The sequence below is a fragment of the Mobula hypostoma genome, chromosome 12 (genome assembly GCF_963921235.1).
Source record: "Mobula hypostoma chromosome 12, sMobHyp1.1, whole genome shotgun sequence".
NCBI classification, from domain to species: domain Eukaryota; kingdom Metazoa; phylum Chordata; class Chondrichthyes; order Myliobatiformes; family Myliobatidae; genus Mobula; species Mobula hypostoma.
Genome location: NC_086108.1, coordinates 57,445,869 through 58,565,122, shown reverse-complemented (window position 1 = coordinate 58,565,122; position 1,119,254 = coordinate 57,445,869). Strand labels below are relative to the sequence as shown.

General features: G+C 41.1%; 7 protein-coding genes across 28 annotated transcripts; 4 read left to right on the top strand and 3 right to left on the bottom strand.

Annotated features, from left to right (window-relative positions):
• Window positions 1–20,028: 20,028 nt before the first annotated feature.
• Window positions 20,029–75,555, bottom strand: LOC134354841 (cystathionine gamma-lyase-like). The gene is made up of 12 exons (XM_063064222.1): window positions 75,252–75,555; window positions 55,767–55,848; window positions 48,504–48,599; window positions 47,273–47,382; window positions 42,414–42,545; window positions 40,589–40,646; window positions 37,050–37,127; window positions 32,351–32,503; window positions 28,722–28,843; window positions 26,537–26,589; window positions 24,779–24,917; window positions 20,029–22,996 (listed from the first exon to the last, which is right to left on the bottom strand). Exons 1-12 carry the CDS (start codon window positions 75,426–75,428, stop codon window positions 22,967–22,969), a joined length of 1,230 nt encoding a protein of 409 aa, XP_062920292.1. The 5' UTR covers window positions 75,429–75,555; the 3' UTR covers window positions 20,029–22,966.
• A 53,929-nt stretch (window positions 75,556–129,484) lies between these two features.
• ankrd13c (ankyrin repeat domain 13C) lies at window positions 129,485–211,645 on the top strand. Its single transcript, XM_063064221.1, has 13 exons — window positions 129,485–130,188; window positions 138,054–138,095; window positions 157,679–157,783; window positions 160,353–160,438; window positions 172,990–173,035; window positions 182,159–182,225; window positions 184,505–184,649; window positions 185,709–185,840; window positions 188,111–188,272; window positions 192,625–192,704; window positions 196,596–196,694; window positions 197,145–197,245; window positions 209,690–211,645. Exons 1-13 carry the CDS (start codon window positions 129,900–129,902, stop codon window positions 209,818–209,820), a joined length of 1,485 nt encoding a protein of 494 aa, XP_062920291.1. The 5' UTR covers window positions 129,485–129,899; the 3' UTR covers window positions 209,821–211,645.
• A 6,272-nt stretch (window positions 211,646–217,917) lies between these two features.
• srsf11 (serine and arginine rich splicing factor 11) lies at window positions 217,918–243,897 on the bottom strand. Of its 2 annotated transcripts, none has more exons than XM_063064219.1 (12): window positions 243,558–243,897; window positions 237,781–237,914; window positions 234,599–234,708; window positions 232,978–233,079; window positions 230,594–230,640; window positions 228,749–228,876; window positions 227,391–227,472; window positions 220,938–221,066; window positions 220,715–220,798; window positions 219,951–220,070; window positions 219,473–219,626; window positions 217,918–218,817 (listed from the first exon to the last, which is right to left on the bottom strand). In XM_063064219.1, the coding sequence occupies exons 1-12, from the start codon at window positions 243,671–243,673 to the stop codon at window positions 218,614–218,616; spliced, it is 1,410 nt and encodes a 469-aa protein (XP_062920289.1). In that variant the 5' UTR covers window positions 243,674–243,897; the 3' UTR covers window positions 217,918–218,613. The 2 variants fall into 2 exon arrangements, with proteins under 2 accessions (XP_062920289.1, XP_062920290.1); XM_063064220.1 differs by lacking the exon at window positions 243,558–243,897 and adding an exon at window positions 235,018–235,137.
• Window positions 243,898–254,191: 10,294 nt separating this feature from the next.
• On the top strand, window positions 254,192–355,763 carry lrrc40 (leucine rich repeat containing 40). Its single transcript, XM_063064218.1, has 15 exons — window positions 254,192–254,426; window positions 260,703–260,884; window positions 262,278–262,351; window positions 274,581–274,710; window positions 285,954–286,077; window positions 302,720–302,862; window positions 303,726–303,898; window positions 314,687–314,777; window positions 321,787–321,832; window positions 324,676–324,775; window positions 339,947–340,054; window positions 350,893–351,003; window positions 351,779–351,856; window positions 352,666–352,851; window positions 353,907–355,763. Exons 1-15 carry the CDS (start codon window positions 254,282–254,284, stop codon window positions 354,010–354,012), a joined length of 1,797 nt encoding a protein of 598 aa, XP_062920288.1. The 5' UTR covers window positions 254,192–254,281; the 3' UTR covers window positions 354,013–355,763.
• A 131-nt stretch (window positions 355,764–355,894) lies between these two features.
• lrrc7 (leucine rich repeat containing 7) lies at window positions 355,895–1,017,119 on the bottom strand. Of its 19 annotated transcripts, none has more exons than XM_063064200.1 (29): window positions 1,016,929–1,017,119; window positions 767,363–767,429; window positions 717,991–718,080; window positions 672,216–672,250; window positions 641,014–641,216; window positions 618,499–618,616; window positions 613,374–613,452; window positions 610,060–610,149; window positions 588,338–588,394; window positions 580,445–580,508; window positions 536,704–536,778; window positions 514,404–514,548; window positions 494,778–494,850; window positions 489,682–489,811; window positions 483,090–483,205; window positions 478,600–478,669; window positions 465,548–465,647; window positions 444,939–445,066; window positions 443,861–444,061; window positions 443,340–443,451; window positions 436,735–436,906; window positions 426,362–428,057; window positions 386,685–386,804; window positions 383,001–383,282; window positions 382,119–382,211; window positions 381,975–382,034; window positions 365,856–365,930; window positions 361,367–361,457; window positions 355,895–361,287 (listed from the first exon to the last, which is right to left on the bottom strand). In XM_063064200.1, coding segments are annotated over exons 4-29 (4,443 nt in total). In that variant the 5' UTR covers window positions 672,217–672,250; window positions 717,991–718,080; window positions 767,363–767,429; window positions 1,016,929–1,017,119; the 3' UTR covers window positions 355,895–361,195. The 19 variants fall into 19 exon arrangements, with proteins under 19 accessions (XP_062920270.1, XP_062920268.1, XP_062920267.1 ...); XM_063064198.1 differs by lacking the exon at window positions 767,363–767,429 and adding an exon at window positions 1,008,918–1,008,992 and having other exon boundaries at window positions 1,016,929–1,016,942; XM_063064197.1 differs by lacking the exon at window positions 1,016,929–1,017,119 and adding an exon at window positions 825,085–825,259.
• An 8,578-nt stretch (window positions 1,017,120–1,025,697) lies between these two features.
• Window positions 1,025,698–1,065,698, top strand: LOC134354835 (DEP domain-containing protein 1A-like). 2 transcript variants are annotated; one of them, XM_063064195.1, is made up of 12 exons: window positions 1,025,698–1,025,847; window positions 1,032,967–1,033,232; window positions 1,034,452–1,034,581; window positions 1,041,158–1,041,279; window positions 1,043,351–1,043,481; window positions 1,050,418–1,050,465; window positions 1,051,598–1,051,738; window positions 1,052,410–1,053,465; window positions 1,053,876–1,054,048; window positions 1,058,905–1,059,081; window positions 1,059,226–1,059,411; window positions 1,060,697–1,065,698. In XM_063064195.1, exons 1-12 carry the CDS (start codon window positions 1,025,800–1,025,802, stop codon window positions 1,060,850–1,060,852), a joined length of 2,634 nt encoding a protein of 877 aa, XP_062920265.1. In that variant the 5' UTR covers window positions 1,025,698–1,025,799; the 3' UTR covers window positions 1,060,853–1,065,698. The 2 variants fall into 2 exon arrangements, with proteins under 2 accessions (XP_062920265.1, XP_062920266.1); XM_063064196.1 differs by lacking the exon at window positions 1,052,410–1,053,465.
• A 6,422-nt stretch (window positions 1,065,699–1,072,120) lies between these two features.
• LOC134355176 (retinoid isomerohydrolase-like) lies at window positions 1,072,121–1,114,671 on the top strand. Of its 2 annotated transcripts, none has more exons than XM_063064964.1 (14): window positions 1,072,121–1,072,131; window positions 1,073,916–1,073,998; window positions 1,082,053–1,082,203; window positions 1,087,703–1,087,810; window positions 1,090,460–1,090,601; window positions 1,096,428–1,096,575; window positions 1,100,680–1,100,752; window positions 1,101,833–1,101,965; window positions 1,102,785–1,102,924; window positions 1,104,224–1,104,353; window positions 1,109,440–1,109,554; window positions 1,109,897–1,109,991; window positions 1,110,079–1,110,190; window positions 1,114,523–1,114,671. In XM_063064964.1, the coding sequence occupies exons 1-14, from the start codon at window positions 1,072,121–1,072,123 to the stop codon at window positions 1,114,669–1,114,671; spliced, it is 1,590 nt and encodes a 529-aa protein (XP_062921034.1). The 2 variants fall into 2 exon arrangements, with proteins under 2 accessions (XP_062921034.1, XP_062921033.1); XM_063064963.1 differs by having other exon boundaries at window positions 1,100,671–1,100,752.
• The last annotated feature ends 4,583 nt before the right edge of the window (window positions 1,114,672–1,119,254 follow it).

Here is a 1,119,254-nt window from a genome sequence, read left to right as displayed (position 1 = left end):
ACGAAGGGGAAATCGTGCTTAACTAATCTTCTGGAATTTTTTGAGGCTGTAACTATGAAAATGGACAAGGGAGAGCCAGTGGATGTAGTGTACCTGGACTTTCAGAAAGCCTTTGATAAAGTCCCACATTGGAGATTAGTGGGCAAAATTAGGGCACATGGTAATGGGGCAGAGTACTGACATGGATTGAAAATTGGCTGGCTGACAGAAAACAAAGAGTAGTGATTAATGGGTCCCTTTCGGAATGGCAGGCGGTGACCAGTGGGGTACCGCAGGGCTCAGTGCTGGAACCGCAGCTGTTTACAGTATATATTAATGATTTAGATGAGGGAATTAAAAGTAACATTAGCAAATTTGCCGATGACACAAAGCTGGGTGGCAGTGTGAAATGTGAGGAGGATGTTATGAGAATGCAGGGTGACTTGGACAGGCTAAGTGAGTGGACAGATGCAGTTTAATGTGGATAAATGTGAGATTATCCACTTTGGTAGTAAGAACAGGAAGGCAGATTACTATCTAAATGGAGTCAAGTTAGGGAAAGGGGAACTATGAGATCTAGGTGTTCTTGTACATCAGTCACTGAAAGCAAGCTTGCAAGTACAGCAGGCAGTGAAGAAAGCTAATGGCATGCTGGCCTTCATAACAAGGGGAATTGAGTATAAGAGCAAAGAGGTCCTTCTGCAGCTGTACAGGGCCCTGGTGAGACCACAGCTGGAGTACTGTGTGCAGTTTTGGTCTCCAAATTTGAGGAAGAACATTCTTGCTATTGAGGGAGTGCAGCGTAGGTTCACAAGGTTAATTCCCGGGATGGCGGGACTGTCATATGTCGAAAGATTGGAGCGACCGGGCTTGTATACTCTGGAATTTAGAAGGCTGAGAGGGGATCTTATTGAAGCATATAAGATTATTAAAGGATTGGACATGCTGGAGGCAGGAAGCATGTTCCCGCTGATGGGTGAGTCCAGAACCAGAGGCCACTGTTTAAGAATTAGGGGTAGGCCATTTAGAATGGAGTAGAGGAAAAACTTTTTCACCCAGAGAGTGGTGGATATATGGAATGCTCTGCCCCAGAAGGCGGTGGAGGCCAAGTCTCTGGATGCTTTCAAGAAAGAGATGCTCTTAAAGATAGCGGAATCAAAGGTTATGGGGATAGGGCAGGAACTGGATATTGATTGTGGATGATCAGCCATGATCACAGTGAATGGCGGTGCTGGCTCGAAGGGCCAAATGGCCTACTCCTGGACCTATCATCTATTGTCTATTGTCTATTATCATTCAGCAGAAGACTATATATGTATATTTTGCATGGTTGACCCACCCCCACCCCGTGTTCACCTGGCAGAAGACTGTACACGCATATATTTTGTATTTTACTAATATTCTGTATGTGCTTATTACATTGTGATATGCAAGTCCTAATTATGTGTCATAGCACCATCCATCACCTGTTCCCGTACCTTCACGTAACCCTGATCAGCGGGGCTAAGCAGCTGCTGCAGGCTAACGGAGGGAAGGAGCAACGTACAAAGCAATGTATCTCCACCCTGCCACTCTACAGTACATAAAGGTCACCATATGCTACTCTAAGATTAAATTCCTTGCAGAAGCAATGAAAAACGGCAACCGACAGAGAGAAACAACCAGTGTGCAAAAGACAGCAAACTGATACAAAAGGAATAAATAAATGAGCAATAAGCACAAGCTGTAGAGTCTTTAGAAGTGAGTCCACAGGATGCAGAATCAGTTCCGTGTTGGGGTGAGTGAAGTTATCCCTTCTGGTTCAACAGCCTGATGGCTGAGGGGTAATAACTGTTCCTGAACCTGGTGGTGTGGGACTTAAGGCTCCTGTGCACCCTTCCTGATGGCAGAAACTAGAATAGAGCATGGACTCGAAGGTCCTTGATGATAGATGCTGTTTTCCTGCGCCAGCATTCCTTGTAAATATACATAAAGGTGGGGAGGGCTTTACCTATAATGGACTGGACTGTATTCACTACTTTTTGTAGTGTTTTTTTTCCCTTCAAGCGCATTGTTGTTTCCATAGCAGGCCGTGATACAATCAGTCAGTACTGTATACTCTCCACCGCATATCAATAGAAGTTTGTCAAAGTTTTAGATGACATGCAGAATCCACACAAACTTCCAAAGATGTAGAGGTGCTGCAGTGCCTTCTTTGTAATGCCAGTTACTTGCTGCACCCAGGACAGATCCTCTGAAATGATAATGCCAAGGAATTGATAGTTGCTGACTGCCTCCACCTCTGCTCGTCTGATGAGGACTGCCTGGACCTCTGGTTTCCTCCTCCTGTAGGCAATGATCAGCTCTTTTGTTTTGATGACATTGAGTGAGAGATTGGTGTTGTGGCACCACTCAGCCAGATTTTCAATCTCCATCCCACAGGCTGCTTTGCCACCACCTTCAATTCTGCCCACAACTGTGGTGTTGTCAGCAAACTTTATTATGGCATTGGAGCTTCACTTAGGCACATAATGATAAGTGTAAAGTGAGTGGAGGAGGGGGCTGAGCTCACAGACTTGTGCTGCATCTGTGCTGATGGAGATCATGGAGGAGATGTTGCTGCCAATCCAAACTGACTGAGGTCTGCAAGTGAGGAAATCAAGGATCCAATTGCACGAGGAGGTATTGAGGCCTTCTCTAAGTCTTGGAGTTTATGATTAGTTTTCAGGGGATGATAGTAATGAATGTCCAGCTGTCGTCAGTAAAGAGCATCCTGATGTAAACAGCTTCACTGCCCAGATGTTCCAGAGTGGAGTGAAGAGCCAATAATTTCTGATGTTGACGTATGTTCAGGTGTTCCAAGTGATTGAATAGTTTTGTAGCTTGCAAAAGCATATTGATGTCAATAGGTAACCATGTAACCAGTGTTAATTATTTACTAACAGTGATTTTTATGGATTTTTCTTGAGGGAAGCAGAACTCAGAGTATCAAAGGTTATAGCACATGATGCAACCTTATGTTAGGCACTAATGTTTTGTTGATACGTCTTCAAAAATATTCAGCCCCCACAACTATTTTTACACTTTATCCTCTCATTTCCTAAATTTAAAATATATTGAAGTAGGAGATTTTGAGCTAACCTACAAAACATTGCGCATCATGTCAAATTAAAAGAAAAATTTCAAAACCTGTCAACAATTTACTAAAAATTTACAACCAAACTTGGAAGGCTGAATAAGTCTTCATCCCCTTTGTAATTACTATGCTAACTTCCCTCAGGTGCAATATATTTCCAACTCACCCAATTTGTTGATGTAGAAAATTGGAGGATCACCTGATTTCATAGAACATAGAAGAGTACAGCACAGGAACAGGCCATTCAGCCCACATTGTCATGCTGAACCAGCTAGAAATCAAATCAAAAACACCCAAACACTAATCCTTCCTTTCTAAACCATGCCCATTTTCCCACATCTTCCTTACAACTGTGTGCCTATACAGATGTCTCTTAAAAGCCTCTTAATGTATTCGCCTCTACCACCAAACTAGGCAGCACATTCCAGGCATTTACAACTCTCTGAATAAAAAAAACTTATCCCTCACTTCCTCCTTGAACCTACTCCATCTCACCTTCAATGCAATGCCCTCTGGTATTAGGCATTTCTACACTGGGAAACAGATATACTCTGTCCACTCTCTATATGCCTCTCATGATCTTGAAGATCTCTATCAGATTTCCCCTCAAACTCTGCCACTCCAGATAAAATAACCCAAGTTTACTCAGCCTCTCGTGATAGCACATGCCCTCTAAACGAGGCAGCATCCTGGTAAATCTCTTCTGAACCCTCTCCAAAGCCTCAACATCTTTCCTGTATTGGGATGACCAGAACTGTATGCAATACTCCAGATGCAGCCTAAAACCAGAGTTTTATGAAGTTTCAAAAAAACCTCCTGACTTTTGAACTCAATGCTTCGACTGATAAAAGCAAGCATAAGAGTAAATACCTCCTTTCTCTGTAAGGTGGATTTTCAGCAGACCAAGTCAAAATGAAGACGAGAGCATTCAAGTCAAGTCACGCAAATGATCATAGAGAAGCACAAATCTGAGGAAGGGTACAAGACCATCTCAAAGGCACTGAACATACATCAGAGCTCAGAGCAGTCCATTGTGAAAAAGTGGAAAAAATATGAAACCACAGCCACACTGACTAGGTCAGGTTGCCCCTATAAACTTAGTCACCGGAGAAGAATGGCAAAGAATGGCACTTGTAAGAGAGGCTACTGTGATGCCAACAGTCACTCTGAATGAGCTGCAGAAATCAGAGGCTGCAACTGGAGATGAAGTTCACGGCTCCACAATCTATGTGGCCTTTCACAAAAAGTGTATTTCTGGAAGAGAGGCAAGAAAGAAGTCCTGGCTTTAAAAAAAAGCATATCCTTGCCTGTAAAGACTTTACAAAGCATTACTTAGAAGATATAGTAAAGATGTGGAAGAAGGTTTTGTGGTCGGATGAGACTAAAGTGGAACTTTTTGGCCTCAACAATAAGTGGTACATGTGGCATAAATCCAATGCGCATCAGCCAGGTAACACCATCCCTACTGTAAAGTATGGTGGAGGTAACATCATACTATGGGGATGCTTTTCAGCAGCAGAGACTGGAAATCTGGTCATGATTGATGGGAAGATGAATGCTACTAAATAGATCCTGGATAAAAACCTGCTAGCCTCTGCCAGAAAGCTTAAATTGGGGTTGAAGTTCATCTTTCAGCAGGACAATGACCCAAAGCACACTGCCAGAGCAACCATGGAGTGGCTTCAAATGTGGTGTCCTTGAGTGGCCCAGTCAGAATCCCGACCTTAATTTGATCGAACGACTCTGGTAAGACCTCAGGATTCCTGTCCACCACTGCTCCTCTATTACCCTGGCACAGCTTGAGCAATTTTGCAAGGAGGAATGAGCAAATATTACTCCATCACGTTGTGCAAAGATGTTAGGGACTTATCCAAAAGGACTACTGGCTGTAATAGCTGAGGGAGGGGTTCACTAAGTACTGAGCAAAGGGGGATGAACACTTCTCAACTGCTTTTCAATTTTTAGTTTTTCATGATTTATAATTTTCCCTTTTTGACTCTAGTGAAAAATGAGCATGTGATTCACAACTAACAATTCTCAGATAAATTGATCAAAATCCCTGATTGTAATACTCACTTAGTGAACAATGGGTTGGGGTCTGAATACTTTGACCAAGTACTGTTATTTTTACAAACCTTTGCAGGTAATTTGCAGGCTATTTCACAGTAATGTGAACTAGCCTGCAGGTGATGCAGCAGAGTAATTACTATGCACTCTGAGCTCTGTTGCCATGGAATCGTCAACATGTGACACTGTACATTTTCTGGACTTAGCCATGCAGGTACTGTACTGTCCACTCTCTGAACAATATGAATGATATGCTGACTGAGTAGACATGAAACAAGTTATACATTGCACTAATCCAATCAATAAGAGCACAAGACATAGGAGCAGAATTAGGTCATTTGGCCCAAAGAGTTTGCTCTGCCAGTAGATCATGGTTGATTATTTTTCCCCTCTCAACCCTATTCTTTTGCCTTCTCCCTGTAACCTTTGACACACTTAATAATCAAGAACCCATCAACCTCTGCTTTAAATATACCCACTGACTTGGCCCCCACAGCTGTCTGTGGTAATGGATTCACCAGCCTCTGGCTAAAGAAATTTTTCCTCATTTCTGTTCCAAAGGGACACCCTATTACTGTATTCTGAGGCTGTGGCCTCTAGTCCTACTGCAAACATCCTCTCCTTCGACTCTATCCAGGCCTTTCAATATTCAGTAGGTTTCAATGAGACCTCCTTCATCCTTCTAAACTCTGGCAAGTACAGGCCCAGAACCACCAAATGCTCCTCATACATTAATCCTTTCATTCCCTGGATTATTCTCCTAAAACTGCCCTTTGTTCTCAACAATGCCAGCACATCCTTCTTTGGGTAAGGGGCCCAAAACTGCTCACATATTCCAAATGTGGTCTGACCAATGCTTTAAAAAGCCTCAGGATTACACCCTTGCTTTTAAATTCCAGTGATCTTGAAGTGCATGTTCTGTGTTCTCAAAGTCAACAATGTGAATGAATATTGTTCATTCTCTTGACATGGCCATGCAAATACTATCCACTCACCAAAACTTGCAGATTATATGCTCCACCAACTGTTGATCAAAGAGCCATGTGGAGACTGGATCTGTAGACGCAATGGGCTTTTATATGTTTTGTAAAATGTTTTGGTTGTGCTATTATAACTTTTAAATATATTTAGAAATTTTGTTTGTAAGCATTGCTTAGGACTGTAAAATTTTAAATAATCATGCTGCTTTGAGGAAGTTGTAAAATCCAGGTCCTCCCCCGGTTATGGCTGGGTTCCGTTCCTATGAACCATTCATAACCCAATCAACTTGCAAGTCGGAAATGAAATGTGGTCATCAACAGAATTTGCACAAGGCAGAAGATTCCTGCTGTCTGGAGCAACTAGCAAACATTCATCATCTATTTCCCAAAGGCTCATTTGTATATCTGTATTGACCTCATTCACATGACAAGAGTGTTAGCAGAAACTGATGGAAGAGTTGCTGGGAGAATGATAAGTAGGTAAACGGTACAAATTGAGCACAATCTAGGGCATAAATTGATCAGCAAACACAGATTGTTCTTGAAGCAAGAATTATCCTGCTATGGATTGGTAGTTGCCGTGAGGTCTGATTGTTTATTGTGATTTCAATTGACCGTTAATAATGAACAGCAAAGGAGATGATGCAAATATTTGTCTGTGCTTAGACAACTAAGATACAAGTGTTATCTCATTTGGAACATTAAGTGAACTTGAAATCGGTACTGACCTAGTGAAGTTTGTGGAAAATTTCATTGTCCTGGAGACCACAGCAGACTATTTACTCTTCTCCTTAGATGCTGCCTGGCCTGTTGATTTCCCCCAGTGTTTTGTGAATGAGAATTAAATGAGTGATGCACAGAAGAAATCAGAGGGCTACAGTCAATTTGAACTGCATTGTCAAGCTTAACCCCGTTCATTGAACTTAAAGATGCTGTTGTAATAACTTAGAGAACATTGTGAACACTTGCTTTCCTGGCAGAATTGTACAAATGTGAAGGCTGGACTTTAATGAAAGAAATAATGGAGATGGGTCGGCTCATGTAAACTGTGGTATTAGAATCCCAGGTACAGCAAGAAGCAACCATTCACCCTAGGGGAATGAGGCCTACATATTCAAGTAGTAACTAATATATCATGAGTATAAAATGAAGGTGAAGAATAGGGAAGGTGATTATGCTTTGTAAAATGGAAGGAAGATAGCAAAATTGGTTAACTTATTGGATTAGAATCATCACATTTGTGCCTCCATGGTGTTTCTGGAATATAGTTGGTTCTTGGATTAGCTCACTGAGAATTCATATTTACCCGGACATCTGACGGACTGATGTTTATTTTTAAACTCTATAATAAGGGCTGCAGAAAATATGACTGTCTGCAGATTTGGGATAAATAGGCATAAACTTGAAAGAATCTTTTCCAATTTATCCTGCAGAGAAACTAATCCTATAGACCCTGTATCAGTAGATGAGTGGACTATCTTAAAGAAAATGAAATGGTATTTGGTAATTGTCAAAGCAATACATGGATTAGTATTAAGAAAAGTCAGTTTCTCATTGTAATGAAGAAATGTAGGCAGCATTTTGTTTGTTATTAGAGCAGACCTTGATAAAATGAATTCCAAGGTTCCAGTAACTATACTTGGACTTTAAATAACATTGTAAATTAAACCTGCTCACTGTGCAAAACCCAATTGGTGTTCATATTAGACTGCTTAGTCTACCAACACTAGAACTTCAGACATAGTCTGTGGAGTACTCAGATTAGCTCAGTCACAATACAGAGATGTGCTGTATTTTGTCCTTTACATCATTGGTCACATAATCTAAAAGCCATGAAATTAAATTAAAAATATTTGTACGTTATTAGCAATGGAGATGCAAGCATACTTTGGAAATGATCAGATATCCTAAGGGATATAATATTTTCCTGAGCTCTTAATACTACCGATATTTTGGGCTGGACATGAGAAAAGAACAGCAAAATCACATTCAATAAATTTGCTCAATTTACATAGACTATCTAAGAATAATTTACCGTGGGAGGTTGTATCTGGTCTTGGGCTATATATCATTTCCTTTCTCCATCTATTGTATTATATTCTAATATTTTACTTTGACGGTAGTGCCTTCAAAATCTGGAAGTGTTCATCGATCTGTTTTCCTATAATATATCATCTGATGGTCGCTTTAGTGAACAGAGCTGTCAGGATTTGAAATCCTCATTCAGAGTGGCGAAGAAAATATAAACTCCATTCCTTATTCTAAAGTTGTTTCTGATTATCATGAGGTTCATACCATGGTTATGTATCCCTGTTGGATATTTAAAAGCATTGTGGCATTGACCTCAACATCCTCTTCCAAACTACATGAGAAACGTCAATGGAAAATAACTGCCATTTATGCAATATTCAGCTCCAAATATTTTTAAAGGATTAATTGGTCATAATGAAGGAACCTGACATTTGTGATTATCTGTTTTCTGTCTTGGATGAGAAATCTGCCAAGTCAACTAAATCAGTCAATCACATTAGTCAGCCATCTGTTTGGATTTTTTCTCATCAAAGGTCAACAACACAAAATGTTAATTCAATTTCTCTCTGCAGATGTTGCTATTCTTGCTGAAGATGTCCAGAATCTGTGTATTTTTCAGATTTTTGGCATGTGTGAAACTTTGCTTTTGCTCACCTCTTGTTCATTACCCAGCTGAGTATTATTAGTTTACTTTGTGCTTTCATAAAAATCTTTTATCTTTTGCTTTGCAGTTATAGAACACAACAGAAACCATTGACAATGAATGAAATAAAATATTTTTAAGATTACCAATCTCTCAGAAAGTACTCAGGAAGCTGAATAGTCTAAGGGTAGATAAATCTCCCAGACCAGATGGAATGCACCCTCGTGTTCTGAAAGAAGTAGCTGTGGAGATTGCGGAGGCATTAGCAATGATCTTTCAAAAGTCGATACATTCTGGCATGGTTCTGGAGGACTGGAAGATTGCAAATGTCACTTCGCTATTTAAGAAGGTGACAAGGAAGCAAAAAGGAAATTATAGACCTGTTAGCTTGACATCGGTGGTTGGGAAGTTGTTGGAGTCGATTGTCAAGGATGAGGTTATGGAGTACCTGGAGGCATATGACAAGATAGGCAGAACTCAGCATGGTTTCCTTAAAGGAAAATCCTGCCTGACAAAGCTATTACAATTTTTTGAGGAAATTACAAGTACGCTGGACCCTGAGCCAATAGGCTGGTCCTGGACTTACTTCCCGGCATAATTTACATATTACTATTTAATTATTTATAGTTTTATATTGCTATATTTATACTCTATTCTTGGTTGGGGCAACTGTAATGAAAATCAATTTCCCTCAGGATCAATAAAGTATGATTATGACTATGACTAGACAAGGGAAATGCAGTGGATGTTGTATATTTGGATTTTCAGAAGGCCTTTGACAAGGTGCCACACATGAGGCTGCTTAACAAGATAAGAGCCCATGGAATTACGGGAAAGTTACATACATGGATAGAGCGTTAGCTGATTGGCAGGAAACAGAGAGTGGGAATAAAGGGATCCTATTCTGGTTGGCTGCCGGTTACCAGTGGTGTTCCACAGGGGTCCGTGTTGGGGCCGCTTCTTTTTACATTGTACATCAATGATTTGGGTTATGGAAAAGATGGCTTTGTGGCTAAGTTTGCTGACGATACGAAGATAGGTGGAGGGGCCGGTAGTGCTGAGGAAACAGAGAGTCTGCAGAGAGACTTGGATAGATTGGAAGAATGGGCAAAGAAGTGGCAAATGAAATACAATGTTGGAAAGTGTATGGTTATGCATTTTGGCAGAAGAAATAAATGGGCAGACTATTATTTAAATGGGGAGAGAATTCAAATTTCTGCGATGCAATGGGACTTGGGAGTCCTCGTACAGGATACCCTTAAGGTTAACCTCCAGGTTGAGTCGGCAGTGAAGAAGGCGAATGCAATGTTGGCATTCATTTCTAGAGGAATAGAGTATAGGAGCAGGGATGTGATGTTGAGGCTCTATAAGGCGCTGGTGAGACCTCACTTGGAGTACTGTGGGCAGTTTTGGGCTCCTTATTTAAGAAAGGATGTGCTGACGTTGGAGAGGGTACAGAGAAGATTCACTAAAATGATTCCGGGAATGAGAGGGTTAACATATGAGGAACGTTTGTCCATTTTTGGACTGTATTCCTTAGAGTTTAGAAGAATGGCAGGGGGACCTCATAGAAACATTTCGAATATTGAAAGGCAAGGACAGAGTGGATGTGGCAAAGTTGTTTCCCATGATGGGGGAGTCTAGTACGAGAAGGCATGACTTAAGGATTGAAGGGCGCCCATTCAGAAAAGAGATTCGAAGAAATTTTTTTAGCCAGAGGGTGGTGAATCTGTGGAATTTGTTGCCATGGGTGGCAGTGGAGGCCAAGTCATTGGGTGTATTTAAGGCAGAGATTGATAGGTATCTGAGTAGCCAGGGCGTCAAAGGTTATGGTGAGAAGGCGGGGGAGTGGGACTAAATGGGAGAATGGATCAGCTCATGATAAAATGGTGGAGCAGATTCAATGGGCCGAATGGTCGACTTCTGCTCCTTTGTCTTATTATCTTTCATACCCTGATCTTTAAATATAAAATCTAGTATTTTGAACACAATCAATTCCTAGATATTCAATGACGTTATCAAAATACCTTCTTGACTGCAATAATAAACAGCTTAAGGAGAAAATGATAGTTAAATTGTCTACTCAGAGTAACAGAATTAGATCCATATTCATGGTTTAGTTTGTGTTTTGCTGGGTGACGTGAGAGGCAGGACAACTGGTAACAAAACCGGGGCTTGGGAGGGGGATCTCCAGTTGGGGGGGGCAGTTACTCAAGTCATCGTTGAAGACAGTATTGGCTTCCACCATGATAGGACCATAAGATATAGGAGCAGAGTTAGGCCATTTGGTCCATTGAGTCCCCTCACAGACGGGAAGGCTGCATTCTTATTTAATTCAGCATTTTTATAAATTGGAGCCATAATTAAAGATGAACTTTAAATTGCATTTGGAAGACCTTTGGTGTTTACTCTATCCAACAGGACTGAACTCTGAGCTAACTGTCGAGATGATAATAAAATTTTAAAGGGAGAAGCAGCAGTTTAATCGAGGCACCGTTCAAGTGGAGCTTGCAAAATGGAAAGTGCACACAGTATCTATAAAAAGGTAGCCATGATAAAGCTGAAATATATTTTGATTGAATCCCATTGCTGAGCTCTGGTTACATGCTACTCTTTTTGAGAACTAACTATGCCCGTGTGCTTGACTACTTCACGAAAAAGAAAAAATGAAGAGTATAAGGTAGCTCTGATAATAATGGATAGGGTAAACTCTAGAAAATAAGAGCCTTAACTTAGAATATTGGGATGTTGAAACATTATTGATAGCACTAAGAAATTATAAAGAACAGAAAACATTAGCAGGAATATTATAGACACTCTAGTAATCATATTGTTGGACAGAATACAGAAGAGGACATTAAAGGAGCAGGTAACAGGATTAATACAGTAATTGTATAGAGCTTTAATCTTCTTACAGACTAGACAAACTAAACTTGCAGAAGTAATGCCAATGATGAGTTTACAGAATGCATTTTGATAAGTTTTCTAGAACAATACATCGAGAAACTAAACAGAAAAACAGATAGAGGGAAATGGGATTTGCGGGCCAATGAGATTAGTTCTAGTGGGTAACCTGATCAGCATAGACGAGTCTATGAGTCGAACCCCATCACTTACCACATTTTATATCCTGTGTTATTACACCATCCCCACTGATATTCCCCCTTCTGATTCCGAACAGTCAGTCCCCAGAAGAGGCCACAACTTCATTCATTTATGTTCCTATCTTCATGAATTCTAATCCTGAATTGATGTGAATCTGTTTTTCTGCCATCTCTATCTTGTATTAATTTCTTTGGCCAGGAGTTTTCACCCCAAAATGTACATCTTTTCTCTTTCTGTGAAAAATCACAGATCTATTTAGACCATCTCATTCTGGCCTCTTACCCTCTCTAGACCTATTTTAGCTGTTCACATGATATTGATCATCTTGATTTTTCCAATCCCTTCTGTGTCTAAACCACCCCTTTCTGAATTTGTAGCACTCAGTTGACGAAATATCCCCTGCATCATTGTCAAGCTCATGATTAAGGGTGTTATTATTACACTTTGGTGAACTGATCTCTATATGGTAAAGGCCAATCACCTGCTCTAAGATGCAGCACAATACCTGCCACTGGAACTGACCACCCTACTGAATATCAGGTCACTGTCTCCCAGGTAGTCATGGACCTTATTTACATAGGCAATTTTTCCCCCACTTCTTCCAGCCTTGAAGTTCCCCAACTTACTCAGTATAATTGCACCTCCTGCCCAAGATCCACAAGTGAGTAAACCCATTGTTTCAGCCTGCTTTTGCCCCATAGAACTTACTATTTCTTTTCTTGATTCCATTCTTTCTCTTCAGTCCAGTACTTTTTAACTTGCATCTCTGAAGTCTGAAGTCCTCTGCCATTTTGACCTTCTCCAATTCTCTGGTCCCAAATAGGTCATTATTACCATGGGCCCACAGAATTGGACCCCCATCCCACATCTGAGAACCTGAAGAACTTTCTCTACTATTTTGAACAGAAGCCAAACCAACATTCTTTCACCTGGCTGAACTTGTCCTCATATTTTTAAAAATTCTCCACTTGCATAGGTTCCCATAACTACCCTTCCAAAAGCAAGTCCAAACTACACCTTTTCCTGTTTGAGTCCTATCAGAACCCTTCTAGCCTCGCTTTCTAGATTGCTGTATAGGTGACCATGCGTTACAGTCATTCAGATAACATAAATTCACCCGAACAGAATTCATAAAACTATGCAAAAATTCGAGATACACAACAAACGTTACTCCCTTAGAATTTATGCGTGGGTGGGGGAGAACACCAAACATTTTTAAATTCCTGCTTCTTGTGTGATGGTATTGGGTTCACTGTCTGCAAAGCACTGAACTTAAAGGAGATTTTAAGTCCTATCTCATGTAGCTATCTACGAGTAGAGTCATAGAGAAGTACAGCACAGAAACAGGCCCTTCAGCCCATCGAGTCCATGCCGAAACCATTTAAATGGCCTACTCTCATCGAACTGCACCGGGACCATAGGCCTCCATATCCTACCATCAATGTATCTATCCAAACCTTTCTTAAATGTTGAAATTGAGCTCGCATGCACCACTTGTGCTAACATTCCACTCTCTCATGACCTTTTGAGTGAAGAAGTTTCCCCTCATATTCCTCTTTCACCATTAACCTCTAACCCAACCTCAGTGCATTTACCCTATGTATACACCTCACAATTTTGTATACCTCTATCAAATCTACTCTCAATCTTCTACGTTGTAAAGAATAAAGTCCTAAGCTACCCAAACTTTCCTTATAACTCAGGTCCTTCAGACCCGACAACATCCTTGTAAACTTTCTCTGTACTCTTACAACCTCATTTACATTTTTCCTGTAGGTAGGTGACCAAAACTGCACACAATACTCCAACTTAGGCCTCACCAACATCTTGTACAATGTCAACATAATATCCCATCTGCAGTACTCAGTACATATGAAGGCCATTATGCTAAAGGCTTTCTTTACAACCTGTGACACTACTCTCAACGAATTATAGACCTGTATTCCTAGACCTTTGTTCTCCCACTCTCCTCAGAGCCCTACCATTCACTGTGTAAGACCCGCCCTGGCTGTTCCTACCGAAGTGCTACACCTTGAACTTGTCTGCATTAAATTCCATCTGCAATTTTTCTGCCCATTTTTCCAGCTGATGCAGATACTCTCATTATAGAGAGACTGTATCAACAAGTCTTTCAAGGCTAGTTCCCTATCTACTTTACTTCCCTGTCTAGTCTCTGTAATGAAGTCTAGCTGCCAATATCCACTAACAGAGTAGTTTAAACATAGTTTATTTTATTTTTAATGATACATGTTTTATTTTAGACCAACAATTCTTAACACCATAAGACCATAAGTTTTAGAAGCAGAAGTAGGTCATTCTCACATTTAACGCTCACAGAGGATTTCTGATTTATGAAAGATTTCCAAGTCACAAAACACTTATAAACGACAAAGGATTTCCCAACACAGGTATAAATCTTATGAACTAAAAGACCATACCAACAAGTCACTGATGAATGAGTCATCCGTCTCAGGTTGAGGAATGAATTCTAGTTTTGCTTTCTGTCACCTCATTTTTCTGTCATTCTCCTTGTCATTTCTAGCAATCCTCAATGCTTCCTAACATTTATAATGCTTTGTTACTAGTTGACATTATCTGTATGTGATGTTTTTCAGATACAAAATAATTTGGACAAAATAATTCACACAGATGGCCTGAAAGCCTCTGGAGACAGAGATACCAGATACCCAAAATTAATGCTATGAAGGTTGACTTTCTGAGTACACAAATATCCCAACTATTGATTGATACCTGTGACCATGTTTGATGTGCTAAATGGTGAAACTGGTTTGGTATGCACGCTTCCTTGAACTCAGTCATACTGGTGCTAATAACATAGCTAGTGCTGTCTCGTTTGAAGCAAGACAATTTAACATAACTCAGGTTGGAGGAACAACACCTTATATTCCGTCTGGGTAGCCTCCAACCTGATGGCATGAACATTGACTTCTCTAACTTCCGTTAATGCCCCACCTCCCCCTCATACCCCATCCGTTATTTATATACACACATTCTTTCTCTCACTCTCCTTTTTCTCCCTCTGTCCCTCTGACTATACCCCTTGCCCATCCTCTGGGTTTCCCCCCACCTCCTCCTTTTTCCTTCTCCCTTCTCCCTGGGCCTCCTGTCCCATGATCCTCTCATATCCCTTTTGCCAATCACCTGTCCAGATCTTGTCTCCATCCCTCCCCCTCCTGTCTTCTCCTATCATTTTGGATCTCCCCTCCCCCTCCCACTTTCAAATCTCTTACTAGCTCTCCCTTCAGTTAGTCCTGACGGAGGGTCCCGGCCTGAAACGTCGACTGTACCTTTTCCTAGAGATGCTGCCTCACCTGCTGCGTTCACCAGCAACTTTGATGTGCATTGGTTGAATTAACTTAACCCCATTGTTTTACACAGATTAAACAATGTAAGACTTCACTGCAAGTCTTCACTGTTTACGAGACTTCACTGTTTCCTTCTTTACAATAAGAAGCTGAGCAAGGAACATTAGTGGGAAATCTAACCTCTTCAAAAACAACTCTGATCCTTTGGCAAGGTCATGCTACTGTGCTAGAAAGCTGAAGATAATAATAAGGCCCTCAGGCCCTGTGAAGTGATTATTCATCGCACTTAATGAATGCAGAGATAATTTGACTGTACCTCTTCCTAGAGGTGCTGCCTGGCCTGCTGCGTTCACCAGCAACTTTGATGTGTGTTACTTGAATTTCCAGCATCTGCAGGATTCCTGTTGTTCAGAGATAATTTGGCTTTGCATTATGGGAAGTCACAATACAGACCCTTTTCTAGGAATGTAACCTGTTCATAATGTAGATGTCACCTGTACTGGTGTAGTTTCCCACACACTCATACAAAACTCAAATTTCATAACTTTTGCTGCAAATTTCTTCACTTTTTATTTTCACATGATCTATCTTTGATGCTTTTTCCCCTTTCTGGATTTCCATGCCTAGATTCTGGATTTCCCACACTTCTCCTTCAGGATAATCAGTCTCTATTTCAATTCCATCAAGCCCCTGTGTAAGAAGGGATCTTGCACATTGCTGTCAATGGTGCAGCCTTGACACAAAATAAATAATGGAAATTACAATAGAAAAGTCGTCATTTCATCAGACCAGAGCACTTTTAAGTGCACTTAATCCCTTTTCCCATCCATTAATCCAATCTATCTTTAAATATTGACACAATTTCTGACTCAACTGCCAACTTGTACACACACCTCTATGTTCTGATCTTTTACAGATATTCCCTTTCTATGGTTCTCAAGTATAGAAAACAGTCCATTCTCAACCAAGTGTTAACCTGTTGTTTCAGTTGAAGCACCTCAGACTTGGGTAGTATCACGATAAATCTGCATTTTAACTTTTCGTTAAGATCTATCATTTAGACTTCACACTTGCTCTAACTGTATGACTTATGAACAAGGGATTCCAACGCCTTGTTTTCTCTTTTGAGTTTAAAACAAAATGGTCAAATCATTTTTAAAATGATACGCAATGAGGCAATACTTTTAACCAAAGATGTTGCCCAGATCTTTCCCTCATAACTTCAGTACTTCAAGTTTCCAAAATTTACAGCAATAGTAATGCATAACTAAGGTAAACAAAGTGTAATAGACATTTTACAAACAGAAACTTTGACAATATCTTCCCAAAGAACAGTGATTTGTCCATTTTCTAGGGAGGTTTTCAAAAGTAAACATGACTGAATAATGTTTTACTAGGTAGATTAACGATCTCCATTTCTCCTATTCATGATTTATGTGAATTGTATCGTTCTAACTAAAATGACATAGCAGTTATGAAAAACGACCTTTTAAAGAGTAGAAATATGCTGATCATTCTAAAGGGTATCTTGTGACCTTTCCTTAGATACTTAGCAATTAAAGGGAAATTGTGGTGAACATTTTTTTTCTCTTGACTGCTTGAAAACTCAAAACTGCACCATAAACAGCGGAGTGAAATGCCTTTGCCTGTGACCATATTTGTTGGTCAGTGCGGCAGTGAGAAGAAAGGGCTGTGGCAGAAGAACCTTGTAAGAACCTCTGGCTGTAGAACATTAGAACCTTGGCGGTGGGACGCTCAGAGATTTGAATCTGGGACATGAGGGTGTAGTGATGACAGTGGGGGCAGTAGCTGTCAGGAAGGCATGCAGTAAGAGATGGCACATTGGTATGGGATGGGATCGCTGAAGAAAGCAGGTATATTGCAAGAGGGTGAAAAAGAAGTGAATTAACAGGATTTTATTCTCAGCTGTAGGCTGGTACCTGCTTCAGCAATGTATTAAATAGCACTTCACATTTATACTAGTTCCTCAATTCCACAGAACAAAAGCAAAGACAGAATATTGTGGATATTTGAACAGTGGCTCTCTAAGAAGTGCAGAAGTTTCCAGCCTTTCACTGAGAATTCAGACTAGTTCCATAAACACAAGACTTTCCGTAGATGCCGGAAGTCCAGAGCAACACACATAAAATGCTTGCGTTTCTGCTGAGTTCAACGGATCTAGGCTTGGGGGCCTTTTGTGAAGTAGAGGGAAAATTCTGTTGAATCGGCAGCAAAGGTGTCATGAAGGGCAAATATTTGTGTAACCAGAGGACATAACGAGTTACTAAAAAATAGTTCTCACTGGCATTCACCAGCAGCAGAAGAACAGGAAGGCTGGAGAGGTTAAGGAAGGCATATGCGTGCCTGCGTGCGTGTGTTTGTGTTAGTGTTATAAAATGCATGCCTGTATCGGAAAGGAAGAGTTGTTACAAATATTGTAACTCATTGTGCTGATTGTGGATGATCAGCCATGATCACAGTGAATGGTGGTGCTGGCTCAAAGGGCCGAATGGCCTACTCCTGCACCTATTGTCTATCATCATTAGTGTTTCAGGGTTCTAACACATTGTTGAGGCTCTAATAGTGATTTTGTTTTTTTTTGCATTTTTATTAGAAGACTTGAGGCTAGCTAATATTCAAAAATGGATGCAAGGATAGTCTGGAAACTACTGGTGGTGAGCTTGAGACCAAATGGTAGGGAAGTTGTCGGAGAAGTTATTTCACTATGTATTGTCCTGACGAAGGGTCTCGGCCTGAAACGTCAACTGTACCTCTTCCTGGAGATGCTGCCTGGCCTGCTGCATTCACCAGCAACTTTGATGTGTGTTGCTTGAATTTCCAGCATCTTCAGAATTCCTGTTGCTCACTATGTATTTTTTGTTTTGGAAGGCAAATAAATCTGTAGTATTATTGTACAGAGACAGATGTCAAATTATTCATTTAAAACTTCCACTCTGAGCAGAGCATAGGGCACCTTTTGGAGGTGCTCCTGTGTGAGATTTGTTTGTTTTTGATCCGATTCAAAATATGTTGTATGTATCCTATGAAAGATTAACCTATTCCATGTTTCTTTCCCTGCTAGGCACTTTCCCATCATCTTTTCACATAACATTCACTTAAAATTCATTCTCTTTTCAGTCTGATTGCCTCTCAAATAGATGTCAAAGGTCAAATTGCTAAGCAGACTTTCTTATACATGTATATTCAATGAATTGCATCTTCCCACTCTTCTCACCTGAAAAGGCATTTATTGTCATTCAGAGAAAGCCATCAAAACAATGTTTGTGAAAGTAGACTTAGATTGCAAATGTGAAGCAGATTTGTTTCAGAATATTTGGCAGTCGTTCTCACACCAAACAAGTGGGACCTTATACCTTGTTTCTGATAACTCTCAAAAATTAAAGTGTAAGTGCAGCAACTGACAGGATTTTACCAGCAACACAGTGGCATACTTGGTCCTTTTAGAATCTAGACAAAGGATACCCAACTTTTGAATGAAGTCAATTTTATCAAGTGTTTGTGTATAATTTGCTGTTGATTGCATTGTAATTGGTGCCAAGATGCTTGATGTATTTATCAATGCTGAAAGCATTCTAGTAGCATTGCGTTAAAAAAGAGACCATTTTCAACACCTAAGACTTGAATTTTGTCAATTTTAAGACCCTCTAAGACCATAAGACATAGGAGCAGAATTAGGCCATTTGGCCCTTTGAGTCTGCTCCACCATTCAGTCATGGCTGATCCCAGATCCCACTCAACTCCACACACCTACCTTCTCACCATATCCTTTGATGCCCTGATTGATCAAGAAATGATCAACTTCTGTCTTAAATATACCCATGGACTTGCCTCCACTGCAGTCTGTGGCAGAGTATTCCAGATTCACCACTCTCTGGCTAAAAAAAAATTCTTCCTTACCTCTGTTGTACAGGGTGGCCCCTCTATTTTGAGGTTGTGCCTTCTAGTTCTGGATACTCCTACCATAGGAAACATCCTCTCCACACCCACCCTATCAAGTCCTTTCAACTTTTGGCAGGTTTCAATGAGAATTCCATGCCCCTCCACCACCACCAGCCCCCGCGTTCTTCTAAATTCCAGTGAGTACAGGCCCAAAGCTGCCAAATGCTCCTTGTATGTTAACACCTTCATTCCCAGATTCATCCTTGCAGACCTCCTCCAGACTCTCTCCAATGACAAACATCCTGAGATATGGGGCCCAAAACTGTTGACAATACTCCCAAGTGTGGCCTGACGAGTGTCTTATAAAGGCTCAATATTATCTCCCTGCTTTTATATTCTATTCTCCTTGAAATAAATGCCAACATTGCATTTGCATTCTTTACCACAGATTCAACCTGTAAATTAACCTTTTGGGAGTCTTGCACCTCTGATGTTTGAACCTTCTCCCCATTTAGATTTGTTAGGCAAGATTTCCCTTCACAGAAACCATGCTGACTTTGATTTATTTTATCATTAGTCTCCAAGCACCCTAAAAGCTCGACCTTAATAATAGACTCCACCACTTTCACAACCACTGAGGTTAAGCTAACCGGCCTATAATTCCCTTTTCTTTGCCTTCCTCTCTTGTTAAAGAGTGGAGTGACATTTCCAATCTTAAGAGCTTCCAGTATTTCCTGAATCATTCGTGAGTGTGTGTAATAAATCCAGGTGCTTAAGGGTTAAATTTATTGTACATCATAATAAAGAACAGCATTTTGATTTGAAAATTGTGTAGAGATTACTGTATTTTAGTTTCATATAGAACCAGGTTAAAACTAAATATAAAGAAATTAATATATTTTAATTTGAATAAAATTGTACAGTCTGAGGACACATTGTTGATTTTTTTCAAACATTTCACAAATGAAAATCAAACTTTCATAGAATGAAACATGATACAACTATTTTCTGACTGTTTTGGATCATTCTAGAAAGTCACAGTCCAGTATGTGATACGTGAGTGTGGGTGATAGAATTTTATCACTAGTGACAGCTATTCTCAGGTAATACCATATTGCAGTAGTATCAGATGGAACTCGGTGATGCTTTCAAAAAGATTTTCCATTTGGCTACACGTAAACCAAGAAAGTTTAGATAACATTGTTTGCTCCGCAAACAGCCACTATCTTGTAACATTGCTAGTCTGGGAATATAGAAGGGCTCATTACTGAATGTGGGTATGATATTCAAGAACTACACATCTCCCGTCTCAATAAATTTCAGCCCTCTCAGAAATTTAAGACAATTGCCAAAGATTCAACACTTTTGGTTATGTATCACTTCAAACTACCTTTCAGATCCTACAGTTCTTTTTGAATGATGAGGTCTTCCTGTTCCTCAACATTCCAGTTGTAGTCAACCACACGATGAACTTTCTCATCATCCATGCAAGGTACCCTGAGTGCTTCCATGGCTCCTTCATTTTAAAGCAGCTACCATGTTGAGACAAAGTTACATGGCTCCTAGCGTACGCACCAGCTAGAGCTGCTGAGTGTTGCTAAAATGAGATCACAACTGAGACAAAACTGTCATTAGCTCGGTAGAGCTTCATGAAGAGTGGTGACATCATGTAGGATCCGGATGACTGGATATCAACAAGTGAAGTGTATTGTGAACTGGTATAGCCCAAGGCAATACAAGTTCTTAAATATTGCCAGAGGATCTGGTTAAGGCCAGTAAAAATAGTATCATTTGAGAAACAATCTCTCAGCTCTAGGCAAAAACCTGGCCAACACTGTCTACAGCACATGGATCTATTAACAATTCAACAAGTCTCCCTTTACAGGGAACATTGTTTTCTAAATTTGGTAAAAAGTGTGACATACTGTAAAACTATGATCCTCTGGCAACTTTTTTTTTTAAAAAAGGTGCCATACAGCTACACCGGTCATACATGGAATTAAATTAATTTGCAATCATTCTTATAATTTATTCTAAGTTGCTGGCAAAAGATTAACAGTAATTACTATCTATTTGTCTTCATTAAGTTGTAACGCTCCGCTATATTGGCTCATATATGTCTAGGGGAAATCCCGCCTGGCACCGGCCTGGACACTTCCCGCTGGGTCAGTTGCTGTACCACAGCCACCCAAATCAATCCCAATCAACAATCATCAGCCAGCACCCACAGTACCTTTTACCAGGTACACTTTATAGATATTACTAAGTCTATGAAATTAATACGTTCGATACAGAAAAGGAAGTAATGGAGAAAAAAAGCGCCAGACTTATCAAGGTTCAAGTTCTTCGTGCACAAGTTGGAGCTCAGAAATTCCCGACGACCACCCGGACCCCGTCGACTCGCGGCTCGGGACCGCCTGGACCCCGTCGACTCGTGGCTTGGGACCGCCCGGAGTGATCAACCGGAGCCTTTTCCCACGTCCACCATCCTCCCCGTCTCTCCTCCGACTCCCCGCCAAAAACCCCCGTTCCCAGTCATATGAGATAGCATTATCATCCGAAGAACAATAACATGAATACCCATTGGCTAATAGCTCCCTGCTGTCTGTATTCACCCAAGCAAATGTCTAGCTGGAGACTTTCTCAGCATTTAACATAACATAGAAACCATTATAATCCACATACGCAGCAATTTAAAAGATTAACATAACAAAGAAGCTATTTTAAATTTAACATACAAAGAAGAGACCTCGTACACTGTTAATAGTTTTAAATCTTTTCCCCACAATTTTATTGTAAATTAATACCGTGGATTCCAGTTAATCGGAGCAGCTGCTTATCTGAGACAACTCTTAAAGAACAAAAACTAATTGAGAAAATTGTCGGGATTCCCCTCATTTATTTGGGGGCACTTCGCCGAACATTTCTGATTACCAACCATCGTATGCACTTTGTGCTGCCGTAGAACACTACACTGTGCTCAGCAGCGAACACTTCTTAAGGAGCATCAGTTGCATGTGTTTGTGTTCAAAAAGCAGTGATCATTGTCACTGACAGTTGGTGAGAAATAAGCATTAAGAATTCAGAAATGTTTGCGCACTGCAGTTTCAAGCATTTATGGCTTGGAGATGCCAGAAACTGCCAGCAGTGAAAACTAAATGATTTCACTACAAGTTAGAAACTACAAAGAATTTGAAGGTATAGGCAATTATTTTGAATGTTTCATTAAAAACCAAGATTTGGAGGATGCAATTGGCAAAAGTATTGTATGAAGGCAGTCCATTATCTGCACTGATTTTGCTCATTTGCAGTCAATCAAAGAAAACATGGCAGCAACACACATAAAGGTTGCTGGTGAACGCAGCAGGCCAGGCAGCATCTCTAGGAAGAGGTGCAGTCGACGTTTCAGGCCGAGACCCTTCGTCAGGACTAACTAAACATGGCAGCATTCACTTGAGTTCCTGCCATTAACTATTAAGAACTAATAGAGTTTTATAGTACTGTAATAGTATTGACAGTGTTCTAATTTCTTCTGCATTTCACTTAAACACATAATTTGTTACTCAATTTGTCTTTTTTTTAATATATATTTTAAACTATTTTAATGAACCTTAATCTTACTGAGGCAGCCACTTCTGGGCCAAAATGTACTTGTCCCAAAGTGTCCCAATTAATTTTTTCAAAGTCACAATTTCAAAAATGTACACTTATTATTCACTGTATACAATCAGATCAAAACATCTTGAGAGGCTGCATTTAAATTGATTCAAAATTTTTCTAATCTCTTGATGTTTCTTCCAAAGGACACTCCCAGCTTAATTTATTTGGCAGGTGTTTCCACATCTGGATGCTAGAGAAGTAAATTAACAAAGGTAAGTGAAATTCTTCTTTCCATACTTTTTATTTGAAAAAAAACTGTACTTGCCTACTTCTAAATATAAATGGCTAATTCACAGGCAGAATATGGTTGGGGGGTGGAAGCTGATGCTTTTTATTTTAGGGGAAGGGAGTCTGATGATTATGACAAATATCAATAAGCTAAAACAGACCATTGACTAATAAGAGGGTATAATAATAGGCAAAAATATACAAGTCCTGAAAACTCCTGCTTGTGGCCAGCAACACACATAAAAGTTGCTGGTGAACGCAGCAGGCCAGGCAGCATCTCTAGGGAGAGGTACAGTCGACGTTTCCAGCTGAGACAAAGGGTCCTGATGAAGGGTCTCGGCCCGAAACGTCGACTGTACCTCTTCCTAGAGATGCTGCCTGGCCTGCTGCGTTCACCAGCAACTTTTACCTGTGTTGCTTGAAATTCCAGCATCTGCAGATTTCCTCATGTTTGCTTGTGGCAAAACTACTTCTATGCCATTCTGCAGGTGGTAAACTGGCTACAGATATAGCCAATCCATGTTGATATAATCCCCATTCTAGAGAAAAGATGGAGCAATGTACCCATTCTAGTCTTTCAGTCCCCCCTTGTTTACCTTTCTGATTTAACCTTGAAGCTGACAGCTTCTGCCTCGATGACCAATTGTGCAACTGAATTCCAGTCTCTGGCTTCTGTTCTCATTGTCTCACATTCAAGGCTGATTTATACTCGTGCTAAAGGTCTACGCCGTAGGTCTGATTTATACTTTTGCCTAGCCCTATGCCGTAGCGAGCATGCGTAGTTTTATCTACGTCGCTCTGCAATTCACCACCAAAACGCTAATTGGCGGGGTTTCTATGCCACTGTGTTGAGTTTCTTCATGAGAGACATGGACGAGGAAATGCATTTCAAATATTTTCGGATGTCGGCAGGTAGATTTGACGATTTGGTTCATCGTCTCCAACCATTTATTTCGCATCAGTGTACAGACACGGCGGAGAAAAGCAACCGGAAATGCAATGCTACCAAGCGGACCAATCACAGTTGTTGCGGTCTGCGTCGCCGCGACACGTGAGTTACATTTTTGGGGAGGTACACATCACCCTACAGCGTAGGGTATGCGGTACCTACAGTGTACATTTGACGCACAAGTATAAATCAGCCTTCAATCTTCTCTCTCTAGCTCTTGACTTCTCAAACATATTTACCCGTGAAATTCCTTTATCTTTGATTTTGCCAGAATCTGCATTGTTCAACTAAAATCTACTTTCTCAAGGCTACCTTTTTAATTGTGATTCTTCACTTTGGTAGCCTACTAAACTAATAATACTATCCCATCTCTAAAATGATAAGAGAGCAAAAGAGTTCAATCTTAATGTGATTGTTTACATACGATCCTTATCATTTTCTATACAATATTGTAGAAGTATATACATCTCTGATAGCCTTAACCAGAGATGTTGCTCTTATTTGAAAAATTTACACCATCTCCCTGGATTTATATTCGAAGCATTATTCTGCATGGTCATCAGAAATGCACCCCTAGGACACCTAAGAAAGAATTTCTACGACTGTCCTTCCCACCTGAGTCTGGTTCATAACAACATCAGTACTGAATGCGTTGTGGGGAAGGAGAACAGAATGTAAGCATGCCAAGTTCTATTAAAGGGAGGGAAACTTGCATCTTCTTTTCTGATAAAATATCCAAGTCTAATGTAACAACAAATAACTGTTTCCTTATTAAAATTATACTTGTTTTCTTACTGCAGCTTTTAAAGCTTTATCGAGATCTTCAATGATATCTGTTACATCTTCCAAACCAACAGATAATCTGATTAGAGTATCACTGATCCCCAATGCCTTGCGCTCCTCCTTTGGGATGGATGCGTGCGTCATGATTGCTCTAAGAAAGAATACAGTTCATTGTGTTGTACCATTTTGTTAAGGATAAATTCTGTCAAAATATACAATAATATTAAGATCCAATCTGTAAATACAGTACTTATATTTACAACAACCATTATCACTTTCCCATATACCCAAAGTCAAGCAAGTTCTTCATCTATTTCAGAATGAAATACCAAATATTGATCAAGAACAGTATTTAACACTATCTAGATCAGAATGTCCTCAGATCTCCTCTGCATTTGTGTTATCACAGCGTCATGGCCAAAACTGTACACTAAACTGCAACTCTAATTGACTTAGTTCGTGCAGTTCTACCTTGCTCTTGACATCCATGGTTAATAAAGATCCAGAAGAATCTTTCAAAGGGAACATTTTGGTCTGAAATACTTCTTTCTTCTCCAACTTCTTGCATAGTAGTACACTGAGTAACTCTGAAGTAGCTGTTACAAATTCACTTCTGAAGCCCTGTATCTCAGTCAGATGAAACCGGTCTTAGTCCATTTTAGAACATTTATCCCTAAACTAACTTCGCTCTTTGCTAAAAATAGATCAATGTTAACTTATGTCTGCATCTTCAAAATGCCCTCCTAGAGTGACCTTTCTACTGATGCAGCTTCACTTCCCAAAACTAGTTCAGTTTCCTACCTTTCTGTTTGGACTGGTTACATACTGATTTTAATAGTTTGAATGCTTTTTGAAAGCAACTTCTCTACTTCTGTCCCAGACTTTGTTAGGTTATCTGAATTACTTTACTGTTACTGCTTTATTACTTTTTTAGTTAGCAATGTATTTCTTATGACATGCTCCTCTGACTGGGAGCCTAAAATATACTTCCACCTATGCAAATACTACTTTTTTTTTGTTCCGAAGTTCAATCTACATGGTTCTATTGGTTGATCTTTCAAGCCACTGAATCCTCTTCACGATTGGCATGCTTTGTTTAATCCATATTGCTGCACAGTTCCTTTTTTTCAAACTTCCCTTCCATGGTCTGAGATCCTGACATAAAGAAACAGCCAATCTGGCCATCTTCAAACCTTATTTCAGTAATGGCCAGTTTATTGCCATGACCTTAGTGCACTGAATTTATTTCTTTGGAATTCTAGCATTAGATGGTAAAATAAACACTTCTATATTACATTTCTCTATCCAGATGCTGCCCAACTCTCTTGAATATTTTCAGCATTGTTTTAAACTTACAATTTTTACTCTATACCTGCTAATTACTGTTTCGTAAACTGTGACTTACTATATTTAATTGTCCTTTAACCAGCTGAAACTGCTGCTAGGTTCTCAACTCCATCCTGAATAACACTGGCAAAGCTGCCTAACGAAACTAGGTATCTAAATTAGTCATAAAAATTACTGCGTCAAGTTAAAAAAATATTTATTCTGAATCTTCAACTGACAAACTATTGATTTAAAAAAATGAACTCTTCCCCGATTTCCTTTTGCACATTGAGACCACATATTTACGATTATATTGAATGTTTTTCTAAATATAAATTGAAACAGCCAGGATAAAATGATTCTCTCTGTCTTATTGAATAAATGAACCAAGTAAAGTTTGTTAGCTTTCAATCAGCTTAAGAAATGGAAGGAAAAAAATCTTACGGATGATCAGCTAGGCTTTCATATCCTCCCAAACTCTCGGCAAGACAAAACAGCTAAAAGGCATAGGTTAAAAAAAACCATGTGAGTCATACAGTACAGAACATTCCCTACTGGAAACCAAAAGCTACTTATTTACAAAGAGTGCAAGGACAGACAATGAACGATGCTATATTGTTCTCTGTTCAATAATATGCTTTTTTAAAACTAAGCCTTTTCATCAGTTAAGAATTTCTCAAGTTTTCAATGTCAAAAATGTCATTTTTGAGAGATTTCAGTAATACATTTACAGTGACAGACTTTGTTTTAGAAGATCTAGAAACCACATTTTAATTTATTAACACTCACAACACGCTGGAGGAACTCAGCAGGTCGGGCAGCATCAGTGGAAAAGATCAGTCGACATTTCGGGCTGGAACCCTTTGTCAGGACTGTAGGGGGAAGGGGCAGAGGCCCTATAAAGAAGGTGGGGGGAGGGTGGGAAGGAGAAGGCTGGTAGGTTCCAGGAGAAAAACCAGTAAGGGGAAAGATAAAGGGGTGGGGGAGGGGAAACAGGGAGATGATAGGCAGGAAAGGTGAAGAAAGAATAGTGGAAAACACAATGGGTAGTAGAAGGAGGCGGAACCAAGAGGGAGAAGGTAGGCAGCTGGGGGAGGGGGCAGAGTGACATAGAGATAGGGGAAGGGAGGGGGAGGGAATTACCGCAAGTTGGAGAATTCTATGTTCATACCAAGGGGTTGGAGACTACCTGGACGGTATATGAGGTGTTGCTCCTCCAACCTGAGTTTAGCCTCATCATGGCAGTAGAGGAGGCCATGTATGGTCATATCTGAATGGGAGTGGGAAGCAGAGTTGAAGTGGGTGGCTGCTGGGAGATCCTGTCTGTTGTGGCGGACGGAGTAGAGGTGCTCGATGAAGCGGTCCCCCAATCTGCGTCGGGTTTCACCGATGTAGAGGAGGCCGCACCGGGAGCACCGGATGCAATAGATGACCCCAACAGACTCAGAAGTGAAGTGTTGCCTCACTTGGAAGGACTGTTTGGTGCCCTGAATGGTGGCAAGAGAGGAGGTGTAGGGACAGGTGTAGCACTTGCGCTTACAGTGATAAGTGCCAGATGGGAGATCCGTGGGGAGGGACGTGTGGACCAGGGAGTCGCGGAGGGACCGATCCCTGCGGAAGGCGGAGAGGGGTGGAGAGGGAAAGATGAGCTTAGTGGTGGGGTCCTGTTGAAGGTGGCGGAACTTCCACCTCCGCGACTCCCTGGTCCGCACATCCCTCCCCACGGATCTCCCACCCGGCACTTATCCCTGTAAGCGCAAGTGCTACACCTGTCCCTACACCTCCTCTCTTGCCACCATTCAGAGTCCCAAACAGTACTTCCAAGTGAGGCAACACTTCACTTCTGAGTCTGTTGGGGTCATCTATTGCATCCGGTGCTCCCGGTGCGGCCTCCTCTACATCGGTGAAACCCAATGCAGATTGGGGGACCGCTTCGTCGAGCACCTCCGCTCCGTCCGCCAAAACAGACAGGATCTCCCAGTAGCCACCCACTTCAACTCTGCTTCCCACTCCCATTCAGATATGTCCATACATGGCCTCTCCTCTACTGCCATGATGAGGCTAAACTCAGGTTGGAGGAGCAACACCTCATATACCATCTAGGTAGTCTCCAGCCCCTTGGTATGAACATAGAATTCTCCAACTTGCGGTAATTCCCACCCCCTCCCTTCCCCTATCCCTATGTCACCCCTTTATCTTTCCCCTTACTGGTTTTTCACCTGGAACCTACCAGCCTTCTCCTTCCCACACTCCCCCCACCTTCTTTATAGGGCCTCTGCCCCTTCCCCCTACAGTCCTGACGAAGGGTTCTGGCCCAAAACGTCGACCGATCTTTTCCACTGATGCTGCTCGACCTGCTGAGTTCCTCCAGCGTGTTTTGAGTGTTGCTTTGACCCCAGAATCTGCAAATTATTTTGTGTTTTAATTTATTAGTTGCTTTCCTTCAGTGAATGGGAACGTTTACCAATCAGACATTACCAATTTTAACTTGCATTTAACATAGTTAAGGGTATATTTCAATATTTAAAAGGCTAGAAAGAAATATTTTTAAGAAATCTTCTCACCCAACATTAACAACCTAGGTAAAATGTATTTTTTTTAAAGTGGACTAGGTTTTAGCAGTCCTTACTTTTAGATTTTCAAGGAATATCTTGGCATTTTCCAGGTTTCCTTTAATTAAGAAAGCAATCATGCCTGAAGTTCCAGTGCACTGCTGTTTTGTCACCTTGTATTGCGGATGGGAAGGGAGACCTGAAAAGGAAGCACATTTACTGAAAATGTGAAGCATTTTTAAAGTACTTCCAGCAGCTTTTGAGTACCATATTCTGCAGTTTGAGAATATTGCAATCTACCCTTCAGAGTCTGGAGTCATTGAGTAGAAACCGTACACCAGCTCCAAATGATGATAAAGTTTCCCGTAACCCAGATCATTTGAAAGAGAGCACACGAATCAGGGCCACACTAAATTGAAAGGATTGAGGTGAATTGTGTCCCTTCTGTGTTGGAGGGAGCAAATGAATAAGGGCCCCTGTTATGTGAGAAGGTTGTGTGACAATTACTTAGCAGATGAGTCAGATGCTAAACTATCATAATTTTCACATAGTCCAATAGCAGATTTTTACTGTATTTATAAAATGGATTAGGCATTCCTATATAGACACTTTTATATCAATAATGCATTTAGAGTGAAACAAATAACTGAGGGAAAAACACAGAAGTCAAATTTTAGTAGGGCCAGTTGCTTCTGCAAAAAAAAAATGCTGTACAACCTTACTGTGATGGAAAAGTTGATCTAAAATTAAGGTCCTATATTTCAGCAAAATATTTGTGGGGAGCTTCATTCAAAGGGCAAATCATGGACAATTAACAGTTACACATTCTCTTCTGAAGCAAAACCTAAAAAAGGAATAGCCACCTCACCATTATGGAAAAATGATAGTATTAGATCCAAAGAGAAGGCACACAGAGTTGCCAGAAGCAGCAGCAGACCCAGATTTAGATCCATGCAGAAAGGATCTAGAGCAGTAGTTCCCAGCCTAGGGTCCACAGAGCCCTCAGTTAATGGTAGGGTCTACTACTATCACTACTACTACTACTATGACATCGACTCAGGCCCAGGGGCCGGCGTCGGGCACGATGATGGACTCTCCACTTCTCCCTCTCCCTCATCAGTGTGTTCAGTTCATCTACGTTAGCCGCGCTGCTGTCTTCTAGGAGCGTGTTGCCCATAGTCTTGGGAGGGCGCCAAGGTTCATCCTCCCATATGATGACCAGGCTGGCAGATAGCGCGGGGTGGCGTAGACAGTGCCCCGCTAGTTGCAGTCGTCTCGCCTCAATTTTAGTGGTGAGCATCGGTAGGTCGTCATAGAGCTCGATGTTCGTCATGTGCTGTTGCCAACTCACGTCAAGAGCCATCCGGAGCATTCGTGTATAGCAACAATCTAGAGACTTCCGCATCGTCTTGGTGAGTGTGCACGTCTCACATCCGTACATGAGAATGGACTCTATGACGATCCTCTTTTTAAGCCCTCTGGTCAGGTTCGACTTCCAGATTTCCTTCATGTCATTCATAGCCCTCCACACCAGCGCCTTCCATATCTTTATGTCCTTCTCCGAACTCATCATTCTTTACGGTCTTGAGAGTACCTTCGTCACAGTTAAACGCCATGTACTCTATCTTTTTAGTGTTTAGGTGATGTCCAACTTTATTGCACTCAATTTCCACTTTTGTCAGTAGCTGCTGTGCTTCCTCCATCTGGTCAGAGAGCAGGACTATGTCATCTGCAAAATCGAGATCAGTGAGCGTAACTGGTCTGACCCTTTTGGTTCGTCCTGGTTTTATGGTAAAACCAAGCTTGTCATGATCTTTGGTGGCTTGACGCAGAGTGTAATCAAGGATGGTTATAAAGATATATGGTGCCAGAGTGTCTCCTTACAGCACACCAGCTAAGAGCTCAAACACTGCTGTTTCTCCATCTGGTGATATAACTTTCGCCTTGGTTTTGGTATAGCTGGACTCTATTGCTCTCAGTAGATGGTTTGGCACTCTGTAAGCTTTCAGGATCTTCAGTATTTTACCTCGGTGAATGGAGTCAAAAGCTTTGTGAAAATCGATGTAAGTAAGCGTGGCTGGTAGGCTGTTACTCTTGACTTCCTCGGTGATTCTACTGAGAGCAAGTATTTGTATTACTGTTGTGTGCTTCTGCCGAAAACCATTCTGATTGAATCTTAGCTTAGGGTAAATGGCGGTGTAAATCCTGTTCAAGATCATCTGATTGTATAGCTTTGCTAAGATGCAGGTCAAGCTGATATATCTGTCTTCGTGAGGGATCCAGACTTGGGGACTGGGATAATATTTGAGAGTGACCACTGTTCTGGTTTGTCGCCTTTCATCAGTGCCGTATTACATATGTCCAGCAAGATGTCGTCCAGCTCACAGTTCTTCAGGACATCTGGTGGTATCCCATCTGGTCCAGCGCTCCTGCCCTGTTTGAGTGCATATTTGGCCTTTCTCAGTTCCTCAATGGTGAATGGGCCGTCATCGATGTCGACTTGCATTAGTACCATGGGTATATCCTCTTCTTCTTCCGTGATCACTGGTGGACTTCCCAGCAAGTTCTTAAAGTGGGTAGACCAAATCTGGACACAGTCCTCAGCTGTTTTACCACTTATCTGACCTGATGAGGACTTCTTCTGTCTACTGATCTCATTGACTAGGCACCATGCTTCTCCATGCTGCTTGTCTTCATTAGCAGCCTCTACCTCTCTGATCCTCTCAGCTAGTTCCGCTTCCTTCAGTTGGTCGTAAGTGGCAAAGAGATTCTTCTTTGCTGTCTTAGCTCTTCTGTTTCGCTCCTTCTAAGTTTGGTATGACAAGCATTGACCATACTTCTTGCTGCGACAACGTCAGGATGTTTCGAGATCTGGCTCTTCTTGATTCGCTTCACAGTAGGCAAACTTTTTGTTGCATCTGTGTGTGTGTCTGTGAGCCGTTGATAGCGGTCGGTGGCAATCTCTTCCTCCTCCCTTTCCAGTGGGCCGAAGTGAATTCTCACCTCCACTGTGTACTGGGCTTGAAGAATAGGTTGTGAGGAGAATGCCTTCCAGTCTACCTTCTCCTTGGGACCTGTGGCTTTGGGTTGCTGCAGGCTCAGTCTCACTTGCCTTGACAGAGTACAGAGAAGTGATAGGGGTCCGTGGCATAAAAAAGGTTGGGAATTCCTGATCTAGAGGGTAAACTTGTGTGCAACATAGAAGTTCACTGTCAAAGCTCCTGCAAATGCTTAAAAATAGAAGTTAAAATATATGCAAGTCTTTTACACTTAACATAAGAAACATAAGCATTTATAATGGGGAACAAAGGCAATGCAGAACAAAATCGTTGTTTTTATTGTTCTCCATTCATAAACAAGTACACAAAACTTCCCAGAAACGTTTGGGAACCAAGATTCTTATGAAAGAGAGAAGTTAAGGAAACAAATATCAGTAAAAAATTAATGCTGCTGAAAGCTAAAGTTGCCAGCACTTAAATCTGCATCCCAGAGTACTAAAAGGCAATAAGAAAATAGTAGATGCATTGATTGTCATCTTCCAATATTTCACAATATACAAAATGATTCCTGATAGTTACAAATGAGTTTTAAAGTCACAATTGTTATTAAGAGGGAATTATTAATAATTCAACAAAAATTGAGAATCTGCTACCTCTTCCAAGTTATCTTCCTATATCTAGAGTAAAATAAGTTTCATATAACCCACCTGGGAAAAAGACCTTCTCCACTCGAGGATCTGCTTCCAAAAATTGGGCTACAGCCAGTGCATTCTTGAAGTGTTGCCTCATTCGAAGGGATAATGTCTTTAAGCCACGGTTGCACAAAAAACAGTCAAATGGAGATGGAACAGCACCGATAGCTGCAACACAATTAACAAACCTATATCAAAACTTGATACTGTTATTTTTATAAAACACTGGAAAAGTTGACCTTACTCCATTTTAGTACTTGCTATTCAAAATATCAAATTGAGATGTATATTAAATGGACTTCCTTGTACATCCAATTCCTTCCGACCCACTGAGGCCAGAATTGCACACAGGAGGGGAATCCTAGATTCTACATAAGCATAACATTATCTTTGTTTTCTCATTTATTTGATGGCTCTACAAACAAACTCAGTATTTTTGCTTATATTTCAATAGCTGTATCAAATAACAAAGGACATTTAAATGCAGGTGAATTTCAAATTCAATGGAAAATTCAGCTTAAATGTACAAACATTCAGTTCCCTCTCCTAAATGGCCGTTGAAAGTACTACATCTTCCAGATAACCCTAATTTCCAGCCAGTCACAAATTAACCTATCTCCCCCGTACTCTATCCATGCAATTTACAACGCACTCATTTTCTCTCTTTTCCCAGATTTAATGAAGGGTCTCAACCTACATTCTCTCTTTCCACAGATGCTGCCTGATTCTTTCTTTTCTTTTTAAATCTTTTTATTGAGTAAGTATACAAAAAAGGTAAGCCATATAAACATTAATACAATGTTAAAGTATAATAAAATTCCAAAAGATAACAATACCAAAAAGAAAATACTACAAACAATGTAATTTAAGCATAAGAAACCAAGATAACATAATAGTATACTAGATTTTATATATATCAATGGAAAAAAAAAGAAAAAAAAACCCCAAAAAAAAAACCCACCGTGCAACTAACTAAAAGCAAAGCAAAGCAATGGGCTAACTTGAAACCAAACAGAGTTAAACTTAAAATCACGTCTTCAATCCCGACCTCCATTAAAACAGTGAAGAAAAAACAAGAAGGGTAAATATTACATTAAATGAAAATATCGAATAAAAGGTCCCCAAATCTGTTCAAATTTAAATGAAGAATCATAAAGGTTACTTCTAATTTTCTCCAGATTCAAACATAAAATCGTCTGAGAAAACCAAAAAAAGGTAGTTGGAGCATTAAGCTCTTTCCAATGTTGTAAAATACATCTTTTCGCCATTAAAGTAAGAAATGCAATCATTCTACGGGCTGAAGGGGAAAGATTACTAGAAATTTTAGGTAGTCCAAAGATAGCAGTAATAGGGTGAGGAGAGATATCTATATTTAATACCTTAGAAATAATATTGAAAATATCTCTCCAAAAAGTTTCCAAAGTAGGGCAAGACCAAAACATATGAGTTAAAGAGGCTATCTGCCCCGAACATCTATCACAGAAAGGATTAATATGCGAGTAAAAACGCGCTAGCTTATCTTTGGACATATGTGCTCTATGAACCACTTTAAATTGAATTAGGGAATGTTTAGCACAAATAGAGGAAGTATTAACTAATTGTAAAATCTGCCCCCAATCATCCACAGAAATGGTAAGCCCCAATTCCTGTTCCCAATCTACCCTAATCTTATCAAATGGAGCTTTCCTAAGTTTCATAATAATATTATAAATCATAGCCGATGCACCTTTCTGACATGGATTAAGGTTAATTATCGAATCTAAAATATATATAGGAGGAAGCATTGGAAAGGAAGAAAGTATAGTACTTAGGAAATTTCTAACTTGTAAATATCTAAAAAAATGTATTCTTGATAAGTTATATTTATTAGATAATTGTTCAAAAGACATAAGGGAACCATCTAAAAATAAATCCAAAAACCGTAAAATACCCTTAGTCTTCCAAGTTTGAAAAGCGCGATCCGTAAAAGAGGGAGGAAAAAATATGTTACCTAAAATAGGAATCGCTAACCCGAATTGATTAAGATCAAAAAATTTTCTGAATTGAAACCAAATGCGCAAAGCATATTTAACTATCGGGTTAGGGACCTGCTTAAGACGTTTCGAATCAAAAGGAAGAGAGGAACCTAAAATAGAACCAAGTGTATAACCCTGAACAGATTGTAATTCCAATGCTACCCATTTAGGAATAGATAGTATGTCCCGGTCAAGTAACCAAAATTTCATATGTCGAATATTAATAGCCCAATAATAAAATCTAAAGTTAGGTAATGCTAAACCTCCATCTCTCTTAGCTTTCTGTAAATGTATTTTACCCAGTCTCGGATTCTTATTCTGCCAAATAAATGAAGAAATTTTAGAGTCAACTTTATCAAAAAAAGATTTAGGAACGCTGCCTGATTGACGAAGTATTTCCAACCTTTCCTGTTCTTATTTCAGTATGTTGTTCTGTTGCTTATGATCAGTTCTTAATAACATTTTTTTAAATCTCCAGATTATTCAATATCTCTGCCATTATTTTTTAAAATTCTCTCCTTGATCTCATGTGACTTGGATTTGTGGTGGTAATTACTTTTATATACTTTGGTATCTATTTTCTGCTTTTTGCTTTACTTTCCCTTGTGTTTTCAAAGTATTTCCAAACTTGTCATTAGATCAAAATGTTTAAATATGTTTTATATTCCATATTTTCATAATAGCATTTATTGATAGGATACAAAATTCTTACTTGGATATCATTAAAGAATGCTTTAGAACAGAGGGATCTAGGAATAATGGTGCATAGTTCCCTGAAGATGGAATCTCATGTGGATAGGGTGGTGAAGAAAGCTTTTGGTATGCTGGCCTTTATAAATCAGAGCATTGAGTATAGGAGTTGGGATGTAATGTTAAACTTGTATAAGGCATTGGTAAGGCCAAATCTGGAGTATTGTGTACAGTTCTGGTCACCAAATTATAGGAAAGATGTCAATAAAATTGAGAGAGTACAGAGGAGGTTTACTAAAATGTTGCCTGGGTTTCATCTCCTAAGTTACGGAGAAAGGCTGAACAAGTTAGGTCTTTATTCTTTGGAGCGTAGAAGGTTGAGGGGGGACTTGATAGAGGTGTTTAAAATTATGAGGGGGATTGATAGAGTTGACATGGTTAGACTTTTTCCACTGACAGTGGGGAAGATTCAAATAAGAGGACATGGGTTGAGAATTAGAGGACAAAAGTTTAGAGGTAACATGAGGGGGAACTTCTTTACTCAGAGAGTAGTAGCTGTGTGGAATGAGCTTCCAGCAGAAGTGGTTGAGGCAGGTTCTATGTTGTCGTTTAAAGTTAAGTCGGATAGATATATGGACAGGAAAGGAATGGAGGGTTATGGGCTGAGTGCAGATCAGTGGGACTAGGATAGGGTAAGAGTTCGGCACAGACTAGAAGGGCCGAGATGGCCTGTTTCCCAGCTGTAATTGTTATATGGTTATATCATGATTTTATATTGATAAGATGAACTATATTTTACACAGTTATAACTCTGTCTTTTAAATACCATTCACCATGTTCCACTAATTCTCTCACTTTGCAGATATTCTCTGGAATCTCAAAGCAGTAATGTGGGGCACAGACTGACCATATTTTAGCCTATTGCTGTTAAATGGAAGGTTTTGTTTTAGCAAAGTGTTTTTGGATTAGAAAAACAGCAATTGATGGAGCCAATAAAAAGCTCTGTAAATGCTAAAGTTTTTAAACACTTGAGGGAATCACTGAGGATTGCCATTGAACACAAATACTATTACAAATTATTAATGCTTCAGAGCTGCACAATCAAGTATGTTGTTAATATCCAAGAAAATTCACAGATATATGAAAATGGAAAATTATTAGGCTTGGGGCATTATGAAATCTATAAAAGTGTCACATTAATGACTACATATCAAACCTTGGTAGGATGTAAATTTACTTAACAATAAACAAATTGTGCTTTAAAGTTCAAAGTATACTTATTATGAAAGTACATATATATCACAATATACAATGCTGAGATTCATTTTCTTGCCAGCCTACTCAATAAATCTGTAACAGAATAATAACCATAATAGTATAACCATAATTCAACCACAGTGCAAAAGACAACAAACTGTCCAACTACAAAAAGAAAGAAATAATAATATAAATAGGCAATAAGTATCGAGAACATGAGATGAAGAGTCCTTGAAATTGAGTCCATTGGTTGTGGGAACATTTCACCGATGAGGCAAGTGAAGTTGAGTGAAGTTATCCCCACTGGTTCGAAAGCCTAATAGCTGAGGGGTAATAACTGCTCCTGAACCAAGTGGTACGAGTCCTGAGCCTCCTGTACCTCCTGTACCTCCTTTCCGATGGCACAGGGAGAAGAGAGTATTACCTGAGATGATGGATGCTGCTTTCCGGCGACAACGTGTTGTATAAATGTACTCAGTGGTGGGGAGGGCTTTACCCATGATGAACTGGGTAAATTTCGTAGGATTTTCCATGTATGGAAACACCAATGAATATCAACTTGCAAAGTTTACTTAATTAACAAATTGTGTTTTAACGTTATATAAGTCATGTAGATGAATCTACAAAAGAGCAGTGGAATCAGTTTTTGACTAATGGCATGGAATAAGTGAAACTGCTATTAAAAAAGCATTTTGGATTGGTTTTTAAGCTACATAAAGCTACTTAGAATTTAAATAGTTGTAAATCAGTACCGTTCTGCAAGAACTTCAATTTTTGATAAATATCTTCACGGTTCATGGAAGCCAAGCCCATGACTACATCAGAATGACCTAGAAAGTTGAGGGATATATTAAGTTAGACAAAGGTCACACACTGGTCACATGACTTTAAAAGAAAAAGCTGGAGTAAGTATTTTAAATTTAAAGTTACATAAAGCTGATGGAGTTACTGAATCAGGTAATTTCAGGGTCAAGTGGGCTTTGCACTCAAGGGCTCCTTAACAATACCAGCTGGAAGGTGGTAAAGCTGAGATCCAACTTGGAGTCCAAATCATGCAAAAGTCTGGCAAGTTCACTTAATTATACTTAAGAAGTCTATATTCCAGAATTTGTCATCACTATTCTAAAGATCAACACATGTGAAACTTAAGTTATAACAAATGGAAACAGATGTAGAAATTCCAGCTATTTTTGAAATGGCATATGCTGAGAATCAAATGTTAAAAGAGTGAAGCCAACTGCAGTTGGGCAAAAAGTATAGACATTCATGTGACTTGCAAGTTGGTTATGCATACAAAGTACTTTTCTTTCGTGTTAGTACCAGTGTGACCAGATAAAACAGAAAACGCTGGAAAAACTCAGGTCAAAAAGCATCTATAGAAAGAAAGAGTTACTGTTTCAGGTCTGGGGCACCATCAAAGCTGAACAATAAAAGTGATCCTATTAATGGGGAATAGGACTATATAAACTGGAATACATTGATTTTAGGAAAAAGTGGATATTAACAGGAATTCACAAACAAATAACAGAAAATTAATTAAAGGCAAAAACCAATGGAATAGTTTTAATTCTTCTGGCCATGTGAAGAGAGGTGATGTCATGGCCTGTGAGTAGGGTGCAAGAAATTTCAAGGGGGTTAAAGACACACTGGGTGAATGGAACATATATGAAAAAATATAATGTAGAAAATAACAAGGTAATTCAATTTGGTTAAAAGAAAAAGGCAAATTATTTGGAAATGATGCACAATTAAAATGTGCTGATATTTAAAGGGATTTGGGCGTCCTTACACACATATCACTGCAAGTCAAAATGCAGCTGCAGCTGGTACTTGAGAAGACAATCGGTATGCTTGCCTTTTTTTTCTGAGCGGATTTGAGTATATCTTACTCTATCAGGGGTTCCCAACCTGGGGTCCATGAATTCCATGCTTGATGGTATTGGTTCATGGCATAAAAAAGGTTGGGAAACCTTGCTCTAATTAAATGGAGCACTGATGAAATCTCATCAAATATAATACCAGTCTACATATTCACTCTATGTATGATAAACTTGCTCTCCCAGGAATCCAGTCAGGTGATTCTTTGCTGCATTTCCTATTCTGCAAGTATATCCTTCCCTGGCCTCCAGATCTGTATCTGTATACAAGATTTCACCAGCGGCACAGCTGCTAAGCATATTCAAAATAGCAGATTGATCTAAGTTAATTACAAATATAAAACACAATAATTGATTGCATAAATATTCACCCACTGCAGGTCAGTGTTTAGTAGATGCCCCTTTGGCAGCAATTACAGCCTTGAGTCTGTGTGGATAGGTCTCTATCAGCTTTTCACATCTGGACACTGCAATTTTTCCCCTTCTTGACAAAAATGCTCAAGCTCTGTCAGATTGCATGACGATCCTGTGTGAACAGCCCTTTTCAAGTCCAGCCACAAATTCTCAATGGGATAGCCACTTCAGGACATTAACTTTGTTGTTTTAAAGCCATCCTTGTGTAGCCTTAGCTTTATTCTTGAGGCCACTGTCTTGCTGGAAAACAAATCTTCTCCCAAGTTGTAGTTCTCTTGTAGATTGCATCAGGTTTTCCTCCAGATTTCCCTGTATTTTACCCTCTTCCTTCACAAGTCTTTCAGGACCTACTGCAGTAAAGCATCCCCACAGCATGATGCAGCCACCACCATGCTTCATGGTAGGGATGGTGTGTTTTTGATGATGTGCAGTGTTTGGCTTATGCCAAACATAGCATTTAGTCTGATGGCCAAAAAGCTCAATTCTGTTTTCATCAGACCATAGAACCTTCTTCCAGCTGACTTAAGAATCTCCACGTGCTTTCTGACAAACTCTAGCCAAGATTTCACGTGAGTATTTTTTTCACAACAGTGGCTTTCTCTTTGCCACTCTCCCATAAAGCTGCGACTGGTGAAGTACCCAGGCAACAGTTGTATGCGCAGTCTCTCCCATCTCAGTCACTGAAGGTTGTAACTCCTCCAGAGTAGTGATAGGTCTCTTGGTGGCCTCCCTTACTATCCCCTTCTTGCACGGTCACTCAGTTTTTGAGGACTGCGTGCTCTAGGTAGATTTACAGTTGTGCCACGTTCTTTCCATTTCTTATTGACTCACTTAACTGTATTCCAAGGGATATTCAATGACTTGGAAATTTTCTTGTATCTATCTCCTGACTTGTGCTTTTCACAGAGTTGCTTGGAGTGTCCCTTCGTCTTCATGGTGTAACTTTTGCCAGGATACTGGCTCACTAGCAGTTGGACCTTCCAGATAAAGATGTATTTTTACTACAGTCAATTGAAACACCTTGACTGCACACAAGTCTCCAAAAACAGGTCTCAATTTAACTAATTACATGACTTCTCCAGCCAATTGGCTGCACCAGTGACGATTTGGTGTGTTATGTTAAAGGGTATGAATACTTAACGCAATCTTTTTGGGTCTTAGATTTGTATTTAATTTAGATCACTTTGTAGAGATCTGTTTCACTTTGACAGAAAAGAGTCTTTTTCTGTTGATCGGTGTCAAAAAAGCCAAATTAAATGCACTGTGATTCAATGTTATAAAACAATAAAACAATGTTGAAAACTTCCAAGGGGAGTGAATACTTTTAATAGGTACTGTATATTTATTAAGGGAATCAAGGAATGATGGCTTTCGAGCAACAAAGCGGCAATAAAGATACTGAATGGCTGTGAAGGGACCAGAGGCGGAACAGTTTGCTCCTACTTCAACTTTAATCACGTTCCTTGGATTGCAGTTGATCAAGTAGAGGGGAAAAGACAGGACCAATAAGAGTTAACAGCCAATCTTTAAAAAAAATCAGTTAAAAGGGTAGGAAAAAAAATCAAGAGAACTAGTGATAAAACTGCTAAAGAGAAAGTAGAGACAGAGGCTGGTATCCACCATGACTACAGAAGTCTGATGGTCACAAAGCAGTGCAGGTAGACAAAGTTTTAAATAATGGCGCTGCGCTTAAATAAAGTGAAAAAGAAAATTTAGACTTTGTTATGCAAAGTAATGCCTTAAAAATTGCTATTCTAAGCAGAGATTTACAGCAACACAGGAAAACTGAAGATGTGCAGCTTTTGAATAATACTTAATTATTCTAGCTCCATGAGTGATTTGACAACTGGAGTCTGAAGGTGCTGAAATTCTAGCTCTTCTAACGTTTGTAACCATTAACACAAATAATCACTACGTTAGAGCAGAATTTCCTCTATCTTCAGACATCAGATCTCAACATTAAATGCAAACGTAATGTTTTAAATTCTAGATTCTCTCACCATTCATATACTTTGTTGCAGAATACATACAGATGTCAGCACCAAAGGCCAAAGGACGCTAAAGGAATAGGAGATAGATCATCAGAATAAACATTTTCTTAACTAGACCATGAAATTAACTGAAATACCAAATATGGTCTTCCAAAATACTGAGAATTGTTGTAAAACAATGGTTAAATAGATGGTATGTATGTTGACATATTAAAACTGCATTCACAATCTACACTGGAAATATTAAAAGATCCTACTCAAGCATATTAACCTGGTATTTCCTACCCTACCCACTTTAACAAGCTACTCCAGTTTAAGTGAAACATCTAACAAAACACTAGAAGCTGTGGCACAGGATTTTTTTTTCCTCACCCCTTCCTGTGAAAAACATTTCATTTCACATCCTGAAGAAGACACCTTTTTTCTGGGTGACAGATATCCTTGGTGCAATATAGCTACTTTATACACAAGTTGCAGGCCAGTAGAACCATAAGCCAGGTCAAATCAGTCTCCAGATGCACATATACATGTCCAGTTAAACATCAACAAAAACAAATATCTGCACCTCAATCCATAGAAAGAGGCTTTATCAATCACCTTATTGAACTCCAGTAATTCGCTCTCCAATTATTTAGCATTCCAGACGGTTCAGTTTCTAGTTCGCCATCCTCCCTTTAAGCTCACCAGGACCCAGTTCCCTATGCTCCCTTTAAACTCACAGGATTCATGTAAAATTACTTCTACTTAAAAAAAAAATTGAAGTCCTGAGGCAGATGCCCAGTTTCAATCCAAAATGTCAGCAATTCTTTCACCCCTTCTCTATAGTTGCTGCTCAACCTGCTGGGTTCCTCCAGCAGATTATACTCAAACTCAACTGTTGTGTATTTAATGTTATTGAACAATTTTTTTCAAAAATGTTGCTTCCTCAGAAATATAAATCTGTGAAAAGCTAGTGAAAAGGCATGCATGGCTGGGATCCATGCCAGTGCCCATGGCTACACATTCAGTCTAGATAAAGCTGAAGAGAAGTTGTTATGGTGAGAACCTGTTGTATCAATCAGAGGAAGATGGTGGTGCTGGGGAATCAGTTGGGTCTTTTATCAAGATAAAAGTGGAGAGCCTTGATGTGGGATAGAAGTGTACGCGGATTGGATGTTTATGGTGAAAATGAAGCGGTCAGGGTTGGGGAACTGAAAGTTGAAGTTGTTGAGTGTGTGAAGTGTCACTGATGCAGGTAGGAAAAAGACTGAACCAAGCGGGGCAAAATGGAATCAAGATACAAGGACACAAATTTGGTGGGGGCAGGAGCAGGCAGAAACACTGGGTCTACTGGGACAGTTAGGCTTGTGGATCTTAGTTTAGAGGTAGAAACAAGCAATGCAGGGTTGGGGAACAAAGAGTTGGAGGCTGTAGAGGGAAGATTTCCAGAGATGATGAGGTTGGTGATGATGTAGGAGATGGTGGCCAGATGTTTCTCAGTGAGGTCCTGGTTCTGGGGCAAGTGAACAAAGGTATCTGAGAGCCACTGTGTGGCCTTGATGAGGTAGAAGTCAGTTTGTCAAACATTTATAGCTGAAAACTTTCTGGAATGTATGGATATGCTGGTGTAACAAACATTTAAACGTTACTGCATAGATAGAAGGATGTTCAATTGTCTATATTTCTGGCAAATCCTTCAACTATCCAGGATAGCATAGCTCAATAAAATTGCCTAACTATAATCTGATAAGCCAGAGACCATGTGCAGAGTCAAAACAAGTCACACATAACTCAGGAAAATTGTATCCATACTGTAAATGTGAAAGAATAATGAAATTTAGATGATTCGTATTACCTGGAAATAGGCAGACATGAAGGTGTTGTCCACCACCATAATGATGTCTGCATGCTCATGTACAACTTCAGCACAAGCTTTGATGTCAACAACACGCATCATTGGGTTAGTAGGAGTCTCAATCCAGACAAGCTGTAAAATTAACCATAACAGTTTAGAGATAGGGGTTTCCCCAATCTGCTTTTTAGAGAAAGGTAAAGAATAAAGACAACTACTTTCTCTGTGACAGCAGTAGTGAACAGCTATGGATTAGTGGAGACATTTTATCAGTTTTTTTTTAAATTAAGACTATTTTTCATGAATAGAAGAGTATTTGGTGAAGTTTATTTCAAGGATTTTATCATTACTTATTTTCCCATTTCCAACCTACATCCTTTTAAGTCTGGTCTTAGATTTGGTGCATCCATCTTATTGCCATCTCCAAGTTGCTGGTGAACGCAGCAGGCCAGGCAGCATCTCTAGGAAGAGGCGCAGTCGACGTTTCAGGCCGAGACCCTTCGTCAGGACTAACTGAAGGAAGAGTGAGTAAGGGATTTGAAAGCTGGAGGGGGATGGGGAGATGCAAAATGATAGGAGAAGACAGGAGGGGGAGGGATAGAGCCGAGAGCTGGACAGGTGATAGGCAAAAGGGGATACGAGAGGATCATGGGACAGGAGGTCCGGGAAGAAAGACGGGGGGGGGGGTGACCCAGAGGATGGGCAAGAGGTATATTCAGAGGGACAGAGGGAGAAAAAGGAGAGTGAGAGAAAGAATGTGTGCATAAAAATGAGTAACAGATGGGGTACGAGGGGGAGGTGGGGCCTAGCGGAAGTTAGAGAAGTCAATGTTCATGCCATCAGGTTGGAGGCTACCCAGACGGAATATAAGGTGTTGTTCCTCCAACCTGAGTGTGGCTTCATTTTTACAGTAGAGGAGGCCGTGGATAGACATGTCAGAATGGGAATGGGATGTGGAATTAAAATGTGTGGCCACTGGGAGATCCACCATTCAGGGCCCCAAACAGTCCTTCCAGGTGAGGCAACACTTCACCTGTGAGTCGGCTGAGGTGATATACTGCGAAAGGTGCTTCCGATGTGGCCTTTTATATATTGGCGAGACCCGATGCAGACTGGGAGACCGCTTTGCTGAACACCTACGCTCTGTCCGCCAGAGAAAGCAGGATCTCCCAGTGGCCACACATTTTAATTCCACATCCCATTCCCATTCTGACATGACTATCCACGGCCTCCTCTACTGTAAAGATGAAGCCACACTCAGGTTGGAGGAACAACACCTTATATTCCGTCTGGGTAGCCTCCAACCTGATGGCATGAACATTGACTTCTTTATCTTCCGCTAGGCCCCACCTCCCCCTCGTACCCCATCTGTTACTCATTTTTATGCACACATTCTTTCTCTCACTCTCCTTTTTCTCCCTCTGTCCCTCTGAATATACCTCTTGCCCATCCTCTGGGTCACCCCCCCCCCGTCTTTCTTCCCGGACCTCCTGTCCCATGATCCTCTCGTATCCCCTTTTGCCTATCACCTGTCCAGCTCTCCGCTCTATCCCTCCCCCTCCTGTCTTCTCCTATCATTTTGCATCTCCCCCTCCCCCTCCAGCTTTCAAATCCCTTACTCACTCTTCCTTCAGTTAGTCCTGACGAAGGGTCTCGGCCTGAAACGTCGACTGCGCCTCTTCCTAGAGATGCTGCCTGGCCTGCTGCGTTCACCAGCAACTTTGATGTGTGTTGCTTGAATTTCCAGCATCTGCAGAATTCCTGTTGTTTATTGCCATCTCCGTATGTTTAATTCAATGTGAGGACATTAAAAGGAAACCTTCAAGGGGGAGATGGGAAGCACTGTTACATATCTACAATGAAAGCACTATGGGTTTTCAAAGAAATTTCCCCATTTGTACTTTGGGTCTGTAAATTTATCATTCCTTTAGTCTGAAGAGCGCTTCTGCAGCCTGCAAAACAACAAATGTCATGATATGTCAGTGATAATGTAGAGAGGATGTTTCCTATAGTGGGAGAGTCTAGGACCACCTCTGAAAAGAGGACCATCTATTTAGAACAGAGCAATTTCTTTAGCCAGAGAGTAGTGAATCTGTGGAATTCATTGCCATGGACGACTGTGAAGGCCAAGTCATTGGGTACGTGGACATTGATCAGACCTTGATTAGTAAGGGTGTCAAAGGTTACGGGGAGAAGTCAGGAGAATGGGGTTGAGGGAAATATAAATCAGCCATGATGGAACAGTGGAGAAGACTTAACGGGTTGAATGGCCCTAATTCTGCTCCTGTCTTATGGTCTTACGGTCTTACAATAACAAACCTGATTCTGATTTACCAGTCCTTGAATATTGCAAAATAATCATTTCAAGAGTTCAGAGAAGGGTTAGGGTATGGATCAAAAATCAAGAATGAACTTTATCTGCTACATACATTTACATGTATTACAAATTTGCAGTGATGTGTTGGCCAGGGTGTAACATGCAACAGAAGACAATGTCATTCAACAATTATGAAGTACAGAGAATTATATAAAAATAAAGTCAGATGTTGAAGTACAGAAATAGGATAAAAGGTGTATAAATACATAAATACCAGCATGTATTTACAAAGTAAACAACACTAGAAAAAGTGGTTTGAAGTGTTAATAGAGCAGTCGAGTGATAGGGGTAATAAACAGAAAGGTTGGGGGGTGAGGGGGTTAACTAGAATGGTTGATCAGATTAACTGCCTGGGGGTAGAAAAATTTAAGATGTCATGAAGTTTTTGTTTTAATTAACCCTATAACATGTTCTAGGAGGCAGCTTTTGAAAAAGTAAGTTTGCAGGGTGGATAGTGTCCTCAATGAATTTTCCTACCAGCTTCTTTGTTCTGAACACATATAAGTACAGGTCGCCCCCGTTTTCCGAACGTTGCAGAAACCTCACTGTTATTAAAGACCTACATTAGTTACCTGTTTTCACTAACAGAAGGTGTTTTCACTGTTACGAAAAAAGGCAGCGTGTGAAAAAAGATAGCGCACGCCCGAACAGCCAAGCTCCTCCCCTGGAACTGCATTCTAGCTGGCATTGCTTAAACACGTGCTTTATCTCGATTTATTTTGTGTATCCGTTAGCAAGATGAGTTCTAAGGTATCGGAAAAGTCTAAAAAAGCTCGTAAGGGTGTTACACTTAGCGTAAAACTAGACATAATTAAGCGTTTTGATTGTGGTGAACAAAGTAAGGACACTGCGCGTTGAACTTGCCTGCGTCCACCATTCGCACTATTTATACGCAGAGAGAAAGAATTTTGAAAGCTGCCGATATTACTGATGGTTCTGCTCGTAGCAAAGTGGTCTCTCTTAGTCGGCATCCAATAATGGATAAAATGGAAAGTCTATTGCTTGAGTGGATTGATGGGTGTACAAAGCGTGGTGTTCCGTTAAGTTTCCTTATACAAGGAGAAATCAGTCAGTCTTTTTAATAAGCTGAAACAGAAAGCACTGGACGATGGTGATGAAAGTGTTGTGAAAGTGGAACTTAAAGGTAGTCATGGGTGGTTTGATCGGTTTCTGAGGCGAGGGCAGCTTCATAATTTAAGCAGTTGTCACCATCTCCGGGCCGCGGACCGATACATTGCCGTGATGAATGCAGTGGTGCAGCAGTAGTCGGAACACACCCAGCACATCTTTAAGAAAAAAGCCGAAATAATCAAGCTAATTATTTAGGTGCCGCCTGGCACGTAAATGTCGGCCCAGATCAGAGGCGATTGCCAATTGTGTTAGGTGGTTATTCGTATAAGTGTTTAACTGTGACGAAACTGCAATTTATTAGAGTCTTCCTGATTCCGGTAAGTGAAACTACACTGTACATATATTATTTCTACTTTATATAGACTGTGTACTTTTATATTATTTGGTATGATTTGGCAGCTTCATAGCTTAAAGGTTACTGGAGAGCGTGTTTCTGCTGAGAGCGCTTGCGCTGTGTTTTTGCCAAGCGCTTCCGTGAGATTTTCGCTGCGCTAGACAGTGCTGCAGAAAAGTATTTCTATTTTATATAGGCTGTGTGCTTATCATATCACTCCTGCTCTTCCTATATGTTACTGTTATTTTAGGTTTTATGCGTTATTTAGCACGATTTTGTAGGTTATTTTTGGGTCTGGGAACGCTCAAAATTTTTTCCCATATTAATAAATGGTAATTGCTTCTTCACTTTACGACATTCCAGTTTACGAACCATTTCATAGGAACGCTGTACCTTCTGGGGAAACAGGGGAAACCTGCACCGCAGAGCTGGTAGGCTGTAGCCAATGATCTTTTCTGTTGACCTGACAGTTTTCGGTTTTTGTATATTTTGTCTATTTTCATTTCTTCTATTTTCCAGAAACAGACCAATCCAATCAAACACATTCCTCCTAGGAAATGTCAAAACTTATGTCTCCCTCATTATATTCTTCCTGAAACTACAGGAAAGAACAAATTTAATTTTTCAGTGAAACTCAGTTTTGTATTTCTGGAAAATAAAATACGCCACCCTACTTTTGTTTACAAACCAATTCTATTCAACTGTCCCTTGATTTGTATAGGATTGTAAAGGTCATCCCAGCAGGCAACCTGCCAATCCACACCTTCAAAATGACATTTCAAGCATCAATTTTAATCTTGGAAAATCGCTGACGATCTTTCCTAGTTGTGAATTAATCTTATTTTAAAGATATTGCACCATTCCACATTGTAGTTATCGCAAAGAAAATTGCACAAGGTAAGTGAACTGATTGCTGTTACAATAATTGACCACGATGGCTATACAAAATAATCAAGATGGAAAGAACCAGATAAAAAGTCTACAAGTGCTTTTTTAAAATCTTGCACAAAGTTCATCTACCTTGGTGTTTGGTTTAATTGCTTCCTTCAGGCACTTCAATGATGTGCAGTCAACGAGAGATGTTTCCAAACCCATTTCTGAAACAATTTTGCTGAAGTACCTGTTAGTTCCTAAAATACAAGATTAACCAGATCTTAAAAACATATTGTATAATACTATGTTTTGTTGTTAGAGCAAGATCTTATATACTCTCCTTACACTAAAGGCAATACAGATCACGATTTCTCAAACACCATAAGGATAACAACAAAAGGCCATATCCTACGTCCCCAGATACCATAATATTTTAAGCCATGCAGTCTTTTGTGCTCCAAATGTCTACTAAACTTCAAGTGAAGGGATAGAGAGAAGAGGACTCCAATAATGAGTGTAGGAAGCACTGCTCGAAGCACCCATGCAGCTGTGCATATATGTGTATGAAAAGACACAACATGGTATCGTAAATGTATCTGCTTTATAATAATGGTAGCGCTCACATTGAAGGTTTTAATGCCAAAATAGTCCCTGTTTGAGAAATACAAAGACCACCACTCACTGAGTAACCAGTTCAACTGACAAAACATACCTAATCAGCCAACCCTGTCCAAACATGCATTTGGACAATTTCCCTACTAAGGCAGTCAAAAGGATTTAAACGAGACAGAGGTAAATCGGAAATTGTGTGCACATGTGCAATAAAGGCTTCATGCAGTATCCGGGGTTTCTGTTTTCCCTCTGGTTCCCAAAAAGCAACCAAGTAACTGGAGGGGTGTTCGGTTTGCCTCAACTTGGCAGAAAAGGATGGTATGGTAACATAGTCATCAGCACAACACTTTACAGCACAGGTAACCAGGTCCAAATCCACCCTCTGTCTGTAAAGGAGTTTGTATATACTCAACAAATAAGCATATCTGCTCTTTCCATTAAAAAAAGACAGTAGGGTCCTAATCCTAAAATGCTGGAGGAACTCAGTGGATCAGGCAGCACCTATGTAAATAATTAAACTGACGATGTTTTGAGCCAAGACCCTTCTTCAGGACTCAGGGTCAGATCTGATCTGTATATTTATTCATAAACACATCAGCAACATTCATGGACAAACATTCTTGACAGACTCTCTTGGTATCTCAGTTGGAAAGCCGGCAAGCATTTTAGCTGCTTGTTAACCAAATTCTGACATGTAAGTAGTTTAAACAGGTCTTTATAAAACATTATTATGTTCTTATAAATGAAAATGAAATTCAAAGCATACCTCCGTATACATCATTCATGCAAATAATGCTATCACCAGACTTCAGTAAGTGCGTAATTGTCATCGCAGTTGCCAGACCAGATGCAAATGCCAAGCCTGCAATCAGAGAGAAAGAAAGGCCCAAACATTACTGTGCCAAATAAAATGGAATATATACCGTACTGTGCAAAAGAAAACTGCTGCCAAAAAAAAACAACAAATTTCCTGGCATGTGTGAGTGCTGATAAACCTGATCCTAACATGGGCCTCTATTGAGAACTGAGAGTGTGAAGAGGGCAGGGAGAGGGGAAATCATGGTTGTGAAAGGGGGAGAGAGAGGGGAGAGCGCTGGAAACAACAGAGAGATATTCTGTAACGAATAATAAACAAATTGTTTGTAATCAAATTACCTTGCCTGAGGTCTCAGGGATGGGTGTGTCTGCACCCGCACCACCTGTCTCTCATACTCTGTCACCTGTCCCACACCCCTCCCACAGTGCTCCACTCTCGTCAATCCCAACATCCTCTGCTCCTGCCAGATTTGCAAAGTCGCTCTCTGATCCACGTTGACAAATACAGTACTGCGCAAAAGTCTTAGGCACCCTAACCATATACATGTGTCCAAGACTTTTGCACAGTACTATAATATAGAAGAAAAATTTTCTGCAAATATTCAGGAAGTCAGGGCACTCCTGCTGGAAAAGAAACAGAGTTAACCAGACATCCCACCCTGCAAAAACTCACTTCAGGGAGGTAGCACCACCACCTACGCACCCTCCCCCACCCCCCGGCAACCCCATATCACCTCCCCCCACCCTGGTCAACTTCAAGGGTGCATGTATACAGGACATTTGATTATGAAAGAACACAACAATTTATTTGATCACATATTGAAAATATTTACGTATATATATTCCTTGTTGAGTATTTTGTTGGCAGTCTCAATGCTAATGCAAATAGCTTTTTCTATTTCTTTTGCAAACTTTCCTTGTAATGTGATGTGGCTTGCTTGGAAGATTTGAGCATTTTGCTGGAAGTCTCAACCTCATAGCAGTCTGTGTCAATGAATTTGTTAATTTTGCAAGACATCTGTCACAATGGGAGCAAGGGTGGACCCAAATGCAAGACACATCTTGTGAGATTACTTAGATTTAGTTTATTGTTCGATACCAGGAGAGCAAGGCAGGAGCAGGAGTAGCGAATTGGACAAGGACTCAGGACTACGACTAGGCTGGGACTAGGGGTCTGGGCTAGGACTCAGAATTGGATCCCAGAACTAGTGGAGACATGAAGAGGCTAGGGTATGGACTTCGAGCCAGAGACTGGGCAAGGACCCAGTACCTGGGTCTTGCCTCGGGCTCGGACCCCAGAACCAGGCAAGGACATGACATGGGCTAGGGAGAGGAGGAACATGGGAACACAGAGCCTCAGTCTCGGGGAGCAGGTACATGGAACCATGGACACATACACAGAACACAGAGTCGGGACCCCTCCTTGGGTACAGGACATAGGGCCGGGAAACATGACCCCCCACGGGGCAACGGCAAGACGGCCAGACTTACCCCCATGGAGGCGAGGACAAGACAAGACCAACATGAAAGAACACCAGACAGTACCTATCTAGCTCCAGCGATAGAACCAGACCGAAGTGCAGGCGAGGGCTGCAGACGAGGGCTAGAGGCGAGAGGGGCAGAGAAGGGATTCAGACGGGGGGGGGTGCATGGGTAGGACAGGAATCACAGACCGCCAGGGCCGGGACTCGACTCGGAACTTGGAAGCTGCCGGGGCCAGGACTTGACTTGGAGCCTCCGGGTAGTGGCGAGCTCTCAACTCGGCCCGGGAACAGTAGACAGCGGTTCTTGATTCCCTCTGGTGGGTTAACTGACGGACCCACCTCGGTGTGGAAACTTTGCAGGCTCGCTTTGGCGAGGTAACTGGACAGGGTTGCTCCGGTGAGGAAAGGAGAATTACCGGCACTCGCTTCGGGCGGAGACAAGGCTTGCTCCGGCCAGATGACATCGGCACACCGTACCTTTGATGGCTTTGCAGATGCTCTCGCACCGAACAGCTGAAAGCCGGAGACTATAAACTACCAGTTCAGTTGAGAGTAAATTGCCTCCAATCACCAAAGCCGAGGGACACGGGAAAACAGGGAACCAAAGGGAAACAGGGAGTCAATGGTCCGGATCATAATGTAAACAAGGTAAATTTAAAGGGACCCCGATCCGGACCATGACAACGTCAGATTCACAAGTGTTTTGTGAGACAGCTGACTTCTGAATTCTGTCTTAATGTGACGCACCATGCTGAATGCCCTTTCTACATCACAATTAGAATTTGGCAGCACCAAAAGCAGCTTCATCAACTGGCAGAGCTCTTTAAATCTCAACTGCCCTGTGCTCACAGGTTTTACTGTAGACAGCTTCCCCCAGAACTCATCAACTGGCTAACTTTTGTAGCTTGGCACCAGTCCTTCAAGGTTAGTTGAGACATAATCCAGGACTTCCAAGTGGAGCTGTTCTCTTGCATCTGCCTTGATCACATTTGGAAATCTCTCTGCCAAAGTCAAAATCAAAATCTGGTCTGGATTCACCTCATCTTGGCTCTCTGTATTTTTCAAGATTTGGTCTCTCATTGGCAACTTCTCCAAGATTTTTTGAAAGCACCTGACATAGAACGCTCTGGCATCTTTGAAGAACTGCTTTGTCTTATATGGGGCGGGGGGGGGGGGAATCTTTCGTGCTTCCTCGCTTAGCAACTACCTCCTTGCCAGGTACCCAGTAAAAAGCTCTTCATCTGGGCGGTGAATTTCAGGGTTGCTCACATCTATCTCCTGAATGTTCTGTTCTCTCAATACCTTTGGCTCAATAAATCTGCTTGCTATGTCATGCAGGAGCTCTTCTACACTCTGATCCAACTTGAAGAGGATAGGTGCCTTGTTTTGAAAAATCAAATTGAATTTGTCAAAACATTGTGTGACATTATGGAGAAAGCATGTGTATATTTTCATTTGGGGGTCTTTCAGCCTCTTCTGAATATGAGATGACTTCTGATTCTCACTCTTTGACTCAAAATATGAAATAAAGACTGGTGGAGCAGATGGTCCAAACCTTTTCCTAAAGAAAGCCAGCGTGCAGGACAATGTTTTTGTACTCTCTACTGGGCAACATCGCAGAACTCTTGAAACTGTTTTAGGTTCATTTGGAACTTTTCTCAAAGTAGTAGTAGATGTCAATGAGCAGTTCTTCAGGTGACACTGAGAGCTCCTTAGCAGCAGTTTTGGCACAAATGTTGACCAGGTGACTTGGACAGCCAACGCTGTAAATATGAGGGGCCTGTCCTTTCACTCTTGATAAGACAGAGTTGTTTTTGATAATCATCACATTGCAGTTGCCACTGCTAAATCCTACACTATTAGACCATTCAAGGCCTTTGTCATGCATGGATGATGCAATGCAGTCGAATGTTTTCAGCTTTGGCATCATTGCACACTGGCATGTCTACAAATCCAACTGTTACCTTATCCTGTGTTTCATTATAGTACCTGGCTAAAATGGCAGATTCCTTCTCACACATATCATCGTTGCTTTTGTCAACCAAAATACTGTATGACCTTTTTTCTTTCTGGATGAACTTGTACAGATCCTCTGAACATTCAGGTTCCAGTGCCATGTTCACAATAGCTGCTGTCTTGGTTAATGAGCAGGCACAGTTTTTTGCTATTTCTAAATCAGGAAGCATTTTCCTGAATAACTTGCCTGGGCGTTTACACACCTGGAATGGCAGGTTATGCTGAACGATGAAAGATGTAAAGTACACCTCTAGTAACCTTCTCTGTCAGACTTTGGTTTTCTGCTGAAAAGAACTGTGAAATACTTGAGCAGCCTTCCCTGCACTTAACCTCCCTAATATGTTGTGATCCCTAAAAGCATAAGGTGTATCCTTATTCTATTGTCTTATGCAGAAAATGTGACATTAAAATATGTACTTACATTATATTATATTATATTATCATGAAGTCTTTTTTATTCTATTAGAACTTTAAGTCTACAGGGAGCTTTTTAGATATGTTAATGAATGAATGACACCTATTAAACTCACCTCAACATGTCTTTTAGAGTCATTTAACCCACCATGGGAAATGGAAAAGTCACTGTTGCAAACAGTGCAGCGAGCAACACTGTCATTATTTTTGACCCCTATTAGGCAGGGGTACAATTTAGTATAGTCTGGGGTGAAGTACGTTTTATATTTTCTTTTTTTGGAACACTCTGCCATGGCGCTGCAGGACACTAAACTGAACTGGTAGACAATGAAAGCGAGAGAGAGAGAGGTCGACTGTAAAGCCCGCCCACAGAGAAAACTGATAGGTCTACTTAGCACAAAGGTCTCGGCCTGAAACGTCGACTGCGCCTCTTCCTAGAGATGCTGCCTGGCCTGCTGTGTTCACCAGCAACGTTGATGTGTGTTGCTTGAATTTCCGGCATCTGCAGAATTCCTGTTGTTTGCATTTTGATTTTTTTCTTTTCTCTCTCTCTCTCTCCCTCCCTCTCTCCCTCCCCCGCTCCACCCCTCCCCACCTCAAAAATCGATTTCCGGGTTATTGTATATAATTTTGCAGGCGTCAGGGAGCTGCTATCAATATGCGGGAGACTCCCGGAACCTCCGGGAGAAGTGGGATGTCTGGGTAACATTTCAAAGCAAAGACATGCAGTTCTTTTCTTTCAATGGAATGCATAAAATGTGCAGTTTCTTTCCCCGAGTGCTGTATCCATTTACCTTTTTGTAAAATATTACTGCAACGCTCTGTAAGCCCAAAAACTATACAAACCAAGAATGTGTTCTGTTTAACCTCTGCAATCTACGGACAGTTATTCAGAGCTAGCTCAACATCCAGCTATAGCAAGTCTGAGACACATCGTACTTTGAACTGGCTCTTCCTGCATGGCTGGTTTTGTCAGGAAAGAAGGAACCATAAACTTGATTAACTCCACTGACAGCTCTTTTATTCGCAAGAGAATGGAGTTTAAAACTGCCAGTCCAAGAATTTTTTTTTAAGTTCAGAAATGGTAAAAGATCAAAGACAAAATAGATCAAGATATACTGGTACATTTCTAAGATTAAATTTACCAATGGACATTAGTCTTATTTTGAGGTTTAATAGGAATTAATTTACTTAGAGCTGGAAAAGTTTGTATCCTTTTCTCTGAAAGGCCAACTATAGCTTGAATCAGATGGTGGCTATAACAATGCTGCAGAAATTCCACAATGGCCGTGCAAGATTGGTTATGAAGGAAACAACAAACTGTGGAAATGCATACTGAGTCCAGAGAGGGCCTCCAACATCCAAAGTTAATTAAAAACAGGATATTGTGAAATGTGGTTCTAGAGAAAATGAAGTGGGAAAATTACTAGAAAACTGCTGTACAGTGGCATGCAAAAGTTTGGGCACCCCGGTCAAAATTTCTGTTACTGTTAATAGTTAAGTGAGTAGAAGATGAACTGATCTCCAAAAGTCATAAAGTTAAAGACGAAACATTCTTTTCAACATTTTAAGCAAGATTAGTGTTTTTTTTTGTACAATTTTAGAGTGAAAAAAAGGAAGGAAGCACCAAGCAAAAGTTTGGGCACCCCAAGAGATTTGAGCTCTCAGGTAACTTTTACTAAGGTCTCAGACCTTAATTAGCTTGTTAGGGCTATGGCTTGTTCACAGTCATTGTTAGGAAAGGCCAGGTGATGGGAATTTCAAAGCTTCATAAATACCCTGACTCCTCAAACAATCAGCAGCCATGCGCTCCTCTAAACAGCTGCCTAGCACTCTGAAAATTAAAATAAATGATGCCCACAAAGCAGGAGAAGGCTATAAGAAGACAGCAAAGCGTTTTCAGGTAGCCGTTTCCTCAGTTCGTAATGTAATTATAAACAGCAGTTAACAGGAACGGTGGAGGTCAAGTTGAGGCCTGGAAGACCAAGAAAACTTCCTGAGAGAACTGCTCGTAGGATTGCTAGAAAAGCAAATCAAAACCCCAGTTTGACTGCAAAAGACCTTCAGGACGATTTAGCAGACTGTGGGGTGGTGGTGCACTGTTCTACTGTGCAGCAACACCTGCACAAATATGACCTTCATGGAAGAGTCATCAGAAGAAAACCTCTCCTGCGTCCTCACCACAAAATTCAGCGTCAGAAGTTTGCAAAGGAACATCTAAACAAGCCCGATGCATTTTGGAAACAAGCGCCGTGGACTGAAGTCGTTAAAATAGAACTTTTTGGCCGCAATGAGCAAAGGTATGTTTGGAGAAAAAGGGTACAGAATTTCATAAAAAGAACACCTCTCCAACTGTTAAGCACGGGGGTGGACCGATCATGCTTTGGGCTTGTGTTGCAGCCAGTGGCACAGGGAACATTTCAGTGGTAGAGGGAAGAATGAATTCAGTTCAATACCAGCAAATTCTGGAAGCAAACATCACACCGTCTGTAAAAAAATGGCCTGCCTCAAGAGGCACAAACTGAAAGTTTTGGTCCCCCCGACCTAAACATCATCGAAAATCTGTGGATAGAGCTCAAAAGAGCAGTGTATGCAAGACGGCCCAAGAATCTCACAGAACTAGAATCCTTTTGCATGGAAGAATGGGTGAAAATCCTCCAAACAAGAATTGAAAGACTCTTAGCTGGCTACAGAAAGCGATTACAAGCTGTGATACTTGCCAAAGGGGGTGTTACTAAGTACTGACCATGTATGGTGCCCAAACTTTTGCTTCGGGCCCTTTTCCTTTTTTGTTATTTTGAAACTGTAAAAGATGGAAATAAAAAAGTAATCTTGCTTAAAATATTAAAGAAATGTGTCATCTTTAACTTTATGCCTTTTGGAAATCAGGTAATCTTTTACTCGCTTAACTATTCACAGTAACAGAAATTTTGACCAGGGGTGCCCAAACTTTTGCATGCCACTGTATGACCCATGGAGAGGCAGGACTTCGAAAATGTTGGAACAAGAGGAGCCCCTTCAGCCTAACTTTCAACTAAAGAGTGGAACATCAAAACATTGTAGCTTTTGCCACAGTCTGCATATTTCTGCCAGATATGTGCATTAATTTGCTTAATGAGTTGCCATCCAACATGGTATTGTGGTATGGGCATACTGTTATTTTAGAAATGATAAAACCAAAATAGAGAACAATGTCAGCCTTGTTAACTACAAATAGGTTGAACAGCCTTTTAGTGCATTAATATCCTGCCATCTAGGCAATGCTAAAAAATAAAGAAAACACCAACACTATGACTTACAGTACTTGGCTCCATCAAGTGCTGCAACAGCTTTCTCCAAGCAGTTCCGTGTCGGATTTCCAGTGCGGCTATATTCAAAGCCCTGTAGAGAAATCCAGAATCAGACACTTTAGCAGCACAACAGATCCACAAAATAAAGCCTCTGCAAATGAAGCAACATAAGCCTCTGACATAGGAACAAAAGCAAAACCAAAAGGTTCTAACTGTTTTAGACTAAACGCAGTGAACACTACCATTGCTAGTCATTATCCTCTGAGGCTTTTTTAAAATAAATAAACACTTCTGCAGCAACTGACTCTTGCATGACATGGTTCTGAATGTGACGGGTAATTTACCTCTATCTCTCTGCAAGGTTTTTTAAAAATATATGCAAGAGGAGCACCTACAAATTTACACTATTATCACAGAGTAGATCTGTTATTGTATTCTTGGTAACATTCACAGGTACATAACACTGTACTCAAAAGAAAACATCTGTTTGAGCAACATGGTGGTGCATCTGCTACCTCCCAGCTCAAGGAACCCCAGTTCAATTCTGACCTCCTGTGCTCTGGGTGGAGTTCACACTGTGACCATGTGCGTTCCCTTCCACATCACAAACTCTTGCAGACTGGGCAACTATCTGACTCCTAACGTGCAAGTAGGTGATAGAGTAAGCCAGGAGGGGTAGGAAAATGCCGGGAACGTGAACTGACAGGTTGCAGGGAAAATCAGTGGGGGACTGTGATCGCTCTAGGAGCCGCCAAAGACCTGCCGGGCTGAACAGTAAGAGGCCATGCCAGGAACCTCCAGCAGTATTTAACTAGCAATAAAACTGCCCCACGGGTCAGAGTAAAGAGGCTGCCTGTGAGGGCTGAGTGAGTGCTGCTGTTTTTGTGTGGGCTGAAGACACTTGCCCCATCTGATTACCTGTTTGAATGCTGGAAAGCGGTGCACAGTCAGCTAAAGAGAAGGGGACGCGGTACTTCCAAATGGAGGTTATGAGAGAGAGTTTGGGATTTTGGTGATCTATCAGGACAAGGAGCAGCTACTTCCAGTTTCCACCAATGGTCCACACTCACCATGCTGGACATTGGCCCTAGCTCTATGTCAAGTTGTCATGCCACTTACCCAACCCAATGTCTCCAGCTTTCACTAGCAGCCCCTATACACCAGGCTAGAGAAAGATTAGTAAATTTGAGCCAGCCTCCTGCAAGAGCAGCACACAGCAGAAGGGAGGCAAAGGCTCACAACAAGGTTCCTGCCGATGTTTCCAGCACAGCAGTAAGGAGTGCAGAGTTTTGTTGCACTTCCTTGGCACAGCTACAGGCAGGGCAGGTTCCTAGTACAAAAGCATAGTCAATAACACTTCTCTATGCAATGCTATAATGAGCTCTTTTGGTCCCTGTTCTGTTAGAATTCATGTTCTGGGAATACATCCTATACACTAGGCCAGTGCTTCTCAACATGGGCCATATGAACCCCAGGGCCTCACGCTTGTTTTCAAAGAGGCCACAAGTGGAAAAAAAACTGGGTTCACAGGTGTTTCTGAATAAATAAGGAAGGAAGGAATAAAATAAATAAATAAATATGTCATTTGATTGGAACCCTGAATTAAATGGATGGAAAATATGCTAAATGATGTAAAAGAGGCAACAAAACAGCTCAGTCTGTGTATGTGTGAGTGAGTGTGTCTTTCTATCTGTCTGTGCGCAGCAAGTCAATCGTTATCTCCACTCCTGTTTAATCATGCACAAATCACCGTTTGCACCCTGCTCCACATCCACCCCAAACCACAAACTGCAGATCGGGTGCGGCTGTCTACAATAAGGCCAGTCAGCGACTATGCAGCAGGAAGCTGATTCTGTTTGAACATGCAATGACCCGCCCGCGTATGTTATAATACTTGCAAATCGTGACATGAAGGCTGCAGTTACTGCCGGGGGGGGGGGGGCGTGGAAATCAAACAGAAACAGTGAAACTGCAGAGGCAAGAACACCCACCCCTCCCCCCTCATAACCCTCTAGATGTTGTGAAAAGAGGTGATCTTCGATCATCTTTAACAAAGTTGCAACCAGATATTCAAAAACTCGCTAGTTTGCATCAGTCACAAGAATTTACTAAGCACCCAAAGACATTATATGAAGTGTTTTTCCCATTGCTGGTTGGAAGAATATTTTATAAATATTACAAACCAAGTACCCTATTCAGAGCTTTGAAAGTTTTATTTTTCATACACACCTGTAACATTATATTTAACATATAACACCTATCACCCATTAAATCATAAATATTAGAATACTTAGAGCAGTTGACCAAAAAGCCTTTAGCAACAAAGACTGCGGAGGGTGGGGGCCACAGAGGTAAATGGAAGTTACAAGTGGGCCATGAGCAGAACAAAGCTGAGAACCAGTGCACCAGGTGATTCACCAGTACATTTGCCGAATCAGAAAAATATGTTCCTGCCGCCTAATAATCGTGGCACAGATACCGCTTGCACTGCATGTGATGTCTACATCATAGTCAGGTGTTTGGTTACAAGTTTTTTTTTACGGTACCACAGACTCGGCTGCAAACCAAGTTGAATTCAGTACCAAATTCTATATAAACATTTAAATGGCGTTTCAGAAATTGAGAGTTCTTCATTGAAATACTGCTCTTTGTCCATCTGGGCCATGCCATCTTTTCACAGCTGCCATCTAGCAGGACGTTTAGAAGTTGGAAGTCTCATGCCATTAGCTTCAAGAATAGCTACTTCTCTTCAACTCAAACATGAGGAATTCTGCAGATGCTGGAATTCAAGCAACACACATCGAAGTTGCTGGTGAACGCAGAAGGCCAGGCAGCATCTCTAGGAAGACTAGTCCTGACGAAGGGTCTCGGCCTGAAACGTCAACTGTACCTCTTCCTAGAGATGCTGCCTGGCCTGCTGCGTTCACCAGCAACTTCGATGTGTGTTACTTCTCTTCAACTATTCATTTTCTTTAACCTGCTCAACCCTAATTACAACCTTGGTATAGCAACACCATGACTACTTTGCATTATAATGTAGTTCTTTTTGTTCTATTTGTGTTTTTTCTAAAATTCTTTTTAATTTATGCTTAATTTATATTTTCCTTGTGAATGTTGCATCTCTACTGCTACGTGCCTGTGATGCTGCTGCATGTAAATTTTTCATTATTCTAGTGCATACCTGTACTTGTGCATACAATAAATTTGATTTTGACTTAAACTCACTTACCATTGTCCATGGATCTGATAAGAACTGCCGCCAGCCTTCAGCTTTTGATACTTAAATCATGGATTGTTATGCACATGCAACGCAAGACAACGGAAACCCACAACACTGACAAATTTTATAGGCTGATGTAGATGACAACTGTATTTAAATGTGACTTTTAAAAACATGTTGCTGTTACCATGTCTACTCCAAAATTTAATGTTTGAATTTCTTTAGTTTAGCGGCCACATAACCCAAGCTCCCACACTTGGTTTACCCAAATTTTATAAATAGACATTTTGATTGCAATCTATAATCAAACTTGTTCTTGTTTACACACTTACAAGATTAATTGTCTTTTTTTTAATCAGTTTGGAACTATTGCCTCAAACAATGGCTTCTCTTCACACTTGTGAGCAAACCAGGAGCTGGAGCAGAGACTGAAATTACGGTAGCACATCAGCAAAGCTGAGAATTTCTTGAGCAGTGCACACTCCTATTCTCCCATCAGTGGAGAAGGCACGATGAATGCTTTGTAGATGAGAACGACGAGGCAAATAGTGAAGGTATCCTCCAAGTCAATGTTACTCTAAAAGATTGTCCCTTTGAACACACTTGGGAATGATGGTTCCTCAGAGAAGTGCGGCCTGGGCTGGGAGTATGGTATCACAAGTGCATGAACTAAACAGAAGGGAAACACAAAGAGCGAAAGAACAGTAGTGACCAAGAGAACTAATTGTTAGAGAAATAGAAAGGAAGTGTTGCCTCTGATGGGTTGGTGTGAGAAGAACAACCCAAGCCCGAACATGGAGAAGACTAAGGAAATCATCATGAACTTCATGAAGGTACAGATGAAATATCCCCCTCTGCGAATACATTGCTCCTTCGTAGAGAGAGTTAAGTAAGCCAAGTTCCTTGGAGTTCACATCACGGATGGCCTCACCTGGTCCTTTGATATCCCCTCCCTGAACAAGAAGGCACAGCAGCAGCTCCACTTCCTAAGAAGATTGAGGCAAGCGAGGCTCCCACCCCCACCCCATCTTAACTGCGTTTTACAAGAGCACCAATGAGAGCTTCCTGCCAAGTTGCACTCCATCTGGTATGGGAGCAGTCGAGCATCGGATCAGAAGTCTCGACAGAGGACTGTGAGAACAGCCGAGAGGATCACAGGGGTCTTCCTACAATCTATTGGGGACGTTTATCAGGAGCACTGCATACACAGGGCCCTTAAGTATTATTCAGGATTCCACCCATCCATCCAACATCCTCTTTGACTTTCTACCATCAGGCAGGAGACTCTGATGCATAAAAACAAAACCAGTCAGGATGAGAAACAGTTTCTTCCCCCAGGCTATTAGGCTTGAACTCCCAGCCACACTGTATTTAGTGTCACTGGTTATTCTGTTCCGTACTTTACAATATTTAATATTAATGCACTTTAGTTTGTTACTTATGTGAGATTCATCGATAGATTTTATCCTTACCTTTATAATTTATCATGTGTTATGTGTGTTACTATACACCCTAGTCTGGAGAAATGTTATCTGGTTTCTAGGTTTCTATATTCATCAATAAGCATGACTTGACAAGAATCTCCGTGGGTATAGGCACAAATCCAAGAGAGGTATTTGTTATGGTGTCAAGGTCAAGAAATCACTGAACTTCTGCACAGCAGCATAAAATTAAGAGATAAATAGCTAGAAATCCTGAATTGGTTAGAACTACCAATGCAAGTATGGATAGTGATAAGGCCTTTAGATCTATAAGGCCTTCAGAGATTAAAAATATAGAAAAAAAAGGTTAAAAAGCAAGGCATCAGTGGTAGTAATCACACTACTTCCAGTGCAGGTACCAACAGAAACTGAAAAAGACTAGGGCAGATGAATGCGTAGCTGAAGCGGCAGAGCAGACAGGAGAGCTTTAACTTTGAGACAATCTCACTCCAACTCCATCTGTGACCCCATATCAAACAGGTCACGCTTCAAGTTTGCAATGCACCAGCACGGGTCATCCCTCCAATCAGCTTTGCCTTCACTCGCCTCTTCATTGTTTGCAGTGATAATTTACTACAATTTACTTCAGAAAAGGTGTCATTTTCCTCCAATGTCTCGCCTTTCGAAGTACCAGTGAGCTGCCACACGTATTTGGTAGCATCATCTTAAACTGGAAAAGGAGGTGTATATGTGACATGGGTAGCATAGTAATCATAGGAGACCTTAATGTATAGATAGACTGGTTGACTAAAACTTGCTATAATAAGGTGGAAGATGAATTCTCATTATTACCACTGGGGAGGAGTACAGAAGCCAGAAGACTCAATAATTCAAAAACAGCTTCTTCCCCTCTGCTAACAGATTTCTGAATGGCCCATAAACACCATCTCATTTCTTCATTTGTTTTACAGTATTTATTTTTGTATAATAATTTTCTATCTTGGTACCAAACTGCTGCTGGAAAATAATAAATTTCATGGCATTTAAGTCAGTGATAATTATCTCAGTCTGATTCTCACATTAAGATGTTGAAGAACACTCCTTAAAAGTAAAAATACCACAGGGAGTGTGTTGACAGAAGAAAATAAATATGGTGTGAAATAAAATTGGATTAAAAGAGTTGTAGGCCTTTTTAAAACTCAAAGAAGGACCAAGAAATTAGAATTGATTTAATTAAATAACATACACCAAGATACAATGAACAGCTCATCTTGCACGCTGTTCACACACATCAGAACATTACACAGGTCCTTTGAGGTCCAACAAGGTAACAATGAATAAAGTTCGACAGTTTAATTCGTTATCAACATTGGGGTATGAAACAACCTGTTTCTGTGCTCCACTGTACCATGTGACATATATAGCATTCCAATAAACTTCTGAAACGAATTATCTCTACTGAATTTCAAATTTTTGTCTTGGAATCAATGTGGAAGGCGTTTTCTATCATATTTAACTCTGCCAAGACTCTTCAGATTTTACAAGCACCAGCAAGTCAGCTATATATCATGAAGAAAAATGTTAATCCTCCCTTCCTAACTATAGTTTCCTTTCCCAATGAACCTCACCTGCAGATTAATTACTGCACAAACACTGAGCTCAAATTACATTTCAAATCCACTTCAAATCTTACAATCACAGAACATCAAGGTTAGACAGGCTACACAAGTCAACTCAAAATAAGTTAATTGTACTCTACATGTTTCAAGACTCCAAACAAATTGAATTTGTGAAGGTTATAGGGGTGAAATAATTAGATTAAATTCAATGTTAGAACTGAAGGTTAATGTGGTTGCTTGCTTTATGGAGAACGAAACAGTTCCAAATGTTGGTTAATATTTAAGAATTATTTTACAACTCAGCTTTTCTAACACTTAATGCATAATCCAAAAAAAAAGCTAACATTGAACAAAACATCTCTTTGGATGGTGACCTGAAACCCCATTTCTTTGATCCAAAAAGCAACACTAAAGCAGTTTGTACTGAAAGACGGATAACAAGCTTATATTTTTCAATTCCCACAAATACTGATGAGTGTACACCAAAATACTGTATTTGCCCTGTGATAGAAAACATCAATTGGCATGCTGACTTTAATTTATGAATCACAAATTTATAGTCAAATAAAAAATATTTTCTGGTTTGCAGACCTAACACAAATGTTTTGGTCTATTCGTGGCAGTGCATTTATTTATTTATTTAGATTCAGCATGGAATAGACCCTCATGTCCTTTCAGCTACTTCTAACAACCCCAATATAACCCTAACCTAATCACAGGACAATTTACAATGACAAATTAACCTACCCGACACATCCTCAGACTGTGAGGGGAAACCGGAGCACCTGGGGAAACCCATGCATTCCATGGGGAGGATGTACATAGACTCCTTACTGCAGACACCTCGAACTGTAATGACGTCACACTAACTGCTCTTGGTACAGTGGCATCCCATACGTGCCCCAGTTGAACTAGTTCAAAAAACCAGCACTGTGTAATCCACAAGTTCTTCATACTTCTTAAAAGTTCAAACAGAACACGTGATGGCATGACTGTAGGACCTGGTGCAAACACGGCAAATGGAAATTAGAAATAATAGTGAGATTTGTTGTTGTCCTGTTTCGTACCTTGTAGCCCACTGGGTGACATTTTTGCCATTTTCGTATCATTTGACTATTTTTCACTAGGCCGAGTTGCTAGTTTGACGCTCAATCTTGCACGGATGGAATCAAGGAGCTGGCCAGATTCAAACTCTGGACCATTCGCCTCGAAGTCCTGTTCTGATGCCACTACACCACCAGCGGGCATTAGTGAGAATACACCAGCACACAGTGACACAAGTATAGAAAGACAGTCTTCTAATCAAAATGGATTTCAAAACATAGACCACATTATTGAACCACTGACACCCCAAAAAATGTTCACTTGAGTGAAAAAATGGAAAGTCAATTTATTTGCAATTCCAAACCATCAGATATTATAGAGAACCGCAGATCTGAAATAAAGAGCTGGAAGCCAGAGAAGGCTGCCACTTTTCACTGAAGGACATGCCTCAGGCACTGCAACATTGGCAGCTCTGTTTTGTATATTGAGTGCTGCATGATACATTTATACTTTAATTAATGAGAAAAGTAAAATGTAGTTATTAATCATATGGAATTTTACAAAAGAGCTGAGTCAGTTTGCAAATGTCACCATCAACAGGGTCACTGCATAAAACAATGCTAAAACACTACATTGTCTAATGCAAGATGTAAAAATAAATGTAGTTTATAGTCACTGAGCACCAGTGTAGGTTTGAATTGCAGAACAGAATCTATAAGCACAAATCGACACCGATCCAAATTGCAAAATGTTTTTAACTGCCAATAAAGGGCACATATCCTCAACATGCAAGTTTAATGACAAAGTTGTGAATCAGAGTAATTGTGTGTTTCTTCATGGAAGGGAACCTTTCACAGTAGGAAACTATCTATTGCTGCTGATATGAATAGTGGAGAATTAGGTTATACAAGCAGTGGCAGAAAAAAGAACTATCTCAAGACAAAACTACAGCAAGGCATTGCAGCAGATTGCTTAATAATGCGTGAAATTAATTATCTATAAACTCAGCCAGGTGTCATTTTATTTCTAAATAGAATATGATCAAACCATATTCACATGAAAATACTGAAGTATTTGAGGTATATCTTGAGGAAAATATTGAAGAATTTGAGTTTCAGCCAGAGATTCATTCCACCGAGATACAGCACAGAGCGTCATAGGAAGTCATTCCTGCCTGTGGCTATCAAACTTTACAACTCCTCCCTTGGAGGGTCAGACACCCTGAGTCAATAGGCTGGTCCTGGATTTATTTCATAATTTACTGGCATAATTTACATATTACTATTTAACTATTATGGTTCTATTACTATTTATTATTTATGGTGCAACTGTAACGAAAATCAATTTCCCCAGGATCAATAAAGTATGACTATGACTAGTCAAAGAGAGTTATAACTTAATTATTCAAAAGTGATGGGTAGATAGATACTTTATTGATCCCAAAGGAAATTACAGTGTCACAGTAGCAATACAAGTACACAGACATAAATATTAGGAGAGTAGAAAGAATAAAAATAAGTTACCACTAACAGTCCAACAGAAGAGGGTAATCTCTTCCCCGGCTATAGATTAGCTCATTATAGAGCCTAATGGCTGAGGCACAGCCTTTAACAGCGCTCTCTGGAGCAGCACAGTTGTCTTAGTTTGTTACTAAAAGTGCTCCACTGTTCAGCCAAGGTGGCATGTAGAGGATGAGAAACATTTTCCAGAATTGCCAGGATTTTCCGTAGATTCCTTTGTTCTACCACAGCCTCCAATGTGTCCAGATTGACTCTTGTAACAGAGGCAGCCTTTCTAATCAGTTTATTGAGCCTGTTGGCATCACCTGTGTTGATGCCATTACCCTAGCACACCAACGCATGGAGGACTGTACTGGTGACAACAGACTGGTAGAACATGTGAAGGAGAGACCTGCATACTCCAAAGGACCTCAGTCTCCTCAGGAAATAGAGGTGACTCTGGCCCTTCCTGTACACAGCCTCTGTGTTGGCACTCCACTCAAGTCTGTCATCCAGGTTTCCCCCCGCAGATTCTTGTAGGTCCTCACCATCAGTACCAACGGAACAGTGCTTGGTCTTCCTAAAGCCCATCAATAGGTCAATAGGTACATTTAATGAGAAATGCATACAATATACATCCTGAAATTCTTTTTCTTTGCAAATGTCCACAAAAACAGAGGAGTGCCCCAAAGAATGAATGACAGTTAAATGTTAGAACCCCAAAGACCCCCCCCCAGCTCCCCCCTCCCACACACAAACAGCAACAAGGCAACAACCCCCCTCCTCCCTAGCAAAAAAACATCAGCGCCCCCCCCCACCAAGCACTCAAGCGTGCAACAAAGCATCAATAAAGACACAGACTTGCAGTATCCCAAAGACTACTCGTTCACCTGGTATTTGACATACCACAGACTCTCTCTCTCACTAATAAGGGAAAAAGAGCTGCCCCCGTTTCACTGCAAGAGGCAGACATAACAAAACAACTCGCCAATTTATGGTCTTAAAAGTCTGTTGCGCCACTTTTTCCAAGCTCTGTGCCACTGGGCACACAGCCACCAGCAAACACGCAGCTTCATTACTGATGTTGAGCTGCAGATGATTCAGCTTGCACAATTTGACAAAGTCCAAAAACCAGAACCTGTATTTATCTTTCCATCCTCCCTTTGTACACCTAACTTTTGCTGAGTCGTCAGAGAATTTCTGCAGATGACATAACTCAGTGTTGTACCTAAAGTCCAAGGTATACAAGGTGAACAGGAAGGGAGCCAATACAGTTCCCCGTAAGGCCTCAGTGCTGCTTAGAGCTATGTCTGACACACAGCTCTGAAGCCGCACAAACTATGGTCCGCCAGTCAGGTAGTCCATTGTTCAGGATACAATGGAAGTGCCAACCTGTATTGAATGGAGCTTTCTCCCCAGCAAAGAGGTCAGTATGGTACTGAAGGCACTTGATACATCAGAAACATGACCCTCACAGTGCTGCCCCGCTTATTGGAATGGGAGGATGCTCTGCAGAACAGGTAGATGACAGCACTGTCGAGCCCAGTGTGCTCCCAGTAGGCAAACTGCAGGGGATCGACGGCCGATCTGACCAGGGGTCGGAGGTGAGCCAGGACCAATCTTTCTACAGTCTTCATGATGTGTGCGGTCAGAGCCACTGGACGGTAGTCATTCAAGTCTTTCCGGTGGCCCTCCTTCGGTACAAAGACCACACAAGATGTTTTCCACATAGTCACGACCCTTGCTAGACTGAGACTCATATTGAAAATGCGCTGGAGTACTCCACATTACAGCTCAGCACACTCCTCCTGGACCTTGGGGTTTACATCATATGGTCCCAATGCTTTGCCATGTCTGAGTTTCCCCAGAGCCCTTCTCACCTGCTCAGTAGTGAAGAGGAGTCCACGATGACTGGGGAGTTGCTGGGAGGTAGGGGCTGGGAGAGGTGAAGATCGGCTGGTACGTGGAGGTGTGGATGGTAGATGCAGGGCAAGGAAAAGATGTAGACAGTGGTAGCCTGTGTTAAAATCCACCTGTTGAATTGGAGGGGGGGGAGGAGGGAGGAAGGGAGGCAATGGTGCTGAGGGAGCACTGGGTGCCTCAGCACCTGGACTGGTACTGTTGAGTGAGTGAGGGCTTTTCCTTTTGCAGTGAAGAAGGATGGGAGGCAATTTGATAGAGGTGTATAAGATGATAAGAGGCATAAACAGAGAGGACGACAATGTCTTTTTCCCTAGGGGACAATGACCAGTACGAGAGAATATGTTTTTAAGGCGATTGGGGGGAAAATATAAAAGGGATTTTACACAGAGGTATTGCTTTTTAAAATACGGCGTGATAAGTACATGACACCGCTGGGGATGGTGGTTGAGGCAGATAGATTAAGGAATTTAAGAGGCTCTTAGATGGGCACATGGATGAATGATAAATGGAGGGCTATGTGGAAAGGAAAGGCTAGATTGATCTTACAGTAAAATGTCAGCAAAGCATTGTGGGCCTGTACTATACTGCTCTGTTCTATGTACTGTGAAATGTAAAGTATAGAGATAAATTATGGCAGGACACAAGAAGGTTGGTGATATGGCCAGATGCATTATAAATGGTCTATTGTGAAGAAATGTGAAATGAACGAAGAATGTGAGCAGAGAATATAAAATTAAAAATATTGTCCAAAAAGGATGCAGAAGCAGAGGTATCCGAGAGTAAGTGTGCACATATCATTGAAAACATCAGGGCAGGTGAAGAAATAGTTAATAAGTGTAGACAGTTCTGGGCTTTACCAAAGAGATGGACTACAGAGACATACAGCACGAAAAAGGCCCTTCGGCCCAAAATTATCCGTGCCAACCAAGATGCCTATTTAAGCTAATCCCATTTTCCAGCCCTTGGTCCATATCCTTCCAAATTTATCATCCATATACCTGTCCAATGCATCTAATGGATGCCTCAACCACCTCCTCTCGCATCTGGCTCCATATATCCACTATGCAGTGTAAAACAAGTTGACCCTCGAGTTCTTATCTGTAACCTTTCACCTGTAACCTTAAAACTATATCCACCAGTTGTCAATTCCCCAACCCTGGAAAATAGATCACTCGCCTATCTACGCCCCTTGTGATTTTAATCACCCCTCTGTCTCCTGCTTCCAAGGGGTAAATGCCCAATCTGTCTGACCTCTCCCTCATGTCAGTCTCTCAAGTCCCGGTAATATCCTTGCAAATCTTTTTTGCAGTCTTTCCAGTTTAATCACATTTTTCCTAAAACAGGGTGACCAAAACTGAAGACAATACTCCAATATAAAAGCAGGGAAGTCATGATGAATCTTTATAACACACTGGTTTGTCCTTGACTCGAGGTCTTGTTCACTACATTATAGAAAGATGCAAGGTAGCAGTGGGGATTCAGGGAAAAAAATCATGGAAGTGATTGTTGGGAAGTAGGGTTACTGTTACACAAATAAGATTTCAAAGGCAGTAAGAGTATTCTTTTAAAGCAAATGAAGGGGGATTTGATAAGAGCTTCTGAAACAAAGAGGGGTCCAAATAAATTAGATTTGGGAGATTATTCCTTTAAGTGGATAGAAGAGGTCAAGGATTTGAGATCATAGGTATAAAATAAAGGGGAGATGATTAACAGTTGCACAAGAACAGAGCATATTGGAACAATATTTGAAGACATTGTGGTAGCAGGATCCACTGTGGCCTTCAAAAGGGAAATGCTCAGATATACTCAATCAGCAGCAATCAATCAACGATCGGAAGTATGAGAAGAAACAGCTCTCACAGGCTCACCACGTGAATACGCAAGGCATCGATTCATGGCAGTTTGGTTTTTTGAGAAGTGTCCAACCAGCAATAAGGATTGATTGGCAAGAACAAATTAAAATAAGCCGGGGGCAAGCAGAGCGACCCATGGTTGGAGCAGACAGTGCTAGAGTGGGGATTTTCAGATTTTAGCTCTTTGAGACTAGAGCGAGGAGAGGCTTGAGGAAGGTGGGGGGGCAATAAAGCTGCAGGCTGATTTTTTTCCAGTTTATTTATTGTTTCCTTTTTTATATTTGCATCATTAGAACAGTAGGAAAGCCAGGCAGGATAGTTCAATGCTCCTCTTGCAAGATGTGGGAAAACATGGAGACCTCCAGTATCCATGACTACTTCACCTGCAAGAAGTGCATCCAGCTGCAGCTTCTAATGCTCTGTGTTAGGGAGATGGAGCTGGAACTGGATAAATTCCGGATCACTCCAGATGTTGAGGGGGTGATAGATAGGACGTAGTTACACCAAAGGTGCAGGACACAGGATAATGGGTGGCAGTCAGGGAGGGGAAAGGGTTAAACAGCCAGTGTGGAGTACCCCTGTGACCATCCCCCTTAACAACAGGTAGACCACTTTGGATACTGCAGAGGAAAGTCACAGCAGTCAGGTGTCTGGCACTGAATCTGGCTCTGTGACTCAGAAAGAAAGGAGGGAGAAGAGGGGAGCTCTGGTGATAAGGGAACAGAAAGGAGATTCTGTGGATGAGAACAAGATTCCTGGATGGTACCTTGCCTCCCGGTTCGGGACATCTCGGATTGAGTTCTCTGTGTTCTTAAGTGGGAGGGTGAACAGACAGGGGTTGTGGTCCATGTAGGTACCAATGACATGAGTAGGAAGAGTGACAAGGTTCTGCATAGGGAGTTCAGGGAGTTAAAATGAAAGGACAGAACCTCCAGGGTTGTGATCGCAGTATTGCCACCCCTGCCGCATGCTGGTGAGGCTAGAAATAGGAAGATCATACAGTTTAACATGTGTCTAAGAAGTTGGTGCAGGAGGGAGGGTGTCAGATTTTTGGATCATTGGGCTCTCCTCCACAAGACAGTGGGACCTGTGCAGAAGGGACAGTTTGCAGCTGAACTGGAGGGAGTCTTGTATCCTCATGGGAAGGTTTGCTAGTGCTGCACGGGGAAGGGGTGGGAGGTTAAACTAGACTTGCAGGGGGATGGGAAGCAGAGTGCCAGAACAGATAGTGGAGAGGTTGTGAAGACATGTTGATAAGACCTCAGACAAAGTGAGGAATGTAAAGGTTCAGCACGGTGCAACTAGTGTCCCGAGTTGTGTATATTTCAATGCAAGAAGTATCGTAGGAAAGGCGAATGAGCTCAGGGCATGGAACAACACATGGAATTATTATTTTATAGCTATTAGTGACACTTGGTTGCAGGAGGGGCAGGACTGCCAGCTCAAAATTCTGGAATTCCGTGACAGGGCAGGAAGGATTAAAGGAGAAGGGGCGGTATTACTTACTGCAGTGTTCAGTCAAGACAGATTAGATTAATTCATCTCATGACATATTATGGGTGGATTGAGGAATAAGAAAGGTATGACAAACCAGCAATCCGCGGGATTTAGAGGAACACATTTGTAGAGAGATCGCAGATGATTACGAAAAAAAACACAAGGTTGCTATTGAAAGTGATTTTAACTTCCTATATATTGACTGGGACTCCCATACTACAAAAGGGCTAGATGGGATAAAGTTTGTCAAATGTATTCGGGAAAGATTCCTTAAACAGTACATACAAGTTCCAATGTGAGAGTTTCAATACTTGACCTCCTATTGGGGAACGAGACAGGGCAGGTGACCGAAGATTGTGCTGGGGAACACTTTGCATCTAATGATCAAAATGCCATTAGTTTCAAAGTAAAAATGGAAAAAGATCAGTCTGGTCCATGGGTTCAGATTCTAAATTTTGATGGTATCAGATAGGAGCTGCCAAGTGGGGATTGCGATAGATTGTTTTCTGGCAAAGGTGCACCTGATTAATGGGAGGCTTTCAAAAATGAAATTTTGAGAGTTCAAAGCATTTATGTGCCTGTCAGAATAAAAGGTAACAATAACAGATTTAGGGAACGTTGGTTTTCAAGAGATATTGAGGCCCTGGATAAAAACAAAAGTGCCACAAAGCAGGTATGGACAGGTAGGTACAAATGAGGTACTTATGAAATATAGGAAATGCAAAAGAACACTTAAGAAAGAAATCAGGAGGGCTAAAAGACAGCATGATTGCTCTAGCAGACAAGGTGAAGGGGAATCCCAAGGGATTCTACAGATTCTTTGTCGGGAAGAAGGAAGAAAAAGAAACTAGTAAAGTTGTTTCCACCGTTAATGATAAACAGAGAATAAGAGATGGAAAATTTCTTAAATGCATTTATTTTAATGCTAGGAGCATTATAAGAAAGGTGGATGAGCTTAAAGCATAGATTGATACCTGGAAGTATGATGTGGTAGCTATTAGTGAAACATGGTTGCAGGAGGGGTGTGATTGGCAACTAAATATTCCTGGATTTAATTGCTTCAGGTGTGATAGAATCGGAGGGACAAGAGGGGGAGGTGTTGCATTGCTTGTCAGAGAAAATATTACTGCGGTGCTCTGGCAGAATAGATTAGAGGGCACATCTAGGATGGCTATTTGGGTGGAATTGAGGAATGGGAAATGTGTAGTAACACTTATGGGGGTGTATTATAGACCACCAAATAGGGAGCAAGAGTTGGAGGAGCAAATTTGAACGGAGATAGCAGATATTTGTAGTAAGCACAAGTTTGTGATTGTGGGAGATTTTAATTTTCCTCACATAGACTGGGAAGCCCATACTGTAAAAGGGCTGGATGGTTTGGAGTTTGTAAAAAATGTGTGCAGGATAGTTTTTTGCAGCAATACATAGAGGTATCAACTAGAGAAGGGGCAGTGTTGGATCTCCTGTTAGGGAATGAGATAAGTCAGGTGACAGAGGTTTGTGTTGGGGAGCACTTCGGGTCCAGTGATCACAATGCCATTAGTTTCAATATAATTATGGAGAAGGATAGGTCTGGACCCAGGGTTGAGATTTTTGATTGGAGAAAGGCTAACTTTGAGGAGATGCGAAAGGATTTAGAATGAGTGGATTGGGACAACTTGTTTTATGGGAAGAATGTAATGGAGAAATGGAGGTTATTTAAAGGAGAAATTTTGAGAGTACAGAATCTTTACGTTCTTGTTAGGTTGAAAGGAAAGGTTAGAAGTTTGAGAGAGCCATGGTTTTCAAGGGATATTGGAAACTTGGTTCAAAAAAAGAGATATCTACAATAAATATAGGCAGCATGGAGTAAATGAGGTGCTCGAGGAATATAAAGAATGTAAAAAGAATCTTAAGAAAGAAATTAGAAAAGCTAAAAGATATGAGGTTGCTTTGGCAAGTAAGGTGAAAATAAATCCCAAGGGTTTCTACCATTATATTAATAGCAAAAGGATAGTGAGGGATAAAATTGGTCCCTTAGAGAATCAGAGTGGACAGCTATGTGTGGAGCCAAAAGAGATGGGGGAAGATTCAAAACAATTTCTTTTCTTCGGTATTCACTAAGGAGAAGGATATTGAATTGTGTAAGATAAGGGAAACAGGTAGGGAAGTTATGGAAACTATGATGATTAAAGAGGAAGTACTGGAGCTTTTAAGAAATATAAAAGTGGATAAGTCTCCGGGTCCTGACAGGATATTCCCTAGGACCTTGAGGGAAATTAGTGTGGAAATAGCAGGGGCTTTGACAGAAATATTTCAAATGTCATTAGAGACAGGGATGGTGCTGGAGGATTGGTGTATTGCTCATGTTGTTCCATTGTTTAAAAAGGATTCTAAGAGTAAATCTAACAATTATCAGCCTGTGAGTTTGATGTCAGTGGTGGGTAAATTGATGGAAAGTATTCTTAGCGATGGTATATATAATTATCTGGATAGACAGGGTCTGTTTAGGAACAGTCATCATGGATTTGTGTGTGGAAGGTCATGTTTGACAAATCTTACTGAATTTTTTGAAGAGGTTACTAGGAAAGTTGGTAAGAGTAAAGCGGTGGATGTTGTCGATATGGACTTCAGTAAGGCCTTTGACAAGGTCCCACACGGAAGGTTAGTTAGGAAGGTTCAATCGTTAGGTATTAATATTGAAGTAGTAAAATCGATTCAGCAGTGGCTGGATGGGAGACGCCAGAGAGTAGTGGAGGATAACTGTTTGTCAGATTGGAGGCCAGTGACTAGTGGTGTGCCTCAGGGATCTGTACTGGGTCCATTGTTATTTGTCATATACATTAATGATCTGGATGAAGGGGTGGTAAATTGGATGAGTAAGTAAGCAGATGATACCAAGATAGGTGGAGTTGTGGATAATGAAGGTTTTCAAAGCTTGCAGAGAGATTTAGGCCAGTTAGAAGAGTGGGCTGAAAGATGGCAGATGGAGTTTAATGCTGAAAAATGTGAGGTGCTACATTTTGGTAGGGCTAATCAAAATAGGACATACATGGTAAATGGTAGGGCATTGAAGAATGCAGTAGAACAGAGGGATCTAGGAATAATGGTGCATAGTTCCCTGAAGGTGGAATCTCATGTGGATAGGGTGGTGAAGAAAGCTTTTGGTATGCTGGCCTTTATAAATCAGACCATTGAGTATAGGAGTTGGAATGTAATGTTGAAATTGTACAAGGCATTGGTGAGGCAAAATTTGGAGTATTGTGTACAGTATTGGTCACCGAATTATAGGAAAGATATCAACAAAACAGAGAGAGTACAGAGAAGATTTACTAGACTGTTACCTGGGTTTCATCACCTAAGTTACAGAGAAAGGTTGAACAAGTTGGGTCTCTATTCTTTGGAACGTAAAAAGTTGAGGGGGGACTTGATAGAGGTATTTAAAATTATGAGGGGGATAGATAGAGTTGACATGGATAGGCTTTTTCCATTGAGAGTGGGGGAGATTCAAACAAGAGAACGTGAGTTGAGAGTTAAAGGGCAAAAGTTTAGGGGTAACATGACAGGGAATTTCTTTACTCAGAGAGTGGTAGCTGTATGGAACGAGCTTCCAGCGAAAGTGGTTGAGGCAGGTTCGATGCTGTCGTTTGAAGTTAAATTGGACAGCTATATGGACAGGAAAGGAATGGAGGGTTATGGGCTGGGTGCAGGTCGGTGGGACTAGGTGAGAGTGAGAGTTCGGCACGGACTAGAAGGGCAGAGATGGCTTGTTTCCATGCTGTAATTGTTATATGATTATATATTAAGAGCAAAAGGATTGCAAGGAACAAGACTGGTCCTCTGGAAGATCAGAATGGTAATCTAAGTGTGGAGCCACAACAGATGGTGGAGATCATAAATGGATTTATTGCATCTGTATTACTCAGGGAAACAGACACAAAGTCTATACAAGTGAGGCAAACAGCAACAAGGACATAGACCACAGACATAGCAACAAAGGGATCTGGGAATACAGATTCATAATTCATTAGAAGTGGTGGAACAGGTAGATAGGGTCGTAAAGAAAGCTTTTGGCACATTGACCTTCATAAATCAAAGTACTGAATACAGGAGATGGGATGTTGGTGAGGCCTAATTTGGAGCATCGTGTGCAGTTTTGGTCACCTACCTACAGGAAACATGAAAACAAGGTTGAAAGAGTGCAGAGAAAATTTACAAGGATGTTATCGGGACTGGAGGACCCGAGTTTAAGGAAAGATTGAACAGTTCGGACTTTATTCCTTGGAACTTAGAAAATTGAGGGAAGATTTTCAAAAAAGAGATGGATAGAGCTCTTAAAGATAGCGGAATCAAAGGTTGTGGGGATAAGGCAGGAACTGGATACTGATTGTGGATGATCAGCCATGATCACAGTGAATGGCGGTGCTGACTCGAAGGGCCAAATGGCCTACTCCTGCACCTATTGTCTATTGATTTGATAGAGGTATACAAAATTATGAATAGTACAGATAAGAGAAATGAAAGCAGGCTTTTTCCGCTAGAGATCACGGATTAAAAGTGAAAGGTGAAAAGTTTATGGGGAACATGAAAGGAAACTTCTTCACTCGGAGTGTGGGGAGAGTGTAGAATGAGCTACTAGCACAAGTGGTGCATGCAGGCTTGATTTCAGTGTTTAAGATAAGTTTGGTTAGGTACATGGATTGTAGGGGTATGGAGGACTATGGTCTGTGCGTAGGTCGAGGGGAGTAGGCAGTTTAAATAGAAGGCACGGCCTAGATGGGCCGAATGGCCTGCTTCTGTGCTGTATTTTTCTATGATTCTATACAATGACGAATGGGCCCGGGTGCAGTTAGTGAGTTAATTTAGTGGACAAGCAGGTATAGACACAGCTAGCTGAATTTCCTTCGTTTCTTACCGATAACATTTTGTCTTTGCAATCAACGTGTACTAAGCGCTACAAGTACTAGAATAAAAGATTAATATAAAACTCAGAATATTAATCTCGATTTTATGCAAGAACACTTCCAAAAGCGGAGTTCCTAATTCTCAGTCACGCAAATCAATCTTACATTATGATTTTCAGAACCAAAATCATTTCTCCGTAGCGTACTGATCGGTCTCATTCATTATTCTCTTTGTGCTTTCCGAAATATCGATAACATCTAAAAACATGACTAAATTTAGCATTGTGGCTTTACATACAAAGGGTACTTTATGCAAAATTTCCAGTTCTTCTGGTTGGTAAGTTACCGGTGCCTTGTATCCATGCACAAGACAATATTAGTAGCATTCTTAGAGAAGTTTAAATGGCATCCTAATTTTACTTCTGACGACGATATATTGCAAAGGCCGCGTGCACATCGGACAAATCAACACATTGGGCCTTTCCTCTCCCTCCCTTTACCGTTATTAACAGCGGAAACAGAACTTGCCACTCACTGCAAATTTCCCAGGGCCAACCTGCTTAAACGTGGTTGACATGGAAATTGGAGGCACTACTGCCATTGACTTCCACTGTTCGGGTTCCTGCCCCGCATGAACAGCCTGGGTGGAAAAATGTTCAAAAGGAGGCTGCAAGCCGCTCAAAAGGTCGTTTTCTTTATCCCCTGTAGCCATTATCGGTTCTCCTTTCCGTTCAATAACCTACTGAAACACTGAGCACCAAAAGAATTCGCCTTCCGCCGGAACACAGAAAATGAGGACGACGATATACGAATGGCGGGCGGCTGCGTGACCTTCTGGCGTCACAAAATTTGTCCTCCGTAACCAGTAAAATGCTGCTTACTAACCCAACTTCCTTCAGTGTGGTCCCATTCGCTGAAAACAATACAATAAACTCGCAGCTGAACAAAATAGAGGCAGTTTAATAAAATTAAACAATAATAGACTGAATATTGTGTTCAGTAGGTGGTCAAATATTATATTATCCAGCTACTCTCCATAGGTTTTTGTACATTATTTGCGATTCCAACCCCGTATGCAGGAACATACGGGGGATGAATGTACGAATTATTTCACACTGAAAATCAACCCTGCCTGGAAATTCCGAAACGCAACCTAATGCAAGAAATTGTGCAATCAAAAGTCATCTTAACCCTGAGAACAGTACTGCAGTCATTTCTGGGCATCTGAGCTTCTGACGGGAAATTCAATCCCTGACAATCTGGGGGAACATGTGTTTGCATGATCGCCACTATTCTAGCGTAGAATTCAGCCAAGTAATGTCAGCAATCATGCAAGACCGATCATTTGCTTCTACCTCGACTTCACATCGTTATTTTAAATTTTAGAATGTTTTTATTTAACTACGAATCCTCCAGCTTCTGTCAACATTGCTTATTCTGAAACTGCTCTGTTTAAAAGGCCGACACCTAAACTACTCTGTTCTCACTAAGATCTATGCCTTCTTACAATTTCAAACATAGTCTCATATACTGCATGTGCTAGGGCTGTTTTTCCAATGGCGTCAAAGGAACTGTCATACTCAGCTTCTTAGCTTCCGATTAATTCCAGGTTGCTGGCACTAATCTCTTCCAAATGTTATAGTTCGCTGCTCATTAGCACCACCTTTGTCCAGACTCAAGCAAAGAGCAGTTTATTCTGGAAAAGAGTACAGTTGATATTTCAGGCAGAGACCTGACCACTCTTTTCCATAAATGCTGCCTGAGTTCAACCATCATTTTGTGTGTGTTGCTCGGATTTCCGGCATCTGCAGATTTTCTCTTGATTGTGAGCAGTTTATTCTGTTTTCCTTCGAGCTCAGTGACAAGCAGAAGGGGCCTGGGGAACTCATTACTACAGATCAGGAAGAAATTGCAATGGACAAAGCAGGTAGCTATCCAAAAGACAAAGGAAATAGTGACAGCAGACATGGCGCTCACACATTACGAACCACATCACCACACATTGTTCAGGATGCCAACATGTCCAGAAGAAAGGTGTCCCAGAGTCAACTCCTGCAGCCGCCTCAGAGGAGGCCCCAGAGCCTGAGATTGTTTCACAGCCACAAGTCTCACCAGCCAGGCAGATTGACCTCCATTGTCAGAAGAGACGTTATCCCACAAGAGTAAGAAATTCTCTGCAGCAATTAAATCTTTAGACCTGAATGGGACAATCTAAAATTTACTATGCTGTGGATGTCTGTATAATAGTTGTATTATGTAGTATATATGCTTGCCCATGTAAGTTGAGATGCATTCTATATTGATTCTGGAGTATATAGTGAAGCAGAGAGGAGTGTAGTGTATTTAATATTTCAGTTGTTGGTGTTTCGTATGGCAGGTGTTTTTCTCTTCACACTTCTGATGAAGTTGAACAGGGCACGACTGCGCAAGCGCGTGTTAGTCAGACCGTGAGGCAGCAAGAGTGTTTAAAAGAGAGAAGTTTGTGGAAGTTGATCATTTCTTCAGCAGTTGAACAGGGCACGACTGCGCAAGTGCGTGTAAGTCAGACTGTGAGGCAGCGGGAGCGTTTAAAAGAGAGAAGATTAATGGAGTGGGCAAGGTGGTAGCGGTCGAAGGAGTAGAGGGAGGCAGAGTAGGAAGGCTTTGGCTCCTGAGGCTTCAGCGACCAGAGGCTGAGGAAGAGCTTCATTCCAAGTGAGATAAGGCCAGGTAAGTTCCTTTAATAAATCTAATTACCTTAAGAGTAGGTAATGGAGGCAGCAGTTAAGGCAGTTGAGTGCTCCGTATGCAGTATGTGGGAAGACAGGGCGAGCACAATTGTCCCTGATGACTACACCTGCAAAAGGTGCATCCAGCTGCAGCTCCTGACAAACCGAGTTGGGGAACTGGAGCTGGAGCTGGATGAACTTCGGATCATTCTGGAAGCAGAGGCAGAAATAAACAGGAGTTACAGGGAGATAGTCACCCCTAAGAGTCAGGAGACAAGTAGCTGGGTGACTGTCAGGAGAGGGAAGGGGAATAGACAAAATGAGCAAAGTACCCCTGTGGCTGTTCCCACCAATAATAAGTACCTCGTTTTGGATACTGTTGATGGGGATGACCTACCAGGGACAAGTTGCAGTGGTTGCGTCTCTGGCACCGAGATGGGACCCTCAACTCAGAAGGGAAGGAGGGAAAAGAGGAGAGCAGTAGTGATAGGGGATTCGATAGTTAGGGGGACAGATAAGCGGTTCTGTGGAAGAGATTGAGAATCCCGGATGATCTGTTGCCTCCCTGGTGCCAAGGTCCCTGATATCTCAGATCGAGTTCTTGGTATTCTCAAGAGGGAGGGTGAGCAGCCGGAAGTCATGGTCCATGTAGGGACCAATAACGTGGGTAGGAAGAGTGAAGAGGTTCTGAAAGGTGAGTTTAGGGAGTTAGGCACCAAGTTAAAGGACAGGACCTCCAGGATAGCACTCTCAGGATTGCTACCAGTGCCATGTGCAGGCGGGTTTAGAAATAGTAAGATAGTGCAGATCAACAAGTGGCTGAAGACGTGGTGCAGGAGGGAGGGCTTCGGATTTATAGATAATTGGGCAGTTTTCCAGGGAAGGTGGGACCTGTTCCGGCGAGATGGTTTACATCTGAACTGGAGGGGGACAAATATTCTTGCAGGTAGGTTTGCTAGAGAGGCTCCAGTGGATTTAAACTAGATACTGTGGGGGGGGGGGGCAGGGGAACCAGAGTGTAGGAACAGATGTAGGGGAGAAGGAAGAAAAAGAAAATAGTGAAGTTGTTTGCACCGTTAGTGATAAACAGAGAGTAAGAGGTGGAAAATTTAATAAATGCATTTATTTTAATGCTAGGAGCATTATAAGAAAGGTGGATGAGCTTAAAGCATGGGTTGATACCTGGAAGTATGATGTGGTAGCTATTAGTGAAACATGGTTGCAGGAGGGGTGTGATTGGCAACTAAATATTCCTGGATTTAATTGCTTCAGGTGTGATAGAATCGGAGGGACAAGAGGGGGAGGTGTTGCATTGCTTGTCAGAGAAAATATTACTGCGGTGCTCTGGCAGGATAGATTAGAGGGCACATCTACGGAGGCTATTTGGGTGGAATTGAGGAATGGGAAAGGTGTAGTAACACTTATGGGGGTGTATTATAGGCCACCAAATGGGGAGCGAGAATTGGAGGAGTAAATTTGTAAGGAGGTAGCAGATATATGTAGTAAGCACAAGGTTGTGATTGTGGGAGATTTTAATTTTCCACACATGACTGGGAAGCCCATACTGTAAAAGGGCTGGATGGTTTGGAGTTTGTAAAATGTGTGCAGGATAGTCTTTTGCAGCAATACATAGAGGTACCAACTAGGGAAGGGGCAGTGTTGGATCTCCTGTTAGGGAATGAGATAGGTCAGGTGACGGAGGTTTGTGTTGGGGAGCACTTCGGGTCCAGTAATCACGATGCTATTAGTTTCAATATAATTATGGAGAAGGATTGGTCTGGACCCAGGGTTGAGATTTTTGATTGGAGAAAGGCTAACTTTGAGGAGATGTGAAATGATTCAGATGGAGTGGATTGGACAATTTGTTTTATGGGAAGAATGTAATAGAGAAATGGAGGTCATTTAAAGGTGAAATTTTGAGGGTACAGAATCATTATGTTCCTGTTAGGTTGAAAGGAAAGGTTAAAAGTTTGAGAGAGCCATGGTTTTCAAGGGATATTGGAAACTTGGTTCAAAAAAAGAGATATCTACAATAAATATAGGCAGCATGGAGTAAGTGAGGTGCTCGAGGAATATAAAGAATGTAAAAAGAATCTTAAGGAATTAGAAAAGCTAAAAGAAGATATGAGGTTGCTTTGGCAAGCAAGGTGAAAATAAATCCCAAGGGTTTCTACCGTTATATTAATAGCAAAAGGATAGTGAGGGATAAAATTGGTCCCTTAAAGAATGAGAGTGGACAGCTATGTGTGGAGCCAAAAGAGATGGGGGAAGATTCAAAACAATTTCTTTTCTTCGGTATTCACTAAGGAGAAGGATATTGAATTGTGTAAAATAAGGGAAACAGGTAGGGAGGTTATGGAAACGATGACCTTGAGGGAAGTTAGTTTGGAAATAGCAGGGGCTTTGACAGAAATATTTCAAATGTCATTAGAAATGGGGATGGTGCTGGAGGATTGGCGTATTGCTCATGTTGTTCCATTGCTTAAAAAGGGTTCTAAGAGTAAACCTAGCAATTATCGGCCTCTACCACCACTCTGCTCCATCTAGCGGAATTAGTCCTTACTCTTAATAATTTCTCCTTTGGCTCCTCCCACTTCCTCCAAACTAAAGGTGTAACTATGGGCACCCGTATGGGTCCTAGCTATGCCTGCCTTTTTGTTGGCTTTGTGGAACAATCTATGTTCCGTGCCTATTCTGGTATCTGTCCCCCACTTTTCCTTCGCTACATCGATGACTGCATTGGCGCTGCTTCCTGCAGGCATGCAGAGCTCGTTGACTTTATTAACTTTGCCTCCAACTTTCACCCTGCCCTCAAATTTACCTGGTCCATTTCCGACACCTCCCTCCCCTTTCTAGATCTTTCTGTCTCTGTCTCTGGAGACAGCTTATCCACTGATGTCTTCTATAAGCCTACTGACTCTCACAGCTATCTGGACTATTCCTCTTTCACCCTGTCTCTTGCAAAAACGCCATCCCCTTCTCGCAATTCCTCCGTCTCCGCCGCATCTGCTCTCAGGATGAGGCTTTTCATTCTAGGACGAGGGAGATGTCTTCCTTTTTTAAAGAAAGCGGCTTCCCTTCCTCCACTATCAACTCTGCTTTTAAATGCATCTCCCCCATTTCACGTACATCTGCTCTCACTCCATCCTCCCGCCACCCCATTAGGAATAGGGTTCCCCTGGTCCTCACCTACCACCCCACCAGACTCCGGGTCCAACATATTATTCTCCATAACTTCCGCCACCTCCAACGGGATCCCACCACTAAGCACATCTTTCCCTCCCCCCCTCTGCATTCCGCAGGGATCGCTCCCTACGCGACTCCCTTGTCCATTCGTCCCCTCCATCCCTCCCCACTGATCTCCCTCCTGGCACTTATCCGTGTAAGCGGAACAAGTGCTACACATGCCCTTACACTTCCTCCCTTACCACCATTCAGGGCCCCAAACAGTCCTTCCAGGTGAGGCAACACTTCACCTGTGAGTCGGCTGAGGTGATATACTGCGAAGGGTGCTTCCGATGTGGCCTTTTATATATTGGCAAGACCCGATGCAGACTGGGAGACCGCTTTGCTGAACACCTATGCTCTGTCCGCCAGAGAAAGCAGGATCTCCCAGTGGCCACACATTTTAATTCCACATCCCATTCCCATTCTGACATGACTATCCACGGCCTCCTCTACTGTAAAGATGAAGCCACACTCAGGTTGGAGGAACAACACCTTATATTCCGTCTGGGTAGCCTCCAACCTGATGGCATGAACATCGACTTCTCTAGCTTCCGCTAATGACCCACCTCCCCCTCGTACCCCATCTGTTACTTATTTTTATACACACATTCTTTCTCTCACTCTCCTTTTTCTCCCTCTGTCACTCTGAATATACCCCTTGCCCATCCTCTGGGTTCCCCCCCCCCGTCTTTCTTCCCGGACCTCCTGTCCCATGATCCTCTCGTATCCCTTTTGCCTATCACCTGTCCAGCTCTCGGCTCCATCCCTCCCCCTCCTGTCTTCTCCTATCATTTTGGATCTCCCCCTCCCCCTCCAACTTTCAAATCCCTTACTCACTCTTCCTTCAGTTAGTCCTGACGAAGGGTCTCAGCCTGAAACGTCGACTGCACCTCTTCCTAGAGATGCTGCCTGGCCTGCTGCGTTCACCAGCAACTTTTATGTGTGTTGCTTGAATTTCCAGCATCTGCAGAATTCCTGTTGTTTGCAATTATCGGCCTGTGAGTTTGATGTCAGTGGTGGGTAAAATGATGGAAAGTATTCTTAGAGATGGTATATATAATTATCTGGATAGACAGGGTCTGTTTAGGAACAGTCAACATGGATTTGTGCGTGGAAGGTCATGTTTGACAAATCTTATATTGTCAAAATTGCTTGACAAAAATTATAGGAAAGATGTCAACAAAATGGAGAGAGTACAGAAGATTTACTAGAATGTTACCTGGGTTTCATCACCTAAGTTACAGAGAAAGGTTGAACAAGTTGGGTCTTTATTCTTTGGAACGTAGAAGGTTGAGGGGGGGACTTGATAGAGGTACTTAAAATTATGAAGGGGATAGATTGAGTTGACATGGATAGGCTTTTTCCTTTGAGAGTTGGGGAGATTCAAACAAGAGGACATGAGTTGAGAGTTACAGGGCAAAAGTTTAGGGGTAACTTGAGGGGGAACTTCTTTACTCAGAGTGGTAGTTGTGTGGAACGAGCTTCCAGCAGAAGTGGTTGAGGCAGGTTCGATGTTGTCATTTAAAGTTAAATTGGACAGGAAAGGATTGGAGGGTTATGGGCTGGGTGCAGGTCAGTGGGACTAGGTGAGAATAAGAGTTCAGCACGGACTAAAACGGCCGAGATGGCCTGCTTCCGTGCTGTAATTGTTATATGGTTATATATGGTTATATGGGAAGAGCAGTCATGAGTCTGTCCATTTGGGAGCTGGGGTTGGATCGATCTTCATCTGGCATTGTGTCCACAGCCGTGGCCTGATTTGACACCACCTGATGGAGTCCTTGAAGCACGCAAGCCTTCACACAACATCAATGTGTTGATCCATGTCTTGGAGGAATATTTCAGTAATATTTGAGTAGTATTGTAAATATATCGTTTACTTAAATCATTGATTGTCGCTCATCATGCCACCACAACATACGTACGTGTTTCTTAAAGTAACAACGAATGTACACAAGTTATCTCCTGGTTCCCTTATTTTCCTTTCAATTAGTTTCTATATTTTGGAGTTACAAAATCTAACAAATCCAGCTCGGAATGTCGGAGATTGTGGTTCAACTCTGGTGCTGTCTGTAAGGAGTCTGTACATTCTCCCAGTGACTGCGTGCTCCGGTTTCCTCACACAGTCCAATGATGTACTGGTTTGTAGGTTAATTGGTCATTGTAAATTGGCCTGTGATTAGGCTAGTGTTAAATAGGGGAGTTGCGGGGGCTGCGGTTAGTTGTGCCAGAAAAGCCTGTTCTGCGCTGGATAGGTGGATAGAAAGAATCAATCTGCTGGTGTTCTTGACCCATGCACAGTCTCGTTGCTCCTTACTATCCAGTCTAAGTTCCTCTCAGCCCCTCACATCACCCTGGAACATGTGTCCTCTCACTGCCATGTTCCTTTCTAATCGGCGGTGTTGTTCATGAACTCGATCAGTGCTGATTGTATTCTTCAAAATCACTTTAAGGGCTGGCTTTTGAGGTTGCAGCTGCAAGGTTAAATGCAGATACTTGGAAGATCTACAGTAGATCAGTACAATAAGACATGCTGAAAGTGACACATCACAGCGTTACACAGGGTAACACAACTGTGCTGAGCTGAGAATCCCACAACTGAACATCTCACTGTTAACATTGCTCAGTATTATAGAGTTTGGTCATTTGCAGGCTCCAGATTGAACAAATCTCAATGTAGCACACAAAGTCTTAGGTAGGAAGTAAAATAATTGTTTAGTGAAAACTAAAATGTGCACTTAAATCAAAATCGTTAAAAAATTATAAAAGCAAAAAATTTCAAAATAAAATGATTAAGATCAGAAATAATGAGATTTCATTCATATTTTTCAGTACTAGAAAAACAATGGAGATGGAAGAGACTGCAGATGCTGGAGTCTGGAGCAACTATCTGATGTAAGAAAACCCCTTCCCCTCTTTATATTGGCCACCCTGCCTCTCTACTCACTGTCCACATGCAGAGGTTCAACTCAAAATGTCGACGGTTTCCTTTCCTTCCACAGACACTGTTTGACCAGCTGAGTTCTTCCAGCAAACTGTTAATTGTTTCAGTACTGGAGTTTTTTTTGCACTGTGAACTATTTGTTCACATAAAAATGGACAATCAAAACCTCTTTTTGTTCAGTTTAGTGATTTCTAATATGCACATACTAAAAGTGCACACTTTCACATATGTTTCAATGGTGAGAATTCCACATAGCAAAGCTTCTTGGGGAACACAAACTTCCTCCTGATTTCCAGATATAACGTCTTGTAGTTAATGGGTAAACAATGATGTTTATCTGTAAAATCCAGGCAAATATCAATATCATTCCAACTCTTGTCTTGCTGTTCCCCATGACCCTATCATTTCCTAGTCTGTCCATACATTGTAGGAACCTCAAATGAGGGGTATTTATCTTATATTCTAGTGCTGCTTTCTAGACAATAATAATTCCAAATGATTTGGATAGACAGATACTTTATTGATCCCAAAGGAAATTATAGTGTCACAGAAGCATTACAAATGCACAGATATACAAATATCAGAAGAGAAGTAAGAAAGAATTTAAAAAACGTTACCTCAAACAGTCTAACAGGAGGGCATCATCACTTCCCTGGCTATAGGCTGACTCAAAAAACAGGAACTTCATAGTGCTGCCCTGTTTATCCAAATGGGAGTAGGCTCTGTTCAGCAGGTAGATGACAGCATCGTCGACTCCACTGTGCTCCTGGTAGGCAAACTGCAGGGGATCGAGGGCAATCTAACTAGGGGTCGGAGGTGAGCCAGGACCAACCTCTCTAGGGTCTTTATGCTGTGTGGTCAGGACCACTGGATGGTAGTCATACAAGACTTTTGCTTGGTCCTCCTTGGGTACAAGGACCACACACGATGGGCCAAAGGGCCTGTAACCTTGCTGTATTGCTCTATGGCTCTGTGCCTCTAATTGGTTGATAAAGTTCAGAAAAAACAATCTGAATGAAAACTGGTAAAAAAAATACACTTTTATTAATTTGTCTTCCACAGAACAGATAAATAATTAGCTAACCCATCTTAGAAATTGAAAAACAAGCCACTAAAGTTCAAATTCTTGTCTTTTCTCAAAGAAAGCTAAGAAGGATAAACACAGTGATAAAAGCAGTCGATTAGGCTTTTAAAATAGAATGCTACATAGAAGTCAGGCCCAGGAAAGACTGCAAGAAGGTTAGAATACAGATGAGTAGTCAAAAATTATACTTTTCAAACTCACTGAAAAACCAAAGAGGGTATTGGATCAGAATGACATTTTTTGACAATGTTCAAATTTGCAGAGACACTGGCATCACAGGAATAAATAATTGTCTGATTAGATTTGGAATATGCTATGTAGGGAAATAGCTGTGCTGGTACAGTATTTCTAGTTTCCAGTGATAGAAATATGGTGGATAAAACTTTATAAAGACAGACTGCAATTTTCAATTCGAGGGAGTTCATACTTGATGAGAGGAAGCTATTTACTGTCCTGATTGCCGTTTGGGTCATGGCTAGTTAATAGTTTAGTAACACTGAGAATAAAACTATATCATGTGAGTCTTCTGGGAAAGGTTAGCTCAGAGATTAAGACAGAGAATTTGTCACTGTTATAATATCTGATCCCTTGTGGGAAAATATTCGACAATGCAATAAAATCTTAATGCTGCCAAAAATATTTTGCCAAAACTGAAAATTAACTTTCATGACAGTAGAATCTCATTCCTTCAGATTTTAATCATTAAAGCTTCAAATAATAAAAAAAACTTTCTTTTTTTCCTTTTGCCTGCATTTTCTTCCCACTAGTTTGTTTAAAGTGCATTACTTGCCATTGGTTAAACCAGTGTTTCCCAACCTATTTTAGCCCAAAGCACCTTCATACTTGCCAATGCCCCTCTTAGGCACAATATACTTTCCAAGCCCCATAGTGTAAAATGTGAGCCCACATGAGAAAGATGATTCTGCTTAAATTCTTATTTGTTTTTAAACCTAGCTTACACAGTACCTGCTCACTGTGCAACAGCTTCGATATCAATATGATCCTTGAGCTTAATGGTTTTTAGCAAGAGTTGAAATATCTAGTGTAAGTTGTGACAGCAAAAGCCTTAAGTCCCCATACATAACAATATCCAAGCGGTTTCTGTTTTTTGTGAGTATGTGGTTCACTGCACAAGGTAGGAAGATGGAAATGCAGTGAAAAGCAGTCTGGCTCTTCTCCAAAGACCAGGAAACTTTGTAGGACAGTGTAGTCACATACCACAAAAGCCGACATTTTTAAAAAGCATTTTTACTTCATCATTCTGAATTTTGATAATTTCTTGCAAGTTCTTTTCCTGTTCTCCAACCTTGCAAAGAAATGGCTAAATTACCCAGTCTGAAATTTCCAGGTCATTCAAATCTTTGAATCAATTCTGAAAATCCTTCTTCAGTGACTGCAGGTGTAAGAAGTACACTTGCAAATCACTGCTTGTGAAAGAGAGTGCCATAGTTTCCATGCAGAGAAACTGAGAGAACATTCTTCTCCCAATGTTTTGGTTATAGATTTCCAATTTTTCGATAGAAGTGGACACTGCACTTTTTGCCTGGATTAAATTGAAATTCCCGCCCTGCAGTTTCATAGGGTAGAAGCAAGCATTCAAACTTCATCGTTATCTTGGCGTAACTGGCAAAATATTCTGCTATTTTATGGATGAGCTTTAATTTTGTTGAAAGCAGATATTACAAGAGTCATGCATGAAAAAAGTTGCTGGCTGAGGTTTTAGGGTGCAAGATGTTGATGAATTACACAATGATTGCAAACAGACTTGGGCGTTTTTTTCATAAATGCCACTAAACTAGTATGGCAACCTATCATATATGATACTCCATCTGTTGCACAAGAAATCAAGTTCCTAATTGGAATAATTTTATCATCCATGTACATCTTGAGCTCATTGTAGATTGATTCTTCGTTGATACTTGTTTTTAACTTTTTACAAAAGAGAATCTCTTCAAAAGCTTTTCCATTTTTGATAAATACATATGCCATTAGCAATGCCTCATTGTCTCGCACAGTTGACTCATCCAGTTGTATGCCAAATTCTGTTTCTTTTTAGCTCTGTGCATTGTTGATACTCAATGTCTTCACTTATTTCATCAATACGATGAGCTACAGAGTTATTACTCAGAGGAATTGATTTTTAAATACTGGTATCCATTTTAAGAATAGTGGTGAGCACTTCTGATACAGCAGGCATTATTAATCTTTCACCAATTGTATGAGATTTTCCACACTTTGATATTCTTTTGTAAGTGTTATAAGAAGCACTAGCAAGGTCACTTTTAGCTTTCTTGACAAATGACTCAAGTGTGCAAGGCTTTCAAATGCCTCTTCCATCTTCTGGAACTGAATAATACCATAAGTGTCCTTGTCAGGGTGTCTTTTACGGAAGTGTTTCTGTAATCTTGATGGCTTCATGGTTTCATTAGACAGTACAGCATTACAAATAAGACACATGGGGCATTGCTGATCTGACAGGAATAGAGTAAGATCATACTCCAGGTATGTAATATTGTATTGGCACACTTCAGTAGTTTCTGTTTCTTAATAGGATTAGAATTCATGCTTCACTGCTTTCAGGTTACTAGAGAGCACACTGTACCTACTTATCCATCATTAACAGGGTTAAATTAAAATAAAAAATTAACACAAACTGGGAATGCCTATCAGATGTTGACGATGGGAACAAGTTGACACTGTCAGTCAGGTCTCATACCTCTAGTTATAGTGCCACTTACAACCCCCCAGATTCTTAAACACCACTTGCCTTTGCTTTCTGCTACTGACCAATTTTTTGAACTATCCTTAGACCTATAAACTTTTACTTTTTGCAGTCAACGTGCCTTGCAGGACCTTTTAAAAACATTGTAATCTATATCAAATGCTCTACCCTTACTAACCTTCCTTGCTATTTCCAGAAAGAAAAATCAATTGTTAATTAACATTGATGTATATGTAATGAATAACTGGTGATTCCCTGGAAATATGCAACAGATCAGGCAGCATATATATTGAAAGGGAAGCAAAACTAATGTTTCGGAATTGTGCTGTAGTATTAACTGTTTCTCCCTGTACACATTCTGCCGGCTTACTTCATCGTACCAACACCTTCTATCTTTATCTTCAGATTTTCAACATCCACTCTGTTTAGCTTTTCTCCTTTCAAAGTGCTGACTTACAGTGTGCCCAAGAATAGTTTCCCAATAATTATGTATGGGAATGTACCATTCCCACAGTTTCCTAATAGTCAATCAACTGGATTTTATGCTATCGGTCCAGGAATGGGAAGATCACTAGGCATTGAACCATAACTGACAACTGACACTGACAGGGCTCAAATGGTGGAGTGCTTGTAGAAGTAAATCAGATGAGATGATCCAAGTTGTAGGGAAATCTAGTCCTCAGCAAAATCATAATTGTCCTTTTGATAACTTTACCTTGTGGCTTATTGATTGGAATTGGACTTCATCTCACATTTGGTTCTGATTTGGAAATGTTAAAGTAGTATGTATGCCAAAGGCATGAATATTTAATTTAAATCACTAAGGTATTGTATTGTTACATCTTCAGATTATACCACTTTATAGGGCATTTAATTCACAAAAATGCAAAATATCTCAGAGAATCTATTCTGAGCCCAACATATTGATGCAATCATGAAGGCACACCAGTGGCTATACTTCATTAGGACTGTGAGGAGAGTTGGTATTTCACCAAAAGACTCAGCAAATTTCTGCAGATGTACTGTGGAGGGGATTCTGACTGGTTGCATCATTGTCTGTTACGGAGTCCCCAAAGCACAGGAATGCAAAAATCTGCAGAGGGTTGAGGACCCAACCAGCTTCATTATGGGCACTGGCCTCCCCACCATCGAGGAAATCTTCAAAAGGTGATGAATTGAGAAGGTGGCATCCATTATGAAGGACCCTCACCAGAAGAGGACATGCCCTCTTCTCATTACTATGGTCACGGAGGAGATGCAGGAGCCTGAAGAAGCATATTCAGCATTTTAGGAATAGCTTCTTCCACTCTGCCATCACGTTTCTGAGCAGTCCATGTACCTCACCATTTTGCTCTCTCTTACCCTATTTACTTGTTTCAAATATAATTTTGTTATAATTTATAGTAATTTTTATGTGTTGTACTGTACAGCTGCAATAAAACGACGTCAGTGATCATAAACCTGAGTCTGAATCTGACTTTAAAATACCCAGTTTATTTGCAGAGGCAACTGGTGCCATTACAACTATGAAGAAAATGTGGACCCAAACTTGTCAAAGTGGATATGAATTATAAAAGAACACCATTATTGTAGATTATTGACTAGTATGTGATTTGATATTAACAATGCAAGGTTTTAATTATGAGCACAAAAAGAAGCTTCACAGAATATCTAAGAGGATGATGTTTATTTATAAAATGTTTTGATAAAAATTAATTTATAAAACTATCCCTTTCAGACAGGGATACAGAACCTGCAAGAGATACGCCTAAAATAATTACCAAAAGATTTAACGACTATGCTGTTAGGACCCACTTCATGAAATATCTAGAAAATATTTCAAAAGTTACTTCATTAATTACTTGAAGAAGAATAAAAACAGGAAAGCTAAATTTAAATAACAGCTTTCTCCTCTTCATCTTGTTCCAAAACATAGAACATAGAACATAGAATAGTACAGCAGAGTACAGGCCCTTCGGCCCACAATGTTGCGCCGACCCTCAAACCTGCCTCCCATATAAGCCCCCACCTTAAGTTCCTCACGTACCAGTCTAGTAGTCTCTTAATCTTCACTAGTGTATCTGCCTCCACCACTGACTCAGGCAGTGCATTCTATGCACCAACCACTCTCTGAGTAAAAAACCTTCCTCTAATATCCCCCTTGAACTTTCCACCCCTTACCTTAAAGCCATGTCCTCTTGTATTGAGCAGTGGTGCCCTGGAGAAGAGGCGCTGGCTATCCACTCTATCTATTCCTCTTATTATCTTGTACACCTCTATCATGTCTCCCCTCATCCTCCTTCTCTCCAAAGAGTAAAGCCCTAGTTCCCTTAATCTCTGATCATAATGCATACTTTCTAAACCAGGCAGCATCCTGATAAATCTCCTCTGTACCCTTTCCAATGCTTCCACATCCTTCCTATAGTGAGGCGACCAGAACTGGACACAGTACTCCAAGTGTGGCCTAACCAGAGTTTTATAAAGCTGCATCATTACATCGCGACTCTTAAACTCTATCGCTCGACTTATGAAAGCTAACACCCCACAAGCTTTCTTCACCACCCTATCCACCTGTGAGGCAACTTTCAGGGATCTGTGGACATGTAACCCAGATCCCTCTGCTCCTCCACACTACCAAGTATCCTGCCATTTACTTTGTACTCTGCCTTAGAGTTTGTCCTTCCAAAGTGTACCACCTCACACTTCTCCGGGTTGAACTCCATCTGCCACTTCTCAGCCCACTTCTGCATCCTATCAATGTCTCTCTGCAATCTTTGACAATCCTCTACACTATCTACAACACCACCAACCTTTGTGTCGTCCGCAAACTTGCCAACCCACCCTTCTAACCCCACATCCAGGTCGTTAATAAAAATCACAAAAAGTAGAGGTCCCAGAATAGATCCTTGTGGGACACCACTAGTCACAATCCTCCAATTGGAATGTATTCCCTCCTCCACAACCCTCTGCCTTCTGCAGGCAAGCCAATTCTGAATCCACCTGGCCAAACTTCCTTGGATCCCATGCCTTCTAACTTTCTGAATAAGCCTACCATGTGGAACCTTGTCAAATGCCTTACTAAAATCCATACAGATCACATCCACTGCACTACCCTCATCTATATGCCTGGTCACCTCCTCAAAGAACTCTACCAGGCTTGTTAGACACGATCTGCCCTTCACAAAGCCATGCTGACTGTCCCTGATCAGACCATGATTCTCTAAATGCTCATAGATCCTATCTCTAAGAATCTTTTCCAACAGCTTTCCCACCACAGATGTAAGTCTCACTGGTCTAAATTACCTGGACTATCCCTACTACCTTTTTTGAACAAGGGGACAACATTCGCCTCCCTCCAATCCTCCGGTACCATTCCTGTAGACAACGAGGACATAAAGATCCTAGCCAGAGGCTCAGCAATCTCTTCCCTCGCCTCATGGAGCAGCCTGGGGAATATTCCGTCAGGCCCCGGGGACTTATCTGTCCTAATGTATTTTAACAACTCCAACACCTCCTCTCCCTTAATATCAACATGCTCCAGAACATCAACCTCAATCATATTGTCCTCACCATCATCAAGTTCCCTCTCATCGGTGAATACCGCAGAGAAGTATTCATTGAGGACCTCGCTCATTTCCACAGCCTCCAGGCACATCTTCCCACCTTTATCTCTAATCGGTCCTACCTTCACTCCTGTCATCCTTTTTTTCTTCACATAATTGAAGAATGCTTTAGGGTTTTCCTTTATCCTACTCGCCAAGGCCTTCTCATGCCCCCTTCTTGCTCTTCTCAGCCCCTTTCCTTCTTAAGCTCCTTTCTTGCTTCCCTATATTCCTCAATAGACCCATCTGATCCTTGCTTCCTAAACCTCATGTGTGCTGCCTTCTTCCACCTGACTAGATTTTCCACCCCGCTTGTCACCCGTGGTTCCTTCACCCTACCATTCTTTATCTTCCTCACCGGGACAAATTTATCCCTAACATCCTGCAAGAGATCTCTAAACATCCACCACATGTCCATAGTACATTTCCCTGCAAAAACATCATCCCAATTCACACCCGCAAGTTCTAGCCTTATAGCCTCATAATTTGCCCTTCCCCAATTAAAACTTTTCCTGTCCTCTCTGATTCTATCCTTTTCCATGATAATGCTAAAGGCCAGGGAGCAGTGGTCACTGTCCCCCAGATGCTCACCCACTGAGAGATCTGTGACCTGACCCAGTTCATTACCTAGTACTAGATGTAGTATGGCATTCCCCCTAGTCAGCCTGTCCACATACTGTGACAGGAATCAGTCCTGGACACACTTAACAAACTCTGCCCCATCTAAACCCTTGGAACTAATCAGATGCCAATCAATATTAGGGAAGTTAAAGTCACCCACGATAACAACCCTGTTATTTTGCACCTTTCCAAAATCTGCCTCCCAATCTGCTCCACTGTATCTCTGCTGCTGCCAACGATTTGCAGTGATGTGTACTTTTGAAATATGATCACAATTTTTTATTGGAAAATGAGAGAAAGTGGTTTGCACATCTGTATAAACATGCAGCCAGATAATGAGGTAGTCTTTTCTTTAAAGGTAACATTATCTGAGAAGTAAAGATTGACTGAATTTTAAAAAAACACTCAGAGGCAATGTCCTTGGGGGCTGTCTTTGCTGTAGAGATGTTAATGAGGTCCTGCTTCTCTGCAAATGGGGTGACCCATTCATGTATGAGGCTAACCACTGCTGAAACTGCTTCCTCATCTTTCTGGATTCTTGGCCGCTGTAGCTCCACATGACAAAGCTCTGATTTGTTGCCCTGCACCATTTCCCTTAACTGTCCCAGGAATGCACTGTGCTGCTCAGCTGTTTTGTCGTAACGCTTGATAGCTCCAGCATTCAGGCTAAACCGTGATGAGCCCCCAGGAGTCTATGTGTCTTTATACACTGTGGCTTCAATAGCCTGGTCCACAGGGATCTGCCCAAAGGGGTTGTTACTTGACAGCTGCACTGAGAATTGGCCTGTCTTGAAGCCTCATACACAGAAGGATTCTTCTCTGGGAGGTTCATCACCTGAGCAAAGTAAGGGGACAGGTACCTGGCATAGTTCATCTTATCATAGGCAAAGCACCATGGGATCACAGAAAGCTACCACTGCTGCAATGCTATCACATATTTTCTAGCACTAGGGGTGTATACCTCGCCAAAAATCACTATAAGAATTATTCCCCCCAGATGGTACCGGTGGCCCAAATTTGGGGTCCTGGCTCACAGAGTACCTGTTTTCTATGTCTTAGAACTCAGCACAAGTGGTTGACAGACAAGTTGAACCTCCCTCCATCCAAGAGAAGAAAAGAAATATACTTTCTGCCATGTATCAGGGTTTTATAAAAGGCATCTTCCCTACAATCCAAGATCTAAACATTGTAGAGCTGAAAAATAACTTGCACAACTCCATATTCATGTTGAACTGAGAAACGTTTTGTTAATTGCAATAGGGGAAAAGGAATACCTATTCACTTCAATGATATGATTCACTTTGTCTCTCCGAGTAGAAAAAATGGCAATTACACACATTCAGCAAAAGGTACAAAATCTTCACACTTTGAAGGCATTCAATTAACACTTCTTGACCAGTCGAAAATGACAAAGTGAGTGATGAATCATTTCTGATATCAACTTCTTGCATGAATATCATATGCATTATATATCCATACCTTTGAACAAGATCTGCTGCTGTATTATATTGTAACAATAAAAAACATGATATATCATATCAAATGTATATAGTATATATATGTTATCTAGTGTAATTTATTGTTATTTTATATTTTCTATGTGTGCCACGTCAGGTCCTTGATTTAACCAAGATGATAACCAACTTTGTTCAAAGACAGACTGCAATGGTTTTGAAGCTTCCTGTGCTGACAGCATTATCTCTAACAGGTCCTGCATTGTTGAGGCTTCGAGGGTAGTGACACAAACCAGATCCTGCTTACTTTGTAGCTAGAAATACACTTCTATCTTACTAATGCTTTCATAGTATAATATGCAAAATAAGGTTATTCTCGATATTTGCATTTCACCTGAGAGTAGACAAATACAAAATAAACAAGAGGAGCTACCAATAAAGATACTTTGTACTCATGCAAAAGATCTTTTGCAACAAATCATCCTGTCTCAATGCGACATTGAATTACCATCGTAGACTGTGGCTAATCTTGAAGTGCTTGTTGTTTAAACCTATGACCTTTTGTCTTAAATGTGAGTTGGAAAGATAGATAGATAGATAGATACTTCATTGATTCCAAAGGCAATAGCAGTGCCACCGTAGCATTACAGGTACACAGGTAGAAAAATATTAGAAGACAACAAAGAAACAATTAAAAAAAAGTTACCTTAAAAATCAGATGTACAAGATTTACAAGAAATCCAAGGTTACACTGATAAGATGGTAGTGCAGGAATTACCATAATATTGTACAGTAATGGGTGCACATTCACACCGTCCACATGAGAAGTGATGTTAGTATTGCACAGGGTCTCTACGATAGCAGGGTTCAACAGAGCCTAAACAGGGTTCTGGTAAGCAGAAGTTAATAATAATCTGACAGGAGTGAGGTACTCACTTTCCCGGCTATGGGTTGATTCATTATAGAACCTAATGGTCAAGGGTAAGAATGACCTCATGTAGTGCTTTTTGGAGCAATACAGTTGTCTTAGACTATTACTGAAAGTGCTCTTCTGTTTAGCCAAGGTGGCATGCAGAGGGTGAGAAGCATTTTACAGAATTGTCAGGATTTTCTGTTCAGTCCTTTGTTCTACCACAGACTCCAGTGTCTCCAGTTTGACTCTGATAACAGAGGCAGCCTTTCTAATCAGTTTATTAAGCCTGTTGGCATTACCAGTGTTGATGCCATTACCCCAGCATGCCACCGCATAGAAGATTATACTGGTGATAACAGACTGGTAGAACATGTGAAGGAGAGGCCTGCATAATTCCAAAGGACCTCAGTCTCCTTGGGAAGTAGAGGTGACTCTGGCCCTTCTTGTACACAGCCTCTGTGTTGGTGCTCCACTCAAGTCTGTCATCCAGGTGCAGCCCAGGGACTTGAGGCTTCTCATCACATTCACATTCTCTCCATCAATAGTAACAGGGAGCAGTGCAGGCTTAGTCTTCCTAAAGTCCATCACCATTTCCTTTGTCTTACTGATGCTGAGCTGCGGATGATTCAGCTCGCACCATTTAACGAAGTCCTCCACCGGGGTCCCATATTCGTCCTCCCATCCGCCCTTTATACACCCAACTATTGCTGAGTCATCAGAGAATTTCTGCAGATGACAGGACTCACTGTTGTATCTAAAGTCCAAGGAAAATAGGATAAACAAGAAGGGAGCCAATACAGTTTACTGTGGGGCCTCAGTGCTGCTTATAGCCATGTCTGACATACAGTGCTGAAGCCCCACAAAGGTAGTCCATTATCCAGGATACAACTGAAGTGCCAACCTTCATTGAACGGAGCTTTCCCCCAGCAATGAGGGTTGTATGGTTTTGAAGGCTCTTGAGACAGCAAAAAAATCATGATCCTCACAATGCTGCCCTGCTTATCCAAATGGGAGTAGGGACAATTCATCAGGTAGATGACTGAAGGTTCAGAAGTAAGATGCTCAGATTGCCATTGCAAAGACAGTCAGTAAATGGCCTTGCATTATGCTATAATACTGCAATACTGTAATTCTGTATATTCTGTGATTTCATACAAGTCATGTATATTGAAATTGACTTACAAATTTATTCACAAATTGCGAACTCTTGAATAGGAATATCATTCCCTTATAACGTTTGGCATGTATAATGTAAAGGTACTTGTTCCTTCCCAAGCAGATAGCACAGCACTTTCATTTTAAGTTAGTCCACCATACTACCAATATCTCAAGACCATAGTAGACTGAATAAAGGATTATACAGATTTGGCTTCATAAAAGAAAAGAAAATCATTATTCAGACCAAAACCTTGTATTCTCATTTCCTTCTGGTCAAGATGGCACCAAAATGTGATGTTCATCAAGGTTGTGCCTCAAACTTAATTTTTTGGTTAGGTTCATAGGGATGGTAGAGCTCATTTTGGGGTTTAGGGATACAGATGAGGGGAGTTTAATGAAGAGTTGCAGAAGGAGCTGGTAGTCAGAGCCCATGTTGGAGCACTTTATGTTTGAAGGCCAGCAATCCCAGGGGTCCGGTTGGCAGGTGCTGAGGAAGACGACCAGTGATGTCCATGAATAATGACCATGTTCAGCAGGCCCTATTAACATGGGCTAGTGACAAACCCTCCCCCACCACCCAAACAGGTTGGCAAGTCTCCACAAGTTGGTGAGTCCTGGGGTCAGAGGGCTGTGGCAGCTTGAGGCATGAGGGCCAGTGATTGATAGCTCCAAAATGGGGGCAGAGGAAAATTACCAGGATGTTGCCCGGGATAGAGCAATTCAGTTATGAGGAGAGATTGGAGAGGCTAAGTCTGTTTTCCCAAGAGTGGAGAAGGTCAAGAGGGGATATGATTATGGTATATAAAAATTCAGCATTAAATCCTTGTTTTTATATTCTCGGAGTCCCAAAATGAATGCTAACATTGCATTTGCCTTCTTCATCACCAACTCAACCTGAAAGTTAACCTTTAGTGAATTCTGCACGGGCACTCCCAAGTCCCTTTGCACATGGACTTTTAAATTTTCTCCCCACCTAGAAAATGGACTACACATTTTTCCTTATACCAAAGTTAATCTCCTGACACTGTATTCCATCTGTCACTTCTTTGCCCATTCTCCTAATCTGTCTAAGTCCTTCTGCAGCCTCCCTGCTTCCTCAACACTACGTGTCCCTCCACCTACCTTCATATAATCTGAAAACTGGCACTCATTTCCATCATACAAATCATTGACATACAATGTAAAAAAAAAAGCAGTCACAACACCGACCACCGGAGAACACCAGTAGTCACCGGCAGCCTATCAGAATGTCTCCCTTTATTCCCACTCATGCCAATCAGCCAATGCTCTATCCATGCTAGTATCTTTCCTATCATACCATGGGCTCTATCTTGCTAAGCAGCCTCACGTTTAGCACCTTGTCAAAGGTCGTCTGAAATCCATTTAGACATATGGGCTCTGTGCACTACTTTAAATTGTATTAATGTATGTTTAGCACATATAGAAGAAGTACTAATTAAAAAAAAAAGATAAATTAGCCTGTTTTTATTCCCATACAAACCCTATTTGTGACAGAAGTCACTCTGAGGAAGCTTCTTTAACTCATATGTTTTGGTCCTGTCCTCTTTTGGAAAAATATTGGAAAGATTTTTTATGTTATCTCAACAGTTCTTTGCTTGGATTTACAACCCCATCCTATTACAGCAATTTTTGGATTGCCAGTGGTAGAACATAGATCTTTGTCATCTTCAGCCTGTCGGATGATAGCTTTTGTTATTTTAATGGCCAGAAGATCTATTTTATTGAACTGGAAGGAGACCAATCCTCCTACTACATTCCAATGGCTTTCCCAAACTATATTGAGTTTAAATTTAGAAAAAATTAGAAGTGATATTTCTGACCCTTCAGTTAAATTTGAAGAAACTTGGAAAGCTTTTATGCAACATTTTCATATGATGTAATTTGACCTTTCCGAATCTTCTTTATTAGCTTAAAACATAGGAATAGAGGAGCGGAGTTGACGACATTATTGAACATGTTCGATTTAAGATATTGCTCTAGCCCTGTTTTGTTTCGTTTGCTTTTTTTGGCTTTAGTATTTAGTTTTTTTTCCTTTTTTTTTGCGGGGGAGCGGTTTCTTTGTATATATATTTTTTTCTTTTTAATAATTAATTTTATCATGAGTTTGGAAGTCTACTATACCTATGTTATTTGAAATCTTTTTTTTTTGCATATGTTCATTAATAACAAGATTGCTCCAATCTCTTTATATCAATATTGTTCTTTTGTTTATAATTTTGAAAATTAATGAAAACATTTAAAAAGAAAGAAAGGATACTTCTTCTTCTTCTTTGGGATGTATCTATCCTGCATCTTCCAAATTGCCCCCAGAAACTCCAGCCATTGCTGCTCTGCCATCATCCCTGCTAGTGCCACTTTCCATTCAACTTCAGCCAGCTCCTCTCTCATTCCTTTGTAATTCCTTTTACTCCACTGTAATATTGATACATCTGACATTAGCTTCTCTCTCTCAAATTGCAGGGTTAATTCTATGATAATATGATCACTGTCTCCTAAGGATTCCTTCAGCTTAATTCATTCATATGTGCTGTCATATGATGTGGGTGATTGTGGTCTTTCCACAACCATGATTGTTCTTGGCAAATTTTTTCTACAGCTGTGGTTTGCCATTGCCTTCTTCTGGGCAGTTTTTTTACAAGATGGGTGAACTCAGCATTTATCAATGCTTTTCAGAGATTGACTACTTGACATCATTCAATTGAATTCCGAACTGCACTTTCACAGGCTCCAACAGTTTCCCTAACATGATCAGGACAAAAAGCACAAGCAGAAGACATAAATAAAGTCAAATAATTGAAGAGGTTGGCTATCTGGGAGATGTCACCCGAGGAATCATTGTTTGTTGATGCCATTATGACTGTAAGTTCTTCTATGTTCTGTTCTCCTGTGGTAAGCAGTCCTTTTGGATAAACCTTGATCTGTATTGAAGTCTGCTGGGCACAAACAAGGTAGCATTGTCATTAAGCTAGTTCTTGCAGAGACAATAACATTGAGGTTAGAATAAGATTACTATAATGGGTGTTTGATAGTTAGTGCGAACTCAGTGGGCCTACAGGTCAGTTTTCATACTCTGATATTTATGACCTCACAATAATTAAAAATCTCATCTCCATCAAGTGATGTGAGAACAAATTTTCATTCATGGAAGATCTATCACCTTTATCACCTTGCCAGTATGTCAATAACTGTGCAGAAGGTAAGCAGGTATCCTAGTTGTAAAAGACAATAAAAACATATTTAATGGAGCATACAATAGCTAAGTAGAATCAGGAAAAGGGAAAATAATGACAGCACTGACCTCTAGTGTCCATTATGGTAATGATACCCAATTGTTTTTGGTCTGATACTGCCTGAAACGGCAGTGTGTGGACAGAGACTAAAGTTAGAACCATGTGAAGAGTAGCAATGCCACCTTGACACGAGAACATCTATATAAACTGGTAACAGAGTAAAAAGACTGGGATTGGAAACAAAGTATTTCTATAGTGAGAAAGTCATAGATGAGTGTGCCCCACAGAATTATTCAGTGTCTTCCCTAACCTGAAGCCCTGGATAAACCATGAAATCTGCAATATGCTGACGGCCAGACCAGTGGCATTCGGGTTGGCAACCAAGTCAAATACAAGAGGTCCAAGTACAATCTCTGGAAAGTCATCTCACGTGTGAAACGGCAATTCTGGACCAAACTTGATCACTGAAGGATGCCCAACAGCTATGGTAGGGCTTAACTGCTATCACCTCCTACAAAGTGAAACCAAGTGACAGGTGACAGACAACAAGGCTTCGCTCCTAGGTAAGCTCAATGTCTTTTTATGTTCACTTTGACCATCAAAACATGGAGGCACTTTCATGAACTCCCACAGCTTCAGAAGACCCTGTGAGGCTGACGTGAGAATACCATTCAGGATGATGAACCCACAGTAAGCATCCAGCCCAGATGGGTTTCTGGTCGAGTACTAAAGACCTGTGCTTATAAGTTGGCTGGAGTGTTCACTGATATCTTTAATTTCTAGCTTTGGCAGTCTGAGGTACCCACTTGCTTCATGCAGGCTTCAATTATACTGGTGCCTAAGTAGAACATAGTAATCTGCCTCAATGACTATTGTCCAGTAGCACTTACATCTGCTTTGATAAAACTTACCTACTCCTGCCTGAGAAGTGACTTGGATTCACTCCAATTTGCCAATCAGAACAACAGTTCAACAGCAGATGCCATTTCATTAGCTCTTCACTCAATCGTGGAACATCTGAACAGCAAAGGTACATACACCAGCATACTATTCATTGACAACAGTTTGACACTCAATACTATCATCCCCTCAAACCTAATCAATAAACTCCAAGTTCTTAGCCTCAATACCTCCCGTGCAACTGGATCCTTGATTTTCTCACTTGCAGACTCCAGTCAGTTCAGATTGGCAACAGCCTCTCCTCCACAATCACCATCACTACAGAAGCACCATAAGGCTATGTGCTTAGCCCCCTGCTCTACTCATGTTATACTTATGACTGTGAGGCTAAGCACAGCTCCAAAGCCATACTTAAGTTTGCTGGTAACACCGCTGTTGTTGCCCAAATCAAAGATGGTGATGAATCAGCATATAGAAAGAAGATCGAAAATCTGTCAGCGTGGTGTCCAAGGAAACGAAGGAGATGATTATTGACTTCAGGAGGAGGAAACCAGAGGTCCATGAGCAAGCAACAGGAATTCTGCAGATGCTGGAAATTCAAGCAACACACATCAAAGTTGCTGGTGAACGCAGCAGGCCAAGCAGCATCTATAGGAAGAGGCGCAGTCGACGTTTCAGGCCGAGACCCTTCGTCAGGACTAACGTAACTAGGGTCCTGACGAAGGGTCTCGGCCTGAAACGTCGACTGCGCCTCTTCCTATAGATGCTGCTTGGCCTGCTGCGTTCACCAGCAACTTTGATGTGTGTTGGTCCATGAGCAAGTCCTCACTGGAGGAATCAAAGGTAGAGAGGGTCAGCAACTTTAAATTCCTTTATGTTATCATTTCAGAGGATCTGTCCCGGCTCCAGCATGTAAGTGCTATTACGAAGTAAGCATGGCAGCACCTTGACTTTCTTTGAAGTTTGCAACGATTCAGCATGACATCTAAAACTTTGACAAACTTCTATAGACCATAAGATATATGAGCAGAATTAGGTTATTTGGCCCATCGAGTCTGCTCTGCCATTTCATCATTGCTGATCCACTTTTCCTCTCAGCCCCAATCTCCTGCCTTCTCCCTATATCCCTTCATGCACTGTCCAATCAACAATCTATCAACCTTTGCCTTAAATATATATAAAGACATGGCCTCCACGGCTGCCTGTGGCACAGATTCACCACTTTCTGGCTAAAGAAATTCCTCTTCATCTCTGTTCTAAAAGGACACACCTCTATACAGAGGCTATGTCTTCTGGTCTTAGACTCTCCCATCATAGGAAACATCCTCTCCACATCTAATTTATCAAGGCCTTTCACCATTCAATAGTTTCAATTAGGTCACCCCTCATTCCTCTGAATTCTAGAGAATACAGGTCCAGAGCCATCAAACGCTTTTCATGTGACAAGCCATTCAATTCTGGAATCGTTTTTTTGAAACTCCTTTGAACCCTCTCCAATTTCAGCACATCCTTTCTAAGATAAGGGGCCCAAAACTGCTCACGATACCGCTAGTGAGGCCTCACCAGTGCTTTATAAAGTCTCAACATTACATCCTTGCTTTTATATTCTAGTCCTCTTGAAATGAATGCTAATATCGCATTTGCCTTCCCCACCACAGACTCAACCTGCAAATTAACCTTTAGGGAATGCTGCACAAGGACTCCCAAGTCCCTTTGTGCCTCATTTCCTCTCCTTTTAGGAAGAGTTAGCCATTTAATTTTCTTCTACCAAAGTGCACGGATGAACTACAACAATTGTCCATCCCAGTTTGGCAAAAGAATAAACCAGGGAAGGTAGTGCACCCGTGGCTGACAAGGGAAATTAGGGATAGTATCAATTCCAAAGAAGAAACATACAAATTAGCCCGAAAAAGCGGCACACCTGAGGACTGGGAGAAATTCAGAGTCCAGAAGAGGAGGACAAAGGACTTGATTAGGAAAGGGAAAAAAGATTATGAGAGAAAGCTGGCAGGGAACATAAAAACAGACTGTAAAAGCTTTTATAGATATGTGAAAAGAAAAAGATTGGTTAAGACAAATGTAGGTCTCTTACAGTCAGAAACAGGTGAATTGATCATGGGGAACAAGGACATGGCAGACCAATTGAATAACTACTTTGGTTCTGTCTTCACTAAGGAGGACATAAATAATCTTCCAGAAATACTAGGGGACCGAGGGTCTAGTGAGATGTAAGAACTGAGGGAAATAGATGTTAGTAGGGAAGTGGTGTTAGGTAAATTGAAGGGATTAAAGGCAGATAAATCCCCAGGGCCAGATGGTCAGCATCCCAGAGTGCTTAAGGAAGTAGCCCAAGAAATAGTGGATGCATTAGTGATAATTTTTCAAAACTCTTTAGATCCTGGATTAGCTCCTGAGGATTGGAGGGTGGCTAATGTACCCCCGCTTTTTAAAAAAGGAGGAAGAGAGAAACCGGGGAATTATAGACCGGTAAGCCTGACATCGGTGGTGGGGAAAATGCTAGAGTCAGTTATCAAAGATGTGATAACAGAACATTTGGAAAGTGGTGAAATCATCAGACAAAGTCAGCATGGATTTGTGAAAGGAAAATCATGTCTGACGAACCTCATAGAATTTTTTTGAGGATGTAACTAGTAGAGTGGATAGGGGAGAGCCAGTGGATGTGGTATATTTGGATTTTCAAAAGGCTTTTGACAAGGTCCCACGCAGGAGATTAGTGCGCAAACTTAAAGCACACAATATTGGGGGTATGGTATTGATGTGGACAGAGAATTGGTTGGCAGACAGGAAGCAAAGAGTGGGAATAAACGGGACCTTTTCAGAATGGCAGGCAGTGACTAGTGGGGTACCGCAAGGCTCAGTGCTGGGACCCCAGTTGTTTACAATATATATTAATGACTTAGACGAGGGAATTAAATGCAGCATCTCCAAGTATGCGGATGACACAAAGCTGGGCGGCAGTGTTAGCTGTGAGGAGGATGCTAAGAGGATGCAGGGTGACTTGGATAGATTAGGTGAGTGGGCAAATTCATGGCAGATGCAATTTAATGTGGATAAATGTGAAGTTATCCACTTTGGTGGCAAGAACAGGAAAACAGATTATTATCTGAATGGTGGCCAATTAGGAAAAGGGGAGGTGCAACGAGACCTGGGTGTCATTATACACCAGTCAATGAAAGTGGGCATGCAGGTACAGCAGGCGGTGAAAAAGTCGAATGGTATGCTGGCATTTATAGCAAAAGGATTCGAGTACAGGAGCAGGGAGGTACTACTGCAGTTGTACAAGGCCTTGGTGAGACCACACCTGGAGTATTGTGTGCAGTTTTGGTCCCCTAATCTGAGGAAAGACATTCTTGCCATAGAGGGAGTACAAAGAAGGTTCACCAGATTGATTCCTGGGATGGCAGGACTTTCATGTGATGAAAGACTGGATCAACTAGGCTTATACTCTCTGGAATTTAGAAGATTGAGAGGGGATCTTATTGAAACGTATAAAATGCTAAAGGGATTGGACAGGTTAGATGTAGGAAGATTGTTCCCGATGTTGGGGAAGTCCAGAACGAGGGGTCACAGTTTGAGGATAAAGGGGAAGCCTTTTAGGACCGAGATGAGGAAAAACTTCTTCATGCAGAGAGTGGTGAATCTGTGGAATTCTCTGCCACAGGAAACAGTTGAGGTCAGATCATTGGCTATATTTAAGAGGGAGTTAGATATGACCCCTGTGGCTAAAGGGATCGGGGGTATGGAGAGAAGGCAGGTACAGGGTTCTGAGTTGGATGATCAGCCATGATCATACTGAATGGTGGTGCAGGCTCAAAGGGCCGAATGGCTACTCCTGCACCTATTTTCTATGTTTCTATGTTTCTATGCATGACCATATACTTCCCAACCCTGTATTCCATCTGCCATTTCTTTGCCCTATCTAAGTCTTTCTGCAGCCTCTTTATTTCCTCAATACTACCTGGCCCTCCACCTATCTTCATATCGTCTGCAAACTTTGCAACAAAGCCATCAATTCCATCATTCAAATCATTGATACATAATGCAGTCCCAACACAGTCCTCTGTATAACACCACTAGTCACCAGCAGCCAACCAGGGCAGGCTCCCTTTATTCCCAGTGTGCATGGTGGAGAGTATATTAACTGGTTGCATCATGGCCTGGCATGGAAACACTAATGCCCTCGAATGTAAAAGTCCATAAAAAGTGGTGGAAATGGTCTGGTCCATTACAGGTTGAGCTCTCCCTACCACTGAGCACATCTACAGGTAGTGCTTTCACAGGAAAACAGCATCCATCAATGAAATCATCAGCCCACCCCCCCCCCCACCCCAGCATCCTGGCCATGCTTTCTTCTCTCTGCTGCTATAGGAGCCTCCAGACCTGTGCCACCAGGTTCTGCAAGAGTTATTACTCCTCAACCATCAGGCTCTTGAACCAGAGGGAATAACTTCACTTGCCCTAGCACTGAACTCTTCCTGCAACCTATAAACTCACCTTCAAGAGGTGACATAGGATTGGAAGGTGTAGAGTCTCTATGGGTTGAGTTAAGAAATGGCAAGGATAAAGGGACCCTAATGGCAGTACAGGCCTCCAAACAGCAGCTGGGATGTGAATTTCAAATTACAGCAGGAGATTGAAAAGGCGTGTCAGAAAGGCAATGTCATGATAATTGTTGGGGATTTTAACATGAAAGTGGATTGGGAAAACCAGGTCAGTACTGGACCTCAAGAGAGAGAACTTGTAGAATGTATAATGAATGGCCTTTTAGAACAGCTTGTTGTTGAGCCTTCTAGGGCAGGGGGCCCCAACTTTTTTGCACCGCGGACCGGTTTGATATTCACGATATTCCTGCAGACCGGCCGACGTTGGGGGGGGGGGTGGAGGTGTTCAAGTTCAATAGTGCCTGACAGTGAATAAGGAAAGGTGCAGCTGACTCATATCGTTTTATATCACCAAATCATATCATTTCCTCGTGGCCCGGTAGCACATCTTTGCGGCCCTGTACCGGTCCGTGGCCCAGTGATTGGGGATCATTGCTCTAGGGGATCGATTGGGTGTTGTGCAATGATCCAGAGGTGATAAGACAGCTTAAGGTTAAGAAACCCTTAGGGAACAGTGATCACAATATGATCAAGTTCACATTAAAATTTGAGAGGTAAAAAATAAAATCCAGTGTGTCGGTATTTCAGTGGAATAAAGCAAATTACAATGGCATGAGAGGGGAACTGGCCGAAGTTGACTGGAAAGGGACATTTGCAGGAAAGACAGCAGAGCAGCAATGGCTGGAGTTTCTGCAAAAAATGAGGGAAGCGCAAGACTGATATATTCCAAATAAGAAGAAATTTTCAAAGGGAAGAAGGACACTACAGTGGCTGACAAGTGAAGTCAGAGCCAAAGTAAAATCAAAAGAGAGGGCATACAAGGAAGCCAGAGCTAGTGGGAAGATAGAGGATTGGGGAGCTTTTAAAAACTTGCAGAAGGAAATGAAGAAGGTCATTCGGAAGGCAAAGATGAATTATGAGAGGAAGCTGGTGACTAATGTCAAAGAAGATACTAAAGGCTTTTTTAAGTATATAAAGGGTAAAAGAGAGTCAAGGGTAGATATAGGACTAATACAAAATAACGCTGGAGATATTGTAATGAGAGACGCAGCGATCGTAGAGGAACTGAATGCGTATTTTGCATCAGTCTTCATAGTGGAAGACGTCTGCAGTATACCGGACGTTCAAGAGTGTCAGGGAAGTGAAGTATGTGCAGTGAAAATTACGACTGAGAAGGTGCTCACGAAGCTTAATGGTCTGATGGTGGATAAATCTCCTGGATCTGATAGATTGCACCCTTGGGCTCTGAAGGAAGTAGCTGGAGAGATTGCAGAGACATTAACGATGATTTTTAAAGAATCGATAGATTCTGGCGTTGTACCGGATGACTGCAAATATTACTCCCCTGTGTAAGAAGGGTGGGAGGCAGCAGAAAGGAAACTTTAGGCCTGTTAGCCTGACATCAGTGGTTGGGAAGTTGTTGCAATCGATTGTTAGGGATGAGATTACGGAATACCTGGAGGCACATGACAAGATAGGCCAAAGTCAGCATTTTTTCCTGAGAGGAAAATCCTGCCTGACAAACCTACTGCAATTCTTTGAGGAAATTACAAGCAGGGTAAACAAAGGAGATGTAGTAGACGTGCTGTACATGGATTTTCAGAAAGCCTTTGACAAGGTGCCGCACATGTGGCTGCTAACAAGACAAGAGCCCATGGAATTATGGGGATGTTACTAGCATGAGTGGAGCATTGACTGGTCGGCAGAAAACAGAGAGTGGGGAAAAAAGGGATCCTATTCTGGCTGGCTGCCAGTTACCAGTGAATTTCCAAAGGGGTTGGTGTTGGGTCCGTTGCTTCTTATGATTATGTCGATGATTTGGACTATGATATTAATGGATCTGTGGCTAAATTTGCTGATGATACAAAGATAGGTGGAGGAGCGGGTAGTGTTGAGGAAACAGAAAGACTTAGATAGTTTAGGGGAATGGGCAAAGAAGTGGCAAATGAAATACAATGTTGGAAAGTGTATGGTCATGCACTTTGGTAGAAGAAATAAATGGGCAGACTATTGTTTAGATGGAGAGAGAATTCAAAATGCAGAGATTGCAAAGGGACTTGGGAGTCATTGTGCAAGATTCCCTAAAGGTTCATATCCAGGTTGAGTCGGTTGTGAAGATGATGAATGCAATGTTGGCATTCATTTCAGAGGTATAGAACATAAGAGCAGGGATGTGATGTTCAGGCTCTATAAGGTACTCGTGAGACCACACAAAGTATTGTGTGCAGTTTTAGGCTCCTTATTTTAGAAAGGATATACTGACATTGGAGAGGGTTCAGAGAATATTCACGAGAATGATTCCTGGAATGAAAGGGTTACTGTATGAGGAACATCTGGCAGCTCTTGGGTTGTATTCCCTGGAGTTCAGGAGAATGAGGGGGGATCTCATAGTAACATTCCAAATGTTAAAAGGCCTGAACAGATTAGATATGGCAAGGTTACTTCCCATGGTAAGGGATTCTAGGACAATAGGGCACAACTTCAGGATTGAATGACGTCCTTTTAGAACTGAGATGTGGAGAAATTACTTTAGTCAGAGGGTGGTAAATCTGTAGAATTTGTTGCCACGAGCCACTGTGGAGGCCAAGTCATTGGGTGTATTTAAGGCAGAGATAGATGGGTTCTTGATTAGCCAGATTATCAAAGGGTATGGGGAGAAGCAGGGGAGTGGGGATGACTGGATGAAGCGGATCAGTCCATGATTGAATGGTGGAGCAGACTCAATGAGCTGAATTGCTGACTTCTGCTCCTATATCTTATGGTCTTATGGTCTATGGTCTAAGGACTCTTCACCTCATGTTTTTGATATTTATTGCTTATTTATGTATTATTTTTAATCTTTCTTTTTGTATTTGCGCAGTTTGTTGTTTTTTTTTTGCACATTGGTTCTTGTCCGCCCTGTTGGGAGCAGTCTTTCAATGATTCTTTTGTGTTTCTTGTTTTTACTGTGATTGCCTACAAGAAAATGAATCTCAGGATTGTATAAGTAGTACAAGAAATATGTATATATGTAGTTTGATAAATTTTCGTTGAACTTATGAAAGTTCACCCTAAACATTCATTGTTTCTTACGCACTGCAATTAAGTGTCCAGACATTTACCTCTACTACAAGCAGGGCAAGAGCAGGAGGCATATGGGAAACCACCAGCAAGAAACACACCATCCTGACTTAGAAATATAACACAGTTTCAGGGTCTAAATCTTGGATGCCCTATACAACAGAATTGAAGGCAGCTTCAGCAGATGACAGTTCACCATAACTTCTCAAGGGTAATGAGGAGTAGGCAAGGACAATAGAAGCTAACCTCACTAGCAATTCCCAAATGAATAAAAACAATTGGACTGCAGTGTAATTTTGATAGTGAGCAAGGATAAGTTATGGACAAGTCATTCAAAAAATTGTTATGTAAAATACTACAGTTCTTAACAAGGTAGATGTAGAGAGAACACACCCTCTTGTGGAAGTGTCAAGAACTAGGGCCATTGTTTAAAAATATAAGGATTGAGGCATTCTTTCACTCACAGGATGTGTGAGTTTTGATACTCACTTCCTCAAAGCACGGTGGAAGCAGTCTTTGGTTATTTTTAAGACAGTGGAAGATGGGCACCTGATAAACAAAAGGGCGTGAGATTACCATGCGTGAACAGAAATATTGAATCAGAGTCACAGTCACATCAGCCATCATCATAAATGGCAGATTGAATTTGAGAAGCCAGTGACCTACTCCTGCTCCTTATTTGCATGCATATTCATGTCTTCATTTCTCTTTTTATTTGCATGCGTATTCATTTCTTTTTTTCTCTTTTTAATTCACTTCAGATTTTTTTGAACAATCCTCTTTAACTGCTGGAATTGCTAACTACTAAGTGGAGAATGATCTCTTTATACAACAGTTGTGAATGTAACATAATCTGTTATGTATTTAACCTGATTGCACAGTTTACCATATAATACAAAGCTATGAGTGGAAACTTGAGTTTTGTGATCAACATACCAAGGAATTAGTTGGGAAGAATAAGAATATATCCTCTTCCACATTCAATGGTATTACCAACCAAGTTCCCATCTTCAGTATCACTATCATCAATAGAAATTCAGCTGACCCAACCACACATAAGGTGTGGCTTTTGAAGCAGTCCACAGATTGAGTATTTTGCAACAAATGACAACTTCTACACAACTCTTAACCAACTTAAATTTGGGACACGATGAATGAGTAAAGTTACAAAATGATTTAAAAAGCTCTACACCTTCTACTTAATTATGAATAATCCCAGTAGGTTAAACATGATGTAAAAATCTAGAATCCACAGCATACACTGCATCTTTCACACCTCAGGCCCATGAACTTTTATTACACAAAATACAGTACTGTGCAAAAGTTTTGGACACGCGTAAAAAAAATTGTAAAGCGAAGGTGCTTTCAAAAATAATAAAATGAAAAATCTCAAAATATCAAAAAATTACTATAAAGAACAATAAAGAGTAAAAAACTAAATCAAATCAATATTTGGTGTGACCACTCTTTGCCATTTAAAGCACATCAATTGTCTTAGGTTCAATGTTGTGCACTTTTAGAAGAAAATTGGCTGGTAGGTTGTTCCAACCATCTTGGAGAACTTGCCACAGTTCTGCTCACTTTGGCTGTCTCACTTGTTTCCTCTCCAGGTAATCCTAGATGCCTCAATGATGTTGATATCTGGGCACTGTGGAGGCCATACCATCTGAAGCTGTATAAAAAATCTAGGGTGTCTAAGACTTTTGCACAGTACTATACTGTACATGGCCTATAGATGCATGAGATGCATGAACTCATATGACAATTCGTATGCCATATCACTAAACCATACTTTCATCATTGTTTAAAGCCTGGCATTCCCTCCATTAATTATATAATACTTATATTAGCTAGTGTACTTTGCTCATGGACAATTGTGAATCATGGATTATGCTTCAGCTTGAATGGTATGATTTGATAATATGTTTTTTCCCCTTTTTTAGACATTAACTTGAGATTGGAAATACTACAATAAATGGTTTGTCACTGAATGTTCCAAATTTTGCTGTCTATTTATTGTTGAAATCTGCAATATTGAAGCAAAGAGATCAGGTTTTGTTGGAGACCATAATAGTCAGCAAGTTTCTGCTTTTGACAACGGAACTTGGGCATTTTCTTTCATAACCTAGGAACTTGAAAAAAATGAAAAGAAACTGATTAGAACAGATGACTAAGCAGGTTATGTGTTGATATTGTATTATGTGGGAACAAGTGGACCCCAATATGTGAAGTAGTGACCATATCTGTAGCAAATGTTGGTTAATGAGCTGAAGTTCAACTCCTTACACTGGGTCTGTTGGGGGTGGGAGAGGAAATATTATCTGGGTGCAGTATTGCAATCACATCCCTTAGATTTGCTTTCTTTAAACTGACAAATGTTCACAGACATAATGATGTGACTGCAGAACAGAGGAGCTGGAGGATGGTTTCAGAGGAGCCTTGCCCCTTTCCCTTTTCCATCAGACATGTAGACTTTGCTCCCTGAGTGGATGAAGGTGAGGAATGCCGGGAGGATGTGCAAACTGTCCCTAGTGTCATCATGCCAACTGCCATTCAAGTGGGGTGGGGCAGGGGAAATGGGAAGTGTAGTTTCTTATGTGATGGTATAGTTAGGGGAACAAATGTTATTATTTGCAGTGATGACAGAGTCCATAGATTGTCTTGCCTGCCTGGTGCTATGGAAAAGGACATACGTTTAGGACTGAAGAAAGACAGAGTAGGAGAGGGAGGATTCAGTTGTTATGGTCCATGTGGACATCAACAGCATGGTTAAGGCTAGGAATGAGGTTCTGCTCTGGGATATTGAAACATTGAAAAGCAGAACCTCAACCCAGACAGTGGTGAATCTGTGGAACTCATTGCCACAAATGGCTAAGGAATCCATGTCATGGGGTAAATTTAAAGTGGAGCTTAATAGGTTCTTGATTAGTGAGGATGTCAAATGTTACAGGGAGAAGGCAGAAGAATGGGGTCGAGGGAATTAATAAGTCAGCCATGATATAATGATGGAGTAGAATCATTGGGCTGAATGGCCTAATTCTGCTCCTATGTTTTATGGTCTTAAGGGTGATGTCTCTGGATTATCACCGGAGTCACATGCAAATTGCTAAAGGCTAAATTGGATTAAAGAGGTAAATACAATGTATGGTTTGGGAGAAATGGCACTAGAATTGAGGAAGAACAGAGCTGTTCCATTGGTTTCACCTAAAATGTCCTAGTAAAATTACTTGGTTACAGAGTGGTTAAGTGTTCCAATGTATGATTCACAAAAGTTAGCAGGCTGGTCCAGTAAGTAGTTAAGCAGGCAAATGACTTTTGGAGCTTCATTGCAAAGGGGTTGGCATTTAAGAACAAGGAGATCTTTTATCTAGCTACGGTTTCTTTCATTGGTTCCTGTTATTGTAGTTCCTTATGTTAGGAACCAAGCCTGTAATGTTTTCTAATTTCCTTCTAATGTCTTCACATCCTCCCTATAATGACAGAACCAGATTTGAACATAATATTCCAAAACAATGTTTCAGTATGATTTTCTAGAATTTGCACTGTCTTTATTGATAAAAACCTATCTCATTAACTAGTTTTTTAATCTGTCTTGCCACTTTTAATGACCTGCACATCCACACTCCCAGGTCACTTCACTCCTGAAGCCTTTTTAGAACAGTATATTATTTTCAATGTCGTTGCTCTTCATTCTTCCAACCAAAATGCACAGCCTCACATTTCTCCACAATAACAAGTAATTTGCCACATTTCAATCCATTCTATGAACCTCTGCTGCAATTCTCCTACTGCAATTTCTCGCCATCTGTTGACCAAATTAATCTAAATTAAGTAATTCACTGCATAAATCGTAATTAATTCAAAGCTTTTATTGTCTCCACACAAATATCAATGTAAGTAATTTGTCATGAATGCTACTGTTCCCTTAGTACCGATACTCACTCAGACCACCATTTCAATTTATGACACTGAAATAATGAATCTCCCATTGGCCAAACAATTGATCCTTCTACTTCCTGCCCCTGGCATGGGAGTCTTCTTTGCAAGAATTAGTTTTCTCAGTTGGTGCTGCTTTGTGTCCAAAGCCCCTCATTCTTTATCAGGTTAAACTGTTGTGCTTCAATTTTATTGGCTCTGTGCTATCTGATAAACGTGTCAGCTTTCCATTGGCTCTAGTCATTTTATTGACCTTCTCCCAAGTAACAACTTGTCTGTCCCCTGTGTCTTTTGTCATCTTGGAATCAGATTAGTTTGGTCTTGTATAGCTAGATCAGCTTCTTACTTCAAATTTCTTACTTCAAGTCAGAAACACAGAATGTCCTTTTCATAATTCTGTGTATTCTATCTTACAAAAGAACATCTTACAAACAAATTCTTATTTCTCTCATTCTGCAGATTATCAGTTAGGGGGATGATTGGGTTGACTTTTAATTGCTTTGATCCAGTTATTCCTCAGCAAAACCAATTCACAAGACAGTTTACAAAATAGAGGTTGCGGCACTGTCTCACAAAATAGCAGCTTACATTTCCTTCACCACATGGCAAGGTCAAAGATATTTGGGTTGTCTATTTCCACTCTCATTGTGTCATCCAGTTAAATATTTTCTTCCATCTTTTAATTCCTTTATGGCAAATGCTATTCTCTTTGCCGTTTATGTCATCTGCAAATATAGAAATATTGATAAATTTAGAACTTCAGTACTATATGATTGAAAATTGATTATTTATGAACTACAATACAATAATGACTTTTACTGGGTTGTTTGTTTCACCTCATAAATTTAACTAGCAACATGCTGGCATGAACAATATCTGTACAACTTTTGGAACTTTGCCTGGGGAATTAAACCATGGTGTTCAAGGAAGTGAGTATCATTTGTCATGATCGGAATAGATAAAGCACCTTTTAATGGTGCCCTAGCAGACTTGAATACACTAAGGTGTGTCATTACTTATTTTCTATCCTCCAATTTCCTCCTCCTGAAAACACCCTAATATAGACTAATATTTTACTTCCTTGTTGTCACTCTCTTCTGACCAACACCCATTCATCACTCACTGGTTTACTAAGTCAGAGGGAAGTATAGACAGAGTACATAGAGGGGAGGCTCGTTCCTGTTATATGCTGAGCTGTGTCCACAATTCTTTGCAGTTTCTTAGTTGCTAGACCAAGCTGTTATGTATCCAGAGAGAATGATTTCTGTGGTGCATCAATTAAAATTGGTAAGTGTCAGTAAGGGCATGCCGAATTTCTTTAGCCTCCAGAGGAAGCAGTGGCATTGGTGAGCTTCTTTGCTGTGACATCACTGCAGTTTGACCAGGACAGACTATTTGTGATGTTCATACATACGAACTTGAAGCTCTTAACCCTATCTACCTAAACACCAGTGATGTAGATGGGAAAACCGACCCCCTCCCTCCGCTTTCTGAAGTCAGTGACCAACTGTTTTGTCTTGTTGACATTGAGGAAAATGTTGTTATGTCACCATGTCACAAAACTCTCTATCTCATTCCTGTATACTGATTCATCATTATCTGAGATGTGGCCCATTACAGTGACCTCAGATGCAAACCTGTGGATGCAGTAAGAGCAGAAACTGGCCATGACATTATGAGCATACAGAGTAGTAGGCTGTAGACATAACCTTGTGGAGCACCAGTGTTTAGAATAATAGTGACGGAGTTGATGCTGCCTATCCTTACTGAATGCAATCTAGTAATCAGAAAGTTAAGGTTTCAGTTGCAGAGGGAGGGATTATTTCCCATGTTCCAGAGTTCAGTGAAGAGATTGCTTGGAATAATGGCATTAAAGGCAGAACTGGAATCAATAAACAATACTCTGACATAGGTGTCTTTACTATCCAGATGCTCCAGTGATGACTGTATGGCCAGGGTATGGCATCCACTATAGACCAGTATAGGCAAATTTCAGTGGGTTGAGGTTGTCTGGAAAGCTGAAGTTGATGTTTGCCATGACCAAATTCTCAAAGCATTTCATGATAGTAGATACTAGAGCCACTTGATGGTTATTCATTAAGGTGTGTTACCTGTTTGGTTAAGGATTTATATGTTTATTTATTTGTCTTATTTGAAGATACAGCATGGCCCAACAAACTGCACCACCCAGCAACCCACCTGTTTAAACCTAGTCTAATCACAGGACAATATACAATGACCAATTAATCTACTAACCAGTATTTCTTTGGACAGTGGAAACACACTCAAAGGAAGAATGTACAAATGTTGAAACATTCTTACAGAGGACCTTAAGACCATAAGATATAGGAGCAGAATTGAGCCATTTCATCATGGCTGATCCAATTTTCCTCTCAGCCCCAATCTCCTGCCTTCTTTACGTATCCCTTCATTTCTGACCAATCAAGAATCTATCAACCTCTGCCTTAAATATACATAGACTTGGCCTCCACAGCTGCATGTGGCAAAGAATTCCATAGATTCATCACTGTCTGGCTAAAGAAGATCCTCCTCAGCTCCGTTCTAAAACGATACTGCTCTATTCTGAGGTTGTGTCCTCTGGTCTTAGATGCTCCCACCATAAAAAATATCCTCTCCACATCCACTCTATCAAGGCCTTTCACCATACAGGGTTTCAATTAGGTCACCCCTCATTCTTCTGAATTCTAGTGAATACAGGCCCAGAGCCATCAAATGCTCTTCATATGACAAGCCATTCAATCCTGCAATCATTGTTGTGAACCTCCTTTGAACCCTCTCAAGTTTCAGCACAACGTTTCTAAGATAAGGGGCCCAAAACTGCTCATAATACTCGAAGTGAGGCCTCACCAGTGCTTTATAAAGTCTCGACATTATATCCTTGCTTTTATACTCTAATCCTCTTGAAAGGAATGCTAATATCTCATTTGCCTTGCTCACCACAGACTCAACCTGCAAGATAACCTTTATAGAATTTTGCACAAGGACTCCCAAGTCCGTTTGTGCCTCAGTTTTTTTTTTGTATTTTCTCTCCATTTGGAAAAGTTAACCCTTTTATTTCTCCTACCAAAGTGCATGATTATACACATCACAAGACTGTATTCCATCTTCTATTTCTTTACCCATTCTCCTAATCTATGTTCTTCTATAGCCTCTCTACCTGCCCCTCCACCTATCTTCATGATGTCTGCCAAGTTTGCAACAAAGCCATCAATCACTGACATATACGTAAAAAGAATCGGTTATGACACAGATCCCTGTGGAACACCTCTAGTCACTGGCAACCAACCAGAAAAGACTCTCTTTATTCCTACTCTTTGCCTTCTGCCAATCAGCCAATGCTTTATCCATTCTAGAATCTTTCTTGTAATACCATGGGCTCCTAGCTTGTTAAGCAGCCTCACATGTGGCACCTTGTCAAAACCCTTCTGAAAATCCAAGTACACAGCATCAATCAATTCTCCTTGTCTATCCTGCTTGTTATTTCTTCAAATAATTCTTACAGATTTATCACACAGGTTTTTCCCTTGAGGAAACCAAGCTGACTACTGCCTATTTTATCATCTGCCTCCAAGTACCCTGAGACCTCATCCTTAATAATCAACTCCAACATCTTCTCAACCAGAGTTTAAACTAACTGGCCCTTTAGCATTATCATGGAAAAGGATAGAATCAGAGAGGACAGGAAAATTTTTAATTGGGAAAAGGCAAATTATGAGGCTATAAGGCTAGTACTTGCGGGTGTGAATTGGGATGATGTTTTTGAGGGGAAATATACTATGGACATGTGGTCGATATTTAGAGATCTCTTGCAGGATGTTAGGGATAAATTTGTCCCAGTGAGGAAGATAAAGAATGGTAGGGTGAAGGAACCATGGTTGACAAGTGAGGTGGAAAATCTAGTCAGGTGGAAGAAGGCAGCATACATGAGGTTTAGGAAGCAAGGATCAGATGGCACTATTGAGGAATATAGGGAAGCAAGAAGGGAGGGGAGCTTAAGAAGGGGCTGAGAAGAGCAAGAAGGGGGCATGAGAAGGCCTTGGTGAGTAGGGTAAAGGAAAACCCCAAGGCATTCTTCAATTATGTGAAGAAGAAAAGGATGACAGGAGTGAGGGTCGGACCGATTAGAGATAAAGGTGGGAAGATGTGCCTGGAGGCTGTGGAAGTGAGTGAGGTCCTCAATGAATACTTCTCTTCGGTATTCACCAATGAGAGGGAACCTGATGATGGTGAGGACAATATGAGTGAGATTGATGTTCTGGTGCATGTTGATATTAAGGGAGAGGATGTGTTGGAGTTGTTAAAATACATTAGGACAGGTAAGTCCCCGGGGCCTGATGGAATATTCCCCAGGCTGCTCCACGAGGCGAGAGAAGAGATTGCTGAGCCTCTGGCTAGGATCTTTATGTCCCCTCGTTGTCCACGGGAATGGTACCGGGGGATTGGAGGGAGGCGAATGTTGTCCCCTTGTTCAAAAAAGGTAGTAGGGATAGTCCGGGTAATTATAGACCAGTGAGCCTTACGTCTGTGGTGGGAAAGCTGTTGGAAAAGATTCTTAGAGATGGGATTTATGAGCACTTAGAGAATCATGGTCTGATCAGGGACAGTCAGCATGGCTTTGTGAAGGGCAGATCGTGTCTAACAAGCCTGATAGAGTTCTTTGTGGAGGTGACCAGGCATATAGATGAGGGTAGTGCAGTGGATGTGATCTATATGGATTTTAGTAAGGCATTTGACAAGGTTCCACATGGTAGGCTTATTCAGAAAGTTAGAAGGCATGGGATCCAGGGAAGTTTGGCCAGGTGGATTCAGAATTGGCTTGCCTGCAGAAGGCAGAGGGTGGTGGTGGAGGGAGTACATTCAGATTGGAGGATTGTGACTAGTGGTGTCCCACAAGGATCTGTTCTGGGACCTCTACTTTTCGCGATTTTTATTAACGACCTGGATGTAGGGGTAGAAGGGTGGGTTGGCAAGTTTGCAGACGACACAAAGGTTGGTGGTGTTGTAGATAGTGTAGAGGATTGTCAAAGATTGCAGAGAGACATTGATAGAAGTGGGCTGAGAAGTGGCAGATGGAGTTCAACCCGGAGAAGTGTGAGGTGGTACACTTTGGAAGGACAAATTCCAAGGCAGAGTACAAAGTAAATGGCAGGATACTTGGTAGTGTGGAGGAGCAGAGGGATCTGGGTTACATGTCCACAGATCCCTGAAAGTTGCCTCACAGGTGGATAGGGTAGTTAAGAAAGCTTATGGGGTGTTAGCTTTCATAAGTCGAGGGATAGAGTTTAAGAGTCGCGATGTAATGATGCAGCTCTCTAAAACTCTGGTTAGGGCACACTTGGTGTACTGTGTCCAGTTCTGGTCACCTCACTATAGGAAGTATGTGGAAGCATTGGAAAGGGTACAGAGGAGATTTACCAGGATGCTGCCTGGTTTAGAAAGTATGCATTATGATTAGAGATTAAGGGAGCTAGGGCTTTACTCTTTGGAGAGAAGGAGGATGAAAGGAGACATGATAGAGGTGTACAAGATAATAAGAGGAATAGATAGAGTGGATAGCCAGCGCCTCTTCCCCAGAGCACCACTGCTCAATACAAGAGGACATGGCTTTAAGGTAAGGGGTGGGAAGTTCAAGGGGGATATTAGAGGAAGGTTTTTTACTCAGAGAGTGGGTGGTGCGTGGAATGCACTGCCTGAGTCAGTGGTGGAGGCAGATACACTAGCAAAGTTTAAGAGACTACTAGACAGGTATATGGAGGAATTTAAGGTGGGGGCTTATATGGGAGGCAGGGTTTGAGGCTCGGCACAACATTGTGGGCCGATGGGCCTGTACTGTGCAGTACTATTCTATGCTCTATGTTCTATAGTTTCCTTTCTTCTGCCTCTCTCCCTTTTTGAAGAATGGAGTGTGGAGAATGGAGAGAGTTCGGAATTCAATTCTGAACTTCGACACCCCAAGCTGTAATAGCATCGTGCTATCCACTATGCTACCATGGGATGATAGGGATCTTCTTGCTGGTAATAACGTACAATTATTTAAGCTTTTAACTATTTAAGAACTGAGTATATCACATGATGTGACGTCAATACATCATGGTACCATAAAATACTGTTTACCTGAGAGTTACTGCTTTCAAGAAGGGATGTTTTGTTTATAGCTCTAGCTCTGTTTATTTTCTTATGCAAGCAGTAAAACAAAGGAAACTACAATTGTAGTGATAGTTAATAGTGTTATTCCTGTGCCACTCAGTTAACCACACACTCACATACTGAACAAGCAAGGTTATCAGTAAAGTTCAGTTGAGTTTCCTACATGCTGGAGTCCTGGTGTGCTCTGCACTCTCCTTCAATAACAAATACAACATGGTGTCAGAAATGGTTGATCGTCGATCACTTGGTGCTGCAGACCAAATGAGATCACCAACAAGAAATAATTTATAGTAAGTCTGTTCTTGTTCACTTATATCTATAAAAAATATCCAACGACTTAACAATCTAAGCGGCCTATGCTAGTTTGCTAACTGTATTTATGAGTAGAGAAAGGGCCAGGGTTGCGAGACAATGCCTTCCATCTACACCCAAAAGTGGATACATGTAATAATCTGTGGGACACTGGCCTGGGGGAGTGCACAGAAACACAGTCACAGCAGAGAACTCAGTCAAGCCCTCAGGGAGAGAAATTAAGACTTTTGTAGTCCAAATAAATTAATTAATAAATAAACAAACAGGAAAATGGAGCAAATACTTGCGGTACCTACATCTATTTACTGGGGAAAAAAAACAAGAAACATTTGATTTCTGTAAACCAGGGGACTTTGAGAGATGGCTCGGATGCTTTGAGAGATTTAGGGTTAAAAGCAATCTCACACAAGCTTCAGAAGAACATCAAGTAAGCACACTGATATATTGCATGGGAGACAAAGCAGATGAAATCATGAGTGAATTGGGACTGACATGCTCAGAAAAAGAAGTACAAAACAGTGCAGGACACATTCAAAGAATATTTCACAGGAAAGTAAAATGTAATATGAAAAGGTCAGCTCCAGAAAACTGGAGCCAGAAAAAAGTGTAAATGACTTCATCACAGCATTGTATGCCTTGTCAGATCACTGTGTTTATGGAAATCTGAGAGATGAGCTCATTCGAAATAGGATTGTTGCCAGGTTACTAGACACCAAATTGTCAGTGAGTCTTCAGTTGCAGGCAAATCTCACAAAAGAGAAAGCTATTAGTATAGTCAGACAGAGTGAGGACGTTCATCAGCAACAGGCAGAACTCAAGCACAAAAATAATGCTGAGGTAAAGCTAGAAGCTGTACAAAAAGGAGGGTATAAACAAGGTGCAGTCAGAAAGACTACAGAAAGAGGTGACAGCAGAGCTTAGTCCAAATTAAACAGATAAGCAAAACAGAGAAGGTAAAATGTCCAACTGCAGGAGATGTGGCAAGTTTCCATTCCACGTCAAAGAGCTCTGTCCAACAAACAAAGTGAAATGCGACCAATGCAATAGAGTTAGCCATTATAAAAATCAGTGTCACTCACAACAACTCTCAGGAGATCAAAGAAGACCATGTTTTAGACGAATCAGAATCAGGTTTATTATCACTGGCATGTGTCGTGAAATTTGTTAACATAGCAGCAGCAGTTCAATGCATTACAGGCAAGCACAGGAAGAGCTTCTTCCCTGAGGCTGTGACCCTGTTGAACCTCACATCACAGCGCTAAGCAGTATTGCACCCATATTGTACTGTCTCAGTACTTTTATATTTGCGTGCCATAGCACTTACTTTTAATTCCCAGTTATTTTGTAAATAGCACTATTCTTTGCATTTCTGGTTAGATGCTAACTGCATTTCATTGGCTTTGTATCTGTACTCGGCACAATGACAATAAAGTTGAATCTAATCTAATCTAATCTAATTACATAATATAGAAGAAAACAAATAAATAAAAATAAGTAAATCAATTACAGCATACAGTATGTATATTGAATAGATTAAAAATTGTGCAAAAACAGAAATAATATATATACTAAAAAGTGATGTAGTGTTCATAGGTTCAATGTCCATTTAGGAATCGGATGGTGGGGGGAAGAAGCTGTTCCTGAATCGCTGAATGTATGCCTTCATGGTAAATCCTTCCTCATGGTAACAATGAGAAAAGGGCATGCCCTGGGAGCTGGGGTCCTTAATAATGGATGTTGCCTTTCTGAGACACCGCTCCTTGAAGATGTCCTGGGTACTTTGTAGGCTAGTACCCAAGATGGCGCTGACTAAATTTACGACCCTCTGCAGCTTCTTTCGGTCCTGTGCAGTAGCAACCCCCTCCCATACCAGACAGTGATGCAGCCTGTCAGAATGCTCTCCACAGTACATCTATAGAAGTTTTTGAGTGTTTTTGTTGACATACCAAATCTCTTCAAACTCCTAATGAGGTATAGTCACTGTCCTGCCTTCTTTATAGCTGCATCGATATGTTGGGACCAGGTTAGGTCCTCAAAGATCTTTACACCCAGGAACTTGAAACTGCTCACTCTCTCCACTTCCAATCCTTCTGTGAGGATTGGAATGTGTTCCTTTGTCTTACCCTTCCTGAAGTCCACAATCTGCTCGTTCATTTTACTGACATTGAATGCCAGGTTGTTGCTGTGACACCACTCCACTAGTTGGTATATCTCGCTCCTGTATGCCCTCTCATCTCCCTCTGAGATTCTACCAATAATGGTTATATCATCAGCAAATTAATAATGGTAATTGAGCTATGCCTAGCCAAACAATCATTTGTATAAGGAGAGTAGAGCTGTGGGCTAAGCACACACCCCTGAGGTGCATCAGTGTTGATCGTCAGTGAGGAGGAGATAATATCACCAATCTGCACAGATTGTGGTCTTACGGTTGAGAAGTCGAGGATCCAATTGCAGAGGGAGCTTCAGAGGCCCAGGTTTTGTAACTTATCAATCAGAATTGTGAGAATGATGGTGTTAAATGCTGAGCTATAGTTGATGAACAGCATCCTGACATAGGTGTTTGTATTATCCAGGTGGCCTAAGGCTGTGTGAAGAGCCATTGAGATCACGTCTGCCGTTGACCTATTGTGGTGATATGCAAATTGTGATGAAGAGAGAGCTTTACTTGGGACTCTAGATTCAAATAGACAAGGCTGGTGTATTATGGTTTAGATGCAAAATGAGGCAGTGATGCTCAAAGTTACTAGGACAGATGTCACAGCCATCCCTGAATGTTTGTTCACAAAACTGGCAAAGAAAACAGACATTATACTAAACCCAACAAAGAAAGCGCTCATGGGGGCAGGGAAACATAAGCTGAGTGTGAAAGGAATGTTTATTACTCCCATCCATCAAAATAAGAAACAGTTAAACGAGGATGTCTATGTTGTTCAGAATCTCTTCTCACCACATGCCATCGAGAATCTGAACCTCATTACATGGATGGATTTGCTAAACAATCATCAATGGCAGAAGTATCCAGAATTGTTCACAGGCCTGCAGGTACTGAAAGAAGAGTACTTTATCCAACTGAGGCCAGGAGTGATGCCCTACACTCTGATCACAGCAACGCGTACACCACTCCCATTGATGACAAAGTCAAAGCTGAACTTAAGAGAATGGAGGTGTTTGACATCATAACTACAGTGAATGGATCTACCGACTGGTGTGTGGGCATTGCTCCTGTTCCCAAGCCAGATGGCACAGCGAAGATCTGTGTTGATCTAAAAACATTGAATAATGCAGCAAGGGAGGTGAAGTTTATTCTACTCTCTCTTGAGCACACATTAGGTATGCTGGGTGGAGCAAAGTTCTTCACCAAACTAGATACAAACTCGGGGTTCTGGCAGATCCGTTTAACTCCTGAGTTACAGAAGCTCACAACCTTTATCACACCATATGGATGTTACACCTTCAGGAGACTCCCTTTTGGCACCTCATCAGTCCCTTAACTCTTTAGATGAGGATGAACCAAATTTTGGAGGGACTGAAAGGATAGTCTCATGATATACTCATCTTCAGAGGCTCAAGTGAGGAACATGACAAAAGAGTGGAAGCTGCCTTGGAGAAACTGAAACAGTTGGGAATCTCCCTGAACAAAAGAAAACGTAAATTTGCAAATTGGAAGTGAAGTTCTTCAGCCACCACCTGCCCCAGACGGAGTAAAACCAAATTCAGACAAACTGGCAGGAGTTCGGAACATGGAACAACCTACAAATGGATCAGAGATCTGCAGTTTCCTTGGTATGGTAAATCAGCAGGGAAAGTTCATTCCAGATTTGGCAGAGCCACAACGTGACTTCCTCTCTCAGAGAAATGTTTGGGCCTGGGACACACCACAGGGGAAGTCATTCTCATCACTTAAAGCAGAGCTCATCTCTCCACTAACATTGGCATTCTTTGATCTGAACAAAGCAACCAAGGTCTCAGCAGGTGCTTCTTCCTTTGGCCTAGGGCGAGTGCTCATGCAATACTGCAGTAGTGTATGGAAATCAGTGGTATATACATTAAGAGCATGGTCTCCTACTGAACAGTGTTATACCCAAATTGAAGAGGAGGCACTGGCTCTCGTGTGGGCTTGTGAATGCTTCAGCTGTTACTTGATCAGCACTAAATTCCTACTTCAAACAGACCACAAGCCACCGCTCAGCCTCCTCAGTTTGAAACACTTGGATGACTTGCCTGCACGTCTGCAAAGATTCAGAATGAGTCTTATGCAATACTGTTATGACATTGAACATATCCCCGGCAAATGTTTCACAGCACCAGACACACTGTCGAGGATGCCATGCAACAGTAAGCGGATGGAAGCTGACTCTACCCTCATGGAAGATACCAATCTACTTAGCTCAGGTACGTGAAAGCTTTCCTGCAACACAGAGGAAACAGGACAAAATTTGTACTGAGTTGAAAAAGGACCAAATCTGCAGCAAGGTCATGCAATACTGTAAGCATGGATGGCCATCTGTTCCAAAAAGAGCTCATAGACTCGGACCTTACTGGCTTGAAAGAGACACATTCACCATTCCTGATGGTTTATCTGCTAAAGGGCTCCAGACTCATCATTCCTGCTTCCATGCATGCCAAAATCATCAGTCAAATCCACCAAGGACATCAAGACATTGAAAAATGTTGCCTAAGAATAAGGCAATTGGTGTGGTGGTCTGAGCACACAGCTAGTGGATTATGTATAGCAACGTGAAGCATGCAGAAAACTGCACAAAAATCATGCTGGACCTCCCTCTCCCACAGAATTCCCAGACTTTCCATGGCAAATTGCAGGCACAGACATTTAAGCTGAAAAGAGACAATTATCTTCTCACTGTGGATTACAACTCACAGAATGTTGAAGTGTCCAAGCTGTCCTCTGCATCCTCAGCAGCAGTTATACAGCACCTGTATTCACTCGACATGGAATACCAGAGACACTTGTGTCAGACAATGATCCATAATTCAGCTGCTCAGAATTTAAAGCCTTTGCTAGGGACTATGAGTTCAAACACCAGACAAGCAGTCCGCAGTACCCACGGGCAAATGGAGAAGTGGGAAGAGCAGTGCAAACTGTTAAGAGTCTCCTACTGAAGGCAAAAGACCCCTACAAAGAACTGTTGGCTTATTGCTTCACACCTCTTGTGAATGGCTACTGTCCATCAGGGCTGTCAAAGGGCCGGAGACTGAGAACAAGCCTACCTGTTCTTCCTTCCCTTCTCCAACTTCACTTATGGACTTAGACAAAATTTAAAAAATTGAGATATCACAGTGCCATGATTGTTTGTGATCAAAACATCACAAAATGTAATCAGGCGGAAAAGACGTGCGCTCATGCGCCTTCAAAATCCATAAGAGGTAGAGAAAGAAATAGAGTGGCCTGATCCTTATGACGAGGTCTATTTACCTGAGGTGGATGCACCTGTTCAAGAATCTCCACCTGCTCCAACACTTCCAGGAACCTATACTAGATCAGTTGTTTATCTATCCGACCTCAGAAGTATACTCAACTCCATAGACTAATAGTTTAGGGCAAGTGACTAAAGAGGCAGAATAATCCACTCTCTTTGCTGGAGTGTTCAGGTAGTCTACCCTGACCTCCATTAGATTAAGTATTTTTTAAAAAGAGTTCTAATGTTGAAAACGTTTCACAAAATGAGGCTGTTCTTTAAAAAAAAAGGAATTGGTGAAAAAAGAGGAAAAGAAGGAGGGTGAGAGATCATTAAAACCAGAAAGAAAGACAGTTATAATGTTGGCAATTATTTTTAACGTTTGTGAAAGAAGCAGAAGTTCAATACCATGAATAAAGTTCATAGAATTGCTTTATTTCAGTGACTATAATTTCAATGCAGTTCTAAGGACAAGATGTGCATACATACTTTTTTTTTGGGAAATGAACGGGAAATGTAGTGGTAGTTAATAGTGTTATTCCTATGGCACTCAGTTAGCCTCTCCCACATGGGAGCAGTTCATATACTGGTCAAACAAGGTTATCGATATAGTTCAGTTCAGTGTCCTGCATGCTGGCATCCTAGTGTGCTCTGCACTCTCCCTCAATAATGAACACAACACAAACATACAACAGTATAAAGTTTAGGATGTCACTCCTTGATAATATCTAGTGGGAAGAAAATGGAAAGCAGGATTCTCCAGCCAGAACAGTAATGGTAGCTGGTAGTGGATATATTAAATATGTTAAAGAGCTCAAAAAAGGAATCAGCATATTCAACCATTTATCCTGTATATAGAACAAGTGGAAATGCTTTCAAGAGTAACAATATCATGAGAACTTAGGTGCAGACACAGAAGAGAAATATATGAAGAACATGATATAGTGAAATTCCAAAAGAAACATCTTCACCTCATGCAGTAAGAGATTTCAAGAGTGCTTATAAATCTATTCATTCCACAGTTAATAACCTTTCTCATCAAACCTCATCTTGTGTTTGCTGGAAGAGAAACCAGGAATCCCTCTGTGAATCCTAAATATGTGCACTTCAGGCACTATGAGCGGATTTCTTCACAAGGATCTTGAGAACATGTATTTTCTTATTGCGGTATTTATGTTGCCAATGTTGTTTTGGGATTAGGCCTGGTAGAAGTAACATTAAATTAAGCAATGATCAGCATGACAATAAGTACTAGCTATCATGCTACAGGCTGTGGAAATACTTGTATCAATTGCTCTGAAGATGACATAATCTAGTAAGTGTCCCTCACATTTTTACAAGAATGACACAACGATTCATTAGTTATGGCAAGATTATGTTCCAAGAATTTCATCAAGAAGAGGACACTATTGAAGTTAGCTTTCTTTAATCCTTCATTGCCAATCAAGCCATTCCAAAGGTTTGCATCTTTTCTGACACTGGCATTATTAGTCACCCAGGACTAAGTTTATGAACCTGTGGATGCAGGCTAGAGATTTCTGAAGTAAATCTTCTTTGCTTCATCTGTTGCTTTTAGATTTGAACCCTTTACTTAATACTACTATATACAAATTACAGCACTATTTTGAATACTTTCAGTAAGCTTTACGTACTAGCATCTTGCCCAATCGGTATGATTGTTGGCGCAACTAGTCTGGATATGCTAATCTACTATTTTCCTCTTCGTTGCTTCCCATGACCGTGATTAATTCTTGCAAAATTGTTTTGAGGGGAAGTTTTCTGAGTTTATCAACACCTTCACATACTCAGTATAGCCTATTACTTTATTTCACAATCTATGTTGTGGTTTTCTCAGCATAATACACCTTTATTAGTCATTTTTTCCTTGACACCCTGGTTGTGATCAGCTGACAGTTGGGCTCTGTATGTAGTATTCTTGTAGCATCAGTGTCACTCTCAGTCCAGATGCGATTAGCTTATTTTAGAACTTCTTGTTAGTTCTTGTGTCCAAGGTTCTGTATATATAAAATCAAGTGGGAAGGGGATTCTTGATGACTGATGACCAGATATGCTACATGGACATTTTAGCTCCCAGCTGAAAGCATCACAGAAATTGATAGAGATCAAACTTTCCCAGGGCAGCACTAATAGGAAGTCATTGGAGTGGTAGTGGGTGAGGGAACAGGTGGAGGATGAATGGGGAGGACTGATGTGGAGAGCAGAGGAAAGAGGAAAGGGGTTCACTGGAGAAGGGATGGAAGGAATGCTGGAAGGTGATAGGAGGAAAGGGTAAAGGGCTAAAGAAAACAAAATATGATAGGAGAGGAGAGTGGACCATGGGAGGAAGGGAAGGAGGAGGAGAAAGTTCTGGAAACCTCAACAAAATACAAGGCAAGAGTATATTTATTAAAGAAAGACCTACAAAAATTACCATGAGATTTCAAAACGGACCTGCAAAGCACTGAGCTGTTCAGAGAAGTAGTCCAGATTGAGATACCCCAGTGGAAAAGACATTCTGAACCTGGGACTGATGGAAGCCAGCTCGTTATGAGTAACTTGTGTAAAAAGGTAAAATTGATAGGATTTGGCAATGAGCTTATTCACAAAGAGCTTACTCACAAAGATCAGTGATGGGAAGTGAATAGGATGATTCTGCAATCTGTTTGAATAGCATGAGAAAGTAAGTTTGCTAGAGATTGTGCGGATGTTGGAAAACTTGAGCAACAAAACACAAAATTCTGGAGGCATTCAGCATGTCAGATAGCATCTAATGAACAGTCAATGTTTTGGGCCAAGATCTTTCATCGGGATTGATGTGAAACTAACACGAAAGTGAAATCATGTTAAGTTTTAGGACAGCAACTTGAAAGGACCTAAAGGAAAGGTAAAACACAAAAGTCTCAGCACAAGGTGCTGCATTAGGTTTTATAGAATAAGATGATTGAAGTTGAGGACATGATTGCAGGAGTTCAACAGAAGAGTCCAGTATATACAAGACTGAAAAAGACAATGGTATATGGAGAGTTTATTATCACTGACATATGTTGTGAAATTTGTTTTGTGGCAGCAGTACTGTAAGAAATATAAGATACAAAAATAAATAATAGTTTAAAAGAAAAATAGCCAGGTACTATTGAACTAACAAGAATGGTCATGGGCTCATGGACCATTCAGAAATCAGATGGCGGAAGGGAAGAAGATTTTCTTAAAACTTTGAGGGTGATTCTTCAGGCTCTGATTATCTTCTCCCCAATGTCAATGAGAAGAAGGCATGTCCTGGAAGGGCCTCAATGACAGATGCCACTTTCTTGAGGCAACGCCATTTGAAGATGTCTTCGATGTTGTCCATGATGGAGCAGTCCGGGTTTACAATCCTCTGCAGTTTCTTGCTATCCTGTGTTCTTGAAACTCCAGATCAAGCATGATGCAACCAGCCAGAATACTTTCCACCATACGTCTGTAGAAATTTGCAAGTGTTTGGTTTCATACCAAGTCTCCCCAAATTTCTAATGAAGTATTGCTACTGGCGTGCTTTCTTCATGATTACATCAATATGTTTGGCCCAATATAGATCCCATGAGATGTTGATGCCCCAGGAACTTGAAGCTGCTCACCCTTTTCATTGTTGATCCCTCAATGAGGACTGGTGTGCACTCTCCCAACTTCCCCTTCCTGAAGTCCACAATCAGTTCTTTGGTCTTGCTGACATTGAGTGCGAGGTTGTTTTTGCAACACCACTGAACCAGTTGATCTACTTGACATCAGTACACCTCCTCATCACTATCTGAGATTCAACCAACAACGGCAATGTCATTGGCAAATTTAAAAATGGTATTTGATCTGTGTCTAGCCAGTCATGAGTGTAGAGAGAGTAAAGCAGTAGCCTAAGCACACAGCCTTGACATGCACCTGTATTGATCGTCAGTGAGGTGGAGATGTTTTCATCGAACCACACTGACGGTGGTCTCTGAAAAGGATCAAGGATCTAGTTGCAAAGGAGATACTGAGGCCCTGAAGCCTTTTGATTAGTACTGAGGTGACCTGAGCAATAAGAAAGGGAATGTGTTAGATGTCTTGGAGGAAATAAAGGATAAATCTCCAGGGCCTCATGGAGTGTATCCCAGGCTACAGCAGGACGCAAGGGATGAGATTGCCGGTCCCCAAAAGAGATTTTTGCATCTTTGTTAGCCACAGGTGATGCACCTGATGACCAGTGGAGAGCAAATGTAGTTGCTTTATTCAAGAAGGGCAGCAAGTATAAGCTAGATAATGACAACCTAGTGAGTCTTACATCAGAAAATTATTGGAAAAATATTAAAGGGCAGGATTTATTTATACTTGGAAAGGCAGGGATTGATTATGGGGTCAGCATGACTTTTTGAGCAATCCCATCTCAGTAATTTTATCAAGAGATATCTAAGTATATTGCTGGAATGACTTGGATGTGAATGTAGTAGGTATGATTAAAAAGTTTGTAATGTTACAAAAATTTATCCTGTTGTCAATAATGAGGATTTCAGGCGAAAATGCCTAATGAAATAAAAAGCTTGATGGAGCATTAGCAGGTAAAATTTAATCCTGGCAAATGCACATGTTGCATTTCAAAAGGACAAATAGGGATTGGGCATACACAGTAGATGACAGGACCCTAGGGAATGCTATTGAATAGTGCCTCCTTAGGGCACAAGCCCATTGAACCCTGAAAAAGGAAGCATAGGCAAAAAGGGAGCTGAAGAAAGCATGTGAGATGTTTGCCATGGAAAATAATATAAGAGCAAGGATGTCATCTCAGGACCATAAAATGCTGGATTGTCCAACTCCATGATTTTATGTGCAGTTCTGGAAGGATGTGATTCACTGGAGTTGGTGCAAAGGAGATGCAGCAAGAATTTGCCTGGATTGGGGTGCTTCATAAGGAAAGAATGGATAGTCTGGGTTTGTTTTCTATGGAGTGGAGGAGGCTGAGGGATGATATAACAGAGGTGTGCAAATAGATAAGGTAAAAATAAGAATTTTTTTTTCAATTGGTGAGAAGTGGACATGGGTATAAAGTGAGATGTTTAGAGGAGATATGATGGGAGAATTTTGTTCACATAAAGATTGGCTGGAATCTGGAATCCAGAAAGGAAAGGTCAAAGGAGAGGACCTGCTCATTTCAAAAAGTGCAAGAAAGGAGAAGTCTGATCTTTATAGTGAGTCAGGATGCAAGGCAAGAGAAAACACAGGCTGGAGAATGATAGGAAGCAAACAAATTAGTGACTGCTAGGACTGTGCTAATGGTATCCTGTAAGGTACCAATAAAATATACAATTATAATTATTGTAGTTATTGATAAACTGAGTCTTTATGTTAAATTTCTTTACAAGTATTATTTATTTATAGAGATGACACCAAGATGGTAGTGTTCTAGTACACCAAATACCATGTTCTGAAGACCATTTGCTGATGCAACAATCACAAAATAGTATGGTAAGACAAGATGTAGCTCAAGCCTATCTGTAGTAGTAATCCATTGGAGTTAAAAATAACTAGAATGGAAACTTGAAAGATGTTAAGTGCAACTTGCAATGAATGATTCAGTAACTGACGAGACAAAGCGATTTGGCAAATTTATAATTGGTTGAAGTTATAACTTAAATTGATGCAAATAGTTAACTGAATGCATAATTTTAATTATGTAAATACTTGATTTTATGAGGTTATTTACACAGGGATACCGGGGTAATGATCTTCGAAACAACGTGTAGATTTAGTGTGGTATTAATGATTATACAAAATGCTGCTATCTAGGAGGTTTTCTACATTTTATAAAGATCTGGGCGTCGTTCTACCCTTATATTGCCTGAATTGGGGAGCATGCCTTATGAGAATAGGTTGTGTGAACTTGGCCTTTTCTCCTTGGAGCGACGGAAGATGAGAGGTGACATGATAGAGGTCTATAAGATGATGAGAGGTATTGATTGTGTGGATAGTCAGAGGCTTTTTCCCAGGGCTGAAATGGCGAAAACAAGGGGGCACGGGTTTAAGGTGCTCGGAAGTAGGTACAGATGAGACGTCATGAGCTAAGTTTTTTACGCAGAGTGGGGAGTGTGTGGAATGGGCTGCCGGCGACGGTGGTGGAGGCGGATACAGTGGGGTCTTTTAAGAGACTCTTGGATAGGTACATGGAGTTTAGAAAAAATAGAGGGCTATGGGTAACCCTAGGTAATTTCTAAAGTAAGTACGTGTTCGGCACAGCATTGTGGGCCGAGGGGCCTGTATTGTGTTTTGTATGCTTTTATATTTACAACACGCAATTAAAAATAAACACAGCTACAGCTCGACCATGTTTATAGATTCACCTTTAAGATCAGGCACCAGAAACATCGACCGACAAGGAAACGAACATTTCGGTGCAAGTGAGCAGCAAATGGCAAATTCCTTCACAAGAGGTCACGAACTTATTTTAGTTGAACGCCCATATCGGAATGTGTTGTTCCCAGGCCTTGAAGATGCCATTTTAACTAATATATTCTGGTTAATATGTTTTGCCTCGAAGTATTTTTAATGCAATAATGGGTCCAGTAAGTCAGTAAAAACATGTTGCCGTGGTGACAGCGCAACGCGACAATCAGGAGTTATGAAAGATCGCGACAAAAGCGGAGACTGCTCAGAGCATCGCGATATTAGAGAGAGGGAATGAGGGAGAAAAATGGCGTCTAGCAGAGTCGAGAGTTTCTGAACTGGGATGGTGGCGCTGCCGATCAGCGACCCTTCAGCTTTATATGTGCCCGTGATTATTTGTTATCAATCGGTTGCCGTTGCTTTGTAAATCTCCCCGCCCCTCCCCTAAACATTGCTCAGCCTTGCTGCCTTCCCTGGGGCTGTCTTTGGTGCCGCCCTCTCCCCACCCTTCAGGCCGCTGTTTTATTCCTATGTTACCGCAGCCTGCGAGCCCCGCGTTTGGTTGCTCTACATGTCGTTGTGTGGCTATCGCGGTGCAACAACAGCAACTGAAAGTGCTATCGTCAACCTCCGAGTGTGTGCGAGGTTCACGGCAGCAGTACTGCCACCGTGCCCTTTACTATCTCCCTCGTCGTCATGACAGGAGAGAAGGCGGAAAGGATTTCCAACGGTCGCTCGGTGCGTAGGGATCACAGGCTTTTCAAAGAGGAGACTGAGGCTGAGCAAGACGACGAAGCGACTAGGACTAAAAATCGGGCTAAACTCTTTGCGAACCACAAACTGATCAAGAGCCCGGCTTCCACCACGGAGGCGGCAGCGGCCAGGGGCGAGGATTTTCCAGTCCACGAATGCGTCTTTAAAGGCGATATCCGTAAATTGTCGTCATCGATAAGGACTCACAACATAACTCAAAAAGATCTCCACGGTGAGTTTTGTCATAGTGCTACTGAACTCTTCTGGGAGAACTTCGAGGTAGTGTTCACAAATTACAGTTGGATGTATATGCTCGCGTGTTTTATAATTAAATTGAGTGGTAATTCTGAAAGTGATATGTTTACATCTTTCTAGAGTCTTAAATGATTATGGACTTCTCTGTTTAAAAGAAACGACAAAAATAGCAGCTAATAAAAAGGGAATATTCTCAGAAGGAAAAGAACAATCTGTTTAGTAGTAGGCCTTGTGTATCCATATTTTGAAAACTACAGCTCTTAACAAAAAGTTTTCAGAATTGAGGGAGAGTATGACAGGCATTCAGGATTTTGGCGCTTCAATCAACTAGCAGTTACATGGCGACTATAAACATTTTCATAATGATTGGAAAAGGGCAAGTGTTTTTAAATTTGCTAATGACACAAACTGAGTGGAAGAGCAAATTGTGTAGAGGATATGGAGAGTCTTCAGAGACATAGATAGGTTGTGAACAGACGAGGGTCTGGCAGCTGGTAAGTGTTGACAGTGTTGGTAAATATGAGGTCACCCACTTTGGAAGGGGAAAATAGATCAGGTTAATTAGACAGGAAACAATAAGATTATTATTTAAATTGTGAAAGATTGCATCGTGTTGTGCAGGGGGACTTGAAAGTGCTTATGCATGAATTACCATAGGTTGCTTTGCAGGTGCAACAGAAGGGAAATGGAATGCTGGTCTTCATTGATAGATGGATTGAATTTAAGGGTAGGAAGTTATGCTGCAACAGAGTTGTACAGAGTATTGATAAGGCCACACCTGGAGTACTGCATTCAGTTCCCGTCTCCTTGCTCCTTACTTGGAGGTGGGGGAAGACATATTGGCTAGGAGATGGTACAGAAGAAGTTCATCAGATTGATTCCAGAGATGAGGTGTTAGCCTGTAAAGGGAGATTGTGGTAATATATTTACTGGAATTCAGAAATATGAGTGGGGATCCTATAGAAACATGTACAAGTATGAAAGGGATAAATAAGGTAAAGGTGGGAAAGTTGTTTCTACTGGTAGTTGAGACTAAACTAAGGGACATAGCCTCAAAATTTGAGGGGAAAACATTTAGGACAGAGATGAAGAGGAACTGATTTTTCCAGGGAGCAGTGAATCTGTGGAATTCTCTGTCCAGGGAAGCAATAGAGACTACTTCATTAAATATATTTAAGATTTAGTAAGACAAATTTTTGCGTAGTAGGGGAATTAAGGATTATGGGGAAAGGGCGAGTAGATGCAGCTGAATCAATGGCCAAATCATCCCTGACCTTATTGAATGATAGGGCAAGCTCGATGAACCAGATGGGGTACTCTTGCACCTATTTATATTCTTATGATACTTGTCAGTTGGGCTTGTTTCAGAAGCCTTCCACTGGTTATGATTAATTTGTGCAAATTTGTAAATTATGTCAACCTCTGGTTGATGTTTTGTTGATTTTTGTACCATTTTTCTTAAAAAGTAACCACCAGGTGCTGGTTACAAATCTTTGCACTTTGGTTTTTCCTTATTAACTGTGTCAATCCCCTACTTGACTTTGAACACTGGAGTAACTTCTTCCATAATCATCTTTTGCCTCACTTTAGTCTCTTTCATCTGAAGTCCAATATCAGTAAATTACTTCAACATTTTCTCTAGGACCTTGACACAACAAGTTTATTGTCCTGATTTGCATAGTTGCACAAACAAAGGCTTGGATTATTGTGGTCTGTGATGAATGAACAACACGAACCATTCATTGTTCTTGACCAGATTTTCTATGGGCTTTCACCCTGGACAATGTGGTTAGACTCAAAATAGTGCAGTCCTGATGATAGGAGATCAGGAACTTCAGTAAAGAAGACTCTCAACAGACTTTAACGAATTGGGTTAATAAAATATAAAATAAAAACATAAATACTGAAAATACTCAGCAGGATGGGTTGCATCTATGAGAATCGTAACAAAGTTAGAGTTCCTGGTCAAAAATGCTGTTTTGGGACAGGGAAGAGCAAAAATAAAGCTTGTTTAGATGTAGGAAGGGTGGTCGTTGCTGCTAGGATTAAAAGCAGAGTGAACAAGAAACTGCAAATGTTGGAATCTGGAGTGAAAATCAAACTGCTGGAGGAACTTAGCGGGTCAGGCTATACTTGCTGAAGCGTATCGATGATCGACTGTTCCTTTCCCTCAACGGATGCCACCTGACTGCGAGTTCCTACACCAGTGGCTGAAAGTTTTTAATAGGGGTATCTTGTCAGTGAGTGAATGGGAGCAATTAGAGAGTGAGAACTTGGACAAAAGAATGTACCTTTCTTCAGTAAGTTAAGTATGTGACTGACTGAAAATGATTGATTAACAATAGATAATCTACACTCTGGCCACTTTATTTGGTACTGTACACCTGCTTGTTAATGCAAAATCTAATCAGCCAATCATGTGGCACCAATTAAATGCATAAAAGCATGCAGACATCGTCCAGAGGCTTAGTTGTCACTTAGACCAAACATTGAGTGGAGAAGAAATGTGATCAAGTAACTTTGACTATGGAATGATCTTTGGTGCCAGACAATGGTTTGACTCTCAGAAATTGCTGATCTCCTGAGATTTTTACAAACAACAATCTCTATAGAGATTGGGAGAATAGTGTGAAAAACAAAAAAAAAAATCCAGTGAATTACAGTTCTGTGGGTAAAAACACCTTTTAATGAGTGAGGCCAGAGGAGAATGGCCAAACTGCTTAAAGCTGACCAAAGGTGACAGTAACTCAAATAACCATGTGCTACAACAGTGGTGTGCAGAGGACAGTCTCAGAACACACATCAAGTTGAAGTTTGAGGTGGATGGGCTGGGCTACAGTAGCAGAAGACCACACCAGGTTGCATTCCTGTGCCTAATAAAGTGGCCACTGAGTGTATTTTGGCCTGGTTATCCCCACAAACAGAGTCAGATTTTTAGAAACTGATATTGCAAACAGACAGCATTCTGGATGTAGCAAAGGCTGTGACCTTCACTGATATTCTGGCTGTAACAGTGAAGACTTGATCAAGGACTAGGTGCATTTCTAGCTTGGCAAATCCAGTAACCTGCAACTTTGACATTAATTAGCAAAGTAAAAATTGCCTTGAGATGTCCTGTGTTCTAACATCAGGACACTTCCAATTTTGTCAACTATTGCCATCTATATTAATTTCATTGGCAAAATGTTGGAAGATAATGCCAATATTGTTATCAAGTGGTAATTATTCAGCAGTCACCTGTGCAGGAATTTATTAGGTTTCTTTTAGAACCATTCTGTTTCTGACACCCTTGTAGTCCTGGTCAAAGTAAGAGCAAAAAGATTACATTCCAGAGAAAAGAGGATTAGCAGATCTTGATGTTGCACTGCAGGGGATTGGTACAGTACATCAAGGGTGTCCTAGACCTGTCAATCTTCAGTTGTCTTATCAACATTCAGCATTTCACAGCTCCACAATTCTTTAGGAATAGTAAATGTGTGCTTTTTACATTTTTGAGGGCTATTTGTATTTTCTTCAGATAATAGCTTGTGCACACATGCAGCTTGTCTGAATATTATTTGCAACACAAACATCATTTAAGTGTGGGTGGATGAACATAATTATCATTTAATTACCAACTCCACCTCATCCTGACATTCTTTTATGTAATGTTGGTATTGCCAAAGTTCCTGGAATTGACGTGCTGCGGGTCGCTATTAAACAGCAACTTAATTGAATCTGCCACCTAAATGCCTTGGCTACAAAACAAAACAAAGATTGGGTGTTCTTTGTTTGTGACCTATTTCATGATTCCATCTACTAAGCAGATAGAAGTGCTGGAATTATTTGGCAGTGGCCTGAATGGGTATTACTTAACAATGTTCAAAGCTGAACTCGAGTCAGGCAAGGTCACTGACTGGATTTGCTGACCGACCATAATGCCCTACAGTAACTTGTCAAGGTTTCTTAACAACATGGGCATGGTCAAAGGGACTTACTGTAGCTGGAGGTTTGTCATTAGTGATATTCTGTATGGACCTGTACTGGAACCTCTGCTGTTTGTGATTGTACAAAGTGACCTGAATGGAAATGGGTGGGTTAGTAAAGTTTGCAGATAATACAAAGATTAATGGTGATGTGAATAATGCAGAAGATAGGCAAAGAATACAACAGGATATAGATCAGTTGCAGATGTGGGTGGAGAAATGACATGGTGTATAACCCAGCTAAATGTGAAGTGTTGCACCTTTTGTAGGTCAAATGCAGAGAGGCAGTGCACTGTTAAGGATAAGACCCTAACAGTGCTGATGAGCAGAGGGATCTTGGGGTCCAAGTTTATAGCTTCATCAAAGTAGCTACACAGGTTAATAGGATGGTTAAGAAGGCATACAGCATACTTGCCTTTATTAGTCGAGGGATTGAGTTCAAAAGTCAGAATGATATATTGCAGCTTTATAAATCTGTAGTTAGGCTGCATCTGGAGTATTGCATACAGTTCTGGTCATCCCACAATGGGAAGGAGGTTGGAGAGGGTCCGGAAGAGGTTTACCAGGATGCAGCCTAGATTAGAGAGCATGTTCTATTATGAGAGGTTAGACAAACTTGGGTTGTTTTCTCTGGAGCAGCGGAAGCTTTGGGGAGATCTGATAGAGGATTATAAGGTTATGAGAGGCATGTATAGAGCAGACATGACAACATTTTTCCTCGGGTTGAAATGTCTAATACTAGAGGGCATGCATTGAAGGTGAGAAGGGGGTAATTTTAAAGGAGATGTGAAGGACAAGTTGTTTTACACAGTGGTGGGTGTCTGGGGTGGTGGTAGAGGCAGAAACATTAGAGACTTTTAAGAGTCATTTAGATTGGCACATGAATGTGAGGAAAATGGAGGGATATGGGCATTGTGTAGGCAGAAAAGATTAGTTGGCTATTTGATTATTAATTTAAATGATTTGGCACAACATTGTGGCCCAAAGAGCCTGTTCCTGTACTCTACTGTTCTATCTTCTCTGTTTAACATCTCCTGGATCCATGAGGTACAGCTATGTGCAAAATCCTATCCAAGTCACTCATTTTCTTTCCTGACAAATCAGTAAATCAGTGGAGCCTGAATGCTGTGGTAATTTACCAATGAATATTTTCTTGACATTGCTTTGATAGTATAACTGCTATCTCATTCCTTCACTGTTAGGGTCTTGGCCCTAACAGTGTACTGCCTCTCCTTCACTAATTGCTCTACACTTGTTTTCTATAGTTAACATCGCCTAACATTGGTGGTGGGGAAACTGCTGGAGTCAGTTATCAAAGATGTGATAACAGCACATTTGGAAAGCGGTGAAATCATCGGACAAAGTCAGCATGGATTTGTGAAAGGAAAATCATGTCTGACGAATCTCAGAATTTTTTGAGGATGTAACTAGTAGAGTGGATAGGGGAGAACCAGTGGATGTGGTATATTTGGATTTTCAAAAGGCTTTTGACAAGGTCCCACACAGGAGATTAGTGTGAAAACTTAAAGCACACGGTATTGGGGGTAAGGTATTGATGTGGATAGAGAATTGGTTAGCAGACAGGAAGCAAAGAGTGGGAATAAACGGGACCTTTTCAGAATGGCAGGCAGTGACTAGTGGGGTACCAGTTGTTTACAATATATATTAATGACTTGGATGAGGGAATTAAATGCAGCATCTCCAAGTTTGTGGATGACACGAAGCTGGGCGGCAGTGTTAGCTGTGAGGAGGATGCTAAGAGGATGCAGGGTGACTTGGATAGATTAGGTGAGTGGGCAAATTCATGGCAGATGCAATTTAATGTGGATAAATGTGAAGTTATCCACTTTGGTGGCAAAAACAGGAAAACGGATTATTATCTGAATGGTGGCCGATCAGGAAAAGGGGAGGTGCAATGAGACCTGGGTGTCATTATACACCAGCCATTGAAAGTGGGCATGCAGGTACAGCAGGCGGTGAAAAAGGCGAATGGTATGCTGGCATTCATAGCAAGAGGATTCGAGTACAGGAGCAGGGAGGTACTACTGCAGTTGTACAAGGCCTTGGTGAGACCACACCTGGAGTATTGTGTGCAGTTTTGGTCCCCTAATCTGAGGAAAGACATCCTTGCCATAGAGGGAGTACAAAGAAGGTTCACCAGATTGATGCCTGGGATGGCAGGACTTTGATATGATGAAAGACTGGATGAACTAGGCTTATACGCGTTGGAATTTAGAAGATTGAGGGGGGATCTGATTGAAACGTATAAAATCCTAAAGGGATTGGACAGGCTAGATGCAGGAAGATTGTTCCCGATGTTGGGGAAGTCCAGAACGAGGGGTCACAGTTTGAGGATAAAGGGGAAGCCTTTTAGGACTGAGATTAGGAAAAACTTCTTCACACAGAGAGTGGTGAATCTGTGGAATTCTCTGCCACAGGAAACAGTTGAGGCCAGTTCATTGGCTATATTTAAGAGGGAGTTAGATATGGCCCTTGTGGCTAAAGGGATCAGGAGGTATGGAGGGAAGGCTGGTACAGGGTTCTGAGTTAGATGATCAGCCATGATCATACTGAATGGCGGTGCAGGCTCGAAGGGCCGAATGGCCTACTCCTGCACCTATTTTCTATGTTTCTATGTTAATGTTTCTTTTAATATGCTATTACAATTGTCATAGTAAAATTCTTACTTATATACAGTAAACCAAAAGAATTCTGCTTATGTACCTTTTGAAAAATACTGTTTTAAAAGTGCAAAAGTTTTAATTTATTTCATTCTGCTTCATTAATGTTCTGTTTCAGATAAAGTAAGATTAAAATACAGTGGATTCTGGTTAATTGGGACACATCGGACCAGTACATTTTGACCCTATTAAGCAGTTACCCCAATTAGCTGAAGTTTCCTGGAAAGGTATATTTTAAAAAAAGGCAAATTGAGTAACAAAATGTGTATTTAAATGAAATGCAGAACAAATTACAACACTACCAGTACTACTGCTGTACTATAAGAGTTAGTGTGTAATATTTATCAAGGAAGGAATTCATTCAGTGTATGCTGCTACATTCTTTTTGATTGTCAATACCTTCAAATTCTTCATAGCTTGTAACTTGAAGTACTAAAATTGTTTCAGTTTCAGGTCTGGCTGTTTCTGACATCTCTAACCTGAATGTTTGAAACCACAGTGAACAAAACAGTTCTGAATTGTCTTTAAAAACGCAAACACGAGGAAATCTACAGATGCTGGAATTTCAAGTAACACAAATAAAAATTGCTGGTGAGTGCAGCAGGCCAGGCAGCATCTATAGGAAGAGGTACAGTCGACAATTCGGGCCGAGACCCTTTGTTAGTCCTGACGAAGGGTCTCGGTCCGAAACGTCAACTGTACCTCTTCCTATAGATGCTGCCTCGCCTGCTGTGTTCACCAGCAATTTTTACGTGTGTTGCCTGAATTGTCTTACTGCTTATTTCTCACCCAGTATCAGTAACAGAAATCGGTGCTTTTTGAACACACACGCAACTGATAGTATTTTAAAAACTGTTCTCTTGAAGTATGGTGTAGTGTCTAATGGTCACACAAGTGCACGTGACTGATGCTAGTTAGAAACTGTTCGGCAGTAGTCTCCTGCCCCATTTAAATGGCATAGTGTCCCAAATAAATGAAGGGAATCCCAGCTATTTTCTCAATTAATTTTTTTTTTAAAAGAGTTGTCCCAAATAAGCAGTTATCTTGATTAACCAATGCCATAATTCACCAGAATCCACTATAAATAGTTTAGTTATTATCAGGTATTTTAACTCAGTAGTTACTAATAGCATCAATAAACTTAGTATGTTGCTGACAATTTTCTATATCTCTGTTTCTGCATCTTGTCTTTTCAGGAAACACACCCTTGCACCTTGCTGTGATGTTAGGGCACAAAGGTATGTACTTTTGTTTCAGCATCTCTTTATCAATGAGGTTGCACTTTTTATTGAACATTCAGGTGAAGGCTGGATTGTGTCAACATTTGATGTGCTGTTGGATGACTCATTTTTCAAGTTTCAAGACATTGGATCTTGATGGAATAATTACATTTTTAGCAAAAAATGTAGGATTTCTGCAATTTTCATTGTACTTGAATGAACTGCAACCATTATTTGTAGAATTTTGAGTATAAGATAAGCCTTCAATGTTTTGTATTTACTTTTATGTTAATTTTAATACATAGAATTAAGAAGATTTAATTCTTATCAATTGACTTAAATGTAGTTTTTTTTTAATGTAGTAGAATGGCTCTTGTGAAACACTTGATCCAGTTGCTTCCTATATTGCATTCAGTTGAAATCATCAATTTTGATACCACTAATTTAAGTTTGTCAATAATTGAATTGACTTTATTTCTTACATCCTTCACATACATGAGTAAAGAACTTTACATTATGTCTCCATCTAAATGTGCAATGAGCAATCATAGTAATTTATAATAAATAGAACAGTCAATGTAACATAGAAATGCACTCAAATCAGTGTGAGTTAATCAGTCTGATGGCCTGGTGGAAGAAGCTGTCCTGGAGCCTGCTGGTCCTGGCTTTTATGCTGCGGTACCATTTCAAAGGTACAATTTATTGTCAGAGAAATGTATAAAATATACACCATGAAATGCTTTTTCTTCTCAACCATCCACAAAAACAGGTGTGCCCCAAAGAATGAATGACAATTAAATGTTAGAACCCCAATGTCTCCACCCCCCCAGCTCCCCCCCCCACACGTAAGCGGCAGTGAGCAACAATCCCCCCTCCCCCCACTGGCAAAAAAAAGCAAACATTGGCACGGCCACCGAGCACTCAAGCGTGACCAAAGCAATAGCAAAGACACAGACTTGCAGTTACCCTAAAGACTTAGCGTTTCACATGGTTTTCGACATATCGCAGTGTGTGTCTCTCCCCCTCCCACTTAGTGTTTGGGTAAAGCTGATTGAGGTTTCTAGCTAAACAATTCTGCGAAAAAACAGCAAGCAGCTTATTGGTGAGTAATTGCTGCTTCATGCACTGTCAATGGCATCTCCTGTCAATATTATTATTGAGAGTAGACTAATTGGTTGGTACTTTGGGCTGGATATTTTCTGCTTTTGTGGACAGACTATTTTTGGTAATTTTTCCATGTTCTGTGGTAGGTGCCTTGTACTGAAATAACTTGCCTAGAGGCGCTGGAGAAAAAGAGTTTTTATTACCACATCAGGTATATTGTATGGCTATATGGCTCCATAGTTTTTGCTGCATCTGGTGATCTGAGCCATTTCTTGATATAATGTGGAATCAATTGGATTGCTGGATTCTGGCTCCTGTAATGGTGGAGATCTTGGGAGGAAGCCAAGAGGGATCAGCTATTCAGTACTTCTGGATGAATGTAGTTGTAGTGCTTGTGGTTGAGATTGCTTAGCTCAGTTTTTCATCGTTTAGCTCATGTAGTCATATATGCACTTTCACATATTTGAATCTTCCTTGGTGAAGACTAATGGAAAACACCTTATTCAACATTCATTTGTGGCAAACAGGGTTTTGTCACCTTGAGGACACTTCATGGATAGATATATTTGCTACAGTAAATTGTGGGTGTGATCAAGGATTTTATCCCATCTGTTGGTTCACATGCTACATGTTGTAAACCCAGTCAGTCTTTCCGAACTTGCTCACCTTGGTCAGTGCAGTTACTGTCCCTAAATTAGGGGGAGAGACTTCTCTCCAGTTAAATATTAATCTGACTTTTGCTTTTCTTATCAAAGTGCATGACTTCACACTTCCCCACGTTATCTATTTGGAAGTCCCTATAGTTTATCATCACTGGATGCCAGGCTCCTTTCATTCTCGTAGCAGATTGTCGGCAGTTTCCTGGTTTTTGTTCCGTGTAATTATGCCAAAGATTAGTTTCTCAGTTAGTACAGGATTGCATTGCTTCTCTCTTTGAGCTGGGTCAGAGCTCAGCTACCTGAGGTGGGTTACAACTTGGCTTCTGATGATTTTTTTGGAAATGGTGTACTCTACCAAGTTAAACTAGGTCAGCACTATATTCTACATTTGTTAACATGTCCTTTTTACATATACATCTATTGTGTACATTTAGAGTCATAGTTATAGAAAAGTACAGCATAGAAACATGCCCTTCGGCCCATTGTCCATGCTGAGCCATTTAAACTGCCTACTCCCTTCTACCTGCACCTGGACCATAGCCCTCCATACTCCTACCATCCATGTACCAATTCAAAGCTTCTCTTAAATGTTGAAATCAAACTTGCACTAGCAGCTTGTTCCACACTTTCAGTGACCTCTGAGTGAAGAGGTTTCCCCTCATGTTCCCCTTAAACTTTTCACTTTCACCTTTAACCCATGACTTCTAGTTGTAGTCCCACCCAACCTCAGTGGAAAAAGCCTGCTTTCACTTACCCTATCTATACCCCTCATAATTTTGAATATCTTTATCAAATCTCCTCTCAATCTTTTACTTTTCAAGGAAGTCCCAACCTTTTTTCAGTCTTTCCTTGTAACTTGGGTCCTCCAGATCTGGCAGCATTAATATTTCAACTGGGTTCTGAATTGTTTAAAGCTTCTAAGTCTTCATTTAGCTATCAAAGTTGAGCGCTTTCAAAATTGACCACGCATGTAATTTAAGTAGTGAAAGTAGTTACTGTAAAGTGTATTTGTTTTTTTTAAAGCTGTTAACTGACTTTTTCCAAAAAACATTTTTTGACTATTAATTCAAAAGATGACACAGCTCTTCTGAATTTGTTGACTACATTTTTTTGTTTGATGAACTAACAGCTCCACACTTTAAGAGTTTGGTGAGATTTTGTGATGCTTTATGCCGGTTAAGGCAGGATGGATTGTTGTTGTTTTTTGTCAAGACAATTAAAAAGAATTGCAAAAGCAGGAATCATCACATAATACTGAGTATAAGGATGAATTGGCTAGTGACTTTATTGCTCAGTTAAATCTAACTTTTTATTCCTCTCATAATGGTTTGGATTCGAAATGTAGTAACAGATACTTATAATTAGGTTTGCATAATATGATCTTTATTGTAAACTTAGTGATTTGTTTGAATCTTGGCATCACCATTCCAACTACTTATGATCCTTGGAGTAAGTGTCTGGAAAAAATGAATTAGGACTGCAGACAGAAACATAGTTTTAACAGTTTGTAAGAGGAAGATTTGATGCTTTACGGATCGCTAACCTTTTATATTGTAACATCTTTTGTAATCATGAAGTCTTTCAATTATGACAGCCATAAGATTTTACAATACAGGTATTTTAATGCTTTGTTTCACAATAGTGTGTGTCATTTTCCGATATGATTTTTAAATGTTTATGAAATGGGCTGGGCAAATCTAGAAAATGATTGAAGGTTTCAAGTGCTGAGAGTCAGACAACTGGAACTTCTTTGCCATGGTGTAGAGCCATAGATTAAACAAGCAATTATTCTATCTCTCAATAACTATTTGAACAGCATAGTTCAGGGATATTACAGGGAAGAATTTTCCCAGAAAGAAAACTTATCATAGAGATACGAGACTGCAAATGCTTTAATGTGGAGCAAAAAAATAAACTGGTGGAGGAACTCAGCAGGTCAGGCATTGTCCGTGGAAGGTCATGGACATTTGATGTTTAGGGTTGAACCCTTTCATCTGGATAGAAAGATGGGGAAATAGCCATTATAAAGGAGTGAGGGCAAGTGAAGGAGCAAGAACGTGGATCAGTACGTGGAGGTATGATGTGGTGGCCGTTGCAGAGACTTAGATGGCTCAGGGACAGGAATGGTTACTTCAAGTGCTGGGTTTTAGATGTTTCAGAAAGGACAGGGAGGGAAGCAAAAGAGGTGAGGGCGTGGCACTGCGGATCAGAGACAGTGTCACAGCTGCAGAAAAGGTGGACGCCATGGAGGGATTGTCTACAGAGTCTCTGTGGGTGGAGGTTAGGAATAGGAAGGGGTCAATAACTTTACTGGGTGCTTTTTATAGGCTGCCCAGGAGTAACAGGGATATCGAGGAGCAGATAGGGAAACAGATCCTGGAAAGGTGTAATAATAACAGAGTTGTTGTAATGGGAGATTTTAATTTCCCAAATATTGATTGGTATCTCCCTGGAGCAAGGGGTTTAGATGGGGTGGAGTTTGTTAGGTGTGTTCAGGAAGGTTTCTTGACACAATATGTAGATAAGCCTACAAGAGGAGAGCTGTACTTGATTTGGTATTGGGAAATGAATCTGGTCAGGTGTCAGATCTCTCAGTGGGAGAGTATTTTGGAGATGGTGATCATAGTTCTATCTCCTTTACAATAGCATTGGAGAGAGATAGGAACAGACAAGTTAGAAAAGTGTTTAACTGGAGTAAGGGGAATTATGAAGCTATCAGGCAGGAAATGGGAAGCTTAAGTTGGAAACAGATGTTCTCATGGAAAAGTGCGGAAGAAATGTGGCAAATGTTCGTGGGATATTTGTGTGGAGTTCTGCATAGGTACGTTCCAATGAGACGGAATTTATGGTAGGGTACAGGGACTGTGGTGCACAAAGGCTGTAATAAATCTAGTCAAGAAAAGAAAAGCCTACAAAAGGTTCAGAGAGCTAGGTAATGTTAGAGATCTATAAGATTATAAGGCTAATAGGAAGGAGCTTAAGAAAATTAGGAGAGCCAGAAGGGGCCATGAGAAGGCCTTGGGGGGCAGAATTAAGGAAAACCCCTAGGCATTCTACAATTATGTGAAGAGCAAGAGGATAAGACGTAAAAGAATAGGATCTATCAGGTGTGACAGTGGGAAAGTATATATGGAACTGGAGGAAATAGCAGAGGTACTTAATGAATACTTCAGTATTCACTATGGAAAAGGATCTTGGTGATTGTAGTGATGACTTGCAGCAGACTGAAAAGCTTGAGCATGTTGATATTAAGAAAGGGGATGTGCTGGAGCTTTTGGAAAGCATCAAGTTGGTTAACTCACTGGGACCGGATGAGATGTACCCCAGGCTACTGTGGGAGGCAAGGGAAGAGATTGCTGAGCCTCTGGCAATGATCTTTGCATCATCAATGGGGATGGGAGAGGTTCTGGAGGATTGGAGGGTTGCAGGTGTTTTTCCTTTATTCAAGAAAGGGAGTAGAGATAGCCCAGGAAATTGTAGACCAGTGAGCCTTACCTCAGTGGTTGTTAAGTTGATGGAGAAGATCCTGAGAAGCAGGAGTTATGAACATTTGGAGAGGTATAATGTGATTAGGAATAGTCAGCATGGCCTTGTCAAGGGCATGTCATGCCTTACGAGCCTGATTGAATTTTTTTGAGGGTGTGACTAAACATGTTGATGAAGTAAGAGCAGTAGGTGTAGTGTATATGGATTTCAGCAAGACATTTGATAAGGTACCCCATGCAAGGCTTATTGAGAAAGTAAGGAGGCATGGGATCCAAGGGGACATTGCTTTGTGGATCCAGAACTGGCTTGCCCACGGAAGGGTCATATTCTGCATGGAGGTCGGTCACCAGTGGAGTGTCTTAGGGATCTGTTCTGGGACCCTTACCGTTCATGATCTTTATAAATGACCTGGATGAGGAAGTGGAGGGATGGGTTAGTAAGTTTGGTGATGACACAAAGGTTGGAGGTGTTATGGATAGTGTGGAGGGCTGTCAGAGGTTACAGTGGGACATTGATAGGATACAAAACTGGGCTGAGAAGTGGCAGATGGAGTTCAACCCAGATAAGTGAAGTGGTTCATTTTGGTAGGTCAAATATAATGGCAGAATATAGTATTAATGGTAAGACTCTTGGCAGTGTGGAGGATCAGAGGGATCTTGGAGTCCGAGTCCATAGGACACCGAATGCAGCTGTGCAGGTTGACTCTGTGGTTAAGAAGGCATACAGTGTATTGGCCTTCATCAATCGTGGAATTGAATTTAGGAGCCGAGAGGTAATGTTACAGCTATATAGGACCCTGCTCAGAGCCTACTTGGAGTAGTGTGCTCAGTTCTGGTCTCTTCACTACAGGAAGGATGTGGAAACCATAGAAAGGGTGCAGAGGTGATTTACCAGGATATTGCCTGGATTGGGGAGCATGCCTTATCAGAATAGGTTGAGTGAACTCGGCCTTTTCTCCTTGGAGTGATGGAGAATGAGAGGTGACTTGATAGAGGTCTATAAGATGATGAGAGGCATTGATCGTGTGGATAGTCAGAGGCTTTTTCCCAGAGCTGAAATGGTTGCCACAAGAAGACACAGGTTTAAGGTGCTGGGGAGTAGGTACAGAGGAGATGTCAGGGGTAAGTTTTCTTTTTAACGCAGAGAGTGGTGAGTGTGTGGAATGGGCTGCCGGCAACAGTGGTGGAGGTGGATACGATAGGGTCTTTTAAGAGATTTTTGGACAGGTACATGGAGCTTAGAAAAATAGAGGGCTATAGATAAGCCTAGTAATTTCTAAGGCAGGGACATGTTTGGCACAACTTTGTGGGGCGAAGGGCTGTATTGTGCTGTAGGTTTTCTGTTTCTGTGTTCTAACTGGCAAGTATTAGAAAACGTATCTTGTAAGTTTTATAGATACAATGATTATACCTGGCAGCTGATTGACAGCCCATGAAATGTGATCATGACCATTTCTCGTGAGGCTAGGTGGCCAGAAAACTCATTGGGATCTCGCTGCTGACAATGTTCCTTTAGTTGACATCTTCTGGATAGATTATGAAACTATATATTTCACTACTTTGTCTTTTATGTTTTTTTTTCATCGATGTGATTCTGGAACTGCTGGAGCCTGGAATTTGCAATTTGGCAATCGTTTGAGTGTTTCAGTCCTCTGTGGCCTCTGAGTGGATTCCAGGAGGCAGAGACATCATGCAGGAACCTTGTGGCAGGAAGACTGTGAGCCAGTGTTTGACTCCATTTTGCTGATTAAAGCTTCCTTTGTTCACCAATTAAAGCGATGGGGGAGATTGAAACGCCAGCTACTTGCCTTTTTATTGCTGGTGAGCTCACTCTGATACAGAGAAGGGAAACTGCCTTTTTATCACTGGTAAAATTGCTCTGTTACAGAGAGGGAGAATGTTTCCCAGGTTTTCTGCATTTTGGATGTGGACTTGGACTGTGGACTTTTTTTTTCTCAGTCTTGTGGGTTTTTTTGTATTCAGTGTTTTTCACCCGATCTTTCTCATTTTTCTGTGTGTAGGGAGGGGGATTTAGGGGTTGATATGCCTGTACAATTTTTCTTTTTTTTGTGCAGGAAGAGGGGTTTGAGGGATTGATGATCACGCTGCCATTCTTCTTGGTTTCATGGCTATCTGGAGAAGAAGAATTTCAGAGTTGCGTACTTTGATAATAAATGAACCTTTGACTTTTGACCCTTTGTTCTTTGTTTAAGTTTGCGAAACAGGACATTTGGTGCCGAGTAGCTTATCTCTAAAATGTTTGATGCCTCTAATAAAAACTAGATCTGCCGATGCTGGAAATGTTAAGCAATGCCCAAAATACTGGAGGAACTCAAGTCAGGCAGCATTTATGGAGGGTAGGTGCATGGAATGAGGGAGACATTGAAAATCGAAATAGCAGACACTAGGAATATAAAATAAGAGGTTTTGAGCTGAAATCCTTATTAATACTCAGTATTTATTTAATTTTATATTTCCAGTGTCTGCTGTTTTGATTTTCAATGTCTATCTCATTTCAATATTTCCTTCATTACATAAGTATATACTGGTTGAAAATATTCTGGAATGACTATGCTTGCCTGCTCCATAACTTGCTACTGTCATATTGACTACTATGGGTAGTCCTGGTTGCCTGTTCCATGCACCTACCACTTTGTTTATTTAAAAAAAAACAATGTACCTTCCAAACTTTTTAATCTTTTCCCTCTTGCCTTAAGTGCATACCTTCTAGTATTCAAAATTTCTACTATGGCAGTGAGGTTCTGGTTAAACTATTGGTGCCTTATACTTTTTTTTGTATATTGTAAGCCCTATCCCCTCAGAAAATCCCTCTGGAGCTTTGTGTAATTTTTCCCATTAGATTCTGATCAGCACCCAACCTACTCTGTAATATCAATCACCCTGGCCTCAAATAGCTGTACCATAAGAAAGTTATTGTTGAAGCCATCTAGCACCCTGTAAAGATGACTGTCTACTGTGTCCAGGGTGTCTGTATACTGTACTACAGTGTAATTGACATTTTATCAGTCAGAAAATGTTAAGTCTTGTTGATGAAAATCCATGAGCTAATTAACCACAAATGGGTATTCTGAGGGAGAAAACCTTGCCATTCTGAGGCATCTGAAGGCCAATAGAGACCCCATGACCTTTATTTTAAAGAAAGTAGGTGGAAAGAGCATGAGATTTAGAAACCTGTGAACTTTATGATGAGATCAGAGCGATCTTTGGCACACACGGGCCTATCCTAACAGGAGCCAAGAATGGAAGAGGAGGTATTGACACTTAGGTCTTGGAGCTTAATAATTAGTTTTAAGGGCATCATCACTGTCCAGGTGTACCAGCGCTGATGAAGAGCCAGTGAAATGGCATCTGCTGTGGATCTGGTGTGATGGTAGGCAAATTGGAGAGCATCTAAGTCGCTCCTCGGGCATGAGTTGTTGTGCTTCATGAAAACTACTCAAGGCAGTGGATTTAAATGCTACTGCATGATAGTCATTGAAGCAGGTTACCATGTTCTTCTTGGGCACCAATATAATTGAAGCCTGCTTAAAGCAGGTGGGTACCTTAGACTACTGAAGCAAGAGGTTAAAGTTCTCAGTGAACAGTCCAGCTAGTTGATTAGCACAGGTGTTAAGTAATCAGCCATGTACACCGTCCAGGTCAGATGCTGTCAGGATTAAAGGCAAGGTGAATAGGAATAAGGAACCTTGGTTCTCAAGGGATATTGCAACTCTGATAAAGAAGAAGAGAGTTGTATGACGTGTATAGGAAGCAGAGAGTAAATAAGGTGCTTGAGGAGTATAAGAAGTGCAAGAAAATACTTAAGAAAGAAATCAGGAGGGCTAAAAGAAGACATGAGGTTGCCTTGGCAGTCAAAGTGAAGGATAATCCAAAGAGCTTTTACAGGTATATTAAGAGCAAAAGGATTGTAAGGGATAAAATTGGTCCTCTTGAAGATCAGAGTGGTCGGCTATGTGTGGAACCAAAGGAAATGGGGGAGATCTTAAATAGGTTTTTTGCGTCTGTGTTTACTAAGGAAACTGGCATGAAGTCTATGGAATTAAGGGAAACAAGTAGTGAGATCATGGAAACTGTACAGATCGAAAAGGAGGAGGTCCTTCCTGTCTTGAGGAAAATTAAAGTGGATAAATCCCCGGGACCTGACAGGGTGTTCCCTCGGACCTTGAAGAAGACTAGTGTTGAAATTGCAGGGGCCCTGGCTGAAATATTTTAAATGTCGCTGTCTACAGGTGAGGTGCCGGAGGATTGGAGAGTGGCTCATGTTGTTCCGTTTTTTAAAAAAGGATCGAAAAGTAATCCGGGAAATTATGGGCCAGTAAGTTTAATGTTGGTAGTAGGTAAGTTATTGGAGGGAGTACTAAGAGACAGAATCTACAAGCATTTGGATAGACAGGGACTTATTAGGGAGAGTCAACATGGCTTTGTGTGTGGTAGGTCATATTTGACCAATCTATTGGAGTTTTTCAAGGAGGTTACCAGGAAAGTGGATGAAGGGAAGGCAGTGGATGTTGTCTACATGGACTTCAGTAACGCCTTTGACAAGGTCCCGCATGGGAGGTTAGTTAGGAAAATTCAGTCGCTAGGTATACATGGAGAGGTGGTAAATTGGATTAGACATTGGCTCGATGGAAGAAGCCAGAGAGTGGTGGTAGAGAATTGCTTCTCTGAGTGGAGGCCTGTGACTAGTGGTGTGCCACAGGGATCAGTGCTGGGTCCATTGTTATGTGTCATCTATATCAATGATCTGGATCAGCAAGTTTGCTGATGATACAAAGATTGGAGGTGTAGTAGACAGTGAGGAAGGTTTTCAGAGCCTGCAGAGGGACTTGGACCAGCTGGAAAAATGGGCTGAAAAATGGCAGATGGAGTTTAATATTGACAAGTGTGAGGTATTGCATGTTGGAAGGACAAACCAATGTAGAACATACAGGGTTAATGGTAAGGCACTGAGGAGTGCAGTGGAACAGAGGGATCTGGGAATACAGATACAAAATTCCCTAAAAGTGGCGTCACAGGTAGATAGGGTCGTAAAGAGAGCTTTTGGTACATTGGCCTTTATTAATCAAAGTATTGAGTCTAAGAGCTGAAATGTTATAATGAGGTTGTATAAGGCATTGGTGAGGCTGAATCTGGAGTATTGTGTTCAGTTTTGGTCACCAAATTACAGGAAGGATATAAATAAGGTTGAAAGAGTGCAGAGAAGGTTTACAAGGATGTTGCCAGGACTTGAGAAACTCAGTTACAGAGAAAGGTTGAATAGGTTAGGGCTTTATTCCCTGGAGCGTAGAAGAATGAGGGGAGATTTGATAGAGGTATATAAAATTATGATGGGTATAGATAGAGTGAGTGCAAGCAGGCTTTTTCCACTGAGGCAAGGGGAGAAAAAAAAACCAGAGGACATGGGTTTAGGGTGAGGGGGGAGAAGTTTAAAGGGAACATTAGGGTGGGCTTCTTCACACAGAGAGTGGTGGGAGTATGGAATGAGCTGCCAAACGAGGTGGTAAATGCGGGTTCTTTTTTAACATTTAAGAATAAATTGGACAGATGCATGGATGGGAGGTGTATGGAGGGATATGGTCCGTGTGCAGGTCAGTGGGACTAGGCAGAAAATGGTTCGGCACAGCCAAGAAGGGCCAAAAGGCCTGTTTCTGTGCTGTAGTTTCTATGGTTTCTATGGTTTCCGTGGGTTTTCCCTCTTGAAGAATACTCTCTCATCAGCTTCGGAGACTGAAATTACAAGGTCGTCCGTGGGCTGTGGTTTGTGAAGGTGCCTTCGGTGTTCTTTTGGTCAAAGCAAGCATAAGAAGCATTGAGCTTGCCTAGGAGCAAAATCTTGTTGGCACATATATCACTTGATTTTACGTTGCATGAGGTGATAGCATTCAAGCCCTGCCACTGCTGTTGAGCATTCTTCTATGATTCAAGTTTGTTCCAGAATTGTCTTTTTGCACGAGAGATGACTTTCCAGAGGCTGTATCTGGACCTCTTGTACTTCTCTGGGTTGCCCGACCTGAACACCACCTATGTGGAATTGTCCTTGGAGTAACAAAATGAATCCTGCATTGTACCGGAGTAGTTTGCTAATAGTGTCTGTGCAACATTATGCTGATGGACCTTGAGTATATGATAAACTGCAGAAAGACAAGTGGATTCAGTTACTGGACGAATGCCGAGTACATTAATTAAGCAGACAAACAGAATGCACCCTATTCCTGAACTGGCACAGGTAGCTAACACTTTTTTATAAAAGAGTGCCAATGCTGTTTTGTATTTTTCGAAGTTACCACCGGCTCTTGTGCAGTGATCTTCCCTTGCAGCAAGTAAAATGAATGTGCATTTGATTGATCCACTCTGAGTTCATTGTTCTTTTTTATAAGATGTAGTTGAAAGGTGCTTGACACCAATCTAGCTCTCAGCAGTGTGCGGCTCTCTTGATTCATCCAGGGTTTCTTTTGGGGAAGACTGAATGATTTTTGGGGGGCACACTCATCCATGAGTGATTTTATAAAGTCCGTGATTGCATTTATGTACTCATTCAGATCTTCGATGAGTCCTCGAACATGGCCCTGTCCACTGACTTAAACCAATCCTGTGCCTCCCGTGACCACCTCTTTGTTGTCCTCGCCTCTGGTGCTTGCAGGTAGGAGGAAGGCAGCCAGATGATGAGATTTTCCAAAATCCTGTCTAGGGGTAAAACAGTAGGCATCTCTGATCATTGTGCAACAGTGGTCAAGTGTATTGGGACCTCTGTTGATGATAATTGGGCAGTAAATTCTTCAGGTAATCCTAATAAAAGGCAATGTTGTGAAAGGTGTCAGGGTGGGCTTTCTTGTTTGCTAATCATGGCACTCAATACATCAAGTGCTTGCTTAACATCTTTTTTGGACAATATGTAAGTTGTGGTCAGGATTACAGAGGAGAACTCTTGGTAAGTAGAATGGGTGTACCTTGGAAGTAGCACTTGGCATACCCTTTTTGGTACAAGTAATTTTGACTTTATAGCAACCTACTTGATCCAAACTTAAAAAGAAACCTTGGGAGCACATCAACTCTGAAGTTCTAAAAATTTTATAAAGAGAAGCTTTGAATAAATTCAGTCTTGTTTCTCTGGACTTAGATGAGGTCTTAAGATGTGATAATAGTAATCATTTTAGATATCTACTTGTGGCAACCACAATGCTGTGCATTCCACTGAAGATTAACACGTCCACTGTCTTCCGATGCTCAAGATTGCTCACTGAATTGAATTTTGGACTGACTTTGAACACCTAGAGACAAAATGACAAGGCCTGGTGGCACTTCCAAGACAATTAGTAGGTGGCCTTTGATTTTGAGATTGCGTCCAGTAAGTAGGATTGTGGAATGAATGCCCTTCTTGGATTTGGCTGCCTCACAGAAATTTGTTTACTGAATGTTGCTTACCTGTATATTAAAGTCTATGGTAAGACCTTGAACTGCATTTCAAGAAGTCTGATCATCTGGCTGACTCCTGCCCACATAACAAGCAGAAGCTAAAGAGCAAGACTCTAGAGGTAAGGACCTCTATGAAGATTTGGCACACTATTTAAAACCTTGACAAACTTCTATTGACTGGTTGCATCACAACGTGGTATGAAAACACCAATCCCTTTGAACGGAAAAGCCTATTTAAAAAGTAGTGGGTACAGCCTAGTCCACCATGGGTAAAGTCTTTCCCACCAGTGAACACAATCACAGGAAGCACTGTGGCAGGAAAGCAACACCCATCATCAAGGACCACCCACCCCCAAATGCAAACTCTGTTCTCTTCTTGTTACTGCCATTAGGAATGAAGTTTAGGAGCCGTAGGTCCCACAACACCAGGTTCAGGAGCAGTTATTAACCCTCAGCTATCAGGCTCTTGAACCAGAGGGATAACTTCACTCAACTTCAGTTATCCCATTACTGAACTGTTCCTAAAACTCACTTTGAAGGATTCTTCATCTCATGTTCTTGATATATTAATTGTTTATTTTTTTTTCTCTTTTTGTGCAGTTTGTTGTCTTTTGCACATTGGCGATTGTCCAGCTTGTTGGATGTGATCTTTCATTGATTCTATTGTGTTTCTTTGTATTTACTGTTAATGCCCACCAGAAAATGAATCTCAGGATTGTACAGTATCCGGTGATATGTATGTACTTTGATAAGTTACTTTGAACTTAGGCCAACGTGTATTACCATGAACCACCTCTCAACAAAAACTTGACATTAAAAATGATGTTCTCCATTGCCTTTGATCAACCAGTATGGTGTTTGGCTACCTGATAAAAACATTTTGAAGGCCAAGTTTTCAAACAAGGGCACAAAACTGGCCAGCCAGGCACAATGATTGCAACCCTCCTGTATGCTTTTGAGATTTAGAAGCATTGATGAGTAACACTGTCGCTGCACCTGCAAAATCCTCTGTATCCGTTGTTGAGATAAGCAAATCAATATCTTTTTATTCCCACCCCTTGGATAGCACCCTAAAATTGAAGCTTTAGTTACATTATTGCTTCTATAGATTGTGTCAATTGCATACCCAGCAGCTTATTCTTGAATGTGGTTGTGAACTGGAGTACCCTGAGGAAATCCATGCAGTCATGGGAGAATGTACTAACTCCTTACAGCGATGCGAATTGAACTCCGATCTTTCAGTTGCTGGCGATGTAAATCGTTACATTAACCACTACACTATCTGCAACCCTTAAGAGCCTAAGGAATAATTTATTAGCTTGCCCTACCCCCACATCCCTTCACAATGTTTGCATTGATAATCTTGACAATATAATTGATGGGATATTTTGTGGCCAATTTCAAACAATAAGTTTCTGACTAAAACAACAGGAATTCTGCAGATGCTGGAAATTCAAGCAACACACATCAAAGTTGCTGGTGAACGCAGCAGGCCAGGCAGCATCTATAGGAAGAGGCGCAGTCGACGTTTCAGGCCGAGACCCTTCGTCAGGACTAAATGGCTGTGATAGCGAGTTTGAGTCAAAGTCTGGTCGAAAAGTTGAAGAGCCGAAGAAATCACAGATGGGGAGCAGTGAGAGATGGTTTCACTGAACTCCCGTCGAAGAGAGGATCTAAACTTCTTCGGTGTAGGCATCACCGGAAGAGGCTTCGCAGTAGTGAATTTAAACGCAAACAACAGGAATTCTGCAGATGCTGGAAATTCAAGCAACACACATCAAAGTTGCTGGTGAACGCAGCAGGCCAGGCAGCATCTATAGGAAGAGGCGCAGTCGACGTTTCAGGCCGAGACCCTTCGTCAGGACTAAATGGCTGTGATAGCGAGTTTCTGAGTAATATTTGTTGTTCCCCAAGCTTCTCATTTCACGGTATTTTGTGTAGCATTGTGTAATCTCTGGTACAAAAGCAGGTCTGGCAGCTGCCTCTATTTTGTGTGGCAGTGTTGCTTCATAGTTGTCTTTTTGAACTACCCCTCCCAAAATTTGTTCAGATATGGCTACTAGTAAACTGGTTGGTGAAGTATTAACAAGGTCAAATACGTCATTCAAAACATTATTTAATGACACACTAGGAGGGAATTTTTGAACAGAATGATTGAATGTGTCACCATCTGTTATGTTTTTTTTCAAATTTCTTATTGTAGCAAAAGTAGAACAAGGAAAAATTCTTCAGACTCTAAAAATTTGTAACCTTAAGATCCGAATTGTGACAATCTTAATTGAGATCAGGTGTTGTTAAATAGAAAAATCTGGTTAAAACTAAATTTTTAGGTCAGCAATTCGTAAATTGATAGCTTGGGTATTTTTGTGAGCTACGTAATTTAAATATCAGTATATATTCCAGCAAATGTAGATTGTTTAGAGTGTCTTTGAAGAGAAGCTTGTTTGTGAAAATGTGTATTAATAAAGCTGCCCTTATTTGGACTATAAAGGTTGTGTTCCTGAAAAATGTCTGTAAGCTGACTTCCGTAATTCAGAAATGTCCATTTTCTATAGTAAACCCACATTGTACCACCTCATGTACTTTTGCTATTTGTTGCTTGTAAAATGTATGGGAGAATTTGTGTAAAGTCGGATCATTCAAGGAGCCCCAGAACCTTTTGACTGGCCTGCTTCCTCCCTCTTGTAAAAGCGTTGAACATAAGACGACATAAAATAAAACAACATTTATTCTAACTAGTTATTGTTGTTGTTCGTCCATCGTACGTCGATGAGGACCTCGACACCATTATTGATGGTGTTGAGACTAGCGCGTGACTTGGATTTAAGTGAGGGAGAGTTGTGCAGCGTCAGCCTCACTCTCTCTTCCCAATTTCCATCTGGATCCAGTGGCAAGACAGAGTCGAGACGGCTGGAGATGGGACTAGGCGCAGTGGATGACCAGGACGTCTTCTGTGTCTTGTCCTGCTCTACACGTTCCACGACGCTTGCAGAGACCGCCTTCTTGACCGTTGGACCTTCCATTGGTCTCGTCCGCTCAATCCGCCGGAGTCTGTCTTCACATGCTGGGATAGACAACTCTCTATCTCACCGAGGGTTTGAGACCCGTCAGCTACCCTCACCTGGTTTAGCCGGCTTGTCGAAGCCGTTGCCCGGGGTGTGGCCGCTGTTGCATGCAAACAGCTACGGGGAGCCACAGGTGAGAGCTGAGTGCCAGGTGGGGACCAGTACAGTCAGTGGAAAAGCAGTGATGCCTACTGCTGACATTGAAGAAAGCTACTCTCTGTCCTTGTGGACCTTCCCTTTCCAACATAACTTATTTTTGTATGTCCATTCAAGAGTATCCTTAATGTCTTGCATTAAGGTGGCTAAATGTTGTGCTGAAGAATTCTTGCATCTCAGAAGCACAATTTTTGACTAATGTCTTAAACAGAGTACTAAATATTGGGACTTGCACAGATTAAATGCAAACTTTATAAAGTACTATTATTTTCTTCAGAAGTCTTTTTTTGGAGTTGGGGTATTTGCAAAGATCTGATTATGGCCTGGTATGCTACTTTAAAAACTTATTCACTCGTTCAATAAAGCTTAATGTTTGCCATTTATTTAACAGTGGATATCCTACAGATATCAATTTCAAATGATGACAAAATGTGAAGGCCTCACCATTGGTACAGCCAAAGATTGGCCAGTAATTCCTGATCACTCAACTACAAAGATGTCGTCACTTAGTGGAGTTCTTGCAAGAGTGGCAATCTTGATTGATTTTGCTGACCCATGTGCACAGAAACCAAATAATCAGAATCGGGTTTATTATTAGATTTGTTGTGAGACTTGTTTTGCAGTAGCAGTACTGTGCAATATGCAAATTTCTATAAATTACAACAAAATATATAAAAATAGAGTATGAAATAAGAGCAAAATAGTGAAACAGTGTTCATGGACCCTTCAGAAATCAAGTAGGAGAAGGGAAGAGTCCTGCCGAAGGGATTCAGCCTGAAACATCTACTGTACTTTTTTCCATAGATGCTGTCTGGCCTGCTGAATTCCTCCAGCATTTTCTGTGTGTTGAGCAGGAGGGAAGAACCTGTTCTTAAACTGTTGAGTTTGTGTCTTCAGACACTCCTGTGCCTTCACTCTGGTAGCAATGAAAAGAGTCCATGTCTCAGATGGTGATGCTTCTCCTTGATGCTGCCACCTTGAGGCATCACTTTTGAAAATGTCCACGATGGTGGGAGGCTAGTGCCCATGATGGAACTGCTAAGACTGAAACCCTTTTCAGCTTTTTCCAGTCCTGTGCATTGGTGCCTCAATATTGAACGGTGCTGCACCCATGCTCTCTGCAGCACATCTGTAGAAATTTGCTAGCGTCTTTAGGGACATACCAAATCTCCTCAAACTCCTAATGAAATATAGCTATTGGTGTATCTTTGTAATAGTGTCAATATAGTTGGCCCACAATTGATCATCTGAGATGTTGGCACCCAGGAACTTGAAGCAGCTCACCCCTTACACTGCTGACCCTTCAATGAGGACTAATGTATGTTCTCTATACTTCCCCTTCCTGAAGTCCACAATCAATTCCTTAGTCTTATTGACATTGAGTGCAAGGTTGTTGTTGTGACAGCACTCTCCCAATCAAATTATCTCATTTCTGTATGCCTCGTCACCAATTCTGTCACAACACTGATGTCATTGGTGAATTTATAGGTGCAGTTTGAGCTGTGCTCAGCCACACAGTCATGAGTGTACAGAGAAGAGCAGTGGGCTAAGGATGCACCCTTGAGTTGCACCTGTTGATGATGAGCAAGGAGGACTTGTTATTTCCGATCCGCACTGATCAATCTCCTGATGAGGAAGTTAAGGATCCAGTTCTGGGTATGGAGGCACAGGTTTTGAAGTTTGTTAATTAGTGCTGAGCTGTAATTATTAAACAGCAGCCTGATGTGGTTATTCTTATTGTCCAGGTGGTCCAAGGCCAAATGGAGAGCCTGTGAGATTGCATCCACTTTAGACCTGGTGTTAGGGTAGGCAAGGTGCAGAGGGTTCAGGTCTTTGCTCAGGCAGGAATTAATGCTGGCCATAACCAACCCCTCAAAGTAGATGTGAATGCTACTGGACAATCGTCGTTGAGGCAGCTCTCTCTGCTGTTCTTGGGTACCAGTATGATTAATGCCCTTTTGAAGCAGCTGAGAACCTCTGACTGCAGCAGTGAGTGACTGAAGATGTCCTTGAACATTCCAGCCGTCCTGCCAGGTGCACCCTTGGGGCCTGATGTCTTGCAACAGTTCACCCTCTTAAATGATGCCTCAGAGACTCTTATCACAAGGTTGCCAGGTGCTTCAGTGATTCGCATAGTTGTAGTATATTTTCCTTTTCAAAGTGTGCATAAAAGGCACTAAGTTCATTGGGCAATGAATCATCAAAGACATTTATGATAGGTTTTGTCTGCATATCTCATCCCAACTGAAAGTTAACCTGGAAGTTTGAACTGAAACTTTGTCTTATCTCCTTCTTATAGCATTACTGTTTTGTTTCATTGAAATTGTCGATTTGATTGATAATATGTTAACTTGTGTTGGGAGTTAACAAATGAAGGATTAGCTTTATTTGTCATGTACATTTTCATGTACGGTATTAGGAAACAATTAGAGCCTCTGTCACCTTAATTTGGCCCACACATGCCACGGCACAACCGTCCTCCACTTTTAAAACTTCAGTTCACACCACAAAAATGCCAGGTTATACAAGTAGTTCTGAAAGGGATGTAACAGGCTATTAATATCAGTCATCTGAAACAACACTTAACTCCTTAAGCCACCTTAAACACTTTAAACCACAGTTTATTCCTTGTATGTACTCTAATCTCCAAGTTTTCCCAAAAGGGGAAGTACAACGAGATCTAGGTGTCCTTGTTCATCAGTCACTGAAAGTAAGCATGCAGGTACAGCAGGCAGTGAAGAAAGCTAATGGCATGTTGGCCTTCATAATGAGGGGAGTTGAGTATAGGAGCAAAGAGGTCCTTCTGCAATTGTGAATTGCCCTGGTGAAACCACACCTGGAGTATTGTGTGCAGTTCTGGTCTCCAAATTTGAGGAAGAACATTCTTGCTATTGAGGGAGCGCAGCGTAGGTTCACGAGGTTAACTCCCGGGATGGCGGTACTGTCATATGTTGAAAGATTGGAGCGACTGAGCTTGTATACACTGGAATTTAGAAGGATGAGAGGGGATCTGATTGAAACATATAAGATTATTAAGGGATTGGACATGCCAGAGGCAGGAAACATGTTCCTGGTGTTGGGGGAGTCCAGAACCAGAGGCCACAGTTTAAGAATAAGGGGTAGGCCATTTAGAACAGAGTTGAGGAAAAACTTTTTCACCCAGAGAGTTGTGGATCTGTGGAATGCTCTGCCTCAGAAAGCAGTGGAGGCCAATTCTCTGGATGCTTTCAAGAAAGGGTTAGATAGAGCTCTTAAAGATAGTGGAGTCAAGGGATATGGAGAGAAGGCAGGAACGGGGTACTGATTATGGATGATCAGCCATGATCACAGTGAATGGCGGTGCTGGCTCAAAGGGCTGAATGGCCTACTCCTGCACCTATTGTCTATTTATTTACTTTTTATATAGTTCTTCATTCTTCTAATTGTTGAATGTTGTCTTCTTTTGTCGCATGTCACATCAACACACCACACAGACTTTAGTTTCCTCTGTATTATGCACCCTTAATCTGAAAGACATGCATATACTTAAACATTGCTAGATGCATTGAACCGCTTTTTATATATTTAAACTGAAATACTTCTGTGGTTCCATTCTTTTAAATTGAAAGTAATGAATAGTGCGAGTGAATATTTGCCATTCATGTGAAGCTGGAAAATATCATTGTAGCTTGACTCATTTCTTTTTTTTTCATTTTCAGAGTGTGCCCATTTACTTTTAGCTCACAACGCGCTTGTAAAGGTGAAAAATGCTCAGGGATGGAGCCCTCTTGCAGAAGCCATCAGCTATGGCGACCGACAAATGAGTATGGATGTTTTTCCTTTTAAGCGAGTTTGGATTACTACATAATGTATTATTACTACTCCCTCCCATTCTGTCTGTGAATGTTCAAAAGATGGATAATTTGGCATTCTGTATAGTTATTAGCTGTTAAATTCTTTATATTGGGCTATAGAAAAACAAATAGTTGAAGAAAATCAGTTGATATATAATCTCCACAACATTGTAACCAAGTTGCTTTTTATGCAATTGACATTATAGGACCATTAACTTGTGTAGTTTGATCAATTCTAGTATAAAGCTTTAATGCATTGAGTAAACTTGCCTGCCACAAAGGAAATTTCCATCTTCTATCTCCCACTATTGTAAATTAATTTACATCAGGCCTTGCAGTCTTTGAATAATGCTGAGTTTAGATGTTGGGCAAATCAGATTCTGAGATTCTCTGAACAGCAGACTGTTGCTGCTGACACGAGATTCTGTAGATGCTGGAATTCTTGAGCAATACCCACAAAATGCTCGAAGAATTCAGCAGGTCATCAGCATCCATACAGTTGACATTTCAGGGTGAGACCCATCATCAGGATTGAAAGCGAAGGGAGCAGAAGCCAAAATAAAAAGGTAGGGGAATGAACACAAACTGCAAGAAATGGGCAAGTTCAGATGAGGAGGGAATGTAGGTGGTGGGGGAAAGGGATGGAAGGGAATGATGTGGGAAGCTAGAAGGTGATGGGTTGAAGAGGCAAAGAGCTGAAGATATCTAATTGGAGAGGACAGTAGTGAAGGGAAGGAGGGTGGGGAACCATAGAGGGGTGATGGGTAGGTTGTGAGGGTGGAGGATGAGAAAGGATGCAATGACCTCCTTGATGAGGGAAAACAAAGGTGGGGTGGGAGAAATCAGTGTTCATGCCATCAACTTGGAGACTACCAAAATGGAACATAAAGTGTTGCTCCTTCAACCTGCTTCTGATTTCATGGCAGTAGAGGAGGTCCTGGCCAGACATGTCCAAATTACTGGAAGATCCTGGAAATTGTGGCAGACAGCAAAACTTTTGACAATGATCCTCCCCCACCCCACCCCCCAAAGAGATTCCAGCACCACACAAATCTTTCCCTTCTACTCCCCTCACCTCTGCTTTCTGAAGGGATGGCTTTCTCTGCAACTCCCTTATCTTCTCATCCCTCCTCACTGATGTCCCTCTTCACTGCAACTTTGCTAAGTGCTGCATCTGCCTCTACACCACCTCTCTCAGCATTATTCATAGCCCAAAATAATCCTTCCAGGTGAAGCGGTGCTTTACATGCGATTTGGGGTCATCTATTGCATCTGGTGTGGTGGCCTCTACATCAGTGAGACTCGACTCAGATTGGGGACTGCTGCATATCAAACACCTTCACTTAATCCACTGCTGTCTATGATATATATGTCTATACACAATCTCCTCTACTCCCATGATGGGGCCAGACACAGATTGGAGAAGCAACCACTCATTCTATTTGGTAGCCTACAACCTGACGACAGAAAATAGATTTCTATAACTTTCAGTAACCCCATCCCTCTTTTGTCCTTTTTTTTTTCTCATCCCAGTGGCACTCTCACCTGTTTTCTTCCCCTCTCTTGCCTTCACGACCTGGCCATCACTTCCTCTGGTTCCCTACCCCCTACCCTTTATTCCATGATCTACGGTCCTCTCTGAGATTCCTCCTTCTTCAGCTTTTTGCTTCTTTGACCTATAGCCAAGTTTCTCACATCATTCCATTTCATTGCCCCCTACGCCGCCTACCTACCTTTTCCCCTCTCACCTGGACTCAACTATTTCCTGTCAAAATAAAAATCAGGTTTATTATCACTGACATAATGTCACGAAATTTGTTGTTTGGTGGCAGCATTACAATGCAATACATAAAAATTTCTATAAATTACCCCCCTCTCTGATGGTAGCAATGAGAATAGGGCACGGCTTGGATGGTGAGTGTCCTTCATGATCGATGCTGCCTTTTGAAGATGTCCTTGATGGTGAGGAGACTGTTCGTTTCCCTCCATAGTTGCTGCCTGACCTGCTGAGTTCCTCTTTCATTTTTGTGTATAACTGTGTTACTTTTAGCAAGTTCACACATTTAAGTTTGAAGTTGCTTTAGAATGGCTTTCAACAGAATACTGACACTAAATTGTTCTGCAATTAATTAATTAGTTAAGTAATTTTAATTGGATGGAACATTTTTAATGTATGTAGGGACCTACTTAGTTTCATTGTCTTTGTAAACAATTGTAGGCCGATGAGGATGGGTGACAAGGTAGCATGAAAGAACTTAATACCAGGTGAAAGAGGAAAAGCTGCTAAAACTGGCAAAAATCGTTGTAACTTTATGAAATGTTACAATGGACTTCCGGCCATGTAAGTTATGGTGTGCTTTAAATAGCTTTCCAAGATGTGTGGGGACAGTGTTAGTAATCCACATACCTGATTGCCAGTCAACAATGTTATGAAATCGGAGAGGGAGATCTTAATCTGAAAGTCTCTGAAAAGTTTAATGTCAAGTAAACAAGATTCGTTGCGTTGCTAATCTAATTCGTTTTTGTGGTTTACGTATAGTTACAGCTTTGTTGCGAAAACTTAAGCAACAGTCAAGAGAAAATGTAGAGGAGAAACGACCTCGATTACTCAAAGCTCTAAAAGAGGTAAGTTATGGAAATTTTGAAATGTTTATGTTGGCGAGACGATTTTAATGCTGTAAGTGAGGCTAATTTTACATTATTGCTCTTGTTAAGAATGTCAGATATTTTTACTTGTGGGATGTTTGTTCATTTAGATATTATAAATGACAGTGGCTAGAAATGTGGTAAAACCTTTGAGATTAAATGGAAGCCTAACTGTTGATTTGGAAACTTCCGCGATTTAGTTTTCGTTGCATTCATTGCAGAGATATGTTGGAAATGGAAGCAGTGTTTTCAGTGCTTTCGTGGCTAACTCAAGATATTTTGCCTTGACTTTGATCCAGAATGCTGGCAGAGATGTTATGTCAAACTTACTTTTCAGCCCGTCGTCATTTGCAAGCTCGAGGAGTTGATCTTCCTGCGCTGACATGGATGACGCGTGCTTAATGACCTCGCGTGTTCAAGCTCAACAGTGCATGACAGGGAATGAGGAAAGGTGCAGCTGACTCATATCACCAAATCATATCGTTTCCTCGCGGCTGGTAGCACATGCTTTGCGGCCCGGTACCGATCCGTGGCCCAGTGGTTGCGGACTGCTGCCCTATAAGTGATGTTGTCAACAGCTGACCTGAGGTTACTTAATGCCTATTAATTTCATTCATTAATAAGTAACTCATTCTATAATAACAATTATCTCCAAATTGAATTTGTATCTATCCCTGTCTACAGAACATAATAGAATGGCTGTGTTAAATAGAAGAAATTAGGTCATCCTGCTTTACTCCCCTCAAGACAGCAATGGATCCTCACTATTTTGCTTTTTGCACTATTTTATTATATATTACTGTAATGTTTAGCAATATACCAATCCAAAACTAGATTAACTAATTAGTCCTAACTAAAACATTAAAATTTAGCTTTTGACTGACGGTCAGAATCTTTGGCTAAGTCAATCAAAATGACTGCTAAATCGTTTTCATTCCTCTTGGCCTCTGACATCAGATGATTAAGAATAGCTATATTTTCATTCATTTGGAGTAGCCACAATGAATCTTTTCCATCTGACTGTAGGGATGGTAGACTCTGCCAATGTTTTAGCTGGAATTTTAGAAAATGCACTCAAAGATATTGACTCAATATCACAGTATGCATACTGTGGTAATATTCTGATAAGATGGCGATGTGCATGGTTGCAGCAGCCTTTCCTGCTCCAACCAAAGGTGTAATTGCTTGTCATTTACATATTTTTTATGATCACAATACAGTAAGATATTAGGAACATCAAGTACTACAGGTCTACCCATCATTGTGTTGCTCGATAGTGATGGAAATGCATACTGGTATTGCTTGGGCTTGTTGTGTCGAGGCAGTGCATGGTCCAACAAATGGTGCAAATGATTGTCTTCGATATTTTTATTGCGATTGCAAGACCCTTTTGACATATTCAATTTATTGATTTATTGGCGAGACCTGCAGAGAAGTTGCACTGCCTCAGTTGTTTTCCAAACCAGACCCTTGTGCCTTGGTCTCACCTGTTTCAGCCACCCAGGAGAGGAGATGCCGAGGCAGTGTGCAAGAGAGCAGAGGCTTCTGTTGGTGTGCTGGCATCCATTCTAGGTTGATGGCTGTCTCCTCCTGTTGGTGCTGGTGTCAAGTGGAAGACAAACTGAACTAGGACAATATCCTATGCACCGTCAATCTGTCGACCTGCTACTCAGGGATTTGGGCTATATTTTGTTCATGACTATATGCTTTTTTTGCTCTTGTAACTATATGTGTTGTGTGCTGTTGTGTACTGTGTTTTACACCTTGGCCCTGGAGGAATAATTATTTCACTTGGCTGGGTTCCTGTATGGTTGAATGACAATTGAACTTGAACTGCTCAATTTTTTTGACACATAATTGGATCGTCCAACTTTGGAATAAGTATGTGCCTGTTCTTGACACTGGTTGTAATTTTACCTCATCAACCCCAGTAAGAATATATTCTAGCTAACATGGCCAGTTTATGAATTCTATTCAGAGGCATGCTGCCCTATTTAGCAGCAGTGTCCTTTTTTTTTAAAACACAGTTGAAAAGGTTTCGAGACTTCCGGTAGCGCTCATGGAGTGAAGTCGCGTTCTTGACTCGCTCCATTACCTCTGAGTTTTTTTTTCTCTATGGTCAGCTATACTTTAATTAACCATTAAGGCATCAATTTTTACAATACTTTGAATTAAACTGAATTCTCTGACAATTGGATGATACTTAGATCTGCTATGTCTAAGAACGGGAAAAACGGCAAGGATGGTAAACCTCCGGTTAAACCGAAAGCTACGGATCTCCCTCCGACTGAATCACCGGTGACTTTGAAAGCGATATCGGAGTTAATTCAGAGGGAAATTTCAACCTCTGTTAGGGAGATGATTCGTACGGAAATTGCAGGCTTTGTTAAAGACCTGATTCATACGGAAATCTCAACTAATTTCCAGAAAATTGCCGATTTAATTGATAAGATGCAAACATGTATTGCGGAACATCAGTCGGCTATATCTGATCTTCAAAAATTCGCGCAACAAAGTGAGCTTAAGATGGGGAAAATCGAAGAAACAATTAATGTAATGAAGAAGAAACTTGACTTTTTGACTTTTAAAAACTCTGACTTGGAATCTAGAATGCGACGGCAGAATTTACGAATGATTGGCGTGAGGGAAGCCGTTGAAGCTAACAACCCCATGAAATATTTCTCTCAACTTTTAAAAGATGCATTCCCTACTGTATTTCCTGACCAACCACCGCTACTGGATCGTGTTCACAGAATCCCATCATACTCGTCTAGGTCAGATAGACCTAGGCATGTTATCTTACGTTTTCATTACTTTCAAGACAAGGAGAGACTGTTTCGATTCGCTCGATCTAAAGGTTTCATTGATTTTTCGGATCTTAAGTTCCGATTCGTGGAAGATTTCAGTAAACCAATCTGGGACCAACGGGTCCGTTACAGATCCATGATGTCGGAATTCTATAAGATGGATTTAAGACCAGCGCTGCTGTACCCTGCACGTCTAAGGATTCGCATGTTAGATGGAGCCCTTCGTTTTTTTGATTCTCCATCGGATGCCCAGAGTTATCTGGATCAACTTTCATCTTCAACATCTTAATTGCCTTTTTTTTAATTTTCTCCGTTGATCGGAGGCTGTGAATTGGTTGGTTTTAACTTTTCTGTGCCCTATTTGGGCAGAAAAGTTTACTTTTGATTTCTTAATATGGCTGCTAAACTTTTTTTTTAACTGCGTCATTTCTTTCTTTTCCCAGGGGATTCTGGGTGGTTACTTCCCTTTTGTCATCTTACGTATTTCCTGTGCGGCCTTAAATTTTGTAGTTTTTTTTAAAATTTTGTTCTGTTTTGCTTTTTATAATCACTTTATGTTAATAATCCTATTTTTTTTTGTTGCTGTGTCTATTCATGAGTTTGAGGTTTATTGTGGTTTTTTTTAATATATATTTTCCGGCTTTTGTTCTGTTCTGTGTGTATTCTAATTGAGCTAACTTTTTTTTTACTTATTTTTTTACTGTTTTACAATTAGCTGATCCTTTTCATATTTATACCTTTTTTTTAGGGAGCGTATACCGGAAGTCATGGGGGTAGTTTTAGTGCTTGCTTCTTTCTGGCGGGTCTGCTTTAGATTTTGCCTTGGGGTCTTGGGGTGGGGGGGGGTGGGAGGGGCTTCACGTTTTAGTTTGTTTTTCTTTGGGCTATATACATTATTGAAGTACTGGTTGCGTCCTTTTCCCCGGTATCTTTTGTATGTTCTGTTTCCTCTCCGGGTTTGTGGGTCGCGCCTATTGTCAATCCTCCTTGTTGTGGGTTGACTTTAGGATTTATGGAGTCTATTATTAATTTTGTCTCCTGGAATACTAATGGTCTTAATCATCCTATTAAAAGAAAAAAAGTTTTTAAAGTGTTCCGGAGACTTAAAGCACAAATTTTATTTTTACAAGAGACCCATGTACGGAGGGGGGACAGACTACGTTTTTTCAAATTCTGGAAGGGACAACAATTTCATTCGAACTCCAATGCTAAGATTCGAGGCGTCTCTATTTTTATAGATTCCTCAGTTACTTTTATACAACAGGATATTATCTCTGATCCGAATGGTAGATTTTTATTGGTTAGTGGTTTACTATTTAATAAAAAAGTAGTTTTGGTTAATGTTTATGCTCCTAATATGGATTGTCCGGAATTTTATAAATCATTGTTTGATCAGTTTCCGAATTTGAACGAGTTTTCATTGATTTGGGGCGGAGATCTTAATACCTGTTTATCTCCAGCTTTGGACCGTTCGGCTCCTTTACGGACTTTACCTAATAAATCTGCAAATTTGATTAATTCTTTCCTTTCTGATTCTGGGTCGACGGACATTTGGCGTTTTCTGCATCTTCAGGAAAAAGATTTTTCCTTTTTTTCACATGTTCATCATTCCTATTCAAGAATTGATTATTTTTTTATTGATTCTCGTCTTATTCCTTCAGTGATTAAATGTGATTATGATTCTATAACCATTTCGGATCATGCTCCACTTAAGCTTTCTATTAAAATTATGGCCAATATACCAAACAATAGACAATGGCGTTTTAATTCGCTGTTGCTTCAGGACTCGGACTTTGTTAATTTTATGAATGAACAGATTGAGCTTTTTTTTACAATTAACCATACAGAAGATATTTCGGTTAACACTCTTTGGGACACTTTTAAAGCCTATATTCGGGGTCAGATTATTTCGTATTCCATTGCTTTGAGGAAGAAACAGAAGCAGGAGGAGATGGCAATTGTGGACAAGATTAAAGAAATTGATAAGAAATATGTTATGGCTCCTTCTGAGGAGCTATACAAACAAAGAACTGAACTTCAAATGGAACACAGTTTACTACTCTCGTCCTCGATTGTAAACCAATTAAAGAAAACAAGAAGTGATTTTTATGTTCACAGTGATAAAATTGGCAAGCTGCTGGCTAATCAATTGAAATCTAATTATGTTAAATCTCAAATCAATCAGATTTATAACCAAAATGATCGATTGATATTGGATCATGTGGGGATTAATCAAACCTTTTGTGATTTTTATTCTTCTTTATATCAATCAGAGTCTCCTCGAGATTCTAAATATATGAATGATTTTTTAGATAAGTTAGACTTCCCTCAGATTTCACAGGATATGTCTTCTTTATTAGATACTTCCATTACAATGGATGAGATTAAGAATGTTATTTTTTCTATGAATCTGGGGAAAGCTCCTGGCCCTGATGGGTTTACCGTTGAATTTTATAAATGTTTTGCTTCTTTATTGATTCCATGGCTCTATAAGGTTTTTGAGGCTTCTTTGAAACTTGGTAAACTTCCGGAATCTTTTAATAGAGCATCAATTTCTTTAATACTAAAGAAGGATAAAGACCCTGCTCAATGTGCATCTTATAGACCAATATCTTTATTAAATGTTGATTCTAAAGTTTTTTCTAAGTTATTAGCAAATAGACTAGAAAAAGTACTTCCTTCTATTATTTCGGAAGACCAAACGGGTTTTATTAAAGGTCGTTACTCTTTTTATAATATTCGTACATTGTTAAATATCGTTTATACTCCCTCACAAAATGTTCCTGAGTGTGTTATTTCTTTAGATGCCGAGAAAGCTTTTGATAGAGTAGAATGGCCTTATTTATTTAAGGTGCTTGAAATGTTTAATTTTAGTTTGAAATTTATATCCTGGATTAAATTGTTATATCACTCCCCTGTAGCCTCGGTTCGTACTAACTCTTTAAACTCACCTTTTTTTCCTCTCTTTCGTGGTACTCGACAAGGCTGTCCTCTTAGTCCCCTATTATTTGATATTGCATTAGAACCTCTTGCAATTGCTATTCGAGAATCTTCAAATATTACTGGGATAACTCGGGGATTAAAGTCCCATAAATTATCACTCTATGCTGATGATTTACTTTTATATATTTCTAATCCTGAGAGATCTATTCCTGCTGTTTTAGAGTTATTAGCACAATTTGGTCTTTTCTCAGGTTATAAATTAAATCTTAGTAAGAGTGAACTTTTTCCGATTAATAAACATCTTCCCTTATATTATAAATTTCCATTTAAATTGATTAATAATTACCTTTCATATCTTGGGATTAAAATTACTTGTAAACATAAAGATTTATTTAAGACTAACTTTTTACCATTAATAGACCATATCACTCAACTTTCATCTAAATGGTTTCCCTTATATTTAACTTTGATTGGTCGTATTAATGCAGTTAAGATGTTTTTTTTGCCAAAATTTTTATATGTGTTTCAGGCATTACCAATTTTCGTTCCTAAATCTTTTTTTGATAAAGTCGACTCTAAAATTTCTTCATTTATTTGGCAGAATAAGAATCCGAGACTGGGTAAAATACATTTACAGAAAGCTAAGAGAGATGGAGGTTTAGCATTACCTAACTTTAGATTTTATTATTGGGCTATTAATATTCGACATATGAAATTTTGGTTACTTGACCGGGACATACTATCTATTCCTAAATGGGTAGCATTGGAATTACAATCTGTTCAGGGTTATACACTTGGTTCTATTTTAGGTTCATCTCTTCCTTTTGATTCGAAACGCCTTAAGCAGGTCTCTAACCCGATCGTTAAATATGCTTTGCGTATTTGGTTTCAATTCAGAAAATTTTTTGATCTTAATCAATTCGGGTTAGCGATTCCTATTTTAGGTAACATATTTTTTCCTCCCTCTTTTACGGATCGCGCTTTTCAAACTTGGAAGACTAAGGGTATTTTACGGTTTTTGGATTTATTTTTAGATGGTTCCCTTATGTCTTTTGAACAATTATCTAATAAATATAACTTATCAAGAATACATTTTTTTAGATATTTACAAGTTAGAAATTTCCTAAGTACTATACTTTCTTCCTTTCCAATGCTTCCTCCTATATATATTTTAGATTCGATAATTAACCTTAATCCATGTCAGAAAGGTGCATCGGCTATGATTTATAATATTATTATGAAACTTAGGAAAGCTCCATTTGATAAGATTAGGGTAGATTGGGAACAGGAATTGGGACTTACCATTTCTGTGGATGATTGGGGGCAGATTTTACAATTAGTTAATACTTCCTCTATTTGTGTTAAACATTCCCTAATTCAATTTAAAGTGGTTCATAGAGCACATATGTCCAAAGATAAGTTAGCGTGTTTTTACTCGCATATTAATCCTTTCTGTGATAGATGTTCGGGGCAGATAGCCTCTTTAACTCATATGTTTTGGTCTTGCCCTACTTTGGAAACTTTTTGGAGAGATATTTTCAATATTATTTCTAAGGTATTAAATATAGATATCTCTCCTCACCCTATTACTGCTATCTTTGGACTACCTAAAATTTCTAGTAATCTTTCCCCTTCAGCCCGTAGAATGATTGCATTTCTTACTTTAATGGCAAAAAGATGTATTTTGCAACATTGGAAAGAGCTTAATGCTCCAACTACCTTTTTTTGGTTTTCTCAGACGATTTTATGTTTGAATCTGGAGAAAATTAGAAGTAATCTTTATGATTCTTCATTTAAATTTGAACAGATTTGGGGACCTTTTATTCGATATTTTCATTTAATGTAATATTTACCCTTCTTGTTTTTTTTTCTCTGTTTTAATGGAGGTCGGGATTGAGGACGTGATTTTAAGTTTAACTCTGTTTGGTTTCAAGTTAGCCCATTGCTTTGCTTTGCTTTTAGTTAGTTGCACGGTGGGTTTTTTTTTTGGGTTTTTTTTTTCTTTTTTTCCATTGATATATATAAAATCTAGTATACTATTATGTTATCTTGGTTTCTTATGCTTAAATTACATTGTTTGTAGTATTTTCTTTTTGGTATTGTTATCTTTTGGAATTTTATTATACTTTAACATTGTATTAATGTTTATATGGCTTACCTTTTTTGTATACTTACTCAATAAAAAGATTTAAAAAGAAAAGAAAGAAAAGGTTTCAACTCTCACCTGCCACAAGAGCCTTTAAGATTGTCATTAATAGCCTGTGATAAGCTTGGGCTACATTTACTAATATCTACTTTTTTCTTTAAAAATCGCAGAACAAGATTTAAGATTCTCTTTTAGGTTATCCATAACCATGGAACAATGGCCATGGGTATGTCCATGCTGGTGTTTCTTTACTCTTCTTCCTAGCTCCTCTCTTTTATCATTAGAATTAAAACCATTCAACTTCTTCACCTTCTTGCTAACAGCACTGCTTTTATAATTCACCTTTGAATCATTTTCACTTGTGTTAATAAAATATCCACAACTTTATCTAAAATATTATTATTTCTACCTTTGACATATTCCAATACAATAAAAGAACAGCTTCATCTCTGAATGGACAATAAACCCATGCACATTACCTCACTTTTTTTGTGCCTTGTGCTGCTTCCTCAAATTTCACAACATAGTGATATTAAACCTGACTCTGATTCAGAAAATGACAAACTAAAATCTTGTACTGAGGTGATCACCTGCCATATTACTAATGATACAACACATTCCTGACCAATACGCTTGGACACATCCTCATGAAATTTGCGAACTCCAATATGATGGATTATCCAAATCTACTTCACTATCGCTATCCTTATTAACAACTATCGCACTACCTTTACACTGTCTAGGAATGCCTTTCATCTTTAAGTCAATAGTCCAATGTTTATTGGTTACCTGTTTATTAGCCTGAGGATGCAACTCACTAGCTACTAAAATATTAATATTTTTACTTGTGTATTTTAATTTTAATGTTTCCTCTTTGGTCCAAAAGAATGGAAGCTTGCCTTTCCTTGCAGAAACATTTTCACCTACTAAAGAATCCAATTAGCAGCCATAGCCCTTTAATGTATTTCTAATTACAGGGTGCACAAGATGCTCGTGTACCCAAGACTGAGTAAGTTCCTTACATTGAGCACAGAAATTTAATGAACAGATTTTCAGTTTGGGGCTGGCCTAGAAACTTTATAGTTCTAAGCTAAATATAAAACATTGTGTTTATATATGATCAAAAAATCCACTATTGATACCAGTAAAGGCTTAGCACTGTTCGTAAGTATTTATAATCATTTTGTTTTCAAATTTGGCTTCTTTCATTATTCTTTAGAGCTGAATACTTAATATAATACACCATGAAACGAGATTACTTTGGGGTGGGGGAGGAAATTAATTCTGTTCTTTGTTAGGAAAATATTTTTAAATAGTAGTTCATTGAAGTACAGTTGATGGTGACACAACATCAAATTAACATCTAAAGGCATAGAAGATGTCTATGTTGAATGGGGAGATGATGTTATGAGGCTGTAATTAATTTTCCAGTACCAAGTCAAATGAAAATAGTTTAATATTTTAATCGTTTTGATTTATTATTTTTAATGTTAATAATTTCTTTCACTCAACTTTTTAAGTCACACCATCTAGCAAACTTTTTTTTTTCTTTGACACGTCATCCATCATCCAAAACATTTGCATCCACTACTGGTGCCTAGTTGCTGCAATGTGTACCACCTGCAAAATGTATATATTTACTAGCTTTAGCTGCTGTGGCACCTGAAAATTCTGACCAGTGAGGGGCAAGCACTTCAGCCAAATGAGAATCCCAGTCACCACATGCATATTGCCCTCTAAATTGCATATCTTTCTGACTTGCAATTACAAACATGTCATGCCAATGAACTCAGTTTTGTTAGGAGTTTGTGGAGATGTGAGTTGTCACCAAAGGTCCTTTGCATAGGTGTATGATGGAGAGCATTCTAACTGGTTGCAGCAGAGTCCGATATGGAGTCTCCAATGCACAGGATCACAAAAGCTGAGGAAGATTGTAGATTCCATCACTGGCACAACCCTTCCCATCCTGAAGAATATTTTGAAGGCAGTGCCTCAATATCTAGTACTTGACCTTTTCTCATCATTACTATCTTCAGACCCACTTTCAGTGATTCAGGAGCAGCTTCTTCCCTCTGTCATCAACAGTACCTAAACACCACTTCAGTCATTTTTTGTTTGCAGGATTTATTTATTTTGTAGTTTGTAGTAATTCTGTTTTTGCACTGTTGCTGCCACAAGACAAATTTCACATGTAGGACAGTAATATTAAGCCTGATTCCTACTTGGAAATATTTTGCCACTGCTTTGTTTCTGGGTCTAAATCCTGGCACACCCTTCCTAAAAGCATTGTTGAAGTACCTTCAGAAGGACTCCAGCTATTCAGATTGTTCGCTCACCACCTACCTTAGGGAGATTTAGAAATGTGCTATAAATACTTGCTTGCCAGTAACACCCTTGTGCTGGAATGTTAATAAATGTGTACGCTGCTGGAAAGGTCATTTTAAAAAAACTTACAGGAAGTTAGATTAGTATATTTCTTTCACATTCTCTTCCTATCCTACTGTCTTAGGGTTTGCTTCAGTTTTTCTCAGTTTCACCAGGCAACTCCATCTGTGGGTCAAGTGGATTGTTTAATGAAAAGACAAAAAATAGGTATTAAATGAATGATTTGATAAGTCTGTACATTTGTTTAGTGTACCTGAAACTTGAAATAATTGACATTGGGTTCAGGCAGTTGAGAAAAATCATTATAGTCATTAAAGAGAGAACAGCTCAGTGCAGTGTTTCTACAACAAAAGCATTTCAGTTGGTACTGTTCTCCTGCCAGTTATCTTTTTTCCTGTGTGATGTGTCCAATTCCCTTTTGATCATCCTGTCAAACTGTATTATAAATACTGAATACCTGTCCACTCTAGGGTCATCTCTTGTAATTTTTCCATTTGATGTGAGCCTGTCTTTTCTGGAATTTTATGTCCTCTTTTTTTTGTCTTGGCTTGACCTACTATAGGGGGAATTACTCTAGCTGTTTCAACCTTTGTATACCCTGGACTATGGTGTATGTAATTAGATGCAATATATCAGGTGGTGTTGAACAAATAATTTATGCATTTTGTATGACTTCCTGGCTATTGTACTCTTTGTGTTGGCTTATAAAGCCCAGAATTCCATATGCTTTATTAACCTGTTGCATTGGTTTATTATTTCATGTACCAAGGTACAGTGAAAGCCTGTCTTGCATACTGCTTATACAGATCAATTCATTATACAGTGCATTGAGCTAGAATAAGGTATAACAATAACAATGCAGAGTGAAGTGTAAAAGTTACTGTAAAAGCGTAGTGCAGGAAAACAAAGTGCAAGTTCATGAGGTAGATTGAGGCCAAGAGTCCAACTATTATACAATAGGTCCATTCGAGAATCTGATAACAGTGGAATAGGAGCTGTCCTTGAGTCTGATGGTATGTGCTTTCAGGCATTTGTATCTTCTTCCTGATGAGAGAGGAAAGAAGAGAGAATGTCTCGGTTTGGTGTCTTGATTATGCTGGCTGCTTTACTGAGGCAGCAAGAACTATAGACAGAGTCCATCGAGGAGAAAGCTGGTTCTAGTGATGTGCTGAGTTGTATCCACAACTCTGCAGTTCCTTGCGAACGCATGCAGAGCAGTTGCCATTTCAAGCCATTATGCATCCAGAACGTTAGTAAGTTATTTTTTGCTGTGACATCAACATGGTTGGACCGGGCAGGGTATTGATATTATTCACACCTAAGAACGTGAAGCACTCAACCCCATAAACCTTAACACTGTTGATGTAGACTGGGTTATGTGCGCCACTCCCTTTCTGAAGTCAATGACCAGCACTTTTGTTGACATTGAGACAAGGGTTATTGTCATGACACCATGTTGCTAAACTTTCTTATCTCCTTTCTGTACTCCAAACCGTCATTATTTGAGATGTAGACCACTACAGTGATATCATCTTGTTGATGGAGTTAGAACAGATTCTGGCATGAGTGTACATGGAGAACAGCAGTGTAGTTTAAGTTATGCCACTTAAAAACTCGTTTACCTACTCCAGCTTTCTGTCTTGCTTCTCCTTTAAAACTGCACTGTTTAACTTCACTCAGTTAGTATAACTTGTTGGTGTATCTCAGTCAGGCCATTTGCAACAAAAAAAGAAATCAACTGGGAGATATTCCCTTTTTCTACTCATCTTTCTCTTTCTCTGCTATTAAAAAAAACTTCTCCCAGGTATGATGAAGGGTCTTGAACCTGAACTATCAACTGTTTCTCTTTCCACAGATGCTGTTAGACCAGATGAATGCTGCAGTATTTTCTGTTTATCTTTTATTGTCTCTCTATTCTAATGCTTTAGAATCATTAAGGTACAAGAAGGGTGCACGTGATTAGATGTCAACAATCTAATCTTTGCTGGTTTTTGGTAGAGCAATTTTATCAGTACTTTTGCTTTCTTAGTAAATTAATTGTTATTAATGGCATGATTCAGGTTGCTTCTGAGCACTCTTAATTTGCAAATTGGAGAACTACTAAATAAACGTATTGAATGCTATAGCTCAAAACATGATAGTAAATTGACATACAATGACGGCAGGCAATCTTAAGTTTCCCCTATTCACAAATGAAAAAGATAATAAATTTGTTACTTAACAGGTAACATTGCTTTTATCTCTTTTAGCTGGGAGATTTTTACTTAGAGCTTCACTGGGATTTTCAAAGCTGGGGTAAGTGATTTGTATATTTTCTGTACTTTTAAAATGTATTATTAATATTCTAACATGCTTAGAATTATTGTGTGGAATATATTTGTTTTGCAGTTTGCAAATATTAAATAGTAAATCATGAATGGTAGTATACAATAGAGGAAACATTTCTGAAAAAGGAAACAAATATTAAAACGAACAGCAGGATACCTGGCTTCATTTTTTTAAAAAAGGAAACAACAAGTCAGTTAATTAAAAGTAGCTGATCATGATAAATCTTCAAAGCATTGTTCAGTTGCTACTGGAGTATAATATTCAGCTGCAGCTAGATTATCACTGAGATACCCAACTTGGAAATGGGCACTTCATCTATACCAACCAAGTTGTCTACCTAAGCTAGTTGCCTATGTTTGGCCAGTATCCTTTTTACTTGCTGTATTCATGTTCTTTTCTAAATGCCATTTAAATGTAGTTGTATCCACCTTTAGCACTTCCTCTGGTAGCATGTTCCACATGTCCATCACCCTGCGTGGAAGTTTCCCCAGGGTTTTCTTAAATTTTTCCCCTTTCATCTTAAACTTACGCCTTCTAGTTTTAGATTCCCTGCCCTGAAAAAAAGATGTGACAGTTGTTTATCTATGCCCCTCATGTTTTTATATACCTCAAAGGTTACTCCTCATGCTTCTACACTCTATGGGGGGAAAAGCCCCAGTGTATTCAGTCTCTTCAGGTAATTCAAACCCTCTAGTCCTGGTAACCCTGGTATACTTATACCCCTTGTTCTAGCTGTTCTATAGCATTGGGCCCGGTTCTGGTTTAACCTATTATTCTTGTAAGAAAGCAACACTTCACATTTGCCAAAGTTAGATTCCACCTAACATTCCTTTAGCTCATTTTCCAAATTTATCTAGATCCCATTGTAATCTTAAATAACCACCTTCACTGCCCACTATTCCAGTAATTTAGTGTCATCTGCAAATCACCTAACCATGCCACCTACATTCTCATCCAGAATCATTAATAGATGATGAGCTGCAGTGAACCCAACACCCTGCAGGACACTGCTGATCAGACTTCCAATCTGAAAAGTCACCTTCCACCAACTCTTTGACTTCCAGCAAGCCAATTTTATATCCAGTTGGCCATCTTACCCTGATCCCATGTGATCTAACATTCGGATCAACCTATCACGTGGGACCTTGTCAAAACTTGCGAAAGTCCATGTAGTTGCATCTACCACCTTGCTTTCATCAATCATCTTGGTCACCCTTTTTTTTAAAAAAAACACACCAAATTCGTGATGAAAGCCATAATGACTGTCCCTAATCAAAGTTCAAAGTAAATTCATTATTAAAGTACATGTACTTTGTCTAATGGTGCAAGCTGAACCATCTGCAGCTCAACATCAGAAGACAAAGGAGATGATGATGGACTTTAGGAAGACTAAGCCTGCACTGCTCACTGTTACTATTGATGATGAGGACGTTCAAGTACCTGGGGGTGCATCTGGATAACCCACTTGAGTGGAGTATCAGCACAGAGGCTGTGTACAAGAAGGGCCAGAATCGCCACTACTTTCTGAGGAGAGTGAGGTCCTTTGGAGTATGCAGGCCTCTCCTTCACATGTTCTACCAGCCTGTTGTTGCCAGTACAATCTTCTATGTGGTGGTCTGTTGGGGCAATGACATCAACACAGGTTATGCCAACAGGCTCAAAAGACCCTCTGGAAAATCCTGGCAATGTTTCTCACCCTCTGCATGCCACCTTGGCTTAACAGAGGAGCACTTTTAGTAATAAACTACGTTTGTAAGACAACTGTGCTGTTCCAAAGAGTGCTATATGAGGTCATTCTTACCCTTGTCCATTAGGCTCTATAATGAGTCAACCTGCAGCCAGGGAAGTGATAACCCCAGACTGTTACGTGTAACTTTTTTTTGTATTATTTCTTTCTTCTCTTCTAACGTTTGTATATCAGTGCACTTGTAATACTACTCTGACACTAATTACTTTTGGGATCATTGAAGTGTCTATCTATTTATCTGTATGTCACCATATACAACTTTAAAATTTATTTTCTTGTGGGAATTCACAGTAAATACAAAAAAATGCAATAAAATCAATGAAAAACTGCACATAAGACAGACAACCAGTGTGCCAAAGACGACAAACTGCGCAAATGCAAAATGTAAAGATAATAATAAATAAGCAATAAATCTTGAACCTGATATGAAGAGTCATTGAAATTGAATTCATAGGCTGTGAGAACAGTTTGGTAATAGTGTGATTGAGGTTGAGTGAGATTATTCACTTTGGTTTGAGAGCCTGATGGTTGTGGGGTATATTATAACTGTTCCTGAACCTGGTGATATGGGTCCTGAGGCGCCTATTCCTCCTTCCTGATGGTAGCTCTGAGAAGAGAGCATAGCCTGGGTTGTGGGGGTTCTTGATGAATGCTGCTTTCCTGCAACAGCACTCCTTGTAGATGTGCTCAGTGTGGGGAGGGCTTTACCCATGATGGACTGGGTTGTATTCAGTACTACTTGTGGGCTTTTCCATTCAAGGGCATTGGTGTTTCCCTACCAGGCCCTGATACAACCAGTCAGTGTGCTTTCCACCGCGTATCAAAGTTTGAAGTACATTTATTATCAAAGAATGTGGACTATATACAACCTTGAGATTCATCTCCTTACAGGCAGCCACAAAATAAAGAAACCCAATAGAACCCATTTTTAAAAAAAAAATCCTTTCAAACATCTAGTTTACAGGGGAGAAAAATCAAATAGTGCAAACTATAAAAGAAAGCAAATAACATTCAGAATTGAAGTTAACAAAAGTGGGTCCACAGCCACGAAGCCAGTTACAGTCGATCCAGGAGTCAGTTAGTTGCAGGCCACAGCCTCAGTTTACAGCAGAGACAAATAAATCTCATGGAGCAGTGAACTGTACACTGGTCCATCCCTCGCCTCTGGCCACAACACCCTGACCTCCTCCTCCTTCAGCACTTAAATCAGCCAAACAGCAGGTCATCCCTTGCCCTCAGATCTGGGCCTTGCCGCTTTGATACCCTACCGCGATCGGGACCCACCGCCTCGATTTGACCGATACCCAACCCTTCCAATTTGGCCTAATGCTTAAATCTGTCATATCTTGACTTGTTCCTTTCTCTCAAGCCAGGGCTCTGCCGACTCAACTCTGCTTCACCTTGGTTCTGCTGCTTCCAATCGCCTCCAAGTCTGCCCCAGCAGTCAAACATTGGCTTGTTTCCTGCTCTTGGGCCTAGGCCCCGTTGCCTCAATTCGACCCATACACGCCACGCCATAACCATCTTGCACCTTCAAGACTTCAGTTCACACCACAAGAATGCCAGGCTTGCCGGCAGTTCCAAAGCTCTTTTTCAAAAGGGTCATTACAGGCTATTGATTGCAGTGATCATTTTTGAGAAGCTGTGATTAATAAAGTAATAGTTGTTTGCTGCCAGGAAGTCGCTGTGCTTCACCAGTGCCATCTTAAACCGGAAGATGTCACTTGGTCTTACTTTGGAGGAGGTGATGGCATTCAAGTTGTGCCACAGCCATTGAGCATCATCTGATTCCAGTTTAGTCCGGAATTGCATGTGAGATGGCTTTATGCAGGTCGTACCTGAATCTCTTCTACTTGGTCACCAGATCTGAACACCACTGATCTAGCCTTCATGAGATTTTGAAATTCTTGGTTTATCCAGGGCTTCTGGTTGAGGAAGACTCGAAATGATATTGTGGGGATGTACTCGTCCATGACTGACTTTATAAAGTCTATGACAACAGTGGCATATTTGTTCAGAGTCTGAGTCCTTGAACACGGCTCAGTCCAGTGACTCAAAGCAGTTCCATAGCTGCTGTTCTTCCTCTCATGAACACTTCTTCGTTGTCCTTACTTCTGGAGCCTTGCTCTTTATCCCTTGCCTGTATACAGATAAAAGGTGGACAGCCAGATTGTTAGATTTCCCAGTATGTGATCTAGGGATGGATCTAGATAGGCGTTCCTAATCGTAGTATAACAGTGATCAAGTTGGTTGGGACTGCTTGTGCTGCGCTGATAATAATTGGGCGGAGATTTCTTCAAACAAGCCTATCAGCGGTATCAGCGTAGGCTGTTTCTTGTTTACTTACCACTGTACTGAATACCTTGAGCTTGTTTACCATTGGTGGTATGTAAACTGCAGTCAGGATCACGGAGGAGAACTCTCTTGGTAAGTAGAACAGGCTTTTGGATGTTCCAGGTTGGAGGAACAAGAGTGCAACAAGACCACTATGTCTGAGCACCACAAAGAGTTTATCATGAAACACACCCCCTACTTCTTGCCCTCTTCAAATCTGCAGTCCAGTCCATCCAGTGTATTGAGAAGCCCTTGGGTCTTACTGACGTAAGTGGCTTGGCCGGAGTGAACCATGCCTCCATGAAACATAGAATGCAGCAATCCCTTGTTTCGCTCCATTACAGCAATCTTACCATTTGGTCCTCAATTTTATCCTACTGTGACTGTACATTTGCTAACAAAATATTGGGTAGAGGAGGTTTTACACCTCAGCATTTCAGTCTCACTTAGAGTCGTAAAGTTGTACTTTCATCCACTTAAAAGTTCCATCACCTGTATCCTGAGAATTGAGTTCACTGAATCCTTCAGGGTATCATAAAATTAGCAGTTTGTTAGAATGGTTTAAAAGTACACCTCTTAAAGGGAAACTTGATCAGAGATTCAGCCCTTGCCTTTTTAAGTGCTGGTAGATGATGTCCATCTATTGGAGTAACTTTTCCACCACTGATGTTGGGCTCATCAGCATGTAGTTCCCTGGTTATTCTTCTTGAATAACCCATCTTAAAGGTACAACATTGTCTATCTATCTGGCAGGGTACTGAAAACCTATGCCAACCAGCTGGCCGGAATATTCATGGACATTTTCAACCTCTGTTTGCAGTTGAGGTTTCCTCTTGCTTGAATAGGGCATCTGTCATGTCAGTGCCCAAGAAGAGCAAGGTGCACTGCCTCATCGACTGTTGCCTGGTAGACCTCACACCTACTGGGATGAAATGCTTTGAAGAATCGGTCATAACTAGGGTTAACTCCTGCTTAAGGAAGAATGTAGATCCGTAGCAATTTGCCTTCCACTACAACAGGTCTATGTTGACTTAATCTTTCTGGTTCTTCACTCAGCTTTGCAGCATCTAAATGTGTATTCAGCTATTATTTATTGATTACAGCTCAGCGTTCGACACCAACAGCCTATCAACAAGCTCCGATTCCAGGGCCTCTGTATGCCTTACTGCAATTTTATTTCCTTTTAGGTAGACCACAGTCAGTGCAAATTGACAGTCAACAGTCTAACGTTGGTAGAATCTCAGATGGTATCGAAGTGGTGTACAGGAGTGAGATAAATTGGCTGGTTAAGTGGTGCCTCAACAACCTTGGACACATCAACAAGACCAAGGAATTGATTGTGGACTTCAGGAAGGGGAGGTTAGGAGAACACACACCAGTTCATATTGAGGTGGTAGCAGTGGAAAGGGTGAGCAGCTTCAAGGTCCTGGGCTTCAGAGGATCTATCCTGGACCTAATACTAATACTATCGCAAAGTAGGCATGCCAGCAGCCTGACCTCATTAGGCGTTTGAGGTGGTTAGGTATGTCACCAAGGATTTTAACAAATTTCTACAGACGTACCATGGAGAGAATTCTAACTGGTTGTGTCAGTGCCTGCTATGGAAGCTCCAATGTGCAGGATCGGATCACAAGAGGTTACAGAGGGTTGTCGATTAAGCCAGCTCCATCATGGATAGAGCTCTCAGCATGGTCGAGAGGCATCGTCTTTTCAAGACGTCCAAGAAAGTGGCATCCATTATTAAGGGCCTTCACCATCTGGGACATGCTGCCTTCTTGTAACTACTATTGAGGAAGAGGTACAGAAGGCTGAAAGCCCACACTCAATGTTTTAGAAATGGTTTCTTCTCCACCATCAGATTTCTAAACAGTCAATGAATCTGTGAACACTACTTCGCTGTTCTTTTTGTGCTTTATTTATTTGATTATTGTGATTTATCATAATTTTATATCTTGCACTGAGCTGCTGCAAAACAACAAATTTCATGACGTGTCAGTGATAAACTTTATTCTGATTCTGTTCTTCTAAGAATACAGGTGGTAGTAGGGGATCAAATGAAGTATAGACAGACAGGAAAGAAAGTAACTGTTCTAATTAATGGGAAGGCCAAGAGCCAGAGAACTTGAACTTGGAATGGAGGTTTCTGGTAAAGTTGGAGTATGTAATGCAGTGCCAGGAGGTACGGGAACAGATTAGGTCTAGCGTTCAAATGGGTGCTGCATTAGGCCACATCCCGCTATGCCGAATAATTTTGAAAACAAAGATTTTTCTCTTTGTTTTGACCCTCCGTCCACATTGAAACGGCATTTTCATCCCCCAAAAACGGAGCTTTCCTAAAACACTCTCCAGAGTGTATAAAGTTGAAAATGATTGTTGCGCGTTGTAGTGTGGATGGGGTAAACTGAGATATTTTGAAACGCTGTCATGTCAACACCACAACAACAATGCTTTTTCTGCTTCTGCTTGGTACTGCGCAAGCACTGTCGGACGGCTGTTATAACGCGCAGTTGGTGTGAAGGGCGTGAGAGTTAAATTGTAAAGTGAGCTTTTTTGACTATTTAAATACGCTGTCATGACGTGCTGGAACAGATGGCGGCAGCGCGGCATTTCATTGTTTTCTTGAACGCAACCCTCCACACAACCTAACAATTTCAGAACGGACGGCAACGAGACTGAAGCCAGAAGAGTTATAAATGTACTCACCAAATACTTTGACCCATAGCTTACTGAATAAATAAGTATACTCACTTTGCCCTGTTTTCTGTCCTTGCTCGTATGAAGGTAGATTACCTATTTATGCTAGTACTTCTCTGACAATAGCTGTGTAACAGCCTAATGTAACGTTGTATGGAAATACAAGATAACACTGATGCAGACATGTTTTCTTTCTTCCTTTCTTTTCTTTTTAAATCTTTTTATTGAATTAGTACACAAAAGTTAAAACGTAGAAACTAGTACACTGTTGTGATATAAATTTACAAGAGATATTAATACACAAAAACAGTAGTACAAACAGTGCAGTTTAGTTATAAAATAACGAGGTAATATAATAGTATACTAATTTTCCATATATATCAATAAAGAGAAGAAAAAACCCAAAAAAAGACCCCAAAAAAAACCCCACCGTGCAACTAATCTAAAAAGCAAAGCAAAGCAATGGGCTAACTAGGTATCAAGTAGACTTAAACAACTTAAAACAATCACATCCTCAAACCCAACCTCCATTAAAAACAGTTAAAAACCAAGAAAGGAATGTAAATATGGTCAAAGAGAAAAAAAAGTTACATTAAATGAAAATGTTGAATAAAAGATCTCCAGGTCTGTTCAAATTTAACTGAAGTATCATAAAGATTACTTCTGATTTTTTCCAAATTTAAACATAGTATCGTCTGAGAAAACCAAAAAAACGTAGTTGGGGCATTAATCTCCTTCCAGTGTTGTAAAATACATCTTTTTGCCTTTAAAGTAAGAAATGCAATCATTCTACAGGCTGAAGAGGAAAAAATACTGGAAGTTTTAGGTAATCCAAAGATAGCAGTAATAGGATGGGGAGAAATATCTGTATTCAATACCTTTGAGATAATATTAAAAATGTCTTTCCGAAAAGTTTTCAAAGTAGGACAGGACCAAAACATATGAGTTAAGGAAGCTATCTCCCCATGACATCTGTCACAAAGAGGGTTAATATGAGAATAAAAACGAGCTAATTTATCTTTAGACGTATGTGCTCTATGAACAACTTTAAATTGAATTAGGGAATGTTTGGAACAGATAGAGGAAGTATTGACTAGTTGTAAAATATGCGCCCAATCATCTGCCAAAATAGTGAAGCCCAATTCCTTTTTCCAATCTGACCTAATCTTATCGAATGGAGCTTTCCTAAGTTTCATGATAGTATTATAAATAATAGCCATTACACCTTTCTGAGATGGGTTAAGGTTAATTACAGTATCTAAAATATATGTAGGGGGTAATGCCAGAAAAGAAGAAAGTATGGTACTTAGGAAATTTCTAACTTGGAGATATCTAAAAAAAAATGTATTCTTGGTAAGTTACATTTGTTAGATAATTGTTCAAAAGACATAAAGGAGCCATCTAAAAATAAATCCAAAAACCGTGATATACCATTGGCCTTCCAAATTTGAAAGGCACGGTCCGTAGAAGAGGGGGGGGAAAGAATATGTTGCCTAAAATAGGAATTGCTAGCCCAAATTGATTAAGATCGAAAAATTTTCAGAATTGAAACCAAATACATAAGGTATAATGCAGACATGTTTTATACATTTAACAAGGTGCTTTATTAATGCAACAGAGTAAGTCAGTTTTTTAATGTCCGTCGTCAGCCGGGTCATACTGGCCGTGTCGGTTGCCTCCATACAGTCCAGTATTTGTTGTTTTTTAGTTTTAAGTCCTCCTGCACGAGAGCCAACAGCAATTCCTTTACAGTTTTTCTAGTCTGTAACTGGACAAACGCGCTCCAAGTATACTGTTTCCTCTTTGCTTGTTTTCTGTGTGTTCTGTGCATGCCCAGTAGGAGGAAATTCGCCCAAATATCTGTTCTAATATGGACAGAGATATTTTGAAAAACGCTTGGTGTGGACGCCTGTTGTTTTTACTCGAAACCGGTGTTTTCAAAATTATCCGGTCTAGTTTGGACGTAGCCTTAGTTAGTGCTGCTCATGAGTCATGGTCCTGGTTTAGTGGTGGTCCTTGTGTTAAATGCTATGCTTGTGTAATGTGAGCACAACTTTCAGGCAGAATTTAAATACTCAAATTCCTAAAGCCTCAATTGGTGATCAATCACGCTGATTTAATTAACGTGTAAAAATTTTGTTTGAGTTTTTAAAATTTAATGTTTTGTTTTCTTTGTTACTTAACCTGTTTGTCAATGAATTAAAGAGACTGAAAACCATACTGTTCTTCAGTTACTATTGATTATTGTATATATAAAATTTAAGTGTAGCAGTTGCTAGATTCATTGTTCTTGTTTTATCTTTTCTATATTATAGTGCCTTTACTCTCCAGAATTCTGCCTTCAGATGCTTGTAAAATTTACAAACAGGGTATAAACATCAGGTATGTTTGTCATGTGTCCTAATTTCTTAATAAAAATGGTATAAGCATTACAAACAAGGGAAAATCTGCAGATGCTGGAAATCTGAGCAAACACACACAATGCTGGAGGAACTCAGCAGGTTAGGCAGCATCTATGGGGAAAAAAGAACAGTCAACGTTTCGGGCCAAAACCCTTTGGCAGAACTGGAGAAAAAATGCTGAGGAGTAGATTTTAAAGGTGGGGGGAGGGGAGAGAGAAACACTGTGATAGATGAGACTTGGAGGGGAAGGGATGAAGCAAAGAGCTGGGAAGTCTTGGTGAAAGAGATGGAAGACCATAGAAGAAAGAAAAGTTGTGGGGAAACGCTAAGGAGCACCAGAGGGAGGCAAAGGGTGGGCAAGGAGATAAGGTGAGAGAGGGAAAGGGAGATGGGAAATGGTGAGTGGGGGGGTCATTACTGGAAGTTTGAGAAATCGATGTTCATGCCATCAATTTGGAGGCTCCCCAATGGAATATAAGGTGTTGCTCCTCCAACCTAAGTGTGGCCTCATTATGACAGTGGAGGCGGCCATGGATGGACATATCAGAATGGGAAGTGGAATTAAAATGGGTGGCCACTGGGAGATCCCGCTTTTTCTGGCAGGCTGAGCGTAGATGCTCGGCAAAGCCGTCTCCCAGTCTACGTCGGGTCTCACCGATATACAGAGGCCACACCGGGAGCACCAAATACAGTAAATGACCCCAACAGACTTGCAGGTGAAGTGTCGCCTCACCTGGAAGGACTGTTTAGGGCCCTGAATGGTAGTGAGGGAGGTGGTGTAGGGACATGTGTAGCACTTGTTCTGCTTGCAAGGATAAGTGTCAGGAGGGAGATGGTGGGGAGGGACGAATGAACAAGGGAGTCGTGTAGGGAGTGATCCCTGTGGAAAGCAAAAAGTGGTGGGGGGGAGGGAAAGATATGCTTGATAGTGAGATCCTGTTGGAGGTGACTAAAGTTTTGAAGAATTATATGCTGGCCAAGGAGACTGATGGGGTGGTAGGTGAGGACAAGAGGAACCCTATCTCTGGTAGAGTGGCGGGAGGGTGGGTAACAATGGAAATGGATGTATGCTGATGTGACTTCAGTGAGGCAGGAACAAGATGAAACAGTGGGTCTACCTGGACAAGCGGGTTTGTCAATCTTGTGGACATTAGACAGTGCTATGAATGTGTGAAATGTAAGAGATGCAGTTGAGGGCAGCGTTGATGGTGGAGGAAGGGAAGCACCTTTCTTTGAAAAAGGAGGACATCTCCTTCATTCTAGAATGAAAAGCCTAATCCTGAGAGCCGATGCAGCGGAGACGGAGGGATTGAGAGAAGGGGATGAAGTTTTTACAAGTAGCAGGGTGGAATGAGGTATGGTCCAGGTAGCTGAGTCCATGGGTTTCTAATAGACATAAGTGGATAAGCTGTCTCTGGAGATAGAGACAGTGAGATTGAGAAAGTGAAGGGAGGTATTAGAAATGGACCAGGTGAGTTTGAGGGCACAGTGGAAGCTGGAGGCAAAGTGGATGAAATCGACTAGTTCAGCATGGGTATAGGAAGCAGCACCAATGCAGTTGTCGATGTAGCGTAGGAAAAGTGTGGGTCATTCAGCAGTGTAGGTTTGGAACATAGACTGTTCCATGTAGCCGACAACCAGGCAGGCATAGCTGAGACCCATGTGAGTGCCCATGGCTACCCCTTTTGTTTGAAGGAAGTGGGAGGAGCCAAAGAATAAATTATTTGGAGCAAGGATGTTCCGCTAGGCAGAGGAGAGTGATGGGGGAGAGGAAGTGGTTAAGTCTGGTGTCCAGAAAAAGATGGAGAGTCTTGAGGCCTTCCTGGTGGGGGATGGAGGTGTATAGGGACTGGACATCCATGATACAAATAAGATGGAGGCCAGGGAACTTTAAATCCTTGAAAAGATCAAGAGCATGTGAGGTGTTATGGATGTTGGTGGGAAGGGACTGAACTGGGGGGATAAAACAGAGTCAAGGTATGCCTGTGAGTTCAGTGGGGCAGGAGCAAACTGAAACAGTGGGTCTTCCTGGACAAGCAGGTTTGTGGATCAGTGCTATGAAGCACGTGCACTTAAGAATACAAGATTCGTCATGGTTCTTTTTTATGTAGTCATTAAGATCTTGATATCATTGTCAAGACTAGCCTTTTTCTTCCCTGCTACCCCTGAGAACCATTACTTCAAAGTGTTTCAGTGTAACTGGGTTGCTTGGCAGATAAATATAGAGTTAACAGTTATGATTTTAACATGCATTTTCAGGCTTGATACAACTCTAATAGACTTTACTGATATGAAATGCCAACGTGGAGATTTAAGCTTCATTTTCAATGGTGATTCTGCACCTTCTGAATCTTTCGTAGTATTAGACAACGAGCAAAAAGTTTATCAGCGAATACACCATGAGGTGAGTTTTATGCTATTTTAATACTATTCAACCTGATAGCAGGTCTGTCTATATATGAAATGTGTATAGGAGGGATGGGTACAACAAAGGAAGTATCTCTGACTGAGTCAATTCAAATGATTTAATAGGGCAGTTATAAGCAATTTGTGTTTTTCTCCATGTAATGTATTGCAAATAGTGCAGCTGTGGGATATGCATGCCAGTGTTGATTAAGGAAAACTCAGCCAAAGTAATGACAGACATAAATAGCTAGTTCTGGTGCAGAAAGATTGATAAGTTGGGTTGATTGATAAGTTCGTGGCCTAAGGCAGAAGGGAGGTGAGTTGTACAACTCTTCTTACATGCACATGCAGTTCAGCTCTTTGAGTGATTATGCAGGAAGTTTGAAGTTAATAACTTATCTCCTTCTACCTTCGGCCACGAACTTATCAATCACCCCTGATGAGTTATTACTTCAAACTTTCTGCATAATCACTCAGAGTTGAACTGCATGTGCATGTTATGAGACTCATCTCCTTCCGCCTTAGGTCACAAATTTATCAATCACCCCTGCTGTAGACACTTTCTGGAGGTCCAAGATCCGTATGCTCCACGACCGCTGGACTAAGTGTGTAAATGTTGGAGGGGACTATGTTGAAAAATGTGCTAGGTTTTCTAAAATTGACTCCTCCTACCTTAGGCCACAAACTTATCAATAACCCCTCCTAGTATTGAGTCAGAAACTGCAGTGTGCCTATACTGAAGATGAGGTATTGTACCTCAAACTTGTATTTAGCCTCATTGTAATAGTGCAAGAATCCATGGAAAGAAGGGTCAGAGTGGAAATGAGTAGTGAATTAATGATAAGTAATTGGAAGCTCAGGGTCCAGAAAATGAAATAATTTTAAATAATTTGTACAGCTGTCAAATATGACTAGCTGTTCATTTATGCTGTAAATAAGTTACTTTTTCAGTGCACATAGAGAATTGGAATCTTAATACTACATGAACATACTTTATCTTTAGCAGATTAATTGAGTGAACAATAATTCTAGTTCCTTTCTTATGGTTTTATTTCAGGAATCAGAGATGGAAACTGAAGAAGAGGTGGATATCTTGATGAGCAGTGATATTTACTCAGCAACATTATCTACAAAGTCGATTACCTTTGCACGAGCACAGACTGGCTGGCTTTTCCGAGAAGATAAAACGGTGTGATGGTTTTTGTGTTGTGACCTTTTAACTAAATAAGCTCTGTGGTATATAAATAAAGCTTTCCAATATATTCAATTTTATATTGGATCAAAGCTGGATATTTCAATGAGCATTAGATCATTTAACCCACTCTGTACAGATATAAATAGATACTGTATTCATCCCAAAGGTAATTGCAGTGTGACGGTAGCGTTACAAGTGCACAGATATACAAATGTACAAATATTGGAAGAGAAGTAAGAAAGAATAAAAAATGTTACCTCGAACAGTCTAACAGGAGGGGGTCATTACTTCCCAGCTATATGTTGATTCATTATAGAGCCTAATGGCCGAGGGCAAGAATGACCTCATATAGTGCTCTTCAGAGCCACCAGTTGTCTTAGTCTATTACTAAAAGTGCTCCTCTGTTCAGCCAAGGTGGCATGCGGGGGTGAGAAACATTTTTCAGAATTGCCAGGATTTTCCATAGGGTTCTTTGTTCTAACACAGCCTGCAGGGGTCCAGTTTGATTCCTATAACAGAGCCAGCCTCTCTAATTAGTACATTGAGTCTGTTGGCATCATCCGTGTTGGTGTCATTGCTTCAGCATACCATTTAAACCTCTTCCTGTCCTTTAGCATCTGACTGGCTGAAGTACTCTTCTCAACAACTACTTGTAGTAGAGGTTCCCATTTTCTTGCTTCATTGCATATAAGTTTTTTTTTCCTGCACCCCTTTTTTAATCATTTGGTAACCAGTTGAAGGGCACATAGACTAGAGACATGGCCTTCTCCTTTCAAGTGAAGAGATTGTGCCTGATCAGTTTCCTGCTGGGTATGGCCTAACACTTCTTGGGTAACCTAATTCATTTCCCTTTCCCTTGCCTTTGACCATATACAGAGGAGAAATGTACGTACATGGTACTCCTTGCTTATACATAATGTAAGTTTGGCAATTTTGTGTTTAAAAAGTAAGCCCTAATTTGCTTTATTTTTGCCTATTTATCTGCATTGAAATGAGTTATGTATTTGTGATCTTAGATTGTCTTGTACTTTAGAATTTCTTTGCTGCTCAATATTTTTATCCAAGTAACAGATTCTCAGTTTTACTTTTCAAAATAATGTTGGAAAATCTTGTAGAAATCCAATACAAATTATTTGCTCATTTTACAGTTTTATTAATGTATCTCTGTAATGTTACATTTCATGTACAAACGTTTGTAGATTATTCCTCCCACTTAAATAATTTTTATTTGCATATTGATATAAATTCTGATCCTTGTGTGACCCTATTTCCTACCTTAAATTTTGTATAATTGCCCTTCTCCCCCAAAAGTGTTCTTTCTGTGTTGTATCCACCTACCTGTCCATTTCTGCCATTTATCTCTGTACTGTTGTCTTGACCTTTATTATTCTGCAGTTTGTGATTTGAAGCATACAGTACCGTGATAGGATCCTGCCCTCCACATAATAAAAGACATTGGTCTAGCAAAATCTTGCATTTGTGCAGAATTCTTAATTTTAAAAAAAGCTATAAAGTTCTTCAGCGATAACTTAAGAAAGGTCACAAAGGAAGCAAGAGAAGGAATTTCATCCACAGTTTAGTGATTTGGCTGTTAAAGAGAAAATAGGCTGGAATTGAAGAAACTGAGATTCTTGTGCTGAAAGAGATTACATCTAGGAAAAGATATTTTCATGATTGCTTGTAGACTAGAATGAAAATTTTAAAACTGATTGCTTTTTAATTGGACAAGAACAAGTGTGAAGCTTTTTACATTTTTGCCTGCAAGTATAAGAATAGAAGCTTACTAGTTACTATTTTCTAAAGATTAAGATTCTCTGAAGCATTGGAGATGGGGGAAACCTAATAAATTTTATAAGCTTCTGAGAAGCATAGCCTGTTAATCACTTTCCCAGGATTGAGTACTAGAGGTCTTGGCTTTAAGGTGAAACAGGGAAAGTTTAAATGGGATGTGCAGAGCAAGTTTTTTTTTACACCTGAGAGTGGCTGTTGCCTGGACTACACTGCCAGGAGTAGTAGTGCAGGCAGTTAAAATAGTGGTTTTCAAGAGACTTGTAGATAGGCACATGAATATGCAGGGGGTAGAAGGGTATGAATCATTCAGGTAGAATGGATTAGCTTAACTTTGCATTATGCTTGGTACAGATGTCATGGAACAAAGGCCCTTTTACTGTGCTGTATTAGTATGTGTATGCAAAAAAGACTTGGCTAATATGAACTGTACACAAATAAGGTCACTGACTAATTTTGGGGAAAATATTCTCTAGGAGCGAGTTGGGAACTTCTTGGCAGACTTTTATTCTGTAAATGGGCTTGTTTTGGAATCCCGAAAACGGCGTGAGCACCTTAGCGAAGAGGATATTCTAAGAAATAAGGCTATCATGGAAAGTCTGAGCAAAGGAGGAAACTTAATGGAGCAAAATTTTGAGGTAAGTTTTATTCTATTCTGGGGTTTTGTTTTGAGGGGTAAGTAGGAGCACTGTAGGGTTTGGAATTTTAAGGGACATTTGATAATTTTCTTTACTGTGAATTATATGGAGTAACAGTGCATGATGATATTCATAAATATACCCGCTGATTTGTATTCCATTACTTTACAAATAATGTTCAGAAATAGTTATAGTTAAATCACATCAAAGCTAAGGTCATGTATCTGATACAAAAATTCTTTTTATTGTAAGGAATTTGTTTTAAAATATTTCTGGCAATGTATTACTTGAAATCTTGTCAATGTGTTGAAAAAGATCTTGTGGCTTCCCTCATCATCACCAATCTTTTTATTCCACATAATTATATGTGAATGAAATCCCATCACACCTCATTAGTACGAGTGAACTAAAAATGAATGTTCTTTCTGGAATGTCTGTATGCATTAGATGCTGCCTATCAGCATGCCAAGAACTAGATGTGTGCATCCTGAAGCGCACTAGGCAGACAAGACAGTGGATTAGTGTCATAGGAGCGAGTACATCCACGTGCGAAAGCAGATGAGCCTTACTTTAATGTGTTATCCAAAAGTATGTACAAAAATATCCTGGTGAGGGAATAGGTAGCAAAATAATACGTTACGATCTTTAATTCTTAATGAGATAATAAATAGAAGTTAGTAAGAATTGGAAGGTGGAGGCATAGTTTGGGATCATATCTGTAGATGGTTTGTAGCTTGAAATTCCAATTTAACTTAGCAACATCTGCAAGAAGAGGTTAATGTAGAGAACTGAAGTAGTTTGTGGTGGGGGGGATGAGGTGGAGAGAAGAATGGAAGCAAAGCGAACAGTCTTTTTCACATTTCTGCAGCTGTTTGATTGAGCTGACCTGTACATTATAAAGCTTAAGTTGCATACAGCTCAGAGATAAATAATAGCAAATTCCTCGAGCTTTAAATTGAGCGCAATTGTTCTAAATTGAAGTCCATATTTTGAATTCACAGTGGCATCAACATGTTGTCAAGTGTTCATCTTGTCTACTTCTGACCAGAACAGCAGTTTTGATTCCTTTCTCTATTCTATATAGTCTAAGTATCTTTAATGTATTTGAAATCCTGTTAAGCACAAAATCAGGTTTCTATTTCTGAACTGTACACTTTAGCAGCCATGATATGGTTATGTTAAGTGATTCACCATCAAGATGCAAAGTCTTTGTACTATAGCTATTCTCTGCATCTTTTCAGACAGTAATCTAATTGAGAAAACATTCTTCACCATTCAGTGTTATAAGAATGTAAGAATGCACACGTTGATATTCCATTTGTCCATTGATTGTAAATAAGGTTAAATTTTGAAAGTTTAGGTTAGCGATTAAGTTTCAGTTTTAAATTGATCATGGCAGACTTCATTATTAACTTTTTTTTTACGGGCATATAGTTGGCCCACTCAGCTTTTTTGTTCTTAACTTAATCTGATGCATGATATGCTCAGCAATTCTTTTAGTTACGTAGCTTATAGATCCAAAATTCCAAACGTAATGTCTGAAACAGGACTTAGCAAATTGATTTATAAATATGCAAAACACTGGAGGAACTCAGCAACTCAGGCAGCATTTATGGACAGAAATAGTTGGGTCTCAGCCCGAAATGTCAATTGTTTATTTCCGTCCTTAGATGCTACCTGACCTGCTAAGTTCCTCCAGCATTTTGTGTGTGTTACTCTGGATTTCTAGCATCTACAGAATCTCTTGTGTCTCAGCAAATTGATTTGATGTTTCTTTCCTTTATGCTTAAAAATTGTTGCTCATTTGGTGATTTGATTGTAAATTGAGTTTTGTTTAAGAAAGAACTTATTGGTAGGTCTAATGAAGCTAAAATTTAATAGAATAATATTTGAATTCTAAATAGCTTAATATTTATGTTGGTGCTAAAGTGTCCAAGGTCAACATATGGCAGAGGAAATAAAGAACATCTGCAGATCATTTATCAAAGAGTAAATGTTCATCTGTGAGCCAATTTCAACTGACTTTGAATGGAAGTCTGTGGCGAAACTTTTGAGTGGAAAAGTATTTAAAATGGTTCAAAACAACTATGCAGTAAATCTTTAGTCATTAACAGGAGTCATGTTAAAACTTAAATGATACTGTGGTGCTGGAAATCTGAAATAATAGAAAATTATGTTAATACTTTGTGGCTCAGGCATATTTATGGAGTGAGAAGTAGATTTGACATTTTAGGACAATGACCCTTGAGTTTCTAATTCAAAAGGATAGCTCACCTGTATCTGCCACAAATTGTACTGGGCATTAAAATCTTGCATTAGCAGCAATGTCAGCATGCCTTTAGTTAATTTTGAGAACAAATATTAAAATCTCTAAACTTGGGAACCAAGGAGCCTGATGTTTGTGGGAATTCTCTACATGAACAGGAAAATGGTTGTAAGAGGATAACTGGAGCTGATCAAAAACTGAAAAGTAAATAAGTATTAATGGCAGAGGGCAAGACCAATACTACATGAATTATTTCAACAAAGTAAGATTTAATTGAGATTCAGGATGGGTTGAAAATTGGTGGAGATAGTGATAAATAGTTTAGTTACACAAAATGGACAAGTCACCTTGCTCTGGCTATAATTTTTCTTCCTCTAAAGCTTCTGGGATAGTTTCTGAGGAATGGAAAATTGCAAAATATATATACCCTTTCTGTCCATTTAAAAAGATGTGGGTATATTATTGTTCCATCAGTCTCTTAAATGTTCTTGTACATGGAAAGGTTTTGGCTTGTCAGAAGATGAGTCACATGCACGGAACCCAGCCTTTCATCTTTCTTACAGCCAATGTATTTATAAAACAGGTGTTGACAGTGAAGACATTTATCAAAGATTACTATGGGATCTTGAGCAGTTGGGTAAAGGGGCCGAGGAAATAGCAAATGAAATTTAATGCAGAGAGGTGAAAAATATTGAATTTTGAAAAGTCAAATCAAGGCAGGGCTTTCACAATAAATAGTAAATAGGTCCCAGGGGAGTATTGTAGAACAGAGAGACCTTGGATTTTTGAGGTGCATCGTTCCTTGGAAGTGGAGTCACAAGTAGACAGGGTGGTGAACAAAACTTTAGGCACACTGGCTTTCATCAGTCAGAGTACTGTGCGTAGAGGTTGGGAGGTTACATTTGAAGTATTGTTTACATTTGATCACCTGACTACAGGAAAATGTTAATAAACTGGAAATCTGAAATAAACAACATCTGAAATTTACAAAGATATTGTCATGAATGGAGGGATTAAGTTTTAGGGAGAGTTGGGACAAGGTAAGACTTTTTTTTCCTTGGAGTGCAGGGGACTATGGGGTGGTCTTGTAAAATCATGAGGGACAAACATAAACAAATATACGCTGTCTTTTCCCCAGTGTTGGGGAATTGAGTATTAGAGGGAGAAGATTGAAGAATAACTTGATGAGCAGCTTCTTTTACGCAGAGGCTGGTACATACATGGAATGAACTGAAGAGTAAGTGGTTGAGGCAAGTACAATAACAACTTCTAATAGACTGTTGGATCAGTGCATGGAAAGGAAAGTTTTAGAATAATATTTGTCTAGCTTGGATGGGCATCTTGGTTCCTTTGGACCAATTGGGCTAAAGGGCCTTTTGCTTTGCTGCATGACTCTTACTCTATATTAGTTCAGTTGAGCTTTGTGTCAACAGTGACCTCCCAGGATGTTGATAATGGGTAAATTGGCACTATTAGATGCAGATTGTTAGTCTATCCTTTGGAAGGTGATAATCTTTTTGATATATCTCTGACACTTGCCATATGTCAGTTGAAGTCTGAACTGTCTAGTCTTGCTGCATTTGAGTATGCATTAGTTAATTTGCTGAGGTTTATCAAAATCATTCCAGGGATTTATTTACCCAGATAGACACTTAAGTTGTTCTCCCTGGAACTGAAGAGGTTGCAATCATACCCAAGAGGGAGTAGTATTGAATGAATGGAGAGAGAATAAGATGAGAACTTGTTCCCATTTGTGTTGCATTAAAGGACATAGAGTGAAAGTGATTTGACAAAAAAAACAAATTGGGAATATCGAGGGAAAAGTGAATTTGCACAGCAGGTGATTCAGTCTGGGATGCATTAGCAGGGATAATTGTGGAAACAGATCAATTATAATGTTCAAAAGGGAGTGGGAAAATATTGGAAAGGAAATAATTTTCAAAGCTACGGGGAGCTAGTAGAGAAGAGAGAAACTAGATTGCTCTTGCATTGCACCATTATAGACTTAAAACTCCCACGTTGTAATCATTCTGAAATTCTAGATTGACAAGTTTAAACCTGATAAATTACATTTTTCCATATTCAGCCTGTTCGAAGACAGTCACTCAGTGCTCCCCCTGCCAACACAATCACTTGGGAAGAATACATCTCAGCTGAATCTGGAAAGTAAGTACTTTGGAATTGCAGCAATGTAACTTGTTTTCATCATGGAACAATACTTCAATTGCTCTTTGATTTTAATTTCCATATCTTAACAAAGGCACTCTTTCTCTCCTGTTCAATGTGTACTAGGCAATAGACTTATATTGGTAGATAAATTATAGCAAGTTTTAAAGATTTTTGTTTTGTGTCAACAATATGAATTAAATTCAATCTCTTAAATATAAAAGTATTTATGGTTCAACATAAAAAAAAGCCACTACTGTTATTATTCAGCTGTTCCATTATGCATGTTACCATAACATAACACAGTAACTGGAGTAGGAGTATGGTGGCATAAGATGTGGAGCTGACGTATTCCTGCTCAGTGAACTGTTCAATGAAAAATTGCAGATCTTCTCAAGGATCAATCTGGTAAACTTTCTTTGCATTCTCTCTGTCATAAATGTATCCCTGGGTAGGGTGACAAGATACCTAAACAAAATCATTGGCGCCCTCTATAGTTGCAGTAAGATTTCTTGTACTTGTACTCAAATCCTCTTGTAGTAAAGACCAACATGCCATTTATCTGAATAGATGCATTCTGTACATGCATGATAATTTTCAGTGGTTTGTGTACTAAACCGCATAGTTCCCTTTGAACACCAATAGTTATGGCCTCTCAACTTGGTTAAAAAATTAATGTACTTTGTTCTTCAACATTGATTGACATACCAACTTTTCTGCATTTTAAATTCAGTTTGCCACGTCCTTGCACATTTACTCACTCTACATCCCCTTAAGTTCTTGCGCTGCAAACTTAGTTCTTACTACAGTGCAGGTTTCTTTTATCAGCAGCATTGTGTATATTATACTTGGTCCTCTAATCCAAGTTATCAGTATAAATTGGAAACAATTGGGACTGTGGGACTGCAACACCAATCCTCGGGTTACGATCTCTTAAACTACAATTGAGCCATTTATTCTCACTCGCCATTTTCATTCCATTAACCAATCCTTGGTTCATGAAGTCAGTCCCATACTTTCTAACTTAAAGGTGCCACACAAGCTTATTAAACAAAGATCTTCTGAAGGACCAAATGCACCAGATCAATTGGCTCACTCTTGCATATTCTGCTTCATCGCTTAGATTCCTGCCAAAATTGCCAAAGATCACTTTAGAAACTTATGATCACTTAAATGTATCTTATATTCTCCTCATTTTCAACTTCTCCATCAATATTGCTTCCATAAGCTTGCATACTACCTTAAGTTGTGGTTTTCCTTTGGGTGCCATCTCTCTCCTTGTTTTTTTCAAATCCATTGCAATTAGGACAACTCCTCAAAAACAACCCATACTTGCTGTATTTCCGTACCAGTATCCCTTAAGCAATTTTCTTTATCCTTTCCAATATCCTCAGGTGTCAAAGCTCCCAAGTTTAGGTCTGCCACATCTTTTTGGCAAGTCCCTGTTTTGAGTTTATTTTAGTCAAATTTCTATGTCAGTCACAACACTAAAATGATTTTAAATAAAATTGACTGTATCTGACTGATGTGACTTCACTCTTCAATGACCTTCCTGCATTCTTCAACATTTGGGAATGTTTAGCAAGGAGAACTGTTTTTGATACTTTTCATGATACCACTTTCATACAATACATCAAGGGCATCAGGTAAGTTTTAAAACTGGTTAAAGGATTAAAAATATTTACTGAAGAATACAGTTGCAAGAAAGTTTGAGAGCCTCTTACAATTACCTGTTTTCTGCATTAATTACTCATAGAATGTGGTTTGATCTTCATCTATTCACGATAATAGACAAACGCAATCTGCCTAAGCTAATAACACACAAACAATTGTACTTCTCGTCAATACTGAGTACATCATTTAAACAATCAGTCTAGGTTCAAAAAAGTATGTGAACCTCTGGGATGATGCCTTCTACAAAAGCTATTTGGCATCAGGTGTTCCAGTCAATGAGATGAGATTGAAGATGTGGGTTGTAGAGGTACCCTGCCCTATATTTTTAAAAAAAGACACAGTCAAGTTACTGACAGGGCCTGCTCTTATCAAGAAAGATCTGTTTATGTGCCCCATGCCTCGATCAAAACAACTTTCAGAGAACTTTAGAAAAGGAATTGTAAAGATGCATGAAGCTGGAAAAGGCTACAAAAGCATTTCTAAAGACCTGAATGTTCATCAGTCCATAGTATTTTTCCTTCTGACACTGAATATTCCATGTAGCCATGGAGAAGCAAAGATTTCAAGCAGTGGTGATCTGGGGCAGTCACTAAACTTACTTGTGTATTCACATTGTTTTAACAAATCAGGTTTCTGCCACTATTTTCCAAAGCAACTTTAGAATCCTGGAAAAATGCATTTCACTTCTCAACAATGCAGACATCCCACCTCTCCCGGAAGTTCCGGGAGTCTCCCGCATATTGATAGTGGCACCCTGACACCCGGAAATTATATACAATATCTCAGAAATTGATTTTTTTTTTTGAGAGGGAGAGCGAGCATTCTGCTTGGTCTCTCTTCGTGCTAAGAGTGGTCCCCAACTGAGGAAACAATATGATTTGGCGATATGAAACAATATGAGTCAGCTGCACCTTTCCTCATTCTCTGTCATGCACTGTTGAACTTGAACACACGCGAGGTCATTACCCACGCGTCATCCATGTCAGCGCGGGAAGAAGATCAACTCCTCGAGCTTGCAAGTGACAGGCTGAAAAGTATGTTTGACGTAACATCTCTACTGGTATTCCGGATCAAAGTAAAGGCTGAATATCCTGAGATAGCCACGGAAGCATTGAAAACGTTGCTTCCATTTCCAACATCATATCTCTGCGAAGTGGGGTTTTCAACAAGGAATGCAACAAAAACTAAATTGCGAAATAGACTGGACATAAGGAACCCCCTTTGAGTATCGCTGTCTCCCATCACCCCTCAATGGGACCGTCTTGTTGCAGGGAATTAAGCCCAGGGCTCCCACTGATTCAGTGATATTGGTGTGTTGCAATGATTTTATATGTTCATACGAGGAAAATATGCGCTGTGTGTTTAATATCCAAACGTTACTTAAAATGTTATGATGCTATTGACTTATCACTATATTCATGTGAGGAAGATAGATGCTGTGTGTCTAATATTAAATCCGTTAGATAAACCCCTTTAGAAATGAAATTGAGTGTATTAGCCACCTATAAATGACTTATAGTTGACTTACCATCTATATTCCGGTGGGGATTAACACCCCCCCCCCCACCCCCGTCAGCCGGTCCGCAAGAATATTGTCAATATTAAACCAGTCTGCGGTGCAAAAAAGGTTGGGGACCCCTGCTAAGCAGACCTATCAGTTTTCTCTGTGGACGGACTTTACGGTCGACCTCACAAATAATGACAATGTTGCTCGCTGCACTGTTTGCAACAGTGACTTTTCTATTGCCTGTGATGGGTTAAGACTGTAAAAGACATGTTGAGGTGAGTTTAACAGGTGTCATTTGTTCATTAGCATAAGCTAACGTTATTTAAACTAGCTGGCTGGCTGCTAAGGAGCTACACTATTGATGACCTACGTGATGAGACCAAACTCCCTGTAGACTTGCTTAAAGTTGTAATAGAATAAACATGATAATGTATAATATAAGTACATATTTTAATGTCACATTTTCTGCATGTACCCAACTTGGTTTACAGATTAGACAAAATCACTAAACAAAGTATTACATACACTCTTGGAGGTCAACTGACCTGGGGGGGAGGGGATATGTGGTGGCAGGGGTGCTACCTCTCTGAAATGAGTTTTTGCAGGGTGGGATGTCTGACAATGTTATGGTCACTTGAATTTGGCATGGGAAAATGTTGTAATTATGCTGTCACAACTGATTAATAAATGTAAGTTCAATTTTCACCTAGGGCTCCACATCTTGGAAGAGAACTAGTCTGCAAAGAGAGCAAAAAGACATTCAAAGCCACAATAGCCATGAGCCAAGAGTTTCCTCTGGGCATTGACTCGTGAGTAGCTTTGTATGGATGTGTACTAGCTGGAAATATGATGCAAATATACAACTTGTGTATTTGTAACTGAAAGTATTTGTTTAGAAAATTGCGTAGTTTATAATTTTCTACAAAGCCTTTGTTTTGCTTAATGACTTTCCACATATTGCAGTTTTTTAATAAATTTTTCTTTTGCAGGAAAATTGTGCAATTTTCCTATTCCATTCCTCTCTTGAGATTTCTGTACCAAAACTTTAATAATCATATGATTTTAGAAGTATGTATTTTAAGTGAGCTTATCCATTGTTTATAAGGTGTTCTATGTAGATATCGGCACCCAGTATCAAAATTTGCTTATCCATCTCACAGAAGCAACTTATGAGTTGATTCTGTGTCTTTTCTGTTATTTTAGAGCTAAATTGATTCATATTGCCTAATTTTTTCATTGTTTTTGTCTCTTACTGATAGATTACTGAATGTTTTAGAAGTCATAGCACCCTTCAAGCACTTTAATAAACTCAGAGAATTTGTTCAGATGAAACTTCCACCAGGATTTCCTGTTAAATTAGGTAAGCAGCCTTGATGATGTAAAGGAATTGCTAGTTTAGTGAATAAACAAAGCAGGTGTTTGGATTCTTCAGGTGTAACTTCCTTTAGTACTTGGTGCATGTGCTTCATAATTGATAAAGTGGCATAAGATTTGAAATGACAAAATCAACAAATTTATCAACCAAAATCATCCCCACCATGAGATACACTAATTTTAATGTGTTGTTTGATATTTATTTCATATTTCTCTGCTGGGTTCTAAATGTCATTAGGAAGCAATAAAAAGACTTCGGCTTGCATGCTATACTTCTAAGACTAAATTATTGAATGTTCACTGTTAATACCTTAAATTTCTGCCACTATTATGCAGTTGTTCATCTGATTTATCATGAGTTTACAAATCTTTGTGTGGAAGGATCCCATTGTCTTATTAATCTCTCTCCCATATTATGAACTTCACTTTTTTTAATTGCAAAAAAAACTCAAACCTGTTGGCCCAAATGATTCCGTTGTCCAATATGACATCTGTCACTAATTATTAAATTTCTCTAATCCCTCCATGCATGCTGGTATTTTTTTTTAAGAGGAAAATGGTCACTGAGAACTACAAAGCAGCAAAGACCCTTCAGCCCATCTAGTACATGCCAACCTTTTCTTTTGCTGTCTAGTCCCATCTACCTGCACCTGGACTGTAGCCCTCTTAGCCTTGTACCTATCCAAACTTCTCATAAATATTGCAATCAAACCAGTATCAACTACTTAGGTTGGCAGCTCATTCCACTATCATACCACCCTCTGAGTAAAGAAGTTTCCCTCAGGTTACCCTTCAATATTTCACCTTTCATCCTTAAGCCTATGACCTCTAGTTCCAGTCTCACCCAACCACAGGGGGAAAACCAGCTTGCATTTACCCTATTTATACTCCACATAATTTTATATGCCTTGAAGATCTCCCCTCCTTCTCCTACACTCCAGGAAATAAAGTTCTAACCTAATCAATCTTTCCTGATAACTCTGGTGTTCAAGTCTTAGCAACATCCTTGTAAATTTCCTCTGCACTCTCCAAGCTTATTGATATATTTCCTGAAGGTAGGTGACCAGAACTGTGCACAATACTCAAAATTTGGCCTCACCAACATTTTGTACAACTTCAACATTCCAATGACTGTACTCAACACTCTTAGTTTATGAAGGGCAATGTATCAGAATCTTTCCTTACGACCCTATTTACCTGTGATGCTACTTTTAAGGAATTATAGAATAGATCTGTATTTCCATATCCCTTTATTCTACTACACACCTTACTGTCCTACCATTTGCTGTGCAAGTCCTACCCTGGTTTGTACTCTCACCTGTCTGTATTAAGACCATAAGACAAAGGAGCAGAAGTTGGCTATTCAGCCCATCGAGTCTGCTCTGCCATTTTATCATGAGCTGATCCATTCTCCCATTTAGTCCCACTTCTCCGCCTTCTCACCATAACCTTTGATGCCCTGGCAACTCAGATACCTATCACTCTCTGCCTTAAATACACCCAATGACATGACTTCGACTGCTGCCCATGGCAACATATTCCACAGATTCACCACCCTCTGGCTAAAAAAGTTTCTTCACATCTCTGTTCTGAATGGACGCCCTTCAATCCTTAAGTCATGCCCTCTCGTACTAGACTCCCCCACCATGGGAAACAACTTTGCCACATTCACTCTGTCCATGCCTTTCAACATTCGAAATGTTTCTATGACGTCTCCCCTCATTCTTCTAAACTCCAAGGAGTACAGTCCAAGAGCGGTCAAACATTCCTCATATGTTAACCCTCTCATTCCCGGAATCATTCTAGTGAGTTTTCTCTGAACCCTCTCCAACGTCAGCACATCCTTCCTTAAATAAGGAGCCCAAAACTGCACACAGTACTCCAAGTGAGGTCTTACCAGTGCCTTACAGAGCCTCAACATCACATCCCTGCTTCTATACTCTGTTCCTCTAGAAATGAATGCCAACATTGCATTCGCCTTCTTCACCACCGACTCAACCTGGAGGTTAACCTTAAGGGTATCCTGCACGAGGACTCCCAAGTCCCATTGCATCTCAGAACTTTGAATTCTTTCCCCATTTAAATAATAGTCTGCCCATTTATTTCTTCTGCCAAAGTGCATAACCATACACTTTTCAACATTGTATTCCATTTGCCACTTCTTTGCCCATTCTCCCAATCTGTCCAAGTCTCTCTGCAGACTCTCTGTTTCCTCAGCACTTCCGGCCCCTCCACCTATCTTTGTATCATCAGCAAACTTAGCCACAAAGCCATCTATTCCATAATTCAAATCGTTGATGTACAATGTAAAAAGAAGCGGCCCCAACACGGACCCCTGTGGAACACCACTGGTAACCGGCAGCCAACCAGAATGGGATCCCTTTTATTCCCCCTGTGTTTCCTGCCAATCAGCCAACGCCCTATCCACGTATGTAACTTTCTCGTAATTCCATGGGCTCTTGTTTAGCAGCCTCATGTGCGGCACCTTGTCAAAGGCCTTCTGAAAATCCAAATATACAACATCCACTGCATCTCCCTTGTCTAGCCTACTGGTAATTTCCTCAAAAAATTGCAATAGGTTTGTCAGGCAGGATTTTCCTTTAAGGAAACCATGCTGAGTTCTGCCTATCTTGTCATATGCAAGATGACAAGTTCCATCTGCCAAAATATAAAAATATAGAGGGCTAGCTATGTTTTTTGAAAAGATCTAGAGTATTTGAGTTCTTATGATGGATGTTTCTGAATTTCCTTGACTTTCTGCCATTGAGATGGTGTAAATATAACAAATATTTACACATGATAGAATATCAAGGAAATTTAAGGTTTATCAACACCATTCTGTCAGAGAAATACAGCCCAATGGTGCATCTTTATTTTGCCAAACAGCTAGGTAAATAGTACAGACACAAGTGATTGTAGATGCTGCAATCTGGAGCAAAGAAAAACAATCTGCTGAAGGAACGCAGGTCAGGCAGAGAAATGATCAGTGTCTGTGTTTAAGACTCTTCATTAGTACATGTTGACTGTCCCTCCTGTAGTTTTTTTTGCTAAGTGACGGTGCATCCTTGAAATGTTATACATAACTGTTGTTCTACTTGCTGACATGTTGCCATGAAACTTGTTCCACTTTTTATTTATGATGAATTAAATAGATTAATTTATTCAGAGTAAGGAGGCTTGTGTAAGATATTAAACAAAACCTGAAATTTGTCAGGCTGAATGGACTGCTGCAAAATTCTGAGCAACATACACAAAATGGTGGAGAAACTCAGGTCAGGCAGCATCTATGGAGTCTGCTCCTTTCTTTTCCAGTCCCAATGAAGAGTCTTGGCCTAAAATGTCAATTGTTTATTCCCCTCCATAGATGCTGCCTGATTTACTGAGTTCCTTCAGCATTTTGTGTGTGTATTGCTGTAGATTTCCATTATCTGCAGAATCTTGTGTTTAGACCATAAGATACAGGAGCAGAATTAGGCCATTTAGCCCATCAAGTCTGCGCTGCCATTTCATAACGGCTGATCCATTTCCCCTCTCAGCCCCAATCTCCTCCAGTATCCCTTCATGCCCTGACGAATCCAGAATCCATCACCCTCTGCCTTAAATATACCCAATAACTTGGCCTCCACAGCTGCCTGTGACAATGAATTCCACTGATTCACCACTCTGACAGGAAAAAAAAAATCATCCTCCCCATTCTAAAAGGATGTCCTTGTATTCTGAGGCTGTGACCTCTGGCCTTGGACTCCCCCACCATAGGAAACATCCTCTCCACATCCACGCTAGCGAGGCCTTTCAACATTTGTTAGTTTTCAATGAGGTCGCCCCTCATTTTTTCTGAATTCCCATGAGCAGAGGCCCAGAGCCATAAAATATACCTCATATGATGAGCCTTTCACAGAATAATTTTTGTGAACCTCCTTTGAATCCTGTCCAGTGTCAGTACATCTTTTCTTAGTTAAGGGGCACAAAACTGCTCAGAAAACTCCCAAGTGAGGGCTCACCTGTGCTTTATAAAGCCTCAATGTTACATCCATGCTTAATACTCTAGTCCTCTTGAAATGAATGCTAGCACTGCATTTGCCTTCCCAAGTCTGACTGCACCTCAGATTTTTATAAATTTTCTCTTCATTTAAAAAATAATATATGCTTTTATTTCTTCTACCGAAGTGCATGACTGTACACTTCCTGACACTACTCCATGGGTACTTTGCCCATTCTCCGAATCCAAGTCCTTCTGCTTCCTCAACACTGTCTGTACCTCCACCTATCTTTGTATCATCCAAAACCTGGCCAGAAACCCCTCTACTTCCTCAAAACCACCTGCCCCTCCACCTGCCTTCATATCAATTACAAACTTTGCAACAAAGCCATCAATTCCATTATCCAAATCATTGATGTACAGCTTAAAAAGAAGTGGTCCCAAAACAGACCCCTGTCGAGCACCACTAGTCACAGGTAGACAACCAGAAAAGGCTCCTTTTATTCCCACTCTTTGCCTCTTGCTAATCAGCCGCTGCTTTATCCATACTAGCATCTTTCTTGTAACACCATGGGCTCTTAACTCGTTAAGCAGCCTTATGTATGGCATCTTGTCAAAGGCCTTCTGAAAATCCAAATCAACAAATTCTCCTTTGTCTATCCTGCTTGTTATTTCTTCAAAGAATTCCAACAGATTTGTCAGACAAGATTTTCTCTTGAAGAAACCATTTTTTTATCTTATGCCTTTTTTTATCATATGCTTTCAAGTACCCCAAAAACCACATCCTTAACAATCAACTCCAACATCTTCCCAACTGAGGTCAGAATAATTTCCTTCCTTCTGCCTCTCTTCCGTTCTTGAAGAGTGCAGTGACATTTGCAATTTTTCAGTACCTAAAACCATGCCAAAATCAATGGATTCTTGAAAGATCATTACAAATGCCTCTAATCCCTTCAGCTACCTCTTTCCAAAACCCTGGGGTGTAGACCAACTGGTCCAAGTGACTTATCTACCTTCAGACCATTCAGTCTTCCAAGAGCTTTCTCCCTAGTAATGGTAACTTCACACGCTTCTGTTCCCTGACACTCTCGAACTTCCGGCATACTGCTAGTGTCTTCCACAGTGAAGACTGATGCAAAATACTTAGTTTATCTGCCATTTCCTTGTCCTCATTACTACCTCTCCAGCATCATCTTCCAGAGGTCCAATATCTACTCTTCCCTCTCTTGTACACTTTGTATATCTTTTGGTATCCTCTAATATTATTGGCTAATCTAACTTGGTGTTCCCCCTTTTCCTCTATGACTTTTTTAGTTGCCTTCTGTTGGTTTTTGAATCTTCCTAGTCTTCTAACTTCCCACTAATTTTTGCTCTATTATATGCCATCTCCTTGGCTTTTATCTTGACTTTGACTTCTCTTGTCAGCTATGGTTGTTATCCTGTATGGAATACTACTTTGCAAAGTATATATTCTGAATTGCTCCCAGAAATTCCAGCCATTGCTGTTCTGCTGTCATCCCTGCTAGTATTCCTTTCCAATCAATTTTGGCCAGCTCTCCTCTCATGTGTCTGCAATTCCCTTTACTCCACTGTATCACTGATACATCTGATTTTAACTTCTTCCCCTCAATCTGCAGGGTGAATGCTATGATATTATGATCACTGGCCCTAAGGGTTCCTTTACCTTAAACTCAATTCCAGTTTATTGCACAGCACCCAGTCCAGAGTAGCTGATCCCCTAGTGGGCTCAGCCTTTAACTGCTCTAAAAAGCTATCTCGTAGGCATTCTAGAAAATTCCCTTCTTAGGATTCAGGACCAACCTGATTTTTCTAATCCACCTGCATATTGAAATCCCCCATGACTATCGTGACATTGCTCTTTTGACATGCATTTTCTATCTCGTTTTGTAATTTGTAGACCACATCCTTACTACTGTTTGTAGACTAAATCTTTACTACAATGTTTATGATTTACTGCAAACTTCTACTCTTACTGAATTGCCTAATGTCATAAAATTTAAGAATTTATTCAAGAGCAAGTCTTCCTTTCATTGATTAAGAATAATCTATAACTAATGTAGTCTTTGGTACAAGAGAATGTCACCTAATTTTAAATGGTATTTGGTGTGGAAAAGCTCAGTTTTAATTAGTTCTTTTCTCCATTGAATTCACTTCAATATTTTATATATTGAAATAAAATATATAACATGGCCTAAAACTTTTGGTTCCAGAAGAAATGTATAAAATGAAAGCTGAGAAACAATAAACATTTTAATAGAAATAACGTAGAATAGTAATAGGAAAAAAGTCAGTGGGATGAGATGCAGTGTAACGGGGCAAAATTGAAAGGGGTGATGAATGCAGGACTGAAAGTGTTATATTTGAATGGATGCAGTATATAGAAGAGGATGGGTGATCTTGTTGCACAGTTCAGTGTTGGCAGGTATGATGTGGACATCACTGAGTCATGGCTGAAAGAAGATTGTAGTTGGGAGCTTAACATCTGAGGATACAGGTTATATCAAAAGAACAGGCAGATAGGGGGTGGCATGGCTCTGATGGTGAAAGATTAAATCAAATCCTTGGATTTATAATCCCAAGGTGTGGATTACAAATTACAATGAGAAATAGAAAAGGAATGTCAGAAGGACGATATTATGATCGTGATGGAGAATTTCAATATGAAGGTTGATTGGAGAATGTCAGGTTGGTGCTGGATCCCAAGAGAAAGAATTTATCAGGTTTGATAGAGAGCTTAAGGTAAAAGAACGCTCAGGAGACAGTGATCATAATATGATAGAATTCACCCTGCAATTTGCGATTGTGGAGTTTTTAGTAATGATCTTTCAAGAACCTCTGGAAAATTGCAAATAGCATTCCACTCTTCAAGAAAGGAGGGAGGCAGAAGAAAAGAAATTGTAGGCCAGTTAGCCTAACCTCAGTAGCTGGGAAGATGTTGGAGTTATGATTATGAGGACACGCAGTCCTCTTTTATTGTCATTTAGTAATGCATGCATTAAGAAATGATAAAAATGTTTTTCCAGAATGCTATCACGAAACACGACATACCGACTTAAAAACTAACAAAAACCACATAATTATAACATATAGTTACAACAGTGCAAAGCAATACCGTAATTTGATAAGAACAGACCATCCCATCATTTCACGCAGACGGTAAACCCCCAGCGCCGCCAACTTGCTGATGCAGCATCCCGGAAGCATCCAACCACAGTCCGATTCCGAGTCTGGCTGAGTACCATCTCTGCTGAGCGTTTCAACCCCAGCCCCGGCAACAGGCCATACACAAAGCGGAGGATTTGGGGCCTACGTCTCTGGAGATTCTCGATCACACAGTAGCAGCAGCGAAGCAGGCATTTCAGAAGTTGCTCCAGATGTTCCTCTGCGCTTTCACGGCTGTCCCCATCAAATCTGGATTGATGCACGGCCCCTAGTTACACATATCGATATTCATTCAGAATGGCTGCGTGCGCTGCATCGCGTCGCCATCTTATCCTCCCTCCTATGTTGATGTTAATGATGAGGTTTCAGGGTACTTGGAGGCACATGATTAAAATAGGCCAAACGCAGCATGGTTTCCTTGAGGGAAAATGTTACCTGACAAATCTGTTAGAAATCTTTGAGGATACAACAGGCAAAAGAAACAAAGGAGAGCCAGTGGATGTTTACTTGGATTTTCAGAAGGCCTTTGACAAGGTGCTGCACATGAGGGCCCATGGTGTTGCAGGAAAGATACCAGCAAGGACAGAACATTAGCTGATTGGCAGGAGGTAAAGAGTAGGTATAAAGGGAGCCTTTTCTGCCAGTGACTAGCAGATTTCTGCAGGGGTGGATGTTGGGACCACTTTAAGCTGTATGTCAATGATTTGGATAATGGAGTTGATGGGTTTGTGGCCAAGTTTCGGATGATACAAAGATAGGTGGAGGGGCAGGTAGTGTTGAGAAAGCAGAAGGACTTGAATTAGGAGAATAGACAAAAGTAGCAGATGGAATGCAGTGTCAGGAAGTGTATGGTCATGCACTTTGGTAGAAGGAATAAAGCCGCAGACTATTTCTAAATGGGGAGAAAATTCAAAATTCAGAGGTGCAAACGGTCTTGGGAGTCCTCATGCAGTTAACTTGCAGGTTGGGTTGGTGGTGAGGAAAGCAAATGCAATGTTGGCATTCATTTCAAGTGGACTAGAATATAAAAGCAGACATCCCACCTCTCCCGGAAGTTCTGGGAGTCTCCCGCATATTGATAGCGGCTCCCTGATGCCCGGCAATTATATACAATATCCCAGAAATCGATTTTTTTTTTTTTTTTAAAGAGGGAGGGCGAGAGCGAGCATTCTGATAGGTCTACTTAGCACGAAGAGAGATCAATCAGTTTTCTCCATGGGTGGGCTTTACAGTCGACCTCAAAAATAATGACAGTGTTGTTCGCTGCACTGTTTGCAACAGTGACTTTTCTATTGCCCATGGTGGGTTAAGACTAAAAGACGTGTTGAGGTGAGTTTAACAAGTGTCATTCGTTCATTAGCATAGCTAACGTTATTTAAACTAGCTAGCTAGCTGCTAAGGAGCTATGCGATTGATGTCCTACATGTTGAGGCCAAACACCCTGTAGATTTAAAGTTGTAATAGAATAAACATAATATAAGTACATATTTTAATGCCACATTTTCTGCATATACCCAACTTGGTTTACAGATTATACAAAATCACTAAACAAAGTATTACATACACCCCTGGAGGTCGACCGGGGGTAGGGGGGATATGGGATTGCAGGGGGCAGGGGTGCTACCTCCCTGAAATGAGTTTTTGCAGGGTGGGATGTCTGTAAAAGCAAGGATGATAAGCTTCTAAAAGCTGAGGCTTTATAAGGCACTGGCAAGGCCTCACTTAGAGCAGTTTTGGGTCCCTTATCTAAGAAAGGATGTGCTGACATTGAAGAGGATTTCAGAGGAGATTCATAAGAATGATCCCAGGAATGAGAGGATCATCATATGAGGAGTGTTTGATGGGTCTGGGCCGTACTCGCCAAGGTTTAGAAAAATGAGGGGGAATCTCATTGAAACTTATTGAATGTTGAAGGCCTTGATCGAGTGGCTGTGAAGAGGATGTTTTCTGTGGTAGGGGAGGCTAGGATCAGAGAGCACAACCTCAGAATAGAGGGACGTCCATTTAGAATGGAGGTGCAGGAATTTCTTTAGCCAGAGGGTGGAGAATTAGTGGAATTTGTTGCCACAGGCAGCTATGGAGGCCAGGTCATTGGGTGTATTTAAGGCAGAGGTTGATAGTTTTTTGATTAGTCGGGGTGTGGAAAGTTAAAGAGAGAAGTCAGGAGAATGGGTTGAGAGAGAAGTAGATCGGCCATGATGAAATGGTTGAGCAGACTTGATAGCCTGAATGGCCTAATTCTTCTAGATAGAGCAATGAAAAAAGTGCATGGAGTAAAGCCAGATCTAATATATAGAGAGGCTTTGAGGAAAGAGAAGCAGAATAAAGGGTGAAAAGGTAGTAAGGTAGAAGGGCTAAAGTGCGTGTACTTCAAAGCATCAGGAACAAAGGTGATGAACTGAGAGCTTGGAATTATGATGTAGTGGCCATTACAGAGACTTGGCTGGCACCAGGGCAGGAATGGATTCTCAATATTCCTGGATTTCAGTGCTTTAAAAGGGAGAGAGGGGGGAAAAGGGGAGGAGGGTTGGCATTACTGATCAGAGTTACTATTACAGCTACAGAAAGGGTGGGTAATGTAACAGGATCCTCTTTTGAGTCAGTATGGGTGGAAGTCAGGAACAGGAAGGGAGCAGTTACTCTATTGGGAGTATACTGCAGGCCCCCTGGTAGCGGCAGAGATACCGAGGGGCAGATTGGGAGGCAGATTTTGGAAAGGTGCAAAACTAACAGGGTTGTTATCATGGGTGACTTTAACTTCCCTAATATTGATTGGCACCTGATTAGTTCCAAGGGTTTAGATGGGGCAGAGTTTGTTAAGTGTGTCCAGGATGGATTCCTGTCACAGTATGTTGACAGGCCGACTCGGGGGAATGCCATACTGGATCTAGTATTAGGCAATGAACCGGGTCAGGTCACAGATCTCTCAGTGGGTGAGCATCTGGGGGACAGTGACCACTGCTCCCTGGCCTTTAGCATTATCATGGAAAATGATAGAATCAGAGAGGACAGGAAAAATTTTAATTTGGGAAGGGCAAATTATGAGGCTATAAGGCTGGAACTTGCGTGTGTGAATTGGGATGATGTTTTGCAGGGAAATGTACTATGGACATGTGGTCGATGTTTAGAGATCTCTTGCAGGATGTTAGGGATAAATTTGTCCTGGTGAGGAAGATAAAGAATGGTAGGGTGAAGGAACCATGGGTGACAAGTGAGATGGAAAATCTAGTCAGGTGGAAGAAGGCAGCATACATGAGGTTTAGTAAGCAAGGATCAGATGGGTCTATTGAGGAATATAGGGAAGCAAGAAAGGAGCTTCAGAAGGGGCTGAGGAGAGTAAGAAAGGGGCATGAGAAGGCCTTGGTGAGTAGGGTAAAGGAAAACTCCAAGACATTCTTCAATTATGTGAAGAAAAAAAAGGATGACAGGAGTGAAGGTAGGACCGATCAGAGATAAAGGTGGGAAGATGTGCCTGGAGGCTGTGGAAGTGAGCGAGGTCCTCAATGAATACTTCTCTTCGGTATTCACCAATGAAAGGGAACTTGACGATGAGGACAATATGAGTGAGGTTGATGTTCTGGAGCATGTTGATATTAAGGGAGAGGAGGTGTTGGAGTTGTTAAAGTACATTAGGATGGATAAGTCCCCGGGGCCTGACGGAATATTCCCCAGGCTGCTCCACGAGGCAAGGGAAGAGATTGCTAAACCTCTGGCTAGGATCTTTGTCCTCGTTGTCCACTGGAATGGTACCAGAGAATTGGAGGAAGGCGAATGTTGTCCCCTTGTTCAAAAAAGGTAGTAGGGATAGTCCGGGTAATTATAGACCAGTGAGCCTTACATCTGTGGTGGGAAAGCTGTTGGAAAAGATTCTTAGAAATAGGATCTATGGACCCTTAGAGAATCATGGTCTGATCAGGGACATTCAGCATGGCTTTGTGAAGGGCAGATCGTGTCTAACAAGCCTGATAGAGTTCTTTGAGGAGGTGACCAGGCATATAGATGAGGGTAGTGCAGTGGATATGATCTATATGGATTTTAGTAAGGCATTTGACAAGGTTCCACATGGTAGGCTTATTCAGAAAGAAGGCATGGGATCCAGGGAAGTTTGGCCAGGTGGATTCAGAATTGGCTTGCCTGCAGAAGGCAGAGGGTCGTGGTGGAGGGAGTACATTCAGACTTGAGGGTTGTGACTAGTGGTGTCCCACAAGGATCTGTTCTGGGACCTCTACTTTTCGTGATTTTTATTAACGACCTGGATGTGGGTGTAGAAGGGTGGGTTGGCAAGTTTGCAGACGACACAAAGGTTGGTGCTGTTGTGGATAGTGTAGAGGATTGTCGAAGATTGCAGAAAGACATTGATAGGATGCAGAAGTGGGCTGAGAAGTGGCAGATGGAGTTCAACCCAGAGAAGTGTGAGGTGGTACACTTTGGAAGGACAAACTCCAAGGCAGAGTACAAAGTAAATGGCAGGATACTTGGTAGTGTGGAGGAGCAGAGGGATCTGGGGATACATTTCCACAGATCCCTGAAGGTTGCCTCACAGGTGGATAGGGTAGTTAAGAAAGCTTATGGGGTGTTAGCTTTCATAAGTCGAGGGATAGAGTTTAAGAGTCACGAGGTAATGATGCAGCTCCTTAAACTCTGGTTAGGTTACACTTGGAGTTCTGTGTCCAGTTCTGATCACCTCACTATAGGAAGGATGTGGAAGCATTGAAAAGGGTACACAGGAGATTTACCAGGATGCTGCCTGGTTTAGAGAGTATGGATTATGATCAGAGATTAAGGGAGCTAGGGCTTTACGCTTTGGAGAGAAGGAGGATAAGAGAAGACATGATAGAGGTGTACAAGATAATAAGAGGAATAGATAGAGTGGATAGCCAGCGCCTCTTCCCCAGGGCACCACTGCTCAATACAAGAGGACGTGGCTTTAAGGTAAGGAGTGGGAAGTTCAAGGGGGATATTAGAGGAAGGTTTTTTACTCAGAGAGTGGTTGGTGCGTGGAATGCACTGCCTGAGTCAGTAGTGGAGGCAGATACACTAGTGAAATTTAAGAGACTACTAGACAGGTATATGGAGGAATTTAAGGTGGGGGGGTTATATGGGAGGCAGGGTCTGAGGGTCGGCACAACATTGTGGGATGAAGGGCCTGTACTGTGCTGTACTGTTCTATGTTCTATGTCTTATGCTCTTATAACAAATCTGAATTTGGATCGAACAATTTTACTTACAGATGATCAATGTGAACTAATCTGCTTTGTTTTTGTCCAGACATACCTGTGTTTCCAACCATCACTGCCACTGTGACATTTCAGGAATTCCGTTATGATGGGTTTGATGACTCAATCTTCAATATTCCAAGAGACTATACTGAGGACCCCAGCCGTTTCCCTGAACTTTGATCTGGCAGCCTGGTTATGATTGGATGAAGAGAAGTACAAGGTGCTGTGTGCTTATTTTCCCCCTTCATGAATTTAACATCTTTCTTCCTTGGTGATACAAAGCTATCATTTGGAGAAGTTTTAGAGCATTCCTAAGTGGAAGAATGTAAAGTCTTACAGAAATAGATTATATGGCTTTTTGTTAATTTGTAAAGTCCTTTTATTAAATTCCTGATTTTAAATTCAAAATGTTCTATTTGTAAAATAACTCTTCACTATACATATAAATATCATCTGGTTGCTAAAATTTTCAGAGAATATATACCCTGAAAAATTGACTACATGAAAAGAGGAAACTATTAGAGAATGCATGCCAGTTACTTCCTAAAACATCAAGCTGCTGCTTCACTTGTTTCCAGAATTGGTCTGTTATGATTTTTATATTTATTTGTCACTCCATTTTTGTGTACTTTTTGTGATATTAGTTTTTTAAAACACTATTATAACTACATTATTTTAGTTTTACAAGTTTCAGCAAAAACAGAAGATCTGTTCTTAAAGAATATCCTTCAGTCAGAGGGAATGTTCAGTGTACTATATGATGGTTGTCCAGGGAAAGATGATGGTTTGTTTTACAGTTGAATTTTGTTTAATTAGCATTACAAGATTCCATAAGGGAAACATAGTTTTTGATGTAACAGCAATTACTGTATTTAAAAAGAATCAATGTGCAGCAAGATTTCAAAGTAGTGGTACTCACAAATGGACTACTTCAACTGGAATTGCATGGAACTTCCAGCAAGATTTAAAAGTCTGTTTGGATATAATGTAGTACTACATTGTTTAGCTATGTCTGATGATAATTATCCCTGATGACAACACAAATGGCCAGTCAATTTCTGTTGAATAGTGATGATTCCTAACCTTTTCCATGTGGGGAAAACTTTGTGTAAATACACAGCTAGGCTTCAGCTGATGGGAAATGTTGTTGTATTCAATTCAATTCACAACTCTACACAATTTTGAAGTATTTTTTGTATAAAATATTTTTTAAAAACTAATAAAATCCAAATGTTTTGCAGTTACTGTTCATCCAAACAATTGTTTTGTGGTGAATAGAATTGTTCCAGTTTAATTGATGCACTGTATATAACCACAAAAGTAAATATTTCTTTCAAAATACTCTTTTCAGTTTTAAAGTTAGAAGCTTGTATAACCACATTGAAAGATGAAATAGGATTATCCAGGTGAGAATTGTCTGAAGGCTACCTCACTTGTGGAACAGAGAAATGTGACTCATTTATAGCCTGAGTTATGTGACATTTCTTACCTTTTAATTGATATATTTGTCTTATTCATGACTGCTGACCGTGTGAGGTTTGCAATTCCCTTCAAGTCTTAGACATTACAAGTTAATTGCAGGGAATTTTATTGTACTCTTTACTTGAAAGGTTGTGTAAAAAAATAACATTTCAAAAATTATTAGAATCTTTCCTCAATACTTACAAAGATGGGAGCATGAAGCAATGATTAAACACGTCATGATATGAAAATATTAAATTGGATGACTAGAGTTTTTAAAGATAAAGTATCATATTATTATATATCAATATCTTATGGTATTGATATGATCTAGCAAAGTTGTTTACCAAATGTGCTTTGTACAAATAAATATAGTTTAAAAATCCAGTGCATTTGTGCTTGTTTTCTTTAAATTGTTTTTAGAACTTTTATAAAGACTGAGAAATTAGCATAAATTTAGTAACTATTGTTACTATCGAAGACTTGTTCAGTTATGATTCATTTTGAGTGATTTTTTTCATCTAATTGTATTTTTCCTAATTGTATTTACCATTAAAAAAATTATATAATTAGACTTGCTTGTTGCTGCTTTTTTCTTAATTGAACTAAATTAATCCACTGGGTCTATGAAGTTGATGCCTTGTGGCGAAGTGTCTTATATTCACAATGGGTAGTTGTGGAGAAGTATATAAGCCAATCCTAAAAGCTTTTCCATATAAGGAAAAAGGAGCACTTTAAGACTCTTGAGTGTAGTCTGGTGCATCTGTTTGACTTTAAGTAACAAACTTTGGAATAGACCATTTACTTTGTTTTATTAGGTGTGAATGAGGAGGAACAAATAATGCATAGATACTTGCACCAAAAGTAGAAAGGAATAAAAAACCTTTGGCCTGATTTAGATCCCTGTTTGTAGAAACAATCAGTATTATTGGTAAGTAATCCGTCTGCATCTATCTGTTAGATTTTTTTGTTGTTCATGCAGTCTCTGTTTATTATAGAACTTGCAGCAATACAGTTTGTCACACCCAATAATCAATCTCCTTACCTGATCATTATGTATCTTTTCTCTCTCTCCTTGGACTTGAAAAATGCATCTTATTGACCCTCAAGCTAATTTACATTTTCAGAATCAGGTTTATTATCACTTGCATTTACTCTATTGGTTTTTTTTTAAAATTCTGATCGGTTTCTATTCTACTCCTTCGGATTGCCTGGTATTTGAACACTTTCCACAGTTTATCCAATCAACTTTATCAATCCTCTAATGTTACAAGCAATATATTAAAGCATCAGATATCATACTCTTGTCATAAATTTCTTTAAATGAGTATTTGTGCTTATCAAAATCATGCATGGTTGGAATACTTTGCCATTTCCAGTGACTAACATTGGACAGCATCTGCGCTGTCATTTATACTCAGCTGGGTACTTGCCTTTGGATCATGTTCACAAAAATATCTTGGTTGATCTGCTTGGACTTGGGTCACCTTTGAAACAATGTTGGATTTTTCCTGGAAAAGTTTCATAACTGGTTCTTAACTAAAATTTCATATGGAATTATATGTATTTAAGTCATCGAATAGACCAAACCACAGTTTATATCCTTAAATAATATGATTTCCATTCACTCTGTAAACATATGTTCCCTGAAATTGCTGCCTTAATCCCTTGGATGCTAAAAAGTGTTATACTGCCACAATCTACTGCTTTTAATAATTTCAGCCTGTTTGAGCATTTTGTCCCAGGTATTCATTTTAGCTGTCTCCATTTTATGATTGAGAATTTTATTGGTCATATAGTTCCTGCAACAATAAAATATGTGTAATCCAATTTGGGGTCTGTGCCTCAAGATTGCTTCATTTGTCTGCTGTCCTGCTATTTACAAGTACTAAGTAACTGATTTGGGAAGGACTGATGTGCCCCAAAGCTACATTGGTGTGGGTAGTAATACTAATGAAGCATCCCACTTCATTTCTCTGCATTTCAGATTAATTTGTCGTTTACACCAAGGTACAGTGAATAAAAATAGAAGACATACATCTATAAAGATGGAGTTATAGGAGATGTTGAGGGGCAAGGCATTTCCACCCCCCTTTGTTGGTTCAGAAATTTAGCTGCATCTTCCTTTCTTTCCAGTCCTGATGAGTCTTAGCCCAAAATGTTGACTGCTTATTCCTTTCCATAGAATTTGACCTGCTGAGTTGCTCCAGAATTTTGTGTAACTCTGGGTGGCAGCATCTGCAGAATTTTGTGTATATCATTTAGGTTAAAACTTTGGAAATCTAATTTGGTTGCAGTCATCAACACTTATTGACCCTCAATCATCATGATGTGTCCATCACATCTTCTAATGCAATACAAATTGTATTTCCTAAATGCACAAAGATCTATTAAAACAATATTCACTGTCCCTTTTGCAGTTCAGTACTAAGTTTTGTGGAATGAGTCAGTCATTACATGGATAATGTAAAGGCCTTGTTACTTATCCATATTATCAGTATCCCAATTTATTTAGTGATACAGCACAGATTAAGAGGATGCCTAGCTAATTTGTATGCAAGAGTGAATGTCTATAGGTGCAGTGAAGTGAAACTCAAGGTATTATGCTACCAGTTAACAGGAATTAATATGGGAGGTGAGGGGAGTAATGAATTAAAAGTATATATGAATGCGCGGAGTATAAGAAATAAAGTGGATGAGCTTGAGGCACAGTTGGAAATTGGTAAGTATGATGTTGCGGGAATAACAGAGACATGGCTTCAAGTAGACAGGGCCTGAGAAATGAATGTTCGAGGGTATACGTCCTATTGAAAGGACAAACTGATGGGCAGAGGGGGTGGGGTGGCGCTGTGGGTGAGGAATGATATTCAGTCCCTTGTGAGGGGGGACATAGAATCAGGAGACGTAGAGTCAGTATGGATAGAACTGAGAAATTCTAAGGGTAGAAAGACCCTAATGGGAGTTATCTACAGGCCCCCAAACAGTAGTCTGGATGTAGGGTGTAAGTTGAATCAAGAGTTAAAATTGGCATGTCGCAAAGGTAATGCTACGGTTGTTATGGGGGATTTCAACATGCAGGTAGACTGGAGGAATCAGGTTGGTACTGAACCCCAAGAAAGGGAGTTTGTGGAGTCCCTCTGAGATGGATTCTCAGAACAGCTTGTACTGGAGCCTACCAGAGAGAATGCAATTCTAGATTTAGTGTTGTGCAATGAACTGGATTTGATCAGGGACCTCAAGGTAAAGGAGCCATTAGGAGTTAGTTACCATAATATGGTAAGTTTTAATCTACAATTTGAGAGGGAGAAGGGAAACTCGGAAGTGTCAGTATTACAGTTGAACAAAGGGAACTGTGTTGCTGTGAGAGAGGAGCTGGCCAAAGTTCAATGGCACAATACCCTAGCAGGGATGACAGTGGAACAGCAATGGCAAGTGTTTCTGGGAATAATGCGGAAGGTGCAGGATCAGTTCATTCCAAAGAGGAAGAAAGATCCTAAGGGGAGGCTGTGGCTGACGAGGGAAGCAATGGACAGTATAAAAATAAAAGAGTAGTATAACATAGCAAAGATGAGTGGGAAGCTGGAGGATTGGGAAACTTTTAAAGAGCAACAGAAGGTAACTAAAAAGGCAATACGTGGAGAAAAAATGAGGTACAAAGGTAAACTAGCCAAAAATATGAAGGAGGATAGTAAAAGCTTCTTTAGGTATGTGAAAAGGAAAAAAATAGTTAAAACCAAAATTGGGCCCTTGAAGACAGAAGCGGGTGAATTTATTATGGGGAACAAGGAAATGGCAGATGCGTTGAACAGGTACTTTGTGTCTTCCCTGGTGAAGACAGATCTAATCTCCCAGATATATTAGTGGCCAAAGGACCTAGGGTAATGGATGAACTGAAGGAAATTTATATTAGGCAGGAAATGGTGTTGGATTGACTGTTGGGTCTGAAGGCTGATAAGTCCCCAGGACCTGATGGTCTGCATCCAAGGGTACTTAAGGAGCTGGCTTTAGAAATCGTGGATGCATTGGTAATCATTTTCCAATGTTCTATAGATTCAAGACCAGTTCCTGTGGATTGGAGGGTGGCTAATGTCCCTCTCTTCAAGAAGGGAGGAAGAGAAAAAACAGAATTATAGACCAGTTAGCCTGACATTGGTGGTGGGAAAGATGCTGGAGTCAATTATAAAATGTGGAAATTACAACACATCTGGATAGCAGTAACAGGATCAGTCTGAGTCAGCATGGATTTACGAAGGGGAAATCGTGCTTGACTAATCTGGAATTTTTTGAGGATTTAACTATGAAAATGGACAAGGGAGGGCCAGTGGGTGTAGTGTACCTGGACTTTCAGAAAGCCTTTGATAAAGTCCCACATAGGAGATTAGTGAGCAAAATTAGGGCACATGGTTTTGGGGGCAGAATACTGACATGGATTGAAAATTGGCTGGCTGACAGAAAACAAAGAGTAGCGATTAATGCGTCCCTTTCAGAATGGCAGGGGTGACCAGTGGGGTACCGCAGGGTTCAGTGCTGGGACCGCAGCTGTTTACAATATATATTAATGATTTAGTAACATTAGCAAATTTGCCGATGACACAAAACTGGGTGGCAGTGTGAAATGTGAGGAGGATGTTACGAGAATGCAGGGTGACTTGGACAGGCTGGGTAAGTGGGCAGATGCAGTTTAATGTGGATAAATGTGAGGTTATCCACTTTGGTAGTAAGAACAGGAAGGCAGATTACTATCTAAATGGAGTCAAGTTAGGGAAAGGGGAACTATGAGATCTAGGTGTTCTTGTACACAAGTCACTGAAAGCAAGGATGCAAGTACAGCAGCCAGTGAAGAAAGCTGGCATGCTGGCCTTCATATCAAGGGGAATTGAGTATAAGAGCAAAGAGATCCTTCTGCAGCTGTACAGGGCCCTGGTGAGACCACACCTGGAGTACTGTGTGCAGTTTTGGTCTCCAAATTTGAGGAAGGACATTCTTGCTATTGAGGGAGTGCAGCATAGGTTCACAAGGTTAATTCTCGGAATGGCGGGACTGTCATATGTCAAAAGATCGGAGCGACTGGGCTTGTATACTCTGGAATTTAGAAGGCTGAGAGGGGATATTATTGAAACATATAAGATTATTAAGGGATTGGACACACTGGAGGCAGGAAGCATGTTCCCGCTGATGGGTGAGTCCAGAACCAGAGGCCACAGTTTAATAAGGGGTAGGCCATTTAGAACGGAGTTGAGGAAAAACTTTTTCACCCAGAGAATGGTGGATATATGGAATGCTCTGCCCCAGAAGGCTGTGGAGGCCAAGTCTCTGGATGCTTTCAAGAAAGAGATGGAGAGAGCTCTAAAGATAGCAGAATCAATGGTTATGGGGATAAGGCAGGAACTGGATACTGATTGTGGATGATCAGCCACGATCACAGTGAATGGCGGTGCTGGCTTGAAGGGTCGAATGGCCTACTGCACCTATTGTCTATTGAAAAAAAAACTAATAAAAATTGCTAAGCTTACCAATGTAAAATACATCAAGATAGTTTTGCTGTCCAAAAAAAGATGTAGACAAACATTTATGAAAGTGAAGTTATATTTTTCATATATATTTAAAAGATGCTGCAAGAGGCACATAAAATAAAATTGTATGATAGGAAATCTACAGCTGCACAAAAAAAGTTAAGCAGCTGAGGCCAAGTTAAAGAATGTGGATTTTGAAATTTCAATATATTCCCTTTTATGAATAAGTTACATGAAAGAATGAGGAAGTGAAGTCTGCAAAGTGGCAGATGGAATACAGTGGCAAAGTGTATGGTTATCACTTTGGTAGAAGAAATAATGGTAGATTATTTTCTAAATGGTGAGTTAATTGGAGTCTCCAGAGGAAGTTTGAGAATTCCAGGAATAGAATGTACGAGGAGCATTTGATGGTTCTGGGCTGTACTTGCTGGGGTGGGGTGGATCTCATTGAATAATACAGAATATTGGAAGGCTAGATGGTATGGATGTGGAGAAGACACTTCCAATAGTGGGAGAGTCTAGGACCAGATTACAGTCCTTTAGAACAGATGAGCAATATCTTCAGCCACAGGGCAGTGAATCTGTGCATTGTGTCATGTTAGTACAGCACAGGAGTTGAAGTTCAATTCTAGTGTTAAGTTTATATATTCTCCTGTGACCATGTGAGTTTTCTCCCCAGTCCAGATGTACCTGCTAGTAGGTTAATTGGTCATTGTAAATAGTCCTGTGATTAGGCTAGTTATAATAAGTTGATGTTGGGTACTGCGACTCATTGGGTCTGTTCTGTGCTCTTATCTAAATAAAAATAATAAATTGTGGGTGCTAAGCCATTCCCTACAATTTAAAGCAGAGGTCAATAGGTTGTGAGGACATCAAATAGTTGAGGGAAATGACAGAATTGATGGATTGAATTACCTAATTCTGCTATGTCTGTTGCTTAAGACCTAACATTTAATCAGATGAATGTGGGTTTGCCTGCCTGCTAGAGAAGTATTAACATCTAGTTTGTGGAGAGTAATGCTGACAGGAGAGGGTGGGCCAAGTTAGAATTCTGCTGTAACTAGCAGCTCAATTTCTGGAATCCAAGGAATGATAAACAGTAGCGTGGTTCTGTTAATATGCGGGCCAGCATATTGCTCCCTACAGCTTCAGTCTCAAAAGAAACAAAGATTGGAGGCTGAAAATAAAACATTTAAAATGTGAATGTTCAAAATGAAAAATTTCTAAATTTTCTGTATTTAAATTCAAGACATTGAATTCCCCCTTGAAGGATCAAAAAAAATCTGAAGTAAAATAATGGGGATCAAACCCAGGCTTTAAAACAGCTTTTATTATGAAAGCTACCATGTAAAACAGAAATTGTTCTCATAAACTGTACAAGACAACAGCACATACTGCAGGCAAAATTGCTAACCTGGTAGACCTGTCAGCATCAAGATAAAGAAAGCTTATTTTTCTTCACAAGACGTTGCACAATAAATCAAGTTGGGCAAATGCCATCTTTTGTGAACAATGGGTGATACAAGTGATAAGTTGAAGAGCAGGGAATACCAAAGAACTTTATTTAGTAAAGGTACATACAAAAAGCAGACAGTCACTTATAATTAAAAGCAAATAAACAGTTAACTACTGGAACTCAAATCTACAGTCACAAGGTTCATAGGATATATAACTATCTACATCAATATTGATTGAGTCTCTTTAAACAAAAATTACACATTTCTGAGGTTCCTACTCTTGTCAAAGGAGATCCCTGCATACATTTCAGAAAAAAAGCTTCTTACTGGCACACCAATCTGATGCTATAAGAAGTGCAGTTCACTTCCTGAACCAAGTTATCTGTACACCTCTTTCACAAACTGTGGCAAGGCAGGTGCCAATGTCACCACTTTCTGTAACTGTAGAAAATATAATAGAAGGGCGACACTTCAATTCTGAGAGAAAGCACTGCTAAAAATAATCACTTCACATTAGGAATATAAATCAGGTTACACTAAATTTATTCACTCATGTCCATATCTTCTTCATGATGATCATCACCATTGACTTTTGACTCTTTCACTATATCTGTACTTCCCTTGTCAGTTTCTTGTGCTAACTCTTTCAGCTTTGGGGATGTCCCAGATTCTGAAACTCGCTGTTCTTCCTTTTTTTCTTTTTCACTGTCATATCCTTGCTCCTCTTCATCATAATCTCTTGTCACCTGCATCAGTGGAGAACACTCAAATTCAATAAACCAACCCAGGTAAAAACATCTGCTTTGATATCTGCATTCCCCATAGAACTGGAATGATAAAAACAAGGTAAGCATATAAAACTACACTCAGTGGCCACTTTATTAGGTACAGGCATTGAATCCAGTGTGTTGTTCTGCTGGTGCAGCCCATCCAGTCAGAGATGTTTTACTGCACACCACTGTTGTAAAGTGTGATTATCTGAGCTACTGTCATCTGTGTCAGCTCGAAACAGTCTGGCCATTCTCCTCTGACCTCTCTTGTTAATAAGACATTTTTACCCACTGAACTGTTGCTCACTAGATGCCTTTTATTTTTCACAAGAGGCTCTGTAAATTACAGATAGTTATGTGTGTAAATCCTAAGTGATCAACAATTTTTGAGATTCAAACCACCCCATCTGGCACCAACAATTCCACAGTTAAAGTCCCTTAGATCACAGTTCTTCCCCATTCTGATGCTTGGTCTAGACAACTAAACCTCAATCATATCTGCATGCTTTTATGCACTGACTGGCTGTAAATAATCGACAGATTAGATATTTACATTAACAAACATGTACCCAATTACTTGGCCTAGTGTAGTTCACCTTCTAATACGGTATAGTTCCAAATTTAAATTTACCTTCACATCACCCTTTTCACCTTCTGCCTTTTTTTCCTTTTCTTTCTCCCGCTCTTTATCCTTGCTCTTTTTCTTTTTGCTTGATGACCTCTCCCTCTCCTCTACTTCCCTGCTCCGGTCTCTGTCTTTGTCCTTCTTCTTTTCTTTCTTATGCCTGGAAAATAAGTCAATGAACATCTTCAAGCACAGGAGAAAGAGGTAAAGGAAAGCAGAAGAGGTTAAGTCCTTAATCTATCATTCAAAAAGATTTCTCCAATCATTTGGAGAAATATATTGAAAAATGTTAGCTCACGTGAAGTAGCATTACTGCAATTCAGTACTGCCCCACAATCAACAATTCCACTGTTAATCCAAACCGCAACAAAAGTAGAGTTTCACAAAGATTTGCCGTGGTAAACAGTTTAGACACATCACTATGTCAACAAGTAACACGTTATAAAAGCCATAGAAAGCTCAAAGTCAAGTCTCAAAAATTTACCTTCGAGGAGATGGTGACCGTGAAAGTTTACGTTTAGGCGATCTTGATTTCTTTGGAGACCTTGAAATAGATCTACTTCTTCTACGTCTCCGTTCTCTTTCTCGCTCTCGTTCTCTGTCTCTGACAAAATAAAGGAAACATCTTAATTATACAATTCAACAACCATTAAAATAAATCTCCATTTATTTGAACTGCCATATATTAAATAGCTTCTAAATCTATCAAGTTTTCTTGGAGCAAAGTATCTTTTAAAAAACTGAAACCGATTAAAGAAATGCTGTAAAATTAAATCTAAGAATAATAGAAATTATCAATGATTGTTTCAAAAATAAACCTACTTCTTCATTTGAAATGCATCATTTCTACAATTATGCCATGAATTGTTATTTCAAAATATTTCAGATTTAAAAATTAAGATTGAAAAGGAAGGGAGTTTAGTTGTTTAGGTTTATGAGAAGATAGCATTTCTATAAATATTCAATTTAAAAGCACTCTGGAAAATATACTCTCTTACACACTGAAACCTCAATATCCTATGCCAAAACAGTGCAAAGTAAGACTCAACTGAATTTTGTTGTATATAATCGTGACACATTTCTTAGAAGTCTACTAAATACTGTGGTACTTTGCCTTCATCTTGTGAAGCGAGAAGTGCTGCATAGACCAAAAGCCAACTAAACTGCAGGAAGAGCCAAATCCTCTTCCTCTTTACCAGCATTTCCAAAACAAAAGTAGCTTTCCATAAAGTACACATTCATGCATACCTACTGGGGCTGCGAGACCGCCTGGCTGTGCTGTAGCTTTTAGGTGGTGTTTTGGATCTTTTCTTCTCTTCCTTCTTTTTTTCCCTAAAACATATGCAAGAAATACAAAGCTCATGCTCAAAAATAGCTTGTATTACACAAAACCATCTGAAAATTATTACTGATTCAGTAATATATAATAAAGAAAATCAATACATGACAAGAATATTGCAAGATTAAAGACCTTGGCTTTGATATACTCCTAGACCTCCTCCGCTCCCTTGAGCGTGACCTCCTTCGTCTTGGACTTCGTGATCGCCGCCTGCTTCTAGACTTTGAATGTGAACGCCTTCTAGACCTACTCCTGGAACGCCTGTTTTAAAAAAGCACTTTGTTGAATACTCAGCAAAAGAATATGAATTATACAAAACAATTTAAAAGCAAAGCTGGAATACAAATTATACAGCACAAGCCAAATTATACAAATGGCTTCAACTTGCACGTAAATGATAAAAAGAGAAATGTGAGGCAAAAATAGCCATAGTAGCTCTAATGAAGAATGTGTGTAACCAGTTACACCGTAACAAAGAGAAAATAGAAAGTTGTACATACATGGAAGCACAGCTAAGCTAAATGGGCACCATTGAAAGATAAATTGCTCCACAGAAGATAACAAATCCAAGCATAGCCCAATCACCCAAATGTTCAGAACAAGGATTCAAAATAAACTTGACATGAAGGCGTCACAGGTTAATGCACTCAATAACGGCAGATAAACTAGCAAATTATAAACCCAGAAGTACAATGAAGTGCAGAAGTTCAAAACTCACTAAATAAAACTAGGCATTTATTTTATTTTTAAATAATGGCCCATCTCCAAGTTCCCTACAAGTCCCACCAGTTCTGAATCTAACATTCACCAATAGAATTAAGATTCACACTAGAATAAACTCTGATATCCTATACCAACTTTATCATGCCAAGGGTCGCAAGTCCAATGATTTTAAATCAGGCTTTTGGAAAAAAGACAAGATTCTAAGTTAAAAGTAACTTTGATTTCATTTAAGGTTTTAACTCAAGGCGTTTTTTTAATTGAGCTTTGTTTAATACTTAACTACTTTGGTTCTCAAATGTCAGAGGCATTCAGAAGTAGTTATCAATTCTCAAATTTGACAACAAAACTGGGCAGTGTTTTGATGCACGTTGTAACTCTCACCAGTTTTAGGGGAAGAGCTTAATCAGAATGGACAATTCAAGTTTTGCTGTTGCTCAGGCCTTGTCAATGGACTACACTTAGCAAGTTGGCAACCTTCACACAGGCCAACTTAAAGAAGGCAGGTCAGTGCTAGCAAGATCTGGCCAACTGACTCAAGTAACTGACAAACTACTAGGGATCCCGAGTGTTCAGTTGGCTTCTGAAGGATAACACAAAAATGCCAAGTAATCATCATTCTAAGCTGCAAAATCAGGCAATTTAGAGTGTAAATTGGAAAGCAGACTCAATTAAATAAATCATACAACTATCTATATGGAAAATGAAATGGTTGAAGTCAATTAATATTCTTATAATCAATAGGGCCCATCATGCTTCAAAGACCTACATAAGGAATAATGAAATTTCTCAGAAATCATTGAAAGAACCCAATCCATTTGTGAATAAATCTCAAAATCATTTACAAAGCAAACAGCAATTGTGTACTTTTTTCCTATTTCAATGTGGGGATTATGGACTTCGTTATTTTTTTTTCTCCAACGGCTTTCTGAGAGGCGGGACTGCGCAGGCGTGTGACGTCGGGCAGTGCAGCGCGGCAGATTTAAAAGGGCAGACATCCTGCTTCGGGTTTGATTCGAAGAAGGAGTCTGAGAGTCTGAGTGGAAGTGCTGAGAAAGAGATTTTTGAAATTTTCGTTATTTTTTTTCTCCAACGGCTTTCTGAGAGGCGGGACTGCGCAGGCGTGTGACGTCGGGCAGTGCAGCGCGGCAGATTTAAAAGGGCAGACATCCTGCTTCGGGTTTGATTCGAAGAAGGAGTCTGAGAGTCTGAGTGGGAGTGCCGAGAAAGAGATTTTTGAAATTTTCGTTATTTTTTCTCTCCAACGGCTTTCTGAGAGGCGGGACTGCACAGGCGTGTGACGTCGGGCAGTGCAGCGCGGCAGATTTAAAAGGAATAAAGCCTCATAGAGCGGGCAGCGTAGTTTGCGGGCGGCGGAGTGAGCCGGGAGCAGAGTGTAGACTTAAGGGCTTCGGCTCAACGGGCTTAGGCGGAAGCGGGCGAGGCGAGGGAGGTTTGACATTCATTTTCTGTTGCTATTTGAGGAGAGGGGCATTATGACTGTGAGGGCAGTCTGCTGTTCTCGGTGTCGGATGTGGGAGGCCCTGGAGTCTCCAAGCCTCCCAGACGTCTACATCTGCGCCAAGTGCATCGAGATGCAGCTCCTAAGGGACCGCGTTACGGAACTGGAGCTGCAGCTCGATGACCTTCGTCTGGTCAGGGAGAGCGAGGAGGTGATAGAGAGGAGTGGAAGGCAGGTGGTCACGCCGGGGCCACGGGAGGCAGACAAGTGGGTCACGGTTAGGAGGGGGAAGGGGAAAAGTCAGGTGATGGGGAGTACCCCGGTGGCTGTGCCCCTTAACAACAGGTACTCCTGTTTGAGTACTGTTGGGGGGTGACAGCTTACCCGGGGGAAGCGACAGCGGCCGTGCCTCCGGCACAGAGTCTGGCCCTGTAGCTCAGAAGGGTAGGGCAAGGAAGAAGAGGGCAGTTGTGATAGGGGACTCGATAGTAAGGGGGTCAGATAGGCGATTCTGTGGACGCAGTCCAGAGACCCGGATGGTAGTTTGCCTCCCTGGTGCCAGGGTCCGGGATATTTCTGATCGTGTCCAAGATATCCTGAAGTGGGAGGGTGAGGAGCCAGAGGTCGTGGTACATATAGGTACCAATGACATAGGTAGGAAAAGGGATGAGGTCCTGAAAGGAGAATATAGGGAGCTAGGAAGGGAGTTGAGAAAAAGGACCGCAAAAGGTAGTAATCTCGGGATTACTGCCTGTGCCACGCGACAGTGAGAGTAGGAATGCGATGAGGTGGAGGATAAATGCGTGGCTGAGGGATTGGAGCAGGGGGCAGGGATTCAAGTTTTTGGATCATTGGGACCTCTTTTGGCGCAGGCGTGACCTGTACAAAAAGGACGGTTTACACTTGAATCCTAGGGGGACCAATATCCTGGCAGGGAGATTAGCGGGGGCTACTGAGGTGACTTTAAACTAGAATGGTTGGGGGGTGGGAATCAAATTAAAGAGGCTAGGCGTGAGGAGGTTAGTTCACAACAGAGGGATGGGAACCAGTGCAGAGAGACAGAGGGGTGTAAAGTGAGCGTAGAAGCAAAAAGTACAAAGGAGAAAAGTAAAAGTGGCAGGCCGACAAATCCAGGGCAAGCATTAAAAAGGGCCACTTTTCAACATAATTGTATAAGGGCTAAGAGAGTTGTAAAAGAGTGCCTGAAGGCTTTATGTGTCAATGCAAGGAGCATTCGTAATAAGGTGGATGAATTGAAAGTGCAGATTGTTATTAATGATTATGATATAGTTGGGATCACAGAGACATGGCTCCAGGGTGACCAGGGATGGGAGCTCAACGTTCAGGGATATTCAATATTCAGGAGGGATAGACATGAGGAAGGGGAGGAGGGGTGGCATTGCTGGTTAAAGAAGAGATTAACGCAATAGAAAGGAAGGACATAAGCCGGGAAGATGTGGAATCGATATGGGTAGAGCTGCGTAATACTAAGGGGCAGAAGACGCTGGTGGGAGTTGTGTACAGGCCACCTAACAGTAGTAGTGAGGTCGGAGATGGTATTAAACAGGAAATTAGAAATGTGTGCAATAAAGGAACAGCAGTTATAATGGGTGACTTCAATCTACATGTAGACTGGGTGAACCAAATTGGTAAAGGTGCTGAGGAAGAGGATTTCTTGGAATGTATGCGGGATGGTTTTTTGAACCAACATGTCGAGGAACCAACTAGAGAGCAGGCTATTCTGGATTGGGTTTTGAGCAATGAGGAAGGGTTAATTAGCGATCTTGTCGTGAGAGGCCCCTTGGGTAAGAGTGACCATAATATGGTGGAATTCTTCATTAATATGGAGAGTGACATAGTTGATTCAGAAACAAAGGTTCTGAACTTAAAGAGGGGTAACTTTGAAGGTATGAGACGTGTATTAGCTAAGATAGACTGGCAAATGACACTTAAAGGATTGACGGTGGATATGCAATGGCAAGCATTTAAAGGTTGCATGGATGAACTACAACAATTGTTCATCCCAGTTTGGCAAAAGAATAAATCAAGGAAGGTAGTGCACCCGTGGCTGACAAGAGAAATTAGGAATAGTATCAATTCCAAAGAAGTAGCATACAAATTAGCCAGAGAAAGTGGCTCACCTGAGGACTGGGAGAAATTCAGAGTTCAGCAGAGGAGGACAAAGGGCTTAATTAGGAAGGGGAAAAAAGTTTATGAGAGAAAACTGGCGGGGAACATAAAAACGGACTGTAAAAGCTTTTATAGATATGTAAAAAGGAAAAGACTGGTAAAGATAAATGTAGGTCCCCTGCAGACAGAAACAGGTGAATTGATTATGGGGAGCAAGGACATGGCAGACCAATTGAATAATTACTTTGGTTCTGTCTTCACTAAGGAGGACATAAATAATCTTCCAGAAATAGTAAGGGACAGAGGGTCCAGTGAGATGGAGGAACTGAGTGAAATACATGTTAGTAGGGAAGTGGTGTTAGGTAAATTGAAGGGATTGAAGGCAGATAAATCCCCAGGGCCAGATGGTCTGCATCCCAGAGTGCTTAAGGAAGTAGCCCAAGAAATAGTGGATGCATTACTGTTAATTTTTCAAAACTCGTTAGATTCTGGACTAGTTCCTGAGGATTGGAGGGTGGCTAATGTAACCCCACTTTTTAAAAAAGGAGGGAGAGAGAAACCGGGGAATTATAGACCGGTTAGCCTAATGTCGGTGGTGGGGAAACTGCTGGAGTCAGTTATCAAGGATGTGATAACAGCACATTTGGAAAGCGGTGAAATGATCGGACAAAGTCAGCATGGATTTGTGAAAGGAAAATCATGTCTGATGAATCTCATAGAATTTTTTGAGGATGTAACTAGTAGAGTGGATAGGGGAGAACCAGTGGATGTGGTATATTTGGATTTTCAAAAGGCTTTTGACAAGGTCCCACACAGGAGATTAGTGTGCAAACTTAAAGCACACGGTATTGGGGGTAAGGTATTGGTGTGGGTGGAGAATTGGTTAGCAGACAGGAAGCAAAGAGTGGGAATAAACGGGACCTTTTCAGAATGGCAGGCGGTGACTAGTGGGGTACCGCAAGGCTCAGTGCTGGGACCCCAGTTGTTTACAATATATATTAATGACTTGGATGAGCGATTTAGATGCAGCATCTCCAAGTTTGCGGATGACACGAAGCTGGGTGGCAGTGTTAGCAGTGAGGAGGATGCTAAGAGGATGCAGGGTGACTTGGATAGGTTGGGTGAGTGGGCAAACTCATGGCAGATGCAATTTAATGTGGATAATTGTGAAGTTATCCACTTTGGTGGCAAAAATAGGAAAACAGATTATTATCTGAATGGTGGCCGATTAGGAAAAGGGGAGGTGCAACGAGACCTGGGTGTCATTATACACCAGTCATTGAAAGTGGGCATGCAGGTACAGCAGGCGGTGAAAAAGGCGAATGGTATGCTGGCATTTATAGCGAGAGGATTCGAGTACAGGAGCAGGGAGGTACTACTGCAGTTGTACAAGGCCTTGGTGAGACCACACCTGGAGTATTGTGTGCAGTTTTGGTCCCCTAATCTGAGGAAAGACATCTTTGCCATAGAGGGAGTACAAAGAAGGTTCACCAGATTGATTCCTGGGATGGCAGGACTTTCATATGAAGAAAGACTGGATGAACTGGGCTTGTACTTGTTGGAATTTAGAAGATTGAGGGGGGATCTGATTGAAACGTATAACATCCTGAAGGGATTGGACAGGCTAGATGCAGGAAGATTGTTCCCGATGTTGGGGAAGTCCAGAACGAGGGGTCACAGTTTGAGGATAGAGGGGAAGCCTTTTAGGACCGAGATTAGGAAAAACTTCTTCACACAGAGAGTGGTGAGTCTGTGGAATTCTCTGCCACAGGAAACTGTTGAGGCCAGTTCATTGGCTATGTTTAAGAGGGAGTTGGATATGGCCCTTGTGGCTACAGGGGTCAGGGGGTATGGAGGGAACGCTGGGGCGGGGTTCTGAGTTGGATGATCAGCCATGATCATAATAAATGGCGGTGCAGGCTCGAAGGGCCGAATGGCCTACTCCTACACCTATTTTCTATGTTTCTATGTTTAAAACTTGCCGGAAAGGATGTAGTATAGAATTTCAGAGGCTCTGTTAATACAGGAACAGAATGCCTTATGTTTGTCATGGTGATACCAGCAAAGCAAAAGAATACTATTCTTTATGCTGCAGTCTATTCTTCAATTTTTTATTACCCATGAAGAAATTTTTTTTTCAACTCAAGGCAATATATCCATTGTCGAACTAATGTTCCCTTCATTAAATGCATAGTATATTACACAAGAACTCAAGGTGAGAAGTAGTATGTCTTAATTATATCCCTTTTCCAAAAGAAACTTCCATTCCTTACCTATGCCTTGAACGGGAACGAGACCGTCGCCTGCGTGAACGAGACCTCGATCTAGAATGTTTCCTTTTGTCATCTTTTTTTTCTGAAATTTACAATGTAGGATTCATGAAAATGATAACTAACAATGAAAGGAGAACTGAACCTTGTATCAAAACTAGGAACTTTTAATGGAGTGAATAAAAGTTATACAATTAGGTAAACACGAGAAAATCTGCAGATGCTGGAAATTTAAGCAACACACAAAATGCTGGTGGAACGCAGCAGGCCAGACAGCATCCATAGGAAGAACCACAGTCAACGTTTCGGGCCGAGACCCTTCATCAGGACACACTGACAAAGGGTCTCAGCCCAAAACGTCGACTGTGCTTCTTCCTATGGATGCTGTTTGGCCTGCTGTGTTCCACCAGTATTTTGTGTGGTATACAATTAGGTATTGAGTACAAGTTGCTTTCACAAAAAGCAGTAACATTCACTGCAAATTTTCAATCATTTGAAATGACCGAAAATAGCTACTTCTGCAAAACAGATAAATTTAGAGCAAATTTGGCCAGATTATTGATGAAGGGAATTTACCTGATTATCCTCGGTCTCAAATTAAAATCTGTATTAAAGTGGAAATGATAGTTTTAGATTTAATTTTGATATTTACTTTGCACTTCTTGTAAAACATAATAAAAATCCTGAATTGTCAAACACAAAGATATTACAGATCGGCCATCAAAAGTGAGATACTGGTATCTGAAAATAAAATAGAAAATGTTGGAACCATTGAAGGTTTCTCAATCTTGTTAAATACTTCCCTTTCCAAATTCCATCATTTTCTGCCTTTGTTCCTTATGTAATAGCATTTCTGTTGCATACCTGACAGCACTTGTCAAAAGTCTTGAATCATTACTATTGGCAGTAATGGTATGGTTTACCATTAAATAGATATCTGCTCCAAAACAGCATAATGTAGCAGATGAGTTACAAGTCAGTGTGAATTCAGTATTAAGTAATACACTGCTCAGTAAAATAATCATCCATTTAATTACTCAAGTTTGTTCACAGATTCCTTGTCTAGCAAAACAAGTAAATCGGTACTGCCATGTGCTGCTCACTGCTATCCAGATTAAGATACTTCAATTTGGGTTAAACTTGTACAAAACTTGTCCATATTTAGTGTTTTAGGTGTACAGTCACAGGATTTGTGTATTGAACTCTTCCTACGCAAGCCAAATGTCTATATTGCTCCAGTTCTCAACCTGTTATACTAAAGCAAACACGAAGTTTCATAGCACCAAAGTGATTCACTATTTTGCGTCTAAGCTGTATAAGTATTACTATCAGAAGCAAAGTATTAGATATAGCAATATTACCTGTTTCTATAGCAGCTGAAATCAATGACTGTGCTTCTTTAACCCTTTTCATTGCTTCTTCTATGTCTTTGGAAGAGGTATCAGATTTCAGGGCTGGGCTTACAATGGCACCAGCAGTATGGTTTAGCCTTAGGGAAAAAATTGCATGCATGAATAAATGGGGTTTTTACCTTTCAATTTACTGAGTGGGAATTATTTACCAAGTACCATAAACTTGAAGAAGATCGGCTAATTCTTTAAGCAGTCAAAAATATCAAAACTATCAGGACTAGTTTGGCTACCACATGCTCAAGTGTTTGGATCAACCTCATGTCTACACTTCACTGCACCTATACAAAAAAAAATAAAATGTACCACCTAGAAGATATTCCAGTTCCTATAGGAACTGGAATATCACTATACCAGTAACTTCTTTATGTTATCAAAATATTTTACTGACAATAGCATATTCAATCATGAAGGATCTTGCTCTTGCCATTGCTTATACATACATGCATATGATCGGTGATCAAAACGCAATAGTAAATAAGAATAGCATTATTTCCCCCCTCCTAATGCAGGGGAACAGAGGCCAACTTGTACAAGTGCTCATTACTTATGCAAATCCAAAATGAACATGCAATTTTTTTTTCCATGGCTAAGAATTACCGCACATTACAATCCCAAGCAATTGAGAATGTAAACACACTCCATTCCCCTTCCTCCATGCAAGAACTTTTTCCAGGCACTTGAAATTGAAACAAATGAAGAACAGACTGCCTTGGTGACTTCCCTTATAACTGGCATGTACTGATCGCTTTCTTTCTTTCTTTTTCAATCTTTTTATTAATTTTATAAAATAGAAACAAAACATAGCAATAATACAAATAGTAGGAGATACATTGTTACACTTAAAATAAGTAATTCTAAGACCAAATAGTATAAATTAACAAAGCTCCCAATCATGTAAAAAGAGCAATGAATAATACAAAGCAAAAAAAAAACTGGAAAAAAAATCATGAAGAGGAAAAAAATAGAAAAAAAAAACAAACCCCATCCCCCAAAAAAATGAACTAAACAGAATTAGTCAACTAAACTAAAAGACTTGGGCAATACTAACAACTTAAAAATGGGAAAGAAGAAAACCTTAGTGTCGACGACTCCATTCCCCTCAACCAACAGTACAGAGAGATAAAACAAGTTTGGAAATGATCAAATTACATCAAATGAAAATGCTGAATGAATGGCCTCCAAGTTTTTTCAAATTTAATGAAAGGGTCATAAACCGCACTTCTAATTTTTTCCAAATTCAAACACACCATAATTTGTGAAAACCAATGAAATACAGGAGGGTTAATCTCTTTCCAATTCAGCAGAATAGATCTTCTAGCCATTAAAGTAAGAAACGCAATCATCCTACGTGATGAAGAGGTTAGATAATTTGAATCTATCATTGGTAATCCAAAGATAGCAGTAATTGGATGGATTCAAGACCGTTGAAAAATATCTTTCCAATATTTTTCCAGCAAGGGACATGACCAAAACATGTGAGTTAAAGAAGCTATCTTGAAATGACATCTATCACATATTGGATTAATATAAGAATAATAACAAGATAGTTTATCTTTGGACATATGAGCCCTCTGCACTACTTTAAACTGTATCAACACATGTTTAGCACATACAGAGGATAAATTAACCAATTGAAGAATTTTTTCCCATTTTTCTATCGGTATAATAATCTTAACTTCTCTTTCCCAGTCAGCTTTAATTTTATTAGAAGCATCAGAACATAAATTCATAATTATATTATATATAATTGCTACAACACTTTCTTTCTAATTGGTGCAAAATGATACAACTTACTTTGGATCAACTTGAGTGATGAGTTTTAAAAGCTGATCTGCTGTGACCTAAAGGGATATAATAAGCATTACCTCATTGCAATGAAAGTGAGATTTACTGTGTACTCTAGGGATAAATATAGTGTTTACATTTTGTCACTGTAGAACTTAAGAAATTCTGTCTCCACAAATGCAAAGTATGGAAAGCTTATTTAAAAAAATTTATAAATATTTATTCCTCCAAACAAAAATTCAGCACTTCCCAATGTCTCTACATTTACATTGAAGGGCAGGCATATATACTTTACAAGCTTTCCAGAATACAAACTGTTTCACAAAGAAAAACTGAAAATGAAGAAAGATTTCAAATTCTGCCTGACAACTACAGCTTAATTCATACATATTCAAAGATTACACATTTCTGGCAAAATTATTTTGTTAATTTTAAAATATGGGGCTTAAGTTGCAAATAAAAAATGAAACATTACATACTGCTCATCTAAATATTCTAAGCTTTCTTTACTTATTTTAAGTGCTTTTTGACTTGTCTATTACAAATAATACTAATTTACAGTATATTTTAATGCTACTTCTGTTTTAGAAAATACATTAAGAAAGCAAACTTGAAGTTATCTACTAAGTTGCCTGCTTCCAGTTCTTCCCTACATGCAAACCCTTTTAAAGGTTTCCTCTATCTCCCTCTTCGTCCGAAGTAGCCCTGAAGCACCAGTACAAGGCCGTAAGCCACTCTGAACATGCATTTACCCACATTTCCTTTAACACCCCAGTGTGCTTTTTTCAAGTCAGAATGCATATGCAGTATCTATCAAACCTTTATAAATATATTAAAGATTTTTAAAATTTAACATTAAATTGTTGCCATAACCGGTATAGCTAGCCGGTGGGGTAGTGGCATTTGCACTGAATTTCGAGACGAGTGTTCCCTGGTTCAAATCTGGCCGGCTCTTTGCATGCTTTCTATCCGTGCTGGGTTGAGCGTCCAGCTAGCAACTCTTGCCTCATTAAAAACAGACAAGTGCTGAAAGAAATGGCAAGGTTGCCGCCCAATGCACCATAAGGCACGGAGAGGAACAACAACAACATTTGGTGTGTTCCGCCAAATATCATTAACTTTTCCTTCATTTCCTAATGGGAACAATTAACATACAAAGAGTTGGGCTAGTTTCTCTCTTCCATAACCTGCAGATCTCGGAAACCTGTAATACTCCCTCCTATTATTTTTTCAAATACCATTGTGACTATTTGGGGATACAGTGTTATAGTGAGAAAAGCAACTAACTTGAACAAAATAAACATGTTGCTCAATACATCTAAAGTCCAGATATCAAGACAACAGAATAAGCCTGTAACAAAAGAAAAATTGCTGAATAGGAAACAAAATTTAGGTCATAAAGGAGCACAATGTCTGCAGGATAGTATTTCTTTCAAATGGATCCTTTACAACATCTCCCAAAAGACAAGAAGTTCCCACTAAGTGCATCAATACCAATTTGCAGAATGGTAAGGACCTCCCACTGCCACGAGAAATACTGCTGGTCTGCACAACTCTGTGGTGAGCCTGGCAGCACAGAAAGATCTTCGGACATGTGACACAGGAGGTTTGCAAGAATGGCAAACAACTCTACTCTGAAAAGACTCCAAATAAAAGCAGTGACAGCTTGTTAGGGAGTATTCTGGAGTTGTGTGAATATTGCAGATATTAATTCAAACAAGAACCAGTCTCCTAATTGTAAGCAGTTAATTGAAGTTAAAAGTACACCTTTGCAAATAAACAATACCATCTGTAAGAGATATGGTTTGCAAAATGGTGACCAGGAGACCTCTGAATACGTATCAGCCAAATGTTAAGACAATGGGGTTGTGTTAATTGGCCTACATGAATCCAGGCAACTAAGGGTTTCATCTGGCTCTCGTTTTTACAATATCCGTGCTAATTATTTTCTCCCCAAGTCACTTGAACGTTCAGAAGTGCCTTATCATTTAAAATGTGCTACCACTGTAAATTTGTACCTCAAAGGAACCATTTGTCAACCCTAAGAATTGAAGTTAACAATATCATTATAGCTATTGAAGTTATATTGGATCACCTACTGTTAACTTTGATCTTAAAAAATATAAAAATGAGATATACTTCTGGATTTGTGAGCCTCTACTGAGTGTTTTCATGAGAATGCCTGCTCATTTTGATGAATGAAGAGTTCTATATCACCAGCTTCAGTCCTCTCCAGTGGCTTTGATCAGTCACTACATAGCTTTTACAGGAACATTACAAAATCAAATAAGTAAACTTGTGAAACTTGTAAGCATCAATCAGTTCACGATATGAAGTCAACTGGTAACAACCAATTCAGTATTCATTCCATCACAGTTATGACATAATTTTACCTGTGAATTTAAATTTGCTCCTGGCAATCCAAGTGCAGCAAGGGCAGGGTCCAAGCCAGGATTAACATTCCCAAGAGTAGCAGCCAAAGGAACACCGCTGAGCTGGTTAAAAGAAACGAATGTCAGAAGGAACTATTTATGTGTAAGTAAAAATATGAAAATGGCCTTGTTTTAAACACGTGGATCTACATTTAGACAACACCTGCAAAATTCAGTATTTTGTGTTTTACTGTTATTTGCTAATAGTGGGCCATGTTCAAGTTACTTCTGTTCTCAATTGATCAAATTAAAGTCAAATATAGGGCCTTCATTCATGTGGCTGAATTCAACCTTAACTCCTTCACCATTCCAGATGTCTATACATAATGCCTTGCTTCTAAAGCAAATCAACACCAATAAAGGTTAATGCAAATGCAAAATTAATACCAATAGCAATTTTAACAGTCAAAATAAACTTGGTACAGATATTACAAATCAATACTGACAAATGGCAGTTTCCAAAAACCTCTTTTAACAAGTATTAATTATATTCTTTGAAAGTTGGTATTTTTCAATGTTACTACGGAAAACAATATTCTGGTGTTAAAATAAAATTTAAAATGTTCGATAACAGTTCAGTGTATAGCAATTTTAACCTGCTATTAATTTCTCATTTCAAATTACTTTCAACAAATTAATACATTATACTTTAATGTTAAAATTGTCTCCAAATCACCAACACAACACAAAAATACTTAACTGCATGTCACTCTTGTAAATAACTGCTCTAACACTCCTTTCTTCTCCAACATCTTCAATCATACTGACTTCTCCCCAATTCATGTCCATATTTCTTGAAACTTCATCTTAGAATACTACCATCCCTCAACATATTTTATACTATTTTCCATTTCTTCCACCACTGGCCACCTCCCACTCAATTTCACTTTATTCAGTCACATATATATCATTACAATTTCTGTTCCCGCAGTTTATCTCTGACACATTACTTTTAACTCAATTTTTGTCGACAAGCAACCCCTCTGCCTTCATCAGAAATTAGTATCATGCAATTTGAATGCAAAACCAATGCAGAAAATGATCACTAGTTAACCATGTATTCAAATCCCTTGCAATTACTTCAAGCAAAATCAGACCTTTTGCAACTTTGCCATTTTACATAATCCACTGTCGAATGCATTTGCAAATCTATCTAATGATCTATTTCCAACTCAGCTTGTTCACAATACTCTACAGACCAGCTTTCAAAATTTATTCCTCTAAATAACAGGACATCCAAAGCAGCACACACAGCATGTTGGAGGAACTCAACAGGTCAGGCAGCATTTATGGAAAAGAATACACAGTTGATATTTTGGGCCACGACCCTTCTACGGGACCGAAGAAAGTAATCCAAGCTATTTCTTGTGATTAATTGACAACTATGACCTCAAATACTAATATCGTTTATCTGAACTAAGGCAATCACAATATTTTGCACTTCAAAAGAGGCCAATATTCTGTATACAACAGTGATTAATATTTGACAATTTTTGAAGCAGCCAGCAAATCCCATTTACATATAAACAACAGCAGCTCATAATAAACAGACTCAAAAAAGTTTAAATTGAAGCTTACTCACTGACGTAAGAGGATTTGGTGTGGGCAAAAGTCCACCTCCGGGCAGCAAACCTGCCACTGCATTAGCTGGTGCCAACAGAGACAAAGCCTTAGATTCATCAGGAATGACTCCTGTAGAAAAATTCAAATCTGCATTAGAACAAACTCTGTGAAGTTGCGAGAACACATACATACACCTAGAAAAACATGGTCTCGCTGTTTTCAGCACCTTAGCTTGTAGAAAGTACACTTATAATCTTGCCAAAATAGATTTATGTTTAAGTAATTACAACTGAAGCCTTTAAACTTTAGAATGAAATGTCATAGATGCAAAATTTGATTTTTCCCTGAATCTACAAATCAGTACATACTATAGTAATAAATAAATAAATATCACAATACACACTACTTTTTTTTGTAACACTGCCAAGATATTATCACCTGTACTCGATTTTTTAGTCATGAACCAAACGTAAGCAAGCACAGTCGGTTCTCCAGGGGTTGTGCTCTCAACTTTTCAAAAGATGTTTTATGAACAAGCGACTCGTGTCGGCTGCTTCACTATAAAGCACACAGAAAAATCAAGATACACAAGACAAAAAAAAGTTTATGATTTAGGGACCAAAATCATGAAAAAGTTCACTATGACTTGTTTAGAACTTACCATTAGACAGGAGAAATTCATGAACAAGCTGAAACATACTGCTCATTATATATTAAATGCTACTTTTTGTGCAAGTGAACCAATTTTTTTGCAATGTTACTAGATATCAAGTTGCCACTGTGCCCCAATGCCCCATAATCAAGAGTGACATTCTGTAAATATATATACACACCAACTGCATTTCTATCCTTTACAGATAACAGTAATCAGCACTGCATGTATAAGATACTGTGTGGCACCTCAGCAAGAAAACATACAACAAGTAAAGGACACTTAAGAGAAACTGGATAAGCTGCAGAAGGCAAAACTGTTGGGTGGTATTTTCAGCAGGGCCTGGTAAATAGGTCTGGCTGAACCAGGGAAAAGAACTGTAAAACACAACAACAAAAAAAGAAAAACCACTGTTAAACAAAGGCAATGGTTCCACTTTCTGTACTGAGCGGTGCTGATAAAATTAACAGAATGCACTTAGCATAGCGTTATCTGGGTTGTTTACATTGCTGCGATGCTACCAACTGTCATAACTAAAGGCTCATCTTTTAAATGATTTCATAAAATTATGCAGTTCATTTGTACCTTTGGTGTTCATACTCAGATGAAAGAGTAATTTGACAAGAGGGAAAGAACAAAGAAAAGGGGGAAAAGGAAAATAGGCTAAAGAATGAAAGACAACTGACAACCACTATCTATCAGTAAACAGAGTTCCGACATGCTGTAAGTCCTTTCTCAAGCTCAGCAAATTATTGCATGTATTATTTGCTTACCGTGTTTCTTGTTTGTGCTTAATTAAAATCTCCATTACAGTACAAATAACAATCACACAGAAATTAAAACATGCAAACAATGTCTCTGCATAGTACTCCAGAAAAGTTAAGATCATGTTGTGTTCAACAGTAAATGGTATTCAGATTTCTCAGTTATATAAAATTTTCAAAAGCTTTTTAATGAACTTCATTAGAACAGAAATGCTTTCATCCCAAGTAATTTGCTTTGGAATAAAATTGGCTTAATGTATCAAATTCTTCACATGTAAGCTGCATACATCTGTAAAGCATTTCTGGCTTTCATATGCAATAAATATTCAAAAATTAAAATAGTTGAGCATTCAGTTGAAAGGACCAACTTGTCTGGAGCCTTGAGAGAAAATTTTAAAGTATGACTCAGTGCTCTATAATATGTGATTGTGAATATTACAAAGCAAGCCACTTTGACATACACAGCTTTGTGTTGCCATTCCTAGCGTGTAATTTGATTCGTAAATGAAATTGTTATCAATCACCTTCCAGACCCCTACAAATGAAACCAGAATGAGCCAAAATTACCTACTCTATATATTATCCCTTTCAAATAAATTTCTCCTTTAGCCTGCTCTCTTAAATCTGCTGAATCCTTTCCTTCATTAAATTTAAACTGGATAACATCAAAGCCTAGAAATATAGAAATAGTGAAGAAAAAGGTAGTTAACAAGAACAAATGTTTACAACAGGACAACACATGGGGACTCTTATGCTTGCTGGCCTTTTGTAAATTGCCTAGAATCCTCTGTCGCTGCAGAGGACCAACTTTTTCAGTCATCGGGGAAGGGGCTCTGCAATTGCCTTCTCCACTATAAAAATCACACACACAGATAACAGAGAGAAGAATTTATTATTTTGGATGATGGTCTGGTTTTTTTAATGAAACAATGTGGTTGCTAAAAAAAACTCCATCATTGCTAAAGTACACAAAAAGCTGGATTAACCAACTTTAAAAAAAAACTTTAAACTAAACCCCCACCCTCCCTCATTAAAAATCCTTGGTATACTGCATTAATATATACTTCTATAGATGCGTATTTATTTCTGCAAACAAGTACAATTCCAAAAAATAATAAGGAACTATCATTCCATTGTTAATTGGGTGTTCATGGCATAATTTGCTTTCAACAGATTGATACTACTGCCAATCTTTACGACACGGTTTGAAAAAGAATTATGTTGAATTCACAGCCATTTAAAGATTAATACTGCAGTGTATTTAAAAAATGCTTTACAACTATGTTACTAAAGTACTCATTAAAAAGGATGACTGTAAGGAAATTGAAATTACTTTGAAGCGATTATTCAACATTATTGCAAGGTGTTTATCTTCATGTACTAGTTCATTGTGTATTGTTCACTGGTACTGTTTACAAATTAAATACGTGCACTTTTGTGCCTTTGGTTTATGAAACTCCTTACTGTTGATATTACTTATTTAAAAAAATTTAAACAATGCAAAATTAAATATAACCCCACCCCAGAACCATATTGGTCCTATTATAAATGAATTTAGCCATGATACTATATTAATTCCCCTAAAAATAGTCTAATGAAAGAAATAAGGTAGACAACTTCCCTGAAAACTTCTGAAAATACACTGCAGCTTTAACAGTCTACATTTCCACAGTATACCAAGGGTTAATATATCAATGACGTTTATCATGCAGATTCAATGGAATTAACTCAGAAATATTTTAATTGACATAAAGGGCCAAAACCCCCAAGCAATAAAACACAAACCTTCTGTGTAAGGTACAACTATCAATGCTCTGTCAATGAAGACCGTGTTTGTCAAATGCTGCGCTACTCCCACAGCGTCAGGATCATGAAACTTTACGAAACACACGCGAGACGTCACTGGTAATGGTGATTCACTGAGAAAAGAAAAATATGGTTGAACCAATGTTGACTTCACATTACAGCTTCTTAAAAAAGTAAGTGAAGTGACAAGTGCTACAAGTAAATCTTGCAATATTAACCATACCAGGTAATAAATATAAACTGTTTCATTGTGGGCTAGTTGAAAAAAGATTAGTTTTCCCATAACCTGCCAAAGCACACTAAGTACACATAACAAGGGCAGAAAGGAAAACAAAGTCTATTCGATCAATTTTTTATTTACAGAGCATCACCTTAACTTTGTCGTAGATCAAATTCAGGAAAATAATTCTAAACCTGCAGGATAACTGTGGGCGGGGGGGGCGGGGGTGAAAGAGAACAAAAATTACAGCACCATTCCAGCTCATTACTAAGAAACCAATACTTGGGTTTTACCCATTCCTTAAATCAAAATTTTTAAAAAGCACAAGAATTGATCATTAATATCAGTAATCATGCACACAGGGGCACATAAAATAAAACCAAGCAAAATTTGTCACCATTTTAACTACAGAATTTCATCGCAGTAGAAATGCAATTGGCTTTTGAGTACAATTATAAAAGAATGTTACATTAGCATTTAAACAATAGGCAATTCAAAAATTAATTAGAGAGGGAATTTTAAAAATCCATTGTACAGGAAGCACAAAGGAATGGTTTTCCTTGTGTTCAGCAGTCTATTGAAAATATGCCCATCTCGAAGCAACTGTAAGATACTGGCTACTTCAGCACTAACAAGTGCTAAATAACTTTCTAACCAATCTTTTTTGACCAAAATATAACTGACAGCTCCTTTCAGAGTACATTAAAAATTAGATACAAGCGAGTTGTAACTAAAACAGGAAGTTAACTATATTTGAAGCTTTTAGAACTGCATCCTCATTCTGTAGTGCGCACAACTCTTCAGCCCCCTAATATTACAAAACCTGACTACATGCATAATCAAGGTCAAAAGATTCTTTTAATTCAAAAAAATATGATAATCAATGCAGAAACAGTAATTCAGTAAAATAAGTGGACCACAAATCTGGTTCTTAGCCTCTGTGTTTCCCTTCTGATTTTTGATTTTCATCTTTGTTGGCTTTCTGTGCATCATCTTTTTCATGTCTTCCCTATCTACAGTTACTGTAGGGAAAATTAATGAGAATCTCATCAACAAGCGCCTCCTGCCCACACACAAAGATGTTTAATGAAAAAATATATACCTGCAGAAAAGGACTTTTTTTTTAAAAAAAAAATGATACCTGGGTATAGAAGCAATGCTCCAAAAATTCCCTTATCCCTTTAGTATAAACTTAACATTTCCCTGGTTGCCAACAAGATCAAGGGTGGAAGGGAGGGAGAACTAGGGAAATGACTTCAATTCTTAAACTTTGGTGTCAGCTCTAAAACTAGGTGATTCTTTTTGGAACACTATAACATCCTTCAAAATGTTAGAAATCAGTTACTATCGAATCCAACTCAATAAGGTCTTTAAAAAAGAATTGCAATAGTGAGTTTAAAATGGCAGTCAGTCTATCTGTAATGATTACAATATATAGATCACAAAAATTGTGGGCATCCAAAGAGATCAACAAACACCAGATAACTGGAGACATAATCCAGTGCTGGTGGGACACTGATGTTTATTAACTTTGAATCAAGCTGGATTTAAAAAGAGCAGTATTTTCTCTAACTCAAGCTGGTTATACATAAGCAAAGTCAAACCACCATTCCATCGCTGGGCAGCAGTATGTGCATCATCCAGATTTTGGGAATCCAAATTCTAACTGTTTGAAATGGAACAGAGGAATGAAAACTGCAGGATAACCGCGGAAGGGAGAGATGGGAAAGGGCTACTGAAAACTGCTATTATTATTGAATGCCCAAATAAGAGCAGCAGCCATTCCCTATGCAGCCTAGCTACTCAACTCAAGCCCACTGGGTGAATCATTGGGTCATGTATTAAAATAAAAACCAACAATTGGGGGCTTACATTGGAATTTAATTGTAAAAATCCAGCGGTACACTGTTGATAAGAGCAACAAGGAAATACTGTTCCACAAGAACTATTTACAACTCTTCATGAAAATAATCTATTTTGTATTTTAAATTCCCTTTCCATCAATACTTATTTTTATAAATACTCAGCACACCAGTTGGCAATTATGGAAGGTGAAACAGCTATCATTTCATGTTGCATGCCCTATAATCAAACTTGCAGATTAACTATTCCTCCTTCCACAGATACTATCTGGTGTACTATATTTAGCATTTACTATTTTTTTTTCAGATTTACTATACACAGCTTTTAAAATGTTTTAACTGACATTCTATCACCCATTTACTTTAAATGCACATAAACCTGACACATTCTCAGTACGGAATTCACAAGAAGACAAACAGCTGAAAAAAAAATTCAATGGGTCAGACAGCTTCACAGGTGCTGCCTGATTCACTGAGTTCCTTCAGCAGTTTGTTGTTTTGCTCCCTGCTCTATTACAGCATATTAACCATACTTCATGAGTGTTACATTTTAAAACCAGAGTAAGCAAAAATGTTTCTTAAACTACTCACAAAAAATTAGGTCATATTAGGCCTGAAGATTTCCATATGGCAAATTTAGGGAGAACTGTAAGAATATTTGGATGTGGCTGCATTCTTTGATTAAAGCACGCCTTTTATTTACAAGAATATACAGATTTGCAATGCATTCCAAGTAATTGTATATTGCCTTTATAAAAAAGTTAAAATATTGTAAATTAATTACTCAGATGATGTATTAATTTTGTTAAGCTGAATCACAAGTGGTCGTACTTTTGATCGATAAGGCAAAAGAACAAATGATTATTTCATTAGTTCACACTAAATTATCAATTTTCTTTTGGAGCAGCTAAATGTAAATAAAAACTTAGTTTTTAAACATTTTACTAATTTCATGAGATTTGAATTAAAATGTGTATCAAATTCAATTCTTAAAAACTATATGAATTTTACTTGCATAAAACAAATGCTTACAGCAGATGCCAGCGAACTGTTAGCTATTCTGCATATCATTTATTAGGTTACAATGTAAAGGAAATTGCATCGTTATGGTGCCTTTAATATCTTGGGCTGCCCTCTTAGCTCTACAAGAGTCAAGGAATGGCTACTGAAACACAAGCGCAGTGATGTAGGTAAACAGTGAAACAGTACGGATATATTTTAAAAATAGTTCAGTATTGATATTTAATGCATACAAGTTTATGATATAAGGGGGAGGGTTGCACTGCAGGAAGCATATAGATTTACTGATAAGATTTTTTAAAATAGTAGATTGTTAGAACCTAAATAATGCGGACAGAAAAACAATTTGTACATGGACATGTAGCAAAATACAAACAGACCATAGATGAAGCAATTGGGATGGAAGAATGAAGAGTGAAAGTCTAAAAAGTGAAATATCAGAATCCAAATCATAGAATGTGAGAATAATGAACAACAGATGCAGAAATTCAAGCAAGATTGCCAGGAATGTGTGTCGGTCATCCAGGAGGTGGCAAAGCTTTGCAATGAACAGGCTGCCCTAGATGAAGGAGAGGTGTAGTTTGGGAAACAAAGTTGCAAAAAGACATGGCAACAGAAATATAAAATGCAATAATAATAGATCAAATTAAAAACAAAACTTACCTGACGAGGAAGAAAATGGAAAGCAGACCTGGGCAATTCGTACCACAGCTCCACCAGTGGTGGGAAGCCTGCTTACACTGACAGGCAATTGTTTACATATAAATTTTCATCATCAATTGATACAAGGTACTTTTATATTGCAAATATTGAAGAAATAAAGTCAAAAAAAACTGTGAGAACAGGATACAAGAATGTAGACACTGTGTGCCACACAAAAACTTAGTAAAATGTGTACACAGTTACTTCAAAGAGAGGCAATTACAAATAATAATCTGAAGTATTAGAATGTAATGAAGATCTAAATCTTTGGTTTGATATGGAATACAGAATACTTTTTTCAATGTTGTGATTTTCTAGCTTGTTCTGTAAACTTATTTTTACTCTGGCAACCAACGGAATATTCAAAGTCATTCAACATCTAATAGGGATGTTTCAGTTCCCCTGTTGACAAAGATTTACTTCAATTCCCTACTCAGTCAGGACCTCAAAACAAAGTAAATGTCATTTAATCATTACCATGATTTTTTTTATTCTTTAATCTTGGAAGAACGCTCTTGTGGAATCTGGTACAGCATTTGATTCTAACAAAAATTCTCAGAAAACAGCTATAGCAATTTATGTTGTAACTGCCAACTATACAAATTAACTAAATTAGAATAATCTGGACATTAAAAACTAATTACAAGTATTTTTCTGCAATCAGCATCAAATAATACTACAAAAATACTAGAATTTAAAAAGATAAAGTGCAGACTTGTTAAGATTTAAATCCACTGATATAATGGATACGAAATGTTAATCTCCAGTTAAAAATGAAATTCCGTAACACACAGTCTTATACAAGAATGACATTTACTAATTCTCTGCACTTTTAACCAGATTTTACAGCACATTAAGGCACAAGCTCCTAAATCTTTAACTATACCTACATGTCAGTGTTGTAGGCTTAGCAATGAGTGCAATTCCTCAGAAATGCAAACAGAATCCATAAGTATTTCTTTTAAATGACATAGGTGACTCTTCTCCAACAATTCAATAGCTGAGAAATTAGCCATATTACAGAGACTTCAGCATTTTCTATGTAACTTAGAACTTTAAAAATTTGATATTGCATTAAACATATCTACTTTACTAACTCTATTAATGTTGAATTGTATACATGCTCAACGAATTGAAGTGCATGGTTTCTGACTTTTTTAATGTCCATTGCGTTGATGGTTCAAATGATTTCATACATTTTCTAAACTCCTTTCTGAAATTTCAATTTTCTGCTAAAGTTAACAATTAATTCCATCACCGTTGGCTTTTCAACAATGTTAAATTACTCGCATTTTTCCCTTTCTCATTTGCCCCTGTACAATTCTCATCGACCCCATTTTAAAACTGGAAATGAGCAGGCCATTTAGCCTCACCAGCTTGTTATACAAATTGTGCTTTAAGGCCGTTTTATAACTAGGCTTGACTCATTTAATAATATAACAAATGTAAAAATGTGTACTACGATAGTGCCTCCCAGACACAAATACCTAGAACGATTATCGCCTATTACTATCGGGTCGTGCCTTTGCATTGGCGGCCATTTTACGTTACACTGATAATAATGCAAATTCAAACTTTGGTACAACTTTAATAAAAAATGTTTCTTGCTACTTAGATGCATCTTACAACCTTATCATGGTTAAGTAATTAGACTAACACCCAATCTACTTCAACATCAACGACTGGGCGGAAACGTGGCCTGGTCAGATGTGCGAGGGGGAGGGGGCAACCAGGCAGAAAGGCAGACAATAGTGGAAGCTGCTGAGGGACTCGGGCAGATCCAAGGAAGAGCATCTGACACTTTCTGAATATATTTGGGAACGCACGTCAGTAAAGGTGCCACAGCTGTACAAACACACTTTTCCTCAGAAAATGAAAACTTTCGACGTCAGATCATGCGGAGCCGGCGCGGCCCAGGCCCAGGCCCCGCCTGACAGTTTGGAGTTACTCACTCTGAAGGGAAGAGACGCAACTCCTCGATTTTGCCCAAAAATCCGAACAGAGTTTTCATCTGCTCGGAGGTCGCGCTCGGCGAAACATTGGTCACTTGAATCACGTCTGTAGCCATCGTTTGAAATATTATAAGCGTTTTTAAAGGGGAATAATTTTATTTTCCCGATCCAACTTTCCACGACGTTTTCGCGAACCTAAGACATTAAAATAAATAAGAAAACAAAGTGGCACAAATGACAATCTGATGGTAATTAATCGGCAGTGAATATTCGGCCGTACACGCTCAAACAACAACGACAACAGGCACCCTCTGCAGTATCCCACAATGCCCGTGCGCTGCTTCCCAGCAGCCCTCGCTTCAGCAGGCGGGGCGCAGGCAGCCTGGGGAACGGCGCCGAGCGACCGTCCGGCACAGGGATAGGGAGGGAGGGGTTAGGATGAGGGATGGGGAGGGAGGGGATTAGGATGAGGGATAGGGAGGGAGGGGTTAGGATGAGGGATAGGGAGGGAGGGGTTAGGATGAGGGAGGGGGAATCAGAATGAGTGGAGGGCATTAGGATGAGGGAAGGGGAACAGGATGGGGAGGGGTTTAGAATCAGTGTGAGGGATGGGGATACCGAAGTGGGATTGGAGAGGGCGCGGTGGGGGAATGGTGTGGCAGAGTATAGAGGGGTTGGGGAGGGCAGAGTATGAAAGTGGCTCACAGAGCTTCCATTGAGGAACAGGAAAACTTCAAAGCAGACCTACTTTGAAGAGATTTCACAGTGGAGTAGTAAAATATATGCGTGAGACTGCAAGTGCTGCAATTTGGACCCGAAACCTCGATCATGCATTTTCCTCCACAGATGCTGCTTGACCTGCTGAGTTCCCCATTTGTTTGTTTATTGCTCCAAATTAAGGCATCTGCAGGCTCTCATGTTTCCATGGGGTACCACAGTGACATACCAGTTAGCATGAATGCTATTACAGCTCAAGGCATTAGAGTTTAATTTTGGCGTTTTCTGTAAGAAAGTTTGTATGTTTTCTTTTTTCCGTGAGTGCATGGGTTTCCTCCCAGTTCTCTAGTTTCTTTCCAAAATCCAAAGACCCATACCACTTACTAGGTTAATTGGTCATTGTAAATTGTCCTGCAATTAGGCTAGTTTAAAAAGGTGGGAGGCTGGGTGGCATGTCTCATGGACTGGAAGGACCTGTTCTGAGTTGTATCTCTAAATAAAATAAAAATTATTCCTTGTTTCAACTCTGGAAGCTTGGTGGAGAGACAGGAAAGATTTAAAGATGTACTCAAACCCTCCTTTAAAAATCTCTCATAATTTCATTGACTCCTGGACTGCCCTGACCTATTACTACTTAACAATTGAAAAGCATTAAGATTGGTGTTGAGTCGGTGCATGGAGTCCATTTTAAACACTAATAACCCAGACAAATCAAAAGGAAATTACTGTAATGGGGCATTGTTTCTCCCATATTCCAGCAATAAACACATTCTCAACTTCCCCTAGTAGCAGAGAATTCCACAGTCACACCACCCTCAAATTTCCTATTGTATCTATAAGACCAGAAGACAGGAGCAGAATTAGGCCATTTGGCCTATCAAGTCTGCTACACCATTCCACCATGGCTGATTTATAATCCCTCTAAACCCCATTGTCCTGCCTTTTCAACATAACTGCTGATGCCTTTACTAATTCAAATCAGGTTTGATATCATTGGCATATGTCGTGAAAATTTGTTGTTTTTGCGGCTGCAGTACAATACACAATAATAGAGAATTATATATATACACAAAAACACATACACATATATAAAATAGTTCAATTAAGTAGGTAGTGCAAAAATAGAAATAAGAAAGTAGTGAGATAGAGTTCATGGGTTCAATGTTCACTCAGAAATCGGATGGCCGAGGGGAAGAAGCTATTCCTGAATTGTTGAGTATGTGCCTCCCCGCTTCTGTACCTCCTTCCTGATGGTAGCAATGAGAACAAGGCATGACCTGGGTGATGGGGGTTCTTAATGATGGATGCTGCCTTTTTGAGGCAACACTCCTTGAAAATGTGCTGGATGCTGCAGAGGCTAGGACTGACTGAGTAAACTCTACAGTTTATTTCAATCCTGTGCAGTAGCACCCCACCCCTCCCAAACCAGATGGTGATGTAGCCAGTTAAAATGCTCTCCACAGTATATCTAGTCAATTTGCGAGCATCTTTGGTGACATACCAAATCTCCTTAGAAGTCCTAATGAAATATAGCCACTGTCATGCCTTCTTTGTAGCTGCATTGAAATGTGGGTCTAGGATAGATCCTCAAGAGATATTGATATCAAGGAACTTGAAGTTGCTCAGTTTTTTGACTTCTGATTCCTCTTTGAGGAATGGAGTGTGTTCCCTCATCTTACTCTCTCTGAAGTCCACAATAGGTTCTTTGGTCTTACTGATGTTGAATCCAAGGTTGTTGCAGTGACAGCACTCAACTAGCTAATAAATCTAACTCCTGTACACCCTCTCAGAACCATCCAAAATTCTGCCAACAACAGTTGTATCATCAGCAAATTTATAGATGGCAATTGAGCTGTGCCTAGCCACACAGTCATGGATGTAGAGAGAGTAGAGCAATGGGCTAATCACATGCGTGAGGTATGCTGGTGTTGATTGTCAGCGAGGTGGAGATGTTACCTGCAATATGTACAGACTATGGTCTTCCCATTAGGAAGTCAAGGATCCAGTTGTAAGTACCTATCAATCCAATGGTTTGGCCTCCACAGCTGTCTGTGGCAATGAATATCACAGATTCACCACCCTCTGGCTAAAGATATATCTCATCTCCATTCTAAAGTACTCCCCAGTTTTCTATGGCTGTGCCCTCTAGTCCTAAACTCACTCACTATAAGAAACATCCTCTCCATGTCCACTCTAAGCCTTTCAATATGTTTCAATGAGCTCGCCCCTCATTCTTCTAAACTCGAATGAGTACACGCCCAGAGCCATCAAACACTCCTCATACTTTAACCGTCTCATTCCTGGGATCATTCTCGTGAACCTCTGGACCCTCTCCAATGCCAGCACATCCTATCTAGATAAGGAGCCCAAAACTACTCACAATACTCCACGTGTTGTCTGACCAATACCTCTAAAGCCTCAGTATTACATCCTTGCTTTTATACTCCAGACCTCTCAAAATGAATGCCAACATTGCATTTGCCTTCCTTACTACTGACTCAACCTGCAAGATTACCTTTAGAGAATCCTGTACAAGGACTCCCAAGTTCCTTTGCACTTCCAATTTCTGAATTCACTCCCAGTTCAGAAAATAATCTACGCCTTTATGGTCATTCACTTTGCTACACTAAATTCCACTGCCACTTCTGTACCCATTTTCCTAATCTGTCCAAGTTCTTCAGCAGACTGCTGCTTTCACAACTCTACCTGCTTCTCCACGTATCTTTGTATCATCCGCAAACTTGGCCACAAATTCTATCATCCAGTTCATTGACATATAGGTTGGAAATTCACACCTGCTTCAAAAGGGCAACAATTACACCAGCGCCCGAGAAGAGCAGTGTTACTTGCCTTATCAACTTGTGTAGTAGCATCACAGTGATGAAATGCTTTCAGAGGTTGGTAATGGCTAGAATCAACTGCTACCTCAGCAAGAATCTGGACCCACTGTAGTTTGCCTATTGCCACAATTGGTTTATGGCAGATGCAATCTCAATCTGTCATTTCTACAGTCCTGATTGAAAAGCTACAGAACCTGGGCCTTCATACATTCCTCTGCAACTGGATCCTCTCTATACCCACCATTGCTCTACCCTCCCTATACCCATCATTATGTGGCTAGGCATAATTCAAATACCATCTATAAATTTTCTGATGATACAATAATTGTCGGCAAAATCTCAGATGGTAACGAGAGGGCGTACAGGAGCCAGGTATATCAGCTTGTTGAGTGGTGTCACAGCAACCACCTTGCACTCAACGTCAGTAAGACCAAAGAGCTGAAGATAGACTTCAGAAAGGATAAAAAGAGGGAACACGAACCAGTCCTTATAGAGGGATCTGAAATGTAGAGAGTGAGCAATTTCAAGTTCCTGGGTGTCAATATCTCTGAGTATCTGACCTGGTCCCAACCTATTGATGCAGCTATAAGGAAGGCAAGACAGCGGCTATATTTCATTGGGAGTATGAAGAGATTTGGTATATTACCTAAAACAGTCGAAACTTTGACAGATGTACCATGGAGAACATTCTGACTGGCTGCTATGGGGGTGGGGGGGGGTGGTAGTGCACAGGATTGAAGCAAATTGCAAAGAATGGCAAAATTAGTCAGTTCCATCATGGGTACTAGCCTACGTAGTATCCAAGACATCTTCAGAAGGGCGGTGTCTATCATTAAGGACCCCAACCACCTAGGACATGCCCTCTTCTCATTGTTACCATCAGGAAGGAGGTACAGAAGCCTGAAGGCACACATTCAGCAATTCAGGAACAGCTTCTTCCCCTCTGCCAAACGATTTCTAAATGGACATTGAACCCATGAACAGTACTTCAACACTATATTTTTATTCCTGTTTTTGCACTGGCAGTTGCAACACCATCCCCTGCAAAACACCACTGTCACGTCAACCAGAAAAGGCCCCCCTTATTTCCAGTCTTTGCCTACTGTCAGTCAGCTAATCTTCTATCCATGCTAATATCTTTCCTGTAATGTTATCTGTTCTAGCAGCCTCATGTGTGGCACCTTGTCAAAGGCCTTCTGAAAATCCAAGTAAAACAAAATCCACTGACTCTCCTCTGTCTATCCTGCCTGTTGTTTCCTCAAAGAATTCCAACAGATTTGTCAGACAAAATTTTCCCTCAAAAAAGCCATACTGACTTTGACCTATTTTAACATGTGCCTCCAACTACCCCGAAACCTCATCCTTAATAAAGAACTCTAACATCTTCTAAACCTCTGAGGTCAGGCTAACTGGCCCATAATTTCCTATTTTTTGCCTACCTCCCTTCTGAAAGTAGTGACACAGTTATCCAGACCCATTCTAGAATCTAGTGGTTTGTGAAAGGTTATTACTAATGCTTCCACAATCTCTTCAACTACCACTTTCAGAGACCTGGGGTGCAGTCTATCTTATCTACCTTTAGACCTTTCAACTTCCCAAGCACCCTCTCCTTAGTGATAGCAACTACACTCACTTCTGCCCCCTTACACTTGAATGTCTGGCATACTGCTGGCGTCTTCAACAGTGAAGGCTGATGAGTCTGTCCATTATTTCTTTTCCCCATTCTAGCTCTCCAGCATCATTTTCTAGTGGTTCAATATCCATTCTTTGCTTTCTTTTTATATATCTAACAAAGCTTTTGGTATCTTCTTTTATATTACTGGCTAGCTTACCTTCATATTTTATCTTTTCCCTCATCATTGCTTTTTTAATTGCCTTCTCTTTTAGACACTTCCAAATCCTCTTGATTCCCATTAATCTTTGCTATATTGTATGCTTTTTTTTTGCTTTTATGCTGCCTTTGACTTCCCTTGGTTGCTTCATCCTCTCATTACAATACTTATTTGGAGTGTATCCTGCACCTCCAAATTGCTTCCAGAAATGCCAGCCACTGCTTCTCTACTGTCATCCCTTTTAGTGTCCTCTTCTAATTAGCTTTGGCCAACTTCCCTCTCATGCCTGTGTAATTCCCTTTACTCCACTGTAATACTGATACATCTGATTTTAGCTTCTCCCTCTCAAACTGCAGTGTGAATTATGTCATATTATGTTCACTGCCTTGTAAGGATTCCTTTACCTTCAGCTTCCGAATCAAATCTATTTCATTACACAACATCCATTCTAGAATTGTCTTTTCCCTAGTGAGCTCAACCAAAAGTTGTCTATATACTACTAAAACTGTCATGCTGTCTGTTTGTCACCTCCAATCAGCGCAAACGCCGCATTACAGCGGCACTTTTTTTGGCTACATCGAATTAAAATCCGCTAATTTACAGAATGCAGGCGAAGTTCAGTGTTATATATCCGTATAAAATTGCTCATTCGCTAAAAATCAGCAGGCTGGCTTTCACCCGAGACCCGATCTACCATCATGGAAATCGGGACGCCACAGCCCGCCGCATGTGCACGGCCAGCCTCAGCAGCGACACCTACCGGAGCAAAAGGGCAGGGCAGCTCTATTTCCAGGGCACAAAATACCCTGCAGATGCTGGGGTTAAAGCAACGCTCAACACGCTGCAGGAACTCAGCAGGTCGGGCAGCATCCGTGGAAACGATCAGTCAACGTTTCGGGCCGGAATCCTTCGTCAGGACAGGCAGGGGCCCTATAAAGGAGGTGGGGGGAGGGTGGGAAGGAGAAGGCTGGTAGGTGCCAGGTGAAAACCGGTAAGGAGAAAGATAAAAGGGGAAGCAGGGAGGGGATAGGCAGGAAAGGTGAAGGAGAAATAGGGGAAAGCACAATGGGTAGCAGAAGGAGGTGGAACCATGAGGGAGGTGATAGGCAGCTGGGGGAGGGGGCAGAGTGAAACTGGGATGGGGAGGGGAGGGGAGGGATACTGGGATGGGGGAAGGGAGGGGTAGAGTTTTCGAGGGGTCAAACTCTGCTAATCACCATCAGCATGTGCAGGATTGGGACAGCTCTAACTGCCACCCATCAATAAGAAAGCTAATGGCATACACGAGGAATTCTGCGGATGCTGGAAATTCAAGCAACACACATCAAAGTTGCTGGTGAACGCAGCAGGCCAGGCAGCATCTCTAGGAAGAGGTACAATCGATGTTTTGGGCCGAGACCCTTCGTCGTGCTAATGGCACGTTGGCCTTTATAACAAGGGGAGTTGAGTACAGGAGCAAAGAGGTCCTTCTGCAGTTGTACAGCGTCCTGGTGAGACCACACCTGGAGTATTGTGTACAGTTTTGGTCTCCAAATTTGAGGAAGGACATTCTTGCTGTTGAGGGAGTGCAGCAGAGGTTCATGAGGTTAATTCCCGGGATGGCGGGACTGTCATATGTTGAAAGAATGGAGCGACTGGGATTGTATACACTGAAATTTAGAAGGATGAGAGGGGATCTGATTGAAACGTATAAGATTACTAAGGGATTGGACAAGCTAGAGACAGGAAACATGTTCCCAATGTTGGGGGAGCCCAGAACTAGAGGCCATAATTTAAGAATAAGGGGTAGGCCATTTAGAACGGAGTTGGGGAACAACTTTTTCACCCAGAGAGTTGTGGATCTGTGGAATGCTCTGCCTCAGAAGGCAGTGGAGGCCAATTCTCTGGATGCTTTCAAGAAAGAGTTAGATAGAGCTCTTAATGATAGCGGAGTCAAGGGATATGGGGAGAAGGCAGGAACGGGGTACTGATTATGGATGATCAGCCATGATAACAGTGAATGGCGGTGCTGTCTCGAAGGGCCAAATAGCCTACTCGTGCACCTATTGTCTATAAGAGATAATTAAATCTTATCGTAATGATGTACTTGGAGACACCCATAAAAGCCTTTGCTACAGTCAAAGGACAGTGGTGACTATATCACGTCCATTTAGGAAAGTGCCAACTACATCATCAAGAATAGTCAGCATCCTTTGGTGTTAGTGCTTCATATCTTCTATCCAACATTAGGGTAAAAAAAATGGTCAGCCTAATTATGCCGCGTGGAAAGGGAAGGGGGACATTATGGTAAAGGGATGACGCCAAACGTCGTCAGGAAGCGGCAAGGAGCAAGAGAGAGAACAAGAATCGGATGAGGCCAGGGCCGCATGACTCAAGGATCAAAGAATCAGGACAAAAAATGGTGAGAGAAGAAGAGACAGAGGAGCAGAGGCATGCACGTCTCCAGGATCAGAGACAAACAACAAACAGCAGAAGAGCTGAAGAGATGGGGGATGAAAGGACTGCACGTCTCCAGAATGTCAAGAGGCACAAGGGTGGCAGATAAACCAGAAATGATGCCATCAAAAGTGTCCTTCGTTAAATGAGGAGCAGCTATTTTTCCTTTGCTATGCGTCGTTCTTCTTTAATAAACTGAGGTTTTCTACTTCAGTTTCCAAAGCAAAGCGATACCAACAGCATTCAGGAAAATTTAATGTTCATTCTGCTCATATCAGGCTGCACTACCCTTCTCTCAAAGGGTGCCCTAACGGGTCACCCTGTTACCTTTCTAAATAAAATCTCATTGGCATTTTACAAATTCCTTCTCCAGGGATCCAGCACCAACCTGATTTTCCCAAACTATATACATATTACAATCCCTCATGTCTATCATAAGATTGCTCTTTTTACATGCCTTTTCTATCTCCGGTTGTAATTTGTACCCCACATCCTGGCTACTATTCAGAGGCCTGTACATAACTCCCATCAGGATCTTTTTACCCTCACAGTTTCGTAACTCTACCCCCAAGGATTCTACACCTTCAAATCTTATGTCCCCCTTTTCTTTGATTTCATTTTTTATCCCACCCCCTCCATCTACCTGTCTGTCCTTTCAATAAGGTGTGAATCCATGGATGTTAAATTCCCAAGTATGATCTTCTGTCAGCTACGATTCAGTGATGCCCACACTATCATACTTGCTAATCTCGAACTGCATTACAAGATCATCTGTCTTATTCCACATACTGCAAGTATTCAAATATAATGCCTTCAGTCGTGTATTCATCAGCTTTTTAAATTTTTTCTCCATTTTACTGGAAGTTAAATTCTTATCCCTTTCTAAACTTTCGATTTTTTGAAATTTATACTAGGGCATTTTGTAACTTCTGCACTCTCCTTCCCTTTTAGCTTACTCTCACTTTTCCAAACTGTTGAACCCACCCCCTACTATTCAGTTTAAAACCTTATCCACAGCCCTAGATATGCCAAATGCCAGAACCCTGGTCCTAGCAAAGTTCAGCTGGAACCTTTCTCATCGGAACAGGTCCCTCCTTCCCCAATATTGTCGCCAATTTCCCGTGAATTTAGATCCACTTCTCCCATTATTAATGACTAGAGTGTTCTTGACATGTGGAAACATTTTTTCTGCATAATAACTGGCAAAACTATTCTAAAAATCCTTAGTCATTAGGCCCCTGGGTCACGAGTCGGCGGTCCGTGCAAGTCTGGAAGTTGAGGTCCAAAGGTCCAGAGATCAGTGTGCTGGTGTGAAATACAAAGCTGGAGGTCCGCGTCTGCGGGTCCTAAAATCTAGACACAAGGATTGAAGGTCCGGCGGGGGCCTCTGCTGAGGCCTGTCTGGGTGGGTAGGAGTGTGGGAGTGATGGGTAAATGCCTCATTTTGCTGTTGTTTTGTGCTTGCTGCTTGTGTTGTTCTGTGGAACATTGCTATGTTGGCACCTGAATGAGTGGTGACACTTGTGGGCTGCCCCGGCACATCCTTGGGTTAACGCAAATGACATATTTCGCTCTATGTGATAAATAAATCTGAATCTGAAACTGAAACACAGAAGCCCAAGGTAAATGATAAAGAATGCATCCAACAGGGGAAATAATTCACTATTTCACAAAGTTCCATCTGCCTTGCCCTGTCAGGTACCTTATGCTCCATCTGTGGAAGAATCTGAGGTTCCCACACTGGGTTTATCAATCATGGTAGACATTATAGAGTGGGTGTGGAATCAAGTGACCTTTCATCCCAAGGGAACACCAAAGAGAGAAAAAATTAAAATTAAAAATTGTTTCAATATCATTTTGTAACATGGAAACCAAGCTCACGCACAGTATTTTGGGTGTGAATACCAAAGTTCTGAACAGATATAAAATAACCTGTTTGATATTTGCACTACTAAAATGTCAGGTAATGACCATGTCCAACAAGTGGGAGTCCAATCATCATACTTTCCATTTTGAAGTTCTTACTATGCTCACAATGAACCACAAAATGGACAAATTCCATAAAATTGTCGCTCCAGAGCAGGCTAGAGACTGAATATATTGTAACTAGTGATTCACGTAAGTCATCCTGACTGAATCAGAATTCTCAGAAACGTGATGAAGTATTTGACATTTGCCGCTCCATCTGGCACTAAGTCAACACATCCACTCTACAGTGTAAACGTCAATTTCTTTCACCGTTAACACATAATGGCTGCAATGTGTATCATTTATAAAATGTACTGCAGTTGGCCAACCAATGTATCCTAATACCAAATGTGAAACCGTTAAAATCTAGTGCATTGTAGGAGAGAGCGGCAGACGCCGAGCACCAACATCTATAAATTGCTCTCCACTACAAATGTTATCCAGATTTGGAAATATATTTCTACACCTTCCTTCTCACAAGATGGAAATCCTGGAACTTCCATCCTAATTGCGCTGGTGGAATACCTTCTCATCAGCAGTCCAAGAAAGCGATTATCAGCACGTGATTGCCCTGAAGTCAGAAAGTAAATACGGTTGGAGTTCGTAGCAGATCAAACAGTATCTGTGAAGAGGGACAATGTTTTTTTTCCCCCATAGAAACTTTGTCCTGTGCAGAGAGGAGAGAGGTTTAGTTTTCTGTTAACAATTTCATATACCCATGAATATATTAAATTCGCCACTGAAAGATCAATTTCAAGCCTTGCAGCCACTAACATCACGGAAGACAACCCCCCCGGAATGATTTGCATGAAGCAATTGCTCATTTTGTGGGTACGCCTGTCGCCTCAGTGCGCAGGCGCAGACTGGGAGTGAGCGGCCTTCCCGGACGGAGTGTGGATCCCGGCGTGTTGTGTTGTTGATTCCGGCAGCAATGTCCCGCAGGGCAGGAGGCAGGTTCGCCAGTTCCAGGGCAGGATTTCAACCTGAGCCGAAAGAGCAACCTGTACCAGCTGCTTTAATTAAAGCGGCAAGGAAGAGTGGACAGCTGAACCTATCCAACAGAGACTTGAGTGAGGGTAGGTAGGGGCGCAGGGATAAATGGATTTGGTCATATAAGTGATTGCTGAAAGAGGCCTGCTTAAAAGAAAAAAATATATATAAATGGGATTTGGATTATAAGGAAAGCACTTTGTAGTATTTTTGCCAGATCCTACAGAATTTTAATATTTGAGTAAATAAATTCCCAATTCTTCGTAAGCATATGCATTCATATATATGTAACAAGCTGTAAATGTTTCAACGTTTCCTTAAAAAGTGCACGGGATGTTTTGCAACATTAAAAGGATGCAAAATGATTCCTGAATTGTTCGATTTGTGGAGAACCGTTTAGTGTTCTGCCTGACCTGGGGAAAGAAAAATCTAAACAAGTTTCCTTTTTGGATTGTCAACCAGAGACCTCACCTGAAAATCGCAGGGGAGTAGGTATTTGGGGGTCAAAACACTTCGAGTGTCAGATAACTTTCGGTAAGACGAGAAAAAAACATGAGATAGAATGTGACTACACGTAGATTGGCTGTGTTGTTAACGGAATTATCTTCAGTTGCTGCTTCATGGTCTGGAAATGTTTGTTGAAGTGGCCTGGCCTTGAGTTCCATTTCAGTTTTTTTGGTAATGAAGCGAGTTGTACTCCATGCATGAGTCTTGGGCTTGTGCAGGTAATGTGTATTAGTCGTGTGTATACATATACGTTAAGGCAAGTCTTGACAGACATGTGAGAGTGAAGACAATACAGTAAAAGCCCCTACTGTGCACCTCTGGCACCCTGACAGGTGGTGCTGGACCAGCAGATTTTATGGATGATTGAATATTATTCCTATTAATACTGCAATTTTCTACAATTTTAATATTTTTTAAGATCTTGCATGGTAGTATAGTCAATTACCAGTGAATAACTGATTAAAGGGGGTATTGTTTTGCCAGCCACCGTGAATAAAAACCTCAAGTGATATGAGCATTTATTTTTAAAGTCTGTGGGTGGTTGTTGCTTAGAAAGCACTGCCAGGGATCGTCAGTTATAATATTCAAAAGGAAGTTAGATAAACACTGTATCTGAAAGTAAAGAATTTGTAGGATAATGTGAAGACGGGGAGTCAAGTGTATTAGGATGGTGGAAATGATTAACTTGTATTTAAAAAGCAATGCAAATGTGAATTTTTGTGTCTGTATTCATGCTCCTGTCTTTTTTTTAATCTCTGAAACTGGATAAGTCCAGATCTTATGAACGAGTGAACTGCAAGCCTTTCAGATCATGTTAATGATGAACTTGGGTTGTTAATCCTGGTGCAGAGTCAAAGTTCAAAATAAATTTATTATCAATGTACATATGTCACCATGTACAATTTCTTGTGGGCAATTAGGTTCAAAAGTTCATTTATTATCAAAGTATACAACTCTGCAATTCTTCTTCAGGTAGCCACACAACCAAGGAAAAAAAGCAGGCATGACCATCAACCCAAATCCCCCCTCCCTGCACAAAAATGCCAACAAAATGGAACAGGTGTATCAATCCCCATATCCCCCCTCCCCATACAAGAAAACAAAATTGGAACAGATGCATTAACCTCCAAATCCCTCCTCCTGCACAAAAAAAATGAACAAAACGGAACAGACACATTACAATAAACAATAGAATCAGTGAAAGATTGCACCCAACAGGACGGCCAACAATCTATGTAAAATAAAACTCTGCAATACAAAAATAAGGTGGGGGGGGGTGGAAAAAGCAGTAAATATCGGGAACATGAGATGAAGAATTGTAGGTTGTGGTAATAGTTTAGCGGTAGGGTGAGTTAAGTTATCCCCTCTAGTTCAAGAGCCTGATGGTTGAGGGGTAATAACTGTTCCTGTATCTGGTGGTGTGAGTGCTGGGGCTCCTGTACCACCTTCTTAATGAGCAGTGAGAAAAGAGCATTGCCTCAATGCTGAGGGACTTAGATAATGGATGCTGCTTTTCTGCGACCGAACTCCGTATAGATGTGCTCAAAGGTGGGGAGGGCTTTACCTGTCATGGACTGGCTGTATCCACGACTTTTTATAGCCTTTCCGTACAAGGGCATTGCTGTTTCCATGATGCAACCAGTCAATCTACTGTGCACCACACATCTATAGAAGTTTGTCAAAGTTTTAGATGACATGCAGAATCTATGCAAGCTTCTAAGAAAGTAGAGGCTATGTCATACTTTTTTTTATAATGGCACTTTACATGCTGAACTCAGTACAGATCCTCTGAAATGATAACACCGAGGAATATAATGTTGCTGACTCTCTCCAGCTCTGATGTCCGATTGAGGGCTGGCTCATGGGCCTTCGGTTTCCTCCTGAAGTCAATAATCATCTTGGTATTGCTGACATTGAATAAAAAGTTGTTGTTGTGGCACCACTCAGCTAGATTTTCTATCAGTCTCCCTCCTATATGCTGATTTGTCTCCACCTTTGATTTAGTTAGGGATGTCCAAATTTTGTTTGTAACTTGTATGTCAATACTTGGAGTGACCACTCCAAGTATAAGCTTTTAAAATGGATAGTTTAACTGTGAAGAAGAAAGGATTAAGGAGTGAATCTTTGCATTTGGATAGTTGAGGTTGGAACTGCCAATAATAGTGAGACCATGTAAGCCAGATAGCATTAAGATCAGGGTTGACGAAAAGCAGTTTCTTGAGAGACATATGGACGACTAGAGGCCTTTGAATAAGGAGGATGGTAAATTCAATATGGGACTTTAAACTATGTAGGTTAATAAGCACAGGGTTAGTGAATGAACAGGACTTGAAGAAAATTAGAGAGTTCATCCTGGAAAAGAACTGCTAATAAAGATATAGACATGATTTTCAACAGAAATTTGAGACTGGAGCAGAGTTGGGTTGGAATTGGGCGGAAACTAGAGAAGTTGGTTGCAGAATATAGTAAAAATTTGATGATTGTTTGGAAATCTTGAAGATTCAGTAGGTAACTTGCCTGTGCTAGATGCTGAGCCTTTAAAATTTTCTGTACTTCTTTGAACCTCATTGGAGCTTAATTTCCTCCACTCTTTAAACTTCTCTAGTTCTCAGGACAATTTGTTTTAGATTTTACACAGTACTATAATAAAATGAAGTGGATGTTGGGATAGTGGAGTTTTAATAAGAATAATGTGTGAGAAATCTGCCAGTCTGCACACCAAACTCTGAACTAAATTAATAACTATATTGGTGCAGTTTCCTGTATTTCATCAGCTGTGCTCCTGGACTTCCATCCTACTCTGAAATCCATTTGGTCCATCTTCAACATCTCTCTCCCTCCTTTCACATGTGAATCACTCAGTGTTATTTATTGCATCCGGTACCCCCCGTGCAGCCTCTACATCAGTAAGACCTGACACATTTTGGGGGATCCACTTCATCAAGCACCTTCATTCCATCCAACACGTCAGCCAGGATCTCTCAGTGGACATCCATTCTAAATCCATTTTCCATTCTCACACAAACATGTCTGTCCATAGCCAGGTTGAGGCCAAATGCAAATTACAGAAAGTGCACCTCATATTCTGCCTAGGTAGTTCCCAACTTGATGGCATAAGCATAGAATTCTTGAGCACCATTCCCCTCTGTCCCATCTCCTGATTTTTTTTTTCTCCTTCTGATCCAATTGGTTCCCCTCACCACACATCCCTCTCACTGGTTCCACTCCCTATCTTCTTTATTCCATGTTCTGCCATCCTGGCAAGCTTTTAAAGGTTGCATGGATGAACTACAACAATTGTTCATCCCAGTTTGGCAAAAGAATAAATCAAGGAAGGTAGTGCACCCGTGGCTGACAAGAGAAATTAGGGATAGTATCAATTCCAAAGAAGTAGCATACAAATTAGCCAGAGAAAGTGGCTCACCTGAGGACTGGGAGAAATTCAGAGTTCAGCAGAGGAGGACAAAGGGCTTAATTAGGAAGGGGAAAAAAAATTATGAGAGAAAACTGGCAGAGAACATAAAAACGGACTGTAAAAGCTTTTATAGATATGTAAAAAGGAAAAGACTGATAAAGACAAATGTAGGTCCCCTGCAGACAGAAACAGGTGAATTGATTATGGGGAGCAAGGACATGGCAGACCAATTGAATAATTACTTTGGTTCTGTTTTCACTAAAGAGGACATAAGTAATCTTCCAGAAATAGTAAGGGACAGAGGGTCCAGTGAGATGGAGGAACTGAGTGAAATACATGTTAGTAGGGAGGTGGTGTTAGGTAAATTGAAGGGATTGAAGGCAGATAAATCCCCAGGGCCAGATGGTCTGCATCCCAGAGTGCTTAAGGAAGTAGCCCAAGAAATAGTGGATGCATTAGTGATAATTTTTCAAAACTCGTTAGATTCTGGACTAGTTCCTGAGGATTGGAGGGTGGCTAATGTAACCCCACTTTTTAAAAAAGGAGGGAGAGAGAAACCGGGGAATTATAGGCCGGTTAGCCTAACGTCGGTGGTGGGGAAACTGCTGGAGTCAGTTATCAAGGATGTGATAACAGCACATTTGGAAAGCGGTGAAATGATCGGACAAAGTCAGCATGGATTTGTGAAAGGAAAATCATGTCTGACAAATCTCATAGAATTTTTTGAGGATGTAACTAGTAGAGTGGATAGGGGAGAACCAGTGGATGTGGTATATTTGGATTTTCAAAAGGCTTTTGACAAGGTCCCACACAGGAGATTAGTGTGCAAACTTAAAGCACACGGTATTGGGGGTAAGGTATTGGTGTGGGTGGAGAATTAGTTAGCAGACAGGAAGCAAAGAGTGGGAATAAATGGGACCTTTTCAGAATGGCAGGCGGTGACTAGTGGGGTACCGCAAGGCTCAGTGCTGGGACCCCAGTTGTTTACAATATATATTAATGACTTGGATGAGGGAATTAAATGCAGCATCTCTAAGTTTGCGGATGACACGAAGCTGGGTGGCAGTGTTAGCAGTGAGGAGGATGCTAAGAGGATGCAGGGTGACTTGGATAGGTTGGGTGAGTGGGCAAACTCATGGCAGATGCAATTTAATGTGGATAAATGTGAAGTTATCCACTTTGGTGGCAAAAATAGGAAAACAGATTATTATCTGAATGGTGGCCGATTAGGAAAAGGGGAGGTGCAACGAGACCTGGGTGTCATTATACACCAGTCATTGAAAGTGGGCATGCAGGTACAGCAGGCGGTGAAAAAGGCGAATGGTATGCTGGCATTTATAGCGAGAGGATTCGAGTACAGGAGCAGGGAGGTACTACTGCAGTTGTACAAGGCCTTGGTGAGACCACACCTGGAGTATTGTGTGCAGTTTTGGTCCCCTAATCTGAGGAAAGACATCTTTGCCATAGAGGGAGTACAAAGAAGGTTCACCAGATTGATTCCTGGGATGGCAGGTCTTTCATATGAAGAAAGACTGGATGAACTGGGCTTGTACTCGTTGGAATTTAGAAGATTGAGGGGGGATCTGATTGAAACGTATAAGATCCTAAAGGGATTGGACAGGCTAGATGCAGGAAGATTGTTCCCGATGCTGGGGAGGTCCAGAACGAGGGGTCACAGTTTGAGGATAGAGGGGAAGCCTTTTAGGACCGAGATTAGGAAAAACTTCTTCACACAGAGAGTGGTGAATCTGTGGAATTCTCTGCCACAGCAAACTGTTGAGGCCAGTTCATTGGCTATGTTTAAGAGGGAGTTACATATGGCCCTTGTGGCTACAGGGGTCAGGGGGTATGGAGGGAAGGCTGGGTTCTGAGTTGGATGATCAGCCATGATCATAATGAATGGCGGTGCAGGCTCGAAGGGCCGAATGGCCTACTCCTGCACCTATTTTCTATGTTTCTATGTTTCTATCCTCTCCTGTCATTCCGTCTTCTTCAACCCTTTGTTACTTCCACTATCATTCCCAGCTTCTTACATCATTCCCACTGTCCTTCTTCCTTCATATGCCTATGATTTCCCTCACTTGAATCCACCTATAACCTACCAGCTCTGGCTCCACACCCTTTCATACTGGAAATTTCCCCTCTTTCCAGTTCATATCAGGAATCTTGGCTGAATCATCAATTATGTATTGCCCTCGATAGATGTTGCCTGACCTGCTGAGCTCATCCAGCGCTTTTTTGTGTTGCAAGTGCTGAGCATGCTAGATTTAGTTTTTTTTTACTGTAGCTAGCATTTTTTCCTGTATTCTCTTTCCAGTTTTAGTCATGATTGGATGTAAGAGTTTTCTGATTTTATTATAGGAAAATACATAATTCTAAGCTAATTTTAAGATTTGGGTTTAGTTGTCATAATTGTTTACTAAACTCTTCATTTTTGCAGTACCCCAGAGTGTATGGCGGATAAATGTGGACCCACCAGAGGATTGTCATTTGAATGTCTCGTTTAATGCAAGTGATCGGTGGTGGGATCAGACAGAGTTAACTAAACTTATCCTGGCTTCCAACAAACTGGAGTCCTTGTCAGAAGAGATTCAGCTTCTACCAGCCCTCACAGTACTTGATGTAAATATGTGCTGATGATTGTATTTTGAAAACTAGTCTGCATCAAAATATAATTGTGAATAAACTACATGACTATAAAACAATTATTTAAGTGGGAAGTTAGAATTTCTACAATAATTACTGCCTTTAGGCTGAAAAATTTTCTAACAATTTTAATCAGTTATTATTATATTTAAGCCAGCGCCAATTTACTCTGGGCATGGATAAAGGTTTGCTTGGCACTCCCATTTCTAGTCTGATAGAATAGGTATTTAAATGAAAAAGGATAGGAAACTTTATTCAGGTAATCTCACAGGCAATCTGCTAAGAAATGGCTATATCAAGAAGGATGCTCAATCAAACTGAACGGTTTGAATACCATTCTCTGAATACCAGTGTCCTTTTTAAAAATTACCATGAATGAATTAGTTTGGATTTAATAAAATATTGTAATGGAATTATTAATTGTAATTTATGATCCTTAATAACTTGAATAATTGTTAATTATCATTTGTACAATTCCCTGTTCATCAAACAAGTAGTTCATTTTCAATTTAAAGTACAAATCCTTTACCTTCTGGGACAAAGGAACAACCAATAATTAAGTACGTGTGACTGAAATTTTCAACTGTTGCTTCTGTTTAAGGATCCCTGTCTATTACTTCAATGTAATTATTATAATACTGCTTAATACTTCTGTAATTGGGCTATCTTAGGCAAATGGGGCTTGTCAGCCCCACTTAGGAAAAGCAAAACTCTGATCTCAAACCTCTGCTGCCTTGCAGCTATACCCTCTCATGGGGAAGGCCTCAGGAATAAACCCTGAGGAAAAATCTGGAGCTGGAGTCCCAAAGGCAGTCCTAAGTTGAGTTCAACATTGACTGGCAACTCCTGTGATGCCGCTGGTGCCAAATTGTATCGAGCTCTGCCATTCCTTTGGATTCATCAGCTGTCTGGAGAGGGGGAGACTGCTGCATGGGCAAAAGCTTGCTCTCCATATCACACTGCCCTGGCTTGCATACTAGCTTGTGTATTGACTACGTAGGTGGCTGGGATGCAACTTCCATGGTCGACCCCGAACAAGAGAGGCTCTCAAATGAGCTATCCCAGAAAAAAATCTCACTAAAATAATACGTTTTGCATTTGGAAATTATTAAAAATTAGCTTCTGGGTCCAAGTTCATTTTGAAATGAGAACTTTTAATTCTATTAATCAATATATTATTATTTATCATTTTATTGAAATGTAATAGTGACTAATCAAAACATTGAAGTAAAATAAGAATCCACTTAAACCCTTTTGAAAAAAAATGTATCCATTAAGTGGATGACACTTGCATTAATTGGAATAGTACACTTTATAATGAATAATTTTATGAAGGCCAAGGTATTGATTTCTTTAACATTGATTCTAGGTCCATGACAATCAGCTGACTTCTCTTCCTCAAGCAATCGGACAGTTGCTGAATCTCCAGAAGCTCAATGTCAGGTACTGCCTCAGATAAGTTCACTTTTATATATGAATGTGTTTAATATATGACAGAGTAACAAAGCAGAATTCATTTTAGATTAAATGGCATTTGGAAAGAATGTAAGAATTTTCAAATACAGAAAATGATTAAGAGTAAAAGGCCTGCCCTATTATTTTTTTAAAAACTTCTGTCTTTTCTCGTACTATATTAATCAGTTGCAGTTACTTGAACGGATCTTGAATTTGTCCATCTTCAGCTCACTCATTCTGTCCTTCGATTTTTTTTGGCTCAAGGCCTTGATGCAGTTGGCCACCAGTTTATTATCTTTTTGAGTGAAAATCTTGTTCTTTTTCTAAGTTTTAAAAATAAGATCATATGTTCTGGTACATACTATTTTTCTTATGATCAATGATTGCCTAGGTCAAATTTCTGACATTCTCTAAACATCAGAATGTTACTTCTGATAAAAGTGATTCTGCAGATGCTGGAATTCTTGAGCAATACACAAAATGCTAGAGGAATTTAGCAGGTCAGGCAGCATCTAAGGAGGGAAATGAACAGTTAACACTTTGGTTCAAGTCCAGGTGAAGGTTCTTGACCCAAAACATCCACTGTCTATTTCCCTCCATAGAAGCTACTTGACTCACTAAGTTATTCCAGTGCTTCAGATGCCAGCATCTGCAGTCCTTAGTATTAACTTTTTAAATTAAGTTCTTGAACAAGTGAGTTAGGTTACACACCTTTTTTTAAAATGGAGTTCTCAGCGGTTCTTGTAAACATAATGTGGAATCAAATAGAGCTAGAAATCTGAATATCAGAATTTTCTGAAGGAAAGCAGAACTAATGGTTCAGATAAATGGCATTTCCTGATGGAAAAAGATAGTCTACTTGCAAATTTGAATCAGATTTTATTGGCTCCGGCTGGCTAACCAACCAACTTTGCTCCCTGTGTTCTCTCCTCGCCTGCATTTGCTCAGGATGTGGTGATCTAGTCTGAACTATACCAGATTTTGTGTTCTGATAGAGATAGAAGCTGCAAGAGTGAAGAAATCTCTCATACAAAAAGCCCTTGAAAGTTTTAACAGCTGACAAGGGCTTCCATCTTTTCTAGCTATAAAAACTAAGGAATTTCAATAGAGTTGCAGTTCATTACTATTTAAATAATTAAAGTCTGGCATTGTAAGATCTTATCAAATAACTTTTCTTTCTCCGCAGTTCCTGCTGGATTTCCTAAATATTTCCACAGTTTTCTGTTGTTGTGCAATTAAAATCTATATTTCTTCTTAAGCCTATCACCCTTACTGGGCCATAGGCTGCCAACAGCAGCTCACCAGTTTCCTCTGTCCTGGGCCAAAGGTTGATCTGCCCTGTGGTTTCTGCTTTCACCACACGACTTCATATGTTTTCTAGCCGAAGATCCTTCCTCTCCCAGGGATGAGGTCTTTGGAGCTTCTGTAGTACTAGTCTTTTACAGGGTGGGGTTGGTAGCCCCATGCCCAGCCCTCCTTTCGCAGCCAGGCTTGGGACTTTTCATGGTAAAGTTAGCACAAAATCTTCGAGACTGGAATTTCCTTGGTGGTGGTAGTAGGAGTAGTCTTCCTGCAATTTGGTGACTAACTTCACCCTCTTCCTATAGATGCTGCCTGGCCTGCTGCGTTCACCAGCAACTTTGATGTGTGTTGCTTGAAACTGATCAACGTTTATCGATATTTGCTTTGTATTCAACCTTATTTCCAGTATGATCTATGTTGTTCTGAAGATAGACCAGTATTTTATTGCAATTAAGCATATTGTTACTATAATTGCCCATTTTATGAACAGGACAATGAATGGTATTTTCACATAATCCCCAGTTTTGATTCCTTGTTCTTATACTGATTATTTTGATGCACATAAAAACATTTTGGTCATCTGGCTTATGACAATTATTTCAGAAATAAATGTTTTCACCGACTGTATGTGGGGTATAATTAAAAATTACTTCCAAGAAATCTCATCCAGTCAGATTTGTATTTCACCACTGGCTCACTATTTCCTGAACACTTAACAAATCCAGTGATCTCAAAATCATCGTATCTGGGCTAGCAATGTAATAGTAGAGAAATTTCTACGAGCAGAATATACCCAGATTCTGATTGTATTGATTAATTTGCAAGGTACTTTAAGCAAAAGTGCAAATGATCAGTCATTCAAAAACAGGATTAGAATATTTGCAGATAAGAATGTTTTAATATAGAGGTCCTAATTTGTTGAATGCTATTTTATTATCATATGGCTGATCTTGGAAAATTGTTTACAATCCATCGGTTATAGTGGTTTGAACTTCTACAACCTGAAGCTTTTGCAGAAGAAACAGAAAATGTTGGAACTGCTCAGCAAGTCAAACACCAGCCATGGAGAGAGAAACAGTTGATGTTTCAGGTTGATAATCTTTCACTAGACCAAGTCCTGATGTCTGTGCTTCCTGGCGTAATGGGGAAAAACAGTTGAATGCTGAGCAATCATTTTTGGCAGTTTGAGTATTTCCAGGTTCTGTAGTTAGGTTTTCAATCATTTTTGAAGTTTGATTTATTAGGCATGTTGTACAGGAAATATTTATAACATAGAATCATGCTTGCAAAAATACAATGTTCTGTTTTTAGGACAATTCAAATTTTAGAAGTATATTAATTTCATCAAAATGTGGTCTAAAGATTGACACTTAGATTGATACTATCTAGTAATTTGGAATTGTAATAGTCATCAGATGAATGATGATAACATTGTGATTGAAATCTATTATTCTATTTTTTAAAATAGGAGATTGGTTATTCTTCACTCTTCTGGCACCTCATCCATGAATAAAAAGGATACAAAGACTTCTTTTGAGACCCCAGCAATTTCCTCTTTTGTCTCCCTCAGTATACTTGGAAAGATTCCATCAGGCCCTTGGGACATATCCACCATAACATATTTCAAAACACTACATCTCCTTCTTAATATCAAAATGCCCTCAAATATCAACATATTTTCCCTAATCTCATTATCATTCATGTCCTTTTTGGTGAATACAGATATGAAGTATTAATTACTTTACCCACTTCCTCAAGTTAATGAATAAATCTTTGTTCTTGAACAAACCTTTTTTCTAGTTATCCTCTGTCTTTCTTGCAGACATTTCATAGCCCTTTTTTAGTTTTCCTAACTTCTTGTTTCCCTTCTTCTCTCTTTGTTTTCTTTAAGGGTCTTGTCTGCCTTCAACTTCTGAAAGACTACATGTTTGTCATTTCCCTTTTTGACAAAATTTATATTATCTCTTGTCTCTAAGGTTCCCAAACTGTGACATTCTTATCTTTCAACCTTGCTGGTGTTAGTCCAGAAAGCTAATCAATTGGCTTTTAAACACGCTCACATATTAGATCTTGATTTACCTTCAAATAGCAGGTTCCAACCTACTTCCTTCAGTTCTCGCCTAATATTGTTGTAATTTGCCTTCTCCCTATTTAACAGCTTCACTCAAAGATCAGTCTTATCCTTGTATGTAGACCTTGGTGAGACAGAAAACACTTGAAACATTCAGTAGAGTTTACTAATCAGATAAAACTAGAATAAAATCAACAGTCTTTCTCTCTTAGTCAATAACTAGGTTTTGTGTTAGATAGTAATCGCACGATGGTGCAAAATGATAATGCCAGTGAATGTCAATGGTAATCATTTGGACTTAATAACTGGCACTGTCGGTGCTGCTGCTTGCTGTTTGATTCGCTAAAGGGTGTTGTTTGGAATTGACCATTGTGCAGCCATTAACAAATATTTTCCTTCCTACTTTATGATGGAGAGGAAGCTCATTGTTGAAATAACAGATGATGTTCCCTCCAAGACACGAATTAGAGTAACTTCAACAGCGTATTCTTAGGGCTGGGACTGTTGACCTTCACCATTTATAACTATCTTCTCTGTGTGAATTGTGCCTCCAGTTGTTCGCAGCATTTTCCCCTTGCATCGGTCTGATGCTGGCCTGATGCCAAACCAATCACCATTGCAAGTCAGCACATTAGTTGATGTTTAAACCAAGACTGGTTTGGAGCTAAGTAGTGGTGAATTTTGCAGGTTATTGGAGAGTGATAATTTTTGATCACATAATTGATGATGCCCTCCATGCTGATGATTAAAATTACATTGAATAGCAATTATCTGGGTTAGTTTTGTCCTATTTTTGACTGGGACAAACCTGGGGCAATTTTTGGCGTTGGATAGATGGCAGTATCGCATTTAGTGTATAATAGCTTGGCTAGACGTGCATCCGGAGTCATGAATTTGTACAGCATGGATACAGGCCCTTCAACCCATCAAGCTGGCACTATCCATCAAGCACTTAGTTACTTCACTAATAACATGTTTTCATTTCCCCACATTTCAACGTCTTGCAGATTGTATACTCACTCAGGTACTAGAAGAAATTTATAATGTACAATTAATCTACCAACTTACATGCTTTTGGAACATGAGAGGAAATTGGAGCGCTTGAAGGAGACTCTCAGTCATGTTCACTGGAACTGAGGCAGCAACACCACTAGATGTGCGCTCCCTTAGTTCTTGATGTTATGTGGAATGAAGGAAGATTGGCTTCTATTATGATTCATTCACACTTTGCTTCTGTGACATAGCTTTATCAAGCTGGTAATTATTCCATCATATTCCTGAAGTAATCAGTCAATGGTGATAGGACTATGTAAGTGTCAAGGACCCTCCGAGCCTTCCCACAGTCTCTTTGACCTCCTGCTGTTAGTAGCATAAGAGTCAGAACTATAAGGCTGGGAAACAGCTTCTTCCCCAGGCTGTTAGACTTCTTACCACCCTGCAGCCACTTGGCACACATGTATAGTACACCTGTCTGAGTGCCCTGCCCCCCCCTCCTCCCACTCCCCAACTCACAGACGTGCTCTCATCCTGCACTGGTCACTTTTCATCTTCTTTTGCTGTTGTTTTCACATATTTATACAACTGCTTGTTTTAGTAGTTAACTGCTTGTTAGTGCCAGTAACTTTATACTGTCTTCTTTAGCCAGATCGTAGTGAGTGTGTGGAATTCATTGCTATAGGCAGCTGTGGAGGCTAAGTCTTTATGTATGTTTAAGACAGAGGTTGATAGATTCCTGATTGGTCAGGGCATGAAAGAATACGGGGGTGGGGGAGGAGAGGCGGGGATGCAGGAGATTGGGGCTGAGAGGAAAAAAATGGATCAGCCATGATGAAATGGTGAAGCAGACTCAATGGGCCAAAATGGCCTAATTCTGCTTCTGTATCTTATTGCATTATTGTCTGTCTTAAGCAGGCACCTTGCACTTTGTCAAGCTGTCGATCTTCAGGCCTTGCTGCTCAGGGACTTGTGTTAATTTTATTTTGTGATTGTATGTGCTGGATCATAACTACATGTACTGTGCTCTGCACCATGACCCCAGAGGAACAATTTTCATATACCTGTGTACATGTTTGTGGTTGAACGACAATAAATTTGAATTTGAACTTGGTACCTTACTTTTTGGTATGCCTGGCACTGCTCCTGCCGTGCTTTTCCGCAAACCTCATTAGATCAGGTTGAATGGCAAAATCAAAGGTTCAAAGTACATTTATTATCAAATAATGTATAAATTATTCAACCTTGAAATTTGTTTGCTTACATGCCGCCGCAAAGCAAAAAACCCGAAAGAACCCAATTTAAAAGAAAATACAGGCCAACTGCCAACCATCTCTGCACACAGAGGAAAGAGGGGAAAAAAGACATCATGCAAACAATAGAAGTAAGCAACAACAACAGCATTCCAAACCACATTGAATCCTTAGATCCAAATCCCCACAGCTGCCCAAAACCTTGGTATTCAGTTTATCGTATTAGCAAGGCAAATCACTGCAAAGTTCGCAGACAAGAAGCACAGCCACTGGGGACAGTTTCACAATCATAGTGCCGTGGAGAGAGAAGCCCCCAGTTTATCTGGGCTGGCATTTAAATTGTCTGAACAGCAGATTGTACTTCGCATTAGGACCTGAGCTCCGCACTGGTGAATCACACCGGGCCTAGAACGTGCCACCCAGCAATTTGCGTCAGTCCTAGATTTCACTGCTGAAGAAGCTATTCGTGATCTCTGCACATCGACTCGGTGCTTAGAGTGATCCACCCTTGCAGCCAAGTTAGTTCAATGGGCCTTGGAGCTCTTCAGCCTCGTCTTCTCTCTGAATTGTTCACTTCAACCAGCACGACTGCAACTCCAAGTGCATCAATTTTGCAATGCACCAGCAGGGCACATTTCTCGAGTTCGTTTTGCCTTCACTCGCCTCTTCAGTGTTTGTGATAGCTTACCACAATTTTCTTCAAGAACAGTTACTTGTAATATTTTTAATCAAATTTCTTTGCTTTTGAACTACCAATAAGCCGTTACATGTCTTTGATAGTACCATCTTAAACCAGAAGTATGTTGGCCATGAGGTCATAATTATGGTGGTGCATATTTCCACTGCTACTAATAATGTGCACCACCTCATTCAGGCCAAGTTTTGAGCTTAGTAAGCATTCTCATTTTCCACTGAGAAGGGGTATAGACAATGAGGATAAATTAGACTGAGTTTTGATTTATAGATTGAAAGGTTACAGGAAGGTGATAGTAAATGTATGATGTGTTCCTCTGAAGATGAAAACCAAAATTACTTTCCTGAAATTGTTTATCAGATATTGCTGAAGTCATCAGGTGTTAATAGTTGTGAAATTCTAAAGTTCCTTTTTTAATTATTTTATTTTACATTAAATTCTGTTTTTAAAATATTTTCCTTTCCATTTGCAAAGCCCTGTCACCATTGACATCTTACGTAAGTATTATGCAAGATACAAAGGCAAACTGAACCAGATTTGTAAACTAAGTGGGTTAGAAGGCCTCAGAAGAGAGGCCATGAGAATTAAAGAAGGAAGTCTCAGAGTGAGGGCCTTGGTGTCTGAAAGCCTAGCAACCTAGGATGGAGCAAATAAAATTGAGAATGTTCAAAGACTTGAAAGATTAAACATTAACTTTATTTGTCACAAATACATTGAAACATATACAGGTTTCCCCCACCATCCGAAGGTAGAGTGTTCCTATGAAACGGTTCGTAAGCCGCAATGTCGTAAAGCGAAGAAGCAATTACCGTTTGTTTATATGGGAAAAATTTGTGAGCGTTTGCAGACCCAAAAATAACCTACCAAATCATGCCAAATAACACATAAAACCTAAAATAACAGTAACATATAGTAAAAGCAGGAATGATATGATAAATACACAGCCTATATAAAGTAGAAATACTTTTCCACAATCATTGCTGAACTGTTCTCTGTAGCAAAAATCTGACCCAAGCTCTGTTGGCAAAAACACTCTGTGCAGTAACCTTTAAGCTATGAAGCTGCAAAATCATACCAAGTAACACATAAAAATGCTCAGCCGATATAAAGTAGAAATAATGTATGTGCAGAGTAGTATCACTTATGGGAATCTGGAAGACAGCGCAGACAGCACTGATGGTGTGTTAGGCTGAGTCGTCGGGAGTTTGGGTGGTGCAGTGGCCCCCACCCTCCGGGCCGCTGACCGATACAGATTCGCGGAGCATGCAGGGGTACAGCTGTAGCCGGGAGGCTCACAGCACATCTTTAAGAAAAAAGCCGAAATAAACATGCTAATTAATTAGGTGCCACCCGGCACGTAAATGTCAGCGCAGATCAGAGGCGACGCAATTGGCAATGGCTTCTGATCTGGACCGACAATTACGTGCCAGGCGGCACCTAATTAATTAGTATGTTTATTTTGGCTTTTTTCTTAAAGATGTGCTGGGTGCGTCCCGGCTACCGCTGCATTCTCCGCGAATCAGTATCTGTCCGCGGCCCGGGGGTTGGGACCGCTGGGGTGGTGGGACACAGGGGTGTCATTTCATTGTCGATCAGGGCAGGCAGGTCATCTTCTTCTATGTCTGCCCGCCTCGATGTCGAAGGTCGAGGTTCGTCCTCTGCTGTGGCTGATGTGGAAGGCTTGCTTGACTGCTGAACCTCGCGCATTTTTCTATCGTACAGTTCTTTGTAAGCACTCAAACCATCCTGCAAATATGCCCAAACTGATGTACCCTTTCAAAATTAAAGTTTTACTTTATCATTGCAGTGTAAATCTCACGTAGTTGCCTCACATTCAGTTCCTAGACGACTTCACTTTCGCTACTGAATTCGGTTTCGATTGTTATCCTTTTCTCTTCCAATTGCACTAGCTCTTCATCTATCAGTTCTTGGTCATGGGATGCCAAAACCTCTTTAACTTCATCTTCGTCAACTTCCATAAACCAAACTCACTTTGTCCTTACTTCATTCACCTCAATCGAAACGCTTAATTATGCCTAGTTTTATGCTAAGAGTAACACCCTTACGAGCTCTTTCAGGCTTTTCCGATACCTTAGAACTCATCTTGTAAACGGCTGCTCACAGGCACGTGTTTAAGCAATACCGGCTAGAATGCAGTTCCGAATCTGAGGGAGATCGGCTGCTCGGGGTGCGTGCTGCCTTTTTTTCGCGTGCTGCTTTTTTTTCTTAACAGTGAAAACACCTTCTGTTAGCGAAAACAGGTAACTAATGTAGGTCTTTTGTAACAGTGAGGTTTCATAAAGCGAACGTTCGAAAAGCGGGGAACACCTGTAGTAAAATATGTCATTTGTGTCAGTGCCAACACAGTCCAAGGATGTGCTGGGGGCTTCCTGCAAGTGTTACCATGCTTCTGGTGCAGCATAGCATGCTCACACTTACTAACCCATGTGTCTTTGGAATGTCGGTGGAAATCTGGAGGAAATCCACAAAATCATGGTGAAAATGTACAGACTCCTTGTAGACAACGATAGGAATTCAACACAGGTTGCTAGTGCTGTATACTTTATGCTAGCCGCTATATGCTAAAGTGGGAGGAGAGTGCAGAGGAAGGGTCAGACCGTCGTAGTATTTTAAATTCAAAAATGGTAAGACACTAAAGGAACTGTGTTGATTCATCAGGAGCCATTGGAGATCAATAAGCATGGGTAGCAGTTAAACAGGACAATCTGTGTTACGAGTACAGGGGATAAGACTTTAAAAATTTGAAGAACTTTGAGAATGGGGGTTCAACATGATATTGTTAGAACAGTTCAGCATAGAAACATAGAAAACCTACAGCACAATACAAGCCCTTTGGCTCACAATGCTGTGCCGAACATGTACTTACTTCAGAAGTTACCTAGGGTAACCCATAGTCCTCTAATTTTTCTAAGCTCAAAGTACCTATCCAAGAGTCTCTTAAAAGACCCTATTGTATCCGCCTCCACCACCGTGGCCAGCAGCCCATTCCACGCACTCACCACTCTCTGCGTCAAAAAAAACTTACCCCTGACATGTCCTCTGTACCTACCTCCAAGCACCTTAAAACTATGCCCTCCCATGCTAGCCATTTCAGCCCTGGGAAAAAGCCCCTGACTATCCACGCGATCAATGCCTCTCATCATCTTGTACACCTCTATCAGGTCACCTCTCATCCTCTGTCGCTCCAAGGAGAAAAGGCCAAGTTCACTCAACCTATTCTCATAAGGCATGCTCCCCAATCCAGGCAACATCCTTGTAAATCTCCTCTGCACCCTTTCTATAGTTTCCACATCCTTCCTGTAATGAGGTGACTGGAACTGAGCACAGTACTCCAAGTGGGGTCTGACCAGGGTCCTGTGTAGCTGTAACATAACCTCTTGGCTCTTGAACTCAATCCCACGGTTGATGAAGTCCAATACACTGTATGCCTTCTTAACTACACAGTCAACCTGCGCAGCAGCTTTGAGTGTCCTATGGACTCGGACCCAAAGATCCCTCTGATCCTCCACACTGCCAAGAGTCTTACCATTAATACTATATTCTGCCATCATATTTGACCTACCAAAACGAACCACCTCACACTTATCTGGGTTGAACTCCATTTGCCACATCTCAGCCCAGTTTTGCATCCTATCAATGTCCCACTGTAACCTGACAGCCCTCCACACTGTCCATAACACTGCCAACCTTTGTGTCATCAGCAAATTTACTACCCCATCTCTCTACTTCCTCATCAAAGTCACATAAAAATCACAAAGAGAAGAGGTCCCAGAACAGATCCCTGAGGCACCCCACTAGTCACCGACCTCCGTGCAGAATATGACCCATCTACAACCACTCTTTGCCTTCTGTGGGCAAGGTCTCCTTGGATCCCATGCCTCCTTACTTTCTCAGTAAACCTTGCATGGGGTACCTTATCAAATGCTTTGCTAAAATCCATATACGCTACCTCTTCTGCTCTACCATCATCAATGCGTTTAGTCACATCTTCAAAAAATTCAATCAGGCTCATAAGGCACGATCTGCCTTTGACAAAGCTATGCTGACTATTCCTAATCATATTATGCCTCTCCAAGTGTTCATAAATCCTGCCTCTCAGGATCTTCTCCATCAACTTAACAACCACTGAAGTAAGATTCACTGGTCTACAGTTTCCTGGGCTATCTCTATTCCCTTTCTTGAATAAGGGAGCAGCATCTTCAACCCTCCAATCCTCCGGAACCTCTCTCATCCCCATTGATGATGCAAAGATCATTGACAGAAGCTCAGCAATCTCCTCCCTCGTCTCCCACAGTAGCCTGGTGTACATCTCGTCTGGTCCTGGTGACTTAACCAACTTGATGCTTTCCAAAAGATCCAGCACATCCTCTTAATGTCTATATGCTGAAGCTTTTCAGTCCACTGTGAGTCTTCCCTACAATCGCCAAGGTCCTTTTCTGTAGTGAATACTGAAGCAAAGTATTCATTAAGTACCTCTGCCACCTCCTCCGGTTCCATACACACTTTTCTACTGTCACACTTGATTGGTCCTATTCTCTTGCGTCTTATCCTCTTGCTATTCAAGCACTTGTAGAATGCCTTGGGGCTTTCCTTAATTCTGCTTGGCAGGGCCTTCTCATGGCCCCTTCTGGCTCTCCTAATTTCATTCTTAAGCTCCTTCCTGCTAGCCTTATAACTTTCCAGGTCTTGATCATTACCTAGTTTTTTTTTGAACCTTTCGTAAGATTTTCTTCTTGACTAGATTTTCAAATGCCTTGGTACACCATGGTTCCTGTACCCTACCATCCTTTTCCTGTCTCATCGGAATGTACCTATGCAGAATGCCACTCAAGTATCCCCTGAACATTTGCCACATTTCTGCCAAACATTTCCCTGAGAATATCTGCTCCCACGTTATGCTTCCAAGTTCCTGCCTGATAGCATCATATTTCCCCTTACTCCAACTAAACACTTTCCTAACTTGTCTATTCTATCCCTCTCCAGTGCTGTGGTAAAGGAGATAGAATTGTGATCACTATCTCCAAAATGCTGTCCCACTGAGAGACCTGACACCTGACCAGGTTCCTTTCCGAATACCAGATCAAGTACAGCCTCTCCTCTTGTAGGCTTATCTACAAAATGTGTCATGAAACCTTTCTGAACATTCCTAAAAAAAAAACTCCACCTCATTTAAACCCCTTGCTATAGGGAAATGCCAATCAATATTGGGGAAATTAAAATCTCCCATCAAGACAACCTTGTTATTATTGCACCGTTCCAGAATCTGTCTCCCTTTCTGTGCCCACTTGGCCCATCACATCTGCTCTGCCATTTCATTATGGCTGATCCAGTTTTCTCCCTGGTACCCTTCATGCCCTGACCAGTCAAGAATGTATCAACTTCTGCATTGCTCCTATGCTCCTTGTAAACTTCTTGTGCTCTGTTCTCACGTTCCATTTAAAATCAACTTAATGTAGTGGTGCGTAGCATCTTAAAAAATGTGAAATAAAAGTGCATTGGTGTATTAATAGGAGTCATGTTAAATAATCTGTTATATCTGTTGATCCAATATCACTGGAGCCCTAAAAGTGCCATATTATTCATATTTTTTGATATTTGTGATTGTGTACTACAGAATGTTGACTGAAAATATATATGAAGTAATAACTTAGAATGAAACAAACACTTTTAAGTTCTACGTATGAAATAGTTTTAAAACTTAATCTCACAGGCTCACTCTGAATACCTTATTATTTCAAGACAATGGAAGACGTGAGAATTGCTTTTTCACGTGCCATAATTTTTTTATTTTATTATAGATCACACAGAGTACATGTAGGTGTGTTGTAGTAGAAAATATGTAAACAGGTCAATACATAAACTTTACTGTCTTTCAATTCCTAGCCACAATAAACTAACGGAGCTGCCAGATGAACTTTGGAATTTAAGGACCTTGAAAAATCTGCAACTACAACATAACGAATTGGAAAGGATTCCAGATGGTATAGGTCACCTTGTTCACTTGGAAGACCTGGTATGTTGAACATCATAAAAGTTGCCTAGAATATCTCAAATAGCCACAGGTTGCATTTTGACAAAACAACAAATATTAACCAATAACTGCCCTTAATTTACATCTTACGTTACATTGTCTTTTTATCTGTGTTGATCCAAAAAAGCAGGACAAATCGAAAGGAGTTCTTTACCACTCAAAATGATTACTCTCAATCATTAGCATTGCATTGGAAAATACCATCTATCATGTTAACAAACAGTATTTACATTTCTCTCACAGTTGCTGTTAGATCTACTCAAGTGACTCCAGCAGCTTTCTGTTTTATGTTTCTAGAATCTGCTTTTTTTTTTGACTTGCTAACCCATTGCCTGCTTTCTAGCATTTTGTGTTTCATTTGGACTACTTGTCAGATCCTTGGTCCAAACATAGGAAAAAAAAGTCCTAAAATCCATGTGTAAGTAAAAGGTGACTGCCTTTGACATTGAGGCAACTTTCAACAGTGTGTAGCATCAAGAAGTCTTGGTGATAATAAAGTCAATGAGCAATGAAGAGGGAAAGATGTTAGTGGTTAGAGTCCTACTTTGTACAGTTGTTTGTTGGAAGGCAGTCATTGAAACCCTGGAAAATTGCTGCAAAACTTCTTTACGTCAATGTCTTAGGCAAAACCATCTTTAGCTGGTTCACCAGTGTCCATGTGGCAAGTGCATACGCACCCACAAGTTTACCTAATGAGTCTTAACAGCGATCTCTTGACATTCTGTAGTATCAACATCTTCACAGTTCCTATCAGCAACCATGTTTAGTGTAATTTTTGACCAGAAATTTAATTGTGCCAGCCATAGTAATATTGTGGATGCAAAAGCAGATTAGAAGCTGGCTACCCTACAACAAGTGACTTGCCTCCGGATATCCAAAAGCCTTTCTACCATTCACAAGGAATGTGAAGGAATAATGTCCACCTGCTATAATCCAGCTAAATGCATCCACAATAATATTGAAGAAATGCAACACCATTCAGGGAAAGCTGCCCACTTCATTTGCAGACTACTGTGGGAAGCGAGGAGGGAGATTGCTGAGCCTCTGGCGATGATCTTTGCTTCATCAATGGGGACGGGAGAGGTTCCGGAGGATTGGAGGGTTGCGGATGTTGTTCCTTTATTCAGGAAAGGGAGTAGAGATAGCCCAAGAAATTATAGACCAGTGAGTCTTACTTCAGTGGTTGGTAAGTTGGTGGAGAAGATCCTGAGAGGCAGGATTTATGAACATTTGGAGAGGTATAATATGATTAGGAATAGTCAGCATGTCTTTGTCAAGGGCAGGTTGTGCCTTATGAGCCTGATTGAATTTTTTGAGGATGTGACTAAACACATTAATGAAGGAAGAGCAGTAGTTGTAGTTTATATGGATTTCAGCAAAGCATTTGATAAGGTACCCCATGCAAGGCTTACTGAGAAAGTAAGGAGGCATGGGATCCAAGGGGACATTGCTTTGTGGATCCAGAACTGGCTTGCCCACAGAAGGCAAAGAGTGGTTGTAGACGGGTCATTTTCTGCATGGAGGTCGGTGACCAGTGTGCCTCAGGGATCTGTTCCGGGACCCTTACTCTTCGTGATTTGTATAAATGACCCGGATGAAGAAGTGGAGGGATGTGTTAGTAAGTTTGCTGATGACACAAAGGTTGGAGGTGTTGTGGATAGTGTGGCAGGCTGTCAGAGGTTATAACGAGACATTGATAAGATGCAAAACTGGGCTGAAAAGTGGCAGATGGAGTTCAACCAGATAAGTGTGAAGTGGTTCATTTTGGTAGGTCAAATATGATGTTAGAATCTAGTATTAATGAAGACTCTTGGCAGTGTGGAGGATCGGAGGGATCTTGGGGTCCGAGTCCATAGGACACGCAGATCTGCTGTGCAGGTTGACTCTGTGGTAAAGAAGGCATACGGTGTATTGGCCTTCATCAATCGTGGAATTGAATTTAGGAGCCGAGGGGTAATGTTGCAGCTATATAGGACTCTGGTCAGACCCCACTTGGAGTACTGTGCTCAGTTCTGGTCGCCTCACTACAGGAAGGATGTGGAAGCCTTAGAAAGGGTGCAGAGGAGATTTATAAGGATGTTGCCTGGATTGGGGAGCATGCCTTATGAAAACAGGTTGAGTGAACTCGCCCTTTTCTCCTTGGAGCGACGGAGGATGAGAGGTGACCTGATAGAGGTGTATAAGATGATGAGAGGCATTGATCGTGTGGATAGTCAGAGGCTTTTTCCCAAGGCTGAAATGGTTGCCAAAGGAGGACACAGGTTTAAGGTGCTGGGGAGTAGGTACAGAGGAGATATCAGGGGTAAGTTTTTTACTCAGAGAGTGGTGAGTGCATGGAATGGGCTACCGGCAATGGTGGTGGAGGCAAATACGATGGGGTCTTTTAAGAGACTTTTGGATAGGTACATGGAGCTTTGAAAAATAGAGGGCTATAGGTAAGTCTAGTAATTTTTAAGGTAGGGTCATATTTGGCACAACTTTGTGGGCTGAAGGGCCTGTATTGTGCTGTAGGTTTTCTATGTTTTTATTCCAATCATCATATTACCATACTGTGCACCACCTGCCATTGTGACTGCAGCATGTACCATCCACAAAATGTATGACCTCTACCAAGAGCAAGGAAATGGGCAACAGACATGAGTTCCTTTTATGGTGACACACTCCTTAAATCGGAAATGTATCATTATTTAAGTACTGGATCTCCTTATCTAAAAGAAGGACCTTCACCAGAGATATTGCAGCAGTTCAAGAAAGTGGTTTCCTATCACCTGTCCGAGAATTATTAGCTTTTAATGAGGTTGCAATTTATTGATTATACCTCTGAATTCACCACTATCACCCCCTCATTACGAATCACCAAACTTCAAATCCTCCCTCTACAATTGCTTAGTCCACTGCTCTCCTCTCTCTACACTCATGATTGTGTGGCAAGGCACAGCTGAAGCCATCTATACTGTTGAATTCGCTGTTGACGCCGTTGGATGAGGAGGTATACATCGGCTGGTTGAGTGGTTTCGCAACAGTAACCTTGCACTCAACATCAGTAAGGCCAAGAAATTGATTGTGGACTTTGGGAAGGGGAAGTTGGGAGAACACGCACCAGTCCTCAGCATTAGAAAGGGTGAGCAACTTCAACTTCCTTGGGGGTTTCACCATCTTAGAAGATCTATCATGGGCCCAATATATTGAATCAATTATGAAAAAGATACACCAGTGGCTATACTTCATTAGGAGTTTGAGAATGTTTGGTATGTCACCAAAGAGTTTAGAAAATTTCTATAGATGGTACATGGCAAGTATGCTGACTGGTTGCATCACTGCTCCATCGTGGTTACAAGCCTCCTTGGCACTGAGGACAGTTTCAAAAGGTGGCACCTCAAGAAAGGTCCCTCGTCATCTGGGGTATCCCCTCTTCTATTACTACCATCAGGGAGGAGGTACGGGAGCCTGAAGACCTACATTCAACATTTCAGGAACAGCTTCTCCTCTGCCATCAGATTTCTGAACAGTCCATGAACATTAACTCACTATTCCTATTTTCAACTATAGGTTTATTTATTTTTATTGTGACTTGTAGTATTTTGCTGCCACAAAACAAAATCAAGGTCCTCTCCATAGACACTGCCTGACCTGAAGTGCATCCAGTATTTTGTGTGTGTTGCTCTGGATTTCCAGCATCTGCAAAATCTCTTGTATGTTAAATTTCACAACTAATGTCGGTGACAATAAATCTGATTCTGATTATTTTTGTAAATTTCCAGGAATATTCCAAGTGAGAGATACATCTGTTGTGATTTTGACACCTGTCTTACTTTTTGCTTGTCGTCTTCATGTTCATTTTTCAATAAGTTTCTCTTGTCAGTTTTCTGACAGCTTCTGCAGCAAGTGCATCTCTATAGGCTAGTTTAAGCTGCCAAAAAAGAACAATGTGCCAGCAGGGTTGTACAGCAAGTAGAACTGGTTCCTTGTAGGTGCACTGATCTGGGTTCAGTCTTGAGTTCCAGTGCAGTCTGGGTGAAGTTTACATATTTTCCCTGTGAACGTGAAACCATAAGATTTGTGCCTCATTCTTGACTTCTAGATAACATCTCTAGATCTAAAGATATCAATGGAACACTTTTTGGAATTGGTCATAACAAAGACAATGACAGGAATGGTAAACCATATCCACCCACTGGCCATCAATTACAGCAGTAATCATTGACACATGATTTCTTTCCTTTAGGCATCTGTTGCTGCCCCACACTTCTGTCTGCTCTCTTACTGTGCTGTGATCTTCACCTTTCTGAACTGTTAGCTTTCATATACTGAACAGGCAAAGGGAGATACGTAACAGTGATTCAGTAACAATGTTCAGTACTATTGTGGTGGTTCCAGGACTGAAACAGCATTTGGTTTGCATAAGGATGCTCTTTGCAGGGTGCACATAGTTTTATAAACTATTGTGTTCTGACAAGAGGTGGCATGGTTTACCTTGCTGCCATAGACTCATTGTCTGTCCTGAAGCTGGCAACCTTTCCATCTGCAAACTCTTTTCACCAAACAACAGTTCATGTGGGAACTCGGGGCAGCTGACAGTGTCCCTGAAAACTACGTGTGCAGGAAGTGTGTCCAGCTGCAGCTCCTGATAGACCGCATGGTGGCGCTGGAGCTGTGCATGGACTCACTTTGGAGCATCCGAGATGCTGAGAATGTTGTGAATAGCACATTTAGTGAGTTGGTCACACCGCAGTTTAAGAATCCAAGGGAAGATAGGGAATGGGTGACCAACAGGAAGAGTGGTAGCAGGAAGGTAGTACAGGAGTCTCCTGCGGTCATCTCCCTCCAAAGCAGATATACTGCTTTGGAGACTGTTGGGGGAGATGGGTGGCTCTGCTGCGCAAGAGGGTAAGAAAAAGAGTGGCAGAGCTGTTGTGGTGGGGGATTCCATGGTAAGGGAGGAGCTTCTGTGGCCACAAATGGGACTCCCGTAAGGTGTGTTGCCTCCCGGGTGCAAGGGTCAGAGATGTCTCGGAGAGGCTGCAGGGCATTCTGAAAGGGGAGGGTGAGCAGCCAGCTGTCATGGTGCATGTAGGTACTAACGATGTAGGAAGAAAGCAGGATGAGGTCCTACAAGCTGAATTTAGGGAGCTAGGAGATAAAGAGTAGGATCTCAAAGGTAATAATCTCAGGATTATTACCGGAGCCGTGTGCTAGCCAGAGTTGGACTATCAGGATAACTAGAATGAACATGTGGCTTGAGTGGTGTTGCAGGAGGGAGGGTTTCAGGTTCTTGGGGCATTGGAACCGCTTGAGAGGGAGGTGGGACCAGTACCGTCCGGACGGTCTACATTTGGGCAGGGCCGGGGATCAATATCCTAGAGAGATTGTTTGCTAGTGCTGTTGGGGTTTTTTTTTTAACTAATATGGCAGGGGGATGGGAACCCACACAGAAAAGAAGAGGGAAGTGATGCAGAGACCAAAGCTAGGGTTAGTGAAGAAAAAAGTAAGAGTAGAGTGCATAAAAGTAAAAAGTAAAATCGCATGGGTCACTTGATTCTAAAAGGACAATGAGTATAAGGGCACTTTATCTAAATGCCCGTAGTATCAGAAACAAGATTAGTGAACATGCGGCACAGATCAGTACCAAGGCATATGATTTAGTGGCCATTATAGGAACCTGGTTGTAAGGTGGAGATGACTGAGTATTAAATATCCAAGGGTATCAGGTAATACGGAAGGGTGGGCAGGAAGGCAGAGGAGGTGAGGTGGCGCTCTTAATTAAGGATGAGATCAGGGTGATTGTGAGAGACGATGTAAGATCTAGAAAGCAGAATGTTGAGTCCATCTGGGTAGAGATGAAGAATAGTAAAGGGAAAAAAATCACTGGTGGGAGTTGTCTATAGGCCACCTAATAAAAATATTGCAGTGGCAGAGGCAATTTACCAAGAAATAACTGAGCTTTGTAAGAATGGAACAGCAGTTGTCATAGGGGATTTTAACTTCCACATAGATTGGGTGAATCAGGTTGGTCAAGGAAGTCTTGAGGAGGACTTCATAGAATGTATCTGTGATAGCTTTCTTGAGAAGCATGTTAGTGAACCTACAAGGGAAAATGCTATCTTAGATCTAGTCCTGTGCAATGAGACAGGTAAGATTAACAATCTTGTAGTCAGGGATCCTCTTGGAAAGAGTGATCATAGTATGATTGAATTTCGCATACAGATGGAGGATGAAATAGTTAGATCTAAAACTAGTGTATTATCCTTGAACAAGGGAGACTACAACAGGATGAGGGAGGAGTTGGCTAATGTGGATTTGGGAACACAGGCTATTTGGTAGGACAGTTGAGGAACAGTGGAATACTTTCAAAGAGATTTTTCACAGTGTTCGACAGAAGTATATTCCAGTCAAAAGTAAGGACAGTAAGTGTGTGGAGAGCCAGCCTTAGATAACTAAGGAAATAAATAGTATCAAATTAAAAGCTCGTGTACAAAGTTGCAAAGAGTGGTGGGAGACTGGAGGATTGGGAAAACTTTAAAAAGCAACAAAGAACAACTAAACAAGAAATAAGGGAAGGGAAGATAGAGTATGAAAGTAAATTAGCACAAAGTATGAAAACAGCAAAAGTTTTTATAAATATATAAAGTGGAAGAGGGTGGCTAAAGTCAATGTAGGTCCCTTGGAAGATAAGGGGAAATTGATATTGGGTGATAAGGAAGTGGCTGAGGCATTGAACGACTATTTTGTGTCAGTCTTCATGGTGGAGGACACGTCTAATATGCCAAAGAATGATGTTACGGATGAAATGGGAGATGAAGACCCGGATAAAATCACTGTCACTAAAGAGATAGTGATGAGCAAACTAGAGGGCCTGAAGGTAGATAAGTCCCCTAGTCCTGATGGGATGCATCCCAGGGTGCTGAGGGAATTGGCAGAGGTTATAGTAGATGCATTGGTAATTATTTACCAAAATTCTCTAGACTCTGGGCAGATCCCGGTGGAATGGAAGACAGCAAATGTCACGCCACTTTTTTAAAAAGAATGTAGGCAAAAGAAGGGCAACTACAGGCCAGTTAGCTTAACATCTGTAGTCGGGAAAATGCTTGAAGCTGTCATTAAGGAAGAAATAGCAAAACATTTAGAAAGGGGTGGTTCCATTAGACAAGCGCAACATGGATTCAGAAAGGGCAGGTCCTGTTTGACAAACTTACTGGAGTTCTTTGAGGACATAATAAGTGCAGTTGCTGTCATAAAGTTGGATTTCCAGAAAGCATTTGATAAGGTGCTGCACAAGAGACTTATAAATAAGATACAGGTGCATGGAGTCGGAGGAAGTGTATTGTCATGGGTAGTGGATTGGTTAACCAATAGAAGGCAGAGAGTTGGTATAAATGAATGTTTCTCTGGTTGGCAGTCAGTGGTGAGTGGGGGGCTGTGGGGGGCTGCAGGGGTCGGTGCTGGGCCCGCAGCTGTTTACCATTTACATTGATGATTTGGAAGAAGGGACTGAGTGTAGCATAGCAAAATTTGCTGATGACACTAAACTGAGTGGAAAAGCAAATTGTACAGAGGATGTGGAGAGTTTGCAGAGGGATATAGATAGGTGAAGTGAGTGGGCCAAGGTCTGGCAGATGGAATACAACGTTGGTAAATGTGAGATCATCCACTTTGGAAGGAATAATAGAAAAGCAGATTATTATTTAAATGGTGAAAGATTGCAGCATGCTGTTGTGCAGAGGGACTTGGGAGTGCTTGTGCATGAATCGCAAAATATTGGCTTGCAGGTACAACAGTTTATTAAGAAGGCAAACGGAATGTTGGCCTTCATTGCTAGAGGGATTGAATTCAAGAGCAAGGAGGTCATGCTGCAACTATACAAGGTACTGGTGGGACTGCACCTGGAGTACTGTGTGCAGTTCTGGTCTCCATACTTGAGGAAGGATATACTGGCTTTGGAGGCAGTGCAGAGGAGGTTCACCAGGTTGAATCCAGAGATGAAGGGGTTAGCCAATGAGGAGAGATTGAGTCGCCTGGGACTATATTCTCTGGAATTTAGAAGAATGAGAGGGGATCTTATAGAAACATACAAAATTTTGAAAGGGATAGATAAGATAGAAGTAGGAAAGTTGTTTCCACTGGTAGGTGAGACTAGAACTAGGGGACATTGCCTCAAGATTCAGGGGAGAAGATTTAGGGCAGAGATGAGGAGAAACTGTTTTTCCCAGAGAGTGGTGAATCTGTGGAATTCTCTGCCCAGGGAAGCAGTTGAGGCTTCTTCACTAATTGTATTTAAGATACATTTAGGTAGATTTTTACATAGTAGGAGAATTAAGGGTTATGGGGAAAAGGCAGGTAGATGGAGCTGAGTTTACAGACAGATCAACCATGCTCTTTTTGAATGGCGGGGCAGGCTTGATGGGCCGGATGACCTACTCCTGCTCCTATTTCTTATGTTCTCATATGCTTGAGTGATCACTGCATTTTTTTGTATTTAATATTTCTATTTTCTTGTTTGAAAGGTGCTGATAATTTGATTGATTAACTTGAACTGTGTTCCAAACAATGTATTGTGCAGCATATAGTGCCACACTCAGATGAAAGTCATTTTGTGTTGTTACTTTGTTAATAGAGAGCGATCCCGTGTGTGATTGCACTTTCCATTGTCAAAATAATGAAGCTTTTTTTGTTTTTTTTGCCCTTGTTTCCTGTTACAGTTTTTAAAATATAATTTTTATTGGGTTTTCAAGTGATACATGAGAAAGAAAATATAAAAAAAATCTACCCTCCCCCCTCCCCTTAACCCTCCCCCCTCCTTAACCCTCCCCCCCCCGATATATACTCCTATCTAAAAAGAAAAGAAAAAGAACCGCCTGAATATTGGAAGGTTTGCACATGCTCCATGGGATAAAAATAAATTTAATATATATTTGTTACTTTCCCCCAAGGAACCCAGATCTTCATCATCGGAGCTATAAAGTGCTGCAAATATTCAAAAATGTTACATATTTATCTCTTAAAATCTAAAACATTACTTAGCTTCTCAACTCTCATAGTTCCATGGGGAATCTCTTTGAACTTCACCATGTTGCTATGTGTTTCCCTCCCAATCATCCAGGCAAAAAGAAAAAATAAAGATAGATAAGATACAAAAAAAGAAAAAAAAAGCAGAAAAACCCCCCCACTAATGTTGTGAATGAAAAGATACACAACACTACCCCCCTCCATTGTGCAGGTCGTGGCTATTGCCACGCTTGCACACATGAATAACGTAGTGATTGGACAGTGTTTCTTCCAGCTCCCCGTAACAAAAAATTATATATATATATATATATATATATATATATATATATATATAAATTAATGTTATTATTCCCAGCTAATATACCTCAAATTTTAACCTTTCTTTCCCTCCCTCATATAATTAATAATATATTTATATATTCATCCACCTAAAAATTCAACAGGCCTAATCCTTGATCCAGTCTTCATCTTCAATCCATCTCGCTCCCCTAAGTTTGTTCTTGTATCTGGTGAATATTCAAAGAATCTCACAGAAACTCCTCCGCTTTCCGGTAATGGTCAAAAAATCTTTTTTCTCCACCAGGCAAGAAAATCTTCAAGGTTGCAGGATAACGCAATATAAATTGATAACCGTGATCCCATAGGGCTTTTTTCACTGGATTAAACTTCTTCCTTCTTTTCAAAAGTTCATAACTTATGTCAGGGTAGAAAAAAATTTTCTTCCCTTCTATCATTAGTGGCCCTTTTCTCTTCTTGGCAGCTTGGGCAGCCGCCTGTAGAATCCTTTCTTTGTCTTGAAATCTTAAGAATTTGATTAAAATTGATCGTGGATATTGGTCATCTTGTGGTTTTGGTCTCAGAGCTCTATGTACCCGCTCAATTTCAATTGATCGGTCTTCCTCTTTCATTTGCAAGGTTTTCGGGATCCATCTTTGAAAAAATTCTATTGGATTATCTCCCTCTATACCTTCTTTAAGACCAACAATTTTAATGTTATTACGTCTACTAAAATTTTCCAACACGTCCACTTTCTCCAAGAGTCGATTTCTTTCCGTGTTCCAGACAAGCACATTATTTTCTGTTTTTTCCACTCTATCGTTAATATGCTCAATTGTTCTTTCCATCTTCTGAAGTTTCTTATCCATTTTATCCTGTCTTTTCATAGCTTTATCATAGCACATCTTCACGTCTCTAAGCCCTGTACTTAATTTTCTTAATTCAGCCGTTAACTGCAATAAAGCCTCTCCTATGTCTCCATCGTCTTCTTTACTTCCAATCTCTTCCAGTTCTTCCTCCTCTTCTTCATCTGTATTCTCTGCGATATCCAATTCTGGCTCTGAGTCACTTTCAGTTGCAGTGGCCGTCGGTTCTTGTAGTTTAAATTGTGTCGATTTGCACATGCGCAATTCCAGCATCTTTTTCCGAGAGACCGCTACCGCTGCCATTGCTTCCTGTTCTTTTACACCAGAGATAAAATGTGTCTCCTCTGAAGGAGATCCAACCTGAATCCGAGGCTCCATCGCTGCAGTAGGCCCGTTTTTCTTCCCATCTCGCGGCGACTTCACAACAACAGACTTCTTCTGTTGCGGCTTACGAGGCATATCGTAGAGTAGTCTTACGAAGTTTATAAGTAGTTTTTGGAAAGTATTTATTTACTTTGTTTAAACGGTACTTTGCTGATTTTTTACGGGAGAGCTAGATTTACATGTCTCAATCCTACGTCATCATGTGACGCCCCCCCCCCACAGTTTTTTGTGTAAGTAGATTTTAGATAAGGTGAATGAACTCTAGATATTTTTACCAAATGAAATCTCCCTCATTACTCTTTTTCCCTGGGTGTTTCTAGGCCAAGATACTATTAAGTAAAGCTACAAGCACTATCCTCATCTCTTTTTGGTATTTTCAGTGATATCTCTTGCTCTCTCTTCTTGATTCAATTTTTGCTCATAATTGTTTATATTGCTAATTTGCAAATAATAAAAGACCTATTATAAAATTATTTAAAGCTGTCAGTATGTAGATATCAAATGAATAAGCAATTTAAAAAATAATAAGTAAATTATTACTATCTCTGAAATAACAGCAAAGATGCTTGCACATTATCTGGATTTTCATACAAATTATTTTTAAGGATTTTCTCCTCTCCTCATCCTCAGAATGGTATTTGGAAGTCTGCTGTTTGCTGGTTACTGGAGCACTGATTAAACAATCTATTTTAACAGGATATATCTAATAATCGACTTTCCACAATTCCAAGTGCGCTCGGTGAGCTGGCAGGTCTACTGAGATTGAATCTGGCTTCTAACAAAATGAAGAGCATACCGCCAGACATCAGCAAAATGAGAAGTAAGTTGGAAAATAAGATTGATGCAAAAATATAATTTCCTACATTAGGTCTCCATAGAACAGCTACATTTCAATGATTTGATATTGTGATATGTGCTAGCAAACAGATAAATATAAATAGTAATATTAATAGGACAGTAGCATCGCAAATTCTGTGACAAGATTCTTACAGCAGAATATCTTCTGTATTAATTGCAAAGTAATTCTGTTGTCATTGTGGCTTTACATGTAGTTGTCACCAATAATGGTATACCGCTAGCAGTGAACTGTGCAAGCAGATTGCTTTGAAAGGGAGTGAATTTCTACAGATGTACCATGGAGAGCATTCTAACTGCTACATTCCTGTCTGGTCTGGGGGTGGGGCAATGCTCAGGATCAAAATAAGCTGCAGAAAGACCCTGAATATTCCCTTTTCTCATGGAGTAGGTATAGGAGTCTGAAGGCACGCACTCAACGATTCAGGAATGACTTCTTCCCCTCTGTCATTAGATTTCTGAAAGGTCATGGAACCCATGAACGCTATTTTACTACTTTTTTTTCCCTCTTTTTGCACTGTTTAATTTAACTTTTTAAACATTTGTATACTTCTGTAATTTTGTTTTTATTACTATGAATCGCAATGTACTGCTGTCGCATAACAACAAATTTCATGACATATGCCAGTGATGCTAAACCTGATTCTCATTCTGAAAGTAGAGGTAAAAGTGCTCGTGGCCACAAGCAGGTGATGAATCAAACTGAGGCCACTTTATGTCAATGAATCAACTCCTTGTCTGTAGAGCTTGGGCATTCCCTATTTTGTCCCTCCCTCACTTTCATTTTCTGTCTCCTTTTTTAATCCCTCCATATCTCCACCTCTTTATCTTTTAACAGAGCAAAGTAGTGCTAGACTCCCTTTCACAGACTATTAGACTGCTTGCTTTCCAAACTTGCTAATGAATGTAATTTTCTGTTCAGTCCCCTCTGATCACTGCTAGCATGCTCTATTATCACCCTTTGAGTGGTAGTAACTCTACACCCACTGCTGTCATAGACCTTGTTGCTTCTTCGAAAAGCCCTAAAGTTTATGGGGCATAACCTCCCACACACTTACACAGTTGCGCTGACTATTCCCTAATCAAGCCCTTCCTTTCCAAATATATTTGCATCTTATCCTTCATAATCCCCTCCAGTAACTTGTCTACCACACATGCTAGGCTTACTTGTCTATAGTTTCTAAGTTTTTCTTTGCAGCCTTTCTTAAATAAAGGCAGAATGTTAGCTACCCTCTAGTCTTTGGACACTTCATAGTTGCTAAAATGATGCATGTCTCTCAGCTGTTTTCTGCAATTTCCAGTTTTTCACAGTGCTTTTTGATATATCCAGGCCCTGGAGATTAATCTACCTTCATACATTTTAAGACATCCAGCTACACATCTTTTGTTATACAGTTTGTTTTCGTAATTACTACCACCAAGTTATCACTTGTGGAATCTGAGTAGTCAACACACTTGATCACTGTTACACCATGATCAAGAATGCCTACTGTGCCATTCCATGCCTGTATATTGGCAGGTTTGATCAGCAGTCTGTACTTCAGCTAACTTCATATAGACAGAGCCTGAAGACTGCGGCATCAGTGTGAGAATTGTGAAGGTTTGGTCAAGTGAGGTGGAAGAGCACTTACAGAACTCTTTGAATTGGAATTTGGATCTAAATGAATATGCCTGAGTCATCACCAACTTCATCAAGGCCTGTGTGGATGAATGTGTGCCTTCAATACACTCAAATCAGAAGCCATGGAGGAACCAGGAGTTCACAGTCTGCTGAGTATCTTATCTCTGGTGTTCAAGACCATTGATCTAGAATGCTACAAGAAGTCCATGTCTATCGTGAAAGTGAAAAGGCAATTCTGAGCAAAGTGAGAGATGTTAAAGGGAGTTTGCAGGCCATTACTTCCTACAAGCTAGAACTGAACATTATAAGGGAGAACTTTAAAAGGGAGAACAAAACGATACCTGTGCAAATTTCTGCAGCATCTAGCAACACTGTCATATCTGAGTCGGAGGTGGACGTAGAACGTCTTTCAAGAGGGTGAACCCTTGCAAAGCATCAATCCCCGATGGCATACCTGTGCCAACCAACTGGCGGGAATGATCAAGGACATCCTCTTTTTTTTTAATTTTATTTTTATTTGGATAAGGAATTCATAATTATCATGTACTTTTTTCACACATATAACCTTTTCCATTTTTTATATGTACAAAACCACAATTATTTATACATTCTTAAGTAGACATTGAGATGATATAAAAGGAAAATAAACATTTAAATAGATAATTATGTACTGTGATAAATCTAACCTATTAGGCTAAGTAATGAAATTAGTTGTTAAGAAAAATGGTAATAATAGTTTCCATACAACCCTTCTGGACCATTTCCACTGGTCCAAAATGTTGCATACAAGCCTATATACCAACCATTGTAGGTGTTTATATCCCAATTTGTTCGTGCTTGTTCCTGCCCGCAGACATAATTATCCAATCCCTATGTACTTATTTACTTAATTTTTTCTTTTTTTTTTATCCCTTTCCCAAATCTTTCCCTTTACTTGTGTTAATTCTCTATTTTCCAAAAAAAAACAACAAACATTTAGACTAGGGGTGCTTACGTTAGCAATATTACTGTGTTGATGAGAAGAGCAATATAAATCATTAGGAGAGTCATCTAAAGTCTGCTCGCATTGGGGTTATATATTCAATCCATTTATTGCAGATTTGATAAAATATGTGAGTTTAGCCTCCATAGTGTTTTCCTCATTTTCCTTTCCAGGATTAGAGACATAGAGACTGGGCTATGATCCGACAGATCAATTGTTGCAATATTACAGTTTTTTATCCTGAGTCTATCTGTATTTAAGATAAAGAAATAGTCTATCCTTGAATAGGCTGAATGAGGGAAAGAGTAATATGTATAATCTTTACTAGTAGGGTGTAATTCCCTCCAGACATCTATAATTCCCAACTCCTCCATCAATGAATTCACTTTCCGAGTCAGAGGTTTATTCTGAGTAACTATTCTTGAAGAATCTAATATAGGATTTAATCTAATATTAAAATCCCCTCCACAAATTACTACCCCTCGAGAACTGATCATTAGGTCAAAAATGTATCTATAAAATGACCATTCACTATCTGGAGGAGCATAAACATGCAGCAATGTTATTTCTGTACCTTCTATTCTTCCTGTGATTTTTACAAACCGTCCTTCTTTGTCTCTAGTCTCTGAAATATGTTCATAATTAAGAGTACTTGATATTAAAGTAGCTACCCCTCTTTTGTGACTCAATTTATATGATGAATAAAATACATGCTTAAAGCCCATTCTTTTTAATTTTCCATGTTCAGATTGGTTCATATGTGTTTCCTGGAGGAAAGCTATTTGTGCCCTCTCTTTTTTCAATTTAGACATAATCTTATTTCTTTTAATTGGATTCAAAACCCCATTAACATTATAGGAAATTATTTTTACCAATTCAGTTTGCATTTTTCTCTAGTAGAAAAAAAGCACTCTCCTTTTCTAACCAAACAGTAAGCAATCCCTTCTCAACAGTAAACCAAGACATATAACCACACCCTAGACATTTCTGAACGTATAACATTTGAAAATTTTCCCCGACTTCCCAGTGAGGCCTGAGCACCGACCCGCCTCAGTTCAGAGGGATAACCTCTATCTTCACCCTGTGTTAGAGGGCCCTCAGCAGTTTGAATAATCATAGAGAATTTTCTCCTATTTATGTCTCGACCATATTGCTATCATTCAAGTTATTCCGCCTAGTTTATTTTCAGTTACCAGTTTTCATTTCACTTTTAAGTCCGATTTACTCTTTTCAGTCATTTCTCTTAATTAATCTGTATTCTCTGTACATTCGCGTCTGAATATTTGCAGCTTTTCCTTGTAGTTTGACACTCTGGTTCGAGTGGACTGTCCTCGCCCCACTAACTGCCACGACTTCAGCCGAATCCTCTCCAGTAGCGACTCCGGTTGGGTGATAACTTTAATAGGTAGTCCCTGGTCCGCCAGGTCCGACGTTGCCTCCTCCACCGTAGCGTAAGTTTTTGTCCCTTCGTCGTAAAAGACTCTCAGCCGAGCTGGATACAGGGTCTGGAATCTGATGTTGTTTTCCTTCAGGACTCTCCTTGTTTCCGTATATTCCTTCCGTCTGGCAAGAATCCCCGGTGCGTAGTCGTGGTCTAAACTGATTTTGCAGTTGTTCCACATGAAACCTTTCTTTTGCCATGCTCTTTTAAGCACCTCTTCCTTCGTTCTGTAACTGAGAAATCTGATCAGAATCGATCTGGGCTGGGCGCCTGCCGGAGGCTGTGGTGCCAACGCGCGGTGAGCCCTTTCTATCTGTAGGTCTTTTGCGGCCGGTATATCAAGGTTCTCTCTAAGCAGCTTCTCTATGAAGGGAATCATCAATCCGGGTTTACCTTCGGTTCCTTCGGGAACTCCGTAGATCCTCACATTTTCCCTTCTCGAGCGGCCTTCTTGATCTATTAGTTTCCACTGGAGTTGGTCTTGTAGCTCCAGCATTTCTGCTATCACTTCCTCTGCGTTTTGTAGCTTCTCTTCAATTCCAACAATCCTCGCTTCGGCTTCATCTATCCGCGAGTTAGTTTTTACTATTTCTCCTTTAATATCTTCCAGCTGTTTGCTGTTATCTTGTCGGAACTCGCGAATCTCTCCGAGAATCAAAGACAAAGTCACCGATTCCCCCTCATTATCTCCGTCCTGGCTTGCCGTGGGAGAGCTAGGCCCGTCGCCTTGCTGCATCTCTTTATGTTTATCAGCCTTCGAAGCGGACTTTTTATTCTTGTTCCTAGACATCATCCTTGCCCTTTTTATTAATATAGTTATGCAATATTAAGTATTTGTCTAAATTCGATTTTGGGGCAGTTTACCTTCTTTTTTGTCGAGAGACCTTTTCCTTACGCCGCCATTCCCTTGATGACCCGGAAGTCCCCCCCCCCCCCCGATCAAGGACATCCTCAACCTCTCAATACTGCAGTGGGAGGTTCCCGCCTGCTTCGAAAGGGCATCAGTCATATCAGTGCTCTAGAGGAGCAGAGTAAACTGCCTCAATGACTGTTGACCTGTTGCACTTGCATCTACCATAATGAAGTGCTTTGAGTGTTTTGTTATTGTTAGAATTAACACCTGCTTCAGCAAAAACCTGGACCTGCTACAATTCACCTACAGCGTCAACAAGGTTACAGCAGATGCAATCTCACTGACTCTGTACTCTACCTTGAAGCACTTGGATAAAAGCAAAACATACATCAGGCTGCTGATTATCAATTACAACTTGATGTTCAGTGCCATCATCCCCTCAGTATTAGTTATTAAACTTCTAAACCTGGGCCTCTGTACCTACAATCTGCAACTGGATCCCTGACTTCTTTATTAGTAGACTATAGTCAGTGCATCTCCTCCTCTCTGACCATCAACACAGACACATCTCAAAGATGCATGCTTAGCCCACTCGTGTTCTTTCTGTACACCCATGACTATGTGGCTAAACTCAAATCAAACACCAATTTATAAATTCACTGATGACACCGCTGTTGTTGGTAAAATCTCAAGAAAACAACGATACAGGAGTGAGATAGATCAGCTGTTTGAGTGGTGTTGCAACAACAACCTTGCACCTATTGTCAGCAGGACCAAGGAGTTGATTGTGGACTTCGGAAGGGGAAGCTGGAAGAGTAAATATTCTTTGAGGTCTCCCATCTCCTGCAGTTCTACACATAGTTTGTGAACCCTGTAGAATTTTCTCTATTTCTGCATAAATATGACCTAAAATGTATCAGATCTTCACGAGTCCTAAAACTAGATAAAAAACCCAATTACAAACCCCATTTCCAGAAAAGTTGGGATATTTTCCAAAATGCAATAAAAACAAAAATCTGTGATAATTCACGTGAACCTTTATTTAACTGACAAAAGTACAAAGAAAAGATTTTCAATAGTTTTACTGACTAACTTAATTGTATTTTGTAAATATACACAAATTTAGAATTTGATGGCTGCAACACACTCAACAAAAGTTGGGACAGAGTTAAAATAAGATTGAAAAGTGCACAGAATATTCGAGTAACACCGGTTTGGAAGACTCCACATTAAGCAGGCTAATTGGTAGCAGGTGAGGTATCATGACTGGGTGGAAAAGTAGCGTCCATCAAACGCTCAGTCTTTGCAAGCAAGGATGGGTCGTGGCTCACCCCTCTGTGCCAAAATTCGTAAGAGAATTGTTAGTCAGTGTAAAAGGAACATTTCTCAATGCAAGATTGCAGAGAATTTAGGTCCTTCAACATCTACAGTACATAATATTGTGAAAGGATTCAGGGAATTCAGAGACATCTCGGTGCGTAAAGGGCAAGGTCGGAAACCACTGTTGAATGCGCGTGATCTTCGAGCCCTCAGGCAGCACTGCCTAAGAAACCGTCATGCTACTATGACAATTATAGCCGCCTGGGCTCGGGAGTACTTCGGAAAACTATTGTCACTCAACACAGTCCGTCGCTGCATCCAGAAATGCAACTTGAAACTGTATTACGCAAGGAGGAAGCAATACATCAACTCTATGCAGAAACACCAGCGAGTTCTCTGAGCCCGAGCTCATTTCAGATGGACCGAAAGACTGTGGAACCGTGTGCTGTGGTCAGATGAGTCCACAGTTCAGCTAGTGTTCAGAAAATAACGGGCGTCCAACTCTCCGTCTCAAAGATGAAAACGACCATCCAGATTGTTATCAGCGAAAGGTGCAAAAGCCAGCATCTGTGATGGTATGGGGGTGCATCAGTGCCCACGGCATGGGTGAGTTGCATGTATGTGAAGGTACCATTGACTCTGAGGCGTATATTAGGATTTTGACATATGTTGCCTTCAAGGCAACGTCTCTTCCCGGGACGTCCATGCTTATTTCAGCAGGACAATGCCAGACCACATTCTGCACGGGCTACAACAGCGTGGCTTTGTAGACACAGAGTGCGTGTGCTTGACTGGCCTGCTGCCAGTCCAGATCTATTGAAAATGTATGGCACATCATGAAGAGGAGAATCAGACAACGGACTGTTGAGCAGCTGAAGTCTTATATCAAGCAAGAATGGACAAAATTACCAATTGCAAATCTACTACAATTAGTATCCTCAGTTCGAAAACGATTAAAAAGTGTTATTAAAAGGAAAGGTGATGTAACACAATGGTAAACATGCCTCTGTCCCAACTTTTGTTGTGTGTTGCAGCCATCAAATTCTAAATTTGTATATGTTTACAAAATACAATTAAGTTGGTCAGTAAAACTATTGAAAATCTTTTCTTTGTACTTTTGTCAGTTAAATGAAGGTTCTCGTGAATTAACATATCACAGATTTTTGTTTTTATTGCATTTTGGAAAATATCCCAACTTTTCTGGAAATGGGGTTTGTAAATAAATAACACAAAAAACTTGTTATTTACTTGTTCATTTATTTGTAGGGAAAAATGATCCAATAATACATGTAATGGTTGGGAAAAATACGTGAACCTTTGCTTTCAATAACTGGTATGACCTCCTTATACAGCAATAACTTCAATCAAACATTTCCATTAGCTGTTTGATTGAAGTTATCGCTGTACAAGGGGATGTACAGGATCAGTCCTATACATTGACTTGGAGGAATTTTAGGGCATTCCTCCTTACAAAACTGCTTCAACTCTGAGATGTTGGTGGGCTTCCTTGCATGAACTGCTTCCTTCAGGTCTTTCCACAAAATTTCTATAGGATTAAGGTCAGGATTTTGATTCTGCCATTCCAAAACACAAACTTTCTTTTTTGTTAAACCATTCTGTGTGGATTTACTCTTGTTTTTCACATCATTGTCTTGTTGCATTATCCAACTTCTGTTAAGCTTCAGGTGACAGACTGGTATCCTGTCATTTTCCTGTAAGGTGTCTTGATGCAATTTTGAATTCATTGTTCTCTCAATGATTGCAAGCTGTCGAGGCCCTGAGGCAGCACAGTAGCCCAACCCATGATGCTCCTTCCACCACGCTTCACAGTTGGGATGAGGTTTTGGTGTTGGTGTGCAGTGGCCTTTTTCCTCCAAACATAACAATGTGGATTTCTGCCAAAAAGTTCAATTTTTGTCTCATCTGTCCACAGAACATTGTCCCAGAAGCATTGTAGAATATCCAGTTTGTCTTCTGCAAACATGAAATGTGCAGCAATGTTTTTTTTAAGAGCAGTGGTTTCCTCTGTGGTGTCCTTCCGTGAACACCATTCTTGTTCAGTATTTTTCTTATATCGGACACATGAACAGAGAGTTTAGCAAGTTTTAGAGATGTCTATAGGTCGTTGCAGGATGCCCACTCCTAGGGAGAGTAGCAACAATACTGAGTTTCCTCCATTTGTAGACAATTTCTTTTACTGTGGACTGTTGAACACTCGGATCTTTAGAAATGCTTTTGTAGACTTTTCCAGCTTCATGCTTCTCTACAATTCTTCTTCTAAGGTCCTCTGAAAGTTGTTTTGATCGTGGCATGGTGCACACAAACAGATCTTGAGAAGAGCAGGCTCTGTCAGTAACCTGACTTTGTGTGTTTTTTTTATAGGGCAGGGCACCTCTACAACCCACACCTCCAATCTCATCTCATTGCTTGGAACACCGGATTCCAAATAGCATTTGTAGAAGGCATTATGCCAGAGGTTTACATACTTTTTCCAATAAAACATAAAATTATATAATTTTTTCAATAAATAAATGAACAAGTAGAATTTTTTTTGTGTTATTTATTTAATTGGGTCTTTATCTAGTTGTAGAACTTGTGTAAAGATCTGATCACATTTTAGGTCATATTTATGCAGAAATAGAGAAAATTCTACAGCTTCCACATGCTTTCTAGCACACTGTGGATGTTCATCTTGGTGATTTAAGAAGCCCTGTTCTCTCCCAAGTTACTCTTTTTTTTTCCCCTTTTATGTACTTGAAAACTCCCTTCTGTATTCTCCTTTATCTTCTCTGCCAATGTTATTTCATGTTCCGTTTTGCCCTTCTGATTATCCTCTTAAGATCCTTCAGGGATTCACTTGATTCCAGCTGCCTGTACGTGATCCACGCCTCCTTTTTCCTGACCAGATCCTCAAGTTTTCTCATCATTCGGGGTTACCTACTCCTGTCAGCATTGCACTTCACTTGAACTGATACATGTGGAATTTGAGCTCAAGCTGCCTCACTTTTAAAAGCTTCCCACTTGCTGGATATTCTTTTGCCCACAAGCAACCTACTCTAATCAACTTTTGTAAGTTCCTATCTATTACAGGTGTCCCCTGCTTTTCGAACGTTCGCTTTACGAAACCTCACTGTTATGAAAGACCTACATTAGTTACCTGTTTTTGCTAACAGAAGGTGTTTTCACTGTTACGAAGAAAGGCAGCACGCTGAAAAAGCAGCGCGTGAAAAAGAACAGCGCGTGATAAAAAAGCAGTGCCCAATAAAAGGCAGCGCGCGCCCCGAGCAGCTGCTCTCCCCGGGATTTGGAACGGCATTCTCGCCGGCATTGCTTAATCACGTGCCTGTGAGCAGCCGTTTGCAAGATGAGTTCTGAGGTATCAGAAAAGCCTGAAAGAGCTCGTAAGGGTGTTACACTTAGTGTAAAACTAGACGTAATTAAGCATTTCAATCGTGGTGAACGAAGTAAGGACAAAGTGAGTTTGGCTTGTGGAAGCTGACGAAGATGATGTTGAAGAGGTTTTGGTATCCCATGACCAAGAACTGATAGATGAAGAGCTGATGCAATTGGAAGAGGAAAGGATAACAATCGAAACCGAATTCAGTAGCGAAAGTGAAGTCATCCAGAAACTGAACGTGAAGCACCTGTGTGAGATTTTCACTGCAATGATAAAGTGGGACTTTAATTTTGAAAGGGTACGTCGGTTTAGGGCATATTTGCAGGACGGTTTGAGTGCTTACAAAGAACTGTACGATAGAAAAATGCACGAGGCTCGGCAGTCAAGCAGGCCTTCCACATCAGCCACAGCAGACGACGAACCTCGACCTTTGACATCGAGGCGGGCAGTCATAGGAGAAGATGAGCTGCCTGCCCTAATGGAAACAGACAACGATGAGATGACACTCCAGTGTCCCACCACCCCAACCCCCGGGCCCTGGACAGATACCGATATGCGGAGAATGCAGTGGTAGCCGGGAGGCACCCAGCACATTTTAAAGAAAAATGATTGCGTCGCCTCTGATCTGGGCCGACAATTACGTGCTGGGGGGCACCTAATTAATTAGAATGTTTATTTTAGCTTTTTCCTTAAAGGTGTGCTGGGTGCCTCCCAGCTACCACTGTACCCCTGCATCCTTCGCGGATCGGTATCTGTCAACGGCCCGGAGGGTGGGTGCCACTGCACCACCCAAACTCCGACGACTCAGCCTAACACACCATCATCAGTGTGCTGGGCAAACTGTCTTCCCGATTCCTGTAAGTGATACTACACTGTACATACATTATTTCTGCTTTATATCGGCTGTGTATTTTTACGTGTTATTTGGTATGATTTGGCAGCTTCATAGCTTAAAGGTTACTTGAGAGAGTGTTTTTGCCAACAGAGCTTGGGTCAGATTTTTGCTACAGAGAACAGTTCAGCAATGATTGTGGAAAAGTATTTCTACTTTATATAGGCTGTGTATTTATCATATCATTCCTGCTTTTACTATATGTTACTGTTATTTTAGATTTTATGTGTTATTTGGCATGATTTGGCAGGTTATTTTTGGGTCTGCAAACGCTCACAAAATTTTCCCGTATAAATGAATGGTAATTGTTTCTTCGCTTTACGACAGTCTGGCTTACGAACTATTTCATAGGAACACTCTACCTTCGGATGGCGGGGGAAACCTGTACCGACAAAATTTGCCTTGCCCCAGTTCAAAACTTTAGCTTGTGATGCATCACTTTCTGTAACTAATTTTAAACTAACTGGTCCTGGTCACAAACACTGGTCCCAAAATGCTTCCCCCCCCCCCCCCCCATGGCAACTCAGTCACTTGTTGTTTTCCAAGAGTATTTCCCAAGTGTTATCAAACCTGTTTGGGCTATCTCTATATCTATCCATGCCTGCCTCCCTGTCTGTCTATAATCAGTAGTTCCCAAAGTGGGCAATATAGCACCTTGTGGGGATAGTGGCAGTTTCTAAGGGGGGGGCAATAATAAAGGGGGTGATGGCAGGCACTTAGTAGCAAAGGGAGCCGCAGAAGAATTACAGGCTTAATATATGAAATGAGTATTTGATTCTCTGTGGCTCATAATTGATTACATTGATCAGGTAATCACCTCATCTCTAGCTAACTCACCATTCTCTTAGACTTTGCTTGAACAGCGTTGTAGTTGTTGCAAAGCAAAGTGACACTTCTGTATTTGGCATATCATGAGAAATCTGGACTGAAGAAATTAGAAACATAGAAAACCTACAGCACAATACAGGTCTTTCGGCCCTCAAAGCTGTGCCAAACATGTCCTTACCTTAGAACTTCCTAGGCTTATCCATAGCCCTCAATTATTCTAAGCTCCATGTACATATCTAGGAGTCTCTTAAAAGACCCTATTGTTCCGCATCCACCACCACTGCTGGCAGCCCATTCCACGCACTCACCACTCTCTGCGTTTTTAAAACAAAACAGTGATAATATGATTCCCATATCATGCATTGACACAATTTCTGTGAATTAGGGTATGGTGAATCTGTGGAATTCTCTGCCACAGGAAACTGTTGAGGCCAGTTCATTGGCTATGTTTAAGAGGGAGTTAGATATGGCCCTTGTGGCTACAGGGGTCAGGGGGTATGGAGGGAAGGCTGGGGCGGGGTTCTGAGTTGGATGATCAGCCATGATCATAATAAATGGCGGTGCAGGCTCGAAGGGCCGAATGGCCTACTCCTGCACCTATTTTCTATGTTTCTATGGTGTTCAATGTGTAAAGTTCAGAAGCTGCCCTTTCTAATGGGCTTGACCAGGTTGCTATAGCCAAGGCCCAACCGAATATTGCTGCCCCACTTTATGTACCTTCAGGCAGAGAGTCAGGTTTTGCCTGAGCTATGATGATGTCATAACTTTCCCCTTTTATTATTCTCAGGATTTGAGGTTGGACTTAAAAGGCAACTGACCGTAGTCATTAGTCCATAAGAAAAGTGTCAGAAGCAGACCAACAAGAAAGAAGTGTAGACAGAATAGTGTGGAGTTTTGGAAATATGGATTTATACCAGCGCCAAGCAATCAACCGCAACCAATATGCCTATTCTGTGAAAGAGTTATCTCAAAGGAGGCAATGTAATACCCAGGCTCCTCGAACATTTGAAGAGAATACACTCTGATAAAGCAAACAAGAACTTGGCTTATTTTAAGTCGCTTCATGAAAATTTTCAGAAATGGAAAACACTTCAAAACATGTTTGTCAGCACTTCACAACAAAAGTGTTGGTTTGCATGCTTCATACAACATTTCATTGTGCATTGCTAAATCTGGAAAGCTTCATTGAATCGGAGAAGAACTGATTCAAGCAGTAGGGGAGGTTCTGAGTACGGTCTTACATAAGTTAGCAGATATTGTTATCCCAGCGATAAATAAAATCAAATTCCACGTTCTCAATTCTCATCTATTTCGGGAGCCTTGTGTTAGGAATGGTGAATAGTTTGAAAGCTTGCTGTTGTACACAGAAATCAGATGGCTCTCAAAAGGACTCTACCTGAGCCACTTTTATGTGTTTTTTTTTTGAAACTGTGATAAAATTCTTTGAAAATTAGGATGTCTCACTCAGTAACAAACCCAGGAATATTGGGTATGACATTGTGAATAATTTTGAAAAATAAGCTATGTTTAGTGAAATCAGTCTTCAATTGCAAGGAAATGATCTGAATCTTATCAAAGTTAAATCAGTCATCTCCACATTTCTGTCCAAGTTAACCTTATTTCAGTGCAACATCGGCCTTAGCGACCTTCTCCAATACGCGAACCTCTCTGATTTGTGAGAGAAAGAATACCAAATGACGATCTTCAAGTCCACTGTGACCACCTGGGTGAGCTGCAGAAAGACATGTCAGAGATTTTGGGATCTTCTCTCAATCCAAATTCCAAAATGGGTAATAAATCCATTCCTGAACACTTTAAATGAGGAATTAACAAGAAGGATGGAGGAAGAACTGATCTTGCTACTAAAAAACTTAGAGCTGAAGCCAAGGTTCAAAAAATCAACCAAGGCTTGGTTGCAGAAAGAAATATCTGAATGCTATCCTGTACTGTGGAAAATGGGAAAGATGTTCTTTATTACCTTTCATCATATTTAGTGGAGCACGGTTTCAGTGCAGTCCCCCAACTTCTTTCGAAGCAACAAAACAGACTGCAAATTACTGAACGTAGGGATCTGATACTCCTCCTGAGTGACATTTGGCCTGATGTTCAGAAGCACCTATCACTGCACCAAAGCCATCCATCTTATTGAAAGATGAAAAAGCCATGAAGAAGTGAATAGTAGGACTACAAATGTATGCTGTCTAAAGTTGTTGATGAAAATTGTTTTTGCTGTAATTAAATGAAGAAGTAATATTATTTGTAACTTTAAGTAGATTTGAATAATTTTTGCAATTATTTGTCATTGCTTTGAATTTGCAGCCCCTATTTTCTTTCTCTGCATCGTAAATCAGAATTCTGTTTAGTTTTATGTATTGGCCAGAGAGCGAGAGGGGATGCTGGGGATATGGTCTGGGAGGCAAGGGGACTGTAACCCAAAAAAGTTTGGGAATCACTGATCTCTGTCTCTCCTATATGTGCCCTTATAGCACTGTGGTAGTCCCAGTCTATATTAACAAAGTTAAAAATCCCTTACTGTGCCAACCCCATTATTCTTGCAGTTGCCCTGCAAATTTGTTCCTCCAATCCAATTGACTGAGAGTTAGTTATTTAAGTTGTCGGTCTTGTCTCTCCCTTAGCCATGTTTCTGTAAAGCCTATGATATACCACTCCTACATAGTAATGCTCTGAGTTTACTGGCTTTGCCTGTCAGATATATTGCAATGAAATAAAGGCAGTTTAATCCAATAGTCCTTCATCACTCCAGCATGCTGCTGCCTTATCTGAACTTGTCATTGAATTTTGCATCAACTTCCAGTATCCCCTCTACCTCACTGCTGCTTTGGATCCCACCTACCCACCAATCTAGTTTAAACTCTCCTTGTAACATTAGAAAACACATTTAACATATTTGCCTTTATAAGCTGGGGCATAGAATATAACATTTGTGATGTCAAGCAACTACAATACATTGGTTAGGCAGCACTTGGAGTATCATGTACAACTCTGGTCTCCACTCTATAGGTAGGATGTAATGGTGCTGGAGAGAGAGTAGAGGAGATTTACCAGGCTGCTGCCTGGAACGGAGGCCCTTAATTATGGGAGAGACTTGTAGGATAGGCTTGTTTTCCCTGCAATGGAGGCTGAGAGGTGACCTGATTGAGGTATAGGTATAGTAGGTAGTGAGGATCTTTTTCCATGTTAGAAAAGGGGACATTTGTTTAAAATGCTGGGAAGGATATTTTAAAATTAGTAGATGGGGTTACAAAGGAGCTATATGGGGAGTGTTTTTTTTATAGACAGTGTGATTGCTGTCTGGAACTCACTGCCAGAAGAGGTGTGGAATTGTATACATTCACTACATTTAGAAAGCACTTAAACAGATTCTTAAATAGGCAAAGCCTTGAAGGATATAGACTTATTCTCATAGAATTTTTTGAGGATGTAACTAGTAGAGTGGATAGGCGAGAACCAGTGGATGTGGTATATTTGGATTTTCAAAAGGCTTTTGACGAGGTCCCACACAGGAGATTAGTGTGCAAACTTAAAGCACACTGTATTGGGGGTAAGGTATTGGTGTGGGTGGAGAATTGGTTAGCAGACAGGAAGCAAAGAGTGGGAATAAACGGGACCTTTTCAGAATGGCAGGCGGTGACTAGTGGGGTACCGCAAGGCTCAGTGCTGGGACCCCAGTTGTTTACAATATATATTAATGACTTGGATGAGGGAATTAAATGCAGCATCTCCAAGTTTGCGGATGACACGAAGCTGGGTGGCAGTGTTAGCAGTGAGGAGGATGCTAAGAGGATGCAGGGTGACTTGGATAGGTTGGGTGAGTGGGCAAATTCATGGCAGATGCAATTTAATGTGGATAAATGTGAAGTTATCCACTTTGGTGGCAAAAATAGGAAAACAGATTATTATCTGAATGGTGGCCGATTAGGAAAAGGGGAGGTGCAACGAGACCTGGGTGTCATTATACACCAGTCATTGAAAGTGGGCATGCAGGTACAGCAGGCGGTGAAAAAGGCGAATGGTATGCTGGCATTTATAGCGAGAGGATTCGAGTACAGGAGCAGGGAGGTACTACTGCAGTTGTACAAGGCCTTGGTGAGACCACACCTGGAGTATTGTGTGCAGTTTTGGTCCCCTAATCTGAGGAAAGATATCCTTGCCTTAGAGGGAGTACAAAGAAGGTTCACCAGATTGATTCCTGGGATGGCAGGACTTTCATATGAAGAAAGACTGGATGAACTGGGCTTGTACTCATTGGAATTTAGAAGATTGAGGGGGGATCTGATTGAAACGTATAAGATCCTAAAGGGATTGGACAGGCTAGATGCAGGAAGATTGTTCCCGATGTTGGGGAAGTCCAGAACGAGGGGCCACAGTTTGAGGATAGAGGGGAAGCCTTTTAGGACCGAGATTAGGAAAAACTTCTTCACACAGAGAGTGGTGAATCTGTGGAGTTCTCTGCCACAGGAAACAGTTGAGGCCAGTTCATTGGCTATATTTAAGAGGGAGTTAGATATGGCCCTTGTGGCTACGGGGGTCAGGGGGTATGGAGGGAAGGCTGGGGCGGGGTTCTGAGTTGGATGATCAGCCATGATCATAATAAATGGTGGTGCAGGCTCAAAGGGCCGAATGGCCTACTCCTGCACCTATTTTCTATGTTTCTATGTTTCTATTCAATTACATATGCTCCTATGGGATTGGTATACATGGCAATAAGGTGGGCATGGGAAACCAAATAGCCCTGTTCTTTGCTGTATAATGTTATGACTGTGCACATTCCACATAGATGGCATTAGATGCCAGGATTAAACACATGTCACTGGAGCTGTGAAGAGGCAGCAGTGCCCCTAGCAATAGATATCTTGTTACACTGTCCAGTTAAATAGCAGAACTGAATACATGAAGCATTAATCCATTTGACTTCAAGCTACTCTTCTAAAACCAATTGCTTTTTCATTTAACATTAAACTTTTTTACTTCCAAAATGTTTTCAAGAAAGGATAGAAAACAATAGGAATTGTTCAGAAATTCCTAGTTGAACTGAAGCATTGAATGGCTCCTTAGACATGTATTTATTGTCTGTATCCTGTAATGCCTAGAGATTGCTAGAAAAAGATGTAGTATGAGAATGGAAGATGATGAAATCAACTTGGAAGCTTCTGGTTGCATTATCTTTCCAAATGATGTATGAACCCTATGGCTGTAGTGTTAAACGAACCACTTGATAAACTTACTTAAATAATTTGTCTTAATTTATGCAGGTTTAAAGTATCTGGATGCAACTCATAATGAACTGGAATGTGTCCCTCCAGAATTAGCAGGCATGGTTTCATTGGAGCAGCTTTATTTGAGGCATAATAAGCTTCGCCGCCTACCGGAGTTTCCATCCTGTAAATATCTGAAGGTACTTTGATAATACCAAGAAAAGGTTTCCATTTTTAATACATCTTTTAAATTATCTCAATATTGCTTTTGCGTATTGGAGTCGTTAACTTATACTCCTTTAGATGTAGTTTCCCAATCTGTTTCAAAGCATCAAAACTGAGCTTTGACCTCTGTTATAATTGCTACTGTATTTTAAATATAACAAAATAGAAATACATTTGCACTATTACAATATTCATCTCTCTAGAAACCATTTGAAGAGCAGTTGAAGATTTTGAGTGAATCTGTAAATGTTACCTAACTGCTTGCTTGTAGGGGTGCCACGGTAGTGTAGCAGTTAGCGCAACACTACTGCAGCTCGGGGCGTCGGAGTTCAATTCCTGCGTCCTCTATAAGAAGTTTGTACTTCCTTCTCATGAGTGCATGAGTTTCTTTCAAGTGCTCCTGTTTCCTCCCATAGTCCAAAGACATACTGGTTAGCAGTTTAATTGGTCATTGTACATTGTCTTGTGATTAGACTAGGGTTAAATAGGTGGGTTGCTGGGTGGTGGAGTTCGTTAGGCTAGAAGGGGCTGTTCTCTAAATAAATAAACAAATAACTTAGAATTACCTATTTTATTTCCTGTGTTTGCGGCCTTTAATTCCTATTAATGGCATCTGTATTTTTATATTTGAAAAATACAATCTAAGAAATGGAATGTAATATTTTCAGGAGCAGAAGTTTATGATTTGTACATTGCCTGCTGCTCTCATGTACGAATGACATTTTAAAAGGTGGTTAAAAATAAAATCTGAAACAATTGAAAAGAAATGTAAATCACTACCTTGTATTTGATATTCTTTTAAAGTAGTTACAATTGTACCATTACATTTGCACTTCAGGAACTGCATGTTGGAAATAACCAGATTGAATATTTGGGACCAGACCACCTGAGACCTTTAAGTGCTATCAGTATATTGGAGCTCCGTGACAACAAACTGAAATCCTTGCCAGATGAAATTCTTCTGCTTCAAGGCCTAGAACGACTGGATCTCACAAATAATGATATTAGCAGGTACATACAGCAACTACATGATCCTCTTATTTTTATGAATGAGAAATAGTATAGTTCATCTGAAATAATACAAATGCTTGTAATTAGTGCACTTCTGCATTGTTTAGAATGAACTGTATACAGTAAAATTGCCATGCTACTAAACAGCATGTAGGCTGTTACTGGTTACTCACAACTCTGAGCTGTTGTGTAGTTTTCCAGAAAGGATTGCTGGACTTGAGCAAATCTTCTTCTTCGGCTGTCCATCGATTTCGATGTTGACTGTGCTGAGAGTTTAGTCTCTGCAGGCACATTTATGGGCCACAAGACCAGCATTGGATCGACACTGTCTCCCACATTGGTTGCATTTGTAATTTGACTGGTCTAGCGCTGAATGTCTGCGTTCATGACCTGCTTCATATTTCTTCTGCCTTTTCTCCTCGATAGCTGGGATTGACTTCTTGACAACGCAGTGCCAACTTCTTCTGTCCAGAGCATCTTTCTCCCAGGGGTTGACATTCATGTCAGTGTTCTTCATCTGGTGCTTGAGCATGTCTTTGTAGTGCAGCTTCTGACCACCATGCTTCCTCTTTCCTTCGTGTAGCTCGCCAGAGAAAACAGCTTCAGGTAAACGATCATCGCTCATTCTTGTGACGTGACCAGTCCAACGCAGCTGAGAAGCTGTGATGAGCGATTCTACGCTGACTGTCCCAGCACGTTTGAGCACCTCCACATCTGGTACCCTCTCTTGCCACTTGATGTGTAATATTTGGCATAAATGCTTGTGTTGTGTCTTGGTCAATTTCTTGATGTGCTTCTGATACAATATCATCGTTTCAGTTGAATAAAGCAGAGATGGTAAAACAGCTGTGTTATACACTTTGACCTTGGTTGCCATTTTAATACCGTGGTGAGACCAAAGTCGCTTCTGCAAAGCACCAAAGACTTTTGTAGCTGATTGAATTCTCCTCTCAACTTCTAGATCTGATGAGTTGGTGTTGGTCACAGCGCTTCCTAAGTATGTGAAAGATTCAGAACATTTCAGCACTATCCCATTGACCGATAGGACTGGTGGTTGGGTCTCACTGGGACTACCCAGAGGAGGAGGCTAGTACAGAAGTTCGGTTTTGGAGACATTGATTGTTGGCCAAAAAGAGTGGCAGCAAGCGAGAAGCGGTCTACAATTTCTTGAATCACATTAACATCAGTAGCAACCAGGGCTGAGTGGTCTGCATACAGAAGTTCTCTGACACATATCTGTCTTGATTTGGTTGAGGCTTTGAGTCTTGACAGGTTGAACAATTTTCCATCTGAGCGAGTCCTATGTACCCACCTTTGTCCAAATTATGGTCTGTTATTTCCAAAACTGCAGCAAGATATGGTGTGAACAAAGTTGGAGCAAGAGCGCATCCCTGTTTTACCCCGTGGTTGATGGTGAAGGCTTCGCTGACGTCTCCTCCGATAGATACTTTGCCAGACATGTTCTCATAAAACAGTTTGATCATCGTAACCAGCCTATCTGGACAGTCATAAGTTTTGAGCACTTCCCAGAGTGTTTCTCTGTCCGCCGTATCAAATGCTTGTGAGAAATCAACAAAGACAATGTACAATGTTTGCTGCTGTTCTACTGCCTTCTCCTGCAGTTGCCTCAAAGTAAAAATCATGTCAGTGGTTGCTCTTCCAGCCCTAAAGCCACGTTGGCTTTCAGGAAGCACGTCTTCTGAGACGATCTTGAGCCAGCTGAGCAGTATCTTCGCCATAAACTTGCCAGCTGTGGACAGAAGGGAGATTCCTCGGTGGTTTCCACAAACACTACGGTCGCCTTTCTTCTTGTAGATGGTGACTGTCAGCGCATCTTTGAAGTCCTGAGGGAGACATTGACTCTGCCAACAAGCATTATATAAGTTCAACAGTTCAGTCTTCAGAGCAGGACCACCTTGCTTCAGTACATCTGATGGAATGCCATCTTGCCCGGGTGCTTTACCGCTTCTGGTATCTTTTAAAGCCTTGTTAAGTTCTGTCATAGTGATGAGTCCACATAGCTCTTTTCTTACCGGTCTAGTTGTGAGCTTTTCACATGCATTGCGGTCAGCTGCACCTTGTTGGTTTAGAAGGTTACAGGAGCGCTCAGTGATGTCTTTCCTGTCAGTACATAGCTTGTTCCCATCTGCAGTTTTTACTGGAGCCACTGTATTGCTTCTTGGACCATAGATAGCTTTCAGTCCTGAGAAGAGCCCATGGTAGTCATTCCTGTCTGACATTGCTTGCAATTCTTCTGCTTTCTTATTCCATCAGTTGTTCTTTATAGCCCTGATCTCCCTTTGAACTTTGGCTTTCACGGCCTTAAATGCTGCTTTGCTTCTTTCAGAGTTCTCTTTCAAGTGACACATATAAAGCCTTTGTTTCATCTCCAACAGTTCTTGAATTGAATCGTTTTGTTCTTGAAACCAGTCAGGAGTTTTTCTCTAAGGGTGGCCAAGCAGTTGAATGAATGGGGTTTTCTTGAGCTGCTTCCAGTATTCTTCAATATTGGTTGGGTCATTGAGAGGGTCTTTGTCTTCTTGGAGAGATAATGTCAATGCTGTGACAAGTCTCCTCTGATGTTCCTCACTGGCCAACTTGTTGACATCCAATTTCTTGGGTGCTTCACTGGGTGTTTTTCGCCTTGGCAGCAGCAGTTTAAGTAAGTTGTGTTGGTACCATGTAATGATCAGATGAGCACTCTGCTCCATGCATTGCTTTTGTCGATAGAACTCTGGCATATCTGCTCTGCGAGTCGCAACGTAGTCAAGCAAGTGGAGATGCCTTGACCTTGGGGGCATCCAGGTGAAGTAGTTCTTCTCGGGTTGACGAAAGAAACACACAATTCCCTCTGAGTGCAAAAGTTTAGCGTAAGTTCACCATTGGCGTTATTTTTGCCTTTACCAAATTTGCCAATGACACCTTCATAGGTACTGTGATTCTTGCCTACCCTGGCATTGAAATCTCCCAAGATGAGCAACTTGTCTGCCCTAGGGACATTATCAGTTATTTCAGCCAGTTCCTAATAGAAGGACTCCTTGTCTTTGTCGGAATATGCCATGGTTGGTGCTTACACATTGATCAAACTCAGGAAACGATCCTTTCCGATGGAAACACGTATGATCCTTTCAGATATCCCTATCGGAAGTGTTGGCAATTTGCTAGGAATCTTGTTGGAAATAGCAAAGGCCACACCTGCATCTCTCCTTTCGTTGGTTTTCCCAATCCAAAAGAGAGTATGAGTATTTTCTTGGATCTGGCCTTGTCCTTCAATCCTTGTCTCTTGGTGCACAGCAATATCAATGTTGTATCTTGCCAATTCCTTAGCTATCAAAGCAGTTCTCCTTTCCGGTCTTGAGTCGTTATCCAGCATTAGAAACATAGAAAATAGGTGCAGGAGTAGGCCATTCGGCCCTTTGAGCTGCACTGCCATTCAGTATGATCATGGCTGATCATCCAACTCAGAACCCTGTACCAGCCTTCCCTCCATACCCCCTGATCCCTTTAGCCACAAGGGCCATATCTAACTCCCTCTTAAATATAGCCAATGAACTGGCCTCAACTGTTTCCTGTGGCAGAGAATTCCACAGATTCACCACTCTCTGTGTGAAGAAGTTTTTCCTAATCTCAGTCCTAAAAGGCTTCCCCTTTATCCTCAATCTGTGTCTCCTCGTTCTGGACTTCCCCAACATCCGGAACAATCTTCCTGCATCTAGCCTGTCCAATCCCTTTAGGATTTTATATGTTTCGATGAGATCCCCCCTCAATCTTCTAAATTCCAACGAGTATAAGTCTAGTCGATCCAGTCTTTCATCATATGAAAGTCCTGCCATCCCAGAAATCAATCTGGTGGACCTTCTTTGTACTCCCTCTATGGCAAGAATGTCTTTCCTCAGATTAGGGGACCAAAACTGCACACATTCCATGTGGCAACAATCAGTTTCATCTTCTTAAACTTCTTACTGCAGTGGTGAAGACCCGCTGGCCGCGGTGAGCCAGCCAGGTGAAATCTGAGCAAGCTTTCTTTACCCCACCTTTTCTAGGGGCTTCCCCTTCCAGGGCGGGCAGTACTTTCCCTAAAAAGGGCTGCCTGGACACTCGTATAGCTGCCTCAACCCTGTTGTTGCTCAGAAAACTCAACAAGGTAGCGACCATCTTATGTGAGCTGCCTATGTGCAGAGTTCATGCTAGCAGCTTCCAGCTCCTCAAGCCTGCTGCCGTCACATGAGCTCCATCGCCACAGGGCTTTCCACACCATCCAGAAACTCTACTCCAACATGCCTTGCACAGTAATAAAACAGACGGTGTCATGCCCCCACCATACAGTCTCTCTGGGCTTCCAAATCTGTTGCTCAGTGGTACACAGGAGTGTAACAGACTTAGCGGATAAGGAAGTTCCCCGCAGTGACAACTAACTAGCCTAGTGATGCCATCCGTTGACCAACACTCCGGTTCCTCCGCGTGCCACCAAGGTGGCTGTACCACTGACCCTTTTGGATTCACCTGCCACAGACACCATCAGACGCCCTGCTGCCGGCGTCCTCGTTGGGTGCAGCCTTTGCCTGAAGTGGCATAACCTACAAAGTAGCAAAGGCATGCTTACCTCCTTGACTTAGCTAGCCATCATCCTACTACTAGATCTAGTCTAGTAGTATCCCGGTGGAACATCACCTTCACGGCTAGGTTAGACCTGCCAGAGAATGAATCTCTGCCATACTTCGCTGATGTTCGGCCTGTGTCACTCCTACACCATGGTGAGGCGCCAAGGTAGGATTTTGTTGGAGCAAATATTTCACTGATAGCATTGAAGTGTGGATTAATCTGGATTCTATCCAATGGAATGGTTCAAAGTGGTACGGAGAGGAATGAAGTTATGGGATGTAATAAATTAATACTCTGTATTGTCTTCCTTGGCATTTGGGTTTGAAGGTAACCCTGTCTGTGTTGAAATTTGGAGGACTAACACTAACTTAACTACTATCGTGGTTTATCACATAAAATTAACTGAATACATGATGTAAAGATACTAGTGAGATAAATGTAAAATCTGTAGTCTGGTACAAAGGAATGTCTTATAGTCTATGTTATAGTGTTCTCAATTCTCCAGCTTCAACACTCTCAGTTAAACACAACTGTGAGTTGCTGTGCTGGAGACCTGGTGTGAGCCCCTCACTCCACTAGCAATCCAAGCACAAGAATTACCCATGACTCGGTGAGGAGAGGCTGCCCATGATCGTCAATGAGAGGTATGCTGGGGCAAACAGTTCAGCTGTTTAGCACCAAGATGTGGGATTCGGTCCGCAACATGGCAGGTGCAATGATGATATCCATTGTTGCAAACTGATGGTGACAGACTGCAGGATCTGGGCAGTCTTATTGACTTCTATAGAAGAAGAAGAATATCTTTATTGTCATTGTTGTGGAGCAATGAAACACAGTTTAGCAGCTCAACGTTTTGCAGCATGACAAAGAATATATACATAAAATAAACTCTAAAACCTCAGGAGTGCAGTCCAAAATTAATAATATATGGATGGGGGGGGTAGGACTATTGCACACCTGCCATTCCTGGAAGTGTGATGTATTTAGCTGCTGCCGTCTTAGGAGGGGGTCAGGAGAAGGGAAGGGGGTGTTATACATTTCACTGCTTGTGGGTAGAAGCTGTTGAGGAGTCTCTTAGTTTTCATCCTTAATGCTCTGTATCTCTTCCCAGAAGGTAGAGGGGAAAACAGGTGATGTCCAGGATGAGTGGGATCCTTTGAAATACCAGTAGCCTTCTTTTGAAGTCTGCCAGTATAAATGTCTCTGAGGGAAGGTAATGTTGTGCCAATAACCCGCTCTGCTACCCTCACCACCCGCTGCAAGTCCTTCCTGTTCTGTTCTGTGCAGCTGGCAAACCACACTGCACAGCAATACATCAGGAGGCTCTCTATAGTTGTCCGATAGAAGTTGATCAGCAGGTGATGAGGGAAGAGAGCGTGCTTTAGCTTCCTTAGGAAGTAGAGCCTCTGTTGGGCCTTCCCACTTGATAAGAGATATGGACAGCCCAGGTAAGGTCAGCTGAGATGTGGACACCGAGGAACTTGAAACTCTCTACTCTCTCCCCCTCTTTCCCGTATATGTGCAGAGCAGAGTGCTCGACGCGCTTTGATTTCCTGAAGTCTACTATCAGCTCCTTGGTTTTTGTGATGTTCAAGTCCAGTTATTATGACAACACCATTCTGTCAAATGCTGTACCTCCTCCCTATAGGCTGTCTCATCACAGTCTGATATGATACCTATTAGGGTGGTATCGTCAGCAAATTTGACAATGGTGTTGGTGGAGTGAATGGTAGAGCAATCATGGGTGAAAAGAGAATAGAGGATGGGGCTTAGAACACACCCCTGTGGTGTACCGGTGTTCAGGATGAGAGTAGATGATGTGTGTTCTCCCATCCTGACACTTTGGGGTCTGTTACTCAGAAAATCCAGTATCCGTGAGCACAGTGAACTGCCAAGGCCCAGGTTGCTCAATTTCTGCACCAGTTTGTAGGGGATGACTGTATTAAAAGCTGAGCTGTAGTCCACAAACAGCATTCTTACATAGGTGTTATCCTGATCCAGGTTTGTAAGGGCTGTGTGGAGAGCTGTGATGACTGCATTCTCTGTCGATCTGTTTGCATGATACGCAAACGGGTATTTATCAAGGTCAGCAGGTATGGCAGACTTAATATAAGACAGTATGAGTCTCTCAAAACATTTGATGATGATAGGAGTTAGAGCAACTGGGCGATAGTCATTAAGGCAGTTCACTGTACTTTTCTTTGGTATGGGTATTATTGTGGCTGACTTGGGGCAGGTGGGGATTACAGACTGTAGTAGCGAGAGGTGGAAAAGATGGAAGCTACCATCAACCTCTCGTTTTCTTTTTTTTTTGGCCCTGTGACCATTACTGACATAGACTGTGGAGCAGTGCACATAATACAGAACCCTTCAGCCCATGATGCTGAGTTGAACTAATTAAACTATTAACTAAATGTCTAAATAAACTAATCCCTTCTGTCTGTGGGAATAAAAGGATTCTTTTCTGGTTGGCTGCCAGTGACTAGTGGTGTTCCGCAGGGGTCAGTGGCAGGACCGCTTTTTATGCTGTATAGCAGTGATTTTGATGATGGAATAGATGGCTTTGTTGCCAAGTTTGCATATGATACAAAGATTGGCAAGTAGTGTTGAGGAAATGGGTAGGAGAATGGGAAGAAAGTGGCAAATGAAATACAATGTTGGAAAATGCATGGCCATGCACTTTAGTAGTAGAAATAAATGTGCAGACTATTTTCTAAATGGGGAGAAAATCAAAAAATCTGAGATGCAAAGTGACTTGGGAGTCCTTGTGCAGAACACCCTAAAGATTAACTTGCAGGTTGAGTCAGTGGTGAGGAAGGCAAAGGCAATGTTAGCATTCATTTTAAGAGGTATAGAATCCAAGAGCAGGGACGTGATGCTGAGGCTTTATAAGGCACTGATGAGGCCTCTCCTTGAGTATTGTGAATGGTGGTGTAATTGAATTGACTTTATTACTTACATCCTTCATATACATGAGGAGCAAAAATCTTTACGTTCCGTCTCCGTCTAAATGTGCAATGTGCAATTTATAGTAATTTATAACAAATAGTATGTACAACAGGACAGTCAATATAACATAGAAATACAGTTGTGTCAGCATGAATTAATCAGTCTGATGGCCTGATGGAAGAAGCTGTCCCGGAGCCTGCTGGTCCTGGCTTTTATGCTGCAGTACCATTTCCCGGATGCTAGCAGCTGGAGCAGTTTGTGGTTGGGGTGACTCAGGTCCCCAATGATCATTCGGACCCTTTTTACATACCTGTCTCTGTAAATGTCCTGAATAGTGGGAAGTTCACATGTACAGATGCGCTGGACTGTCTGCACCATTCTCTGCAGAGTCCTGCGATTGAGGGAAGTACAGTTTCCATACCAGTCAGTAATGCAGCCAGTCAGGGTGCTCTCAGTTGTATCCCTGTAGAAAGTTCTTGGGAAGTCCAGGATCCAGCTACAGAAGGCAGAGTGAAGGCCGAGGTCTCTGAGCTTCTTGTCGAGACTGGATAGAATTATGGTGTTGAATGCTGAACTGTAGTCCAAGAACAGCATTCTCACATAAGCATCCTCCTTCTGCAGATGTGAAAGGACGCTATTGCGTCATCTGTTGATTGGTGTCGGTAGACGAATTGTAGGGGTCAAGTGTGGGTGGCAGCATACTGCAGATGTAATCCTTGACCAGCCTCTCAAAGCATTTGCTTATTATTGAGGTGAGTGTGACAGGACGCCAGTCATTCAGACATGTCACCTTGGTCTTTTAAGGTACGGGAACAATGGTGGATGTTTTGAAGCAGGAGGGCACTCTATACTGGGAGAGGGAGAGATCCTCATCTAAGGAAGATGTGCTGGCATTGGAGAGGGTTCAGAGGAGGTTCACAAGGATGATTCCATAAGATATAGGAGCAGAATTAGGCTATTTGGCCCATCGAGTCTTCTCCGCCATTTCATTATGGTTGATCCAGTTTTCCTCTCAGTCCCATATCCCTTCATGCCCTGACCAATCAAAATTCTATCAACCTCTGCCTTAAATATACAAAAAGACTTGGCCTGCACAGCTGCTTGTGGCAAAGAATTCCACAAATTCACCACTCTCCGGCTAAAGAAGATCTTTCTCATCTCCGTTCTAAAAGGATGCCCCTCTATTCTGAGGCTGCATACTCTAGTCTTAGACTCTCCCACTATAGGAAACATCCTCTCCACATCCACTCTTATCAAGTCTTTCCACTATTTGATAGGTTTCAGTGAGGTCCCTCCTCATTCTTCTGAATTCTAGTGAATACAGGCTCAGAGCCATCAAACCCTCTTCATATGACAACCCATTCAATCCTGGAATCATTTCCTCTCCAAAGAGTAAAGCCCTAGCTCCCTTAATCTCTGATCATAATCCATACTCTCTAAACCAGGCAGCATCCTGGTAAATCTCTTCTGTACCCTTTGCAAAGCTTCCACATCCTTCCTATAGTGAGGTGACCGGAACTGGACACAGTACTCCAAGTGTGGCCTAACCAGAGTTTTATAGAGCTGCATCATTACCTTGCAACTCTTAAACTCTAGCCCTCGACTTATGAAATCTAACACCCCATAAGCTTTCTTAACTACCCTATCTACCTGTGAGGTAACTTTCAAGGATCTTTGGACATGTACCCCCAGATCCCTCTGCTCCTCCACACTACCAAGTATCCTGCCACTTACTTTGTACGCTGCCTTAGAGTTTGTCCTTCCAAAGTGTACTATCACACACTTCTCCAGGTTGAACTCCATCTGCCACTTCTCAGCCCACTTCTGCATCCTGTCAATGTCTCTCTGCAATCTTTGACAATCCTCTACACTATCTACACCACCACCAACCTTTGTGTCGCCTACGTTCATGGTGTTGGAAGAGTAGAGCCCAGAGATTCTCACCCAGTGCTGAGTGGCTGTATTGTTTTCTCAACATAGCCTGGGTGATCTATTGTACAGCAACAGTAGTGGAGGGCAGTGATTCATGACAGGTTCCTGGCAAAGCAGTAGGATGAGCAGGGGTTTGTAACAAAGCAGTGCTGTCACTAACACATCTCTATAATGCCTGTATAATGCCAAGTGAATTATCAGGTTATATAGTTAGGAATCCATAGTATGACACTCAGCGTGCTGCACCATTTCTGTATTTAAGCCAGAAATTTAATTTATGGACATATAAATAACATAATGGCAAGAGATGATCTAGAGGAATCTGTGACAAGAGATTTATCTACCACCACCCAAAAGATTTTCTACCATCCATAAAAATAAATCAGGAGCGTGTTGGAATACTGTCCCACTTGCTTGGATAAGTGCAGTCCCAATAATTCTCTGGTAGCTTGATGACATCAAACTTTTGATTAGCACTCCATCCATCAGCTAAGCATTCATTCCATCCTACTGCAGCTCATAGTGGCTACAGTGTATTCTGCAGTTACTCATTTGGACAGTCCCAGTTGTAGATCCAAAACCTATTGCCTCCTTTACAAGGTCAAAGATAGAAGGTAACCCCCCACTTGCGGGTTCCTCTCCGAGGCACATACCTTCCGAACTTGGAAATATACCACTGGTCCTTTGTGTCTGGATTTAAATCCTGGAACTCCCTACTATCAGCATGGTGTGAGTACTTTCACCAAGAAGAACCAAGACTGAAATTATGGGAAGAGGGGAGCCCAACACCTTTGGATTGATCTGAGATTCCAAAACCCAGCAGTACATCATGACCTATGGAAGCCAATACTGACTTCCTTTTGAGGCTGGGAGCATCATGCTGTCAGCATTTCAATTTTTTTATCACAATAATTGCTTGTGTCCATAGTGATTAATTGATAATGAACCATTAACTAATTGACACCCTATCTTTAGAAGAGTCCATGGAACATTATTTATTATTTTTAGTCTTTTATCTTCTAGCACAGTAATCTGAAGAATGAAGTTGAATACTTATTTTACATTTATACTAATTTTACCTATTAATGTCAAAGCTACATTCTATTAACAGCATTTTCTTCTTCACACATTTTCCATTGTGTATGAAAAATAAAATTTTTTATCCTCCATGACTATAATTGTGGTTACTGAATAAGCAAATGTGATCTATTTATTTACAGTTATATAAAAATCCCATGAAGAGTTAGGATGTAACATTTGCTGGAATACCTCTTGTTCATTCATGAAATGCTCTTTGACTTGCAGCTTGCCGTATAAGCTGGGAAATCTCCCGAAGTTGAAATCTCTGTTGCTTGAGGGCAATCCACTGCGCTCTATTCGCAGAGACATTACTAATGTGAGTATACTTTACCATGTGTTTTTTTTTAATAATTAGATTCAACAGCAGCAGGTTGCTTTTAACCTTACAAGAAAGGTTTTTTTTAATGATTTAGTAGTTAAATGGTGCTTTAACGAGTGGTGATCATTTTGACAGCAAAGTTTATATAAACACTGAAAGTGATTTAGTTCATCCTGCAACCATGATCTTTAATCTGAATAAAGCAAACCATGAAAGTGAGCTGAGAGGGTTACTTCTCATAGATTGTGAAATCATCCTGAAAGCTGTGATAATAAATCAGTGATGGCAACGTTAACAAAAGTTAATATGTTATTAATAACTAACATGTATTCCTTTAAGTTTTAAAAAAGACAGGAAAGGTTGTTCAGCTATGACTAGCAAGACAAATCATAATATTAGATCAGAGATAGGGGCTTAACTACAGGATGAGAGTCTAATGGGATATAAACTATATGCCTGAAAATTTCAGACTTCAGCAGATGATTTGTGCAATGGTGGGAAAAGGGAAAGTTGAATGTGAAGTTAGGTATTGAGCAACATTTTAAAAATAGGATTTTAAAAACCTCTGCTGATATGCAAACAGTTAAAATTAACATGCGATCCTTTATAGACTGAGAAAGGAAAAATTATACCAGGAAATGAGGAAACAGCAGAGAAGTTAAACAAATACCTTGTGCTGTCTTCCTGAAAGTTGAGGAAAAACCTCCCAGAAATCATGGAGGATTACATATCTAAAAAAAAATACATATCTAAAAACAGAGAAATTATAAATAATAATAACTACTCTTAATTAATGGAACTGAAATGCAATTGATCCACAGGCCCAATCACCAGCATACTAGGATTTTTGATTATGCTGCCTATGGAGAAGGTGGGTAACCCTGATTACATAAATTCCAGAGTAATTCTCAGCAATTGGAATGTAGCAAATCTTATGATTTAAAGAAGGAAAAAGGGATAAAAAAGGAACAGTAGCTTGTTTGTAGTGGACAAATTATCAGAACCTACCTGTACTACTAAAGAAAAATATATCAATATTTGTTTAGAAAGGTACATGGATGGGAGGGCTATAGTCCAGGTGCAGGTCAATGAAACTAGGCAGTTTAAATGATTCAGCACAGACTAGATGGGCCAAAGGTCCTGTTTTTATGCTGTAGTTTTCTATGACTGTTGTCGTACTTAGAAAGCAATAACAGGATTGGATATAGTTAGTGTGAATTTGAGAGAATAATCATGGTAGCAAGTATTTTGAATGTTTTTGCATTTATAACCAGCAGATATGATATGGGTAAACCAATTGTGATTTCCTAGAACTTTCAGATAACATTTTGATAAAGTTCCATGTTGGGGATTATTAATAAAATTGGTTAATGGACAGAAAGCAAAGTGCTAAAATGGTCATATTCAGACAGTGATCAGTGTTACTGATGCATGGGGTTGGTACAATAGCTCCAAATGTTGAGAATCAACATCAGTAATTTTAATCAGGGGACAAAGTGACATTCAAGTTTGCTGAAGACACTAACCAAATGGCAGTCTAGACTGAAAATGATGTGGAGACTTCAGAAAGATATAGATAGGCTATGTGACTAAGAAAGATATGACAGATGGATATAATGTGGAAAAATGTGATTATCTACTTTGACGGAAAAAATAGTCTTTTTTTAATGATAAAGGATCAAATGTTCTGGGATTCAAAAGGACCTGGTTGTCCTGGTCCACTGAAAACTAACAAACTGTTTAGAAGGAAAACGGTATGTTCATGCCTTATTGCAATGTGATTTGAATGCCTAAGATGTCATTCTGCAATTATATGCAATAGAGCCCTAGTGAGACCCGAAATGTTAAGTTCGGGACTGATCTTCTTACCTATGTAGAAGAAAGGAAGATGATTTCATTTAAACATACAAATTCCTTGGCTGGATGGTAAGGAGTTGTTTTTACCCTGGGTACACACGAGGAATTCTGCAGATGCTGGAAATTCAAGCAACACACATCAAAGTTGCTGGTGAACGCAGCAGGCCAGGCAGCATCTCTAGGAAGAGGTACAGTCGACATTTCAGGCCGAGACTCTTCGTCAGGACTAACTGAAGGAAGAGCTAGTAAGAGATTTGAAAGTGGGAGGGGGAGGACTACCCTGGGTAGTTTGTTGAGATGTAGGGATCATAGCCTCAAAATTAATGAAAAGGAGTTTCTTCACCCAGAGGTTAGTTAATCTTTTGAATTTGCTATCCAAGAGTTTTGTGGAGGCTCATTGCTATGTATTCAAGACATTAATTTTTAAATAGTATTGTTTTCAAGCGATGTGGGCTAAGCATAGTGCTGAGGTAAAAGATCTGATGTTATTTTCCAAATCAGAATCAGGTTTACTATCACTGCCATAAATTGTGAAATTAGTTGCTTTATAGCAGAATGTCGCAATATATAATAATGAAAAAGCTACAAATTACAGTAAGCAATATATTTTTAAAAATTAAATAATGCCAGTGCAAGAAGAAAGCAAAAAAAAGAAAAACAAAATATTGAGGTAATGGACATAGATTCATTGTCCATTCAAAAATCTGATGGCAGAGGGGAAGAAGTTGTTCCTGAAACATTGAGTGTGTGTCTTCAGGCTCCTGTACCATCTCCTTGATAGTAGCATGAGAAGAGGACATGTCTTGGATGATGAGGTCCTTAATGATGGATGCTGCCTTTTTGAGGCATCGTTTTTGAAGTTATCCTTGATGCTGTGATCGCTAGTGCCCATTATGAGGCTGGTTCAAGCAACACACACAAGATGTTGGAGAAACTCAGCAGGCCTGGCAGCATCTATGGAAAAGAGTACAGTTGCCAATTTGGGCCGAAACGTCAACTGTACTCATTTCCATGGATGCTGTCTGGCCTGCTGAGTTCCTCCAGCATTTTGTGTGTGTTGCAGGACCTGAGAGCTAAGGTACCGGTGACCCCTGTTTCCATCCAGGGGGTCAGTGTGGACATGGTGCAGGATTACAAATACCTGGGGATACGAATTGACAATAAACTGGACTGGTCAAAGAACACTGAGGCTGTCTACAAGAAGGGTCAGAGCCGTCTCTATTTCCTGAGGAGACTGAGGTCCTTTAGCAACTGCCGGACGATGCTGAGGATGTTCTATGAGGCTGTGGTGGCCAGTGCTATCATGTTTGCTGTTGTGTGCTGGGGCAGCAGGCTGAGGGTAGCAGACACCAACAGAATCAACAAACTCATTCGTAAGGCCAGTGATGTTGTGGGGATGGAATTGGACTCTCTCATGGTGGTGTCTGAAAAGAGGATGCTGTCTAAGCTACATGCCATCTTGGTCAATGTCTCCCATCCACTACATAATGTACTGGGTGGGCACAGGAGTACATTCAGCCAGAGACTCATTCCACCGAGATGCAGCACTGAGCGTCATAGGAAGTCATTCCTGCCTGCGGCCATCAAACTTTACAACTCCTCCCTTGGAGGGTCAGACACCCTGAGCCAATAGGCTGGTCCTGGACTTATTTCATAATTTACTGGCATAATTTACATATTACTATGTAACTATTTATGGTTCTATTACTATTTATTATTTATGGAGCAACTGTAATGAAAACCAATTTCCCCCGGGATTAATAAAGTATGACTATGACTATCTGCAGACTTTCTCTTGATTGTGACTGGAGCTGGTTCAGTTTGTTACTTTCTGCAGCTTTTTCCAATCCTGTGCAGTCAACCCTCCGTACCAAAATGCACCAGTTAGAATGCTCTCCGTGGTAGATCTGTAGAAATTTGTGAGAGTCTTTGGTGTCATGTCCAGTCTCCTCAAACTCCTAATAAAATATAACGGCTGTCGTGCCTTCTTTGTAACTGCCTGGATATGTTGGGCCCAGGATTGATCCTCAGAGATGTTGACACCCAGGAACTTAAAACTCCTCACCCTTTCCACTGCTGATCGCTCATTGAGGACTGATGTGTGTTTCCTCGATTTCCCCTTCCTAAAGTCCACAATTAATTTCTTGGTCTTGCATGCAACACCACTTAGTCAGTTGATTTATCTCACTCCTGTTCACCACCTTATCATCATCTGAAATTCTGCCAATAGTCGTCTCATGTCATATTTAATGATTGCATTTGAACTGTGTCCGGCCACACATTTGTGGGTGTAGAGAGTAGAGCAGTGGGCTAAGCATGCATCCTTAAGGTGCACTAGTGTTGATCGTCAGCAAGGGAAAGATGTTATTTCCATTCTGCACTTACTGTGGTCTTTTAATGGGGAAGTCAAATATCCAGTTGCAGAGGGAGGTATAGAGACCTATTTTGGAGTTGTTGATTAGTACTGAGGGCATGATGGTGTTGAACACTGAGCTGTAATCAGTGAAGGTAAAGCAGGCATGAGGAGCTGGAGGTCTCAGCCTACACGTATTTTGATCATATTTTGTTGTTTATTTCAGGCCAGTCATCTTTTCCTTCATGGATTCCACAATATGGATAACAAAATACTTAATAGCTATTCACTAGTAATCTTGGGCATAACTTAAGTTTGCAGCGATATGCCCACAATGGAACAAACCAATAAACACATACAATGGTGCTAGAAAGTTTGTGAACTCTGTCAGATTTTCTCTATTTCTGCACAAATATGACCTAAAATGTGATCAGAGCTTCATCTAAGTCCTAAAACTAACTAAAGAGAACTCAAGTAAATAACACAAAAACTTTATACTTGTTCATATATTTATTGAGAAAAATGATCCAATATTAGATGTATTTGTTGGGAAAAGTATATGAACCTCCAGGTAATGCCTTCTACAGAAGCTATTTGGAGTCAGGTGTTCCAGTCCATGAGATGAGATTGGAGGTGTGGGTTGTAGAGGTGCCCCACCCTATAAAAAAAGATTCACAAAGTCAGGTTACTGACAGAGACTGCTCTTCTCAATGAAGATCTGTTTATGTGCACTATACCTCGATCAAAACAACTTTTAGAGGAGTTTAGACGAAGATTTGTAGAGATGCACGTAGCTGGAAAAGGCTACAAAAGCATTTCAGAAGACCTGGGTGTTCATCAGTGCACAGTAAGAGAAATTGTCTACAAATGGAGGAAACTTAGTACTGTTGCTACTCTCCCTAGGAGTGGGCATCCTGCAAAGATCACACCAAGAGCACAACATGCAATGCTGAAGGAGGTGAAAAAGAACCCAAGCCTAACAGCAAAAGACCTGCGGAAATCTCCAGAACTTGCTAAAGTCTCTGTTCATCTAGCCACTATATAAAAAAAACACTGAACAAGAATGGTGCTCGTGGAATGATACACGGAGGAAACCGCTGCTCTTTTTTTAAAAAAAAAGCATTGCTGCTCATCTCAAGTTTCCAAAAGACCACCTGGATGTTCTACAATGGTTCTGGGACAACTTTCAATAGACAGATGAGACAAAAGTTGAACTTTTTGGCAGAAATCCACATTGCTATGTTAGGAGGAAAAAGGCCACTGCACACCAACACCAAAATCAAAACCTCATCCCTACTGTGAAGCGTGGTGCAAGGAGCATCATGGTTTGGAGCTGCTTTGCTGCCTTGGGGCTTGAACAGCTTGCAATCGTTGAGAGAACAATGAATTCAAAATTGTATCAAGACATGTTACAGGAGAATGTCAGGGTTAGCAATCTGTTATCTGAAGCTTAATAGAATTTGGATAATGCAACAAGACAATGATCCAGAAGACAAGAGTAAATCAACAACAGAATGGGTTAAAAAGAAGAGAAGTTGTGTTTTGGAATGGCAGTCAAAATCCTGACCTTAATCCTATAGAAATGTTGTGGAAAGACCTGAAGGAAGCAGTTCATGCAAGGAAGCCCACCAACATCCCGGAGTTGAAGCAGTTTTGTAAGGAGGAATGGCATAAAATTCCTCCAGGTCAATGTGAAGGACTGATTAACAGTTACCAGAAATGCTTGATTGAAGTTATTGCTGTACAAGTGGGTCACACCAGTTACTGGAAGCAAAGGTTCACATACTTTTTCCAACAAATACATGTAATAATAGATTATTTTTCTCTCTAAATAAATGAACAAGTATAATGGTCTTTTGTGTTTATTTAATTGGGTTGTCTTTATCTAGTTTCAGAACTTACATGAAGATCTGATCACATTTTAGGTCATATTTATGCTGCAATAGAGGAAATTCTACAGGGTTCCCAAACTTTCTGGCACTAGTGTATACCCCTACTTGACTGATCATTTCCAGAAAAAACTTTGTCAAAGTATCTAATGGTGATAAAGTATTGCTGAGGTTTTGTACTTTATACTTTATTGTCGCCAAACAATTGATAGTAGAGTGTACAATCATGACAGCAATATTTGATTCTGCTCTTCGTGCTCCCTGGAGTACAAATCAATAGTAAATATTAAAAATTTAAATTATAAGTCTAAACAGAAAATAGAAAAGGGAAAGTAAGGTAGTGCAACAAAACCGAGAGGCAGGTCCGGTAACAGGCCTCAATTGCGGTTGATTTTAAAAAGTTCAAAGACCAACAACAAAGAAAATTATCATGTTTTGTTTTGAAAAAGAAAACTACTTTGCTTTTAATAAAGCTGAAAATCTTATTACTGATTGTTCCTCGGCTACTGCTCATGCTGTTGCAATGGATCAATAAGTACCTTTAAAATATATATTAAAAATAAGTAATATTCGGTCATGCTAATTAGTTTATTGACTTAATACACATGATGATCCTCCAGTCAGTGCAGGTACCTCTAACATTCTGTGCGTAGTACATATTTTGGAGCCATGAGGTTTGCGGAGTCCACAATTTAAAAAATATATTCCTGTCATCGTGGTCTCTTCCTCAGCATAGTAGTTAGTTTGCAGTCATTCCACTTGCATGCAGCCCTTGGTATTTTGATATATTTTCTAGTTATGGTTCATATTACTCACTAACTTCCTCCAAGTTTAGTTGGCATTTGTTAAAGAGAAATTAGGATGTTTCTTCGCCGGCTTTTGTTTAAAAAATGTACTTTATTTACAGAGAGGAACACAAGAACTTCTCAAATACTTGAGGAGTAGAATCGAAGGTACAAAATCAACTTATTTTTTACTCAAGTAGCTATCTTTGTAATATACCAGTGTGATTTTATTGAAAATGAATACATTTTCCTGAGATGGCACCAGGGACTTCTGTATGTTTAAGTGGCTTTAATTTTGTGGAATAATTCATTTTTTAGCTCTTTTGATTGTAAGCAGGTTTCATTGTGGTCTTCACAAAAGGTATGACAATAGAAATATCCTCAGAAAAATCAATCACGTAAAACAATAAGTTTTATGGTGAGGGTTTGCAATTTATCCTTTATTTGATAAGTTCCTAATACTTACATGAAAATGTGTTTAGCAGATGATTAGTGTTTTTCCAGAGTGGGAAGATCCAAGGGGTGTTACTTTGAACTCCTTATACCAGTCACAAGTGAAAGTATTCCAGATTCTTTGCCCAACAAATAGATGATAAGGTTGCCATATGTGAGAAGAAAATAACTTGAAGGTTCAGAGACAACAGAAAAAATTAAATTTCATGCATAGGTTTATTATTTTGGTAAATTTCCAAGAACGACTAATGTCAGCTGCAGTTTAATTAACTGAGCAGCTATTAGTTTGTGTTGCTCTGGATAATCTTCTGGGTACATTGGAGGTCATCACACAGGATGCACATTTTGCATTTAGAGGTGTGCCTACATTTCCGTTGCCTGTGACATAATTTAAGAGTGTTGCTATATATTCCTCTTTTGAATTGAACTGCATATTCAAACAAAATATCTCCAGACACCCTCCAACGTTCATCTCCAACTAGCACGTGATAGTGAAACACATGGACAAATATATATATCCTTACAGGTGAACCACTGATTAATGGGATATGGCAAATTCTCCCAAAGCACCCTATGCTGAGGTCCACAAATATCCACCATATTTATTAACAACCTGGATGAAGGAATAAAGTCTATATATCCTTGTTTGCAGCTTACTATTGTACTTAATGACATGGTATTAGATGGAACCAGAAAGCAGTAAAGAGGTAATGTTTAGTTATTGGAGAAAACTCTAGCAGATGAAGTTCAGTGAGAATAAATCAAAATATTTTCTATAAGGAGACCAGGAGTTCAGGAGCAGTGGGATTTAACCTTTCACATGCAAAATATGTTAGATGCTTATACATATATACAAAAATTATGAAAAATTACAATTGGAATATTGTTCTTTATTACAAAGTAGATGGTAGAAAATAAGGAAATATGGTGGTTATGACATTGTGGGCCTCACTGAATCGTGGCTGAAAGAAGATTATAGCTGGGAGTTTAACGTCTAAAGATTCACCTTGTGTCTAAAGGACATGCAAGTAGGCAGAGGAGGTGGGGTAGTTCTGTTGGTGAAAAATTGAATCAAATCCTTAGAAAGAGGTGACATAGGATAGGAATCTGTAGAACCATCATGGAGAGAGCTGAGAAACTGCAAGGGTAAAAAGACCCTGATGGGAGTTATATACAGACCACCAAACAGTAGCAACGATATAGTCTACAAGTTACAATGGGAGATAGAAAATGCATGTCAAAAGGGCAATGTTATGATAGTCGTGGGGGATTTCAGTATGCAGGTAGATTGGGAAAATCAGGCCAGTCTGGATCCCAAGAGGGGGAAATACTGCTAACTTTAGAGCAGTATTTTACATCAGTCTTCACTGTGGAGTACACTAGCAGTATGGCGGAAGTTCAGGTGTGTCAGGGGGCACTAGTAAGTAAAGTTGCTCTGACTAAGGAGAAAGTTTTTGGGAAATTGAAGGTAGATACATCACCTGGACCAGATGGTGTACACCCCAGCGTTCAGAAAGAGGTGGCTGAAGAGATTGTGTAGCCATTAGTAATGATCTTTCACGAATCAATGGATTCTGGCATGGTTCTGGAGGACTGGAAAATTACGAATGTCATTCCACTCTTCGAGAAGTGAGAGAGGCAGAAGAAAGCAAATTATAGGCCAGAAGAAAGGAAATTATAGTCCTTTCTTTTGAGATTGAAAGGCTTATCGTATGAGGAGCATTTGATAGCTCTGGGCCTGTACTCACTGGGATTCAGAAGAATGATTGGGGGGGGGGGGGATCTCATTGAAATCTGTCAAATGTTGAAAGACCTCGATAGGTTGGATGTGGAGAGCATGATACTTATGGTGGGGGAGACTAAGACCAGAGGACACAGGGTGAGAATGGAGGTATATTCATTTAGAATGGAGTTGATTAAGAATTTCTTTAGCCAGAGAATGGTGACTCTGTGGAATCCATTGCCACAGGTGGCCAAGTCATTGGGTTATATTTAAGGCAGAGGTTGATAGATCTTTGATTGGTCAGGGCATGAAGGGATATGGGGAGAAGGCAGGAGATTGGGGCTGAGAGGAAAATTGGATCAGCCATGATTAAATGGCAGAGCAGACTAGATGGGCCAAATGGCCTAATTCTGCTCCTTTATCTTATGGTCTAAGCAAGTGACTACAGATGTGGGAATCTGGAGCAACAACCAATCTGATGGAGGATCTCAGCAGGTCAAGCAGTAAGTCTGGAAGGAAAGGAAATGTCAATGTTTTGTGGTTGACGATCAGAAACTTCCCAATGCAGGGTTCTGATCTGAAACTTAAGGAAATAAATGATGACCTTGTAGGGAATGCATCACAGATTTACTAGAAGAATTCTATAACTTGAAATTATATGTAACTAACTAGTATTTTACTCTTCATAATGAAGTTTCATTTTGATTCTATGAGCAACTTGACCAGAGAATAATGGCAGAATATAGATGAAAGAAGTGTGACACTGAGTGGCAGACCTATTCCTTTTATCTGTGTACATGGTTCAAATAATGCTTATTTTGTGTTTTTTGACAAGAACAACCGGGTGACAATGATCCAGCAACAGCTATGACATTTCCAAGTGAGTCTAAGTCTGCTGTGTACAGCCTAGGATCACGCAAGGTTTTAGAATACTGGTATGTAATGTGGAAGAAGAATAAATTTAGCAATATTGAAATCTCTGTTGAAGTAATACTTATGTGTTTTGCTATAATGCCCATCTTCTCAGTATAAATTCATTCTAACTTTAATCGATCATAATACTGCTAAAATCATACTTCATACAAAATCCTCAATACAAACTTGGAACTGTTAACTTGGAATTTTATTGAAGGCTGTTAATCTGTGCAATTGCTCCTATTCAGATATAATGTAGAATTAAATATTTGTAGTTGAATTGTTGTATACAGTTTTGAAATGGAAGAAGCATTATAGCTGTCCCCTTTCATTATTCCAGCCTTGAGAATCCTTCGGGTAATACTTTTGGGGGAGAAATGGACATATTTCTTTCTTTGGACAGAAAGATGCCTGATATAGATCTGCTCCTGAAGTTGGGATAAAAGACTATTGTCTCTGAAGATAAATTGAGTTTTAAGGCTGTAAGGAATAGAGCAGAAGTAAGCAATATGGGCTTTTGAGCCTTCTTTGCATTCAGTAAAATTGCGGCTCAAGTTCACTTACCTGTGCAATACCCATATCCTTTTACTGTTAATCCAAAAAGATCAGGTTTGACTATCCCTGAGGCTGTAGAGAATTCCAAAAGCTTTCAACATTGAGTAAGGGTGTTTCCCCCCCTATTCTCAGTTCTTAATTGCTGACCTTCCATTCTAAGACTCTGCTCACTAATCCTAGATTTCCCACCTAGAGAAAATGGCTTCCGAGCATCTGCCCAATCAGTCCCCCTCAGAACCAATGAGACCACTTCTTAACGAGCTTAGGGTAGTCCTACTTAAACACTCTTCACAGGATACCTTCCTTATCCCACAACGTCACACCGACCTGAAAGTGAATATATCTTCATTTTAGGTAAGGAGGCCAAACCAGACTGTACTACACAAATAATATCTCACCAAAGCTTTATAATTTCAACCCCTGTACATTCGAACAGAATTCTACTTTAAGAGTTTGAGGAGATTCAGTAGGTCACCAAGGACTCCTTCAAATTTCTGTAAATGAACGTTTTGACTGGTTGCATCATAGTCTGGTACAGAGTTTGTAAGACTCAGGATTGCAAAAAACTGCAGAGTGTTGTATACTCATCCAGTTCCATCACAGGCACAACTCACCCCACCATCAAGGACATCTTTAAGATGTGGTGTCTTAAGAAGGTGACATCCATTTGTAAGGATCCTCAACATCCAAGGCATGCCCTCTTCTCATTACTACACAGAGGTACAAGAACCTGAAAACCCACACTCAGTGATTCCAAACAACTTCTTCCCTTCCACCATCAGATTTAATGATGGATGAATAAATAAAGCAAAAAAGGAATAAGATGATGGTCCATGAACACCATCATCTTGTTCCTTTTTTGCTTTATTTATTCATTTTTGTAAATTATAGCTATTTTATGTCTTTGCACTGTGCCGTTGCTGCAAAACAACAGATTTCACATTGTTGTTGTCAGTGATGATAAATTTGATTCTGAATCTGGACAGGCCCAAAAGTGCAGACTTGATTGTCAGAGCCCGGGAACTGAAATGTTTTGACATTGACTGACCTGAGTGGTATCAAAATGGTCAACCTTCTCAACACTCTATCAGAGTATATCCTTGGGTTGGGAGGCCAGGCCAGTAAACAGTACTTTTGATTTGCTCCTGCAGTATCCTATACAACTGGAGCACAATATCTCGACTGTTGTACTCAAATTTGTCCTGCAACTTATGTCAAACTTCAGTTTACCTCTTTAATCACCTGCTGTACTTGATGTTAAAAGTCAGTAATTTGTGTACAAGTACATCTAGCCTCATTTGAACAGCAGTACTTTTCAGTCTCTGGCTTCATATTGAAATATCATTATTTTGACATTTATATGAAATTTTACTAATATTTACTTAGAAAAACTTTAACCACTAGATTATCTATTAATTCTTTCTAATTACACAGTAGTAGACATAAAATAGCTTGTTCCCTTGATGTTTATTCAGCTTTTTTATCTTGAAAGGTATCACTTCTATGCTCAATTGTTTACACTGTAGCTTGGAATTTAACATATGAGCATGAAATTTTACAATGAGAATATTCAGAATTTGCTATGTAATTATTTAGGTATATGGTATTTGAAAGGTGTGCAGTTTCAGACTTAGTGATCTAATTTTGCAGGATTGTTTTGCATCACTGTAGATAAATAGGGAATAGAGGGTCTATGTACTTTGTTCAATGGAAGTTATATCTTTGTTATGGTGAGGTTTTTTACAGTACTGTGCAAAAGCCTTAGCTAAGCACATATAGGAGAGGTGATTGATAAGTTTGTGGACTAAGGTAGAAGGAGTCAATCTTAGAAAACCTAGCACATTTTGTTTTTCAACATAGCCCCTCCAATATTTACACACTTAGTCCAGCGGTCGTGGAGCATACGGATCTTGGACCTCCAGAAGGTGTCCACAGATGGGTGATTGATAAGCTCGTGGTGTAAGGCTCTCGTTACATGCACATGCAGTTCAACTCTGAGTGATTATGCAGAAAGTTTGAAGTTAATAACTCATCTCCTTCTGCCTTAGGCCACAAACTTATCAATCACCTCCGATGAGTTATTAATTGATGAGTTGAAAAATGTTGACGATGTTGAAAAATAAATGTGCTAGGTTTTCTAAAATTGACTCCTTCTACCTTATCAATCACCCCTCGTATATAGCTAGGGTGCCTAAGACTTTTGTGAGGGTGAAGTGACATGGGAGGGCTGTGGGGCAGGTGGCAGAATAGGAGTCCCTTGGGCTGGGGTGGTGTGGGTGCAGACACACCCAGCCCTGAGACACCAGGAAAAGTCATTTGATTCCAAACAATTGGTTTATTAATCACTACAGAATGTTTCTCTGGTCCTTCCCACTCCCTCCCCCTTCCTTCCCCTTTTTCCAACCACGATTCCCCTCTCTCTGATCCCTTCCTACTCTGTCCACAACAGAGACTTGTATCAGAATCGGGTTTATCATCACTCTCATATGTCATGAAATTTGAGGGGTTTTTTGTGCCAGCAGTAGAATGCAATGTATGAAATCACTGCAGTACTGTGCCAAGGTCTTAGGCACAGGTATATAAAAATATACGCACATGCACACCCACACACACATGCGCGCAAAAGTTTGGGCACCCCAGTCAAAATTTCTGTTACTGTGAATAGCTAAGCAAGTAAAAGATGAACTGATTTCCAAAAGGCATAAAGTTAAAGATGACACATTTCTTTAATATTTTAAGCAAAAAACTTTTTTATTTCCATCTTTTACAGTTTCAAAATAACAAGGAAGGAAAAGGGCTCAAAGCAAAAGTTTGGGCACCCTGCATGGCAGTACTTAGTAACACCCCCTTAGGCAAGTATCACAGCTTGTAAACACTTTTTGTAGCCAGCTAAGAGTCTTTCAATTCTTGTTTGGGGGATTTTCCCCCATTCTTCCATGCAAAAAGCTTCTAATTCTGTGAGATTCTTGGGCCGTCTTGCATGCACTGCTCTTTTGAGGACTACCAACAGATTCTTGTCAGGGGACTGTGAAGGCCATGGCAAAACCTTCAGCTTGCGTCTCTTGAGGTAGTCCATTGTGGATTTTGAGGTGTGTTTAGGATCATTATCCTGTTGTAGAAGTCATCCTCTTTTCCTCTTCAGCTTTTTTACAGACGGTGTGATGTTTGCTTCCAGAATTTGCTGGTATTTAATTGAATTCATTCTTCCCTCTACCAGTGAGATGTTCCCCGTGCCACTGGCTGCAACACAAGCCCAAAGCATGATCGATCCACCCCCGTGCTTAACAGTTGGAGAGGTGTTCTTTTCATGAAATTCTGCACCCTTTTTTTTCCCAAATGTACCTTTGCTCACTGCGGCCAGGTAGTTCTATTTTAACTTTATCAGTCTACAGGACTTGTTTCCAAAATGCACCAGGCTCGCTTAGATGTTCCTTTGCAAACCTGACGCTGAATTTTGGCTGCAATGAGCAAAGGTATGTTTAGGAAAAAAAAAGGGTGCAGAATTTCATGAAAAGAGCACCTCTCCAACTGTTAAGCACGGGGGTGGATCGATCATGCTTTGGGCTTGTGTTGCAGCCAGTGGCATGGGGAGTTTTACTGGTAGAGGGAAGAATGAATTCATTAAATACCAGCAAATTCTGGAAGCAAACATCACACCGTCTGTAAAAAACAAAAATGCCGAAGAGGAAAGAGGATGGCTTCTACAATAGGATAATGATCCTAAACACAACTCAAAATCCACAATGGACTACCTCAAGAGGTGCAAGCTGAAGGTTTTGCCATGGCCATCACAGTCCCCCGACCTAAACATCATTGAGAATCTGTGGATAGACCTCAAAAGAGCAGTGCATGCAAGACAGCCCAAGAATCTCACAGAATTAGAAGCCTTTTGCAGGGAAGAATAGGCGAAAATCCCCCAAACAAGAATTGAAATACTCTTAGCTGGCTACAAAAAAGCGTTTACAAGGTGTGATACTTGCCAAAGTGGGTGTTACTAAGTACTGCCATGCAGAGTGCCCAAACTTTTGCTTCGGGCCCTTTTCCTTTTTTGTTATTTTGAAACTGTAAAAGATGGAAATAAAAAAAAGTTTTCTTAAAATATTAAAGAAATGTGTCATCTTTAACTGTATGCCTTTTGGAAATCAGTTCATCTTTTACTCGCTTAGCTATTCACAGTAACAGAAATTTTGATCGGGGTGCCCAAACTTTTGCATGCCACTGTGTGTGTGTGTGTGTGTGTGTGTGTGTGTAATATAAGAATATGTGTGTGTATATAAAAAATATGTGTGTGAATGTGTGTGTGTATATATACGTATATATATAAAAAAGTATAGTATAGTTAGTAAAGTAAAACAAAAAGAAAAAGGCCCATTTTAATGAAACAGTCTAAATTGCACAAGTTGGAGCTCATGGTTTCCCTTCCGCTGGACCTCCATCGATTTCCCTTGGCTTCGTCGACTGTCATCCCCACTCTGTCCTCTCCTTTCTGGTGTCTACGACCTCTCCTTTCTGGCATCTCCTCTCTCCATCTTCTGCTGAACAAAAGACTCAGATCACCTCGATCTCAATCACGCAACACTCCTTTCATTAGACGGCGCACATTCCAAAGCCCCCGTTATCTCCAACCATAACCCAAGCACTGCTGCTACAGAAAAAAACATTACATTAGCAGTGCTTCTACAGAAAGACCATTACATTAGCAGTGAAACCTTTCCCAGGGTGTTACATCTGCATTGTCTCATGGAAGCCCTGTAACATGGTTTAGCAAGCCACTCAGTTCAGGGGGAATTAGAGATAGCCAATAATGTTGGTCTTGCCATATTCCAGAAATTTAGAACGTTTTTAGATAAAAGGATTCTTCAGTTCTAAGGTAGCAACCTTCACAGGGCCCTAGACACTAAATATTAACAGAAGCAAAGCATTGAGACAATATCTCATTCTAGCTTTTAACATTAAAAAATTAATGCAGGAGGAATCTTTTGTGTATTTTTTTATGCTGGTGAATTTTCCAATCTCTGAATTCCTCACCAGTCTGGGTGGTGTACTTGTCTTTCGGGCTTTTTGAGAAGATAAGTTTTATCCTTATTGAACATCTGCTCTTCTTAATGCATGCCACTCATAATTAAGAATATAACCACTATGTCCTACTTTTCCTGCAAATGTTATTCTGAAAATGACTGTACAGTTATGTAATTTGAACCCAGTGTAATCGGCTAACCCTTGTAACATTTTGGGCAACACTGTCTTTTTGCACTTGTGTTCTTCAGATTAGCCATGTATATATGATAGATATATATTAGCAATGTATATATATATATAGATAAACATTAAAAAGAACAGCACAGAAACAGGTCCTTCAGCTCCATCTAGTCCTTGCCAAAACTATTAAATGCCTACTCCCATTAACTGCACCAGAGCCATAGCCCTCCGTACCCTTACCATCCATGTACCTATCCAAACTTTGATTAAACATTGAAATCAAGCCCGCATGCACCACTTGTGCTGGCAGCTCATTCCACACTCTCACGACCCTCTGAGTGAAGAAGTTTCCCCTCATATTCCCCTTAAACTTTTCACCTTTCACCCTTAATCCATGACCTCCAGTTGTATTGTCACTTAACCTCAGTGGAAAAAGCCTGCTTGCATTTACCCTATCTATACCCCTCATAATTTAGTATACCTCTGTCAAATCTCGTCTCAATCTTCTACGTTCTAAGGAATAAAGTCCTAACCTATTCAATCTTTTCTTATAACTCCAGTCCTCCAGACCTGACAACATCTTTGTGAGTTTTCTCTGTACTCTTTCAATCTTATGTACATTGTTCTGTAGGTAGGTGACCAAAACTACATACAATACTCCAAATTAGGCCTCACCAATGTCTTATACAACTTGAACATAACATCTTATCTCCTGTACTCAATATATTGATTTATGAAGGCCAATATGTCAAAAGCTTTCTTTACAACCCTATTTACCTGTGACGCCACTTTCAATGAATTATGGGCCCGTGTGCCCAGATCCCTTTGTTCTACCACACTCCTCAGTTCCGTACCGTTCACCTGGTTGGTCCTGTTGAAGTGCAATTGTCTGGCATCAAGTTCCATCTGCCCAATTTTCCAGCTGATGCAGATTGCTCTGCAAGCCATGATACCCTTTCTCACTGTCCACTACACTACCGGTCTTGGTGTCGTCCACAAATTTGCTGATTCAGTTATCATCCATGTCATTGACGTAGAGATCAACAGACCCAGTACTGGTGGTAGGGGATTTTAATTTTCCATACATTGATTGGGACTCCCATACTGTTAGGGGTCTAGATGGTTTAGAGTTTGTAAGATGTGTTCAAGAAAGTTTTCTAAATCAATATATAGAGGGACCAACTAGAGGGGATGCAATATTGGATCTCCTGTTAGGTAACGAATTAGGGCAAGTGACGGAAGTCTGTGTAGGGGAGCACTTTGGTTCCAGTGATCATAACACTATTAATTTCAATTTGATCATGGACAAGGATAGATCTGGTCCTAGGGTTGAGGTTCTGAACTGGAAGAAGGCCAAATTTGAAGAAATGAGAAAGGATCTAAAAAACGTGGATTGGGACAGGTTGTTCTCTGGCAAAGATGTGATTGGTAGGTGGGAAGCCTTCAAAGGGGAAATTTTGAGAGTGCAGAGTTTGTATGTTCCTGTCAGGATTAAAGGCAAATTGAATAGGAATAAGGAACCTTGGTTCTCAAGGGATATTACAACTCTGATAAAGAAGAAGAGGGAGTTGTATGAAATGTATAGGAAACAGGGGGTAAATCAGGTGCTTGAGGAGTATAAGAAATGCAAGAAAATACTTAAGAAAGAAATCAGGACGGCTAAAAGAAGACATGAGGTTGCCTTGGCAGTCAAGGTGAAGGATAATCCAAAGAGCTTTTACAAGTATATTAAGAGCAAAAGGATTGTAAGGGATAAAATTGGTCCTCCTGAAGATCAGAGTGGTCGGCTTTGTGCGGAACCAAAGGAAATGGGGGAGATCTTAAATAGGTTTTTTGCGTCTGTATTTACTAAGGAAATTGGCATGAAATCTATGGAATTGAGGGAATCAAGTAGTGAGACCATGGAAAGTGTACAGATTAAAAAGGAGGAGGTGCTTGCTGTCTTGAGGAAAATTAAGGTGGATAAATCTCCGGGACCTGACAGAGTGTTCCCTCGGACCTTGAAGGAGACTAGTGTTGAAATTGCAGGGGCCCTGGCAGAAATATTTAAAATGTCGCTGTCTATGGGTGAAGTGCCGGAGGATTGGAGAGTGGCTCATGTTGTTCCGTTGTTTAAAAAAGGATCGAAAAGTAATCCGGGAAATTATAGGCCGGTGAGTTTAACGTCAGTAGTAGGTAAGTTATTGGAGGGAGTACTAAGGGACAGAATCTACAAGCATTTGGATAGACAGGGGCTTATTAGGGAGAGTCAACATGGCTTTATGCGTGGTAGGTCATGTTTGATCAATCTGTTGGAGTTTTTCGAGGAGGTTACCAGGAAAGTGGATGAAGGGAAGGCAGTGGATGTTGTCTACATGGACTTCAGTAACGCCTTTGACAAGGTCCCGCATGGGAGGTTAGTTAGGAAAATTCAGTCGCTAGGTATACATGGAGAGGTGGTAAATTGGATTAGACATTGGCTTGATGGAAGAAGCCAGAGAGTGGTGGTAGAGAATTGCTTCTCTGAGTGGAGGCCTATGACTAGTGGTGTGCCACAGGGATCAGTGCTGGGTCCATTGTTATTTGTCATCTATATCAATGATCTGGATGATAATGTGGTAAATTGGATCAGCAAGTTTGCTGATGATACAAAGATTGGAGGTGTAGTAGACAGTGAGGAAGGTTTTCAGAGCCTGCAGAGGGACTTGGACCAGCTGGAAAAATGGGCTGAAAAATGGCAGATGGAGTTTAATACTGACGTGTGAGGTATTGCACGTTGGAAGGACAAACCAACGTAGAACATACAGGGTTAATGGTAAGACACTGAGGAGTGCAGTGGAACAGAGGGATCTGGGAATACAGATACAAAATTCTCTAAAAGTGTCGTCACAGGTAGATAGGGTCGTAAAGAGAGCTTTTGGTACATTGGCCTTTATTAATCCAAGTATTGAGTATAAGAGCTGGAATGTTATGATGAGGTTGTATAAGGCATTGGTGAGGCCGAATCTGGAGTATTGTGTTCAGTTTTGGTCACCAAATTACAGGAAGGATATAAATAAGGTTGAAAGAGTGCAGAGAAGGTTTACAAGGATGTTGCCGGGACTTGAGAAACTCAGTTACAGAGAAAGGTTGAATAGGTTAGGACTTTATTCCCTGGAGTGTAGAAGAATGAGGGGAGATTTGATAGAGGTATATAAAATTATGATGGGTATAGTTGGAGTGAATGCAAGCAGGCTTTTTCCACTGAGGCAAGGGGAGAAAAAAACCAGAGGACATGGGTTAAGGGTGAGGGGGGAAAAGTTTAAAGGGAACATTAGGGGGGGCTTCTTCACACAGAGTGGTGGGAGTATGGATTGAGCTGCCAGACGAGGTGGTAAATGCGGGTTCTTTTGTAACATTTAAGAATAAATTGGACAGATACATGGATGGGAGGTGTATGGAGGGATATGGTCCGTGTGCAGGCCAGTGGGACTAGGCAGAAAATGGTTTGGCACAGCCAAGAAGGGCCAAAAGGCCTGTTTCTGTGCTGTAGTTTCTATGGTTTCTATGATTCCTGTGGCACTCCACAAGTCACAGGCCTCCAGTCAGAGGGGCAATCATCTGCTACCACTCTCTGGTTTCTTCCACAAAGCTAAGCCTAATTTAATTTATAACCTCATCTTGAATGCCAAATGACTGAACTTTCTTGACCAACATCCCATGTGGGATTTTGTTAAATGCTTTGACAACATGTAGACAACATTCACTGCCGTGCCTTCATTTACTTTCCTAGTAACTTCCTTCAAAAACTCTTATTAGATTGGTTAGACATGACCTTCCCACACCAAGCCATCCTGATTATCCTTTAATCAGTCTATCTATACAAATACTCAGAAATCTGGTCTCTTAGAATACCTTCCAATAACTTTCCCACAACCGATGTTAGACTCACCGGCCTATAATTTCCTGGTTTATGTTTAGAGCCTTTCTTATACAATGGAAAAACCTTGGCTATCCTCCAATCCTCTGGTAACTCCCCTGCCTCTAAGGATGATTTAAATATCTCTGCTACAGCACTTGCAGTTTCTGCATTTGCCTTCCGTAAGGTTCGAGAGAACACCTTGTCAGGCCCTGGGGCTTTAGATCCCCGAGTCGACGCATAACAGCAAACACCACCTCCTCTGTAATCTGTACAGGGCCCATGATGCTGCTTTGCCTCACTTCTATAAACTGTGTCCATCTCCTGAGTAAATACAGATGCAAAAAAATTATTGAAGATCCACCCCATCTTTTTTGGCTCCACATATGGATTACCATTTTGATCTTCCAGAAGACCAGTTTTGTTCCTTGCAATTCTTTTGCTCTTAACATATTTGTAGAAGCCCTTGGAATCCCCTTCACCTTGTTTGCTAGGGCAATTTCATGCTGCCTTTTAGCCCTCCTGATTTTTTTCTCAAGTGTTCTCTTGCATATCTTATACTCCATAAGCACCTCATTTGTTGCTACCTGCCTATACTTGCTATGTACCTGCATTTGTTTTCTTAATCGGAGCCTCAATATCTCTTGCAAACCCAGGTTCCCTATACTTGTTATCTTTACCTTTTATTCTGACAGGCACATACAAGGTTTGTATTTTCAATATTTCACTTCTGAAGGCCTCCCACTTACCAAGTGCATCTTTGCCAGAAAACAGACTGTTCCAATTACACTTGCCAGATCATTTCTGATACCATCAAAATTAGACTTTCTGCAATTTAGAATCTCAATTCGCAGATCAGACCTATCATTTTCCATATTTATTTATTGTGCATTGTGATCACCATATGCAAAGTGTTCCCCTACACAATCTTCTGTCACCTGCCCTGTTTCATTTCCTAATAGCAGATCAAGTATCGCACACTCTCTTGTTGGGATTTCTACGTACTGATTAAGGAAACTTTTCTGAACACATCTATCCCATCTAGTCCTTTTACAGTATGGGTTTCCCAGGCAACATGTGGAAAGTTTAAAATCACCTACCTAACAACATTCTGTTTCTTGCAACAGTCTGTGATCTCTTTACAAATTTGTTCCTCTAAATCCCTCAGACTGTTGGATGGTCTGTCATGTATCACCATTAATATGGTCATACCTGTCTTATTTCTCAGTTCTCCCATAATGCTTCACTGGATAAGTTCTCCAGTCTGGCCTGACGGAACAATGCCATGACATTTTCCCTGACTAGTAATACCACCCCTCCTCTTTTAATCTCTCTCGCCCTGTCACATCTAAAACAACAGAACCCCAGAATATTGAGCTGCCAGTACTGTCCCTCCTGCAACCAAGTCTCACTAATGGCTATAATATCATAATTCCAAGTGTTGATCCATGCCCTGAGCTCATCCACCTTTCCTATGATACTATGTGCATTGAAATATATGCAGCATGCTCAATCTTTTGATTCCTGACTTTGTCTGAGGTCTTAGCAACATCTGTCTACACAATCTCTCCACAAACTGTTCTGGCATTCTGGTTCCCATCCCCCTGCAACTCTAGTTTAAACGCAACCTTGCAGCATTAACAAACATTCCCACTAGGATATTAGTCCCCTTCCAGTTCAGATACAAAATGACTCTTCTGTATATGTTCCACCTTCCCTGGAAGGGACCCTAATGATCCAAAAATCTTATGCCCTTCCTCCTACACCAACTCTGTAGTCATGAGTTAAACTTTATAATCTTCCTGTTTCTGGCCGCACTAACAGACAACATGGGTAGCAATCCTGAAATCTCAACCCTGGAGGTCCTGCCCTCTAACTTAACACCCCTGAACTCCCTGTGCAGAACCTCATCACTCTTCCTACCCATGTCATTGGTACCTACATGGACCATGACATCTGCTAGTTCACCCTCCCGTTGAAGAATACTGAAGACTCGATCAGAGATGTCCCAGACCCTGGCACCAGGGAAGGAAAATGCAAACCAGGAATCTCGTTCTTGCTCACAGAGGTTCTGTTTCCTTAACTAACGAATCCCCTATCGCCATAGCTTACCTTTTCTCTTCCCTTCCTTTCTGAATCACAGTCAGACTTGTGCCAGAGACCCGACCGTTGTGACTTTCCTCTGCTAGGTCATCCCTGCCCAACAGTATCCAAAGTAATATTTCTTTTGTTGAGGGGGATGGCCACAGGGTACTTTGCACTGTCTGTTTAACCTCATCCCCTTCCTGACTGTCCCCCAGTTTCCTGCGTTCTGTATCTTGAGTGTAACTACCTCTCTCTATGTTCTATCTATCGCACCCTCAGCCTCTCTAATAATCTGAAGTTCATCCAGTTCCAGCTTCATCTCCTGAGCAAGGAGCGTTAGAAGCTGCAGCTAGGTGCACTTCTCGCAGGTGTAGTTGTCACATCCTGCAAGAGGAGCATTCCATTATCCTGCCTGGCATCTTTACTGTTCTAACTGAACAAGTGTTAAGAAGGGGAGGAGGGATTAAAAACTCTACCTACAGCTTTTTTTTGCCTTCTCTGACAGAAGCCTCTCCTCACTAAAACCTCAAAGAGCTAAAGCCTCAAAAGCTCCATTCTAACTCTGTCTACTCCAACGATAACCACTCCTTTCGTCCCTGCCTTACTTTAATTTGTTCTTGCTAATCAATGCTCAAAGCTCCATAACTGCCGCGAGTCGCTGCCTTTAGTAAACAGTTAGCGAACCTGAATCAATTACATCCTCTCAAGCTTCTGATCTCTCCAATGTTCCCCTTAAACATTTCACCTTTAACCCTTAACCATGACTTCGAGTTGTAGAGGTTAGTGGGAAAAGCCTGCTTGCATTTACCCATTCATACCCCTCATAATTTTGAATGCCTCTATCAAATCTCCCCTGAATCTTCCTACATTCTAGAGAATAAAATTTTAACCTATTCAATCATTCCTTGTAACTCAGGTTCTCCAGTCCCAGCAACATCCTTATCATTTTTTTCTGTACTCTTTTAATCTTATTTACATCTTTCCTGTAGGAAGTGAAGAAAACTGCACACAATACTGCAAAATAGGTCTCACCAACGTCTTATATAACTTCAACATAACATCCCAACTCCTGTACTCAATACCTCAATCTATGAAGGCCAATATGCCAAACTCTTTCTTTATGACCCTATCTACATGAGATGCCACTTTCAATGGATTATAGACCTGTATTCCTAGATCCCTTTGTTCTACCACACTCCTCAGAGCCCTACCGTTCACTGTTTAAGACTTGGCCTTACCGAAGTGCGACACCTTACACTTGTCTGCATTAAATTCCATCAGCCATTTTTCAGCCCAATATTCCAGCTGGTCCAGATCCCGCTGCAAGCTTTGATAGACTTCCTTGCTGTTCATTAGACCTCCCAATCTTGGTGTTATCCACAAATTTGCTGTACCAGTTGATTATATTATCATGCAGATCGTCGATATAGATGACAAACAAAACGGATCCGGCGCCAATCCTTGCGGCACGCCACTACTTACAGGCCTCCAGTCAGAGAGACAACCATCTACTACCACTCTCTGGCTTCTCCCAAAAGCCAATATCTAATTCAATATATTACCTTATCTTGAATGTAAAGTGACTGAACCTTCTTGACCAACCTCCCATGCGGGACCTTGTCAAATGCCTTGCTGAAGCCCATGTAGACAATATCCCCATCTTGCTATCATCAAGGTTCCTGGTAACTTCCACGAAAAACTATATAAGATTTGTCAAACACAACCTGTGAAACAAAGTCATGCTGACTATTGCTAATCAGTCTGTCTACCAAATACTTATATATCCAGTCCCTTAGAATACCTTCCAGTAACTTTCCTACTATTGATGTGAGGTTTACTGGCCTATAATTTCCAGTTTTATTTTTAGACCCTTTCTTAAACAGCGGAACAATATTGGCTATCCTCCAATCTTTCAGTACCTCACCTGTTACTGCACTTGCCTCCCACAGGCTCCGAGGGAACGTCCAGTCAGGCCCTAGGGATTTATCCACCCTAATTTGCCTCAAGACAGCAAACACCACCTCCCCTGTAATCTGTACAGGGTCCATGACCTTGCTGCTGCTTTACCTCACTTCTGTAGATTCTGTGTCCTGTATTGAGTAAATACAGATGGAAAAAAAATGCATTTAACATCTCCCTCATCTCTTTTGGTTTCACACATAGATTACCATTCTGATCTTCCAGAGGACCAATTTTGTCCCTCGTAATCTGCAGAAGCCCTTAATATTCTCATTTACCTTGACTGCTAGAGCCAACTCATGCCTTCTTTTAGTCTTCGTGATTTCTTTCTGAAGTGTTCTCTTGCATTTCTTGTCCTCAAGTACCTCATTTGTTCCTACCTGCCTATACTTCCATTGAACCTTTCTTATCCTTTAGCAGGGCCTAAATATCTCTCTCAAACCAAGGTTCCCTAAACCTGCTATCCTTGTCTTGTTCTGACAGACATATACATTTTGTATTCTCAAAATTTCATTTTGAAGGCCTCCCACTTCCTAAGTACACCTTTGCCAGAAAATAACCTGTCTGAATTCACACTTGCAGACCCTTTCTGATACCATCAAAAATGGCTTTTCTCCAAGTTAGAATCTCAACCCAAGGATCAGACCTATCCTTTTCCATAATTATATTGAAACTAATGGCATAATGATTACTAGATGCAAAGTGTTTCCCTTCACAAAGTTCGGTCACCTGCCCTGTCTCAATCCCTAACGGGAGATCAAAATTTGCACACTCTCTTGTTGGGTCTTCTGTGGTAACATTTTCCCTGACTAGTAATGCCACCCCTCCTCCTTTAATCCCTCCCACTCTTATCTCCACAATCTCTCCACTATCTATTCTGGCACTCTGATTCCCATTCCTCTACAACTCTAGTTTAACCCCCTGCCCCCAATGCAGTACCAGCAACCACACCCTCTAGGATATTAGTGATGTGCGTTGTTTCCAGGAACTTTAATTTATCAAAATCATTCAATTCTGATGCGTATTTTAATAAATATGAAAATATTTGTTGTACCTTATAATCATTTAAAACAGACGTCAGAGAAAGCTGAGCAACATTTCCAACTTACTGGTTTAGATGAATCCACCAGTGTTTTCCTGAATAAGCTTGTAATTTACATATTTAAAATGTAGTGAATTTTGCAAGTGATGATCCTTGAAACAAATAAGATATGGCCTCCTAGATATGGGATCTCAAAGCTCATTCTGTGCTCTCTAGATTGCTACAGGTAATTTAAGCATGTTGTATCTTTTTTAGGAAGCCTTTCTGATATTTGAAAACGTCAATTATTTATGTATTTCAACAGTTTAACTGTTATATGAGAGCACCTTTACTTAAGCCAAAGATTTATGGACCTAAGCATGATGTATTACGTATATAGAATTGATTTATTTATTCCCAGAAGTAACTTTATTATTTTTATTGTTTGACTTAAACCCTTTCAGTAACTAAACATCATTCTTCTTTCTGACCCAGTAACCAAAAGGCCACTGTTGTTCCAGATGACGTATTTGATGCTTCTAATGGAACTCCCATTGTTAGTGTGAACTTGAGTAAGAACTTGTTGACTGGAGTCCCTTCTAGGTAGGTCTAATATACCTGCTACCTGTGAACCCTTTTTTTTGTTAGAAAGGTTTTAAAAACCTATGGCATAATCTGGGATCTCAGTAGTTTATGGACATGAAGTACAAATCAATTAGTTCCAAAGGTAAGTGCAATGTTAGGATTCATTTTGAGAGGATTTGAATGACCTAAGCAAACTTACCATGGCACTGTGCTACAGTTGGAGGGAATTAGAAGTTGTATGAATCCTGAAGCAATATTGATATTATGGTTAAGGATACCTCCTCCATACTCATACTAAAGTGGAAGTAAAAGATACAGTTGTAATGATTGATTATAATGACGAAGAGGTACTGGTGTGATCATACAGGCAGCTAGGGTCTCAAATAGAAAGAAGAACCATGACCATAATAATCTATTAAAATAATGCGAGCCTTGTCCAAATTGGCGTGGGTCAACAACACAAATGTGTGTCTTGGTGATAACTGGTGTGGAACGATTGTGTTTCATTTCATGAGACACAGACAAGGGTATGAGAGCAAGTGGTAGAATACCTTTAAGAGAGTAAAAACCCAAGTGGATGAGTAATGTGCAAATGAAACTGGGTGGGAAACAGTTATGAGTCCTGATAACAAGGGAGGAAGGAATGGAAAGGCTGAACAAAGTTGGAGAGAACCTGGATGAATTGGTGGAAAAGAACATGGTTACTCAAGTGGAGTATGAAAGTGTTGTTCTTCTATTTAGCACTTGGCCTTGTTATGATTGAGAGTGTGGCAGAGGTAGAAATATTAGAAAGCACCAGTAAATATATATTGAACACTGGGAATTTTTTTCTGAATGCACACAACATTCTCAAGAAGACAAATACACTGAATACACAAATAGAAATAAATATATACATTATGACCTGATAATACAAAAAATGTGGCTGGAAATTAAATATTCTAGCTACTTTTTGGAAGGATAAGCAAAAAGGTAAAGATGGTGTGATTGGTCTTTTAGTAATAAATCAGTGGAATTGTAAGGAGCAAGCATATCAAGTTTAATGATCAGTTTGATTAGAGATGAGGAGCAAGGGAAAGTTGTCACTGATGTTACTGTCTCTGGGTTCCCTAACAGTAGAGCGGAGAGTGAATCAGATAATAATGGATTGCTAGAAACTTCCTCTTTATGATAATTGGAGAAATCAAATTGGTAATAGTAGTACTGAGAAGCAGTGTTTTTGAGACAATTCTTCAAATGGTATATAATGACTGATATAGATTTGTTTGAATAATGAGAAGGGATTAATTATCTCATAGTAAAGGACCCTCAGAGAGAGTGAGTGTAACAGGATAGCATTTTATTTTCAATTTGATAGTGATGAACTTGGGCTGTACAGATGCCTTACATTTAAATAAGGATAATTAAAATATATGAAGGCAGAGTTGGCTAAGCAGACTGGAAAAATTGACTAATAGGTAAGACAGTACATAAGTAGTGGCAGATATTTAAGGAGAGATGTTTTGAGTCTCAACAAAGATGTATTCTTTTGAGAGAAAAAGATTAAAAGAAAATAAATCAAGTGATGATTAATTAAAGAAAGAATTATATCAAATTGAAAATAAAATCACCCATTGTTGGAAAGATTAATGGTAGCCATGAAGATTATGGAAAATTATAGAAATCAGCGAAAGATGACTTTTAGAAAAAGATAAACAGATTATGGAAGAAAGCTAGCAAGAACTGCAAAGCAAGAACGGGATGCTCAGTCCCCACCTTCTAGTCTATCAACCTTTGCAATTTCTGACAACCCCAGTAAGATTTCACTACCAAACTCTTACTTGACTTCCCTTTTGGTATTTCAGTGGGGTTCCTTATTTGATACTCCCTGCTCTGCTCTTCTGTCTCAGTCTACTGCTCATTATCAGATGGCAAGTTAAGGTGTAACTGGACGAGTTGTATCGCCTGTCCTAAGACTGCTTCCCTTCCGCCATCCACGGATCCCAAATGTCCTTGCAGGTGAAGCAGTGATTCACTTGCACTTAGTCTCATGTGCTACATACAGTGTTACAGCATGCCCTGCTCTGCATTAGAGAAACAAAACACGAATTGGGGATCACTTTGTGGAGTATCTGCATTCAGTTCACAGGAGTGACTCTGAGGCTATAGTTTTAATTCACCAAACCAGCACCACTCAACTCTCCATCTGTGGCCCAATACAAGCCTGAGGAACAACTCATCTTTTGTCTGGGCTCATTGCAGCTTGCAAGACTCAACTCTGGATATCTGGCTTTTTCATAACTGTTTGTATTGACTGGCCATTTTTGACATTCATCCCTCCTTCTCTTTCCTTTGTATATTCTGGTCTGTCAGACATATGTAGGCCAGAATATACAACATTTTACTGGCATTTTCAACACAATACACAGAAGAAGGAGCTTAAATGTTTCTTAACATCTGACTTTATCAAGATACCTAGGCTAATGTCTCCGTGCTTTGATGGAGGTTCTTGGATCTGAAAAGTTAGCTGTTTCTTTTTCTACAGATGTAGTCTGATTTGCTGAGTTTTTTCAGATTTCTGCATCTGTAGTTTTAAGACACAAGACCATAAGACTTAGATCATAGGCAGCATTAGGTCATGCAGCCCATTGAGTCTGCTTCACCATTTCATCATGGCTGATCCATTTTCCCTCTCAATCCCTTTCTCCTGCCTTCTTCCCTTAACCTTCCATGTACTGAGTAATCGAGAACCTATTAACCTCTGTCTAAAATACACCCAATGACCTGGCCTCCACAGCCACCTGTGGCAACAAATTCCACAGATACACCACCCTGTGGCTAAAGATATTCCTCCTCACTTCTGTTCTAAATGGACAATCCTCTGTTCTGAGACTGTGCCCTCCAGTCCTAGACTCCCTCACACGTAGGGAACATCCTCTCCATCTACTCTATCTAGGCCTTTCAACATTTAATAGGTTTCAATGAAATCTCCCCTCATTCTTCTAAATTGCAGTGAATACAGGCCCAGAGCCATCAAATGCTTCTCATGCGATGACCCTTGCATTCCCAGACTAATTCTCACGAATCTCCTCTGATCCTCTCCAATGTCAGCAAATCCTTTCTTAAATAAGGGGCCCAGAACTGCTCATTATACTCACCAGTGTCTTATAAAGCCTCAGCATTACATCCTTGTTTTCATATTCTAGTCCTCACGAAATGAGTGCTAACATTGCACTTTCCTTCCTCACCACTGACTCAACTTGTAAGTTAACCTTTAAAGGATCCTGCACAAGGACTCCCAAGTCCCTTTGCACCTCTGATTTTTGTATGTTCTCTCTCCCTGTTTAGAAAATAGTCTATGCTTTTATTTCTTCTGCCAAAGTGCATGATCATACACTTCCTGACACTGTATTCCATCTGCCATTTCTTTGCCCATTCTCCTAATCTGTCTAAGGCCTTTGGCACCCTCCCTGTTTCCTCAACACTACCTGCTCCTGCACCTTTCATCCTCAAACTTGGCCACAAAGCCATCAATTCCGTCATCAAAATCATTGATGTATAATATGAAAAGAAGCGGTCCCAACACTGATCCCTGCGGAATACCATTAGTCACTGGCAGCCAACCAGAAAAGGTTCCCTTTATTGCCACTCTTTGCCTCCTGCCAATCAGCCAATCCTCTATCCTTTGTCTATGCTGCTTGTTATTTCTTTAAGGAATTCCAACAGATTTGTCAAGCAAGATTTTCCCTTAAGGAAGCCATGCTGACTTAAGCCTTTAAAAAAAAATTATGTGCTTCCAAGTACCCCAAAACCTCAACATTAATAATGGACTCCAACATCTTGCCATGCACTGAGATCAGGCTAAATGGCCTGTAATATCCTTTCTTCTGCCTCCCTCCCTCCTTGAAGAGTGGGGTGACATTTGCAATTTTCCAGTCCCCTAGAACCATTCCAGAATCTATTGATACTTGAAATATCATTACTAATGCCTCCACAATCTCTTCAGTACTTCTTTCAGAACCGTGGGGTGTAGTCTATCTGGTCCAGGTGACTTATCTACCTTTGGACCTTTCAGCTTCTCAGGCACCTTCTCCATAGTAATAACAACTGCACTTACATCTGCCTTCTGACGCTATTGAACTTCTAGCATACTGCTGGTGTCTTTCACAGTGAAGACATATTTAGTTCATCTGTCATTTCCTTGTCCCCCATTACTACCTCTCCAGTGAAATTTTCCAACGGTCCGATATCTACTCTCATCCCTCTTTTACTCTTTATATACCTAAAAAAAAAACTGGCTTTTTTAGTTGCCTTTTTGTTAGTTTTTAAAAGCTTCCCGATCCTCTAACTTCCCACTAATTTTTGCTCTATGCACTCTCTTGCTTTTATGTTGTCTTTGACTTCTCTTGTTAGCTACAGTTGTATTATCTTGCCTTTAGAATACCACTACTACTTCGGGATGTATCTATCTTGCACCTTCCATATTGCTCCCAGAAACTCTAGCCATTACTGTAAAGTTGTCATCTCTGCTTGTGTCACCTTCCAATCAAATTTTATATTTGTCTTCAGGAACAGCAGTTATAATGGGTGACTTCAATCTACATGTAGACTGGGTGAACCAAATTGGTAAAGGTGCTGAGGAAGAGGATTTCTTGGAATGTATGCGGGATGGTTTTTTGAACCAACATGTCGAGGAACCGACTAGAGAGCAGGCTATTCTGGACTGGGTTTTGAGCAATGAGGAAGGGTTAATTAGCGATCTTGTCGTGAGAGGCCCCTTGGGTAAGAGTGACCATAATATGGTGGAATTCTTCATTAACATGGAGAGTGACGTAGTTAATTCAGAAACAAAGGTTCTGAACTTAAAGAGGGGTAACTTTGAAGGTATGAGACATGAATTAGCTAAGATAGACTGGCAAATGACACTTCAAGGATTGACGGTGGATATGCAATGGCAGGCATTTAAAGGTTGCATGGATGAACTACAACAATTGTTCATCCCAGTTTGGCAAAAGAATAAATCAAGGAAGGTAGTGCACCCGTGGCTGACAAGAGAAATTAGGGATAGTATCAATTCCAAAGAAGTAGCATACAAATTAGCCAGAGAAAGTGGCTCACCTGAGGACTGGGAGAAATTCAGAGTTCAGCAGAGGAGGACAAAGGGCTTAATTAGGAAGGGGAAAAAAGATTATGAGAGAAAACTGGCAGAGAACATAAAAACGGACTGTAAAAGCTTTTATAGATATGTAAAAAGGAAAAGACTGATAAAGACAAATGTAGGTCCCCTGCAAACAGAAACAGGTGAATTGATTATGGGGAGCAAGGACATGGCAGACCAATTGAATAATTACTTTGGTTCTGTCTTCACTAAGGAGGACATAAATAATCTTCCAGAAATAGTAAGGGACAGAGGGTCCAGTGAGATGGAGGAACTGAGCGAAATACATGTTAGTAGGGAAGTGGTGTTAGGTAAATTGAAGGGATTGAAGGCAGATAAATCCCCAGGGCCAGATGGTCTGCATCCCAGAGTGCTTAAGGAAGTGGCCCAAGAAATAGTGGATGCATTAGTGATAATTTTTCAAAACTCGTTAGATTCTGGACTAGTTCCTGAGGATTGGAGGGTGGCTAATGTAACCCCACTTTTTAAAAAAGGAGGGAGCGAGAAACCGGGGAATTATAGGCCGGTTAGCCTAACGTCGGTGGTGGGGAAACTGCTGGAGTCAGTTATCAAGGATGTGATAACAGCACATTTGGAAAGCGGTGAAATGATCGGACAAAGTCAGCATGGATTTGTGAAAGGAAAATCATGTCTGACGAATCTCATAGAATTTTTTGAGGATGTAACTAGTAGAGTGGATAGGGGAGAACCAGTGGATGTGGTATATTTGGATTTTCAAAAGGCTTTTGACAAGGTCCCACATAGGAGATTAGTGTGCAAACTTAAAGCACACGGTATTGGGGGTAAGGTATTGGTGTGGGTGGAGAATTGGTTAGCAGACAGGAAGCAAAGAGTGGGAATAAACGGGACCTTTTCAGAATGGCAGGCGGTGACTAGTGGGGTACCGCAAGGCTCAGTGCTGGGACCCCAGTTGTTTACAATATATATTAATGACTTGGATGAGGGAATTAAATGCAGCATCTCCAAGTTTGCGGATGACACGAAGCTGGGTGGCAGTGTTAGCAGTGAGGAGGATGCTAAGAGGATGCAGGGTGACTTGGATAGGTTGGGTGAGTGGGCAAACTCATGGCAGATGCAATTTAATGTGGATAAATGTGAAGTTATCCACTTTGGTGGCAAAAATAGGAAAACAGATTATTATCTGAATGGTGGCCGATTAGGAAAAGGGGAGGTGCAACGAGACCTGGGTGTCATTATACACCAGTCATTGAAAGTGGGCATGCAGGTACAGCAGGCGGTGAAAAAGGCGAACAGTATGCTGGCATTTATAGCGAGAGGATTCGAGTACAGGAGCAGGGAGGTACTACTGCAGTTGTACAAGGCCTTGGTGAGACCACACCTGGAGTATTGTGTGCAGTTTTGGTCCCCTAATCTGAGGAAAGACATCTTTGCCATAGAGGGAGTACAAAGAAGGTTCACCAGATTGATTCCTGGGATGGCAGGTCTTTCATATGAAGAAAGACTGGATGAACTGGGCTTGTACTCGTTGGAATTTAGAAGATTGAGGGGGGATCTGATTGAAACGTATAAGATCCTAAAGGGATTGGACAGGCTAGATGCAGGAAGATTGTTCCCGATGTTGGGGAGGTCTAGAACGAGGGGTCACAGTTTGAGGATAGAGGGGAAGCCTTTTAGGACCAAGGTTAGGAAAAACTTCTTCACACAGAGAGTGGTGAATCTGTGGAATTCTCTGCCACAGCAAACTGTTGAGGCCAGTTCATTAGCTATGTTTAAAAGGAAGTTAGATATGGCCCTTGTGGCTACAGGGGTCAGGGGGTATGGAGGGAAGGCTGGGTTCTGAGTTGGATGATCAGCCATGATCATAATAAATGGCGGTGCAGGCTCGAAGGGCCGAATGGCCTACTCCTGCACCTATTTTCTATGTTTCTATGTTTCTATAAAAGGCAATTAACACATTCTAATTATAGGAAATCTGTGATGAACTATTGCAGTTGCAAGGAAAAGGAACAATAATAAGTATGGGGAGGTAGGCTACAGGTTTGCCACAACTGATGACCTGCATCCTAAAATACTAACTGACTGCAGAGATACTATATGAATTGGCTTTGATGTGACAAAATTACCTTGATTTTGGAAGGGTTTAGTGGATTGCAAAACAACAAATAACTATCCAGGAAAGAAGGGAGAGAGTGAGAAGTTTTAGGGTAGTTAGCCTAACACGTCATTAGGAAAATTCTGTGATTCATTGTTATGCAGTTAGTACCAGAACAGTTCAAGACTCAGGTTAACCCTGCTGAATTGTGTTTTGAAAATGAAATTGTGTTGGACAGATCTATTATTAATGTTCTTTAAGAATATAATAAGCCAGGTAGATAAAGAGGAGCCAATTGATGTATTTGGACTTCCAGAAAGCATTTGATATGGTGCCAAATTAAAAACTTACAAGATATTGCTTGTGACAGTGGGATAATTTATTGGCCTGGTCAGAAGAATGGCTCACTAATAAAGTCAGTGTTAGGATAAATGGAAGTTTTTACTGATTGCCAGGAGGATCGATTCTGGGGTCTCAACCATTTATAATTTTTATTAATGACTTGGATGAAGGGGACAAAGGTACTTTGGAAACATTTTCTGGCATCAAAAAGATGGATGAGGAAGCAATGATGCTCATAAAAAGCTAATTATGATTTAAATGAATAAAATGGAAAATGGAGTAAATTTGCATAAGATACAAAAGATCGGAAAGCTGGTTGTGAGGATAGAGTTTGCAAAGAAATAGATTGAATGGTGGGACATTTTCTTTGGATGGACTTTCATGTGGGAGGTGACAACGTTAGAATTCTGGTAGGAATTATAAAGCAGAATGTTTACATAGGGAGACTGCAGAACAATGCAGCCAAGAGGGCTCAAAGCTTCCTTGTATATGACATATAAAATCAGTTTTTAATGAAAGCAAATGATTAAGATAGCTAACAGAATGTTTATTGCAAAGATGACAGAATATGAAAATAGGGAAGTTTTGATATAGCTGTGCATGGCACTGATGATGCACACCAACAATGTCCTGTATTCAGTTTGCTTTCAAGTTCAAGTTTAATTGCCATTCAACCGTATATGAATACAGCCAAATGAAACAGTGTTCCTCCAGGACCAAGGTGCAAAAACAGTCATACACAGCACAAGGCGCATATAGCACATATAAGATAACAGTAAACATACAGCCACACAAAAAAAAATACAGCCCAGGTCCCTGAGTCCATGAATGTTGTCGGCAAGAGCAAGCCTGCACTTTCACCGAGTGAACACTGGAGGACAGCACTGATGCCAGCATGGATGCGGAGTCACAGCGCCTTCAGAAGCAGACTCCGATGCTTCTCTCCTGGGTGGCTGCAAATATGTGACACCGTGTTACAACCGAGGCCACACAGCTCCTCCACTGTCAGTCTTGCCAGTAAATCAGCGAATCGGACTTGCAGCATTCCACATTACCAATGTCCAACAGGGTCTTGCAGTCGTGCGAAAAACAACTAAGACAATCACTCGCTGTTGGACTGCACACCACCCTCATACACTGACTGGGATGCTTCTCTGTAGCAGGCAGCAGCATGGTCCATACTAACTCCAGCTTCTCCGTCAACGAGCAACTCACTGGTGGGGTAGACCTGCAGTACTTAGTGTCCAGCAGCGTCTTGAGATCATAAAAAGATATTTAAAAAAGATAATAAAATCTTTGGTTGGCCCTGTAGAGACCACTGCGTCCAAACTCTCTGCCATTTAACCGGAAGATGGCTTAGGCATGTTCTTTATTTAAGGAGATAGGTTAGAGATCTTGGTAACACACATCAAAGTTGCTAGTGAACGCAGCAGGCCAGGCAGCATCTCTAGGAAGAGGTGCAGTCGACGTTTCAGGCTGAGACCCTTCATCAGGACTAACTGAAGGAAGAGTGAGTAAGGGATTTGAAAGTTGGAGGGGGAGGGGGAGACCCCAACTTTCAAATCCCTTACTCACTCTTCCTTCAGTTAGTCCTGAGGAAGGGTCTCGGCCTGAAACACCAACTGCACCTCTTCCTAGAGATGCTGCCTGGCCTGCTGTGTTCACCAGCAACTTTGATGTGTGTTGCTTGAATTTCCAGCATCTGCAGAATTCCTGTTGTTAGAAATCTTGGTTCCTGGTTTAGAGAAGTTTAATAGCATATATGCTGAGAGGGTGTTTCTTCTAGTGGGTTACCTTAGAACTTGAGGTAGTTTTGGAATAAGGGACTTCTACTTAAGCTGGAGATGATGAATTTTTTTTTCTTCCAGAGCGTGCTGACTCTCTGGAATTCTCCAGTCTAGAGAACTGTGGAAATTTAGTAAGGGTAGCATGGTGAACTCAATCTACTTGAGGCTGGAAATTAAAAGATCTTTCATCTACAAGGGGAATCAAGGGTAAAGGGGAACATTCAGGAAAGTGAGGCTGAGACTAAAATCAGTTCAGACATAGCCTTATTGAATGATCAAGGGGCCAGATGACTTGTACTTTCTTATGTACACTCTATGTTTTTAAAGGGAAAGAAGAGGGAAAAAGTCTTAGTAAAGTTGTTCAACATGCATAAAATGCTGGAGGAACTGTGGAAGCGAAGCAGCATCTATGGAAAAATGTGCAGTTGATGCTTTGGGTCAAAACCCTTTGTCCTGCTGAAGGCTTTCAGCTCAAAACACCAACTGTACTTTTGCTGTAGGGTTTCGGCATAAAACGTCGACTGTACTTTTTTTCCATAGATGCTGCCTGGCCTGCTGAGTTCCTTCAGCATTTTGTGTGTGTTGCTCAGATTTCCAGCATCTGCAGATTATCTTTTGTTGATGATATGGTATCTGGAAATTTTCTCTTGTTAGTAAAGTTGTTCCTGAGATTTGAGATCACATGCAGGTTAATCTGAAAGATTAAAAATGATCAGCCTAATATGAAAGTTAGCAACACCACTGAAATGACATCATCATTAAATCTTTTTTAAGCTATTGCTTTTGAATTCATTATTAGACATTGTATTCAAGACAACAACTAATGAACATCTGAAATAGAAACAGAAGTAGGCCCCGCAGCCACTGGTGCTTAGCTTTGCCACTTTCCTGCATGATGTGGTCATTCACAAAATGTTGAATGAACTTAGCAGGTCAGACAGTATCTATGGAGAGGAATAACAGTTGACGTTTTGGGCCAAGATGATGAGTTTCAGCCCAAAATGTCAACTGTGCATTCCTCTCTGTAGATGCTACCTGACCTGCTGAGTTCATCTAGTGTTTTCTGTGTGTTACCCTGGATTTCCAGCATCTGCAGAATCTCTTGTGGTAACATGGTCATTATTTTTAAAGTTAGGATCAATAGTAATTCTGGACACCAGTTTTATCTTTAAATACATTGATGGTAGAATGCTCTGCATCAATTTAATTTTAATTCCTATTTTCCAAAGTCCTAGTTATTGTTGAAAATGTGTATAAATAGTTGGGTTTCTGTTTTAATAAAAAGAAAGTAAAGGATATTTCTTGTTAGTTGCTTTGATAATACTGTAAAGGAAACTGCTTAAATTGTTGGGTCAAAACACTGGGCATATATCTGTGGTTTACAGTTGTATTTGGTGGGTGAGAATGATTTTAAAAGTTTCCATTCATTAGAACAAAAATTAAATTGGAATGTTTAACTAGTGTTATATGATAAAGACACCAAGATGATGCCAGTAACATTAGTATTTTTATACAGGATTGCAGAACTTAAAGTCACGGTGACTGATGTAAATCTTGGTTTCAACAAGCTTGATTCTATTTCCTTGGAGCTTTGCACACTGGAGCACTTGATACATCTGGATCTTAGGTAGGTTGGGGACTTGTACATTTTTATTGCTATTTCATCTGTGACTTGTAGAGCTATGTAGATCCATCCGTCATTTGCACAGAAAATTAACTTTCCGTACTTTTGCTGAATAATGACGCTGAAATTCCACATGCCACCACGTCATCACAGGATGACTCTACTTCAGATGTGAAATTGAAATTCATTAGAAGTGAATCCCAAGTGTAAATTCCTTAAGGCAGAATATGGAATTTAGCCTAATCTCAGTCATAGCATGATTCCAACCATACCTTGGGAAATCTCTGTAATTTAGTCTTAATTTGTAACTGTCTAAAAAGGTTTTTAAGAGGCTGAAAACAGATTATAATAAAAATACTTATGGATGGATAAAAATATTAAAGACAAAATTTTGACTTCTCATCTGAGAACTCATTGCATAACCTTAAGTCTTTATTGCATTTAAAACCAGTTTGGTTTACAAATTTCTCAAGTGGCATGATTTCACACTAAATTTGTTTATTCTGTACCTGAAGGTTTGTTTTTAAAATATAAATTGTCTGCAGTCCACTTTTAGGGATTTATATTTGTATATGGTTTTCTCTCTGTCAGGTTATCAGATTAACCATGTTTTAAGCTTATGGTTTTAAAAGACAAACTGACTGACTGAGACCTGAAGTAGAATTTTGAGGATTTGATTAGTTAAGTGTGAAAATGAAACTTCTGTTAGATTTCTTTTGCATTCATTTGATAGCTTCCTGCCATTGCCTTATTGTCATTTTTTCCCTTAATTCTGAAGAAATAACATTTTGACTTCATTACCAATGGAAATGAAAAAGCTACAACAATTACAAACTGTAATCCTTTCATTTAACAGGTCAGTATTTTACTCCAAAAACATTGCTTCCTTTACAATATTAATGTAGTATTCAAATTTTGTTCTTTGGATAATAGATTATCTTCCATTTGTTGGGTCTGGGTTTAAATTTGTTTCTGCATACAATTTCAAAAGTAGTTTCTATCTGTTCTGAGAAAATCAGTATAAACAGAGTCTCCTTACACGAAATAGTATTCTAGTATTCAAAATCAAGATGATCTACAGTATTTTGCCTACATGCAGGTGAAATATCTGCATTCTTAAATTGGGGAAGGGGCCCAAATAACTTCACAGGAGTCAAATATCAGTTAAGAAAGATAATGGGACAGGTGACCAAAAGCTTTGTTAAAACATAGTTTGAATGGTGTGATTGTAAGGAAGAAAGATGATGACAAAGTATTGAGGGAGATTCCATGGGGTGATATGTGAATGACACTATACCAGTTCTAAGGTGTAGAAAGTGGATTAGATTGACTCTGTTGTTAGATATAACAATTTAATACCTATTATGTGCAGCAGTGATGTTGAAATGCATGAGGTCAAGCTATGTTAAGCTTGTCTGCGTGGTGAAATTTGTGTCAGCTTTCTTCATCTGATTCACTTTCTCTTTTCTCCCATCTTACCAACACCCCCCCCCCCCAACCAACCACCAACTAATTGAACAAAGGTAGCAATATTATTATAAATTGTTATTTTACCCTTGGTATGTGCTCAACCAGTTTGAACAAGTGGTGAATGATGAATTATTGGGTAACAATTTTTTTTCTCGGATTTAGTTTTTAAATTTTCACTTTATTTTCTATACTTAGGTTTAAAGAATTCCCTGATGTGTTATACAATATTCCAGCACTGGAAACTATACTGATTAGCAACAATCAGGTCGGGGCAATTGATTCTAGCCAGTTGCTGCAACTTGACAAACTATCTACACTGGATATGCAAAACAATGACCTAATGCATGTCCCACCAGAGTTGGGGAAATGCAGAAACCTAAGGTAAATATTTAAAATTCACAGTAAAAGTGCTTTTCATTAACTTGTATTTTTTGATAAATTATGGTCCTGGTAATCTATTTTTTAGAATAGCCATCAGTTTATCCTGTACCAGTTGCGCACTGCTGTTTGAAAAGTTTTAATGATCACTACTTTGGAAGTATGCTGCCGCTTGATTGTAACCAAGTCAAAAATGTGTATGCCTTGAGCTGATGCCTTGGTTGGTTCTGTGCTCAATGCTAAAGATCACTTGATACTGAGGCACAAGTGCATCCTGTCTCTACAGAACCCTGATGATGGACCTCGGCTCTGAGACTAGCTGTCAGTAAAAAAACAAAAACTGCATGGTTAATTACACAAACTTGCATTGTAAAATGTTATGTTTTTTCAACTTGCAGATTAAATTAAAATGTAGTCAAGGTGTTATTTATGTACTGTTTCAAAAAAGTTAAAAACACTAATTTTAAACTGCCAATATTTTTTAACCAGCCAGGCAAGCAAATATATGACTTAATCTAATTAAAGGAGAAATACACATGTAAAATAGAGGAAACGGGTCAAACATTGGAAGAATGCTATTTTACTTTGGTATACAGTAAATGTCAAGAATTTTTCTGAAAAATAAATGTAGGATTAGTATATGAACATAGTCACTAAGAACGTGAGTTATGAATCTGGATATTGACATAGTCAACATCTTCAGTCACTAATCATATAAAGATCAATGTATAAACTGGTTAGTGGTGGACTTTTGCCATTGACTTTAATTGCCAGTAGAGATCCAGCATATTGATTCTGGAAGATAAATATGATTAAACTATTATGTTTGATTGAACATTTGAGTTGATCTCAATTCTGGTTCTATGCTGTGTTTTTCTTGTTAAGCATTCATTTGGATGAAAGTTGATTTAAGCCTTCAGTTGATTTTTCTTTTGGATTTCCTTATGGACCCCTGGGACAGTAGAAGGGGTATATTATATTGGATAATAAACACAGGTCTGTTTGAGATGTTTATATTTATCTGTCAACAAGTGTGATACTCTTTGTTTTGTTTTTAGAACTCTGTTACTCGAAGGAAATCCATTTCGTAATCCAAGGCCAGCTATTTTAGCAAGAGGAACAACTGCAGTCTTGGAATTCCTTAGGAGTCGCATTCCTACATAAATCTGTGTCTTAGAGAATGAGATTTTTCTCAAGGTGTTTGATCATGGGTTCTGTTGATAAAGTTGGCTTTATTTTCTGTGATTTATTTGAATAGATTTTGTTATATTCTATGTGTTTCAGAGGGTTCTTGTTTCTTTAATTATTTCAGTTTATGTTCATATTGTACTACATGGGAATTCTTTGAAATGTATTGAAGCTTACTTGGCTGAGATTTTTTAAAATCTTTTTCTATAAAAGGAGAACGCTGTAAGACAGCTTTAGCTATTTAGAGATAACCTTCCAATCACTCATGATATGCTCAGCCCGCATTGACCCTTCTGTTTTATCTTCCTTCCATGCTGCCTTTCCACCATTCTCTTGCCCTTTCTACACCCTCTTTCTTACTCCACAAAGCAGTAAGTCCATTTCATATGTTATTCACGTCTAAAATATATTTATGGAAAAAATATCCAAGATGATAATTGGCCAAACATATTTTGTGAACTGCCAAATTTGCTCAAACATTTTAGCAGAACGAAACTATACCTGTTGCTTGACTCATCATCTTGAAGATAAATTCCAATCCATTTAATATGGTGAAATAGAAATTAATATAGACTTACAATGTTGTCTTTTGAGTTGGGATAACGTTTTGCACAACTGCAATTTTCCGTGTGGGTTTTGAAGTTTAATTCAGTGCAATCAAGTTATTCAAAATACAATTTGTTCTTAAGTTATATATAAACTATGTTAATGAGTCTTCAGTGCAATTTTGGGATTGTTTATGCTTTCAATTATTTAACTAGAGAAAACCCAATTATATCCATTATTTTGGGACATCAAATAATATTAAATATTGACTTATACTGCTATTGTGTAAATGTGGTACTGATTCATTTAAATCAAAATGAACTGATCTGTAGAAAAAAATCTACAGAGGATACGCTGTTTAATATGTGTAGTATTCTAGTACTTGTCAGTTTGAGGTTAATAAGCCCAGACAAAATGTTAGGATCAAGCACGGACTGTTCATGCTCAACATTGCTTAAAACCACATCAGTGGGGTGGGGGCGCATTTATTGATAACTACAGGAGAAAGCATCTCAAAGTCATCGGTTGTTTGGTTTATTTGGATCAATATCCCATCGACTCCCCAGCCTTACCCAAGTCTGAAATAGAATTTTGTTCTTATGAAAGCTATAGACTGTGTTTGACAGTGAACAAAATCACGATTACCTGCTCCAGAAATGCAAATCATTAGCACAGTTTTATATTTTGACAATAGCATTAATACATTAAGAATTCATTAATTCAACCTAAAAATTGGGATTTTAAAAAAACAGACTATGAAATTTGATAATGAAACTTATGCAATACAGCATTGACAAGAAGATAAATCCATTCAGCAAAGAGATTATTTACAAATGTGTGACAATTTAAATTAACATCCTTTCATTAAAGAGACTTCATACATTATTCACTTTTTTTAATACAGAAAAAAATCCCAGAATTTCAAAGCCCAAAAATAGCTCTGCTATACTTTGCACCCAAATTGTAAATGAGTAGCTTAATTACTTTTAATATCAGGTAAAATTTCTCCAAGTATGTACATACAGAATATGCAAAATGTATTTTGAACACAGATATACACTGTACCAGTAGAATTGTAAAGTCCTAAATAAAATTGGAAGGATTAGACTTGCATGTGCATTTAAACAAACAAGTTTTTGTCAACTTCACTACAGTCTGTGAAATTAAAAACTGTAAAATCCTGTAAAGTTTTTTTTGTCTTTTGTTGCACATAAAGCAGCTTTCAAGTCAAGTAAAATATTTTTGACTGCAGAAGCAGATGTTTACATTCACAATCTAAATGATAAATTATTTAAATGCCATTGTTGACAGTTATTTACAAAATACTGCAGTTAGACTAAATTTTACTATAACTTTCTCATTTATGAATTATGACATAGAAAAGTGACTGTTTTCTTTTACATCAACAAAGCTGCACTTGTGTAAGGGTTCATTTTTACAATGCAATCTGTTCTGTAATATCTAAACCAGGGAGGCCTGAGGATAGTTTCCCTTCTATCTTTGCATTATGGAAACTCATCCATGCACTATCCAGCTACAAAATGTTCACTAAACTTGGATTCCTTTCCTTTTCAACAAGAATGTTGTATTGCAGGAGGTTTTCTCTGGTTTCAAATAGCAAGGACCCTGTGGAGAAAATACTTGGACAAATATTTGATTTAAACTTTCCTCTTTTATTTTTCAATGAATTAAATTTGGAACTCTCTATAGGGAAAGCACACCCGGCTGTTATTGGCAACATTCTTCAAAATAGTCTCAAAGAAAAATTGGAAGTGTGACTTTAACTGAAAGGTGATTAAAAACTAATATTAATTAAGTAGAAAAAACTCTTAATAGAACCAACAGGGGTATGTAGAATAGCAAAAGATATGATTAGTCCATCAGAGCCTGAACAAAAAAAAATTGTTTGAATTATACTGCTGTAACAGCACATGTTGAAAATCCAAAAGAGATGTTGATTGAATTAATCAATTTTGCCTTTTAGTTGGAGGTGGTGAATCCCCAACCCCACATCTTTAGTGGAGGTGAAAAAGATTAGAAAACAGTAAAATAACATGTTAAAGATATTGGATTTAATTAGTAAATGCAAATTGGAGTTGACAGTAAAGAGTAAAGCTTTAAGTTGCAGAAATGAATCTCAAGGTAGTATACAGTGACATCAGTACTTTGAGATATAAATGGACTGGTTAGTTGGCAGAAAAATGACAAATGGAATTTAATTAAAGCATGGTAATATTTTTGAGGAGCTGCAACAAGATGAGAAAATAAATAAAATGCTCTGGATGTGCATGGTTCTTAACAGACAGGTCAATTAAGTAATTAACAGTAATTAAGCAATGTAATATGGTATTACCTATGGCTAAAAATATGAATTGGATGTAATGCTTGAATTGCATGCAAAATAACAAGAAAGGAGTGATTGCACAGGCACAGCTGCAGAAGGGATTTACTAGACATCTCCAGGACTGGGTAATTGTTGTTAATGAAAAAAGATTGGATGAGCTGATACAAAACGAGAGGCAGAAATGGGGAGAATGTATTCACTTAGCAGGAAAGTCAAACACCAAGGAACAGAGATTTAATGTAATTTGTAGAGGAGACAAGTCGTTAAATGTTTTTACACAGATGGTGGAGACAGGTGCAACTCAGCTGCATGGATGACAATGTAATATGTTATTACCTATAGCTAAAAATAACGCATAAGAGCAGAATTAAGCCATTCAGCCCATTGAGTCTGCTCTGCCATTCCATCATGTCTGATTTATTATCCCTCTTAACCTTATTCTCCTGCCACCTTCTTGTAACCTTTGATGCCATGACAAATCAAGAACCTATCAATCTCCGCTTTAAATATACTCAATGACATGGACTCTATAGTTATCCATGGCAATGAATTCCACAGGTACATCATCCTCTGGCTACAGAAATTCCTCTTCCTTTCTGTTCTAAGTGGTCATTCGTCGATTCTGAGGTTGTGCCCTCCGTTCCTAGACTCGCCCACTATAGGAAACACCCATGCTGTCTAGGCCTTTCAATATTCGATAGGTTTCAATGAGATCCCCGTCTCATTCTGCTAACCTCCAGCAAGTACAGGACCAGAGCCATCAAACACTCCATATGTTAAACCTTTCATTCCTGAAATCATTCTTGTGAACCTCTATAATGCCAGCACATCTTTCCTTAGATAAGGGGCCCAAAACTGCTCACAATGCTCCAACTGAGGCCTCACCAATTCCTTATAAAGGGTTAGAATTGCATCCTTGCTCTTATATTCTAGTCCTCTCAAAATGAATGCTAACATTGCATTTGCCTTCCTTAGCACCAACTCAACCTGTAAGTTTAGGGAATCCTGCACAAGGACTTCAAATTCTGTACACCTCCAATTTCTGACTTTTCTCCTCATTTAGAAAATAGTTACGCCTTTATTACTTCTACCAAAGTGGATGACCAAACACTTCCCTACACTATGTTCCATCTGCCATTTCTTTGCCAATTCTCAAAATCTGTCCTAAGTTCTGCAGACTCAGTTTATCAACACTACCTGCCCCTCCACCTATCTTCGTATCGTTGGCAAATTTTCAACAAATTTTAGCAGTATACAAATATGTACTTGTATAGCCATTACCTGCATGGCAACACAATAATTGCTGGAAAGTTTTTTTTTGACTTGGCACTTGATGGCCTGAATAGTCTTGGGTGCCCTAGATTTTCCCAGATCCATTGACTAAGATGATACAATGCAGATAATTCCCTTCACCATAGTGAATTTTGAAGCTTCATCTACAGAAGGCAATATTGCACACCAAGCAATGTTGTGAAGAAGAACTACTGCATTTTATTCTTGGACAAATAATTTTAACCCAACCCCCAGTTTTTCTCCTATTTGTCCAGGCACTCAGGCTACAAGTGCTTTGGCACATTAATAAAATAACTACTTGCCGAAATGAAGAATGCAAACTAGAATGAAGAAGGAAATTCACATTTACGGTTTAAAACATTGCGTTCATATTAGATTTAGTAAATAGTTAACATGACCTTCCAAAGAAAATGAGGGCCTGTGTGAGAAAGCCATGCATAAATATAAATATTTGAGTGAAATCATGTTCTTTTAATAAAGTAGTTCTAGATTATTGCAGTTAAAAAAAATTGGTCCATTAGTGCAAATCACAAAATGCTGGAGGAATTTAGCAGGTCAGGCAGCATCTATGGAAATGAATAAACAGTCAACGTTTCAGTTTGAGGCCCTTCATCAGGACTGGAGAGGAAGGGGGGAAGACACCAGAAATGGAAGGTGGGGGGAACAGAAGGTATACAAACTGGCAGGTGAGGGGGGAGGGGGAATGAAGTAAGAAGCTGGGAGGTGATAGGTGGAAAAGGTAAAGGCCTAGAAAAGAAGGAATCACATAGCAGAGGAGAGTGGACCTGGGAAAAGGGGAAGGTGGAGAGGTACTGGGGGAAGTGATAGACAGGTGAGGAGAAGAGGTAAGTGGGGAGGGAAAGCAGAGGGGGAAAAATTACTGGAAGTTACAGAAATTTATGTTCATGCCAGGCTACCCACACAATATGAGGTGTTGCTCCTCCAACCTGATTGTGACAGTAGAAGGGGACATGAACCAAAATGTCAGAATGGGAATGGCAATTGGAAGTAAAATGGCTAGCAGGAAGTCCAGCTTTTCACGAAGGCGCTCGGCAAAATGGTCTCACAGTCTATGTCAGGTCTCACCAATGCAGAGGAGGCCACATCAAGAACACCAGATAAAGTAGATTGGCAAGTGAATTGTTGCCTCACCTGAAAGGACTGTTTTGGGCCTTGAATGGAGGTGAGGGAGGAGGTGAACGGGCAGTTGTAGCACTTCTTCCGCTTCCAGGGATAGGTGCCAAGAGGGAGATTAGTGGCGAGGAAAGAATAGTTGTGATTTTAGTACTTCGATAACTCAAAGGTTAAAAATTTACAAAAGCAGTTACATAAGTTGATGGGTGCTGTTGCAAAATTAATTCATCTTACAATCCACTGCATATTTGTTTAAACTATTTAAAACACAATAGATAAAGTGCAACTGAACTGCCATGAGTGTCCTTTCACTACCGCCGCATTAAACAAGAAATGTCATTTTAAAAAATAGTTACATTTCTCTCTTTAACGAAGTTGCATATTTTAATTAAATCTCAGATATGACGATATAAACTGACATCTCAAAAACTCCGATTAGAGTTTTTATTATGTATTAAACTGTTCTGCAAAGTGTATAGATTATCGATAGTTAATTGTTTTGAGCACCAACTTTTACAAGTTTCAACATTCAGAACATTATTTCTGTAACCAAATAATTCCATGGAAATAAGGAAATCTATTGTGTCAAATGTCGTTTCTATAAGTTTTTAAATAGCAAAAGAAATTTCTTTCTGTAGAATGAGAAATGGAATTCTGATTAATGGATTCCCTCACCAGAAAAGGAATATTCGATGAAGCAGAAAAGCAAAGTAAATTTTAAAAGACAAATAAAAGAGAGTGACTGTAATATTTATTGTAAAATGAAACTTGCATATCAACCTAATGCCAATATCCCTGATCTATATAAAAATATCATCTGTATCATTAAGTGCTCTTGTCTAGAGAGCCAAGAATTATATTAATTAATTCAATATATGGACAACATCATTTATATATGTGGTTTGTTAAATTCAACCACAAACGACTGGTGAAATGAGACAACCTGAGCTTTTGCAGATATTTATTCCCAAATTGAACACATTTTTCAAAGAGCAGTGGCTGCCTTTAGCTTATGTTGCATTTCGAAAGTAACACACTTCAGAGTACCTTTTTGATTCTGGTACAAGGCTGTGCATATGACAATAGGGAAATGAAATGAGTGTCAGCATGTGAACGAATGCACATTGGTTAATGTAGTACATATGTAGATTAAATTCAATTATTTCTATTAAATGTTAAAAGGAACAAATATCTAATGGGTAATTTGCTTATGAATATTATGCTGACGTGCTTTGAATTTTAGTAACATTTTATCAATGGTGTATTTGAAATAAACATTGGGGTGGTACTCTAAATTTAAAAATAAACTTGTTTTCTTTCTGCTCCAATAACTTACATATTCAGAATTTTTCGGAGAGAGGCAGTTGAAAAAAATCTTTTACCCCAATTTTTTTAAATGTGTATAAAAGCATTTCCAACTTTATGGTTATTTTTGGATTGGTTTCTATGACAGATAACATCATTTGCTGAACCCTCCAAGTCCAAATTATCTTTCAATTATTGATAAGAAAATAGCTTTAAATTTCTTAGTTCATTTGCATTTGTTGATGCATTTTTTCTTTTTACAAAAATGGACATGTACAAGTTTGAGGCAGTATTTAATGGTGGTGCAATTCCTCAAGAGCATATGTGCTTTTGGTGCTCAGATACTTAACAAAAAAAATCCACTCAGAAAATGAATGATATATGTAATAAATATATATAAACATTTGCACCAAATGACCTGCCATTTCACAGCCTCTAGATGACAGGCTGAAAAATCACCACATTAACATCAATTTCATAAATGATACATTTGTGAAGATAAAATATTAAAGATTATAATACTGGTTGATAAGTACCTTAGTAGTAAGTTTGGCACAAGTGTTGCCATTGGTCCAGCAATTGGCAAAAGAAAATCGGAAAAAATTGCCTGGCTTTCCTCACACAGGAAGCTGCAGTAAAGGATTTTAATCTTAAAGGTTAAACATTTTTCTACAGAAAAGTCATTTAAATTCTAAGTTGTAACCTCACGTTGGATTATCAGATCCACTGTATTCTGGAAACTCTTAAGAAGCGAGACTGCCTTTTCATGTTCCATATGTATAAAATTATGACCATTGGCCTGCAACGAAAGAAAATACATTTATGCACAAACAGTTACTGAAAAAGCAATAATCTGTCTTTGTAAAATTGTAGTATTTTGTACCTTAAGCAACTTCCCTCATAATATCTGGAATTCAGGTCTCTGTGGTCCTGCTGGAACCCATATTTAGCAGTTTATTGGTGCATGACTGTTAATTCTAACAATGCTGGGGACTCTAAAAGATTTAGATTTAGAGAAAACCCTTCTCTATTAGATTAACTTTGTAAAGTAGGCACATCCAAATACTATCATCTTTTGGTATTCCTTTTGTTTGCAGCTACTTCTCTAGTTTGCTTTGAAATTTATTTCAAATCTAATAAACTGTTCTTGACTATTTTCTGTGGTAGTGAATTTCACATTCTAATTAAGGAAACTTCTCATTTTGTCCTTTATTTATGGCAAGTGATTTTAGATACTATTACAGGTGAAAACATTTTGTTCCTCTGTAAAACCACTTTTTAATCGTTTCAATTGCAAGGAAAAGCCACTTCAATCCTTGCTTACATTTGTAATCCCTGTGTTTATTTTCTAATTGCAGGATGTGGCTAAAACAACATTTATTGCTGTTTGCTCACATCCTCCAATGTAACTGCAAAGCCATTTCAGAGGGCAATTAAGAATCAGCCATATTGGTGGGTTCAAAGTCACAAATGGGTCAAATTGATTAGATTCTTGGCTTTAATGGGACGTGAGTAAACAAGATGAATTCTTACAAAAATACATTAATTTCTTTGTCACTGATTATTGATACTCGGCTTGTATGGCAGATTTATTTCAATTAATTGAATTAAAGTTCCCCAAGGAGTCATGCCTCTTATTTGTTAGTCTGATCCATTAATTTAACCACTATGCTACCATATCTCAGCTCTGTTACCATGCTTTTTTTGAATATTCTTAGGTATATTTATGTCCTTTGTATAGTACCATCATTAAAATTTGTACCTGATGTTTAATATAACTTCCAAATTTTATGCAAAAAATATTGCAAGGAAGGCAGATGAGCTCATGCCATGAATCAACACATGGAACTGTGATATTGCAGCCACTGGAGAGACTTAAAAGTGCAATACAAATTAATTATCAAAGTGCACAGATGTCATCTTTTTTTAGGATTTAAAATTGCCATGGTTGTCGTAATTAATAGTTCCTTAACTTGCATCCTCTGTTCCTTTTCCCATAATACCCCTTTCATTTTTGTTACAATTTTCTAAGCTGCAGGTGATTTTTCTAATTTTCTTACCAACTTGCGTCACCTTTCATTTATCTATGAAAAAAGATTTCTTTATTAACCAGCAAGTTTGCATGTTATTGAACTGTCTATTTATACATTCCCATGTCCGTGCACATAAATTAGTAAAACTGTAAGTCATTGTCAGAAGTTTACTGCTGGGGTTTATTTATTAAGCAAGGATTTTTCCCTTTTTATGTGGGGGTGGGGTGTGTTTGCCTTGCCCCAAGACCACTCTATTTGACAATAAGAATTGCAGGGCCTTGCAGTCAAGGATTTCCACAGAAGATTATGTGAAGATCCTGCTGAGATGATCCCCAAATCAAATTATATGAATGCAGATTATGTCCCCATGTTAATCAAGCAGAAACAGAATCAGAATTAGGTTTATTATCACTGGCATGTGTTGTGAAATTTGTTAGCAGCAGCAGCTCAATGCAATACATGCCATAGAAGAAGAAAAAAATATTAACTAAGTAAATCAATTACAGGATACTTATATTGAATAGATTAAAAATTGTGCAAAAACAGAAATAATATATATTTAGAAAGTGAGGTATTGTTCACGGATTCAATGTCCATTTAGGAATTGGATGGCAGAAGGGAAGAAACTGTGCCTTCAGGCTTCTGTACCTCCTACCTGATGGTAACAGTGAGGAAGGGGCATGCCCTGGTGCTGGAGGTCCTTAATAATGGTCCTTTCTGAGACACCGCTCCTTGAAGATGTCCTGGTACTTTGTAGGCTAGTACCCAAGATGGAGCCAACTAAATTTACAGCTCTCTGCAGCTTCTTTCGGTCCTGTGCAGTAGCACCCCTCCGCCCCATACCAGATAGTGATGCGATCTTGTCAGAATGCTCTCCACGGTACACCTATAGAAGTTTTGAATGTTTTTGTTGACATACCAAATCTCTTCAAATTCCTAATGAACTATAGTTGCTGTCTTGCCTTCTTTATAGCTGCATCGATATGCTGGGACCAGGTTAGGTACTCAGAGATCTTGACACCCAGGAACTCGAAACTGCTCACTCTCTCTACTTCTGATCCCTCTATGAGTATTGGTATGTGCTCCCTTATCTTACCCTTCCTGAAGTCCACAATCAGCTCTTGTCTTACTGACGTTGAGTGCCAGGTTGTTGCTGCAGCACTACTCCACCAGTTGGCATATCTCACTCCTGTACGCCCTCTCGTCTCCATCTGAGATTCTACCAACAATGCTTATATCATTAGCAAATTTATAGATAGTGTTTGAACTATGCCTGGCCATACAGCCATGAGTATAGAAAGAGTAGAGAAGTGGGTTAAGCACACATCCCCAAGGTGCACCAGTGTTGATCATCAATGAGGAGGAGATATTATCACCAATCTGCATAGATTGTGGTCTTCTGGTTAGGAAGTTGAGGATCTAGTCGCAGAGGGAAGTACAGAGGCCCAGGTTCTGTAACTTCTTCTCAATCAGGATTGTGGGAATGATGGTATTAAATGCTGAGCTATAGTCGATGACATGGGTGTTTGTGTTGTCCAGGTGGTCTAAAACTGTGTGAAGAGCCATTGACCTATTGTGGCCATAGGCAAATTGTAGTGGGTCCAGGTCCTTGCAGAGGCAGGAGTTCAGTCTAGTTATGATCAATCTCTCAAAGCATTTCATCACTGTAGATATGAGTGCTACTGGGTGATAATCATTAAGGCAGCTCACATTATTCTTCTTAGGCACTGGTATAATTGTTGCCTTTTTGAAGCAAGTGCGAACTTATGGCCATAGCAGTGAGAGGTTGAAAATATCCTTGAATACTCGCGTCAGTTGGTTGACACAGATTTTCAGAGCCTTACCAGGTACTCCATTGGGACCTTCCGCCTTGCGAGGGTTCACTCTCTTTAAAGGCAGCCTAACATCAGTCTCCGAGACAGAGATCACAGGGTCACCAGCTGTAACAAGGATCATCACTGCTGTAGTTATATTCTCCCTTTCAAAACAGGCATAGAGGGCATTGGGTTCATCTGGTACTGAAGCATTACTGCCACTCATGCTATTGGGTTTCGCTTTGTAGAAAGTAATGTCTTGCAGACCCTGCCAGAGTTGATGTACATCTGATGTCAGCTCCAACCTTGTTCAAAATTGTCTCTTTGCCCTTGAAAAAGCTCTCCACAAGTCATACCTGGTTTCCTGGTACAGACCTGGGTCGCCAGCCTTGAATGCCGTAGATCTAGCTTTCAGCAGACAATGTACCTCCTGGTTCGTCCAAGGCTTTTGGTTTGTGAATGTACAGCAAGTCTTTTTAGGCACACAGTCATCCACACAGGTTTTAATGAAGTCGGTAACAACTGCAGGATACTCATCCAGATTCGAAGATGAATCCCTGAATACAGTCCAGTCCGCTGATTCAAAGCTGTCCTGTAGGCGATCCCGTGCTTCCCTTGTCCACACCTTCTTTGTCCTCACTGCTAGTGCTGCAGTCTTCAGTCTCTGCCTATACTCAGGGAGTAGAAGTACAGCTTGGTGATCAGACTTCCCGAAGTGAGGGCGTGGAATAGCACAGTAGGTATTCTTTATGGTGGTGTAACAGTGGTCCAGTGTGTTGTTTCCTTTAGTATTGCAAATAATCTAGCGATTTTTTCAGACTGGCCTGGTTAAAATCCCCCAAAATGATGGTGAAGGGGCTAGGGTGCGCTGTTTCGTGCATGTCAATCCCATTGCTCAGACCATCTGAAGCCTGAGGTGGAATGTATACCACTACCAAAATGATCACACAAAGCAAATGGAATCCCACATTCTACCTTCTTTCATGCTGAAATATCTGCCCTTTAAACCCATACTTGGCCTTCCATTTTGTAAACAATTTATAACCATTAAACTATCTGTCCACTGGCCTTCCATGCATTGATGTTACAGATCTACTATGTGGTATTTAATTTTCAGCTAATATTTATGCTGAGTTGATTGTTTTAAACATCCAAGTCACAGTTACAAAAATATGGATTAAAATTTAGGTAATGTCATGGTTAACAGATTTTCTTTTCTTTGGGATCTGGTCATTGACTCTATCTTCAGCAGATAGTGTGAACATACATGTCCACAGAAATTTTATGTCAGTTATTTATGCCTCACTAAATTGATAATTTCCATTAAAATTTCCAATATCCTCATCTCACCTTCAGGATTTTGTCTCCAGGCTGTAACAGGTTGGATGCTGGTCCATCAGGTTGCACTCTAGTAACAAAGATTCCCTGTTGAAGCAAGAGAGACAGTTATGGATTGACTTTATTATATAGGATAAAAAAGTGGCATACAATGTACAATTCCCTATTTTACTTTTATTTCATTTTTTGTAGATTCTTAGTAGTTCTATTTCACTGAAAGGTGAGAAAAAAAATAGTCAGTGTTGCTACAGTAGAGAACAAAAAAGATGGATCAGTAGAGGTATTCCTAAGAGTTGTGGGTGCTCCGTATTTGACCTTGGAATTACCTAATATGTGAAGTGGTTACACAAAACAGAATGTTGCTGCCTCCTGCAACAGCATTTCTAAAAATTTGATTTTTTAAAAAATTGGATTGTTATGAAGAAATAAGGTACCCATAAATGCAGTTTTCTAACATTTGCAAAATAAAGTAAAAGTTTGTTTTATGGAGGATTTAAAATTTACAAAGGCAAAATTTCCCATGAATGAATAAGACCATAAGATATAGGAGCAGAATTGGGCAATTTGGCCCATCGAGTCTGCTTCGTCATTTCATCATATCTGATCCTATTTTCCTCTTAGCCCCAGTCTCCTGCCTTTTCCCCATATCCCTTCATGCCCTGACCAATCAAGATTTCATCAACCTCTAACTTAAATATGCATAAAGACTTGCCTGTGGCAAAGAATTCCACACAGATTCACTACTCTCTGGCTAAAGAAATTCCTCCTTATCTCCGTTCTAAAAGGATGCCTCTCTATTCTGAGGCTGTGTCCTCTGATCTTAGCCTCTCCTACCACAGGAAGCATCCTCTCCACATGCAGTCTATCAAGGCCTTTCACAATTCAATAGGTTTCAATTAAGTTACCCCTCATTCTTTTGCTCTTCATACGACAAGCCATACCAGCCTGGAATAATTTTCATGAATCTCCTTTGAACCCTCTTTGTATAGTAATTTACCTTCAATATTTATATGGACTGGTGGTGGGTTCTCTTTGTTTTGCAAGAGCAATTTAGAGCTGCTAGTACAATCCCAGAGATGCAAATAAACATTGCGTTTATATATTTTCAAACTCCTATGAAGTCAAAGGCAATACATACAACTACATAGATTTTGATACATCATTCATCAATCATTGACATTTCCTTCACCAATTCAAAAATCAACAGAGCTACTTAAATTTATTGCTGTGCCAAATGACATAACAAGTGTGATTAAACAAAAACTAACACAAGAAAGTCAAAGTATAATATTGTGATTGCATTTTCCATTGTCAAACATACTATGATTTTCTTTGCCATTCATTGCATTCATGTATTTATGTAGTAACTTATAATCATGAATTAAAATTGCAATATGAGCTAAAACACAAATTAGTTGAGCCCCCCCCCCCCACCAGACTTGGTATACATTAAATTAGTTAATGGCATTGATTAATTCCCATACGAAGCTGATGAAAAAGACAGATATTGAAAGGAAGTTGACATCAAGCCACTTAAGTAATGTGAACACAAACAATAACCTAAATAAATCACTGTGATACATTAGATAGAATCAAATATGAATGTGTAAGGCAATAAATATTTACAAATCAACTATAAAAGTATCTTGTTGCTTGTGAGTAGCATCAGATTTAACAAGCAACCAGGGCCTGTCAGGGCTTGCTGCTGAGTCTGAATTCCATTGGGTTATTAGGCAATTGGCAAGGACCATTAAAAATAAGTTGGGGTTATGAGGAATAGCCATTGCATGACTGGACAGAATTCGAGTGGGAAATGAGGTTTTGGCTCAGGAGGCTTCAGCAAGGAGGAGCAGAGTCCAAGGTCCCGGAGTCCAGTTTGGAACAGCCATTGTGTTAGTGGGCCAGTGTAGGAGTCTGAAGTGTTGGCTTGAAAGGCATTGGCAACGAGGCAGAAGTGAGTAGCAGGTAAGAGCAGATAAGTGTTTTTTTATATAGTAGTTAACTAAAAAGATAGAAACATAGAAAACCTACAGCACAATACAGGCCTTTTGGCCCACAAAGCTGTGCCGAACATGTCCTTACCTTAGAACTACCTAGGCTTTACCCATAGCCCTCTATTTTTCTAACCTCCATGTATCCATACAGGAGTCTCTTAAAAGACCCTATCGCTTCCGCCTCCACCACAGCCGCCAGCAGCCCATTCCAAGCACTCACCACTCTCTGTGTAAAAAAAAAACTTACCCCTGACATCGCCTCTGTACCTCCTTCCAAGCACCTTAAAACTATGCCCTTTCATGCTAGCTATTTCAGCCCTGGGAAAAAGCTTCTAACTATCCACATGATCAATACCTCTCATTATCTTCTGCACCTCCATCAGGTCAACTCTCATCCTCCGTCACCCCAAGGAGAAAAGACCGTGTTCACTCAACCTATTTTCATAAGGCATGCTCCCCAATCCAGGCAACATCCTTGTAAATCTCCTCTGCACCCTTTCTATGGTTTCCACATTCTTCCTATAGTGAGGTGACCAGAACTGAGCGCAGTACTCCAAGTGGGGTCTGACCAGGGTCCTATATAGCTGCAACATTACCTCTTGGCTCTTAAACTCAATCCCACAATTGATGAAGGCCAATGCACTGTATGCCTTCATAACCACAGAGTCAACCTGCGTAGCAACTTCAAGTGTCCTATGGACTCGGACCTCAAGTTCCCTCTGATCCTCCATACTGCCAAGAGTTTTGCCATTAATGCTATATTCTGCCATCATATTTGACCTACCAAAATGAACTACCTCACACTTATCTGAGTTGAACTCCATCTGTAACTTCTCAGCCCAGTTTTGCATCCTATGAATGTCCCGCTGTAACCTCTGACAACCCTCCACACTATCCACAACATTCCCAACCTTTGCATCATCAGCGAATTTACTAAACCATCCCTCCACTTCCTCATCCAGGTCATGTATAAAAATCACAAAGAGTAGGGGTCCCAGACTAGCACGGCATTAATATGATCAGAGAGTTAAATGTGTGGGTCTAAGATTGGTATGGAACAAGTGCGTTTGAATTCAGTGCTGGGGAAGGAGTAAGCTGTTCTGATAGGACATGCTCCACCTGAACCAGGCTGGGGCCTGGCAAATCGCCTAACCAAGGCTGAGGATAGAGTTTTAAATTAAACTGTAGGGGGTGGGTTCAACAGCTCGGAAAAGCATGGATAAAGGTAAAGGGAAGGAGAGCGCAGGAGAGGTTATGGAAATTTCCAAAATAAAGAATATGACTAAAAAAGTTTAGAAAGGGATAAGAAAAGATGGGTGGTGAATTCAGGACTGAGGGTGTTACATTTGAATGCACACAGGATACAAGATGAGGTAGACGATCTTGTAGTGCAGTTAGAAATTGGCAGGTTGTGGGCATCAGAGGGCTGAGCTGAAAGATTACACCAGGGAGCTTAGCATCCAAGGATGTTGAAGAAACATTGTATTGATAAAACAAGCAGGTGGGCAGAAGGGGGTGGGATGTATTTGTTCATTAAAATAAAATCCTTAGAAAGAAGTGACATGGGACCAAAAGATGTAGAATACTTGCGGGTAGAGTTAAGAAACTGCAAGGGTGAAAAGACCTTGGTGTGAGTTATATACAGGACCCCAAACAGTAACCAGGATGTGGGGTTACAAATTGCATTGGGAGATAGAAAAGGCATTTAAACAAAAGGGTCATAGGTCATAGGGAATTCCAATATGCAGGTAAATTGGGAAAAATCAGGATGGTGCTAAATCCCAAGAGAAGATATTTGTAGAATGCCTATGAGATGGCTTTTTAGAACAACTTTTAGTCACGTCTCCTAGGGGAAAACGCAATTCTGGATTGAGTGTTGTGTAATGAATCAGATTTTATTAGGGAGCATAAGGTAAAGGAACCCAGTGATAAAATATGTTAGAATTCATCCTGCAGTTTTAGAGGAAGAAGCTAAAATCAGATGTGTCCTTATTACTGTGGAGTAAAGGGAACTATAGAGGCATGAGAGAGGATCTGGACAAAGTTGATAGGAAGGGGACACGAGCGGGGCTGGTAGTAGAGCAGTGATAGCTGGAGTTTCTGGGAGTAATTCAGAAGACACAGGATCAGTTCATCCCAATGAAGAAGAAGCATTCTAAAGGGAGGATGAGGCAACCATGGTTGACAAGGGAAGTCAAAGACAGCATAAAAGCAGAAGAGAGGGCATACAATATAGCCAAAATTAGTGAGAAGCTAAAGGATCAGGAAGCTTTTAAAAACCAACACAAAGCAACTAAAAAAGCAATAAGGTGAGAAAAGAGGAAATATGAAGATAAGCTAGTCAATGATATAGTAGCGGTTACTTTAAAACAAACCAAAACTGCTGAAAGACTAAGCCAGGAGACCAATACTCTATGATGTCCTTCAAAATAACGGAGTTCCAAAGTCGAGAAAGGTACTTTCGATCCTTTATTATTAAAACAGCAAAGATGAACAATCTTGTGGCAATGAAAAGCTAATGAAACAAATTAGTGATATAACATTCAAATTGGTGAAGTAACGAAGCTAGCAGTTGAACTAACGTATTTAAGTGAAGTTAGTGTTCCAATAACATCCCAATTAGTTTAACTAAGCAGTCAAATAAATTAGTGTTCTGTATGTACTAATAGTGATATCAAAATTAGTGATCAACATAAAAATTCATTTCCAGCTGCTCCTAACTCTCAACTAGACTAAACTAAACAATGAACGAAATGAGAACACGTAACTGTATTCATCTGCTTCTTATCATGCCCCAACCCATGTGACAGAAAATAGATAAATGGCTCCTACATCCCTGTCCTTCAATTATTATACTACAACAATTACAACTACAAATACTACTAATACAGGAGACATGAAATCTTCAAGGACAAGCATCTTAACATTTATACAAATGTTCTCTTTCTTCTTCCAGACAAATCACGTAACAGTCATCTAGGCCAGAGGTTACTAGCACTTAGCCCAGTACAGTACTTTACCACCGCTCTCTGTCAAGTCAGTAAGTCAAGACAAAGTCATGAAGCATCAAGAGCAGTAGCTCCTTAAACCTCTGCCTCCCGTAGAAGACAGATCTTGGTCATAGGCCTGTCCAGGGAGCTGATCTTGGTCTGGACATGCACATGCCACACAAATCCTCTTCTGTCTGGAAGCACTTGAATAACTCTTCTCACAATCCATGAGTTTCAAAGTGCTGTGTTGTCATCTATAAATACAATATCTCCTGGGAGGAAGTTGTGTTTTGTACCTGACCATTTCTGACTGCCTTGCAATTTTATTAAATATTCCTTGACCCACTATTTCCAAGGCAAGTTTGACATACATTGGAACACTTACATCTACAATGAGAATAAATGAACTCTCCTGGTGGTAAGGATGGTGAGGTCTAAAGAAGCAATAGATTGTTTGGTGTTAATGCCTCCAAATTATTGGGATTGGAGGATGCTTTAGTAATTGGATGACCATTGATAATAGCCTCGACTTCACAAAGGATTGTGTGCAAACCCTCTTCATCAAGATTCTGTATCTTCATGGTGGAATTGAAGACCTTTTGCACAGATCCAATCAATCTCACCCATGTGAACCAGCCAAGGGGTTAAACATCCACTTAAATCCTTTTTGAAGAAGGACATCACTGATCTGTGAATGCTTCTACTTCTCAATAGCTTCTTGCAACTCATGCTCAGCACCAACAAAGTTTGTCATATTATCTGAGTGCAGTTCACAAACCTGTCCTTGTCTTGCTATAAAGCGTTGAAATGCATTAACAAAAGAATCTGTGTCTAAAGAGGTACTTCAATTTGAACAGCCCATACCTCTTCACTGTACTCCTTTTGCTCTTCACCTCAAATGGGTCCAATTCCCCTTCAACCTGCATGGCATTCATTGTAACATGCCTCTTGACTTCCAGTCATGTAGTAGTTGTTCTTTAGAACAATCAGAATTCACATACCATTCACTTTCAGGCTAAAGAAGATAATGAGCCCTGACAGCCATGTCTCATTCTTCAGGAATATTTTCATCATCAACCTTCTAGAGGCCACATCTGCCAGTTGCTTGAAGTGTTTACATACCTCCATTGAGATGCCTGTGAGGTCTTAACAATTTCTGAAACTCTACTTGCAACGAAAAGTTTGAACCTGGAAGCTTCATTCTCGATGTACTTCAGCACGGAAGTGCCATTGGTCCAAATAACTGAGTCATGAAGCTACATAAGCAATCCTTTCCTCCACAATGTGCCCATACAACTTGCCATTGTAGTAGTGGTGAGCTGCATACGAGGGATGGAAACTGACTTCAACAGAGCTACCTAGATTTTCCCATGATAAAAGTACTGTGCATCCGGGAGCGCATGTTGTGCAACAATAGGTGAGTCGATGCTCCATAACCATCTTTGCTTGCATCTGCAAAGTGGTGTGACTATGCAGCAGTAACTTCTCCAAAATCTGAGGGCTTTCAAACATCTAGCAACCTTGAAGTCTTCCAATTGGCAGAGTTCTTCCAGCCTGCTTGTCCACTTATGAGCAACTGATGCTGATATCGTGTCATCCCAGTCAAGCCCTTTCTAACATAGATCTTGCAGGATCTTCTTAGCAGCCAGCATCACCGGATCAAGATTCCTAAAGGATCATAGAAGGAACTAACTGTGGAGAGGATCCCCCTTCTGGTGAGTGGTCTATCTTGGATCATGTTCCTGAAATTGAAAGTATGAGACTGAACGCATCATTGCACACCTAGTATTCTTTCCATTGAAGATATATCTTGACACAACCCCAAATCCAAATCCTTCATGTCTTTCGTTCTCTGCTCTTCTGGTACCACGGCTAACACACTACGTCTGTTGATTATCCACTTTGTGAGACGAAATTCGCCTTTAGCACAAACGGATGCAAGGTCAGGATAGAGAGTCACAGGGTCTTCCTCAGAAGACATTGATACAAGGCAGTCATCAACATGGAGGCCACGCAAAGCTTTATCCACTGTCTCACGTTTGAACTGTTCTTCTTTGTCTTTGGTGCATTTCCTAAAAGCAAAATTGGCACAGCTTGGTGATGAAGTTGCTCTAAAGCAATGTACCACCATTCTAAAGTCCCCCATATCTTTGTTGAGGTCATCATCAGGCCACCAGAGAAACCTCAACAGATCTGCATCTTCTGCTGGTACTTTAATCTGACGGAACTGTAATTCGATATCTGCCATTATCACCACTGGTTCTTTTCTGGATGGTCTCTTCTCACTACTGCCATCAGGAATAAGGTACAAGAGCCTCAAGACTCACACCACCAGGTTCCAGAACAGTTACCTTGAACCAAAGGAATAACTTCACTCAACTTCACTTGCCCCATTATTGAAATGTTCCCACAATAAATAGACTCACTTTCAAGGACTCTTCTTCCCATGTTCTCAATATTTATTGTTTATTTATTTATATTATTCTTTCTTATTTTGACAATTGCACTGTTTGTTGTCCGGTTGAATGCCCTAGTTGGCCAGTCATTCATTGATTCTGTTACAGTTATTTTTCTATAGATTTGTTGAGTATGCCCACAAGTAAATGAATCTCAGGGTTATATATGGTGACGCATATGTACTTGGTAATAAATTTAGTTTTGAACTTTTTGTATGACTCCAATCAATAAGCTTGTAAGATCTGGTCCCTATAAAAGCTGTGCATTAAGTAATTTTCTCTGAAAAGTCGCTCTACAGTCAAACACAACACAAAGTTTCCCTTTTCTGGGGTGACAAGCACCAGGATGTGGAGTATACCAGGTTTTCCTTTCACCGTGTTCCAGATCCTCTGCTGGCACATTTTCGGTAAAACCTTTTAAGATGACATGCTTTATGAAAGCTGTGCAGTCCGTGTGAAATGACAAATCCTCCTTAAACCCCTTTCATAAACTTAGAACATGCTGTTCAGCAACCGCCCTATTACTTGGCGTGGTAACCTCCTTCTTTCTCAAAGGTAAACCAATCTGGTAGTGGTCATCCACTAGTTTTGCAGAATTCATAGCCAGCTCCATGAACTTGTGATCTTCTCTTGACAAGCCATGTTGTTTATCATTACTGCATTTAAGAAAGTCTGTCTTGAACTGCTGCTGCCAAAGCCTATCCAAGTTCAAAACGGAAATCCTGTTAACTGTCAGCTGTGGCTGTGCACAGTCTCTTCCAGCGTCATGGTCTCCTTTCAGTGGTTCATTCACAGTCCAACTCAACATTATTCTAAATGCATTATTAACACTGCGAATCATTTGCAACAGCTCCTATACTTTAGGTTCCTTCCTTTTCCATAGCTGCTCCTTCCTCTCCGTGTGTGCTCCTCTGGTTTTTCCAATGGATGTTTGTCCTTCAATAATTGTTGTTGTGCAATTAATGCAGCTAAATCAGCCTCTGTTTTAATGCATGCAGAGGAGGTATTTGATACAGAAGGTGCTCTGCCTGCAGCAGAACTTCGAGCATTGACATTTGACACACTTTGTGGATCTACATCATCCTGTGTGTCCTCTGCTATATGTGTAGTCAAAACATGCCTTGGAATTTGAGAAACATTGTCTGATGGAAGGTGAGAAACACATTCACTTGTAGCAACATGACCTTCAGTGGAGCACGGTTGGTTCAACCATTGTTCCACATCCCCTATGAATGCACTATTATAGCAATCAATGCTTGAAAAACATCTATTTTCTCTTTCCTGCTCGAATTTGGGAAGTTAGATTAGCATGTGATGTTGCTTAGCAACAGTTGGAGATTAGTCAAGACCTGAGCACTTGCAAGATATTTTCTTTAAGTTTCGTAAGATCATTAATGGATGGTATTAAACCTTTAATTTTGTTCACATTTGGTTTACATTCCTTTTGAAGATTTTCAATTCTACCCACTAAAGCTTTCAAAGTAAGTTTAATTTCTCTTTTGTCAACCCCAATTCCAGTCGTTCGTGCCAGTTCCATGCTCCGATACAATCATGTTACTATCTCCTAATTGCACCACTTGCAATTAACCTTTTGTTCACCCGCAGGACCGGCAATATTTTATTCAATACATGTAGTCAACAAACAAACTGTCTGTGCATCCATAGCGTTTAAACCAGACCGAACAAACAGCCTTCAATTCAAAGGTTGGTAACCGGAATACTTCAGTACTTCAATCAAACAAAGCAACAAACCCCCAGGCTAACACCCACACCACAAGAGCGAACAACAGTCCCCAATGAACAGGCAGCGCTGACCATTTAAAACAGTGTTCAAACCACAAATACACAGCATGAATCAACAAAAGGCCATTACTTGCCTCAAACTGCTCTGGCTTCTCAGTGTTGTGATTCCAATTTCGCCAACAGATCCAAAGGCAATCCTTTGCTGCAGACTGGTGTTCATTTGGTAAAACTTTTTTTTTGTTGACAAAATCTAGTAGTTACTTTAAAACAAACCAAAACTGCTGAGAGACTAAGCCAGGAGACACTGTATGATGTGCTTCAAAATAATAAATTTCCAAAGTTGAAGAAGGTATGTTCAATCTTTTATTATGAAACCAGCAAAGATGAATGATCGTGTAGCAATGAAAAACTAACAAAACTAAATTAGCGATATAATGTTCAAATTAGCGAAGTAACAAAGTTAGCAGTCGAACTAACGTATTTAAGTTAGTGATCTAGTTTGTGTTCCAATAATGTCCCAATTAGCGTAACTAAGTGATCGAACTAAATTAGCATTCTATACGTATTTAAGTGTACTAATAGCGATATCAGAATTAGCAGTCAACAAAAAATATCATTCCCAGCTGCCTCTAACTCTCAACTAGTCTAAACTAAACAATAAACAAAACGACAATACATAATTTGCCTCTACCACGCTCCAACCCGCGTTTCAGAAAATAGGTGCCTGCAATGGACAGAAAAGCGGAGATCAAAAGTGTTTTCAGATATACAAATGAGTGAAAGAGAGGCAAGAATGGACAGCATACTGCTGTGAAATGATGCTGGAGAGGTAGTAATGGGGGAATCAAAGATTTGGCAGTTGAACTGAATAAGTATTTTGTGGCAGTCTTCACTGTGGAAGACACCAGCAACAAGCCAAAAATTTGAGAACATTAAGGGGCAGAAACGAGTGAAGTCGCTATTGCTAAGGAGAAGGTGCTTCTGAAGCTGAAAAAGTCTGAAGGAAGATCAGTCACCTGGACCAGATGAACTGCACTCAAGGTTCTGAAAGAGGCAGCTGAAGCGATTGCGAGGGCATTAGTAGTGATCTTTCAAGAATCAACAGATTCTGGAATGGTTCCTGAAGAATGAAAAATTGCAATTATCACTCCACTTTTTAAGAAGGGAGAAGAAAGGAAATTATTGGCTAGTTAGCTTGACTTCAGTGGGTGAGGAAATGTTAGAGTCCGATATTAAGGACGAGGTTTCAGGGCACTTGAAGATAAGTGATATAATAGGCCCAAGTCAGTATGGTTTCCTTAAGGGGAAATTTTGCCTGACAAATCTATTGGAATTGTTTGAGGAAATAACAGGCAGGATATGTAAAAAGTGTTGGTAGATGTTATTTTCTTGAATTTTCAGAAGGCCTTTTACAAGTTGCTATACAGGAGGCTGCTGAACAAGATGAGAACCCATAGTATTAAAGGAAAGATGCTAGTATGGATCAAAGATTGGTTGGCTGACAGAAGACAAAGAGTGGGAATAATTCAGGTCTTTCCTGGTTGACTGCTAGTGAGTAATGGTATTCCGCAGGGGTTGGTGTTGGGTCCGCTACTTTTTACGTTTAATGTTAATGATCTGGATGATGGAATTGATGGCTTTGTGACCAAGTTCGCGTATAATATAAATATAGGTGGAGGGGCAGGTAGTGTTGAGGGAGCAGAATCTCCAGAAGGATTTGGACAGATTGGGAGAACGGGCAGAGGAGTGGGAAGTCTATAGTCGTGTACTTTATGACTTCATGAAGGAATAAAGGTGTACACTATTTTCTAAATAGGAATGTACTCAGAAATTGGTGGTTCAAATGGACTTGGGAGTCCTAATTGTGGATTCCCGAAAGGCTAATTTGCAGGTTGAGTCGGTAGTAAGGAAGGCAAATGCAATGCTAGCATTCATTTCCAGAGGACTAGAATGTAAAGGTTAAGGTGTGGCTTTATAAGGCATTGTTTCCACCATATTTGGAGTATTGTGAGTAGGTTTGGCTTCCATATATAAGAAATGATGTGCTGGCATTAGAGAAGATCCAGAGAAGATTTACAAGAAGGATATTGGGAATGAACGGATTAATATGAGGAGCATTTGATGGCTCTGGGCTTGTATTCATTGGAGTTTAGAAGAATGAGGGGGTATATCTGAATACTGAAAGGCTTAAATAAAGTGGACATGTAGAGGATGTTTCCAACAGTGGGACAGTTCTAAGACCAGAGGGCTCAGCCCTCGGAATAGAAGGACTTCCTTTTAGAATAGAGATGAGGAGGAATTCCTTTGGCCAGAGGGTGGAGAATGTGCGAAACTTATTGCTAGAGATGACTGTGGACGGCCAAGTGATTAGGTATACTTAAAGCGAAGATTGATAGATTCTTTATTAGTAAGTGTGTCAAAGGTTACGATGAGAAGGCAGCAGGGTGGGGTTGAGAGGGAAACTAAATTGACCATGATAAAATGGTAGAGGATACTTGTGGGCCAAGAGGCCTGAGTCTGCTCCCATGCATTATGGACTTATGGCTTAGAATTGCAATGGGCAGAGGTAGAAAGGAAAGTGACTTGGTGATAATCATGGTGTACCAGCATCATCCCAGATGATACAAATAATCAGAGAAGCAAAGGGTATATAAGGGTCTTTTAAGAGACTTTTGGGTAGGTACATGGAGCTTAGAAAAATAGAGGGCTATAGGTAAGCCTAGTAATTTCTAAGGTAGGGAGGTGTTCGGCACAACTTTGTGGGCTGAAAGGCCTGTATGGTGCTGTAGGTTTTCTATGTTTCTATGTTTCTAATGCAAAATAAGGTTGTTAATGCTTTAGTGTCTAAAAAATGTTATATTATGTTAATGTTGACAGATACAAGTGTGAAATTTAATCTTGGTCACTTTATCTCAAGAAGCATTGGAATCTATTGGAAAATTGGCAAAGAGGGTGCAGTATAATTCTGGCTTGCAAGAGCAAGTTATAAACAAAGGCCCAATAGGTTAAATATATTTTCAATGAACAATAGCTGATTCATGAGAAATATAATTCAATTCTGTAAAACAACAAAACATTTTGTTAAGGGAGAAGTGAACTATTTAAGTTGAGTAAACAAAAAAAAATTAAGCAAGGTTCCAAATCTAGACAGGGTGGTAAAATTGCACAAATTCATTGCTTTAATGAGGAGCTAGAAAATCATTAGCAAATAAAGCATTTGAGGAGAAGGTGAGTGTACTCAAAATGAACTTTAATAACTGATGATATATAGGCCATATGTCATTAATCATACGTGGGATTGAGTTGGCTGACTGAACTGCATGATCACTTACCGATGATGTATGGAAACAGATACTTTAGAATTTAATACTGTAGTAGCTAAGGACAAGAGAATTTCTGTTCATTGCGCAGGGACAGAGAAAGTAAAAATTAGATTTTCTCCTAAAAGTCTTAATCTGTCTTGCAGGCAAAGAGACTGAAATAGATTTTAAATATAATTTCAAAATTGCCACTTAGAGCTAAGTTGCAAGATAACTGGCTTCTGACACAGCAGTAGTGAGTGAACCTTGAAGCACTTAGCAACTGTGGGTGCTTCCAGGTTCCAATTATTTTAATGATATTATTTTCAGCACTTACGTGGTGCCCTGACAATGAGGTAATTTCCAAAATGATAGTCTTGAATCTGTGTAAATCTTGAAATGACTATTGTTCTCTCAGTCCTTAATCAATAAGTACCATGTTTAGTGATTCCAAATTAATAAAATCCTTCCAATTCATGCTGCGCTAAGTATCTGTTTTATGATGCATATATCAAGACAACCTTCACAATTCTATTACCATCTCTGCAGATTACTGGCACGGAAGTTCCACACTCTGTATAACAAGAACCTAGGTACACAAACTTAACGACTGCTTTTTTCTTACTTTCCAGAGTCACATTATAGGCCTCCCTTGCAAATAACAGACCCTAAACAATTGCTGACAAGAAATACAATTGTTGAGAGCTTCTGGACTACAAGGTGCCAAACATCTTAGCATACCCTGCTCAATACTGGGGTTGCCCATTTCCACTTTGTTCAATTAAGACTGCATAATTGTATAATTATGATCTATAATTTGACTATATAATGTTAGATTCTGATGTTTTTAATCCAACAACTTCTAGAATATTCATTATCTTTATCCAATGCCATGTTTATGTGAATGTTTATCTTCCCTGCAGTTTTGCCTGCTATTCCACCCAGCTTATAATGTGTCATACTGCGTAAAGATAGTTGGGGAAAAGTAACCACATTTTATCATACATCACATTCATCTATGTGCATTAAGTACATGGTGGTACATCCACCACCGCTATGCCAGTATAAGAATTACAAAGGCACATTAACTTCCTCACAATGATGGTACCTTCCTAATTTTGTCCACTGCTGCACTTCTCAGCAGAAGACCATAAGACATAGCAGCAGAATTAGGCCATTCAGCCCATTGAGTACCTTCTGCCATTTCATCATGGCCGATTCCAGATCCTATTCAACCCCATACACCTGCCCTCTCACCATATTCCTTGATGTCCCAACCAATCAGGAATCTATCAACTTCCACTTTATATATACCCACGGACTTGGCCTCCACTGCAGTCTGTCAGTTCTTAACATCTGTTATGGGTGACTGGCAGTTTTGCATTTCATTGTTGTGTGTACAAATGGTAAATACTCATTAGGCCAACACTAAATCTGTGGCATATGGGAGTCACAAAATGTGCATGCAGAAAATGTCATTTTCGAGATCTCATGTGGCCAGATGTAAAGGAACCAACAATCCCATTTTTTCATGAATGCTGTCCTTGTTCATCCAAGTCATTGTGAGCTATTCGTTTTGACTGCTACATGTGACATGCTTCTAAATTAGCCCATTGGGAGCTGTTAGCACACTGCATTGCCAGAACTGCCTACTCAGTTGACTATCTACTGTCGACTGTCTGCTCAGTCACACTGAGCACTGTCTGCTGAGGAATGTGCTGTCTAAATTCAGAGCATCAGCATTTTGTAGTGTCCAAACGATGGGAAGACAGCACACTGAAACAAGAATTACTCTATCCCATTTAGTCCCTCCAATCTATTCCACCATTGAACAGTGCAGCTACAGTCCACATGAGGATAAAGAACAGAATTTGTGTTTGTTGTTATAGCACATGGCTGAGTTACTAAGTGAATACTTTGCATTGATATTTACCAAGGAGAAGGATTTGGAGGATACTGAAAACTGGCTGGAGCATTCTGATGTGCTGGGACATTCTGAGATTAAGGAGGAGGTAATGCTGGGTCTCCTGAAAAGCATGAAGTTGGATAAGTCCCCAGGACCTAATGGCATATATCCCATTATAGTGAAAGAAGAAAGTAAAGAGATTGCTGGGGCTTTAACCAGGATCTTTGTGTCCACACTGGCAAGAGGTGAAGTCCCAGAGGAATGGAGAGTAGCAAATGTGCCTTTGTTCAAGAAGGGAAATAAGGATAATCCAGATAATTACAGGACAAGGAGCCTCACATCAGTGGTATGGAAGCCACTGGAGAAGATACTGAAGGATAGGAATCATGTGCATTCAAAAAGACATGGCCTGCTTAGAACAGTCAGCATTGCTTTATGATTTACAATTAAGTGATTAGATTGAGGATAGTCATAGCGTCATAGATTCAAAAAAAATAGTTCCAGTTGATTGTGGTTGACTTCAACAGAGCTGTGATCAATCAGGGTTAGGGTTAGCTTCTGTACATTTTTCTTTCTTTGTGTCATGCTACATGGAAGTTAGTTTCAAATAGGTTCCATATCCTTGATTACCGTCTGGTCCCTTACATTGTTTTGTTATAAACCATGGACAAATCAAATATGATTTGGTTCAGCAGTAATATTCTGCATCTACTTTCCAGAGTAGATGGTTAATCTAACCACATTATTTGGAGATACTTTCATAAGTTAATGGTAAAGCAATGCATGAAGGGACAGCTTAATGGAATGGATTACGTAGAATATTACTTAGCTCATAGATATTTTTAAAGGATAATAGTTTTGATAGATTTGTCTAGTTTTGAAACAAGCACATTGTGTTTCATGTGTGGTTCTATGTCTTATTGTGTTACAACTGTAATATAACTCATAGTGTTTGTAGAAGATGGCAACAGAAAGAAAGTTTTTTCATTTCTGCATCAATCTTTGCAGAGACCATCCCACTTGCAGCACAATAATTTCTGCCTATTCCCCTTACCATTTTATAATGGTAAGGAAACCTTTTTCAATAAGAAAGGAGAAAAAGAATTAAATAATAATGAAAGCCCAAAATGGAAGTGGTTTCTTATGGGAGATGGAGCTTGTGATAAAGTAAAGAATTGATGCTCTAGGTAGCATAAGAATGCATAACTTCTCACGTACTTGAAGATATAATTTAAACTATGATAAACAGATGAAAAGATCAAAGTGTGACAATGTTAGTTTCTTTGCAGGAGGAATGAGGAACTAGGGTGGAGAGGACTCAGGAGTTTATGATGCCAGGAAGATGAGCCATAAGAAGAATAAGAATACTAACTACCACTGAAATGTTAACTTGTGAACATATACAATTAACACAAAGCTCCATTATATAGTACATTCTGACTAGATTTTATGATATTATTTTAATGTTAATAGTAACCCATTTAAAATAAATTATCTATCAAATTAAAATGATGAACTAATGATATTATCTGGTTTCATGGAGCAAATTGTGATATATGCATGGATGGCAAGATATTAAAAAAATGAATCGGAATAAAGCACCTAATTGATGATTTTTGGTGTTTTGAAATTATGGCTGGATTATTCTAAAAATAATTAATGTAAAAAAAAATTTTCCTAGTTTGTGGAGTATTAAAAAGCATGCTGTTTATTGTTAATGAAGTACCAGCTTTGCTGACTTACACCATTTCCCTTTACCATCTGTAGCTGACTTCTGCTCATCCTTTGATAGCTGGCATCAACCTATGGAGGGTAGGGCAATGTTACTGTAGCCTATAAGTTATCTGGGAAAATGCAATTGCATTTGATTGTTCTCTTTCAGATTACCATATCAGATGGCTTGAATGGATTCCCTTGTCCACTTATTCCTCCACTTATGCTGAAACCAAGACCGGGGTTCTTCTCTATCCTCACACAAAACTGAGTTAAAGAGTGAAAAAAAAACATGGTTGTTAGTGTAAATACAGCAACTAAGACAATTTTGGTATAAATATGGCAATATCAATATGCTTTAATTTATCATAGGAGAAATTATGAACATTTGTAATGCATCAGTCATATGTCCACAGTCCAAAATGGAATTGAGCAATTCTGATCATAAAGGTTCCAGATTTGATTTAGTTTCAAACATTCAGCAGATGAAGCACCATCTATATTCTTGATAGGACAGAATAGTTTGAACTTGAAGTTTCTGTGGACTCTAAATATAATTTCATTGTGCATCCACCCAAAACCAATTCCCTCTACTCACTTAATCCTGTTCCATAGGATATGAAATTCAATGTATGATATTTGTACTCTGCATTTATTTGCATACCTTGAATTTTATCCAAAACATTTTAAGCATTTATGGTGAAATATCATTCATGGTTACTGGTTTTTCTCTGATATCAGGGGCAACCTTTTGATTTGAGCCTAGATATTTATCAATATTGCCCTCATATCATATCAGTTGCTGTTTTTGCCCGACATGCATGCACTTTATGAGTGGAAAACTTACCAGCGATTAACAACAGAATATATATTCATTATCCTCTTTCCGGTTTGGTGATAAGATAGTTGTAGTACACTATTGCTGTCATGACAAAGTTACCATACTAACAAACTGACATGACAGTGAATTTATTGACTAAATGTTCAGGAGTTTTATTTACAACTTTATGTTTAACTTTTCTTCACATAAACTTAAATACACGATAGCCACTTTACCTGCTCCTGGTAACTTTCTGTACTCTTTTGTGGCTTAATGCTTGTTAGACATCTGCTGGGTTGAGCTGCTCGTGCATTGGGAACGTTCTGCGTTGATGAAATGGCAATCTGCAAAGGCTTCTGATATTGCTGAAGCGTTACTTTTGACACAGCTCCTTCATACTGTTGCTCCCTGGATCGATGCTGTAGGCTTTGTGGTGAAGTCCCTAATGCACTTTGCCCTTGATGAGGGTGGCTACCTGCCTGTGGGTAATTCAGCCCATTAGGCAAAGATTCAGGAAGCTGTAAAGGACAATCATTACAACTTACACAGACAGATAAAAGAAAAAAAAGGACACAGGAGACCTAAGTGACGACAACACCAATACCTAGAAATCAGTCTAAAGTGTATATATACAGATTTTGAATATAGCATGGATCATACTGTTTAGTTAAGATGATGTCTTAGCTTCTACAGTTGTATGGGAGATAATTAAAATAGTTTTGAAATGATAATTTTTTTGGAAAAAAATAGATTTATCAGAAGAAGCAACATGCCTTTATATTTAACTAACTTGCTAGTGAAATGCATAATGTTACTAAAAGGATATACAATGAGCCTAATAAGATTTTATTTTGATAACAGTGATAGAACAGGAAGCCAAGGGTATCGCAGAATATTCAGTTCATTTAAAAGTAGTAAAACTATTGTCTGCAAAAGGAAAACTTTTGTATGAGGAAGTGATTACAAGTGAAATACATTTAATAAAATATATTGTGATCTTTCTCATTTGAACTTGGGACACAATACAAGGGGTTTCTGAGTACTTGAATGAGGAATACAGTAATCAGTGAGGTGAAATGGGAACTCATTTGGAATCAAAATGAGATACTAAGTCTGAACAATGGGAAATGAGATAACTAGAGATAATCCTGGAGTGGGGCAGGCAGCAGATGCAGTCCAGGGCTTGAAAATGGAATTAGACTAGTTACAAACTAGTGACTCAAAATGTTAGCAGATACACTTCTGGCACTCTGGTGGGAGAGGGATCATTTCTGGGGGTAAGCATGTGTATTGTAAGAAGTCAAAATATTTTCAATTCATTTCAATCTCTTTTTGTCTGTGAAATTATTTTGCATTACTTTTTAATTTTTAATGTATTGATTTATTTAAAAGATATTATTTCATGGCTTCCTTGAGCACATTCATTAATAGAATCCTGGCTTTCCTATGTTTTATTGTTGTCAGTACTAGCAGCTTGGTAGATTAGTGGGGCATATGTAGATATTGTCCAGTAAGTGTGTACTTGCTCTGATGCAGACACACACACCTTGGCCTGAAACGTTAACTGGTATTTATTTCTATAGATGCTGCCTGACCTGCTGAGTTCCTCCAGCATTTTGTGTGTGTTGCCTTCATGATCTATTATTCAATCTAGAAACTTGAGAATATTCTAGGGCATCTCAGAGATGTTGTATTGTGGTAATAATAGATGGCTCTCCCTGTCTCCCTGCTTTCTACCAGGGCTCTTCTCAACCTGCTCCTTTCAGTGGATAAAGAGCTGGTGTTTGAATCACAACATGTTAATGATCCTCACTGCGTTCAAGGTGGGAAACATGCAGGAAGCAGCACGTTTTCTGATTACACTACAGCTTTTCTGACTGCGGTACAGTCTTCTCAAATGTATCTCAATCTTATATTTGTTTTACGATGACAGAATAATAACCACTGGTTCCACAGCATCAAGTGCCAATCTCAATCACGACGAGTGTCAAACAAGACACCCATCTTTGCCCCATCAAATTAAGCTGAATCTCATCTCCACAAACTTCCTGTGGGAGTGGAGCTAATCTTCATAACTATTTATCTAGGGCAATTTATATTCCCACAAACATCAAGGTCACTGAAATAAGGTAATTACATTCCATTTTTTAAGAATATATGTGCATGAGCACACATTTGGAAGCCAAGCTCCAAATCATCATTAACTTGTTACTGAAGTGAAAAGGAGAATGGGCCTTACATTCACTAACAGTAAGAAAAAGGTGGACTACTAATCACCTTCTTCTGTGCAACAATGATAATAAAGTTTGAAAATATGAACCTCTTCACATCCGTCAGTGAAGGCAGAATCGATGATGTAAATCAGCATCTTTTTCCCTCTACCAGTGCAGCTATTGCACAATTCAGAAAGGTGTCGGTGAAGATGTCATTCATCTGGTATGTATATTCCAAGTCCTTGGCCTGGGATGTTTTCTGGCCTGGCTGCCCTATGGGGATTGACTCTCTGCAGAGTCCTTCTCACTTTTGCTGCTGTTACAGACAGTGGCTGCTCACCTGGGAAGGGGGTAGCTTTCGTGGCTGGCGTTGTGTTGCATGCCTCGAAGCACGCATAAAAGTTGTTTAGGGTGTCAGGGAGGGAGGCGTCACTGGTACAACTGACACTGTTTTTCCTTGCATAGTCTGTAGTGCCCGCAGTGCCCAGCCACATTTGCCACAGATTGTCATCGGACAGGTGTTTCTGATTTTATTGTGTGTAGGTGGCATTTCCCCTCTAGATGTCTAAGATGGGGTTTTTCCTGGCTGTCATGAGAGCTGTTCTGTCACCAGATTTGAAGGGAGCATCCCAGGTTTTTAGCAGGGAGAATATCTCTGCGTTCAGGCAGAGCAGGTCACACAAGTTTCACACCCAACACCAGGTTCCCAAAATAGACACTGAGGACACGGTCAAAGCCTCCTCAAATATGTGCTACATCCCCAGTGAGTCCTAGGAATCCTTGTTCCACAACCACTCTAAGCGGAGGAAGAGCATTTATGATAGCATGGAGGACTTCAGGGCTGTCTGTAAATTGGAGCACACCACCTCACACGAAACCCACCTGTCTCACCTATGGAAGAGTCTGGGGTCTCATGTTTGCTCTTTATCTTAGAAGCAGAGGGAGTTAGACAAATAAGAAAAACAAATTAGCAGGGCTATGAAAAACCTGGGCAAAGAGACTGAGAAGACTAGTAGCCAGTATGGATTCAATCGGCCAAGTAGTCTCTCTTGGCATAACAGTACATATATTTAACATTCTTCTTTCAAGACTGAATAATAAATGAATCTAAATTAATCCTTTAATTCCATAGAACTATTACAACCAATTCCTAATCTGTAATCGCCCTTGACCACTAACCCCTACCATACCCTTAACCCCAGGCTGCATGCAGATCACAACCTGTGCATTGAGTATTGATCACTTCCTGAACACTGAATTTCTTCCTGTCCATTCATTGCAAGAAGCAGTCTTCTCACAACATCAAGAGCCAGGTTGATTAACTCCGAATTGGAGGAATGCCACTTTCTATGGGAAGCGGACAAGTGATTGTTCAATGGGATTCAAATGAAAATTGGCAGTAAAAGATTTCCAGGCCTACATCAAGAGTTCAAGTGTGAAACTATCTAGCCTTGCTTACTGGAATTGGCCATAAAGGCATTCAAAATAATGCTGTCATAAATAGATCATACTGTATAGTCAGAAAAAAAAACACATAGAACAGATACATCAATTAAGTTAAACTCACCATGTATTTTAAACCATAATGACACAATGAAACTGAATACACTGCCAGAAAAACAAAGGAAGTTCAAGGAACAAGAATGAAATCACAACAGATAAGACATGAACTGTCAAGAAATCAAATCCACCTTTGAATGGTCTAACCTTTTTTATCATGTTCTCCGGTGGCACATCCCGTCTTCCCAACGCATATGAATTCCACTGACTAGTTGGAGATATATCTTCCAGCTCACTGTCATGAACATTGCCCTGTTGTGATGGTGCCTGAAGACAAAAAAGTTAAACAGGTTGCTGCTTGGTGCCGCACATTTAACCAACACCATTGATAACTTTGCATTTGTCCCAATTAAGTGCTTTAGCTGGTGAAGTATTCAGAGTTGTAAATAAAGAAGGCACAAAGTTAAACCTTGAATTGCATTTTTATCAAAGTGGTTAGTGGTTTCAGCTTTCCTGGGCTCTTCTGGCTCAAAAACACATTAACTAGAATCAAACAGCATCCTTGTTTTTCAATGGTTCATGCTGGAAAATGGATATACAGTGAATTCCGGTTAATTGGGCCATCAGTTAATCCGGGAAGCTGCATATTTAGGACAACTCTTAAAGAACAAAAAAAAATCAAGAAAATGGCTGGGATTCTCTTCATTTATTTAGGACACCATACTGTTTAATTGGGACAGGAGGCTGTTACCGAACAGTTTCTAACTAGCATCAGATGCATGCACATGTGTGGCTGTCAAAAACTACACCAAGCTTAGAGTGGACAGTTTTTAAACAGTGTCAATTGCATATGCTTGTGTTCAAAAAGCAGTGATTTTTGTCACTGATAGTTGATGTGAAATAAGCAGTAAGACAATTCAGAACTGTTTTGCTCACTGCAGTTTCAAGCATTCAGGCTTGGAGATGCCAGAAACGACTGGGGGTAAAATTGAAATGATTTTACTACTTCAATAAATTAGAAGCTATAAAAAATTTGAACATGTTGATGATCATTTTGAATATTACATGGAAAATGAAGTTTTGGAGGAAGCAATCATCAATAGCATTGTATGAAGGCAGTCTATTATCTAAACTAGGTGTCTGTGCTCATTTTGTTCATTTACAGTCAATCAAAAGAATGCAGCAGCATATAATGGATGAATTCCTCTTTTGATAGCTATTAGGAACTAATATGCAGTTGTATAGTACTATTGGGCATGTGGCCAAGTGGTTAAGGTGTTCGTCTAGTGATCTGAAGGCCGCTAGTTTGAGCTTCGGCTGTGGCAGCATGTTTGTGTCCTTGAGCAAGGCACTTAATCACACATTGCTCTAGTATCTGTGCGAGGAGTGGTGCCCCACACAGACTTCCAACCTGTGCCTTGTAAGGCATGAAAATGCCCGCCGCAGGCCTCTCATGGTCTGGGTTGACGTTCCCTCCCTCCCATAGTACTGTAGTAGTATTGGTAGTGTTCTAACTTATTCTATGTTTCATTTAAATACATAATTTGTTATTCAATTAAGTGATAGTTTCCTTTTTTTAAAATAACTTTTTAACTATTTCCATGAAACTTTGGCTAATTGGGGCAGCTGCGTGAATGGGCCAAAATATATTGGTCCCAATGTGTCCCAGTTAACGAGAATCCACTGTATAGTGATTTTCCAATTTAAGTTTAAGTAATAACTAGTTGATGAATAGACTCTTCTTAGGCTTCCAGCCGGGCACGTATCAATTATAACTGATGTTTCGATGACAAACTCTGCCATCTTCATTAGGGTTGATGCCTGGGCACATCCAGTCTTTTGGTTTTATAATCCCATAGTCCATCCCTCTTGATTGGTTAGTGTTCACCCAATCAGATTTCCACTCTCCCACCTTGTTTACAATCAAATTCCAGTTCTTACTTAGAGCGAGACCTTGGTCTTTGTTAAATTTCTTTTCCTCTAGTTCTATTTCAATGGCTTTCTTCACCAGATGGTCCCAAAAGCCACTGACAGGGTAGAGTTGTTTTGTGCCATCAAAGTCAATTACAGATGCAATGTTCTGCTACCACTGGTTTCTCTGGGTAACCCAAACAGATGCATCTCCCGTACTCCTTGATGCGGGTTTCCAACATGGGATGACCTGGCCAATATATAGTGCTCCGCATTCACAGGGAATCCTGTAAGTGCTAGTTGTCCTGAGTCCAAGGTCATCCTTGACCTGCATAAGATTCCTTACAGGTTTGTGGATGGTATTAATCTGGTACTTCTATAGGATCCTGAATTTACAAGGATCTTGCCTGGATTGGGGAGCATGCCTTGTAAGAATAGGTTGAGTGAACTCTGCCTTTCCTCTTGGAGAGACAGAGGATAAGAGGTTACCTGTTAGAGGTGTATAAGATGATGAGAGGCATTGATTGCGTGGCTAGACAGAGACTTTTTCCCAGGGCTGAAATGGCTAGCACAAGAGGGCACAGTTTTAAGGTACTTGGAAGTAGGTACAGAGGAGATGTCAGGGCTAAGTCTTTTATGTGGAGAGTGGTGAGTGCGTGGAATGGGCTGCCGGTGACGGTAGTAGAGGCGGAGACAATAGGGTCATTTAAGAAACTCCTGGATAGGTACATGGAGCTTAGAAAAATAGAGGGCTATGCGTAACCCAAGGTAATTTCTAAGGTAAGGACATGTTTGGTGCAGCTTTGTGGGCCGAAGGGCCTGTATTGTGCTGTAGGTTTTTTATGTCTATGTTTCTAAACCATGGAAATATAGGAAAGACAGGCAGTAGTGACGAGTTCCTCCTTGCTGTTAGGTTTCCTGGTTTTTCCATCTGCCTTTTAAAGGGCCTGACTGATTTCCTTCACTTGTTGCCATTCTGTATGAACACCATACATAATCATCTTATTTCCTTGGGCAGACTCTCTGGGTCCAAAATAGTTTTTGCACGATTAATCAAAGTAGAAAGAACGGCTCTACGTTGGGAGGCATGATAGTGGCGGTTATTGTTGAGGTATAAGTCCGTGTGAGTGGGTTTCCGACAGACACTGTGTCTGAGGCTACTGTCCAGTTTCCATTATATTAGAACGTCCAGGAACGGGAGAATCAGAATCAGGTTTATTATCACCAGCAGGTGTCGTAGAATTTGTTAACTTAGAAGCAACAGTTCAATGCAATACATAATATTGAAGGAAAACAGTAAAAATAAATAAGTAAACTAATTACAGTAAATGTATGTTGAATACATATATTGAAAAATTGTGCAAAACCAGAAATAATATACATTAAAAAAGTGAGGTAGTGTTCATGGGTTCAATGTCCATTTAGGAATCGGATGGCAGAGGGGAAGAAGCTGTTCCTGAATTGCAGAGTGTGTGCCTTCAGGCTTCTGTACCTCCTACCTGATGGCAACAGTGAGAAAAGGGTATGCCCTGGGTGCTGGGGGTCCTTAATAATGGCCGCCGTCTTTCTGAGACACCGCTCCTTGAAGGTGTCCTGGGTATTTTGTACCCAAGTTGGAACTGCCTAAATTTACGACCCTCTGCAGCTTCTTTCGGTCCTGTGCAGTAGCCCCTCCATACCAGACAGTGATGCAGCCTGTCAGAATGCTCTCCACAGTACATCTATAGAAGTTTTTGAGTGTATTTGTTGACATACCAAATTTCTTCAAACTACTAATCAAGTATAGTCACCATCTTGCCTTATTTATAGCTGCATCAATATGCTGGGACCAGGTTAGGTCCTCAGAGATCTGACACCCAGGAACTTTGAACAGCTCACTCTCTCCACTTCTGATCCCTCTATGAAGATTGGTATGTGTTCCTTCATCTTTCCCTTCTTGAAGTCTACAGTCAGCTCTTTTGTCTTACTGACGTTGAGTGCAAGGTTGTTGCTGCAGCACCACTCCACTGATTGGTATATCTCGCTCCTGTATGCCCTCTCGTCTCCATCTGAGATTCTACCAACAATGGTTCTAACATCAGCAAATTTATACATGGTATTTGAGCCATGCCTAGCCACACAATCATGGGTATAGAGAGAGTAGAGCAATGGGCTAAGCACACACCCCTGAGGTGCACCAGTGTTGATCATCTGCGAGGAGGATATATTATCACCAATCTCCACAGATTGTGGTCTTCCGGATAGCAAGTTGAGGATCCAATTGCAGAGGGAGGTACAGAGGCCCAAGTTCTGTAACTTCTCAATCAGGATTGTGGAAATGTTGGTGTTAAATGCTGAGCTATAGTCGATGCACAGCATCCTGACATAGGTGTTTGTATTGTCCAGGTGGTCTGAGGCCCTGTGAGGAGCCACTGAGATTGCATTTGCCGTTGACCTATTGTGGTGAGGCAGGAGTTCAGTCTAGTCATGACCATCCTCTCAAAGCATTTCATCACTGTAGATGTGAGTGCTATCGGGTGATAGTCTTCGAGGCAGCTCACATTATTCTTCTTAGGCGCTGGCACAATTGTTGCCTTTTTGAAGCAAGTAGGGAGTTCCACTCATGCAGTGAGAGATTGAAAATGACAATCGTGCTTCTCCATCTCTATTGTAAATTGAATGTTTGGATGTATGCTGTTCAGATGGAAGTGGAACTGTTGGAGTACAGGGAGTCCATGAGGCAACACTACGATGGCGTATCTGAAGAAGCATTTGGGGTGTAAGGTGATGAACTATATATATATATATAGCCCTCATCTCAAAGTACTCCCTGGAGAAATTAGCAATAACCAATGACAAGGGTGATCCCATGGCCACTCTGTCCATTTTTTCTTTGTAGTTCCCCTTGTTGGGGAAGTACATCGATGTATGGGTGGGTTCAAAAAGGTCAATGGTACCCTTAGCAAACCTTGACCACAGGATGCCCAAGCTGTTCTTAATAGGAACACCTGCGAACAGGGCCACCACGTTGAAACTAAAGATTAAGTCTTCAGTGTTCAGCTGGATGTTGGATAATGTTTTAATGAAGCCTGTAAAGTCTTGGTGAACTTGACACCTGAGGCTGAAGTGTCTTGCATATATCTGCTGGCAGTCTGGATTTTTTCAGTAAAGTGGAGGTCAGCCTCATAATCGAATCCGTGGGATCCCACTGTAGAACTCTGTAGGCAGGATCGTCCAGAATCTGTTGGACTTTCCAGTGGTATTCCTCAGAGGACATCAGGAATGTTGCATTTCCTTTGTCAGCTGGTAAAATCATGATGGTTGGGTTTCGCCGTAGTGCCTGGAGGGTCAGTCGCTCTCCTTTTGTAACGTTCGGTTTCGGCAAAACAGCTCTTTTGAGGGCCATGCAGACCTCCATCCCTACCTCCTCCGCGGTATTCCGTGGTAGCTTTCGGACTGATTGCTCTACCAGGCCAATGTGGTCCCAATAAGGTATAGCTCTAGGGATTGGAGCCAAATTTAGCCCCTTGGCGAGGACCGATCTGGTTGCCTTGTCGATGGATTGCCCAGTTTGATCGATGTACCCTAAAAGGATTGTCAATGATGGCAGGGCTGCCCTTTGTTTGGATATCGAGCAGAAGGGACACACGGTGGAAACCCCATCACGAAGCACAGGAGGTGTATCCGTTTTGGTTGCCTGGGGAAAGTGGCGATAGCAGACATTGCATTCACAATGGCCATAGGTTAACTTTGATGGCACAAAACTACTGTGCTGTGCCAATGGCTTTAGGGATCGCTTTGTGAAGGAAACCATTGAAATAAAACTGGAGGAAAAGAATTTTAACGGAAGCAAAGGTCTCACTCAAAGAAAGAACTGGAATTCGATTGTAAACAAGGTGGGAGAGCGGAAACCTGATTGGATAAGGACTAGCCAATCAGGAGGGACAGACTAAGGGGGTATAAATACCACTGGACTAGACATGCCCAGGCATCATCCCTTATGAAGAAGGCAGAGTCTGTCATTGAAATGCTGTTTATAATTGATACCTCTACCCGGCTAGAAGCCCAAGAATGGTTTATTTGTCATATACACCGGGAAAGCAATAGATCCTTTTTTAAAACTGGTTGACATTTAACATTCAGGCTTACACATGGACTGAGCATGGTAAAAATTAGAAAAACATTGTAATAAACATTGATGTTCTCAAACTTCCAGTAATGCCTCCACCACCCCCCACCATTTCCCATCCCCTTGCCCCTCTCTCATGTTATCTCCTTGCCCGCCCATCACCTCCCTCTGGTGCTCCTCCCTCTTTTTTCTTTCTTCCATGGCCTTCTGACTCTTTCACCCATCAACTTGCCAGCTCTTTGCTTCATTCCCCCTCTCCAAGTTTCACCTATCACCTGGTGTTTCTCTCTCCTCCCTCCACCTTTCAAATCTACTCCAGCATTTTTTCTCCAGTCCTGCCGAAGGGTTTTAGCCTGACATGTCGACTGTACTTTATTCCATAGATGCTGCCTGGCCTGCTGAGTTCCTCCAGCACTTTGTGTGTGTTGCAATAAATATAACCTGCAACATGTCAGGAACTGGGACTACTGAGGCTTTAAGAATTTTAAGTGTTAAATTGTTCATGCACAGACATTCAAATGCTGATTAATGCCATCTACGCACTAGCTTTCCAGGGTGATAAAGCAGGAAGTTTAGTAAACTACAGCTGAGCTTCAGTAAATTAATGCGGTGCAGTTGCATTTGAAAGCAGTGATTGAAATAGTGACAGTACATGCTGTGAGATGGGTAAGGCTCAGCATGCACTCTTTTTTTCATTTCTACACATGCCAACTCTGCTTACACACTGAACTTTCAATTACACCAACTTAATGCTAGCAATAAAAGGAAAAGCATACATATTGTAAACACAAGAGGTTCCACAGATGCTGGAAATCCAGAGCAACACACACAAAATCAGGCAGCGTCTGTAGAAAATAATAAACAGTCGATGTTTCAGGCCAAAACCTTTCATCAGGGCTGGCATACTATTTGTATTAAAATTCTTGCTTTTGTTCAGATAAAATTACTGTACATGTGGTAAATTATTCTTCAACTGTATTCTTACCACAGAGGTGGCAAGTCACATGAATCAAGTCGCGATTATTTAATGCCATTTCCAGTACACAAGTGTAAAGGAGGACAAAATAATTGTTACTCTGGATCTGATGCAGCATAAAATAAAGACACAAAAAGATAAAGAACACATTATAAAAACACAATAAATATAAATGCATATGAAGTTTATGTATATAGAGAGATTGCATGTCCATAAAGTGATGCTAGGCGCAGGAGAGTTTGTACACAAGGTGACTGACAGCAAGTGACAAAGACAAGGCAGTGGTGTGTTAGTGGGTCGGGGTGTTGATCAGCCTTACTGCTCGGGGAAGGTAACTGTTTTTGAGTCTGGTGGTCCCGGCGCAGATGCTATGTAGCTTCCTTCCTGATGGGAGTGGGAAAACAGTCCGTGAGCAGGGTGGGTGGGATCCTTCATGATGTTGCAGGCCCTTTGCTAGCAACTTTCTGTATATAGGTCCCTGATGCAGGTAGACTGGTGCCCGTGCTGAGTGAGGCAGTTTTGTCTACCTGCTATAGAGCTTTCCTGTCAGCTCCAGAGCAGTTTCTGTACCAAGCAGTGATGCAGCTTGTTAGGATGATCTCCTCTGCACGTCAGTAGAATGACATGAGTATACTGTAGATGTGCAGAGTCGAGCTCTCGTCATCCTCCTCAGAAAGTAGAGGCGTTGACGAGCTTTCCTGATTGTGTAGAATGTGTTCCGGGACCACAAAAGGATGTGTGTGATGTGCACTCCCAGGAGTTTGAAACTACCATTTTACTCCTGTATTTGAAGGAATGGGACCAAGTTTGAGCATAGATGTCCAAAATATGCTTCTGAGCACTGGAGGGACATCCCCCAGAACTTCGTCATTGGGGCAAATTGCTTGTAAATGACCTCTTTATGAACCCAGGTGTGAAGTTAGAACAAGCTGGTCAACTGTGGAGACATCAAACATGGGGCAGCATGGTAGCATAGCACAACACTTTACAATACAGGCAACCCGGGTTCAATTCCCATCGCTGTCTGTAAGGAGTTTCTACGTTCTCCCCATGACCATTTGGGCTTCGTCTGGGTGTTCCAGTTTCCTCCCACAGTCCAAAGACATGCTGGTTGTTAGGTTAATTGGTCATTGTAGATTAGGCTAGGATTAAATCGGGGTCAGCACAGTTCGAAGGGCCTAGTCCATGCTGTATCTCAATAAACTAAATCACAAATACCCCAATCCTGCAATAGAGGTGAAATGCTGGTATCTGCAGTAAACAAGAATCTTTAAATATGTTTTTAAAAAAATCTCACCTTACTGGTAAGATTTATGCAGAATTATGCAGAGCTTAGGAGGGATAATGGTGCCTAACGGCGACTCCTTTGCTTACATCTTCGGAAACAGCTCTACTTCCTCCTTTAATATCTTTATTCTTCCCTTTCAGGGTTCTTTTGAAGACCCTGACCTGGAGTTACACACAGGCTTCGGTTCTTTGCTGGAATGGGACCCGTTCTCGGGGTTCCACGACTGGCCGTTATTCAACATGCCAAGAGTTTGGCCTGAGAGTCTCACTCGTGTTTGGAAGCCGAAGATCTCGGGGCTCTGGAGACTGGCGGATCGATGGTCAGTGTCACGGCAACAGACTCGTCTGTTGTCGGGGGAGTTGTAAAATCTTTTGCTGTGGGCCTGAAGACCTGAGGTCTTTGCAATCTTCTGACACAGAGCTCGGAAAAAGTCATGAAACGGACTTTTAACATCGTAAACCAGTGGATTGTTGTTATGTCTGCGCTCACTGTGAAAATGGGAGACACCTCCCTCTCCCTTGCCAGGGAGAGAGAGAACCTGTGGTTTGTCAAATGTCGGATGAAATGCAAAGCCTTTGGGGTAACTTCGGTCTGTGTCTTTGCTATTGCTTAGCTCATGCTTGGGCTCGGTGACGGTACCGATGCGCTTTTACTTGCTGGTGGGGGGAGGGGGATCGTTGCTTGCTGCCGCTTACGTGCAGGAGGGGAGACTTTGGAGTTCTCACTCTTAACTGTCATTCATTCCTTGGGCACTTCTCTGCTTTCGTGGATGTTTGCAAAGAGAAAGCATTTCAGGATGTATATTGTATAGATTTCTCTGACATTAAATTCAACCTTTGAACCTTTGAAATGTAGCACCGAGCAGAATTAGCCTAGTGGGAAAGCCATCATTACTCCCCAATTGAACCTTAGCTGAAATTACTACATCCACACACCCAATGGCATAATTGGAGCATCACGCTCAACTTGCTTGCAGTACAAAGCGGTCCAGCTTAAATCTCATGGCAGTGCTTTGCACAGATCAAGGTTTTATGGGGTTGAGTGGGATCCGGGGTCAGCAATGATGGAATGGCGTAGCAGACTCGACGGGCTGAATGGCCTAATTCTGCCCCTATGTCTTATGGTCTTACAAGTACAGCAGTGGTGCCCACCATGGTGATGGCATCAGTGGCTGCTTGATTGCTGCCACTCAGATGGCTGTTGTCTGAGGGTTTTGAATATGCAAAATGATGACTGTATTTTCAGGTACAAGAAAGATAATTTTCAAATGCACGAATGTAGCCTGCATCATCTACAGACCCACTTTGCAGAATATGGCTTTCTAGTGCCCATGGATGTTCAGGGCTTCAACAGATATAGGGTTATTATGGGAAAGTGCTCCTACTAACTCCCCCATTATGATTCCCATCAAACCCAACTCACTAGCCCAAGCTCAGATCCCGCCGATCTGCTAATCACTAAATCCAATCTACAAACACCCTGACACTGAACCCCAAACCTTAAGCAGAGATTTCATGCTAACCACCAGACCCTTGAATACAGATTACCCCATGACTATTGAATTCCCTAAACTACCACTAATACAAATCACTCTCCCAGTCCCATCCACTACCAGTCCTACCCCCCTTAATTATCTTCCCTGAAAACAGGGGTCACCCTCTGATTATCTAGCCTACCCTTGTCCCAACCACCAAACCTATCATCTTAACCACCCAATGGCTAAGACCATCCCTCAGCTGACAATCCTACCATCTGCAACTACCTCATATTAAATACCGAACTTATTTATCTGTTCCGCATTGCCCCATCAATTAATAGACAAAGAGCCATCAGCAAGATTCGTTGATCTATTGACACAAAATGCCATTGCATAACATCTAGGCTCTCTCTCCTGCAATCACCCGAGAAGGTTATCAAAAACCAGAGGTCAAGATTGGTGGTAGTGCATGAGAACCACTGCTGTTGTCCGAATCAAAGGTGATGGTGAGTTGGCATCGGGGGTTGGGGGGAGTGGAGATTGAAAATCTGGCTGAGTTGTGCCACAACAACAAACTCTCACTCAACATCAGCAACACCAAAGGGCTGATTATCGACTACAGGAAAAAAGTTGGAAGTCCATGAGCCAGTCCTTATTAGGGGAACAAAGATGCAGAGGATCAGTAGCTTTAAATTCCTTGTTGTCAACATATCAGAGGATCTGTCCTGGACCAGTAGGTGAGTGTCATCACAAAGAAGGCACGTTAGCACCTCTACTTCCTTAGAAGATTCTGCATGTCACTAAAAACTTTGAAAAACTTCTATAGATGCACAGTGGAGAGTATCCTAACTGGCTGCATCACAGCCAGGTATGGAAACACCAATGTTCAGAAATAGAAAAGGCTACAAAATGAGGTGAATACAGCCCTGTCCATCTCAGACTAAGCTCTCCCCACCATTGAGTACAATTACTTGGAGCACTGCCATAAGAAAGCAGCATCTACGATCACAGACCCCCACTAACCAGGCCATGCCCTCTACGTGCTATTACCACTGGGGAGGAGGCACAGAAGTCTTAAGTTCAGGAATATTATTACCTTACAACAATCAGGCTGCTGAAGCGACATGGGTAACTTCAGTCACCACAACTCTGATCTGATTCTACAACCGCAGGCTCAGACTCATTTCTCAGTGTTTTTTCAAAATATACTGTTTGTCTTCATTTGAACATTGGTAGCTTGTCACATGGGAACGTGGCCAAGTGGTTAAGGCATTGGACTAGTGACCTGAAGGTTGTGAGTTCGAGCCCCAGCTGAGGCAACGTGTTGTGTCCTTGAGCAAGGCACCTAATCACACATTGCTCTGTGACGACACTGGTGCCAAGCTCTATGGGTCCTAATGCCCTTCCCTTGGACAACACTGGTGTTGTGGAGAAGGGAGACTTGCAGCATGGGCAACTGCTGGTCTTCCATACAACCTTGCCCAGGCCTGCAAGGTTTTATGGAGAGTGAAGATTTTCCAGGACACAGATCCATGGTCTCGCAAGACTAACAGATGCTTTAATTAAGCTTGTCACTCTTAAAATGTAGTTTTTCATAAAATTCTAATTGTACTTTTTTTTGGTAAATGCCTACAAGAAAATAAATCCCAGGGTAGTATATGGTAACATGTAATGTTATGGTAACTTTGATAATTAATTTATTTTGAACTTTGAAAGAGCCATAAGTATGAAAGAGTGGGCCAAGGAGTTGCAAAGGGAGTAATCTCTATGACATGCTGAGAGGAAAAGATAGGGGAAATGTACGTCTGGTGCTGGATTCTTGTTGGAGATCCCAGGAAATGATTCACCAAATGTGGAAATTGGTGAGCGGAAGGCAAGCACCAGGGGAACTCTTCTTGTTCTATCAAGTGGGAAGAATGAGAGGACAGGTGTGAAGGCACGAATATGGGAAATAGATGACGTGCAGTCAGAGACTCTGACCACTATAGCAGAGAGGAACTCATGATTAAGGAATGTTTCTGTGGAATATTTTGTCTTTGAAGCAAATACAATGGAGACAGGGGGACCAAGAATCCATACAGAAGGTAGGGTCGGAGGAATAATAATCAAGATATTTATGGGAATCTGTGGGCTTACGATGGATGATTGTGGCTAGCCTAGCCCCTGAGATAGTAACAGGGAGATCCAAAAACAGAATGAATGAATCAGAATTAAGTTCACGACAGAGTTGACTGTGAAGTGATGAAATTTTCAAGCTTTGCATGAGTGCAGCAAGCAGTTGTTTTTGTACCTGGGAAAGCATTGGAGGAGTGACTCAGGACAGGTTCAGCTTGGGCCTATGTAAGGGCTATTGTTACATTCTTGATCTGGAGAAAGTGAGTGGATTTGGAGGAGAAACACACCCACACAAAATGCTGGAGGAACTTGGCAAGTCAGACAGCATTTACGGAGAGAAATAAGCAGTTGATATTTAGGGTTGAGACCCTTCAACAGGACTGGAAAGGAAGGGGAGAGAAGCTATAATAAGGTGGGAGAGTAAAAGTGCTACATCTGCCCCCATATCTCTTCCCTTACCACCATTCAGGGCCTTAAACTATCCTTCCAAGTGAGGTAGTGCTTCCCCTGTGAGTCTTTCGGGCTCATTTATTGCATCTGACCTTCACTACACTAGTGAGACCCTATGCAGATTGGGGGATCGCTTTGTCAAGCACCTTTATTCTGTCCACTGCATATGACAAATTGAAAGTAAATGCATTGTCAAAATCCATATATGTCACCATATCCAACCCTGAGATTTGTTTTCCTGTGGGCATTCAGAGTAAACACAAAGAACCACAATAAAAACAATGAAAAACTGCACACAGCAAAGATGGACAAACAACCAGTGTGCAAAAGACAACAAACTGTGCAAATACCAACAAGAAAATAAAACACAAAATAATAATAATAATAAAGAAATCAATAGTAGACATTGAAAACATGGGTTGTAGAGTCCTTGAAAGTGTACTCATAGATTGTGGAATCATTTCAGTGTTGGGGTGAGTGAAGTTATCCACTCGGGCTCAAGAACATGGTAACTATTCCTGAACCTGGCAGTGTTGGACTTAAGGCTTCTGTACCTCCTTCCTGATAGCAGCAGCAAGAAGAGAGCAAAGGCTGGATGGTGGGGATCCTTGACGATGGGTCCCTCTTTCCTACAACAGCACTCCTGATAGATCTAATCAGTGCTGGGGAGGGCTTTACCTGTCATGGACTGGGTTGTATCTACCACTTTTTGTAGGTTTTTCCGTTCAAGGGAATAGATGCTTCCAGTGTACTTTCCACTGCAGATTTATAGAAGTAAGTCAAAATTTTTGATGACATGCTGAATCTTTGCAAACTTCTAAGAAAGTACAGGTGCTGAAGTGCCTTCTTTGTAATGGCACTTACGTGCTGGATAGATCCTCTGAAATGATAATGCCAAGGAACTTTAAAGTTGCTAACTCTCTTCACCTCTGTTTCCCAGATGAGGACAGTCTCATGGACCCCTGCTTTCCTCCTCCTGTAGTCAATAATCAGCTCTTTGGTTTTGCTGATGTAGAGTGACAGGATGTTGCTGTGGCAACATTGAGCCTGATTTTCAATCTCCCTCCTACGTATACGCTGATTCGTCACCTCCTTTGATTCAGCCAACAGCAATGGTATTGTCAGCAACCTTAAACATGGCAGTGGAGCTGTACTTAGCCTCACAGTCATAAATATAAAGTGGGTAGAGCGGGGGGATAAGCACACAGCCTTGTGGTGCACCTGTGCTGACGGTAATTGCACAGGGAGGTTTTGAGGCTTAGATCTTGGAGCTTATTGATTAGTCTTGAGGGCAAAACTTCCTGGTGACTGTCCACTTCAACTTGACTTCCCATTCCCACACCAACATGTCTGTACAAGGTCTCCTCTACCTCCATTATGAGACCAAATGCAGATTAGAGGAGCAGCTCCTCATATTCGGTCTGGGATGTCTCCAACCGCATTGCATGAACACTGTTTTATCTAACTTCTAGTAACCACTGCCCTTATCTTTAATGCCCCCCTCCTTTTGTTTCTCACCCACTCTGGTTACACTCTCATTCCTTCTCTTTACCTCCCCTGCACTCATGATCTGTCCATTCTCTCCCTCTGATTCTTGACCTCCTTCCTTTATTGCACCATATTTTTCTATCAGATTCCTTCTTCAGCCCTTTATCTTTTCCACATATCCCCTCCCAGCTTGCAGCTTCATTCTCTGTCCTTCACCAATCCACCTTCCCCCTCATTTGATCTCACCTATCACCTACTAGTTTCTACTGCTTCCTCTCTTATTTTCTTATTCTGGCTTCTGCTCCCTTCCTTTCCAGTCCTGAAGAAGAGTCTCATCTGTAAACTTCCCTCCATAGATGCTGCCTGACTTGCTGAGATTCTCTAGCATTTTCTGTGTATTACTCAAGGTTAGTTGCAGAAATTGTTTAAGGTGAGGACACATGCAACCAGACGAATGAGCGTGTTGGAGGAGGAGAACTTGTGGGGCCTTTGCTCCTGATGTGGGATAGAGATTTGGAGGATCTGGTAAAAGACCAAGTTGCCCTCCACCAACATTTCCATCTTCTACGGAGAGGATGGACTGATTGAGAGCAGGAAAACGAGAACCATTAACAGCATCCAAAGTGTTATGGATGTTAGTGGAAAAGGACAGGAGCAGGGAAGAAAAGATGGAGTAAAGGTAGGAAGAAGTGAGTTTGGTTTGGTGACAGCAGGCTGAATCAATTTATCTGCTGGGACAGTCCACTTTGTTGATCTTGGGAAAAGTAGAATGAGGCAATACAAGGACAGGGCACCATAAAATTGGAAGCTGTGGAGGAACTGTGGAGCTATGCAGTATCTGCAGATTTTTTTTTTCCGTTTGCTTTTAAATGATTCCCAAACTCCTTAGAAGGATTGAAATCAAAATGTACAAACAATTGTAAGCTAATTTTGGAAAACACTGAGATTGCTCAATATGAATAGTTTTGGCCTTGGGGTCTAAGAAAGGATGTGCTGGCATTTGAGGTGATCCAGAGGTGGTTTAAGAGAATGATTCTGGGAATGAAAGGGTTAATGCATGTGGGATGATTGATGGCTCGGGACATTTACTCACTGGAATTTAAAAGCACGGGGGTTGGGGGGGAATCTCATTGAAACCTGCCAAATATCGAAAGGCCTAGATGGAGTGACCATGGAGATAATGTTTCCAAAAGTGGGAGAGTCTAGGACCAGAACGCACAGACTCAGAATACAAGTACATTCCTTTAGAACAGAGATGAAAAGGAATTTATTTAACTAGAGGGTTCAAAGTTTAAAGTAAAGTTATTATGAAAGTGTCACCATATACAACCCTGAGATTTATTTTCCTGCGGGCCTACACAGTAAATCCAAAAACACAATAGAATCATAGTACCTAGAAATTTACAGATTGCAGGCCCTTCAGCTCACAATGTTGTGCTGACCATGTAACCCACTCTAGAAACTGCCTAGAATTACCCTAGTGCATAGCCCTCTATTTTTCTAAGCTCCATGTACCTATCTAAGAGGCTCTTAAAAGACCCTATTGTATCCACTTCCACCACAGCCGCCAGCAGTGCATTGCATGGATGCACAACTCTCTGCGTGAAAAACTTACCCCTGACATCCCCTCGGTACCTACTTCCAAGCACCTTAAAACTATGACTCCTCGTGTCAGCCATTTCAGCCCTGGGAAAAAGCCTCTGGTTCTCCACATGATCAATGCCCCTCATCATCTTATACACCTCTATCAGGTCACCTCTCATCCCCCATCGCTTCAAGGAGAAAAGGCCAAGTACACTCGTCCTATTATCATAAGGAATGCTCTCCAATCCAGGCAACATCCTCCAAATCTCCTCTGCACTCTCTCTATAGTATCCACATTCTTCCTGTAGTGAGGTGACCAGAACCGAACACAGTAGTCTAAGTGGGGTCCGACCAAGGTCTTATATAACTGTAACATTACCTCAAGGTTGGTGAATGCCAACACATCATATGCCTTCTTAACAACAGGAGCAGTGTTAACAACACTGTCAACCTGCGCAGCTTTGAGTATCCTCTCGACACGGACCCCAAGATCTCTCATGATCCTCCACATTGCCAAGAGTCTTACCATTAATATTATATTCTGTCTTCAAATTGGACCTACCAAAGTGAGCCACTTAACACTTATCGGGGTTGAAGTCCATCTTCCACTTCTCAGTCCAGTTCTGCATCCTCTCAATGTCCAGTTGTAACCTCTGACAACCCTCCAGACTGTCCACAACACCCCCAACCTTGTTTTATCAGCAAACTTACTAACCCAAACTTCTACTACTTCATCCAGGTCATTTATAAAAATCACAAAGAGGAGGGGTCCCAGAACAGATCCCTGAGACACCACTGGTCACCAACCTCCACCCAGAATACAAACCATCCCTTTGCCTATTCTGGATCAACAAAGTAAGGTCTCCTTGGATCCCATGCCTTCTTACTTTCTGAAGAAGCCTTGCGTGGGGAACCTTATCAAATGACTTACTGAAATCCATATACACTACATCCATTGCTCTACCTTCATCAATGTGCTTTGTTACATCCTCAAAGAATTCAATTAGGCGTGTAAGGGACGACCTGCCCTTGACAAAGCCACGTTGACTATCGCTAATCAGATTACGTTTCTCCAGATGCTTATAAATCCTGCCTCTCAGGAACTTGCCCACCACTGAAGTCAGACTCACTGGTCTATAATTTCCTGGGTTAAAGTGAACAACATTTGCAACCTTCCAATCCTCTGGTACTACTCCCGTCCCTATTTATGACACAAAGATCACAAGAGGCTCAGCAATATCCTCCCTCACTTCCCACAGTACCCTGGAGTACATCTCATCCAGTCCCAGTGACTTATCTAACTTAATGCTTTTCAAAAACTCCAGCACATCCTCTTTCTTAATGTCTATATGCTCAAGCATTTCAGTCCACTGTAAGTCATCCCAACAATTACCAATGTCTTTTTGCCTGGTGAATATTGAAGCAAAGTATTTATTAAGTACCTCCACTACCTCCTCCAACTCCATGCACACGTTTCCACTATTGCACCTGTTTGGTCTATTCTCACATGGCTCATCCTCTTGGTCTTCACATACTTGTAGAATATCTTGGGGTTTTTCTTAATCCTGCTCACCAAAGCCTTCTCATGGCCCTTTCTGGCTCTCCTAATTCCATTCTTAAGCTCCTTTCTAGCAAGCTTGTAATTTTCTAGAACTCTAACAGTACCTAGCTTCTTGAACCTTTTGTAAACTTTTCTTTTCTTCTTAACTAGATTTTCTACATACTTTGTACACTATGGTTCTTTAACTCTACCATCCTTTCCCTGCCTCAATGGAACATACCTATGCAGAACTCCATGCAAATCTTCCCAGAACATTTGCCACATTTCTGCCGTGCATTCCCCTGAGAACATCTGCTCCCAATTTATGTTCCTAAGCTCCTGCTTAATAGCATCATATTTCCTCCTACACCAATTAAATGTTTTCCCAAATTGTCTGCTCCTATCCCTCTCCAGCACTATGGTGAAGGAGATAGAGTTGTGGTCACTACCTCCAAAATGCTCTCTCACCAGGAGATCTGACACCTGACCAGGTTCATTTCCCAATACGAGATCAAGTACAGCCTTTCCTCCAGTTGGCCTATCTACATATTCTGTCAGGAAACCTTCCTGAACACACCTAAGAAACTCCACCCCATCTAAACCCCTTGCGCTAGGGAGATGTCAATCAATATTAGGAAAGTTAAAATCTCCCATCAGAACAACCCTATTATTATTGCACTGTTCCAGAATCTGCCTCCCTATCTGCTCCTCAATATCCCTGTTACTGTTGGGAGGTTTATAAAAGATACCCAGTAAAGGTGTTTTTTATAAATCAGTGAAAGACTGCATCAAACAGGACAAACAACAAATGTTCAAAAGGCAACAATCTATGCAAATACAAAAGAGAGTTGAATTGAATTGAGTTGACTTTATTACTTACATCCTTCATATACATGAGTAAAAATCTTTACATTACATCTCCGTCTAAAGTGCAAAACCATGGTCATGCATTTTGGTTTGTTGTTCAGTTGTATAGTCGAGTCTGACTCTTCATGACCTCATGGACCATTGGGTCCATAGGGTTTTCATGACAAGATATGGAAGTAGACTGCCAGGGCTTTCTCCCACACAGATACTGCTGCTGCCCAGGCTGGGACCCGGCTGGGTTTGAACTCAGGACCATCTGCCTTGAAGTCCAGTGCTGATGTCACTACACTACTAGCCAGCCTGCTAATAATACTAATGTTATTAGTATTAATTATAATACTAATACATAAATAAATAAATAAATAAGCAATGAACATCAAGAGCATGAGATGAAGAATCCTTGAAAGTGAGTCCATAGGTTGTGGGAACAGTTCAGTGATGTAACGAGTGAAGTTATCTCCTCTGGTTTGAGAGCCTGATGGTTGAGAGGCAATAAATGTTCCTAAACTAATGCTGGGGTCCTAAGGCTCCTGTACCTTTTTCCTGATGACAGCAGCGAGAGGAGAGCATGGCTAGATTGGTGGGGGTCCATTATGATGAATGCTGCTTTCCCATGACAATGATCTGTGCAGATGCGCTCAAGGGGGGTGGGGGGAGGGTTTTACCCGTGATGGAATAATATAGAGAACAACACAAGATTAAATGTTCAAATGCACTGCCACCATCCACCTGACCACAGTTTGATTTTACTCTATTAAATAGAGGCTCCAATGGTTAGAAATAAGGCACGTCAGCAGCAGACCCTTTCTTCTCCACAAAATGAACAGTAGGCTCTGGATTTATGATCACATAAATAAAACTACACCCGTGCAAATCCCTGCAGCATCTGGTAACCCTGTGATCTCTGTCGCATCTTTCAACGAGGTAAACCCCTGCAAAGTGTTAGGCCCAGATGGTGCATCTGGTAGGGCTTTGAAAATCTGTGGCAACCAACTGGTGGGTTTGTTAAAGGACATCTTCAATCTTTCACTGATGCAATTGAAAGTTCCTAACCACTTCAAAAGGCTGACAATCATACCAGTGACAAGAAGGGCAAGGTGAGTTGCCTGAATGACCATCACCCCTTGCCACTCTTATCTACTGTGATGAAGTGCTTTGGGAGGTTGGTTATGACTAGAATCATCTTCTGCCTAAGGAAGGACCTGGACCAGCTGCAATTTGCCTGTCACCTCAATAGGTCTACAGTGGATGCAATCTCACTGTGTCTCCACTTGGCCTACGTCAGGCTGCTGTTTATTGATTACAGCTCAGCGTTCAACACCATCATACCCTCTGTTCCATTCAACAAACTTAAAAACCAGGGTCTCTGGACCTTCCTCTGCAAAGTCAGTGCAGATTGTTCTCCTCCTTGCTGATAATCAGCAATGGTGCATCTCAAGGATGCGGGCTTAGCTGACTGCTCTACTCTCTCTACACCCAAGACTATGTGGTTCAAATGCCATCTATAAATTTGCCATGTTGGCAGAGTTTTAGATGGTGATGAGGAGGTGTACAGGAGTGAGATAGATCAGCTGGTTGAGTGGTGTCACAACCACCTTGCACTCATTGTCAGCTAGGGCTGCCAACTGTCCCGTATTAGCCAGGACATCTCGTATATTGGGCTAAATTGCTTTGTCCCATACAGGACCGCCCTTGTCCCCGTATTTCCCCCGCTAAGGTAGAGCACTCCTATGAAACGATTCGTAAGCAGAAATGGCGTAAAGCGAAGAAGCAATTACCATTGATTTATATGGGAAAAATTTTTGAGCATTCCCAGACCCAGAAAATAACCTACCAATTCATACCAAATAACACATAAAACCTAAAATAACACTAACATATAGTAAAAGCAAGAACGATATGATAAATACACAGCCTATATAAAGTAGAAATAATGTATGTACAGTGTAGTTTCACTTAACAGATTTGGGAAGATTAAGCTAAAACCGATTTGTAGAGAAAAATCGGCACGTATACACATGCACACGCACATATGCGCACACAGGTGCCCGCGCAAGGCTTCATGGTCATGGTAGCCTTTCTCGGGGTAAACACAAGTGTCCCGTATTTGACTGCTACTTTTGTCCCTTATTTGGGAGTGAGAAAGTTGGCAACCCTATTGTCAGTAAGCCCAAGGAATTGATTGTGGACTTCAGGAAGGGGTAGTTGAAGGAACACAGACCAGTCTTCATCAAGGGATCAGTAGTGGTAAGGTGAGTAGCTTCAAGTTCCTTGGTGTCAACATCTCTGTAGATCTATCCTGGGCCCAACATATTGATGCAATTACAAAGAGGTCACAACAGCAGCTATATTTCATTGGGAGGTTGAAGACACCTTGTATGTCACCAAAGACACTTGCAAATTTCTACAGAAGTACCATGGAGAGCATTGTAACTGGTTGTATCATTGTCTGGTATGGAGGGACCACTGCACAGGATCGGAAATAGCTGCAGAAGGTTGTAAACTCAGCCAGCTCCATGATGGGCACTAGCCTCTCCAGCACCAAGAACATGTTCAAAAAGTGATGCCTAAACAAATAGGCAGCATCTATCATTAAGGACCCCATCACCCTGAACATGTCCTCTTCTCATTGCTACCATCGAGCAGGAGGAGAAGGCTCACACTCAATGCTTGAGGAAGAGCTTCTTTCTCTCCACCATCATATTTCTGAATGGAGAATGAATCCATAAGCATTACCTTGCTACTTTTTCTTCCCTTATTCACGACCCATTTAAATTCTTTTTAATCGTAATTTATAGTTTTTATTATTATGTATTGCAATGTTCTGCTGCCAAAAAACAACAAACTTCACACCATATGCCAGAGATATTAAAGCTGAGTCTGATTCTGCATCTGACATGCCCTGGTGTTCTGACTCATTGTAATGATTTCTGGAAACAATACCCCCAAGCTTCAATATGTTCTTGTTATCCCTGAAATAGACATATTATTATCATGGGAAGATAAGGAAAGAGAAGTAATCTTAACACTATGGATATCTATCCCTTTTTTCATAATAAATTGGGTTTTGAAATTCTTAGTAAGAAAGTCTTCTCCCATGTGGACCTAACTATCAGCTGACAAACAAGTCCTCCATTATACCTATAATACCCAGAATGCATCATACCCTTCCAAGTCAACAAGCTTCCTCAAAATGTCTAGGCTTTCATTTTTGTTTGGCATTTTCTATGGATATTGTTGAATGTTTTCTAGAAGTCTGTATGTCTAATAGAGGTCCTTCAATGGTTATAAACACTGGACTTATTTCAGCCTGTACAATATGAACAGGCATTCAGGAGACCAGTGGGATGGATTTACTGGCTATTGCAGGGTTACTCAGTTTGTGGCAACATCATTTCACCTTGCAGGCCAATACGAATGGTTGAGTTAAGCACCCGAGCTTTAACTATATATTGCTTTTGGTTGGTCTATGTTTTATATAAATATACTGCAGGGCAGCTGCAGGTCTGACTTGTGAATTGATTGGGTTACAAAGACTGTTGAGGAATGGAGCACCTGTTCTAACCTGGGGATGACCAATAGTTAATTCAAAAGTCTCAGCAGGGAAAGTAAGGAATAATGTACCTATTGCAAATTCAATTGGCTTTTACTGATCACCTTATTATTTGTTCAAAGCTCAGACCCTCTGCCTCTGATAATTTATCCTTTTTTGTTCATTTTCCCTAATCACGCCTTTATTTTTGCTATGATTGTTACACATGCAACAATGCAGCAGAAGAGAAAACTAACATCTGCCCTTGAACATCTTGCCCTTTAAGAGCAATTCTTACAATGAAAAAGGCAAGAACTTCACTGCAGTGAGAATATGCGGATTACAATGTGTGGTAAGCCAGTGCAGGCAACACAAAAATTCTTGTGCCAAACTCATTATTACAACTTCAATGTCCAACAAACAGAATCCCATCTTAGTGTACACTCATGGTGCCTAGTCAGATGAAATAGCACCAGGATGCTGGCTGGCTTAACCTTAAACCTTGCCTACATCTCTTTATTGAGAAGTACTCCTTGCTAAGAAGCAGGCCAGAAATAATTTTCTATGCTTTAAAGGCTGATGTAAGCCACGGAAGACCACAAGTATAGAAGTGCTATGGATTTCAAACTCTTGGTGCTTAGATTAGTCAGAAGAAAGATAGGGAGGACTGGACAGTATTCAGGGGCTCATCTTCAAGTCCGAATGAATATACTACAGTCGTCACTGACTTCATTGAAGTGTATGAGTGTGTGCCTCCGAGAACATACTGTATATACCCGAATCAAAAGCCGTGGATGAACTAGGTGATTCATAGTCTACTGAGGGCTAGATCTGTAGCATTCAAGGTAGGTGATGCAGGACAATACAAGAAGGCCAGGTACGACTTACAGAGGGCTATCTCAAGAACAAAAGAACAATTCTGATTGAGGTCAGTGGTGGAATTGGATGCTCGTCAACTCTGGCAGGATTTGCAAGCCATTACTTCCTGCAAAGCAAAACCTAACATCATGAATGACAACAATGCTTCACTCCCAGACGAGCTCAGTGCCTTTTTTTATGCTTGCTTTGAAAGGGAAAATAAACCACTGCTATGTGGATACGTGCAGCATCCAGTGACCTCTGTCTCAGATGGCAATGTCAGAATGTCTTTCAAGTGGGTGAACTCTTGCAAGGCAACAGGCCTCATTGGTGTACTTGGTAGGTCTCTAAAATCCTACGCCAACCAGTTGGCAGGTGTGTTCAAAGACATTTTCAATCTCTCATTGGTACAGTCAGAAGTTCCCACCTGCTTCAAAAGGGGAACAATCATATCAGTGCCCAAAAAATTCAGGGTGGGCTGCCTTCACGACTATCATCCAGTAGCACTCACATCTACGGTGATGAAGTGCTTTGAGAGGCTGGTTATGGCTAGAGGCAACTTCTGCCTAAGTAAGGACTTGGACTCACTTCAATTTGACTTTTACCATAATAGGTTTACAGCGGGTACAATCTCATTGGCTCTTCATGCAGCCTTAGATCACCTGGACAACAATTATACTTATGCCAGACTGCTGTTTATTGACTATAGCTCAGCGTTTAATACAATCATTACTATAGTTCTGATAAAAATGTTCCAAAACCTGGGCTTCTGTACCTCCCTCTGCAACTGGGTCTTCAATGTCATTACCAGAAGATTGTAGTCTGTGCGGATCAGAAACAACATCTCCACCTCACTTTTAATTAACACTGGCACACCTCAAGGATCTGTGCTTAGCCCACTGCTCTACTCTCTCTATACCCATAACTGTGTGGCTAGGCACAAATCAAATGCCATCTATAAATTTACTGACAACAGAACTATTGCTGGCAGAAGTTTTTCGTTGACGAGAAGGCGTACAGGAGCGAGATAGATCAGCTGATTGAGTGAGGTTGCACTCATTATCAATAAGAACAAAAAATTGATTGTGGACTTCAAAAAGGATAAGTCAAGAAAGCACACACCAGTCCTCATCAAGGGATCAGAAGTGGAAATGCTGATCAATTTCAAGTTCCTGTGTGTCAACATCTCTGAGGATCTATCCTGGGCCCAGCATATCGATGTAGCTATAGAAAAGGCATGGCAGTAACTATACTTCATTAGGAGTTTAAGGAGATTTGTTATGTCTCCAAAGACTTGCAAATTCCTACAGGTGTACCATTGGCAGCATTCTAACTGACTGCATCACCGTCTGATATGGGGGAGCACAGGATCGAAATGAGCTGCAGAAAATTGTGAACTGAGTCAACTCATCATTGGCACTAGCCTTCTAAGCAACTAGGACATCTCCAAGGAGCAATACCTCAAAAAGGCAGCAACCATCATTATGGACCCACATCGCCCAGGACATGCTGGTCCTCTCACTACAGGAAGGATGTGGAAACCATAGAAAGGGTGCAGAGGAGATTTACAAGAATGTTGCCTGGATTGGGGAGCGTGCCTTATGAGAATAGGTTGAGTGAAGTTGGCCTTTTCTCCTTGGAGTGACGGAGGATGAGAGGTGACCCGATAGAGGTGTATAAGATGATGAGAGTCATTGATCGTGTGGATAGTCAGAGGCTTTTTTCAGGGCTGAAATGGCTGCCACAAGAGGACACAGGTTTAAGGTGCTTGGGAGTAGGTACAGAGGAGATGTCAGGGGTAAGTTTTTTATGCAGAGAGTGGTGAGTGCGTGGAATGGGCTGCCGACAACAGTGGTAGAGGTGGATACGATAGGGTCTTTTAAGAGACTTTTGGATAGGTACGTGGAGTTTAGAAAAATAGAGGGCTATAGGTAAGCCTAGTAATTTCTAAGGTAGGGACGTGTTTGGCACAACTTAGTGGGCTGAAGGGCCTGTATTGTGCTGTGGGTTTTCTATGTTTCTATGCCTTCTTCTCACTGCTACCATTGGGAAGGAGGTGTACGAGCCTGAAGGCACACACTCAGTGATTCTGGAACAGCTTCTTCCCCTCTGCCATCTGATTTCTGAATGGACATTGAACCCATGAACACTACCTCACTACTTTGTTTTTCTCTTTTTGCACTACTAACTTAATTTAACTTTTTAAAATATGTATTTACTTCTTACTGTAATTCAGTTTTTATTATGTATTGTGATGTACTGCTGCTGCATAGCAACAAAATTCACAACATATGCCAGTGACATTAAACCTGAATCTGATTCTGACTTCTGTAAGGAATTCAGCAATTTGCATACAAAAAAGGTTCATACAGGTGTACCAATAAATGGGAGCCCATACAATTTGAGAAAACCTTTTGACTTGCTTATAAGTTTGGAGGCCTGAAATAGGTAGATTCCAATATTCAGGCCTCTGCTCTTCATCCACTTAATATCAATGGCAAAAGATTATCAGGACAAACACCTTTCTACAGACCACCTTGCTGAGGATGTGAAAAGAAAAGGTTATGAGATACTATCCACGGGGAGACAAAGGGAGGGAGCTGTAATTAATCACCATTGCCCAAGTGCTCCACAAGGCTGTATGCTCAGACCCCTACTCCACTTGCTGTACACTTATTAACTGTGATGCTAAGAAGAGCTCCAAAACTATACTTAAGTTTGCTGATGACACCACTGTTTTTGGCTGAATCAAAGGTGATGATGAATTGGCATATGGGAGCGAGATTGAAAATCTGGTTGAATGGAGCCACAACAACAATCTCTTACTCAATATCAGCAAAACCAAAGAGCTGATTATTGACTACAGGAGGAAGAAACTGGAGATCCATTAGCCAATTCTCATTAGGGAATCAGAGTTGGAGAGGGTCAGCAACTTTAAATTCCTTGGATTTACCATTTCAGAGGATCTGTCTTGGAATCAGCACATGAGTGCCATTACAAAGAAGACATGGCAGCTCCTCTACTTCCTTAGAGGTTTGTGTAGATTCAGCATGTCATCTAAAACTTTGACAAACTTTTATACATACTGTGAGGGGATCCTGGAGTGCCCCTATTAACTGTTTGAAGAGAGAGAGAGAGAGAGAGAGAGTTATTTATCACCGATGGTTTGTTTTGAAAAGAGACAGAGAGACGAAGATTGATGGTTGGACTGTCCCGTTAGGGCACGGGAGGTAACTTTGGATTTCTACTTTGGAGATAACACCGAGCAGCTCGAAGGTTGCTATGGTGACCGACGGCACATTATTGATGTTACTTTCAAGGACAGATCTGCTTGCTTGAATTTCTTTACAGACAAAGGAAGGAGGGACTCTTTGAATGACAGGTGATGCTCAGCACGGTGAGGTAAATAGGAGGTCAGATGATACAGACCTCAGGCACATGATCTGGACACTGAATGAGCATTGTTGTGCCCGCAGAGGAAGTGGGTTTTGGAGGATCAATCAGGTGGATCGATCCAATTGCTCTTCCAGTGAAGGAGAAGGAGTTGACTGGTGGGGGAGCTGTCTATGTGTCCACCCTTGCCGGGGTGATAGCTCCACCACAGAAAACCGGTCCCCCTTGTTAAAGTCACAGTTGGTGACTGGTGAAGGATTTCGGAGGACGACGAGAAGATTGATGGCAACAGCTTACCTGAAGACTCAAATCACTCTCTCTCTCTCTCCATCGCTACTCAACTAAATATCACGAACTGAACTGAACTTTACTCAACATCGTAAGACTGTATCTTTTTACCCCTAGACTTAAAGAAGCTTGGTTTTTCATCCATATATATTTCCACACTGACTGATATACTTACTTTTATCTGCTCATTGCTAACCTGTTTAATTTATCTTCACTTAGATTACTGTATTGCGTAGTTATTAATAAATATTATTAGTTTATAGCTAATACTGGAATCCAAAGTGTTTTCCATCTCTGCTGGTTCTTTATTCCCGTCACGGGGTACATGACAATACACAGCAGAGAGTTGCTTCATGGCATGGTATGGAAAAAACAACGTCCAAGAATGGAAAGCCCACAAAAAGTGATGGATATACTCCAGTCCACCACAAGAAAAAACTTGCCCATCTTCGAGCACATCTACAAAGACCTCTACCACAAGAAAGCAGCATCCAACATCAAGGACCCCCACCATCTGAGCCTTGCTCTCTTTTCACTGCTGCTATTCGGAAGGAGGCACAGGAGCCTTAGGTCCCACACCATGAGACTCAGGAATAGTTACTACCCTTCAACTGTCAGGCTCCTGAACTAGCGTGGGTAAAGTTCCAGCAAGACCGTGCTACTGTTCAACAGCGACATCTTGCAGACAGCTTACAAACCATCTGGATACACTTCTTCTTCTAAATACACTTCTTCTGAACTATGATCAGTTGCAGCCTGTAATTTCCCTGTTAAGAATGTATTTTTGGGCTCACTGAATATATTTTTAGCAGCTTTTGCGATCTCTTGAGGGATTCAGCGTGGAGTGTAGCTATGGTCATCGCTGGGGGTGTATGCTATGTTGTCTCCTAATGGGGGACTATGAACCCATGGTTGGCTCCATTATTCTACACCGATTAAAGCTTCGAGAAAAATTAAAATCGATGAGGATGAGAGTGGAAAATGAACGAGTGTTCAGTGATATCTGCCTGTGTTTGAGTGGTGTCTCTCTCTCTCTCTCTCTCTCTCTCACTGCTACCAGCAGAAGGTGCTGGAGTCTTGGGTCCTATGCTTCAAGGTTCATTCACCTCGGCAGCTTGTGGCTCATGGCTGTCGACTCACTTTTGGTTGTGGTTTGATGTTTAATGTCCTCAGTGCTGAACACGCTTTACTTTTTGCCCGATTTGATCGTGGTCTTCAGCATGGAACTGGGTCTGTGACTGTGGTCTGAAGTCATTGTCATAGCCCTGAACTGACAGTGGCTGTGGCCATGCCCATCAGCTCCTGGATGGGCTTTACCTGCCTCTGAGGCCTCGTAGATGAGGACTTACTTTGGGGGCTGTACGGTTTGACGTTTAATGTTTTGTGTGTTATTTGTTCGCATTTTGCTGCTAGAGTGATTTGTTCTTTTTTTTATCAAACGTCTGATGGTCCTGTGTGGGGTTTTTCTTTAAATGGGTTATGTGATGTTTCTTTGTTTTGTGACTGTGTGCAAGAAGACAAATCTCAAGGTTGTGTACTGTATACATTGATAGTAAATGTACTTTGAACACTTAATTTCACTTATTTCAGCATTGAACTGATCACTGAACACAACCTATGGACTCACTTTCAAAGTCTCTACAAGTCATGTTCTCAGTCTTGCTTATTTGTTTATTTGTTTTGTATTTGCAGTTTGTCTTCTTTTGCACATTATCAGTCTGTGGTTGTGTGTAGTTTTTCATTAATTCTACTGTATTTCTTTGTGCTACTGTGAATGCCTGCAAGAAAGTGAATCTCAGGGTATATGGTAGGATGTGGTGGCATATATTTACTTTGATAATGAATTTACTTTGACCTGTGAGCTTAAAATTTGTGCCAGGAATGAAACCCCATGAATATGAATACAGGTGTGGTACAGTTCAGGCTATCAATAGAATTGAAATTATTATTACTGACAATATGATGGTCAGATTCAGCGAATAGATCGTGACATAAAATTCATTGGTTTGGGGGAGGCACACTCAAAGGTCAGTCCTCAGTCTCTGAGGTGGAAATTATGTCACCCAGACATGCACAATTTACAGCCAGTAACGTGTAGCATATTGGCATGTTGTCCTGCACATTATACCAAACATCAAGGAGCTTGGAGTGGTTCACCCGTAAACTTGACATGTCCTCCCGAAGGAATCTAGAGCTCAATCTTTCCAGAATGGAAACAGTGGGCAGATCCACTTCAGCTCTTGCAGAAGACAAATGTGCTGCAGCGCCTTGCTGACTCTGACCTTCTTGGTGAGGTTGATAAGCTTCCACTGGTATTACACACTGATGGGCACTTTCTCAGTTTTCCTGGACACATAAGCAGAAGCCAGTGTTTAAGTACTGCAAAGAAAGTCCCTGCATTTGTAAACTCTGCATACTGTGTAATAAATTCAGACTGTTGCCATCATGAGTCAGACAATAGAGACACAAGAGAATGCAGATACTATAATCTAGCGCAAAAACACAAACTGCTGAGGAACTCCTTGACATATTGTGTTTGTTTTTTTTCTCCCCATGAGTCAGACCATGTCACTTTAAGGCACTCTGAAGGCGTTGTTTTCTCTAATTGGGGAATAAGATTGCTGAGATTTAGTTCCCAAGGTAGCAGTAATGGTTAATGGAATATGAATCAATTCCTCCCACAGGCGAACAGCATTCAAAATCTCACTGCTGTCACTTTTACCATAGTATTCCTTATCAAATGCTGTCTTAAACTACAGCATTCTCATAACCTCTGAGGCTCCAATACTGACCAGCAATAAATCTGCAATACATGTACACAGCCAATCCTCCTTCAAAAGTTTTCAACAATCCTGCAAGATGCTGGAATCCCTTTAAATAGTATGTGCTCACGGGTAGCTTCTCCGTGTAAAGTCATGTTATGAGCATGAAGGCGCTTAGATGTGCATACTTACACATATAAAAACATAAAGGATTAAATACAAAGTATGTTAATATGTAACAAGAAATAATACTAAAATGGGTTGTATTTAAAGGTGCATTACCTTTCATAAGAGATTTACTGTGCCTTGTAGAAGTATTCAGCCCCCAACCCTTTGTTCGCATGAATGAGTATTACAACCAGTGATTTTGATCAATTTAACTGAGAATTTTTATTTGTGAACCACATGTGGTTTTTTCCCCACAGTAAAGCCCAAAAATAGTGAAAATTGTAAAGCATGAAAAACTAAAAATTCAAAAGCTGAGATGTCAGAAGTTCAAAAGTATTCATCCCAATTTGCTCACTGCTTAGTTAGATCACCTCTTGCAGCTATTACAGCCAGTAGTCTTTTTGGATAAGTCTTCATTAGCTTTTCACAATGTGATGGATCAAGATTTGTCCATTCTTTCTTGCAAAATTGCTCAAGCTGTGCCAGGTTAATAGAGGAGCAGTGGTAGACAGCAATTTTGAGGTCTTGCCAGAGATGTTCAATCGGGTTGAGGTCAGGACTCTGACTTGGGCCACTCAAGGACATCAATTTTCTTCATTTGAAGCCACTCCATGGTTGCCCTTGCATTAGGGTCATTGTTTTGCTGAAAGATAAACTTCCTTCCCAGTTTAAGCTTCCTGTCTGGGGCTAGCAGGTTTTTATCCAGGATGATTTGGCAGATAAATGCGTGGCTGAGAAGCTGGTGCAGGGGACAGGGCTTCAGGTTCTTGGATAATTGGGATCTCTTCTGGGGGAGGTATGATCTGTTCAAAAGTGATGGGTTGCACCTGAACCTGAGGGGGACCAATATTCTTGCGGGCTGGTTTGTTAGAGCTGATAGGGAGGGTTTAAACTGATTTGGCAGGGGGATGGGAACCGGAGTGAAGGGACTCAGGAAAAGACGGATGGTAAAAAAGTAAAGATAGCATGCAGGCGGATTGCCAGGAAGGGCAGGCAGGTGATGGGACTTAGTTGCAGCCAATAGGCTGAGTGTCAAATCATTAGGGATGCAGAATCAGAAATGATAGCAAATACAGTACTCAAGATGGTGTATCTAAATGCGCGCAGTATAAGAAATAAGGTGGATGATCTTGCAACACTATTACAGATTGCCAGGTATGATGTTGTGGCCATCACTGAATCGTGGCTGAAGGATGGTTGTCGTTGGGAGCTGAATGTCCAAGGTTACACATTGTATTGGAGGGACAAGAAGGTAGGCAGAGGGGGAGGCATGGCTCTACTGGTAAAGAATGGCATCAAATCAGTAGAAAGATGTGACATAGAATCGGAAGATGTTGAATCCTTGTAGGTTGAGTTAAGAAACTGCAAGGGTAAAAGGACCCTGATGGCAGTTATATACAGGCCTCCCAACAGTGGCTGGGAGGTGGACCACAGATTACTACAGGAAATAGAAAAGGCATGTCAAAAGGGCAATGTTATGATAGTCATGGGAGATTTTAACATGCAGGTTGATTGGGAAAATCAGGTTAGTAATTGATCTCAAGAGAGTGAGTTTGTTGAATGCATAAGAGATGGCTTTTTAGAGCAGTTTGTCGTTGAGCCTACTAGGGGATCAGCTATACTGGATTAGATGTTATGTAATGAACCGGAGGTGATTAGGGAGCTTAAGGTAAAAGAACACTTAGGAACCAGTGATCACAGTATGATTGAGTTCAACTTGAAATTTGATAGGGAGAAGGGTAAATCTGATGTAGCAGTATTTCAGTGGAGTAAGGGAAATTACAGTGGTGAGAGAGAGGAGTTGGCCAAAGTAAATTGGAAGGAGCTGCTGGCAGGGATGTCAGCAGAGCAGCAATGGCATGCATCTCTAGGAAAAATGAAGAAGGTGCAGGACATGTGTAATCTAAAAATGAAGAAATACTCAAAGGTAAAATAGTACAACCGTGGCTGACAAGGGAAGTCAAAGCTGTTGTAAAAACAAAAGAAAGGGCATACAACAAAGCAAAAATTAGTGGGAAGATAGAGGATTGGGAAGTTTTTAAAAACCTACAGAGAGCAACTAAAAATATCATTGGAAGGGAAAAGATGAAATATGAAAGCAAGCTGGCAAATAATATCAAAGTGGATAGTAAAAGTTTTTTCCAAGTGTGTTAAGAATAAAAGAGAAATGGGAGTGGATATAGGACTGCTAGAAAATGAGGCAGGAGAAATAATAATGGGGGACAAGGAGATAGCTGATGAACTAAATGAGTATTTTGCATCAGTCTTCACTGTGGAAGACACTAGTAGTATGCATGATGTTGTAATGTGTGAAGGAAAAGAAGTGGGTGCAGTTACTGTTACAAGTGAGAAGGTGCTCAAAAAGCTAAAAGACCTAAAGGTACATAAGTCATCGGACCAGAGGAACTGCACCCTAGGGATCTGAAGGACGGAGTGGTAGAGATTGTGGTGGCATTAGAAATGATCTTGCAAAAATCATTGGACACTGGCATAGTGCCAGAGGACTGGAAAATTGCAAATGTTGCTCCAATCTTTAAAAAAAGATGGCAGTAGAAAGGAAGTTATAAATCAGTTAGCCTGACTTCAGTGGTTGGGAAAATGTTAGAGTCAATTGTTAAGGATGATCTGATTAGATTAGATTAGATTATGAGGACATGCAGCCCTCTTTTATTGTCATTTAGTAATGCATGCATTAAAAAAAATGATACAATGTTTTTCCAGAATAATATCACAGAAAACAAATGACAAACCAAGACTGAAAAACTGACAAAAACCGCATAATTATAACATATAGTTACAACAGTGCAAAGCAATACTGTAATTTGATAAGAACGGACCATGGGCATGGTAAATCTCAAAGTCTCTCGAAAGTCCCATCATCTCATGCAGATGGTAAACCTCCAGCGCTGCAAACTTGCTGATGCAGCATCCCGGAAGCATCCGACCACTGTCCGACTCTGAGTCCGTCCGAAAACTCCGAGCCTCCGACCACCTCTCTGACACCGATGCAACGAGCACCATCACTGCCGAGCCCCTGGCCCCAGCAACAGGCAATAGGCAAGGCCGAGGATTTGGGGCCTTCCCTCCGGAGATTCTCAATCGCACAGTAGCAGCGGCAGCAAAGAAGGCATTTCAGAAGTTTCTCCTGATGTTCCTCCGTGCTTCTTCATGTCTGTCTCTGTCAAATCAGGATTGTGCATGGCACCCTACTTCACAGATACGATATCATTCGGAACAGCTGTGCGCGCGCACTGATGAAGTACTTGTGACACAGGACAAGATAGCACAAAGTCAATATGGTTTCCTTCAGGGAAAATCCTGCCTGATGAACCTGTTGGAATTCTTTGAGGAGATTACAAGTAGGATAGATAAAGGGGATGCAGTGGATGTTGTATATTTGGACTTTCAGAAGGCCTTTGACAAGGTGCCACACCTGAGGCTGCTTACCAAGTTAAGAGCTCATGGTGTTACAGAAAAGTTACTAACATGGTTAGAGCATTGGCTGATTGGTAGGAGGCAGCAAATGGGGATAAAAGGATGCTTGTCTGGTTGGCTGCTAGTGATCAGTGGTGCTCTGCAGGGGTTGGTGTTGGGACCATTTCTTTTTATGCTGTATGTAAATGATTCAGATGATGGAATAGTTGGCTTTGTTGCCAAGTTTGCAGATGATACAAAGATTGGTGGAGTGGCACGTAGTGTTGAGGAAACAGGTAGAATTCAGAAGGACTTGGACAGATTAGGAGAATGGGCAAGAAAGAGGCAAATGAAATACAATGTTGGAAAATGCATAGTCATGCACTTTGATAGTAGAAATAAAAGTGCGGACTATTTTCTAAACGGGGAGAAAATCCAGGAATCTGGGATGCAGGGGCAGAACACCCTGAAGGTTAACTTGCAGGTTGAGTTGGTGGTGAGGAAAGCAAATGCCACGTTAACATTCATTTCAAGAGGTTTAGAGTACAAAAGCAAGGATGTGATGCTGAGGCTTCATAAGGCACTGGTGAGGCCTCACCTTGAGTATTGTGAACAGTTTTGGGCCCCTCATCTTAGAAAAGTTGTGCTGGCATTGGAGAGGTCCAGAGGAGGTTCACAAGAATGATTCCAGGAATGAAAGGGTTATCATATGAGGGAAGTTTGATGGCTCTGGGTCTGTATTCGCTGGAATTCAGAAGGATGAGGGGGGATCTCATTGAAACCTTTCGAATGTTGAAAGGCCTAGACAGAGTAGATGTGGTAAGGATGTTTCCCATGGTGGGAGAGTCTAGAACATGGGGGCATATCCTCAGGATAGAGGGGCGCACTTTCAAAACAGAAATGCGGAGAAATTTCTTCAGCCAAAGGGTGGAGAATTTGTGGAATTTGTTGCCACATGCTCCTGTGGAGGGAAAATCATTGGGGGGTATTTAAGGCAGAGATTGATAGGTTCTTAATTGGACATAGCAGATTTCCAGTCTCTGCTGTAGGAAGGCATCCACATAGCAAGATGCTACCTCCACCAAACTTTACGGTATGGATGGTGTTACCTGGCTGATGTGCAGTTTTAGATTTATATCACGTGTACCACTAAAAAAAACATAGCCTTGCCTGTAAAGACTTTGCAAAGCATCACTTAGAAGATGCTGTAAAGATATGGAAGAAGATGTTGTGGTCGGATGAGACTAAAGTGGATTTGTTTGGTCTCAACATTTTGTGGTATGTGCAGTGTAAATCTAATACTGCGCATCAGCCAGGGAACACTACCCCTGGAGAGGAGATTTGTTTTTCAATAGGACAACGACCCTATGCACACAGCAAGAGCAACTATGGAGTGGCTTCAGATGAAGAAAATTGATGTCCTTGAGTGACCCAGAGTATCGACCTTAACCTGATCGAGCATCTCTGGCAAGACCTCAACTTTGCTGTCCACAGTCACTCCCCAACCAGTTAGAGCAATTTTACATGGAGGAATGGGTAAATCTTGCTCCATTACGTTGTGCAAAGCTAATAGGGACTTATCCAAAAAGACTACTGGCTGTAATAGCTGTGCAAGCTGGTTTAACTAAACACGGAGAAAAGGAGATGAATACTTTTGAACTGCTGACATTGCAGTTTCTAAAATTTTAGTTTTTCATGCTTTACAATTTTCTCTGCTGTTTGGGATCTATTGTGGAAAAAAAAGACGCATGTGATTCACAAACAAAAATTCTCAGTTAAGTTGATCAAAATCCCTGGTTGTAATACTCATTTATGTAAATAAAGGGCTGGGGGCTGAATATTTTTACAAGCCACTGTAACGAACGTCAAAATTTTTAAGATTTTGTAAGTACCAGCTTGAGCATGTTGATTTGTATATAAAAAGCAAACAACACTAGTATGAAGCTATCTCAGGTGAAGTCTAATATTGCCATCCGCAATCTAAAAATGTGTCTTAACCCAAACTCAGAATAGCAAACTGATTGTATTACTGTGGTATTTTCCATATCACAAACAAGTTCTCTTAGTGGAGTTATTAGTGTAACTGTAAATAGATACTATATCTGGAGAAGAATTGACCTAGAAGAATGTGCCAGCTGGGAACTAGGAATTTCATATTGTCCACACTAATTTCAAGCAGTGTCATTTTATCAAGCAGGCATATTAAAATTTCATCTCAAAAACAGATTTGAACCCTAATTTGAACCTTCAGGTAATGATAAAAAAAACCAGCTCTGTTTCACCATTAAGCACATTTCCCAGTTTTACGTCTATTTATATAAGTAGCTAAATGCATCACCTAGTGAAAGAATGAACCATTCATACCTCAGCTTCATCCACGACTGTGATGAATTATTCAGACGGGGACATAATCTGTCAGTAGATGAGAGGTTACTGATGAAGCAAACTTCATCACAGATCCTATTTGATCTGCTATGCATTTCTACCAGTTATCTGTTTATTTCAGTTTTTTTTACCATCTGCATATTTTCTTCTGTGCCACTTGTAAATGTGTAGGAATCATCTGAGAGGTCGGGATATCCCTCTCCAGCCTTCTCAAGAGCACAACAATCCTAATGACAGTTACATTCAGGAATTAAATTCTGAGAAATAGATGCACTGATACAGTGCAAGGTTGATGCATTGCTGAAGAATTATATAAGAGAATTGGGTAGGTAGGTGGGGGGGGTTACGTTGTGGAATTGTATTGTATTTTTAAAAGATCAATTAAGTGGGGAGAAAAACAGATTTCTTTCACCTGTTTCAGATTCAATTTTGTTAATACACACACTGCTGACCTCCAAATGAACCAGTGAAAATAAAACCACTTGAAAATAAAAGTCAAAAATCACTGTCTTAACCTGGTGATTATTCATGGCAGTTACTGTTGATATTTTGAAAAGAATCTGGCAGCTAGATAAGAGATAATTATTTTAATAGTTGTTACTGTCGAGAAATGTGTTGATGTAAAGGAGCTATTTGTTGTTGAATTTAATTATTCCGAGATAAAAAACATAAGAATTACATTTTATTCATAGTCATAAAAATGGAGTAAAATTAATTCCATGTAATATAGCCAAGATACCATTAACAGTAGCTGTAAGATATAAAGCAGCATTTTTCAGGCTTGCCCATCAGCCAACAAAAACATCCACACAGTTAGCTATTTTGATTCTGAAGAGGTTGGGGTGACCACAATGGAACAGGTCTACCTTACATATCCATAGATAACCTTGTCTCCACTGACATACAGTAATGATAGACCTTCACATCCACTCTGCAGGAAACAACAAATGACACTTTGCTCATAGAAGAACTAGGTTTTATTAACACAAAATGCTCCAGAGCAGCATTTTTTAAAAAGGGTTCCAGAAAGAGTTCTCTGTCATTCATGGCAGAGCACTACTCAACTTCCAGCAAAACAAACCTCAAGTAAACGGAATCAATCTGGGATCGCAGTCACTGCACTGCGCAATGATATAAACAGGTCCTTCCTCTTTTTTTAGTGCCCAGAAATGCCAGAAGAAATCCTGCAAATGAGGAAGTGCTTACCAGGAACTGCAGGGAGAAGGTAACAGATAAAATGGACGGGATGCAGTACCTCTCTGCAGGACTCATGCTCTTCCCTCAAACACATTTATTGCAGAACCAAGGTATATGTAGGCAACAGTTCTAAAAAGTAACCCTTGCTTGCTTTTCTGTCCTCAGACAATCTCTAGTACAAGCTGTACCAAGCATTGCACTGTTGTCAATGTCAAAGCTGCACTCCTTCGCAGAAACCTAACCTTAGGACCCTGCCAAGCTGTTTGCTGTTATGTAGCATGGCACTACGCTGCTTGGTCTTCACTGCAGAAGTTCAAACCGAATGGTGAGGAGCCTCTCAATTTTTGTTAATATAACTTCAGCATTCAGAGCTGGCTGTGACATTTGCCTGCTTTACCTGATTTCACAAAATTCAGAAAAGGCATTCATGTCAGGAGTGCCCTTCTCTATAAGGATGTCTCTTACATGCATTGTTCTTCAACAGTCTGTGCAGTTCACTTACCCCATGTCCTCACCCCAAGCTAAAGACTTTCCTTCCATCAGTAAAGCATGCACACCTTCTCAACACGCTCCACAGTACCTGGAAAAAATTCTGTTTGTATTATGATTTGTCCGTCTAAAGGTTGCTTTCCAAGGCCAGAATTATTTGCTAGTACCATGAATAATTAGACTATAGACATCCAATGATCTTGAAACTGAGTAAAGTAACAGTAAGGAAATCTACAGGGCTAATGAATTTGACCACCTTTGTAGAGCTTTTCAGAACAATGTTAAGGAGATTACTAATACTGACCTAACATCCGAAAATTGCTGCAGATGAATTTCTAGGCCAATAAGTTAATAGGCAGATGGACATGGAAACTTGTACAAGAAGGAACTTGAGAAGACACCATAATGTGTGCTAATTAAGGAATATCATGATGTGCTTGAAGGAACATTTGAGAGGGAGGGGGAATCAACTGATAGTGAAAGAGAGATGCATCTAACACACTATTCAGACTTGCAACGTGTGCAAAATGCACACATGCAGAAGTTAGTAAGGTAAATCACTTTTAATTGATGATTTTAACCCACATATACATTAGGAAAAGGAGACTAGCTTTTGTCTGAAAAATACTAATCTTCGGTAGAGGATAGCTTTATGCAATATTAAGTCCAAGAACTAGCATGGAAACAGGCTATAGTGTACATGAGTATTTAGCCATTGGCACTTATAATTGGCCAGATTGTGCTGGCTTTTGCCAAATAGAGTTGCTGGCATTCAGCCACTTAAGTTGTCGTATGTCCTGGACTTCCAGCACTGTGCTGCAAAATCTGGAAGGCTGCACCTAATGATTGATTCAAAGGCTTCAACAGAGCATTGGCCGAGAACAGAGAGTCAGAATCAACTCCAAAGTATTGAGAAAACTGCTATAAGGAGAACAAAAATGAAACCTTCAGTGGGAGCATGTTCATTTATGTGCTAACCACATCAGGAATAACTTGCAGCCATGACTATGGGAAGATGTTGAGTACACATCAGGTGAAATAGATTGGAGAGGTTAGAAAGGGAACAATGGAATTTTACCAAAATATTGTCAGGACTGCAGAAGTTTTGCTTTAAACAAAATAATTGCCTAGATATTTCCTTTATTAGAGAATTCTATAACTAGGTTTATGGGATACAGATTTACAAAAAGGTATATAGATAAATAGGCAGGAATAGAAGAAAAATGAGAAGAAATGCTTTCATTCAAAGAGCCGAATAGAAATTCTCAATTCATTAAAAGTAAATGAATGGGTATATTGCATCATCTACAAGGCTACACTGCCCGACCTGGGAGATGGAATTCATCTGAATAGATACGACCAGCATGAAAGTGACCTCCTTTTGTGATGCTAATTGGATCAAAGCACCATACATTCAATGTAATATTTGAGTGGATTTTAAGCAATTTTATATATATCTACCATTTAGTTAAGTTCTGCATTTTGCATTTCATTTGTGGATTCTTCACAGTATTAATTATTGGCAAATAAGCTGCATGTTATGCAAGTTGCACAATTAATGAGTTGCCCTACTAAAAATAATTATTTGGTAATTACTGTCACCCCAGGCTGTCATAGCCTTTTTCATTTTAGCTAATATTATTATAGGATTTTTTTGCTAACATATGTTTGGAGTCCAGTTTCATGAAATATAAATACTACAGATGATGGCACTTGTTGAATGGGGGAACTAGGTGCAGTGAAGAGGGCAGGGTGGATAATAAGAACAGAAAATAGTCAAATACTTGGCAGGTGAGGCAGAATCTGCAGAATGAGAAACAGAGTTAACAATTCAGGCTGAAGACTCTCTATGGAGGAAAGAAGAATTGTGTTAAAGACAATCAATGCTGAATGTATAAGCATCCCAGTAGCAACAACCCAAATCAAGAGTTTGAGAAAATAGGAAAAGATTCAAAATATGATCTCATAGGAAATGTGAAAATATCCTTTGGGAAAAGCTCCTGTAAAGGACCGTAAAGGACTTTGGAAGTGAAATGCTGGGGTACTGCATACAGTCATGGTCACCACACTATAGGAGGGATGTGATTACACTGGAGAGGATGAGAGAAGATTTACCTAATGTCCCCTGGGACAGGGCACTTTATAGTGCTGAGGAGAGACTGAGAAGGGACTTGCTGGGACATGATAGTAGTATACAAAATTATGAAAGTCATAGACAGGAAAAACAATAGGAAACCTTTCAATGTGTCAGAATTAACTAAAACCCAAGGGCAAATATTTAAGATAAGAACTAGAAGATTTAGAGGTGATTTAAGGAAGAATGTTTTCATCCAGGTTCTAGATGGTTCTACCTGAGTGGGTGATGTAGCCAGGTACTCTCATAACATTCAAGAACTATCTAGACAAGTACTTGAATCACTCAATGAGTCAGGTACTGGTAAATGGGAATAGTATAGACAGGTACTAGATAGTTGGCATGGGCATGATGGGCTGAAAGGGCCTGTTTGTGCTGTTTAACTCTATGATTATGACTGTTAAGATGAGTGACCTGATTGCAGAAATAGAAATACCTGGATATGATCTTAACCATTAGAGAAATACATTTGCAAGGTGACCAAAGCTAGCATCCCATATTCAAGGATACTGAATATTTTACAAGGCTAGGTAAAAAGGAAAAACAAGAGGTAGGATAGCTCTGTTAATAAAGGATGTGATTTTTACAGAAATGAAAAAATAATCTTTCTTCAGAGAGTCATGGTGTAAAATCAGTCTGGCTGGAGGCAAGAGAAAGCATGGGAAAACATTGCTAGTGTGTGTAGTCAGCAGGCCCTCTAAAAGTTAAATTGTGAGCTAATAATCACGGAAATTTAGGAGAATGGCAGGTAATTTTATTATAGTATGCAAGATTCAAAGGGGTCTAACAAAACAGCTAGGTTTCTGTCATGGATAATCCAGAATGGGGATTATAGTTTCAAAACAAAGATCAAATTATTTCTTTTCTCTGAGGATCATGAATCTTTGGAATTCTCCATCTTAGAGAACTGTTGAGACTCAGCAATTGTACATATTCAGGGCTGAGGTAGACATACGTTTTTAGGTCTTGTGGGGAACAAACAGGAAAGTTAAATTGAGGCCAAAGACCAGCCATAACATTATTGAATACAGAGAGAGATTAAGTGACTCATGCCCCATTTCTGCTCTTATGTTTGGGCCTACTTAGACCCTCTAACTTGTACCTTAAAGTTTTCCACATAGGAATTGGATGATCTTCTAATTACCATCTCAGCTGAGCTTAATCCAATGTTTATTTGACCTCCATTTCCATACAGTCCAAAATATTGCAGACAGGTAATCATGATAGGAACAATATGTAATATTTGCATCGGTAGCTAAAGACACAGCTAATAAATGAGTTGATATCATCCTATTGGTTGAGGCCTGGGATTGAATTATGATCTTCTCGATAGAGCAAATTCACCCCCTCAGCAATCAAAGAATTAAACAAATGACTTCAAGTGATTTTTTTGAACAAAATAGATGAAAATGCAATATTTATACTATCAAAACATTTTGTAAAGAACAAAACACACTCACCCTATCTAACCGTTTTGCTTCTATATGCCTAAGCAGTTGTTGTCTCCAGTCTAGAGGTATTTTAGCGGTGCTCTCATCTCCTTTCAACTGTGAGGACCTGATTCTTAGATCATTGCTCGCTGAAGGCTTTTCACTGTAGTTAGCAATGTTATAATCAGAAGGTAACTTCTCTAACAGAGCAGCCATGGTAGGCCTTGCTGAAACTGGTCTGGTTTGGGAAAATCCATAGCTTTCTGTACTGTAGCTCCTCGCAGACAAAGGCCTCCTCTGAGTCAAAGGCTTATCTTGGAAATTCCTACCCTGATTTTTCAAGTCTTGGAACGTTGAATAATCTTCATCATACCTTTCATTTCTTTTGAGATATTGTGACTCAACCAATGATGCACTGTTTTGATGTTCTAAAACCCCTCGGTAGTGAGTCCTGACATATCTGTCACTTTGGGGGGCCTCTGAGGCTTCGTTAACTCTTCGATGCAATGCCATTTCTGTAGAGGTTGCCATAGAGTCACCCCTTCTTAAGAATCCAACCCGGTCCTCTTGAGCTGAAAACCGAGGATTCATAGGTTCATCATTTACTGTAGCCTGTGAGAATGAATACATGTGTTCCATGGGTTCATAGCCTCTGAAGGAGCATGGGTTAATGATATCTTTTGAAGTATTCTTGCCCTGCTGCACACCATAGTCAACATTATGCGTAAAAGAGGTGGTTACTCGTCTCTCAGGTTTAACACTTACTACACCTTGGGGATTGAAACTTTGGTCAAAATGGTACACTCTTTTTGTAATCGGAATTTTCTGAGAGATCTTTATGCTTCCATACGCGTCTGATAAATCTTCATCCAACATTGGAGCAGAAAGACTGCGTGACATTCCTTGTTCTTGGGGTGGCATCTGCTCTGTTATATCAATGCTACAAGGATTTTCTGAGCTGGAACCATAACCGTCCAGTGGTATATTATAAACCTTGAAGGCCCCAATGTCAATTTCATCAATGCTTTGGGATTTCTTAAACTGACCAGCTTTAACTGATCTCATCATTGGTGCAAGTCTCTCTGTACTCTTACTGACAATAATAGCACTCTTGGCAGATTCAGGTCTGCAGGTGTGTGTGAATTTGTCCATATGCCCTCTACTTAAACTAGATTCTCTGGAATTGAGGAAACTCCATGGAGAACCTGATGAAAATGTACTGGAAAAATCTGGAATTCCACGTGTTGACTCTCCCAAATCTTTTCTATCAGGAATAGGACTGCTGAAAGGAGTAGTCTCCAATTTTGATGGAAACGCTGTTCTGTCCTCAAATGGACTGGGTGTCCTGGTCCAGTTTTGCCAAGGGTTCCTTGGAGGCACTTCAGTCTCAGGTGTACTTCTGGCACTATGTACTGTATGTTCTAATTCCAGTGGAATGCCTACAATTCTGTCCTGTCTCATTAAAGGCCTACGCCCCTGGGCAGATGTGCTCCTTGATTTTGTGCTTATTAAAGGGTTGGCACTAGGATTTTCTAAGATTGAAGTGCTTTCTTCTGAGACAAAACCTGTATTATCATAGTGTGAGTTGTCATTCCACTTATCAGAAAAAGAGTCATTCACTGGGTGTCTTTCGGCACGTTGCTGTAGACTTGCTGTTGATGCTGTTTCTCTCTGGCTGAGTAAAGGCTTTGCTTCAATATTTTGTTGAAATGTTTGTGTTAACCTGCTGAGTCAGAAGAATATCAGATATTTGAATGCATAATCAGAGAATTACCGATATTTGGAAGTTTACTCATCCACTATACTAATGAACCGTATTATGCGTATACATTTGTAACAGTAGAACACTGGATAGTCATTTGATTTTTATGCCTTTCTTTAATGTATTGATCTTGTCTGCTCACTACTTACTGACCTAATGTTGTGGATTCCGTTTACCAGAAGAATCAGGATCTCCCAGTGGCCACCCATTTCAATTCTACTTCCCGTTCCCATTCCAATATGTCAGTCCATGGCCTCCTCTACTGCTGTGATGTGGCCACACTTAGGCTGGAGGAGAGAACCCTTATACTCTGGGTGGCCTCCAACCTGATGGCATGAACATCGATTTCTCCAACTTCTGGTAACTGCCTCCCCGCCTCCTTCACCATTCCCCATTCCTGTTTCCCTCTCTCACTTCATTTCTTTCCCTGCCTATCACCTCCCTCTGGTGTTCCTCCCCTTTCCCTTCTTCAATGGTCTTCTACCCTCTCCTATCATATTGACCCTTCTCCAGCCCTTTATCTCTTTTGCCAATGAACTTCCCAGTTCTTTACTTCACCCCCTTCCCCTCTCCCAGTTTTACCTACCACCTTGTACTACTTCCTCCCCTCAGCCCACCTTCTTGTTCTGACTTCTCATCTTTTTTCCAGTCCTGATAAAGGGTCTTGGCCTGAAACGTTGATTGTATTCATTTCCACAGATGTTGCCTGTCCTGCTGAGTTCCTCCAGCATTTTGTGCGTGTTGCTTGTGACTGAAACCTTGATTTCAAATAATCTTACATTCTCAATTATTCAATGTTACAATCCTAACCAGTGTTTTATGGAAGACTGCATGCAGCCATGCTGCACAATAGTATAAAATACTACTAACCTGTGTATCTGCACAGATGCCAAGTGAAAGTCCAACATATTCCCTCAAAATGGTAAGCATAAATCAATGGAGCTAATTGCTATTTAAAATTATCTGAGCAAAAGTCAAAACTGAACTTTTACGATGTGGGGCCAATGAATGGAACTATGCAAGACACACTTTATGAAGCACCTTTACAAAGAATGGAGAGAGATTTGAATCCATTAATTTTGTTTATTTTTAACTCAAAGATTAAAAGGCCAGAGCCAGGCCTTTGTATTGCAGAAGATTAATCATCTGCCTCTTAAGTAGAAATCCTTTAAGAAAGTTTTATATATTTTAACTTATAATGGCCATAAAATATATTTTGTAATTTGTCAAAATTCAAATTAAAAAATAATTTACCAATTTGCCCAGCTTTCAAGTCAATCCTGTGCTTCTTAATCTGGAATGTGGACTTCCCATAATGATAGTTGAGAATATACTTCAGCTCCCATACTTCAACCCACCACTGAACTGAGTTACAAGGCTGCTCAGTTAATAGAATATGTGCTTAGGGACATCATTTTGCCATGTTGTTTTAGTACTTCATCATCCATTATGAAAAGCATCAAGCTTTTAGTATTTGCTCAATGGTTTAATTATACTTCCCATGAATTTCAGCATCTTATAACATATCAATTTAAGATAACTTCCTTTTATCTTGTCTACATTTGCAACTGATGATGAAACAAATAAATATACGAAGTCCCAACTCAGAGCAAATGGTCAATATATAGAGACATATTAATGTCTTTAATAGAAATTATAAATAATGCAGGCTCATCACTGACCCCTTTGGGATTTGTTTAGTTTCGGATTGTTAATCCAAAAAATGACCAATTTAATCTTTTCTCTCTATTTTCTGTCTGTTAGCCATGTTAAGATATTACACCAACTTTCAATACACTGATTTCAGGATGTAATCTTCCATATGGAGCTTTCAGGAAATCTAAATTTACTGTTTCCCTCTGTTAGCCTCAAAGGCTGCTTGATAGTCCGCGAGGAGGTGACGAGCCAAGGGGACTCTTTCCATGCTGTACGAGTCATAGTGCCTTCCATATACTTATCCAAATGTCTCTTAATTGTTGCAGTTGTACCCACCTCAACCGCTTCCTCTAGCACCTCAGTCCAGGTACTCACTATCCTCTGTGTACCAAAGTTACCTCTCTGATCTCTTTTAAATATCTCCCCTTTTATCTTATATCAGTGTCCGCTAGTTTTAGACTCCCCAGACCATGGGAAAAAACTATGACTACGCACCTTATCCGTATCCCCCTTGATTTTATACACTACTGTGAGATCACTCCTCATCCACCTACGCTGCAAGGCATAAAGATCAAGTGTGACCAAACTCTCCCTACAACTCTGGTCCTCTAATCCAGGCATCATCCTTATAAATCACTTCTGCACCTTCTCCAGTTTGTCAATGTCTTTCCTGTAAAAGGGTGACCAAAACTGTACACAATATTCCAAGTGCAACCTCACCAATGACTTATACAACTACAATGTAATGTCCCTACTCCTAAATTCAATGCCCTCATAGTTGAAGGCCAGCATGCTATTGCCTTCTTCATTACCCAGTCTTCTTGTGCAGCCACTTTCAGCAAATTTAACTCTGGTAAATTTAATAAAAATGATATCCCTTTCAATTAAACCATGTTGACTCTGTTTGATTGTTTCAAGGTTTTCCAAACATATTCCTATTACATTCATAATTATCGATTCTAACGTTTTCACAAAGGCAGGTGTTAGCTAACTGGCCTACAGTTTCCTGTTTCCTGTCTCTCTTTCTTGAATAGCATTTGTAGTTTTCCAATCCTCTGGGAATTCTCCAGAATCCTAGTAAATTCACAAATGAATATTCTATCACTGCAGCCTTTTCTTTAAGACCTAAGGATACAAGCCACCAGGTCTCTGGGACTTGTCGACCTTTAGCAATATTAGTTTGCTTAATACTTTCCCAGCAAAAGACTATTGTAAATTCTTCCCTCCTTATAGCTTCTTGATTACTTATTTGTGTGCTTTTAGTGTTCCAAGTATTACAAAAGATTTTAAATCTCTAGCGTTTCTCTAAATCATGTTATTAATTTTCCAGTTTCATTCTCATCGTCCAACGGACCACTGTTTATGTTCTCTCCCCGTCTTCTCTTTTTATTAGGTACAGGAGGTTCCCACTGAGTGTATGTTCATGGTCTTCTGCTGCAGCAGACCATCCACTTCAAGGGTCATCATGTTGTGAGCTCAGAGATGCTCTTCTGCACACTACTATTCGAGCTACTGTCGCCTTCCCATCAGCTTGACCCAGTCTAGCCATTCACCTCTGACTCCTCTCCTTAATAAGGAGTTTTTACCAATGGAACTGCCATTCACTGGATGCTTTTTGGTTTTTGCACCATCCTCTGAAAACTGGAGACCATTGTGTATGAAAATCCAGGGAGATCGGTGGTTTGTGAGATACTCAAACCACCCCATCTGGCACCAACAATCATTCCACTGTCTAAGTCACTTAGATCATATTTCTTCCCCATTCATACACTTGGTCTGAACAACAACTGGACCTCCTGACTATGCCTGCATGCCTTTATGCGGAGTTGCTGCCACATAATTAACTGATTAACTATTTACATTAACAAATAGATGTACAGGTGTACCTAATAAAGTGGCCACAGAGGGTATAATTTTGCTTAGTCAGTCATTGGTGCTTTCTAAGAATTTCCATTTTCTCTGGTCAATCACTTATCTTTGCAAATTTATATCCCTTTCTTTCAATTTCCTATAATCTTTAACATCCTTAAAAAGCATTCTTGTAAGGTCATTTTTCTCTGCAATATATATTTGCTGAGATTTACAAAATAACTTTTTAAAAATATCCTCCACTGCTCATCTACCATTTTACACTTTAACACATTTTCCAACTTTAGCCAACTCTATCTTTATTCTGTTATTATTGTTTTATTTTAGTTTGGGACAACGGTTTCAAATGGTTTGAAACTATATCATACTATGATCACTCTTTTTCTGGGGTATCTTTGCTGCAAGATCATTGATTAATCCTGTCGTATTACACAGTACCAGTCCCCCATTCCTCTTTCTATCCAAGGATAAAACCTCTGGTCATTCATTCTCCCTCTTCGCAAGGTTCTGCAGCCAGTTAATTATATTTTTGATCATGGCACCAGGGAAGCACCACACCATCCATATAATAGTAATGCTCATCTATCTCTCTAGCAATTAGCAGGTGGTAATAACAAAAGGCTGGAAGACTGCAAATGTTACATTCTTGTCAAAAATGGGTACCAATCTGTCATCTTACCCATCAGAGATATTCTCGTCTAAGTAATTGTTCCTTTATCTTCTATGAAGCATAAAACTAACTTGTTTTCGCTTTTTTTTCCCAGTTCTAATGAAGAGTTTGTCTTGAAACTTTATTCTGCCTCTCTATCTACTGATGCTACCTGATCTAAATATTTTGAATATTTTCTGTTTTTATCTTGGAAAAGACTGAATAGAACATTGAGCAACACACAAAATGCTGGAGGAACTGAACAGATCAGGTAATGAGCCTGGCCAGGCAACTGACCTTTCACTGGGTGAGCAGTTAGGGAACAGTGACCACAACTTCTTAACTTTCAGGATAGCTAAAGATAAGAATAGGTATGGTTCTTCCAGGAGAGCTTTAAATCAGGGTAGGGGAAATTACGAGGGCATTAAGCAGGATCTAAGAAGAGTTAATTGGGAACACCTTTTCTCTGGCAAATCCACATCAGACAAGTGAAGGGTGTTTAAAGGTCAATTGCATAGAGTCCGGGAAAGGTATTTTCCTGTTAGAAGAAAGGACAAGGATGGAAAGATGAGAGAACCTTGGTCATCCAGAGAGGCGATGAATTTAATCAAGAAGAACAAAGAAAAGTATGTAAAGCTTTGGAAATTAGGATCAAATGAAGTACATGAGGAGTATAAAGAAGCTAGAAAAGAACTAAAGAAGGGAATTAAAAAAGCCAGGAGGAGCCATGAAAGTCATTGGCAAGTAGGATTAACGTGAATTCCAAGGTATTCTATCTGTACGTTTGTACGTCAAGAGCAAGAGGATAACTAGGGAAAAGGTAGTACTACTGAAGGATTAAAAGGGGAAACATTTGCTTGGATGTGGAATATGTGAGTGAGGTACTTACTGAGTATTTTGTTTCAGTATTTACCAAGGAAAAGGATATGGAGGATCAAGAGATCAGTGCTGAGTGTATAAATATTTTAGAGCGTTTAGAGATCACTCTAAGGAGGAGGAATTGTTGGGCCTCCTAATGAGTATTAAGGTGGATAAATCCCTAGGGCCTGATGGGATTTACCCCAGGTTATTGATGGGGGCAAGAGATGAGATTTCTCAAGCCTCTCTTGGCACAGGTGAGGTCCTCGAGGAATGACAAGCGGCTAATTTTGTACCTTTATTTAAGAAGGGAACAAGGGGAAATCCTAGGAACTATAGACCGGTGAGTCTCACGCTAGTTGTAGGGAAATTGCCGGAAAAAATTCTTAGGGATAGGATCTATTAGCATTTGGAAGCCCATGGCCTACTTAGGGAGAGCCAGAATGGAGGTCATATCTTACCAACGACTGAATTTTTTGACAAATGACGAGACAGATTTATGAGGGTAGGGCAGTGAATGTCGTCCACATGGATTTTAGTAAGGTGTTTGACAAAGTCCCTTATAGGACCCTAATCCAGAAGATTAAGATCCATGGGGTCTGCAGCAAATCGGATGTTGGGATTTAGAATTGGTTTGTCCATTGAAGGTAGTGGTTGAAGGGACTTATTCTAGCTGAAGGTCTGTAATAAGTGGTGTTCCGCAGCCTGCTGTTGAAAATGTAGGTGGGTGGGTTAGTAAATTTGCAGATGATACCAACATTCATAGAGTTGTGGATAGTGTAGAAGACTGGCAAAGAAAACAGCATGATATAGATCAGTTGTAGATATGGGCAGAGAAATGGCAGGTGGAGTTTAACCCAGATAAATGTGAGGTGTTGCACCTTGGTAGGGCAAATGCAAGTACACTGTTAGGGACAAGATCCTTAACAGTGTTGCTGAGCAGAGAGATCTTGGGATCCAAGTTCACAGTTCCTTGAAAGTGGCTACACAGGTGGACAAGGTGATTAAGAAGGCTTATGGAATGCTTGCTTTTATTAGTTGAGGTATCGAGTTCAAAAGTAAAGAGGTTCTGTTGAAACTTTATAAAATTGGTTAGGCCACATCTGGAGTATTGCATACAGTTCTCGTCACCCCACAAAAGGATGTTGACGCTTTGGAGAGGGTGCAGAAGAGGTTTAGCAGGATACTGCCTGGTTTAGAAGGCATATGCTACCATGAGAGGCTGGATAAAAATTTGGTGGTTTCTCTGGAGTGGTGGAGGCTGAGAGGAGATCTGATGGAGGTTTATAAGATTAAGAAAAGCGTAGATAGAGTAGACAGGAAGTATGTTTCCCAGGGTTGAAATGTCTAATACCAGAGGGCATGCATTGAAGGTTTGAGGGGGTAGGTTCAAAGGGAATGTGAGAAGTAAGTTTTCTTACTCAGAGTGTGTTGATGCCTGGAATGCACTTCCTGGTATGGTGGCAGAAGCAAATACATTAGAGCCTTTTAAAAGACATTTAGATGTATGTGAGGAAGATGGAGGGATATGGACATTGTGAAGGTAGGAGGGATTAGAGTTCATGGGCTTTTGATTTGCCTTTTAGCTGGTTCAGCACTATACTGTGGGCCAAAGGGCTTGCTTCTGTGCTGTACTGTTCTATGTTCTATCTATCTGTGGAAATGATTAAACAGTACATGTTTTGGGCCGAGACCCTTCTCAGGACTAGGAAGGAAGGGGGAAGTGGGAGGAGGACCAGCCAGTAGGTAATAGGTGAAGCCAGGTAGGTGGGAAAGATAAAGGAATGAGAAGAAGGCAGGAGAGGAGAGTGGACCATGGGAGAAAGGGAAGAAGGAACAGCAACAGGGGGAGGCGAGAGGCAAATAAGGAGAAAAGGTAAGAGGACAGAGGGAATAGAATAAGAGGAAAGGGGGAGGGAAAACATTACCAGAAGGAGAAATTGATGTTAATGCCATCAGGTTGGAGGCTATCTAGGCAGAATATGAGATATTGCCCTTCACCCTAAGAGTGGGCTCATCGTGGTAAAGGAGAAGGCCATGGACTGACATGTCGGAATGGGAATGCGGATAGGAATTAAAATGGTTGTTCTCCGGGGAATTATGCTTTCAGCAGATGGAGCAGAGGTGCTCAACAAAGCGGTCCCCCAATTTAGGTCTCAGCAATGTGAAGGAGGCTGTAATGTGAGCACCAGATACAATATACAGCCCCCAAAAGATTCGCAGGTGAAGTGTTGCCTCACTTGGAAGGACTGTTTGGCTTCCTGAATGGAGGTGAGGGAGGAAGTAAATGGGCAGGTGTAGCATTTCTCTCACTTACAGGTATATGTGCCAGGTGGGATATTACGGGGAGGGACAAGTGGACAGGAGAATCATGGAGGGAGCGATTCCAGTGGAAAGCAACAAGTGGAGGTCAAGATGTGTTTGGTTGTAGGATCCCACTGAAGGTGGAGGCAGTTGCAGAGAATGATGTGTTGGATACAGAGGCTCATGGGTCGGTAGGTGAGGGCAAGAGGAACTCTATCCCTGTTAATGCGGTGGGAAGATGGGATGAGCACAGATGTCCAAGAAATGGAGAAGATATGGGTGAAGCCAGAATCAATGGTGGAGGAAGGGAAACCCTACTCTTTGAAGGAGGAGGACATCTCTAATGTCCTTGAAAAGAATGCTTCATCCTGGGAATAGATGTGGTGGAGGCTAAGGAACTGAGAAAAAGAATAACAGCGCATTTTGCAGGACGCATGGTGGGAAGAGGTATAGTCAAGATATCTGTGGGAATTGGTAGGTTTATAAGAGATGTCAGTAGACAGTTTGTCTCTAGAAATGAGGCTAGAGAAATCAAGACAGGGGAGAGAGATGTCAGAAATGGACCATGTCAATTTAAGGGCAAGGTGAAAGTTGGAGGCAAAGTTGATGAAATTTACAAACACAGCATGGGTGCATGGAACAACATCGATGCAGTCCTCCAAATTCTGCTGAAAGAGTTGATGAAATTGACCAGCAAAGTTAAATAGAATATTTCCAGGCACAAGACTGCAGTGACCGGAGCTAGTGGATTTGTTGTCTTTTGAGGAAGCTGGGAAAATTTGACAGATGTGGTTAACTCCATAAGTTTGGATGGAGTAAATAAAGAAGAAATGTTTCTAATGAGTGAGGAGTTGAGAATTCAAAGGAACAGATGTAAACAAATTGGTAAATGAATTAAAGGTGTAACCGGAAACAAAGTTTTATACTACTCGCAGTCAGGATTTGAAATTCACTACTTTATAAGGATAGTTGTTAGGAAAGAAAGATTCAATGGTATCCATCTAAGCTGATAAATACTTGAAGGGAAATAATTACAGCAATGCGGCAAAAAGCAGTGGACCATGGTGAACACCGTATCTGCTGTGAAATTAAAGAGCCAAATACTCTCCATTTGTGCCACTGCATGATTCCACAACATTTTCTTATGTCACTCTAATTTCACTCATGCATAGAAAATACAGTCCCGAAGTTCTTTTATTACATAAAGAAGGGTGGGAAAAAAAGGAAAAACATACAAATTATTTTACACAAATAGAATATGCAAAGATTAAAAAGGTAATTAATAATTTCCATGAATTCACACACCTGTTTCCCCAAGAAGCTGCAGCTACACCATCTTTTACTGCTGTCTGCAATGTGCTGACTTTAATCGGTGCTCCAGAAGAACCTGAAGATGCTTGGGAAGGTGAATAATCTGAGTAGGAACCTGAGGAGCCACTGTTGTTTATTCTGTCACCCTCTGATTCATCTGTTGATTCTTAATGTACAATATAACATTGAAAAATCATTATCAAAAACAATTAATAAAATCATATGTGTTTTATATTGCTATGTCTACAAATTGCATTTTGGGGATACTATTAAGGAATGCTATTTTTTTAATATGACAGAGCCAGGTAGGAATTAAACAGAAAGCTTGATTGGAAAGTAAACCAGCAGTCTAGAAGAGAATTCAATCATTGTGATTTGTCAAGTTAGGTTAACTATTCCCAAAATGGTACTTAAAATACTTTGTGCAGAGGGACACCTTTCACGGTGTTGTAATCCCCATTGAAAATTTCAGGACTGTATGAAGTAATACGTGTTCACCGTTGTCCCCACAATCAATCTCCTTGTTCTTCACTGTTGACTTTACAAATGCGTAAATGTGGTTTTGATGCATTATTGGCAAAACTCAAAAATCCATATTTTCAAAGAAGAGAGGAAGTTGAAATAAAATAAATTCCAGAAGGTAAATAACTGTATTCAAAAGACTAGTATTAATTCAATCCTCATTTAACAAAAGGAATCTTGTTTAATGTAAAGTACTTTTTTTGTTTAATATTTTGCATAGGATATCCTACAGGTTTTATAAATGGCCCTAAAGGTCATTTACAGATGAATGCAAATATTTTGTTTTATTGATATTCCTTCCAGCTGTAATTGTGGCCCCAATAACTAAGCAGTTACAATGTTAATTCTATTTTCCATAAATCAGTAGCGAAATGGAATTAGGAATTGTACATGGCCCATTATTTAATATGGGAGGGAGGGAACGTCGACTCAGACCATGAGAGGCCTGTGTCGGGCATTTTCATGCCTTACAAGGTGCAGATTGGAAGTCTGTGTGGGGTGCCACTCTTCACATAGACTAGAGCAATGTGTGATTAAGTGCCTTGCTCAAGAGCACAAACGCTGCCACAGCTGAGGCTCGAACTAGCGACCTTGAGGTAACTAGACAAATGCCTTAACCACTTGGCCACATGCCCAACACAATATGGCCGTGGCTGATCTGCCCCAGCTTACTCTTTTGTGCAAGTTTCAACAAACCCTTCAAATCCCAATCTTTCAAAAATATATTAACCTCCTCAAGGATTTCCAGTATTCACAAAAAATCCAGAGATTTATCAGTATCCTTGAGAAGAAATTCCTCTGCACCTCCTTATCTTAACTATGCCTCCTTCCTTAAAACACCCATACCAATGGAAACATTTTAAAATCAATGTTGTCTTGCCCCTTTAGGATATCGTAGATTTCCATATGACCATCCTTATTCTTATAAATTACCTTTTTAGCTATTTGAGTCAACCTTTGCATCCCAAGGATTAGTTGAGTGAACGTCTTCTAGAATGGTTTTAATGTTATTTCTGAAGTAAGGGAACTAGAACTGGATACTGTCCAAATATGGTTTTAACAACAGCTGTACAAAATTAGATCTCTGTTTATAAACAGGAACTGCCAACAATGAAGACCAGCATTCATATATTTGCCTTTTCACCTAGATCCTCTGATACTCCACTCATTTTCAATCTCTCTCTATTTAGAGAATAGTTTGCTTTTCATTCCTCCTACTGAAGTGCATTACCTCACACTTTAGTAAATTCCTCTTTCCATACTTTTCACTCATTTACTTAACCGGCTTCATAGTGCAAATGTCCCTAATGAAATATGCATTCTCACCTATTTTCACATCATCAGCAAACAAATCTTACAGCAGAGACACAAAAAATCCCCTTCTCATCAACAACATAGGTAGTAATTAATTTCAGGCCAAGGATTGATCCTTCGGACATTCTACCAGTTACACTTTTCCAGTCTGTGAAAGACCCATTCATTCTGACTCTACCTTCTCTCTGATAACCAGTCTTCGATTCTTGTTAACACACTATTGACAATATTGCCATAAAACAACACATTTTATGACACATGTCAATGATAGTAAACCGCATTCTGATTCTGTGGCACTTTACCAAATATCTTCTAAAACCCAAATGTTCAACAGTACTGATTTCCCTCTATGAAGTCTGTCTGCTTTATCTTTTAAGAACTCTAGCAAATTTGTCAAACACAGTCTCCACTTCATAAAACTATATTGACCACATTTGATTATATTAATCTTTTTTAAATAAATGGCTGTTTTTTTTCTTGATTGCAGACTCCAATATCTTCTCCAAAAATACTGAGATAAATAGACTATAGGTTTCCTGCTGTCACCACATCCACAATTTTCCAATCTATTGACATGGTCCTGGAATTCAGGGATTTGTCTACCTTGGAAAATCACTGAATTTGAAGCAATTTGGCTACATTTTCTCCCATTAGCTTTTTTAATACTTTGTTCTTCATGATAGGAAGGGAGATCTTGCATAATACTTTGGAATACTTGCAGAGTCCCCTGTGGGTGATGCAAAGTATTGTTATATCTATCATTGCATTGTTTTCCCTCATTAATTCCACAGCCAAATCTGCAAGGGCCTCACATTTACCTTTCCCGCCTTCTATCTTCTATATCAATAGAAGCTCTTGTTATTGTTTTGATATTGCTTGTCAGTTTACTGCAACAATCAATTGTCTCCCTCCTCATTAGCTTTCTGTACTCTGTTGTTGGTTTCAGAACAAATCGCGGACCTCCCTTTTACCACATTGTGTGCTTTAGTACTTTGATCTAATATTTTCTTTGACCCCTTTTGTTAACCACAGATGCTTCACCTTCTCAGTGAGTTCCTTGTCCCAATTCAGGTCATTTTCCGCTGACTGTTATGAATTGGCTGCTGAAATACCTGCCACTATTCTACTGACCTATTCTTTAGCCTACTTTCCCAGTCAACTCTAGACATCTCTTCCTGCAACCCTTTGTAATTTTTCTAATTTAAGTTGAGGACACAGGTTTTGGAGCTAGGGTGTTCACCCTCAAACTATATCTGGAATCCTAAATGTTGTAATTGCTAGTTCAAGATCATTTATTAATCCTACATCTTCACAGATGACTAATTATAAAATAAGCTGTTCCCAGGCAAATTCTGTAATGTTTTGCTTTAAGTAACATTATGCACCCCATAAATTCCCCTTCCTCAATGTCCTTGTCAGTTTGATTAGTTCTGTCAATGTGTAAATTAAAATGACTTTTGATAATTACACTTCCCTTTTTATAAACTTTCAACATTTCTACTTTTATGCTTTGACTTAACATGAGGCAACAAAGTTGGGGTCTACAGATCACTCTCACCTTTGTTTCCTTCTCCCTGCTATTCTTTATTTCCACTGAAACCTATTCCACAATATAACCCATAGCACCTATATCACCACCTACCATCATATAGATATCTTCCTCAATTACTTATGCTACCCCCAACTCCTTTACAATTTTGCCCAATCTTTTGGCACACTGAGTAACCTGGAGGATTGAGTTCACTGAATACATTCTGATGACACATCTTAAACTTTGACTTTTATCAAATGTTACTCCCTGCATAATTTTCTTATATTTTCTGCTCCTTTGATTTTCATTCACCCTTTCGCTACTCGCTCTCCCATTTCTGTCTGATTTATTAAGTCTCTTGTTACTTGAGCCCTCTTATTAGTTTTCAGCCTTATTGGCTGTGAATAGCACACAACACTGGTGCAACTGATGTTCAATATGTACCTATGATACCAGGGCCAGTGTCTTTGTCATTAATTGCCAGAGTTATCAGTATTAGATTGAATGTCCAATTATTTATAACATTAATATGGTTTTAATTATCTATTTAGTCAAGTGTTTCAACAACCGATTATTCCCCACCACCTCCAACAGTATGTTTAAGCCGTAACTCAATTGTTAGATTTCAACTAGAATTGGAATATGGCTCTAGATCACATAATTTGGACAACACACATTATTGTAAAATAGAAATTTACTTCATTATATTGTGATAGGGTTAGTGGTATATTTAACCCCACTTAAGATTTTAATCAGGGTATCAATATATTAAAATATCTGAGGTAGGGAACCAACTGAATATTTGAATACCTCCCTAATTCTAAGCCTTTAAATCTACAGGTGCTGGCACCAACCTTGTGCTGCAAACAAGTGATAATTCTCTTAGTTAGGGCCTACAAACACTATATCAGCACTGTTATGGAATCTGCAGTGTTATTCACAAATGGTATAAATTAATCTGGTTATCAAGCTAATTTAGTGAATTTGTGATCACCATTAACTGTACAAGAGGGATGGGCTGCACATAGACTAGAGGGGTACCAATACCCCGACCAGGCGGTTTACTAATGATACTCGGAAAGTTTAAACTACTTTGGCAGGGGGATGGGAATCAGAGCACCAAGTCAGAAAGTGAAGGGAAGGAGAAGAAGGTAAATGTCAGAGCTAGTAAAAATAGGCAGAAACATAGCAATAGACATTACGGGATGGATAGTTTGAAGTGTGTGTATTTTAACGCTAGGGGTATTATGGATAAAGGTGATGAAGTTAGAGCATGGATCAGTACATGGAACTATGATGTTGTGGCCATTAGAGTTCTGGTTGAGAGAGGTACAGGAATGGATGCTTAAAGTCCCAGGATTTCAATGTTTCAGAAAATATAGAGAGAGGGATATAAAGCGGGGGGGGGGGGGGGTTGAGTTGCACAACTTATCAGGGACAATATTAGAGCCACACTCAGAGATGACATAATGGAGGGCTCATCCACTGAGTCTATATGGGTAGAACTCAAAAATGGGAATGATGCAATCACTACAGACTCCACCAAAAGGCACCGGGATATGTACAGATGATTAAAGAAAGATGTAAAAACAATAGGGTTGTTATGGGGGACTTCAACTTCCATAATATAATCTGGGACCTTCTTAAAGCAAGAGAATTCTTTGGGATTAGATTTATGAGCCTTTGGTAAACGATGGCCGAGGGTAGCCAGCATGGCTTTGTGCAGGGCAGGTCACATTTTACAAACTTGATTGAATATTTTGATGCAGTGATGAGGGTGATTGATGAAGGTAGAGCCATGGTTGTTGTCTCCATGTACTTTGGTAAGGTATTTGACAAGCTTCCTCATGGGAGGCTCATACAATGGATTAAATGCATGGCATTGATGGTGAATGTGTTGTTTGCATTCAAAATTGGTTTGCCCAGAAGAGAGATGGTGGTAGTTGAAGGTACTTAATCTAGCTGGAGCTCTGTGATTAGCAGTGTTCTGCAGGGATCTGTACTGGGACCTCTGCTGTTAGTCATGTATATAGATAACCTGGATGAAAATGTAAATGGGTTGGTTAGTAACTCTGCACATGATATGAAGATTAGTAATGCTGTGGATAATGTAGAAGATTGGCAAAGAATATAGTGACATATAGATCAGTTGCAGATGTGGCAGAAGAAATGCCAGATAGGGTTTACCCAGACAAATTTGAAGTGTTGCCTGTTGGTAGGTTAAATGTGAAGAGACAGTGTACTCTTAAGGGGAAGACCTTTAACAGTGTTGTAGAGCAGAGGGACCTTGAGATCCCCAGAGTGTTAACATAGATTGATAGGGTGGTTAAAATGCCTTTATCCATCAAGGCATTGAGTTCAAAAGTTAAGAAGTTATGTTGCAGCTTTATAAAACTCTAATTAGGCCGCAGCTGGAGTATTACAGACAGTTCTGGTCGCTCCACTATCGGAAGGATGTCAAGGCATTTCAGTGAACGCAGAAGAGGTTTACCAGGATGCTGCCTGGATTAGAGGGCATGTGCTATAGCGAGAGGTTGGAGATACTTGATTTGTTTTCTCTGGAGCGGTGGAGGCTGACGCGAGATCTGATAGAGACAGGTATATAAGATTGTGAGTGAACAGTCAATATCTTTTTTCCAGGGTTGTAATGTTTAATGCCAGAGGGCAGGTATTTAAAGTGAGAGGGGGTAAATTCAAAGGAGATACGAGGTGAAAGTTTTGTTTTTTTTACATAGAGTGGTGGGTGCCTGGAATGAGCTGTCTGAGGTGATGGTAGATGGCATTAGGGACTTTAAGACATATTTAGATAGGCACATGAATAGTTGGCAATTTGGTTACTAATTTAATTGATTCAGTACAACACTATGGGCTGAAGGGCCTGTTTCTGTTCCTCACTATTGTTCTATGTTCTATTCACTCTGATATCATATCGTGCTCCCTAGGTAGTAAGAATCGTGATGCAGCAACACAAAATGTAAATTAATTTATCACATATCTTAGAGCATTTGCTAAAAAATCCTAGACTATGCAGCTGTATGCTAAAAGATATAACATTAATTTTACAATCTTTTCAGCAATTTTTTTCCTCAAGAGAAATGTGTAAAGTTGGGAACCCAAAGATCATATTCTCTATACAAACAAGATGATTCTCTCATTCTCATTTTGTCCCACCAAGATCATCCTTCAAGCAACATCCCTGAATGTTCTTGCTCTCCATCAGTCGACACCATACCTTTCTTCTCTTTACCTAACAGGACAGCTTTGGGCTTGAATAGCGGAGTATCTGTAAGTGCAAGTCGCAGTTCTCCCATTCTCAAATCATTTGGCGAATCACCTAATGATCTCTGTGGAAGACAAATGAAGCAGATTTTTCAAGAAAATGAGTAGATGCAATATATAGTCTTGCCTGTGGCTTCTACTGTTACTTTGTTTTTATTATCGTTTTAATTCTTTCTTCTAGCATTTCCCTGAGGTGTAGTATGTTTCCACAACTTTATCCAAGCTGTTATTGCATCTCATTAGACAATGAATACTAGAGGAATTTTTAATGTATCCAAAGCAGGTAAGAAATGTGGTCATTTGACAATACAGCTGGCTTTGTAGTGAGTTTGATGGCATGCTTACACCCCATTCAATTGGTTGCCCATGGGCAGAATTTAGCAAACTAGCAAAGAAAATAATATGAAAGATAAATCAACAGATAAACCTGAATGATGAATAGAGATTAAATTATTTTAAAATTTCATTGATTACCTCAAGTGTAGCTTCCTTTGTTGGTACTGGCCACTTATGTTCATATTTCTCTTTTATAGCATACTCTATACTTGTGGCACCTGTTGAATTTTCTGTAGATCCTTCATGGTTATGTTTTCCTACCAAGTGCTGAACAGATTTCACCATATTTTTCAGGTCTTCTGGGTAAGGGGTAGGATAGCGCTTAAGATTTATTTCAGCCTGAAAGGGAAAATTGAAACAAATAAATGTAATTGACTTGAAACTTCTTTATTCAATAAGGTTACAGGTGGCCATCAACATTACAAATACAACTAGCCTATTGCTTTCTCTCTATGAATCTGTGTTCATTTTACAGCATACATTACTATTCTTCCTCGTACTATCAAAGTAATCACACTTTCAACCAATTTTCATCTGAATCAGTTGGGATGCAAGCAGCTGCCTACTAACTTACCCATGCTATATTTATCAGTTATAAATATGTGGCAGGGAAGAAATTGTAGGAAAAACTTTTTCAATGACACTCAACACAACTCCTCCTTCAGTTTGGAGTCCAATTAGCAGGAGTAAATTTTAATAATAAATGAAAGTAATATCAGCAGTAGTGAATAATGCTTCTTTAATCCACTTTTGAACTATTGACAGCGTTGAAATTTAGTTGTAAGGTTTCTTCTCAGCAGCTAAGCCAAAATCAGATTACTCAGCCCAAACTAGAGACTGAGTTAAACTCCATAACTAAAAAAACTAAACTGTGTATGTAAGCAAGGAGACGGTGGTGGAGCCAAATAAAATAACATTGTTTAAAAGAGATTACGTCTACGGCTTTCTATCCAAAAGTATATAGAAATATAGAAAGAAATAAGTATCATAGTCCTCAGTGACAAAGTGGGTTGAAAGGCCTCTTTGAAATTTCTGCGCTGCACATTTCTATGAAAACTGCTTTTCAAAGGGTGTTGATAAATTTTGAAAATTAAAAAAAAACAGCATTAGAGACCAATGCAATAAGATGCTAGTGCCCAAAAATTGTACCGATGAATTTCTGCAGCTTCATTTTTGGCAAAATTTACAATATAAAGTAAGTGCTATCAGCAATAACCTTGACATTGCCAGAAGCTTCCTCGTCTTCTTTCTTCTCTTCAAACTCAAAAGCAACTTGCATACGTTGTTGCCTTTGTTCTTCCCACAAGGTTGGATTGAAGCTATCGCTGTCTGAAGGGAAATCTACTAGAAATATACAAAACAAAATACAAAAAATATTGTGTGTGTGTGTGTGTGTATATATATAAAATATACCATCATGATAAATATTACAATGAATAATATCTAAATTGTCCTTTTTTTCTCCTTTTAAGGTTTGAACTCATACTGTATATTCCATGGGAAATCAACGAAGACAATCTCATTTAACAACTATTGACTAATATGGCTCACAGGTACCATTTGCCATCTAGTGATTCAATCTCCTTAATTTTGGAGGATGAGAAATTACAGGCAAGACTCAATATGCTCAGGGTATGTTGGTGCCTCATTCCTTCATCTTGTATCTAGGTGGAAAAATATTTCCTAGGACTTTAGTGTGTGCAGATTTCAAAAGACACAATCCAAGTTGTGGCTATTTAGTATTTTCATTCCGAAATGTGCACACAAATTTCTAGACTGTTATTTAGGTAAAAAGAAATCATTACTTTTTCCCCTCTTTCTTTGTTAGCAGTGCTGAATTAGGTTAGGCTTTAATTGTCCTGGGGCTGGCTGCCGCTGAAGTACTTGCAGGAACCACAAATAAAACGGCTACAGTGGATTCTGTTTAATTGGGCCATCACAACAGCCACTTATTTGGACAACTCTTACAAAACAAAAACTAACTGAGAAAATAGCCAGGATTCCCTTTGTTTATTTGGGAGAATATGCCACTTAACTAGGGCTGGAGACTGTTGTTAACTTTTCTAACTAACATCAGTTGTGTGCTGACACAATGCTATGCTTGAGTTAACAGTTTGCATGTGTCACACACATCAGTTGTGTGTGTTTGTGTTTAAAAAGCAATGATATTTATCATTGATAGTTGGCCAGAAATAAGCAGTAAGACAATTCAGAACTGCCGTTTCAAATATTCAGACTTGGAAATGCCAGAAATGACTGGGAGTGAAAATCAAATGCTTCCACTACTTCAACAAGTTAGGACCTATGAAGAATTTGAAGACCTTGACAATTATCTTAAATGTTATCCTTGGTCCCCACCAGACACTCAGCTCTCACCTGTGGCTGTTTGCATGCGACTATGGCCACACCTCAGTACACCGCTTTGATAGGCGGCCTAAACCAGGCGAGGGTAGCCAGTGGGTCTCCTACCCTGATGATATGGAGACATGCCTGCCCTGATGATATGGAGACGTGCCTGCCCTGATGATATGGAGACGTGCCTGCCCTGATGATATGGAGACGTGCCTCCCCTGATGATATGGAGACGAGCCTGTCCTGATGATATGGAGACGTGCCTGCCCTGATGATATGGAGACGTGCCTGCCCTGATGATATGGAGACGTGCCTCCCCTGATGATATGGAGACATGCCTCCCCTGATGATATGGTGACGAGCCTACCCTGATGATATGGAGACGTGCCTGCCCTGATGATATGGAGACGTGCCTCCCCTGATGATATGGAGACGTGCCTGCCCTGAGGATATGGAGACGTGCCTGCCCTGACGATATGGAGACGTGCCTGCCCTGACGATATAGAGACGTGTCTGCCCTGACGATATGGAGACGTGCCTGCCCTGACGATATGGAGACGTGCCTGCCCTGATGATATGGAGACGTGCCTGCCCTAGCGTGCAAAGTCAGCTCTGGCAGACAGGCTGATTGAGATCTACACTGAGATCCGATGGCTAGGAAGGAAAGTGGAAGGTGAATGGTATAACGAGGCACAGAAGAAGTCTTAGTCATCCACTGCAACCAGGAAAGAACCCAGTTGTGACGTCTACTTGACTCAGACCTGGACTTCCAAGGTCAAGGGAGTGGAACTAACCCGTGCAATGACTCTTCCACTTTAAGATTTTGCCTGCACGGGTTTCTGTTCGGATATGACGGCCAACCAGCAGTAGTATTGATAGTGTTCTAACTCGTTTGGCTAGTTGAGGCAGCTGCTTAACTAGGACAAAATGTACTGGTCCTGAAGTGTCCCAATTAACTGGAATCCACTGTATTTGTTTGTGTGTCAGTAACTATTTCAGGAAAGAAAGTCATCACAGAAGTCTATTTCCGCTGTCGTTTGGTCACCTGATCTGTTCACCAGAAAGTCGTGAGATATTTTTCAAAAAAGATTCTCTTCAAGAATGCTTTAGATATTTTATCTAATTAATGAATCAGTAAATTAGAAACTACTTTCCTAAGTTCCAACCTTTGATTGGAAAAAGTCAAGCAATTCTATTACACTTTTCACACCTTCAGTGTAACCAAAAGTACCTTACAGCCAAGAATATTCTTTCTTTGCGGTCACTATTACAATGCAGGGGTCAGGAAGCCAATCTATGAACAGCAAGATTCCACAAACAGTAATATGATAACAGTGAGAAGTTCAGATCTATTAGCAAAACCATGAGCTTCTCAAATCTTTGATGATTGTAAATAGGAAGCATCACAGAGAGATTGTCCTTAAAATGTTACAGAATAGTTACAATGGTCTAGAATTTACTCACAGAAGAAAGCTCCCATGTCCCTAGCTCATACAGTCATTAAATCCCCACTTAACTCTACTGGATCAGCTATCAACAACTTCCTCAATGAAGCCAGCTCCAATCTGATTGGTGAATTCCTGGGCAATGCCCTCTATATGTCAAGGTCATCGTACAGTACAGTCAAAACTGCAAAAAAAATCTAACACTAAACCAAGCTAAGCCACGCCTGGGAGAGTCATTTTGGACCCTCTACATTCACATGAATACTGAAATTTCAGGTGCTCATGGACTTAATTGTCAGTAAATCCAGGCAGAACAACTGGCATTTCTCAATAAAATTCAGGCTCTTAAATAATCAAGACTTAATTTCTTCTGCAGTGTAATGGAGCTGACCTCCAAGAAGACCACAACCTTGTTGTAGGGTTTGGAGACTTGCATGCCTCAATGACCTGGAGAGCTATGCTGGCTGGAGACAGGGCTTTGTGCTTTGGCTCTTGGTTTGGTCACCCATGCCAAAAAGGTCCTTTGGTATTAACAGGAAATAAATCATGTTGGATTCACACTTCTCTGAAGTTGAGTTAGTGCAATAATAAGCCTATTATTGATGCTCTCTTGTAACAGCTTGACCAAACTAACAGTCACAGCTAATATAGAAGAATCATACCTGTAAGATATTCCCAGTTTACTGCAACAGATAGGAGTATACTGTGGCACATTAATGTCTTTGGAAGATGTTAGGAAATGAATTATGAAGTAGTGGCAGGCTGTCTGAATAACTGCATTTAAGTACCATATAGGAGCAGAATTAGGCCATTTGGCCCATCAAATCTATCCGCCATTTCATCATGACAGATCCAATTATCCTCACAGTCCCAATCTATCGCCATCTCCTCATAGCCCTTCATTCCCTCACCCATCAAGAATTTATCAGCCTCTGCCTGAAATATACATATACTTGGCCTCCATAGCTGACTGTGGCAAAGAATTCCACAGATTCACCTCTCTTTGGGTAAAGGAATTCCACCTCATCTCCATTCTAAAAGAATGCTCCTCTATTCTGAGGCTGTGTCCTCTGGTCTTAGACTCTCCCACCACAGGAAACATCCTCTCCACATCTACTCTATCAAGGCCTTTCACCATTTGATAGGTTTCAATTAGGGCACCCTTCATTCTTCTGAATTCTGATGAAAACATACCCAGAGCCATCAAACACCCTTCATATGACAAACTATTCAATCCTGGAATCATTTTGGTGAACTTCCTTTGAACCCTCTCCAGTTTCAGCAAATCATTTCTAAGATAAGGGCCCAAAATTACTCACAACATTCCAACTGAGGCCTCACCAGTACATTATAAAGTGTCAACATTACATCCTTGCTTTTACATTCTAGCCCTCCAGAAATGAATGCTAGTGTTGCATTTGTCTTCCTCACCACAAACTCAACCTGCAAATTAACCTGTGGGGAATCATGCACAAGGACTCACAAATCCCATCGTGCCTCGTTTTTTTTTGGGTATTTTCTCTCCATTTAGAAAATAGCCAACCCTCTCATTTCTTCTACCAAAATGCATAAACATCAACTTCCCAACACTATTCCATTTGCCACTTCTTTGCCATTCTCTTAATCTGTCTAAGTCCTTCTGTAGCCTCTCTACTTCCTCAAAACTACCTGCTCTCTACCTATGTTCATATCATCTGCAAACATCGCAACAAAGCCATCAATTCTATCATCCAAATCAATGACATCTAATGCAAAAAGAAGTGGTCCCAACACTGTCCCCTTTGGAACACCACTAGTCACTGGCAGCCAACCAGAAAAGGCTCTTTTTATTCCCACTCTTTGCCTCCTGCAAATCAGCCACAGCTTTATCCATGCTAGAATCTTTCCTGTAATACCATGGGTTCGTAGCTTGATAAGCAGCCTCACGTGTGGCACCTTTTCAAAGGCCTTCTGAAAATCCAAATACACCACATCAAACAAATTTCCTTTCTTTATCCTGCTTGTTATTTCTTCAAAGCATTCCAACAGATTTGTCAGGCAAGATTTTCCCTTGAGGAAACCATGTTCACTACGGCCTACTTCATCATGTGCCTCCAAGTACCCTAGTGATTCTTGAAAGAACCCTCCAGAATCTCTTCAGTCACCTCTTTCAGAACCCTGAGGTGTATACCATCTGGTCCAGCTGACTTACCTACCTTCAGACTTTTCAGTTTCCCAAGAACCTTCTCTCTAGTTATGGTAACTTCACACACTTCATTACCAATGACACTTGGCACTTCCACCGTACTGCTAATGTCTTCCACAGTGAAGACTGATGCAAAATAGTTTGCCTGCCATTTCCTTGGCTCCCATTGCTCCCTCTCCAAAATCATTTTCCGGTGGTTTGATATCCATCCTTGCCTCACTTTTACTATTAATGTATCCGAAGAAACGTTTGGTATCTTCTTTAATACTACTGGCTAACTTAATTTTGTTTTTCATCTTTACCTTCTTAATTACCTTTTTAATAGGCCAATAGGCTGGTAGTGGACTTATTTTCCATCTGGCATAGTTTGCATTTTGTTGTTTGATTGTTTGTGGTTTTTGTATTGCTATATTTATGCTCTATTCTTGGTTGGTGTGGCTGTAACGAAACCCAATTTCCCTTGGGATCAATAAAGTATATCTATCTATCTATCTATCTATAATTGCCTTCTGTTGGTATTCAAAAGCTTCCCACTTATCCTTGCTCTATTATATGCCCTGTCTTTGGCTTTTATGTTGGCTTTGACTTCTCTTGTCTGCCATGGTTGTGTCATCTTTCCTTTAACGTACTCTTCCTCTTTGGGATGTATATATCCTCTACCTTCTACCTTCCAAATTGCTTCCAGAAAGTCCAGCCATTGCTGTTCTGCCATCATCCCTGCCAGTGTTCTTTTCCAAACAATTTTCTCCTTGTCAAATTTCAGGGTGAACTTGCTCGTATTATATTCACCTCTCCTAAGGGATCTTTTACATTAAGCTTTCTAATCAATTCTGGTTCATTGCACAACACCCAATTCAGAATAGTTGATCCCCTAGTGGGCTCAACCACGAGCTGCTCTAAAAAGCCATCTCAAAGGGATTCTAGAAATCCTCCCTCTTGAAATTCAGCACCAACCTGATTTTCTCAATCTATCTGCATATTGAAATCCCCATGACTATTGTAACATTGCCCTTTTGGAATGCATTTTCTATCTCCCATTGTAATTTGTAGACCACATCCTTACTACTGTATGGGGATCTGTATGCAACTTCCTTTTTCAATATTTTTATTAATTTTCTACATAGGAGAATACAGAGTTCAAGAAAAAAGAAATATATCAAATACATTATACTGAATCGCACATACAAACTCTTTACTCTATATTCATACAAATTGATTAATTCATAATATTGAAATATAGTAAATTTACTATACGGAAAAAAACATAACCCACTACCAAGACCAAAGCTGATTAGTAAAGAAGAAGAAAGAAAAAAAGTATATTATTAGCCATCATCTATGCTTTAACGGCAAATCAAAGGTTTTGAAAATAGTTCAGAAAAGGTTCCCACAATGTTTGAAAGTCTTGATTAGATTCAAAAATTGAACACCGAATCTTCTCTAAGTTTAAACATGACATCACATCACGCAGCCATTGAACGTGAGTGGGTGGAACCTCATCCTTCCATTTAAGCCAGAGCGCCCTCCTACCCATAAGAGAAATAAAAGCCAAAATGTGCAAATCAGATTTCTCCAAAATAATATCCTTTCCTCCAGCAATACCAAATAAAGCGGTCAAAGGATTAGGCTTAAAATTTACGTTAAAAAGTACCAGGAAGCTTTGAAATACTTCTTTCCAATATTTTTCAAGACTCAGGCATGTCCAAAATATATTAATGAGTGAACCTTCTTCATTATTACATTTATCACAATAAGGAGATATATTCAAATAAAAGTGAGACAACTTATCCTTGGTCATGTGGGCCCTATTTAAATTGTAGGAGAGAGTGGTGAGCACATAATGATGAAGTGTTAACCAATTTAAAAATTTCATCTCAAGTTTCCTCAGAAATTGAAGTCTCTAAGTCTTGTTTCCAAAGATTTTTTATTTTATCTAAAGGAACACTTCTCATTCCCAACAGCATATTATAAATATTAGATATAGATTCATTATAAAAAGGTTTCAAATTAAAAATTACGTCTAGTAGATTCTTATCAGGACTTTTAGGAAATGTAAATATTTGAGACCGTAAAAAGTCTCTTGTTTGTAGATATCGAAAAAAAATGAGTTTCGGGTAAGCTATACTTAGCTGACAGTTGCTCAAATGAAAGGAGACTTCCCTCCACAAACAAGTCCTGGAAGCATTTAATACCTAATCTATCCCATTCTTTAAAAGCCACATCTATCATAGATGATTTTAAAAAATAATTAGGAAAAATAGGACTTGAAAGAGAAAATCTCAATAAGCCGAAGTATTTTTGGAATTGTACCCAAATTCTCATAGTATGTTTAATTACCAAATTGTCAGTTAACTCACTCAGGAATAAAGGAAGTGAGGATCCAAGAAGAAAAGTAATAGAAAATTTATTAACAGAGTTAGCTTCTAAAGAAAACCACATCGGACAATCCTCACGATTAATGTAATATAACCAAAATGTAAGATTACGTATATTAACTGCCCAATAATAAAACCTAAAGTTTGGTAAAACTAGCCCTCCATTCTTTTTAGCTTTCTGAAGATGAATTTTGTTTAGTCTAGAATGCTTATTTTTCCATATGATATAATATAATGATATAATAGAATCAAGAGAAACAAAAAAAGATTTAGGGATAAAAACAGGTAATGCCTGAAAAAGATATATAAATTTAGGTAAAATATTCATTTTAATAGAATTAATTCAACCATCAATGATAACGAAAGAGGCGACCAATTTGATATTGTCCTTTTTACATAATTCAACAGGGTAAGAAAATTTTCTTTAAATGAGCACTTACAATTTTTAGTAATGTTTATACCTAAGTAAGGAAATTGGTTTCTTATAATTTTAAAAGCAAGGTTAGAATTAGTTGATATCCAGTTATTCAAAGGAAAAAGATCACTCTTGTGTAAATTCAGTTTATAGCCTGAGAACTGGCTAAAACTGGAGAGTAAAGAAAGCGCATGGGATAACAAAGTCTCGACAATAGAAATAAAGAGCAATAGATCATCAGCATAAAGCGAAACTTTGTGGGTAGTGCCTCTCCTTAGAATACCAGTGATATCATTAGATTCTCGAAAGGCTATGGCTAGGGATTCTAAAGCTAGATCAAAAAACAAAGGACTCAACAGACAGCCTTGTCTGGTGCCACGTTGAAGCTTAAATGGCTTGGAGTTCTGAGAATTCGCAATAACCCTAGTGGAGGGAGCTAAATAAAGTAATTTAATCCAATAAATGAAATCAGGTCCAAAATTGAATTTTTCTAAAATTTTAAATAAATAATTCCATTCAAATCTGTCAAAAGCCTTCTCAGCGTGTAGGGATACGACACATTCCGATCTCTCCTTAGAAGGAGAATAGATAGCATTTAATAAATGACGAAGATTAAAATAAGAATAACGATTTTTGATAAATCCAGTCTGATTATCAGAAATGACAGATGGCAAAATATTTTCAATCCTATGGGCCAGAACTTTAGATAGAATCTTAGTATCAACATCAAGTAAAGAAATTGGTCTATAGGAAGAGCATTCAACTGAATCCTTATTCTTTTTGAGGATAAGTGAAATGGAAGCCTCATAGAAAGATTGAGGCAGCCTGCCCAACTTAAATGAATCCGAAAAAACTGAACATAAGCGGTGAGGAAAAGGTCTTATAAAACTCTCCAGAAAATCCATCTGGACCAGGAGCTTTCATCAAGTGTAATGAGCGCACAGCTTGGACAACTTCCTCAAAAGAAATAGGTTGTTTCAACTGCTTTCTGTTGTCAACAGAGATTGTGGGAATGTTTAACTGGTCTAAAAAGTTGTTATCCTTAGGAAAGTCAGAGCTATAGAGTCTAGAATAAAATTCTCTGAAAGTATCATTTATTTCTAAATGATCAGTTGTCCTATCACCGTTAGCTTTACGTATTTCCTTAATCTGCTGTTTAGCTATAAAGGTTTTAATTTGATTAGCCAATAATTTACTTGTTTTGTCGCCGTGAATATAAAATTGACTTCTATCTTTTAGGAGTTGAGTTTCAATTAGATAAGTTAAAAGGAGATCATATTTAGTTTTAATTTCAACATGCCTTTTATATAAAGCAGAATCTGGAACCAAGGCATACTGTTGGTCTAATTGTTTCAACTGGTTAGCTAAATCACTTCTCCCTTTATTAGCTTTTTTCTTAATACTTGCGGTATTAGAAATAATTTGTCCTCTAGTATATGCCTTAAAGGCATCCCATCTGATAAGACTAGAAGTCTCCTCTAACGTATTCCCTTCAAAAAAAAAGAGTAATTTGTCTCTCTATAAACTTTAAAACATCTTTATCAGATAACAAAGTTAGATTAAAATGCCAAAACCTGTTTGTTTGAAGAAGGCCAGGGAGACTTAAAGATAAGAGCACCGGAGCATGATCTGAGACAACAATCTCTTTATATTCACAGGATTGAACTAATGGAATCATTTGGCTCTGAATAAAAAGTAATCAATCCTGGAATAAGTATGACGGACATGAGAGAAAAATGAATATTCCCTGTCTACTGGATGAAAAAAAACGCCAAACATCAACAATACCACATTTCATTAGAAAAGATTTAATAAACACAGCTGATTTATTTGGTATCACTAGTTTAGAAGATGAATGATTTAAAGCTGGATCTAAACAACAATTAAAATCTCCCATCATCAATTAGTACAGACCCAGATCTGGCAAAAATGAAAAATAAAAATGCTCAAAGAAGCCTGGGTCATCTATATTTGGAACATACACATTGGCAGATGCCATTAATTTGTTATCTAGCTTCCCTGATACTATAACAAAACACCCATCAGTATCAGAAATTACTTTATGTTGAACAGAGGAAACTTTATTATTTTTAAGAATTAAAACAGCTCTGGTTTTGGCCTGAAACAAAGAATGGAAATGAGATCCTCTCCATCGATTAAAAAGGCGTGAATTGTCACATTTACATACATGAGTTTCTTGAAGAAAAACAATTGGTACCTTAAGTTTTTTAATATAGGCAAAAATCTTATTTCTTTTCACAGGGTGATTTAGCCCTTTCACGATACAACTAAGTAAATTAATACTTTGATCCATTAAAAAACTATTTATAGGAAAGGTTAAAGTAACAATCAGAAACATGTATATTAAACCCAAACAATAAACCTTGAGATATGGTAACTATGCAACAGAGTTGACGAAATTTCCAAATCAGGTTCAAGAAAAAACTCCCCATCCCCCTCCCTCCTCCTAAAGAGAGAAAATTGGCCAAAGGGCAGCCAACATTTACCCCCTCTAATATCATCCCCCCTCCCCAGAAAAAACTGCTGGAACCACTCCAAAGAATTCAAGGTTGATTACTGTTCCAACCAAGACAAAGCAAAATGCAGAAAAAAAGCTTATACAGTTTTACCAAACAAAAGAAGCAATTATTCATTCTGAAAAATATTAAAAGTTATATTTCTAAGCCTCTTCATTTGTAAGAAACCATTTCTTTAAGCCATCTTGCACTCTAATTCTCAGCCGAGCCGAATAGCGAAGAGAAGGCTTGAAGTTTTTGCTATAAACTTCTGCCGTAACTTTTTTAAACTTAGCATTTTCTTCCATAACTTCCGATGAGAAATCTTCAACAATACGAATCTTCTAACCCTTGTAGTTAATCATACCTTTCCGAAGGGATTCACGAATCAAAAGGTCCTTTGTTTGAAATTCATGAAAGCATATAATGACCAATCTTGGTCTTGATTCAGAAGTCAATCTATAAATAGGCGATCTGTGAACACGATCAAAGGTAAAGACTGTATAATATCAGGGAACAATTCCATCAGAAGGTTTGCAAAGAATTCCCTAGGAATATCTCCTTCCATTAACTCTTTAAGTCCCAAGATTCGTAAGTTGTTTCTCCTACTTCTATTTTCCAAATCAATAATCTTCTGTCTCAGTTTTCTGTTAGACTTCGATTGTTTTTCTTACAGCTTTTGCAGATCATCAGTTTTCTTATCCAGTATCGTTATAATCTCTTCATACTCTTTTATCCTCTTATCATGCTCGATTAAAGTTTCTTGAATAACATCCAGTTTTATACCTATTTGTTAAACTTCAAAGCTGATTTGTTGTGAATCGGCCGTGCTTCTTTTCTGAACTGATGAAACGCCTCGGTAAGCTTTTGCGAGTCTGTAGAGAGCTTTTGAAGCAAGCCCATAATAGATTCCAAAGCTGCTTTGGTAGCCATAGTAAGATGATAACACGTTTAACAGTAATATTTCAAAAGGTTGGAAACAAAAAAGGAAGTAAACTTGGAGCACCGGGAAAGACCTGTTACTCCATCAGCGACCAGCAGGCAAGCCCTCTGTACGCAACTTCCAGCAGGGTCTTTTTATCCTTACAGTTCCTTAGCTCTATTAATAATGATTCAACATCCTCCAACCCTATGTCACCTCTTTCTAATTATTTAATTTCATTTTTTACCAACAGAGCAAAGCCACCCCCTCTGCCTTCCTGCCTCTCATTTCAATACAATGTGTATTGTTGAATATTAAGTTCCCAGTTGTAATATTCTTTCAACCATGACTCAGTAATGCATAGTACACCATACATGCCAATCTGCAACTGTGCTACAAGTTCATCTACCTTATTCTGTACACTGCATTCAAATATAACACCTTCAGTCCTGTGTTCACTCTTTTCGATTTCCCACTTTTTATAGTGCAACAAATCCTGTTGACTGCAATACTGCCCTAGCAACACTACACATTGCCTTTATTTGTAAACCAGCTACCTCATCTTCAGCACTATCATCCACCATTCCCACAATACTTCTTGCATTGAAATACATGTAGGTAATGATACTAGTCACACCATGCTCAACATTTTGATTCTTAACTTTATAACTGCCTCTCCACTATCTGTTCTGGCACTTGGGTTCCCATCCCCTTGCAACTCTAGTTTAAACCCAACCATGCAGTATTAACAAAGTTTCCCGCTAGAATGTTAGTCCCTCTCCAGTTCTGTACAGGTTCCACCTTCCAATGATCACAAAATATTATGCCCTCACTCTTACACCAAATCCTTAGCCACATATTAAACTGCATAATCTTCCTGGTTTTGGACTCACTAGCATGTGGCACGTGTAGCAATCCTGATATCACAACCCTGGAGGCCCTGCCTTTTACTTAGCACCTAACTCCCTATGCTGAACCTCGTCACTCATCCTACCCATATCTGTGGTACCTACACGGACCACTACCTGTGACTATTCACCCTCCCACTTGAGAATGCGGAGGACTCAATCCGAGATGTCCTGGACCCTGGCACCTGGGAGGCAACATACCATGCAGGAATCTCATTCTCAACCTCAGAACTTCCTGTCCGTCCCTCTAACGAATCCCCTATCACCACAGTGTGCCTTTTCCTCCCCCTTCCCTTCTGTGTCATAGAGCCAGAGTCAGTGCTAGAGACCCAACCACAGTGACTCTGCTCTGTTAAGTCAACCCCTCCAAGAATATCCAAAGTGATATACCTGTTGTTGAGGGGGCTGGCCACAGGGGTGCTCTGTACTGGTTCTTCAACCCCTTTCCCCTTCCTGACTGTCACCCAGTTTCCTGTGTCCCGCACCTTGGGTATAACTATCCTCTAAACGTCCTAACTATCATCCCTTCAGCCTCTCAAATGATCCGCAGATCATCCAGTTCCAGCTCCAACTCCTTAACGCGGAGTGTTAGAAGCTGCAGCTGGATGCACTTCTCGCAGTTGTAGTTGTCAGGGACACTGGAGATTTCCCTGCATGCCCACATCCCGGAAGAGGACCATTCCAGTGTCCTGTCTGGCATTTCTGCTGTCCTAGCTGAGCAGATACAAAGAAGGGAAGGAAAAAATAAACTTAACCTAGAGCTTTTCTTTTCTTTGCTTTCACTGACTGACACCTCTCTTCTCTGAAGCCTCTAAGAGCTATAGCCTCAAGATATAAGTGCTACTGGAAATTTGACTGGATTATTTTAGTTGTGAGGTTCAGAAAATCACATTGTGAAAATGACAGCAATTTCAGGATTTCTGTGAGTGAAGTTTGATATAGATATTCCAAGTTACACGATTCGCCTTCCTTCACAGGCTGCATAATTTTCAGCTTCTCCACCTCAATCACATTACATTGGTTCAATGAGAACTTCAGGTCTGAACCAGACTTAAGGACAAAATAACCCTAAGAATTACACTTGTTAGAGGGCATCTGAATTTCTAATGCATATTAAACTGTAATTACTGTTTCCAGACTTTGGACACAAATTTGCTGATTGTAATTCCCTCAGATAAAAATGATCAAAATATTAAGTATACTTTAAAAGTTTATTCATTTCAGCTTCTACCAAAGTCATATGTACATTCCAATGTTTATTTCTCATTTTGTAATCTACATTTTCAAAATAGCTTCAATCTGTATCTTTTCTTTCCTGGTTTTCTGTTTGTGAAAATTATCTAATATTACTGGTTACCCAGCTGGTATATCAACATCAAGGCTGCTGGGTGTCAGAGATCCTTTCTAAAATTTGCCTGATGATTAAACATAGAAACACAGAAAATAGGTGCAGGAGTAGGCCATTCAGCCCTTTGAGCCTGCACCGCCATTCAGTATGATCATGGCTGATCATCCAACTCAGAACCCTGTACCTGCCTTCCCTCCATACCCCCTGATCCCTTTAGCCACAAGGGCCATATCTAACTCCGTCTTAAATATAGCCAATGAATTGGCCTCAACTGTTTCCTGTGGCAGAGAATTCCACAGATTCACCACTCTCTGTGTGAAGAAGTTTTTCCTAATCTTGGTCCTAAAAGGCTTCCCCTTTATCCTCAAACTGTGACCCCTCATTCTGGACTTCCCCAACATTGGGAACAATCTTCCTGCATCTAGCCTGTCCAATCCCTTTAGGATTTTATACGTTTCAATCAGATCCCCCCTCAATCTTCTAAATTCCAATGAGTATAAGCCTAGTTCATCCAGTCTTTCATCATATGAAAGTCCTGCCATCCCAGGAATCAATCTGGTGAACCTTCTTTGTACTCCCTCTAAGGCAAGGATGTCTTTCCTCAGATTAGGGGACCAAAACTGCACACAATACTCCAGGTGTGGTCTCACCAAGGCCTTGTACAACTGCAGTAGTACCTTCCTGCTCCTGTACTCGAATCCTCTTGCTATAAATGCCAGCATACTATTCGCCTTTTTCACCGCCTGCTGTACCTGCATGCCCACTTTCAATGACTGATGTATAATGACACCCAGGTCGCGTTGCACCTCCCCTTTTCCTAATCGGCCACCGTTCAGATAGTAATCTGTTTTCCTGTTTTTGCCACCAAAGTGGATAACTTCACATTTATCCACATTAAATTGCATCTGCCATGAATTTGCCCACTCACCCAACCTATCCAAGTCACCCTGCATCCTCTTAGCATCCTCCTCACAGCTAACACTGCCGCCCAGTTTCGTGTCATCCGCAAACTTGGAGATGCTGCACTTAATTCCCTCATCTAAGTCATTAATATATATTGTAAACAACTGGGGTCCCAGCACTGAGCCCTGCAGTACCCCACTAGTCACTGCCTGCCATTCTGAAAAGGTCCCGTTTATTCCCACTCTTTGCTTCCTGTCTGCCAACCAATTCTCTATCCACATCAATACCTTACCCCCAATACCATGTGCTTTAAGTTTGCACACTAATCTCCTGTGTGGGACCTTGTCAAAAGCCTTTTGAAAATCCAAATATACCACATCCACTGGTTCTCCCCTATCCACTCTACTAGTTACATCCTCAAAAAATTCTATGAGATTCGTCAGACATGATTTTCCTTTCACAAACCCATGCTGTCTTTGTCCGATGATTTCACCGCTTTCCAAATGTGCTGTTATCACATCTTTGATAACAGACTCTAGCAGTTTCCCCACCACCGATGTTAGGCTAACCGGTCTATAATTCCCTGGTTTCTCTCTCCCTCCTTTTTTAAAAAATTACCTACAGAGTAAAAAAGATGTCATGAAGTTACTAGATTTGTGTGGCCAGCTTTCTTTGAATGTTGTTACTTTGTCATCATTAAGTTCAAGATTTGGACGGTAAGAATGAAATTGTACAAGACATTATGTGGAGACCTAAAGGGACCTTCTCACAAAAGCTGTAGGTTTGAAATTGGACCCGAACACATCATATGAAATCACTTTGTCAGACTGTTTCAGACGTTGAAGCTAGTGAAACAGGCCAAGTAGTGTGGTGTATAATAGGCAACCAATGTGAAACCATCTGTTTTGCATGCCACCATGTCCAATTTGTCAAAGTTAATAAATAGCTGAGAATTAAAATAATCTAATATTGGACAAGTTAGATTAAGAGCTAGAAAAATTTTGTGTTTGACTTAACCATGTAAGAAAATTGTGTGCTTGACTTTTAACCACCTCTGAAAATTGAATAAATGAGAAACTATCCATAGCAGTTGATATCATGAACGGATTTGAAAAAGCCCACTGTTTTCTGCTGTTAACCAGCAAAAGTAATGAAACAAAGATTTTCCACAAATATTATATTTTTCTCTTTTTAGCATTGTTTCTTATCTAGAACATATTAAGCTTTTAGCAAATCACTAAAATTACAAGGGGACATCGATGTTAATCAGCAAACTGCATGACCTTATTATTTGAATTTAATTCCTCTGTAAACAAGTCAAGAAGATGATAGTACTGGATTCAGTGACTAATTCCACCATCAATGCCACCTGTTACTGAGAGGCAGCTCTTAAGATATGGAACACAGTCATGTTTTCCAAACTGTTATTGCAGATTTTTATTATTAGGAGCTATTGCTGCATAGTAGAGGTAGGTAAATTGGGGACCATTGGTTTATGAATCAAAGCTGATTTCTGCTCAGATTCTGAATACACACATGTACAAGGGTTCTCTGTAGATCACAGCTCAGTAACCAATCTTGATTCTGCACCTGAGCAATTTTTTATTGCTGTCCGGTGAAAAGGCTTCTGACTGGTGGCGTCACAGACTGGTGTGGAAACTCTCAATGCACAGGACTCCATCACATCCACAACAACCCATCATGGGCATCGCTAAGGGATGGTGTCCCAAGAAGGCAGCATCCCGCACTGGGGAAACTCACTATCCAGAACACGCCATCTCCTCATTACAATCATCAGGGAAGAGTCACAGGAGCCTGAAAACCCACACTCGATGATTTAGGAAGAGCTTCTTTCCCTCCACCAACAGATTTAAGATTGCTGCATGAACCAATGAACTTTTGTTTTTCCTCTATTTATTTTGTAATTTATAGATTTTTTATGGCTTTGCAGTGTACCATTATCAAATAACAGCAATATTTCATGTTTTATGTCAGTAATAATCTGACTGATTGAAATTGCAGTAGGATTGTAGCTGTCTTTGAAGTACTGACCATGGCAAAGCAGGTGTAGATATAGAGAACAGTTAAATGATCTCTCTATATGAGCAGCCTATAGAATAGGTACAAGATGTTCAAAATATAAAAGGCGAGAATATAAAATATAAACATCCTCAAGGAGAATGTTAAGTTGAACACAAATGATCAGCAGAGGAATGCATCTATTAGTTAAAAGTCTGCTGAGTACAAGTGATGCCGGAAAGGATGTAACATTGAATGATTGAACAAAGTGATTGTTATGTCTTAATACTGATCAGTTGCAGGGGATGAACATCTTATGTTGGTCACAAAGTAATAATAGCTGTTCATGGTGCAAGAAAATTATCATATATATCGAGGCAGAGGAATGAAAGGTAGGGGAGTAGCATTGCTTGTTAGGGAAAATATTACAGCAGTGCTCAGGCAGGACAGATTAGAGGGCTTGTCTACTGAGTCCTTATGGGTGGAGCTGAGAAACAGGAAAGGTATGGCCACATTAGTAGGATTGTATTACAGACTACCCAATAGTCAACGAGACTTGGAAGAGCAAATCTGCAGAGAGATAGCAGGCAACTGCAGGAAACATAAAGTTGTGGTGGTAGGGGATTTTAATTTTCCATACATTGATTGGGACTCCCATACTGTTAGGGGTCTAGATGGTTTAGAGTTTGTAAAATGTGTTCAGGAAAGTTTTCTAAATCAATATATAGAGGGACCAACTAGAGGGGATGCAATATTGGATCTCCTGTTAGGAAACGAATTAGGGCAAGTGACAGAAGTCTGTGTAGGGGAGCACTTTGGTTCCAGTGATCATAACACCATTAGTTTCAATTTGATCATGGACAAGGACAGATCTGGTCCTAGGGTTGAGGTTCTGAACTGGAAGGCGGCCAAATTTGAAGAAATGAGAAAGGATCTAAAAAGCGTGGATTGGGACAGGTTTGTTCTCTGGCAAAGATGTGATTGGTAGGTGGGAAGCCTTCAAAGGGGAAATTTTGAGAGTGCAGAGTTTGTATGTTCCTGTCAGGATTAAAGGCAAATTGAATAGGAATAAGGAACCTTGGTTCTCAAGGGATATTGCAACTCTGATAAAGAAGAAGAGGGAGTTGTATGAAATGTATAGGAAACAGGGGGTAAATCAGGTGCTTGAGGAGTATAAGAAGTGCAAGAAAATACTTAAGAAAGAAATCAGGAGGGCGAAAAGAAGACATGAGGTTGCCTTGGCAGTCAAAGTGAAGGATAATCCAAAGAGCTTTTACAAGTATATTAAGAGCAAAAGGATTGTAAGGGATAAAATTGGTCCTCTTGAAGATCAGAGTGGTCAGCTTTGTGCGGAACCAAAGGAAATGGGGGAGATCTTAAATAGGTTTTTTGCGTCTGTATTTACTAAGGAAGCTGACATGAAATCTATGGAATTGAGGGAATCAAGTAGTGAGATCATGGAAACTGTACAGACTGAAAAGGAGGAGGTGCTTGCTGTCTTGAGGAAAATTAAAGTGGATAAATTCCCGGGACCTGACAGAGTGTTCCCTCGGACCTTGAAGGAGACTAGTGTTGAAATTGCGGGGGCCCTGGCAGAAATATTTAAAATGTCGCTGTCTACGGGTGAAGTGCCGGAGGATTGGAGAGTGGCTCATGTTGTTCCGTTGTTTAAAAAAGGATCGAAAAGTAATCCGGGAAATTATAGGCCGGTGAGTTTAACGTCAGTAGTAGGTAAGTTATTGGAGGGAGTACTAAGAGACAGAATCTACAAGCATTTGGATAGACAGGGGCTTATTAGGGAGAGTCAACATGGCTTTGTGTGTGGTAGGTCATGTTTGACCAATCTGTTGGAGTTTTTCAAGGAGGTTACCAGGAAAGTGGATGAAGGGAAGGCAGTGGATATTGTCTACATGGACTTCAGTAAGGCCTTTGACAAGGTCCCGCATGGGAGGTTAGTTAGGAAAATTCCGTCGCTAGGTATACATGGAGAGGTGGTAAATTGGATTAGACATTGGCTCGATGGAAGAAGCCAAAGAGTGGTAGTAGAGAATTGCTTCTCTGAGTGGAGGCCTATGACTAGTGGTGTGCCACAGGGATCAGTGCTGGGTCCATTGTTATTTGTCATCTATACCAATGATCTGGATGATAATGTGGTAAATTGGATCAGCAAGTTTGCTGATGATACAAAGATTGGAGGTCTAGTAGACAGTGAGGAAGGTTTTCAGAGCCTGCAGAGGGACTTGGACCAGCTGGAAAAATGGGCTGAAAAATGGCAGATGGAGTTTAATACTGACAAGTGTGAAGTATTGCACGTTGGAAGGACAAACCAACGTAGAACATACAGGGTTAATGGTAAGGCACTGAGGAGTGCAGTGGAACAGAGGGATCTGGGAATACAGATACAAAATTCCCTAAAAGTGTCGTCACAGGTAGATAGGGTCGTAAAGAGAGCTTTTGGTACATTGGCCTTTATTAATCAAAGTATTGAGTATAAGAGCTGGAATGTTATGATGAGGTTGTATAAGGCATTGGTGAGGCCGAATCTGGAGTATTGTGTTCAGTTTTGGTCACCAAATTACAGGAAGGATATAAATACGGTTGAAAGAGTGCAGAGAAGGTTTACAAGGATGTTGCCGGGACTTGAGAAACTCAGTTACAGAGAAAGGTTGAATAGGTTAGGACTTTATTCCCTGCAGCGTAGAAGAATGAGGGGAGATTTGATAGAGTTATATAAAATTATGATGGGTATAGATAGAGTGAATGCAAGCAGGCTTTTTCCACTGAGGCAAGGGGAGAAAAAAACCAGAGGACATGGGTTAAGGGTGAGGGGGGAAAAGTTTAAAGGGAACATTAGAGGGGGCTTCTTCACACAGAGAGTGGTGGGAGTATGGAATGAGCTGCCAGACGAGGTGGTAAATGCGGGTTCTTTTTTAACATTTAAGAATAAATTGGACAGATACATGGATGGGAGGTGTATGGAGGGATAGGGTCCGTGTGCAGGTCAGTGGGACTAGGCAGAAAATGGTTCAGCACAGCCAAGAAGGGCCAAAGGGCCTGTTTCTGTGCTGTAGTTTCTATGGTTCTATGGTTCTATGAACATGCTTATTTCAAAATTGTTAAAAAAAATGGGATAATATATATTTATAGGTATGCTTAAGGCACAATAATCAATGATCCAAGGTATGTCTGCAGTATACAACCTTGGGATTCTTCTTCCCACAGGCAGCCACAAAACAAAGAAACACTATCAAAGAAAACATCAAACACCCAATGCGCAGAAAGAACAAATAGCACAAACAGTAAAAAACGAGTGAAGAACACACAGAATATAAAACATCAAAACCACACAGTCTAGCAATGTTTAGTTTAGTTCAGTTCAGCACTGTATCATTCACTCACTGCAGATCACAGAGTCAGTCCTCTCTGATCAAAATTGCGCAAAATAGCAATAAAAAAGGAGCAACCAGAAACCAGAAACACATACAATATGAACTGCAGAGTCCAAACACAAACCATGTCAATTAAACCTTGCCCAAGAACCAAGACTCTGGCACCATCGCGCAAGAGGGAGAGGGAAACGGGTCAAATGCAAGCGCCTCCCCCGGGAGCAACCAGCGAAAGCCAGAGAGACAATCAAACTCAGGTACTTTTCTCTGACATCAGCGAGCAAGGGAGAGAGGGAGACCGGGCAAACGGGGCAGATGGCACTGAATACCCACTTGCCCTCTGCTCTGCTCCTTGTTGTTTTCAATCTTACTCAGCGCTTTAATTAGCAAGATTGGTGATACCATATGAATTGAGATTTCAAAGTTATTTCAGAGCTTCCATGCCTATGCTCAAATAAATCAATGAATAAAGGAATGACTCTTCTCTGATAACTGCATGTGTAGACTTTGAGTGAACCTCCATGTATAAGCTTTGAAGCTGAGTGTTCACCAACTGTTCTCTTGCAAGGTATTAGATTGCAGCTGAACTCTGTTGTAATTAGTCATTTGTAATGGCTCACTTAATATTAGGAATACGTTTTTTTCTTATCCTTTTCAGATATCAGGTCCTTTGGCCAATGGCAATAAATTCTACTGGCATTTTTGCTGATATAACTTAATTTAGCATATACTGTACTTTTTAAATTGATCCACAGTATTTGTTCCACACCAGACAGCACATACCTCAACACAGCTGCATGGTAATGCATTGTTCTATAATAGAAATTAAAATCTACAAATACGATTTTTCTACAAAGTTAGAAACAACAAAAATTTGAAGCTTGGAAGAGTAGCCCAGTTAAAATTAAATACTTTTATACCACAATAGAATAACTAACTAGGTATTACTTGCTCATTATCCAGCTTACAAATGCAAGAAATACCATCATGTAAAGAGGTATCACCTGAAAGTATTCACTGATCTGAGCCTTAAGTGTGGAAAAAGTCTCACCTTCATCGTTACGTGGCTGCTGAGGGAACATATAGTTTGTCAGCACTCTCTGTTTTGTTTCTGGATGAGACTCTGTTTGCAGAGGAATTAGAGCCTTGGACTAAAACAAAAGGATAAGAATGAATTATTTGAACAATTACTGCATCACAGGACAATAACAAAGGCAATTTATATAGTTTTTCTCTAGAAAATCAGTACAGTATCTTTTATTTTTGGTAATTAAAACAAGAAGTAATAAATCTTGTCCGAGTTATTCCAGAATCTCCATGTTAGAATAATGGTCGGTTAAATCATGTTTATTTATGGATCAAAAATATTGTTTTGAAGGATTTAGCTGGTAAGGAGTTAACTTATCAGTCAGAATTTGCAGTCACTCGTAAAGCAACAGTGTTTCTCATGGTAATCAAAAAATTCTCCTAAAATATAATCTCTGCAGAGGGAACCAGGCATTTTTGACAAATGCTGCAAACAGGCAAGAGGTCAAAGAGTGCTCAGCTCATCAAACAGACTGAGCAATCAGGCAAACAGCATATTAAAGGCAATTCTAATCAAATTAAAACATTATACAGATGGCTAAGTAAATTCGAGGATATGTGTAATTAAATTAAAAGCTGAAATGTCATAAATAAACTGCAAAAAATTAAAATTTCCCCTATTTTCCCATATTCATGCAAGGAAATTACAGTATACAAAATTAGATTTTCAGGACCAAATCATCTGATAAGCACTAATAATAGCTTAGTACACTATTCAAATCAATGTAACTATGTGCAAGATTTTCAATATGTTTTACAATGGAAGCTGTTTGGAATCAACTTAAATTCATATAATTTCTAGTGAATTAATCTCATTTACAATGGAGGAAGTGGTGGATAGTGTAGCCTGCAAGGGCACAATATATCATGATTAGGAGCTTGAGGATTTTCATGTTAAGCTGTACGTTGTTGGCTGTTTCACGTTAATGTTGATAATTTTGCTTGTTACTATTGCAACATATAGGACGTCGTTCAATCTGCTCTGTGACTCTCCTACTTTAACTTCTCTTTCTATTTCAATTATTAAGGCTCCTGAATTGCAATGTTTGGACTGAAATTCATCAATTCACAATTGTGGTGATATAACCAGCAAGACCACCGATATGAAAAACAGGTTTAGAGTATCAGCTAAGGAATGTAGGTTGTAGATTGGTCGCCAGCTGCTCCACACATAGCTCATGATAACATCCAAGGACATTCAAAGCACCCAATGCAATTGTGTGTGTGATGTTGATTCCCAAAGTTGGACTTTATTGTACCTATAAGAGTCTATACTCACAAGTGTTCAACAATGAATCAATGCTTGATCAGTGTCTATCGAACAATGATTGACCATCACCACAGCCAGAGGGCAGCATCTCTCTAACACATTAATTTGTAATTATTAGGGGCGTGCCAATGCAAACATGCTTCTTATATTAAGGATAACCTGTACCGTAATGGAAGATACATGAGGAATGGTTCTCATATCCGATATCCTCGTTAAAGAGTAGGAGCCACAGAATGCTGCATTGGAACAGTCCTAAATTTGCACTGTCTATTTTCCATTTGTTTAGTTAATCAGAGAGAAGGGCTGTGCACCACTGACTCCCTGGAAGTGCTTCACTCATAAGAATCTACACCAATATATCAGTTTGGTAATATCTAGTGACAGGATTTCAACAAGGATGAGCATCATTGTTCAAATCCATCGTATGCTGAACATTTTCCAGGTTGTACTATTTGCAGAATGTCTTATGATCATGATATTATCTTCTTGTTGTAATCGTAAGACATTCAACAAATGGTAAAACATAAAAAATATTAAAACTAAGTCAAAGTCTGTATAATATTCATCTGTAAAAGAAGGATTAAGTAGTATATATTTTTGAAGTCAGAAATTACTTTGTTGCGTTTTATTTGCAGGGGTGACCACTGATGTATTTTTTTCATACAAATCACACTTAACCACAGGAATGCATTCAACTTCAGGAGGGGCACCAAATATCCACGATACTCTGCATAATTTTCTATTCCTGTCAATAAAATGCAAACTAAAATGGGATGTACAATTATCAGCAATTTTCACAGATCTGTTCAATCTTGCAGCTCAGCGTTGAACACAATTGTTCTAATCAACAAGCTCCAAAACCTGGACCTCTGTACCTTCCTCTGCAACTGGAGTTTTGACTTCCTCAACAGGACACCACAGTCTGTATGGATTGGAAATAATATCTCCTCCTCACTGACAATCAGCACTGGTGCACCTCAAGGATGTGTGCTTAGCCCACTGCTCTACTCTCCCTTTACCCAGGGTTGTGTCACTCAGCCCAGCACAAACACCATCTATAAATTTACTGACAACACAACTATTGATGACAAAATTTCAAGAGTGAACTATTGATGACAGAATTTCAGGAGTGAGCTATTTCAGCTGGTTAAGTGGTGTTGTAGTTATAACCATGCACCCAACTTAAGATCAATGAACTGAGTGTGGACTTCAGGAAGGGTAAGTCAAAGGAACACACAACAGTCCTCAGTAAGGGATCAGCTGAGGAAGGGGTGAATAGTTCCATGTTCCTGGGTATTAATATCTCTGAGGATCTACCCTGGGTCCAACATATTGATACAATTACCAAGAAGGCATGACAGTAGCAGTATACCTTTAGGAGTTTGAGGAGAATTGGTATATCACCAAAGATACTTGCTAACTTTTACAGATGTACCATGCAGAGCTGGTTGCATACTGTCTGGTGTGGAGGGGCCACTGCACAAGATTGGAAAAAACTGTAGAAAATTGTAAACCCAGTTAGCTTCATCATGGGCACTAGCCTTCCCAGCACCAAGGGCACCTTCAAAAGGCGATGCCTCCAAAAGGCAGAATCCATCATTAAGGACCCCCATCACCTAGCCTTTTATCATTGCAACCATCAAGAAGAAGTTATAGGAATCTGAAGACACACACTCAACGTGCTTCTTCCCCTCCACCATCAAGTTTCTGAATGGACATTGAACCTATGAACATTACCTCAGTAATTTAATTTATATATATACACACACACACACACACACACACACACACACACACTGTATATACTTAATGTATTTTAGTTTTTATTATGTATTACAATGTACTGCTGCCACAAAACATCAAATTTCAATATGTATGCCAGTGATATTGAAAACGGTTTCTGATTTTTATTCTTTTCAAACAGTTTAGCTTGATCAGCTTTTTCCAAAATTCTAAGCAGCATCTTCATTATTTAAACCTCTTATTCCCAGTGAATTTAAACTTCACCCTTCAAGGTCAATATATACTTCATATAGTCAGTTTTGAGGTAAAAGTTTTAAAACTATTCTAGATGGCATCAAAGCAGAGTTCTGATCAGCCATCAAATCATTTCTAGCCTTTTGTATTCCAGCATTCTTGGAATAAAGGTAATGCTCAAAATAATGACTAACCATAAAAATAATACTGATAAATAATCCAAAACCTATCATGTTAGTTACCTCCTCAGAATGTTTCTATTTAACTCATCAAACATGCCAAAGCAGTTGTCGTTGATTAGCTCAAGCACCCATCCTATGGCGCTTAACTTCTGGAAATTCACCCTTACGTAATCCCCAAATCACTGCGATATGGGATAAAGTTTATCCTCACAGAATTAATGTGGGGGGAAAATAAATAAATAACCAGAAAATGTGAAAGAAACTTGTCTACTGTTAATTTATTTTAAAACTTGCATTTCTTGACATAGTCACAGATAATATGTTTTCTTTAGTAGTGTAGTAGGTTCATTTCGCTGTACAGCAGATGCTTTTTATCCTCAAGAGTTTCGTGCATAATTTAACCTAAAAATATCTGAAACAGGGCGAGCAAGTTTAAGTGCAAGTTGCAAGCCAAAACAACCACTGTTATTTGTTGTGAATTTTATTATTAAACTATCTTACCTATATTTGATATGCTTTTAAATGTATATGTCACCACTCAAGCTGAAGGCCGGAAGGCGATAAGCATCTGCATTTGCTTGTGTCTCCAAACACAGCTGCTGGCCACTCGAGAGTGCTTTGCCAGTTTTCATAGCAAATTTCTGAAATGCCGATCACCCCTCCACTGTGAAACAACAGCTACAGTACAACAGCTCATCACTACTGCTGAGATATAAACATCCCATAGGAATGAATCTCCATTTATAACATAGAATTCAAACAGAAGTAGGATTTTGTGCTATGGAAAATCACTATATAGACACTTCTCGAGGAACACAACCCCTTGTAATGCGTAGGTCATCCATATAGCCAAATATTCAAGACACGGTTCATAATAAAAAAAATAGTAATTTGCACAGAACCACATTTGAATAAAAGGCTTATAATTTTCATGTTTATTTATCTTACTATTAAATTTTGGAATAATCACAATCAAAAAGAAAATTAAAAAAAAACAAATATAACAGTAGAAATTAATAGGGATAAATAGAGTTTTTAAAATAATTATGCATAAGCAACAGAACAAAATATACTTTGAAAAGTGAAAGTAATAAATAAGAACATTCTTTAATCAAGTTGTCAGTAATGCTAAGTCATCACTGAGACTTTGGCTGTTATCCTTAGTAAGAAAAATAGGCATCAGCAATAAATATCACCTCATTCATTTAGTAGTGGCAATCTCAATCTTTGAACCAGAAAATTCTCAGACCAAGCACTTGAGAACATAATCTACAGTACCATAGTGCCTTTCTGTGGTGGTATAAATTGACATTAAACAGAGGCCATACTTTGTCAAACAAAGTATGGAAACTATCTTTCACATTGAAGTGAAAGAGAGAAATTATTTGCTGTCATTTAGTATTTAATCTGCACCTATTTGCCCATAAAACAATGTTAGTTGCACTTCAAAAGCAATTAATTTGCTATAAAGCATTTTGGCTTGTTCTTAAAGCACAAAATTAATATTGTACAGTCATTCAGTAAAACCTTACAAACATTGGTTGAAATATAGTTAACTAACTTTCCCGTATTTTCTGTCTGTCATATTTCAAGATAAAAAATTGTAAATTAAAATATGAAACAAAGCTATTACTCACATCTAATAATATATTTTCCTTTAATTAAAAATTAATTATCTTACATTAATAAATTTGTACTGATTTCAGATTTACAATTTATAACTGTTCAGCCTGTGAAAATGGTGACAGACTATCACAAGACATTCAGGAATGTTCTTATAACAATAGTGCAAAATATGTACACTTTAGCAACAATCTATTGAAAAAATGCACAGATTTATGTACAGACTAGAAAGGAAGAGGAAGCATCTGTCATTCACTTTGGATGGGAGAAAATTAAATAAAGCCACAACTTCTTCTAGTCTTGCCACTACCACACATGGTTTCACCTGTCATTTCCAGATTGGGACACAGGGGAGACATCGTACTCTGTGCATTGCTCCTCTTGGCAATTATCTGATGTAGGGGATGTCTCCATGTTTTCTAATAAGCAAAGCTATGTACATGTTAAAGCTTTTTAAATTAAAGAATAAATTGAAGCAGATCCAATGCTCACAGCAAATAGGCGTATTCCCTGCTGATGTTAATAATTGCTGCATAATGACTTTATTTTGATTACGAAAGCCTTGCCACCGGAAGCTCAAGACTGAATAGGAGAAGGCTGTGGTTATTTCAATATCCAAATTGTTGAAGATTTATGGCTAGTTTAAAGAGGCTACTGCAAAAGTGCACTATCTGTTAGGTTCATTGTGAAGATAATTACCCTTCAGACATATCGTTCTATCATGTGGTAGAACTTAGGCTTCATTGGGTTTGTTTTATGAGAGCCAACAAGAGAAATCAGGAGTGAATATCTGGTGAGCTAGAAAAAATGTAAAGGAATTTCGTGCATTGTTACTTTTACTAGCTTACTCAACAGCACTAATGTGCAAGGGAATCTTGAGATCCAAGTTCAATGCTCCCTGAAAGGGACTGCACAAGATAATAACTAGTAGAGGTGGCATATGACATGCTTGCCTGTACAGTATTATTTGGGGTACCTAGTTCAAGGTCAGGAAGTTACATTGCTACTTTATAATTCTCTTGTTTGGCCATATCTGGAATCCTGCATTCAGTTCTGGTTGCCCCATTACAGGAAGGACATGGAAGCTTTAGAGAGGGCACAGAAGAGATTTACACAGATTAGAGGCAGTATATGTAAAGGAGAAGTTGGAGAAACTAGAGTTGTTTTCTTTGGAGTGGTGGAGGTTGATGAGAAATTAGATTGAAGTTTATAAAATTACAAGAGGCATAGACAGAGCAGACAACTGGTGTTTTGTTGCCCGGGTCAGAGTATCTCACAGCAGCAGTCCTGTGTTTAAGGTCAGAGGAGGAGAATTCAAAGGAAACACGTGGGGCAAGATTTTTTTTTTTACACAGAGAGTGTAATATACACATATGATAAAGATATTTAATAGGCTCTTGGATAAGCAGAGGGTGCAGGGAGATGGACCACGTGCATGGAGATGGACCACGTGCAGGGAGATGGGCCACGTGCAGGGAGATGGACCACGTGCAGGGAGATGGGCCACGTGCAGGGAGATGGGCCACGTGCAGGGAGATGGGCCACGTGCAGGGAGATGGACCACGTGCAGGGAGATGGGCCACGTGAAGGGAGATGGACCACGTGCAGGGAGATGGGCCACGTCCAGGGAGATGGACCACGTGCAGGGAGATGGGCCACGTGCAGGGAGATGGGCCACGTGCAGGGAGATGGACCACGTGCAGGGAGATGGGCCACGTGCAGGCAGAAGGGATTACTGTAATTAGGCATCATTAGCTTAATTAGTTTCACACACGATCATTGGTTGAAGTGCCTGTTCTGTGTTCTATGTACTTTTCCAGCAACTTAGCTACCTACATGATCAAAAGTTTCTTTGCTCAAGTAAGTGCTTGTTTAAAATAGCTATTTTAAGTATCCCCTCAGAAGCTGAATTGACAAGCAGTTCAGACAGACATCTGAGCTCTGGCCGGGGTTAGTGAAAGGATACTGATGATGAGGTGTTGAAAACAAACCACTTTGTTATGAAGCAGGTGACTAGGGTTGTTCCTTTTGATCTTTTTCATTAAATTTAAGTTTAACCCTTAGCAGTGGCAGAAATAAGTGCAAACATAATTGGTGGATAATCTCAAACAACAGGAATTCTGCAGATGCTGGAAATTCAAGCAACATACATCAAAGTTGCTGGTGAACGCAGCAGGCCAGGCAGCATCTCTAGGAAGAGGTGCAGTCGGCGTTTCAGGCCGAGACCCTTCGTCAGGACTAACTGAAGGAGGAGTGAGTAAGGGATTTGAAAGTTGGAGGGGGAGGGGGAGATCCAAAATGATAGGAGAAGACAGGAGGGGGAGGGATGGAGCCGAGAGCTGGACAGGTGATAGGCAAAAGGGATACGAGAGGATCATGGGACAGGACGTCCCGGAAGAAAGACAAGGAGGGGGGAGGGTGACCCAGAGGATGGGCAAGAGGTATATTCAGAGGGACAGAGGGAGAAAAAGGAGAGTGAGAGAAAGAATGTGTGCATAAAAATGAGTAACAGATGGGGTACGAGGGGGAGGTGGGGCCTTAGCGGAAGTTAGAGAAGTCGATGTTCATGCCATCAGGTTGGAGGCTACCCAGACAGAATATAAGGTGTTGTTCCTCCAACCTGAGTGTGGCTTCATCTTTACAGTAGAGGAGGCCGTGGATAGACATGTCAGAATGGGAATGGGATGTGGAATTAAAATGTGGGGCCACTGGGAGATCCTGCTTTCTCTGGCGGACAGAGCGTAGGTGTTCAGCAAAGCGGTCTCCCAGTCTGCGTCGGGTCTCACCAATATATAAAAGGCCACATCGGGAGCACCGGATGCAGTATATCACCCCAGTCGACTCACAGGTGAAGTGATGCCTCACCTGGAAGGACTGTTTGGGGCCCTGAATGGTGGTAAGGGAGGAAGTGTAAGGGCATGTGTAGCACTTGTTCCGCTTACACGGATAAGTGCCAGGAGGGAGATCAGTGGGGAGGGATGGGGGGGACGAATGGACAAGGGATTTGTGTAGGGAGCGATCCCTGCGGAATGCAGAGAGAGGGGGGGAGGGAAAGATGTGCTTAGTGGTGGGATCCCGTTGGAGGTGGCGGAAGTTACGGAGAATAATATGTTGGACCCGGAGGCTGGTGGGGTGGTAGGTGAGGACCAGGGGAACCCTATTCCTAGTGGGGTGGTGGGAGGATGGAGTGAGAGCAGATGTACGTGAAATGGGGGAGATGCGTTTAAGAGCAGAGTTGATAGTGGAGGAAGGGAAGCCCCTTTCTTTAAAAAAGGAAGACATCTCCCTCGTCCTAGAATGAAAAGCCTCATCCTGAGAGCAGATGCGGCGGAGACGGAGGAATTGCGAGAAGGGGATAGCGTTTTTGCAAGAGACAGGGTGAGAAGAGGAATAGTCCAGATAGCTGTGAGAGTCAGTAGGCTTATAGTAGACATCAGTGGATAAGCTGTCTCCAGAGACAGAGACAGAAAGATCTAGAAAGGGGAGGGAGGTGTCGGAAATGGACCAGGTAAACTTGAGGGCAGGGTGAAAGTTGGAGGCAAAGTTAATAAAGTCAACGAGTTCTGCATGCGTGCAGGAAGCAGCGCCAATGCAGTTTAATCTGCCACTTCCCATTTACTGCTGCTGCAGGAAATTTAGAACAACCTTCAGCAAAAAAAGTTTTTTTTAGAATTTTCCTAGTTCATTTGTCTTTTTATATTACACCAGAAATTCTTGCACTACTAATCTCTGTTTAACCAGTTCACAAAGACATTCTACCTTATGCAGGCCAAAATAAGAGGGATTTGGCAGGTCATTAAATTCAAGACTTTTCAGAAATACAACAGTTACAACAGAAATACAATTGATAGGAGACTTCAGCAGAGGGAAACCAGAGGTCCATGAACCAGTAATCATCAGAGGATCGGAGCTGGAGAGGGTCTGTAACTTTAAATTCCTGGGAGTCACTATCTTAGAAGATCTGTCCTGAACTCATCGTATAAATATAATCACGAAGAAAACACGACGGTAGCGAGGATATCAAGGAGCAGATAGGGAAACAGATCCTGGAAAGGTGTAGTAATAACAGAGTTGTTGTAGTGGGAGATTTTAATTTCCCAAATATTGATTGGCGTCTCCCTAGAGCAAGGGGTTTAGATGGGATGGAGTTTGTTAGGTGTATTCAGGAAGGTTTTTTGACACAATATGTAGATAAGCCTACAAGAGAAGAGACTGTATTTGATTTGGTATTAGGAAATGAACCTGTTCAGGTGTCAGATCACTCAGTGGGAGAGCATTTTGGAGATAGTGATCACAGTTCTATCTCCTTTACCGTAGCATTGGAGAGAGATAGGAACACAGAAGTTAGAAAAGCATTTAATTGGAGTAAGGGGAATTATGAGGCTATCAGGCAGGAACTTGGAAGCTTAAATTGGGAACAGATGTTCTGAGGGAAAGGTATGGAAGAAATGTGGCAAATGTTCAGGGGATATTTGTGTGGAGTTCTGCATAGGTACGTTCCAATGAGACAGGGAAGTTATGTTAGGGTACAGGAATCGTGGTGTACAAAGGCTGTAATAAATCTAGTAAAGAAGAAATGAAAAGCTTACTAAAGGTTCGGAAAGCTAGGTAATGTTAGAGATCTAGAAGATTATAAGGCTAACAGGAAGGAGCTTAAGAAGGAAATTAGGAGAGCCAGAAGGGGTCATGAGAAGGGCTTGGCGGGCAGGATCAAGGAAAACTCTAAGATATTCTACAAGTATGTGAAGTGCAGGAGGATAAGACGTGAAAGAATAGGACCTATCAAGTGTGACAGTGGGAAAGTGTGTATGGAACTGGAGGAAAGAGCAGAGGTACTTAATGTATACTTTACTTCAGTATTCACTATGGAAAAGGATCTTGGTGATTGTAGAGATGACTTGCAGCAGACTGAAAAGCTTGAGCATGTAGATATTAGGAAAGAGGATATGCTGGAGCTTTTGGAAAGCATCAGGTTGGATAAGTCGCCGGGACCGGATGAGATGTACCTCAGGCTCAGGTAGGATATGAGGGAGGAGAGTGCTGAGCTTCTGGCGATGATCTTTGCATCATCAATGGGGACGGGAGAGGTCCCGGAGGATTGGATTGGTAGCGGATATTGTTCCCTTATTCAAGAAAGGGAGCAGAGATAGGCCAGGAAATTATAGACCAGTGAGACTTACTTCAGTGGTTGGTAAGTTGATGGAGAAGATCCTGAGAGGCAGGATGTATGAACATTTGGAGAGGTATAATATGATTAGGAATAGTCAGCATGGCTTTGTGAAAGGCAGGTCATGCCTTACGAGCCTGACTGAATTTTTTGAGGATGTGACTGAACACATTGTTGAAGGAAGAGCAGTAGATGTAGTGTATATGGATTTCAGCAAGGCTTAATGAGAAAGTAAGGAGGCATGGGATCCAAGGGACATTGCTTTGTGGATCCAGAACTGGCTTTCCCACAGAAGGCAAAGAGTGATTGTAGACGAGTCATATTCTGCATGGAGGTCAGTGACCAATGGTGTGCCTCAGGGATCTGTTCGGGGACCCTTACTCTTCATGATTTTTATAAATGACCTGGTTGAGGAAGTGGAGGGATGGGTTAGTAAGTTTGGTGATGACACAAAGGTTGGGGGTGTTGTGAATAGTGTGGAGGGCTGTCGGAGATTACAGCAGGACATTGATAGGATGCAAAACTGGGCTGAGAAGTGGCAGATGGAGTTCAACCCAGATAAATGTGAAGTGGTTCATTTTGGTAGGTCAAATATAATGGCAGAATATAGTATTAATGGTAAGACTCTTGGCAGTGTAGAGGATCAGAGGGATCTTGGGGTCCGAGTCCATAGGACGCTTAAAGCAGCTGTGCAGGTTGACTCTGTGGTTAAGAAGGCGTACAGTGTATTGGCCTTCATCAAGCATGGAATTGAATTTAGGAGCCGAGAGGTAATGTTGTAGCTATATAGGACCCTGGTCAGACCCCACTTGGAGTACTCTGCTCAGTTCTGGTCGCCTCACTACAGGAAGGACGTGGAAACCATAGAAAGGGTGCAGAGGAGATTTACAAGGATGTTGCCTGGATTGGGGAGCATGCCTTATGAAAACAGGTTGAGTGAACTCGGCCTTTTCTCCTTGGAGCAATGGAGGATGAGAGGTGACCTGATAGAGGTGTATAAGATGATGAGAAGCATGGATCATGTGGATAATCAGAGGGTTTTTCCCAGGGCTGAAATGGCTGCCACAAAAGGACACAGGTTTAAGGTGCTTGGGAGCAGGTACAGAGCAGATGTCAAGGGTAAGTTTTTTACGCAGAGAGTGGTGAGTGTGTGGAATAGGCTGCTGGCAACGGTGGTGGAGGCAGATATGATAGAGTCTTTCAAGAGACTCTTCAATAGGTACATGGAGCTTAGAAAAATAGAGGGCTATGGTAACCGTAGTAATTTCTAAGGTAGGGACATGTTCGGCACAACTCTGTGGACCAAAAGGCCTGTATTGTGCTGTAGGTTTTCTATGTTTCTGTGTACTGCCTCTACTTCCTCAGGAGTCTGCAGAGTTTCGGTGTGTCATCAAAAACCTGGCAAACTTCTATAGGTGTGTGGCGGAAAGTGTGCTGACTGGCTGCATAATGGCCTGGTATGGGAACACCAATGCCTTTGAGCGGAAAATCCTACAAAAGGTAGTGGATATGGCCCAGTACATCATGGGTAAAGCCCTCCCAACCATTGAGCATATCTGCATGAAACGTTGCCGCAGAAAAGCAGCATCCATCATTGAAGATCCTCACCACCCAGTCCATGCTCTTTTCTCGCTGCTGCCATCAGGTCGAAGGTACAGGTGCCTCAGGACTCTCACCACCAGGTTCAAGAACAGTTACCACCCCTCAACCATCAGGCTCTTGCACAAAAGGGGATAACTACACTCATTTATGGATTCTTTTATCTTGTTATTTCATCCTCATTATTTATTGCAATTTATTGTATCTGCAGTTGCACAGTTTGTTTACAGGGCCTGACGTTTACAATTACTGTTCTGTAGATTTACTAAGTATGCCCACAGAAAAGGAATCTCAGTTTTGTATGTGGTGACATGTATGTACTCTGATAATAAATTTTACTTTCAACTTTAGTCCATTCTTACCGGCTCAGTTTTTGATTTTTGTCCCCTCCACTTTTCTGCTGAAATGCTTTTTCTCCTTGTCATGATAAAGTTGTTACTCATTGTGCCCAGAGTTAATCCAAGCTCTCTGTGCCGTGCACTTGCTGGCCCCAGTCCTTCTCTATTAATGCTGTTGTGGTCTTTCCTTCATGCAATAATGCTTACTAGCCACCTCCTCCACTTTTATCCTCCATAACTGCTACCAACTTCTGTTTTCTTCTCATTTCTCAATTCCATCTTTCCTTAGCTCTCATCCTTTTAGATTTCCCGTCACTGTCATTCACTTTGCCTTCTTTGTTAAACTCACTATCACATTTTCATTCTGTCCCTGCAATGCCGTCAATTGCCCCTTTCCTTATCGCATTTTCTTCATGTTCTCTTTTGCTGTATGTTTTCCCATTTTCTCTCTTTTAAGTCGTGTCCCTCTCCTATTTCCCCTCATTCCCACTCTCCTTATCCTTTGCTTATTTTCCCTTTAACGTTTCCAGCTTTGTTTTCTAATCCTTCCACAAACTTTTTCCATTCCCTTTTCTCACTCACCTCATTGCCCCTTTAGTTTCCGCCTAACTTGTAACAGTTCAGATCTTGATCTTCTTCCCCCATGCAACAACAATTTTTCAACCTGGTGATGCTAATGATGCCTACTGCACCTGAATGTCGGCAAAAGAGGAAAAGTGGGGAATGTAAAATTCTTCCTACATTTTCCACCTGTTGTAAGTAGAGAAGGATTTTCTCTAAAGTCAGATGCTGAAGTAAGTATAGTTTATCTTAGACGCTATTTGGTATCTTTTTCTTTTGACAATATTTATGTTTCATTACCTGGTTATCAGATAGCCACAATGCTGCCAGTTCTTTAAGTTTAGTAAAACTGAATGGCAAATTCTTCAACCTAAAAATATAAAAGAACAATTATTTTATAGATCACAGTCACTTTATACACAAAAGTCATTGTTTACCATTATAATTTTACTAGTTAAAAGCTCTGATGGTTTGCAAATCATTTCTGAAAAGCTACGAATGCAAAAATCCCAAATAAACAAGGTCCTCTTTGGTTTGCCTATGTAGTTATTGTTGTTTTAAACATACTTCCAAAACAAATATCAAATTATATAGGTATTTTTCAATTGTTTTACAAAATGCAAGATAGAGTATTCCAAATGTAAAAAAATGGTTGTGACTTTCATATCTTCAAATAAATTATTTTCAACTTATATTCTAAGAAGGTATACTAAAATCAACTTGAGATAATGACTTAGACATTCAACATCACACCATTATTATTAGACTCCCCATGCTTAATTACACACTAGTTTCTCCAATATTCACAGACTGACAACTATATCCATGCAGTTCTCCACAGAAAGGAGAAGAAAATGACCTAACTGGTGGGCATCTCCAACACACTGTTAGAGAGCCAAAAAGGCATGTGTGACTAATGCTGTGAAAGACCTGTAACCATTTTCCTCTTGCATAGATAATCTAACAGTTGAAATTCTGTCGATTTGTCTCAGTGGAGACCACATTTGAAAACAGACCTCCTTTTCAAGGGTTTAACACTCTGGCATTATCGCTGCTGGGTAACCTGCTTTGGTTATGAGTTTGCTGTGATGGTGACTAACCTAATCTTTAAGGTGTTTTGTGCGATTCTCACCTCATCCACTTAAGAGGCTCCCCTCCAGTGATGCAACTGATAGGCCATCTGCCTCAAAGAGAAATCCAGGTCTTGTTGCCTGTGTCGTGATTAAAAAACAGTAGAGGATATGGAGGAGTATCTGTATTCCCTCCCAGAATGAAAAGAATGGAGGAGGCTGGCAACTACAAGATAGTGCTACACAAAAAGGATCAATCATCTCTTGTTCCAAAGGAAAGAGCACAAAATAAAAGTGGAATTGTTTTAAGGTGTAAATTATTACACTGCATTTTAACATTAAACTTTATGAAATGGGCCATAGATGATTTTATTTTTAACTTCAATGATTTTTTTTTCTTTTCAATTTTATATCAGTTCCAATTGAGGAAGTGAATTCTCTCATGTTGATGACTTTTCCAGAAATGTCAAAAGCACATCTCTGTAACACCTATTTTACTAATACAAGTACCTGCAGACTCTTCAACCATAAACTCAAAAATGTTGTCTGCATGAGTGAAGTCATATACCAACAAAAGCCAGTGGGAAAAAAATGGAAAAGCAAAACGAAAACACTCTTCCTGAGTGTTTTCCACGATGTAAACAATCATCTTTTTTCCCCTCAAATAAAACCTAGGATAATCCACAGCCATGGCATCTTTCTTTCATCTCCCAGTTCCCTCCCAATACAGATACAAGACAGCATTGTCCAATTCATCTTTTATGTGGTTATCTTTCAAGTATGTGCACCAACAATGTTGCTTGAGGTTTTGTATCACTGATTTCTAAAAAAAATAGTTCTGTAAAATGATTAGGAGCAGGAACCATAGCTGTAATTGCCTTCCTCTTTGATGAATGCAATGGCTAATTTTGAGGTCAGCTAACTGAACACTTACACTCAGTTGCCACTTTATAATGTACCTTCTGTACCTAATAAGGTGGCCACTGAGCACATGTTCGTGGTCTTCTACTGTTGGGGCTCATCCACTTCAAGGTTTCATGTGTTGTGCTTTCAGAGATGCTTTTCTGCACACCACTGTTGTAATGTGTCATCTGAGTTTTTGTCAGCTTCCTATTAGCTTGAATCAGTCTGGTTATTCTCCTCTGACCTCTGATTAATAAGGTGTTTTTGCCCATATAACTGCTGTTCACGGGAAACTTTTTGTTTTATTCAACATTCTCTGTAAATACTAGAGACTTTTGTGCGTGAAAATCCCAGTAGTTCCTGAGATACACAAGCCACCCCATATGGCACCAACAATCATTCCACAGTCAAAGTCACTTATATCACATTTTTTTCCCTATTCTGATGTTTGGTCTGATATTACTGACATTAAAGAGAAATTGCTTTGTAATAAGGTTATTCAAATTAAATTGGGTTGAATTAATGAATTCATCATGTTCCTGATGAACAGTATATATAGTCCAAGTTGCAGATGTTAATCCAGGATGCAGATACGTGCTCTCTTAGCCAAGGAAATTGACACTTTTCAAAATGGTGTAGATCAACTAAGTTTTTACAAATTACCATTAATAATACAGACCGTAAATCACATTTTACTAATAAAACCTTACTACACTCAGAGGCCTCCACAAGTACCTTGTGTTCATCAGTTGCATTTACCAAATAACTCCAGTCCTTTTACTTGCATACATCTCCCATGTTGATTGTTGCATTATTCATTTGCCACAATGTGTAAATTTCCCCAGATCTTAAAAATGCACACAAAATATTTGCAACCCACCAGTTAACATCTGTAATACCACAATGGGCATCTTTGATTTGTGTGTGTTGACTGGCATGAGAGAATGGTGTTTAATTTGTGCTAACTTTGGAGATATTTTGCAGCTACCATTATTTACCATATAATTTAACGCGATAACAATTTCTGGAAGAAATAATGGCAGCATTCTAATTTAGAAATTAATTTACTATACCAAAATTCTAAATCACATAATATCATACATTAGCTGTTATTGTATCATACTCTCTTGGAAATTTAATGCATGCCTTAATCACTGAAAGATCAGTGATAATCATTGGTTCACATAAATTTTTAGACTTCGAAATTAAAAAAAAACTTTCCATTGTATGTCATTAATTCAGAGAGGGGCTGTGGGTAGAATACTCTATTCATAAAGCAATCAATCTCTGCTATGCCTGATGATGGAGCATTTTGGGCTTAATTCCTACTTTACAGTTTCTTCTTCCACAGAAGCAGGAATAACAAGCAGTATTAAACAATCTCTCATTTGTTTCTCGCCTATATTTTGGCAGTTAGCAGGCACATAACTTCCTACCCAAATAAGTTTGCAATTATATATCTGCTTTTAGGAATAATCAGACTCAAAATGTGTTGTTGCATTTAAATGAGGCACTATTAACACTGTGGTGTACTTTCGACTTTTCTGCCTTTTAATTGTTCTGGGTATTTGCACTCACATATGATAGAGTATCTATAAAAAAGAAAAGAGGAATACATGTAGGATAGCTAAAAGGTACTATTGAAGGATTCTTTACAACCTTATTTCTCAGTTAATTTTTAAGCTGGAATATTTTGGAAATGATCATACTTAACTATTATAACTCTTCCCAGAAATAACTTGTCAACATTGCAATCAATGCATGCCTTACTTGAGACATATCCTTCAACTTATTTGGTATTGACCTTGCAGCCCTCTGCTCCTCATAACCAAGAAGCTTCCCCCCTCGTCCAAATTTTCTGCCTCACCAATCCCAACCATGTTCATTGAAATAATAGTCATTACTATGTGCTCTGAAACTGACAGGCCTCGGTGAAGATCATCCATAGGTCCAAATGAATACAGCCCATAATGTGTCCAAGTGTAGCACTGTAACAATGCAGGTCCAGTTGTTATCATACTGTTAACACAATACAGGATGTGTAAGTCAAATTCTTAAGTTTCAACATAGGAGAACAATGGTCCCTGGCAGTTGTCTTCACTGCTCTTGACTTAAAATAATGATAGCTCTGAAAATAAGCCATTCAATACTTCTATCTCCCTCATTGTTGTGTTGCAATTTGCCAGTAGCTTCTTGCCAGAATAAAATTTAGAGAGTGCTTCGACTTTTCTGAGGCTGAATGTTGGTGCTATAACACATGGCATCTCAGAAAAGGTTCCCTACTCTTATTCACCTCTCTCACATGTTTCCATGCCATTTAAGTGGGCTGTTTTTGTCAGGTCCCTGCAATGTGGTTCCTCTAGGTGTCTATTGTTTAATACCATGCCTTGGAAGTTTCTTGGTTTTTCCTGCATCAAAGCCCAACTGAGATAAGAATCCAGAGTTTGAGAAAGTGAAGGTATGCATTCTGCCAACTGACAAATAAACAATGCCTGTATTGTATGTCCTTTATTTGCCTTAATTTTAAATCTATTTTGCATCAGGTCCTATTCCAGAAGCATAAATTTTAACCTAGGGAAAGAAATAGGCTGAATATAACCTTATCCCTAATTGTGCCAATAACATTAAAAATAATGACGAGAATACAAAAACTGCATGAGAATACAATGAGAATGAATTCTATGTTCCAGCAACACATACTTTAAAGTTGCTGTGCAAGTGTATAGCCATCCGTGATTTAGAAACATAAATGTAATATAGCAGAGTATTAACATGCATGTATTTTACATATTCTACAAGGTCAAAAGTTTTTATTACCTGTTATCACTTAAATTTAACACTTTCAGTTTTTGCATCTGTCCAATCTCTTCAGGCAACCACTCCAGTTTGTTTGTCCGTAAAGACATAACAGTCACATTTTTACAACTTCCAATCTGTATTGAAAAGATATTAGCAAATGATTGCATTTTAATTCTCTTCAGAACCTATCCTCTGAGAAACGATTTCATGCAGTGCCTTTTTAAATGATCATTTGCCTAAAATCAAAGTGCTTTACAATTACTGCTGCAACCTAGTATTGATAATTATTCATATTTACATTTTGACAATTATAATTATTCAAATGAGACTACTTTTTATTAGTATGTACCATTATGATAATCTGTGAAAACTTTGTATCAATGATCTTTTGACATTTAGGAAAAGTCTGACATAAAATCTCAATCAATAATATTGTGCAGTTATTGCCCTTATTTTACTAAAGGCTCTCTGTAGCCTTTTTTAAGCCAATTAGTCCATGTACCTTTGGGATATAGTTCATGATCATTCAGGTAATATACATTAATGGATGATTTATATGAACACATTTCACAACATCTGCCAGTGATATTAAACCTGATTTTGATTCTCAATTCCTATATTATATATTATTCTTTTTCAATTGAAAGAAGGTAAATAAATATCATTAGAAAGTTGGATTATCTAAACATCACATGAAAGAAAAAACATGATTGAATAATAAATAAATACATAGGCATTTTAGCAATCAGAATTCTAAAATCCCCCAGCTAGTGGATGTGTTTCATTTGCTCCCATAGTCTGCTGGATAGAAAATTCTGGAATGTTGATCCAACAGTGACAGGAATCTGATAAGGTATTTCCAATTCAGGATTGTGCGTGATTTGGAAAGATCATAAGACATGTGATCAGAATTAGACTATTTGGCCCATTGAATCTGCTCCACCTTTCAATCATGTCTGATTTATTTTCCCTCTCTGCCCCATTGATCTTCCTTCTTCCCATAACCTGAGATGCCCTTACTAATCAAAAACCTATTAATCTCCACTTTAAATAAACTGAATGGCTTGTGGCATCTGTGGCAATGAATTCCACAGACTCACTACCCTTCAGGTAAAGAAATTCCTCCTCATTTCTGTTCTAAAGGGGCATTCTAAAAGGGGTGTTCAAAGGAATGTGCAGGTAGTGGATTCCTGTGCATCATTGCGTTTATTTTTCTAAGTAGTCACTGGTTTATGAGATGCCGCTGAAAAAGCCTTAGCAAGTTGTTGCAGTGCCGTGTGCTGGACAGAGAAGGAGCGAATGCTTTAGGTTGCTTTGTGCAATTGGACGCACACTAATCCTGACAAGTGCACAACATTCAACAGTATTCCTGACTTGTTACATGTAAAGATAGTGGAAAGGTTTTTGAAAGAAACAAAATGATCATTGAATACAGAATTCCCAACCTTCAACCTACTCCTGTAGTCATATTATCTGTGCGGCCTGTCCAGTTCGGATAGTCAAGAGAGCCTTAACCCTCCCCCCAAAAAGGATATTGATGGTAGGGAACCTGGAAAATGAATGGAGACAGTGACTAGCGGTTATATGAAACTATGATGTGACTGATAATAACCAAGTATCAATCTGTGTTGAATGCTCTCCTGTCTAGATGAAGGTTTATATTAATTGCTTCACGACTTGAGAAAATAGCAAAAGAGGAGCAGAGCAGAAGGAACAGAAGTGGTGGTAGTGCAATTGTAAAGGGGTAAAGCCACTGATGAAGCACTTAAATGGTTGTCAGACCCAGAACAGTCTCAACCTGCCAGAACAATGCCTTGGGACAAAGATGACTGGCCTACAAATGATTTTGAAAGATACAAGCCAATAGAAAACTTACCCCTGGATTTCCAATAACTTCAATGTTAAATGTACCTTGATGCTACCTTCTGTCAAATGCTACATTGATATCACGATCACTCACCCTTATGCCTACAATTCAGACCTTTTGCCCTTGTTTGAACTAAGTATCCTCCAAGCTGCCTAAGCAAGCATTGTGGGCAGGTTATTGGTCAGTGTCACATGATATATAACAAATGATACTTTCCATCATTTTGTTAATGAATGAGAACAAAATAATGAAGCAAAAGCTAACCTGAATGCATTTGTCCTAAATTTCATCATGATATTGGTCTGTGCGCTTCTTTTCTCCATGTGATGAAGTTCCTGACCTCCATTTAGCAACACGTTTGATTTGTTTTAAGATCTGGAGCATGTTACTTGGGAACTGAAGACCTAGATAATGTTGCAGAGTTTTTGTAAGAAGACTCAAAGAAGCCATTACTTACGATTGAAGCTCCATGTAAAAAGTCATTGACCCTGAAAACTTGACCACGATGACAAGTATGACAAATGACAGCTGACACACTCAGAATTTACTCTCAGTGTTGGTTGAGGACATTGCAGCACTAGTCATGTATACACTTGAGAAAAACATTGTAACAACAGTCTGCAGCAAAATATACGAAAGAGGTGCAGCAGTAACATGACGGAGTGTGACGTTAGGAGTGATCAGAGTATGATGCAATCTCAGTAATCCTGGCATTAAAAGGGCATTTTCTCAATACCTTTCTGCTCATCAGCAATGTGTTCCTATTTGGCACACCACATTTTCACAGCTTCCGATTGTGAATAAGGTAGAATATTTGAATTGCTGCAGGATGAAAAAAACCAGGACAATTCCTTACAATTCCCGATTACCATCAGCATGACAACTTCCCAATCCTGACCTTGCCGTTACAGATGTAGGGATTCAAAGATAAAGAAAAGTGTTGTGGAAATCTCCTTTCACTATTCTTTGGCATTTCAAGTTCAAGTTGATTGTCGTTCAATCATACTGCCATATGAGACAATGTTCTTCTGAACCAAGGTGCACAACACAGTACATATACTGTAACTCACACACAAAACACAAACTAACATTATCTCAAATAAATCAACAAACAAAAAGGTGCATTTATAACACAAATTAAAATAATGGTACTGATGCTTCATATGTGATGAGACCTGGGTGATGGCAGGGAGTTCAGTAGTCTTACAGTCTGGGCGAAGAAGCTATTGGCCATCCTAACAGCTTTTGTCCTAAAACTACAGCATGGAGTCAAAGACATTGCTGGTCAGAGGGCAGGGATTAATTGCAATGCGAAGGATCCTGTGTACACAGCGCTACTAATAAAAATCTCTATTGGGTAGAAGAGGGACCTCTCCCCCTCCCCCCATGATCCCTTCAGCAGTCCTTGCAATCCTTTGTAGAGATTTGCAGTCAGATACCTTGCAATTCCCGTACCAGACAGTGAAGCTGGTCAGGACACTCTCGACGGTGCTCTTGTAAAAGTTAATTAAAATGGGGGGGAAGGAAGTGGAGACAGACGCTGCATGCTTTTTAAACCGAAGAGGTGAGATCGTCCATTATGTGAACGCCCAGAGACTTGGTGCTGCTAACTCTCCCAAAGGAGGAGCTGTTTATGTGCAGAGAGGAATGGTCAGCTTGCAGCTTCCTGAAGACCACAATCATCTCTTTGATCTTTGATCACACTGACACTCAAGTTGTTGTGCTCTCTGTATGTCATCTCGTTGCCATTGTTGATAAGGCCAGTCACTGGTGCATCATCAGCAAACCTGATTCAGTTTGAACAGGATCTACAGTGCAGTCATATGTCAACAGTGGGCTGAGCGCACAGCCCTGAGGAGCTCTGGTGCTCAGTGTGATGGAACAAGAACTGCTTCTGTCAACATGAACTGACTGTGGCCTTTCCATCAATAAGATTTCGTAAGAATTTAATATAGAATGGAACTAGTAGAAGCTGGCCTGGTGTAACTAACACATAAAGTATGCAAAGAATATATGCACTTAAATTCTAGATTTACTATCATGGGAAGCATTCTCACAGTAACCAATCAGTCAAGCCGTCTTATAGATAATAGGTGCATTCTGCACATCTATTTCTGTAAGACAATTCCCCCATTCCAGGCAACAATTTAGACAAGATTTAAATAAAAAAGGTCAAGACTGAATGCACTATTCCAGCTATGGTCTTGCCAAAGGCTTATCCAGTTACAGCAACATTTCCAAATTTCTTTCTATGCCCCGAGTAAAAACATTGTATTTCCCTTCCTAATAACTGCTGTACCTGCTGCTAACTTTCTAAATGAAGCTGCCGAGAGCCCTCTGATCATGAACATTAAATCGTCTCACACCTGTTTCATATTTCTTCCTGGGTCTCACTCACAATTTATTTTCTGCCTCTTTAACATCATTTTGTTATCAGAGAACATAGAACAGTACAACACAAAGTCTGTGGTGACCAAATCGCCAAAGTAAACTAATCACATCTGCCTGTTTATCATCTATATCCCTCCATTCCCTGCCTGTTCATGTATCTGTCTAAATGCTTGTTAAATATTGCTGTTGCATCTGTAGTACATTCTAGGCAACTACTATTATGCAAAAAATATAGCCTTCCAAATCTACCTTAATCTCACCTTTAATCTATAATATGTCCTCCAGTTTTAGCAATCCTATGCACCCTCTCCAAATCCTCCACATTCTTCCTGTAATGCAACGACTAGAACTGCACACAATCCTTTGCTGGTTTCTAACAGTATGCCTAAAGCTCAGACCTATTAATCTTTGCAACTTTATAAGGTTTTGCTCTCAAAGCAATACCATCCTTCATTTCTTCAAATAATGAGGAAAGATCACTTTAACCAAGAATGTTTTCCTGCTCAGTGGGATGTGTGTTCATTGAGAATTAGAAAATATATCTTTGCACCTCGGCTACAGTTTTATCTACTATAGTGGTTTCAAAATTCAACCCACTTGACCTTATACCCATGCAATTTCCTCTATTAGAGTTTAAGATTCTAGTTTGTAGCTTTAAGTTGTCACTTTCATTCTGAATGTAAAATGAAATCATAAATTGTTCTCACACTTCCCCAGGGAATTCTTTACCAAAAGATGGCTGATTAATCTTATCATATAAACTCATTTCAGATAGACTATTCAGTGATGGGATAACAATTTACAATGCACTCCATGATCTCACCTTCAAGACTACCTTTGTCATTTATATTTGAAATTAAAATCCCAGATGATTAATATATTAGCTTTGTTACAAACCTCCAGTACATATTGCCTATTCAACAATATTGTTATCATCGTTGGGGCGGAGAGAGGACAGTGAAATGGGAGCTGGTATAAATCACTCTTACCAGTATATATTCTGTCTGTTCACCCAAATAACCGCACTTCCTCATATTCTGAGCCAAGATTCTTTCTCCCTAAATTAACCAGCCCTGACAATGCTTTCTATTCTTTAAATTTTTCTGCAATCTCATATGTACATTTATTTTGCAGCCTTCGTCATTTTACAGAGACATCTCTGTAGAGGTTATTAGATCAAGTTCGGTTCATCTGTATATCTAAATGCACTTATTCATCCTTATTATTAAACAGTAAATATCTTGTGCTTTCAGGTAATTAGCTCCTAATTTGATATTCACAATACTTCCAGCCCTTCTTTGCTGCTGCACCATTAATTTTATACGTTACGTCTTTTCACTTGTGTACCTTACTCATACTGCTGCATTGCACTATTACTTGTCCTTCCTCTTTACACTCCTGCATTTCCCCACACTTAATACAATAGTTGGGGGTGTGCGGTGGTGGAGAAGGTGGTTCAAGTCCATTATTGCAGCACTAGTTATTCAGTGTGACAGGTCAGTGATCAGAGCCCATGCCAAAAAAACAGTTCTCTCTTTCCCCAGGACTGGAGTCAGTGCTCTTTGAATTGAAACATCTCGACTAAAAATGAATATTCATAATTAGAACTCAGTTACTTTTTTATTTTTAAACTGCTGTAGAATATTGAATATGACTTAAGGAACTTTAAATGTACAATCAATATTGAAACACAGTAAATACTTGTCTGTTGAATATTTTAGACCTTATCGTATTAGGAAGCAATAAATTACTAGAAGGCCATGTTTGGCTAATCAATATGCAATGAATAAAATAAATTTATACTTTTTAAAGAGAAATGGTCAAGTGAAGAGTTAGGGTGTATAGAATTTAACATTACTCAAGAGGATGCAGACTAGATAATACAAGATACAACTTGAGCCTTTAAGACCTCATGTACAGCAGAAAGGAAGGAAGACTTGGAGGAAGGAGCAGTGGGTGAAGCGATGGGATGGGGTGGTGCAAGGGACCAAAGATCTTAGATACCATTTACAATAGGAGAAGGATTTGCAATAGGAAAGTGGATCTTTGAAGTGTTAAGCAATGGGCTGTTGTCAACAAGTCTGATCAGCATCAAGTTATCAAATTCATCTTAAATATTTCAGGAATAATAGATGACTAATTGCAGGTTGTAGGCACATAATTTCTGAAGTAGCTTCTAATTAGTGACAGGAAAGTTAGAGGAGAAAACATTTGTCCTGATTTAGCACACCTTTCACTGAACCTGCAATTTGACAAGTAATTTGCTTGCGGTTTTCATATTTTTGATGAGGGAATTTATGTCTAATTTAAATTATAATTAAAATCACATGGTTATACCAAAAGCCACCTCACCTCTCTGGGCAATTCCACCAGGAAGTTTTCATCAGCTGCAAAGGTTCGGAGGCTGTGCAAGTATCCAATGGTGTGGGGAAGTGTTTCAAGTTCATTACAGCTGCAGTCAAACTCCTCCAAAACAGAAAGACTGGTAAAGAGAAGAAAGCATAGTTAATCTACTTTTGAAATCCATTGTGACTTCAGAATCTAAATTATTAAAACATTAATAAAGTATGGTTTCTATTTTTGGCAAAATAGCTAATCTAGGTGCAAATTGAAAACTATCAAGTTTCTGCTTACATTTATTGCATATTGTCAAATATAAACTTTGTCATGGATAAGTGCAATTAGAAATTCTTTTAAATATATCAGGGAAAATCTTTCAGGTTTTAACAGTTCATTTTAGTTAATAGAGCTAAAAATAGCTTAGCACAAAAATATTATTTTTGATTACAATATCTAATATTTTAAGTGATTTCAAATAACCAGAAAAATTTCACTAAACTGTGCAGAGTCATACATTCATTGAATAATGTCATAGGGGCTGGAAATAGACATGTCTACCTGCTGAGACCAGAAACAGGCCCTTCTGCCACTGACCATATCACATCCAGTTACACTAATCCTAATTCTATTTTTAATACAATTCTGAATACTTGTATAATAGTCAACTTCTTAAGTTTAAGAAACTTTATTGAAAAACTTTTAAAACTACAAGTCCCCTTATGTCCAAAAGAACTAGCTTAAACTTTAAAATGGATTTGAATCATTCAAACTATAATTAAAAGGAACTCCTGAAGGTAATTAATTTGATCTGCAAACATCATTAATATTGTGATCGCTGCCTGCTTCTAATTTGTTTTAGATTTTTGAAAACTCTGTTCACTTACACTTGCTTGAAATTACATAATGTTTTGTATTGGCTTGACAGATTTCAGAAACAAAGAGGAAAAGTACAGCATAGTAGAAATCCTATCCTTCTGCTATGCAATGGGATTTGTCTCACTAAAATTTAAGTCAATGCTCAATTTATTTCCACACCATTTGAGGATCAAATCTGAAGATCTAAGATCTACATGAACAGCAATTTAAGCCAAATCCTTAAATATTAATATTGCATAACTGAGCTGGAATACTGGGGTCAAGTACTTTTCCACCTTCACATACTTAATCCAAGGGCCTTTTAATTATACTTGAGACAATTCTCCATAAGAACATAAGACATTGGAGTAGGATTAGGCCATTCGGCTCATTTAGTCTGCTCCACCATTTCATAATGGGTGATCCGTTACCCTGTCAACCCCATTCTCCTTCCTTCTCCCCATATCCTCTCACATCCTAACTAATCAAGAATCGATCAAACTCCACCTTCAATACACGAAGTGACCTGGTCTCCACAGCTGCCTGTGCCAAGGAGTTCCACAGAGTCACCATCCTCTGGCTAAAGAAATTCCTCATCCCTGTTCTAAATGGACGTCCCACTATTTTGAGACTGTGCCCTCTGGTCCTAGACTCCTCCACCAAATGAGGCATCCTCCTCCTCACATTCGCTCCATCAAGGCCTTTCAACATTCGATAGGTTTCAATGAGAATCCCCCTCATTCTTCTGAATTCCAGCACATACAGACCCAGAGCCTTCAATCACTGCTCATATGAGAACTCTTTCGTTCCCATGAACCTCCTTTGAATCCTCTCCAATGTCAGCACATCCTTTCTTAAATAAAGGGCTCAAAATTGCTCAAAATTGCCTGGTGCAGCATCAGCATTACATCTTTGCTTTTATATTCTAGTCCTCTTGAAATGAGTTTTTCATTGCAGTTGCCTTCCTCACCACCAACTCAACCTGCAAATTATCCTCACAAACACGAGGAAATCTGCAGATGCTGGAAATTCAAGCAACACACACAAAATGCTGGTGGAACGCAGCAGGCCAGGCAGCATCTATAGGAAGAGGTACAGTCGATGTTTCGGGCAGAGACCCTTCGTCCTAAGGGTCTTGGCCCGAAACGTCAACTGTACCTCTTCCTATAGATGCTGCCTGTCCTGCTGCGTTCCACCAGCATTTTAGGTGTGCTGCAAATTAACCTAAACGGAATGCCCTTTTAGAAAATAGTCTATGCTTTTATTCCTTCTACTAAAGTGCATGACCAGACCCTTCCCTAGACCATATTTCATCTGCCTCTTTGCCCATTCTCCTAATTTGTCTAAGTCCTTCTGCAATCCTTGCTTTTATATTCTAGTCCTCTTGAAATGAATGCTAACATTGCAGTTGCTTTCTTCACCACCGACTCAACCTGCAAATTAATCTTTAGGGTCTTCTGCACAAGGGCTCCCAAGTCCCTTTGCAGCTCAGATTTTTGGATTTTCTCCCCATTTAGAAAATAGTTTGCATATTTATTCCTTCTACCAAAGTGCATGACCATGCATTTTCCAACATTGTATTTCAGTTGCCACTTCCTTGCCCATTCTCCTAATCTGTCTAAATCCTATTCAACCTTCCTGTTTCCGCAACACTACCGGCCCCTCCACCAATCTTCATATCATCTGCAAACTTGGCCATAAGGCCATCAATTCTGTCATCCAAATCATTGACACACGACATAAAAAGAAGCAGTCCCAAATTATGGAACACCACAAGTCACCAGCAGCCGATCTAAAAAGGATGTCTTTATTCCCACCCTTTGCCTCCTGCCAATTAGCCAATGCTCTATCCATGCTAGTATCTTTCCTGTAATATCATGGGCTCATATCTTTTTTTAGCAGTATCATGTGCAGCGCCTTGTGAATGGCCTTTTGAAAATCCAATTATACAAAATACACTGATTCTCCTTTGTCTATCCGGCTGGTTATTTTTTCAAATGAATTCCAATAGATTTTTCAAGCAAGATTTTCTCTTAAAGGAGCCATGCTGACTTTGGCCTATTTTGTCATGTGCCTCCAAGTACCATGAAACCTCATCCTTAACAATCAATTCCAATATCTTGTCAACCACTGAAATTAGGCTAACTGGCCTATAATTTCTGTTCTTCTGCCTTCCTCCCTTCTTGAAGAGTGAAAGAGATTCGTAATTTTCCAGTCCTCTGGGACCATGCCAGAATCTGTTGATTCATGAAAGATCACCACAATTGCTTCAGCTACCATCTCCTTAGTAATAGCAACTGCACTCACTTCTGCTCCTTGACACTCTTGAACTTCTGGTATACTACTAGTGTTTTCCACAGTGAGGACTGATGCAAAATACTTATTCAGTTTGTTCAGCATTTCCTTGTCTCCTGCCACCACGTTATTATCTTTCTAGCATCATCTTCCAGCAGTCCAATATCTACTCTTATCTCTCTTTTACTCTTTATATATCTGAAAAACAGAGTGGTATCGTTTTTGATATTATTGGCTAGCTTACTTTCATATTTCATCTTTCCCCCCTTATGTTTTTTTCAGTTGCGTTTTGCTGATTTTTAAAATTTCCCAATCCACTAATTTCCCACTAATATTTGCTCTATTATATGCCCTTCCTTTTGATTTTATGTTGGCTTTGACTTCCCTTGTTAGCCATGCTTTTAGAATATTCTCTCTTCTTCAGGATGTGTCTATCCTGCACTTTCCAAATTGGTCCCAGAAACTCCAGCTATTTCTGCTCTGCCATCTCCCTTCTAGTGTCCCCTTCCAAGCAATTTTGACCAGTTCCTCTTTCATGCCTCTGTAATTCCCTTTACTCCATTACAATACTGATACATCTGACTTTAGCTTCTCTGTCTCAAACTGCAGGGTGAATTCTATTATAGTATGATCACTACCTCCTAAGGGTTCCTTTATCTTAGGCTCCCTATTCATATTCAGTTCATTACATAACACCCAATCCATAATTGCTGATCCCCTAGTGGGCTCAATGGCAAGCAGCTCCAAAAAGCCAACTTGGAGGCATTTAATAAAGTCTCTCTCCTGGGATCCAGCATCAATTTAATTTTCCCAAACTACCTGCTTATTGAAAACCCCCATGACTAACGTATGACTGCATTTTTGACGTTTTATCTGTCACCAGGCTGTAATTTGTAGACCACATCCTGGCTACCGTTCAGAGGCCTGTAAATAACTCTCATCAGGGTCTTCTTACTCTTGCAGTTTCTTAACTCTACCCACAAGAATTCTACATCTTCTGATCCTATGTCACCTCTTCCTAAAGAAATAATTTCATTTTTTTTTTAACCAGAAGAGCCACTCTTCCTCCTCTGCCTACCTCCCTGTCCTTTTGATAGAGTATGTATCTTGAATATTAAGCAGCCAACTACAACTGTCTTTCAGCCATGACTCCGTGATACCCACATCATACCTTCCAATCTCTACCTGCATTACAAGATTATCTACCTTTTCTCATATACTGTGTACATTCAAATATAACACCTTCAGTCCTATATCTGTCACCATTTTCAATTTTGTTCCCCTTTTATACTGCAACCCATCCCACTGACTGCTATTTTGCCCTATCATCTGCCTGCCCTTAATGATAGTCTCACTATACACTACCTCTGCTTGTAAACCAACATCCCTATAATCAGCTCTATCACTTTGGTTCCTGTCCTGATGCCAAATTAATTTAAACCTTCCCCAACAGTTCTAGCAAGCCTGCCTGAAAGGATATTGGTTCCCCTCAGGTTCAAGTGCAGCCCGTCCCTTTTGTACAGGTCATACCTTCCCCAGAAGAGAACACAATGACCAAAACATCGGAAGCCCTGCCCCCTACACCAGTTCGTCAGCCACGCAGTCATCTGCCAAATCATCCGATTCTTCCCCTCACTGGTGCATGCACAGACAGCAATCCAGGGATTGTTACTCCGGAGGTCCTGCTTTTCAGCTTTCTACCTAGCCCCCCTACATTCTCTCTTTATGACCTCCTCTCTTTTGCTTCCTAAATTATTGGTACCAATATATGCCAAGACATCTGTCTGCTCACTCTCCCCCTTTAGAATGTCATGGACATGATTCTCAATAATTAATTATTGACATTTATATTATTGATATTAATTATAGATAATTAAAAATAAATAATAAAAGATGAACACAGTGAGCATTCACAGAATATTTGGCTTTAGGGCACCACAACAAAGCCTACTACTTACCCTCCAATTGTGTTGGGCAAAACATTTAGCTGGTTGTCATCGACCTTCAGTGTTGTTAGTTTTTTCAATAATCCTTATAAGTAGAAAAGATGAGAATTCAATATTCCATAAAAGACAACCAAGTTCATAATCAGTTAAGTCCACAGAATATATACCTAATAAGGCTGAGCAATATAATATTAATACATTGATTTTTGCTCTGCAACAGCCATGCATTCTAATCCATTGATCAATGTTTTTTAAAATAAATCATCAAACAAATTCTTTGATGTTCTGCTCAAAATTGGGAAGAACATGAATGCTCCTCAACTTTACTGAGAAGTTAAGCTGACCTTTTCAGACTAGTCTTGGCTCATCATGCTATTCAATTACAATTTTAATGTTCATTTTGAGTATGGAACACTTGATCAGGTTGGTCCCTCTCTACGAAGATTGCCGTAGGTACATATATTGGCTATTCTTTACTGAGACAACCCAGAGGGAGCCTATGTAGATAAGGGCGTAGTGATTCACAACCACACCAAAAGAATGAAGTTGAGAAAAGAGGCAATGTATTCTGCACACCAAGGCTCCTGAATCAGAGATGAAAAGATGAAGACTAGACACAGTCAAAAATCACCACTAGAATTGTTTCCCTTCCAACAGGTATGCAAAATAAAATGAAATTCTAGGAACTCATTTAATTCAACACAACTCAAAACATATATCACATATCCAAACACAACATCTGAACTATTGTAATCATTTCACAGTAGGCTTTTGGCATTATTATTCTCCTTTATCCTGCAAGATCAAGTGACTTATACCAGACAATTGTCCCAATTGACCACAGGGAAACACTTCATATCTCAAAGCTTCATGAGGCTGAAAAACAGCTTCATCTTCACGGTAATCATTGGGTGCAATTTCAAAAGAAAAAGAGACTGTCACAGAATATTAAACAGCTCTTTGTGGATGCAATGAGCAAGGTGGTTAAAGGATGGATACCCAAAAGACAATTGATAACATGTTACATGAATGCTTACTGCACGATAAAGAGCTGATAATGTTGGTGGCTGCAGATACAGAATTGGCTAACCAACAGAAAATAGAGAACAGAGATAAATGGGACCTATTTATATAGGTCAGCTATATAAGACCTTAGTTAGACCCCAGTTGGAGTACTGTGTTCAGTTCTGGCCACCTCACTACAGGAAGGATGTGGATACTATAGAGAGAGTGCAGAAGAGATTTATAAGGATATTGCCTGGATTAGAGAGCATGCCTTCTGAGAATAGGTTGAGTGAACTTGGTGACAGAGGATGAGAGGTGACCTGATAGAGGTGTATAAGGTGATGAGAGGCATTGAACTTTTCTCCCCAGAGGTTTTTTCCCCAGGGCTGAAATGGCTAACACATAGTCTTAAGGTGCTTGGAAGTAGGTATAGAGCAGATGTTTTTCACACAGAGAGTGGTGGGTGTGCGGATAGCACTGTCAGTGAAGGTGGTAGAGGCAGATACAACAGGGTCTTTTAAGAGACTCTTAGATAGGTATATGGAGCTTAGAAAAATAGAGGGCAATGCCGTAGGGAAATTTTAGGCAGGTGCTAGAGTAGTTTACATGGTCGGCACAACATTGTGGGCAGAAGGGCCTGTAATGTGCTGTAGATTTCTATGTTTCTATGTATCACGATAGTAAGCAGTTGCCAGTGTGATGCACAGAAATTGAAGTTGTGAGCTTCAATTATTTACGACATAACTGCTTTAGATGAATGGGTCTATTGAATTGTCACTTGATCTTATGATGATGCAATGACAGATGCATCATTTTTAGGAGGTGATAAAAAGTCTGTAGAGAGATAATATGTTCAGTAAATGAGAAAAAAATGGCAAAACGAAATTCTCCATTTGATATGAAGGAAAGAAAAGTGACAGGATAAATGTAGAGAGGATATTTCCCACTGCGGGGATTCTGAAATTAAGTCACATAGTTCTATAATAAAATATAACTATTCTTCCAGAATAGAGTTATAAAGTTATAAGAGTTATAAGTCATAGAGTTATAAAGAAATACAGGCTCTTTGGCTCAATGACTCCATGCTGATGACAATGCCTCCTGTTCTCCTTCCCACCCCCAGGTAGTCCCAATTTCCTGCATCTTGCCCACATTCCTCTAAACCCCACCCCTCCATGTACCTACCCGAGGGTTTCTTAAATGACACTATTGTACCTGCCTCAATCATTTCCTCTGGCAGCTCATTCCAACGACTCACCACACTCTGCGTGAAAAAGTTGCCCCTCAGGTCCTTTTATATCTCTGCCCTTTCTCCCTCAACCAATGCCCTACCCAATAGGAAAGACTGTTACCACCCACTTTATCTTTGCCGCAGATAGTTTTAAACACTTTTATATGGTTGCCCCTCATTCCCCTATGTTCCAAGGAATAAAGAACTAGCCTGGCCAACCTCTCCCAATAACTCAGGCCTTCCAATCCCTGAATCTTCCTCATAAAGCTCTCTGCTCTTTTAGGAGTTTAAACACACCATAGGCTGACCAAAACTGTACACAGTACTCCAAGTGTGACCTCACTAACAACTTGTACAACTGCAACCTAATGTTCTAGCTCCTGTACTCAACACCCTGACTGATGAAAGCCAGTATACTAAAAGACGTTTGCACCACCCTGTCTAACTGTGATGCTGTTTTCAACAGGCTATGCACTTGTACTCCTATGTCCCTCTATATCCACTGCATTCCCTAGTGCCCAACTAACCAAATGCATGAGCTTGCACTTAGACTATGACCATGGATGTAGGAGTAAAATTAGGCTATTGGCTCATCGAGTCTACTCCACTATTTAGCACAGGTGATTTACTATCCTTCTGAACTCCATTCTCCTGCCTTTTTCCCATAATCTTTGATGCCCTGATTAATCAAGAACCAATCAACCGCTACCTTAAATATACCCAGGGAATTGGCCCGCACAGCCACCTGTAGCAATGAATTCCATAAATTCACCACCTTCTGGCTAAGGAAATTTTTCCTCATCTCTGTTCTAAATTCTGAGGCAGTGCCCTCTGGTCCTAGCCTCCCCCATTATAGGAAACATCCTCTCCTCATACACTCTATCTAGACCTTCCAATATTCAATAGGTTTCAATGAGATGCCCCCTCATTCTTCTAAACACCAGCATTGTACAGGCCCAGAGAAATCAAGCACTCCTCAAACATTAACCCTTTCATTCTTGAGATAATTCTCATGAGCCTCCTCTGGACTTCCTCCAATGCCAGCACAGCTTTTCTTAGATAAGGGACTCAAAACTGCTCACACTACTCCGTGCTGTCCGACCAATGCCTTATAAAGCCTCAGCATTAAATCCTTGTTATTGTATTCTTGTCTTTTTGAATGAATGCGAATATCTCATTTGCTTTCCTTATCACCCATTCAACTTGCAAGTTAACCTTTAGGGAATCCTACACAAGGGCTCATAAATCCTTTTGCACCTCTGATTTTTGAATTATCTCCCCATTTAGAAAAGGTCCATGCCTTTATTCCTTCTCCCAAAATGCATGACCATGTACTTTCCTACACTGTATTCCGTCTTCCACTTCTTTGCCTGTTGCCCCCAATCTGTCTAAGTCCTTCTGCAGACACCCTGCTTCCTCAACACTACCTGCCCCTCCACCTATCTCCATATCATCCACAAACTTGGCCACAAAGCCAACAATTCCTTCATCCAAGTCATTGAAATATAACATGAAAAACAGTCTCAACAGTAACCCTTGCGGAACACTGCTAGTCACTGGCAGCCAACCAAAAAAGGACCCCTTTATCCTGCCCATCGGCCAATCTTCTATCCATGCTAGTACCTTTCCCATAGTACCAGCAGCCTCATGTGCAACACCTTGTCAAAGGCCTTCTGAAAATCTATAGAAATGACTTCCACTGACTCTCCTTTGTCTATCCTGCCTATTATTTTGTCAAAGAATTCCAACAGATTTGTCCCTTTAAGGAAACGATTCTGACTCTGGCCTATTTTATAATGTGCCTCCATGAAATCCAAAACCTTGTCCTTAATAACAGACTGCATCTTTCCAACTAACCTTCTGCCTCACTCCTCTCTTAAAGAGTAGAGTGACATTTGCAATTTTTCAGTCCTCAGGAACCATTGCAGAATCTAGTGATTATTGAAATATCATTTCTAATACCTCAACAATCTCTTCAGCTACCTCTTTCAGAACCCTGGGGTATAGTCTATCTGGTCCAGGCAACTTAACTATCTTCACAATTTTCAGCTTCCCAAATACCTTCTTCTTAGAAATAGGAATGACACTCACCTCTGCCCCCTGACCTCTAGCATTTCTGGTATCCTGCTAATGCTTTCCACAGTGATGAGAAATGCAAAATACTTTTTCGGTTCGTCAGTCATTTCTTTGTCCTCCGTTACTAACTCTCCAGTGTTATTTTCCAGCGGTCTGATATCGACTCTCATCTTTCTTTTACTCCTTATAGATCTGAAAAAATATTTTGTCTGCTCTTTTATATTATTGGCAAGCTTCCCTTCGTATTTCATCTTTCCTATCTTTATGGCTTTTTTAGGTCTTTTATGGCTCTTATTGGTACTAAAATCTGTTTCCTACACCTCAGTCGACTTCCCTAAATATCTCACCCTAAACCTATGCTCCCTAGCTTTGCACTGCTCCAATTCTGATGCTAATGATAAAGCAAACACTTCTGCAGGAGCCTCTAAAATTTTTTCTCTAACTGTCCTCTCCACCATTGAGCACATCTACATAGAGCGCTATCCCAAGAAAGCAGCATCCATGATAGGGACCCCCACTACCCAGGTCATGCTCTCTTCTCGCTGCTACCATCAGGAAGAAGGCACAGTTATCACCCCTCAACCATCAGGCTCTTGAACCGGTGGAACAACTTCACTCAACTTCATGTTGTCCCATCACTGAACTGTTCCCAAAACCAGTGGACTCACTTTCAAGGACTCTTCATCTCATGTTCTTGATATTTATTGTTTATTTATTTATGATGACTATTTTCTTCTGTATTTGCACAACTTGCTGTCTTTTACACATTGTGTGGTTGTCCATCCTGTTAGTGGAGTCATTCATTGATTCTATTGTGGTCTTGGATTTACTGAATATGCCTGCCGGTAAATAAACCTCAGTGTTGTTATGTGATGACATACATGTACTTTGACAATAAATTCACCTTGAACTTTGAACAAATTCTGAGGATGCCCTCGGTCAGGACCTGGGGATCTACCCACTTGAATGCGCTGTAAGGCTGCAAATACCTCCTCCCTGGTAATATGAATTTTCTCCAAAACATCACCACTTGTTTTCCTTATCTCATGAGCAACCATGGTTTTTCTTCTCAGTACACATCAAGGAGAAATATTCATTAATAATCCTACCCATCTCCCGCAGCTCAAGACATGGACAACCCAGCTGATCTCTAAGGGGACCTACTCTCAACTTAGGCCTCCTTTTACTCTTAATGCATCTATAGAACCTCTTGATATTTTCTGTAAACTTGCCTACCAGGTCCAAACGATATCCTCTCTTTGCCCTTCTGACTTCCTTCTTGAGTGAGTTCTTAATCATTTTATAGTCATCAAGGGATTCACTCATTCCTGACTACTTCCTTCTTTTCCTCAACAGAGCCTAAATATCTGCCAGTCTGCTTTCTCTAAACTTGCCAGATTTACTCTTCACCCTCACAGGAACATGCTGCTCAGACTCTTAATAGCATACTGTTGAGCGCCCCCCACATGCCATGCATTCCTTTCCCTTCAGGTAGCCTTATCCAATTGAACTTTGCTAAATTCTGCTTAAATCCCCTGCTAGAGTTTACGGCTCTAACCTGTGGACTTGTCCTATCTTTTCCCATTACTGTCCTAAAACTAATAAATTATGGTCACTCGAGCTAAAGTGCTCCCTGACTTGCCTTGCCTCGCTCACCTAAGAAGAGGTCCAGTATTGCATCCTCCTGAGTTAGGCCCTCTGCCATTGAAGAGGGTTCGGAGGAAGTTCACAAGGATGATTCTGGGAATGAAAGGATTATCATATGAAGAACGTTTGATGGTTCTAGGCCTGTACTTGCTAGAAGAATGTGGGGGGCGGTGAGGGGTTGCCTATGAGATAGCTTTTTAGAGTAGCTTGCGCTGGAGCCTACCAGGCTCTTAGAAAGGGTGTTGTGTAATAACTGAGATCTTATTAGGGAGTTTAACATAAAGGAACCCTTAGGAGACAGTGATCATAATATGATTGAATTCATACTGCAGTTTGAGAGGGAGAAGCACAAGTCGCATGTATTAGTATCACAATGGAATAAAGGGAATTACAGAGGCATGAGAGAGGAGCTCCAGGTGAATTGGAGGAGGATACTGGCGGAGATGATGGCAGAGCAAAGATGGCTGAAATTTCTGGGAGCAGTTCACAAGGCACAGCATAGATATGTCCCACAGAAGAAGCAGTTCTCAAATGGCAGGAGTAGGCAAGATGACTGACAAGGGAAGTTGAGAACTGCATAAAAGCCAAGGAAAGTGCATATAAGATAGCAAAAGTGAGCGGAAAGTTGGATGACTGGGAAGCTTTTAAAATCCACTAAAAGGTAACTAAAAAAAAGCTATAAGTAGGGAAAAGATGAAACGTGGGAGCAAACTAACCGATACTACAAAGCAGGATACTAAAAGATTTTTCAATTATATAAAGAGTAAAAGGGAGGTGAGAATTGATATTGGACAACTGGAAAATGATGCTGGAGAGGTAGTAATGGGGGACAAAGAAATGACAGAAGAACTTAATGAGTACTTTTCATCAGTCTTCACTGTGGAAGAAATTGGCAGTGTGCTGGAGGTCCAAGAGTGTCATGGAGCAGGAGTGAGTACCACTGCTATTACAAAGGAAAAAGTGCTAGGCAAACTCAAGGGTGGATAGGTCACCTGAACCAGATGGACTTCATTTCAGAGTCCTGAGAGAGGTTGCTAAAGTGATAACGGATGCATTGATCATGATCTTTCTAGAATCACTTTATTCTGGCATGATCCCAGAGGACTAGAAAATTGAAAATGTCACCCCACTCTTTAAAAAGGGAGGAAGGCATAAGAAAGGAAATTATAGGCCAGTTAGCCTCACCTCAGTGGTTGGGAAAGTGTTATGAAGGATGAGGTTTTGAGGTACTTGGAGACTAATGATAAAATAAATCAAAGTCAACATGGTTTCTGTAAAGGGAAATCTTGCCTGACAAATCTGTTAGAGATTTCTGAGGAAGTGAGGAGAAGAAAAAAGGAGAGGCATTTACTTAGATTTTCAGAAGGCATTCGATAAAGTGCCACGCAAGGGGCTGCTTAACAAGATCCAATGGCATTACATGAAGGATACTGGCATGGATAGAGGAATGGCTAACAGGTAGGAAGCAGCGAGTGGGAATAAAGGGAGCCTTTTCTGGTAGGTGGCCAGTGCCTAGTGGTTTTCCCAGGGGTCAGTTTTGGGACCGCTACTTCTCACATTGTTTGTTGGTGACTTAGATAATGGAATTCATGGCTTTGTGGCAACGTTTGTGGATGATATGAAGACAGGTGGAGGGGTAGGTAGTGCTGAGGAAGCAATGTGATTGCAGCAGGACCTAGACAAATTGGAAGAAAGGGCAAAAAAGTGGCAGATGGAATACCGTGTTGGGAAATGTATGATAATACACTTTGGTAAAGGGAACGATAGTGCAGATAATTATCTAAAAGGGAAGAAAATTCAAACATCAGACTCCCAGAAGGTTAATTTATAGGTTGAGTCTGTGGTAAAGGTGACAAATGCAATGTTGGCATTTACTTCAAGGAGAATAGAATATAAAAGCAAGGAAATAATGCTGAGGCTTTATAAGACACAAGTCAGGCTGTATTTGGAGTGCTGTTAACACCTTTGGGCCTCATATATCAGAAAAGATGTGCTGGCATTGGAGAGTATTCAGAGGAGGTTCACAAGGATGACTCCGGGAATGAAAGGGTTATCATATAGAAAACCTACAGCACAATACAGGCCCTTCAGCCCACAAAGTTGAGCCGAACCTTAGAAATTACTAGGGTTACCCATAGCTCTCTATTTTATTAAGCTCCACGTACCTATCCAAAAGGCTCTTAAAAGACCCTATCGCATCCGCCTCCACCACCATTGCCGGCAGTCCATTCCACGCACTCACCACTCTCTGAGTAAAAAACTTACCCCTGACATCTCCTCTGTACCTACTCCCCAGTACCTTTAACCTGTGCCCACTTGTGGCAGCCATTTCAGCCCTGGGAAAACGCCTTTGACTATCCACACGATCATCATCTTATACACTCTATCAGGTCACCTCTCATCCTCCGTCACTCCAAGGAGAAAAGACCGAGTTCACTCAACCTGTTTTCAAAAGGCACGCTCCCCAATCCAGGCAACATCCTTGTAAATCTCCTCTGCACCCTTTCTATGGTTTCCACATCCTTCCTGTAGTGAGGTGACCAGAACTGAGCGCAGTACTCCAAGTGGGGTCTGACCAGGGTCCTATATCATTGCAATATTACCTCTCGGCCCCTAAACTCACTCCCACGATTAATGAAGGCCAATGCACTGTATGCGTTCTTAACCACAGAGTCAACCTGCGCAGCTGCTTTGAGCGTCCGATGGACTAGGACCCCAAGACCCCTCTATCCTCCACAATGCCAAGAGTCTTACCATTAATACTATATTCTGCCATTATATATGACCTACCAAAATGAACCACTTCACACTTATCTGGGTTGAACTCCATCTGCCACTTCTCAGCCCAGTTTTACATCCCATCAACGTCCCGCTGAAACCTCTGACAGCCCTCCACACTATCCACAACACCCTTCCTTTGTGTCATCAGCAAACTTACTAACCCATCCCTCCACTTCCTCATCCAAGTCATTTATAAAAATCACGAAGAGTAAGGGTCCCAGAACAGGTCCCTGAGGCACACCATTGGTCACTGACCTCCATGCAGAATATGACTCGTTTACAACCACTCACTGTACTCACTGGAATTTAGAAGAATGAGGGGGGAAATCACATTGAAACCTTTTGAATGTTGAAAGGCCAAGAGAGAGTAGATGTGGAAAGGATGTATCCCATGGTTGGGGGAGTCTAGGACAAGAGGGCACCGCCTTAGGATAGAGGGGTGTCCATTTAAAACAGAGATGCAGAGTAATTTCTTTAGCCAGAGAGTGGTGAATTTGTGGAATTTGTTACCACAGGCAGCTGTGGAGCCAAGTTATTGGGTGTATTTAAGGCAGATATTGATAAGTTCTTCATTGGCTATGGCATCAAAGGTTACAGGTAAAAGGCCGGGGTTTGGGGCTGAGGAGGGGGAGAAAAGGATCAACCATGATTGAATGGTGGAGCAGACTCGATGGGCTAAATTGCCAAATTTTGCTCCTCTGTTTTACGGTCTTATGGTCTGTATATTGACTCAGGAAGCTTTCCAGGACAAATATCATAAATTCCACCCACCCAGGCCCTTTAAAGCTCTGGGTGGCCCAGTGACTACCAGAAAAATTGAAATATATTAGATTCCAACTATGAGCAATTTTTCTACACACTTGCTCCTCAGGTTCCCACTGACTATTGGGAGGTCTATGATACAGCCCCAATAGAGTGACCCTCCCCTTCTGGTTTCTAAGATCTATCCATATGGCCTCACTGGACAAATCCCCAAGAAAGACATCTTTAAGTACTGCTGTTACATCTTCCTTATCAAAAAGGCAACATGCACTCCCCGTTTACCAGTATCTCTGTCATGGTTGAAGTATCTGTAACCCGGAACAGTGGGTTGCCAGTCGTGCCTTTCTTTCAGTCATGTTTCGGTTATGGCTATAACAAGCCAGTTCCCATAGCCAAACCACACTCTTGGTTCAGCTGCCTTGCCTGTTGAGCTACTTGCTTTAAAATAAATGCAGTTTAACTGAGTATTCTTTTCCTTCCCGTTACTGTGCCCCTGCCGAGTGAGTTCAGGTTGCTTAACTTTATGACTTGCCTCTACTCAGAGCATCACACCCTGCCAATTTAGTTTAAATCCTCTGAGGTAGAACTAGCAGATCTTCTTGGAAGGATATTGGCCCTTCTCTGGTTCAAGTGCAGCACGTCTCACATGTACAGATTCAACCTGTCCCAGAAGAAATCCAAGCAAACCTGAATCCCTGCCCTTGGTACCAACCCCTCAAACACACATTAATCTGGCCTGTTGATGTCTAACCATGCTAGCAGGGAGCACTAGGAGTAATCTGGAAATTACTACCTGTGAATTTTTTTTTTAATCCAGCGAACTGTGGAGCATGCCTAATTGGCAAAGTGGAATCAACTATATAAGTTAACAAATTTCACAATACATGCCGGTGATAATAAACCTGATTCTGACATTTGTGAAAAATGGACCAGGAAATGAAATTGAAGTCCTAATCAGAACAACCATAATCTTGTTGAATGGCAGAGTAGAGTTGGGCAATTGTATGCTCTGCTCCTGTATTTTATGTATGCAAGTATCTCCAGGACCCTTGGCAGGTCTTCTTGCTTCATAGTAATGAAAGTTTTCTCTCTGTGTGCTTCTCTCTTTGAATATTCCTCTTAACAGCACTGTGCAGTCATTCGCACCGTGCAGAGTTCAAGTAGATATCATCTATCCAGCGGCACACAACCATTGCAGCACCTGTTAATGAGCTGTACTTCATGCAGGAGGACTTGGAGGAAAACATCACATTATTGTGCCGAACATTACTAATCATCAGTTCAAATTAGTACAACACATGGGCTCAACAAACACACATCTCATAAGGAGGGAAACCAGAATCTGCTAGCCAAGTCAGAGGGATAGGAAAGCTACCATGCCAGCTGCCTGCATAGAGACTGCTGTTCATTTCGGTTCCAAAGGTCTCTAATAGGATATTGCAAATGCCTGGCTTTGCGTCTAGCTGTCCTTGCTGGCACTCTCCAAGGTGCAGCACAGTGGCATAGCAGGTGGCATTGCTGCCACACAGCTACAGTGACCTGGGTTCAATCCTGGCCTCCCTTGCTAAGTGCAATTGCAATTTGTGTGTACTCCCGGTTAACTCATGGGTTTCCAATGCAAGATCCCGTTTCCTCCCACATACCCAAGATGAGCCGGTTGGTAGCTGTATTGATTGCTGTAATTTACTGCTGGTGAGTGGTGGATGACTCAGGGTGGAACTGACATGAGAGAATACATTGCCACAAAATCAATTTAGTAACTGGCAGGCCTACTCTGTGAGTTGGCCTATACTCAATGGGCAAAACAGCCTATATTGTAAGGAAATATAATATGAAGTAACTTGGTGGGAATGCTTCTCTGGATTTTATACAGAAAAACCACAATGGAAGTGGGGCACATCTCTATGCTCACACGCGTGACACTCCCAAAGTGCAGCAGCTGAAAGCTCTGCCTCCTTTGAGGCTCAAGAGAAGAAAATCTATTGTCCTCATATCTCAGTAGTCTCAGGCCCTTGAAAACAGTGCTCACTCAGAGGCAGTCGGCTGTTATTTCAGAAATAGGAACTCACAGCTGTTGTGTTGGAGCAAACTGCTTCCATGTAGAATTGGTATTGGTCAGGAGGCACTGAAAGCTGATAGCAGCCCAGTTCCACAAGAGTGTTGATGGCACTGTGGACCTAGAAGCTGCTGTTCTTTTGCAGTACCTTATTTCTCCTCATTTGACTGCTCATCACAACATTGCATGTGCTCATCACGCCATTGCACACGCTCACTGCCAGCAATTCATGACTCTTTTGGATGCCTGCCTTGAAGCTCCAGCTCAGGCAGCACACTCAGTGAGATAATCTCAGAAGCACCCTTGGCGAAGAAGTAATAAGAAAAGAAATGTCAGAACACTTCACCCAGTGTTGTATGTTGGGGGGGGGGTATGTGTTACACTTGAGTAAGAGAAGGACCAATATCCTTGCAAGAAAATTTTCTAGTGCTACATGGGAGGGTTTAAACTAACTTCACTTTAGGCTACGTCCACACTACACCGGATAATTTTGAAAACGCTGGTTTCGAGTAAAAACGATAGGCGTCCACACTAAGCATTTTTCAAAATATCTCCATCCACATTAGGCGAATATTTGGGCGAATCTCCTCCTACTGGGCATGCGCAGGGCACACAGAAAACAAGCGAAGAGGAAACGGTATACTTGGAGCGCATTTGTCCAGTTACAGACTAGAAAAACTTGAAAGGAATTGCTCTTGGCTCTCGCGCAGGAGGACTTAAAACAAAAAAAAACAAATACTGGAGCGTATGGAGGCAACCGACAGAGAGTTCATGGACAGTATGACCCAGCTGACAACGAACATTGAAAAACTGACTAACTCTGTTGCATTAATAAAGCACCTTGTTAAATGTATAAAACATGTCTGCATCAGTGTTATCTTGTATTTCCATACAATGTTACAATAGGCTGTTACACATCTATTGCCAGAGAAATACTTGCATAAATAGGTAAACCACCTTCATACAAGCAAGGACAGAAAACAGGGCAAAGTGAGTATACTTATTTATTCAGTAAGCTATGGGTCAAAGTATTTGGTGAGTACATTTCTAACTCTTCTGGCTTCAGTCTCGTTGCCGTCTGTTCTGAAATTGTTAGGTTCTGCAAAACGCAACAAATATCGCTGGGATGATTGTACGCTCTAGTATCAATTCTTTGGCAACAATAAAGTAGTAATAATAAGAATAAAAATAATAAGAAGAAAACAATGAAACACCGTACTGTCGCCATCTGTTCCGGCATGTCATGACAGTGGTTTTAAAAAGCTCTGGTTACCCCGTACACACTGCAACGGATATTAGGCGTTTTCGGATTTATTCACTCTGGAGACCGTTTCTGAAAATCTCCATTTTCGGGGGCTGAAAATGCCGTTTCGGTGTGGACGGAAGGTCAAACGAAGAGAAAAAGCTTTGTTTTCAAAATTATCCGGCGTAGTGTGGATGCAGCCTTAGTTTCAGGATGATATTCCAGGAAATCTCCAATGTGCCGCAGATCATTATCATTCAGGACCAGTATAACTATTGTCAGCTACTTCAGTCCATTCATGTCTACCTATTCCTCTCAACTTTTCACTTCAAGTCTAAAGCCCTGGGATGATATCACTGCATTGCAATTAATCTGTGGGATTCATTGCCACAGGCGATTGTGGAGGCCATATCTTTTATACTTAGGACAGAGGTTGATAGATTCTTGATTGGTCGGGGCATGATGGGATACGGAAAGAAGACAGGAGATTGGGGCTGAGAGGAAAAATGGATCGGCCATGATGAAATGACAGAGCAGACTTGATGGGCCAAATAGCCTAATTCTGCAACTATATCTTATGGCCTTAAATGTCTCCAACAGACTGAAGCGGTAAGCTACAATTGTCTGAGTAGCTTTGACATTGTACAGTTGCAGAGGAGGAGGTGCTACAAGAACATGGTTCCTTCTAGTTGGCTAATATTTCTAAAACGGGAAGATATAACCTAATTTCAGTGGCAATGCTTCAAATAAATGTTGCATGACCGACACCTTTCACGTAATTTGCACTCCAAGCATCTCACCATTTCCGGTGCACATCATGCTAGTTGATGGCTAATTAAATTTCATGAACAGTAAGATATGCATAGAATTACTGTTTTTTTTCTCAATTTATACTCCAAAGCACAAATTCAATTGCATAGCCAGGCAATTCATTTTCCAGGTCTGCATGTCTTCACCAAAAATATCTCTTCAATACACAATTACAGGATGCATCTTTTAGACAAAAAAAAATCATGAAGGATAGTTATGGAAATTGGCCACCCAAACACCGCTGCCTGCTACATCATTCAGTAAGATCAGAGCTTGTTTCAGGCATCAGTTCTGTTTTCCTTTCCCTTCATTTTTAGACTCCCTTAAGAGTCCATAAATACAGACCTCAGAATGGAACCGATTCAGCGTCTGAACAACAACTGCTTTCAGGGCAGTTTTTTCAGAGACTCATAACTTGTTCATTAGATTTGTAATTGACTATTCCTTATCATGAAATTGCATACTCCTGTGTTATACACTCTTACTAAGGGAAACAACCTCTTGGCATCTACTTAGTCAACACCCTTCAAGAATCTCAGTTTAATCTTGAATATTTTAAGCTCTAATTTAGTCATCTACCTCAACAGTTTCTCTAAGAGGAAGGAATGTGATGGCTGTTTGGTTTACGCTTTGGAAAGGAGATAGACTAGTGCTGCGTGAAGAGGTAACACTGTAGATGTTGGTGATACATTCAATATGAGAGGGGGAGACCGTGTTTGGAATCATTCTAAGTGACATTCCATTATCCACTTGAATTCCTGTTGTTCTTATTCTCCTGGTATACATAAATCTGAATAAGAGATTTATGTAGAAACATGGTATTGGATTCCAATGGAATTCGATGGAACTTATATTTTGTTGTTTCATATTGCTGTATTACACCTAATACCGTGATGGTTGTCTGATCATCACGCTATGTCACATTTATTGAATTATTTTAATGAGTGGTTGAAGGGTGAGATTGATGTGGCATTATTATAAGAAATATCCCTCTGCAGAAGTGTGGAGCTCAAAGAAGCCTTGGCTCCAGTCAGAAAGCATCTCTTTTGAAAGTGGACATAGGATCAAGTGTCATTCTCATACAAGAACCATGCTGTGCAATATGTGAAAAGCAAGCAACGGACATGATCAAAAGGTTCTTTCATTTGGTCTCCAGATACCAGCAGAGTGCATGGCATCTCTCAAATGTTCTTCACAGAGCACTGGAATTGGTTTATTCTTGTTACATGTACTATCTTGCATACTCTTCATACTGGTCAAATCATTAGCTGATGCATTGAGTAAAATAATGCAGAATGCAAAATAAAGTGCAATAGCTACAGAGAGAGTGTAGTGCAGGTAGACAATAAGGAGCAAAATCATAATGAGGTAGATTGTGAGGTCAGAAGTCCATCGTATCATGCTAAGAAATCATTCATTAGTGTTATAGCAGTGGGGCAGAAGCTGATGATAAGTACTTTCAGACTTTTGTAGCTTCTTTTGGATAGGAAATGGGAGAAGAGAGAATGTCCAGAGTGGTATGGGTCTTTGATTATGCTGGCTGCTTTACTGAGGCAGTGAGAAGTGTAGACAGAGCCGATGGAGAGTGGCTGGTTTCTGTGGTATGCACAGTTGTGAGCACAACCCACTGCAGTTTCATGTGGTCACAAGAGGAACACTTCCCATACCAAGATGTGATGCATTCAGATAAGATGCTTTGTATAGTGCATCAATAAAATCGGTAAGGGATGATGAAGGCAATTTTCTTTTGTCTCCTGAAGAAATAGAGGTGTTTGTGATCTTTCTCAGTCATGACACCTATGTGTTTGGCCCAGGACAGGCTATTGGTGATGTTCATTCCTGGAAACTCAAAGCTCTAAACCCTCTCGATCTCAGCATCATTGATGAAGACAGGAGCGTGTGCAACACCAACCCCCCACTTCCTGAGGTCAATGACCAAATCTTTTCAAACTTGTAGATGGAGTTAGAGCAGCATTTGGCCCACACTCATGAGTGTACAGAGAGTAGGAGGCTGAAGATGCACCTTGTGGAACACCAGCATTGAAAATAACTGGCAAAGTTGTTGATGTGCAATCTTACAGTTTGTGGTCTATTGGTCAAGAAGTCATACAAATCAATTATGAGGAAATTATATTAGGCTCTAAACACAAGTCGCAATGTCTTGAGTGTGTTGTCCCCGATTGTATGGTTTTGCTTGTTATTGTTTGCATTAGTAACACAGGATAATGCAGATGCTGAATATTGCAAATATCGTCTTTAGAGATCCTCCTTTTTAATGTCCATAGCATGAGAAGAACAACCTAAATATGTTTGAATAATTATTATGGCACATCTGTAAAAGCTCAGTTTATATTCACACTATTGAATTTCCCTGATTTTCAGTGACAAGAGCAGAAAGAACAATCTGCAAAGATCATTCTCTTACCTACTGAAAGCCTTTTATCAGAAATGCCATGATATGGGTGAGACACAGCCTTGATAGCCCCTGGCACACCCAAATGAGATTGCAATTTGTGACATACTTTTATTACAGCTCAGTTTTAGAACTCCAGCAGGAAAATTTAAATTGTGACTCAAGAGAATTAATTAGGTAACCACTTGAAGTATGATAACATCATGGCTTTAAACAAAAAGCAGGGAAGGTGATTGGACTAAATGTCTATTTTTGCTTAGCTGGCATGAATCCCAATGGTTCAAATATCTTTCTGGTTGTGTCATTAATTTCTATGATTCTGTATCAGAGCCTACCTGATACTCTTCCCAGTTTTGCACATGAGCCGATCAGCTCAGGTAATATAACTGCAGGAATTTAAAGTGACAACTCTATATAATGTGTCAACATGATGTACAACTGTAACTTCTGCAAGGGACTTGGAGTAGTCATTGTGGGATTCTCTAATGGTTAACTTGCAGGTTAAGTCAGTAGTAAGGAAGGCATTTTTAACGTTTGCATTCATTTCCATTGGACTAGAATATAAAAACAAGGATGTAATATTGAGGCTTTATAAGGCATTGATCAGACTGCACTTGGAGTATTGAGAGCAGTTTTAGACCCATATCCAGGAAAAGAATTGAGAGGGCAAACATGAGGAAATCTGCAGATGCTGGAATTTCAAGCAACACACATAAAAGTTACTGGTGAACGCAGCAGGCCAGGCAGCATCTATTGGAAGAGGTTTCGGTCCAAGAACCTTCGTCAGGACTAACTGAAAGAAGAGCTAGTAAGAGATTTGAAATAATTGAGAGGGCCTAGAGGAGGTTTACAAGAAAAAATTTCAGGAATGAAATGGGTAATGTATGAGGAGCATTTGATGGCTCTGGGCTTGTACTCACTGGAATTTAGAAGAATGGGGGAGGTTCAAAGTTCAATGTTCAAAAATTCGAAGTAAAATTTATTATCAGAGTACATATATGTCACCACATACAAACTTGAGATTTTTTTTCTGTGGGCATCCTTAGCAAATCTACAGAACAGTAATTGTAAACAGGATCTGTAAACTGTAAACATCAGGAACTGTTAATTGTAAACAAACTGTGCAAATGCAGATATAAATAGCAATAAATAACAAGCATGAAATAACAATATAACAGAGTCCTTAAATGAGTGTAGCTATCCCCTTTTGTTCAAGAGCCTGATGGTTGAGGGATAGTAACTGTTCTTGAACCTGGTGGTCCGAGTCCTGAGGCACTTGTACCTTCCACCTGATGGCAGCAGCGAGGAAAGAGCTCGGCCTGGGTGGTGAGGGTCTGGATTCTGCTTTTCTGTGGCAACATTTCATGTAGATATGCTCAATGGTTGGGATGTACTGGGCCGAATCCACTACTTTTGTAGGATTTTCTGCTCAAAGGCATTAGTGTTCCCATACCAAGCCATAATACAGCCAGTCAGCACACTTTCCACCACACATCTATAGAAGTTTGTCAAGGTTTTCAATGACATGCCGAATCTCTATAGACTCCTGAGGAAGTACAGGCAGTGTCGTGCATTCTTCATAATAATATTTATATGATGGGTCTGGGACAAGTCCTCTGAGATAGTGACACCCAGGACACCTCTGATCCTCTGATGATTACTGGCTCATGGACATCTGGTTTCCCTCACCTGAAGTCTACAGGCAGTCCTTGGTCTTATTGACATGGAGTGAAAGGTTGTCGTATTACACCACTCAGCCAAGTTGAGGAGGAATTTCTCTAAAGCCTACCGAATATTGAAAGGCAGAGATAGATTGGATGTGGGGAGGATGTTTCCAACAGGAAGAAGAGTCCAGGACCAGTCCCAGAATAGAAAGATAACACTTTATAACAGAGATGAGGAGGAATCTCTTTGGACAGAGTGTGGTGAATCAGTGGAATTCATTGCCACAGACAGCTGTGGAGGCCAGGTTATTAGGTATATTTAAAGCACAGATAAATAGGTTCTTAATTAGTAAAATTGGCAAAAGTTATGGCATATGGAATTAAGGAGGAAAATAAATCAGCCATGATCAAATGATGGAGCTGAATGACCTAAATTCTGTTCCTATGTTTCCAAGTCTTAATTCCATTTTACCATCTTTCTCTGCAAAAAATTGTCTCAACAGTAGGTGGCAGTGTTTTGATGATTTTTCCCAACTTGCACCTCCCAGCCAAATTATATTCATTGTTTTTGTCCCTTCACAATTATTCTACAATTAAGTCTCCTTCACTTATGAAGAAACTGATTTAATTCCAATAATGACATAAATATATAAATGCCATGAAGCAGTTTCTTCTACATACAATCGGATCACCATCGTGTGTTGTAGAAATCAATAATGCATCAGAAGAGCAACATACATCAAAGTTGCTGGTGAACGCAGCAGGCCAAGCAGCATCTATAGGAAGAGGTGCAGTTAGTCCTGACGAAGGGTCTCGACCTGAAACGTCGACTGCACCTCTTCCTATAGATGCTGCTTGGCCTGCTGCATTCACCAGCAACTTTGATGTATGTTGCTTGAATTTCCAGCATCTGCAGAATTCCTGTTGTATGCATCAGAAGAGGATGGCTAGCATTGTAAATGGGCATATAGCTTGAGCTCTTTATTTGCTTTCATTTTAATGCACATTATGCCTGTAAGAAGCTTCAAATGTGGCAAATTGTGTGGAGTGTGTGGAATCTTTATCCATAAACCCACAGAGACATTACCCAAATTATTTTACGAATGAGCAGTATCAAAGATAAGTTGGATTTAGATCTCAACCTTGTATGATAGTCACACAAACACACTTAAAAATCAGACTGATATCTTGGAATTTAGAAAAATGTGAAGGCATTTGATTACAATATTGAAGCAGATCCTGGAGGTTTTGACAGATTGAGTGGATTCTGAGAAGATGCGTTCCTTTGTGGAATAAGCTACACTACAAAAAGAAAAGGTCACCTGATTGAGGCAGAAGGAGGGAAATTATTTCACATGGTTGTATTCCTCAAAGGGTTCTGGAAACAGCCTTTGAGCATTTTTAATGGCACAGTAAAGTTGATCCTTGATGAGCAAGAAGTAGGCAGGAATGGGGTGTTGAGGTTATAATTAGATCAGCTTTGATCTTATTAAAATACAAAATATGCTTGAGGCACTGGAGAGGCTTACTCCTTCTCCTAATTGGTATGTTTATATTCTTCTCCCTTGAGCTGAGAGGTGTGCAGACAATTGTATCAGGACTGTTGTTTCCCCACCAAAGATGACTTCATTTAGAAGTAACTGGGTATTTCTCATCTATATATACAAGGAACTACATTCATCATTCTGCTGAGTCACAGAGATGAGATTGTTTACCATAATGTCTTTAATTCTGACAAGCACTACACATAAAAAAAAAGACATATAGCAATTCGTGTCTCTTTTCAGGAAGGTTGAGTATTTTGTTTACTGTGTTATGGTCATCTTTCAAAATCATTGCAAATGTATTAAAATGAAAATTATCCCTCTTAGACATTCTCTGTTTCATTTCTCTTTGGATTCTGTACTGGAGCTGATTAAAATTAATGCAAAATAGTAACATTGTTCCTACCTATGGAGTCAGGCAGCTGTTGCAGCATATTGGATGAAAGCAGGAGGTCCTCGAGGCCTTCGCATCCAGAAATATCTGACTCAATAGTTTCTATTCTGTTCTTCGACATATCCAAGTAGGTCAGATGTTTCAACTTTGCAAGAGGCTGAGAAAGTGCAAAAGAAAATGAAATGTTTTACACTCTATTTTAAAATTATTTAAACTTTTATCTTTGCCTCTCTCTTTTTATCACATCCTCTTGAAAATCACGAACTTTGAATCATAGAACCATAGAGAGGGAGGGCTTAAACGAACTTGACTGGAGAATGGGACACAGAATAAATGTACAGATCAGGGTGGAGGTACGATCAAATGTAGCAGGACAACGAGACCAATCCAATAATCAGAAAAGACATGATCACAACATGGCACATGGGACGAATGAAAAGCTATATTGCTTTTATTACAAGCAATCTGACTGCTAAGGCAGACCATTGTTCTATGCATGGTAATATGGCATAGTCATTTTCAGAGAGAATGGTTGAGAGAATAGAACTGGCATCTCAGCATTCCCAGATATAATCTACAGAAGTGATAATCAGGTGGCAAAGGTATATTTATTAAGGAATAAAAATCAATGTTCTCGGACTTCCGGTAATTGCCCCCCCCCTTACTATTCCCCATGCCTGTTTCCCTCTCTCACCTTGTCTTCTTCCCTGCCCATCATCAGCCTCTGGTGCTGCTCCCCCTTCCCTTTCTCCCATGGTCTTTCTTCCTACCTCTCCAATCAGTTTCCCCCTTCTTCAGCCCTTTATCTCTTGCACCAATCAACTTTCTAGTTCTTTACTTCCCCACCCTCCCCGTTTCACTCATTGCCTACCACCTTGTACTTCTTCCTCCCCCACCCCACCCCACCCCCCACCCCGGTTTCACTCATTGCCTACCACCTTGTACTTCTTCCTCCCCCACCCCACCCCACCCCCCACCCCGGTTTCACTCATTGCCTACCACCTTGTACTTCTTCCTCCCCAACCACCCCCCCCCGGTTTCACTCATTGTCTACCACCTTGTACTTCCTCCCCCCCCCCCCCCCCGGTTTCACTCATTGCCTACCACCTTGTACTTCTTCCTCCCCCAACGCCCCCCCCCCGGTTTCACTCATTGCCTACCACCTTGTACTTCTTCCTCCCCCACCCCACCCCACCCCCCGGTTTCACTCATTGCCTACCACCTTGTACTTCTTCCTCCCCCAACCCACCCCCCCCCCGGTTTCACTCATTGCCTACCACCTTCTACTTCTTCCTCCCCACCCCACCCTCCCCCGCCCCCGGTTTCACTCATTGCCTACCACCTTGTACTTCTTCCTCCACACCCCCCCCGCCCGGTTTCACTCATTGCCTACCACATTGTACTTCTTCCTCCCCCACCACACCCCCCCCCCGGTTTCACTCATTGCCTACCACCTTGTACTTCTTCCTCCCCCACCACCCGCCCCCCCCGGGTTTCACTCATTGCCTACCACCTTGTACTTCTTCCTCCCCAACCCCACCCCCGGTTTCACTCATTGCCTACCACCTTGTACTTCCTCCCCCACCCCCCCCGTTTCACTCATTGCCTACCACCTTGTACTTCTTCCTCCCCCAACCCCCCCCCCGGTTTCACTCATTGCCTACCACCTTGTACTTCTTCCTCCCCCACCCCACCCCACCCCCCGGTTTCACTCATTGCCTACCACCTTGTACTTCTTCCTCACCCCCCACCCCCCCCCCCAGGTTTCACTCATTGCCTACCACCTTGTACTTCTTCCTCCCCCAACCCCCCCCCCGGTTTCACTCATTGCCTACCACCTTGTACTTCTTCCTCCCCCAACCCCCCCCCCGGTTTCACTCATTGCCTACCACCTTGTACTTCTTCCTCCCCCACCCCACCCCCCCCCCCGGTTTCACTCATTGCCTACCACCTTGTACTTCTTCCTCCCCACCCCACACCCGCCCCCGGTTTCACTCATTGCCTACCACCTTGTACTTCTTCCTCCCCCACCCCCCGCCCGGTTTCACTCATTGCCTACCACCTTGTACTTCTTCCTCCCCCACCACCCCCCACCCACCCCCCGGTTTCACTCATTGCCTACCACCTTGTACTTCTTCCTCCCCCCCCACCCCCCCAGGTTTCACTCATTGCCGACCACCTTGTACTTTTTCCTCCCCCCCTCACCCCCCCCCGGTTTCACTCATTGCCTACCACCTTGTACTTCTTCCTCCCCCACCACCCCCCACCCACCCCCCGGTTTCACTCATTGCCTACCACCTTGTACTTCTTCCTCCCCCCCCACCCCCCCAGGTTTCACTCATTGCCTACCACCTTGTACTTCTTCCTCCCCCACCCCACCCCCCCCCCCCGGTTTCACTCATTGCCTACCACCTTGTACTTCTTCCTCCCCACCCCACACCCGCCCCCGGTTTCACTCATTGCCTACCACCTTGTACTTCTTCCTCCCCCACCCCCCCCCCGGTTTCACTCATTGCCTACCACCTTGTACTTCTTCCTCCCCCACCACCCCCCACCCACCCCCCGGTTTCACTCATTGCCTACCACCTTGTACTTCTTCCTCCCCCCCCACCCCCCCGGTTTCACTCATTGCCGACCACCTTGTACTTCTTCCTCCCCCACCCCACCCCCCCGGTTTCACTCATTGCCTACCACCTTGTACTTCTTCCTCCCCCCCCCCCCCCCGCCCCCGGTTTCACTCATTGCCTACCACCTTGTACTTCTTCCTCCACCCCCCACCCCGCCCCCGGTTTCACTCATTGTCTACCACCTTGTACTTCTTCCTCCCCACCCCCCCCGGTTTCACTCATTGCCTACCACCTTGTACTTCTTCCTCCCCCACCCCACCCCCCCGGTTTCACTCATTGCCTACCACCTTGTACTTCTTCCTCCCCCCCCCACCCCGCCCCCGGTTTCACTCATTGTCTACCACCTTGTACTTCTTCCTCCCCACCCCCCCCGGTTTCACTCATTGCCTACCACCTTGTACTTCTTCCTCCCCACCCCACCCCGCCCCCGGTTTCACTCATTGCCTACCATCTTGTACTTCTTCCTCCACCCCCCACCACCCCCCAGGTTTCACTCATTGCCTACCACCTTGTACTTCTTCCTCACCCCCCACCCCCACCCCCAGGTTTCACTCATTGCCTACCACCTTGTACTTCTTCAACACCCCCCACCCCCCCGCCGGTATCACTCATTGCCTACCACCTTGTACTTCTTCCACCCCCCCCACCCCGCCCCCGGTTTCACTCATTGCCTACCACCTTGTACTTCTTCCGCTCCCCCCCACCCCGCCCCCGGTTTCACTCATTGCCTACCACCTTCTACTTCTTCCTCCCCCACCCCCACCCCCCCCGGTTTCACTCATTGCCTACCACCTTGTACTTCTTCCTCCCCCACCCCACCACCCCCCCGGTTTCACTCATTGCCTACCACATTGTACTTCTTCCTCCCCCACCACCACCCCCCCGCCGGTTTCACTCATTGCCTACCACCTTGTACTTCTTCCTCCCCCACCACCTGCCCCCCCTCCGGTTTCACTCATTGCCTACCACCTTGTATTTCTTCCTCCCCCACCCCACCACCCCCCGGTTTCACTCATTGCCTACCACCTTGTACTTCTTCCTCCCCCACCCCACCCCAGTTTCACTCATTGCCTACCACCTTGTACTTCTTCCTCACCCACCCCACCCCCAGTTTCACTCATTGCCTACCACCTTGTACTTCTTCCTCCCCCACCCCACCACCCCCCGGTTTCACTCATTGCCTACCACCTTGTACTTCTTCCTCCCCCACCCCACCCCAGTTTCACTCATTGCCTACCACCATGTACTTCTTCCTCACCCACCCCACCCCCGGTTTCACTCATTGCCTACCACCTTGTACTTCTTCCACCCCCCCCCCCCGGTTTCACTCATTGCCTACCACCTTGTACTTCTTCCACCCCTCCCCCCCGGTTTCACTCATTGCCTACCACCTTGTACTTCTTCCTCCACACCCCACCCCCCGGTTTCACTCATTGCCTACCACCTTGTACTTCTTCCTCCCCCACCCCCCACCCCCGGTTTCACTCATTGCCTACCACCTTGTACTTCTTCCTCCCCCACCCCACCCCACCCCCCCCCGGTTTCACTCATTGCCTACCACCTTGTACTTCTTCCTCCCCACCCCCCCCCCCAGTTTCACTCATTGCCTACCACCTTGTACTTCTTCCACCCCCACCACCCCCCCCCCCGGTTTCACTCATTGCCTACCACCTTGTACTTCTTCCTCCCCACCCCCCCCGGTTTCACTCATTGCCTACCACCTTGTACTTCTTCCTCCCCCCCCCCCCCCCCCCCCGGTTTCACTCATTGCCTACCACCTTGTACTTCTTCCTCCCTCACCCCCCCCCGGTTTCACTCATTGCCTACCACCTTGTACTTCTTCCTCCCCCACCCCCCACCCCCGGTTTCACTCATTGTCTACCACCTTGTACTTCTTCCTCCCCCACCCCCCTCCCCGGTTTCACTCATTGCCTACCACCTTTTACTTCTTCCTCCCCCACCCCACCCCCCGGTTTCACTCATTGCCTACCACCTTGTACTTCTTCCTCCCCCACCCCCCCCCCCCGGTTTCACTCATTGCCTTCCACCTTGTACTTCTACCTCCCCCACCCCCCCCCCCGGTTTCACTCATTGCCTACCACCTTGTTCTTCTTCCTCCCCCACCACCCCACCCCCCCCCCCCGGTTTCACTCATTGCCTACCACCTTGTACTTCTTCCTCCCCCACCCCACCCCACCCCCCCCCGGTTTCACTCATTGCCTACCACCTTGTACTTCTTCCTCCCCCCCCACCCCGCCCCCGGTTTCACTCATTGCCTACCACCTTGTACTTCTTCCTCCCCACCCCACACCCGCCCCCGGTTTCACTCATTGCCTACCACCTTGTACTTCTTCCTCCCCACCCCCCCCCCCCGGTTTCACTCATTGCCTACCACCTTGTACTTCTTCCTCCCCCACCCCCCCACCCCCAGTTTCACTCATTGCCTACCACCTTGTACTTCTTCCTCCCCCACCCCACCCCCCCCCCCCCCCGGTTTCACTCATTGCCTACCACCTTGTACTTCTTCCTCCTCACCCCCCCCCCCGGTTTCACTCATTGCCTACCACCTTGTACTTCTTCCTCACCCACCCCACCCGCCCCCGGTTTCACTCATTGCCTACCACCTTGTACTTCTTCCTCCCCCACCACCCGCCCCCCCCGGGTTTCACTCATTGCCTACCACCTTGTACTTCTTCCTCCAACCCCCCACCCCCCTCGGTTTCACTCATTGCCTACCACCTTGTACTTCTTCCTCCCCCACCCCCTCGGTTTCACTCATTGCCTTCCACCTTGTACTTCTACCTCCCACACCCCCCCCCCAGTTTCACTCATTGCCTACCACCTTCTACTTCTTCCTCCCCCGCCTCGGTTTCACTCATTGCCTACCACCTTGTACTTCTTTCTCCCCCACCCCACCACCCCCACCGGTTTCACTCATTGCCTACCACCTTGTACTTCTTCCTCCCCCACCCCACCCCCGGTTTCACTCATTGCCTACCACCTTGTACCTCTTCCTCCCCCACCCCTCCCCCGGTTTCACTCATTGCCTACCACCTTGTACTTCTTCCTCCCCCACCCCCCCCGGTTTCACTCATTGCCTACCACCTTGTACTTCTTCCTCCCCCACCCCCCCCCCCGGTTTCACTCATTGCCTACCACCTTGTACTTCTTCCACCCCCCCCCCCCCCCGGTTTCACTCATTGCCTACCACCTTGTACTTCTTCCTCCCCCACCCCACCACCCCCACCGGTTTCACTCATTGCCTACCACCTTGTACTTCTTCCTCCCCCAACCCCCCCCCCCGGTTTCACTCATTGCCTACCACCTTGTACTTCTTCCTCCACACCCCCCCCCGGTTTCACTCATTGCCTACCACCTTGTACTTCTTCCTCCCCACCCCACACCCGCCCCCGGTTTCACTCATTGCCTACCACCTTGTACTTCTTCCTCCCCTACCACCCGCCCCCCCCCCCCCGGGTTTCACTCATTGCCTACCACATGGTACTTCTTCCTCCACCGCCCCCCACCCCCCCCGGTTTTACTCATTGCCTACCACCTTGTACTTCTTCCTCCCCCACCCCCTCGGTTTCACTCATTGCCTTCCACCTTGTACTTCTTCCTCCCCCACCCCAAACCCCCCCCCCCCGGTTTCACTCATTGCCTACCACCTTGTACTTCTTCCTCCCCCCCCCCCCCCCGGTTTCACTCATTGCCTACCACCTTGTACTTCTTCCTCCCCCACCCCACCACCCCCACCGGTTTCACTCATTGCCTACCACCTTGTACTTCCTCCTCCCACCCCCCCCCCCCCGGTTTCACTCATTGCCTACCACCTTGTACTTCTTCCTCCCCCACCCCTCTCCCGGTTTCACTCATTGCCTACCACCTTGTACTTCTTCCACCCCACCCCCCCGGTTTCACTCATTGCCTACCACCTTGTACTTCTTCCTCCCCCACCCCCCCCCCGGTTTCACTCATTGCCTACCACCTTGAACTTCTTCCAACCCCCCCCCCCGTTTCACTCATTGCCTACCACCTTGTACTTCTTCCACCCCCCCCCCCCGGTTTCACTCATTGCCGACCACCTTGTACTTCTTCCTCCCCCACCCCACCCCCCACCCTGGTTTCACTCATTGCCTACCACCTTGTACTTCTTCCTCCCTCACCACCCCCCCCCGGTTTCACTCATTGCCTACCACCTTGTACTTCTTCCTCCCCCACCCCACCCCACCCCTCCGGTTTCACTCATTGCCTACCACCTTGTACTTCTTCTCCCCCACCCCACCACCCCCACCGGTTTCACTCATTGCCTACCACCTTGTACTTCTTCCTCCCCCACCCCACCCCCGGTTTCACTCATTCCCTACCACCTTGTACCTCTTCCTCCCCCACCCCTCCCCCGGTTTCACTCATTGCCTACCACCTTGTACATCTTCCTCCCCCACCCCCCCCGGTTTCACTCATTGCCTACCACCTTGTACTTCTTCCTCCCCCACCACCCCCCCGGTTTCACTCATTCACTACCACCTTGTACTTCTTCCACCCCCCCCCCGGTTTCACTCATTGCCTACCACCTTGTACTTCTTCCTCCCCCACCCCACCACCCCACCGGTTTCACTCATTGCCTACCACCTTGTACTTCTTCCTCCACACCCCCCCCCCCGGTTTCACTCATTGCCTACCACCTTGTACTTCTTCCTCCCTCACCCCACACCCGCCCCCCGGTTTCACTCATTGCCTACCACCTTCTACTTCTTCCTCCCCCGCCTCGGTTTCACTCATTGCCTACCACCTTGTACTTCTTCCTCCCCCACCCCACCACCCCCACCGGTTTCACTCATTGCCTACCACCTTGTACTTCCTCCTCCCACCCCCCCCCCCGGTTTCACTCATTGCCTACCACCTTGTACTTCTTCCTCCCCCACCCCTCTCCCGGTTTCACTCATTGCCTACCACCTTGTACTTCTTCCACCCCCGCCCCCCCGGTTTCACTCATTGCCTACCACCTTGTACTTCTTCCTCCCCCACCCCCCCCCCGGTTTCACTCATTGCCTACCACCTTGTACTTCTTCTTCCACCACCCCACCACCCCCACCGGTTTCACTCATTCACTACCACCTTGAACTTCTTCCACCCCCCCCCCCCGTTTCACTCATTGCCTACCACCTTGTACTTCTTCCACCCCCCCCCCCGTTTCACTCATTGCCTACCACCTTGTACTTCTTCCTCCCCCACCCCCCCCGTTTCACTCATTGCCTACCACCTTGTACTTCTTCCTCCCCTACCCCACCCCCCACCCCGGTTTCACTCATTGCCTACCACCTTGTACTTCTTCCTCCCTCACCCCCCCCCCCGGTTTCACTCATTGCCTACCACCTTGTACTTCTTCCTCCCCCACCACCCGCCCCCCCTCCAGTTTCACTCATTGCCTACCACCTTGTACTTCTTCCTCCCCCACCCCACCCCACCCCTCCGGTTTCACTCATTGCCTACCACCTTGTACTTCTTCTCCCCCACCCCACCACCCCCACCGGTTTCACTCATTGCCTACCACCTTGTACTTCTTCCTCCCCCACCCCACCCCCGGTTTCACTCATTGCCTACCACCTTGTACCTCTTCCTCCCCCACCCCTCCCCCGGTTTCACTCATTGCCTACCACCTTGTACTTCTTCGTCCCCCACCCCCCCCGGTTTCACTCATTGCCTACCACCTTGTACTTCTTCCTCCCCCACCCCCCCCGGTTTCACTCATTCACTACCACCTTGTACTTCTTCCACCCCCCCCCCCCGGTTTCACTCATTGCCTACCACCTTGTACTTCTTCCTCCCCCAACCCCCCCCCCTCCGGTTTCACTCATTGCCTACCACCTTGTACTTCTTCCTCCCCCACCCCCCACCCCGGTTTCACTCATTGCCTACCACCTTGTACTTCTTCCTCCCCACCCCACACCCGCCCCCGGTTTCACTCATTGCCTACCACCTTGTACTTCTTTCTCCCCTACCACCCGCCCCCTCCGGGTTTCACTCATTGCCTACCACATTGTACTTCTTCCTCCACCACCCCCCCCCCCCCCCCCCGGTTTCACTCATTGCCTACCACCTTGTACTTCTTCCTCCCCCACCCCCTCGGTTTCACTCATTGCCTTCCACCTTGTACTTCTTCCTCCCCCACCCCACACCCCCCCCCGGTTTCACTCATTGCCTACCACCTTGTACTTCTTCCTCCCCCACCCCCTCGGTTTCACTCATTGCCTACCACCTTGTACTTCTTCCTCCCCCACCCCACCCCCGGTTTCACTCATTGTCTACCACCTTGTACTTCTTCCTCCCCCACCCCTCCCCCGGTTTCACTCATTGTCTACCACCTTGTACTTCTTCCTCCCCACCCCACCCCCCCGGTTTCACTCATTGCCTACCACCTTGTACTTCTTCCTCCCCACCCCACCCCCCCGGTTTCACTCATTGCCTACCACCTTGTAATTCTTCCTCCCCCACCCCCCCGCCCCCGGTTTCACTCATTGCCTACCACCTTGTACTTCTACCTCCCCCACCCCCCCCGGTTTCACTCATTGCCTACCACCTTGTACTTCTTCCTCCCCCACTACCCGCCCCCCCTCCAGTTTCACTCATTGCCTACCACCTTGTACTTCTTCCTCCCCCACCCCACCCCACCCCCCCCCCGGTTTCACTCATTGCCTACCACCTTGTACTTCGTCCTCCCCCCCCACCCCCCCCGGTTTCACTCATTGCCTACCACCTTGTACTTCTTCCTCCCCCACCCCCCCCGGTTTCACTCATTGCCTACCACCTTTTACTTCTTCCTCCCCCACCCCCCCCCCGGTTTCACTCATTGCCTACGACCTTGTACTTCCTCCCCCACACCCCCCACCCCCGGTTTCACTCATTGCCTACCACCTTGTACTTCTTCCTCCCCCACCCCACCCCCCCGGTTTCACTCATTGCCTACCACCTTGTACTTCTTCCTCCCCCCCCACCCCGCCCTCGGTTTCACTCATTGTCTACCACCTTGTACTTCTTCCTCCCCCCCCCACCCCGCCCCCGGTTTCACTCATTGCCTACCACCTTGTACTTCTTCCTCCACCCCCCACCACCCCCCAGGTTTCACTCATTGCCTACCACCTTGTACTTCTTCCTCACCCCCCACCCCCACCCCCAGGTTTCACTCATTGCCTACCACCTTGTACTTCTTCCTCCCCCACCCCACCCCCCGGTTTCACTCATTGCCTACCACCTTGTACTTCTTCAACCCCCCCCACCCCCCCGCCGGTATCACTCATTGCCTACCACCTTGTACTTCTTCCACCCCCCCCACCCCGCCCCCGGTTTCACTCATTGCCTACCACCTTGTACTTCTTCCGCTCCCCCCCACCCCACCCCCGGTTTCACTCATTGCCTACCACCTTCTGCTTCTTCCTCCCCCACCCCCACCCCCCCCCGGTTTCACTCATTGTCTACCACCTTGTACTTCTTCCTCCCCCACCCCACCCCCCCCGGTTTCACTCATTGCCTACCACCTTGTACTTCTTCCTCCCCCACCCCCCACCCCCAGTTTCACTCATTGCCTACCACCTTGTACTTCTTCCTCCCCACCACCCGCCCCCCGGTTTCACTCATTGCCTACCACCTTGTACTTCTTCCTCCCCCACCCCACCCCGGTTTCACTCATTGCCTACCACCTTGTACTTCTTCCTCCCCCACCCCACCCCCCCCCCCGGTTTCACTCATTGCCTACCACCTTGTACTTCTTCCTCCCTCACCCCCCCCCGGTTTCACTCATTGCCTACCACCTTGTACTTCTTCCTCCCCCACCCCCCCCCCGGTTTCACTCATTGCCTACCACCTTGTACTTCTTCCTCCCCCACCCCCCTCCCCGGTTTCACTCATTGCCTTCCACCTTGTACTTCTTCCTCCACCCCCCACCACCCCCCCCCGGTTTCACTCATTGCCTACCACCTTGTACTTCTTCCTCCCCCACCCCACCCCACCCCCCCCCCCCGGTTTCACTCATTGCCTACCACCTTGTACTTCTTCCTCCCCCCCCCCCCGGTTTCACTCATTGCCTACCACCTTGTACTTCTTCCCCCACCCCCCCCCCGGTTTCACTCATTGCCTACCACCTTGTACTTCTTCCTCCCCCACCCCCCCACCCCCCCCCGGTTTCACTCATTGCCTACCACCTTGTACTTCTTCCTCCCCCACCCCACCCCACCCCCCCCCGGTTTCACTCATTGCCTACCACCTTGTACTTCTGCCCCCACCCCCCCCCGGTTTCACTCATTGCCTACCACCTTGTACTTCTTCCTCCCCCACCCCACCCCCCCGGTTTCACTCATTGCCTACCACCTTGTACTTCTTCCCCCACCCCCCCCCGGTTTCACTCATTGCCTACCACCTTGTACTTCTTCCTCCCCCACCCCCCCACCCCCCCCCCGGTTTCACTCATTGCCTACCACCTTGTACTTCTTCCTCCCCCACCCCACCCCACCCCCCCCCGGTTTCACTCATTGCCTACCACCTTGTACTTCTTCCTCCCCCACCCCACCACACCCCCCCCCCCAGTTTCACTCATTGCCTACCACCTTGTACTTCTTCCTCCCCCACCCCCCCCCCCCGGTTTCACTCATTGCCTACCACCTTGTACTTCTTCCCCCACCCCCCCCCCCGGTTTCACTCATTGCCTACCACCTTGTACTTCTTCCTCCCCCACCCCACCCCCCCGGTTTCACTCATTGCCTACCACCTTGTACTTCATCCTCCCCACCCCACCCCACCCCCCCCAGTTTCACTCATTGCCTACCACCTTGTACTTCTTCCTCCCCCACCCCCCCCGGTTTCACTCATTGCCTACCACCTTATACTTCTTCCTACTCACCCCCCCACCCCCCCCCCGGTTTCACTCATTGTCTACCACCTTGTACTTCTTCCTCCCCACCCCACCCCACCCCCCCGGTTTCACTCATTGCCTACCACCTTGTACTTCTTCCTCCCCCACCCCACCACCCCCCCGGTTTCACTCATTGCCTACCACCTTGTACTTCTTCCTCCCCACCCCACTCCACCCCCCCCAGTTTCACTCATTGCCTACCACCTTGTACTTCTTCCTCCCCCACCCCCCCCCCGGTTTCACTCATTGCCTACCACCTTGTACTTCTTCCTCCCCCACCCCACCCCACCCCCCCCCCGGTTTCACTCATTGCCTACCACCTTGTACTTCTTCCTCCCCCCCCCCCCCCCCCCCGGTTTCACTCATTGCCTACCACCTTGTACTTCTTCCTCCACACCCCACCCCACCCCCCCGGTTTCACTCATTGCCTACCACCTTGTACTTCTTCCTCCCCACCCCACCCCACCCCCCCGGTTTCACTCATTGCCTACCACCTTGTACTTCTTCCTCCCCACCCCACCCCACCCCCCCCAGTTTCACTCATTGCCTACCACCTTGTACTTCTTCCTCCCCCACCCCCCCCGGTTTCACTCATTGCCTACCACCTTGTACTTCTTCCTACTCACCCCCCCACCCCCCCCCCCCGGTTTCACTCATTGCCTACCACCTTGTACTTCTTCCTCCTCACCTCCCCCCGGTTTCACTCATTGTCTACCACCTTGTACTTCTTCCTCCCCACCCCCCCCCGGTTTCACTCATTGCCTACCACCTTGTACTTCTTCCTCCCCACCCCACCCCACCCCCCCGGTTTCACTCATTGTCTACCACCTTGTACTTCTTCCTCCCCCACCCCACCCCACCCCCCCGGTTTCACTCATTGCCTACCACCTTGTACTTCTTCCTCCCCCCCCCCCCACCCCCAGTTTCACTCATTGCCTACCACCTTGTACTTCTTCCTCCCCACCACCCGCCCCCCAGTTTCACTCATTGCCTACCACCTTGTACTTCTTCCTCCCCCACCCCACCCCGGTTTCACTCATTGCCTACCACCTTGTACTTCTTCCTCCCCCACCCCACCCCCCCCCCCGGTTTCACTCATTGCCTACCACCTTGTACTTCTTCCTCCCTCACCCCCCCCCGGTTTCACTCATTGCCTACCACCTTGTACTTCTTCCTCCCCCACCCCCCACCCCCGGTTTCACTCATTGTCTACCACCTTGTACTTCTTCCTCCCCCACCCCCCTCCCCGGTTTCACTCATTGCCTACCACCTTTTACTTCTTCCTCCCCCACCCCACCCCCCGGTTTCACTCATTGCCTACCACCTTGTACTTCTTCCTCCCCCACCCCCCCTCCCCGGTTTCACTCATTGCCTACCACCTTGTACTTCTTCCTCCCCCACCACCCCCACCCCCCCCCCCGGTTTCACTCATTGCCTACCACCTTGTACTTCTTCCTCCCCCACCCCACCCCACCCCCCCCCCGGTTTCACTCATTGCCTACCACCTTGTACTTCTTCCTCCCCCACCCCACCCCGGTTTCACTCATTGCCTACCACCTTGTACTTCTTCCTCCCCCACCCCACCCGCCCCCCCGGTTTCACTCATTGCCTACCACCTTGTACTTCTTCCTCCCCCACCCCCCCCCCCCGGTTTCACTCATTGCCTACCACCTTGTACTTCTTCCTCCCCCACCCCCCCCCCGGTTTCACTCATTGCCTACCACCTTGTACTTCTTCCTCCCCCACCCCCCCCACCCCCCCCCCGGTTTCACTCATTGCCTACCACCTTGTACTTCTTCCTCCCCCACCCCACCCCCCGGTTTCACTCATTGCCTACCACGTTGTACTTCTTCCTCCCCCACCCCCCCTCCCCGGTTTCACTCATTGCCTACCACCTTGTACTTCTTCCTCCCCCACCACCCCCACCCCCCCCCGGTTTCACTCATTGCCTACCACCTTGTACTTCTTCCTCCCCCACCCCACCCCACCCCCCCCCCGGTTTCACTCATTGCCTACCACCTTGTACTTCTTCCTCCCCCCCCCCCCGGTTTCACTCATTGCCTACCACCTTGTACTTCTTCCTCCCCCACCCCACCCCCCCGGTTTCACTCATTGCCTACCACCTTGTACTTCTTCCCCCACCCCCCCCCGGTTTCACTCATTGCCTACCACCTTGTACTTCTTCCTCCCCCACCCCCCCCACCCCCCCCCCGGTTTCACTCATTGCCTACCACCTTGTACTTCTTCCTCCCCACCCCACCCCACCCCCCCGGTTTCACTCATTGCCTACCACCTTGTACTTCTTCCTCCCCACCCCACCCCACCCCCCCCAGTTTCACTCATTGCCTACCACCTTGTACTTCTTCCTCCCCCACCCCCCCCGGTTTCACTCATTGCCTACCACCTTGTACTTCTTCCTACTCACCCCCCCACCCCCCCCCCGGTTTCACTCATTGCCTACCACCTTGTACTTCTTCCTCCTCACCTCCCCCCCACCTTGTACTTCTTCCTCCCCCCCCCCGGTTTCACTCATTGTCTACCACCTTGTACTTCTTCCTCCCCACCCCCCCCCCCCCCGGTTTCACTCATTGCCTACCACCTTGTACTTCTTCCTCCCCACCCCACCCCACCCCCCCGGTTTCACTCATTGCCTACCACCTTGTACTTCTTCCTCCCCACCCCACCCCACCCCCCCCAGTTTCACTCATTGCCTACCACCTTGTACTTCTTCCTCCCCACCCCCCCCCCCGGTTTCACTCATTGCCTACCACCTTGTACTTCTTCCTCCCCACCCCCCCCCCCCGGTTTCACTCATTGCCTACCACCTTGTACTTCTTCCTCCCCACCCCCCCCCCCGGTTTCACTCATTGCCTACCACCTTGTACTTCTTCCTCCCCACCCCCCCCCCCGGTTTCACTCATTGCCTACCACCTTGTACTTCTTCCTCCACACCCCACCCCACCCCCCCGGTTTCACTCATTGCCTACCACCTTGTACTTCTTCCTCCCCCACCCCACCCCACCCCCCCGGTTTCACTCATTGTCTACCACCTTGTACTTCTTCCTCCCCCACCCCCCCCCCCGTTTCACTCATTGCCTACCACCTTGTACTTCTTCCTCCCCACCACCCCCCCCCGGTTTCACTCATTGTCTACCACCTTGTACTTCTTCCTCCCCCACCCCACCCCCCCCCCCGGTTTCACTCATTGCCTACCACCTTGTACTTCTTCCTCCCTCACCCCGGTTTCACCCCCCACCTTGTACTTCTTCCTCCCCACCCCCCGGTTTCACTCATTGTCTACCACCTTGTACTTCTTCCTCCCCCACCCCCCTCCCCGGTTTCACTCATTGCCTACCACCTTTTACTTCTTCCTCCCCCACCCCCCCCCCCGGTTTCACTCATTGCCTACCACCTTGTACTTCTTCCTCCCCCACCCCCCCCCCCGGTTTCACTCATTGCCTACCACCTTGTACTTCTTCCTCCCCCACCCCACCCCACCCCCCCCCCGGTTTCACTCATTGCCTACCACCTTGTACTTCTTCCTCCCCCACCCCACCCCCCCGGTTTCACTCATTGCCTACCACCTTGTACTTCTTCCCCCACCCCCCCCCCGGTTTCACTCATTGCCTACCACCTTGTACTTCTTCCTCCCCCACCCCCCCCACCCCCCCCCGGTTTCACTCATTGCCTACCACCTTGTACTTCTTCCTCCCCCACCCCACCCCACCCCCCCCGGTTTCACTCATTGCCTACCACCTTGTACTTCTTCCTCCCCCACCCCCCCCCCGGTTTCACTCATTGCCTACCACCTTGTACTTCTTCCCCCACCCCCCCCCCCCCGGTTTCACTCATTGCCTACCACCTTGTACTTCTTCCTCCCCCACCCCACCCCCCCGGTTTCACTCATTGCCTACCACCTTGTACTTCTTCCTCCCCACCCCACCCCACCCCCCCCAGTTTCACTCATTGCCTACCACCTTGTACTTCTTCCTCCCCCACCCCCCCCGGTTTCACTCATTGCCTACCACCTTGTACTTCTTCCTACTCACCCCCCCACCCCCCCCCCGGTTTCACTCATTGCCTACCACCTTGTACTTCTTCCTCCTCACCTCCCCCCGGTTTCACTCATTGTCTACCACCTTGTACTTCTTCCTCCCCACCCCACCCCACCCCCCCGGTTTCACTCATTGCCTACCACCTTGTACTTCTTCCTCCCCACCCCACCCCACCCCCCCGGTTTCACTCATTGCCTACCACCTTGTACTTCTTCCTCCCCACCCCCCCCCCGGTTTCACTCATTGCCTACCACCTTGTACTTCTTCCTCCACACCCCACCCCACCCTCCCGGTTTCACTCATTGCCTACCACCTTGTACTTCTTCCTCCCCACCCCACCCCACCCCCCCGGTTTCACTCATTGCCTACCACCTTGTTCTTCTTCCTGCACACCCCACCCCACCCCCCCGGTTTCACTCATTGCCTACCACCTTGTACTTCTTCCTCCCCACCCACCCCACCCCCCCCGGTTTCACTCATTGCCTACCACCTTGTACTTCTTTCTCCCCCACCCCCCCACCCTCAGTTTCACTCATTGCCTACCACCTTGTACTTCTTCCTCCTCCCCCCCCCCCCCCCGGTTTCACTCATTGTCTACCTCCTTGTACTTCTTCCTCCCCACCCCCCCTACCTTCTTCCTCTGTCTTCTCAACTTTTTTCTTCAGTCCTGATGAAGGGTCTCAGCCTGAAACATCGACTGTTTACTCTTTTCCATAGATGCTGCCTGGCCTGTTGGGTTCCTCCAGCGTTGTGTGTGTGTGTGTGTGTGCATGTGCGTGTGCGTGTGTGTGTGTGTGTGTGTGTGTGTGTTGCTGGGACTAGAGAGCTTAAGTTAAAAGAAGAGACTGGATTGACTAGGACTGTTTCCCTGTGGCGACGGAGCCTAAGGGCTGACCTTATGGAAGTTCATAAAATCACAAGGGGCATCAGTAGGGTAGATCATCACAGTCCTTGTTCCCACATCAGGGAATGTAAAACTGGAAGGGACAGGTATAACTTCAGATGATTTGATATAAAAGGGTCCTGAGGGACAGGTTTTTCCACACAGTGGTGAGCACCTGGAACAAACTGCCAAAGGAGGTATTAGGGGTGGGTATTAGCAGATTTACAGGTGTCTAAATCCTCACTAGTCTGGTGGTATATATCCAAGGGGTATATAGGAGGCTAAAGAGGAGATTGCTAGAACTGTGATGTAGATTTTTATAAACATGAGCAAAGAAAATGTCAGGTAGAGTTCAATCCAAGCAAGTATAATGTCAAATGTAAGAGGAAATCATTGTTAATGGTAGCAGCCTTAACAGCATTGATGGGCAGAGCGATCTATAGCTCACTGACAGTGGCCACAGAATTAGCTAGGGAGGGAAAGAAGGCAAATCCATGCTTGTCTTCATTGTTTGGGGTATAGAGTACATAATTAAGGAAGTAGTGTTGCAGCTATATGAAATTGTGGTTTTGCTGCACTTGAGATCATTTTGTGCAACTCTGGTTATCCTATTAAAGGAAGGAGGGAGAGGCTTTGAAAAGGGTGAGGAAGGGGGTTAGAAGAATGTCTGGGTTAGAGTAAACACAAAACACTCTGCAGATGCGGGGGTCAAAGCAACACTCATAACACGCTGACGTTTCCGGCCGGAACCCTTCATCAGGACTGAAGAGGGAAGGGGCAGAGGCCCTATAAAGAAGGTGGGGGGAGGTCTTCCAGCGTGTTGTGAGTGTTGCTCTGGATTAGAGTGATATGAACAGAGGAGAGGTCAGAAAATCTTTGTTTTCTCTGGAGTGGCTGAACAGAGACCTGATAGTTTATAAACTTTTGAAAGGCACTGATAGGGGAGATAAGCAGAATCTTTATTCCCCAGGGTACACTGTAAATGTTAAGTATTAGAGGAAAGCAAACTGAGGGAAAATGTCCATGGCAAGTTTTTTTCCAATAGAGTGATAGTTGCGTGGAATGGGCAGCCATGATGGTAGTAGTGGTGCTTAAGAGGTTGTGGCCCAGTGGGCAGAGGTGATTCAATGGTAGTCGCATGGCTTAGTTGCAGGTCATCTGGCTTGACAAACTTGACTCAATTTTTTGAGGACACAACAAAATCTCTTAAAACAAATGAGGGTACTGAGGGTAATAACATTTACAGGGAGTTCAGTAAGATGGTGGCACGCTTGGATGCAATGGCCATTCCGGGTCCAATTGAAGGTGTATTTGTTCATCTTGTACGTCTTTTTCACAATTAAAAGTCACTGCTGGATACTAAGAACATCAAGCATTACAGGACTATCCCATCAGTGAGTTGCTCGATAGCGATGGAGCTGGACATGTTGCATACTGTTGTGTGTAATCTATCAAATGGAGCGAGGGATTGATGTGGACATTTTCATTGTGATCACAAGATCCAGTTTGATATTGGTAATATAGAACACTGCAAGTCTGGTTCACTGGTGAGAATGACAGCAGCGAAGCTGAGTTGCCTCATTTGTGGTGAGGACTACGCCTAGGCCACAGTGTTGCCTGTTGTAGTTGTCCATGGGAGTAGAAATGAGGCAGTGTGGGAGACAGCAGGGCCTCTATTGGGTGTGCACATAACTGTAGCGGGTTGGGGGCTGACCCTTGCAGTCAGTGCTGCCCTCCAGTGTTTGCTCAGTGGAAGAACAAGCTGGACCAGGAAAATCTATAGTCATGCCACTCAAGGAATTGAGCTATATTTTTTTCTTTGTGACTGTATGTTTTTCTGAAATAGTAACCATGTGCTTTTTGGGCTATGTGCTATGTGCAGTGTGCTGTGTGCTGTGTGCTGTTGGTAATCTGTTTTGCACCTTGGCTCCAGAGGAACAATGTTTCGTTTGGCTATATTCATGTATGGTTGAATGATAATTAAATTTGAAAATGTAAGCCTTTTACTGGGATCAAATACAATTGGATCCAAATTGATTTTGTGATAAGATGCAGGGGATGATGGGTTTTAATGTAATTAGAAACCTGTGACAAGTGGTAGCCTTTCCCTTTTGTCACAACAATTTGGATACCAATGGAGGAGCTAGGATTGCTAAATTCACGGATGACAGAAAAATGTTGTTTATAACTAGGACCCTAGGTTTGGAGTACAGTATGAGAATAGTCAGTGGTTAGATGGGCAGCGCAATGCAGTTTGATACATGTGAGGAAATGCACTTTGGGAAGATTAATAAGGCTAGGACATCAGCAATGAATAGCAGGGCTCCAGGGCGTATTGAATTCAACAGCACAGACAAATAAGGTGGTGAGAAAAACAAGTACACTTGCCTTCATTAGCCGTAATATAGAATGTAAGGATGGGGAGTTAAAGTTTATAAGACATTGGTTAGGCCACACCTGTTACCGTGCACCACTCTGGTCACTGCATGGGGGAAAGATGCGATTACACTGGGAAAGTCAAGAGAAGAAACACGAGTATAGAGCGTTTCAGTTTATGACTAAAGACTAGATAGGCTAGATCTATTTTCCTTGGAGGAGAGGAGGCTGAGGGAGGGACCTGGTGATGACATACAAAATTAAGAGGGGCATAGATAGGGTAGACAGTAGAAACCATTTCACCATAGCAGAGGTGTCTAAAACTAGAAGGCATAGTTTTAGGGTAAGGAGCAAGAAGTTTAGAGAATATTTTAAGAGGAATTTTTCAGCCAGAGGGTAGTTGGATTATGTACAAAACTGCTCAAGGGGTTAGAGGAGGTAGGAGATTATAACTTAAATCACAATGGCATTAAAGGTTACGGGCAGATGAGTAAGTACAGATAGATTTCTGATGATTCATATGTACAGAGTATATTGAAGAGCCCATTTCTGTAAAACATTAACCTGTGACTCAATAACATCAGCTTCAGTTTACCAAGAGCTCTGCTGCCTCTTACTTTCCACCATTTCCGACATATTACTCTTTTGCTTGCTATTCCACAATTGCTTCTAATTGTACATCAGAATTTTCCCTTCTGATTTAGATTTGTCCATAACCACACCTCTTATTTCTGCAACTTATATCAAACTATATAATTTGTTCCACCAAAACTCGATATAAACTCACTAACAATGAATTTTAAGAAATATCCCCATATGAGATATTAGCGCTAAAGAGTTCACAATGAAAAATACAATCTTTACGCAACATGAAGTGGGTCAAGTTTATAACAAAGTACAGATTGGTGAAGTAGCGTAGGACAGTGTGAGACCTGCTGAAAAGTTCAGCAGTGAGAAACTGGCCCAGGAGTAGGTCAGTACAATCAGTACTCCACCATGTTCAAGTTTTACTTCAACGTATTGAAGCAAAAATTGATAATTTTGATTTAATGGATGAAGAACAGGACAAAACAGAAAGGCACACTCAATATATTAAAGTATCACAGCTCAAGATTATTTCTCTTAAATGTATTACCTTTTGCCAGTTTTGCTAACAAGTATCAACATCAAGCATTTCTAGAACAGGTAAATCATAATTAGATGCAAAGTAAAGTTGATAGGATTATTAACAAAGCATGTGGTGCGTTAGCCTTCATTAGTCAGGGGACTGAGTTCCAGAGACATGAAGTAATATTGCAGCTCTGAAACTCTGGTTAGACCATGTATTGAATATTGTATTCAGTTCTGGTCACCTCGTTATAAGAAGGATGTGAAAGCTTTAGAGAGGGCGTAGAGGAGATTTATCAGGATGCTGCTTGGATTAGAGAGCATGTCTTATGAGGATAGGTTGTGAAAGCTAGGGCTTTTCTCATTGGAGTGAAAGGTGATAAGATGTGACTTGATAGAGGAGTATAAGATGATAAAAGGCAAAGATTGAGAGGATAGAGATGTTTTCTGCAGGGTGTAAATGGGTGTAATTTTAAGGTAATTGGGGGAAAGTATAAGGAGGATATCAGAGGTAAGTTTTTTTATATGGAGAGTAGTGGGTGCATGGAACGCCCTCCCAGGGTGGTGGTAAAAGCTGGTTCATCAGGGACATTTAAGACACTCTGGGATAGGCACATGGATGATAGAAAAATGAAGGGCTATGCAGGAGGGAAGGGTTAGCCTGGTCTCAATAGGTTACAAGGTTAGCACTTCGCAGGCTGAAGGACTGTACTGTGCTGTAAGGGTCGATATAAAACTCTCTGTTCTCAATCCCACCTGACTTCATCTGGCAATCAAAACTTCTTCACCTGGATCCAGCTAACATTTGTCAGCCCTCCTCTTGCATTTTACACCAGATGTTTTCCATCTATTCTTTCAATCCAGATAATAGTTCTAGATCCAACATGTCAACTATCTATTTCCCTCAGTAGATGATGCTTGACTCCACCTAGTTCTGACAGCAGCTCTTTCTTTGGCTCTAAATTCCAGTATTTGCAGTCTCTTGCATCATTTGGGTGAACGGGTGTATTGTTTTCCTTTTGGACAATAATCAACCTTGTGTTTTCTCTCAGTGACAATGACAAAGCAAATTCAGTTTGCTGTGGACAGAAAGTTAGTTTGGAACTAGATTGAGACAGTTGAATTTTATTTTGTAGAAAGAAGTGAGCTTTTATCTAAGTAAACTGCTCTGGGTTTGAACACAAATTTAAAAAGTAAAGGGACAAACATTGAGACACCCAATAACCAATGCCGCTTTGGCCAAATATATTTTTGTCTTAAACACTTACAGGATAATTTCAATGAAAGTTCACAGACGTGTGTTTGTATTAAATTTCTCATGTTGTTTCCAAAATCTTCACTTCGATTCCCCTTATGTCCTTACCAGTTTCTAGCAGAGCAATGTCATTAGCCCCATTTACTTGTGTTTTGTACATTATACATTATTCAACAGAATAATGCTGAACAAATTCGAAGACAGAAGGAGATAACTAAGAAGATGAATAGATTTCTGGGAAAACTAGTCTGCAGAGTTATGTGCAAAATATATTAATTCATGGATAAATGGAATTAAATTAACTGCTCATATTGGTATGGAAACTCAAATAGAAAATATTGGTACTTTATTTTTGATGAAACATTAAGCAATAAAATGTTGTATTAACATTTAAGTATACAATGAAGGTACATTATGAAAAATGTTTTCTGTATATTTTGTACATTTTTGTTATGAAATTTACTGTACTGATTTTTGTTCATGTTGAAAATGGCTAATCTTCTCTGCCAATACTATTAGTAAGGCAATGACATATAATCTTCTGTCATTTCCAAATGCATACAACTATTAAAGAAATTAAATAATCATTTCAGTTATTTTCACTTATGCTTTTTCAGAAACAGGCAGAATGCTGACACTTATTTTGAAAATAAGGAAAGAGTTGATTGAAAAATATTAGATCCTGGGGAGTCTGGGTACAGTGGATGTGACGTGGGTGTTTCCTCTAGTGAAGGCATTCCCAATCTGGTGTTCATGGACACATCTGTTAATGGTAAGGCTCCATGGCATAAAAAAGATCAGGGGCCCCTACTCTAGTGGGAGACTCTAGAACCAAGTACACTTGTATAAAAAGGAGAGAAATAAGACAATTTCTTTCTCTCTTGAAGAATTGTGAATTTAGGGACCTAGGATACCCTTCTCGGGGGCAAAGGAGTTTATAAGTTTGCGACCAGGTGAAGACTAGGTTCACCCGTTTAGGTGAAGAAAGCTTTCTGGAAAAACAATCCTTCAGAGAGGAAAACGGAGTCAATTAACCAAGCAACATGCAGTAAGTAATGAAATAGTAAGGTAAGAGAATTCTGATACTGCTTTACAGATTCTTACCCCAGGTAATGTTTGTATTGAGTTATTGTCCATCCATAGCTCCCTCAGACTTTGCAGCTGTTCCAGGACTTCTGGCTAAATTAATAGAATTTTTTGCACCATCACTAATACATTTGAATTAAGGTCAAAATTTTAACGAATCAATATGGCTAGATAACATCCTGAACTCATAATAGCATTTATATAAACAATTAAGATTTGATACACAAACAATTAATCACAACTAAGGTTTGATAAATTTTTTCAATTAATTCTCTGCCAATTTTGTCTGTATCCACCCTCCACTAATTTAAGGCTGACTACATCCTGTTAAATTGACTTTGGGAAGGAAACTACAATATTATGAAGAGCATTTCTTAGTACCAATATTGGTTGAGTCAGGCAAGTCCTGAAGCACATACCTATCAAACTGTAAGTTCAGTGTGCACTGGGAAAGTAAAAAACAATTTGACGTTGTTCTCATCAGACTATCTGCCACAGAGACATGCATATATGACTCTATTAATGGAATTAACACTGTACCGATCTTGTAAAAGAAAATATTACTTGTATGTTCATATAATAAAATCAGAAACTGCTAGAAACTCTAAACAGATCAGGCAGCATTTGTGGAAAAAGAAACAGGGTTAGCATTTCAGGTCAAACATTTCCGGTTAAGACGACGTTACTGAATGTGTGTGACAGCTTTCTGGTAGTCATAAAGCTAAGAAATCCAACTAAAATATCACTAAAATACCTTATCTGAGGTAAATTGTGATAAATTATTGCAACAAACAATGAAGGGGTGAGGCAGGATCGAGGGATGAGTGAGATGGTGTGTTGCGGAATCATTGCAGTTGGAGTTCCGATGCCCATACAGCTGGTCTGGGAGTGAGGTATGATCACTCTGGGCGCTGATAGGAGAAGTCGGGGTTCAGGCAGAGGAGATTCGGTGCCCGTACAGCTGGCCCAGGAGTGAGGTATGATCACTCTGGGTGCCGATAGGAGAAGTCGGGGTCCGGGTAGAGGAGATTAGGTCCCTGTACAGCTGGTTCGGGAGTGAGGTTGGATTGCACTGGGCGCCAAGCTGATTTGAAGAGCTTGAGAACAGCATCGGGCTAGGTCGCAAAATCTGGGCCTAGAGCAAGTCGCTGGGTGGCTTGGTCGCTTTGCTAGACAGAGGCTGGGTCACAGGGAACAGTGCTTTATCTTTTGACCCTCTCAATTGCCTTTCCAGCGTCAAAAAGACACATGAGGAAACAACATTGTGTACACTCTCCACTTAGCCAAGTGAGTACAGTTCCAATGCTCAAGATGTTTACCATCTTCAAGAGAAAAAGAATCTACTTGTTTCAGACCATCTTCACCATGTTAAGTATTCAGTCCATCTGCATCTGCACAACACATTTGTTGTGGACAAGACTCTGCTACAAATGATCAAGGCTCCTTTGACATTACCACCTGAAAACAGGCCCCAAAAATGAGATTGACTACAAAGAAGGCACATACGGAGTGGGGGGGGGGGGGTCAATGAACACAAGTTCCCCCTTTTGACAATCAATGCAGGAACACCTCAAGGATACATGCATACCCACTGCTCTACTCTCTACACTCATGACTGTGTGGCTAGGCACAGCTCAAATGTCATTTATAAACCTGCAGATGACACCATTGTTGTGAGTAAAACATCAAACGACAACGAGAGTCTTACAGGAGTCAGATGGATCAGCTAGTTGAATGGTTTTGCACTTACAACCTTTCACTCACTGTCAGCAAGACCAAAGAATTGATTGTGGACTTCAGGAAAGGTGAGTCAGGTCAGGAGAATGCACATTTAATCTCTGCATTGAGTGTCGGTGGTGGAAAGGGTGAGCAGCTTTAAGTTTCTGGGTGTCGATATCTCCGAGGATATGTCTTGGGCACCATACATTGATGCAATCATGAAGAAGACACACTAGTGGTTCTAATTTCAGGATATTTGTTATGTCACCAGAGAGTCTTGCAACTTTCTGTAGGTGGACAGAGGAGAGGATTCTGGCTGGTTGCACACTGCCTGATATGGAGGCCCCAATACACAGGACGACAAGTGGATCTGGAGAGTTGTAGATTCAGCTAGCTCCATCACTGGCACAATGCTCCCCACCACTGAAGACATTGTAAAGAGGTGGTGCCACAAGAAGGCAGTATCGATCATTAAGGACCGTCATCATCTGGGACGCGTCCTCTTCTCATTACTCCCATCAGGGAGGTAGTACTGGAGCCAGATAACCCACATCCAATGATTCAGGAACAGCTTCTTCCCCTCCATCATCAGATTCATGAACAGTCCATGAACACATTATTACTTTTTTGCACTATTTATTTATCTTGTAGTTTAAAGCAATTTTATTACTCGACTTTGTACTGCTGCTGCAAAACAAGATTTTTCATGTCATATAAGACAATAATAATAAAACTGATTCTGGTTTAATCCAATTTACACCTTGTCCTGACTTGTTTCTTTCATTATTTCTGGGTCAGACTGGGAAGATGTAAACAATAAAACTTGAGAACACCTGCAGCACAGCAACTGCGATGGTTCAAGGAGATCTCTTAGCCTTTCTCTACAATTAAGTCGGAACAGTAAGTACTAATCTTGCCAGTGACAACCATAAGACATGAACCTGTCTGATGTTTGTCGTTGTTTTTTTATTCATTGGTCCAGGAAAACACCACTTATTTAACTACAATACAGAAATCCACCAGGATTACTATTTTAATTAACGGATTCATAATTTAATTCACCAAATGATACCCATTCTCAGTCTATTTGCTATCTGTATGTGGTTAATTATAAAATAGCAAACTCTTGTTCACTTGCTATTTTTGCACTGAAATCCTCATGTAATCAGGAAAAATTTTCAACAATATTAACCAATTTCATATGTTTTTAAAATTCATGAACTTGAATTTGGTGCGCTATGTTCTGATACAGATTTGTTCAAGTTCTCTTTCCCAGCAGCGTATTGCAAGTGGTGGTTGACTCCAATTCTGTTTCCTACCTACCACCAGATAATGGTACGAAATGGAAAGGTGTACAAGTCTGAAAAAAGGTGAATATCATTACATTCTTACTGAATAAAACAACATCAACACCTCAGCAATTTATGACATAAAATCACCATTCAAAGCTTCAAGAGTTCTTCCTTAACTTAGAATGATACATGTGTTGAAGTTTCTTCATGTTTATGCACAAGGGAAGTAAAATACAGCCTCTTTGATGGTGAGTACAGTCACTTATTTAAGTCATTTTTGCTGTATTTAAAATTAATATCATTTACCCTTCAAATGTACTATTGCAGTATAAACCATTGTTATTTAAAAGTGTAAGATGGCAGATAGCTTGCATCCCTCCTTCCACCATCTGTTCCTCCTCACCCATCACATCATGCACCCCTCCCAAACCACACCACTGATTATTGGTGGATAGATGAGTATTTCTTCTTCAGAATCAGAATTAGAATTAGGATCAGAATCAGGTCATAATCACCAGCAGATGTTGTAAAATTTATTAACTTTGTGGCAGCAAATACATGATAGATATAGAAAAAAACTGAATACAGTGAGTATATTTATATATATATATATTATATAGTTAAATTAAGATACGTAGCGCAAAAACAGAAATTTAAAGAAAATGAGGTAGTGTTCATGGGTTCAATGTCCGTTTAGAAATTGGATGGCTTGGGGGAAGAAGCTGTTCCTGAATCGCTGAGTGTGTGCCTTCAGGCTTCTGTACCTCCTTCCTGATGGTAACAATCAGAAGAGGACGTCCTGGGTGGTGGCGGTCCTTGATGATGGAAGCTGCTTTTCTGAGGCACTACTCCTTGAAGATTTCTTGGATACTACGGAGGCTAGTAGCCAAGATGGAGCTAACTAATTTTACAACTTTCTGTAGCTTTTTTTGATCTTGTGCAGTAGCCCTCCCCCATACCAGGCAGTCTGTCAGAAAACTCATCTGTAGAAGCTTTTGAGTGTTTTAGGTGACAAATCAAATCTCCTCAAACTCCTAATGAAGTATAGCCACTGTCTTGCCTTCTTTATAGCTGCATTGGTATGCTGGGATCAGGTTAGATCCTCAGAGATCTTGATACCCAGGAACATGAAGTTGCTCACTCTCTACTTCTGATCCCTCGATGAGGATTGGTTCGTGTTCACCCGATCTATCCTTCCTCAAGTCCACAATCAACTCTTTGGTCTCACTGACATTGAGTCCAAGGCTGTTGCCGCAACACCACTCAACTAGCTGGTATATCTCACTCCGGGTGCATCCTCTCATCTCCATTGGGATTCTTCCAACAATGGCTGCCATAAGAGGGTCAGGAATCTTCTGACGTCTCTATTAAAGAAAGCTGAACAAGCTGCCAAGGAGTATATTCAAGAGGTAGATACATTTTTAGACAACAGAGAAATCAAAGCTTTATGGAGGTTGGGCCAGAAACTATTGAAGACTGGGAGGTGTTACAAATCAGGTTTTCAGAATATACAGTATATTTTATTTTATTGTAGATACTGAAATTGCAACAAGTTCATTTTGAAAGTACAGATGAACATTTAAAATGATTCAAATATACACTCAATAATCAAAAATATTCAAAATAATTTGAGGACTCTGAAACCAATTGACAACAACTTTAGCCCTTTCAGCAGCTACATTGAAGGAGGAAGATTTCCGAGAGGCTATCTTTCTTTCTTTTCTAGTCTTTTTATTAATTTTCAAAATTTTAAACATAACAATAATATTGATAAACAGAGAATGAGATTACATTATTGATAGCTAACATTTGCAAATATAAAGTTGCTGATAGTCCAAGTATGTTAGATCTCCCCAACTCTAAATATAATTGAACATGGTAAAAGATAAATGGAAAAAAAAACTTTGAAAAAAACCCAAACTAGAAAAGAAAAAAAACACTAAATTAAGCTAAGCAAAACTAGACTAAATTAAACAAAAATAAAACAAAGTCCGGCTAACGTATTACATTGGATACAATCATTAATGTCGTTAACTCCACTCCTCTATCCGTATATCTTTAGTTTAAAAAAAGGATTCAAAAAAAGGTCAAACTACATCATATGAAAATGTTGAATAAATGGTCTCCAAGTTCCTTCAAATTTAACCGAAGGATCAAAGGTGATTTTCTCTAAATTTAAGCAAGATATAGTTTGAGAAAACCATTCAAATGTAGTAGGAGGATTGACCTTTTTCCAATTCACAGACATCCCACCTCTCCCGGAAGATCCGGGAGTCTCCTGCATATTAATAGTGGCTCCCTGATGCCCGCAAATTATATACAATATCACAGAAATCAGTTTTTTGAGAGCGAGCGAGAAAAGGCAAGAGAGAGTGCGAGAGCGACCACGAGAGAGAGCGTGTGCGTGAGAGAGCAAGAGCAAGCAAGCGTGCGAGCAAGAGAGAAAGCAAGCGAGAGCGTGTGAGCGAGAGAGAAAGCAGGCGAGAGCGCTTGAGAGCGCGTGACCGACCACGAGAGAGAGAGAGAGAGAGAGTGCGTGAGCGAGAGCGCGCCATGGCAGAGTGTTCTAAAAAATATATAAAACGTACGTCACCCCAGACTACCCTAAAGTGTACCCCTGCCTAATAGGGGTCAAAATAATGACAGTGTTGCTCACTGCACTGTTTGCAACAGTGACTTTTCTGTTGCCCATGGTGGGTTAAAACTGTAAAAGACGTGTTGAGGTGAGTTTAACAGATGTCATTCGTTCATTAGCATAGCTAACGTTATTTAAACTAGCTGGCCAGCTGCTAAGGAGCTACTCTATTGCAGACATCCCACCTCTCCTGAAGTCTCCCGCAAATTGATAGTGCTACCTCCCTGAAATGAGTTTTTGCAGGGTGGGATGTCTGAATTCAGTAAGATAGATCTCCTAGCCATTAATGTAAGGAATGCAATCATCCGACAGGCTGAAGGGAATAAGTAACTATCTTTCATCATTGGTAACCCAAAAATTGCAGTAATGGGATGAGGCTGTAAATCAATACACAAAACCGTAGAAATAATATCAAAGGTATTTTTCCAATATTTATCCAAAAAAGGGCAAGACCAGAACATATGAGTCAAGGAAGCTCCTTCAGAATGACATCTATCACAAATAGGGCTTATATGAGAATAAAAACGAGCTAATTTATCTTTAGATATATGAGGCCTATGTACCACCTTAAATTGTATCAATGTATGTTTAGCACATAAAGAGGACAGGTTGACTAACTGAAAAAATGTTTTCCCATTTTTCTGTAGATATATGAAGAAGTTCCCTTTCCCATTCAGTCTTAATTTTATCAGATATACCTGAATTTATTTTCATAATCAAATCATAAATGACTACTATTAAACCCTTCTGATAGGGATTTAAACCTAAAATTTTTTCCCTAATACCAAATGGATATGAAGTTGGAAATGTAGGTAACTTAGTATTTAAATAGTTTCTAATTTGTAAATATCTGAAAAAATGAGATCTAGGCAAATTATATTTATTAGATAACCGTTCAAAAGACATAAAACAGCTATCCAAAAATAAATCACGAAAGCTTAATATACCCTTCATTTTCCATACCAAAAAAGCTTAATCTACAACAGATGGTTGAAAGAAAAAGTTAGATATAATAGGACTTGATAAAATAAATTGGTTCAAACCAAAAAATTTACGAAATTGAAACCATATTCATAGTGTATGTTTAATTATTGGATTAACCATTTGTTTATTTAATTTAGAAAGAACAAATGGAAGAGCAATCTCTGAAATGGAAGTCAGAGAAAACCCTTGTACAGATTTACACTCCAGGTTTACCCATTGTGGGATTAAAGTTATATCCAAATCTTGTGTCCAAAATATTAAATATCGAATATTAATTACCCAATAGTAAAATCTAAAATTCGGCAATGCTAAACCACCATCCTTTTTAGACTTCTGTAAATATTTTTTACTTAACCTAGGATTTTTATTTTGCCATATATATGAAGAAATCTTAGAATCTAAAGTATCAAAAAAGGATTTAGAAATGAAAATTGGTAATGCTTGAAACAAGTATAAAAATTTAGGTCGGACAATCATCTTAATTTGACCAAGCATTGATAGAGACAATGGGGACCATTTAATAAACAATTGTTTAACCTGATCAATTAAAGGTAAAAAATTATGCTTAAATAAATCCTTATATTTCTTAGTAATTTTAACACCCAGGTAAGTAAAATAACCAGCAACCATTCTGAGTGGCGAACATCTATAAATTGGAACCTGCATATTTAAAGGGAAGAGTTCACTCTTATTAAGGTTCAATTTGTAGCCAGAAAAATTACTAAACTGATCAAGCAAGGATATTACTGCCGGAATAGATTTTTTAGGGTTAGAGATATATAGTAATAAATCATCAGCATATAGTGGTAACTTATGTATTTCATTCCCCCCAACCGAGAGACTATCAATAGCAGTATTTTCCTACTTGGAAAAGCATGAAACACTCAAATTGTATTCCTTTCTTACTTAATAATGGCTTTAGATTAGCACAAATCTGTTTTTTGTATTGGCATAATACCAGAATCTGACTACTTGCTCTCGTTCTTCAATCACACTTTATTTACTTGTCACCAAAACACTCTGAAGTCTTAACAAAGAAATGTCATTTTTATACAGAAGTTGACCAGTTAGACACATACTGTATATTGATCTAATAGAAACCTAGTGCACTGCTGAATCCCATCATTTGCATATTCAAGTACCTATCCGCATATGCTGGAAATCCGAGCAACACACACAAAATGCTGGAGGAACTCAGCAGGCCAGGCAGCATCTATGGAAAAAAGTACAGTTGACGTTTCAGGCTGAAATGTCGACGGTACGTTTTATCAATCATAATACATGTTTCAGGTATTAATAAGTAATAAAATCTATGAGTTGAAGGTCAATAATTCTTAAGTATTAGTAAGATAACTGTTCAGTAATAAGAGTTGCCCCAGAATCCTTCATTTGCATTTTTGTCTTGTCTTGGTATGCTTGGTGGCCTTTGCTCTAGACTTGAACAGAAAAGCTGTACTAGAGTTAACCCTTCATGCACCATGTTCAGCCTGGGTGACTGCACTATGTCTGCACACTGCTTCTCTCATTTTACAATCTTGAATGTTGCCTCAGTGAACATCCACACATAAAAAGCTCTGTGCTCTGTTCGCTTAGCACACCATTTTAATCCTGCCTTACTGCAAATTCCACACAGAAAACCTTGAATATTCAAGGAATAAAAAATCAAGGTGGATAATTGAGGTCTATTATGAAGTAATGTAAATTTTCTTGGATTAAAGCCAAGGACCTGTTTTACTTTAATCTTAATTTATTTGGTTTGATCATCTGATCATATTGATTTCTACACAAAATCAGGAGAAACACATCTGTGTTTAACTCAGCTTTAAGCTATACTCCCATATTTGAGCTCCAGACTACTTAGATGTCAGGTGGAATGAGTCATTGCTCTGAAATCAGATTGGAGAAAATAACTCAGCCATACTTGTGCAAGCCAAGCAACTAAGATAATTTACAGACATGTTCTCAATACATGTAGGGCATGCTTTGTTCAGAATCACTTAAAACATCAATGCAAATTACATCACAGAAAACAGCCATTCTGCTGATTATGTCTATATTACCCAGTCCTGGGAAGAAGAATATTTTTCAGGAGTGAAGGGCCTACGTATGCAAATATACTTCTACAAACGTTTGTAATTTTGAGCTACAACTTGAGCAGAAAGAAGCTGAAAATCTAGTAAAGGTCTATAATAACACACCCTTACCAACTTAAGTAGCTGCCCAATTTCTGCTGTCATTTTCAAAGGTACAAGGAAACATCCATTCATTTGGATGTTGAGACATTTAAATCTGGGAATACGTCATAATGATGCAAACGTTCAATTTTCTATGTTTCCTTTACTTTCAGTTTATTACATCAGTATGAAAAAAACATCTGCAGTTCAAAGTAGGAAGTAGCAGTTATTTCCTGTATGTAATGAAACCTTTGTAGTTTTGTTGTTCACCTTTGCCTTTTCTTCCTTAACACCTGCCAATTCCTAATTTTATCCCATTTTACAACCGGTTGTACAACAAGCTGCCTATGAGCAATTCTCTCCATTTCTTGTTCATTTTGAGAAAAAAAAGATGAAGTGTCAACTGTATGACATATGACATCTGTCATCCAGTGCCCTTAGACTAGGCTAAGGAGATAATGTAAGATATTGATGGGACAGTGCACAAGAAAAGTTTGGTTTTCCAAAAACATCCAAAGGGAGCCAAAGAGTTACCCTACCAAAAAGAAAATAGCTTTCATTTTGGTACATCTTAACATAGGGGTTATATTAGTAGATTTCTAATTGAAATCTACTATGATAAGTAAAAAAATTGTTTAATTTTGTAGAATTGAAATTCAAAACTAGTAACAGACATGGTAACTGCAAAACTATTAAGAATTTCTTTAAATCGCCATCTGGTTCACTTGAGGCCTTTCAAGAAGGATTTCAATTTGCCTAAAAAATTATCCCCAAGAAGTAGAATTAAATATTAAAATTAGTCAATATTGTGTACTTAACCAGAAACTTACAGTACTGAATTTGTAGCATCATTAAATGATCACCTAGTTACAAGGTTCACATCAAACACCCCAAGCCTCTCTGGGCTACATGTAACTTTAGACTGACAGACAGGTGGTTAGCTCTCAAGTCTTCTAACCATCTTGCAAGCTATCCAGATGCATCAAAACTATGATGTGCAGAAAGAAAACTTTCACATATAGACAACAACAGTAAAGATGATACCACACTGCCTTAGAGGCACAGAAAAGTACAGCAAAGAAGCAGGCCCTTCAGCCCACGTAGTCTGTTCTAAACCATTTAAACTGCCTACTCCCATCAACCTGCACCCAGATCATGTTGGCATACACCCCACCTACATCCCCCATTACTTTGTATACATCTATCAAATCTCCCCTCAATCTTTCACACTCCGAGGAATAAAGTCCTATCCAATTCAATCTTTCCTTTTAACTCAAGTCCTCCAGTCCCAGTAACATCCTTGTAAATTTTCTCTGTACTCTTTCAACCTTATTTACATCTTTCCTGTAGGTAGGTGACTTAAACTGCACACAATATCTATCAACCTCAGTTTTAAATATACATAAAGACTTGACCTCTGCAGCTGCCTGTGGCAAAGAATTCCATAGATTCACCACTCTTTGGCTAAAGAAATTCCTCCTCATCTCTATTCTAAATGGACACCCTTCTATTCTGAGGCTGTGTCCTCTGGTCTTAGATTCTCCCACCATAGGAAACATCCTCCCCACATCCACTCTATCAAGGCCTTTGATCATTCGACAGGTTTCAATGAGGTTACCTCTCATTCTTTTGAATTCTAGCGAATACAGGCCCAGAGCCATCAGATGCTCTTCAATTGACAAGCCATTCAATCCTGGAATCATTTTTGTGAACCTCCTTTGAACTCGCTCCAGTTTCAGCACATCCTTTCTCAGATAAGGGGCCCAAATACTCCAAGTGAGGCCTCACCAGTGCTTTATAAAGTTTCAACATTACATCCTTGCTTTTATATTCTAGTCCTACTGAAATGAATGGTAACATCACATTTGCCTTCCTCACCACAAATTCAACGTACAAGTTAACCTTTCGGGAATCCTGCACAAGAACTCCCAAATCCCTTTGCATCTCAGTTTTTTGTATTTTCTCTCCATTTTGAAAATAATCAAGCCTTTCATTTCTTCTAACAAAGTGCATGACCGCATATTTCCTGATATTGTATTCCACTTGCCATTTTTTGTCTTTTCTCCTATTCTGTCTAAGTCCTTCTGTAGCCTCGCTACTTCCTCAAAACTACCTGCCCCTCCAGTTATTTCCATATCAACTACAAATTTTGCAACAAAGCCATCTATTCCATTATCCAAATCATTGACAAATAACCAAAGAAGAATCAGTCCCAACACAAACCCCTGTGGAACACGTCTAGTCACTGGCAGCCAGTTGGAAAAGCTCCCTTTATTCCCACTCTTTGCCTCCTGTCAACCAACCATTGCTTTACTCATGCTAGAATCTTTCTTGTAATACCATGGGTATATATCTTGTTAAGCAGCCTCATGTGTGGCACTTGGTCAAACGCCTTCTGAAAATCCAATTACACACCAACTGATTCTCCTTTGTCTATCCTGCTTGTTACTTCATCAAAGAATTCTAACAGATTTGTCAGGCAAGTTTTTCCCTTGAGGAAACTATGTTGACTATGGCCTATTTTGTCGCATGCCTCCAAGGATCCTGAGACCTCATCCTTAATAATTGAATCCAACATCGTCCCAACCACTGAGGTCATACTAACTGGCCTATAGTTTCCCTTCTTGAAGAGTGGAGTGACACTTGTAATTTTCCAGTCTTCTGGAACCATTCAAGAATCTAGTGATTCTTGAAAGATCATTACTAATGCCTTCATGATCTCTTCAGCCACCTCATTCAGAACTCTGGAGTGTACTCCACCTGGTTCAGGTGACTTATCTACCTTCAGACCTTTCAGTTTCCCAAGAACCTCCTCTCTAATTATGGTAACCACGCACTACATGCTTCCTGACACCTGGAACCTCCATCATACTTTGAGTATCTTCCATAGCGAAGACTCATACAAAATACTTATTCAGCTCATATGCTATTTCATTGTAACCCATTACTACCTCTCCAGCATTGTCTTCCAGTGGTCCAACATCCAATCTCACCTCTCTTTTACACTTTATGTATATGAATAAACTTTTCATATTCTCTTTAAAACTATAGGTTAGCTTACTTGAGTATTCCATTTTTACCTTTTTAATGACTTTTTTAGTTGTCTTCTGTTGGTATTTGAAAGCTTCTCAATCCTCTAACTTGCCACTAATCTTTCCTCTATTACATGCACTCTCTTTGGCTTTTATGTGCACTTTGACTTCTCTTGTTAGCTATGGTTGTGTCATCTTTCCTTTAGAATACTTCTTCCTCTTTGGGATATATACTGTATATCCTATGCATTCCAAATTGTTTCCAGCAATTCCAGCTGTTGTTGCTCTGCCATCCTCCCTGCCAGAGTTCTTTTCCAATCAATTCTGGCCAACTCCTCCCTCATACATGAGGAAATCTGCAGATGCTGGAATTTCAAGCAACACACACAAAAGATGCTGGTGAACACAGCAGGCCAGGCAGCATCTATAGGAAGAGGTACAGTTGACGTTTAAAGAAGGACAACAATAAATAAACCATGGAGAAAAATATTCCTACGGCCTTTCACCTTCTGTCACTTAAGCCTCATCTTGCTGAAACCTCAAAGAGCTAAACCCTCAGATTCCCCACTCTAACACTGTGCACTTCAACAATAGCCGCTCTACTTGCCACGGTCCTCTTTTCACTTTTTCTTGCCAATCAATGCTGATCGGTGATTGGCCTCTTTTAAAACACCAATCAATGCCACAAATCAATGCCTTAGAGTTGGACTAGGCCTAACCATTGAGAAGGAACACGAGAAGCGGCAATTTCTTTCAGGTTCATGGTTGAAGATTAGAAAAGGTAGTGCTTCACGTTGGTTTTTGAAGCTAGACTGTGCCCAATCAGTGAACTGGATTCATTAGAAAGGGCAAACAAAAATAAGGCTGGGGCAAGTGAAGTGGCCATTGTTGGAGCAGCCACTGTGCGAGTGGGCCAGTGTTAGAGTGGATTTGCTCATCAGGCTTCAGCGATATCAGATTTGGGCAGGGTAAGTATCTGGTAAGTTCTTTCTTCTTATTATTATTTTTTATTCCTCATCTGTTAGGGTACAGTTAATGCAGTGAGGATACACACACACACTCACAAGTTAAATTAAATAAGTAGTACAAAAAAAGTATTGAGGTAGTTTTTCATGGGTTCAATGTCCATTCAGAAACCTGATGGCAGAGAGGAAGAAGCTGTTCCTGAATCAGTGAGTGTGTGCCGTCAAGCTCCTGTGCCTCCTCCCTGATGGTAGTAATGAGAAATGGGCATGTCCTAGGTGATAGGGTTCCTCAACAATGGATATAATATTTTTAAGGTATCAATCCTTGAAGATATCCTGGATGCTGGGGAGGCTAGTATCCATGATGGAGCTGACTGAGTTTACAACTTTCTGCAGCTTATTTCAATCCTGTGGGAGAGTTAGAATGCTCTCCAGGATACATTAGTAGAAATTTGTGAGTGTCTTTGATGACATACCAAATCTCCTCAAACTCAGCATGAAATATAGCCGATGTCATGCCTTCTTTGTAACTTTATTGAGATGTTCCTCAGAGACGTTGAAACACAAGAACTTGCTCACTCTTTCCACTCCTGATCCCGCTATGAGGACTGGTGTGTTCCATCGTCTTACCCTTTCTAAAGTCTCCAATCAGTTCTTTAGTCTGACTGATGTTGAGTGCAAGGTTGTTGTTGTGAAACCACTCAACTAGTGATATATCTCGCTCCTGCACACTTTCTTGTATTTATTTGAAATTCTGCCAATAATAGTTGCATTGTCAGCAAATTTATAGATGCCATTTGAACTGTGCCTAGCCACACAGTCATGGATGTAGAGAGAGTAGAGCAGTGGGCTAAGAACACACCCTTGAGGTACACCAGTGCTGATTATCAGCAAATTGAAGATGTTATTTTTGGTCCACACAGACCGTTGTCTTCCGGTGTGGAACTCGAGGATCCAGTGGAAGAGAAAGGTACAGAGGCCCAAATTTTGGAACTTTTTAATCAGACCTTTAGGAATGATTGTGTTAAAGGCTCAGCTGTAGTCAATAAAGAGCAGCCTGACATAAGTATTAATATTGTTCAGGTGATCTAAGGTTGCATGAAGAGCCAATGAGGTCGCATCCGCTGTGGTCCTATTGTGGCCATAGACAAATTGCAGCGGGTCCTGTTCCTCACTGAGACATGAGTTGATTCTCACCATGACCGACCTCTCAAAGCACTTCATCACTGTACATGTGAGTGTGACTGGATGATAGTTGTTGAGGCAGCTCATCCCGCTCTTCTTGAGCACTGGTGTGATTGTTGGCTTTTTGAAGCCAGTGGAAACTTCCAACTGTAGCAATGAGAGATTGAAAATATCTCTGAACACAACTGCCAGCTGGTTAACACAGGTTTTCAGAGCCTTACCGGGTACCCATCAGGGCCTATTGCCTTGTGAGGGCTCATCCTCTTGAAAGATGATCTGATGGTCACCAGGTGCAGCAGGGATCCTCAGAGTTGTAGCTTTATTCTCCCTTTCAAAGCATGCATAAAAGTTGTTGAGCTCACCTGGAAGTGAAGCATCACTGTCACTCATGATGTTAAGCTTTTCTTTATAGGAAGTAATAGACTGCAAACACTGCCAGAGTTGACGTGCATCCGATTCCACCTCTAATCTCATTCAGAATTGTTCTTTTGTTCTTGAGATGTTGAAGAACTGGAGCTGCAGCTTAATGACCTTTGGCTCATATGGGAAACTGATGATGTCATAGATTGGAGACACCTCTAGTTTGCAGGAGGCAGGTAACTGGGTGACTGTCAGGAGAAGGAAGGGAAATAGGTAGCCAGAGTGGTGTACCTCTGTGTCCATTCCCCTCTATAATGTTTACCAATTTAGATACTACTGAGGAAGACGGCCTACCAGGGGGAGCTGCAATGGCCAGCTCTCTGGCACTGAGTCTGGTGCTGTGGCTCAGAAGAGAAGAGAAGAGAGGTGAAGAGGACTGCAGTAGTGATAGAAGATTCCATAGTTAGAGGAATAGAACCACAACAGAGACACCTAGAAGGTTTGTTGCCTCCCAGGGGCCAGGGTCAGGGATGTCTTGATTTGGTTCTATGGCATTCTAAAGGAGGAAGGCGAGCAGCCAGAAGTCTTGGTACATATTTATTCCAATGACTTAGGTAGGAAAGGTGAGGAGGACCTGAAGAGAGATTTTAGGGAGTTAGGTGGCAAGCTGAAAAGTAGGACCTCCGGGATCTTACTATTTACTGTCGATTTGTACTCCAGGGAGCGCGAAGCGCAGAATCAAATACCGCTGTGATGATTGTATGCTCTAGTATCAATTGTTTGGCGACAATAAAGTTAAGTACAAAGTAGTAATTTCTGGATTGCTGCCAGTGCCATGAGCCAGTAAGGGTAAGAATAGGATGTTTTGGCAGATGAATGTGTGGCTGAGGAACTGGTGCAGGGGACAGGGGTTCAGATTTATGAATCATCGGGCTCTGTTCTGGGGAAGATACAATCTGTACAAAAGGGATGGGTTACACCAGAACCTGAGGGGTCCCATATCCTTGTGGGCAGGTTTACTGGAACTGTTCAGGTGGGTTTAAACTAATTTGGCAAGGGATGGGAACCAGAGTGATAGTGCTGAGGATGGGGTAATTAGTTTAACAACTGAGGCAGTGTATAATGAGACTGCTAGCAAGGAGAGGCTGATGATAGGGCAAAGTTGCAGTCAACAGGATGAGTTGCAATGTAAAAGGGGAACAAAATTGAAAAGGGGGGATGAATACAGGACTGAAGGTCCTGAATGCATGGAGCATACAGAATAAGGTAAATAAACTTATAGCACGGTTACAGATTGGCAAGTATGACGTGGGACTAATTCGTGACTGAAAGAGTTGTGGCTGGGAGCTTCACGTCCAAGGATACACATTGTATTGAAAGGACAGGCAGGTAGGCAAAGAATGTGGCTGGCTCTGTTAGTAAAAATTGAAATAAAATCATTAGGAAGAGGTGATGTAGGTTTGGAAGGTATAGAATTGTTGTTGGTAAAGGTAAGAAGCTGCTAGGGTAAAAAGACCCTGATGAGAGTTATACACAGACTTCCAATTAGTAGAAAAGATATGGTCTACAAATTACAATGAGAGATAGAAAATGCATGCTAAAACGGCAATGTTACAATAGTCATGGGGATTTCAATATGCAGTTTGATTAGGAAAATCAGTTTTGTGCTTGGTCCCACAAGGGGGAATTTGTAGAATGCCCATAAAATGTCTTTTTAGAGAACGTTGTGATTGAGCCCACGAGGGAATCAGCTATTCTGGATTGGGTGCTGTGCAATCAACCAGAATTGATTGGTGAGCTTAAGGTAAAGGAACACTTTGGTGCCAGTGATCATAATGTGATTGAATTCACCCTGCAATCTGTGAAGGAGAAGCTAAAGTCAAATGTATCAGTATTAGAGTGGAGTAAAGGGAATATCAGAGGGTTGTGAGAGGAGCTGGCCAAAATTGATTGGAGGGAACATTATCAGAAATGGCAACAGAGTAGCAATGGCTGGAGTTTTTTGGAGAAATTTGGAAGGCACAGAATAGATACATCCCAAAGTAGAAGTAGTATTCAAAAGGCTACATGATGCAACTGGGGCTGACAATAAAAGACAAAGAGGGAGCATATAATCGAACAAAAATTACTGGGAAGGTGGAGGATTAGGAAGTTTTTAAAAACCAACAGAAGACAATTAAAAAGGTCTTAAAGAAGGAAAGGATGGAATACAAAGGTAAGCTAGCCAATAACATTAAAGAGCATACCAAAAGTTTCTTACAATATTTGAAGTGTAAATGAGAGGCAAGAGTAGATATTAGACCACTAGAAAACAATACTGGAGAGGTAGTAATGGCGGACAAGGAAATGGCAGATGAACTGAGTAAATATTTAGCATCAGGCTTCACTGTGGAAGACACAAGCAGTATTCTGGTAGTTTGAAAGTGTTGGGAGGAGAAGAAAGTGAAGTTGCCATTACTAGGGAGAAGGTTCTCGGGAAACTGAAAGGTCTGAAGTTAGATAAGTTACTTGGACCAGTTGGTCTACACCCCAGAGTTCCTTAAGAGATGGTTAAAGAGACTGTGGATGCATTAGCAATGATCTTTCAAGACCCAATGGATTCTGGCATGGTTCTGGAGGGCTAGAAAATTGCAAATGTCACTCCAAGAAGGGAGAGAGAGGCTGAAGAAAGGAAATTATAGGCTAACTAGTCTGACCTCAGTTGTTGGGAATATATTAGAGTCGATTGTTAAGGATGTGGTTTCAGGTTTCTTTGAGGAACATGAGAAACTAGACCAAAGTCAGTATGGTTTCCTTAAGGGAAAATCTCACCTGACACATCTGTTGGAATTCTTTGTAGAATTAACAAGCAGGATAGGCAAAGGGGAATCAATGGATGTTGCGTACTTGGATCTTCAGAAGGCTCTTGACAAGGTGCCACACAAGGCTGCTTAACAAGTTAGGAGCCCATGGTATTACAGGAAAGGTATTGGCATGAATCAAGCAGTGGCTGATTGGCAGGATGCAAAGTGCAGGAATAAAGGGACATGTCAGGCCATGGCCTTATCTACTGTCATGATGAGGCCACACTCGGTTTGGAGGGGCAACACCTTGTATTCCGCCTGGGTAGCCTCCAACCTGATGGCATGAACATCGATTTCTTGAACTTCTGGTAATGCCCCCCCACCTCTCCTTTACCATTCCCCATTCCTATTTCTGCCTCTCATATTATCTCCTTATCTGCCTGTCACCTCCCTCTGGTGCTCCTCTCCATTTTCTTTCTTCCATGGCCTTCTGTCCTCTCCTACCAGATTCCCCCTTCTTCTGCCCTTATATCTCTTTTACCAATCAACTTTCCAGCCCTTTACTTTACCCTCTCCCCCACTTTCCGGTTTCACCTATCACCCCCCCCCCTCACTTTCTTACTCTGGCTGTTAATCTCTTTTCCCAGTCCTGATAAGGGGTCTTGGCACAAAACGTCGACTGTACTCTTTTCCATAGATGCTGCCTGGCCTGCCGAGTTCCTCCAGCATTTTGTGTATGTTGCTTGGATTTCCAGCATCTTCAGGTTTTCCCTTGCTTATAAAGGGAGCCTTTTCTGGTTGGTTTCCAGTGACTAGTGGTGTTCCACAGGGGTCCGTGTCTGGCCACTTCTTTTTACATTATATGTTAATAAAATGGATGATGGAATTGATGGATTTGTCACAAAATTTGCAAACAATATGAAGGTAGGTGGAGGGGCAGGTAGTATTGAGGAAGCAAAGAAGCTACAACGGGATTTAGATCAGGAGAATGGGCAAAGAAGTGGCTGATGAAATATAGCTCAGGAAGTGTATGGTCATGCACTTTGGGAGAAGAAATGAAAGTGCAGACTGTTTTCTAAATGGAGAGAAAATACAAAAAAATCTGAGGTGTAAAGGGACTTAGGAGTCCTTGTGCAGGATTCCCTGAAGGTTAATTTGCAGGTTGAGTCAGTGGTGAGGAAGGCAAATGTAATGTTGGCATTCATTTTGAGAGGACTAGAATATAAAAGCAAGGTTGTAATGTTAGGATTTTATAAGGCACCTGGTGAGGCCTCACTTGGAATATTGTGAGCAGTATTGCACACCTTATGTAAGAAAGGATGTGCTAACAATTCAAGAGTGTCCAAAGGAATTCAGAAGAATGAGTTGGGGATCTCATTGAAACTTATCGAATATTGAAAAGCCTCGATAGAGCGGATGTGGAGAGAATGATTCCTATGGTGGGAGAGTCTAAGGTCAATGGACACAACCTCAGAATAGAAACAACATTCACAACACGCCGGAGGAACTCAGCAGGTCAGGCAGCATCCGTGGAAAGGATCAATCAACGTTTCGGGCCGGAACCCTTCAACAGGACTGTAGAGGGAAGGGGCAGAGGCCCTATAAAGAAGATGGGGGGAGGGTGGGAGGGAGAAGGCTGGTAGGTTCCAGGTGAAAAACCAGTGAGGGGAAAGATAAAGGGGTGGGGGAGGGGAAACAGGGAGGTGATAGGCAGGAAAGGTGAAGAAGGAATAGGGGAAAACACAATGGGTAGTAGAAGGAGGCGGAACAATGAGGGAGGTGATAGGCAGCTGGGGGGGGGGTGGCAGAGTGACATGGGGATAGAGGAAGGGAGGGGGAGGGAATTACCGGAAGTTGGAGAACTCTATGTTCATACCAAGGGGCTGGAGACTACCTAGACGGTATATGAGGTGTTGCTCCTCCAACCTGAGTTTAGCCTCATCATGGCAGTAGAGGAGGCCATGTATGGACATATTTGAATGGGAGTGGGAAGCAGAGTTGAAGTGGGTGGCTACTGGGAGATCCTGTCTGTTGTGGCAGACAGAGCGGAGGTGCTCGACGAAGCAGTCCCCCAATCTGCGTCGGGTTTCACTGATGTAGAGGAGGCCGCACCGGGAGCACCGGATGCAATAGATGACCCCAACAGACTCACAAGTGAAGTGTTGCCTCACTTGGAAGGACTGGTTGGGGCCCTGAATGGTGGCAAGAGAGGAGGTGTAGCACTTGCGCTTACAGGGATAAGTGCCGGGTGGGAGATCCATGGGGAGGGACGTGTAGATCAGGAAGTCGTGGAGGGACTGATCCCTGTGGAAAGCAAAGAAGGGTGGAGAGGGAAAGATGTGCTTTGTGGTGGGGTCCTGTTGAAGGTGGCGGAAGTTGTGGAGGATAATGTGCTGGATCCGGAGGCTGGTGGGGTGGTAGGTGAGGACAAGGGGAACTCTGTCCCTGTTGTGGTGGTGGGAGGATGAGGTGAGGGCCGAAGTGTGGGAAATGGAGGAGATGCAGGTGAGGGCATCATTAATGACAGCAGAAAGGAGACCATGATCCTTAAAGAAAGAGGACATTTGAGATGTCCTGGAACGGAAAACCTCATCCTCGGAGCAGAGGATGCAGAGGAACTGGGAATAGGGAATGGCATTTTTGTATGTGGTGGGGTGGGAAGAGGTATAGTCGAGGTAGTTATGAGAGTCAGTGGGCTTGTAGAAGATGTCAGTGGGCAGTCTGTCTCCAGAGATGGAGACCGAGAGATCGAGAAAGGGGAGAGAAGTGTCTGAGATAGACCAAGTGAATTTGAGGGCTGGGTGGAAGTTAGAAGAAAAGTCAATGAAAATGACGAGCTCAGCATGGGTGCAGGAAGCAGCACCAATGTAGTCGTCAACGTACCGAAGGAAAAGTTGGGAAGCAGTACCAGAATAGGTTTGGAGCACAGACTGTTCCACATAACCAACGAAGAGGCAGGCATAGCTAGGGCCCACGTGAGTTCCCATAGCTACACCCTTAGTCTGAAGAAAGTGGGAAGAGCCAAAAGAGAAGTTATTGAGTGTGAGAACCAGTTCCGCCAACCGGAGGAGGGTAGTGGTGGTGGGGAGCTGGTGAGGTCTATTATCCAGAAAGTAGCGGAGCGCTTTGAGGCCTTCTTGATAGGGAATGGAGGTGTATAGGGATTGGACATACATGGTGAAAATGAAGCGATTGGGACCGGGGAACTGGAAGTTATTGAAGAGGTGGAGGGCATGGGATGTATCCCGGATGTAGGTGGATGTCCATTTAGAACAAAGATGAGGAGGAATTTCTTTAGCCAGAAAGTGGTGAATCTGTGGAATTTTGCCACAGGAGGCTGCGGAGGCCAAGTCATTGGGTATATTCAACGCAGAGGTTGATACATTCTTGATTGGTCAGGGCATGAAGGGATACAAGATGAAGGCAGGAGATTGCGGCTGAGAGGGAAATGGATCTGCCAGATGAAATGGCAGAGCAGACTCGATGGGCCAAATGGCCTAATTCTGCTCCTTTATCTTTTGGTCTTATGTACTCAATCAGCAAGTCTGAGTCAGCTATGTCTTCTCATGCTTCTGATCACTAATTGCCACTGCTCTAAAATCAAGCCGCAGCGAAACGATGACCTGCTATCCAAGGTCAGTTAAAAATGAGCAAGGAAGATCCTTGTATCATAAATATGTAAAGAATACAATTCATAAAGCACTTCTGACCCCAGTATGTCCCAATGACTCACGACTAATGAATAATAGATTAAGTCACAGTTACCAGGTCGGCAAACTTGACAGCTGGGAGACACAAGGGACTGCAGATGCCGGAATCTAGAGCAATACACAAAATGCTGACAGAACCCAGTGGTTCAGGCAGCATCTATGCAGAGAAATGGATAATTGATCAAGACCCTTCATCTGGAGTGACGAAAACCAGTCTAAAAAGGAGGAGGGAAGATGTGAAGCAAAAACTGGCAGGTGATAGGTGGAGGGAGGGGGGAGCATAGTTAAATATTACTGAATGACGGGAGCTTACAAAGTTAAAAAAATTGTAGATTGGCTCTTATTACAATCCATATTTGTTCCACTCAGAGGAACGCATAATCCTTAACTTCAGGTGAAGTTCACTTGATATTGATATCTCTTTTTTACATTTTCAAGGTTCTTTTGAAGACCCTGACCTGGAGTTACACTCTGACTTTGGCTCTTTGTGGGAATGAGACCCGCTCTCAGGGCATTATGACTAGCCACTTTTTGATATCCCAAAGCGGCCTGGAAAACTAGCACACCTTCAGGGTTCCAGATTTTCGTGGCTCTGGAGACCTGCTGATTCGAGGCCGGTGCCCCTGACTGAAGCGTCGCGGGAGAACGTGGGACACCGGGAGCAGCAGGTTAGCTGCCCTGGGTTGTGTGTCTGGAGAGCTGAGCCTTTCTGGGCCCAACTCTCTGAGTGCAGAGCTTAGAAAAGGCGAGGCAGCAGACTGTTAACATCGTAAATCAGCGAGTTGTTTGTTTTCTCGCTGTGAAATGGGGACATTCCTTTTTCACTTGTTAGGGAGAGAGACAGCCTGTATGTTGAATACCGGGCGAATGAGTAGTCTTTGGGGTACTGCAAGTCTGTGTCTTTATTGATGCTTCACTGCACACTTGAGTGCTCGGTGGAGGGTGCTGGTGCTTTTTGCTGGTGGGGGAGGGGGTTTATTGCCTTGCTGCTGCTTGTGAGTGGGAGGAGGGAGCTGGGGGGTGTTTTGGGGTTCTAACATTTAACCATCATTCATTCTTTGGGTCACTCCTCTGTTTTCGTGGATGTTTGCAAAGAAAAAGGAATTTCAGGACGTATATTGTATGAGTTTCTCTGACATTAAATGTACCTTTTGAAATTTGCCACCTACTGTGAATTGGAATACTGAAGTAACACTGAAGCAACAACGCTTAATTTAATGAGAAGAGTCTTTGCTTTAAGTACCAGTAAAATTCATCTGGCATTTCAATAGAATACAACACCTGGCAATGAAATAGTAGAGCAGTAGAACTACTAGGACTTGATGTTTCAATCCCTATGGTAAGTCGGCACTCTCGATTTTGGCAGTGGGCTTGGAGTGGTGACAAGGAGGGAGGGTAGGTACGTCATCGGGGTCATCAGGTGGGCACCCTCCTTCTTTGATGTTCCGTTGATAAGCCCACGACGTCTCCAAAGGGCTCAACGGTGCTACCTGGCGTCCCAGATACACCCCCCTCAGTTCCATACCCTCCTGTCTTCATCTTGCAGCCCAATTGTTGTCTTTCCTTTTAATCCAAATCCAATTGCTGTTTTCTTCTGCTGCATTTGACAAGGACTTGATTGCTTGTTGGAGGGAGTGACCCCTCACCCCCATCTTCTTCAATAAACTGGTTGTAGATGTAGCAACGAATCCCCTGCATCCCACTTCTACAGGGAAAATCTTGGTCTTCCAGCCATTCTGGGCAGCTTCAGTTGCCAGTTCAGATTACTTGGTCTTTTTCCTCTCATAAGCTTCTTTGATACTATCTTCCCATGGTACTGTCAATTCCTCAACATATGCCAGCTTGGACTATGTCTGGCCGGAATGTTGTAGCCGCAATGTCTGGAGGAAACACAAGCTTTTTTTCCCAAGTCTACGTCCATTTTTCAATCCCAAGCAACCTGCAGAATGCTTGCAACACACATAAAAGTTGCTGGTGAACGCAGCAGGCCAGGCAGCATCTCTAGGAAGAGGTGCAGTCGACGTTTCAGGCCGAGACCCTTCGTCAGGACTAACTGAAGGAAGAGTGAGTAAGGGATTTGAAAGTTGGAGGGGGAGGGGGAGATCCAAAATGATAGGAGAAGACAGGAGGGGGAGGGATAGAGCCAAGAGCTGGACAGGTAATAGGCAAAAGGGATACGAGAGGATCATGGGACAGGAGGTCCGGGAAGAAAGACGGGGGGGGGGGGACCCAGAGGATGGGCAAGGGGTGTATTCAGAGGGACAGAGGGAGAAAAAGGAGAGTGAGAGAAAGAATGTGTGTATAAAAATAAGTAACAGTTGGGGTCTGAGGGGGAGGTGGGGCATTAGCGGAAGTTAGAGAAGTCGATGTTCATGCCATCAGGTTGGAGGCTACCCAGACGGAATATAAGGTGTTGTTCCTCCAACCTGAGTGTGGCTTCATCTTTACAGTAGAGGAGGCCGTGGATAGACATGTCAGAATGGGAATGGGATGTGGAATTAAAATGTGTGGCCACTGGGAGATCCTGCTTTCTCTGGCGGACAGAGCGTAGATGTTCAGCAAAGCGGTCTCCCAGTCTGCGTCGGGTCTCGCCAATATATAAAAGGCCACATCGGGAGCACCGGACGCAGTATATCACCCCAGCCGACTCACAGGTGAAGTGTTGCCTCACCTGGAAGGACTGTTTGGGGCCCTGAATGGTTATCCGTGTAAGCGGAACAAGTGTTACACATGCCCTTACACTTCCTCTCTTACCACCATTCAGGGCCCCAAACAGCCCTTCCAGGTGAGGCAACACTTCACCTGTGAGTCGGCTGGGGTGATATACTGCGTCCGGTGCTCCCGATGTGGCCTTTTATATATTGGCGAGACCCGACTCAGACTGGGAGACCGCTTTGCTGAACACCTACGCTCTGTCCGCCAGAGAAAGCAAGATCTCTTAGTGGCCACACATTTTAATTCCACATCCCATTCCCATTCTGACATGTCTATCCACGGCCTCCTCTACTGTAAAGATGAAGCCACACTCAGGTTGGAGGAACAATACCTTATATTCCGTCTGGGTAGCCTCCAACCTGATGGCATGAACATCGACTTCTCTAACTTCCGCTAATGCCCCACCTCCCCCTCAGACCCCATCTGTTACTTATTTTTATACACACATTCTTTCTCTCACTCTCCTTTTTCTCCCTCTGTCCCTCTGAATATACCCTTTGCCCATCCTCTGGGTCTTCCCCCCTCCTTGTCTTTCTTCCCAGACCTCCTGTCCCATGATCCTCTCGTATCCCTTTTGCCTATCACCTGTCCAGCTCTTGGCTCCATCCCTCCCCCTCCTGTCTTCTCCTATCATTTTGGATCTCCCCCTCCCCCTCCAACTTTCAAATCCCTTACTCACTCTTCCTTCAGTTAGTCCTGACGAAGGGTCTCGGCCTGAAACGTCGACTGCACCTCTTCCTAGAGATGCTGCCTGGCCTGCTGCGTTCACCAGCAACTTTTATGTGTGTTGCTTGAATTTCCAGCATCTGCAGAATTCCTGTTGTCTGCAGAATGCTTACATCTTTTGATGTCATATGGTGCTCTGGAGGTTGGCCTGCTGGTACAGATTGTGTAATGTGGACATTTCCTGCCGATGTTTGTGGGAGAGCATTTGTGGTGATTCACCTCTGTTCCAAGACTGATGCCAGTTGTCTGAGAACTTGCTTATGCCGCCAAGTGTACAGCCCCTGGGTGAGGCTTGTGGTGCATTCTGTTAAAATGTGCCTTCGTGATGCAGGTGCTTGACAAAGAAAGCAAGCGGGGTCTTCTCCCCACCACTGATTCAGGTTCTGGGGTGTGGGTAGGAGGTCATAAGTGGCTCTGATAACAAAACTTCGCCGAGATCCTTCCATCTCCCAGATGTCACGCCAGCTAAGTTTCCTCTTTTCCAGGCTCTCCCAATTAGTCCATTGGCCCTGCTTGGCCATTGAGACGGCCCTGGCGTTTCGCTCTGCCTCCTCCTGTCTTCTCAACTCCTCCACCACGAGCCGTCTCTTCTGCACTGATGTTGCCTTGTGCCACTGAGGAGCTTTTGGGACGAGCCCAAGCCCGGCTCTCCCATGTTGGACTTGGCCAACCACATCCCTGAAGTGAAGAACAGACTTAGCACTCTGAACAGCTTCAGATGGGGTTCACTTTCTCCCCGTTGCCACACGGGGGCGGGGGGGGCACTGTACGAATAACAGTATCTTCAGATTCAGTGAGGGTCATGACCAACCTTGCTTTGGTGCATTTGAATTCTTCCACAAGACCTGCAATTGGTAATTCCAATTTGCCGTTCCCGTAACTTAAGCTTTGTGGAAGTCCAAGCCACTGTTTCATGTGTGCTGATCACTCTTTCGAGCTTTTCAACCTTGCTGATGGGGATTTCATACACTGTTAAAGGCTGCATGAGTCTTGGAGTATGCCGAACTGGAAGCACCACAGCTGGAGTTTTCCTGGCAGTAAGGTCTTGTTGATGCGAGCTGTGTACATGATGGTATCCTTTTTTAAACTGCTCAGTGTCCTTGAGCTTAGCATCATACCATTGGCCCAAGCTCTTCACTGGCATTTCTGAAGCAGTTGGGACAGGTGTCCCGTCAATCTGAAATCTTTTATCCGTGACTTGACCTTTGACAATGGAGATGGTTCTGCACTTGCTGGACTTGATCTTCATCCTCGCCCATGTGGTGTTTTGATGAAGCTTTTCCAGAAGTCTCTTGGTGCAGGGGACAGTTATCGTCAGTATTGTTATATCGTCCATATAGGGTCATATGGGTGGTAACCGTTGACCAAACTGTAGCCTTTTTCCTCCCACAACCCATTTTGAGGCTCTGATAATGAGCTCCATTGCCATAGTAAAGGCCAATGGGGAGATGGTGCACCCCGCCATGATGCCTACTTCCAGTGGTTGCCACGCTGTGGTGAAGTCTGATGTTGTGAGACAAACTTGCAGATCCTGGAAGTAGTGTTTTACCAGATTTGTTGTTGTTGCAGGCACCTGAAAGAATTCAAAAGCAGTCCACAGTAGGGAATGAGGAACTGATCCATAGGCGTTGGCCAGGTCGAGGAACAAGACATGCAGATCCTTTCTTTCTTTCTTAGCCATCTGGATTTGATACCATATGACGCTGGTATGTTCAAGGCATCCCGAGAAGCCTGCTATGGCAGCCTTTTGGATTGACGTATCAATGAAATGGTTTTGTTTCAGATACTTTGTAAGTCTTTGCACCAACATGCTGAAAAAGATCTTGCCCTCTATGTTCAGAAGGTTTATTTGGCGAAATTGCTCGATGGTGGATGAATTCTTTTCTTTTGGGATCAGAACTCCCCACGCTCTTCTCCAGGCTTTGGTGATAATTTGCTTTTCCCACACAACCCTCATGTTTTTCCAAATGAATTTCAGAACATCTGGGGTGTTCTTGTAGACACAATAAGGAACACCGTTAGGGCCTGGTCTTGATGCCAATCTTGCCTTCTTCACTGCCTCTTTCACCTCACTCAGCTTGGGAGGGCTGATGTTAAATTGATGTTGTGGGTGTGAGATTGGTGGGATGTCAGCTGGGACAAGTATCGGTTCATCTTTTTGTTTATCAATGTGGATGATTCTGAGATGTCTTTCAACCTCCTATTTTGATATTTTCAAGTATCCGCTTTTCTCTTTTGTGAAAATGCCTTTCACATATTTAAAGGGATCTTTGTAGAAGTTTGTTCTTGCTTTTTCCTTCTTTTTGCATCGTTTCCTTAAATTCTCTGCTCTGCGCAGCTTCGAGAGCCTCTGCTTTAGGTCCTCTTGAAGGAGGTTGATACCCTCCCTTTCTTCTGCTGTTGCTTTTTTCCACAACTTGCTCAGGCCTCTTCTTTCTTTAGCAAGTCGTTGGATTTCCTGGAGACGACGGGATTTGGGGGGAGGAGGCATATCTTTCCTGCTGACTTGCTCCTTCACTCCAAATTTCTCCTTTCTGTAGCTGTAGATCAGGTCACCCATCCTCTCCAACTTCTTTTCTGCTGATCCCTTGATGCCACTTAAGATCAGGCTCACATCTGCATTGATGGTTTCCCACTCCTTGCTGTTAGACTTTGGCCATTTCACCAACAGCTTACGTCCTTGCATGTTCTCCACTTTACGATGTGCCTGGCTGTGCCTTGGACTGCTGCTTGTGCCTGAAACCTCTCCCACATCCCGTAGGGTGCTGATACTCTGTGGACTGTGGGTTTCTTCCTGCCGCTGAGTTTCATTCGACTGATTTGACCTTCCTCTTAACAGAATCTGGTCAATGCGGGGCCCTGGGTTGGAGATTTCCAAGCATTTCTTCTGTCCTTGATGACTTTTTAGACCATGAGTTGATGTCACTTTAGTCCAGCCACACCTACAGGTCTGAAGAACAAGTCCATTTGCTGGTTTCTCAAGAGTATTGCCACTTTCTTGATTCATTGTCGTGTCCATGCCAAAGTTTGTTACCGGAAGGTCAGTCAGAGAGTCTTCTTGCGCCCCCGCTCTTGCAGACTCTGAGGGTATACTTCTTTTTAAGCTTTCCGTAGCCAGGTGAGGGTAGTTCTTCTGCTCTCCTGACAAGGTGATGGAGCCTGCTGTTATGGGTAGCTAGCCCATAACAGCCCCGTTGGGGTCTATTTCCTCCTGTCAGCTGTCTCTCCAGCTGTCATACGGTCTTTCCCTTGTCGCCAGCTGCACTTTCACAGCAGTCACTGATTTTCTCCCAGAAGATCAGTAGAGCTACTTGGACTTGATGTTTCAATCCCTATGGTAAGTCGGCACTCTCGCAGAATAGAAAATGACTTCTCAATATACTCAGATGCATATGAATAGCTTCATAAAAGCAGATCATAAGGTACTTCATTCCATTTTCCTTTATAATCTTTTCATAACTCGGTACTTCTTAATACATCAAAGTAAAAGTCTGTCCCGAACCTTGAGGCCCATCAGGCTGGTGCTTATGCCCGTTTCTGTGGCGTGAAGCGACTGAGAGTACGAGACTACCCCCCAGATAGGACGCCAGTCTATCGCGAGGTTAACCCCCAGCATTTGCCGGTACCCATTTTCAACTGGGTGGACTGGAACAGTGTGTGGTTAAGTGCCTTGCTCAAAGACACAACATGCTGTCTTGGCCGAGACTCAAACCGACGACCTTCAGATCGTGAGCCCAACGCCCTAACCACTTGGCCATGTGCCACACACTTCTTAATACTTCCCAATTTTTTAAGAGTTCTGATATAATTCATTGACCTGAAATGTGAACCAACTTTGTCCACAGTTGCCACTTCATTTGAGTATTTCCATATTTTTTAATTTTCTGCAAAAACTACAGCAGGAGGAGAAGATGTCAGTGCAACGCAGCGTGCAGCGGCCACTCTGGTGAATGATATCTGTTATCTGTCAAGTAGGGTGCCGTGCACAATCCTGATTTGATGGAGACAGACATGAGAGCATGGAGGAACATCTGGTGAAACTTCTGAAATGCCTGCTTCACTGCTGCTGCTACTGTGTGATCCAGAATCTCCAGAGGGGAAGGCCCCGAGTCCTCGGCTTTGCTTGTTGCTCGGCGGCCGGGGCGGGGTTGAAGCGCTCGGTAGAGGATGGTGCACGGTGTCGGAGGGCTGGTCGGAGGCTCGAGGTTTTCGGACGGACTCAGAGTCCGCTGCAGTCGGGTGCTTCCAATGTATCGGCAAGTTTGCGGTGCTTGGGGGCTCATGGCAGGGAGAGTTTCTCCCTTCTACTGTCTGCTCTTTATCAAATTACGGTATTGCTTTGCACTGTTGTAACTATATGTTATAATTATGTGGTTTTGTCAGTTTTAGTCTTAGTTTGTCCTGTGTTTCTGTGATATCTTTCTGGAGGAACATTGTATCATTTTTTTAATGCATGCATTTCTAAATGACAATTAATAAGGACTGAGTGTCCTCATAATCTAATCTAATCTAAATTAGCAATTGCCTTGGACAAAATGTTTCAGGGTCATTCCACATAAGCTTGATAGTTCCACATAAACTTCGAAATTTCTATGAAATTGAAATTAATTTAAACACTTAAAACAAAGGTCCCAACTTCTACTTTGATCTGTGGTTTGAATGACAAAAGGTTAAGCAAGTTTTGTCAGAAGTCCTACCTAAGTGCAAAAGTGGTAGCCCATCCAGTAGAGATGTAGGTAGGAATGAGGCTGAAATGGTACTTAGTGGACCAGTATGACCTTCCTGTGAACTGTAGGAGAGTAGGGGGAAGTCGTGTCTTTGACAACTACATTTATAGGGGAGTTTCCATCAGCCGCTCCTCTAAAACTGTGTGAATCAAGTTGGAGCAGCAGCTAGACTCACTGAGGAGCATACAAGAGGCAGAAAGTGTTAGAGGTAAAAGTTTCAGGGAGATAGTCACAGCAAGTTCAGCCAGTAGAATAAGTAAACCCCAGGATTCCCCCATGTCTAATCCCCTCTCTAGCATCACTCCACTCTTAAGAAGGGGGAGAGTCAGAAGAAAGGAAATTATAGGTCAGTTAGTCTGACCTCAGTGATTGGGAAGATGTTGGAGTCAATTGTTAAGGATGTGGTTTCAAGGTACTTGAAGGCACATGATAAAATAGGCTGTGGTCAGCATTGTTTCCTCAAGGGAAAATCTTGCCTGACAAATTTGTTGGAATTCTTTGAAGAAATAACAGCAGGATAGACAAAGGAGAATCGCTTGATGTTGTGTACTTGGATTTTCAGAAGGCCGTTGATGAGGAGCCACAAATGAGGCTGCTTAAACAAGCTATGAGCCCATGGTACTACAGGGAAGATTCTGCAATGGAAAAAGCAGTGGCTGACGGGCAGGAGGCAAAGAGTGGTAATAAAGCGAGCCTTTTCTGGTTGGCTGCCAGTGACTAGTGATATTCTACATGGCTCTGTATTGGGACCAATTCTTTTTATGTAGTATGTTAATGATTTGGATGATGGAATTGATGGCTTGTTGTAAAATTGCGGACAATATGAAGATAGATGGAGGGGTAAGTTGCTTGGAGGAAGTAGATAGGCTACAGAAGGACTTAAACAGATTAGGAGGATAGGCAAATAAGTGATAGATGGAATACAATGTCGGGAAGTGTACAGTCATGCACTTTGGTAGAAGAAATGAAAGGATTGACTATTTTCTAAATGGAGAGAAAATACAAGAATAAAGCTGAGGCACAAAGGGACTTGGGAGTCTTTGTGTAGGATTCCATAAAAATTGATTCATAGGTTGAGTCTGTGGTGTGGAAGGTTAGCAATGATGTTAGTATTCATTTCAAGAGGACTAGAATATAAAAGCAAAGATGTAATGTTGAGACTTTATAAAGCACTGGTGAGGCCTCACTTGGAGTATTGTGAGCAGTTTTGGGCCCGTTATCTTCGAAAGGATGTGCTGAAACTGGAGAGGCTTCAAAGGAGGTTCACAAAAATTATTCCAGGCTTGAGCAGCTTGTCATATAAACAGCATTTGGTGGCTCTGGACTGTATTCACTGGAATTCAGAAGAACGAGGGGTGACTTCATTGAAATCTATCAAATAGTGAAAGGCCTCGATAGAGTGGATGTGGAGAGGAAGTTCCCGATGGTAAGAGTGTCTAAGACCAGAGGGGTCATCCTCAGAATAGAGGAGCATCCTTTTAGAATGGAGATGAGGAAGAATTTCTTTAGCCAGAGAGTGTTCAATCTGTGGAATTCGTTGTCACAGGCAGCTGTGGAGTCCAAGTCTGTCCGTATACTTAAGGTAGAGGTTGAGAAATTCTTGATTAGTCAGGGCATGAAGGGATACAGGGAGAAAGCAGGAGATTGGGGCTGAGAGGAATAATGGATCAGCCATGATGAATGGCGGAACGGACTTGATGGGACAAATGGCCTAATTGTGCTCCTAAATCATATGGTCTAACAAGTATACCACCTTGGATAGATAATCTTAGAGAGAAGGGGTGGAGTGGGGTGGGTGTGAAATAGACCTGAGATGGAAATCAATAGCTGTCAGCAGATCAGTGACACTATGAGAAGGTCAAACCTAAGGGAATGACAGTGATGGTGGACCCTGTAAGTTGGGGATACACATAAGCTTCCAGAGTGGTGCGTTGTCTCCTTGCTGCAAGGATCACCTATATCTTCAAGCAGGCAGAGGAAGTGCGGTGGTGGACGGGCTGAAATAGTAGATGATTTAAAGTTCCCAGATATTGGATAGAGCTGACATAATTCTAAGGGATTTCAGACAGAGTTTTGTTAAGTGTGTCCAGAAGAGTTTTGTATGGACCATAGAACGGTACTACACTACAGGCCCTTCTGCCCACAGTGTTGTGCTGATCTTTTAGTGTACTCCAAGATCAATCCAACCCTTCTCTCCCACAGTCATTCATTTTTCTTTCATCCATGTGCATCCCTAAGAGTTTCTTAAATGTACCTGCCTCTACCACCACCCCTGGCAGTATGTTCCATGTACCTACCATTCTCTGTGTAATAAGCCTACCTCTGACAATACCCCTCTGCTTTCCTCCAATCATTTTAAAACTATTAGCCATTACCATCATGGGATAAAGGCACTGGTCTCTCTATGTAAGCCTCTTATCTTCTGGTAAGATTGCAGGGCTTCCAGTGCGTTCGATTGTAGTGGCTCCTACAGGGTCAACTAAGGGTGAGACTCTCCTTTCTAAGCGTAACTTTTATAATCGCAACATCCTGCTCGACATAAAGAACTTGAAGTACTGCAGGTCTACCTCATCAGCAAATTGTTTGTTGGCGAAGAAAGTGAAGGAACTGGATTTTATGCAGATCATGCTGCTACTTACAGCAGAGACCCTTTGGAGGAGTGTTGTGTGGAGGGGTTGGTGTGCAAAGGAGAGGTGTGTTTTAATAGCGAGTGACCATCCTAGTCACTTTACTTCTGATTGCAAGACCCTTTAGGACATTGTTAATGTGGAATGCTGCAAGTCTGATTCACCGATTTATTGGTGAAGTGCGAGTGAGCTGTGTGGCTTCAGTTGTAGTGAGGACTAGGTCTCAAGCTGCGGTGCCACCTGTTTCCAGCCACCCGGAGAGTGGCACCGGAGCCAGTGTGCAGCACCGGGGGTGCTGTGGTGCGGTGTCCAGGCTGGAGTCGTTGCTGCCTCCCAGTGTTCAGTCAGCCTCAGGCAAGTAGTACTGTGGTTGACTACAGATTTCTGCGGCATTCATGGACTCGGGGTCTGGACTTTTTTTTGGTGTGGCTATAATTTTACTGACATCTTACATGTCTTTGCTATCTTGTATGTGCTATGTGTGCTTTGTGTTGTGTGACTGTTGGTACAGGTGTCCCCCTCTTTACAAAAGTTCGCTTTAAGCCACTTCACTTTTACGAAAGACTTACATTAGTACACCTGTTTTCGCTAACCAAAAGAAATCGGAAGAGGATTTTCACGTTTATGAGAAAAGGCGCCCACTTTAAACTGGTGTTTACCCCGAGAAAGATTACCGTGACTGTGAAGCCTCGCACAGGCAGGTGTGCGTGCATGCGTGTACGTGCCTTTCTCTTTTAGGTTTTATGTACTGTTTGGTAGGTTATTTTTTGGGTCTGGGAACGCTCAAAAATTTTTCCCATATAAATTAATGGTAATTGCTTCTTCGTTTTACGCCATTTCTGCTTACGAAAGATTTCATAGGAACGCTGTACTTTTGGATAGTGGGGGATTGCCCCTGGAGTAACACTATCTCGTTTGGCTGTATTCATGGGTATTCATGTATGGTTGAGTGACAATAAAACTTGAATTGAATTGAATACACATCTATCAAGTCACCTTTCATCCTCCTTCACTCCAAAGAGAAAAGCTCTAACTTGCTCAACCTTTCCTCATAAAACATACTCTCTAATCCAGGCAGCATTCTGGTAATTTTTTTCTGCACTCTCTCTGAAGCTTTCATGTCCTTCCAATAATGAGGTAACCAAAACTGAACTCAATACTCCAAGTGAGGTCTAATCAGAGTTTTATAGAGATGCGACATTACTTTGTGGCTCTTCTAAATAAGTATGTAGTTTCCCTGCAGGAAAGGGGTCACGCTTAATCTCTTCTTTGGAAATAAGACTGGGCAAGTGGTTTATGTGTCAGTGGGCAAGACATACAAAATGTTGGAGGAACTCAGCCGACCAGGCAACATCTATGGAAAAAAGTACAGTCAATGTTTCAGGCCGAGACCCTTCATCAGGACTGGAAAACAAGATGAGGACTCAGAGTAGGAAAGTGGAGGGAGGGGAAGAAGAAGTACGAGGTTGTAGGTGATAGGTGGACTGGGAAGGGGAGGGGAGGAGTAAAGTAAAGAGCTGGGAAATTGATCGGTGAAAGAGGTACAGGGCTGGAGAAGGAGAAATCCGATAGGAGAGGACAGAAGGAAAGAAAAGGGGGAGAAAGGGAGAGGAAGGGAGGTGAATGGCAGGTAAGGAGCTCTGCTGTCCTCCAACCAGAGTGTGGCCTCATCACAACAGTAGAGGAGGCCATGGACTGACATGTTGGAATGGGAAGTGGAGTCCCAATGTGACTCCCTTCTCCATTCGTCCCTCCCCACTCATCTCCCTCCTGACACTTATCCTTGCAACCAGAACAAGTGCTGCACTTGCCCCTTTACCTCTTCCCTCACCACCACTCACAGCCCCAAACAGTCCTTCCAGGTGAGGTGACACTTCACCTGTGAGTCTCTTTGAGGCCATTTGCTGCATCCAGCACTCCTGGTATGGCCTGCTGTCTATCGGTGATTCCTGATGCAGACTGGGAGACCACTTTGCCGAGCACCTACGCTCTGTCAGAAAAAGCGGGATCTGCCAGTGGCCACCCATTTTAATTCCACTTTCCATTCCCATTCTGACATGTCAGTCCATGGCCTCCTCCACTGTCACAATGAGACCACACTCAGGTTGGAGGGGCAACTCTTTAAGTTCCATCTGGATAGCCTCCAACCTGATGGCACGAATATCAATTTCTCAAACTTCTGGTAATGCACCTCTCCCCCTTCACCATTCCCCACCTCCATTTCCCTTTCACCTTATCTCCTTACCTGCCCGTCACCTCCCTCCCTCTGGTGCTCCTCCCCCTTTTCCCTCCATGGCTCTCTGTCCTCTCCTATCAGATTCCCCTTTCCCCAGCCTTTTTTCTCTTTCACCAATCAATTTCCCAGCCCCTTACTTCACTTCTCCCCCTTCCCAGTTTCACCTGTCACCTACTACCTTTTATTTCTTCCTCCCCTCCCTCCACATTCTTACTCTGACTCCTCATCTATATTTTGCAGTCCCGATGAAGGGTCTCGGCCTGAAACACTGACTGTACTCTTTTCTATAGATGCTGCCTCGCCTGCTGAGTTCCTCCAGCACTTTGTGCTCGTGTTGCTTGGATTTCCAGCACCTGCAGATTCTCTCCTGTATGTGATGTGTCAGTGGGCCTATTTTGGTTCAGGGACCATACTTCTGAGTCCTAAATTAGCGGAAGTCTAATTTTGTCGTCATCAAACAGAAATTTGCAAAAAAAAAAGTAGAATAGGAGAGACTGTTTGCATGTTGAAGGACAGAATGTGCCTGTTAGTGTGAAGGGCAAGGCCAGCAAGAGTAAGGAACTGTGATTCACAAAGGATATTAAGCATCTGGTCAGGAAAGATTAGGTGTATGTCAAGCACAGGCAGCTGGGATTGAATGAGTCCCCTGAGGAGAATAAGAGACATAGGAAGGAAATTAGGAAGGCAAAAAGTGCCATAAGACTTCACTGGCAGACAAGGCAAAGGAAGATCCTGTAAGATTCTACAAGTATATTAAGATCAGAAGAGTAGCTGGTGAGTGAGGATAATCAACAATATTATTATTATTATTACTTTATTGTCACCAAACAATTGATACTAGAGCGTACAATCATCACAGTGATATTTGATTCTGCGCTTCGTGCTCCCTGGAGTACAAATAAATAGTAAATATGATAAAAATTTAAATTATAAATCATAAATAGAAAATAGAAAAATGGAAAGTAAGGTAGTGCAAAAAAAAAACCGAGAGGCAGGTCCGGATATTTGGAGGGTACGACCCAGATCCGGGTCAGGATCCGTTCAGCCGTCTTATCACAGTTGGAAAGAAGCTGTTCCCAAATCCGGCCGTACAAGTCTTCAAGCTCCTGAGCCTTCTCCCGGAGGGAAGAGGGATGAGAAGTGTGTTGGCTAGGTGAGTCGTGTCCTTGATTATCCTGGCAGCACTGCTCCGACAGCATGCGGTGTAAAGTGAGTGCACAGACGGAAGATTGGTTTGTGTGATGTGCTGCGCCATGTTCACGATCTTCTGCAGCTTCTTTCGGACTTGGACAGGACAACTTCCATCCCAGGTTGTGATGCACCCTAGAAGAATGCTTTCTACGGTGCATTTATAAAAATTAGCGAGGGTTTTAGGGGACAGGCCAAATTTCTTTAGTTTTCTCAGGAAATAAATGCACTGGTGGGCCTTCTTGGCAGTGGACTCTGCTTGGTTGGATCAAGTCAGGTCATTTGTGATATTGACCCCGAGGAACTTAAAGCTTTTGACCTGTTCCACCTGTGCACCACCGATGTAGATGGGATCGCGCGGTCCGTTACTCCTTCTGAAGTCAACAACCAATTCCTTCATTTTGCTGACATTTGAGGGATAGGTTATTGTCTTCGAACCATGCCACCAGGTTCTTAATTTCCTCTCTGTACTCAAACTCATCATTACCCGAGATATGGCCTACAATTGTGGTGTCATCAGCAAACTTACATACTGAGTTCAATGGAAACTTGGCTACACAATCATGGGTGTACAGTGAGTACAGCAGGGGGCTGAGTACACAGCCTTGTGGGGCACCGGTGCTCAGAGTGATTGTAGAGGAGAGCTATTTTTACAGCCTGGGTCCTGTCTGTGAGGATATAGATGGTCAAGCTTCCAAATTTATAGTTTTTGTCTGTATTTACATGCCACAGAGAAGGACATAGTGAGTTGAGAGAGAACAGGGGTTTCCCGGAGCAAGTCAACATGACAAAGGTGGAGCTCTCGAAATACATAAAGGTGGGTAATTACCCAGAGCCTGACCAGGTTTATCCTAGGATGTTATGGAAAGCAAGGGAGAAGATTGCTGGAGCCCTGGCAGCGATTTAGGTATCTTCGTTAGCCATTGGTGAGGTATCAGAAAACTGGAGGATAGGTAATGTATATTTATTAAAGAGCAGCAGGAATAAGCTGGGGATCTACAGGCTAGTGAGCCCTAAATCCATGATAGTTAAATTATTGCAAGGCTTTCTGAGGGGCAGATTATCTGCATCTGGAAAGATAAGGACCAATTAGAGATAGCAGCATGGCTTTCTGCATAGTAAATAATGTCTCGCAAATTTGAAGAGGTGACCAAGAGGACTGATGAGGGTAGACATGGTACATCTTGTTTACATGGACTTTAGCAAGGCCTTTCATTAAGTCCCACATGCTGGGCTGGTTTGAAATGTTAGAACATGTGGGCAGGATGAGCAAGACAATTTGATACCGATCTGTCTCAGTGGAAGAGCCAGAGGGTGGTAGTGAAGGGTTACTTTTCAGAATGGAGACCTGTGGCCAATGGTTGTGCCTGAGGGATTGCTGCTGGGTCTTATTTTCTGTTTGCCATATATATTAATGATTTGGGTGTAAATGCAAACAGCATGGTTAGTAAGTTTGCAGGCGACACTGAATTTGTTTGTATGATTGACGGTGAAGAAGATCATATGAGCTTACAATTGGCTGTAGATCATTTGAGAAATGAGGTAAGGGAGTGGCTGATGGACTTTAACTCAGATATCTGCAAAAATGATGCATTTTGTGAAGTTAAACCCCAGCAGACATATAGAGTGTTGTGTTGAACAGAAAGACTTTGGGGTATAAGTGCAAAGATCCCTGAAAGTAGGAAAGTAAGTAGATATAGTGGTGAGGAAAGTGTTTGGCACGTTTGCCTACATTGGCTGAAGCAATGAGTTTAAGAGTTGGGACTTCATATTATAGTTGTACAAAAGCTGGAGCTAATTAAGCTAAGAGGGTACAGAAAAGAAACTCAAGGCTTTTGCAGGACTAGAGAGATTGGATAGGGTCGGTCTATTTTCTACAAAGCGAAGGAGACTGAGAAGCAACATGAGGTAAGATAGTCAGTGACTGCTCTTATGTAGGGATGTTTAAAACTAATATGCATAGGTTTAAGTTGAGAGGGGGGACATTTTCAAGGGAAACTGAGATAAATTTGTCACACAAAGAATAGCTGGCATCTGGAATAAGCTGCCAGAGATGGTGGTGAGGCAGAAAGAGAAACAAAATTTAAGAGGCATCTTAATGAGCAGGGCAGAGGGGAATATGGAATTAATATGGGCAAATGTGATTAGTACAGAAAGGCACGATGGATGGCATGGGTGTGATGGGCTGAAGGGCCTATATATGCCGTGCAACTCTATGACTCTATGACACCTGACGATTTACAGTACATTAAAATTATATTAAAAATCATTAAATGCAGTAAAATCTAATGAAAATTCAAATTAGGGAAAAAACTTTTATCAGCAACTGAAACTGTAATTTCCCTTTAAGGAACCTGCTTCAATAGTGTAGATTCCACACTCTCTTATAATAAGAATGTTGGAATATAAATGAGCAGTCTCATCTGAAGTTGCAAGATTCAGTAAGGTCAAGAAAGGCATCACAAAATTAGTTTCCTGAATTATTTAAAATAACACAGGCAGCTCTGTTGCTCATTACTGATGCTAAACATAGAAACTTAATGAAATCAAATTGACAATTTAGTATCGTTAACATTCTTTTTGAGAAGTATACCATTTTGATGCATCAAATAAAACAATAAATTTTAGTCTTACTATGTTTTTAAAGCAACAATATAATATTCAAAATACTGGCAGAAGGAGGCCATGTAATTAATATATTTTGCTATTTTCAAAGCAGAGCAAAACCAAATCTCATTTCTTCATCTTTCTATTTGTCAAAAAAAATGATTATACCACAGGTCACTCATTTTTAAGTACACTTTGCATGATATCCAGAACAGAGACAAAATGCAAATATCTTTGCCAAATGTACTTGGAGCAAGAATGGATATAATGGGAGTAACAGTATATTTCAGGCACACTGAAAATGGATACCATGACATCTATGAGCTCGTCATCTCTTTCTGACTAGCCTGTTCTGCCAGATAATATGATTGTGGTGGATCCCCCATACCTCTTAATGCCTTTTGGTCTGGAAATCTACCGCCTCCTTGAATATATATACACCAAATTGTCTTTCAGTTTTTGTAGAATAGAATTACACAGGTTTTTCACCAACTGAGTGAACTAATTTCTCATCTCAAGCCTAAACATTTCACCCTGTATCCTAAGACAACTGATTCCAGAATCCTCAGTCAGGGAAAATTGAACCTGTTGAACCTTGTCAAAATTATGTTCTTTTCACATTCTTCAAAACTCCAGTGAATACAAATCCAGTTGACCCAATCTCTCCTCATCTGACAATCCTACCATGCCTGTGAATTTGTTGCATTCCTTCTATGAAGCCTTTGTTCTAAATATATCCTTTGTTGGCAAAGGAGACCAAAATTTCATACCACCACACACAAAATGCTGGAGGAACTCAGCAGGTCAAGAAATGAATAAACAGTTGACATTTCGGGCCGAGACCCTTCTTCAGGACTGGAAAAGGAGGAAGATGTCAGAATAAAAATATTGGGGGAGGGGAAGAAGGAAAGCCAGAAGGTGATAGAGAAAGCCAGGTGGTTGGGAAAGGTAAAGTGCTGGAAAGAAAGGAATTTGAAAGGAGAGGAGAGTGGACCACGGGAGAAAGAGAAGGAGGAGGGGCATCCAGGGGGAGGTGATAGGCAGGTGAGAAGAGTAAGAGGCCAGAGTGGGGAATAGAAGAAAAGGGGAGGGGAGGGATTTTTAACTGGAATTTCATATAATAGTCCACAAAGGTCTCACCAAAGTCTTACATCACTTCTGTTTTCAAAACTTTTGCAAAGGAGGCCAACACACCATTCATCTTCATAGCAGCTTGCTGTATGCTTTATTTCAGTATAATATGGGCTTCCAGATCACTTATCCTAAGTTCAAGTTTATTATTGTCTGACTGTACATATATACAACCAAATGAAACAACGTTTCTCCAGACCACAGTGCACCCACACAACATATATCACACACAGCAGATAAACTAAAATCTTATACTATGTATATATAAGTTAATAAAAATATACTTCAAAATGCAAAATCACAATTTTACAAAATGTAAAGCACAGCATGGGTAAACAGTGAACAGCTTGCTATCCTAGTGACAAGACCTCAGAAGTGGCAGGGTATTCATCAACCTCACAGCCTGAGGAATGAAGCTGTTACCCAGTCTGGCAGTCCTAGAGCTTCTGTACCTCCTTCCTGATGGTAATGGCTCAAAGAGATTATCGAATAGGTGGTAGGGATCCTCAACAAATGCTTTGAGCCCTTCGTCTACACCCTTCCCAGTAAATGTCATAAATTGGAGTGGGGAGGTGGTGTGTGGAGAGAGACCTTGATGATCTTCTCGGCGGAGTTTACTATCCTCTGCAGGGTCTTGTGGTCTGATGCTTTGCAGCTTCTGTACCACACGGTGATGCAGCCAGACAGGGCACTCTCGATGGTGCTCCTGTAGAAAGGTGTTAGAATGGGGACGGGGAGCCTTGTACACCTCAAATTCCTCAGAAAGCATAGACACTGCTGTTGCCTTCTTGACTGGTGAGGAGGTGTTGTGGGTCCAGGTTAGATCATCCACCATGTGCACACCAATGAACTTTGTGCTCTTCACTCTCTCCATGGCAGAGCCATTGATGTGCAAAGGAAAGTGGTCAACCCGTGCCTTCCTGAAGGCTACAATCATCTCTTTTGTTCTTGACCATTTGTCAGGCCTCTCTGCCTCCTCTGTGTGCCCACTCATTGTTGCTGATGAAGCCGACCACTGTAGTATCATCAGTGAACTTGCTGACGCTCCTGTCTGAGCTGAATCTGGCAGTGCAGTCCTGAGTCAGCAATGTGAACACAACAGACCAACGCTCAGTGTGATGAAGTTGAGATGTTGCTGCCAACTCGGACAGACTGGGGACTTCTACTAATAACCCAGTTACAGTGAAGGGTGTTGAGTCCCAACGAGGACAGTTAACCCACCACCCTCTGAGGGTTAAATGTTGAGCTGAAGTCGATGAGCAACATCCTAGTGTATGAGGCATTGCTTTATAAGTGGCACAGGCTGGGGTGGAGGGCTGAGGCTATGGCATCATCAGTGGACCGGTTTGAATAGGCAAACTGGAAAAGACCTCATGTAGCTGGAAGGTAGAATTTCATAAGATCCATTACCAGATGCTCAAAGTACTTTATAACTGTTGAGGTCAGTGACACTGGGCAGCAATCGTTTAGGCCAGTTACCATCGCTCTCTTGGGCACCGGAATGATGGTGACTGCCTTGAAGCCTGGAGAGACAGTGAATTGCTTCAGAGAGATATTAAAGATATCCATTAAGAATTTTGTTAGCTGGGCCGCACAGTCCCTCAGCACTGACTGGGTATATTGTCTGGCCCTTCAGCTTTGCATGGATTTACCCTGGCGAGAGTCCTCCCCACCTCCACTGCAGCCTGACAGGGCGCCTGCTCTTCAGGAAGAGAGGTGGCCTTTCTCAATGTCACATCATTCCATTGGTCAATTGCACATAGAAAGCATTCAGCCTGTCAGGAAGGGCGACATCGTTGTCATCATGAGCAGGGTGGACTTGTAATCAGTCATGATTTGTATACCTTGCCATATGCTCTGCGTGTCCCTGGTATCACAAAGGTGTTTGCAAATTTCCCGTGCATACTCACACTTTGCCCTCCTGGTGACTCTTGCTGTCCTTACAGTCATCCTGTCCCCTGATCTGAAGGCAATGTCCTGACCCTTAAGCAGTACATGAACTTCAGCTGTCAGCCATGGTTTCCGGTTTGCCCTGAGAGTGTAGTGTTTAATCACGGTAACACTCTCAATGCACTTTACTAAGTGGTCTGTCACCAATTCCGCACATTCATTAACATTTCAGCCTTCTTTTTTCCTTAGTAAGTGCATAACTGCATAGTTATCTACATTATACCTCATCTTTGCCTACTTTTGTCTCCATGTACTCTGCTTACCCAAATTGCCTCAAAGTTCCTTTGCATTCTGCCCAGTCCCAAGCCTTGTGCCAAGAGCAAATTTAGAAATCTCACATTTAGTTCCTTCCTCCAGATCACTGTTAAACAGCTGGAGCTTCAGCACTGATACAGTACCTTTGTTCCCACAGAAATCAGGATCCATTTAGAACTACTCTTTGTTTTTTGTCTATCAATCAATTTTCAATCAATTTTAGATTACCTAACAACTTTATTTGATTCCTTTTTTAATCTACCTAGTTCTATACATGATTATTTTTGTTTGCCATGGGTGGATCACATTTCTGTTTGTGAAATAACTGGCATTTCAGTTCTGTCTTGCCTCCTAATGAGGCTTCCCAAAATATGTAAGCTAACTTACTCTCAAAATTTTGGTATTTAAAATGACCCTGCCAGGTCTGCATACTCTCCGCATGTTACCATTCAGTTCCAACAGTCCTGCTCCTGACCGATTACTGTTGCACGTCTTGGTTAGTTGCCCCTTTGCTCTGTCTATCCCTGTTTCTCGTTTACCCTGCAGGGTCCTCTGGGTCATCACCCTTTCAGGTCCCCTTCATCTCCACGCTGCTGAGATCCTTTCAGGTCCCCTTCATCTCCACGCTGCTGAGATCCTTGCAGGTCCCCTTCATCTTCACACTGCTGAGATCCTTGCAGGTCCCCTTCATCTCCACGCTGCTGAATATCCTTGCAGGTCTGCTTCGCTTTTATCTGCCACATTCCTGTCTCTCCTGTTATCCACTTAATTTTCTCCTTTTCCACAAATTCACAACCACATAAAGAAATGTTATAAAAACGAAACCACACATGATTGATTTGGGTTGTACCCAGTGAGATGCAAAGGAAGACAGATTTTACGTCCTTCTGTAATAACGGAATTTGTAGTAAATTTATTATTTTTTCGGAGTCACACCAGATCATCAATCCACATTTTAAAGTTGAAAATCAATTTTAAAAAATCTTCTTGCTAGGATGCTCATACCTGTTTATGATATTAATATTAAACAGTGTTCTATACAGTTCTATTGGTCTGGGATGTTGGTGAATATTGGTAGCTCAGGTTGAGGGGATTGCCGAGGTTGACAATTAGCTTGCAGATGTTTCATCACCAGTTGAGGTGACGCCCTCAGTGCGCAGTTGTTGGTGTTTCTCTCTGGAAGGGTTCATGTTCACATAGGCCTCCATTCACTTGCCTCAGTTCTGATTGGCTACCCCTTCAGTTGACCTTCAATCTCTATTATCTTGCGTTTCTTTGGCTCTAAGGGGTTCCTAGGTGGCATCTATTATGATATGTTTGTCTACAGAATTATCAGATAAGAACCATGCTTCTAAAAATTCTCCAACCTGCTTCATTTGCTTGTGCCAGATCCTTCCCAGTATCCTGGTTAAAATGGTGTCCTTCTCAGTCTTCATGTACCAAGATCAGCGACAGTGGATCATGTCTCCGTACTGCCACTTTGTGTTCCCCTAAATCGGTTGAGAGTTTACATCCTGTCTGGCAACATAGTTCTTGTTACAGTCTCCGCAGGTGATTCTGTGCACCACATTACTTTTGTTGGTTGTCCTTACTGGTACCTTGGTTCTTGAGACAAGCTTCCTTAAAGTCGCCCTTGGTTTGTGAGCGATTGTGATGCCGTGAGGTTCGAGCAGTCAAGCTGTCATTTCTGAGATATGCTTGATATAGGACAAGGTTGCACATTTCAATGTGCCTTGAGTAAGGTTTGTGCGACTTTTTCTTCTTTTTCATCTCCTGATGAAATTCCATGGGTAACTGTTATTCTGGAGCACTTTGAATAAGTGCTTCTCTTTCCTGGTCTGAAGTTCGGAGGTGCTGCAGTGCGTTTGTTCTCTCTTAAATAAGGCGTGACTTGTGGCAGGCTGGGTGGTTGCTACTGTAGCTCAATACTTGGACCAGTAGACGGATGCCCCTAATATACTGTCTGTCCTTCTCGCGACAAGTACACCCAGAAATGCCAGTCGGTTGCTTCTTTCTCTTTCCATTGTAAATTTGGTGTCACTGAATACGTTTTTGACTTAGTTAAAGGTAACCTTGATTTCATTTTGTTTGAATATGTAGTGTATTGGATCACCTGCAGAGACTGCACCAAGAACTACATCGCCAGACAGGATGTAAACTCTCAACTTGATTACGGGAACACAAACTGGCGGTACGCAGACACGATCCACTGCTGCTGATCTAGGTACATGAAGACCAAGAAGGACACCACAGATATTCTGACGTAGGCAAACACAAGCAAGCATGAGAATTTTTTGAAGCGTGGCTCTCTTCTGATAACTCTGCAAGCAAACATGTCGAAATAGACGCCATCTATAAACCCCCAAGAGCCAAAGAAATGTGAGCCAATGGAATTTAAAGGTCAGCTGAAGTGGTAGCCAATCAGGACCGAGACAAGCGAACGGGGACCTATATAAATGTGAGCACTCCCAGAGAGAAACACCAACAACAGCACATTGAGGATGTCACCTCGACTCGTGATGAAACATCTGCAAGCTAATTGCCAAGCTCGGCAAACACCGCAACGTCAAGCTCTTTTGTGACAGATGCATGACAAGGAGATATATTTTGAGCGCTCAGTTACCCAAATATAAAATAGATGTTAAATGAGCCAACAGACTTCACAATATTGAATTGATTATTCTTTTGGTATATGATAATTGCCAAAGTTAGTGGCACCTGATTAATTTGTTTCAACCTGTTTTAAATTTATTCTTACCAGCTCTGTAAATTCATTACTGCCCAGGTCCAATCGATCAATTTGTGTCAGTCTGTGCATTGACCTGCAACAGTTCAGAAAGAAAGGGTTTGCAAATTGTCACGTTATTATATTATGCAAATACCATTACACTGCAAGTAGATATTAATAATCATCAATATTAGAAAAGGAAATAATGACGATAGTAATGAATAATGTTTATCTACAACGATTTTCATCCTTGTGCAATCCGAAGTATTTTGTGACCAGATTGAATTAGGACTCCAGCTCCAATGGAGGGAAGCTTGGCAGCCTCTGGCAAGAACGGGTCCATACAAACAAGACTATGGGATATATTACCAGCTTTTAGAGGAAGGGATCAACTGATGAATGTTGGTCGGGGAGGCAAACTATTTCCACCTGCGGCCAAGAAACACATTAGACTTGAGCAAGCGCAGGAATCTTTAATTTTTCTTTGGTGAAATACCAAGAAAGAAATAACAAAAAACATTGCACAGACTGGAGATCAGAAAGAATAGCAGAAAATAAATGCAAGCATTTTATAAAGACAAACAAATTAAACAGTTAGGGTTCAAGGCATGTGAGAGGAACTGTGCATTCATTCGTGTGTATTGCTACTTTTAAACTTAAAGATCGCAGAAAACTGAAACAAAGCAGTTGGAGATGTTTGGCCTTGGGGCATGCTCTTAAGAAACAATAGAATTTATTGTTTTCTCCTCTGCCCCCCCGCCATCTGCAACTGAAAACACGTTTGCATATCACTGCTCTACTCTCTTTACACCCATGACAGTGTGGCAAGGCACATCTCAAACATCCTCTTTAAATTTGCTGATGATACAACTGTAGTTGCAGAATCTCAGATGGTGATGAGAAGCCATATAGGAGTGATATAGATCAGCTGTGTGAGTGTTGTCGGAACAACAAACTTGCAGTCAACATTAGTAAAACCAATGTGCACTTCAGGAAGAGGAAGTTGAGAGAACTTTTCGTGGGCTTCAATCATCGAGAACACTTGCTTGTTTGGTTGATGCAGCACAAGGTTTAAAAAGAGACCTGGACCTTTCGGGACTTTCCAGTGGGCTTCAATCATAACGATCTATTAGGCACTTGTCAAAGAGGGAGGGTGAACAGCTGGAAGTCATGGTACATATTGGTAGCAAGGTAGAAAAAGGGATGAGGTCCTGAAGAGAGAATGCAAGGAGCTAGGTAGAAAGCTGAAAAGCAGGACCCCATGGAGCTTAAGGTAAAGGAAGCCTTAGGAGACAATGATCATAATGTGATAGATTTCGCCCTGCAGTTTGAGAGCAAGAAGCTAAAATTACATGTATTAGTATTACAATGGAGTAAAAGGAATTATAAAGGCAGGAGAGATGATCTGGCTAAAGTTGATTGGAACAGGACACTAGAAATATTATAAATGTTACCTTATAAATGTTCTAAAATCTTCAATAGCAGCATCTGAAAACACATTGAAGAGCAGGGCTTCAACAGTGCATCTGCTGCAACCTCAACATCACTGAGGCCCTGTGAGAGTTATGACAGAGTCTGGGATTGCGAAGTAAAAGATGATTGAAGACACACATCTGTTTGTGCAGATGTAGGTTGAACAGTTGTGTGGTGCATCGGGGGTACAAATGGAAGAACTGAGCACTGTACCAAAATTCAAATGGTACCGAGAGTGCACCGATAATTTTCAACCCTTTCTAAAAGACTAAGTTATGCAAAGCTCTTGTGAGTGGAAAGAGGGTGTGAAATGAGATTGGGAAAGAGAGGTCTGGGAGCAAAAGGAATACAGGAAATTGAGGAAATAAAGACTCGAACTAATAACCAGCAAATTAAAGACTTTTCTATATGGTATTTGTCAGTCAGTCAGTGGGTGCCGTCCTGAATCCAAGGTTGGCGGCTATGCACCTCCATCTTCTTCGATCTTGTGACAGCACCGAGTACAGCCTCTCTTCCAGTTTGTTCTCGCTGACCGCCTTGGCACTGCCCACCGGCGAGCTCGAGCCCGAGGCCGTGTCGGCCTACAGCTGCGGCCGCTTCTTCGAGCTCGGCCATTTGTTAGGTGGAGGCTTTGGGCAGGTCCAGTCACACGATGCAGCACCCAAGTTCATAATATCTCTTCTAACTAGGTGCATAGCATACGATTCGTAGATACGTGTTGAGGCTTTAAACTCTTCCACGGAAGATGGCCGTTGGCTCACAAGGAGCTCATCCGCCGTTTGTCAGGTCTTTTTTTTTTAGTCCTGCTGGGTGTCCTCACACCCTCCTATGTGGTATATAAAAGGTTAAAATGTTATTAGTAAGAATATTTGAAGTATAGCTTTTTCTTGTTCTTTTTATTCAGTTAATCTAACAGAATGAAGCATGGCCAGATTCACATCCTGCAGCAAGTAAGAGTTGAAAGAATTATCCACTCCTGGACAACAGCACAACAGTAATTGTCTAGTGAAGGAGAGAGAACGAGCAATAGTGTGTATGATGATGCCATACCAAAAGCAAACAACAGGCAGGCAGATCAAAACACCCTTGAGGACACCTTAATATTTTAACCAACATTCAGTTCAAAGTATTGACATGGGTAGAGGGCTTCCCTGGGTTTCCAGTCAGACCCATGACCATAGCACCAGGCACAGGGAGGAAAGAGAAAGGCCAAGGGAGCAATAGCTATGTTGACTTTACATCCAGAGGAACAGATAAACATTTCTATTGTTGGAGATATGATTCCAGAATGGTACACTGCCTCCTGATGCCAAGGTTAAAGATATTACTAAGTATAAAAGAGTACACAGTTCTGGAGGCTGATTTCAGAAGTTATGAAAAAGCAGGAAATCAAAGATAGCCATATCTTGAATACAGTGTTAAGCATTAGTGAATATAGAAAGAGCAGGACAGCATAGATAAATGAATGGTTGGAGAACTGGTGCTGAAAGGGAACTTTCAATTCTTGGATTTTGGAGACTATAGGACTAAACTGAATAACACCTTTGTGGGCTGGTTCGCTCATGTGGGGGGGGGGAGCGGGAGTTGCAGTGGGAAAGAGGGTAAATTTACATGGTGGGGGATGAGCACATAATAAAGAGAAAAAGGTGCACAAAGATCAGGAGAGGTAAATAGCACCAAAATACTAGAATGTACAATCATCACAGCGATATTTGATTCTGTGTTTCGCGCTCCCTGGAGTACAAAACGATAGCAAATGTTGAAAATTTAAATTATAAATCATAAATAGAAAATAGAAAAGGGAAAGTAAGGTAGTGCAAAAAAAAAAACCGAGAGGGAGGTCTGGATATTTGGAGGGTATGGCTCAGATCCGGGTCAGGATCCGTTCATCAACTCATCTTCTACCTTAGGCCACGAACTTATCAATCACCCCTGATGAGTTATTAACTGATGAGCTATTAACTTCAAACTTTCTGCATAATCACTCAAGGAGTTGAAATGCACGTGCATGTACTGAGAGCTGTATAACTCATCTCCTTCTGCCTTAGGCCACGAACTTATCAATCACCCCTGCTGTAGACACTTTCTGGAGGTCCAAGATCCGTATGCTCCATGACCACTGGACTAAGTGTGTAAACGTAGGAAGGGACTATGTTGAAAAATAAATGTGCTAGGTTTTCTAAAATTGACTCTTTCTACCTTAGACCACAAACCTATCTGTCACCCCTTGTATGTCAGTACCGATATGGAGTGGAAATGATTTAGGCAAGGCAGAGCACGCATCATTGGGGGAAACATCTGAGAAACAGCAGCAACCAATTTAGAATTACTAAGGAAAAGGTTAGAACCCTACAAGCTTTAAAATAACAAATTGGAGAAAGGTCAGCTTCAGCAGGACAAAAACAGATCCAGACCACAAAATCTCCAATCATTGCTTGGCAGGCAGAACTGCAGTTGAAACCAGTCACCCATCATTGACCAAAAAAAGAGAGAATAAAATACAGTAAAAAACATTACTGAATTCAAGTTAATACAAGTTAAAACCAAGTTCAGTAAAAAATGTTATGAGGGAAAGTGAAAAAGAAATTAAAGAAACATGAGAAAAAGAAGCTTACAGGATACATCAAAGTTCATTTTAAAATATTCAACAGGCGTGCAAAAATGTGTTAAAAAAGAGAGACTAAATGATCAAGGACCAAAAAGAATATTTATTCATGCAGGATGAGGGCATAGCTGAGATACTGAATGAGTACCTTACATCAATCTTCATTAAGGAAGAAGATGCTGTTGGAGTTTCAACAATGTAACTGTCATTCTGGATGGGTGTACAATTAATAATGAGAAGACGCTACATGGTTGAGAGTTGGAACCCTTATTTCTTATTATATATATTAACAGTCTAGAAGTGAATGCAGAAGAGTGTGTTAACTTGACAGTCAGACAACATTTGAAAGAGTGTGGCATATGGGAATCTGGGAAAAATTAGGTACAGATTGGAAGAGAAACCTGCAAGAGGCAATGTTTATGATGTTCCCAATGACTGGAGTGATTTCTCACACAAAGAGAGATGACTGTGGATTTTAGAGGTTAATCATCACAGGCCAAGACAATACTGCACGAGTTCTTTCGGGTATTGTTCTAGCCTCAGTCATCTTAAACTGCTTCATCAAGGACCTTTCTTCCATCATAAGGTTGGAAATGTAGATGTGTGCTGATGATTGCATAATTTTAATTATATATGCAGCCCAATCCTGCACACAGAAAGAGCTAGACAATCTTTACTGTAGGTTGAGAAGTGACAGGTAACAATTTTAGGCTAGAAGGGATACAGATCTATGAAAAGAAAATGTCTATGAACCAAGGTAACCTGAGCCCAGCAAATGACATGAGCAGGCTGGAAGTGGTTTGAATTAACCTGACTTTCAAAAAAACTACAGAGGAGATGGGAGGCACAACTTCTTGTTGGGAGAAGAGCGATGAGGTGATGCTGCTTGTAATTGTGGACTAGATCCAGTGGAGCATCTGGCCCAATAAGGCAGAACCAATGAGATGGAAACACAACGGTACAGAAAGAGATTAAGAATAGAGAATGCAGGTGTAGAAGCAAGAAGAACTCTGGAGACCAATCATCCCGGAAGTGAATGATATGCCAGTGACATGGAGATAATGTTAGGATCAAGAGGAACACTTGTTCAGAATTAACTCATGATTCTTGGGTAATAACTTTTGTATTCTGATTGACAGTTTGGGAATTGTCAAGAAAACCTAGTAGGAGATTGTACGGACAGCTAATCTTGTATGAATTTCAAACTCACTTTCATCCAAGCTGTACGAATTACATGTCCATTTGTAACTGCACCAATAAAGAAAAACGTTAGTTCATAAATATTCTGTTTTTGGTCTAACCAATCATTGTCAAATATGCCACGGAAGTGCCAGACAATGGTAATTTCCAACCACAGAATAGTTAACAAGGGGCGAATTAACTTACAAAACTGTGTCTTTGGGATATGGTGGGAAAGAGGAGCCCCCCCCAGGGGAAACACACACAACATGCAAAGTCCATGCAGTGAGCAGCAGCGTTTGGAATTGACCTTGAGTCATTGCAGCAGTGAGGCAGAGCTCTACTTGCTATTCCATACCGTCAGAATCAGCTTAGGGATCACTGGCAATTCTCATGAAATTTGTTTTTTCTCAGCAGCAATGATAAAAGAAAAACCATAAATTATAATAAGAAAAAATATATATTAATTAAATTACATATGTATGGCAAAAAAAGAGCAAAAATAAAAGAATAGTAGTGAGTTAGTGTACATGGGTTCACTGTCCATTCAGATATCTGATGGTGGTGGAGAAGAAGCTGTTCCTAAAACTTTGAGTCAGTGTCTTCAGGATCCTATACCCGCTCCTCGATGGTGACAATGAGAAGAGGGCATGTCCTGGGTGATGGGGGTCCTTAGTGACGGATGCCAGCTTTTTGAAGCATTGCCTTCTGAAGATGTCCTTGATGCTGGGGAGGCTAATGCCCATAATGCATAATGGAGCTGGCTGAAGTTGCAGGATTTTCCTAGCCTGTGCAATGGCTGTTCCAAAAAGGCAGTGATGCAACCAGTTCAAATGCTCTGCATGGTACATCTGTAGGAATTTGCAAGGAGTCTTTGATGACATACGAAGTGTCTTCCATCTCCCAATGAAACACATCTGCTGCCGTACCCTCTTTGTAATTGCATCAATCCGTCTTTAGAAATGTTGACATCCAGAAACTTGAAACTGCTCACCCTTTCCACTGGTGATCCCTTGATGAAGATAATGTGCATTGCCTCGACTTCTCTTCTCGAAGCCCGCAATCAATTCCTTGGTCTTACATTAAGTGCAAGGTTGCAGTAGTGACACCACTCAATCAGATGATCTATCTATTCTGTGTGCTGTTTGCCTTACACTATCAACAACCTTTTGAGCTAAAAATGAAGCACCTTAATTAGAAATATGAAGCACTTTTGGAATATAGCAAATATATTAATTACTGAAATTTATCATGGGAATTGATAATGAGATACTGTGTGACAGTCTTTAAGTCCAGAACATTCTGAATGGCAGTGTCTCACAGGAACAGAAGCAAGTGCATGGGATTTCTGTACTTATTTGGAAATGAACTGTAAAATCATATTATATCAAGTCTACTGCTGATTCTCAGCAAGGTTATTTTACAGTTAAATTGGTATAGTTTCATGGCACACCATGAATTCTCAGCTTTTCATAGGAGTCAATTTTCTTATATGCAGTTATTTTGTCAAGCATAGGAAGACTCACCACTCTCTTTCCACAAAAAAAATCACACAAAAAAAAAATCTTGCTACTAATTTGGAAAAAGCAGCCAAGCAGCACTGGTGAGGTTTTATGAAAACCTGCTTCACAGATCACAAGACCGCTTTGGAAATTTGGTACAGAGCATGGCACGCTAAAAGAACTACATCCATTAAAATAAATCATTTTAAATTGCAGTTATCCAGTCACAGTTACCAAGTATCATAGCAGGAACGAAAGTATTAAAACGATGTGTTACTTTAAAAGATACTGCTGACAACAATTGCTAAGTTGTATTAGTAGGTTAATACCATGAAAAATATTTTAATTTTATGTTCAAGTTATAACACGAATATGCTGATATGTAGTAATATGCTATTTTTATTCATTGAAGTGATGTGGGAGGTGCTGCCAAGTCCAATGTTAATTGCCAATCCCAACTTCCCCTGAGATGCTGATGCCTTCTTATACTGCTGCAATCCAAATGGCAAAGGATCATACATATTGCCATTACGAAGTTCCAGGATTATAATTTAGCCACGATAAAGGGATATTATGATACAGATTGGGATAGTTTAAGATTCTATTTGAACTGTATTGGATTGATTGCAAGAATGCGGCAAATGTGCGTGCAGCCAACTGATCATGCTGTGATTCGATTGGGCCTCCATCAGGCTCTCTCTTTTTGCCCGGGATTCTGAGTGTGCATGTTTTTATCTTGGCAGGCCCACACTTTAAGCACCTCAGAGTGTATTCTGACCAACATGACTCAGTAAAAACTTTTAATCCCACTGCTCTGCTGTCGTTCTTGTTCCGCACATACATAACACAATTATTCAAGATTCATGGTCACTGCCTTGACTCACAGAGAAATAGCCATTTAAGTAAGATACCAGACAAAATACAGAAACTGTGAATTCTATTCTGCTTAATATCTTCAGGGAATAAAAGGAGAAAGAAAGTAAGTCATCCTGGCTACTTGAGTATCCTAACCTTTTTATACCTGTCTGGTATTATTACTTTCTCAGTTCCTGAAGCCCTCCAACTTCCGTTTGGAATATTCAACAAATTTCAAAGATCATTCTGATTATATAAATTTGAACAGTCAGGAAACAAATATGTAACTTTATGTATATGTGAACTTACTTTGGTAGAGTTTTCAGATGATTTTCTCTGAGCTCCAGAATGCGCAGCTTGGTAAGTCTAAAAATGCAAAAACAAATGTACTTCTGAAAAATATTAGCACATCATTCTTTTAATCATTTCAAAATATTCTGGGGCTGGTGATTTAATTATGTAACAGTGATATACAGTTGTACTCGTGCTTCACAGGTGGAACATTAGATTGATACCTGACACAGTCTATCAAGGGACCCATTTGAACATGTACATGATATAAAGTAGCAGAAAGAAAATGATAAGAGCCAACTGGAGTTTAAAAAAAACCTACCACTTTGTAGTAAAATTCAAGATAAACCTTTTATAGTATAAAGCTGAAATATTATCTTTATGTGAAGAATGTAGTGAAACTGCACTGGACAACATTGTATAAAAATGTTAATAATATTTTAAAATATACACATAATACATAACAAAAGTGACTGCACTTTAACAGCTCATACTTGGCTGCAAAATATTTGGCAAGTACAGACACCATAGTGTCATGGTGTCGTGTGAAATCAGGTTCGAAGGATTCGGTGAGTGGGGAAAGACGACACTCACTGCCGGTAAGTAAGTTAACTATTTATTAACAGGGCAAGGCAGACAATAAACATTCAGTAACTCACTCAAGTTACGCACAGTAGCAAATGCAAACTAAAGTATGCACCTGGGTCCTCTTTACTGCAGCACACTTTCACTGTTTACCACTTCCATGGCACTTGGTCATAATAGCAGCCCAGAATGACCCAGACTGCGAAAAGAGAACGAGTGCTTTCAGTGCACTAGAATTATACTCTAGCTACACCGGGACATCATCAGCTGGCACTGGCACCAAACGGCAGCCAGTGAAAGAGCTTCAATGCTCCTTAAATGGGCCAATCCGTAGCGAGCTTTCAAAGAATATTTAAGATGGACACTTACTGTAACACATGGCTATGTTACTGGACTTGTAACCCAGTTATCAAATGATCCAGAAACACAAGTTCACACTCAAACATGCATCCTTCACCGGGCCAGCTGAAAAAGTTAAATTCATGTAACTCAATAAAACTAGATTTAAAAAAAATGCTAGTCTTGGTAATTTAACAATGATTGCATTGTCATTAAAAACTCATGTGGTTTATTAAGGTCCTGCAGGGAAAGACATCTGTTATCTTCGTTTAATCTGCTTTTTTTGTAACTTCAGATCACCATCATGTCTGATTTATAACTGCATCCTCAAGTCAGTGTGGACAACAGATGCAAGCATTGCCTTACCTTGACCTTCACATACCATGAATGAACAATAAAAATGCTAAGAAGGTGCTATTGTTGTGAATACAAGGTTAATCTCTCATTTACAAGACATACACATTCCACTGGAAAGAAAGATAAAGGACATTAAAGGGGACGTACTGTAATGGACAATTTGTAAATAATTTAAGAAAAAACAATAAAGTGTTATAAAATATAAGGGAACCACAGCAGACTGAAATGAATATAAAGGCAAGGTAATAAACTGGCCAGGTTCACAAAACAGAAAAATGACAGATCAGCAGAAGCTATTAAAAGAATTGCTAAGCACAAGTATATTTACAGCAACCAGTGAAAATAAAACCAATGATTTTTTTAGATCTCAAAAGTGAAAGAAGATCAAACAGCAGCTGAATTCAGTGTTTACAGAGGATATCAGATGAACTATCCCTGGCATGGGCATTGTGAGCCATATCTTCTGACGAACAATAGGTGATCTAAACTGCCCAGTTAGCTGTGCAGGGATCACACTTTTTCCCCCCCCATTATGGTATCAAATACACTCTCCTGATGGGAGTTCATCTTCCAGCTGATCAGCAAGGCCTTGTGTAGCATAGTGCCTCTCTGAGTACTCGCCTGGTTCTGTCGCTATTGACTTTGAGGAGAGCAGACATTCTCTCAGCAATTGTCCCAAATGTTGGCAATAAAATAAACTCAGTTGTATTTAAGTGAAAGTGTGGATCCACAAAGTTATTTATGCAACAGACTCAGACCTTGAATAATGAATGAATTTTTGATTATATCACTGGAAGTCCTTTATGAATATTGGCACTGATGAAATGTATCTCCATTCACAAAGCCGTGATACAAGTGTTTACTCTTGCATTAAAATTATGTTCAAACAAGTATTCTGTTTGAAACGTCTCCATCTGAAATAGTTAAACTGCTTAAAAATGTTTGTCAGATGATATCCTTTGGATGGGAGTTCAATAGCAAGGTTAAAGGTCCATTTGCTGATTTGAGCTGGTTCGGTCTCTTGGGTGTAGAGGGTCAGGAAAGTTCATCAGCCACATTTGCAAAAGGTAAGTTCAAAAAAGGAGGGCACCATGGAAACTGATCCATGCAGTGAGCCAGCCCAGGATAGCTCAACCAATGAGGCATTTTTAAAGTTTACTTACCATCACAGGAAAGTACTCCAAGTTACAAGATCCCACAGACATCTAGCCTGATGGTTGAGGGATAAATGTTCTACAGGATGTTCGGGAGCTCTTTAGTTTTATCTAGTGTGTCATGGGACCTTTTCTATCTACACAAGGACATAGGCAGAAATTCCATTTAGCCACTCATCTACATTATCCAACACTTGCTCAATACTTCACTGAAGAGTTTCAGTGTTTTATTATTTTCTCAAGTGCCTGGATTAGATTTCAACCACCAATCTTCTAGCTAAGAGGAAACTACAGTGGCAAAGGCATGACTAACACAGTGCAGCTTCTACAAAAAAAATGCCAAAGTTGGAAAATAGAAACACATATAGGAAATGCTGTTAACTTGGAATAAAAACAGAAAAGATAGGAAATACTTAGCAAGAAGGGCAGCATCTGTGGAGAGAGAAATAAAGTTGATTTTCAGGGATTAGTTGGAACAGAAGAAAGATAATGTACTGCCATTGCACTTACATTGAGCTTCACTAGAAAAATGTAGGAGGCGCAGGATAGGTCATTGTGAGCGTGAAACAGGGAATTAAAATGACAGGTGATGAAAAATCTTGGATCATGCCTGCAACCTAAATGGAGCTGTTCCATAAAGTGATAGCCCAGATTCAGTCTGGTCTCTTCATTGCAGAGGAGCCCATACTGTGAGCAGAACACTAAGTTGGGAGAGTTATAAATAAACATAGAATATGGCATAAAAGGTTCATGCTCAACATAGCAACTGTATAAAACCCATTACGGTTTTTGTGACACTGGAGGAACCTAAATTCAATGTTATTCTGGTTGATTTTCAGGTGAAAAATAGATTCAATGTGAGTTTTATTTTGCTGAATTATAGCCTAACATTTTTGCTTACTTTTGAACACCTGCTAAATTTGTCAGGCTTACTTTAGGCAATTATTGTGCCCATGAAATATGAGAAATATTGGATAAGATTTGCAGCCATTTTCAGAAAATTCTATATTGGATTAAGTTTTCAAGCTTTGCTGGTGATTCCTAATAGAATCACTGGGGTTCAAAGAATCCAAATGATAAATGTCCTGAGCAAGGAGTCAAACACAGAAGCAATGCTCTTCCTGACTCCACATCAAGAAGTTGGGCTGCTGGTGCTTTGCATTTCTTTCCTTTGGCTTACCTGCAGACTGGTTGTATCTAAGTCCATATTAAATGCTATCTCATTGAAAATTTAGAAAGTTACTAAAACAAATTAAATGGTAATTTTTTCTTCTGACCAAGAAGTCTAAACCTAAGGGTCACTGAATAAGACCACAGCAGAATTAGGCTATTCAGCCTATTGAGTCTGCTCTGCCATTTCATCATGGCTGATATTTTTATCTGTCTCACCCCCATTCTCTTGCCGCCTTCTCGTAACCGTTGACCCCCTGAATAATCAAGAGCCTATCAACCTCCGCTTTAAATATACTCAATGGCTCGACCTCCACAACCACGTATGGCAATGAATTCCACAGATTCACTCCCTCTGGCTAAAAAAATTCTTCGTCATCTCTGTTCTAAATGGATGTCCCTCAATTCTGAGGCTGTGGCCACTGGTCTTAGAGACACCCACTATAGGAAATATCCTCTCCACATCCACTCTATCCAGACCTTTCAATATTCAGTGAGATCTCCTTTCAGTCTTATAAACTCCAGCAAGTACAGGCCCAGAGCTATCAGATGCTCCCCATATGTTAATCCTTTCATTCCTGGAATCATTATCATTATCTTCTTCTCAACACCCTCCAATGCCAGCACATATTTTCTTAAATAAAGGGCCCAAAATTGCTCATAATACTGCAAGTGTGATCTGACAGTGCCTGATAAGCTTCAGAACACAGCCCAGCACATCACACAAACCAATCTTCCGTCCTTAGACTCACTTTACACTACACGCTGTCGGAGCAGTGCTGCCAGGATAATCAAGGACACAACCCACCCAGCCAACACACTTTTCGTCCCTCTTCCCTCCGGGAGAAGGCTCAGGAGCTTGATGACTCGTACGGCCAGATTTGGGAACAGCTTCTTTCCAACTGTGATAAGACTGCTGAACAGATCCTGACCCGGATCTGAGCCGTACCCTCCAAATATCCGGACCTGCCTCTCGGTTTTTTTGGACTATTTTACTTTCCCCTTTCAATTTTCTATTTATGATTTATAATTTAAATTTTTAATATTTGCTATCGACTTGTACTCCAGGGAGCGCGAAGCGCAGAATCAAATATTGCTGTGATGATTGTACGTTCTAGTATCAATTGTTTGGCGACAATAAAGTATTACATCCTTGCTCTTATATTCAAGTCTTCTCAAAATGAATGCTAACATTGCATTTTCCTACCTTGACACCAACTCTACCTACAAGTTAACCTTTGGGGAATCCTGCACAAGGACTTCCAAGTCCCCTTGCACCTCTCACTTTTGAATTTCTCTCCATTTAGAAAATAGTTTACGCCTTTATTCCTTTTAGCAAAATGCATGACTATACACTTCCCTGCACTATACTCTATCTGCCACTTCTTTGTCCATTCTCCTAAGGCCTTTTGCAGTATTGCTTCCTCAACATTGCATATCCTTCCACCTATCTTTGTATTGTCTGCAAACTTGGCCATATTCCATCATCCAAACCAGGGGTCCCCAACCTTTTTTGCACTGCGGACCGGTTTAATATTGACAATATTCTTGCGGACTGGTCGACCGGAGGGGGGGAGGGGGTGGGTTGGGTTGCCAACGGACAAGAGTAGCAGTCAAATATGTTGTGTTTACCCAGAGAAAGACTACAATGACAATGAAGCCTTGCGCTGGCACCAGTGCGCATGAGTGCCCTTGTGTGTACCTGCCAATTTATTTTCCTACAAATCGTTTTTGGCGATTCTGTCCGGGGGGGGTGGGTTAATCACGACCGGAATATAGGTGATAAGTGGCTAATACACGCAATTTTGTTTCTAAAAGGGTTTATCTAATGAATTTAATATTAAACACACAACACATATTTTCCTTGCGTGAATATAGTGAGAAGTCAATTATCAGGGGAGGACAGGGGAGCTTGAAGTAAGTGTTGAGCAAACTTCCAGTAGAAGTGGTAGAGGCAGGTTCGATATTATCATTTAAAGAAAAATTGGATAGGTATATGGACAGGAAAGGAATGGAGGGTTGTGGGCTGAGTGCAGGTCGGTGGGACTAAGTGAGAGTAGCGTTCGGCACGGACTAGAGGGGTCGAGGTGGTCTGTTTCTGTACTGTAATTGTTATAATGGTTATATAAGTAAGTCAATAGCATCATAACATTTCAAGTAACATTTGGATATTAAACACACAGCACATATTTTCCTCGTATGAACATATAAAATCATTGCAACACACCAAAATCGCTGAATCAGTGGGAGCCCTGGGCTTGTTTTCCTGCAACAAGACGGTCCCATCGAGGGGTGATGGGAGACAGTGATACTCGAAGGGAGTTCCTTATGTCCAGTCTATTCCGCAATTTAGTTTTCGTTGCATTCATTGCAGAAAACTCCGCTTCGCAGAAAAATGTTGGAAATGGAAGCGACGTTTTCAGTGCTTTCGTGGCTATCTCAGGATATTTAGCCTTGACTGTGATCCAGAATGCCGGCAGAGATGTTATGTCAAACATACTTTTCAGCCCGCCGTCATTTGCAAGCTCGAGGAGTTGATCTCCTTCCCGCGTTGACACGGATGACACGCGGGTAATGACCTCGCATGTGTAATGGCTCAACAGTGGCCGTGACAGGGAATGAGGAAGGGTGCAGCTGACTCTCATCATTTCCTCGCGGCCCAGTAGCACATGCTTTGTGGCCCGGTGGTTGGGAACCGCTGATACAAACCATTGACCTATATATATCATGAAAATAAGTGTTCCCAACACCAACCACTGCAGATCACCACTAGTCATGGGCAGCCAACCAGAAAATGCCCCTTTATTCCCACTTTTTGCCTCCAGCTAGTCAGCTAACGTTCTATAGATGTTAGTATCTTCCCTGTAATACCATGGACTCTTATTTTAAGCAGCCTCACCTTGATAGTTGAGTGCAACACCTTGATAAAAGGCCTTCTGAAAATCCATGTAAACATCATCTAATGACCCTCATTTGTCTATCTTCTCCGTTATTTCCTCAAAACATTGCAACAGATTTGTCAGGCAAGGTTTCCCCTTAAGAAAACCATGCTGACTTTGACCTATTTTTTATATGTCTCCAAGTACCCCAAAACCTCATCCTCAATAATGGACTCCAACATCTTCCTAACTTCTGAAATCAGGCTAACTGGCCTATATTTTCCTTTCTTCGGCCTCCCTCCCTTCTTAAAGAGTGGTGTAACATTTCCGGTCCTCCAGAACCATTCCAGAGTCTAGTGATTCTTGAAAGGTCATTACCAATGCCTCCACAATCTCTTCAGCTACCTATTTCAGAATCCTGGGGTGCAGTTCATCTGGTCCAGATGACTTATCGACCTTCACATCTTTCAGCTTCCAAGCACCTTCTCTCTGGTAATAGTAATGGCACTCTTTCTGCCCCCTTAAATTCTCTAATTTCTGACCTACTGCTAGTGTCTTCCACAGCGAAGTCTGATGCAAAATACTTATTAAGTTTGTCCATCATTTCTTTGTCCCCCATTACTACCTCTTCACCAGTCCAATATCCACTCTTGTCTCTCTCTCTCTCCCTCTCTCTCTCACACACTCTTTATACAGTATATGTGAAAAAACTTCTGGAATTTTATATTATTGACTAGTTTACCTTCATATTTTATCTTTTCTCTCCTTATGACATTTTAGTTGACTTCTGCTGATTTTTAAAAGCTTCCCAATCCTCCAACCTCACTAACTTTTGCTATGTTATATGCCATCTCTTTTGCTTTTATGCTGTCTTTGACTTCCCTGATCAGCCACACTTGCCTCATCCTGCTTTTAGAATATTTCTTCATCTTTGGGATGCATCTTTCTTGCACTGTCTGAATTGCCCACAGAAACTCCAGCCGGTGTTGTTCTGCTGTCATCACAGCTAATGTCCCGTTCTAATCAACTTTAGCTAGCACCTCTCTCTTGCCTCTGTAAGTCCCCTTACTCCACTGTAATAATGATACGCATGTCTCTATCTTCTCCCATTCAAACCACAGGGTGAATTTTAACATATTACTATCACTGTCTCCAAAGGGTTTGTTTACTTTAAGCTCCCTGACCAAATCTGGTTCACACAGTCCAGAATTGCCTTTTCTCCAGTGGGAAAAATACAAGCTGTTCTAAAAAGCCATCTTATAGGGATTCTACAAATTCCATCTCTTGCAGACATCCCACCCTGCAAAAACTCATTTAAGGGAGGTAGCACCATCAATTTGCAGGATACTTCCGGGAGAGGTGGGATGTCTGCAGTAGAGTAGCTCCTTAGCAGCTGGCCAGCTAGTTTAAATAACGTTAGCTAAGCTAATGAATGAATGACACCTGTTAAACTCACCTCAACACATCTTTTACAGTCTTAACCTACCATGGGCAATAGAAAAGACACTGTTGCAAACAGTGCAGTGAGCAACACTGTCATTATTTTGACCCCTATTAGGCAGGGGTACACTTTATTGTAGTTTGGGATGACGTACATTTTATATATTTTTTGGAACACTGTGCCATGGTGCGCTCTCGCTCACGCACTTTCAAGTGCTCTCGCTTGCTTTCTCTCTCACTTGCTTACTCTCCCTCTCTCTCTCGCGTGCGCTCTCTCTTGTGGTCGCTCTTGCGCTCTCTCTTGCTTTGTCTTGCTCACTCTCAAAAAAATGGATATCTGTGATATTGTATATAATTTGCGGGCATCAGGGAGCGACTATTAATATGCGGGAGACTCCCGGAACTTCCGGGATAGGTGGGATGTCTGCTATTGGTATACAGCACCAAACTGATTCTTCTAATCTACCTGCATATTAAAATCTCTCATGACTATTGTAACATTACCCTTTCTTACATGCCTTTTCTATCTTCTGTTGTAATTTAAACCCCACTTCCTGGCTAACAATTTGTAGGCCTGTATATAACTCCCATCAGGATCGTTTTACCCTTGCAATTTCTTAACTCTACTCACAAGGATTTTATATCTTCCTATACTAGGTCTCCTCTTTTAAGGATTTGATTTCATATCTTAACAACAGAGCCACCCAACCCTTCTGAATACCTACATGTCCTTTCAGTACAAGATGTATCCTTGGATGTTAAACTCCCAACTATGACCTTGGTTCAGCCACGACTCAGTGATGCCTACAATGTCATACCTGCCAATCTCTGACTTGACTACAAGAACATCTACCTTATTCTGAACACTGTGTGCATTCAATTATAGCACCCTCAGTCCTATATTCATTGCCCTTTTCAATTTTGCCCCTATGTTGCACTTCAAATCATCCAACTGACTGCAATTTTGCCCTATTATAATTACAAATTACAACAGGAAATAGAAAAGGCATGTCAAAAGGGCAATGTTATGACTATCATGGCAGATTTTAACATGCAGGTTCAATTGGAAAATTCAGACTGGGAATGGATCTCAAGAGAGTGGGTCTGTTGAATGCCTATGAGAGCAGTTTATCATTGAGCATACTTGGATCAGCTATACTGGATTGGGTGTTATGTAAAATCTTGCCTGATAAACCTGTTGGAATTCTTTGAGGAGATTACAAGTAGGATAGATAAAGGGGATGGAGTGGATGTTTTATATTTGGACTTTCAGAAGGCCTTTGACAAGGTGCCACACATGAGGCTGCTTATCAAGTTAAAAAGAAAAGAGAAGTCTTAACAGTGCACTGTATATAAATTTGTAAAATTACTTACATTGCAGCCTAAAGCAATATCCCCAGTTTCCTAGGAAAACAGGTTCCCAGTGAGGCAGCATGAGGTCAGAAATGCTTGCAAAACGTCTGAAAGTTAGCCACTTGATTTCATGGGCTAGAACCTTTAACTTATGTGTTAGTAAGACCAAGGGTTTTATGTGGACTTCAGGAAGTGGAAGTTAAGGGAATACGCACCAGTCCTCATTGAGGGGTCAGCAATGGACAGGATGGGACAGTTCCAATTTCCTGGGTATGAACATCTCTGAAGATCTATCCTGGGCCTAACATATTGATGAGACTATGAATAAGGCATACCAGAGGCAATATTTCATTAGGAGTTTGAGGAGATTTGGTATGTCACCTAAGACACTCACAAATTTCCACTGATGCACTGTTGAGAGCACTCGAGCTGTTTGCATCACCATCAGGTATGGAGAGGCCACAGCACAGAATCAGGAAAAAGCACTGTACTGCTGTCACAAAACAACAAATTTCACAATGTACTGTACATCACTGATAATAAACCTGATTTTGATTCCAATTCTGACTTAAGCTTAACTGATGTTTGCTCCCTCATTCTGTCTTTCATCTCCAGTCTGTGTGAGCCATATGACAAGATATGAATTCCACTACTTAAAGGGCAATCGCACACAGGTTATTTGGAGAAGTTAGAAAAAATTCAGCGTGATTTCCGAAAAAAAAACTAGGGCAACACACAGATTCAGGAATGTTTCTCTTGACCTACTATTGGGCTTAACCAGTAGCCTAAGGGATCTGCATTATGCAACCGGAGGAAGATAACTGTGGTGAGGATGGTGAGATGAAAGCATATTATACTGCAATGCAGTGCTAGAATAATGTAGAGCTCCATCTGGACTAGGAAAATGATTATATTTGCTGATTCACCTACGTTTTCCAGCAGTGGGCTTATTCTTTTCATTGCTGGCAAATTTTCTTCTCATAACTTTTCTCAGATACATGCAATTTTCAACAACATACATCCCTTGCCAGGTTTATATACCTTCTCGTATAAATACCCTTTGTTGCCATCTAGCTCAATCCTTAGACACTGAATGTATTGTTACGATCAGATATATTAATGAACAGCTCACTCACAGATCTACCAATTTCTCCTTAAAGAAGATGAGAGTGTAGAAACAGGAGATACGCCGAGGACTGGAGGTAGCTCAGCACAAATAATTCACCTTTACAGTTATAAAGGAAGGTGACATGATGGTAAGTGATACACCTCCATCCTTGTCAATTGGAGGTTGAAAGCTCACAGATGGTATGCGACAAAATTAAAAATATCTCTGACACACATGCTGCCTTTACTTTATCAGTGACTAAATAGTGATCCAGCCTGAGCGTGAGTGTCAAGCCTGTGGCTTTTCTACATTCCTTTCTTTTGTGTTCCGGTCTTTTATCTTCCTCTTGTGCATTAAAAAATGTTACAGCAAACACATGAAGGCAAATCTCAAAGAAATTCATTATGTCTAAGAGAATACTGTCACAAGACCTACAGCTACTGTAAAACTAATCCCCAGAAATTAGACTTCATTCTTATATGGTCACTAAATGGGTGCATTAGGGCTAAAACAATCAAGGGTGTTGAGAGGCAGTTCAGGAGAATTATCCTGTGCTTAACTAGAGGGCAATTAGCAATTGGAAGCATGAGAAGATATAGCTCACTCAGGTTCACTGATTGAGTACATAAGACATTGATTCGCGATAGTTTTGGTGTTTGAACAGAGGCCAATCAGCAATTGGAAGTTTGAGAAGAGACAGCTCACTCAGGTTTGCCAGTTGAGTACATAAGGCATTGATTGATTCATGGCCGTTCGGTTTCTTAACAGCGGCCAATCAGCGATCAGGATTGATTGGCAATAACAAATAAGAACAAGGCAGAGGCAAGCAGATGGCCTTTGTTGGAGTGCACTGTGTTAGAGTGCTTATTTGAAATTTTAGCTCATTTAGGGTTGTGTGAGAAAAGGCAAAAAAAAAGCTGTTGGAAGGTTTTTATTCCAGATTATTATGGTTTCCTTCTTTATATTTGCACAGCTAGAACACTAGGGGCTAGGCAGAATAGTTGAATGCTCGTCTTGCTAGACGTGGGAGGGCAGTGTCTTTATGGCTTCACCTGCAAGAGGTGCATCCAGTTGCAGCTTCTAACACTCTGTGATAAGGAGTTGGAGTTGGAATTGGCTGAACTCCAGATCATTTGGGAGGCTGAGTGGGTGATAGCTAAGATACATAGAGAGGTAGTTACACTCAAGGTGCGGGACTCAGGAGACCGGGTGACAGAGTATCTCTGTGGCCACACCCCTTAACAACAGGTACACCACTTTGGATACTGTTGGGGGGATGACCTAGCAGAGGAAAATCATAGCAGTCAGATTTCTAGCACTGAGTCTGGCTCTGTGACTCAGAAGGGAAGGGGGCAGAAAAGGTGAGCTGTGGTGATAGGGAATTCATTAGCTGGGGAGAACAGAAAGGAAGTTCTGTGGATGAGAATGAGACTCCCAGACATCTCGAATCGAGTTTTCAGTATTCCTAAGTGGGAAGGTGAGCAGCCAGAGGTCTTGGTCAATGTAGGTACCAATGACACAGGTAGTAAGAGTGCCAGGTTTCTGCAAAGTGAGTTCATGGAGTTAGGTGCTAAGTTAAAGCCCTCCAGGGATGTTATCTCAGGATTGCTACCCATGTCTTACGCTAGTGAGGCCAAAAATAGGAAAGTCTTACAGTTTAACATGTGGCTAAGGAGTTGGTGTAGGAGGGAGAGTGTCAGATTTTTGGATCGTTGGGCTCTCTTCCAGGGAAGGTGAGACCGATACAGAAGAGACAGTTTGTACCTGAACTGGAGGGTATACTAATATCCCAGCAGAAAGGTTTGCTGGTGTTGCATGGGGGGAGGCTTGGAGTTTAAACTAGAGTTGCAGGGGGATGGGATCCAGAGTGCCAGAACAGATAGTAGAGATGTTGTAGAGACAGAAGTTGTTAAGACCTCAGAAAAATTCAAGAATCTAATGGTTGAGCATGGTGCGACTAGTGTTCTGAGCTGCATGTATTTCAATGCAAGAAGTATTGTAGAAAAGGCAGATGATCTCAGGTATGGATCAACACATGGAATTATTGCAGGAGGGACAGGACTGGCAGCTCAATATTCCGGAGTTCCATCATTTTCAACACAGCAGAGTGGGAGAGATGGCATTGCCGTTCAGGGAAAATGTCACGGTAGTGCTCAGTTGGGACAGACTGGAGAACTCGTCTGGTGAGGCTTTATGGGTGAAACTAAGGAATAATAAAGGTATGACCACACTAATGAGGCTATATTATAGACCAGTAACAGTGCAGGATTTAGACAAACAAATTTGTAGCGAGAACTCAGACTTTTGCAAGAAACATAAGGTGGTTGTAGTACGTGTTTTAAAGTTCCACGTATTGATTGGGACATTCATACTGTGTAAAGGGACCAGATGGGATAGAGCTTGTCAAATGTGTTCAGGAAAGTTTCCTTAATCAGTATATAAATGTCCTAATGAGACAGTGTGTGTGAAACTTGATATCCTATTAGGGAATGAGATAGGACATGTCACAGAAGATTGTGTAGGGGAACACTTTGCATCTAGTGATCACAATGCCATTAGTTTCACAGTAAATATATAAAAGAGATAGGTCTGGTCCGTGGGTTGAGATTCTAACTTAGAGAAAGGCCAATTCTGATGGTATCAGAAAGGATCTGGCAAGTGTGTTTTCTGGCAAAGTGTACTTCGTAAGTAGGAGTCCTTCAAAAGTGAAATTTTGAGAGTATGAAGCTTGTTATGTGCCTGTCAGAACAAAAGGTAAAGAAAACAGGTTTAGGGAAACTTGATTTTCAAGAGATATTAACGCCCTGAGAAGGCATGAGGTTGCTCTAGCACAGGGGGTCCCCAACCTTTTTTGCACTCTGGACCGGTTTCATATTGACAATATTCTTGCGGACCAGCTGACCCCGGGGGGGGGGGTAGGGTTGCCAACGGACAAGAGTAGCAGTCAAATACGTTGTTTACTCCGAGACTACAATGACCATGAAGCCTTGCGTGGGCACCAGTGCACATGCGTGATTTGCGCATGCGTATATACGCCGACTTTTTTCTACAAATCGTTTTCGGCGATTCTGTTCGGGGGGAAGGGGGTTAATCATGACTGAAATATTGGTGATAAGTGGCTAATACACTCAATTTTGTTTCTAAAAGGGTTTATCTAACGAATTTACTATTAAACACACAGCACATATCTTCCTCGCATGAAAAAAGCGATGTCAGTTATCAGGGGAGGACAGGGGAGCTTGAAGTAAGTATTGAACGAACTTCCGGTAGAAGTGGTAGAGGCAGGTTCCATATTATCATTTAAAGAAAAATTGGATAGGTATATGAACAGGAAAGGAATGGAGGGTTATGGGCTGAGTGCAGGTCGGTGGGATTAGGTGAGAGTAGCATTCGGCACGGACTAGAAGGGGAGAGATGGCCTGTTTCCGTGCTGTAATTGTTATATGGTTATATAAGTAAGTCAATAGCATCATAACATTTTAAGTAACGTTTGGATATTAAACACACAGCACATATTTTCCCCGCATGAACATATAAAATCATTGCAACACACCAATATCGCTGAATCAGTGGGAGCCCTGGGCTTGTTTTCCTGCAACAAGATGGTCCTATCGAGGGGTGATGGGAGACAGTGATACTCGAAGGGGGTTCCTTGTGTCCTCGTTGCATTCATTGCAGAGGTATGTTGGAAATGGAAGCAACGTTTTCAGTGCTTTCGTGGCTATCTCGGGATACAGGTATTTAGCCTTGACTTTGAGATCTAGAATGCCGGCAGAGATGTTATGTGAAACATACTTTTCAGCCCGCCGTCATTTGCAAGCTCGAGGAGTTAATCATCTTCCCGCGCTGACATGGATGATGCGCGGGTAATGACCTCGCGTGTGTAATAGCTCAACAGTGGGCGTGACAGGGAATGAGGAAAGGTGCAGCTGACTCATATCACCAAATCATATCGTTTCCTCGCAGCCCGGTAGCGCATGCTTTGTGGCCCGGTGGTTGGGGACCGCTGCTCTAGCAGACAGGTGAAGGAGAATCCTAAAGGATTCTACAGATTGGTTAAGAGCAAAAGGATTGCAAGAGACAAAATTGGTCCTCTGGAAGATCAGAATGGTAATCCATGTGTGGAGCCAAAAGAGATGGGGAAGATCTTAAATGGATTTTTTGCAGTTGTATTTAAGCAGGACATAGATACATTGTCTATAGAAGGATGATTCAAATATCTCTACTAGGGCCCCTGCGATTTCTGCACTTGCCTCCCACAGGATTTGAGGGAACACCTTTCAGGACCGAGGGATTTATCTACCCTAATTGGCCTCAACACAAAGCAGCAGTGAGGTCATGGACCCGATACAGATTACAGAGGAAGAGGTGTTGGCTGTCTTGAGGCAAATTAGTGTGGATAAATCCCCAAGGCCTGACAAAGTGTTCCTTGGACCCTATGGGAGGCAAGTGCAGAAATTGCAGGAGCTCTAGCAGAGATACTTAAATCATCTTTAGCGACAGGAGAGGTACCAGAGGATTGGAGGATAGCGAATGTTGTTCTGTTGTTTAAGAAAGGCTCTAAGAGTACACCAGGAAATTATAGGCCAGTGAGCCTAATATCAGTAGTGGGAAAGTGATTGGAAGGTATTCTAAGGGATTGGGTATATGAATATTTGGATAGATGTGGACTGATTAGGGATAGTCAGCATGGCTTCGTGCGTGGTAGCTCATGCCTAACCAATCTTATAGAGTTTTTTGCGGAAGTTACCAGGAAAGTTGATGAATGCAAAGTTGTGGATATTATTTTCATGCACTTTAGCAAGGCTTTTCTCAAGGTGTTGCATGGGAGGTTGGTCAAGGAGGTTCATCAGCTTGCCATTCAAGATGAATTGAATTAGACATTGGCTTTGTGGGAGGAGCCAGAGAGTGGTAGTAGATGGTTGCCTCTCTGACTGGAGGCCTGTCTGGAATGCTGCAGGAACTGGAGCTGGGTCTGTTCTTGTTTGTCATCTATGTCAACGATCTGAATGATAATGTGGTCAACTGGATCAGCAAATTTATGAACAACACAAAAATTGCCAGTGTAGTGGACAGTGCGGAAGTCCATCAGAGCTTTCAGCAGGATCTGGACCAGCTGGAAAAATGGGCTGAAAAACGGCAGATGGAATTTCAGCAGGCAAATGCGAGTGTTGCACTTCGGTAGGACCAACCAGAGTAAGTCTTACACAGTGAACGGTAGAGCATGAGGAGTGTGGTAGAACAAAGGGATCTGGGAATACAGGTCCGTAATTTATTGAGAGTGGAGTCACTAGATAGGATCATAAAGCAAGCTTTTGGTATGTTAGTCCTCATAAATCAAAGTATTGAGTGCAAGAGATGGGATGATATGTTGAAGTTGTTTAAGATATTGGTGAGGCCTAATTTGGAGTATCACATGCAGTTTTGGTCACCTACCTAGAGGAAAGATATAAATAAGGTTGAAAGAGTACAAAGAAAATTTACAAGGATGTTGCCAGGACTGGAGCATCTGAGTTATAGGGAAAGATTGAACAGGTTAGCGCTTTATTTCCTGGAACATGGAAGATTGAGGGAAGATTTGATAGAGGTATACAAAATTATGAGGGGTATAGACAGGGTAAATGCAAGCAAGCTTTTTCCACTGAAGTTGGTTGGGACTACAACTAGAGGTCATGGGTTATGGGTAAAAGGTGAAAAGTGTAAGCAAAACATGATGGGATACTTCTTCACTCAAAAGGTCGTGAGTGTGAAATGAGCTGCCAGTGAAGTGTTTCATGCAAGCTTGATTTCAATATATAAGAGAAGTTTGGATGGGTACATGGATGACAGGGGTATGGAGGGCTATGGTCCAGTTCAGGTCAATGAGACTAGGCAGATTAAATAGTTTAGCATGGACTGGATGGGCCGAAGTGCCGGTTTTTGTGCTGTACTTTTCTGTGACTCTATGAATGAAAGGGTTAACGTATGAGCAGCTTTTTTTGGCTTTGCGCCTGAACTTGCTGGAGTTTTGAAGAATGGGGGAGGGCGGGGTGAATCTTACTGAAACCTATCGAATATTGAAAGCCTGAGACAAAATGGATGTGGAGAGGATGCTTCCTATACAAGGAGAGTCTAGGGCCAATAGCACAGATAGAATACAAGGAGTTTCAGTTAGAACTGAGATAAAGAGGAACTTCTTTATCCATTGGGTGTGAATCTGTGAAATTTCTTGGCATACACGGTTGGGGAGGCCAAGTCACTGAGCAGAAGGTGATAGGTTCTTGATAGTAAGGGCTTCATCGGTTACGGGGAGACAGCAGGAGAATGGGTTGAGTGGAATAATAAATTAGCATGATGGAATGGTAAAGCAGATTTGATGGGCCAAATGGCCTAATTCTGCTCCTATGTATTATGAGATTGTAACTCTGCCTCTCTCCCCACCACACAAAAAAAATTTGATAAACCTCTTCTAATAAGTCAATTTGTCATCTTTATTAATATTTTCTGCACACACTGTAGCTTCATCTCATCCTTCCTACGGTATGGAAACCTGAAGTGTACACAAAATATTAAGTGTAGTCTTGCCAACGTCTTGTGCAGCTGTAACATAATGTCCCAATTCTTGTACTTAGTGACTCTTCTAATGAAGATGATCATGCCATATGCCCTCTTCATCACATTGACCACTAGCATTGCCACTCTCATGGAGCTATGTACTTGTTTCCTAAGTCTCTCTGTTCACAGGCTCACTGTGTACATCCTGCCCTGGTTTAACCCACCTGATCTGGACCGACATTTACGTGCCAGGCAGCACCTAATTAATTAGATTGTTTATTTCCGCTTTTTTCTTAAAGATGTGCTGGGTGAGTTCCGGCCACCGCTGCATTCTTCATAGACTGGTAAGGCGTCCGTGGATGCAAGGTTAAGAACCCCTGCCCTAGATCCAGTTGTAACCTTAATCTTTGCTGTTCACCACATCAGCAATTTTGGTGTTACAGACATGCTAATCATTTACCCACGTTCTCTTTCAGATCACTAATCTATTTGACAAACAGCAAGGGACCGACAATGAATCCGGCAGAACACAACTGGTCCCAGGCGTCCATACTGGAAAGAAAAATCACCTCTACCACCCTCTGGAACCTTTCCATCATGCTAATTTTGTATCCAATTGGCTAGTTCATCTTGGATCCATGTGATCTCAACTTTTGGATCAGTGCTTCATGAAGGACCTTGTCAAAAGTGTTGGTAAAGTCCACATAGGTACTGTGTACTGCCCTGGCCCTCTTTAATTCTCTTGAGCACATCTTCGCAAAAAGTTAGTCAAATTCATGAGACACCATTTCCCACACATAAAGCCATGAGGGAGAGAAAAATCAAACAATACTGGAATTATGAAATGCAGAACACAACAGTTACTAGAGATGTGAAATAAGAGAAAATAATAAAAATTCTCAACACAGAGAAAAGAAATTAAGGCTGCAAGTGAAAACCTTGCACCCCAACTGTCCAGTTCTGATAAAAACAGGAAATGTTGGGTATTGGTTACAATATCTGAAATTATTGAATTCTATACTGAGCCCCAAGGATTTTAATATTCAAGATAAGGTTCTGGTGCTGAAATTCACTTTGGAACGGTGTAGGAGACTGAAGGCAGAATACAGAGTACAAGGGTGATGGAGAATTAAAGTGACAGGCAACTGAATGTTCATATTTACCCTGAAGTCTGTACAGAGGTGTTCAGCGAAGAGTTCTTCAAATCTGCAACTGGCTTTTACAATGTGGAAGAGAGCACTCTAATGCAACAGATTGGAGGAAATGCAAGTGAATTGCCGATGCACCTGGAAGAATAATCTAATACTTTTACTCACTGATTTAAGTCTACATCCACTAACCAACTTCCTTACCAAGGGAAATACACTCTTCCTATCATGCCGAGGTGTATCACAATTCTACACAGCTTGGTTAAACTTCCCCCCATTTTACATGTGACAGATTAAATAATCCCAACTAAGTCAAAATCTCAAGACTATAATTTATTTGCCTGCTAAAATACTTTGCATCCTCACTACTCCTATCACACGCTTCTTATAGAATAATGCCCAGAGCAGGCCACGATGCCCCAGATGTAGCCTTGCTGTTTTAGTCTAATGTGATACCGCTGTTCATGTCTTCAATACCTTGGCTGATAAAAAAAATATATATTATCCTCAGGTTCTCCAATGTCCTCCAGCCTTCAGAGATCTGCAGTCATGTCCTCCAAAATCCTTCTGGTTATTTCCTCAAATAATTCAATCAATTAGACATGATCTTCCCTTAACAAAGCAATGCTAATTGCTTAGTTAACCTGCACCTCTTTAAGGGCTGAATTATGCTTCTCCACAAAGTTTTACCAGTTTTATTCGCCTAACTGGCATATTCTATAGCAATTACAGGCGTGTAAACACACTCAGTGGCCACTTTATTAGGTACCTCCTAATAAAATAAAGCGGTCACAAAGAGCATGTTCATGATCTTCTGCTGCCGCTTCAAGGTTTGGCATGTTAGGCATTCAGAGGTGCTCTTCTGCACACCACTCTTGCAACAAGGAGTTGTTTGACTTATTGTCGCCTTCCTGTCAGCTTGAACCAGCCTTGTCATTCTCCTCTGACCTCTCTCATTAACAAGGCAATTTAGCAAACAGAATTGCCACCGACTGGATATTTTTTTGTTTTTCACACCATTCTCTGTAAACTCCAGAGACTGTTGTGCGTGAAAATCCCAGGAGGTCAGCATCTTCCAAGATAGTTAAACCACCCTATCTAGTACCAACAATCTTTCCATGGTCAAAGACACTTAGATCACATTTCTCCCCACTTTGATGTTTGATCTGAACAACAACTAAATTTCCTGACTACGTCAGCATGCTTTTAGACATTGAGTAGCTGCCACATGATTGGTTGATTAGATATTCGCATTAACGAGGTATACAGGTGCACCTAATAAAGAGCCCACTGAATGCATACTTTAAGAAATGAGTTCCACATATTGTGTCACTTACATCAATGTTGTTAATTCACATTTACTCCCTTCAATTATGAATGTTATGACAGTAGGTTACACCTCTGTTATTTGCCCTTTTTTGTAATCTTGTCATCACTGATAAGACCAGAATGGGTCACAATATGTCCAAAAGTTACAGAATTAGGCCATTTGACCAATGATTTATTACTCCGCTCAATCCGAATCTCCTGCTTTCTCCCTTTAACCTTTGACCCCTGGGCCAATCAAGAGGCTATGAACCTCCACAATAAATATTCCCAATGACTGTCTCCAAGTCTGTCTGTGGCAATAATTCCACAGTTTCACCATCCTCTGGCTAAAGAAATTAATCTTCATCCCTGTTCAAAAGGTTTGTACCTGTATTCTGAGGCTGTGTCCTCTGATCCGAAACTCCCTCACTATAGGAAACATCCTCCCCACTCTATCTAGGCCTTTCAATATGAGATCCTCCCTCATTCTTTTAAACTCCAATGAGTACAGGCTCAGACCCAACAAATGCCTCTCCTTTCTAGGATCATTCTTGTGAACTCCCTTCAGACTCTCCCCAATGCCCGAACATCCTTTTTCAGATAAAGGGCACAAAACTGCTCTGATGAATGCTCTATAAAACCTCAGCATTGCATCTTTCCTTTTACATTCTTAAGCTCTTGAAGTGAATGGCAGCATTGCACCCACTTTCCTTACCACCAGCTCAACCTGCAAGTTAACTTTGCACCTCAAATTTCTGAATTTTCTTCCTGTATAAAAAATTGTCTACACCTTTATTCCTTCTACTAAAATGCATGACCACACACTTCCCTACACTCTATTCCATCTGCCACTTCTTTTCTCATTCTCCTAATCTCTTTAAGTCCTTTTGCACACTCCCTGCTTCCCCCACTCTACCTGCCCCTCCACCTATCTTTGTATTTTCTGCAAACTAGCTGCAGAGCCATCAATTCTGTCATCCAAATCACTGACATATAATGTGAAGAGAAGTGGTTCCAATACTAGTCAGCAGCAGCCAACCAGAACCTGGAACTCTTTCCCTAACAACGTGGTGGGTATGCTCACACCACAGGATCTATAGCAGTTCAAGAAGAGATGTGACCACGACCTCCACAAGGGAAATTATGGGTGGTCTGTAAAGTTCACATTCCTTGAAGGCTCTAGATGATGTGTGAACAGAAGCACTGGCTACTGAAGATGAAAACAGAACAAAACTGATCGACCCAGGATGCATCTAGGAGTGTGTCTGAACTCACCTTTGTCTGAACTTAAGGGACATTATTTTTATGGGTATATAGACTTGCAAAATAACAGAAAGCTAGTCAGCACATCAATGTGAAACTGCAATATCAATGTTGGAAACATGCTGAAGTTCAGATGCAAGTGTATCTGGTGTCTTACTGTATTCTAGGACTTACTGTTAAGTTGCCAAGCCAAAGGATTGCTTATATTCCACATATGAGCCCTTAGCTTCTTGCCAGTCAAAGCTGATGCACACAAAATAGCTTATTCATTTGAATGGAATTGTTATTTAATTTTAAGATATTTTTGCTTGTTCACTATTTCAATCCATATTGATGTTTCCAAGTATTTACCAATAATTTCACATTTCTAAATAAATGCATTAATTTTTATTTTATTTTATCATTAAAAAAAATATTCATGTTAATTTTGAACTGTTTTGAAATTATTCAGACCATTTTATGGAAACTGAAAAGATCACTCATAATATGAACTGTCAGAAACCTATCAGGATAGTTTGTAGGCAGATCCTGCCACTTGGTTGCTGCCCACTGAAAGGTCACCATGGCAACTCCACGGCAGTGCATTAACATTTGATTAATTACAAAAATATCCCCTTTACCTACATGGTAGATATGTCTGAGATCAGAAAGCATACTTTTAAAGCAAGGAGAAATAAGCTCACAAGGGACCCAAGGAGGAAATTTTTAAACTCAGAATTTGATTGCAATCTGGACTACACTGTCTAACAAAATGCTGGAGGCAGATATCCTTACAAAATTGAAGCATCTGGACAGTAAATTCAATGTCACGGCATAGAAGGTTATAGGCCAGGTACTGGTAAATGGGATTCATATAAACATATACTTGAAGGTCAGCATGGACATGGAAGAAAGAAGTGCATGTACCCAGGCTGCATGACACAATGATTATGTTAAGTGTAAAAATAATGTTGGTGGTGACCACTAGATGCACGTTGGGATCTGTGCATGAGTCCAATAGTTTAACTATCAGAATATGCACTAAAGAGTAATTATAATTCTTGTAATATAATAGGCACTGAATGTATATTTATATATTTTACAAAAGAAAGCAATTTATTACCTTCCAAAATTAGCTGGAAGAAATTCCAGAAATGCATCATTTAAGTAGAGCTGCATTAAATTCAACAGTTGGGTGAATCCATCTGGAAGTCTGAAATAATTGGGAAAAATTGTGATTAATATTTTTAATTTATGGAAAAACTATTTAAAATAATCAGTGAGACATAAATGCAGTGTTCTTAACTCTTAACAGCCTTTACAAAATTTAACACTGGTTGTGTTGTATTTTTTCTATTTAGAAAATTATATTACGCAGTCAGAAACAACCTTCACTTAATAAATTGTTGCAGATTAAGCTACAAGCTTCAACTTCAACTATAGGGGAGTTACTTTGATCCTTAAAGTTTCTGATTGGTGTAGTTAAGTCTCTCCTATTTTTCTGTCCTATACTGATTATATTCTCCTCAGGTCCTATAGTATGAAGAAACCAAATATATTGCAATTTGCAATTAATTTGAACAAGATGAAACTGTTGGATCCAATTATTTCTGATTAATTGTTCAGCCACAAATTAAAACAACAAGCCTACATCTAGGAATTAGCATGACAGAGAAGAACAGGGTTTCCCTTCCTCCACCATTGATGCTGTCCTCACCTGCACCTCCTCCACTTGCTGCATCTTAAAAGGGCTATTCTCTTGTCCTCACATACCACCCCATGAGCCTTCATATCATTCTCCACAACTTCTGCCATCTTCAACATGCTCCTGCTCCTAAAGACATCTTTACCTTCCCCTCCACCCCCCACTCTATACTTCAATAGGGATCACTCCCTTGTTTATTTATGCCTTCCAACTAATCTCACTCCTGGCATGTATCTTTGCAAGTGACAGAAATGCTCAACTGCTGACTTGCCTCCTCCCTCACCTCCATTCAGGGCCCCAAACATTCCTTCCAGCTGAGGCATCCCTTCACCTGCTAACCTGGTGGGGCTGCCCATTGTATCTAGTGCTCCTGATGCGGTCTCACTTTTATTAGTGAGACCTTAATTAAATTGGGGGCATGCTTTTTTGAGTACCTCCACTCCATCTGCAACAAGTGGAATTTCCTGGTGGCCACCTTGTTTTCATTTCTATCCCCATTCCTGTTCTGACATCTTGGTCCATGCCCTCTTCTGCCACAGAGGCCACTCTCAGGATGGAGGAGCAACACCTCATATTCTGTCTAGGTAGCCTCCAACCTGATGGCATGAACATCGATTTCTTCTTCTGGTAATTTTATTAAAATGTTCTCCTCCCCTTCCCTCTTCTTCTATTTCCCACTCTGGCCTCTTCCCTCTTTTCCCCACCTGCCTATCATCTCTCCCTGGTGCCCCTTCATCTTCCCTTTCTCCCACAGTCCACTCTCCTCTCCTATTAGATTCTTCCTTCTCCAGCTCCCCACCTGCCTTCACCTATCACCTTGTATCCTGTCCTTCTTACCCCTCACTTTTTATTCTGGCATCTTTCCCCTTCCTTTCCAATCCTGATGAAGGGTCTCAGCCTGAAGCATTGATTGCTTATTCACTTCCATAGATGCTGCCTGACCTGCTGAGTTCCTCTAGCGCTTTGTGTGTGTTGCTCACAGAGAAGTGCTCTACCCACGGAGATCCCTGCTTGGGAAACAAGCAAAATACTCTACCTTTAATTCCTTTATCTCTCTAAGGAGTATTTCCAACTGAGTGTGAATGCATGGTCAATTAGGTTACGTACTGTGTAGATTTACCTTTTAAATAATAGCTAGAGATTTACAGGTGAATTTTTAATACTGGTTTAAGAGCATTTTTGATGCTTGAATCAATCTTACAGACATTACACAATTTGCATGGAAAGAAAAGCTGTTTGCCTTGATATTGAGTGAAGTCTCCAAATGTGTTCAATCAGAAAGTTTGTTCATTAGTCTACCACCAAGAAATTTACTACACAAGGAGTCCTTGAACATTCAAGGTTTTGGATTTATGTTCCACCACTGTTGAGCATGTAAAGAAAAATAAATTCAGGATTGGTGTGCTAGTGAGGCTGAGTAGTGGCTCATGTGGTAGGAGAAGTAATGCTGAATCGATTTTGAGGGATAATGTGAAGGCCAGCACCTGCCTAAGTGATCTGCAGCTTGTATGGCAAAACATACACCGCTGAGAACATGAAACCAGTGTACTGCATTTGTCCACTAATGCACAAATTCTTGCAATTTACAGGATGCCTCTACTTTTCAATTATGTTAATTTTTCATGGAAAATTAGATTACACAGCAAACAAAAATGTGGTTCGACATTCCTGGGAAAAAGATTCTGGTTGTCTACTGTATCTATGCCAAACTTAGCGTTCTGAGTTGGATGATCAGCCATGATCATACTGAATGGTGGTGCAGGCTCGAAGGGCCGAATGGCCTGCTCCTGCACCTATTTTCTATGTTTCTATGTTTCAATCATAATCTTCTATCAAGTCCCCCCTCAGACTCAGCTGCTCTGGAGAAACCATGCAAGCTCATTTAACTTCTCTTCATAGCACATGCTCTCTGATTTAGGCAGCATCCTAGTAAACCTCCCTGCACCCTCTCCAAAGCCTCAACATGCTTTCTGTATGGGGTGACCAGAATTCAACGCAATACTCCAGATGCAGCCTAACCAAAGTTTGATGAAGTTGCAACAGAATTGAGTCAAACTCAGTCGTTCGAGTAATAAAGGCAAGCACGCCATGCACTTTCTTTACTACCCTCTCAACTCCTACAGCTATAATACTGAACTCCTCATGATTCCCATCATCTGCTTGAAACATAGTCAGGGACGGAGTCTGATAAAGGAAGATTAACTAATGTGACCCTTTATCTAAGAGGTTTGCAGAATGGCCGATGAGTTGAGGCAGGATAAATGCTGACAAGCTGCTTCCTTTGGCTGGAGAACTCAGAATGAAAGGATATTGCTTCCTGATAGGCCAGGTGTAAACCCAAAAGAATCAGTCAAGATGTTACTGAATATGGAAGCAGGACTGAGGAGCTATGGAGAATTTTCCTGCCAGTTTCTTAAAATTTTAGGCCATATTGCAGCTAACTTTGTGGCATCATTTAACTCAGATAAGTGACTCTCTGTATAGTTGAGAATCTAACAAGGACCCAGTCATATCCTTCCAAGTACACATCTTTGTCTATACTCTAGCATTCATTCAGTTCCCCAATCTGTGCAGTTATGGCCTCTAATTCAGAACACTTGTCCAGCATTTGACTGAACATTATAGTGTAGATAAAATGTTTAAAAAAATACAGAATGCAGCACATTTCCATATTCATGAAAAAATTGCACGTCCTTTTGCTTCATTCCAAGTAGGCAGACCTCCTAACTCACTTGGAAATGGGATTAACACTGGCTTCGATGACTGATAAGTATTTACAGCATTTAATATTTTCTGGAAAATCTTGAATACCTGCAGGAAAATAAAAATAATTATATTCTGAACTGAAAGAAATGTTAATAAAAAGACACAATATTCACAAGACAGAAATATTACAATACCCATCACTTTGCTTTCTCCAAAATATATTTTCCAAAAACCATCATGTATGCATTTAAATTAGTCTTGTTGTTAGTCCTATTATCAAAAAGATAATTCAAAAAGGTAGAGTAACTGAGCCACATTTGAGGTAATTTTTAAAAAATTTACCTCTGTGTGTTCCTCCTCCCCTGACATTCTCTGTACTTTGTGAAGTGCCCATTCGTTATGGGTGGCCCAAGGTGACCAACACATGTACTATTGCTAAAACTATGCTGAGTTTTTGGAATTCTCTATAGGACAGGGACACCACCGACACAGCTGATATTTATTTACCATTCCTAACTAACTTTGAATAGAAGGTGCAAGCTGCCTTCTTGAGGTTCTGTGTCCTTGCAGTGAATGTGTCTGGACAATGTGCTGTTGACCAGTAATGCGTATGTTTCCACAGGATATCTTTACTTTTTTTAGTCTCCAAGGTTTTGGTGTTTAAGTTATGCACTACGCTTTGTAACAGTCACCTGCCTACCTTAATTACCCGAGGCGGTGGAGTTGGTGAGCTGCCTTCTTGAACTGTGCAGGGAGGGGCTTTTAGGGTCTCTGATAGAGGTCATAGGTTTGGAAGATGCAGCCTGAGAAGTCTTTGTGAGTTGCTGCGACCAGCGTGTGTCAGTGATGGAGTGCAGTAATGGTTGTGGATAAGTGTCTATCTAAGCTTCAAAATCCTTCAGTATTGTTGAAGCTCCACATCCAAGCAAGTGGAGAGTATTCCCTTGCACTCCTGAATTGAGCTTTATAGATGGTGGGCAGACCGGGGAGTTAGAAAGAACTAAAATTAAGCAGCCATCCCCTTTTCTGACCCAATGATAGAGAGAAGTTTATTGTTGGAGCAGTTCATGCCAATTGGACCTATGTAATTGTCTGGAGGCACTTGTGAAGCAGTCTCCTGGGGCTTAGGATGCTGGCCCTCTGATGGCCATTGATTTAATTGTAAAGTTTATAATTGATTAGTGGGGCAGAACTGCAGAGCTGTGTGTTGTTTCTTTGATTGTTTTCACTGTCACTGGCTTGGTGTATTTTTCATACACCGCTCACTGAACTAGAGTTGTTATGCAGGCATGATGCAAAGAATCAGGTAAAGGATTGGTTGGGCCAAGAGGTTAAAGATTGTGGAAGAATACAGTCTGCTGTTGCTGGTTGCCCATAGAAGGCAATAAATGCTGTTTTGAACTGCTGTTCACACAGGATCAGATAGCAATTGTTACAGGGGAAAAGATTTAATAGCAAACTGAAGGAAAGAATTTTATTTACACATATGGTGCATGGTATCTATGTAGAATGAACTGCCAAAAGAATTGCTTGAGGAAGATACCTTTTTAAAAACAAGAGAAAATCTGCAGATGCTCGAAATCCAAGCAATACACATAAAATGCTGGAGGACCTCAGCAGGCCAGACAGGATCTATGGAAAAGAGTACAGTGGACGTTTCGGGGTGAGGCTCTTCATCAGGTCTGGGAAAAAAAGTTATGAAGACAGAGTAAGAAAGTGGGGAGGGGAGGGGAAGAAGAAAGATAAGGTGAGAAGTGAAACCTGGAAGGCAGTGGGGGGGCGGTGAAGGGGTGAAGTAAAGAGCTGTGAAGTTGATTAGTGAAAGAGATGCAGGGCTGGAGAAGGGGGAGTTTGATAGGAGAGGACAGAAGCCCATGGAAGAAAGGAAAAGGGGAGGTGCACCAGAGGGAGATGATGGGCAGGTAAGGAGATAAGATGAGAGAGGGAAATGGGAATGGGGCATGGTGAAGGAAAGAAGGGGTACATTACCAGAAGTTTGAGAAATCGATATTCATGCATCAGGTTGGTGGCCACCCAGATGGGATATACTGCGGTGCTCCTCCAACCTGAGTGTGGCCTTATTACGAAAGCAGAGAAGGCCATGGACTGACATGTTGGAATGGGAATGGGAAGTAGAATTAAATTGGGTGGGCACTGGGAAATTACGCCTTTTCTGGCAGATGTACCGTAGGTGCACGGTGAAGCAATCTCTCAATCTGTGTCAGGTCTCACCGACATAAAGGAGGCCACACTGGAAGCACCAGGTACATTAGATGACCCCAACAGACTCGCGGGTGAGGTGTTGCCTCAAGTGAAGGGACTGTTTGGGGCCCTGAATGGTAGTGTGGGAGGTGGCGTAGCACTTGTTCCGCTTGCAAGGATAAGTGTCAGGAAGGACGAATGGACAAGGAAGTCACGTAGGGAGCGATCCCTATGGAAAGCAAGAAGTGGAGGGAAGGGAAAGATGTGCTTGGTGATGGGATCCCGCTGGAGATGGCGGAAGTTATGCAGAGTTGTGTGCTGGATGCAGGGGCTGGTGGGGTGGTAGGTGAGGACAAGGGGAACCCTATCCCTGGTGGGGTGACAGGAGGATGGGATGAGGGCAGATGTGTGTGGAATAGAAGAGATGCGGTTGAGGGCAGCATTGATGGTGGAGGAAAGGAAGCTCCTTTCTCCCAGTCTATGTCGGGTCTCACTGATGTACAGGAGGCCACACTGGGATCACTGGACGCAGTATATGATCACAAACGTCTCACAGGTGAAGTGTCACCTCACCTGGAAGGACTGTTTGGGGCCCTGAATGACCTCCCACTGGCCACCCATTTTAATTCCATTTCCCATTCCCATTCTGACATGTCAGTCCATGGCCTCATCTACTGATACAATGAGGCCACACTCAGGCTAGAGAAGCAACACCATATATTCCGTCTGGGTAGCCTCCAACCTGCTGGCATGAACATTGATTTCTCGAGCAATCAGTAATGTAGCCTTCCCCCACCCCTCCACCTTTCCCCATCCCCTTTTCCTTCTCTCACCTTATCTCCTTGCCTGCTCATCACCTCCCTCTAGTGCTCCTCTCTCCTTTTCTTTTTTCCATGGCCTTCTGTCCTCTCCTATCAGACTCCCCTTCTCCAGCCCTGTATCTCTTTCACCAATAAACTTCCCAGCTCTTTACTTCATCCCTCCCCTTCCCAGTTTCACCTAACACCTTGTGTTTCTCCCTCCCCTCCCCATCTATTAAATCTATTCATCTTTTTTTCTCCAGTTCTGCTGAAGGGTCTCAGCCCAAAACGTCGACTGTGCTCTTTCCCACAGAAGTTGCCTGACCTGCTGAGTTTCTCCAGCATTGTTTGTGTGCTGCTAAGTCCCTCCAACATTTCCTATTTCAAAATTTCCAGTATTTTTCATTGAGGGCTCCAATACATTATTCTGCTAATAAAGGAGCATTATGCAAAAGGGTATTGGGATTGATCCTATTATTTCATAGTGATTAAGGTAACAGAGTTTTGAGATTGTGTACATGCTGATTAAAAAAGTCTGGCTGATTTTCACAAGGCGAGTCATGAATATATACATTCCCATTGCAATTGTAGTTAGTCATATGGAATAGTGGGTTTACTTACAGAGCCAATAGAGCAATATTTATAGGCATTCTTAAATCTTAGAAGAATTTGTTCTTAGCATGAATGTTCCATTGCTGCCTGAACATTAATGCTGGCTGGAAAAACTAGAAAAGTCCTAAAATATGGATCAATACAACCATAAATATAGTAGTTTACACTCTTCTTTAATCTGTACCAGCGGAGAAGTTCACCTATTCACATTTGGTAAAATACCTACTCTCCACCCCTCAACTATCTTCATGAAAGCATTCACTTCCAATATAGAAAGCATGGAGGCTCACTATCTGCCAATCAGACCTTCAGATGATTATCCTATGCCCGGAAAATACACAGCATGATTTTATTTTTAGGCCCTTAAGGCTATAAACTAAGAATAATAGTCTTTGGAAATGAAGGCTTTAAAATTACTGCTTGTGTTACAGGCAAATCAGAATATTGTAGTGTTTTCCAATTACAATGATGTACCTTTTTTCAAAAAATTAAGTGGTATAATGCCTTTGAGAACAGGATCACTTTACTATCATTTTGCACTCAAGGAGCATTTACTACCATAAAGCTATTTGGCAAATCTTGATCTGCTAGTTCACAACTTTGTAATAAGAAGATGAAAATTGTATAAAACTGCACTATCATGCAAATGTAATCATCCTTCAACACATTCCTTGCATCCCCAAAAAGTGGACTGCCAATCTTTTGTTTTCTGTTAGCTATTATACCTCGAAATTTATCCCATCTGTAACACTAATGTAGTGCATATTAGCAACATTGCGCTGTAGTCTGCCCAAGAAGGTTTCTGCACTACTAAACAGAGATGAATTTCCTGACATACATTTTCAAATCATGTGCTTGAAGATGGGAAATAACTTCAGAGTAGGTGGATGGTGTGTTAGGCACGGGTTACCGGAGAAGAGATAAATATTACAAAAAACAAATGGAGCAATTCCGCAAGATGGGAAACTATGGCACTTCCACAGTATTTACCTTTTTCCTTTCCAAACTGAGCCTCTAAAAACTCATCCATGAAGGAATATATTCATGGGAAGTATATGAGGTTCTGCACTTTCTACATTTCTTTTAAATTTTCTAGGGGTATCCAAAACACAACTTTATCCCAGTCAATTTAATGGACAGATCAATTCTTCACTTCAAATACCAATGAATTCCCAGATTGAAACTTTGGACTCTGCCAGGTTAGCTCAACTCAACTAAATCTGGCTCCCAAATATTTTACTCAGTGTGTTGTGTCTTTAAAAAAACACATAATTTCAATCCCTTACAGTTACAAACTGCGAAAACTAGATCACCACAGTTCTGAAAATCACTCGGGATAGATTGTTGATAAGCTAACACCAAAGGGGTGACTACATTGGTGACATAATAATAATCAATTGTTGACCTGCACAGTATCATGAGCTACAGAAAAGGAAACAGTTTAGCAATAAATGTAATTTCACTGGACAAGCATCCAGTTACAGTTGAAACATATTAAAAGTAAAATACTATGTCAAAATATACGTTTTATTCTTACCATTTTTGCTGATGTCCAGTTCTCGTAGATTCACCAAGCTGGCGATGCTGGTGGGCAGATTGGAAAGATCATTGTCTGGCACACTTAGTTTGCGGAGGGCTTGGCAGTTGAACAATTGCTGTAACATTGAAAAACAAATTACATTGGATGTTTCTCTTTCTCTGCTCTTTAAAGTTGAATTCCATCATTAATTATCTCCATGGATGCTAGTAGTGCTACTAAAGCAACTTCAAAATGAATTTTCAGAATGATCCGTTGGAATTTTTTGTGATGGATTATACTCATGACAATGTTTATCAAAGAAACTTCCTTTTCCTTACATAGTAAACAGAAAAAGAAACATTGTTTTCAGTATAGGATAGAAATAAAGCTTTGATGCAGGTTGCTTGATGTTCCTATACCAGAGATATTATTGACATAAAATTCTTTGAAGTCAACTTATGTTTTAATTTGCAATGGGAACATAAAAAGGAGGTGCTACAATCATTATATTTAACAAAGTTTCAATGTGTTATTGCATAATATACCTAAAAATGGACAGTGAAAATCTACTTTAATATAAACTTTTGTACTATGGCACCTTAAGGTATTGTGGCGACCCACTTTCTGGCACCCACGAACCGGCTCACGAAACAGCGCGCGCAGGCAGAGGGCCGGCAGCAAAAAGGGCACCAGGCCATCTTCACCAGCGGGGGAAAATCCCGCGCGCAGAAAGGGTCTGGGAATATACATTCCCCACAGGAGTCCCGCACAGGGAGGGCGGGAACGGGAAGGCTTTAAAGCGGGCCGCGAAGTTTGAATAAATCTCTTTCATCGCAACTCTAACTCACCGACTCCGTGTGGTTATTCTAGCGCTGTGTGTAGCACATCGCTACAATTGGTGACCCCGACGGCCCAAACGATATTTGGACCAGAGATGACTGACGCTGCATCTGTTCACGCAGTTTCATTAAAACTGCCAAGCTTCTGGACGCTGCGACCTCATTTATGGTTCGAACAAGCAGAAGCACAATTCCACATTCGGCAGATAACCTCGGAGTCCACTCGCTACTACTATGTGCTGAGCTCTCTCGACCAGGAGACAGCTGCACAAGTTGAGGAGTTTATACAGTCGCCCCCAGAGGACGGCAAATACACAGCATTCAAAGCCCTGCTCATAAGGACTTTCGGACTCTCACGGCGCGAACGAGCACGCCACTTAATGCACCTGGATGGTTTGGGAGACAGGCCGCCGTCAGCATTAATGAACGAGATGCTGGCCCTGGCTGAAGGACACAAACCCTGCCTCATGTTTGAGCAGGCGTTCCTAGAGCAACTGCCCGAGGACATATGCCTGCTGCTGTCCGACGCAGATTTCAGCAACCCCCGGGAGGTGGCAGCCCGAGCAGATGTGCTGTGGAATGCCAAGAAAGAGAGAGGGGCATCCGTCGCACAGATCACCAAGCCGCGTGCCCAACGACAGACCAGACCAGGCCCGGCAGCAGAGCCTACAAAACCCGGCGACGGGAGTGAGGAGCCCAACGAAGAATGGTGTTCCTACCACCAGTGGTGGGGCACGGAGGCCCACCGCTGCAGACCGCCCTGCAAATTCCTGGGAAACGCCAGGGCCATCCGCCGCCGATCGCTACGGCGGCTGGCCATCAGGACAGCCTCCTGTACGTCTAGGACAAGCAGTCGGGACGCCGCTTTTTGGTCGACACCGGAGCGGAGATCAGCGTCTTACCTCCAATGAGTTACGACACCCGCAACAGAGAACCGGGACCCACCCTGAAGGCCGCTAATGGTAGCACAATACCAACCTACGACACCCGCACGGTGCGGCTACAGTTCAGCTCCAGCTGGTTCACGTGGGACTTCACACTGGCCACCGTGGCCCAACCACTGCTGGGGGCAGATTTTCTACGAGCCCACAGCCTGCTGGTCGACTTGCAAGGGAAGTGATTAGTCCACGCCAAGACTTTTCAAACGTTCTCCCTGGGTGAAGCACAGTTGCCAGCCCCACACCTGGACTCCATCACGCTGTCCGACGATGAATTCACCAGGGTCCTGGCGGATTTCCCATCAGTACTGACACCGCAGTTCACGGCAGCCATGCCCAGACACGGAGTACAGCACCACATCCCGACCCAGGGACCACCTGTCCACACCCATGCTCGAAGGCTTCCCCCGGACAAGCTCCGACTGGCGAAGGAGGAGTTCAAGAAGATGGAGGAATTAGGGATCATATGACGGTCCGACAGCCCATGGGCCTCCCCCCTTCACATGGTGCCCAAGGCAACGGGGGGCTGGAGACCATGCGGTGACTACCGCAGACTGAACGAGGCTACAACGCCAGACCGCTACCCTGTGCCGCACATTCAAGACTTCGCAGCAAACCTACACGGCGCAAGGATCTCTTCCAAGGTAGACCTCGTCCGGGGATACCATCAAATCCCTGTACATCTGGACGACATCCCCAAAACAGCACTTATCACCCCATTCAGACTTTTCGAATTCCTCCGAATGCCGTTTGGTCTAAAGAATGCCGCACAGACTTTCCAGCGGCTAATGGACGTGGTGGGATGCGACCTGGACTTTGCATTCATCTATTTGGACGACATCCTCATAGCCAGCAGTAGTCGGCAGGAGCATCTGTCCCACCTCCGCCAGCTCTACTCCCGCCTGAGTGAATTCGGCCTTACAATCAATCCAGCCAAATGCCAGTTCGGACTCGACACCATCGACTTCCTGGGCCACAGGATTACTAAAGACGGGGCAACCCCGCTGCCCGCCAAGGTAGACGCGGTCCGCCACTTCCCCCGACCCAACACAATCAAAGGCTTGCAGGAATTCGTGGGTATGGTGAATTTCTACCACCGTTTCCTCCCCTCAGCAGCCCGAACCATGCGCCCCTTGTTCACTCTAATGTCGGGTAAGGGCAAGGATGTTACCTGGAACGAAGAGGCCGCAACCGCTTTCGTTAAAACCAAAGAAGCCTTGGCAAACGCCGCGATGCTAGTGCACCCCAGAATGGATGTTCCTACTGCCCTCACGGTGGACGCATCCAACACAGCAGTCGATGGAGTGCTGGAACAACTCATCGAGGGTCGCTGGCAACCCCTGGCGTTCTTCAGCAAACACCTACGACCACCCGAACTCAAATACAGTGCTTTCGACCGGGAGCTATTGGCACTATACCTGGCAATCCGGCATTTCAGGTACTACTTAGAAGGTAGGCCCTTCACCGCGTTCACCGACCACAAACCGCTTACCTTTGCGTTCACTAAGGTGTCCGACCCCTGGTCGTCCCACCAGCAGCGACATCTGTCCTACATCTCCGAGTACACGACGGACATCCGGCATGTCTCTGGAAAGAACAATGTCGTGGCAGACGCACTTTCCAGACCTACCATACAGGCCCTGTCCCAGGGGGTGGACTATGCAGCGCTGGCAGAGGCACAGCAGGCAGACGCTGAGATCCCCAGTTACAGGACTGCAGTCTCCGGTTTGCAGCTCCAAGACCTCCCCATAGGCCCAGGTGAGAGGACCCTACTATGTGACGTAGCTACTGGCCAACCCCGCCCCGTCGTCCCAGCAGCCTGGCGCTGGCGGGTGTTCAAATCCATTTACAACTTAGCGCACCCCTCCATCAGGACAACTGTCCGGCTGGTCTCCAACAGGTTCGTGTGGCATGGACTTTGTAAACAGGTCAGTGAATGGGCCAAAACGTGTATGCAGTGCCAAACGGCCAAGGTGCAGCAGCACACCAAGGCTCCACCGCAGCGGTTCGAACCCACCCGCCGGAGGTTCGACCACATCCATGTGGATATCGTGGGGCCCCTGCCAGTGTCACGAGGAGCGCGGTACCTACTAACTATGATAGACCGGTTCACCAGATGGCCAGAGGCAGTCCCGCTCAGCGACACCACCTCCGAATCCTGCGCCCGAGCACTGATCGCAACCTGGGTAGCATGCTTTGGGGTACCGGCCCACATTACCTCCGACAGGGGCGCCCAGTTCACCTCCAGCCTGTGGTCGGCTATGGCCAGACTTTTAGGAACACAGCTACACCACACAACTGCCTACCACCCACAGTCGAACGGACTAGTGGAGCGCTTCCACCGTCACCTGAAATCAGCTCTCATGGCCCGCCTGGAGGGGCCTAACTGGGTGGAGGAACTTCCCTGGGTCCTGCTCGGAATCCGCACGGCGCCCAAAGAGGATCTACACACCTCGTCGGCCGAGTTGGTGTACGGCGCGCCCCTGGTCGTCCCAGGAGAGTTCATACCAGCCCCAAGGGGGCAAGAGGAAGAACCCACAGCAGTCCTGGACAGACTACGAGAGAGGCTCAGTACCCTGGCCCCCATACCCACTTCACAGCACGGACAGAGCCCGATCTGCGTACCCAAAGACCTGCAGAACTGTAAGTTTCTTTTTGTACGACGGGGTGGACACCGGGCACCGCTACAGCGGCCCTACGAGGGGCCGTTTAAGGTGATCAGGAACAACGGGTCCACGTTCGTGCTGGGCATTGGGGGGAGAGAGGAGGTTTTCACGGTGGACCGACTCAAACTGGCCCATGTGGACTTGGCGCAACCGGTCCAGGCTCAGGCACTGCGGCGCAGGGGCAGACCTCCCAAACAGAGGCCGATCCAGACTGTGGACATTGGGGGAGGTATCACCGGTTCTGGGGGGGGGGGGTTATGTGGCGACCCACTTTCTGGCACCCACGAACCAGCTCACGAAACAGCGCGCGCAGGCAGAGGGCCGGCAGCAAAAAGGGCGCCAGGCCATCTTCACCAGCAGGGGGAAAATCCCGTGCGCAGAAAGGGTCTGGGAATATACATTCCCCACAGTAGTCCTGCCCAGGGAGGGCTGGAACGGGAAGGCTTTAAAGCGGGCCGTGATGTTTGAATAAATCCCTTTCATCGCAACTCTAACTCACCGACTCCGTGTGGTTATTCTAGCGCTGTGTGTAGCACATCGCTACAGTATGTTATAAAATGATTAATTCAGATAGCGACACACACTATTACATGACTTTGGTTGTACACAGTTTAATTATATAAGCAGTAAATTATTGAATTATGAATAACTTGTTTTTACTGATGGTTAAGGGATAGTTGTTGACTTAGACCAGAAATATTTCACAAGGTCATAACCTATCTTTGAATGAAGAATGTCTAATAGTCATTTGATCTTATTTTTCTAGAACACTGGCCAGCCCTGAAATTAACACAGAGAAAAAAAAACTGTGCCCCTTTTGATACAAAAATGGTGTACAGTATTAAGCATGATTTTGGGCACATTTTGAAGTCTTTGTACACACCTTCCATGGAAATTCCATCCTTCACAAACTAGACTAGGCAGTTCATCCTGATACTAATACTATTTCCCCATCAAAGCTGGCACAAATAATGATAACACTGAAGTGTGAAGTATGTATTAATTAGCTACTGACAGAAAATGGATCAAACGATAGTGACTTACAGACTTGCCTTATTAATTCACTGTTCAACAAGGAGTGAACAACGTGTAATTTAAACTGTATCCCCAGGATATCATTCTTCAGAGTTAAGTTTTATTCATTTAAATGTTTTTGCTGGTAGTCCTGGAAACAGATTAAACTTTCTGTGGACGATAAATGCAGTCCACATTTTCCTCACTGGCTGTGCGCTGACAGTGGGACATAGGCACAAGGTGTGATCATCTTGTTCCAGTCTTATAGCAGGTTGCCCTTGTGAGATTTTGATGCTGGTGCTGCCTGTTCCCCAAATTCTCCTCAGCCAACCACATCCCATTGTTTGACTCATCTCTACAGCAAATGACTGCTGCTATCTACCAAGCAAGTGACAGTGATTGTGAAAGTCACAGGTGAGGCTTTAAAGTATTTTTTTTAAAGCCACAAACCATGAATACAATTTCTCAAAAGATTCTCCAAATTTTGTGATACTTTAGTAACTTCTTCTTAAGCATTAGAGCCAGACACAGCTCCTGCCCAGTATTTTACATATGTGAAAGTCTGATCTCTAGGCACCTTTTCCATAATTGCACTATTTACGTGCTTTTTATATATACAAAGATTAGTGTTCTGGCCAACACCATTCATCTTAGAGTCCAGTTGCTGAGTGGACAATATTTATATAACTTTCTTGACATCTTTCTTAAATGGGCTGTTTCCTGTGATAGAGAAATCTACAATAAAGGGACATAAAACCAAATATAAGAGGATCAAGAAGATAAAGCAGTGGAACCATTTTACATGAGGATTAGACGATTTTGACTGCATGTGTCTGACATAGAAATCATGAAATTGTTTTGAGAAGGTTGGGATATCATTAATAATCATTAGTGGCTGAATGACGAGACTACTACAGAGATAGGAATCAAAGTAGGAGTAAGCCATGGATGCAAACTCCAATATTTAATGAGATCATAGCTTATCACTTACCTTAATACCACCACTGTTGCTGGACATCTCAAAGGTGGTGATGAATCACATTACCTGAACAATATAGGACACCTGACTGAGTGGTGCTGCAACATAACCTCCAGCTCAACATTAGTAAAGTAAAGGAGCTGACTGTTGATTTCAGGAAAGGGAAGGAGGGCGAGTATACATTGGGAGATCAGTAGCGGAAAGAGTCAGCAGCTTCACATTCTTGGGTATTAACATATCAGATAAACTGTCCTGGCCCAGCACATAGATGTAATCACTAGAATGATGCACCAGCATCTTTACTTCCTTAGGAGAATGAGGATGTTGGACTTGTCAACGATCATTTAAACAAACTTCGACATGTGTACTGTTGAAAGTATCTTGACTTTGCATTCAAATGTGCAGGAATGTAAGACGCTGCAGAGAGTCATGAACTAGGCCCAATACACAGACACATCCTCCCTATCATCAGTAATAACTACAGGAGATGCTACCTCAAGAAGGCACTGCCAAAGATTCCCATGATCTGGGGCATGCCATCTTTTTCCAGCCACCAGCAACCCGAAGTACAGAAGCCTGAAGTCCCACACCATCAGCTTCAAGAACAGCTATTTCCCTTCAACCATTCAGTTACTGAGCTAACTAGCAAAACCCCAATACCTTCAGTTCGGCAACACTATTACCACCACAATCACTTTCCACTAAAATGGTCTCCTTATTGCTCTGAGTTCATTCTGGTAAAAACTGTGTATGCTTTACACTTAGTGAATGTTTTGCTTGTGAACGCTGCTTATATGAAGCTATGTGCTCGTGATGCTGCTGCAAGTTTTACTTTGCAAATATACATACATATGCTTGTGCATATGAGTAAAAACTCAACTTTGATTTAGAGAAATAACAATAACATCAAATGGAGCAATAATTCTTCACCTACATTATAATAGTGATTACACTTCAAAATTAATTTGTTGATTTTGATTCATCAGAACATCTTGAGATCCTTTATTTTTATACTGTTTATTTATTTCATAGTTTATAGCTATTTTTACGTCTTTGCATTGTACTGTTGCTGCTAAAGGCAATAAATTTCATGACATATAAGTAAGTGATAAACCTGATTTTTGTAATTCTATAAATCACTGCAAACTTTCTTTATAAAATACTATCATGTATGCACAATCAATAGGAAGAGCTTCCATCAACTTACAGCCAACATATTCTTTTTAGAAGATCGTTGGAGAAAATTGTCAATTGCAACATGCTAATCAAAGTTTCTTCAATATTTCAGCACTACAGATGTTTCTGGTGTGCGGTGAAAGTGCTGCAGGTGGATGCTGGTTAGAGTAGCATGGGAAATGGTGTAGGGGTTGTGATCAGATGGGGATGCAAGTGTCAAGATCGTTATCAGGTCATGAATGTGTCAGATCGTGACTTCTGGGTAAGGAGGAAGTTGAGGGGCCCAAATGGGAGCAGTATGAAAGATAATTTTTATACAATATACTGTATTCATTATATATAGTAAATACAATTTGGAAATGTCCATTTATATTGTACCAACACATTAATATATTGCATTTCAACTTGTCAATGACACTCACATTTCCTTCTAACAATGCCCATTGAAGCATTTGAAAGGCCGTTACACATGGCCCAGCCCTGCAGCGTCCAGCGATGACAGGACCCTAGACGATGGTCCTCCACTTGATCCTGCAATGGGTTATCCAAGCTGCAAGGTTTCCCCCAGCACATAGCCTAGCACCTTGGAAAATGCCAGTGAGCAATACTTACTTGTGCACACTTCATTACTCTGAAACACTAGCAAGTTTCCGGCATAACAAGTGCATCTTGTATTGAATCGATGATATTCCAGGTGCAGTTGATGTTCGGCTCAGTACGCATCCCTTGGAAAAACCCCTACAGCACAGAATCTTTTGCTGCACAGATGCAAGGGCTACTGCATCCATTTCCAGAATTTCTGGCACGGTTCATGAGGATGTGATTGATTAATCCATCTGCATGGCAGCAATCTCAACAACACTGTGATAGGTTTGATGCCCTGAATAAGCACACAAAGGCAATAACCCTTTTTACTTAGTGAGGTTTGATGCTTGATTGCAAGCTCTGGCAGAGAGGCATTCTGCCACATAACCTTGGCAATTTGCTTGAGAAACCATCCCACAGTATCCCATCATCACCTTTGATTGAGTTATAGAACACCACAGCACACAAACAGGCCCTTCAGCCCATCTAATCCTTGCAGAACTACTAATCTGCCTATTCCCATCAACCTGCACCTGGTCCATACCCCTCTATAAACCTCCCATCCATGTACCGACCCTAATTTCTTTCAAATGTTGAAATCGAACCCAAATCCATCACTTGCACTGGCTGCTCATTCCACACTCTCACCACCCCCTTAGTGAAGAAGTTTGTTCTCATGTCCCTTTAAACATTCTACCTTTCACATTTAACCCATAACCTCTAGTCCTAGGCTCACCCACTCTCAGTGGAAAAAGCCTGCTTGCAATTACCCTGTCTATAACCCTCTTAATTTTACATACTTTCATCAAATATCCTGTCATTGTCCTACACACCAGGGAATAAAGTCGTAATCTTTTCAACCTTTCCCTGTAACCCAGGTCCTCAAGTCCTGGAAACAGCCTTGTAAAATTTCTCTGCACTCTTTCAAACTTTTTGACAACTTTTTGACATTCCTGCATGTAGGTGACCAAAACTGAACACAATACTCAAAGTAGGCCTCAGCAATGTCTTATACAACTTCAACATAACATCCCAACTCCTGTACCAAATACTTTGATTTATGGAGGTTAATGTGTCAAAAGGTTTCTTTACAACGTTATCTATCGTGACACCACTTGCAAGGAATTATGAATCTGTATTCCCAGATCCCTCTGTTCTACCTCTCTCTTGTGTCCCATCACTCACAGTGCAAGTCCTATCCTGGTTTGACTTCCCAAAGTGCAATACTTCATACTTGTTTGCTTTCAATTCCATCTTCCATTTTTCAACTCCTTTCCAGTTGGTCCAGATCCTGCTGCAAGTTTTGATAGTCTTCCTCGCTGCCCACTACACCCTCAATCTTGGTGTCATCAGCAAATTTGCTGATCCAGTTTACCACATTATCATCCAGATCTTTGATACAGATGACAAACAACAATGGACCCAGAACTGATCCCTGCAGTACACGACTAGTCACAGGCCTCCAGTCAGAGAGTCAAACATTTAGCTTTTCCCATGAATTCAATGTCTAACCCAATTTACTACTTCACCTTGAATGCTAAGAGACTCAACGCTCTTGACTAACTCCTATGCAGGATCTTGTCAAAGACCGTACAAATACCAACCACTGCTTTGCCTTTAAAAATGTTTCTGGTAACTTCCTATAAACTCTATAAGTTTGGCTCAACATGACCTACATGCAAAAAGCCATGATGCCTAACCCTAATCAATCCTTTTCTATCCAAATTCCTATATATTGATCAGTTAAAATACCATCCAATAACTTATCCACTACTGATTTCAGGCTCACTGGCTTATAATTTCCTAGGTTATTCTTAGAGCAGTTCTCCCTATCCACTGCACTTCATTTATGGCTATGGAGAAATCTCTGCCTAAACATCATCTGGATATAACCTGTAGCACCAGAGGTTCCAACACATTAGACCACCGTCATACTAAGATAAGAAATGGCTATGACTCCATGTCCTGATGGAATTTCAGGAAATCTGATCACTTGGCTGTCCTTCTCCAACTGGCATTCAGGCAAAGGCTAAAGAGCAAGGCTCCAGAGATAAGGACATCAAACAGGTGGTCATGGGAGGCAGAGGAGTGGCTACAGGATGGCTTTGAGTTGGTGAACAGGGCCATGTTCAAGTACTCATCTGTGAATCTGAATGAATACACCATGAATGTCAAGGACTTTATAAAAACAGTTGTAGATGAGTGTGTTCCCGCAAGATCATTTAGTCTTCCCCAACCAGAAGCCCTGGATGAACCATGAGATTTGCAATCCGCTGAGGGCCTGATCAGAGGGATTCAAGTCTGGTGACCAAGCAAGTTACAAGAGGTATAGGTATGATCTCCAGAAAGCCACCTCACGGGTGAGGTGGCAATTCGAGACTCAGATTGAAACAATGAAGGAAGCTCGACAGTTGTGGCAGGACTTGAATATTATCACTTCTTATCAAGTTAAATCAAGCATGCTTCATTTCCAGATGAGATCAATGCCTTCTATGCTTGGTTTGAGCATCACAAACTCCCAAGCCCCAGATAACCCAGTGTTTTCAGCCCCTAAGGCTGATGTTCAGGGTGAACCCATGAAAAGCACCTGTCCCAGGTAGGGTACCTGGCCAAGTACTGATGATCTGTGCTGATCAACTGGCCGGAGTGTTCACTGAGATCTTTAACCTCTTGCTTCAGTCTGAGGTATATACCTGATTCAAGCAAGCTTCACTTATATGGTCCCTAAGAAGAATGTGATAACCTGCTTCAATGACTATCATCCAGTAACCTGCCTCAATGATTAACAACCACTGTGATGAAGTATTTTGAGAGGTTGTTGATGAAACATACCAACTCTTGCCTGAAAGCGACTTGGATCTGCTCCAATTTGCCTACCCTTATAACAGGTCCACAGCAGATACCAACTCGTTGCCTCTTTACTCAACCCTGGAACATCTGGACAGTAAAGGTACGTACATCAGGATGCTCTTTATTGACGACAGCTCGGCATTCAATACCATCATCTCCTCAAAACTAATCAATAAGTTTCAAGACTTTAGCCCCGCCGTGCAATTAGATCATCGATTTCCTCACTTGCAAGCCCCACTCAGTTCAAATTGGCAACAACATCTCCTCCACATTCTCCATCAGCACCATAAGGCTGCATGCTTAGCCCCTTGCTCTATTTGCCTTACACTTACGTCTGTGTGGCTAAAGATAGCTCCAATCCCATAACATCCTTAATGCTGATAACACCGCTGTTGTAGGTAGAATCAGAGGTGTTTGCAAATTAGTGTACGGGAGGGAGATTGAAAATCTGTCTGAGTGGTGCCACAACAACAACCTCTCACTTAATGTCAGCAAGACCAAGGAGATGATTATTGACTGCAGGAGGAGGAAATCAAAGGTCCATGAGCCAGTCCTCATTGGAGGATTAGAAGTGGAGAGGGTCAACAAATTTAAATTATTTGGTGTTATCATATCCGATGACCTGTCCTGGGCCCAACACGTGAGTGCCATTAAGTAGAAACCATGGCAGCACCTCCACTTCCTTAGGAGTTAGTGAAGATTTGGTATGACATCTAAAACTTGGACAAACTTCTATAGATGTGTGGTAGAGCGTATATTGACTGGCTTCATCAGAGCCTGGTATCCTACAAAAAGTAATGGATATGGTGCAGTCCATCACGGGTGAAGTGCTCCTCACCATTGAGCACAGCTGTATCGAGTGTTGTTGCCGGAAAGCAGCATCCATCTTCATGGACCCCCACCACCTAGGCCATGCTCTCATCTCGCTGCTGTCATTCAGAAGAAGGTAGAAGAGCCTCAGGATTCACACCACCTGTTCAGGAACAGTTATTACCCCTTAACCATCATGCTCTTGAATCAAAGGGGTCAACTTTAGTCAGCTTCACTTGCCCCGTCACTGAAATGTTCCTACAGCTTTCATCTTCTCAATATTTATTGCTTATTTATTATTATTCTTTTTTTTGCATTTACACAGTTCATTGTCTTTTGAACAGGGGTTGAACAGCCAAGTTGGTGTGGTCTTTTATTGATTGGTTTTTATTCTGTTATGGATTTACTGAGTATGCCCACAAGAAAATGAATCCCTGTGTTGTATATGGTGACATAGAGTTGTATAAAAAGTATTCACCACCCCCCCCCCCCACCACCCTTTGGAAGTTTTCATGTTTTATTATTTTACAACCTTGAATCACTGTGGAATTAATTTGGCTTTTTTGACATTGATAAACAGAAAAAGACTCTTTCGTGTCAAAGTGAAAACAAATTTCCACAAATTGGTCTAAATTTATTACAATTATTAGATGCAAAATAATTGATTGCATCAGTGCTCGCCCCCCCTCAAGTCAGTATTTAGTAGATGCACCTTTGGCAGCAATTATAGTCTTGAGTCTGTGTGGATAGGTCTCTAACAGCTTTGCAGATCTGGATACTGCAATTTTTCCCACTTCTTCTTTACAAAACAGCTCAAGCTCTGTCAGATTGCATGAGGTTTGTGAGTGAACAGTCCTTTTCAAGTCCAGCCACAAATTCCTAATTGGATTGAGGTCTGGACTTTGACTTGACCACTCCATGACATTAACTTTGTTGTTTTTAAGCCAATTCCGTGTAGCTTTGGCTTTATGCCTGTGGTCATTGTCTCGGTGTAAAAACACCCTTCTCCCAAGTCACAGTTCTCTTGCAGACTGCATTAGGATTTCCTACAGGACTTCCCTGTATTTTGCTGCATTCATTTTACCCTCTACCTTCACAAGCCTTCCAGGACATGCTGCAGTGAAGCATCCCCACAGCATGATGCAGCCACCACCATGCTTTACTGAAGGGATGGTGTGTTTTTGATGATGTGCAGTGCTTGGCTTTATGCCAAACACAGCATTTAGCCAAAAGCTCAATTTTGGTTTCATCAGACTCTTTTCCAGCTGACTTCAGAGTCTCCCACATGCCTTCTGGCAAACTCTAGCTGAGATTTCATGTGAGTTTTTTCAACAGTGGCTTTCTCTTTGCCACTCTCCCATAAAGCTGTGACTGGTGAAGTACCCAGGCAACAGTTGTCAGACACGCAGACGTTCCCATCTCAGTCACCGAAGCTTGTAACTACTCCAGAGTTGTCACAGGTCTCTTGGTGGCCTCCCTCACTAGTTCGCTTCTTGCACGGTCACTCAGTCTTTGAGGATGGCCTGCTCTTGGCAGACTTACATCTGACCATATTCTTTCTATTTCTTGATGATTGAATTAACTGTACTCCAAGGGATGTTCAGTGACTTAGAAATTTTCATGTATCCATCCCAATTTGTGCTTTTCAATAACCATTTTGCGAAGTTGCTTGGAGTGTTCTTTTGTCTTCAAGGTATAGTTTTTGCCAGGATACTGACTCACCAGCAACTGGAACTTCCAGATACAGGTATATTTTTACTGTAGTCAGTTGAAACACCTTGACTGCAAAACCGGATCTCTATTTAACTAATTATGTGACTTCTAAAACCAATTGGCTGCGTTTGGTATGGTGTGTCAGGATGTGGTGTTTGGGGGTGAATACTTATCCAATCTATTATTTTGAATTTTATGTTTGTAATTAATTTAGATCACTTTATAGAGATCTGTTTCACTTTGACACTAAAGAGTCTTCTCCTGATCAGTGTCAAAAAAAGCCAAATTAAATCCACTGATTCAATGCTATAAAACAATAAAACATGAAAACTTTCGAGGGGGGATGAATACTTTTTATAAGCACTGCATATGTACTTTGATAATAAATTTACTTTTAATTTTGACTGTTGCTCTTTTGAATCAGGTGGGAACTCCGACTGCAGCAGTGAGAGATTGAAGATGTGCTTGAACATTCCTGCCAGTCAGTCAGCATAGGTTTTCAGAGCCTTATCAGGTACAGCATCAGGGCCTGATGCCTTGTGAGGGTTCGCCCTCCAGAAAGGTGTTCCCACATCGGCCTCTAAGACAGATCACAGAGTCATCAGAAGCTGCAAGAATTTTCACAGGAGTAGTTTTATTCTCCCTTTGCATAAGATGCGTTGAGCCATCTGGGAGTGAAGCATCACAGCCATTCATGTTGTCAGATTTCACCTTGTAGGAAGTAATGGCCTGCAATTCCTGCCAGAACTGACGTGCATCCGATTCCTTCTTTAACACCATTCGGAATTGTTTCTTCATCCTTAAAATAGCCCATAGGAACTGCATGCAAGACTCATTACTTAGCAGATCCATCTTTACCAGAAGGTATTTGCATCCATTGGGTGCATGCACAGCTTGATACAGGAACATACATCAGGATGATGACTATATTTAATATTGTTCTCCTCTCTGCCATCTTTCTCGATAGATATATACTTTATAACCTACATGTGCCATCTATTTTGCATCTCCAGCAGAAGTGGTAAGTGACTCATACAAAGGGCATAGAAATATGTTCCCAAAGTTAAATTCTATGGCCTGTGATGTGTTCAGGGAGATCCTCTTTAAACAATAGTGAAAATGCCCTTGCATGTGCTGTGATAAAGACAGCTGTCATTGATCTGAAATAATAATTCTATTTCTCCCTTCATAGATGCTGCCTTGCCCACTGAGTAAAATGTTTTTTTTAATGTTTTTTTTACTTCAATGTGTCATGAACCCAATTGTACATGATTAGAACAAATGACTGTGAGCATTTTTATTTTGACCACCTTTGGACATTATTGTGCGTGTTGTGTCATCTCCATGCAATCAATTATCAGATGTATGGAAAAGCTGGAAACAAAATCACAGACTTAACAATTTCAATTTAATTTGTTTTTTTTAAAACAGAAGTTGTGCCATGTGACACATACAAACTTTGAACAATGTTAATTGAAGTTCAGGCCTGTATTAGCTCAATATGTTCCAATATGAATTTAAATTCAGTTAATTTGGCAATCAATACTTATAGCATTTCTCCTGCCTTGTATATTGTTGCCTCAGTGAGTTTAATCCCGTTAAATGGCTCCCCTTGGATTTCATCAAAATCCCTCCCAGAAAAATTAATCCCCAGTTCCAAAGTTCATGCACATCATTTTAATTCAAAGTGTAATATTTTCCAATTGTTTTATTGTATTCCAACTGCCACTCCAAGTATCTTTTTCTTCTTAATCTAACCCTCCTCATGCAGAGGGCCTGAGTCCTTTTCAGGTATATCAGTGACCTGCCGCAAATACAATGAATGCCAGATTTTTCTAGAATATTATTCCTATTTGTGTTAGGCAAGCAGCCCTTTTTGATGAATTTATCTGCTTTTCAGGAAAGGTGATAATAACACCAAGGCCAATGATATTTTGCACCCGTGTTATGCATTCTGTAATCAAGTAGTTTTATATTAGGGAAATCACAGCCTGAGGTATAAGGGTAATGTTACACTTTTAAAGCTCATGCCGGAATGTAATACCAAATCAGAGGAGACTACTTGCTGCATAAATTCCACTCCATTCAGAGATTTCATCACACCAATATTAGAGGATGCAATTTAGAAGAAAATTAAAATGGAATATGACTCATGCAATATGCAACTAAAAGACTCAATTCGGATATTGTCATTCATTGGAACAGGCTTTCATTCCATCATTCAGAGGGATTAAAGTTGTGGCTCTCAAGATGTATTGAGATATGTCAATTTATCATGCAGCACTACAAGAAAATAAAAACAGAGTAATAAAATAAATTTAAAAACAGAATACTAGATGGTGTGAACCTGAAGTAAAAAAAAACTAAGACATTGATTTGGGCAACATGGTAGTGTGAAGGGGTGACACGGTAGTGGTTAGCGTAATGTTATTGCAGGGTCAGCAATACGGGTCCAGTTCCAACTGCTGTCTCTAAGGAGCTTGTATATTACCCCGTGCTTGCATGGGTTTTCTCCGGGTGCTCTGGTTTCCTTCCTCATGCCAAAGAAGTACAGGTATTTAGGTAAGTGGTCATATGGGTATAATTGGGCAGCTGAGGCTCTTTGGACTAGAAGGGCCTGTTACCTTGCTGTGTCTTTAATATAAAATTACAGTCAGTAATTCAGGTAGCTTTGGATGATTCAGACAGAGATGCTATCAGGTTTTCGATTAGGAACAAAAAAAGAGTATGTCGGTTATATGTAGTGGGTGTCGTGTTCACATTTCAGCCATTTCTTTTCATTCTAGTTCTGAAAAATGGCAATGCCTTAAGAAATAATTTCCCACTACTACCTGACTTCATTTGATTTTTTGTTCCTGATTTCAGTTTTTCTTCATTCTGAACCACACAGAGGTAAATGTTTTGCCACATTTCTTAAATTTGCCTCAAAGCTTTTCCAATACAAAAGAATGCTATATTGTGGTCACTTTACATTTACCTACATAGGTAAATGCAGAGACAACTCTGAAATCAATGCATTCCCCAAAACAACATAAAATGAATAATAAGTTAATCAATAAACTTTAAGAAGGGAGGAAGGCAAAAGAAAGGAAATTATAGGCCAGTTATCCTAACCTCAGTGGTTGGGAAAGTGTTAGAGTCTATTATTAAGGATGATTTTTTGAGGTACTGTGCTTGGTAAAATAAGTCAAAATGATCAAATAAGTCCAGGTCAGCATGGTTTCTGTAAAGGGAAATCTTGCCAGACAAATCTGTTAGAGTTCTTTGAGGAAGTAACAAGCAGGGTGGACAAAAGAGAGGGAGTGGATGTCATTTACTTGGATTTCCGAAGATGTTTGATAAGGTGCCCACACATGAGGCTGCTTAATAAGGTAAAATTCTATGGTGTTTCAGGAAAGATACTGGCATGGATAGTGGAATGGCTGACAGGCAGGAGGCAGTGAGTGGGAATAAAAGGGGCCTTTTCTGATTAGCTGCTGGTGACTAGTGATGTTCCTCGGGGTCAATGTTACGACTGCTGCTTTCCACATCTGTCAGTTATTTAGATAATGGAATTGATAGCTTTGTGGTAAAGTTTGCAGATGATACAAACAAAGGTGAAGGGGTGGGTAGTGCTGAGGTAGCAATGTGATTGTAGCAGGTCTTAGACAAATTAGAAGCATGGGCCAAAAAGCGACAGATGGAATAGTGTTGGGAAATCTATGATAATGCCTTTTGATAAAAGGAACAATAGTGTGGACTATTGTCTAAATGGGGAGAAGATTCAACCATCAGATGTGCAGAGGGACTTAGCAGCCCTTGTGCAAGACTCCCAGAAAGTTAATTTACAGGTTGGGTCTGTGGTAAAGAAGGAAATACAATGTTGGCATTAATTTCAAGGGAAATAGAATATAAAAGCAAGGAGATAATGCTGACACTGAGAGTATTATCAACAGTTTTGGGCCACATCTCAGAAACAATGTATTGTCATTGGGGAGAGTCCAGAGGAAGTTCACAAGGATGATTCAGGGAATGAAGGGGTTAACATATGAGGAGCATTTGGCAGCTTTGGGCCTGTACTCACTGGAATTTAGAAGAATGCGGAGTGATCTCATTGAAACTTACTGAATGTTGAAAGGACTAGATAGGGTGGACATGGAGATGTTTCCTATGGTGGGGGATATCCAGAACTAGACAGTACAGCCTCAAAATTGAGGGGCGATCCTTCAAAACAGAGGTAAGGAGGAATTCTTTTAGCAAGGGAGTAGTAAATTTCTGGAATGCTCTGCCACAGACTGTGGTGGAGGCAAAGTCCATGCGTATATTTAATGTGGAAATTGATTGTTTCCTGAGCAGTCAGGAGATCAAAGGATATAGCAAGAAAGTATGTGTATGGGGTTGAGTGAGATCCGGGATCAGCCATGATGGAATGGCAGAGCAGACTTGATGGGCTAAATGGCCTAATTCTGCTCCTATGTCTTTTGGTCTTATGATCTACACGTATTTGGAGAATGACTTGCGAGTTTCTGACTGAGGATCAGTTTCTGAGTCTGCATAAACTCAACAGATATAAAAAGTTCTAAGTCAAAATGGGGTCTGAATAGGACATACAAAACACAGCAAACAGTACAGCAAAGGGACAGGAGCTTTGGTCCATGATACCCATGTTAACAATGATGCAAAATGAAACTAATCTGCATTTTCCTGCCCGTGATCAATATTTTTTCCATTCCTTTGTATCTGTCTAAATACCTGTTAAATGCCACTATCAACTCTAACCCCACTAATATTGCCTCATCAAATGCTTCCACCCGTCACAATCCATGGATTACATTTCTCTTCTGAAATTAGCAACCTGCTTGGCTATGATTGTGTGGTACTTTATTAGCTAACTTTAATTTTCAAGCATTGTTGTTACGTGTTTGGTGCAGTTCATCAATATTAATGTCATGCCCTGGTAAAGATTTTAGTGCTGATGTTGTAGGGTATTTCATATAATGGTTTTCTGTAGGGGCAGTGAGTTCTGCTGGTAGTGTTTTAAAGATAAGAGATGCTTAGGAATGCTGTGTCATCCAATCAGGATGGTGGAATTGGGAGAAAGTTCTAGAGAATGCTGGAGGAGAGGTTTTGTGATGGATACTGAGGTGGGTTGAGGGTCTTTTATTGGTGGGAGATGGAGAGAGAAGAAGCTCAAGCGAACCGGCCGTCGCATTCAATCTGATGGGAATGCATGATCTGATGGTGCCCGAGAAGGGGGATTCTACCAGGGATTCGTGAATATGAGTTGGCGTCATGAGTACATTGGACATAATGGCTTTTGGAAGATTTGAGCTCCCACCTGTGTTCATTTGACTGTTTAACTATAATGGCCCTTTTGTTTTTTTTCTTTCTTTTCTTTAATAACTGTTTGGTTAAGTTAATAGTCATAAATATACTTACTTTATAATAGTATTCAGTGTACACTCTGTTATTTCTTGCTACTGGGCAATTACATGAGAACAGTAAGTTACACAGTATTCACACAGATCGGGATTTGGGTGGGCGAGACATTCCAACCTCATGGGTTGGGCAGGACCCAGGTTAAATCTACCCTTGTCATATAGAGTCTGTAAAAGGTGGTTTTCTTATCACAGTCTAGTGGCTGTTAGCAAGGAGCTAAAGAGCCATATCTCTAGAGATGCCCAGTAAAATGGGGTTTCATTAATAACCCCACCTTGCATGTACTTAATATTTTAAACACCTTCTCCATTCTAACCAAGATGTCTATCTATGCAATTGGTCCATTTTCCTCTTGGCCTTTTCTATCAAAGCACCTGTCCTAAAGCCTTTCAAACAATGAAATAGCTTCTGCTCCACTATCTCATCTGATAGCTCTCTCCAGTTATTCACCACTCTCTGTGTGAAAAACTAACCCACCAGATCTCTTTTAAGTTTCTCCCCTCACTCCTTATACCTGTGCCTTCTAGACTCCCAGCCCTGGGAAGAGGACTCTTAAATTCTTTCCTATATCATCATCATCACATGCTGTGTCGTATGACATAGACAATCATGGTCTACATGACCATGATTATTCCTGGCAAATTTTTCTACAGAGGTGGTTTGCCATTGCCTTCTGCTGGGCAGTGTCTTTACAAGACAGGTGACTCCAGCCATTATCAATACCCTTCAGAGATTGTCTGCTTGGCATCAGTGGTTGCATAACTGGTACTTGTGATATGGTCTAGTTCATCATACGACAATCCACCACCTGCTCCCATGGTTTCTGTGACCCTGACTTGGGGGCAGGCATTAAGCATGTGCTACACTTTATCCAAGGGTGACCTGCAGGCTAGCAGAGGGAAGAAGGGCCTTACACCTCCTTTGGTAGAGACTTATCTCCACTCTGCCACCAACATATCCTATATAATGCACTTTATAATTTTATAAACTTCTAAGGTCACCACTCAACTTCCTATGTTCCAATAAGAATTAACCCAGTCTATCTGATCTCTCCTTATAACTAAAGCCCCCTGTACCGGTCAACTTTTTCAGCACTTTCTCTATTGCTACCAGGTCCTTCCTGTAGTGTAGCATATAGAACTGTACATGGGTTGTCTAACCAAATTCCTGCCATGCAAAGAAAAGTCATGTGGAGATTTACATCTGAAAAGACGAGACATACATAATCCAATGTACTCGGGCTCCATTGCAGGCAAAGAATAAATAAGCATAACAATTACATTGATTATTAATTTGTATCTTTTCTCTGTAAGCCCACATTTCGAGGAGGGCAAAAATGGCAGTGGTCAAATAATGTCTCTGTACTTTAGATTACAAAAAGTTAGACTGGCCTTGACATTTTACATTGTATGGAAGAAATAAAGTCAGATATTACTACCACCTTTTACAAGGAGTATTAAACCTGTCTAGGCATAAATTACTCAGGTTAGTACTGATGCTGAGAACATTAGCCTTTAAAGTAAATTTTTCAATGAAGCAGATAATTTTTTATAAGACAATGAAGCTGAGGCACAAACCTAATATCAAAAGAGATCCAAAGCAAGAAAAGCAAGAAGATTGACTGTTTTCCCAGATATTAACTCTTTCATGCTGTTCGGCTTTGTTAATTTCACATACAAACACTGAGAAAATTCACCAGCACTAAGTGACTGAATTAATAATAATAGAACAATTAATCTTTCATTTCTGTAGTGCCTTTCATTATTACCTCAAGGTGCTTCAAAACACTTAAAACCACCAGTTTGAAGACCTTTTAAGTTTAATCTCAGTGAAATGTTAGGAACCAGAAAACAATTTGTGCATCCTCAGCTTCCATAAACAACAGTGCAATGAGAAATAGTTATAAAACTAGGATAATACCAGTTTTACCAGAATTTTGTTTAATATATGAATACAGAAACAGGTTAATAATATGTGGATGCTATTTGGCAACATGTTCGAATCCTACATGTGGAGGCAGAAGGCACATACGGTTCAAGTGCTGCTTAGTACACTTTTCCATTATGCCAGAGGATTGGAAGACTGCTCATGACAAGGGAGCAGACAGTATAATTTCAAGCTAGGCAGCCTACCATGAGTGAAGGGCAAATTATTGAAAAACAAAACAGAGGGAGAGCATAAATCAGCAGTTAAGGAAACACAGGTTAATCGGGGACAGCCTATATATATATTGTCATTGTGAAAATGACTTGAATTTTTTTTTAGAGAATGTAACAAACATAATTTTTTTTGCAGTCTGCATAGATCTTAACACAACATTTGATGAAGTCCCACAGGGGAGAGCTCATCATCAGAAATGACTGTACACGCAGTGCCTGAATTGGTGGTGGATGTAGAAATCTTTCATATATTGAAGGGAGGGAGGGAGACAGGGAGAGGAAGGGAGAGAGAGAGAGAGAGAGCGAGAGAGCGAGAGAGAGAGAGAGAGGAGGGAGAGAGTGAGAGAGAAAGGGAGAGTGAAAAAGAGAAAGGGGAGGGGGAGAGTGAGAGGGGAGAGAGAGAGTGAGAGAGAGAGAAAGGGAGAGAGAGAAAGGGAGAGAGAGTGGGGGAGAGAGTGGGTTAGAGAGAGTGGGGGAGAGAGAGGGGGAGAGAGAGGGGGAGGGAGAGAGGGAGGGAGAGGGGGAGGGAGAGAGGGAGGGAGAGAGGGAGGGAGAGAGGGAGGGAGAGAGGGAGGGAGAGGGGGAGGGAGAGAGAGAGGGAGAGTGAGAAAGAGAAAGGGGGAGGGAGAGAGAGAGACAGAAGAAATAGCCATTTTAACTATTATATATCTCTCCTTTAACACACTGTTCAATTTTTAAAATTATATTTTATAAGTCATAAAGGGCAGAGTATGCCACCTGCAGCAAGTCACCCACATTCACAGCTGAACTCTGAAAACCATTTGAATTTACCACTGAGCAATGCACCTAGCATCTGATAAAATGAATCGTCATTAGTAAGACTGTGCACTTCAAGAGGGAACTGCAATGTTCTGATAAGATCATAAGGATGCCAAAGCAAGACTTGACCATAAAAAAAGATAAAAAATTGAGCAACCAGGTAAGCTATATTCTACTTTAGTCAGAAATGTTAACTCTGACAAATATTTAAAATAGTTTAAATAATAACTCCTTTTGTGTAATGCAAAGTTTTGGACATGACACTATAAATGGTATCCAAATGTTATTAAATACAATCAGGACCTTTCTGCATGATTAATGCTTTACTGTAATTTGATTTATTTTCTCCATTTGATGTAGACTTGCACGCATACTGACATTCGTAAGTGTATAACTCTTTTGGACATTTGAGTCCACAAGCATCATTACTTGCACTGAAGCTGGCCTTTAGAGTTGAGGTCTGCTTCAGCTTTGAGTACAAAAAGTTAAAACTTGCTCATCTGTTATCATAGCACAGTCTCTAACTACTATATTAACTTTCTGTTTGAAAAGAAGCTTTAAGTTGTTGAATTACATCTACAGAACACCCTTTATGTTATATCCTACCTTGGGGAGCTCTTCTATCTGATTTGCATCCAAGTAGAGTTCTTCCAAAGATCGCTCAAAATTGAATATCTCCTTTGGTACATGTTGAAGGCTGCAATGGGAATAATCCAGCACCGAGATGACTTCTTCTTCACCCCGGAAACATCGGCAGGGCACCAGGCGGCCAATAAGTTTCCTCTTTGTTGTCATCTCCAGACACTGCACTGCAACAAAAGTAGCAGAACTTCTGGTCAATTAGAAAGAAACAATGCCTAAGACTGGTGCACTTCTTGACATTAATCCAAAGCAACAAGTTTTGGAATAGCTTCCTAGCAATTTCCCCTCGATTATGGGAAAGGATACTCATAGTACCTCTTCTAATTGAACATTCTGATGCCATGAAGAGTGATTGTTAGCAAAGAATTCAACTATTGTCATATTAACCAGACGGTACATCAGTCAAAGATTGGATAAAAGGAGAAATATCAATAGATACTGTATGTAAAACTTAAAAAGTGAAACATTCCTAATTTTGTTTTAAATTGCTACTTTTATCTTAATGCATGTGTTAAATGTGTAATGCAATTCAAATTTTCCAGCCATACAGCATATACAAAGTGACACTTCCTAATAGGACCCCAGCTCTAATATTATTTCAAGAAATGTGTTTTCTCTCTACCCTACCAGCTCCTTTGATCTTTTTTAACATCTCAAAAATATTAACTGAGATTTGAGATTCAAGGGAGTACAATTGTGATCTGTGTACAATGTTCTCATAGTTGAATGCTATTAGCACCAATCTGATGAAATGGTACCATACTTCTGTCATCCTACCCATCCACTCCAAAGACCAAAAACCCTACCATTGTACATGCTAAACACCATCAGCCATAGTTTAGTATATAACTTTTCAGCATCACCTTTCAGATTTTCTTCTTGTGCACAGGTTTTACTGGTGTACTTAAGATTATGCTAACAATTGAAATTAGATACATATTTATCTATTGCTTATGTAAATCATTAATATGTGCATTGAAAGCTACGATTCTAAAATGCATCTTCAATTAACTGAAGTGCATATCCCTTATACCTATATTTTGTCTCCTGCTGACTAATCAATGCTTTAATTATGTTAATAGTTTACTTCTGATCTCATATGCGCTCAATTTTGTTGGGCTGGATCTTGCTAGACCCTAATAACCAGTAGCTAACACTAGCCTGTACACATCCAGTTTGCATCTTCGAGTTAACAATTAAGGTCTCTTCAGCAACTAGATTCTGACATTCAAAGATGTTTTTTTAAAAAAAACTAAAACAATTAGCTTTCCAGTATTTGCAGCTTCTTAAAACTTCATTACCAGTGAATGTGTTGAATTTTGCCATTAATTTCTGCAGTACTTTTTCATTATATTCATTATATTCTCTAAAGATGATCTCCATTTTAAAGTCCTTAAAGCTATTGGATGCAATAGCTGAAATCAGCCAAGGTTTCCCAGATTCTAGAATGGTCCCAGGAGACTGCGAAGCAGCAGATAAAGCCCTGCTGTTCGAGAAAGGTGAAGAAAGAACATTAGAAATTTCAGATTATTTAGCATGACAGTAATTGTCAGGAAAATATTTGAGTCCATTATTAAGAAAGTCGTTCCAACACACTTAGAAAAACGTAATATGATTAGACAAAATCAATATGGTTTTATGGAAGTATATGACAAATCTGTTGGATTTTTTTGAAGATGAGACCAATATGAATAGAGTATATGATAATATATACAGTAGTTAGAATGAGCAGGATTAGAATAGATTTTCAGATTGCAGGCTGTTTCTTGTTTGGTGTGACAAGAATAAAATACTAGTCCTCAATTACTTACAAATTAAATTAGTGACTTGTACTACAGAGAGCATTCTAACTGGTTGCATCACTGCCTGGTATTGATGGGCTACTGCACAGGATCAGAAAAAGCTGCAGTTGGTTGTGACCTCAGCCAACTCCATCATGGGCACTAACCTCCCCAGCATCAAGGACATCGACAAAAGGCAATGCCACAAAATGTGGCATTTCATCATGAAGAGCGCCCGTCTCCTGGAACAAACGCTCTTCTTATTATTGCCATCAAAGAGGAGATACAAGAACCTGAAAACACACACTGAATGTTTTATCAACAGTTCTTTCCTTCTGCCATCAGATTTCTGAACGGACAAAGAACTAACCCTTGAACAGTACCTCACTACGTTTGCTCTCTTTTTGCATTACTTATTTCATTTATATATAAATTTCTTATTGTAATTTATAGTAGCTTTTTATATATTGCATTGTTCTGCTACCACAAAACCACAAATTTCACAACATATATAGTGAGATTAAACCTAAGACCGAACGTTTGCTTACAATACATCCAAGCCATTCATACTACAAAGTAAACTGTATAAAAATATAGAGATTTCATAGGGTTAAAGATGAATTAAATAAAGGACGAAGTGTAGGTGGGTGAAGTTTAATGTAAGCAGATAAGGTAAATTTTGGTATCCAGTGAGTTCTGCATGAATCACAGAAATATCCAGTTAAAGCAAGCATTAAGAAGGTGAACAACATGTTGGCTTAATGGCTGTGGGTTTAGAGTAGATGACTAAAGAAGGCTTGCTGTAATTATATGGAGTTTTCATGGTGAGACCATACTTTTTACAGTTCTTTCTTGTCTTTGTCTCTTCTTAAAAAAATATATCCATGATTTTAAAGCAGTGCAGAGGCTGATTATGAAGGAAGTTGGGTAGAATGAACCTCTTTTCTCCAGAGTTTAGAAATTAATAGATCATCTCATGAAAGGATCTGAAGGGATTGATGAGATGGATGCTGAGGCCAGTCTAGTAGCTAGCAAATGAGGGTAGCTCACTACCATTGCAACCATTGTATGCTGTCATGCAAGAGAAAATATGTTTCCCTTATAGACAGAGATAGTCAAATTTATATTAGGAAATAAAGCATGACTCAGGAATTAAACAACTATTTTATGTCTATATTTATGGCAGAAGAGACAGATTACCTGTCAGAATTACTGAGATCCAAGAGCCTAACAAGATCAAGGAAATGAAGGGAATAAGTATTGGTTAAAAAGCTGAGAAAAGGGTGACAATAAAAGCTAATAAATCCCAAGGATTCAGTAATTTATATTCCAGAGTTTTGAAACAGTTGGCCATACAGATGATGAATATTTTGGTTATTGACTTTGAGAATATTACAGATTTTATATGGTTCCTGTTGAACAGAGGATAGGAAATGTGATCTCAATATCTAAAAAAGGAAGGAGAAAGAAAACAAGGAATTACCTCATTAGCCCATTACGGAATCCAAAATAAAAAAGTATTGTGATAGTAGAAGGTATAATAATAGCAGCTTGATAAATACAATAGCATTGTTCAGTCAGCAATGGATTTAAGAGATGACCAAACTACTGGAGTAGCAGCATGATAGACGCAATATAATATCATGCATAAGATCAATAAAACTAGTTTTTTAAATGGTAAGAGTTTGGGTAGAGTTCATGTCTTTGTGCAAATATACCTTAAAGCTAACTTCCAGACGCACAAGGGAAATCACATGGGATGTTAGCATTCATCACAAAAATGATTCAAGTACAAAAGTAAAAATGCCTTACAACAATTATATACTCTTTTGAAGCCGGATCTGAGGTACTGTATATCATTTTGATCTCCTTAAGTCAAACAGAATATGCCTGCCATTAAAAAAAACTGTAGCATACGTTCGCAAGAATGATTGCAAGAATGGCAGTGTGCCATCAGGAAAGAACAAACCGGGAAGGACACTTTGTAAGAAAGAACACAAGAAATAGGAGCAGGAGTAGGCCATCTGGTCCATCGAGCCTGCTCCACCATTCAATAAGATCTTGGCTGATCTGGCCATGGACTCATCTCCACCTACCTGCCTTTGCCTCATAAACCTTAATTCTCCTACAATACAAAAATCTATCCAACCTTGTCTTAAGTATATTTACTGAGGTAGCCACCACTGCTTCATTGGGCAGAGAATTCCACTGATTCAACACCCTCTGGGAAAAGCAGTTCCTCCTCACCTCCATCCTAACTCTACTCCCCTAAATCTTGAGGCTATGTTCCCTCATTCTAGTCTCACCTAACAGTGGAAACAACTTTCCTGCCTCTATCTATCTATCCTTTTCATAATTTTATATGTTTCGAGAAGATCTCCTCTTATTCTTCTGAATTCCAGTGAGATCAGTCCCAAGTGACTCAATCTTTCCTCACAGTCTATCCCCACCCCCCCCACACATCTCTAGAACCAACCTGATGAATCTCCTCTGCACCACTTCCAAAGCCAATATATTCCTCCACAAGTAAGGAGAGCAGAACTGCACGCAGTACTCCAGGTGTGGCCTCACCAGTACCCTGTACAGTTGCAGCATAATCTCCCTGCTCTTAAATTTAATCCCTCTAGCAATGAAGGCCAACATTCCATTTGCCTTCTTGATAGCCTGCTGCACCTACAAACCAACCTTTTGTGATTCATGCACAAGCACTCCCAAGGCCCCCTGCACAGCAGCATGCTGTAATCTTTTAGCCATTTAAATAATGACCTGCTCTTCCATTGTTCCTTCCAAGGTGGATGACGTCACACTTACCAACATTGTACTCCAGCTGCCAGACCCTTACCCATTCACTTAACTTATCTATACATCTCTCTGAAGACTTCCCATATCTTCTGCACAATTTGCTTTTCCACTCAATTTAGTGTCATCAACAAACTTAGATACACTGCACTCGGTCCCCTCTTCTGGATCGTTAATGTATATTGTGAAAAGTTGCTGGCCCAGCACCAACTACTGTGGCACACTGCTCACCACTGATTGCCAGCCAGAGTAACACCCTTGTATCTCAACTCTCTGCTTTCTATTAGTTAACCAATCCTCTATCCATGCTAATACATCACCCCCGACTCTATGCATCATTATCTTAAGGATAAGTCTTTTATGCAGCACCTTATTGAATGCCTTCTGGAAATCCAAGTAAATAACGTCTATCTGTTCCCCTCTATCCACTGTGAAAAGAACTCCAGTAAGTTTGTCAAACAGGACCTGTCTTTGCCGAACCCATGCTGCATCTGCCTGATGGATCCATTTCTTTCCAGATGCCTCACTACTTCTTCTCTAATGATAGCTTCAAGCATTTTCGCAACTACAGATGCTAAACTAACTGGCCTATAGTTACCTGCCTTTTGCCTACATCCTTTTTTGAACAGTGGTGTGATATTCTCCGCCTTCCAATCCGCTGGGACTTGCCCAGAGCCCGGAGAATTTTGGTAAGTTATCACCAAAGCCTCCACTACAACTTCTGCCATTGCTTTCAGTACCCAGGGATGCATTCCATCAGGACCAGGGAACTTATCTATCTTCAGGTCCGCAAGTTTGCTCAGCACTACCTCTTTAGTGATAGCTATTGTACTGAGGTCCTCACCTCCCATTATATCCATAACATCTCTCTTTGGCATGTTAGATATGTCCTCCACCATGAAGATCAACACCAAATCGTCATCCAAAACCTCTGCCATTTCTTCATTACCCAATATCAATTCTCCCTTCTCCTCCTCCAAGGGACCTACATCACTTCGACCACCCTTTTCTGCTTTACGTAATTATAAAAATTTTTACTAGACGTTTTTATATTTTGTGCTAGTTTATTTTCATAATCTATCTTCCCTTACTTTATTGCTCGCTTTGTAGCTCTTTTTTGCTTTTTAAAGTTTTCCCAATCTTTCGGTCTCCCACTACCCTTGGTGACTCTGTATTCACAAGCTTTTAGCTTGATGTCTTCTTTTATTTCCTTAGTTATATACGGCTAACTCTTCCCACCCTTACTGTCCTTGCTTTCAACTGGAATATACTTTTGTTGAGCACTGTGAAAAATCTCTTTGAAAATCTTCCACTGTTCCTCAATTGTCCCACCATATATAGTCCGTGAGCCAGGACCCCAAATTTGGGCCATTGGTACCATCTGGGGGGAATAATTCTTATAGCGATTTTTGGCAAGGTATACACCCCTGGTGCGAGAAAATATGTGATAGCATTGCAGCGGTGGTAGCTTTCTGTGAGGGGGACTGGGAGTTGCACCTCCATGCTATAAGAATTGTGATCCCATGGTGCTTTGCCTATGATGAGATGAATTATGCCAGGTACCTGTCGCCTTACTTTGCTCAGATGATGAACCTCCCAGAGAAGAATCCTTCTGTGTATGAGGCCTTCAAGACAGGCCAATTCTCAGTGCAGCTGTCAAGTAACAACCACTTTGGGCAGATCCCTGTGGACCAGGCTATTGAAGCCACAGTGAACAAAGACACATAGACTCCTGGGGGCACATCATGGTTCAGCCTGAATGCTGGAGCTATCAAGCATTACTATATAACAACTGAGCACCACAGTGCATTCCAGCCAAGAATCCAGAAAGATGAGGAAGCAGTTTCAGCAGTGGTTAGCTGCATACATGAATGGGTCACCCCATTTGCAGAGAAGTGGGACCTCATTAGCATTTCTACGGCAAAGGCAGCCCCCAAGGACATTGCTTTTGACCTGATGAAGGCATATGAGATTGGTGAGTAATGTTGTGCAACCTTCTAGGATGAGAGACTAGAGGAAGACCCACCAGCAAAGAAATTCCATGACCCAATGAAAACCAACAAGCTGAAAACATTGTGATATGTGTAAGAAGAGAGAAGTAAATCAAATGGGAGGGTGATCATCTCGAAAGCAGACAGGTCTTTATTTGGTCACATCAAGTTGGCACAAGAGTGCAGTCTACGTATGGGGGATATCCTTTCTCATCCCCCTTGGACCATTGCCCTGAGCCTTGTCCATAACAGAAGGATTGCTGAGAAAGACAAATAAAGCTATTTTCGTCACAACCTTGCAGAAAAATGTAGCAGTAGAAGAGCAGCTCCCAGGAAACTCTGTTACAGTGGTTGATGGAATGAACTTGGTCCAAAGAGTGAAAGGTGATCAAATTACTTTCAGCGATGTTGCCACAATTCTGGGTATGGCTCTGAGGGATAGAGTGAAAGGTCTCTACGGGGTGAAGAGACTGGTCATGGGTTGCAAGGTATCACAGGCACACAAATGGTGAGGCAGTGGAGGAGATTCCTGACCAAAGATATTATTATTATGATTATTAATAGGTTATGAAAGTATGGAAAACAAAGTATGGAAAACTGTCTTTGATTAAATATATTCATTTTACAACCAAATGGGGCCTGGGTTATGGCTGTATGGAACCTCACATTTGAATTATTTTACTGTAATTCTATATGCTATGACAAAAGCTTAAGATTGTTTTGATTTGATACAACAATATGGAAAATATCATGACATTGATAAAACTCCAAAATCTCTCTAAATGAGGTTTTTTTTTTTACCTTTTGGGGGGTGGGTAACATTTTCTGCTGTACTGATGTTAATATGGAATATATACAAAACTGATTACTTATTTGAAGTAATAAGGCTACCACTGGTGCAATGCTATCACATATTTTCTAAATCTAGAGATGTATACCTTGCCAAAAATCACTATGAGCATTATTCCTTTCCAATGGTACCAACCAACCCTACTGGCTCACAGACTAATAGCCTGTGTTCCCAGTCTACACTAGCCAAATCCTACTATTTAGCTACCATTTAGTTTTAGATCGAATATTACACCCTCCATTTGTATGAGAAACTCAACCATACTGTGATCACTTTTTCCAAGAAGATCCCTAACTACAAGATCACTAATTTTACCTGTCTCATTGCACAGGACCAGATCTAAGATGGCACATTCCCTTATAGGTTCAGTAACATGCTGTTCAAGAAAGCTATCACAGATGCATTCTATGAAGTCCTCCTCAAGACAGCCTCAACCAACTTGATTCACCCAATATATGTAATATATGTGCAGGTTAAAGTCCCCCATGATAACTGCTGTTCCATTGTCTGATGCCTCAGATATTTCTCTGTTTATTGCCTGTGTCACTGTAATGTTATTATTTGGCAACTGATAGACAACTCCTACAGGAGATTTTTTTCCCTTTGCTATTCCTAATCTCTACCCAGATGGATTCAACATTCTGCACCTTAGATCTTATATCATCTCTCAATATCGCCCTAATTTAATTTTAATTAAGAGTGCTACCTTACCTTCCTGCCTATCCTTCCATATTACATGACATCCTTGGATATTTAATTCCCAATCCTCTCCACCCTGCAACCATGTTTCTGCAATGGCCACTAAATCACACCTCTTTGTACTGACTTGTGCCACCAGTTCACTGACCAGGCATTCAGATAAAGTGCACTTACACTCATTGCACTTTTAAAATCTTGCAATCGTTTTCTCTTTTGCACTTGACTTTTCTTCACTCCACTCTTACTTTCCTCTTTGTTATTCTTTGCTTTTTCTTTATCTTTATCCACACTTTTCTTTTTTACTTTATCCCTACTTCTCCAATCTGTTGAACCAACCCGCTACTATTTAGTTTAAAGCCCAATCCACAGCCTGAGTTATGCAATTCACTAGGATCCAGGTCCCATCGCAGTTCAGGTGCAGCCCGTCCCATTGGTACAGCTCCCTCCTTCTCCAATACTGGTGCCAATTTCCCATGAATTGAAACCCACTTCTCCCACACCAATCCTTGAACCACACATTTAACTCTTTAATCTTCTTGACCATATGCCAATTTACACGTGGCTGAGGTAGTAATCCAGAAATTACCATCTTCTAGGTTCTGCTTTTTAATTTAGTCCCTAGCTGCTCAAATTCCCTCAGCAGAACTCTTTCCTCAGTCTACCAATGTCATTGGTACCCACATGGACCACGACAAATGGATCTTTTCCTTCCCACTGCAAATTCCTCTGTAAGTTAGATAAGATGTCCCGACCACGAGCACCCAGCAAGCAACACAGCCTTGTAACAGAGAACTCTGTCTATTCCCCAGACTATTCAGTTAGGTTGCTCATTTTTCCTACAGCCCCCACTCTCATCCACTCAGGAAGCAAGAATATCAGACCTGCTGGACAAGCTCAAAGGCTGAAGCTCCTTCAGCACTGTCTCTTGGATCCCACTACCCACCTTGCTCGCAGTTACACCTTTTTGTCCCTGACCACAGATCAAATTTGAGGTAGCAAATCTAACGTGTGTGACTACCTCCTAAAACAGAGTGTTCAGGTAACTCTTCCTCCCTGAAGTGCCACAGTGTTTGAGGTTCAGATTCCAGGTCATCAATTTTAAGCCTGAGTGCCTCGAGCAGCTAACACTTGCTGCAAATGTGGTCACCAGGAACTACAGTGGGGTTCACAAGCTCCCACATCATGCAGCTACAGCACATCACCTGATCCTGCATCATCCCTACTTTATTTGATTAGCTGTAAATGAGTGACTTTTTATTCAACCACTACAAAAGCCTTACCTGTACCTCCACACCAAAGCCTCAAGTTCCCACTCCTACACTGGTCCATTCACACAATGGCCACTCCACTTTGACTTTGCTTTACTTTTATCTGCTTCTGCTAATGAATTACGAATTGATTGGTCTGCCACAAAATATGCCAAGCCCCGTGAAACGCCCATTTTTTAAACTCTTCTCCCTGACCTGTGCAAAGATTCCTCTCTCTGCGAATTGATTGGTCCACCACTAATGCGCTGAGTCCTGCGAAATGCTCCTGCTTTTAAAACTCTTCTCCCCAACCTGTGTGAAGCTCTCTCTCTCTCTCTGTGAATCGATTGGTCTACTGCTAATGTGCCGAGCCCCGTGAAATGCTTTTTTAAACTCTTCTCCACGACTTGTGTGAAGCTCTCTCTTTCTTTCTCTCTGTGAATTGATTGGGCTGCCGCTAATGTCAAATTTTGTAACTTATAAAATACTCACCAAGCTTATTAGACTGGATGTAAGGAGGAAGTTTCTGTGGCTAAAGAATTGCAAAACCAGGGTCAAAGTCTCAGAATAATGGATAAGCCATTTCCCACACATACGGAGGGAATGTATCATTAGAGTTCTGTACCCTGGGTAGCTGTAGAGTCCTACTCATTGATTTAGCATAAAACAGAGGTTGATATATGTATTTTTGAGCATTGAAGGAATAAAAGGATAAGTGACAACTGGTGGAACAGACTCAAGGTCTGGATCGTAAACCGAAACGTTGACGGTTTGTTTCCACGGATGCTGCCCGACCTGCTGAGTTCCTCCATTGTGTTGTGCATGTTGTCAAGGTCTGGATGCCTACTGCCCCTATTTCTTATGTTTCCAGTGTTTTCTGCTCTTATTTCAGAGGTCCAGCATCTGCAGGACATCTTTTGGACTATTAACTTCTATGGTACTTTTCTCTTCATCGTATTAATTACAATAAATTTCAGTCTTATTCACCCTTTAGTTCCAAACTGTGTCTGTAATGTTTCCTGTGTCTTTCAATGTGAGAACTGACTCATAAGTACTTATTCAACAACCCTAACACTATTTCTCCTTAGTTATCATTCCGAGGATCCATGCTTTCCATCACTATTCTTTTTTTTAGATATACTTCTGATCTCTCAACCAGGAACACCTGGCAGTAAAGTGCCAACTGTTCAATCTTCTGTGGCAGTTCTCCACCATCATCCTGACTGCTGTCTACACTTCACTTCAGACAGACCTCAAGGTAGCACTTGAGGAACTAGGTGCTGTGATCAGCAAAAAGAATGGCATATCCTGATGTCTGGCACGTCATGGAGCAAGACTTCAATCAGGCTAGCATAAAGAAGTCTCTGCCTAACTGTACACTAGAGGGCTTAATGCACTTGACCACTGGTACACCACTGTCAAGAATGTCTACCACTCCATTCCTCACCCACAGATTGGTAAATCTGACCACCTGGCCTTGCTTCTTTTGCCTTCTTGCAGATGGAGACTAAAGAGTGCAGCACTAGTATGAAAAACTGCATGGTAGGAGCAAAGGAGTGAATTCAGGATTGCTTCAAGTCAGTAGACTGCATCATATGTAGCAGACCTAAATAAATATGCCAGAGTTATCACCAACTTCATAAGGATATGCATGGATGAGCATGTACTGTACCTACAAAAACATTATCAGTCTTTCCCAATCAGAAGCCCTCGATGATCTAGAAGATTCAGTATCTGCTGTTGTTTAGATCTGTAGCATTTAGGGCTACTGATCCAGAGTGAGAAGTTCAAAAAGGATTGAAGAGTACGCCATGCATTCAATACATAGATCAAGAGTAAGAGGATAATTAGAGAGTGGGTAGGACCACACAAGGACCACAACATGTGCTTTGAGGCCAAGGATGAGGGCCAGGTCTTAAATGAATACTTTGTATTGGTATTCACCATGGAGAAGGACATGGAGATTAGTGAGATCAGTGTGGAGCATGCCAATATGCCAGAGTATTTTGAAATAAAGGAGGACGTGACATTGGGTCTTTTAAAGAATGTTAAAGTGAATATACTTAGTGCCTAAGGGATATACCCAAAATTATTGAGAGAGGCAAGAGACGAGATTAATGGAGTCTAGACAAAGATCCCTGTATAGTCTCTAGCCACAGGAAAAGTCCCAACAGACAGGCAAGTAGCTAATGTTCTTCTTTTGTTCAAGAAGGGAGATAGAGATAATCCTGGAAACTGTAGACTAGCAGGCCTCACATCAGTGCCAAGGAAGCTACTCAAGATGATTCTTAGGGATAGGATTAGGAGCATTTAGAAAAGCATGGTGTAATTAGGAGCAACCTACATGGCTTTGTGGAGGTCAAGCCACATCTTACTGAGTCTTCTGAGGAGGTGCAAAGCTGAATGATGAAGGTAGAGCAGTGAGTGTGTTCTAAATGGACTTTATTAAGGCATTCAACAAGGTTCCTCATGGTAAGCTTATTCAGAAGATCCAAGATCCCTCGTGGTAAGCTTATTCAGAAGATCTAAGGTGCATTGGATCCATAGTAACTTGGCCAATTGGATTCAGCACTGGCTTGCCATACAAGACAGGGAGGTGTGGTTAATGGGCTTTACTTTGCTGGATTTCTGCGACTAAATTGTAAATGATTTGGATGAAAATATGGATGGGTGGATTAGTAAGTTTGAAGATGACACAAAAGCAGAATGCATTGTGAATAGTGTAGAAGATTTCCAAAGGATATAGCGGAATATAGATCAGTTGTGGATACGGGCAGAGAAATGACAGATGAAGTCTAATCTGGGCTAGTGTGAAGTGTTGACTTTGGGAGATCATATGAAAAGGGAAAGTACACAATTAATGTGAAGACCCTGTCTAATCTGCACTGATGGGCAGAGGGATTTTGAGGTCCAAGTCCATAGCTCCCTGAAAATGGGTGCACATCTTGATAGCTTTGTAAAGAAGGCATATGACATGATTGTCTTTACTAGTTGAAGCACTGAGTTCAAGAAACAGGAAATTGCGTTGCTGTTTTATAAAATTCTGGTTCCATTATAGGAAGGATGTGGAGGCTTTGATGAGGGATCAAAAGAGATCTGAGCAATGCACAAAATGCTAGAGGAACTCAGCAAGTCAAGCAGTATCAGTGAATGAGACATTGACTGTTTATTTCCATCCATTGATGCTAACTTGCTGAGTTTATTGAGCATTTTGTGTATATTGCACAAGATTTCCAACATCTGCAGAATCTTGTGTCACAAAGAGGTTTAACAGGATACTGTCTGGATTAGAGGTCATGTGCTATAAGGAGAAATGAGTGTTCTTTTTTTCTGGTGTGGTGGAGGCTGAGGACAGACCTGATAGAAGTTTTTAAAATTATGAAAAGAATAGATAACTTTCTCCCCTGTGTAAAAATTTCTAATACTAGAGGACACGCATCTAAGAGAAGGGGCAAAGTTCAAAGGAGCAATGTGAGGCAGGAATTTCTTTATACAGAGAGCTATGGGTAACTAAAATGTGCTGCCAGGAGTGGTGGCAGAGGCAAATAAAGATTTTTTTTTAAATATTAGCCTTATCGCATGTACATCAAAATAACAAAGCATTCAATGAAATGTGTTATTTGTGTCAATGACCAACAACTTGAGGGTCTACTCGGAGCAGCCAAAAGGATCACCATGTGTCTGCCGCCAACATAACAAGCTCACAACTTATTAACCCTAACCTGTATGTCTTTGGAATGTGGGCGGAAATGGGAGTCCCCAGTGGTCATGGGGAGAAGGCAGGAAGTGAATTTCGATCACTGGTGCTGTAATGTGGTGAGTGCAGCTTTTGCTGCTGGGTTTCATTCCAAGGTTGGATGTGCAACTGAGGCAACAACTTGCAAGGAAAGAAACTAATAAACAATGATCAATATTTTCCATGTCTGGGTCTTGCTGCAAAGTGAAAATTTTTGATCTTAAACATGAATACGTAAAGCACAACATGCATTAACCTTCTCAGAAAGGTCTTGAAAATATCAGACTTTCCAAGCTACATGAATTAGCATAAGATTGTCACTTTCAGAAAATAGATAGCTTAGAAAAAAAAAACACATTGTGAATGGAATAAATGGAATGGAACGAAAGCCAACATAAAAGCCAAAGAGAGGGCATACAATGGAGCAAAAATTAATGGGAACTTAGAAGATTGGGAAGTTTTCAAATACTAACAGGAGGCAACTAAAAAGACCTCAAGAAGGTAAAGATGGAATACGAAAGTAAACTAGCCAATAATATTAAAGAGGATACCAAACGTTTCTTCAGATACATAAAGTGTAAACGAGAGGCAAGAGTGGATCTTAGGCTGCTGGAAAATGATGCTGGAAAGGAAGTAATGGGGTACAATGAAATGGCAGATGAACTGAATAAGTATTTTGTCATCCACAGTGAAGACTGATACACTTGCAGTATGGTGGAAATTCCAGGTGTCAGGGGACATGAAGTTTGTGAAGTTACCATAACTAGACAGAAGGTTTTTGGGGAAATTGCAAGGTCTGAAGATAGATAAGTCACCTGGACCAGATGGTTCACCACAGCAGATCTCTGAAAGGGGTGGCTGAAGAGATTGTGGAGGCATTAGTAATGGTCTTTCAAGAATCACTAGATTCTGGAATGGTTCCAGAAGACTGGAAAATTACAAATATCACTCCACTCTTCAAGAAGAAAGAGAGGCAGAAGAAAGGAAACTATAGGCCAATGGTTGGGAAGATGTGAGAGTTGATTATTAAGGATAATGTCTCAGGATACTTGGAGGCGCATGATAAAATAGGCCATAGTCCGCAGGGTTTCCTCAAGGGAAAATCTTTCCTGACAATCTATTGGAATTATTTGAAGAAATAAAAAGCAGGATAGACAAAGGAGAATCAGTTGATGTTGTGTACTTGAATTTTGAGAAAGCCTTTGACAAAGTGCCATGTATGAGGCTGCTTAACAAGCTATGAATCCACAGTATTGCAGGAAAGATTCCAGCACGGATAAAGCAGTGAAGCAAAGAGTCAGAATAAAGGGAACCTTTTCTAGCTTGCTGCCAGTGACTAGTGGTTTTCCACTATGTTGGGACCAATTCTTTTTACATTTTATATCAGTGATTTGGAAGATGGAATTGATAGCTTTGTGGCAAAGTTTGCAGATGATATGAAGATAGGCAGTTATTTTTGAAGAAGTAGAGAGGCTACAGAAGAACTTTGACAAATTAGGAGAATGGGTAAAGAAGTGACAGACGGAACACAGTGTCAGGAGTGTACGGTCATGTACTTTGGTAGAAGAGATGAAAAGGTTGACTATTTTCAAAACGGAGAGAAAATACAAAAAACTGAGGTGCAAAGGGACTTGGGAGTCCTTGTGTAGGATTCCCTGAAGGTTAATTTGTAGGTTGAGTCTGTGGTGAGGAAGGCAAATGCGATGCTAGCATTCATTTCAAGAGGACTAGAATATAAAAGCAAGGATGTAATGTTGAAACTTTATAAAGCACTGGTGAGGCCTCACTTGGAGTATTATGAGCAGTTTTGGGTCTGTTATCTTAGAAAGGATGTGCTGAAACTGGAGAGGGTTCAAAGGTGGTTCACAAAAATGATTGTAGGATTAAACAGCTTGTCATATGAAAAATGTTTGATGGCCCTGGGCCCGTATTCACTGAAATTCAGAAGAATGAGGGGTGACCTCATTGAAACCTATCGAATGGTGAAAGGCCTTGACAGAATGGATGTGGAGAGGATGTTTCCTATGGTGAGAGAGTCTAAGATCAGCCTCAGAATAGAGAGATGTACTTTTAGAATGGAGATGAGGAGGAATTTCTTTAGCCAGAGAGTGGTGAATCTGTGGAATTCTTTGCCACAGGTAGCTGTGGAATTCATATATTTATGTATATTTTAGGCAGAGGTTGATAGATTCTTGATTCGTCAGGGCATGAAGGGAAATGGGGATTGGGGCTGAGACTAAAATTTGATCAGCCATGATGAAATGGTGGAGCAGGCTCAATGGGCCAAATGTTCTAAATCTCTCCTATATCTTATGGTCTTACGAATTCAGAAGAGAAGATGAACAAACAGGGCAGATCTTTTTGCTTGAAACATTGGAAACATAAAAAAAAGCTCAGTACAGGCCCTTCAGCCCACAATATTGTGCAAACCATTTAACCTTCCACTCTTTCTCTATCAATAGCCCTTCATTTTTCTTTCATCCATGTGCCTACCTAAGAATCTTTTAACTGTCCTTCATGTATTTGCCTCTACCACCTCCCTTGACAGTGCATTTCATGCACCCACTATGCTCTGTAAAAAAACCCTCCTCTGACATACCCCTTATAATTTCCTCCAAATACCTTAAAGTTATGCCCCCTTGTATTAGCCATTTCCACCTGGGGAAAATGTCTTCTGCTGTCCACTCTATCTCTTATCATCTTATACACTCTATCAAGTCACCTCTCATCCTCCTTTTCCCCAAAGAGGAAAGGCCTAGCTTGCTCAACCTATCCTCAAAAGGCATGCTCTCTGATCCAAGGAGCATCCCAGTAAATCTCCTCTGCGTCCTCTCTAAAGCTTCCACATCCTTCCTATAATGAGGTGACCAGAACTGAACGCAATACTTCAAGTGAGCTCTAACCAGTTTTATAGAGCTGCAACATTACCTTGTGACCCTTGAACTCAATCCTCCAACTAACAAAGACCAACACACACCACAAACGTTCTTAACCACCTTATCAAATTGCACTGCAACTTTTAGTCTATGTCTTTTAGTCAATCTATGGACATGGACCCAAATATCTATCTGCTTCTTCACGCTGTTAAAAATCCTGCCATTAACCATGTCTTCTGCTTTCATATTCAATCTTCCAAAGTGAAACACTTCATAACTTTCTGGATTGCACTCCATCTTCCACTTCTCAACCCATGTCAGCATCCAATCAATTTCCTATTGTAACTAACAACCTTCATGTCGTCAGCAAACTTACTAACCCGTCCTTCCATTTCTTCATCCAGTATTCTATAAAATTCACAAAGAGCATGGGTCCCAGGACAGATCACTGTGGAACACAACTGCTCACTGATCTCCAGGCAAAATACACTCCACCAACTTCCAGCCTCTGCCTTCTGTGAGCAAACCATTTCTAAATCCATGCAGCCAATTCTCCCTGGTTCCCATGTCTACTGACTGTCTGAATGAGACTACGATTGGAAACCTTGTCATATACCTTACTAGTACCCATATACACAACATTCTGCCTTCATCAATTTGTTTTGTCACTTCCTCAAAGAATTCAACTAGGATTGCAATGCACAGCCTGCCCCTTACAAAGCCATATTGACCATCCCTAATCAGACTAGGCTTATCCAAATGTTCATAAATCTTGTCTCTAAGAATTCTCTCCAATAGATTGCCCACTACCGACGTAAAACTCATAGGTCTACAGTATAATTCTCAGGATTATTACCTTTCTTGAACAAAGGAACAAAATTTGCTACCCTCTAATCTTCTGGTACTATACCTGTGGCCAGTTAGGACGCAAGGATCATTGCCATAGGCTCAGCTATATCTTCTCTCACTTCCCGTGGTAACCTGGGGATGTCCCGAACTGTTCTGGTAATTATCTATCTTAATATTTTTCAAGAGTTCCAGCACAGTACCCTTTTTTAAGCTAACCTCACATTTGTCGAGGTCCTTCTCACTAACTAGTGAAGCAAAATATCCACTAAGGAGCTTCCTACCTCTAGCCACTCTTTCATCCCTGATCAATTCTACCCTCACTCTAGTCATCCTTCTGTTCTTCACACACATTTAAAATGCCTTGAGGTTTTCCTTAATCCTAAATGCCAAGGCCATCTTATTTCACCTTCTAGCTCTCCTAATTCTATTAAGCTCCTTCCTGACTTCCTTGTAACTCTCTATAGCCCTGGCTGATCCCTGCTTCCAAAACCCTAAGTATATTTCTTTCTTCCTCTTGACAAGATGTTCCACACCTCTCATCAAACCATGGTTCCTTTGCCCTGCCATCCTTTCCCTGCCTCATTGGGACAAACCTATTCAGAATCCCTTCCCTAAACAACCTCTACATTTCTGCTGTGCATTTTCCTGAGTACATCCTTCCCAATTTCCTCCCGCATTCCTCCCTAAAAGCATCATAATTTGCCCTCTGCCATTTAAATACTTCCCCATACTGTCTGCTCCTATCCTTGTGAAGGCTATGGTGAAGGCCAGGGATTTGTGGTCAGTGCCTGCGAAATGCTCGGCCACCAAGAAGTCTGTCATCTGACCAGGTTCATCGCCTCATACCGGAGCAGTACTGTCTCTCCACCAGTTGCCCGGTCTACATATTGTCAGAAATCCTTCCTAGATTCACCTAACAAATTCTGGCCCTAAAAAACCTTTTGCATTGAGATGCCAATCAATATTAGGGGATTTGAAATCACCTATGACAATAACCCTGATTTTTGCATATTTCCAAAACTGCCTCCCTATCTCTTCCTCAGTATCTCTGTTGCTATTGGGAGAGGGTGTCTACAGAATTCTCCTGATAGAGCGATTGCTCCCTTCCTATTCCTGAATTCCAGACACACTGGCCCATTAGATAATCCTTAATATCCTTCCTTTCTGCAGCTGTGATACTATCCCTGATTAGCAATGCCACTCCCTCATTTCTTTTACATCCCTCCCTTTTAAAATATCTAAACTCTGGAACGTGCAACAGGGAATAATCAGCAGCATGATAGTGACCCCCCTATCTTAACAAAGCAAGTTTCTCTTTCTATGAGACACTACCAAAATCCTTGTGCCTCATAGCACATAGAACAGTACAGCACAAGAACTGGTCCATGCATCAGCTCAACCATTTGTCCTGGTATTGTGTTCCTGACACCTACCACTCTGTTAAAAATGCTTGCCTTGTAAATCTGTTTAAACACTCCCCCTCTCATTTTAAGCTGTGTCCTTTAGTATTCAACATTTCCACCCTGGGCATCTGGTTACTCCAAATGGAACTGTGCAGACTGTTAATCAGACAGATGATTCCAGAGGCACACTTACCATTAAAGGGAACATTACTGTCATGCGGATGTTTATTGTCTGTAATGTAATGTCTGGAGACATAGACAATATTCATATGAACTAGGTCACATTGGATACATCCAGAGTTTGACTAGTCCCAGTGGCATGGTGGAGATAGAAAATTCTTATCCCCTCTAAAAAATGTCAGCATCTGTACTTTCATAGGGAATGACCTTAAATACATCCCTCAGCTCACGAGCCTAGGTTGCCAAACAATCTTCCCCACCCATTAGCTAGTGTTGCTATAATCACCAGCTGGCCCTTATAGATCCAGGGCTGATCGTAGTTATCCATCATGGTCATCTTTACTCAACCACACTGAAAGAGAGCAGCCTCTCATTAGCCTGATTACAGCTGAAGGGGAAATGGGACAGTGTGTGGTAGTAGTAGGGCCAGCAAACTAAGTTGAGAAGTTGTCACTAAGAGGAAACAAAAGGGTTGCATTAATACGATTATTTAATCAATATGCTTCCTCTAACTTTAGCAGTCTGAGCTGTCTATTAATCAAAATTTTTCGTTTGATTTACTTTTAACCATTTGCATTCATCTGAGGTGATGGAGGAGGCTGTGCAATGATGAGTATTGTATTGTATTAGTCTTTGACTGTGACCTTTAATTTTTATGTACAGCATCTCTTCAAAACTAAAGATCAACGTTTTGCTCACTATCTACAAAATCCAAAAGGACCACGGCAATCTCATTGTTAAAGGAGATGGAGCTAGAAAATATCTGCAGTGAGTTTTCTGGAATTGAGGGAGTACATGCTACTAGGTTAAGCTTTCAAAGATATACATAGATAAGAACAGAGTAAAACTTGTAACGTAGGGCATCAATCGAAGCAAATGGATGTCAGAGCAGTGCAATTGCTGACATTATAGTGAACACCCATTTATAGATTCAGTGAGCGTTCAGCTGCTCACCTCAGACATGGAATTACTGCAACTCATCCTTTATCTAAGTTTTCAATGAAATGGGGAACCTCTTCTTTCAATTCATTTGAAGAGTTTAGAAAGAGAAAGAAGGAAGCAGTAGTGATAGGGGACTCAGTAGTGAGAGGAACAGACAGGAGATTCTGTAGATGTGAACGGGACACCCGGATGGTATGTTGCCTCCCAGGTGCCAGGGTCAGGGACGTCTCAGATCACGTCCACAACATTTTGGAGAGGAAGGGAAAGCAGCCAGATGTCTTGGTACATATTGGTACCAATGATATAGGAAGGAAAAGCAAAGAGGTCCTGAAGAGAGAATTTAGAGAGCTAGGTAGAAAGCAGAGAAGCAAGACCTCCCAGGTAGTAATTTCTGGATTGCTTCCTGTGCCACGCCCTAGTGAGGGTAGAAACAGGACGATTTGGCAGATAATTTTGAAATTTTGAGGGTTCAGAATCTTTATGTTCCTGTTAGATTGAAAGGAAAGGTTAAAAGTTTGAGAGAGCCATGGTTTTCAAGGGATATTGGAAACTTGGTTCGGAAAAAGAGAGGGATCTTCAATAAATATAGGCAGCTTGGAGTTAATGAGGTACTCCAGGAATATAAAGAATGTAAAAAGAATCTTAAGAAAGAAATTAGAAAGGCTAAAAGAAGATACGAGGCTGCTTTGGCAAGTAAGGTGAAAATAAATCCAAAGGGTTTCTACAGTTATGTCAGTGGCAAAAGGATAGTGAGGGATAAAATTGGTCCCTTGGAGGATCAGAGTGGAGGGCTATGTGCAGAGCCAAAAGAGATGGGGGAGATTTTGAACAATTTCTTTTCTTCGGTATTCACTAAGGAAAAGGATATTGAATTGTGTAAGGTAAAGGAAACAAGAAGGGTAGTTATGGAAAGTATGACAATTAAAGAAGAGGAAGTACTAGCGCTTTTAAGGAATATAAGAGTGGATAAGTCTCCAGGTCCGGACAAGATATTCCCTAGGACCTTGTGGGAAGTTGGTGTAGAAATAGCAGGGGCTCTGACAGAAATATTAGAAACAGGAATGGTGCCGGAGGATTGGCGTATTGCTCATGCGATTCCATTGTTTAAAAAGGGTTCTAAGAGTAAACCTGGCAATTATTGGCCTATGAGTTTGATGTCAGTGGTGGGTAAATTGATGAAAAGTATTCTTAGAGATGGTATATATAATTATCTGGATAGACAGAGTCTGATTAGGAACAGTCAACATGGATTTGTCTGTGGAAGGTCATGTTTGACAAATCTTACTGAATTTTTTGATGAGGTTACTAGGAAAGTTGACGAGGGTAAAGCGGTGGATGTTGTCTATATGGACTTCAGTAAGGCCTTTGACAGGGTTCCACACGGAAAGTTAGTTAGGAAGGTTCAATCGATAGGCATTAATATGGAAGTAGTAAAATGGATTCAGCAGTGGCTAGATGGGAGACGCCAGAGAGTAGAGGTGGATATCTGTGTGTCAGATTGGAAGATGGTGTGTAGCGGTGTGCCTCAGGGATCTGTACTGAGTCCAATGTTGTTTGTCATATATATATATTAATGATCTGGATGATGGGGTGGTAAATTGGATTAGTAAGTATGCAGATGACATTAAGATAGCTGGTGTTGTGGCTGATTTGAGTTACAAAATACACATGGACTAAGATGTTAACTGTCCTGTGCTATCACCAGTGGGATCATCAGTTGATCTGCCACCTGTCTTCAGGAGTTTCGGCCCGCTTATGATCAAGACTCCCTCGAGGTGGTGGGCCAGCAGTGCTAAAGCACCACCTCCCACTGGTGAGCTTAAAAATTTGGCATCTGCCTCTATCAGAGTTATTGGTCACTTCCATCCAACAGATAGTCTACTCTTCAGGGGTCTGTGCAACTACTGAAGGGTTTGCAAGATATGTATACACTGTCTGACTATCTGCCCCTCTGGACATACTTGGTCCACACCCACGCTGACCCTTTCTCTGCTGCCTCAGCTACAGCCCTGCTGGTTGACTTGATCTCTCTTCTAGTGAAGCCAAGGTCACGCAGCCACTCCTGGAGAGTGAACGCAATAAACCCACAGCAGCCTACTTCGAATGGATAGCATGAGACCTTCCACCCTCTGTCTCTGCACTCTGATCTCAACTCTGCATATTTGGTTAACTTGCGCTCATGGGCTTCATCGATGTTGTCTTCCCAGGGGACTGTGAGTTCACCAATAACCGCTTCTCTACTGGTATCACACCATACGATTATATCTGGACGCAATGTTGTGAAAGCTATTTGCTCCAGGAAACTGCCTTTCCCATCCAGGTCGGCCTTGACACACCAATCATTGGCTGGAGAAAGTATGCTTGATTGTGAGCCTATACTGTACACCCTTGACTTGGAGTCTTCTTTCACAAATGATATGCGATGTTCTGTGCAGCATGGGGCATGAGATAAGTTGTGCTGCAGTACTCTCTGCTCCACCGCTTCTGTTACAACTTTGAGAACGTTGTTATGTCTCCAAATGTAAGTGCCGCTGGAAAGATTGACTCTGCATGCACTCAAGATATGTTGAAGTGTTCCCTTCTCGCCACAAGCAGCACACCTGTCTGTCTTATCTTCATATCAGGTGCTGAGGTTGGCAGGTGTTGGGAGCAGATCGTATGCTGCTCTGCATAGAAAAGAAATGTGGAGCAGTTCCATCTGCCACAGAACATTCCAAGATAGGTGTCGTTGTTCAATACTTTCCCACTGGGTCCAAGTCCCTTGTTTGGCCAGACCAGCTGTTTCAGTTAACCTCTTCTCCTCTTCTACCTCTCGTATTTCTTGTGTTACAAGCTCACGGCGCTCCTTACCTGTAGAAGATATCGACCACTTGTGGGTTGTCCATCCAAGTCCCTGGCTGCCTAGCTGGATAGCCCCAACCGTCTCCTTGTGCTTCAATCTAGACTCTGCCTCATCAACTGCTACATGGGCTGACCACTTCCTGCCTGATCTCACATCCGGCTGGGTGTTCTTGATGACCGGGTCTTTTGAGTCTCGAAGCATCAAGAATGATCTTACCTTGGCTACCTTGACCTCTTCAACAAGGGATTGCACTGGGATGGTAAGCTTTGTCTGGCTACTGTGGATTGCAACGTTGGTGAGGCTGCTTGGTACTCCAAGCCACTTCTTCACATACTTGTTGATCTTCCGTTCCATTGCCTCAACATGGGATATTGCCACTTCATGGACAGTTAGTGGCCACATTATCCGTGGCATCAGTCCGTACTGCAAGCACCACAACTTCAACTTGCCAGGCAAGCCACACTTGTCAACAGACATCAGACCTCCGTTGATCTGTTCTCCTGTCTCTTGAACCCTCTTGGTGTCTCTCAGCTCCTCTGTGTACCATCGCCCGAGGCTCTTAACTGATTGGTCCTGAATGTATGGAATCTCCTTTCCACAAAGGGTGAAATGAAAGTCAACCAGCTTTCCTCTCCTAATAACAAGGCTCCTTGACTTCTTGGTCTTGAACTTCATTCTTCCCCAATCCATTAGCTCCTCGAGTCTAAATAGTACATTTCCACTGCCTCCGTGCTGGGACCCAAAAGGGTAAAATCATCCATGAACGCTCGTATTGGTGGTAACTCCTCTCCGCCATCAAGTGCGACACCTGGTCCCACTGATTCTGCAGCCCTCACAATAACCTCCATGGCTAACACAAAAAGGATGCGTGAAATTGCGCATCCCATTGGGATTCCAACATCCGAGCTCTGTCACCTAGTTGTAAACTGCTGAGTGGAAAACCTCATCCGGAAATCGTTGTAGTACTGCATAGCAAAGTTCCTCACCTTAGCAGGAATCCATAGGAATTCCATCGCAAACTCAATCAGGACATGGGGAACAGAGCCATATGCATTTGCCAGATCAAGCCAAACTACAGCCAGATTTCTTCTCAACCTTTTTGACTCCTGGGCAGTATGTCATTTCATACTAGAATGTTTAAAGCATCCTGGGAAGCCTGGTATTCCTGCCTTCTGCACAGATGTATTTACTAATCCATTCTCAATCACAAATAAAGATATTCTTTCTGCCAGAATGTCAAACATAATCTTCCCCTCTACATTCAGGAGTAAAATTGGTCGGAACTGATTCAATGTAGAAGAATTCTCTTCCTTCGGGATGTATACTCCTTCAGCCTCACTCCATGACAAAGGAACAACACCTTGTCTCCACACCACCTTTAACAATCTCCACAAGTATTTCCTCAGCTCCTCACACTTCTTGAACACCTTATACAGAACTCCATTAGGTCCTGGCACTGAGCCTGACCTTGCCTTTCTGATGAACCGTTCAACTTCTGCCAGTTTGGGTTCTGACAGATCGAACTTCACTCCTGGCTTGGTAGGCTTCACAAGCCCTGAAATGTCAAGCAAAGGAGCCTCCTGCTGTTTGTTAGAGTAAGTGCTTGCTAGGTGATCCTCAAGTTCTTGTTGGGAGATGTTAAGCTGCCCGCTCTTGCTTCGTTCAAACAGTTTCTTTGTGAACTCGTGAGGGTTCTCAAAGAATGACTTTCTTGCCTTCTCTCTCTTCTTTCTCTTTTTATGTTGTGACTCTGTATGACGGAGTGATGCTAACTTTATTTGAAAATGCTCTCGGAGATCAGCAAGCCCTGGCTTGTCACCCTCACTTGCTACCTTCCACCTCTGTCTCAACGATCTAAGCTCTCTCCTCAACCTACTAATCTCCTTCTGGCACCTGCTTGGTTGCTGTGTAGGCTTTGTTTTCTTCAACACAACCAAACTAAACCTGTACTTTCCAACGTCGTAAATCATATCGCCCATCACTTCCAACTTTCTCTTTGATGTTCCCCTGAGAGTGTTCTCCAACATCATACTGATATCCTCATCAACTACACGCCAGACCTTCTCATCTGCCATTGCTGGCCACTTGACCTTCCTCTTCTTCTCTACCTCCTCACCACCACCATCATGCGAGGAATCTACCTGGGAACTGTGGTCTGAAACCTGACTTGGGTTATCTCTCGTCTGACCTGGAGTATGATGACACTCTCCAGAGCGAATCGCTGTGGCTTGTGAATCAGTGGTTGAAAAGACCACATCATCTGTGCTTGGTGAAGAAATCTCATCTTCATCCACTGGGATGGAATAGCACTTCAATTTTGCTTGGTGGACTCGTAAACCTTTAATGCTGAAAAATGCTCTCCCACACCAACACACTGGACACTCACAGCCTATTATCCTAGCTCTTGGTCGTAGTCGTTCCCTGTAATTAACTGTATCCGTCCGATTGGGTCCATCATTCTCCCTCCCTCTCGGAAGACCCTGAGCGTATGTTTCTCCATGTAAACTAGAAGCTTCAAGAGGTGGGTGCTCTTCTGAGCTGGTGCCCGGACTGCCAATCCTGACACCCCCGGTGCCAGTCTTTCCTGGCTGTCCGCTGTCTCTCCACGCTGTCACCGGACTATTCCCGGTTGCCAACCAGACTATTCCTGGTAGTCACTGGTGTCCAGAACAAAAGAGTTACAAAATACACATGGACTAAGATGTTAAGATGAGGCAGGTTTTCAAAGCTTGCAGGGAGATTTAGGAAAGTTAGAAGAGTGGGCTGAAAGATGGCAGATGGAGTTTAATGCTGAAAAATGTGAGGTACCACATTTTGGTAGGACTAATCAAAATAGGACATACATGGTAAATGGTAGGGCATTGAAGAATGCTGTAGAACAGAGGGATCTAGGAATAATGGTGCATAGTTCCCCGAAGGTGGAATCTCACGTGGATAGGGTGGTGAAGAAAGCTTTTGGCATGCTGGCCTTTATTAATCAGAGCATAGAGTATAGGAGTTAGGATGTAATGTTGAAATTGTACAAGGCATTGGTAAGGCCAAATTTGGAGTATTGTGTACAGTTCTGGTTACCAAATTATAGGAAAGATGTACAGAGGAATACAGAGGAGGTTTACTAAAATGTTGCCTGGGTTTCATCTCCTAAGTTACAGAGAAAGGTTGAACAAGTTAGGTCTTTATTCTTTGGAGCGTAGAAGGTTGAGGGGGGAATTGATAGAGGTGTTTAAAATTATGAGGGGGATAGATAGAGTTGACGCGGATAGGCTTTTTCCATTGAGAGTGGGGAAAATTCAAACAAGAAGACATGAGTTGAGAGCTAAAGGACAAAAATCTAGGGGTAACATGAGAGGGAACTTTTTTACTCAGAGAGTGGTAGCTGTGTGGAACAAGCTTCCAGCAGAAGTGGTTGAGGCAGGTTTGATGTTGTCGTTTAAAGTTAAATTGGATAGATATACAGACAGGAAAGGAATGGAGGGTTATGGACTGAGTGCAGGTCAGTGGGACGAGGTGAGAGTAAGAGTTCGGCACGGACTAGAAGGGCCGAGATGGCCTGTTTCCGTGCTGTAATTGTTATATGGTTATATAAATGCATGGCTGAGAAGCTGGTGCAGGGGGCAGGGCTTCAGGTTTTTGGATCATTTTGCGATCGCTTCTGAGGAGGCATGACCTGTTCAAAAGTGAGGAGATGTACCTGAATCCGAGGAGGACCAATATTCTTGTGGGCAGGTTTGTTAGAGCTGTTGGGGAGGGTTTAAACTAATTTGGCAGGGGGGTGGGAGCAGGAGAGAAGGGACTCAGGATAGGATGGATGGTAAAAAAGTAAAGATAGTGTGTAGTCAGACTGTCAGGGAGGGCAGGCAGGTGATGGGACTTAGTTGCAGCCAACAGGCTGAGTATCAAATCATCAGGGATGCAGAATCAGAAAGGATAACAAATATGGTACTCAAGGTGTTGTATCTAAATGTCCAAGGTTACATGTTATATTGGAGGGATAAGAAGGTAGGCAGAGGGGGAGGCATGGCTCTACTGGTAAAGAATGGCATCAAATCAGTAGAAAGCTGTGACATAGGATCAGAAGATGTTGAATCCTTGTGGGTTGAGTTAAGAAACTGTAAGGGTAAAAGGACCCTGATGGCAGTTATATACAGGCCTCCCAACAATGGCTGGGAGGTGGACCACAGATGACAACAGGAAATAGAAAAGACATGTCAAAAGGGCAATATTATGGTAATCATGGGAGATTTTAACATGTAGGTCGTTTGAGAAAATTAGGTTGGTAATGGATCTCAAGAGAGTGAGTTTGTGGAATGCTTAAGAGTTGGCTTTTTTGAGCAGTATGTCGTTGAGCCTACTGGGGGATCAGCTACACTGGATTGGGTGTTATGTAATGAACCAGAGGCGATTAGGGAGCTTACCTTAGGAACCAGTGATCACAATATGACTAAGTTCAACTTGAAATGTGATAGGGAGAAAGTAAAATCTGATGTAGCAATATTTCAGTGGAGTCAGGGGAATTACCATGGTATGAGAGAGGAGTTGGCCAAGTAAATTGGAAGGAGTTGCTGGCAGGGATGTCAGCAGAGCAGCAATGGTGTGCGTTTCAGGGAAAAATGAGGAAGGTGCAGGACATATGTATTCCAAAAATGAAGAAATACTCAAAAGGTAAAATAGTACAACCGTGGCTGACAAGGGATGTCAAAGCTATTGTAAAAGCAAAAGAAAGGGCAGACAACAAAGCAAAAATTAGTGGGAAGATAGAGGACAAAGAAGTTTTTAAAAACCTAGAGAGAGCAACTAAAAATCATTAGAAGGGAAAAGATGAAATATGAAAGCAAGCTAGCAAATAATATCCAAGTGGATAGTAAAAGTTTTTTCAAGTATGTTAAAAATAAAAGAGAAATGAGAGTAGATATAAGACTGCTAGAAAATGAGGCAGAAGAAATAATAACTGGGGACAAGGAGATTGCTGATGAACTAAATGAGTATTTCACTGTGGAAGACATTAGCTGTATGTCTGATGTTGTCGTGTGCGAAGGAAGAGAAGTGGGTGCAGTTACTATTACTAGAGAGAAGATGCTCAAAAAGCTGAAAGACCTAAAGGTGCATAAGTCAACAGGACCAGATGAACTGCACCCTAGGGTTCTGAAAGAGGTGGCATTAGAAATGATCTTTCAAAAATCATTGGACTCTGACATGATGCCAGAGGACTGGAAAATTGCGAATGTCACTCCACTCTTTAAGAAAGGAGGAAGGCAGCAGAAAGGAAATTATAGATGAGTTAGTCTGACCTTAGTGGTTGGGAAGATGTTAGAGTCAATTGTTAAGGATGAGGTGATGGAGTACTTGGTGACACAGGACATGATAGTACAAAGTCAGCATGGCTTCCTTCAGGGGAAATCCCACCTGATGAACCTGCTGGAATTCTTTGAGGGGATTAGAAGTAGGATAGATATAGGGGATGCAGTGGATGTTGTACAGTTGGACTTTCAGAAGGCCTTTGACAAGGTACCACAGATGAGGCTGCTTACCAAGTTAAGACCCTGTGCTATTACCGTAAAGTTACTAACATGGTTAGAGCATTGGCTGATTAGTAGGAGGAAGCAAGTGGGGATAAAAGGATCCTTTTCTGGTTGGTAGCCAGTGATAAGTGGTGTTCTGCAGGGGTCAATGTTGGGACCACTTCTTTTTATACTGTATATAAATGATTTAGATGATGGAATAGATGGCTTTATTGTCAAATTAGCAGATGATACAAAGATTGCTGGAGGGGCAGGTAGTGTTGGGGAAACAGGTGGGCTGCAGAAGGACTTATACAGATTAGGAGAATGGGCAAGAAAGTGGCAAATGAAATACAATGCTGGAAAATGCATGTTCATGCACTTTTGTGGTAGAAATAAATGTGTAGACTATTTTCTAAATGGGGAGAAAAATCCAAAAATCTGAGATGCAAAGGGACTTGGGAGTCCTTGTGCAGAACACCCTAAAGGTTAACTTGCAGGTTGAGTCGGTGGTGAGGAAGGCAAATGCTATATTAGCATTCATTTCAAGAGGTCTAGAATAGAAGAGCAAGCTGAGATGCTGAGGCTTTATAAGGCACTGGTGAAGTCTCACCTTGAGTATTGTGAACAGTTTTGGGCCCCTCATCTTAGAAAAGATGTGCTGGCATTGGAGAGGGTCCAGAGGAGGTTCACAAGGATGTTTCCAGGAATGAAAGGATTATCATATTAGATTAGATTAGATTCAACTTTATTGTCATTGTGCTGAGTACAGATACGAAGCCAATGAAATGCAATTAGTATCTAACCAGAAGTGCAAAAGAATAGTATTATTCACAAAATAACTGCGAATAAAATGTAAGTGCTACAGCACACAAATATAAAAGTACTGAGACAGTACAATACAGATGCAATACTGCTTAGCGCTGGGATGTGAGGTTCAGCAGAGTCACAGTCTCAAGGAAACAGCTCTTCCTGAGCCTGCTGGTGCGGGAGCGGAGGCTCCTGTAGCGCCTACCGGATGGGAGAAGAATAAAAAATCCATGGTTAGGGCGAGACACATCCTTGATAATGCTTTTCACCCTACCCAGGCAGCGTTTATGGTAGATGTTCTCAATGGTGGGCAATTGGGTGCCGATAATCCGCAGGGCAATTTTCACCTCCCGCTGGAGTGCTTTGCAGTCTGATACGGGACAATTGCCATACCAGACTGAGATGTAGTTGGTGAGTATGCTCTCAATAGTACAGCAGTAAAAGTCTGTCAGTATCCTGGGACAGAGGTGATCTTTCTTGATGCTCTGCAGGAAATAAAGGCGCTATTGTGCCTTTTTGATCAGTATGGAGGAGTTCAGAGACCAGGTGAGATCATCGGAAATGTGGACACCAAGGAATTTGAAGTTTGATACACGCTCCACTACAGCTCTATTGATGTAGATGGGGACATGAGTGTGCCTCCTAGCATGCCTGAAGTCCACAATAACCTCCTCGGTCTTCTGGGTGTTAAGGGTCAGGTTGTTATCGGCACACCACACGGCCAGGTGCTGGATCTCGTCCCTGTAGGCAGTCTTGTCATCCCCTCTGATCAGGCCAACCACCATGGTGTCGTCTGCCAACTTGATTATGAACTTGATCATATGAGGAACATATGATGGTTCTGGGTCTGTACTCACTGGAATTCAGAAGGACTCAGGGAGATGTCATTGAAACCTTTCGAAAGTTGAAGGGCCTAGACAGAGTAATTGTGAAAAGGATGTTTTCCATGGTGGTAGAGTCTAGGACAAGAGAGCACAGCCTCAGGAGAGAAGGGTACCCTTTCAAAACAGAGATTCAGAGAAATTTCTTTAGCCAAAGGGTGGTGAATTTGTGGAATTTGTTGCCACATGCAGCTGTGGAGGGCAGGTAATTGAGTGTATTTAAAGCAGAGATTGATAGATTCTTGATTGGACATGGCATCATAGGTAACAGGGAGAAGGCTGAGAATTGGGGTTGGAGAGGAGATTAAAAAAAGGATCAGCCATGATTGAATGGCGGATCAAACTCGATGGGCCAGATGGCCTAATTCTGCTCCTATGTCTAATGGTCTTATTGTCTAAATCATAATATGACAGAAGCAAATTACAGACACCGTTCTGAACTTAGGATGTGGATTTGAGATGTCACTGAAACCATCCAGTGACTGCAATCTTTATTATTTCCATTCCTTGCACTTGTGAAGATTAAGATTTGTGGCCAGCTGGATTCTCTGAAAAGACATGGCTCAGGAATCCCTTCATCAGCTTCCTGCCTGGCCTCAGAGTTGACAGACTTGTGCCCTAAGAATACGAGAGCATCCACACATTCGAAATGGATTGTGCTCAAGGAAGAGATCCCCAAGAAAACACCATCAAAAACACATAATGGCATGCAGTAAAAGGGGATTATGTAGCATAGATCAATCACCATGATCTGGCACAGTCCAAAGGCTTTTGAATTCAGCATGAGGATGACTGTGACTTTTACAGCAGGGCAGTCTGAGCCTTTGTGCCCAGCAGCAGCTCTGTAAAAATACCAGAAGTATCTGATAATATTTGTGTAGACTCTGGTGACTCGGTGAACGTTCTTGTTTGATACAGTCTATGGCCTTTCTCCCCCACCCGCTTGGGCCTCTTACACCTTCCCTTCCAGTTCCAGTACTGCTAATGGAACCATCACATAATTACATATGATACAAAGTCGATACATATGAAGAAATGGCAGCAGACCTCAACCAAATTCAGTCTGACAGTATGAAGGAACTTCCTGAGAGACCAGACTAACTTCAATGATTACTACAGCAGAACACAGAAGTTTCAAATGGCTGAGAAGTTCTTTAATAGCACGTCTGCAGTGAATGGTACATTATGAAAACATGGTTCACTGGACGGCCAAAAACATTACTAAACCAGAAAAATGTGATCCAGTTTCAGCTGCTAAAGCTCCAAATGAGCCTTGCAGAGTAATAATTTTGTTCTGTGCATGTCCTATTTGCTAAATAACTGATGACCACTAGCTAACAGTATAGAAAGCAATGCTGGTTCAACTTTGAACTTTGCAATGTGTGCATTTTGAATGAATTGTCATGATTTATGCATCAAACATACTCAGTTGTGTAGAGATGGAGAAAAAACCCACACAATTATATTCCCATGCATTTCTTAAAAAATGTCTGTACTATTACTGGAGATAAGTCAAATTAAATTCATTATTTTACTCATTCAATTATTATATTGCAAATCAACACAGTTCTAAATCTTAAATACCGATCCATGTATATGTATTTCAAACAGTTAAGCATATGTTCAGTTTCACATCATCACATTTAGGTTGCTATGGGAACTGGAGAAAAATGCACAGCTTGTTGTTCACATTGGTTTATTTTTAAACACATAGTTGCACAAATTATAATTAAGCTGCCATTATCACTAAAACGAAGGTACCGAGGGCTGGACAATGCTTACTTTTTAACTGCTCATTTCAAGGCAGCGTTGTTGGCCTGAAAAACAAAATGGGATTATATGAACCATCACAATAAAAGCTATCCAAAAGGTTGCTCTGATATATTCGCTTCCAAAAACCTGTTAATTCATTCTATTGCCCTGAGAATCAAATAGAATTCTCTGACAATTTACAAATATTCACCAAGTCTCCAGGGACTTTGGAGCAAACTCTTTGCCCTCTGCTCTTTATGATTTTTACAAACGACTTGGATGAGGAAATAGAAGGGTGGGTTAGTAGGTTTGCAGATGACACAACGGTTGGTGAAGTTGTGCATAGCATCGAAGGTTGTCACAGGTCACAAAAGGGCACTGACGGGATGGAAGGCTGGGCCGAGAAGTGGCAGATGGAGTTCAACCCAGAAAATTGCAAAGTGATTCACTTTGGAAGGTTCAATTTGAAGGCAGAATTCTGGGTAGCGTGGAGGAACAGGGAGATCTTGGGGGACCATGTCTACAGATCCCTCAAAGTTGTCGTGCAAGTTAATAGGTTGTTAAGGAGCCATATGACCTTCATTTGTCGGGTGATTGAGTTCAAGAGCCATGAGGTAATATTGCAGCTCTATAAAACCCTGGTTTGACCACACTAGGAATATTGTGTTCAGTTCTGGTCAGCTCATTATAGGAAGGATTTATAGAAGCTTTAGAGAGGGTGCAGAGGAGGATTTACTAGCATATTGTCTGGAATACAGAGCATGCTTTCTGAGGATATGATGAGCGAGCAAGGACTTTCCTCTTTGAAGTGATAGAGGATGAAAGAATACTTGGTAGAGGCATACAAGGTGATAAAGGCATAGAATGAGTGGACAGCCAGAGAATGTTTCCAAGGGCAGAAATGGCTAAGTTGAGAGGGCATAATTTTAAGGTGATTGGAGGAAGGTATAGGAGGGATGTTAGAGATATATATATTTACACAGAGAATGTTGGGTGCATATAATGCATTGCCAGGGGTGGTGGTAGAGGCAGACATACTAGAGACATTTAAGGGACACTAGACAGACACACGGATAATAGAAAAATGGACAGCTATGTGGGAGGAAAGGGTTAGACTGATATTGGAATAGATTAAAGAGTCAGCACAACATTGTGGGCCTTAGGGCCTATACTGTGCCATAATGTTCCATGTTTTATGTAACAATAAATTTACTTGCAGAGGAAATGGAGGAGGAATTAAATGACTATTTTGTCTCTATTTTCAGGGAAGACCCAAAAAAATTTCCCAGAGACATGAATGACCAAGGATGCATTGTGAATAAAAAGTCAGAATTCAGTGATATTAGTGAAAAGCAGTACAAGTGAAGCTGGCAAGTTTGAAAAGTGACAAACTCCAAGGATCCGAAGACCTACAGTGTTCTTAAAGTTCAAGTTCAGTTTACTGTCATTCAATCATACACACGTATACCACCAAAAGTAACAACAGTCCTGTGGACCAAGGTGCACAACACAGTACATATAACTCACATACATAACACAAAGTATTATTACTACAAATAAATTAGCAAATAATAAGGTGCATTTGGACTACAAATTAAAAAGTAAACTATAACATCAGTGGTACATGGGGGTGGGGGGGGGGATGTATTCAGCCGCAATCACAATAGCAGTGAACGCCCTCAATGAGTAGAAGGGCCTGCACTTCACTGTTAAGAATTCTACCAGAGGTGAACAGTGGATCATCATTACCAAAATGTTCATACAATTACTTCTTATTAATATAGACGCATACACCTCCACCATGTGTCTTGTCAGAGATTGAGGGAATTCTATCAGCCCAAAAAGGGATGAAGCCCTCTAGCTGCTTCAGAGGTGATATCCTGGAGCCACATTTCCATCAGGATGAGTGCACAGCTGTCTTTAATTTTTTATATTTTATTTATTTAGAGATACAGCGCAGAATAGGCCCTTCCGGCCCTTTGAGCTGTGCCACCAGCAACCCCCAATTTAACCCTAGCCTAACCATGGGACAATTTACAATTTACAAATAATCTAACCTGTATATTTTTGGACTTTGGGAAGAAATCAGAGCATCTAGAGGAAATTGACGCATTCCATAGGGGGCGTACAAATGCCTCACAGAGGACACTGGGATTGAACTGTGAACTCTGAACTCTGATGCCCTGAGCTGTAACAGTGTCATGCTAACTGCCATGCTACTGTGGTGCTTCATCTCACACTGATTCAGTCTGAGTTGCAGGTAATCCAGTTTATTTTCTATCAGCTGAACGTTTGAAAGCCCAATGGACAGGAAAGCTGACCTGCAGGGTTTCGCCCTCAGTCTTGCACAAATACCAGTGCGCTTCCTGTGCTTCTGTTTTCTTGCGCACTGCTTCCATCGGCGTCTCTCCTGGGTGGCTGCAGCAGGCAACAACGCGGTGAGCAATAAGCCATTCCTGTACTCACATACTATCCAGATGACACAGTACGGTAGCATAGTGGTTAGCACAACGCTTTACAGTACAAGCAACCTGGATTCAACTGGCCCAATAAATGAAGCTTTGAAATGGATAAGGGGAATTTGTGTCTTACTGCCTTCAGTAGACTTTTTACCATAACAACAAGCATAAAGGAGAACAAAATAATTCTTACTTCTGATCCGATGCAGCAGAAACAAAACACAATAAGATAAAGAATACAATAATAAAAAATAACACAATGAATATAGATATATAATATAACTTACATACATAGATTGATGCTAGAAACAGGAGTGTCTGTACATAAGTTGACTCTGACAAGAAATGATATAGTAGTGGTGAGGGGGTATAGTGGGGTGGGGTGGAGTGGGTTAGTGGGCTGACATGCTGATCAGCCTTACTGCTTGCGGACGATACCTGTTTTTGAGAAAGGTGGTCCTGGCTTGGATGCTACATCGTCTTCGCCCTGAAGGGTGTGGGCAAACAGTCCATGATGATATTGGCCCCTTTTCAAGGCCTTCCTGTATATATGTCCTTGATGGTGGGCAGGCTGGTGCTGCAGATGCATTAGGCAGTATTGACTACCCACTGCAGAGCCTTCCTGGCCGCTGAACTGCAGTTTCTATACCATTCATTGATGCAGCATGTTGGACTGCTCTGTACTGCACATCTGTAGACCATGAGTATTGATGTGCATAGTCCAGCTCTCTTCAACCTCCTCAGAAAGTAGAGGCATTGGTGAGCTCTCCTGATTGTGTAGCATGTGTTCTGGGACCATGAAAGTTTGTGTAATTTGTGCACTCCCAGGAGTTTGAAACTTCTCTCAGTTTCTACAGCTGTGACGCTGATGTACAGAGGGGTGTGATCTGTGCAGATTCTCTTGAACTTTTTTTTAGATTAGATTATGAAGACACGCAGTCCTCTTTTAATGTCATTTAGTAATGCATGTATTAAGAAATGATGTAATATTTCCTCCGGTGTGATATCACAAAACACAGGACAGACCAAGACTGAAAAAACTAACAAAACCACATAATTATAACATATAGTTACAACAATGCAACAATACCATAACTTGATGAAGAAGTCCATGAGCACAGTAAAAAGTTCAAAGTCTCTCAAATGTCCCACATCTCATGCATACGGGAGAAGGAAGAAAAACTCTCCCTGCCATGCCCGACCACAGTCCGACTCTGAGTCGTCCGAAAACTTCGAGCCTCTGATCAGCTCTCTGAAACCGAGTACCGAGCACCATCTCTATCCGAACGATTCGACCTCAATCTCGGTCGCCAACTGCAGGCAAAGCTGAGGATTTTGAGGCCTTCCCTCCAAAAGATTCCCGATCGCGCAGTAACAATAGCAGCGAACTGGCATTTCAGAAATTTCTCCAGATGTTCCTCTGTGCTTTCACGTCTGTCTCCATCAAATCAGAATTGTCCACGGCCCCTATTTAACGGATACGATATCATTTTTCACTGGAGGGCTGCGCACTTGATAAGCACTTTGCCTTGTTGACATTAAGGAAGAGGTTATTTGCCTGGCACCAGGTCTCGAGCTCTTCCACCTCCTCTCTGCAGGCTGTCTCATCATTGTTGACGAGCCCCACCATTGCTAAGTCATTGGCGAACTTGACACCATGATTACTTGGGTGTTTGGCCATGTAGTCATGTGTAAGCAGAATGGACAGTAGTACAGTAGGATGTCATGTATTTAGAATTTTGGAAGGCATTCAATAAGGTCCCACATACTAGATTGGTCAAGAAGTTAAAGCACATGGAATTGGGCAGAATACACTAAAATGGACTGAGAAATGGTAGAAGGGAATAAATTAAATAATGGAAATAAATGATTTATTTTCACTCAGGCTCTGACTAATGGAATAACACATTGAAATGTTTGAACTCAAGTTATTCATGAATAAAACATAAAAATGTGAGGTCATTTTGTTTGGTGCATAAAACCGAAAAACACTTCTTTTTAAATGGTGAGAGATTAGATAACACATTTTAAAGGACCTCAGTGTTCTTGTACACACATCACTGAAAGGACTTGAAACTCACTGATGTTTTATTAGTTTTATTATGCACAATGTTTTATTAAGCACTATATGCTTAGATGCTTTGGTATAGCTGAAGGTTCCTTCTGTTATTACATTGTATTAGAGCAGCAGATGTAGTGTATATGGATTAGAGTAGTAGTTGTAGTGTATATGGATTTCAGAAAGGCATTTGATAAGGTACCCCATGCAAGGTTTACTGAGAAAGTAAGGAGGCATGGGATCCAAGGGGACTTTGCCCACAGAAGGCAAAGAGTGGTTGTAGATGGGTCATATTCTGCATGGAGGCTGGTGACCAGTGGGGTGCCTCAAGGATCTGTTCTGGGACTCCCTGCTATTCAGATTTTTATAACTGACCTGGATGAGGAAGTGGAGGGATGGGTTAGTAAATCTGTTGATGACACAAGGTTGGGGTTGTTGTGGACAGTGTGGAGGGCTGCCAGAGGTTACAGCAGGTCATCGATAGGATGCAAAACTGGGCTGAGAAGTGGCAGATGGAGTTCAACCCGGATAAGTGTGAAGTGGTTCATTTTGGTAGGTCAAATATGATGACAGAATATAGTATTATAGTATAGAATGGTAAGACTCTTGGCAGTGTGGAGGATCAGAGGGATCTTGGGGTTTGAGTCCATAGGACACTCAAAGCTGCTGTGCAGGTTGACTCTGTGGTTAAGAAAGCATTATGGTACATTGGCCTTCATTAATCGTGGAATTGAATTTAAGAGCCGAGAGGTAATGTTGCAGCTATATAGGATCCTGGTCAGCCCCCACTTGGAGTACTCTGCTCAGTTCTGGTTGCCTCACTATAGGAAGGATGTGGAAACCATAGAAAGGGTGCAGAGGAGATTTGTAAGGATGTTGCCTGGATTTGGTGAGCATGCCTTATGAGAATAGGTTGTGAACTCGGCCTTTTCTTTTTGGAGCGGCGGAAGATGAGGGGAGACCTGATAGAGGGGTATAAGATGATGAGAGGCATTGATCGTGTGAATAGTCAGAGACTTTTTCCTAGGGCTGAATTGGCTAACATAAGAGGGCACAGTTTTAAGGTGTGTGGAAGTAGGTACAGAGGAGATGTCAGGGGTAAGTTTTTTTTGCACAGAGTGCTGAGTGCGTGGAATGGGCTGCCGGCGATGGTGGTGGAAGCAAATATGATAAGGTCTTTTAAGAGACTCCTGGATGGGTACATGGAGCTTAGAAAAGTAGAGGGCTATGGGTAACCCTAGGTAATTTCTAAAGTAAGTACATGTTCAGCACAGCATTGTGGGCCAAAGTGCCTGTATTGTGCTGTAGGTTTTCTCTGTTTCTAACTTTAGTGAGGCTACAATTGGATTATTGTGTACAATTTTGTTCTCTTTAACTAAGAAAGGATATACTTGTCATGGAAGAAGTGAAGCACAGAACAATTAGACTAGTTCCAGGGATGGTGGGTTTGTCATATACAGAGAGATTGTGTGGATGAGGTTCATGTTCACTTCAGTTTAGAAGAATGATCTTGGGCACTTTGGATGGAGATGTGGAGAAATTATTTCAGACAGGGATAGTGAAGTTTTGGAAATCTCTGCCCTGATTTGTTGGTGAAGACTCATTTTCTTATGTAACGCTCTGGTTAAGATTTTTACTGCTATGCTGTAGGTATTTCATTTTAGCAGTTCCGTAAGAGCAGTCTATTCTGCTTTTAGTATGTTTGGGCTTGAGCTAAAGATAAGGAGCTATGTTGCTCCTCTTAGGAATGTTGTGTCAGCCAATCAGGATTGTGGAATTGGCAGAAGATTCTAGGGAGCGCTGGGCAGAAATGTTTTTATGACAGACACTGGTGAGGGTTGAGATCTTTTTGGTGGGAGCTGGGAGAAGACAGGAGGGAAGATGGCTGAGGATGCCATCCCTGTTGCACAGGGTGCTTGGTGCAGATGAATGGGTTCAAGGAGGAAGGACCAATACTCCCGTGGGGAGCCCATGTGTTTGAGGTGTATTTCTAGTGACATTCAGAAGGTGATGTGTGCTTTTACGCAGACCGAGGGTCCAGTGCGTGAGTTAAAGACAACTTCAAGATGAGCTCCAATTTATGTGCACATTTGGACTGGATTAACTGTATTGGGGCCTTTTTATTTTTTTTCCTTTTCTTTTTCCTACTAACTGATTGATAAAGCTGACATTTGTAAATATATTTTTCTTTAAAATTGTATGCAGGGTCTGTTATTTCATGGGGGCAATATTTACACAGTATTCACACAGATCGGGGTTCGGCAATCAGGCCATCCCAATTTCTCAGTTTTGTTGGGACACATCTCATACCAACCCTAAATGTACGGAGTTTGAGAAGGGTGGCTCTCTCACCGCTGAGTGCAGTGGCTGTTTATGAGGGGCTAATGAGCCACATCTCTAGAAATACCCAGCAAAAAGGGGTTTCACTTTGTTGATCCTAAACATCGATCAATAATTTTCTTGATATTAAGGGAATGGAGGGTTATGGGGATAGTGCAGAATATGGAACTCAAGTAAAATATCAACCATGATCTTGAGGCTGAATAAACTATTTTTGTTTCTATTTCTGATGTTCATGAATCTCATTTGCACCTTCTGTATTACCATCACATCATTCTTATGGAGTGAAACACGAATGGTACAGATTTTCCTGTTGGTCATCTGGCAGTTTTTGTGGACTATTGGATGTTTTCCTACTAACACAACACATTTTCAATTCACCTTTTTTTATATGTTACACAACAGCATAATAAATTTTCCAGAGAACGAGGTGAGATTAAAAGGATAGCAGAAACAATGTCCATTGTGTTTAACAGCTGCAGCAGCACATTTAAAGAGGGGGTGGAATTAAGGACTTTATGTGTTTGTGTGGAGCACAGGAACATGGCTCCAGTGCTTTTAAAGTGAGAATGAAAATGGGACCCCATTGATTTTCAAGAGAGTGGGGCCCTGATGACCCAGATGCTGAACTAGTAGAATTTCTGAACATTAGGACAGTGGATTATCAGAGTTTTACTGCAACACATTAATCTGAACTAAATGCACCACTCATGATGCGATCAGACTATTGTTGTGTGGTGTACAGTTCTAACATGACCTCCTTGCTCTGATATTCTACTCATTGGTTAATTAGCATAGTGCCTTCTTAAACAATCCTGATCTGTCGAGATACCTTTTAAGTTTTGGAGATATTTATTAAAGACTGCTTGTTCTGACACACCACTTACCTTCTTTATGGTCCCTTGACTTATTGCACCTCCACAATGCACTACCTCACATTTCTCCAGATTGAGTTGTAATTGCCACTTAACTGCTCAACTCAGGCACTCTAAACTTTTCAGTTTCACTATCAGCCACAGTGGCAACTTTCAATTTATTGGCATACTCCTTTAACAGGACTGCCCAGCTCACCAGATCCCTTACATTTAAGTCTAAAACATTAACGTATTGTATATAACAAAATGAAAAGGACTGAATATCGAGTTTCTCAGTTGTGACAATATACTTCAGTCATGATCTCTTCAATGAAGTGATATCTCAAGCACAATAGTTACTGACGTGGAGATAAAATTCTTGCTCCCTACTCAGTAAATATAGCTTCTTGCCTAAAGCCCAACTTTTTCATCTGTCCGACTGCATTGGTCTACTCTGTGTAGCGTCCATTCATTCTCACAGCCATCTTACTTAGCTGATTTCATATCTATTCTATCCACGGCTTTAACACTTTGTACTTCAACTTTGCTAATAGTCTTGATATGTGGCACCTTATCAAAAGCTGTCTGGAAACATTGTCCATTATCATATTACTCTGCTCAATTTTACATATTACATAATAAAACTCTACCACCCTGATTGAACTCAGTTGCTCTTCGCTAGTCCATGCTGATTTGCCTTAATTTTCTTCCAGGTGACTATTAATTCTGACCCAGATCAAGATATCTAAAAACTTTCCCACTACTGAGGTTAAACTCAGTAGCAATAGTTAACTGAACAAAAGGAAGTTTCTGCATCAGCACCTCCCTGTTTACTATTGGAGTGGTCTGCTGGAGCTAAAATAATTCAAGTGAGATTCAATAACAGTGTGCCAGATCATGAAGAAACAAAGGCGGTGAAATGGCAACAGGAACAGTGATATTTTATGTCAGTCTTTACTGAAAAACAGGAAGCTAGCAGAATATCAATGTTTTGTATATTTGTAGCATAAACTCGACTCTCTGTAATTTGATACTAAAGGGCAACATTAGCTACTCACAATATTTAACGGTCTGTACACATGACCCTTAGATCATAGAGTTAGAAAGCACAGAAACAGGCCCTTCACACCAAATGGCATTCAAAAGCCGTCACTGTACCTGCCTCAGCCACTACCTCTGCAACCTCATTCCACAGAGATACTACCCTTCGTGAAAAATATTGTCCCACAAGTTTGTCTTAAACCTTTTCCCTCTCACCTTAAGCCTATGCCCTTCAGTGCCTGATTCCACAACCCTTGGAGAAAGATGAAGTGCATTCATTCTATCTCTACCCCTCACACACCTCCATAAGGTAGTTTCTCAGTCCCCTATGGTCTCAGGAACGTAGTCTAACCTGCTCAACATCTCTCTATAACTTTGTCCCTGACACCATCCTTACACATCTGGAGAAGAAGAATGCTTATATGAGAATGCTGATCTTGGTCTACAGTTCAGCATTCAACACCATAATTCCCTCCAGGCTCGACAAGAAGCTCAGAGACCACGGCCTTGACCCTGCCTTATGTAGCTGGATCCTGGACTTCCTGTCAGATCACCAGCAGGTGGTAAGAGTGGGCTCCCTCACCTCTGCCCCTCTGACCCTCAACACAGGTGCCCCTCAGGGGTGTGTGTGTACTAAGCCTCCTCCTTTACTCTGTATATCCATGACTGTGTCGCCACCCACAGCTCCAATCTGCTAATTAAATTTGCTGGCAACACTACACTGATTGGCCTAATCTCAAATAATAATGAGGCTGCCTACAGAGAAGAAGTCATCACCCTGACACAGTGGTGTCGCGAAAATAACCTCTCCCTCAGTGTTGCAAAAACAAAGGAGCTAGTTGTGGACTACAGGAGGAATGGAGACAGGCTAACCCCTGGATCTGGGGTTGAGAGGGTGAACATCTTTAAGTTCCTTGGCATAAACACCACTGAAGATCTCACGTGATCTGTACATACCGGCTGTGTGGTGCAAAAGCACGACAGTGCCTCTTTCACCTCAGACATTTGAGAAGTTTGGGAAGGGCCCCCAAATTCTAAGAACTTTCTATAGGGGCACAATTGAGAGCATCCTGACTGGCTGTATCACTGCCTGGTATGGGAACTGTACTTCCCTCAATCGCAGGTCTCTGTGGAGAATGGTGTGGATAGCCCAGCGCATCTGCAGATGTGAACTTCCCATTATTCAGGACATTTACAAAGACAGGTGTGTAAAAAGGGCCCGCAGAATTATTGGAGACCCGAGTCACCCCAACCACAAACTGTTCAAGCTGCTACTATCTGGGAAACGGTACTGAAGCATAAAAGCCAGGACCAACAGGCTCCGGGACAGCTTCTTCCACCAGGCCATCAGACTGCTTAATTCATGCTGACACAACTGTATTTCTATGTTATATTGACTATCCTGTTATACATAATATTTATTATAAATTACTATAACTGCACATAGCACATTTAGATAGAGACGTAACGTAAAGATTTTTACTCCTCATGTATATGAAGGATGTAAGTAATAAAGTCAATTCAACTCAATCCTGGAAATATCCTTGTAAATCTTTTCTGCACTCTTATCAGTTTAATAAGATCTTTCCTACAAGAGGGTGATCAAAACTTCAAGTGTGGCCTCACCAGTGTCCTGTAAAATTGTACCATGACCGATCAGCTCTTATACTCAATACCTTGACTTGTGAAGGTCAGCCTTCACCACTGGGTATACCTGTGACTCCATATTCAATCAACTATATACTTGTACTCCATAGTCCCACTGTTCTACAACACTCCGGGACCCTACCATTCACTGTGAACATCCTACCTGGTTATTACTTTTCAAAAAGCAACAAATTAAACTCCATTTGCCATTTCTGGCTCCACTTACTCAGACAATCAAGTTCCCTCTATAATTTTCTTACAAACATCTTCATTGTTCGCTATACCACCTATTTTAATGTGATCAGTAAACATAAAACTATGCCTTGCACATTCTTATTCAAATCATTGATGTAGATGACAAATAACAATGGGCCCAGCATCAGCCTCTGAGACACACCACTAGTCTCGGCCTCCAGTCCAAGAAACAATATTCTATCATCACTCTCTGCTTTCTAGCATCAAGCCAATTGCGTATCCAATTAGTGAGCAACCTTCCATAGCAGGCTATCACATAGAAACTTATCCAAGGCCCCCCGATATCCACATTAACCATATCTACAACCCTAGCCTCATTAACTTTCTTGATAAGATCATCAAAAAACTCATTCAAGTTCACAATAGCTGATTCTTCAGTGCATAAAGCCATGCTGACTACCCCATCCTTCCAGATGAACATACAGTGTGTATATCTTATCCCTCAGAGTCCTACCTTGAATTTTAGACTTATGGTGTATACTTCCAGGCCTTTCTTAAAAAAAAAGCATGACTTTCATCTTCGTTCATCCTACCAACACCTAATGATGATGCAAATGTTCAGGGCTCCCACAATGTTCCTGGATATTCTGTACCAGGTCAAGCACAGGAGATTTGTCAATCTTGGTATTTTTAAGACATCTGGCATTTCCTCAGGGGTAATATGGATGATCCCCAATAACTCCCAATTTACTTTTCCTGGTTCTGAAGTATACAGGTAAAGTATGCTTTATCCACAGTTAAAAATAGATGAGAAATATTCATTTTAGTCTTTTCCCATCTCCCATAGGCACACACAACAGTGTTCCTTTTGGGGTCTTTGAGGTTCTATTCTCTTTCTAGTTTCTCTTCTTCCTTTAGTATACACTCAATGGCCACTTTATTAGGAACTTCTCTACATCTGCTCATTAATGCAAATATCTAATCAGCTAATTATGTGGCATCAACTCAATGTATGCCAATGTGGTCAAGAGATTCAGTTGTTCAGATCAAACATCAGAATGGGGAAGAAATGTGATCTCAGCAACTTTGACTGTGGACTAATTTTTGGTGCCAGATGGGGTGGTTTGAGTATCTCAGAAACTGCTGATCTTCTGGGATTTTCATGCGCAACAGTCTCTAGAGTTTACAGAGAATGGACAAAAAACAAAAAACATCCAGTGAGCAGCAGTTCTGTGGGCAGAACTGCCTTGTTAATGGGAGGTCAGAGGAGAATGGCTGGACTGGTTCAAGCTGTCAACTCAAATAACCATGCATTACAACAGTGGTGTACAGAAGAGCATCTCTGAACACACAACACATCAAATATTGCAGTAGCTGGGCAAGAACAGCAGAAGATTATACCATTTCCACTCTTGTACCTAATAAAGCTGCCACTGAGTATTCTCATAAAATCTCTTTGGATTTTCCTTGATCTTAACTACCACAGCTGTTGCTTCCACCCTCCCCCTTCCCCCACCCTCTGCCCTCCAGATTTCCTTTCTGAGATTTGCATGATCCCAAAAGCCTGTATCTGGCCCATGTCTCCTTTTTATTAGTCAAAGCCTCAATATCCCTCAACATCCAGGGTTCCTTACTCCCTTCAGGGCCTATGTCTCAGCAAGATCTAGAAAAACTATTCCATGCATTTATTTTTAGTAGGCTTGACTACTGTAATGGTGTTTTCACAGATCTCAGTAAAAAATCCCTTAGACAGCTGCAGCTCATTCAGAACACGATTGCTAGAGTCCTCACTAAGACCAAGGAAGTAGAATGCATCACTCCAGTACTCAGATTGCTACACTGGCTTCCTATCATCAGAGGACTGATGTTAAAATATTACTACTGGTTTATAAAACACTGACTGGTCTGGTGCCAAAATACATCTCGGATCTTTTGCTGTATTATGAACCTTCCTGAGCTCTCAGGTCGTCTGGGGTGGGCCTGTTTACCGTCCCCAGGATCAAAACTAAACTTGGTGAAGCAGCTTAGTTACCACGCTCCACATATCTGGAATACCCTTCCAGATGATTTGAACTCTGCCCCAACTTTAAGCTCTTTTAAATTGAGGCTTAAAACTTTTCTTTTCACTGTAGCATTTAATTAGAATCTCCTGCACTGTAACTTTTATTCCTTTATTTTTATGTGTGATTTTATCTTCTTTATATCCTCCAAAATTTGATGTTTGGTTTTTACGTTTTGTTTTATGTAAAGAACTTTGAACTACCTTGTGTTTGAAAAGTGCTATTCAAATAAACTTGTCTTGCCTTGCCTAAAATGAACATGCAGTTTTTGAGTTTTCACAATTTCACCTTTGAAAGCCTCCAATTTGCCTGTCGTCCCTGTACCCACAAACAGCCTGCTCCAATAAACTTTTGCAGACTCATGTCTCAGATCATCAAAATTCACCTTGCCCAAATTCAGAACATGAACCTGTGGGTTAGTTCTCCCTTTACATAACTATTTTAAAACTAACAGAAAAATGATCGCTGGTCCCAAAGTGGTCCCCCGAGTCACCCATCCCACTTTATTACTCAAGAGTAGGTCTCCCTAATAGGGCCCTTTATATATTGCACAAGGAAACTTTCCTCAACACACTCAACAAATTCCACTCCAGTACCCTAGAGCACTGAATTGCCAATCAGCTGCCTGCCGCTCTTTTTAACCACGTTTCTGTAATGACTATATTGCCGTCCCACGTAGTTAACCAGGCACTAACTTCTTTTGTCTCTCTCTCTCTCTCTGGATAGCTTTTACGCCATTTAGAAAGTGTTCCATATTCTGATGGACACTGAAATAGAAAGTTACCTACTATTAATTATTATACACAAGAAGGGGAATGTTGCGGGACAAAAAAGTAGCTGGACAGTGGGAGCTACTCAGTAATTACCGAAGTAAATAAAAACAAAAATCAAAATCTAAGCTGTATTCTTGACATCCGTTGATATACTGTTTGAAGAAATTTTAGATCCCATGGCTGGTTTCATAAATTTAAGGATAAACTGGAAGGAAAAATTATGAAAATTAAAAACAGCTAAAGTTTTAACCATGGATGAAATTTAGTACTGTTATAATGTAAAATTAAAAATAAGCAAAGAGAAGTTTGAAATATGCTGTTGAATCAGCTCCATTTTGGATCATGGACAACTAAATATAGCAAATGACTAGAATCCTGAAAAATAGAATATGTCACTGTAGACAGAATTATCAAGGGAATGATAACATATTTCACCCATACAGTTCAAGACAGCAGCCGGACCATATTTTGGCTGGTCAACTGAAAAATAAGGCAGCTCCACATGGTTGTGTGACAACTTGAGGGACCAATTATGTAACTCAGCTCAAACTGCGGGCTGAATAATACATTTTTGGCTAATATGATTCATAATCATAGTAAACATTAAACATCAGTAACAGGTTTTGCAGCGAGCAGTTGATTACTTTTATCCTTGCAACTCCAAACAGAGGTTAAAAATACGAGACACGTTTTCTGTGAAACAGTGACAGTTTGAGGAGCTGGAGGCTCAACATTCATGCTGTGATGAACAGTTGGGAGATCTGGAATTGTACTTTATGGATTTTATGCCAGCTGATTTCACAGTCAGGTGCTGAGATAGAGAGAACTGTAGATGAGTGCATGCTGTACATGCTTGATGCAGCACCAAAGGTCTCACAGCAGTTTCCGCTAGAGTAAACTAATTTGTGGTTAGGTCAGATCAATATGCACTGGCTGCCATAAATGAATTCATTGAGGATCAAGTTTGAAAGTATGCATTAGGAAGCTCAGAAAGAACAAAGTGTTTGGACACATGGCTCTGAGTGACAGCTGTTTACAATTGAACACCTCCCTAACATTAGTCCTATTAAAATATCATTCTGAAGGTCCTTCTTTCTACATTAGAATTATCACAAGATCAATTAAAATGATTTCCTATTTGATCATAGGCACGTGGACCTATTCCAACTCTGATATACAAATAGTTCAGTGAGTAAATGATTGCATTATGGATTTTCAAACTATGTATGTGACTCCAAAACTCTTTAAAAACATTCATAAACTAAATATCCAGAATGTGATAATTAGCAAAGATCCCATGATGTGTTCATATCACACATCAGGGAAGAAAGGATAATGTATTTTATTCTGAAGCAGTCTGCTGCATTTGCATTATTTCTCCCTCTTCAGTGCACAGATGTAAGGTACCAGTGTCCAAAGTTTATCTCACCACTCTGTGGCTCCTCATTTCAGTCTGGGCTCCAGGCTATACAGGACAATGTAAATGTAACCACACCCTACTAGGCCACTAGAGTGTACCATCAGGTCTTCAGAATTTCATTTTATTGTCTGGACTGGCCAGGAACTACCGGTGGGGGTGGGGGGTGTCATTTTTGGCAACAATGTAGTTGCATCTCTTACAATGCAGTAGCAAGTGAATGAAGGAGCAAGCAGGTGACCAAGTAGACGTGATGTCATTTACCACATAGGCATGGTGGACATGAGGAACAAATTGACCAGTTCAAAAAACAAAGATGTAATCTCTACCCAATACAGCAACACCTCACCAGCATTTTGAAATGGGATAACAAATAGCCAATTACCACAATGCGACACAAACACCAAGCAATGACCATAAACATTAAGCTTCACCCTGGCTTTACATCCAGAAGAGAAAACTTTGTGGAATAGGAATAATTACTGATGCTGAAGTGAAGACTCAACTCCTTAGTTTGAAAACTATTCATTCACAGCAGGGTTAGAAGAGAAATTCTCTATGGCTTGAAAGATAATCTGCATTTAGTTCTGAGTAAATCATTCACCTCATTGGAGATAATGATTCGCATTGTTTTACCATTAACTGCATTAGCTCCACCCACTTTTCACCCAAAGTCTAACAATGTTTTGAAGTCTACGGTGTGTGCCATTTTCTAACTAGACAATGAGAACTAATGATGGTACAAATCAAGTAATCAAGACTATGTCAATAAGTTTCCATATGACTATGACACAGGAGCCAAATTAAGCCATTCAGTCCATCACGTCTGCTCCAACATTCTGACATGGCTGATTTTTATCCCTTTCAACCCCATTCTCCTGCTTTTACCCCATTATATTTGACCCCCTTACTAATTAAGAACTTATCAGTCTCCATTTTAAATACAACCAAAGTCTTAATTGCCACTGAATTCCTCAGATTCACCACCACCTGGCTAAAGAAATTCCTCCTCAACTCTGTTCTGCGCTGGAGGAACTAAGTACCATGATCAGCAGTCACGAAACAAATGCCAGCCCTATCACTGCAGATTTCAACCAGGCTTACTTAAAAATTTTCTGAACATATCAGCTGTAGAGCTAGAGGAGTCAACGCCCTTGACCACTGTTCTACCATGATAAAAAATGCTTACCATGCCCATACTTTGGAAAGTCCAATAACCTGGCTATACATCTACTCCCGACGTACAGGCAGAGACTAAAGACCACAGCACCATTGGCGAAGCCCAAAAAGGTTTCGACAAGAGAGATGGAGGAGCACTTACAGGACCACTATGAGTCAGTAAAATGAACAATATTCAGGGAATACACCACAATTGCCACCAACTTCATCAAGACCTGTGTGGATGAGTGTGCCTTCAAGAACATACTATTCATATCCGAATAAAAGCCATGGATGAACTAGCAGATTTGTAGACTGCTGAGGGCAAGATTGGTTGCTTTCCAGACTGGTGATCCAGAACTATGCAAGAAGTCTAGGTACAACCTACGGAAGGTATTTTAAGAATGAAAAAACAGATCCAATTAGGGTTAGAGACAGAATCAGATGCGTGTCAGCTTTGGGAGGAGTTGCAGGCCATTACTTCCTACAAAGCAAAACCTAACATCATGAATGACTGTGATGCTTCACTCCCAGAGGAGCTCAACACCTTTTTTAAACACTTTGTAAGGGAGAATAAAACTACATCCGTGCAAATCCTTGTAGCCTCTAGGAGCCTTGTGATCTCTGTCTCAGAGGCCAACATCAGAACAACTTTCAAAAGAGTGAACACTTGCAAAGCATCAGGCCCTGATGGTGCATCTGGTAGGGCACTGAAAACCTGTGTCAACCAACTGGCGGGAATGTACAAGGATATTTTCAATCTGTCCCTGCTGCATTCAATGTTACTACCTGCATTAAAAAGGCAACAGTCATACTAATGGCCAAGAAGGATGGTGTCAGCTGCCTCAATGGCGATCACCCAGTTGCCCTCACATCTACTGTGAAGAAGTGCTTCAGAGGTTGGTCATGGCATGAATCAGCTCCTGCCAACTCCTGCCAATGCAATCTCACTGGCTTTTCATGCAGCCTTGGATTACCTGGACAATAGCAATACCTACATCAGGCTACTCCTTATTGATTATAGCTCAGTGATCAAACAGAATCATACTCTCAGTTCAATACAAAAAGCTCCAAAACCTGGGCCTCTGTACCTCCCTCTACAACTGGATTCTTGACTTCTTCACTTGGAGACCACAGTCAGTGCAGATCAGAAATAACATCTTCTCCTCACTGACAATCAATATTGGCACACTTCAAGGATGCATGCTTAGCCCATTGTTCTACTCTCCTTACACCAACAACTGTGTGACTAGGCACAGATCAAACACCATCTGTAAATATACCAATGATACAACTATTGTTTGCAGAATTTCAGATGGTGATGAAGGGGTGTATAGGATCAAGATAGATCAGCTGGTTGAGTGGTGTCACAACAACCTTGCACGCAACATCAGTAAGACTAAAGAATTGATTGTGGACTTCAGGAAGGGAAAGTTGTGGGATCACATACCAACCCTCATGGAGGGATCAGCAGTAGAATAGGTGAGCAGTTTCAAGTTCCTGGGTGCCATCATCTCTGAAGATCTATCCTGGACCCAACATATTGATGCACTTACAAAGAAGGCACAACAGCAGCTATATTTCATTTGACGAGACATGGTATGTCACAAAGACTCATGTAAATTTCATGTAAACACCATGGAGAGCATTCTAACTGGTTGCATCACCATATGACATGGAGGGGCCACTGCACAGGACTGGAAAAAGCTGCAGAAAGTTGCAAATTCAGCCACCTTTCTAATGGGTACCAGCCTCCCCAGCAGAGGACACCTTCAAAAGGTCTTGCCTCAAATAGGCATTCATTTCAAGAGGAATAGTGTATAAGAGTAAGGAGGTGTTGATGAGGCTCTATGGGGCATTAGTGAGACCTCATTTGAAATACTGTGTGCAGTTTTGGGCCCCCTATCATAGAAAGGATGTACTGATGTTGGAGAGAGTTCAGAGAAGATATACGAGAATGATTCCTGGAATGCAGGGGCTAACATATGAGGAGCGTTTGTCGGCTCTTGGATTGTACTCATTAGAGTATAGAAGAATGAGAGGGGATCTCATAGAAACATTTTGAATGTTGCAAGGGTTGGACAGAGTAGATGTGGAAAGGTTGTTTCCCTTGGTGGGTAAGTCCAGGACAAAAGGCCATAGTCTTAGAATTAGAGGGTACCCAATTAAAACAGAGATGAGGAGAAATTTTTTTAGCCAGAGGGTAGTGGATTTGTGGAATTCGTTGCCACATACAGCTGTGGAGGCCCGATCATTGAGGGTGTTTAAGGAGGAGATTGACAGGTATCTAATTAGTCAGGGTAGCAAGGGATATGGGGAAAAGCCGAAAATTGGAATTAGATGGGTGAATAGTTTAGCTCATGGGGGAGCTGCGGAGCAGACTCGATAGGCCGAATGGCCTACTTTTGCTCCTTTGTCTTGTGATCTTGTGAAATATATCTTCCTTTTCTTCAATGCTTACCCATTTTGCCCCCAAAACAACGACACTCACATTCCGTCAAAATAAGCATGGTACCAAGTCAGAGAGAGGGTTGTCGCTACCCTTAAGAGGAAATTCAGTTGCCAAACACATACTACCCTTTTAGTAATTCTCATTAACCTTGAGCAATAAAAAAGGAAGAGAAACACAAATTCCACAGGTAACACTTCCCCAGATGTCCTTCCTCTGTTACTAATGATCTCAGTATTCTATTTTGCACAAATCATTAAAGCCAGCACAATGTGAATCAACATGCCAAACATTGCTATATATCAATCGAGATCAAAACAATACTAACCACATATGCATTTTCTTTCACATTATAGTTTCTACTTCATGGCTTCAGTCTCTTTCAGGTGGTCGGCTTTTATTGAATACTCTTAGCTCTCATCAACAGCATACTAAATCTGCATATGCTGAGCTTAAAGAGTTTGCAAAATTTCAGTGTGTCATCTGTCCTCTAAAAGGAGTGATAATGTCATAGCCATAGCATCCTTGATTATATAGCATGAAAACCAGCCTTTTAGTCTATTGAATTTACTCCAATCATCAAACACAAATTTTACATTAATTCCATGTATTGGTTCCAGATTCAAATCAGCTCCCCCAGATTCCAGCAACCAGCTATGATGGAGGTAATTTGCAGAGCCTGCTCTGAGATGTCAGCCTTAACCAGGGTCTGGGAGCATCTGTTCAGTGTGCTGAATTACTCCCTGGCTCAGGGCGGAATTAAATGGAAGCAGTTGTATCCTGTAGCATTGTTTGTTTGCACTACTCACAGTAATCCAGAGATTTCCCAATGGTGACAAGCTCAAAAGTTGGTAGATTTTCAGCTTGTGCAGCCAAACAAAGTGGGAGGTTCCATTACATTCAACAAAATGTGTCATCCACAATGCACCCCCGAGCCCCGCATCTTAGCTCTCCCAACACCAGAGTTTGGTAAAACCTAATTATTCTATAAGTCACTAAGAATGACCAGCTTGTAGTCAAAATAATTTGCAAATCTCACTACAAACTAAATTGCATAGGTTGACATTAACTGGGGGAAGATTTACTCCAGAAAAAAAGGTTGATAGTGAAATATTTTTCCAAAAAGATCAGGAGTCACAAGAATATGTAAATGCTGCAATCTGGAGCACCTCAGAGGGTCACACATCGTCTGTGAAGATGAAAGAACCATCAATGTTTCTGTTCAAAGCCCTGCATCAGAACTAAGACTGGAGAGGGATGACAGCTCCATAACGAAGAGTGAGGGAGTAGTGAGACCCAAAGACAACTTTCCTTATGGACATCAAAACACCCAAGAATGTGCACAAAACTACTCAAACAGTGGGCCAAAGTGCCTGTTTTTGTGCTGTCCAATTCTATGCCTCTAAACTCTCCTGACCTGGATCTGGATCTCAGAGGCTTTGGATTGATGCAGACACCACCTTCAGGGATATGCTTTTTATTTAATCAGAACAAATCTGCTAGGGTCATTGCTTTGCCAGGTTTAAGTAAGTTTAAAAGATTGCAAATAGATAATAGGTGCAGTAGGCCATTCGACCCTTCGAGCCAGCACCACTATTTACTGTGATCATGGCTGATCATCCACAATCAGTACCCTGTTCCTGCCTTCTCCCCACATCCCTTGACTCCACTATCTTTAAGAGCTCTATCTAACTCTTTCTTGAAAGCATCCAGAGAATTGGCCTCCACTGCCTTCTGAGGCAGAGCATTCCACAGATCCACAACCCTCTGGGTGAAAAAGTTTTTCCTCAACTCCATTCTAAATAGCCTACCCCTTATTCTTAAACTGTGGCCTCTGGATCTGGACTCCCCCAACATCAGGAACATGCTTCCTGCCTCTAGCGTGTCCAATCCCTTAATAATCTTATATGTTTCAATCAGATCCCCTCTCATCCTCCTAAATTCCAGTGTATACAAGCCCAGTTGTTCCAATCTTTCACCATAGGACAGTCTCACCATCCCGGGAATTAACCTCGTGAACCTACGCCGCACTCCTTCAATAGCAAGAATATCCTTCCTCAAATTTGGAGTCCAAAACTGCACGCAATACTCCAGGTGTGGTCTCACCAGGGCCTTGTACAACTGCAGAAGGACCACTTTGCTCCTATACTCAACTCCCCTTGTTATGAAGGCCAACATGCCATTAGCTTTCTTCACTGCCTGCTTACTTTCAGTGTCTGATGAACAAAGACACCTAGATCTCATTGTACTTCCCCTTTTCCTAACTTGACACAATTCAGATAGTAATCTGCTTTCCTGTTCTTGCCACCAAAGTGGATAATCTCACACTTATCCACATTAAACTGCATCTGCCATGCACCCAACCTGTCCAAGTCACCCTGCATTCTCATAACATCCTCCTCACATTTCACACTTCCACCCTGCTTTGTGTCATCTGCAAATTTGCTAATGTTACTTTTAATCCCTTCATCTAAATCATTAATGTATATTGTAAATAGCTGCGGACCCAGCACCGAGCCTTGTGGCACCCCACTGGTTACTGCCTGCCATTCTGAAAGGAACCCATTAATCCCATCTCTTTGCTTCCTATCTGTCAACCATTTTCTATCCACGTCAGTACCCTACCCCCAATATCATGTGCTCTAATTTTGCCCACTTATCTCCTATGTGGGACCTTATCAAAGGCCTTCTGAAAGTCCAGGTAGACTACATCCACTGGCTCTCCCTTGTCCATTTTCCTAGTTACATCCTCAAAAAATTCCAGAAGATCATTCAAGCATGATTTCCCCTTCGTAAATCCATGCTGACTCGGACCTATCCTGTTACTGCTATCCAGATGTGCCGCTATTTCATCTTTTATAATTGACTCCAGCATCTTCCCCACCACTGATGTCAGGCTAACTGGTCTATAATGACTAGATTGAGACAGGTATTCTATTTTAATCTTAGTTATCACTCCTTGACTTTACACTTTATAATCCTGTGTGGTTTCTGCAGTTTTAGAGTTAAGGTTCATATCAGAGAATCAAAAATCCAATTGCTTAACTGACTGTTTTGAACTCAAGTGCCATATTTTAACTATTGCAGTGTGTAAGTGTGGAATTTAGTTACAAAATAAAAACAGAAAACAACATAGAAGAGCTAAGAGGTTCTGCAGATGCTGGAAATTCAGAGCACTAGAGGAGTTCTTATGAAAGGGCTTGGCCTGAAACGTCAATTGTTTTTTCCTCTCCATAAATGCTGCCTGTTCTGCTGTGTTCCTCCACAATTTTGAGTGTGTTGCTCTGATAACAGAAGGGACCTCTGATTGGTATAGCACCAACTATTATCAGCTAAATTAATGATGGATGTGTTACATTTGGTCACACCATCTTGGATTTGAAAGAAAACAAATGGCCTGGATCCTGTTCCTCATTGCTTACCCCATTTCTATCAATCTGCTGGATTGACTCAGCTCAATTATTGCATGGCGGTTATGGGGAAGAGGTTCAGGTTGAACAAATAAGTATTCTGCTGATTTTCCTCAGGACTGATCACAGAGTTGAACTACTCACTTCCAATAGACTGATAACTGTGTTAAAAGTTTGATATTCCAATAAAACTAGATTACACTTCTGAGCTCGCTGCAAGATCACAAAGTTCCGTGTGCAACAATCACACGTGCAATGAAAGCCTGGCAGTGGATTAATGAGGTATTCAGATATGGGGGCTGGGAACTAGCAGGAAATCCTGAGTTAGATGGAAAGCATTTGCTGAAGTAGATAAGATTCAAAAATGAGTAGCACGATTTAAAAGTCAATGAGCTGGCAGTATTTTCAGAGTGAAAACTGATACATGGCCTCCTGTAGACATAGATATCTTGATGATACTTGAAGAATATTAGTTTCCTGAGTAGCATTTTCCTTCAATCAGTACATTGATGTCATCAGGCTTGAAACAGCTGCCATTGCTTTTAATTTTCCACTAGATATTGTTAAGTATGAATGGACAGTCCTTAGATCTGATAGTGCCATGAGTCAATATGTTCAGGAATGAATAGAAATATGAGTGGAAATCAGTACATGGTCTTGTTTTGTTTCAAAAGCAATTTCCAAATTATTGAGATTTAGGAACTTGATAACTAGAGAAATATTAACCTTCTTTTAAGTTAAAACAAAATTATAGAGCTTTCACAGCATACTCTAATAACATTTTCATTTCAGCTTTGACATCTATTGAGTCAGAGAAAGTGATTGGAGAAGAGCTAGCCACTGTAGTTAACAAAGGTCTTTATTGCATTGAACCTTGCTGATCCGTGGAGTCAATATACAGTCATAAGAAGATGACTACATACACATGGACAGAAATAGTCAGCTTTGAAGGGCAGGCAATAAACAAGCTCTTATGTCTTGTTGACCATTTGAATGCATATGTTTGGAAATCAGATCAAATACAGTTAGACTTGATAATTACTCTGTCCCATTAGGAGAAAGAGCTCAAAGAATAACCAAATGCTCAAAGCTGCAAAATGAATATCACATGCACAGAACTGTGCCCTAGCAAAAACAGCTTTAGAGGAGCAATTGGATGAAGCATATAGATAAACATAGGAGCAGAATTAGGTCAGTCAGCCCACTGAGTCTCCTCCACCATTCCATCATGGCTGATTTATTACCCGTCTCAATCCCATTCTCTTGTCTTCTCCCTGTAACCTTAGGTACCTTGACTAACGAAGAACCTATCAATCTCCACTTTAAATATACTCAACGACTTGACCTCAACAGCCTTCAGTGGCAATGAACTTCATAAATTCACCACCCTCTGGCAAAAGAAATTCCTTCTCATCTCTGTTCTAAATAGACATCCCTCAATTCTGAGGCTGTGCCCTCTGGTTCTAGACTCGCCTGCTATAGGAAACATCCTCTCTACATCCACTCTATCCAAACCTTTCAATATTCAATAGGTTTCGATGATTTCCCGCCCCCCCCCCCCCATACTTCTAAACTTCAGCAGACACAGGCCTAGAGCCATTAAACTCTCTTCATCTGATAACCCATTCATTCTCGTGAACCTCCTCTGGACATCCTCTCTAATGCCAGCACATCTTTTCTTAGATAAGGGACCTGAAACCGCACACAATAATCCACATGTTGTTTCACCAGTGCCTTATAAAGCCTCAGCATCAGATCCTTACTCTTGCAGTCGAGTCCTCTTGAAAGGAATGCTAACACTGCATTTGCCTTCCTTACCATCAATTCAGCCTGCAAGTTAACCCTTAGGGAATCCTGCATAATGACTCCCGAGTCACTTTGCACTTTGCACTTTGATTTTTGAATCTTTTCCCCATGTAGAAAATAGTCTGAAAGGATGAAGGATAAAATATTAATACCAGAGATTCATCTTCAATAGAAGCTATATTGCAGTCTCAGGGCATACTGTATATACATCACTTCCAAACTCTTGTCCCATTGACTTTGCAGGTAAAAATAATATTTTCCATTCCCCATAAAAATTGAAGCAAACAGCCAAGTCAAATTCTATTGAACTTGTATTCCATATTAAGAATAGATCAAAAAATCAATTTAGTTGCACAACTTTGAATTACAGATAGGAACACTTTGACAACAAAGTTCTAGAGTAGAAATAAGACAAGAAATTCACTTCATTTCACTTCGGTTATACCAAACATAAACAAACCAGATTTCGGAAAAATCTGTTTCACAGCCACAATAGTTTGTTATAATCACAACAAAACCTGCAGATGCTGGAAATCCAAAGCAACACACACAAAATGCTGGAGGAACTCAGCAGGCCAGGCAGAAAAAATAAAACAGTCGATGTTTCGGGCCGAGACCCTTCATCCAGAATTTTGTTATACATTTAGTTTGGTGTGCCTCTGTTTCTAACATTAATGACAGGAGGACATTATTTCAACAGGGCAATACTTTACTGAAAGAATAATATCATTAACGTTTCAGTCAGTTCATTATACAGGAAATACTATTTTCAGCAATTATATAATCTGAAAACAAACAAAACTACGTGGCCCAGTGAGATAATACTTTCTTTGAAACTTGATGGTCTCAGCTAATAAATTTTTACTTCTTACATTCCTAAAACACAGTGTGGGTGAAACTCAAACAACAGGAATTCTGCAGATGCTGGAAATTCAAGCAACACACATCAAAGTTGCTGGTGAACGCAGCAGGCCAAGCAGGAAGAGATACAGTCGACGTTTCAGGCCGAGACCCTTCGTCAGGACTAACTGAAGGAAGAGTTAGTAAGAGATTTGAAAGTGGGAGGGGGAGGGGGAGATACAAAATGATAGGAAAAGACAGGAGGGGGAGGGATGGAGCCAAGAGCTGGACAGGTGATAGGCAAAAGGGGATACGAGAGGATCATGGGACAGGAGGTCCGGGAAGAAAGACAAGGTGGGGGGGGACCCAGAGGATGGGCAAGAGGTATATTCAGAGGGACAGAGGGAGAAAAAGGAGAGTGAGAGAAAGAACATGTGTATAAAAATAAATAACGGATGGGGTACGAGGGGGAGGTGGGGCATTAGCGGAAGTTGGAGAAGTCGATGTGGCCTTCTATATATTGGCGAGACCCGACGCAGACTGGGAGACCGCTTTGCTGAACACCTACGCTCTGTCCGCCAGAGAAAGCAGGATCTCCCAGTGGCCACACATTTTAATTCCACATCCCATTCCCATCCTGACATGTCTATCCACGACCTCCTCTACTGTAAAGATGAAGCCACACTCAGGTTGGAGGAACAACACCTTATATTCTGTCTGGGTAGCCTCCAACCTGATGGCATGAACATCGACTTCTCTAACTTCTGCTAATGCTCCACCTCCCCCTCGTACCCCATCCGTTATTTATTTTTATACACACATTCTTTCTCTCACTCTCCTTTTTCTCCCTCTGTCCCTCTCAATACACCCCTTGCCCATCCTCTGGGTCCCCCCGCCCTGTCTTTCTTCCCGGACCTCCTGTCCCATGATCCTCTCGTATCCCTTTTGCCTATCACCTGTCCAGCTCTTGGCTCCATCCCTCCCCCTCCTGTCTTCTCCTATCATTTTGGATCTCCCCCTCCCCCTCCAACTTTCAAATCCCTTACTCACTCTTCCTTCAGTTAGTCCTGACGAAGGGTCTCGGCCTGAAACGTCAACTGTACCTCTTCCTAGAGATGCTGCCTGGCCTGCTGCGTTCACCAGCAACTTTGATGTGTGGTGGGTGAAACTCAACAGCACTCTAAAATATGCATTGAAAGTGTGATGCACAATTAACCCTTATCAGTTTGACCTTTGCTAGTGTCTTCCTCTTTATCATGATTGCAGCAGTTGCACTGATGCATATTCATGAATGGTTAGTATCAGAAAATAGATACTTTTGATTAAATCCATACCTGCATAACTAAAAGGAAAAGGTACTTAGCTCCTTCAGTTGTTGTTCTAAATCACTTAAAGTCTGAACATATCAGAACATAAACAATTTTTCACATTTTTAACCAAACAGCATGTTAGTTTCATTGCTCCCTCATCAACAGCAGAGTAACACAAACATTTAGACATTCAACTTTGCTGATTCATAGCACTGGCATTTTCCAGGACAATAATGCACTCTCTCTTGCAGGAGGTGGTTGCATACAATCACGATACTCACAGATTGCAGCAGAGGGATGCCAATTGTTACCATGACTATTAGCTCATTAGCCAAGGAGAGACTGTTGACCTAAACTGAAGAAGCTGCCAGAAAATCTGAAGACATCTTAAATACAAAATTGCAGAGTATTTGCATTATATGGCCTAATGAGGCAAGTTATATGCTTTAAGACAGTTTTAAATGGTCTAACTGGAAGATGTTGAAGGAGGTTGCCACAAATGAAGAAGACACAGACCTTGAGGAATATGCTTCATCTGTCACCAGCTGTATTAATAAGTGTGCAGATGACATTAATATATCTCTAGAATGGTTAGCTCAAGGCCCAACCAGACTTGAAGGCAGTGTCCCAAGCTTTTAGTAGCTAGTGCACCTCTGTGTTCAGCCAGGAAACCGGTAGGTTTATAAAAGATGTCGGTAGGCAGCTTGTCTCCGGAGACAGAGGCGAAGAGATCGTGAAAGTGGAGAGAGGTATCAGAAATGGATTTAAGGGCAGGGTGGAAATTGGAAGCAAACTTGATGAAATTGACGAGCTCATCATGGGTGCGTGAAGTGGCACTGCTGCAGTCATCGATACAGTGCAGAACGAGTTGGGGAGCAACCAGCGAAGGTTGGAGTATTGACTGTTCCACATTGCCAATGAAAATGCAGGCATAGCTGGGGTCCATGTGGGCACCCATGGCTACTTCTTAAGTTTAGAGAAAGTGGGAGGAGCTGAAGGAGAAATTGTTGAGGGTGAGGGCTGCTTCTGCCAGATGGAAGAGGGTGGTTGGTGGTGGTGGAGTGGAACTGGCTGGGACTTTAGTCAAGAAAGAAGGATTGAGCTTCAAGGCCTTATTTATGAGGGATAAAAGTGTATAGGGACTGGACCTTCACGGTGAAAATTAGGTGGTCAGGGCCAGATAAACTAGCTATGGACATCTTTAAAATACCTACCAATTTCTCATGGTTGTCTTGAGTATACCTCTTCCCACCCTGTCTCTTGTAAAAATGCTATTCCCTTTTTTCATTTCCTTCATCTCCGCTGCATCTGTTCTCAGAAAAAGACTTTCATTTCCAGGTCATCAGAGATGTCCCCCACCTTCAAAGAATGGAGTTTCCCTTTCTCCACCATTGATGCTGCCCTTACCTGCATCTCCTCCATTTCCTGGACATCCACGCTCACCTCATCTTCCTGCCACAACAGTGATAGAATTCTTCCTGCCCTTACCTATCACCCCATGAGCTCTGCATCCAACACGTCATTCCCTGCAGCTTATGCCATCTTCAACAGGACTCTACCACAAAGCACATCATTATTTCCCCCCACCCCAGCACTCTCTCCGTGATTCCCATGTCCAATCGTCCCTCCCCACTCATCTCCCTTTTCTTTCTTTTTTTCCCCTTTTCCCCTTCTCCTCTTCCAATCCCCACTCTGGCCTCATAACTCTTCTACTCATCTGCCTATCCCCTCCCACAGTGTCCCTCCTTCTTCCCTTTCTCCCATGGTCCACTCTCCTCTCCTATCAGATTCCTGTTCTCCAGCCCTTTGCCTTTCTCACCTACCTGGCTTCACCTATCATCTTCTAGCTTGTCCTCCTCCCTTTCCTTCCACCTTTTTATTCTGGCACCTTCCACTTCCTTTACAGTCCTAAAGAAAAGGCCTGGCCTAAACAGTTGACTGTTTATTCATTTTCATAGATCCTGCCTGACCTGCTGAGTTCCTCCAAAATTTCGTGTGTTGCTCTAGATTTCCAGCATCTGCAGCATCTTGTGTTTATGTATGACACAGCTGCCTGGAATGATGCAACGACATGAAAAAATCTTTGCGATCCATTGCGACTTTAATTCTCACAGATTGGGCATAGCATTGCAGCTGAAGTTCTATCCCCAGAAGGTAATACAATATCAAACACCTCCATAGAGAATCTTGGCTTCGGGACAAATTTCACCTCTAGTTAGGGATACTTACAATCTCTACCTAATGAAGATTCTCAAAGGATAGATTCTTCATGACTAGTGTTGTTTACTCTCTCTTCATTATCTCTGTAAATGTAGCTTGGTCTTCAAGACCTTTGCTCATACAGCCTCTCAAACTGGAAGCCTACAGAAAAATGGAATCAAAGGCTATTATCTTCTACTGGAAGAGTTCTAGTCCATCTCAGCGTCAGACGTGGTTTCACCCTCTAAATTGTTTCTACAGTAGTCTTGTTCTTGAAATGGCAAGTCTGTCATATGAGGAGAGGTTGGGTTGACGTAGGTCATATTAACTAGAGCTCAGAAGAATTGAAAAAAAAATGTAATTCTGACCGATGAAGATTAAATGGATGTAGAAGAGATATTTTGCTTGGCTGGGGAGTCAAGAGTGCAGCAGTAAAATACAAGGTAAAGTGAGATATTATCTCAGCAAGTCTGAGATGATGAGAGGTTTCTTCATACCTGTGAAATTCTCTGCCAGGAATGGTGAAGGATAAATCTCTGAAAATATTTAAGAAGACTGACAGAGTTCTAGACACAGAAGGTATCATGGGGTATAGGATGTTGTGCGAATATGGTATCAACCATAACACAACAGTGATAGTCTAGGGACTAAGTTAAAAAGCAGAACTAAAGAGGTGGTGATCTCTGGATTACTACCTGAGCCACGTGCAAATTGGCAAAGGGTCAAGAAGATTAGAGAGTTAAGTGTGTGGCTCAAGGTTTGGTGAAGGAGAAATGGGCTTAAATTCATGGGAAATTGGCACCAGTATTGGGGTAGGAGGGAGCTGTTCATATGGGACAGACTCCACCTGAACTGTGAAGGGACCTGGATCCTAGTGAATTGCATAACTAGGGCTGTGGATAGGGCTTTAAACTAAATAGTAGCGGGGTGGGTTCAACAGATTGGAGAAGTATGGATAAAGTGAAAAAGAAAAGTATGTATAAAGATAAAGTAAAAGCAAAAGATAAAAAAGAGAAGAGTAAGAGTGGCGTGAAGAAGAGTCAAGTGCAAAAGAATAAAAGATTATAAGAATTTAAAAACACAATGAGTGCAAGAGCACTTTATCTGAATGCCTGTAGTATTCAAAACAAAGTCAGTGAACTTGTGGCACAAATCAATACGAAAGGGCCATGATTTAGTGGCCATTACAGAGACGTGGTTGCAGGGTAGAAGGGATTGGGAATTAAATATCCAAGATATCAGAAAATACAGAAGGCTAGGCAGGAAGGTAAGATAGCACTCTTAATTAAAGATGAGATCAGGGTGATAGTGAGAGACGATATAAGATCTACGGAGCAGAATGTTGAATCCATCTGTGTAGAGATTAGGAATAGTAAAGGGAAAATATCACTGGTGGGAGTTGCCTATTGGCCACCAAATAATAACATTACAGTGGCAAAGGCAATACACAGAAAAATATCTGAGGCATGTAAGAATGGAACAGCAGTTATCATGGGGGACTTTAACTTGCACATAGATTGGATGAATCAAGTTTGTAGAGGCAGTCTTTAAGAGGACTTCATAAAATGTGTCAATGATGGCTTTCTTGAACAGCATGTTACTGAACCTACAAGGGAATGTGCCATCTTAGATCTGGTCCTGTGCAATGAGACAGGTAAAATTAATGATCTTGTGGTTAGAGATCCTCTTGGAAAGAGTGATCACAGTATAGTTGAGTTTCTCTTACAAATGGAGGGTGCAATAGTTTGATCTAAAATGAATGTGTTATGCCTAAACAATGGAGACTACAATGGGATGAGGGAGGATTTGGCTAGTGTAGAGTGGGAACACAGGATATATGGTGGGACAGTTGAGGAACAGCGGAAGACTTTCAAAGAGATTTTTCACGGTGCTCAACAGAAGTATATTTCAGTTACAAGCAAAGACAGTAAGTGTGGGGAGATAACTAAGCCTTGGATAGCTAAGGAAATAAAAGAAGACATCAAACTAAAAGCATGTGCATACAAACTTGCCAAGAGTAGTGGGAAACTGGAAGACTGGAAAAACTTTAAAAAGCAACAAAGAGCCACAAAGCGAGCAATAAACAATAACGAAAGGGAAGATAGAATATGAAAATAAACCAGCACAAAATATAAAAACAGATATTAAAAGTATTTATAATTATGTAAAGCAGAAAAGGGTGGCTAAAATGAACATAGGTCCCTTGGAGGATGAAAGGGGGATATTGATATTGATTAATGAGGAAATGACAGAGGCTTTGAATGACTATTTTGTGTCAGTCTTCAAGGTGGAGGACACATCTGACATGCCAAAGCGAGATGTTATGGATGCAATGGGAGGTGAGGACCTTGATACGATAGCTATCACTAAGGAGATAGTGCTAAGCAAACCTGTGGGCCTAGAGATAGATAAGTCCCTTGGTCCTGATGGAATTTATCCCAGGAAACTGCAAGAAATGGCAGAAGTTATAATAGAGGATTTGGTGATAATTTACCAAAATTCTCCGGATTCTGGGCAGGTCCCGGCGGAATGGAAGAGGTGAATGTCACGCCACTGTTCAAGAAAGTGTGCCGGAAAAAGGCAGGTAATTATAGGCCAGTTAGTTCAACATCTGTAGTTGGAAAAATGCTTGAAGCTATCATTAAAGAAAAAATAGCGAGACAACTGGAAAGAAATGGATCCATCAGGTAGATACAGCATGGATTCAGCAAAAGCAGGTCCTGTTTGACAAATTTACTGGACTTCTTTGAGGATATAATGAGCGAAGTGGATAGAGGGGAACAGATGGACATTATTTACTTGGATTTCCAGAAGGCGTTCAACAGGGTGCCACATAAAAGACTTATCCATTAGATAAGGATGCATAGAGTTGGGGGTGATGTATTAGCATGGATAGAGGATTGCAGAGAGATAGCAGAGCAAATAGAAAGCAGAGAGTTGAAACACATGGGTGTTACTCTGGTTGGCAATCAGTGGTGAGCATTGTGCCGCAGGGGTCGGTGCTAGGCCAGCAACAGTTCACAATATATACATTAACAATCTGGAAGAGGGGATCAAGTGCAGTCTATCTAACTTTGCTGATGACACTAAATTGAGTGAAAAAGCAAATTGTGCAGATGATACAGAAAGTCTGCAGAAAGATATAGATAGGTTAAGTGAGTGGGCAATGGTCTGGCAGATAGAATACAATGTTGGTAAATGTGGGGTCATCCACTTTGGAAGGAAAAATGAAAGAGGAGATTATTATTTAAATGGTAAAAAAAAATTGCAGCTTGCTGCTGTGCGGAGGAACTTGGGAGTGTTTGTGCATGAATCATAAAAGGTCGGTTTGCAGGAGTAGCAGGCTATCAGGTGGCAAATCAAATGTTGGCTTTCATTGCTAGAAGGATTGAATTTAAGAGCAGAGAGGAAGTGCTGCAACTGTACAGGGTACTGGTGAGGCCAGACCTGGAGTACTGCGTGCAGTTCTGGTCTCCTTACTTGAGGATATACTGGCTTTGGAGGCGGTGCAGAGGACGTTCACCAGGTTGATTCCAGAGACGAGGGAGTTAGACTGTGAGGAGAGATTGAGTCGCCTGGGACTGTACTCACTAGAATTCAGAATGAGAGAAGATCTTATAGAATCATGTAAAAAAATGAAAGGGGTAGATGAGACAGAGACAGGAAAGTTGTTTCCACTGGCAGGTGAGATCAGAACTAGGGAACATAGCCTCATGGTTTGGGGGAGTAGATTTAGGACAGAGATGAGGAGGAACTGCTTTTCCCAGAGGGTGGTGAATCGGTGGATTTCTCTAACCAATGAAGCAGTGGAGGCTACCTCAGTAAATATATTTAAGACAAGGATGGATAGGTTTTTGTATAGTAGGGGAATTAAGGGTTATGGGGAAAAGGCAGGTTGGTGGAGATGAGTCCATGGTCAGATCAGCCATGACCTTATTGAATGGGCAGAGCAGGCTCGACAGGCCAGATAGCCTACTCCTGCTCCTATTTCTTATGTTCTTATGATCATATTGAATAGTGGAGCAAGCTTGAAGGACAATACAGGCTATTCATGCTTCTATTTTACATGCTTTTGCTTCTTCCCTTTCAAACAGTTCACTCATTGTTGCTAATCTGCAAGTCATTATGGATCTTTTTTTACATAATGGAATTTGGGGATTGGGGCACAGTGGAGGGGAATGGGGGTGGAGTTTTTCCTGCTAGTTAGGCTACATATCTTGTGCAATCGTGTTAGCTGGTGTGTTGAGGTCTAATTTGGCAGGCCTAACATCAAATCAGCTTTGCATGAGGATTATAATCACCAGCTGCCTACTCTGTAATTTTCCATCTTGTGTACCAAACACACATGACTGTGCATTTCAATTTAAAAATATGCACTTTAGTTTTAAAAATAAGGTTCAGAATCCCACAATTTTGGGTATGTGGCTATTGAATAGTCAAACATTCATAAATAAAACACTGACTTCACAATAGAATGCTTACCTTTAAATAAAAATGCAATAGCCTAATATTTGTATACAAGGTACTTCGCTTCTCCTCACTCCCAGAAAGAAATAAGATTGTGCTTCCTGGTCTTATTAGTTACAAAAATTGATAATGCAAGATTTTGTCTAAAGTACATCAAGTAACCTGAGAAAAAGACTGACTTATCCATTTACTGTAACTTTCAATACTGTACTACCCGCGTGGGTTGTAATAAAGTGCAATAATTGATTCAACTGTGTATATAAGCCGACAATAAAAAAGCAGAATCAGAATTTATGAGCGGTCCAAAATCTATGTGTATGGAAATTCAACCACAAAGTACTTTCATAGGTGCTGGAATTACAAGCTAGGTGGAATGGAAATGTGAGAGGTAGCCATTTCACAGTCAGTTTTACGTTTTTCTGCCAGAACTGGTAAAGGATACTGAACACACCTATCTAAATATGAGATTACTGAAGCAGATGATGGGAATGTCAAAAAAATTGTCTGTTATATTTTTTACTGCAATGTATCATATTCTAGCTCTGCTGAGATTCAAAGGCAGTAGGGAGGTTTCAAAAATAAAAGTGTGGCAGCGGATCACAAAAGAGACCATGCCGGAAAAATAGAAGATTTGGAAATTAACTAAAATAACCATTCTTTCCACTTTACAATGTAGTATTCTTTTCCTCCCCAGTTAATATGATCGTGAGTGTAGCAATACCCTTGGGAGTCTGCCCACATAAGTAAGCTCGCAATAAGCTGAGAATCTGAAAAGGGTACATGTAATTTCAAGAGACCTATAGCTAAAAATTCCATCTCATAATTCTAGGCTAGCCGAGAACTATGATTCCAACAATAGTGAAAAGGCTATTTACACACTTTGTACTCAGTTAACATCTTTTCTTTAGTCTGGAAGTAGGAAAATCAAGTCAAAATCCACCATCACATCAGATTGTCACAATCCACTGCTTTGCCATTCTCCACTCTTTCCCAGTGCTTACATTGAGAGGATTAAGAGTTTCATGCTCCTCGGAGTAAACATCACCAATCGCCAGTCCTGGTCCAACCACATTGCCACTATGGCCAAGAAAGCCCACCAATGTCCGTACTTCCTCAGGAAGTTAAAGAAATCTGACGTGCCCTCATCAACTCTCACCAACTTTTACAGATCTTATCTGCATACATTACAGCTTGGTATGGCAACTCCAAGACACTGCAGAGTTGTGGACGTAACTCAGCACAAATGGAAACCAGCCTGTCCCTCCGTGGACTCCATCTGCACTTCTTCATGCCTCAGTAAAGCAGCCAGCACAATCAAATATCCTACCCACCCAGAGATTCCCTCTTCTCACCCACCACGCCCGCCCCCCCCCCATCGGGCAAAGGAAACAAAAGCCTGAAAATGTAACATGAGGCTCAAAGACACCTCTTACCTTGCTGATATAATAATATTGAATGTTTCCCTGGTATAAGATGAACTATTGATTTCACATTCTACCTCAGTATGACCTTGCACATTCCTGCCTATTTGTACTGTACTTTTTGTGAAACCATTACACTTACAAACATACTTGGATTCTGTTGTTGTTTTACACTGTACTACCTCAACGTACTGTTATAATGAATTGATCTGTATGAATGGTATGCAACACAATTACATTGTACCTTAGTACATGTGACAATAATAAACTAATTTACTAACCTAGCTAATCAAGTACTTTATCACAGACAATTGGTGGCAAGAGTTTAATCTCATAGAGTTACACTAGACAAAAGCCACCTATACCTCATTTCTCTCAGCAAGTTATAAACATTTTACAATAAGTTCAACTCTATCACTGCCAGACTGCTAATAAAACTTAGAGATATTGTAAATGTGAAGCAACCCTAAAGCATTTGCTGTAAACAACATTACTATATAAATTATAGTGCAAGATTTTGTGTGAAGTATTTTGAGTAAAATGAGAAATAGACTAACATATCGATTTACCTTTACTTTCAATATTTTACTACCCATGTGGGTTGTAATAAAACATAGTAATTGATTCAAATACACATATAAGCAGGCACTACAAAAGCAGATTCAGAATTTATGCCTTGCCCAAAAACCCTTGTGCTTAGAAATTCAACCACATAATGCTGGTTTCTTTTTATATTTGAATTTATATATCCTACCTCCACACTCGCAGAATGAAATGCAACTCTGCTCTCTCTCCCTGACATGAACAACCCTTGTGTTTCTGACATAATTTCTACGTCAGAAGTACTGTATCATTCTATTATCGACCCCTTTGGCAGGCCCTCCGATTGAGGATGACTTGCTGCTAGTTCAGTGTGAATGTTGGATTTGCAGACTGCGCCTCCGGTGAGATAGGTGCCTGATGGGCCACATTGGTAAAGTAGCATGACCGCTGCTGTGGTCTTCTCACTATTTCTTCAGGGTTCCTCTGTGCTCCCAAGGAAGATATTAAAGAACCTCAGTGCACCTGGAATTATTTTGAGTTGTTGATTCTCATGACTCAATGAACATATTACTTTTTTAAAAAAAGAGAGACTAAGAATAAACTTCAACAATTTTCTCTGTCTTCCTAGTAATCCCTCACCATAACAGAGCCCTGTATGGAGTGATTATTTCAGGAGTCGGGTATCTAAAATGTAAACAAGGTAGTTGGGTAAAGTCATTAGGAATCCCAAAGCTATAACGTTGGTCTGGGAGACAACACTAACATGGGTTCGGATGCGCTTCATTTGGAACATTTTACAGACTGTTGAAAGTGCCTCTCCATTTCCCTGAGGTGCCTGTTGCAGGTGGTCTTTGTCTTTGAAGCTAACAGGAGAATGGGTATCATTGCTGCCCAGTAAGTTATGAGCATTAAGGTTGGATCTGAGGTCCTGATCTTTTGCTTAAATGGTGAAACACTGCTCTGGTGATTCATTCCTGTACATTGTGGAGGAGCTCGAAATATGTCATCCAAACTGCAACTATCAATGAAGACGCCAAAGAAAGCCCATTTTCCCCCAACATTACACTCTATTCTGATTCATATGAGACAAGTCCCATACTTACTGTTAGACATTCTAGTTCCACAAGTACTCAATTAATATTCTGAGATTTGATGAAGGCCACAATCACCAACCTCTTGTTTCCATGCCAGTTTCCCCATTACCACTGCTAATCTTCAACACAATCAAGGACTTAGTTCCACTTCTCTTCACCCCAAGCCTGACCCATTGAATAAGGCTCCAATCCCGTAGAGAAGGATTCATATCCCTCAGTCCCTCTTCCTAGTGACCACAACACAATCTTGAAGCCACGAGCCATCTGAACATCCCCCATCCCACAACCTTACTAATGCATGGGATATCTGTGTTACTTCATGTGGTTGTTAAACCCCTCAACAACACTGTTTTGGGTGCGCTAGAATTTTAGAACTTTAAAAGTAGAAGATAAATGTTACAAATCTGTATTCTTAATAGCAGGTTTAATCTATTGGGATAGCATAAGATTTTGTCCAAATAATTCCTTAAGAATTGTGGGAATAGTGGATTCACACCTGGGTAGAATTCTTTGCTTGTTTGATCTTTCTAAATTGCCGTTTCAGCAGAGGTCACTGGATAATGATTAGCAGGCTGTCAAACTGGAGCACTGGGTATGAGAATAGCACGATGCACTTTACTTAATACTTCAGAGATTTGATTGAAGAAATGGATTTCATGTGGTTGATAGTTTGTAACCATAGCTAGAATCTTTGATTAAGACTAACAGTGTAATTAAGATCAACATTGTATATGGTTATCAGAGTATTATTTCCCTTCTTTGCTTCAATATGTAGCTTCCAATTAAGTGAAATTAGCTGCAAAAGAATTCTGTAACATGCAATGTGGCAGTACCACAACCAGCTGACGAGGATAATGCATTAACCAGTATATATTCCCTTCTCTACTCAGCAATCTTCAATTCCCTTACTAATCCCAATATTTTTCTTTTTAGTGCTGTTATTGTATTTCCTATGGTTACTGCTGTATTCAGTAACGATTGGAAAAATCAATCAGCAAAAGTCTGCAGTGACTGTACGTAGCTGCTTCAATAAAATGACATATCAATATAGCCTATTAAAGGATCACTAGAATTATTCTGAAGCACTTTAAACACAAACAATATAGTTACTTTTAAAACATCTCTGCAAAAGTACATGATAGGTAGAGTAGAGGTTGAGGCGATTCAAAGCAGTTTAGGTAATTAAATATGGGAATGAGTCCCAGGAAAGGGTGCAGATGCAGTTAATACCAAGCAATGCAAAATAACTCCTCAGGACTGAACTCATAAGGAGTGGTCTATAGGTTGAAGGCCAGTGATCCTGGTGGACTGACATCAGGCTGGCAAGTGCTGTGGGCAAAGACTAGTGAGGACCTGGGCTGGTAACCCTCCCAGACTGGCGAGTCCCCCAGGTCAGCGCACTGCGGGATCACGGGTCCCTGTACGTCTGAGAGTCTGGGAGTCGACTGGAGGCTGGAAACCCAGAGGTGTTCTGTCCTGGGGGTGGAGGACTGTCGATGTGTGTGAGCGGGTGAGTGGATGTGGCGGGGGGGGGGGTGGAGAAAGAGGCTTGTTTTGCTATTGTTGTTTTGTTGCTGTTCTTCTGTTGTTTTTGTTGTTCTGCCAAACATTGTGGACATGCTACGTTGGGACGGACTGTGTGGCAACACGTGTGGGCTTCCCCAGCACATCCTGAGGTTGAGTTGGGTGCTGACATAAATGATGCATTTCACTGAATATTTCAAAGTATACTGTATGTGATAAATAAATTAATCTGAAAACTGAATACTCCTCCTCAGCAAGATCCTGCAATCCCTCTCCAACACAAATGATGAAGATATTTTCCCAGCTGCTAAACACCTCCTGAATACAATTAATGCCAATTGATACATACAGGTACAATAATGTTCAGTTTTAATCTTTCACACATGGCTTCTTGACCATTCTTGGAATTCTGAAATTAATACTGGTATCAATTTCATTACAACAATTTTAGTATCACGTCTCCTATCATCTGCAGCAAAGTGGAGACAGTGGAAATGCTGGCAGTGTTGGTTGCGTTGCAATGGGTGGAGAAAGCTAGACAAGTCAAAGTGTTGATATGCACAGATTCATTCTCAGTTCTGCCAAGTTTAAGGTCTATTCACTCAAACAGTCAGCAAGATGTACTTTATGAAGTCCTTCAGTCAGTCACAAGAATTGCAAATCTGGGAGGTCAGGTAAAATTTCTATGGGTTCCAGCACATGTAGAAGTGAAGGGGAATGAGAGGGTAGATGAGTTGGCAAAGAGGGCGTTAAAAAAAGAAAATATAGAAATGCACATTATTATCAGTAAAGCATAGGTTAAGTGTGTAATCTGGGAAAAAAATCAATCAAATGTGGCAAGAAAGCTGGGAAAGGGAGGCATTTATATCAAATACAAAAGAGTGTTGCACGTACTAGGGTAGGTAATGGAAACAGAAGAGAGGAAATTGTGTGGACTCGGTTAAGGCTGGGGCATTGTGCATTAAACAAAACATTGAAAATGATAGGGAAACACCAGACAGGATTGTGTGAGGAATGTCAGGAAGAGGAGTCAGTAGAACATGTAGTTCTGAGTTGCAGGAGGTATGGGATACAGAGAGAGATGATGAGAATCAATCTAAGGGAATTGGGGGTGGAGGAATTCACATTAAAATGGTTGCTGGGCATGGGTGAGAGAGCACAGGTCAGGGTATTTTTAGCTTTCTTGAGGGGTACAAGGGTTTTTTTTTATATAGAATATGATGGATAACCAGGAATAGGGTACTAGGATTTCCAAAGATGGGAGGATAAAGTGTAGGTTAGGGTATATGTGTGCGTGTGACTGGGTGAAGGGATTTAGAATGCAAGTCTATTGCACACTCCGGAGCAGAAGGTGGCGGCAATACACCATTAATCTGGGTGCCAACCCCCGTAAAACAAGACGGAGAAGAAGAAGAATCTGCAGTAAAGATTCTAGGAATAACAACACACTCTCTTTAATCTGGGATTCTGTCAGGGAAACAAGTTTTTATTGAGCAGATTAATATAGTGAAATAGTTGGTTAATTAAACTCCACAGAAAGAATGCTTGCTGAGTGTGAGAGTGCGTGAGAGAGAGCAAAAGAGAAGATTGCAGATGTGTGGCTACAAGCAAGCACTGGAAAGAAGTTCAATTTGAGCTTTTTGAGCAATGCCCATTTCGTGATATAAGAGAGCTTGACAATGCTGCTTTCCAAAAAGCAGTATTAAGGAGGTATATAATGTTTTAATACTGAGAAATAATGCAATTGAAATTCCAGGCCTTTGACACCATTAGATTGTCTATAAAACTTAACTAAACTGCAAATGATCTTAAAGGAAAGAAACCTATCATGAAAATAAATATAGACCATACAATTAGACCACATGGCACATTGAGTCTTCTCCACAATTCAACCATGGCTGACTTGCAAACACAAGGAATTCTGCAGATGCTGGAGTTTCAAGCAAAACACATCAAAGTTGCTGGTGAACACAGCAGGCCAGGCAGCATCTCTAGGAAGAGGTACAGTCAACGTTTCAGGCCGAGACCCTTTGTCAGGACTAACTGAAGAAAGAGCTAGTAAGAGATTTGAAAGTGGGAGGGGTAGGGGGAGATCCAAAGTGATAGGAGAAGACAGGAGGGGGAGGGATGGAGCCAAGAGCTGGCCAGTTGATTGGCAAAAGGGATATGAGAGGATCATGGGTCAGGAGGTCCAGGGAGAAAGAAAGGGGGAGGGAGGAAGCCCAGAGAATGGGTAAGGGGTATAGTGAGAGGGACAGAGGGAGAAAAAGGAGAGACAGAAAAAGAATGTGTGTATATAAATAAATAACGGATGGGGCACATGGGGGAGGTGGGGCATTAGCGGAAGTTTGAGAAGTCAATGTTCATGCCATCAGGTTGGAGGTTACCCAGACGGAATATAAAGTGTTGTTCCTCCAACCTGAGTGTGGCTTCACCTTTACAATAGAGGAGGCCGTGGATAGACATATCAGAATGGGAATGGGACGTGGAACTAAAATGTGTGGCCACTGGGAGATCCTGCTTTCTCTGGCGGACAGAGCGTAGGTGTTCAGCAAAACAATCTCCCAGTCTGCATCTGATGTGGCCAATGTATAGAAGGCTGCATCGGGAGCACTGGGTGCAGTATATCACCCCAACCGACTCACAGGTGAAGTGTCGTCTCACCTGGAAGGACTGTCTGGGGCCCTGAATGGTGGTGAGGTGGGAAGCATAAGGGCACGTGTCGCAAAATGTTCTCCCAGTCTGCATCGGGTCTCGCCAATATATAGAAGGCCACATCGGGAGCACCGGACACACTGGGAGCTGACTTGCCTTCCTTCTCAACTCCATTGTCCTGCCTTTTCCCCATAACTGCTGACACCTTGATTAATCAAGAACCTATCACCTTCCACTTTAAATACACCCAATGACTTGGTCGCCATATCTATCTGTGGTAATGAATTTCATGGATTCACCATCATCTGGTTAAAGAAATTACTCATCTCTGTTCCAAAGGGATGTCCTTGTATTCTGAATCCTAGAGTCTAGACTAGGATTCATGATCCTAGACACCCCCACTCTTGGAAACATGTTCACTCTGTGCAGGCCTGTAAATATTCCATAGGTTTCAATAAGAACCCCCTCATTCTACTAAACCTCCAGAGAGTATAGGCCCAGGGCTACCAAATGCTCCACATGTATTAATACTTCCATTCCCCGGATCATTCTCATGAACCTCACAAGAACCTGTCCTTACCTAGTTAGTTACTGTACATGGAGCTCCAATGTCACGCCCATATCTCCTAAAAAGGTCTATGAATTAAAAAAGGAGGGAGAGAGAAACCGGGGAATTATAGACCGGTTAGCCTAACATCGGTGGTGGGGAAAATGCTAGAGTCAGTTATCAAAGATGTGATAACAGCACATTTGGAAAGTGGTGAAATCATCAGACAAAGTCAGCATGGATTTGTGAAAGGAAAATCATGTCTGACGAATCTCATATAATTTTTTGAGAATGTAACTAGTAGAGTGGATAGGGGAGAACTAGTGGATGTGGTATATTTGGATTTTCAAAAGGCTTTTGACAAGGTCCCACACAGGAGATTAGTGTGCAAACTTAAAGCACACAGTATTGGGGGTATAGTATTGATGTGGATAGAGAATTGGTTGGCAGACAGGAAGCAAAGAGTGGGAATAAACGGGACCTTTTCGGAATGGCAGGCAGTGACTAGTGGGGTACCGCAAGGCTCAGCGCTGGGATCCCAGTTGTTTACAATATATATTAATGACTTAGATGAGGGAATTAAATGCAGCATCTCCAAGTTTGCAGATGACACGAAGCTGGGCGGCAGTGTTAGCTGTGAGGGGGATGCTCAGAGGATGCAGGGTGACTTGGATAGGTTAGGTGAGTAGGCAAATTCATGGCAGATGCAATTTAATGTGGATAAATGTGAGGTTATCCACTTTGGTGGCAAAAACAGGAAAACAGATTATTATCTGAATGGTGGCCGATTAGGAAAAGGGGAGGTGCAATGAGACCTGGGTGTCATTATACACCAGTCATTGAAAGTGGGCATGCAGGTACAGCAGGCGGTGAAAAAGGCGAATGGTATGCTGGCATTTATAGCGAGAGGATTCGCGTACAGGAGCAGGGAGGTACTACTGCAGTTGCACAAGGCCTTGGTGAGACCACACCTGGAGTACTGTGTGCAGTTTTGGTCCCCTAATCTGAGGAAAGACATCCTTGCCATAGAGGGAGTACAAAGAAGGTTCACCAGATTGATTCCTGGGATGGCAGGACTTTCATATGATGAAAGACTGGATCAACTAGGCTTATACTCTCTGGAATTTAGAAGATTGAGGGGGGATCTTATTGAAACGTATAAAATCCTAAAGGTATTGGACAGGCTAGATGCAGGAAGATTGTTCCCGATGTTGGGGAAGTCCAGAACGAGGGGTCACAGTTTGAGGATAAGGGGGAAGCCTTTTAGGACTGAGATTAGGAAAAACTTCTTCACACAGAGAGTGGTGAATCTGTGGAATTCTCTGCCACAGGAAACAGTTGAGGCCAGTTCATTGGTTATATTTAAGAGGGAGTTAGATATGGCCCTTGTGGCTAGAGGGATCGGGGGTATGGAGGGAAGGCTGGTACAGGGTTCTGAGTTGGATGATCAGCGATGATCATACTGATGGCGGTGCAGGCTCAAAGGGCTGAATGGCCTACTCCTGCACCTATTTTCTATGAATTGCATCAATATACTAGCAGCAGGAAAAGCAGATAGTCCATCATAACCTTCTCAGTTTAGCTAACAATGTATAACAAACGTTAAATTTGTCAATCATGCCTACATCTTGAGAATAAATGTGCTTTTATAATTCCTGAGCTGTTAATAAACACATAGTTTAACATGTATCTCTTTGGGAGACTGAATACAGCCAAGATCTGAAGCACCAGGAGAACAAACTTTGTGAAGTCACCTGTCTTGCAGCAACAAATTTCAGAGTACTTCTTGTTTGTAGGTTGGAGCAGACTAGTAAGTATACTGCCTGGAAAAGCTAATGTTCATTAACATACATTATGAAACAAATATGGTCCTAATTGAGTTATAATGGTTACTAAAACAAAGCTTTCTTAAAAACTTGAAATGTTACTTTTAGGAAAATCATGTACATGATTTCTCTTTACATTTTGTGGCAGCTGACAAGATGGCAGGACTGTGTGAAACCCCATGGTCATGTCTCAAATCCAAAAATACAGTGCAAACTCACTTATTTTGGAATTATAAAGGCTCATTTTATAAACACATACTACCTTCAGTGTGGTTTCTATTTGAAATTTGTTCTACAGATTTATGAATGTCTCTTCAGTCTCTTTGGTGATGGAATTTTCATCACGTACACTGTGAAGATTACTGGAATTTTTTGAAATAAAAAGTACATTTCCTAATTCCAAATTGTTAATATGAATTATACTCAACAGTTCCAGCATTGATCCTTAGGGAGCACCACATCCCATGCTTCTGTACATTAAATAACAAGCCTTTGTCTCTCTGCTTTCTGTCCTAAAGCCAGGAAACTATTCATTCTGCTTAGAACAAAAATTTGTCAGTAACTGGAGACAAGTGTTGGAGATACTCAGTTGGTCAAGCAGAGAGAATGGAGAGAGAAACAGAGTCAATTGATATGTTTAATTACATTTCTGTTAAATTACCCTTGATTTCCAAAAATGAGTGGATGTAATCTGTCTGGATTAGGGGTATAATTCCAGGACAGTTCAACTCAATTTAGTAATGTACAGTCAGATTCAGGAAAAGGAAGAATGTTGAAACTGACAATAACAGTCAACTACATTTTTAAACATAAAGAGCGACTGAATTTCAGCCACCAGACATCATGGAAACAAAACAGCATGGATTTAAACCTTTGGTCTATTGAATGCCTTTTGGAATTGCATTAATTTTGAGTTTCATTATTGTATTTTAAAAAACACAGTTATATAAATTCTGACCTCATCTTCAGGTTACATATGCACCTAACTGAGTAAATGCTGAAACATGGTAATTATGTACTATTCCTCCACTTTGCTATATTGCACGTGGTAATATCCTATAAATCCGTACTGTCCCAATTCCTTTCCAGATCATCTCTTTATTATTAATTTACCTAGGAATGTTTTTGTGTACCTGGAGAAACTGATTTTATAATCCTTTTACATTCTCCTAATGATTTCAGTCTTATATTTTCTTTGCATTCTCCTACATCATCCATTTTCTGCTGCTGAAGCACAGATGTACCTCTCACCTGGACCACACTTTACTTTTATGTGCTAATTCATCCACTTGTTCCCCTAGTATTTGTTCTGTTTGTTTTTCAGAATATTCTTCCTTATAAATCCAATTTTGAAATAATAAAAAAAATATTCATGCAGATTTCTTGTACCATCCAAAAGTTTCATCACCTCTCTATCAATATAGAGTGCATTCCAGTTAATTAGGTCATCGGTTAATTGGGGCAGCTACTTATATGGGACAACTCTTAAAGGACAAAAATTAATCGAGAAAATAGCTGGGATTCCTTTCATTTATTTGGAACACTATGCCACTTATTGGGACAGGAGATGGTTGCTGAACAGTTTCTAACTAGTGTCAGTCCCATGAACTTCAAACTCAGAATCGGGTTTACTCTCACTGGCATATGCCATGAAATGCATTGTTATGCGGCAGCAATACATAATAAAAATGTAAATTACAGTAAGTATGTATATATTAAAAAAGTTAAATTAAATAAGTAGAGCAAATATAAAAGTAGTGAGGTAGTGCTCATGGGTTCAATGTCCATTCAGAAATCTGATGGCAGAGGGGAAGAAGCTGTTCCTGAATCATTGTGTATGTGCCTTTAGGTTCCTGTACCTCCTTCCTGATGTTAGCAATGAGAAGAGGGCAAGCTCTAGGTGATGGGGGTCCTTAATGATGGATGCCAACTTTTTGAGACATCTCTCCCTGAAGATGTCCTGGATGCTGAATGATGGAGTTGACTGAGTTTTCAACTTCCTGCAACTTACTTCAATCCTGTGCAGTGCCACCCCCACCCCCAACCCCATGCCAGATGGTAATGTAGTTGCTGTCATGCTTTCTTTGTAACTACATTGATATATTGGGCCCAGGATACATTGTCAGAGATGCTGACACCCAGGAATTTGACATTGATCTCCCTTTCCACTTCTGATCCCTTGATGAGGACTGGTGTGTGTTCCCTCATCTTACACTTGCCGAAGTCCACAATCAACACTTTAGTCTTAAACTGACGTTAAGTGCAAGGTTGTTGCTGCGACCAGCTGATCTATCTTGCTCTTGTACACCTTCTCATTTTCATGGCCGTTGGACACTACAGTGCTTAGAACGAACAGTTCATAAATGATGTCAGTTGTATGCGTTTGTGTTCAAAAAGCAGTGATTTTTGTTGGTGAGAAAAACATTCAGGCTAGGAGATGCTAGAAATGGCTGGGATTGAAAATCAAACCATTTCACTACTTCAGTAAGTTAGGAACTACGAAGAAACAGAAGGTATTGACAACCATCTTAAATGTTACAATGAAAATGAAGATCTGGAGGATGCAATCATCAGAAGGATTGCATGCAGGCAGTCCATTGTCTATGGTAGTTATTTGGTTGATTTTGTTCATTTACAGTCAATCAAAAGAACATGGCTGTATACAGTGGATTAATTAGGAATAATACAGTTTTATAGAATTCTAGTAATATTGAAAGTGTTTGATTTGTTCTGTTTTTAATTTAAATACATAATTTGTTAGTTAAACGATAGTTTCTCTTTTTATACATTTATACCTATGAAACTTTGAATAGTTGGGGCAGCTGTTTATTTGGGCCAAAATGTACTGTTCCTGGTGTGTCCCGATTAACCAGAATCCACTGCATATTGTTATTTTTCATTGTTGTCACAGGCTTTTACTGAATTGGAAAGAAGATTTCCCTTTTCTAAAGTGCCTTTTGCATGAGCCAAAATGTAAGAGTGTTTTTTTTCTAGTATTATTGTAAGCAGGAGAAAACAACATACAGGTTAAAACATGCTGGTTACAAATCCATTCATAAAGCTAATTCATAGCAGGTTGAGTTAATATCATTCATTGCTCTTATACCGTACTTGATCTGTGCCATGACTCATTATTACCCCGTAACACATGTGTCATGTACTCAATAATAGTCCAAACATTTTAATACACGTAAAATATCTCAACTTTTGTCAGCTTATATTTCCAGTTCATCAAGATGTGTGCTAACTTATTTACTGTTAGCTTGTGCTGTGGGTGTGCTCCATGAGTAAAGATGGCAGATAAATTCAAAATTAATTTTACAAGGATCCTTAAAATTCTCTAGACAACAGATATTTATCCCATTGAGCAAAGCTGAATTTGACCCTATTATCAGAAATGAAAGGACAAAATTTAAATCCAATTCACAGAAATGCTCAAAGTTAATTTACTTAATTCTGTAATGAAAAATGAATAGTTTGTCAGAACAGCAACTGAGTTTTAGACCATGTTCATATTACACACATGTAGACAGGCTAAAAGATGTTACAGAAACTTATATTGCTTCAAGATTCATGTAACTGCACGGTCACATTAGTAGTATTAGGGTATTCTTGGGTAGTCTCTGGTATTCCATTATCACTTCTATTCATAGCTATCATAAAATTCATAACATGCCTTATTACCATTACATCAAATTTTTAAACCCTTACCGCTCGACGGATGAGGTTACTCGTCGGGTGCGCTCTCCTTCCCAGGACTATTGCCGAGTACACTGAGCCATGAGCAATCTTGTTTCAAAGCTGAAAAATGTATCAAAAAGTAACCGTAAAACTTTAGACCTTTACCATATGCTTGAATGCCCTGAAACCCCATCCAATACCCCAAGCATCTCATAAGTGAGATAATCTTCAATGTGGTTGAAGGGGGAGAGGGAACACGAAAATGATTCCATAAGTGTTGGTGTTCCTTACAGCATGACAGTATTCCTCAAGTTTGGCGTTTATAGCTATTGACATTCAACTCTGAATGGTTCAATATCTATCATGATAATCATGAATACTTTATGGGACAGACAGCTTTTGCTTACCTGAAGGATAAACAAAGACCATAAAGCATATTCTGGCATGAGATGAGAAAACTGCTAATAAGTTAGTTATGAAGATGTAGAAAATGCTACTGAATGCTATATATCTTGGAACAAATAATTGCTAAATATTTGTGCACTGAAGACTGCAACTTATTTGTATTTAGTCTTTTTAAATTCTTGGATTGTGGTTCAGCCGTCACAATGAAAAATTATTTTAAATACTACCTCTGATTTTTTTATTACTTAATTCAAGACAAATCAGCTGCTATTTTCGCTTAAACGTGCGGAACTACTATTTTTTTTAGTTTCCAGTCACAATATCATATGTGCTCCTCTAATACCAAAAACATTTAATACTTCTTGGTCAGTACTTCCAAGGGTGGAGGAATTCTTTATTGGGAACTTGCCAAATTAAATCAATGCTAATGTTCCATGGATATTAGAATTACCTATAAAGTTCATAATGTGTGTGTCTGCATTATATTTTAATGATTTTAAAAATCTTTCTACTGTAAATAAAGCATACTTTGCTGATTCTTGCTTTTCCCAGTCCAAGGTCTATTGCAGCATTGTCTTTGTTACTATGAATCAGATCACTGGGCTGCAAGAACTAGGGATTAAACCACATACCTTTCTAATTTATTGCTAAAATTCCAAACTAAACAATTTTACATTTTCATAGCACAAAAGCAAAAGGTTGATGCTAATTTCTTAAGTAATTATTTAAGTTAAACCCAGAAATATAATGACCAGAGTTTTTGACTTTGCAATTTTCTCCTTGTTAAAATGAAGAGTAATAAACATTAAATCTGCAGACTCCTGGTGTGCAAGGTTTGGATAACTGTGTATATTTTGATTCTATACTTTACATTTTTTTCCATCCTCTCCTAAAAACTGTTAATTCAAAATTGCATAAGATTTCTGATGCACCAGCAGTCTCCCTTTGTTAATCCTTCTTTATATTTTAGGAAGTGATGGCGGAATTAAAACACCATTTTAGTGTCAAAGCCATTTTATAATCAGTCAGCCTTCCATCAGTTGTTATAGAAATCTGATTTGAAGCAGAAATTCTTGCCAATTATCCATTCTCTACTCTAAGAACTATTATAGCATCCTTCTTATTACCCTGACTTAGATCACTAGTTTGCACAGAGCTGGGATTCAACTACAATCTCTTCAGTTTATTACTAGAATTACACCTCATTCAACTGGGAATAAACCATGGTTATTGTACATTGCATATTAGGTTACACCACAAACACATACCTAAAATAACTCAATTTTCATTTTGGATTAGCTGAGATACTACTAGATACTGGGCCGTACATTTTAAGCTGTATGGTCCAATGCAGTCAAGGGGAAAAACAGCGAACATTTTCTGAATATGCTCAGTGGGGAAGTTGGGGTGGGGTGGAAGACAGAGAGGTACATGTTGGAAAATAAACACAGATGCCTGTCTGCTCTAACTTGAACTGGTATAGCATTTATTAAGCAGAGTTTCCACCAGTGTTGCAGTGCTAGCTGAAGTGTGTCCGGCACATCTTTAAGAAGAAAGCCGAAATAAACAAGCTAATTAATTAGGTGCCGTCCAGGGTGATTTGAGTATCTCAGAAACTGCTGATCTCCTGGGATTTTTACGCACAAAAGACTCTGGAGTTTACAAAGAATAGTGCCAAAAACAAAAAAAAAATCCAGTGAGTGGATTTAACAAGATGTTTTCGATCACAGAACAGCCACTCGCTGGAGAAACACAGGGTGATAGGTGAAACCTGGATGGGGAAGGATGAAAAAACAGCTGAGAAGTTGATTGGTGAAAGAGACAGAAGCCCATGGAAGAAAGAAAAGGGGGGAGGAGCACCAGAGGGAGGCAATGGGCGGGTAAGAAGATAAGGTGAGAGAGGGAAAAAGGGATGGGGAATGGTGAAGGAGTGGGTATGGGTGGCATTACCAGAGGTTTGAGAAATCGATGTTCATGCCATCAAGGTTGGAGGCTACCCAAACAGAATATAAGGTGTTGTTCCTCCAACCTAAGTGTGCCTCAACATGACAGTGGAGGAGGCCATGGATGGATATAACGGAATGGGAATTGGAAGTGGAATTAAAATGGGTGGCCACTGGGAGATTCCACTTTTTCTGTTGGACAGAGCATAGGTGCTCAGTGAAACAGTTTCCCAGTCTACATCGGGTCTCACTGATATACAGGAGGCCACACCGGGAGCACCAAACACAGTATATGACCCCAACGGACTCACAGATGAAGAATCGCCTAACCTGGAAGGAGTGTTTGGGGCCCTGAATGGTAGTGAGTGAGGAAGTGTAGGAGGCAGATGTAGCACTTGTTCCACTTGCAAGGACAAGTGCTAGGAGGGAGATCAGTAGGGAGGGATGAATAGACAAGGAAGTCATGTAGGGAGCGATCCCTGCGGAAAGCAGAAATTGGAAGGGAGTAAAAGATGTGCTTGGTGGTGGGATTTCACTGGCGGTGGCAGAAGTTTTAGCAAATTATGTGCTGGACGTGGAGGCTGGAGGGGTGATAGGTGAGGCCAAAAGGAACCCTACCCCTGCAACACACACAAAAAATGTTGGTGAATCCAGCAGACCAGGCAGCATCTATAGGAAGAGGTACAGTCGACATTTCCAGCCGAGACCCTTCGTCAGGACTAACTGAAAGAAGAGATAGTAAGAGATTTGAAAGTGGGAGGGGAAGAGGGAATCCGAAATGATAGGAGAAGACAGGAGGGGGAGAGATGGAGCTAAGAGCTGGAAAGTTGATTGGCAAAAGGGATACAAGGCTGGAGAAGAGAGAGGATCATGGGACGGGAAGCCTAAGGAGAAAGAAAGGGGGAGGGCAGCCCAGAGAACGGAGAGCAGGCAAGGAGTTATAGTGAGAGGGACAGAGGGAGCAAAAAGAGAGAGAGAAAAAAGAGGAATAAATAAATAAATGAGGGATGGGGTACGAAGTGGAGGAGGGGCACTAACGGAAGCTAGAGAAGTCAATGTTCATGCCATCAGGTTGGAAGCTACACAGACGGAATATAAGGCATTGTTCCTCCATCCTTCCCTCCCCCCTTCTTTCTGCTTTCCGTGGGGATCTCTCCCTATGTGACTCCCTTGTCCATTCGTAGCCCCCCATCCCTCCCCACTGATCTCCCTCCTGGCACTTATCCTTGTAAGTGGGACAAGTGCTACACATGCCCTTACACTTCCTCCCTCACCACCATTCAGGGCCCCAGACGGTCCTTCCAGGTGAGGCGACACTTCACCTGTGAGTCGGCTGGGGTGATATACTGCATCCGGTGCTCCCGATGTGGCCTTCTATATATTGGCGAGACCCGATGCAGATTGGGTGATCGTTTCACTGAACACCTACGCTCTGTCTGCCAGAGAAAGCAGGATCTCCCAGTGGCCACACATTTTAATTCCACGTCCCATTCCCATTCTGATATGTCTATCCATGGCCTCCTCTACTGTCAAAATGAAGCCACACTCAGGTTAGAACAACAACACCTTATATTCTGTCCGGGTATCCTCCAACCTGATGGCATGAACATTGACTTCTCTAACTTCCGTTAATGCCCCTCCTCCCCTTTGTACCCCATCCCTTATTTATTTATTTCCCCCCTCTCTCTTTTTTCTCTCTCTGTCCCTCTCACTATAACTCCTTGCCTGCTCTCCATCCTCTGGGCTGCCCTCCCCCTTTCTTTCTCTCGAGGCTTCCTGTCTCATGATCCTCTCCCTTCTCCAGCCTCGTATCCCTTTTGCCAATCAACTTTCCAGCTCTTAGCTCCATCCCTCCCCCTCCTGTCTTCTCCTATCATTTCCGATCTCCCCCTCCCCCTTTCGAATCTCTTACTAGCTCTTCTTTCAGTTAGTCCTGACGAAGGGTCTCGGCCCGAAAGGTCGACTGTACTTCTTCCTATAGATGCTGCCTGGCCTGCTGCATTCCACCAACAATTTTTGTGTGTGTTGCTTGAATTTCCAGCATCTGCAGATTTCCTCATGTTTGCGAACCCTATCCCTGGTCGGGTGGCAGGAGGATGAAGTAAGAGCAGACGGGCATGAAATGGAAGAGATGCAGTTGAGGACAGCGTTGATGGTGGAGGAAAGGAAGCCCCCTTCTTTGAAAAAGGAGGATATCTCCTTTGTTCAAGAATGAAAAGCCTCATCCTGAGAGCAGATGCAGTGGAGACAGAGGAATTGAGAGAAGGGGATGGCATTTTTACAAGTTACAGGGTGGGATGAGGTGTAGTCCAGGTAACTGTGAGAGTCTGTGGACTTATAATAGACATCAGTAAATAAGCTGTTTCCAGAGGTAGAGACAGTGAATTCGAGAAAGGGGAGAGAGGTGTCGGAAATGTAAATTTGAGGGCAGGGTGGGAGTTGGAGGCAAAGTGGATGAAGTCGACCAGTTCAGCATGGGTGCAGGAAGCAGCATCCTTTCCGGCTCAATGAGCCCACATCGGCCAATTACACCCATGTGAGCCATTAACCTACTAATAACTCTTCCTTCAGTTAGTCCTGACGAAGGATCTCGGCCTGAAACGTCGACTGTACCTCTTCCTAGAGTTGCTGCCTGGCCTGCTGCGTTCACCAGCAACTTTGATGTGTGTTGTATTTGAAATGTGGGGGGAAACAGGAGCACCCATTGGTCACGAGAAGAACATACAAACTCCCTACAGACATCTGCAGAATTGAACGTAGGTCACTGGCAATATGATAGCTTTACGCGAACCACTATGCCCTGGAAGTTAGCAGTTATAATTTTCAATGGAGATCAAAATAGGATTGGAGATTAATTTAAAGGTTTAGAGTTGTTGAATTGTGGATGTAAGTTTGAAGGGATAGTGCTTAGCCACAGATATTAATGTGTATGATTTGCTAAAATATAAACAAAACAAATTATATCAATGGCCATGGCAAAACCTTTGGAACATTGAGTTAGAATCACAATGACTGGAGACTAATATATCTACACATATATTAGTCTCCAGTCTCAGTATCATTTGTGCTCTTCTAAATTGAATACTTTTGATAATTATTGGCCAGTACTCCTGAGACAGAGGAATTCCTTATTGGGGATTTGTCAAAATTAATCTTAATTAACTTTACATCAATTTTAATGCTTGGCAAATTAGAAATACCAGCAGAGTTCACAATACCATGAGTGCGTCTGAATTTCATTTTAAGGTTTTTATGTACATTGTACTAATTTTTCTTGAATATCCTTTATTTAGACCAAATTTCTCCTAAGTACAACGACCCAAATCATTGGAATGCACGGACTAAGGTTTAATAATGAAATATTTGAATTTATTACAAGTATTTGAAAATATATAAATTTTCATTTTCACAGCACAAGAGCAAAGTGATTCTGTTAATTTCTTCTAAATTATGTAATTTCACAGAAATATAGAATTATAATGACCAGAATTTTTGACTTTACATTCTCCAGACTGCAATCGTCTCCTTGTTAAACTATTTCACTGTGTGAGCACAAAGCGAGAGTATGAAGATGAATGAATGGAACTGTCAGATCTTTTTTTTCTTGAAGCTGATTATGGATGCCATCAAGAAACACTGCTATACTTAACTGATAATCAGCAAATGCATACCACTGTTAAGGGAAGTTTAAAAGGGACTGCAGCCTATTTGGACTTGGTCCCTTTATATTAGAAGATGTAGCAGATTAGTGATTTCGAAATATTCCTAATGAGCCACTGCCTTATTAGCAGGAGATGCTAGAAGTATAAAATAACTACTTGCCATTGGCTCAGCTCTTGGTAGGTGAGGCCTGCAACCATTCGTGGTACCAAGGTTACTACACTGTGCTGCATTTATGTGGTTCCGATTTACGGGGCCAAACCTGCTGGCAGAACGCATCCTTGTCTCAAGGGGAAGGGTCCTCCCAGGAACGTGTGTAATGTAATAAGACCACGTGGGTGGTCACTGAACCAGCTACACTCAGAAAACAGCACAGAAATCCTTGGACAAGCCAGTTTTTCTCTTTTTCAAAACTGTCAAGTTCTTTTTTAAATACAAGAAATTCAGCAGTTGCTGGAAACCCAAATCAACACACACAAAATGCTGGAGGAACTCAGCAGGTATTCATATGCTTTGGACTTGTCTGAGTCTTGAAAAATATTGGAAGGAAGTTTTTCAAACTTTTTCTTCACTTTTCGAAGACAATTTTAAGCCTAATCCTCTGACGGCTCTATTCGGTATTGTTGCAGGACAAGATAACAAGTTGAAGACATCAGATTTACATATTTTGGCCTTTAGCTCTCTTATAGCTAGGAGGGCGCTTTTGTTTAAATGGAAAGATGTTTCTCCTCCTACTCATACTCAATGGTTATACGACGTTATGTCATGCTTAGACTTAGAGAAGATTCATTGTTCAATTTCTGAATCTTGTCAAGACTTTCAAACATTGTGCGGACTCTGAATTATTTTCAAAACTTTCAAAACCCTCAATTCATTGTTTAAATTTAGATGTTGGCTATTATTAATTTTTATTATACGAGAAGGTATTTTACCTTTTTTTCTCCGTAATAAACAGCTTCGGTCTTGGTAGGGGTTACATTCTTTTTTTTGTAATAAATTAGTATATTTCAATACAACTTTGACTAACCTACATGAATACTGGGTAGTGAGATTGTTATTATGAATAGATATAATGTAATTGGTAGTTTTTTTTACCTTTATATACACTTTCTTGTACTCTATTCTTCTATGTAGAAACTAATAAAAATATTGAAAGAGAGGAACTCAGCAGGTCAGGCAGCATCTATGGGAATGAACATATGACATTAACCCTTTCTCAGGACTGGAAAAGAAGGGGGAAGATGCCGGAATAAAAAGGCAGAGTAGGGGTGAGGGAAAGAAGGATAGCTGGGAGGTGATAGGTGAAGCCAGTTGAGTGGGAAAGGTAAAGGGGTGGAGATGAAGGAATCTGATGGGAGAAGAGAGTATGAGAGTGGGCCATAGGAGGAAAGGAAGACAGAGAATGAGGAGGTGAAAGGCAGGTGAGAAGAAGTAACGGGTCAGAGTAGAGAATAGAAGAAGAGGGGAGGGGAAGGAAATTTATTTTACCTGAGGTTTGAAGTTCTTTTTTAAATACTTATGAGTATTCAGCACATTCAAATAATTAAAAAAAAAACAAGTTATCCAAGTTGGTTGAAAAGAATTTTTAAATTTTAAAGAATTAAAATGGCATCAACTAAAATATTTAAGACAATAAAACAATTATAAACATTCCAGCAAACATAATAAAATTGCAACTGAGCTTATTCTTGTTATCCACTCACTCCACTGGAGAGAGAGAAAATTCTGAGAGAGAGAGAGAAAATTCTGAGAGAGCGAGAGAGAGCGAGAGAGAGAGAGAGAGAGAGAGAGAATTCTGACACAGAGGGAGGGAGGGGGAGGGAGGGGAGAGGGAGAGGGAAATTCTGACAGAGGGGGAGCAGGGTGAGAGGGTGAGACAGACAGACAGACACACACACACACACACACACACACTCCACTGAAATGAATTGGTTCATGGATAATGCACCAGGCCCATAGGTAAACTAAGTAAACTCTCCAGATGGAGTCCAGCAGCAGAGCGTACTGATAGATTTGAGATCTGGAATCGATCAGGCTCCACATTTAGATACGCAGAAAGACATTATATATTATGAAAATAATTACAATTGCAGATCATTTCTTTTGAATGATTCAACAAAAAAAAAAGATTATATTTTTCCCCAGGCACTTATTCTGGTCTTTATCAGCAAAATTCTAACATAGCATGTACAACTATCTAATTTTTACAGAAACAGTCCTATCAATTCCCTCATATCAGATCAGATCTGTACCTTAGATCCACTTATCTGTGTTCACAGCATCTCAACAACAATTCATACTTGTGAAGCACTAATTTATCAAAAACATTCATATGGCCATTATCAAACAAAATGTGACACCAATATATATATTCTAGTGAATAGTTTGGTATGAGAGTTATTTTTCAAGAAATATTTTAAAGGAGGAAAAAGAGGTAAAACAGTTGTGATATTTAGGTGGAAAAAAACTCCTTTATTTGCCAGCAATTCAGAAGTGAGTGCATTCATCAACCTTCAGCAATTAAAATAATAGTAAAGTATGGCATGATCAAGAGGCTAGAACTACAGAAAACGAAAACAGTAGTAGAACTGGATGAGATGCAGAAATAAATCATGGAAGTGCTTGAAAATAAAGATAAAAAATTTAATATTTAGGTATTATTTAATCACAAACTAAGATAAGTTAATGAGTACAAGGTTGATGGGGGAAAGGTACTTGTGAATTAGGACAGCAAACATCAGGTTTACTTCAAATTTAGTTGTAACAATAAATCAACAAAATTCAAATTAATCAGTTTCTGCTTTGTTTTTTTTTTCAAGATGGTAATATTTGACATTTGCACCAGGTTTATCCACCTGAAAATAGCTCCAGTCCTTCAAAAATTCAACCCTTTCATTATTTGTATGCATGGTAAAATACTGCTACATCCATTAAACGTTTCCACATTACCAATCCTTTATTATTTACGAAAAAAATTATTACATTGCCAGTCAATCCTCTAAATTCCAGTCTAAACTTAGACAATTTATTCTTTTAATTTAGTTACTTAGCCCCAGTATCATTTTTCTAAATTTGAACAGTATTGCCTTCTAAAAGGTAGTAAAACTTTGATTCAATACCCCAGATAGTTACCTCATGAAGAACACTTTGCGATAAAAGCCATCATTCCATTAGGATTATTGATTATTGTTTTATACCTCTCACAGTTTCATTGATTGCACTTGTGGGCCTTCATATCTTGTTAATTCTCCTTGTTCTTAACACCTCATAAATGAAAACAGTAACACATCAGGTTTTCCTCCAAGTCACATACTATCATTCCCGTACTGACGCTGAGCCTAAACACTAAGGCTGTGCTCAACATATAGTGAGAATATCTTTAGCTGCAGTAGTTGCATCATAAGGCAATATCTCGCCATATGCTCAAGGGGAGCTGGGGACTGATAATTAATATTGGCCTGGCTAACTCCACATCCCATAAAATAAACAGAAATAAATAAAATTCAGTATATTTTCAGAAAGAGTACAGCATAGGAAGAGGCCTTTCAACCCAGTGTTGTGGTAAATTAATTAAACTCATGACACCGAATCCTTTCTGCATTCACATGGCCTGCATATGCATGTGCATATCGAACACCTTTACTGTATCTGCATCTACCACCACCCCCAACAACATATTCCAGGCAGCCACCACATTATGAATATCTTGCCCTGCTTTTTTTCTCCAGTCCTGCTGAAGGGTTTCCCCCCGAAACGTCGACTGCACTTTTTTCCATAGATGCTGCCAGGCCTGCTGAGTTCCTCCAGTATTTTGTATGTGTTGCCCTGCACATCACCTTTGAAATCCTTCCCACCCCAAACCTCACCTCAAATGCATAGTCTCTGGTAGTGGCTCTAACTTTTCTTTTAATATAAACTTCTATCAGGTCTCCTCTCAGCATCCACTCCAAAGAAAACAAGCAAAGTTTTTCTAACCTCTTCTTATAGCACGTTCCTTCTAATCGAGACAGCAACCTGATAAACTTCTGCTGCACCCTGTCCATAGCTTCCAAACACTTCCTATAACAGGTGAATGCAAGATCCTAGAAGCAGCTGAAGAGAGTTTTATAAAGTTACGCTATAACTTCCTGATTATTGAACTCAATGCCTTGACTAATAAAGGTAAGCTTGTCATACATATTTTGTTATAACATATATGAAAGTGACTTGCTTGCCCACTTTCAGGGGGTTATGACTTAGACTCCAAGATCCGTCTCTATATCAGTACTGTTAAAGGTCCTGGCCATTAACTGTATTTCATGGGGGATTTCAATATGCCGATAGATTGGGAAAATCAGATTGGTGCTGGAGTTCAGGAGGGGGAATTTTTAGAGAGCCTGTGAGATAGCTTTTTAGAGCAGCTCATGGTTGAGCCCATGAGAGGATCAGATATTTTAGATTGGGTGTTGTGCAATGAACCAGAATTGATTAGAGAGCTTAAGGTAAGAGAACCCTTAGGGGTTAAGTTATCATAATATACAGTAGCATGCAAAAGTTTCGGCACCCCAATCAAAATTCCTGTTACTGTGAATAGTTAAGTGAGTAGAAGATGAACTGATCTCCAAAAGTCATAAAGTTAAAGATGAAACATTTTTTTCAACATTTTAAGCAAGATTAGTGTATAATTTTTGTTTTGTACAATTCTAGAGTGGAAAAAAAGGAAAGGAGCTCCATGCAAAAGTTTGGACACCCCAAGAGATTTGAGCGCTCAAATAACTTTTACCAAGGTCTCAGACTTTAATTAGCTTGTTAGGGCTATGGCTTGTTCACAGTCATTGTTAGGAAAGGCCAGGTGATGTAAATTTCAAAGCTTTATAAATACCCTGACTCCTCAAACCTTGTCCCAACAATCAGCAGCCATGGGCTCCTCTAAACAGCTGCCTAACACTCTGAAACTTAAAATAAATGATGCCTACAAAGAAGGAGACGGCTATAAGAAGATAGCAAAGCATTTTCAGGTAGCCGTTTCCTCAGTTCATAATGTAATTATAAACGGCAGTTAACAGGAACAGTGGAGGTCAAGTTGAGGTCTGGAAGACCAAGAAAACTTTCCAAGAGAACTGCTCATAGGATTGTTAGAAAGGCAAATCAAAACCCCAGTTTGACTGTAAAAGACCTTCAAGAAGATTTAGCAGACTCTGGAGTGGTGGTGCACTGTTCTACTGTGCAGCGACACCTGCACAAATATGATCTTCGTGAAAGAGTCATCAGAAGAAAACCTTTCCTGCGTCCTCACCACAAAATTCAGCATCAGAAGTTTGCAAAGGAACATCTAAACAAGCCCGATGCATTTTGGAAACAAGTCCTGTGGACTGATGAAGTTAAAATAGAACTTTTTAGCAGCAATCAGCAAAGGTATGTTTGGAGAGAAAAGGGTGCTGAATTTCATGAAAGGAGCACCTCCCCAACTGTTAAGCACGGGGGTGGATCGATCATGCTTTGGGCTTGTGTTGCAGCCAGTGGCACGGGGGAACATCTCACTGGTAGAGGGAAGAATTAATTCAATTAATTACCAGCAAATTCTGGAAGCAAACGTCACACCGTCTGTAAAAAAGCTGAAGATGAAAAGAGGATGGCTTCTACAACACGATAATGATCCTAAACACACCTCAAAATCCACAATGGACTATCTCAAGAGGCACAAGCTGAAGGTTTTGCCACGGCCCTCATAGTCCCCCGACCTAAACATCATCGAGAATCTGTGGATAGACCTCAAAAGAGCAGTGTATGCAAGACGGCCCAAGAATCTCACAGAACAAGAAGCCTTTTGCAAGGAAGAATGGGCGAAGATCCCCAAAACAAGAATTGAATGAATCTTAGCTGGCTATAGAAAGCGTTCAGAAGCTGTGATACTTGTCACAGGGGGTATTACTAAGTACTGACCATGCAGGGTGCCCAAACTTTTGCTTCAGGCCCTTTTCCTTTTGTTATTTTGAAACTGTGAAAGATGGAAATAAAAAAATAATCTTGCTTAAAATATTAAAGAAATGTGTCATCTTTAACATTATACCTTTTGGAAATCAGTTCATCTTTTACTCGCTTAGCTATTCACAGTAACAGAAATTTTGACCAGGCTGCCCAAACTTTTGCATGCCACTCGAATTCACCCTGAAATTTGAGAAGGAGAGGCTAAAGTTAGTTGTATCAGTATTAGAGTGGAGCAAAGGTAATTACAGAGGCATGAGAGAGCAGTTGGCCCAAATTGATTGGAAAAGAACACTGGCAGGGATGACGGCAGAACAGTAATGGCTGGAAGTTCTGGAAGCAATTCGGAAGGCACAGAATATATACATTCCAAAGAAAAAGTATTCCAAAAGCAAGGTGACATAACTGTAGCTGACAAGAGAAGTCAACGATAAACATAAAAGCCAAAGAGGGAGCATATAATAGACCAAAAATTAATGGGAAGTTAGAAGATTGGGAAGGTTTTAAAAATCAACAGAAGGTAACAAAAGAAGTAATTAAGAAAGAAAAGATGGAATATAAAAGTAAGCTAGTCAATGATATTAAAGAGGATACCTAAAGTTTTTCCAGGTACATAAAGTGTAAAAGAGAGGCGAGAGTGGACATCACCCTGCTGAATAACAACACTTGAAAGGTACTGTATTAATGGGGGACATGAAATGGCGGAAGGACTGAATAGGTATTTTGCATTAGTCTTCACTGTGGAAGACACCAGAAGTACGGTGGAAGTTCCAGAGTATCAAGTAGTCAGGTGTGTGAAGTTGCCATTACTAGGGAGAAGCTTTCATGGGAAGCCGAAAGGTCTGAAGGTAGATAAATCACCAGGATCAGATGGAATACACCCCATGATTCTGAAAGAGGTGGCTGAAGAAATCGTGGAGGCATTAGTGATGATCTTTCAAGAATCATGAGATTCTGGAATGGTTCCAGAAGATTGGAATTTTGCAAATGTCACTCCACTCTTCAAGGGAAGAGAGGCAGAAGAAAGGAAATTATAGGCCAGATAGTCTTACTTCAGAGGTTGGGAAAACATTGGAGTCAATTTTTAAGGATGTGGCTTCTGGGTACTTGGAGGAACATGATAAAATGGGCCATTGTCAGCACGTTTTCCATTAGGGAAATTCCTACCTGACAAATTTGTTTGATTTCTTTGAAAAAATAACAAGCAGGATAGACAAAGGAGAATCAGTTGATGTTGTATACTTGGACTTTCAGGAGGCCTTTGACAAGATGCTACATATGAGGCTGCTTAACAAGTTAGGAGCCCATGGTATTGCAGGAAAGATTCTAGCATGGATAACGCAGCAGCTGTTTGGCAGGAGGCAAAGAGTGCGAATAAAGGGAGCCTTATTTGGTTGGCTGCCGGTGACTAGCAGTGTTTCACAGGGGTCTGTGTTGGGACTGATTATTTTTACGTTATATGTATGATGGAATTGATGGGTTTGTTCCAAAATCCGCTGGTTTGTTCCAAAATCTGCAGATGATATGAAGATAGGTGGAGAGGCAGGTAGTTTTGAGGAAGCAGAGTGGCTACAGAAAGCAGACAGATTAGGAGAAAGGGCAAAGAAGTGGCAGATGGAATACAGTGTTGGGAAGTGTATGTTCATGCACTTTGGTAGAAGAAATAAAAGGGTGGACTATTTTCTAAATGGAGAGAAGATTCAAAAACGTGAGGCACAAAGGGACTTGAGAGAGCTTGTGCAGGATTTCCTAAAGGTTTATTTGCAGGCTGAGTCTATGGTGAGGAAGGCAAATGCAATGTTAGCATTGATTTTGAGGGGACTGGAATATCAAAGCAAGGATGGAATGTTGAGGCTTTATAAAGCACCAGAGAGGCCTCACTTGGAGTATTGTGAGCAGTTTTGGGCCCCTTATCTTAGAAAGGATGTACTGACATTGGAGAAAGTTCAAAGGAGACTCACAAAATTGATTTCAGAATTAAACAGTTTGAATAGTGAAAGATCTTGATAAAGTAAATGTGGAGAGAATGTTTACAATGTTAAGAGAGTCCAGGACCAGAGGACACAGCCTCAGAATAGAGGGGCATCCTTTTAGAACAGAAATGAGGAGGAATTTCTTTAGCCAAGAGTGTTGAATCTGTGGAATTCCTTGCCACAAGCAGCTGAATCTTTATGAATACTTAAGCCAAATGTTGGTAAGTTCTTGACTGGTCCAGGCATGAAGGGATATGCGGAGAAAGCAGGAGATTGGGGCTGAGTGGAATAAAGGATCAGCCATGATGAAATGGTGGAACAGACTCGATGGGCCAAGTGGCTTAATTCTGCCCCTATATCTTATGGTCTTATGATATCTCAAAGTGCAACACCTTACACTCATTCAAATTGAACTCTACCTGCCATTTCTCCTCCCACATTTGCAATTGATGTATGCCCTACTGTATCCTTATTCCTACATTATTCATAACATCACCAACCTTTGCATCATCTGCAAACCTACTGACCCGTCCATCTACATTTTACACAACTGACTTACATACCCTCATAAACAGCAGAGGCCCCCAAAGTACAGATCCCTGCAGAAGTCACTAGTTACATACCTCCAGCCAGAGTAAGACCCATCAACCAGTACTCTCTGCCTTCTGTGGACATGCAAATGCTGAATCCAAGCACCCAAGTTAATGTGAATCCCATTCATTTAGTCCAAAATTACTCCTTTTTAAAAAAAAACACATTAAATTCTTCTCTGCAACATACATCAAAGTTGCTGGTGAACGCAGCAGCCCAAGCAGCATCTATAGGAAGAGGCGCAGTCGACGTTTCAGGCCGAGACCCTTCGTCAGGACTAACTGAAGGAAGAGTGAGTAAGGGATTTGAAAGCTGGAGGGGGAGGGGGAGATGCAAAATGATAGGAGAAGACAGGAGGGGGAGGGATAGAGCCGAGAGCTGGACAGGTGATAGGCAAAAGGGGATACGAGAGGATCATGGGACAGGAGGTCCGGGAAGAAAGACAAGGGGGGGGGTGACCCAGAGGATGGGCAAGAGGTATATTCAGAGGGACAGAGGGAGAAAAAGGAGAGTGAGAGAAAGAATGTGTGCATAAAAATGAGTAACAGATGGGGTACGAGGGGGAGGTGGGGTACGAGGGGGAGGTGGGGCCTAGCGGAAGTTAGAGAAGTCGATGTTCATGCCATCAGGTTGGAGGCTACCCAGACGGAATATAAGGTGTTGTTCCTCCAACCTGAGTGTGGCTTCATCTTTACAGTAGAGGAGGCCGTGGATAGACATGTCAGAATGGGAATGGGATGTGGAATTAAAATGTGTGGCCACTGGGAGATCCTGCTTTCTCTGGCGGACAGAGCGTAGATGTTCAGCAAAGTGGTCTCCCAGTCTGCGTCGGGTCTCACCAATATATAAAAGGCCACATCGGGAGCACCGGACGCAGTATATCACCCCAGTCGACTCACAGGTTAAGTGATGCCTCACCTGGAAGGACTGTTTGGGGCCCTGAATGGTGGTAAGGGAGGAAGTGTAAGGGCATGTGTAGCACTTGTTCCGCTTACACGGATAAGTGCCAGGAGGGAGATCAGTGGGGAGGGATGGGGGGGACGAATGGACAAGGGAGTTGTGTAGGGAGCGATCCCTGCGGAATGCAGGGGGGGAGAGTGAAAGATGTGCTCAGTGGTGGAATCCCGTTGGAGGTGGCGGAAGTTACGGAGAATAATATGTTGGACCCGGAGGCTGGTGGGGTCATTTAAAAAATGAAAGAAAGGGGCTTCCCTTCCTCCACTATCAACTCTGCTCTTAAACGCATCTCCCCCATTTCACGTACATCTGCTCTCACTCCATCCTCCCACCACCCCACTAGGAATAGGGTTCCCCTGGTCCTCACCTACCACCCCACCAGCCTCCAGGTCCAACATATTATTCTCCGTAACTTCCGCCACCTCCAACGGGATCCCACCACTAAGCACATCTTTCCCTCCCTCCCTCTCTCTGCATTCTGCAGGGATCGCTCCCTACACAACTCCCTTGTCCATTCGTCCCCCCCATCCCTCCCCACTGATCTCCCTCCTGGCACTTATCCGTGTAAGCGGAACAAGTGCTACACATGCCCTTATACTTCCTCCCTTACCACCATTCAGGGCCCCAAACAGTCCTTCCAGGTGAGGCATCACTTCACCTGTGAGTCGACTGGGGTGATATACTGCGTCCGGTGCTCCCGATGTGGCCTTTTATATATTGGTGAGACCCGACGCAGACTGGGAGACCGCTTTGCTGAACATCTACGCTCTGTCCGCCAGAGAAAGCAGGATCTCCCAGTGGCCACACATTTTAATTCCACATCCCATTCCCATTCTGACATGTCTATCCACGGCCTCCTCTACTGTAAAGATGAAGCCACACTCAGGTTGGAGGAACAACACCTTATATTCCATCTGGGTAGCCTCCAACCTGATGGCATGAACATCGACTTCTCTAACTTCCGCTAAGGCCCCACCTCCCCCTCGTACCCCACCTCCCCCTCGTACCCCATCTGTTACTCATTTTTATGCACACATTCTTTCTCTCACTCTCCTTTTTCTCCCTCTGTCCCTCTGAATATACCTCTTGCCCATCCTCTGGGTCCCCCCCCCTTGTCTTTCTTCCCGGACCTCATGTCCCATGATCCTCTCGTATCCCCTTTTGCCAATCACCTGTCCAGCTCTCGGCTCTATCCCTCCCCCTCCTGTCTTCTCCTATCATTTTGCATCTCCCCCTCCCCCTCCAGCTTTCAAATCCCTTACTCACTCTTCCTTCAGTTAGTCCTGACGAAGGGTCTCGGCCTGAAACGTCGACTGCGCCTCTTCCTACAGATGCTGCTTGGCCTGCTGCGTTCACCAGCAACTTTGATGTATGTTGCTTGAATTTCCAGCATCTGCAGAATTCCTGTTGTTTGCGTTTAAATTCTTCTCTATTCCCTCACTGGCTGAGAGGAAGTTAGGAACTTTCCTTTTACTTTCTTTTCATCTCCCCATTGGCCTTGCCTTTATCCGTAAGTATTACCTGCTATGTTTTCCAACTTCAACAAAAGCTGAACTGAAATATTAACTCTGGTTTTGTCCACACAGCTGCTGTCTGACCTGTTGAATGTTTTCATATTTTATGTTTCTATAGCATATTTCCGGCTTTACATCTTTCTTACATTTAGGTGAACTGCAGATGCAATCGAAAATGGGGAGGGGGGCTGAAAAATTCCTTATAACAGCAAAACTATCAAGATTTTGTCATCTTTCCATTTGTTAAAGCAGTCAACTTTTTTGTCTCTCTTACTACAACTAAGTAGAGGATGTAGAGGATGGAGAAGCTTCATCTTTTTACCCTCTAATCTAGTTTTGATAACTCTTTGCTAAATATATGGAATTCAAAATAAGTATCTTTGGTGATTCTTTTTCTTATTCATTACACTGCAGTGCCATGTTACCCATATAGTTTTGAATTAGTGTTCCATTTACAATTTGTTTACTTTTCCTGATTATTCGTATCTATGACTTTAATCCCAATAAAGTCATTACACCCTTCAGATTAGTCTGTGATTCTTCACAAAATACTTCCCTATGAAATTTTCCAAAATAAAAATCAAATTGTCTTAAATCCTAAAGTCTCTCAGAAATAATTCATAGTGAATCACAAGAAAAGCCATCTCCATTTAGGGTGCTGCGGCATCGAATCTCTGTCAAAAGCTTAATAGCAACAAACTATGCCTAAAATGGATGACTTTCATTGTCTGGTGATAACAAAGTGGTTTATAATACATACTGTGTGACTAAAGAGAGAGAGCAATTTGGAGGAAAAATTGTAACAAATTTCCTTTCACATCATTTTTAGCTTCACGGGAAACAGACAATATTATTTCTCATGCTAAAGGCTTTCATTATGTTGCAGGATGCATTATTAAAATCAAATTCCCAAATGTGTAACTTACTTCAAATAAGGACTATAATTAGTTAAGGAATCTATTCTAGTTTTATTGCCAAGTGGTCTTCAGAGAATAAATATGAAGCCCAGCCTTTACTACTGTAAGAGTAAATAAACCCATAAGCCTTCATTTCATTCATCACCATCACACCAAGGTTTCCCAGCAAAAAGTTCCAAACCTGCATCTGAGAAGGACAAAGAGAGCTAGTACTAGGGTCAACAAGGCCTACAGATTATTTTCCAACATGAGAAAATCTGCAGATGCTGGAAATCCAAAGCAACACACACACAAAATGCTGGAAGAACTCAACAAGCCAGGCAGCATCTATGGAAATTAATAAACAATCAATGTTTTGGACTGAGACCCTTCATCAGGACGGGAAAGAAAGAGAAGTCAGAATAAGGAGGTGGGGGGAGGGGAGGAAGAAATACAAGGTGGTAGGTGAAACCGGGAGGGGGGGGTGTGAAGTTAAGTGCTGGGAAGTTGATTGGTGAAAGAGATACAGACAGGACTGAAGAAGGGGGAATCTGATAGGAGAGGATAGAAGACCATTCAGGGATATTCAATATTCAGGAGGGATAGACATGAAAGAAAAGGAGATGGGGTAGCATTGCTGGTCAGAGAGGAGATTAATGCTATAGAAAGGAAGGACATTAGCTGGGAGGATGTGGAATCGATATGGGTAGAGCTGCATAACACTAAGGGGCAGAAAACGCTGGTGGGAGTTGTGTACAGGCCACCTAACAGTAGTAGTGAGGTTGGGGATGGCATTAAACAGGAAATTAGAAATGCGTGTAATAAAGGAACAGCAGTTATAATGGGTGACTTCAATCTACATATAGATTGGGTGAACCAAATTGGTAAGGGTGCTGAGGAAGAGGATTTCTTGGAACATATGCAGGATGGTTTTTTTGAACCAACGTGTCGAGGAATCAACTACAGAGCAGGCCATTCTAGACTGGGTATTGAGCAACGAGGAAGGGTTAACTAGCAATCTTGTCGTGAGAGGCCCCTTGGGTAAGAGTGACCATAATACGGTGGAATTCTTCATTAAGATGGAGAGTGACATAATTAATTCAGAAACAAAGGTTCTGAACTTAAAGAAGGGTAACTTTGAAGGGGTATGATACGTGAATTAGCTAGGATAGACTGGCAAATGATATTTAAAGGGTTGACAGTGGATATGCAATGGCAAGCATTTAAAGATCGCATGGATGAACTACAAGTTGTTCATCCCAGCCTGGCAAAAGAATAAATCAGGGAAGGTCGTGCACCCATGGCTGACAAGGGAAATTAGGGATAGTATCAATTCCAAAGAAGAAACATACAAATTAGCCAGAAAAAGTGGCTCACCTGAGGACTGGGAGAAATTCAGAGTCCAGCAGAGGAGGACAAAGGACTTAATTAGAAAGGGGAAAAAAGATTATGAGAGAAAACTGACAGGGAACATGAAAACTGACTATAAAAGCTTTTAAAGATATGTGAAAAGAAAAGGATTGGTTAAGACAAATGTAGGTCCCTTACAGACAGAAACAGGTGAATTGATTATGGGGAACAAGGACATGGCAGACCAATTGAATAACTACTTTGGTTCTGTCTTCACTAAGGAGGACATAAATAATCTTCTGGAAATCAGTAGGGGACAGAGGGTCTAGTGAGATGGAGGAACTGAGGGAAATACATGTTAGTAGGGAAGTGGTGTTAGGTAAATTGAAGGGATTAAAGGCAGATAAATCCCCAGGGCCAGATGGTCTGCATCCTAGAGTGCTTAAGGAAGTAGCCCAAGAAATAGTGGCTGCATTAGTGATATTTTTTCAAAACTCTTCAGATTCTGGACTAGTTCCTGAGGATTGGAGGGTGGCTAATGTAACCCCGCTTTTTAAAAAAGGAGAGAGAGAGAAACCGGGGAATTATAGACCGGTTAGCCTAATATCGGTGGTGGGGAAGATGCTAGAGTCAGTTATCAAAGATGTGATAACAGCACATTTGGAAAGCAGTGAAATCATCGGACAAAGACAGCATGGGTTTGTGAAAGGAAAATCATGTCTGACGAATCTCATAGAATTTTTTGAGGAGGTAACTAGTAGAGTGGATAGGGGAGAACCAGTGGATGTGGTATATTTGGATTTTCAAAAGGCTTTTGACAAGGTCCCACACAGGAGATTAGTGTACAAACTTAAAGCACACGGTATTGGGGGTAAGGTATTGATGTGGATAGAGAATTGGTTGGCAGACAGGAAGTAAAGAGTGGGAATAAACGGGACCTTTTCGGAATGGCAGGCAGTGACCAGTGGGGTACTGCAAGGCTCAGTGCTGGAACCCCAGTTGTTTACAATATATATTAATGACTTAGACGAGGGAATTAAACGCAGCATCTCCAAGTTTGCGGAGGACACGAAGCTGGGCGGCAGTGTTAGCTGTGAGGAGGATGCTCAGAGGATGCAGGGTGACTTGGATAGGTTAGGTGAGTGGGCAAATTCATGGCAGATGCAATTTAATTTGGATAAATGTGAGGTTATCCACTTTGGTGGCAAAAACAGAAAAACAGATTATTATCTGAATGGTGGCCGATTAGGAAAAGGGGAGGTGCAACGAGACCTGGGTGTCATTGTACACCAGTCATTGAAAATGGGCATGCAGGTACAGCAGGTGGTGAAAAAGGCGAATGGTATGCTGGCATTTATAGCGAGAGGATTCGAGTACAGAAGCAGGGAGGTTCTACTGCAGTTGTACCAGGCCTTGGTGAAACCACACCTGGAGTATTGTGTGCAGTTTTGGTCCCCTAATCTGAGGAAAGACATTCTTGCCATAGAGGGAGTACAAAGAAGGTTCACCAGATTGATTCCTGGGATGGCAGGACTTTCGTATGATAAAAGACTGGATCGACTAGGCTTATACTCACTGGAATTTAGAAGATTGAGGGGGGATCTTATTGAAATGTATAAAATTCTAAAGGGGTTGGACAGGCTAGATGCAGGAAGATTGTTCCCGATGTTGGGGAAGTCCAGAACGAGGGGTCACAGTTGGAGGATAAAGGGGAAGCCTTTTAGGACTGAGATTAGGAAAAACTTCTTCACACAGAGAGTGGTGAATCTGTGGAATTCTCTGCCACAGGAAACAGTTGAGGCCAGTTCATTGGCTATATTTAAGAGGGAGTTAGATATGGCCCTTGTGGCTAAAGGGATCAGGGTGTATGGAGAGAAGGCAAGTACAGGGTTCTGAGTTGGATGATCAGCCATGATCATACTGAATGGCGGTGCAGGCTCGAAGGGCCAAATGGGCTACTCCTGCACCTATTTTCTATGGTTCTATGGAAGAAAGGAAAGGAGAAGGAGCACCAGAGAGAGGTGATGAACAGGTAGGGAGATGCAGTGAAAGAGGGAAACAGAAATTGGGAATTGTGAAGGGGGGGGGGGGCGCAATTACCAGAAGTTCAAGAAATTGATATTCATGCCACCTGGTTGGAAGCTACCTAGACAGAATTATGTATTGGTCCTCCACCTGAGTGTGGCCTTAGAGAAGGCCATGGACTGACATGCCAGGAGCTTGAATTATTTTCTAAAAGGTGCACACCTTGCTTTCATCAGCCCTACATCCTTATTTAACAGCTTTGAGGAACACCCTCACCACAAACTCAAGGATGTAGCTCACCACTATTTAGAAATTGGCAAGAAATGCTGCCCAAGCCTGTGAAGCAGCTTCCCGGAAATGAATAGGTAAAAGATGTACTCCCAGATGCACAAGGTTGTTGAATGCGATGACGCTGCAGTCACTGCACAGCACGATGGAGCCTGAAGGTTTCCTGAGTTAAACAGTACAGGAGGTGGTACGCATCTCCAAATGGCCCATAATGGTAATTTGGGTGCCATTCTATGGGGCAGACAGAGGCAGGGAGCACAGGAATCTTCAGAGTATGTGCTTCTCTTAACCCAGCATTCAACATTAGACCAGTATAGATCACAGCATGAATGTTAGGGAAAAGTGAAAGTAGAAATGCAATTATCTTTGTACTCCACAGCCAGGGGGAAACACTGACACTCCTGTAGCCATCAATGGGAATCTCTAATGCCATAAAGCACTGCTGGTGTCATGTTAAATGACATTGTAGGTTTTTGTAAATAAAACAGCAGAGGTGTTTTAAGTTCAAGGGAAACTGCAACAATTCCTTTATTATCCTCCAAACACAGAGCATAAAATGTGGTAAAAAAAAACTTCACGTAATTAAGTCATCATGTCAGACTAGCTTCCTAAAGTGAACCACAACTCTATGTCGGTGGTTGCGAATTATGCACGTTTCCACCCATTACATCTGCACAGGCTTCCCCAAAATTCACTAAAACCAGCATCGTGAGCCTGTCTGGAGCCTGGACGAGCCACCCAGCTCAGGTCCTGTGTTCCATGGGTGGAGGAACAGCAGGAGCCTCTGGCTCATTCAGAGCTGTGATGACATGCTCATGGTCCTGTCATGATGCAAGGGGCATGGCAGCGAAATCGTCCATATCTTGGCGGGCCGGTTTAAGGCGTTCTTCTGGAATACAATCAGGCTTATCCATTTTACCTATGACAAAGATCTTTCTCTCCCTGTTCAAAACCCGGAACAGGCCGTCATAAGGGGGCCTAAGAGGATGTTGTGCATCATGGTGGACGAAAACAAATGAGTCAGAATATAGGTCAACAGGAAACCAAGAGTTCTGTATGCCATGAGTTCTGGGCCATCACAGTCCACAGGTCTGCTGTGAATTGGGAATGTGGTCAGAGGAAATATCAGATGGAGTGCTAAATTGAGCAACCCAGGTGCTGATGAACGCCCGAGCCATGTCTGAGGCCATCATCGATGCTAGATGGACGACCTCTGGCCACCTGGTGGTACAGTCCACCATGGTAAGGAGGTGCGTGAAACCACAGGAGGCGGGGGAAGAGGATCAATCGGGTCCACACTGACATGGTCAAACCATTGCTCGGGGATCTCAAAAGGTACCAATGGCCCTGACCAAGATGGCTTTTCACCCACTGGCACTCAACACAGGCTGAACTCCAATCACCCACATCCTTTCTCAAGATGTGCCACATACACTTTAACGTAACCAGTTTCCGTGAAGTCCGAATGCAAGAGGCAATGTTAAAAACAGCGCGCCTCCAGTTTGCAGGCACTATGGGGCAATGGCAACCAGTTCAGACATCACACAGGAGGGAAGCACCAGCTTCCCTGAACTTAATGTCAGCTAACCATAGGCCCCTGACTGGTGTTTGGCAAGCCCAGACTTCTGGGTCAGCAGCTTGGTCAACTGCCGTGCCAATATAGTAATCCCCAATGTGTACGGCCTCAGCAGCTGGCCATGAGAGGCAATCAGCCACAGCATTATTTTTCCCCTCGATATGTTGCATATCCGTTGTGAACCCGGATATTTAGGCCAGGTGGCATGCTGCCATGCAGACTAAGAGTCTGGTATCTTGACCATCGCATGCATGAAGGGTTTCTGCTCAACAAGTGCTGTGAAATAGTGGCACTATGGAAGAAAATGAAAAGGGCAGCCAGCCAGGTGAGAGAGCACAAAGTTCGTGGTCAAGCCTGCTGTACTTCCTTTTGGGGGCATGGTACTGCCAGCTGAAGGCAGCACCTGGCTGCCACACGCCCCCAATCAACTGTTCATGCACAGCACCCACAGCCTAGTCCAAAGCATCAGCGGTAATGGCAATAGGTGTGTTGGGTGTGATCACAGGTGATGCTGGCAGCACACTCACTTGAGCATCCATGTCACATAAGAGATGTCGCCCTGAAAGGGCGTCTGTAATGAACAGTAGATGACCCTGGCATCTGGATCCCATGGTGTTCACAGACCACTGACATCCTGATGCGCTAGCACCATCGAAGTTGCGAGGCAGTTGGCACTTCCTAGCGTTCATACCAAAGCAAGCATGGTAACAGCATAGACTTGCCGTTGTCTGTTTAATATGTGCAGTATGCGATGCTGACACCTATTAATCTTCAGAAAGGGTTTGCTGAACTAGACTAAAATATGTTGAATATAGTACCTTTGTGTTAAGCACATAAGGTTGCGACTAATGGGAAGCACACCAGCACTTACAGATTTCTCTCCGTGGCAGCCATGATACAGGAGCAAACCAAAGGAGAGAAAGGGATGGCCATCTTCTTTGGCTCAGACCATGCCACCCATAAATAATCTGGCCAAACTAACAACAATGTTAGGAAAGGCCCTAAACCACAGAAAGGTGTGGGCAATGATCTCAACTCACATTTTTTATAGAACTCAGCTGTAATCATGAAGGAAGAACCTCTGATCCAACCATTGGTCGGCATGATGAAGACTCACTGAGGTCTGGAGCGGCTGTGTCCAAAATGTTGATCGAATCATAGAGTCATTCAACACTACAGCACAGAAACAGGCCTTTCAGCTCATTTAGTCTGTGTCAAACCATTAATCTGTCTAATCCCATCAACCTGCACACAGACCATAACCCTCCATACCCCTCTCATCCACGTACCTATCCTCTGAAATGTTGAAATCAACCTCACATCCACCACATGCACTGGTAGCTCACTACACACACACCACCCTCTGAGTGAAGAAGTTCCCCCTCAGGTTCACCCGAAACATTTCACCTTTCACCATTAACCCACGACTTCTAGTTGTAGTCCCACCCAATGTCAGTAGAAAAAGTCTGCTTGCATTTACCTGATTTATTTATACCCTTCATAATTTTGTACACCTTTCTATCAAATCTCCCCTGAGTCTTCTATGTTCTAGGGAATAAAGTTCTAACCTATTTAACTTTGCCTTATTTCTCAGATTCCCAAGTCCCAGAAACATCCTTGTAAATTTTCTCTGCACCCTTTCAACTTTCTTTACATCTTTCCTGTAGGTATGTGACCAAAACTGCACACAATACTCCAAATGAGGCCTCACTAACCTCTTGTACAATTTCAACATAACATCCCAACTCCTGTACTCAATACATTGATTTAAGAAGGTCGATGTGCCAAAAGCTTTCTTTACAGCCCTATCAACCTGTGTCACCACTTTCAAGGAATTATAGATCTGTATTCACAGATCCCTCTGTTGTACCACACTCCTCAGTGTCTGCTTTCTCACCATGTAAGACCTACCCTGGATGGTCCTTCCAAAGTGTAGCACCTCACACTTGTCTGCATTACATTCCATCCACCATTTTTCAGCCCATTTTTCCAGCTGATCCAGATTCTGCGACAAACTCTGATGGTCTTTCTCGCTGTCTACTCTACCCTCATTCTTGGTGTCATCAGACTGTACAGACACTTTAATTAACGCCTCATTCCCAAACTCACTAATAGGTATTGGATCTGGTGATATTGATCAAGAGGTTCATTGGAAGTTAAGAATGAGATACAAAACTTATGGCCATTTTATGAAGTGTAGCAAGAACAAAAAATGTACAAAGAAAAAACAATGAAAAAACAAAGAAAAAGTCATGGTCATCTCATACTCAGAGTACAGATAACAACACATTACAGTGTTAACAATTAACCTACAAAATAGCCAAATTCAAGTGGCTGCAGAAAACAGAAGCTTCTAGAAAATGCAGGCTCTGCTATGCTACAACTGCCAGAGAATATACTGAGCAATTATATGTTATGTAAGCAATTACATAAAAATTATAAGCATAGGAGAGTTAAACTACAAGGAAAATACAAGAAAAAATAACAAATCTACACCATAATCCAACAAAAGTGAATAGTGAGGATCATTAGTTTTCCCCAGAAGCTCCATAATCGAGGAAATGGCCACTTCATAACTGTCATGTTAAGGGGAAATGGCCACAAAGTGGTTCGTCTAATATATACTTGATGGATCCTAAGCATACCAAAAATGACTGCAAATGCAATCTGACTTAAAGCAAAATGGTTTGTACTTAATTTGTGCTTCAAAGGCATAGAAGCAACTTATGACTATCTTCCTACTCTTGAGAAAGCAGCAGCAGGATATGTTCTTCAGACCTGTAGATGTGGCTGGACTAAAGTAACATCAACTCATGGTCTAAAAATTCATCAACGACGGAAGAAATGCTTGAAAATCTCCAACCCAGGGCCCCGCATTGACCAGGTTCTGTCAAGAGGAAGGTCAAATCAGTCGGATGAAACTCAGCGGCAGGAAGAAACCCACAGTCCACAGAGTATCAGCACCCTACGGAATGTGGGAGAAGTTTCAGGCACAAGCAGCAGTCCAAGACACAGCCAGGCACAGCCAGGCACATCGTAAAGTGGAGAACATGCAAGGACATAAGCTGTTGGTGAAATGGCCAAAGTTTAACAGCAAGGAGTGGGAAACCATCAATGCAGATTTAAGCCTGATCTTAAGTGGCATCAAGGAATCAGCAGAAAAGAAGTTGGAGAGGATGGGTGACCTGATCTACAGCTACAGAAAGGAGAAATTTGGAGTGAAGGAACAAGTCAGCAGGAAAGATATGCCTCCTCCCTCAAATCCCGTCGTCTCCAGGAAATCCAACGACTTGTTAAAGAAAGAAGAGGCCTGAGCAAATTGTGGAAAAAAGCAACAGCAGAAGAAAGGGAGAGCATCAACCTCCTTCAAGAGGACCTAAAACAGAGGCTCTCGAAGCTGCGCAGAGCAGAGAATTTAAGCAAACAACACAAAAAGGAAAAAGCAAAAACAGACTTCTACAAAGATCCCTTTAAATATGTGAAAGGCATTTTCACAAAAGAGAAAAGCGGATACTTGAAAGTATCAAAATAGGAGGTTGAAAGACATCTCAGAATCATCCACACTGATAAGCAAAAAGATGAACTGATACTTGTCCCAGCTGACCTCCCACCAATCTCACACCCACAACATCAATTTAACATCAGCCCTCCCAAGCTGAGCGAGGTGAAAGAGGCAGTGAAGAAGGCAAGATTGGCATCAGCGCCAGGCCCTAACGGTGTTCCGTATTGTGTCTACAAGAACATCCCGGATATCCTGAAATTCCTGTGGAAAAACATGAGGGTTGTGTGGGAAAAGCAAATTATCCCCAAAGCCTGGAGAAGAGCAGGGGGAGTTCTGATCCCAAAAGATAAGAATTCGTCCACCATCGAGCAGTTTCGCCAAATAAACCTTCTGAACATAGAGGGCAAGATCTTTTTCACCATGTTGGCGCAAAGACTTACAAAGTATCTGAAACAAAACCATTTCATTGATACGTCAATCCAAAAGGCTGCCATAGCAGGCTTCTCGGGATGCCTTGAACATACCAGCGTCATATGGCATCAAATCCAGATGGTTAAGAAAGAAAGAAAGGATCTGCATGTCTTGTTCCTCGACCTGGCCAATGCCTATGGATCAGTTCCTCATTCCCTACTGTGGACTGCTTTTGAATTCTTTCAGGTGCCTGCAACAACAACAAATCTGGTAAAACACTACTTCCAGGATCTGCAAGTTTGTCTCACAACATCAGACTTCACCACAACGTGGCAACCACTGGAAGTAGGCATCATGGCAGGGTGCACCATCTCCCCATTGGCCTTTACTATGGCAATGGAGCTCATTATCAGACCCTCAAAATGGGTTGTGGGAGGAAAAAGGCTACAGTTTGGTCAACAGTTACCACCGATACGAGCCTATATGGACGATATAACAATACTGACGACAACTGTCCCCTGCACCAGGAGACTTCTGGAAAAGCTTCATCAAAACACCACATGGGCGAGGATGAAGATCAAGTCCAGCAAGTGCAGAACCATCTCCATTGTCAAAGGTCAAGTCACGGATAAAAGATTTCAGATTGACGGGACACCTGTCCCAACTGCTTCAGAAATGCCAGTGAAGAGCTTGGGCCGATGGTATGATGCTAAGCTCAAGGACACTGAGCAGTTTAAAAAAGGATACCATCATGTACATAGCTCACATTAACAAGACCTTGCTGCCAGGAAAACTCAAGCTGTGGTGCTTCCAGTTCGGCATACTCCAAGACTCATGTGGCCTTTAACAGTGTATGAAATCCCCATCAGCAAGGTTGAAAAGCTCGAAAGAATGATCAGCACACATGTAAAACAGTGGCTTGGACTTCCACGATGCTCAAGTCCTGTTGGACTGTATGGGAACGGCAAATTGGAATTACCAATTGCAAGTCTTGTGGAAGAATTCAAATGCACCAAAGCAAGGTTGGTCATGACCCTCACTGAATCTGAAGATACTGTTATTCGTATAGTGGCCCCCTCCGCCCCCATGTGGCAACGGGGAGAAAGTGAACCCCATCTGAAGCCATTCAGAGTGCTAAGTCTACTCTTCGCTTCAGGGATGTGGTTGGCCAAGTCCAACATGGGAGAGCCGGGCTCAGGCTTGTCCCAAAGGCTCCTCAATGGCACAAGGCAACATCAGTACAGAAGAGACAACTCGTGGTGGAGGAGTTGAGAAGACAGGAGGAGGCAGAGTGAAATGCCAGGGCTCTCTCAATGGCCAAGCAGGGCCAATGGACTAATTGGGAGAGCCTGGAAAAGAGGAAACTTAGCTGGCGTGACATCTGGGAGATGGAGGGATCTCGACTAAGTTTTGTCATCAGAGCCACTTATGACCTACCCACACACCAGAACCTGAACCAGTGGTGGGGAGAAGACCCCGCTTGCTCTCTTTGTCAAGCACCTGGATTACTAAGGCACATTTTAACAGGATGCACCACGAACCTCACCCAGGGACGGTACACTTGGCGGCATAACCAAGTTCTCAGACAGCTGGCATCAATCTTGGAACTGAGGCGAATCATTACAAATGCTTTCCCACAAACATCGGCAGGAAATGTCCACATTACACGATTTGTACCAGCAGGCCAATCTCCACAGCACCGTATAACATCAAAAGATGTAAGCATTCTGCAGGTTGCTCGGGACTGGAAAATGGACGTGGACTTGGAAAAAAAGCTTGTGTTTCCCCCACACATTCCAGCTACAACACTCTGGCCAGACATGTTCCTGTGGTGGTCCACAACAGCCAAGCTGGCATATGTTGTGGAATTGACAGTACCATGGGAAGATGGTGTCGAAGAAGTTTATGAGAGGAAAAAGACCAAGTACTCTGAACTGGCAACTGAAGGTGCCCAGAATGGCTGGAAGATCAAGATTTTCCCTGTAGAAGTGGGATGCAGGGGATTTGTTGCTACATCTACGACCAGTTTATTGAAGAAGATGGGGGTGAGGGGTCACTCCCTCCAACAAACAATCAAGTCCCTGTCAAATGCAGCAGAAGAAAGCAGCAACTGGATTGATATTAAAAGGAAAGACAACAACTGGGCTGAAAAAGAAGACAGGAGGGTATGGAACTGAGGGGGGTGTATCTGGGACGCCAGGTAGCACCATTGAGCCCTCTGGAAACGTCGTGGGCTTATCAACAAAACATCAAAGAAGGAGGGTGCCCACCTGATGACCACAATGACGTACCTACCCTCCCTCCTTGTCACCACTCCAAACCCACTGTCAACATCGAGAGTGCCAAATTACCATACGGATTGAAACGTCAAGTCCTAGTAGCTCTACCATATATTGTTGGGGATTGGTGATTTGGTCAAATTTCTAGGCAACCATGAATACCATAAAACTATTGTTAACATTCTTCCACATAAACATTTAATATTGCAATAAGTGTCATTAAGGTGCAGGTATAAGTAGCCGTATTAGGTATGAGCTGAAGTCAAGACTTTTTTTTTAAAAAAGCAGGCCCGAGACACTAAATAGGAACAGGAGTAGTCCATCTGACTTGTTATGCCTGCTCTGCCGTTCAATAAGATCATAGCTAATCTGATGGCTGATATGATTATGGACTCAGCTCCACCTACCTCAGTATAAGGTGTGCAGAAAAAATGGGGAAGAAACAAGCAGAAAAGCTGTCCTTAAGGAACACATTATAGTGCCGAAAAGAGCGAATATCCTTGAGTATTAAGGATAGAGTTCATTTGGATATTATGAAGCACAAAAAGAATTATTCTGCTAATAGTTGGCTAAAAATCAGTGTACTCTAACAACCAAACAGTTACAAAGAGATGGAAGAGCATACTGGCAGGAAAATTAAAGATGTACACAAGAGGTAATATTGGGGGACGACAGTGATGTCTGAGATAATGCTAAAGTGAAGGATAGCACTTAAAATGAGTATAACTGTAACAATAAAGAGTTAAAATAGGATAAAATCATTTAATATGCAGTTATACACGTACTTAGTCAGAGCATTAATAAAGTAAAATTAGCACAGCATTTGTATTTTTCCAATGCTTCCATGAACCTAATCAAATAAATCAGGTTACTACAATGGTGCAGATGCTACACCAATTCTCCTTAAGGTCAATGTTATAAGCCAAATAAGAAATGCCTGTAATGTCTAACCTGTACAAAACTAAAGAGCTGATTCTATGGTCAGATAGTTTGGTCAGTAAGTTAACAATTTTAAAATTTCACGAAGATATCCCAAACTACTGGCACTTACAAAAATAAATGCCAGCATTCTATGTGGAAATGCTAGCATTTCTCAACAATGCTCAGCCAAAAATTTCTGATGGAATTGTGGATCCATATTCATTATGTTTAAATGTGCTAGTTGTATTTCTTTTTGGTCTATCAAAAGTAATTGAGTCTTGTATTACATTTACAGCACTTCAATATTAATTATGCTGTATTGAGATTCTGCATGTTTTGTGGATTCCAATTTATTGATTGTATCTACAGCCACAATACTTTAATTCCAAACAAACTCATCTCCAAACTCCTAGACCTGGGTCTTAGTATCCCACCTGCAACTGGATCCTTGACTTCCAGACCAACTGAGCACAATCAGTAAGGATAGGCAGCAAAACCACCTTAAAGCCAATGCCCTACAAGGCTCCATCCTCAGTCCCTTAATTTATTCCCTATACCCTTGTGACTGTGTGACCAGACTCTATTCACAAGTTTGCAGATAACAGCACCATACACAGCCAGATCTCAAACGATGACAAGATGAAGCCAGGAAGGAAATAGAGAGCCTAGTGGCATTATGTAAAAACAACACGCTCTCCCTCAAGGTCAGCAAAACAAAAGAGCTGGTCATTGACCTCAGGAAATAGAGCAGAATATATTGGTTTGTCCTGATCAGTGGTGCTAAGATGGAGATGACTGAGAGTTTAAAGTTCTTTGGAGAAAATATCACCAACGATTTGTCCTGAAGCAGACACATGGATGTTAAAGCCAAGAAAACACATCAGTGCCTCTATCTCCTAAGGACATTCGGCATGTCCCCAATGATACCAAAGATTGCTAGTATGTATCACTAGGCTACCCCAATGTTTTAAGACCCTGAACATAAGAGTATATACAATGAAGATGAACTGTTCATCTCTCAATCTATTTCATCATGATGCTTGCACTTCTTTTGTCTACCTGTCTATTGTTTCTGTAAATGTAACACTATATTCTGTATTGGTTTTTCCCCCTTTTTGAGTGACCTTAACAGGGTTACACATGGAATGAACTGCTTCAATGGCATGCAAATAAAAGCTTTTCACAATATCTCAGAATATATGGCAATAATAAACCAATTACCAGTTTATACAGGGATTGTTCCCTGGGGTTCTCACACAACAGTTGATTCTTAAAACCTTTCACCATCACAATTTCTCAATAAGTTAAAGTGTGACATTTTAAATAGGAAAAAAATATATCTGGATACAAAACAGCAAACTTTGAAAGATGCAGCAACTCCAGTGATAAAGGAGCATTAGGAGGTGCTGATTCTGATATGACATGGTAAATGCATAATATTTAATGTTTATAAATATTAACACAAATATCATTTTAATTTTATCATTTTATTCATTGACTTGACTGAGTATGATGTGGCCATGTAATAGGAGATATCAGCTCTAAGATTTAAACACCCAGCACAACAACCACATTTCTGAAGATATTGAGAATTGTAAATATGTTGGTAATAGTTCAGAAACTTTAAAAGCTTTTATTTTTTAAACATTCTTCTCTTGGTATATTAAAAAAAGTGAGGGCGCATCATAAAAATTCCCTTCCTGAACAATGAAGATAAAATAATAACGTACTACTGTCATGAAGAAACAAAGACTAGGAGAACCTGAGATATTAGTAATGGGAATATTAAAGGATACTCCAGGGTACACTATCAGAAGACAATATCTGAATTGCACAGTTGAACACCACTTTTCCATCTCACTCTTAAATTAGGTGTTCTCTTCAAATAAATTCACACATTTTATTCTGCAAACACAGCCATGCTTTTTCTATGCACTTTTCTATCTATTCTCCACTACTATTATTCTTTATCTTTCTATAACTTAAGTCTCTGTCTGACAAGCAAGTTATTAACTGAGTGAATATCTAACATTACTGTCATTCAGAGGTCTATTTCTTCCCACTTACAGCAAAGAAAATGAAAAATACAGGGGGAAGTGACCTGAAAGTGGGCCTCCAGAGATCAGCAGCAAAGGTGGTGTCCCGGCATTCACGGCTTTCAGAGAAGGGACGAGGACTCCAGAGTTTTCTGACAATATATTTCAAAGCAACATTGACTTAACTTCAATCGCCTGTACAACATAAACATCCTCATTTCAATGAGTTACAACATTCAGAATCAATTATCACTGATATATGATGCTTGTTGTGCAGCACCAGTACAGAGCAAAGATCTAAAGTTAATATAAATTACAAAAAAATTAATAATTAGTGCAAGAAAAGGACAAATTAAATAACGTTTATGGGTTCATGGACCATTCAGAAATCTGATGGAAAAGGGAAAGAAGCTGTTCCCGAATTATTGAGTGTGGGTCTCTAGGCTTCGATACACCCTCTTTGATGGCAGTAATGAGAAGAGGATGTCCCAGATGGTGAAGATCCTCAGTGATGGATGTTCTCAATGGCAGTGTTTTTGCCTGTGATGGAGCTGGCTAAGTCTGCATTTCTCTGCAGCCACATGTGTTTCTGTGCATTCCAGACTTCACATCAGTCTGATGCAAAACTCTCCAACATACACCTATACAAATTTGCAAGTGTCTTTAGTGACGTACCAAATCTCCTCAAACCGCTGACAAAGTAGAGCAATTGGTATGCCCTTTATTTGTGATTGCATTGATATGTTGGGCCCAGGATAGATCCTCAGAGATGTGGACACCCAGTAGCTTGAAGTTTTTCCAAGGCTGACCCCTCAATGAGTACTGGTATGTGCTCTCCTGACTTCCCCTTCCTGAAGTCCACAACCAGTTCCTTGGTCTTGTTGACACAGAGTGCAAGATTGTTGTGAGATCACTCAACTGATCTGCCTCACCTCTGCCTCAACACCACCAGAGATTCTACCAACAACTCCAGTTAATAGATGGCTTTTGAGCTATGTGTATCCAACAGTCATAAATTTATGAGAGTAGATAGAGTAGGGCAGTGGACTAATCATGCATTCTCGAGGTGTTGCTAGTCAGTGAGGAGGAGATGTTGTTTCTGATCCACATTGACTGTGGTCTCCCAGTAAGAAAGTCAAGAATACAATTGCAGAGAGAGATAGAGAAGCCCAGTTTTTGAAACTTGTTTATTAGTATATAGGGAATGATTCAAGGTTCAAATTTATTTATCATATTTACATATGGTGAAATGCATTCAAAATGCTGGAGGAACAGATCAGCCAGCATCTATGGAAATGAATACAGTTGAAGTTTCAGTCTAAGACCCTTCTTCAGGACTGGAAAGAAAAGGGGAAGACACTTCATTAAGAGACCTGCCATAAGTTGGGGGACCACTTCATTGAGCACCTACACTCCAAACATCAAAAGCACAACGTCCCAGTCGCCAAACATTTTAATTCCAATCCCATTCCCATTCTGACATGTCAGTCCATGGCCTCCTCTTGTGCCACAATGAGGCCACCCTCAGGGTGGAGAAGCAACACCTCACATTCCACCTGGGTAGCCTCCAACCTAATGGCATGAATATTGATTTCTTCTTCCATTAAAAAAAATTCCCTCACCCTTCCCTCTTCTTCTATTCCCCACTTTGGCCTCTTACCTCCTCTCACCTGCCTATCACCTTTCCCCCTTCCTTTTCTCCTGTGGTCCACTCTCCTCTCCTATCAGATTCCTTCCTTTCCAGCCCTTTATCTTTCCTACCCACTTACTTTCACCTATCACCTTCTAACTTTCCTCTTTCCCTTCCCCCCACCTTTTTATTCTGTCATCATCTCAATTCCTTTCCAGTCCTGAAGAAAGGGCTTGGCCCAAAGCTTCAGCTGTTTATTCATTTCCATAGATGCTGCCTGACCTGTTGAGTTCCTCCAGTATTTTGTATGTGCTGTTTTTCATTTCCAACATCTGCAGAATTTCTCATGAGAGTGAAATGTATTGTTTCTGTTAACAACCAACACACCCAAGACTGTGCTGGTGACAGCCCCTAAATGTTGTTGCATATACCGGTGCCAACATAGCATACCCACAATGCTCAGTAGAACAGAACATAAGCAATAAAACAACAACAGAAAAGGAAGCCCTGTTCTCCCCTCCCACCCACGCACAGACACAAGTCCTCTAACCCCAGGATAGCTCATATTCTTCAGTTTTCAACTTGCACTGGGCTCAGACATCGGACCTTCAACTACTCCAACGGACTCACAAAGTTTCGTAGACCCAAGGCCTCAACATCCGGAGTTCCAATTCAAATCTCAGGCCTAGATCGTCAGCACCGACCCCAGGACCCGCTGATGATCAAACACCAGGCTCCGACCTCCAAACTCACCAATGATGGGACCCCAAACTCAGGTCTCACCATTTCGCAAACCCAGGAAATCATCGGACTTTGTTCCTCCTGCCCACACAGAACTCCAACTCCGGAACCCATCAACAACTCGCTGACCCTGGGGGGGTGGAGGGCCACCAGTCTTCATCCACACTGTTCTGCTGATCCAGTATCAGGCTGGACATCCCAACCTGGCCTGTGGATGTCTCACATCTGTATCGTTTGCCTTCGAGTGTGGACCAGAGACATAAGATTTATGCTTGTCCTCTAAGACCCCAAATTTCAGTCCATAAACACTAACCTGACCCCTAACTACCCTCTCTGTTCCCAAAACCATCCTCACAAACGCAAAAAATTTTTTAAAGAACTAAAATGAAGCTGCAACCCCAATTGAGGTCATAGCTTGGGCATCCTGAGCAGACTTCGGCACTGGGCTCTAAACAATTAACAGCAGCCTGACGTACATCTTGACTTGTTTACATTCTCCAAAGCAGGTCAGAGACCCTGTGAGATTGCATCCACTGTAGACCTGTGGTGGTGGTAGGTGAATTGTAGCGGGTCCAGGTCCTTGCCCAGGCAGGAGTTACTTCTCACTACAACCGACCTCTCAAAGCATTTCATTACACCAGAAGTGAATGCTCTGAGCAATAGTCATTAGGGCAGCTCACACTGCTCTTCTTGTACCCCTACACAATTTTGCTCTTTTAAAGAAGGTGGCAATTTCAGATTGTAGCAGCAAGAGGTTGAAGGTGTTCTTGAGTAATTCAGCCAGTTGGGCGGCACAGGTTTTCAGTGTCGGTCATGTACACCGTTGAGGCCTGATGCCTTGCGAGGATTCACCCACTTGTTGCTGTTCTGACATCAGCCACTAAGGCAGAGGACACAGGGTTGCTAGGTGCTGTGGGGATCCACAGAGGTGTAGTGATATTCTCCTTTTCAATGCATGCATAAAAAGCATTGTGTTAATCAGGGAGTGAAACTCATTGCCATTTATGCTGTTAGGTTTCATCTTACAAACCCTGCCACAGCAGTCATGCATCTGACTCTGTCTCTAGCTTCACTTGGGGTTGCCTTTTCACTATTACAATAGCCTTCCTTAAGTCATACCTGGACTTCTTGTAGAATTCTGAATCACAGATCTAGCCCTCAATTGACTCAACTGCAGGAAGACGAATTTCAGGGCTGCATACTACATGCATACTTTGATATTAAATGTACTTTGAATCTTTGAAATCTCCTCATTTACCTAATGCCTTCTGGTTTGGGAAATCTTGGTACATTTTCAAAGCACACACTCAACCACACAAGTCTTGAAGAAATCATGAAAGCCATACATAGTCATTCAGTTCCGAAGATGAATCCCTGAATATGGCCCAGTCCTGTGAATGCAACAGTGCTTCCACGTCATGCTAATTCTTCCTTTACTTTCATGAACCTAACATTTCTTTCGTTTTTCATTCCTCTCCAAAAAGACTTTGAAATTTTAGGATACAGGTGTTAATGGAGACCAAGATTGTTAACCTGAGTGTCCAGTCACAATATTTACACCCACCGTGCAATCAAACATAGCTCTACAATTTAACATTCATCATATAACTATATTTTAACTTGGTGTTTTTAACTTTGCTCAGCTCACAAGAAATGCAGTAAGTCAAAAGCTATTGACAAAAACTATAATAATTGAAGAATAAAGGGAAGATGTGGAAATCTGAAATAAAACCAAAGTGCTGAAAACACATGATAGGTCAAGCAACATTGTGGAAAAAGTTGAAAATCATGAAATACTGTAGATCCTAGAAGTCTAAAATAAAATCAGAGAATGTTTGAAATATTCAACAGTTCTGGACACAACTGTGGGAAGAGGAAAAGAGTCAATGATTCAGATCAAAACTGCCTTTATTTGAACTGAGAAAGTGTGAAAAGCAGCTTCTAAAACTACAGAAAGGGTGGGGAGGAAGAGCAGGGAGACCATAGGGAGAAATCTGATAACAAGGGTATCTGGTCAATGAACAAATAGGAATTCTTTGAGAATTATTATATAAAAAGAATGCAGACATAGTGAAATTCACAGCAAGAAGACACACCCAGAGTGCCAGAACTGGCATTTCCTCCACTTGGAAAAATAAAGAAAAAATTGGGGAAGAAAAAGGTACAAACAAGGTGAGCCAATATCTCAGATGAACAACTGATAAAGGCAGAGAAATCAGCTTACCTGAAGTTGTAGAATTCAACAGAGTCCAGAAAGCGCAATATTTTAGAAGGTCATAGACTGATAAGTCAGAATGGGAGAGGAATGGAGAATTCAAGTGGCAAGCAAACGTAAGCTCAGGGTTGTTTCTGCAGAAATGCTCATTGTTGCACCATGGTTCTGATCAAAGCGAATGGAGTTGAAGGAGAAGTTGTTCAATGAGACAACAAGTCAACCTGGGAAAATGAGTGAGTTGGCAAAGGGGAACTAGTTGCGCCCCTGCTCAAGGAAGAAGCACATGGTCTTCAGACAAATGAAAAAATAATGTTCAAGTCTCATATTCTATGTCTGAACAGGGAAAGAGAGTATAAAGGTATAGATAAGTTGTAGAGGAGCTGAGTGGTTTGAATAGAACAAAGAGAATATCTGTGATGGGGTGAGAAAAGACCTTTGATTTTCATTAAGGAGAATACGTCACAAAGAGTGTCCTCTTGTAAATTTTTCAGGTACTTCCTTTTCCAAGAGTAACAGGTTAATCCATCAGCATTTCTATGATTAGCTGTCCTCTTGAATCCGACCTTGTAATTGATTCCTCCAAGAAACACAGCCCATCTCTGTGTTCATAGTCATAGTATAGTCATACTTTATTGATCCCGGGGGAAATTGGTTGATTCTGCTGCTGTTAGTGGAACCCACGTCTGTAGATTGAAAATGGACAGCAGTGCGAGAGGATCAGTAATGAGGGTAAACTCTATCCCATAATGGTACTGGTTGAAACACTTTCCACCACAAACCAGACTCAAAGCCTTTCTGTCAATCTGTGTGCAAGTTTTATCTGCAGCGATGAGGGAACATGATGAAAAGGCTACAGGGTTTTCACTTCCATCACTCCTAACATGTGAATTAACTGCACCTATACCATAATGTAAGGCATCACAGGCAAGCTTTACTGGGTGAGGTGGATTATAATGTGTGAGTGCAGTGTCCGCCATCACCATTTCCTTAGTCTTTTGGAAATCCACCTCACACTGCTTTGCCTGTTGCCATTTCTTCCCGATCTATTATAGTATCTTACAAATTTTAAAGAGGAATGCAACTGTGACACAAACTTTGGCCTTGGGACATCCACCACTGTTCGAATTTTTTCAGCACACTTGCGTAAATCTTGTGCATCACTGATGTGACCAGAGATGATTAGTTTAAAGAATTCACATTTGTTGCACTGTGCTCTGAGCCCATAATCTTCTAATCCTTTTAATCACTGTCTTGAGATTTTGAAGATTTTTTTTGTTATTCAGGTAACCCTGAGTGCCTGGGAAGCCTTGCAGCACTTTGTCCATAGCTTTCTGCCAGAGTGCGGGTGCAGATGCCCCTCGAAAAATAAGCCTATTTAGCGATAAAGCCTTTTCAGAGTGCTTATGGTGAGAAACACTAGGCCTCAACTAAGTTCACTTTGCTTAAGAGTTTCCCTCCAGAAAAGCTTGTAAAGGTATCCTCTATCCTGGGCAAAGGAGATTGATCTACTTTCAGTACTGAATTGATGGTGATATTAAAATCATCGCGGATTCTGACAGACCCAGCCTTCTTGGCTACTAGAACCACTGGCAATGCCCATGGGCTCCAGTCAACCTTGGAAAGAATTCCTTTAGCCTCCATATGATCTAGCTCACTGGCTACTTAATCACAGTTGGTATAGAGAAACAAAAGAGCTTTGTAAAATTTGGGTGTGGCATTTTCATTTAACATTATTTTACCCTTGATATGTTTCAGTTTTCCAATGCCATCCTAGAACGCAGTGGTGTCATCATCCAGTACCTTTCTCAATTTGCTTTCAGTTGACTCGTTTGCAGGGGATGTGGCATGCAAATTGTGGATGAATCTCCAATCAAATTGTAGTTGTCTCAGCCAATCACAGCCCCACAATGCCTGGCCACTTGTTTTTACCACAAACAAGCACAATGTGGCTTGCTGGTTGTTGTATTTCAATGTTACAAATGTCAATCCCACAGGAGTGATCTGATCTCCAACTTAAGTTCTCAGATGGGTATCTGCAGGTTTCAGTTCAGTATCTTTAAAATGCCATTCAAACTCATTTTGTGGAATGACTGAAACAGCCAAGCCAGTGTCCAATTCCACTTTAATTAATTTGCCATTCATTTCTGGTGTTAGCTATATTGTTCGCCTCCTTTTAGTTTTCATATTGTGAATCTCAAGGCTATTCAGTCCTGTGTCACTCTCAGCATTATCAGATTTTTCATCAACGTCATGTAGATTAATGCCCTTCTTGAAAATGCAACTTGACCTTCTCGCTTTTTCTCTTCCCTGTGTGGTCCATTTTATTTTCTCTGCCCAACATGTTCTTTGTTTGTGTTATACATTGTTGAATTTTTTGCAAGTTTCACCTTTAAACCTGCATTGGTCTGGTATGTGAGCCCCTACTACAACAGTAACATGATATGTTTGGCTAGGCAGGTTTATGTTTAGCTGTTGCAATTTTGTGCAAGCTCGCTTTCATTCCTGACTCCTCCTCCTACTGGCTGCTATTTCCATTGATACAGTCATTTCAACTGCTGTATTAAATTAGAGTGGTGCTTCAAGTTTTGAGCCATTTTTGAATGCTTTGAATGTCTTTGAGTGATTCCACAAACTAAACAATGTCTCATTAAGCCCATCACTGAACTGACAATGCTTAGGCAGTTTCTTCAATTCAGCCATGTAATCTGAAATGGACTTCCTTTCCTTTTGATTCTGTCAATGAAACCTAAAGCATTCTGAAATCAAATGTCCTTGCATTATGTTCATGATATCAGCAAAGCTCATTTCATCAGTTTGGTTCAAGCAGTTAAACTTCTAAGCAAACTGTATACTTTTCCACCTAATGCACTCAAAAACATTGACGCTCACTTTTTGTTGGCTATTTCATTTGCTTCAAAATATAAAGGCATCCGTTAGTCTTGCGAGACCATGGATCCGTGCCTGGAAGGTCTTCACTCTCCAGGGCGCAGGCCTGGGCAAGATTGTATGGAAGACCAGCAGTTGCCCATGCTGCAAGTCTCCCCTCTCCACGACACCAATGTTGTCCAAGGGAAGGGCATTAGGACCCATACAGCTTGGCACCAGAGTCGTCGCAGAGCAATGTGTGATTAAGTGCCTTGCTCAAGGACACAACACGTTCCCTTGGCTGGGGCTCAAACTCACGACCTTCAGGTTGCTAGTCCAATGCTTTAACCACTTGGCCATGTGCCCACTTCAAAATAATGTTCAATTTATTCAGTATATATCATCTAGTTATCTGTTGTGCAATCTTTCTTTCTTTTTAAATCTTTTTATTAATTTTCAAAATTATAAACACCATAACAAAGTTGATACAAAGAGATTGGAATAATCTTATTATTAATAAACATATGCAAAAAAGATTTCAAATAACATAGGTATAATAGACTTCCAAACTCATGATGAAATTAATCATAAAAAACAAAAAAATATATATTATATATACACACACACAAAGAAAACCCCCCCAAAAAAAGAAAATAAAAAAGAACTACATACTAAACCCAAAAAAAGCAAACGGAACAAAACAGGGCTAGGCCAATATCTTAAATTGAACACGTTCAGTAATGTCGTCAACTCTGCTCCTCTATTCATATATTTTAAGTTAATAAAGAAGATTCAGAAAGGTCAAATTACATCATATGAAAATGTTGCATAAAAGGTATCCAAGTTTCTTCAAATTTAACCAAAGGATCAAAAATATTACTTTAATTTTTTCTAAATTTAAACTTAATATAGTTTAGGAAAACCATTGGAATGTAGTAGGAGGATTGGTATTCTTCCAGTTCAATAAAATAGATCTTCTGGCCATTAAAGTGACAAATGCAATCATCCGACAGGCTGAAGAAGGCAAAGATCTCTGTTCTACCATTGGCAATCCAAAAATTGCTGTAATAGGATGGGGTTCTAAATCAAAACATAGTACTGTTGAGAGGACAGGACCAAAACATATGAGTTAAAATAATGTTCAATTTATTCAGTATATATCATCTAGTTATCTGTTGTGCAATCAGATGTGTTTATCTTTTTCATGTAGCCAGCATTCCTGCTCTTTTAAAAAATTTGTTATCATTATCACCTGGCACCCACTATATATGAACCCATGAATTTTGTCTGATTTCTGCCTTTTTTTTTAAACTCAACTGTCTCTCTCTCCTCCTTCCAAAGAAACATGTGCTGTGCTTCAACAAATAGGTAGTCATCTTGGGTTTGTTTTAAAACATTTTTTTGCACTGTAATATCCTGTAACTCCAGAAACTAATTGAAAGAAAGACATGGAAGCCAGGATGCAAGTGCACTTTAGTTTTTTTTCTTTAGTGAGATGCTCACACATGGTGTGGTGGCATAATGACATATGCCATTCACATATTTCTTACATGTAGCCCATAATGAATTATGTAAGCAAAGACTGCTTTTATTTAATGGCGTGTGCGTCTGTGCGTGCGTCCGCATGCATGCGTCCATCCGTGCATCTGCGTTGTTGGCAGGACGATGTCTTTTTCATGCCTTTAGAAGGCACGGAGCAAGAGCGAGAGCGAGAGCGAGAGAGAGAGAGAGAGAGAGAGAGACTGACTGACTGACTGACTGACTGTGCGGCGTGCCACTCCTCACACAGACATTTCACTTTTATCTTACGAGGTCGAGATGCAATCTCGACACTCAACCCAGCACGGATGGAAAGCGTACTCAGGAGCAGCTCTGACCAGGTTCGAACCCTGGAACCTCCATTCCAGAGTTCACTGCTGATGTCATTGGGCCACCGGCCGGCCAATAAGCAAAGAATGCTTAATCAAACAATATATTTACAACCAACATACATCAAAGTTGCTGGTGAACGCAGCAGGCCAAACAGCATCTGTAGGAAGAGGTGCAGTCGACGTTTCAGGCCGAGACCCTTCGTCAGGACTAACTGAAGGAAGGGTGAGTAAGGGATTTGAAAGCTGGAGGGGGAGGGGGAGATGCAAAATGATAGGAGAAGACAGGAGGGGGAGGGATAGAGCCGAGAGCTGGACAGGTGATAGGCAAAAGGGGATACGAGAGGATCATGGGACAGGAGGTCCGGGAAGAAAGACAAGGGGGGGGGGGTGACCCAGAGGATGGGCAAGAGGTATATTCAGAGGGACAGAGGGAGAAAAAGGAGAGTGAGACAAAGAATGTGTGCATAAAAATGAGTAACAGATGGGGTACGAGGGGGAGGTGGGGCCTTAGCGGAAGTTAGAGAAGTCGATGTTCATGCCATCAGGTTGGAGGCTACCCAGACGGAATATAAGGTGTTGTTCCTCCAACCTGAGTGTGGCTTCATCTTTACAGTAGAGGAGGCCGTGGATAGACATGTCAGAATGGGAATGGGATGTGGACTTAAAATGTGTGGCCACTGGGAGATCCTGCTTTCTCTGGCGCACAGAGTGTAGATGTTCAGCAAAGCGGTCTCCCAGTCTGCGTCGGGTCTCACCAATATATAAAAGGCCACATCGGGAGCACCGGACGCAGTATATCACCCCAGTCGACTCACAGGTTAAGTGATGCCTCACCTGGAAGGACTGTTTGGGGCCCTGAATGGTGGTAAGGGAGGAAGTGTAAGGGCATGTGTAGCACTTGTTCCACTTGCACGGATAAGTGCCAGGAGGGAGATCAGTGGGGAGGGATGGGGGGGACGAATGGACAAGGGAGTTGTGTAGGGAGCGATCCCTGCGGAATGCAGAGAGAGGCGGGGAGGGAAAGATGTGCTTAGTGGTGGGATCCCGTTGGAGGTGGCAGAAGTTACGGAGAATAATATATTGGACCCGGAGGCTGGTGGGGTGGTAGGTGAGGACCAGGGGAACCCTATTCCTAGTGGGGTGGTGGGAGGATGGAGTGAGAGCAGATGTACGTGAAATGGGGGAGATGCGTTTAAGAGCAGAGTTGATAGTGGAGGAAGGGAAGCCCCTTTCTTTAAAAAATGAAGACATCTCCCTCGTCCTAGAATGAAAAGCCTCATCCTGAGAGCAGATGCGGCGGAGACGGAGGAATTGCGAGAAGGGGATGGCGTTTTTGCAAGAGACAGGGTGAGAAGAATATATTTACAATATTACTCAAATTTTACTGAAATATTAAATCCATTACAGTACCTACAAAGAATGAAGTTAATGTAGCCAAAGAAGGAAACCATAAGCTTCTAATATTTCAAAAGTTAAAGTGAAAATGTTTCTGAGTAAAATTAAAGAATGAAATAAATCCATTATTGAAGTGGATTAAAATAGAACACTACTAAATGGATTGGCATCTGTTAACTTACAAGGAAACACTTTGGTTATAGGGTCCCTTAGCAACATTTGAAAATTTGAATTATTTCCCAAAAACAGCAAAGGTAAACTTGTTCCAAATTAACAACATAACATTCAACCCAAAAAGAAGCACACTGGGAAAATCAGTCATTCACAACTACTGACTGGATTGTAACTGCAGGACATTTGTCAAAGAATTTAGCTCGCGAGTTCAAGAACAAGCAAAAACCAACATTTGATATCATAGCCATTGAATAGAATTGCACTAGATTCTGGCCAGGCATTTGGGTATTGAAGTAGAACTTCAGGTTATCCTTCACATTTTTCAGTTTTGTTACCTGCACCTCAACCTCTTCACCTGCTATTAGATTCCACATAAAAAATAAAAGCAATGAAGAAGACATAATGTTGCTCAAGAACACAGAAGTTAGCAGTATTATCAACTGGAAATCAATGCAGACAGGAAGTGCCTTGCTGAGACCAGATGGTTTAAACAACTATGCTGATTCCATGGACTATTGTCCTTGGTAACCAGAATCATCAATCACCATCTTTTACAGGATTTGTGGTAGAGATCACGCAAAAAACCAATCGCACTATCTAGTTTTATCCCCAGTTAACCAGTGGTAGTAACACTGGAGATGATTGACTGCTTTCAGTTGCCATGCAAGGGTAGGATTCTATGAAAATGGTACCAGGTCCAAGAAGTCACTAAATACCTTTAAAAACTGGAGCCCAGACTCCCTACTATTGCATTCCATTGCCTTTACAATAAGCTGTAGAATCTTGTCAGCTTTCATGATTACTTGCTACATCTGTATAATAGTCTCAGTGGATCACAAAATAGGAGACACAGATACCTCTGCATCTCCAACCTCTACAGTCACTTACCATTGAGATTTTTTATCCCTGTCAAAATGAAGAATTTCATTTAAGTCCAACAGGACCTGGAAACTTGTCAGCCCTCAGTACCGTTTCCCTGGTAATAGTAATTTTCTCAAGTTTCTCACTCTTCCAATTTACAACTATTTTTAGAATGCTACACACATCCTCCACAGTGAAGGCTGATACAAGATACTTGTTAAATTTTCAAATATGCCAGCATCAGATTATACAGTACAGAAGCAGACCCTTCAGCTCAACTTGTCCATGCTGAACAAGTTACTCACCTGAGCTAATCCCACTTCCGAGTGCTTGGCCCATAATCTATTATAAAATAGCATGTTAATCTTTGGTTTAAAAAGTAACAACTAACCTAGCAACATCATTTATCTATTCCATGAGTGTTGTTAGTAAAGTAGATTGTATATACTTATAGAAGAGACACAAGTAAAGAGGCAATCAATGATTTTTAAATGTTTTTTGCATGTTAGAAATCTCAACAGTGGAGGTTTATTGTGCGAAAATGCTAAACTTAGTCAATTAAAGTGTAACTTCTGTGCTTAGAAATGTTACAGAGAACAATATTTGAATGGCTAAAAAATATAAGCTTTTAAATCATTTCTCAGATGTTTACAAAGTAATGACTTTTACGACAGACACAAAACTGCAATTTGAGTAATAAATATGTTGCAGCTTTAATATCCAACTTTAAAAATTCTGCCAACCAGGTCACCTATCTAAACCAATACACAGAAATACAGAAAGCCTACAGCACAATACAGGCCCTTCGGCCCACAAAGCTGTGCTGAACATGTTACTGACTATCTCAGAAATTACCTAGGGTTACCCATAGCCCTCTATTTTTCTAAGCTCCATGTACCTATCCAGGAGGCTTGTTTCCTGGCATAATTTACATATTACTATTTAATTATCTATAGTTTTATATTGCGGTATTTATACTCTATACTTGGTTGGGGCAACTGTAACGAAAATCAATTTCCCTCGGGATCAATAAAGTATGACTATGAAAGACCCTATCGTATCCGCCTTCACCACCGTCGCCGACAGCCCATTCCACGCACTCACCACTCTCTGTATACAAAACTTACCCCTGACTTCTCCTCTGTACCTACTTCCAAGCATCTTAAACCTGTGCCCTCTCGTGCTAGCCATCTCAGCCCTGGGAAAAAGCCTCTGACTTTTCACACAATCAATGCCTCTCATCATATTGTACACCTTAATCAGGTCACCTCTCATCCTCCGCCGCTCCAAGGAGAAAAGGCCAAGTTCACTCAACCTATTCTATAAAGCATGCTCCCCAATCCAGGCAACATCATTGTAAATCTCCTCTGCACCCTTTCTATGGTTTCCACATCCTTCTCATAGTGAGGTGACCAGAACTGAGCACAGTACTCCAAGTGGGGTCTGACCAAAGTCCCATAGAGCTGCAACATTACCTCTTGACTCTTAAACTCAATCCCACAATTGATGAAGGCCAATGTACTACATGCCTTCTTAACCACAGAGTCAACCTGCGCAGCAGCTTTGAGTGTCCTATGGACTCAGACCCCAAGATCCCTCTGATCCTCCACACTGCCAAGAGTCTTACCATTAATACTATATTCCGCCATCATATTTGACCTACCAAAATGAACCACCTCACACTTATCTGGGTTGAACTCCATCTGCCACTTCTCAGCCCAGTTTTGCATCCTATTGATGTTCTGCTGTAACCTCTGACAGCCCTCCACACTATCCACAACACCCCAAACCTTGTGTCATCAGCAAATTTACTAACCCATCCCTCCACTTCCTCATCCAGGTCATTTATAAAAATCACAAAGAGTAGGAGTCCCAGGACAGATCCCCAAAGCACATCACTGGTCACTGACCTCCATGCAGAATATGACCCATCTATAACTACTCTTTGCCTTCTGTGTAAAAGCTAATTCTGGATAACAAAGCAATGTCCCCTTGGATCTCATGCCTCCTTAGTTTCACAATAGGTCTAGCATGGGGTACCTTATCAAGTGCCTTGCTGAAATCCATATACACTACATCTGCTGCTCTAATACAATACAATAACAGAAGGAACCTTCAGCTATACCAAAGCATCTAAGCATATAGTGCTTAATAAAACATTGTGCATAATAAAACCAATAAAGCATTAGTGAGTTTCAAGTTCACATTTAGTTTATTGTCATTCAACTGTACACGTATATACTGCCCAAACAAAACAACAGTCCTCCGGACTAAGGTGAACAACACAGTGGACACAACTCACACACGCAACACATAACATAATATAACCACAAATAAAAAGGTGCAATTATGACACAAGTTGAAAAGTAAATAGTACAATGCTCGAGGTGCTTGATATGTAATGAGACCAAGGTGGTGACAAGGAGTTTAGTAGCATCACTGCCTGGGGGAAGAGTTCTTGTTCTAATGCTCTGGTACCTCCTGCCTGATGGTAGGGAGCAAAGAGATTGCTGGTTGGATGGGAGAGATCATTGACAATGTTAAATGCTCTGCATACACAGTGCTCCAGATAAATATCTGTGATAGTTGGGAAAAGACCCTGATAATCCTTTCAGCAGTCCTTGCAATCCCTTGCGTTCAGATGCCTTGCAACTCCCCTGCTGGACAGTGGTGCAGCAGGTCAGGTCACTCTTGATTGTGCTCCTGTAAAAATTGGTTAGTATCGGGAGTGAGTGGGAGAGTCTCACTCACCTCAATCTCTTCAGGAAGTGGAGACGCTACTGTGCTTTCTTGATTAAAGACCATGTGATATAGGAGCAGAAGTCAGCCATTCGGCCCATCAATTCTGCTCCACTATTCAATCATGGGCTGATCCAATTCTTCCAGTCATCTCCCCTCCCCTGCTTTCATCCCATACCCTTTGATGCTCTGGCTGGAGGTGGTGTTGAGAGACCAGCTGTGCCATCCATTGTGTGCACTCCCAGAAACTTGGTGCTCCCAACTCTCTCCACAGAAGAACGGCTTAAATGCAGAAAGGAACGCTCAGCCAGCACCTCCCTGGAGTCCATAATCATCTCTTTGGTTTTGTCCACATTGAGAGATTGTTGTGCTCAGACCATTCTACTAGCCACTCCGCCTCCTCTCTGTGCGCCGTCTCATTGTCATTGTCGATGAGGCCAACCACTGTTGCTCATCAGTGAAACTGTTGATTCAGGTTGAACTGGATCCTGCAGTGCCGTCGTGTGTGAACAGCAAAGGGCTGAGCTCGCAGCCCTGGGGGTGTTGATTCTCGGCGTGATGGAGCTAGAAATACTTCTGCCAACATGGACTGACTGAGGTCTTTCTGTCAGGAAGTCAAGATCTATTACAGAGAAAGGCGTTGAGATTCAATGATAGTTCATGTAATAAACTAAGGGTATCTTAACTGTAAAAGCCTCAATGTGTCATTATTTTGATTCTGAGAAGGCAAAGAGTTTAATTTACTTTCTACATTTGCTAACCTTTGTATTACTTCTAAAGATAATGACAATCTTTAAGTTTAAATTGAAAAAAATCTCCCCAAGTCTGACTTTATCATTAACATGAGGGCTGAAGTGCATATCTAATCAGAAGTTTAATTGTGTCATGCTGCACTACAAATATGGATATGAAATGGATAAATCAACAGGAAAACAATGTTTCAAAAAAGTTGATAATATGCTGTGCAAGTTCAGAAGCATATCATATCCCAGGCTTTTGTCTACCTACAATAAGTTATAAGCAGTGACCATTGGCAAACCATTTTATAGAAAACATCACAAATAAGTCTACATTTGCCTCTCCATCCATCCTTTTTCTCATGTTTGAATATGCCTGTTTTATAACCTTTTCCAGTTCTAATTATCAACTTGAACCACAGATATTGCTCAACCTCTGAGTACTTCCAACAAATTTTTGGGTTTTTTTGTTTCAGATTCCTAACATCTGCAGTTTTTCTTTGCTTTTCAATTCCCTTCTTCATCAACAGCAATATGAAGCCAATTCTACCTCTGCTCCAACTGAGATCAGAAAGCTTAACATAGAAGAGAAATTGATATTATTTTCCTTAGGAAATTATGAATGGGCCTTTATGAATTGTTGCATAATATGTAGTTTGAGAATGGCCTTTCATCATAGCACTGAATGACCTTAAATGTCAAGTTAAAGGTCTGGGTGTAGGATTGGATGAAGACCCATGAAGCCCATTGTTGAAAAAGTATTTCAATTGAATCTGCAGTATAGGTAAGATCAGGCTTTAAATCTACATCAACCACATAAATGTTGCATTTACTTCAAGTATGTCTGTAAGGACTTTTTAAAAACACATTCTCATAAAGCATTATGTTAACTTCTCAGATCCCTCTGCTTTTACGATTATTTCTGATTAAACTGTATTTAAGATGACAGTATGAGCTAGTTAATTAGCATGTACAACCATTTCAAAACCATCCTTTTAAATTAATCACTGATTTTGCTTATTTTAATTCTGCTGCTTCACATTTAGATTCAGTGGGTTATGTAGGAGATCCAAAACACTATCTGAATATAAATTTTCATTAAATCAATAGATATAATTTGAATAAAACAAATAATAATGTTAATGTCTACAATCCAATGGCATGAACACTTTCTCCAAATTTGAGGGAACCTACTCCTTTTTTCCCTCTCACCTCTTCATTTATTCAGTTACTCCTACACATCTCCTAACACCTCCTTTGTCTGGTTCCATGCACTTTCTTTCTTTTCAGATACCATCACGTAGTCCTTAGCTGTCTTCATCTATCACCTCTCAGTTCCTGACACCAATCCCACTCCCCCTCCCCATCCAACTCTCACTCTCCTCAGCTGGATCCACCCTTTACCTACTACCCTTCCCTCCATTTTTTATATCCTGGCTATCTCCCCTCAACTATTCAGGCCAGATAAAGGCCTTGACATGAAACATCTTCTATCTCCCATCAGAAATGTTGCCTGACCCACCTAGCTCCCCCAGTAGGTTGTTTTTTTAGCTCCAGATTTCAGAAGCTGCAGCCTCCATTCATAAACTACAATTTTCATTTTTTAATTATTTATGGCAAAGGATACTAAACAAAGAAGGACCTGATTTCCTGGATTTGCACAGGATTAATAAATGTCAACCAGTGTAAGAATACTACAATTATTTGCAGTGATTATGCAGTATTTGTATCTAATTATGTAAATAAGTCTGGTAGTCAGAGAATGTATCACAAGCATATATGATGTATGATATGAACATAGCATGTAGGGAGTTTCTGATGTTGGATTTAAACACCTTTGTTTCAAGCTCCCCCAAACTGTAACCATTGTCAGAAGAACTTACCAGCACTGCAGCAGCATCCAAGATCCACCTTAGGATACATTATAAATGGCGACGAGGATTGGAGAAACTAAAGAAAAAAAAAATCAGGGAAAAAAATCAGCATTTCGCCTTTTAAAGAAGTGTTCTTAACTCATGGACTGAAAACTGTGCAGCTGCATGGAAAAATGTTAAGAAACTGCAGAAATGAGTTCTGAATGTTTAGCCTACTGGTTATAACATCATTAAGTGGATTCTGTGCGGGTCCCAGGGATCAGGTCAGAGGGAGGCAAAGAAAACTCATGAAAACTGCCTATAATTATGAAGCAGCTGTAATGATTCTTAAAGCTGTACCCACCAATTTTGATTCAAAATTAAAGCAAGAAAGATTGTTCATGTCTGCATAGAGAGGAATAAATTGAGAGTAAATGTGCAAATGCACAAGAAGCCCAAATACGGCAGCACTGTTTTAGCACGAAATGAAAGAAAATCAAGCCCAAGCATATGTAGACTTCACAGACATCTTGGGAATGAGCGTATAATCAAAGTATATAAATAACTGGCATCCTTGAAGTAGACAATGGAGATTTTTTTTCAAGGCAAATAATATTCTTGAGTTGCTAGACATTGCTGAACATACACAGGCATTGAATGTGTGGTGAGGAAAAGGAATGAAGCAATATTACTTAATAGAAATCAATTCCACAGTGTATTACAACACATTCTCCAACTTAATAACTTCACACAAAGGCAGGGTTTCATTTGCGAAGGTGGATCAGAGATTGGAAGAATTCTTCAACTGACAGTAATTTGTGGGTCGAACTGCTATAAACTCATACACAAATTCAAAAGCTAGGGGAACCACGAGTGATTATCTAACAGTACTCAAAGATTTATCAAGGTACTGTAACCATGATTTTTTTTTAGGTTGTGCTTTCAGAATATCACATGCTGTCCAAGGGAATCCAGTTGAAACCTTTAAGTACAAAAGAGCCTTTAGTTTGATTTGGCATACAGGATTGCCATTCACTTGGACATAATCACCAAGAATGTCAAGTAATTCTCTCTAAAGCTAGCTGCAGGGTAGAGTCAAGTGGGTTGAGATGAGTGAGGGAACCAAAGATTGCCAGTCATTGCTCGAAGCTTAGATTTATTTATCCCCACTGTTTCCTATCAGATAACAAATTCACAATGGACGTCAGCATATGATCCCTACTTCCCTGTGCAACTTGTTGAATAACCACTCAAGTGAGTCTTATCAATCTGTTCCCAAAATCCCAGATGCAGTACATCTACTGATTACAATTTTTATGCTGCTAATCACACTCCCGAAGAATGTCTGCAGACTACCTTTCACTGATCTATGTTGTCTCAACTCAATCCTGTTCTTCTATGAGGTATTCTATCATTGCAAATTATAGATTCTAGCATTTCCAGTGCCACAGATGCAAGGTTAACATATTGGTAGATTTGCCATTTTCTCATTCCCTTGTTGCTTAAATAATGGAGTCATAGTAAGGACACTTCAATCTACAGGAACAAATGCTGAACCTCCAGAACTTTGGAAGATGAGAACCAGAGCATTCACTACCTCTAAAGTTGTCTCCTTTAAAATTCCAGGATGGAAATAATAGGGTCCTGGAATTATTAACTTTTAAGTTCACCAATATCTCTCATTTTTATAACAATGAACTTCTTTAGTTTTTTTTATTGATAGACCCCTGATCCACTAATATATTTGACAGGTTTTGTGCATCTTTTTCCATGAAGACAGACACAAAATAATTGTCTAATTCCTCTGGCATTTCCTTATTCCACAATAAATGTCTACTTGTCCCTGTCCATAAGGTGACCACAGCTTCCCTCACTTTTGCTTTTTATTTTGACATACAAACTCTTAAGCTTACCTTCCCAATCTAGCTCCAAACTAAGTTCTGTGCCTTGCACATGCATCAAAGTCACCCCAGCTGCTGCTTCAGCTTCAGAATATGGAGCTCAACTGGGATGAGTTTCTCAAGATACAGTCACCTGGACCCACAGAAATATTACCACTTCCTACATGTCCTAACTGAATTTCCAGACCGAATTTCTTAACTGTACTTCAACTGAAGTTAAGTGTCGTCATTAAGGTTAATAAGCTTATTGTTCCCAGTATGCAGGAGAAATGTGTAAGTTCATTTTCTGGCTAGTCAACACTTACACCACCAATGCCAAATCTATTTCATCTTGGCAATAATAGCTGAAAATATTTTCTCTAGGTATGTACTGGGTGTTATATGAACAAAGGACAAAGCTGTCAAACTGCTGATTCCTTTGCTTAGAAATCAGAGTAAAAATTACTGTCATCATCACTAGAAAGAGGTCCAATAAAGGCAATTGATGTAGATGCATTTTGTTGAAACTTTATCATTTTAACCACACAGATGGTGAAAATAAAACTAATGGGATTAAACTGGAAAATCACAATAATGCACATTGGACTTGCCCACAGCCACAGCAAAAATCATTGCCAACATTCTTCTCAACCATTTCTTTCCAGTGGCTGTGAAGCTGTTTCTTAAATGTACGGACTTTGTTCATCTTAAGGTACAGTCATCACAGCCTACATGGCACAACTCCAAGAAAAATTAAAGGAGTTGGAACTGGAATTGGTTTACTATAGTCATATAGTGAAAAGCTTATCTTACACACTGTTCATGCAGATCAAATCACATACAGTGCAGAAATAGAACAAGTAAAACAATAACAATGCAGGATAAAGTGTAACAGCTACATGGAAATTGCAGTGCAGGTAAACAGAAAAGTGCAACATAATGAGGTGGATTGTGGGCTCCACAGTCCATCTTAACGTACTAGGGAACAATTTAATATTCTTATAACAGTGTGGCAAAAGCTGTCCTGCTATGTGCTTCCAGGATTTTGAATCTCCTGTCCAATAGAGAGAATGTCCAGGGTGGGTGAGGTCTTTGATTGTGTAGGATCTTTACTGAGGCGGCGAGAAATATAGACAGAGTTCATGGTGGGGAAGCTGGTTATCTTGATGTGTTGAACTGTATCTACAACTAGCTGCAGTTTTGTTGTGGTCACATTTAGAGCAGATGCCAAATGAAGCCATAATACATCCAGATAGGATGCTTTCTACAGTGCATAAAAAGTTGGTACAAGTAAACGGGGACATGCCGATTTCTTTAGCCCTCTGAGAAAGTAGGGGGATTTAAGAGCTTAATTGGCCATGGTACCTATGGGGTTAGACCAGGACAGACGATTGTTGGTGTTCGCTCCTTGGAACTTGAAGTTTCAACCTCAACACCATTAATGCAGGCACAGGCATGTGCACTACTCCGATTCCTGAAGTTAATAACTAACTCTTTAGTTTTACTGACATCAAGAGAAAGGTTGCTGTCATGACACCATGTTACTAAGTTCGCTATCTCCTTTGATACTCCAAATCATAATTATTTGAGATAAGGCCCACGACAGCGGTATCATCTGCTTACTTGCAGATGGAGTTAGAACAGAATTTGGCCACACAGTCATGAGTGTACATGGAGCAAAGTAAAGGGCCAAGGACACAACCATGTGGAGCACTAGTGTTGAGAGTAATTGTGACAGAGGTGTGGCTGCCTATCCTTACTGACTGTGGTCTGTTAGTCAGAAAGTTAATGATCCAGTTTCAGAGTGAAGCATTGATTGCCAGGGTCTGGAGTTTGGTGATGTATTTCCTTGGAATTATAGCATTGAAGGTGGAGCTGTAATCAAATTTTCAACCTCACTAAAGCTTTCCTTTATTAATGGGAAGGTACTGTGAAACACATTCTCAAATCTGTGTTTCTTCAATAATTTGTTTCCATTTTACATTTCCCCCATGTTGACAAAGCAAGCTTTGAAATTAACTTTACAACAGAGCCAACTTTCACTGAAGACCAGTGTTACACAAGGTTATATCATTACCCCAACACTTCTTTGAAATATTCTTTTGTCATGTCACATTTCATCTCCATAAAACTTCAAACAAACCACAACACCTCCAAAAACAAAAAGTGTGAGCAGAGCTAATGACCAAACTACCGTGAACTTGCTCAATCTATGATGACATGTATAAAGCTCAGCTCTCAGCAAACTTGGATTTGTGCACACAGAGGCTATGATCCAGGTCATTGTCAATTTTTGTTTACTGACATACTGTATATGTGAGGAAGAATTTTACAAGTATCCACTAACATCCTGCCCCTGAGACTTATGGAAAACATACAGTAGCTACCTCTTAGCAAAGATACTAGTCACTTAAGATGATGTTTATAAGACCATGAAACCATAAGACACATGAGCAGAATTAGGCCATTCAGCCCATCGAGTCTGCTCTGCCATTTAACCATGGCTGATTTATTATCCCTCTCAAACCCATTCTCCAACCTGCTCTCCATAACCTTTGATGCCCTCACTAATAAAGAACCTACCATCGTCCACTTTACATTAACCAATGTGATTAAGCTAAATTTATCACCATTTTAATTTGACAAAAAGGGCTTTTGACAATCAGGATTTCAGTCCTGGCACAGAATGTAAAGTAATTTTAAGTAAGGAACAAGCATCGGTTAGGTCACCAAAGTTCTGTGTATATTTCTGAAACAGGGCCACGGCATTTTTCTTTTGACTTTCCAGGAAGAGATTCCTTGGCAGACAAATGATTTTTAACACAATGCCCATTTTCTTTTTAATTAGTGAACTTCAGTAATTTTTTTACAACATAAAATGAAGTATCCAAAGCAAAATTTTTATAATTGACTGAAACATAAATATCTTGGAGAAAATTGCATCCACCATAGATTCATACCAATATAAACTGATTAGACCAAATTATGTGCTTCAATGATGTAATCACTGACTAGTCTTCAAATTAAGTTTTTTTTTCCCCAAACAGCTTTCAGCAAAATATAATAGATTTAATGCACATGTGCCTTCTAATAACAGCACTGATTCCAAAAAATTAAAAACTTATTTATAATCAGAATCACTTTTGTAAAACATCAATTTACTTTCCAGATAAATCACTAAATCTACAATCTTTAGGAAGCTATGATTATAGACAAACAAAGCAGAGATGTGCCTCTGAACTAATCACAGAGGGTCACAGTTACATGGAACCAGCTTCCAGAGAAAGTGGAGTGGCAGATACAATATATTTGGACAGGTACTTTGACAGGAAAGCAGTAAAGGTTACAGGCATAATGTGGACAAATGGGATTAATGTAGATGTGCATCACAGTCAGTAGGGATGTGTCGGACCAAAGGGCTTGTTTCTGTGCAGTACGACTCTGTATGTCCTAACTCCACGCCTGGTATCACAGCATAGAGGAAGGGTCTCCAGTGCACTTCCTCAGATATTCACCTGAGTTTTGAAATTGAGGAAAAGTGATGTCCAACAATTTGGCTTAGATAAAAACAGTGTGCAAATATGAATTCCCCATCATTTGAATCATAAACACTCCATAGCAGAATTGGGAAATCGATATCGAGTGGGCAAAATTGCACCCTGCAGTTGTGCACAATATAACAAAAAATACTTAAAGAAAATAAATGCTTTCATGTACAGGTTTACACTACAAAAACCAAAAGTAATCTTACCATCTATGCTATACATCAATATCAATAATATTTTAAAATATGCTTACATAGGCAGAACACTTTCTAAATAATTTCTGAAATCAGCAAGACTCACTTCTGCTTCAATTCTACTGAGACATTCTATTGTCACATCTAAAAAAACAACCTTGTAATTTTCTTAAAATCAACAGTTACCCTTCATCTAAAGAAATCACTATTTTGTGCTCCTAGTCAGTGGAAGATTTGAAGAATGAAAAAATATTAATCTGTGGCTGCACAAAATCATTTTTGTGAGGAAAAAGGTTTTAAAAGACAGTACCTGTCAATTTAAAATAAATATACCTGTACATTTTTTAAAATGTTATTGAGCTCTGCTTAAATATAATTATATGAACTTCTGCATGGGCTGATTTATTGTCCTGGCTTCAGTCAACCATAATGCTGTCATAGATGCATCTGAGACACAGTTAGGTACACTCTCAACACTTCCAGGGTTACAAAATTAGTACTCAGAATTCTCTGTGAAAATGAATATGTAGTGGATATTCACTTCCTGGGCTAGGGGCTCTCATGTTTGTCCAGCTCAACTTTCTAAACACAGCACTGACATCTTCAACATCTCCCTGAGCAGCACCATCATTCCTACGTGCTTCAAGGCCGCCACCATCGTCCCTGTGCCAAAGAAGTCTTCAATGTCCTGCCTCAATGATTACCGTCCCGTTGCACTCACATCCATCATCATGAAGTGTTTCGAGAGGCTCATCATGAGACACATCAAGTCCCTGCTGTCCCCCTCACCAGACCCCCTATGTTCACGTACCATCCCAACTGTTCAACAGACAATGCCATTGCCATCACCCTCCACCTGGCCTTAACCCACCTGGACAAAAAAGACACGTACGTTCGAATGTTGTTCATAGATTTCATTCAGCATTCAGTACAATCATTTCTCAGAAACTGATCGGAAAGCTGATCCTACTGGGCCTGAACACCTCCCTCTGCAACTGGATCCTAGACTTCCTGACTGGGAGACCTCAGTCAGTCCGGATTGGAAGCAGCATCTCCAACACCATCACACTGAGCACGGGGCCCCCCCCTCCAGGGCTGTGTGCTCAGTCCACTGCTGTTCACTCTGCTGACCCACGACTGTGCTGCAACACACAGCTCCAACCACATCATCAAGTTCGCCGATGACACGACCGTGGTGGGTCTCATCAGCAAGAACAACGAGTCAGCGTACAGAGAGGAGGTGCAGCGGCTAACGGACTGGTGCAGAGCCAACAACTTGTCTCTGAATGTGAACAAAACAAAAGAGATGGCTGTTGACTTCAGGAGGACATGGACCGACCACTCTCTGCTGAACATCAACAACTCCTCCGTAGAGATCGTTAAGAATTTTTTCTATGAATCTGGGGAAAGCTCCTGGCCCTGATGGGTTTACCGTTGAATTTTATAAATGTTTTGCTTCTTTATTGATTCCTTGGCTCTATAAGGTTTTTGAGGCTTCTTTGAAACTTGGTAAACTTCCGGAATCTTTTAATAGAGCATCAATTTCTTTAATACTAAAGAAGGATAAAGACCCTGCTCAATGTGCATCTTATAGACCAATATCTTTATTAAATGTTGATTCTAAAGTTTTTTCTAAGTTATTAGCAAATAGACTAGAAAAAGTACTTCCTTCTATTATTTCGGAAGACCAAACGGGTTTTATTAAAGGTCGTTACTCTTTTTATAATATTCGTACATTGTTAAATATCGTTTATACTCCCTCACAAAATGTTCCTGAGTGTGTTATTTCTTTAGATGCCGAGAAAGCTTTTGATAGAGTAGAATGGCCTTATTTATTTAAGGTGCTTGAAATGTTTAATTTTAGCTTGAAATTTATATCCTGGATTAAACTGTTATATCACTCCCCTGTAGCCTCGGTTCGTACTAACTCCTTAAACTCACCTTTTTTTCCTCTCTTTCGTGGTACTCGACAAGGCTGTCCTCTTAGTCCCCTATTATTTGATATTGCATTAGAACCTCTTGCAATTGCTATTCGAGAATCTTCAAATATTACTGGGATAACTCGGGGATTAAAGTCCCATAAATTATCACTCTATGCTGATGATTTACTTTTATATATTTCTAATCCTGAGAGATCCATTCCTGCTGTTTTAGAGTTATTAGCACAATTTGGTCTTTTCTCAGGTTATAAATTAAATCTTAGTAAGAGTGAACTTTTTCCGATTAATAAACATCTTCCCTTAAATTATAAATTTCCATTTAAATTGATTAATAATTACTTTTCATATCTTGGGATTAAAATTACTTGTAAACATAAAGATTTATTTAAGACTAACTTTTTACCATTAATAGACCATATTACTCAACTTTCATCTAAATGGTTTCCCTTATATTTAACTTTGATTGGTCGTATTAATGCAGTTAAGATGTTTTTTTTGCCAAAATTTTTATATGTGTTTCAGGCATTACCAATTTTCGTTCCTAAATCTTTTTTTGATAAAGTTGACTCTAAAATTTCTTCATTTATTTGGCAGAATAAGAATCCGAGACTGGGTAAAATACATTTACAGAAAGCTAAGAGAGATGGAGGTTTAGCATTACCTAACTTTAGATTTTATTATTGGGCTATTAATATTCGACATATGAAATTTTGGTTACTTGACCGGGACATACTATCTATTCCTAAATGGGTAGCATTGGAATTACAATCTGTTCAGGGTTATACACTTGGTTTTATTTTAGGTTCCTCTCTTCCTTTTGATTCGAAACGCCTTAAGCAGGTCTCTAACCCGATAGTTAAATATGCTTTGCGCATTTGGTTTCAATTCAGAAAATTTTTTGATCTTAATCAATTCGGGTTAGCGATTCCTATTTTAGGCAACATATTTTTTCCTCCCTCTTTTACGGATCGCGCTTTTCAAACTTGGAAGACTAAGGGTATTTTACGGTTTTTGGATTTATTTTTAGATGGTTCCCTTATGTCTTTTGAACAATTATCTAATAAATATAACTTATCAAGAATACATTTTTTTAGATATTTACAAGTTAGAAATTTCCTAAGTACTATACTTTCTTCCTTTCCAATGCTTCCTCCTATATATATTTTAGATTCGATAATTAACCTTAATCCATGTCAGAAAGGTGCATCGGCTATGATTTATAATATTATTATGAAACTTAGGAAAGCTCCATTTGATAAGATTAGGGTAGATTGGGAACAGGAATTGGGGCTTACCATTTCTGTGGATGATTGGGGGCAGATTTTACAATTAGTTAATACTTCCTCTATTTGTGCTAAACATTCCCTAATTCAATTTAAAGTGGTTCATAGAGCACATATGTCCAAAGATAAGTTAGCGCGTTTTTACTCGCATATTAATCCTTTCTGTGATAGATGTTCGGGGCAGATAGCCTCTTTAACTCATATGTTTTGGTCTTGCCCTACTTTGGAAACTTTTTGGAGAGATATTTTCAATATTATTTCTAAGGTATTAAATATAGATATCTCTCCTCACCCTATTACTGCTATCTTTGGACTACCTAAAATTTCTAGTAATCTTTCCCCTTCAGCCCGTAGAATGATTGCATTTCTTACTTTAATGGCGAAAAGATGTATTTTACAACATTGGAAAGAGCTTAATGCTCCAACTACCTTTTTTTGGTTTTCTCAGACGATTTTATGTTTGAATCTGGAGAAAATTAGAAGTAACCTTTATGATTCTTCATTTAAATTTGAACAGATTTGGGGACCTTTTATTCGATATTTTCATTTAATGTAATATTTACCCTTCTTGTTTTTTTTTTCACTGTTTTAATGGAGGTCGGGATTGAGGACGTGATTTTAAGTTTAACTCTGTTTGGTTTCAAGTTAGCCCATTGCTTTGCTTTGCTTTTAGGTAGTTGCACGGTGGGTTTTTTTTTGGGGGGTTTTTTTTTCTTTTTTTTTCCATTGATATATATAAAATCTAGTATACTATTATGTTATCTTGGTTTCTTATGCTTAAATTACATTGTTTGTAGTATTTTCTTTTTGGTATTGTTATCTTTTGGAATTTTATTGTACTTTAACATTGTATTAATGTTTATATGGCTTACCTTTTTTGTATACTTACTCAATAAAAAGATTTAAAAAGAAAAGAAAGAGATCGTTAAGAGCACCAAATTTCTTGGTATTCACCTGGTGGAGAATCTCACCTGGTCTCTCAACACCAGCTCCATAGCAAAGAAAGCCCAGCAGCGTCTCTACTTTCTGCAAAGGCTGAGAAAAATCCATCTCCCACCCCAGCCCCCATCCTCACCACATTCTAGTGAGGCTGTACTGAGAGCATCCTGAGCAGCTGCATCATGGCCTGGTTCGGAAATTGTACCATCTCAATTGCAAGACCCTGCAGCGGATAGTGAGGTCAGCTGAGAAGATCATTGGGGTCTCTCTTCCTGCCATCACAGACATTTACACCACACGCTGCATCCGTAAAGCAAACAGCATTATAAAGGACCCCACGCACCCTTCATACAAACTCTTCTCCCTCCTGCCATCTGGAGAAAGGCACCAAAGCATTCGGGCTCTCATGACCAAACTATGTAACAGTTTCTTCCCCCAAGCCATCAGACTCCTCAATGCCCAGAGCCTGGACTGACACCAACCTACTATACCCTCTACTGTGCCTATTGTCTTGTTTATTATTTATTATTATTTTTTGTAGTGCCTGCACTGTTTTGTGCACTTCATGCAGTCCTGGATAGGTCTGTAGTCTAGTGTAGTTTTTGTGTTTTTTCTTACGTAGTTCAGTGTAGTTTTTGTATTGTTTCATGTAGCACCATGGTCCTGGAAAACATTGTCTCATTTTTACTATGTTCTGTACCAGCAGTTATGGTAGAAATGACAATAAAAAGTGACGACTTGACTTGAGCTGCCACTTGTAAGATCAAACAATTGTACGTAAACTTCCAACTAATATTGTTTAGCTCTCTCACTCTGACAACAAAGACACTTATGCCAGAATCCTGTACATTGATTTCAGTTCAGCGTTCAATACCATCATCCCGCAGAGACTAATGGAGAAACTGTCGCTGCTTGGCCTTAACACTGCCATGTGCCGCTGGATTCTGGATTTCTTGACAGAGAGACCACAGTCGGTCCGTGTTGGCAGGAACATCTCTGACTCCATCACACTGAGCACTGGATTCCCACAAGGCTGTGTGCTTAGCCCATTGTTGTTTACACTGCTCACACATGACTGTGCAGCCAGATTCAAGGAGGACCTGATCATTAAATTTGCAGACGATACCACAGTGATGGGGCTCATCAGCAAAAATTATGAAACAATGTACAGGGAGGAGGTCAAACGCCTAGAGAGTTGGTGCAGGGATAACAACTTAATGCTTAACGTCACCAAAACCAAGGAGATGATCATTGATTTCAGACGGTCTCAGCCTGAGCACACACCCCTCAGCATCAGTGGCTCCACCGTGGAGAGAGTGGAAAACATCAAGTTCCTTGGGGTGGAGATCTCGGACAATCTCACTTGGTCCAGGAACACCACTGGGATTGTGAATCGGGCCCAGCAGAGATTGCACTTTCTGAGGGAGCTTAAACAAGCATCACTCCCCACTAACATCTTAACTACATTCTACAGAGGCGTGGTTGAGAGTGTGCTGACCTTTTGCATCACAACCTGGTACTCCAGCTGCAGTGCTGTTGACAAAAAAGCCTTGCAGAGGGTGGTTAGGAGAGCAGAGAAGGTTACTGGGGTCTCCCTACCTTCTGTTCAAGACCTCTTTCAGAGTCAATGCCTCCAGAAGACACGGTACATCATTAAAGACCCCTCACACCCTCTCCATGAATTGTTTGTTCTTCTACCATTAGGCAAACGTTACAGGAGCATCAAAACTAAAACCACAAGACTACTAAACAGCTTCCTCCCACAGGCAGTCAGACTGCTAAATAGCTGCTCTACCTGACTCTGCTTTGGACACTTATAACTTGATTTTAACTGACATGTGGCTGTTGTGTTTCTGCGTTTGTTATATTATGATCGCACTGCTCCTGGGAAACGCTGTCTCATTCTGCCCTGCAGAGCTGACGTACGGTTAGAATGAAGTTTTTTGAATCTTTTGAATCGTTTTTGAATCTTCTACTTATAAACGGGAACCAGTCTTCAGTTCTTAACAGATAAATGGAAAGCAGTAATCAGTTTGAAGTTAAAACAAGCACTGCCTACAGAGATGCATTTGTAAGCAAGCTTTGTCTATGGAGCAGATGCTAGCCCACAACAGCCACTTTATTGCTGCTCAGTAGGTGCTGTAATCAACAATACATTATTTAATTTGGCTTGCTAACACTAACCAAATTGTTTAGTTCAAGGAAGCTCACAGACCAAATAGACAACATCTTTTAGCATATCAAATATCAGATGTGTTTATAGTTGGAAGGTTTATGTACTCAAGGAAGTTAGATTCACAACATTGTTTGGGGAGGGAGGCGCGTTGAGCCATGAGCAAGTAGGACACACCCTCCTGTAGCTCCGGCAGATTTGATATTAAAACTTCATTTACACAAAGTCAATTTGAGGATTAGGGTGGCAAATGAAGGGGAGGTGCTCTTCAATACATACCAGAAGGAGAAAGAGTGAAGGAGTGCACTACAAAATGCCGAGAAGAGGAACGGCTAAGGTAGAGATGAGCGAAGAAACGGGCTCAATTGACACCTCGGAGCTCACGAGTGAGGGTCACGTGGAACCACGTGCACAGAGTATGGACAACAATGCGGTGTCGGTGGCCATAGAGTCGTTACATGCAGAGCTAAGGTGAAGTCAGACATTTGTAAGAAAATTGAAGAAAAAGTTGCAGAGGTAGCAGTCTCTTTGAGAAGTGAAATTGCTGTGTTGGAAGCGGAAAGTGATGCTGCAATTACCGCATTGAAGGCCCAGCTGAATACACAGGATCAAACTCTGAAAGAGATAGCAGAGTCAGCTAATGGAGCTTCGGACATAGTTGTGGAGCTGGAAAGCAAGGTGAAACAACTTTGTGGGCAAGTTGAACAACTTTCTGAAATATGCCTGGATTTAGAGGGGCGTTTGAAACGACAGAATCTGAGAATTGCGGGCCTACGAGAGGGGCAGGAAAATGGGCAGAAGACAAGAGGTTTCGCGGCACAGATGCCAAAAGAAGTTCTAAACCTGGAAGAAGCTCCGGTGATAGACCGAGCACATAGAGCACTTCGGACCCGCCCGGGGGACGACGAGCCGCCACGACACCTGATCGTGAGGATCCATTACTGCCATGTGTTTGAAGATATAATGTGGAAGGCGATAGGTACCAAGAATCTACAATATCAAGGACAAAGGATTCAGATCTTCAGAGATGTTCCATCCACGGTGGCTAAACGACATGCAGCTTTCACACTGGTCAGGAGGTTGCTGCGGGATAGACCCGGACTCAAGTTTGGCCTCCTCTATCCCGCTAAACTACGAGTGACAATTAATGGAACCGAGGTGGTGTTTACAGATCCAGAAGAAGCTCGCTGGTATACAGAACATCATTTTGGAAATGCTGACAAGTGACTGCGCACAGTGAGAAAAAACCCCTTACAGAATAAAGATGCCCCAAGTAAAACTCTGCGGTAGGCAATTGTGAACATTTCGAACATTAATGAGGCCCTGTCTCTAATTCCTATAGAAAACAGGATTCTTTGAGTTACAGTGGCATGCAAAAGTTTGGGCACCCCGGTCAAAATTTCTGTTACTGTGAATAGCTAAGTAAAAAATGAACTGATTTCCAAAGGGTATAAAGTGAAAGATGGCACATTTCTTTAATATTTTAAGCAAGAAAAGTTCTATTCAAAAAGTTCAAAGGAACATCTAAACAAGCCTGGTGCATTTTGGAATCAAGTCCTGTGGACTGCTGAAGTTAAAATAGAACTTTTTGGCTGCAATGAGCAAAGGTATCTTTGGAGAGAAAAGGGTGCAGAATTTCATGAAACGAACCCCTCTCCAACTGTTAAGCACGGGGGTGGATCGATCATGCTTTGGGCTTGTGTTGCAGCCAGTGGCACGGGAAACATTTACTGGTAGAGGGAAGAATTAATTCAATCAAATACCAGCAAATTCTGGAAGCAAACAACACACCATCTGTAAAAAAGCCAAAGATGAAAAGGGCAAACACGAGGAAATCTGCAGATGCTGGAATTTCAAGCAACACACATAAAAGTTGCTGGTGAACGCAGCAGGCCAGGCAGCATCTCTAGGAAGAGGTACAGTCGACGTTTCAGGCCGAGACCCTACATCAGGACTAAATGAAAGAAGAGCTAGTAAGAGATTTGAAAGTGGGAGGGAGAGCGGGAGATCCAAAATGATAGGAGAAGACAGGAGGGGGAGGGATGGAGCCAAGAGCTGGACGGGTGATTGGCAAAAGGGATATGAGAGGATCATGGGACAGGAGGCCCAGGGAGAAGGAAAAGGGGGAGGGAGGGAAAGCCCAGAGGATGGGCAAGGGGTATAGTGAAAGGGACAGAGGGAGAAAAAGGCGAGTGAGAGAAAGAATGTGTGTATATAAATAAATAAGATGGGGTACGAGGGGGAGGTGGGGCATTAGCAGAACTTTGAGAAGTCAATGTTCATGTCATCAGGTTGGAGGCTACCCAGACGGAATATAAGGTGTTGTTCCTCCAACCTGAGTGTGGCTTCATCTTTTCATCTGTGCAATGAATCGGGTTTGATCAGGGACCTCGAGGTAAAGGAGCCATTAGGAGGTAGTGACCATAATATGATAAGTTTTAATCTACAATTTGAGAGGGAGAAGGGAAACTCGGAAGTGTCAGTATTACAGTTGAACAAAGGGAACTATGGTGCTATGAGGGAGGAGCTGGCCAAAGTTCAATGAAACAATACCCTAGCAGGGATGACAGTGGAACAGCAATGGCAAGTGTTTCTGGGAATAATGTGGAAGATGCAGGATCAGTTCATTCCAAAGAGGAAGAAAGATCCTAAGGGGAGTAAGGGGAGGCCGTGGCTGACAAGGGAAGTAATGGACAGTATAAAACTAAAAGAGAAGAATTATAACATAGCAAAGACGAGTGGGAAGCTGGAGGATTGGGAAACTTTTAAAGCGCAACAGAAGGTAACTAAAAAGGCAATACGTGGAGAAAAAATGAGGTACGAAGGTAAACTAGCCAAGAATATAAAGGAGGGTAGTAAAAGCTTGTTTAGGTATGTGGAAAGGAAAAAAATAGTTAAGACCAAAACTGGGCCCTTGAAGACAGAAGTGGGTGAAATTATTATGGGGAACAAGGAAATGGCAGACGAGTTGAACAGATACTTTGGATCTGTCTTCACTAGGGAAGACACAAACAATCTCCCAGATGTGATAGTGGTCAAAAGACCTAGGGTAATGGATGAATTGAAGGAAATTTATATTAGGCAGGAAATGGTGTTGGATAGGCTGTTGGGTCTGAAGGCTGATAAGTCTCCGGGACCTGATGGTCTGCAACCCAGGGTACTTAAGGAGGTGGCTTTAGAAATTGTGAACACATTGGTAATCATTTTCCAATGTTTTATAGATTCAGGATCAGTTCCTGTGTATTGGAGGGTGGCTAATGTTGTCCCTCTCTTCAAGAAGGGAGGAAGAGAGAAAACAGGGAATTATAGACCCATTAGCCTGACGACGGTGGTGGGAAAGATGCTGGAGTCAATTATAAAAGATGAAATTACGACACATCTGGATAGTAGTAACAGGATTGTCAGCATGGATTTACAAAGGGGAAATCGTGCTTAACTAATCTTCTGGAATTTTTTGAGGATGTAACTATGAAAATAGACAAGGGAGAGCCAGTGGATGTAGTGTACCTGGACTTTCAGAAGGCCTTTGATAAAGTCCCACATAGAAGATTAGTGGGCAAAATTAGGGCACATGGTATTGGGGGCAGAGTACTGACATGGATTGAAAATAGGCTGGCTGACCGAAAACAAAGAGTAGCGATTAACGGGTCCCTTTCGGAATGGCAGGCCGTGACCAGTGGGGCACCACAGGGTTCAGTGCTGGGACCGCAGCTGTTTACAATATGTATTAATGATTTAGATGAGGGAATTAAAAGTAACATTAGCAAATATGCCGATGACACAAAGCCGGGAGGCAGTGAGAAATGTGAGGAGGATGTTATGAGAATGCAGGGTGACTTGGACAGGGTGGGTGAGTGGGCAGATGCATGGTAGATGCAGATAGATGTGAGGTTATCCACTTTGATGGTAAGAACAGGAAGGCAGATTATGATCTAAATGGAGTCAAGTTAGGAAAAGGGGAAGCACAACGGGATCTAGGTGTTCTTGTACATCAGTCACTGAAAACAAGCATGCAAGTACAGCAGGCAGTGAAGAAAGCTAATGGCATGCTGGCCTTCATAACAAGGGGAATTGAGTATAAGAGCAAAGAGGTCCTTCTGCAGCTGTACAGGGCCCTGGTGAGACCACACCTGGAGTACTGTGTGCAGTTTTGGTCTCCAAATTTGAGGAAGGACATTCTTGCTATTGAGGGAGTGCAGCGTAGGTTCACAAGGTTAATTCCCGGGATGGCGGGACTGTCATATGTTGAAAGATTGGAGCGACTGGGCTTGTATGCTTTGGAATTTAGAAGGCTGAGAGGGGATCTTATTGAAACATATAAGATTATTAAGGGATTGGACACGCTGCAAGCAGGAAGCACATTCCCGCTGATGGGTGAGTCCAGAACCAGAGGCCACAGTTTAAGAATTAGGGGTAGGCCATTTAGAATGGAGTTGAGGAAAAACGTTTTCACCCAGAGAGTGGTGGATATATGGAATGCTCTGCTCCAGAAGGCTGTGGAGGCCAAGTCTCTGGATGCTTTCAAAAAAGATGGATAGAGCTCTTAAAGATAGCAGAATCAAAGCTTATGGGGATAAGGCAGGAACTGGATACAGATTGTGGATGATCAGCCATGATCACCGTGAATGGCTGTGCTGGCTCGAATGGCCGAATGGCCTACTGCACCTATTGTCTATTCTTTACAGTAGAGGAGGCCGTGGATAGACATATCAGAATGGGAATGGGACGTGGAATTAAAATGTGTGGCCACTGAGAGATCCTGCTTTCTCTGGCGGACAGAGCGTAGGTGTTCAGCGAAACGATTCCCAGTCTGCGTCGGGTCTCACCAATATATAGAAGGCTGCATCGGGGGCACCGGACACAGTTATCACCCCAGCCGACTCACAGGTGAAGCGTCGCCTCACCTGGAAGGACTGTCTGGGGCCCTGAATGGTGGTGAGGGAGGAAGTGTAAGGGCATGTGTAGCACTTGTTCCACTTACAAGGATGTGTCAGGAGGGAGATCAGTGGGGAGGGATGGGGGGGACGAATGGACAAGGGAGTTGCGTAGGGAGCGATCCCTGCAGAAAGCAGGGGGGGGGAAGGGAAAGATGTGCTTAGTGGTGGGATCCCATTGGAGGTGGCGGAAGTTACGGAGAATTATATGTCGGACCCAGAGGCTGGTGGAGTGGTAGGTGAGGACAAGGGGAACCCCATTCCTAGTGGGGTGGCAGGAGGATGGAGTGAGAGCAGATGTGCATGAAATGGGGGAGACGTGTTTGAGAGCAGGGTTGATGGTGGAGGAAGGGAAGCCCCTTTCTTTAAAAAAAAAGAGGACATTTTCCTCGTCCTGGAATGAAAAGCCTCATCCTGAGAGCAGATGCGGCGGAGACGGAGGAATTGTGAGAAAGGGATGGCATTTTTGCAAGAGACAGGGTGAGAAGAGGAATAGTCCAGATAGCTGTGAGAGTCAGTAGGCTTATAGTAAACATCAGTAGATAAGCTGTCTCCAGAGATAGAGACAGAAAGATCTAGAAAGGGGAGGGAGGTGTCAGAAATGGACCAAGTAAACTTGAGGGCAGGGTGAAAGTTGGAAGCAAAGTTAATGAAGTCAACGAGCTCAGCATGCATGCAGGAAGCAGTGCCAAAGCAGTCGTCGATGTAGCGAAGGAAAAGTGGGGGACATGTCTATCCACGGCCTCCTCTACTGTAAAGATGAAGCCACATTCATGTTGGAGGAACAACACCTTATATTCTGTCTGGGTAGCCTCCAACCTGATGGCATGAACATCGACTTCTCTAACTTCTGCTAATGCCCCACCTCCCCCTCGTACCCCATCTGTTACTTATTTTTATACACACATTCTTTCTCTCACTCTCCTTTTTCTCCCTCTGTCCCTCTGAATATCTGAATATACCCCTTGCCCATCCTCTGGGTCCCCCCCCCGCCCCCGTCTTTCTTCCCGGACCTCCTGTCCCATGATCCTCTCGTATCTCTTTTGCCTATCACCTGTCCAGCTCTTGGCTCCATCCCTCCCCCTCCTGTCTTCTCCTATCATTTTGGATCTCCCCCTCCCCCTCCAACTTTCAAATCCCTTACTCACTCTTCCTTCAGTTAGTCCTGACGAAGGGTCTCGGCCTGAAACGTCGACTGCACCTCTTCCTAGAGATGCCGCCTGGCCTGCTGCGTTCACCAGCAACTTTTATGTGTGTTGACAGATACCAGAATAGGTTTGGAACATAGATTCTTCCACAAAGCCAACAAAAAGGCAGGCATAGCTAGGACCCATATGGGTGCCCATAGCTACACCTTTAGTTTGGAGGACATGGGAGGAGCCAAAGGAGAAATGATTAAGAGTAAGGACTAATTTCGCTAGATGAAGCAGAGTGGTGGTAGAGGGGAACTGGTTAGGTCCGGAATCCAAAAAGCGTAGAGCTTTGAGACCTTCCTGATGGGGGATGGAAGTATATAGGGACTGGACATCCACGGTGAAAATAAAGCAGTGGGGGCCAGGAAACTTAAAATCATCGAAAAGTTTCAGAGCATGAGAATGTCATGAACATAGGTAGGAAGGGATTGAACAAGGGGTGATAAAACCGTGTCAAGGTATGCAGAAATGAGTTCAGTGGGGCAGGAGCAAGCTGAGACAATGGATCTACCTGGACAAGCAGGTTTGTGGATCTTGGGTAGGAGGTAGAAACGGGAAGTGCAGGGTGTGGGAACTATAAGGTTGGTAGCAGTGGATAGGAGATCCCCTGAGCGGATAAAGTTGGTGATAGTGTGGGAGACAATGGCCTGGTGCTCCTTAGTGGGGTCATGATCGAGGGTTAAGTAAGAGGAGGTATCCGTGAGTTGTCGCTGAGCCTCGGCAAGGTAGAGGTCATTACGCCAGACTACAACAGCACCCCGCTTATCGGCGGGTTTTATAGTAAGGTTAGGATTAGTGTGGAGGGAGTGGAGAGCAGAGCGTTTGGAAGGAGTGAGGTTGGAATTGGAACAAGGTGCGGTGAAGTCGAGACAGTTGATGTCCCGTTGGAAAGGGGATGGCTTCTACAATAGGATAACGAACCTAAACACACCTCAAAATCCACAATGGACTACCTCAAGAGACACAAGCTGAAGGTTTTGCCATGGCCCTCATAGTCCCCTGAGCTAAACATCATCGAGAATCTGTGGATAGACCTCAAAAGAGCAGTGCATGCAAGACGGCCCAAGAATCTCGCAGAACTAGAAGCCTTTTGCAAGGAAGAATGGGCGAAAATCCCCCGAACAAGAATTGAAATACTCTTAGCTGGCTACAAAAAGTATTTACAAGCTGTGATACTTGCCAAGGTGGGTGTTACTAAGTACTGCCATGCAGGGTGCCCAAACATTTGCTTCCGGCCCTTTTCCTTTTTTGTTATTTTGAAACTGTAAAAGATGGAAATAAATAAGTTTTCTTGCTCAAAATATTAAATAAATGTGACATCTTTAATTTTATGCTTTTTGGAAATCAGTTCATCTTTTACTCGCTTAGCTATTCACAGTAACAGAAATTTTGAGCAGGGGTGCCCAAACCTTTGATGCCACTCTATATTTGGATTGTACTGTGTCGGATTAAGGCCCTATGAGTGCATAGATAGCAATAAGAGTTGGTCTAAACTGGTGTTGTATGAAGAGTATGTTGTTAATGGTGCTAGACTTGCTGGTGCAAGAGTAAGTTATAGCTTTGAGAATCACACTTACTTTAACATCTCGATAATCTCTGTTTGCTAGTTTTTCTCAGTTTTTTCATTCTGATGCCAAATTTGGCTTTGTGACCATCTATGTAACTGGGGAGCTACTAAATTGGTTCAGAGAAGTGTTAGAGATCAAGAAGCTATTCCCAGAGTTTTGACTAGGTGTATTTGTGAATGGAGATATGGATTTTTTTTGTTGGTTATTTCAAGCTTTCAAGGGTGATGGGGGTTGTGGGGGGAGGGAGGGTCAGGGGTAAGAGAGTGCTGTTTAGGGTCCATTCATTTCTAATGACCGATCGACTAACAAGGCCCAGAACAGATCAAAAACATTATCATACAGATGTTAAATACAGAGATGGTTGGAGGTCAGGGGACAAGAAATCGCATTACTTTTTGTTCCTGGAATGTAAATGGGATTAATGAGCCACTGAAAAGGGGTAAAGTGCTGTCTCACCTAAAATTGCTACAGGCCAATGTGATCTTCTTGCAGGAAACACATTTGAAGAAAGAAACTCACTGTAAAATTAGGGGCAAGTGGATAGGCCAAATATATTTCTCAAAGTTTCCAATGAAATCTAGGGGTGTGGCAATAACAATTTGCAGAAACGTTCCATTTCGTCACATAACAACAATAGCGGAAAAGTATGGGAGATATTTTATAGTTACTGGGGAAATACAATCTATGCCAGCTACCTTACTGAATATCCACAGACCAAACTGGGATGACCCGGAATTTTTTAGATGAGTTCTAGGATTGATACCAGAGTCTCCAGCACTAACCTGATTATTGGAGGGGATTTTAATTTTGTTCTGGATACATATTTAGACAGATCTTCCAATCAGAGGGCATTATCATCAAAGGCAAGTAACCCGCTGAAAACATATATAGACAATATGAAACTGTGAGAGATATGGAGACTATTCAACCCAACAGGGAGAGAGTATTCGTTCCACTCTACAGTTCATAATGTATATACCAGGATTGACTATTTCCTCCTTGATGGCAAAATACTGCCACAAGTCGATAACGTAAGGTATCATAACGTTGTCATCTCAGACCATAGCCCTGTTAATTTTTCACTGGAGTTGGGTGAATTAATGCAAGTACATAGAAATTGGAGGTTTAATCCTCAGCTACTTAAAAACCCAAAATTTCATGAGTATTTAGAATCGCAAATTTTATTGTTTTTTGAGACAAATGATAATAGTGAAACACCCCCAGGACTACTATGGGAAACATTTAAAGCTTATGTTAGAGGATGTATAATTTCTTTTCAGTCTTCCCTAAAGAAACGTACTAAAGCAGAATAAATAGAACTAGAAGAACAAATACATAAACTAGACATGGAGAATGTGCAACAACCATCCGCAGAAAAATACTACAGAATTTCAGCATTAAAATACAAACTTAACCAAATATTCTCAGAAAGGATGTGCAGAGCCTTTCCAGAAGCATCAATAGATGTATGTACACAGCAGTGTTTACAAAACAGAATTTCTTTGAATTTGGTGAGAGACCGCACAAATTGCTGGCAAGACAGTTACACAAATTGGAAAGTGATCATTCATAAAATTAAATCAGACTCGGGCGCTCCTTTGATGTCACATAAAGACATCAAAGATCCCATCAGTATTATGAAAAATTATATGCATCTCAATCTAATGTACTGACGGCGAGCGTGCATACATTTCTAGACACTTGTAGGCTACCTTCACTCGATCTGACGGAGTGTCAGGCTTTGGGAGCAGAGATTACAAATGACGAAATAGTAAGAACAATAAGATCCCTGAAAAATGACAAGCATCCAGGTTCAGACGGAATAGGTAATGAGTTTATAAGAATTATAGTGACTTATTAGCACCTTATATAGTAAGGATGTATAGAAAGTTGTTTGAAACTGGCAGGTTACCCCAAACCCTGAACGAGGCCATTATCACGCTTGTTCCGAAGAAGGACAAAGACCCAGAGGAGGTAGGACCTTATAAGCCGATTTCACTGCTAAATTCAGATCAGAAAATTTTGGCTAAAACATTGGCAAGGGGACTCAGTCAGCCGATAAATAAATGGTACACTCAGATCAAACAGGGTTTATCCCTCAAAGGAATTCTTTCCAGAACATCAGGCACCTTCTTAATATAATGCACTCCCCAAGACATCCTAAGGAAGACCTTATAATATTAAGTTTAGATACTGAGAAAGCATTCGACCAAGTGGAATTGCAATACCTCTACAAGGTTTTGAAAAAATTTGGAATGGGAGACAAATTCATAACTTAGATTAAGCTACTATACAGTAACCCTAGTGCTAAAATACTAATTAATCAGACCCTCTTGGAACCATTCAGTTTGCACAGGGGCACAAGACAGGGCTGTGTATTAAGTCCCTTATTGTTTGCGTTGGCCCTGGAACCACTGGCGGAGACTATACGTTCTCACCCCGAAATTTATGGGTAAATACAGAATATACTATCAACAAAATTTCCCTTTATGCAGACAATGTTTTGGTTGTTTGTAACAAAACCATATATTACTATACCAGTTTTGCTAGAAATAGTCAATTTATTTGGCACTTTCTCGGGGTATAAGATTAATTGGGGGAAAAGTGAATTATTCCCGGTCCAAGTAGAAGAACAGGAGGGGCTTAAACAATTTCCATTCAAAAGAACCCTTGAGAAGTTTACTTACCTTGGAATTGTAATAACCAAAAAGTATCGTTCTCTATTTGAAGCAAATTTTATCCTTCTAATTGAAAAGATTAAAAAGAAATAGAATTTTGGAAGACACTCCCAATTTCTTTAGTGGGTAGAGTAAATGCAGTCAAGATGATCTTTCTTCCCCAACTGCCTTATCTAATTCAGAACCTGCCCCTCTATCTTACCAAAACCTTTTGTAAAGGATTAGTTTCGACAATTCTACCTTTCATATGGAATTATAAAGCCCATCGAATTAGGAGAGAACATCTCTGCAAGAATAAGACTAGTGGGGGGCTGGCACTACCCAACTTTATTTTTTATTATTGGGCTGCTAACTTTAGCCATATAGCATACTGGATAGGTGATACAGTTGTACTTCCCGGATGGTTGGAGATGGAGCATGAGGATTGCCTACCATATTCCATAGGGGCAATCATTATGTCCCCTATTCAGTTAAATAAAGCCTGTTATAGAGGCAATCCCATTATCCATAGCACCATACAGATGTGGAGACAAATGGGGAAGCATTTGAAACTCAGAACATTATCTTTTCTTGTACCTATATCAGTGAACCTCTCTTTTATCCCCTCATGTATAGATGGGGCCTTTGATGCATGGCGAGAATTAGGGATATGCAGCATTGGAGACTTATACATACAAGGGACTTCTGCGTCATTTCGGCAGCTCCAGGATAAATTTGGATTGCAAGAGAGTTATTTTTTCAGGTATCTCCAGCTAAGACACTATATAAGATCACATCTTTCTGGTTTTGAGATGGCAGAACCCGATAAATTAGATAATCATGTAAGATCATGTTTAGGGACGGAACACATCATCGCCTATCTGTATGATGCCATACAAAAAAAGTGTCATACAACAATGGATAATATTAAAAAAGAGTGGGAAAAGGAGTTGGGTACAGAGATAGAGGAGGTTATATGGAATGAGGCTTTGGAGTATGTTAATTCCTGTTCCATCAATGCCAGGTATTGTTCAATACAATTTTAAATCCTACATAGACTACATCATTCAAAAGTAAGAATTCATAAAATATTCCCAGAGGTGTCCCCAATGTGTGAGAAATGCAAGTCCACAGAGGCAAATTTGTTGCATAGTTATGCTTTATGTTCCAGGATACAAGAGTATTGGAAGCAAATATTTGAGATCCTATTGAAGGTACTAAAGGTTCAGATAATACCAGACCCTATTTTAATAATTTCTGGAATTTCTGCGAGGTGAAATAAATTCCAGGCTACCCAGCAACAACTCCTGACCTATGGCATACTTAATGGAAAGAAACTCATACTGACGTTCTGGAAAAGGAGGAAACTCCATCACTCAGACAATGGCTGGCTACATTAATGGATACTCTGCATCTAGAGAGGATAAGATACGTTATCAAGGACAGACTCAAGGAATTTGAAAAAATCTGGCAACCATTACTGTTGTACTTAGAAGAGACTGACAGCTGAACTAAGTGTGGGGGCCGGTAGGACCTAAACAGCACATACGGGAGGGGTGAGGGGAGGGAAGGGCTGGGAAGGGGAAAGGAGATGTGTTGGTAGGGTTTCTTTTGCTTTTTGCTTGTTTACTATACATACATTCATTTGATTTTCATTATGTTGTTATAAGAAAGAAAAAGAAGCATTGTACTTTAGGACATTGACGGTTGTGATTAAGCTGATTTTGCTTCACAATAAAAACATTTGAAACAAACTTGTTTGGGGATATCTGGGGTCTGTGAGTCCAAGAGGCTTTTAGACCTTTTGTGTAAAAAAGATATCTGAAGAAATATCACTTGCATGTCAGGACACCCAAGTGGCAAAGAAACAGTATAAATGTAGAGAGCAGTTCAAGCTTATTGGAACTGAGATAAGGAACATGAAAGAAACCTGGGCTGAACTCAAATTCATTCCTCTGGCTTCAATATCTGTGATGGACAATTTATTAATCTGTATTGTTGGTACGTCTTTTTAGATTATAGGATTGTACTTGTATTTTGCAAATCCCTTCTGTTTTAGGAATGGTTTGTAACTTGGAAATGTTTAAGATACAAATCCGTTGAGAGTCTTAAATGTGTTTAAGAATGTTGTTTGGATTTAAACATGTATAGCTGAAAATAAATGAACTGTGTTTTAAATTACTTTGTTACCTGGAAGTATCTTCTCCTTGCTGGAGAGGGAGGACCTACCACTCAATAATAGGTATCGGCAGTTAAACTCACTGTGGAGAATAAGCAGGGAAGTGAACCAGTCCTTTAAGTTTCGGTAGTTACAGCATTATCTCCCTTTAGTGAGAGCACTCATGGCTATTTATATCTGATAGAGCTTAAGGTCTTCATTTGAATTTAGAACTTTGCAGCCAGCATACCAAATATCATCACATGCTTGGCATCTGGAAACCTACAATCACATTACTATTGAAATTGCTAGCGTGTGCGGAACAGACTGCCAGTGGAAGTGGTAGATGCGAGATCAGTTGTAACTTGGATGAGAAAGGTATTGAAGGCTTTGGTCTAAGTGCAGGTAGATGGGACTAGACAGAAGAAAGGCTGGCATTGACCAGATGGACCAAAGGGTCTGTTTCTGTGCTGTAATGTTCTATGGCTCTATGAATCTATGACAAGGATGATGAAGAATTATTTCATTCAACCTTCATAGGACAAGTTATGGCAAAATGGGCAAGTTATACACATAGGCAAGTTATAATGGGCTTAGAAGATATCTGACCCAATGAAAATACAACCATGGCCAAATTACTAGCACATTTTTCTTTAGTCCAGAAGAATTTTCTTAAATGTTATTTAGGTGTGCTTCAATATAATTATATTCAATATTAAACATCATATAAATGAATAATGTCATAAATATGTGAAGTTTATTTGTATTGTGTTGAGGATATTCATTTAAGTCATTTAAGCAAGATTTTGTGTCTTCTTCTATTAAGTAATTCAGTCCAATTAACTCATAGCTGCTTCTTCTACTTGTGCAATGTCCTTTATTTGCTGGAGTTGCATGTAAAAAAGCTACTATAACAATCATGTGTATTTAACTGAAAAAAGTGCTCCATTGTAAAACAATTTACAATGTTTTACATGAAGAGGTACAATATAAATAAGATCAATTATTGAACACCAATCCATTAATAAAAATTATAAGAAATATTAAAAGCTTGGTACAAATAGTACTGTTTCAAGAAAGCTTGAGAGTGGAGAATAAAATTAAAAAGACAGAGCTTAGGCTGAAGGGTATGCCAGCAATACTGGACAGAAGATGGGGTAGAATAAGCAAAGGTAAAACATTGGAAGGAATGTAAAGGAGAATATGGGTGATATGAAGTGAGGCTAACACTACGGGAACTTGAACATTGAGGTGAATGCAGAGGAGACTGGGTTTGCTCTCCACAAAGGCTGTGTCGGGCCGGAGGTCGGGAGGAAGGAGTTGGGGGATTGGGGGTTTGCAGGTTTTGTTTCTTTATCTTTTTTGTGTGGGGGGGGCATTGATGTCTTTTCTTTCAATTACTTCCATGGTTTTTCTGTATTTCATGGCTATCTGGAGAAGACAAATCTCAGAGTTGTGTACGTGCTTTGATAATAAAATGAACCTTTGAACACCAGTGATCTTAAATTCACTGTACGTGTCAGTAAAAGAGATAGCCACTGAGCTGAGGAAAATAGTTGGGAAAAATACATCAGTACACCTCCTACCTACCGCTGATGTCACTGAGGAGCAGCTTGTAGAAAGAGAATGCAGAGAATAGTGCATGGCTATTTAGAAACAATGAGGTTAAGACATACTACTGCTGATTACATTTTGGCTACCTTCAGAAAGCAGGAGTAAAACCATGAGAGAAGTCCTACAGAGTGGAAAAGGAGAAATTGTGGAGTAATTGCTACAGAGAAACTACAAAGATGAATAAACACACAGTTTCACAGTGGTAGAACGGTGCTTTTGCTATAAGATAAATAATCCAGAGACTCAGTCTAAGAAATACTGTTTCAAATATAATAAAATATTAAGGAATTTAATTTTAGTATAGTTTAAATAAAGGATCAGAATTTTAAAAGTCTGCCATCAGATAATCATAAAACCCTATTTGGTTCAACAATGTCCTTTGGAGAATGAATTAACAATTCATAACTAGTCTAATCTGTACATGATTCCATATTGATAACAAAATGGTGCAAGTGAGCTCGATTTCAATGTTTAAGACAAGTTTGGATAGACATATGGATGGTAGGGTATGGAGGGCTATCATCCCTGTGCAGGTCAATAGGAGTAGGTAGTTTAAATGGCTCAGTATAGCCCAGATGGGCTGATGGGCCTGTTTCTGTACTGGACTTTTTTATGACTGTATTAAATGACCCTCTGCAAAGGCTTCAATTATATTAAACTACAACAAGAATCAAGGAAGGCCAGCATGCTTATGTTCGAGGAGATCTTTCCTGACTAATAAAAAATTGAAAAGTTAACTAAGTATCTCCATGAGAGTAGCGAGGTTGTGTGTTCTTCATACAGCATTACTACTCTACTAAATGGGTCAAATTAATAACAGATTCAACAGCTTAAAACTGAACATCTGTGGGCCGCTTTAGACCAGCAGATGCAAAACTATTCTAGCCCAACACAATCTATAACTCCATGACTCAAGTTTGCTCTACGGAACCAAGCAAGACAGAGGCAAAACCGGTTCTGATGAGCAACATAAAAGGAACATGCTAGCAGCAGCAAGAGCCAGACCTAAAACTGAGGTTCAAACCTGGTGAAGCTGCATGCATGGTAAGGAACATAATCAGCCTGCAATAGACGTCAGATCAACTCCGGCAGAGCATTCATATGCAGTCAAGAGCAGCGATGGTCAATTAAATCTCTAACAAAAAGAGGAGATGCCATGAACGACTCCATATACAACAACAGCACAGGTTAGCAAACAGTTGCAAAAATAGAAAAATGAAAGATGCAACTTCTGGAATGAGTGACAAGTAATCACCTTTATCTCCATGAGGAGACCACTGTCATAAAATAAGTCTAATTCCCTCATACGTGTAAAGAAATAACTGTTGCACTGAACTATGACAACATCGCAGTGCTAAACCCAAACCATAAATTGGCCTTGTTTTTTCACATATGGAGAAAAGGCAGGATAAGGAGGTTGAGAAGGAAAATAACTCAACCATGATTGAATGGCAGAGAAGACTTAATGGGCCAAATGATCTAATTCTGCTCCTATTCTTATAGTCTTATGGACATCTACAAGGGAATGTGGAAAATTGCCCTGCTAACAAAACTAGGTACAAATCCACTCCAGTGATTGTCCCACAAGTCTACTATCAAATATTATTGTATGTTCTATCAAGTGATATTAGTACCCATCCAGAAAATACTCACTTTAGGCTCTGTAGTTGCAGTTGTGCACCATCAATGAAACACTGCAAATGGGTTTCTTTGTCTTGCCTCTCAAATCCACACCCTCCACCAGTTACAAGGAGAGCAGGCACACAGGAACACTTCCATCTGCAAGTTCTTCTTCAAGTCACACACCAGGGCTGTTACTGTAAATGAATTCTTTCATCAACAGCATGTCAAAATCCTGGAACTTTCTATCTGGCAGCATTGTGGGAGTACCCTCAAGCCAAGAACTGTAGCAATTCAAGAAGGCAGCTGACTGTATTAAGGTAATAGAAATAATTTCTGCAGGAATTCAGTATTGTCATTGGGAAGAAGGGGTAGTATGGCTTGGGCAAGAATGAAAGGACATAACATAAAAGCACTGAAAGGGACAGCAGTCTGTTTGGAGAATATTGACCATCAAATCACAACAGAAGGAAAGTATGTCCACACAAGATCAGATATTGTGAAAATACAAATGCAGAATGAGGGAGAAAGATGCAAGACAGCATGAAAGGGGTGGGTTTAAATGCAAACAACAGGAATTCTGCAGATGCTGGAAATTCAAGCAACACACATCAAAGTTGCTGGTGAACGCAGCAGGCCAAGCAGCATCTGTAGGAAGAGGCGCAGTCGACGTTTCAGGCCGAGACCCTTCATCAGGACTAACTGAAGGAAGAGTGAGTAAGGGATTTGAAAGTTGGAGGGGGAGGGGGAGATGCAAAATGATAGGAGAAGACAGGAGGGGGAGGGATAGAGCCGAGAGCTGGACAGGTGATAGGCAAAAGGGGATGCAAGAGGATCATGGGACAGGAGGTCCGGGAAGAAAGATGGGGGGGGGGTTACCCAGAGGATGGGCAAGAGGTATATTCAGAGGGACAGAAGGAGAAAAAGGAGAGTGAGAGAAAGAATGTGTGCATAAAAATGAGTAACAGATGGGGTACGAGGAGGAGGTGGGGCCTAGCGGAAGTTAGAGAAGTCGATGTTCATGCCATCAGGTTGGAGGCTACCCAGACGGAATATAAGGTGTTGTTCCTCCAACCTGAGTGTGGCTTCATCTTTACAGTAGAGGAGGCCGTGGATAGACATGTCAGAATGGGAATGGGATGTGGAATTAAAATGTGTGGCCACTGGGAGATCCTGCTTTCTCTGGCGGACAGAGCGTAGATGTTCAGCAAAGCGGTCTCCCAGTCTGCGTCGGGTCTCACCAATATATAAAAGGCCACATCGGGAGCACCGGACGCAGTATATCACCCCAGTCGACTCACAGGTGAAGTGATGCCTCACCTGGAAGGACTGTTTGGGGCCCTGAATGGTGGTAAGGGAGGAAGTGTAAGGGCATGTGTAGCACTTGTTCCGCTTACACGGATAAGTGCCAGGAGGGAGATCAGTGGGGAGGGATGGGGGGGACGAATGGACAAGGGAGTTGTGTAGGGAGCGATCCCTGCGGAATGCAGAGAGGGGGGGAGGGAAGATGGGTGGGGGAAAGGAAAAAATGGGAGGGATGAGCACAGGGGAAAAACAGGGGCAAGAGAGCTGGGTTGATGACCTCTGTTCTCAGCCTTAATGAAGCTCATCACTTTAGAGTCTTCTAAACTTAATGAGAATATTTTTGAAAACCAGATCCTTATTTTCTCCTCCATACAACAGTTGTTCATTGTTATTCTGCCATTCCCAATTACCTTTTGATTAAACACAGGGACCAACTTTGTTGCATTTATATTCCATGTCTATACTGACGACGGATGGACAGTTTGTGGACAGTTTGATTTTTTTTCCCCTTCTCCATTTCAATATAACCATTCTGGTACAACTGAGTAGCAACTAATATGCAATATCATTAGGTTTCTAACTGAAATGAAGTACAATTCTGCTGCTGCAACTCATAGACGCCCTGTATTTAGCTATCAGATAGGAGTTACCAGATTTAGCTCACCAGGCCATACATTATTCGGCTGTTCTCAGTAAGATGACAGCTGCTGCAGGCATACCAGCCACAGCTACAACACTTGCATCACTCACTTTCAGCCTGCAACAGTACTACTTCTGCTATTCAGTGTCACCCTGGCTCCACCTTCTCATAGTCATTCCATCAGTCATTTACCACTCACCGACCCGTCTCCACGATTTAAAGCATGTTCACTTTCTAATCTTTCCTTATTCTGATGAAAAGTCTTTAAAGTGAAATGTTATCTCTGTTTTTCCCCCTCACAGATACTATCTAGGACTGACTAGTTCCAGTATTATCTATTTCTATTTCGGACCTGGTGTTACTTTGCCCTACTCAAAGTTGGTGTCTGGGCCATTTCAGTTGGTTGTACTGGCTTCATTTTTATTTGTATTTTATGGTATTTATACACAAAATGCTTGGTGAACAACTTCACAGGGCAATCAAGAATTGAGTATTTTGCTGGGTTCACAGCAGAACAGGTACAGCAGCTGACTCCCTTGCCTCAAAGGTATTTATGAACCTTTTGAACAACTCAGTACTTCAGTTAGAAGTTGCTGAGTTCCTGAGGTGAGGTTATTTTCTCCAATTGCAAATTATTCAATTAACTGAATTTAATTGTTCAGATACCAAATTGGGATTTTTGGCCATTTGTTAGGTCATGTTTCAAGATTGCTGGTCCTGTAACTGAAGCAGAGGACACCTTTTTGATTAAACATTAACATTGATTCTCCAACCAGTGAATTCTCTATAATCTCTTGGTATTCCTCACATCTTGTTTATATTCCAGGAATCCAAGTGATAAGTGATTGGACCGCACTCAGCATGCCAGCTCCTGAGTATACCCAGAAACAAAGTCTGAGGATGCAAGATATTGACCAACAATAACCAATGCATGAGTAATTCAAGATTACAATTAACATAGCAGTACTTCATTTAAACAGTTAAGCCTTTTTGTAAATACACTCATGTGATTGTGGATGGTAACGATTTTATTTGTATAAAGCATTTTTTATGATAAATTAGCATTTTAGCCTTTTAGTTAGATGAGTATGAGCAGCTAACTATGTTGGATAAAAAGGGCTCTTCTGCTGTCTCCTTATAAAGATGACTCCTAGTTTAAATAAATGTATATTCATTTGAAATCAAGGGAGATAGCATCCCTAGAGTGTTACATTAAGTTTTTCTGTGTCTTTTGGAGAGTCATTAATGAATCCACTTAGTGCAGGTTATTGTGATCTGGCCGGCATTTTCTGCTTGGTACAACCTGCCCAGGAAATGACGAAGTCCTGATATTTTGCATGCCAAAGCTGCACATAGAATGCTTGGATCATTGATCAAATGTTCTCACCCACCCACCCACCTACCATGAACATTATGCCTGCCCCATCATCCTCCTCCCAGGAAAACATTGAAGAAAGGTCATATTTTGACAGAAGATTGTATTGCGACAAATATCAGTACCCATCACGTTGAATTTCTAAATGCACAATCTAAACAATGAGGAAGCCTCTCCTTTTGAGGAGTTTCATGAGTGACTTAGGATGTTGTAAACCAAAATCATTTTCATTGCCTTCATTCAGAGTGACACATTGATTTGGAGCAGTGATCAGGAAATGTCAGTGCAAATCCCACTGTAGTGGGTGAGGAATTTAAATTCCATACCCTGGAAAAGCTGATAGTGGTAAAGGTAGCCACAACACTATAGGATTGTCGTAAATCTTCAATTGATTCATTAATTTCCTTCAGATCTGGAGCCCTTAAACAGTTCAGCCTATATTCAATTCCAGATTCACCATTGTGGTTGAAGATTAAATGCATTATTGGGGTCAATTAAATTGGATAATAAATGCTGGTATTACTGGAGACATCTGCATCCCCTGAATAAATTAGAACAAGTGCATAAATCATCTCTGCTTCCTAACCATTATTTCTCAAGTTTAGCTCACATATGCAATTTGAGTATTATGTTATTCATTTCTCCAGATTGCCTCATTGTGCCGTACACATTCAGGTGGTTATCATCCTCACAGATGCAGAATGGTACTGCGGGCAGGTTTTAGGCTTCAGGCTTTTATTCTGCAGTTGATAAGAGCTTTTCAATTAACTCTCCACTAAAGCGCATTCTTAGAAATATTTTGCCGAAACTTAATGCTATTTTGTATTACCTTTATATCACACGTTATACTTTGTAACTTCAAAACATAAAAACCAATTGAAGGGAAATGCAGAGCAGGGAATGAGTGTCTTAGTTTTGTTTTAACTTTCAGCAAGGCATGCACATATGATGTAATAGCATGATGATGTATGGCATGCATGTACTTCTACGTACAACGCATAATGAATTATTTAAACAAGGTTAAACAAACAATATTTCCAATATTACTCAAATAATACTAAAGTATTAAATACAGAGCACTCCTCATTGCTTAGCTATAAGCTCCAACTCAATATAGAATGCATTTCAACTTATACACATATACCATATATACAATATACTATGAAATACTACTACATAGACATCCACAGCGAAGTAAATTTTAACTTGTCCCATTCAGTCCTAAAGAGTTAATTGCTATGGATGTTTTCTTACTCATCTTTCCTGACAAGGGTGGGGGTGGAGGTCACTCTGCTTGGCAGCTGAGACTTGTGGCTGTGAAACAATCTCAGGTTCCAGGTCATCCTCTAAGGTGGCTGTAGGAGTTGAATCTGGGCCTGCAGGAGGTAGTCCTGACAGCTATGGACACCTTTCTTCTCCTTTTTCCAATATCAGCATTTTCATGATTAATTATCTTTTTGAATTTGATTTGGGAATTATGCACCCGCCCCCCCCAAGAAACAGAGCCCATTTCTGCATTCACGCTGCTACTGTTAGTAGAACAACCTCCTGTGGATTAAAAATAGACACTAGTGGCTGATGATCAGTAACGAGGGTAAATTCTCTCCTGTACAAGCACTGGTTGAAACATTTTACACCCCAAACCAGACTCAAGGCCCCCCTGTCGATCTGTGTCGAACTTTTCTCTGCAGTGGTAAGGGAGCATGATGCAAAGGTTATGGGGTGTTCACTTTCATAACATCTGACATGATTGCACGTGTACCATATGGTGAGGTGAGGCGAAGTTAACCTTCACTGTACAATGTGGATCATTATATCTGAGTATAGAGGCTGACGTCACCATTTCCTTTACCTTTTTGAAAGCCACCTCACACTGCTTTATCCATTGTGATTTCCTCTCAGTCTCTAGTTATGAGTTCAAGGGGTGGAGCACTGTAGCCAGGTTTGGCAGGAACCTGTTATAGTAATTCTCAAATCCTAACAAGGACTGCAACTGTGACACGTCCTTGGGGCATCCACCACTACTTCAATTTTTTCAGCATATTTTTGTAATCCCTGTGCGTCAATGGTGTGATCACAGTAAGTTTAAAGAATTCACACTTGTGGCATTGCACTCTGAGCCGATAATCTTCTAATCTTTTTAACATGTCATGAGATTTTGGAGAAGTTCCTTGTCATCCTCACTGTTAACAATGATATCATCCAGGTAACAATGATGTTTGGTCAGCCTTGCTACAGCTGGCCCATTGCTTTCTGCCAGAGTACAGGTGCAGATGCTACCTGAAAAATAACCTTATGAATGCGAAAAAAGCCATTGTGGTGAGAAACACTTTTGAATCTTCTTCCATCTCCATCTGTAGGTAGGCCTCAGCTAAGTCCATATTGCTAAAATGTTTCCCTCCAAAAAGGTTTGAAAAGATATCCTCTATCTTGGGCAGAGACTATTGTTCTACTTTCAGTACTTGGTTGATAGTGACCTTAAAATCATCACAGAACCATTCTTTTTGGATACTGGGACCACTGGTGATGGTATAAGGAACTAGGCGGGCTTTGTTAAACTTGGGAGTGGCATTCTCATTTGACATTATTTTACCCTTGATATGGTTCAGTTCTTCCAATGCTATCCTTGAATACTGTTGTGGCATCACCTTTCTTAATTTGCTTTCAGTTGACTCAATTGCAGGGGATGTGGCACGCAAATGATGGATGGATCTCCAATCAAGTCACAGTTCTCACAGCCAATCACGACCCTACAATGCTGCCCTCCTGTTTTTACTACATACAAGCCTAATGTGGCTTGTTGGTTGTTGTACTTCACTGTTACAAATTTCATTCCCATAGTATCTGTCTTTTCTCCGGTATAAATTCTTAGTTGGATATCTACAGGCTTCAGCTCAGTATCTTTGAAATGGCATTAAAATTCATTTTGTGAGATGACTGAAACAGCCGAGGCAGTGTCCAATTCCATTTCAATTAACTTGCCATTCATTTCTGGAGTAAGCCATATTGCTCGTCTCTCCTTAGTTTTCACATGGTAATTCTCAGGGCTACTCAGTCCTGTGTCACTCGGATCATTATCAGATTCTTCATTAACAGCATGCAGATCGATGCTCATTTTGAAAATGCAACTTGACTTTTTAACTTTTTCTCTTCCCTGTACAGTCCATTTACTTTTGTCTGCCCAATACGTTCTTTGTATGCATCCTGCTCTGTTACATTTTCTGTGCTTGGCCTTTAAATCTCATTGGTCTAGTGTATATGAGCCCCTGCCACAACAGTAAGACAATTTGTTCAGCCAGGCCGGTTTAAATGTTGCAATTTCGCTCACGCTCATTTCCATTCCTGACAGTGACTCAATTGCATCTCTGTCTGCTCTTTCTATTGATACAGTTGTTCCAACTGCTCTTTTAAATGCAAGTTGCTTGCTATTCAATTATCAGTTTTTGAATGTTTTCTTGTAAGATTCCACAAACTAAATGATCTCTCAGCGCATCATTAAGCCTATCACTGACAATGCTTAAACAATCTCTTTAATTCAACTATGTACACCCTGAAATGGACTCCCCTTCCTTTTGATTCTGCTTTTGAAACCTAAAGCATTCTGCAATCAACAATGGCTTTGGTTCTAAATGTTCCTGCATTACTTTCACGATATTAGCTCAGCTCATTTCTGCTGGTTTGGTTGGAGCAGTCAGCTACTAAGCAAACTGTATGCCTTTAAGTGCAATGCCCTCAGCAGAGCCAGCACTCACTCCTCAATGGCTGTTTCATTTGCTTCAAAATACTAATTGAAAGGCAACACAGAGCTGGCTATGTCTTAGTTTCAGTTTTACTTTTAGCAAGGTATGCATGTCATGGTGGTGTGATGACGTATACCATGCATGTAATTTTACATATAATCCGTAATGAATTATTCAAACAACAAAGAATGCTTAATCCAACAATATATTTACAATATTACTCAACTATTGATTAAGCATTAAATGCACAACCCTATCATAAGGAAAAATTTAATAGAGTTGAACTGCTTGAAAATTTAAATGACTCTCCTCTGCTCCATGTTATCCCTCCTTATGGTCTTCCATGATTATCTGCTGTTGGAAAGTGCTCACTGCAAGCTGCTCAAAATGTCCTATTGTTCTCATACTGTCAAAAGCAAATTCAAGCCTGTGCAGACAGATTGTTGCACAATTGATTTCATTTTAATATATGTAAATGGATTCACTCAATGTTTGCAGGCAAATAGCAGAGAAGGACAAAAAGAACCAGGAAACTTAACTGGATCAGTTATGGCATAAACAAGTTATTTCTCATTTACTCCCAAAATTACCCCCACTGGTTATATGCTGAAATTATACAAAAAGTAGAATAAAAGTTCTTGATCAACATCTTGCAAGATTTTATGGACAGCAACATGGGAGATCCATTGATATAAATGCCAACATTTGCTTCTACCACATAGTAATTTAGAGTATGCATCTATCACACTCCAAATGCAAAACAATATTTTAAAACTGAGGAACAGATGCTGACTGATTCTGGCATATGTGCGTATCCCCAACTATCCGGATTACCTCAGTATTTTGTTACTGATTACAGTTGTCTAAATATGGTAATTTAGACCTTTTTTTCTTAAACCTAAACATGGGAAAATATATTCAATATTCTCATATGCATTCTGAAATAGAAAGAAACCATTCAACCTAGTCAATGCCACACTTGGAGCAATGCCATTAATTCCATTCCTCCTGTTCCCCTGTAAGTTGAGTTTGCTGTGATATACACAAGTATGGAGAGATACAAGTGGTACTTAGAGACACACAGAACACAAATTATACAGTACATCAATAATACAAATCAGTGAAGAAGACTGCAAAACAAGACATTAGTGCAAAAAATACCAGACCATTGTAGCGCAAGAGTAACCAATACCTACTTCGACCCTGCTACTTCTGTAATCCACTTATACTGGAAGAAATTGCAGTAGCTAAATAACTTAACAACCAGCATGTTTGGGATATCCAAAGAAACCATAGACGTGGAAGAAACCCAGCAGTCATGAGGAAAACTCCCTGGGACTGCTTGGATTTCATTTTGGTGCCATGAACAGTAAAATTATATGTGCAACTATGAAGCAAGCAGCTTATGTCAAATGGAGTTGAAAACTTTAGAAAGTTCAGGGGCAATATCACAGAAGTTCTGCTTCCCCCATCCTCCTACCTCAAAAAAGTTGTGGTGTGAGCTGAGATCAGAAAGGATCCAGTCAAACAGGATCCAATTTATGCTGAGTTAGACAACTGAACTGTGATTAGGATAAAGCTATCCTTTGCCTTTTCAGGAAAGGTAACACAACCAGTCTGCATTTTCCAGGCTTGGCTTTTGACCTATTCTTTGAAAATGCAAGTTCTCATCTAGATACTTAGATTTGTCACAGTCTCTGCCTCCAATACACCCTTAGAAAATGCATTCCAGATTCCAGTCACCTCAGTTAAAAACATCCTTCCTCAGATCCTTTAACCTGCCCTCGAGTTTTACCATTTCTGCTTAGAAGAGAAATTTCTTATTATTTACCCTATTGCAGACTCCCCTTACTTTTGTATACAGTAACATACATTTTGCACCAATAGCCCAGGTATCTCTAATTTCAACTTTCCTCAACCTGCTTGGGACGTACACCATTATTTGCATTCCATTTTGCTTTGATAACTTATGAAAGTTTATAAACACAATAATATCCGGAGATGCTAGAGATCCAAAGCTACACATACAAAATGCTGGAGGAACTCAACAGGTCAAGCAGCATCAGTAGAAATGAATAAAGAGTCGACATTTCAGGCCTAGACCCTTCTTCAGGACTGAGAAGGAAAGGAGATGACACCAGAATAAAAGGGTGGGGGGAGGGGAAGAAGGCCAGCTGGAAGATGGCGGGTGAAACCAGGTGCATGAGAAAGGTCAAGGGCTGGAGAAGAAGGAATCTGATAGGAGAGGAGAGTGGCCTGTAAGAGAAAGGGATGGAGGAGGGGACCCAGGAGGAAGTGATTGGTAGGTGAGAATCGGTGAAAGGTCAGAGTGAGGAATAGAGGAAGAGCGGAGGCGGGGTGGGGGGGATTATTTTTTAAACTTGGAGAAATCAATATTCATGTCATCAGATTGGAAGCTAACCAGAAAGAATAAAAGTTGTTGCTCCTCCACCGTGACAGTGCCTAATCTTGGTACAAGAACAGGAATGCGAATCAGAATTAAAATGTTTGCAACAGGAAGTTCTGCTTGTGGCGGATGGAGTGGAGGAGCTCAACAAAGCGGTCCCTCAATTTACAATTGGTCTCAACAATGTAGAAGAAGCCATATCGGGAGGGCTGGGCACAATAAGTAACCCCAGCAGATTCTCAGGTGAAGTACTGCCTCACCTGGAAGGACTGCTTGGGGCCCTGAATGGAGGGGAGGGAGGAGGGGAGTGGGCAGGTGTAGCATTTAGGTCGCTTGCAGGGATAAGCACCCAGGAGGGAGATTAGTGAATGGACAAGGGAATTGCAGAGAAAGTGATCCCTGAGGAAAGTTGGGGGGGTGGGGTGGGTGAGTAGGTAAAGATAGGTTGGAGATGGCGGAGGTTGTGGAATATGATATGTTGGATGCAGAGGTTGATGGGGTGGTAGGTAAGGTCAAGGGGAACTCTATCACTATGACAGTAAGAAGATGGTGTGAATGCAGATGTTCAGGAAACGGAGGAGAACATCATGCTTGCTTCAAGTACAACTTCTGCTGAAAGCTCAGAGGAGGTCTCTATTGTCTCAGAAAACAGAGCTACATGGAAGACTTCAGGTAAAGCTAAAGGATAGGGCCCCAAGATAACCCCTCCCTCACTTCCCTACTATCCTCCTGGCTAGTGTACAGTCTCTGGAGCTCAGAGCAAGAGTGCAGTACTAGAGGGACATCAGGGACAGCTGTGTTCTCTGCTTCATAGAGACAAGGCTCACGTCCAGCAATCCAGACACAATGTTATATCCTGATGGCTTTGCCATCCATTGTATGAACTGGATGGTGGCATCAGGTGAAGGCAAACATGGCAGACTTTGCTTCACGATTAACTCATTGTGGTCCACAGATGTGGCATTTCTGTCTCACTCCTTCTCCCCTGACCTGAAACATTTAGTGATCAGGTGTCATCTACTCTACCTGTTGAAGGAGCTGTCTGCTGCCATCATGGTAGTAACATACATTCCACTCCTTCCAGATGTCAAGGAGGGGTTTAACACCGATATCGGCAGTCATGAGACACCACACCCTGATCTCCTCCCGGTCATTGCAGGAGACTTCAACCAGACTAGCTTGGAGAAGTTTCTGACCAAAACCATCAACATCATTTGTGGACCAGAAGAGCCAACACACTCAGTTGCTTTTATATCACCATCGAAAACACTTATTGTGCCATACCAGACCCACACTTTAACAAGTTACTTGGCTGCACTTCTAATCCTTGCATATAGGCAGGGACTGAAGACCACGGCACTCGTGGTAAAGACCTGGTCAAGAAGCATTTACAGGATTGTTCTGAACCAGTGGACTGGACCATATTCACCAAGTCAGCTTCACCAATTTCATCAGAACTAGCATGGATAGATTGTGTCTTAGAAAACATACCAGGTTTTCCCAAATCAGAAGCCCTGAATGACCAAGGAGATTCTCAGCCTGCCGAGAGTTCGATCTGTGGCATTCATTCTGGCAATCAGAATCCTAAAGAAGGCAATCATAAGATCAAACAGGCATTTCCTTGTGAAATTAGAGACACAATCGGATGCATATCAGCAGTGGCAGGGTTTGTATGACATTACTTCCTATAAGGTGAAACCTAACAGCATAAATGTCAGTGGTGCTTCCCTCCCCAATAAGCTCAACGCTATTTATGCAGATTCTGAAAAGAGAATTACACCACACTTGTATGAATCCCCAAGGCATCCAGCAATCCTGTGATCCCTGTCACAGAGGCTGGTGTCAGAATATCCTACAAGAGAGTGAACCCTCACAAGGCATCAGGCCCTGATGGAGTACCTTGCTGGATACTGAAAAACTGCACTGATCAACTGGCTGGGTGTTCAAAGGCAACTTCAACCTCTTACTGCAGCAGCCTGAGGTCCCCACCTGCTTCAAAAGGACAGCACTCATTCCGGTGCCCTCAAAAGAACAGTGTGAGCTAACTCAATAACTACTGTGATGAAGTGCTTTGAGAGATTGGTCATTAACTCCTGCTTGAGTAAGAAGTCCAGACCTGCTGCAATTTTCCGTATCACCACAACAGACCCACAGTGGATGCAATCACACTAGCTTTTCACTCTGATTTGGGGTAACTTAAACAACAGCAAAACATGCATCAATCTGTTATTTACAGTTAGTACAGGTCAACATTCCACACCATCATCCCTTCAGTTTTAATCACCAAGCTTGAAAACCTGGACCTCTGTACCTTGCTCTGCAACTGGATCATCAACGCCCTTATTGGGAAACTGAAGTCAGTATGGATTGATAATAACATTTCTTCCACACTGTCGATCAACACAAGCACACCTCAAAGGTGCATGCTTGGCCCATTGCTCTACGCTCTCTGCACTCGTGACTGTGTGACTAAGCCCAGCTGAAATACCATACATATGTTCACAGATGATATGACTGTTGTTGGTAAGATCTCAGATGGTGACAAGGCAGCATACTGGAGTGAGATAGATCGGCTGGTTGAGTGGTGTGACAACAGTAACCTTACATTCAACATCGCAAGACCAAGGAACTGACTGTGGATTTCAGGAAGGGAAAATTGAGAGAATGCATGGGATTTCCCTAAGTGCTCTGGTTTCCTCCCACAGTCCAAAGACTCAGTGGCTACATTAATTGCTCACTGTAAATTGTCCCGTGATTAAATCAGAGTTGTCCGGCGTTGCTGGGTAGAGCAACTCATAGGGCAGGAAGGGCCTATTCCATGCTGTATCTCTAAATAAAAATAAAAATAAAAATAGAAAATAGAATAAACACACACCGGCCCTATTGTGGGATAGATGACGGAAAAGGTGAGCAGCTTCAAGTTCCCATGCGTCAACATCTGAGAGGAATTATCCTGGGCCAACACAATGATACAATCATGAAGGCAGCAGAGCCGCAACTCTACTTTGTTAGGAGTTTGAGGAGGTTTGGTGTGTCACCAAAGTCATGTACAAATTTGCACAGATGTATGCTGGTAAGCATTCTGACTGGTTGCATCACAGTCTGGTACGGAGATCCCAATGTACATGGTCACAAGAGACAGCAAGAGATTGTAGATTTAGCCAGACCCATCACAGGCACAACCATCCCCACCACTGAGGACATCTCCAAGAGGCGATGCCTCAATCACTATGACCAACAGGGCATGTCCACTTCATGTCACTACCATCAGAGAAGTACAGAAGCCTGAAGACCCACAACAACAATTTAGGAAAAGCTTCTTCCTTCTGATTTCTAAACAATCCATATACACAAAGTTCAAAGTAAATTTGTTATCAAAGTACATTTACATATCACCATATCCAACCTTGAGATACATTTTCTTGACACTTGAATTCCTTGTTATTCCTTTTTTTAACATTATATTTTGTAATTATGTCTTTATACTGTACTGCAGCCACAACACAAAGAAATTCACATCATGCTTCTCAGTGATGATAAATCTGACTCAGCTTCAATTTCCTCTTGTCCTCAATCTGTTTGTCACATGTGAATGGCCACTTGGACAAACAGCATCACTGGATTTAGAAGTTCAGGATGGGAAGCAAAAAATCGGAGGAGCAGGATCATATTTTGGGAACTTGGTCTGAATGATCTCCTGCAACTTTTGTATTTCAAGTTGGAAGCATTATTTGGAGTCAGGAGCACGAAATTCATGGAAAACATCATTATCAGATTTCTAAAGAATTAACTAATTCTTTGACATGAAGGAGTTCTAATACGTACATAATCATGATAACCACAGGAAAAAATATTATGGATCCTGTAAAAGTGTAATAAAACTAAAAGGCTCAACTGTTGATCAGGTCAGGTGGGATCTGTAGAAAAGAAACAGTTAACATCTCTGATTAATCAGCCTTAAATTAGGTTTAGAAAAGGTGGAAATGTGAACACTGAGGTACAAAACCAGCGAATGGTCTATACTTGGCAATGGATCAAAAAAGCACTTTCACCCTCTGACTCCCTCCCCTATCCGGTGCCATCTGCTTCAACATATCCAAAACACACTTCATCTGTCTTTTGTTCATTATATAGAGTGTGTCAAACTCTTCAATTAAATATTTAGCATCCTTCTCCGCAATTTCCTGGTCTTATCTCTCACAGGGAAAGAGATCAAATTCAGAACAAAACTCGGGCAACTGATAATGGATTCCCAAATATTCTATAAAACTGTGGAATCTCTGAAAAGCAAAATGTCAGTATCCAATGCTGTTTGTTGATTTAATGGTTTGAGAATGGAAAAACACCAGCAAACAAAGGCAGTCAGACATACAAAATAACTGTCTTTGGGGCTGCTTAATGTGCTAGCATCTCTTTAACCTTTCTCTAAACTACTGAGCTATGTCACAAAGAAGGCAGAAGAAAATGGGTCATGAAAATCAGCATGAAGGATAGTTATAAGAATTTTACATCACAAGAACTGCAATATATCTCTGCCCAAGCAGCTTCATTCTCTCATCCACACTTCTACGCACTCTTTCTCATTATCCCAAAGAAACACACTCGACTGGATGCAGGTAGTTACAATATACAAAGTTTTTAGGCAAGTCTATTTTGAATGTGAGATCTACAAAATCCAGTTTGCACATTCTCGGTTCTGCAGACATAGTCATTCAAGATCCTCTTTAAAAGTACTGAACAGAATCATAACCATATTGTTGCAGTGAAGTAGTAGAGACCATCCGGAGGGGTAGCAAACTGCAGGGGCTACAGTCCTTTAATACTTCATACATCTTTAGCCACAGCAATGATCATGGAGTCTCCCTCATTATATTGCTGTGGCTAAAGAAGTACAGTATGTTGCCTACCAGAGCAACAGGTCAATGGCAGATGCCATCTCTCTGGCCCTACATTCCTCCTTAGAACACCTGAAGAATAAAGACGCATACGTAAGGCTCCTTTTCATTGACTACAGCTCTGCCTTTAATACCATCATTCCAAATAAACTGATTCCTAAGCTCCAGAACCTGGGCCTTATCACTCAGATCTGCAGCTGGATCTTCAACTTCCTCACAGACAGGACCCAGACTGTAAAAATAGGGGACAAGCTCTCTTCCACAATCACTCTGAGCACCGGTGCCCCACAAGGCTGTGTACTCAGCCCCCTGCTGTACTCACTGTACACCCATGATTGCATAGCCAAGTTTCCATCGAACTCAATATATAAGTTTGCTGATGACACAACGATTGTAGGCCATATCTCAGGTAATGATAAGTTTGAGTACAGAGAGGAAATTAAGAACCTCGTGGCATGGTGCGAAGACCTGGGTCAGCAAGACGAAGGAATTGGTTGTTGACTTCAGAAGGAGTAGCGGACCGCACGACCCAATTTATGTTGGTGGTGCACAAGTGGAAAAGGTAAAAATCTTTAAGTTCCTCAGGGTCAATATCACAAATGACCTGACTTGGTCCAACCAAGCAGAGCTCACTGCCAAGAAGGCCCACCAGCGCCTTTACTTCTTGAGAAAACTAAAGAAATTTGGCCTGTCCCCTAAAACCCTCACTAATTTTTATAGATGCACCGTAGAAAGCATTCTTCTAGGGTGCATCACAATCTGGTATGGAAGTTGCCCTGTCCAAGTCCGAAAGAAGCTGCAGAAGATCATGAACACGGCGCAGCACGTCACACAAACCAATCTTCCGTCCGTGGACTCACTTTACACCACATGCTATCGGAGCAGTGCTGCCAGGATAATCAAGGACACGACCCACCCAGCCAACACACTTTTCGTCCCTCTTCCTGCGGGGAGAAGGCTCAGGAGCTTGAAGACTCGTACGGCCAGATTTGGGAACAGCTTCTTTCCAACTGTGATAAGACTGCTGAACGGATCCTGACCCAGATCTGGGCCTACCCTCCAAATATCCGGACCTGCCTCTTGGTTTTTTTTGCACTACCTTACTTCCTGTTTTTCTATTTTCTATTTATGATTTATAATTTAAATTTTTATATTTACTAACTTTTACTATTTTTAATGTTTAATATTTGTAATCCAGGGAGCGGGAAGCACAGAATCAAATATCGCTGTGATGATTGTATGTTCTAGTATCAATTGTCTGGCGACAATAAAGTATAAAGTAAAGTAGCTTAGAAGATGGAAGCTACATTAGTTTAAAAACGATGTTTCGATGAAAATGTAGGACGTGGCTTATTTAGTTCAGCACAGTGTAAGCTAGGTAATCACATGCCAATGAGTCTAATGTCAGTGGAATGCCTTCGCTGGGAAACATTCTGGTGGACAGGATCAATCTACACTGTGAAAGGCAGAGATTTTTCAGAGGTAGTATGGCATGGTTTTGCTGGTGGAAGATCCTGTCAGAATCTTTTGAATTTTTCAAAGAGATAACACTACGTAGAGGAGGGCAGTGTGGATTATGTCGGTTATAAAGCCTCTGGTAAGGCATTTAATAAAATATCAGATGGGAGGCTGGTCCAAAAGATCAGAGCCCCTGGGACCCAAGACAAATTGGTTCCAAAACTAGCTTGATAAAATTAAATTGAGAGTGATGGTGGAACATTGCTTTGGTCAATGGTAGACTGTGAACAGTCATGTACCACTGAGATTAGTACTAGGAATGCAACTGTTTGTTATATATATTAATGACTAAGATGTCAATGTAGGAAGTATAGAACACAGAAAAGGCCCTTCGGCCCACAATATTGTGCCTAACCAATTTTATTAGTAATCAAATGGCCAACTAAACTTATCTTTTTGGCCTACACAATGTCCATATCCTTCCATTTTCCTCACATTCATATACCTACCTAAACGGCTCTTAAAAGTCCCTAACGTATCTGCCTTTACCACCACACTGGACAGCACATTCCAGGTACCCAACTCTCTCAGTGTAAAATCTTGCCCCTCAATCTCCTTTGAAATTACCATCTCTCACCTTAAATGCATATCCTCTGGAATTAGATATTTCAACCTTGGTAAAAGGATACTAGCTGGCTACTGCATCTATGCCTCTCATAATCTTATAAAGCTCTATCAGATCTCCCCTCTGCCTTTGCTGGTCCAGAAAAAACAACCCAAGTTTGTCCAAACTCTCATTATATACATGCCCTCTAATCCAGGCTGCATTCTCTTCTGCACCCTCTGCTGATTCTTGACATCCTTCCTACAATGGGGTGACAAGAACTGTAATGCAATACTCTAGATGCTGCTTAACTAGAGTTTATAAAGCTGCAGTATAACTTGCTGAGTTTTGAACTCATTACACCAACTAATCCATGTCACATAAGCCCTAAACAGCCAAGCAATCTGTGTAGCCACTTTCGGGGAGTTATGAATGTGGACCCCGAATCCCTCTGTTCATCAACACTGTTAAGTGTCTTGTCCTTGACAGAGCATTGTCTCCTTGCATTTGACCTGCTAAGGTGCAACATTTCACATTTGTCCGGGTTAAACGTCACCATTCCATTTCTCCGCCCGTATCCGCGACCGATCTATATCACACTGTATTCTTACCAGTCTTCTATACTATCCACAACACCAATCTTCATTTCATCTACAAACTTACTAACCCACCCATCTACATTTTCATGCATCACAAACAGCAGAGGTCCCAGTATAGGTCGCTGTGGAACACCACTAATGACAGACCTCCAGTTAGAGTAACCACTACCCTCTGTCTTCTATGGGTAAGTCAGTTTAGAATCCAAATAGTCAATTCACCATGGATCCCATGCATCTGGATAAATTTAGTGTAATATGATTACACTAAATGACAAAAACTGGTTATATTATGAACAGTAAGGATGATGGTCTTAGGCTACAGACAGCTAGATCACTTCTAATTTAGATACAGCTATGGCATATGGAATTTAATCCTGAAAGGTATGAGGTGATATATTTTGTGAGGACAACTAGGCTTGAACATATACAATGAATAGCATGGCCCAAGGGGACATTGAGGAATAGAGAGACCCAAGTGTACATCCAAAGATCCATGAAGGTAACATCACAGATAGGTGAGATGATGCAGAGGTATATTGGAAGCTAGTCTTTATTAACCAGAGCATAAAATAATACAAAGGCAGGAAAATAATGAAACAGATTTATAAAACCTAGGTGAAATCTTAACTGAAATATTGAGTGCAGTTTTGGTTAACAGAATATTGAAAAGATGTGATTATTCTGCAGAAGGAGCAGAGGAGATTCACCAGGAATATGCCTGTGATAGAGTGACTAAGTTATCATTGGATGGGCTGGTTTGCTATTTTTTGGAGTGGAAAGGTACGAGGAGGACCTGCGAGTGTGCACTAAACTATAAAGGGTATGTATAGGGCCATAGCATAGTGTCTATAGCCACAGGGCAAAGGTTTAAGGCAAGGAGCAATAGTGATGCAAAGCAGATTTTTTTCCCCAATGGTGGGCAGGATTTAGAGTTTGGAATGTACTGCCTGACAGTGTGATGGAGGCAGAGAGTCACAATGTTTAAGAAGCATCTGGATGAGCCCTTGAATCATCAAGATATAGAGAGCTATAGATCAAGTATTGGAAAAGGGAACTTATATAGATGGGTGCTGGATCATTGGGTCAAAGGGCCTGATTCTGTGCTGTATGTTTCCCAGGTAATACAGGAAAGAAAGGCTCTCTAAGTTCTAATATAGTTGGGGGGGGGAGGGGGAGGGGGAGGGGGAGGGCGAGAAATAACAGATTAAAACATGAGAGTTTAGAAGCAGCTTGGTACAGGGTGGCTCTGAAAACTAAAGAGAAAGTTCTGGTTTTAAGATCATCAAGAAAGCAACTCCTGGAGTGATGACACTGGGTAGCTGTCTGTGACTGGCTGGAAAGTATCACGTTTCTTTTTAAAACTAGGGTGGTGGCTTTAAAATAAATTTATAGCAAAACTACACATAAGCTGTTTTAACTAATAATTGACTAAAGACGTCAACAGATTAAATTAATAAAACTGGTCTAAGTGATTGCAAGACAGGTTTTTTGTCAGGACTGCAGTACACACAATATATGGATGATCATCCTGAGCAAACATGTTTGAAGAGATGTCTCCAACCCATTGGGCTGGCATGCTATCAGAGAAACACATACAAAATGCTGGAGGATCACAGCAGGTTAGGCTACATCTGCGGATCAAAGCAGAGATACTCCCACACACGAGCTGGGAAATAACTCTGGAACATTTTTGCACTGTAACACCCCAAAGGAGAAAACAGGGTTCAAAAACAGGAAGCATATAATGGTTTAAAAAAAAGCAACTGTGTAATAGGGCTTCACAGGAAGTGGGGCATGAGGTCCTGTCTCACAAATATCGGTACTCCCTACTTGTGAAGACTAGGGTAACTGGAGAGTGGGGAACCAATAAAGCAGTCCAACAGGGATCTGAAGGCTGTCTATAGTTGAGGGAAGAGCAGAACAGAAACACGATAGTGATAAATATAACTCTATAATTAGGGGGAAAGGTAACATCCTCCACAGCCTACCTGGTAAAGGATATCTTACAAAGGCTGTAGAGGAATATCGGAAAGGAGGACACAAACACAAGAAAATCTGCAGGACTGATGTAAGTGTCTCGGCTTGAAATGTCAACTATTTACTCTTTTCCATGGATGCTGCCTGGCCTGGGTTCCTCCAGCATTTTGTGTGTGTGTTGCCTTGGAAAGGAGGAACCTATTCCAGTTGCCATGGTCCATATTGGAACAAACAATATAGCCAAAATTAGGAAGCAGCCTTACAAAAAAAATTTCAGGAGCTAGGCTCTAAATTAAAAATCAAACTTCATAAAGGTAATATCTAGGTTACCGCCTGAAACATATGCAAACTGGAATTGAAGCAGACAGATAAAAAAAAAACTTGTGAATAAAAAAAAATCAATGAAGTAAAGAAGGTTCCTTCTCATGTGATGATGATGGCAGTAGTTCTGAGATTGTCTCCAAATGAATGGAAATGGGGGCCGTGTCCTAACAGAGAACGTAAATGGGGGTGGTGGGGGGGTGGGTGGTAAAGGCTCTATGAGGAATGCAAGCAGTCTAAGCATAGACACAACAGGAAAAATTAGTAAAGAAACGAGTAAAGGAGGGCATTAGGGGACATATTAGTTATAGAACAGAAGGGTACTAAAATAGTTAACCATTAAATGTAAGGGAATCAAATTAAAAATAATTAAAATTTGCATTACAGTATAATTTTTTCTCTGATTCCATGAAAAGGTAGCAGATGCATTGCTACACAATTACTAATTCATTAGATGAAGGCATAATGCCAGATGATTAGTGGCACTAGCCCTATCTTTGAGAAGGCAAACATAACATGTCCTGGAGGTTACAGGCCAATCAGCTTAACATTATGGAAAAATAGTGAGAAAGAGGAGAAAACATTGTTTGACCAATCACTTAGAATTTTCTGAAAAGATTAAAGGGAGAACCAACAGTGATAACACAGCAGCTATAATTTAGCCAGAGTTTCAAAAGGCTTTTCGTAGATTTCCTTCAAAATATATTGTAGGATGTTAGAAAATGTGGAATTCTAGGGAAAAGTAGCAAACTAAGGATTGTTGGCTGTCTTCAGGACCGGAAGGGAGAGAGGCTGGGTAGTGGTGGTCAGTGCCTGGATTACTATTGTTCATAATATACATTAATGGGACAAGAATGCAATTTCAAAATTTGGGAACAATATCAAGTTGTGGAGAGAAGGAAACTAATACAGAGGACAGCATCCAAATAAAGGGAGATACTTAGTTTGCAGAATAGGCAAATCGTTAATGAAGTTCAGCATATGGATAAATGTGTACTGGAACATTATGGCTGGAGAAAAAGCGATGTCTCATTCCTTGGGAAGCTGGAGGTTAAGGGGGGGTAGAGAAATGAAATGATCTGGGTCTGCAAATACAGGCTGTCCCAGGTTATAAAAGCCTGACTTATGGACATTCCTACTTACAAATGAGCATCTATAATATTAAATTAAGTCATTTGCATATGCATAAGAGTTCTTCCATACAGCAGAACTAGTTTCCTCTCTCCTTCACTTTGCTTTTTCTTATGTGCCTTCTATGTGATTTTATGCCATTTAGTACGATACTGTAAAGGTAACCTTATTGAGTGATTTTTGTGTATTTTCTAACTCAAGGACAAAGTAGACTTAAAAGCAGAAATTATTCATTACCTGCCTGTACATCTAATGTTCGACAGTTCGCAGGATCATAAAGAAAGCAAATTGAGCTCTAGGATTTATTTGATGAGGGACAGGATTGAAAGTTAGAGAAGTCCTACTACATTAATGCCAAGCTTCACAGATAGACAATTAAGCTGCACACTGTTCTGGTCACCATATTAGGAAAAGGATATAGAGGGAGGGGATAGCGTTCAGAGAAGGTTTAAGGTACAACAAATGTTTTAAAATTACATGATGCCGAACAAAGTCAGAGAGTCACGGAAAAGTATAGCACAGAAACAGCTCCTTCAGCCCATCTAGTCTGTGCCAAACCATTTAAACTGCCTACTTCCACTGACCCGCATTGGGACCAGCCCTCCATACCCCTACTATCCATGTGCCTATCCAAACTCTTTCTTAAAAGTACTAATATTCTATATATGCTTGAATATGGAAGTACCGAGCCTGAAAGCTGCAGATACGCCTATCAGGAGTCGGGTGTCAGGGTGGGGACTGAGCCTGAAAGCCGTGGTGTCGCCTAGCAGGCATGGGGGCTAGTCGACAGCCGATATCAGTGGGCTGGGTGGTCTGCACTATATATATATGCATGTTCTGCATCGTGCTTTTACTGACATTCTGTATGGGTTTATTGATTTGTATGTGCAAGGACTGGCCGTCGAGCCACAGTGTCACGGGAGAGCGGCTGGTGGGCGTCGGGACTCATTACGTGATTGTGATCTTGTGTGCTTACTGTGTGTCACTATCGGTAACGTGTCTTTGCACCTTGACCCCAGAGTAACATTGTTTCGTTTCACTGTATTCATGAGTATTCATGCATGGTTAAATGACAATTAAACTTGAATTGAATTAACATTGAAATTGAATTGCATGCACGACTTATGCTGGCAGCTCATTCCACATTCTTCTCAGGACCCTGAGTGAAGAAACTTCCCGTCATGTTCCCCTTAAACTTCTCACCTTTAACCCTTAACCCATGACCTCTGGTTGTAGTCTCACCCAACCTCAGCAAAAGGAGCCTGCTTGCATTTATTCTGTCTATACCCCTCATAAGTTTGTATACCTCTATGAAGTCTCCTCTCAATCTTCTACGTTCCGAGGGATTAAGTCCAAACTATTCGATCTTTCCTTATAATTCAGGTCCCAGCAATATCCTTGTAATTTTTCTCTGTACTCTTTCAACCTTATTTACATCTTTCCTGTAGGTAGGTGATGAAAACTGCACCCAATGCTCTAAATTAGACCTCACCAAAGACTTATACAACTTCAGCAAGGTATATTTGTGAGGTGAAGTGTCCATCTTATCCTACAAGGGAATCATTCAACAGTTTTGTAACAGCAGGGTAAGAAGTTGTCCTTGAACCTGGCGGCTTGTGCTTTTGGGTTTTTGTATCTTCCATCTGATGAGAAAGGGAGAAGGGAGAATATCCAGGGTGGGTGGGGTCTTTGATTACGTTAGCTGCCACTGCGCAGGATCTGAAAATGTTGCAGAGGCTCGTAATCTCAGCCAGTGCCATCATGGGCACTCCTCTCCATCATCAAGGATATCGTCAAAAGGCGATGCCTCAAAAAATCAGCATCCATCATTGACAGCATCCCTGAGAAAAGAATGTTGAGTATTGCTTTTAAAATTGTGAATATTTTGATCCAGTGGATATGGAATGCTTTCAAGAGGTGAAAAGTATAATCAAAGACAATAATTTTAAAATGACCATCGAGAAGTCTCAAAAGGAATTCAGAACAGACTCCTTTGAGCAATGATGGAAGAGAATGAATGTGAACTCTGCCATCACGTTGAGGTGTATGGTACAACTATACTTATGTGGAGGTTTGATATTATGGTGGAGGAAACAACATTGGCAGAGTTGAACATGAGTGCCAGGATGGACTAGTTGGTCTGTATAGCACATTTTAAAATTAATTCAATGTAAATGACCTAATAGAGTTCACTTCATCCTGCTAAAACCCAGCATATGGCTAGAATTTGCCTTCAGATGTCACCCTATCAACTGACGTTCTTCATGTCAGCATCTGAAGCTGTCAGGTTATATTGATGGGTGATTACAGTAGATGATGCTTTTATCTGGCAGCGGTTACTTAGCTTATTGAATAGTGCTCCTGAGGTATCTCAGTATGCAGACATTTAAAAGACTACACCTTCCCTAACTTGCAGTTAGAATCACACAACGTACTAGGATAAGAATGTAACCAATACACTAGTGGGGAGAGTGTGGTTAAAATGAACAACTGTTCCAAATATATGTCTACTCGAAAGCCACATCAAAATGAAGTCTACAATTCAATGAAAAATATGTTCTTTGCTGTTATATGGTACTAATTGTTCAAATAAGTAATACTAGTGACTTTCTGAAGAAAGAGCCATGGAGGCACTTTGAATCTGACCTTCAGCTCTAACTCTGGCAAAGCTGTTAAAGTAAAAGAGTGCCACACACAAAATGCTGGAGGAACTCAGCAGGCATCTGCGGAAAGGAATATAATTAACATTTCAGTCCAGGACCCTTCATCAGCACTGGAAAGCAAGGGAAAGAAGCCTTCTTATGCAGGCTTCGTCCCCCTTATTCCTCTTCTGGGTTATTCCTCTCCATAGATGCTGCCTGACCTGCTGTGTTTCTCCATCATTTTGTGTGTGCTGCTCAGGATTTCCAGCATCTGCAAGATCCCATGTTTATGAATAAAATGTGACCGTATTTATTTGAATAGAGCTGTCAAACCTTGTAGAATAATGTATGTGCAGGTAAGTAACTACCTTAATTTTAATAATTTTAAATTATTTGTTACAGTTTTAATCTACTTTGTTGATTTGTATTTAGTTTTATCATTTTAATGTGATATAAAACATAAGGAATAGTTTTTAATGTCATTGATTGTTAGATGAATTAAAAATTGATCAAAACCTACAAAGCCAACCAGCAAGCTAGCTGTCAAGGGCTATCGTGGTGTACAGGAGGCAGAGCCACAGTTTAAGATGCATTAAGCCATCTCAGTACTCATGGTTACATGAATTTCACCTACAACTCTCAAATACAGGTATTGTGGTGGCAAGTCCAGCTGCAGTTCAGGGCCAGATTGATCCGGCCCATCATATGGAATTGAAAAAACAACAACAGGTATTCTGGTGCTTTCAAGAAAAATGATAAATTTCCTATTATTAGATAGCAATCCATAAAGTAATCGATTGCTTAGTACAAGAATATGGAAAGAGTATGAAGAGCTATGGAGTAAACTGTCAGATGAAGTAGATGAGATAGGCTAGACAGATGGTTATAGGCCCAATAGAGGGAAATAGGACAAGCTCTGGTAGTAATCTTGATTGGCCTGGACCATTTGGGTGGAAGGGCCTGTTTTTGTGTTCCAGGATTCCTTGACTACACAACAGAGAGTAGAGCCAACTTGCTCTAACTATTCAGAGCCCTGGTGAGGTCAAATCTGGACCATTGTGTGCTTGTTACAAACACCTGTTAGGGTGCATTCTCCAGTTACCTTATAAGGTAACTGTAGCCTTCAGCCAGGAGCAGATGTCATCAAGTGGTTCCCAACCTTCACCGAGTATTTCGACCCTTAACCACGACACTCTTCAGTTGGTGGGCCGGCAGTGGCGGCCAAATCTCTGCCCATCTGCTCCTGGCTTCCAGCTTCCCTCCTCTCACCTACTCCAAATCCAACAAGAGGCTTGTTCTGCCTCTTCCCCCATCCTACAAGCTGCCTGTTTGTCGCTCCTTTCGTCCAGGCCCAGATCTGACAACAACCACCATGCTGATTTGGCTGGGAGACCTCTGCAGTCGATCTCTACAGGGAACAACCATGCCTGCCATCCCTTGTCTTTACACTCCTGCACTAAGGGCTGGTACTTCAAGGCCTTTCTCTTGTGCGACTCTTCCCATCCCTCCTCCTATGGCACAGTCAGCTCAACCAGAATTATTTTCTTGTCTTCGGCTGACCACAGTACAATGTCCGGGCGTAGGGTTGTGTGCACCACATCCGGGAACTGCAACCTCCTTCCCACATCAACCCTCATCTCCCAGGGTGTGGCCATTAGCAGCAGATTGAACTTTGCTTGTTTGGTTACGAAAGGCCTAGCTCCTCCTTTGATGAAGGTGATGGCCTTCCTCAAATCTGTGCCAGCCAGACTCTTCTTGCATCTCTCCCGCTCTAGTGTGTCAGCAAGAGCCAGAAGCACCTTATCATGGCACCACCTATACTGTCCTTGAGTTAGAGCTGTTTTACACCCGGACAGTATATGAGCCAGTGTCCCCTTTTGACCACAGAGCTTACAGTACAGGTCCTCTCTCATTCCCCATGTGTACAGATGTAGTGGTGAAGGAAGGGTGTCATACACGGATCGCAAGAGGAAGGAAATACGGGAGGGCTCCAGTCTCCATAATTCTGCCCATGAGATCATGCGCTTAGGCAGATCCCATTTTGTCCAGGCACCCTGGGACCCTTGTTCCACTGCTTTTGAAATCCACTTCTCTTCCTCACGGATCCGTACTTCTGCCTGTATCATGTCTCGCCTGTTCCTTATGCTTGCGTTTCCCCACTTCTGGAAGTGAACTGAGCCGAGGCCTTGCCACCTGACGCAGGGATTGCCGATGATATCTCGCAGCTTCAGAGAACACACTGCCTCCTCCACAGCTGCATTGGCTGCCCACTTGTGCCCAGATCTGGTTGTAACGCCTGCTTGCTTTACCAAGACATCATTGGAATCTCTCAAGCTTAACAAGGCTCTGCATTTTGCCACCTTGAATTCCTCCAAAACAGATGACAGGGGAAGCTGCAGTTGCCAGGAATGAATGTAGAGGTCCACTGAAGAGAAGCTTGGGGGAACTCCCAACCATCTCTGCAGGTGCTTGTTGGTTTTCCTCTCGATGCCCTCTACAGCAGTCATGGGGAACTCATAAAGTGTGAAGAGCCAGAGAAGCCTGGGCAGAATGCCGTATACAGCCAGGTCTTGAATTTACCCAGAAGTGCGGATTTGTCGATCGTCTGTCTGCTTCACAGCATTGGTGACCTTGGCCCCATCTGTCAGTGATACATTAAACCACTTCCCCAAGCATTTTATCGGGTTATCTTCGATGGAAGGGATGACCTCACCCTGAACTTGGAGGCTAAGCGTGCTAGTAACTTTGTCCTTTCTGATCACCATGCACCTGGACTTCTTGGCCTTGAGACATCCTCGCCCAAGTGGCTACATTGCCCAGGGTTTTCAATACCCATCTTGCTTGGACATGTGACACAGTCGTTATAGTGATGTCGTCCATGAACCCTCGTAGAGCCGGCTGAACAATGCCCGACTCCAGTGTTGGGCCACGGGTCACATTTTCTGCTGCTGATAATAGGAGGTTCATTCTCGTAATAAATAGGATGGGGGAGATGGTGCACCTTAAAGGAAAAATAAATGGAATGCAACATTTAGTTTGGGTGAATTCCCTTTGATCTGATGAATGGATTAATCAGATTGATTCTCACACTGGTAGTTTCTGCCATAAGTGACTAAGCTAAAAAGGTCTGAGCTCTCTTGAATTTGAAATATGAGAGATTAGATTAGATTCAACTTTATTGTCATTGTGCCGAGTACAGATACAAAGCCAATGAAATGCAGTTAGCATCTAATCAGAAATGCAAAGAATAGTATTATTTACAAAATAACTGCGAATAAAAAGTAAGTGCTACAGCATACAAATATAAAAGTACTGAGACAGGACAATATGGATGCAGTACTGCTTAGCGCTGTGATATGAGGATCAGCAATGTCATAGCCTCAGGAAAGAAGCTCTTCCTGTGCCTGCTGGTGTGGGAGCGGAGGCTCCTGTAGCGCCTACCGGATGGAAGGAGAGTAAAAAGTCCATGGTTAGGGTGAGATGCATCCTTGATAATGCTTTTTGCCCTGCCCAGGCAGCGTTTACAATAGATGTTCTCAATGGTGGGCAATTTGGTGCCAATAATCTGCTGGGCAGTTTTCACCACACGCTAGAGTGCTTTGCGGTCCAATACGGGACAACTGCCATACCACACTGAGATGTAGTTGGTGAGTATGCTCTCAATGGTACAGTGGTAAAAGTCCGTCGGTATCCTGCGACAAAGGTGAGCTTCCTTGATGCTCCACATGAAATAAAGGCACTGTTGTGCCTTTTTGATCAGGATGGAGGAGTTCAGGGACCAGGTGAGATTCATTCATTGGCACATACAAGATTCTGATGCATCTTGAAAGGATAGATGCAGAGTTTATAAATCTCTGAGCAACGGGTCACAGTCTCAAATTGGTGAGCCATTCAGGAATGAGTTGAGAAGAAAAGTCTTCACCTAGACATTGATGAGGTTCATAATTCACTACTCATTATGTCATTTAAGATGCAGCTACAGAGTATTTTCAAGACGGACAATTAAATGCCTTTAAATGTTAGGGGAATTACCAGTTTACATTTGGGGATATGGTGGAGTGATAAAAGATCAGCTGAGAATTAAATGAAATGCTGAGTAGACACAAAATACCTACTTCTGCTTCTACTCTATGTTCTTATACTCTCTTCAAGTTGATTACTGGTCCAATTAAATTTTGCATTTCATTAAACACTCACTTTACAGTTAGTGACATCCATTTGTTTCTAAATAATATCCAAATTATAATCTTCACAAAACTAGCCTACACACTTGGGCCAAAACTTACCCAACTTTGGAATAGACAATAGCAGTATTTCAATTACAAAGTACTTGGAAAGTGGAAATCTGAAATGTACAATCTTTCCAGTGATCATCCAAAAATACCTCAATTTGTATAAAATATGCTTTCCTAAATTTAATTAGCATGCTTCCAAATTATTTCTCTTCCTTAAAGTGTGGTTACCTTTGCTATTATGAAATTTCAGTAAACAGTGGACCATCCTTTTTCATGTTCTATTCTTCACTCTCATTTTGGACTTACAAACTGTACAGAAATCCTTCTACTAGTTCAATTTTTGCACCGTATGGTTTGACTCAAAGATCACTAACATTATCATTGTAATATCCTAATGTTTTTTGCCATAAGCTTGCCTTATTTTCAACTACATTACATGTCCCACATCAAAGAATGCAATCAACGTAACTGCGAATCTGTGGAAGGATTAAACATTTATCCTTTGTACAACTCGATGCACTTTCGCAGACAGCGCAAAAAGACTGAAATTCGTGACTCACTAAGTTGCAGATATACTATCTTCATGTTAAAAACAGAAATAATTTTGTTGGGCAAGTTCTTTCTTGTAAAAATTGTTTATGTTTTTTTCCTGTGAATGCTGCATATATGACGGTGTGTGACTGTGATGCTGCTTCAAATAAGTTTTTCATTGCAACGGTGCATACAACGGTACATAGTTAACAATAAAGTCAACTTTGACTGTATTGTAAACAGATGCTGAGGTTACTAGCAAAGGAAGGATCATCATAGCATTTGTTTAGTGTTACATTTGCATTCAAAATGAACAGAGCTACATACATCTCAAGTTATCTCAACTGTTTACAGTTTTTGGTTCTTTGTTGATTTTAGTAAGATGGTAGAAAATGCCACCTCTTGACCTTGGTATTATTGACCTAGAAAATGACAGAGGTAAAAAAGTCAAACTTCAGTTTGCAACACTTTCAATGACCTCTTTTGAAAAGTTTATATTTGCTATGGAAATAATTTAGCTCTGATGTGACTCTCCTTATGGTTTGATGGCCCAGGAGCAAAGAATGAACTTAAAGGTGAGGCATTTGATAGTACTGGGTATTTGATGTTGTATTCTACTTTGAGGTGGGAAATTTGGAAGGGTTCAAACAAAAATGAATGCTTTTTTTTAAAAAAGGAGTTTAAATGGGCTGACAGACTGCACTTAACAAAAGTGATCATTATGCCATATATTGGGTATGCACTGTATTATGTTGATAAAGCATACTCAGAGACCTGGAATAATAACAGAGAATGTGAAATCAAGTCCCACCTCAGCAACCCGAAGATACATTTAAAATTCAGAAGTGAAAAGAATCTTTAATAAAAATAACCACAAACAGTCAGACTGCCATCAAAATTCAGTCACCTCACTAACATTGTTCAAGATATGAAAATTATCATTGTTACTCAGCTGACTGATATGTGATGTGAGTCCCACACCAAAGTCAGCTTTTAGCTGACTTTTGATCTGGCTAGAAGACCAGAAAAGAACAATAACTGCTAATTTTACCAGGGATATCTATGTCCCAAGGATGAATTAAAAGAAAATGATAATTTTATAGTTATCAGAAACAGTTTGTCAAAAATGATTATGCCATTCCCAGAACTGAAGCCACATAATATGCACCAAATGTAGACTATAAATATATATTTTTCTGCTCTAAATGTAACACAAGTCAAGACTCCCAAGAGCCTCTTCTGCTTAATGGATGACCCGTTAAGATTGTGCTGAAACAGATCTTTAAATATGATGACTGCAGGAGGAAATGATAAAAATTAAACAGACCCATTATTATCAATTAATAACTAAATACTGTAGTTAAGTAGCTCTCATTTCCCCCAATGTAAAAGGAAGATTGTTTCATGTCCCAGCCTTATAAAATAAACTAGTCCTCGATTATAAATAAAATAGCTCAGATATTGAGGCAGAATAGATTTATCTGACAAATAAAATTTATTCATGTTAAATCAGAGCACTGTTAATCATAATTAATCTGTCAACGATTAAGTTGTAGAAGCATCAATGACCTAGATATGAATTTTGCAAAGCTAAGTTGTTGAAAAGCCATGGCATGTCTTTGACTTGCTGAACTTCTTTAACAAATAATTATATCAACCTTTAATGGCTGCATTTTCGGTGCACAGTAGGTATCATTTGTCTGTTAGCAGTTAAATATATCCAAGTATTTTCTGCCAAATACAAAGCTAAAAGCTCTGAGGAGCAGATATATTGTACAAAGTGTAGTAAAGTAGATGCTGCTTTAGATTGTCAGCTTCATAAAAAAGATACATTTTAAATACTGCACAACCATCTAGGAGGGCATTTCTAACCCTTGAGTAATCCATTTTCTTTAAGCAGTATAGATAATTCTACTGCATAGTATTTACTTTTAGTCAATATTTTCAAGGTTCTATAATATGCTAAGGCTTGGATATTTGCCCTTCCTTTGAAAAATGGTTCTTAGATTTTCTGAATTCCTAATGCACCATTCAATAGATATCTTTGTACAAAAATAATCATAAGTTACCAGTTTTCCAAACCCTCATTTTCAAAATGCAACAACTCATTGATTTTAAGCATGCATGTCAAAAATTACTGATACTTTCCAACCAGAAAGCCACCTTTAATCAAAGCTTTAAATCGCATACTCACATTGAAAGGTTGAATAATAGTCCATTAGTAATCCAGTTATAATAAAACACTGATTCAGCAATTGGCAGTTTTACTTCACTTCTACTAAGTCTTCCGATAGCTGTAGCCTCTCCATCTCTGGGGCATCTGCCTGGTGCTAAACCCACAAAACCGATATGGACTCATGTGTAACACGTAGATTTCTATTGAACTAAGCCATGTGCTTGACAGAACTGACAGCATCGGTATGCCCCAATTTCGAAAGGAAGAAAGAAACCAAAAGAATTGCAGCAAAATGAATCAGTGGCACGACACACTTATAGCCCACTTCCCCACCCCCATACACCAAACGTCACTGTTATGAAGTGCTTTATCGTTCTTTCTGCAGTTGCCTTAATGATTCATTATGTAAGGGTCTCTCGACACCTGCTGCCTCTGCATGGCAACGCAGTGTTTTTGTCTCATATTCAGTGAATTAAAATATTTCAACACTACACATGGATTTAATAATTTATGCTTGAGGCTATGAATTAAAAGAGTCTTCATTTCTTGTCCAATATGAACTAAAGGAAGAGATTTCATTCAGCATTAGAGTCATCTTCTGACAAATAAATTGAGTACATCTTTTTCTTATATCTCTATCTGCAGAAATTACCCACTATGGAAATAGAAATGAACAAGGTACATCATTCACATGACCAGGAGGGAAGATTCATTATCAGAGAAGGTAAAATGATATGATGAAATATGTTAATTATTGACACTTGTTAGAAACTAACAAGAAATAACATTGAGGGAGAAATCTAAACTACATTAATTATCCTTCCATTCCTCCTACAGACAGAGATTTGGTACAGTCCACTAAGCCATGCAGTTATCATGCATTTTTAGAAGAGATTTCAGTTCCAGATTCACCCACGTGAGATTTCTATCCTTTCGTTAATATACTTATTTAAAAATCAGTAAATGTATTATTCTCAGAGACAAAACAACCCTAAATACTGCAATTTTATTGCAGCCTACATTTTTAAAATTATGATTAAATTATTTCAACAAAAAAACATTAGAGCTTACAGTGGCATGCAAAGGATTGGGCACCCCGGTCGAAATTTCTGTTACTGTGAATAGCTAAGCGAGTAAAGGATGAACTGTTTTCCAAAAGGCATAAAGTTAAAGATGACACATTTCTTTAACATTTTAAGCAAGATTACTTTTTTTTTATTTCCATCTTTTACAGTTTCAAAATAACAAAAAAGGAAAAGGGCCTGAAGCAAAAGTTTGGGCACCTTGCATGGCAGCACTTAGTAACACCCCGTTAGGCAAGTATCACAGCTTGTAAATGCTTTTTGTAGCTAGCTAAGAGTCTTTCAATTCTTGTTTGTGGGATTTTCGCTCATTCTTCCTTGCAAAAGGCTTCTAGTTCTGTGAGATTCTTGGGCTGTCTTGCATGCACTGCTCTTTTGAGGTCTATCCACAGATTCTTGATGATGTTTAGGTCAGGGGACTGTGAGGCCCATGGCAAAACCTACAGCTTGCGCCTCTTGAGGTAGTCCATTGTGGATTTTGTGGTGTGTTTAGGATCCTGTTGTGTGTAGTTCTATTTTAACTGCAGCAGTCCACAGGACTTGTTTCCAAAATGCACCAAGCTTGCTTAGATGTTCCTTTGAACCTTTTGAATAGAACTTTTTGGCTGCAATGAGCAAAGATATGTTTGGAGAAAAAAGGGTGCAGAATTTCATGAAAAGAACCCCTCTCCAACTGTTAAGCACGGGGGTGGATCAATCATGTTTTGGGCTTGTGTTGCAGCCAGTGGCACGGGGAACATTTACTGGTAGAAGTAAGAATGAATTCAAACAAACACCAGCAAATTCTGGAAGCAAACATCACACCGTCTGTAAAAAAGCTGAAGATGAAAAGAGGATGGCTTCTACAACAGGATAATGAACCTAAACACACCTCAAAATCCACAATGGACTACCTCAAGAGGTGCAAACTGAAGGTTTTTTCATGGCCCTCACAGTCCCCTGACCTAAACAACATCGAGAATCTGTGGATAGACCTCAAAAGAGCAGTGAATGCAAAACGGCCGAAGAATCTCACAGAACTAGAAGCCTTTTGCAAGGAAGAATGGGTGAAAATCCCTCAAACAAGAATTGAAAGACTTAGCTGGCTACAAAAAGCATTTACAAGCTGTGATACTTTCCAAAGGGGGTGTTACTAAGTACTGCCATGCAGGGTGCCCAAACTTTTGCTTCGGGCCGTTTTCCTTTTTTGTTATTTTGAAACTGTAAAAGATGGAAATAAAAAAGTTTTCTTACTTAAAATACTAAAAAAATGTGTCATCTTTAACTTTATGCCTTTTGAAAATCAGTTTGTCTTTTACTCGCTTAGCTATTCACAGTAACAGAAATTTTGACCAGGGGTGCCCAAACTTTTGCATACCACTGTATACGCTGAAGACATGGCCAGGTATCATTGTTCCTGTTTCATGGCTGTCTAAACACAACAAAGTATACCTCTTACTCAGCACTTCCTTAATGCCAGCGAATAAAGTCACGATTCTTCAGACCTCACGTTTCAATCATCAATTAGCGGATTTCAGTTCTTGCAACACCTCAGATAATCTTAGCAATTTTAGAGTTATGGAGCAATACAGTACAGACATAGGCACTTTAGCCCACTGAGTCCATGCCAACAAGATGCCCACCCAGCTGGTCCCAATTTCCTGCGGTCAGCCCATAGCCCTCTCATCCTCACCCTTCCATTTTAACTATCCAAATGCTTTGTGAATGATGCTATTGTATCTGCCTCAACTACCTCCTCTGGCAACTCAATCATATACTCATCATCATCTTTGTGACAAAATGTTGCCCCTCAGGTCTGTTTTAAAACTTTTCCCTCTCACCCTATATCTTTGTTTTGGACTTCCCTACTCTGAGAAAAAGACTGTTACCATCCACCATATCTATGTCTCTCATAATTTTAAAAGTTACTATAAGGCCACCCCTCATTCTCCTGTGTTCCAAAGAATACAGATTTAACCTGGACAACCTCTCCCTATAACTCAGGCCTTCCAGTCCTAGCATTATCCTTAAATCTTCTCTGCACCTGTTCCAGTTTAACTACGGCTTTTCTACAACAGGGTGATCAAAACTGTATGCTGTATTCCAAGTGTGGCCTCACCAACAATCTGTGCAACTCCAACATGTTTCAGCTGCTATACTCGGTGCCCTGACTGAAGGATAGTGTGCTAAACACCATTATTGCCACCCTGCCCATCTCTGAAGCTGCTTTTAACAAACTCTGCATTTGCACTCTGAGATCTCTCTGTTCCATTACATTCCCCAGTGCCATAACATTCCAAGTATAAGCCCTACATTGGCTAGACTTTCCACACTTATCTGTAATGAAATCCATTTGCCACTCCTTGGCCCACTTCCCTAACTGATCAAGACTCCCCTGCAGTCTATGGTAACCTTTATCACCATCAAAAACACACTCCTAATTTTGTGCCATCCTCAGACTTACTGATCAAGCCTTGTGCATTTGTATTTAAATCATTTGTATAAATAATGAATAAAACACAGACCCCCGCAGCGCACTAATCACGAGCCTGCATTCTTAGAAATTATTTTGAATTATCACTCCCTGCTTCCTACCTTTCAGCCAATTTTGAATCCACTAATCTTGCAGAACAGTATCATGATGACCTTGTCAAAGGCCTTGCTGAATTCAAAACAGATAACATCCACACCCCTACTCATATCTACCATTTTAATTACCTCTTCAAAAAACTCCAAAATATCTATTAAGCACAAAGTCCGGGTGACTCCTCCTAAGTAGACTCTGAGTATCCAAATGCTGGCAGATCCCATCCGTCAGAATTCTCTGCAGTAACTTTCATACAATTGACGTTATGCTGACATCAGTTCACTGGCTCGTACTTGCTACCCTTCTCAAACAGAATATTGATAACCTTCCTTCGTGAACTTCACAGTGGCTAATGAAACAAATATCTTCGCAAAGGCCTCCGTGTTTTCTCCGCTAGCCTCCCATAAAGTCCAAGGATACACTCAGTCATGGCCTGAGATTTATCAACCTTAGTGCAGTGTAAGGCTGCAAATACTTTCTCCCTGGTAGTACAAATATCTTCCAAAACATCTCCACTTGTTTTCCTGCCACCCCCATCTTATGGGCAATCATGATTTTCCCCCACTCGGTAAATACTGAAGAGAAATATTCATTAAAAATCCCACCCATCTCCTGCAGCTCAAGATGCAAGTGGACCTGCTGATCTTTTTATTCCTTGCACAGCAAAAAAAACCTCTTCAGATTTGCCTTAACATTGTCTTCCAGATCCATCTCATATGCTTTCTTTGCCATCTTGATTTCCCTCTTAAGATTACGCTTAATCCTTCAAAAGTCATCAATAGATTCACTCATTCCTGACCTTGTAAACCCAGAGTATGCTTCATTTTTCTTGACCAGAGCTTCAATCTCCCTGATCAGCCAAGGTTCTGTAAAACTTACCAGATTTAGCCTTCACCTTCACAGGAGCATGCTGTGCTTGGACTCTTAATATCACACTCCTACAGCCTCCCATTTGCTCCTCATTCTTTTCCCTTGAAACAGCTCACCCAGTTGAGCTCTGCTGGATCCTGCCTTATTCCCCCAAAATTAGCTTTGCTCCAGTTTTTGACCCTAATCAATGGACCTGTCCCATCCTTTTCTATCACTTCGTAAAACGAATAGAATTCTCATCAGTAGAGCCAAAGTGCTCCCTGGCTGCCACTTCAGTTACTTACCCCACCTTGTTTTCTCAGATAGTATTGCACACCCCCAAAGAGGGCCCTCTATATATTGCTCAGGAAACATTCCTGGACACATTTCATAAATTCAACCCATTCAGGCCATTAACACTCTGGATAGTCCAGAGAATATCAGGGAAATTAAAACCTGTCATTAACACAATGCTATTGCTCTCACAACTATGAGCAATTTCTCTACATGCCTGCTCAAGTTCCAGTTGAATACTGGGGGGGGGGGGGATCTATAATACAACACCACTGGAATAACCATTGCCTTCATGTTTCTAAGTTCTACCCAAAAGGCCTCAAGGTAACCCCCCCCAAAAAAAATCTCTAAGTACTGCTGTTCCATTTTCCCTCATCAAGAAGGTGACAGTGCCTCCTCGTTTATCTGTTCCTCTGTCACACCTGTAGTATCTGAGTCCTGGAATATTGAGCTGCCAGTCATGCCCTCCTCTCACACATGTTTCTGTTATTGCAGTCCCCAATCCATACCCTGAGTTCATTCACCTTACCTGTTAAACCTTCAGCATTGAAATAAATGCAATTTAACTGAATAGCCCTTTCCTTGCCTTTACAGTGACACTGGCTATTCTGACTACTTGCTTTTGCTGGCTACTGCTTTAGCCTATGATTTGCTACTGCTCAGTGTCCCAAACCCTTCCAGTCTAGGTTAAATGCTCATGTGTAGCATGAGCAAATTTCCCTGCCAGGTTATTGATCCAAGTGCAACCAACCCAATAGTCCAAGGACTTGAATCTCTGTTTCCTGCACGAGCTCCTCAGCTGAAAATTCATCTGATCTATCCTTCGATTTCTGACCTTAATAGCACATGGCACTGGGCGTAATCTGGAAATCACTGCCCTTGAGGGTCTGCTTCTTAACTTATTTACCCACCTCCCTATACTCATTCTGCAGGATCTTGCCCCTCCTTCTAACAGTGTCATTTGTATCAACGTGTATTGTAATGACCTCTGGCTGCTCAACCTCCTCTCAAGAATTTTTTTTAAAAGGAGAGTCAGTTGGAATTTTGAGTGGAAATGGTGTTTAAGGACTCCAACTAAATAAGGCACATAAAGGCATTGAGCCTTTCGCCTGGGTTTGGATGTGAGGCATCTCACAACTCCTCCACAACCCAGGGGTTAAATAGTTTATGGACATTCAGGACTAAACTATCCATCAGAATTACCTTACCATCAAGAATGCAGGCAACTTTCAACTTTTCCATAATCACACAAAAATAAATTAAATCCTCTTTATAAAAACAGCTTGCATTTATATGCATATCATAGGAGACAAATTAGTCAAAATTATATTAAACTAACAAAGAAAATTGAATCAGACATCTTCACAGAGTTAATAAGCAATCTTATAAAATGGAAACATTGGAAGGCAGTCTCCAATGGAAATGAGAAATTGAGAAACTGCACTAAAAATGGAATCAAGTGAGATTTTGAAGGGATTTGAATATGGGGATCAGAATTTTAAATTCAATGGCATATAGATCAGGAAGCACATCTACAAAAAAGAACAGGTGCAAGTAAGAAATTTATGATCAACTAATTTTAATTAATGTTTCAAATGTCAGGAGGCCCAGATTTGTTAGAGAAATACAGAAATAGGGTCAAGGGTCAGGCAGGCTCATGACAAACTCTGAAATAGGTAAGGAATTACACATGGCTTAACATTTAAGATTCTGCAGATTCTGTTGGTCTACATGAGAGAGAAGAGTGAAGAACTGTCTAAGTGGCAATCATGTGTGTTACCTGGAAACAAGTAGCTGTGGAATGCTAATACCCTTTGTGCAGTGTAAGTTTGGGCAAAGCTTGAAACTATAAAACTTACCCCATTTGCTCCAGGCTAATTGATATAAAGAATAATGTTTTGTTAGTCCATTATTTTTGGTATCTATCCATGAGATTTTAAAGAATGTTTGCACCATTTCCAAGTTTCTTGCCATTTACAATGTTCTACCTTTCTTGGTTCCACATTAGTTGAATTCAAAAGATTAATTATTGCTAAATATACAGTTATGAAAGGTAAGCTAGCTAAGATGCCCATAAAATTATATTAAAAGATATAACAGTAAATGGGTTATCAAATATATTTAAGGAAATAGCAACTGGAATAGAACAAATCTCTCGAGGAATATAGTACACAGAAGAGAACTTAAGGAAGAAATTAGCAAAGTTACCTTAGGAGGTTTATAAAAATTTATGAGGGCCATAGATAATATAAATAGCCATAGTCTTCTGTGTTCATAGATGTGCTTGCTGAAACATGGACTCCTCACCACCAATGCCTCGAATTTAAAATTCTGATTCCTTTGTTCAAATCCTTCCATCATCTCACTCTATTCCCATTATACATTATTTATACTATCAATTTAGGTGAGATTGTAAGTGTCATGTTCTGTAAATTTGAAGATCACACAAAAATTGCTGGATAGAGGACAGTGAAGAAGGTTGCCTATGATTACAACAGGATATCAATTCCCAGTGGGCAGGTGATTGACAAATGAGGCTGCATCCACAAAGCAAACAGCACTATGAAGGACCCCACGCACCCCTCATATAAACGCTTCTCCCTCCTGCCATCTGGCAAAAGGCACCGAAGCATTCGGGATCTCACGACCAGACTATGTAACAGTTTCTTCTCCCAAGCCATCAGACTCCTCAATACCCAGAGCCTGGACTGACACCAACCTACTGTACCCTCTACTGTGCCTACTGTCTTGTTTATTATTTATTATTATGTATTGTAGTGCCTGCACTGTTTTGTGCACAGACTACAGTCGTGGATAGGACTGTAGTCTAGTGTAGTTTTTGTATTGTTTCATATAGCACCATGGTCCTGGAAAACATCGTCTCATTTTTACTGTGTTCTGTACCAGCAGTTATGGTTGAAATGACAATAAAAGTGACTTGACTTGACTTGAGATAAATATGAGCTGCTGCATTTTCATAAGACAAGTCAGGGCAGTACTTAAAAAGTAACTGGTAGAGTGCTGGGGAGTGCTGTTTAACAGAGAGACCTAAGGGTACAAATACATAATTTCCTGGGAGTTCCGACACAGGGTGGTGAAGATGATGCTTTGTCTACTTGCCTTCATCAGTCAGGCTATCAACTACAGGAGTTGTTTCATCATCTGCTACAGGAGGGATATCATTAAGCTGTACAGGGTACAAAAAAGACACAATGGGGTGACTAAGAATGAAAGAGTTAAGTCATAAGGAGAGGATCAATTATCTTTTTGTCTTGGAGTAGACGAGGCCAATGGATGGCCTTATAGAGTCTTATAATATGGTGAAAAGCCACAGTTTTCTCCCCCAAGATAGGGGAGCTCAAAACTAGTGGACCAAGGTTTAAAGTGAGAGTGGAATGACTTAAAAGGGGTCTAATGGCGACTATTTCCACAGTGCGACACATGTCATGAAATAACCCAGCAGAGCAAATCATAGAGGAGTAATTGGACAAGTATTTGGATAGAGGAGATTTTGGGGGGATTGGGCCAAATGCAGGCAAATGGGATTTAGCTCAGTCAGGCAACATGATCAGTTGGGCTAATGTTCCTGATTTCCATACCATATTGCTCTATGATCATAAAAAGGCAAAAAGGGATCATGAATAATTCTTGGCAAGTAAGTCTAACGAATATCCCAAGACATCTTTAAGTATATCTGGAGCAAGAGGATGGCAAGGAAAGCATGGGTTCTCTGAGAGACCAAAAGGGGTTATCTATATACAGAGAGTTGGGCAATCTGGGCAAGGTCTTAAATGAATACTTCTCACCTGTACTCACAAAGAAGTATTTAGAAGATGGCAAGTTCAATGAAAAGAATGTTGAAAATCTGGAGCTGGTCAGGATGAAGGGGGAGGAATGGGACACATAAAAGTTGATAAATTCTCAGGGCTCAATATAATTTATCACTGGGGTTCAAACAAAGATTTTTTCCAAGTTTCTTATCACAGGTTCGTGTTGGAAGACTGGAGAATAACTATTGTTGCTCTTTTATTTGAGGACAGCAGGAGTAGGTCAAGTAGCTACAGGCCTGTGAGCTTTTCTTCAATGGAAGGGAAGTACTTAGGAGAAAATCCAAAGGAGTAAGATTTATATACATTTGAAAAAGCAGGGATTGATCAGGATAGTCAATAGGACTTTGTATGTGGGAAATCCTCTCTCACTAACTTGATTCAGTATTTTGAGATGTAACTGTGAAGTGTTAAAGGTAGAGTGGTAGACACACATCTGACAAGGTCCCACACGTTAACTTGGTCCAGAAGGTTATCTGGCTAATCGGATTATTTAAAAATTGGCTTGATTATAGGAGGCAGGAGATACTGATGGAAGGACGTTTTTCTGGTCAAAGCCTTTTTCCAGTGGTGAGCTGCCCCGATCGGTGCTGGTGGCCTTGTTGCTTGTGATATACAGTATATTAATGAAGTGGATGCAAATATAGGAGGTATAATGAACAAGCTTGCAAATGGCATGAAAGTTGGTGATGTAGCAAGTAGAGAGGAATGCTGTCTACAGCTACAGAAAGATATAGATCAGATGCAAAGTTGTAGGCAGTCTTGGCAGATGGAATTTAATTTCAAACAAAAGGCAAATTGGGGTTTGATGTATATGGCAAATTATAGAGAACCAAGTACCGTAATGTTGTTGAAAAGACGGAGCTTGGAGTTCAGCTCAGTAGTTTCTTAAAAATGACAACACAAGTAGATGGGGTGCTGAAAAAGGCATAAAGCATTTTTGCCTTCATGGGTCTGGGTATGGAATATGCAATGTGGGATATTACCCTGCATCTTTACAAAATATTACTTACATCACATTTGGAGTATTGTGCACAGTTCTCATTCTACAGGAAGAGAATATGGAGAGAACAAGGAGCAGTTTCACCAGGATGTTGGCTAGATTGGAAAATTTTAGTTATGCAAAGTGATTGGATAGGCTGGGCTAGTTTGCCCTGGAGTAAAGGAGGCAGAGAGGTGACCTGATACAAATATATGGAATTATAAGAGACATAGGACTGAAGTATGGGATTTAAAAGTAATTAAGCACAAGTTAAAAACCAAAATGAAATTTATCATCACTGACATGTGTTGTGAAATTTGTTGTTGGTGGCAGCAGTACATTGCAAGACATAAAAATTAACTCTATGTCTTAATAAAGGCATTAAATAAATAAATTGTGTAAAAGAGAGTGAGGTAATGGTCAGGAATTCATGGACTACTCAGAAATCTAATGGTGGAGATGGAGATGGATAAAACACTGAGTATGGATCAATATGGTGAGCCCAGGATAGCTCCTGAGATGTTGACACTCTTTCTACAACTGACCCCTCAATAAGGACTGGTGTATGTTTTCCTGCCTTCCCATTCCTGGAGTTCACAATCAATTCTTTGGACTTGCTGACCTTATTTGAGGTTGTTGTTCTGACGCTACTCAGCCAGCCGATCTATTTCGCTCTTCTGTTCCTCCTTATCGACAACTGAGTTTCTACCAATAACTGTACTGCCATCAGCAAATTTATTGATGATGGTTGCGCTCTGCCTGGCCACACAATCATGAATGTACAGAAAGTAGAGCAATGGGCTAAGCCTGCATCCTTGAGGATCGCCTGTGCTGATTATCAGCAAGGAGAGCATGTTATCACCAATCTGTACTGACTATGGTCTCCCTATGAGGAACTCAAGAATCCAGTTGCAGATGGGGGTACAGAGGCTGAGATCTAACCAAAGGATCAAACCAAACATCTAACTTAAATAGATTTTATGGCTTCATAGTGAGATTAAACTATACACAGTAGATAGAGATTTTATTGACTTATTTAGTAACAGCCAGCAATGTTTTGAGGAAGAGTTTCAAAGACTTGTGATTGAAGACCTCCAGTCCTATTTAGTATTTGACTAAAAAATATGCAATAGAGACATGAAAGGTAAAGTATTGCTACTGCTGGGAATGTGAAGAGAAACATAAACAAAATCCTGGAAATACTCAGAGAAACTGTTGCGGTCTCCGCTTGTTGAATTTCCATCACATATAAACTGGGGATAGCAAGAGGTTCCACTCTGGTGTTATTAAGCTTTGTGCTTATAAAAAAGTGTTTTGGGGAAAAAATGATTTCAAATGAGAACAGTTTTGTTTTCAATAATCTGACCAGTATAATTAATTATAAATGATTTGGCCATTTAGTTTGCAATGACTGCATGTAAAATGTTCCAATTCCGATGTAATTCAACAACGAATCACATAAGATCTAAACCAGGGACAACAAATAAATTTATAGTAGCAAAGCAGCACCAACTCAGAATCCATACAATGTAAGCACGTAATTGGAGGAAAGAGGGTGTGGTAAACCATGTATATATGTTGTGGCTCGGTTGCCTGTCTGGGCACGCCCCTCTGCTGGCTGCCCCTGTGGTCCCTCCCACAGAGTCCTGTATAAATGTGTTCGCCTTGCCCCTCCCCCCCAGTCCGGGGGCAGACACTCACTGTGGAGGTCGTATTGTACAGCGAATAAAAGCCTTTCAGTATTTTACCACACCTCAGTCTTTTGGAGTAATTGAAGGTGCTTCAGAGGGCCTCAATTCAAACAGAATCAAATGGATACTGCATTTGTTATGCAATAGCTATTAACAAAAATTGATCTATTTTCAGTGCCGAATCAAGCTGACTGTAAACAATCACCCAAAGAGAATGTCAGCATTTTGCCCTTTGCAGGTAAGTACAGCCTGGAAGTTTGTGGACCCATTGCAAGCCTAGAACAAACTTCATTGTCTGTCATAATGCATGGCCACTTGACTCTGGTGCAATTCAGCAGCAAAATCTGGTTATGGGGCAGTTTTCCAACCTTCAACATGGGAATTTGCTTCTAGAATATAGAACAGTACAGCCATTCTTGTGTTGATCTTGATGCCAATTTATACTAAACGCCCTCCTCCTGCGATTCATCCATATTCATGTATCCACCTAAAAACTGTTTAAGCTCCACCAGAGTACCTGCTTCCACTACTACAGCTAATAACCCATTCCAAACACCTACCACTCTGCATTAAAAAAAATTGCCTCTCACATCACCTTTAAATTCCACCACCCCTCAACCTTAAAGGCATGTCCTCTGGTGTTAACTTTCCTGTGCTGTGGAAAGGAGTCTGATTACCTATGACTCTCACAACTTTAAAATCTTCTATCAGTAAATACACCACCCTGTTCCATGCTGTATCTCTGAATAAAGCAAATAATATTAGATTATTGTTTATTGATGACAGCTCTGCCTTCAATACTATAATTCCAAGCAAACCCTTTACCAAACTCTGGGAGTCACACCTCCCTCTACAAATGGTTCTTTGATTTCCTGAACAATAGATCAGAATCAGTAAGGATAGGCAGCAACACCTCCACCACAATTATTCTCAGTACTGGTGCTCCACAAGGCTGCATCCTCAGGGCCCTACTCTTCTTCCTGTATACTCATGACTATGTGGCCAGATTATGCTCCAGCCCCATCTGCAAGTTTATACATGATACCTCTGCAGTGGGCCACATCTCAAATAACCATGCATCAGAGTATTTGAAGTAAATAGAGTTCAGTAACGTGGTGGCAAGACAACAAGTCTACTTCCTCAAGAGTGAGGAAATTTGGCATGTCCCTATTGACCACTGCCAATTTTTATGAAGCACTATAGAAAGCACCCTGTCTGGAAGCATCACATTTGGTATAGCAACTGCTATGCCTATGACTGCAAGAAACTGCAGAGTTGTGAACACAGCCCAGCACATCATAAAAACCAGTCTCCACTCCATGCAGTCAGTATAGTCAAAGACCCCACCCACCCCAAACATTTTCTTTTCCGTCGTCTCTTATAGGGCAAAAAGATGCAAATGCCTGAAAGCATGTACTACCGGGCTCAAGGATAGCTTCTACCCTGATGTTATAAGACTATTAAGTGGCCCCTAGTACTATAAGGTAGACTCTCAAACTCACAATCAACTTTGTAATGATCTTGCACCTTATTGTCTTCCTGCACTTTCTTTGTAACTGTTACACTTTATTTTACATTTGGTTTTACCTTGTACCACCTGAATGCACTGTGATGGCTTGATGGGTATGAACAGTATGCAGGACATGTTCATTGGTGTATGTGAGAATAATAAGCCAAGCCAAGTGTTCCCCACTGAAAGGTCCATCACCCAAGGCTGGAAAGTTTCTTAAAACAATATTTGAATAGATCCGTAGTCCCTCCTCAAGTTAGGCTATCCACATACTGTTTTAGGGAACTCCATTGGATGCATATAACAACAACTAAAGGAAACTATTTCAATGGATTAACAGGAAAGACAATGGATTAATATGCATAGCCCTAAAGAAACAGGAGAGAGAATCTTCAAGCAGGATAACTCTCATCTGCTGCTTTTACTGTAGGTGTGTTGCTTGATATTCACAAACTTCCAATTTGCAGCTGGCATCAGCCACGTTTAACATTCATATACTGCAACACTCCCTAACATCCTGTACCCTCTGTAAACATCATCCCTACCTCCTGTGGTTTGAACACACTGTCATCTATTCAACTATGACAGATAGTTTTATATATGTGTGATCTATCTAGCAAAGATCAGTCATCCTTATATGATGGGGAATGATAGAATAATGTCAAATATTACTGAACCAAAGACTACTGGAAGAGCTGAAACATAACTAATTCTGTCCATTCTCATTTCTCCCTCTACCCATATTCCTGCTAATGTACAATCTACGGGTGATATAAGCATGCACATCTCAGTTTCACTACAACTCAAAATTTCTTCTTTTCTTCATTCAGATAGCTAATAACTACAATTAAAAACCAATGATACACCACCATTTAATTTAACATTTCCAGTCATCAGCTCAGATAATGATTTAGAGGTTAGCTGAGTAGAATATTCTGCATGTAATGGATCACCAAGCATGAGTGGCTGCTATCAGTGATGGGTGGGTGGGGGAGGAGGAAATTGGGAAAATGAGGTAATTCATATGGTTTAGTGCATCCAAATATGTGCCACTACATCAAGTACTTGATCGTGTGCATGTCCATATCTGAGAAGAACCTTGAATAAACTAAATAAACATATGAGAGAGCTCCTATTACCTTTGTTAATACTCTGCATGTTATGCTAGCCAGAACTCATGCAGGCACTGGTGATGAAGGAACAGAAGATAAAGAAAGCATTCCTAAGCTAGTAGGGTAGCTCTGAGGGAGAACTGCACTACTGGGATGCCATGTTTTTGATAAGAAAATGGACCAATTATTGCTGGAATATGACAGATGTTACATTGCAAACCAATGGCATTTATTCACAGAGCAGTTCCAGCCCAGATTCTCATATACACATCTCTCAAGTGGAACTTGAGTCTACAATTTTATGATATAGGTGAATGAGTTTTTTCCACGGCTTATTTTACTTTCTTTCACGTGACTCATAAGGCCATAAGACCTAGCAGAAATAACCTATTTAGCTAATTGAGTCTGCTCCACTATTCCGTCGTGGGTGTTTTTTTTAATCTCTCTCAACCCCTTTCTCCTGTCCTTTCTCCATATTCTTTGACGTTCTTATTAATCGAGAACCTCTCTACCTCCACTTTAAATATACCCAGTGATTTGGCCTCCACAGCTGTCTGGGGCAATGAATTCCACAAATTCACCACCCTCTGGCTGAAGAAATTCCTCTTCATCTCTGATCTAAAAGAGACATCACTGTATTCTGAAGTTGGCTCCTCTCGTCCTAGACTCCCTCATAGTAGAAAACATCCTCTCCACATCCACTCTCTCTAGACGTTTCAACATTCAATAGGTTCCCCTCTCATTCTTCAAAACTCCAGCTAGTAGAGGCACAAAGCCATCAAATGCTCCTCGTACGTTAACCCTTTCCTTCCCAAGATCATTCTCATGAACCTCCTCCAGACCATCTCCAATGCCAGCACATCCCAAAGCTGCTCATCAATCTCCAGATGTGGTCTGACTCGAGCAATATGGCTTGAGTCTATGTGTTACAGAAGTGTGCAAATGTATGAAGTGCAGTTAATAAGAGGAGCATTTTCCAGGTGCAAATACTCATATGAAAATATCATTTAGCATGACAATCAACATCTGCCTCAAAAACAGAAAGGATCAGATGCTTAAAATTCCTGAATTCAGTGAGGAAAGAGAAGGGGAGGGAAAAGATCGCGACAGTTGTAATTAAGGGTGATATAATAATGCTAGAAAGAGAGATTGTTCTACAGGGATCAAAGATAAAATTTATTTGGATTGGATTTAACTGCCAAAACTTAAAAAGAAACATTATCTCTATCGTGTTAGTGATTATCAAATAGGGAGGAGGAGGAGGAGCAGATTTGCAAGGAAATTAGGCTTCGCAAAAGCTGGATTTCCAACACTGGAAGAGATTAATTGTCCCAATATTGACCAGAACAATAAATGTGTTAAAGTCAAATAAGGACATGAATTTCTAAAAGGAAAACTTTCTTGATCAGTATGATTTTTACTCCAAAATGATGGAGGCACTGCTATATATAGTACCCAGGCAATGAAATGGATCATGTGGAGATACTTTAAACGAAATAGAAACAAAAATCTTTTCATATTTATTTATTTTTATTGAGCTGCAGTGCTGAACAGGCGCTTCCAGGCCTTCAAGCCATGCCGCCCAACAATCCTCGATTTAACACCAGCCTAATCATGGAACAATTTACAATGACCAATTAACCTACCAACTGGTACGTCTTTGGACTATGGGAGGAAACCAGAAAAAGCGGAGGAAACTCACACGGTCCTTACAGTCAGCGGCTGGAATTGAACCCGGGTTCCTGGTACCGTAAAGTGCTGTCATGCTAACCACTAGGCCACCCTGCCACCCTATATTGGAGCTAGTGGCCATCCACTACAATTTAACATTTTGCTAATGAAGAAGTATAATACAGATGTAAACCCCAGTAATCATTATTCCAAAAGGTAATCAAGAACTGATTATAAAGGTAACTAAATGCTTATAGCAGTGGACAGTAGGATAAAGAGGAAGGGAAAAAAAGTGAAGTAGTGAATAGTTATTATCCCTCGACCATCAATCTCTTGAACCAGAGGTGATAATTTCACTCATTTCGACACTGAACTGATTCCACAACCTATGGACTCATTCTTTGGTCCATTCTCTTATGGACTTTCTTTTAAGGACTCTACAACTGGTGTTCTCAATATTTATTGCTTATATATTTATTAATTTTATTCTTTTCTTTTTGTATTTGCAGTTTGCCTTTTGCACACTGGTTGTTTGCCGTCTCTGTCCTGTGCGGCTTTTCATTGATTCAATTGTGTTTCTTTCTATTTACTATGAATGCCCACAAGAAAATGAATCTCAGGGTAGCATATGGTGACGTATATGTACTTTGATAATAAATTTACTTTGAATATCAGCATTGCTGTCAGAGGAATCATTTGAAGTATGAATGGCCCAAAATGTGGCATACTTGGCACATTGGTTATGCCAGATAAATTTTTTTTGTTTGAAACAAACTATTAATGACTATTGATACCAACATGCATTTTAATTCACTTTTCTTAGGCGTTATAAAGTATTACAATAAATATAGCAGTGAATCAGGCAAGTTTAAAGGCTGTGCAGTAACTGGAACCCTGCAGAGTGGAGTGGAGCATGGGAACTGGGTTCCTAGTGAACTTCAAGAGTTGCTGAAACTAAGGTTCCAATGCTTCTAAAAGGGACACAAGAAGGACTCAGCACCCAGTGACCCAGGTGTCTAAACATTAGGAAATACAAACACTTGGATAGCAGATTAACAGATTTTCACTTCATGCAGGTGGGCAGAGTAGTTTTTTATGTTGTCAATATTAACCACAGTCTCAAGAGTCTTGCAGCATCAAATGGAATGCAGGTAAGGAACCCCTCTCCTGATTCCTAGTTTTCATCCACCTTCAGTTAATAAATAATTACAAATTACACACATAATGAACATTAATTTGAAAGATGCACTGAAGGTAGCCAGGGAACAAAACTACTCTTGGTGGGGGACATCAATGTCATTAGCTTGAAAAGCAAACTGTTTATCTCTGCACAGTTGTTGCCAGGTTAGTGGATTTCCAACATTTTAGTATACTTCCAGAGATGGAAGTGGGAAAATTTCCCTTTGTACCCATCCTATCCAATGTCTAGCCACACACAATGGGGCCACTGCAGCAGTAGCTACAGCAAAGCCTCAATAATATAGAGTCATAAAAAGCACAACACAAAAGCACGCACTTCAGAGCATGCAGACCATGCCAAGCCATTTACACTGGTCATTCCCATCATCCCATTGACTTGCAATGGGACAACACTCTCCATACCCTTCTCATCCATGTACCTATCCAAACTTCTCTTAAACATTGAAACCGAGCTCGCATGCACCACTTGAGCTGGCAGCTCGTTCCACACTGTCAATACCCTTTGAGTGAAGAAGTTTTCCCTCATGTTCCCCTTAAACTTTTAACCTTTCTCCCTTAATCCATGACTTCCTGTCGCAGTTCCATCCAACCTCAGCGGAAGACACCTGCTTACATTTACCCTATCTATACCCCTCATAATTGTGCATACCTCTATCAAATCTCTTCTCGGTCTTCGACATTCCAAAGAATAAACTCCTAACCTATTCAATTATTCCTTATAACCCAGACCCAGCAACATCCTTGTAAATTTGATCTGTACTCTTTCATTTTTATTTTCATCTTTCCTGTAGGTAATTGACCCAATCTGCATACAATATTCCAAATTAGGCCTCACCAATATCTTATACAACTTTAACACAACATCCCATCTCTTGTACTCAATACTTTGATTTACGAGGGCCAATGTGCCAAAAGCTTTCTTTATGACCCTACAACCTGTGACACCACTTTCAATAAATTATGGGCCTATATTCCTGGATACTTTTGTTCAACCCCACTGCTCAGGGCCCTACCATTCACTGTATAAGACCTACCCTGGTTGGTCCCACCAAAGTGCAAAAGCTCACATTTGTCTGCATTACGTTCAATCTGACATTTTTTTTAGCCCATTTTCCAGCTGGACCAGAGCCCGCAAGCTTTGATAGTCATTCTGACTGTCCATTAACCCACAATCTTGGTGTCATCTGCAAATTTGCTGATCCAGTTAACCACATTATTGTCCGGATCATTGATATAAATGACAAACAACAACAGACCCAGCACCTATCACTGCATCATTCCATTAGTCTCAGGCCTCCAGAGGCAACCACCCTCTGGCTTCTTCCACAAAGCCAATGTCTAATCCAATTTACTACCTCATCCTGAATGCCCAGTAACTGAACCTTCCTGCCCAATCTCCCATGCAGAACTTCGTCAAGTGCCTTGCTAAATTCCATGTAAACAACATCCACTGCCTTGCCTTCATCCACTTTTCCTGGTAACTTCCTTGAAAAACTCTAAGATTGATTAGACACAACCTACCACACACAAAGCCATGCTGACTATCCTTAATGAGTCCATGTCTATCCAAATGCTCATATATTTTGTCCCTTAAAATACCTTCCAGTAACTTTCCCACTACTGATGTCGGGTTAATCAGCCTATAATTTCCTGGTGTATTTTCAGACCCTTTCCTGAACAGTGGTCAACACTGCAACTCAGACCAAGATCAAGCAAATTTTTCAGTCTTCCTGATACCCAAACAAAATTCAATGCATTACACTACATCATTAAGTCTCACAATGCTCAGTAACCTTTTTCAGAGCAGAGCTGCAGAGAATAATCATAAAAACTTTATTCCTTTGAATGCCTGGTGACATTTCAAAGGTAGACTCAACTTCTACTGCAAATGACACATGATGTCACTTCATCCATGTCTTAATATCTAACATGTAGCATGCATTGCATTCAGAATTGTAAGGTTATCTTTAGCCTGAATCATACATTTGAGAATGATTGAGTTTCTGCAATTCACATATAAAACATCAAAATTCAGTTGCAACACACTCAAAATCATAGTACTATATGATTCAAGCTGGGAACTTGTGCTGATCCAGATCATACCTTGCAATCAGTTACAAAGCATTTGGCCTGCATTAGGCATTAGCTTCAAAATGCTGTACTTCAATAATTATCTAGTATTTGTCAAGCAGCTGATAAATGAATAAATTTGGTTTACATCATAAAAGGTAATTCAGCTTTGAAGCCTACTGCATGCCACGCAAGTTCCAATTTATAAGGCAAAAAAATCAAGTTTTTAATTCACTTCCTAATGATAATTTAACTACATCTGAATGGTAAGCAAAATTCTGCTCACTGTTGAGCATTAATGATTTAATTGCTCCTTACACCCTTCTATAATATCTTACTTTGGTATTACATCTGTAAGGGAAGCATGACCTAATTAAAATAAAACTTTGATAATCCAGCAGCATGGGACTTCAGTGGTGCCAGTCTGACAAATCTTTCAAACTATTGGATGTTATTTTTATTAATACACCAGCACATTTTTATGCTATATACAATTATAATGAATTTTCCAGCAAACTATCTGAGTGTAAAGGGGGTGCAGGAATTGAGATTCCAAAGAATGCAAATGGAACAAGTTATCCTGTGAGCCAGATACCAAAGCATCAAAATTTCAGAAAAGTCAGTTTTACTGTAGCTTAGCAAAATAATCAAACAGCATAATGCACATAAATTTCTCCCATTTTATAAGGTTTGTTGTACACTAAGCAAAAACCAATCTTCTCTGTCCATGGTGGCCCAAGAATTTGTTAAAAATTACAGTTTAATAAATTTATGTGTACTGTATATCCTGAACAAAGTATCAATTTGGTAACCCCAATCAGGTATTTGGACACAAACATCCTGCAACTTCCCATCCTCTAGTTTGCAGAAAACTGTGGGTACTTGTATCTAGACTTACATGGTTTGTCCAGGAGGCAAACTTCTGTGCTGAGATTATGAAAATAACATTGTCATATCAATTGCTTAACCTTTAATCTCACAATACCAAAAGAGAATGGTGAATGTTCTTACAAAGGAATTCTTCTAGACTGTAAGCTTCAAACATTATTGGAAGTTATCCAAATAGGAAAAGAGAAGTAAAAGACTTTACAGGGAAATAGAAATTCTACTCTCCAAAAGAATTTTGCAGATAGATTAGCAAAAGGCACGCAAACTTTTCATGTTTAAGTTATTGTATGCAAGTTAAATGGCCTTTAAATGTTTTTGTAATATGCATTATGAATACTTAGAATGAAAATTGAAAACATACTTTGAATTATTAATTGAAAGGTATAATGAAACAGTACAACAAAGAACACCTTTCACATTTTGAACCAACTTTTTCTCGTCATCTTTATTATGCCTATAAACACTGTCCAGATTAATTTTGCATCCAGATGAAAGTCTTAATCCTCATTAGATCATCCAAATGTTCTACTTCTAGTTTGACTCTGGATTTTCATTTGATTAAATTCATAAGAATGAATCTACAATTCACATTCGCAGTCAGCACCAGAAGCTTGAAATGTTCCAGCGACGTCAACAAGAATTGACAAATCTCTAAATTCTGTTTCTAAGCATGTAAAGTAGTTCAACATGCCAGCAAACACCTTAATTGATCCAGTCTTAAACTTCTCAGAAAAGAGAAATCAAAGTATTGCTGCAGTATTTTTGAGATAACGCTTTTGTCGTAGTTTGTAATAGTAGCACAGTATTTTTTTTTGTCAGTTGTACATTATATTTTCCACATTCAGAATTAGTTGTGTTTGCAATAGCACCACTGTCAAAAGCTTGCCATTCTCTTAACTCATCGTCCGGCCAAGCAGCACCTGCCAGAAGAAAGGAATTGTTGATATTTTCAGTCAGAACCTTACAGTCCTGATGTTACAGTGCCCACAAAACTACCAAATTGTCATGAAAACCTACAGTACCTAATTCACTAATATCTTATTGGGGAGGAAATGATCTCAGCTCTACATGACTTTCTGCCAATGTTGTTGGCTATCAACTGCTATTAAAAGCTAATAGTTATATCATTGGAACTTACTGTCTATATGCACTGTACTTTTTCTGTCGCACAATCACCATCAGCACAGATGCACACAAGGCTGTATGCTTAGCACCCTCTCTACTTGTTTTATACTTATGGTGGCATATACTGTATGTACTTTGCTAATAAACTTACTTTGAACTGTTACACTTTGTTGTGCATTCTGTTTTTCTTTTACCTTGTACCACTTCAATGCACTGTACAATGGAATGATCTGCAGGAGCAGTAAGCAAGGCATGTACCTCAGTACAATAATAAACCCTAATAATATTCCAATTCCATCATAACTTCTGCATTTTAAAGAGGAAAATGATAATGGAGATACTGGAATGTAGAACACCAAGAGCAACTGGAGGAACTCAGCAGGTCAAACAGCATCCGTGCAGACAAGGGGTTAATGAAGACCCTGCATCAGTGTGGAAAGCAGATAGGCAGTATAAAGAGGTGAGAAAGGGGCAAGGCAGGGGAATCAGGGGAGGGGGAGATGATGGGCAGATGGAGTATGTGGGGGAGGCTGGGTGGAGTTAAAAGACAGTGGTAAGTAGAGACGGATAAGGGAGGAGGAGGAGTGAAAAAAAAAGGGACAGATGAAACCACCTCGGAAAGGAGAGAATGGCGACAGAAACGGAGACTGGAAGATAATATGGGAAACATGAGTCTGTAGGTGCTGGAATCTGACATGCAAAGGTCAGGCATGTCAGAAGAGGAAGCAGACAAGGAACAGAGAGAATCAGCTGAGGGAGGAGGATAGGAGAGAAACAGCAGCAAAGGCAGTGTCGATTCGGTCCATGGGACAATAATAAATCAATTCACACTCCTCAGTTGGTTCTATCCGTCCCTTTACCCCCTCCCTTACTTGTTTCTTCCTGTGACCCCCTTCTTTGCATATCAGATTCCAACAGCTCCATAGAGACTCTTGTTAAAGTTGGAAAATTCAATGTTAACGTTCCTGGCTTGTAGACTTCCCAACAGAAAATGAAGTGCTGTTCCTGTTTGCATTTGGTCTCAGCTGGGGAAAGACAGGTCAGCATGTGAGTGTGTAGGAGAGATGAAATGGCATACAACCAGGAATTTCAAAAAAAATAGTCACTAAGTCTATGTAGATTGGTTTATTCATGTCACATATACCAAGGTACTGTGGAGAAACTTAACTTGCATATTGTTCAAACAGATCAATTCATTACAATAATGCATTGAGATGGTACAAGATAAAACAGTAAAAGTACAGAATGAAGTTTTATAAGAAAGTTTACTGTAGGTGAATGATAAAATGCAAGGCCATAATGAGGTATATTGTGAGGTCAAGAGCCCAGTTTATCATACCAGGGAACCATTGAATAGTCTGATAAAACTGAGATGGAAGCTGCCCATAAGCCTGCTGGTACGTGCTTACAGGCTTTTGTATCTTCTGCCCAGTGGAAGGGGAAAGAAGAGAGGATGTCTAAGGTAGATGGAGTCTTTATGCTGGAAGTTTTACTGAGGCAGTGATAAGTATACACAGAGTCCATAGATGGGAGGCTGGTTTTCATGATGTGCTGAGATATATCCACAATACTTTCATCCCTCCCAAGCACAAGCACTTGCTGATCTAGTGGTAAAAGGGGTGGGGAGCGAGGGATATAGCTGGTGGTGGGATGACATTACAGCTGGCAGAAATGATGAACGATGATGTGCTGATCCAAAGGCTGATAGGATCAAAGGTGAGAATTAAGGGAATTCTATCTCTGTGCTCTCTGGATGGGTGAGGTAGGGTAGAGCAGCAGAGAAAATGGAAGAAATACAAATGAGGACTCCATCAACCATAGTAAAGTGAAAACACACTCATATACTTGAGGAAGTGTGTTTTCCTTCTATTATCATTGAAGAAGCCCTCACTTGTATCACCAGCATATGCTGTGAAACTTGTTGTTTAGTGGCAGCAGTACAAAGTAATTAAAACATAAATTACAATAAGTATATATAAAAAATAAACTAAATAAGTAGTGCAAAAACAGAGGGAAAAATACTGAGGTAGTGTTCATGGGTTCATTGTCCATTCAGAAATCTGATGCTGGAGGGGAGGAAGCTGTGTCTTCAGCTCCTGTACCTGCTCCTTGACGGTAGCAATGAGAAGAGGGCATGTGCTGGGTGATGGGGCTCAGTAATAATGATGGATGCCACCTTTTGAAGGTGTTTTCAATGCAGGGAAGGCTAATGCTCATGACGGAACTGGTTCAGTTTACAACCTTCTGCAGCTTTTTCTGATCATGTGCAGTGGCCTCTCCATACCAGACAGTAATGCAACCAGTTAGAATGCTCTCCAAGTTACATCCGTAGAAGCTTGCAAGTGTCTTTGGTAACATAGCAATTTTGCTCAATCTTCTAATGAAATATAGCCGCTGTCGTGCCTTCTTTGTAATTGCTTCAATATGCTGGACTCAAGATGGATCTTCAGAGAGGATGGCACCCAGGAACTTGAAAATGCTCACCCTTTCCACTGCTGATCTCTTGATGAGGACTGTTGTGTGTAACCTCAACTTCTCCTTCCTGAAGTCCACAATCAATTCCATGGTTTCACAATGCAAAGAAAACCCCCTGCAGCTTGTGTCTTTAGAGTCTCGTACATTCTGGTGGTCCAGAGATAGAAGGACAAAACGTGTCAGGGTCAGAGATGTCTCGGAGAGGCTGCAGGGCATTCTGAAAGGGGAGGATGAGCAGCCAGCTGTCGTGGTGCATGTAGGTACTAACAATACAGGAAGAAAGCGGGATGACGTCCTACAAACTGAATTTAGGGAGCAAGGAGATAAATTAAAGAGCAGGACCTCGAAGGTAATAATCTCAGGATTATTACCAGTGCCACGTGCTAGCCAGAGTTGGAATATCAGGATAGCTAAAATGAATATGTGGCTTGAGTGGTGATGCAGGAGGGAGGGTTTCAGATTCTTGGGGGAGGTGGGACCAGTACTGTCCAGATGGTCTACATCTGGGCAGGGCCAGGAAACAATGTCCGAGGAGATTGTTTGCTAGTGCTGTTGGGGGGTTTTTAAACTAATATGGCAGGGGGATGGGAGCCAGTACAGAAAAGAAGAGGGAAGTGATGCAGAGACCAAAGCTAGAGTTAGTGAAGAAAAAAGTAAGAGTAGAGTGCATAAAAGTAAAAAGCAAAAATCGCATAGGTCACTAGATTCTAAAAGGACAATGAGTATAAGGGCACTTTATCTAAATGCCCGTAGTATCAGAAACATGGTTAATGAACTTGTGGCACAGATCAGTACCAAGGCATATGATTTAGTGGCCATTACAGAAACCTGGTTGCAAGGTGGAGATGACTGGAAATTAAATATACAAGGGTATCAGGTAATACGGAAAGATAGGCAAGAAAGCAAAGGAGGTGAGGTGGTGCTCTTGATAAGGAATGAGGTCAGGGCAATTGTGAAAGACGATACAAGATCTACGGAGCAGAATGTTGAGTCCATCTGGGTAGAGATTAAGAATAGTAAAGGGAAAAAAAATCACTGGTGGGAGTTGTCTATAGGGCACCTAATAAAAATATTGCAGTGGCGGAGGCAATCAACCAAGAAATAACCGTGGCTTGTAAGAATGGAACGGTAGTCGTCACGGGTTATCTTAACTTCCACAGAGATTGGGTGTATCAGGTTGGTCAAGGAAATCTTGAGGAGGACTTCATAGAATGTATCTGTGATAGCTTTCTTGAGCAGTCTGTTAGTGAACCTACAAGGGAAAATGCTATCTTAGATCTAGTCCTGTGCAATGAGACAGGTAAGATTAACGACCTTTGTAGTCAGGGATCCTTTTGGAAAGAGTGATCATAATATGATTGAATTTCTCATTCATATGGAGGATAAAATAGATCAAAAACTAGTGTATTATGCTTGAACAAGGGAGACTACAACAGGCTGAGGGAGGAGTTGGCTAATGTGGATTGGGAGCACAGGTTATTTGGTAGGACAGTTGAGGAACAGTGGAATACTTTCAAAGAAATTCTTCACAGTGTTCAACAAAAGTACATTCCAGTCAAAAGTAAGGACAGTAAGTGTGGGGAGAGCCAGCTTTGGATAACTAAGGAAATAAAAGATAGTATCAAATTAAAAGATCATGTGTACAAAGTTGCAAAGAGTAGTGGGAGATTGGAGAATTGGGAAAACTTTAAAAAGCAACAAAGAACAACTAAACAAGAGATAAGGAAAGGGAAGAGAGAGTATGAAAGTAAATTAGCACAAAATATGAAAACAGATAGCAAAAGTTTTTATAAATATATAAAGTGAAAATGGGTGACTAAAGTCAACGTAGGTCCCTTGGAAGATGAAAAGCAGAAATTAATATTGGGTGATAAGGAAAGAGCTGAGGCACTGAATCACTATTTTGTGTCAGTCTTCATGGTGGAGGACATGTCTAATATGCCAAAGAAGGATGTTATGGACGAAATGGGAGGTGAGGACCTCGATAAAATCACTGTCACTAAAGAGATAGTGATGAGAAAACTGGAGGACCTGAAGGTAGTTAAGTCCCCTGGTCTTCATGGGTTGCATCCCTGGGTGCTGAAGGAATTGGAGGAGGCTATTGTAGATGCGTTGTTAATCATTTATCAAAACTCTCTAGATTCTGGGCAGGTCCCAGCGGTCTGGAAGACAGAAAATGTCACACCACTTTTTAAAAAAGGATGTAGGCAAAAGATGGACAACTATAGGCCAGTTAGCTTAACATTTGTAGTCGGGAAAATGCTTGAAGCTGCCATTAAGGAAGAAATAGTGAAACATTTAGAAAGGAGTGGTTCAATTAGACAGATGCAGCATGGATTCAGAAAGGGCCAGTCCTGTTTGACCATCTTACTGGAGTTCTTTGAGGACATAATGAGTGCAGTGGATAGAGGGGAACAGGTGGATGTCATATACTTGGATTTCCAGAAGGCATTCGATAAGGTGCTGTACAAGAGACTTACAAATAAGATACGGATGCATGGAGTCAGAGGAAGTGTATTGGCATGGATAGTTGATTGGTTAACCGATGGAAGGCAGAGAGTTGGTATAAATGGGTGTTTCTCTGGTTGGCAGTCAATGGTGAGTGGGGTGCCACAGGGGTCGGTGCTGGGCCCGCAGCTGTTTACCATTTACATTGATGATTTGGAAGAGGGGACTGAGGGTAGCGTAGCAAAATTTGCTGATGACACTAAACTGAGTGGAAAAGCAAATTGTACAGAGGATGTGGAGAGTCTGCAGAGGGATATAGATAGGTTAAGTGAGTGGGCCAAGGTCTGGCAGATGGAATACAACATTGGTAAATGCGAGATCATCCACTTTGGAAGGAATAATAGAAGAGCAGATTATTATTAAAATAGTGAAAGACCGCAGCATGCTGTTGTGCAGAGGGACTTGAGAGTACTTGTTCATGAATCGCAAAAAGTTGTCTTGCAGGTACAACAGGTAATTAAGGCGGCAAACAGAAAGTTGGTCTTCATTGCTAGAGAGATTGAATTCAAGGGCAGGGAGGTCATGCTGCAACTACACAGGGTACTGGTGAGACTGCACCTGGAGTAGTGTGTGCAGTTCTGGTCTCCATACTTGAGGAAGGATATACTGGCTTTGGAGGCAGTGTAGAGGAGGTTCACCAGGTTGATTCCAGAGATGAAGGGGTTAAGTTATGAGGAGAGATTGAGTTGCCTGGGACTATACTCTCTGGAGTTCAGAAGAATGAGAGGGGATCTTTTAAGAAACATACAAAATTTTGAAAGGGATAGATAAGATAGAAGTAGGAAAGTTGTTTCCATCGGTAGGTGAGACTAGAACTAGGGGACATTACCTCAAGATTCAGGGGAGAAGATTTAGGACAGAGATGAGGAGAAACTGTTTTTCCCAGAGAGTGGTGAATCTGTGGAATTCTCTGCCCAGGGAAGCAGTTGAGGCTTCTTCACTAAATATATTTAAGATACAGTTAGGTAGGTTTTTACATGGTAAGGGAATTAAGGGTTATGGGGAAAAGGCAGGTAGATGGAGCTGAGTTTACAGACAGATCAGCCATGATCTTATTGAATGGCAGGGCAGGTTCAATGGGCCGGATGGCCTACTCCTGCTCCTATTTCTTAGGTTCTTATGTTCATGTCGTATCATTTATTCCTGGAGATGACACCAGCAAGTTGCTTCTCATTCTATTGGCTCTCAGATGTACAAGTCAACAGATTGAGAGAACAAATGGTAAAATGGAACAAGTTAGATTCTGGTAAGCCTGCCGGTCACAGGGCAGTGTACTATGAAAATCAGTGGATAGGATATTACTTATTCTGCTCATAATTACTGCCTCTTTTGTAAAATCTGCTGCAAACTCTGATAAAGCTACTATTCTCTCTTTGATCAACACACATCAAAGTTGCTGGTGAACGCAGCAGGCCAGGCAGCATCTCTAGGAAGAGGTACAGTCGATGTTTCAGGCCGAGACCCTTCGTCAGGACTAACTGAAGGAAGAGTTAGTAAGAGATTTGAAAGTGGGAGGGGGAGGGGGAGATCCAAAATGATAGGAGAAGACAGGAGGGGGAGGGATGCAGCCAAGAACTGGACAGGTGATAGGCAAAGGGGATATGAGAGAATCATGGGACAGGAGGCCCGGGGAGAAAGATGAGGGGGGGGGACCCAGAGGATGGGCAAGGGGTATAGTCAGAGGGACAGAGGGAGAAAAAAGAGAGAGAGAGAGAAAGAATGTGTGTATAAAAATAAATAACGGATGGGGTACGAGGGGGAGGTGGGGCATTAGCAGAAGTTAGAGAAGTCAGTGTTGATGCCATCAGGTTGGAGGCTACCCAGATGGAATATAAGGTGCTTATACACTGATGTCTACTATAAGCCTACTGACTCTCACAGCCATCTGGACTATTCCTCTTCTCACCGTCTCTTGTAAAAATACCATCCCCTTCTCACAATTCCTCCGTCTCTGCCACATCTGCTCTCAGGATGAGGCTTTTCAGTCCAGGACGAGGGAGATGTCCTTTTTTTTTTAAAAGAAAGGGGCTTCCCTTCCTCCACCATCAACTCTGCTCTCAAACGCATCTCCCCCATTTCATGCACATCACTCCATCCTCCCGCCACCCCACTAGGAATAGGGTTCCCCTGGTCCTCACCTACCACCCCACCAGCCGCCGGGTCCAACATATTATTCTCCGTAACTTCCGCCACCTCCAACGGGATCCAACCACTAAGCACATCTTTCCATCCACCCCCCCCTCCTTTCCACAGGGATCGCTCCCTACGGAACTCCCTTGTCCATTCGTTCCCCCCATCCCTCCCCACTGATCTCCCTCCTGGCACTTATCCTTGTAAGCAGAATAAGTGCTACACATGCCCTTGCACTTCCTCCCTTACCACCATTCAGGGCCCCAGACAGTCCTTCCCGGTGAGGCGACACTTCACCTGTGAGTCGGCTGGGGTGATATACTGCGTCCGGTGCTCCTGATGTGGCCTTCCATATATTGGCGAGACCCGACGCAGACTGAGAGACTGCTTTGCTGAACACCTACGCTCTGTCCGCCAGAGAAAGCAGGATCTCCCAGTGGCCACACATTTTAATTCTACATCCCATTCCCATTCTGACATGTCTATCCACGGCCTCCTCTACTGTAAAGGTGAAGCCACACTCAGGTTGGAGGAACAACACCTTATATTCCGTCTGGGTAGCCTCCAACCTGATGGAATGAACATTAACTTCCGCTAATGCCCCACCTCCCCCTCGTACCCCATCCGTTATTTATTTTTATACACACATTCTTTCTCTCTCTCTCTCTTTTTTCTCCCTCTGTCCCTCTGACTATACCCCTTGCCCATCCTCTGGGTCCCCCCCACCCCCCGTCTTTCTCCCCGGACCTCCTGTCCCATGATCCTCTCGTATCCCCTTTTGCCAATCACCTGTCCAGCTCTTGGCTCCATCCCTCCCCCTCTTGTCTTCTCCTATCATTTTGGATCCCCCCCTCCCCCTCCCACTTTCAAATCTCTTACTAACTCTTCCTTCAGTTAGTCCTGACAAAGGGTCTCGGCCTGAAACGTCGACTGTACCTCTTCCTAGAGATGCTGCCTGGCCTGCTGCGTTCACCAGCAACTTTGATGTGTGTTGCTTGAATTTCCAGCATCTGCAGAATTCCTGTTGTTTGCATTCTCTCTTTGATGTTTGCATGGAAAATGTTTTCCTTATGTTTGTACAAACTCAACAGTCATCACACAGTACTTTGCAATACACAGCCCAGAGTGCAGGCACTTTATCCAGCAGGTATATACCTGCACTCACTCGGTAAACAGGCTTCTTGCACTTTGCTTCACCTCATTGATTAAAATGAATACTCACAGATACTTGGCAATTCAGTAGGATCAGTAGAAGAGAAAATTGGCAGGGTAATTCTGTTCATAAAGATATGAACACTACAATAGTAAGGAATGATATTGACTTCGAAGCTCAAGTTGGATAGAAACATAGAAAACCTACAGCACAATACAGGCCTTACAGCCCAGAATGCTGTGCCGAACATGTACATACTTTAGAAATTACCTAGGGTTACCCATAGCCCTCTATTTTTCTAAGCTCCATGTACCTGTCCAGGAGTCTCTTAAAAGATCCTATCGTATCCGCCTCCACCACTGTTGCCGGCAGCCCATTCCACGCACTCACCACTCTCTAGGAGTAAAAAACTTACACCTGACATCTCCTCTGTACCTACTTCCAAACATCTTAAAACTGTGCCCTCTCGTGTTAGCCATTTCACCCCTGGGAAAAAGCCTCTGAGTATCCACACGATCAATGCATCTCATCATCTTATACACCTCTATTAGGTCACCTCTCATCTTGCGTCACTCCAAGGAGAAAAGGCCAAATTCACTCAACCTATTCTCATAAGGCATGCTCCCCAATCAAGCCAACATCCTTGTAAATCTCCCCTGTACCCTTTCTATGGTTTCCACATCCTTCCTGCATTGAGGCGACCAGAACTGAGCACAGTACTCCAAGTGGGGTCTGACCAGGGTCCTACACAGCTGAAACATTACCCTTCAGCTCTTAAATCAATCCCACGATTGATGAAGGCCAATGCACCATATGCCTACTCAACCACAGAGTCAACCTGCGCAGCAGCTTTGAGTGTCCTATGGACTCGGACCTCAAGATCCCTCTGATCCTCCACACTGCCAAGAGTCTGACCATTAATACTATATTCTGTCATCATATTTGACCTACCAAAATGAACCACCTCATATTTATCTGGATTGAACTCCATCTACCACTTCTCAGCCCAGTTTTGCATCTTATCGATGTCCCGCTGTAACCTCTGACAACCCTCCACACTATCCACAACACCCCCAATCTTTATGTCATCAGCAAATTTACTAACCTATCCCTCCACTTCCTCATCCAGGTCATTGATAAAAATCACAAAGAGAGGGAGTCCCAGAACAGATCCCAGAGGCACACCACTGGTCACTAACCTCCATGCAAAATATGACCCATCTACAACCACTCTTTGCCCTCTGTGGGCAAGCCAGTTCTGGATCCACAAAGCAATGTCCCCTTGGATCCCATGCCTCCTTACATTCTCAATAAGCCTTGCATGGGGTACCTTATCAAATGCCTTGCTGAAATCCATATACACTACATCTACTGCTCTACCCTCATCAGTGTAAGAAATAGTAACAGTAAGAAGTCATTAGTGGGTGCAGTATACAAAACATTTCACAACAGCTATACTGTAGCATAGGGTATAAATCAAGACATAATGGGTTTCTAATAAAGTATTGGAATAATAGACAATTCCACTAAATAAATTGGATAAATAAATTGGCAAGGATCACCCTGAGAACTGGTTAATAGATGTATTCAGGATCACCACTTAGAACAACTTTTAAAGTTTTTTTTACGCTTTGATATTGCAGAAGTCTGATATTTGGCAATTTTGATAGTTCACTACTTGGCTCACTGACTGATGTTTCCCACGCTCCTTTTAAACTCACTGACACTCCTTTCAATTTACCGGGGTCTGGCTTCTTGGACTTCTTCTGAACAACCCAGGAAGCTGTTTGCCAAATTTGTCCTTTAAAGGTCCATTTCCACACATCCTTTAAACTCTCCAGATTTTGTTGACCACAGTCTCTTTAAACCCACCTGGTACACTAAAAAAAATTCTAATTTTCCTGTGTAGCAAGAAAAAAAAAGGCAAATTGAAACTTGATAATGTGTAATATCCAATACTGTAGTTCAAAAAAAAATCTGCCAGTCCCGCACCACTAAAGCTCTGAGGGTCCCTAATTATCAAAGTTTTGGTCTCTTGGAGGATGGTGCTGAGAATTTTATAATGGGGAATTTGAAATGTCAAAGATTATGTATAATTATTTTGAATTGGTCTTTATGAAGACATCCCAATGATAATAGATAATCAAAACTATGCAGATGAGGGGCTGTGCAACAAGGGATTATCGGCAGCATGTTCCCTTGACACAATAGATGCTGACAACCAGGAACTGGAAGTTGCTCCCGATTTCCATCGCTGACCTCTTAGTAAGGACTGGTATGTGTCCTCCTTACTTCCCCTTCCCAAAGTCCATAATCAATTCCTTCACCTTGCAACCAACCCAACTTCTTGCTGATGTTGTGTGGGAGGTTGCAATGGCAACACCACTCAACCAATGTCACTTCTGTTCCCTCCTCATCACCAGCTGAGATTCTGCCAACAGTTGTGTCAGAGAATTTATGGCTGGCATTTGAGCTGCACCAAGCCACTCGGTCATGAAAGTGGAGAGAATGGAGAAGTGGGCTAACCACACTTCCTTGAGGAGTGTTGATTGTTAGTGAGGAAGAGATATTCTTATCAATCTGTACTGTGGTCTCTGGATAAAAAAATCAAAAACTCAGTTGCAGAGGGAGATAGAGAAATTCAGGTTTAAAGCTTGTTGATTAGTACAGAGGGGATGATGATGTAGAACATGGAGCTGTAATCGTTAAGTAGTAGCCTGTTGACTAGGAGCTTCAAATCCGAGTGGAGAGCCAGTTGGTGTTTATTGTAAGTCTGCTGTGATAGGCAAAATGCAGCAGGTCCAGTCCCTTGCTCAGGCAAGAGTTAATTCCGGCCAAGATCAACCTCTCAAAGCACTTCATCACAGTAGATCTGAGTGCTGCCGGGTGATACCCATCGAGGCAGCTCACCCTGCTCGACTTGGGCACCAGTATGATTGCTGCCCTTTTGAAGTAGCTGGGAACCTCCAGCTACAGCAGTGAGAGGCTGAAGATGTCCTTGAAAACTCTAGCCTGCTGGTACCCTGCCAGGTACACCCTCTAGGAAAGAGTGTTCTGACATCAGCTTCTGTGAAAAGATCAGCGAGTTGCCAGAGGCTGTGGGGATTCACTTAGTGTTTTTTTTCCCTTTCAAAGCACACTTTGAAAGGTGGCATTGAGGCCAATATTGGATCAGCCATAACCATACAGAATGGCAGAACACTTTTTAGGGATCAGTTGGCCAATAACTCTTCTGCTCCAAAAATGGCAGTGTTATTTATTGCAAGGATTTTTGGGCCATAGAATGATATTAATCAGATGAGAAACTGGGCAGGACAATGCTAGTTGAAATTTAACCCTGTTAAGTATAAGGTGATGTATTTTAGGGATCAAATAGTGATGACACATATGTCGATTGATTGGGAACATTGTTGTTTGAGACCAATATCCCTTCAGGTGGCTGAAAATGCAGGAGGACTGTTGAAGGTATCATGCAAGATACTTATTTTAATTAGCTGGAGCATAGATAATAAATGCATAGAGGTCTTGATATAATTTCTTAAAACAGTGAGTAGGCCACAGCTGAAGTATTATTTGCAGTTCTACTTGCCACACTATAGGAAGGACATGATTATAACGGAGAGGCTACAGAGAAATTCACCATGATGTTGACTGGGATGGAAAATTTCAGTTACAAGAGACTGTAGGCGGAGTTTGTTTTCTGAAGATGATCTTTGTCACCTTGAGAGTGGCTGCAATCTAAAAAGTAAACTGTGATAACTTGGTTGAAGCAGGGACTCTCTCACAACATTTAAGAAGCATGTGCAAGCAACTGAATCGCCAAGAAGTAGTAGGCTATGGAGCAAGTGCTGGTAAGGTGAGGAATTTGATGGTTAGCAAGAACATGTATGGACAAATTTGCTGCATCACATTGTGACTATTGATCCCCTTGTATTCCCTTACAGCCTTCATTTTGCACCAGTAATAATGTCTCAATTCCACTTCCAAAGCCGTGTGTACTTTCCTTCTCAGTTTCCACTGTGAAGTTAGCACATATTCACCCACTCTTCACTCCCTCAAACTCTATGAATCATCTGGTATCACTTCCTAGCTAATGCCAATTCCTCTAAGTAAAATTAATTGAGATGATGTGTAGGAGTGAGAAAGCAAGTGACATCGGGAGAGTGTTTCAGGGAGTTAAGAGGGAAGGAAATCAAAGCAGATCAAATCAAACTCTGCCTAAGTGCACTGAAAATATTTGCTAACATCTAATGTTTTCTTTCTCTCTCACATGCGTGCACACACACACACACACACACACCTGCCTCATTATCACAAGTCCCTTCCCTTCCCGATTTTTCCCCCAATACTCCTCCAACACCCAACATTATTATTAACTTACATCTTTTGACCCAATCTTTAACTCTTATTCTGGTTTTGCAAGAACTGAGAACACTAATTAGTTACATGTGAGTAAGAACTCAGTCAGATAATGACACAAAAAAGGAGCCTCGGTGTCTGGTTGTGGGTGCCATGGTAACCATGCAACTTGCAGGTCATGTCACTGCTCCAATGCCATGCTCAGGAAAAGCCAATTAATGCATTACATTTGTTTGTAGTCAATAATATTAATATTAAACTAAGAGTACAGAGCAATGGTCTTGCTGTTGTGGACAAAGGGGGAAAACGGGCAGCTCGGCCATGAGATAGCAAACTAATACTCTCTCAAGGGCATTCTACACGACTAGCTATACAGTTGCTTCATTTCTAAGATTGACGAGACCATTATTTTCCACAGGAAAAATATGATGAGCTGGCGGGATATTTGTTTGGGCAATGTCAGGGTGTAATTTGGAAGGTGGCAGAGAATCATCACAATGAAAATATATCCCATTCATTTTCATGGATATTCTGTTCCACTGCATTACAAAAGTTGATTATCTCAATATATTGAGCTATACGGATTACAAAGTGATAAGAGAATGCAAAAAGAATACACAGATTCACTGGAAACTATGCACAGTTGTTCATAGTCTTATTTTCACCTTTAAATTTGAAAAGTACAAGAAAATGTAGCAGTAATAGGAATTGTGTAAAACTATGCCACATTATCAGATAAAGATAACATGAGGGAAACAACTATTAATAACAATGCAATGTGTCTCTAAGGGAATTAAATGATATTATATCAAGATCAAGTAATGACATAGTCTTTTTAATCAGTTAGTATCATTATTCCTACAATTTCCAATAACACCCTAGCAACTCCACACCTAAATAATCATATTTCAATTTGAAGTATTATGGAAAACAACATCCAAATTCAAAATTATGATAGAGTACATTTTTCATTTTCCAGTTAAATGGATGGCTCTTCGAAAAATTCAAGTCTGTCATTAATTCAAATTGTGGTACAGACATTGTGCTGATTTTCTAAAATGTTGCTGTAAACCAAAAGCTGCTTGTATTGAAACTTATCACTAACCTGCGCATGATCCAATTCTACAGTAACTGTTAATATTTAATGGCCACAAAGCAACTTTGAATGAACGGTAAATATCATCTCGCAGCATTACTTTCATCATAAATGCAAAAGTTAGAGACAGAAAATCAGCAAGTCAGTCAACACCTGTGAAAAGATTAACAGAGTTGACATTTCAGATCAAACAGCAATCAAAAAAGCTATTTTTGTCTTCAATTGCCAAGGCCAAGGTTAATGCTGGGATAAGTCGTGGTCAATGTTGACAGTGATAACACAAGCAAAGGAGCGCAATAGGTTGAAAGATACAGCCAGGCTGTGCTAACTGGTTTTCCTCTTTTTCAATATCACGATAACTTTATTCATTTATCAACACGTAGTGGAGTATGCTCTTCCGGCCCTTTGAGGCAGGCCGCTCCAGCAACCTCCGACAACGATGATTAACCCTAACGTAATGATGGAACAATTTACAGTGACCAAATAACCTACCCGGTACATCTTAGGACGGTGAGGGGAAGCTGGTGCAGCCAGGGAAAATGCATGCATTCTACATGGAGGATGTACAGAGACACGTTACAGAGAGTGCCAGGACAGACCCCTGAATGCCAGCACTCCGAGCTGTAATAGCATCGCACTAACTACAGTCTATGGTGCACTACAGTTGCATGACTTCATCCGGAAGCAGAAGTGGAGTGAGAAACTATCACGTGAAGGTGAGAAGTGGAGTGAGAAACTACCACGTGAAGGTGAGAAGTGGAGTGAGAAACTACCACGTGAAGGTGAGAAGTGGAGTGAGAAACTACCACGTGAAGGTGAGAAGTGGAGTGAGAAACTACCACGTGAAGGTGAGAATAACGTGCACTGGTCGCAAAAGTGCTGAAATTTTCAAGTTCTGTATGAATGCAGGAATCAGTATCAACAAGATCATAACAAGTGGGACTGGATTGGACTGAAGCAAAAAAGTTCTGATCCCCCCCAAAAAACGGGACATGCAGCTTGGGTCTACATATGTTCGCAGAGCTACACCATTGATCAAGAGGTACTGTTCAATGCAAGACTAAGTTCAACTAGGCAAATGCACGTGTGTATTGGTGGAGGCAAGTAATTGGGCCTCTGTTTATGGAAGTGATGGGCCTGCAAACTCTCCGGATGTGGGGTGGGGCGTTGAGATATTTTATGTCCATGGTAAAGATCAGCCAGCCGGGAACAAGGAAATAGAAATGTCAAAGTGGTGGGAAGCAGACAGAGTCGAGCTGGGAGTTAGAAAGTTTGTAGGGCAAAAGCAGATTAAAAGAATGCATCAGCCCTGTGAGTTCCATTTGTGGATCTTGGAGAGGAGGTCAAAAGATTTCTCCCTTTCTAGTTCTTAAAGTATCTTCAGGGCGTGTTGCTCTTTCCTCCCGCTCAGTATTTCCATCACTACTGTTCTTACTTTTTATATCTGTAGTTTTGGTCTGGTTTCCTAAAAGACTGGTTAAATGGAAGACAGCCCATATTTTTACTCATATAAAGAAAGCAAGTAAAATAATATTTTTAACATTAATCCTGAACTACAATTTTCATGACAGCAGTTAGAATTGGTATTTCTACAGTCCAAATTTCAAAGTTATCAATTAAAGGAAAAGGGAAATAAAAACAAAGGTCATCAGAACTAGCTTCTACAAGCCTGTTGCTTCTGTACAAAATCAGTTATGGTTATATTTCTCCCTGTTCCAGTTCAAATATTGAAGCAAAATATATTTTGCACCATCACTTCATGATTTTATTTCTTTCAATAAAAATAACTCTCAATTTGAAAGCGGTGATTCATTCTGGTCTGCTAGTTCACTGGCACCAACAGCTCTCTGATATCACACAACCATCATTCTAGTTGAATAATTTTATACTTTCCCTTTAAGATCACATTCACTTAAAACATGGTGATCAATGAACCCAGGAGAAATTGGCTTTAGGAGGCATTAAACAAAAAGGTGCCAGACAGTGTGGTAGTAAACAAAAATTAAGGTTGCTTGTGGCTTGAAAGCATTGAGCAGCAGAATTCTGGCTTTTCAGCCAAATAATTTTTCAACAACTTTGTGAAGAGGTGTCACTTACCGAGCATTGTTAAATAATATGGCTATTTAAATTGTATGACTAACAAAACTGTTAGTGCAGTTTTTCAAAATGAGCTTAAGATTCTAATGCAAAAGAATGTTTTCCCCATTTTGTGATGAACCAGGCTAGTTGTAGTGATCTTGACTTTATTTTCTATATATTTCAATTTTCATTGCAGGAAAGGGAAGGACGGCTGAAAGATGACTCAAAACAGAAATGAGCTGTTAGTAGACAATGTTTCATAAAGCATGGAAAGACGTAATAGCAGAGTGATTGTGAATGGGAGTCTGATGTGGTGGGAGCAGGACAGAAGTTCAAAATAAATTAGTCAAAGGAAAAAACAGTATATGTCACCATATACAACCCTGAGATTTGTTTTCTTGCGGGCATACACAGTAAATCCAAGAAACACAATAGAATAAATGAAATTAAAAAAATATAATAATAAATAAATAAGCAATGAGATGAAGAAACCTTGAAATTGAGTCCATATTGAGTCCATAGATTGTGGGAACAATTCAGAAAAGGGGCAGGTGAAGTTATCCCCTCTGGTTGAAGAGCCTGATGATTGAGGGATAACAACTGCTCCTGAACCTGGTGCTGTGGGTCCTGTGGCTCCTGTACCTTCGTCCTAATGGCAGTACTCTGTGTAGATTTTGTAGGATTTTCTATTCAAGGGTGTTTCTATACCAGGCTGTGATTCAACCAGTCAATATGCTATCCTCCACACATCTATAGAAGTTTGTCAAAGTTTTAGATGTCATGCTGAATCTTCACAAACTTCTAAGTAGAGGCATTGCCGTGCTTCCTTCATAATGGCACTTGAATGCTGGGCCTAGATATTCTAAAATGACAATACCAAGAAATTTAAAGTAGGCGGGGTGATTGATAAGTTTGTGGCCTAAGGTAGAAGGACATTTATTTTTCCTACATTTACACACTTAGTCCAGCAGTCATGGACCATACAGATCCCTTCTTTGTCGAAGTCGGCGTCTTGGACCTCCAGAAGCGGTCCACAGCAGGGGTGATTGATAAGTTTGTGGCCTAAGGTAGAAGAAGATGAGTTATTAACTTCGAACTTTCTGCATAATCACTCAAATTGTTGAGCTGCACGTGCATGTAACGAGAGCTGTACAACTCATTTCCTTCTACCATAGGCCACGAACTTATCAATCATCCCTGCTGTGGACCACTTTCTGGAGGTCCAAGATGCCGACTTCTACAAAGAAGGGATCTGTATGCTCCACAACCGCTGGACTAAGTGTGTAAATGTAGGAGGGGATAATGTTGAAAAATAAATGTGCTAAGTTTTCTAAAATTGACTTCTTCTACCTTAGGCCACGAACTTATCAATCACCCCTTGTAGCTGCCCATCTCCACCTTTGATCTCCTGATGAGAACTGGCTCATGGACCTCTGGTTTCCTCTTCCTGAAGTCCATAACCAGCTCCTTGGTCTTGCTGACATTGAGTAAGTTATTGTAGCACCACTCAGCTAGATTTTAAATCTCCTTCTTATAAACTGATTGATTCAGCAAATGACAATAGTGATATCAGAAAATTTAAATATGGCATTGGAGCTGTGCTTAGCCTCACAGTCATAAGTATAAAGCAAGTAGTGCAGGGAGTTAAGCACACAGCCTTTTGGTACATCAGTGTTGATGGAGATTCTGGAAGACATGTTGTTGCCAATCCGAACTGACTGGAGTCTGCAAGTGAGGAAATTGAGTAGCCAATGGTACAAGGAGGTATTCAGGTCAAGGTTTTGAATCCTATTGATCAGTTTTGAGGGGAAAATAGTATTGAATACCAGGCTGTAATCAATAAAGTGTGTCTAGATGTATGCACCTTTGCTATCCAGGTGTTCCAGTGTTTAAGTGAAGAAGAGCCATTGAAATGGCAGCTGCTGTCGATCTGTTGTGCAGGTAAGCTAATTGGATTGGATCCAAGTCATTTCTCAGGCAGGAGTTGATATGTTTCATCACCAACCTCTCAAACCACTTTATCAAAGTGGATCTATGCACCACAGTGAGGGCCAAGAAGCTATGGACAAGGGAGGGGCAGGAGCACTTACAGCAGTGCTTTGAATTGGTCAGCTGCACTGTAATCAGAAATTCATCTTCAAGTCTGAAAGGGTACGCCACAACTGTCACTGACTTCATTAAAACCTGTGTGGATGATTGTGTGCCTACAAGAACTTACTGTACATTCCCAAACCAAAAGTCCTGGATGAACCAGGAGGTTTGTAGTCTGCTGAGGGATAGATCTGTGGCATTCAAGTCTAGCGACCCAGGTCTGTACAAGAAAACCAGGTAAGACAAACAGAGGGTTATTTTAAGAGCTAAGGAACAATTCCGAGCGAGGTTGGAGGGGTGCATGGCAACGGGCAGGGTTTGTAGGCCATCACCTCCTAGAAATCAAAACCCAACATCATGAATGGCAGTGATGCTTCACTCCCAGACAAGCTCAATGCCTTTTACACTTTGAAAGGGAGAATAAAACTATAGCTATGAGGACCCCTGCATCACCCGGTGACCCTGTGATCTCTGTCTCTGAGGCCGATGTCAGGCTGCCTTTCAAGAGGGCGAACCCTCGCAAGGTGACCAGCCTGACAGAGGACCTGGTAAGGCTCTGAAACCTGTGCCAACCAACAGGCGGGCGTGTTCAAAAACATTTTCAATCTCTCATTGCTACTGTCAGAAGTTCCCACCTGCTTCAAAAGGAGCCACGATTATACCAGTGCCCAAGAGCAGTCTGAACAGCCTTAACAACTAATGTCCAGTACACTCACATCTACAGTGATGAAGTGCTTTGAGAGGTTGGTCATGGCTAGAATCAACTCCTGTCTCTGCAAGGACCTGATCCCACTGCAATTTGCCTATCACCACAATAGGTCTACAGCAGATGCAATCTCATTGGCACTCCACGCAGCCTTGGATCACTTGGAGATAACTAATACCAATGGTCAGGATGCTCTTGGCTGATTTCAGCTCAGCATTTAACACCATCATTCCCACTGGGCCTCCGTACCTCCTTCTGTAACTGGATCCTCAATTTCCTCACCAGAAGACCACAATCTGTGGGGATTTGAAATAATATCTCTACCTCACTGACCACCAACACTGGTTCACCTCAGGGGTTTGTGCTTAGCCCACCGCTCAACTCTCTCTACACCTATGACTCTGTAGCTAGCTCAAATGCCTTCTGTAAATTTGCTGGTGACATAACTATTGCTGACAGAATCTCAGATGGAGATGACAGGGCTCACTGGACTGAGATATACCAGCTGGTTGAGTGGTGTCATAGCAACAACCCCGCACTCAACTTCAGTAAGATCAAACAACTGATTGCAGACTTCAGAAAGGGCAAGGCAAGGGAACACATACCAGTCCTCAGAGGGATCAGAATTGGAGAGACCAAGCAATCTCAAGTTCCTAGGTGTCAATATCTCTGAGGACCTAATCTGGACCCAACATATCAATGCAGCCATAAAGAAGGCAAGACAGTGGCTCTATTTTACTACGAGTTTCAGGAGATTTGGTACGTCACCAAAAAAAAAAGCAACTTTCAAATTTCTACGGATGTACAGCATTCTTATTGGATGCATCACCTTCTGATAATGGAGGGTGGGGGATGGGGTTGGGAGTACCACTGCACAGGATTGAAGTAAGCTGCAAAGACTTGTAAAACTAGTCAGTTCCATCATGGGCCCTAGGCTCCGTAGTATCCAGGACATGCTTTACTACTTATTGAGATACAGTGCAAAGTTGGCCCTTCTGGCACTTTGAGCCTTGCTGCTCGGCAACACCCCAGTTTAATCCCAGCCTAATCGTGGGACAATTTACAATGACCAATTAACCTACCAACCAGTATGTCTTTGGAGCATGGGAGGAAACCCATGCAGTCAGAGGGAGTACATACAAACTCCTTACAGACAGCAGCGGGAATTGTACCTGTAACTTCAGTACTGTAAAGCATTGTGTTAACCACTATGCTACCATACCACCCTATCTTCAAGGAGTAGTGCCTCAAAAAATTGGCATCCATCATTATAGACCCCCACTACCCAGGACATGCCCTTTTCTCATTGCTACCGTCAAGGAGGTACTGAAACCTAAAGGGAACACTCAACAATTCAGGAACAGCTTCTTCCTCTCTGCCATCCAATTTCTGAGTGGACATTGAACCCATGAACACTACCACACTACCCTTTTTATATTTTTTACACTACTTATTTAATTTAACTTTTTTTATATAAATATATACTGAAGCAACAGGTCTACAGCAAAACTAATCAGTAAATTCTAAGACTTGGGCCTCAATACACCCTTGTGCAATTGGATCCTGGATTTCCTCACTTGTAGAGCCCAAGTCAGTTCAGATTGGCAAAAACATCTCCTGCACAATCTCTATAAGCACAAGAGCACCGCACGGATGTATACTTAGTCCCCTGCTCTACTCACTTTACACCTATGACTGTGTGGCTAAGTACACAGACTAAATACACATCACCATAAACAAGCTGGCTGATGACACCACTGTTGTGGGCTGTATCGAAATCAGCATACAGGAGGGAGATTGAAAACCTTGCTGAGTGATGTAATAACAATAGCCTATTGTCAATGTCAATAAGACCAAGGAATTGATTGTAGACTTCAGAAGAAGGAAACCAGAGGTCCATGAACCAATAATCATCGGAGGATTAGAGGTGGAGGGGGTCAGTAACTTTAAGTTCCTGGGTGTTATTATCTCAGAGGACCTGTCCTGGACCCATCATATAAATATTATTGCGAAGCAAACACAACAGCACCTCTACTTCCTCAGGAGTCTGCGGAGGTTTAGCATATCATCGGAAACCTTGGCAAATGTGGCAGGAAGTGACAGACTGGCTGCATCATGGCCTGGTATGGGATCACCAATGCCTTTGCATGGAAAACCCTAGAAAAGGTAGTGGATTCAGCCCAGTACATCACGGTTAAAACCCTCCCAACCACTGAGAACATCTACATGAAACGTTTCTGTAGAAAAGCAGCATCCCTCAAAGATCCTCACCACCCAGGCCATGTTCTTTTCTCTCTGCTGCCATCAGGTAGAAGGTACTGGTGCCTCAGTATTCAAGAACAGTTACTACCTCTCAACCATCAGGCTCTAGAACAAAAGGGGATAACTACACTCATTTAAGGACTCATTTGAGAACACTGTAATATTGTTATTTCATGCTTGTTATTTTTTGCTAATTATTTACACCTGCATTTGCATGGTCTGTTTGTAGTCCCTGATGTTTACAGTTACTGTTCCATAGATTTGCTAAGTATGCCCACGGAAAAAGAATCTCAGGGTTGTATGTGGTGACATGTATGTACTCTAATAACATATTTTACTTGAACTTTGATTTACTTACATTAATTCATAGCTTTTTCTATCATGTATTGCATTGTACTGCTGCCGCAAATTTAACAGATTTCACGACATGTACTGGTGATATTAAACCTGATTCTGATCTAGATGCAAGTGCTACTTGGCGCTAGTCATTGAAGCGGGTTTCCACAGTCTTCTTAGGCACCGGTATAACTGAACCCTGCTTGAACCAGGTGGGTACCTCAGACTGACGAAGCAAGAGGTTAAAGATATCGGTGAACACTCCAGGCAGTTAATAAGCACAGGTCTTTAGTACTTGGCCAGGTATCCTATCTGAGCCAGATGCTTTCCTTGATTCACCCTCCTGAAGGATGCTCTCATATCTGACTCAGAGACTGAAATCACTGGGTTATCAGAAGCCGTAGGAGTTCGTAAACTTTAATCCATGTTTTGATGTTCAAAGCAAGTATAGAAGGCATTGAGAAGATTTGGGAACTAAGCCTTGTTATCACCTATTTCGTTTGGTTTCACTTTGTAAGAGGTACTAGCATTCAAGCCCGGCCATAACTGTTGAGCATCCTTCAGTGATTCAGGTTTGGTCTGGAAGTGCTACTTCACATGTGAGATGGCTTTCCAGAGATTGTACCTGGACCTCTTGTATCCTGCTTAGTCACCAGACCTGAATGCCACTAACCTGGCCTCAGTAGATTGCAGATCTCATAGCCCATCCAGGGCTTCTGGTTGTGTAAGACTGAATCTTGTGGTCATGTGCAGAGTGGCTGCCATACCAAGCTGTTATACATCCAGAAAGAATGTTCTCTGTGCTGCATTGAGAAAAATTGATAAGAATCAAAGTGGAGGCACCAAATGTCTTTAGCCTCCTGAGGAAAAAGAAGTGTTGCTGAGCATTCTTGGCCGTGACGTCAGTGAGTTTTTATCAGGACTGGCTATTGGTAATATTCACACTGAGGAACTTGAAGCTCCCAACCCTCTCAATCCCAACACCATTGACGAAGACTGGGGCACGTGCATACCCCCTTTCTGAAGTAAATGTCCAGCTCTTGTTTTGCTGACATTGAGTGAGGGAAAGGCTGTCATGACAGCATGTCATTAAATTTTCTACATCCTTCATGTACTCAGATTCATTGTTATTTGAGATGCAGCCCACTGGTGGTCTCATCTGCAAACTTATAGATGGAGCTAGAACAAAATCTAGCCATGCATTCACAAGTCTACAATGAGTAAAGTTGGGGGCCGACAACAAAACCTTGTGGAGCACCAAGTATTTGGAATAATCACAGCAGAGATGTTGCTGCCTATCCTTACTGATTGGAGTCTGTTGGTCAGAAAGTCAAGGATGCAGTTGCAGAGGGAGGCATTAACTCTCAGGGCTTGGAGTTCAATGATGAGTTCACTTGGAATGATAGTACTGAAGGCAGAGCGGTGGTCAATAAACAATAGTCCGACATAGGTGTCTATTCTGTCCAGATGCTCCAGAGAGGAGCTTAGGCCCAAGGAGGTGGTGTCCACTGCAGATGTTTCAGATGGTAGGCAAATTGCAGTGGGTTGAGGCTGTCTGGAAAGAGGGAATTGATGTATACTATAACAAGCTTCTCAAAGCACTTCATGATGGCTGATGTTAGAGCCATTAGACAGTAGTTATTAAGGAATATCATCTTATTTACACAGGGAGAAGTTAAAAATTTCTGCAAATAATCCTGCCAGCTGATCCACACAGGATCCAAAGATAGGCCCTGGAACATTATCCAGGCCCAATGTTTTTCACAAGTTCGCCCTCCAGAAAACTGATCTTACGATCACGACAATGACCGTAAAAAGTTGTACCCATGATGGAACTGGGTAAGTCAGCACTCTTTGCAATTTCTTCTTGTATTCCTGTGCATTGTAGTTTGGATGCCAGGCCATGAAATAACTAGTTAGAATAGCTCCACTATATCTCTGTACAAGTTTGTCAGAGATGTCATTATCTTTACTTAGGTACAATAATGGTTTTGAAAGAGAAAGCAAGCAATTTGACCATTGAAATCAATATTTTTGAATGTTGACAATATTCTTATTTGAGTGAATTCCAGACTAAAATTACAACCTGTGAAACTTTTATTGTCTCCTTGACTCTTACAAAATGACATGAGATTTCTGGTATTGAGGTGTAATTAATTAAAAGAGATTCAGAAGTGTCATTTGCTCAATAAATCAAAAGACTGCTCAATTATTGATTAAGAAATCTGCTTCCAATTTTTTTGGAACAATGCAAAAAATGCTAAAAAGTGACGAAAACTAGAATGCTCGTCAAGAGTGTGCTCATAAAGACCTTGAATCTTCTTTCTAAGTTTCTCTTTTTCTCGAAAGCAGGAGATGATGATGATTTTGGTTACGTTAGCAGAATTTCCAAAGGACTGGATAATTGCAAATATCACTCCACTCTTTAAAGGATGGAGGCAAAAGCCAGGAAATCATAGGCTAGTTAGCCTGACTTCAGTGGTTGGCAAGATGTTAGAGCCCATTATTCAGGTTGAGGCTTCGGGAGCTTGGAGGCACTTGATAAAACAGGCTGAAGTCAGCAGGATTTCCTTAAGAGGAAAGATGGTGTTAACTTGGATTTTCAGAAGTTCTTTGACATGGTGCTTCACATGAGGCTGCTTAACAAGATAAGAGCCCAAGGTATTACAAGAAACATACTAGCATGGATGGAAGATTAGCTGACTGGCAGGAAGCACAGAGTGGAAATAAAGCAGGTATTTTCTGACTGGTTGTTGGTGACTAGTGGTGTTCCACAGAGGTCAGTGTTTGATCCACTACTTATCACTTATTGACCTGGATGACGGAATTGATAGCTTAGTGATCAAGTTTGCAGATGATACAAAGACAGATACAGGAGCAGGTAGTCCTGAGGAATTATAGATTCTGCAGAAGGATTTGGATGGACTAGAAGAATGGGCAACAAAGTGGAGATGGAGTATAGCGTTGGGAGGTGCGTGGTCATACACTTTGGTAGAAAGAATAAAAGGATAGACTATTTTCTAAATGGAGAGAAAATTCAGAAATTGTAGATGCAAAGGGACTTCGGATTTCTAATGCAGGATTCCCCAAAAGTTAACTTGCACGATGAATCGGTGGTAAGGAATGCAAATGCAATGTCAGCCATTCATTTTCAGAGCACCAGAATATAAATGCAAGGATGTAATGCTGAGGCTTCATAAAGCATTGGTTAGACCACATTTGGAGAATTGAGAGCTGTTTTGGGCCCCATATCAAAGAAAGGATGAGCTAGCATTGGAGAGGATCCAGAGGAGGTTTATGTGAATGATCCCCGGAATCAATAGGTTAATATCTGAGGAGCATTTAATGCTACTGGGTTTGCACGTGCTGTCTGTACTCAGGTGAGCAGCTGAAAGCTGAGATACATATTGGTACCAATGACATGGGTAGGAAAAAGGAAGAGGTCCTGAAGAGAGAATATAGGGAGTTAGATGGAAAGCTGAAAAGCAGACATCCACATTAGTAATCTTGGAATGCTGCCTGTGCCAGGCGCCAGCAGTGGCAAAAACAAGATGATTTGGCAGAGTAATGTGTGACTGGGGAATTGCTGCAGGGGGCAGGGTTCAGTTTTCTGGATCATTGGGACCTCTTCTGGGGAAGAAGTATTACCTGTACAAAAAGGACAGGTTACAGCTGAACCTGAGGGGAGCCAATATCCTACTGGGAAGCTTTGCTAGAGTTGTTGGGGAGAGTTTATACTACTTGTCAGAAAGATGAGAACAGAAATGTAAGGGCTGAGGATGGGGCACTTGGTATGCAACATGGTGCAGTGTGTAGTGAGACTGTAAGGAAGCACAGGCAGATGACAGGGCAAAATTGCAGTCAGTGGGAGGAGCTGAAGTGTAACATGGGGGGAAGAATCAAAATGGTGATGAATACAGCACTGATGGTGTTATACTTGAATACACACAGTTTACAGAATAAGGCTGGTGATATTATTGTGCATTTAAAGATTGGCAGGTATGACACTGTGGGCATCACTGAGTCATAGCTCAAAGAAGATCATAGTTGGGAGCTTAACATCCAATACTATCGAATACTGAAAGGCCTAGACAAAATGGATGTGGAGAGGATGTTTCCTTTAGTGGTGGAGTCTAGGACCAGAGGGATCTTCAGTTAGAACAGAGATGAAGTATTTTTTTTTAGCCATGGAATGGTGAATCTGTGGAATTCACTACCACAGGAGGCTGTAGAGGCCAAATCATTGGGTATATTTAAAGCAGAGGTTGATAGGTTCTTGAAAGGTTTGTCAAATGTTACGGAGAGAAGGCAGGGAATGGAGTTGAAAGGGAAAATAAATCAGCCATGATTGAATGGCAAAGCAGACTCAATAGGCTAAGAAATCTAATTCTGCTCCTATGTCTTATGGTCTAAGTGCTGTTCCTTTATAACATGTAATAATGATAGAATGGATAGGCTTGCGTGAAAGGACAGTGTTACTGTTTAGGCAAAATGAATAATATTTACCTGGTTTTATACGCACAAATGCACCAGCTTAAAATCTGTGGCATTTTTCTTTGAATAACAAAAGGTAAATAGTTGAGAAATTACAAGTTACTTTCTACAGAATATTTTACTACATGGGGACTTTGGGCTTTGAGAGATCATATTCTTATATTGCCTTTTGTGTTTTATTTTTTGAAATGGTATTATCCATTAACAAATTCCAATTTGACTGCTGGTCATCACCACTAAGGTACCAATCCCACTACTTTCAGCTTTTATTTCTTTGCTCAATTTATTGAATATGTTCTCCATGAATTCCAAGATAATTTAAAATAGATTTCCACAAAGAAAGCTTACTGATCTTACTACTGTGCTTCCAGTTAATAAAATGTGATTACTGCATTCATTAACTGTAGCTTCCATTGTGAATTGAGAATTGTTCTTTAATTAATCATCGACTTTGCATACCATAAATGCACACTCAAATTAAATTGTTCAACCAACATGCAAGGCTAGTAATTTTAGCATTTTCAATTTATATAGCCCTTCATTTCCACTTAATATATATTGACAGTAATTTAACAGTGCAGAGAAAACCCAGCTTTCACAGCACACGAACAACAATGTACTACTTTTAAGTTTGCTATGTGTGCTAACATCTTAGTCTGAAGGTCATTGTGACCTCTTGTCTCAAATAATTCCATGTTACCTAGATGTTAAAGGGGAAAATTCCATTTATGGAACACCTCATGTTGGGACATTGTAAACTCAACCAGCTCCACTCCGGACACTAACCTCCCCATCATCAAAGATGTCTTCAAAAGGTGATGCCTTAAGGCAGCTTTCTTCATTAAGGATTCTCACCACCCAGCACATGCCCTCTTGTCATTATTGCCATCAGGGAGGAGGTACAGGACCCTGGAGACACACAATGAACAGCTTCTCTCCCCACCGCACCCCCCCCCGCCATCAGATTTCTAAACAGTCCATGAAATCATGAATACTAACTCACTATTCTGCTCTTTTTATTTGCAAAATATATACATATTTCTTAAGGTATTTATTATAAAGTGGATATAAATTACAATAAATATGATATATTTCTTACTTTAATTTATAGTCCATTATGTATTGCACTGTACTGCTGCCACAAACATATTTTACAACATACATCAGTGATAAGAAGCCCGCTTCTGATTGAATATAACTTTGTGCATATTTCATGCAAGGTAGCCAAAGAGTGCTTCAAGAAGTTTTGCCTCCAGGTTCTTTATGAGGATGATGGCATCTATTAAGGTGAACTACCAGACTTTTTTTTTTAAATGTTCACACATAATCTTACTACCATCTCCTTCTCCTCCCCTCTCATAGCAACCAGCTTTGCTTAAACACAATTCATGTTCATTTCCTGTTGCAGTTACAATGACGAGACAGTTCATCTACATTTCAGCACTCAAGCTATTCATTTTACAGTATATATTTCCTTAGCCCAAAACCAACATACCCTTCCAGTTTATTACACACCTTAAATTCACCAGGAGAGACTTAATCTTCGCACATGTCTGGCCTGGAAGAGCAATGCATGCTGGCAAGGCCAGACAATGATCGGCTGCTGCAAAAGACTTCCCTCCGCCTGCGAAATCATCTGCCATAATATCCTGATTTGCCTCTGCGCACTTGTGCACTCCCTAATTGGTGCTTATTGAATAGTCATGCACTGCTAAACCACATACAGCACACTACACCTTCAGAAGTAGGCACAAAAGGTTCTTCAGAAATTACACCTAATCAGCCCGCAACTGTTCGACCTACAGGTACCTGGTTCAGTACTTTCAGGCAAATTCAAGTCGTGGTAATAAGCAATTAGTTTGAAAATTGTGCACAAACTCAACATCTCTCAGTTAGGCAATTAACACAATTGCCTTTGACCAAAAGTAACACATTGAACATTTTTCTCAATTAACTATAATGTGCATTCAGTACACAATACATGGTTATTTTCTTGACTGAGAATGCTATTTAAAAAACGGATCATATGTTACCAGGTAGAAATAATGCTTGCCAAGTAAGGAAGTGAAAACCCAAGAATTATGAATGACCATACTTGTTTGCATTTAGAGGTCAGACTTGTGAAAAAAAATCTTTCCTTTGACTTCACTATACGTTTTATCAAGTTGCTGTAGTTGAACATTAACTAGTCATTAAACTGACACCGAAAATTAATTCTAGCAATTATTATTTAAATATATATTTTTTAAGTATATTTACAAAGTACACAGTGTTGCAGTAAGTTAACCACTAAACTTTGATTTCTCGGAGTTGGATTCAAATCCAGACTACAGCGATGGAACTTTGTATGTGTAATCACCCTACCAATCAGCAAATAGTTAGAGAACAAAAAAATTTTCAACTAGAAAGTAAAGTAATGGAAAAATATCGCAGCAGAATACATCTGAATTTTGAACTGTCCTGTTATAACAACTGAAGGACAATTTACAAATCACAAGAACACTGATAAACGTTGCCATACTGATTTGTATATGGCATATTGTTTGTATCAGAAAATAGTTGCCTATGCCCACACAAAAACATGGTACAGATGACCAATCATCAAGAGCACATGATCTCGATAGCCAATCAGAAGCTAATTATGAATGTGTAATAGGTATAAAGAGAAGGTACAAATGCTGGTAATGCTGATCTAATCAACAAAGATGCAATTAGATTTGCCATTGAGTTGGACAGTTGGATTCAAGAACATACATTTAGTCCAACTGGCTATCTGAAAAATAATCATACGCAGCCGATGTCAGTTAATTTGGAGTTTATGAATAAAATAAAGAGATTTGAAAATGGAATAGTTTGTGCTTCATATTAGTGATAAGAGTATTTATATTACTCATGAAAGCTGTAATATACAAACTGCATAAAATTCAAAGAAGTCAAATGTCTTTACATGCCTGACTCTATTTCTATCAAAACGATATTAGTGACTGGCGATCAACTTCTTTTTCCCACAACTAATACAATTTTAAGCCAGGTATTTCATTCTTCCGGATTGCAAATCAAATTTAATTTCATGAAACTTTTACATCTTTTTAATCTCTCTCATCAAACATTCTTGCCCAGTGTTTGATATGACATTGAATTCACCCACTCAAATTCACACTCCTTTGGAGCTCTTCCTTTGTTTACTTCTCAATCCTTAATTCTCAATGATTAAGAATATAGACTCTGTGTCCCTGTCTAACAGGTTCCAACATTTAGCTATGCTTGCCGCACCATTTTCAGTGAAGGCAAAAATTATAAAATCTAAAATACAATTTAAAATCCAACTAATGGAACATGTCAAAAGCGGACCTGTTCCAGCAAACACCAGGCCAAGAGATCTCGCAAAGCCAAAACATGCATCATATTATCATTTCAGGAATACACTTCATTCACATCATAAACTTGTGCAATAAAACAATTTTTGTCAATTTCCAGTAAAATGTTACATAATTACATTTAATATCAAACTTACAGATTCGGCCAAATAAGGACTCTCGCAATCATTTCCTCTCATGTTGAAAGTTCAAGAGTTCTTCCAAGTCTGCCCTTTATATCTGTCTAGATATGCATCAGAAAGCAGAGTGAGTTTGCTCATGCATGACCTGCCAAGGGGTGCATTTAAAAATCACAAGTCCTCAGCTGAATGCCTTCACAGTTATGTGAATGCCTGGTGAACATTCTAACTGATTGTATCATAGCTTGGTATGGAGCCTCCAATGCACACGAGCACAAGAGGCTGCAGAGGCATAGACTCAGCCAGTTCCATCATAGGCACGACTCTCACAATCATCAATGACCATTTGAAGAGACTTTCTCTCAGGAAGGCAGCATCCATCACTAACTTCCACCATCCAAGACATACCCTCTTGTTGTTTCGACCATCAGAGAAGGGGGTACAAGAGCCTGAAGACCATATTCAATGATTTAGGAACAGCTTCTTTCCTGATGCTATCAGATTTCTGAATGGTCCATGAACACTGCCTCATTATTCCTCTCATTTGCACTTCCTGGTTTTGCAATTTATGAATGTTATGTCTTGCACTGTATTGCTGCCACAAAATATATTTCACATCATACACCAGTAATAATAATTCTGATCTGATTTAATGAACCACAACACAAGTACAGTGCCTTGTAAAAGTATTCAGCCCCTAACCCTTTGTTCACATAAATCCATGGTTGCACTGGCAGTGTGCTTTGAGTCATTGCCCTGCTGAAAGACAAACTTCCTCCGCAGTTTAAACTTTCTGGCAGAGGCCAACAGGTTTTTATTCAGAATCTCTCTGTATTTAACAGCATTCATCTACCCATCAATCCTGACCAGATTTCCAGGCCTTTCTGCTGAAAAGCATCCCCATAGCATGATGCTCCCTCCATCATACTTTACAGAAGGGATGGTGTTGCCTGGCTGATGTGCAGTTTTAGTATTGAGGCCAAAATGTTCCACTTCATTTTAATCTGACCACAAGTCATCTTCCACATCCTTACAGTATTTACTAAGTGACACTTTGCAAAGTCTTTACGGGCAAGGAGATGATTATTTTTAGCCTGGGTTTCTTTTATGCTACTCTTCCATAAATACCCTTTTTTTTTGTAAGGCCTTAGAGATTGTGGAGCCATGAATTGCTGGCATCATAGTAGCCTCTCTTACAAGTGCCATTCTTCTCCTGTGACTAAGTTTAGAGAGGCAGCCTGACCTAGTCAGTGTGGCTGTGGTTTCATGTTTTTTCACTGAGCTCCAATGTACATTCAGTGTGTAACCGGGTGACCGTCAGATCTTATTCAGTATCGTTAAAAGTGTACTTCGGCATCCATCCGGGTAATGCTAGAATAGTTGCCTGTGCCTTTAAGGGAAACTGTGATGTCATTACACACATGCGGGAGAGTGGGGAGACCATTTTGTTTCTGCTGAAGACGCTGGTGGGGCGTTGGAAATTGGGCCTCTCCCAGGGGCTGCTGGGCATGGTGAGGAAAGGTGAGCATTAATTGATGATATCCATGTGAATTCGTTTGTGCTTGTTGGCAGATCGAGAATATCGGTAATTTGACATGTTTTACATGTGGATGCTTTAGATTTTCTCGAGTAAGTGACTCAACGCTGGATTGCGTGGCTTGGGCAAAGTTCCTCACCAGCCAAGTAGGTCAGTCTTCCTGTAATTTAACTACCAGGCAATACCTTGTAAAAGTTGTGCCAAAGTGTACCTTTTGCCTAACTTTATTGTATCGGGTCTGATTGTGCATGTAACCGCGTAACGTGAATGCTTAGTCTCTGTTCAGAAGTTCAGCACGTGAGTACGTCCTAGATGAGACGTATTCACTTACACTTTTCGCTGTTATGTATAAGATGCAGGGTGGGTGGGATTCTAATGTTGTTTGTATTGTGTTCCTTCAGGATTGCCACTACTGTATTTGTACCATATTAGTTCTGGTATTTTTATACTGCATACGCAATTCTGTTCATACACAAGGGTGTGGATCAAAAGTTAAACTGAGATTGTAACAGCGAGAACGGGTTGTAACTTTGTTCGTTTTGTTTCGCGACCCTCTACTGGCACTTAAACATCGAAAACCAATAAAGGAATTAAAAACCTGAAAAAGTCTTTGTTGTCCTGAGCGTGTTCTTTTTCCCCAGGCTACAAATGCCTTTGGGACGGTCTTGTACCCTTCCCCAGATTTGTGCTTCTCTATTTTCATTTCCCTGATTTGCCTTGAATGTTCTTTCCTCTTCATTTCGGTTTGGTCTGCTGAAAATCTACCACACAGTTGGACCTCACAGAGAGAGGAGGTATTTATTCAGTTGATCCTCCAAATTTCTATATAACAAATGTGATTTGATCAGGTAAAATACAATATTGCACCTGAGTACTTCTTCAGCCAATTTGCCACAATTTTGTTTTAAATTTTTAGTAAATTCTTGACAGGTTTTGGATTTTTTCTTTCAATTTGACATGATAGGCAATGCTTTGTAGATAAGTTCAAAAAATCCTACTTCAATATACTTCAAATTTAGAAAATGTGACAGTAAAATGTGAAAATAGTTGTGAGGGCTGAATACTTTCTCCAAGGCCCTGTATCTATTCATCCTCAGGCAATAACTTGCTACAAGAGAATGTTGTTTGATCCACCAAAATTCGAATGAGCACGGTAATCACCAGAAGCAATACACAGTGAATCCACAAATTCCTCTGAAGTCTGTTCTTTGTACCTTTGTAACAGGAATTTCAAATAGGACACAAAGATTGTTTTCAATAGCTGTTGGAAGTAGTTGTAGGAATTGTGATGCATAGTTGCCAATGCAACCCATACATTGCAGTCTTCTCATTACACCAATTAGATTCTTTTTAAACTAGCATTAATAGTGCTACATTGGCTGTATGATGACGCAGAAGATCACTTCTATTTACCACTATTCGATTTTGACCTTCATTATTCAAACCAGCACTGGCCGACTTAAAATAGACAATGCTCTGTGGTTGCTGAAATTTCAAGATCTTTCAAAAAATGTTATTCATCAAATGATGGTAGCTGACCAGTGTTCAAAGACTCTGCTTCCACTTTGATGAAGAGTGCTTGTAATATTCCGGAGAGAAATCTTAAATGGATGGCCTCTTCTTTTCCAACAGTAAATCCTGTTCTAGATTATTCCTCTAGAGAAAACATCCTCTACAACCCATTATGTTGGTTTTGTAGAATAAGTAGTTGCTGGATCTTGAAGACAGAGTACAAGAATAAGGAAATCAGAGTGAACACTGACGTGGAGCATTGTGACTACAACCAACATTCTGAGTGCACAAGGGATTTGCAAACAGAATTCCAGGGATGTAGATAGACTTCTGAAGTCAGGGTTGAGATCTTGGAATACAAGAAGCTGCAGGGGAGTCTGAAAAGATATTTAATGTCATAGAGCGGGGAGAGAGAGAGAGAGAGAGAGAGGAGAGCAGAGAGAGAGCGGGAGAGAGAACGGGATAGAGAGCGGGAGAGGGGGATTTCATTGAACAAGTCGTCAAAACTATAGGAACTACAATGAAAGCAATTTACAAGTTTTTTTAATTATACTAATTAGGGAGTGAAATTGGAATGCACATGGTAGCAAGAGGTTGATTCAGTTCCAGTATTTAAGGATAAATATCAGGATAAGCATCTAAAAGAAAAGAATTTGTATGGCTATGGTATGAACAGGGTAGGAGGACTAATTGGGTTGGTTTTACATGGAACTCATTTTAAACTCCTTCCACGCTGCGAGTCTTGTTCGTCTGTATGTATTTCTCACTTTTTGAGAGTTTCTCAAACAAATGTAGCACACAATAGATTTTTCATTTGGCTCACTTAAGGTTCATTCCTTCATGTATACCCTGACTGAAGCAAGCATTGGCTTCACATCACTCGTGTAAATATACCATTTTGAAGCAACGATCAACTTTTTCACCCAGGATTAATTTTTGAAATCCTGCAGACAGTGCTGTAAACAGTTTAATGGATATAAATGTTTATTACTGAATACCAGGACTTACCAAACTAATACATTACCTCCCAGAACACAGGCCATTTCAACATCACAACTATCATTGCTCTCTATAACCAATTTCTAGCAATCTATCAGATTTCTTGAGTCTTGATGCAGGTTTTCTACCCAAAAAAATGTCACAATTCCTTCCACACTACCCCTCCAGCAGATTGTTTGTTGCTCCATCTGGAGACCTCTGTGTCTGCAATCAGAACTGGTACCTTATATCCATACTCATTTTATTCTTACACAGTTAACATCATTGTGAGCTTCACACCTAAATTGCCATGCTAGTTCATCGTGCTAATTGTTCAACCAAAGCCACACAACCCAAACATACTGCTCGACACTCACACTGATAGATTCCACTTTCTTGCAGGACTAGTTGAAGAATTTGTAAAGGTCTTCTGCCAAATGGATTATTGATTTCAGCTTCATCCCAAGATCCCCAATATTATAGAAGTTGATTTTCGACCATTTTACTTCACTCCACCTGATAAAAGGATTTGGTTGAGAATAACTGAAAACACTGAAACCAATCATCATTCCAAATGTGGTACAGAATAACGACCAAATCCTCAACAAGAAATATATCTAACCATCATATGCCTTTTTCACCTTTGCTGATAGATCAACACCAAATGACCATCACTAACTACCTTTGAACAGGTACTGATGAGCTTGTTGCAATGCATGTGAAGGAACTCCAATCTGCCATTGATCGGGGTCTCTAGAATTGTAATCCAGTGACTAGTAACCACATGCTCATTTCCAAATGAGCATAACATACAACTTGGAGGCTCCCTTGTAAAAGATTGCAAATTAATTGCAACCTTTTCCTTCCTATCATGCACTTGTGGGTGCATCTGTTTTGTAGCTGGTACTTGTTATCTTTTCAGTCCCTGATTTCAGCAATAACAGGGAAAAGGTTTAAGTGAGCACATTGAAATACACCCAGGGACCACTTTATTAGATACAGGAGTGGAACACAGTGTGGTCTTCCACTGCTGTAGCCTACCAATTTCAAGGCTCGATGTGTTGTGCATTCAAAGATGCAATTCTGAACACAGTATTTGAGATACTTGTTTTCCTGTCAGCTTGAACCAGTCCGGCTATTCTCCTATGACCTCTTTCATTAACAAACAAGAGAAAATCTGCAGATGCAGGAAATCCAAGCAACACACACAAAATTCTGGAGGAACTCAGCAGGCCAGGCAGCACCTATGGAAAAGAGTGCAGTCAACGTTTCGGGCCGAGACCCTTCAGCAGGTCCTGACGCTGCCTGGCTTGCTGAGTTCCTCCAGCAACGGGACCTTTTCAGAATGGCAGGCGGTGACTAGTGGAGTACCGCAAGACTCAGTGCTGGGACCCCAGTTGTTTACAATATATATTAATGACTTGGATGAGGGAATTAAATGCAGCATCTCCAAGTTTGCGGATGACACGAAGCTGGGTGGCAGTGTTAGCTGTGAGGAGGATGCTAAGAGGATGCAGGGTGACTTGGATAGGTTGGGTGAGTGGGCAAATTCATGGCAGATGCAAATGTGGATAAATGTGAAGTTATCCACTTTGGGGGCAAAAATAGGAAAACAGATTATTATCTGAATGGTGGCCGATTAGGAAAAGGGGAGGTGCAACGAGACCTGGGTGTCATTATACACCAGTCATTGAAAGTGGGCATGCAGGTACAGAAGGCAGTGAAAAAGGTGAATGGTATGCTGGCATTTATAGCGAGAGGATTCGAGTACAGGAGCGGGGAGGTACTACTGCAGTTGTACAAGGCCTTGGTGAGACCACACCTGGAGTATTGTGTGCAGTTTTGGTCCCCTAATCTGAGGAAAGACATCCTTGCCATAGAGGGAGTACAAAGAAGGTTCACCAGATTGATTCCTGGGATGGCAGGACTTTCATATGAAGAAAGACTGGATGAACTGGGCTTGTACTCGTTGGAATTTAGAAGATTAAAGGGGGATCTGATTGAAACGTATAAAATCCTAAAGGGATTGGACAGGCTAGATGCAAGAAGATTGTTCCCGATGTTGGGGAAGGCCAGAACGAGGGGCCACAGTTTGAGGATAGAGGGGAAGCCTTTTAGGACCGAGATTAGGAAAAACTTCTTCACACAGAGAGTGGTGAATCTGTGGAATTCTCTGCCACAGGAAACAGTTGAGGCCAGTTCATTGGCTATATTTAAGAGGGAGTTAGATATGGCCCTTGTGGCTACGGGGGTCAGGGGGTATGGAGGGAAGGCTGGGGCGGGGTTCTGAGTTGGATGATCAGCCATGATCATAATAAATGGCAGTGCAGGCTCGAAGGGCCGAATAGCCTACTCCTGCACCTATTTTCTATGTTTCTATGTTTATGTGTCTCTCTCATTAACAAAGCATTTTTGTCCACAGAACTGCCATTCACTGGATTTTTTTTTTTTGTTTTTTGCATGATTCTCTAAATTTCAGAGACTGCTGTGTCTGAAGATCCCAGGAGATCAGCAGTTTGAGATACTCAAACCACCCCATCTGGCACCAACAATAAATCCACAGTCAAAGTAACTTAGATCACGTTTCTTCTGCATTCTGATGTTTAGACTAAACAACAACTGAGCATCTTGACTATATCTGCATGCTTTTATACATTGAGCTGCTGCCACATGATTGGCTAATGAGATATTTGCATTAACAAGCAGTTGTATAGAAGTACCCTAATAAAGTGGCCACTGAGTGTATATCAGTATGATATCTTGTCATGACTGAATACCTGACTGTGTGCAGAAGCCATAATAAGTACATGCACATTGCAGGAATGTTTGAGGGTGTGCCAATGCATTTGAACATGAGGAAAGGATGCTGTATGCCTTGAAGACAGTGGTACAGTTGGTGGCAAGTGTGATTCATTGACATTTTCTGATGTTAATCACATGTGTAGTCATTTTCCAGCACTGCATTCAGATTGTTAGCTCATCACTTCTTGCAATGGTATCTTACCACCCTTTTCCACTTGGGCTTCAATAGCAATCTGGAGAGTTCTACACTGCACATGAAAAATCCCCCTTCTCCAAGTTCTTCAACTAAGCTCTCAAGTCCACTACCTGTGAAAAAGGGTGTCTCTCACTTAGTTTTCAGCTCCTTTAGTAAAATTATATAAAGCTGTGCAGCAAATCTGGCAGTGTTCACAGGAAATAAGTAGTTCCCCTTTAATAAAAAAATGCAAGGATTACATCAAGAACACCAGTTATTTTCAACAGCCTCAAAGAACTGCTGAAGTTATTCCTCACAATTGAGCGAAACAGCATGATAGGATTTATCTGAATGCTGCAATCATGATACTCAGGTGTACAAAACTCTTGAGATGTAAGCAGCCCCAGATCAATTTGGCAAATGTTTCTTGTGTATTCAGAATCAGAATCAGGTCTAAAATCATTGGCATATGTCATGAAATTTGCTGTTTTGCGGCAGCAGTATATCGCAGCACATAATAATAATAAACTATAAATTAGAATAAGAAATATTTTTTTAATTAAATAGTGCAAAAAGAACAAAAATCAATTGAGGTAGTACTGTATATGAGATCATTGTCCATTCAGAAATGTGATGGCAGAGGGGAAGAAGCTGTTCCTTAAACTTTGAGTGTGTGTCGTCAGGCTTCTTTAGCTCCTCTCCGATAGTAGCAGCGAGAAGTGGGTTAGCCCTGAGTGATGTGGGATGCCACCATTTTGAGACATCGCTTTTCGAAAGTGTCCTCGATGGGAAAGCTAGAGCCCATGATGGAGGTGACTGAGTTTACAATTTTCTTCAGCTTTTTCTGATCCTGGGCAGTCACCCCTCCATACCAGAGAGTGATGCAACCAATTAGAATGCTCTCCACGGTACACCTGCAGAAATTTGCTCCAGTATTTGGTGTCATACCAAGTCCACTCAAGCTGCTAATGAAATATAGCTGCAGTCATGCCTTCTTTGTAATTACATCAATATATTGGGGCCTTGGATAGATCCTCAGAAATGCTGGCACCCAGAAGCTTAAGACTATTCACCTTCTCTACTCCTGACTCCTCAATGAAGACTGGTGTGTGTTCCCTCGACTTCCCCTTCCTGTAATCCACAATCAATTTCTCGGTCTTACCAACTTTGAGTGCAAGGTTGCTGTTGTGACATTACTCAACCAATTGAACAACTCTCCTGTGCATTCAAAATGCTGCCAACAATAGTGGTGTCATCAGCAAATTTATGGGTGGCATTTGAGCTGTACCTAGGAACACAGTTGTGGGTGTAAATAGAATAGAGCAGAGGTGCTAAGCACACATCCTTGAGTCGTGCCAGGTTTGATTGGCAGCGAGGAGGAGATGTTATTTCTGATCCGCACTGATAGTGGTCTCCCGATAAGGAAGTTAAGAATCCATTTTCAGAGGGAGGGACGGAGGCCCAGGTTTTGGAGCTAGCTCATTAGTACTGAGGGTATGATGAGTTTGAATGTTGATCTGTAATCAACAAAGAGCAGCCTAATGCAGGTATTGCAATTGTACTGCACATTTTCTGTGTTGTTGAATTTCCAGGCCCTTATTTGATTCATATATGATGGTTACCAGCATGAGTTACCAGAAGCTTGCTTGATGATGTGAAACAAAGCCACAATGGATTTACCAACTCTTCTCAAAAAGAATTTGAAAAGAAATCAGGGAATGAAAGACACAGGGTATTTATATGATAGAAAACTGAAGTAGTCTGGAATTAACTGGAGCAGCAATGATTATGAAATGCTCATTTTTTCATATAATCAAACAATAATTAATACAAATTGTTGCATTGCTATTTGTTGTGTATATATTACAGTAATATTTGAGTAATATTGTAAATACATTGTTTGATAAAGCATTCTTGTTCATATAAGTAATTCATCATAGGTTATATGTAAAACTATGCAAATTACATACTTCAAGATACCACCACATGATACATACAGCCCTGCTTAAAGTAAAAAGCTAAGAATGCATCTCTCCCCTCCCTTTCAATTAGTTTAATGTTTTGGAGTTACAGGATATAACACTCTTGTACTTTTGAATATGTTTCATCATAAGCATAAAGAGAAATTAAACTTTGGCTATATTGTTAAGATTAACATTTGTATAAAGTTTTCTTCTTTTGCATCCCTGCATCTTCTATTCATTTTGAAGTTAGGAATTAATTACTCATATATAGGCATCCATTAGTCTCGTGAGACCATGGATTTGTGCCTTGGAAGGCTTCCAGGGCGCAGGCCTGGGCAAGGTTGTATGGAAGACCAGCAGTTGCCCATGCTGCAAGTCTTCCATCTCCACGCCACCGATGTTGTCCAAGGGAGGGGCATTAGTACCCATACAGCTTGGCACCGGTGTCGTCGCAGAGCAATGTGTGGTTAAATGCCTTGCTCAAGGACACAACACGCTGCCTCAGCCAGGGCTCGAACTAGTGACCTTCAGATCACTAGACGAATGCCTTAACCACTTGGCCACTCGCCAACACTAATTATTCATAATTCACCTAAAACTAGCTTCAAAAACAAATTAGCAAATAATTACTTACAATTTAAGATGGCACAGGTGAAGCACAGCGACGTCTTGCTGGCAGCAAAATAAACTAAAAATTACTTTATTAATCAAACTTTTTCTCAAAAATTATCCCTGCAATCAACAGCCTGTAACCTCCCTTTTGGACCTGAGCTTTTGAACTGCCTATACGACTGGCATTTTTGCAGTGTGAATTAAAGTCTCAAAGGTGCAGGACGGTTGTAGCAAGATGTGTATGGGCCAAATTTTGAGGCGATGGAGCCCGGGCCTGAGAGTGGGGAATGAGCTCATCTTTGGCTGCTGGAGACGACTTGGAGGCAATTCAAAGCAGCAGAACCGAGGCGAGCCAGAATCAGGGTGGCAGGGCCCAGGCTTAGGCCCAAGCTCGAGGAATAAACCGAGGTCTGAGCGATTTAAACACCAGGTCGAATTGTAAAGGTTGGGTATGAGCCAAATCGAGATGGTGGCTCCTCGGCCCTGGAGCATATCGAAGCAGCAGGGCCCGGGTCTGAGAGTGATGAACAACCTGCTGTCTTTATTTTGTGGCTACCTGTAAGGAGACTAATCTCAAGGCTGTATCTAATGGACCTACTTTGATGATAAGTGTACTTTGAACATTGAAGTAATCTGATAATCTGATGTGTTTTTGCATCAAACTAAAGGGTAATGCAATAGGTAAGTGGCTGACAAACACAGGCATGTGTAACCAAGTGCAAATCATAAAGAATATCACAAGAGAGAACGCAGATGCAAGAAATCTGGAGCAACACACAATATGCTGGAGTCCTTATGAAGGGTCTTGACCCGAAACATTGACTGTCCATTTCGCTCCATGGGTGCTGCCTGACCCACTGACTTCCTAGCATTTTGTGTATTACTCGAAAAGGACATCATTCGCTTTCCTGCAAGTTACAATCTTCAACAAGTGAAACATACATAAGAATCACCAATGCAAAAAGTATCAAGGAATATTGCTTTTAGAAGTGTCTACAAAAATAACAGACTATTTCAATTTATTTTTCAGCTGAGTTTCCCTTCTGGGCAGACAGTAAAAGGGAGAGACAGAGCAACCAGTTCTATTGAAACTAGCGTATAGGCAAACTGCGCAGTTTTAGAAGTAAACATACAAGGAATACATTTTTAAATTATTTTAATAATTAATGCAATCCATAGATTTCCCCTTGCACAGTTTGTAACTATCAGCCATACAACCAGAGGAAAAATCATGTGGTGGTTAAATAGCATTTTTCATGCTCAAAGTATTTGTTTAAATAGCAATTTTCTTGCCCGAAGCATTTATTTCAGCATCTTCAATAATTGTACGAATTTCATGCCAAACTAAATGCATCTTATTATTGATATATTACTTGGCACTTTTCTAGTGAGTACCACTTACTTAAAAACAATCCAATTTTAATCATTTTGTGTTATCAATGTAGGCTAATCTTGGGTATTTCCAAAATATTTTCATCCTGATATTCTTTTAAAAATATTGTTCAGGCTTGTCTAACCTTAAAATGCACTCTGAATTTAAGCAGGTCACCAGGTGCAGTCTTCCACTGAGAAACTAGTCACCAGCTGATCAGCAGGACCCAGCATATATCAGTGTATTCAACTGCTAATGCCAGCCCTTTGCACAGAGATGAGGATACCTGAAGTATCTGAGGATACCAAAAGTTTCTTCAGATACATGAAGTGTAAAAGAGAGACGAGAGTGGATATCAGACTGCTGTAGTAATGAGAGACAACTAAATGGCAGACGAACTGCATCAGTCTTCACTGTGGAAGACAATAGCAGTATGGTGGAGGTTCCCTGTGTTGCGGGGTATAAAGTGTGTGATGTTACCATAACTAGAGAGAAGGTCCTTGGGAAAATGAAAGGTCTGAAGGTAGATAAGTCACCAAGACCAGATGGTGTACACCCCAGAGTTCTGAAAGAGGTGGCAGAAGAGATCATGGAGGCATTTTAATGATCTTTTAAGTATCATTAGATTCTGGAATGGTTCCAGAGGACTGAAAAATTGCAAATGTCACTCCACTCTTCAAGAAGGGAGAGAGGCAGAAGAAAGGAAACTCTAGGCCAGTTAGTCTGACCATGGTGGTTGGGAAGTGGTTGGAGCCCATTATTAATGATGAAGTCTCAGGATACTTAGAGGCACATGATAAAATAGGCTTTATTCAGGATAGTTTCCTCAAGGCAGGACTTCCGATCTGCGCCTTGTAAGGCATGAAAATGCCTGACACAGGCCTCTCATGGTCTGAGTCGAAGTTCCCCCTCCTTCCTCAAGGGAAAATCTTGCCTGACAAATCTGTTGGAATTCTTTAAAGAAATAACAAGCAGGGTAGACAAAGGAGAAGCAGTTAAAGTTGAATTGGTTGGACATTCAGAAGGCCTTTGACAAGGTGCCACACATAATGCTGCTTAACAACATGGTATTACAGGAAAGATTCTAGCATGGATAAAGCAGTGGCTGATTGACAGGAGGCAAACAGTGTGAATAAACGGATCCTTTTCTGACTGACTGCTGGTGATCAGTGGTGTTCCACAGGGGTCTTAGATGGGACTGTTTCTTGTTATGTTATATGTCAATGATTTGGATGATGGATTTGATGGTTTTGTTGCAAAGTTTGCAGACAATATGAAGATAGATGGAGGGGCAGGTAGTTTTGAGAAAGAAGAGGCTACAGAAAGACAAACAGATTAGGAGAATGTGCAAAGAAATGGCAGATGGAATACAGTGTCAGGAAGTGTATGGTCATGCACTTTGGTAGAAGAAATGAAACGGTTGAAGGATTGACTATTTTTTTAAAATGGAGAGAAAATGCAAAAAGAAACTGAGGTGGAAAGGGACTTGGGAGTCCTTGTGCAGGATTTCCTAAAGGCTAATTTGCAGGTCAAGTCTGTGGTGAGGAAGGCTGAATGGGATGTTAGCATTCATTTCAGGAGGACTAGAATATAAAAGCAAGGATGTAAAGTTGAGACTTTATAAAGCACTGGTAGTGAGGCCTCACTTTGAGTATTGCGAGCAGTTTTGGGCCCCTTATCTTAGAAAGGATGTGCTGAAACTGGAGAGGCTTCAAAGGAGGTTCATTAAAATGATTCCAGGATTAACTGGCTTGACATATGAAGAGTGTTGATGGCTTTGGGCCTGTCATCATCATCAGGTGCCATGCCCAGTTTGAGCTTTGACTGCCATGGCCCACACACTCCTGTTTCGGGTCAAGTGGATCAATTCATTGGTATTCATTTCCAGTTCTCTGGCTGCTGTCTCTATCATCATTTGTCTGTCTTCCTTTTGCTTTCTTCCCTTCAATCTTTTCCATAATTACCATGCATTCTAACTCCTCTTTCCTAATCACATGTCCAATGAAGTCACATTGCCTTTTCATGATCTCATACATTATTTCTCTTTTTGTGTTTGCTCTGTTCATGACATCCTCGTTAGATATTCGTTTCATCCATGATATTCTTTACATCCTCCTCAAAAACCATATCTCTGCTGCTTCAATTCGTTTCCTCATATTACTAAACATTGTCCAACATTCTGAGCCATATAACAGTGGTCCCCAACCTCTGGGCTGCGGACCGGTACCGGGCCACAGAGCAGGTGCTACCGGGCCGTGAGGAAACGATATGAGTCAGCTGCACCTTTCCTCATTCCCTGTCACGCACTGTTGAACTTGAACATAGGGTTACCAACTGTCCCGTATTTGCTGAGACATCCCATATATTGGGCTAAATTGGTTTGTCCCATACGGGACCGCCCTTGTCCCTTATTTCCCCCACTAAAGTAGAGTGTTCCTATGAAACTTTTTGTGGCAAAATAGCGTAAAGCGAAGAAGCGATTACCATTAATTTATATGGGAAAAATTTTTGAGCATTCCCAGACCCAAAAAATAACCTAACAAATCATACCAAATAACACATAAAACCTAAAATAAATAACACTAACATATAGTAAAAGCAGGAATGATATGATAAATACACAGCCTATATAAAGTAGGAATAATTTACAGTATAGTCAGGAAGAAGGCGGCAAAACCGAAATGGGCACGTACGCGCATGCACACGTCACATACGCACACGTCATGCATGCACACACAGGTGCCCGCGCAAGGCTTCATGGTAAAGTGTCCCAGGATTTGACTGCTACTTTTGTCCCTTATTTGGGAGTGAGAAAGTTGGCAACCCTAACTGTAAAAGACATATTGAGGTGAGTTTAACCCTACTTGAACATCAGCCACCCCCCCCCCCACCCCCGGTCGGCCGGTCTGCAAGAATATTGTCCATATTAAACCAGTCTGCGGTGCAAAAAAGGTTGGGGACCCCTGCCATATAACATAACTGGATAACCATAACATTTCAGTGCTCTGAGGCGGATTGTCATGCCCAGTTTAGTGTTGGTCAGTATACTCTTCATTCTCGTAAAGGTGTCTTTTGCCATCCCTATTCTTCTTTTGATGTCCATGTCGCACCTGCCATCTGATGTCACCCAGCTTCCTAAGTAGCAAAAGTTCTGTACTTGTTTTACGTCTTCCCTGTTTATTCTCAGCCTGCAGATAGGATTCTCCTTCTCTTTGGATATCACCATACATTGTCTTTTTGCAATTGATAGATAGACCCATTTTTGCACTTTCTTCAACAACTACGTCAATTAAGTTTTGTAGTTCTTCCTCCGTACTTTCAATTAACACAGTGTCATCCGCATATCTGAAATTATTGATGTTTTCAACACCAACTTTGATTCCCAAGATGTCTCTCATTTTTTGTAATATTGTTTCACTGTACACATTAAATAAATCAGGGGAGAAAACCACCCCTGTCTAACACCTCTCTTGATTTTCGTAAACTGACTCACTTCTCCATCTATTCTTACAGCGGCAGTTTGTTCCCAGTACAGATTTCTGATTAGGCGGAGGTCTTTGGAATCTAGATCTAGAGTTTCCTGTAATATTTCAAATAACTTATTGTGCTTCACTCAATCAAATGCTTTTGTATAGTAGATAAAACAAACAAAGCTTTTTGCACCTGAATAGCTCATTCTGATAGTATCCTTAACATCAATATTGCGTTTCTTGTACCTTTGTCTTTCACAAAACCACATTGTTCTTTACCTATTTCAGCTTGCATCTTACTTTTAGCTCGTCATCAAAATTCTTAGAAGTATCTTGGTGATATGACTCATTAAACTCATGGTCCTAGTAATCCACATTCTATTGCTCCAGGTTTCTTAGGAAGAGTGATAAATACTGATTTTTTTCATCTTTTCTGATATTATTACAGTCTCATAAATGTCATTGGTTAAATCAGTAAGTTTTTCAATTCCACAATCTTCAACGGTGATAATTTGTTCTATTACTAATTCATCAGGACCTGCTGCCTTTCCTTTCTTCATCTTATTTATTGCATTATGAACTTCAGATTTTAAAATACTTGGACCTTCAAAGTTCTTAATTTCTGGTTTTTCGTCTTGATCGTCTTCAAACAATTCCTGAATATACTCAGTCCATCTGTTCATAATCTCATCTTTTTCCATGATAATGGTACCGTCCTTTGCTTTCAAACATCCACCTGAAGAACAGAGGAGCTTTTTACCAGTGATATTCTTGATTTGTTGATGTAACCTTTTTGGATCAGTAATAGGGATTCTTTCTATTTGCTCACATTCCTGGTTTAACCATTCTTCTTTAGCTTTTTGACATAAGCTTTTAACTTATTAATCTAAGGACTTGTAGGATTTGCTTTCTTCTGTCTCCTTTCTTCCATTAGATTCTTTATTTCATCTGTCATCCAATTATTCCTTATGTTTTTTTCTTTTTTAAGGATCACTGACTTTGCTGATTATACCAAGGCATCCTTTAGAGAGTTAAATTTCATTTCAACATGATTGCTATCATCTTCAACAGATTCTATTTCTAGACTTTGAAATCTATTCCTTACTTCAGTTGTGAATTTTTGTCTTAAGTTTTGTTCTTTAATTAATTGCAAGTAGTCAAGGGATTGTTCAGGTTTTTGCTTCTTTAGTTTTTTAAGTTTTACTTTTATATGACATATTACTGGGTTATGGTCACTCTTACAATCTTCACCTGGATATGTTTTGCATTGAATCACTGAGTTTCTAAATCTTCAGTTTATAGTAATAAAGCCAATTTGATTTCTGGTGTTATCACCTGGACTCTTCCAGGTCCACGAGTGTCTTCGATGGTTTTTGATAATCACCTGATTATTCATCTTGCACCATTCTACCCATTTCTCGCCTCTTTCATTTCTTTCCCCTAGTCCAAATTTTCCTATGGTATTTCTATCAGCACCTTGTCCTACTTTAGCATTTAAATCTCCCATGACAATAACAATATCTTGAGATTTGCATCCATTCTTTGCTTGTTCAAGCTCTTCATAGAATTTATCTATATCCTCATTTGTTCCATCTGTTGTTGGTGCATATACCTGTATAATTGCTAAATCAAATGGTTGTCCTCTGGGCAATATCAGAAAGAGTGCTCCTTGTCGGATTCAATGTCCTAAAACACTTTTTGCCATGTTTTCATCCATAAGAATTCCTACTCCATTAGTATGGGATGTTCCACAAGAATAAATCAGTGTTTTATTTCTATACTGACATGTTCCAGCACCTGTCCAATTAACTTTGCTAATTCCCATGATGTTAATCTTTTGTCTTTCCATTTCATTTATCACATTGTCCAATCTTCCTGCTTGATATAGGCTTCTTACATTCCAAGTGGTAATAATTTTTTTTCATGTTTCTTAAATTTTATGAGTAGCTTGATGATGGTTGGGAATCCCCTGCTGCCCAGAATCAACCCTACCAAGCGAAGCATCTTCAGAACTGTCTTGAAGATCCTCTTGATGCTGTTGTTGTGCGATACACTTTGTGAGTTTGACCATGGTTTTCTTAGCAAATAGATTCTAGGAAACCTAGTATCTAGCAATGGTGGTTTGCTATTGCCTTCCGTTGGGCGAACTAAAGAAATTGTTATTTCTGTTCCCAAATGTTCTGGGCCTGTATTCACTGGAATTCAGAAGAATGAGGGGTGACCTCATTGAAACCTATCAAATGGTGAAAAGCCTTGATAGAGTGGATGTGGAGAGGATGTTTCCTGTGGTAGGAGAGTCCATAACCAGAGGACACAGCCTCAGAATAGAGGGGCATCCTTTTAAAATGGAGTTGAGGAGGAATATCTTTAGCCAAAGAGTGGTGAATCTGTGAAATTCTTTGCCATAGGCAGCTGTGAGGCCAAGTCGTTATGTATATTTAAGGCAGAGATTGATAGATTCTTGACTGATCAGGGCAAGAAGGGATACGGGGAGCAGACAGGAGATTGGGGCTAAGAAGAAAATTGGATCAGCCATGATGAAATGGTGGAGCAGTCTCAATGGGCCAAATGGCCTAATCCTGCTCCTATGGTCTGATGGCCTAACTGCTGTGGCATGCAGTTAACCCCTGCTGCCAGGTTTACCAGCTGTCAAAACCAAAAAGAAAATTGAATGTTTGTGAATATTTTAAAACTATTAAAAATCAAAAGTAGTATTAAAAATGTAAACGTTATTCAAAATTAAACTACTTTAAAGCACTGGAAAACAAATTTAAATCAACTCAAATCAAAAATGAATTGTTGTATTTTTCTTAGCCTTGCCATCCTATTCATATGAGGTGAATACCTGGATGTACTTAATACATGCAAAGGATGTGAACATTTCTGAAAAGCTTGCATTATATTTCTCTTGTTGCCCCAAATGATGGACGCAGTTAAAAGTCAACCTTATTGGTGGAGTTGTGAGTCACATGTAGACCAGTCTGAATAAGGATAGCAAATTTCCTTCAATGAAGAATACTAGTGGGCCAGAAGGGTTTTTTTTAATTATTAGAAGCCAGTAGCTTCATGGCTGCATTAGTGGTTTACAGGGCTTATTCTAGCAGGAATTCCATGATAAGTGGTGTTCCACAGGGATCTGTAATGGGAACTCTGCTGTTTGTGATGGATATAAATATCTTGGACAAAAAAGTGGACCAGTGAGTTAGTAAGTTTGCAGATGACACAAAAGCTGGTAGCACAGTGGATAGTGTAAAAGATTACCAAAGGATGCAACCAGATATTAATTAGTTACAGGTATGTGTTCAGAAATGAGAGATGGGATTTTAATCTAGACAATTGTGAAGTGTCGTACTTTGAATCAGACTTATTATCACTAATATTGGACTGCGGTGCAGATGCAGTAGAAATGTTCCTGCGCAAGACCAGAACAGAGGTCGGAAAACCCATTCTCCATAGAAGAGAGGTACTGTCTACTGGAGAGGTCATCATCAGAGTGATCTGAGTCAGAGTGGTAAGGCGTTGGCTCAACAGGCTTTGGCGAGAAGAGGTGGAGGTGAGCTAAGTAGGGAAGTTTATTTCTCATTTCTTTTTCTTATTTAACTTTTGAAAGAATAGGAGGTAAGTCTGCAGCGCCAGTGTTCTGTTCCGAGTATCAGATGTAGAATTTCCAGGAGACTTCCAGCCTTCTCAATGGCCACAGCTGCACCAAATGCATTGAGATGCAGTTCATTAGAGACCATGTTAGGTGACTGGAGCTGCAGCTCGATGACCTTTAGCTTGTACGGGAAAGTGAAGCAGTGATTGACAGGATCTACAGGGAGGTAGTCACCCCAGGGCTGCAGGAGACAGAAAAATGGGTGACTGTCAAGAGAGGGAAGGGAGAATGTTAGTGGAGAGCATCCCTGTTGCTGTCCCCTCAACAATAAGTACTCCCTTTTGAGTACTTTTCTTTTCAAGTCTTTTTATTATTATCCAAAATTAACAAGAGTACATCATAGTAAGCAACACTTACAATGTCTCAAGAAAATAAACATTGTTTCAAAGATTGAAAAAATTTTGGTGACAAAAAAAAAAGAAAACCCCTACTGAGCAAGAAAAAGTGAGAAAAAAAACCCCATTAGAGATTTGTGTCATACAAAAAGCTTCTAAAGATAAGCATGAAACTGCCAGCAAGAAAAAAAATACTAAAAATTTACATTTAGATCGTGGAGGAAATCTATCAATTCACTCAAATGATAGTAAGGAGCAAATGAACCCCACCATTTCTGAAAAAGAAACATAGGTTCAAAAGTTCAAATTCGAATTTTCTCCAAACTAAGACATAGCATCACTTGAAAGAACCATTGTGACAAAATGGGAGCCGACGTATCCTTCCACTTCAACAAAATGGCCCTCCTAGCTATCAATGTAACAAATGCAATAACATGTTGGTCAGACAAAGCGATACCGCAGATATTTTGAGGAATTATTCCAAAAAGCAGTTAATTTGTTAGGTTGTAAATTAATTTTAAGTGCTTTAGAAATTGTAGAAAAAACTGACTTCCAGAACTGTTCCAGTATAGAACAGGACCAAAACATGTGTGTCAGTGTAGCTGTCTCAGTTTTACATCTATCGCAATAACTATCTACATTAGGAAACATTTTAGACAATCTCTCCTTCGTCAAGTAGTAACGATGTACAATTTTAAATTGAATCAGTGAATGACTAGCACAGATCAAAGAAGAGTTAACCCAACTTCAGAATCTGTGTCCAATCTTCCGTCATAAAAGTCAAATTAAGTTCCTTTTCCCAATCTTGTTTAATCTTAAAAAGGATGCTTATCCCATTGTAAAAGTAAATTGTAAATTCTTCCAATGGAACCCTTCATGAAAGGGTTCAGACTGGTAATAGTATCTAACAGGTCAGTATCCAATATGCAAGGAAAATTACTTAAATATATTTGTAAGAAATGTCTAACTTGAAGGTATCGTAAACAGTGTGAGTATGAAAGAGAATATTTATCATTGGGAAGAGAGAGTGAGGCTGACGCTGCGCAACTCTCCCTCACTTAAATCCAAATCACGCGCTAGTCTCGACACCACCGTTATGGTGTTGAGGTCTTCATCGACGTCAATGATGGACGAACAACATTTATCAACTAATTGTTCAAAAGACATCGGTCTATCTTCTATAAACAAATCCAGAAAAGAATTAATACCTTTATTTTTCCAAAGTAAAAAAATTGGATCACTCAAAGAAGGCTCAAAAAAAGTAATTTCGATAGATTAAACTACAAAGTTTAAATTTTTTAATTATTGAAAAAAAATTATGGAACTGGAGCCAAGTTTGTAAAGAATGCTTAATCATAGGGTATAAATTTAAATGAGCTACCTTAGCTAATTGTATAGGTAAAACAGTTCCCAATAACGAGGTTAAATAAAACTGTTTCACAGCTTTCAATTCCAAATCTACCCAAATTGGCCAATCGTTCTTATCAACCCAGTGTAACCAAAAGGACATAATCGCACATTAACATCCTTTTGAGTACTGTTGGGGAGGAGGGACGGGGAGGACCTACATGGGGGGGGGGGTGGGCGAGGGGAAGCAACAGCAGCTGTGCCTCTGACACTGAGTCTGGCCCTATGGCTCAGAAGGGGAGGGAACAAGAGGATGGTAGCTGTAACAGGGGACTCTAAAGTTAGCAGAACAGATAAGCGATTCTGTGGATGTGAAAAAGAAACACTGATGGTAGTTTGCAACCAGGTGCCAGGGTCCACGATGTTTCCGAACACATTCACAATATCCCAAAAAGAGAGGGTGAGCAGCCAGGAGTCATGGTTTATAATGGTACCAACGATATTGGTAGAAAAAGGGAGGAGGTCCTGAAAACAGTTAGGAAAAAAGTTGAGAAGCAGGACTTCAAGGGCAGTAATCTTGAGATTGCTGGCTGTCCCATGCAACAGTGAGGATAGGAACAGAGTGAGGTGGGAGATAAATGTGCATCTGAAGAATTAGAGCAGGGGCAGGGAATTCAGTTTTCTTGGTCATTGGGACCTCTTCTGGGGCAGCTGTGACCTGTACAAAAGGGATTGGTTGCACATGAATCTGAGGGGGACCAACATTCTTGTGGGCAAGTTTGCAAGAGCTGTTGGGAGCGGTTCAAACTAATATGGCAGGGGAATGGGAACCAGGATGATAGAGCTGAGGATGAGCCAGCAGGTTTACAATTAGATAATAGGTGTAATATGAATGTAAGGAAGGACAAGTCAATGATTGGGTACAAATGTGGACAGGGCAAAGAGTTAAATTGTACCACAGAGGCAAAATTCAAAAGGGTAAAGAATGCAGGACTGAAGGTGCTGCATTTACATGCACGTAGTATTCGGAATAAGGTGGGGATGAACTCGTGGCTTGATTAGAGATTGGTTGGTATGACGTTGTGAGAATCAATGAATCGTGGCTGAAAGGTGCTCATAGTTGGGAGCTTAATATCAATGGATATACTTTGTATTGAAAGAACAGGCAGGAAGACATAGGTGGTGGTGTGGCTCTGTTGGTAAGAAATGGAATTACATCTTTAGAAAGAGATGACATAGGGTCAGACAATGTCCAATCTTTGTGGATAGAGTTAAGAAAATGCAAGCATAAAGAAAACATTATGGGATCATATATAGGCCTTCAAATAGTAGCCAAGATGTGGGTTTGAGATTGCAAAGGAAGCTGGAAAGGACATGCAACAAGTGTAATGTCACAATTGTAATGGGGGACTTCAATTTTCAAGGAGATTGGGAAAAATCAGGTTGATGTTGGATCTCAAGAGAGGGAATTTGTTGAATGGCTACAAGATGGCTTTTTAGAGCAGTTTGTCCTTGAACCTACTTGAGGAAAGGCCATCTTAGATTGGTGTTGTGTAACAATCCAGATTTTATTAGGGACCTTAAAGTAAAGGAACCCTTAGGAGGGGGTGAACATAATATGATTGAATTCATACTGCAACTTGAGAGGGAGAAGCACAAGTCAGATGTATTGGTATCACAATGGAATAAAAGAAATTGCAGAGGCATGAGAGAGGAGCTTGCCCAGGTGGACCAGAGGGGGATATTGGCGGGGATGACTGCAGAGCAGAAGTGGCTGAAGTTTCTGGAAATAGTTCACAAGGTGCAGGATAGTCATGTCCCACAGAAGTAGTAATTCTCAAATAGCAGGGGTAGGCAACCGTGGCTGACAAGGGAAGTCAAGGACTCCATAGAAGCCAAGGAAAGGGCATATAAGGTAGCAAAAGTGTGTAGGAAGTTGGACGATTGGGAAGTTTTTAAAATTCAACGAAAGACAGCTAAAAAAGCTATAAAGAGGGAAAAGATGAAATATGAGGGCAAACTAGCCAATAATATAAAGCAAGATACAAAAAGTTTTTCCAGTTATATAAGGAGTAAAAGGGAGATGAGAGTTGATATTGGACCACTAGAAAATGATGCTGGTGTGGTAGTAATTGGGGTCAAAGAAATAGCAGATGAACTGAATGAGTACTTGGCATTAGTCTTCACTGTGGAAGACACTAGAATGTGCCAGAGGTCCATGAATGTCAGAGAGCAGTGGTGAGTGCCATTCATATTACAAAGGAAGAAGTGCTAAGCAAACTCAAAGGTCTTAAGGTGGATAAGGCACCTGGGCCAGATGTTTTCAAGATTTAGATAATGGGATTGTGGCAAAGTTTGCGGATGATACAAAGATAGATGGAGGGGTAGGTAATCCTAAGGAAGTAATGAGATTGCAGGAGTTTGACAAACTGGAAGAATGAGCAAAAAAGTGGCAGATGGAATACAGAGGTGGGAACTGTATGAAAATGCATTTTGGTAAAAGGTCTGAATTATTATCTAAATTACCTAAATGGGGAGGAAATTCAAATATCAGATGGGACTTGGGAGTCATCTTGCAAGACTCTCAGAAGATTAATTTACAGGTCGAGTCTGTGGTAAAGGTGGCAATTGCAATGTTGGCATTTATTTCAAGAGGAATAGAATATAAAAGCAAGGAGATAATTCTGAACCTTTATAAGACACTAGTCAGGCCACACTTGGAGTACTATCAACAGTTCTGGGCACCATATCTCAGAAAGGATGTGCCGTCATTACAGGAAGTCCAGAGGAGGTTCATAAGGATGATTCCAGGAATGAAATGTTTTAACAGATGAAGAGTATTTGGCAGCTTTGGGCCTGTACTTACTGGACTTTAGAAGAATGCAGGGGAATCTCATTGAAACCTACCGAATGTTGAAAGGACTAGATAAGGTGGATGTGGAGAGGATGTTTCCTATGATGGGGATGTCCAGAACTAGAGGGCACAGCCTCAAAATTGAGCGATGACCCTTTAGAACAGAGGTAAGGAGGAATTATTTTAGCCAGAGAGTAGTGAATCTGTGGAATGCTCTGCCACAGGCAGCTGTGGGAGACCAAGACCATGGGTCTATATAAAGTGAAAATTGATAGTTTCCTGATTGGTCAGGGCATCAAAGGTTGTGGTGAGAATACAGGTGTATGGGGTTGAGTGGGATACGAGATCAGCTTTGGTGGAATGGTGGAGCAGACCCAATGGGCTAAATGGCCTAATTCCACCCCTATGGCTTATGGACATGGGTCCATGTTTGCTTTGTGGCATGTTGATTATGATTCAAAGTGCAACACCTTATACTTGTCCGGGTTAAACATCATCTGCTATTTCTTTGGCAAGCAAATGCAACGGGAAGGTACACAATTCATTGCAGAACCCTTAATAGCATTGATATTCTGTGGGATCTTGGAGTCCCAATCCATAGATCTCTGAAAGCGGCTGCACATGTTGTTCAGATGATAAAGGTGGCAAATGGCATGCTTGCCTTCATTTTTCGAAGCATTAAGTTTGAGTCAGAAAATCATATTGCAGCTTTATAAAATGGCTGGGATCACATCTAGAGTATTGCATTCAATTCCAGCCATCCTCTTCTGGGAGGGTATGGAGAGGGCATGGAAGAGATTTACCAAAATGCTGCCTATATTAGAGGGCATGTGCAATAATGACATGTTGGACAAACTGGGATTGTTTTCTCTGGAGTGGCAGAAGATGAGGGGAAATCTGATGGATTTTATAAAATCATGAGAGGCATGGATAGAGTAGACAGCAAATATCTTATTCCCAGGGTGAAAACTTCTAATACAAAAGGGCATGCATTTAAGGTGAGAAAGGTAAGGTTCAAAGGAGATGTGCAAGAGAAGTTTCTGTTTTTATACAAATTGGTGCCTGGAATGCACAATCAGGGATGGTCACAGAAACAGATATGACAGAGGCATACAAGATGATTTATGTGCTTAAATCTGCAGAGAGTGGGCGATATGGACTATATGCAGGCAAGAAAGAACTAGGTTAATTAGTTCACGCAACAACGTGAGCCGAAGGGCCTTTTCCTGTGCTTTATTATGTTACAAGTCCTGGGCCATCAAAATAGATGAACCTTTGTTCTCTAGTAAAGTGACATAAATATAGATACAGTATATTTTTCCAAATTATATTAAAGTATGCTGCAGTCACTGTTAACTTACCAATACGCAGAATCAGGAGCCTGTTATGGAAACAGTCTACCTTGTCTTATACATTGATCAAGTAAAAGCAATACTCCAAGTCACTTATAATCACCAGCTTGAGCTGCTACTGCTTATGTTTGATTTTCTTTTGCATTTCCCACAGTGGTTTTTAACTAATTAAATTACTTCTTGGGGATTTGATACATTACTCTCAATAAGACCTGAATTCTCTCCACTATGGTTGTTATTCACACTATTTCTCCCTTTATTTCTGCAAATCCAATGGGCGGCATTATAATTATTCCTGGCACATAACTGATTCATCTATTCATTAACATGAATCCGGCACCTTCAGGATGCCAGATTTTCGTGGCTCTGGAGATGGGCTGATTCAAGGCCGGTGCCCGACTAAGGCGTAGCAGGAGAACTCGGAACATCGGATTAGCTGCCGTAGACTGTGTGTCCAGAGACTTGAGCCTTTTTGGGGCCAACTCTCTGGGTGCAAGAGGTTGGAAAAAGTGACGCAACCGACTTTTAACATCCTATATCAGCTAGTTGCTGTTATGTCTCCCTTCTTGCTGTAAACGGGGAGACCTTTTTTATCCTTATTAGGGAGAGAAAGAGAGCCTGTGTTGTGTTGAATTACCAGGTGAACAAGTAGCCTTTGGGGTAGTGCAAGTCTGTGTCTTTATTGATGCTTTGCTGCACACTTGAGGGCTCGGTGGGGGGCGTTAATGCTTATTTTGCTGGTGGGGGGGTCGTTGCTTTGCTGCTGCTTATGTGTGGGAGGGGGAGCTGGGGGGACTTTGGGGTTCTAACATTTAACTGTCATTCATTCTTTGGAGCACTCCTATTTTTCTTTGCAAACATCCACAAAAAGGTTTTCAGGATGTATATAGTATACATTTCTCTGACATTAAATGTACCTATTGAAATCTATTGAGTTCTTTATCTTCAATAATCTGTTTAAAGACCCCTCATGAACTCATTTCCCTAATCAAACAAACCAGAATGAAGACTCTTCCTAGACTATGCTCTGAATCTTGCTCCTATGTCTCTCATTTCTCCCCCATTTTCTCTTCAAGTTGTCCTTTTTACTTCCTCGTTCCCATTACTGTAAACTGCTATTTTTTTGATATGCTCATCTCCCAAATACTAAATGACATTCTAACTACTCACCATCTTCACAGCCATTCCTTTCTATTTCAAAAGCATCATTGCAATCCCTCAGCAAAATCTCCCCCAGTTCAATCCCTGAACATATATAACTCTAAGACTCCTGCTTTTTCTGCGACTTTCCTCTCTTCTCCAAGAGAAATACTTTTAAACATGTTTGCTACCAAATCTGATTATGTATTTCATAGCACTGAAATGTTTCTAATTAATTCCAAATGACACTGTGTTCAACTGTGGAGCAATTTCCTTCTTTGCGTTCCTCAATCAACAGAACCTTTGAAGCAATTAATCAAAGCAAGTCCTTCTTCTGTTGCCCATTCATTGGAATAAACCACACTTAGTTCCATCTTTAGCTATGTAGAAACATGAGCACTTGTACCAATCGCTTCAGTTTTGTCAGCCCTTTCATCAACATGCTGTCCAATAAGACAACATGAATACAAAGGCCTGGGGTAATTAATGGTATTCAAATTTACTTTTTCATGATCTTTTCTCCTCTGCCTCCAAGATGCCATACTGCCTGCTAAGCCTGCAGCACTGGATGAGTTGCAATTTCCTCAAGTTATTCCTTGGAAATATTGAAGAGATTAAGATTGGCAAACACAATAAACTTGGGATCATGTGCAGGCAGAAAGGATTAGGTGTAATTAGTTTCAGCACAACATTGTTTATTTCATTGTCTTGTTTTGCTCTTCTCTCAGTTAACTGGACTACATCTGACCCCCAAATCAGAAGGACTCCCTTCACAAATACGACTTATTTATGTTTCCAATACAATGACCCAACCTTTGCCATTTGGTGCTGAAATTACATCTATGTTTCTGTATATCTCAACTATTTCAACCTCTGCCTGCTCTTCTACTTTCCATACTCCTTAAAGTTCATTTCCATCACCTTTTTATTCTGAATAGGTTCTATTCATGATACATTTTGTTCCATCTTCAGTCTCCAATTTAAATTTTCATCCTTTTGTTTATACCCTTCATTGCTTTATCTTCCCAGTCCTGCCTTCAACTCCTGTTTTGTGCGCTTAAGTAGCAGCTACTGCTCCTCGGAATTGGGGAAATCTTACTTCCATACTGGTTTTGTGTGTTCTGCAGCTGCTAACAAAGCTGATGTGGGAATCACAGACTCTTCTGCAGATGGAGCAATTAGTACGCAGAAGAGCAGACTGTAGGGTACTTTGTGAAATGATTCACTCCTTCCATCACTGATGCTGGACCTGCATGCTACAGATCCATTTCAATACCATTTCAAATGCTCTTCCTCCACTTTGAATGGTCATGCCCCAAGGATTCCCAGGAGTCAGTATGTGGCCTTTCTTCAAGGCAACTCTTCCACTGTCATAATCTCTTCCCTGAGAGAGCATGGAACAGAATGCCTGCTTCAAGTCTCTGATTTTGCAGACAATGCCTCCCTGAGTGATGACGACTTGATTTAAACACAACCTCCATATTGGACAACTATTTAGGAGATAGACGAGATGGTTGAGGTTGAATTTGCTAGCTGTTGTGTAGGCATTTTCTGGTGGGCGGCAACAGCGCATTTCTGCATACGTGCTCTGCCCAACAATCATGTTGCGGCACATAATGCGACAACAATAGAGCGCCAGATTGAGCCAAGCAGAGCCAGGAACACTGAGTAGACTCACTTGCTCACTCACTGAATCAGTGAGGCCAGCTGGTGGCTGCTCTTCCTCCACTGCTCTCTCTCCTATCACAGCTGTTTCTGTGATCCTATCCCAAATACTGTGACTTACAAGGAAATTAAGATTCATAAGTTTTCAGAAAAAGAATACTGTTGTAAGCTGGGAACTGCTTGTACATGAATGATGTGTCCTGCCTAATCCAGCCATCTGAGTGTATCCAAAGCCACTATACTCAAGGCATTGCACTGGAAGAGTACACTGGAACTGGTTAACCTTCTCTCGACTCGATCCCTGAAAGTTGCCCCACAGGTGGATAGGGTAGTTAAGAAAGCTTATGGGGTGTTAGCTTTCATAAGTCAAGGGATAGAGTTTAAGAGTCGCGAAGTAATGATGCAGCTCTATAAAACTCTGGTTAGGCCACACTTGGAGTACTGTGTCCAGTTCTGGTCACCTCACTATAGGAAGGATGTGGAAGCATTGGAAAGGGTGCAGAGGAGATTTACCAGGATGCTGCCTGGTTTAGAGAGTATGCATTATGATCAGAGATTAAGGGAGCTAGGGCTTTACTCTTTGGAGATAAGGAGGATGAGAGGAGACATGATAGAGGTGTACAAGATAATAAGAGGAATAGATAGAGTGGATAGCCAGCGCCTCTTCCCCAGGGCACCACTGCTCAATACAAGAGGATATGGCTTTAAGGTAAATGGTGGGAAGTTCAAGGGGGATATTAGAGGAAGGTTTTTTTACTCAGAGAGTGGTTGGTGCGTGGAATGCACTGCCTGAATCAGTGGTGGAGGCAGATACACTAGTGAAGTTTAAGAGACTGCTAGACAGGTATATGGAGGAATTTAAGGTGGGGGCTTATATGGGAGGCAGGGTTTGAGGGTTGGCACAACATTGTGGACCGAAGGGCCTGTACTGTGCTGTACTATTCTATGTTCTATAAAAAGTTTAGAGAACTTTGTGGTAATTATCCAATGCGTTGAAATATATGCTGTAGTCTTAGGAGCTCATAGGAGCACAGGCTTTGCTGCTGCCTGGTACACTCATGCATTTTCCAGAAACATAGAAAAACCTACAACACAATACAGGCCCTTCGGCCCACAATGCTGTGCCAAACATGTACTTTAGAAATTAAAACACGAGGAAATCTGCAGATGCTGAAATTTCAAGCAACACACATAAAAGTTGCTGGTGAACGCAGCAGGCCAGGCAGCATCTCTAGGAAGAGGTACAGTCAACGTTTCAGGCTGAGACCTTTCGTCAGGACTAGCTGAAAGAACAGCTAGTAAGAGATTTGAAAATGGGAGGGGGAGGGGAGATCCAAAATGATAGGAGAAGACAGGAGGGGGAGGGATGGAGCCAAGAGCTGGACAGGTGATTGGCAAAAGGGATATGAGAGGATCATGGGACAGGAGACCTAGGGAGAAAGAAAAGAGGGAGGGGGAAACCCAGAGGATTTGCAAGGGGTATAGTGAGAGGGACAGAGGGAGAAAAAGGAGAGAGAGAAAAAGAATGTGTGTATATAAATAAATAAATAAATAACGGATGGGGTACGAGGGCAAGGTGGGGCATTAGCTGTAGTTTGAGAAGTCAATGTTCATGCCATCAGGTTGGAGGCTACCCAGACGGAATATAAGGTGTTGTTCTTCCAACCTGAGTGTGGCTTCATCTTTACAGTAGAGGAGGCCGTGGATAGGCATATCAGAATGGGAATGGGACGTGGAATTAAATTGTGTGGCCATTGGGAGATCCTGCTTTCTCTGGCGGACAGAGTGTAGGTGTTCAGTGAAACAATCTCCCAGCCTGTGTCGAGCCTTGCCAATATATAGAAGGCCACACCGGGAGCACCAGACGCGGTATATCACCCCAGCCGACTCACAGGTGAAGTGTCGCCTCACCTGGAAGGACTGTCTGGGGCCCTGAATGGTGGTAAGGGAGGAAGTGTAAGGGCATGTGTAGCATTTGTTCCGCTTACAAGGATAAGTGCCAGGAGGGAGATCGGTGGGGAAGGATGGGGGGGACGAATGGACAAGGGAGTCGCGTAGGGAGTGATCCCTGCAGAAAGCAGAGAGAGTGGGGGTAGGGAAAGATGTGCTTAGTGGTGGGATCCTGTTGGAGGTGGGAAATTACCTCGGGTTACCCATAGCCCTCTATTTTCCTAAGCTCCATGTGCCTATCCAGGAGCCTCTTAGAAGACCCTATTGTATCCAAATGCCACAACAGATATCTGACAGATATGAAATCTTGATCTCAAATATCCTTCTCCTCATTTGACCAAAGACTGATGATACATTGAAGCCAGTAGTCTATTTCATGAAATATCCTGGTTTCCTTGGCTACGTCAGTGGAGGGAAGACGACCTCTGGCCCCGCCAAACCCATGAGATTGAGGCGCACTTGATCCCACCCCCAAACTCGGCTTGTGTGGATGCTGTGTCATTTGCTGCTGTTACAAATTAGTGGCGTGAAATAACAGACAGTGCACTGCATACGATTAAAGGAATATTTATGAATCTTAACTGAAGAGTTAGGAAAGAATAACAAAAAGAAAAGGGCCCATTCTAATTAAACAGTCAAATGTGCACAAGTTGGAGCTCATCTTGAACTTCTCTGTCACTCACGCGCTGGGTCCTCAGTCAACGTGAAAGCACACACCACCTTCCGAATGTCACTCGCAATCCATCTCCAACAAACGGGTCTCCCACTGGATCATACGCTATGACCAGTTCTCCCCAGCATCTTCTCTCTTCATCTCCTCCCAGACAAAAGCCCAAGACCAACCTTATTGTCCCTCACCAAGAAAAACCTCCAGCTAATTGGATGGCACACATTTCACATCAACCCTCATCTTCAACAATAACCCAAACAGGCTGAAAGCAGAACAAACAGCTCTTACAGAGCTGCACAAAATGAAATACATAGAGCATAACAGTAAAACATATGAACCATCTTCAATGAGGACAGTAGTCCATGTTTCCTAGCGTCACCCCAGAACTTTTCTTGCTAGAGGGAAGTGTAATGTAGCAGCAGCAGCAATACCGTGGTAGAGAACTTCGGTCTTGCTGATATTCAGTGTAAAAATGATTGCTCTCTAATGCTTTATTGAAAGCACAGATAATAACTTACCATCTCCAACACCAACTATCTAAGTCCTCAAGTTTTGATTGCCATCCCCAAGTATGTCACAACAAGACAATTTTCTGTAGATCTCCCTGTTATTACTGTATTAGGATTTGCCAAAGGAAGCGAATTGTCTATTGCACAAATATTGGAAGAACTGGGGATATGGCTGAAGACATAAACAAAAGGAATTTTGAAAACCTCCTGAAAGCACTAGAAAAATAACACAATACCATAAAAAGCTTGTGAGGATACTTTGAGAATATTGGACCAAGGTAAATGAAGGAAAACATAACTAATAAAAAAAAAACAGAAATTAAAATTGAATTTCCAATTTGACCTTGAACTTTCCTTTCCACCAATAAAAAGAATTGAATTCCTGATCAAGCACAGATGGCACATTATCAACAACAGCATTTATGATTGGCCAATTCATGCCTCCTGTTTGTTATGAAGGCAGCAATTTTTTAATACATCTTACCTGTAACATAGCAGTAACTATTCTACAGTAATTAATTTAAATCAAAACGATAACCTGCTTTCTCTTTTTGCAAATATCTTCTGTTTTTCCTCTTAAATTTCCGCATTGGCAGATTTCTAAAGCCTTTGTCTTTGAAGCTCCTGCACAACTCTCTTTCGCCTCCCAAATGGCAATCTTAACTCAAGAGGTGAAAATGTGGTCAAGGAGAGCTGAAATCTGACCGGGTCATTGCCCTCTTTCATACACTATTCCCTCTGCCCCAATTACCTTCACTATTTTGGGGATTTGAGCAGAAATAAAGTCAAAGTGGAAAACCAAAACAAAATTCTGTAAATTCACATTGTGGTTTCTATGACCAGTTTCTTAGCAACAGTAAAATAAGCAGATTCTGCTGCTATGTGGGTGGGCAAGCTGGCAACATGATGGCAAGAAAACAGAATTAATTATACATAAATTCCTATGAATTCAATGCACCTAAAAAAAAAACAAATGTTACCTTTGATCCCTGTACTGAATATACATGTCGTAGCTTTGCAAATCCAGCATTAATCAAGTTGAAAGCAGTACTTCTGTCTTACAAAAACAATTTTTTTTTAGTAATGAGCCTTCGCTAATAATCTTTTTTTTTAGGTGCTTCACATTCACATTCCTTTATGGTGGATGAAGTACAATATCCTCAGAGATACTTCATCACCCTAAAGGGCATCAAATTTGTCAGAAATAGAGGTATGTCAAGAATTAACTTCTCGGATTGAGTACCCACCTATTCAACTAAACTGCTCCAAGGTCAGCACAAGTTGCATAATGAGAATAAACGTACAACTGTAAAAGCATTGACAATAAAAAAGGACACCTTAGCAATACTCAGTTACTGTGCAAAGAGAAACATCGTTAATATTTTAAACTGATCTTCTGAAAGGTCAATTACTAGAGAAGTTATCTGTTTTTCCACAGATACTGCCTCATCTTAATGTTTCTAATGTTTTCGGATTCTATTTCAGATAACCAGTCTGAGTATACATGTCGTGTGCTGTCCCAATTTTGATCTCAATGTTGTCTAATCTGTATTCCAAGAGACATCTCACAGAATCCAGATTCCAGCATCTACAGTCTATTGTGTCTCCAGGAAATGAATTGGTTACAGGCTGCTGTTCCATGAGGCCATTCCTCTCATTCAACTGAATCTTGAGGGGTTATCATCTTAAAAGAACTAAATAATGTACTTTAAAAAGTTCTCTGTTCTCTACGCTGATTATACATGCCACATCTATGCAAACACCCACCTTACATTAACATTTAACATTAAGTAGAAAGCAGTCTTGTAATAAAATTGCAACATTATAAGTGCATTGAGGACAAAATTGGGTCAGCACTCAAATATACATACAGATGTCAATCTGAAACTGAATTAGGCCACTCAGGCCTGGAGCTTATTCTACCATTTAAAAAGATCATAGAACCTCAATTAAGCATACCAGTCTACCCATAGACATCTTTCATGCTGCTATCTACATCAGCCTTAAAAATATTCAATTTAACCTTCAATTGCCCTTTCACAAAGTGAATTCCAGATATTCATGGACCATAGGGAGAGAATTTCACCTCATCACAGTCTTAAATGGGTGATCCCTTATTCTTAGATATTGAACCCTAATTTCAGATTGTTGCACGAGAGGATAAAACCTGCCCACATTCATTCTGTCAAAGCCTCTTAGGATCATGTACATTTTAGGCAATCATCTCTAACTCCAAAACTTCAGAACTTTCAAACTTATCTGTCTAACCTTTCCTCATAAGACAGTATTGCCATTCCAAGAATTAGTTCAACAGACCTTCTATGAACAACTTGTACCTCATTCCCACACTTCATAAAAAAAACTCTGTAGGAAATACTCGAGTCTAGTCTCATCAAGTCCTTGATAACTGAAGCATAATCTCCCTACTCTCCTATTCAACTTCCTCAGCAAAAAAAAGTAACATTTTTCAACTTTCCTAAATATTTGCACTACCTGCCCACTAGCCTTTTGCAAATCATGTTATAGGAAACCAAGACCCCCTCTGCATCTCAAATCTCTCACCAGTTGCTGAATATACTATTGTAATAACAAGATGACAACTTTATTATTTTTTGCCCATTATACTTCACTTCCCAGATCTTTTTTTGTCAACTTAAAACTCTGATACTCTGGCACGCACAGGATTTTGATGGTGGCAAATTGGCAAATTTTCAGATAATTGGATGTTATTTCATTCAACTCAATAGGTTTAGGGGCAACACATGGTCCAGGCCTTAATGAATCAGGGGCAAAGTTGGAGAGAATATGAAAAATTACCTGGAGATTCAGAAGCTGAACCATTAAGGATTTTTGTCTGGTCAGATTGCAGTATATTCGAATTTTACTCTATATTCCTCTATACCTTCAAATTCTCATAACAATTTACTTTCTTACCTAGAAAGGTACAGCAGTGGAACATGCCATTCAGCACATGATGTTGTGTCAAACTAATCAGATGCCAAACTAAGCTAATCCTTTCTGCCCAGAGGATGTCCACATCCTTCCATTCTCTGCACATTCATGTGTCTATCTGAGAGGCTCCTAAATGCCTCTGTCATATTTGCTTCCTCTACCACCCCAAGCTCATTCTAGGCACCCACTGTATAAAGAAAAATCTTACCCGCCTGTCAGCTTTGAACTTGCCCCATCTCCTATTAAATGCATGTACTCTCATATTAGGCATTTTGACATGGGAAAAAGATACTGGCTGTCTGCTGTGTCCATGCCTCTCATAATCTAATAAGTCCCCACTCATCCTCCACCAGTCCAGAGAAAAAGAGCCCAAGATTGTCTAACCTCTCATGTCCACTGATCCCTGAAGAATTCAGGTAAGCCTCTTTTGTGCCCTGTCCAAAGTCTTCACATCATTGCAACAAAGGGACAACCAGAAATGAATACAATACAGTACTTCAGATGCAGCATTACCAGAGTTTTATAAAGCTGTAACAAACTTCCTATCTTTTGTACTCAAAACTGCATTAATAAGAAAGGGCGTCATCCTATCAACCTTTCCAGCTTCTTTCAGGGAGTTATGGACTTGGATCCCAAGATCCCTCTGTACATCAGCACTTTTACAATTAACTTTACGTTCGATCTCTCATCATGCAACTCTTCACACTTGACAGGATTAAACTCCATCTGCCATTTCTCCACCCACATCTACATCCCACTGTATCCTTTACTAATCTTTCACATGATCCACACCACCAACAACTTCTTTTTAACCGGCAAACTTACTAACCGACCTATCCACATTTTCATCCAAGCCATTTATGAATGTACTTATCAAGAGGCAAATGTGGTAATTGTACACTTCAGTACCCAATCTATATCTACAATATAAAAAAAATGTAAAAAGTTTAGGTCCCAGTCATACTCGTTACATCTTGCCTTCCAGAAAAAGACCTATTAAAACACCGACTGTCTTATTAGCCAACTTGCAGTACTTTCTATAAACATCTGTACACTATCTCCTACACCACAAGTACGTGAGATTGTAGAGCTATGTATCAGATACTGTGGTTAGCAGCACAGGGGACTGTCCTGTCCCCCTTCCTGGTCACCGTCTACACCTCAGACTTCAGATACAACTCTGAGTTCTGCAACCTGCAACATTTTCGGACAATTCAGCAGTTGCGGCTGTATCAGCTAGGAACAGGAGGCTGAATACAGAACAGCGTTGGACAACTTTGTTGAGTGGTATGGACTGAATCATCTGCAGATCAACATCACTAAGACAAAGGAGCTGGTGGTGGACTTGAGGAAGGTGAAAACACCCTGCATTCCCATCTCCATCAAGGGAACAGATTTGGCCTACAAATACCTGAGAACGCACCTGGACAATAAACTGGACTGGACTAAAAATTCAGGAGCTCAGTACATCAGGGACAGAGCCGACTGTGTTTCCTGAGGAGGCTCCAGTCATTCAACGTCTGCAGTACTATGCCAGCAGTCTCTTCTACACTGTAGTCTACTGAGGCAGTAGGGTGAGAGCAGCTGACACCAAGATCAATAAGCTCATCAGGAAGGCTGGTTCTGTTCTGTTCTGGGGGTGGAACTGGATTTCTTGGTGGTTGTGTGAGAGGAGGATGCTGCAGAAGCCGTGGAGCATTATGGACATTCCCTCTCACCCCCTCCACGACATACTGGACAAACAGAGGAGCACCTTTAGTAACAGACTGATTCCACCGAGGTGCACCACTGAACACCAGAGGAGATCCTTTCTCCCTGCTGTTACACGACTCAACTTAAGTATACAAGTATATGGCTACATTACACATCTGTATTTTGCACTATTACTTTTTAATGCACATTTTGTATTCTTTTTCATACCCAAGTGCTTACATTTCATATTTTAAAGTATATATTTCTGACTGAGCAACCTTGCAACAGTAATTTTCTTCAGGATAAATAAAGTTTTGTCTTATCTTCATCTTCTATAACATCATCTGATGTGGTACCTTATCAAATGCCTTCTAGAAATCCTCGAATAGTATCCCCTTCACCCACAGCATGTTATTTCTCCAAAGACGTTAAATAAGTTGGTTACATTAAACCAAGTTGATTACCTTCAAATTTTTCAAGTGTCAATATAAAAGGAGTATTCATCTCGGGTACCTTCTAACCATTTTGCTTTCGTTAACAATTTACTCTGCAATCTATTTTTATAGAAAGGCAGACAAAAGTTGCAATTAAAAGAAACAACCAGGTAGTAGAGTTCTTGCTAAATAAGGCCATCATTTGCACCAAAAGGGTGGAAGACTTGCCCAGGCATCCCATACTGATGATCACCAAAAGCTCCCTCGCTATACATCACAATCAATTTTGGGAGTGAATTCTGTTTCTCCCTTCCCCTCTCTGCCAGTAAAGCAGAATAAGAACAAATTAATGAAAATTGGCTCTGAATGACTTCCACTGTATGTGGAATCTCTTGATTTCCTAATGAAAGAATCCCCTCAGGCCCCTTAAAAAGTTGGGAGATGGCAAAGCAACAGACAGCAGGTTAAGCATCCTAAACAGCAGGAGTTTCCTCTCTTTCTCTCAGATCTAGTATGTGCGTGAAGATTGATCTGTCATGACACTATCAGAAGAGGACCCTATCCATGAAAGTGCCTTGGTCTCTTGAATAAAATACAATTTTTAAACAAACTAGAACCTATTTCAGCAAGTTAATGGGAACTTAAAGGCTAGGTCAGGGGAAAACCTGAGAAACCTACTCATTCAACCATGGCTAAGTCAAAATCAATAAGGTAGCTGGACTAATTAAATCTATGCCTAAGAGTGTTGTAGTTTTCTGCCTGTTTGGTAAAGGTAACCTTTCACTGATTTCCACAGAACCAAACAGAAATTCACCTTATCCACAGATACCCTAATAGGGGAAATCAGGCCTTCCTATGCTCAAGTAGAATCCAGGGAAAGGAGAAGTTCCCTCATTGTAAATACGAGAAATTCTGCAGATGCTGGAAACCAGAGCAACATACACACAGAATGCTGGAAGAACTCAGCAGGTCAAGCAACATCTATTGAAATAAATAAACAGTTGATGTTTCAGGCCGAGACCCTTCTTCAGGACCTCACTGAATTCTCTCTCTCTTTGCTGGACAGGTGAATTTCGTAAGTTTTACAGACAGCAGCCCTAGAGCGTCCATCCAGTCTACTTGGTTAAAAAGAAGGCATGATTGCTACAGTGGTACCTTACAGATATCTACAGCTTTCAGGATATTTATAATCATTTGGGTAGATTAAAAACCTTTTCTTTTGGCTTACTTACTATAAGCCTGTTGGCCCAAATTGAGTCTTTAAAGAGACATGACATTTTAAGCAATCTTACCTGGTTCAAGTACAGACACAAGAAATCATGAGGATACTGGGAATGTGTTGTTTTCTATCATATTGTAGCCACTTTGCCATGAGCACCATATAGGAAGGAGATATTGCCAAGCATAATCGAGATAGATTCTTATGAAGAGGAGAGTAATGGAAGCAAGCCCTCCTCCTTATATGATGAAGAGGGAAGGAGAATATTATAATACCCAAAATGTATATTAAAGATCAAAGTACATTTATTAAAGTATGTATACTTTATACAACCATGAGATTCATATCCCAAAAGGTAGTCACAAAAAGAAATCCAAAAGAACTCGCTAAAAAAAGACCAAACACCCAATGTGCAGAGAGAAAAAACAAAAACTCATGCAAACAATAAACACAAGCAAACAGCATTCTGAACCGAAGTACACAAAGAGAGTCTGTCCACAAACCCTTACTTCAGTGCAGAGTGGAGCAGTGAGCTCTGCTACCCTGTAAGAAGTTTGTACGTCCTTCCATTAGCACGTGGGTTTCCTCCAGGTGTTCCTGTTTCCTCCCACAGTCCAAAGACGTACCAGTTAGTGGGTTAATTTGTCATTGTAAATTGAAAGCAGAAGTTAATAGATTCCTGACTGGTCAGGACATCAAGGAATATGGTGAGAGGGCAGGTGTGTGGGGTTGAATGGGATCCAGGATCAGACATGATGAAATAGTGGAATGGAGTCAATGGGCTGAATGGCCTAATTCTGCTGTGTCTTCTGGTCCTGTGATTATGATTATGAGGACACACAGTCCCCTTTTATTGTCATTTAGTAATGATTAGGCTAGGGTTAAATAGGTGGGCTGCTGAACTGCTTGTTGGGCCTGAAGAGCCTGTTCTGTGCTGAAAAATAAATAATTTCTGCTCAGCCCACTGAGTTCCTCCAACATTTTTTTTTTAAAAAACTATAATTGGTGTTAAAGAGTTAAGAAAATACTTACACAATATCACCAGAAGCAGATAATAAACACAAGAAATTCAGTGGATGCTGGAAATCCAAAGCAACACACACAAAATGCTGGAGGACTTCAGCAGGTCAGGCAGCACCATGGAAATGAACGGTCGACTTTTCAGGCCAAGACCCTTCTTCAGGACTAGAAAGAAAGGGGGAAGATGACAAAATGAAAAAGTGGGGGGGTGGAAGGAGGGTAGCTAGAAGGTGATAGGTGAAGCCAGGTGGGTAGGAAAGATAAAGGCTGGAGAGGAAGGCATTGACAGGAGAGGAAAGTGGACCGCAGGCGAAAGGGAGGGAGGCAGAGACCCAGGTGGGGGGTGAGGGCGTGATAGACAGGTGAGAGGAGTTAAGAGGCCAGACTGGGAATAGAAGAAGAGGGGACAGAGAGAGAAACAAATTTCTACTGAAAGGAGAAATCGATATTCATGCCATCAGGTTGGAGGCTACCCAGATGGAATACAAGGTGTTGTCCCTCCATCCTGAGAGTGACCTCATCGTGGCACAAGTGGAGGCCATGGACCGGACGTAGCGGAGGTGCTGGACAAAGCAATCTGCCATTTCATGATGGGTCTCACCAATGTGGAGGCGGCGGCATCAGAAGTAGATAAGGTTTGAAGTAATGAATGGGGTGGAAATTGAAAATCAGGACACGCAGGAGTAACTGGCTATGCATAGAGTAAACAAGTCACCCTGTCTGGAAGGCTTGCATTCCAGTTTGCAAAAGGAACTGGGGTTGAAAATAACAAATAGATTTCTAATCTTCCCAAGATCTGAGGAATAGGCCGAATGATTAACAAGGTGCAAGTGTGACCCCCTTGTTTAAAAAATGTGCAAACATCCCAAGTACAGTTTAGTCAGCTTAACACTCTACTCCCTCTTTCTCAATTCTGATAAAAGGCCTTCAACCTGAAATGTTAACCGTTTCTCTTTCCACAGGTTCCACTCAACCTGCTAAGATCTTTCAGCATTTTCTGTATTTATTTCAGACTTCCAGTATCTACAGTTTTGTTAAGTTTCCATTTTAGCAGCAATGGTGTGATAAGACATTAGAAAGGATAATTTAGGGAAAAATCAGTTGGCACTTGGGAGATTGCAGGTAACCAAGAGAAACCAGCATACATAGATTTCCAGCACATTATTTGCTGCAAGTTCTGCCATCTTGAGCAGGATCCTACCACCAAGCTCATTTTTCCTTCGCCCCCCCCCACCCCCACCCCCCGCAACCTTGCTCTCTCCACAATTCCTTTTTCTATTCTTCCCTCCTCACTAATCTTCTCCAGGCACTTATCCCTACAAGCAGAAGTAGCGCTACACCACCCCATTCACCTCCCCCCACACTACCATTTAGGGCCCTAAACAGTCCTTCCAGCTGAAGCAAATCTGTTGGAGTCATCTTCTGTACCTGGTGTTCCTAATGCGGCCTCTTCTACATTGGAAGGACTTGACATAGATTGGGTAACACCTCGATGAGCAGCTTCTCTTCATTTGCAAAAAGCAAGATTTCCCAGAAGCCAGCCATTTTAATTCCAAACCCCATTCCTATTCCAACATGTAGGCAGGTCCATAGCCAGGCTACTCTCAGGTATGAGGAGCAACACCTCATATTCCACTTGGGTGGCCTCCAAGCTGATGGCACGAACATCGATTTCTCTAATTTGCAGTAATTTTTCCCTTCTCCCTTCCCTCTTCTTCCATTCCCCACTCTAGCTCCTCTCTTACCTCTTCTTTTCTCCTTACCTGCTTATCACTTTCCACCAGTGTCCTTCCTTCCCTTGCTTCCAAAGTCCAATAGCCTCTCCTGTCAGTTTCATTCTTCTTCAGCCCTTGACCTTTTCCACCTATGACCTCCCAGCTTCTGATTTCACATGCCTTCCGCACCCCATTACCTATCACCTTCCAGCTTGTAATCCTTCCCTCCCTTCTAATTCTTACTCTGGCTTCTTCTCCTTTCCTTTTCAGTCCTGATGAAGGGTCTCTGAAATGTCAACTGTTTATTCCTTTCCATAGATGCTGATTGACCTGCTGAGTTCCTTCAGCATTTTGTGTGAATAACTCTAGATTTCCAGCATCTGCAGAATCTGTTATGCATAGATTCTTTGAAGGTGTAGTGACAGAGCAAGAGTATCATTAACAACTCACGTGGGAATATGGGCTCTATGAATTGAGGTATTGAGGAGAAAATGTAATTGAGATATTTTGTGAAGATTTTGTTAATCCACAGCAAGAGGATAAGCATTACATTTAATTCTGATCACCACACTTTAGGAAGAGTATGAAGGTTCATGAGAAGGTACAGAGGAAATATGAGGGATGAGAGTTTTTGACTGGAGGGTCAGAGTTTTAGCTGCTGGGTTCTTATTGAAGCAAAGGAGGCAGTGAGAGGATGTATTACAAGGTGTACAAAGTTGCGCCAAGTTGACAAAGGAAGGTTATTTTCATCAGCTAATTATATAATACAAAGGGATATAGAGTTCATGTTTGGGGGAAATCTACAAAGGAAGAGTCTGAGTCACAGAGAATACAGCACAAAAATAGGCCTTTTGATACAGCAAGTCCAATAAGCATCCTCTCTTTTAAACACCAATCCCATCCTATTTATTGTCCCCACATTCTCATCAACTCTCCTCACAGATTCTACCACTGAATCATCTGATGGCAATTTACAATGGTGAATAAACCAACCACACTTGTGGGATAAGGGAGAAGCAAGAACACCCAAAAGGAAAACACGTGGTCACAGGAAGAAAATATAAATATATACACAAACAGTACCAGAGGTCAGGATTAAACATGGGTCACTGGACCTGTGAGACAGTGGGTCCAGATACACTGTGTCACTCTTAACTTTATTTAATGACAATAATGGTAATGACCCAGAATGCTGCATCTTACACGAGTGGAAACAAAGACAAGCATTGATTTGAAAAAACAAACTTCCAAGGACACTGGATAAAGCAGGACAGCTAGACTCTACAGAATGCCAGCAAGAATTTGACGAATAATCTCCAATTTTAATCACTTAAACTTTGAAATAAAAATCTACTATTAATATGAAATGTGATTGTGAAGTTCTTTTGTTCAAAGAATCCATACGATTCACTAATGTACTGTAAATGAGACAAGGCAACCTTTGTCATATGAAACTCCAATACATCTTCATCCTTAACCAATGTCAACTCTTAACTGTAAAGGAATTTATCAAAACACTACATTCAATGAATCAGCCTGCTAGCTCAGCTAACTCGGGGAACAATGAAAATGCACTGCAGGCTAATCTTGCCAAAAATACTCAGTCCAAGAATAAATAATTTTTTAAAATTTGTCCAAAACTCAATTGCAATTTGGTGATTAAAAAGATTCAGTGGTGGTAAAGTTTAATGCTGTGATTATTTTCTCATTAACCACTGAAAAAGTTCTCTGACAATGATCCAGAGGTCTGTTCCAGAAAATGACATAAATGGGAGTGTTTCCTCCTAATTAATGTGCATTCTATCTCAACTTCATCTGAAGATCTTTATCATCACCGAAATCAGTGTTCAGCCAATTCAATTTACTTATCAAGAACATTACAGAAAGCAAAAGGTCCTGGAAAAAGGAAATATCCTGACTGGAATACACCAGCCATAGTGTCCCAGTAATGTTACCGATACCCAGTCTGGGCTTCACATAGGACTACTCCATTCCTTGTCCAAACAAGAGCTAAAGAATTAGAAGTGAGATGGGGTTGAATAGAACACGACTTCCCTTGACATCTAAACCTTTGAGTGTGGAGTCAAAGAGCTCTGGTAAAAGTAATGGGCATTAAGAAGAAAACACTGCAATGGCTTGAGAAATACTTTAAACAAAAGAACATGCCTTGAAAATTGATCTTCCCAGCTTTTGGACACACTGCAGGCCTTGCTCAGGGGGATTTCCCTGCTTTGTCTCCCCGCACAGTAGGTTCAGAAATATCAATATAGAAGCAGCCCAGGATTTACGATTTCCACTCTGAGCATACCTACTTTCCAATGTCTGTGGAATTCTTCCTTTGCCACCTTGACTTTAGGATGGATAAATGAATGGCTAATATTCAGTTCCATTCATAACAACTCAGAAAATTAAATTGTGATTACCTCATGCAACAACACCTAAACAACATTCAGACAGGGGAAGATAATTAGTTACTCTCATGTCACTCAGGTGGGTGGTATTGGCCATCTCCTATAGGAGTAACAAACTTCCTGACATTCATTGACAATACTAAACTTCCGTGCATTAAAACCCAAGAGTTTGAAACTGACCACAAACTCAACTGGACCAGCGAAAAATTCAGTATCTGCAAGAATAGGACAGAGCAACACACAAAATGCTGGAGGAACTCAGCACAACAGCCAGCATCTATAGAGGGGTTTAAACACTGAATACCTTTTTTATAGGCAGCCGTTAGTCTCATGAAACCATGGATTTGCGCCTTGGAAGGTATCCAGGGCGCAGGCCTGGGCATGGTTGTATGGAAGACCAGCAGTTGCCCATGCTGCAAGTCTCCCCTCTCCACGCCACTGATGTTATCCAAGGGAAGGGCATTAGGACCCATACAGCTTGGCACCGGTGTTGTCGCAGAGCAATGTGTGGTTAAGTGCCTTGCTCAAGGACACAACACACTGCCTCAGCCAAGGCTCGAAATAGCGGCCTTCAGATCACTAGACGAACGCCTTAACCACTTGGCCACGCACTAACACAACACTGGACATCGTGGCCTGAAATGAGATCATAAGGCATAGGAGCAGAATTAGGCCATCTGGCCCATCAAATCTGCTCCGCCATTCAATCGTGGCTGATCCTTTTTTTCCTCCTCAACCACAGTTCCCAGCCTTCTCCCTGTAACCTTTGATGCCATATCCAATTAAGAACCTATCAATCTCTGCCTGAAATACACCCAACGACCTGGTCTCCACAGCTGAAGGTGGCAACAAATTCACCACCATTTAGTTAAAGAAATTTCTCCATATCTCTGTTTTAAAAGGATGCCCCTCTATCGTGAGGCTGTGCCCTCTTGTCCTAGAGTCTCCCACTATAGGACACACCTTTCCACGTCTACTCTGTTTAGGCCTTTCAACATTCGAAAGGTTTCAGTGAGATCCCACCCCCACATCCTTCTGAATTCCAGTGAATACAGTCACATACCCATCAAACATTCCTCGTATGATAACCCTTTCTTTCCCAGAATCATCCTAGTGAACCTCCGCTGGACCCTCTCCAATGCCAGCACATCTTTTCTAAGATGAGGGGCCCAAAACTGTTCACAATACTCAAGGTGAGGCCTCACCAGTGCCTTATAAAGCATCAGCATCACATCCCTGCTCTTGTATTCTAGACCTCTTGAAATGATTGCTAACATGGCATTTGCCTTCCTCACCACTGACTCAACTTCATAGATGTTTCCCCTCCATAGATGCTGAGTTTCTCTAGCACTTCATGTGTTGCCCTGGATTTCCAGCACCTTCAGAATCACTTATGTTCAGAATTGGACAGAGGCTCAGGATGGTGCTGACAATATACGGCAACATTCTGAAGGCAGCTGACAAAACTAACTTTTCTATGAAATATACTGTACTTCAACTGTACCACAATTACTGCAATCTGCAGCCTGTAATTTTCCTTTGAAGTTGTGCTTTGGAACCATCTGAACAACCTGCCATACCTTGATGGATTCGGCGAACTGGGCTCTTAAGAATGCAGTTACAGCCATGGTAATCATTGCTGGAGTGGACTTCAGGCCAGATTTGAAGTGGCGGGACCAGGTCCGAGAGCAGAAAATTAGCCAAAGTTTAACCAATTTAAGTGCTGAGCCAGATTAAAAGGGTTAAGGCATCAAGGCCAAAGGACGAACTGGTGTTCAGCTCACTACTCCATGATGCTTTACTGAACTGACTCTGCAACTATGGCCTGCAGCCATCGCATTCGCATTTCGCCTCAGAGCTGAGCTGGATCCATAGCTGTGGACTCACTCTTCGTGGCTATGTTGTCCATGTCCTGTGTATTTAGTTAACTTTTTTTTATTATTGTTTGCGTGATTTGTTCTTTTTCGCAGATTGGATGTTTGACTGTCTTTGTCATGTGGAGTTTCCTCATGAATTCTATTGTGTTTCTTTGTGTCTGCTTGCAAAAAGAAGAATCTCACTTTGATAATACAAGTACTTTGAACTTTGATCCTGTGGCAAGTGATTCACCTCTGGCCTCCCCAAAGCCTTTCCACCAACTACAAAACACAATCAGGAACATGATGAATACTCCTTTTGCCTGCATGAGTTCAACGCTAAAAACACTGAGACAGCATGATCCCCGTCTAGGGCAAACTGCCTCATCTGTTTGTAACCAATTGATTTTCTGTCTTTATTCCCAATAACACCAGCACTCTGGACAATTGCTCTCTTAAGCTATTTCCTCTATCACCAAAGGTAACAAAGAAAGTGCAGGTAAAGTGGAACACCACCACCCACGTGTTCCCCTCTATTTTGCATACTATCCCAAATTGGAAATGAATCACTGATCCTTTGCTACTTAAGCAGCATGCATTGCTTCAAAACAATTGGAGTTGGATAAGAAATGCTCCATCCATTAAAATTAATTTAAAAATAAAATGAAGACCACAAAAGAACTCCTCAGACACAGCAAAGCAGGTATGCCTGGGCTACAAAACAAATCCTGGGCTGTTACTTGATCAATGCTAGATACCCAACATTTAAGTATACTTGCCTTTTCTCCTTGCCCTATATGTGCACTGTAGTAATTTGCAACATAGTTTTTCTTCAGTAGTACCTCTCACCCACATTGGAGACCTTTCAGAAGAATAACAGTGCAAGGCCATCATTTCCAAATTACACACTCCCTTTGTTTAGACAATTTGGAATTCCTTCAAAGATGCTCAAGTCAAAATGATGAAATGTCCCACCAAGCAGATAGAGATAGATAGATAGATAGATAGATAGATAGATAGATAGATAGATAGATAGATAGATAGATAGATAGATATAGATATATAGAGAGAGATAGAGAGAGATAGAGAGAGATAGAGAGAGACAGAGAGAGACAGAGATAGAGAGAGACAGAGAGAGATAGAGAGAGACAGAGAGAGACAGAGAGAGACAGAGAGAGATAGAGAGAGATAGAGAGAGATAGAGAGAGATTATATATATATAGCGAGAGAGATATATATATATATATATATATATATATATATATATATATATATATATAGAGAGAGAGAGAGAGAGAGAGAGAGAGAGAGAGAGAGAGAGAGAGAGAGAGAGAGAGATAGAGAGATAGAGAGATAGAGAGATAGATAGATCTTTACTGTCTGTAGTGGCTCATGATCTGCTATCATTCCCTTCTCAACTTGCATCATAAGTATTGGTCAGACTAGTGGCGACCATATCCCATGAATGAAAAAAACTGGCACTTCAGAGCGCTGCTTCAAGAATATTTGATTGTTGCTTGAAGTCTGGACAGGGGTCAGCTTGAATGTCTTCCAAAAGAAATATCAAAGCCTTTAGACCTCCACAAAATACACACCTCAAAAAAACCAACAAAAACACAAATTTGCAATGAAACCGTAAAGGCACTTCCCAGAGAACCACTCTAGGGCATGAGTCAGTATCGCTCATAAAGGATGGGGAAAAAATCCAAAGGTTGGGGGTGGGGTGGAGGGGGTCAGCGAGAAGGAAAGGGAACTGGCGGTATACTTATCAAGCAAGTATGCATTTCAAACTAATGAGTGTAACAATATTCGTTACTGACAGATTTCTCCATAAGGATTAAACTGCAGTACTGCATGCTTCTTCACTTACAGTATGTTGGCATGGAAACAAGAATCTCTGATCAACACGAAAAGCATTGAGGGATCTGTTAGTCCCCACTTCTCTGCAATGCAGCCCTTTAGATTCTATAAACATCATCTTCCTGTTTTTGACAGTACCCATGGAGTTAAACATTTTTAAAATCATTAATGCTTCCAAATTTTTCAATCCACAATCTAAAAAGATGAATTTCCTTTTCTAAAAAAATTTTAAATCTATTTTATTGATTGTATCATGAGTAAAAACAAATATAAGGGTCATTTACACAAAAAATACATAAAATGTTGCCAATCTAATCCAACTCTCTTGTCATATGCTACTAACTCTATGAATGATGGCATACATTATATAAACTTCATTACATCCAATTGTCCATAGGTACTCACAGTCATGTCTACTCTTTTATTTACATAGGAACATTTTCTAAGTAGTACTTATAGGCTTTCCTTGTGTGTTTGAGGATTATAAAACAATCTTGAAATGCACCGTCAGGATAATTTTCAAGCATCAAAATCAACTGCTGCCGTTAAAGCCTTACAGCGCTGTAAGACCAGCCCAGGCTGATTATTATTCTGCACCTAGAAACTGAAAATCACTTTACAGTCATATTTACAAACTGGTTCCCTTCAATGTTAGTGGCTTCAAGGAAAAAGCTTCACCACATAATTTCTAATCAGATAAAAGATGACTTACTATTTTGTAGCAATTTTTTATCCCCTTTTAGTCCAATATGCAGAATGTCATTTGGTGTCAGTGAAACACACGTACTGAGCAGTAGCTCCCCCTGCTTTTGGAGCCTACAGCAGTACTGTCATACTATCAATAGTTCAGCCTTGCACTTTATCAATGCTTGAAAAATAATATTCTGTTTTGACTGTTAGGATATGTTATCCAACAAAAACTTTATTCAGTAAATTTATCAAGTACTTCAAGCAAAAATATTACATGTGAAAAAAAAGGATTCCAGGTAAGGTTGTAAAAATAACTTGTACTTCGGTGGACACAATTAAGTTAACATGACAGTAAAGAAGGTGTTGGGTGTCTTAAAAAGTATAAAGGTAGACATAATGAAGAGTCTCGGTCTGAAACAGCGACTATTTATCCTTTTCCATAATGACTTCCAGCATTTTATGTGTGCTTTTCAAGATTGCCATCAACTACAGAATTTCTAGTGAAGGCAGGTAAATCTCTGGGTCCCGACCAGCTATATCAATGAACATTGTGGGAGACCTGACAGGGACATTTGCATCATTGTTAGCCACGGGTGAGGTGCTGGAAAACTGGAGTGGAGTAAACCTTGTGCTGTTATTTAAGAAGGGCAGCGAAGAAAACATTGGGAGCTACAGGACAGCAAGCTGAATATGATGGGTAGTTAAGTTACTGGAAATGATTCTGAGGGATAAGATATACATGCATCTGTGCCATGGACTGTTCTTATCAAATTAGGGTATTGCTTTGCACTGTTGTAACTATACGTTATAATTATGTGGTTTTTGTTAGTTTTTAAGTTGGTTTGTCATGCGTTTTCGTGATATCATTTTGGAAAAACATTTTTATCATTTCTTAATGCATGCATTACTAAATGACAATAAAAGGGGTCTGTGTGTCCTCAATCATAAATCATCTGGAAAGGCAGGGGTCGATTAGGGGTAGTCAACAGGGCTTTGTGCATAGTCTACATCGACTTCATTTAGGTCTTTGATAAGAATCCACACGATAGGTGACTCTAGGAGGTTGGATTGCATGGAATCCAGGGAGAACTGACTAATTAGATACACAATTGGCTGATGGTAGGAAGCAAAGGGCGATAATAGAAGGTTGTTTTTTGAATTGAAGGCCCATGGCTGGTAGTGTGCCTCAGTGATCTGTGCTGAGCCCACTGCTGGTTGTCATCTCTGCTAAAGATTTGGATGAGTATGCCCAAGATATGTTTACTAAGTATGCAGTTGACACTAAAATAGGTAGTGTGGTTAATGAAGACGGTTATCAGGAATTTCTAAGGAATCTTGATCATCTGAGTAAGTGGGCTGGGAAACAAGAAATGGAGTTTAATTCAAAATGTGTGACATATTGCATGCTGTTAAGTTGAATCAATACAAGACCTTCACAGTAAACGGTAGGGATCTGATTCCCTAGTGGCATGCTGGCTTTCAACCATCAGGACATTGAGTATGGCAGCTGGGAGGTTATATTGCAGTTGTACAAAGCATTGGTGAGGCAGCACTTGGTAGAATTATACTTGAAATGCTGAAGGACCCAACAGTCCAGGCAGCATCTATGGAAAAAGAGTGGAATAGGTGACATGTTGGGCTGAGGCTCTTCATCCGTCCTGATGAAGGATCTCGGCCCGAAACATTGACAGTTTACTCTTTTCTATAGATGTTGCCTGGCCTGCTGAGTTCCTCCAGCATTTTGCATGTATTACTTTGATTTTCAACATCTTCAGATTTTCTCTTGTTTGTTTCTTGGCAGTATTATGTTCAGTTTTTGTTGCCATACTATAGTAAACATTTTTAAACTGAAAAGTGCAGAAAAGATTTACAAAGATGCTGTCAGGAATTGACGAACTGATTTATAGGAGGAGGTTTGATAGGCAATGACTTCTTTTGACAGGAGCAAAGAATACAGAGACATGGTCTTATGTAAAATCATGAGGAGCAGAGATAGGGTGAGTGAACTCAGTCTTCATCCAGAGTTGGGAAATCAAGAACTAGACGAGTGACATTTAAGGTAAGTGGAGAAAGATTTAATAGTAACTTGATGGGGTTATTTCTTTTTTTTTAAATAGCACATTAACGGTGGTAGGTATATGGAATGAACTGCCAGTTACAACAGAGTTAAAAGACTGTTGGATAGGAAAGGTTCAGAAAGATGAGGGCCAAATGCAGGCAAATAGGACGAGCTTGGTTGGACATTTGGTTGGCATGGACTTGTTGGTCTGAAGGGCCCATTTCCATGCTGTATGACTCTATGCATCCAAGTGGGCAAGAATCATGATGATTCTGATTCCATGGCTGTAACCAAGGATATAATATGGCCATGTGCAATTCTTCTGGCCACCTGAGCTCAGAATACTCAATATTCACACCAAAGCAAATGTCATAATGTCATACCTTCGATCTTCTGGATTTGGTTAGCTGCATGCCACGACAAGAGACAATAATCAGATACAGGAGCACTATACAACAAGACCTTTCTACATAGAGAGTTTGCACAAATTGTACATTCGCCAAATTAGCTCTCTGCTGCAAAATTTTGCCTTTAGCCTGTGTCTTTCTGCTTCTCTGTCACACACGTACACAATGCCCTGGATATCTGATCCAAAAAAAAAGAGAACGAGGTGGTGAAGCAAGAAAAGTAGTAAGTACCATGGAACATCCTGCAGAGGTTACGGGTTGTCAGCCCACCCTAGAGAATAGTACTTTGTCTTACATCCAATTAGAAATCATGTAGGGAGAAGCAGTTTGCAGGTCAGTGGAACTTGCTCCTGGGCTAGATCAGTCAAAGGATAGATTGCATTTCCCCTGCCTCGCTATGAAAACAGCAAAACTATCAACCTGGACTTTCAGTATTGTAACATGCTGCTCATTCTGTTCTCAGTGAAGAGTCATGGCATATGGCATAGAAGGACAGCAGCTGGTTTTTAACAAGAACCACAGGAAGTCATTATTATAAGCAGGTATAAATGTTTCCAAGTATAAAGAGACCTTTTGTAGCTAACACAGTTTCCCCATCTTGCAAATTACCATTCTCACCAAGTACCAATATTACTTTTCCATAATTTTGACTGGATTCCAGTGTTCCTGCAATTTAAGTTGTTCTTCATTACACTCAATCACAAGACTACCTTAGCTTCTGTAAATATGCTAAAGTAACTAAAGTAAAAAAATAATAGAATTTAATGTGGTTCCCTTGCAAATTCATACAGGAAAAATATTAGAAATAAGGTGAAAAAGAAATGAAACAAATATTTTTTATATACTTATTTAGAGATACAGCATGGTAACATGCTTTTTCAACCCACTGAGCCAGTGCAACCCATTTACACCTGTGTGACCAATTAAACTACTAACCCATATGTCTTTGGAATATGGGAGGAAACCAAAACACATGGAGGAAACCCACATGGTGACGGGAAGAATATGCAAGCACTGTGCAGACATTAGTGGAATTGAACCCGGGTCACTGGCATTGCAATGGTATTACACTAACCGCCATGTTACAGTGCCATGCCATTTTAAGTCTGTTCTCACTAAGCACACAGAGTACCACCATAGGTTTAGAACAAATAATTACCTTGACAAAATTAGTATTATCAGAAAAACTAATATTAAAGTATTAAATAGACCTGAAATATGTTAATTCCATAGAACCAATAATCTATTCCCTACTGTTTTGAAGGAGGTGAACATGAAGTGGAGGGTGAAGAAGTTGTCCAGATTTAAAACTCAATAGATTTTTGATTGCTTTTGACAGATTGGAAAATGGAAAACAAAGTTACAATTTAAGAATGAAGGCAGAAAGTAAATAGGAAACTCTGGACCAATTACATGCCATAAATATATGTGAAAGCGCTGCAACCTATGATTAAAGAAAACAGTTACAGACATTTGTATAACAGGTACTTACTGACAACAGACATGACTGAAAAACCAACACCAAGGCTGTTTACAAGAAAGGGAAGGCAGACTATTTTCAAAGGAAGCCAAGATCCTTTTATTTGTGCAGGAGGATGTTGGAGATCTCTTACTAGTCTATTGTCATGAGTGTAGTCTTCTTAGCAGCTTTATGTTGGGGGAGCAGCATCAGTGCCAGTGATGCAAAAAGACAAAATAAACTCATCAGAAAGGCTAGATCTGTCCTTGGCTACAATCTGAACTCGTTTGAGTTAGTGGAGGAGAGGAGGTCACTAAACAAACTGTTACCCATCATGGACAATCAGGAACATCCTCTCCATGACCTATGGAATAAGCAGCGGAGCACCCTTTCGAACAGACTCATTGATCGCTTCAGAAAATCTTTCCTACCAAATGCATGTTAACTCCTGTTCCATCAATGCCAGGCATTGCTTAATACAATTTAATATTCATAAATAGACTATATTACTCAAAAGTAAGGATTCATAAAATATTCCCAGAGGTGTCCCCAAAGTGTGAGAAATGCAAGTCCTCAGAGGCAAATTTGTTACATAGTTATGCTTTATGTCCCAGGATACAAGAGTATTGGAAGCAAATATTTGAGGTCCTATCGAAGATGCTAAAGGTTCAGATAATACCAGACCCCATTTCTGCAAGGTCAGATAAATTCCAGGCTACCCAGCAACAACTCCTGACCTATGGCAGACTTAATGGAAAGAAACACATACTGATGTTCTGGAAAAAGGAGGAAACTCCGTCACTCAGACAATGGCTGGCTGCATTAATGGATACTCTGCATCTAGAGAGGATAAGATACGTTATCAAGGACAGACTCAAGGAATTTGAAAAAATCTGGCAACCATTACTGTTGTATTTAGAAGAGACCGACAGCTGAACTAAGTGTGAGGAGCGGTAGGACCTAAACAGCACATACGGGAGGGGTGAGGGGAAAGGAGACGGGGTGGTAGGGTTTCCTTTGCTTTTTGCTTGTTTACTATACATACATTCATTTGATTTTCATTACGTTGTTATCAGAAAGAAAAGAAAAAGAAGCATTGTACTTTAGGACATTGTCGGTTGTGGTTAAGCTGATATTGCTTCACAATAAAAACATTTGAAAACCAAATGCAATAAGCATACACAACAGCTCATCTGTGACAGGAGAGCACAGATCATAGTGCAATAGTCTCCGTTTTATTATTTCGTACATTATTGCACATTGGTAAATTCTGTATATTATTCTGTATTTTATTATTAGTTAATATTATTTATTATTATTGCTAAGTGTTTTTAAATGTGGCTGCTGTAACAAAATAATTTCCCACTTGGGATCAATAAAGTACTTATTATTATTATTACACGATGATAATATCCCTCTATTTTCTGCACATTCATATGTCTACCCAAGAGCCTCTTAAATGCCTTCACTACCACCACCACTGGTATCATATTTCAGGTGCCCACAACTCTGTAGATTATAATTGATTCACACATCTCCATTGAAATTACTCTCTCACCTTAAATGCATGCCCTTGAGTAATGGATACTCTGATCCTGGGGAAAAAATCTCTGTTGAATATCTATTCCTGTCATAGCCTTATAAAGTTCTATCAGGTATCCAATGTCACTGTCACCCTGATGACAAGCTTTGTCTGTAGCTGCATCAGAATGTGTGAGAAACCCAAGTATATGAGCACCAGTTACCACTATGTGCCAAGGTCCTGCCTGTCCATGATGTTACTGGCCCCACTGCTGCACAGTATCCCAGTCAGCTGAATTTCACCACACTACCTGTGCTTCATAGAAAAGTTGTTCCAAATCCAACACCATTGACCACAAATCCAGCAGAAACTGTACGAGAAGGACTCAATGGACACAATGGGCTGGTTCCCTGAGCAGACTACCCAGACCATCTGGAAGAATGCCTCATTGCTAAATCTCATCAACAGGCACCATGATCTTGCATGACTGGTGGGGATAAGGGCCCTCCCAGTCAGATCCTTCCTGCCTGCCCAGAGCACCACTCCTACTGTGCACTGCCTGCAAGGTAACCATAGTGGGGACGAGGCAGTGGTGAAATTCCTTGTGGACTATGGGTTTGCAAAGAGTGTAGAGAAAGATGCAAGGGCACAGTGGATCCCGAGCAGCTGTGTGACAGAGAACTCTGATCTACATGCTGTTCCCAGGGACATTCAGAGTCAGTCATCAAGTGCTGCTGGTAGATCACCAACTCGTTGGTCTGCCAGCACATCAAGAGGTCCATAGAGGGCCTTTGGTAAGCCTTTGCATCCTTTGACAATCTTCTACACTGCCCATAACACCACCAATTTTCAATTTGTCAGCAAATTGTCTCACCCACCCATTCACATTTTTATCCAAGTCATTTATATACAATACAAACAGCAGACTCCCCATTACAGATCCCTGTGGAGCACCACTTGTCACAAACCTCCAACTAGAACAAGTCCCAGTGACCTCTACCCTTCTATGGGCAAGCCAATTCTGAATCCAAATCACCAATTCACCGTGGACTACATACATCTTAATCTTATGGATTAGCTTCCCATAAGGGATATTGTTAGACACCTTACTAAAATCCACGCGGACAACATCCACAGCTCTACCTTCATCAATTATTTTCATCACCTCCTCAAATACTCAAGTTATTATGATGTAACTTCCAATGCACAAAGTGATGCTGACTGCCCCAATTAGACCATCATTTTCCCCATGCTCATAAACCCTATACCCAAGAATCTCTCCAATAGCTTAGTAGTTAAGGCACTCACCTTAATAAAAAAAGGAGACCCAATACTACTACTTTATCTTAAAATACCTTGACAAATTAGCACACTCCACACTGACTTCATCATCCTCCATGTTCTTCTCCTTGGTAAATACAAACACGAACTACACATTTAGAACTTTGCCTATATCCTACACCTCCAAAGCACATGTTCCCTCTGTTATCCTTGAGTGATCCTACCCCCTCCTTAATTATCCTCTTGTTCTTGATACATGTATGGAGACTTTAATCCTTTTCTCCCCCCATGGACCTTTCATCATCCTTTCTGGCTCTCCTAATTCCCTTCAAGTTCTATTCTAGCTTCTTTATTAAAGAAAAGGAAATTGTATTTGACAAATCTTTTGGTATAGTTGGCATAATGAGCAGAACAGGGAAGGCCTGAACCAATCAATCTGGTACATTTCCACTTTCGGAAAAGGGCTTCAGTTAGGTACCACACAGATTACTTAAATAAATTACGGCACATGGGAGTAGAGGTAATTACATCCAATTGATCACACAATCTATCTTGTTATGATCGTGCACTCTATCGTTTACCTGCACTGCACTTTCTTACTCTGACTCATCTTTTTCTCCTAATCCTGATGAAGAGTCTCGGCCCTAAATATCGACTGTACTCTTTCCCGTATATGCTGCCTGGCCTGCTGAGTTCCTCCAACATTTTGTGTGTGTTGCTTGGATTTCCAGCATCTGCAGATTTTCCCTTGTTTATGATAGGACTGCACTTTCTCTGTAGCTTTCACACTTTATTCTGTATTGTTATTATTTTACATTGTTTACCTTGTTTTACCCTAGTGCACTGTGCAATGACGGGATCTGTATGAACAGTGTTCAAGAAAAGCTTTCCACTCTATCTTGGTACAAGTGACAATAAAAAAAACAATACCACTAAAATACATGATTTATTTTTTATATTTCTTATTGTAGCTTGCAGCAATTTTTTATGCATTGCATTATAGTACTGCCACAAAACAAGTTTCATGACATATGTCAGTGATAATAAAACTGATTCTGCAATCCTGACAAATGGCCTTGAGATTCTCCCTAAAAATCCACCATGCTCCTTCACTAGTTTGTATCGCCATGAACCAAAATTTCCCAGGGCCCTGGGGGGCGAACCACTTCAAGAAAGCTTTGAGCACATAGTTGAATAATTTTCTCTACTATTTGGTAAATCTTCCTTGATAGAGCTCAGAATAAACTAACAGTACTTTAAACACATCTGGCATCAGCATCCCTGGCAATCAAAATTGAGATAGGAGGGAAATCTTCAAGTTTCATTCTCTTGACGTAAATTATGTTTTATTTTTTCAAATCACAATTGTAATGTTATATTAGAATTAGACAGAATAAAAATCTGCTAATTTTAAAAGATGAGCAATAGGCAGTCAGTTGATATTTTGTAGGATCATATACAAGAGTCAGTGATTTGAGGAAAGGAGTAGCTTCACGAAGGAAAGCAACATTTTGGTTTAACAAAGTGTCCATTTAAAGCTATAATGGATTTTATAAATTATGACTCAAAACAATAATACTTGCACAAGAAATATTTGAAAACAGTTCCTTGATGAAGAGAATAAACACAAGTAATCCGGGTTGAAAGTGACAATCATTCCACTAAATTTTCTGTTTTTCTATTTACATTCTATTTCTAAATCTGCTGAAATGGATCATTCTGTTTATTATGTGAGGAAAAAATACAGAATAAGAGGTAATCTTGAATTATATACATGCACAATTTGTTTCAATTAATTAGGAGTAAATAAGTTACTTCAGCTGAAGTAATGTTAAATTGCAAATAATTGCTTGATGCCTATGATTAGTTTAAATACTGAGTTGTTCAGATTATATAACGCAGCAAAACACACAGCAAGGTTGCCCCATTTTCAGGCAGAATTGTCATGGAACAGTATTAACTTTGGAATTTTTCTTCAATCTTTACATTAGAAATAAACAGCTTTTTAAAAAACTGATCAGTACATCACACCACATTTTATCCAACAGACAGCAATTTAACAAATATTTGCATATTAAGGCCATAGATCTATGAAGGAATTACCACATCACTGGGAACAAACTTTTAGAACTTCACCCGTGGACCTTATTCAACAATCATTCATGAAGGAGTGGAGACGGCGAGAGAGGAAAAGAGGAAAGGAGAAGAGAAAAAAAAACTCTGGAAGAAGGGCAAGGCTGAGACAAAAATATCCTCAGAAAAAGCTGGAAATGCCTCACCAGGTCCAGTGTTGTGAAGAGAAGCACAGAGTCAACCTTTCAGGTCATAGATCCTTGGAAGATAATTTCTTTTCACAGATGATGTCTGATCTGGTGATCATCTCCAGCATTTTCTATTTTTAAGTTTCAGATTTCCAGCGCCCATAACTTTTTTTTATTTTTATAATCATATCCTCACCTCTTATCAATATAAGAATCCATTACTTGTAGGACAAATGCACCATAGAAACCATCTTAGCCAGATGCATCACAGCTTGGTACGGCAACCTCACTGCCAAGACAACAAGAAGCTTCAGAGTTGGCAATGCAGCCCAGTCTATCATGAAAATCAGCCTCCCCTTCATTAACTCTGTCTACACTTCCTATTTCCTCAGGAAAGCAGCCAACATCATCAAGAACCCCGTTCTCCCTGGTCATTCTCTTTTCTTCCCCTCACCCATTTGGCAGAAGATGGAAGAAGCCTGAGAACACATACCACTGGATTCAAAGACAGCTTCTAACCTGCGGTAACAGGATCCTGAACAAACTGCTTCTACAATATAAAAAAGAAAAAAAAATTGAACTCTTGATCTCACAATCTACATTATGACCCTTGAATTTGTATTCATGAACTGCACTTTTTCCTGTAACAGCTGTATTCTGCATTCTGATTGTTTTTCTTTTGTGCCATCTCGATGTACTTCGATATGAAATGACCTGTGTGGATGTCATGAAGACAAAAGGTTTTTAGAGCATCTCTTTAAGTGTGACAATGATAAACTAATTACTAATAATGATTGGAACTAAACTAGATTTTGCACCTTTATTACTGCATTCAATTATAAGAGATGAACTAATGCTGTAATGTGAGCCAATAATGAATTCCTAGGCAGCTATGCCTAGCAGGGACTATGTGCTTGTGTTTCTCCTCTTTATTCTTTCAGGCATTATTCTAGTCCTTTCATTGATCTGTTTGAATAGCTTACATTTAATTGTAAATCACAATTAGTGAAAGCATACAAAAGAAAATTACAGAGTGCGATGAGTATCAGCTTCCATAGATTTATTGAAAAATTGAGACAAACTTCCAGAAGAAAAGCATTAGGCCTCAGAAAAAAAGTGAAACATGTCAATAATAGTGGTATAGATATTTATTTTTCTGGACTTTCTTTGAGCAAGATACTTGCGCAGTCATACTGGGAAGGTAAAACCTGAGGGAAAACGCTGAAACGTGGCCAACTCCACTTTGATTAATGAATACACAGGACCTAAATTAAGTTTTCCATAAAAATATACCCTCAATTTTTCTTATCCACTGCACAGAGACAAATTATTCTTGGAAACTTCAAGTTCCAACTTAATTCACTTGTCCCTCTTATCAGTTTACTTCCTGTCATCCACACATACACATCACCATCCACATTCATCTACCCCCTCAATCATTTGTCTTAAATGGCCTCAGACATTTTTGTCCCTAATGGCAAGATTATCTTATTAAAAAAAACCTCTGCTTCAGCTTTCCTTTACCCTAATGCACGAACGAAACATTTCCCCATGAACTCCACTTCTCTCAAAGCTGAATTAATACATTTTCCTACTATCTTCTATAATATCCACTTCAACCTCATCTTGTTTGCAAGGACTACCTTCTATTCCCAACAAACCACAGACCAATTAAATTACCTTCCAATGATCACATATGCCAATATTGTAAAAGGTACCCTTTCATTATGCTACTTTCAAACTTGCCTCCATCACCCGCTCCTACAAATAAGCCTTTGCCAGCACAAATTATTACCCATGTCTGATCTGCTATTACTCTTCATGGTCAAAGAATGTCACCTCAAATATCCCTGCCATCTTTCCTGAACCTTATCTATCCCCAAGTAAAAAGCTGCAAGTTAAAAATTACACAAAAATTAAATCACTTGATATGGTAACCTTAAGTTTATTTTAGCCAGGGGTAGTAAGGGGATCAGGCACCCACTACCTATAATATGTTCCCAATGGCATGCACCTCAAATAGCCTCTGACAATCAAGTCCAGCTCCTGGCCTTCATGTGTGGCTCAGCTACTAAACCTGAAAGAACCATTTCTACTGACAGGAGAAGGGGCAAAGGAGGGTTACTGATGTTTCGGGCAGATGGGGCTCATCAGCCATGGTTGGCAGCTCATCTAGGAGAAGGAAAACTCAGAACTCAAACCTCTGCTGCCTTGCGGCTATACCCACTCAAAGGGAAGGCTTTGGGAGTAAACCCTGAAAGAAAAAAATCCAGAGCTGGATTCCCGAAGGCAATCCTACATTGAGTTCACTGTTGACTGCCAACTCTTGCCATGCTGCTGGGTACCAATCTGCATTGGTCTCTGCCATTCTTTTGGGTTCATCAGATGCGTGGAGAGGGTGAGCTTGCTGCATGGACAACAGCTTGCTCTCCATATTGTACTGCCTGGGCTTGCATATCTAGACAGCTACTACGCAATGTCTATGGTCAACTTGACCGACAGAGGCCCTCACTCACTTCACTTCCACAATGGAATGGCATCAAAGCACAGAAGATTTATAAGAAATAATTACTAAAAGTAGAGCAAAAGGGGAAATTGGTTCTACTGTTCATAGGACTTCTCAATGTAATAATATGGTGGGAACTCCTTTCTATGTAGGGTGTATACAAGTCAGGCACTTGTAACTGATGGGCCGCCAATAGTTCAGCTCCAGCTGAAATAGATTGATTGAGTCAATATCTCAAATAATTTGCCACTGTTATTTCTTCCAGAATTGAGTCTTTGAGTACTCTTCTGGTCTGTATCCATTTCCTACAATCCATGTCAGTTCATCCAAAATTCTGCTGCTATATCCTAATTCACATCAAGATACATATACCCATCTTGTTTGCTCCCAGCACACCAAAAGCTAAAATTTAGAATTGAAATCCATGTGATCACATCACTCCATGGATTTTCCCATTCCTTTTTCATTACCATACTACCAAACTATTTGGTATCCCTCTAGATCTGCCCACTTCTGATGCTCATACCTTTTGACAAAGATCTGTGCTCTGGAATTCTGTCTTTAAACTCTTTAATCTCTACTTCTCTCTAATGGCATAAGCAAAAGTTATTGTTTGGGGGTTAACAATTGTGTTAAGAAGGTATTTAGAGAAGGCAGGAAACTGGAAGAAAAGGAAAATTACTATTGGTAAGAAGTATTTTTACAAAATTTGTCAGAAAATCTAGAAATAAGGTAAGCAATCAACACAGAGACTGCATGATTGGGATTTCCAAATAGTCAAACAGAAAATGAGCACAGTAGTTTACAACTTCAACATATGACAATGCCTCTGTAGAAGTCCTGGATTTGTTTCAACTCAACAGGCAATACCACTGTTTTCATTCATAAAGACCAACATTTTAGACCAGGTTTTAGGGCAGCATGCTCTTGAACCAGAAATAGTACTGGTCATAAAATATTTAATAATGTGTAAAGAGTCTTCTCTTTCAGTTTCCTGAAACTCTATTTTGCTGTGAAATCTCTCTCTCAGATCTGTCAGCCCGACCTAATGTAAGACATTAATCCCACCCCCCCTCCCCACCCCATCATCTGAATTGGGATTCCTAACCTGAAGATTAGGCTAAAATAGATAAAGTAATTGTGTTTTATTTATTTTGTTTTAATCTTTAATAATTAAATGTATTATCTAACTTACAAAATCATTTAAATTTTATACAAGCATCACAGCAGGTAGCACGTCAGGACCAAATCAGAACTCAACTTGAAAGGTAATAATCATTTCAAGCAAATTATGTTGTACTAAAGCAGCAGAGAAAATATATATTATACAGCACAAGTTTCAAAATCTTAATTCTTCACAAGATAGTACTCCTGAAAGTCAATTTGAGTTCAGTACTGAATACTTCACAACTGGTACATCCTTTACTCTGCACTTAAAGAATCATCAACAAAAAGGTACTTCCATGCTAATTGATCTGCTAAAGTCATCATAATGATAATCAGAACAGTCAAGAAATAACTGTTCATCAAACATACTCTTCCTTTTCAAGGCATTTACAGTATTATTTATCTAATCCAATGGAAAACATTGAAGATTGATCAGTAGCCATAACACCATTCCACACAATGCAAATACTAAAAAGTTAACAGAAGTGTTGACTATAATCAATCTCAAGTATTTTCAAACTTGAAGATTGACGTGCAACTCTTACAGTACATAAAGGAACCAGGCATAATATAGTTAATCCCAGAATGCATACTTTTAATTATTTTTCATCCAAAAAATATGCAATTTATTTAGCAATGTTGATTGAATTTAACTGGTAACACCAAAATAATAAGCTGTGCAACTCAGTTTCAGAATTTCAAAATTTGTAAGACGAAGTTAATCAATTGAAGAAATTGAAACAGTTATTCCACTTCCACAAGAGAAACACACTTGCGTGAAATTTAAATGTATGTCACTTACCATGTATATATATGAATGGTTGAATTCATTCTTATTAGGTGTAAGGAAGACACAGTGCTTGACACATGGAGAACAGACTAAGTGTGTATCATCAGTCTGTTCTTCAATTTATCCATCTTCAATTTTCCACAAGTTCCATAAGAAATAATGATGACTAGTGTCAGAGCTGAGCTGAACAGTATCAATGATCAGCAGATACTGAAAAAAAAAATTAGGTAAAAAGAAACTGGTTAAGAATCCTTCACAAGAATCCCTAAAAATGAGTTTTTCCCCCTCAGGATGCAAGTCTTGCTATCTATTCAACTGCCCTTGAAATGGGGTGGTGAACCACCTTCTTGACCCACTGCCTTCCTCTGGTGAAGTTAGTCCCATAATACTATAAGTATGAGTGTTTCTGGATTTGAATCCAACAACATAGAAAAAATAGCAATATATTTTCAAGTGAGAATGGTACGTGATCAGAAGGGAAACATGGAACTGCCCTTCTTGGGGGTTGAGATTGTAAATAGGAGGTGGTGCAGGGAGAGGAGAATAGACAAGTAACTGCAGCATAGTTTGCAAATGCTAAACTTAGCAGTCATAGTGCACCAGTTATGGAGAGAATCCGTGATTACGTTGATCAAAGGGGTTATAATCAAGCAGACTGCTTTGCCCCAGATCCGTGAGAATTCATGAAGCTGGGTTTATCCAGATGAGTATTTTGTCACACTCCTGAGCCCTGCAGATACTGGCAAAGTTTTGTCAAGTATGGACAACAGACATTCACTCATAGATATGAGCTAGCTCAGACCTATTCTTACAACTATATTTTTAATGTGGCTGGTTCATTCAAGATTCCGATTAATGATGGTTCCTGGTGTACTGATTGTAAAGTGTAGGCATAGAAATACCACTCCATAATAAGAATGGATGATTAAACTTTCTCATTGTAGATGGTGATTATGTGGCATATTTGAGGCAAGCCCAATACTTGTCATTTTAGAAACTATGCCTCAATTTGTTTTGATTTTACCTCAAGTGGTGAGTTGCTGAATGAAATTAACTTTATGCAATTAGAAATCATCATATTTCTGATATCAGGACAACCACTGATGGATGGGTTCAGGAGATGTCACAAGGCAATGGCCTGAGAGTTGGATTTCAACAACTGTTACCACCTTCCTTTAAGACTACAACCATTGGATTATTTTCTACTTGGTGCTCATTTACTCAGTTTTACCCGAGCTTTTTCAAGATTTTCTTTATAGCTATGTAATCCAACTATGGACCAAACAGCTAAATTCCTAGATCTGATCTGAAAGCCACTTTCCCGACATCGAGGGAGCATTTGGTTAAGCATAGCATCAAAAGACTGGGTTAATGGGGATAAAGTGGAAAATGCCTGTGTGTTCTCGTTTAGCTAATGATGATCTCCTTATTTGATTTTAACACCCCTCAGGATGTGAAGTGTCAGGCCATGGAGGGTTTTAAATTCTAGTGATGCACTCCCTGGCTGCACAGTTTTAAGCTCTTCCCAAGTCTATGATGTTTATAATGCTAAATTGTGCCAACAATATGATAGAGAATGTCCCGAATATGAGTATTGGACTTTGTCCTGACATGGATAGTTCCATGGTTACTTCTGTTACTATAATGGAGAGATGTATATGCCTGAAGGAGATTAATGAGGGACCAGATCAAGTATGCTCATCTCTTTGATTAGTTAATTCCTTACCCGCTGAAGAGGCAGATTGTCAATACTTCCTTCAGGATTCGGCCTACTCAATCAATGATGGTGCTATCAATCTACATTTGCTGATAGATATTGTGGTACTTCACCCAGAGCACATTACTACTTTGTGTTTTTTTTATTACAAGTGTTGCACAGCACAGTGGATTGCAGTTAATTGGAACACATCAGGCTGGGTCCATTTTAGCCAATTAAGCAACTGCCCCAATTAGCCAAAGTTTCAAGGAAATTGTTAAAAAGGTATATAAAAAAGGCAAACTACCATTTAACTAAGTAACATGTATTTAAATGAAATACAGAACAAAATAGAACACTATCAATACCACTGCAGTATTATAAAACTATAGATCTGTTCCTAATAGAGGAATTTCTAGCATATGCTGCAGTGTTCTTTTGGCTTTTAATCAAATGCCTTTTGGAATCAGTTTTGGTCTCCTGCCCCAGTTAAGTGGCATAGAGTCCCAAATTATCAAAAGGAATCCCAGCCATTTTCTTAATTAGTTTTTTTTTTAAAAAAGTTGGCCCAAATAAGCATTGCCCCAATGAACAAATGGCAAATAAACCAAAATCCACTGCACTCCTTTTTTCTTAATGTTTTAATGGCTAGTATGGTCCCCAGACCTCATAACCTGCATACTGAGCCTTAAAGGAAATGGTCACAGATAGTGGAATTATGCTTCTGGAAGTTCTGGGATCCCTCCACGATCCCAGAAGAGTGGAATACATAAATTCACAAATCAATAAGGGGAAATACGGGAAGCAGGAAACTATGGTCAGTTAGCCTAATACTATTTACTTGGAAAATGCAGGAATCAATTAATAGGGCAGTAAATGAGGGGACATTTAGAAATTCATATAACAATCAAGCAGAATCAAAATAGTATAAGATGAATATGTTTGACATATGTCATTGTTCTTTGATAATGTAACAAACAGGGTAGATTAAAGGGGAAATCAGGAGTGTATTCAATTTCCAAAAGGCATTTGATTAAAAGCCAAAAGATTACAGTACTAGATAAAAGTGCATGGGAATAGGGCTAGTAGATATGAAAATGGGCTATCAAGTAATGAAGAGGACAGAGAATGTAGATTGGTTAAGTAAATGGATAAGACATTGCAAGATGGAGTTTCATGTGGGAATGTAAGAGGCTACCCATTTAGAATGATATATAATGATCTTATTGAATGATGGAGAAGACTCGGGGACTGATTAGTCTCTTCTGGTCTCATTGTTCAAAGTGGAGATACACTGACTTTTCAGCTAAGGGAAGACAGTTGGAAATCTGGACATGTCCAGATTTTACCTGAGCGCTGGTAAAATCTTCATCTTAGCTCTGGAATCACTCCTCACAACTTCCAGATGTTTATTTTCATTCTTGTATACAATTATATTGTCCCTCTGGTCTAACCAGGGGTTATGATGAAGAAATCTGACACATTGTCTGCCAGGTATAAAATGTTCAGGCTGTTTCTTGATCAGTCAATGGAGCAGCTCACACATCTTAGACACCAGTTGCCAGAGGTTTGTAAGACAAACTTTGTAGGGTTTTCTTTTCCTATATACGAATTCAGTATCCTGGTCAGTTCTGGGTTGTACCAAAAACTTTATGAAGAGCTTTTGGTACAACTGAGTGGCTTATTCAGGCATTTTAGAAAGTATTAAAGGAGTCCAACAAAGAGGTTAAGGGCAGAAGACACACGGAGAGGAACCTGGAAGAGATGGTGTTTCCATGCTGCCCATCATCTGACTTGAAAATGTCACCATTCTTTCTTCATCACTTTTAATGATGATGGGTTAAATCATGGAAGTCTCTCAGCAGTAGCACTGTCAGAGACCCTTCACCAGAAGGGCAGCAGCACTCTATGAAGGTGACTCACCATGATCTTCCCAAGGGCATTTTAGGATGAGCAATAAATACTGGTCTTGTCAGTAACACCCAGATTCTGAAAAATGAATAAATAACAAGTGACATCATTGGTAAGATCCAGTAAAGATCCAAATGACATATTGACAAGACCTAGTAAAGATAGAAGATATAATGCCTGACATCCATAATGAACCAGAGTTTTATTTTGTGATGCAATAGTTTTGTGATAATTACCAAATTACTTATTAACTGAATTTCAATTACAGAAATGCCATGTTAGCTTTTGAACTCATCTCTATGAGCTATTAATCCAGGTCTTAAATATTCACTACCTCCACCAACAATAGTGTATAAAATTTACAAATACTTGCAGTTACTCATCAAGCCTATTCCAATAGCATATCTTAATGTCATTACCTACACTACAATAGTATATCATGTATGAGAATAACATCACCTCCAAGTCTCCCCCTCAAGTAATACACCATGCTCATAAGATGTCTCAAGTAATAAAGTGGAGGGAGAGGAAGGAGAACAAGCTGGCAGATGATAGATGAGATCAGGTGAAGGGGAAGGGAGATGAGTAGAAGGCACAGAAGAGAACAGAGGAGCAGCAGTAAGTGATTCTGACTTCATCCCCTATCCTTCCCACTCCTGTTCAAGTGTCTTGGTCCAAAACATTGACTGTTTATTTCCCTACATTGATACTGCCTAACTTGCTCAGTTTCTCCACCATGAGTGTGTAACTCTAGTTTATCCATTAATTATTTATAGCTATAGTGCCTATAAAAAGTATTAACCCCCCCCCCCACCATTGAAAGTTTTCATGTTTTATTGTTTCACAACATTGAATCACAATGGATTTAATTTGGCTTTTTTGACACTGATCAACAGAAAAGAAACTCTCATGTCAAAGTGAAAACAAATTTCTACAAATTGGTGTAAATTTGTTACAATTATAAAACAACACAATTGATTGCATAATTACTCACCCCCTTCAAGTCAGTATTTAGTAGATGCACCTTTGGCAGCAATTACAGCTTTAAGTCTATGAGGATAGGTCTCTATTAGCTTTGCATATCTGGATACTGCAATTTCCCCCCATTCTCCTTTACAAAACTGCTCAAGCTCTGTCAGATTGTTTGGGGATTGTGAGTGAACAACCCTTTTCAAGTCCAGCCACAAATTCTCAATTGGATTGTGTTCTGGACTCTGACTTCACCACTCCAGGGCATTAACTTCATTGTTTTTAAGCCATTCCTGTGTAGCTTTGGCTTTATGCTTGGGGGTGTTGTCTTGCTGGTAAACAAATCTTCTCCCAGGTCACAGTTCTCTTGCAGATGGCATCAGGTTTTTGTCCAGGCTGTCCCTGTATTTTACTGCATTCATTTTACCCACTACCTTCACAAGCCTTCCAGGGCCTGCTACAATGAAACATTTCCACAGCATGATGCAGCCATCACATGCTTTACAGTAGAGATGATGTGTTTTTGATGATTTACAGTGTACAGTATTTGGCTTATGCCAAACAGTGTTTAGTCTGATGGCCTAAAAGCTCAATTTTGGTTTCATCAGACAATAAAACCTTCTTACAGCTGACTTCAGAGTCTTCCACATGCCATCTTGCAAACTCTAGTTGAGATTTTATGCACTTTTTTTCGCTTTCTCTTTACCACTCTCCCATAAAGCTGGTGAAACACCCAGGCAACAGTTGTTTTATTCAGTCTCTCCCATCTCAGCCACTGAAGCTTGAAAGTCTTCCAGAGTTGTCACCGGTCTCTTGGCGGCCTCCCTCATTAGTCCCTTTCTTGTACGGTCACTCAGTTTTTGAGGACAGCTGCTCTAGGCAGCTTTACAGCTGTGTCATATTGTTTCCATTTCTTGATGATTGATTTAACTGTACTCCAAGGGATATTCAGAAACTTGGAAATTCTCTTGTATCCATCTCCCACCTCATGTTTTTCAATAACCTTTTCACAGAGTTGCTTGGAGTGTTCTTTTATCTTCATGGTGTAGTTTTTGCTAGGATACTGACTCACCAGCAAATGGACTTTCCAGACAGGTGTATTTTACTACAATCAATTGAAACAGCTTCACTGCACACAGGTGATCTCCACTTAACCAATTATGTGACTTCTAAAACCAATTGCCTGCACCAGTGATGATTTGGTGTGTCATATTAAAGGGGGTGAATACTTATGGAATCAATTATTTTGTGCTTTACATTTGTAATTAATTTAGATCACTTCGTAGAGATCTTTTTTTTCCACTTTGACATCGAGTCTTTTCCTGTTGATCAAAAAAAGTCAAATTAAATCCACTGTGATTTAATGTTGTAAAACAATAAAACTTGAAAATTTCCAAGGAGGTGCATACTTTTTATAGGCACTACTACATTCCAATCATGGCAACATCTTCGTTAATATTCTTTGCACCCCCCCCCCCCCATCAATTTACTGTAACATGGTGAAGAGTACTGGTAAGTTAGTCATTGCCACATGTACCAAGGTAGAGTGAAAAGCTTATCTTGGGTATTATTCACATAGATCAATTCATTACAACAGTGCATTGACATAGTACTAGGTTAAACAAAATCAAAGTGAATAAGTCCCTAGAAGCTTCACAGAGACCAGATCTTGATTTCTTGTAAACGTCAGTTCACCTGATTTAAATGCTGAAATCTTAGACTTCAGCAGGGAGTGAATATCCTGATTTATCTGTGTTATCAGGTTTGGGAACACCCGGACTGTCCTCTGTGGTACACAGTCCTTACCACACTTGATGATAAAGTTAGTGATGGTGGTGACATACTCATAAGACCGTAAATGGTAAAAGCGGAATTAGGCCATTTGGCCAATTGAGTCTGCTCCTCCATTTGTTCACAGCTGATTTATTTTCCCTCTCAACTCCAGTCTCTTGCCTTCTCCCCATAACCTTTGACACTCTTGTTTATCACTTAGGCTGGCTGCTGAGTCTTTGAACAAAAACCAATCTATTGACTTAAAGCAGTCATGTAGTTAGTTCATCTATTTATTCAAACCAGTGCTGAATGACTTTCTGCACTGGATCCTCCCATTTCAGCTACTGTTTCAGTATAGGGAGAGGAAGCACAGCAGGGTGTTCTGATTTGCCATAATGAGGTTGGGGGATGAACATTGGCCCAATAGGCATCTTGAAACTGCTGCCTGTGTGTTGTGTACAGTTCTGGCACAACCTCACGACCTCCCTCGTCTTACATTCAGTACTTAAGTTAGGTCCAAATTATTAACACACATTGCAACCTGCAGCATTCAGCCTCTTCTTTACATTGGCAGCACAACAGTGATAACTGCAGGCACTTTCAAACTCCTGGGAGCGTACATCTCACACAACCTCTCATGGTCCCAGAAAACGAATGCACAATCAAGAAAGCTCATCGACATCTCTACTTTCTGAGGAGGCTGAAGACAGCTGCACATCAGTACTCACGACCTAGTACAGATGCCAGCAGAGACCATCCTAACATGCACAGTACTGAGGCAGACAGGAAGGCTTTACAACAGCTAATCAAAACTGCCTAACATATCACTGGTACCTGCCTACTTGTCACCAAGGACATGTATACAGAAAGATGCCAAAAAGAAAGGGCAGAAATATCCTGAAGGATCCTACCCACCCTGCTCACAGACTGATTGTCCTACTCCCATTAGAGAGGAGTAGGCAACATCCATTCCAGGACCACCAAACTCAAAAACATTTACTTATCCCAAGCAGCAAGGCTGATCAACACCTCCATCCACTATCCCACCTGATCACACCCCCTACCACCACTACTTTATCTTTTCCTGTCAGAGTACAGACACATTATGCACATATTAATAAATATACAAGTTATTTTATGTATTTATATTAATTGTTTTAATAACATTACATTCTTTATCTCAGTGTGTTTTTTTTGTATTCTGCATTTGATCTAGAGTAACAATTTCTTTCATTCTCCTTTACAATCATGTATTAGAAATGACATTAAACAATCTTAGATCTTGAAAAATCAATGGACTGAGTACTGATCCCTGAAAAGCTGCAATGATAAAAGTCTTCTAAACACAAAAACCATTCATCAACTAATACTTAATCCTAGATTCAGTTTGCCGCTTGCCAGTTGATCCCCTATATTTATTAATTTTTGAAAAACCTACTATGTGAAATCCTGGCAGTGCCTTGCTAAAATCTATGTATACTACTTCAAATGCATTTCTCTCACCAGCCTTCCTTGTTACCTCCTCCAAGAATCTCGTTATTTGTCAAAATGCATGATTTCTGTCCCTGACCAATCTGTGCCTTCTAAGCAAAGTTTAATACCAAGAGATTCCAATAATTTGCCAACCAAGATTAAAGCGAACTGGCCATTAATTACTTACTTTAATAATTCCTACCCTCTTGACAATGGTAAACATAGCTGTCCTCTAACCTAGCATCAATCTTCAATACTCTTTATGCTGGTTAGAGTGCACTTTGAGTATCGTATGCAGTTCTGGAGCCACACTCCAGGAGATATGTGGTTGAGCTGGACATATTTAAGCTAAAATGCTTCATATATTCAACATATGATTTAAGTACAAGGCTGAAAAAGATATATTTGAGCCAAGTGCATGAAGGAAGATGGAACTTGCCCTCTTCACTTGATCGTTGCAAATGTTGTTTGTTGTAACGGAAATAGAAACATCTATACAGAATTTGAAATTTTTTCTTCTGTTCAAAGGTTCAAAAAGGGAAAATAAAAAATTAATGCAATTATATGACAGCCAAACTCTGGAAATACAGCCATCCAAAATCATGACTTCAAGTAGCGTCAAATATGATGATATGTCAACGATACGTGCATATAATTTTTGTAAAAAGAAATGTTATTAAAATATCTGATGGCTACAGTTCCTTAATGCCTGCTGTCTGTCAACACCCCCATCTCTTCTATTTCTGCCTGTCATCAATTGTTGTGTAAATGTTCAACACTGATGACTCACAAGTATGAGATGAGTTTTGAAGCATTTCTTTATCATGTTAGATTAAAAACATTAAGGATATGCAATGCAATAAATTGGAATAAACTACAAAAGCTGATAGTCAAAAGAAAGCAAATATAGGAGGGAGCCTGGAAATCTGGTTAGATGGTGCACAAAATCAACCCACCTCTCACTCAACATCAGCAAACCAAAGAGCTGATTATTGACTTCAGGAGGAAGCCAGAGGTCCGTTTGGACAACGAAGGTGGAGAGGGTCAGTAGCCTTAAATTCCTTCATGTCAATATATCAGAGGATCTGTCGTAGCACCAGCATGTAACTGTAATCACAATGGAGGCACAACAGCACTTCTCTATTCATAGAAGTTTGCACATCACCTAAAACCCTGGCAAACTTCTATAGATAATAACTTGTTAAATCATGACGTGGCATGGAAACACATGCCCAGAAACAGAAAAGGCTACAGAAAGTAGTGGACACAGCCCAGTCCATCACAGGTGAAGCTCTTCCCACTATTGAATATATTTACATGGAGTTCTGCCACAAGGAAGCAACATCCACTAAAGAGCCCAAACATCCAGGCCATCCCCGCTACTTGCTACTACCATCGGGCAGAAGGTACAAAAGGCTTAAATCCAACACCACTGCTTTTAAGAACAATTCGAGGATCAGCTTTATTTACCATATGCATTTACATGTGTTAAGAATTTGCTGTGGTGTACTAGTGTGACAAAGAACAACAAAAAAAATCAACAATTATAAAAAATAAAGTATTATATAAAATAATGATGGAGGTTAAAGCACAATATTGAATAAAATGTGTGTATATACTGGTAAGTATTTGCAACATAAAATGAATTATTGAAAAAGTGGCTAAAAGTGTTCAGTGCAGTGTAGCTATTACCCTACAACTACCAGGCTCCTGATCCTCAAACAAGAGGAATTCTGCAGATACTGGAAATTTAAGCAACACAAATCAAAGTTGCTGGTAACGCAGTAGGCCAGGCAACATCTCCAGGAAGAGGTACAGTCGATGTTTCAGGCCGAGACCCTTCGTCAGGACTAACTGAAGGAAGAGTTAGTAAGAGATTTGAAAGTGGGAGGGGGAGAGGGAGGGGGAGATCCGAAATGATAGAAGACAGGAGGGGGAGGGATGGAGCCAAGAGCTGGACAGGTGATTGGCAAAGGGGATATGAGAGGATCATGGGACAGGAGGCCCAGGGAGAAGGAAAAAGGGGAGGAGGGGGAAAAACCCAGAGGATGGGCAAGGGGTATAGTCAGAGGGACAGAGGGAGAAAAAGGAGAGTGAGAGAAAGAATGTGTGTATAAAAATAAATAACGGATGGGGTACGAGGGGGAGGTGGGGCATTAGCGGAAGTTTGAGAAGTCAATGTTCATGCCATCAGGTTGGAGGCTACCCAGATGGAATATAAAGTGTTGTTTCTCCAACCTGAGTGTGGCTTCATCTTTACAGTAGAGGAGGCCATGGACAGACATATCAGAATGGGAATGGGATGTGGAATTGAAATGTGTGGCCACTGGGAGATCCTGCTTTCTCAGGCTCCTGATCCTGCATGGATAACTTCAATCACAACTACTCAGAACATCAATGAAGGTTCTCAGTCATCCAGATCAATGTACATCAAGCAGTAGTAACACAAGGCAACTGAACTTGCTGTGTTGTCTAGAAGCCATTTCGCTACTCAGCCAAGAGGCTCCTTCAGTTCTGATCCATGGTGGGTAGTTATCTGGTTTATAAACTCCGTAAGTTGTTTAATGGTATAGCAATCACGTGAGGGTCATTAAAAGTTCTTAGAGGCAATGAGAGGGTCATTAGTCTTATCTTTGCACGAATGGAGGTGTAAATTGTAGAGACACCAGGGTAGAGATCTTTGGACTGCATTGTAAGTAGCTGATAGGTGGTGCTGTACCCCATCTCCTCTGTTCAGGGATAGGTTTTCCAGTTTGACAAAGATGGCTTCAAACACCTGTCCTCCCTGTCCAAAATGAGCACATTGTTATCATCAAAGGAGTGTCCCTTGTCCTTTTGGTGTAGGTATACAGCTGGGTCTTGATCTGAGGTGTTAGCCTTCCTATGTTGGGCCATCCATGTGTGAAGTGGTTGTTTTGTCTCTCTGATATACAGATCTGTGCAGTTCTCATTGCATTGGATAGCTATCAAGAAAGTAAGAAAATGGCTACGTCAGCATAGTACCCTGGACAGTAGAATCACACTCAACTTGGATCAGGTATGTACTCTACTCAACCTTTGTCTCAACACTACCTATTTCAAATACAAAGAGACACATTTGTGCCATGGGTTCACTGGAGTCTCCCATTGTAGCCAATTTATACAGGGAAGAAATAGAAAAGACAGCCTTGAACACCTTACATGGAACTTCACCTGTCATTGGTTCAGGTATGTGGATGTCACCTAGGTCAAGATCAAAATTCATGAGGTGCAAGCCTTCACAAAATACATCACCTTGATGATAATAATATCAAATTTAGACAGGAAGATGTCAAGAACAATAGTCTGGCCTTTTTAGTCTGTCCAGTACTTATCAAAGAAAATGGATGTATAGATTTTGAAGCTCACAGGAAACTAACCCATGTTGATCAGTATACATGGTTTGACTCTCATCACCCCTTAAATCAGAATGTTTTATGATTGCTATACCTTTAAACAACTCAGAGTTTATAAGCTGGAAAACTATTCTACTATTTCTACTATTCTTTAATATTTCTTAATTGTACACATGATTTTTTTTATGTTCTATCGCTGAGCAGCAGTGAACCATCTGACTGGCCTATCGGAGTTCTCTTTGAGAACTAGTTGACTCGATCAGCATTTCTGATCTGGCTATTGTTCACGATTGCACTTAATTTAAAAAAAAAACTACCTAACATGGATTAGAACTGAAGAAGCCTCTTGGATGAGTGGCAAAAGGTCTTCTCGACAACACAGCAAGTCCAGATGCTTGATTTACTATTTCTTGTTACACTATTCAGAATGGATCCTATGACCTACAGACTGATTTTCAAGTATTCTTCACAACTCATGTTCTCAGCATTATTTTTAGCTGCACAGTTTGACTTCCTTTGCACATTGGTTGTTTGTCAGTCTTTGTCTATTTATGTACAGTGTTTTGACATTGGACAGTAAGTAAATAATGCACATTAAAGCTTCTACTTGAGAAAAGAAAACAACTTTGTGAAAGCCTCCTTAAGGAAATGCAACCTCCTTGGAATGAACTCTTTAAATTTTCAGGTAAGATGTCTGATGTTCTGGATAGATCCATTCTGCTGGGAGTGATTAAGATCTCTGTTTACTCATCTCCTTCCAACTCCATTCTATTGCTCCTGTTCCTCTTCCTCCTAATAGTGGAAATGTCAACAGAAGTATTGCCAGAACACTTGTTGCAAACGTAAACCCTTAAAAGTCAGTAGGCATTCAGTCCCCTGCGCTCGCACTACCATTCATAGCAAGATCTAGGCTGATTCTGTGCCTCTTCCCTGCATTAACTCCATATCCCTCTATTCATTTAATATTCAAAAGAACCATCAATTTCTATCTTCAATATACTCAGTGACTGAAACTCCACCATCCTCATGGATGAAAATTCCAAAATTGACTGAAATCGTGAATCACTTGCCACAGAATGCCCAGTATCTAACCTATTCATTTCCACAGTACCTACAGGGGTTAGACAAATAATTTTTTAAGTCACTGATGTCCCTTGGTGTGTTGATAGGTAAGGACTCATGGTAATGCTGATGAATATTGAAGTAACTCTTGTCAGCCACGGTCATTGATGAGTACTTTTAGACCATTGGTGTTACTTTCAACTTATCAGCCATTGTCCAAATGTAACCTGGGCTCATCACGTACAAGCACTGGTTGTTACATCATTTAATGAGTTACAAATTCATCAATATTCCCATCTGTGACTTAATGGTGATCACCGAAGCAACTAAGGATGGATGGGACATAAAGAACTTCTGCTGTTATGGCACGAGGTTGAGATAATTGACCTACACAACCTTAACCATATTCATATTCCATTTTCCAAGGCCCAGTTCTAATTATTGTAGTGTTTTCCAGTTATTGTCCGCCGGTTTCACATTTCACTGGGCTCCCTGATGCTACATCAACCAAATGTTTTCATGATGTTAAGGGCAATTCTTCTCACGTTACCTGTGAAATGCAGAGCTTTGGATAAAGGTTATGATCAGGTCTTGAGTCAAGTAGCCCTGGTGAAACCCAGGCTGAGCATCCATTAATATATGCTACTTAAGATGACTATCAACACCTTTCATTACCTTCCAAAGTAATTAGCCAAATTTGTTGACTAGATGCTTGTACCGTAATTGTGTTGGAACAGTGTGGTTTGAAAATTTGGTTGGAAACTGTCTGGAACACAAATCTTCAGTATGACAATGATGACAGTATTTGGTCCCATTGTCTTTCCTGTTTTCAACACTCTTATCGATTTATTGATATCAGAAGTTAAGTGAATTCATAGTGAGAATGCACTTCTATATTATTAGAGACAATATTAACCACCATTCTAAATTCCACAATAAAAGAAAATACAAATATACAACAGGTTACATTATATTTCAGAAGTTGCATTAAATTAACCCCAATGGAAGTTCTCAATCATAAACAAGAGAAAATCTGCAGTCGCTGGAAATCCAAGCAACACACACAAAACGGTGGAGGAACTCAGTGGGCCAGGCAGCATCTATGGAAAACAGTAAACAGTCAACATTTTGGTCCAAGACCCTGATGTTGACTGTTTACTTTCTTCCATAGATGCTGTCTGGCCTGCCAAGCTCCTCCACCATTTTGTGTGTGCTGTCAATGCCTATTTACAGTATTCCATCCTCAAGAAGGTCCAAGTTTATCATCCACCTGTAACTCCTCTGTGAAATCTGCCATCGGTTATGATCCCATGAGCGCACTTATTTAGTGCACCAGGTTAACAATATGATGTAACTGGCACCAGTTTTGGGCTTCGTAATGCAAATAAACTTGTGATGAATGTCTGCACAACAGTAATTTAATGAAGTGTCTTAATGTGGCAGCTCAGAAAAACATCCTTTAAAGAATTGTTTCTTTAAATCAAACCGTTAGAATTTAAATGAAAATGAAATGTAAAGTAGTTTAACAAATCAAATAAGGAACACTCAACAGATCGTGTGGAGAGAGAAACATAGTTAGGGTATAGAACAATGACCCTTTGCCATAGCTGGGAATTAATTAGGTTTAAAGATGCATAAAAAGTAGCAGAAAAGTAAAGACATGACAGAATTCAGGAAAGAATAAATGACAAAAAGGATGATAGCACAATGTGAAATAGTAGTGAGCAAAGAAAGAAAGGAACAATTCAAAGTGTAAATTGGAGCAAAACTTGCAAAAGTTATAAAACTATGAGTATTGCAATTCTGAAATTAAAAATGCTAGAAATGCTCTGTGAAAAAAATTAGGCTTAAAAGCTAACTGTTGCCAGCTAATGAGCTGGGATGAAAAGCATGACTCAGCCATTCATTCAGACAACATACTTAAAGACCAGAGGAACACAATTTACAGCAGCCTCTACGAATAAATGCAGGATAATTCTAAGCATGTAGCAAGTAGAGGAAAAATATGTTTAAATTATGTGCATAAAATCAACCTCTGTCCTTCACAGCAAACTAGTCGCCAGGCTTAATTGACACTCAATCCTCTTTCGTCAGGATGGGTGAAATGTTGCTACTTTACGAAGCCTCAAAATATCATGACTGATTAAGGAAAATATACTTGGGGAATTTTCTCAAAAAATACTTCTCTAGAGGAGTGAGAGTCTGGAAATCACTCCTCTACTTTCTTTAAAAGATTATAGTAAAACGTTATGTAATCCAGCACTGACATTTTTATGATGCAGCAACCTCAGGATCCTGAGTTACAAGGTTTCCAGAAGAATAGTGCTATTTATTAGTTCCTACTGCATTTTGTCAATTTCAGTGTGCACCACTGTGCTGATTTATCACAAGTGTCACAACTACTTGAGAGAAGCAAACTTACCAAAGAGCACTGATGGAACTTGCACAATACAACAGCACCCTTTCAGCTATAAGGGTGTACCACCTGATCAAAGAATGGATGCAACATTGATGGAAGATGAGCAAGAGACCATTTTCAGCAGGTCAGAGTAACAATCTATCTGGTGAAATACAGCACTTATATGAGGCATATTATTCTTGTTAGGGTACCACTCAGGCACTCATGGTGCGGATTTGCCAGGGACATTATGGTAAGGAATGGTGCTACATTAATACAAGTAACATTTTGGGAAAGGCTGAAATTCCAGAAAATCTCTGTCCACTTAATAGTCTTCAAGGCTTGTGTGTAGAGTTTTAGCAACTTTCAAACAGTAGTTAATTATCAAGGTGTTTATGTAGTGGAGTCTGGAATGACCCAAGGTTAGGAAGTTGAAAATGACCATGCTGTTGAACACTGCAGGCAATGCAATCCAGGCGGGATGAGTACATCCACATTTCAGGTCACTGGAGGTCACAGACTCTACAGGATTTGGCATGAGGTCTGGGTCTTGAGATAGCAGGTTTTCCAGGGACGGGATCTGTGAAAGTTGGTTATTCTCTGCATACTTATACACTCTCAATTTTCACATCTAAATTACAGAATACAGGAAAAGTTCAGGGTTATATATTCAAATAAAATTGCTCATTCACCAAAAATCAACAGGCTGCCTTTCACCCGAGAGCCAATCGGCCATCATGGAAATCAGGACGCGACAGCCCGACGCATGCACACGGCCAGCCTCAGCAGCAACACCTACTGGAGCAAAAGGGCAGGGCAGCTCTATTTCAAGGGGTTACATTCTGCTAATCACCATCAGCATGTGCAGGACTGGGACAGATCTAACGGCCACCCATCAATAAGAGATAATTAAATCTTATTGTAATGAAGTACAGTGAAACCCCGAGTTTAAGTGTCTGAAGCCATTGAACACCTCGAGGCTAGCCTCCGCTGGCTGGAGACCCAGGAGGCGGACCACATAAAAAACCTCCAGCTCAGAAGAATTGTAGATTTCGCTCACAGCCAACGACATGCTACGTTCAAGCAAGGAACACTCGATCACTTTTTAAAGAAATAAACTGTAAATGATTGCTAATATTCTTGAATGTATTTATTTGTTGTTTTGTGTATTTAAAAGCTTTACTAAAAATTAATTTGTGTTTTAATTTCTACAGTAACAGCAACGATTTAGTCGCAGAATTCTTTAATTCAATGGTAATTTACTTGCCAGAAGGTAAACATGCAAAAAACGGGTCAAATAGAGCAAAAACAGGGGTGTGTCAGGATGTTAGGTCAACATTGGGTCAGATTCAATGCTAATTTTCTTGAACCCTGATTTAGCGCGGCCCCGCTTTTTTCGTGATGACATTGTATGGACCCAAACGATCACGTTATAATGGGGTTTCACTGTACTTCGAAACACCTATCAAACCCTTTGAAAGGACAGCGGTGACTATATCACATCCATTTAGGAGAGTGCCAACCACATCATCAAGAGAAATCAGCATCCTGGAAGCTTTGGTGTTACTGCTTCGTATCTTCTATCCAGCTTTAATGTAAAAAAATATGGTCAGCCTAATTATGCCGTGTGGAAAGAGAAGGGGGATATTGTGGTCAAGAAATTATGCCAAATATCATTGAGAAGCGGCAAGGAGAGAGAGAGAACAAGAATCGGATAAGGCCACGGCCACACGACTCTAGGATCAAAGAGTCAGGACAAAAAAGATGACAGAAGAAGAGACAGAGGAGGAGAGGCATGCACATCTCCAAAATGGCAACAATAGGCACAGAATCGGATCAGGCCAGGGCAGCACGACTCCAGGATCAGAGAGAAAGAACAAAGGGTAAAAGAGATGAAAGGGCTGTGTGTCGGGAGATGGAGGGGTTGCTATTGCTGTAGCATCATCCAGTATTGCAGCAACATTGATGCCTGGTGGTAGGACAGCACATTCAAGATTCAAGATACCCCTCAAAGTCAATGAAGAGGCCCTTTGTAACATCAATAAAAACACCAATACTGTAAATTTACTCCGAAATGCGAGGCTTATTGTCTGGGATGAGTGCCCCAGGATTAGGAGGGAGAGCTTTGAAGCCGTGGACCGGACTCTTGGTCATGTATGCGGCAAGAATGAAGCCTTTGGCAGTATTTTAACCATTTGCTGTGGTGATTTCCATCAGCTTCTAGCAGTTGTGAAATGAGGAAATGATGCTGATGTGGAGAATTCATGCATAAAAAAAATCCTACTTATGGAGAAGCTTCATCAACTCTCAATTGAAGAGAAACATGCGAGTGAGGGAGAACGATATTCTGAGTTCTTGTTGGATGTTGGAGAAGACAAGATTGAGAAAAATGAAAACAATGAAATCAAATTACCTGAAGATATGATTCCGCCAGCAAAAACTATTGAAGAATGTATTAATTTCATCTACCCGACATTCGACAATCCTGCAGAACAGTTCTCGAGGAATTCTATCTTGGTTCCTCTCAATGAAATGATGCAAAAAATAAGCTTCACATGCATTAGACACTTCCCTGGAATCATGAAAGAATACTGTTCCTTCAATGCCGTAAGTGAAGGAGCTAATGCCACTCATTTTCCAACAGAATTCCTTGATTCGGTCGAACTCTCTGGATTGCCACCACATAAACTGGAATTGAAGAGGGGATCTCCCATCATTTCAATGAGGAACTTGAATCCACCAAGGCCAAACCATGGAGAATGTGTTGATTTATCTGGAAAAACTGGTATTTCAGCATGGTCAAGCAACACACATCAAAGTTGCTGGTGAACGCAGCAGGCCAGGCAGCATCTATAGGAAGTCGATGTTTCGGGCTGGGACCCTTCGTCAGGACTAACTGAAAGAAGAGCTAGTAAGAAATTTGAAAGTGGGAGGGGGAGGGGTAGATCCAAAATGATAGGAGAAGACAGGAGGGGGAGGGATGGAGCTAAGAGCTAGACAGGTGATTGGCAAAGGGGATATGAGAGGATCATGGGACAGGAGGCCCAGGGAGAAGGAAAAGGGGGACGGGGGGAAAACCCAGAGTTTGGGCAAGGGGTATAGTCAGAGGGACAGAGGAAGAAAAAGGAGAGAGAGAAAAAGAAAAAGAATGTGTTTATATAAATAAATAACGGATGGGGTACAAGGGGGAGGTGGGGCATTAGCGGAAGTTTGAGAAGTCAATGTTCATGCCATGAGGTTGGAGGCTACCCAGACGGAATATAAGGTGTTGTTCCTCCAACCTGAGTATGGCTTCATCTTTACAGTAGAGGAGGCCATGGATAGACTTATCAGAATGGGAATGGGATGTGGAATTAAAATGTGTGGCCACTGGGAGATCCTGCTTTCTCCGGCGGACAGAGTGTAGGTGTTCAGCAAAATGATCTCCCAGTCAACGTCGGGTCTCGCCAATATATAGAAGGCCACATCGGGAGCACCGGACGCAGTATATCACCCCAGCCGACTCACAGGTGAAGTGTCGCCTCACCTGGAAGAACTCTCTGGGGCCCTGAATGGTGGTGCGGGAGGAAGTGTAAGGGCACGTGTAGCACTTATTCCGCTTACAAGGATAAGTGCCAGGAGGGAGATCAGTGGGGAGGGATGGGGGGGACGAATGGACAAGGGAGTCGCGTAGGGAGCAATCCCTGTGGAAAGCAGGGATCCCTCCCCCTCCCACTTTCAAATCTCTTACTAGCTCTTCTTTCAGTTAGTCCTGATGAAGATTCTCGGCCCGAAACGTCAACTGTACCTCTTCCTAGAGATGCTGCCTGGCCTGCTGCATTCACCAGCAACTTTGATGTGTGTTGCTTGAACTTCCAGCATCTGCAGATTTCCTAGTGTTTGCGTTTTTAAATTCCAGCATGGTCAGCTGTATGTGGCTTTAAAGCCGGGGAAAAAGAAATGAAAACGTTAGAGTATTCTTGAAGGGTAGCAGATCAACCAGAAATGTTGTCATCAAAAGTGTCCTTCGTTAAATGAGGAGCAGCTATATTTGTCTTGCTACATGTCTTTCTTCTTTAATGAACTCAGTTTTTCTTCTTTAATTTCCAAAGCAAAGCGATAGCAATAGCATTCGAGGAAATCTAATGTTCATTCTGGTCACATCAGACCGCACTACCCTTCTCTCAAAGGGTGCCCCAACGGGTCACCCCCTTGTCTAGTGTTGCTCTAAATCTGGGATAAGTATACTTTTTACCAGCAAAAGATACAGTAAAATGAAAGAAATTCTGGGATAAAAACCTTGAGAAGAAAAAATAGCTTTTTTGTTAATCACCCTGTTTCACACCTACTCAAGTCACAATTTGATTTTGTATTTTTGTATTTGCCCCAAAGTTCTGGCCAGCTGAGACCTACCTGTATTTCCTGTGGAGGTCTCCACCATCACTGTACCATGGTACAGTGTTTGAAAACTGACATAAAGATATGAGCTCAAAGCCATCACAACAGCAAGGAGCTAAAATTCAGATAGTTAAACAAACCTGGAATTTAAAAAATGAACAATGGCAACAGTCATACCTGAACAAAATCCAGAAATGGATAAACACCACTGGTGTGGTTCACAGAAGATCTTCCAGGGAAAGAAATGTGTCGAACATATCTGAACTGACCTGAATAAGACTCAAGAATGAGCTACCTGGTTGATTCTTAAATGCTACCTCATTTGAGGGGAACATTATAGATAGACAATAAATGCCACCATTGCTCTGTCATCTTACCAATTTATAAATTCATTCCTGTGACCAGGAGTCTGTAATTCTAAACTAACAATCCAAATGCCAGACTTCAAATCTTACCAAGGAAATTGTGGAATTCAAATTCATTCACTTTCCCAAAATATTGAAAAGCAAATCATTACTAATGATGACCAGAAAGCTACTGATATTCGCTAATTTCCTTCAGTCAAGGAAATCTGCTGTTTTGACGTATACAACACCAGCCCCACCAATGTTGTTTACTCTTCAATCCTCTCTGAAGTAACAAGCCAAACAATTAGAAAAAGGCAATAACTGGTGGCCTTGCTATCTACAAGTAGATCATGAAACATGAAAAAGTCTTCAGAAAATTCAATTCATTCCATATTTGGCAAGATAAAGCAAGAGCTGTGGAACAAGGCAACATTTTGTTGCAATGCTGTAGAGCACCTCAGAGTGGACTATGTTTCAAATCAACCAGCATGGTTACAATATTGACATCCACTGGAGTGGAGAAATCTCCCCATTTATACGCTGCCAATTTTTTTTTTGTTAAGTCAGGGCAGTATTCAAAGTTCAAAAGGTCAAACTAAAAAATAAATTTATTATCAATGTTTATATGTCACCATATACAGTACTAACCTGAAATTAATTTTCTTGCGGGGATTCATAGTGGATAGAAAGAAACACAGCAGTATCAATGAAAAACTACACAGAAACAAACAACGTGCAAAAGACAAACTCTGCAAATACAAAAAAAATCATAAGCATAAGATAATTAAAAATAAATAATATTCAGAACATGAGTTGAAGAGTCCATGCTAAGATGAGTGAAGCTATCCTCACTGCTTGAAAGGTAATAACTGTTCCTGAACTTGGTGGTGTGGGACCTAAGGGTTCTACATCTCCATCCTGATGGTGGCAGCAAGAAGAAAGCATGGCCTGGATGATAGATGCTACTTTATTGTGGCAACACTCCTTGTAGATGTTCTCAATGGTGGGGAGGGCTTTTCGTGTGATGGACTGGGCTGTACCCACTATATTTTGTAGGCTTTTATCTTCATGGGCACTGGTGTTTCCAGACCAGGCTGTGATGTAGCCCATCAGGATACTCTCCACTGTGCATCTACAGAAGTTTGGCCAAGTTCTAGATAATCTTTCGTATCTGCAAAAAACCTCTACAAAAGAAGAGGCGCTGCCTTGCCTTCTTTGTAATAGCACCTATGTGCTGGTCCCAGAACAGATTCTTTGAAATGATTACGCCAAGTGTGTCATCAGCAAGCTTGAATGTGGAATTGGAGCTGGACTTCGCCTCAGAGTGATGTATAAAGCAATTAGAGCAGGGGGCTAAGCACACAGCCTTGTGGTGCATCTGTGCTGATGGTGGTGATTGTGGAGGAGATGTTGTTGCCAATCTGAATTGACTGGGGTCTGCAAGTGAGGAAATTGAGGATCCAGTTGCACAAGGAGGTATTCAGGCCAACGTCCGAGAGCTTATTGATTAGTTTTGAGAGAATGACAGAGTTGAATGCAGAGATGTAGTCAATGATGAGCATCCTGCTGTCTACATCTTTACTATCCAGATGTTCCAGGGCTGAGTGAAGAAACAATGAAATGGTATCTGCTGTTAACCTGTTGTGACGGTAGGCAAAATGGAATGGATTCAAGTCACTCCTCAGGCAGGAGTTGATTTGATTCATTGCCAACTTCAAAGCATTTCATCACAGTGGTTGTAAATGCTACTGAATAATAGTCACTGAGGCAGGTTACCACATTCTTCTTGGGCACCAGTCTGACTGAATCCTGTTTGAAGCAGGTGGGTACCTCAGACTGCCAAATCAAGAGGTTAAAGATGTCAGTAAACTGTCCAGCCAGTTGAAATAAAATGCCTATAATAAAACCTACCGAGCATCTAAGCTTAATAGGGACAATAAGTAACATTCACCGAATAACATCTCCAGCACGTCTCAAACTACAAGTAAAGCTCAAAAGTGAAGAAGTAATCTTGTAGGGTAAAGTATATTGGTGGAAATGTACATAATTCACAACCGCCAAAATTGAGTTGGGGTTCACTTTAAGAGGCTGGTCTGAATGATGACATATTTAAGTAAAGTACTTTTACTGTGTATTGTGTTCAGTGTTTGGAATACAATAAATGAGTTATTACCGTTTTTTCTTAAACATAAAATGCCTCACACCATTTATTTGCAAAAACCTACACTGGTGACCCCAAGGCTCTCGAACAATTCCAGAGTTACTGACCATATCAGCCAATAAAGCTGCTTTGAAACTGCTAGAGGTTTGGGAGCAAAATGCCACTCCTTGGCTTATACAAGCAATTTACGCTGCGAGAAGTCTCCGCTGATGACACCAAGTTTACTACGTTGGTGTTATTCAGTAACTTCACAGCTGTGAGAGTGGTGAGTCCACTGGAACACAATAAATACCGATTGCTGAAAACTCAGCTTTTTACAGACTTCTGTACCATCGGAGGCTGAGTATACCAAACAACTGGTCTCTTTGCCTGGCCTCAGGGATGCTAATCCGTCAGAGCTAATGGACCACATGCTTTCTCCTGGGAAATCACCAACCTTGTTTTATTTACTCTTCATGAAACAAATGCCTGATCAAGTTCACATTGCCCTCACTAATGCACCCAGAAAGGACTATAGGAAGCTTGCTAAAATGGCTGACAGTCTACACTCAGCCAGGCAGAGATGCACCACTCCTCCTCCTTTCCCTGCCCCAATAAGCCCAGTCAGCAAGGCCTCCAACTTAAGGAAATGCCCACGGCTGCTACAAGACATTGCCTGGTCTGTGCTTCTACCATGCTCGCTTTGGTACTTAGGAAGTGCTGATCGCCTTCCAGCTTCGACAGTGCCAGTGCATCAGGGCATCAGAGGTCTGTGAACACCATGAGTTCCAGCTGCTAGGGATGTCTACTGTTCATTTCAGCCACCCTTTCAGGGTGATGTTTCTTGTGCAACACAGGTGCTAAAGTGAGTGTGCTGCCAGCATTGCCTATTGATGAGAAGGCAAAGCGTGATGGACCTCACTGGAGGCCACCAAAGGCAGCAGGATACGACAGGTGACACTCTGCTTTAGTGGGTGGCATTGCACACGGGACTTAGTCCTGGCTAAAGTGTCTAGACCTCTGCTCAGTGCAGATTTCCTGTGTGCCCAAGGACTACTAGTCGATCTTAAAAACTGCCTGCTTGTGGACGTCAGGGAATTTGGGTCGTTACCCTGCACCCTCAGTAAGTTCCCCACAACAACTCGGTCAAGGGCATGCACCACCGCATGCGAGTTCACTCGACTGCTGGGTAAATTCCCAGCCCTCATCAAGCCCGCATTCTCCACTACAGTCACAAAACATGGGGGTTGACCACCATATTTCCACAACTGGTACGCCAGTCCATGCTCGCTTGCGTAGACTGGATCCAGAAAAGCTAGCAAACTGCGAAGGCTGAGTTTGCCAACATGGAAAGACTCGGCATTGTACATCAGTCAAATAGCCTCCGGGCTTCACCCCTCCATATAGTTCCTAAGTCCGATGGTGTTTGCCACCCACGTGCTGATTCCCAATGCCCTAACGAGGTCACCACCACTGATCGTTATCTAGTCCCACACATCCAAGACTTTACAGCATGTTTAGCCAGAAACTTTACTTTTTCCAAAGTCGACTTAGTTAGGGACTACAGTCAGGTGCCTGTGTGCTCAGAGGACATTCCCAAAACAGCTGTGATAACGTCGTTTGGCCTCTGAGTTTCTGCGCAGGCTGTTTGGGCTGAAAAATGCAGCACAGCCGCTCGCCTTCCTCAGCTGGTAGCTCTGACTCTGCCCCCCCCCACCCCCCCGAGAGGAAGTACAGCACGTTTGACCCTGAGCTTCTCAATCATTGTCTGGCTTTCCACCATTTTCCTTTTCTTCTAGAGGGTCACAATTTCAGAGTGCTCATTGACCACAAACCCCTTGTGCCAAAATATGGCCAAAATATTAGACCCTTGGTCTGCAGGGCAGCAATGCCACCTGGCCTACATATCCGAGTTCACAACAGATGTACAACATACCAAGAGGAAAAATTATGCCGTGGCTGATTACCTCTCATGGCCAGCTGTACCCATACACATAGGGGTTGACTATGCCAGCCTGGCAGCCAGCCAAACAACTAACTCAGAGGTGAGGCCTACTGAACAGCAGTCACGGGTCTGCAGTTGGCTGACATTAAGTTCAGGGAAGCTGGGGTTTCTCTCCTCTGTGATGTCTCAACCAATTTCCCTTGCCCTATAGTGCCCACAAAGTTGAGGCAGACTATTTTTATTTCCATACATGGCCAGTTGCATCTGGGTCGGATGGACTCAGAGAAACTGGTTGCACTAAAGTTTGTGTGGCATAGCCTAAGAAAGGACGTGCATGATTAGAGTGCAGCTTGTGTGGTAGTGCCAACGGGGGAAAAAAAAATCACCCATTGTGGCTGGGCACCATTGGCATCTTTTGAGGTCCATGAGCAACGGTTTAACAATGTCAATGCGGACCTTGATAGTCCTCTAACTCCCTCCCGCGGTGTAAGCACCTCCTTACCATGGTGGACTGTACCACCGGGTGGCCAGAAGTCATTCCTCCAGCATCGATGACAGCCACGTAGGTGGCTCAAGCATTCATCAGCACCTGGGTCGCTGTGTTTTCACCCCATCTGATATTCCCTCTGACTGCATATCAGACCTCGGCGTTACGCTATATCACCCACAGCTCAATGGCCTATGCAAGCTGTTTCACCACTCCTTAAAGGCTGCTCTGAGGACTTCCCTGATGGAAGAGTTTTGGCAGAGTTGGTATATAGGCAGCCTTTATGAGTGCCTGGTGATTTTATTCTTGATGTTATGACTGCCTGATCTGCCTCTCAACAGTGTTCCATCCCCATCAGTGAATTCAATTCCTTTTCACTTATTCCTACCTCCCATCATGGCGTACAGCACCCTTGGGTTCCTGTTGACCTACATTCTGTCTAATTTGTTTTCGTCCGCCATGATACACACCAACATCCCCTTAGGCCCCCTTACGACGGCCTGTTCCATATTTCAGAATGGAAAGAAAGACTTTTATCATAGATAAGAGGGGTAAACCTGAATGTGTTTTAGGCAATTGCCTTAAACCGGCACGTCAAAACTTGAAGGATTCCATCACCATGCCCCTACCATCATGACATGACCATCAGCGTGTCAACCCACCTCTGGTTGAGCCAGGGGCATCTGTTGTTTCTCTACCCATGGAACATAGGATGCAAGCCGGGTGGCTCATCCAAGGTCTGGCCAGGCTCACAATGCCGGTTTTACTGAATTCTGAGGGGCTGGGGGTGGGGGCTGTGCAGGGTAATGTAATTGGTGGAAACATACATAATTCACAACCACTGATGTTGAGTTGGGATTCACTTTAAGGGGCTAGTCTGACGTGATGACGTAATTGTGAGTTTCTGTTACCTCGCTTTGTTTTCAATGTTTGGAGTACAATAAACGGGCTGCTACTTTTTCTTTAGAAAAAACATAAAATGCCTCACACTGTTTTATTTGCAAAAATCTACACTCTCCCATTCGGTACAATTGCATGGTAATTTTGTTCTTGTACCGAGAGCAGTATCTAAGCAAGAATCAATAAATGAAGTAATTGAATAAATACTGAGCCACTAAGATATTCTGCTGCTATGAATGATACAACACAAATACAAACTGATAATACGCCTATTGAAAATAACAGCACTTCTCTCTGTCAGAGAGTTTCACTTCCAACAATGACTGAATATTTGACAAGTTTATAGTACATGCAGTAAAGAGGTGATTTTTAACAACCAAAGGAAGTTCAAGATTCCAGCAAAAATTCCCAACTTTATTCTGACCATTACATCAGCAAATATGCTCCAAATCACCTAGCGAAGCAACAGGTCTGCAGCAGATGCCATCTCGTTGGTTCTTCACACAGCCCTGGAACATTTGGACAGGAAAGATGCATATATCAGGATGCTCTTTATCCATTACAGCTCAGCATTTAACACCATCATCCACTCAAAACCAATCAGTAAACTCCAAGACCTGGGCCTCAATAACCCTTTGTGCAATTGGATCCTGGATTTTCTCACTTCCAGACACCAGACAGTCCAGATTGGCAAAACATCTCCTCCACAATCTCCACCAGCTCCACCAGCACAGGAGCACCGCAGGGATATACACTTAGCCCCCTGCTCAACCCACTTTACACCTATGAACGTGTGGTTAAGTACAGCTCCCACAGCTGATGATACCACTGTTGTGGGCTGTATCAAAGGTGGTGATGAATCAGCACATAGAAGGGAGATCAAAAACTTGGCTGAGTGGTGTAATTAACAACAACCTCTCATTCAGTGTCAATAAGACCAAGGAACTGATTGTAGACTTCAGGAGAGGGGAACCACAGGTCCATGAGCCAGTAATCATTGGAGAATCAGAGATGGAGAGGGTCAGTAACTGTAAATTCCTGGATGTCACAATCTCAGAGGACCTGTCCCGGACCCATCATATAAATATAATTTCAAAGAAAGCATGGCAGTGCCTCTGCTTCCTCAGGAGTGTACAGAGATTCAGCATGTCATCAGAAACCTTGGCAAGCTTCTACAGACGTGTGGTGAAAAGTGTGCTGACTGGATGCATTACGGCCTGGTATGGGAACACCAATGCCTTTGAGTGGAAAACCCTATAAAAAAGTAGTGGACTCGCCCCAGTATATCATGGGTAAAACCCTCCCAACCATTGATCACATCTATATGAAATGGTGCTGTAGGAAAGCAGCATCCATCATCAGAGATTCTCACTACCCAGGCCAAGCATCTTTCTCGCTGCTGCCATCAGGTGGAAAGTATAACTGCCTCAGGACTTGCACCACCAGGTTCAAGAACCGTTACTACCCATCAACCATCAGGCTCTTGCACAAAAGGGAATGACTACACTCTTGTTTACAGTTACTGTTCTATAGATTTACTAAGGATGCCCCCAGAAAAAGAATCTCAGGGTTGTATGTGGTGACATGTATGTACTCTGGTAATAAATTTTACTTTGAACTTCAACTTTGAAGTCCCTACACGGCAAATACGTGGGCTGGTTGTGCTGGATCTGGCTTGCTACCGTGCTCTGTTTGTTAACCCAATCACTACACTTATCTGTGGCGGGTACACTGTATCCAGGTTACTGCCACCTTATCGTGCTGGAGAGGCTTGTCTGATGCTGAGAATCTGAGAGCAATGCCTAGCTCCTGGTCAGGTCACCCATGGCAGTAAGGTGAAGGGGTAGGATCCAGACCAAGCACAGTCCAACTAACAACTCAACGGCGGAGCAGGTGGAAGACGGTGACTAATTAGAGTCTCCGGAACCTCAGAAATATAAGGACCACCACAATGGCTGCGAAGGCATAGAAAGACTGCAGCAGAAGAGGCCCCCAATCATCTTGGTCTCCATGCCATTGGATTCTGGCCCTTTCTCTGTCAAGGACCGTGTGGTGGCTCCTTGTGCATCAGTCTCCACGCAGTAAAAGACCTCATGCACAGGCATTTCTCCTGGTTTGGAAATCCGATTGACCAACTTGGGCAAAGCCTGTGGTGATCATGAAGTGGTGGCAGGAGCAGGACAGTGAAGTCTGGGAGCTCCCAGCCACGACCTGGCACACAGGTGGTGGGTGTTAGATACAGCGGTCTTGCTCCCGGACTGAGGCAGATGGAGCTTTTCAGCAGCTGCACTATGACTGAGCAGCCCTATTCAGGACATGCTCTGCTCACCCCACATGGGGAAGGGGCTAGAAAAGGTGCCTTAAAAATAATCCTGACTGGATTACCGCATCCAGTGGGATCACCAAACTGCGGTCTGAAACAAAAGCATATGAATTTTGGCACCTGGAATATGTGGACACTTATGGACAGCGAAACCAGTGATCGTCTTGAAAGACATACTGCCACCATCTCAAGAGACCTTAGAAGATTCCTAATTGTCCTTGCCACCTTCACTGAAAAGCAATTGGCCAGGAAGGACAACTGAAGGAGAAGGGTGGATACACCTTTTTCTGGAAGGGGAAAATCAGCAGATGAATCCAGAATCCAAGGAGTTGGATACACCATAAAGAACAGCATCATCAGTCACCTTTCCAAATTGCCATTTGGCATCAATGAACGCCTCATGACCATGCTTCTTCAGCTTACTAACAAACAAATGGCTACAGATGTGAGTGCTTATGCTCCAACCCTAGACCCATCAGATGATGCTAAGGAGGCCTTCTACCCTGACCTAGACCACATACTATCAGGTATTTCCAAGGAAGATACGGTCATTCTTCTTGGAGACTTCAATGCTAGAGATGGAGGGACAGCGACTCCTGGAAAGGCACAATTGGGGGGAAGGTGTTGGCAACATCAACTCCAATGGAGTTGATTGCCAACACCAAGTGTGCTGAACATGACCTGACCACCACCAACACTCTGTTCTGCTGGGGAAACAAGGTGAAAACTTTGTGGATGCATCCCTGTTCCAAGACATGGTATCTTATTGATTACGTCATTGTTTGGAGGAGGGATCACAGAGACATAAAGAATAAGAGCCATAATCAGTGCTGATGATGGCCAGACAGACCATCGCCTTATTCGCTCACAAATGACCATCAAAATCATGTGGAAGAGTAGAGTGCAAAAGGAGCTGAGCCATCCCAGGTTCAACACCGAGAGCCTAAAAGAAACAGCAAAGGTACAACTTCTGCAGGCTGCCTTTTCTGAAAGGCTTCCAAACCAATATCCAAAGAACATTGAAGCATGCTGGACCACATTGAAGACCACCATCCTTGATACTTGTAAAAACATCGTTGGATACAAGACCAAGAAAAACAATGACAGATTTGATGAAAATGACAATGAAAAAATAGAAGTTTGTCGGGACTCCTTAATGACATTCAGCAGAATTCACACGGATTGCTAAGGGTTAAATTCACCATGTACATTATGTGTTACATTGTGCATTATTACATTCTGGGGTGGGTTTTTTTCAGATATATATATATATATATATATGATATTATCATTTGTTGGCTTAGCAACAAAGTGCATGTCGGAAGCAATTACACCTGTGTCGACTTTTGTCGACACTCCTCCAAGCTAACCAACAACAAAAGGAAAGCTTTCATTTCCTGGCAGAAGGACCTCAACTGCACAGCAAAAAGAGAAGCCCACACCAAAGCTAAGGCCATAGCCCAGCATAGAGTAAGGCAAATAAAGAATCAGTGGTGGACTAAGAGGGCCCTAGAAATACAGCAGCTTGCTGGCTCTGGTGATATCAGAAGTTGCTTTATTCCCACAAGGCAGTGTATGGCCCAAAACATCGTGGGCTAAACCCCCTTCGCTCCACAGATGGACAAAGGCCGCTAAAGGACAATGATGCTATCAATTCTTGATGGAAGGAACACTTTCAAGAGCTACTTAATCGTACCACCACAGTTGACATTGAAGACATCAACCAGCTCCCACAACGACACATGAAGGAGGACATGAGTAAGCCTCTTACTGTCAAAGAGGTGCAGACAGCTTCCAAGAAATTGAGGAACAACAAAGCCACTGGGCCTGATGGAATTCCAGCAGAAATCCTCAAGGAAGGTGGCACAGAACTTTAAATCATATTCATGACCTGCTTGTCAAGACCTGGGAACAGGGAAAGATTCCTGCTGAACTCAGGGATGCCCTGATGATCACACTCTTCAAAAAGCATGACGAATCTGACTGCAGAAATTATAGAAGTTTCTCCTTCCTCTCTACAACAGGAAAGGTACTCACCCGAATTTTATGTGACCAGCTTTCACCTCTGGTAGATCGCCTGCCTAAGTCACAGTGGGGCTTCTGTCCCGCCAGAGGAACATCTGTCATGATTTTTACAGCATGTCAATTGCAGCACAAAGCCCAGGAACAAAATCTCCCACTTTATATGGCTTTCATAGACCTTACAAAAGTATTTGACTCTGTAAATCATCCTCCCCTTTGGCAGGTACCGTCCAAAATCGGGTGCCCAGAGAAATACCTCAAGATCCTGCAGCTCTTACACAATGTTATGAGTGTAACAGTCATCAGCAACAGCAGCTCTGAAACAGCACCTTTTAAGCTTGAGACCGGGGTCAAACAGGGGTGCATCATTGTCCCAACTCTGTCTGCCGTTTTCATTGCAACTATTCTTCACCTCACAGGCCATGACCTCCCACAAAGAGTCCAGATTCTCTATAGGACAGATGGGGGGCTCTTTAACCTTAACAGGTTCAAGGCAAAGAGCAAGTTGTCAACTACTTCCATCATGGTTCTCCAATATACAGATGACAACGCCATCGTAGCTCACTCTGAGGAGGATCTGCAGTGCATAATGGATGACTTTGCCAGAGGATACAAGTTCATGGGATTTGACCTAAGCATCAAGAAAACCCAAGTCCTGCACCAACCTGCTCCAGATCAAGCTCCTAAACCTCCAACCATCCAAGTTGACAACATCGCTTTGGGGAACACTGAGCATTTCCCATATCTTGGCAGCCTTCTTTCTTCATAAGCCAACATTGACCTTGAAATAAATCACAGAATAGGCTATGCGAGTGGAGCCTTTGCCAGGTTGAGAAAGAGGGTTTTTGAAGATAGGAATATCAAGACCAACACTAAGCTTCTGGTCTATAAAGCTATAGTCCTCCCCTCCTTACTATATGGAGCACAGTCATGGACAACATACAGCAGGCACATAAAATCCCAAGAAACTTACTATCTATGATGCCTCTGAAAGATTCTGAGAGTTAACTGGAAGGACAGGCATACTAACTCCAGCATCCGGGAGGAAGCTAAGATTAACTCCATAGCCACAAACCTGACTCAACACCAATTGCAATGGGTCAGCCACATCATCCGTATGCCTGACTCCCATCTTCCTAAATAACTCCTGTTCGGCCAGCTGAAGGATGCAAAGTGCAATCTTGGAGGGCAGGAAAAGCAGTTCAAGGACAAAATTGAGACCCACCTGAGGAAGTGCCACATCAACCTGAATGGATGGGAGAAATTAGCACAGGACAAGAAAAGCTGGAGAAGGACTGAGGGAATTGCACAGCTCAAAAAATACCTCCACTGTGACGCTGGGACTAAGCAGCTTCAATGTAAAGAGAGACTAGGAAAGGTCCAACCAGCTATATCCACCACTTCAATGATCTACACCAGCCAACCCTGCAAAAGAACTTATACATCACGGATCGACCTCTTCAGACAACTCAAGATCCACAAGTTACCAGATCAACCACCAGAAGAAGAATCATATTCGACTACGAGTGATCATTGGTGATGATGATATCCAAGAAAAATACCCAGGAAAAGTCTTGGTTGGCATAGCGAATAGGTTGAGTGACATACTACTTAATACGACAGATAATGACAAGGCATGATCCCTGGTATCCACTCTCATGATCTTTATAGGTGTCCTTTCAAGGAAATGAGGCAATAGATGCACTGCTTCAGTGTCACTATCTGAAGTGTCCCTTCCACCAGCTTGACTTTGACTTTAAGCCAACAGTAGATGTATGTGTTCTCAAAAAGCATTGAGAGCCATATTGTGGCTGGTTAATCCTTGCCAAATAGTAACCAACTTCTGATTTGACATGGTAGTTCTGATGCAGGTGTAGTAGGGATAAATAAACAAATCAATGCCAGGATAACATGCATTCAGCTGAAAGATATGGCCAGCTGCACATGAAGGGAGCAAAACTACTTCAGTTCATCAAATCTGTATGTAGGACAAAGTTCAATGTAAATTCATTGTCAAAGGACATAAGTGTCATCAAATATACCTCCTTAAGATTTATTTCTGCAAGATTTACAGAAAAATAAATAAATACAACAGAAGTTACAAAAACTATAAACAACAAAGGCTGACAAACAACTAATGTGCAAAAGACAAATCATGCAAATAATTTAAAAAAGTAAATGAATAATGTAAACATTTGTACTTTATTGTAGAGTCCTTGAAAGTGAGTCTTCAGGTCTATGCAAACACTAGAGCCCTGCAAAATGGGATAGCCTAAAGTGAGTGCAAAGCCTCATGCTAACTCTGATGTTTGTATCTGACAAGAAAGGAGAAAAAGAAAATGTTTTTCTCTGCACCTGAAGGCACAAAGAACTCCTTCATGCAAAACTCCACTTCAAATAGTGAGATGAGCTTATATCTAGACTGGAAGTATCCCAAAGGAAAAGTATTTTTAAATCCAATATTAGCATTCATTTCAAAAGGATTAGATTGTAAAAGGAAGGATGTAATGTTGGGGCTTTATAAAGCATTGGTGGGGCTTCACTTGGAGTATTGTGAACAGTGTTGGGCCCCTTATCTATGAAAAATAGGCCATAAGACTATAAGACATAGGAGCACAATAAGGCCATTTGACCCAGAGAGTCTACTGTGCCATTCAATCATGGCTGATCCTTTTTTCCCCTCCTGACCTCTACTCCCCAGTCTTCTCCCCATAACCTTTGATGCCGTATCCAATCAAGAACTGATCAAGATCTGCTTTAAATACACCCAACAACCTGGCCTCTACAGCTGCTTGTGGTAATAAATTCCACAAATACACCACCCACTGGCTAAAGAAATTTCTACACATTCCTGTTTTAAATGGATGCCCCTCTATCCTGAGGCCATGCCCTCTTCTCCTAGACTCCCTCACCATGGGAAACATCCTTTCCACATCTACTCTGTCCAGGCCTTTCAACATTCAAAAGGTTTCAATAAGATCCCCAACTCATCCTTCTAAATTTGAGTCAGTACGGACAAAGAACCATCAAACTTTCCTCGTCTCTTCATTCCTGGAATCATCCTTGTGAGCCTCCTCTGAACCCTCTCCAATACCAGCACATCTCTTCTTTGATGAGGAGCCCAAAATTGTCCACAATACTGAAGGTGAGGTCTCATCAGTGCCTTATAAAGCCTCAGCATCACATCCCTGCTGTTGTATTCTGGGCCTCTTGAAATGAATGCTCACATTGAATTTGCCTTCTTCACTTCACTACAGACTCAACCTGCAAGTTAACCTTTAGGGTGATCTGCACAAGGACTCCCAAGTCCCTTTGTCGGTACATTTATTTTTACTACCAAAGTGTGTGACCATGCATTTTCTAACATTGTATTTTATTTGCCTCTCTCTTGCCCAGTCTCCTATCCTGTCTAAGTCCTTCAGCAACCTTCCTGTTTCCTCAGTACTACCTGCCCATTCACCAATCTTCACATCATCTGCAAACTTAACAACAAAGACATCTATTCCATCATCTAAATCGCTGATATACAACATAAAAAGAAGTGGCCTTGCAGAACACTACTAGTCACTGGCAGCTAACAGACAAGGATCCTTTTATTCCCACTCGCTGCCTCCTACCAATCAGCCAATGCTCTTACCATGCCAGTAACTTCCCTATAATACCATGGGCTCTTAACTTGGTAAGCAGCCCCACGTGTGGCACCTTGTCAAAGGCCTTCTGAAAATCCAAATATACAACATCCACTACTTCCCCTTTATCTATCCTACGTGTATTCAACGATGTGCTGACATTGGAGAGGGTTCAAAGGAGGCTCATGAAAATGATTCTGTGATTGAAAGGCCTATCATATAGGAGTACTTGATGGCTCTGAACTTGTACTCATTGGAATTCAGAAGAATGAGAAGGGGGTCTTATTGAAATCTATCAAATGGTGAAAGGCCTTGATAGACTGGACATGGAGAGGATGTCTCCTTTGGTGGTAGAGTCTAAGTCCAGAGGACACAGCCTCAGAATAGAGGGTCGCCCATTTAGAACATAGGTGAGGAGTAATTTCTCTAGCTAGGGAGTAGTGAATCTGTAGAAGTTGCCACAGGTAGCTGTGGAGGCCAGGTCTTTGGGTATATTTAAGGCAGAGCTTGACAGATCCTTGATTAGTCAGGGCATGAACAGATACGGGGAGAAGACAGGAGATTGGGACTGAGAGGAAAATGGATCAGCCATGATGAAATGGCAGAGCAGACTTGATGGGCCAAATGGCCTAATTTGGCTCCCATATCTTATGATCTTCAAAGACAAGGGTAATTCTATCCTTGCTTTGTGGCTACAGAAGTTATCATATTTATTTATTGACTCTCTGAAATTCAGAGTCATCACAATGCTCTTTGTTCAACAGGTTAGTAAATACATAGAACATAGAATAGTACAGCACAGTACAGGCCCTTCGGCCCACAATGTTGTGCCGACCCTCAAACCCTGCCTCCCATATAAGCCCCCACCTTAAATTCCTCCATATACCTGTCTAGTAGTCTCTTAAACCTCACTAGTGTATCTGCCTCCACCACTGACTCAGGCAGTGCATTCCACACACCAACCACTCTCTGAGTAAAAAACCTTCCTCTAATATCCCCCTTGAACTTCCCACCCCTTACCTTAAAGCCATGTCCTCTTGTATTGAGCAGTGGTGCCCTGGGGAAGAGGCGCTGGCTATCCACTCTGTCTATTCCTCTTATTATCTTGTACACCTCTATCATGTCTCCTCTTATCTTCCTTCTCTCCAAAGAGTAAAGCCCTAGCTCCCTTAATCTCTGATCATAATGCATACTTTCTAAACCAGGCAGCATCCTGGTAAATCTCCTCTGTACCCTTTCCAATGCTTCCACATCCTTCCTATAGCGAGGTGACGAGAACTGGACACAGTACTCCAAGTGTGGCCTAACCAGAGTTTTATAGAGCTGCACCATTACATCGCGACTCTTAAACTCTATCTCTCGACTTATGAAAGCTAACACCCCATAAGCTTTCTTAACTACCCTATCCACCTGTGAGGCAACTTTCAGGGATCTGTGGACATGTACCCCCAGATCCCTCTGCTCCTCCACACTACCAAGTATCCTGCTATTTACTTTGTACTCTGCCTTGGAGTTTGTCCTTCCAAAGTGTACCACCTCACACTTCTCTGGGTTGAACTCCATCTGCCACTTCTCAGCCCACTTCTGCATCCTATCAATGTCTCTCTGCAATCTTTGACAATCCTCTACACTATCTACAACATCACCAACCTTTGTGTCGTCTGCAAACTTGCCAACCCACCCTTCCACCCCCACATCCAGGTCGTTAATAAAAATCACGAAAAGTAGAGGTCCCAGAACAGATCCTTGTGGGACACCACTAATCACAATCCTCCAATCTGAATGTACTCCCTCCACCACCACCCTCTGCCTTCTGCAGGCAAGCCAATTCTGAATCCACCAGGCCAAACTTCCCTGGATCCCATGCCTTCTGACTTTCTGAATAAGCCTACCATGTGGAATCTTGTCAAATAATAACAATAATCCAATAAAACTGATCTTTTACTTTGCAGCCACCTTACTGTACCAGCTCCAAATCCCTCGATATCAACAAAATTCTGATCATTGGCATACAAACCCAAAGGATAGTGTCTTGATCATTTCCCCGAGGAAATATTAAGTCACGTTTTAGCATTCTCAGGGATCTAAAAAAATGACTGCTGCGTTCCAAATTAGTCCTCACCCCCAGCACATCGAAGGTTTGTTTTCTTATTCAATCTGTTGATTAGACACAATGTTTTATAACTCATTTACCAATTACCATACTAATGGCTGTAGCAGCGTCTCACCACTAACCACATTTTCCCTTCCCACCCTTTTCCACCCTCTTGCCATGGGGCTCATTCTGCCCCACTAACCCTACACTGACCGCTGGCACTTTCACCTGCAATCACAGGAGGAGCACACTTTTTTTTTTACACTTACTTCTCACCACCATCAAGGGACCTAAAAACTCCTTCCAGATAAGGCTACCTCAATAATCTCCCTTGGCAGATGGTCCAGGCACCTACTACTCTTGGTACGAAAAAAAAACTTTCCTCACACCTCAAACCTCTGTTCTCTAGTGCATAGGATTTCCACCTTGGGAAAAAGATCAATTTTGCCTCTCAATTTTATATGCGCCAGCGCTCCAGGGAAAGCAATCCAAGATAGTTCAACCTCTCCTTGTCGTTAACACATTTCAATCCAGGCAATATCCAGTGTACCTCTTTTGCACCTTCTTCAAAGTCTCTACATGCTTTCTATAATGTGGTAACAAGAACTGCACATAGTTCTCCACAGGTGAATGAAGTAAGGTTTTACACAACTGCAACATGGTTTCCTAAGCTTTATACATTCAGTGCCCTCTATGATACAGGCAAGTATGCTGTACACATTCTTTACTCCTGTGGCCAATTTCAGGAAGCTGTGGACTTGCACCCCAAAATCCCTCGATACATCAATCTTGCTCCTAATTCACTTAAGTAGAAAGATACCATAATAAAGAGAGAATTAAGATGAGGTAAAATATAATTTATATTGAGGAAAAACAGGCAGAACCAATGCACGTCAAGTCAATCCCATTTCAAATTCCAAAGCAAAAATTCAAAGTAAAATTTACTATCAGAGTACATACATGTCACCACAAACAACCCTGAGATTCTTTTTCCTGTGGGCATACTCAGCAAATCTATAGAATTGTAACTGTAACAGGATCAATGAAAGAGCAAGAGCGTAGACAACAACAAATTCTGCAAATGCAAATACAAATAAATAGCAAGAAATAATGAGAGCATGGAGTAAACAAGATAAAGGGTCCTTAAAGTGAGATTATAGTTTGTGGGAACATCTCAATAGATAAGTCTTTGGTTCAAGAGCCTGACGGTTGAGGAGTAGCAACTGTTCTTGGACTGCATAATACAAGTCCTGAGGCACTTTTGCCTTCTACTTGATGGCAGTAGTGAGAAAAGAGCATGGCCTGGGTGGTGAGGATCTTTGATGATGGATGCTGCTTTCAGCAACAGCTTTGCTTGTAGATCTGCTCAATGGTAGGGAGGGCTTTACCCATGATGTACTGGGCCAAATCCACTTCCCTTCGTAAGATTTTCTGTTCAATGGCATTGGTGTACATTGGTGTCAATTTGTAGATCAAGGGAAAAAAGATAAGTTAGATAGAATGATCATTAAACGTACAGATTTAAGAAAATCAAGGATTTTGGAAATATCAAGTATCCATTATATATTATTCCTGGAAACTAAGTTGATCAAAAAGGAATCTAACAGTTCCAATTATGAAACAATTACAAGCTGTCAAAAAAAAAGAAATTAACACTTCTATTGTGAACGGCAAATGCTCTTGCAAGTAAGGAATTCAAACACACAAAGCTTACCAAATAGTCAATATCTGTAACTGCTAGTCAATTCAGTATAAAAAGTAACATTTTTCTATTTTGACTTCAGAACAGTGTGGTGACAGGAGCATGTTGTTTTCCTTGTTCACAGGTAAAATAAATGTGATTGAGGGACGAGTGTGAGTTTTCAGTGTCCAGTTATCGGCAACAACAATACGAGTAATATTTAAAGGTACCTTGAAGGAAATGACAGGGTGAATTACCCTGTACAACTGGAAACAAGCTCCTGCAAGTGATCACTGGAGTGAAGGTACATTCAGAACCACAATAATAGAGAAGTATGTGAGCTGAATCCACAGTTAACAGCTAAAGCTATACAACATTGTTGGGTTATAGAGATCATCGCGTCATAGAGCACTTGATTCATACTTCCACTCAATGAATCCACACCAAGCATCAAGCACACAGTTACACTAATCCCAATTTATCCTTCCCACATTCCTGTCAACTCCCTCCAGGTTCAACCAATCACCTGCACACAAGGGGCAGTTAATCTATCAACCCACGAGGGAACTGGAGCAACTGGAGAAAATGCACGTGGTAAGAGGGAGAACATAAAGACTCCACACAGTTAGCGTAAGGGGTTAGGACTGAACTCAATCTGATGGAGCTTTAAGGCAGCTCTATGAGCTGTGCCACTGTACGGCAAAATGGCGAACAGTTCTTTGGAAAAAGTGGAAAGAGATCCCCATCCTCAACAACAGAAAGGGCCTTCATCTAAAATGTTACAAACCAGATTGAAACAGTGGCAAAGATTTTCAACTAGAAATATGGAATGCATGGTTTGTCTGTCATTTTCTCTGAAATTCCCTGCATCAGAGAAACTAGCATTTAACAAATTTGATTTGCTCTAAAGAAAAACAACTGACAACAAGGACACTGAGAATTGCAAACACTAGAGCAACTCAGCAGGTTAGGCAGCATTTATGGAGGGAAATAAAGAGTGTACATTTTGATTTAAGACCCATTATCTGGACTATATTGTATGGAGCAAATCAGATTTGGTCAATTGCCCATTTCCCTCCACAGATACTGCCTGATTCACTGAGTTACTCCAGAAGTTTGATTTTTACTCCAGATTCCAGCATCTGCAGATGCTTGCATCTCCAATGTAGGAAATTTCTTCGGGATGGTTTAAGATGAGACAGGACATATTAAATCAAACTAATCAGTGTGAAATACATCTACTTTCAATCATCCAAATCATGGAAAATACAGTCAGGATGTTGGCTCACCATTATATCTTGAAGCCAATTTAGAGCAAGTGGTAAATAATGAAAAAATTAATTATGGGTAATCTCCTGACTGATGAGCAACTAGTAGAGAAAGGGTAAAGATGCATCTGTCATGATATATCTAGGAAGCAAGAATAATATAAAGATAATATTCTCTGGATTGGTATTTGAGCAATATGTACAGCAGTTGTCATCATCATGTGCAGCGGTGATCATAGTGTCATCAATGACCATGATTATTCTTGGCATATTTTTCACCACAAGTGGTTTACTACTGCTTTCTTCTGGGCAGTGTCTTTACAAGATGGGTAACCCAAGCCATTTTCAATACCCTTCAGAGACTATCTGCCTGGTGTCAGAGGTCGCATAACCAAAATTTGTGATATGCACCAGCTGCTCCTGCAACCATGCAGAACCTGTTCCCATGGCTCCACTTGAGCCTGATCTGGGGAGGGCTAAGCAGGTGCCACATCCTGTCCAGTGTTACCTGCAAGATTGCATAGGGAAGGACTGCATTACTCCTCCTTTGGTAACTCCATCCCTGCCACACAAATGTAAAGCCGTACAGGACAAAACAACGTGAAGGAAAAGATTTCAAATCATATGACACTGCCACCAGTCTGCAGAGAAGGAGGAGCTGTTCCATTGGGAAAGAATCACTGGAATGGGGCTGAGTCTTACTTGGATTTAAGATCATCAGTACAATAGCATACACTGGCAAGGACAAATTCAGAAAATTAAGAGTGAAGTGATAGGACAGCATAACAAAGGGGAATTTACTGAGCAAAGCATATAGACTGTAAAAGTGTGGAAGAATTTACGGGGTGAAAAGAAATGTATTTCTATATCAGGATATCAAGTAACCAACAATGGGATAGGCTATTTCAGATCAACTATTGTGCAACAAATAAGGACATTGATTTATCTGGTATTTAAGTATTTTTAGGAAATAGTGAGCAAAATGTGCTCGAATTTTATATTAAAATTTCAGAGTGATTTATTTCAAACTGAAAAAAGAATCTTAAAGTGAACAAAGCAAAACTACAAATCATGACACACAATTTGGCTATGGCTGACAAAGAAACTACAACAGAAAGGCAAGACAGTAAAACAGCAATAGCTACCTTTTAAAACATAAAGTATTTACATGCATAATTCCTTTAAGACAAAATAAAATAGTATTAGTTCAAAGGGAAAAAACTTTATGACATTATTCAAAAGCAGCAAGTTTGAAAATTTGTGGATATTTCAGTATTTATCAGGGTACCAAGATATAAATAAGAAGAAAGTATATAATTGAAAAACAAGCTAGCAGTAAGCATTAATTTATTTAGAGACAGCACAGTAACAAGCCTTTCTATTCCAGTGAGCCTGCGCTACCCAATTATACCCATGTGACCAATTAACCTACTAACTTGTATGTCTTTGTAATGTGGGAGGAAACCAGAGCAACCAGAAGAAACCCACATGGTCACAGAGAGAACATACAAACTCCTTACAGACAACGGTAGGAATTGAACCCAGTTCACTGGTGCTATAATAGCCTTACATTAATCATTTTGCTATCCCTTAAAACAAAGCACTGGAATTACTATAGATTAGACATACAGACATACTTCTGTATGTCTCTATAATGTTCCCCTTTCCAGTGTAATTTGTCTTAATCAGTTTGAGCTACATTCACTTTAACTAATCTTTTTCACTAATCTATAGTAATTAACTAATCTTTTTCACTAATCTATAGTAATTCCCTTTGGCCCATCTAGCCCATGCTGAAGTCATTTAAACTGCCTATTCCCATCAGCCTGCACCAGGACCATAGCCCTCCATACCCTTACTATCCATGTAGGTACCCAAACTTCTCTTTAACGTTGAAATCAAGCTTGCATGCACCACTTGTGCTGGCAGCTCATTCCACACTCTCACCACCCTCTGAGTGAAGAAGTTTCTCATCATGTACCCTTTAAACTTCTCACCTTTCACCTTTAACCCATGACCTCTGGTTGTAATCCCACTCAACCTCAGTGGAAAATGCCTGCTTGCATTTACTCTATCTATACCGTCATAATCTTGTATACCTCTATCAAATCTCTTCTCAATCTTCTATGTTCCAACAATCTTTCCTTATAACTCAGGTCCTCCAAACCCAGGAACATTCTTGTAAATTTTCTCTGCAGTTTTTCCAACCTTGTTTACATCTTTCCTCATCTTTTACAAATAAACGGGCAGACTATTATTTAAATGGGGAAAGAATTCAAAGTTCTGAGATGCAACAGAACTTGGGAGTCCTCGTACAGGACTCCCTTAAAGTTAACCTCCAGGTTGAGTCGGTAGTGAAGAAGGCGAATGCCATGTTGGCATTCATTTCTAGAGGAATAGAGTATAGGAGCAGAGATGTGATGTTGAGGTTCTATAAGGCGCTGGTGAGACCTCACTTGGAGTACTGTGGGCAGTTTTGGTCTCCTTATTTAAGAAAGGATGTGCTGACGTTGGAGAGGGTACAGAGAAGATTCACTAGAATGATTCCGGGAATGAGAGGGTTAACATATGAGGAACATTTGTCCGCTCTTGGACTGTATTCCTTGGAGTTTAGAAGAATGAGGGGAGACCTCATAGAAACATTTCAAATGTTAAAAGGCATGGACAGAGTGGATGTGGCAAAGTTGTTTCCCATGATGGGGGAGTCTAGTACGAGAGGGCATGACTTCAGGATTGAAGGGCGCCCTTTCAGAACAGAAATGCGAAAAAATTTTTTTAGTCAGAGGGTGGTGAATCTATGGAATTTGTTGCCACGGGCAGCAGTGGAGGCCAAGTCATTGGGTGTCTTTAAGGCAGAGATTGATAGGTATCTGAGTAGCCAGGGCATCAAAGGTTATGGTGAGAAGGCGGGGCAGTGGGACTAAATAGGATAAAATGGATCAGCTCATGATAAAATGGCGGAGCAGACTCGATGGGCCGAATGGCCTACTTCTGCTCCTTTGTCTTATGGTCTTATGGATTGGAGGGTGGCTAATGTAACCCCACTTTTTAAAAAAGGGAGAGAGAAACCAGGGAATTATAGACTGGTAAATCTGACATTGGTGGTAGGGAAAATGCTAGAGTCAGTTATCAAAGATGTGATAACAGCACATTTGAAAAGCAGTGAAATCATCAGACAAAGTCAGCATGGATTTGTGAAAGGAAAAGCATGTCTGACGAATCTCATAGAATTTTTTGAGGATGTAACTAGTAGAGTAGATAGGGGAGAACCAGTGGTTGTGGTATATTTGGATTTTCAAAAGGCTTTTGACAAGGTCCCACAAAGGAGACTAGTGTGCAAACTTAAAGCACACGGTATTGGGGGTAAGGTATTGATGTGGGTAGAGAATTGGTTGGCAGACAGGAAGCAAAGAGTGGGAATAAACGGGACCTTTTCAGAATGGCAGGCAGTGACTAGTGGGGTACCACAAGGCTCAGTGCTGGGACCCCAGTTGTTTACAATATATATTAATGACTTAGATGAGGGAATTAAATGCAGCATCTCCAAGATTGCGGATGACACGAAGCTGGGCGGCAGTGTTAGCTGTGAGGAGGATGCAGGGTGGCTTGGATAGGTTAGGTGAGTGGGCAAATTCATGGCAGATGCAATTTAATGTGGACAAATGTGAGGTTATCCACCTTGGTGGCAAGAACAGGAAAACAGATTATTATCTGAATGGTGGCCGATTAGGAAAAGGGGAGGTGCAACGAGACCTGTGTGTCATTGTACACCAGTCATTGAAAGTGGGCATGCAGGTACAGCAGGCGGTGAAAAAGGCGAACGGTATGCTGGCATTTATAGCGAGAGGATTCGAGTACAGGATCAGGGAGGTACTACTGCAGTTGTACAAGGCCTTGGTGAGACCACACCTGGAGTATTGTGTGCAGTTTTGGTCCCCTAATCTGAGGAAAGACATTCTTGCCATAGAGGGAGTATAAAGAAGCTTCACCACATTGATTCCTGGGATGGCAGGACTTTCATATGATGAAAGACTGGATCGACTAGGCTTATACTCTCTGGAATTTAGAAGACTGAGGGGGGATCTTATTGAAACGTATAAAATCCTAAAGGGATTGGACAGGCTAGATGCAGGAAGGTTGTTCCCAATGTTGGGGAAGTCCAGAATGAGGGTTCACAGTTTGAGGATAAAGGGGAAGCCTTTTAGGACTGAGATGAGGAAAAACTTCTTCACACAGAGGATGGTGAATCTGTGGAATTCTCTGCCACAGGAAACAGTTGAGGCCAGTTCATTGGCTATATTTAAGAGGAAGTTAGATATGGGCCTTGGGGCTAAAGGGATCAGGGGGTATGGAGAGAAGGCAGGTACAGGGTTCTGAGTTGGATGATCAGCCATGATCATACTGAATGGCAGTGCAGGTTCGAAGGGCCGAATGGCCTACTCCTGCATCTATTTTCTATGTTTCTATGTTTCCTGTAGGTGGGTGATTAAAATTACACACAATACTCCAAATTAGGCCTCACCAACATCTTATACAACTTCAACATAACATCCTATCTCCTGTACAGTACTCAGTATTTTGATTTATTGAGGCCAATGTGCCAAAAGCATTCTTTAAGTGATGCCACTTTCAATGAATTATGGCCCTGTATTCCCAGATCCTTTTGTTCTGCCACACTCCTTAGGACCCTACTAGTTGCTATATAAGACCTACCTTGGCTGGTCCTAACAAAGTTCAAAACCTCATACTTGCCTGCATTAAATTCTATCTGCAATTTTTCAGCCCATTTTTCCAGCTGATGCAGATCGCTCTGCAAGCCATGATAGCCTTCCTCACTGCCCATTAGGCCCCCAATCTTGGTGTCATCCGCATTATTCTGGAGAATTAATTTCTCTGGCAGAGAAATCAATCAAAAATTTTAATAGTGATCTTCATATTGACAACATTAAAACCAGGCTGTACTGAAAGAATGCAGGCCTTCTTGTAAACAAGCTAAGAAGTCAGCATTATTTAAACAAAAGATTAGAGGATTTGATGGAATAAACACTGATCAGTCTCAGGATCTGATGACTTGAGTTCTAAGAGATGTTGCTCTGCAAATTGTAGAGGCACTGTTTGTCACCTTTCAAAATTCCATAAATTGACCAGTAGCACCAGTTAAAGATAGAGGGAAAAAGCAAGACTCTGAAAACAAGTTAGCCTGACATCAGTAGATTTTTCAAAAAAAGTGGTAGCAAGACTTGGAAAATAATAAGATTGGGCAGTCACAGGATTTATAAACAGGCAAACATTTTGGAATTTTTGAGATGTGGCATAACCGTGGACATGAGGCGTTTGGACTTACAGATACATTTCATAAGACGACACATAAGAAATTATTGAACAAAATCAGTGTTGGGGTTAATACAAACATTCAGAGTAAATTTATTATCAAAGTACATAAGTACACAAGATTCAAAGTACATAAAGTACATAAAGTATACATCTTTAGATACTGTTGAGGAGGATGACCTACTGGAAGAGTCACAGTGACCAGATCTCTGGCACTGAGTCTGGTGCTGTGGCTCAGAAGAGCAGAGAGGTGAAGAGGACTGCAGTTTTGATAGGAGATTCCATAGTCAGAGGAACAGGACGAAATTCTGTGGGTGCAATAGAGATACCCGGATAGTGCCTCCCTGGTGCCGGGGTCAGGGATGTCTCAGATCAGGTCCATGGCATTCTCAAGGGTGAGGGGGAAGCAGCCAGAAGTCTTGGTGCACATTGGCACCAACGACATAGGTTGACAAGACAAGGAGGTCCTGAAGAGAGATTTTAGGGAGCTAGGTAGAAAGCTGTAAAAACAGTACCTCCAGGGTAGTAATCTCTGGATTGCTGCCTGTGCCATGCATTACGAGGGTAAGAATGGGATGATTTGCCATGTGAATGCATGGGTGATGAACCAGTGCAGAGGACAGGCAAACAGATTTATGGACCATTGGGATCTCTTCTGGGTAGGTACGACTTGTACAAAAGGGATAGGTTAAAACTGAACCCGAGGGTGTCCAATATCCTTGTGGGCAGGTTTGCAAGAGTTGTTCAGGAGGGTTTAAACTAATTTGGCAGGGAGATGGGAATCAGAGTGTTGAGGTAGTTGGTTTACAATCAGAGGCGTGTGTTGTGAGACTGCTAGCAAGGAGAAACTGATGATAGGGCAAAAATTCAGTCAACAGGATGAGTTGCAATGTAAAAGTAGACAAAATCAAAAAGGGTGAATACAGGACTGAAGGTGTTATATTTGAATGTGCACAGTGTACAGAATAAGGTAGATGAAATTGTGGCACCGTTACGGAATGGCATGTATGATGTTGCAGGCATCACCAAATTATGGTTGAGTTTATAGCTGGCAGCTTAATGTCCAAGGAATCACATTGTATCGAAAGGTCAAGCAGGTAGGGAGGGCAGTGGCGTGGCTCTGTTGGTTAAAAAAAATGAAATGAAATTAGGAAGAGGTGACATGGGGTCAGAAAATGTTGAATCGTTGTGGGTAGAACTAAGGAACTGCAAGGGTAAAAAGACACTGATTTGAGTTATATACAGACCCTCAAATACAGTAGTAAGGATGTGGTTTACAAATTATAACAGGAGATAAAAAATGCATGCCAAAAGGGCAATGTTACAATAATTGTGGGGGATTTCAATATGCAAGTAGATTGGGAAAATTAGGTTGGTGCTGGATCCCAAGAAGGAGAATTTCCAGCGTTCCAACGAGATGGCTTTTTAGAGCAGTTCATGGTTGAGCCCACTAGGGGATCAGCAATTCTGGACTGGGTGTTGTGCAATGAATCAAAATTCATTTGAGAGGTTAAAGTAAAACAACCCTGAGGGGCAAGTGATCATAATTTGAGAAGGAGACACTAAAGTCAGATGTATCAGTATTACAGTCAAGGAAAGGGAATTACAAATGCATGAGAGAAGAGTTAGCCAAAATTGATTGGAAAGGAACACTGGCAGGGATGATGGCAGAGCAGCAATGGGTGGAATTCCTGGAAAATGTTCCGAAGTCACATAATATATACATCCCAAAGAGGAAGAAGTATTCTAAAAGCAAGACGACATAACTGTCGTTACCAAGAGAAGTCAAAGCCGACTTAAAAGACCAAGACAGGGAATATAATAGAGCAAAAACTAGTGAGAAGTCAGAAGATTTGGAAGCTTTTAAAAAGCAACAGAAGGCAACTAAAACAGTCATTAAGGTAAAGATGGAATACGAAAGTAAGGTAGCCAATAATTTTACAGAGGATACCAAAAGTTTCTTCAGATACATTAAGTGTAAAAGAAGTGAGAATGGATATCAGACTGCTGAAAAATATTGCTGGAGAGGTAGTAATGGGGGACAAGGAAGTAGTGGATGAACTGAGTAAGTATTTTCCATCCGTGTTCACTGTGGAACACACTAGCAGTATGGTGGAAGATCCAGAGTGTCAGGTGTCAGAACTGTGTGAAGTTGCCATTATTAGGGAGAAGGTTCTTTGGGAAATTATCTACCTTAAGACCTTTCAGTCACCTGGACCATGTGGTGTACACTCCAAGGTTCAGAAAGAGGTAGCTGAAGAGATTGTGGAGGCATCAGTAATGATCTTTCCAGAATCACTAAATTCTGGAATGGTTCCAGAAGACTGGAAAATTGCAAATGTTACTCTACTCTTCAAGAAGAGACAGAGGTCAAAGAAAGGACATTTTTGACCAGTTAGTCTGACCTCCGTGGTTGGGAAGATGTTGGAGTTGATTATTAAGGATCAGGTTTTGCTGTATTTGGAGACACATGATAAAATAAGCCATAGTCAGCATGGTTTCCTCAAGGGAGAATCTTGTCAGACAAATCTGTTGGAATTCTTTGAAGAAATAACAAGCAGGATGGACAAAGGAGATTTGGTTGATGTTGTGTACCTAGATTTTCAGAAGGCCTTTGACAAGGTGTCACACATGAGGCTGCTTAACAAATTAGAGACCATGGTATTATAGGAAAGGTATGAGCATGGATAAAGCACTGGCTGATCGGCAGGAGGCAAAGAGTGAGTATAAAGGAACCTTTTTCTGGTTAGCTCCTGGTGACTAGTGGTGTTCCACAGGGGTCTGTGTTGGGACAACTTTTTACATTATATGTCAATGACATGGATGATGGAATTGATGAGTTTGTTGCAACGTTTGCAGATGATATGAAGATAGCTTGAGGGGCAGGTAGTTTTGAGGAAATTGGGATGCTACAGAAGGAATTAGACAGAATAGGAGCAAGGGCAAATAAATGGCAAATGTTATACAGTGTTGGGAAGTGTATGGTCATGCACTTCGGTAGGACAAATGGAAAGAAAATTCAGAAATCTGAGATGCAAAGAGACTTGGGAGTCCTTGTGCAGGATTCCCTATAGGTTAATTGGCAACTTGAGTCTGTGGTGAGGAAGGAAAGATGAACTATTAGCATTCATTTCAAGAGGACTAGAAGATAAAAGCAAGGATGTAATGCTGAAGCTTTATAAAGCACTGGGGAGGCTTTACGTGGAGTACTGTGAGCAGGTTTGGGCCCTTTATCTTAGAAAAGGTGAGCTGAAACTGGACAGGGTTTAAAGGAGATTCACAAAAATGATTCCAGGATTGAACGATTTGTCATATGAAGAGCGTTTGATGGCTGTGGGCCTGTATTTACTGTACTTTTCAGGTGAATAGGGTGTGATCTAATTGAAACCTATCAAATGGTGAAATGCCTTGACAGAGTGGATGTGGAGAGGATGTTTCCGATGGTGGGGAACTCCAGGACCAGAGGAAATAGTCTCAGGATAGAGGGATGTCCATTTAGGACTAAGATGAAGAGGAAATTCTTTAGCCAGAGAGTGGTGAATCTGTGGAATTTATTGGCCAAGCCTTTATGTATATTTAAGACAGAGATTGATAGATTTTTCATTGGTCAGTGCATGAAAGGATATATGAAGAAGAGCGGGAGATTGGAGCTGAGAGGAAAAACAGATCACCAATGATAAAATGGCAGCACAGTCTCAACAGCCAAATGACCTAATTCTGCTCCAATATCTTATGGTCTTATATCACCATATACAACCCTGAGGTTCATTTTCTTACTGGCATACTCAAAAACCTATAGAATAATAACCATAACAAAATCAATGAAAGACCATCCGATTTGGGCATTCAACAGAAGACAACTGTGCAAACACAAAAAGAAAGAAATAATATTATTAAGTAAATAAGCAATAAATATCAAGAACCTGAGATGAAGGGTGCTTGAAAGTGTGTCCAGTGTTTGTGGGGACATTTCAATCTTCTTTCTGATGGCAGGAATGGGAAGAGATCATATTCTGAGTGGTGGGGATTCTTGATGATGGATGCTGCTTTCCTGTGACAGCGCTCGGTGGAGATCTGTTATAGGGCTCACATCACCAGGGTTGAGGATAGTCAACCATCAGGCTCGCGAACCAAAGGGGATAACTTCACTCAACTTTACTTGCCCTATCATTGAAATAGTCCCACAACCTATGGACTCATTTTCAAGTACTCTTCATCTCAAGTTCTCCATATTTATTGCTTGCTTGCTTATTTATGTATGTATGTACGTATGTACGTATGTATGTATTTGGGCAGTTTGTTGTTTTTTGCACTCTGGTTAAATGCCTAAGTTGGTGTGATCTTTCATTGATTCTATATGGTTATTATTCTATTATGGGTTTATTGAGTATATACACAAGAAAATATATAACAGGATTGTATATGGTGACATGATTGTATATGTACTTTAAAGTTTAAGTTGGCTGATGATTCAAAGCCAAGTGACAGTGTGGGGTGTGAGAAGGTGATGGGAGGCTAAAAGTCAATGAAGTGACTGGGCAAAGACATAGCAGATGGAACTAATGTGGGAAAATGTGTAATCATTCACTTCGGTTGAATAAAAAAGTTGTTTTGTTTTAAATGAGAGACTAAAAATGTGTTGGAATTCTCCACTTATTACAGAAAGTTAGAAGCAGAGCATGCCTACAGCAAAATCACTGGTACATAGGGACAGACAATGCATTGAATGAAAATTATACAAGGCAGTGAAGAAGAAAATACTGTGCAAAAACGAGACCTCAATGCGAAAAACACAATCAGAGACATGTCTATGATCATGCAAAAGGTTTCTATAGGGCTCCATTGCTGAGGAGGGGTTAAGGTTGGACAAGCCAGTTCAAGGACCTGATTGCTTTCGGAAAGTAGCTGTTCCTGAACCTGGTAGTGTTGGGCCTCAGTTTTCAATACCGCATACCTGATGATTGTAACAAGAAAAGGGATAATCCAGGTGGTGGGGATTCTTCGAAGCAGTACTTCCTGTGGATGGTGTCAGTGATGGACCGAGCTGTGTCCACCATTCCCTGTAGTCTCTTACGTTGGAATTGTTGTAGCAGGTTAGTGTAGGAAAGGGGCATCAACTTTGTTCTAGCAGTGCAGATCAATAGCCAACTCTTACTATTCCATCGGTTCCATTGCTGTGCTAGCATTTGAATGTCAAATGTGTTCATCATTCTAATCTTTAAATTCTCTATTTTTAAAATGCCATAATTAGAACTCTGGGAGTACCTAAGTGTCCTTACCAGGAAATTCAAAATTAAGTATTTTTAAATAGTTTCCATATCTCTGCCAGATGCCTTTGAAATGCATTCTTAAGACTTCATTGTCCTACTTAACCAGAGTGACAATGAATAATTATTATAAGCGAATATTCAACCATATGAAGTATTCCCACGAACACTAACCTAGATAACTAACAACAACGAACTACAACTTCAAACAAAATGGCACCAGTCCTTTCACCCCATGCCCCCTACCCTCTGCGCCCCATACACACAAACACACACATACCTTCCTAAAATAATGAAAACTGAAGGACGTGGTGCTTTGCCTTACAGATTTCACATCCGCAACCATTCCAATACAGGAATAAGAAATTATGTAAATACCGCCTCCCTATATTACAGATTTCAAACAAATCCTGAAGGTTAAATTGGGCAGGAGAATCACACCTGAATGTTCTACCCTTATGAAGCATTTTCAGGAGAGGTCAGTCCAGAGGACACAGTCTTTGTTGGAATGAATTTAAGGGTAATTGCATTCCTACCCTTCTCTTCCTTACTCCATTTCTCCCTCATCCCACAGTCCCTTAGCAAACAGCTTTGTCCTTCTCCTCTCCATTGCAGTCCTTTTCTTCTTCACGTAATCAAGAGCTACAACCTGCCAAGGTGACAGGGAAGGATAAAGACATTGATACTCAATTTGCAGCCACAACCTAGATCCCAGACTTGCACATAATTTGGCATGTAGGCTCGAGGCAAAATATGTTTGGTGCCAAGGGAGGGGAGAAAATGATAACATAGCACGTGCAAGCTTGTCAAAGATGCGATGGCATACGTAGAGCAGTACAGCACAAGCTCTTCAGCCTAAGATTCCTGTGGCTGTCACATTGCCAATTTAAGTATGTATCTGTCTGCAGAGTCCATATTATGCAAGTCCTTGGCTGTGCATCTGCCCGCCTAAATGTGCCTTAAACATTACTCTACTTTCTGCTTCTACTATCTCTCTTCACAATACATTCCACGCAGTTAGCAAAAGTTTTTTTTTCCAAGTGCCTTGTAAATTTCCTTTTATTTTACCCCACTGACATTAATTATGTCCTCTGGTACTTAGCATTTCCATCCTGGGAAAATGTCTATCTACTTTATCCGAGCCTCTCATAATTATATATACTTTAACCAGGTTGCTTCTCAAATTCTTATGCTCCAGAGAAAACAATCCAGGTGTGTCCAACCTTTCCTTATAGCTAATCCAGACAACATTGCAATGAACCCCTTCTATGCCCTCTCCAAAGCCTACATATCCTTTCCATAACACATCGAACAGAACTGCACAAGATATTCCAAATATGGTCTGACCAAAGTTTTATACAGCTGCAACATGACATCTGAGTTTTCTAGTCCACACTCCAACTGATGAAAGCAAGTACCCTCCACGCCACCTTAACAAACCTATCTACTTGTGTCGTCGCATTCTGTACATCATATCTTCTGTGTGTCAATGCCATTTATTGCATACATTTAACCTCCAAAAATGCACACCTAATACTTGTCTGAATTAAACTCCATCTGCCATTTCTCTGCTCACATTTACAACATATCTTCAAGATGTTAGCATATCCAATTGCAGTGCCCACTCTGGCTGCAACTAATGGTGTAATTGCACATCCCCTTACATCTTTCTTATGATCGCAGGACACGGCTGGATATTCAGGTCACCAAGTCTACTTCACGAGTCAGTTGTGGGATAGCAGCTGAGCTCCGCGGCAAGGGCTTATTGTGAACCATGTTATTGCCTGGTACAGCCACGCAGGAGAGACGCCATTGGAACCGAGCGCAAGGAAACAGAAGCCCAGAAAGCGCACTGGTGCTTGTGCATGACTAAAAGATGAAATCCTGTAAGCCAGCTCTCCCGTCAATTCTGCTTTCAAACATTTGATCACTAGAAAATAAACCAGATTTCCTGTGTCTTAGACTGAATCAGCGTGAGATGAAGGACAGCAGTGTGCTCATCCTGACCTAAATGTGTCCAGGATACCATCCCTGAGCAGCCATTCAGCTAGAGGGACATCAGAACTCCTGCGATCTCGGCAAGACCCGAATGGAGGTGTATGTACCTACTGTACGTTAATAAGAACTGCGGTGTGAACGCTTCAACAGTGATAACCCACTGGTCGTCTCTGGTAGAGTTAATAATGAAGTGCAGGCCCTTCTATTTATCAAGGGAGTTCACTGCTGTGGTGATCGTGGCTGTGTCCATCCCTCCCCCCTCCCCCCCGTGCTAATACTAGGGAAGTGTTGCATGAGCTCTATGCTGACACCAGTGACCTACAAGCCACACACTCTGATGGTTTCTTTGTTGTTGCTGACTACTTCAAACATGCTACCTTAAAAACAGTCCTGCCTACATTCTATCGGTGTATTGACTTTACAAGCTGAGGTGAGATCACATTAGATCTGCTTTATACCAACATCCCTCTTGCAGAAAAAGCTGATCCCCGCCATCACCTGAGTTTCTCTGACCCACTTATGCTCATTCCTGCAGACTGCCCACTGATGAAACATGTCAACCCGGTTCAAAGGGAGATAAAGACCTGGCCAGAAGGAGCAACCTCTGCGTCACAGGATCGCCTTGAAAACAATCAAGAAGGTGAAACAGTGTTCAGCGAGGTGGCTACCTACGACCAACATATTTAACGTTGATGAATACGCGAGATCTGTGACCGGCTACATACAGAAGTACACTGAGGATGTCACCGTTATTAAACATGTCAATGTGAGGGCAAATCAGAAGCCATGGCTAACAACAGAGGTCCCGGCACCACTGGGAGATCAGGATGCTGGCTTCAGATTGGAGAATAAAACAGATCTCAAGTCAGCAAGAGCCGTGCTTTCCCACACTATCAGAAAGATAAAACAGGGTTATTCACAGAGAAATTACAATCACCTCTGTGACACCCGATGCATGAGGGCGCATGTGACAGGGCATTCAGACCATAACACACCACAAGTCCACCATGCACATCAATGACAGTGATGGTTCTCTTGCTGATGGGCTAAATGGATTTTACGCTTGGTTTGATGCACAGAATGATGTGCCGGTGTGGAAGTCCCACCCTTTACCCCAAGGACCAGGCACCATGCCTGACCGCAGCTGATGTGAGAAAAACCGTAACCAAGGTTGATCCACAAAGTTGCGGGGCCTGATAACATAATTGGTTGGGTGCAACCCAGTTAACAGAGGTTTTAATAGACATCTTCAACATCTCTCTGAAACAGTCCACTGTCCCCTCAGGCTCCAAGGTGGCCACCATTATCCCAGTGCCCAAGAGGATAACAGTAACCTGCCTCAATAGTTACCATCCAGAGGCACTGGCATCAATAAAGTTCTTCAAGCAGCTAGTTATGGATCGCATTAAATCCCATCTTTCTGCTACATCGTCCTACTGCCCCTTCTTCCGTCTCCAACCCTCCTCCCCTTCTTGGACACCTCACTCTGCCTGCTCTAATTGCTGATGAGACAACAACCATCTCAATTTCAACATTTATCTCTCCTCCTCCAACCCAACCCCTTCCGAACGCACTGCTCTCAACAGCAATCCTAACCTTACCATCAAACGCACAGACAAAGGTGGTGCTGTTGTAGTGTGGCACACTGACCTCTACCTTGCTGAGGCCAGGCGGCAACTCTCAGATACCTCCTCATACCTACCCCTCAAGGAGGACCCCACTCCACGCCACCAGAAAATTGTCTCTGACTCAATCACTGACCTCATCCACTCTGAAGAACTCCCAAACACTGCCACCAAACTCAGTTTCCTGATGCCACATTGCTTGCTTCTGTCTCCTTCCCAAGATCCACAAATCTGAGCTTGTGTCATCTTAGCTCAATTCCAGTATAACCGCTTTGGTTCAGTCTCTTCCCACCTACATCAGTGACACCGTTCATACCCTCAAACTCCTCAGTAACTTTCAATTCCCTGGCCCCAACCACCTCATTTTCACCATGGATGTTCAGTCCCAGAATACTTATCCCCCCATCAGGAAGTCCTCAAAGCCCTCTGCTTCTTTCTTGACAAAGGAACCAAAATCCCCCTCCTCCATCTCGCAGAACTGGTCCTCACCCTCAACAATTTTTCCTTTGGCTCCTACTTTCTCCAATCTTGAGGAGTAGCCATGGGCACTCGCATGGGCCCAAGCTATGCCGGCCTCTTTGTCGCCTATGCAGAACATTCTACGCTCAAAGCCTTCCCCTGTTCTACTCGCCAACTCTTCCTCTGCTACATTGGCACTGCTCCATGCTGAAGTCGTCAATTTTATCAACTTTGCCTTCTGCCCTTAAATTCACTTGGTCCATCTCTGACACCCTCTCTCCCTTTCTTGATCTCTCTGTCTCCATCTCTGATCCCTTCATGATTCTCTTGTCCATTTGTCCCTTCCTACTAACCTTCCTGCAGCTATCTATTGTTACAAGCATCCTAAGTACCACTCCTGCCCCTACACCTCATTCCTCACCTCCATTCCGGGCCCTTAACAGTCCTTCCAGGTGACGCAATGTGGTAAACCATATATTAACTGGGTTACCTACCTGTCTGGACATGCCTGGACACACCCCTCTGCTGACTGCTCCTGTGGCTCCTCCCACAGACCCCTGAATAAAGGCGATTGTGTCACTGCTCCTCCTCTCAGTCCAGGTCAGATACTCAGCATGGACATTGGTCCATTTACTGTTAATAAAAGCCTTTCAGTATTTACTCCACTTCCAGTCTTTTGGAGGAATTGATAGTGCATCACATAACTCTTCACATGCGAATCTGCTGGGGTTGTCTATTGTGTCCAGTGCTCCCCATGTGGCCTCCCCTACACTGATGTTACCCATCATAAGTTTGGGGACCGTTTCATCGAGCAGCTCCGCACCATCCACCACAAGCAGGACTTACAAGTGGCCAAACATCTTAATCTCTATTCCCATTCCGACTTATTGATCCACGGCCTCCTCTTGTGCCAAGATGAAGCCACCCTCAGGATGGACAAGTGACACCTTATATTCCATCTGGGTACCCTTCAACCTGATGGCACGAATGTCGATTTCTCCTTCCACTGAACAAATTCTGCCCCCCTGCCATTTCCCATACTGACCTTTAACTTCTTCTCACCTACCTATGACTTCCCCCAGTCCCCTCCTCCTTCCTTTTATCCTATTGTCCACACTCCTCTCCTATCAGATTCTTTCTTCTCCAGCCCTTGACCTTTCCACCCACCTGGCTTCACCTATCACCTTCCAGCTAGCCTCTTTCCCCTCCTCCCCCCACCTTTTTATTCTGGCATCCTCTCACTTTCTTCTCAGCCCAGAAACATCGTCTGTTTACTCTTTCCCATAGACGCTGCCTGACCTGCTGAGTTCCTCCAGCATTCTGTGTGTGTTGCTTTGGATTTCCAGCAACTGCAGACTTTCTTGTGTTTGTGATTTACTGCTAAATTGGACCCTTTCCAGTTCACCCATCTTTCAAGTCGGTCACTGGTGATGCCATAATCTCTACATTACACTCTTTCCTGTCCCACCTGGAAAATGGTGCCTCATATGCAAGGATGCTGTTTATCAAATTCAGCTTGACGTTAATGCGACCATCCCTCAGAAGCTGATTGGAAACTATCCTCACTGGGTCTCAAAACCTCTCTCTGTGACTGGATCCTGGACTTCTTGAGAGAAAGGTCACAGTCAGTCTGTACTGAGAGTAACATCTTTAGCTCCATCATGCTGAGCACCGGCTGGAGGAGGGAGGAGAAGATGGTGGTGTGACACAGCGCGCGCGGCCGCTCCGAAACGATATCGTATGTGTTAACTGGGATGCTGTGCACAATCCTGATTTGATGGGAGACAGCCATGAGAAGCACGGAGGAACATCTGGAGAAACTTCTGAAATGCCCACTTCGCTGCTGCTGCTACTGTGAAATTGAGAATCTCCGGAGGGGAAGGCCCCAAATCCTCGGCTTTGCCTATTGCCTGTTGCCGGGGATGGGGTCGAAGCGCTCGGCAGAGATGGTGCTCGTTGCATTGGTGTCAGAGAGCTGATCAGAGGCTCGGAATTTTCGGACGGACTCGGAGTCGGACTGTGGTCGGGTGCTTCCAGTATGCTGCATCGGCAAGTTTGCGGCGCTGGAGGTTCACCATCTGCGTGAGATGATGGGACTTTCGAGAGACTTTGAGACTTTTTTTACTTTTTTATGGTCTGTTCTTTATCAAATTATGGTATTGCTTGGCACTACTGTAACTATATGTTATAATTATGTGTTTTTTGTCAGTTTTTTTAGTCGGTTTGTCTTGTGTTTCTGTGATATCATTCTGGAGAAACAGTGTATCATTTCTTAATGCATGCATTACTAATTGACAATAAAAGAGGACTGCGTGTCCTCATAATCTAATCTAATCTCTCTGGGGCTGCGTGCCCAGCCTGCTGAGGACACATGACTGCACTGCTAGATACAGTTCAAACCGAATCAAGCACTCTTCTGACACAACAATAATTGGCCTCATGAACAATGACAAAGAGATGGCATACAGAGAGGAGGTAGAGCAGCTGGAAGAATGCTGCAAGTACAACTACTTGAGTCTCAACATGGACAAGACCAAAGAGATGATTGTGGACTTTAGGAAGGTACAGGCTGACCACTCCTCACTGCATAAACACGGCTCCTCCGAGAAGACAGTTAGGAGCACCAAGTTTCTGGGAGTGCACAGAACGGATGATCTCATCTAGTTCCTGAACACCACCTGTTCGGTCAAGAAAGCACAGCAGCATCTCCACTTCCTGAGAATAAGGTGAGCGAGGCTCAACACCCCGCCCCCAGTTCAAACCAACTCTTACAGGAGCACCATTGAAACAGTCCTGACCAGCTGCATCGCCGTCTGGTACAGGCACTGCAAGGCATCTGACTGCGTCTCTACAAAGGATTGTGAGCACTGCTGAGAGGATCAGTTTGAATCTGACTGGGTACAAATTAGATTCATCAATCCAATTCCCCAGACAAAGTTCTTTGTACTTCAGCTGACTCAGCACGCTGGCTGAGACACAGAAGCCATGCGAGAGGGATGGTGTGAACATGTTGGAGGAAGCAGATGCAAGCCGGTTACACATTATCAATGTAGAGAACCCTGATATTTTTCCATAATTTGTAACCAATTCAGAATATGTGCAGGCTTTCTCAATGACTTCCAGTAAATCTTTTAAGAAGCAATGGTTTGGCGAATGTGAAGACCATAGAGATATTCACAATATGCTGCAAAACTGAAACGTAATATTCATGCTAAAAAGCTGGTGCAGAGAGAAAGACTTCAGGTTTCTAGATAATTGGGATTGCTTCTGGAGCCGGAATGATCTGTGCAAGAATAATGGGTGCATCTGAACTGGAGGATCGCCTATATACTTGTAGGAATGTCTATTACTGCTACTCTGGAGGGTTTAAACTGGCAAGGCAGAGGTTGGGATCCAGAATGACAGAGCAGCAGGTGGACAGGCAGAGTGATTTGTAGAAAATAGAACAGACAAGTTCAGTGAGAAGAATAGTTAGAGACAAGCAGGGATTAACTTTAATGGAAAGAGCTTTATATGTCAGACAGGTGAGCCAAGAGTGTGAATTAGTGCATGGGAATGTGATATCATTGCAACCATCAAAATGTGGCTAAAAGATGGACAAGACTGGCACTTAATATTCCAGGATGCAGAGGTTTCAAGTGTGACAGTGGGGAGGTACAAAAAGGGGTGTTGCACTTTCGATCAAGCAGAGCATTAAGACACTACTCAGGTTGGATGTCTCAGGGAGAGGTCAGCTATTGAGGCAATATTTTTAGAACTCAGTAATAAGAACGAGGTGATCACTTTGATGACATTGCAATATATAAATTTCCCAATAGCAGCAGAAACTAGAAGAACAGATATGTATTTAGAAGGCTGTAAAAATTCTGCTGGAATTTTAACTCTCCTAATAGTAACTAGGATTGCCTTATCACAACGGTCTTACATGGGGTGGAATTTGTAAAATGCATCTGAGGGTTATTGAGCCATTATGGAGAGAGACCTATCAGGGATACAGCTGTACTTGACTTTAGGGAACGATGATGGATAAATGGTAAAAGTAACTGTGGAGGAATCTTTTGGGAACTATGACCATAGTTTGATGAGCTTCAACAGTGTAAGACAGGATCTAGCTGAAGTGGATAGGGAATGTTGCTGGAGGGTAAGAGGAGCTTCAGAGCATGATAGAAGGGATGCAGAGTCACTGTGTCCCTGCAAGGACATAAAGCAAAGATGGCAAAGGATAATGAAGGCTTGATCAAGGAAAAATGTATGTCAGGTTCTGAAAGCAAGTACCAAGGTTTAAGGTTTATAGGGTATATAGAAGAGAGCTTAAAGAAATTAGGAGGGCAAAAAGGGGGAATGAAATGACGTTTGCATATAGAATTAGAGGGAATCCTAAAACCTTTTGTAAATATTAGAAGCACGAGGTTAGCTATGAAAAAAGTAGACCCCTTCAAGAGCCAAAGGGGTGACTTGTGGGTGGATCTAAGTTAGGTCCTAAGTGAATACCTCTCATTGATGCTCACCAGGATATGCAAACTTGGGTTTTAAGGGAGAGTTTGTTGATATTCTGCAGCTCATCTGTATCAGGAAGAAGGAAGTGTTAGGATATAAGAACACATTAGGATGGATAAATCTCCAGCATCTAGCAAGATCTATCCCAGGCTGCTAAGGAAAGCAAAACAGGAGAATACTGGAGCCCTAACAGAGAAGAGAGAATTGTGGTTTTAAGAAGAAGGGGGGTGATTGAGCAATAACCCTATAGAGATTTATAAGATTATGAAGAGCATAGATTGGACAGACAAGAGTCTTTTCCCCAGGATAGGGGAGTCTGGAACTCAAGGGCACAGGTATAAGGTAAGTAAGAGGCAAAAGACTGAAGATGAAGCTTTTCCCCCACACAGAGGGCGGTCATCTGGATCAAGCTGCCAGAGGAAAGAGTTAAAAATCAGATACAATTACAATTTTAAGAAGCATTAAACAGGAAAAGCATAAAGCTCAAAAGATATAGGCCTAATGAAGGCAAATGGGATGAGTAACAATAGGCATCACAGCAGGCCGAGATGAGATAAGCCAGAAGAACCAATTTCTGTGTTGTATGAATCTATTGACTAGTAAATATTCACTCACAGGTGTTTTGAACTTTGGCCTGCAGGGCTTTTTCAACCTCACAAAATAAGACAATGACATTTCATAATATCAAGTTATGCTAATTTGACATTCACTTTCTTTTAGTATGATTAATTGATTTAATTTTTGCAGAAAACTTGTTTTATATATTTAATATTCTCTGGGAAATTAGTCCAGCAAAAGCCACAAAATATACACATCCAGAGGCCCAATCAGTGTTGGGAACAGAGCACTTCGAAGAGGTTACCCGCAGGTCGGTGAAGCTAGTATAAAAAGAGAGCTTTGTGGGCGTTCGGACATTACAGAGGTCTAATCAGCGTTGGAAGCAGAGAACTACGAATTAAGTAAAAGTACAGAAGGGGCAAGTGGGGCAGGCATCGTCGGGAGTAGGCTAGCAGTGAGAGTAGAAGCGCCAGGCTTTGACTCAAGAGGCCTCGATGAGAAGAGGCTGAGGCCAAAGAAACAGGTTAGAAGATTCGGTTTTGGCTGCACGTTGTACAGTGCAGGCAGGATGGCAGATACTGCAGTGGAATGTTCCTCCTGTAGGATGTGGGGATTCATGGAGCCTGATAGTCTCCCTGATGACTATACCTACGGGAAATGCAGTCAACTCCAGCTCATGAAAAACCGCACTAAGGAGCTGGGGCTGGAGTTGGATGAACTCAGGATCATTTGGGAGGCAGAGCAATTGGTAGATACAACTTTTGAACAGGTGGTTACACCCAGAGTGCAGAATTCGGGGAGTAGATGGGTGAAAGGTACAAGAAATGCAATATTGATGTTAAGGATACTATCAGAATGAGCTATTCAAGTGCAAAAAGATTTGTTTGTTAGTTTTATCAACCACACAAAAGCATTTGATAAAGTGAAGCACAATAAGTTATTTGAAATATTACAGGAAACTCTAGATCTAGATTTGAAAGACCTCCGCCTAATCGGAAATCTATACTGGCAACAAACTGCCGCTGTAAGAATAGATGGAGAAGTGAGTCAGTTTATGAAAACCAAGAGAGGCATTAGACAAGGGTGCGTTTTCTCCCCGATTTATTTAATGTGTACAGTGAAACAATATTACAAAACATATTGTAATCTTGGGAATATTGACATCTTGGGAATCAAAGTTGGTGGTGAAAACATCAATAATTTCAGACATGCAGATGACAATGTTAATTGCAAGTACAGAGGAAGAACTACAAAACTTAATTGATATAATTGTTGAAGAAAGTGCAAAAATGGGTCTATCCATCAATTGCAAAAAGACAGAATGTATGGTGATATCCAAAAAGAAGGAGAATCCTATCTGCAGGCTGAGAATAAATGGGGAAGACATAAAACAAGTACAGAACTTTTGCTACTTTGGAAGCTGGGTGACATCAGATGGCAGGTGCGACATGGACATCAAAAGAAGAATAGGGATGGCAAAAGACACCTTTATGAGAATGAAGAGTATACTGACCAATACTAAACTAGGCATGACAACCCATCTCAAGAGTACTGAAATGTTACGTTTATCTAGTTATGTTATATGGCTCAGAATGTTGGACAATATCTAGTAAAATGAGGAATTGAATTGAAGCAGCAGAGATGTGGTTTTTGAGGAGGATGCAAAGAATATCATGGACAAAACAAATATCTAACAAGGATGTCATGAACAGAGCAAACACAAAAAGAGAAATAATGAATGAGATCATGAAAAGGCAACGTGACTTCATTGGACATGTGATTAGGAAAGAGGAGTTAGAATGCACGGTAATTATGGGAAAGATTAAAGGGAAGAAAGCAAGGACAAAGACAAATGATGATGGAAACAGCAGCCAGAGAACTGGAAATGAATATCAATGAATTGATCCACTTGACCAGAAACAGGAGTGTGTGGGCCATAGCAGTCAAAGCTCAAACTGGGCACGGCACCTGATGATGATGATGAGATGGGTGATCACCGAGAGAGGTAAAGGGAGAGAGAAGTCAGTGCAGGGTCCCCCTGTGGCCATTCCCCTCAGCAACAGGTATACCCCTTTGGATAGTGCTGAGGGGGTTGACCTATCTGGGTAAGGCAGCAGCAGCAGCCAGACCAATAGCACTATGGTCGGCTCTGAGCCTCAGAAGGGTAGGGTGAAGTCAGGCAGTGCAATAGTCATAGGGGACTCGATAGTTAGGGAGACAGATAGGAGATTCTGTGGCAGCAAAACAGACACCAAGATAGTGTGTTGCCTCCCGGGTGCCAGGGTCCAGGATGTCTCTGAGCAGTTGCAGGATATTCTGGAAGGGGAGGGTGAGCAGCCGGAGTTCATGGTACATGTTGGTACCAATGACATGGGCAGCAGAGGGGTAGAGGGTCCTGCGCAGTAAGTTTAGGGAGTGAGGAAGGAGGCTGAAGAGCGGGATCTCCAAGGTGGTCATCTCCAGGTTACTCCCAGTGCCATGAGCTAGTGAAGGTCAGGACAGGAAGACAGCGCAGACGAATGAGTGGCTGAGGAGATGATGCAGGGGACAGGGTTTCAGGTTCTTGGATCATTGGAATCTTTTCTGGGGAAGGGATGACCTGTACAAGTGGGTTGAGTTGCACCTGAACTTGAGGGGAACCAATAGCCTGGGAGGGAGGTTTGCTAATGCTATTGAAGCGGGTATAAACTAGATTTGTTGGGGGGTGGGAACCGAAGTGAAGTGGCAGAGGATGGGGTGGTTGGCACACAAGCAGAGACAGCTTGTAAGGAGTTTATGAGGAAGGATAGGCAGATGATAGAGTAAAGAAGCACTCAGACAGATGGTTCGAGATGTGTCTATTTTAATGCAAGGAGTATCATAAGCAAGGCGGATGAACTTAGATCGTGGATCAATATGTGGAACTATGATGTTGTGGCCATTACAGAGACTTAGATGACTCGGGGACAGGAATCGCTGCTGAGTGTGCAGGCCTTTAGATGTTTCAAAAAGGACAGGGAGGGAGGCAAAAGAGGTGGGGGTGTGGCATTGCTAATCAGGGATAGTATCACGGCTGCAGAAAATGAAGAAGTCATGAAGGGATTGTCTACTGACTCATTGTGGGTGGAAGTCAGAAACAGGAAGGGGGCAATAACTCTACTGGATGTTTTTATAGAACCCCAAATAGTAACAGGGACGTTGAGGAGCAGATAGGGAGGCAGATTCTGGAACGGTGCAATAATAATAGGGTTGCTGTGATGGGAGATTTTTAACTTTCCTAATATTGATTGGCATCTCCTTAGCGCAAGCGGTTTGGATGGGGTGGAGTTTGTTAGGTGTGTTCAGGAAGGTTCCTGACACAATATGTAGATCAGCCAACTAGAGGAGAGGCTGTACTTGATCTGGTATTGGAAAATGAACCTGGTCAGGTTTCAGATCTCTCAGCAGCAGAATATTTTGGAGATAGTGACCACAACTCTATCTCCTTTACTGTAACACCGCAGAGGGATAGGAGCAGACAATTTGGGAAAACATTTAATTGGGATAGGGGGAAATATGATGCTATTAGGCAGGAACTTGGGAACAGGTGTTCTCAGGGAAATGCATGGCAGAAATGTAGATGTTCAGGGAACGTTTGCATGGCATTCTGCATAAGCATGTTCCATTGAGGCAGGGAAAGGATGGTAGTGTTAAAGAACCATGGTGTACAAAGGATGTAGAAAATTTAGTTAAGAAGAAAAGAAAAGGTTCAAGTGGAGCTCTAGAAAATTACAAGAGTGCCAGGAAGGAGCTCAAGAATGAAATTAGGAGAGCTAAAAGGGGCCATGTGAAGGCCTTGGTGAGCAGGATTAAGGAAAACTGCAAGGCATTTTACAAATATGTGAATAGCCATGTGAGAATAGGACCAATGAGGAGCGAGAGTGGAAACATGACATGGAGCCGGAGGAGGTAGCGAAGGTACTTAATGAATACTTTGCTTCAGTATTCACCAGTGAAATGGACCTTGGCGATTGTGGGAATGGCTTACAGCAGACTAAGACGTTTGAGCATATAGACGTTAAAAAAGAGGATGTACTAGAAGGTATTAAGTTAAATAAATCACCAGGACTAGACGAGATATACCCCAGGCTACCGTGAGAAGTGAGTGAGGAGATTGCTGGTGATAGTCTTTGCACCATCAATAGGGATGAGAGAAGTACCAGAGGATTGGAAGGTTGCTAACATTGTTCCCTTGTTCAAGAAAGGAAGTAGAGATAACCCAGGAAATTATAGACCAGTGAGTCTTACCTCAGTGGTGGGCAAGTTGTTAGAGAAGATCCTGAGAGGTAGGATTTGGAGAGACATAATCTGATTAGGGATAGTCAACATGGCTTTTTCAAGAGCAAGTCATGCCTTACAAACCTGATTCAATTCTTTGAGAGTATAACAAAACACACTGCTGAAGGTAGTGGATGTAGTGTATATGGATTTCATTAAGGCATTTGATAAGGTTCCCCATGTGAGGCTCATTCAGAAAGTAATGAGGCATAGGATCCAAGAAGACTTTGCTTTGTGGATCCAGAATTGGCTTCCCACAGAAGGCAAAGGGTGGTTGTGGATGATTCATATTCTGCATGGAGGACGGTGACCAGTGATGTCTCGCAGGGATTTGTTCTGGGACTCCTCCTCTGTGATTTTTATAAATGACCTGGATGAGGATGTAGAAGGGTGAGTTAGTAGGTTTGCTGATGACACAAAAGTTGAGGGTGTTGTGGATAGTCTGGGCTGAGAAATAGCAGATGGAGTTCAACCCAGATAAGTGTGAAGTGGTTCATTTTGGTAGGTCCAATTTGAAGACAGAATGTAATATTAATGGTAAGACACTTGGCAGTGTGGAGAATCAGAGGAATCTTGGGGTCCATGTCCATAGGACACTCAAAGCTGCTGCGCAGGTTGACAGTGTTGTTAAGAAGGCATGTGGTGTATTGGCCTTCATCAATCATGGGATTGAGTTCAAGAGCCATGAGGTAATATTACAGCTATGCAAGACCTTAAATAGACCCCACTTGGAGTACTGTGTTCAGTTCTGTTCACCTCATTACAGGAAGGATGAGGATACTATAGAGAGAGTTCAGAGGAGATTTACAAAGATGTTGCCTAGTTTGGAGAGCATGCCTCAGGAGAATAGATTGAGTGAACTTGGCCTTTTCTCCTTGGAGCAACGGAGGATGAGAGTGACCTGATACAGGTGTACACGTGGGGTGATTGATAAGTTCGTGGCCTAAGATAGAAGGATTCAATTTTAGAAAACCTAGCACATTTATTTTTCCTACATTTACACACTTAGTCCAGCGGTCATGGAGCAAACGGATCCCTTCTTTGTAGAAGTCGGCATCTTGGACCTCCAGAAGTGGTCCACAGCAGGGGTGATTGATAAGTTTGTGGCCTAAGGTAGAAGAAGTTGAGTTATTAATTTCAAATTTTCTGCATTTTCACTCAAAGAGTTGAACTGCACGTGCATGTAACGAGAGCTGTATAACTCATCTCCTTCTACCTTAGGCCACAAACTTATCTGTCACCCTTGCTGTGGACCACTTCTACAAAGAAGGGATCCGTATGCTACATGTAGGAGGGGACTATGTTGAAAAACAAACGTGCTAGGTTTTCTAAAATTGATGCCTTCTACCTTAGGCCACGAACTTATCAATCACCCCTCGTAAGATTATGAGGGGCATTGATCTTGTGGATAGCCAGAGGCTTTTTCCCAGGGCTGAAATGGCGAACACGAGGGGCATAGTTTTAAGGTGCTTGGAAGCAGGTACAAAGGGGATGTCAGAGGTAAGTTTTTCACACAGGGAGTAGTGGGTGCATGGAAAGTACTGCCAGCGAAGGTGGTAGAGGTGAATGCAATGGGGTCTTTAAGAGATTCTTAGATAGGTACATTGGAGCTTAGAAAAATAGTGGGCTATGCGGTAGGGAGATTCTAGGCAGTTTCTAGAGTAGGTTACATGGTTGGCATAATATTGTAGGCTGAAGGGCCTGTAATGTGCTGTAGATTTCTATGTTTCTATTAGCTGCAAAATATGTTTTTTTTCTTTGCTTTTTCCCATTTAACAAATTAAAAGGCACTATTCACTACCACAGGCATGAGAATACAGAATTAGAGTCAGTAGAATTACTAGCCCATAGAATTATGGAACACAGATGGAATACAAATCTGCATTAGGATAAAAAATGCAGAATACTTAATAAAATTTCAATTATATTTTAAAGGGTCATGCACCAAGCAATAGGCAGGTTCTTACTCTAAAACCAAAAGAAATTTGAAAACCACCATCATTGTACCTTCCTACATCCACCCCACCACATCCCCACCCTTCCCAATCCCCCAACTACTCTGATACACTGCATTTGGACTAAATTTTACACAATGGTACAGGTACCGACAAACGTCAGATGCTCACTTGTCCTAATCTGCACTAATGCAAGACATCCCAAAGCAGTTTCTACAACCTATTAAGTACCTATTTCTCCGTTGCAATGAGGTAAGATTTTAGGTTTTTTTTTAAAATTTAATGTAGCTACAAGAGGAAAAGAAAAGTATAGAGGAAGACCATTTTAAAATATTTGATAAAATCAATCCTCATTTTTCAGAACTCCAAAAGAGCATAGGTTTCTTTTCTAGCTGCTAAAGAGAGTTAATGAGAGAATTAATTAGAATAACATTTAATCTGCAGTCTGACTGCAAGTCCTAAAGCTGAATAAATGGAGTTTTACTGTGCATCTCACACACTAGCATTACTATTGAGCTAAGGTTTCAAATTTGGTTCAATGAGAGTGATAGGGCATATACTGTACCTCTTTTATTATTACGTACATACTTAATATCTTACATTCTTATGTATCAACAATGGCAAAACTGCACCTCAGGATATCCCTATGATAATAATCAAAAACCAGCAGGCGACGGACAACAATATAGTCAGTGGATCAGAGCAAAGATCTTCAGTCACACCAGTCAATGGTTCGTGCTAATAGATAATTAGAGGAGGAGAAGATGTCTCAATCATCCTCATGGATCATGAGCCAATTAAGTATAATAGACATGACTGAAGAACATTCTGCCATCTGTAGCCATCAGCTTATTTTCAAGGTCCCCATCTTCCCAAAGAGTTACAGGCTCCAACAACTTTGTTGAAGGGCAGGAGATTTGCATTTCAAGTCAAGCTATGCCAAGACAGTTAGAACAGATTCTATCCAACATTGAAAAAGAGAATCCATGAATATCCTAACCAAAACAAAATCAATTCAATCCTACTAGGTCTTCCGGAATTTAATATGAAATGTCAAGAGATGAAGATATACTCAGTGCTACCACTTGGCTACAAGGTGTTTTATGACCTTGGTCCAAACATGAACCAAAAGAGCTGAATGATAGAGAGGCGGCAAGAAAAACTGCTAATGACATCAAAGCCGCATTCAACCAAATATTGTATCAAGATGCCCTGATAAAACTGAAGTCAATGGGATTTTGGGCAGAGAGGGGTAACAAAAAATACTCCATTGAGATACTTCACCAAAAAGGAAGATTTTTTGCAGTTGTTGGAGATCAATCCTGTTAGCCCTTGGGCATCAGTGCAGGAGTTCCCTAGAGCAGTGTCCAGGGACACTGACACAATGCTCTGACACAGAAGTCACATATGACAATCATCTTCAACAAGATTCTAACCACCCGCAAAGCAACCAAATTAATTATCACCTCTCTCGCACCACAAAACCGTTCGCTGTTCACCAGTGGCTCTAGATTATATCATTTAGAAAATGTATTGCAGCTAATTGCCTCAGCTATCCTGACTTCATCTATCAAACTCATGATGTCTACCACCATATGAAAACACTACTATTAGCAAATGCATTTAGATTCGCCATGACCTTCAAATTCAGGTCATATACCATTCTACTTTGAAATGCACTTGCAATCTTTTACCTTCATTGGACCTAAATCCAGGAATTCACTGCGGCAGCACTTTTACCAGAAGGACTATAAAAAGTTGAAGGTGACAGCACAGGAGAAATTAATGATGAGGGATAAAAACTTGCCTGTCAATACTGCCCACATCCTGTAAATTAAAGTAATACTCTATCTGTAGAATGCAGATAATTTTATTAGCATTAGAACATTTTAAATAGATTTATTTGTAATTCACAGCACAAAAGCTTGAAACATACAGTACACAATCTACACATAATTTTCACATTTGTAAAATTAGAGAAAAAACAGAGGATGTGTTACTGCATACTTTCATGTCCAACGCCAGTTTCTAACATTGCTCTGAACGACAGCATCATTGGTAGATGTCAAATGTATGTGCATGTAGAAGAGAGAACTGCATGAGAAACATAAACACGAAGAATTCTGCAGATGCTGGAAATTCAAGCAACACACATCAAAGTTGCTGGCAAACGCAGCAGGCCAGGCAGCATCTCTAGGAAGAGGTACAGTCAACGTTTTGGACTGAGACCCTTCATCAGGACTAACTGAAGGAAGAGCTAATAATTTCAAATCTCTTACTAGCTCTTCCTTCAGTTAGTCCTGACGAAGGGTCTCGGCCCGAAACGTTGACTGTACCTCTTCCTAGAGATGCTGCCTGGCCTGCTGCGTTCACCAGCAACTTTGATGTGTGTTGCTTGCATAAGAAACAATCACTTTTGTGTGTTTCCTAGTGATAGAATGATAAATCTTGCGATGCACTCAGACAGATCAGTGATGCAATCTGGCTGTTTCGGGGTTGATCAGATCCCGAATTGTGTCTGAGTGGCGTTCTGCCATGGATCACTCCTCCTGATACACAGCCATCTCAAGGCTGACTCTGCTGCTTCTATACTGTTCCTGATGGCTTTCTTCTTCTGGGCTCCTGAGATGCCCGTCCAGCTGTGACCAGCAAACTCTCTGCAGCGCACCTCTAAGGGCGTACAACAACTTGGTTAAAGGGCAGGAGATCTGCATTTCAAGTCAAGCTATACCACCCCTTGCTGCAGCACTCCTTCACCAAGTCTTGGTACTTTGTCTTTTTCCTTTCATGGGTCTTCTCCATCCGGTCTTCGCAGGGAATGGTCAGCTCCAACATGACCAGTTGTCTAGATGACTCTAACAACAACACTATGTCTGGCCTAAGCATGGTGGAGGCAATGTGCTCGGGGAATCTGAGCTGTTTCCCTAGGTCGACTCTCAGTTGCTGGTCCTTTGCTGTTCCTAGGAGGCCGGCATGCTCCTTGGATTGGATTTGAGCCTTCTCCCCTGCCTTGATAAAAGCAATTGCTTGCTTTGCTGGGCGATGGCTGTTTCCAAGGTGTCAGCCACTGTCTTCAGCACCTGGTCATGGCGCCAATGATAATGCCCTCCCGCAGGGCTTTTGGGCAGAAGCTGAGGAAGTGCTCTAGTGTTCCCTTCCCTTGGCCCTACCCCAACAGGGCTTGGCAAGACATCATATACTGACTGGTTCAGCTCACCAAATTTCCCCCCATGAGATTTAGATTATTTTAGATTATGAGGACACTCAGTCCTCATTTATTGTCATTTAGAAATGCATGCATTAAGAAATGATACAATGTTCCTCCAGAGTGATATCAGAAAAAAAAGGACAAACCAAAGACTGACACTGACAAGAGCACATAATTATAGCATATAGTTACAGCAGTGCAAAGCAATACCATAATTTCATAAAGAGGAGACCATGGGCACGGTTAAAAAAAGTCTCAAACTTCCAATCGACTCCCAATAGTCCCGATAGCAGGCAGTAAAAGGGAGAAACTCTCCTTGCCATAAACCTCCAGGCGCTGACAACTGCCCATACATTGGAAGCACCCGACCACAGCCGACTCTGAGTCCATCCGAAAACTTCGAGCCTCTGACCAGCCCCTTTGATACAGCCTCCCGAGCACCATCCTCTGCTGAGCACCTTCGACCCCGCCCCGGCAGCCGAGCAACAAGCAAAGCCGAGGACTCGGGGCCTTCCCCTCCGGAGATTCTGGATCACACAGTAGCAGTGGCAGCGAAGAAGGCATTTCAGAAGTTTCTCCAGATGTTCCTCCGTGCTCTCACCTCTGTCTCCATCAAATCAGGATTGTACACGGCACCCTACTTGACAGATAACAGATATCATTCACCGGAGTGGCCGCTGCACGCTGCATTGCGTCGCCATTTTCTCCTCCTCCATTGTTGCTGTACCTGGTCCCATCTTGTCCATGTGCCTTGTTGCTGCATACCAGCGATCTTGCTGGCACACAGCTCCTCCACATCAGCTCGCACCTCCTGCTGGACCAACTGGCACCTCGCTCTTCCTTGCAGCAATATCGTGGCGGACAGTTGGGAAGCAACCCAAGCCCATCCATCGCAATGCCACTGTGCCCACTAGCACACAATAGCACAGCCATACTTCGGCTTGTTCAACTGCATCCTGTGCCCTCCACCTCCTGCCCATCGTCACCTCAATGCCAGCATGCAAGACCCTCGGGTCACTGGACTCTTTGACCATAGACTCCTTGCTCACACTGCTGATGAGGAGTTGCAGTCTGTTACTCTCCCTGTACAAGGCGATGCTGCTTAGGCTCCTAGGCACACCCAGCCACCTCTGTAGGTGCTTGCCAATTTTTCTCTAAAAGGTCTCAGCTGTTGATATTGGGACATCATAGACTAGTGGAGGCCACAGAATCCGTGGGAGAATACCATGCTATTAACTCCTAGGGGTGGGGGGGGGCAGGGGTCATTGCTTTGCTGCTGCTTATGCGTGGGAGGGGGGGAGCTGGGGGGGTCTTTGGGGTTCTAACATTTAACTGTCATTCATTCCTTGGGGCACACCCCTGTTTTCGTGGATGTTTGCAAAGAAAAAGAATTTCAGGATGCATATTGCATACATTTCTCTGACATTAAATGTACCTATTGAAACCTACTGGATTTACCTGGCAGTCAGTCGTGACTTTTCCACAGCAGTCAGACCTTGCTGCAGCTCTTCCCTAGCTGCTTTGATGGATGCTGTGTCTTTCAGTGAGCTGTTAAACACCTTGCCATGGCTCTTCACCAGTTTCTCTGATTGGCTTGGAATTTGGGCGCCTCCCTGTTTAAAACGGAATTTGTCAACCACCTCTCCTCTCTTAAGTACTAAGGATCTGGATTTCTTAGATTTGAGGCTCATCCTTGCCCAAGTAGTGAGCTTCTCCAGACCCTGGAGCATCCATCTGCATCCTGGCACTGACGTTCTTGTTACAGTCAGGTCATCCACCAATGCTCCTATTGGTGGTTGACGGGCACCAGACCTGGACAACGAGCCTCTGCTGACTTGGCCAATATGTTCATCGCCAAGGAGAAGAGGGTCACAGACACTGTACATCCTGTTATGATTCCCTTCTCAAGAAAACTAGGAATATGCTTTTAAAGACTACAACACTGGAGAAGCCACATGAGAGCAAATTTTTAATTGACTGGATAGGCCTGAAGGAGTTTATGAATTTACTGAAACTTAAAGAATCAGACATGAAAACTTATTGTACCTCAGAAACAGCAGCATTCTAAACATGCTTGTTCCTACACATTTCAGGCTGCATGAATCAGTCGCTTGTCACTCTAATTCACCTAAGTGACACAGATTGCGAATAATCCATTTTTCCACCCAATACAAAAAGGCGCTAAATTCTGGCTTTAGAAACATTATTATCATGCTGACATGAGAAGGAGAAACAAACACATAGTGCTCTGAACAGCCCCAGCAGTGTGGAGAAGTCTCTTGTATATTGGCTACCCTCAATAATATTTTCAAGTCTTCTGCCAGCTCAACTTTCCCAATTTTTCACCTTTGCTGCTACCAACAGCTAATCTATACAACAACAGACATCAAAGTTGCTGGTGAACGCAGCAGGCCAGGCAGCATCTGTAGGAAGAGGTGCAGTCGACGTTTCAGGCCGAGACCCTTCGTCAGGACTAACTGAAGGAAGAGTGAGTAAGGGATTGGAAAGTTGGAGGGGGAGGGGGAGATCCAAAATGATAGGAGAAGACAGGAGGGGGAGGGATGGAGCCAAGAGCTGGACAGGTGATAGGCAAAAGGGGATACGAGAGGATCATGGGACAGGAGGTCCGGGAAGAAAGACAAGGGGGGGGGGACCCAGAGGATGGGCAAGAGGTATATTCAGAGGGACAGAGGGAGAAAAAGGAGAGTGAGAGAAAGAATGTGTGCATAAAAATAAGTAACAGATGGGGTACGAGGGGGAGGTGGGGCCTAACAGAAGTTAGAGAAGTCGATGTTCATGCCATCAGGTTGGAGGCTACCCAGACAGAATATAAGGTGTTGTTCCTCCAACCTGACCCAACTCCAACGGCTTCATCTTTACAGTAGAGGAGGCCGTGGATAGACATGTCAGAATGGGAATGGGATGTGGAATTAAAATGTGTGGCCACTGGGAGATCCTGCTTTCTACAATGGTTTCCTATCACTGTTCAAAAAAATCTGATGTTCAGATCAAGAAATATTTATGGGTAACAATGTAGATAATGGAAAATATGTGCATGCTATCATAATTTCTTTACTTTAATACTAAAATGCCATAAAAAGTCAACTGTGAAGTACTCATCTCCAACTTTGTGACTTATCCACCTTCAAAATGAAATTGTCTTAGTCTGGATAGGAAAGAGTACATCAGACAGGTTATTAGATAGATAGATAAATGGATATTTTATTGATCCCAAAGGAAATTACAGTGTCACAGTAGTATTACAAGTGTACAGATATAAATATTAGATGTAGAAAGAATTAAAAATAAGTTGCCATAAGCAGTCTAAGAGGAGAGTGTCATCATTTCCCCAGCTATAGGTTGATTCATGATAGTCTCTGATGGCCAAGGGTAAGAATGACCTCATACCGCATTCTTTGAAGTAGCGCAGTCATCAGTCTATTACTGAAAGTGTACCTCTCTTCAACCAAGGTGGCTTGTGGAGGGTGAGAAACATTGTCCAGAATTGCCAGGATTTTCCACAGGGTCCTTTGTTCTGCCACAGCCTCCAGTGTGTCCAGTTTGACTTCTATAACAGAGCCAGCCTTCCTAATCAGTTTATTGAGCTAGTTGGCATCACCCATTTTGATGCCATTGCCCCAGCACGCCACTGCATAGGAGATTGTACTGATGACAACAGACTGGTAGAACATGTGAAGGAGAGGCCTAGATACTCCAAAGGACCTCAGTTTCCTCAGGAAGCGGATTGACTCTGGCCCTTCTTGTACACAGCCTCTGTGTTGGTGCTCCACTCGAGTCTGTCATCCAGGTGCATTCCCAGGTACTTGTAGGTCCTCACCACATCCACGTCCTCACCGTCAGTAGTAACGGAACAGTGCAGGCTTAGTCTTCCTAAAGTCCACCACCATCTCTTTTGCCTTACTGATGTTGAACTGCAGATGTTTCAGCTTGCACTATTTGTCGAAGTCCTCTACCAGGGCCCTGTATTCATCCTTTATACACCCAACTATTGCCGAGTCATCAGAGAATTTCTACAGATGACATGACTCAGTGTTGTGTTTAAAGTCTGAGTTATACAGGGTAGACAGGAAGGGAGTCAATACAGTTCCCTGTGGGGCCCCAGTGCTGCTTAGAGCCATGTCTGACAGACACAGCTCTGAAGCCACACAAACTGTGGTCTGCCAGTCAGGTAGTCCATTATTCAGGATACAATGGAAGTGCCAACCTGCATTGAATGGAGCTTTTCCCCCAGCAATGAGGGCTGTGTGGTATTGAAGGCTCTTGAGAAATCAAAAAACATTATCCTCACAGTGCTGCCCTGTTTATCGAAGTGGGAGGAGGCTCTGTTCAGCAGGTAGGTGGCAGCATCGTCAACTCCAATGTGCTCCTAGTAGGCAAACTGCAGGAGGTCAGGGGCTGATCTGACCAGGGTTGGACGTGAGCCAGGACCTCTAGGGTCTTCATAATGTGTGAGGTCAGGGCCACTGGACAGTTGTCATTCGAGACCTTCAGTTGGCCCCTGTTGAGTATTAGGACCACACATGACGTTTTCCACATAGTTGGGACCTTTTCCAGGCTGAGACTCAGATTGAAAATATTCTGGAGAACTCCACATACTCCTTGGGGTTCACACCATCTGGTCCCAATGCTGAGTTTCCCCAGAGCCCCTCTCACCTGCTCAGTAGTGAAGGTGAATCCATGATTACTGGTTTATTAATGGCTTAGTATCACAGGAACTAGGAGGAGAAAAAATACTAACATGACTCCCCATCCCCGAAGATACATACTCTAATCAGAAAATATTTGAATATACAAATGCAGAGGCTCACGTGCCCAGCTTAGGAAGAAAGCTGAAAAGAAACAAAACCAAATCCAAATGAACAAAGTGGTAACTTTGGGTATAATTTCTCTTTTTGAAAAGCTGTACATAAAGAGTGCAGGCGAACAAGTATCTCTGGATGCAATACAAAGAATTTCTGTGGCTTCTCTGAATACTTCTTGGCTCATGCTTCTGAGTCAAGCAATGACAATTACGCACAGTGACACAGATGTAGTCAAACTAGAACATTACTCCTAATGTTTAGAAAGATGGCTCATAGAACCACAAGTGCAAATGTAGGAAGACAACTTAAACAGATAAAGGTGGTCACACTGCAACGACAATTCAAGGTGGATTACAATATGTTTATAATCCATCTAATGGCCTTTTGGAATTTCATTTAAGACTTTCACAGCATGATGTAACTCTTGCTCCACGTAGCCAATAAAATAAAACAGCAATGCAGGAATGTCTATCTTTTCTGGTTTACCACAGCCATTCCAATATACAGCATAAACCCTTCCTTCCACTGAATCTGTTCCTTGGATAAGTAACGTGCAGGGATCAGGCATACTCATATGTTCCATTACATACACTCAATTGAATTGCATAGCTTGCTGCCTCTGCATGGACATCACATGCTGTCCAAATTGGAAGGGATTCATCTTCTATGTTTCGTACTCCAAATCAAACATCTCAAAGAAGAGGAGCAGCCCAGCATTTCCAGTCTGGTGCGGCTTGCATCAAGCTAAGTCTTTCCAATTCAGTTATAATTTTCCCATCCACTCACTGAAAAATCGCAGATACCTCCAGTCCATAAAAAGCAGGTCTCATCCAGCTAACTTCCACTCTGTCAATCTGTTCTCAACCAGTAACAAACTGATGGAAAGTATCATTAACATTCCCAGCTGGTGGCACTTCCTCCCTTCTAACCTCCTTACTCTTGCTTAGTTTGGGGATCGCTAGAGCATCTGAGTTCCAAACCACGTTACACCATTTGGCCAAAAATGGCCAAAGGAGTTAAATTTCACTGCTAAGTTGAGCAGGGGGCCCTTGACAGTCCTTCGGCTAAGTTCAAAGAGCTTTGTAAGAGTACAGTCAAGAGCAAAAGTTCCTTTGGAATTTGAATCATAATAAATACAAAGGAAGAAGGATATAATCTTTGATGACTAACTGTTCTAAATTGGAGTGCTGCTACAAAGAGTTCCTCTCAGCAGCAAAATATACCTTATTTTTAGGTTGTTCAATGCCTCTCCTCAGGACCAGATCAGAAATGAATGTTCACTGATAAGAGCATTTCCAGTTCTTAATGAAGCAAGCCACATCTGAATGCAGGATCAAGTCAATTGTCATGGCATAAACTGATGTGGCAAATAAGGTCTGCATCAAGCAAATTCCAGGCAATAGACAGCTCCAGAAGGAGGGAAATTTTTCTGAGCCTGCCACACAATGCTGTTTACAAGAGCAAGTCAAAGCTGGGTACCTTATGACAACGAATTCAGTTCTTTTTCACCATTATTTGGCAATTAGAGTATGGAATACTACCCACTTGCCAGGAAGATTGTAGGTCCGATACTCAAGAAGCTGTATGAAATCCACAACAATGCAACCTACGTGATCAGTAGCTAACCTACTGCCTTTAAAATTCACTTCTTCTATGACTACTGCACCATGGCTACCAGGTATAACTTTGCAAAATGCACCGCAGCAACTTAGTAAAGTTCTATGGGAATAACTTGAAATTGGATAACATCAGCATGCATATGAGAATACTACCACTTGCAAGCTTCACTTCTAACCTGATTTAGAAATACATCACAGTCCCATCATCACCAGCACTAAATACTGGAGTTCACCATCCAACCTCAATGAGCAATTATATCACTACACAAACTGCAGCAGTTCAACATATAAATCGTCATGCCCATCTCATGAATATTTAGGATGGAAAATAAAAAAGAGTTAGCCAGCAAATCATGCATGTAAATGCTTAAAAAGAAACATTAGAAGAATGAGGGGTGACTTCACTGAAACCTATCGAATGGTGAAAGGCCTTGATAGTGTGGATGTGAAGAGAATGTTTTCTATGGTGGGAGAGTCTAAGACCAGGTGACACAGCCTCAGAAGAGAGGAGTGTCCTTTTAGAACAAAGATGAGGAGGAATTTCTTGAGACAGAGAGTGGTGGATCTGTGGAATCATTTGCTACAGGCAGCTGTGGAGCTAAGTACTTATGTATGCTTAAGCCAGAAGTTGACAGATTCCTGATTGGTCAGGGCACAAAGGGATACGGGGAGAAGACAGGAGATTGGGGCTGAGAGGAAAATTGGATCAGCCATGATGAAATGGTGGAGCAGACTCGATGGGCCAAATGGCCTAATTCTGCTCCTGCACCTTGTGGTCTTATTACTACCCAAAATGCCTCCTCTGTGTGTCTCACTTGCTTTTCTACAACTGATCTGACATTTAGATAGCAACCCCTTTTTCCCTGCCAGGCCATCACCTTTTCCTCTAGTTAAAACCAGTCCTCCAAACAACAATACATCCTTTTCTTATTCCATCCTCTCACTGTCTCCCTAATTCACATGTTATAAAGCCAGTTAGTTGCTAGTCACAAACTAAAAACATTCCAACATACAAGTAAGTACTATTGGAAATGAGTCCATGCATTCTAAGATTTAACATTCTTTAAACACCACAAATGCCTAAAATGCTTACATGGTACAAGTGATAGAGACTGGCTGCTCAGATCTTGTTTCCAATGACCAGGGTAGTCTCAACCAATATCCTGTTCTGAAAAGAAAATGTAAATTCAAGATTCAAGATTGTTTAATATAATTTTCTTTGCACAAGTGTAAGGAGAATAAAATAATTATTTCTCTGGATCTGATGCAGTACAAAAAAAACACAAAAGATAAAGAACACAATAAAAATAAATTTAAAAGCCACAATAAAGATAGTTACATACATAGGTTGATTATATGTCCACAATGTGACACCTGGCTGTACATAAGGTGACTAACAGGAAATAATAAAGCAGTGGTGGAATTAGTGGGTGGAGGTGTCAATCAGCCTTACTGCTTGAGGAAAGTAATTGTCCCACTTCCATCTGAGAGGAAGCTACATAACATCCACGTCAGGATGACCACACTCAAAATCAAAGAGTACATGAACAGGGCATGTGGGATCCTTCATGATGTTACTGCCTCTTTTCTGGCATCTTTCCGTATATATGTCCTTGATGGCAGGTAGGCTGGTGCCAGTGATGCGTTGAGCAGTTTCACGACCCGTTGTAGAGCCCTCCTGTCTGCCACAGTGCTGTTTCCATACCAAGCAGTGATGTAGCTTATTAGGATGCTTTCTACTGTGCATCTCTAGAATGACATGAGTATGTACTCTATGTGCAAAGTCCAGTTCTCTTCAGCATCCTCAAAAATTAGATGCATTGGTGATCTTTCTTTACTATATATGCTGTAAAGCTCCAATCATCATCATTGTGTGCAGTGTCATATGATGTGGGTGATCGTGGTCTCATGACCATGATTATTCTTGGCAAATTTTTCTACAGAAGTGGTTTGCCATTGCCTCCGTCTGGGCAGTGTCTTTACAAGAAGGGTGACCTCAGCCATTATCAATACTCTTCAGAGATGGTCTACTTGCTGTCAGTGGTCTGTGATACGCAGCAGCTACTCATACGACTATCCACCACCTGCTCCCATGGCTCATGTAACCCTGATCAGGGAGCTAAGCAGATGCTACACCTTGCCCAAGGGTGACATACAAGCTTGTGGAGGGAAGGAGCGCCTTAAACCTCCTTTAGTAGAGATGTATTTCCACCCCGCCACCCAAGCTCCAATGTCATCTTCAAATTTGCCTATGACATCACTATTGTAGATAAAATCACAGATGATAACAAGGAGGCAGCCAGGAGTGAGAAAGGACAGGTTGAATGGTGCCATAACAACAATCTTGCACTCAAAGTCAAAAAAACTGAGGAAATGAGTGCAGACTTTAGGAAGGGGAAGTTAGGCAGCTAGCACCAGCTCTCATTGAAAGGTCTGTATCAGAAAGGTATGAACATCTCAGAGGTTCCTAGGTATGAACATCTCAGAGGATGTATCCTGGTCCCAGCACATAGATGCAAACATGAAGATACACCAGCATTTTTACTTGCTTAGAAATTTAAGGAGATTGAACATGTCAACAAGGACTTTGAGAAACTTGTAATGGAGAAGGCTACAGAGAGTGGTGGATTCAACCACTTCCATCATGGGTACAATTCTCCCTACTATCAAGGACATATAAAAGAGGCAATGTCTCAGGAAAGTGACATCGATCATTAAGGGGCTCACCATCCATGCAATGTCCTCTTCTCATTGCTGCCATTCAGGCAGGAGGTGCAGGAGCCAGAAGACCCACACATCAAGGTTCAACAACAATTCTTCCCCACTGCCATCAGGTTCTCGAACCAACCGGAAAAACCTTAATACTACCCTAGAATATCTTTCTTTTATTTTTTCCCCTTCAACATGCACTAATGTTATTATGTTTACTTCATCTTGTGTGAAAGTAATGGGCAATTTATATTAATATCAATTTACATTAACACAGTACTGTTTAAAAGTCTTAGGCACTCTAGATTTTTTATAGAAATTTTGTTTAAGATGCTTATCTTTTGCATTAGGGTGTCAGTAGAAAAGAGCAAATTTTAGATTTCCAAACATCTTCCAAAAAATTGAATGGTACTTCATTACAGAATAGTAACATAATAAGTAATAGACCATTTTTCAAATAAGACCTTGATTACTTTGTAGGTACATAGCCCAGTGCATGATTAAACAAAGATAACAGGTGCTAATGAGTTGAATGAACTAAACTGATTAATTGAAACAGAAACAGGTGTAGCAGAAATGAAACTGGGTGAAGCACAACCAGATGAAAAGGTGAAGGTGTGACAGATATGACAATTTAACCTTCAAATCATCAATTCTTACACCATGGCAAGAGTGAACATAGCGACAGGACACAAGATGGTCACCCTGCATCAGCAAGGTCTCTCCCAAGCAGAAATTTCACAGCAGGCAGGAGTTTCCAGATGTGTGCTGTCTAAGCTCATTTGAAGAAACACACAATGAAACAGGCAATGCTGAGGATCAGAAATGCAGTGGTTGGCCACAGAAACTGAATGCAGCGGATGAGAAATACATTAAACTGAGGTCCCTTATAAATCAGAAGTCCAGTGCCAATATCATCTCTGAACTCACAGAAACCACTGTAACTGAAGTACACCCCTCTATAGTCCGGAGAAGTCCTGTCAGAAGTAGTCCTCATAGAAGAGTTACCACCAAAAAGCCATTCCTCTAAAGTGGAAACAAAGCCAAGAGACTCACATGTGCAAAAAAAAACACAAGGACTGGGGTACTGAACAATGGCAGGAAGTTCTCTTGTCTGACAAGTCAAAATTTAGAATTATTGGCTCAAACAGGAAGCAATTTATCCGGAGAAGAGCACTACACACAGCCAAACATTAAGCGTAGTGGAGGTTCTCTGCACGTCTGGAGCTGCATTTCTGCAAATAGAGTTGGTGATCCGGTCAGAATTAATGGAATCCTCAATGATGAGAAATACAAGCAAATTCCATTCATCACGCAGTACCATCAGGGAGGTGTCTATCAGTCCCAATTTCATCCTGCAACAGGACAATGACCCCAAACACATGGGCAAAGTCATAACAAATTATCTTCAGTGAAAAGAAGAACAAGGAATTCTGCAACAGATGGTATGGCCTCCACAGAGCCCTGATCTCAACATCATCAAGGCTTTCTGGGATTATCTGGAGAGACAGAAGCAGGCAAGACAGCCAAACTCTACAGAAGAACTGTGGCAACTTCTCCAAGATGTTTGGAACAACCTGCCAGCATATTTTCTTATAAAACTGCATGATAGTGTATCTAAGAGAATTGATAGAGTTTTAAAGGTAAAGGGTGGTTACACCAAATATTGATTTGATTTAGTTTTTTTTTACTGTTTACTGCTCTTTAAAGTAATTTTTTTGATATTTAGAAACTTTTCATTTCTTATGAAAGCTTCTTCGCTTTACATCTTTTTTACATGTGCCAAAGACTTTTGCACAGTACTGTATGTTTGTAATGTATTGTGCTGCTGCAAAAAACAAATTTTGATAGTATTTATATCTTGGGTGTACGTATGTCCATATCAATAAATTTGAACTTTCTACACAAGAAAGGAAGAAAAAAGTAAATTAGAAACTATAAGTACATTTGATTAAGTCAACATGGTTTTAGAGAAGAAATATTACAGTCAGTGTTTTTTGAGCATATATTAATAGAATAGTTAGAAGAGGTCCAGTGTATCTATTGTATTTGGACTACTAAAAGCAAAGGTATCCTTTCAGAATTTATGGAAACAGGAAATGTTGGAAATATTTAAACATCACGCAGCTTCTATGGAAAGGGAAACATAATTTACTTGCCGATTTAGCCTAGTTTTGATGAAAGGTTATCAACAAATTGTTATTTCCATTTCTTTCTCTCTCTGCAGATGCTGCCTGAATAGTTGACTACATCCAGCATTTTTCTACTTATATTTCAGAATTTGAGCAACTGTGTTTTAGTTTGCTTTTCAAATAATCATAGAATTAAAGTTAATATTATTTTGTATTGAAGATTGGCTAACTGAAAGAAAACAAAGGGTAGAGATGAATTTATTGTTTTCAAGTTGACAAGCTGTAACCAGTTGGGTGGCTGTGGCTAACTTTAAGGTATTGACCTTTTCTGACAATAGAAGGGCAAATTAAGGATGACACAAAATGCCTGTGAACTAACTGAGTGAATGTAATTGTGTGGGTAAAAAGATAACAGATAAAGTCCAATGAGAAATGGGAGACTTCCTACTTTGGTAGGAAGAATGGAAAAAGCTAGGTCATTCAAATGGTGCAGTCATATCAATTAGTACCTGTTGCATAAGGGTTAAAAGTATGTCTGCAATATAGTGAATTTGTCAGTTAAAAGCATTCAGGTTGAACGTACAGGCTCATCTAAAAAAATAAGTAAATCTTGGTTCATCAAATCATGCAGCTACAAGGAAATCATGAGGCCTGAAAGCATTTAGCTGTAAAGACATATGGCAGTAAGATAAGACAATGTTTTTCAGGAATAACAAAAACTAGCCCTATCCCGGTGCAATGAATAACAGTCTTCTTTTTAAAAAGGAGGACAACTAGTCTTAAAATTAATTGACAGTTGTTTGCAAAATTAAAAACTTGTGGTCTTATTAACTCTAAGAATAAGCTAGCTCGTCGACCATCTTGGACAGAGATCATGAACACTGCCAGGATGCTTGAGGTCTCCAAATCAGTCAGCAGGCAGAAAGTTGTGTGACTCATTGCTTTACTAATATTCTAATGACTTCTTGCTTCTTTAATGTTTTAATATTTAGTATTTGTAACCTCATACCATTGAAGTGTTCTTTCTCTCTCATTGATCTGAATTCTCAATCTATCTAATTAATCCGAGAATGTTTACATTTGGTGCAGTAAATAAGAAAGCAAATAGAACACTAGTCTTCATGGAAAGGCAATGGAATACAAGAGCACAATAATCTTGCTGCAGGAATTTAGCATGAGATCTATGTACAGCATTTGTCTCCTTATTCCAGGAAAGATATATTCAGCTCAGGGGCAGTACAAGAAAGTTTGTTTTCTGGCAATGGAGGGCTTATCCTGAGAAAAGAGTATGTAGAATAAACCAATATTCTTCAGAGTTCTGAAAACTGCAAGGTGATCAGATGAAAGCAAACCTAAGACCGAGAGAGAGCTTGCAGAGAGATAAATGTGGTAACTATATTTCCTCTGCTGGAGTATGGTAAGAGGGAGAAACATTCTCAGGTACCCACACTGCAATGATGAATTAACTCACTTCAGAAGTATTTAATTACATGTGAAGTATTCTAGGCATCACCTTAGAGATGATTAAAAAGAAGTTAACTATAAAGGCTCCTAGAAATAGCCACTAGGTGCTGAGATTCTGCTGGAACAGCTTGGTCAGGAAACAGGTGGTTAATTATTCTGCACAGGTTTTTTGCCATACAACCTACTGAGGCAGCTTTGAATTTGTTCAAGTACAGTTACAATCAATATAATTCTCCACTTAATATTCAACAACATTTGGTTGTTGTATAGTACTTCTGATTGAATGCTGGCCTTCGTTCGGGGGAACTGAGTTCATGAGTTCAAGAGCCACTGGGTAATGTTGCAGCTCTATAAAACTCCCGTTAGACCACACTTGGAGCAGTGGGAGATGCTGGCGGTGTTGGTTGCGTTGCAATGGGTGCAGAAAGCCAGACAAGCCAAAGCATTGATATGTTCAGATTCATCCTCAGTTCTAGCAAGTTTAAGGTCTTTTCACACAAACAGTCGGCAAGATGTACTTTATGAAGTCCTTCAGTTAGTTACAAGAATTGCAAATCAGGGAGGTCAGGTAAAATTTCTATGGGTTCCAGCACATGTAGGGGTGAAGAGGAATGAGAGGGTGGATGAGTTGGCAAAGAGGGTGTTAAAGAAAGAAAATGTGGAAATGCACATTAGTATCAGTAAAGCAGAGGTTAAGTGTGTAATCTGGGAAAAAGTCAACCAAATGTGGCAAGAAAGATGGGACAGGGAGGGGAAAGGGAGGCATTTATATCAAATACAAAAGAGTGTTGCAGTTACTAGGATAGGTAATGGAAACAGAAGAGAGGAAATTGTGTGGACTAGGTTAAGGCTGGGGCACTGTGCATTAAACAAAACATTGAAAATGATAGGGAAACACCAGACAGGATTGTGTGAGGAATGTCAGGAAGAGGAGTCAGTAGAACATGTAGTTTTGTGTTGCAGGAAGTATGGGATACAGAGAGAGATGATGAGAAATAAATTAAGGGAGTTGGGGATGCAGGAATTCACATTAAAAGGGTTGCTGGGCATGGGTGAGAGAGCACAAGTCCGGGTATTTTTAGCGTTTTTAAGGGGTACAGGGGTTTTTTATAGAATATGACGAATAAACAGGAATAGGATACTAGGATGGTCAAAGATGGGAGGGTGAAGTGTAGGTTTGTGTGTGTGTGCACGCGATTGGGTGAAGGGATTTAGAATGTATGTCTAGTGCACACTCTGGAGCAGAGGGTGGCGGTAATGTACCATTAAGCTGGATGCCAACCGCCGTAAAACAAGATACAGACAGACAGACTTGGAGCAGTGTTCAGTACTAGTGGTCTCATTTTAAGGAGGAAGTGGAAGCTTTACAGAGGGTGCGGAGTAGATTTACCAGGATGCTGCCTGGATTAGAAAGCATGTCAGACAAAATGTTGAGCAAGCTAGGCATTTCTCTCTGGAGCAAAGGATGATGAGAGGAGACTTGATAGAGACTATAAGATTAGATATCTTCATAGAGTAGACAAACAATACCTTTTCCCACAGGGAGGAAATGGCTAATAAGAAAGGACATAATTTCAGGTGTGGAGAAAAGAATAAAGAGGCGTGTCAGAGGAAGGTTTTGTTTTTTTTATATATAGAGTGGTGAGTGCATGGAACATGCTGCCAGGGATGGTGCTAGAGGCAGATAAATTAGAGACATTAAGAGACTCTCATATAGATGAAAGAAAAATTAAGGGCTATGCAGGAGGGTGGTATTATATTGATCTTGGAGCAGGTTAAAAGGTCGGCGCAATATCGAGGGGTTGAATGGCCTGTATTGTGCTGTACTGTTCTATGTTCTATGAATATGGATCTACTTGTCAGTTCCCGGCATATTTTCCTTAGATCTACTGTTTGACATTGTAGACATCCATGTCTAGAATCACTGCATCTTCGTCTATTTCTGATGCGTATTTAATGAGACGTACTTCATTTTAAAATTTTATCTTCTACAATCAGTAGCAAAATGAATGACCTTGTAGCTAATTCCAAGTTGCGGACAATCACGGTGGGAGCTTACTCCTTTGAAGCCTTGCAGCGCTGGGAGCACACGGCGAATTTTCACTGGAACAAGTATAAACCTCGCAGCATAAGGCAAAACTGCAATGTGTGGGTGGACAATTGAAGTGCACCTACAATGCTTCTATATAAACACCTCTATAATTAGTCCTCAAAAATCTAATTCCAGTTGTACTGCTGCCGTTATAATAACGCAAAAAAATACATTTCTAATCTCGATTGTTAAACGGGTGGAAAAGAGAAAAAAAAATCCCGATGGGGGGGCAGAGTCAAGAAAATTCACAGTATCGTGTTGCCATGGCATACCATTCCAGTATCAGACAAGTATAAGACTTAGTTAAATTTGACTATCACGGCCATATTAAGAGAAACGTACTTATTTTCCGCATGTTCAAAACTATATTATCAGATATAAATAAGATATTTCCTTATGACTAAGTATTTCATCCTTTATATTCCTGTAACATGTCAATACAAAAATTCTGAAAACCGATCAAAAGATCACAACAAAAATCCGCGAATCGGTAAACCGGTATTCCGCTGTCAAACCACAGTTGCTCGAGTCCCCGATTCTTCGATACGAGATCCGCACATACCTGATCCCCTTTGACGCCAATATATCACCTTCAGAGTCATCGGCATCTTATTGTTGGTAAGACGCGATTTAAAATTAAACTTTGTTGCTAAATCTGTAATCTACACGAAACCACGTGGTAATAATTTAAACTGCACCAAACCTACCGTTTAGCGGTGTTCTACATATTTGTACGCGCTCCCAAGGTCGCAGCGGAGATGAGACTAATGTGCATTTCCTTCTCAATCCAGGATCATAACGAAGTTGATTGAACTGCAATTTTCACTCTCCAATTATATGATTTGGATATTAACACATTTTTTTACACAGACATTCACCAGATTTCCCAATTACTACTTTTTCCTGGATGCTCGCAAACATAATGCGGTTTATAGGTGTGTTCTCACGACCACAGCACTATCCTGCGGCTCGTGGGAACGGATTCAACGTTCAATTGGAATTAGGCCGTCAATCACGCCATTTATTTACCGAAGTCTTGCCCAACTCATACCACGATTGGCTTTTCAATCGAAGCGTCATTCCAATGAGTTACTTACGGTGTTATCGGAATGGTCTTTACATGGCTTGCCAATATTGAAGAATCCTGGGACTTGTCACTCGTACACTTCAGTTAAGTGCATTGTGTTGATAGAGCAGATTCGTTTTCTTTATTTGTATCTAGGTTTAGAACCGATAGCCTCCCAACGGTAACTTGTTGCTCTCGCGTCACCTAATATTATTTCAAATAAACTAGGTTTATGAATTAACATCAGGCACCTGAATTTGGGAAATTGACTTGCAAACGTGTATTTCTCAAAAAGGCGACGACAGTGAAGAGATCGTTACACATTTTTAAATACCCAATACTGTAAATTTCTGGCTAATGAAATAGTATATAGTAAAACTATTAATAGAAATAGAAAAGTTTTTAAAGGTTTATTTTTGTTTCGAGTACCTTGTAGTTGAAGAGTAAAAAGCGACTTCGGTCCACCACACCCCGAATGTTAAAACAGAATACATACTGCATTTCTCCATCCATGGAAGTAGTAAGAGCACAGGAACCGGTCCGTTAGCCCACCATATCTACACTACCACGATGCCATTCGAATTAATCTTATTTGCCTGCACATGGTCAATCTGCGGTACCTCTGAAACGTTTCTATCCTAACTGTTTCTACCAACTCCCCGGCAGCACCTTCCAGACATTGTGTAAAACAAAACTTGCACATCTCTTTCCCCCCTCAGATTCACATTAGTCAATTATACTCTCCAGGATGCAATGAAACTCCTTCCTAGTGTCGTCCCTCCGCCGCCCCCACCCCCCAACACACACTTTAAACCTACTATGTTCCCTAGCATTTACCATTTCCATCCTGGGGAGGAGACGATCTCTGTCAGCCTCTGGCACTCCAGAGAAAACAATCCAAGCACTCCACCCTCTCCTAAAGCAAACCAATCGAGCAAGCTGCTACATCTTCTCCGATGAATCCAGATCTTTCCTATGGTGTGACATCCAGACCTGCACACGGTGTTCCAAATATGGCCCAACCAAAGTTTATACAGCTATAACATGACTTACCAACGTACGTATTCAATACTCTAATCAATGAACGCAAGCATGCCATCCAATTCCTTTGTACACATCTACCTGTGTTGCCACTTTCCGGGAGCTAAGGAATCGCGTCTCAACATTCCGCTGTGCATCAGTGCTTCTCAGTCTCCTTCCAATCGCAGTACAGTATACTTTCCTCCTGCACTTGACTTCCCGAAATACATCACCTAAACTCTGGATTAAACCCAGCATCCCTTTATTTTCTAAAATTTCAAAAGTAGTCGTTATTTGCGATCATTTACATAAACGTACTTTGTGACCAGTGGTCTCCCAACTAAGATGTTTTAGAATTAATTTCATGTAAATTACAGGCTCGTTATCCTGGTAAGATTGAGTAAACACAGTTAAACACTACTGCCCCCTGCAGCCTTACTTGATTGTTAATGTAATATCCAAAGTGATAGCCCTGAACTAGACTTCTATCGGTTGACAATGTCACTTGAGTCATGCGATTTATTTAAAGCTGTAGGGCATGGTTAGACTATTTTATAATGCCAATGTGTCAAAAAACATATTTTATGAAAATATTTTAGACATTACACTGTTGGTACATTGGTCTGGAGCAAAAATTTTAAGACAGAGGTTTCAGTTCCCCACTCTCATCCATCCCACCAGCAAATTCAAGGTGGCAGAATCTGTTTTCCCACTAAGGAAGGGCACAAACCGAAATGGGTTGATCGGCTGAGTGGCACCTTGGAAAATCCTCATCAGTACAGTAGAAAAGCGAACCTATCCAAAATGATTTAAGCATCATACTTCACTAGAATGACACCGTGTCTTACTGAGTTGCAGAAAAAAGAAGAGTTGCATAACATTAGGTTTTATTAAGGTGTGATTAGATAAGGTGTTCAAAAAGTTAACAGAGGAGAAACAAACACACTATTTTCCCTATTGAGGGAAATCCAAATTAAGGGAATATAATGTCAACAACACACAAAAAATGCTGGAGGAACTCAGCAGGCCAGGCAGCAGCTATGGAAAAGAGTAAACAGTCAACGTTTTGGGCCGAGACCCTTCATCAGCACTGCAGAAAAAAGGTGAGTCATCAGAGTCAGAAGGCGGGGTAGGGGAAAAACAATACAAGGTAATAGGTAATAGGTGAAACCGGGAGGGGTGGAGGGGTGGAGGGGTGAAGTAAAGAGCTGGGAAGTTGATTGGTGAAAGATATAAAGGGGTGGAAAAAAATGAATCTGACAGGAGAGGACAGAAGAGCATGGAAGAAAGAGAAGGGAGACGAGCACCAGAGGGAGGTGATGGGCAGGTAAGGAAATAAGGTGGGGGAGGGAAATGGAAATGACGAATGGTGAAGGGGGAAGGGTGCATTACCAGATGTTCGAGAAATTGATGTTCACGCCATCAGGTTGGAGGCTATCCAGACAGAATACAAGGTGCTCCTCCTCCAGCCTGAGCGTGGCCTCAGTACAGCAGCAGAGGAGGCCATGACTGACATGTTGGAATAGGAATGGGAAGTGGAATTAAAATGGGTGGCTACAGGGCGATCACGCTTCTTCTGGCAGATAGAGCGTAGGTACTCAATGAAGAGGTCTCCCAATCAAAGTGGTTTGCCGTTTATTTCTTCTACCAAAGTGCATGACTATACACTTCCCAACACTGTATTCCATCTACCACTTCTTTGCCCAGTCACCTAATCCGACTGTAGTCTCTTTACTTCCTCAAAACTACCTGCCCCTCCACCTATCTTCGTATCATCTGCAAACTTTGCCACAAAGCCATTAATTCCATCAGCCAAGTCATTGACATATAACATAAAAAGAAACTGTCCCAACATAGACCCCTGTGGAATACCACTAGTCACCAGCAGCCAACTAACCCTTCACTTCACCCTCTCCCAGTTTCACTTATCACCTACCAGCTTGTACTTCTTCCTCTCCTCCCCACACCTTCTTACTCTGACTTCTCCTCTTTCCTTTCAGTCCTGATGAAGGGTCTCAGCCTAAAACCTCGACTGTTTACTCTTTTCCATAGATGCTACCTGGCCTGCTGAGTCCTTCCAGCATATTATGTGTGTTCAATTTCATCTTTTCTCTCCTTATAGTTTTTTAGTTGCATTCTGTTGGTTTTTAAAAGCTTCCCAGCCCTCTAACTTCCCACTAATTTTTGCTCTATTATATGCCCTGTCTTGGGCTTTTATGTTGACTTTGACTTCTCAATAGCCACATTTGTGTCATCCCACTTTCAGAATACTTCTTGTATATATCCTGTGCCTTCCAAATTGCTTCCAGAAATTCCAGCCATTGTTGCTCTTTTGTCATTCCTGCCAATGTTCTTTTCCAATCAATTTTGGCCAGCTCCTCTCTCATGCCTCTATAATTCCCTTTAATCCACTGTAATACTGATACATCTGACTTTAGCTTCTCCTTCTCAAATTGCAGGGTAAACTGGATCATATTATGATCACTTGTTCCTAAGAGTTCTTTTACCTTAAACTCTCTATTCTTCTGGTTCATTACACAAAACCCAATCCAGAATAACTGATCCCCTAGTGGATCAACCATGAGCTGTTCTAAAAAACATCTGGTAGGCATTCTAGAAATTCCCCCTCTTAGGATCCAGCCCCAACCTGATTTTCCCAATCTACCTGCATGTTGAAATCCCCCATGACTATTGTGACGTTGCCCTTTTGACGTGTATTTTCTATCTCTTGTTGTAATTTGCAGACCACATCCTTACTATTGTTGGATAAAATTCCCATCAGGGTCTCTTTACTCTTGCAATTTATTGGCTCTACCCACAATGATTCAACACCGTCTCACCCTATGTCTCCTCTTCCTAATGATTTGATTTCATTTTTTACCAACAGAGCCAGGGCACCCCATCTACCTTCCTGCCTGTCCTTTCGATACACATGTATCCTTGGACATTAAACTTCCAGTTATAATCTTCTTTCAGCCATGATTCAGTGATGTTCACAATGTCAAACATGCCAGTCTGTAACTGTATTACAAGTTCATCTACCTTATTCTGTATTCTGTGCACATTCAAATATAACACCTTCAGTCCTGTGTTCACCCTTTTTTGATTTGGTCTGCCTTTTACATTGCAACTCATCCTGTTGACTAAAATTTTGCCCTATCATTAGTTTCTCATTGCTAGCAGTCTCACAACACACTGCCTCTGATTGTAAACCAACTACCGATGACGCTGGTTCCCATCTCCCTGCCAAGTTAGTTTAAACCCTCCCGAACTACTCTAGCAAACCTGCCCCCACAAGGATATTTGTTCCTCTCAGGCTCAGGTGTAACTGGTTCCTTTTGTACAGGTCGTACCTACCCAGAAGAGATCGCAATGATCTGTAAATCGGAACCCTGCCCCTGCTTCAGTTTCTCAGCCAGGCATTCACCTGCCAAATCATTCTGTTCTTATCCTCCCTGTCTGCGCACGGGCTGCAATCCCACAATTACTGCCCTGGAGGTCCTGTTTTCAGCCTCCTCCCTGATGGTAGTGACAAGAAGAGGGGCTGTCCTGGATGGTGAAGGTCCTTATGATGGATGATATCATCTTGAGGCACTGCCTTTTAAAGATATTCTCACTGGTGCCTTGAGACTGTGACGGAGCTGCAGCTGCCTCTGGTGATCCTTTGTGTTGGAGCCTCTACGCCAGGCTGCGATGCAGCCAGTCAGAATGCTTTCCACTGTAATCTATGATTTCATTGAGTCTCTGGTGACATTCCAAGTCTCGCCTAACTCCCAACAAAGTAGAGCCACTGGTGCGCTTTTTTCACAAGTCATCAATTTGGTGGCTCAGGTTAGGTGTTGACACCCAGGAACTTAAACCTATTCACTCTACCATTCACCCCTCAATGAAAACTGGTACATGTTCTCCTGACTTCCCCTTCCTGAAGTCCACAATCATTTCCTTGATCTTGCTGATATTAAGTTAAATGTTGTTGCTGCAACACCACTCAACTAGACAATCTATCTCCCTTCTGTAAGCCTCCTTATTGCCAACTGAGATTCTACCAATAGCAGTCTCATTGGCAAATTTATAGATTTCATCTGAATTGTGCTTTGCCACACAGTCATGGGTGTAGTGACAGTATAGCACCTGGCTAAGTACACACCTGTATAGACAGTCACTGAGGAGGTGTTATTATCAATCCCCACTGACTGTGGTGTCCCAGTAGAAAGTCAAGGATCCAGTTGCAGAAGGAGGTACAGCAGCACAGGTTTTGAAACTTGTTTATCAGTACTGAAGGAATTATGGTGTTGAATGACGAGGTAATAAATTATATTACCTTATCCTTCCTTACCTTATCTTAAGGTATATTACCTTACCTTATCCTTTTCATCAATTGCCAGAACTTATTTTTCTCATGGATTTCTGATACAAATATTGAAACTATCTGATCTCTCTCTGCAACTTCTCTTCCTTTTCCTTTCCACTGGGCCAAATTTATAATGCTCTTTCACTCACCACACCCAATCACCTAAATCACCTTGTCCTTACGATTTACCTTCTTCTCCTTCAACTCTGATCCCAATAAATCAATGACCACCGAACTCCCCACTTTAATTGGCATTATTATCAGTTCCCTCTTGAAATCTGATTGAAACTCCTCTCCTCAAAGCTAAAGAACTATTGAACCCTGGGTGACACACACAAGATACCGGAGCAACTCAGCAAGTCAGGCAGGATCTATGGAGGGGAATAAACAGTAGATCCTTCATCAGAAATGGAAAGGAAGGGGTTATTAGCCAGAATAAGAAGGTGGGGAGGGCAAGGAGTACAAGCTGGCAGGTGATATGTAAAACCAGGTGAACGGGAAGGTAGGAAGGTTGCTGAGAGAGGGGGAATTAAGTAAGGAGCTGGGAGGTAAGAGGTGGAAGAGATAAAGGGCTGTAGAAAATGCAATCTAATAGGGGAGGACATTGGATGAAATGGAAGGAGAATAGGAACCAGAGGGAAGTGACGGACAGATGAGAAGGTATGAGAGAGTAACCTGAATGGGGAATAGAAAAAAAATGGGGAGGGAGGAGCAATTATCCAAAGTTAGAAAATCTATGTTCATGCCATCAAACTGGAGGCTACCCAGGTGGAATATGAGGTGTTTACTTCTTCAGCCTGTGTTTAGCCTCATTTTGGAGTGGTTGTAGTCAGGTAGAAATTGTGCCTGCATGGGAAAACATGAAAAGACATGCGCTATTTCTGTTCAAAACACAGGGCACCCAAAGCAAAGTGATGATATAAATACTGTATAATCCAGTTAACACTGCACCTAAACAAAGAAATTCTGCAGGTGCTGGAAATACAAAACACCACAAACAAAATACTGGAGGAATTCAGCAGATCAGTCAGCATCTATGGAAGTGAATAAACAGTCGATGTTTCAGGCCCAGACTGTTCTTCAGGACTGGAAAGGAAGGGAGAAAATGATTGAATACAAAGGTGGGGGAGGGGAAAGAGGATAGCTTGAAGATGATTGGTGAAGCCAAGTGGGTAGGAAAGGCTGGAGAGGAAGGAATCTGATAGGAGAAGAGAGTGGACCATGGGCGAAAGGGAAGGAGAAGACCCAGGAGGTGGGGGGGGGGGGATTTGTTTTTTACTGGAAGGAGAAGTTGATATTCATGCCATCAAGTTAGGGGCTACCCAGATGGAATACAAGGTGTTGCTCCTTCATCCTGAGGGTGGCCTCATCGTGGTACAAGAGATATGGTGGGAAGAGGTACAGCCAAAATAACCATGGGAATTGGTGGGTTGATAAAAGATGGCAGTCAATAGTTTGTCTCCAGAGATGGAGACAGAGAGATTGAGAAAGGGGAAGGGGCTGTCAGAAATGGACCAAGTGAATTTACGGGCAGGGTGGAAGCTGGAGGCAAAGGTGATTAAATTGACGTGCTCAGCCTGAGTGCATGAAGCACCAATACAGTAGTACATGTAGCAGAGGAAGAATTGGGGAGCATTACCAGGGTAAGCTTGGAACATGGACTATTCTACATAGCCAACAAAAAGGCAGGCATAGCTGGGGCACGTGCAGGTGCCCATGACTACTCCTCAAGTCTGGAGAAAGTTGGAGGAGCCAAAACAAATTGTTGAGGAGGTAGGAGCAGTTCTGCCAGATGAAGGAGGGTGGTGATGGAGTGGAAGTGGTTGGTTCATTTATTAAGAAAGAAGCAGAGAGTTTTCAGGTCTTCATGATGGGGGAGAGATGTATACAGGAACTGGACATCCATGGTGAAAATGAGGCAGTCAGGGCGAGGGAATTTAAAGTTGGTGAGGAGATAGAGGGGATAAGAAGTATTACAGATGTAGGTGGGAAGAGGTTGAACTAAGGGGATGGAATGGAGTCAGGTTATGAGGACTTGAGTGCAGTGGGGCAGAAGCAGGCAGAGACAATGGTCCACCTGACAGGTTTATGGATCATGGGTAGGAGGTAGAAGCAAGCAATGTGGGGTAAGGGAACTATGAGTTAGGTGACAGTGGATGGGAGTTCTCCAGAGTTGATGAGGTCAGTCTTGGTGTCGAAGACAGTTTTCTGATGGTCCTGAGTGGGGCCCTCTTCAAGGGGTAGGTATGAGGAGGTGTCTGAGAATTGGCACTTGGCTTCAGCAAGGTAGAAGTCAGTGTGCCTCATTACAACAACATCTTGTTTGTCTGCACGTTTGATAGTAAGGTTGGGATTAGTGCAGAGAGAGTGGAGGCCAGTGTGTTCAGAGGGAGTAAAATTCAAGGAGAGAGGAGTGCTGAAGTTGAACCGATTGATGTCTTGTCAGCTATTGGAGATGAAAAATCCAGAGCAGGCAGGGAGCCAAAGCAGGGTGCCCAAGAAGAGGAAGAAGGCTTGGAACATAGACTGTTGTACATAACCAAGGAAAAGTCAGGCATAGCTGGGGGCCATGGGGTGCCCATGGTTATTCAAGTCTGGAGAAAGTGGGAGGAGCTAAAGGAAAAATTGTTGAGGGACACTGTACCTTTTGGGAAGTTGATTCACAGCAGAGACCAATTTCAGACGTAAACTCAGAACTCTGTAATAGTATTCCACCATACTTAAAAACATTAAATATTTTCACAAGGTTATCTGGTGGCCACTTTAACTCCTTGCACTTGTGTCTAATCTGCCGACTATTTCTAGCCTTCATATTTTGGACTTCCTGCAGTAATAAATTTACGGAAATTGTAAAAGAAAAGCTCTTGGATTTTTAACTAACTAACTAACACACACACACACACACACACACACACACACACACACACACAGAGCAACAAACGGTCACTTTCCCGATTTGGTGACGTCACGTGGGAGTCTCAGCCAATGAGCAGTGAGAGAGCGTTCGCGTTCGGGATTCAAACACTCGCAATGGCTGAAGCTTGCTTTCGGTGTTCGCCGTTGTCTCCGGCTTCTGTGGTTGGAAATGGCCAGCGGGTTTATCACTGATCATTGCCGGATTTGAATTTCAACTGGAAGGATATGGAAAGCCGGATTATCTCGCCGGGGCCGTATAGGGCTACGAAGCTGGTAAGTTATTTCATGATATCTGGAAAAAAACATTCTTGACGAAGAAGTTGTCTTAGTTTTGGAGAGGAATTGGGCTCCAGAATAGGAGCAGGGTTGAGAACGTTTTCCCCATTGGAGAGCAGCGCTTTATTGGCGTGGGCACATCGGGTGGGCACACAGCATTACATCAGGAACTGTTTGGAAAGAGGTCGCTTAAAAGAGAAGTTAACTTTTTGTTTTACAAAAAAGGGCGATTGTGAGTGAATATAATTCATAATCATTTACTGTATTGGGTAATATCAAGATATTGGGATTTGACAGTCGTTGTAAATTAGAAGTAGCGCAAGACAATTTCACCGATAATGCCTGTCCAATGTGGGACCAAAATTAAAATGATTTACGAAACAGTCAGTGGTCCTTGTAGGAGCTGAAACATCTCCAGAGTGCCGGTGAACTTAATAAAAGTAGGGAGCAAAAGAAAAACCCCGAATGATGGATTGCGAAACAACACCACAGGTATTTTCACGGTTCTGATCGTTGTTCACGGCACTACCTGACGTTGAGCTCCCGACATTTCCTGTTTCTGTGCACATGCCTGATGACATCTCGCGTTCCAGCTTGGTGAGAAAGTATTTAGCCAGGTTTAAACTGCCTGGTTTCGTATTCTGTTCTGTGTGCCCGGGCCATACCTAGAGAACTTCATTATTTGAATAACAGATGGTGTGCTTTTCATTGCACTGCTAAACCAAAGAGCTAATTATAGACTAAGAAGGAAAAAGTCCGGAGATCAGTGAGCAGGTCCTCATTAGCGCGTCCCAGGTGGAGAGTGTCAGTAGCTTTATATTCCTTGGTACCATCATATCAGAGGTCCTGTCCACACAAGTGTCATCACAAAGAAGGCAAGACCGGGCCCTCCACGTAGATTCAGCATGTCATCAAAAACCGGATGTTCATAACTGGACTATACACATCTATACTCACATCATTCTACAGATGCGCAGTAGACACCATCCTAACAAGCTGCATCACAGCATGGTATGGAACCTGTTCTGCGACAGGCAGGAAGGTTAACACATCACTGGCACCAGCCTACCCACCATCGAGGACAGAAAGGTGCAGGAAAAGGGTTAGTAATGTCACGAAGGATCCCACCCACCCTGCTCATGGACGCAGGCTACATAGAATCCACACCTGGATCGCCAGCCTCAAAAGCAGTTACTTTCCCTAACTGATCGACACCTCTACACCCCAACTACTACTACGTTATCATTTCTAGTCAGTCACCTAACGTACAGACAATCAATCTACATATATAAGCAATCCTTTGTATTTATATTTGTTTTTTATTGTTATTGTGTTCTTTATCTTTTTTTGTGCTGCATCGAATCTGAAGTTACCATTATTTCATTCTCCTTTACACTTAAGTACTGGAAATGACATTAAACAATCTTGGATGATGTATGTATGTAAAACTTTGACAAATTTTGATAGATGCGCAGGGGAGAGCATTCTAACTGGTTTCATCAAGGCAATAAGCATGGTATTGGTTGTTTGAGATGTGCCCGCTATTATGGTATCATCTGAAAACCTTCATGGATGGAGTTGGAGCAGAGCCTGGCATGAGACTACAATGAGTAGAGAGGGTTGAGGATGCAACCTTGTGGAGCAGCAGCGTTTAGAAAAATCATGGTAAAGGTGTTGGTGACTACCCTTGTGGCCTATTGATCAGAAAATCAAAGATTCAGTTGCAGAGGGAGATTTTAATTCCAGAGTTTGGTGATGGGTTTGCTTGGAATGATATTATAGTGGGCTCCAGTTAATCGGGCAGCCATTTATTTGGGATAACTCTTAAAGAACAAAAACAAATCAGGAAAATAGCCCAGATTCCTTTTGTTAATTTGAGACACTATACTACTTAATTAGGACAAGAGACCGTAGAAAAATAATTTCTAACTCACATCGGTCATGTGCACATCGTGTGGCCGTAGACACTTCACTATGGTTAGCGTGAACTGTTTTTAAATAGCATCACTTGCACGTTTGTGGTCAAAAAGCAGTGATTTTTGTCACTGATAATTAGTGAGTAATAAACAATAAGACAATGAAGACACGAGGAAATCTGCAGATGCTGGAATTTCAAGCAAAACACACAAAAGTTGCTGGTGAACGCAGCAGGCCAGGCAGCATCTCTAGGAAGAGGTACAGTCGACGTTTCGGGCCGAGACCCTTCATCAGGACTAACTGAAAGAAGAGCTAGTATCAGATTTGAAAGTGGGAGGTGGAGGGGGAGATCCGAAATGATAGGAGAAGACAGGAGGGGGAGGGATTGAACCAGAGCTGGACAGTTGATTGGCAAAAAGGATATGAGAGGATCATGGGACAGTCCCATGATCCTCTCATATCCCCCCTCCCCCTTTTTCTTTCTCCCTAGGCCTCCAGTCCCATGATCATTTTGGATCTCCCCCTCCCCCTCCCACTTTCAAATCTCTTACTAGCTCTTCTTTCAGTTAGTCCTGACGAAGGGCCTCGGCCCAAAAGGTAACTGTGCCTCTTCCTAGAGATGCTGCCTGGCCTGCTGTGTTCACCAGCAACTTTTATGTGAAGACAATGAAGAGCTGTTTTGCTCACTGTGGTTTCAAGCATTCAGGGTTGGAGATGCCAGAAATGGCTGGGAGTGAAAATGAAATGATTTCTCTACTTCAAGAAGCTGCAAAGCTTAGGAGCTGCAAAGAATTTGAAGGTATTAACGATCATTTTGAATGTTACACATTAAAATGAAGATTTGGAGGATGCTATTTTCAAAAGCATTGTTTGAAGGCAGTCCACTCACTGCACTAGGTGTCTGTGCTGATTTTGTCAATTCTTCTGCTGATAACTATTAGGAACTAATACACATTTTTAGTACTGTAGTAGTCTGGATAGTGTTATAATTTATTCTGTATATCATTTGAATACATAATTTGTTACTCAGTTTTAATGGTAGTTTTCCTTTCTTATACCTTTTTAATTATTTCCATGAAACTTCAGCTAATTGGAGCAGCCGTTTAATGGGGCCAAAATGTACTGGTCCCCGATGTGTCCCAATTAACCAGAATCCACTATATTGAAGACAGAACCCTAGTCAATAAGCAGTTGTCTGACATGGGTACCTTTACTGTCCAGGTGGTCTGGAGAATAGTGTAGTGCCAGGGAGAAGTCTTTGGTCCCATACCAGTAGGTTCAAGAACAGTTATTCTCAAACAGTTCAAGAACTGGTTCAAGAAACGTTAAGGCCAGTTAGCTTAACATCTGTAGTCGGGAAAATGCTTGAAACTGTCATTAAGGAAGGAATAGAGGAACATTTAGAAAAGAGTGGTTCCATTAGACAGACGCAGCATGGATTCAGAAAGGGCAGGTCCTGTTTGACAAACTTACTGAAGTTCTTTGAGGACATAATGAGTGCAGTGGATAGAGGAGAACAGGTGGATGTCGTATACTTGGATTTCCAGAAGGCATTCGATAAGGCGCTGCACAAGAGACTTATAAATAAGATACGGATGCATAGAGTCGGAGGAAGTGTATTGGCATGGATAGTGGATTAGTTAACCAATAGAAGGCAGAGGTTTTGTATAAATGGGTGTTTCTCTGGTTGGCAGTCAGTGGTGAGTGGGGTGCTGGGCCCGCAGCTGTTTACCATTTACATTGATTTGGAAGAGGGGACTGAGTGTAGCATAGCAAAATTTGCTGATGACACTAAACTGAGTGGAAAAGCAAATTGTACAGAGGATGTGTAGAGTCTGCAGATGGATATAGATAGGTTAAGTGAGCGGGCCAAGGTCTGGCAGATGGAATACAATGTTGGTAAATGTGAGATCATCCACTTTGGAAGGAATAATAGAAGAGCAGATTATTATTTAAATGGTGAAAGATTGCAGCATGCTGTTGTGCAGAGGGACTTGGGAGTGCTTGTGCATGAATCAGAGAAAGTTGGCTTGCAGGTACAACAGGTTATTAAGAAGGCAAACGGAATGTTGGCCTTCATTGCTAGAGGGATTGAATTCAAGAGCAGGGAGGTCATGCTGCAACTATACAGAGTACTGGTGAGACTGCACCTGGAGTACTGTGTGCAGTTCTGGTCTCCATACTTGAGGAAGGATATACTGGCTTTGGAGGCAGTGCAGAGAAAGTTCACCTGGTTGATTCCAGGGATGAAAGGGTTAACCTATGAGGAGTGATTGAGTCGCCTGGGACTATACTCTCTGGAGTTCAGAAGAATGAGAGGGGATCTTATAAAAACATACAAAATTTTGAAAGGGATAGATAAGATAGAAGTAGGAAAGTTGTTTCCATTGGTAGGTGAGGCTAGAAATAGAGGACATTGCCTCAAGGTTCAAGGGAGAAGACTTAGGACAGAGATGAGGAGAAACTGTTTTTCCCAGAGAGTGGTGAATCTGTGGAATTCTCTGCACAGGGAAGCAGTTGAGGCTTCCTCACTAAATATATTTAAGATACAGTTAGATAGATTTTTACATAGTAAGGGAATGAAGGGTTACGGGGAAAAGGCAGGTAGATGGAGCTGAGTTTACGGACAGATCAGCCATGTTCTTATTGAATGGCGGGGCAGGCTCGATGGGCTGGATGGCCTACTCCTGCTCCTATTTCTTATGTTCTTATTAGCTTAAAACTATCAGGATCCTGAACCAACGTGGATAACTTTATTCACCACTACTCTGAACTGATTCTATGATCTACAGACTCACTTTCAAAGATTCATATTCTCAGTACCATTTTTGTTTCCAGCTTTTTGTCGTCTTCTGCACATCGCTGTTTGTCAGTCCTTGTCTGTTTATGTACAATTTTTCGTAAAATTCTATTGTTTTTTTCCTGTAAATGCCTGCAAAATGAATATCAAGATAGTATTTGCTAACTTATGCATACTTTGATTATTTACTTTGAACTTTGAAAGACAGCGTTCCCTATTTTGACATATCTATAGATATTAATGCAAAGGACTTCATATAGGCACAGCTCAAATGTCATCTATAAATTTGCAGATGACATCTATTTTTAGCAGAATATCAGATGGTGACGACGAGGCATACAGGAGTGAGATAGATCAGCTGGTAGAGTGGTGTCGCAAAAACAACCTTGCATTCAACCTGAGTAAAACCAAGAAATTGATTGTGGACTTCAGGAAGGGGAAATTGAGGATACAACCACCAGTCCTCATCTAGGGATCAGCAGTGGAAAGAGTGGGAAATGTCAAGTTCCTGGGTGTCAATATCTCTGAAGATTTATCCTGGGCGACATATTGATGCAATTACAAAGAAGGCACAACAGTGGTTACATTTCATTAGGAGTTTGAGGAGACATGGTATGTCACCAGAAACGCTTTCAAATTTCTATAGCTGTACCATGGAGAACTTTCCAACCAGTTGCAATACCGTCTGGTATGGAGCAGCCACTGCAAAGGATTGGAAAGAGTTGCAGAAAGTTGCAAACTCAGCTAGCTCCATCATAGGCACCTGCCTCCCCAGCGTCGAGGATATCCTGAAAAGGATGACATTTATCATTAATGACCCCCATCACCTAGGATATGCCCTCTTCTTATTGCTACCTTCAAGAGGGAAATACTGGACAAATACTCGAGGTTGGACAATGAGCCCATGTACACTAGCTCACTTTTTTTTTGCACTACTTATTTAATTTAATTTTATATGTATTTGTTCCTTATTATAATTTATAGTTTTTATTGTCTATTGCAATGTACTGCCGCTGCAAAACAAAATAATTCAGGACATATCTAGTGGTATTAAATATGATTCTGAGCCGGGTTGATTTTTCTTTATTAAATCAAGTGTCTAGTTTGATACCAGCATTTTTTGTTTTGTAAGGCTTTGATATAACCAGGTAACTTAATAGATCTTTTCAATGATAATTTACAATTTAACCAAATTGTTGTGAATCTGTCATATGGTTTGTACATAGCTGCAGTCTGGTGGAATAAATAGGTTTTGTTATGTTAGCCATAACTTCCATTAAATTTTGGGCATTCAGAAAACTAGCTCAGCTGAACATTGTTCATCAGCTCTGAGGACTTGGTCAGTTCCAGTGCTAAGATCTCGAACTCATGCAGCACTGGCTGACTGGTGTTTTTTTGTGTGTGTTCCTGCTCTGCTTGGCTGGAAGTCTGTGGACAGAAGGCAATCACAGAGGGCATAAAAGGAGATGTATTTTTAAAAAAATTAAAAAGGTACTGTTTCAACATTAGGTGGCAGATTTTTTAAATTGGTTTATCAGTGAAATGTGTTTTGTAGTCTGTTTTTTTTAATTTATTTTTTAAATGGTTCTATGTAGTTTCTATGTGACTAGGTATTTAGCAGCTGAATGTTTGTCCGCTCATTATGTACTATTCAAAACAAGAAATCTACAGGAGCAAAAGTGCAATAGTTGAAGGGCTAAAGGAGATTGGATTGGAGCTATGGAAGGATTTGGGAAATAGCAATGTTATAATATGAAGACTTCCCAGACCAGAAGTCCGTGTAGTTTATTCTGAGAATACAAGGGTGATCAGTAAAAGGAGCTTTCGTAAATTAGAATAGTGACATTCTTGTATGAGATTACATTAATAGGTGGTAGAAGATGTGAGGTCACTATGTACAAATCCTGAGAATCCGAAATATCAGCTCATGAACATTTTCTGCAGAAGTGGAGGTACAATATAAAATAACCATCCATTAGAAAGGGAGTGCAATGAGAAAAATTCTTTATTCACTTACAATAATAGAAAGGATTGTTTCTCAGAAAATGTATCAATGCAAAGTGTGAGACACCAGAAAAGTTATGGAATCTGTATTTGCTGAGAAATAATGTATCGGGAACTGTATGTTGGTCTGAAGTTGTGACTATTATTACTCTCAAAGAAATCACTAATAACATCTATGATGATGCAGTCAGTGAAGTGACTGATATGTGTTGCCCTTGTTCAGGATACATTTAATTAATAGATTTCATTATTGAAATTACTGCTTGAAAACTGGAAGTATTTTCTTCTGTCTTGTTTTATGTTGTACTTCAGATTTAATTTTACATGTGTATTGCAATTCAAATGTCACAAAGCGATAACATTTATGTGTTTTCTTTATTTTTTTCTCTCTCCAGTGGAATGAATTAATCAAGCTGTTTCGGGCAGGAATGCCTTTGAAGAAACATTGTGTGCGCTTGAAAAAGTACAATAATTGTTTCACTGCTTCCGAGGCAGTTGATTGGCTGCATGAGCTGCTGAGAAATAACAGTAACTTTGGGCCAGATGTGACTAGACAGCAAACTCTGCAACTGTTAAGAAAGTTTTTGAAGAACCGTGTGATTGAGGATATAAAAGGAAGATGGGGAGCGGAGAATGTGGATGATAACAGTCAGTTATATAGGTAAGAAAAGGGGGTGAATCCTGCATCTGAATATTTTTTGTGAATTTCTTGGAATATCTGAGAGTGCTTTATAATGAGTTATTTTACAATCATGATTGAACTGTAGGCTAATGCATACAGTGAAATCCCTTGGTGCTGAGTGGGGTATCTAGTTAATATAGTGATATACGGTGCATGTCAAGGTTTTATTCCTTTATTTTGGGTAAAGGGATAAATTTTTTGACCCTGCCATAAATTTAATCACCCACACACCACCACTGACTCTATTACTTTCCCTGGCCACTCTGAGGCCAAACTAGATAGCTGGCAATCTTGGAAACATTTGGCCTGAAAGTAGACCTGATATTGCATCTATAAGACTCTCCGTTTGTCACTTCATACTGTCACTCAGTCCTACCGAATACTGTCCTTATTCTCTTTCTGCTATCTTTCGGAGGTGCAGTTATTAGGCCCTTCCGATCCTTCGAGCCTCTCTGCCCCAGCAATCCCCGACGTCCCCAGTTTAACCTTAACCTAATCACAGGACAATTTACAGTAGCCAATAAACCTACCGAGCACATCTTTGGACCGTAGGAGGAAACCAGCTCATCCGGGAAAAACCCACTCATTTCACAGAGAGAACATACAGAGACTCCTTACAGATGGCACCAGAAATGAACTCTGAACTCCAACGCCCTGAGCTGTAATAGCATTGCACTAACCCCTACACTACTGTGGTGCCCCATAGTAGTCTTCATAAACCTGATGTCATCCTGTATCTTACTATACATCCATTATATCTTCTTGTTAAATTTCACTGGCTTCCATTGCAAATGCCTTGATTTCAGGTGCCTTCAAGTCTCTTCATTGTCTCAGCTGTTCCAATATTTGTAACCTCCAATCTTGCAGTCTTCCAGGAGATGTGCATTCCTCTTATTCTGGCCTTCTTTCCTTTACTTTAAGCTCTCAACTGATGTCATGCCTCCAGCTATTAAGCCCAAGATTTGTAATTCACTCTATAAATCTCCACGCTACCTTATCCTCTCAGATATTTAAAACCAACTGTGATCAAGATTTCAAGTGATGTAACTAATATTTCTTGCTCCTCAGTCAGATTTTCTACGAAATGGCTTGCCATATTAAAGTTGTTACATAAATGCAGTTACTAGTAATTTGCTTCATTTACTATCTTCAATAATATCTTTTGATGAAAATAATGTACTAATATTCTGTTAAACAGATTTCCTGCTACATCCCCATTGAAAGTTGTTCCTAGCCATCCTCCATTTTACCAAAAAAATACAACTGGAATGAGCAACATGAAGAAAAGTGAATTTTGTCCATTGCATAAGGAGGCTAGAATTCCTCAGGTATTATTGGATTAACTTTTTTTGATCTAGAAATTATTGAATGGGTTACACGAGTAACTTATTTTCAAAACTACAATTTTTTTCCAGAAAGAAGTACAATTGTTTTATTACAGTAATGTCATTTTAAGATAGATAATTCTACCTTTGCAAATCCTATTATGTGATTTTTTTATTTTTTTTTTGTTTCCATTATAAATTGAAATTATGGGTAGTTGTATCTGTTTGATTTGCATTCCACCCTGAACTTTCAATATATTTTATGCCTCTATCATTGCACTGTTGGTCAAGGAATTTATTTCTTTAATATGAGAGAGGGTATCCTAGATGACTCCTCAAAGGCCTTCAGTTAAAGATTACAAACAGAAGGGTGTATTACATAATATATAAAAATTAACGGGTAATAGACGAGAACAGATATTTAGACAAATAGCAAAGAAATGTGATTTTTAATAAGAGTTATAGTACAAGGTGATTTCAATTTCTCAGATGTTAACTGGGATTGCCTTGGCATAAAAGGTTCAAGGTAGAATTTTCGAAGTGTGTCCACAAATAGTTTTCATCACAATATAGAGATAGACCAATGACGGAAGGACCTTGCCATGGGGAATGTGGCCCCAAGTGTTAGCTTGGGAGGAGTTTGGAAACAGTGGTCATAAACTCATATATTTCAATGTGGATATGGAAAAAGATGCGGATAGATCAGGGATAAAGTATAAGGGTCTTGTCGGGCAAAGCCAAATTCATAAAAGTAAGACATGATTGGCAAAGGTGGAGTAAGAGCATCTGCTTGCAGGTTAGTCTACATCTATACAATGGGAAATTTTTAAAAAGAAAAAAAGCAGGACTTGAGGACTATAAGGCTTTATGTAAGGGTGAAAGCCAAGGAGAACAAATACAGGTAAAAAGGTAAAGAAACAGCATATGGCATGTAGAATGATGTAGCACAGAAATAAGCCCTTTGGCCTAACTGGTCCACGACGTTCAAACTAGTCCCATTTGCCGGGTGTATGGGGTGTCAGGGAAGGGTAGCACCTCTGGTGGGGGAACATGTCGTGTCCTTTTTAGGGCGGTTTGTCCACCTTCGGTCCCCACCTGGAACTCAGCTCTCAACTGTGGCTCCCCGTAGCTGTTTGCATACCACCCTTTATGTTTTTATAATAAAACAGTTGCCCCTCAAGTTCTTCTTAAACCTTTCCCATCTCACCTTAAACCTATGTTCACCAGTTCCTGATACTCCAACTCAGCAGTGGAGGAGGGGGTGATGATTAAGGCACAATCAGAATCGGGTTTATTATCACAAACATATGTCATGAAATTTGTTGTATTATGGCAGCTGTACAGTGCAATACATAAAATGTACTAATATAATTCCAAAAGCTGTATTTGATTTTACATCTACTGCATGTGTTGCCTTTATATATGGTCAAAATTGATTTTGGGGTCAAATGTGCCAGTACGAAAGTAGTAAGATGTATGTGGGATGGGTAAGAGCATAATATGGTTTTATGGTCACTAATTTACGAATCGCGTGACATTTAATAGTTACCACTTCAACCATGTCTCCTTCTGGAAAATAATTTGACATAAAGTCTAAGGCAATGCAAAGTGAATAGCTTTATTGGCTAAAATTTTCAAGAACCTCTAATTCTGCTATTGTCTTTCCAGCTTTCTCATATATTTGTATCTCCATTTTAAGCAACATTTTAGTCTTCCCTATTCAAGTATTACCATTGAAACATCAGGATTCTGAGGGTGATTGACCAAGAGGCTGCATCTTGTGGTGAATTTGTGCAATTTATTACCACAGGCTGCTGTGGCGGCCAGGTCGTTGGGCAGATCTTGATAGGTTCTTGATTGGACATGGCTTCAAAGGTTACAGGAGTGGGGCAGAGGAGGGAAAAAAGGAACAGCCATGATTGAATGATGGAGCAGACTCAACAGACCAAATGACTGAATTCTGCTCCTATGTTTTATGGTCTTATCTTCTCAGTGGAGAGTCCTAAACTCTGGGTCAGAAACTGTCAGCTATCTAAGATGAATATATGCAGAAATCATTTGCTGAGAGCCTTAAGGGAATCAGAAATATGAAAACCAGTGACAAAATAGTTGTGACATAGAATCCCACATAACCTTGTATAATAGAGTAGGTTCAAAGGCTTTATGGCCTGCTCCGGTTCAATTCATTTCACCTGCTCACCTATCAGCAGCTAGAGGAGTTCTATGCTTTTGTAAACGCCGGATGTTCCAAAATTTTAGACACAGATTGCCTCTGAATGTTGTCCACAACCCATTATTGGATCATTTGTAATATCCAAAAGTGGTGCAGATTCTTTTGTGTGGTTTGCTGTCGCCTCACCACATAATCGAACACATAACAGGGATTTGGAATGGCTCTAATAAGAAAGTTCCCACTCCAGTCTGCATACATTATGTGTGAGATTACCAAGTACTGGAATGCCAAATGTGTATGGGTTGCATTTTCTCAGAAATTCTGCATTATTTTCAAGCTTAATGGTTGACATATTAAGGTATGTTGTTCATGTTTTTAAGAAAAGAAGCTTAGATCTGTTAGATTTGTAATGAAAATGAGAAACTTAGAGATAGAAGCTTTGTGAACTTCTCAAACAATGCTTGATTTAAAACGTATCTTCATGATGATGTCCTTAGATTTGGAGAAATATTGTGTTTAATAAAAGAAAGGCTACTGCATTTCTGGGTAACTAAAAACAATGTTGCCATAACACCATAGGACATAGGAACAGATTTAGGCCATTCAGCCCATTGAGTCTGCTCCACCATTCCATCATGGCTGATCCCGGATCTCACTCAACCCCCTACACCTGCCTTCTCACCATATTCTTTGATACCCTGACCAATCAGGAAACAATGAACTTCTCTCTTAAATATACCCACAGACTTGACCTCCATCGCCGTCTCTGGCAGAGCATTCTACAGATTCACTACTCTCTGGCCAAAAGAATTCCTCCTTACCTCTGTTCTAAAGGGTCGCCCCTCAGTTTTGAGGCTGCACCCTCTAGTTCTGGATACCCCCACCACTGGAAACATCTTCTCCACATCCACCCTATCTAGTCCTTTCAACATTCAGTAGGTTTCAGTGAGATCCCCTGCATTCTGAGTAAAGGCCCAAAGCTGCCAAACGCTCCTCATATGTTAACCCCTTCATTCCCGGAATCATCGTCGTGAATCTCCTCTGGATACTCTCCAATGACAACACATCCTTTCTGAGATAGGAGCCCAAAACTATTGACAATACTCCAAGTATGGCTTGACTAGTGTCTTATAAAGGCTCACACCGTTATCTCCTTGCTTTTATATTCTATTCCCCTTAAAATAAATGCCACCATTGCATTTGACGCCTTTACCACAGACTCGACTTGTAAATTAACCTTCTGGGAGTCTTGCACAAGGACTTCTAAGTCCCTCGGTATGTCTGATGTTTGAACCTTCTCTCCATTTAGATAACAGTCTGCACTATTGTTCCTTTTACCAAAGTGCATTATCATACTTTTCCCAACACTGTATTCCATCTGCCACTTTTCTGCCCATTCTTCCAATTTGTCTAAGTCCTTTTGCAATCGCATTTCTTCCTCAGCACTACCTACCCCTCCACCTATCTTCGTATCATCTACAAACTTTGCCACAAAGCTACTAATTTCATTATCTAAATCACTGACAAACAATGTGAAAAATAGCGGTCTCAACACTAACCCCTGAGGAACATCGCTAGTCACCAGCAGCCAAGCAGAAAAGGCTCCTTTTCTTCCCACTGGCTGCCCACTGCCTGTCAGCCATCCCTCTATCCATGCCAGTATCTTTCCTGTAACACCATAGGATTTTATCTTGTTACACAGCCTCCTGTGGCACCTTATCAAACGCCTACTGAAAATCCAAATAAATGACATCCACTGCCTTGCCTTTGGTTTGGAAATCACAAACCTGGTAATGAGGTTTTTATAATGATGGACCTCTAGCTAACTTTTATGTTAAGAACAAAAAGCTTATTTAGTTGTGTGTGCAGTGGCCCACTAGGACAAACCAATACTGGGTTGGTAAAACCCACAGGTAATTATCATTGTATGACATGCCCTCCATTCAATCCAATAACAATGTTCCACAGAGTTAAAGAAAAGTATTCGATCCTTTATTAGCAACTAGAAAAACACAATCTTGAAGCAATGAAATTTATGAAACTAAAACTAGCGATATTAAATGCACTGAGGCGTACTTCATCAAAGTTAAGTAGAGTTCAGTGATTTCAAATGTACAGTGCCTATAAAAACTATTCACCCCCTTTGGAAGTTTTCTTTTTTTTTGTTTTACAACATTGAATCACAGTGGATTTAATTTGGCTTTTTTTTTTGACGCTGATCAACAGAAAAAGACTTGTGCCAAAGTGAAAACGGATCTCTACAAAGTGATCTAAATTGATCATAAATATAAAACACAAAACAATTGATTGTATAAGTATTCACCCCCTTTAATATGACACACTAAATCATCACTGGTGTTTTAGAAGTCACATAATTAGTTAAATGGAGATCACCTGTGTGCAGTCAAGGTGTTTCAATTGATTGTAGTAAAATACACCTGTGTGTGGAAGATCCAACTACTGGTGAGTCAGTATCCTGGCAAAAACTACACCATGAAGGCAAAAGAATGCTCCAAACAACTCCACAAAAAGCTTATTGAAAAGCACACATCAAGAGATGGATACAAGAGAATTTCCAAGTCACTGAATATCCCTTGGAGTACAATTAAGTCAATCATCACAAAATGGAAACAATATGGCACAGCTGTAAATCTGCCTAAAGCAGGGCCGTCTTCAAAAACTGAGTGACTGTGCAAGAGGGGAAACAGTGAGGGAGGCCACCAGTGAACCCATGACAACTCTGGAGGAGTTACAAGCTTCAGTGGCTAAGATGGGAAGAGACTGTGCATACAACAACCGTTGCCCAGGTACTTCACCAGTCGCAGCTTTAAGGAAGAGTGGCAAAAGAAAACCACTGTTGAGAAAACTCACGTGAAATCTTGGCTAGAGTTTGCCAGAAGGCATGTGGGAGACTCTGAAGTCAGCTGGAAGAAGATTCTATGGTCTGATGAAACCAAAATTGAGCTTTTTGGCCATCAAACTAAACGCAACATTTGGCATGACATCAAAAACAGACCATCCTGTGAAGCATGGTGGTGGCTGCATCACGCTGTGGGGATGCTTCACTGCAGAAGGCCCTGCAAGGCTTGTGAAGGTAGAGGGTAAAATGAATGCAGCAAAATACAGAGAAATCCTGGAGGAAAACCTGACGCAGTCTGCAAGAGAACTGCAACATGGGAGAAGATTTGTTTTCCAGCAAGACAATGACCCCAAGCATAAAGCCAAAGCTACACAGGGATGGCTTAAAAACAACGAAGTTAATGTCCTGGAGTGCCCAAGTCAGAGTCAGGGCCTCAATCCAATTGAGAATTTGTGGCTGGACTTGAAAAGGGCTGCTCACTCACAATCCCCATGCAATCTGACAGAGCTTGAGCTGTTTTGTAAAGAAAAATGGGGGAAAATTGCAGTGTACAGATGTGCAAAGCTGATAGAGACCTCTTCACACAGATTCGAGGATGTAATTGCTGCCAAATTTGCATGTGCTAAATACTGCCAAAGGGTCTCGGCCCATAACGTCGACTGTACTCTTTTCCATAAATGCTGTCTGGCCTGCTGAGTTCCTGCAGCATTTTGTGTGCCGTGTGTGTTTCTACTAAATACTGACTTGAAGGGTGTGCAATCAATTATTTTATGTTTTATAGCTGTAATTAATTTAGATCACTTTGTAGAGATCTGTTTTCACTTTGACACCAATAAGTCTTTCTGTTGATCAGTGTCAAAAAAAGCCAAATTAAATCCACCGTGATTCAATGTTGTAAAACAATAAAACATGAAAACTTCCAAGGGGTTTAAATACTTTTTGTAGGCACTGTAATTAAGCAACATTGAGCATACAGCAAAAGATATGACATCTGTTGTGCCCCAGCTCTAAACTGCCAAGAATAAAGTATAAATACATGAAGTCCCTTTGTTTTACCACACCGCCTCCCACGTGACTAACTACCATAATAAACATGCAACACAGAATACAATGCTGATGAATGGCTCCTACAGTGTGATTCCTTGATTAATGCAAATAGTTCAATTTGTTTTGTCTTTTCATGCTTTAGGGTACCAATCCATTTTGCCACCATGCAGGCAAGCATGCATTTTAAAAGTTCATTTAGTAAATCCAAGAAACTAGAAGGTTTTTGGAAATTGTCCCAAAACACAATTGTGTGTACGTTTTGGTACCAATCAGAAGTACTAGCATTGTCTAGTCCATTATCCAATATCCCTATGCTACTTAAGGTGCTGCTCCATGAACATAATGAATCATTTCCTGCTGCTGTACTTTGGGTTTCCTTCTATTTGGTATGGATAAGTAACCAGGCTGCAATTACCATATTCTAATATTTTAGTTTAGAAATGAGTTAGTTCAAACTAATTTTTGTTGGGTTATGTGAAATTTGTCTATTTATTACAAGGTGAATACTGAAGAATTGGATAAGGAGGTTCCAGTGGTCACTTCTGATGAACAGTTGACACACACCAGACCAGTTACTCAGAGTGACATTGAGGAAGCTTGGAGAGAAGTTGTACTTAATCAGTAAGTCATGATGTGACAAAATATAGAATGATAGACCACTATGAAACTTCTGAAGTGGAATTGTTCATGGTTACTATTAGTCAAGATTGCATCAAGACTTTTATTTTGTAATTTATTTAATTCAATTTATTTTAAATCAAATTTTCTGCATTCTGTTTTAGTTCTGTCGTATTTCTCCATCTAATTTTACAGCTATTCAGTGCTTTAGAATGTGTATAATAGTGAAAGCTCTATGTAAACAATTTTTTTCTCCACATAGCCTTGATTTTTTTAAAGAAACTGCTCTATAGAAAAGTCCTAGCCAATTTTATACGACCATCCCTAAAACTACAGATGAGCTCTCCAATTAGAAAGTGTTTTAAATGGTATCATCTAGAATCAACCTATCTTTCTGCATTTTACCCCTCTTTTGAGTGAAACTAATGCAGTACATTTTTACTCTAAACATTTAATCTTGAGGCAATATTTTTATGCTTCCAGTCCATTCTTTAAAGTTTCCAGTTGGAGTTGGCTATAGTAGACTACAAAACGGCATTCATAGTTACGACAATAGACTTTTTAAGGTTAAAAATTTAAGGAATTAATGCACAGTTTACGACAAAAACTGAAGAAAAGTGATCCAATAGTGGCTAATGAGGAACGTTAAAAGTACTAACAGATCAAAGGAAAAGACTTTGGCCATGTTGTATGAAAAGAGCAATGAGTCTGATTGGGAGATATTCAAAATTTGAGAAAGAAAGACTGATATGCAAGGAAAGAAAGAAAGTAAATTGAGTTTTTCTGGTCAGCTTCTATTGGTATGTTAAAAAGAATAGAAGTTAATATGGACTCCTTACAGACAAATTGGAAGAATGAAATTGGTGAACATTGCAATGATAGAAGTTAAAATATGTTATGTCTAACTCCACGCAAGTCTCATGGAAATAATGGAGAATAATAGGTCTAGAGTGAAAGGATTAGAAGGAATTTAGAAAGATGTTCTTTTTTGAAAATAAAAAGATACAAGGAATTATTCAGATTTAAAGATATTAAACCCCCAGAAATTGACTGTCATTCCAACATTTTGAAAGTAGAGGCCAATAGAAATTAAGTCATGACCGTCATCTCCAAAATTCCATGCACCTTAAACAGTTCCCAGAGACTGGAAGATAGCAAATTTAATCCCACTGATTATGCAAAAAGGAAATCAGAGAACCACAAATCAGTAATCCTGATATTTTAATAAGGAAAATGCTAGAATGTTATTAAGGAAGTGATAGCAGACCATTGGCAAGTCAGAGTAGCATGAGAGGATCTTTTTAGGGTGAGGAATAACAGCTGTTTTGAACATAATGAGCAATACAAAATTTGAGATTTTGCTGGTTTGGGCCCTGTCTGAAATTATTAGTCTCGCACTAATGACAAGCACCAGATGGGTTTTAAATTCCCTGTTTGGTTTCATTCAGCTATGTTTATTTTATCAATGTGCACTGAGCTTGATATTTAAAAAAAAAGTTACAATGATGGATTGCATTCTTAAAGTTCCAAAACTGTCATATATCAATAAAATGTGGAAACTTCATTTTTTATTTCTTATCATTACAGCAGGTACAATAAAATTGGATAAATAATTATTTAATTTTAATAACCTGTTCTTAACGCATGAAACCCTGGCTAGTTAGGATATAGCTACGATGTTGAAGATAATAGATTATTTGAAAACAAATAAACTTTTTTGCATCAATGCTCCCCCCACCAAAAAATGTAGTTGTCTTACTCTTGTCTTACAAGGCCAAACATATGAATTCCTACTATATAATCATATTTGCATTGTATTCAAGCATGCATCTAGTGTACATTTCTGTTTTTATTATCGTTAAGTTTCAGTGAGACTCGTGTATTAAAAGATATTGTAAATAACTGAAGAGTTAAGTACTCGCAATAATCTAACTGACAAAATGTAATTGAAATTATAGTTCTCTCACTATTGATAAATTTTATAAACTTATGGTAGCTTGTACTTGTGGTAGTGAAATAATTGCTATAAATCATGCCATTCCAAGTTTCTGTACCATAATCTGTTTTGTTCCAGCCTGCAGAAACTCTTGGGCTTAGCTTCACTGGATGATGTGCTGGATTTCTCGCAAATTATTTCTCAGAATATTGTATACAATGTATGTAACATCAGTAAACATGGCGTTGTTGTATTACAAGACAAATCAGGTGAGACTACCTTTTTTTGTGTCTCTAATCCCTTGCATTACATTCTGAGGATGGCAAAGACTACTCATAGTAATGGCAATTGCTTGGTATCAATATGGGAAATACTAGTTTCCATTGATGTCATTAGTTATGGTGTCACAGAGTAATACCGCATTGAAAACAGACCATGCCCAGCATATGCTGACTATCTGTATTGTTCCCATGTGCAGTATCAGCACTTGGTCCATTGCCTTCATTACTTCAGCAGTTCTTGTTATCGTCAATATTGTGACAGTACCTGTCACAGTCATCCAGCAGGCATTGCATTCCTGATTCCGTTCACCCTCTGGATGAAAAAAATCTTCATCTAATCCACCCTAAGCCTCTTGTCATTTGTCTTAAATGTATGCCATATGATTATATACAGCTTTGCTCTGGGAAAAGTTTCCAATATCTATCCTATCAATGCCTTTAATAATTTTGTATACCTCTATCAGGATCACTTCAGTCTCTCTACTCCAAGGCAAACAAACCCAGTCTATTCATTATCTCGTCATAACTGAAATGTGCCTTACCGCGTATCATTCTGGTGAAACTCCGCTGGAAATTCCCCAGTGTAATTGTGTCCTTCCTGCAGCATGGTGACCAGAACAGTACATTCTACACTATCTACTTATATCCTGACTAAATATCAAAGGCTCAAAGGTCCAATTTAATGTCAGAGAAATGTATACAATATACCTCCTGAAATGCTTTTTCTTCTCAAACATCCACAAAAACAGAGAAGTGCCCCAAAGAATGAACGACAATTAAACGTGAGAACCCCAAAGTTCCCTTCCAACTACGCCCTCCTGCGCGTAAACCGGCAAAAATCCCCCCTCCCCCCACCAGCAAAAAGCAAGCATCAGCACCACCACCGAGCACTCACGCGTGACCAAAGCAATAGCAAAGACACAGACTTGCAGTTACCCCAAAGACCGGCATTCGACAAACCACAGGTTCTCTCTCCCCCTAGTAAGGGAGAGGGAGGTGTCTCCATTTTCCTAGCGAGCTGGGAGACATAACAACAACTCATTGGTTTACGATGTTAAAAGTCCATTACGTCGTTTTTTTTCAAGCTCTGTGCCTGAAGATTGCAAAGATCTCGGGTCTTCGGGCTCACAGCAGTAGATTTTCCAACTCCCCCGACGGCAGACGGGTGTCCTGCAGTGACACCAACCCTCAATCTGCATGTCTCCAGAGCCCCGAGATCTTAGGCTTCCAAATACGAGCCGGACTCCCAGGCCGAAACCTTGGCGTGTCAAACAATGGCCAGTCCTGAAACCCTGAGAACAGGTCCCATTTCCACAAAGAACCAAAGTCTGCGTGTAACTCCAGGTCGGCATCTTCAAAAGAACCTTGAAGGGGAAAAATAAAGATATTAAAGATAGAAATAGAGCTGTTCCGAAGATGCAAGCAAAGGAGTCGCCGTTTAGCGGCATCTTAAGTCCGTCTCCATCTCCATCATGTATGATATGTATGATAACTTCCATACTCTTGTACTTTATGTGGTCTGTTCAATGAAAGCAAACACCACATACACCTTCACCACTTTATCTATCTATGCTGCCATCTTGAGGGGCCTCCATCATTCATAGTATATTTCCTACATTATTAGCTTTCCAAAAATGCATTACCTCATACTTATGAGAATTAAATTACATCATTATTTTGTCCAGATGATCACTGTTTTTCTAAAACCCAAGAATACCCTTCTCACTATCAACAACACTGCCAATATTCAAATCATCTGCAAACTTACTAACCCTATCTTCTATGTTCAAGTCAGTAATGTATATAACAAACAGTAAGGGTCCCAGCTCTCAGCCAGGTAGTACAGCACTGGTCACAGGGTTCCAGTCTCAAAAGCAACCTTTCACTATCGTATTCTGTCTCCTATTACCAAGCCAACTTCGTATCCAATTTACCAATGTGTCTTGAATCTCATGGGCTCTAACCTTTTGGACCAGCTGTCTGATGGTGCCTTACTAAAGGTCTTAGCAGAGTTTGTGTAGACAGCATCAGCTGCACTGGCCTCAGTAATAAATTTTGTTGTTATTACAAAACAACTCAATCAGATTGGTCAAACATGATTTCCTCCAAACAAAATTATGCTGACCATCTTTGATTAAGCCCTGCCTTTCCAAGTTCTGTTTAATCCAGTGCTCCTGAATTTTTCCAATACATTTATACTACTGACTTGAGGTGCCCATTTCTTTATTATCTGGCTTATCCTTGCTGCTTTTCTTGAATAAAGATATTAACACCTGTTGTCCTACAGTCATCTTGCACCTTGCCCATGGTTAGAGAAGTTTTAAAAATCCTCATATCGCAGCCCAGGATACCGGATACATTGCAGACTTTAGGGATTTATCCACTCTTATTGTCACTGCGACATCAAAACTGCATCCATTCACATTAGGCTCTAGGTTATCACCACCCTCTCCCTGAATACAGATGAGACGCGTTCATTTAAGATTTGACTCTGTGTCTATGTACAGATTGCCATATCGGTGCCCCCAAGGCTCCCTCCTTTGTCTAGTTACCCTCATGTTTACATTGGATGAGATTACTTTTTTGTCATATACAGTACAAGAGAAGTGCAATGAAATTCCTTGCTCACATGAAGTCAAAGTTAAATGGTATACATGGTAATAATAAAGACAGTGAGTGCAGAGATTGTAGTGCAATCAGAAGTAGTGGAAAAATACTGAATCGACAATAAAGGAATGTCCAAGAATGGTAAAATTCAGATTCTGAGAATGTGGCAGCATCCGATATATACGAGGCTGTTCGTATAGAAATCTGATAGCACTGGTAAAGAAGCTGCTCTTGATTCTGGTCATCAACCTTTCAGGTTCCAGCATCTCAGATTACTAAAGTGAGAGGTCAAAAATGTCAGTGGCCAATTGGTAAGTGCACAATTTCAGAAAGTGTACAAGGACTCCATCTGTTCTGGCAGTTTCAGGAAATTTTCCTTCAAGAAAGCAAATTTAACTTCCGCCAACGAGATGTAAGACACAGTGGGTGGGGAATTTGTGCCTTGTGGAACTCTGTTTTCGAAGGTTTCAAAGGTACATTTAATGTCAGAGAAATGTATACAACATACATCCTGAAATTCTTTTTCTTTGCAAGCATCACGAAAACAGAGGAGTGCCCCCAAAGAATGAATGACAGTTAAATGTTAGAACCCCGAAACCCCCCCCAGCTCCCCTTCCTACGCGTAAGCATCAGCAAAGCAACAATTCCCTCCCTCCCCCACCAGCAAAAAAGCATCGGCACCCCCCACCGAGCACTCAAGCGTGCAGCAAAGCAACAATAAAGACACAGACTTGCAGTACCCCAAAGACTACTCGTTCACCCAGTAATTCGACATGCCACAGGCTCTCTCTCTTGCCCTAATAAGGGAAAAAGAGGTGTTCCCGTTTCACAGCGAGAGGGGAGACATAACAAGCAATTCGCTGATTAACGATATTAAAAGTCTGTTGCGTCACTTTTTCTGAGCTCTGTGCCCAAAGTACTCGGGTCTCTGGGCACACCGCCAGCAGCCAGCTCACTGCTTTCGATCTTCCGTGTACTCCCACAACACACTAGGCGGTGGCACCAACCTTGAGTCCGCCCGCCTGTGGAGCCACGAAATCCTGAAACCCTGAAGGCGCGCTAGTCTTCTAGGCTGCATCCTTGGTATATCGAATAGCAGCCAGTCGTGAGACCCTGAGAGTGGGTCCTATTCCCACAAAGAACCGAAGTCAGCGTGTAACTCCAGGTCAAGGTCTTCAAAAGAACCCTGAAAGGGAAAAATAGAAACATTAAAGATAGAAATAGAGCTGTTTCTGAAGATGCAAGCAAAGGAGTCGCCGTTAGGTGCCATCGTCTCCTAAGCTCCTGCTCAAAATGACTGTTAACCCCATCCCTCTGACTTGCAAAGGCAGAAGACACACTGGTTGCATTTGGAGGGTACGTTACTGAAGTTAGCTTGATTTGTTGTCCCCAGTAATGATGAATTAAGCATCAGAGTTTTCTGTCTCCAGAGTTAATTTTCAAGTATACTTCATTCCTTGCCATGATGATACTAGCTTGAAGCGATACATAAACTGCTAACAAAAGATGAACATGATTTCCCTCAGTAGATAAAAGGGGCAGCAGTTTGAGTTGGTATTCCAGGTCAGAGAAGTAGAATACAGCTAAGACTGACACATCTATGCACCACAAAGCATTGATCATTGGATGAGGGTATCATACAGTCTGTACAAATGATGGAGAAGCCATCAGATTGTATTGCAAGGTCAGGTGAATCATGTGAGAGCCATGTTTCAGTGAAACAAAGAACATAGCATTCCTGATCTCCCTTTGAAATACCAATTTTGCTCTGAGCTTTTCAAGCTTGTTTTCAAGTGAATGAACAGTAGCTAGAAGCATGCTGGGAGGGAGCTAAAATTCTCATAATTTCAGCCACTCCTCCACCCCTCTGACTACTACAGGTGAGCCAGTTGCAGTTGGTCTAATAAATATCAGTAGTTCCACAAGTTCCTCTCATTTAACTATAATTAACATGAGACTTTCACCACTGGAACCTTCTCCGTGTTGGATCTGATAACAAAGGGAAATGACCCAGGAGGCTGGTTTAAGGAGTTCTATGCAAGGTGTCACTGCTGTGCAGCCAATTTTTGTCTAAAATGGCTTGGAATTTTCTTAATTTTGTCTATCCAACTTTTTTTTGTTTGTGGTCCTTTATTGGCCTTAAGTATCTCCTGTCTTCAGTAATCCATATCTGCCATATGTTTCCTTTTTAAAGCAAGCATTCAATATCTCTTGACATGCAGAATCTCCTGAATTTGCTTTCCTTATTGTTCAGCCATCCACATTGACTGTAAACTCTCATTATTTGGCTTTTGACTTTGTGGCAGATGTGTTGTATTGTTCAGTTTATTGAATTTAGAATTTTACTCACAATGTAGCTGTGGTCTAAATACACCACTGTGCAACTGGGCTTTGGACTTCCTAACCAGGTAGTCAGAATGCACAACCGCTCCTCCCTCCCTCCCTCCCCATCATTCTCAACGTGGGTACCCCCCCCCACCAGGGCTGTGTGCTGAGCCCGTTGCTGTACATTCTGCTCACACATGAATGCACAGCCAAACAACCGAGTAATAAGATTGTCAAGTTTGCCGAAGATACAACAGTGATGGGACTCATCACTAACAACAATGAGATACCGACAGAGATAAGACAGAAGAGCTCATGTCCTGGTGCAAGGCAAATAACCACTTCCTCTGTGCGTATCAGCTTCAGGAGAACTCACACCACTCACATCCCTCTTTACATTGGCAGCCCAGCGGTAGAAACTGCAAGTAGTTTCAAACTTCCTGGGAGAGCACATCTTGTACAACCTCTCAAGGTCCCAGAGCACTTTTTTCATGATCAGGAAAGCTCACCAATGCCTCTACTTTCTGGAGGCTGGAGGGAGCTGGACTATGCAGATCTATACTCGTGTCATTCTACAGCTGCTCGGTAGAGAGCATTCTAATGAACAGCATGGTCAGGAGACTGCACTGCAACATACAGGAAGGCTCTGCAATGGATAGTCAAAACTGCTCAATGCATCAGGAGCACCAGCCTACCTGCTATCAAGGGCATATATACAGAAAGGTGCCAGAAAAGGGTCAGTAATATTATGAAGAATCCCATGCACCCTGTTTACGGACTGTTTGTCCCACTCTCATTAGGAAACAGGCTACATTGCATCCACGCCAGTACCACTAGATTCAAAAACAGTTACTTTCTCCAGGCAGGCAAGATGATAAACGCCTCCGCCCATTAACCCACCCGTGCATACCCCCAACCACCAATATTTTGTCAATTACTGTTGTGTACAGACATTCCTGTGCCTAGCATCACTTCATGAACATACAATCAATCTATGTATATAAGCTATTTTATGTATTTATACTTAATGTGTGTTTTTTATTATTATTATCCTGTTCTTTATCTTGTGGTTTTTTTTGTGCTGTGTCGGATCCAGAGTAACAATTATTTTGTTATCCTTTGCACTTGTTCACATTAAACAATCTTAAATCTTGAATGTTACAATATAATTTAATAGCATTTACAAATATGTAAACAGATTTTATCTCTGTTTTTGATAAGGACTGCTATACTGTATGTCCAGAAGTAAATATCCACATGCATTATTTAATATCTCTTTAATATGTAAAATTATCTCAAGATGCTCAAGGAGGTATGGCACAGATTTTAAAAAAACAAAGCAATGGAGTTTGGAAGTGACAAAAATCTTGGTTGTTAGCACAAACAATTTCTTGCAGTGATTTTTCCATTATGACTTGCTGAAAATGGGTACTACTCAACTAATCGAAACAGGAAGTCCTTTTCACCTTCGGTAAACTGAAAATTATATTTTCATGTTCTCAGTTTCAAAATATTTGCGGTATTTTCCCCTAATTCCATTTTGCATTTCCTGTCTTTCTTTGTGTGTGTAATTGATACTCACCTTCAACTCTCTCATAATCTAATAGTGACTCCCCTATATAGAAAAGTCTTCCTTTGAATAAAGATCTAATTTTAAAAATAGCTCTGTGTAGAAACATTATAATTTTATTTATTTTCCTTTTGAAAGATATGGAGAGGGTAGAAAGAGTTTTGTTATTGGGGTTATTGATCTTAGAGAAAGCTAAGAAGAGATTTGGGAGAGAATTTTAAATCGAAGCAAATTCAAGTACTGTAAATAAGAAATCTAAGTCATTCCTGCCAATTTTCAACCCCTAATTTAAGTGATTGTAGTTTCAACTTTAGCAAATTATCAAATTGTATTTTGAGTCTTGGCATGTCAGACCGTAGTGGGTGATAAAAGTTAAAACTTAGTATGTGGAATTTGATCCTTAACTACCTGTTTCTTTGCAGAAGATCTACCTCATTGGGTGCTGTCCGCTATGAAGTGTCTAGCAAACTGTAAGTCAATAATTTCCAAAAACACAATGTGGCTAATGGGATTAAGTTATCAGAATTGATACAAAGTTGTCCTTTGTAGCCATGTAAAATGCTGGATGTGATGGAGAAGTAGGGAATGGTAAGTTGCTCAGAGGTGGATGATAATGGAATGTGTGAAGAAGAGATGATATATCAGAGAAATCAATGTGGAAGGATGTTGGCGTGTGACACAGGAATATGGACAAAGAATGCATGGAATGATTTTTTTTTCTGTCATTTGTTTTACTGTATATGGGATGGATTATGTGGGTGGAGTATGTGATTAGAAGCAAGAGTGCAATAGTAATGGGGAGGGGGACTGGGGAGGGGTGGCAAGTGATATAACAGCAAGAGAGAGAATGATTAACGTGGAACATGAAGAGAATAGCCATATGTGGACCAGGAGGGAGAAAGAAAGATGAAGAGTAGATTGCAAGTGTGGGTAAGGTGCAGGGAGGAAAAAATGACATCAGGAGTGAAAATCATCATGTGCTGATGTAGTGGATTTGCTGAGAGTGTGAGGTGAGGACTTATGTAGAGGGACGATGACATGGACAAGAAAGAAGAACATCAAAAGCAAAATAGTGACGCAGAAAAGTGGAAGAAGTATCCTTGAGGAAAGTGCTCTCATCAGAGCAATTAAGGCGAAGGAAGAATTTTCTTCCGCCCTTTGGTTGGGACTGTTCACTGGACTTTCCTCAGTACCATTATGTCACATCTTGGCATTGCTATGCAGATCGGATAGATGGCCTGTAACAAATACATGTGTATTGCATAGGAATGGACATTAGAAAAATACTGTTACACTCTTTTCATGGAAGGATTGCACCAAAGGTATAATAGATTAGGAGATTGTTCTATAATGAGTCCTAATCTCATGATGTGCTGACTCAAATGATAATAGTACAAATAAAACAAATGAAGTGCTAATGTTTGTTTAATAAGTAGAAGTAATTATCTCTTTACATTTTGAAATCTGACTTTGACTTCATTTTAAGTTGAGCTAGTAATTCTCATTTCCCTTCTAATTTTTTAGGTCCTCGGAAATGATTTGACTTTATTAGTGTGCAATGTTGCATTACTTTTTTTGTTGCTATTTATGACTCTAATTCAGGGCCCCGGCACAATGACCTGAACCAGCCAACATATCCTGGTTTTGAGCGAGATGTATTTAAGACTGTTGCAGATTACTTTATCAATCTTCCTGAGCCACTGCTTACATTTGAATATTATGAACTCTTTGTGAATATATTAGGTAGGTACTAGAAAAGCCAAAATAATCTAAACTCATAAATGGATTTTTACACTAGTAGTTGTGCGACTGCTATTGGTCTCATTATGAAAGATTTATTGTGCCTAGCTGAAGGTTTATTAGTATTTAATTATTTTGATGTGATTTTTCCAACTGCTTTTGAGAGAGGTGTGTTGACACGTGGTCAAGTGGTTAAGGCGTCGGTCTAGTGATCTGAAGGTCGCTAATTCGAGTCTCAACTGAGGCAGCGTGTTGTGTCCTTAAGCAAGGCACTTAACCACACATTGCTCTGCGATGACACCGGTGCCAAGCTGTATTGGCCCTAGTGCCCTTCCCTGGGACAACATTGGTGTCGTGGAGAGGGAAGACTTGCAGCATGGGCAACTGCCGGTCTTCCAAACAACCTTGCCCAGGCCTGCGCCCTGGAAACCTTCCAAGGCGCAAATCCATGGTCTCACGAGACTTAATGATGCCTATAAATTTGTGAGAGGTAGTTAAACAGTTAAAATGTTTTTATACCCTTTACAAATGTTAATTTCCACATTTTTTCAACTTGCTCTGTGCTTTTGATGTCACTAACACATGTTGCAAATGTTTGTGTATTGCCTTTGCTGCACTGTGATGCCTAGTATTTGTTTATAATTTGTATTAAATCTCTTTTGATTTTCTGCTAGTTTTGTGTGGTTACATCATGATCTCAAACAGACAACAAGGAAAGCGCAAGAATTTGGATGAATTTGGCTGTCCACAGCCAGCAAAATCACAACACCTGAATAGCCATAAAATCTCTTTCAAATCGACCGAATGTTTGTTGCTAAGCTTAATTCGCAAAGATATTTCAGCGAAACCCATGCAGCAACAGGAGGAAGTCAATATATCTGAGCAGAAACTATTACGAAATGAGCATAATCTTCAAAAAGGATGTGCTAGGCGTCTAAATCAACATGTGAAAAGCAATAAGAAAGCTGATATTAAAGATCAATTAATAGGAGGCAGCTATCAAAACCTAGCTCACTTAAAAAATGATCTCAGACAGCGCTGCCCAATCATGTCAAGGCACCACTCAATAGGACACATTGCAAGTGGAGATAAACCACGCAAACCACTCAGCCACATTAACCAGAATGTGGCAAGGCCTCAAAATGGTACTGAACAGTCCCACATTCAGGGCATCCGGCCCCTCATTAATGGTAGACCTAAAGCAGAATCAATGTCAAATCTGTACCTGGAAAGTGGCAGACAGCAAGTTTCTAATTTCAGCACTATGTGTAGCTCAGCATGGACTTTGGCTGAATCCAGTAATGAACCTCGGACTAATTTTACAAATCAAGAATTGGTCACTGGAGAGACGACCAATGCAATTGACCAAAAATCAGTTCAGGGTCAGGATCAACAGAATCAGGATTCACGATTTGGAAGATTGCACTATTTTTCAAAAATTAATTACCATGAGCTTAATACAGCGAATAACTATAAGATATCCAAAGATGTGGGCAGCTGTTTTAATATAAATGCTCCAGTTGCTGAAGTTACAATGAAACCCCATTGTTCACCTCAGCTAGGATTAAGAAGACCAAGTACATTTAGTTTGGCCAACACAGTAGGAACTGGATATCCAACTCCAGGTGGAGCCATGTTCCAGTGTTATAAGTATACTGTGGATGGATCTGAGAACTGCTCTTCAAATGGCTGCCATTCAACCTTTGCAGAATGTTTGAATGACACACAAAGTAAGAATAACGCTTAATACTGTATGCATTGCTTGTTATTTTTGTCCAAGCTTTTGTGTTTTTGTCACTTTTCTTAAAGGGTCAAATATGTGAAGGGTGTGTTTTTAATATTGCAAGTGGATATTTAACATTACAATAGCCCAATGCTGCTAGCTAAAATGAACTTGAAACCCATAATCTGTTAGTATTACTGTATTTAGATTGGGTAGATGGTGAATTAACATTTGTAGATAGAGTACAGAGATAGAATCATTGTTGAAGTATCTTTTCCAAGATGTTAATTAAGAAAATATGATAAAATGTTCAAATTTAAATCCTGAAATAACTGGTTAAATAATGGGTACACGTAATATTTGGATTAAATGAAGATGTGAAAGAATATAAATTGATTACCTCTTTATGTATCCCAGGTTTATTGCAACCTCATCTAGAGCAGGTTGCTATAGAAGCTCTCCAAATATGTTGCCTTCTTTTACCTCCACCCAATCGCAGAAAACTGCAACTACTTATGCGCATGATATCTCGTATTAGCCAGAATGTCGATTTGCCACGGCTTCATGATGCTATGGGAACAAGGATGCTGGTATGTGGCTATTTCATTCTCAGAAGACTTGGTGTGCTGAAGTATGACATGATGTGTCTTTACATTTTTCTCCCTTTTGCATGCTCAATATTTAATTTGATTTTGTTATGGTTGTGGTGTTTGTGGATGTGCTGTATTTTTTGTTTTTTTTGTTTGTTTGTAATAAATAAAAGTAAAATAAATAATTTTTAAAAACTGATAGATTTGATATACCTGAAGAATTGCTGTTTGTGTGATTTACAGATGAGCAGTATTACTATATTGGAATTATTTTTGACTGAGAAAGTTCAATTTTATTGTCATGGTCTTGTGCACTGTATGTATGCTATCAGGTCAAAAGACATAGGATCAGAAGTAGGCCATTTGGCCCATTGAGTCTGCTCAGCCATTCAATCATGTCTGATCCTTTTTTCCCCTCTTCAGCTTCACTCCCCAGCCTTCTCCCATAATCTATCAATCTCCACCTTAAATACACCCAATGACCTGGCCTCCACAGCTGCGTGTTGAAACAAATTCCACAAACTCACCACCCTCTGGCTAAAAAAAATTCTCCGCACCTCTGTTTTAAGTGGATGCCCATCCATCCTGAGGCTGTGCCCTCCTGTCCTAGACTCTCCCACCATGGGAAACATCCTTTCCACATCTGCTTTCTCTAGGCCTTACAACATTTGAAAGGTTTCAGTGAGATCCCACTTATCCTTCTAAATTCCAGCAAGTGCAGGCCCAGCGCCATCAAATGTTCCTCATATGATAACCCTTTCATTCCCAGAATCATCCTTGTGAACCTCCTCTGGACCCTCTCCAAAGCCAGCACATCTTTTCTTAAATAAGGAGCCCAAAACTGTCCACAGTACTCAAGGTGAGGCCTCACCAATGTCCTATAAAACCTCAGCATCACATCCCTGCTCTTGTATTCTAGACCTTTCGAAATGAATGCTAACATTGCATTTGCCTTCCTCACCACCAACTCAACCTGCAGGTTAACCTTGAGGGTGTTCTGAACAAGGACTCCCAAAACTCTTCGCATCTCAGATTTTTGTGTTTTTTCACCATTCAGAAAATAGTCTGCACATCTATTTCTTTTACCAAAGTGCATGACTGTGCATTTTCCAACATTGTATTTCATTTGCCACTTTCTTGCCCATTCTCCTAATCTGTCTAAGTCCTTCAGCAGCCTTCTTGTTTCCTCAACACTACCTACTCCTCCACCAATCTTCATATCATCTGCAAACTTATCAACAACTATTCCATCTATTCCATCATCTAAATCATTGATATAAAGCATAAAAAGAAGCAATCCCAACACCAGCCCCTATGGAACACCCCTAGTCACTGGCAGCCAACAAGAAAAGAATCCTTTTGTTCCCACTCACTGACTCCTACCAATCAGCCAATGTTCTAACCATGCTAGTAACTTTCCTGTAATACCAAGGGCTCTTAACTTGGTAAGCAGCCTCAGGTGGCACCTTGTAAAAGGCCTTCTGAAAATCCAATATACAACATCCATTGCATCCCTTTTATCTACCCTACTTGTAGTCTCCTGAAAGAATTCCAATAAGTTCGTCAGGCAAGATTTTCCCTTAAATAAACCATGCTGACTTTGTCCTATCTTGTCCCATGTCACCAAGTATTCCATAATCTCATCCTTATCAATTGACTCTAACATCTTCTCAACCACTGAGATCAGGTGAACTGGTCTATGATTGCCTTTCTGATGCTTTCCTCCTTTCTCAAAGAGTGGAATGACATTTGCAATTTTCCAGTCCTCTGGCACCATGCCAGAGTCCAGTGATTCTTAAAAGATCATTACTAATGTCTCCACAATCTCTACTGCTACCTCTTTCAGAACCCTAGGGCATAGTTCATCTAGTCCAGGTAGCATGTGCCTTTTAAGTCTTCCAGTTTTTTGAGCACCTTCTCCCTTGTAATAGTAACGGCACTCACTTTCTTATCTCACACCCTTCAACACCTGGTACACTACCAATGTCTTTCAAAGAGAAGATTGATGCAAACTGTTCACCTAGTTCATCTGCCATCTCCTTGTCCCCTGTTATTATTTCTCCTGCCTCATTTTCTAGCAGTCCTATATCCACGCTCATTTATCTTTTATTTTTAACATACATGAAAAAATTTTACTATCCATTTTGATATTATTTGCTAGCTTGCTTTCATATTTAATCTTTAATCTGGGTCGGCACAACGTTGTGGGCCGAATGTGCTGTACTGTTCTATGTTTTTCCCTTCTAATAATTCTTTTAGTTGCTCTCTAGGTTTTTAAAAGCTTCGCAATCCTCTATCTTCCTGCTAATTTTTGTTTTGTTGTATGCCCTCTATTTTGCTTTTACATTAACTTTGACTTCCCTTGTCAGCCATAGTTGTACTATTTTGCCATTTGAGTATTTCTTTGTTTTTGGAATACATCTATCTTGCACCTTCCTCATTTTTCCCAGAATCTCAAGCCATTGCTGTACTGCTGTCATCCCTGCCAGCATTTCCTTCCAATTTACTTTGACCAACTCCCATCTCATACCATTGTAATTTCCTTTATTACTCTGAAATATTGCCACGTCTGGCTTTACCTTCTCCCTATCAAATTCTGAGTTGTGATCACTGCCTTCTAAGGGTTCTTCTACCATGAATCTTCTACCATAATCACCTTCAGTTTATTATGTAACATCCAATCCAGTATAGCTGATCCCCAGTAGATTCAATGCTAAACTGCTTTAACAAGCCATCTCATAGGCATTCAACAAACTTACTCTCTTGAGATCCATTATCAACCTGATTTTCCCAATCTACCTGCATGTTAAGATCTCTCATGACTATCATAAACATTGCCCTTTTGGCACACCTTTTCTATTTCCCATTGTAATCTGTAGTCCACATCCCAGCTCAACATCTTCACATTTTTCTAATGAGTTGATGCCATTTTTTACTAGCAGAGCCATGCCACTCCCGCTGGCTACCTTCCTATCCCCCTTATACAATGTGTAGTTTGGACATTCAGCTCCCAACTACAACCATCCTTCAGCCACGATTCTGTGATGGCCTTATCATACCCGACAATCTGCAAAAGTGCAACAAAATCATCCTCCTTGTTTCTTCTACTCCATGCATTGAGATATAATACTTTGAGTACTGTATTTGTTACCCTTTTTGATTCTGCATCCATAATGCACCGATACTTACCCTGCTGTCTGCAATTTTGTCCTGTCATCTGCCTGCCCTTCCTGACCGTCTGTCTTCATGCTATCTTTGCTTTTTTTTTAAACCATCTATGCTATCCTGTCCCTTCAATCCAGTTCCCATCCCCCTGCCAAATTAGTTTAAACCCTCCCTAACAGCTCTAACAAACCTGCTCACGGGCATATTAGTTCCCCTCAGGTTCAGGTGCAACCCATCATTTTGAACAGGTCATACCTCGCCCAGAAGAGATCCTAATGATCCAGGAATCTGAAGCCCTGTCCCCTGCACCAGCTTCTCAGCCATGCATTTATCTGCAAAATCGTCCTGTTTCTGCCATCACTAGTGCATGGCACAGGTAGTAATCCAGAAACTTGTACCCTGGAGGTCCTGCTTCTCAGATGTCTGCCTAGCTCTCTAAATTCTCTCTTCAGGACCTCTGCTTTTCCTTCCTTTCATTTGTACCAATACATACCAAGACATCTGGCTGCTCTCCCTTCCTCTCCAAAGTGCTGTAGACGTGATCCAAGACATCCCTGACCCTGGCACCTGGGAGGCAACATACCATCCAGGTGTCCCGTTCACATCCATAGAATCTCCTGTCTGTTCCTGTGACAATTGAGTCCCCTATCCCTACCACTTCCCTTTTCTCCCTCGTTCCCTTCTGCACCATGGAACCATGCTTAGTGCCAATAACCTGGTCTCCGTGGCATTCCTCTGGGAGGTCATTCCCCCAACAGTGTCAAAAACGGTGTTCTTACCCTCAGGGGTGCCCTGTGCTGACTGTCTATTCACCTTCCCATTCCTTCTCCTGACAGTCACCCAGCTACTCGCCTCCTGCAACTTCAGGATGACTACTTCCCTGTAACTCCGATTGATTATCTCCTCACTCTCCTGTGCAAGCTGAAGTCATCCAGCTGCTGCTCCAGATCCCTAACACGGTCTTCAAGGAGCTGCAGCCGGATGCACTTCATACAGATGTTGTTTCCTGGGAGGCTCGAGGTCTCCCAGGATGCCAACAACTTGCATGAAGAACTCACAACACTAAGTACTCCTGACACAGTTTTTTTTTAAAAAAAGGGAAAACTTAACAGAAACTTATTCAGAGCCAACGCCTCTTCTTCTGAGCCAAAGCCTGACACTCCCACTCTCACCACTGGCCCACTCCCAATGATGGCCGCTCCCCTTATCCCTCTGTACTTTTATTTATTCTTCTCTGCACCACTCCCACTGCTGACTGGGCCACCAGAATGACACCAAACGCCCATGAAGCTCACCTTATAAATGCATAATCAGATTAACGTAAATCATACACACGTGCAAAATAAACAAAGTAAACATGATGACAATATTGCAAGCTTGAGAGAGGGGAAAAAAAAAGTTTTTTCCAAGTTGGTTCAAGAACCTGAAGGCAATGAAAAAGAAGTTATTGTTGAACCTTGACCTGTGGGTCTTCAGGCTCCTGTACCTTCTGCCTGATGCAACATCATGAAGAGGGTATAGACCTGATGATGGATGCCACCTTTCTGAGACATCACCTCTTGCAGATGGCCCCATGGAGGGGAAAGCTGTATCCATGCTGGAGGTGACCAAATGGAGAAAAAGAAGAAATAAATGAAAGAGCTGAATTTGCAAATTGTTTCTTCACTGTGATTCCTTTTTTTACTTTACAGGTAGTTAACACTTTTTCACACTGTATATTACGTGGCAAGAAGGAGGTTGACCTTGATGAATTGTTAGGTATGCGACTGGTTTCTTTTATACTGGACCACCATCAAGAGATTCTGCAAGTACCATCTTATCTGCAGAATGCTGTAGAAGATCACATCAAGCATCTCCAAAAAGTCAAGGTACTTAATATTTTTAACAAATAAAATATTTAGAAACAGTGTTAGATGTATTTTAATTTGCCACAAAAAGTGGCATCTATTTAATCTGTTGAAGTAGAGTGAAATATTAAAGTATATTCCTAATTTATCCTCACTGTGTTTCAGATTCAGTATCCATGTACAGATGTGAATCCTTCAGTCCCAATGTATACATTCTGCCAACAGATAAGCAATAAGGAATTTGAAGAACAAAAGGTTACTATATCTCAGTGTGCCATAGCTGAGTTATTGGAAAATATTGTGGAAGACAAGAAATTATCAGTTAAAGACAAGAGAAAAAAGCTTAAACAAGTAAGCAAGGAAGCATTGTGTGTCTTTTATTTGACAGGAATGGAGGGTTAAGCAGAGATAATTACATCAACCGGAGCCAGTCTGTGAGAAGTGGGCAAGTAAATGAGCTCCTTGATCATTTTGCAGATTATGGCACTCTTCCCTAAACTCAATGCGCCTTAAAATGTTGTTCACTCGTATTGCACAAATGATTCATAGCCCTTCTTTAAGGGAAATTTAAAATTAACATACTGCAGAACAAATTAACCAAAAAAAGGATTCTGTACTACTTTTTACAAATTATCTTGTCGAAAGCATAATAACCTCTCACTCTCTGCCCCCCTGTCTGTCCCCACCCCTTTCCTCACCCATCGTCTTTGCACTCTCCTCCCTGGATAATATGCAAAAGCTAAAGGCCACGCTGATTTTCTTCCAGTAGCCACTTGTGTCCTCATTTTGCCCATATTTTCCTTTTATGTTTCTAGATATTTATTGCATTTGAGGGGAGAGTTGATTGAATTAATATGTGTGAGTTAGAAATATACTTTAAATGGTAGCGATCCAATGCCCAGGCTGAAACTTGGCAATACTTCAATATTAACTACAGGTATTCTCTTTTATGCTATTTACAAACCCAAGTAGTTGGGCTTCTTTGTGGCATATACATTTTATTGCCACAGTACTGGGTGGCAGAAATGGGATACATCAAGCTACAGTACTAAAACAATGAAGAATCATTTGCTCAATTTAGTCCAAATATAGAAACAAGTATTCAGTTACAGGTTTTGCACTTCTGGGTTGCATCCAAAGTTCTCCTTGCATGTGCAAGGAGCACTGGCAGTAACAGCCAGACTAGACAAAGTACAACGTAGAATATCAAACCAAGTAGCCAGCCACCTTTAACTTCGATGGGATCTGCCAACAAGTTAAGTAATGATCTGACAATATGGCTGGTGTTCTTTTCTTTTCCCTTTCAAGTCATTGGAAATCAGACAAGATCTAAAATAGGTGCACCCTTTCCACCTGAAATGAAACTGTTTAAGTTGTCTCCTAGTTATATGGTCAAAAACGATGGTGTATATACAGCAAAGCTGGAGAGGTTTTAGTCATATTGAGTGTAAATTTCTCTCTGGACTTGTGTACCTAGTGGAGTAAGCACAATAATCATGTAATTGTACATGCAACCTGGACAAAGGCCAATGTTAAATTGCCTACTTTAGAACAAATCTTATTAAAATATTTTGTTAGGGAAAAAAGAATATTAAAAATTGGAGGTCTATTAACCTTATTTTCTGTTCACCTTCAGTTCCAAAAGGAATATCCAGAAATCTACCAAAACCGCTTCCCCACATCCGAATGTGAGATGAAGCTCTTCCAGGATAGACCCAAGATCAAGCCACCATTGCTGATTATAATGAAGAAACCTCTTAAACAGCAGAAAAAGCAGAATCTCAGGAGTTGAACTAATTATTTTCAGAATTTTAAAATTATTTAAGGCTATTTGCACGATTCCTCAATTCCTTGATCCAACTATATGAAGTAAAGATTTCTTAAATTGTTTCTGGAAGATAGAAAAATTGAATTCAACAATGGAAGTCTAATCAGCTGTAAATAAATATACAAGATTTTCGGGCAATATTTAGATGAGCATTTGTGATCATCTCTGTTCCTTTATAGTTGCTGACATACTAGGTATTTCCCTACTTTCAGATTTCAAATACTTGGACTATACTCCTGCAAAATCAGTTTTTATTCTGCAATGTGTCAGCATTCTTTAAAATGACTATAATGTATCAATGCATTAACATATTATTCTTTGCCTTGCAGACAATAATGAGTCTGTTTTAAGTCTTGATGAAACTGCAAGGCAGAAATGGGATTGATGCATTGTTGATGTATAACGCACGATTTTCAGTGCCACTGTTTTATATTTGAAATCAGAAACACACTACCAAAGTTATAAAATACAGAATTATCATCAGGGAAATGTCTGACTCATTCTCATTATAATACTGTGATCCTCGTCTACAGTATACTCTGTAAGTGGCTTTCATTGTTAGTGCTTCTGCAGTTTTAGAATTAGAATCACATTTATTATCACTGACATATGCCACAAAATTTGTTGTTTTGCAACAAAGGCATGCTATAATATAAATCTTGTTAAAAATTGTTAACATAAATAGTTTAATCGACACTAGAAGATACAGAAACATTTGCAATTTTGTTTTATTCCCTCTTGTTTGATTTCTTATGTTTTTATTGAGTTGGACAGATAGGTCTAGCTTAATAATACTTAATCAGATTTTTCCAGTTAGAAATGTACAGGGAATTATTTTCGGTGGTAATGCCTTAACCTGGAATTATTGGCATAATTGATTCAAAACCTCAGCTGCAAACTTTGTAATACAACATGTTCTAAATTAAATTGTAAAGATAGGAACATTAAAATGGAATGGTGGAAAATATTTAGTAGAGGCATGAGTGTGCAGACAAGTGCCTGAGTAGCCCAAACCTCTAAACTCCACCTGGCTACAATGAGTAAAATAAGGCAATTCTTAACTTGCTTTGTTTATTTAGCTCCTCCAAGGTCAATACTATAGCATGTTGCAACAATTACACCACCAAATTTCAGAAGGACAGTGACGATTGGTCATCTGGTCCTGCCTGACAGCTACATATAGCTTGCAGCAAATGTCTATCTGCTGGCTGAAGCCAGTTTGAAAGCAGTGAAACGATTTCATTGCTGCTCTCATGGAGGTCACAACATATTAACACCTTATCGAAGACAATTGGACATAGATTGACAAGTACAAGTAGAGATAACTTCTAAACCAAACCTACATTTTCATGTAGGTTAAAGGAAATAAATCTCCAACACCATGAGGATTAGGTTGGATTGCTTCAGAGAGAGAGACAGGTCTGATGGGCTGAATTCCTTGTCTGTGCAGAAAATATTAGTTTGTAATGAGTCATCGACCACAGCCATCTAAATTGCTTTGGGTGGTGTCGATTATTTTGTATCCTGCCTTGCTGATTTAGCTACATACTTACGCTATACAGCTGTGCACACAGATTCAATAGAGATCGTGTATACCTATTTTCCTGTTAATTGCTCTATAATTGTATCTATTTCATCTATGAAGCTGAGTAGAGATTTATTTTGCTATAAACGCGTGATTCTGCAGATCCTGAGTGACACATGCTAAATGCTGGAGGAACTCAGTAAGTCAGGCAGCACCTATGGAGGGGAATAAACAGTTGACGTATCAGGAGGAGACCCTTCAGAGACTGGAAAGGAAGGGAGCACATCCAGAATAAGAAAATGGTGGGGGGTGCAGAGTGGGGAAGGAGTACAAGCCGGGGATATATGCAGCCAGGTGGGTGAGTGGGGAAGGGATGATGAAGTGAGAAACTGCAAGGGGATAGGTGGGAAAAGTAAAGGGCTGAAGAAGGAATCTCATAGGAGAAGAGAGTGGACTGTGGGAGAAAGGGAAGGAGGAGAATGTTGAAGGGTTTCTAGAGGGAATATGAGGTTTTGCTCCTCCAACCTGAGAGTGGTTTCGTCGTGGCAGTAGAGGAAGCCATGGACTGACATGCCAGAATGGGAATGTGAAGTAGTATTACAATGGGTGGCCACCAGGAAATCTTCCCTGTTGTAGCAAAGGTGTGCGATGAAGCAGTCCCTCTATTTTCGTCAGGTCTCACCTATGTAAAACAGGCTGCTCCGGGAGCATTGGATACAGTAGATGATCCCGACAGACTCACAGGTGGTGTGTTGCCTCACCTGGAAGGACTATATGGGGTCTTGAATGGTGTTGAGGAGGTGAAGAGGTAGGTGTCCCTCTTGTAGGGTTAAGTGCCAGGAGAAGAACACTGGAAGGGACGAATGGACGAAGAGAGTCTCAGTGGGCCCAAACTGGGATGCATGGAAACAGCTCAAAGCCATGTGGAGCAAGATGGTGGTGAAAACAGGTTCCCAGGGTTGGCACGTGGCTGTGGTAGCAATTCTGGATGTGCACATGATCGAAGAGTTGGGAGAGCAACACAGATCACAGAGGGAGCAGTGAGCAAGGGCATCTTTTTATTCTGGCTTCTTCCCTCTTCCTTTCCAGTCCAGATGAAGGGTTTCAGCCTGAAATGTAAACTATTTATTCTTCTCCATAGATGCTGCCTGACCTGCTGAGTTCCTCCAGCATTTTGTGTACATTGAGAGGGGAATCTATTTGTTATGCATGGTTATATTTAATTTCTCTGTCTATCTCTATTTAGTTCAATTGGCTGATCTCAGATCAAGCCATTTTAATGAATGACTTTATATCGATCACTAGTTTGGTCACATTTTTTTCAAGCTTAGATATATTTTGCCGGTATAAAAACTGCTGCAAAGGACAAAAACACCACATGATATTTTGCTTCATCCAAACTTTTAAAAAGTACCACTGTTTTCAATTCTTGCGGCTAAATTTTGTGCTGGATCTTCTTTCTTGTCTCTTGGGTGCATCTAGTTTGACCATTTAAACCAAAAGCTTTACCTGTGCTGTGATGATTCGCTGGAGCATGAATAAAACGTCATTTTGAAATCTTCGGGGCCATTCAGTTCATCGTACCTCTGCAATCTTATTTTTTTCTTTTAAATGTTGTTTAATACTGCAACTTGCCTTTCTTTTCCTGTACTCCCCAAGTATGTGCCTGGGTATTTTATTCAGCTGTTATATCAAGGTTAGGTGATCAGACCCAGGGTGGGATGTCAAATGCTAGAGATTGGGATTAAAGAGGTATAGGGTGGGAGGAGTAAAACTTGAAGGAGATTTGAGATCTAGTGTGATAGGTGCCTGCAGCATGTTGCCCGGGGATGTGGTGGAAGCAGGTAGAATATCAACTGTTCAGAGGCATTTGGTCAGTCGTGAACGGGTAGATGATTGAGAAATATAGACTATGTGCAGGCAGATAGGATTACTTTGGATTGGTACTGTAGTCAGCACAGGCATTGTGGTCCTCAGGGCTTGTTCCTACATTGAACTTTCCTGTGGTGTATGTTATAGAATCTGATTCCACCAATTTTTAAGGTAGAGTTTCCAGATCTTATTTAGATCTGTTTAAAATAAGTTCTAATTTGCCTGCCAGCTCCTTTGGTAGTTAATATACTGTAAATCCTTTTTACTAGAGGTAAGTTTGTCCCTCGGGGTTTTGTATCTAAACCTTGCATCGCACTGAATTCCATTTTTAGTCTTTCCCATTGACTTCTCTGTCCCAAGACACATAATCCCAGGATCTCCAGCGCCTTTAATCACCCAATATGCTGCTGAGACCTATTAGTGAGATGGCATAATGTCCTCTGTTAGATATTTAATTACACTGAAGTTAAATATCCCTTGTGCTTTCCTGGCCATCTTTGTTGGCTGCTCTTGCACCAATTCAGACTTTTACCATCAGGTTCTGCTACTCTGCATTTGTTTCCCCAAGGCATTTCCCTACATTCCAACGCATTTGTCATGTTATAACTTGAAATATTGCTGCTTTGTCTGCTTCTGAGTTTCTCATTATCTGCAGAATTTGATATTGTTCTCTCCACAAATACATAATTCACACACTTGCCAGACCTGGTTGGTTTGTTTGGCATCATCTTCCTGCTTGTTTGACTGTCGATGTTCAACTGAGGTTTGACCTCCATCTTTTATTTATACTTTATATTCTCAGACCCACTCTTCCCAGTTTTGCATTCCTGAAGAGCAATTAGTATCGAGATGTGCTGCAACGTAAAACTGTAAATAAATTTTGTTTGTATGTTTACAGTTTTTCATACAAGTTCCATGAAAATGAATTTTATTCTTTGTCCTTAAAATATTGTTACAATTAAACATTTTATATTATGATTTATTCATTTACTTAGAGTCTTTGAAAACTTATTTGCATGAATATCTTAAGTATATGTTTTAGGGTCTTAAATACATTACCTATCATTTATGTCTTGATAATATTTTTAATCTATTTGCAATAGATGCAGTTTTGCATTCATTTGTAATGGATCCGTAGAATAAATTAGAACCAAATGTCTGTTTTGCAGTATTAAGTGTAAAAATGGGTGGAATTTTTCCAATTTCAGTTGATGTTCATTAATGCCAGTGTTGTAAAGATAATGCTAAAAATTATTGTTGCTTGATTTATTTTCAATTGCTTTTCAAATCATGGTAGTGCATTAATATTTTCCAGAGAGCCTGCATAATTTTGTATTTTGTACTTTGTCTCAGCCTGTTACAAAAGTGGTATAGTTTCCATGTATGGTTTTATAAATCAAAGTGCCAAATAGATTGCAGAACAATTTAATAAATTTTCTTTTACATTTATTTCTAGTTAAAAATAGTTATCTTTAATTGTACTGCATATAGCAATTATACAGGAGCTAAGTCAAATTTGTATTATGGATTACATTCTGTTATTATCTATTGCATAAAGTGGTTGTAAAATTATATAATGCAGTACTTAGGAATGAATCACAAACATAAAATCTGCAAATTCTGGAAATCGAAAGCAATACACAAAATGCTGGAGGAACTCAGCAGGTCAGGCAGCATCTATGAAAAAGAGTAAACAGTCGACATTTTGGGCTGAGACTGTTTACTTTTTACCAACAATGCTGCCTGGTCTGCTGAGTTCCTCTAGCATTTTGTGTATTAATTGGGAATGATTATTTGTTTTTCTGGAAAATTTGGCTGGTATAATTTAAGATTACAATGAGGAGAAATTGTATGCGGCATTAATCTCTGCACCCCAGAGAACCATAGGTGTGGAGTCATTGAACATATTCAAAGTGGGGATTGAAACATATTTAAATACAAGGTGGGTGGGAAGACAGTAGGGAAATGGTGTTGAAGTCAAGGCTGGATTAGCAATGATTATGTTGAATATTGAAAAAGTCTGAAGAAGGCATTTGATATACACTCTCCTGTTTATGTTCCTATGTTCAATCATGCATATAATACTACATTATAACTTTGAACATGTTCATTGTCAAATTGTTCATTTTGAGGTTTGAGAAAGAACTTTTCCCCAATTTCTGGTGTCTTTCCCTTCTCTTCAATGGATCAGGTGAGTTTACAGAGACCCAGGAAACCAAACAGAGTTTGTAAAGAGACTATAGGAATGGAGTCCCTGTTCAGTCAGGTGCAATGTTGTCAGGATTTCTAAACAAACAAATAATGAATTCTTGGAGTTTCAGTCTATTGGGAAAGTTAGTCAGGGAACTGGGATAATGCTCTCCCTACTATTTTTTTAAATGACAAAGATGTATCACCAGTATTTCCAACATTGCTTTGAAAAGGACATCTTTATTACATTGGCTACATGTACAGCAATAATTGTGCAGAACATGGGTGAAATACATAACTTCCCACTCAATCCATTAAAATTAAATAAGCTTCAGGAATTAAAATGATCTAAGCCATTTGCTAGAATGATTGTGTTGACTTCCGAAATGCTTAGCTTCAGTCTGGCTTGGGGTTTCAGGGCAAATTTCAGTTCAAATATTACCTGCTGGTATTTTAAAATGAAGACGATAAATGCAAATGAATGGAGGAAATCGAAGAGTATACTCAATGCATACTTAATTAGTTCTATAACATCCATGAAATAATTTAAAAAAAAACAAAATCTTGCCATGATTTTAAAAGTGAATTATGATCCAAAGGGAAGTATCTAATACAAAAAATCAGTAATTAATTGAATTCATTTGTAAATGTCAATGTTTTAAGCATAAATGTGTTCATTTCAATTGGGGTTTTTTTTGAGAAATGAAACAAAATTTGAAACAAATTCAAACCTACAAGAAAAAATAATGGGATGAATTGGGGAAACTAACTGACAGGGATCAACAACTGCCACAATCAGAGGGATGGGATGTGAGGAGAGGACAAAATCAGGTACACTTGGTTTGGCTACATTAAGCTAATATTTAGCTAAATTGCAATAAGAATATCTTGAAAATTCAACTGTATAATTTGTTTGCAACATTATGCAAGTTGCGTTGGAAATCATTCTCCATTGTGAGATAAGCATTTCTTGATCCTTGCATCACTAAAAATGTGAATCAACTCAGAAGTTCAATTTGCAACGAGTCATCCTTCTGTCATTTACTCATTGTGGACTTCATGGGATGAAAACACGCAGATATAGTAATAGACAATCCTAGGCATAAAAATAACGGGATCTGTGCATGTTCAATTGAGATCACAGAAGAATGGTAATCGTACATAATGTGCTTGAAAGAATCTCATACCTCAAGCCTTCACAGTGTAATTGTTGAGATAGCTTGCATTAGAAATACTAACACAAGAAACACAAACTTTGCAATGGGATCTCCTGCCAAAACAAGAACTTTCTAGCCATCAGTCTGCAAATAAATAAATACAGCTTCCACTGATACGGCCACTTTGAGGTGAACGTGCGCTTGATGTACAGATTGGCAATGGCGACAACTACCATAACTGTTTGAACAGGAAATGGTGGGGTTGGGGGAAGATGTGGAGGCCAAGAGAAGTGTGTGAGAGGATAGGGGAGGGTATGTAATTCGGTCAAGAGGAGAAGCAATTCAAATCCCATTATACTAGCTATCGGATTTAAATTCTGGATTTTGTGGGAGGAACAAAAATAATCAACAATAATAACTATAAGAACTACTGGAGTAATAAACACAAGAGATTCTGCAGGTGCTGGAAATCCAGAGCAACACGCAAAATGCTGAAGGAATTCAGCAGGTCAAGCAACATCAATGGAGAGGAATAAACAGTTGACATTGACTGTTTATTCATTTAGTAAACCCATATAATTCACTAATATACTTCAGGGAGAAATTCTGTAACCCATGGGTAAAATAAATGCTCTCTGAAATGGCCCAGCAAATGATCTATTCCCCTCTTAACTGTTAGAAACTGCTGTTTTTTAAATAATATTTTTTATATTTGTACTTTTTAACAAACTCATGAATTTTTCACACTCACTAGCAGAAAGCAGTATAGCAGCTAAACTACCGCAACACACATCAAAGTTGCTGGTGAACGCAGCAGGCCAGGCAGCATCTCTAGGAAGAGGTACGGTCAACGTTTCGGGCTGAGACCCTTTGCCAGTCCTGACGAAGGGTCTTGGCCCGAAATGTCGACTGTACCTCTTCCTAAAGATGCTGCCTGGCCTGCTGCGTTCACCAGCAACTTTGATGTGTGTTGCTTGAATTTCCAGCATCTGCAGAATTCCTCGTGTTTACATAGTAGCTAAACTAACAGCTTATCACCTTTCCCATTTTTCATTTACTAAGTACCAGCGCATTACCCACGTGATGTAATTGTTTTAATTATGTAGCCTATTAACTAATTCATTCCTATATAAGGAATTTTCCTTATCTTCATTATAAAAGTGATAGATTATTTAGGGGTGCCATCTTAACTTGGCTTCTTTATTTCTTTGCCTTTGCATCCATGCACCTTAGCTCTATATTTAGTCTTTAAAGAGAGTGAACCCTTGCAAGGCAGAAGGTCCCGATGGAGTACCTGGTAAGGCTCTGAAAACCTGTGCTAACCAACTAGCGGGAGTATTCAAGGACATTTTAAACCTCTCACTGCTACGGGCAGACGTTCCCCCTTGCTTCAAAAAGGCAACGTGGGCTGCCTTAGTGACTATCACCTGGTAGCACATTCATCGACAGTGATGAAATGCTTTGAGAGGTTGGTTATGACTAGACCGAACTCCTGCCTCAGCAAGGACCTGGCCCCATTGCAATTTGCCTATTACCACAATAGGTCAATGGCAGATGCAATCTCAGTAGCTCTCCACACTACTTTAGACCACCTAGACAACACAAACACCTATGTCAGGATGCTGTTCATCGACTATAGCTCAGCATTTAATATGATCATTCCCACAATCCTGATTCAGAAGTTGCAGAACCTGGTCCTCGGTACCTCCCTCTGCAATTGGATCCTTGAATTCCTAATCAGAAGATCACAGGTTGGTAATAACATATCCTCTTCGTTGACGATCAACACTGGCACACCTCAGGGGTGTGTGTTTAGCCCACTGCTCTACTCTCTATATACACCTGACTGTGTGGCTAGGCATAGCTCAAATACCATTGACAAATTTGCTGACAGTACAGCCGTTGTTGCAAGAATCTCAGGTGGTGACGAGAGGGTGTACAGGAGTGGGATATGCCAACTAGTGGAGTGGTGCTGCAGCAACAACCTGGCACTCAACATCAGTAAGACAAAAGAGCTGATTGTGGACTTCAGGAAGGGTAAGATGAAGGTACACATACCAATCCTCATAGAGGGATCAGAAGTGGAGAGAGATAGAGAGCAGCTTCAAGTTCCTGGGTGTCAAGATCTCTGAAGATCTAGCCTGGTCCCAACATATCAATGTAGTCATAAAGAAGACAAGACAATGGCTATACTTTATTCGGAGTTTGAAGAGATTTGACATGTCAACAAATACACTCAAAAATTTCTATAGTTACAATAATCATTTTCTATCTGGGGGGAAGCCATTCGCTAACAGAACTTGGGAGGATAAAGGTATTACTTCTCTTCAAGATATTAATGGGGCAAGTACTATCCTTAGCTTTCAAGAACTGATACCTCGATATAATATTGATAAACACTCTCTTTCCTTCTACTTCAGAGTAAGATCAGCTTGTAAAGCCTACGGCGTTCCCAGGGAGTCAGATTTAAAGGACCACCCCATTTTAAGTTGGAGACAGAGTGCTCCAGGACAGAGAGTGTTATATATCTATGATAAATTAAACTCCCAGAAATATATGCCCACATCAGGAATGGAAGCCTGGGACAGGGACATATCTGAATTGGGACAAGACTTAGACTGGAACTGAGATGCGATTTGGGATAATGCTGCTGGTGCTTCGAAAAACCCAAATCATTGGTATGTTCACTTGAAATTTTGCCATAGAACATATTTAACACCTAGAATTGGACATTAAATGGGACTGGTTCCTGACCCATATTGCTCATTTTGCCCCCACGGAACCGTTGGCTCTTTTATACATGTTGTATGGGAATGTCCAGGGGATTTTGGTTTGTGGGGGAAGGTTATCAGTACTCTTACAGAACTAACGGGGGTACAATTACCAATGGACCCCGCTGTACGTCTTCTAAATGATGACACCCACCTTTCCCTTGCGGAAGGTTGGGGGGTGGCTGGGTTAAATAGTCAAAATGTAATTGGCAATTGGTTGTATTGAATGTAATTTGTTGGTGTTGCAAAACAATTAGTAATTTAAAAAAAAAGAAATAGAAGCAAGAAATGCAATGAAAAAAAAACTTCTATAGTTGTACCATGGAGAGCATTCTGACAGGCTGCATCACTGTCTGGTATGGAGGGGCTACTGCACAGGACCGAAAGAAGCTGCAGAAGGTTGTAAATCTAGTCAGTTCCATATTGGGTACTAGCCTACAAAGTACCCAGGATATCTTTAGGGAGCAGTGTCTCAGAAAGGCAGCGTCCATTATTAAAGACCTCCAGCACCCAGGGCATGCCCTTTTCTCACTGTTACCATCAGGTAGGAGGTACAGAAGCCTGAAGGCACACACTCAGCGATTCAGGAACAGCTTCTTCCCCTCTGCCATCCGATTCCTAAATGGACATTGAAGCTTTGGACATTACCTCACTTTTTTTAAATATATAGTGTTTCTGTTTTTGCACATTTTTAAAAATCTATTCAATATACGTAATTGGTTTACTTGTTTATTATTATGTTTTATTTTATTTTTTCTCTCTCTCTGCTAGATTATGCATTGCATTGAACTGCTGCTGCTAAATTAATACATTTCATGTCACATGCCAGTGATAACAAACCTGATTCTGAGCTTATTTAGTATTTGTATGTTTGTTCATATTCTAATATAATCTGAAATCTTGGAATTAAGACTGCTCATCATTCCTGATTCACTGAAGGACCCTAAGGATCAGAAAATAAACAGAGACCCCACCCCCTAACCAACACCTCTAGCACATTCCACACAGCCAAGGTTCATTAATCTCAGACAACCCCAGAAGACCTTTACCCAAAGCCCTCACTTCACCTTTGACTAACAAGTCTCAGTTCCAAAATCCTTCACTGAGCATAGTCCAGCTCTCAAACTTGCCCATTCCCTGCAGTAGTGCTTCAGGTAATCAAAAGGTCTTGCCTGTGTACAAGACAGTTTGATGGAGCCCAGCTCTGGGCATCTGATGCAGTAGTACAATGGCCAATAAAACTTTAAGCATTATTTATCTTCTGCTATTTGGTATAATTTAATATCTTACTGCTTATGGATGTTTTTGTATGTTTCTATAAATTTTAGCTTTTGAGGGGTGGCAGGGTGGATATATGTGTCTGCCAAAAGAGGTTTAAGGCGTTCCTTCCCTCCATTAACCTGCAGGTCACTCTTGGGCAAGATGTAGCACCTGTTTAGCATCACCCCCTACTACACCCCCAGATCTGGGTCCAGTGAAGCCTTGGGTGGATGGTCATATGAGCAGCTAGTGCATACCACAATTCCTGGTCATGAGACCACTAAGACAAGGCAGACAATCGCTGAAGAGTATTGATTATGACTGGGGTCACCAGTCTTGTAAAGACACTGCCTAGAAGAAGGCAATGGCAAATCACTTCCATAGAAATATTTGCCCCAAGAAAAATCATGGCCATGTAGACCATGATTGCCCACATCATACAGCACAGCATATAAAGATGATGACGAGGTGCAAAGCTGTGTTTCATTAACTTCATAAGAAGATCGTTCATTCGGGGCCTATAATAGTGATTTCTTTTTTTTTTATTCAGGAACACAGGCATCAAGAGCAAAGCTGGCATTTATTACCTATTGCTGTCTTGTGACTTTTAGGCTATTTCAGATTACAGTTACCAGCCACATTACTGAAATTACCTAAATTACCTTTCGGCCTGGTTGATCAAGGAGCTAAAGAACACTGAGCCAGCTGTTTTTTTAAAATCATAAGAGATTCTGTAGATGCTGGAAATCTTAAACATAGTCATAGTCATAGTCATACTTTATTGATCCCGGGGGAAATTGGTTTTTGTTACAGTTGGACCATAAATAATAAATAGTAATAGAACCATAATAGTTAAATAGTAATATGTAAATTATGCCAGTAAATTATGAAATAAGTCCAGGACCAGCCTATTGGCTCAGGGTGTCTGACCCTCCAAGGGAGGAGTTGTAAAGTTTGATGGCCACAGGCAGGAATGACTTCCTATGACGCTCTGTGCTGCATCTCGGTGGAATGAGTCTCTGGCTGAATGTACTCCTGTGCCCACCCAGTATATTATGTAGTGGATGGGAGACACTGACCAAGATGGCATGCAACTTGGACAGCATCCTCTTTTTAGACACCACCGCCAGAGAGTCCAGTTCAATCCCCACAACATCACTGGCCTTACGAATGAGTTTGTTGATTCTGTTGGTGTCTGTTACCCTCAGCCTGCTGCCCCAGCACACAACAGCAAACATGATAGCACTGGCCACCACAGACTCATAGAATATCCTCAGCATCATCCGGCAGATGTTAAAGGACCTCAGTCTCCTCAGGAAATAGAGACGGCTCTGACCCTTCTTGTAGACAGCCTCAGTGTTCTTTGACCAGTCCAGTTTATTGTCAATTCGTATCCCCAGGTATTTGTAATCCTCCACCATGTCCACACTGACCCCCTGGATGGAAACAGGGGTCACCGGTACCTTAGCTCTCCTCAGTCTACCACCAGCTCCTTAGTCTTTTTTCACAGTTGACTTTTTGAACTGAGACCCTTTATTTGGACTCATTTTATAATAACATGATAGTTTCATAATCATAGTAACTAACACCAAATTTTTTATGATGGTTATTGCATAATTGTAAGTTCTAATATAAATACAGATGGAATAATATAGTTTGAGATATTTCTAAATTACCATCTTCCTCCTCTTCATTATTTCTTGTGGCATTTTACTGGGAAGACATTCTGAGACCCAGTCCATGGAATTGCTGAGACAAATTTTGAGGTTCCTAATCTGAGAACAGAATTTTGTTTGGTTTATTGTTGGAATGTAAACTACATTGTGGCAATATACTTTGTTAATTTAATCTGATTGAAGCAAAACAAGGAATAGGCCATTCAAGAAAATTCTAAGATTCTTTTAAGTAGTGAAATAAAGCAGGCAGATTTGCAAACTTAAAGCAGCTTTTGTTTTCTTAAAACTTGGTGAATGGCCAAAATGTCTGTCTAAGTCTCTTAAGTCTACAACGTGATTAAACATGGTTGTATATAATTACTGTTACATTGAAACAAACACACTTGGTTTGCTGAAAGTGGAGTTGCTTTGAACTGACCTTTACAATGGCAAATAAGTAAGTAATCATTTCTTGTTTTGTTAACTTACATCATACAAAATTGGAATACTTTAATGTTATAGTTTCAAAATATCAGGAGTTAATAGTAGTTTGGTAATTGTGTCAATGAAATATTTAATAATGTACTAAAATTTCAGAATCGAACATCCAAGTTGTGGGTATAGGAAGTTGTTTGAAACAGTAGAGGAAACAGCTCAGCCATTGCCAACCTGCATAAGAGGTTTGTTATTTACTATTCAAGATTGTTTTTAGAAACCTAATTTTGAAATTTTAATGCAAACAGGTTCTTGTATATTATTTGTGCTTTAGCAATTTAAATGTTTAATTTTTGTAGTCTTATCAATCAGTCTCATTAATATTAATCAGCATTCCACAAAGTCACAGTGACTTCTGGAAAACATTCTTCTGCTCCAATTATGTAGATTTGATTCAATTGAAAATTTACTATATTTTTTCCACGTATTTCTGTAGAAATGTATTTTGCCTGTCCAAAATAGCAAACCCAACAACTATCTGAAGACAATGAAGGGGATAGTTGGAAATCATAACCTGCTACAAAATTAATTAGTGTGTTGGAAATGTAGATTGATAAGTAACAGGCAGTACATCTTTATTACAGACACCTTGACTAAACTTAATGAAGTAACAAGAAAAGCTGATGAGAAAAATTTACATGATATGTGTATTGACTTTCAACAACCCCACTAAAAATACCATTTAATAGGCTTGCAAAAATTTGATGTCTATTAGAATTAAGGGGCAATAAATCTATTAAGAACAGAAAGTAAAGTTGTGATGAACAATTGTTTTCCAAAGTGGAGAAAAATGATGCCATCTGGTGGTCCCCTTTAGCAACTTTTTAACGTGAACAATTTAAAATTTTGCAGTTAAAATTCAGAAATACAGTTAACAATGACGATTTTTTATGGTAACAGACTTCACTCAGGAGAACTAACAACACTAAAGGAAACTCTTGGCAAATGAAATTTATTGCAAGAAGTTTATAGTGCACTTTAGAAAAAAGAACAATAGAACAAACAAGCTAATTGAACAATTTTAAAATGCTTAGAAAAGACTTAAGTACATGCACTAAACTTTTGAGAAAACTATTATATTGGATATGGGATACTTGGCTTTGTGAATAGAGAAGGAAGTCATGCAACATTTTGACAAAATAAGATGAGGTCTGTCAGTGTACAAGTCAGAGAAGAGCCTGATGTACAGAGGCCGAGGGTTCCCTGCCCCAGCAGCAGGATTTATCCTGGGCCGCCTGTTGTGGCTATGTCTACAGACTGAATGGCTGTGCCTTGGGTATTTCCAGTTATTGGCAGGATTAATGAGTATTTGGCATTATAATATATTCTGGCCCTTCTCTGCATTACATTTGTTCTTGAAATGGCCATAGAGCACAGCTTTACCCAAGTAATCTTGAGGTATGTGCTACCTTTAATCTACTCAGTAAAGACTGCAAGGGTCCTGCTTATTCACTAATCTACTACATATCTGAAGGATGCCATTGTTAGTGAACACATGGCCCCAAATGACCCCAAGGATTTTATTTTCACAGATAGAGAAAACCATTCAGCATTCACTGCTGCTAGGAGTACATGACCACGATTTCAAGCTACAAAGGATAATACAGAGAACACTAGCCATATAAGGAAAACCAGAGAAAATGACAGAGGCTTACCATTTGTGGTATTGAGTGCTCCTTGATGGCGAAGAGAGCTAGTGAGATTTGAGCCAAAGTAGCAGAAGTGATCCCTGTTGTCTCGACCTTTTCATTGATATGGATTTTGAGTGGGATGTTAGTTCCTTTTAATGTGGCAATTGTTTTCTTAGACTGTAAGACAAAGGAGCAGAGTTGGGTAATTTGGCCCATCGAATCTGCTCCACCATTCAGTCATGGCAAATTAATATTCTCTCACCATAATCTTTGACACCTTTACTATTCAAAAACCTATCAACATCTGCTTTAAATATACTCAGTGACTTGGTCTCCACAACCATCTCTGGCAATGAATTCCACAGATTCACCACTCTCTGGCTGAAGAAATTCCTCCTCAACTCTATTCCAAAGGGATGTCCTTAATTTCTGAGACTGTGCCTTCTGGTCTTAGATGCTTCTCTATTAGGAACATCCTGTCCATATCCACTCTATCTAGGCCTTTCAATATTCCGTAGGTTTCAATAAGATACCCCCTCATTCTTCTAAACTCCAGTGAGTACAGGCCTAGGGCAATCAAACACTCCTTATACAGTAACCCTTTCATTGCCAGGACCATTCTTGTAAACCTCCTTTGAACCCTCTCCAATTGCAGCATGTTTTTATTTGGATATGGTACCCAAAATTCCTCTCAGTGCTTCAAATGTCATCTGACAAATGCCTTATAAAGCCTTAGCATTACGTTCTTGCTTTTATATTCTAGTCCTCTTGAAATGAATGCTAACTTTGCATTTGCCTTCCTTACAACTAAGTTAATCTGCTAGTTAAGCTTTAGGAAACTTGCCCTAGGACTCTTTGCACCTCTGATTTCTGAATCTACATCCCATTTAGAAAATGGTCTATGGCTTTATACCTTCTACCAAAGTGCATGGCTGTACATTGCCCCAAATTATATTCCATTTGCCACTTATTTCAAACTTCAAAGTAAATTTGTATTCAAAGTACATGTATGTCACCATATAGAACCCTGAGATTCATTTTCTTGCAGGCATTCACAGTAAATACAAGAAACATGATAGAAGCAATGAAAGACCGCATCCAAAAAGATGGACAAAGAATCAATGTGCAAAAGATAGCAAACTGTGAAAATACCAAAAAGGAAATAATAAATAAATAAACAATAAATATTGAGAACATAAGATGAAGAGTCCTTGAAAGTTAGTCCATAGGTTGTGGGAACAGATCAGTGATGGGGCAAGTGAAGTTGAGTGAAGTTATTCCCTCTGGTTCAACAGCCTGATGGTTGATGGGTAATAAATGTTCCTGAACCTGTTGATGTAGGTACTGAGGCTATTGTACCACCTTTTAATGGCAGCAGCAAGAAGGTAGTATGACCTGCATGGTGGGGTCCTGGATAATGGATAACGGCTTTCCTGCAACAGCGCTCCATGTAGATGCACTCAATAGCAGGGAGGGGTTTACCCATAATGGGCTATGAGGATAGAAACATAGAAAACGTACAGCACAATACAGGCCTTTCAGCCTATAAAGCTGTGCCAAACATGTCCCTACCTTAGAACTACCTAGGCTGTACCCATAGCCCTCTATTTTGCTAAGCTCCATGTAGCTATCCAGGAATGTCTTAAAAGACCCTATCGTTTCCACCTCCAAAACTGCCAATGGCAGCCCATTCAACGCACTCACCACTCTGCTTAAAAAAAACTTACCCCTGACATCTCCTCTGTACCTACTTCCAAGCACCTTAAAACTATGCCCTCTTGTGCTAGCTATTTCAGCCCTGGGGAAAAGCCTCTGGCTATCCACACGATCAATGCCTTTCATTATCTTGTACACCTCTATCAGGTCACCTCTCATCTCCATCGCTCCAAGGAATAAAGGCCAAGTTCACTCAACCTATTCTCATAAGGAGGCAACATCCTTGTAAATCCTCTGCACCCTTTCTATGGTTTCCACGTCCTTCCTATAGTGAGGCGACCAGAATTGACCACAGTACTCCAAGTGGGGTCTGACCAGGGTCCTATACATCTGTAACATTACCTCTCGGCTCTTCAGTTCAATCCCATAATTGATGAAGGCCAATGCATGATATGCCTTCTTAACCACAGGGTCAACCTGCGTGGCAGCTTTGAGTGTTCTGTGGACTCGGACCCCAAGATCCCTTTGGTCCTCCACACTGCCAAGAGTCTTACTATTAATGCTATATTCTGCCATCATATTTGACCTACCAAAATAAACCACCTCATACTTATCTGGGTAGAACTCCATCTGCCACTTCTCAGCCCAGTTTTGCATCCTATCACTGTTCAGTTGTAACCTCTGACAGCCCTCCACTCTATCCACAACTCCCCCAACCATTGTGTCATTAGCAAATTTATTAACCCATCCCTCCAATTCCTCATTCATGAGGAATTCTGCAGATGCTGGAAATTCAAGCAACACACATCAAAGTTGCTGCCTGGCCTGCTGCGTTCACCAGCAACTTTGATGTGTGTTCCTCCACTTCCTCAACCAGGTCATTTATAAAATTCACAAAGAGTAGGGGTCCCAGAACAGATCCCTGAGGCACACCACTGGTCACCAGCCTCCATGCAGAATATGACCCGTCTACAACCCCTCTTTGCCTTCTGTGGACAAGCCAGTTCTGGATCCACAAAACAATGTCCCCTTGGATCCCATGCCCTCTTACTTTCTCAATAAGTCTTGCATGGGGTACCTTATCAAATGCCTTGCTAAAATCCATATATACTACATCTACAGCTCTACCTTCATCAATGTGCTTAGTCACATCCTCAAAAAATTCAATCAGGCTCGTAAGGCACGACCTGCCTTTGACAAAGCCATGCTGACTATTCCTAATCATATTATGCCTCTCCAAATGTTCATAAATTCTGCCTCTCAGGAACTTCTCCATCAACTTACCAACAACTGAAGTAAGGCTCACTGGCCTATAATTTCCTGGGCTATCCCTACTCCCTTTCTTGAATAATGGAACAACATCCACAACCCTCCAATCCTCCGGAACCCCTCCCGTCCTCATTGATGATGCAAAGATCATTGCCAGAGGCTCAGCAATCTCCTCCCTCGCTTCCCACAGAAGCCTGGGGTGTATTTCATCCGGTCCCAGTGACTTATTCAACTTGATGCTTTTCAAAAGCACTGGCACATCTCCCTTTCTTAATATCTACATTCTCAAGCTTTTCAGTCCATGCAAGTCATCACTACAATCGTCAAGATCCTTTTCCATAGAGAATGCTGAAGCAAAATATTCATTGAGTACCTCCGTTATTTCCTTTGGTTCCATACACACCTCTCTATTGTCACACTTGATTGGTCCTATTCTCTTACGTCTTATCCTCTTGCTCTTCACGTACTTGTAGAATGCCTTGGGGTTTTCCTTAATCCTGTCTGCCAAGGCCTCCTCATGGCCCCTTCTAGCTCTCCTAATTTCATTCTTCCTGCTAGGCTTATAATCTTCCAGATTCATATCATTACCCAGTTTTTTTAACCTTTTGTAAGCTCTTCTTTTCTTCTTGACTAGATTTACAACAGGCTTTGTACACCACGAATCTTGTACCCTACCGGCCTTTCCATGTCGCACTGGAACGTACCTACTCAGAACCCCACGCAAATATCCCCTGAACATTTGCCATATTTCTTCCGTACGTTGCCCTGAGAACATCTGTTTCCTATTTATGCTTCCAAGTTCCTGCCTGATAGCCTCGTATTTCCCCTTACTCCAATTAAATGTCTCCCTAACTTGTCTGTTCCTATCCCTCTCCAATGCTATGGTAAGGGAGATAGAATTATGATCACTATCTCCAAAATGCTCTCCCGCTGAGAGACCTGACACCTGACCGGGTTCATTTCCCAATACCAAATCAAGTACAGCCTCTCCTCTTGTAGGTTTATCTACATCTTGTGTCAAGAAACCTTCTTGAACACACCTAACAAACTCCACCCCTCACTCGAGGGAGATGCCAATCAATATTTGGGAAATTAAAATCTCCTACCACAGCAACCCTGTTATTATTACTCCATTCCAGGATTTGTCTCCCTATCTGCTCCTCAATGTCCCTGTTACTATTGCATGGTCTATAAAAAAACACCCAGTAGAGTTATTAACCCCTTCCTATTCCTAACTTCCACCCACAGAGACTCCATAGACAACCCCTCCATGACTCCCTCCTTTTCTGCAGCCGTGACACTATCTCTGATCAACAGTGCCACACCCCCACCTCTTTTGCCTCCCTCCCTGTCCTTTCTGAAACAGCTAAAGCCTGGCACTTGAAGTAGCTATTCCTGCCCCTGCACCATCCAAGTCTCTGTAATGACCACAACATCATAGCTCCAAGTGCTGATCCACACTCTAAGCTCATCTGCTTTATTCATGATACTCCTCGCATTAAAATAGACACTTCTCAAACCAAGCACGTCCCTTCTCTATCACCTGCCTATCCTCCCTTTCACACTGTCTCCAAGCTTTCTCTATTTGTGAGCCAACCTCCCTTTCCTCCGTCACTTCAGTTCAGTTCCCACCCCCCAGCAATTCTAGTTTAAACTCTTCCCAATAGCCTTGGCAAACCTTCCCACCAGGATATTGGTTCCTCTCGGATTCAAATGCAACTCATCCTTTTTGTACAGGTCACACATGCTCCAGGAGAGGTCCCAATGATCCAGAAATCTGAATCCCTGCTCCCTGCTCCAATCCCTCAGCCACGCATTTATCCTCCGCTGCATTCTATTCCTATACTCACTGTCAGGTCGCACAAGCCGTAATCCTGAGATTACTACCTTTGAGGTCCTGCTTCTCAACTTCTTTCCTAACTCCCTGTGGTCTTTTTTCAGGACCTCCTCCCTTTTCCTACCTATGTCGTTGGTACCAATATGTACCACAACCTCTGGCTGTTCTCCTTCCCACTTCAAGATATCATGAACGTGATCAGAAACATCCCAGACCCTGGCACCTGGGAGGCAAACTACCATCCTCGTTTCTTTCCTGCATCCACAGAATCACCTATCTGACACCTTAACTATAGAGTCCCCTTTCACTGCTGCCATCCTCTTCCTTTCCCCACCCATCTGAGCCACAGGGCCAGATTCTGTGCCAGAGGCACGACCACTGTTGCTTCCCCCAGGTAGGCTATCCCCCACAACAGTACTCAAGCAGGAATACTTATTGTTAAGGGGGACTGCCACTGGGATACTCTCTAGTACCTGCTTCTTGCCCTTCCCTCTTCTGACTGTTACTCACTTCTCTGTCTCCTGTGGCCCCGGTGTGACTACCTGCCTATAGCTCCTCTCTATCACCTCCTCACTCTCCCTGACCAGACGAAGGTCATCAAGCTGCAGCTCCAGTTCCCTAACGCGATCCCTAAGGAGCTGCAGCTCGACACACCTGGTGCAGATGTGATCCACTACTTTTTCTATACTTATCCATTCAAAGGCATTGGTGTGTCCATACCATACCAGGCCATGATGCAACCAGTCAATATACTCTCCACCATGCATCTAGAGAAGTTTGCCAAAATTCAAGATGTCATTTAGAAGCTTTGCAAACTTTGAAGAAAGTGGAGGTGCTGCCGTTCTTTTTTCATGCAGGACCCAGGACAGATCCTCTGAAATCATAACACAGAGGAACTTAAAGTTGCTGGCTATCTCATGCTGTGTGGGAGTTCATGAAGGTTCCTCCATGTTTTGATGGTCAAAGTGAGCATAGAAGGCATTGAGTTCACCTGGGAGTGAAGCCTTCTTGTCATTCTGTAGACTGTGATGTCATTCAAGCCCCACTACAGCAATTGAGTATCCTTCCATGATTCAAGAGAAGTCCAGAGATGACACTTCAGAATTGCACATTCTCCTAATCTCGGTCTTCTGCTATGGCTGCAGTAAGCAAATAGATGAGCAATAATTACCTAAAACTAAATGAAGATAAAATTGAAATGCTTTTGGTTGGTCCCAAAGCCAAAAGAGATAAATCTGGGAATTTGGCTTCCCTTGAAAAGTCAGAATAACAATCTCCCTCAAAAGATAACTGGCAGGTTAGCTGTTTTGAAATATGCCCCTAAACTGTGGAATTCAACACCTAAAATTATAAGGGATGCAGACCCAGTTGACACTTTTAAATGCCAGCGCAAAATTTATTTAACCTTGCTTTCAAATAGCATTGTTTTGCCTTTTACTTTCATGTTTATTTTTATTTTACTTACATGTTTGCACTTTATCCCATTGAAAAGCACCTTGAACTACATCATCTGTATGAAAAGTGCTCTATAATTAAGTTATTTTTATTAATCTGTCAAGTCCTTTTGCAGACTCCTTCTTCCTCAACAATACCTGTCCACCTATCTTTGTCTTGTCTGTGAATGGCTTCCTTGCATGGCAAGGTAAGAAGTGAGGAGTTTACTGATGATTACGTCATCTTTAATTCCATTTGCAATTCCCCCCACAAACATTCAGACATAGATTAATGTAATAACTAGTGGTAATTGCCTACCACTTATGTAGCACGAACATCTCCAACAAATCTAACCACCTGCTCTTGATATTTAAATAATATTACTATTACTGACTTCTGACTTTTCTCTTAGGCACCATTCCTTCATGGTTAACGGGCAGCCTGTTACGATGTGGACCTGGGTTATTTGAAGTTGGCTCAGAGCCGTTTTATCATCTATTTGATGGACAAGCTCTCCTTCACAAGTTTGATTTCAAGAATGGAGAAGTCACCTACTACCGGAGGTATAGTTCATTGCATAATTTTCCATTTTCAGTTCCTCTCCAGACAAAAGTGCAATTATTTCGTACAAATAGTAGTGTAATCATTTGGAGAGGACCTGAATAAATCTGAAGATAGAATGGAAATATTAAACATCACAAAATAAGGTCATCATTTCTAATTTTAAAAGAAATACAGCTTATTCTTTGGAACAAACTTACTTCGTGTTCTCATAATATTACCTTCATATTTTAACCAAGTTATGAAATTTGTACTGGGTGCACTTTTTAAAATTTTTAAAAAGTCTTTGTTGTTCTAACTGACTTAGCCAGGAAACATCTGGGATGATAACATGAGACAGAGGGGAATGTTGGTTTCCTCTGCTTCTAGTGGTTCAAACAGATGGTTCCTACATGGTGTTTACATGTGTAGTTTCTGAGGAGAATGGAGTTTTACTCATCTGTGATGTTTTTCATAATCAGTTTGGAGATGCACATGGATGAGGTTATGGAACCACTTCTGCTCTGGTTTCCTCCCAAGTTCCAAAGATGTACAGGTGGAAGTTAGTAAGTTATGGGCGTGCTAGGATGCTGCTGAAAGCCTAACGACACTTGTGGGATGCCCAAGCACATCCTAGGACTGTGCTTGTCATTAATGAAAGTGACATATTTCTCTGTGTGTTTCAAAGTACCCATGACAAATAATGCTATCTTATCTTATAATATAAGTTGGCACATCATCATGGGCCAAAGGGCCTGTACTGTAATCTTCTATGTTCCAATATTTTTACACCTGTAGAAAATAAAGAGATTAGCAACTTCATAAAAGAACTTGGAAATGCTTCAAATGGGTAAACCAGCATCACTAAGCTATAAATTAATCCTTACTTTTGCCAGGTTTTCACTTGCTCAGTTACAAAAGCATTTCTTCCTTGTATACATTTGATTATTTTCTGAGAAAATGCTCAGCAAGGTTTTTTTAGCCTGATCTACAGTGCTCATACAGTCTTGAGTGGCTGCCCTAAAGGAATTTTACCTTGTAGTTAGGTCCTCGCAAAGCATTCCAAGGAAACTCAAGCTGTTGATAAAATTGTAATCCAGTCTTGTATAATATGGCAAAATGTTTCAGGGAAAATAAAGGCGAAAAATGTGTGATCTGGCATTGATGGTTTATACATCTTTATGCTTTTCTCCTTTATACTGTGAGCTTAGAGCACCTTACTGCCATTACAGATTTAACATTATATTTATATGGACAATAATATCCACTCCATTCATAAGTCTCTTCTGAAATGTCTGTCCTCTCTCTCATTTTCAATGATCATATCGACATCCTGATTATTATTCAAACTTAGCTCATGGTTGTTACATCTTGATCCCATCCAGAGCCTCCTTTGCTTCTGGTTAAAATTTTCAGCAGCTGCTTTGCCCAAGTTACGGTGGGATGTGACATTTATCTGAGCCATCCTTCCTTGCCTTTGGCACTTTCTCTTTTCAAGGATTCGGTTCACGGAAAAAAAACTTTATTTTCTATTGACCTACAAGTCCCCACCATGAATATTCACACAAAATACTTTTACCTTGACAAGTAAGTAATTTCTCATTCTGACTGATTGATTACATAATCACAATAACAAGACTCTCTCCTCCAAGTTAACTTCTCTTGTTTTCCCCAAATGTGTCATTATATCTTAAGTCAGAATCAGAATCAGGTTTATTATCACTGGCATGTGACGTGAAATTTGTTAACTTAGCAGCAGCAGTTCAATGCAATACATAATCCAGCAGAGAAAAAAAATAATAAACAATAAAATAAAAATAATAGTAATAAAAAAGCAAGTAAATCAATTACATATATTGAAGAGATTTTTTTAAATGTGCAAAAACAGGAATACTGTATATTAAAAAAAAAGTGAGGTAGTGTCCAAGGATTCAGGAATCGAATGGCAGAGGGGAAGAAGCTGTTTCTGAATCGCTGAGTGTGTGCCTTCAAGCTTCTGTACCTCCTATCTGATGGTAACAGTGAGAAAAGGGCATGCCCTGGGTGCTGGGGGTCCTTGATAATGGAAGCTGCCTTTCTGAGACACCGCTCCCTAAAGATGTCCTGGGTACTTTGTAGGCTAGTACCCAAGATGGAGCTGACTAGATTTACAACCTTCTGCAGCTCCTTTCAGTCCTTTGCAGTAGCCCCTCCATACCAAACAGTGATGTAGCCTGTCAGAATTTCTCCACGGTACAACTATAGAAGTTTTTGAGTGTGCTTGTTGACATGCCAAATCTCTTCAAACTCCTTATAAAGTATAGCCACTGTCGTGCCTTCTTTATAACTACATCGATATGTTGGGACCAGGTTAAATCCTCAGAGATCTTGACACCCAGGAACTTGAAACTGCTCACTCTCTCCACTTCTGATCCCTCTATAAGAATTGGTATGTCGTCCTTCATCTTACTCTTCCTGAAGTCCACAATCAGCTCTTTCGTCTTACTGACATTGAGTGCCAGGTTGTTGCTGCGGTACCACTCCACTATTGGCATATCTCACTCCTGTACGCCCTCTCGTCACCACCTGAGATTCTACCAACAATGGCTGTATCATCGGCAAATTTATATAATCAGTCTTCATATAATCATTGAAACTCCTTCAACTTCTTCATCCATACTTACTCCATCCATGATCTTAACAACAAGACCATAACTACTTGCTTGAATTTCTCTTCATCCATATTCATAGACTTTAGTATACCCTTTGACAATGTCCCTCATTAAAAAAAGGAAATTGCCTTTTAAACTCACAAGAGAGCGTAGGCCATCAACTTTTTGCTGTTGATGTTTCTGTAGCAGGCAATTTCTTTTTTATGAGGCTGAGTTGCTAGCTCGACGCTCCACACAGTATGGGTGGAAAGCGTGCCTGGGGAGCTGGCTGGGTTCGAACTCGGGAGCCTCCGCTCCGAAGTCCGGCACTGATGCCACTACGCCACCAGCCGGCTGATGTCCCTCATGCCAGGGACTTATTCTTAAGTTACATGGCATCCATGGAAAATTGGTAGATTGGATTCAAAATGGACTTGGCTAGAGAAGACAAAGAAAACTGGTGAAAGGGTGTTTCTGTAAGTGTTGGAGAGGTTTGTGACCAGTGCTGTTCCACAAGGATCAGAGCTGGGATCTGTTGTTTGCAATGTATGTACATAATTGACAGAAAATGTAGGTAGATTGATAAGTTAGTCTGCAGATGCACAGAAGTTGGCAGAATTCTGGATAGTGAGGGAGATTGGCAAATGATATAGCAGAATAATAGATCACTTGGAAACGGGTGAGAAACAGCAGATGAGTTTAATCCTGACAAATGTAACGTGTTCAAAATAAATTCATTCTAGAAGTACATACATGTCACCATATACCACACTGAGATTCATTTTCTTGTGGGCATACTCAATAAATCCAATACTATAATAGAATTAATGAAAGCCCACACCAACAGGTCAGACAATCAATGCACAAAAGACAACAAACTGTACAAGTACAAAAAGAAAGAAAGAAAAAATATATATATATAAATAAATAATAAATATCGAAAATATGAGATGGAGAGTCCTTAAAAGTTAGTCCATAGGCTGTGGGAACAGTTCAGTGATGGGTCAAGTAAAGTTGAGTGAAGCTATCCCTTCTGGTTCAAGAGCCTGGTGGTTGAGAGGTATTAACTGTTCCTTAACCTGATGGAGTGAGTCTTGCAGCTCCAGTGCATTCCCCTGATGGCAAAGCAAGAAGAGAGCATGACCAAGGTGGTAGGGGTCCCTGATGATGGATACTGATTTCCTGCAACAACACTCTGTGTAGGCATGTTCAATAGTGGATAGGGCTTTACCTGTAATTGAGTGGGCCATACCCACTACCTTTTGCAGGATTTACCATTCAACGGCATTGGTTTTTCCATACCAGGCTTGTGATGCACCCAATCAATATACTCTCCACCACATATGCATTGAAGCTGGACAAAATTTTAGATGTCATGCCTAATCTTTGCAAACTTCTGAGGAAGTGGAAGTGCTGCCGTGCTTTCTTTATAATTGCACTTACATGCTGGACCCAGGACAGATCCTCTGAAATGACAACACTAAGGAATTTAAAGTTGCTGACCCTTTCCACTTCTGATCCCCCAAAGAGGACTGGCTCATGGACCTCCAGTTTCCTCCTCCTGATGCACTTGTGAAGTCAACCACAGGAGGAGAACATACAGTAAGTGATAAGACCCTTAGGATCATTGATGTACAGAGCAACTTTGGACTGAAATAGGTTCAGATAGCAAGGCAGGATCCTCTTACCCTTGCCTACCACCCCATCAGCCTCTGCGTCCAACACATTATCCTCTGCAACCTCCGCCATCTCTAAAGGGATCCTACCACTAAATATATCTATACCTCCACTCCACCCACACCCACTTTCCACAGGGATCACTCCCTCCACGATTCCCTTGTCCATTCATCCCTCCCCACTAATCTCCCTCCCAGCATGTATCCCTGCAAGATGCCCAAGTGCTACACCTGCCCATACACCTCCCCCATCGCCTCCATTCAGGGCCCCAGGCAGTCCTTCCAGGTGAGGCAACACTTCACCTGCAAATCTCTATTGTGTCCAGTGCACCTGATGTGGCCTCCTCTACATCGGAGAGGCCTGTCGTAAATTGGGGGACTGCTTCATCCAGTGTCTCTACTCCGCATGTCATGAGCGGGACTTACCAGTGGCCAAACGTTTTAATTCTAATTCCCATTCCCTTGTGCCAAAATGAGGCCACCCAAAGAGTATTCCATCTGGGAAGTTTCCAACCTGATGGCATGAACATCAATTTCTCCTTCTGCTAAGCAAATTCTATCCCCCACCACCCGTTCCCCATTTTGACCTTTTACCTCTTCTCACCTGCCTATGATTTCCCACTGGGTCCCCTCCTCCTTCTCTTTCTCCTATGGTCCATTCTCCTCTCCTATCAGATTCCTTCTTCTGCAGCCCTTGATCGTTCCTACCCACCTGGCTTCACATATCGCCTACCAGCTAGCCTTCTTCCCCTCCCCTTCTGGCACCTTCCCCCAGCTCCTCAATTCTGAAGAAGGGTCTCAGCCCGAAATGTTGACTATCTATTCATTCCATTGATGCTGCCTGACCCGCTGAGTTCCTCCTGCATTTTGTGTGTGTTGCAGAGGGAAGTGTGTTTACTTCAGACAGAGTTGCAGCAACTTCTCCTTCTGCAGTCCAAGGGAGTGGATGTGAGGAAGGAGTTATGAGAGCTGAAAAGTTGGCAGGCTCAGAGCTTCCAAGATCATCTTCTGTTCCAAGATCCAGACTAAAGCAGGATGAGACGTGCTCACGCTTCTTCAAAAAGTTTCAAGGGGAAGCTCTGTGATCCTCAGCCTATGATTACATATACCTACTTCAATAATAAATTTACTTAGAACTTTGAATGCACAAACTTAATCTGAAAAATAAAATTTGGTGAAATTATTATTTATCAGGAAAAACTTTTTTATTTTGCAGATTTATTCAAACTGATGCCTATGTGAGGGCAATGACTGAGAAGCGAATTGTGATCACTGAATTTGGTACTTTTGCTTACCCTGATCCATGCAAGAACATCTTCTCCAGGTTACAAAAATATGTGTTACAATTTAAATAAGAATGCCCGTATGTCACAGAATTAGCTCTATGTATTTCTTGTATTATTGAATCTTTTTGTTTAATGCATTTCCATTTCTAAGTTACCAAAACCAAACAAGCTGAAAAGTTGAAGAGTTATTTTTTATATCAATTCATGCTCTGTTAACTACAAATACATCATGCAACCAAAACACATAACGAACTGGAATAAGAAAAGCAATTTTGATCTATCAAGTTTCTTCAGTAGAGCCTTTTTTGAAACTGATCAATATGGTAACTTAAAATAATGTCACTTACGCATTTACATCATTAGTGTAATTAATTTTTAATATTAGAACGTTTTGCCTTTCAAAATACTTATTCATTGCCAATATTAGCCAAGAGACCTGCATTGCTTTGCACCCGTGTTTTCCCTTCCTTTTATGATTTCAATGCAAGGTCACTGTTTGGTCTCCTTATTTTGCAACTACTTTAGTTATCCTTTCTTTTGTAGTCTACCTCTGCATCGCTGGGTCTTGCTTATAGATAACCATGCTGATTGTAATTGTTCCACAAAAAGCAACTCCCCTTCACACCCCATCCCTTATTTATTTGTTTTATATTTTTTTTATCTTTTTCCCCCTTTTCTTTTTCTCTCTGTTTTCTCCCTCTGTCCCTCTCACTACAACTCCTTGCCTGCTCTCCACCCTCCAGGCTCCCCTGCCCCTTCTCTTTCTCCCCAGGCTTCCCGTCCCATGATCCTCTCCCTTCTCCAGCTCTTGGCTCCATCCCTCCCCTCCTGTCTTCTCCTATCATTTCGGATCTCCCCCTCCCCCTCCCACTTTCAAATCTCTTACTAGCTCTTCTTTCAGTTAGTCCTGACGAAGGGTCCCAGCCCGAAACATCGACTTCCTATAGATGCTGCCTGGCCTGCTGCGTTCACCAGTGTTTTTTGTGTGTGTTGCATCAATAGTAACGTTTTTATTGCCCTTCCTTTCCCACTGTGTAGCAGTAATTACACTGTAAGTATTCACTGGCTAAAAAGCAGTTTGGATACTGAGGTCATAAGACCCACCAAGGTACAAAGGTTTTCTTTTTTATCACCCAACATTACTTTTGATCTTAATTGTGCTTGGTTCAATCTGTAGTCATTATAAAAGACAATTTCCCCAAGGAAGCTACATCTTCCATGAATCAAAACTAGTATTTTTTGAACAATAAGTAACTGAGCTCGTATGGGTTAGTTAACAGTGCTCTTTGTGATATAATACACCAGAAACTCCATAGGACTTTAGGATTTAGGATTTTCCTTCTAACTAAAGTGAAAGATGGTAACTAACATATCAAAATAATGTACAAAATCAAAACATTTATTTATCTACAAACAGCACTATAGATACAGTAAATAAAACCACTTAAGTAGCAGCATGCTCACATAATATTAAAGAGTTGGGAATTTCCGTTGTTGTTTCTGGTAGCTTTTGATCAAATCTCCACAGACACCTGTAGAATGACATGAAAGTTGTGCCATGAAATTGAGCTCTCATCCTGAACACTGATGGTTACTTGCTCCCAACCGGCCACGTGAAACTGCTACCTGGAGTCCCAGCTAATTTTAAACCCATCTCCTGTCTCACCTCAGCCTGGTGCTTTCATATGGAGCCTGGTAAGCCGAAGGAGGAAGAGGGCCACGTAGCAAATTTACAGTTAATTTTGTTTTCTGCTCATCTGTAAAAGATCTTAGCTGAAGTGTTCAATGGGAAAGTTATTGTGGACTGTAAGGATTCTATCTACCTTTTCATCTTCTTTGAGTTTTTATGGCAGTTGGCATCCACATTGTTGCATTACTGCCATCATTACAGCATTCTCTCTGCCTCAGGGTTACTAGTTGCCTAGATTCCTATTGTACTAGGTCACTGTTAAAATTCACACATCTTGACTGCATTCGACATCACCGGATATGCATGTTAATAGGCCTTATACCTTCTATGAATGGCAAAACACCTTTATTTCACAGTTATCAAGTAAATGCAGAGCACAATTTAAAAATAAACTACTTTTTATAACAAATAAACTCTTCTTGGGCTTCCAGCTGGGTACAGGTATCAATTATAACTAATGGTATTTAAAGACTAGACATGCCCAGGCATCATCCCTGAAGAAGATGGCAAAGATTGTCATTGAAAAGTTAGTTATAATTGAAACTTGTACCCGCCTGGAAGCCCAAGAAGAGTTTATTTGTCATATACGCCCGGAAAGCGCTAGATCCTTTTTCACATTTTTGTAGTTTGAAAACATGATCTCATTTTTGCCGTTGTCTGTCATTAAGGAAACAGAAACTAGAGCCTCCTACTGAAACAGAAAAGCTAATTTTATACAGAGCTGAAAAAATGATTGTCCAAGAGCACATATTATCAATTACCTTCATTATGAAATAAACTGGATATATTGAAATTTATGTATTAAACTATATTTTTAAAACTATTATAATACCTAACAATTCTCACAAAATAAGTATTGTCCCAAGTCGTCTTTCTACTTTTTATGTGTGCGCCCAGAGAACTATTCTTATAATAGAAATTAAGATGAATAGTATATAGTACAGAATTTTTCAATCATGTTCTTTTGCTGCCTTTTTTTTATTTCTCCTTATTTTAGGTTTTTCTCCTATTTTGAAGGAGTAGAAATTACTGATAATGCGCTGGTAAATGTTTATCCAATTGGAGAAGACTTCTATGCCTGTACTGAAACAAACTACATTACAAAAGTCAATCCAGAGACACTGGAAACGATACAAAAGGTCATTAACTGCTATATGTAATGCATTTATTATTGGTTGTTTAAAGAGTTTTGTCACATCAAATGGTGATAAATACTGTTAGAATTCTATGCTTAATTATTAAAATGTAGCACTGTAAATTGGATGATCAAAGTGTGGTTTTAACCCATAGAACATAGAACAAGCCCTTTGTCCCATAATGTCTGCGTAGAGTATACTAACAGATTAAGCTAATCCCTTCTGTTAACATGTGATCCATATCCCTCCATTCCCTGAATATTTATGTGCCTATCTAAAAGCCTCTTAAATGCTACTATTATATCTGCTTCCACCACCACCTGTGGGAGTGTATTCCAGGCACCTAAAATTCTGAGTAAATCATTTACTATCAAAGTATGTAAACAACATACAACCTTGAGTTTCATCTTCTTGCAGGCACCCACAAAGCAAAGAAACACAATTGAATCCATGGAAAACCACACACAACAAAGACTGACAAATATCCAATGTGCAGAACTACTCTGCAGAAAAAAAATCTTGCCCTATACATCTGTTTTAAACTTGCTCACTCTCACCTTAAAGTTATGGCCTCTAGTACTGTATATGCGTCTTAAATCATCCCATCAGCTGAAGTATGCCAATGACCTTTGTCAGCACAACTTGAGATGTGTGAACTTGTTCCTTTTATTTTTAGGAAGCAGGGTTCAGATTCAGCCGAGATGGATACCCAAATGATCCTAAACCAAACACCACAAGCTTTAGTTTGTGTAGTCATGTGCAAGTTTGCTTGTCCAAGCCAAACACAATTTCTGATGCGTAGTGTCTCATGGTATAAAGCTTTCTGCATGGTTATAAAGAACAGCATGTTGCTAACATTGATACATTTCTCTTTTTGATATTGTACTACCCTCTCAATGAGAACAATAGCTATACTCTCTTTGAGAGATGAACAGTTTTGTACTTTGCTATTGTAGGAGCCATCCTGGCTTTCAGCTTTCTCCTGGAAAACATTTTCCTGAAACGTGCACAGTAATATCTAGTTAAGCATAACCATAAACAAATGATGGAATAATATTTAAAGAATTTGAGGTTTACAACAAAATAATACAAATTTTTAATAATAAAATTTCTAAGATAGTATTAAAGGAAAAGATTTATGTTATTGAAAATATATTGAAGAAATAAATGGGCAGACTATTATTTAGATGTGGAGAGAATTCAAAATGCAGAGATGCAAAGAGACTTGGCAAGATACCCTAAACGTTAACCTCCAGGTTGAGTCAGTTGTGAAGAAGGCAAATGCAATGTTGGCATTCATTTCTAGAAGTATAGAATATAAGAGCAGGGCTGTGATGTTGAGGCTCTATAAGGCACTTGTGTGACCATACTTGGAGTATTGTGTGTAGTTTTGGACTCCTTATTTTAGAAAGGATATGCTGACATTGAAGAGAGTTCAGAGAAGATTCATGAGAATGATTCCAGGAATGAAAGGATTACCATATGAGGAACGTCTCGCAGCTATTCCCTGGAGTTCAGGAGAATGCGGGGGGATCTCATAGAAACATTCCAAATGTTGAAAGGCCTGAACAGATTAGATATGGCAAAGTTATTTCCCATGGTCGGGGATTCTAGGACAAGAGGATTTCAGGACTTCAGGATTGAACGACGTCCTTTTAGAACTGAGATGTGGAGAAATTACTTTAGTCAGAGGGTGGTAAATCTGTGGAATTCGTTGCCATGAGCAGCTGTGAAGGCCAAGTCACTGGGCGTATTTAAGGTAGAAATAGATAGGTTCTTGATTAGCCAGAGCATCAAAGGGTATGGGGTGAAAGCAGGGGAGTGGGGATGACTGGATGAAGTGCATCAGCCCATGATTTAATGGTGGAGCAGACTCGATGGGCCAAATGGCCTACTTCTGCTCCTATATCTTATGGTCTTATGGTCCAAAGGCCCAATGATGTTTGAGGCATTGAAGTATTTTCAAATTTGGCAAATTAGGATAAAAATATTGATACAGAAAGAGAAGGTAGAGATGAGAAATATCATGGACAAGTAAAAATACACTGCAAATGTTTATATGGATTTGTAAAAAAGGTAAAGATTACGTAAGTTTGTGCGAGTTCCTTACAAAGTGAGACAGGAAGGCTTACATTTGGGAGTAGAAAAAAAGCAGCAAAATTAAATCAAATATTTTGAGTCAGTCATCAGTAAGAAAACGTTAAAAAACCCTTGGAAACATTTGTGAATGACAGCCTGGGTGGAAGTGAGGAGATGAAAGAAATGACCATAAATGATTGTTATTCCAAATATTTTTATTACCTGAAGTTAATTAATCCCAAGAACCTGGCTACCTGAATTTCAAAGTTTTTAAAGAACTGGCAACTGAGATGGTGAAAGGTTCCACAGATTGGAAAACAGCAAATGCAACTACAAATGGTTAAGAAAGGAGGGAAGACAAACAGAAAGCTGCACACTAGTTAGTAGACAACACATATTGGAATCTTGTTTTACAGAAAATAACAATAGGATTTGTCAGAATTAGACTAGATTTAGAAAAAGGAAATTGTGTTTCACAGGTGTTATTGGTTTGATAATATAACTAGTAGAAAATACAAGTGGCACCAATATATGTGGTGCATTTGGACTTCAAAATAGCCTACAAAAGGTGGCTAAAGACCAAAAGCGCATGCAAGTTTCTGATAAGTTACTGAATTGAGATTTGGTTAACAAACAGAAAAAAAAGTCTTAACAGACAGAGAAGGGCAGATGGGGAGGTGTTGAAGTGCTACAAGGATCAGTCTAGAGTCCAGCTGGTCACAATAGTTTGGTCGAAACAAACAAAAGCAAAACAGCTAAGTTTCTGATAGAAAGCTGGGTGCCTATGTAATATGAGGGGTGGCATCAGGGGAAATAGACTGAGCAGGGAAGTGATAGTTTAAAAAGAAGTTGCAGAGATGTTTTTCAAAATGATTGAGACATTTAAGGCATTGGTATTTAAAGTAACCTCAATGTCCCAATACATGAATCACCAAAATTAACTCAAGCATTTGGGGAAGCACAAGAATAATTGACCTTTATTACAGTAGGTTTGGAGTTCGTTTGTAAAGACATCTTGTTGCTGACATAGAGAACCCTGGTGAGACTTTACTTGGAATATTGTGTACAGGAATGGTCTCCCTGCCCAAGAAGCTACTTGTGATAGATGGAGCAAAATGTTTTTTTTGTTTTTTATTATTAGTGATATAATACAGAGTAGGCCACACCATCCCAGCAACTCCAACAACCCCAATTTAACCCTAACCTAATCACGGGACAATTTACATTGGCCAATGAACCTACCCCAAACATTTTTGAACTGTGGGCGGAAACTGGAGCAGCCGGGGAAAATCCACGCATTCCCCGGGGAGGATATACAGACACTCCTTACAGAACAGTGCCGGAACTGAACTCACCAGAGATCTACGCTGTGAGGACAGATGGTTAGATTTTTGTATATCTAAGCTAATCAAGAGATATGGGAATACTGAAGGAATATTGCAGTAAGGTTAAGGGTCATGATCTTATCAGATGGCAGAGGATGGACAAGGTGAGACTTTTTCTCATTCTCCTACAGGTCCGTAACCTTAATGTGCATACATCTAGGTCACTACTGAATTGCTTCTACATTTTATTTAACCCAGACTTTAACAAGTGTGACTCATTCCTAGTCTCCTAAATTCATTAGGTCAACCAAGATTAAGAACCATTCCGAGAAAGCAAAGAGCACTTGGCCTTTAGTAATTCTCTTTAGCGATACTAAATATGAATGCACATTTGTCCTTTGTACGTGTTATTTGTATAAGAAGTTCTCCTTACTGACTTAAAAGTATTTCCACAGTCTTATTTTAATAGTAAGGCCACAGTCAGTCCATGTGGACAACAACACCCATTACACTGAACACTGGTGCTCCCCAAGGCTGTGTGCTTGGCCCACTGCTGACACATGACTGTCTCACAGCATCCAACTCAAACCGTGTCATTAAGTTTGCAGATGGCACAACAGTGGTTGCCCTGATCAAGAACGATGACGAGACGAAGTATAGAGAGGAAGTGGAGCGGCTGCTGGATTGGTGTGAGAAGAACAAACTAAGTCTGAACATGGAGAAGATAAAGGAAATCATTGTGGACCTCAGGAAGGTGCAGACAAACCATCCCCCTCTGAGAATACATGGCTTCTCCAAAGGGAGAGCCAAGTGCACTAAGTTCCTGGGGGTTCACATCATGGATGACCTTACCTGGTCCCTTAATATCACCTCATTGAACAAGATGGCACAGCAGTGCCTCTGTTTCCTAAGATTGAGGCAAGCAAGACTCCTCCCCACCCACCCCCCACCATCTTAACTGCGTTTTACATGAACACCATTGAGAGTGTCCTGACAAGTTGCATCTCCATCTGGTATGGGAGCAGTCGAGCATCGGATCAGAAGACCCTACAAAGGACTGTGAGAACAATTGAGAGGATTATAGGGGCCTCGCTGCCATCCATTGGAGACATTAATCAGGAGCATTGCGTAAAAACTAGAATGGTCAGGGTGAGAAATGGTTTCTTCCACCAGGCCATTAAACTTCTGAGCTCCAGGCCACATCGTATTCAATGTGTCACTGATTAATTTGTTCCATACCTTCCAATATTTAAAATTAATGTACTTTGTTATTTATGTCTGATTCATCTGTAGATTATACCTATACCTTCATAAGTCATTGTGTGCTGTGTATTACTGTGCTTTATATCCTGGTCCAGAGAAATGTTGTCTCATTTCTATATATATTATATGGTTATATACATTATGTACATGTATATAGTTAAATGACAATAAACTTGACTTGACTTGATGTGCAATATTCAAATTAAACTATGAGCTTAATCTCAAACAAGAGAAAATCTGCAGAAATCCAAGCAACACACACAAAATGCTGGAGTCCTGATGAAAGGTCTCGGCCCGAAATATCAACTTGTTTACTCTTTTCCATAGATGCTGTCTGGCCTGCTGAGTTCCTCCAGCATTTTGTGTGTGTTGTCTTGAGCTTAATCTACTGATAAAAAGGGACGGACCGCATGATGGAAGGATTCTAACCTCCAGCGGCCAGTGCTGGACTGCTTTGGAGGGAGAGCGCATTGAAATGTCGACTGTTTTTGCTATAGTTGTTAAAGGAAACCATGCTCATAAAGTGCATCCGGGTTCAATTATCATGTTGTGGGAAGGGTTAGGGTTAAAACCACTCTTGGAAGTGATGAAATTAATAGGTTTCATTGTGTGTATGTGTTGTGTATTTTAGTGGTCACCAGCAGTGTACATATTACCATTTCTGATGTTCAGGTAGTTTCTGTCCACCTAATTTTTCTATTAAAACAAATGTTTCTGTGCACATTTGCTTTATGATCATTGCATGAAAATAATCACAGAAAAAAAACAAAGCTGTAATATTATTGTTGGTGAGTCAGGATTTTCAAAGTTCTAGTTATTATAATGATAATTATGGCCTTAATTTTCTACCAAGCAGTCACATGCATAGTCAAGACACACAAAATGCTGGAGGAAGTCAACAAGTCAGGCAGCATCTGTGGAGGGGGATAAACAGATATATTTCAGGCTGAAGCTCTTCATCAGCACTTGCTGGGTTCCTCCAGCATTTTGTGTGTGTGTGTTGTTCAAGATTTCCAGCACTTGCAGGATCATGGTGTGCATACCATGTGGTAGTGACTGCACGGTAAAACGTAAACCACCGAATCAGAGGAGAAAAATTTGCAAAACTTATGTAGCTGGAAAATGATGCAAGTAATCAAATTTACTTTTTTTCTTGGTACAGGTTGATCTTTGCAACTATTGTACAATCAATGGTGCAACAGCCCACCCTCACATTGAACGTGATGGAACGGTCTACAACATTGGCAATTGCTTTGGGAAAAGGTTTGCATTTGCCTACAACATTATTAAAATACCTCCACTACAGTCAGGTATATAGTCATTTTAAAAACCATTATGGAAATAAATATAATCAAAAACTTGAATGGGGGAGGGAGTGGGTGTGTTGTTTTTAGCCACGTGGACGGCATTTTAAATGTGTTAGTCATTGTTGAAGAATATTGCAATAGCAATTCCTAAAGCAATGTATCATATGTTCATGGGTTATAGCTTAGAAAAATAGAGGGCTATGGGTAAACCTAGGTAATTTCTAAGGTAAGTACATGTTCAGCACAGCATTGTGGGCCGAAGGGCCTGTATTGTGCTATAGTTTTTCTATGTTTCTATGTTCAACCCAACACTGATAAATGCTGTCAGCAGTTGCAGGTGAGCTCCTCTTTAAAGCTGTAAAGTGCAATTGACCTTGTTAGAAACATGCCATCATTCCTCAGGGACAGCTCTCTCCTCTTATTTTAAAGAAAAAAAGCAATACTAAAAACCAGTACACAAGTCCTGAAATTCTGGATTCTGCAAAACTGATCCATGTTCAAAGCTACAAGTATTTCCACTTGGTTATTGCTTACCATTTTCATATGTGTTGTAGCGTACACATAGATGCATTGAAGACAGCCAGTCAAAAAAGTTTATCCACCATTCTAGATTGCTTTGAAACCTCAATGTCGACAATTGATACTTTATCAATTGTTGAAGAATGAGGTTTCAAGGTACTAGGAGACACATGATGAAATAACATGACTTCTTTAATGGGAAATCGTGTTTAACATACCAGTTGGAACTTGAGAAAGAACAGCAATTTGAGGAAAGAAAGTATATAGATTTCAGCAAGGCATTTGACAAGGTACCCCATGCGAGGCTTATTGAGAAAGTAAGGAGGCATGGAATCCAAGGGGACATTGCTTTGTGGATCGAAAACTGACTTGCCCACAGAAGGCAAAGAGTGGTTGTAGACGGGTCATTTTCTGCATGGAGGTGTGCCTCAGGGATCTGTTCTGGGACCCCTTCGTGATTTTTATAAATTACCTGGATGAGGGATGGGTTAGTAAATTTGCTGACACAAAGGTTGGAGGTGCTGTGGATAGTGTGGAGGGCTGTCAGAGGTTACAGTGGGACGGTGATAGGATGCAAAACTGGGCTGAGAAGTGGCAGATGGAGTTTAGCCCAGATAAGTGTGAAGGGGTTCATTTTGGTAGGTCAAATATGATGGCAGAATATAGTATTAATGGTAAGACTCCTGGTAGTGTGGAGGATCAGAGGGATCTTGGGGTCCAAGTCCATAGGACACTCAAAGCTGCGACACAGGTTGACTCTGTGATTAAGAAGGCATACGGTGCATTGGCCTTCATCAAACGTGGGACTGAGTTTAAGAGCCAAGAGGTAATGTTACAGCTATATAGGACCCTGGTCAGACCCCACTTGGAGTACTGTGCTCAGTTCTGGTCGCCTCACTACAGGAAGGATGTGGAAACCATAGAAAGGGTGCAGAGGAGATTTACAAGGATGTTGCCTGGATTGGGGAGCATGCCTTATGAGAATAGGTTGAGTGAACTCGTCCTTTTTTCCTTGGAGCGACGGAGGATGAGAGGTGACCTGATAGAGGTATATAAGATGTTGAGAGGCATTGATCGTGTGGATAGTCAGAGGCTTTTTCCCAAGGCTGAAATGGCTAGCATGAGAGGGCATAGTTTTAAGGTGCTTGGAAGCAGGTACAGAGGAGATGTCAGGGGTAAGTTACTTATACACAGAGAGTGGTGAGAGCGTGGAAGGGGCTGTCAGCAACGGTGGTGGAGGTGGATACGATAGGGTCTTTTAAGAGACTCCTGGACAGCTACATGGAGCTCAAAAAAATAGAGGGCTATGGGTAACCCTATGTAATTTCTAAGGTGAGGACATGTTTGGCACAGCTTTGTGGGCCGAAGGGCCTGTATTGTGCTGTAGGTTTTCTATGTTTCTATGTTAACAGACAGGATTGACAAAAGAGAGTCAGTGGATGTTGTATATTTGGATTTTCAAAAGACCTTTGTCAAGGTGCCACACACAAAGGTGCTAAACAAGATGAAAGCCTAGGGTATTACAGGAAAGGTACCAGCATAGATAGAGGATTGGCTGATTGGCAGGAGACAAAGTGTGGGAATAAAGGGAGCCTTCTCTTGTTGGCTGCCTATGACTAGTGGTTTTCTGCAGGGGTCTTTTCATGTTATATCTCGATTTGGATGACAGAATTGATGGTTTTGTGGCTAAGTTTTCAGACAATATAAACATAGGTGGAGGGGCAAGTAGTGCTGAGGAAGAAGGGAATCTGTGGAAGGACTTAAGACAGATTAGGAAAATGGACAAAGAAGTGGCAACATAGTGTAGAGAACTGTATGGTCATGCACTTTGGTAGAAGGAATAAAGGCATAAATTATTTTCTAAATGGAGAGAAAATTAAAAATTCACAGGTACCTAGGAGTCCTCATGTAGAATTCCCTAAAGGTTAACTTGCAGGTTGAGTCAATGGAAAGGAAGGCAAATGCAATGTTAGCATTTATTTTGAGAAGGTTAGAATATAAAAGCAAGCATGTAATGCTGAGGCTTTATAAGGCATTTATAAGTCTGCACTTGGAGTATTGTGAGCAGTTTTGAGCCCTTTATCTATGAAAAGAAATGCTGGCATTGGAGAGGGTCCAGGGAAGCTGAATTGGAGAATGTCCAGAGGAAGTTCATGAGAATGATCCCAGGAATGAAAGGGTTAATGTGTGAGAAGCATTTGATGAAGAATGAGGGGGATCTCATTGAAACTTATTGAACATTGAAAGGCCTAAATAGAGTGGATATGGAGAGGATGTTTCCTATGGGGATAGTTTAGGACCAGGGTGCCTGGCCTCAGAATAGAAGTTTGGCCCCTTAGAACAGAGACAATAAGGACTTTCTCTAGCCAGCATGTGACGAATCTGTGGAGTGCATTGCCACAGATGGCTGTGAAGGCCAAGTCATTGGGTATATTTAAAACAGAGGTTTCTAGTTTCTTGATTAGTAATGGTGTCAGAGGTTATGTGGAGAAAATAGGAGAATGGGGTTGAGAAAGATAATAAATCAACCATGATTGAATGGTGGATCAGCCTTGATGGGCCAAATGGCCTAATTTTGCTTCTATGTCTTATAGTCATAATTTCTTTTTTATTTTACTTTAAGATAGTTTTAGAAGTTGTTACTTAAAATACAGTGCCCTTTTGTTCCTTTCAGTCCATGTCAGCTCCCAACCAAGCAATCCTCGTGCATTCCCCTTCTTTCCCTGCAACCTATTTTCTCTTGCAGGTCCATCAACTCCCCTTTAATTCTTTTCCTCCTCAGAGTTGTATTTTCAGAACCAATTAATCTACCAGCATGTCATTGCAACTTGGGTAAAAACTGCACTACCAAAGGGAAACTCACGTGGTCACAGGGAGAACTTGCAAACTCCATACAGATAGTTTTGAACCTGGGTCCCTTAAGCTGAGAAACATTGATGCCTTCTGCATCATCACTGTGCCAGTGGCACTTCTGTGTATCGTCTGGAGAATCAAATAGATACTACAACGAGTACACGTCTCTTAATACATTTATTAAATGGTTTGTGCTAGTGTTCCTTCACAGAAGTTTTTGACAACTAGAGGGAGTACTTCAGTGAAGCACCCAATGAATTTAATTGACCAAAATCCAGGAATTTCCTACAAAATGCATTTATAGGAGTGACATTGCCAACACCAAACTAAAACACTCAGATCCAGCTCTGTGTGGCTTTATTGACGGAGATTTTCATTTTGATGTTTTGGGGGAAGAGTCAACCCTTGGCTACATTTGGACAGCAACTTAACAGCTATTTACACAGTATTCTTTCCTGCATTGTCAAAAAAAATTATGAACTGAAAGTATTAGCATTCTTGCATTTCATAAGAACCTCTGTGTTTTCATGATCAGTTTCCAGGAGCCACCCAAAGATTACTCTCTTTATAGAATAATTCAAAGAAATTTCATATTCCACAGGTATGAAAATCATAATGAGATTTATCGTCTTGGTATCTATGGAATATATTGCTGATGAAAAGGATAAAATCTGAATGGGATTTCTAAGAAGTTGTGGCTCAACATACAAATGTTTACTATTACAGATAAGCAAGATCCCTTGAGGAAAACAGAGGTGGTTGTGCAATTTCCATGCAGTGACAGGTTCAAGCCTTCCTATGTACACAGGTTTGTTTATTTTCAGAGGAGTAAGGTTTGTCTTATTTGAAAATCCTGGATCGCTTCGGAATACAAAACTACCAGCGTAGTACTTTTTGTTTTAAAATCAAATTTAGCAAAAATCTAACTTCAAAGATTTTTGTGTGTTTTATTGACTTTGAATAGATCTAACACTTCACATTACTGAGATAGGAAAAGAAACATTTCCTACTGATGATCATTTTATTCTTTATGGCAAGTCGACTTGATTTCAAAATGAAAATATTACACATGCTGGAAGTCTGAATTTTAAAAAAACACAAAGTTTTAGAAATATTCTGCAGATCAAAGTATGTCTTTAGAGAGAAAAAACAGCTAATATTTCAGTTCAATGGTATTTGTCAGATCTTGCTGAAACTTCATGCAACCAATACAAATTTACTTCCCTCACTCTATATACGGCCTGTGCAAGTGTGCATAGGTCAGGGATGGCCAACCTTTTACATTCCATGCGTCAATTTTTTCACATACGAGTTCAGAGGCAATTTTTTCACGCACAAGTTCCATATTAACATATTTTTACAAGAATTGAATGGGGGTACAAGAGTTGTATGGCGCATCTGAACTTGTGAGTGAAAAAATTGACGCATGGAATGTAAAAGGTTGGCCATCCCTGGCATAGGTTCTGAATAAACATGAGATTGGGCACAGTGTTATTGCTAAATTCCCATGATTAAACAAGTTACATAATTCAAGCAGTCACTTGATAAGCTAGTAATAGACAACTATCTATAGCTGAGCTCTTACATAATCTCAGGGTATATACTCACAGTTAAAGGACAAATACTCAAATGTTTTAGCTCTGTTATATAATATATGATCAGAAGATTTACAGGGTCGTTTTAAAAGAATGCTAATTTAGTTCAAATTTTTCATTTTGTTAAGAATGCATGTCTATTAATTATGGCTATGAATTAGATCATGGCCGTTTTCCCCAAAACATGTCAAAAGAACAGGTCCATAAAGCATCTTGCAATATCTATCTCTATCTATCTATAATTGTTGTTATTGAATTCAACACTAATTCAGACTTTGGCTTCATCCACGCAGTTTTGGTTTGTGTGAAAACTACATTGTGTTTGTGGAACAACCTGTCAAAATTAACCTGTGGAAATTTCTCTCATCATGGAGTGTGCGAAGTGCTTCCTACATGGACTGCTTTGAATCAAATGATTCCATGGGAGTAAGTAATGGTTTTATTCCAGTAAGGAAGGTCAAGAGCTGCGTTACTGGGTAAAAAGTTAATCCTGTTACTGTACTGGTGCGGCACAGTAGTGTAGCAGTTAGCACAATGCTTTACAACACCAGCTGTAAGATTGGGATTCAATTCCTGCTGCTGTCTGTAAGGAGTTCATACGTTCTCCCCGTGACCACATGGGTTTCCTCTGGGAGCTCCAAATTCCTCCCACTTTCCAAAGCCATACAGCTTAGAGTCCACACGCTACATTGGATTCTGAAGCATAGTGACACTCGCATTCTACCTACAGTACACCCTCAACACAGAACGATGCATTTCACTGTATGTGTTGACGTTCGTGTGACAAATGAAACTAATCTTATCTCTCCTTTTGCGCTGTTGTCTGCCCCGCAACCTTTATCTTTTCCTTCAACTTCTCTTTAAAATGCTGCAATTTTTCTGCTGCAGTTAATGCATTTCATTATCTGTAACTCTCTAAGTAAATGCATTATTTCTGTCTCAATACATCTTTTGGTGGTAATATAAAATTGATGTCCATAGTCCCACCATGGGCCATGTACAATCCTTATAATATAGGACGCATTGACCACTGGTATGGTAAATTGATTTCTTCTTGTCATGCATATAGAGCTGCAGTGAAAAACATGTCTCAAAAGCATCCATACAGATCAATTTATTATAGCGGTGCATTGAGGAAATACAAGATGAAACAATAACAGAGTGCACAATGAAGTGTTATGTTTGGATGGGAATATTGTAAAATTTCTACTTTGACAGAAAACATTCTTTGCCTCCTACTCCCAGACATGGTTCCACGTTGCAAACAAGAAGACTGGTGAATACCATAAATTCAATTACAGGACTTCAGCATTTAATATTTTCCATCACATTAATACTTTTGAAGACAGTGGTTTTATTATTGTCGATGTTTGCTCCTGGAAGGGGTAAGTGAAAACTTCTTTATAAGAATTGATGATTTATACCTTTCCAAATCTTTCACCAAATCTCTGGCAAGACCACAGTTAGAGTATTGTGTTCAGTTCCGGTCACCTCATTATAGGAAGAATGTGGAAGCTATGGAGAGGGTGCAGAGGAGATTTACCAGGATGTTGCCTAGATTGGAAAACAGGTCTTATGAGGCAAGGTTAGCAGAGCTGGGACTTTTCTCTTTGGGGTGTAGAAGGATGAGAGGGGACTTGATAGAGGTCTACAAGATTGAGAGGCATAGATAGGGTGGATAGCCAGTACCTGTTTCCCAGGCCATGAATAGCAAACACCAGAAGGCATATGTACAAAGTTAAGGAAGGGAAGTTTAAGGGAGACATCAGGGGTAAGTTTTTTACACAGAGGGTTGTGGGTGCCTGGAATGACTTGCCAGGGATGGTGGTGGAGGTTAAAACATTAGGGGTATTTAAGAGCCTCTTGACAGGCACATGGATGAAAGAAAGATAGAGGGTGAAGGGGTAGTGTGGGTTTAGTACTTTTTTTTAGGAATATACGGGTCAGTACAACATCGAGGGCCGAAGGGCCTGTACTGTGCTGTAGTTGTCTAGTGTCTAATAACATTAGAAACTGACATGGAGAGACTTGTGATCCACCTTGACTTCTCGTTTTTCCAGGATGTAAATGACAAGAAGCTATCCAATTATTAAATGGTGCAAAATAGTTAAAAGCAATTCAGCCTGGATATTGAGGGAGCTAGTTTAAATAATCCTTATCATTCTCAATTTTTTCCCCACAGACTTGTGATTTTTTTTTACACGTCAAGTGTTGATTTAGTTCTCCTCTTGGAAATTATAATGAATCTGCCTTCACCATCCTTTCAAGCAGAGCCTTTACAATAACTCTGAGGGGAAAAGAGGTTCTCCATACCACCTTCTCTTATCTTTGTCGTTCATAAATCAGTTTCCTTGGCAAAGAAGCTGTTTCTTCTTACTTACCCTGATACATTTCCTGACAATACATCAGCAACTGAAAGCTCATAACAATAAGTCAACTCTCCATTTGATTCTTTTTCTCTCTCCTTTCCTGACCTGTGTAATAAAGTGCAAACTTAATGGGCTGTGATTCCTCTGTGGTAAAATTAGGGAATCAGAGTGGAGAAAGACTTACAGATATAAATATTTGTTCATTTTTAAAGATAAATGAATAGTTAAACCGCTGTACATCATTTATTTTTAACCAAATTAATTTGATAATATTTTATCCAATTTCTGTCTTGTGAATTTTTCCTCCCAATGCAGGTTTGAGTTTATATACAATTACTTGTGGCTTGCCAATTTACGTGAAAACTGGGAAGAACTAAAACTGAATGCAAAAAAGGCTCCTCAGCCGGAAGTTAGAAGATATGTTCTACCACTGGACATAAACAATGTGAGTATTAATTTATGTGATGCTAAAAGACAAGGATTTCCGTTACAACAGGCTATGAAAATGGTTAATAGTCAAAGATAAATTGATACCACCAGAACACAGGAAAAAGAAGTACCAGGCCATCTGACCCGTCGTTCCTTGTGATCACGGGGCTAATCTGCTCCAAGTCTCTCTCCACTTTTGTGCAAGTCCCCCACAGTCAATTCCCTGACTTTTTTTTTAATTATCTGCTCTTCAAATACCTCCAATCATGTAGGCTCTATAATTCTCCTTCTGGAGAATTCCAAGATGCGCTACACTTTATGAGAAGAAATTCTTATGCACTCTCAGTCTGTAAGTAACTGCCCCTTATCTTTTATGTTCCTTTGCTTGAGACTCTCCCACTAGGGAAAACAGGTCAACGTCAACATTAAGTTCATCACTCACCCACCCACCCCCCCCCATCCACCCCTTAGAATTGTATATCCTTCGGCAAGATCAACTGTTCATTCTTCCAAACTACAAAAAATACAGTTTAATTCAATATCAGGCAAAACCAAAACAGAACTTCTGAAAGTGCACATCAGGAGTTCAGATGGAAAAAATTATGCAACAATTTGTTGAAAAGTCTCATCATATGAAACTCTCTACCTTTTTAGATGCTGAGGATTAGAGTATAATTCCACTATTTTCTGTTTATATCTCAGCTACAATTGAGACTGTGAATGGACACCAGCAAACTGGCAATCAAAATAGTTTAAAGACAAGGATTAGTATTTTTAAATGCATTCATTTGCACAAAAGTCTTTCGGTATTCAAGATGAGGTAGTACATTAGATTTGTGGGAGAAGCCAGAGAGTGGTAGTAGATGGTTGCCCCTCTAACCGGAGGCCTGTGACTAGTGGTGTGCTGCAGGGATCGGTGCTATGTCTATTGTTGTTTGTCATCTATATCAATGATGGATGATAATATGGTTTACCAGATCAGCAAATTTGCAGATGACATCAAGATTGGAGGTGTAGCTGACAGCAAGGAAGGCTATCATGGCTTGCAATGGGATCCAAACCAGCTGGAAAAATGGGCTGAGAAATGGCAGATGGAATTTAATGCAGACAAGTGTGAGGTGTTGCACTTTGGTAGGACCAACCAGGGTAGTTCTTACACAGTGGGGCACTGAGGAGTGCAGTAGAAGAAAGGGATCTGGGAATACAGGTCCATAATTTGGAGTATTGTGTGCTGTTCTGGTCATCTACCTACAGGAAACATGTAAATAAGGTTGAAAGAGTACAGAGACATTGCTGGTTCTAGAGGACCTGAGTATTAAGGAAAGATTGAATAGGTTTGGGCTTTATTCCCTGGAACATAGAAGATTGAGGGGCGATTTGATAGAGCTATACAAAATTATGAGGGTATAGATAGGGTAAACGCAAGCAGTCTTTTTCCACTGAGGTTTGGTAGGACTACAACAAGAGGTCATGGGTTAAGGGAGAAAGGTGAAAAGTTTAAGCAGAACATGAGGATAAATCTTTTCACTCAAAGAGTTGTAGGAGTGTGGAATGAGCTGCCAGGCAAATGGTGCAAGTGAGCTCAATTTCAATCTTTAGGAGAAGTTTGGATAGGTACATGGATAGTAGGGGTACGGAGAGCTAAGGTCCCAGTGCAGGTTGATGGGAGTAGGCAGCTTAAATGGCTCGGTATGGACTAGATGGGCTGAAGGGCCTGTTTCTGTGCTGTACTTTTCTATCAGTCTATAATGTGTCCTTTGGTCAAGTTAGTACTTATTTGTCTGCATATTGGTCACTGCACTCCACAACAGGCTAGCTTAATTCACATGAATCACAAACTGAATCTGCAGGTTTTTGCAACTAAAAATGGCGGAGGTCTTTTATGTCTAAGAAAAACCATAACAACTCATTTATTGTACTCCAAACACTGAACACAAAAAGCACAGTAACAGAACTTCATGTAATACCTCATCACGTCAGACCAGCCTCTTAAAGTGAACCCCACCTCAATGTCAGTGGTTGTGAATTATGTACGTTTCCACCAATTACATTACCCTACACCGGCTTGCCCCAGGATTCACTAAAACCGGCATTGTCAGCCTGTCCAGAGCTCAGGCCAGCTGCCCAGCTCAGATCCTGTGTGCCATGGGTACAGGACAGTCGGTGCCCTGGCTCATCCAGAGGTGTGATGGCACGCTCAGGGTCATGACGTAACAGCAGGGGCATGGTAGCCAGATCACAGTGGGCCGATTTAATGCGATCTACCAAAACATATTCAGGTTTACCACTCTTATTTATGATAAAAGTTTTTCTCTCCGTTCTAAAATGCAGAACAGGCTGTCATAAAGGAGCTTAAGGGGATGTTGTTGTGCATCATGGTGGATGAAAACAAATTAGATTAGATTATGAGGACACTCAGTCCTCGTTTATTGTCATTTAGAAATGCATTCATGCATTAAGAAATGATACAATGTTCCTCCAGAGTGATATCACAGAAAACAGGACAAACCAAAGACTAACACTGACAAAACCACATAATTATAACATATAGTTACAGCAGTGCAAAGCAATACCATAATTTGATAAAGAACAGACCATGGGCATAGTAAAAAAAGTCTCAAAGTCCCGAGTCGATTGACTCCCGAGTCCCCGATAGCAGGTGGCAAAAGGGAGAAACTCCCTGTCATAAACCTCCAGGTACTGACAACTGCCGATGCCTTGGTAGCACTTGACCACAGCCGACACTGAGTCTGTCCATCCGAAAACTTCGAGCCTCCAACCAGCCCCTCCAATACAGCCTCCCGAGCGCCATCCTCTGCCGAGCGCCTTCAACCTCGTCCTGGCCGCCGAAACAAGCAAAGCCGAGGATTCGGGGCCTTCTCCTCCGGAGATTTGACCAAAGGACACATTATAGGGTCATAGAAAAGTACAGTACAGAAACAGGCCCTTCAGTCCATCTAGTCCGTGCCGAGCCATTTTAAATGAGTCAGAATATAGATCAACAGGAATCCAAGAGGGCTGTACACCCTGATGGGAAGTAGGAACACACCCCAAAAGTCTTGGATGTGTGGGACTTGGTAGCAATCAGGGTGGTGGGGTCATTAAGGCCTCGGTAATCACCACATGGGCACAAACCACCATCAAACTTGGGGACCACATGGAGGGGAAAAGCCAGAGGCTATTCGATCGGCTTAGCAAATTGGGAAACTCAACCTTCGCGGTTGCCAGCTTTCCTGGGTCCTGAATACGTGGAAGGGCATGGACTGTTGGGCCAGTTGTATAAATGTGGTCTCAATTCAATGTTTATGATTGTAGTGGAGAATGTGAGCTTGGTGAGTTTTGGGAACTCCCCCAGCAGTCAAGTAAACTCGTGTGGCGGTGCAGGTGTTTGACAGAGTCATTGTGGAGAACTTACTGGGAGAGTCGGGTAATGACCCAAAGTCCTTGACATCCACGAGCTGGCAATTCTTAAGATCAACTAATAGTCCTTGGGCACACAGGAAATCTGATCCAAGCAGAGGTCCTTTAGCCAGGACGAAGTTCCATGTGTCACATCGCCCACTGAAGCAGGCATCACCTGTCGTGTCCCATGAGTTTGGATCCTGCTGCCACTGGCGGCCTCCAGCAAGGCTTCATCACTTTTTGCCTTCTCACCAATAGGTGATGCTGGCAGCACACTCACTTGAGCACCCGTGTCACACAGGAAGCGTCACCCTGAAAGGGAGTCCATAATGAACAGTAGACATCCCTGGCAGCTGGGACCCAAAGTGTGCATAAACCTCTGACTTCCCAATGTGCTGGCACTGTTGAAGCTGCAAGGTGGTCAGCAGTTCTTAGCATTCCTACCAAAGTGAGCATGGTAAAATCACAGGTCTGGTATCGTCTGTTTCACAGCCACAGGCGTCCTTATGCTGGAGCCTTGCTGACCGGGGCGTATTGAGGCAGAGAAAGGAGGAGGAATTATTCATGGCTGCCTGGCTGACTGTAGACTGTCAGCCCACTTTAGCAAGCTCCTTATGTCCTCGCGCATTAGCAAGGTCTATACGAACTCGATCAGGCATTTGCTGTGTGAGGAGTTCTTTTAAAAATAGAACAAGGATGGTGATTTCCCAGGCAAGACAGAATGTGGTCCGTTAGCTGCGATGACTTAGCATTGCCAAGGCCAGGCAAGGTGAACAACTGTTTGGTGCGCTAGACTCCAATATTCTAAAAGTCTGTAAAAGGTGAGATTTCGGTGATTCATATTTATCACATTTAGCCGAGTGTTCTAGTAGACTCACCACTCTTGTGAAGTGGAGTTGCTGAGTGATGCTACCACATAGAAATATTTGGTGTTATTAGGGGAGACTCCACAGTGCGAATCGGGGCTTGGCTTGTACAAAATAAGCGACAGCATTTTGCTCCCAAAACTCCGGCAATTTCAAAGTGACTGTTTTGGCTGTCAAGATCAATAACTCTGGAATCATTCTAGAGCATCGGGGTCACCAGTGTAGGTTCTCACAAATAAAAATGGCGGAGGTGTTTTATGTTTAATAAAAACCATAACAACTCATTTATTGTACTCCAAACACTGAACACAAAAAACGTGGTAACAGAACTTCACATCATGTCAGACCAGCCTCTTAAAGTGAACCCCAACTAAATGTTGGTGTTTGTGAATTATGTATGTTTCTGCCAATTACATTACTCTACAGAGCGAGTAGGTTACTGTCACATTGTGAATAAATAGCATCCTGTTTTGAAAGAATAATGATTACTAAGAGATTGCCTGGTCCATGCTAACAAATACGGATACTTGGGTCAGGAGCAGGAGTTTGGATTTGTACCTGACCCTATCACTGGACCCAATTTGTGCAAAGTCAGGGACCCATCATTTATTTTCCAAGCTATTTACCAAACCTGGATCTTTCAGGTGGAGGCAATACAAACCCATTTTTAGGGAAACATTTCGTTCAATCAGTATCTCTGCTCCAAGAATTCTGTTGATTTTTCAGTAAAGTACTATTCTAGAAGTCTCTGAGAAGACATTAAATGAAGCATTCTTATCCTGTGCACTGACAACATTAGACAATAACAGTAAACTGTTTTTATACTTCATCCAGGTAGAACATGGAAAAAATTTAATCTCTCTCAACTCAACCACTGCCACCGCTACAGTTCGGCAAGATGGGACAATCTGGTTGGAACCAGAAGTACTTTTCTCAGGACCTCGGCAAGGTGATCTCTCTTTTAAAAAAACATAGAAACATAGAAAGCGTACAGCACAATGAAGACCCTTCGGCTCACAAAGCTGTGCCACACCTTAGAATTTACCTAGGGTTACCTATAGCCCTCTACTTTTCTGAGGTCCATATACCTATCCAGAAGTCCCTTAAATGACCCTATCGTATCCACCTCCACCACTGTCGCCGGCAGTCCATTCCACACATTCACCACTCTCTGCATAAAATAACTTACCCCTGACATCTCCTAAAAGATCTGCAGAGGAACTTTCTAGGGTCTAAACTTGTTCATTAAGAATGTTTGAAATTTTCATAAAACATGTGCTCTGTGTTACAGCCTTTGAATTTCCTCAGATTAACTATAAGAAATTCAATGGAAAGGATTATACTTTTGCTTATGGACTGGGACTGAACCATTTTGTTCCAGATAAGGTAAAATTGGGTTTGGTGAAGAAGCAGTTGCGGCTACGGGCTTAAAAATAAATTGGACTTCATAAACATGCTTTTCCTTCCATGTAGATATACAAGTTAAATGTGAAAACCAAGGAACACTGGATGTGGCAAGAACCAAACACATATCCATCAGAACCCATCTTTGTTCCCCATCCAGATGCACTGGATGAAGATGATGGTATGAAATGATTGTTAGATCTGGTTGTAAGCTTCATTTTTTATCATTAAATGTCTCCGTCAAAACAGAAGTTTCCAATTCGACTTTGCTTCCCTTTACATTGAGAGAATCAAAATCAGGTTTAATATCATTGGCATATGTTGTGAAACTTGTTCTTATGTGGCAGGAGTATATTGTAATACATAATAAAACTGTGGATTACGGTAAAGTATATATAATATTATTAAAAAGAGAAATTAAATAAGTAGTGCAAAAGAAGAGTTGCAAGGTAGTGTTTATGGGTTCAAAGTCCATTGAGAAAAGGGGAAGAAGCTGTTCCAGAATTGCTGAGTGTGTGCTTTCAGGCTCCTGTACCTTTTCCCTGATGGTAGCAATGCGAAGAGGGTACGCCCTAGATGCTGGGGTGGCTAGTGCCCATAATAGAGCTGACTGAGTTTACAACTTTCGGCAGCTTATTTTGATCCTGGCCAGTGTCCCCCTCCCCCCATAAGAGATGTTGATGCGGCCAGTTAGAATGCTCTCCACGGTACATAGAAACATAGAAAATAGGTGCAGGAGTAGGCCATTCGGCCCTTCAAGCCTGCACCGCCATTCAGTATGATCATGGCTGATCATCCAACTCAGAACCCTGTACCTGCCTTCTTTCCATACCCCGATCCCTTTAGCTACACGGGCCATATCTAACTCCCTCTTAAATATAGCCAATGAACTGGCCTCAACTGTTTCCTGTGGCAGAGAATTCCACAGATTTACCACTCTCTGTGTGAAGAAGTTTTTCCTCATCTCGGTCCTAAAAGGCTTCCCCTATATCCTTAAACAGTAACCCCTCGTTCTGGACTTCCCCAACATCGGGAACAATCTTCCTGCATCTAGCCTGTCCAACCCCTTTAGAATTTTATATGTTTCAATAAGATCCCCCCTCAATCTTCTAAATTCCAGTGAGTATAAGCCTAGTCGATCCAGTCTTTTATCATACGAAAGTCCTGCCATCCCAGGAATCAATCTGGTGAACCTTCTTTGTACTCCCTCTATGGCAAGAATGTCTTTCCTCAGATTAGGGGACCAAAACTGCACACAATACTCCAGGTGTGGTCTCACCAAGGCCTGGTACAACTGCAGTAGAACCTCCCTGCTCCTGTACTCGAATCCTCTCGCTATAAATGCCAGCATACCATTCGCCTTTTTCACCACTTGCTGTACCTGCATGCCCATTTTCAATGACTGGTGTACAAAGACACCCAGGTCTCGTTGCACCTCCCCTTCTCCTAATCGGCCACCATTCAGATAATAATCTGTTTTCCTGTTGTGGATAACCTCACATTTATCTACATTAAATTGCATCTGCCATGAATTTGCCCACTCACCCAACCTATCCAAGTCACCCTGCATCCTCTTAGCATCCTCCTCACAGCTAACACTGCTGCCCAGCTTCATGTCATCCGCAATCTTGGAGATGCTGCATTTAATTCCCTCGTCTAAGTCATCAAGATATATTGTAAACAACTGGGGTCCCAGCATTGAGCCTTGCAGTACCCCACTAGTCACTGCCTGCCATTCTGAAAAGGTCCTGTTTATTCCCACATTTGTACAACTGTACATCTGTACAACTTTGTGAGGGTCTTTGGTGACAAACCAAATCTCCTCAAACTCATAATGAAATATGGCTGCTGCCATGCCTTCTTTGTAACTGCTTTGATATGTTGATGCCACGGTAGATCCTCAGAGATACTGACATACCTGAGAATTTGAAACTGCTCACCCTTTCCCCTTCTGATCCCTCTATGAGTACTAGTATGTGTTCCCTTGACTTACTGTTCTGAAGTCCACCTTCAGTTTTTTGATCTTACTGACGCTGAGTGTAAGGTTTTTGCTGTGATACCACTCAACTAGTTGATGAATCTTGCTCCTGTATGCCTTCTCGTCATCATCTGAAATTCTGGCAACAATAGTTGTGTTGTCACCAAATTGATAGCTGTCACTTGAGCTGCACCTAGCCACACAGTCATGGGTGTAGAAAGAGTAGAGCAGTGGGCTAAGCACACTTCCTTCAGGTGTGCCAGTGTTGATTATTAGTGAGGTGATGTTATTTCTGATCCACACAGACTGGTCTTCTGGTAAGGAAGTTGAGGATCCAGTTACAGAGGGAGGTACAGAGGCCCAGGTTTTGGAGCTTTTTGATCAGACCTGTAGGAATGATTGTATTAAATGCTAAGCTGTAGTCAATAAGCAGCACGCTGACGTAAGTATTAGTATTGTCCAGGTGATCCAAGAATGCCTGAACAGCCAATGAGATTGCATCTTATGTAGACCTATTGTGATGATAGGCAAACTGCAGTGGGTCCAGGTCCTTGCTGAGACAGGAGTTGATTTTAGCCATAACCAACCTCTCAAAGCACTCCATCACCATAGATGTGAGTGCTATTGGACGATAGTCATTCAGGTAACTCACCCTACTCTTGGGCACTGGGATGATTGTTGGCCCTTTGAAGAAGGTAGGAACTTCTGCCTGTAGCAATGAGAGATTGAAAATGTCTTTGAACGCACCTGCCAGTTGGTTGGCACAAGTTTTCAGAGCCCTACCGGGTACCCATCAGGAATTGTCGCCTTGCACCCTCTTGAAAGATGACCTGAAGTCAGCCTCCGAGACAAAGATCAAAGAGTCACCGGGTGCTGCAGGGATCTTGATAGCTGTAGTTTTTCAAAGGTTTCAAAGGTACATTTAATGTCAGAGAAATGTATACAATATACATCTTGAAATGCTTTTTCTTCGCAAACATCCACAAAAACAGAGGAGTGCCCCCAAAGAATGAACAACAGTTAAATGTTAGAACCCCAAAGTCCCCCCCCCGAGCTCCCCTCCCTCCTGTAAGCGGGAGAAAGCAACAATCCCCCCTCCCCCCAACCAGCAAAAAAAGCATCGGCACCCACCACCGAGCACTCAAGTGTGAACAAGGCAACAGACAACGACACAGACCTGGAGTACTCCAAAGACTACTTGTTCACCCAGCATTTGACATAATAAGGGAGAAAGAGGTGCCTCTGTTTCACAGCAAGAGGGGAGACATAACAAACAACTCACTAGTTTACAATGTTAAAAGTCCATTGCTTCGCTTTTTCCGAGCTCAGTGCCCAAAGATCTCATGTCTCTGGGCACACAGCCTTAGATCTTCTATCTCCCACGACACACCAATCTTCTGCTCGGACACTAACCTCCAATCCCCACCCCCCAACTCTGGTCTCCAAAGCCACAAAAACTCAGTGCTCTGAAGGCGAGTGGAGCTCTAAGGCTGAGCCCTTGGCGTGCTGAATAATGGCCAGTTGTGAAACCCCGACAGCGGGTCCCATTCTCGCAAAGAACCGTAGTCAGCGTGTAACTCCAGGTCAGGAGCTTCAAAAGAACCCTGAAAGGGAAAAATCGAGATATTAAAGATGGAAATAGAGCTGTTTCCGAAGATGCAAACAAGGGAGTTGCCGTTAGGCGCCATTAACTCTCCTAAGCTCCGCCTTCTTTTTATTTTCCCTTTCGAAGCATGCGTAAATGGCATTGAGCTCATCCGGGAGTGAAGCATCACTGTCATTCATGATAAGTTTTGCGGTGTAGCAAGTAATGAGAGGACCGGTGTAATCTGTTACTGTGTCCTGAGTAGTTTGTCTTTTAATTACAATTGATTGGGAAGGTGAGAATCTGAGCAGGCAGAATTGACTCTAGTTTGGCAAAAGTTGGCAATATTGTGTTTCAGTCATCTGTGCAGTTCTAATTAATGAAGCTCCACAGCATATTTGCACACAGGTTTTGGAAATATTTTAGGTCTCTTGAACCTGCACATAAATTCTGTGGACTTGAGTAACTGTAATGTTCTTTAAAAGGAGAGGGGGTGCTTTTCTCCATGATTGCAAATAGAATTCTTAGCAACTTGATTTAGTGTCTTGCATGTGATTTTAGACTTCTTTACATTGAATTGTTGTATAATGTCTGTCTTTGCATTGGTGGTTTGTTTGTAACTAGCTTTGTTGGTACAGTTGGCCTCACTTGAGCAAGTCTATTCCTGTGAAATATTAAATAAACCTTTCTCTTTCATAAAAGCAACCCAAAAAGTGAGCAATGAAAATTAAAACCTAACATTCATACATCTCACGTGATAAGCTATCTGCTTAATATGAAGCTTTGTCTTAAAAGGACTTGAGTGGGAGCCTGGAGTTCACAGTTACAGGCAGGCAAGAGGGCAAGCTGTGCGAGGGATTGTTTAAACTGTGCCCTGGTACAGAAAGAAGTTCTTGTCTGAAAATTCTTTCATCATTTAAGTGCAATGACAATTTTCTTTCTGTTCACAGGAGTGCTGCTGACATCAGTAATTAGCCCAGGTTCAGGGCAAAATCCTGCCTTCCTTCTCATTTTGGATGCTAAGAATCTCAGTGAGATAGCAAGGGCAGAAGTGGAGATCAATATCCCTGTTACCTTCCATGGAATGTATAAACCTTGACGGCATATTACCTGGTGGAACTCAATATGCTGCAATGTGAGATAAACCAATATATGTCGAACAGAGTAAACACACTACCTGATTTGTTCAAGTGGTATGAAAATAAATGTCCTAGTTACTTAATAGTTTTAAACCGCACAATAAATTGAAATTAGTTTAAGCCAATATTGGTTTTCTGCATGAAACCAAGCATTCATTCTATGACATCACAGCTTAACAGAGCAACAAAGAAGTTAATGTCCCAAAAAAAGGCTAGATTGTTAGTTACTTCATTCTTAATGTTGTGTTCAGCAAAATGTACATCAGAATTCCATGCTCCTTGAGCCATGCCATTTGCATTCCTCTGGATTTCAGCCCAAGTGAAAACCTCTGTATGGCTCCCAGCTACATCAAACCTAGTGGAGGAAGCAAACATTTGTGCAACATAGACTGTTCATTTGCATATCACAGAGACCTTTAATTAACTTAATTAAATCCAATTAATTAAATTTAATTAAGTAATGGAAGCCTTGCACAACATGCTGCCAAGAGAAAGATGCAAATATTCCATGAGTGAGTCTTCACATCTCCTGTAAGATTATCATTTACAGAGAAGGTAAATACTTCTGTCTTTCTGCAGAGACTGGGAGTACTGTAACCCCTACAGAAACCTGAGCAATAATCTTAACCATAGAATTTGCAATAATTCGAGAATTCAAACAAAAACCCTTAGAAAATAAAGGAAAAAAATTAATTGCCATTTCTTTATTGTCAAATACCTGTAGCAACAGCAAGTTAACTATTGAAAAATCCAGTCTAGATCATTGTTATAAAATGAGTATTCTGACGATAATCCATCCCTTCAAGTTGTGCATTTGTGAATTTATGATGCTAACCTAATGAGTAAAAGACAAGAGATTGCTTAGTTCTGTTTGACTGAGTTAGTTCCTTAGTCAGCAAATCTAAACGGAATGTAATCTAAGGCAAAACAGAATGGTATAGTTGGATTTGGTAATTAGGATAGAGGAGGAAGAATCAGTTGGTTCTTATCTTGCATTCTATCTGCCCCGCCACACTCTGTAACTTGTCAATAGTCACTGAGGCTCACATTGTATATATAGAAAATAATCATGAAGCTGAGATACACCCTTAATTTGCACAATCCATTAATAAGAGCAGAATGAACCATTATCATTAAATGAGATTGCCAATATGATAAACAAGTCTAATCGCATTAGAATTATTGTATCATAAATACAGATGGAATTTTTGATATTGAATAATTTTGTGTTTAAACTACAACCTTTAGCTGAGGACCTTATAATCAAAAGCAAGGAAGGATTTCCATATTTCCATGTATTCCATTCACCATCAGCTTTGTCCTAAAGCACAAGAAACATTTACAATTTTATTTCTAGAATCTGAGCTTTAGCTGTTATGGCTCCAAGCAACCTCCTGGTCCCAACATTTCACCTTGACCCCTTCTTTTCTCCCATAATCTCCTCAGGACTTTCCAAGTACTGGATATCAATATTAACAACTTCCTTCTTCTTTGAAACCTCCTCCTTTGCTTCCTGAACACTCAGATGCTTTCTCTTGTACTCACTAGTAATATAAACAATTCCTTCAGATGATTCTCCCTTTTCAAACCCTGTTCCTTAAAATGCGCTGCTACTCTTTCCATCCCTTTGAAAGTATACCTCATCTTTATCTTCTCTTGTAAAATTCACCCAGTCTATTTTTATTGCATCTGTAGGGATGTGATGTTGAGGCTCTATAAGGCACTGGTGAGACCTCACTTGGAGTACTGTGGGCAGTTTTGGTCTCCTTATTTAAGAAAGGATGTGCTGACGATGGAGAGGGTACAGAGAAGATTCACTAGAGTGATTCCAGGAATGAGAGGGTTAACATATGAGCAATGTTTGTCCGCTCTTGGACTGTATTCCTTGGAGTTTAGAAGAATGAGGGGAGACCTCATAGAAACATTTCGAATGTTGAAAGGCATGGACAGGGTGGATGTGGCAAAGTTGTTTCCCATGATGAGGGGGTCTAGTACGAGAGGGCATGACTTTAGGATTGAAGGGCTCTCATTCAGAACAGAGATGTGAAGAAATTTTTTTAGCCAGAGGGTGGTGAATCTATGGAATTTGTTGCCGCTGGCGGCAGTGGAGGCCAAGTCATTGGGTGTATTTAAGGCAGAGATTGATAGGTATCTGAGTAGCCAGGGCATCAAAGGTTATGGTGAGAAGGCAGGGGAGTGGGACTAAATGGGAGAATGGATCAGCTCATGATAAAATGGCAGAGCAGACTCGATCGGCCGAATGGCCGGCTTCTGCTCCTTTGTCTTATGGTCTCATGGTAAAGTGAGGATACACTGAACAAAATGTCTGTGATTGTTGAATCACTTCAGTTCATCATGCTTCACATTTTTACAGCATGACAAGTGGAATTTGTCATCCTCTTCCACCTCTGTTATTTCATGGTTTACTGTATTGTTTCTTCCCTTTCTTGTATAATACAGCCAGCATTTCTCCAGCCGTGGTTACACCTCCCACAAGCTTATGTCATCTATGTTATACACAAGGTTCCACTATCAGTTTCTTCTGAATGGTGACAGCTTTTGGCATGGGATAAACTTTAATATTTGTTATTTACATTCAGTTATACCTTAGCACCTCACCCCTTGATCCCCAAAGTGCTCTTGCAGCAGTCGTTCTACCCATTAAAATCTAGCTGAGTTGAAACTTGCTCCAATCAAACTCTACTGATTTCATCTTCATTCCTAACTGTTCATTGGTGGATCTCCATGAATTAATAGTGCTTTCCATTCTAATACATACTCATTTCTGCATTCAAGGCATCAGCATAACAATTTTTCATTTGCAAAATTTTGCTTGCTGCAACCCCAAAATAATTCCCATTTTCAAATTCCTTTTCATGCTTTGTCATCCAATATGATTTTAACATAGAACATTACTGCACAGTGCAGGCACTTCAACCCACAATGTTGTGGTGACTTTTTAACCTACTCTAAGATCAGTCTGACCCTTCCCTCCCATGGCCTTCTATTCTTCTATTAGATGTTTATTTTGAAACTGATAGTTCTTTTTTAAGAGCTGACTTTAGACGACTTTCTTCCATGTTTGTGCCATTTTTTTGGAAGGACTTTTCAGGAACCATTGTGGGCAATAAGATAGCAGAAAGAGAGCCCCTTTGTATATCACCCATGGAAGTCGCTTTAAATAAGTAATTGTAACTTTCTTAATGCCTTTGCCCAATATTCCTGTTCTACCCTTTCTAAACTTCATCTCATCCAGAAGTCCATTCACTTGTTGGTTCAAATGCCCTAAGCCTATTATCCTGACTAAATATTCTCCAATGCATTGATTTCTAATTCTGTGCTCCCTTTCTCAAGGTATCTCCCTCTCTTTCTAACTTCCTTCCTACTTATCTCTTCTATTATATGCTTTATTCTTCATTTCTAGTTCTGTAACCATTCATGCACTCAATCTATTCTCTCTTTTTTTCCTTTGCCATAACTATAAAGGTAGAACTCAGTGACCATTGGCACTACTCTCTTGCAGGCCTTATTTCAATTCTTTGTACATTTTCCAATCTCTCAAAGCCCGTGCATATCAATATAACTTTGAGCGTCCATATTTCTTCCTTTTCAAGATTTTCTACGCCAAAAAGAAACCAGTTCAAGGCAGTTAGCACTTTTCCCCATATAACTAAGAAGATAAATGCAAACAGTGAATGCTAAAACAAGTCAGGAGGATAAATGTATGAAAGAAACTCAGTAAGCATGTGATTTTAGAAATTTGGAAGCAAATCACAGTAATTTCATTAAACACAGCTTAGAACCTAATACTTTGCAGAGTTGTAATTGTTGAGGATCATCAAGCTTAGGTTCTTGTTATGCAGATGGTGTACTGCTAGTTTCCATTGACCTACTTTTCCACTCGTCTCAATGTTGCTTGTTTTGTAATTTCTCGCACAATCATTCCTTACAAAAGGCCATACAATCTTGATATTGTTCCAAAGAAGGTATTTCTTATTAAGGGCTTATTAATTCTAGTGTTATTTTAAAAAACTGCTGAAACTATGACCAATTTAAATGGAAAAAGTCAACAAATTAAAAGTTTTACAATATGTAATGCTTTAACAATCATGCCCTGGAAGTGAACATTAACTCTATTAAACCAAGTAACAAACTAAACAGTTCTTGTTAGTGGCAATTCAAACAAAATTAACAGGCAGCATCCATCCATGTTCTCATGTGCTGTTGGGCAAAAGGGTGGAATTCATATCAGTGAAACTGGATTAGAATTAAACCTAATCTCCATTTTTGGCTAGTGTGTGGCAGCATATACAAGCAGATAGCAATTGTTGTAACATCCATGTTTGATTAGTCTCACTCTACTCAGTTTCTAAGAATGCCTCTCCACTAGTGGCATGTATTTGTTCCCTTTGTAAAAGAAATCATCTGGGGAACAGGGGAAACAGGTAAAAAGAGAAAACTACATTTGAATTAAAATTGTAAATTAATTTGCTGTGATGTGTGAAATTGTAATTATTCACAAACTAATTAAAAAAAATATTTT

What these genes read in the sequence shown, in the direction of transcription:
- LOC134355176 (XM_063064963.1), top strand. An exon ending in CACTGGAAACGATACAAAAG is followed by an intron (nt 1,090,602 to 1,096,427) that starts GTCATTAACTGC and finishes TTCTTGGTACAG; the next exon opens with GTTGATCTTTGCAACTATTG. An exon ending in AAGCCTTCCTATGTACACAG is followed by an intron (nt 1,100,753 to 1,101,832) that starts GTTTGTTTATTT and finishes TCATCCACGCAG; the next exon opens with TTTTGGTTTGTGTGAAAACT.
- lrrc40 (XM_063064218.1), top strand. Translation starts at nt 254,282, where the DNA reads ATGTCCCGCAGGGCAGGAGGCAGGTTCGCCAGTTCCAGGGCAGGATTT. An exon ending in CGCAAGGTTTTAGAATACTG is followed by an intron (nt 324,776 to 339,946) that starts GTATGTAATGTG and finishes TTTCTGACCCAG; the next exon opens with TAACCAAAAGGCCACTGTTG. An exon ending in TTGATACATCTGGATCTTAG is followed by an intron (nt 351,004 to 351,778) that starts GTAGGTTGGGGA and finishes TTAATTCTGAAG; the next exon opens with AAATAACATTTTGACTTCAT.
- srsf11 (XM_063064219.1), bottom strand. Translation starts at nt 243,673, where the DNA reads ATGGCTACAGACGTGATTCAAGTGACCAATGTTTCGCCGAGCGCGACC. An exon ending in ATCACTCAAGTTGATCCAAA is followed by an intron (nt 228,877 to 230,593) that starts GTAAGTTGTATC and finishes TTTTTCCCTAAG; the next exon opens with GCTAAACCATACTGCTGGTG. An exon ending in GTGAAAAGGGTGATGTGAAG is followed by an intron (nt 218,818 to 219,472) that starts GTAAATTTAAAT and finishes CCACTGATGCAG; the next exon opens with GTGACAAGAGATTATGATGA.
- ankrd13c (XM_063064221.1), top strand. Translation starts at nt 129,900, where the DNA reads ATGACAGGAGAGAAGGCGGAAAGGATTTCCAACGGTCGCTCGGTGCGT. An exon ending in TACTCAAAGCTCTAAAAGAG is followed by an intron (nt 160,439 to 172,989) that starts GTAAGTTATGGA and finishes TATCTCTTTTAG; the next exon opens with CTGGGAGATTTTTACTTAGA. An exon ending in CTGGGATTTTCAAAGCTGGG is followed by an intron (nt 173,036 to 182,158) that starts GTAAGTGATTTG and finishes TCTATATTATAG; the next exon opens with TGCCTTTACTCTCCAGAATT.
- LOC134354841 (XM_063064222.1), bottom strand. Translation starts at nt 75,428, where the DNA reads ATGGCTACAGGGGATAAAGAAAACGACCTTTTGAGCGGCTTGCAGCCT. An exon ending in TGCAACAAAGTATATGAATG is followed by an intron (nt 37,128 to 40,588) that starts GTGAGAGAATCT and finishes TCAACTTTCTAG; the next exon opens with GTCATTCTGATGTAGTCATG. An exon ending in ATTGAAGTTCTTGCAGAACG is followed by an intron (nt 32,504 to 37,049) that starts GTACTGATTTAC and finishes ATTGTGTTGCAG; the next exon opens with CTATCGGTGCTGTTCCATCT.
- LOC134354835 (XM_063064195.1), top strand. Translation starts at nt 1,025,800, where the DNA reads ATGGAAAGCCGGATTATCTCGCCGGGGCCGTATAGGGCTACGAAGCTG. An exon ending in AGGAGGCTAGAATTCCTCAG is followed by an intron (nt 1,034,582 to 1,041,157) that starts GTATTATTGGAT and finishes ATTTATTACAAG; the next exon opens with GTGAATACTGAAGAATTGGA. An exon ending in AGAGAAAAAAGCTTAAACAA is followed by an intron (nt 1,059,412 to 1,060,696) that starts GTAAGCAAGGAA and finishes GTTCACCTTCAG; the next exon opens with TTCCAAAAGGAATATCCAGA.
- lrrc7 (XM_063064200.1), bottom strand. An exon ending in GTAATGAATTTACAGAGCTG is followed by an intron (nt 536,779 to 580,444) that starts GTAAGAATAAAT and finishes CTATTAATTTAG; the next exon opens with CCAGAAGTCCTGGAACAGCT. An exon ending in TGTGGCTATCTGATAACCAG is followed by an intron (nt 465,648 to 478,599) that starts GTAATGAAACAT and finishes CTTTTGTTTTAG; the next exon opens with TCCAAGGCTCTAATTCCTCT.